The sequence below is a fragment of the Anolis carolinensis genome, chromosome 1 (assembly GCF_035594765.1).
Source record: "Anolis carolinensis isolate JA03-04 chromosome 1, rAnoCar3.1.pri, whole genome shotgun sequence".
NCBI classification, from domain to species: Eukaryota; Metazoa; Chordata; class Lepidosauria; order Squamata; family Dactyloidae; genus Anolis; species Anolis carolinensis.
The window spans coordinates 267,428,345-268,581,777 of record NC_085841.1 but is presented as its reverse complement, the minus strand read 5'-3'; the positions used below and the strand labels follow the sequence as shown (position 1 = coordinate 268,581,777).

The 1,153,433-nt window shown below is 40.8% G+C and overlaps 13 protein-coding genes, 5 long non-coding RNA genes and 3 other non-coding genes across 30 annotated transcripts; 15 read left to right on the top strand and 6 right to left on the bottom strand.

Moving 5' to 3' along the window:
• The first annotated feature begins 1,455 nt into the window (after positions 1-1,455).
• cars1 (cysteinyl-tRNA synthetase 1) lies at positions 1,456-45,595 on the top strand. Of its 3 annotated transcripts, none has more exons than XM_003214753.4 (23): positions 1,457-1,592; positions 9,745-9,990; positions 14,603-14,694; positions 14,906-14,994; positions 17,131-17,227; positions 20,437-20,535; positions 21,334-21,483; positions 22,277-22,417; positions 23,361-23,449; positions 24,367-24,488; positions 24,576-24,688; positions 27,683-27,811; positions 28,626-28,755; positions 29,629-29,732; positions 33,313-33,410; positions 35,260-35,449; positions 36,195-36,263; positions 37,025-37,106; positions 40,560-40,640; positions 42,547-42,614; positions 43,454-43,513; positions 43,841-43,924; positions 44,677-45,595. In XM_003214753.4, the coding sequence occupies exons 1-23, from the start codon at positions 1,580-1,582 to the stop codon at positions 44,809-44,811; spliced, it is 2,481 nt and encodes an 826-aa protein (XP_003214801.1). In that variant the 5' UTR covers positions 1,457-1,579; the 3' UTR covers positions 44,812-45,595. The 3 variants fall into 3 exon arrangements, with proteins under 3 accessions (XP_008105976.1, XP_003214801.1, XP_008105969.1); XM_008107762.3 differs by lacking the exon at positions 1,457-1,592 and adding an exon at positions 2,603-2,982; XM_008107769.3 differs by lacking the exon at positions 9,745-9,990 and having other exon boundaries at positions 1,456-1,592.
• On the top strand, positions 30,760-30,888 carry LOC134295800 (small nucleolar RNA SNORA54). The gene has a single exon (XR_010002406.1). It is a non-coding gene; the product is annotated as a small nucleolar RNA SNORA54 (small nucleolar RNA).
• Positions 45,596-69,410: 23,815 nt separating the features above from the next.
• nap1l4 (nucleosome assembly protein 1 like 4) lies at positions 69,411-121,339 on the top strand. 5 transcript variants are annotated; one of them, XM_008107792.3, is made up of 16 exons: positions 69,452-69,565; positions 73,752-73,873; positions 74,025-74,058; positions 77,125-77,186; positions 78,785-78,884; positions 80,650-80,791; positions 81,770-81,856; positions 85,930-86,061; positions 87,579-87,650; positions 91,838-91,977; positions 93,994-94,139; positions 97,604-97,626; positions 98,766-98,885; positions 99,884-99,913; positions 104,690-104,746; positions 119,850-121,339. In XM_008107792.3, exons 3-16 carry the CDS (start codon positions 74,045-74,047, stop codon positions 119,886-119,888), a joined length of 1,164 nt encoding a protein of 387 aa, XP_008105999.1. In that variant the 5' UTR covers positions 69,452-69,565; positions 73,752-73,873; positions 74,025-74,044; the 3' UTR covers positions 119,889-121,339. The 5 variants fall into 5 exon arrangements, 4 of the variants coding, with proteins under 4 accessions (XP_003214864.2, XP_062823717.1, XP_008105996.1 ...); XR_010001916.1 differs by lacking the exons at positions 73,752-73,873; positions 119,850-121,339 and adding an exon at positions 105,905-105,942 and having other exon boundaries at positions 69,411-69,565; positions 99,866-99,913; XM_003214816.4 differs by lacking the exon at positions 73,752-73,873 and having other exon boundaries at positions 69,412-69,565.
• Positions 82,063-82,191, top strand: LOC134295801 (small nucleolar RNA SNORA54). The gene has a single exon (XR_010002407.1). It is a non-coding gene; the product is annotated as a small nucleolar RNA SNORA54 (small nucleolar RNA).
• A 29,844-nt stretch (positions 121,340-151,183) lies between the features above and the next one.
• LOC100560168 (pleckstrin homology-like domain family A member 2) lies at positions 151,184-155,834 on the bottom strand. Its single transcript, XM_003214817.4, has 2 exons — positions 155,237-155,834; positions 151,184-151,612 (listed from the first exon to the last, which is right to left on the bottom strand). Exon 1 carries the CDS (start codon positions 155,731-155,733, stop codon positions 155,245-155,247), a length of 489 nt encoding a protein of 162 aa, XP_003214865.1. The 5' UTR covers positions 155,734-155,834; the 3' UTR covers positions 151,184-151,612; positions 155,237-155,244.
• A 52,140-nt stretch (positions 155,835-207,974) lies between these two features.
• On the top strand, positions 207,975-211,494 carry LOC100560366 (pleckstrin homology-like domain family A member 2). The gene is made up of 2 exons (XM_003214818.4): positions 207,975-208,548; positions 211,076-211,494. The coding sequence occupies exon 1, from the start codon at positions 208,055-208,057 to the stop codon at positions 208,538-208,540; it is 486 nt and encodes a 161-aa protein (XP_003214866.1). The 5' UTR covers positions 207,975-208,054; the 3' UTR covers positions 208,541-208,548; positions 211,076-211,494.
• A 2,347-nt stretch (positions 211,495-213,841) lies between these two features.
• On the top strand, positions 213,842-221,624 carry LOC103280455 (proline-rich protein 36). The gene is made up of 2 exons (XM_062967646.1): positions 213,842-214,100; positions 214,994-221,624. Exon 2 carries the CDS (start codon positions 215,000-215,002, stop codon positions 217,265-217,267), a length of 2,268 nt encoding a protein of 755 aa, XP_062823716.1. The 5' UTR covers positions 213,842-214,100; positions 214,994-214,999; the 3' UTR covers positions 217,268-221,624.
• An 869-nt stretch (positions 221,625-222,493) lies between these two features.
• On the bottom strand, positions 222,494-301,654 carry slc22a18 (solute carrier family 22 member 18). The gene is made up of 10 exons (XM_016993307.2): positions 301,472-301,654; positions 299,096-299,193; positions 296,302-296,447; positions 293,425-293,557; positions 267,641-267,756; positions 263,008-263,118; positions 261,216-261,316; positions 240,928-241,029; positions 227,263-227,383; positions 222,494-223,469 (listed from the first exon to the last, which is right to left on the bottom strand). Exons 1-10 carry the CDS (start codon positions 301,652-301,654, stop codon positions 223,282-223,284), a joined length of 1,299 nt encoding a protein of 432 aa, XP_016848796.2. The 3' UTR covers positions 222,494-223,281.
• Positions 301,613-314,824, top strand: LOC134295371 (uncharacterized). The gene is made up of 3 exons (XR_010001915.1): positions 301,613-301,697; positions 303,169-303,368; positions 311,111-314,824. It is a non-coding gene; the product is annotated as an uncharacterized LOC134295371 (long non-coding RNA).
• Positions 314,825-332,815: 17,991 nt separating this feature from the next.
• On the top strand, positions 332,816-336,612 carry cdkn1c (cyclin dependent kinase inhibitor 1C). The gene is made up of 3 exons (XM_003214754.4): positions 332,816-333,496; positions 334,043-334,133; positions 335,888-336,612. Exons 1-2 carry the CDS (start codon positions 332,830-332,832, stop codon positions 334,126-334,128), a joined length of 753 nt encoding a protein of 250 aa, XP_003214802.4. The 5' UTR covers positions 332,816-332,829; the 3' UTR covers positions 334,129-334,133; positions 335,888-336,612.
• Positions 336,613-409,784: 73,172 nt separating this feature from the next.
• Positions 409,785-803,700, bottom strand: kcnq1 (potassium voltage-gated channel subfamily Q member 1). 2 transcript variants are annotated; one of them, XM_008107851.3, is made up of 18 exons: positions 802,999-803,700; positions 752,138-752,228; positions 720,926-721,052; positions 718,008-718,086; positions 717,763-717,859; positions 714,424-714,564; positions 702,831-702,941; positions 701,758-701,853; positions 700,618-700,746; positions 698,567-698,711; positions 697,177-697,203; positions 695,619-695,684; positions 680,763-680,883; positions 543,545-543,620; positions 532,647-532,741; positions 530,516-530,562; positions 527,632-527,693; positions 409,785-414,086 (listed from the first exon to the last, which is right to left on the bottom strand). In XM_008107851.3, the coding sequence occupies exons 1-18, from the start codon at positions 803,412-803,414 to the stop codon at positions 413,889-413,891; spliced, it is 2,124 nt and encodes a 707-aa protein (XP_008106058.1). In that variant the 5' UTR covers positions 803,415-803,700; the 3' UTR covers positions 409,785-413,888. The 2 variants fall into 2 exon arrangements, with proteins under 2 accessions (XP_008106058.1, XP_008106065.1); XM_008107858.3 differs by lacking the exon at positions 697,177-697,203.
• Positions 431,594-432,730, top strand: LOC134295369 (uncharacterized). The gene is made up of 2 exons (XR_010001913.1): positions 431,594-432,149; positions 432,234-432,730. It is a non-coding gene; the product is annotated as an uncharacterized LOC134295369 (long non-coding RNA).
• Positions 440,143-457,246, top strand: LOC134295368 (uncharacterized). Its single transcript, XR_010001912.1, has 3 exons — positions 440,143-440,212; positions 448,678-448,772; positions 456,191-457,246. It is a non-coding gene; the product is annotated as an uncharacterized LOC134295368 (long non-coding RNA).
• LOC134295370 (uncharacterized) lies at positions 651,989-720,324 on the top strand. The gene is made up of 3 exons (XR_010001914.1): positions 651,989-652,057; positions 717,752-717,870; positions 718,752-720,324. It is a non-coding gene; the product is annotated as an uncharacterized LOC134295370 (long non-coding RNA).
• mir5396a (microRNA mir-5396a) lies at positions 728,923-728,994 on the top strand. Its single transcript, NR_129997.1, has one exon. It is a non-coding gene; the product is annotated as a microRNA mir-5396a (primary transcript).
• trpm5 (transient receptor potential cation channel subfamily M member 5) lies at positions 803,563-925,791 on the top strand. Its single transcript, XM_062966345.1, has 26 exons — positions 803,563-803,841; positions 874,695-874,765; positions 875,412-875,565; positions 877,011-877,191; positions 878,997-879,163; positions 884,663-884,843; positions 886,344-886,408; positions 889,033-889,224; positions 890,438-890,540; positions 891,802-891,920; positions 893,454-893,804; positions 896,512-896,643; positions 901,541-901,664; positions 903,214-903,359; positions 903,847-903,959; positions 904,886-904,981; positions 908,193-908,451; positions 909,054-909,172; positions 909,566-909,698; positions 910,760-910,934; positions 916,680-916,848; positions 919,870-920,048; positions 920,467-920,599; positions 921,415-921,487; positions 922,509-922,599; positions 925,688-925,791. The coding sequence occupies exons 1-26, from the start codon at positions 803,563-803,565 to the stop codon at positions 925,789-925,791; spliced, it is 3,909 nt and encodes a 1,302-aa protein (XP_062822415.1).
• Positions 925,792-928,674: 2,883 nt separating this feature from the next.
• Positions 928,675-934,422, bottom strand: tssc4 (tumor suppressing subtransferable candidate 4). 2 transcript variants are annotated; one of them, XM_008107866.3, is made up of 4 exons: positions 934,265-934,422; positions 932,628-932,739; positions 931,870-931,940; positions 928,675-930,741 (listed from the first exon to the last, which is right to left on the bottom strand). In XM_008107866.3, the coding sequence occupies exon 4, from the start codon at positions 930,632-930,634 to the stop codon at positions 929,588-929,590; it is 1,047 nt and encodes a 348-aa protein (XP_008106073.1). In that variant the 5' UTR covers positions 930,635-930,741; positions 931,870-931,940; positions 932,628-932,739; positions 934,265-934,422; the 3' UTR covers positions 928,675-929,587. The 2 variants fall into 2 exon arrangements, with proteins under 2 accessions (XP_008106073.1, XP_016848819.1); XM_016993330.2 differs by lacking the exon at positions 931,870-931,940 and having other exon boundaries at positions 932,630-932,739.
• A 5,447-nt stretch (positions 934,423-939,869) lies between these two features.
• Positions 939,870-1,029,994, bottom strand: cd81 (CD81 molecule). Its single transcript, XM_003214756.4, has 8 exons — positions 1,029,718-1,029,994; positions 986,319-986,433; positions 962,146-962,243; positions 955,527-955,601; positions 950,387-950,497; positions 948,821-948,919; positions 947,592-947,681; positions 939,870-944,350 (listed from the first exon to the last, which is right to left on the bottom strand). The coding sequence occupies exons 1-8, from the start codon at positions 1,029,781-1,029,783 to the stop codon at positions 944,288-944,290; spliced, it is 717 nt and encodes a 238-aa protein (XP_003214804.1). The 5' UTR covers positions 1,029,784-1,029,994; the 3' UTR covers positions 939,870-944,287.
• Positions 1,007,562-1,008,953, top strand: LOC134295367 (uncharacterized). The gene is made up of 2 exons (XR_010001911.1): positions 1,007,562-1,008,114; positions 1,008,225-1,008,953. It is a non-coding gene; the product is annotated as an uncharacterized LOC134295367 (long non-coding RNA).
• A 20,184-nt stretch (positions 1,029,995-1,050,178) lies between the features above and the next one.
• On the bottom strand, positions 1,050,179-1,109,064 carry tspan32 (tetraspanin 32). Of its 2 annotated transcripts, none has more exons than XM_062967645.1 (8): positions 1,104,538-1,109,064; positions 1,103,502-1,103,619; positions 1,102,940-1,103,037; positions 1,085,214-1,085,288; positions 1,066,561-1,066,662; positions 1,062,371-1,062,463; positions 1,058,417-1,058,500; positions 1,050,179-1,050,325 (listed from the first exon to the last, which is right to left on the bottom strand). In XM_062967645.1, exons 1-8 carry the CDS (start codon positions 1,104,601-1,104,603, stop codon positions 1,050,314-1,050,316), a joined length of 648 nt encoding a protein of 215 aa, XP_062823715.1. In that variant the 5' UTR covers positions 1,104,604-1,109,064; the 3' UTR covers positions 1,050,179-1,050,313. The 2 variants fall into 2 exon arrangements, with proteins under 2 accessions (XP_062823715.1, XP_003214870.3); XM_003214822.4 differs by lacking the exon at positions 1,050,179-1,050,325 and adding an exon at positions 1,056,708-1,057,576 and having other exon boundaries at positions 1,104,538-1,109,060.
• A 13,750-nt stretch (positions 1,109,065-1,122,814) lies between these two features.
• Positions 1,122,815-1,128,195, top strand: ascl2 (achaete-scute family bHLH transcription factor 2). Its single transcript, XM_008107884.3, has 2 exons — positions 1,122,815-1,123,723; positions 1,127,272-1,128,195. The coding sequence occupies exon 1, from the start codon at positions 1,123,028-1,123,030 to the stop codon at positions 1,123,694-1,123,696; it is 669 nt and encodes a 222-aa protein (XP_008106091.2). The 5' UTR covers positions 1,122,815-1,123,027; the 3' UTR covers positions 1,123,697-1,123,723; positions 1,127,272-1,128,195.
• Positions 1,128,196-1,153,433: the final 25,238 nt, after the last annotated feature.

Here is a 1,153,433-nt window from a genome sequence, read left to right as displayed (position 1 = left end):
CGCCGTGTCCGGAAGCGAAATTTTTCAGGTTAAAAAAAAACCTGGCTTACTCATGAATTTTAACTGGTTAACCAAACTCCCATGCTAAGTCTATGAGATACAAAAAATTAAGAGTCCACCCAGAACTGCAAGCACTGTCTCAAGCAAATATTGACAGGCCTGTAGCGGGGGGAGGGTGTGTGTGTTAGGGGCTCAAACCCCCCCCCCCCCGAAATTTTCAACACCCCCTCCCCCGATTTTTTTTTCTGGCTATGGCCCTGATCAAGGGTCTGGAGAACAAGCCCTATGATGAGCGGCTTAAAGAGCTGGGCATGTTTAGCTTGCAGAAGAGAAAGCTGAGAGGAGACATGATGACCATGTATAAAGATGTGAGGGGAAGTCATAGGGAGGAGGGAACAAGCTTGTTTTCTGCTGCCCTGGAGACTAGGACGTGGAATGGCTTCAAACTACAGGAAAGGAGATTCCACCTGAACATCAGGAAGAACTTCCTCACTGTGAGAGAGAGCTGTTCGGCAGTGGAACTCTCTGCCCCGGAGTGTGGTGGAGGTTCCTTCTTTGGAGGCTTTTAAGCAGAGGCTGGATGGCCATCTGTTGGGGGAGCTTTGAATGCGATTTTCCTGCTTCTTGGCTGAATGGGGTTGGACTGGACGGCCCACGAGGTCTCCACCAATTCTACTGATTCTATGATCACAACGGAAGAACTTCCCAAGAGCAGCACAAGGGTAACCAAGGATGCTTCTCCTAGTAATTGTTCTTACTAGGTATTATATTGTTTTAAAATGTTGGAATTTTAAACATGTTTGTTAATTGTTATTATATTGGTTCTTGTATTTGTATATGTATTGAATGTTTTTATGAGAAAGAGCGGTATATAAAGTTTTGTTGTTGCTGGAGAAGGAATGCGGTTTGGCACCGCTTTCGCTGCCCTGGCTCAATGCTGTGGAATCATGGGAGTTGTAGGAGACCCCGGTAGAGTAGTGGGTTAAAGCCTCGTGACTTGAAGGTTGGGCTGCTGATCTGCAAGCTGCCAGGTTCGAATCCCACCCGGGGAAAGCGCGGATGAGCTCCCTCTATCAGCTCCAGCTCCATGCGGGGACATGAGAGAAGCCTCCCACAAGGATGGTAAAACATCAAAACATCCGGGCGTCCTCTGGGTAACGTCCTTGGAGACGGCCAATTCTCTCACTCTAAAAGCGACTTGCAGTTTCTCAAGTCGCTCCTGACACGGAAAAAAATGGGAGTTGTAGCTTTACCATGCCTTCCTCCTTTTTTGCTAACCAAGCGGCCCGGGTGTCTCCCCCAACGACAGCTCCCACGACTCCAGAGCATTGAGCCAGGGCAACTGCAAGGGAGTCACACGGCGTTCACGTTACGGCGCCTCCGGTGGAGTTAAAAGCCCGCTCTCCGATCACGTGACACCCTCGTGCCCCAGGAGACGCTTCCAAGGCGTTGCCACGTTACGCACTCGGGCCGGAAGTGACGCTTCGAGGCGGGGCTGCGCTTCCGGACACGGCGTTGGTTGCATCAGCCTGTGAGGTAGATCGGCGCCTGGCAGGAAGCGAGAGGAAGAGGACGCGGCATGGCTACATCCGGTGAGAGAGAAAGAGAGAGAGAGAAGGAAGGAGGAAAGAACACCAAGGCGGGAAGGAAGGGCAGAAAGAACACCAAGGACGATGTGTTGTCGAAGGCTTTCATGGCCAGAATCACTGGGTTGCTGTGAGTTTTCCGGGCTGTATGGCCATGTTCCAAAAGCATTCCCTCCTGACGTTTCGCCCACATCTTTGCCAGGCATCCTCAGAGGTTGTTGAGGTCTGTTGGAAACTAGGCAAGGGAGGTTTATATATCTGTGAAATGTCCAGACTCTTTGTTGGGGGCAAGTGTGAATGCTGCAATTTATCACCATGATTAGCATTGAAAGGTCTTGCAGCTTCAAGGCCTGGTTTCTTCCTGCCTGGGGGAATCCTTGGAAGGTGTTAGCTGGCTTTGATTGTTTCGTGTCAGAAATTCTCCTGTTTTCAGAGAGTTGTTCTTTATTTACTGTCCTGATTTTAGAGTTAACACCTCCTATCAAAGGATTCCCCCATGCAGGAGGCAGCCAGGCCTTGAAGTTACAAGGCTTTTTAATGCTAATCAAGGTGATTAATTGCAACATTCACTCTTGCCTCCAAAAGACAAGAGTTCTTTCACTCTGAACCTTCCACAGATATATAAACCTCCCCTGCTTAGTTTCCAGTATACCTCACAACCTCTGAGGATGTCTGCCATAGATGTGGGCGAAACGTCAGGAGGGAATGCTTCTCGAATATGGCCATACAGCCCAGAAAACTCCCAGCAACCCAACATCAAGGACAATATGGGTACAAATCCTCCTGCGTTCCTATTCGGGTTGCCTTGAGACACTTTCTGTTGGGGTTTCAGTGGGAGTAAAGCTTTCTGCAGGTTTTAGTTTCAGTGGGTTTATTGAGGAAATCAACGTTTTTGGGGCTGAGGTTTGTAAGAGGATATATCACAGACAAGGGCAAACTTCAGCCCTCCAAGTGTTTTGGACTTTAACCCCCCACAATGCCTGACAATGGTTGGAAGTTGAAGTCCAAAACACCTGGAGGGCTGAAGTTTGCCCATGCCTAATATCAAATCACAGCAACCCAACACCAAGGACGATATGGGTCCAAATCCCACCCAAGTTTGACTCAAAAGGCTTTTGACATGAAATAAGTAATATACAATCACAGAGTTAGAAGAGTTCACAAGGACCACCCAGTCCAGTCACTGGGTGGCCCTTGTGACACACAATCCAAGGCTTCCCAGCAGGTGGCCATCCACCCCCCACCCCAAACCTCCTATTTCTCTTTTGGAGAGCTCCGACCCTCAGGGAATTCTTCCTGATGTTTGGGTGGAATCCCTTTCCCAGCAATTTCAATCCATTGCTCCATTTGTCCTAGTCTCTGGAGCAGCAAGACCCAAACTTGCCTCCTCCTCAAGGTGAGATCCTTTCGAATATTCAAACCTGGCTCTTTTGTCATCTTATGACTTCTCCAAGTGGCAATATTCAGGCTCTCTGTGGTGTGGGGAGTGTCAGAATATGTGGCAAGTCAGGATGAAAACTGATAAATTCCCATTTTCTGTATATATAAATTACAAAAAAGCTATGAGAGCCTACCGAGTTGACGTGTTATCTGCAGCAAAAGTGTCAGTTAAGGGAAATCGTGTAAAGATGAGCTCACATGGGGAGTTTCACCCATTGTGAATTTGTGCTTGAGTATTTATTTATCGTGTTAGAAGCAAATTGAGACTACAGTTATTATGTATTTTAAAAACCCACAAAGTTAAAAGTTTGGCATTATACTAAATGTCATTTGACCAGAAGCAGGCCACTTAGAGTGTGTCTGGTGTTGCTGTAAGAAGGTGCTCCATTGTGCTTGTGGCATGGCTCAGACTGCATTGTAATAAGTGGTCTGTGGTTTGCTCTTCTCCATACTTGCATGCCATGGACTCCACTTTGAAACCCCATTTCTTAAGGTTAGCTCTGAATCTCATGGTGCCAGAACACAGTCTGTTCAGTGCCTTCCAAGTCATTATGCTTGAGTTAACTAGAGCTTTTTCCAGTTACTTCAACAAATGCTTAACTGGGAGATCAGTTAGTATTTACTACACCAAAATAATGCCTCAAAGAGTAGGTTGAATGGCACCCTAATCTTCTGAATTTTACCTGATATGAGCTTACATCTCCCATGACTGTAATTTAGGCCAGACTACTTTATGTATACTCTAAACTTAGAATCAGACTTGCAAAAAAGGTCTTGTGAAAGTACTCCTTGTCATCAGAAAGTTAGCTTTTAGTATTTGTAAGAGTATAATTTGGGTAAAGCCTAAAGTATTGTTTCTGAAGTAAAAGACTGCTATTGTGATTAACCCAGCCATATTACTTTTATTCCTCTATTTTGCGACTTGTAGACTTGGTTTCATTCATGTGAAGGTAAGCCAAATATCTGGTGGTAGTTACCTCTGATGTATGTTTAGGGGCACAGAGTAGAATCCAAACATCTCCCTCAGTAATGACCTGAAACCTGTTTTTTTTGTTTGTTTGTTTTTTTCAGTCCTGGCAGGAAAATAAGGTCATGATAACTTGACTGGACCTGTTTACCTAATGATATTTGCTTTACTACCTTGGTAGGCATGCTCTGTTTTATTCTTAGTTGCATTTATATCCTGCCTTTTTTTCTCCCAATGAGCTCAAGGTGGCCAGCATAGGTCTCCACCTCTCCAACCTCTTTATCCCCACAACAACCCTGTGAAGTGAGGCTGAGAGAATGAGATTGACCCAGAGTTATCCAGTAAGATCCATGATTCAGTGGAGATTTTAAGCCTAATCTCCCAATTTGCAGTCTAGTCTTTTAATCAATAATGCACACGGCTTCCATTTAAACCAAGCCTGGATATTTTGAAAGGTCGGGAAAGTTTCCATTATTTTAAAAATAGGAATTGCCATCAGGCAGGCATGTGATACTTCCCTGCAAGCGGTTACCTACTATGAATACAATGCCAAGACTGGCATGCAGAAGAGCACACTGTGAAGGCCTTGGCTTTCTGTTTTGTCATTATCTACTGCTTCTGATGAACAGCATGACTGCACATTGAAATTTTGTTTTTGAATCTTTAATTTCTGAGATTCAGGTACACTAAGAAAGTAGCAGGCCATCTCTTTTGCAACAAAGTGTTCGTACATATCTACAACATCCAAAGCAGGCATGACTATGGCCATCTGGAGAAGGTACTCTTCTTGAGTGGCCAACGGAGCACTTTGGTATGCATAGTCACAGCTCTTGTGTTTCATTTGAACTTCATATGTCTCTCTTCATGGAGTTTTCTTCATTTATGGTAGTACCTTGTTACACATGGAAAATTAAATGTTGAGCTGTTGATCAAATAGGTACCAGTACCTAAAACAGTGAGGGCTTATAACCAGTGCTGAGAAGAAAACAGTCACTCGGAATTATTCTGATACTTCAAAAGTGAACTTTTTCTAAAAAACGTGCACTGGTGTTTTATATTTGTTCAATAATAGAAGTAAAAGAATTCATCAGTCAAGCTAAATATATAGTTCATATATAGTTAAATCTTAATTTCCATATAAACATGTAATTATGTCTCGCAGGTACTATGCAAAACCATTAATTAAAAAGGATAATCATTTTGCATTCCAGAGCACATATACAAAAGCTTGTCTCCTACCAGGTGATGAACAGAGAACTGCAACCATAGTACTTTGGGCCACTGATGTTTGAGGTGATTGTCACGTGGGAGGTACTCCTATGAGTGACATATTATTCCTATGTTTGAATTCTCCTGCTCCTCCAAAGAGCTGAATGTGCTCATAGTCATCCTATTTTAGCCTTACAACAAGCCTGTAGGTAGGGTAACCTGAGATTTTGTGACATGTCTAAGCTTTTTAAATAGTTCTAGACTGCTTCCTAGTAAAATTCACTAAGCAGTTTGCAATAAAATATAAATTTAAAACAATGGAAATCGCAGATAAGTGTTGTGGATACTGATTTATTTTTTGTGAATTCTGTTTTTTAAGTGGGTTTATGTTTGTCTACGCATTTAAGCATTCACTTGCAACTCATATCCCTTCCCCATCAAGCACTATGTTTGTCCCTTAAGTTGGAGAAAGCTGTACTCTTTTGTCTTTTAAAATGCATCTGCGGGATATACACCAGTGGATTCAATCCACCACAACTGATATACTCAGGTGGTTTTGCTGCAACTGGCGAATTCAAAGTTGTGGGTTGCTGTACATTTGTGATAGAAAGAGGCAGTATGACCAGCAGCCCTTGTAGATCCTTTCAAGTCAACACAATTTAATAATATGGGACTTGATCATCCACATTTTTCGAATCTGCACGTGAACCTGAAACCACACCCCGACGGATACAGCTGGCCCAATATTGTTCCCTTGAAAACTGCTCCTGGTTATTATACACCAAATCCTTTGATTTTCCTCATTTATAGAAATGAAGCTTTGCCTCTTTTGCTTTGTACTTTTAGCCCTGCATTAGAAGCAGTGGGCACAAGAAGTATGGAGTAGAAAACTTCAGAAAAAAAATCCCCACACACCTATTTATCTGTAGTTGTCTAAGCTGTTGTACTACAAATAGTCAAGGCAAAATATGGTAAGTTACCCCTTCTTGCCACATTTTCAAATTCAATCATATGAGATGGATAAATATAGGATATTAACAAGTAGTGAGTCTTCTAAGGCCCCTTCCACACAGCTGAATAAAATCTCAAATCTGCTTTGAACTGGGATATATGGTAGTGTGGATGCTGATATTTCAATTTAAAGCAGATATTGTGGGTTATTCTGCCTTGATATTCTGGGTTATATGGCTGTGTGGAAGGGCCCTAAGAAGACGAGAATTAACTAACCCTTGTGTTCAGAAAACTAGGATAATTCATTATTGTACTAAGTTTGTTTGCATTTCAAGTTGCCTGTGTCCACGTACTGATCTTTTTATAGCCATCCTTTAGTGAAATAAAGTGATCAATTATTTGTACTAAATTCCTTTTTTTGTCAATTTGAAAGGGAACTGATAAGTAATGAAGTGCAGATAGTGAGTGAAGTGAAGGTGTTTCAGTTATTTCTCAGCAAATGAAAATTAAACTGAAGACATGAGACATAAATACTAAGTATAGTTCTCTTTCGGTAAATGTCCTAAAAAGTGTTATTTCAGCTATAGCCGTTCCTAGTTAAATGTAACGGGTATATTGTATTTTGTTTACATTTTACAGCTATTCCAGTACAATAATTTGCACATAAGACTTTATAACATTTAATAACAAATTGGCTAAATCAGGTTACATTGCTTAGAGCACTGGAAAATCTCCCATTTTACTTTTTCTGGAAACTTACATCACTGAGTGAGACCCCTCATGTTTTTTATATGAGTAAGGCTATGTTGTTGTGGTCATTGTACAATTTTGGCCAAGTCTCTTGCTAAGTTTTGGTCTTCAAGCAGCAGGCACCACTGATATTAGAACAGTTTATTTTGTTTTCTTCTTTTTGACTGTATGTGAGAGAAAAGGTACCTAGGACCTTAGTACTTCTGTAGAAGAGTGAGCAACACTGCTATGCTTGTTGAAGTTTAGTCTGTTGTGACTGTTAAAGGTGCAGTCTTGGCCTCCTATGTCTGGCCATCTTAGCCAGAGAAGGATAAAGATAGACATCTGTCATATAATGTTAACTGTGGATGTGATTACTAGTTGGGGTAGTTGAGTATTCCTAGGCCTTAAAACATCACATGGTGTACTTGACTCTCTTTGTGTCCAGCCTCATATAGTCTTGAGAACTAACCTTACTTGATGGTCTTAAAGTACACTAATCATTATGACACCAGCATGGTGTATTGGTTTTAGTGTTGGACTGTGATTCTGAAGACCAAAGTTCAAATCCCTCCTCAGCTATGAAAACCCACTGGTTGATCTTGGGCTGGTATTTGAAAACCCTGTGATGTGCTAGCTTTAGAGCTACTATAAGTTGAAAACAACTTGAAGGCCCAAAACAGCAGCAACAATGGCAGTGTTTCTCAATAGACTTTTCTCTCCAAGTATGTACAGTATTTGAGAAATAATCCAAACTATGGTGGGAGTGGCTAAATGTTTGGCAAATGACAGCATGGATAAATTAGTATTTTAGATATAAATCTCAAAAATGTGTCAGCGTGGATAATATCACTGTGTTTTAAGTTCTTCAAATTAAAACAATTTGAACTAGTTATGATTACAAGGTGACTAGGTATCCTGAAGAAATGTTTTGGCAGTGAACATTAGCAAACATATGATCTGTGGGTCACTTAGAAAACCACAGAATCCTGTTCTGTGGCTTGCCACAGAACAGGATTCTGGATCTAAGTATAACAACAATGTTCCTTCCTAAACCTATGATTTTCAGTAGTGACCTCAAGCTACAGGGTCAAGTGTTTGCTGTAGAGGTAATTTAGGCTCTCTTAAGTTAGATCTAGGGAAGGTACAAACCTGATGCATCCCCCACCTTTGTTTTTCTACCCACAAGGGCCCTCAAAGCAAGGCCCTTGTGGTCAAAATATGATTGAGTAATCCACAGGGGTTTGGGAGGGGAATGCAAAGTGTAATCGTCCCCACCCCACCCCCATTTCCCATCCCATCCTTGTTCTAAACCATTCACTGACTCATGCAAGAGCTGAAACCATGTACAGTGTTCCCTCACTACTTCGCGGTTCACTTTTCGCAGATTCAGTGTTTCGCAGTTTTTCAATAAACTCTAAAAGACTACTATAAATAATAAAAAAATTCAATTTACAGCCTAAGGAAGGGAGGAAGGAGAAGCCAAAGGGAGAGAAAAGGAGCCCAAGTGGCAATGTGAGGAGAAGAAAGCGATTTATCAACACACAATTGGTTGATAAAGACTTAAAATAGTGTATAACTACTAAAATAATGTATAAATACTAAAATAAATATAGTGGCCCTACTTCGCGGATTTTCATTTATTGCGGGTGGTCCTGGAACCTAATCCCCGCAATAAGTGAGGGGACACTGTAAAGGATTAGGGCAGGGGTCCTCAAACTGTTGGGTGATGATGACTATAGTTTGAAAACATGGGCCATCTAATTCAACTCGCTGCATGCAGAAAAGACCAGTTGAAGTACCCCTTACAGATGGCCACCCAGCCTAGGTTTAATAGCCTCCAAAGAAGGAGCTTTCACCACATTCCAAGGCACTGTTGAACAGCTGCCTAATGTTCAAGTGGAATCTCCTTTCCCCTAATTTGAACACACTAGTCACTTCTTTCCAGGATGAAGATGGTAAGCACCCTATGGGTTCGGTCGCTTGGCCAGTAACAAATTCACCTAACAGTAGTATTGTCTAGCCCATATTTTACTAGCTTAGCCCACATTTTACTAGTGAACGAATTCCTATGCACACTGCATGTTTTATATGAATGATTTCCTATGCACATTGCACATATCTTATTTGTAGTGCAAAGAAAGAAGAAAGAACAATGCAATATTTAAAATGAAGGACAATTGTAACCAACATAAACTTACCAGTATTTAGATGGGAAGTGTGGGCCTGCTTTTGCCTGGTGAGAAAGTCAAGTTAATTTGGATTGTTGATGTTGCGTGCCTTCAAGTCATTTCAGAATTAGGCAACCCTAAGTCTTAAGGTTTAGGACTGGGTCCTGGGAAATTACCTTGGAGGGCTTAATCTGGCCTTCTGGCCTTGAATTTGGGGACCCTTGGATAAGGATAGGGATTCCCCCCTCCCCCAGGAGGAGGTGCGACTATTACATGACAACATATGGTACTTTGAAACAAACCAGTATTTGTAACAACAACACCCTTTCCCAAGCCAGTACCTTCAATATATTTTGGACTATACATCTGATCATACTCTTAAGAGTATGTCCAGTGGATGTTGTTGTCTAACATATCAGAAGGATAACATCCTCTGAAGATTAGAAATATGATGAACTTGTGAAATCCAGGATATCTGCGCCTCCATTTCTTGGTACTTCTCTCACACATTTTTTGGCTTTTTTCTGGCCTTCCACATTTGTAAGACCACCCATCCAAACAGCTGCTGCTTTGCCATAAATCCCCCTGCCATGCCTTCCTCAGGAGCCCATCTAAACTGTGGGATGCTTTGTTCCTGGATGCTTTTAAGCAAAAGGATCTGACTGCTTGTCATCTACCTCTGTCTTTGCAGTGTCTGACTACAGTTGCATTCTGAACATTAGCGAAGAGGAAGCCAGGTTGAAGGCTCTGAATGAGTATCTCAGCACTCGTAGCTATATCCAGGGGTTCATATTTTCACACGCAGATGTGGAAGCTTTCAGACAGCTTTCAGGCCCACCTATGGACCAGTATTTCCACGTGGTTCGTTGGTACAGGCACATAGAAGCAATCTATGATGGCAGCAGTGAGAAACGTGACTCCTGTAAACTCCAAACAAGTGAGTAGTAACAGGGAGTTAAAGACCTTGATTTCTAAATTTGACTTTTGAAAAATACGGAAAGTCCCTATTAAGGGTTATTCTGTTGCTCTTATTTTACATGAGCTCCTACCATTGATTACCATTGGTTTCTGTACAGTTACAGTGAGACATCAAGCCACCATCCCTTTTGTATCAAAATTATTGGCTACTATTTACCCATTATCTTTCATTCCACCCCTCCTCAAAGGAGCTTTCTCCTGTCTTTCTTTATAACAAGCATGTAGTGTTGGGTGAAGGTGACAAGCAAGAAACAGAATGATTGGGTCAAGTGGTCAAGAGACTATATGGTGAAGTGGAATTTGAAACTCTCCAGACCTGGTCCTGCATAAAAAAGAAAAGTCCCTGGTTGTTTTCTGAAATGATCACTTGCATCTTTGAAGGACCTTGGCTTCCTAATGCTGGATGGAGAAAGGAGATGTGGCTGGAGACGTATGTACATGCTCCATTCCCTTCTAATGTTGAAAGAGAACGGGAGGAGAAGGAATTATAGAGAAGGAAGGTCCTTGTGACTCCTCCCCCATATTAATCATTTACATGATTACAGTGATTTGCTGATTAGCAAAATCTGTACTGAAATATATTTTGGTCCTTTGACAAAAACTGAGGAACGAAATTTAAAATAATTTTTGAGCTTTGTCATAGGTGTTCACCAGTGGCAGTGCTCCTGTCTTTCATCCTTTGCTTGCTAACTAGGAGCAAAGTTCCACACAAATTACTTATTTATTATAGAAAAATGGATTAATGATTAGTATTCCTTTATAGTGAAAAGGAGGATAAATCTGGGCATTCAACCTGCACAAAGTAATATTTGTATTTATGGAAGATGTACTTATAATTGTTTTACAAATATGCCACCATAATATATTTGCTTCATTAGCCAAGCTGTATGCAAATTGGTTCATGTACCACTGTACTTTGATACCCAAATTGATCCCAATATTTAATATGTTTACATTGAGCTCCAAGTATGTGCTGTAATTTGATCTAGGTTCTCCTATGGATACAAAAATCCATGTATGTTCAAATAGCATTATATACAATGGTGTTGTAAGATTGCTTCCCTCATATAAAACAGCAAAATCAATGTTTGTGTTTTGGAATTTTTTGGAATACTTTCCCCAAAAATGACTTCATGGATGCAGAATCTTTGAATACAGAGGTTTGACAGTATAGTATTTATTCATTAATATTCTCTAGGACAACGCGATCTCTTAAAATAACTGTTTTCCCAACACATTATGCTAATCTAATTTTAAGAACATCACAATTATGCCAGATTTTTCTAAAGCCTGCATCAAGCACTAAAGGCATGTACGACTTATTTGGGACTATTAGAAAAAATGGTGTGAAACTCACATTCTTTTTTAAATGACATAAGCTTATTTGGTGTTAGTACTGAATTCAGCATTTTCCATCTTCCGTAAAGTTTAATATAAATACCCGCTGTAGGATTGTTTGAAGTACTGGAGTGTATCTGGAATTTTTAGTTGATTGTTGCTTTCACTGCTCTGACCTTGGATGATGAGATTTCTGTCACAGTGGCTTGACAATATATTTTATTTAAGCTCTTTTTAAATGTTATTTAATGAAGTGGCATTTGTATTCTACTTTTCTTTTCATGGGTTCGAAGTCCCACATTATCTTTATATCAGCTCTTCACTATCTTCACAATGACATTGCAAGGTAGGACAAGCTTAGAGTGAGTTGTTACTCCAGAGTCACACTGTTAGTTTCATATTTCACTGGGAAGTGAAATCTAGATGGCCCTCATTCTAGCCCGTACTTTAATTGTTGCATTACAGTGGCTCTCAGTAATATTGTAACAAAGGATCTTTGCAGATCAAGTGAACAAGAGAGGAGGCTATGTTCTGTTACTTCAGGATTTCTTGAGAACTGACAAGAACTTTTTAAAATGCCTGCAGTGAATAATTTTGAACATCTCAAAAAGCTGTGGGTGGATTCTCATAAACCTTACTATTATAGCATATGTATTATTTATTTTATTATGTTTATTTATACTCTGCTTTTGCTCTCCACAAGGAAACCCATCCTAAGAGCACTGTTCTTGTATATCATGCATGTAGGTTTGTTTAAAAAATACTGCTTTCCTCAATAATACACTTGAGAGTGCTGGAATGTGCCTCTCAGAAAAGCTAAGCTGAATGCTAGCATTTTTCTCTGAGGACACCAGAGGGCAAGCTGGGAAACTGTTGAAAACACATTAAGATTTCTGCCAATAGTACTTTTCAGTTGTGTTTGAGAATTGTATTTGTAGAATCCAATGTCACAAAGGGCTCTTCCACACAACTCTATATCCCAGAATATCAAGGAATTACATATAGGACAAGATACAGAATCTGAAACAGATGAGTGATGCTTAGTAGTTTAGGTTTCATTGCACTTCAGATATATGGACTACATTATTAATTTAGATTTCAAACAACGTTTTTTAGTGTTAGGGATCTAAATAACTATGACTGAGACACATTGGGCATGTGTTTCTCACAGGGCAGATCTTTGAGCCATTTGGCAAGCTATTTTCGAAATAGGGAGTTTTCCCAAGTAGTTTTGCTATGATGTGTAAATCTGATCATTAAAAAAGTAATCTACTGGATCTGCCCAGATCCTTGGGTGCACCTAAATCTATTCTTTGGTTCATACCTAGTGGTATTCTCACATGCATGCACATACTACTATTACTTATGTTAACATTCTATCCATAAAATGAAAAAATGCAATTCCTGGTTCTTGCTTCTAAGAAAAGCTTGTGATTCAGCAACAGAGTATATGCTTTACTTTCACAAGGTCCCATGTTCTATTCCTTATACTTCAGGTGGGGGTAATATAATTTTTGCCTGAAATCCCAGTCGTGCACTAGTATGGATAGCAGTGATCAGATGGAACAATGGTTCAGTATAAAGCACTTTTGTGTTGAGATTAATGTGTCATAGCTCTGAGTACAGTGAGACTTGCCTCTGATTAAATGTACATAGAATTGTGCATTTACATTGATGTGCAGAAATATATTTGCATCATTCTCAATAAATGATTTTTCTGAGGTTGTGACAAATTTAGGGCTTACAAATAGAACTGGAAATATTTCTTCCCAAATACATTACGTTTGCAGAGCCCCTAAGAAAGTTCTTTGGACATTGTTTTCTAGGATAGAACACACTGAATGTCCAGCAAGCTAAGTCAACCAAAGACATTTTATTGTTTGAGTCATGTACAGAATTCTAGGTGGAAAGCATTCCCATATAGCTAAATTTAGTGGAAAGATGGTGTTTTCGTGTGCCTTCAAGTTGTCCATCAACTTATAGTGACCCCATGAATTTCATAGGGCTTCATCAGTCAAAGAATACTCAGTGGTAGTTTGGCCAGTTCCTTCTTCTGATATATAGTCTAATATTCACTGGTGATACCCCATCCAGAGCAGGCATGACTCTGCTTAGCTTCCAAGATCCTGTGAGATGGAGTTTTTTTTGAGGTAGTTTAATTATTAGTTTGAGTACATTCTACATTTATTTTGCATACATATGCTGATCAGAGTAGCATGTGAGCATTGATTTCAGCACAAGACCTGAGCCCTATTCAGGTGTTCAAAAAATCTGAATATGTGAAAATATGAAGTTTTCTAGCCCAATCCCATCTGTTGCCTTTCTTCATATGTAGAGAACAAATCTTCAATAGAGATGCTTAGCTGAAAGCAGAATGTATTGCTTTAGTACATGAGAAACATTTGGAAGTCTAGCATATCTGTGTGCTGGCTTGCAGATGTAAGGAGAGGTATCCTAAACCAGTCCTTTTAAGGTTTATAACCAGAATTACAATTGCCATCATCTGTATTCTATTTCATTCTAATACTTCCCCCTTAACTGAGAAAATGTAATTCATGAAAGCTTATTCTAAAATAAACCTGTTTGTTTTGAAGGTTTTAATTTCCCCAAACCCTGTTTTAGTCTGAAGAGAAGAGCCTTGCCACATGATAGGATACCCAGAAAAGTCAGATCTTCATTGTCTGCAAAGGCTCCAATAGACAGAAGAAGCTTCATGCTGTCTCTACTCATGACCTGACAATGAGATGAATAGGCCCAGCCTTTTCATGTGTTTGTTTTACTCTTTTTTGAATGCTGGAATAAGGCATTGGTGTTAATGGGACAGAATCCTCCACTACCAGTTTAAAGGACATGATATTACATGCCACATGCATACATAATAATTTCTTCCTCTTGCACTTATTTCATCTCAATGATGCCTAAGATGGCTGCCTCACTCTGTCTAATGGTAGGGTTGGTCTTACTTAACAGTGGTTCCACTTTGAATTGAAAGTAAGATTTCTGGTTGAATTGGAGATTATTTCTAAAAACAATAGCAGTACTTATGTATGCTTGCATTTTTTTAATTGTTTATCTTCCTGCCTACTTTCTTTCCTTTTAATTGGCTGTTGTTCTAGTATTCCTTTTGAAATAATTAATGATATAAAAAGGCATTTGAATCTGTTTGTTCTAGCTATCTTTTCCTGGTTTATTGTTAAAGGGAAAATAATGTAAGCCTTTAAATTTCCTTCCAGGTAAAAGCAAGCGTACCCAGCCTGCATGGTCTCCACCAAAAGAGTCATCACAACCGAAACTCTGCCTGTACAACAGTCTTACTCGTAATAAGGTAAATATTTTTACATTTGTTGATAACATTCTCTTCATAGCTAAGGTTCAAACAGTGTCACCTGAAAATAGTTATCTTGCTCTTGGAATGCCAGTTACATGGCTCTGATTTAAAAAGAAAAGCAACACCTATTCTGTGCAGCTGTTCTTCTGAATTTTAGATTGCTCATATTCTGCTGCTTATCGGTACTGTGTCTCTTTTCCCACTTAAGGACAAGTTTCAGCCTCAAAATGGCAACAAAGTGACGTGGTATTGCTGTGGTCCAACGGTGTATGATGCCTCCCACATGGGACATGCAAGGTATGGTGCTATTTCAAAAGCAATTGGCTTTAGTTGTTGAAGTGCAACACCTTACAGAAAAGTATTATGTCTGATTGATACCAATATCTATATGAAATAAAGTTGTACGTGAAGGGGCCTCATTTGGATCAGAATTCAATTTGGCAAGTTGGATCTGAGTCTGATTTGGTCTGTATCTATCTAGATACAACCGAAGCTGGATCTAAATCAAAGTTCCATAATCCAAATCAACAGATTTAACTAATTAACTTTGATTGAAAAACCAAAAGTGACCGTATATGTTTACAGATATCCACATAAAAATTGGAGAAATTGTAGATCAAAGGAAAGAATTGACCCAATCAATTTCAAAGGTTTAATTCTTCTAGATGCCTGTAAAATTTGCTTTTCGCCCACCATCACCACAAAAAGCAGTCGCCAAAAAGTTATTGATAAGATTCCTTGACACAGTTTAAGGGAGGAAGAGGAGCAATGTGAACATGTTTTACTAGTGAGGTCCCTTTGATGAAACCTCCTGCTCCCTCTTAGAGAGATTTTGTGATCTGGGGTGATAGCGGACCCCCCCTGTCATTGCCACATGCTCCCTCTAGTTAACTTTTCCAGAATTGCCTGCATTACCCTTTTGGCAGGTAGGAAAGAATGAGAACTGCTGCTGCCAGGAGATTCATCACGTTGTTTTCCTCCCTTGTGTGGCTTGCCTTGCTGCCAGGTCTTTTCTACCTCTTTTCTGAGTAAAAACTGTATGTTTGCAGCATACTACCTTGTTTACCCTAGATCATTTTACATCACAAAATACAGCCAGTTTCTTTACACTAATCGAGTTTTCTGATTGGTGTCATTTGCAGGAACCTAATGTTTCTTCTTCATGATTTTAAAAATACAAGCAGTCCTGTTTCAACAATAATAACAACAACAATAATAATAATAATAGCATTTCGCTCTATCTCCCCGAGGGGACTCAGGGCAGATTCCAGCATACACAAAAGCAGTGCCTAGAAACAACGAAACACAGATAAAGGTAAAGGCTTCTCCTTTCGGCTCTGAGGGATGGTGCTCGTCTCCATTTCTAAGCCGAAGAGCCTGTGTTGTCTGTAGACATCTCCTAGGTCATGTGGCCGGCATGACTGGATGGAGCACCATTTACCTTCCTGCCAAGACAGTACCTATTGATCTACTCACATTTGCATGCTTTCAAACTGTTAGGTTGGCAGATGGCAATGGCCAACCTCAATAAAATAGTGAAGAGCAGAGACATCACATTAGCAACGAAGGTCCGCATAGTTAAAGCAATGGTATTCCCCATAGTAACCTATGGATGCGAGAGCTGCACCATTATGAAGACTGACCGAAGGAAGATAAATGCTTTTGAATTTTGTTGCTGGAGGAAAATCCTGAGAGTGCCTTGGACTGCAAGAAGATCCAACCAGTCCATCCTCCAGGAAATAATGCCCAGCTGCTCACTGGAAGGAAGGATATTAGAGGCAAAGATGAAGTATTTTGGCCACATCATGAGAAGACAGGAAAGCTTGGAAAAGATTATGATGCTGGGGAAAAAGGAAGGAAACGGGAAGAGAGACCGACCAAGGGCAAGATGGATGGATGGATGGTATCCTTGAAGTGACTGGCTTGACCTTGAAGGAGCTCGGGGTGGCGACGGTTGACAGGGAACTCTGGTGTGGACTGGTCCATGAGGTCACGAAGAGTCGGAAACAACTGAGTGAATGAAGAAGAGGTTGGCAGAAGCTGGGGCTAATAGCGGGAGCTCACCCCATCCTGCAGATTCGAACTTCCAACCTTCTGGTCAGCTAGTTCAGCAGCTCAGCAGTTTAACTCGTGCCACCACAACCCCTTTGTCTTTAAAAAAGCATTAAACAAATTATTTCAGGACTCTGAAGGTGAACATTATGGGTAACAAGACAGTTGAGGGTTGATGTTTGCTCGTAGTGTCTTTGACATCTCCCTTTCCACCTGTGTCTTGCCTTCCTCTGACTTTTATTGTCGGTGTTAGTGTTTTAAAAATTCAGTTATACTTAGGAAATTGTTACACTATCAATGCTTTGTTTGCATAACAGCTTTGTGTTAGTGAATGTGAGATTTTTGTGACATAAAATGGACTTGTCTTTGGACTTATTTTAGATCATACATCTCATTCGATATCCTGAGAAGAGTTTTGAAAGACTATTTCAAATATGATGTCTTCTACTGTATGAATATTACAGATATAGATGACAAGGTAAATGTAAAGTGCCATAATGCCATTATCTCTCTTCCGAGATAAAAACCAATAGATGAAACTATTTAATTTAGTTTTTAGTTGCACAGTGGGCCATCTACTTTTGTGGAGGTTAGAGTCACATTATCCTTACAAAAATGGGAAAACACACATATAAACCAGCTGCTTTTTCCTTTTTCTTTTTACTGAGAGAACACCTCTCTAGGAATTGCTTAAGTTCCCCTAAGCAACTTTGTGGCCAACTTGGAGAATCCAGAGATTCCTGGAGAGAAATATATTATAGTAAGCTCACCGTATTTGATGGGGTTAGGAGCACAACGCCCCCCCCCCCCAAATGAAAAAACTGCAAATAATAAAAACACTTTTTGAACCATAGAGAACACCTCTCTAGAAATCTAGATCCTCCAACAAGACTATATAGTCACTTTTCACCAGAATTTGATTATAAAGCCATCTGCAAATGCCTAGAGAAGTATTTTCTCTAGGAACCTCTAGGTCCTCCAACTCCTTGGGAATAGTCTTCAGGTTCTTCATAGAGAGAAATGTAAGTTTTTCTTACTCATGTGGCAAATTTAAGATTCCTAGGTCTCTGTTACAGCTTTACAACAATGTTTTCTTTTAACATTACTAAATATTCTCCTTCTTTTCTTTTTTACATCCTGCTTTTGTTTTAGCATTTTCTTTCTGTCTATTGCAAAACCTTAATGTACTTTATTTTGGATGATTAATTTTCATTATATTATCGCCAGCATATATGGCAGCTGTACAGTGTAACATAAACAGTGTAGCAGATTCTCATTACAGGATCCTTACAATCTAATTGAAACAGAAGAGATAGGGATGGTAGCAGTGGGAGGGGAAAAAGCAGAGGGAAAATAATGAGAAGGCTTATTATACACAAATCCAGTGATAGTGTATATATACTCATGTACAAGTCAACATTATATATGTGTTGAAGGCAAGTTTGAGGACCAAAATGATGGGTTTTGTATAAGTCAAGGGTCATTTCACAGAAAAGGAATAACACCAGTGCTGCTTTGGAAACACCCACCATTTGCCTTCCCTTCTATTCATAAAGGCCAGAAGAGATGCTACAGCAGAAAGAGCAGAAAGGGTTGATGCTTCTCTTAAGTTCCCTCAGGATGCTCAACTCAGAGAAGGAGATGGCTCCTTTTTTATAAGGATTACTAGCTGTGCCCAGCCACGCGTTGCTGTGGTGAAGTATGGTGGTATGGGAAATGAAGTATTGAGGAATTGGTGGTAGTTAAGGTAAAGAGTGACATTAAGTCCAGTCATGTCTGACTCTGTGGGTTGGTGCTCATCTCCATTTCTAAGCTGAAGAGCTGGCGTTGTCCGTAGACTCCTCCAAGGTTATGTGGCATGACTGCATGGAGCGCTGTTACCTTCCCACTGGAGCAGTACCTATTCATCTACTCTCATTTGCATGTTTTTGAACTTTAGGGTTGGCAGAAGCTGGGGCTAACAGTGGGGGCTCTCTCCACTCCCCCAATCAAACCTGCAACCTTTCGGTCCAGAAGTTCAGCAGCTCAGCGCTTTAGCACGCTGCGCCATCGGGATATTATTTCCTAAAGCTTGTGAATATACAATATTTCTGATTTTTTTTGGTCTGTTGGAGGCAAGTATGAATGCTGCAATTAGGCAAAATGATTAGCATGTAATGGCCTTGCAGCTTTAAAGCCTGGCTGCTTCCTCCCTGAGTGAATTTTTTGTTGGGAGGTGTTAACTGGCCCTGATTGTTTCCTGTGTGGAATTCCCCTGTTTTCAGAGTGTTGTTCTTTATTTAGTGTTCTGATTTTAGAGATTGTATTGTTCTGTTTTATTATACCACAGTAATTTTTATATATTCTGATTGTAATGTTTTTGAATACTTGGAGCCAGATTGTATTCATTTTCACGGTTCACAGCAACACAATAATAATCATAATAATAGTAATGATAGTAATAATAATGACTTTGGTAATACACACTGCTTCACTCCCTTCTCAGCTTCCTTTCTGGAAGAATCCTTTCTTGGGAGGTGTTAGCTGGCCCTGATTGTTTCCTTTGTGGAATTCCCAATTTCCCTGCTTTCAGAGTGTTGCTCTTTATTTACTGTCCTGGTTTTAGAGGTTATATTGTTCTGTATTATTGTACCACAGTAATTATTTCACATTAGAGTAGAATCTCACTTATCCAACATTCGCTTATCCAATATTCTGGATTATCCAACACAGTCTGCCTTTTAGTAGTGAATGTTTTTGTAGTCAGTGTTTTAAATTCATTGTGATGTTTTGGTGGTAAATTTGGAAATACAGTAATTACTACATGGCATTACTGCACATGGAAGTACTTTTTCTATCAAATATGTTGTATAACATGATGTTTTGGTGCTTAATTTGTATAATTACCTAATTTGATGTTTAATCGGCTGTTCCTGAATCCCTTCTTATTATCCAACATATTCACTTATCCAACGTTCTTCCGGCCTGTTTATGTTGGATAAGTGAGACTCTACTGTATATTTATAATCTTATATTATCTGCTTAGAACTGGATTATATGAGGCCCCTTCTACACAGCTGTATAAAATGCACACTGAAGTGAATTATCTGGCAGTGTAGACTCAAGATAATCCAGTTCAAAGCAGATAATATAAGATTATAAATGGGTAATATAGCTGTGTGGAAGGGCCTTGAGTCTACACTGCCATATAATCCAGTTAAAATCAGATAATCTGTATCTTATAGGCAGTGTGGAAGAGGCCTGAGGACTAACTGTGCCTGTCCCCTGGGCTGAGTAGGTTGCTAGGAGACCAAGTGGGCAGAGTTTAGCCTTGCAATTGGCAGCAATTGGATAAAAAACAATTATTCCTTTCCCTCTAATTAGGACTTTATTTTTCTTTTCTTTTTGTTGTATGAACGTAGAGGCATGGATGAGGGGTTGTGTTGCCAAGTTTAGTGTTTCTGGGATGTGTAGTTTTGTTGTTTTGTCCTAGGCTGAAATTTTTTATCCTTTATATATATATCATGAAAATAATAAAACACTAACATAGAAATACATAAATAAGCTGGTATAAGATTATACATAAAGTAAATAGTATATACAGTAGTTTCAGTTCTGGCATCTTTGTAAATGTTGAAATGCTTTGCAAAATAACACTGATTTTCAGCTTCAGCTTGTATAACTTCTTTTTCTGGATAACTGTTGTAGATAATAAAAAGGGCAAGACAAAACCATCTCTTCGAACAGTATACAGAGAAGAAGCCATCTGCTACTCAGCTGCTTGAAGATGTTCAGATTGCCTCTCAGGTAGGTTCTCTTGTGAGGTCATGTCCACTTTATGAATTCTGCCTCTCTCTTGTGTCCCTTTTCCTGATGCTACTTTTTCATCTGCCTTCCCACACTAGCAGTCCAATATAAGCCTCTGCATTCTTTCTCGACTAGTAATTTCTGATAGAGTTCCATATTCTTCTGGAAAATTGATTTTGAACGCAAAAGTGAAGTTGCAACCAATGCCCTCTAATGGGTGTAGGCATAAATTTAGATTCTTTTTAAAAAAAATGTAAAGTAATATATTTTTAAAATCCAAGTAGCAAGGCTCTAGGGCTTGTGGGGAAGAGGAATGTGCAGTCTCCAGACCACAGATATGACCAATGCTGAAATGTGTGTGTATGTATATACATACACTCAGTCTGCCAACCTTGCTGTGATTTGAGTACAGACCTTGGGACCAGAAAAGCTGTGTACATCTACTGTATGTACATGGTAGAATTAATGCATTTTGGCATCACTTTTTCTGCCATGGCTCAATAATGGGAGTTGTAGTTTAGTGAAACACCATCGCTATTTGGCACAAAGAGCAGAAGGCCTTGTAGAACTACAGCACTCGTGATATCCATAGCATTGAACCGTGGCAGTTAATGTTGTTTCAAATTACATTAATTCTACAGTGAAGGTGTACACTTAAACACTTGATCCCCCCCCCCCCCCCCGGCTATATTACTATCTGTAAAGACTTCATTGTTTTTGCTAAAATACTTGTTTTATACCTTGAAGAATCTTTCATTCAGTTTTGTATTTGCATTGAATTTATGCTTCTTACATCAGCCCTTTTCAGCTAAGCTACAAGAAACCTCTGACCCTGATAAGAAACAAATGCTGGAAAGGATTCAGGCTGCGGTGAAGACTGCTGTGGAATCTCTAGAAAATGTGCTAAAAAAGAAACTCTCTGAAGGAGATGTCAATAGACATGCTGAGGTTTGTCCTTGATGGATTTCAGGTGTTGTGGGATTGATGCTCTTTATTGAGACACGGGATTTATTACAAGTAGCAAAGTTGAGAGAACTGAAATAGAAAACTATACCCTTGTGATCTTCCAAAATGCATTTCCTTAAATATCACCTTCAATTTCTTGAATCCATTTATATCACTTAAGTTGGTACACGATTATATCAGATGTACACATGCCAGTGGATTTACACTGTTGGCAGAACAGATTCCTTTTTTATCCACAGCTTTCTTTTCCAGTCTCAATGTGTTACGGAGGAAATGTGAGGAATGGGATACATTGCAGAAGAAAAGCAAGGAAAGCTCCCATAGCTTGACCAGAAGAGCACTGGTATCACAATGCATAATCAAGTGATAAATTAATTCTCAAAGCCCAAAACCAAAGGGACAAGTATATTTTACAAGTTCATAAAATCTATTCAGCTACCTTATTGCAACCAGTGGCTCTCTTCAAACTATGCCTTAGATTAGGCCTATACAACTTGCAGCCTCCAGGTTGTCTAGAACTACAAGCTGAAGGCCCAAGCACCTGGAGGGCCACAGGTTGTGCAGGCCTGCCTTAAAGTAAGAAGATCTATTGAAGCAATAAAACACAAAGGGCTGCAAACAGCAGGAGAAGACAGCTTTGCTAATATGTTAAGGGTACCCCGAACACAGGTTAAAAAATAATACTGGCAACTAGAAATACAATGAAGACTGCCTTGGGAAAAATTGAATTGTGATAGAATGCTGTTTTGTTAGTTACATATTTATTTATTTCCAGGTATTGTTGCAAGAAGCTAAAGATATACTCGCTGAGTGGCTGGATGCTAAATTTGGGAGTCAGGTGACTGACAACTCAATATTTTCCAAGCTACCTAAATTCTGGGAAGAGGAGTATCATAATGATATGGCAGCTCTCAACGTAAGTAGCGGGGCAGATTCAACAAAATCAGAGAATTAGAAACGACAATTGTAATGGTCATGCTGATTTCGCTATAAATGCACTGTCCTAGGAAGGTTGAGAAAGAAGACATACAATGCTACATTGTAGTTGCAGGCTTCATGCTGCAAGCCTAGTGGCTGATTTGGATACATAATATAGTATAATGTAAGACTATGTGTTGACACTTTCCTCTGGTGATCTCCATAGATCTCTGTTTCATGATGCTGTTCATACCTAATAATCCACAACTGTAACAAAGATATAAATCATGATCTAGTTTCTTGCCATTGGCTCAGTAGTGATGGTTTTCGTTTTAGCCTTAGATTTTATTTCAGCCTCAGTTCTTTTAAGTTTTTGCAGAAATAACATTTTAGCATGTTTAAACATAGAACAAAGATGACATTAGAAATGAAGGAATTGGGCAGAACCTTTGAGGCTTTCAGAGATGTCAGTCTGTTTCTCTCAGAAGAACAGCCACAGTAACTCTGGAATTATGAATATATGTGGCTATTCTTCCAACTCCATTAGTGCATGTTTTTGGATGCTTTTGTTAATATTTCAGAGCTTGGAAAAATTATATTTTGGATGGCTAAGAATTTGGAGCAAGTGTGGCATAGTGGTTTGGGTTTTAGATGAAGACTCAAAATACCAGATTTCAAATCCCCATTTAGCCATGGAAACTCACTGGATGAGCCTTGGAAAAAATCAAACTTTCTCAGTCTTGGTAAACCTGTGAAGAAACGTTGCCGTGAAAGCCCTGTGATAAGTTTACCTTAGGTCGCAATAAATTGGAAGTTACTTGAAAGCACATAACAACAAAGAAATTCTGGGAGTAATCCAAGAAAATAATTTTTCAGGTTCTGTCATGTGAATGAGACCTGACGCAAGGAGATGGTTTCTTAAATTGTTCGTTGGCTTCTAGGTATTACCTCCAGATGTCTTAACTCGTGTCAGTGAATATATACCTGAAATTGTAGACTTCGTTCAGAAGATTGTAGATAATGGATATGGGTAAGTAAGTACGGGTTTTATTTTTTATTTGATTTATAAAGTGTTTATAAGATGTGATCATCATTGGGTTTTTTTATTATTTTGAGATGCACAGTTAGGGATACAATATCAGGAAGTCAGCTGAAGTCGAGGAGAGGAGTCTTTCATTAGCTGAGTAGATGGTTTTGGATAGTCATCTCTGTTCCAACCTTTCTGTATTTTGAGTCCCATCCCAGGAACCAATGAGCTGTGCTAGTTGGCTTGCTAGGGCAGGGTTTGCGAGGGGGGCAAGGAGATATAATAGATTATGAATGTATTGTTAATAATGGGTGTAATGTTCATACTGGAATTAACATAATAAACAATAATTCCCTAATCAGATGCTCTCTAGGTATATTGAACTTCAACTGTTGTCATCTTAATTGGCACAAGATCAGGAAATGCCTCCCTAATCCTGTTGGAGTCCTACCGGTCGCTCACCTTAGAGAGTAGTGAAATAACAGATCTTTAAATACTATAGTAGTAATACTTTTCAGAGTCAGGATGATGTGCTGGTCTGAGGATTCAACCATGATTCTGGAAACCATAGTTTAAATCCCCACTCAGCCACGGAAATCCACTGCGTGGCTTTAGGCAAGTCACACCTCAGAGGAAAGCAAAGACAATCCTGTCTGAACAGATCTTACCAACAAAACCTTAGAATAGGGTCACCATAAGTTAGAATGAGCTGTAAACACACAACAACAACATTTACAGGGCTTGGAAAAATACATTTCAGATTATAACTCTGACTCAGCAATCTGTATGGTCATTAACTATGGCAACTGTGGAATATTCTGAGATTTGCAGTCCAAACACATATATTTTCCAAACTCGGCATTTGTGACCTTTTCAGTGTTAATTAGAAATTTGGGTAAAATTGTGTTTTTGTCTTCTAGTTATGTGTCCAATGGATCTGTCTATTTTGATACAGTGAAATTTGATGCCTCAGAAAAACACTCCTATGCTAAGTTGGTCCCTGAAGCTGTGGGAGATCAAAAAGCCCTCCAGGAGGGTGAAGGTAAATCAGTGGAGTCAATGAATGTATAAAGATAATTTTTGAAAGGTTCATGAATATTTTAAAGAGTTGCTCTCTTATCTTTCACAGGTGACCTGAGTGTATCAGCAGACCGTTTAAGTGAGAAGCATTCTCCAAATGATTTTGCATTATGGAAATCCTCCAAACTTGGAGAGCCCTCGTGGGAATCTCCTTGGGGAAAAGTAAGGACAATGGGTTGAATGGAATAGAACAGTTGTATGGCAGAAAACAGTTCTTCTCACTTGTAGTATGAGGCAGGAATTGATTTTGCACTTTTACTAAAGCACTCTATGCTCCCCTAAAAATCAACTTGGAATCCCCCCCCCCCAGCCACACACATATGTTCTGAACACAGTTTGAAGGAGACTGGTGTCTTGGAAGGAAGAAAAGGACTACAGGTTCTGTTGCAAGCTGAAATGCTTTCTTGCATTGGTTTAAGCCACTGCTGTTGTGCACTGTGTGGCTGACATCTACTAGAATAGGACTTTTCACAATTGATATGTTGAGTGATCAGTCATTTAGTGAATGATTAGGGTTGCTGTGAGTGGGATTTGCCTAGTTTTAAATGTAATTTTAATTATATTTTCACTTTTACACTCATGACACAAATATTTACTTTAATTGTGTTTTAATTTTTATATTCATCATATGTATATGCATTCACTTGGTTTTTAATTTCTATTTAAGTATGTTGAGTCACTGTTAGCTGCCTTGAGTCCCTGTGGAGAGAAAGGTGGAATAAAAATAAAGTAAATAAATAGGTAAATTCCATTGATTCCATGGTTCTACTCCAATCAAAATGTATGACAGGCTTTAGCTGGATATTTTTGGATGTAGGCATGTGTGATTCATATAAACTCAATAGTTAGCCATGAGTGTCATGAAGCATAAGTTATACTTTAAGTTGCAAGCTGGCACCACAGAGCCCTGCCAAAGCGTTGCTTGTGGTACTTTAGTTTTTTTAATTACATTTCATTATCCCACCATTGGCAACATACAGGAATCTCAGATTTCAATCGTTTATGTCATGTATGAGGGCTATCTACAAAGTATGTTACGTTTTGGAATTAAAAATTAACGAAGTATAGGATAAAATATTTATTATATACAGTTGAAAGCCATACTTCAATAGTACTTTTAAACATAGTTTAAGAATCCAATCAATAATTTATTTATTTATTTACAGCATTTATATTCCGCCCTTCTCACCCCGAAGGGGACTCAGGGCGGATCACATTACACATATAGGCAAACATTCAATGCCTTTTAACATAGAACAAAGACAAGACAAACATAGGCTCCGAGAGGGCCTCGAACTCATGACCTCCTGGTCAGAGTGATTCATTGCAGCTGGTTACAGCTGACTTGCTCTCCAGCCTGCACCACAGCCCGAGCCCAAACATTGAGGCTTCCCTTCCTGAATGTGGCTGCTTCTCCTAGGGAGGAGAGGTAAACTCGCTCATGGAGGAAAGCAGCGTAGCCTCCAAGGAGAAGCAGCTACGAAGCCCTGGCCGATTCTGGCTGCTCCTCCTCGGGAGGAGAGAAAAACCCGCACCTTTTCCTTGAGCTGACAGGAAGGGAAGCCTCAATGTGTGGATTCTTGAGATCTTGCAAAAGAAGTGTTTTGCTTGCTCCTCCCTCCTGCATTCATTCTTCAGCTGGCTGAGTTTCAGGACGCAGCGGGAAACTGCTGAGGGTAGGAACTTTCTAAACTCATTAATCGTTCTGAAAAGTGCCTAATTTTGAATGGGAACTATGTTTAAAAGTACTATTGAAGTATGGCTTTCAACTGTATATAATATTTTATCCTATACTTCGTTAATTTTTAATTCCAAAATGTAACATACTTTGTGGATAGCCCTCGTATGTTCCTACTGTTAAGTAACACTCTTAACAATTTTACAAAACATGATAGTCAACGCTTTATTACTATGATAGACTACCTCAGAGGGTGGTAGAATCTCCTTCATTTGAGCTTTTTAAAAGGAGGTCCAATGGCCAGCTGTCAGGGCCGCTTAGCTGTGGATTCCTGTGGTTATTTGGATCTTGTATTTAATACAAGGGTTATCCAGGGCTTGCAATCGGCCAGGGCTTGCAAGCGCTTGCAAGCCCTGGCCGATCCTGGCTGCTTCTCCTCGGGGACCTACGCCGCTTTCCTCCAGGCCGCTTTCTATAGCTTGCTCAGCAGCCAGGCCAAGCAGGCCTTCTTAGGTAAGCCCGCGCCTTTTCCTTGAGCCAGCAGGAAGGGAAGGGAAGCTGCAATGTTTTGATTCTCTCTTGAGATCTCCTTGCAAAAGCAGTGAGAGCGGGTTTCTTCCTTGGTTGCTTTTGCTCCTCTCTTCCTGGTACATTCATTGTTCAACCTGGCTGTGTTTCAGCATTGCAGTAGCGCAGGAATTTTGCTGTTTCATGCGGATGCCCAGCCCCACGCGGCGGGTCACACACTGTTGAGGGCGGAGGTGGCAGAATTTAGTGGGGAAGGAGTTTCCAAGCTCATTCGTCGCTATGATAAGTGCCTAAATTTGAATGGCGACTATGTTGAAAAGTGGTATTTGGTTGTGGCTTTCAACTGCATATGGTAAATGTTTTCTCCTATACTTTGTTCGTTTTTAATTCCAAAACGTAATCTACTTTCTGGATAGCCCTTGTACATGGGTTGTTAACATACAACTTGTGTGTTATATAGAGCCCTGGTTTCTAGCACTCCTACCATTTCACAATTGATGTCTGCTGTGCTGCCACATGCATGTACACATAACATACTTCTCTGAAGGCATCTCATGTATTTGGCCATATTTATGAACCTTCATCTTTAGAAATGATAAATGAAGAGAGAGAGAGAGAGAGAGAGTAACTTACTACATAAAAGTGCAGCAATACTTTTTAAAATAAATATAAAGTCCTGTAATTATTATTTTATAAAAGGATATGCAATTATATAGTTATTTTGTCATGTACTGATATTGTTTATTTCAACTGAGGGCATTTTGGCTTTCTATGAATACATAAGGCTATGGAAAGAGACTTGAACTCAAAACAATCCAATAGTATAGCAATTAAGTTCAGGTATAAAATAGAAATTCTGTATCTAAAAGAATGTTTCCACAAATTCTACTAGTGATCATAATCCGTATTACTCTGTAATTGTATTGGTGATTTATTTTATTTCTGCATAGGGCCGTCCGGGATGGCATATTGAATGTTCTGCAATGGCTGGATCCATTCTAGGAGAGTCAATGGATATTCATGGTGGAGGTTTTGATCTTCGATTTCCTCACCATGACAATGAATTGGCGCAGTCTGAGGTAAGCAATTGTACAGACAGTCCCTAAGATGTTGAAGGCTTTCATGGCTGGAATCACTGGGTTGTTGTGCATTTTCCGGGCTGTATGGCCATGTTCCAGAAGCATTATCTCCTGATATTTCACTCACATCTATGGCAGGCATATCAGAGGTTGTGAGATATACTGGAAAACTAAGCAAGGGAGGTTTATATATCTGTGGAAGGTCCAGGGTGAGACTTTCCACTTGACTAAGGGCGGCGGGGCTTTCATATATTCCACACCAGGACATTCTTCCCTTCTCAAGAGGGATAAGAACTATCGACCTTACTCATGAAACTGTCATTTCTTGTGAAAGAAGGAAGAAAAGTCCTCCCTACCTTGATTACAAGGCTGGCAATTTCTTCTTGCAGTTTTCCCCCCCTTCTTTAGTTCTACAAAAATGGGGATAAGGAGGAATATAATAAGGGGGGAAAGACCCTTACAGTGAAAAGAGACCTTTGCCAGAGTTTGCAACTGTTCTCACAAATGATCTTGGAAGGAGGAATGCTTCCAAAGTGTTCACTGTCAAAGGCTTCTGACTTCTGAAAAGGGGAACCCACACTAGGATGTCCATCTCTTCTTCCATAGGAAATGACTGCTTCACATGTAAGACAAATACATCCTATTCCTATCTTGCTGTATTTTGGCATTGGATTTTTTTGTCTAAACTGGATAAAAATTGTGTTTTGGAGGACAGGGAGAGAATGTGCCAGAATTATTTCTTCTTTGCATACTGCTACAGTCTAGTGGGTATTCATATTAAATTTTAGATGTTTTATTCCCTTATTTTTTACAGGCATACTTTGACAATGACCACTGGGTTCGCTATTTCTTGCACACCGGGCACTTAACAATTGCTGGTTGTAAAATGTCCAAATCTTTGAAAAACTTCATTACAATAAAAGATGCACTTAAAAAACATACAGGTAAGACCTCTATTTTATTATGTGAAAAGTGTCATCTAACATTTCTAAATATCATTATTAAAAAGATAACTACTTTCTTTTTGTATTAAATATTAATATTCCACCATATATCACAGGATCTCAAACTAGTGTACAAATAAAGCAGATTTAAATAGTTTAAATTTAAAACTTAAACAGACTTAAAACATATTAAAATAATTTGATAAGTTAAGGCTATTTTACCCATACATGTAGACAATTTTGGGTGAAATCAAGCAGGCCTCAAAGGCTTTAAGCTATTTTTTTTAACTTGGCATTAGAAGGAATCCAGCTCTGGTGCCAATTGGGACTCTAGGAGGAGGGCAGTCTACAATTGGACTCTCTTCTTCCTCATCACACAACGTATTTTGACTCCTGGTGGGACACAAAAGAGGGACCAATCTGGAGACAGGAGATACACAGACCTAAGGAGAGTTATTCCTTCAACTGAGGAGCCAGCATGGTATAGTAGTTTGAATGTTGGACTACAGTTCTAGAGGACAGGGTTCAAATCCCCACTCTGTGATTAAAAACTCTCGGTCTCAGTGGAAAGGAATGGCAACCTACTTCTGAACAAAGCATGCCAAGAAAACCCAGTGATATGGTTGCTTTAGAGTTGCCATAAGTCAGAAAGGATTTGAAGGCACAAAACAACAGCAAACTCCTTCGTGAACGGCCACAAGCCGTTTAGGGCTTTAAATATTGGGGGAAAAGTTATCAGATTGTCTTGCTGTACTCATAAAAGCTGAAGAGTATCCATCTTGGGAGATTTCTTTTATATTGTAATTCAGATTTTTCTTTCACTGTTATCATGTACTGTGCAGCATTTTCTTAATCTTTGGAAATTCTCAACAGCTCGGCAATTACGGCTGGCTTTTCTAATGCATTCTTGGAAGGACACACTAGACTATTCCTGCAATACCATGGAGTCTGCCATTCAGTATGAGAAATTTATGAATGTAAGTTGGTGTTTTCAGATTTTTCTCAAATTACAAGGTGTTCTCTTCTAAGAGCTGTGCATATAGTTTCATAAAAAATATTGTGTTCTAAATTTGCTACTTAGCCTTTTTAAGTAAAGTAAAAAGCTGAACTTGAATAAATGTTGTAATGTGTTTCACCATGGTATACTTTTGAATCTCAATCAAGAAATAGATTCAGAATTGGAAGTACTGTACCTCTAAAATCCAAAATATTTTTCCATTGGCTTCCTGTGTCTTCCTTCGAGGTGGCAGCTGTGGCTTTCCAACTCATTTGTCTCTCAGAGCCTCACAAGATGAACAAGCGGAAGTGCTGCAACTACTTCTGCTTGTTCAGTAGGTGGCTAATGGCAAAAGGAGAGAGATAGGGAGCCAAATGAGCAAGAGAGTCATAACCACCATCTCAAAGGGCTTTTGTCATGGGCTGAGGCAGAATGACACAATAAAAATTAGGAAGAAGCTAACTGAGTAAAAATAAGTACAGTAGAGTCTCACTTATCCAAGTTAAACGGCCCGGCAGAAGCTTGGATAAGCGAATATCTTGGATAATAAGGAGGGATTAAGGAAAAGTCTAAACATCAAATTATGTTATGATTTTACAAATTAAGCGCCAAAACATCATGTTATACAACACATTTGACAGAAAAAGTAATTCAATATGCAGTAATGTTATGTTGTAATTACTGTATTTATGAATTTAGCACCAAAATATCATGATATATTGAAAACATTGACTACAAAAATGGCTTGGATTATCCAGAAGCTTGGATAACCGAGGCTTGGATAAGTGTACTCTACTGTAATTTAAATGCTAGAATTAGTTTTAAAAACCTGAATTATAACTTTTAATGTTCCTTATGCCCTTTTAATGAAGGAAATGATGGTCTGGAAACTCTTGACTGTTTCCCTCTTTTTTCAAACTTTAGAAAATAACCACAGGTTGCAAAGCTTTCCCTGGTGAAACTGAATATTTCCATTCAGTTGTTCTCTAATGCTGTATGTTAATAACTCGCACTGTTCGTAACCTGTTGACAGCATTTTCTGCTAATGGGTTCCATTCCAGTGCTACAACAAAACTCAGGATGAGAAAAAGCCAGTCTATTCTGCCTGTCTTTCATCTCTATTTTGGGTGACACTCTGTGCTAAAATAATAAGATATTAATTTTATATAGTTCGTGTTTTTTTTAAATTCAAATTTACATTAAATTCCTGAGTTATTTGCAAGATATATTCTGACCTGCCTAATCAGTAAACATTCTCTGCAGACTGGCAAATTCTTTCTCTTTCAACTTAATGAGCCAACATACATTTAACAGCCAGAATTCTGACTAATATATTGGGAGTATGCAAAAAGGCTGGTGAATATTGCTCAATTACTCCCTCTTGGCTCCTGCCAGTGGGAATGGATATATTACCCAGTGTTTGAAACAAGAGCCTTAGTTCATTGCTTTCTGAACAAGCTGGACTCTGAAGTAGAAAACAGGAACTGGCCTCAGATTGTAACTTGCCAGGAAATCAAACTCAAGATATCAGTTTGGACAAAATGTAAAATAAGCTACAGACTAAGGCACCCTGGTGGTGTAGGCACTCTTACTGGCAAGTAGACCCAAGCAGACCTGATAGAGAAAACAGAGCAAGCTTTCTTCACTCTCCGCAACAGTTTGTAGATTGCAGTAGAAATTCTGGTACAGGATAAATAATAGAAAACAAATTATTCCTACTAGTGAGCAGAATGCCTCTATATGCAGTCATGGACAGCATTCTATGGACCGTAGGTTGCAAATATTTAAAGAAATATGAGTAAATCATTCATCTGAGTGCTATATTAATTGCAGAAATTGTTTGAAAAAACACCTAGGCTTAAAATACAAGCATTTTACGACATGTTGGAAATAATTTGTTTTAGATTACTTTTTTAATGGAGTTTATCCATAGTCTCCCTTCTGTCAACAGATCCTGTGGAAGTTTCCACTAAAAAATGGAAGGAGGAAGCTTCACCATCTTACGATGGGTCCTCCATTGTTTTGAAGCACTGTTTCTAGAAACACCAAGGGAAGAGGAATGGCAGAATCTTTTTGGTGGCACATTTTGATTAAATGTTGTCAGTGTGTTTGCATCTGTACTCCCATTTTGGCCACTGGGTTGGAAGAACTTTCAGTTTCACCCAATCACATTTTAACTAATATCGAGAGGAGAGGATAAGGAATCCAAGTCTTAGAAACTATAAAATTAGAAACAAATCTAGAAAGCTTACAGCATTCATGAGAGGCCAGATATATTGCCGTATTATGGGGTGATTTCAGGAAATCAAACCAGTTTTTCTTGGAAGGAAAATGTGTATAAAAGAATACTCTACACCTGGAAAATTAATCTTCAGGGGAAAATGTGTGTATGGGATTGCTGAACTACTATACAATCTTATTTACTGTATGAAATGGAATTTCTTGAACTTATTATTCTGAAATACATATTTAAAGTAATGAACACACAGTTTTGATTGTAAATAAGCAGCAGTAGTGTGCAATAATATTAAGGTCTGTGCACAATTATTTGTTTAGTCCATACTTTAAATCAAGGTTATAACTTGACTAGTTGATTTATTTAGTCTCTTGTTTACTGAGGCACAAAATCCAGATAATTTAAAAACTTTCCCCAGCCACTCACCCACTATCCTGGCCCATGGTTACTCAGAAGAGTTCTGCCTGTTTCAAGCTGAATTAGAATCACACTCAGTATTTTCTATATTTGAATATGATATCCTGTCAGGATGTGATCGCCCAGCAGTCACACTAGCTGACCTGTTCCCATCCTGCAAGAGCAATTGGGGTGGAGATAGCATAAATGATAAGGGCCATCTGGCTAGGAGGACTGATTTGTGGCCTGCTCTGGTTTTCGAGCCTGGGAAAGGAATGTTGACAGATAGGTATGAATGTGGAAGGGGGTCGGGGGGAAGTAGTAGTTTGAGATGCTGGGGTCTGGGCGGGAATTGGTTAGTAGTAGCTTTGTGTTCATCTTGGCAAGAAGGACATCAATAAAGTGTTTCCATGGAATTCCCTGTGTGAGCTTGCATTGTGTCTTATAACTTCCAAGGACTGACATATCCTAATTAATCCAGGAATAGGTCACAGGAAACTTTTAAATAGGGGGAAGTTAAATTTAAAAGTCTTGCTTTAGAGAACAAGGCACCTTCTGGTTATTTCCATTTTAGTGATGAATATGAAGGGAAAGGTAGGACACAGCATTTGCAGGTTATCAATATCCTATTTTTGCAAGGAAGCCTTTTATTTAGTTAGCTGTAGAACTCAATAACTCACTTATTATTATGATTATTATTATTATTATTATTATTATTATTATTATTATTATTATTATTATGCAAAGTCACAGACTAGACAAATGTGGCTTGACAAGAACTAAAAGAGAACTTGCTTTATTTGTCAGAGAGCATATCCTGTTCTTGGTTGAAAATGAGTCTGATATGAGTATTGAAATAGTTGAAATAGGTCATATGCTTTGCAAGAAGAATGCCTCAGACTGTGGGTTCTTTCCCTCCCAATTTTAGGAATTTTTTTTAAATGTGAAGGACATTTTGAGGGCTCCTGCTGATGTGACAGGCCAGTTTGAAAAATGGGAAAAGCAGGAAATTGAGCTGAATAAAAGGTGAGTGAGAAACCAGCTTTGCTTTTTTTTATTTGTTTATTTGTTTATGAATAGACATTTGGATATTCATGGTAATGGATCCCAATTTTCAAACTGGCATTCCCTTTAGTGAACAGAGGGCCCTGGCAATACTGCATTTCTTTAAGACGTGTGTTTTAAATCTCAGCAGCTTGCTAACTTACAAAACAACCAACTTACTTATGGTGCAGATCCTAGGTACTTGCATATTTAGTATAAGAGCATCCATATAAATGAAAGATATCACAGAAGTTTAGACATTTGTCCCAAGGCACAAGAATACTGCCCATAATGTATCCCTTGTACTGATTCCTTCCTAGTGCAAACACCAGCAAAGTAAAGAACACTCTTTCTATAACCAGTTGTTCAGGAAACAACTGTACCACATTGCTTAGTTTTGAGGTAGGGTTCCAAGTGCAGAGGGCCTAGCATGTTCACCTCCCAAGAATCTCACAGTCCATGGAACTGATGGACATAGCTTACCTAGCATGGCTCTCAGAGAGAAAAAAGGAGAACTAGGCCCAGATGCTAACACTCTTTCAAGCCTTCCACATTTTGAGGAGGTAGGTCTGACTGACAAGATTTTTTAAGCCCTTCATTTTGACCCCAAATGTTGTTGGAAAAAATTGCTCACTAAGAGCTTTCTTTGTACTGTGACATTTCCACTTGCCTTTGCTTCCTTTCTCCTATCGTGCCCAAAGGGTTTTCTGCCTGGAAGAGCCTAACAGCAAACTGAAAACAAAATGGGGTACTGAAAAAAGGAAGAATAAATTTCTTCCATTTTCCTGTGTTTGTTCCTCTGTCTGTCAGAGCACAATAACTCCCTTTATAATTAAATTACATGCAGTTCATCTTGTTCCCATAATAAAGTTTATACTCAGCTATACTGAATTCTACGTTCCTGGATTCTTTTCATTTGAAGATGCCAGAGATTAAACCCAGGTTATCTATATATATAAAGAATGCCTTAAACCACCAAGTCATGACACAGATATTTTAAAAATACAAGCATTGTTTGCAGGGTGACTTCTTTGTAGCTTCAACATGACTATCATTCTCTTTCATGCAATGACCAGCAAGAGGAATTAATATGGTCAATAATGATGGGCATTTGTTTATAGTGAATCTGTTTAGTACCCACTGATAGCTCTGTCCCTCTGCTAAACTGAGTTCTTGACCACATCTCAAGGGAGTTCCATAAATCGGCCATGTGGTGTATGAAAAAATAATTCATTCTGATTTTCCACCATTTGTTTTCTGTGGATTGTACTATTGCGAGAAAAAAAGAAGAAATCCCCATCTTTTTTCTGTAATATATTTACAATTCTATATAACTCCATCTTGCTCTCTCACACACATCCTGCTTGTTGTTTTTAATAATAAAAAGTGGGGGTGCTATTACATTTCTAGCTACCTAATCCTTTTGGTTGCATACACACATTACTGTATTAGTAGTTTCATATTTTAACAATTTTCTTAACATCTCCTATCATAAAATTGGCTTTTATAATAGCTGTCACACAATGAATTGCTGTTTTCATTAAGCTATCCACCACAACTGCCAAGATCCCTTTCTGACTCTTTCAGTTTCAGCTCTTTTTACTGTTTTATATTTGAAGGTGAAGTTAAAACCTCAGTATGCTGCATGTTCCACTCTCTCAATATGAACCACATTTTTCATTTTAATGCTCATTCTAATCAGTTCAAAGAGATCCTTTTGTAAAATTCTTCTATTCATTTTTTTCAATGAATACCAAAATCTTTGACTAGAATGGTTTAGAGCTGACATAAGTAACATGTTTGTCTTTTTGTTTTTGAAAATTTTGAGTAGTTTTTATGAAAAGAAAGTAGCGGTCCATGAAGCATTGTGTGACAACATTGATACACGCACGGTCTTGGAGGAAATGCGATCGCTGGTCAGCCAGTGTAATTCCTACATGGCTGCTAAGAAGGCTGCCAGGCAGATGCCAAACAGAATGCTGCTAGAAAATACAAGCATTTATCTTACACAGATGTTCAAGGTGTGTGATTTTGAGCAAACCTTTTGAAGAACGGCATGTGTTGTTTTTGAATTAGGTGTGCACGTGTCAGCCTAATTCATTGTTGTATCTCATAGTAGTCACATGAGTTACAGAGGAGATGGCGATGATTTGTGTAGTCGGAACATATGTATAATACTTATTTTTAAAACCTGTTTCTGGAAATGGAGAGGGTGTTTGCCACATTGTCACTGCAGTTCCAGTAACAACATGAGAGCACCCAATGTTTGCAGGATGGCATTTTGTCAGTTTCAGTTGGGGACACCTGATCAATCAACTAAGCTTCAGTCTTGTTTTCATAAAATCAGGGATGCATAAATGCACATGGGCTGGGGTTCAGTTTTAGTCTGAGCATCAGTCTACACCCAAAGCCACATCATATTGCTTCCAGTTTACAGACAGCTTTTCTCAATAAGCCAGCGTTTGGGAAGCTCTAAGTGGCTAGGAAAGCCAAACAGTTGCATTTCCAGATGCTGTTTTTAGAAACTGGAGGTCTGAAAATCAGCCCCTTAATGTTTTTTGAGATGTAAGTTTTCTAGGGCTTTCTGAGATTGTCAAGAGGTTTCAAAGATTACAAAATTAGCTAAGCTTTATTATAAAATCGTTTAGGAAAAAAAATCTTTTCTAAAGGAGAGTAAGTGGCAGAAAGTTTTGTTTTATTTAGTACTGCTATTTTTTTTACTGGCATGTGTTGCTGTTTAACTATGTATTCATTTCCTTTGCATAGATCTTTGGTGCTATAGAAAGTGATGAAGCTATTGGCTTCCCAGTTGGAGGAAATGGTGGAAACTTAAATGTAAGTTGAGAGGTAAACACACTGGAACAATTTCAACTCAAATTACAGCTTTTAGGGGAAAGACAGGATTACATATTGAAGCAAAGTAAGATTCTCTGTTTAGCATGGTAAAGTAAATGTAACCAGACTTACAGGATTTTTCCAATTGTAATAATAATAAAATTTTATTTATATCGCACACCATCTCCCAATACAGGATTTGAAGTGGTTATCATTTGGATACAAGGACAACTACTGAGAATCTTTTAGGATATTCAGTACTGTAATAAGGAAATTGTCTATGGTGTCATTGTGATAAAACCTTTTATTGGTTTTTAAAAATCTTGCTGGAACAGAAACTACATTGGAATTACCTAAGCACAGACACCTCAGACTTTTTCACATTACAAAAATATAGCATTATGGTTCCAACTAACAGCCATGGCTGAATCCTATGGAATCCTGGAATCTGTAGTCTGAGGAGGCAATAGCACTGGCTGAGGGTGCCAAATGCACCTCCCTAAATTGTCAGTCTTAGGATTTCATGGATTGAAACCATGATAGTTAAAGTAGAATCATAGCACTATAACTGTATTGTGTGAAAAAGCTTCTGTATAGGCTGAATCAGAACAGGGGCATAAATATGATCAGAGAAATCAGAAGGGCACTGTAGCATCAAAAATGAAATCCAACTTTCCCTATTATCACTAAAATATTTTGAAGAGTATTTTGAAGGAAATACTCGGATACTTAATTAGTTGTCCAAATATTTTGTTTTACAGCTTGAATCAACTGTAATGCCCTATCTTCAGATTTTGTCTGAGTTCAGAGAAGGTGTAAGGCAAATTGCCAGAGAAAAGAAAGGTAAAATTATGTTTGTTTTTATTACAAGTAGACGTTTACAGGAATATGCTTCAGTCTTAAAACATTCAAGGTTTTCCTTGCTCCATTTGCTAAATAACTGCAGGTTAAGTTGGCCTTTATTTTTGACATAGATTTCTGAGTCAAAATGTTGGATATTGTTCCGTTGTTCCATACGTGATCGTACTTGAAGCTAATGTTTTGTATTCTGACCTCTAAAAACGTATATTTTTCCCTTATGCTTACTGCAAAGTAGTATTATTGCCTGTTATCTGGAGTTATTCCCCCTCAGTTTTACCTTTCTGAAGCTTGGAATATTAAATTTGAAAATAAATTTGATAAAGTTACACCTTTAGAAGCTGAAAATTTAATTCATAATCATAAACACTCATGATTGAAATTGTTTAATTGACTGCATTATCCTTAACTTAGCTTTGATTAAACCATTAGTAATGGGCTGGATAATGGGATTTGCAGATGAGAGATATGGTAATTATTGCTGTTGACCTTTGAAGATTGCTTCATTTTTTTACTGGCTCCTTCAAAGGAGCTCTCTTTGTTCTAGTACATTTTCTGGTTCAAAAGCCAAGGATCTCAAATTCAGTCTTCAGGTATCTAACATGCTCTCAATTCCCTGCACCCATCTTACTGTAATAGTATAATTTAAATAACATTGGTAAAAACTATGAGGAGCTGGTAATTAAAAAACAGAATGGGCAGGGTGACAGGGGATGGATATAGCCAAGAGAAAAAGAAATAAAACATGCAAAAGAAAAGGATTTCAATTCAAATGATACAATAATTGCACATTGTACTGTAATATACACTAGATACCAATCCAAAATAAGATCTGTAGAGGATGAGATGTTACTAAAGAGAATCACAATACAGCCTCCAGAAAAGTTCTGCTAAGAAAACAAATCACCTCCCCTACTCCATTCTTTTTTAACACTTTCTTTTTTCTTTTCGTTATTTTCTTTTTCTCTCAAACACACATCTTCTACTCTGACCTGGCTCCAGAAAGTACACATTCTCTCTTTCCTTGTTATCTTCCCAAAGAAATCACACACTGTAGCTTGCCAAATAACAGCCATATGATAGGTTTCTTTTAATCCTAATGTTTATTTTCCTGGGGCAGGAGCCTTTCTGTTGTTCTGAATGTTTAAGCAGTACATGTACATATTCTAACAAATTATGACAACTGAATTCACTAAAGCGTATCTTAAACTTCAGTGCTAATGGGGAAATCTAGTGAGTTATGTGAAATAACTAGAAAAAATCCTCAGTGAATTAATGTTCATGAGTTAATTATAAAACTGGCTCAAGCTAAACACAGTTTTTTGTTTTCTGTTGCAGCAAAGCATATTTGTGACTTTTCATTTCAAATCAAAGAGTTCTAGGAAATATGCATTATGATTTTCTTCTTCCTATTAAATCTCTGACCTTGTGTAGGGAAGACTTAATGGCCTCTTGTATATGTAGGAAACTCAATTTGTCTCATCCATCTCCACCACAAGAAATAAAAGTTGTAACAAGGTGTTTATTCAGACATTGCTGATCACATTCTCTCACCTTAAGGGCCTTAATTGTGGGATATTAAAATTCTATGTAAATAAACATTCTATCTGTTGTACAAGAAAAGCAGATACTGGAAATGCTAAGAGCAACATTGCCAATTCTTAGCATGAAGTTCATTTGCTCTAGTGTACTAGTGATACGGTAACATATAGAGAAAGAAAAAAAATTACCCTAGCTTGGAGACAGGGATATTTGGATCAGAATTTCACTCCCAATTTTTTTGGTTGCCTTTGTTCACTTGAGTAAAAGCTCAGGTATGTCTACATTCTTGTGGTTGGGAATCCTCCTTCAATAGTATTTGCAAGTGCAGTGGAAGAACTGGATATCATCCTAGAAAAGTTATGAAAGGTGTATTTTTTTCCTTTGGATTTGGCAGTGCTCTCATCTGGGTTATCTCCATTATTACTGAAAGCTTCTGCCTCTGGAAAAACAGACTGCTGTCACATACCACTTTAAGTATTTCATAGTATTTCATGCTATGAATTTCTCCAAATCGCTAAGTGGAAAAGTTACTTTCAGGTCTACAAGTCCCAGATTTTTTCAGCCAACACAGATGGTTTTAGGGAGTTCTAGTTCAAAAAGTATCTTCCCGACTTTTATCAGAATATATATTGCTTTGAATTGTATCTTCTCGCACCACCACCCCAACCGGTTATGTTTTTCTGCATATACTTCCCATTTTCCTCTAACCAGAAGAATTTACCGTTAGGATTTAATTGTTCATAGTTTTAGAGTGGCAATTATTTATAATTCAGGAAGGTACCTCTGTAAAGCAACTGCAGAAAATGTCTTCCTAGCAGGCCATGCCAACTTTACTTCACCCTTGATGGAGTTCAAGTGTCTTTTTAAAACAAATTCTGATTGTTGTGTTGAATTTTCAGGAATGACTGGAGATATCCAACTTGGGGCAAATAAATGTTCTATCACTGGCCGATATGCTAGTAGCTCCAACAAAATATGTCCCCGCATCACCACTTTGTAGGGATGTGGTAAAAATACTGATTCAAGACCCAATTCACATGCTCATTTTTATAAAGGATAAATGGTTTGTGCTAAAATCTTAAAGATGCTTAACAGAGCAGGTTTACTTTGAAATTAGTCTCGTTCAATGTGACTTGTGCCCTAATATGTATGTTTAGTGTTGAAGTCTTAATTGATCTCAGTGGAATTATTGAGGTTTACTTCTTCTTAAGATAAGTTTGCTTGTGGCATAAATTGCACATGCAAGTTCCAGAGCTTGAAAACATTCCTTTTTGGAACTACAGCTCACTGAAATGTCCATCTGACATGGTCAATGGATATGCTAGATGGTTGATTTTAGGAGTAGTGGTTCGAAATTCCCGTAGGTTGGTCCTTTGCCACTTCAGTTCAGGATCTTGGTTTGGAGGGTTGAGCAAGAACATTGGCTGAAATTGGAGAAAGCTCCTCCCAGTCAGAAAATGCACTGCTGGGCTATAAGGACTGTTCCAATCTCTGGTTGCTCCCAATTTGATTGTGTGGGCTTGGTCAGCTTCTAAAGAAGCAAGGGCTGCCCCCTCTCTTAGGGCTGAAGACTGAACAATTCCATGGAATCCTGGCCAGTTGAGATAACAATAAAGGAAATTTTCAGCTCAGATGCCTTTTTCACCTCTCTGATTGGATGTGTCTTCTAAGAAGTGAGATGAGAAGCTATTCAAAGCTGGTAGGTAGAGTGAGAAGCTTTCATCTAGATAGTGAGCTTTCATCTAGAAAAGAGATGACAACCCCTTTGCCCCATGATGTATTACAAGAGGGTTTTCCCTTGTCACAGAACACTCTGGTGACTAATGAAGAAAGGTGGAATGTCATTGAAACCAATGTTAGCTGTTTTGTTTCTTTTTCCTATTTTTGTAATTGTAGTGTTTGAAGTTCTGCAACTTTGTGATTCTCTTCGAGATGATGTCCTTCCTGAACATGGAGTTCGGTTTGAAGACCATGAGGGTAATTGAGATGTAAATTCAATGTGTGGCCCAGAAACTTATGCTTAGTTTGACCAAGTTGGAATTTGCTTTTTTCTGTTTCCCTTTATATAATGGTGTGCATCAGGGTATAACTGTGAAATAAATAAGGGTCCCTTCCACACAGCTGTATAAAATCCCACATTATCTTCTTTGAACTGGGTTTTATTGCAGTGTGGACTCAGATAACCCAGTTCATAGTAGATACTGTGGATTATCCGCCTTGAAATTCTGGGTTATATAGTTGTGTGGAAGGGCCCTAAGTCTTCCAAGCACTTTGGACTTTTTAGTTTGCGAAGCACTGCAATCTTATGCTGAAGCCAGTAAGACTCCATCAGTCAGTAGGACGTTTTCCCAAATAGTTAGGCTTGGATGGAACATAGTAATCCCTGAAAGAATATTAGAAACTATTGGTTTTCAGGAGAGTCAGTCTGATGTAAAGGTATAAGTCTTGGACTAAGACATTGAGAGATCAGAGTCTGAATCTCCACTCAGGCATAGAAATCCACTTTTGAGCAAGGCACACTCTTTCAACCACAGAGGGAGGCAAACACAAACTGCCCTCTGAATAAATCTTGCCAAAAAAATCAAGTAATAGCTTTACATGTTGCTATAAGATTTTGACTGACATAGTAGCTGATGTTTTCAGCTGCACCTGTTGAAATACCTTCCTCTCTCCAACGGTTAAAAGTGCAGGAGTCCAGCTCTCTTCTGTGTCAGCCCACCCTATGCCCATATTTGATCCAGTCACTGCTGAACTTGGTTTGAGCTCTTTGTAAAGAAGTGTCTTCCTATGAAATGATCATACTCTGCCTCTCGCCCTCATCTAATACACAGTAGGGCCTCCACATTTGAGGATTTAAGTTTAGTGGATTTGATTAATATGATCCTCCAGTGTGACTCTGTGGTCAGCTTCTGAAGATTCCTAGAGAGGTGTTTTCTGGGGTAAAAAATCATGTTTTTAAAATTCATATTGTTTCCACTTTTGCGGGGATCCTGCACCCCTAAACCTGGTAAATGCAGGCAGCTAACTGTATAATGCTTTCATTCATGTATTTATGTCCTGTCATTATGTCCTGGCTTCAAACAATCGCACAGAGATCTGGTTGGTTCAGTGAATTAACAAGGCAATCCTACCCATTTCAATTCAAAATCAAACTGTGCTGAATACAATAAGTCTAAACTCCTAGTCGCAATGTTCAGTTTAGAATAGTTGGTAGGAAGAAGTGAATTTAAAGAAGTTTCTCTGCAAAAGAATAAGATCAGCCCAATTGAATAGAATCAGTATATTTGAATTACAAATTTTGCCACTGTGACCTACACTGCTTTGAATAGTATTGATGACATTTTTGTGGGTGTGCTGTCGGGGGTGCTTTGAATGTGATTTTCCTGCTTCTTGGCAGGGAGTTGGACTGGATGACCCACAAGGTCTCTTCCAACGCTATGATTCTGTGATTTTTTCAAAAATACAGTACATTAATGATGGCTGGAAGGAGAAGATTTTTTTTTTTGCCATTCTGGTTCAGTTTGAGATAATAGACTTAAAAGAACCTTGACTTGTTATGAATTATCTTTTTTAGATCTCAAGTATAAAAGTTGGATAGCTCCAGGAAAGGAGCTACTTTTAAGGGAGAGGTTGGTCTTGAGATCAGTTCAACACAGGTCTAAATTGTCAACAGTAGGAGTGTGGTACTAAGACTCTTGGAAGAGTTACTTTTTGGAACTATAGCTCCTGAAGTCTCCACTAAGCAGGAGCATTTTGGGAATTATAGCATTGAAAAGTAACTTCCAAGCTTTGCATATGGTTATGTAAAATGTGGGATTAAATTCATAAAAGCAGTGCCACATTTAAGCATGTATTTAGTTTTTGCTCTTTCCCTCCTTTCTAGGCCTCCCTACTGTGGTCAAGCTGGTGGATAGAGATACTTTGCTAAAAGAAAAAGAAGAAAAGAGAAAGGTTCTACATATCTCTTCTTTTATATAATTAGACCAGTTGGGTCCAGTAGATATCAACGAGTTAGGAAACAGAAATATTGCCATGTGCTCCACATTACATGTGCAAACTTCACTGGGGAATTTGAACTTATCATGCCCTTATTGCTTAAAGTCCTCTTCCTTTCCTTTTGAAAGGAAACACTTTTTTCACATTTGATTTTTTAATCTTGGTATTATGGTTTTTAAGCTGGGGATTATTTGGGGCACTGTTCTATATCTCAAAAACTAGAGTGATAGGGGAAAACTGGTGCTTTTTGGAATCGGCAAGTCAGATATACCCTAACATTTGAGGCACCAAAATGTTTCTTGGCTCATGTAATTGTTGTGGAGTGAAACTAATATCGTCTTAGTGTATTCAGCCATTGAAATTGACAAGGCAGAGAGAAATAGTTATTTATAGATTAGTATAATGTGCAATAGCACCCATTCTATATCCCATCTCAATTGTGACAATGGTTCCTGTACAAATAAATGTATTTTACTCCCATCCCTTTGCTCCCAGTAATATCTTATACATGGTAGTGCATTCTGACACAAATGGTGAGTTCATTACAGTGTCATTAGGATGATAACATTTGTATTCCATTAAGGTTAGCATTGGCACATATATGGGAACTGTATTGAGCTGGTGCATATAGTTTTCTCAAACTCAAGCTGACATAGTCTAGATAGAACTGTATGGAGCAAGCAGCTTCATTAGAAACCTGAAATACAAAATATAACTATGAAAGTCTTCCTAATATTATGCATTTTAACATATTTTAGAACTGTAAACCTACTTTTCAAATTGATTTCCTATAGATCGAAGAAGAGAAAAAAAGGAAGAAGGAAGAAGCAGCCAGAAAGAAACAAGAACAGGAGGTAAATAGCACCCATTTTGACAGCATAAATGGTAATGATGTCAGACAAGAAAGAACATTTCTCTATAGCCAATGTGAATGCTAACCATTAGATGAAAATGTAGTAGTATTGACCCCATTTCCTCATGTTCAATACATGCCGTTTCATTTTAATAGTAACTTTCAGATCACAGAACTTTCTGAATTGTAGGCTGAGGTTTGTTTTCAGATGTGGTCTTGAAGTAATCAGACAAAGGCAAAATCCTTTTGTCTGGTTTAGGAAAATATTGTGGAAATCATACTTCTTTAATTAATATATTTCAGCCATTATTCCTCTTTTTTGTTACAGGCAGCAAAACTGGCAAAAATGAAAATCCCACCAGGAGAAATGTTTAAATCAGAGCATGACAAATATTCCAAATTTGATGAGAATGTAAGAATCATGGGTTTTATTTCTTTTCTCTTTTTTAAGCCAATGTACATATTTTATCTAGGCATTAAGAGGATATCTGGTAGCACTGCTGTGCTTAATATTTGTATAGTTCCTTCAACTACTGTATTGTAATCATTTTCATTCATATGCCAGCTTGAATCCTAGTCTTAGGGAAAGGTGGGGTGGGTGATTGTTCTTGTTGTATGATGCAAACACTCCGCTGTGATCACCGCGAGTGGGAATTGGGCAATCTTGCCATATTTTGGGTTCTTTTAGGCTCTTTTTTGGCTTAGAAGATATTTACTGCCTAGTTAGAAAAAAAATGTTTTCCTGGGACTAAAACAGCTTTGAGGACAAAAATGTGGCACAATTATCCCATGCCTCTTTGGAGAATAGGACAAAATTGTTTAGCAGCTTCAATTTTTTTAAATTAGCAAAAGTTCTATTTTTTCCCCTTCCATACAGAAATGTTGCTCACTTACACAATCAATTACTTACAAATAAAGATCCAGCTTCAAACTCCTATTAATTATATTTCAATTTTATGTAGGATTGATGATTACCCTTTTTGTTTTGTTTTATTCTCATAATAATCTTTTAAGGGTTACAAGTATAATTGATTAGTTTCTGCTTTTCCTGTTGATAATGGGAACTACTAATGAAAAGGATAATACAGTTGTATCAACACAGCATTAACAAACAAAAACATTGGGATATTACAGTTTTAAAACACTGAATTTACTTCTTTCCAGGGATTTCCAACCCATGACACAGAAGGCAAAGAGCTCAGCAAAGGTCAGATGAAGAAATTAAAGAAACAGTATGAGGCACAGGAAAAATTGTACAAAGAATATCTTCAGATGGTTCAGAATGGTGTTGCAAATTAAGAAAAAAATGGACAATATACTTTTTAAATAAATGGCACATCTGGATAACTTTTGTGGAGATAATGAGTTTTTAGTGGGCTATGACTCCCTGTTGTCCAAAGCTGAAAGTAAATAAGTAAATTGTGTTGTTTTCAGCAATATTTGTGTAATGTGGTGACATGAACTGGAATAAACTAGTTGCTATCTCTTCTGAGGTATGACATGGTTAATTCCAAAAGTTTCTTTCACCGAATCATAGTTGGAAGAGACCACATGAGCCATCTAGTCCAATCCCCTTCTGCCATACAGGAAAAGCACATTCAAAGTACCCATGACAGATGGCCATCCAGCCTCTGCTTAAATGCCTCCAAAGAGTCTCCACTACTCTCCAAGGCGGACAGTTCCACTGCTGAACTTTCCTTGTGTAATGTGCAGCCCAATCTTACATTTCCTCAGAAGGAAGTCCCTCCGAATTCAATATGCCTTACTCATTAAGAAGCCGTTCCTCCCAAACCTAGAGTAATTTCTAATCATTAGTATAGCTGTCTTTTGCAGTTTGGATGAAGTAATAAAATCAAACTACATAGAAACGAGGGGATCTGAAAAAGAAAGAGCAACTTTTTTCCAAGACAAGGACCATAAAGGATACTGTAGAAAATACAGTATATATTTTAAATAAGTGTGTAGAGATTGCCATGTGCTTGTATCTGGTTCTTATCTTGCATTTGTATAATGAGCAGTTTCTTTTCTGTTACTTTTTGGTGAGTGCCAAATACATTAAAATTACATATGAATGCAAAGAAAATTAAGTGTCCCTTTGTTCCATTGAAATTTCATTTGCTTAAACATTCAGGAAACATATACTTCGGGTCTGGGTCAGAGTTGGAAAGTAACTTGATGCTTGCTACTGGTAAAAAATAACTTGTTACAATTGGTGTTGGGGAGGCATGTCCAAAGTCCGGCCTGGGGGCCCAATGCAGCCCCTGATCAAATTTCCATTGGCCCTCTCTTCAGGCCTCCCTCCTGTGCTCCCTTCCTTCCTTTCTGGGGATCAAGGCTCCGGAAAAGGTGGGCTCCTTGGGAAAAGAGAAAGAGATGGCGGCCTCTTCACCCTGATTGTGTTGCCTTCTCCTCGGGTGGCTCCAGCCTTGGGCATCCCGTCCCAGTGGCCCCTTGTCTCTATTTCCCCCCACAACTTTTTCTTTATTTCTTTGCAAAGGCAGGTTCCCCAATTGCCCTGCTTGCCCCAGGTGCTCACTGCTGCCACTGCTGCTGCAGGGCCGGCAAGGGCGGGCCCTAGAAGCTGAGCGCCTGCCTGGCTTACCTTCCCCACTTCCTTCTCTGCCCCACCTTTGTCCCACATCGCTGCCTAGAGTTTTCCAAAAAGGCCTCCCTTTGCTGTGGCTTCTCCCTTGAGAAGAAAAGGGGAGAGCCAGGCAGCAACAATAAGGCCCTTTCCCGCCACAATCAAGGCCCTCTTGGCAGATGGCCATGCCACCTCTGCTGAAAAACCTCCAGAAAAGGAGCCTCCACCAGACTCCGAGGCAGCATATGGCACTGTTTGAAACTACAGTAGAGTCTCACTTATCCAACACTCGCTTATCCAACGTTCTGGATTATCCAACGCATTTTTGTAGACAATGTTTTCAATATATTGTGATATTTTGGTGCTAAATTCATCAATACAGTAATTACTACATAGCATTACTGCGTATTGAACTACTTTTTCTGCCAAATTTGTTGTGTAACATGATGTTTTGGTGCTTTATTTGTAAAATCATAACCTAATTTGATGTTCAATAGGCTTTTCCTTAATGCCTCCTTATTATCCAACATATTCGCTTATCCAACATTCTGCCGGCCCGTTTATGTTGGATAAGTGAGACTCTACTCTACTTGAAGGCACATAACAACAATCCTAATTAACTTGATTATCTCATCACCCAAAAGAAGCCCACACTTCCCATTGAAAGACTGGTACATTTATGTTGGTGAAAATTGTTCTTGATTTTATATATTGTATTGTTCTTTCATGGTTGGTTTTTTTTTCTCACTACAAATAAGACATATGCAGTGTGCCTAGGAATGCGTTCCACACTCGGACACATGGCTTCAACAACAACGGTCACTCCGTTTGCTTGGCTGCACTTCCGCCCCCTGCATGGTTTGTTCGACCCTCTTCGACACAGCCAGAGGCAAATATTAATTTGTCCCACCTGCAGTACAGCGCTCATTGCATTGGTGGACACTGCAAGACGTCTGTGTGGGCATGCACATCGTCCATCCACATAGCAGTCCTATGAGGCAAAATGGAGCCACTTTGCTAATTTTGCCCACCAACAAGGAATTGATCCTTTCCAAGCACCTACCTCGCGCCTACTTGATTTCATTGCAGCACTTGTAGAAGGCGGCTTAGTACTTTCATCCATAAAGTATTGCTGCGCTTTCTGCTTACCGTCGTAGGAAAGGCGGTGCCTCTTGGTTCCAGGACCCACTTGTTCAACTTTTCTTGAGGGGATACCAGAACCTCCGACTGCCAGTCTCTTCCCTCCCCCCCCCCCCCCCCCCCCGCCATGGCAGCTCGACCTAGTGCTCTCGGCAGTTACAAAACCACCATTCAAACCCATGGCCATAATAGACCTTTCTCATCTTTCATGAAAGGTCTCTTTTTTGGTAGCACTCACATCAGCACGAAGGGCCAGCAAGCTATGTGCATTGTGAGCTGATGAACCTTACCTTCGTTTTCACCGGGATAAGGTCATTTTGAGAACGGACATTGCCTTTCTCCCAAAAGTCGCAACCGCTTTCCATATAGAGCAGGATATAGTTTTTCCTGCTTTTTTTCAGGACCAGTCAACTGAAATGTAACGGGCACTGCACCTTCCAGATGTCCACAGGGCATTATGTTTTTACTTGCACAGGACGAAAGACTTCAGGAAATCCTCCAAACCTTTCCTAAGGTATTACAAGGACGCTAAGGGCTTGCCCATCTCTCCCCAACGGCTCTCTGCATGGATAGTTTTGACAATTAAGCTTGCCTACCAGATAGCAAGCAGAGAACCGCCACCTCATCTCAGAGGCCATTCTACACGGGCTATTGCCACTTCGGCGGCGTCCCTTTACAAGTCATCTGTTGGGTGGCGATTTGGGCTACCCCACTCAGGTTTGCCACACACTACAAAATGGACATCCAGTCGAGGAGGCATGCCACCTTTGGTAGCGCAGTAGTCTTCTCGGCAATGGCATGATGCCCACCAGCCAAGGTTTGTGGCTTGTTATTCTATCACATGTGCTGATTTCAGCAGAGACCATGAAGTAAAAAGAATGATTGCTTACCTGTAACCATGTTTCTTCGAGTGGTCATCTGTGAAATTAGCACATCCCCACCCATCCTCCTGTAGTACATGCTCAGTCCATGAGCCGCAACACTGCGGCAGGGAACTAAAGCTGCAGCCCCTTCCACGACCTATATGGTCTCCTGTGGAGGGTGAGCGGGGCCACAGCCACAAGCCTAAAAGCTTTCCAGAGGTTTCCACTAATTGCCGCACAGGTGCATCAGATATCACATGTGCTAATTTCACAGATGACTACTCGAAGAAACATGGTTACAAGTAAGCAACCATTCTTTCCTGTGCCAAGCCAGATTATCAGATGCCTTGTTGAGATGGTGGTATTGGATAACTAAAGGGACTTCATCTCTTAAGGGATCTACAGTACTTACAGAACAAGCACTATGTCAGTCTAGAAGGCTGCCTTGGCTACACTTCCCTGTCTGCTGCTCTGCTCTATTTCTTCATCTGCCTACTCTCTGCCAACCACTGTTGCATGCCCAGTGCTCACCAAACAGCCTTTCAGCAGGATATTCAAAATCTGACCATTACATTTTGTCTTTCCTGCACAGTCGTAGTTCTAATTACAGTGAAGAATAAGAACGCTCTGTAGAAAAACTGGAAACAAGACCAAGGCTGATGCCAGTTCCAAGGAAATTATGCCAACAAGCAGAGCAGGAAGTGGTACTCATGTTAGTCGTGGGTCAAATTATTGATGTATCCTTGGCATTGCATCAGTGCTGGCTTCAATGTAGCATTTTTATTCTTCATCGTAATTTGCTGCTGCTGACTCTGAACAATGAAAGTAGCAATTAAGTTGTTCAGAGGTCAAAAAATACGTAGCAATTATATGTTCCTCTCAACTCCCAGCCAGGTAGTGTCTGCTAACAGTGTCTTGTGATATTCTCAGAGACAGTACCATGAGAGTTGTTTGCATATATACAAAAATCGTGTGGAAGGACCCATAGTTACTCCACTGCTGCAACCAATGGCCTTGGCTTTCCTCCAGCAACTAGTAGCTGAATGTGCAGCATTTGCTGTCTAGTAAAATGCTAGCTGTTGCCAGCACATTTGTAAAAACCCAATTTAAACAAGTTTTTAAAGCGTAGCATATACATATGGAGCTTTCTTACTGACACAGCCATTTTTCTGACAATTGATTTGTCATTCATTTGTTGTAGCTGTTTTGGAAATATTTCTAAATGCAACAAAAGATGAAAGTATATATAGATATACAAAAAAGAAGAAGAACATAGAAAAATAGAAAAAGAAAAAATTGCAGCCAGAAATAAAAAAACCACATTTTCTATGACTTAATTTTCTTCACATTGCTTATAAGTCTCAATATATACAATCTTTCTACTCTAGGTAAAACATTATTCATACACTTGGTCTGCTATACCAAACCTTCTAATAAAAACCCATACTTATACTGATTTTTTTCCTGCAAAAAAGCATTGGGGATTCTTAGTTTTTGAAAAATCTCACCAATTACTTCTCTAATCCAAACAGTTAGTTTGTCCATTTCTGTTAAATCATTTAATTTTAGCTGCCTGTCTCCTTTGGTTGGTATTGTTGTGCTCTGTATACAGCATTCTTCTTGCAGTAGTCATATATTTTAATAGTCTTTCATATTTTCCATTTGGTCATCCATATTATGATATGGATATGTAATAGATATATATGATATATATTATGATATGATATAGATGACCCACCTTAGCTTTCAAGTTCAAAATGGGATCTAGTATCTTTAGGGTATTTAGGTCCTCTTTCATATACAGTAGAGTCTTGCTTATCCAACGTAAACGGGCCGGCAGAATGTTGGATAAGCGAATATGTTGAATTATAAGGAGAGATTAAGGGAAAGCCTATTAAACATTAAATGAGGTTATGATTTTATAAATTAAGCACCAAAACAAATTTGACAGAAAAAGTAGTTCAATACACAGTAATGCTATGTAGTAATTACTGTATTTACGAATTTAGCACCAAAATATCATGATGTATTGAAAACATTGACTACAAAATGCGTTGGATAATTCAGAACGTTGGATAAGCAAGTGTTGGATAAGTAAGACTCTACTGTACCTAGCAGTTCGAAAACATGCAAATGTGAGTAGATCAATAGGTACTACTTTGGCTGGGAGGTAACGGCACTCAATGCAGCCATGCTTGGCCTACCACCCCCTTTCCAGAAAAAATATTACTCAGTGCCCCCTGGAAAGGGGGGCATGGCTTAGAGGGGTGGGTGTGGCTCCTGCTCAAGCGGGCGGACTGAGCCTCTCTAGTCCAAGATGCAGGGCTGGGAGGGGGAGGTGGGCGGGGCCACAAATATCCCAGGACTGGGATGGGCGGAGTTATGAGCTCAGAGGCAGGGCTGAGCTTCTATCCCTGCCCTGCAGCGCCTGCCAGGACACAGGGGGTGGGGCTAGAGGAAGGGGTGGGGCCTCTTCCCAAGTGCCTGATGGGGCTGAACCTCTATACCCCGCCTCAGGGGAGGTATACAGAGGCTCAGCCCTGTCTTGCGCTCTTGGGAAGAGGCCCCACCCCTGCCCCTAGCCCCGCCCTTTAGTCCTAAAAGGCCTCTCAGGAAAGGTATAGGCTCAGCCCTGTCTCGGGATCTTGGAAGGATGCCCCGCCCCCTTCCTTAGCTTCGCCCTCTGTGTCCAAACAAGCACCTCAGGAGAGGTATTGTGATGACTCATGGGCCTTGTAGTCCTGCTCAGGACATTGTAATTCCTGATGAAGATGAAAACTTGGGTTTTTTACCTTCCCAGTCTGAACTGGATTCCTCTCAGCCAGATCTTTCCCAGGCAGATCTGGGAACCTTGCACCTGCAAGAAAGTTGTCTCCCAGAAGTATGTCAAACAAGCCCAGAGCCTACTTCTCCCGTATTCTTGCGCCGGGAGTTTTGTAAACAACAGAGAAGTTTAGATTCAGCTTCGCGCAGGAGTGCGAGGATTGCAGCTAAGAATGTGGCCAATTAAGACTGCTTCTCGTGAGAATCTTTGGGGAGTCTCACATCTGGTCTCAGAGTTAGCTTTCGGTTCTGATTCCCAGAGAACTGCTTCGGCGGGAAGCTAGACTCTATTTAGGTGTTTTACCCGCGTAGTAACTTCGCGGAGTCAATTCGTCAGCCTACGGAGCGAGTTGTGTCTGGACAGCGCGCTCCGGTTCAAGCCTCGCTCCTGCTCAAGCCTTGCCTTGCTATCCAGCCTTCGCCTTGCTTCCCAGCCTTTGTTTATCTACGGACTTTGCCTTGTTTCCCAGGATCAATCCTTGCCTTGTTCCACGGATTTATCAAGTTATTCCACGGACCTTGTTCTTGTTCTTAGTTACCTTGTTCCACGTTCAAGCCTTGTTTCAAGTATCAAGTTATTTCCTAGCCTCGCTCAAGTTTCATGGACTAAAGGACCTTGTCATCTCCCCTCACTTTGCTTGGCAAAGTGAGTGTTTCGGTTATTGGATTACAACTTTGGACCTTAATATTTCTTATTGGACATTGCTTTTTTGGACTAATTCTGACCTTTCCTGAAAGGTCTAATTCTGGACTATTTTCTACACTTGTTTTTATTAACTTTATATATTCCTACAATAAAGATATTAGATAGATTCTGGCCTCTGTGTATGGTTATTGGTGCTCTGCAGCCTGGGTCGTGACAGTTTGACTCCGCCACCCTAAGCACCAATTAACCTCGGTCAGAATGTCTACCGGAACCGTACCTGGGCCGAGCGGCCAGCCGATTACCTACACCATCGACAAGGAAGAGGTGGACCGAATCCGTGATAAGCTCAATGCACAGGATGGAGAAATAAGGGGTTTGAAGGAACGCGGAGTTCGTCTTCCGGCCATGGCGTTGCCAACCAAGTTTACTGGAGAAGCTTCTAAGGTTCATGTCTTCCGTCGCCAATGTCAAGCTTATCTGGAGGCCCGTGCTGCCGAGTTTCCCCAAGAAGACATCAAAGTGGCATGGGTTTACAGTCTTCTAGACGGGCCAGCGGCCAGCTGGGCGACGGCACTGTTCGACCAAGCCTCTCCACACCTAAGATCAGCGCAACACTTCTTGGACCACCTCAAGGAGACTTGGGGAATCGAGGACAATTTGGAGGCAGCCGGTCACAAACTCCGTCGCCTTTTCCAAGGAGACAGACCTATGTCTCAGTATATAGCCGAGTTCCGAGTGCTGGCCCACAACACCGGCTGGAACGATGTAGCCCTCAGGGGACAATTCCGGGAGGGTCTCAACATTGAAATGCTGGAAGAAATCTCCAAGGTGGATCCTCCCCAGACCCTCGAGGCACTCATTGATCAATGTTTACGGGCTGAAGTCATGATTGCCAACAGGAAACAGTGGGTTCGAGGCCAGGGCAGTAGAGCCGGGGCAAAACCCCCCGCTCCCGCCAGCGTTCAGCCACGTCCGGTGTGGAGACCCCCACCGCCAACCCCATACCCCAGAGGAGGCGAGGAGGTGCCGATGCAGTTGGGCAATGTGCGTCCCAGACTAGATGCCGCCGAGAAGGCCCGTCGTCAACGCTTAAACCTCTGCTGGTACTGCGGGAACGGGGGCCACTTCGCCAGAGAGTGCCCAGCCAAAGGGAAGCCTGCCGCCCGTCTTGCGGCGGCGTCCTCCACGGAGACGAAGGCGTCTGAGCCGACTGGCACACAGCCGGCGGGGGAAGCCAACGACCGGGTGTAGAGGGGCTCGCCAACCCGGTCAAAAAATCCATCCAAGAGCCGCCAACCGGGGTCCTGTTCCTTCTCGTGGTCACATTATGGTCAGCAAAAAGGGGACCCGTCATGATCCACGCCATGATAGACTCTGGAGCTACCAACAATTTCATCGATAGAGAGTATGCCGACTCTCTGGGATTACAATATCATGATTTCAAGAATGCCCGTGTGGTGCAAGCCATAGACGGCCGTCCCCTCAAGACGGGCCCCGTAAGTCAGTGGTCGGAACCCACCAGGATGTGGATAAGGGAACATATGGAAGAGATTTCCTTCTTTGTTACCGAGGTTCCCCATTTCCCTGTGATTTTGGGAATTCCATGGCTGACTCTCCACGACCCTAACATCTCCTGGTCCAACAGAGAACTGCAGTTTGCTTCACCGTACTGCCAAAACCATTGCCTCGTAGCCAAGGTATGCCATGCCACAGACACCGAGCCCATCATCACCTTGCCAAAGAAGTACTCCGAGTATTGGGATGTATTCAATGAGAAAGAAGCCGAAAAATTACCCCCACATAGACCTTATGACTGTGCCATTGACTTGGTGGAGGGGGCCCCGATCCCGCGAGGGCATCTCTACTCCCTGACTGAACCAGAGCAAGAAGCTCTCAGGGAATTCCTAGAGACAAACCTTCGCAAGGGATTCATCAGACCCTCTCAATCCCCAGCCGCCTCCCCAGTGATGTTTGTGAAGAAGAAGTCAGGGGAACTACGCTTGGTGGTGGACTACAGAGCATTGAACAATATCACCAAGCGGAACAGCTATCCCCTGCCTTTAATCTCGGATCTACTGGATCGGCTTCGAGGAGCCAAGGTTTACACCAAGCTGGATCTTCGGGGGGCTTACAACTTAGTTCGCATCAGGGAAGGGGACGAGTGGAAGACCGCCTTCCAGACCAAATTCGGATTATTTGAGTCCCGAGTTATGAATTTCGGTTTATGCGGAGCCCCCGCAACGTTCCAGCATTTTGTCAATGACATTTTTCAGGACTATCTAGACAGGTTCTTGATAATCTACCTGGACGATTTTTTGGTGTTTTCCAGATCACAATCAGAACATGAGAACCACGTCAAAATGGTGTTACAACGATTGCGGGATCATGGACTTTATGCCAAGCTGGAAAAATGCGCTTTTGATCTACAAGAGGTAGATTTCCTTGGTTACCGCATCTCGCCTCTAGGGCTTTCCATGGATCCAGCCAAAGTTTCAGCAGTATTGGAATGGCGGGCGCCAACTAACAAGAAAGAGGTGCAGCGTTTCTTGGGGTTCGCGAACTACTACCGCAAGTTCATTCCAGATTTTGCCCGCTGGTCCGACCCCATCACTAGCTGCATCCGTGGAAAGCAGCCTTTCCGCTGGACTGATCAAGCAGAGAAAGGGTTCCAGCAACTAAAGAAACTATTCACCTCCCAGCCAATTCTACAGCACCCAAATCCTGGAACCCCTTTTGTGGTGCAAGCGGACGCCTCTGATGTGGCAATTGGGGCTGTACTCTTACAACCGGTGGGAGATCACCTCCACCCCTGTGCCTTTTATTCTCGTCAACTAACCACACCAGAGAGGAATTACACCATTTGGGAAAAAGAACTACTGGCCATAAAGGCAGCCTTTGAAACTTGGAGACATTGGCTAGAAGGGGCCAAATTTCCCATTGAAGTCCACACTGATCATCGTAATCTAGAACATCTAAGAACTGCCCGCAAACTAAATCAGAGGCAGCAACGTTGGGCTTTATTCTTTGAACGTTTCAACTTCCAGATCCATTATGTGACCCCAGCCCAAACCAAGCAAGCAGACGCCCTGTCACGTAAACCGGAATACGCTGCAGGACGCAAGGAGACCTTTGAATCCCAACTGCTACAACCTGAGAACTTTGCCACGCTCACGGTGGGGAACACCAAATCCATTCCCATTGGTTCAACTTCCCCTACTCCAGGACCCATCTGTGCTCAAGAAATCAGGGCTAGTCAGCAAGCAGATGCCTGGGCGCAGGACCAACTTCGCCAAGGTCTGCATTTTCCCTTTTCGCTTAAAGATGGGCTGCTCTGCTATAGAAATCATGTCTATATCCCACCCGGACCGGGCAGGGAAAAGGCGCTTCGTCTGTGTCATGACTGCAAACCAGCAGGACACTTCGGACTATTTAAAACTATGCATCTGATCCTAAGGGATTTTTGGTGGCCCAAGATCCGCAAGGATGTGGAAAAATATGTCAACACCTGCCCAGTATGCCAGCGCTCCAAGATACGAAGGGAGAAGCCCTCAGGGCTTTTACACCCCCTTCCTACCCCATCTCGCCCATGGGAAATAATTTCCGCGGATTTCATCACTGACCTACCACCTTCCTGTGGGTTCACCACGATCTTAGTGGTGGTGGACCTATTCACCAAGTTAGCCCATTTCATTCCCTGCGAAGGCCTCCCCACGGCCAAGGAAACTGCGGATTTATTTCTTCAACATGTCTTCAGACTACATGGATTGCCCAAGAGTTTAGTCACAGACCGTGGATCTCAATTCACCTCTCGTTTTTGGAAGGCACTACAAAAACTATTGGGCATAGACTCTCGCTTATCTTCAGCTCATCATCCCCAAACAGATGGGCAAACGGAGCGCACCAATGCCACTTTGGAGCAGTATCTTCGCTGTTATGTAAACTATCAACAGGACAATTGGGCTTCTCTGTTACCACTGTCTGAGTTTGCCTACAACAATGGAGTTCAAGCTTCTACAAAAGAAACGCCGTTCTTTGCAAACTACGGCTTCCATCCACGTTTCTTTCCCCCTGTCATTGAAACTTCAGAGGTTCCCGCAGCAGAGGATTGGCTGCAGGAACTCACAGCGGTGCAACAACTTTTGCTCCAGCAACTGGACCAAGCCAAGGAGGACTATAAACGCCACGCTGACAAACATCGCCAGCCGGGCCCCGAAATCAAGGTAGGAGATCGGGTTTTCCTGTCCACTCGCTTTCTGCCCTCCCACCGCCCTTGCCGGAAGTTAGATGCCCGTTTCATTGGCCCCTATCCAGTGGTGGCGCAATTAAACCCCGTGACTTTCAAACTCCAACTTCCGCGTTCAATGCGCATTCACCCAGTGTTTCACCGTTCCCTGCTCCTTCCGGCGGATGGTGTGCGTCCTGATACAGACCAACCGGCCCCCCCTCCTGTTTTGATGAATGGGGAGGAGGAGTTCGAGGTTGAGGACATTTTGGATTCTCGCTTTCACCGCCGCCGCCTACAATATCTCATTGACTGGGTGGGTTTTGGCCCTGAAGAACGCTCTTGGGAAGACGCCTCCACAGTCCATGCTCCTGATCTAACCCGTCGCTTTCATCAGACCTATCCCGCCAAGCCGCGACCTCGCGCCTCGGGGAGAGGGCCCCAGTTTGGGAGGGGCCTTGAGGAGGGGGATAGTGTGATGACTCATGGGCCTTGTAGTCCTGCTCAGGACATTGTAATTCCTGATGAAGATGAAAACTTGGGTTTTTTACCTTCCCAGTCTGAACTGGATTCCTCTCAGCCAGATCTTTCCCAGGCAGATCTGGGAACCTTGCACCTGCAAGAAAGTTGTCTCCCAGAAGTATGTCAAACAAGCCCAGAGCCTACTTCTCCCGTATTCTTGCGCCGGGAGTTTTGTAAACAACAGAGAAGTTTAGATTCAGCTTCGCGCAGGAGTGCGAGGATTGCAGCTAAGAATGTGGCCAATTAAGACTGCTTCTCGTGAGAATCTTTGGGGAGTCTCACATCTGGTCTCAGAGTTAGCTTTCGGTTCTGATTCCCAGAGAACTGCTTCGGCGGGAAGCTAGACTCTATTTAGGTGTTTTACCCGCGTAGTAACTTCGCGGAGTCAATTCGTCAGCCTACGGAGCGAGTTGTGTCTGGACAGCGCGCTCCGGTTCAAGCCTCGCTCCTGCTCAAGCCTTGCCTTGCTATCCAGCCTTCGCCTTGCTTCCCAGCCTTTGTTTATCTACGGACTTTGCCTTGTTTCCCAGGATCAATCCTTGCCTTGTTCCACGGATTTATCAAGTTATTCCACGGACCTTGTTCTTGTTCTTAGTTACCTTGTTCCACGTTCAAGCCTTGTTTCAAGTATCAAGTTATTTCCTAGCCTCGCTCAAGTTTCATGGACTAAAGGACCTTGTCATCTCCCCTCACTTTGCTTGGCAAAGTGAGTGTTTCGGTTATTGGATTACAACTTTGGACCTTAATATTTCTTATTGGACATTGCTTTTTTGGACTAATTCTGACCTTTCCTGAAAGGTCTAATTCTGGACTATTTTCTACACTTGTTTTTATTAACTTTATATATTCCTACAATAAAGATATTAGATAGATTCTGGCCTCTGTGTATGGTTATTGGTGCTCTGCAGCCTGGGTCGTGACAGGTATAGATTCTCAGCCCTGTCTCGGGCTCTTGGGAAGAAGCCACGCCTACTCCTCTAGCTCCGCCCCCTGTGTCCTAACAGGCACCTCAGGTGCTCAGCCCTATCTCCGACACTTGGGAAGAGGCCCCGCCCCTCCTCTGGCCCCACCCCGTGTCCTAATAGGTGCCATCACCACCCCCCAGGATCGCTGCAGCGCCAACCAGGGGGCAGTAGTGCCCACTTTGGGAATCACTGATATAAACACTGAAATATAATTAAACATGGGACTATTAAAACAAATAGTTAAAAACCTATTAAAATAGATAAACTACTACTCAGCACTCACAGCTAGGTCTTAATCATTGACCTTCAAAATATTCTGCATTAAACTATGTATTTTATATTTTAATTGCTTTTTGAAATGTCCACCACAAGTGATAAAATGTCACAATATACACTGGAGGCAGATTTATGCATTCTAGCCAATGTTTCCAAAATCATATATCATTGATATATCATTTTGTAAAAACAAATCCTCACATTCATAACATAAAGTGGATTTCATCCCTCTTAAACACATCCTTTCTCATTCCATCTGTATATGCTATCCAAAAATCTGAGTCCATATTATCATACTATCTTCCAGTAACATGCTATGTATTTATATATACATATATATGTGTGTGTGTGAGTGTATGTATAATTGGCATAGCATGTTACTATGCTAATATATATATATAGTATATAATATACAACTTAATTTATAATAATATATAATATAATATATTGTATATACATATAATATTGATATTATAATGTATTACGATATAATACGGATAATACAATTTAATAATATTAATTATATATTAACTGTAATATTACTAATAATATTACAATGTAATGATATAGAACAATATAATAATTTAATGCTAGTATTGTACTATGCTAATAATATAATGTATTGTATGTGAATGTAATTTGAAAGCTGCTCTGAGTCCCCTTTGGGGTGAGAAGGGTGGCATATAAATGTAGTAAATAAATAAAATAAATAAATATATGGCTCACTACTCTTTCAGCTACTTTTGGAACCATTCAAAACAAAGCGTGTAATAACTACATATAACTGTCATCATTATGGGGAAATTTCTTTCCTGCAGATATGGTTAGCTTTGTTCAACAAGCAATTTAAATAGTTCACTTAATATTTTCTAAGAACATTAAATGTTTGAACTTTGGTGAAAGGTTAGATAAGATTGTGTTTCTATAGATACTTCCTGCATGGTAAGCCTACGAACCCACTTTGCCACCATGCTATGAATCACACAAATATCTTGTAACTACATAGCTTTATTGTTGTTTTTGGGACCTCTGTTGAATTTTTCCTGAGAGGTGATTATTAAAAGGGAACACTCGGGAGCAGTAGAAACGGATACTAATGTAAAAAACTCAAAAATATTTGATTATTTCTCCACAACAGTGACCTTCTACTGGAAAGTTTCTAGTTTCACATAATGTAAACAGAGTATCAAATTATTGTTGACAGCAACTGATGGTAACTGCTTCTGTCCTTCAAAACGTATGTGTGTGTGCCTTCTAGTTGTCTCTGGGTTTATGTTGATAGCACTAATTTTATAGGGTTTTTTAATGCAGGGATTACTTAGGAGGTGGTTTTGCCAATTCTTTCTTTTGAAATATAGCCTACAGCATCTGATATTTATTGGCAGTCTCCTATCAAAATACTAATTAGGGTTGACCCAGCTTAGCTTTCAAGTTTAAATTAGATCTTTAGGATATTTAGGTCCTCTTTCAAAACATACCAGTGGGAGAAATCCCCTAAAGAAAAACTCGCATGTAAAAGCATGGGCATTTTATGTAATAATCTATGGATGCGAGAGCTGGACCATAAGAAAGGCTGAGTGAAGGAAGATAGATGCTTTTGAACTGTGGTGTTGGAGGAAAATTCTGAGAGATCCAACCAGTCCATACTCCAGGAAATAATGCCCAACTGCTCACTAGAGGAAAGGATATTAGAGGCAAAGATGAAGCACTTTGTCCACATAATGAGAAGACAGAAAAGCTTTTTGAAAAGCTAATGATGGTGGGGAAAATGGAAGGAAAAAGGAAAAGGGGCCAACCAAGGGCAAGATGGATGGATGGTTGTCTCTGAAGTGACTGGCTTGACCTTGAAGGAGCTGGGGGTGGCAACAGCGGACAGTACTGGAGTAATGGAGTACATACTAATTGCATGAAGATAATCATTTGATACTTTAACTGTTACAATTCCACTTTACAGAATCCTGAGATTTGTATCTAAAATTCTCTAACCCATCACCCTGGACTGTAACACTGGAGATCTCTGACAGAAAATCTAGAGGATCTTATGAAAGTACAAATCCCAGGATTCCTTAGGATGGAGACAATGCAGAAGAAAAGAAAATTAAAATGCTATAACTGTCATGTGTATATACACTCATTTTCAACAAGACATACCAGGCATTCCTTCAAAAAAAAGGTGCAGGAAATAAGCACTTTCACTACTAAAGGAGTCTTATGTTGTGTATCAGAAGCAAGTCAAATATAGATAACTACATTCTTTTGCTCAAGTAGACTCACCTGCAAGTATGAAGGGGGCATTATCCAGAAGTGTGATTCTTTACATGCCTTCCTCAAGCCAAAGTGAGTCAGGGAATATAAATTATTTCCTTTCCTTCCCTTCTTCCGGGTCATGCAGGCCCCTCTGACAATGTCAGAATGGGATACCTGTGTGATCAGAAAGAAGGGGAAAATATCAGCCCTCTCCTTCATATTGGTCATGTGGGTGCCCTGTTCTGATATGAACAATGGACCCAGGTAACAGATCAAAGGCTGTTCTGGGGCACATCTGGCTGTACTGGGGAATCTGAGCGGTTAGACTCAAAAATAACCCTCAATTAGGGTAATTCCACCAAAATATAGGAGAGTAGCAAGAGTAAACTTTATAACCAGCAGAAACCTTAGTGTGGTGAGCAAGAATAGCGTTTTAACCTTTAGAAAGGGGAAAGGAATCCCTGAGCTTGGCCCTCTCTCTAGCCTAGCTACTCATTGATGACTTGATGAAACAAAGTTTTCTGCAGTCCAGGGATGAAACCCAACAGGCTGTGCCCTGGGAGAGCATCAAAGTTATTATTCTCTACAGTTGGCATCTGCAGTACTTTGGAAACCACTCAGGCTGTAGTGTTGCCTGGCTAAAGAAATTACATTTTAGATTTCTCACATCTGGCCAGTAACAAACTGGAAATGTGAATTCATAAACGTGAAATGGCAGAATTACACAATCTGCAAATTTGCAAATGCTAAATAGAATATGAGCCCTTATATTAATTTATAAGAGATAATATAGTTAGCCAAGTAAAATGTCATGCACATATTACACATGCTTACAAAAAACATTTCAATAAAAAGCCAGTGAAATCCAGTATGACCACTACATTATGCCACAACTATGGTGTTATGTGGTATATTTTTGTCAAATGTATTAGAAGACACTGGGATTGATGGGGACCTGTTTTCCTCTTGCTCAAGACATAGTTTCCTGATGTTCAAATTCCCTCTTATTAGCGATCTCTAGTGAAATAGGCAGGAAAAGGACTCATTTCGCAAATCCCTTCACACTGGAGATCACTTAAACAAGGAGAGTATATTTGGCATATGCTTTGGCATATCACAGGATGATTGATCTGCATGGATCCCAGTTGATGGGTGAGTGGTGTTTGGGGCACTGTCACGGTTCCTGCATCACTCCTAAATTAGGGACTGCATAGTGACTGTGAATACATACTGAATGCATACCTGCAAGTTATGTTTTCTTAACTACCCAGGGTCTCCAAATTTCAAGTTACTCCTCAGAGGAGTAGGCATCTATTTCCTTTGTGTAGCAGATAGCATCAGAGCTATCTGATGCCTTCTGCTAATTGTAGCAAGCTGACACCAGAAAGGAAAACACAGAGAAAGTGTAGAAGAAAGGGCTATTGAGGACGGCAGTGAGCCCCTAGCCTGCAAGACATGAATCCTTACCTCCACAGCAAATCTGCCTCTTCAACAGGGCATACTTGTTGGAGGGGGGGGGGGGTATCTAGGATGCCCTGAAAAATGCTTATCTAGTGGAGCATGTGATCCCTGGTTCTTTATATTGTAATGTTTAACTTCATAGCCCAAGATGTTTTGCTACATTACTGTAATAACCTGTTCTCTATGAAATTTTACTCCGGTTATGTTCTTCCCCTATTCCACATTTTATATGTAAGCTAATATGTGTTAAATGTTAACACGATGAGTACATGTTCAGTTTATGTTCAGAGTACAGTTTATGTTCAATGTATAATTTTTAAAGGGCATGTATTTCCTTTTCAAACTGCCTCTGAAGACACCAATATAAATATTTTCTGGCTGAAACTTGAGCTCATTTAGAGAATAACACTCCCCCTCCCTCTTAAAGCCAGAAGACTCTTCTCTCTCTTGTACTGGAGAGAAAGGTTCAGCTGAGCTTTCTCCCTGATGCGCTTTATGGCTTGAGCCAGCTCATCGTACAAATTGGCCCTGACCCAAGCAGCTATATAGGTTGGTTGAGGTCATCAAGCAGCCTCACTTCAGTGAAAACTGAATTGCTTAGTTTGAGCCACATCAAGTTGAGGTCACAGTTCATGTGCGCATATGGCAGGCCTAATACTTGCTGGTTCAGCTGCCAGCATAAATTGATGGTGCATCAAATTGTATTGTTAAAGTGTGGCTCTGCTTTCTGACTGCTGCTGCCTTGAGCTCTTTCCCTAAACTCACTTCTATGGGAGCCCCTACCTCAGGAGCTTTTCCCATGGGCTACATAAGATAGTACCACTGGTTTCTAAAATTTCAGTCAACAATGCCTTTGTGGCATCATCAGCTATGCTATATCCATCCTTGTTCACATCACAGAGCTATTTGCATTCTTTGGAGTTGGAGTCAATCTTCCACAATGTCATGCGGCAGCTTAAAAAGCTGATGGGATTTTGGCCTGCATCAATAGGAGTTTAGTGTCTAGATCCAGGGAAGTCATGCTACCCCTCTATTATGCCTTGGTCAGACCACACCTGGAACACTATGTCCAATTCTGGGCATTGCAATTGAAGGAAGATGTTGACAAGATGGAATGTGTCCAGAGGAAGACAACTAAAATGACCAAGGGTCTAGAGAACAAGTCCTATGAGGAACGGCTTAAAGAGCTGGGCATGTTTAGCCTGCAGAAGAGAAGGCTGAGAGGAGACATGAGGGTCATGTATAAATATGTGAGGGGAAGTCATAGGGAGGCGGGAGCAAGCTTGTTTTCTGCTGCCCTGGAGGCTAGGACATGGAACAATGGCTTCAAACTACAGGAAATGAGATTCCGTCTGAACACTTTTGTATCATTCCCACTTACAGTTGGGATTTCACTTGTAAGTACATAGTGGTCTGAGGCTTATACATGCCAAAATCTAGCTTGGTCTATAGTAGAGGACCATGCAATGAGTCATTTATATAATCTATATATATTAAAGTCAAGGTGTGTATGTACAAGAAAAGCTGTTGCTAGGTGAAGCGGCCCTATGTGATGTCACTGGGAAATAATGGTGACGTGTATGAGGGGAAGGGAGGAAGGAAGGAAAGAGCCACAAAGAGAGCCATGATGCCATGGAGACATTGCAAGGTAGATCCTCTCAGAGCTGGGGATAAGAGAAAATAGAGGAGAAGGGAGGGAGGGAGGGGTGGAGGAAGAAAGAAACAGGAGGGATGGAAGAGAAAGGGAAAAGGCATGTGGGGAGGGGAGGAAAGGAAAGAAAGAGAAAGAAGGGATAAAAGCAGGGGGACAGTGGCCCCTCCGACGCTCGGGTAACACCAGGTATATATGCCAGTCTATGAATATTTTACAATTTGCTTTTTGAAATGCATTGTTTTCATTACTTTAGGTACCATGTAGAGGTACGACTTTGCTCTGAAGTACTGTCTATAACAGGCTTGCTTAGGTTGCATTCATAAGATACTGTGCCACAGAGTTCTGTGAATTCTGCACCTGCATTTATTTGGATCAGTCAAAGAAGATGCTCAGCACTCGTGTCCTCAAGAGGAAGAGAAGAAGTGATACAGAAGACACTTACATATGTGGTCCAGAGTTTGAAAAATAATTTTAAAAAGTAATTTATTACCCCAAAAGCAATCACTTTTAATTTCAGAAGTAACTGTTAAATTTCGTTCATTGCTTCCAAACTCTGGCTTGGAATAGTTAGAAGATAAAGAAGAGATGTCTGGATCAGATCAAGGGCCCCTCTAGTCTAGCATTCTTGTAGCATACCTTACTACAGGAAAATAACTAGAGGCATCCTCACTGAATTTCTGCAGTAACCTCCCAAGGAAACCCAGAGGTACCTGCAGATACTTGTTGCAGGATCGCAGACATAGCCCTGCTGATTCCCCTGTACTCTAACAATACAATGCACACTGGGTTGCCATGAGCTTTCCAGGATATATAGCCATGTTCCAAAAGCATTCTCTCCTGACATTTCCCACATCTATGGCAAGCATCCTCAGAGGTTGTGAGGTCTGTTGGAAACTAGGCAAGTGGGGTTTATATATCTGTGGAAAGTTCAGGACAGGTTGGGAGAAAAAAAACCTCTTGTCTTTTTGAGGCAAGTGTGAATGTTGCAAATGGCCAGCTTGATTAGCAGATTCAAAGCCTGGCTGCTTCTTGCCTGAGGGAATCCAATACAGAAATTGCACTGTTTACATAGTGGGCTTTTGAAGGCACTACTACATACATATTTCTGGATGCAGAATTCCACTCATGGCAACTTCCTATGGAATCCAGGGATTTGCAGTGTAGGGAGGGAGACTTAGAAATCTCAGCCAGAGAGCTTATGTAGCTGCCTCGCCAAATTACAAATCTTGTCAGTTAAAGCAGGATCACGGTGGTATAAATGTTTGGAAAACTCTGCTTTATAATGTAAGCAAAAAGTGAAAAGGCAATCCTACATTGCTTCTTTTCTTCCTTTTTTTGTTCCTTTGGACATGAAGCTGTAAGCCTAGATATTAGACTGTGTTACCTTCTCTGGAATCTGCTGTTTAACATAACAATTGTACTTTCCTTTATGGTAAAGTTGGTCTTGAGGACCTTTGCAGGTATACTCAAGTATTCCCGTCATACACACAGGCACAAGTCTACATTCACAAGTACTTTTTAAGTTATTGGGCCATAAATACCACTAAATTTCTACATTTAATTCACTTTGGAATGGTATTAACAAGAGATGTTGTTGACTAAATAATATTATCGTTAGTTTTTAGGCTGGGAAAGAGATCCTCACAAGTAAGAATAAAGTGTGGTTTGTGCAGACATTAACATACAATTTCTGCAGAGATTTTCCCCTTGAGGAAAACATTATTCTTCTACAAAAAATAGAATTTCTGCACAAATAACATATTTTGGGCATAAAAACTAACAAAAAAAGACTTCACAAGGCACAAATAGATGGAGCACCGTACAGAAATCTTCCCCATTCTCATCCAGAAAAGAAATCGTGTGCTCTTGTCTTTGAGGATGAAAAATGTGAAAAATTGCACCCATAAGTGAATCATAGAATCATAGAGTTGGAAGAGACCTCATGGGCCATCCAGTCCAACTCCCTGCCAAGAAGCAGGAAATCGCATTCAAAGCACCCCTGACAGATGGCCATCCAGCCTCTGCTTAAAAGCCTCCAAAGAAGGAGCCTCCACCATAGTCCGGGGCAGAGAGTTCCACTGCCGAACAGCTCTCACAGTTAGGAAGTTCTTCCTGATGTTCATTTGGAATCTCCTTTCCTGTAGTTTAAAGCCATTGTTCCACAACCTAGTCTCCACGGCAGCAGAAAACAAGCTTGTTCCCTCCTCCCTATGACTTCCCCTCACATATTTATACATGGCCATCATGTCTCCTCTTAGCCTTCTCTTCTGCAGGCTAAACATGCCCAGCAATTTAAGCTGCTCCTCATAGGACTTGTTCTCCAGACCCTTGATCATTTTAGTCGCCCTCCTCTGGACACCTTCCAGCTTGTCAACATCTCCCTTCAGCTGTGGTGCCCAGAATTGGACACAGTATTCCAGGTGTGGTCTGACCAAGGCAGAATAGAGGGGTAGCATGAATTCCCTGGATCTACTCTATACTCCTGTTGATGCAGGCCAAAATCCCGTTGGCTTTTTTAGCTGCTGCATCACATTGTTGTCTCATGTTTAACTTGTTGTCCACGAGGACTCCAAGGTCTTTTTCACACTTACTGCTGTCGAGCCAGGCGTCCCCCATTCTGTATCTTTGCATTCCATTTTTTTCTGCCAAAGTGAAGTACTTGCATTTGTTCCTGTTGAACTTCATTTTGTTAGTTTCGGCCCCTCTCTCTAGTCTGTTAAAATCGTTTTGAATTCTGCTCCTGTCTTCTGGAGTGTTAGCTATCCCTCCCAGTTTGGTGTCGTCTGCAAACTTGATGATCGTGCCTTCTAACTCTTTGTCTAAGTCGTTAATAAAAATGTTGAACAAAACCGGGCCCAGGACGGAGCCCTGCGGCACTCCACTTGTCACTTCTTTCCAAGATGAAAACGACGCATTGGTGAGCACCCTTTGAGTTCGTTTGCTTAGCCAATTACAGATCCACTGAACTGTAGTTTTGTCTAGCCCACACTTTACTAGTTTGTTTACTAGTTTACTAGGTTGTGGGGGACTTTGTCGAAGGCCTTTCTGAAATCCAGGTACGCTACATCCACGGTGTCCCCCGTATTGACCCAGCTTGTAACTCTATCGAAAAAAGAGATCAGATTAGTCTGGCATGACTTGTTTTTGGTAAATCTGTGTTGACTATTAGCAATAATCGCATTTGTTTCTAAGTGTTTGCAGACCACTTCCTTAATGATCTTTTCCAGAATCTTGCCTGGTATCGACATGAGGCTGACCGGACAGTAATTGTTTGGGTCTGTTGTGGTTCAGTCTGATGATGATGAAGGGGGATTTGATTTCAACAGTTTGTCCCAGGAAATGTTGAACATTCAGAAATGCAGGTGGATTTGGGAAATGTTGATGGCTTAGAAAAGCAGGCAGGTCATAGCCTAGAAAAGCAGGCAGATCAGGGGAATGTGGAAAGCTCCGAGTTTAGTGATAAGGGTGACCTTTCACAGGAGTCTGAAGATTGCCAATATCAACACAGTCCAGATGGCAGTGAGGGGGATGAATTCTCGTTAGACAGGAATTCTAGGTTAAAGTTGAGATCGAGCCTCAAATGCTCCATGAGAATTGCAGGCAAGTGCGGAGGAGCCAGATCTCAGAGGAATGTGTTTCTAGCTTGCAAGCATGATTAAAAGGGATGCAATTGGGGAAAGTTTTTAGACAGAGCAACATTGCTTTTGGAGATTCAACTCTTGCCTTGTCTTGGTTCATGGAAATATATCTTGCTTCGTCTCATGCTTAGAATCTGTGTTTGGATTATACTTCTGGAAGCTCAAGTTACCTTGTTTCTTCAGAACTGCTTTGCTAATTTTGGGACTTTGTATTATTACCTATGAATTCTCTGAACTGTGTTCTGTAGATTGCCTCTGCAATCGGATTATTGCTTTATTTACTGCTTTTTATTAAGTTTTGCTATTTTTTATCGATAAACTGAAAAACCCAAGCTTGCTGCGGTGGAGTGCATGTGTTGTAGCAAGGTGAATCAGTGCTGAGGTGCAACAGGGTCGTTCTATTTTCCCTTCTTGAAGATAGGGACCACATTCACCCTCCTCCAATCTGCTGGGACTACTCCCGTTCTCCAAGAGCTCTCAAAGATGATTGTTAGTAGTTCTGAAATAACTTCAGATAGTTCCTTCAATACCCCTGGATGTAGTTGATCCGGCCTTGGGGACTTGAATTCGTTTAGAGAGGCCAGGTGTTCCTGGACAACTTGATTCCCTATTTGGGGTTTGATTTCCCCTCATCCTTCATCCACTCCATGTTGCTGAGGTTGAAGATGGCTTTCTTTTTGTGAGAAGACCGAGGCAAAGAAGGCATTAAGTAGTTCTGCCTTTTCCCTGCCTCTTGTCACCATCACCCCATCTTCTCCTTGCAGAGGCCCTATCACCTCCTTGTTCTTCCTTTTTCTACCAACGTAAGCAAAAAAGCCTTTTTTGTTGTTTTTAATATCCCTGGCAAGCATGAGCTCATTTTGCGCTTTAGCCTTGCGAACCTTTTCCCTACAGGAGTTGGCTATACGTTTGAATTCTTCTTTGATGATTTCTCCCTTTTTCCACTTCTTGTGCATGTCTCTTTTGAATCTTAGCCCGGTAAGAAGTTCTTTGGACATCCATTCTGGCTTTTTCACACTTGTTTTATTTTTTTCTTTGTTGGCACTGTTTGCATTTGCGCCTTGAGAATTTCACTTTTGAAAAACTCCCATCCATCCTTAACTCCCTTGTCTTTTAATATTGGCGTCCATGGAATGCTGCTCAGTATTTCCTTCATTTTTTGGAAGTCAGCTCTCTTAAAGTCCAGAATGCGTGTTTGACTTGTCTTAGTTTCAGCCTTCCTTTGTATTGCAAACTGCAGGAGCATATGGTCACTTGCCCCTAAGGATCCGACCACTTCGACTGTATTTATCAGGTCTTCCACATTTATTAAGATGAGATCAAGAGTATCATCATCATCATCATCATCATCATCATCATCATCATCATGTTCATTTGTTATCTGCTTCACTTCACGAGTACAGGCAGGGTGCAACATGGGTAAAACAAACAGATAAAATATACTAATAAAATGCATATACAGTAGAGTCTCACTTATCCAACATAAACGGGCCGGCAAAACATTGGATAAGCGAAAATGTTGGATAATAAGGAGGGGTTAAGGAAAAGCCTATTAAATGTCAAATTGCATTATGATTTTACAAATTAAGCACCAAAACATCATGTTTTACAACAAATTGACAGAAAAAGTAATTCAATACACGGTAACGTTATGTAGTAATTACTATATTTACTAATTTAGCACCAAAACATCAGAATGTATTGAAAACATTGACTACAAAAACACTGACTACTAAAAGGCAGTCTGAGTTGGATAATACAGAAGTGTATAAGTGAAGGTTGGATAAGCGAGACTCTACTGTATTAAAAACACATAATGAAGACTGGTACTAATACTAATGAAATGTAGGTTAAAATTCAATTTACAATGGACTAGGCAGGCCTACTGGAAGAGACAGGTCTTCAATGTCCGTCAAGTTTCTGTATTAAGAATAGGAAAAGTGTAACCTGCTAGATGTTTGGTTGTAATTCCCACAATTTTTTGCCTTTGCTTTGCTGCTGGAGCCCCCAGTGATGCCACGGATTAAACCACTGTGGAGCGGAGTAAGCTCCCGCTGTCAGCTCCAGCTTCTGCCAACCTAGCAGTTTGAAAACATGCAAATGTGAGTAGATCATGATTTCATTACTCATATATATATATATATATATATATATATATATATAGATTATCAATATGTCTACGTATGTGAAATGAAACCATCAAGACAGGCAAGCCTGCCCTGAGTAGACCAAAACATTGTGAGCCTTCTGCAGACATTATTTATATCAGATATTATCTACATATATCAGGCATGGGCATACTTGGGCCCTCCCTCCAGGTGTTTTGGACTTCAACTCCCACCATTCATCACAGCCTCAGGCCCTTTCCTTTTTCCCCTCAGCCGCTTAAGGTAAATATTCCAAAACCTGAAACATTTCTGTTCCCCCAAGTATTTCGGGCGAAAGGAGACTGAGGGCGCGCCTATACTGTAGAATTAATGCAGTTTGACACCACTTGAACTCCTACGCTCAATAATATGGAATCCTGGGAGTTGTAGTTTTTCAAGGTCTTTAGTTTTCTCTGCCTCACCAATCTACAAATCCCGCGATCCTGTAGCCCTGATCCGCGGCTGTCAAAGTGGTGTCACAATCGAATCGGTTCGATCATGTAGACGCGAGCCCCTCCCTCCACGCTTTCTCGCTGCATCGCCTGAGCCTTTCGCGCTTGGCCCCTTTCCGCGCATGCGCAGTAAGCGGGATTTCCCCCCCTTCCCCTCCTCTGCCTCCCTCCTGACGCAGCGATTGGCTAATCCCTTTACTGCCGGAAAGTCAACATGTCCCGCGTGTGGAGAAGCGGCGGCGGCTCACCTCGGGCCAATCGGGGCGGCTCTTACTAGTCAGGGCGGGGCTGCCTCGGCCAATGGGAGGCGGCCTTGTTGAGGGCGGCGCAGCCCCGAGCGAGCCTGTGAGAGGGTTCAGCCAGGGCGCTGGTGCTGGTGCTGCGGCCGTGAGGAGACGCCGAGGCCGGGCCAGGTGAGGACGGGGCAGCCGCGGGGCCAGGCGCTTCGGGGTGAGGGCTCTGTCGGGCGGAGGGGCGAGGGAAAAGGAGGCGGTGGGGCCCGTTGCTCTCCGCCGCGGCCCGGCTGACCAGGAGGGGGAACCAGTGGGCGGGTGGGGCAGTCCCAGCGCGGGCACCATTTTAAGGAGCGGCCACGGCTCCCGGAGGCCCCTTCTGGGTCTTAGCCCTCAGGAGGGAACAGGCCCGGCCCGGCCCTCCTCGCTTCCTTCAACTTTCCGGGCGTTTCCCTTCGGCTCAGGCCTCGTCGCCTTCCGCCCTAAGCCCTTTCCCCGCCTCCCTTTTCCTCCGCCATGTGGCCGGGGCCTTCTCGTCCGTCTGGCCTGGGGCAGGCCCCGCCGCTTGACAACGGGCCGCGAAGTCAAGGCGGGGACTGGAAATGGGCGCCCTGAAGCGCGACGAATCGCTCGAAAGCACAGCCCGTAGCACAGTGGTTCCCAACCTTTCAAAAAACAAAAACAGGGCCCACTTTGACCAGGGCTCACTTCACCAGGGACCATTTTCATCAGGGACCACTTGACCAGGGCCCATTTTGGCCACCCAGCCTCTGCTTGAAAACCTCCAGAAAAGTAGAGTCCACCACACTCTGGGGAGGCAGCATCTTCCACTGCTGAACAGCTCTTGCCTTCAGGTTGTTATTCCTGATGTTCAGGTGGAATTTCTTTTCATAGAATCATAAGAGTTGGAAGAGACCTCATGGGCCATCCAGCCTAACCCCCTGCCAAGAAGCAGGAAAATCGCATTGAAAGCACAGATGGCCATCCAACCTCTGCTTTAAAGCCTCCAAAGAAGGAGCCTCCACCACACTGCGAGGCAGAGAGTTTCACGGCTGAACAGCTCTCACAGTGAGGAAGTTCTTAATGTTCAGGTGGAATCTCATTTCCTGTAGTTTGAAGCCATTGTTCCGCGTCCTAGTCTCCAGGGCAGCAGAAAATAAGCTTGCTCCCTCCTCCCTATGACTTCCCCTCACATATTTATAAATGGCCCTCATGTCTCCTCTCAGCCTTCTCTTCTGCAGGCTAAACATGCCCAGCTCTTTAAGCCGCTCCTCATAGGGCTTGTTTTCCAGACCATTGATCATTTTAGTAGCCCTCCTCTGGACACATTCCATCTTGTCGACATCTCCCTTAAGTTGTGGTGCCCAGAACTGGACACAGTATTCCAAGGCAGAATAGAGGGGTAGCATGACTTCCCTACATCTAGACACTGTACTCCTATTGATGCAGGCCAAAATCACATTGGCTTTTTTAGTGGCCACATCACATTGTTAGCTCATGTTTAACTTGTTGTCCATGAGAACAATTCCTGAGGTTTGAATCCATGGCTTGGTTATGAACGTGCATGTTCTTAACATGAATACTTAGTCTGGGACCTTTTTTCACACACAAGGTTCTGTTATAGAATTAGAGTTGGAAAAGATCACATAGGCTATCCAATCCAACCCCAATCTGACAACCAAAGCTCTCCTGATAGATGGCCATCCAGCCTCTGCTTAAAAATGTCCAGAGAAGGAGGCTACTCCATTGTATTCCACTATCAATCAGCTATTACCACGAGAAAGTTCTTCCTCATGTTTAGGTGAAATTTCTCTTCCTACAATTGTCAAAGCCTTATCAAAATGCACGCTTACCATCCCTGATTTTCTTTGTGTTAGCACTTGTCCTGGGACTTCTTTTTTCATCCTGGTGTCTTATACTCTGCTTGCTTTCTTTTGCACTTTGGCTTTGTTATGTGTAGCCTTTGCAGGAGGCAATATCTTACAGGCACAGATATATAGTTGATTTATACTCTGTTGGTGTTGGGGAAATAATGTTAGATTAAAGATGTACAAATACCTTGAGCTTAATCAGAATTGATTGAGTTTAATCATCATGGATCGGAATAACTTCCTAAACAAGTGGATTCATCCAGCTGTTTCAACTGATGTGAAATAAACCTTGTTTTTCAAGCATTGTTGATCAGAACCTGGGAGCAGTCTTATTCACTTTATTATTTACTTAGGACTATATTGCTAGGACTGAAATACTCCCATCTAAAGAAAAGAAAATTTATTCCAAAATGGGGCATGTTATTAATTTACCTTAGAATGATATGAGTTGGAAGAGACCCCAGGACCTTCCAGTCCAACCCCATTCTGCCATACAGGAACATGCAGTCAATGCACTTCTGACAGATGGCCATCCTGTCTCTGTTTTAAAATCTCCAGAGAAGGAGACTCGACTATGTTCCAAGGCAGTAATCTTAATATGATTACATTTTTCTGTTCCTGAAAAAAACAGGTTCTATTTCCTGCTAATAATAAAATGCGTCCCCTTTCTGTAGAATGGTTTCAATTGCTGAAACTCTCTCTGTGCTCAGCATTTTTCTTCAACTCAGTTTAAAAACCGGGGATGTGGACTGAATATGCCTCTGATGGAATGCTTAGATACTCTGAATATTGTTCCACTATACATTATTTCTCAAAATGTTTCCCAATGAAGATAGTTTTCTGAAAACCTACATGAAGCTGTAAATTTTGCCTTTTGAGCATGGTTATAAGTCTTATTAAATATTTATAAGATGATGATGTCAAAATGGTAATTGTATATTTATAACCACACAGTACTCAAATTTATTACATATTTTTGGTATATTGTGTGTAGTTGGCTAGGCATAAGCCCCACTGAACATAATGGAACTTTATTACTACAAAGTATGTTTAAAAAATCCTACTTTTATTTTCTACCCATTGCTCTTTTAGGTGAAGTTGCACAGCAGTGAGGGCAGCAGTTTTTAGTAATGTTTGACGTCCTATAAAAATGAGCATATGGCCCTTAAAGAGTTCTGGTTTAAGCATGTCTTTATGGGGTACAGTTTCTGCTTTCCTACAAAAGTTACTGAATCTGCCCTGGTGGCACAGAGGGTTAAACCACTGAGCTGCTGAACTTGCTGACCAAAAGGATGAGCTCCCGCTGTTAGCCCCAGCTTCTGCCAACTTAGCAGTTCGAAAACATGCAAATGTGAGTAGATCAATAGGTAATGCTCCAGCAGGAAGGTGACAGCGATCCATGCAGTCATGCCAGCCACATGACCTTGGAGGTGTCTGGACAATGCTGGCTCTTCGGCTTAGAAATGGAGATGAGCACCAACACCCAGAGTCGGACACAACTAGACTTAATGTCAGGGGAAAACCTTTACATTTATTTACCTCCTCTGCTAGAAAGATTAATAATAATAGTGATGATGTTGATGTTGCATGTCACAGGAATGCTGCTAAAATGAGAATACCATATCATTTTTTCTTCCCCACCAACATAATGCAACATCATGCTATCATTATAATGTGCAGTCAAGGATAGTGACATAAGGCAGGATATTCTTAATGTGATAACTGCTAAAACATTGTAGACATCATTCTCAGTGTCAAGAGTAATGGAATGGCTAGATGAAGATTATACTTTAAATAAAATCCCTCATATAAATGCATATCCTAATTGCAGTAATTACTATTTACAGCATTACCACTCTTTACTTGTTTACCTATCTTATTAAGTTTTCTCCTCAAAATGTCATTTTTGTTAATTGCCTTGAAGACAACTTTTATTTATGGTGACCCTATGACTGAAATGCTTCCAGGAATCATTTTCATGTAATTAGGCCAAAACATGTCATACTACCACCAGAGTTGGGGAAGATTATCCTATCACTTTGAGAAAGCACGGGGAAGCTGTTTTTGGTCAAAAATATAAGAGGGTTTTAAACAAAATGTTTATTACAGAAACATTTGAGTTCTGAATTGCAAGAGTAATGACCTGCCATTTGGTCTCTGAGGGGTTGCCATAAGATGACAGGTGATTGAAGGCAAACATAAGTTTATTGTTGTTGTTGCTATTTAGCACTTTCACTGTACAAGTAAAATAATAACAAAACAGTTTGTGGTCCTCAGGCTTACAATCTAATGAAGACATGACACAAAAGGAAAAGAAGATGGCAATGTGGGAGGGGATTTGGTCCAGCAGCTATTGCCTCTGACCTCAGGCTTAATGAAACAATGCCAACTTCAACTCTCCATCTGAGGCCAGGACTGGGATGGAGGGAGGACCTTTCCTTTGGTTCTGAGCCTAAGCATAATGGAGCTCTTCTTGCCTCTTCTCTCTCTCCAAGGCCAGGAAAATGGCATTTCGGATGGATGGAGGGCTTTCATCTGCTTCTTGGCCTAGGCATGAGAATTCAGCTTTCCAGAATTCCTAGTTCCAGAACACTTGATTAGAATATTTCCATAGACTGTAAGTTCAGTAAGTGGAGCAATACAGAAATTACCCGTAGTAACTTCTGGATCATACGTGTGAAATATAACAGTTACACACATAATCTATAAGAATGATACTTTGTCACCCTGGTCAGTATGTTTAAACATTTGTAATTAATTTCTTTCAGACAGATAAAAGATCTTACAGATGGCAGATAACAGGTAAGTTTTTAAAACTGTTCTTATAAGAGCCAGCACTTGATTTTTTTGGTCAAAATATATTCAGGGATTCTAAAATATGTGGACAGTCAGATCTCAGAAGGGGCATATCCTATGTGGTATTCCTTTCACAGTACTGCTTCTGTATGTTTCTCACTGCACAGTTCTTAATTTGGAAGAGTAGCTATAAAATTATCTCTTCTATAGTGCTTATTTAGAATGTTTAGCACATACCAAATTACATGTATTCAATACAGTGCATCTTAGAATGCTAATATCTCATTCTTTAGACTTGCCTTATGGTATACATGATGAAAAGAAGGGCCAGTAGTGTTTTTGAGGCAGTTAATGCTTTAAAAAAACAATTCTTACTACTTTACTTGTGACAGACACAAATGTCAATAGAAAATTATACACAAGTACGACAAAATATTATGACAAAATATTATATTTAAGGGAACTCTCTCAAATATAGAATCACTTTATATATTTCATTTTATATATTTCATTTTATATATATTTCAATTATATTGAAATAGTTTTCAAGACATTTACTACACCTTTGTTACATATTGATCACTTACTGTTCACAAAGTAGTGTGAAATCTTTGGTTGAAAATCTTCAGAAGTATATTATGATTTGTGCACTATTCATTTTGAAAATAAAATTGTTCTTACCTGCTCCATGCAGGTTATTGTAATTGATAGATTCTCTGGATGTGTCCTGAGTATCAGCTGTTTTGAATTTTTGTTCTGGCCTGATTTTGGTAAACTGGTGTGTGGGTCTGCATAATTTTTACTTGTTTTGGTTGGCTGTGTATAAAGAATTGACTGGTTCACCTCTGGGACAATTAATCTGTTTTGGGAGAATCTTGTATACTCCTGAAAAAAAAAGCTTCATTGGATTTAAATGAGTGTATAATTTATTTCCCAGTTCATATATCTCTTGGTTGCTCAATCTTTGAGTGGTGGCAGTGCAACTCCAGGAACTCTTAATACACTATCTTGATCGATTTCATAAATGCTTCAGACCTAATTTTGGCACAGAAATAGTGTTGATTGTCCTGATAAAGTAATCAGCTTAGTAGTGCCTAAATGGATAACCTCTGTAGGAAAAGTCAAGAGACCCTCTTGTATCCTAGTGCCTTAAGATATTATCAATTGTGAGATCTTTTTTGTTTAGTTTTGGGACTTTGTGGCATGGTGCTACAACAGCTGCTTCCAGTGCATTGTGGCAGGGAACTTCTATTCCTTGAGCAATAGACTCTTACCAAGTTACATCTTGCTCTTCATTCTTTTAAATGTCTGTACAAAGCTTCTGGGAGTTGTCATTTGATTGTTTGAAATGAAGGGTCACTGGTATGTTGCTGTTTTCCAGCATTGTTGCTGTTTGTCACCTGAGTCAGATGAGGTTGTGGAAGTGCTGAGTTGATGCCTGGATTTAGTAATGGGGATGGAGATGAGCATAGTAAACTTAATCCTAAAGCTTAATCCTTATAAGACACAGGTCCTGTGGGTATATTGTTCTTTAGTTCAGAGTGATCGCTCTCAACTGGAATGGATGCTGTTGTATTCACTAGAAGAATAAATGTGCAATTAGGTGTATCCAGTTTTGTCTTTATAGTCCTAGTACGCTTCCAAACAGGCCCTATATCCCAGGATCTGATTCCAGGGTTTCAGCTTTAAACTGGATTATATGAGTCCCCAGATAATCTGGGATAAACAGAAAACATGAGATCAGATCCTGGGATATTGGGTCTGTCTGGAAGAGCCCCTAACTGATTTTTGGAGTGAGTACACAGTGCCTTTTGCAGGCTTAGCTGCTGCACTTGGTACAATCTCTCCTGGACTGAGGTAGTCAGATGGTGGTTCTTAGTACTCTGGCTACATCCCATCTGGATTACTTCTGTTGTTATATGTAGGTCTGCCTATTTAGAGTGTAGGGAATTTTCAAATGAGTAATTTGTAATTTAGGAGCCTTTTTGGCTGGAGGGCAAGATATATATGTTCTAAATAAATAAAGTGATGCAGCAGCTTCAGTTCGTATAGAATGCAGTGGCTGGAAATTTGACAAGATTCTGTCTTGTCATTGTTAAAGAGATTATCTGGCTGCCATTTTGTTTTTGGTCATAATTCAGAATGTTTATACTTCATCTTTAAATTGTTTAATGGCTCTGGGACCAAAGTACTTGGAGTGCCTCCTTCCATACAAACCTGTCTGCAGTGGTCACTAAGATAATCAGGCAAGGCCTTTTTCCAAATAATACCTCTAGTGACAGGCAAGTGATAGGAGACTTTTAGTAGTAAAACCCCAGCGTTATAGAAAGAATAAATGGTGCATCAAGGAATTTTGAATTGATATGAGTACTGTAATAATATGCACTCAATGTCTTTACTTTTTCATTTGCCAATCTATTTGATCTCTACTTGAAGATTTAAGAAATATCATTTGATTTGAAGAATGCTCTTTTGTGGGCTGTATCTTTGTTTCCAACACTAAGATCTGCATTTTATTGTTAATCCCAACTTCAGTGGAGACACTGACTCAATATATTTATCATGTCAGAAGCAAATTGAGGGTAAAGTTATAATGTAATTTAAAAAAAATAAAAAATAGAACCTTGGTAACTCCTTACTAACGTAAGTTGCATTTACTTAGTGATGTCTTTTAGCTGGAACTTACAATTGGATTTTGTTTTAATATTTTCTTTACCGGTCTTTTTAACATTGTAAATTAGCAACTGGTATATGATTGTTGACATTTTCCTGGCAAGCAATTTGAAAATCAGAGTTCCATGGGAATATGTTTGTTTATGGAACATAATGTGATGAGACTAACAGGACCTTTAATATTTCTCCTAGGCACAGAGTTTGCAACATTTAATAATGCCTGATAAATGCTTTTAATCCTTGTTGTACATGTTCATTTTAATATAAGATAGTAAAGTAATGACATCTCAAATTAAAGGAATATGGTTAGACATTTCAGTTTTAATACCTATAATATTTACAAATGCTAATTGTTAGAGTAATATTAATACATACATATATATATCAAATATTTTTCAGTAAAGCAGAAGATGCTGCCTCAGATTCAGTGGAAGCTGCTAAGGGTACAGGTGACAAAAAAGGTAACTAATTAAAATGCAATACTTCGGGATATAGAAATGAACAGAAACTGTTCCCTGTATGGGCAGTTCTCAAGTTACAAACAAGACAGGTTCTGTAAGTCGGAACATTTTAAAAGTGTAATTCCAGCCACATATATTTATAAGCAAGCTTTGGACAGCATAGGGAAGGGTTAACACCCCTGTGGTGTTTGTTTTTCTGTCTGTGCCCCTGTTCAGAAGATTACACCTCACTTTCTGTCCCTGTGATAATTGGATTTTGAAAAATATTGAGTTGTTGTGGAAACAAGGCTTGGTGAGGAAGCTTCAGTTGAGACACCTTTTCCCATGATAACTCTCAAGAGTGAATTTTCCTTCCGAGGGGTATATTTCTACAACTTCCTATTGTCTCTCCCCTCTTCTTAATTATCAAAAGACTTGTAAGTCGGATGTTTGTAACTCGGAGACTGCCTGTTCAAATTTTACTTCTTTAAAATACAGTTGGCCCCTACATTCATGGCTGTTTGTTTTGCAGTTTTGATTATTCACAAGTTCAAAGCTGTTGCTTAACTTGCTTGATTTCTTCTCCTCATATCTTATGCTGTCAGAGTTTAAATCCCTTTCCTGGAGATCCACCTCCTTGCTTCACACCTACTGCTGCTAAGATTTAAACTTTCTACCTCTTCACCTCATACCTTTTGCTTCCAAAGTTGAAGCCCCTTTTTTGATGACCCATCTTCTTCCCTCACAATTTCTGCTTCCAGAATTTAGAGCATTTTTGCAGGGATCCTAGGCCTCTGATACCGGTGAATATCTGTGGCTGACTGCATCTGAAACAATGGGAAAAACAAGTGTTGTCTCTGCCATACTGATTTTTAACTTTTACCCTTTTCTGCATCCATCTCTGGTCCTGCTTGCAGAGAGAGAGAGAGGCAGTAAAAGAAGCTGTCAAATGAACAGTGTTGGAGACACAGTGACTGTATATTTTATTCCTTTGAGTGTTATTAATAATAATAATATAATAATAATGCACTTTATATTCTGCTTTATCTCCCTGGAGGGATTTAGAGCGGATTACAGTACACATATAGACAAACATTTGATGTCTTTTAAACAACAATGACATACAATGCACGTACTTTACTTGTATGTTACAAACTTTTGTGCCTTTTATATATTGAATAATAATTAAGGGTGTGACTGTTCCATAACTCTGTAATTTTTTTTAGAATTATGATAAGACGTAACTCTTCAGACCTTATTTGGGGAAATGTTTAGTGTTGGATATTAACGAATCCCCTAGGCTTTAAGGATAGGACAGATTAAAATAAAATAAAAATAGGTTTTCATTGTCAGGGACAATAAGGGAACTGAGAAAAATGTATAGATTTTGACCATGAGCTTCATAACCTCTAAAAGCTTAAGGTACTTTTTAATGCTTTCTTCATTAGCAGTTTGGTTCAAGTGAATTTCTTGTCAGTGGTATTTTGGGAGCATAATATTACAGAGCTAGACCAAAACTAGTCAGTTTTAAGTATTACTGCTATCCAAAGAAATTCCTAATACAAGTATAAAATTATAGCTTTACTGTGCTAATTTGAGTATTACAATTTCTGTTGCAGAAAAGTTAGCAGACCAGGTAATGCAGAATCCACAAGTCTTGGCAGCTTTGCAGGAACGGCTTGATAATGCACCTCACACTCCTTCCAGTTATATTGAAACGTAAGTTTGGGAAATATGATGTGACTTAAGTTAGAAATGCGTCACTGACAGTTGTGGTCTGCTGAAGACATTTCAAGGAGAGCCCCAGAACTTTTCTAACTTCTGTATAAATACATGGGGCATTTCCCAGGTCTTTGGAGTTTCTTTTTAAAGCATGAAGAAGTCTTACTTTAAAGTAATGGATTGTATTCTGCTGCTGAATAATGGTGAGCACAGCTTTGAAATGCTACCAAGACCAATTGGAATGTGTGGACACTAGACAAAAGGTAATCAAAATGAAGGGAAGGTTATTTGTTCTCAATTAATTACATTATGTAGTGCTATTACTTATCCTATTAATGCAGTACAATACTTTAGCTTTCATTTTCTGGCTGTTTTCCAGCTTTGATACACATTTTCAGGTGGTGTGACTAGAAATGCATATAATAGTCTGCCCCAAATCTGCATTGACCTAAATTCATTTCTGTGCTGGCATTGCAATGTCAGTGTAACAAAACTTCACTTGTTCTGTCATTTCCTTGCAGTTCTTTCCTGAAAACGAGTTCTGGTGAAGTTATCCAATTCTCCAGAAGAGGGTTTTGCAAGTTATGGAAAGTTGCAGTGGAAATGGAAAATAGTTACCCTTCTCATTCTGCTGATAGAAGCAGTTCCATGAGTGGATAGCTTTTGTTCCATGTTTTTGAAGCCTTGGTTGTTAATACTCACTATCCCTTTTTACTGTCTGTGACCATTGTTTAAAAAGCATTACTACTCATGAATATTGAGGTGTTTTTGAACTGAATCGAGCATGCACTTTGAATTCTGAAATAAATCCGGTTCATTTTGCATTATTTTAATTTTCTGGTACTGTCAGTTTAACTCTAGAAGACAAACCACAAATATCCTGCCCCCCACTCAAATTGCATCATGGTGCTATAGTAGCTGTGCAGTTCCTCTCTCTCTTGGTGCTGCTTTTCTTCCCAGAGCAACATAGTTGACACAGTCAGAACTTTGCACAAGCAAGTTTCATAGAGTTGTGGATAAACTTGTAAACATGTGTCTGCTTCTATAATAATTTGAAATGGAATGTATCGGTGGTTCTCAATCTGGGGTCTGGGGACCCTGAGGGGGTCATGATGTCACAGGGGGTCTGTGACAGATTGATGAAATTTTACTTTTTTGCAGTTAAATATGAATGAGTGAATGAATGAAAGCAAGCTGGAAAGGGAAATTGAACATATCAATTTTCTGTGCTTCTTTTGGAAAACTTGGCTTTTTTAACCTATTGCCTCAATTAAAAACAATCAGAAGTAGAAATTGATTATGAGAGTACGATGTGGGAAATGTATTTCTGCACATGCTGAGAACATGCAAGTGAATAATGTTACATGGCAGAGAGGAAGGATGTGACATTTCTTGATATTGGCAGACAGGAGCTGCAGGATAGCAGTCTGGTTCCTTAAATCTTGAGTTAAGTCTTGGTAGTCCACAGCCACAAAATGGATTTAAAGAAAGAGGGCCATGATGAAGAAAAGATTGAAAACTACTGGAATATACATTTCAATTTCTCCAGGACTAGTCTTACTGATAAGCATATATTGTAACTCCAAGTCAGGTGACTATTTTGTCCCATATCAAGCAGCTTAATGCAGTCACAAAATTTCAGTTTTGCCTATTGGTGCTTTTTGCAACAGTTATTAACAAGAGGAAGGAAGAAATGTACTGAAACTAGGTGGGAATGTTGGATGCTATTACAGTACGAATTTAAAAAAAATTTTGTTCCTAGCTTACCAAAAGCAGTCAAAAGAAGAATTGATGCCTTGAAACAACTACAGGTGAAATGTGCCCATATAGAAGCTAAATTTTATGAAGAAGTTCATGATCTAGAGAGAAAATACGCTGCTCTCTACCAGCCTCTCTTTGATAAGGTAAGCTGAGAGGATACATAAATTTACCAGGCACTTTCTACCTTTTCTTTCTGGGTCCCCCTGGGGGAGAAGAGCGGTATATAAATTAAATGAATAAATAAAATTTAAAAAGATTAAACAGTTGAACTTTATAATCTTTATAATCTGTGTTGAGTAATTCCTATATTTCTGTAGTATGTATCTCTATAGCAGGCCTCTTCAACCTTTGGCCCTCCAGATGTTTGTTCCTCCAACTCCTAGAAGCCCTAGCCAGCTTGTTCAGTGGTAAGGAATTCTGGAGGGTATTCAGTGGTCCAAAACATCTGAAGGGTAGCAGATTGAAGTGGTCTGGTCTATAGCAAAGCTGTTCTCAGGTTTTTTAGGACTTGGGTACCAATATAATAGTTTGGGGTTTTTTTTTTGCATTTACAAATGAGATATAAGAACAGCAGAAAGAAAGGTTTCTTTGCATAACTTTATTATGTAAATTCATATACATATATTTTTGCTGAGAGTAACACATAACTCTAAATTGGGGTACAACTTCATTATGTTTTTTAAAAATCATCTTACTTTGCTTTTTCTTAACAGTAGCAATGAATTATTTTACTCATCCTTATCAAGTTCAAAGTTGAGCTACTCCACTGCAGTTAAATATATATTATGTTCTGTTTTTAAGGACAGGAGGGATGACTAAAACATCTTTGGGTTTTGCTATGTTAAAACAAATGCAAATGAAAATGGAGTCAAAGACAACTAGGTTTACTATGTTCAGCTCTTGTACTTCGATTAAGGATAAATTCATTTGAGCATGCTAGAAGTATAAGAATTAAAATATCTTATTGGTATTTCTTCTGCATAAGTAATTGATATGGTTAATAATACAGGAGGACTACTGAGAATTAACACATTCTGTTTAGTTTTCTGTAACACTATTACATTTCTGTTGTAAATGTAGTGTATTCTGATATGTGACTATTTTGTATACGATTTGCATAGCGAAGGGATTTTATCACTGGCTGTGCTGAACCTACAGATGCAGAGGCAGAATGGCACAGTGAAAATGAGGAAGAAGAAAAGTTAGCTGTAAGTAAAAAATAAGTAATTTTAAAGCTAAGTTTGAACATTCTTTATGCTCTTTTAATGAAGTAAAATGAAGGAGAAGGCTTGGAAACACTTGACCTTATGCCTCTCTCTTTAAAACTTCAGAAAATAGCCACAGGTTCCAAAGCTTTCCCTGTTGAAACTGAACATTTCCGTTTAGCTTTGTTCTAATGTTGTAATTTAATAATTTGCACTGTTCGTAACCTGTTGATAGCATCTTCTGTTAATGGGTTCCATTCCAGTGCTACAACAAAACCCAGAATGAGAAAAAGCCAGTCATTTCTGCCTGCCTTTCATCTCTATTTTGGGTGACACTGTGCTAAAATAAGAAGATATTCATTTTACATACATTGTTTATGTGTTTTTTTTAAAAAAAATAATCAAATTTACATTAAATTACTGAGTTATTTGGGAGTTATGTTCTGATCTTCCTAATCAGTAAACATTTTCTGCAGACTACCAAATTCCTTCTTTTCCCAACTTAGTGAAGCAACATACATTTATCAACCAGAATTCTTAAGAATACAGTAGAGTCTCACTTATCCAAGCTAAACGGGCCGGCAGAAGCTTGGATAAGCGAATATCTTGGATAATAAGGAGGGATTAAGGAAAAGCCTATCAAATATCAAATTAGGTTAGGATTTTACAAATTAAGCACCAAAACATCATGTTATACAACAAATTTGACAGAAAAAGTAGCTCAATACACAGTAATGTTATGTTGTAATTACTGTATTTACGAATTTATCACCAAAATATCACGATATATGGAAAACATTGACTACAAAAATGGCTTGGATTATCCAGAAGCTTGGATAAGCGAGGCTTGGATCAGTGAGACTCTACTGTATATTGGGAGTATATGAAAAGGCTGGTGCAGGTTGCTCAATGGCTCCTCCTGCCTGTGGGAGTGGCTAGATTACCCATCTGTCTGAAACCAGATCCTTAGCTCACTGATTTCTGAACAATCTGGACTCTGAAGTAGAAAACAGAACCTGGCCTCAGATTGTAGCTTGCTAGGAGATTAAACCCAAAATGCCAGTAATGTGAAATAAGCCACAGACCAAGGCATCCTGGTAGTGTAAGTCCTCTCACTGGTATGTAGAGCCAAGCAGAAATGAGTGATACATGACCACTCTTGCAAATAAAATAAACTAGATTTATTTGCAATATAATTCTGCTTTAGCTTCTCTCCAAACATTTAATTATATGTCACCCAATTGAATTGAACACTTGAAGAGAAAATTAACTAGTCCACTTGTGGAAAATTCTCAGTTCAAAAAGAGGTCTTTGTTTATATGGAAACTACAGGCTGAGCTTCCCTTAGTTGGAAACACTAAATGTGAAAACCTCCAAAACCTCAAAATTTTTGCTGCCTACTTCTGACTTTGGACTTCTTTTGTCTCTCAGAGTCTCTTTAGGCTGGTGATTGGTGGCAAAAAGAGAAAGAAATGGTAGGAGGTATGGACTTGTGTTGAGCTCTGTGTTTATGTTTCTGCCATTTCACAGAAGTTCAGTCTCTCCAGCCTCAAATTACATACATGATACAATTAATGAAAAAACAAGCTATTTCTAAAGTATACTGTATTTCAAAATCCTATATAAAGAAAAGGATATGCAACCTGTACCTGTTTGAGAAAGAAGCCTGATTTTTAAGTGTCCTTGCTCACAAGGAACATGAATAGGGAGCACGAATGGGAATTTTTCAGGGTTCTGATCAGATGAAGTATGAACAAGAGCATCTGGTCTTCAAGCTAAATACATTTCCATGTGAAGAAAGTGACAACATGATCAAGAGAGGGTAGATATTCTCATCCTTTGCATGTTGAATCCTACTGTGTGAGCAATGCTGGAATAAGGCCCACATTGTCATACTATCAAGTCACTTCATTTAGCTTTCTAGTGAGCTTAAAAGTGACAGTGATCTTTGTTAAACCTTCCTTCCCCATGAAGATACTATCTGTTTTTATTGTTTTATATTGTTTTTAAATTATGGATTGTGTTTTAATGTATGTTGATACTGGGCTCATCTTCATGTGAGCCGCCCCGAGTCCCTTCAGGGAGATGGGAGCAGGATGTAAAAATAAAGTTATTATTATTATATTATTATTACTATCTGTACCACCCCCCCTTTCTTGTTGTGGAATAATACTGTTCTGTTAACAATACACAGAGTTATTTGTGTTGTGGATAGCATAGCCAGTCAGGAAGTGTGTGGGAGCAAAACACAACACTGTGGAATTCTTCTGGCTGCCTGTTCCAGCTTTAAAGGAACTAATGGGAAATAATTAAAAATGATCAGATAACCAGGCACGAAAAATTTCAGGTGTAGTTTGGCTGTACATTTTTAAAGTTCTTTAAACAAACAAGCACACCAGACCATTAGAAACATTGGAAAATAAGGACAAGACATTTAGGAATATAATTAAGGCACTGAAGGAAAATGGTATTAAAAGGATTGGGGACCTTATGGACCCCAATGGAGAAATATTAAAGTGGGATAAAATAAAAGATAAATGTGGCCAAGGGAACTGGATAGCATGGTTAGGTTTGTCCAGTAAAGCCCAGGCCATGAAAAGAAGAGAAGCAGGTGAAACCCCCCTGGATAGAATAATTAGAAGGAAATTAGAAACAGATAAAGGAATGATTGGGCTATGGTATGATGTACTAATTACCTTAACTTATAATACAAAAGAAACGCTTACAGAGATCTGGAAACAGGAAAAAAACTTTACTGAGAAACTAATTGGGTCATGGATCAATAATATTCATAAAATTAATCATATAAGGATCAAAGAAACACAAAGGAAAATAATCACAAAATGGTATAGAACCCCCCTACAATTGGCTCATATAACGGGAAGTACCTTGAACAAATGTTGGCATAAACGTGGGGGAATAGGTTCAGTCTCCCACATGTGGTGGGACTGTAGAAAAATTCAAATCTTTTATAGCAAAATAAGAAAAGAAATGGAAGAAATTATAGGGAAAGAATTAATATGGGACAAAGCCAGATTTATGTCCCTCACAATAAAGGTAAGGGAAGATAACAATAATTGGACCGAGATTCTAAAATATATGACAGCCGCAATACAAGCCACAGTAGCCCGAGGGTGGAGGGATGAGACAAAATGGAATGTAGAAATTTGGTGGTCTTATATATCAGAATATATAATCAATGATTTCATTAATCAAAGGAAAAGAAAATATACAAATTGTCTAAAAGAACCTGACTGGTTCAGGAAATGGTCAGTCCTAATTAACAAAATTGATGGAAACGAAAGATACACCACCTTGAACCAGGCGTTCCACACAGTTAAAACGATACAATGATAATATATTGAATTGCTGTTCCAGGGGGGAGGGGGAACGGGGGAGGGGAGGGGGGTGGGAGTTACATTCCAAAGGATCGTTTAAAATGTCATTTAAGCATTACTTACTTTTGGTATTATGTATATTGAAATAAGACATGCATCGCTAAAATTTTGTTAATTGTTGGAATGTAATAAAAAATTTTTTTTAAAAAAAACAAGCACAGCACTGCTTTGCGTTTTTAACAGTTAGTTAGCTTATCTGCTCTTTGATCTTACAGTCACTCCATTATTTCCTTTTACTCTGCGTCACACAAATAAATGCTCACAGGTATGTAGCGATACAAGGAATTGGTGAAAAGATTTAATGGTTCTTGTGATCATTTGATGTATTGCATTCCACATAATATTTCCAGCTCCCAACAGGGATTTCTGGAACAGGCTTGAAAAAAGAACTTTGTAATGTTGTTTAGAGTTTATAGTTAGGAAACAAAAACTTTTTGGAGTAGGTTGAGACAAAAGGGCATAGTTTCTGTCACCAGCCCCTTCATTTGAAGTCATTTGTTCAATTTCTAGTCTGATGGACACAAAATGTTCTATGTTTTGTATTAGAGGGATGGATTATCTTTGGTAATAGTGTAACAACTCTTCAATATTTAGTAAAGGGAAAACCAGTCTAATATATTTGAGAAGATTTCATCCCAAACTTTAAATCTAATATGTGAATCTTTCTTCCGTTTCTAGGGAGACCTGAAAAATAAAGTAGTAATAGAAGAAAAAGAAGCAGGAGCAGCTGAAGAGTCAAATCCTAAAGGAATCCCAGATTTTTGGTTCACAATATTTAGAAATGTAGATATGCTGAGTGAATTAGTACAGGTAATATATTAAAACTTTCCTTATATGTTATGTCATCACAATTTGAATATTGAATATGTTTATATACATGTTTATATAAATGTTACTTAGCTTTATTCTGACTTTACATGTTTTAGATTTTTAAAAGGCACTTTCTTCTTTATGTTAGTGAAATCAATTCTCTTTATTTGGTACCTCCTAGTGTTTGTATATTGTGTTGTGTTTCGCCTGTTATGTCTTTACAATAGATACAGGCAGTCCCTGGGTTACAAATATCCGACTTACAAATTACTGATAGTTAGGAATGGGGGTGAGACAATGGGACGTGAGAGGAATCTCCTCGGAAGGGAAATTCACTCCTGAAAGAGTTTTCAGGAGGTGTCTACACTGTGAGGCTTTATCACCACAACAAGCTAAAATTTTCAAAATCCATTTATCATGGCGATTGCCATCATCTCTCTGTCACGCCCAAGGCAACGGAGCACTAAGAACCGACACACGGAGGCCAAAAACTATCTAATATCTTTATTAAGGAAATATGTAAGAATAATAAAAACAAGTAGGAAATGTAGTCCAATAAAAGACCTTTCAGGGATGGTCATATATAGTCCAAAAATATATTGTCCAATATTTTATATTAGAGTTCAAAGTTGTAATTCCAAACCGAAACACACTCTATTTACAAGCAATAGAGTGGGGAAACGTCCAAAGATCTTTCCAAAGTTCAAAGTAAGTCCACGGCAAAAACTGGGAACAAGGCTTGATACTAGAAACAAGGTCCAAGGCTGGAAACACGGCAAGATAGTTCTCGAATACTTGGCTAGACAAGGCAAGGCAATGGAACTGGAGTTGCAGACTTTACGAAGTCTACACTTGGCTGGAAACACGAAATCACTCCTGAAGCTGATCTGTTGACTCCGCACGGAATCCTCCGTGTCGGGCACTTTTAACTAAGTCTCATCTTCCTCAAAGCAGATGTCTAGAGCTTCCTTTCCCAAGGTAAAGAGAAGCGAAACACATCTCCCTCCAGATGCGTTCCTCCCTAGAATTTCCCAGGGGAACATAGCTAATTAACGTCTTGTTTAGCTGCTAATCTCAAGCTTCTCTGAAACTGCTCTTTTTCTCCCCAACTCGCAGCATAGGACTGTTTCCTAGCAAAAGGGGGGGAGGCAGTAGGAAAGGCCTGCTCAAGGTCTTTTTTAATGGGCTCTTGGGTAGAATCATTAACAACAGGCATCTGGAAAAATTCCGTCTCTTGCTAAGCCGGCAAAAACCCCATGTTTTCGTCATCATCAACCACGATGGCGCTGGGATCAACTCCAAGTCCCATGGGACATCACACTCTCTCACACACACACGTATTTGGCTAGAGTTAGACTTAAAAATGTGTGTGTTTCAACTTACATACATATCTACAAAACATATTTTGTTCATAACTTGGGGACTGCCTGAATGTATTCGCTTGTAATGGAAGACTGACACTTAAGAAGTGCAAGGCATTTGTTTCATTTTATTAATAACTCTTACTTTATATTTAGGAATATGATGAGCCAATTTTGAAACACCTGCAAGATATCAAAGTGAAATTTTCTGAGCCAGGACAGCCAATGGTTAGTACTGTTTTAAGTTGTGATGTAGTGTTAGGTGGCATAATGGTCCCTTAACGATTTGTTTATGGAAGCTTCTAATGTATCTCTTAACTATACTTAAATGAGTAAGAATGAGTTTCTCAACGTTGTCTCTTAGGGCACATTATATAGTGTACTTATCATAATTGCATCATCTGTTTGCTATTGATGTTTCACGTGTTACGGACATAATTTGAAAAAAAATCTTTTAAACAACATTTAAATATGTTTTATCTATAGAGCTTCTGGGTCTTTCCTAGTTCATCATATTACACATTTATGGGCTTAATCTTGTTGCAGATTTTAAATCCTCATCAAGCTCTTTTTTGGAGCTGTTTCTGCAAAGGTTTATAAAAGCTGAACTTCCACCAATAAGATGATTGGGGGAAATAGAATAGAAAATATTGTCTCAATAGGTGCTATTTTTACTTGACGGACTTTTGTGCACAAGTTCAGTCTGTGTTCTCATAATCCATTGTATTGGGAAAATTCAGTTGTTCAGCCCATTATTGAGACAGTTGCACAAGAATATATGGCCTCACTTTCAGAAAGAGAACAGCAGCATCTTTCTCTGTAATATATTGCAATTAGCTTCATGTACACTGAGGGTACTATATAAATAGATGATAGTGATGATAAAAATAATACCAGCTGTTGGATGTAACTTCCCTTTTTGAGATATCTAAGCCCTTCTAAGCTACTGAGATTTTCATGGTCCCCCACAGCTGTTAGGAAGACTCATAAAGACCTAAGTCCAGTTGTTAGGGACTTCGTTGAGACTAAATTAGAGGCATCATGTACCGTATATACTTGAAGATAAGCCGAGTTTTTCAGCCCTTTTTATCAGCTGAAAAAGCTGAAAAGGTCATGGTCAAGCCAGAGGAGTCTGGAGGCCGTTGCTTGCAATAGATGATCTATTTATCTCTCATCTTACCCTCCCTTATCAGTGTGTTTACTTTTCCAAAGCCTCCCTCGCTCTTAACCAAGATAATGTTTTGAAAAGGAAAATAAGCCCTTGCAAGTCAGGAAGAATAATACATATATTATGTGTTAATCTCTGAAATATTTGTTAATCTCTGAAATATTTGTTAATCTCTGCTACAGATATGTAGGCACTTCCTCTTGCAAGCCTTTGCAATGCCTATGTACTTAAATATTTGTATCTCTATATATTAATTTTATATATGAATTTCCCCTCATATGTTTGCAAATCTTTGCAAATCCTATATACATATAGATATCTAGAGATTTCCATATACCTGTATGTCTGTAGCTATTTGTATACATTATTTTTATATATAAATTTTTGCCCCACATGTTTGCAAGTCTTTGCAAATCCTATGTAGATATAATTATCTATATAGAGAGAGATGTCTAGATCGATATATATGAATATAGATATATAGGGCTTTGAAATACTACAGGGGAAATGCGCACACACACACATAGATTTCTAGATAGATGCAGGAGGGAAATGCACATATATAGAGAGGGTTTGCAAACGTTTCAGGGGAAATGCATATGTGAAATTAGTATATATAATGATAGATCTGTATCTAGCTCTGCATTGTTTATATAGGCATTGAATGTTGCCTGTTACTATGTTGGAAGCTGACCTGAGTTCCCATGGGGAGATAGGGTGGGATACAAAGGAAGTTTTGTTGTTGTTGTTAAGGTATTGTTAATACCATATTGTTTTTGTTGACCTTACTTTTCCACTTACAGAGCTAGTTTACTGTTTTTCTTTGAAATACGGTAAATATTCAAAAATATTTAACTTGCTGGTGCTTCAATTAATGTAATTTTATTGGTATCTATTTTTATTTTGAAATTTACCAGTAGTTTCTGCATTTCCCACCCTTGGCTTATACTTGAGTCAATACGTTTTCCCAGTTTTTTAGGGTAAAATTAGGTGCCTTGGCTCATATTCGGGTCGGCTTATACGGTAATTGGCAACTTTATAAGTCAACACTTGTGTACATCTATTAATTCACTGTGTTTTAATTCTCCTTTGAGCTAACAATTACAATGAAGCCAAAATGTTTTAGCACACATATTCATGCTTTACTTTGATATGGGTTAATGTTGTCAGAGTGCAAAATTTGACGTCATTGAGTTATTTCAAGATAGAGCTTTGAAATCCCTGTGTGGATATTATTTTCCCATATAAACAGTCAAATGCTATGTGTACATTGTTTTTCCATATTCACAATATGTTACCAACGATTCAATTCAATGCTTGGTAAATGGGGTAATTTCATAGCAAACACATGGAAAAATGTGGAAAATGGTTATTTGTATTTTCACTTAAAAAGTGAAACATTTTCTGTCCTTGCTTAGTTTAAGCAGTAATAAATGGGTGCATCCTTTTTATGTGCTCCAGAAGGAGTCAGGGCCAGTCTCAGAGGTTTATAAGAATAAGGATGTTGTCATAATAAATATTTACATATATGTGATATATCTCAGAGATTAAAACCCTTTCAAAGATACTGACTAAAATGTTTTTAATAGAAGTTATTTGTAAGAACTGAAGAGGGCAAGTGTACTCAAGATTACTACCAATGATGCTTCAAATAGAGTTGAAACAGTATGCAGAAGGAAAAGTGGCATTAACTTTTCACCTGGAATCATACAGGTTTAATCATCGCAAAATGATAAGAGTTCCAAAGAACTCCAACTTGAGAAAGAGTAGGTATACTTATACACAAAATTGATCCCTCCTGAAAGTGGTAGAAGCTGAACAAGCTAGAGACTCTCCACTGATAGCTCATTTTGCTGACAACTGAACCAGGGATTCTGATTTGTCTCTTTCCTAACAAGCCAGAGTTTCTGTGCATCTTGGTACCTTATTAATATCCAAAAGAATACAAAAACCTGTACATGAGTTGTTACTCTTCCAATACTACATATATGTGTTCATTTCCCTCATTCCCTGATTTATGTTTTTCTATTTCTAAACCATCTGCAGCATTACATAGATATAAGATTACCAGTGGGATGGAAATCTAGACTCAAGTATTAAAGAAAGTCCTCCCTTGGATCACTCAATAAACAAAAATATTCTATTATTTTTAGAAGTATGTATATGAAGTGTATTTATAGCAGTTTATTCAACTTACCCATTGATTTTGCTGAGAAAGCACATAAATAAAACACACAACAAAACACAGAATTAGGTGACTAGCTGTAGTGTAACTAGCCTAAACTGGCAGGCAACTCTCAAATCTAAATTCATATTTTTGTTAAATTTTTTATGATGTACTATTCACAGCAGAGCTTTCCAAACTCTGTGTCATGACATATTAGTGTGCCGGCTGCAGCGTATAGATGTGTCACATGAGTATTACGAGAAACCTTTGCTTATATGAAATAAGAGGTAAATTAGATATATTTAAGAATATAAACGTTTTTCATGAAATATGATGTGTCTTCATACATTTCGTTATTGCAATTTATGTATGCGTCTGTCTCTTACAAGGGATTGGTTTAACTTCCAGTTTGCTAGTAATATTGAATTGCTGTATCATGAAGTGATGCATTCCTAAAAAGTGTCACTAACATGAAATGTTTGGAAAGCTATGATTTACAGTTTGATATAAGGGTGTATGCATTGTATGGAGACATATATGAGCTTTAATATTATGAAAGAGATGTTGCAATGCAAATACAGACATTCCCTGAGTTACCAATAGCTGACTTGCAAATGACTCATAATTCAGAATAGGGGGTAGGACAACAGGAAGTGAGAGGAATCTATCCCTTGGATGGGAAATTCACTCCTGAAAGAGTTATCATGGAGAAAAGTGTTTCTCCACTGAAGCTTTCTCACCAATTCTTGTTTCAACATTTTTTTTTCAAAATCCAATTCTCACAGGGACAGAAAGTGAGGTGAAATCTGAACAGGGGCACAGACAGCAAAACAAACACCACAGGGGTGTTTACCATCTCTTATTTTATCCAAAGCTTTTATCTATCTATCTATATCTGGAATTATACTTAAAAAGTACTTGTTCCAACTTGTAAACAAATTCAACTTAAGAACAGACCTACAGAACCTATCTTGTTCGTAACTTGGGGACTTCCTGTATTGCATACAATGAACAAATGTTGACTTTCTACCTGCTTGAAAAACGGTGATAACTATTTTAACAATAATGAACCTCTTTCAGTCTTTCACACTGGAGTTCCACTTTGATCCCAATGACTACTTTACTAATTCAGTCTTGACAAAAACCTACAAGATGAAGTCAGAGCCAGATAAATCGGATCCTTTTTCATTTGAAGGCCCTGAAATTGTTGACTGTGAGGGGTAAGGAAACATTGTAATCTGAATTATATTTAAATTTTCTGAACTTTCTGAACTGTAGTGTTACACATAGATAAAACACATAAATGTTACACATAGATAAGACTTTTCAGGTTGTCCACAGTATCACTTCAACCATTTTTGGTTTCCTAGTCTGGAAAATGTAATGATATTTCGTCTTTATTTCAGAGGACTACCAAAGTATCAAATAATATGTAATACTAGGTTTAATTTCTGGATTTTTCATCCCAAATCTTCCAACATCCTTTAGCCACTTTTGACCTTGATCCAAAGCTGAGTATAAAAATCATCTTTGCATTGCACTGTAGTACAGTTGTACATCCAGTGGAGTTAGTCTTGGTGCCAGTTTATATGCTTCAATTTGTGTAGTCTCAGGATGTGGACAGGATACTTGGAGAGGTGAGAGCCGCCACATGTATACTGAATCCTTGGCCTTCCTGGCTTCTGGCTAAGTGGATATGAGTAGCAATGTAGCCTTAGTGCAGCAAGAGATTTGCCCACTCTGCCTAAAAGGCTGTTATAAGGCTGTTACTAAAAACGGACCCCAGTATTCTGCATTGTGATTAGCCAGTCTGCAATATTTTGTTTTTGGGCAAAATTTTGGAACGTGTGATGGTCTCTTAAATCCAATCATTTCTGGATGAAATGGATTATCTAGATCCATTTCCATCTGGCTTCCAGCCTAGTTATGGGATAGAGGCAGCTTTGGTCTCTTTAGTAGATGACCTGCACAGGGAATTGGACAGTGGGTGTGTGTCTGTTGGTTTTGCTGGATTTCTCAGCAGTTTTCAATACTATTGACCATTATTTTGGGCTGCTTCTCTAGGATGGGGCTTGGGGATACAGTTATGCAGTGGTTCCAAGGACAGGCTCAGAAGGTGTTACTGGCGAACTCCTCTGCGATGCACTGGCTGTTGTCAGTAATGGACTGGATGAGGGCAAACAAAATGAAACTTTATCCCGGCAAGATAGATATCTTCCTGGTCAGTTGAAAGGTGGATCAGGAAACAGGGACTCTTTAAGATCTACAAAAGGAGGCTTTCTCTCAACCCTGCCACAATCCCAAGCTTGTTTGATAGTTACATGAGAGAGATCCTTCCTAGTGACTGCTGCCATCCCCTGGAAATCCCACCTGCGGGAGTCTAGGCCAGCTCCTTCCCTGATTTGTTTTCATTGGCAGGCAAAGGTGTTTTTGTTTCAACATGATTTTAATTTATAAACAGATAAATCTTTCAGTCAGGATGTTCTGTTTATTTTGTATGTCTTGTGTTCATTGTAAATAATTTGAAGATTTTATGATGTGATTTTAATTGTTTATAAATGTTTTTGTAAAATGTTATTGTATTTTTAATGTACTGTTTCTGGAAATCACCTAGGGTTCCATTCTGAGATAAAGATGTCATATAAGTAAATAAATAGATAGATATGACAAAGGCTTTTGAAAGTGTACTACACTTTTTCTTTTTTCTTTACCGAGGCCTTTGCCACAAGCCAGTACTATATCAGCAATAAAACTTAGTCTTTAAGTGGCAACTATATCAATTAGATGGCATTATGAGTAGCAGTACTCTTTGCTAATGTTGAAATAAAACTTTAGCAGTTACTTCACTTTTGGTTTGGAGGTTTATTTTGTTTTGCTGGCAGCTATTGGTTGAAGCATGCGAAGACCTATTTCCAAATCTTTCTCCCACATCTCCCAGTGCTGTGTTCAGAATGCCATTGATGAATGGTTTCTTCCTATTGTCACTTTTTCCTTGTATATGACTTGATTTTGATAATAGTAGAACATCGAACTCCTGTCTTTTATAAATGGCTTTTCTTGTATGTCAAAGCTATCACTCTCCTTTTCCTCATGTGATGTTGGATGTGGCTAGCATTATTGCTATAGGAATTCACAACTTTCATCATGGGAAATTGTTTTTAATCTGAAAAGCTACTAAATATTCATTGCTCTTCCTTTGTTAAGGTCACTGACATATACATCTACTTTATCTCCAGATGTACTATTGACTGGAAGAAAGGAAAAAACGTGACAGTTAAAATAATAAAGAAGAAACAGAAACACAAGGGGCGAGGCACAGTCAGAACAATTACTAAACAAGTACCCAATGACTCATTTTTTAATTTCTTCAGTCCAATAAAAGGTAAGCATGATTGATTTAATCAGCCCTCACTAGTTATACTCATGTATGTTTCAGCAAGCTTTTTCATAAAAAATATGAGAAAGAATAGTTGAATTATGTTCCTTTTTGGTATTGAACCAAATGAACCCACCACAAAAAAATCAAAGTACATATGCAGAGAAGTAATGAACATTTTTTCCACACCTCTTAGCAGAAGTGTTCTATTTATGGCCATGGCAAACCTGGATTAAGAGCCTTTGGGGTTCACAGAGAACACAGATTTTGTTTCTTACCATCCTGGAACCACTCATCTCCGGTTATTTATAGGTGTAAAAAAGCTTAATATGTGAATTTTTGCAAGCTTCTAAATAAGAACTTGCCCGTTATATGTTGTCAAGGATACAGTATGAGAAGAAGAGTTTCTTTTTCATAAAGTGGGATCAGTTATTGTAGTATTAAGTGTGTACCCTCAATATTCTTTGGTAACCAGAGCTCTCAGGTCTGGATGCCCCTTTTCATTGGCAAGGCTAGTTTCATTCTCAAGATCCTGTGTACATGCAGTCCCCAAGTTACAAATACCTGACTTACAAGTGACTCATAGTTAAGAACAAGGGTGAGACAACAGTAACTGAGAGAAATCTACCCCTTGGAAAGGAAATTCACTCCTGAAAGAGTTATCATGGGAAAAAGGTGTCTCCACTGAAGCTTTTTCACCATCCTTGTTTCCACAACAAGCCGATTTTTTCAAAATCCAATTATCACAGGGACAGAAAGTGAGGGGACATCTTCTGAACGGGCATAGACAGCAAAACTAACACCACAGGGGTGTTCCCTATGCTATTCAAAGCATGCATGCATATATACACGCACGCGCATGCACATACACACAGTCATATAAATATATATATACATACATATAGTTGGAGTTATACTTTAAAATGTACTTATTTCAACTTACATACAAATTCAACTTAAAAACAAACCTACAAAACCTATCTGTTCGTAACTTAAGGACTGACTGCATTTGGAAGCCATTCTTTAATATTTGTGTCCCATTTTACTACTTACAGTAGAGTCTTGTTTATCCGAGATAAAGGGGCGGGGCCAATCTCGGATAACTAAACTCCCCGGATAACAGGGAGGCCCGGTTTAGAGAAGGCCTGGTGCCTGCTTGCTCCCTGGCAACATGCACCGGGGCTTCCCCAAACGGCCGCCGGACGCTGGGCGAAGGGAAGAGGCACGCTTTCCTCTGCCCAATACCCTGTTTAGGCCCAACCTGGCAAAGTAGTGAGCGAGGGAGGGCCTTTGCCGCCCTCCTTCACTCTTCTGCCCTCTGTCCCTCAGCTCCTTCGCCACGCCAGGTCCAGCATCACTGGGGCCCGGCCTGTGAAGTAGCGAACAAGCTAGCGAGCAAGCGAGGGCCTTTGCTGCCCTCCTTCACTTGCTTGCCCTCCGTCCCTCACTCACTCACCCGGCTGGGTTCCAGCAGCACTGGGATCTGGTGGGGTGAGTGAGTGGGGGGGGGGGGAGGACATTTGCCTCGGATAGTACAGACGCTCGGATAAGCGGGGCTTGGATTAGCGGGGCTCTACTGTATTTAGATAGGCATTCAGACACCCAAGTTCACTTTTTAAAGAATAGCTAATAAAGATTTGCCAAAAAATGTGCCAGTAATTCTGTTCTGCACTTGGTTGACTTAGAAGTGCTGATAATATAAAAATATAATCTATAAAATTGTCCTGTACCACTTTAGGGATGTGGGTGTGTGTAAGAAAGATGATTGACAATAGTCTTGCAATGGGTTTCTACTTCTGACTAGTCACACCAGTTTGGAACCTGGAACACGTTAGCAGGGAAGAATTAACCAGACAAGTCTTGCTTAATTTAGTTTCCTGATTAGTGATATTGAAAGTGTAGGGCTTTGTAGGTAATTGGTGATAGAAGCTGTATATCATTAAGTCAATATGTTGTGAAATCCTACAACTTTATCCACATCAGCAGTATTGAATCTAAGAAGCTTTAGATTTTTTCTCAAACATCTCACACCATAAGTTGAGCTACACTGAGGCCTGCTGTGAATTGTTTTGTTTTAGCTGTTGAATATGTAATATTATCTATTCATTGAAGTGTAATTTCTACCACATGGGTAGAATGCTGTAGAATGCTTCATATTACTCCCTAGCTTGTAAAATCAAAATAGGTTTAATAGCCATGCCTTGTTCAGAAAACAGGGGTTTTTGAAGATGTTAACAAGATTTGAAAATAACTTCAAAATCTCATAATTATAGTTGTTTTCAAAGGATCTTTTCATGCTGTGCTTCACTAAGGAAACAAATATATTATTGTCACTGTTATCTTTGTTGCACCTTTAAAATGTCAACATTGCTCTTTGTTTGACATCCAAGTCAATCTCAGTGTTCTCCTGGGCTGTTAAATTTACTTTACAATTTTTAAAATAAAAAATCCTGAACTGTTATTTATTTCTTCAATTCTTTCCCCGAGATAGATGCCTGAACTAAACAAAAGCAAATGGATTGGGGGGGGGGGGGGGGGAAATGAGCTTATAGGCTACCTATATCAGGACCACTGTAGAGGTAGAGAATCGGTCCCAAGCTCCCAATGGTGTGCAAAAATGCTTCCTTATTGCAGCCTTAATAGTGACCAGAGATTACCTAGTGGTTCTGGGTATTTGTGTGTCGGATGGACTTTAAAGTGCCCTGTCTTTTTCAGAGCTTGTGTCCATTGAATCCCCAAGCTCCTCTCTTGAAAAACAAAAAGTGCGACTGGATAGAGAAAGTAGTATGTGAACCAGGAAGGCTACAAGGCTTGTCTATGGACCATTTTTTCAATCAAAAAAGGTTGAAACAGGAATGTGGAAGAATGCACTGTTGCTGTGTTAGTTCACATGTTCTTCTTTTGCATTGATGCAATTGGAGAACTATGCTATAAGACACATTTAGTACTTCACATATGAAAAATGTCTGAGTTTGATTTGAGACCTTAATATTTTGGGTCAGCATCTTGATTAGGAATGAATAGTTGTATCACTATTCTACTAATGAAATGGCAAGATACAGTGGAACTGGGAGAAGAGGCAATCTTCTCCAAATCATGTGTCCCTCTGTGCATCCCTCAGAGAACTGGAATACCCTAGATAGCTTTTTTGAATCTGTTTGAGGGGCTTAAGAAGAAGGAAATTGCTATTACAACTACTGGTAAAATACTGGGTGTATCTCATAATGATGTTTATTTTAGGTTTATGATGTATTTTATAGTGTTACTAAATGAGTCCCTTTCCATTTAGATGAGTTAGATGAAAGGGGGAGACTTTGAAAGTGGAATCTTGGTTTTCCCTTGGCATTGACATACAAAAAGGCTAATAATCTTTCTTAGTTTGATTTCTTATTTGAACAATGTTTGCACTAGAACCTGTACCAAAGTTGGGACCTTTAATGGTTTAGACTGGTTTCTTTCTTTTCTTGTAGTTTCAGGAGATGGAGAATCACTGGTAAGTCTTACTTCAATATTTTATATCCATCAGCATGTTTTAATTAGAAAGCTAGCACACTTCAGAGAATGGCAAATGATCAGAACCAACACATTTCTTATAGCAAACCCTGTACCTCCAACACCAGGACTCATATACAGTGTTCTCCACATTAGCCTATTCCATCCAGGAGGAAGTCTTAGAAGTGGTGTATCTGTTTCATTATTTGAGAGCCTGGATAATTTTCAGGAAATACGGCACAGTTGTAGTGTAACAGACTGACAGTTGCGGGCAGATGTTACTTTCCTTAGTTATCTTCCTACCAATCTAAATAAAAAATAATATGGCTTTTAATAGATAGTAAATATTTATTTCATGTTTCTGTTGAGTAATGTATTTGGCGATCTCGGTTTATACCAGTGAGGGCTTAAATATCTTAAAGGCACCAGATCCCGTCTGATCTTGGAAGCTAAGCAGAGTCAGCCTTTTTTAGTACTTTGATGGGAAATACCTACAAATACTAGGTGCTTTAAACCATATTTCAAAGGAAAGAACTGGCAAAACCACCTGTATTCCTTGTCTAAGAAAACTGTATGAAATTCATGAGGTTGACATAAGTCTATAAACAATATGAAGGCACACACATAAACACATTTATATCAGTATTACTTCAGATGCTTCATGTGAAGAGATGAACTTTCACACATAGGGCTGCTTTTATCAAGCCTTCCATTAGCAGCATTAAAATATTTGCATAAGTTTTAAACAATGCTTAGTAGCAATATCACATTTCTTGTTGCCTTCTGCTGTCTGTTTCAAACATGAATTAATCTCTACCTGTTCTTCAAACTTGGTCACAAGTGATTTAAATGCAACTTTTAATATACAGCATTTTGTTCTCTTTCAGAAATTTGGAATTCACATCTTAGTTTTGTGTTTAAAAAGAATTGATTGACCTTAGAAGAAATAGTATGCTGTTGATATACTAATGATATATTTATTTTTGGGGCGAGGAAAATATTTTATTATTAATTGTTTAAATATGCAGTAGATGTAGAAAGTCACAGCCTAATTCTTAAAATGATTTCATCTCTGTCAATCACGTCAAAATGTTTCCTTTGCGGCATTCCCATATTTTTTTTCTCCTCTTAACTTGCTAGGATGAAGATTCAGAGTGTACGTTAGCTATAGACTTTGAAGTTGGGCACTTCTTTCGTGAAAGAATAGTGCCCCGTGCTGTACTCTATTTTACTGGGGAAGCTATAGAGGATGATGATAATGTACGTATCTTCTAAAATTATCCCACTGTGTATTTATGATTTTTTTCTTTTCCCTGTGTGGAGGCATTTTTTAATCTTCTTGTAGTGGTAAGCTTTCATTATAAAGGTGAGCACAGCTCTTTTTTTGAGGACAAAATAATATTATACTTACGATATTTACTCGATTCTAATATATTTTTGACCTTTTTTGACTAACTTACCTTCCCAAAATTAGGTTGCACAACTGCACATTAGATTTGATGGCATGTTAAGACTTGAGTAAATACGGATAAATTGTTGGGTTCTGATTTGATAGCTGGTTGGTCACGTTACATTTGAGTCCTGCTTTCGCGTTATTTTTGGAGGTGAAATATGGGAGGTGTTGGCATGCCTAGATTGGCAGCTGTAACAATTAAAATGATTAATTTCCCCCAAAGTTGGTTTGCTGCAATATTGAGCATGAGGGTGAACCATGCAGAAATACTTATCACGGAAAGTCATTTTAATAAGCTTTGCAGTAAAATACATTATCAGTATCTCTATGGTTGAAGATGGAGGGATGTAACTATATAAAATTACAGCTTGTCTACTAATGCTTAGTGAACTTACAGCTGAAGGTAACATTTGACTTTCCAGCTTCTATCAGCTGTGCCACATACCAGCTTTTAAGGCAGCATTAGTTATCCTGTCTTTTTTCTTATTGGTATAAATACCTAACACATTAATAAAAATAAATGGCCCCTTTTTGAGAGGATTATTTTTTTATTATAATGAACAAAGTATTCATCTCAAAGCGAGATAAAATTTTCTTCCAGAATTCCTCAATCTATTGTCTATTTTTTTGAAAGAGTACTGGTAGAAATGCAGAATGACTGCATCCACTGTTAGTAGATATAAATTAACTAACAGCACGTATTGAAAAAATGAGGAAACACTGTAGGATGTCTAGAATACGTATATAAATGTTTTATCTGCTAATGTTTAAAGTAAAGTCTAAACAGTTTCCTCCCTCTCATTAGTTTGAAGAAGGAGAGGAAGGAGAAGAGGAGGTGAGTAAGATCCTGTTTATTTTCTCATCACATTTTCCATGGTGATGGGGAGGAAATATTTACTTTTCCAGTAATCCAAGGAAGCACCATTTTCAGAGGCATGGATATGTCATTGCTTGCTGCGAGTGTTGGTGTGAGCTTAATTTGAAAACAAATTGTTTTGCCTAACAGTCCTTTGAACTCGTGTTGAGATAGCAGGTAGTTGGCTTTTGTTTGAGCAGCTATTATGTGAAATGCTTACTAAGTGAATGAAATTTCAGGGTTCCTTGACAGCATAGTAAGTTAATGCAAGATTAGATTTGCTTCTGTATTTGTAAAAATTCCTCCCATCCCTCCAGAATATAGGCAGGCCCCGATTACAAATATTTGACTTACAAGCATTTCATAATTAAGAATGGAGGTGAGACAACAGGAAGTGGGAGAACCTACCCCTGGGAAGGGAAATTCACTCTTGAAAGAGTTTTCATGGGGAAATGGTGTCTCCACTGAAGCTTTATCATCAATTCTTGTTTCAACAACAGGCCAAATTTTCCAATTATCACAGAGACAGAAAGTGAGGTGAAATCTTCTGAACAGGGGCACGAACAGCAAAAGAAACTCCACAGAAGTGTTCCCTGTGCTGTCCAAAGCTATCTCTATCTTGTCTATATATCCATCTATCTATATGGCTGGAGTTACACTTAAAAATTGTACCTGTTCCGACTTACATACAAATTCGGCTTAAGAGCAGACCTACAGAACCTATCTTGTTTGTAACTTGGGGACTGCCTGTATAGTGAGAGATTGGACGTGCTCTGATATGTATATAGAAGTGATCTCTGTCTAGTTTTTTTTTAATTGATATTATTATAACCTGTTCAATTACTTTTCCTTATTTTCAACTACTTGAGCAAGTGTTGAAGCTTTTCATAGAAAAAATAATTTGGTTTTTAATAAAAACTGGGAATAATTAACCAACGATTTCTCCAGTAAATCTAGTTGACACAATTAATGCAGCTGTAACCTGTAGGTGTGGAGGTGATGGAATGATGCTTTGAGACCTTTCAAATTTTCTAGTGCTTCTTTAGCTGATGTTGGAAAGATAATTAAAATAATACAAAGATAAAAATAGAAGATTGGAAGACAACATTGTGTTGCAAGCTTAAAAGATCTTTGAAGTATGTATTCTTAATCTCAGAGCAGTTGTGAGTTTCCTCATTCTGTTCAGCAGAAGACAGAAACTGTGTCTTCTGTGTAATTTAATTCACTACCTGTACCTATAGGCCCTCCCTTGTTTTCATGTTCCTATCTCATTCGTTCCTGCTTGTTTTGCCTTTACTTTTTCCTTATCTCGCTTTCTTGATTGTAAAACTTGTGCATTTCTTCTTGCTTCTCTTCTGTGTCTCTTTTTTGCTTATTTTTTTAAACTTAACTTTAAAAAATCCTAATGCTGTCTTTCCCACCATTTTCTCCCCTTTTCCATGTGAACTATCAAAAAGGTATGAACGTGAATAAATAATCCTGATTATATTTATTATTTATTTACTTACTTTATTTACACCCCACCTTTCTCCCACACTTTTAGTAATACTTTAAAAAATGCAATACAAAAATTAAAAACCAAATAATACAGTGTAGATCAGTGGTTCTCAACCTGTGGGTCCCCAGGTGTTTAGGACTACAACTCCCACAAATCCTAACATCTGGTAAACAGTTTACCAGCTGCTAGGGTTTCTGGTAGTTGAAGGCCTAAACATCTGGGGACCCAAAGGTTGAGAACCACTGGTGTAGATTAAGGTAAAAAAATAGATTTAAATAAAATAAATACACTTAAAATAGTCTTCAAAACTCACAAACCCCCCCCCCCCCAATTCCACCTACACATCTGAAGCAGCATGCCCCATCCTTCCCCAAATGCCTACTGGCAGAAGAAGGTCTTTACCCGCTTGCAGAAGGCCAGCAGGAATGGGGCCATCTTAGCTTCTCTTAGGAAGGAGTTCCACAGTCTGGGAGCAGCCACTGAAGAGGTCCTCTCCCATGTTCCCAGCAAGGAAGGAGAAGAGGATTGTGGAAAAGAGAGAAGGCCCTCTCCAGTAGATCGTAGATGTCTCCTAGGTTCATAGAAAGAGATACATTTCTTCAGATAATGTGGACTGGAGCCATATAGGGCTTTGTAGCTCAAGACTAGCACTTTGAATTATGCCTAGAAATGTGTTGGCAGCTAGTGGAGTTATCACAACAGAGGGATTGTACGTTCCTTTTAGCCAGTCCCAGTTAGCAGTCTGACTGCTGCTCTTTGGACCAACGGAGGTTTCTGAGCACTTTTCAAAGGCAGCTGCCCCACATAGAGCGCATTACAGCAGTCCAACCAGGATGTAACCAAGGCATGTATCACCATGGCTAGGTCCCACTTCACCAGGAATGGGTGCACTTGGTGCACTAGCTTTAATTGTGCAAAAGCACTCCTGGTCACTGCTGAAACCTGGGTCTCCAGGTTCAGAGCTGAATCCAGACATACTCCCAAACTGCAAACCTGTGTTTTCAGGGGGAGTGTCGCCCCATCTAACACAGGCTGAATCCCTATTACCAGGTGCACCTATGTCTTGTCTGGATTCAGCTTCAATTTATTTGCCCTCATCCAGTCTGTTACAGCTACCAGGCACCAGTTTAACACAGGAACCACTTCCGTGGAATTAGGTGGAAAGGAATAATAGAGTTGGGTGTCATCTGCATATAGATGGATGACCTCTCCCAACAGTTAAGTGTTTGGGAGCAATTTTCTTTTCTGCAAAAGACAATCCAGAAAGGATTCCATCCTCTTCCAGCTTTTTAAAGATAATAAAATACCTATTCATTTTGACTGTTACTACTACAGTAATCCTCTTAGTTGAAGTATTCTCCATTGGTAGTGACTGATTAAGGCTAACTGACAAGCCACCAAAAAAAGGCATCACTTTCTGTATCAGTTTTTATAGCAGTAACATTCATGGCCACTAGAGAGCATAACAGGACAGTGTAACTCAGTCTGAACTACTTCCAGATTTAGATTGTTCAAGAATACCCTCAGAAGCAATCCTATTCTGGTTTTCAAGGATTCTTCTTTCTTTGACAAAGAAGTTTTCAAACAGGGACCCCAGATTTAAAGGTTGTGTAAGTGTAAATTATGGTGGGGAACATGGTCTTCCAGGTGTAAACCTACATTTCCTGTAGTGATGTTTCTGTTTCCTTCAGCTCTCAATTTTCTTCATTTGGGGAGCAATTTCATTGTTTTTGGCCTTCTTGTTTCTTTTAGGCCTGGTAGAGACATTTTTCAACTATTTCCCTGTCCTTTATCCTTCCCTCTCTCTCCAGTGTTCATCTTCATTTTTACCAAATTACCTAGTGCAGCACAGTTGGCTGGTGAATCATTTCAGAAGCTAGCTACATCTGTCTTTCTCCAGAATCACAGAGCAGTGTCTCTAAAGAATCTAGCCTGTTTCTTTGTTATGAATAACTTGGATACTGAGATTCTATTCTGTTCATCCCCTCTCTAAAGGCTTCTATAAGAGCTCTTGACTTTTCCAAACCACGTGTCCCACAAAGGCTAGAGAATTGTCCTCTCCCCCTAATATCTGCATTCTCCATAGCAGTCCAAACTGTATTGTGATGTAAAAAAAGTCAGTTAAAGATCTCATCCCATCAGTGAGATCACAGGAGTATATTCAGGAGCATCTTATCAAGACCAAATAACCAGGAGTTTTTGATTCAAAAATATAAGTGATCCATAGCATGAACTGACCAAATTTCACCATGGTCACCCTAGTATTTTGAGCCCTCAAACTCTTTGCCTGGTAATCTTGTTGACCTGGTAAGGCGAGAGAACATGGCTACCAAAATACATGTGAACAGACAGGACAAACCAGGTGTACAGGCTCTTTGTAATATACATGTTATGCAAACTTTAGCATGTTATGCTAAATGCCCTGACTTCTACAAAGATCTGCATCCATGCAGTCTGCCTAACCTAGGCACATAAGCTGCCTTGGCACAAACTAGATGTCACAAAGGTGCTCAGAACCTATGTAGGAAACTGATTTTTTTCAGACAATGACTTATTTGTATTCTTTCATCTTGTCTCCTTGAAATGTTGCATTTCTCTTGTGAAGCAGCCTGCATAGTGGCGTATGCTGTAAAGCAGACTGTCACATTGCTACGGTATATACAAGTACATCCATAACTGATTTTCTAGGCGACCTCATAGAACTCCACGACCATATTCAAAAGGCATCACAAAATAGACATGTCTGCTACAAGACATCTTTTGTCAGTTGTTGGCAGTCACCTGGCTCTTCCAGCATCATCAGCATTGCCAAGGTTGCTATTACCACAGTGCTTTTCACCCATCACATAGCTTTTGCATATCCCACAGTTGGATTCCTCCTATACTGAAAGAAAAATGGAATATTTTCAGTCACCATTTATTTGTATTAACATTTATAGTCACAAAACACCCTTGCCAAGATTACTACCTTCAGCTCACATGTTTCACTTCATACTGCCAGAATGCTCAATTTTCATCTCTGTCTTTCTTCCTACTACAACTGAGGCTATGAAATGGAACTGAGGACATACCCATGGAGGGGAAAAGTAATAGAGGAAAAGTTATTGTTTTCTTCCAGTATCCTGAACAACAGAAAGAGATAGTTCATAGGTAGATGCTCTTTTATGTCAGTAAAAAGGCAATTCCATGGTCAGTATTTATGTTCCTTTGTGCTTTTCCTAAAAAGTCTTTTCATCTTACTTTTATTTTAAACCTAGGAATTGGAAGGTGAAGAAGAAGGAGAAGAGGAAGAAGATGCAGAAAGTGAACCTAAGGTTAGCATCATTATAAAGCGCATATGCAATTGTTAGCATACTAATTTTATCACAAGGCATATTTTATTTTTGTACTATATAGCTTGCACTTTGATGGAATAATGTGTTGGTTGTTTCTAGTAACAAAGTTTATGTTTATCCATTTCATTTTCTGTAACAATATGCATGAATGTTTTTTCATGAAGGCATAGATGTAACTAATACCCCTGACTATCTTCACCCAAATGTATATATCATTTTGTTTTCAAAATGTGTGTACATAAATTACAAACTTGGAAGTCCTGCTGTAGAATTAGTATTACTCTGTATCTGTCTGTTTTATGTGCTTAGGGTTTTTTATTTGTGTTTTTTACTGTCGATTATTGTTTCTTGATTATTGTTTCTGAAAATTCTAAAGGCTGCTTTATATGTTCTATTTCTCATGCATGTGTAAGAAAAAAATTATCAAATTTCTTTGCACACATAATTGCAAGAAATCATATACAATATGATTTCCACATGACATTTGGACATGGGTTTTTCCTTGAATATTATAGCAATGTAGGAAAAATGCCATGAGTAAAGCAACCTTAGATATATTAGATAGTTTTTCTATTTCTCTCCTACTACCCCTTTTCTCAAATAGACTCATATTAAAACTTCTGCATGATCAAGAGTCCCTCTTGTGACCAGTTCTCATACTGGATTTGATTATTCATAATTGGTAACGTAGAGCATGTATTTGACAAGGGCCTGTAGTAAAACCAAAAAATAACTAATATCCCCAAAATAGTGACATGCAGAAATTGTACTTGGGTTAATGAACACACATTATGTTCATACCTGCATGTCATAATGTTTCTACTTCACAATATTTTATATGGCTTCTTTATGGAGATGGTGTTTCTGCTGACTGCTGTGAGATCACTGTAGTGATAGGGTTGTAGTTACTGAGTTGATGAATGAAATGTACCAGCGACTTTGTCAAAGATCTTGTGGATGGGAAGGAAGTGTGTTGTGCAGATTATTTGAAAATGTGACCATTATTTTGGAGAATGGTTGTGTCTGACAAATAATTTCTTGTATCCTCTGGAACAGTAGTTATTGCTGCCTAATTTTTTTTTGTCCATTTCACTTTTCTTTCATGCTGACAGTTCCTTTCAATTTTTCCCCATTTAGGTGTAATTTAAGTCTGTTTATCATTCATTCATTTATAGGTAAGGTTTAATTCCATTAATACATAACTTCAAGGCTTCCCATTTTTACAGCCCATGCAATGTGGTTCATTTAAATGCCTGTCTGGTTTCTTCTGCGTAGTTTCTAGAAAAATGGGGGCCTAATATAGATAGCCCTTAGGGATCTTGTTCTTGAAAAAATGTGTAGAACATGGATTACTGCTTTTTATAGGAACACTACTTTTTTCCTTGTGCACATTATGCTACCTTTGTTGTAGCTATGTACTTTTAACATAGGGATATTTCTGTTGTGGTTATGTTGTGTTTGTGTAGATGTTAATGGATGAACTTGTTCATTACAGTTCTGCGTGCCCTCAAAGTATTGTGATATGTTTCAGGATGTTTTTCCAAACTCTGTGTGTTCTACTTAGTCCTATTTTACTTGAATTTAAATTCCCTGATTTCCTCCCCTATTTTTTTGTACATGACCATTATTCTTGGTTATGTACATGTTGGTACCTTTCTTCCATTTGGTCAAGTTTTGTTGTTCATTCTGTGTAGCATGTTGGATTGCTGACCTCATTGTGTTTCATTAGCGACAGTGGCATACGTATTGGGCCACTTTGAACTGCATTTAGTGGGACTTTGGCAAATAATGTAATTTGTTCTTAAACATATGAACCTTTGCTTTGATAACTGTAAGTTATAAATTCTTTAAGCTCTTCTCTTGAAATCTAATTTAACATCTCATCTGTTCGTTTTGCCTTCATAGTGTTTATTTACATCTTGAAATTATCTTTCATCCCTGTTTGATTACATCTTAGTAACTAGAATTTACAGAGGTTACTAAGAGTTTCAGAAAAACCTAAGGGGTTAATTTAATTGAATGATGGGTACCCACTGCAAAAGTATTCAATATACAAGGTAGTGAGGAAAATACCTATGAAAGGAAATGTTTGAAAATCTGTAAACCCCTGATAGTTCTTTTAAGCATTTCTTGTGGTTATTGTAACCTGTGCAGTTTAATTGTGTGTGCAGACGTTTCTTCAAGTTACTTGTTTATCATATGGCAGTCCCATTAATCTCATGAGTTTTCTTAGGGTGTATTTAGAAGGGATTTGCATATCCTTCCTCTGAAATATAGTCTGTTCCACTGCTCCTTAAGCTGTCAGTCCTGGCACCAAATGGGGTCTTTTTAGCTCAATGTTGGGGTCATGAAAAAGTTGGCAACTATAAAAGGTCACCAGCCAGTTACATAAATCTGTTAGCAACAATATGCAGTGTTTGCAGTGGATTCTGCAGAAAATGTGTCAGCAGTACTTAAAAAGAAAAATCAGTCTGTTTAACAAGCCCTGCAGATGCTGATTATTATCAGTAAATTTGTGGTGTTTATACCTATTTTATATATCTGGGGTCATGTAAAAATTTATTGGGTGGGAAGAGGTTGCTAGTGAAAAACATTTAAAAAGACCCAGTCAGTAGCACCTGCTGTCCTTTGACAGTTCCCCATCCAAGTCTTAAGCAGCATTGGCCTTACATTAAATAACCTATCACTGATGGAACTTTACTTAAAGTTTCAAGTACAGTACAACCGCTGTATCCATAGGGAGTATATTTCAGGACTACATGTGCATATGCAAAATGTAAGGTAATAGTGAATCCTACATTTTCACATTCACAGTCAAATTTTTCTACCCCCTTCCTTATTCACATATTAGTTACAGCTTGTTCTCCTCAAGCAGCATGTTCAGCTAGAGGTTGAAGAGCCAGTGACAAATACCATGGCTCCAGCAGAGTGGTGAACACCATCAACTGGGGTCCTTCCTCCAGGCTGCTAGCTCCCACAGAATCACTGCACAAAAGTCGAGTGCAGTGGGGGATCAGGCTGCCCATATCTGTCTCAGGCGAGCAAGGTGCCTTCATCCCTTAACTCTGCTAAAAGAGACATAGAGGTCTGCCTGTGCCTCTCTCAGCTCAACAAGCACCCTCCATTCTTTTACTCCACCGAGACAAGCATGGGCAGCTCTGTCACTCCTCTCCTGACAAAGTAAAAGGACGAAAAAGGCCTGAAGGACCTTGGATGGCAGTGGCAGAAATTGATTGTGAATGAAACCATGAGTACCAGTCCCATGAATACAGGCGTTATACTGTACTTGGCTTTTATGGTGAGAATTAAATGTAACACTGTCTCTTCTTGAAGTACAGTCAGTCTCCAAGTTACGAACAAGATAGGTTCTGTAGGTTTGTTCTTAAGTTGAATTTGTTCATAAATTGACTTGTTGTCAATTCAGTGGAGACACCATTTCCCTGTGATAACTCTTTCAGGAGTGAATTTCCTGTCCTAGGGATATATTTTTCTCGCTTCCTGTTGTCTTAACTATGAGTCATTTGTAACTTGGGTGTTTGTAACTTGGGGACTGCCTGTACACAGCATCTTGAGAGTGAAACTAGAGTGAAAAGGGCATGCTGACCTAAGAGCTCTGGTTACCAAAGAATATTGAGAGTACACACTTAAAACTACTGTAACTGATCCCACTCTGGAAAAGAAACTCCGTATACTGTATTCTTGACAATATATAACAGGCAAGCTCTTAGACTAGAAGCTTGCCAAAAATCACATGAAATGGGTGGTTCAAGGAGCGTTGAGACATCCACTTCAGTGTAGACAACTTTTCCCCATGATCATTCTTTCAGGAGTGAATTTCCTTTCCTAGGGTAAATTTCTCTCACTTTCTGTTGTCCCATCCCCGTTCTTAACTATGAGTTGGGTGTTTGTAATTCAGGGACTGCTTGTACTGGGAAATACTCTGTTCTGTATACAGATGAGCTAATTTCTTTCATTTGTTTCTTTTAACTTATTTTAGCAAACTAAGTCTCTGTCTGGTTAGTTTAAAACCAGTGTCACTCTCTGTTATAAATCAGTCTTCCAGTTAATTATAACATTCCTATGTAAATTTCTCTCTAGATCAGTGATTCCCAATCTTTGATCATCCAGGTGTTTTGGACTTCAGCTCCCACAATTCCTAACAGCTGGTAATCTGGCTGGGACTTCTGGGAGTTGAAATCCAAAACATCTAGAGGACAAAAGATTGGGACCTACTGCTCTAGATATTAGGAGTTACCTGTATTATTTGTTGTTTGCCACAACATGTTGTTACAGATAACTTATATCCAACAGTAATAAATGAAATGCACAGGATGTTTCACTTGGCTCTGTAAATATTTTCATACAGAATGTCATACTTGTATCGAGCCAATTGTAACAACTTTAAAAACATCTGAAGCCAAAAGGTACGTGCAACTTTATGCACACAGTAGGTACTTATTTTTAAAATTATGTCGGTATATCGTGTGAGTGCTTTGTTTCAATATGGTTGGTTGGTTTTTTCTGGATTCAGGAAGAGGTACGGAGTTGGATTCCCCACTCACATCTAATAGTGATTTCAGATAGCTTGTTTTAACATGACTGTCCTTTGGCATATTTTTGTTCAGACTTGAATAGTGTGTGACATGCATTTCATTTACACTTCCATGTATCAAAAATAGAATTAGGCGTGAGATTAAAACCATAGGAGATAAAAGCCATAGGAGCCTGTAGTATCAAGTTAGAATTGGTGCACTGCAGGCCAGTGTGATGTTACCTGCATTAATTTACTGTGTTAGATCCTGCTTGAATGTTACAAACAAGTGTAACTAGGCAGTTTTGATTTTGTCAGGATCTAATTCATTCTGCCTCCCTTCTTAACTGATGACTACAGGAAAAGTGAGATTGTAACAACACAACCACACCACAAAACCACAATCCGGACCCACAAAACTCACAACAATGCATCGTGACTATAACAACACAACTAAACGCCCCAGAAATACAAAACTTGGCACACAACTAAACGACCCAGAAATACAAAACTTCGCAACACAACACAAAAGCCTTGCCTCTCAGTTGTAACAACACAACCACACCACAAAACCACAATCCAGACCCACAAAACTCACAACAACGCATTGTGACTATAACAAATACAACATTTGACAACAACTCATCCACCTCCCCAATCCCTACATTCACACTTGGCCTCCAAAAAAAAATTACAATAATAACAATGACAACAACAACAACAATAAGAATCAACACCATCACAGGCAAGAAACAGCCAGGCACTGAGGCTGAGAGGCCAGTCAGTGCTAAACTGGGCCTCCAAAAAACAATACAGTAGCATCTAACTTATCCAACCTTCATAATCACTACAACAACAATAATAATAAACACCTACACAGGCAAAAAAAAAAAAAAAAAAACTATTGTACCACAATAAAAATATAAACCGCACTCAGCAGAATCAGACATTACAATTAACAACAAACCAAAGACAACAGGGATCTCAAGCAATTATCAATCAACACAAAAATTGAAGAAGGTAACAGACTTCAAATACTACTACTAATGTGAGTATAAAGAAGGGTGGAGGTCACAGCATCAATACAACCTAATGTAGACTGACCAACACCACCAGACTAAGCCACAGCAACGCGTGGCCGGGCACAGCTAGTGTATTATATAGATAGTCTTTTGAGTCTCATGATGAATGTTTGTCTGTCTTTCTTGTCTGGAAGCCACCCTGAGCCCCCTTGGGGAGATAGGGCAGCCTATAAATAAATTATCATCATCACTATATGTTTTGGAATCTCTTCTTGAAGAGTAGTGCTTGCTTCACTTTATCCAAGACTGACTTATTGCTTAGTGAACATATGGTAGACATTACTAAAGCTAATGTCAGATGAATTCACCTTGGGGCAGTGACTTAGTGAAAGCCTATCTCATAAAGGCGTGAGTTGGCTAGGGTATAAATTACAGCTCCAGATCTGTGATGGCCATCATAATGATGGCAAATCCTTGCCTACCTTTTGTTCTGAGAATACTTGAAATTTGTTCCCATGTTCTTTGAATAAACAATAGATGCCTTCATATCACCTGTTTGTAAAGCCCTTCCTTGAAGATTAATGTGAGTTCAGTCTATACTAATGTTAGACCTTAAGACAGTCGTTCACAACCTGTGGTTCCCCAGTGATTTGGCCTACAACTCCCAGAATCCCAGCCAGTTTACTAGCTATTAGGATTTCTGGGAGTTGAAGGCCAAAACATCTGGGGGACCCACAGGCTGAGAACCACTGCCTTAAGATGTCTTGTTCAGATTTTTGAAAAGCATTTTGTATGAGACATACAATGCCTTGCAAAACTATTGCTCTTTACCTTAGATTTTTCCCACATTTTGTTGTGCAGAACTGAACATAGATTTAACTGGTGTTTTTATAGATGTCTGATGGTAAAGACATGTCCTACAACTTAACATGTCATCTAACAGTGCTGCCCAAAGAGTTGCCTGTGTTTTTGCAGACTGCAAGCTTTCACAACCCAACCCCTCACTGGCATGCTGAGAGTAATTCCACACCATGCTTGTTTGAGGATAAATTGCCATCTTTAGTCCTTGACAGCTTAAAAAGAATGGGTCTCCATGTTTGTTTAGGATGGCATACCTGATATTATTTTGTCAGAAAAGTATCTCTTCAACGTGTTTGCCTTGAAAGGTTTTGAATATGAGGTTTTTGGCCTGATACTGCCTAATCTAGTGGTGTCCATGACAAGTACCTGATGTTTGGGGAAGGATTGGTGTTCAGCACTTGTGCATCTACGTAGTCCATAAGTATGAAATGTTTTTTATTGGATGCATTGCTGTCCCCAGATCTGTTAAGGAATATAAAGCTTCTTGAAACAAATCTTAACATTATTTTAAATCAACTATTCCAATACAAGTTTAAGATTGTTTCGTGATCTTACCCCTTTCCAAAGCAACCTTGAGGTGAAGTGTTGTAATAGGAAAATCTGTTTGTAGGATTCCATGATATCTTCAGTTGGGTTAAGTCTGCATAAGAGTTCAGATTTTGCAGGGATGAAAAAAACACTCTCCGCTGTGGCTTATTTTGCTCCATCTGCTTACACAACACTCGCAGGATTCCTGGCTATTGGGTAAGCTGGATAGCTTTGATAGGAATTGCAACTGAACATCTGGGGGGGTGTCTTAATTTACAAAGTTTAGATATTAGTATATTCTGCTTAATTTAGAAGATTATGAATCTTCTAAGGTACATAGTCTTCTAAGTTATGCTGATTTGTACTAGATCTCTTAAGGGCTTGTATTATATTGAGGAAAATATAATTTAAAACAAAGTATTCTGAAAATGATGTTTCATTGACTTATCAAACTCCATGTTATGTATGATCACTGGTTGCACTTAGTATTAGAGAACAGACCTTTTTTAGTATTTTCATTATTTTATAGAGCACACTATATTGTCTTCCTTCTTTATATTACAGTAGAGTCTCACTTATCCAACATTCAGTTATCCAACGTTCTGGATTATCCAATGCATTTTTGTAGTCAATGTTTTCAATATATCGTGATATTTTGGTGCTAAATTCGTTAATACAGTAATTACAACATAACATTACTTCATATTGAACTACTTTTTCTGTCAAATTTGTTGTATAACATGATGTTTTGGTGCTTAATTTGTAAAATCATAACCTATTTTGATGTTTAATAGGCTTTTTCTTAATTTATTTATTTCGTGTCAAAAGCATTGTACAACAAATACATTTCAAATAATGGGGAAAAAGAAAAAAAAGAAATCACAAGCAACTAAATAGTTTTGGACCAAAAGCAGGCAACAGCAACCGCATTGTCTGTAGCTTTAAACAACTCCTCCTCCGTACATGAGGCAGGGCATTGTGGGCAAGCATACATGTGCTGAGTTGTTTGTTCAGCTCCACAGTCACACAAGGTGGAGGATTCCTCCAGGTAGTGCCACCTTGCCAAGTTGTCTTTAGATCTGCCCACTCCACTTCTGAGTCTGTTCAGGGACTTCCAAGTTGCCCATTCTTGGTTTGCCCCTGGAGGAAGACCCTCTTGGGGGGCCATCCAGTTAGAATTGCCAGGTTTAGCTGCCCAGAGGGACACCCTTGCTGCTGCTGGAGGAACATCAAGAGCAGTGGTGGTTCTCATGAAGCCCTTCCTTGATTTGAGTCTGGTGGGAGGAGGGTGATAGCCATGCAGTGGGTGGCTTTCACAATGTTCGACCTTTTTTCTCTCACCGTTAGCAGCAACTTCCCGTCGCACGTCAGGAGGGGCAATGCCAGCTAACTTGTAGATTTTATCAACAGGTGTAGGTTTAAGGCATCCCGTGATGATTCTGCATGTTTTATTCAGTGCTATGTCCACCTGCTTTGCATGGGCAGACTTGTGCCAAACAGGACAGGCATACTCTGCAGTTGAGAAAGACAAGGCCAGGGCTGATGTTCTTATTACTTGTGGGTCTGCTCCCCATGCGCTGCCATTCAGTTTCTGCAGGATGTTATTGCGTGCAGCTACTTTGTGCTTGGTGTTCATGCAGTGTTTCCTATATGTTAGTGTTCGGTCTAAGGTGACACCAAGGTATTTAGGATGGAAACAGTGTTCGAGCTCTTGGCCTTCCCAAGTAACTTTCAGTTTCCTGTTGTGTTGTAAGGCCAAGGTCATCAGCATATATAAAGCTCTTTGTGAGTGGTGGTTGTGGCTGATCGTTTGTGAAGATATTAAATAAGGTTGGTGCAAGAACGCTGCCTTGGGGAACGCTGCCTTGGGGTAAACCATTCTTTTGCCTCCTCCATCTGCTTTTCTGGCCCTGAAACTCCACATAGAAGCTGCGGTTTTCTAAGAGGGTCTGGACAGTTTTTGTAAAGTCAAAGTCCCGGGTGATATGGTAGACTTTATGCAGCATTTTTCTATGTTGCACCGTGTCATAGGCTGCCGAAAGGTCCACAAAGACTGTTCCCGTAATGCAGCCTTTCTCATAACCTTCCTCGATATGTTCAGTCAGATGAAGAATTTGACCTGTACAGTTTTTCCCTGGTCTAAAACCTGCTTGTTGTGCAATAAGCTTGGGTTCGATAACAGGTCCTAGTCGATTTAATAGCATCCTCTCATAGACTTTATATAGATGACATAAGAGGGAGATTGGTCGGTAGTTCCTGGCATTGGAGGCATCTTTACCAGGTTTTAAGATGGCAATTATCTTAGTTTTCCTCCATGCTCTGGGAATCTGTTTGAGTGCCAGGCATTGATTGTAGAATTTCAAAAGCCAGTTTTTCTTTTTCTTAATCTCTCCTTATTATCCAACATATTCGCTTATCCAACGTTCTGCCGGCCCGTTTATGTTGCATAAGTGAGACTCTACTGTACTTATAATTTCACATTAAGACAGACAGCATTCCACAAAAAGCTCATTACATGAACCCATACCAATTGCAGCCCTTTATATATCCATACTAGCTGTGCCCGGCCACGCGTTGCTGTGGCGAAGTCTGGTGGTATGGGAAATAAAGTATTGAGGAATTGGTGGTAGTTAAGATAAAGGGTAAAGGTTTTCCCCTGACATTAAGTCCAGTCGTGTCTTACTCTGGAGGTTGGTGCTCATCTCCATTTCTAAGCTGAAGAGCCGGCGTTGTCCATAGACTCCTCCAAAGTCATGTGGGATGACTGCATGGAGCGGCGTTACCTTCCCGCCGGAGCAGTACCTATTGATGCACTCACATTTGCGTGTTTTTGAACTTCAGGGTTGGCAGAAGCTGGGGCTAACAGTGGGGGCTCTCTCTGCTCCCCCAATTCAAACCTGTGGCCTTTCGGTCCAGAAGTTCAGCAGCTCAGCGCTTTAACACGCTGCACCATCAGGGGATATTATTTCCTAACGGTTGTGAATATACAATATTTCTGATTGGTTTTTTTTGTTTGTTGGAGGCAAGTATGAATGCTGCAATTAGGAAAAATGATTAGGATGTAATGGCCTTGCAGCTTTAAAGCCTGGCTGTTTCCTCCCTGAGTGATTTTTTTGTTGGGAGGTGTTAGCTGGCCCTGATTTTTTCCTGTCTGGAATTCCCTTGTTTTCAGAGTGGTGTTGTTTGCGATATTTTATGTGCTTCTACTGTCTGTGGCCCTGAGAAAACAGAGGATTTTCCAGACTTTGATGATGGGAATACTTTGTTGGGAGGTGCTGGCTGGCCCTGATTGTTTCCTGTCTGGAATTCCCTTGTTTTTAGAGTGGTGTTGTTTGCGATATTTTATGTGCTTCTACTGTCTGTGGCCCTGAGAAAACAGGATTTGCCAGACTTTGATGATGGGAATACTTTGTTGGGAGGTGTTAGCTGGCCCTGATTGTTTCCTGTGTGGAATTCCCCTGTTTATTTACTGTCCTGGTTTTAGAGATTATATTGTTCTGCATTATTCTATCCCAGTAATTATTTCATATTAAAGAAGAATCTCACTTATCCAACATTTGCTTATACAATGTTCTGGATTATCCAACGCAGTCTGCCTTTTCTTAATCAATGTTTTTGTAGTCAGTGTTTTAAATTCATTGTGATATTTTAGTGGTAAATTTGTAAATACAGTACAGTAGAGTCTCACTTATCCAACATAAATGGGCCGGCAGAACGTTGGATAAGCGAATATGTTGGATAATGAGGAATTAAGGATAACCCTATTAAACATCAAATTAAGTTATGATTTTACAAATTAAGCACCAAAACATCATGTTAGACAACAAATTTGTCAGAAAAGTAGTTCAGTACACAGTAATGCTATATAGTAATTACTGTATTTATGAATTTAGCACCAAAATATCACGCTATATTGAAAGCATTGACTACAAAAATGCGTTGGATAATCCAGAACGTTGGATAAGCGAGTGTTGGATAAGTGAGACTCTACTGTAAATACTACATAGCATTACTGCGCATGGAACTACTTTTTCTGTCAAATTTGTTTTATAATATGATGTTTTGGTGCTTAATTTGTATAATGAATTTGGCCATGAAGAGACTTCCATCTTGTCTTTTTACATCAGCTGAGGCCCCTCCCACCATCTCCAACTGACGCTCGGGTGCCAGAGCTAAGAGGGAGCCATGAAGACAGTTCCATCTTGTCTTTTTACATCAGCTAGAGGCCCCTATCTGCAATAACATGCTATGCTAGTTTTATATCTGGAGCAGAATGAAGAAGGCGGGGCCGGGAAGACATCTTTCCACCATGTCTCCTGTATCAATTTAATGATATAATGATATTTAATAATATTATATTATACTAATATTATAATACATTGTACATACATGTAATATTAATAATAATATTATGTTGTAATACAATGTAATAATAATTATAATTGACTATTATAATTGTATATTTATATTACATGCAATATTACTAATAATATTGCGATATAGTTGTATAATATAATATATTGTATGTATATATACTTGTAAACCGCCCTGAGTCCCCTTCGGGGTGAGAAGGGCGGTATATAAATGTCGCAAATAAATAAATAAATAAATAAATAAATAAATAAATAATAACGATGACCTAATTTGATGTTTAATTGGCTTTTCCTGAATCCCTTCTTATTATCCAACATATTCACTTATCCTGCCGGCCTGTTTACGTTGGATAAGTGAGACTCTACTGTATATTTCTAATCTTATATTATCTGCTCAGAACTGGATTATATGAGGCTCCTTCTTCACAGCTGTATAAAATGCACACTGAAGTGGATTATATGGTAGTGTGGAGTCAAGATAATCCAGTGCAAAGCAGATAATATAAGATTATAAATGGGTTATATAGCTGTGTAGAAGGGCCTTGAGTCTACACTGCCATATAATCCAGTGCAAATTAGATAATCTCTGGAAGAAGCCTAAGTGAGGCCTAAATCTGCCTGTCCCCTAATTGAAACCTGGCTGTCCCTTGGTTGCTAGGCAACCCAGTGGGCAGAGATTAGCCCTCTAAACTGGCAGCAATTGGATAAAAAAAATTATTGCTGTCCCTCTAATTAGGACTTTATTTTTCTTTTCTTTTTGTTGTATCAACCTTGAGGCGTGGATGATGGGTTGTGTTGTCAAATTTTGAGGTTGGGGGGCCTGTACTTTTGTTGTTTTGTGAATTGCCATGATGCCATCACTCTTTTATATATATAGATATCCCATTCTGTTACTATCTGAGGAGCAACCCACAGGAGTAATGTCTGGGAGAGAACCAATAAAAAACCAGGTGCCTTGGCGTGCACAAGTGGAAATGCTTTATGTACTGTTGGTTGCAATTATGTATTTCTGATATACACGTCTGCTTTGTTGCATATAATTATGTATAGACAGTACTGTTATACATCAAGGTTCTTGAGTTTTCAAGCTGTAGGTTATAATGGGATAGATATGAGGTCATAATTGGTAGTGTGTTCAGCACATCTTCTAGTCTTTTTCTGCTCAAGCATTTAATGAATAAGTGCTATATTGACATGGTCTGAACTTAGGTTTATGTGCAATGGTTCCTTGGAAGAATGGTAATAAGTTACTATATGTTTTAAGCTTGACTAATGTATTTTATGGATTATTGTTAATGGTTTTAGATGTGTTGCTGTTTTTATTGATTTGTTTGGCATTGAATTTTGCCAGTTGTTGTAAGCCGCCCTGAGTCCCCTTGGGTGAGAAGGGCGCAGTAGATAAATAAATAATAAATAAATAATAAATAAATAGCAAGATCCCCTTTGCATCTCACAGCTCTTTAAAATATCTGTCAACTGATTCATGTCATACATTTGCAGATCTCTGAATGTGACAGGAAAAGTTTTGAAGAAGGAAGCTTACTTTCTTAAAATAGATGGCATACACATGAGTTTCAGCAGTTGAGATTTTTGTGGAGGCATTCTGCTTTCTCTTAAACAAGTGGCAATAGTTTTCTAAGGGAACATGTCATCACCCATTGGTAGGAACATCCACTTTGTGTATTTGGGAAAGTGCAAATTTGTGGCAATAAAAAGTAGGAGGGGCAACAAAGCCTCTTTCAGTCTTATGTCCATTGACGATTCTTGTAAAATACTTTGTAGAATTAGGTTTAATTTGCCAGTTACTTTGGAGCACCTCTGTGAATTAATGTGTTTAAAATTAATGATTGAGCTAGGCACTGTTACTCCAATGCACTCCCATTAGTGGTGCTGGGGAAGGGGAGAGGCATACATCCCAAATATACGTGCGTGCGTGTGTGTTTTAAAAGTACTGTAGATGTTTATGGGAACTTTCTGAAGAAAAATGAGGTTAAAGAATGGACTATCAAATCTAGACATTTCTGAAATACTCTTAAATACTGTAGAATATTATTGCAACAACATGTCTGGTCCAGTGAAATCTTTTTCCATTAAATTCTTTACCCTATATCTGATTCTGATATATCTAATCATAACATACTTTGAAAGAATATTGAAAATTAGCACATTAGATGTGGACTTGAGCATACTAAAAAGCTATTTTGCTTTTGTAATCAGTGTGGCTTTATTATGTTATTTTCTGATGCTTTGAAAATTGCTGGCCTTATATGTGCTGCTGCGATGGTATGCGTGTGTACCCATGGATTATTGTGTTTACAACAACAGTTTTCAAATGTAACCTCTTAAAATTAAATAATGGCTTTTCAGGATGTATATCCATATATTAAATGTTTTTGTGCTGAAAAAATAAATGTTGAATGTTGTGCTCTTTAAGTAAATGTTTTGGATGAAAATGAAATAGAACTATCTGATAAATGTGGATCTGCAAAGTCTGGCGAGTATAGTTTTTAGGAGGAATTTGGACTGTTCCATCCATGAGGTTATTTCTTCCAAACATAAATGAGTGGTCTTTATCAGTAATCTAGCGGTAGAATCCTTCCACATTTTTGGCAAGGTGTTGGACATACAGTCCTTTTCACAGGTTTTCTCTTCTTGATCTTAAAACGTGATGAGGTCAATTCAAATTGAGAAAATACATGCTACCATCTATTCTGGAATTTTTGGTTAAACTTTTAGTATGAAAACAGGAGGCTTGTGGTTCTTCAGATATTGTTGGCCTTCATCTCCCATGATCTCTCACCAGCACAGCTACTGCTGAGAAGTTGTGAGAGTTGCTTTCTAGTAGCATCTTGAGATCCCCAAGTTTCTGGTTCCTACTCTAGATGTTTCCTTGCATCCTTTTTCTAAGGGAAAGAGTGAGAAATTGGTTTGAAGCTGATGTAATAAAACTGAGTAGCATTCTGTCCTTAATTCCCCAAAGTTATTGTTTTCATCACTTGAGTTGCTTAGTGCAGTTGAATATATTGGAAAGTATCAGAATCAGTTGGAGTGCCAGGAATGACTGCTGCCTACAATTATCTGAAGGAGTGTGATAAAGGTTACCTCTGAATGTTTCAAAATGACAAACCCAATTTTAAAGCAATATATTTCATCATGGCAACATGTTATAATTACACAAAAAGTTACAAACAGTTTAATGAATTATCAGGTTTTCCTAACCATTTTGAGCCAGAAACATACATGTACTCCCATGTTTCTTGAAATAACACTGAGATAAAACCATAAGGCAATAATCAGTAAGTAACCTTTGACACAACGCCTCGTATTAGGTCGATTAATAGTTGTAGAAAATAATTTTTTCCAGAGTTTAGAAGACAAATTTTATGTGTGGCCCCAGTGTCATAATGGTTTTGTCGTGCACTTTCCTTGCAAGTGAGGGCTTTCCACAGACATACTTGTTGGCTATTATGGGAAACAAGCTCCTGGGCTACATAGGGCTTTTATCTAATCCAGCAGAGCTTGTGACATGATTAAGGAATTTGTATGATGATTAAAACATAGAACAAGGCTCATTGACAATTAGTTTTGATCTTTATGCTCCATATGAAATGGCTTCATAAAAAATATATATTAGCAGAATTGGAACAGTTTCTTCCATGAGATCACTTGCAATGGTAATTTTTCTTATGTAAGTAGAATTAAATTTGCTGTCCACTTATGTATATCTTATGTAAACTTGCTTTTTTCTCCTTTTCTCTTTCAAACAGAAAGATGCCAGCCAGCCTACTGAATGCAAACAACAATAAGGAAATACCACTTCAGAGTGATATTTGAACAACCTGTAACAAACATTTGGATACCTGGCCTGCAGTTCAGGATATTCCATTGCTGCAGCACAATCTTATTAACAATGCTTAAAACTAAATTGTTTTCAAATGCATGATTTTCACTAACTTTTTTCTTATTTTTGCTTAACTTGTACAGTGGCAACTTAATGCATTTGAGAAATATGAGGTTTAATTAAAGCACACTCTACAGCCTTTGGTACACTGTAGCTCAATTGTCTCAATAGGCTTTCTGATTAAAAAATTTTAAATGCCCTTCTGAAAAAACTTGCCCTCGGTACAAAGTAATTCTTGTCTAAATATTGTGGAATAGTTGACATGAAATATATATTAAATTAATTAAAATACTTAACAGTAAAAACAAAGCAATATGATTTCTTCTAAATCTTTTCCCACATTAAAATATGTTTTCAGCAGCTTTCCAGTCAAAATAGTGCTACAGAGCAGCTTAAAACATTGTCATCTCCAGTAAAGGTAATCTGAATTTGAAGTAACATTTCCTCTTATCTTCTTGCAAGGAGGTGATGGTGGTTGAGAGATCTTAGTTGTTCACCTTATTTATTCCTGTTTGTAAGTACTTTGATGAACTAGTGCTTTTAATAGTTTTAAATATACTTGAAGAATATTTTTCCTGTTTATAAAATATGGGTACTTGTACATGGAAAACTCATACTCTACTCACAGAATGATTGTGTGTCGAACACTTCGAAACAACAAACTGGGAAAGAAATGGGCCTCATAATCTGGTGAAAGTGAGTTCTGGCACTAAAATGTATCACTGATCTAGTTTAGCCTACATTACTAGGCCTTATTCAGATGATCCTCCAGATCTAGATTTGGAAAAGTGGAGAGCTGCAGGTTCATGCACTCCTCCCTCCCCCGTTTTGTGTGCAGCTTGACTTTTCAGCTTCCTGTTTAGGGGGAAACGCATTCTAGTTCAGAGGCCAGTGACTTGCTAACTGACATCACTATATGTTTGGTTTGACCTAAACAGGAAAGAGAATGATGATACACTGCACTGAAAAAGCATGGAAAGATGGAACGGTTGGAATAGTTTATAGAATAGTCTGAGCTGGGTCCATGGGAGTAATTTAATTGGGGAAATATAAATTAAATCCTAAGTAAATGTGTAGTTCTGATACTTTATTTGCAGTACTCAAATCACTCTGTACCACATTTCCATGGTTTTTAAAGCGCCAAAACCCTTCAAAAGATCTGTTCAGGATTACATTTAACATTTCTTAACATAATAACGCCAGTCTCTGGCAACAGTTCATTAGCAACTGTATGAATGCTGTTACCAGGCATGTAGAGAGTGCTCCAGCCTTACCTTATACATTTGTAACTTAATACAGTGTTTTCAATTTGTACAGAATAGTTAGAATATTCTATTAAAGTTGTGAAACATGAAACATTTTGTACTGGCAGTTTTTTCTGATATCATCCATGCCACCTTTTCTTTGTGCAAGGGTATATGCACTCTGCTCATGTGTGCAGGCCTACATGTAAAGGGGAAGGAGGGAAGCAGACCATATTAACCCAATTGAGATTTCGGGTAATGTGCCCTTCAGTTATTGTTTGTAAATAGTACAGCAGACAGCTTACTCTTATTTCACGCGTCAAGTGCTCAATGGTTGGAAAATCTCACTGGAGGTAAACAGTCGGCTGAAAATAAATTGTACAGTGTGGCAAAACCCATAACCAGCTCTTTTAGTCCATTAGGAAAAACAAAAATCCACTGATACATTTATTGAAATCAATCCAATGTCATAAAACTGGGTGAGCTCCTTAGAGAATGACTTGAGAGGCTGGGCCGGCTTCTTCGTCATGTAGTCTGTGAAATCGCACATATGGGATAATTTCTGCGCATGCGCAGCTTTTCGGAATCTTCTAGATCTTAAAATGAAACAATTTGGCGGAGGCCCCGCCCAGTGCTCCCCAGTAGTATAAATGCCCGAGGGCGGGGACTGCGCCTCAGTTCCTTTTTCCGCGCTCCAGCAGCAGCTTTAGGAATCCTTCTGTTGTATTACCGCCATCTTGTTTAACGGTCCTAACGGTTATTGACTCGGACTGCCTGACTACTCTCTGCCTCTCGAACACCTACCTGACCGGACCGATCTTGACTATTCTTCGACGATCCCCTCCGGACCGCCATCAGGCCAGTTCTTTCCCCTCAAAATGAGCACTACCTTTTTTAAGAAGTGCGGGGCTTGCGGGGGTAAACTCCCTGACTCGGATGGCCATTCCATGTGCCTGCTCTGCTTGGGGGAAAACCATGTACCCCAATCATGCAAAATCTGCTTATCTTTCACTCCCCAAGCCCGGAGGAATAGGGAGTCCCGACTCAAGGCATTGCTTTACGAGCGGGCCTTGGCTCCGGATGTAGCCCATACTGCTAAACGCCCGGCCTCAGAACTGGCTACGTCCCCCGCGGAGGCGGCTGAAGGACGCTCCCCGCCTAACTCAATGCCTCCACCTACCATCCAAGAGGGTGATGCAGAGAATGAGCTTGCAGCCCCTAAGTGTCAGGACCCAGGCTGCGGAGCACCAATAACCATGCGCAGAGACCAGAATCTATCTAATATCTTTATTAAAGAAATATATAAAGTCAACAAAAACAAGTGAAGAATATAGTTCAGAAGTAGACCTTTCAGGAAAGGTCAAATATAGTCCAGGAAAACAATGTCCAATATGAGATATTAGAGTCCAAAGTTATAATCCAATAACCGAAACACACACTTTGCCAAGCAAGGTGTGGGGAGATGACAAGGTCTTTAGTCCATGGAGGCTTGACAACAAGGCTGGAAAACAACTGGATACTTGGCCAAGCAAGACTTGATACGAGGCAACAAAGAACAAGAACTAGGTCCGTGGCAAGGTCCGTGAAACAAGGCGGCTTGAAACTTGGTCCGGGAAACAGGGAACTGGAGTACGAAGTCTACACACGATCTCACTCCTCAAGCTGACGAATTGACTCCGCAAGGTTTCCTTCGCGGGAAAACACCTAAATAGGGTCTCGCTTCCCGCCAGAATAACATTTTCCCTGGAGAACTAGAAATGAAACTCAACTCTGTCCAGATGCATGACTCCTTAGAATTTCCCAAGGGAAGCAGACCTAATCAGCTAATTGTTTGGCTGCGATCCTAGCGCTTCGGCGATTCGCCTCCCTAGCGCCTCTATCTTTATTATAATTGTCTTCTCTAGAAAACGGGGGAGAATTCTGCCCAAGGCTTGTTTGACTAACTTCTTGAGGGCAAACATCCTGCAGGTGCAGGGGCTCCGTTTCTGGCTGAAACGGTGTAAATCCCATGTTTTCCTCTTCGTCTGCCACAATGGTACTAGGAACGGGACTACAAGGCCCATGAGACATCACACTAAGAGGGTAAAACCGTCCAAACAAGCCGCTATAAAACCTAAACCAAAAGAAAGTCACAAAAAACCCAAAAAGAAGGGGCAACTTGTTGGCGCCAAACCCTCAAGTCCCCGTAGATTGGGAAATTCGCCTCCGCAAGAGATGCCTCTCAGTCACTCTTCCCCCCGGGAGATATCGCGAAGCCCGCCAACTTTAACCCAGGCCTCTCCAACAACAGCGGAGCCTGAAGTTAGAATGGGGTTGGGAGCAAAAGCCCCCTCCCTGACTCCTGAGGTGGCACCAGCGGGAGAAACAGAGCGGGAAAGCCCTCCAACATTGGGCTCAGTTCAACCCCTGTTAGCCACTGTGCTAACTCCTGCAGAGGACATGGAACAGAGAACCCGGGGCCGCCCACATGAAAGAGGCTCTCAGCACGCCTCTCGGCACCGACGCCGCTCACCTTCAATCTCCTCATGGTCTTCCCGGTCCCGAAGCCCTTCAGCTGCTTCGGGCTATTTTGCAGCCCCCGGTTCCCCAAGCCGCGGCCCTCCAATGTTCTACGATTATGGGCATTACAAGTATGTCCCTCCTCCTCCTCCTCCCAGCTTCGGCTTCTGCCGCCATGTTGACTGCTGCGGGGGGCGGGGCCGTACAGAAGTCACGCCCCTGAGCCGATGCCTCAGAATCCCGCCCCCTCCAACTTGCCCCTCCCTCGCTCTGCAGCGTCTGCGGAGCAAAAACACGCCCAAGCAGCAACATCGAGCTCGACGTCTCAGCCAAGGCGCCTGGGAGACAATCCCTGCTCCTCCTCGGTACCGAGGCAGACTCCAGCAGCCTCCGCCACCGCTGAAAGGGCTGACGCCGATCCCGGAGAAGGTGAAGACCTCTCAGAAGGGGAAGTCCCTACCTCCCCCACAGAGCTCCCCTCAGAACCGGAACCCTCCGTGCCTGAGGAGTCGAGGGGGTTCTCAGCCTTGTTGATTAGGATGGCCCGGGCTCTAAAACTGTCCATTCCACAACCTGCGAAGGTAGTGGAAAACCTGATGTTCCCATCCTCCCAGCAGCAGGACCCCCCCTCCACGACTTTACCATCGCTTCCTTTCCTGCTCCAGCTGAGTAAAGCGTCCGGTGTGGCCCCAGCTGCAGTACCAGCTACACCCAAGAGGGCAGAAAACATCTATAAGATTGATTTATCTGCAGCCCCATGGCTAGCGGGCCAGCCTAAACCAAACTCTATTGTTGTCAGTGTGAGTCAGCCAAAGCCCTCGCAAAGGGCTCAAGTAACACCTTCAGATAAGGAGGGGAAAAAGCTAGAGGGGATGGGAAAGAAAATATACTCCTCCGCTTGCCTATCTACAAGAATGGCTCACTATGCAGCTTACATGGCAGGATACCAGATCTACCTATGGGATAAGATGGCTGCATATATTGACCTACTCCCAGCGGAGGAGCAAACCCTTGCGCGCGCCTTCCACCAGGAAGCCTCCACTCTAAGCACCTTCCAAAAGGAGCTTGCGAAACACACTGCGGATTCCGCAGGTAAACTTCTGGCAGCTGCAGTAGCCCTCCGACGCTATGCCTGGCTGAGGGCATCGGGGCTCTCCCAATCAGCACGCAATGTTATAGAAGACTTACCTATGGATGAGGCGGGTTTGTTTAACCCGGAAACAGATTCCCAATTGGAACACACCCAAAAGATGAGGCAGACCGCTCATAAGTACGGCTTCTCTCCTTACCTTTCACAGTATCACAGACCATACTGGCCGTCACGCTTTCAATATAACCGGCGCAGACCGAGCTCACCGCCATTTCGGGGACGCCAGCGCCCTCAACCACGCCCGGCCACATCCAGGAAGCCTCCGACCCCCTACAGAGGGCAACAGCGAGGGGGAGGTAAACAAGGAGAACGCCAAAGGCGTCGCTTCTAGCTCACCCGCTAGAAGCACTTCACCATGTTCTTCAAGTTCCTTAGTTTCAGAAGTTACAAGTTGTTCAAGAGCAAGTTTCTCAGCTCCTAGAGTTCACTGTTACTTAAGAGGCTCCGTTGAGCCTAGTTTTCCTCCCGGGTCTTCTTCACCCCTAGATGCTACTTCTCAACCTCTGCCCCCAAGGGCATTTCGAGACCGCCTCTTCCCCTTCATTCAAATGTGGAGAAAGATAACCACCGACCGCTGGGTACTCGATGTTATTGAAAAGGGCTACACTATCGAATTCCAGTCGCTCCCCCCCGGTAGGACACCTTCGAATCACCAGGCCTTCTAGCCCTCTGCGGGAGGAAATAACTACCCTTCTGGGCAAAGGGGTAGACTCCAGACTCCACCCATCCGAAGCATCAAACTGTTTCTTCTCCAGATATTTTTTGATCCCAAAGAGGGGCGGAGGACTGCGGCCCATATTGGACCTCAGAGATGTCAACCAATACATAAAGCCACAAAAATTTCGAATGGTGACCTTGGCCAATATCCTCCCTCTACTGAGACCTGGGGCCTGGTTTGTCACCATCGATCTCAAAGACGCTTATTTTCATTTCTCTGTCTCGAAAAACCATCGGAGATTCCTTAGTTTCGCAGTAGGAAAGAGACTCTTTTCCTTTAATGTCCTCCCCTTTGGCCTCGCCACAGCCCCCCGTGTGTTCACGAAATGTATAGCCGTCGTGGCGGCATACCTCAGACGCAAGGGTGTGTCAATATTTCCGTATTTGGACGACTGGCTATTAACCTCGGTGTCTAGGACGCGACTAGAAGCTGACGTCTCCCTCACCCTCTCTCTCCTTCAGGAACTGGGCCTCGTGGTGAACACCAAGAAATCCATGCTAACCCCGTCTCGCTGCGTCCAATTCATTGGGGCATACATAGACTCTTCCAAGGAGAAAGCTTTCCTCCCAGAAGACCGCTTTCAAACGATCCGGTCCACAATCGCCGACATCTCTGCCCGGGGCATCGCTTCCGCATGGGAAATTCAATCCCTCCTTGGCCACATGGCATCCACCACTGTTGTCACCCAGTTTGCAAGGCTACGGATGCGTCCACTGCAATTTTGGTTTCTCCAGAACTTCAGTCCCATGCGGGACAACCAGAACATGCAACTGTGCCTCCCGGCCAAAATTCTCCATTCCCTCCGGTGGTGGACAAAAAGGGAAAATGCTTGCTCAGGAATGCCATTCCGACAGCCCCATCCTTCCCGCTGTCTAACGACAGACGCATCCCTACACGGATGAGGAGCGCACCTCCAAGGTCTGACCGTCCACTGCAAGTGGTCTCACAAGGAAAAAGGCCACCACATCAATCTCCTCGAACTATTAGCGGTGCAAAAATCCCTGCGGGCATTCGACCCCCTTATCAGAGGAAAAGTGGTTCAACTGCTGACAGACAACACTACGGTGAAGTGTTATATCAACAAGCAGGGAGGAACGCACTCCCGAAACCTACTTCATCTGACGATTCAGATTTGGGAGTGGTGCATCCGCAGGCACACCCTTCTCATCGCCATTCATCTTCCGGGGGAGGAAAATGTCCTGGCCGATGCCCTCAGCAGGACACCAACATCGAATCACGAGTGGCAGCTCCACCAGGAGGAATTCCAACGCCTCGTCCAGCGGAGGGGCCGACCCTCGGTGGACCTCTTTGCATCACCAACAAATGCTCAGTGCAACATGTTTTGTGCCAGACTTCGCCCCGGAGCAGCCCCGGGCTGCATAGGGGATGCGTTCATGATCACCTGGAGTCAAGGTCTCCTCTACGCGTTTCCCCCAATCCCAATGATACCCAAGACAGTAACAAAAATTATAACAGACGTCGCGAGCTGTATTCTGGTCACACCATGGTGGCCGCGCCAGCATTGGTTCACAGCAATCCTCCAGGCCTCAAGAGAGGAGTACATACGCCTGTCCCGCAGGGCAGACCTTCTGTCGATCCGAGACGGTCAGATACGCCATCCAGACTTACCATCACTAAGACTAACGGCGTGGCGAATTCGTCCTCCCCCAGCCTTTCATCAGCGGTCCAGGCCATAATTGACGCGGCCCAAAAACTATCAACAAAAAAGTCTTACCTCTACAAATGGTCCCGTTTTACCAACTTCACCAGGCCACGGGGGTTAGACCCATACACAGCTCCCACACCGGTAATCCTGGACTTCCTGGTCAGCCTATCGGGTGCGGGACTCTCATTGTCATCTCTGAAGTCCTACCTAGCGGCAATTTCCTGGCATAGAAGACAAAAGGGATCCCCCTCATGCTTTCTTGACCCAGTGATTAGACTATTCCTCAAAGGTTACACAAACTTGCATCCCCCTTTGGCCCCACCCTGCCCGGCCTGGAGCTTGGAGCTCGTGCTGTCACAATTATCCAAGGCCCCATTTGAGCCCATGGCGACGTGTGATCTCTCTCACCTTTCGTGGAAAACAGCCTTCTTGGTGGCCATAACATCGGCAAGACGCGTAAGTGAGATCTGCGCATTGAGAGCAGACCCACCTTATATACGCTTTCACAAAGAGAAAGTTATTCTACGGCCGGATATCAAGTTCCTTCCCAAGGTGGTCTCCCGGTTCCACCTTTCCCAGGATATCTCCCTGCCAGCCTTTTTTCAGCACCCAACCTCACCGTTAGAGATAGCCCTGCACTCATTAGACGTCAGAAGGGCCCTAGCCTTCTATACCAACAGGACAGCCCCCCTAAGAAAGTCAGTGAGACTGTTCATAAAATACCGGAAAGATGTACTGGGTCTCCCAGTATCGACCCAACGGATGTCTTCTTGGATTGTTTCAACAATCAGGTTGGCTTACCAACTAGCTGGCAGAGACCCTCCATCTCAGATCTCGGCACACTCTACTAGAGCCGTCTCGACGTCCCAGGCTTTTCTCAGGGGCATCCCTGTAGATGACATCTGCCGAGCAGCAACCTGGTCTACACCACTGACCTTTGCTACTCACTACAAGATGGACGCCGTTGCACGGAAGGATGCAGCTTTCGGCAGAGCTGTGCTCGCTTCCTGCGTGGCATGACCCACCGCCAAAGGTTAGTAGCTTGCTATTCACCCATATGTGCGATTTCACAGACTACATGACGAAGAAAGACGAATTGCTTACCTGTAACTGTGTTTCTTCGAATGTTAGTCTGTGAAATTCGCACATCCCCGCCCATCCTCCCCGCGGCTATCATGCCTGGATCTGGTAGCTGCTGCTTGCGGCTACGGAACTGAGGCGCAGTCCCCGCCCTCGGGCATTTATACTACTGGGGAGCACTGGGCGGGGCCTCCGCCAAATTGTTTCATTTTAAGATCGAGAAGATTCCGAAAAGCTGCGCATGCGCAGAAATTAACCCATATGTGCGAATTTCACAGACTAACATTCGAAGAAACACAGTTACAGGTAAGCAACTCGTCTATCTTCATGTATGGAAAACATATGCATCAGGTTATATTGATGATGAAAAAGAGAAATGGAAATTAAGCATGACTAGCATTCTAGTTTGGTTTCTTGTTTTTTGGACCTGGTTTGCTGACCTATTTGGATCCAGCAGTGCCTTAGATTCTCACGTGTGATTTGTTTTGTAATATTACTTGTTTAACATATTCATTTCCTGCCTTTCTGGATAGCAATTTTTCCAAGGCAACATGCAAATATCGTAGATTACTGTAAACAGTAGTGACATGCAAAAAGTAATCATGATCCTTCCCAGGCAACTGCCATTTAGGGTTAACGGTGTCTGTCCTTTTAATAATATTATCATGCTGAATGTTGAAGTTTTCCACTAAGTGCTCAGACTCCTTAACCTGAGTAGCCATACATATAACTGCTCTGTTCAGCATAAGTATACCTATTGTGGAGACTATTCTAGGATCTAATGGCAGATTTTCGTTGCCAGAACAGCATAATTATAATCTGAACAAAGAGAGGACATTGCCTCTCCTCACTGTTCCTTCCTATGAGATACCCAAACAATCTTTGGAAGTCTTAGAAGTTGAGTTTTAGGTGGTGTAGAGAACTACTGGGGAGGGGAAGGACATTCTGTTGTCGCTGCCAGTTCAGTGTTGGATTTGGTTGTTTATTCCATATATTGCAGTGGTAGAGGTAACTTTTTGTACTTACTGTGTTGTAAATACTGAGTGCCACTCAACAATCAGTGTATTTGTACCATATGCCTATAAATTATATATAAACCAAACTCTTTTTCTGGCCAGTCACTGAATTTGCTGATCTTAATGGCTATGGTAAGTGAAAATCTCCCTTAATAAAAGGAGAAGTTGAAGGAGTGGTACTGGCCTATGTTTAAATGTTGAATAGCACAGTGATCTAGGGCATTTGTCCAGTGGGGATTTTTCTGGCAATTTATTATTAATTTGTATTTTTTAGTGTCAGAATGTAGTTTATTTTCCCAAATAACCGTATGCGGTTCTCAGTGTAAGCACATGAGGATTAGCTTTAGCCTTTTTGTCATTCTTAAACAGCTGCATGGAAAATACTTCGAAAAAATTCCCTACCATTGCTCCAGTGTTACATCAGCTCGTCTTTAAGTGGAGAATCACCAATGCATTGCCCTTAAGTGGGCACTACCTATCACAGTCTCAAGATTGTACCTTTTGAACACCATGCTTCCTCTGGTTGTAACAAACGCCTCATTTAGAAACCAAAATATAAGTGTCTCTGTTTGGAGACTGAAGAAACTAGAGCAGGAAAATTCACTCCTATGAAGCACAAAGCTCTTGGTGTCTGCTGGTTATCTTTGGTAAAGATAATTGGAATACACATGCACACACATCCTACTCCACATGTTGGCGAAGAATAGCAAGAGTGTTGTTTGCCTAATTTCCTGCTCAAAGGTATATGATATGTAACAGCATGGTGAGTTAATACACTAATCTGTATTTGCACTAATCTGCCAGATTGCTCATGCTCTTAAAACCAGGATTTTGTCGAAACAAGTAAAGCAGGGCACACAAGGCTATCTCAAAATATCCATACAGTTCCATTATGAAATGAAATCAAAGAGTTTGTTTAAAACCATAAGGTTAAAATCTGTAAATTTAGCAGTGACTTTGGAATAGTTACCTTTTGGACTACAACCTCCAGAAGTGCAGTCCAAAAAACTAGCTTCCCTAAAGTCTGGTTTAGAACTGGATAGTCAGGGTGGTATGATGTTTATAGAATGTTAGAAACAGAGCTAAAATTATACAAGTTCAGGTTCTCACTGCACCATGAAATTCACAGGGTGGGCTTGGGCCAGGGGTGCTCTTCTGTCTAACCTCACAGGATTGTAGTAGTAGTGCATTTTGGAAGAGGACCATGTCTCTCAGCTTAAGCTTATTGAGGGAAATGTGGGTTACAATTGTAACCAATGAATTAAAACTCAGTTTAGCAATTTCTTTTTAAGATGCAAGAGACAGTCCAGCCTCTTTTACTAATATTTGTGGTTTATAGATTAACAAGCAGCCAATTCTGCCTTGAAAGTTTTCAGATGCATCACCAGCCTCTAGGGCGTATTTGTTTCCATTGTCCCTGGTGTCATCACTTGATGATTAAATCCTAGTCCCATAGAAGGAACTTTGACATTTTCCCTTCATGGAGACTTTTTTGAAATTGCTGATCATCATGCCAATATCACAATCAGGTCTATATCCTGAGATATTAGAGGGGAAAGTTACTTCAGGTAGATTGGCAGTTTCCCAGAATCCCTCATCCATCACAACTACTGGGAGTAGTCATCCTTGCCCTCACTCCAGGCATTTTTTTGAAACAAAGAGGGGACAAAGTCCACCTAGTTGAAACGTTTCCATTATTGTTGGGTCATTTCCAAGCTTTATACATTGTCCAGTGCATAGATGGCATTTAAAGCAAAATGGGTAAATAACCCAGATTGATAAATTAGGCAGGCAGATAGAAAAGCATTGTGTTATAAATGTTCCATTGCAAGGAGAAGATGGGGTGATGGCGACAGGGGACAGGGAAAAGGCAGAACTACTTAATGCCTTCTTTGCCTCGGTCTTCTCACAAAAAGAAAGCCATCTTCAACCTCAGCAACATGGAATGGACGAAGGATTGGGGGAAATCCAACCCCAAATAGGGAAACAAGCCACTCTAAACGAATTCAAGTCCCCAGGGCCAGATCAGCTACATCCAAGAGTACTGAAGGAACTAGCGGAAGTTATTTCAGAACCACTGGCAATTATCTTCGAGAGTTCTTGGAGAACGGGAGAAGTCCCAGCAGATTGGAGGAGGGCGAATGTGGTCCCTATCTTCAAGAAGGGAAAAAAGAACGACCCAAACAATTACCGTCCGGTCAGCCTCACATCAATACCAGGCAAAATTCTGGAAAAGATCATTAAAGAAGTGGTCTGCAAACACTTAGAAACAAATGCGGTCATTGCTAACAGTCAACACGGATTTACCAAAAACAAGTCATGCCAGACTAATCTGATCTCTTTTTTCGATAGAGTTACGAGTTGGGTCGATACAGGGAATGCTGTGGATGTAGCGTACCTGGATTTCAGTAAGGCTTTCGACAAAGTCCCCCACGACCTTCTGGCAAACAAACTAGTAAAATGTGGGCTAGACAAAACTACGGTTAGGTGGATCTGTAATTGGCTAAGCGAACGAACCCAAAGGGTGCTCACCAATGCGTCGTCTTCATCATGGAAAGAAGTGACAAGTGGAGTGCCGCAGGGCTCTGTCCTGGGCCCGGTTCTGTTCAACATCTTTATTAACGACTTAGACGAAGGGTTAGAAGGCACGATCATCAAGTTTGCAGACGACACAAAACTGGGAGGGATAGCTAACACTCCAGAAGACAGAAGCAGAATTCAAAACGATCTTGTCAGACTAGAGAGATGGGCCAAAACTAACAAAATGAAGTTCAACAGGGACAAATGCAAGATACTTCACTTCGGCAGAAAAAATGGAAATCAAAGATACAGAATGGGGGACGCCTGGCTTGACAGCAGTGCGTGCGAAAAAGACCTTGGAGTCCTTGTGGACAACAAGTTAAACATGAGCCAACAATGTGATGCGGCTGCTAAAAAAGCCAATGGGATTCTGGCCTGCATCAATAGGGGAATAGCGTCTAGATCCAGGGAAGTTATGTTCCCCCTCTATTCTGCCTTGGTCAGACCACACCTGGAATACTGTGTCCAATTTTGGGCACCACAGTTGAAGGGAGATGTTGACAAGCTGGAAAGCGTCCAGAGGAGGGCGACTAAAATGATTAAGGGTCTGGAGAACAAGCCCTATGAGGAGCGGCTTAAAGAGCTTGGCATGTTTAGCCTGCAGAAGAGAAGGCTGAGAGGAGACATGATAGCCATGTACAAATACGTGAAGGGAAGTCATAGGGAGGAGGGAGCAAGCTTGTTTTCTGCTGCCCTGCAGACTAGGACACGGAACAATGGCTTCAAACTACAGGAAAGGAGATTCCACCTGAACATCAGGAAGAACTTCCTCACTGTGAGAGCTGTTCGACAGTGGAACTCTCTCCCCGGGGCCGTGGTGGAGGCTCCTTCTTTGGAGGCTTTTAAGCAGAGGCTGGATGGCCATCTGTCGGGGGTGCTTTGAATGCGATTTCCTGCTTCTTAGCAGGGGGTTGGACTGGATGGCCCATGTGGTCTCTTCCAACTCTACTATTCTATGATTCTATGATTCTCTTGCTATGACAGTGTGCCTGCTGGCAACTGACTTTCCTCATTAGTGCTGCTGGGTTACATAGGTGAAATGTAGAAATCCACCCACATTTTGTGTTCAAGCGTAACTGATATGCATCTCTTCCTGTAATTAAACCCCAGTTCCTTGGAAAATTGCTGCTTTCTGAGTCCAGACGCTGGCAACGTCATGCTGCTCTCAGCTGCCTTGGGAAACAGCCGGTTCTTCAGACCAAGCCAAAGAGATTTCATTCATTCGTGTCATTCATCAGCAGGGGATATGTTGTCCTTGGGCTGCTATTACGGAAAAGGAAATTGGGTTGAATTGCCTCTAATTGTTTTGGCTTTCCCTCTGGCAAAGTGAAATAGAATTCCTTCCACAAGGATCCTAGTACAGCCCTTGGACTGTCTGCTGGTTCATATAGATCGCTATAATTTGATGCTGTGAATTTCAAAAAACTGCACGGAAGACCATTGATTAGTTAGTTGAATAAACAGATCTCAGAGTCTGAATTTTCAGGGAAGCTACAATGGTGCCATTCTTTGACCACCTAATAGGATAATAATTACTTGCAATAATTACTTGTAATTATTCCCATTTTTCTCCTATGCCTACCTAGCTACCTTGACCTACATGTGTATACTCTATGTATTCATCCTACCCTATCTACCAGTCTGTTTGCCTGTCTGTCAACTATCCAATTTATCTACTCTATCTTTCTAACCCATCTAAACATTTGCACCCCTAATTAGGATATAATCTCCCTGCTCAAGATGGCCTATGTAGCTCTTCTCCATGCATTATCCTCTCAACAATCCTGTAAAGTAGGTCTGGCTTAGAAGAGTGACTGATCCAAGGCTGGCTCAGTGGCAATCTGAACCTGTTTTCCGAAATCCCAATTTAATACCCCAACCACTACATCATACTGGCTCTTTTCATATTTTAATTCTAAGTTGTCTCGAGAGCTTATGAGTGGACAGTTGGTTTAAAAATATCACTGGAATCCTGTTGATGTCAAATATGCATACACATAACTTGAGATTACATGTGTTGGTTTGGGTTTTGTGCAAAGAGGACTGAACTTTGCACTTTGCCAGGAAAGGGCAGTAGGGGTCATTATGAAAAAGGCAGGAGAGAAGAAGGGAGGAATAGCTAGGGGGGAAGCAGGACATGACAAAGTGAAAGTAGTAGAGTCTCACTTATCCAAGCTAAATGGGCCGGCAGAAGCTTGGATAAGTGAATATCTTGGATAATAAGGAGGGATTAAGGAAAAGCCTATTAAATTAGGTTATGATTTTACAAATTAAGCACCAAAACATCATGTTATACAACAAATTTGACAGAAAAAGTAGTTCAATACACAGTAATGTTATGTTGTAATTACTGTATTTATGAATTTAGCATCAAAATATCACGATATATTGAAAACATTGACTACAAAAATGGCTTGGATAATCCAGAAGCTTGGATAAGCAAGGCTTGGATAAGTGAGACTCTACTGTAAGTAACTTTATTTTTCTCCCCCGCCACCATCTCCCAACAGGGACTTGGGGCGGCTAACAACACAAGTACAACAGTTAAAACATATTACAATAAATAAACCACAATAAAATCAACATTATAGAACAATAGGTAAAATTGAATGAACCGCCAGGTTAATGGAGGGGGGTGGTATGGAGGGGACATTTGAGCTAAAGTGCAGTAATAGAGTTACAAAGTACTGTGGGATGAACAACAAGAAAAAAAAATTAAATCATTTGCAGGGGATAGACGTCCAGTTAATTATAAAGCGGGAACAGTGCGTGGGAATTATATTGATTTAATTTAGGACATGGGGACTGAGTTTTTAACTGCTTTTTAAAAGATGCAAGGGTGGGAGCCTGCCTGATCTCCCTAGGGAGGGAGTTCCAGTTCCATCGGGGGGCACAACTGAGAAGGCTCCCTCGTCTCCGCCAAATGAACCTGCGAGGGAGGCGGGAGCGAGAGAAGGGCCTCCCCCGATGAACGAAGAGATTGTGCGGGTTCATAGGGGGAAACACGGTCACAAAGGTAGGTGGGCCCCGAACCGTTTAGTAGGAAGGAGACAAAGCATCAGCAACACAGCCAGGTGCATTAACAATCATTGATTGCAATATTCGTTTCCATCTATTGTATGGCATCGAAAGAGCAAGGAAAGACAAGTAGAAATGTTTTCCTAAGGAGTCTGTTACATATCGAATGGATAGATTTTACCAAGCTACCAGACATTTGGTATGGGAAATTGAGGCTGGATAATAAAAGGAAGACTTACTATTTCAAAGATATTTACGTAGGACCAAAATGGTCACAGTATGGGCAGATCTGAGGAGAATTTGAAAGGAAAGGAAGAGGTTGGTGACACGCAAGAGATCTTGATGTCAAACTAGAATTTGGAGGGTCACTCTCAATAGGAATGAGACCACAAACCCAACAAGTAAGGGTTCGAAGCCCTGGCGATAAAAAAGAGAGACTCTAGATAAAGGATTCCCCTTGAATTTCCCAAATAAATCTCACCAGAAAATTGAGGAAAATTGGGCGGGCATTGGATAGTCTTTGAGTTCCTCTCAGAGCGTGATGGAGTTGAAGTTTTTTTCTTTCTCTGTTTCTCAGCCAGTAAAAAGCCTGGTGGTGTCCATGATCTGATTAGCTGAGAATGGACACAACCGGGCAACTACAATTCCCAGAACCCTCTCTTGCGGTTTGTCTTATTTTAAAACATGTTATGGTTAAAACTTAAAATAATTCTAAAAAAATTAGTAGATTGGTGAATTATTTTGAAACTTGGCAGGCCTGCAGTTGTAAATGTGGTCTAAAACTGAAGTAGGTTTCATGGAGATAGGCCTTAAAATGGCTGAGGATTGAGCTTTTAATTGTAGCCAATGGGCCGAATCTTTGCCGAATGAAAGCAGAAAAACCCCTCCCATTCAAATAACTTCCCAGTAAACAGAATGAGGGGTCAGCTGACAATGGACCCCAAAACGGCATGCCTTTTGGCCGAATTGCACATCTCTAGCAGAGAGCCTTAAAAACATCCGTTAAATAGAATATTAGAGATACTGTGTTGTAGTAGAGCCTGTAAGTAATGTTGCAAGCAGTAGTATGAGTACCAGAAGGGGGATAAGGGCTACTCACGAGCAGGAGTCATATGAAGAACAGCAAAGGAAAAGGATCCGGGATATACTTATGGCACCTACTGATGAAGACACATTCGAAGGGTTTTCAAGTGACGGGGAGTCAATGAGCGAGGAAGGAGATGTGGTGGATGGGAATAGAGGCATAAAGAGGGTTACTCGGGAGCAGGAATCAGATGAAGAATGGGACAGGAAGAAGATTCGGGATATACTTACTGCTCCCACAGATGATGAGTCGTTTATGGGTTCTCTGGGAATTATGGGTCTGGGAGTGATGAGGATGAGGAGGACACAGTGGATTGGACTAAGGTACAAGAGATAAGGGATATATGTGCGGAGCCAACCTCTAGTGACACGTTTGTGGGGTTTCGGGACATGAGGATTGGCAAACGGGAGATACATCTGAATCATGGGTAAGCCTAAGTCTTGACAAGAGATGGAGGAACTGGAGGGATGGAAACGTATGAAGACAAGGGCAGCTTTAAGAGATGATGATGGGGTGGAGGCCAGCTCATCATCGGATAATGATGTGTAAGATAAAAGTAGGCTCTGAAATGGGGAACCTTTGCAGAAGGCAAAGTGTCAGTTACGTTATTGTATCGTGTGTATTTGTCGCTGCCTGTTCTCGTGTTGGGTTTTGGGTCTGGGTTCTGCAGTCTAGAGTTCGTGTTACCTGTGGATCCTCGACTTGGACTGACTTCTCGTGAGTGTGAAGTCAGTCCCTGGATTGTGGACTGACTTGACAACGACTCTTGGGCTTCTTTGGCGACGACTCTTGGACTACGGCTGGCTTTGGCAACTCCTCCTTGTAGTTAACTCTTTGGGGGCAGCGCTGTTTGTTGGAACTTTTTGTGTACAGTGCTGCTTGTTTGCTGGTTACTGTGACTGCTTTTTAATCCGGTTTTCCCTTCTGTTTAACCCGGATTATTTTCTGTTTGCTTTTTGGAGCCCAGCTTGGGTAAATTATTTGAGTTTTGGCCAGAGACACTGAAACTAAGTGTCTCTGAGCTTTTATTTGTTTTTTCAATAAACCTTTTGTTGGACTAAATAGTGTGTGTGGCTCTTTAAGGCTTTTGTGTCTCAACATACTGCCTTTTAAAAAAAATTATCTCTCAAGTGCAGTTACTACATAGGAACTAAGATTCTGGATGTTGTAGTCCAAATATGAATGTTTGCATATATTTTATAACCCGCTTTTTCCCAAATGAGATTCAAAATGGCTTATAGCATAAATTAAAACTGAATAGTTAGAACAGTATGACATACCAAAAAGCATTAAATAGTGCATTCAATTAAATATATTTTCAAGCATAAAACACTGGCATAGTAAGACAGAAACCCCAATTATACATCACCCTGGCAAGCCAAGGCTGAAGACCTGTTTAATTCATAATTGCAATACTGTCATTCTCTTCCCCTGCAGGTGATTTCAAGGCTTCAGGCCAAAAGAATAATAATGGTTTCAAACATGGTGGGTGGGAAAATCTAATTATCAGGAATGTATCCTGCTAAGACTCTGAAATCTTTGCACTAAAAAAATCTATAGAGTTGAGGAACTTTACTTTCAGTCCCTCACAAAAAGTTAATCGACCCAACATGTGCCCTTCATCTGTGCTATCTCAATACCACATTTGTTGTAAGGTAAAGGTAAAGGTTTCCCCTGACGTTAAGTCCAGTCGAGTCCGACTCTGGAGGTTGGTGCTCATCTCCATTTCTAGGCCAAAGAGTCGGCATTGTCCATAGACATCTCCAAGGTCATGTGGCTGGCATGACTGCATGGAGCAGTTTGTTGTATTCAGTACTAATTTATCCTTATTTTCTCTGTAAATGCTGCTAGCATTGAATTACAATAATATTTTTATCCCCTCCCCACATAACACGTTACCGAGCATGACCATAACTTCTAATGGGCCATGTTGTCTTATGATAGCATCATATGTCTTATGATAGCATCACTTTGGTCATTTTGACTTCATATTTCCCTGGCCCAGCAGTTAGTGAGAGGGCCCTGCTTAGCCTTCCAAGTGCTATTCCTCTGCCTCCAGAGGGAAAGGGAACAGCCAGATACAGCTCCGTGGAGCGTTGGTTGCAGCAGTCGGTCAGGGTCCCTCCCTCCTAGGATCCAGCTGCCATTGCTCTGAGGGAAAACAAGAACAACCAGAGTCTGCTAGACTTAATTCCAGACTCACTTTGCCATTCACTTTTCCTTGTGAGTCATGTCTTATTTAGATTATAAGCCAGAGAGCAGAGAACTGTCAAATATATGAATTGCAAGCTGCCCTGGAGCCTTTTTGGCGGAAGGATGATATAAACACTCTACATTCATTCATATATCCACTAATTCTAGGGTGAGTTTGGGCTAGATTTGCTCTCATCCATTTATTTGTCCTTTCAGCAATCCACAGTATCTCAGAACCTTTCTCCAGCACATTTCAAATTCGTTGATTTTCTTCTTATGACCTTTCTTCACTGTCCAGCTTATACAACCATACATAGAATTGGGATATACTATAACATGATCCTATCCACAGTCTGCTATGGCACTACATTTCCATAATGGTAGGATGGCATGCTTCTCTAAGGCGAGAGCTATATTAATGGAAGCACTGCTGTTGTTAGGGTGTCCCACACTAGATGGGCTTCTTCTGAGGAGCCAAAGTGAATGTCCCTAACAGCTCTCTAAGAGATGGCAACAGTGACACTTTAGCTAACTTGTTGGTACTCTGCAGAAGGAGGCATTGGTAAGCTGTTTCTAAATGCCTTTTACTACAAAAATCTCATAATGACACAATGCACACACATAATGGAAAACAATCATATGAAGGAAAGGCTAGGATCAGATTATTTGTTTCCATACATCATTTTTCAATAATAGAGTCAAGTCAGTGTGTTGAATTTTTTTTAATGGGAAAGAGTCAACCCAAGGCAGGCACCTTTAAAACTGACCCATTTATTTCAGCCTAAGTATCCAAGGATTAGAACCCATATTTTCAGACACAATACACTACCATGACATCTTGTGCTGAAGTAGCTGTTTTTGTCTCAAAGATGCAACAGAACTCCTTTCTCTGCCTGTTTCCTATGCTTTCCTTTATAATGGATTTAATTTTGCTTTTATTGATCCAGATCAAGTTTGTTAGAATACTCTGAAGTAAACATAGATAATTGCCTGTCATCTTGGGTTGGGAGGAAACTACAGAGTAGTCAAGTCTGCATCTTTTAAGTCTCTGAGGAGCCTGAATAGTTTATTCTGAGAACTTTAGGCCCCTGCACAGCAACAGTGGATTCTTCAAAATACTGATTTTGCCCAAACCTGCTGGAATTGTCAGATGCAATGAGAATTGTGATCTAAGCTACTTGACTGTAGTTTGATCATTCGTGCCACAATATTAGGAATATGCAATTTTTGCTTCATTTGGAAGCTGCCATATGTTTATGTTGCTAATGGATGTTTGTAATTAACACTTACATTGCAATGGTCTCATTATCAATTTTATAAGCAAGCTTGCCTGGATACAACCCTTTGCAGGAAGGAAGCTGAAACTTATTTTTTGCTTCAGCCCCCAAATTTCTAGCACTGCAGTAACTTAAAACTTCAGTTAAGCATTTGAAAAAGCAAATTAGACATCAAAAGAAAAGCATAAGGCAAAAGTAGGTAGGAAAATGTACCTGGGGCATATTTGCACTCAACTAAACTGCCTGGTATTGATGAGCATCTAGATACCTGAGCACAGATTATTCCTTTTAAAATAGGGTTATTTTCATTGTATCCTGAGCCTTCCCCATCACCATTCCTACATAGACCTGGCACTATGTTTTCTTGTTTTGTTTTATTTTACTTTATGTTATGTTACTTAATGTTATTTTACCATATGTTATTTATATGTTCCCTTTCTTGGTCTGGCACCAAGGCAGCCTATAACAAAATGAAAAATATATAGCTAAAATCTATTTAATATAGAGTTAAAACATTAACAAAGCAATTCTGTTACAAAGTTTAAAATTAAAACAGTGGAATAACACATTAAAACATAGTAAAAATGATAAAAGTGTAACACAACTCATTAAAAGATGCCACTACCACAGTAAGTTGAGAGCCAATGTCTTGCTTAAATGTAAGAGAGCGGAGAAGGGATCAGCCAAGCCTTCTGTGGGAAGGAGGTCCACAGATGAAAAAGCTTCCTCCCGCATCCTCATCAAATGCAACTATGATGGGACAAGATGGAGGAAAAGCCTACCATGACTATGTCAGCCCTGGCCATCACACAAGAAATGCAAAGAATTATGACCGTTCTCAGACCATAGAACTATCTTATAATAGAAAGTAGGCTAGCACTTTCTCCATTGTCCTTCCACTGCCAGGCAAATTCTGTAATGGGAAGGAATGAAAGCAAGGATCCATGGGATTGTGACAGGGAAATACAAGTTAAAACATTACAGTCTTGCTTTGTGGTGTCCCAGTCTTGCCTTGTAAGAATTGTAACAAAACAGCTTGCCTTTCCATAGGACTATAGTGAATAATAACAATTCAGTATGCGACTGTAATTATGACAATGTTTGCTCACACCACGGTGGCACCATCAGTTTTGATTCAGTTGGAACTCCTTAAGCATAAACGGTTGAGAGGTGGAACCGTGTTTTAAATGATCAAACACTTTTTCAAAAGCAAGCAATCAGGAGTGTGTCACCAAATCAAGCCCAGCTGCCTCAGCAAGAATGAATGTCTGTGAAGCGTGATCTTTGGTGGCTTGGCCTCCAACTCTCACCTGACTCATGCTTGCTTGCCTAACAGGTCCCAAGCCTTCTATGAGTTCAGCATCACTGACTCCGCTGTGCTGCACATTTTATATGGGAATATGGCGTTCTGAATTGTGCAGCTGGTGCCTTCAAGGGAAAGAGCTGGTTTGAACATGTATGAACTTAAACATATATTTTCTTCCCCAATACACATTTAGCAAATTTGCTGATTCAGATCTCAGTTTAGAATATATACCTTTTGTCATATTCTCAGAGAAACTGGTTTCATTGAGTAAAAGCCAAAGGACAAAGGAATTCTGAAACATACACATAATAAGCTTCTGAATTTAAGGAATTTAAGAAAATAACATTTTAGGAAATAACAATAACATAAGACAACCCCATCTTCACTGCAACATTGTTATAGCATACACATTTCTGAACCAGAGGACCTTCGTAAACATTGATTTGCAACTCCTACTATTCACAGCAAAGCCAAGCATTCTGGCAGGGAATGGTGGGGTTCACAAGTTTAACATGTGAGTCTTCATGTGTTGCAGTTCAACACAGGCTTCTACATCACTCTTCCTATTTTATTCACTCCATAGCCCTGCAACGTAGGCAGACTGACAGAGATAGTGGTTGGCCAAGGTGTACACTTAATGCAGTGTTCAAGGCACACAATTAATGCAGTTTGACACCACTTTCACTGCCATAGCTCAATGCTGTGGAGTCCTGGAATATGTAGTTTGGTAAAGTGCCAGCACTTTTTGGCAGGGAAGGCTGAAGACAGTAAACTACAATTTGCATGATTCCATAGCATTGGGCTGTGGCAGGTAAAGTGATGTCAAACTGCATTAATTTTAGTCTAGATGCACCCTAAGTGTGTTTCATTGCTCAGTGGAGACTTGTACCACGTTTCTATCTAACCCTGGAACAACTATAGCACATTGCTTCTCAACAGGATTAGAAGTGAGGAAAAGGATTAGAAATCTTTTGGGGTTATTTTATTTCCAAGAAAACTACAAATACAGCCCAACTTAGCCTGGGGAACACTCTGTCTCTCCCTGCCTCTCTTTTGAAAAGACTATTGTTTAAGATGTGAAGGAGACATCTGTTTCTGCGAGTGTTTTTACAACACAGAGCTTCCTCCTGGGTAAAGATTTCTTGAGGCAGCTTGGCTTGAACATTAGGAAAGGTTGTGGCTGCATGAGCCAAATATTACAGCCCTGCAGCTGGCATGATATGATTTTGCTACATCTGACATTTTTCATGAGGGTCTTGCGTGTTACTTCCCTCCCCTCCATTCCTAATCACTTCTTTACACAGCCTTGTAAAAATAAGAAGCATTTGTAAACTTAACCTTGTTTCATTCATACAAATGAACCAAGAAGTCCATTAAGTACAAAATATGCTCAGCAAAGTAAGTCCAGAGGGCTTACATACTAGAATGTAAGCCGCCCCGAGTCCCCTTGGGGAGATGGCGGTGGTGTATAAATAAAGTTATTATTATTATTATTTTATTATGACACAGCAAACAAGATAGATATGTTATTATTGTTATTATTATTATTATTACAACATCATAGTAAAAAGGTGTCACTTTCATAAAATGAAAACATCAAATAAAAACATCAATGCTACTGTTGTTGTCCTAGTTTAGGCAGTATGGCAAGCTAGAACTATTTATGTGGGTTTGCAACCAAGTCTAGTCTTCAGATTATGCAGATGAGTGAGTGATTTCTTCCTCAAAAGCTGGAAAACAGTTGCTTTTTATAACAAGAAGGAACATTGTTTTTTAGGTGCCACTTTGCTGAGCAATCACGATTCAGAAAAAGTAACTTGTTGAAAGGAGGTTGACTGTAGCTTGTTACTTCTAAGTGCTGGTTCATACCTTTGTATCACTATCTTGCCATACATTAATGTCAGATTTCCTTCACAGCATTTTAGAATTGGTGTTCAAATTTATTTTTGACCAAGGGTGAGCCAATTGATTGGCTTATTTACATTACCCTGAGTTTTCTCAGGTTCTTAGAAAAGTAGCATATAATAAATATGACATGCTTATCCATGGACTCAACATCTGTGGTTTCACTAATCAACATTCTAAAAAAAAAAAAATGCACCCCAGAAGTGTTGTGAGCCTTTCTAGGTCACAATTATATGGTATGTTTCCAGCCGAAGTGTACTCAAGATATAGGGTTCACTGTTAACCGCAGATACAGGTATTCATAGAGTGCTTGTGTGTGTGTGTGTGTGTTTCTTGGAACAGATTCCCTGCAGATACAGGGATTGTATTGTATATGTGCTCCTCATGTGATTATCCACCCAGGCCACCTACAAGGGCAGGCTGCTTCTCTTAGACTCTCATCTACACTGGCCATTTAATGCAGCTTCAAACTTGTATTGAAGAAAGTGGCTTTGCTGTGCAGGTGATTAATAAGAAATCCTGGAACCAGTTTGAGGTCTTGGTGGTGATTGCACAAACCATGAAATATATGAAATATAGCCAGCCTATGACATCTGGTATTCTCTGACAGTCTTCCTTCCAAATATTAGCCCTGTCTGATCCTGCTTAGATTCCAAGATCAGATGAGATCAGGTGCCTTCAGGTTATATATGCCTTCCTTAGGATATTTATTGTGCAACATGGTAAATTTCTTATTTATTTATTTATTTATTTAATTTATATACCGCTCTTCTCCCCCAGGGGGACCCAGAGCGGTCTTACATAATGGCAAGATTAATGCCACATATAATACAAAATATAGTAAAACAAACAATCGTAAAAACACACTTAAAAACCAATATTATACCCCATTTAAAACAGTAAAGCACTGTGTGGCCATTACAACAGGGCCAGTAGCATTGGGCCAAAAGTCAGAGCCAGTCTGTATTCAATTACACATTAATCCAGCGAATACATCAGATTATATCGACCGTATCTTAGGATGGGCCAAAAGCTTGGTCCCACATCCAGGTCTTCAGCTGCTTCCTAAAAGACATGAGTGAGGGGGCTTCCCTAATCTCCCTTGGCAAGGAGTTCCACAGCCACGGAGCCACCACCGAAAAAGCCCTGTCCCTCGTTCCAGCCAAATGCACCTGTGACGGCGGCGGGACCGAGAGCAGGGCCTCACTGGAAGATCTTAATCTGCGGGGCGGCTCATAGGGGGAGATACATTCGGAGAGGTAAGTTGGACCAGAGCTTTTGTGTGGTTTGGAATTGTTTAGTGACTATGTAACAGAAATGGCTGCATTTCACTATTTCATAAGGTATATCACTTCTACATCTGTCAAGATTTCAGAGTAGGCACATGATTTTTAAAAATTTCATGCAACACTATTTATAGAAAAAAAAATCTCATTATAACACATGTCACACGAAAACGTGGTTTGCTCCTTCTCGTGTTTTTTCTCCACTACCTTGCCTTTTGACAGCTCATTTTCCAGGAGAATAAAATCTGTCCATCTGGCAATCTGTGTGCGCGTTGCACTTATACCCCACTCTAGTTGGAAAGGCTCCCAGTAAAAAGAGTAAAGCTCTTATCTCGGGCTTACAAAAGGCACGGAAGAGCAGAGAGGGAAAACGAAACAAGAAAGCGACCAATTCTCAGTGCTATACATTTAATATAATAACCAGCTGTAATACACACATAATGTTGGGGTTGTGATCCATTCATGAACATGGACAGCTGGGCCAAAAATAAATGCAAAGCAAGAGGAGAAGCTAAAGAATAGCTGCTCTTTCAAGTAAGTCCAGTGGAGGGATCCTGATTATGTTTTTATCAGCCTCATGGAATGATTTCTGGAAGGAATATAAGGAAGAGGCAAATGCTGCTCAGGGGATCCTGGGAGATACAGTTAAAAAGTAACTTTTCCCCAGCTACAGATGTTGCCCAGTAGATTATTTCCTTGATGTCTACAATCTGTATATTATTCTGGAATGGAATCCCAGTGCTGTCTCTCTTTTGTAATATTCTACTTTAGAAGTAAAATAAAAAAGAAAGGGAGTTATTTTCTTTGGTCCCCACCACAACTGTTTCTGTAAATACCTCAGCTATAGAATCTGAATCTTCAGTGGTTAGGCCAATGCGTTCTTGAGAATCTGAGGGTCATTCTAGCTCATCAAAGTCCATAATGTCTTGCTTGTCACATCAAAGTAAAGAAACAGTGGTGGGCAGTTTCCATAGTATTGAGCCATGGGAGGTAAAGAGATGTTAAACTGCATTATTTCTACAGTGTATATGTACCCTCCATCTCTAAAGAGCCCCACCTAAAGGAGACTAGAGTATGGTCGATTTTCAGGGGCCCAGTGGCAGTTGCAGGAAACTTATGCCTTTTCTACACAACTGTATAAATTCCAGATTATTTGCTTTCAACTGAAATATATGGCAGTGTAGACTCAGATAATCTAGTTCAAAGGAGATAATGTGGATTATCTGCTTTGATATTCTGGATTATATGGCAGTGTAAACGGGCCCTTAGAGTGCATCCACACCATGGAATTAATTCAGTGTGACATTACTTTAACTTTAATGGCTCAATACTACCGTATGGAATCATGAGAGCTGTAGTTTGATGAGGCACTAGCATTATTTGGCAGAGAAAATTGCAACCCTCATTATTCCGTAGCATTGACCCCGAGATAGTGGAAGTGGTGTCAAAGTGCATTAATTCTGCAGTGTAGGTACACTCCTACTCTAGTTGAGGATTACAGTGTTCCCTCACTTGTCACTGGGGTTAGGTTCCAGGACCACCCGCAATAAGTGAAAATCCGCAAAGTAGGGGCACTAAATTTATTTTAATATTTATACATTATTTTAGTAGTTATACACTATTTTAAATCTTTATCAACAAATTGTGTATTGATAAATCGCCTCCTTCTCCTCCCGTTGCCACTTGGGCACATTTTCTCTCCCTTTGGCTTCTCCTTCCTCCCTTCCTTAGGCTGTAAATTGTAATTTTTTATTATTTATAATAGTATTTTAGAGTTTATTGAAAAACTGTGAAACAGCGAATCCGTGAAAAGTGAACTGCGAAGTAGCGAGGGAACACTGTATTTGGTCAATCTTTTCCAGGATTGCTGATGTTTGCTGGATGTTTCAGTAACATAATTATAATGCCTCAAAAACAAAGTGATGCATTTGGAAAAATTCCACTGTCAAAAAGTGCTTCCCAAGAAGCAAGAGTCTGGCAACAAGTATCATTTTTCCTAACATGCCAGGATTTCTACCATACATTGGTTCCAGCTGCTTCTTTCCTAGAAATTTTCTGCAAACCAGCTGTGGGCCACCACTTTGAGTAACACTGTTTAGAACAGATGTTCTCATCCCATCCCTGTTGGACTACAACTCCCATTGTCCTCAGGCAGCACAGCCAGTCTGCATAATGAGACCTAAGGCCTCTGGAAGGCACTGTCTTGGGGAAGGATGTAGAATAATGAGTAGTCTGGATGTGCAATTCAAGACAGACCTTTCATTCAGAGAGAGGAAGAAAAGCAAGGAAATTAGTGATTAGGGCAGAGAGGCTGTCAGCCCCAAGCACTTTCTTTTCCATTATTATCTCTTCTGTGACAGGTGTTCAAGCAAAAGGCAGCTGTTGGGCTTACTCTCAATGTCTGTTGATGGTCATAAGTGAGACTGAACGTCAAGCATGATTTCGTCTTACTCACATTTTATTAACTCAGTCAAAGTGATCAAAGCAATGCAGAAAGAAACCCAGTAAATGGGATGTCTTGAATTTATTAGCAGTGGTTGTAATGAGCAGTTTTCAAGTGCAGGCCCATAGTTACATCCCTAGGAAGAGTCCAAAAATACAGGCAGCTCAGCTCAGGAAAAACAAGAGAAATGTGAAGCTTGGTGGTGGCAGACATCATTGCCTTTCATTCAGAAAAAAGACACATAGGGTGCATTTACACTGTAGAATGAAGGTTGTTTCACAATACTGTAACTGACATGGTTCAATGCTATAGAATCCTGGGGATGATAGCTAAAGGTAAAGGTTTTCCCCTGACATTTAGTCGTGTCCCACTTTAGGGGTTGGTGCTCATCTCCATTTCTAAGCTGAAGAGCCGGCATTGTCCGTAGACACGTCCTAGGTCATGTGGCCGACATGACTGCATGAGCACCGTTACCTTCCCACCAGAGCGGTACCTATTGATCTACTCACATTTGCATGCTTTCGAACTGCTAGGTTGGCAGAAGCTGGGGCTAATAGCAGGAGCTCACTCCGCTCCCCGGATTTGAACTGCCAACCTTTTGTTCAGCAGCTCAGTGGTTTAACCCACTGCACCAGCGGGTGCTCCAGGGGGTTGGTAGTTTGGAGTACTATTTGGCAGAGAAGGCTGGAGACTTGGAAAAATTACAGCCAAAATTTCATAGCAGTGAGCCATGGCTGTTAAAGTGGTGTTGTCATCATTATCAGTGATCCTTCGTGGCTATCATTGTCTTTCAGAAGTAGAATCTTGGTGGTAGGTCCATAAGTGACTGACTACAGAGACCTATTCTGGATCTGCATGATCTATCACAAAGAGGACATCAATTTCCAGATGGATGCCTTCATAGACTCAGCTAACCTTGATTTTAATACAACATTTAGCTTTCACATTCCGTAAGCTGCCTTTCCAATAGTTGTTTCTACTTGATGATTCCATCCTCAAATGGTTATGAAAATGTTTCTAAAAGGAATGACTCAACTGTTGGCAACATTATCACTGGCTGATTACTGTTCTCCATGCCTTCCTCCTCAGGAACCACACAAATGACACATGCCTATGTTCAGAACTTTCAAATGTTATTTTTTGGGGACGGTATCTCCCAGAACTCCCCATTTGCAGAAGTGAGGAGATTGTAGTGCAAAATGTGATTTTTCCAATGTTCCTCTATCCAATACTTGTAGCTGGTGGTAAATCTGAAATTTTGTGAAATGTCAGCAACAGAAAATATAATAAGCAGGGCCACATGCTATGCTGATATGAAAACTCTGAATGTGTGATCCTTTATTCAAGAAATTGTTAGAGGACTTCTGTTTCATGGCCATAGGTCCTACCATGCTGGCTTGTCATGCTTTCGCATGTGCTTTGTAATGCAGAATGATGGGATGTGCTGCACAGCTGGTAATGCTGGGAAGAAAGATGGTTTTTCATTTGCAGCATGGGATAATGAGAGGATGTGTGAGAAAGGAAAAGCAAACCTTGAGTTACCAAGTTCATTCCTGTAAGAAACCTGATACAAGAGGAAAGGAGAGGTAAGGCCTGGGCTGACAGACTGTTCCGGGTTGTTAATGAATGGGAGTAAAGTCCACAAAAACACTGTAACTGAAAAGTTTTCTGGAGTGTTGTCTGGACTGTACGGCATCTTCAAAGGATTCAAGACACACAGAGATGGGAAGATCCTCTAAAAGTGCCAGCCACAGATGCAGGTGAAATGTCAGGAGAAAAACTTCTAGAACACGGCCATACAACCCAGAAACCACACAACATCCCAGTGATTCCGGCCTTTGATAATACATTGAAAAAATTTCAGTTCTGACAACAGTTGTGTGCTGAGATCAACTTTTGTTTCCTGAATAAAGTCATATGAATCTGCCAAAAGCTTGTGTTTCTGAAATGGTTAGCCAGTAGGTGCATTACTTTGCTGGGTCTATGCAGTTCCTTCCTCTCTCTGCATTGCTAATTTAAGCAGGATGAGAGCAGATACAACCATAGGGAGAAATACAGGTTTTCCCACTGTTTGTGTCCATTGTTGCTATGCAGCAGGGTGTGGAGTAAGAGCCTGGGGACGTTACCCTTGTGAACTACAACTTTTTAAATCTTTCAGCCAGCATGATCATTGGCGGCGGGGCTCTGGGAAGCGAGGTCCTAATAAATAATAACTTCCCAATTTCTTGAATAAATGTATGTTGGAAGAGTAGATGTATGGGAAGAATGAAGCACTATATATACTTCACAACCTCTTAGGATGCCTGCTATAGATGTGGGCAAAACGTCAGGAGAGAGTATGTCTGGAACATGGCCATACAGCCCATAAAACACACAACAACCCTGTGATTCTGGCCATGAAAGCCAATGCTCTTCTCTGCAAACCCCCCCCCCCCCCCCCGCACTATTTTGATCCACCAAATTGCTAAATGTGAGCAAGGGAAGAGGAAGACAACTGGGGAGGCGTGTCCAAGGTAAAATAAAAGGGAAAGGGGAGCTTAGGCACTCCCTTTCTTCTTTGCTTGCTTTCTGCAACTCTCTCTAATGCTATTTTGTACTCTGGCATCAAATACAGGACTGGAAAACCCATGGTTGTTGTCAAGTAAGTAGTTCCACTGTGAGATTGAAGCTCCTCTTCCTGGCTTGAACAGGACTCTTTTACAGATGTGACAATGTTCAGGAGCATTCTCTACCTCCATCTTTGTTGGACTTTAATTCTCACCCCCTCAGACCATGCTTTGGCGGTGAACAATGAGAGTTGTGGACATTTAAGACATCATCATCATCAGCTGATATTGGGTGGACCACTATTTCCACTCCTGCCTTTTCTGTTCTAATCTTCTGAATAACCACAAGTTCTTGATGGTGGACTAATTCCTTTGGACTCTTGAGAAACTACACTGCTAAATTTGACTGTTTCTCAAAGAAACAGAAAGAAATGGACCATGAACAATAAAATCACTGTATAGCCAGTCAAAGCTAACAAAACATTTTTTTTTCTCTTTTATACAGCATTTTGGATGTTTATAGAACTTCACCTACATTATTTTAGCCATCCTTATGATATACTCATTGACAGCCTGAGTGATGCCATGTTTTGAGGGTTGGGTCGGGATTCTGGGAGATGACAATTTAGATCCTTACTCAGTTACAGAAATCCACTGGGCGGCCTTCAGAAACACTTTCTCAGTCTCAAAGGGAGGCAATGATAATAAACTGCTTTTGAATAAATCTATATCATGGAGTTGTCATAGGTTTTGAGTTTTTTCCATGTCAGGAGCAACTGCAAGTGTCTTCTGGTGTGAAAGAATTGGCTATCTGCAAGGATGTTGCCCAGGGGACACTTGGATGTTTTACCATCCTTGTAAGAGGCTTCTCTCATGTCCCCACATGGGGAGCTGGAGCTGACAGAGAGAGCTCATATGCACTCTCTCAGGATTCGAACCGGTAATCTTCAGGTCAGCAACCCAAACTTCAGGTCAGCAGTCCTGCCGGCACAAAGGTTTAATCCATTGCACCACCAGGGGCTCCAATAGTTATGTGACTATTGTTATGTGACTTGAAGGCACATAACAACTTTTATCTTCATATAGCAAATGCAAGATTCCAGGGTTTGGCCCAAGATATTAAGCTTCCTGAGGCAAAGCCCAAGATGTATCTTCCACACCCAACATAATGACACTCAGCAGACTACCAATTGACTTTTTTTTCCCCAGTAATGGCAGGACAAAGATTCCCACCAACACCCGAGAAAAAGAGGAGGTGCAGCACCGTGCTTCCCATTATATGTTGCTTGAGGCAAACATCTGTTTATCTGATTATAGGGTTGGAACTCAGGCCAAAATTGGGACTTGCCAAAAGCACCTCTGAAATTGTATGTTTTCTTTACTCAGAATACTGGAACCTAGGTCATCTTATGAAGCTGAGTGGTGGGAGTCCACGGAGAGGCAAAAAGAAGCATTTCTTCCCAGATAATTTGCTAAAAACAAGTACTGATACAGCATCAGGACTTCAATGCTACCAGTCCTCATAGAAACTCGCCTGCAATAGCAGAGGCAATGAGCCTTTATATATCACCTCTTAGGGAACATCAGGGTGCAAGACTTGATGCAGATTTATCAAAATACCCCTAGAATGGAATTAAGTCTCTGTATGTGTCTGCCTGTGCACATTCAAGTTGCCTGTTGACCTGTAATGACCTTGTTTTGCAGGCCAAAAATTGTGATTTGCGAGTTCTTTTCTCTGAAATACAGTCTACGGCACCTGGTATTCCCTGGCAGCACTGAACCCAAGTACTAATCAGACTCTGCTCAACTTCCTAAATCAGACAGGATCTGGTGCATTCATGATATTTAAGATATTAAGACTTTACCTCTAATCCCAAATTTGCAAGTGCTTTTATATTAATGAAACACATGAAAGTGCACAGCATGTAATTCATATAAATGGAGTGCTGGGATTTCCCTCTAGCAACCTTTTAGCATGAGGAGGACAGGGACAAAGGCTTGATCTAAATGCTCATTTCCCTTTGAACGTTTAGATCAAGCCAGCCTTCTGTGGTAGGTTTGGATTAGTGCAATGCTAGCAAATTTTCCTGTTAACAGATTGTCCGGATGAGCACATTTCATGGCTGTGTCAGATTTCTGAGTGCAATTCAGCATTTCATGGCAATTATGATATCAGACATTTAGGAAAATAAAGTGAACATTTCACATAATTTATTTGGAATGGCCACATCAAAGGAAAAAAGCAACATAAAGACAGGTGCTTCCTTGAAAGGCAGTCAACAAAAATAAATACAAAAGACAGATCCTACAAATAATATAAATTATGTTCTTTTCCCCATCTGGAGACGTTGAGCAGTCTTTGCATTTTATAAATAGAAAATGAACAGTAGTTTACAAGCTGGTCTCCTTTTCCGTTAGCCAGACCATGTGTTTTCTAAGTCTCTTTGGTCAGTAAATGCCTTTTGGTGAAAACCTGATTATTCTGCTCAGCAGCATCAGATTTGATGAAATCTAGCTTTTGGCACCCGGCTTTGCTTTCCTTCATTGGTACCTTCTTCCAGTGCAAATGAATCCCAGTCCAAGGCAACTGGATCTTGTTTGCCATCCAAAGCTAAGCTCTAGAGGAAGAGAAAAGTAGAAAACCATCAAGGAAATGAAAGTGAATACATTTTCTGCAAAGAAAATTATTAACTGTGCTTCCTTTTTCTGATCAAGTTTTTTACTTGTGGCTGTAGGTTAGACATCACGCTTTCCTCCAAAGCCTTGTATGTGTAACACACTTGTGCCGCTCCTAAAGATGGTGTTGACATTTGACTCCCATCGTAGGCATTGTCAATCAGGTGCTTGCCCTGCACTAGAGTATCACAACAATAACATGCAAGGCAATGCTGAAGTTTTATTCAGAAATAGGTCTGTTGAGCTCAACGAGATTTCCTTTTTTGGAAGCCAGTGTGCTGAAGTAGTTTGAGCACTGGGCTACTGACTCTGGAGACCAGGGTTCAAATCTCCACATGGCAATGTAAACCACTAGGGCAGTGGTTCTCAACCTGTGGGTCCCTAGGTGTTTTGGCTTACAACTCCCAGAAATCCCAGCCAGTTTACCAGATGTTCGGAGTTCTGGGAGTTGAAGGCCACAACTGGGGACCCACAGGCTGAGAACCACTGCACTTGGGCATCCCTAAATCAGAAATGACTTGAAGGCAGCCAAGAGCAACAAGAGTACATCTAGGATTGCATACGCTTGCTGAGCCAGGATGGTGTGGTTGTTTGAATGCTGGACTAGGACTCCAGAAGACAAAGATTTGAATCCCTACCTTGTGCAAGTCAGACTCTCTGACTCAGAAGAAGGCAATGCCTAACCTCTTCTGGTGGAAGAAATCTTGACAAGAAACTGGATTTAGCTTTTTTTCCTACCCTTCTCAGCCTGACCTTGCGGTTTCAGACAAGAAACTGCTAAGAATCACCTTGAGAGTATGTCACAGCAACAAGCTTGCTGAATTCGAACTCCCCCTTGTTCCTTAAGTGCTTAGAAGAGTCCCTTTGTTCTCTCTCCACTTCCAATGTAGTTTATTTACAATTGTAGACAGAGGCGGTCCAACCATAAGGCGAAATAGGCATTTGCCTGTGGCGCCATCATCCCTGGGGCACCATCGTCCTGGGAGGAGGGCACCACTCTCCACCTCCTTCTCTTTCGGGCCTTCCAGCGGCCGCGCTGGGCCTTCCGGCCAGCGCAGACCCACCTTCGCACCACGCAAGCCCACCTTTGGGGCCTTCAGAGATTGTGAGGTCTGTAGGAACTTGGAAGCTAGGTATGTGGGGTTTATATATCTGTAGAAGGTCCAGGGTGGGAGAAAGAACTTTTATTTGAAGCAGGTGTGAATGTTGTAATTAATCACCTTGATTAGCATTTAATGGCCCTGTGGCTTCAAGGCCTGGCTTCTTCTTGCCTGGGCGAATCTTTTTTTGGGAGGAGTTAGCTGTCCCTGATTGTTTACTGTCTGGATTTCTTCTGTTTTCAGAGTGTTGTTCTTTATTTATTGTCCTGATTTTAGAGTTTTTTTTAATACTGAGGGATATTTGGGTTATCTAAGTCCACACTGCCCTATATCCCTGTTCAATGTTTAGTGCTAAATTTGCAAATATAGTAATTCCTACATAACATTACCATGTATGCTTTTTCTATTGATTTGTTGTAAAACATGATGTTTTGGTGCTTAATTTTTAAAATCATAATGTAATTTGATGTTTTATAGGCTTTTCCTTTATACTTCCTTATTATCCAACATTTTCGCTTATCCAACGCTTTTATTTTTCAGTGATTGGTTTGGGGGGGCGCCAAAATTCTGTTCGCCTACACTTGAAAAATACCTAGGGCCGGCTCTGATTGTAGAGAAAGGATTTCCACTATGTTCGAATAAAAGCATGCACCACATGGCTAGTCCAGTTCAGGCTATCTGGCAGGAAGAGGATGTCTGAATCATCTTTTTTTCTCCATAAAAGGAGTCTGTTTGTACCAGTACAGCTCTGTGAACCAGTTGCGCCAAGGGACACTGGCTTAGGGAACATCTACGTGCGGATCCCAGCTTCTTTCCCCTTTCTCTGTAGTCTCTCTTTCACCAGTCATCCCCTTCCAACTGCAACAAGGTGGACTATAAGTATCCAGTTGTGCTCTCAAGTCAATGGGAAGCAGCAACCTGTATTGGCCTCACTGGGGTGTGTATTTGTGTGCAAGATTAATCCATCCACAATTGACTCCCTTAGGATTACTTACTACTATAAGCCAGGAACATTTGCAGCTGAGTGTCACAAGCACATCTATGGGGAGTAAAGTGAGCAAGTGGTGGAACACCCTTCCCTTTTAGTTTGTAATTGTAAACACCTCACACCCAAAAAAGTTAGGAAACACCACTGAATCTGCATACATGGATTATTCATTTCATATCCATCAATGCAGAGCAAGAGGCCAAGATCTTGCAGGAAACCTTGGTGGCAGGCCCGTAGCCAGGATTTTGATTTGGGGGCAGGGGCAGGGCTGGGATTTTGATTGGGGTGGGGGTGAGTCGGAGTGAGAGAGGATCTACCCTAGCAAACCCGAGTGCAAGCTGAGGCAGAAGGCTGCCCTGGGTGTAGGAAGGGATGCTGTAGGAAGGGATGTATTGTTATCCCAATACCCCCATGCATATGGGATATATTGAGCATGGGGATCAGATCATGATATGAATAAATGTAACAGTTTAAATAATAAATGTAAGGCCTTCTCGCGGACCACACTGAGATTTTTTTTGGGGGGGGGGGGACTGAAGCCCCTCAAGCCCCCCCCCGCTGTGTTGTTGAAGGCTTTCATGGCCAGAATCACTGGGTTGCTATGAGTGTTCATGTTCCAGAAGCATTCTTTCCTGACGTTCCTTGGCTAACAATGAATAGCCTTTCAACTTCAAAGTCCGGCTGTTTCCTGCCTCGGGGGAATCTTTTATTGGGAGGTGTTAGCTGGCCCTGATTGATTCATGTCTGGAATTCCCGTTTTTTGAGTGTTGTTCTTTATTTACTGTCCTGATTTTTGAGTTTTTTTAAATGCTGGAGGCCAGATTGTGTTCATTTTTACTGAGGCCATACAGTCTGGAAAACTAGGGCCATAGCCAGAAAAAAAATGGGGTGTGTGTGTGACGTTTTTTTTTTTTAGCGAATCATGAAGAGTAGTTCCATAACACGAAATAATTTAGAAATCCGGCTCAATTGATAAACTTCAGTGGACACTCATGGGGATTTGGTTAACCAGTTAAAATTCATAAGTAAACCAGTTTTTTTTAACCTGAAAATTTGGGAGCGAGGCTGAACCCCAAATTCCCCTTGGCTACAGCCCTGGGGAAAATTCACTGCAACCCACCGATTCTAGCCATGAAAGCCTTCGACAACGCATATCCAGTAAATGTTTGTTTCATGGCCATCAACAACATCAACCAGGAGAAGTTTCCAATCCCCTCTAGATCAGGTCAGTGATGGTTTTGCTGCTAGAGAGCAAGAAAAGCCGGAGGAGATCCGGGAGGGAGGAGCAGGCGTCCAAGGGAGCATCTACACTCGTCAATTAATGCAGGTGACACTGCTTAAAGCTCAAGTTTTACATAGTCTTTAGCCTTCCCAGCCAGAGTGCTCCCTGGTGCCTCCCCCCCCCCCGGGGCAGGTGAAGTAAGGGGGCGGCAGGGGGTGCAGGGATATATGCCCACCCTCCCGTCGGGGCGTCTCACCGTGTGGCTCAGGAGGCGCGGGCGAGCCTGGGTCGGCGCGTGGGCGGCTTGGCGTGGGGGGCGCGCGCCGTGGCCTGCTCCTCCTCCTCCTCCTCCTCCTTCTGCCGCCGGCTGTGGAAGTCCCGGAGGGCGCGCTTGTTCTGGAAGTCGATGAGGGCGAGGGTGATGGAGGCGTTCCAGCAGCTCTCCCCGGGGCAGCGGAAGTCGATCTCCCTCCGGTCGGTGGTGACGATGGTGAAGTAGACGTACTTGCCGGTCCGCTCCACGCAGTCCACCTTCTGGATGGCGCCGAAGCGCAGCTCCTTCCTCCCGCCGCCCAGGCCCCCGCCCGCCGCCCCCTTCCCGCCCTCCGGGGAGAAGAGGCTCAGCCCGTCCGCCCGCAGCTCCGCCCGCTTCTTCTTCCACAGCTGCAGCAGGCTCGCGCTCCGCTTCTCCAGCTCCCCCGCCCGCAGCACCGCCGACGACGACGAGGACGGAGACGCACAAGAGTCCTTCATGCTCCCACACGCGCCTTGCCCCGATTCGAAAGAATCACTCTCCACGCTCCTCTCCTCTCCCCTCCCGGGTGGCACTGGCGGACCCGCCACGCGGAGAGCAGCCTTTATAGCCTCCCCAAGCCCCGCCCTCTCGCCGCCCCCGCGATTTCCCCCTCCCCGGAGTCATTCCGCGCTTCTTCCCCGCGCCGGATGTTTCCACCTGGGTGGGGCCTGGTTCATCGAGGCTGGGTGCGCGCAGTCGCTTCCAGAAACCAAGGCAGCCTCTTGATTCCCTTACTATAGCCATGACCCGGCCGTGGGTTCTTTGGACGGCTAGCAATACAGAAAAAACTCGTCCTTTGTTTCACTCAGCATAGAGACAGGAGAGAACAAGCGCCGTCCTTTGTTCTTTTTGCCCTGACTGCCCCCAACTGCACGCCTTCCTTATTGGTAGAGAGCTAAATGTGAGAATAGACTTGGCTGGAAGGCTTTGCATTTATGAGTTGCTCTGAGTTTTCAGGGCTGTATGGCCATGTTCCAGAAGCATTCTCTCCTGACATTTCGCCCACATCTATGGAAGGTGTCCTCTGAGGTTGTGAGGTCTGCTGGAAACTTTACACCTTGCAACGAAGGCAGGAAGCAGCCAGGCTTTGAAGCTGCATGGCCATTAAATGCTAATCCAGCTGGCCAATTGTAACCTTCACACTTGCCTCAAAAAGACAAAGAGTTCTTTCTCCCACCCTGGACTTTCCACATACATATAAACCCCACTTGCCTAGTTTCCAACAGACCTCACAACCTCTGAGAATACCTGTCATAGATGTGGGAGAAACATCAGGAGAGAATGCTTCTGGAACATGGCCATACTGCCCGGAAAACTCACAGCAACCCAGTGATTCTGGCCACAAAAACCTTTGACAACACTTTCCATTTATGCTTGTGACAACCCAGGCCCCATCCGCACTGCCATATCTCTTCTTATTTATTCGTTCACTTGCTTCCGACTCTTCGTGACCTCATGTACCAGTCCACGCCAGAACTTCCTGTTGGCCGTTGCCGCCTCCATTTCCTTCAAGGTCAAACCAGTCACTTCAAGGATACCATCCATCCATCTCGCCCTTGGTCGGCCCCTCTTCCTTTTTCTTTCCATTTTCCCCAGCATCATTCTCTTCTCCAAGCTTTCCTGTCTTCTCATGATGTGGCCAAAATACTTCATCTTTGCCTCTAATATCCTTCCCTCCAGTGAGCAGCCGGGCATTATTTCCTTGACTACTGCACTGCCATATAGTGTAGATTGAACTGTATTGGACTGGACTATATGAGTCCGCATGGCCATATAATCCATGTGGACTCATATAGTCCAGTTCAATCTGCATTCTAATGGATGGGGCCCCAGTCACACATGCCAGTCATTTTCTTCTTTTTACCCTTCCCATTATTTAAATCCAACTTTTAACAGAAAATACACAAATAAAGAAACCAGCACTGCCCATACAAACATAAACATACTTGAGCAACATTTTCTAACATTTACATAATTGCACAATTTGTCTCACCAACCTACATTAAATTATATTTGTCGCTTTTTCTTTTAACAGAGACTCAAAGCAGCAAACTTCTAAAACTAATGATATGAAACTGAAAACACTATAAACATAATAATAGAATTAAACCAAACACTAAAAATAGCTTAAACCATTAAAAACCTAGATCTCTAACTAAATTTAAAACATAAAAGTTAAAGGTAAAGGTTTCCCCTGACGTTAAGTCCAGTCATGTCTGACTCTGGGGGTTGGTGCTCATCTCCGTTTCTAAGCTGAAGAGCCGGTGTTGTCTGTAGACACCTCCAAGGTCATGTGGCCGGCATGACTGCATGGAGCGCCATTACCTTCCTGCCGGAGCGGTACCTATTGGCATGTTTTCAAACTGCTAGGTTGGCAGAAGCTAGAGCAACAGCGGGCGCTCACTCTGCTCCCGGGATTTGAACCTGGGACCAAGTTTAGCAGCTCAGTGCTTTAACACACTTCACCACCGGGGCTCCAATTTAAAACATATATATACATTAATTAGCCTTTTAAAACAATTTCCTGCTTCCTTTTTCTCTTTTCTCCCACCTTATATTCACCTTATATCATCATTATCATCAGTTTTCTGGCTCAGACTACAACGATAGCTAGTTAGGCAAACCTTTCCCACAAAGACCATCCAAATACTTATGAGAATCCCACAGCCAGAACAGGAATCAGGCAACCAATGTTCAGAGATACACAGATTTTAATATTGGAGCTTTTATTTTATTTCATGTTGAAAGCATTGCGTAAATACAGTAGAGTCTCACTTATCCAAGCCTCACTTATCCAAGTTTCTGGATTATCCAAGCCATTTTTGCAGTCAATGTTTTCAATATATCATGATATTTTGGTGCTAAATTCGTAAATACAGTAATTACAACATAACATTACTGCATATTGAACTACTTTTTCTGTCAAATTTGTTGTATAACATGATGTTTTGGTGCTTAATTTGTAAAATCATAACCTAATTTGATGTTTAATAGGCTTTTCCTTAATCCCTCCTTATTATCCAAGATATTTGCTTATCCAAGCTTCTGCTGGCCCGTTTAGCTTGGATAAGTGAGACACTACTGTAAGTATAAGACTGATAAAATAAGGGAGTGCATATGGCTAAATAATTTTAGACCACAAACGGGCAACAGCAATCACATTGTTTGTAGCTTTAAACAATTCTTCCTCTGTGCATGGGGCAGGGCATTGTGGGCAAGCATTCAGATGCAGAGTTGTTTGTTCTGCTCCACAGTCGCACAAGGTGGAGGATTCCTCCAGGTTGTGCTATTTTGCCAGGTTGACTTTTGATCTGCCCATTCCACTTCTGACTCAGTACAGGGACTTCCAAGTTGCCCATTCTTGGTCTGCCCCTGAAGGAAGACCCTTGTGGTGGTGGTGGGGGATCTATTTGGGATTTCCTGGTTTAGCTGCCCAGGGCGATACTCTTGCTGTTGCTGGGGGAACGTTAAGAGGAGTAGTGGTTCTCATGAAGCTTTTCCTTGATTTAAGTCTATTGGGAGGAGGCTGATAGCCATGCAGTGGATGGCTTTCACAGTGTTCAATACTGAAGCTCATACTAAGTTATTATGATTTGTGAATCATTGGTAGTTGTATTAGCTATAGCCAGGGCCGGTTGTTACTAGGCGGCCGCGGACGCGGCCGCCTCGGGCGCTGGCTGCTAGGGGCGCCATTCGGGCCTGACTTCCTGGTCGCGGCCGGCGATCACCCGGGCGGTCGCCGGCCGCGACCAGGAAGTCAGGCCCGAATGGCCTAGCTGTGCTGTGCGCGTGCGCACAGCACAGCTAGGCCATTTTGCCCTTAGTAACAAACTAAGGGCAAAAATGGCTTCTCTGGCTGTGCGCATGCGCACAGCCAGATAAGCCATTTTTGCCCTTAGTTTGTTACTAAGGGCAAAATGGCCACGCTGGGCGGGGGCGGGGCCAACTGTGGCCCCGCCCCCCTCACTAATCGCCCTGGCCCCGCCTCCCACGCAGCGTGGGAGGCGGGGCCAGGGCACGCTGGGCGGGGCCAGGGCGCGGGTGGCGGGGGCGCTTTTCAGCACCCCCGCTTCCCATTAAAAAATATCTCCGGCCGGCCCTGGCTATAGCTATACTTAATCTCCCTTTTAAAACCATTGGAGTTTGGGAGGGGAAAGTGGATGACAATTTATGCACACTCCTAGTAAGGCGGGGTAGCATTTGCATGAATACAAGTTTAGATGCGTGGCCCTGTTGGCTTGGGAGTTGTTAGTATATGCAAATGAAATTGTAGTTAGAAAGGATTGCAAGAGCCATCTAGTACAACTCCCTGACAAGCAAGAATACAATAGTAAAACACTCCCAAAAGATGCTAATTCAGCCTTCTTTAAAAAATTAGGAGGGGCCACCATCTTCTCAGGCAGTCCATTCAATTATTGAATAGTTCTTACAGTCAATAAGTTTTTTTCTAATAATTAGGTGGATTTTCTTTTCTTAATTTATAATCCATTTGGTTCATGTTCTAGTTTCTAGAGCAGGCATAGGAAAATTTTGGCCTTCCAGGTGTTTTGGACTTCAACTCTGAAAGACTGTTAGGAATTGTGGGAGTTGAAATCCAAAACACCTGGAGGGCTGAAGTTTGCCCATGCCTGCTCTAGAGAGACAGAAAATAAACTCACATCATTTTCTACATGACATTCCTTCAAATATCTAAGCTGGTCATTGTTATCACCTCTCTATCTTTTCTTCTTCAAGGTAAACATATCCAACTCCTGAAGGTGTTTCTCATAGGCTTTGGTGTCTAGACTTTTATCATCTTCTTATCTGGACATGTGTTTCTTCGCCAACATCTTTCTTAAACCATGGTGCCCTGAATGGTCACAGAATTCTGTACATATTTAGAAGTTGATGTAAAAGGTTTTACAGAACAAGTTTGCACTTACACAATGGATATAACCTCTGACCAACAAAGATCTATTTCATTTTAGTCTGTGTGATAAGTTTCTATTTTATTTTAGTTTGTGTTATAGGTTATCCATGTGTTCTGAAAGAAATACATAGCTGAATTACACATGACAGGAATGACCCAACTATGTGTATGTCAATTTCTAAATATTTCAAACGTGGGTTGGGGTGAGCACTTGCCGTTAACCCCAGCTCACCTACCTACCTACCTAGCAGGTCAAAAGCAGAAATGCGAGTAGAGAAATAAAAAGGTTTTCCCCTGACGTTAAGTCCAGTCATGACCGACTCTGGGGGATGGTGCTCATCTCCATTTCTAGGCCGAAGAGCCGGCGTTGTCTGTAGACACCTCCAAGGTCATGTGGCCGGCATGACTGCGTGGAGCGCCGTTACCTTCCTGCCGGAGCGGTACCTATTGATCTACTCACATTTGCATGTTTTTGAACTGCTAGGTTGGCAGGAGCTGGGGCTAACATCGGGCGCTCATTCCACTCCTGGGATTTGAACCTGGGACCTTTCGGTCTGCAAGTTCAGCAGCTCAGCACTTTAATACACTGCGCCACCGACAGGGGCCCGAATAGAGAAATAGGTACCGCTTTTAGCGGGGAGGTAATAAAAGCAAAAGACATTGATCAGGAGGAAGCTCCTCGGAATGGAAGATGGAGTGAACTCCCCTCCCTCCCTGGGGGCCGGAGTGGAGCACACCCTCCAAAATGCCAGAAATAAGATGAGAAACACTGCCTTTACCTCTGTCTGTGTTGTCTGTCCTTGTTAACTGTATAATCGGCATTGAATGTTTGCTGTATATGTGTTCTGTAAGTCGTTCTGAGTCCCCTTCAGGGTGAGGAGGGCGGGATATAAATACTGTAAGTAAATGAATAAATATCACAAATGCTGATTTTTCATGTGGCTCTAAAAAGAAATCTTTTTCAAATTAAGATTTGACGTCTACTTAGCAATTGGTTTAGCAAGGGGAGAACCATGTCTTCCAACTCACAGATTGCAAATAGGAAATGCTAAAAACCACAAAATCTAAGGCCAGGTTGTTCAAAAGGATTAATTGTCCTCTCTGGAATTTGTTCTGTTCCTTTCCTCATCCCTCTTTTCCTCACAGTTCCCTTGTTGGCTCCTGCTCTCTCTGAGCAAAGATTTCCGGTTTCCCTCCCTTGTGCCTTGAAAGTCCATTATCTCTGCGACAACAAGGCTGCTCTCTATCAGTCAGTCGCAGCCTTGGACTCTTCCCAAGTTTCGCTCAACAGCTGGGCTGGGAGACAGAGGAGGCCTCTTTTAATGTAAAGGCCATTAGAAGAAATTCCTTTCTTACAGGAAACCTGACATGACTTCACTTTGATTTAGTAGCATCTCTCTGATGAAAGACAGACATTCTGTTCTCTGAGGATACTCCATGGGGACAGTATCACCTTGCTGGGAACTAAAAGAAGAAGAAGAAAAGGATGAGGTAGAAGAGTCTAGCCGCACTCCATGTATTTTAGCACAAGCATTCATGGATATAAGATGGGTGACACTTGGCTTGGCAGCAATACATGTGATCCCAGATTATTTACTTATCCCACATTATATGGCAGTGGAGACTCACATAATTCAGTTCAAAGCAGATAACCTGGGACCAGATCCTGGGATATAAGGACAGTGTATAAGGAGCCTTGGTCTCTTCCAACTCTATGAGTCTATAATTTCAATCTACATTTTCAGATGCATAGATGGAGCTAATATAAAACTTTGGGTTTATTAGCAGTTACACAGTTTGTTAGATGGAATCAGAATTTGTAATTTAATAATAGGATACAGAGACCAAGATCCTACAGTCAGGCCTGTAGCGAGGGGGCGGTTTTAGGGGTTTAAACTCCCCCCCCCCCGAAATATTTCAGGTTATAAAAAAAACCTGGTTTACTCATGAATTTTAACTGGTTAACCAAATACCCATGCTAAGTCTATGAGACACAAAACATTAAGAGTCTCTCCAGGCACTATCTCAAGCAGATATTGGCAGTTTTGTAGTGGGGAGGGGTGTGTGCTAGGGGTTAAACCCCCCTGAAATTTTCAAAACCCCTCCTGAATTTTTTTTCTGGCTACGGCCCTGCCTACAGTACAGAGTAGTTCCATCTGCCTGGTTCAGACCATGAAGTAGCAACTGGATTTAGCTCTGGTGAGGAGGGTGAGAAGTGAAAATACACTCCTTCCCTTAGCAGATCTTGAAACAGAGGTTAGATGGACATCTTTCAGGAGTACAGTACTTTAAGTATGTACTCCTGCATGGCAAGGGGTTGGATTACATGGCCCTGGTGGTGCCTTCCAGGTTTAAAATGCTATGATTTTATGTTTTAGGTGTTAAGCTGGTGCCCTGCTGATACTGGTGGGTTCTAGTTCCAAGCCCTAGTTGGCATAACCTATGGTTACATATGAGTAGTTCAACAACTTATGAAAGACTGCAGGTTTTCCACTCTTGGTTTTTTTTACTGAATTGTAATATTCATTGAGGAAGAAGTAAATGGTATTGCAGAACTTTTGAGAACTTCTATTTTGGACTATATCTTCTCAAATCCTCCAGACTGGCAACTCTATGAGACATAGTCTAATATATAGTAAAATTCCCCTAAACATTTAAGACATATTCCAAAACTTCCTGTGAATGCCTGAAACCACAAATAGTGACCGCACCCAATATTTTCAGATTGTGATTGTTTACTTAAACTTAACCACACAGTTAAAGGCAGTTTGGAAACAATATTTTCCTTGGTGGCCAGGAAGTTTCTTCCCACCTTCTTCCAAGAGGTCAACGTCCAGTCCAATACCAGAGAATCACACTGAAGGACTGAGAGATGCCCACTAACATTTCTGGTTTTTTGCCAGTGGTGACCGCAGGTAATTGAAACTGTGGAAAGTAAACCTGCAAATGAGAAAGTCTTACCATATAGCTTTTCCAAAGTTCTGTTTGTTAGTGCCATTTTATTTGTGGACCATGCCTACTTGAAGTTGACTATGTAAGCTCTTGCTGCTTCAAGAGCAGCCCACCAGCAATCTCTTTTGGTTCAGTTAAAATTCAGTTGGTTTCACTTCCAGTTACAAGAATGATTGCTACCTTAGGCACAGCTATTCCAGGCTGAGTATTTTATGAATGGGCATAGGAGAAGAGAAAAAAGGAGGAGTTGCCTGTAGAAAGACAATTGCACCATTCAAACAGTAAAGAAACAGTAAAGAAACAATGACAAAAAGCAGTGCAAATGATAAGAAGGGAGTCTAAACAAACACCAGGCTTGCAAGAATATGCCTCTTTGTTTGCCTACAACCTGTCCTAGCTGGAAGAGGGAAATTATATAGCAGTTGTCTCAGCTGACATACATACTTGTTAGTGAATGTGCACATTCAAGATTATTGTTTCCCAGGATCTCACCCAACTGGCCCTTTTATAACTCCTGTCATTTTGTTGATGCTTCTCAGACTTTAAAATGGCTTTAATGCCAGATAAATCAGTATTTCTAAGACATCTACAAGGAAATAACTATTATACTTACTCCTTTCGAACAGTCTGGAAGTCATAGGGAGGAGGGAGCAAGCTTGTTTTCTGCTGCCCTGCAGACTAGGACACGGAACAATGGCTTCAAACTACAGGAAAGGAGATTCCACCTGAACATCAGGAAGAACTTCCTCACTGTGAGGGCTGTTCGGCAGTGGAACTCTCTGCCCCGGCCCGTGGTGGAGGCTCCTTCTTTGGAGGCTTTTAAGCAGAGGCTGGATGGCCATCTGTCGGGGGTGCTTTGAATGCGATTTCCTGCTTCTTAGCAGGGGGTTGGACTGGATGGCCCATGTGGTCTCTTCCAACTCTACTATTCTATGATTCTATGAGTCTGTGTGCCTCATTTTAGGAGGGAAAACCAATATGACAATTGTTCTCTTGGGGTCAATCTACACTGCAGCATTAATGCAGTTTGACATCACTTTAGCTGCCATAACTCAATGCGATGGGATCACGAGAGTTGTAGTTTTACGATGTCCTTAGCCTTCTCATCCAAGAGTACTGGTGCCTCATCAAACTACAAACCCCTGAATTTCATAGCACTGAGCCATGGCAGTTAAAGTGGTGTCAAACTGCATTAATGCCACAGTTTGGATACACCTTAAATTTCTAATCCTGTTTGGGGAGACTGTGAGCGTTAACCTACCCAGTGCAATACTTAAAGCTACATAAAATTAACATTGAAAGCTGATAGAGATGGAGGGGAAATGTGGCTTTGATGGAATTAAAACATCCTCACTGACTGCCTGGTCAATGAAATCATAATGGAAAATTTGATTCTGTTATGGGTATTACAAATAATTTCTTTGTCATTCTTCTGATTCATGCTCTTACAACAGAGTGTGCCGATCCTCAGATGATAATTTAAGGTGGTTCATAGAAGGAGAGTTTGCTGTCCCCTTTTCTCACTTGTAATTTTGACCTCCTCAAAAGCCACTGAGCATTTGAGGGCATTTCAGGGCAATTCAGTGATGGAGAGGGGAAATGAGGACGTTTATCTCAGAGCTCTCACTTGGAGCCAGAGCCTGTGATATCCAGAGCCCTGCCATGCTTTTAAAAAGTATAATTAATCTCCTTAAAAAAAAACTGGTGTCCCCCATATTCATGGAACCAATATACACGGTTTCATTTATCCATGGCTTCAGTTATTCACGTAAAGCCTCCTCCAGTAGAAGATATACCCTCTTCTTGGTATCTCCATGGTTTGTCTAATTGAAAATATTATCCACTATTATTTGCCATTTAGTGTATCCATATGACATCTGGGAACACACCATATCTTCCATGCATATGATCACACTATAATTTAAATCAGTTCTGTTGGTTTGAAATACGCATGTAAAAAGAGTGTGCCATTCAACATTTCACAGATGAACACAGAGACATGTGGGGCCAAGGAACATTGAAATCTGGTCAAGATGGCAAAAAAGTAATGCCTGAGAACACACAAATAGGAGAGGCTGCAGCAGTTTGCTTTTGCCTGAACCCATTTGGAAGAATATGGAGCAGTTACAGATCTGTTACTGTGGACTATGAATCTGTATCTGCAATGCAGGGAAGCAGCCTTCTTATTTTACTTTTTATTAATAAGACATGATTTTCAAATAACTTATCCACCAATTTCAGCACAGTAGTATTGGACTATTTTACTATAAACAACCCTTTTTATTACTATAAAAGGAGACTTAAAGATCTAATAGTTGATGTGGATTAGTCTTGCATTGTATGTTAATGAGTGGGTGGCAAAAACTAAGTTATAATTTCCCAAGTAATTGTTTCCCAAGAAATCCAATCATGGTCTCGCTGTCTCTCTCTCTCTCTGATTACTTAATAAAGATACCACATAGATGAGTGATTGCGTGCGCATTTGTTTGGCGAATCCAGTAAAGATAATACTGTCACCATGAGTCCACATGGGAAAAGTTGGACATTTGTCAAGACTTAAAGGAAATAGTGAAGATTTATTTGCCTAGACTGTGGGAAATTTCCTCACTACCTAAGCAGAATACGCATTAAGTAGAACCATTAAATAATTTAGACTGCCATTACACTAATATTTATCCAACAGACATGCATTTCCTCTAAGCAGTCTTTAAATGTTTTAAAGTTATTGTTACATCACCTTGTCCTATGCAAGTCTTTTGGTGGGAAGAAACAAAGCATTTCCAGTAAGATTTTCTAGTAAAAGCACGTATTTGTACATTGATTGAACATTATGAACATGAAGATCCTCACACAGAGGCATCTAAGGTCACTTAGGATCTCTAAATATGAAAGAATAATCCTTGTTACAGCTTTCTTCACTACAGGAGTGGCTCTCCAGAGCTTGCTGGACACCACCTCCAAGCAGTCCTGGCCAGCCATGATCTATGCACAGCATGCAAGTCCCAACATCCCTGTCCCATTTAGCTAATGTCAAATGTTGGGAGTTGTAGCCCAACATTTGCTTGATTCCCAGCATAACACATATAAGACAATGTGTAAGTATGAAGCTATGTAAGGGCTGAGATATGGAATTATCAGACATAACTATGATGAGGGAACGCCATCGAAATGGTAACTTCTGTCAATGCAACTCCTCAAAACCTACTTTTAAAAGCTAGTTAGTGCCTCCACCAAAGGGTTTCCATGATCCCACAGCTGTATAAAAACTCCAAAGAGAAGGTCCCCCTATCTGCATGTTCTCCACACAGGTATGTTTCCCATAACCAGGAAAGCACTGGAGATGCTCTTTCTACAACACCTTGGAAACTCTTTAGTTGGGGCATTTCCATCCTGAAAATATTTTGGGGGGAATGTCATTGTGAGACATAGCTACTGATGATGAAGCTCCATCAGTGTAGTTAATGTTGCAGGACCTGATTCACAATGTTCACTAATTTAGTAATTTAAAAGATGCAACCAGTTAATTACTGTAATTCACTTAATCTTGACCAGGCAAATCTTAGTCTAATATTTATTTTAACTTCTGCCAATGCAAGTCACTCTACTTCACATATTTCAATTTGTGTATAGATGTAATATACTTGCTTATTTAAGATCAACTATGTTTCAGATTAATTTAAATTATTGTCAGTAGTTCTTTTGCATGTTATTTGTACAGTAGAGTCTCACTTATCCAACATAAACGGGCCGGCAAAATGTTGGATATGTGAAAATGTTGAATAATAAGAAGGAATTAAGGAAAAGCCTATTAAACATCAAATTACATTATGATTTTACAAATTAAGCACCAAAACATCATGTTTTACAACAAATTGACAGAAAAAGCAGTTAAATACATGGTAATGTTATGTAGTAATTACTGTATTTATGAATTTAGCACCAAAACATCACAATGTATTGAAAACATTGATTACAAAAACATTGGCTATTAACAAATTGACTACAAATAAAGATAGAATTGCATAACATGAACTTATAATAACAATATTGTCAGAAATTAAATGCATAAAAAGTTCAGTCCTTGCTGTCTAGAGAAACAACTGTGGATCTGGGCAGGAGGCAGACTGCATTGGATAATCCAGAATGTTGGATAACTGAATGTTGGATAAGTGAGACTCTACTGTATCTGTTGATTTCAAATGAAATTTAATAAATATATAATTATAAAAATGAAATAAATGCTCAGGTAACACCTTCTCTTAAACTTTCTATTCCATTTCACCCAATGTCCAGACTTCTCTATTGCAGTCTACAGTGGATAGTTTGATGTAAGTTGCTTAGGAACACTATTTATGAATAACGAAGGTGTGTAACAAGATACCGTCAATAATGTCCCAAAGTATACCAATTCCATTGTGTATTGGGTCCCATTGGGTCTTGTTGTGTATTGGGTCCCATTGCATATTGTTCCTATTGTCCATCAGTTCTGATGTGTAACAGTCACTTTGCTGGCTCCCCAACTTAAATGTAACTGCAGTCTCTTGTTGGACATGAACATTGCAAAACTGCTGCATTCTATTTCCTTCAGATGTGAGTTTACTTATGAAGACATTAACTCCCCTAGCAATTTCCAGACAGTTTTTTAAATGCAGCCAGCTCTCCATATTTGCGCACAACTTTAAGCAGAACTTTATGGTCAACTTTCGCTGCAAACTGAGCATAGTCACAATGGAGGGCCTAGAGATTCCTAGTGAGAACATTTTAATCAAATCCCCAAATAATCAAATCTGCAAAAAGCCAAACCCACAAATGTGGTGGGCCAACTGTTTATTAGAAGCCATATTTATTACTTTGCAGGCTGGCCCCCAAGGTTGGATTACTGGTTCTTCTCACTGAGTTTGACAACTGAAACTACAAAATCAATGCATCCCCAATTTTATGAGGTTATAACAAAGGCAATAAAGTGTGGGTGGTTTTAATATAGGGTGGATAAATTCAGCCGACAGAGTCTACAGAAATTAATACAGAAGCCTCACACTTATGCGCGGTCTTCTGTTTGAAGAGTGTGACTGACAAGTTGTAACACTTAATACTTCCCTTCTTCAAGTATCCTCATGATAATGTGAAAGTGGACTGTATTGCCCAGCCACATGGTCATATCATAGCATTGCGGAGTGGGCGGGCGGGCGGACAGGGACAACCAGGGCCATCTAGTTGAATCCCTGACAAGTCACAATGCACAATGAGACACTCCGAGAAGGTGGACAGCCAATCTGTATTCAAAGACCTCCAAATAATGGGAATCCACCATCTTTCAAGGAAATCTAGTCAACCATGAAATAGCTCTTACAGTCAAAAAGTTCTTCTGAATATTTCAGTGAAATATCTTTTCTTGTCATTTCAATCCATTGAGTTGTGTTCTGGACTTTGGAGAGGAGAGACTCCTGTCACTCACCACCCCCATTTCTCCAGATAAGCAATTGGTCATGTAAACTGGGCTATTTATTGTTTCTCTAGTCACTCTAAAAGCAACTTTATTATTGATGTAGCTGTCAAAAGCCTGTCCTCATATATCTTTTGCTGAATTTCAAGAATTTTATTTATTTTCTTTCTGAATAAGTGTATTTCTCCTCTCTTGGGAACTTGTGTGTTTATATTTAAATGGATAAATAAGTCCTCTATCTCTCTGAAAGCAGGACTCCTCTGCAACATTCATTTGTTGATTTTAAGTGACTGTTGCAAAAGTGGGACTGGCGCGCAGGTAAGTAGTACACTCAAAAAGAGAGGAAGTGCCCCTATCCTAAGTCAGGTCTTCGCCCTCCCTCCCTCCCTCCCTCCCTCTCTCTCTCTCTCTATATATATATATACACAGTGTGTGTGTGTGTGTGTGTGTGTGTGTGTGTGTATATATATATATATATATACACATAGATACAGAGAGAGAGAGAGAGAGAGAGAGAGAGAGAGACTACACCAGGGCTAAGGAAGCTGTTTCCCACCAAATGTTATTGAACTGTAAGTCACATGAGCCCCAGCAGCATAGCTATTGGTGGGTTGTGTTGATAAATGCAGCCCAACAACATTTTGTAGAATATGTAATTGTAGAATTGAGAAGGACCCCAAGAACCATGTAGTCCCTAAGGTTCGAAATCTTCAAATGAAGCATACCTGGCAGACAGCCATCCAAGCTCTATTTCAGAACATTCTTGGAGAGGCCATCATTCTCTGAGGCAGGCTGTCCCATTATTGAACAGCTCTTGCCATCAGGAATTTTTTTTCCTATTCATTTTTTTCCCTATTCAATCAAAACCTTATTTTTTGCAATTGGAAGCTATTGGTCTGTCATGTTTTCTAGCTTGTTTAATCTGTATGACAAACTTTTGTGAATTTCAAGTTGGCTATCATCAGCTACGTTACTGTAGCGATATCTGCAAACTCTTGCTACTAGAGGTCAGTGCAAAAGTCTTAAGCCATGACTTTCATCTGGCATATCCCAGACTAGCTCCTGACAGTCAGTATGCTACACAGCAGTATATAAAGTGCTGGTAATCTGGGACTACGGGCCCATTCAGTCTACACAATTAGAGCACTGTGATAGCACTTTAACTGCCATGGAGACATTCTATGGAATCCTGGGTTTGTAAATTGGATAGACTTAATCATGCATGACCTGAGCAGGCTGTTGATGACATGGAGGTCTCTCATCCATAAGGTCACCATACGTTGACAACTGTTAACAAGGAGACACTGGAATTTTCTGGCTAAAAGACTGAATAGCCTTCTATAAATGGCAAATCTCAGGATTCTATAGAGTGGAGCAATGACAGTAAAAGTGGAATAACAGTGCTATATCTCTTTAGTGTGCATGGGCCCTAGATCCTTGCTCAGCTTATTTAAGCACAGTGATATGCCTCAGACAAATAATTGTTTCTCAGTAGCTTAATGTGCAGGAATGTTGTATGAATAAAACTGGAAAACTTTCAATTTTTTGAAAAAAGATGAGATATATGAGAGATTATTTTAAAAATGATTTGCACATACCCATTAGTGTATGAACGTTCCTAAGCACAGAACTAGAAAAACAAAAATACTTTCTAGAACTTCTCAGAATTGCTTCCCACACATATAATAATGAGTATTTGCCATGGCACATCACTTTGAGCAAATGTTAACCAGTGTCACCATCCATAGATCACAAGATAACAATTGGAAATATAATACAAACTGTCAAAGAATTCCTTTGCTAGTTTGTAGTGGAATGGAAGTCTAGTAGGATAGGGATGGGAATAAAAGGGCAGTAGGATACTTGTTTTTATATTGCATGCAAATATAATTAAGTTATTAATACAGTATATCTGAGTAGGTATGGGTTTCAATCATATAGGTAAAGGTAAAGGTTTTCCCCTGACATTAAGTTTAGTCATGTCCAACTCTGGGGGTTGGTGCTCATCTCTATTTCTATGCCGAAGAGCTGGCATTGTCTGTAGATGCCTACAAGGGGATGTGGCTGGCCCGACTGCATGGAGTGCTGTTACCTTCCCGCTGGAGCAGTACCTATTGATCTACTCACATCTGCATGTTTTCGAACTGCTAGGTTGGCAGAAGCTGGGGCTAACATCAGGAGCTCACCCTGCTCCTCGGTTTTGAATCACTGACTTTTCGTTCAGCAAGTTTAGCAGCTCAGTGGTTTAACCCACCACCAGGTTAACAAAAATAGCTCATCTGAATCAATTGTTGAACACAGAATAATCTGCAAGGTAAACCCCATTAATTTAATAGGTAACCTCTAGTTGGATTTCCTAGGAGGATTCTAGTGTGGGGTTCATTCATTAAAAATATATATAGTTTGTCTTTCTAGATAAGGAAGTTATGGCCTTTTCTAAGAGCTCTGAAATATCAGGCAGTGGCCTCTGGTTGAGATTAGTTTGGGATTGTGTTCTCAGAAACTTGCCTGAGTAATTGAAAAAGGAAAGGAGAAAAAGCCCTCCCACAAGATTACATGTGCTGAAAATGAGAATGAAACATCCTGGTCTGACCTGAAAAACACCATGCTCAGCTACAGGAGTTGCAGCCTGACCACTGCCCTTTGGATGCCCAGCAGACTGTCACTTTGGAGCGGGTGCCAGCAGCAGGGGCGTGTGTGGCAAAACTGCCCCTGGCAACTTGGTGGCTGGATTAGTGTGCAGGGGAGCAGTTGAGCCCAGAATTGTACAAGCCGAGGAGAGCAGACAGCCCCACCTCCCTTTTCCCACACTTGGTAGAACAACTTCCCATAGCCACAAGGGTGGAGAGAGAGTTGTGAGGAGCTCTGCTTTTGTCTTCAATCTGGTTCATCCAGTAAGCTGTGTTTTTTACAAAGTGACAGCATCTACAAACCAGATTTAAATTGGCTGTCCAATGCCAAAAGCTGGTTTGGAATAAAGGGCAAAGCGAAGGAGGCATTTTTAATTAGCAGGAGCATTTCTCATCCCTTCTCACGTGCTGCCTCCCTCCCTTCTTTGGCTAATTGGAGTTTATCTTGTCAGAAGCATCTGCATCATTTGGGTTTGCTGCTGGGTGTCAATGAAAAGGAAAAAAAAATGGCAACCTGAGTTTGGGTCTGCAGGAAGACCCTGAACCTGTAGAAAGGGCAGTCCTTGAATCTGTGGTTGGCATCCTCTTGGGGTCTTAGGCCCCAATGGTTGCCCAAAGTAAGCTGATGGACACTTTTGCCTGATGATGAATGCCCAGATTCAGTTCATGTTTGTGAAAACAGAATTGCACATGGAATGCCACTGTGCATGGATTTTGTGCATATGGACACACATTTCACAATGCACGTACAGCTGTCCACTGCACATTGGTGGCACATTTGGTTGGACAACATTGGAATTTATAAATGAGGTAGTGTAGCAGAACCACCACATGTTCCATCTCCTCAGTGCAGGATCTGGGCCATTTTCTGGAGGAGACCTTATTGTCTTGGGGGAAATGGGATCACACAGGAAGATGGTGGGCTATGTATTTCCTCCAGCTTCCACAGCAGGGAAATTCAACATTAATTTGCTGTGGTTAACACCTACACTGTTTTAAAATACCAGCTACTTGCACATTTTCTTTCTCTACCTGTTTGTAATTTTTTTCAGCCCCACAATTTTTCATTTCACTCTCTGCTCTTTATTTTTCCTAACTTTAGCTTAGGAAATTTAAACTCAGTTGTGATCACATGTTCCTTCCCACCAACATGCATAGCATTAGGAATGGTAGACCTATTTCATCTGTAGGACTCTTGATGAATCCAGTTAATTTTATCCCTGTCCAGATTAGTATCTTATCTTAGTTGTCTTGGCATCCTGAGCATGTTTATTGCATTCTTACACAATCTTTATTGCCAATGTTTAATGTCAGGTTCTTAGCTGATTTATTTATTTATTTATGATTTTACGAGTTGTCATGATTCTCATGCAGGGAGAAAGGTGGCATACAAATGGAGTAATAAATACATATACAATGATGTTCATATTTAATCATTGAAGGAGAAGGTGGGAAAACTATCAGGGTATATTTTCCTACACAGAGAAATATAAAATGTGCTCTAGGGTGGTGGTTGTTGTTTATTTGTTCAGTCACTTCCGACTCTTCATGGCCTCATGGACCAGTCCATGCCAGAGCTTCCTGTCGGCCATGGCCACCCCAAGCTCCTTCAAGGTCAAGCCAGTCCCTTCAAGAATACCATCCATCCATCTTGCCCTTGGTTGGCCCCTCTTCCTTTTTCCTTCCATTTTCCCCAGCATCATTATCTCCAAGCTTTCCTGTCTTCTCATTATTTGGCCAAAGTACTTCATCTTTGCCTCTAATATCTTTCTCTCCAGTGAGCAGTCAGGCATTATTTCTTGGAGTATGGACTGGTTTGATCTTCTTGCGGTCCAAGGCACTCTCAGAACTTTCCACAGTTCAAATGAGTCTATCTTCCTTTGCTTAGCCTTTCTTATGGTCCAGAGCTCTCATAGGTTACTACGGGAAATACCATAGCTTGAACTTTGCAGACTTTTATTCCCAGTGTGATGTCCCTACTCTTTACTATTTTATTGAGATTGGTCATTGCTCTCCTCCCAAGAAGTAAACATCTTTTGATTTCCTGGCTGCAGTCTGCGTTTGCAGTCATCTTCGTGCCTAAAAATACAAAGTCTGTCACAGCCTCCACGCCAGTTATCAATCAGTCTGGTTGCCATAATCTTGGTTTTCTATGTTTAACTGCAACCCAGCTTTTGCACTTTCTTCTTTCACCTTGCTTATAAGACTCTTCAGCTCCTCCTCGCTTTCAGCCATCAAAGTGGTATCATCTGCATATTTGAGGTTATTAAAGGTGAGAGGTGTTCATCATTTGCTACAGCTACACTTACAAGGAAAAGCTTTAAAATGGGTATGGATCCATATCAACAAGCCCATTTTAGCAGTCTTCCTCTACCAAAGCAGGTCATTCTAATGGGTCTTGCTTTCCTAGTCTTTGTGTTAGAACTGGTACTGCTCACAATAATTCTGTATATTGCTGAAAAAAACCCTGAGAATTCCAGCTAAGATCAGAAAGCATGGGAAAGCCTGATGAAGTGGTAGATGAAAACACCATCCCCACTAGCCCAAAGTCTGGAACGTAAATCCTGTGAGCCCTGGCTGCACTACACCACTGGCTGTGTACAATCCATCATGAGTTAAAATAATATGCTGAAAATGGGATACTTCTACATCTGTTGAGTAAACATGTGACATGAAGTATACTAATAATTTTATTATTATACCCTGCCACCATATCCCCAAAGGAACTCGGGGCAGCTTACATGGGACCACATGTCCGTAAGACAATAAACAATCAATCAAGACAAAAACACAATTGAAATAAAAACATGGTCAGATAGAACATTTGTACAGTTAAAAAGATGGAATTGTTTTGGTGCCTTACAGATGCCTATATGGAATGGAAACAGTAGGCTATTTTTATCTGATACGTAACATTGACATTCAGTTTAACTTCATGGAACCAGAGTTAGAACTGTCAAAAAGTAGCTACCTCTCTCTACTCAGTGATAGAGCTGTTCTCCTCCTAAGGCTATGCAAAGCACAAGATGGATAAGATTAAACGTACATTTTCTTTTCCCATCATGGTAAAAGAAAAACTGGTTGCAAATCATACAGCTTTCTCTTCCACTATTATTGTTGCATGTCTTCAGGAGAAGTTCAGCTTATGACAACCCAATCCTAGGGTTCTCTTGGCAAGATTTATTCAGAGAACATTTGCCATGGCCTGCTCCTTCGACTGAAAGAGTATGATTAGCCCAAAGTCACCCAGTAGGTTTCCATGGCTGAGTTTTGAACTCTAGCCTCCCACACTCTTCATCCAGTATTCACAACACAACATCATGCTAACCCATTCAGAGGCACACTCAATAAAAACAGAAGGGACAGCTGGTAGAAAAAGAGATTTAAGCATCATGCTTTCCATTGAGGAAATAAGAAATGAAGAACATTGCTATGCTTTTAAGGAGTGAGGCTCTTGAAGGTGTATAAAGCACTGCATTCAATGGCAGGAATGCAAGTGCTTTGAATCAGTGACATTAACTCTGCTGACAATCTGAATTATGTAAGGTATTCATTGTTAAGTGGTAGAGATTATATGTTACATAAACTTTCTTATGTTACATTACATTATGTTTAAGGTTTCATGGCCATACATCCCAGAAAACATACAACAACCCTGTGATCCTGGCCATGAAAGCCTTCGACAACACATTTAAGGCTTCTCTTTATGCATAAGTTACTATAAAAAGAGTGACAGAATGAATGCATATCATTCAATATAAGGAATTGCAAACATTCCATTTTGGACTACAACTTCCAGCATCTCCCTAAAATGTTCCCAGGTTCTGTTCAACAGAGGAAGGAAAGGAACAAAGGAAGAGTCAACTGAAGCCTTTCACCTGAGCTTCAAACAGAAAGAGGGAATGCTGCAGCCTCTTAAGATAAAAGGGTTGAAAGGATTTTCTGGTATGCATCTGGGGAATGTAAAAACAAGAAACCTGGCAAGTTAGTCTTTACCAACTTCCTGGGAAACATTTTCCATTCTGCACTGACATAACGGCACTCCATGCAGTTCTGCTGGCCACATGACCTTGGAGATGTCTATGGACAACGCCGGCTCTTCAGCCTAGAAATGGAGATGAGCAACAACCCCCAGAGTCGGTCACGACTGGACTTAATGTCAGGGGAAACCTTTACCTTTACTACTGACATAAACACATTGGCAAAGCATGCTCCAATAAAGAATCTTCTGGCAGAATAATGGTGGAGAACAAGACCGAGGATAAGAGGAAATGGGTTGTGCAACCCAACAGTATTGGGAACCCAACATCGGGCTTGTAGAAGAGGGGTTAAAAAACTATGGTCCTCCAGATGTTACTGGATAATGAAGTTGGGATGCCTCATGCATTGCATTTTCCATTTCTATTTATGGTTGTGAATGCTGGATAATGAAAAAAAGAGAATAGAAGGAAAATGAATTCATTTGAGATATGTTGTTGGAAGACAATTCTGAGGATACTGTGTCTAAAAAGATCAATAAATGGGTCCTAGAACAAATCAGGCCTGAACTCTTCCTAGAAACCAAGATGATGAAAGTGAGATTGTTGGCCATATCATTTTGCCCATATCATAAGAAGAGATGTCTCACTGATATCGAAGAACCCCACCCCTAATGAAAAAGTATATATAAATGTATCCCATGATTTATGGTTTTCCCAAGGATGGAAGTCTGGACAAATGGAGATGCCTTCCATCCCCACGGTCTCCTTGGGGCCTCCCCAGGACCAGCAGTAACCCACCTAACAATGTCCTCCCAAGCACAACACGCACTCCGAAGCAGTCACTTGCCTTGGGCTGGTCTGCCCCAGCCAATCTCTGCAGCCTTGGCGGCGATCAGCCAGCTGGTCCTCTCCCCCTCCCAGCAATGGGCCAGATGGCCACAAAGTAACTCTAGCACCTCAGTTTCCCGAGTCCCTGCTACTCTATATCTCTCCTTCCCTCATTACTATGTATCTCTTCCTATTTCTCTACTTTTATTATTTTTTATTATTCTTTTACTCTTCTGCCAACGTGCACATGAACAGATGAGCAAAATATAACAAAATACCACCGGTGACTTCTCAGCTGCTGCTCAAGCCACGAGACCCCCAGTCTTCACCCCTTTGTCTGTTCTTCATATGTGGTTCCCACAAAGCACCACACAAAGTCTATTTTTTATTTCTATCTAATAAAGAATGGCTGGTCCATGAGATCATGAAGAGTCGGAAGCGACTGAACAAATAATCAACAATCTAGTTCATTATGTAATCTATTTCATCATCATCATCATCATCATCATCGTTATTATTATTGATATTATTATACTCTATAAAATGAAGGCAAATGTACATGAACCCCGGAAACTGTGAACTCCAGTAACCTCTCCCTTGAGCAATTTCCAGGCACCATAGCCACACCCCAGATGACAGCCAGAGATGGGCCATAATCCTTGGACAAAGGACCCTTTCAGTTTCCAGCAGGAGGCCATCCGTTCACGGCTCTGGGGTTTCCTTTTGGAGATCATGGACAGTCATGGGACAAAGGTCCTGACCGAAAGTGTGATTGCAATCCCATCTGCAAATCTACCTCTCTGGACCATCCCTTTGTTTTTGGATATGAGAACTATCTGAGACAACAACCCCCACCGTGTCATCTGGCAGGACCAAGCATTTGCATAATCCTGTCAGATCAGCTTTGGACTTTTCCTTTGTTCACCACATTCTTGGGCTACACACCCAGGGACTGGCATGACCCCCAGAACTCCTTCCCTCCCTCCCTCCGACTGCCTCCACCGGTTGATTGGAGGCTTCCGTGCTTCCCTGTTCAATGGAGAGGAGATCCCAAGCTAGGTCACCGGCACCTCCGCCAATCAGGGCAAGCGCTGGCATAAACCCACCTCCCAACTAATCAGAGGTCAGGAAAACGTTGGCCAGCTTTGCCGAACTGGCCAATCAGGGAAGTGGGAGGGAGATTTCAAAATGGGACAATGTCAGTGAATGGAAACTTCTCTATATAAAGATGTCTGCTTGTGAATACATTTTTACACTTGTATTCTTCAAGCACCATGCTGTATAAGTGTCTCTTTTGCACAAGTTGAACAAAGTCTCTGTCATTTGCCTTCATCATGTTGAAGTCTTTGGTTCCTGATTCCTAGTTCGGTATCCACATTAGCTAGCTCGCTAGGCGTCCCTCAGGGCTTAGGAGAACTGCAAATTCTGGCATCGTCACTTTAAAAGACAAAAATGCTTAGTAAGTTCAAATATGGTAGGAAAAAAGGAAGACCGCAATCCAGATGGACAGACTAAATCAGGGAAGCCATGGCCCAAAGTCTCCAAAACTGATAGTATGACTTGGAGTTCTCTGATTTATATGATCACCATAAGTGAAGTTGACTTCAAGGCAGCTAACAACAAGAAACAACAAATAACATTCCTGAACTCCTGAGCAATTCCACTTTTATTTCATCTTACGGTAATATATGGCAATTCTTACCCCCACCTTAATCTGGTTACTCATATGTGGGAGCGGCAATATCCAAAGAAGAATGTTACCAGATGATATTACTCTATTGTGTAATACATAATGCTAGCTCTCAATTTAAAGGAATATTTCTGATACAGCCCACAGTAAGGAACTGCTATCCGGCTCCTGATATAGGAAAGGATGTATATATTTAATCACACAAAGTGTTTGAGCAAAAGATTTCCTTGGGCTGACTCACTGTCACAGACTGACTGAAAGCTTTGTGGGATATCTCACAAAACATGACTGGCTCACCTCACTTTGTACTTTAGAACAGGAACAATAGAGACACTCCTTATTTTAAAGCTTATTAGCTGCAGGTGAGCTAAAAGGCCACAGTCATTGCTTTCAAACACTTTTATATTTCAGTGAGTACAGTTCATTTTCTAGACATTACCTTGACTGAGTCAGGTTTAAGATCTGTCTTCTGAAGACAAGAAAGCACTTCTGCCTGCTTAAGAAGAACTTCCTTTTCTCCACCAAACCTTGTTGTGTGCCTTCAAGACATTTCCAATTTAGGGTTATCCCAGTGGCACAGTGGATTAAACAACTAAGCTGCTGAACTTGCTTATCGAACGGTCGGCAGCTCGAATCCGGGGAACGGAGTGAGCTCCTGCTGTTAGCCCCAGCTTCTACCAACCTAGCAGTTAAAAAACATGCAAATGTGAGTAGATCAATAGGCACTGCTCTGGCAGGAAGGTAAAGGCACTCCATGCAGTCATGCCGGCCACATGACCTTGGAGGTGTCTACAGACAACGCCAGCTCTTCGGTTGGAAATGGAGATAAGCACCAACCCCCAGAGTTGGACACGATTAAACTTAATGTCAGGGGAAAACCTTTACCTTTACCCTAAGGGAACAATTCCATGGGTTGAGGGTCTGTGACTCACCCAAGGTGATTGGGTTTCCATGGCCAAATAGGAATTGAACTCTGGTCCCCAGAGTCATAAGTCCAACACTCAACTCTACACCATGCTGGCTCTCTTCTACACCATGTCAGCCTTCTCTACTCCATTCAGCAAGGGTCTCTTATGGCCCCATATGAAGTATTTTCAGAGTGGTGGAAATCTTCTGTGAAGAGAGCGAAAGGAAACTCTAGCCAGTGTAGTTGCCCAGACCTAAAATTGGATTGAACTCCAAATTTAACTCCAATAGGATCTGCTTTAAAGCAGATCCTATTCATATCCATGTGCTTTGCTTCTTAGGAAATATCTTGTACTATATATCCTTACTAGCTGTGCCCAACCAAGCGTTGCAGTGGCGAAGTATGGTGGTATGGGAAATAAAGTATTGAGGAATTGGTAGTAGTTAAGGTAAAGGGTAAAGGTTTCCCCCTGACATTAAGTCCAGTTGTGTCTGACTCTGAGCAGATAGTATAAGATTATAAATGGGTTATATAGCTGTGTGGAAGGGCCTTGAGTCTACACTGCCATATAATCCAGTTAAAATCAAATAATCTGTATTTTATAGGCAATGGGGAAGAGGCCTAAGTGAGGCCTAACTCTGCCTGTCCCCTGGGCTGAGTGGGTTGCTAGGAGACCAAGTGGGCAGAGCTTAACCTTCTAACTGGCAGCTATTGGATAAAAACAATTATTCCTCTCCCTCTAATTAGGACTTTATTTTTCTTTTCTTTTTGTTGTATGAACGTAGAGGCATGGATGAGGGGTTGTGCTGCCAAGTTTAGTGTTTCTGGGATGTGTCGTTTTGTTGTTGTGTCCTAGGCTGAAATTTTATTACCCTTTTATATATATAGATATATAAGTGTGCACTAGAAGTCCCAGCATATTTCTCCTTAAATGTCTTTAGTTTTAAATACAACTGTTAGGGTGTGAGGAGTAAGTGAAGGGACTGTTCAGTATTTAATTCATTGACCTTTTTTTCTACTCAGCTTATCTCTCACTCCACCTCATATGTATCTTGGTTACATTCATTGATATATAATGGCCATAGTCACAATACTAATCATGCCAACTCGGTTTCCCTAAATGGAACTGAAATGCATGGGCAGTTCTAGCCTTGTGAGTATAACAGCAGAGGGAGAGAGGCGGGGACAATACTTTGTAGTTTTTAATAAACACTTTCTCCTGGAGTGGGTGTCAGGACCCCCTGTGGATTCTCAAATCCTATAATATACAACACCATAGTAAAATGCTGTCCCTTATATGAATGGGCAAAATCAAGTTTTGCTTTTTGGTATTTATTTTGGAACATTTTCAAGCCCTGGATGGCTGAATCTGTAGATACATATTCTGTGGAAAGAAATGGCCAACTCTACACTAATGACTCAGTAGCTAGCTATACATATGGATCTAAAAGCTATATGATAATTAATATATACATTGCATTTTAGTGCTGGCTTGAGATTATCCAGTCATACAACTGAATATGTCATCATTTTGTGACTTCCTAGTAAAGGAAATGAGGTATGGTTTCAGTACTCCACATATGCCAAGAGAATTTCCTCCACATAGTGGTACAGACTGAGTGGGTGGGCTGGGAAAGAACCTTGTGTGATGAGTCATGGGCCATGTAGTCCCGTTCCTGGCACTGTGGTGCTAGATGAAGAGGAAAACTTGGGTTTTTCACCGTTTCAGTCAGAACTGGAACTTTCCCAGCCAGATTTGGAAACCTTGCACCTGCAAGAGATTTGTCTTCCAGAAGTCTGTCAAACAAGCCCTGAGCCTAAATCTCCTACGTTTTCTCGCCATGAGTTTTGTAAACAACAGAGGGGAGTTCAAGCGGCCTCTCGCAGGAGTGCTAGGATAGCTGCTAAGCATTCAGCTGATTAAGTCTGCTTTCCATGGGAAACTTTAAGGAGTCACACATCTGGACTCAGAGAATAGCTTTCGTTTCTGGTTCTCCAGAGAACTGCTCTTTGGCGGGAAAACGGGACCCTATTTAGGTGTTCTACCCACAAAGGGATCTTGCGGAGTCAATTCGTCAGCTACCGGAGTAGCGTGTGTGGACAGCTACTCCGTTTCCAAGCCTCGTTCCTGTTTCAAGCCTTGTTCCCTATTCCAAGCCTTCGCTCCTGTTTCCAAGCCTTCGTTCCGTTTCCAGCCTTGTTTACCTCCACGGATCTAGCCTTGTTTTCCAGGACTCAGCCTTGCCTTGTTTTCCGGATTTTGCCAAGTAATTCCACGGATCTTGTCCTTGCTCCTCGTTCCTTGTTGCCTTATACCAAGCCTTGTTTCAAGTTACTCCTTAGCCTCGCTCAAGTTTCATGGACTAAAAGACCTTGTCATCTCCCCTCACTTTGCCTGGCAAAGTGAGTGTTTCGGTTATTGGATTACAACTTTGGACCTTAATATTTCATATTGGACATTGTTTCTTTGGACTAATTTTGACCTTTCCTGAAAGGTCTACTTCTGGACTATTTCATACACTTGCTTTTATTAACTTTATATATTTCCTTAATAAAGATATTAGATAGAATCTGGCCTCTGTGTATGGTTATTGGTGCTCTGCAGCCTGGGTCTTGACACCTTGGTGTAATCTTTGCTCTCATTGAGTCCAATGAGCACAAGTGGGCTGCTACTGCTCAATCGCATAGTCATTTCCGACTCTTTGTGACCTCATGGATCAGTCCATGCCAGAGCTCCCTGTTGGCCGTCGCCGCCCCCAGTTCCTTCAAGGTCAAGCCAGTCACTTCAAGGATACCATTCATCCATCTCGCCCTTGGTCGGCCTCTCTTCCTTTTTCCTTCCATTTCCCCCAGCATCGTGATCCTTTCCAAGCTTTCCTATTTTCTCATGATGTGCCCAAAATACTTCAACTTTGCCTCTAATATCCTTCCCACAAGTGGACAGAAGATCCAAATCTTTGAGTGGATTTCCAGTGACAGAAAAGGGTTTGGAGTTCTAGTTGTTGACAAAAGAAAGAAAATGTGATATTTTGAAATGAAAAAAAAATCCTCATGTCATGTGTATTTCTCTCTCCTTCCATATCCAAGTCAGTTATTTTCCTAATATAGAACTGGAGTTGGGAACCTTTAGCCTTCAGTGTTTTAAACAGTTTTTACTTATTTCTTTAAGCATGATCTTAACTAATTTGTTTTACTAATTGTATATTTAATTCTATTTTCATGTTTATATTTTGTAGGTATTAAATTGTATCATTTTTATGGTTGTGAGATGCTTCCATCCAAAGAGACAACAACAACAACAACAGCAACTCATAACGTTTGGGCTACATGTGTCATCTTGGCATGACTGATGGCAAAGGCTTGTGGAAAATGTTGTTCAAAACAGAAAAAGAATTAAGGGTTTGGCACCACTAAAATTGAAATTCATTAATATCCGAATAAGATGCAGCTGCTAGAAAACCTGAGATTTATGCCTAAAATAATACATTTATATGCAGACTTGAAAAAGTTGGTTAGAATCAGTCTACTGATATTTCCTATTCTCAGAGAAGACCACAGTGGTTCGTAGTATTAGTATAGGGGTTGCATAATCAAATTTCACGAGTAGATATTTGCACTATGCTGAAGTGATGTAGGATTTCATTCATAGGGTCTTTTCTTTTTTCTTTTACTTTCTGTGTGGGGAGCCAAGAAACTGCATGGGATTTTGTCACCAACAAGGGAAGCATCCCTTTTTTTGACTGTGAAAGAAAATCTGAGATACGAAATTAAATGACAGATTTCCCAGTCCCAGAGAAAGGTTGTGTTGCTACAGGCTACTGTGCAAATGGTGTGATTCATTAAGCATACTGTGGGTGAGCATGTTGCTTCTCCATGACAACATAATATAATGTTCCTTTCCTGTACTCCACCCAAGTTATATTCCATACTTTCTCTGCCGTGGTGATGACAGGGTTTGTGGGATATGTGTGTGGCCATATGAAAGAGTCTGCATGAGAAAAAGGAACACCAAGGTCAGCAGCATCAGCTCCACCTCAATTTTGCTTGCTCCAGGACAGGAAATTTGCCAGTGGAAGTTTTGGCACTTTCCTTACCACACAAAGGGGTGTAAAACGGAATGGCCACCCAAATATTCAGCCCCCAGTGGTATAACCAGCACTGAGGTTCCTTCTATACTGTCATGATCCAGAGTATCAAAGCAGATAATCCACATTTTCTGCATTGAACTGGGTTATATGAGTCTATACTACCATATAAACCAGTTCAAAGCAGATAATTGGAATTTTATATGGCAGCTAGCTGTGCCCCGCCATGTGTTGCTGTGGCATAGTGTGGTGGTGTTGGTCAGTATGTATTAGATTGTTTGTATGCTGTGACCTCCCCCCTCCTTTATATTTACATCAGCAGTAGTACTTGAAGTCTGTTATCTTCATCAAGTTTTGTCTTGAGTGAAGATTGCTTGGGATCAGTGTTGTCTTTGGTTTGTGGTTAAACGTGATGTCTGACTGTGGTGAGTGTGGTTGATCTTTTTACTGTTATTATTACAGAGTTTGGATGGCCATCTGTGAGGAGTGTTTGATTGTGTCCTGTTTTATGTTAGAAATAAGTTGAAGTGGTTGTTCCTGTGGGGTCTCTGTCTACCTTAGGATTTTATAATATTAGAGATGTTGGATGGCCATCTGTCCAGACTGTTTGGTTTGTGTACTGTTTTATGCTCAGAAGAAGTTGAGGGGTAAAGCAAGCAGGTGACTCTTATGGCGGTGGCAGTGCGGCGTTTTTAAATTTCTGTCATTCCCTTTTGTGCAGGAGCTCTGCTGCCGCGCTGGGCCTGTCCAGCGCAAGCGCACATGGTTTTTGTGGGTTTTTGGGTTTGTGTGGGCCAGGGATAGTGATTTGAATTGTGGATAGTTGTTTAAACCCAACCGCAAGGGCGTTGGGTTGTGTTGCTTAATTTCGTGTTTGTGGGTGTTGTAGTTTCTCTGTTTACTTTAAGGTAAAAACGGTCAGAACACATTTATATATATAGATGTAGAAGGGGCCTGAGAGCTTGGGCTCTGAACTGTGGGGTGATATCTCAACTTTCCATTTCATTCTGAGTGTTCTCTCACACACACTGCTTGTTGAATTAGGAGCAATATACCCCTAATTCCAAACCAAGACCTAGAATCTTGAGAGCTAAGAGTCACAATACAGAATAATTCATGGCACAATTACTTCTGATTTTTACACCGATTGGTGCTGCTTGTGGTCATAACAAAGATTACCACACTGCTTTAACAGTTTCAGACTAACAAATGAAACTCTTGAGTAAAAGTAAAGAACAAAGCAATCTAGTAAATTTGAGTTTGCTTGCTTAAACATTATATCCCTGTAATTCAGATTATAGATACATCAGGATATATTTATTTGACCTTCCACAAAAGTACTACAGATAACAGAAATGGCATAGCATTCTTCAAGCAGCATTTTAAGATTTAGAGTTGGGTTTTGTTTTTCCCAATACACCTCCTTTCAAATTGAGGTTTTTTTTTAAAAGAAGGAGTTATATTACATTTCTCTCCAGTTGACACGAATCGTGGTCACGCATCGACATGGTGTGGGCGTCAAATAGTTTAATAACAAGATTAAAAAATATTAAAAAATTACCTAAATTCTCTCAGACCACTGTGCGTTAGAATTAACAATAAAAGGGAAGACAAAACAATTTCGATGGCGACTGCAAGAGCATCTATTGAAAAAAGAGAAAGATGGAGAAGCAGGATTTTGAATAACTGCTTTCATTAAGAAAGTGTATTCTGCTAGATTCAAACAACTGAAATCAAGGAAGCCTCAACTTAGGGCTCGTTTACACTGACCGCTGTTTCACTTTCACAGCTGATTGTGTGAGTAGCTCTGCTGATGTAGCACAGGTTACCTGTGATGGGCAGGAGCTCTCATGTAGCTCTACAGGCCTCTGGCAGCAATGAAAGTGAAACAGTTCAGTCTGTCCCCTGTTCCCTGGGCTGATGAACACAGAGTTCAACATTTTATTTTCTAATGGTCCAAAGACCATCATCCACCAGATGAAGACAGGTAAAGGGGGATGGCAGTGAGGACTGGACTGGATCCAATGTGTGGACAGTTGACTGGACAGCATTGGATCTAGTCCAGCTGTCTACACTGTGCCAAAACTTTGGATACTCTGTGCCCATCCCTCTGGTTTATTCCAGTTTACCCTGCAATAAGGGCTGAAAGACCTTGAATGTCACAACACCCAGGAGCAACTACATGATGAGTTTATTAAGACAAACTCGTAGTCACAACTAACTTGCTACAATGATTTGTGTGGGGAAATCTAGGCATGACTAAATTGGCTTCAGCCCACTGTAAAATTCTTGGCCTCTGTATCTGTGTATCTGTGATGCCCTGATGGTTAGCTAAACACTGGAGATGATCTCTTCATCACTATTACAGTGCTTGCAACCAGAAAACCACACTGTCCAAAGATGTACCTGCTAGAATATTGATTATGGATGCGTGAAACCTGTATATGCACCTCCATTTAAAATGTACTGGTTATGAAAGAGAAAACATGGAAACATGATGAAAAACAGCTCGGAAATATTACTGTCCTCATGAGGCTGTAAATGTTTAGACCAGTGGTTCTCAACCTGTGAGCCTACAGATGTTTTGGCCTTCAACTCCTAGAAATCCTAATAGCTGGTAAACTGGATGGGATTTCTGGAAGTTCTTGGCCAAAACAACTGGGGACTGACAGGTTGAGGGTTTAGAACTACTGTCCATGATAGTGTGGGTAATACAATGTTCCCCCACTACTTTGCAGTTTGCTTTTCGTGGACTTGCTGTTTTGTGGGGAAACGGGAGTATATTTAAACATTATTTTAATTGTTATGTGGCCTTTCTCCCCCTTGCAAGCCACGGGGAGCTAGTGAACCCTTCCCTACCAGCGCCTGCTGGGCCTTTGCTCCGGGCCCGTCATGTTGCTCTGGCTGCTTCCCTGCAGCCAGGGAAGAAAGAACGTTGCTCCAGCTGGATGAGTGAGCGAGGGTGGGTGAGAGAGTGAAGGCCAGCGGCGGCTGCAAAAGCCTGGAAAAGGCAGCCATAATATTATATAATATTTATATAATATATAAATATTAAAATTAAAATAGTGCCTCTACTTCAAGGATTTCCACTTATCATGATAGGTCCTAGAACGGAACTAGTCTGTACATCTTACAGAACTGTACATCTTAGCTTCCAAGATCAGGCTGGATCGGGGGCCTTTAGGTTATTTAGTCACTAACAACTGAACGCCTCTGATTGATAACTAAAATCTACTGCCAGTTGTGGCTTCCTCGCTGTGCCCAATGGCAAGACCTGCCCTGCTTTGAGAAGTGAGCAAGCAGCAGTCATCTGGACAATGTTTAACATAAAAATCAGAGAGGACAATTTGCACAAGCGTGTTAGTCCTAAGCAGTAGGCATCTGTTAGGGGAATAGAATGGGTACCTATGATTAAAGGGCAATTGGGAGCTGAGGAAACAATGACTCATTAGGCAAGAAAGGAGATAAGAAATCACACCAGCTGTAGATCAGGAAAGGTAAGGCTGGAAGAACCCATGACATTCCAAATATGCTCACTGTAACATTTTCAACCTTTTTTCAATGTGTGCCCTTCCACCTCCCTTTCCCATTCATTAGCAGCTTTTCACTGTAGTAACTGAATGGAGTTGGCCTCCCTTCCCTCAGTTTCTAGCTCAACTGAAAGTTGATTCATAAAAGGACTTTGGAGTTAAATAAACTGCAGATGGATAGAACAGCTTCCTGGCCGGTACATGAAGGCAATCTGGATGTTGACAGATGATAGTGCTCCTGAGATTACTATAGGAAAACCACATTCAGAGAAGGCATGCCTGCTGATCAAAGGAACTTATCTTAGATTTCCGAAGGTCTCTCTGGGTGTAGTTAAGTAGCACAGGAAAGCACCTTGTGTGTCAGCTTCTAGCTCCACACCTAGAGTGAACACAAGTATTCCTGTATCTTTAATAGTTGTACCAGAGATGGAATTTCAGGAGGTATAGTCTGTCATCCGAATCACCAAGTAGGTTTGGGCTTTGTGATCCCTCCACACCAGGTGCAGGCACTCCATCCAGGCTGTTCATCAACAGCCGATCGTCATGATGGGCAGGGAACAGTGGTGCTTGATTCAAGACTGTCCAGCTCCGGTGGCCTAGGGGATAAAAACCTTGTGACTTGAAGGTTGGGTTGCTGACCTGAAGGCTGCCAGGTTTGAATCCCACCCGGAGAGAGCGCAGATGAGCTCCCTCTATCAGCTCCAGCTCCATGCGGGGACATGAGAGAAACCTCCCACAAGGATGGTAAAACATCAAAACATCCAGGCGTCCCCTGGGCAACGTCCTTGCAGACGGCCAATTCTCTCACTCCAGAAGCAACTCTGGTTGCTCCTGACATACACACACACACACACACACACACACACACACACAAAGCACCTCTGAGTTGAGCAGGAAAGGGGATCCTGGCTGTGCATAAAGGAGGATCTAAGAAAGTGGCTCTTTTCCTGCTTCCCTCCATGACTGAAAATAAATGATCACATGGGAAGAGAGATCCCACTGAGCCACCCTTCAGATTAAGGATTTGGGTAAATATTCCTGTCTAGACACCATCTTCCCAACGAAACATTTCTTTGAATGTGTGAAGCCTACAGTGGGCCTTACCATCAGTCCTGTTGCAGCTCCCTGAGGACATTCCAGTCAAGGAGATTCCACCTGAACATCAGGAAGAACTTCCTCACTGTGAGGGCTGTTCGGCAGTGGAACTCTCTCCCCCAGACTGTGGTGGAGGCTCCTTCTTTGGAAGCTTTTAAGCAGAGGCTGGATGGCCATCTGTCGGGGGTGCTTTGAATGCGATTTCCTGCTTCTTAGCAGGGGGTTGGACTAGATGGCCCATGAGGTCTCTTCCAACTCTACTATTCTATGATTCTATGATTCTATGAAGTGACTTCTAGAGGATTGGCCAGACTGCTCTCTCTGTGTTATGTGCCTTCAAATTGTTTCTGTCATAGAATGACTCTATCACAGTTTTTTTTCTTCTGTTTCTTCCATTGCTAAGGCATTGCATCAGGGCACTGCAACTTAAGGAAGGGAATTATGTGACACAATGACCCAACAAAGTCTGTTACAAGCTTTAGCAAGGTGTGGACTGAAAAGGGAAGGAAGAAAAGATTGCCTCATCAGTAAATATTAGCTTAGCATTAGCAATTGCCAAGAGACCAAACCCACCTTGATGTTATTATCTAATAAAAGGAAAGGCATAGGAAAGTAACGTGGAGCATCTGGTACTTGTTAGCGGCATATGCTGCTGAACTCTCCTGGACTTGAGATGGTCTACTTGCTCTGTTCTGGGTTGTTTGGTTGAATAATTAAACAGATCCTTGCTAAGGTTTCTTTTCTGCAGGAATGAATTAATAAAGAAGAAGACACACTAACTGGATGAGGATGCTAGTGTTAGAGTAATTTGACATTTTGAAAGGGTGTGTGTACTTTCAACTATTATCTTGCATGTCGATGCTGTTATTTGCATTGCTCACCCATATGAACCAACACATAAGGATTTGCATCCCAGGGAAAGCAAAGGAGATAATGTTTTTATTCCAAGAACCCACTTGTTACTTTCTATTCTCTATTATCAAGGGGTAATAGTCATTTTATTGATACTTACGTGGTAATAACTTTCATTTAATTTAGTGGACCTTTTACTTCTTTGTAGATGTGCATGGCATTGCAATACACCTCAGTTTAATGGGATGCAGCCAGATCCAAGGTGTGTGAAGAGATACTGTCTTAGACATGTAAGACATTTCATCACTTAAATGACACCTTATGATCTGCTTGGATGGTCATGGGAGGATGCATAACATCACAGAGAATAATTAATCTCTTAAAATCCAAATAGTTGCCCCTTTTTAGTATGCTTTTTAAAAATTGTGTCAGAAGCTAATTGAGACAAGTCACTTCCAGTGTGAGAGAATCGGCCGTCTACCAGGGAAACAGGACTTGAGAAATATATGGCTGTAAATCAGAGTCATAGAGCTGGAAGAGACCACAAGGGCCATCCAGTTCAACCTCCTCCATGCAGGAATGCATGATCAAAGCACTCCCAACAGAGGAGTATCCTACATCTGCTTAAAATCCTCTGAAGAAGACTCTGAGATATCTATTTTGAACAGTGTGGGGTGTATATTCTTGTTATTTAGTGTTTTTGACTCAAATTAGTCATAATCTAAGTTGCAAGAGTACTTTAGAAATGACAGTTCTTCTCCTTATTTAAGATGCTGTTGTGATTGCTCTGTGCCTTCACGTGGACTCCAACCTATGGCAGCTCTATCCTGGCAAGTTTTCTTTAGAGGAGGAAAGTTCTTGACTTCCACTTAGGCTGAAAGTGAGTGATTTGCTCTAAGTCACTTAGTGGGTTCTCATAGCTGAACAGAGACAGAAGGCCTGTCCTTTATGTTTTTTTTTCATGTCAGGAGTGACTTGAGAAACTGCAAGTCACTTCTGGTGTGAGAGAATTGGCCGTCTGCAAGGACATTGCCCAGGGGATGCCCAGATGTTTGATGTTTTACCATCCTTGTGGGAGGCTACTCCCGCATGGAGCTGGAGCTGACAGAAGGATCTCATCCGCGCTCTCCCCAGATTGGATTCAAACCAGCAACCTTCAGGTCAGCAACCCAACCTTCAAGTTGGCAGTCCTGTTGGCACAAGGGGTTTAACCTATTGCATCATTGGGGGCTCTACTCTCTACTCCTTCATGTTGTCTCCCTGTCATTGAACAAATTGTCCCCAAATTTTACAATGTTTGCCATATTTGCCAAATCAGAAATTGAGTTATTTCTTGTTTGGACCTGAAATGATTTGAGAGGGAGAGAAAATATGACAAAATTACTCTCCTGCCCTAAGACATGGGGAGCATTTGGAGCAACTATAGTTTCATGTTTTGTGATGCTGTTTTATGCCAGGATAGTGAAATAGCCTAGTCTGGTCAATTTTAACATGCTGGCTGACTATTGCCCAATTTATTTTGTAAGGTCTGTAACTAGATATTAAAAGGCATAATTATAGTAGCATTGTTCTTTTTAAAATTATGACCTTACACTGTCTGACCAAAGTGCTAACGAGCTGTTCACCTCCTCTATTCTATCAACTGTCTTTTGTGAGAGTATTCTGCAGAAGAGTCCAGCATAGGATGGCGGTAACACCAATAATTGCTGCAAAGAAATTTCTGTGACTTCCTCAGTTATGATATAGAACCACCTGCTCATTATTTTTGCTTAATAATACCTTGGGAACAACCAACCCTCTGAACTCAATGGGAAAAAGTCCACTCTATGTGAAATTTTCACTCATGGGAAGATGATGATACATTTCATTGGTTCATCTACACTGTAGAATTAATGTAGCTCCCATTATTTCATAGCACTGAGCCATGACAGTTAAAATGGGATCAAATGGCATTAATTCTACAGAGTAGATGCACCCTGAGTTAACAGAATTTTAAATCAAGCAGTGTTTTTATATAAAAAAAACTTGAAGTTACATCTTTACCAGTTCTTTAGTATTACATCTTTCAACATCATGTTGCTGTCTCAGTGCATGTGGGGCGTGTACATGATCACATTTATCGTTTTTTCTTAGACAATACTTGGCAGTGGTTTTGCCAGTTGCTTCCTCTAAAATATGACCTCCAGCAACTGGTATTCATTTGAGGTCTCCCATTCAAGTACTAGTCAGGACTGACCCTGCTTAACTTCCAAGATCACAGGGATCTTTATACTGAGCAATAAATACCTCTGATTCTGTAATAATGTAAAACTGCAGCTCAAGCTTTGCACTTTGGCCCTTTACAGAGGTCAGCAAACAATTCTGAACCTTGTGAGCATACCTGCCCATCAATAAAACATTAAACCAAATGAATTAATTTTATTTGAAAGTAAAACCAAAACTGAGGCAGGATTTACACTGCCATATAATCCAGATTATCTGCTTTGAACTGGATTATAAATTTACACTACCATATAATTTAGTTCAAAGCAGATAATCTGGATAAGCAGTGTGGAGGTCACTAGGCAGTGTAGACTCATATAATCCAGATTATCTCATAGAATCCGTAATGAGAAATTGTGACTAGGAAAATATTGTCGAAGGCTTTCATGGTCAGAATCACTGGGTTGCTGTTAAGTTTTTTTGGCAGGAGTTCTCTGAGATCTGAAAATTATTCCAAGGGTTAAAAAAATAGGTTGAGAAAGACTGTCCAAAAGAAAAAGATAACATTCACAGCCAAACAAGATCTTTATCAGGAGGAACTGAAATATCAAAAACAGCAAGAAATCTGAATTGTCCAGAACTCCTTGTAAGGCTGCTGGTTAAGCAACATGGGGGTGAGAGAGTAGGGACAGGGATGTAGGGATACTGAAGCCACAAAGTCACACCAGCTTTAAGCCATCAGACCCAATGCTGAGCAAAATTGGGACTCTCTCCACAAACACCTGGAGAGTCACAGGCTGCTCATCCCTGACTTAAGTGGTGAAGGAATAATTAGCTTTCCAACCAGACTTTTATTATTTATTTATTGCATTTATATACAGTAGAGTCTCACTTATCCAAGCTAAACGGGCCGGCAGAATGTTGGATAAGTGAATATGTTGGATAATAAGGAGAGATTAAGAAAAAGCCTATTAAACATCAAAATAGGTTATGATTTTACAAATTAAGCACCAAAACATCATGTTATACAAGAATTTTGACAGAAAAAGTAGTTCAATACAAAATAATGCTATGTAGTAATTACTGTATTTACAAATTAAGCACCAAAATATCATGATATATTGAAAACATTGACTACAAAAATGCATTGGATAATCCAGAACGTTGGATAAGTGAGACTCTACTGTACCACGTTTCTCATCCCTGGGTGGACTCAAAGCGGCTCATAGCATAATCAATAGCAAAATTTAATGCCTCACATATGTAAACATCAAATATCAAACAACAATATATAACAATAGAATAAAAACCATTAAAACTATAACACTGATAGCAATCACAGGCACAACATAAAACATTTAAGCCATTGCATCAATCCTGGGTGTCTTCCTAAACAACAAATCCCAGCATTCCCCAAAATCCAACATGCTAGAACACAGAAAATTGGCAAATAATTCTAAAGTCATTAGTAAGAAGAAATAAAACACCAAAATAATGGAAAAGGGCAGAGAATGAAGGAATTTCCAATCTAATTCTAGAGGAATCAGCATCATTTTGATGCTCCACTTACTGTTGATAACTTAGAATCAACTTAATGTTAACTTATAACTTAATATTAACTATAATATTAAATTATAATATTAACTTATAACTTAATGTTGATCTCTTTAAACTTTGGTTACTACTGATTGAACCTAAAGTGTTTTTGAAAACTCATTTCCATGCTTCTGAGTATAACATCTACTAAGAAATTCACTCCCTTATTCCAAATAGTATCCACTTTAGATATGGCTTACATGTTTTTATATTTTCAAAGAGAACCTCTTCTCTCACTCCCTAGCTTGACATAGGGTCATCCAGATGGTTTGATATAAACCTCTCAGAATCCCTATATCCCAACCAGTGTAAATTCTAATTATTTCTGTTAAATATAGGCTCAGCCCCTCACATTCCTGCCCTTTTATTTCCTTCCTTCTTCCCCACCCAACTTATTCCTCAAAGATGCCAAAATCAAAACTATGAACAAGATCCCTGCCTTGTGCAGGTTGGATCACCAATACATACAAGAGTGAATTGGGTGCTGCCTTGGGAAACAGTGTAATATTACAAGTTCAAAATACCATAGCAAATGTATGAATACCGGGAAAGAACAGATATGTGGTATATCTCAAACTGGATCTTTATAGCAGGGTGTGGCCAAACAGGCACATTCCTACAAGCCTGACCTTTGTTCAGCCTTAGTTTTGCTTTTATTCCTCATTTCTTTGCATAGCTTTTCTTGGTATAGGAATTTACATTTCCAGTCTGTCCAACAGTGAACACTGTTCCTAAGGTATCTTGGAAAAAAGTTTTGGGAATAGAAACATGATAAATGTTAAAAGATACTAACAAACAAATGATAGTGGGCACAATCCAGCAAAAGTTCATTGCAACAAAATCTCATTGATCAAAAAGGAAAAGGTGGCAATGACTGCACATGATTTTACTAATCTTCCTCTGAACTGTAGCCTAATGAGTGGAAACCACAGGACGTGTAGAAGATATGGAAGATGTGGCCTGTTGGTTGTTCTTGACAAACAGTAAGGACAATAAAACTACCACTGGTCTCATTTTATGGTCTCATTAAAGACCATATGCAGTTAGGTCATTTTAAACTGGGCTTTAGGATCTTATGCTCCCTCCTCTATTATTATGTTACTAGCTGTGCCCGGCCACGCGTTGCTGTGGCTTAGTCTGGTGGTGTTGGTCAGTCTACATTAGGTTGTATTTATGCTGTGACCTCCACCCTTCTTTATAGTCACATTAGTAGTAGTATTTGAAGTCTGTTACCTTCTGTCAAGACCCAGGCTGCAGAGCACCAATAACCATACACAGAGGCCAGAATCTATCTAATATCTTTATTGAAGGAATATATAAAGTTAATAAAAACAAGTGAAGAAAATAGTCCAGAATTAGACCTTTCAGGAAAGGTCAGTATTAGTCCAAAAAAGCAATGTCCAATAAGAAATATTAAGGTCCAAAGTTGTAATCCAATAACCGAAACACTCACTTTGCCAAGCAAAGTGAGGGGAGATGACAAGGTCCTTTAGTCCATGAAACTTGAGCGAGGCTAGGAAATAACTTGATACTTGAAACAAGGCTTGAACGTGGAACAAGGTAACTAAGAACAAGAGCAAGGTCCGTGGAATAACTTGATAAAATCCGTGGAACAAGGCAAGGATTGATCCTGGGAACAAGGCAAAGTCCGTAGATAAACAAAGGCTGGGAAGCAAGGCGAAGGCTGGATAGCAAGGCAAGGCTTGAGCAGGAGCGAGGCTTGAATCGGAGCGCGCTGTCCAGACACAACTCGCTCCGTAGGCTGACGAATTGACTCCGCGAAGTTACTACGCGGGTAAAACACCTAAATAGAGTCTAACTTTCCCGCCGAAGCAGTTCTCTGGGAATCAGAACCGAAAGCTAAACTCTGAGACCAGATGTGAGACTCCCCAAAGATTCTCACGAGAAGCAGTCTTAATTGGCCACATTCTTAGCTGCAATCCTCGCACTCCTGCGCGAAGCTGATTCCAAACTTCTCTGTTGTTTACAAAACTCCCGGCGCAAGAACACGGGAGAAGTAGGCTCTGGGCTTGTTTGACATACTTCTGGGAGACAACTTTCTTGCAGGTGCAAGGTTCCCAGATCTGCCTGGGAAAGATCTGGCTGAGAAGAATCCAGTTCAGACTGGGAAGGTAAAAAACCCAAGTTTTCATCTTCATCAGGAATTACAATGTCCTGAGCAGGACTACAAGGCCCATGGGTCATCACACTATCCCCCTCCTCAAGGCCCCTCCCAAACTGGGGCCCTCTCCCCGAGGCGCGAGGTCGCGGTTTGGTGGGATAGGTCTGATGAAAGCGACGGGTTAGATCAGGAGCATGGACTGTGGAGGCGTCTTCCCAAGAGCGTTCCTCAGGGCCAAAACCCACCCAGTCAATGAGATATTGTAGGCGGCGGCGGTGAAAGCGAGAATCCAAAATGTCCTCAACCTCGAACTCCTCCTCCCCATTCATCAAAACAGGAGGGGGGGCCGGTTGGTCTGTATCAGGTCGCACACCATCCGCCGGAAGGAGCAGGGAACGGTGAAACACTGGGTGAATGCGCATTGAACGCGGAAGTTGGAGTTTGAAAGTCACGGGGTTAAGTTGCGCCACCACTGGATAGGGGCCAATGAAACGGGCATCTAACTTCCGGCAAGGGCGGTGGGAGGGCAGGAAGCGAGTGGACAGGAAAACCCGATCTCCTACCTTGATTTCGGGGCCCGGCTGGCGATGTTTGTCAGCGTGGCGTTTATAGTCCTCCTTGGCTTGGTCCAGTTGCTGGAGCAAAAGTTGTTGCACCGCTGTGAGTTCCTGCAGCCAATCCTCTGCTGCGGGAACTTCTGAAGTTTCAATGACAGGGGGGAAGAAACGTGGATGGAAGCCGTAGTTTGCAAAGAACGGCGTTTCTTTTGTAGAAGCTTGAACTCCATTGTTGTAGGCAAACTCAGACAGTGGTAACAGAGAAGCCCAATTGTCCTGTTGGTAGTTTACATAACAGCGAAGATACTGCTCCAAAGTGGCATTGGTGCGCTCCGTTTGCCCATCTGTTTGGGGATGATGAGCTGAAGATAAGCGAGAGTCTATGCCCAATAGTTTTTGTAGTGCCTTCCAAAAACGAGAGGTGAATTGAGATCCACGGTCTGTGACTAAACTCTTGGGCAATCCATGTAGTCTGAAAACATGTTGAAGAAATAGTTCCGCAGTTTCTTTGGCCGTGGGGAGGCCTTCACAGGGAATGAAATGGGCTAACTTGGTGAAAAGGTCCACCACCACCAAGATCGTGGTGAATCCACAGGAAGGTGGTAGGTCAGTGATGAAATCCGCGGAAATTATTTCCCATGGGCGAGATGGGGTAGGAAGGGGGTGTAAAAGCCCTGAGGGCTTCTCCCTTCGTATCTTGGAGCGCTGGCATACTGGGCAGGTGTTGACATATTTTTCCACATCCTTGCGGATCTTGGGCCACCAAAAATCCCTTAGGATCAAATGCATGGTTTTAAATAGTCCGAAGTGTCCTGCTGGTTTGTAGTCATGACACAGACGAAGCGCTTTTTCCCTGCCCGGTCCGGGTGGGATATAAACATGATTTCTATAGCAGAGCAGCCCATCTTTAAGCGAAAAGGGAAAGTGCAGACCTTGGCGAAGTTGGTCCTGCGCCCAGGCATCTGCTTGCTGACTAGCCCTGATTTCTTGAGCACAGATGGGTCCTGGAGTAGGGGAAGTTGAACCAATGGGAATGGATTTGGTGTTCCCCACCGTGAGCGTGGCAAAGTTCTCGGGTTGTAGCAGTTGGGATTCAAAGGTCTCCTTGCGTCCTGCAGCGTATTCCGGTTTACGTGACAGGGCGTCTGCTTGCTTGGTTTGGGCTGGGGTCACATAATGGATCTGGAAGTTGAAACGTTCAAAGAATAAAGCCCAACGTTGCTGCCTCTGATTTAGTTTGCGGGCAGTTCTTAGATGTTCTAGATTACGATGATCAGTGTGGACTTCAATGGGAAATTTGGCCCCTTCTAGCCAATGTCTCCAAGTTTCAAAGGCTGCCTTTATGGCCAGTAGTTCTTTTTCCCAAATGGTGTAATTCCTCTCTGGTGTGGTTAGTTGACGAGAATAAAAGGCACAGGGATGGAGGTGATCTCCCACCGGTTGTAAGAGTACAGCCCCAATTGCCACATCAGAGGCGTCCGCTTGCACCACAAAAGGGGTTCCAGGATTTGGGTGCTGTAGAATTGGCTGGGAGGTGAATAGTTTCTTTAGTTGTTGGAACCCTTTCTCTGCTTGATCAGTCCAGCGGAAAGGCTGCTTTCCACGGATGCAGCTAGTGATGGGGTCGGACCAGCGGGCAAAATCTGGAATGAACTTGCGGTAATAGTTCGCGAATCCCAAGAAACGCTGCACCTCTTTCTTGTTAGTTGGCGCCCGCCATTCCAATACTGCTGAAACCTTGGCTGGATCCATGGAAAGCCCTAGAGGCGAGATGCGGTAACCAAGGAAATCTACCTCTTGTAGATCAAAGGCGCATTTTTCCAGCTTGGCATAAAGTCCATGATCCCGCAATCGTTGTAACACCATTTTGACGTGGTTCTCATGTTCTGATTGTGATCTAGAAAACACCAAAAAATCGTCCAGGTAGATTATCAAGAACCTGTCTAGATAGTCCTGAAAAATGTCATTGACAAAATGCTGGAACGTTGCGGGGGCTCCGCATAAACCGAAATTCATAACTCGGGACTCGAATAATCCGAATTTGGTCTGGAAGGCGGTCTTCCACTCGTCCCCTTCCCTGATGCGAACTAAGTTGTAAGCCCCCCGAAGATCCAGCTTGGTGTAAACCTTGGCTCCTCGAAGCCGATCCAGTAGATCCGAGATTAAGGGCAGGGGATAGCTGTTCCGCTTGGTGATATTGTTCAATGCTCTGTAGTCCACCACCAAGCGTAGTTCCCCTGACTTCTTCTTCACAAACATCACTGGGGAGGCGGCTGGGGATTGAGAGGGTCTGATGAATCCCTTGCGAAGGTTTGTCTCTAGGAATTCCCTGAGAGCTTCTTGCTCTGGTTCAGTCAGGGAGTAGAGATGCCCTCGCGGGATCGGGGCCCCCTCCACCAAGTCAATGGCACAGTCATAAGGTCTATGTGGGGGTAATTTTTCGGCTTCTTTCTCATTGAATACATCCCAATACTCGGAGTACTTCTTTGGCAAGGTGATGATGGGCTCGGTGTCTGTGGCGTGGCATACCTTGGCTACGAGGCAATGGTTTTGGCAGTACGGTGAAGCAAACTGCAGTTCTCTGTTGGACCAGGAGATGTTAGGGTCGTGGAGAGTCAGCCATGGAATTCCCAAAATCACAGGGAAATGGGGAACCTCGGTAACAAAGAAGGAAATCTCTTCCATATGTTCCCTTATCCACATCCTGGTGGGTTCCGACCACTGACTTACGGGGCCCGTCTTGAGGGGGCGGCCGTCTATGGCTTGCACCACACGGGCATTCTTGAAATCATGATATTGTAATCCCAGAGAGTCGGCATACTCTCTATCGATGAAATTGTTGGTAGCTCCAGAGTCTATCATGGCGTGGATCATGACGGGTCCCCTTTTTGCTGACCATAATGTGACCACGAGAAGGAACAGGACCCCGGTTGGCGGCTCTTGGATGGATTTTTTGACCGGGTTGGCGAGCCTCTCTACACCCGGTCGTTGGCTTCCCCCGCCGGCTGTGTGCCAGTCGGCTCAGACGTCTTCGTCTCCGTGGAGGACGCCGCCGCAAGACGGGCGGCAGGCTTCCCTTTGGCTGGGCACTCTCTGGCGAAGTGGCCCCCGTTCCCGCAGTACCAGCAGAGGTTTAAGCGTTGACGACGGGCCTTCTCGGCGGCATCTAGTCTGGGACGCACATTGCCCAACTGCATCGGCACCTCCTCGCCTCCTCTAGGGTATGGGGTTGGCGGTGGGGGTCTCCAGACCGGACGTGGCTGAACGCTGGCGGGAGCGGGGGGTTTTGCCCCGGCTCTACCGCCCTGGCCTCGAACCCACTGTTTCCTGTTGGCAATCATGACTTCAGCCCGTAAACATTGATCAATGAGTGCCTCGAGGGTCTGGGGAGGATCCACCTTGGAGATTTCTTCCAGCATTTCAATGTTGAGACCCTCCCGGAATTGTCCCCTGAGGGCTACATCGTTCCAGCCGGTGTTGTGGGCCAGCACTCGGAACTCGGCTATATACTGAGACATAGGTCTGTCTCCTTGGAAAAGGCGACGGAGTTTGTGACCGGCTGCCTCCAAATTGTCCTCGATTCCCCAAGTCTCCTTGAGGTGGTCCAAGAAGTGTTGCGCTGATCTTAGGTGTGGAGAGGCTTGGTCGTACAGTGCCGTCGCCCAGCTGGCCGCTGGCCCGTCTAGAAGACTGTAAACCCATGCCACTTTGATGTCTTCTTGGGGAAACTCGGCAGCACGGGCCTCTAGATAAGCTTGACATTGGCGACGGAAGACATGAACCTTAGAAGCTTCTCCAGTAAACTTGGTTGGCAACGCCATGGCCGGAAGACGAATTCCGCGTTCCTTCAAACCCCTTATTTCTCCATCCTGTGCATTGAGCTTATCACGGATTCGGTCCACCTCATCCTTGTCGATGGTGTAGGTAATCGGCTGGCCGCTCGGCCCAGGTACGACTCCGGTAGACATTCTGGCCGAGGTTAATTGGTGCTTAGGGTGGCGGAGTCAAACTGTCAAGACCCAGGCTGCAGAGCACCAATAACCATACACAGAGGCCAGAATCTATCTAATATCTTTATTGAAGGAATATATAAAGTTAATAAAAACAAGTGAAGAAAATAGTCCAGAATTAGACCTTTCAGGAAAGGTCAGTATTAGTCCAAAAAAGCAATGTCCAATAAGAAATATTAAGGTCCAAAGTTGTAATCCAATAACCGAAACACTCACTTTGCCAAGCAAAGTGAGGGGAGATGACAAGGTCCTTTAGTCCATGAAACTTGAGCGAGGCTAGGAAATAACTTGATACTTGAAACAAGGCTTGAACGTGGAACAAGGTAACTAAGAACAAGAGCAAGGTCCGTGGAATAACTTGATAAAATCCGTGGAACAAGGCAAGGATTGATCCTGGGAACAAGGCAAAGTCCGTAGATAAACAAAGGCTGGGAAGCAAGGCGAAGGCTGGATAGCAAGGCAAGGCTTGAGCAGGAGCGAGGCTTGAATCGGAGCGCGCTGTCCAGACACAACTCGCTCCGTAGGCTGACGAATTGACTCCGCGAAGTTACTACGCGGGTAAAACACCTAAATAGAGTCTAACTTTCCCGCCGAAGCAGTTCTCTGGGAATCAGAACCGAAAGCTAAACTCTGAGACCAGATGTGAGACTCCCCAAAGATTCTCACGAGAAGCAGTCTTAATTGGCCACATTCTTAGCTGCAATCCTCGCACTCCTGCGCGAAGCTGATTCCAAACTTCTCTGTTGTTTACAAAACTCCCGGCGCAAGAACACGGGAGAAGTAGGCTCTGGGCTTGTTTGACATACTTCTGGGAGACAACTTTCTTGCAGGTGCAAGGTTCCCAGATCTGCCTGGGAAAGATCTGGCTGAGAAGAATCCAGTTCAGACTGGGAAGGTAAAAAACCCAAGTTTTCATCTTCATCAGGAATTACAATGTCCTGAGCAGGACTACAAGGCCCATGGGTCATCACACCTTCTTCAATTTTTGTGTTGATTGATAATTGCTTGAGATACTTGTTGTCTTTTGTTTGTTGTTAATCGTGATGTCTGATTCTGCTGAGTGTGGTTTACATCTTATTGTGGTACAATAGTCTTTTTTTTTTGCCTGTGCAGGTGTTTATTATTGTTGTTGTTATAGTGGTCATGAAGGCTGGATAAGTTAGATGGTACTGTATTGTTTTTTGGAGGCCCAGTGTAGCACTGACTGGCCTCTCAGCCTCAGTGCCTGGCTGCTTCTTGCCTGTGATGGTGTAGATTCTTATTGTTGTTGTTGTCATAGTTATTATTGTAATTGTTTTTTTGGAGGCCAAGTGTGAATGTAGGGATTGGGGAGGTGGATGAGCACTGAATGGCCTTGTAGACTCAGTGCATGGCTGATTCTTGCCAGTGTAGGTGTTTATTATTAGTGGGTGAGTGGATGGATAGATGAGTGGATGGATAGATAGAGTGGGTGCTCTCCTTGTTTCCTTTATTCCTATGCTGTTCCCTTTCTCTGCTCCGATCCTGAGCTCGCTGATAAGAACACACTGGTCAGAAAGGAGGGTAAATATAACCGGATCAATGGTCTTTCTCTCCCATTTGCTCTTGGCCTTCCGGGCAGAGAGAGAGGGCTCTTGTACTTAACGTTCCTTCGCTTCCCTTCCCTCTCTCCTTCCTTCGTTCTATCCGTCCCAGCCTTTCCTGCCTGCGGATCCATGGAACTGGGTCAATGGGTTGGATGGCGGGGAAAGGGAGAAGGAAGAGGCCTCTAATTGAAATGCATGGACTCCATGCCATGGGGTGCTGGAATTTGTAGTTTGCATCCAGTCCAACCCCTTTCTTTCTTTTTGTCATGGAGGAAGAACCCACCCAAACTTCTCAGACAGATGGCCATCCGGTTTAGTTGTGTTGTTATAGTCACAATGTGTTGTTGTGAGTTTTTTGGGTCCAGATTATGGTTTTGTGGTGTGGTTGTGTTCTTACAACTGGGAGGCAAGGCTTTTGTGTTGTGTTGTCAAATTTTGTATTTCTGGGGCGTTTAGTTGTGTTGTTATAGTCACGATGCATTGTTGTGAGTTTTGTGGGTCCAGATTGTGGTTTGATTGTGTTGTTACAACTGGGAGGCAAGGCTTTTGCGTTGTGTTGTTAAGTTTTGTATTTCTGAGGCGTTTAGTTGTGTGCCAAGTTTCGTATTTCTGGGGCGTTTAGTTGTGGTGTTATAGTCACGATGCATTGTTGTGAGTTTTATGGGTCTGGAGTGTGGTTTTGTGGTGTGGTTGTGTTGTTACAACCGGGAGGAAAGGCTTTTGCATTGTGTTGTCAAGTTTTGTATTTCTGGGGCATTTAGTTGTGTGCCAAGTTTCGTATTTCTGGGGCGTTTAGTTGTGGTGTTATAGTCACGATGCATTGTTGTGAGTTTTATGGGTCTGGAGTGTGGTTTTCTGGTGTGGTTGTGTTGTTGCAACCGGGAGGGAAGGCTTTTGCATTGTGTCGCCAAGTTTTGTATTTCTGGGGTGTTTCGTTGTGTTGTTATAGTCACGATGCGTTGTTGTGAGTTTTGTGGGTCCAGTGTGGTTTTGTGGTGTGATTGTGTTGTTACAACCGGGAGGCAAGGCTTTTGCGTTGTGTTGCCAAGTTTCGTATTTCTGGGGCGTTTAGTTGTGTTGTTATAGTCATGATGCGTTGTTGTGAATTTTGTGGGTCTGGATTGTGGTTTTGTGGTGTGATTTGGGAGGCAAGGCTTTTGCGTTGTTTTGTCAAATTTTGTATTTCTGGGGCGTTTAGTTGTGTTGTTATAGTCACGATGCGTTGTTGTGAGTTTTGTGGGTCCGGATTGTGGTTTTGTGGTGTGGTTGTGTTGTTACAACCGGGAGGAAAGGCTTTTGCATTGTGTTGTCAAGTTTTGTATTTCTGGGGCATTTAGTTGTGTGCCAAGTTTCGTATTTCTGGGGCGTTTAGTTGTGTTGTTATAGTCACGATGCTTTGTTGTGAGTTTTGTGGGTCCGGATTGTGGTTTTGTGCAGTGGTTGTGTTGCTACAACCAGGAGGGAAGGCTTTTGCATTGTGTCGCCAAGTTTCGTATTTCTGGGGTGTTTAGTTGTGTTGTTATAGTCACGATGCGTTGTTGTGAGTTTTGTGGGTCCAGTGTGGTTTTGTGGTGTGATTGTGTTGTTACAACCGGGAGGCAAGGCTTTTGCGTTGTGTTGCCAAGTTTTGTATTTCTAGGGCGTTTAGTTGTGTTGTTATAGTCATTATGTGTTGTTGTGATTGTTGTGCGTCCGGATTGTGGTTTTGTGGTGTGGTTGTGTTGTTGTAACCGGGAGGCAAGGCTTTTGCATTGTGTTGCCAAGTTTCGTATTTCTGGGATGTTTAGTTTTGTTGTTATAGTCACTGCGCCCACAACTTTATCCTTTTATATATATAGATTAAAGGCACATCACATGCTTGCTCTACAGTGCCCTAAATCCCAGGATCTGATCCCAAATGATCTGGCAGTGTAGATCCAGCTTCAGTTAACAAAACCTCAGATAAAGAGGTTCCTTTTCAGAAGTCTTTGAATGATAGCCCAATGCAGCCCCCTTTTCTTCTTTTTTCCTGTCTAGTTGGAATTGTCTTTGTATTCTGTTTTGATAAGGCCGATTGGCTGACCAATAACATTGTTTCTGTGTAGTTTGAAGTCACTGCCTCCTCCCAGTACTAGGTGATGACGAAAGAGGACAGCAGAATGATAGACTTTTAGTGTTGGGTTGACAGTAAACATTACAACGAGGTTTGAACTGGGAAAGAATGGGATTCTACGCTAGGTGAATCCTGGTGTATGAAGGCTGTTTGTGCCTTCATACACCAATTCTTTCTCCCCCCCTAATCCTCCAAGATGCCAAAATGAAAACTATGAGCTGCTCTTTTTTGTGATGTAGGAACCTATCATTATTCTTTCCATGTTATTTTTAATTTTTCTACCAATGTTTCTGTTAGAGAAGGAAAATCCAGGAACACGTTTACTTTGTTAACTGGGGCATACTTGCATTGTAGTAGCAGTGGTGGTAGTAAAGGTAAAGGTATTCCCCTGACATTAAGTCTAGTCGTGTCTGAATCTGGGATTGGTGCTCATCTCCATTTCTAAGCCAAAGAGCCAGCGTTGTCCATAGATGCCTCCAAGGTCATGTGGCCGGCATGACTGCATGGAGTGCCATTACCTTCCCGCTAGAATGGCACCTATTGATCTACTCACATTGGCATGTTTTCAAACTGCTAGGTTGGCAGAAGATGGGGCTAACAGTGGGAGCTCACCCCGCTCCCCGGATTCGAACCACCGACCTTTCAGTCAGCAAATTCAACAGCTCAGGGGTTTAACCAACTGCGCCACTGGGGGCTCCTTCAGTGGTGGTAGTATTGTGCCTTAAAGTTATGACAAGCCTATCATGATTTTCATGCTGTGGATGGTTGAATTCATGGACACAGAATCCATGGATATAGAGGGTCAACTGCAAAGCAAAAAAATTATTTTTCTTCCTTTCAAATGTGGTAAGTCATTCCTGACATGTTTGGGGATTATCTGGCTCATTGGCTGAGAGGGGTTCTGGATTTCTCTCCCAAAGCTTGGCTTTGATGACACCACTGATGAAAGGTATCTCTTAAACTGGCCATTCACCTGTGTTCCATGAAAAGCTGCAAATCACATCTGCAGCCAATGAGATGGGGTATTGGTGGGCACTATCTAGTGTTGTCTAGTGGTTTGACTATGATGCTGGAGACCAGGGGTAAAGTCACCCCACAGCCATGGAAACTCATTGGGTACCCTTGGCTAATCATGCTTTCAGCCTCATGAAGGTAAACCTCCTCTGAACAGATCTTGCCAAGAAAACCTGTGATAGGTTCACCTTAGGATTAGCATAGATGAAGGCACACAACAATTGGTAAGCACTGTGCTCAGACCAGGGAGATGGTGGCTCTCCTTCTACTGTGATCTACAGGTAACATCTGGAGAGAGTAAAGGAGTATCCTTATAGTAGTTTCCAATGTTTCAAAATATACTTATTAAATAATTTAGTAGAGTCTCACTTATCCAACGTTCTGGATTATCCAACGCATTTTTGTAGTCAATGTTTTCAATATATCATGATATTTTGGTGCTAAATTCGTAAATACAGAAATTACTACATAGCATTAATGTGTAATGAACTACTTTTTCTGTCAAATTTGTTGTATAACATGATGTTTTGGTGCTTAATTTGTAAAATCATAACCTATTTTGATGTTTAATAGGCTTTTTCTTAATCTCTCCTTATTATCCAACATATTCACTTATCCAACATTCTGCCGGCCCGTTTATGTTGGATAAGTGAGACTGTATGTAGAACTGGATTGAAAACTAATACATGAACATATATTCTATTAAAATGATATATTAATAGCTCATTCCCCAGCTGCTATCTGAAACTTAGTACAAATTAGAAAGGAAAAGAAGAAAGAAAGCAAAAAGAAAAACAACAGCAACGAGTCTCAATGTATATGAATGACAAGCATATCATAGCATAAGCTTTTGTGTACTACAGATATAAGAGCCTGTGGAAAGTTATACCATAAATAAAGAAGTTAGTCTTTAAGGTGCCACAGAACTTTTAATTTGTTTTTGCTGCAGCAGTATACCATGGGTGAATAAACAAAGACAGCGGTGCTTGTACAAAAACAAAAGCTACAGGTTATTAATACCTTTATTGAGATCAAGCAAAATGTCACAACAGTGTCCTAAAGTATTATTTTTATAAATACCAGAGGCTGGATCTAAATGGGATGGAAGATTGAGGCCTTCATACCAGAGCTGGCCCTAGGTATTTTTCAAGTGTAGGCAAACAGAATTTTGGCCTCCCCCCCCCCCCCCAAACCAATCACTGAAAAATAAAAGCGTTGGATAAGTGAAAATGTTGGATAATAAGGAGGGATTAAGGAAAAGCCTATTAAACATCAAATTACATTAAGATTTTACAAAGTAAGCGCCAAAACATCATGTTTTACAACAAATCAACAGAAAAAGCAGTCTCGACTGCGCCCCCATATGTTTTGCGCCCCAAGCGACCACTTAATTCGCCTCATTGTTGGACTGGCTCTGCTTTATACCTGAACCAAAGCTGTCAGAAAGCTGGCTTTTTTCAGTGTTATTAAGAGGTTGCTGGACTTAAAGGACCTTGGATCCTCTGGCTAGGATGTATGTGTGTGTGCGCGCATGCGCATAGGTGTGTGAGCACGTGTCTTCTCAAAGGGAAGGCCTTTTTTGAAGAATGTTTAGAACTGGCTCTACCTCCTGTCCAAAGTGAGGTCATCTTAGGTGGTGAGGGAAAAAGCACCTGTCCCACCTGACCTGCCGGGCCATTTTCCTCTGGTAGAGACAGAGTTGTATGAGTGCAACATGTCCAGCCCTGCTTCATTTTAGGTACAATGCAGAAGAATATCCAGTATCATAATAGGATCCAATAGTCCATCCAGCTGGTTCCCTCATGTCAAATGTAGAAGAAGCACTTGCTTCATCCTTGCCTCAGGCAGAAAAATGGGTGTTCCCTGACCTTATCATCACTGTAGACTAGTGAGAGAGCCACCTCATTCAATGGTGGTACACATTGACTAATGTTCAGCTGGTAATTTTAGAAATCCCATCCTCCTTTAACAGTCTTGAATGTTGGAGTTTTGAAGTCTTGGATATGCTGTCCTCATGGACTGTGAAACAGAAATTAATTTGATTATGTGATTTGCTTGTATAAGTGAAAGAAAAAGAAAGCAATGAAGGGGCCTGCTGGAATTTTTTCTTGCAATATGACATTTCTATTCTCTGTAGGAAAAGAAACCTACAATGTAGTGTTTAAAAGGAAACCAGGCCTTATGTGGAACAGCTTAGGAGCTGAGCATGATCAGTTAGGAGAAGAGAAAATTGTTGCAATAGCTGATGAAATTTCATGTGGAAAAGGGAACCAGCTTGTTTTCTGCTCCTCCAGATATCAAAACACAAACTAATTGATCCTTATTGTAAGAATAATGATTTCACCAGAACGTTAGGAAGAACTTCCTGAAGGCACGAGCTCTTTGATAGTGCGCGATAGATTCTCCTTCTTTGAAGATCTTCAAAGAGAGATTGGAGTGGGTTGCTGTGAGTTTTTTGGCTGTATGGTCATGTTCCAGAAGCATTCTCTCCTGATGTTTCACCTGCTTCTGTGGCTGGCATCTTCAGAGGTTCTGTTGGCAGTGAAGCAAGTGGAGTGTATGCATACCTGTGGAATGTCCAGGGCGGGAGAAAGCACCCTTGTCTGTTTGAAGCAAGTGTGAATGTTGCAAGTAGCAAGCTTAGATAGCATTGAGTAGTCATGAAGCTGCAAAATCAATCTGTGACAATATCTGCATAGAGGTAGCCTTGCCTCTGTTGCCTGGCCAAGGCTCTCCTCTCAGTTTTCCCTCTGGGCAAGTCTGTGTGCCGCCTCCCCCACACCTTCCAGGGTTGCTCTTTGCCTCCTTCTGCCCTCTCCCTTTCCTGGAGCACATTCCCCTTCCCTTGGCCCAGACCTTCTTTCCTTCCTTTTCTCTCTGCCCACTCCCTTGGACTCCCTTGCGCTTTTGCAGGATGACTTGCCTCAGGAATGCAGCTGTTGCCAAGCCCACAATCTCTGAGTCAGCTGTGACCTTGGGACTCTCCCCAGGTCTCATTCAGTTCCTGGGATGGGTCTGGATAGTGAGGCGTGTCATAGAATCACAGACTCTGAAGGGGCCTCAAGGGCCATCTAGGCCCCTTCTACACTGTCATATAAAAATTGTTGAAAATGAACACAATCTGGCTACCAGTACTAAAGCCCTCTAAAATCAGGACAGTAAATAAAGAACAACACTCAGAAAATGGGAATTCCAGACATGAAACAATCAGGGCCAGCTGACAGCTCCCAACAAAGGATTCCCCCAGGCAGGAAGCAGCCAGGCTTTAAAGTTGCAAGGCTTTTCAATGCTAATCAAAGTGGCCAATTGAAACATTCACACCTACCTCAAACAGACAAGAGTTCTTTCTACCACCCTGGACCTTCCACAGAATTATAGAGAGCGGACAAACCTCCTTTTAAAACAGCTCCACTGGCTGCCGAGAAGGTTTTGGTCCCAATTCAAGGTGCTGATTATCACCTATAAAGCCCTAAACAGTTCGGGTCTGGCTTATCTTTGTGACCGTATTTCCTACTATGTGCCTGTGTGATCGGCTGGGGAGGCCCTTCTTTTGTTCCTGCCACTGTCTCAAAAACAGTTGGTGGGGACGAGGAAGAGGGCCTTCTCGGTGGTGGCCCCCCAGCTTTGGAACTGGCCCCCACCCTGGCCACGTTCCAAAGATTTGAAAACCTGGTTTTTCCAATATGTGTTTGAATTGTATATTATAAATTGACTAGCTGTGCCCGGCCACGCGTTGCTGTGGCGTTGTCTGGTGTTGTTGGTGAGAAATTGTTGAGGTAGTGGTGGTATTGAATGTCTGTTGTATGGTTGTCTTTATGTTTAGTATGCATTTGGTTGTTTGTGTACTGTGAAAGTGGTGAGGGTAGTGGTGTTTATGTTGGATTAGTGAGACTCTACTGTATATTTGTAATCTTATATTATCTGCCTAAAACTGCCCCTTCTGTATAAAATGCACACTGAAGCGAATTATCTGGCAGTGTGGACTCAAGATAATCCAGTTCAAAGCAGATAATATAAGATTCTAAATGGGTTATATAGCTGTGTGGAAGGGCCTTGAGTCTACACTGCCATATAATCCAGTTAAAATCAGATAATCTGTATCTTATAGGCAGTGTGGAAGAGGCCTGAGACCTAACTGTGCTTGTCCCCTGGACTGAGTAGGTTGCTAGGAGAGAAAGTGGGTGGAGCTTAGCCCTCTAACTGGCAGCAATTAGATAAAAACAATTATTCCTCTCCCTGTAATTAGGACTTTATTTTTCTTTTCTTTTTGTTGTTTCAACCTAGAGCTGTGGATGATGGGTTGTGTTGTCAAATTTCGAGGTTGGGGGGCCTGTAGTTTTGTTGTTTGGTCTGCTGCCCTGATGCCATCACTCTTTTATATATATAGAAGATGCCAGTCCCTTACCTCTACCTATATCCAGCTACAGCTTTTCTCCCAACCTCTGAGGATGCCTGCCATAGATGTGGGTGAAACGTCAGGAGAGAATGCTTCTGGAACATGGCCATACTGTCCGGAAAACGCACAGGAACCCGGACTTGTTAAGCTCCATCTCTGAAGATGCCATAGCGTTGAGCCACAAGGCGAAGTCGGCGCCGAGGGGGCGTGGCTTGGGCAGCGCTGGGGAGGCTATAAAGGCAGCTCTCCGCGTGTCCGGTCCGCCAGTGCCACCCGGGAGAGGAGAGTGATTCTTGCGCATCGGGGCAAGGCGCGTGTGGGAGCATGAAGGACTCTTGTGCGTCTCCGTCCTCGTCGTCGTCGGCGGTGCTGCGGGCGGGGGAGCTGGAGAAGCGGAGCGCGAGCCTGCTGCAGCTGTGGAAGAAGAAGCGGGCGGAGCTGCGGGCGGACGGGCTGAGCCTCTTCTCCCCGGAGGGCGGGAAGGGGGCGGCGGGCGGGGGCCTGGGCGGCGGGAGGAAGGAGCTGCGCTTCGGCGCCATCCAGAAGGTGGACTGCGTGGAGCGGACCGGCAAGTACGTCTACTTCACCATCGTCACCACCGACCGGAGGGAGATCGACTTCCGCTGCCCCGGGGAGAGCTGCTGGAACGCCTCCATCACCCTCGCCCTCATCGACTTCCAGAACAAGCGCGCCCTCCGGGACTTCCACAGCCGGCGGCAGAAGGAGGAGGAGGAGGCGGAGCAGGCCACGGCGCGCGCCCCCCACGCCAAGCCGCCCACGCGCCGACCCAGGCTCGCCCGCGCCTCCTGAGCCACACGGTGAGACGAAGATGAAAGATGAAAATCTAGGGGATCGGAAACTTCTGGTTGATGATGTTGATGGCGACGGAACAAAACATGTACTGGGTAGCAGCAGCTTCACTCTTTAGAACAGGCATGGGCAAACTTCGGCCCTCCGGATGTTTTGGACTTCAACTCCTACAATTCCTAACAGCCTATCGGCTGTTAGGAATTGTAGGAGTTGAAGTCCAAAACACCCGGAGGGCCGAAGTTTGCCCATGCCTGCTTTAGAATAAGTTTCACACCAAGTTCAGTGCATCATGCTCCCAATCTAGCATATTTCTTTAAGGAGGTGAAGTTTGCTGCTCAGTCCCAAAACAGCAGGAAAGTGCTTGGGATGCAAATCTATGAGTATACAGTATATATCTTAACTGGGTTGCTGTGAGTTTTCCGGGTTGTATGGCCATGTTCCAGAAGCATTCTCTCCAGACATTTTGCCTTCCTCTATAGCAGTCACCCTCGGAGGTTGTGAGGTCTGTTGGGAACTAGGTAAGTGGGGTTTCTATATCTGTGAAATAATGTCCAGGGTGGGAGAAAGAACTCTTGTCTGTTGGGAGGCAAGTCTGCATGTTTAGCAGACTTGCTAAATTAATTAACATTGAAAAGCCTTGCAGCTTCAAGGCCTGGCGGGTTCCTGCCTGAGGGAATTCTTTGTTGGGAGGTGCTAGCTGGCCACCCAGAACCTTCCACAGATATATAAACCCCACTTGCCTAATTCCCAACAGACCTCACAACCTTTGAGGATGCCTGCCATAGATGTGGGTAAAACATCAGGAGAGAATGCTTCTGGAACATGACCATACAGCTCAGAAAACCAAAGCAACCCAGTTATTTTGGCCATGAAAGCCTTTGGCAACATATATATCTTAAATTGTCCAAAATCTGATCAAGAATAGTGCGCTGTAAGACAAGCAAAGCCAAAAATCCAGAAGAAAGTGTTTGGGAAGTATCTGAAATAATGAGTCAATATTACTGAGGTCCCTGCTTTAATCCAGTTACATAATTTTGTGACTTTGCAATCAAACACATGGATTTTAATAGCATGTCAGACCAGACACTGTCAATTGTTCAGTTTATATTGACCAGCACACTTTAGAATTTGGTGAGGAAGGAAAACTTGAGTAGCAACAAAGCAGATGCCAGAGGCCTTGGTTAAGAGCGAAGCTAATTTGGACTGGGCTAGCGCTGTTCCATCCAAATGTGTGTGAGCCGTGAGCGTGGGCGTCTTCTTGCCCAGGAATGGCATCTTTCAGCAGGAGACCGAGCGGAGGAAGGAGCCCCTTGGCTCGGAGGGGGCCATTCATGGAATCTGGGACTTTTCACTCCTAACCAAGCATCCCTTGGCACTGGGGCATTTTCATTTTAATGCAGTTAGGAAAACAGGAGGGAAGGAAAGTAATATCTACACAAATAAGGAAAATGGGATTTAACCTGTGGGAGAACTGCAGGGCCATTTGTAAGACTAGCTTCTTTGTTCTGGCTTTTCTTGAACAGTGCAATTTAGGGAGGAATGGAGTAAAGGTTGAGTCTGGAAATCTCACTGCTACTCAATTTTTTTTCATGTTTGGATTTGGGAAGACTTGTTTAAGGTTGGTAGTTAAAGCAAAAATTGAAAAATTACTTTTTTGGATTACAGTGTAGCTTGGCTCTGATATTTTTTCTTTTAAATGTAACTTTTCCAAGGTCTTGCTAAAGCCAAGAAACTGAGTGACTGCTAAGCCTGCTCATCTGGGGGGGACTTCCAGAAAAAAAAGATTTTTGTGTGTGTGTTGAGTGTGCCGCCCTAAAACGACCACACTACACATAGGGGATGTGAGAATATCTGTAGCAATACGCTGAATGCACATAAGATTCAGAGTCTGACCAGAGCAGGAGAAAGAAACCCTATGATATTTTGCGGCATTTTACTGGTCTGGATGCACTCGTTGGCTGGTGCTGCCTTTCCCGTGGACTGCAATTGAAAATCTCCCAGGAGGAGAAAGTTGCACTTGTGCATGTACAGATTAATATCTCCTTTGTCAGTCTAATTGATTTTAAAAATGATTACAAATCCCAGCAGCCAGTGATACAGAATGCTGGGAAAGTTGCAGTCTACAGAGTTGCAGGATTCGTCCTTATTTATTGTATTAAGAAATTATGACTTCATTCATGTATATCCTACATTTTCGCTACTATTGAGGCTCAAGGTGGTTTGCAGAATATTACAACCAGAACAGTTTAAAAACATATGTTTGTGTGTATGCTATTTTAAAAAGCAATTAAAACAGTTTATAGAATGAAAGTCATTTAATAATTTGCTAAATGACAGGATATTAAAAAACAACAAAACATAACCCAGCTAGGCTTAGCTGGGCTCATATAATCATGGTGAAATTGGATGACATTATTAGTTATCTCTTCATAGGATTTTTTATTGAGCTAGAGATTTAATAGGAGTTAGTTTTAATTATGCTTTTAGTAATGGTTTTGTACTAGTGTTGCTAATAAAACACTTTTTCTCTTGCAGTGAACTGTGGCTCTAGATGACAAACAAAATCGGTTGTCTTGGACTTTGAATAGGATACCAATGAAGGAAAGTATCGAAGGATGCTTTAAAATGCCTGGTTTCTTCCAGGTGCGACGCAGCAGCAGAGCAAAGAAGTCAAGCTTCGCAAAAGGCATTTACAAGCCAAAGACTTTGAAAAAAGAAACATAAAAAGTTAAGGAAAGGGATGACTGTGAGCATGGATGCCTCATTTTGCAATGTTTTTCTATTTATAGTATGCAATGAATATGCAGTCCTTGCTGGTGCAAAACCAATTTAAATTATTTGTAATATCTATATTTGTATTTATTTTGATAAATATCTTTAAGCACATGTGTCTTAAAATTGCTTTTAGCATTTAAATGTCTCCATTCCAGATTAAATGCTTTTTTATTACTACATTTCTGACAAAGCTATTTCTTTTTATCAGCAGAAAATGAAATGGTACTTTCTCCTTTTCTGTGGGGTTTTCTAGGAAAAGTACTTAAGCTAATAGTGGGATTGCTATTGTGCTTCAGTAGTCTCAACATGGCATGGGCAAGGAGCACAGAAAAATAACTGTAGTTTGTAAAAGTCTTTTTTGGATAACAACTTCCAGAGCCACCCAGATAATATGATTATGCTGTCTGGGGATTATTGGAATTATTGTCTAAAAAATAACTTCTCCAAGATCCAAACTGCACTGGGGAAAAAGAGCTTTGAGTGAGCTTTGAGGCCCGCATGAGCTCCCAAGATACGTTCTCCTCATCTTCAGTAGGCTCAAAGAAAATATTCAGGTGGGAATTGAAAAATGGCCAAAAGCTTACATTTGCTAGGATTTCCAGCTCAGATCAGTTGCTGTTGTACATTTCTGACTGGTCTCCTTCCAAATTTGTGCCTTCACTGCTGTTTCTAGGGCTAAAATCCAGTTCTGAAACAAAGCTTGTTTGTTCAGGGCTGGGGGTGGTGAGGCAGTGGCATGGAGAGTTCACTAGAGATGCCTCAAGAGAAAGGGGAAAACCTTTCTTTCAGTTATTGAAGGGAGGAGAGAGGCAAGAAAATGACCACAAACACATGGATCATCTTTTTTACCCCTTTTAAAACTATCTCCAAGAAGGTCATGGAGAGGAAACAAGTCACAGCACTTCTGCACAAGGAGCCCCCAGTGGTGCAATGGGTTAAACCCTTCTACCAGCAGGACTGCTGACCAAAAGAGCAGCAGTTTGAATCCGGGGAGCGGGGTGAGCTCCTGTCTGTCAGCTCCAGCTTCCCATGCAGGGACATGAGAGAAGCCTCTCACAGGATGGTAAAACATCCGGGCATCCCCTGGGCAATGTCCTTGCAGATGGCCAATTCTCTCATACCAGAAGTGACTTGCAGTTTCTCAAGTTGCTCCTGACATGGAAGAAAAAACAGCACCAAACAACAGTGTTCCACACTACAGGGCTAGGAAACCCGTGTCCTTCCAGATGTTAGACTCACCCCTGTCATTCCTCATCCAAATGAGTGGGAGTTGTCTAGACATCTGCAAATTTTCCTCTTCTATAAATTTTTGATATATGGAGTACAGGCAGTTCTGGAGTTACAAACATCTGACTTACAAACGACTCAGTTAATAGGCGAGACAATAAGAAGTGAGAGGAATGTATCCTTTGGAAGGGAAATTCAGTCCTGAAATGGTTATCATGAGGAAAAGTCTCCACTGAAACTTCATCACTGATCCCTGTGTCCACAACAAGCCAATTACTTTTCAAAATCCAATTATCACAGGGACAGAAAGGGAGGTGAAATCTTCTGAACAGAGGCAAAGACAGCAAAACAACCACCATAGGGGTGTTAACCATTTCCTATCCTGTATAGATATTTGGATGAAGTTACACTTTTAAAATGTGCCTGTTATGACTTACATACAAATTGAACTTAAGAACAAACCTACAGAACCCATCTTGTTTGTAATTTGGGGACTGCCTGTATTTGGAAACTTAACATTTATAAATTCTAAACCAGGAGTCCTCAAACTTTTTAAGCCGAGAGCCAATTCATGGTCACTCAGGCTACTGGGGGCCGGATTATCATTTGAAAAAAAATGAATGATTTCCTATGCATGAATGAATTCCACATATCTTATTTGTAGTGCAAAAAATTTGAAAGAACAATGCAATATTTAAAATGAAGAACAATTTAACCAGCATAAACTTAACCAGTATTTTAATGGGCCTGCTTTTGATTGATGAGAGAATCAATTAGGATTGTTGTGTGCCTTCAAGTAGTTTCAGACTTCAAGGCGATTTATCCTGTCTAAAGTTTAGGGCAGGGGCTGGGTAAAAAACCTTGGATGGCCACATCTGCTTTAGTTTGGGGTCCCCTGTTCTAAATGGTTACTATTCAAGGGTATTGATTCATAAACTATAAGGGTAGGGGGAATTTCCTATGGCCAGAAGACACTGTGTGAATGCAAGGTTTGCTGACTGATCCCTCTGAAGAGCACAGATTTCAAGATTGAATACCTAGCTTGGGGATATAGTTAAGAAGTGTGCCTGGTGCCATAGTTCTGCCAAACACGACATATTTCACTGGTTGACTTTAAAATTCTGTTCTAAAATATCTTGTTCAAATCAATACATCTAGTAATGTGTTTTGGACAACAGTCTTGCACATGCATTTGAGTGGAAGCAGGCAGGCCCTATTGCTTTCTGCAAGTCCATTTGGAATAGAAGGTTTCTTTTTTCTCCTTAACCAGCCAATTGTCAGAGGTCAACATTATGAGAATATGCCCCACCCGCGGCCAAGCAAGCTTAAGGCGCGGGAGGGCAGTTTGAAAGACCCCATGAATGAGCCAGACTTGCTGAGGCTGGCTGGTTTGCCGGCCCATCCATGTGAGGGGGTGGAGCAACAAGTGGGAGGAGACTCCTCTGTCCCCCTCTTTCAGTTTCTTCCTGACTGCGTGAGAAGAGGTTGTCCTGAAGCAGGCAGCTGCTGATCTGCCCTCCTTCAGGCCTGACGAAGCTTCCTCCCTCTTTCCAGGCTGGTAACTATGGAGTGGGGAGGGATGAGCTAGGCAAGCAGCAGTTCTGGCTGCCCCTTGCTCCAGCACCTTTGGCCTTCGCTCCATCAGGAGCCTTTTGGGTGCCCTTAAGGGGCCCCTGGCCTCTCCTTATTGCCCCCTTTGGGCTCCTCTCTTGCAGTGGAGTCAGCAGCATCAGCCCTCCCCTTTGTTTGATTCCTTCATTCACTTTCTTGCAGGGAGGGGCCTTTGGGTGCACATTCTGTGGTGCCACTGAGAGTCCCCTTGGCCCTTTGCCCCCTTGGAGGGGCCTGTTCTGCTCAGATCCCAAGGGGGGAGGGACCTTTCTAGCAGGACTGCATTTTGAGGGGCCCTTAGTCCTTCTTCTGACCCCTTGGAGGCTCCCTGGGCCTCGAGGCCCCACAGAAGGGCCTTTTTTCACAGTGCCAACTGTGCCTGGAAGAAGGCCTGCGTGGCTGGAGCCTAACTCCCTGGGGAGTGCCCCCCCCTTTTAGCAGGGTGGCCATTTTGATTTTGGGCCTAAACACATGGCCACCAAGAAGCCTGCCTAGGAGTAAAGTGGCCATTTTTATCCTTCATTCCTTTGCTTGGCAGGGCGGCCATTTTGATTTTTGGCCTAAGCACATGGCCGGCAAGAAGCCTGCCTAGGAGTGGCGGCCATTTTGTCCATACCTTTGATTGGCAGGGTGGCCATTTTGATTTGGGGCCTAACCACATGGCCAGCAGAAACCCTGTTTGGTAGTAGGGCGTCCATTTTGTTGTATCTTTTTTAAGTCTGATTTTATGGCAGCCATTTTGTGCCATTGAATTCAACTTTTTCCATTGCATTGGCAGACAGTGCCATTAGGGCATAGGCCATCATTTAGGAACTGACATCTTTATCTCCTTTTTCCTAGTGTAGTATGTCTTCCAGGAAGGGACAGGGAGGACCGAAGGGTAAAGGGCCTGCCAGGAGGGCCCTGCCCCAACAGCCTCTTCCACAGGAGACTACACTTGAGGAGGACACGGCTAACAGTGAGGGGGCCCCTACATTACCATCAGTGGGGGAATTCGAAAGGAGGCCTGGTATCCCTCCTCAGGCTTTGAGCCAGGCTTCAGATTTAACATCGGCAGAAGCATTTAACAACATGCTTTTGTCTCGCCTAGGAGCCCTAGTGGATTGCTGGAGACGGCATCAATTACCAGTGCCGTCATTGGTGCCGGAGAACATGCCAGATTGTGATTCAGGTGTTGCTGTTCCGTCAACTTCCTGTGTTTCTTCCCAGCCTGGGCAGGCAGTGGCATCATTGGTCAGTGTGGGGGTTACTCCTCAACCCGTGGAACAGTCCACGTTATCAACAGGTAGGGAACATCTGGGAACTCCGGGGCCACTGGGATTGTCACACCTAGAGGGGGAACCTCTGGTCCAGGAGGCCCCCTTGGGGACTACAATAGTTTCTGATCCACAGGAGGCTCCTGTGCTCCAGCAGTTGAGCAATGTTGTGAGGGGAGCAGCTGCCGAGGGGAGCCCTGTTGCACAGCAAGTGGGCACTACTGCCTCTGGAGCAATGGATGTGCAGCAGGGGGCTCCACTGGTTCGGCAGGAGGCTGCAACAGGGGCTGTATCAGTACCCCAGCAGCCTACACAGATGTCCCAGCCCGGCACACAGCAGAGTATCAGTGCAGCCACACTTTCTCAGCCACAGTCCTTGGTAGGGTCAGCAATATTAAGCCCTCCGTTGCCCTCTCAGCATTTGGCCCCCCCAAGAGCTTTAGCAGGGACTTGGCCTTGGGGGTGTGTCCAGGCCCCTGCAGCCCCTGCAGTGCTATCACAGTTGTCTCAGGCTCCTGCCTATTCTCAGGTGGCACCTCCCGTGCCTCAGGCTCCTGTCTTTTCGCCTACAGTACTACCAGCGCCACATCAGCCTCTTTCCTATTTTCAGGTAGCACCATTGGTGACCCAGGCTTCTGCTATGTCTAGCACTATGGTTTCTTCAGTGCCCCAAACTTCTACCTATTCTCAGGTAGCACCAAGGGGCCCTCAGGCACCTGCCCTTCCTGGAGCAGTGGCCCCGGCAGGAATTTCTCCATTGCCTCAGGTTGCACCAACGGTGCCCTATGTGCCTGCCTTTATGGTTACAATGGCCTCTGCAGCAGCATTATCAGTGCCTCAGGCGCCTATATATTCTCAGACGGTATCGTCTGTGTCCCAGGCACCTCCTTATGTAGGTGTTACGCCCTCAATTTCTACAGCAACAGGCACACAACCAAGCTTAGTAGTAGGACCTGGGTCACTTTCTGTCGGAAATGCTCTGGCAGCTCCAACATCAACAGCTTTATTAAGTGGCGCCACTGCACACACCAAGCCACCAGGAGATCCTCAGCCAGGACAATTGGTTTATGGACAGAGCTTGATGGGGCAACAGCCCACCTTGCAAGCCTACTCGGCTATCCCACCAGGTGACCTGACTATGGAGATAGGAGATCACCTTACTCAGGGAACCATTGATAAAATCTTGAGAGGGGAGTATGTTGATATATTTTCATTATTACATAGGGAAATTGAGAAAAAAGATTGGGAACTACTGGATGACAAAGAAAGGCAAACGGTGAAGAGACGAAAAGTGGATAGAACCTGGCGTAACTGGTTAGCAGGTTATATTACCTACATGGGAGTCATTGTTAGGGTCCAGCCATGGCGGGCTTATGCCCTGACCAAATACTTAGACATTATACAGAAAGCTTACGCAGACTATCAAGGCCCCGCATGGCTCTCTTATGATGAGGCTTTCCGTTTGAAGGCAGCCTCCTTTCCTACTTTGCCATGGGACAGGCCATTTCCTGAGATGTGGATGAGGATCATGAACTCTGCCCGCCCCATGCTAGGGGACAGGTCACACAGTGGCCATTTGTTGGCAAAGACTAGTTTTTCCCCTAACAATGCTAGCTTCAAACAAGGGGAGCAGAATAAACACTGCTGGGAATTTGGGATTCAGGGCAGTTGCAATAGAAAGATGTGCCGATTTAAGCACGAGTGTTCATTGTGCAAAGGACCGCATTCCTTTCGTAACTGTTCAAAAGGACGCGGCAACGCACAAGTTGTGGGTCAGTCAGGCAAAAGAAACCAAAGTAATGCCCAGGGGTATCAAGGAACCTCCCAATTACCTTCTAAAGGGCCCCAGCCCAATTAAATTGGAAAACATGAAGGGCTGGTTGGCTGATTACCCAAATCGTATTGCTGCCAGTTATTTGCTACTGGGTTTTTCTGAAGGTTTTCGAATTCCATTTCATGGGGATAGGCGACCTTTTAAGTCGGGTAACCTCCGGTCCATTGTTGGAATGGAGGATACAGTTCGCCACAAGATACAAAAAGAGGTTTGGGAAGGACGTGTGGTGGGTCCCTTTGAGACCCCCCCTGTTCCAAATCTGAGGGTCTCACCATTGGGAATTGTGCCAAAGAAGGCCCCTGGAGACTTTCGCCTCATACATCACCTCTCATTTCCCAAAGGGGAGTCTGTAAATGATGCCATCCCATCCGAATTATGTTCAGTGCGGTACACGTCATTCGATGACGCTGTTTTGAGAGTTAGAAGGCAGGGTCCTGGAGCAGAATTAGCAAAATGTGACATTAAGTCAGCTTTTCGCCTGCTCCCGGTTCACCCTCAGGATTTTGAGTTACTGGGGTTCTGTTTTGAAGGGGCATACTATATGGACAGAGCCCTGCCTATGGGTTGTTCTGTATCCTGTAATGCCTTCGAGCAATTCAGTTCATTCTTGGAGTGGGCTATTAGAAAGAAATCTGGCCTTTCAGGGGTAGCACACTACCTGGATGACTTCCTGTTCATCGGCAAAGCAGGAACAGGTCAGTGCAGATACCTAATGCAGCAATTTCACCAATTGGCTGATCACTTCGGAGTCCCCCTGGCACACGAGAAAACTGAGGGGCCAGCCACGGTACTCACTTTTTTGGGGATTGAAATTGATACAGTGGCTCATAGCTGTCGACTGCCATTGGATAAGTTAGAAAACCTGAAAGGTAAGTTAAGTAGTTTTTTAGGTCGCCGTAAAGCGACACTCAGAGAATTTCAAGAGCTCATGGGGCATCTTAATTTCGCCTGTCGAGTGGTTGCTCCAGGTAGGGCCTTTTTGCGTCGTTTATGTGAGGCTACGTGTGGCATCACCAAGCCCCACCACAGAATAGCTATATCTCGGGGCATCCGAGACGACCTGATTACTTGGGCAGACTTCTTATACTCTTACAATGGTGTCTCTTTTTGGAGACATGACTTGCAGTTGCGTGATGCTCTGAAGGTCTCGTCGGATGCCTCTGGATCTGTGGGCTTTGGAGTTTACTTTAATGGCCAGTGGTGCACAGAACGTTGGCCAGTTCAGTGGTCCTCTGCAGGAGTATTATCTGATTTAACCTTTTTGGAGTTTTTCCCTATAGTAGTAGCTGTTTGGCTATGGGCCTCTGACTTCGCCAACAGTACAGTTCACTTTTGGTGTGACAACGCAGCCACAGTTCAGGTCATTAATTCAATGACATCACGGTCACCAAGAACAATGCATTTGCTTCGGGCGTTTGTTTTGCAGTGCCTCCGGTACAATATTGTGTTTTTAGCTCATCATATTGCGGGAGTAAATAATGGTATAGCCGATGCTCTCTCCCGCCAACAGATGGATCGTTTCAGGGAGCTCACTCCGCAAGCATCTGTGACCCCCACAGTGATGCCTTACAGCCTATGGAGCCTTGGCGGGGTGAGGTTAACCGGGCCATCGGAATCACTCTAGCTAACAACACCAGAGTGGGTTATCGTAAGTCTGAAGAGGAATTTGAGTCCTTCCGGTCTACACATGGCCTCGGCAATCCTTGGCCTATCCCGGTAGAGCACATCCTTCATTTCTGTGTTTTCTTGCACAACAAGAGTTTGGCCCCAGCCACAATTAGGAATAAATTGTCTGCATTGGCATTTGCCTCCCAAGCTCAAGGGTACCCAAACCCAACCAATAGTTTCAGGGTTCGTAAGATATTGGAAGGGTGGTCCCGGGAACGGGGCACAGTAAAAGATACTAGGGCACCACTGGGGCCAGCAACCTTAAAAGGTTTGGCAAACGTTTGGCCTGGGATTTGTCATTCTCACTTTGAGGCCCTGCTGTTCCATGCTACCGCTCTGACAGCTTTCTTTGGGGCCCTGCGGGTAAGCGAATTAGTTGCAAGATCATGCAGAGATGACTCAGGCCGGGCGCTGATGATGCAGGACCTGGAGTTAGGGGCAGAACAGGCAATCTTGCACATTCGCTTTTCCAAAACAGATCAAAAGGGTAAGGGGACTAAAGTGCAGTTACTTACCTGTGCAGATGAGACCTTGTGCCCAGTGAGAGCCCTGCATCGATACATAGAGGTAAGGGGAAGAGACCCGGGATTCCTTTTTAGGCATGCGAACTCCCTCCCACTTACAAAATATCAATTTTGGAAGGTTACATCAAAGGCACTACAAGTTTTGGGCTTGGGTGGGGTCAATTTTGGAACTCATTCCTTTCGGATTGGGGCAGCCTCTACGGCGGTGGCCATGGGATTTAAAGACCAAGACGTTCAGCGCATTGGGAGATGGCGCTCAAACGCATATAGGCGTTATGTGCGATCATTCCCAACAACAAATCAGTGATTTTTTGACCTTTTATTAGTTTACAGATGCAGACCACTTCGCAGGCGTGTCCTCATCTGTGGCCATAGTTTGGTGTTCTGGGCGGAGAGACATGCTCGACGAAGTTACCTTGGAACCCAGTTGGGTTTGAGTGACCAGGTTATAGTTGAATGGTGGGGTAGAAGAGGACTCCGATGGGGGGGCCTTCTACCAATGTTATTCAAGGAGAGGCGGGGACCTCCTCCCGAGATGTTAATTGTACATTTGGGGGGCAATGATTTGGGTCTATTAAAGGGAAAGGCACTAATTCTTCAAGCCCAGAAAGATTTCAATCTCATTAGGCAACGGTGGCCTGGAGTTCTGATTGCCTGGTCAGCACTGTTGCCACGACTACGGTGGCTAAGGGATTGTGATCCCAAGAAACTCGATGTGGCCAGGAGAAAGGTCAATCGGGAAATGAAAACTGCCATGGGGCGGAGTGGGGGCTGTTTAGTCCCGCACAGAGAAATTGTGTTCAAACGGCCGGAGTTGTTTAGGGCCGATGGAGTTCACCTCTCAGATGAGGGGAATGTTTTGTTTGTGAGCGATTTGAAAGAGGGAATAAAAGATATGTTGGCCAGCCTAGTGGGAAAAAGGGACAAGGCAGACGCCTGACCCTTTTAGTGGCATGTTTAAGGTTAAATAGGTATGGTAGGCACCGTGGCACCCCCCCTTAGGGGTGAAGGGTGGACTCCCACAAAAGTCCCCATAAGTTTTCATAAAATGGGAGCTACCCTTGGGGCTGGATTGAGGGTTCTCACTCTTGAAAGACTCTGTGGTTTGGGAGAGAGCGCCCTCAGGATGGCCTTCCAACTATGATCGGCCGAGGGTGCAGACTAAGAATTTTGGTCGGCCTTCGGGATCCTTGGTGCACGCATGTCCTTGGAGGTGGTCAGAGGGAGTGACACCTGGACCCGGGACAAGGCTCACTAGGTGGCCATTTACCCATGATTTATGTTTTGGTGTTTTTACAGATTTTCCCTCTACAGGTTATTACCAGTTCTTTCAATAAATAGGTCAGAAAATGGCCCTTTAGATCCATTTTCTTGTGTCTGGCTCTTTATTTCATGGTGGGAGTTCAAGCCCCACCCGCGGCCAAGCAAGCTTAAGGCGCGGGAGGGCAGTTTGAAAGACCCCATGAATGAGCCAGACTTGCTGAGGCTGGCTGGTTTGCCGGCCCATCCATGTGAGGGGGTGGAGCAACAAGTGGGAGGAGACTCCTCTGTCCCCCTCTTTCAGTTTCTTCCTGACTGCGTGACCCACCCCCCCCACCCTATGGACAGTGTGAGTATAGACTGGTCGCGCAAGGGCCGGGTAGGAATTTTTCCCCCCCAAGTTTGCATTGGGGGGTTTTTCGCCTACCCCACACTGTTTCAGATGGGTGTGGGAATTGGCTTTGAGGTGGCGTCATATAAATAGGTTTTCTTGAATATATAATAAGATTCCAAGGCATGTTTAAGGTTAAATAGGTATGGTAGGCACCGTGGCACCCCCCCTTAGGGGTGAAGGGTGGACTCCCACAAAAGTCCCCATAAGTTTTCATAAAATGGGAGCTACCCTTGGGGCTGGATTGAGGGTTCTCACTCTTGAAAGACTCTGTGGTTTGGGAGAGAGCGCCCTCAGGATGGCCTTCCAACTATGATCGGCCGAGGGTGCAGACTAAGAATTTTGGTCGGCCTTCGGGATCCTTGGTGCACGCATGTCCTTGGAGGTGGTCAGAGGGAGTGACACCTGGACCCGGGACAAGGCTCACTAGGTGGCCATTTACCCATGATTTATGTTTTGGTGTTTTTACAGATTTTCCCTCTACAGGTTATTACCAGTTCTTTCAATAAATAGGTCAGAAAATGGCCCTTTAGATCCATTTTCTTGTGTCTGGCTCTTTATTTCATGGTGGGAGTTCAAATGGCTATTTTTGTATTTAGTTAGTTTCTTAAGCAAGGAATCCTCAGAAGTCATCTTGCCAGTTCCTTCTCCTGAAATACATCCTACACCATCTGGGCTCCATTGATAATCTCCCAACCAAATACTAACCAGGGCTGTTAGCTTCCAAGATCAGGTAGGATCTGGTATGAGGTAAAAGGTTCCCCCTGACATTAAGTCTAGTCATGTCCAACTCTGGGGATTGGTGCTCATCTCCATTTCTAAGCCGAAGAGCTGGTGTCCATAGATACCTCCTAGGTCATGTGGCCAGCATGACTGCATGAAGAGCCATTACCTTCCCACAGAAATGGTATCTATTGATATACTCACATTTGCATGTTTTCAAACTGCTAGGTTGGCAAAAGCTGGGGCTGACAGTGGGAGCTCCTTCCAAATACAGGAAACATGATGGGTGTGTATAGAGTTGTGCATGGTATTGGAAAGAGGACAGGCAGATGTTTATCTCATCATTTTGTAATACAAGACAGAAAGAAAGATGGAGAATTTCACTTTCACTCACAACACAGTGCATTGTTAGTGGAATTAATTAAATAAAATGTAGTGCTAGTCACTAACAGGACAGTTTTAGCCCTATGATTCCACATTAATTGCTATGGCAACATCTTATGGAATCCTGGGATTTCTAGTTAGGGATGAAAATTTGGAACTCATAGTCGCAGAGTGCTAGTGTCTCCAAACAAACTACAATCCCCAGGATTCTGCTGTTAAAGTGGCATCTAAGACTGTAATTGTGTTGTGTGAAAGAGACTTTGGAAAGCTTTAAAAGGGGAAGAAAATCAATTGAGAGAATAGGTTTCAGTTGCTCTTTTATTTTTAATGTATTAGTTACATTTTTATGCTGCTTTTTTCACAGTGAGTTCAACATGGCATGCTTGGTTCTCCATCCTCCTCTTTTTTCTTGCAACAACTCTGAGTTAGATTGGACTGGTGGGGAGTGGTTGGCCAAAGGTCATCCAGTGAGTTTCATGAGTCACCTTGATTTCCCAACACTGAGTCCAGCATTCAAATTGCTACACACAAAGACTATACTAGAGACAGCAGCTATCTATTACCTCCTACATGAGATGCAACGTGTCTCTGGCAGTTGCCAAAGAACTTGAGAGGAAGAGTGTCCTTGCACCCGTGTTCTGGCTGTGGGCTTTCCCAAAACAACTGGTTGTCTGTCAAACCACTGATCTTATGCAGCAGGGCCAACACTATGTTCTTCTGTGTTTCTGTGCCTTCAATTCTCCTGTCAACTTATAGCAACTCCATGAATTTCATAGGGGTTTCTTAGACAAGGAAACTTCAGAGGTGGTTTTGTCTTTCTTCTGAAATATGGTCTATAGTACAGTTCATTGGTGGTCTCCCATCCAAGCATTAACCAGAGCTGACTGCTTAGATGTCAAGGCCAGGTGGGATTTGATATCTTTAGGGTATTTAGGTGTCCTGTAAGTTCTTACTCAATGGTATCTATGATATGCTGTGCCGTGTTAAGGGGATTAGCTTTAATTAGTCTCTTTTCTGTCAAATAGGTCAATGAAAATGAGCCTCCTAAAGTGTAATTTGAATATGACACATCAGCACCATTCATAGCATTAATTCACGTTCCCTTCTTTATGAGGGATCCTCTTCTTCAAGAGATACAAAAACAATAATGCATTGACTACTAGCTGTGAATAGCCAAAGCATGAGACCCCAAATCTTCTGTATAGAAATCCTCCAATTGTTGGCCCTATCGTCCGCGTCAGTGGCATAACTGAAGCACATATTCCCAGCATGGCACCTGAGGGAAATGTGAAGAAAATGAATGTTAACACCTATTCTAGTTCTCTAATATTCAACAGAGCTGGGTCTTTTACCACTATTTTGGGAAGTTGTCACAGGGATAAACTTTCGTTTCAACAACGTATAACTTTGCAAAGCAAATGTTATGATAACATTGATTTCATACTGTTAACACGCCGCTATCATGGCCAGCAAAGGAGAAATAGGATGTAACTATGAATAATAATATGGTCTATGCAATTGCTAATCCTAACTGGAATAGACAATTGAATCAACTGGATTACACAAGTATTGATTCATCATTCAGCAACTGATTTAGGCAATGAGGTTCAGCCTATATGACAGACCATATATCTCCATATGGACCTGCCCATATGGTCTTCTTTCATTCTTACTGCTTTTACAGGCAAAATTGGTAGAAGTCCATGATAGGACTTTTGCAAAGTTTGCTCTTAGGCTCTGGAATTCCCTCCCTAGTAAGGCTAGAGTGGTTCCATTCTTGCTGTCTGTCCATTAGCAGACAAAGCTTTCCTTTTTATTTCAACGGGATTGGAGAACTGAAGGTTTTAAAGTAAAAAGCTTATGAGTGTGTTGTACTGTTTTAATTGTACTGCTTTTAAACTGCTTTTTAATATTTTAAGTTTTACATTTTAAAAGCTTTTAGTATTAGTAATTTAAGTCCATTGTAATATTTCTTTTTGTATGCTTTGACTATAGTATACATGTTTTAATTTGTAAGCTGTAGTTTTGGGAGGAAAGGAGTAAAGACAGGATATAAAGAAAATGGACCACAACTCAATGGGTCCAATTTAGTTGGGAGTAGGAATTTGTTCTAGGCCAAAAATGAGAAGGATCAAGGATTTATCAAGAGGACTGTATTGATAAATCAGGCCCTGTATGAAAGAATTTCAAGTGTAACAGTTTGTACTGATAAAGTAAGGAGATTTGTAATAATACACCTATGGGTGGATCCAGGAATGTGCAATTCTACTTGTGACAAAAATGGTGTTGAAGCACCTCAATAACCATGTTATTTTGGAGTTGCTCACACTGCATTAATTGCTAGATATCATTCTAATATGGATGGAGGAAGATTGTCTTCTGCTGCTCCAGAGACTAGAACACGAACTAATATATTCCAATTAAAAATAAATGAGACTTTCCAGTTCTTATTGTAAGAACCATTTGACAGTGTAATAGTCTAACCTGGTAGGTTGTGGACTCTCCATTTTTGGAGATCGTTAAACAAAGGTTGGATGATCTTTCAGGAGTGCTTTAGTTGTGCATTTCTGTAGTCAGCGTTGTTGGACTAGATGGTTTCTAGAGCCACTTCCAACTCTAAGACTTTATGATTCCGCCTTGAGTCCCCTCCACAGTGGAGAAAGGCGGGGTACAAATAGGGTAAATAAATGATTTTAATAAAAGTAATCTACAGTTTAAATATTTTTAAAGTAGCACAAACTGTTCCTGATATCATTTCTTTGAAGTCCAACTCCTTCATCTCACTTGTTTTCACAGATAAAAAAGTACACTGTTTCCCCACTGATGTACACAAGCTCCTTGATTCAAGAGGCCTACAAGCTCAGTTCAGGACAGCTACAAGCCTTCAGTCTGCCCAAAACATCCCTTGTTAAATATAGCACACATTCCAGGCATGTCTCAGCTGGTCACTACCAGTCCTCATCTTCTAGATACTCCTGCATTGCAGCGCTGGCCTCTGTGTGTGTGTCCATTCATAGAGTTGTATGTATATGCATACAGATTATTCCCTCACCAGTGCAACACAGCATTTTGTTACACTGGGCGGCTGGCCCAGTCTCCCTAGTGCACTTTATACTTGAGCTACACCTTTAATATTCTGTTGCACTCTTGCAGAAAGTGGCAATTCTTCTGAAGAGTCACCTAACAATCTATGTAAATCAGGCTGAAGGCACTGAACTGGCTTTCAGCTGTGACTGCGGCTGGCCTGTGGGTTCAGGAAGTAAACCAAGCAGGCTCCAGTTCCCTTACAAAAGCTTTTTTGAGAAGAATTCTGGACTAGTTCCAACTGCTCTCACCCCTCCCCTTCCCATCCTTCTCCATTTCTTCATTTTCAAACACAGGACTTCATACACTGAGAATGAAAATGTCCAAACTCTCACTTGTATCAGAATGGCAATCTCAAACTAAATTTTATTTATTTATATTAATTTATTTATTTACTTTATTTCTATCCTGCCTTGAAAAATCGCAATGTGCACCTGGTATTAGACAAAACGCAGACAAATAATCATTATTAATTATCCATCATTCCTCTCAGAAGCTCAAAGTAAGATACATGATTCTTCTGTTGTATTACCACAATTGTTCTGTGTAGTAGGCTAGGTTGACACACAATGATTTGATCAACATTAGCCACAAGCCTCATGGTTAAAGAGGAATTTGAACATGGAATTCCCCAGCACTTGTCTAATACTCTAATACAAGCTTTGCTTCCTTTGCCCCATTGCAACCACTGATAAAAGGGGACGCTGCAAGTTTTCAATAGAATACAAAAACCTGCAAAAGCTCTTCTCAAGAGCCAAAAAATGGGATGAGTGTATTCACTGGTAAGAGCAGTAATCACAGCTTCCTGAAAAAACAACTACTGCTTGCCTCCAATTCATATGAATAGAAAATTCAAATGACTGCCCCTCCCCAACTGTAGCCAAGGAAGTGGCTGAAGACCATGGTTTTGCTTGTATGCTTGATGTAAATGAGAGACAAGGAGGATTAAACATGTTTTGTTCTACACAAGATAACTCTTTCAAAATGCCTCGTTAGACTCTTTCTCTCTCATTTACATGAGGTTCCATTTGGTGCTTCCTGTCTTCTTCGCTTTTAAAGCTTGGTTTCTTCAAAAGACTCAAATTTTGCAGTGCCTAAGAGATGGATGAGGAAGATGTAGTCCTCCCAAGGATGTTGGACTACAACTCTCAGAATCAATGTTGAGGGATAACTGAAGCATTCCAGCAATGCTTTGGCTTCATTTGTGATTTATGGTGACTTGGGGAGTGTGCCAGGGTCACTCAGGCATGTGTATCAAACCTCCCACATGAAGGGTCTTTGCACAATTTGGAGAAAATTGCTTTTGGGGACTACAACTCTCAGAACTCCACAGCTAGCATGGCCATAGGCCATAAGTGATTATAGTTGTACCTACACTCTTTGTAACAATGCATACAACCCTAATGTGGAATTGTTAGTGATAGCACTTGTGCATGAATATTACTTGGTTGTGAATGTGGCAGGAACCTCCAGGGGCCAACAAGGCCCTGTATTATCTCGCTCAAAGGTCCAAGCAGAGAAAACTGCACAGTTTGTTCACAAGAATATTAATGTTTGGAATTGCTGCCAGGTTCGACCTCTTCCTTTGCAAATGACTTGTTAAGTTATATGGGTCAGTAGCTCCCTTGCAGGTATTCCTGCTACTCTAGCCCTACCAATCCTGACATGTATTCACTGGCTTGGCAGATATGCTGCTCCAGTATAGGTTGCCCTTTGTTCTAACACAAATTACGTGAGATGCCCCAAGACTCTGGAACTTGGCATTCTTCCTGAAGATCTCTCCATTTGGGCTGGCAACAAAAAGACCTGCCAAGCAGAACATGAAGCTAGCTCATCCCGTTGCCAACTCACAACTTTTTCAAAGGGAACCAGAATTGACTGGCACAGCCAATAGGTTTTCTGCTGGGCTAAAGGAGGGGGCGAAGGGGGCAAGCAAGGCAGCAAGAGCACATAAGAGGAACATGCATTTCAAGGACAAATCTTACCTGTGTCAGAAGCAGGGACAGACTTGGTCAGGATGATGTCAGTGATGACTCCGATGGTACTGAAGGAGAAAACCATTGGCGCCACAATGATGCAGTAATGGAACACATTAGTCATCAGGACCTTGGGGGGGAAAAAAACAGAATATCAGCTTGAGGATATCACAAAGGGCAAGGACAGAGTTTGAGAAGGTTTCCTTTTGGAATAACAACTCCAAGAAATCCCACACAACAAAAGCTTGGGAAGAATCCTTATGGTATGATTCATGTAGATATGGGACTGGTCCCCACAGATTCATTTATCCATGTCTGAGAAAATATGTCCCCTCTGGCCATTTTTTGTCCATCCAGAATGACTCTGTGGTATTCATGGGCTGGAAATCCTTTATTTCAAATAAGGTTCACTATTATTCACACTTTTATGTAGCTACATGAAGTCTGGGAACATATCACTCATGGATATGGGGTTGTACTATATTCAGGAACATTTTCTTGGTACACACATATAGCAAGACACCACAAGACTTCTCCTTAGTTCTCACAACTATGGCAAAAGTTAACAGGTTCAATGGCTACCAATACAGAGGAACTGCCTTATTTCCCCTCAAATTGCATAGATCACTTAGGCTGAAGAGGAGTGCTGGGCTTCTCGGAGAGCTGAAGTTGGTTGCTCTGGAGATGGGGCCTTATTAAATAAGAGCCATCCATCAGGACTTGGAACAAATGGCCATTCACTGGGTTAGATAGTCTAGCTGGGGATTTATTCTGCTTGGGAAGGTTTCTTATTAGATTGTATTTCCAAGGACACCAGCATTTTGATTAGTGCCAGAGACACTGTTGAAGAACTGCAAGCATTTAGATGTTTAGAAGGTCTGTGGACCCTGCTTCATTGTCTCCATATGATTTAGGGAAACCTGACCTTTTTGTGGAGCTGGAGCATTTGACACAAAATACGTTCATAAGTCTGCAAAAAGGCCTCCAAATCCCAATCTTACATAGCAGAAGCAAATGGGTAATTCACTAAGTGAAAGTGCAGGGTGCCCTCTGTATTTGACTCAGGGTTTGTCATACCACTCATTTATGACATGATATTGCATTTGAAATCCTCTCCAGCCAGTCTTGTGAGATTAGCTGATTGTTGGACTAAAGATGGTGGCAACTTTAAGGTTGGGCTTCTGCAATGCATTGTACATTGGTTCTTTGTTTTATCTATGTATTTTAACTATGTTTTACTCCACCTCAAGCCATAAGGAGGGGCAGGTAACTCCTACTATTGCTACTACTACTACTACTACTGCTACTACTACTACTACTACTACTAATAATAATAATAATAATAATAATAATAATAAATTGGCACTTTCCATTGCACTCTTACCTCACTTATGCTTTAAGAGTATCATCTGCATGTTTTTTCCATTTCCATTAATGGTATCATTACTGTCTCCTGTACCCCACCCTTTGCTTTGTGATTGGTTTATTTAATGTTTTGTTTTTAAATATATATATCCATAATTGCGCTACAACACAATGTTGCTGTAGAACTTGCTACAATGTTATGAAGATTTAACAGCAAAGAAACAGACTAAAATCAAAAGCCAGAAAACGGGGTCAAAAAGGGTTTAAATAGACTACAAAAGTCATCTTCCATGCCTAAGCCCTGGAAGTGTCTAGAGCTTCTCTGCCAAAGATTTCCTTGGGAATCCTTGAAGGAGTAGTCCTGGCTACAAATACACCACACCCACTAATGAATTGTTCATGGAAGAAAGTGCTATGAGACACCCACACATGAACTGGCTGGAGAAAAAGGGGTCATTAACAGATTACAATATTTCCAATGTAATCCTACAATGTTTTTTCAAAAACTCTGCAACTCAACAATAACTGGAGAGCAATGCTGTCATGAAAGGCACAAGCAGGGTTAATGCAACACTATGACAATATAACAGCATAGTGTGATAATGCCCTGAGAGAGAAACCTCTGACTATATATTTTTAAATACTAGGGGATGATGGTTAAGACAGGATGGTAGTGCCAGAAATGTGAAAGGTTACTCTTGTGGACTACAACTTTCAGGATCCCCAACCAACATGGCTAATGACCATTTTGGATAGGAGACTCCAGGAATAGTCATTCCAAAAGTGGCATTTCCAAACTTTGGCAAGAAATAGAATCACTGAGTTGGAAGAGACCATAAGAGTCATCCCATCCAAGCCCCTGCCATGCAGGACACCATAGCGACCATCACATCAGGGCCTCGATAACTGACTGTACAGTCACTTCATTCTGCCCGGGTTCCCGTTATTACTCCCAGGATCCCACAGCATTGAATCATAGTAGTTAAAGTGGTTTCAAACTGCATTAATTCTACAATTAAGGTGCACCTTTGCATACGTTCATTGGTGCAAACTGAATTAAAAGGGCAAAAGGAATTTTATCTCAATTCAGCAAGGTGGAAAGGAGTATGCAAAAATCCTGTCCTTCCCAGGAGGCTCAGGCAAAAGTAAACTGCTATTGTTTTTCCTAGCTTGTGTGTTCTTCCACATTAATAATGTTTGCTATGTTAGCCACATTTGAATGTTGCTTGGAAACATGTGTCCTGGTTTTCATCTGTAAAATGTTGGCAGGCATGATGACCTTTGTGGCTACAGTCTGTCTAGTTAGACAATGGGTTCCCTGACGTACCAAGACACAAGACCGCTACAAACAGTAGTATATCAATTACAATGGTTTTTTTTTAAACCCAATATTAATAGACATGTACAGTGAAACAAATCTGTTTTATACATGCAGTCTTAAAACAATTATAGCTGTCTGGAAAGCGAAATGTATGGTCATTCAATAAGAGTCCCAAAGAAGCAACCCTATATGATTTGCAAGAGGCTTCTCTTTGAGGGCGCAGAGTCCTTACTCTCTTTTGAGAAGAATTTCCACGTAGAGGATTTCCAATTCCCGTTTCGACTATCAAAAGTCTTCCTCAAGTGGAAAAATATGAATTCCACAAAATTCAATGGACATCAAGTTCCGTAAAGTTAAATATTCCTCAGGTGGAAGGTATGTAAATACAATGGTGTAGTGGACATAAAGAGTCCTACAGAGTTGCTCTGCATTTGTTTGATTCCTTCGCAAGTCACTAGTAGATATATTGGGTTTATACAGTATAAGGAAGATTTAGATTTCTAGTGTGTTATATCTGGCTGAGCTTTTAATCTATGTGTATATGTCCTTTTTCATTTTATTGTATTTTAAGCAGCTTTTAATAATGCTCATTTTTAACATATTTTGAAAACAGAAATGTAAACTAATTCTGTTTTAACTTTTGTATTATGAGTTTTTAAAAACTGAATTGTGCTTTAAAAACATTGTACACCTTTGGTCCTGTGCTGATAAGAGAGGCAGAATGTAAATTAAATAAATGAATGAATGGATGAATAAGTAACTAAATAAATAACAGGTCTAATGGGAATTGCAGTCCAGCAACATCTGGAGAGCCACCTGTGCTGGTGACACCAACAAACATGGCTGTCTACTTCCATTTTAATATCTCGTTCTACTTGCATTTTAGATTTCAGGCAAAGAAAAGTGCTTAGGCCAGCAACAGAAAAAAATAATAAAGCCTGAAGCTGTTTCTTGCTCAACAAATCTTACCTTCTCTCTTCTCCTGCTCCACTAGAAAACATCTCCTCTACTGGGATGAGTGTCACGAGATTAATTGTTCATGAGTTGTTGCACAGGATCTTATGGGTGGTGGATATGGATTGTAAGATTTATTCTGTCTAAATAACAGGAAGAACTATTTATTGTTTTTACAGTAAGACTTGTTTGACAGTGAAACAGGGAAGTGGACTCTTCACCTTTGGAGGTCTGGAAACAGAGGGCAAATGGGTATCTTTGAGAACTTTTAGTTGTGTATTTCTGCATGATGGGCAATGGAGTAGATGGCCGTCTAAGATTCTATGAATATAGGAAATGATGCAACCTGGATTCTCCTCCCCCAACAAAATTTCATGAATGAGCCACAGCAATCACAGGATTGCTTTATTGGAAGCACCCTAGGTGTCACATGTAGTTTGGTGCTTATGGGAACAATTTAACAGCAGAGAAAGCTGCAATACCCCATTCATGAGCTCATTAATTACCCAAGAGGGCCCCGGAATATTTACCAATGATACATCAGAACTGATAATTACGGGCTAACTATGCCTGTCAAAACATACAAACAGCAGGAAATTATGCAGTGCAGAAGAACCCTGGGAATATTCAAAACCTGTCTGACTTGCTCACTTGCTAGAGAAATGATTGAACGTTAATGAAATAGTGTTTGACTATTAAATGCAAATCCATGTGCTTGAGAATTAGGAATATTCATTTTCCTGCAACACTGAGGCTGAAAAACCGATGTCACATATTGATTACTATAACAAAAGCAGTGAAAACATGCTTATACACAAGGCTCAGAATTTGGCCAAGCTTGGAGAAGTTACCCTTTTAAACTACAACTCCAGAAACCCTAGTCATCACAGCAATGAGCCAAACTGCAAATCCTGAAGACTCGCATCCAAAAAAGTAGTGTTGCCAAGTTCTGCCTTTATATTCCTCTCCTAGGCTGTGGCGAATGTCCCTTACTGGTAGGGACCACACTTTTCATGCAAGACGTCCCAAGTTTAGATGTTAGCATTTCCAGTTGGGATGGGAAAGACCTCTGCCTCAACAGTGGTGTCAGTGGACAAAATGTGCATCTACATTGTAGAATTAATGCAGTCTGAAATCACTTGAACTGCTATGGTTCAATGCTCGGGGATCCTGGGAGTTGTAGTTTAGTGACTATTGCTCTTTAGCAGAGAAGGCTTGTTATTGTTTATTCATTCAGTCACTTCCAACTCTTCATGACCTCATGTACCAGCCCACATCAGAGTTCCCTGTCTGCCATGGCCACCCCCAGCTCCTACAATGTCAAGCCACTTACTTCAAGGATACTATCCAACCATCTTGCTCTTGGTCAGCCCCTCTTCCTTTTTCCTTCAATTTCCCCCAGCATCATTGTCTTTAGCCTTCTTTAGCAGAGAAGGCTAAAGACCTCATAAAATAACAATTCCCATTATTTTTATTTATTTATTTATTTTTCAAACTTATATGCCGCCACTCCCCTAGGGCTCGGAGCGGCTTACAAAAACCGGCTAAAATCAACAATTTAAAAAACATTTTAAAAACATCATTTAAAAAAATCTTTAAAACATCCTAAAAGCACCTTTTAAAACATCAGCAACAGAACTCAAAAGCCTGCCGAAACAGGTGTGTCTTACATGCCCTGCGGAAGGCCAACAAGTCCCGCAAGGCACGAACTTCAGGTGGCAAGGTGTTCCACAGAGATGGCGCCACTACTGAAAAGGCTCTGCGTCTAGTTGCAGTTAGACGCAAGGTCTTAAAACTGGGGACTTCCAGCAGGTCTTGGTCCTCAGAACGGAGGGATCTCTGGGGTTTGTAGGGGGTGAGGCGGTCCCTCAGGTACATCGGCCCTGGACCATGTAAGGCCTTGAAAGTAAGCACCATCACTTTGAAAGTGATCCGGTGCTCAATTGGTAACCAGTGCAGCTGCCGTAAGATTGGTGTTATGTGGCATCTTATCGGGACTCCCGCAAGGAGCCGGGCAGCTGCATTTTCCACCAATTTGAGCTTCCGGATCACCGACACAGGAAGGCCAATGTAAAGGGCATTACAGTAATCCAGTCTCGAGATGACTGTAGCCTGGATCACTGTAGCCAGGTTGTCCCTAGATAGATAGGGGGCTAGCCGTCTAGCCTGCCGAAGATGAAAAAAGGCAGTTTTGGTAACGGCGGAGACCTGGGCCATCACATAACATTGAGCCATGGTAGCTGAAGTGATGTCAAACTGCATTAATTCTGCAGTGTAGATGCATCCAAATATTCTACCTTGATATATAAGGGAGCTTCCTCTTTTCCTTGATTCCCCAGACAGTTTCAATTTTTTCAGGAACATAATATATGTGTACATGCACCCCCGCCATACTTTTAAACATCTAAAGGAATAAATTATTAAATATCTTTTTCCTTTTAAAGAGCATGTGTAACAAGAGGCTTTGCTGTCCTCTAAATTTCTGAAGAGATTTCCTTGCTAAAGCTGTATTTGTGATATCACAACATTTGTCTTTTCATTTTATAATGCTCAAAAGAGAAGCCCAAGATTAATGCTGCTCTGACCTGCAGATGTTGCAGTTCAGTAAAGGTGCTGGTCATGAATAAATGATCACAATAGTTTAGAAACAATAGTGGTGGGAAAATAAAATGAAAGACAAACAAATTAGGGTCAGTGGCAGATTGTCTTCTCTCCCAAATGATGGGTTTTAGTGCTCTACTTCCAAATGTGCCTTCTCAGCCCCTCTGATCTGCAGCTTCATTCATTTATTTTTTATTTATTTCCAATATTTCTACCCCGCCCTTCTCCCCGAGGGGACTCAGGGCGGCTTACACAACTGGTAGGATCACTACCAGTACATCATAATACAATAAAATAAGAATAAAACAGTTAAAATAATTAAATAACATAATAAAATACAATATATAAGATTTAAAACAATGCAACACCAAATATATATACCAATCATCCATCAGACCTTGTGCAAAAGCCTTAATCCGATCCATGTCAATGCTAACTGAGTTCATTCATTAAACGCTTGCGCGCATAGCCAGGTCTTCAGCTTCTTCCTGAACCCCAAAAGGGATGGAGCCTGCCGGATGTCACTGGGGAGGGAGTTCCACAGCCGAGGGGCCGCCACCGAGAAGGCCCTGTCTCTCGTCCCCACCAGCCGTGCTTGTGAGGCCGGTGGGATCGAGAGCAGGGCCTCCCCGGATGATCTTAAGGTTCTCGTGGGCTCATAGGAGGAGATGCGTTCGGACAGGTAAATTGGACCAGAACCGTTTAGGGCTTTGTAGGTCAAAACCAGCACTTTGAATTGGGCTCGGTAGCATATTGGCAGCCAGTGGAGCTGGCTTAGCAGGGGGGTAGTACGCTCCCTGTAAGCCGCCCCAGTTATTAATCTGGCTGCCGCCCGTTGTACTAGCTGGAGCTTCCGGGCCGTCTTCAAAGGCAGCCCCACGTAGAGCGCGTTGCAGTAATCCAAACGAGCTGTAACCAGAGCGTGGACCACCGTGGCCAAGTCAGACCTCCCAAGGAACGGGCGCAGCTGGCGCACAAGGCGGAGTTGTGCGAAGGCTCTCCCGGCCACCGCTGAAACCTGAGGCTCCAGGCTCAGCGATGAGTCCAAGAGAACCCCCAGACTGCGAACCTGTGTCTTCAGGGGGAGTGCAACCCCGTCCAACACAGGCTGTAACCCTATTCCCCGTTCAGCCCTGCGACTGACCAGAAGGACCTCTGTCTTGTCTGGATTCAGTTTCAATTTGTTAGCCCTCATCCAGTCCGACACAGCGGCCAGACACCGGTTCAGGACCTGGACAGCCTCCTTAGTGACAGGTGGGAAGGAGTGACAGAGCTGGACATCATCTGCGTACAGATGACACCGGACCCCGAAACTCCGAATGATCTCTCCCAACGGCTTCATGTAGATGTTAAACAACATGGGGGACAGTACTGACCCCTGCGGGACCCCACAAGTCAACGGTTGTGGGGCCGAGCAGGCGTCCCCCAATGACACCATCTGGGACCGACCCTCCAGGAATGAGTGGAGCCACTGCAGAACAGTACCTCCAAGTCCCATTCCTGCGAGGCGTCCCAGAAGGATACCGTGATCGACGGTATCGAAGGCCGCTGAGAGGTCCAGCAGAACCAGCAGGGACACACTCCCCCTGTCCAGTTCCCGGCGTAGATCATCGACTAAGGCGACCAAGGCTGTCTCGGTGCCATGCCCCGGCCTGAAGCCAGACTGCGCCGGATCCAGAAAATCAGTGTCAACCAAGAATGCCTGGAGTTGCGCAGCCACCACACGTTCCAGGACCTTGCCCAAAAAGGGGAGATTGGAAATAGGCCGATAGCTGTCCAATTGAGTGGGATCTAGTGATGGCTTCTTCAACAGCGGTTTGATCACAGCCAATTTAAGGCTCGCTGGAACAATGCCTTCCCGAAGGGAGGCATTCACCACCACCTTCACCCACTCGGCCAATCCCCCTCTGGCTTCTCTCACCAGCCAGGATGGGCAGGGGTCTAGGATGCATGTGGTAGCCTTTGCCTCTCCAAGCACCTTGTCCACATCCTCGAGCTCAACCAATTGAAATGAATCCATCAAAATAGGACAAGCAGGAGCTCGTGTTACATCCTCGGAAGCTGCCATTAATATGGTGTCAAAGCTAGAGCGGATCAGAGCGACTTTGTCCGCAAAGAACTGAGCAAATGCTTCACAGCGGGCTGCCGAGTTGTCAGGGATCCCATCTTGAGAGATGGGATTCAACAAACCTCTAACAACTCGGAACAGCTCTGCCGGATGGTTCTTTGCGGACGCAATATTAGCTGCAAAGAAAACATTCTTAGCAGCATCTATTGCCGCGGCGTATGCCTTTAAATAAAGGCACAGCCGTGCTCGGTCTGGTTCGTTCTGCTTCAAACGCCACACGCGCTCTAGACCCCTCTTCTTTCGCTTCATCGCTGCCAACTCCTCGGTGAACCAAGGAGATGGTTTAGCTCGGGTACTCGAGAGGGGACGTTCCGGAGCAATCGTGTCTATTGCCCTAGTCGCCTCCTTGTTCCAGAGGGCAACCAGAGCATCGACAGGATCACCAACCGAGGCAGCGGGAAACTCCCCAAGAGCCGTCAGGAATCCATCCGGATCCATAAGCCTCCGGGGGCGGACCATTTTATTAGGTCCTCCACCCCTGCGGAGGTTGGGGGGCACAGCGAGTCTAAACCTGATCAGGTGATGGTCGGTCCATGGCAAAGGAGTGATGGTGAGCTCCTCCACACCACCACCTTCCTCCCATCCCTGGCAGAAAACCAAGTCAAGTGTGTGCCCTGCTCTGTGGGTGGGACCAGATACCAATTGGGACAGCCCCATGGTTGCCATGGTGGCCATGAAGTCCTGAGCTGCGCCAGTCAGGGTGGCCTCCGCATGGACATTGAAGTCCCCCAGCACAATAAGCCGCTGGGACTCCAACGCCAGGCCCGAGACCATCCCCGCTAGCTCAGGCAGAGAGACTGTAGTGCAGCGGGGTGGTCGGTACACTAGCAGAATCCCTAATCTGTCCCGGTCACCCACCCTCAGGTGGACACATTCAAACAAGGTTGACTGCGGGATGGGGCACCTGGTCAGGGGGATGGAATCCTTGTAGACCACTGCGACTCCGCCTCCCCTCCCTCCGGATCTTGGTTGGTGCTGCACGGAGTACCCAGGAGGACAGAGTTGGGTGAGATTAACCCCACCCGCCTCATCCAGCCAGGTCTCCGTTATGCACGCCAGGTCTGCCCGTTCATCCAGGATAAGATCCTGGATAATTGCGGTTTTTCCATTTGCAGACCTGGCGTTCAACAGCACCACCTTTAGTCCGAAGGGACCGCCAGCCCGGCTATCCAAATTTACCATATCAGGAGACCGTTTTAAATCTACAAGAAATCTCTCCCTAGGCCGAATTAATTTTGGTCTCCTTTTCCCGCATCTCCTCCTCCCCTGAATAACTTCAATGGGGGCTCCTCGGCTAGCGGACATCCCCCCTCCCTCTACATGGCCCCTCTCCCTATTCTCTAACATCTGGCTAACACTGGCTATAGCTGGAGACAAGAACACTGGCTATAGATGTAGACAAGCCACTCCTTTCTCCCCCCCCCCTTTAGGAGTTACTAGAATAAAGTGCACTAAAAAGCTTTGTAACTCCCCCCCCCCCCTCCTTAGCTTGATATTAAAGTGCACAGTGCAAAGACAGGGGGGTCTAGTTCATAGGTTCCCATAAAACTCACAGGGAGAGGGGCTCATGGAGAGCTAAAAACAATAATGGGTTCTCAATTAAATGCCAGTAGCTAACGCAGCGTTATACAATTTTAAGAAATAAAGTGACTCAGTGCTATGATATAAAAATCAGGACGGGTTATGGCTATATACTGGGTCGGTAACAGGCCCCCTCTCCCCAAAACTCCACGGGCAACCCTCCCTAGCCCTCCACTAGCAGCGTCATATTATAGGACTAAACACAATTCATAAAAGTCAGGTGGAATTTCATAGCAGATGTTAGCAGCAATAAACAATAGAGCAATAAATTGTAGCAATTATAGCAGTAAGATAAAGTGCTGGTCCAGATGTTGGTCTAGTAGATGAAATCAATATATCCTCAGGTAAACCCGGATACCAAAGCAGCCAAAAAAAGGTTAGATAAGGCTGGTAGGGCAGGCAGCGCTCAGACCCAGTCAATATAGTTACTTATCGGGCTAACACAATGCAGTGGTAGGGCCCCAAGGAGTGGAATTGTGCTTTCGGTCTTATGGATGATGGAGGATGGAACTCCCCAACTGGGGGCAGCAAACTGCCCACGCTGACACAGCAATAGTTAGGTCTTTGGCCCAGATGAAACAAACAAACCACAGCCAGGTCACTGGCGGCTAGACTCCAAAAGCCCTCCTTCTCCACACAGCGCCCACAATGATAATCAGTGGCAGCAACGAAGATCATCCTGCCACCCACCGCGATGATGGAGCTGCCGTTCCAAGCTGGGTCCAGTCAATAAGCCCATGATGGCAAAACAAGGCGAAATGGCCGGCAGCGGGCAATGGTGGTGGCAGCGGGAAACGGTGGTTGGCACAGCGGTGCAGTGGGAAATGGTGGCTATTGGCAGAAACTGACCGACACTGATAGGCAATGGCTAACACTGCAGGAAGCAGCTGCAGGAACCGGCCAGCAGTGTAAAACAGCAGCTGGCACAGCGACTCTGTGCCCCACACTCCGGCTGGAATGGAAATAAGCCAGCAACTGATGGTGTTCTCTGCCCAGGCTCAGGTGGAGGCCTCAGGTTTTACAGTAAGCTGATCCCAGAAAAGTTCTTCCCACAAGGTATGAGGAGAAAGGGACGATGGAGGGGTCCTTGAAGGCAATTTGGCATCTAGATGTTAGAGGCAACCACAGTAAGGCTTCGATTTTCTTTAAACGCAGTCTCAGCGTCTAACAGCAAAGAGCAATGGCAGGCGGAGCCTTCCTTCCCTCTCTGTCACTCCAGGTTCCCGTTTGCTCCTTTCGCTTGTTCTGTTTGTTTGTTCTTTATTCTTATCCCTTTTGCAACACAAGGACTTCCTCCTGTGTGACCTGTGCCTCCCTGGGGTTTCAGTCCCAGTTTATTGCTCAGGGAAGGGCAGTAAAAGAACAGCAGTATTGGAGTTTTAAACTTTGCCTGGAACTTTGCCTGCAACAAACTCACGAGGCCCACAAAGGTTCTGCCTTACCGGCGTTGCCTTCTCTTCTGCAACTCTCCTGTCACTCCCAGGCTCAGCCTGGCAGGCACAAAGCCTCACCAGGGGGCCAACACCCCAACCCTTAAGATGACACAGGGTTTGGGGGGGTTAAAGATGGAAAGGCAGGATTCTGGCGGTGATTAAAGATCTTCTGGCTGCCGAGCTCAGCAAAGCTCCTGCTGCCTCGCCGCCATCTTGTGGCCAATTTTTCCCAATTTTTCATCTAAGTAAGAACACAGTACTTTGTAAATAAAGAAATTAAATCATTCTTCTGAATAAGAAACAATGGGCATTTCTGGACAGGGCAAATGTGTCAGGAGGCTACAATATTTGTTGCAATAGTTCTTGTAGTATGGTATAGTACTTGGTATTATTGGCTAGAGAATATATATTTTAAAACCCCCAGAAAAACAGTACTTGAATAGGAGACTGCCAACAAATGCCTGGTGCTATAGGCTATGTTTCAGAGGAAGGAATTGGCAAAACACCTCTACGTATTCCTTGCCTAAGAAAATCCTATGGAATTATGGAGTCACCATAAGTCAACCGGCATTGTGAAGGCACACACGTCTGCCTTGTTCTCCTAGTTCAAGTACTATCCATGCCAACTATGCCTGAGGTGGTGGTAGATCTTAACTACAATCCCTTCCAACCTGATCCTTACAACAAAACAAAACAAAAGAACACAACACACGCACACACACACACATGCTAAATGTGAAACCTTTGCATGCACTCTACCACTTAGCTGTAGTTCTTTCTTGAAACACATTTCTTCCCCTAAGCAAAACCGGGTTGACTGAACTATCAAACCTGGAAGCAGCTTAGAAGCAATACTTTTGGACTACAGTTCCCAGATTCCCTTAATCAGCACAACTACTGGCCATGCTGGTCAGGGATTCTGGAAGTAATAGTCCCAAAGTAAGCTCTAGTCTCCTAGGTTGGTTCAGGTTGACCTCTGGCTGACCGAGGTTGGAGATCTGGGACATCTTGTCTGTTCATGCTCTCTGTTTTCCTACATGTTTTGTCTTCATTGCTGCTAAAGTGTTGCTGAGCTTCTTTTCTGCACAGCTGGCCTCTCTGTTAATTTCAGCTCCACATAGCTTGGAGGCCACTGAGAGGAAGTGATTACTACAGAGTCGGGGAAATGTAACTTGAGATATTACTTCAACATCTTCGTCATAAAATCAATGCAGAGCTCATAAAAATCGGGTTGTTGTATGTCTTTCGGGCTGTGTGGCCATGTTCCAGAAGCATTCTCTCCTGACGTTTCGCCCACATCTATGGCAGGCATCCTCAGAGGTTGTGAGGTATGGATACCTCACAACCTCTGAGGATGCCTGCCATAGATGTGGGCGAAACGTCAGGAGAGAATGCTTCTGGAACATGGCCACACAGCCCGAAAGACATACAACAACCCTGTGATTCTGGCCATGAAAGCCTTCGACAACTCATAAAAATCGTTTTTATTATTTCTTCACATCTATAAACCACACATCGAGCTCAGAGTGAGACGTTCATGATGCTTGAGGCAAGTTGTGTCAAAAAAGCTTTTACCTACAAACAGTTCCCGGCTGGCTACCTCCTGAAAAGAATGTTTTCTTGTTAGCTCCTTGTGCATAGTTTTTTTCTTTGCAAATGAGACAGCAGCTGCCTTTTCCCTATCTACAGCTGTCACAGGAATCCATTTCTGTGCCCTTCCTTTTAAGGCCTATGGAGGTGGGAGTTACAGAGCAAGTCCTCGATGTTTTCCTTCACAGACTAAGTGAACATTTCTGAGACCTCACCAGCCTGCTTATTAATTTTTCATGTTTATCTCCAAATTAAAGTATATTTGTTTCAATAGCATTTCCCCCATGAACATTACTAGTATTGCCCAAAGCAAAAACAACAGTGTAAAAACCAAGGACCTTGGGATGAGTCAAATGGGCTCCATTAATCACGAAAACGTTGAGGGGGAAAATGAGGAGGTTGTATTAGTCCCATATGATGAAAATCACAGCCCTTAGACTAAAACTTTTCAAATCAGTTTAATTATGAGAACCAGTTCAGTAAAGTGGTTAGAGTCTTAGATTAGGAGATTGGGTTCAAATTCATGCTTGGCAACCCATTGGGTGTCCTTTGGTAAGGCACTCTCAGCTTCAGAAGAAGGCAAGTGCAACCCCCCCCCCCCCCCCCCCGACCAAATTCGGTCAAGAAAACCCCATCATCAAGTACATGGTATTCTAGTGTATATATTATCAGCTGATAAACATGTAAGCGCACAGACTTACCATACCAATGCCAACACCACAGAAGACTAAGACACTCATCATGAGTAGGGTCCTCTCTGTATAGCGGCTAGTTAACCTCCCAATGACTAGGCCCTGGACAACCTGGAAGAAATGAGAGGGTAGGTACATGGACAATAAGTTCTCATATATTTTAAGGCAAAACTCAAGGAGTTTCTGTTCAAAAATTTAACTCAGGTACTTGATAAATTTGAATCTGGGAACTTTGCTGAGAACTGCTACTGGTTATAATTTTGTTTGCTAGTGTGTTCATACGCTAGCATGAAACTTATTGTATCTAAACAATTGTTCTTACTTAGAGGTTGCCCAATTCTTGTCCATAGTGCAGCCAATCATTCCATAAATACACACATAATCTTACCTTTTGGGTTAATGGGTGGGTATGTAATCAACTTTTTCATCATGGATGTCATGGTACTATTTGGATAACAGAATGCACAACTATAGGATCCAACATACCCATGCTGCTGTGTACTACAATATGCTAACATTGTAAAGTGCATATAGTATGTTGAACACTGGTCTTTCTATGCACCTTCTTCTTTTTTTTTTTGTAACATTGGACTGATTGTATACAAAGTTGGCAAGCCTAGAGGAGTGTCCCACATAAAGGCAGGTGATGGAACTCAGAGGGCCTTTACTTTAAGAAATTAGAAGAGGAAAATTCAGAGATGTACCAGAGAAGATTCTTAGTTTCTCTTCAGTCTATACATTCACTTCAAATAAGGTTTCCATTACTTAAGGTCCGGGTCTTTAGAGGTGTTTAATTAATGTGGAACAAACTGGGAAAACCCGGGTTACTCTGCATTAATTTGCTTTTACCTGAGGCATCGTTTGGACGCCTCAGGTAAAAAGCGAGACAGGTCCTGCATTTAGACCTGTCTGGAAAGGCCCTAAATTGATGCAGGTCATAGGGTTTAAAGTAAAAACACCTTTAGAGACCTCTGCGGACAATTCCAGACCTGAACTTCAAGCTTCAATTTAGTCACTTCCGAAAAAGTACTTTCCCTGGGCTAAGCAGGCCTGTATGTGTGTGAGAGAGTTTTAATTTGCCATTTTTTAAAAGAAGATTTTCAGGCAGTGGATGGTTCAATCTGTGGATACAAAATCCATCGACATGGAGAGCTGACTGTACATTTTTTCATTTTAATGTAACCAAAAAGCTAAGCATTAGATATATACAATAATTTGCTAGATATTGCCACTGGAATATATTTATGTAAAACATGTAAATTGCTTGGCTTTAATAGATTTGCATCAATTAATTTGAGTTACTAATTTGTTTAACAAAGCAATTCGTTCACATATTATGAATTCTTGCTGTATAAGCTATCTTTCTGATATTCTACCACCTATATGGAGCTATGAACACCAGGCTGTAGACATTGCCCCTCTTTAAAAAGTGTCTTGATTTTTTAAAACTATCCATAGGAATTATCAATGCAAAATGATCCCATGGAGCTGTTGCTTTGGATTACACCAGAGCTACGCCTGATTTGATGGGAAGTATTGTAAGTGCTGAAATGAAGTCACTGGCTGCTATCAAAAAATATACATCTATCATAACCATCAGCTTTCTTTAAATAGTTTATATAAAATAATAAAAGACAATTTTAAAAGAAACTGGACAAAAGTACTCGTTTAGAAAGCAGATCATTTATGTGCTCATATTATTAAGCTTATTCATAGAGCCATGGATTCAGGACCAAAACAACATGGCTTAAGGCTTATTGCTTTCCAAATGTTTCCATTTATAGACAGCACAGTGAAGTAGTCACAGCACGGGCAGGCAACTACAGTGAGTTCAGGCACTTTTTCTTTTTTTTCTTCTTCTTTTTTTTTTGCCCCTGGGACCTTTTTAGGGGTAATTGATATCAGCACAAAAACAAAAGAAATCAGAATTCCAGTTCTGGCTTTGTAAAAAAAAAAAAAAGACAAAACGGGTTATTAAAAAATGTTATATATGTAAGTGAGCCCTGTAACCTATTTATTGTTAGGGAATTTTCCCAAAATAGTAGAGTATCCAAAAATACAAACAGGATATTTGATTGAGCAGTCAGCTCACAGCAAGCAGAAGATGAAGCGTGGTGGCTGCAAAAGAATTCTTGAGCTTCGGAGGCAAAGATGCAGAGTTCAATCTTTAAAGTTTCAAAAAAGATTTATTTAAAGAACTACATTTATTGATAGAAAAGAATTGGGTCTAAGCTTCTCTCTAACTCCATATTACTAAGGTTCAAAAAGAGGAAATGCCTCCAAACACTACATTTTTTCAAACACAGAAAAGAGAGAGGTCTGCATACAAAGGTGGAAAAAGCAGCAGAAGAAGCGAGACCATGATGTTTCAGTTAGAAAATGGGAGAAGAAAGACAGAGAAAGATCAAAAAGATATATTAACAGACATTCAGGAGCCGGGGGGGAAGAGATTCCCTCAGTCTAGCCTAATGCTAACTAGTTGTTCCTTATTGAGGACTGCAGACTTGAGAAGTGTGCAATTGACCTCCAACATTTATAAGATACATTCCTAGTTTTGAAGGATTTCACAAGAAACAATTCCTGTAATGTTCTTAGTACAATATTGGCATACTACCAGGCCCGGCCCAACACGGCATGCTGGCCACGCCCCCGCGTTGGGCGCCACCTTCCCAGGGGCGCTATTGAGCCCCTGGCGGAGGCGGGGCCGTGTGACGTGGAGGCGTGGCCAGGTCTGGCCCCGCCTCCCGCGGGGCGCGCCATGGCGCAGCCAGGCCAGGGCGCACCCTGCAGGAGGTGGGACCGGCCACGCCTCCCACGGCGCACGCCCGCTGAAGCGGGAGACCTTTCAGGCTGCGGCCTGGAAGAACTCCTGCCACAGCTTGGCTGCGCCAGGGCGCGCCCCGCGGGAGGCGGGGCCACATCTGGCCCCGCCTCCTGCACCGCGCACCCTAGCCCCGCCTCCCACGCTGCCTGCGCCGTGGGAGGCGTGGCCGCCCGGCGTGGGAGGCGCGGTTAGGGCGTGGGAGGCGGGGCCAGTCCTGACCACGCCTCCTGCGGCGCAGGGGAGGGGGTGCAAAAAAATATTTGCGTACCCCTTTGAATTTCCTTGGGCCGGTCCTGCATACTACAGTTAGGTGGCTGATAATAGCAAGAAAAAAAAGCTTCAGATTTAATGACCTGTTCCCACATTTTATTTGGCTGACAACTTAAAAGACACATCCTGGCCCAGTGCTAAAAGATGAACCTCCATGACATTGTCACATCTTACATTACACTGTATATAAAAAATTTAGGACTGCTATCCTTTTGACAGGTGCTCAGTGATGGAAACCACCCCTTACCAGATCGTCATATTGGACAGATGGCAAGCTCGTTAACCTCAGCAGGCTGAAAACCAAAAGTAACGTAACAACAACTTATGTTACAGAACTCCAGTATGCTGATAATAACGTAGTTTGTGCTCGTTCAGAAGAAGGCCTACAAGCCACTTTAAGCATCTTTGTAAAAGCAAATGAAATGGCCTCTCACTTAACACTGAAAAAAACAAAGTACTCTATAAGCAAGCACTCACCAATTCCTCTGCAATGCCGGCAATACAGCTTAATAGTGTAACACTAGAAAATGTTGACAATCTCTGCTACCTTGGCAGCCACCTCTCCACAAAAGTTGATATCAACACCAAAATACAACACCATTTGAGCTCTGCGACTGTAGAATTTTTTTAAAATGAAGAAGATTGTGTTTGGGGATTGGGGCATTCATAGGTTCGAATCCCACCCGGGGAGAGCGCAGATGAGCTCCCTCTCACTTCTCTCACTCCAGAAGCAACTCCGGTTGCTCCTGACACAAAAAAAAAACAAAAAAAAACTTGTCCTCCCAACTCTACTGTGCGCCTGCAAAACATGGACCACCTACAAACATCACTCTCAACTTCTGGAAAGATTCCTTCAGTGTTGACTCCAAAAAATCCTACAAATCTCTTAGGAAGACAAACAGAGAAACATCAGTGTTTTGGAAGAAACAAAGGCCACCAGCACTGAAGGGATGATCCTCTATCATCACATTTGCTGGACTGATCATGTTGTCTGAATGTTCATTCACTGTCTCACAAAGCAATGACATTATCATCAACTCAAGTATGGAATAAAGAATGCCAGTGGACAACAAAAGAGATTTAAAGATGGGGTTAAAGTTAACCTTAAAAAATTGGTATAAACACTGAGGACTGGGAAGCCCTGACACTTGTGTGTTGAAACTGGAAGTCAGCTGTTACCAATGGTGCTATGGATTTTGAAGAGGCACCAATTCAGGGTGAAAGAAAGAAACGTGCTGAGAGGAAAGCATGTCAAGCAAACCCTTGTTGTGATTGCCTTCCATCTGGAAATTGATGTCTTCATTGTGAAAGACCATGTGGATCCAGAATAGGTCTCTACAGTCACTTGTGGACCTACTGCAGAGTGCCATTGGAAGACATTCATACTCAGCCACAAGTGATCACCTATGATGATGATGGAAGTTGCTAATGACATGATCACATATAACAGTCTATACATGGGGTTGTATGGTATTGCTGACGCGGAAGTACACAATGTAGAAGTGAGATCAGTTATAACGGGAAGGATCTCTCAGTACCTCTCTTATCCCCTGAAAAAAGCATATTTGCAGTTGTTCACTTAATTGAATCAGAAATGTGATAAAAGCTTTTTGTTTACACAATTCCAAAAATAATCAGGAAAGCAACCTGAACAAATACAAAATAAATCCAGGCCTATTTTTTACTTTAACTTGTACAAGCAAGATATTTGACACACGGATTTTGCTTGAAAGGCGTAGGAGTTCTTGCTAAATAAAAGAGCAATAGCAACCAGGAACAACCACAGGATCCTCCTTGGTAGGAGAAATAGTAATACTTCCTTTTGCTTCTTTTTAACCTTCACGTGCACAAAGGCCTTCATAAGTCAAAATGACTTGAACAAGCCCTATTTACTCAAAAGCAAAAAGGGAATAGGGTGTTGGTGAACTCTTATACTGATTACAGGTTCTCTTCCTGAAAGTAGCTGGGAAAATGTTGGGAGACAGTCTGGTGAGAGTGCAACTGAGAGCCATGGAGTAACACCCAGCCCTTGGCTTATGGCCATTTCAGCATAATACTATGGCATTATATGGGACTATGCTGACTAATGGCAATCTAGAATCAGGCTGCACATGTTCCACTGAAACCTCAGACTCTGAAAACCATCATTAAAACAATGTTACAAGTAATTTGTGGTTCATTTCCATAGAGGGTGGATATGCCACATCATTTTTAATGTTATCAAGCACCTCCTAGCTGTCACAAGCATTTTGAAACTTTCTACACCACCTCAAAGACCTGAGAAGCAGGCCAGCCGGCACTGGAAAGAGTTGTTAGCTCACATGAGTCACCCTTGCTTAACCAACAGGTATAATATTAAGGAGTGGAGGCTGCTCTGGGCATTTTATGAAGTCAGTATCATTGACTCAGCGGTTATACATTGCAGAGAGAGGATAACATATTCATAGTTGCCCAGGCTTTTCTATGTGGAGCCATAAAAGGAGAAAAACCTTGCAGGGTCTTTTCAGTCATCAATGATCCATACATTGACTGTCTGTGACTAATTCTTAGCTATGTCCTGTGACAAAGAGCCTATCCTATGGGATTTTGACAAAGTAGAATAAAACGTATTTGGTGCACAGGAAGAAAAAAAAAAGATTGTGTTAAGAGGTATTTTCAGACATGGGTTAGCTCAAACCTCTGGCTGATTAAACTTCTTTTCATTTATCAAATCAAATGTGTCTAAGTTCTCTTCTGAATGCTGAATGCTGCTGCCTTCTCCCTTCCCCTTCCTGGCAAATGTCTGATGCTCCAACCCTTTGGGCATTTAGTAGACACATTAAGAAAGGCTACCATCACAGAATGGAGGATCACAAAAAGGCTGTCATGATCAGTCACAAAATACGAATTTGACAGAGAGGTAAATTAGCATGGGTAAAAGACAATTCATTTGCCCAGATAGCTGAACACAAAGCAAGGGTGAGGTCTATGCTACCAAACACAAACCTGCTCCTCTGATACACTCTGTGTCATCTAAGCTGATGATGAGCCCCCCAGTGGTGCAGTGGATTAAACCCTTGTGTCGGCAGGACTGATGACTTGAAAGTTGTGTTGCTGACCTGAAGGTTGCTGGTTCGAATCCAACCTGGGGAGATCAGCTCCAGCTCCATGCAGGAACATGAGAGAAGACTCCCACAAGGATGGGGTAAAAGCAACAAAACATTCGGGCGTCCCCTAGGCAACGTCCTTGCAGATGGCCAATTCTGTCACACCAGAAGCAACTTGCAGTTTCTCAAGTCACTCCTGACATGAAAAAAACTAAGCTGATTCTTCAAAATTATCTCTCACCCCAAGCTTCCAACCTACAAAACTCAAAAACCTCATGCACACAACCTACAAGATCTATAAATCCCACCATCCTATTATATAAGCATCTGTTTCTCTTTTTCTGAGGATTATTGGATTTTGTAGACAGACAATCACTTCTAAATACATTAGCCTTCTCCAGTATTCTCCAGATGGCTAGTGGGACTTTTAGTGAGAGGAAAAGAGTTCAAACTCCCTCCCAGTGATGTGGCAAAGTTGGGCCACCAATTTTAACATCTTCAGGTATTGACATCTTTAGGCACCGTCAACCAGAAGTATACTAAATGATCCAGCACTAACAGCTGTTGTGGTTGAGCCCTCACAGGAATAATAAAAGCTCCCTGCAATCTGTTCTCTGCCAACTTAACTTGGGAGTAAGCTACACCAAACACTTGCAGAGCACATTTTGTGTTTGGAAGAATCCCCATATGTAAGGATGTTTGAATAATACCTGTAAGTAGGCTAAATTAATAACAATTTGGCGGCCAATCTTGAAAAGATTTGTGGGATACTTAGACGTTTAACTTCTTTTATATGCTCCCAGCATACAAAAGCATTATCTGTGTATTTCTCTGTGTTCCAGTATCATTAAAAAATTAAAAGGGCATGGCAAATTTGTGATTATGCTCCTAGTGTATCCCAATGCAGCCTAGCTAACAACCCAATTTTGAGTCTGTCACCCAAATGAAGATCAGTTATATACACTACATGAATTTTTGACACTCAGCTGAAACCAGTAAAGTCCTTTTTGTTAAAAACAAACTGTGTGGCAGGCACCCTTACGACTAACACATTTATTATAGCATGAGATAAATTTGTTAGTGTCTATCTAATGTGTATCAGGCCTCATTTGTTTTTATTTAAATGCAGTAATTGATCTACCTCTGGGACCTGGAACTACTGAGGTTTGACATTATGTTTGCTAATGGAAACCACCCATTTTCTAAGCAAATTCATTGCTTTAACTTATACATGTACATACGGATTGTGGGAAGGGCATTTTCTACAGGGAGAGGATACATACAGGCATGTTGGGGAGCTCCTGCGGCCTCCCGAGACCCAGGGGCTTCCTGATGACTTGGCAACTCGGTGCAGTGATTTCGCGCACCATTTTGCAGGCAAAGTTGCTCAGATACGCCGTGAGTTGGACTCCAGCTTAACTGTGGTCCCAGCGGAGGTAACCGAGGTACCTGTCTGTGTGATCTTATGGGATTCTTTCCGGCTTGTCCTTCCTGATGACGTGGAGGGGATTCTTGGGTCTGTGAGGGCGACCACCTGCGCTCTGGATCCTTGTCCTTCTTGGCTGGTGAAGCTGGCCAAAGATGGGTTGCTGGATTGGTTTGTGGCTATTATAAATGCCTCCCTGGGTCAGGGGTCAGTTCCATCCTGCTTTAAGCAGGCGGTAGTAAAACCATTATTAAAAAAGACCTCGTTAGACCCATCTGTATGTAACAACTACAGGCCAATTTCCAACCTCCCATTTCTGGGCAAAGTTCTGGAGCGGGTGGTTGCTACGCAGCTCCAGGAGTTCCTCGATGACACTGATTTTCTGGACCGCTCGCAGTCTGGCTTCAGGCCTGGACACAGCACCGAGACGGCTTTGGTCGCCCTGGTGGATGACCTCTGCAGGGAACTGGACAGGGGGAGTGTGACCCTGCTGGTTCTCTTGGACATCTCAGCGGCTTTCGATACCATCGACCATGGTATCCTTCTGGGGAGGCTCGCCGGGATGGGACTCGGTGGCACAGTTTTGCTGTGGCTTCGGTCCTTCCTGGAGGGCCGTTCCCAGATGGTGAAGCTGGGGGAAACCTGCTCGGACCCCTGGCCATTGACCTGTGGGGTCCCGCAAGGGTCTATTCTATCCCCCATGCTATTTAACATCTATATGAAACCGCTGGGAGAGGTCATCCGGAGTTTTGGAGGGTGTTGCCATCTCTACGCAGATGACACACAAATCCACTACTCGTTTCCATCTAACTCCAAGGAAGCCCCTCGGATGCTGAACCAGTGCCTGGCCGCTGTGGCGGACTGGATGAGGAGGAACAAGCTGAGGATCAATCCTGACAAGACAGAGGCCCTCCTGGTCAGTCGCTCGTCGGATCGGGGTATTGGGTGGCAACCTGTGCTGGACGGGGTTGCACTCCCCCTGAAATCACAGGTCCGCAGTTTGGGGGTCCTCCTGGATTCAGCGTTGACGCTTGAGGCTCAGGTGTCGGCGGTGGCCGGGAGGGCTTTTGCACAACTCAAACTTGTGCGCCAACTGCGACCATACCTCGTGAAGTCTGACTTGACCACGGTGGTCCATGCCCTAGTTACCTCTAGACTGGACTACTGTAATGCGCTCTACGTGGGGCTTCCCTTGAAGACGGCTCGGAAATTACAACTGGTCCAACGCTCAGCTGCCAGATTAATAACGGGGGCGAGTTACAGGGAGAGATCTACTCCCCTGTTTAAGGAGCTCCACTGGCTACCGTTGATTTTCCGATCCCAATTCAAGGTGCAGACCATCATATATAAAGCCCTAAACGGTTTGGGATCCACCTACCTTCGTGACCGTATCTCCTACCATAAACCTGCCCGATCTCTGCGATCGTCAGAGGAGGCCCTCCTGTCGCCACTGCCTTTATCCCAGACCCGCCTTGTAGGAACAAGGGAGAGGGCCTTTTCTGCTGTGGCCCCCCGTTTGTGGAACTCATTGCCCATGGAAATCAGGCAAGCCCCCACTCTTTTAGACTTTAGGAAAGATCTAAAAACATGGCTCTTCAGATGTGCTTTCGGAGAGTAACTGTTACACGCTTTTTTGTTACTCCCCCCATTATTTATCCTCTAGACTGTCTGCTATCTTTTTTCCCAGTTCCCTGTGGTTTTATTCTTATCCTTTTCTCACCCCGAGTTTTAACTGAGTATTCATGTGGCCCCCCCTGTTATATTGCTTTTTTGCCTTTGTGTTGTACTGTATATGATCCTTTATTGTATTGTTGTAATTGTATTATGATATGTTGTTTTTATATTTTGCTATATTGTATTTGTCCCGGGCATGGCCCCATGTAGGCCGCCCCGAGTCCCCATTGGGGAGATGGTGGCGGGGTATAAATAAAGTTTTTATTATTTTATTTATTTTTGTTGCTGTTCATGCTGTTGATGATATTATCATCTACCTACCTATCTATCATCTTTTCCCCAAAAACTGGGACCCCAAAAGGCTAGGCACAAAGAGAAATGCAGCTTCTGCCTGTTTGGAGATCTGTTTTACTTTCATTCTACACAGTTACAGCCCTCTGATGTCACATTCCCATTGGTACATCCTGTGGAACCATGGAATCCATAACTTGGCAAGGAATGAGAGCAGGGGTCCGGAAACTAAGGCCTGCAGTCCCTCTAAGGTCATTTTCCCAGCTCCCACCCTAAACTTTAGACTTAGGGTCACACAACAACATCTACTATCTCATCAGCCAAAAGCAGGCCCACACTTTCCATTGAAATACTGTTAAGTTTATGTTGGTTACAATTGTTCTTCATTTTAAATATTGTATTATTCTTTCATTTTCTTTGCACCACAAATAAGACACATGCAGTATGCACAGGAATTTATTCATTTCTTTTCTAACTATAGTCTGGCCTCCCAAAAGTCTGAGGGACCGCAATCCAGCCTTCGGCTTAAGAAGTTTCAGGACCACTGCACACTCTGGCAAATAATTCCAAACACTTCATAAAACTACAGACCACAGGATTCCATACAATGAACCCAAGGCAATGAAAATGGTGCCAAAGTGCTATAATTATGTACAAAGTGTGAAACAGATCTCAGCTGATGTGCTTCACTAAAAGCATTTAGTTCACCTGGCTCTTGATTTTTCATGCTTCCATATTGAAAGGCATTGTGGTTTCCTGCCAACATTGCTTCAGACATCATACAGTAGGTTGCCTCGGCCTCCTGTCTCCCATATTGTGTTTGCCTTTGTTGCACGGCCTTCTTTGAAGTAGTGAGAACAGAAGGCTCTATTTACCCTAACTGGAATCTGTTCTGTCATCAATACACAAAAGAGGAAGGAGATAGTTTGCAATGTGACATAACAAGAGCCGCCCACGGCTATGTACACATGCTGCAGGTGAAACAGCTTTGTCTTTGTCTTCTTTGAAAGACAGATAAGCTTCTGAACCGGCAGTGGAAATATTTAATTGGAAACTCCCAACAAATACATCCAAGGACTGTACATTCAAACAGTGAAATCTCCCTTTCTTCCTTTTATGTGCCGTCAACAATGGTTACTGTGCCATATATCAAGCTGATATTTTCAGATCTGAAAGTAGAAAAATACACACTGGAGACAAACATTAATCTCATTTTGGGAAGGAAGCCAGCTTTGGGAGGCACCTTTAATACAGCTATTAATAGGTAATCTCCTGTTGGTTTTTCACACACACAACTCCATATCAGATAGTCATCAAATGTGGAAAGACATGACACCTGCTTGCACCTACCAGACTTTTGAGAAATAACTGCACAGCTTCTTTTACTTCTAGTAATATTAATATGTAAACAGTATGAACTAAATCATGTTCTTAGTCCTAATTAGAGTAGACCCACTGAAATCATGTTCTTAGTCCTAATTAGAGTAGATCCAACATATAGGATTTACCTATATGTTGATTCTCCATTCAGCAACTGATTCAATGAATCTACTTTAGCCAGGACTAACCAATAGGATGCTAGCCAATGTGTGCATTATTATTCTACAAAATCCAAAACAGCAAGCGGGAGTATTACTGGATGTTGGCAGGTTCATACAAAAGGATGGAAGCAGACAAAAACCAGCATTGTTATAACAAAACAAGTGGAACTATTCCAATATATTTCAATTTGTATCATCCAGTTGGTTTTCAGTTTGCTCTCAAGACTGATCATTTGTGGTGTGCAACCAATGAGTACTACAACCAAGGGAAATCATCACCAACTAAGGACAGTTACTAAAATCGCTAAAATGTGGTTTTTAAAAACAGCAATTTTCAGTGTTGAAAACCTGGACTCAGTTTTAAAAATAAATCAAAGGATGTTGACATGCACACATGCAAGTGTATATACACAGCAAAGTCTTTAGTGCCAGCAAGATCAAAATCTAGCCCTAGCAAGATCACAGAAAGAACAAACAAACCTAAAAACAGCTAGTCAGCCCAACTGTACTGTTGACTTTTGGGATATCAAAAGTCTGGGACTAGAAAACTGGACAAAACTAAATGAACTTATTACATCCATCACACTAACTGGTAGTAAATAATTTTATAATCTTTTAAAACACCTATACTTAAATAGAGTAATTTATTAAGTGGTTTTTAAAACTATGCTGCTATGAAGAAACTAGGCAAGATCCTGAAGTGTAAAGATATATCACTGAATATTAAAGTTAGGATGGTCTATGCCAGGGGTCCCCAAACTAAGGTCTGAGGGCCACATGCGGCCCATCAAAACCATTTATCCAGCCACCGAGGAAGGTGCGTGCAGCCTGAGGGAGGAGAGAAAGGCACACACCTTTCCCACCTTCTCCCTCGCCTGGTGTGCGCCTTCCAAAGCTTTGCTTGTTTATAATAGTATTTTAATTATTATTTCATTAATTATTAAGGGGTGCTTTGCTAGTGCTTTTGGTGCACAAAGGCAGAAGGGAGTTGGACTAAATGGCCCAAGGGGTCTCTTCCAACCCTCTTTACTACTACTATTATTATTGACAGAAGGACACAGTATAACACAGCAAACGAGATATACATGCTGGATTTCGTATCACAAAATCACAAGTCGAACCCTTCCCAAGCATAAAGGGCTGTGTGATATTATTATTATTATTATTATTATTATTATTATTATTATTATATGACACAGAAAACAAGATAGATATGCTGGATTTCGTATCACAAAATCACAAGTCGAACACTTCCCAAGCGTTTAGGACTGTGTGATGTATTTTCGGATGATGAGCGAAGATCCCAGTAGGGTGGCCTTTTGCAGTTGGCAGATCATAATTTTGTCAATGTCTATTGTTTCCAAATGCCGGCTGAGATCTTTTGGCACGGCACACAATGTGCCGATCACCACCGGGACCACCTCCACTGGTTTCTGCCAGAGTCTTCGAAGTACAATCTTGAGGTCCTGATAGCGGCTGAGTTTTTCCTGTTGTTTTTTGTCAATGCGACTGTCACCTGGGATGGCAACATCAATGATCCAAACCTTTTTCTTTTCCACAACTGTGATGTCAGGTGTGTTATGTTCCAGAACTTTGTCAGTCTGGATTTGGAAGTCCCACAGTATCTTTGCGTGTTCATTTTCCATTACCTTTGTAGGTTTGTGATCCCACCAGTTCTTGACTGCTGGGAGGTGGTACTTGAGGCATAAGTTCCAATGAATCATTTGGGCCACATAGTTGTGCCTCTGTTTGTAGTCTGTCTGTGCAATTTTCTTACAGCAGCTGAGGATATGATCAATGGTTTCGTCAGCTTCCTTGCACAGTCTGCATTTTGGGTCATCAGCTGATTTTTCCATCTTGGCCTTAATTGCATTTGTTCTGATGGCTTGCTCCTGGGCTGCAAGGATCAGGCCTTCTGTCGCCTTCTTCAGTGTCCCATTTGTGAGCCAAAGCCAGGTCTTCTCCTTGTCAGCTTTTCCTTCAATTTTGTCAAGGAACTTTCCATGCAATGTTTTGTTCTGCCAGCTCTCAGCTCAAGTTTGTAGTGCGGTTTTCTTGTACTGGTTTTTTGTCTGCTGTGCTTTGAGGAGTTTCTGATTTTTGACTTCAATCAAAGCAGGTTCTTCACTTTGCTTTACATATTCTGCCAGGGCATGTTCTTCTTCTTTGACTGCTTGTTTTACTTGTAAGAGTCCTCTGCCCCCTGATCTTCTAGGCAGATATACTGCTGGCATCAACATCAACATCCTCTAGGCAGATATACTGCTGGTCAACATCACTGCGAGGGTGCAGTGAATGATGAATGGTCATGCGTTTTCTTGTTTTTATGTCCAAATTGTCCAGTTCCACCTGTGTCCAGTTTATGATGCCAGCAGTATATCTCATGACAGGTATGGCCCAGGTGTTTAAGGCCTTGATGGTGTTGCCTCCATTGAGCTTGCTTTTGAGAATTTTTCTGACCCTTTGTGCATATTCTTTGCTGACCACAGTTTTCAAATGTTCATGCTGGATGTTGTCCAGCTGTAATATGCCCAGATATTTATTTATGCCAGATATTTTATTATTATTATTATTATTATTATTATTAACAACATTGAGGCTGGGTGGCCATCTGTCAGGGGTGCTTTGCTTGTGCTTTTGGTGCACAAAGATAGGAGGGGGTTGGACTAAATGGCCCAAGGGGTCTCTTCCAACCCTCTTTATTATTTTTATTATGATTATTATGATTATTATTAACATTGAGGCTGTGTTTGTTCCTGTTTTGTTTTTGTTTTTTACTTCAAAATAGAATACTGTATGTGCAGTGTGCATGGGAATTTGTTAATAGTTTTTTTAAAAACTATAGTCCGGCCCTCCAACGGTCTGAGAGACTGTGAACTGGCCCCTGTTTAAAAATTTGGAGACCCTTGGTCTATGCCATCATATTGTTTATTTCTAAGAATGGTTGTGAAAGCTGGACAGTTAAAAAACCATGATGATTTAAGAAACCAAAATGATTAAACTGAAGTTATCATACTTTGGCCATAGCTGGCTACTGGCTTTTACTTAAGATGATGTAGTGGCACCAAAGACATACAGATTTCTGACAAAGGGACATTTCTCCTTCAATCCTTGAGAAGAGAGGACTCACTTGAAAAACCTCCCCACAATGCTTGTTAAAGGGGGGGGGGGGCAGTAGGAAACGAAGAAACCCACATTTGAGATGACTAGATTAAATTATGGAAGCTTCTATGATTGAGTCCTGCTGAAGATAGGGTCACATTGGAGGTCTCATATTCATAGCATCATCATAAAGCAAAGTTGACCTGGTGGCTATTAATGACAAAAAAAATTAACAAGAACCTTTACAATTGTTTTGATTAATGCATGAGCTACTTTGCAACTCATTTGAAAAGGAGATAATTAATCAATCAACAAGAACTGAGAACATTCTTATTCATTTGTGCCATTTCATGGAACCAAGATGGTAGAAGGAGACACAGAAGTCAAGTCGCTGCTAAATGCAGGGAACCCAGAATTAGAGAATTTCCAACAGACGGATGGCTAAGTGCTGTTTAGGTCTTTCAGCAAAGGAAGGAAATTCTGTCCCCTTTAGGTACCTGTTCAATTACTGAATTTACTTTTCTTGCCAAGAAGATTCTTTTGATGTTCAACCAAAATTACCCTGTTGTAACTCAAGCCCACTATTGATATCTTTGTTCTTTATGGCCATACATTCACTACGGGGGAGGCTGCTGCTCATTTGTATCATATGGCAACACAATAAAGAGAGTATTCCTGTACTTTCGTGACTAAATGAAAATACAGAAAAGCAGGTTCTGTGCATATTTGCAGCTGGCCTAAAAGATTTGTGATCAAAGGGCAAATTGTTTTCCCAATCCACCTTGATATGGATTTTAAATAATTTTTTTCTGCTGAGTTTGAATTTAGCTCAACAGTGCTTATGTCTTGTTTTCAAAATTATGTTTCATTCCTGGGACAGACCACATAATAATAAAATTAGCCTGACCATATGCTGAACAAATTTGTTTCACTTGCATTGTCAACACTGCATTCAAAACACCTAGAAAAGTGAGGGCAAGCTCTGGCCTTCCAGATATTTTGAACGACACTTCCCACATTTAATTATTGCTGTTAAAGATGGCTGGGGATTCATGGAGCTTAACTCCAAAACATCTAGAGGACCAGAGCTTCTCCATCCTGGCTAGGGTCACATATCTTCCAACATTTCACAGATGAAAACTTGACATATGTGGGCAAGCAATATCAGAATGTGGTTAGGATGGGAAAAGATATTAATGAGGATGAACAGATAAGTACATACAAGGCTGCAGCATTTTGCTTTTGCAGGAAAAAGTAATTTTATAGACTACAAACTGCTTTTGGAATTTGGATTATGAGCTCAATTTACAGCAAATGAAATAAACCTAGAACAAAAAAGGAAAGAACAAGAAACTGGGGGCATTTTAAGTGTTGCTTTAGAAGATTAGCTGGGACTGTCCCCAAATTGGGACACTAGGATAATAGAGGATTGAAGGGGAAATGTTCCTATTCTAAAATAGTAACATTTCCCCTTCAATCCTTTCTTCTCCAACTTTCCATCTTTGATTGTGTCTATGGTGCCATTTCACCATCCTAAGTAAAAGCTAGTAGCCTGCTATTGACTCAACATATCTTGTGTTAAAGAATAATACACAGATTTGAATGGACAGCTGAAGATTTAGCTGATTAAGACACATAAATAAATGACATGTTCAAAAAGTCAGAACTCTGCATAAGAGCAGTGACCCAGATAGTTTTTGCTAGCCAAGGAAAATGCCAATGTGGAGGACTCATTGAAATGCATGGAGGCAGACACAGTATTTGGTGGATTTGCTCCTCCAACTGGTAATTAAGTTTGATATAAGATGAAAAAGCAGACTATACACATAGCACATCTCTTATCCCAAGAAACATCCAGTAACAGCTTGTTTCCTCCAGATGCTTTGCTGGAAGCAAAGACTTTGTGGCAAGAGAACAGAGAATTAGCTCATATTTAATTAAACCCCAGGGCCAAAATCTCAGCTTTCATTTCACCCAGTGGGGGATTTAGTTGCATACAGGTGCAAGGGAAGGGGGGAATAATTGTGCTGATTTTCCATTTCCTTCCTTTTCACAAAGGTTAGCTAGAGATGCCTTTTAACGCAGGTGCGAGAGGAAGGTCACGGCCTCCAAAGAATTTTGAACCTCATTTAACAGAAGGACCCTGTGGGATACATATACTCTCTCTATGAATCTCATATTTATTTATTCATTCATTCATTCATTTTTTAAAATATGGTTAGATGATCTCTCCCATATTGGGATGGTGTAGGAAGAAGCATATGCATGAATATTTAAATAAAAATGAGGAATGTGATTAAACAATATTTTCAGTAGAAAAAAAGCTAAATTTCATATGTATGAATGATTATCTATCCTACAGTTAGCCTCACTAAGTCCCAAATTTGGGGAAAGGATGGGGCATTGATAAAACCAAATACAACTCATTAGAACAATGGATGTGTGTCACTCTGGAGAAATCTTGAAATTCCTTAAAATAGAGAGCATTGCCATTGTAGACAAGACTACATAGGGACCACTAAATGCAGCACCCAAACACAAATCAAGGAACATGAAAGACACTGCAGACTAACTCAACCAGAGAAGTCAGCCATAGCAGAGCACTTGATGAACCAACCTGGACACAGCATATTATTTGAGAGCACAGAAATGCAGGAACACTCTAACCACCACCATGCCAGACTACATAGAGAAGCCATTGAAATCCACAAGCATGTGGACAATTTCAACAGAAAGGAGGAAACCATGAAAATGAACAAAATATGGCTACTAATATTTAAAAAAACTCTAAAATTAGAACAGTTAGTAAGGAACAACACTCTGAAAACACAGGAATTCCAGACATGAATCAATCAGGGCCAGCTAACACCTCCCAACAAAGGATTCCCCCAGGCAGGAATCAGCCAGGCTTTAAAGTTGCAAGGCTTTTCAATGCTAGTAAAGGTGATTAATTGCAACATTCACACTGTGCTCCAAAACATTTTGGATAATGAATACTCAATCTGTAAATCACAACATAGATGGTAACACACACTGCTTGTGTTGGTGTTATAGCACCTGGATTAGACTGTAACACTGGCATTGCAAACACCAGTGTCACTGAGAAAAAAAATTAAAGGGATTTAGGGCACGGCCTTCTTTAAGACAGAGCAACCACCTGTTCCAGGAATGGGCAATCTGTGGCCCTCTGATGGTAACTGGACTTCAACTTCTATTATCCCTTAGCACTGGATGTGGAAATTAAGGCTGATGAGAACTGCAGTTCATCAGCTACTGCGGAGTCACAAGCTGCCCATGTTTTGGCATATGCAATTAAAAGCTGGCATTATATGAAAAAAGGAAACAAATGTTGCAGGTCCTATTCATGCAGTCTCTAGATTCATCCTGGTTGGGGACAGTAGACATCCCACATGCCACACACTGGTAGACAATCTTACTCTATGCTTAGACTTTACATTTCCTAGTTCTGGCTAGTCAAGATAGAACTTGGAAATGTTCTTTTTTTGGATTACTGATTGGCCATGATGTCTGGGGAATTCTTGTAGTTGTAGTCCCCAAAAGGTGAAGACTATGCATTTGTTAGATATTATTCAATACAAAAATTCATATGAGAATGCATATAGACTTCACGTGAACAGGGAGTCCTGATAATCAAAACAAATAATGTCTAGCCCTCACAGCTGCAGTTCTGGTAGACATGAATGAATTGAAAACAAGGTAACATATGAACAGAAATAGAGAATTCAGTGTCCCCACCTCAGAGGATACATCTTGATGTGGTTTCCCATTCTGAACAAATCTCCCAACCACTTCAACCACATCACTTTCACAACATGATGTATATGCAATTTGAGAATGAATTATATCTTGATGGGCATAATCAAACCTCACTCCCTTGCTTTCTCTAGGAAACGGGTGAGCCTTTCTAAAGCCAGCAAAAGGATGCTCTGGAAAACCCAAGGCCTGAGAACAAGTTCAGTACTTCAGGCAGGTAAACAGGTGTCTAATGGCCATAAAATGATAGAACGGTATAAGGTGGTGGAGGAAAGCTGCTTAGATGGGAAAGCAAAGAACTGAAGAAAACTGTCAAAAGCTGTAGAAGATGTGGTTTTTCGGGAAAAAAAAGATCCTCTGATAAAGAGCCAAAAGCTCTAGGCTGTGGGATTGTCTTCTGCAGGAGCATAAAAATCCCTTCCCTGAATGTGCACCCCTCCCAATTTTGTTCTTAGTGTGGAATGTGTGTTATGATGGCTTTTTGTATTCATCCACAAACAAATAGCGTTCTCTTCCCACATCAGCAGATGCTTTACTATTGTTCCTGAAACACAATGGGTGTGTGTCTGTTTGAGTTTTCAATGTAACCAAGCGACTCTGTTCTGAATGTACACACATACCAATGCAGACTGAGACTTAAAACAAACAGGATGTTGAAGATTTGCTTTTCTTATTCCAGCCATAAGATCAGTCAGCTTTCTGTCCCAATACTTGGGGGAGGGGGACCCCAAGAACCAACAATCTGCATATTTGGAGGTGGAAGGGAAAGGTTTCTCCTATAACTGGATTTCTGACTCTAAGCAAGGCAGAAAATGTAGCTTTCGTAAACATTAAGAGCCATATAATATCAATACGATACCTAAGGATAATTGTAATCAACAAAGACCTCATAATAGTTGCTGAGCCAGAGGAGAATATCTGTTAGTCTACTTCTTTTACTTAGAGCTCATCTAATTATAGGATGATGAAATTCACTAGCTCTTTAACCCCCACAATCCATCTGATAATCTTCAATACAGCGTAATAGAAGTGGAGCTATGTGATCTTCAGCCAAAAATGTCACGTGCTGCATTAATGAACATAAATTAATTCAGTACAACCATGAAATTACACTTATTTTAGTCTGCATCTGTTATCTCTGGATTATTTCACACACATCCTTAGCCTGAACACTGAACTGTCAGATCTCATTAATTCATAAAATCTTGAATCTTAGTATATCTAAAGAGCAAAATTAAAAGTCACATGATAGTATCTTTAAAGAAAAGGTTCTACTACTTATGGGCGGAAATTCAATGAATTATATTTTAGGGATTCCTGAAGGCTTGCATACACCTGGCAGGATTTTGAAAAAACAAAACAAAAAACAACAACCTTTTTTCTTTGGACAGAAAGTTCCCAAACAAAGTGTAAAGTGTAGTTGAAACTCCCCTTAATTCTAAAAGTACTTTGACATAGGACATGGGAAGACTATTGAAAGGGTCCAAACCTTCCTTTGGGATGCCAGATTGTTTGGATACTGCTTTAGCTTCTACCTAAGTCCCATATTAGCAATCTAGATTAAATATTTTGGACTTTCCACATCTCCCCTGGCAAGGCACAACCACATACCTCCATGTTTAGTCTCAGAGGCAATGTGACAAAGAGATAGTTGTGTTAGTCTGTTTCAGTGTTAAAAAGAGGAAGTTACAAAAAAGGAAATGTGTATATGCATGCATCATCTGGTCCATGATATGCATGTGGTAGGAACTCTGGCAGTACCTTTATGATTGAGTTGGTAGACATTAATCTATTTTTAAGGTAGATGGGACTGATGGGAGTTATATCAAAGCCATATTTAAGCACAGTTATACTGTTGTGGGTCAGAGATAGAATGTAAAGGGATAAAGTAATATCAAAATGTGATGTTAGCCTTACCAAATATTAGGCCTAACATTAATCATTTTAGAGATTCTACTTTCCCATGAGAAGGGCAATGTGGCTGCACTGCTTGGCCCCCCACTCACAGCTTCTCCAGCCCCTAATAATCCTCCACATACTGTGTTAGATCTGAAATGGGTAGGCTATATGATTAAGAACAAAGGTGAGCTAGTTCCACCAGCACCCCAAGATAAAAATACAAGTGTCTGGAGATACACATCAAGTTTTGTCACATGGGAGAGGGGAAAAGATGGGATTCTGCACCTTGTTTTGAAAATAGAATCACTTCACCTTTGTCCGGCCATTGTGAATTCCTGAAGACATGACTGGATCAATGTTTCCCATGAAAGACCTTGAAAACAGATGTCATACTAGCTGTCTCTCCTTACCATTTGAAGGATCCCACAATAGGACATCAGATATCCCGACTGAGCTGCATCCAAGCCAAAGAAATCGATAGATATGATGGAAAACATAATCAGGAAGACACCTAAGATTAAGAAGTGAAACAAGACCATGTTTAAGGAGAATTTGAAACCTTTTTGATTTGGACAGGAACTACACTAAAATTCTATTCAGCATTCAAGAAATGTGAGGATTCCTCACCTGAAAACAACTTATCCAAAAAGGAGAGCCTGTCATATCCATGGATGTTCTCCATGTAAGTCGAAACTCTTATTTGTACATTAGTATGCACATTTCTTTCTATATGGGGTTCACACACTTTTTGGACATCTGAAGATAGACTGAGAATTAAGTCTGATAATATCTATTTACAAATGATTACATTGATACCTTCAAGGAGGAATGCATGGCTCTCTTCCTGTCCAATTTGTTCTCCCAACAACCTTGTGATTTGGGCCAGGTTGAGAAAAGTGACGAGATGAAGTTGGAGAGTGGCAGGTCCAGTGAAAGTCATGGTTTAATGGACTTGAACCTGGCTCTCCCAAGTTGTAGTCCAACATTTTGATCACTACACCACATGGACACTCAGATTTGAAGGGAGTTCAAAATGTACATTTGGTTTGGAAGCTCTAGTTACTTAAATCAATTCAAGAAGTGAAGGTACCATCACCAGGGGCGTTGAGGCAAGGGGCAGTGTTTGTTTTCCTTGTTGCCCCTGGCTTAGCTCCTGGGGACTCACTCTGGCCGCTTGGTGCTGCCAGACTCCATCTTGACCAGCCTCCATTTCGGCATCCTGGGGTCAGCACAGAGATACTGGCATTTGTTTCTTCGGGCCATGGTCCTTGATTCACCTGGGCCCTCTTGAGTGAACGCTGCCACCGTGACCCGTTTTGTGTCTCATTCCTCCCCTGATGGAACATCTGCTCCTTTAAAACTATGTTTTAATCTGTTTTATTGCATTTATATGTTTTAATTGTTTTATAATTTGATATGTTATATTTATTATTTGTTGTATAATGCGGCATTGAATTTTGCCATAATCTGTAAGCTGCTTTGAGTCCCCTTCAGGGTTGAGAAGAGCGGGGTATAAATATAAATAATAAATTGGCTAGAGCTTCCAAACTGGATTATGTTAGGCAAATGCTAAAGATGAGCTGCAGATATTTCATGAGCAGGTAGAACCCTATCCATATGCACTCTGAAATAAGACCCACTGAGCTCAATGAGAAGTTCACCCAGAGAATTTCACACAGGATTGCAAGCTTCTGTGTTGAACAGATTCATGCTTTCTTGAATGCATTTGTTTAGACAAGAATACTATAAATGAGAGGGCTGTATCTCTGTGTACATTACAAGCCTACTTATAATACAAATAAAGGCAACACCCTAATTTAAGCCTCTCCCTTGTGTCCATTACTAAAAATAATTATATGTTTGGAAAAGGGAAATGGAAATGTGGAGGAACATATACTTGAAAGTTATGCCTCCAGCTCTGAGATATTGAATGAATGGAGAGCAGTTAAAGCACCTCAGGCTGGTATCTCAACTTGGATTCTTATAGTCTCAGATAGCTGGATCAGCATGGTAGGAAAATCCCACAGAAGGCAGGTAGTTTTAAAATAAATGAGTTAAACCCATCCAATGGAAGCAACTGTAATATCTTTATCATTACTGTAGCCACATGACTTGGGGCTAAATTGATATATGGCTGCGAAAGAACTGCAAACCTTCTAATAACTCATTTGATGGGACTCATTATAAAATGACACAACTCACCTGTAGGAAGTCCAGAAAACACCTTGATTAAAAAGACATCCATTACTCCTGGAAGCTTCATTAAGTGGATGATTTCTCTCAGGTTAAAAACACTACTGGACTGGGACGTGCCTGGAAAAATAGAAAATTGGGGCTAAAGTCAGAGAACCCAGGTGAGCCCAGGAAAGCAAGCATACTGAATGTTCAATGTGTTGTTGAAGGCTTTCATGGCCGGAATCAAAGGGTTGTTGTGTGTTTTCCGGGCTGTATGGCCATGTTCCAGAAGTATTCTCTCCTGACGTTTCGCTCACAACATGGCCATACAGCCTGGAAAACACACAACAACCTCATATTAAATGTTGTTCAACCACAGTGGTCTCCCTATAAGGATCCTCTTTTGTTTGATGCATATTCCCTCTCCCCTTCAAACAAGAGCAAGGGAATATGGAAGATCAATATGCTTTGGAATTTTCTCAGTAACAAGGAAAGAGAATAATGGTCCTGTAGCTGTTGTTGGGCTGCTGCGGTTCCCATCATCTCTGACCAGTGTCTATGCTGGGAACTGCTTGGAAACTGAAGTCCAATAAAACATGCAGGGCTGCTGGTTTACCATCTCTGGCCTACAATTGGGCCCCTATTTATGTGTATGCAATTCTATATAGTTTACTGAGTAAATGCAACTCATAGTATGGATACTCTTCTCTTTTAACTACAGTAGAGTCTCACTTATCCAACACTCGCTTATCCAACGTTCTGGATTATCCAACACATTTTTGTAGTCAATGTTTTCAATACATTGTGATATTTTGGTGCTAAATTCGTAAATACAGTAATTACTACATAGCATTACTGTCTATTGAACTACTTTTTCTGTCAAACTTGTTGTATAACATGATGTTTTCATGCTTAATTTGTAAAATCATAACCTAATTTGATGTTTAATAGGCTTTTCCTTAATCCCTCCTTATTATCCAACATATTCGCTTATCCAATGTTCTGCTGGCCAGTTTATGTTGGATAAATGAGACTCTACTGTATCATGTTTTAATATAACTTTTCCCCTTCTTTTCTTTTAATATCATTTTTAGCTGCACAGGGAGATAATTTGGGCAAACTTCTTTATAGATGGCTAATTCTCTCACACCAGAAGCGACTTGTAGTATGTTCTAAAGTCGCTTCTGACACACACACGTACACACACACACAGACAATAATAGTTTAAGTGGGGGAAGGGAGGAAGAGTCATACTTCTGAATGTATAGTTTGACCATGGTGAATTCAACAGGGCTTATTCCAAGATTGGTCAGTACGGATTGTCAACTAAAAGCTTCCCAGATTTCAAAGCACTTCTAAGTTCCTACAGATCAGAAGTATGAACCATGCTGCAACCCTCCAGATGTTATTGGACTGCATCTCCTAGTATTCCTAACTATATTCACTATGTCCCCTCGTGCTGCTGGGAGCTGCAGTCCTATTTATCTGAAAAGCCACACATTTCCTATCCATACCTGTAAAGTGTACATTTTTAAAAATGCTTACATTAACAAATATTGCTTTAAAAAAATAAATCTTCATATTAACTTTATACAATAACTAGCTGTGCCCGGCCACGCGTTGCTGTGGCGTTATCTGGTGGTGTTGGTGAGAAATTGTTGAGGTAGTGGTGGTATTGAATGTCTGTTGTATGGTTGTCTTTATGTTTAGTATGCATTTGGTTGTTTGTGTACTGTGAAAGTGGTGAGGGTAGAGGGGGTCTATGTCCCTGTGTAGTATTGTATAGTATTTTTATGTTGTCCATGTGTTGTGAATGCTTGGATTGTGTCCTGCTGCATAGTAGAAAGGATTGGGCTGGATGGCCCTTAGGGGTCTCTCCAAACTCTTGTGCCTGTCCCCTGGGCTGAGTAGATTGCTAGGAGACCAAGTGGGCGGAACTTAGCCTTTTAACTGGCAGCAATTGGATAAAAACAATTATTCCTCTCCCTCTAATTAGGACTTTATTTTTCTTTTCTTTTTGTTGTATCAACCTAGAGCCGTGGATGATGGGTTGTGTTGTCAAATTTCGAGGTTGGGGGGCCTGTAGTTTTGTTGTTTTGTCTGCTGCCCTGATGCCATCACTCTTTTATATATATAGATGGGCATACACTGATTTTGTACAGTTTGTTGTTTGGCATAATGTAAACATTTTTAAAAGAAAAGAAGGGTATAAATCTTTTAAATAAGCTGTAATTTGTATTTTTAAATTTGCCTAAATACCTCAAAGGAACCAGATCCTGTTTATCTTGGAAACAAAGCAGCGCCAGCCCTGGTTAGTATACTTGGATGGAAGATGACTAAGGAATGCTGTAGACTCCATTTCAGAGGAAGGAAATGGCAAAATCACTTCTAAGTATTCCTTCCCCAAGAAACCCTGAGAAATTGATGCGGTTGCCACAAGATGATAAGCAACTTGAAGGTACACACACACACTCTTACACATCTTCTCTATGTCCTTATATGAATGCTTCCAGCTTCAGTTTCCAAACATTCTTAGCTGAAGAGGGTGTGAATTCTTGGTATGGGGAGGGAGAACACTAAACAGTTAGCAATGAGTACTGGAATGCATCACTGCTTCCCACTCTCTTTTCCTCTTTACATAACTTCATGAGAACATTTATTCACCATCTCTCCTCAAATACCTTCTTTCTGTTATGTCTGGAACACATTAAGCATAATTATGGATGTTGCTGATATTTTTGGATCTTCTGCAGAAAAAGAAGATCCAAAAATATCAGCAACATTCGTACATTCTACTTTGTGAGGACAAGATTTATGAAAATGGCAGAAAACAAGGCTGAAATGGAAACTAGGATCCTTATCATGCTACACTGTTATAATACTATGCTGCTATTTTTGTGTGTCTTTAAGTTGCTTCTGATTTGTGGAGATCCTAGGGAGAACTTGTCTTTTTGGCAATATTTGTTCAAAAGAGGTTTCCTCTGAGGCTTTTTTTTGTGGTTCACATGGGTTAAACCCTTTTGCCAGCTGAACTGCTGACCTGAAGGTTGGGTTGCTGACCTGAAGGTTGCTGGTTCGAATCTGCAAGACGAGGTGAGCTCCCGTCTGTCAGCTCTAGCTTGCGGGGACATGAGAGAAGCCTCCCTACAACACATCCGGGTGTCCCCTGGGCAATGTATTTGTAGACGGACAATTTTCTCACATCAGAAGCAACTTGCAGTATGTTCTCAAGTTGCTTCTGATATAATAAAAAAAAACCCAGTGGGTTTCCATGGCTAATGAGAGATTAGAATCCTGATCTCCAGAATTATAATCTAATGCTCAAACCACTATATCATGCTGTCTCTGTCCTATAGCACTACATTCCACTAACTTCCGTGCCAACATCTTGTGGAATTCTGGGGATTGTAGTTTAGTGAGGCCCAAGATCTCTCTGGCTGAGAATTCCAAATTCTGGGGGAGAAGAGCAGTATATAAATTAAATAAATAAATAAACCACAAATCCCAAGCTTACATAGAATGTTGCCATGGAAGTTAACGTGGAATAGAGCATTATAGCAGTGTCATGTGACAAAGATCTATGGAGGCAAGTGTCTAAGAGCATATCCTGGTGTGGCAGGGCAGAAGGCTAATATGTAACACTCTTCTCCCTAGGTCATATTGATGAGGAACTGAAAAATATGGATTTTTAGACATATATTGTATGCACATTAGAAGCAGTGAAATGTAGACAAATCAGACTCTCTCTGTGTTAAATTTTAGGGATGCACAAGCTGACAGGACAAGCTGGGAGAAGGGGGGACAGTTTTCTATACATTCCAGTGTAAATTGGTTCCTAGTACAGCTTGACAGGTCAAGAGTGGCCTCTTGATGGATCTCTCTTTTGGTGTCTGTGACTTGCTACACGCTTTTAAGAGTACTTAAGATAGGAAAATTCTGATTGTGCAGATTTATGTCCATGTATGTAAGCATGTGAAGTGACATATTGATGACGAGATGTATGTAGAAGCATGTTCTTTGTCTGAAAATGTATAAAAGGCAAGTCAACGCCTTGATCGTCTCTCTGGTTTGCTTTTTGGAAGAGATTCCACTTCCAGGGACTCAGCTGAAATAATAAACCAGACTTTTTGGCCTCTCAAAAGGATCTCTCTTTGCGTTATTATCTCCCTTCATCTACAACAATATAATCCTAAAGATAATGGGGTAAATAGTAGTTCATAATGGCTGATGATTGCCATACACTGGATCTGATGAACCATATTTTCCTATGCTTCAATTGCTAGTCCATGGTCCAACCTGGTCCGTTCCAGCTGTTTTTGACCACACATCCCATCATCCCCAGCTATCATGGCATTAGGAGTAGTGATTGATTGAGGGGAGTTGTGGTACAGCTGGAGGGCATCAGGTTGGGAAAAGCAGACCCACAGTTTGTCTCCATGAATTGTGTTAAATCTAAGTAAACAAGTTCCGTTATCCAATAACAATTCACTGCTACTCACACTTACCTTTGGAATAGATATTATTCTGGTAAAATCTGCATAGGATCAAGTGGAAAAATACGCTGAAACAGCCAGAGCAAGAAGACTTGCTCTTGTTTGGCCCACAAGCCTATATTTTCCTTATTCAATCTTTAAACACTTCAGTCAGCAATGAAACTCACTTTGTTGGATGGCATTTCTTTTCGCTGGTGGCTTTGTCTGAGCAGGAATAAAGATGAGGACAATCACGGTACACAGAAGGCATCCAGTTACGGCAACATAGCAAGGGAAGTAAACTCTTTAAACAGAGGGGAAAGGTAAACGCAACTGTTATAGACAATAAAGTATAAAACAAAATAAAGTGCTTTCTTTTTAAGACAAAGTGATTGTGTACGTACAACGTTCTTTGCTTTTAGTTTTATCCAATAGGCTAGAATCCATTAAATTCAGTATTTTTGGGAATTTAAGACTGTGATCCTAATCACTGAACTCAATGGGCCTTATTTTTTAACAAGACATGTATAGGATTGTGTTGAAATGTTGCTTCCCAAATTCCCCATGTCAAGTATACTGTACGAACTAGTGCTGTGCTTCAATAAGATGTATCAAAACATTTGCAAACTTTTTTTTAAAGTATGAAAATTACAAGCAACCATCCTTATATATTTTGTAAAATAAATAGTTTTATGATAGGTTACATACAACATTAATTTCCTAATTATTGATATGCTTCTACCACCTCATTGACACAGCAGTGTCTTTTTCATTGTTGTTCTTTCTGTTTGTTTTCAAGTCTTTCCCAATTGAGGGAAAATTTAAGGCAAACATAGAGGACTCAATTCTAGGCCTATCATCAAATAAAGGAGGTGCTTGATTGTCACCACGATGGTCACTGTGCTTTATATTGCTAAAGCTCCAAAACAAGACAGTCAGGTTTTGCAATGTGTACAACTGAAGTACTTCAAAGACAAAACTGCAGGAGACAGCAACTTGAACAGTCGGAGGGAATATCTGATCAGATCAACCTCCAAAAATAGCCTTGAGCAAACAGAGACATTTCAATAAGCAGCAATTTTCTGTGACTTGTCAACTCAATCTACGCTTTCACGTTATCTTAACTTTTTTCCTAATGCTTCCAGATCTACACAAGATATTTTATCAACTTGACTAACTTGTGTTCACATAAAATAAAGACCCTAAAAAGGCAGTCTAGTGTACTTAAATTTCATTCAAGATTTATATTCTCAAATGCATGTTATGTGTTCCCAGAATTTTATAGAGCTCATAATCTGAACTAATAGGAATGTAACTAACAGCTCTACACAGGTAAATCCTTGGGAATCATATACAGGCTGGCATCCCATTTGTGACATATACAAATGTAAGTCAAGCATATGCCTTTGTTTGTTGTTGTCTTCCTCCCACAATGACAAGCAAAGCCCCTTCCCTGGCTTACCATTTAGTCACTGTTTCCCTTCCACCATTCAACGACTAGTAGAAAGTGGATGGAGGAGGAAATGGAGAAATACCTGGCTAGGTCAGGCCCGTAGCCAGGATTTTGATTCGGGTGGGGCTGGGATTTTGGTTGGGGGGGGGGGGGCTACGTCTGAGTGAGAGAGGATCTGCCCTAGCAAACCTTTTGTATCGTTATCCCAATACCCCCATGCATATGGGATATATTGAGCATGGTGATCAGATCATGATATGAATAAACATAACAGTTTAAATAAAAAATTAAGGCCTTCTCGCAGACCACCCTGAGAATTTGGGGGGGGGGGGCTGAAGCCCCTCAAGCCCCCCCCCCTCCGGCTACATGCCTGGGCTAGGTCTTTGTATCCAGATGCAAAATGATTGCATCATGTGAGACTTCTGTAAGACCCTGACAGATCTTAACAGATGATATTATCAGATTGCACTTGGGTATGGGGACACAGCCAGTTGCTCTACCCTGTTCTCCAGATTGTACTAAATGGCAGGGTTGTAGTAGCTAAACAGAAGGCCTGTTGGAAGAGATTAAAAAGAGAGGTGCAGAGTGATTCTGCTCTGTCATACAATTCAGATTTGAATGCTGATAATTTATTTTGTTCACAGTAGCTTCCACTGGGACCCATTTCTGTTCTTTATAGCAGGTTTTGGGGAAACTTGAGACCATAATGTCTCATAATCCCATACCCACCGACAGCCTCAATTTGGCAAAAACAATATAAATGAATAAACTGTCATCCTGCTTTCCCAGCCCCTTCTACACTTCCATATAAAATCCAGATTATCTGCTTTGAACTGGAATATATGGCAGTGTAGACTCATATAATCCAGTTCAAAGCAGATAATGTGGATTAACTGCTTTGATAATCTGGATTATATGGCAGTATAGAAGGGGCCTCAGATGCTTTTAAAATGTCTCAGTTTCTCTCCTCTTTTATTTTATCCTTTTGTCCTCAGCTCATTGCAAACCAAGTTCAAAGTTCAAAAGTAATTTACATCTAGTTAACTCTGTAGAATGGATAAGAGAGGAGGGGGAGGAATCTTGTTCTTCCCAGTGCGTCCCTTTCTTTGCTTGCATGTTTTTCCTCATTAAAACCTCTGCCATTTGGGCCACACTGATGTTGTTTGGCACATATATCTCAGTTTTCCTCTGTGAAATGTTGAGAGATATGCAGTCTTTGCCACTGGCTATGCTGGGTGAGTTTTCATTCGTGTCCTAAATCATAACATCTGGAGACAGAGATTTCCCAACCTTGCCTTACAATTTACAAGACTATGAGACATACGGAGCTGCAGAACAATAGAAATCCTTAGCCCTTAACCCCAAGGCAGCATTTGCAAAGCTTTGTCAAGGACAGTCAACTTAAATTAGAAAGGAAATTATATAGACACAGCATAAATCACAATGTGCAGGTGACCTTGAAAGATTCAGTACATGGAATGACCCCTGCCATTTCTCAGAGAAGGTGTGTGGTGGTGATAGGGGGATCTTTGCTGAGGAGAACAGAAGCAATTGATGGTTTATGGACCTGACAAGATGACAGAGTTGTGCTGTCTCCCTGCGATGTAACAGAGAGGCTGACAAGGCATGTCAAACCCATTGACTGTCACCCCATTATTTTGGTCCACAAGGGAACCCATGACAATGGTAAGGCCTTCAGGATATCACAAGAGGCTATGGGTAGGAAGCTGAAGGTCCTTGAGGCAAAGGTGTCACTTCATCTCTCCTCTCAGTTGAAGGACATGGAATGGATAGGAGAAGAATGGAAGTGAATAACTAGCTCCACAGATGGTGCTGCCAGAAACAATTTGGCTTCTTGGACTATGGTTGCAGTTTCATGAGGTTATACCTCTGGCAAATCAAATCCATGGATAAGGGGGTCGTATTGTAACTCAGAAGATCAAGTAAATCACTGGCGTCCTCTGCTTCTGGAGAAAACTGTCTTTGCTGCCTATACACAATAGCTTAATGAAAACAAATCTATAACTGATTATAATTTCCTATAGATGTGAAACAAGGGAAGGATAAATATTTAAGGAGTTAGCTGGGTTCCTGTTTGTTTGAAGCTTGTTACATTCCATCCACCCAGAAAAAAAAGATAAGAACTGGTCTTATGTTGACAGATATTTTTCTTTGTAGATTCAGGGAAAGTTAATATTGACAGCTTATTAAAGCTTCCCAAGTCACCTGACACAGCTTTCATACCAATGCTAGATTCCATTCTCTGTCAGCTGTGCAGGAAAACCAACTGTGATGACTGATGATCCTGTTTGCACTCTTGTGATGATTGTTTTAGAGATTATGTGGTAAAGAATGGAAAGCTTGAGGTGCCACAGAACTGATTATGGGCATTCCAGAGAGCGCCTTTATGTTTAAAGAGTTGGTCTTTCCTCCTGCGTTTTTGGAGTACAAAAATAGGCCTGATATATACTTCCCATAGTGTATATGCATATTTGTGCTTGGAACACAAAGTGAATAAGATTTGGTATCTTGTTAGCATAGTGACTGAATTCAGTTAAAATACTTACAGGGATGTGATCACACATAGGCCCCTTATGTAATTTAGAGCCACACCGCTATATAATGCAGATTATGAAAGCAGATAATCCACATTATCTCATTTGAACTAGATTATATGAGCCTATCCTGCCATATCATCCAGTTCAAAGCAGATAATCTGGATTTTATATGGCAGTATGGGTCTAAATTGCAGAAAAGGAATATACATATATGCTTGAGTTAACAAAGTAAGTTATATACTTAAATAAAAGTCTAAATTTTAAAGTCAAAATAATGACAGTTAAAATGGTCTCAAACTGTATTAAGTCTAGATGCACCCATACTTGTAATATGATTTCGGTGTTGATTCGTGCCATGCCCTTTGATGCTCTGCTTGTAGTACTGAGATGGAAATAGAACGGACAGGAGGAGACCATGGACCTCATCACACTAAAGCATGGATCCACTTTACACCTGGTTGCTGCCTTCTGCAGAATTTGGGGGTTTGTAGTTTAGGGAGGGAACTTTAAATTGCTCAGCCAGACAAGTCCTAGTCCTTCCTAAACTACAAACCCCAGAATTCTGCAGAAGGCAGCAACCAAATTTAAAATGGATCCATGCTCTAGTGCAGTGGTTCTCAATCTGTGTGTGCTCGGGTGTTTTGGCCTACAACTCTCAGAAATCCCAACCAGTTTATCATTTTAGGATTTTTGGGAGCTGAAGGCCAAAACATCTAGGGACACACAGGTTGAGAACCACTGCTCTAGTGGGATGAGGCACCATGTATTGCATACAGACCAACATTTCGTAGCATTCAGGCCCCTTTCACAGTTGTCCTATATCCTAGGATCTGATCCTAGATTATATGCTTTAAACTGGATTATATGAGTCTCCACTGCCAGAAAATCTGGGATAAGCAGATAATCTGTGATCAGACCCTGTCATATAGGGTAATGTGGAAGTGGTCTCAGACATTCTTGGCAGGGGCAGGAATTACGTCATTCTGTTTAGATTAGCTAGGACTGTCCTCTCCAAAGATAGATATTGTTGCTGGCAAAGAATACTAGAGTCCAATCTCTGGAGGGCCATAGGATTTCCATTCCTATTTTAAAATAATTGTTTACCCTAGAGACATGGAACATTGTAATTACAATGGCAGCTAGTTACTTCTGGGGCCTTGGATATTCACTTAACAGAATACTTAAAACACACTTAATACTTTTGAAAATCTTCCCAAGTTCTGCTTATATAAATACTTACAATTGTAATGTAAAGTACCTCTTTTCTGCATAGTATTGTGCCATGTGCAGAAACAACAGCATCTTCAGCCTCCAGATTCAACCCCCCACTTTGCCTCCACTCCTTTGTCCTGGCTAATAATCTGCTGGACAATTTTGTGTTTATGGATATTATCTGCCAAATGACATTTTGTTTACACATAGCTAGGGTGAGATCTTGTTCATAACACAGACTGTCATGTCTCAGGCCCTCTCCAAAGATAAACTGTGCTATCTGAATCATTCAGATGTCTGTGCAAAACTGGACATGATATACAAAGACACCAACCAAGCAAGGACTGACTTGAGTGGAAGTCCTTTTAAGCAGATATGTACAACCCACGTACAAACCAATGAATATGCGACAGCCAACGATAAACATTTATATTGCAAAAGACATGTTGTACTCTGTAGCTATTTGCTGTGTTTCAACCATCACTGACTAAAACAATTTTATGTGGCTTCTCCACAATAGAATATATTTTTGCTCTGTAGATTATATCTTTTTAAACCTATAGACAAAGCTACATTGGTAATGGTGTATAAAGGCACATCTTAAAATAGAAAATCACATTTTTTTTAGAATGGTAGGCTTAACAAGAACATCGCAAAGATACTAATGTGGAAAACATATAGCCATAAAATAGATTTATTGAAGAAAGAGACTTAGAATGAATAATTTTGAGAGAAAGAAACTAATTAAAATTAATAAAGATATCTATTACATAAGAAATTTTATAACAAAAGGAGACAGCGATATTAGATATATTATTCACTGTAGTGATTCCACTAACTTGGAATTCCAGCACTGATGTAATTCCATAATTATTTAAATTGTTGTTTAATTAATTGAGATGTATTGAACCCCTTTCTTCTTTTCTCCTTTCTTTAACTGCGGTATTCTATCATGAAGCAACCCAGCAAGAGGTAGAAAACCTGTATGAGGCTTTGGGAAGGGAAGGAATGGAAAGGGACCCTGTTGGCTGGGTAACGAAAGAGAGGTGGAGGGGCAGCAGCAGGAGTGGGGCAAGGCGGTGGACTTAATGAAGCATTAGCTGCAAACCCATAAATAATTATATATTTAAAAGAGAAACCTGCAAATATAGGGGGATGGGCAGAATATTTAATTTTAATTTGTCCATCTCTCCTACTTTCCCTTTTGTTTTCCTCTGTCTTTTCTTCTGTTTGTTGTTTTCATTTGTCTTGGCCTTTCCTTATTTCATCTTTTGTCATTAACCTGAGCATATTTTGCTTATGTGCTAATTTAGGTATGTTTCATCTGAGATTTGTTTAGTAAATTATTTATAAATTCATGCAGAATTGATTATTGAGCTACAACTAATTTTGATAATGCAAATTGAGCAACATTCAATTAGAATTCTCCTACAGGTATTTTACAACCTATCTGTTGGGCTCCAAGAAAAGAGTAGGGGAGAAATATGCAGATACTGCTGATTTACTTTCTTTTTAAGATGTTGCACTTCCTGTTGGTCTATTCAATATTCAAGAAAGAAGACATATCCCCTCATGAAAATGATTCATTATTTGCCTATTTCCATTTTGACTTTGACTCAAGAAAAAAGTACATAATTTTAGTGATTCATGCTACTTCAAAACAAAGCTACATAAAGCTTGTATTCATAGTAGATTGAGATGCTTCCAAGTACTGCTTTTGATTATATATTCATTCAACTATTTCTTTAGAGAGAGATGCAAATTCAAAATGCTGAAAACTCAAATTAGTCCAGGTTGATGGAACTATGACATGGGATCATTATGTGTGTGTGTGTGTGTGTGTGTGTGTGTGTGTGTGTATATATATATATATATATATATACATACATACACCATGTTTCCCCGAAAATAAGACAGTGTCTTATATTAATTTTTGCTCCCAAAGATGCTCTAGGTCTTATTTTCAGGGGATGTCTTATTTTTCCATGAAGAAGAATTCACATTTATTGTTGAACAAAATAATGAACATTTATTATATACTGTACAGTAGTTGTCATCACAAACCAGACAAACTGTGAATCCTATCAAGAATTTCTTGTTACTGCCATTATTTCCATGTACAACACTCTATGGTACGTATATTTACCAATCCTGCATGCTCTGGTGTTCTGTTTGGCGGACTTGCTTTCAAACAAAAACTTTGCTAGGTCTTACTTTCGGGGAAGGCCTTATATTTAGCAATTCAGCAAAACCTCTACTAGGTCTTATTTTCTGGGGATGTCTTATTTTAGGGGAAACAGGGTATATATATATATATAAATAGATTTTCTTCCATGCATTCCATTTCCTATTGAATTTCCATGTGGGAGTTAAATCTGAGTACAATTGTCAAGAGTTTCTTTTCCAACCATCTCCAAGTTGGTGACTGAATAACAGTCAAATCTGAAAGCTTAAACCTTGACTTCACTTTTGGCCAAAGCATAAAGGCCACCGTTAATGTTTCTTATCAGAATATTCTCCTTTCCCTTGAGCCTGAAGTGACATTATGTGGCCCAACTGATTCCAAAGAAGAAACCTTCTGTTTTGCCAACAGCTAAGGGCTTTATTGAGGCCCCTTCTACAATGCCATATAAACTCCAGATTATCTGCTTTGAACTGGATTATATGGCAGTGTAGATTCATATAATTCAGTTCAAAGCAGATAATGTAAATTATGTGCTTTGAATATGTGGCAGTGTAGAAGGGGCCTCTAAAGCCTGGAGGCAAGACAGCCAAATGAAACCATTTACACAAGTTCGATGTGTCTTTCACCTATTACCGTACCTTCTAAACTCCACTGCCTCTAAAAAAATTGTTTGGACTTGTCTGCACTAAAGGGAAACTGTTTTATCAACCATTTCATCTTACCTAGAAACCTGAAAATTGTACTTATGCGAGAAATATTCCGATTCATCCAAATTATATTTCTTTAGGTGAGAGGATTCCAGTAAATACAGACCCAGACCAATATTGTAAGACAAATATGCTCTTTGTAGTGGAGCTAGTAAGTGGGGAGGGGGATAATCACATTATTATGGACACAGTCTTGAGCAACCATTAGCTTGTGTATCAGCAACATACAGTCCTGTTTAGGAAACATGGTGCTTCAAGATACAGCTTGCTGAATAAAGAAGTCAAGGCCCTTGTGCTGTGTTTCGTCATTACATAAGACCATAGTGTCAGTGAAAATAGAAAGGGATCCATCAGGAACAAGGGACCTGTGGCCTTCAGGTATCAACAAATTACGATTTTCAGAATTTTTCCTTCTGGCTCAGGCCAGCAAGCCCTAAAGGAAACTGAATGGCAACAACATCTGCATCCTATCTGAATATCCTTGAATGAAATAATCAGGCACAGTAAATGATGAAACAGAAGACAATATTTTTCCAGAGAGGAAATAAAAACAATAACAAGTTGTCTAAACTCAATATCCCCTTTGGTAAGACCAGCATAAACCTTATCCCCTATTAAATGAATGGAATATTTTGGCATCTTTTAGGAGATTTTTTTCCAAAGCAGGGAAGAGTAGCAACATGTTGCCAGCTGATGTCAAAGCTCAATTTTCCAAAAAATGTAGGCTGAATTACTGGAAGAGAAGAATATTAGTTATCCTTAACCACAATATGGGAGGATGTGCATGTTTCATGCTTAACAATTTATCATTATTAACCTGGAGTGCTAGTTTATTTTGTATCTATAGTGTGGAGGCTTGCATTTTGAACAACAACTCTGGAGACCATGATTTGAATCCCAACTCAGCCATGAGTGATCTTGGGCAAGACATCTCAGCCTCAGAGGATGGCAAAAGTAACCTGCTCTGAAGAAATCCTGCCAAGACATCCGTGTAATAAATTGCCATTCGTCAGAAACACCTTGAAGGAACACAACAAGAAGCAAAATACAGAGAGCTATCCCCCCCCTCAAAAATGAAAAATAACATTATTCATTCAAGTCACGGGATTACTGATTTTCCTTACAACAGACAGTTCTTTGCATTTTGTTTTTACATTGTTAATTAGGTTTGTTCACAGAAAGTTCTCAATTACTCAGCTAACAGAAGATTCAGGAAGCTCTTTGTCAAACAATTCAGCATCTTAAGGAGGAAGAACAAACCTCTGCACTGCTGGCCTGGGATCCAACAAAACCTAGCATACTTATGGCCCAACAGAAGTTTCATTTCTATATCCTCCAAAATGTAACATAAGAAAACTGGGACATATGTGGCCAAGTAAAACTGGTGATTCGTCAAAACTGGAAAAGTTATTTATGAGGAGGAACAGAGGAGCTAGGAGAGACTGCAGCAGTTTGCTTTTGCCTAAGTTTACAGAGGTGAGAAAGATTCCACCCCTCCTGTCCTTAGCTAACCTAATCGAGGGCAAACTATTTTGCACTTTGACCTGTTTACAGGGGCAAGAGATAGATAGAAACTGGAACATTTTAAAATCAGCTAAAAAAGCAGAACAACAGAATAAATTGTGACTGCCCCTGCCAAACTGGGACAGTTAGAGGTTATGCATTTGCTTTCCATATCCAGGATGACAAAATTCAACTACCCTCAGGCAAGGACAGCCCATGTTCTCATGCTTACAGGAAAAGAACTGTCTCTGTGGTCAAGAATGTTCTGAGGCTGTCAATGAAGAGGAATCCTAGTCCAGGAAAAAATCATGTCATCCTTGGTGGAGAAAGGACACTGCCATTAATCCACCCACCACCAAAACAGATGAGGCAAAAGACTGACAAATGCAAGCCTGGACATGCCCAGCTTCCTTTCTCAGTCCATCTAAACTGCAAGGAACTTGGCAATTACATCCTCATTCCTTTCTGTCTGAGATAAAGCTGAGAGTCAATAACGAAAGCCTTATGTCACACAGCAATTGCACTTGAAATGGTTCCAAAAGATAACGCTAGGAGGAAATTAGAGCGAGACCAGCAGCTGGTCATTGCAAATGTGTGACTTGCAAGACATCAGCCAACGAAAGTTGTCCTTAGCAATGAGGTGCGTTACTCTGAGGCTCTGCATTAGTTTTATAGCTATAGCTCCATTTCTTTTTAGAAATCATATGGGTAATATGGGTAATAAAGTCAAAGCTGTTTTAAAAATCTGATCTTGGATACTTACTTTAAAGAATCAACTGCAAAAGAAGAATAGCCTTTAAGAGCACTCAGCAAGTCCAGCTCTATCATTAGGCAGAAAGAGGCGATGATCTCAGGAAATAGCTGTTGATGATCTGTTTCACTGGATCTCCCAGTAGTTGACCCTCTTTAAAGGATAGATCTATGGTCTTTAATGGTGGGGAACTACTGGAAGATCCAGAGGAATAAACCTTCACTTCAACTGTGGTAAGATTCAATTCAATTACAAATACCAGAGTGAAACAGGGCCTTGTACTCTTGGTAAGGTAAAGGTTTCCCCCTGACATTAAATCTATACAAGTCCAACTCTGGAGGTAGGTGCTCATCACCATTTCTAAGCTGAAGAGCTGGCACTGTCCGTAGATATTTCCAAGGTCATATGTCCGGCATGGCTGTATGGAGCGCCATTATCTTCCCACCGGAGCGGTACCTATTGATCTACTCATATTTGCATGTTTTTGAACTGCTAGGTTGGCAGAACCTGGGGCTGACAGTGGGAGCTCACCCCACTCCCTGGATTCTACTCTTAGTAGTACTGTAAAAAAAATTAAGTTTAGTAGATGTTACTTATTTCCAAGTTGTGTGACATCTACATCCACTAGAATTTCTTCTTCTGCACAACCATGAAAAGTTTAGAAGCCCTTGCCACTTTACAGTCTGGCAACCCCCACTAAAATAAAATTCACTGCATTTGGGGCAAGTGGGGAAAGGATGTTCTCTTGTCTTTGAGGCAAACAGGAAGGCAGTGCCATGGTCTCCACTGTCAGCTGTCTTTGGGTATCATGAAAGCGCAGGAAATAGTTTTTGTGTAATTTGCATCACAGTTATGCCATGCATAGTATGTAACAAATAATCGTCTATTGCTATGAAACGCAGCAACTGCCTTTGTCACCTGTGGTATGGTGTGGAGAGAGCCAACATGAATGTTGGACAACTAGTCTAAGGTTTGAATCCCTGCTTGGTCATGGACACCCTCTGGGTGACCTTAGGCAAGGCATACTCTCTCAGCCTTTGAGGAAGGCAAAGGCAACCCCCCTCCGAGCAAACCTTGCTAAGAAAGCCCAGTATTACATTCATCATAAGTTGGAAAATGACTTGAAGGCACACAACAAGAACAAAGTGTGGTGCGGGGGCTGGCCATGGGGACTATCACAATGAATGTCTGCATTTTGAAAATTGTACTATAATGTCACCGGAAGGGAAATGTCCTTCTTCCATGGCCCATTATGTACAACACGCATCTATAGCATCACAGCAGGCACCACTTATGAAATCTAGAGCATCATTTCCTGCACTCCAAGGAAGCCATGAACTCTGACGTGAGATTTCTTTGGAAATCGGACAGCTGTTCTTGCCTGTAGTCAAAGAGTAAAAATGTGGTGGGGCTCAGAAGACATTGGATGGAACAGTCATGATGTGTTTTTTGGGTTTTTGTTTTCCTTTCAGAACACTGTTGAAACTCCCTGTTATTTGGCAGCGTAGGCATATGCATACAGATCAAAGAATTGTTGGTTATAAAGGGCAGAGAGAATATTCCCCCCATGATGTGAAAGGTTTTTTTTCTTCTGTGCCCTTCCCCTGCGGCTGACATTTGCATCCTTCAGCGATGACATAAGGAACACTGGGAACAAAAAACTTCTTTATATTCTGAAATTTCTCCAGTCATTTCTTTTGCATATCTATAGGCGTCAACTGCTGAGGAAGGAAGTTTAACTAGGCCATTAAATAGCTTTAAATTCTCAAAAACCCAAACAGCAGAAAGGCACATAAAAAGGATACATTGGCTGGATTAAACAAGGCATTGCTTATTTACAAGGGACTTCTGGTTTGCTTTGAAGTTTTTCCTAAACACAAGACGTCATGAGCTGGAAGGCGATGAGGCTAAGTTGGAAGCTGAGCTCAGACCATCTCTCCTTTTGGGTAAACCAATATCCTACCCCAGGACCAATATCCAAGCCCTATAAGTGCAATTTTTGACAAGTTTCCTCAAAAATGAATCTGACTATATTTAGTGAATTTTGTATGTGTGTGCCTTTAAGTCACCTCCTGATTTATGACAACCTTATGAATTTCAAAGGGTTTTCTTAGACAAGGGATGCCCATTCGTAATTTTGCCAGTTCCCTCTTTAGAATTATTTCCTACAGCAACTGATATTTCTCTCTGATTTCTTTAAGAATGAGTTTTCATGAGTTCAATCTATTTCTTCAGATGTCATGGTGTAGTACAGTATGAAGCTCCAAGTACTGAAGAACAATTGCCTAACTTGGGTGGGATTGGAGTATGCGATACAGAAAGATGCAAACTGTGACCCTGATAATAAAGCAACACAGTCATCTTTTTCTTCAACGTATACAACAGATTATAATCCAAGCAGAGTTTGATTCAGAATGTGGAAAGTTTGACCATAGGGCAAATCAAATCTAACATTCCCTTCACCTACCCTATCATTGAAATATGCCATTGTTAAGGACAGGTAAAAACAAGTTTGGGTTTGAACCTTGTCCTCTGTGGTGAACAGAGACAGCCATGCATAAACCACACTGAGTCTCCACAGCAAAGGAAGGATTCAATGTCTGGATACTTCACATACCATTGGCACATTTACTCTCAAAGAGTGGTATGGTAATTGATGAGAACTTTACATAAGAGAATGCTGGTGAAACTCAAAACGTGCTCTAAGCCATGGAAACGGTACATTTAACATCATTGGCGTCAGTGGAATTTCATTTTTATGCCAATACAAATGGATACAGAGAAAGACTGGATGAGGACGAGGAAGAAGGGGAGGAGCAGAACTGGATTTTGGTGGAATGACGAAGGGCATACTGGATTAGATTCGATAAATAAAAAATAAGAATAAGAATAGCTGAGAAAAAAATCAAACAGGAGAAAACCAGTGTTTTGTGTTGATGCAGGATTTGTAACAAGATAAACTCAGATTAGCTTTATGAAGAATGCAGACAGGAAAAGACAATAAAACACAGCCGTTCAACATAATCCCTAGTAACTGGACACATTAAATGTCCTTCTCTACCTGCAACCCCCCCCCCTCCTAAAACATTCCTATCTATTGGTCTCTATTTGCATGCATGAAACACAAATCTACATAGATCAGGGATGAAGAAAGTGCTGCTATAAAATATGGAGTCATATTCAAAATGCAGCAATGCTTAACACTAAGGAGTCAAGAATGATTCAGAGTGGGCAGTAGAAAGAGGGTTAGATAGTGAGAGTAATCCAAAGGCACCTTCTTGCTTGTCTACTGTGATGTAAATGGATACTCAAGGATGTTCCCCATATCACAGAGAAAGGTGGTTCCAAAGGATTGTGATGGGCTGCTGTTTTTAATTCAAAAGACTCTCCTGATATATGAAAAGATGGGATATACCGCAAATATAATAAACAAATACTTTCTTCAACATTTTTCAATTTGGATCAGTCTGCCAAAGCAGGGCCTCACTCTTTACTGTGCTAATTAATGTTGAAAACTATTGTTTCTTGGATTAGTGTAGAATAAACAGAAACTGTTCACTCTACACATTAATCAGAATCAGAGGGATGGCAGTAAGTTTTGGAGTATAGGCCCTCAACCAGACAGTCTATGCTCATTATGGGTAATCACTTTTGGCCGAGTATGATTGCCTTCCACAGTTCGAGTCTTTCCCATTGAGGATATATATTTCTAGATGGAAGGCAGTCACAACAAGGGCTTGCTCGGTGTGACTTTCTTTTGGCATGTGTCTTCCATTCACCCTGTATTTGTGCTTCTTCAAAATGCATGGCACCATTGGTCTCTATACCAAAGAGTCTAAAAGTGTAGAGGGAAATTTTGATCAAAAGATTTTTCATCTTTGCCAATAACAGATCTTTTATGAAGCCACCCCCAATACTTTGGATAGGGTGGTTCATAAGAATGCATTGTTGCTGAGAAAAATCAATTTCCCCTCCAGTTACTGTGGATATTGCAGTTAACTGAGAGAGAAGAGGGGAATTCATGGGTGGTGGCAGAAGATGTCATAGTCCCGCTTATCAAAACATTGTGAGGCTACAAACTTGCAATCCCTGACTCCATAACTGATCAGGATTGAGGAAAGAGGAATACATCCCACCAGATGATTTATCAGTGAACTGTACAAGCTTTTGTAGATTGGAGCATGTTACCACAAAGGCATAGAATATGGTAGGTTGCAGCCAAGGGCGGCTCAAGCCATACGCCAACTACACGGTGGCGGAAGGCACAAGAGCAGGCGGAGCCTGGAAGGCTGCAGCGCCGGCCTCCCTCCCTCCCTCCCTGGCTCCCCCCGCCCTCTTTGTGCCTTGCCCCTTTAACTGTGTCCTCGGGGCACCTCTCTCTCTTTTCCACCCTCCGACGACCAGAAGCAGCAGCAGAAGCAGCAGCAGAGGGCTCAGCCCTTTGTTTCCCGCTGCCACTGCTGCCGGGCTTCTGGATCCCCTGGCACCCTCCCTCTTCTCCCTACCTCCTTCCTCTTTTCCCTACTCTCCCTTTCTGCAAGGAGGGCATGCCTTGCAGCCAGGCTTTGAAGCTGCAAGGCTATTTAATGCTAATCAAGGTGGCCAATTGCAACATTCACACCTGCCTCAGACAAGAGTTCTTTTTCCCACCCTGAACATTCCACAGATATATAAACCCCACTTGCCTTGTTTCCAACAGACCTCGCAACCACTGAGGGTGCCTGCCATAGATGCAGGCAAAACATCAAGAGAGAATGCTTCTGGAACATGGGCATATAGCCCATGGGACCCGCTATCTTGATCGGATCACTAGTGGGCCGCAGAGGGGGCGGGGCCTAAGGGCACAGAGGGCACGCCCCTCCCCAAAGACCACGCCCCCCCCCCCACTTCCCCTGCTTCTGAAGGAGGCTGAAGACTGAAGTTCAGGGAAGAAGAAAGAAAAAAGGCGGGAGGGAGAGGGAGAAAAAAGAGATGAAAGCAGGCAAAGGGGGAAGGAAGAGAAGAGAGAAAAAGAATGATTGGGTTGCTATGAGTTTTCAGGGCTGTATGGCCATGTTCCAAAAGCATTCCCTCCTGACGTTTCGCCTGCATCTATGGCAGGCACCTCAATGGTTGTGAGGTCTGTTGGAAACAAGGCAAGTGGGGTTTATATATCTGTGGAATATTCAGGGTGGGACAAAGAACTCTTGTCTGAGGCACCTTGATTAGCATTAAATAGCCTTGCAGCTTCAAAGCCTGGCTGCTTTCTGCCTGGGGTAATCCTTTGTTGGGATTGTTTCCTGACTGGAACTCCTCTGTTTTCTAAATGGTGTTCTTTATTTACTATACTGATTTTAGAGTTTTTAAAATACTGACGTTTTGCCCACATCTACTAAGTTTGTCCCCACTTCAAGTAAGTCACCCCAGCCTTGCCATCAGAGTTGTCAGAGGTTGAGAAGAAGGTCTGCTCATCATTCTCATGCTCAGCAGAGGACAAGGACCATAGTTATCATGCTGAGCATATTCTCCAAAATGCCAAAGCCTAGTTACTGTAGCCCTATTCAAGCTTCTATCTGAGTAAGAAGGCTAAAACTACCATATTTACATCAATCTCAGCCACACCCTTTTTGCCTAAAAGACTATGCCAAAATTGAGGTGCACATTACATTTGTGTAATACGGTAAAGACAAGGGGGTTGCTGTGAGCTTTCTAGGCTGTATGGCCATGTTCCAGAAGCATTCTCTCCTGACGTTTCGCCTGCATCTATGGCAGGCATCCTTAGAGGTTGGAAACTAGTCAAGTGGCATTTATATATCTGCAGAAAGTCCAGGGTGGGAGAAAGAAAGAACTCTTGTCTGTTGGAGGCAGGTATAAATGTTTCAATTGCCCACCTTGATTAGCACTGAATAGCCTTTCAGCTTCAAAGCTTGGCTGCTTCCTGCCTGGAGGAATCCTTTGTTGGGATGATATTATTATTATTATTATTATTATTATTATTATTATTATTATTATTATTATTATTATTAGGCCTTGCTCCAGGGAAGGTTCTTCTGCCGTGGCTCCCTACCTACCTATCTACCTTGCCACACATTCTCCACATTGTGTGTATGTGTATGTATATATAAGATATATATGTGTGTGTGTGTGTGTGTGTGTGTGTGTGTGTGTATGTGTGTGTGTTCTATTCACCTCTACCTTCTACCTTTTATTTTTCAGTGATTGTTTGGGGGGGGGGGGCAAAAATACTGCTTGCTTACACTTGAAAATTACCTAGGGCTGGCCCTGGTTGCAGCACAGAACAACTTATGCTCAGATAAATCTATTGGTCTTGAAGCCTCCACTTGAATCCTTCATTACCATTCACTGCAACATACCCATCTGGAAGCTGTGGTCATCAGAAAAGAAGAAAAAGGTTGTGCCTTTGTCCGGCACATCACTACAGGGAAACTGCAGGGCAAAGTATGTGTACACAGTGAAGACTGAAGACCTAAAAAAATAGTCCCCCTTTGAAAAAAGTGGTGGGACCATGGACTGAAAAGGTTTTAAAATAAAACTAAGAAGAGCACCCAGAATCTTGTTTTATGTGTTTTGAACAAAGAAGTCCCATAAAGCAAGACAAACAGATAAGGTAAATCCATACTGGTTACAGATCCAGTTTCAAATTGCTTTGCAGCAGGTCCACCCCCTCCTTCTAGGACCAGATACAGACATTGTTAAACCAAATCTCCAAGGGATTTACTGAATAGTGCTCCGCATTTGAGTAAAACTGGAAGAAGGAGCACCTCTGCTTCTGTGCAACCATTTGATGCAGAGAGCTTGAAAAGGCAAGGGTCAGGAAAATGTGGCCCCTGAGCTGTTTGTGGCCTCCAGGTTCACATACTCTTTGGAAATACTACATTGGGTCACGGGAGAGAGCCTTCTCAACTGTGGAAACTCAACTGTGAAATTCCTTTTCGCTTGGGGGCCTCATTGATGTCAACACTCATCTCCTTCAGATGTGAAAACTTGACTACTCATTTTGGGTCTCATTAATTCAAACACTGTTGCATATAGTTTTTTAAACAAATTTTTAAGTTGTGCTGTTTAATACGTTTTTAAATTATTGTAATTATTTTATGCTTTTAATTGTTTAACTTGTTTTAATGTTATATGTCTGAGATCCTTTGGATAGAGATGGGTAGAACGATCTTAATAAATATGAGAAGGAACATCTTTCCCCATATGTGCCTGACATGTGGGGGAGATGGGGGGCTTCCTTCATGTTCCACCAGTGAAATCAGTACAATATTTTGGGACACGGGAGAGGGCCATCTCACCTGAGGCACCCCAATGTGTCATTATGCATTGTTAAAAATTGGCATTTCATCAAAGCCTTTGAGTTTCATTGGCACACCTCAAATAACGTGTACATGGTTAACCTTTTCTTTTAAAAGTTTTAAAACTTTTTATTGATTTTTAATATGTTTTTGGTTAATTTAATTATTTTAAATGTGCAATTCCTTGGCACCTTCACAGACACTGCTTTGTTCTACCCACAACAGCTAAGATATGCAGAGCCATACTATGGCTTTTGGATTTCCCCTCTAATGGACAGTCATGGCTGCCAACTGTTACTTTATGAGCCACTTTTGAATTTTTGGCTCTTCATATGAAAACAAGAGTAGTAAGTTCCTGTGAGACAACTCTGCTGCCCAAGATAAAATTCGGTTAAGTCCTTAAAGAGCCAGAGAAAAGGTGGAAATATAAGATAGGGGAAATATAGTATAGGGGAAGATGGCTGGAGACTGTTAGACAAAAGTAGCAAGAGCCCATGTAGACGGCCTCTTCACAGACAATAATAAGGATTTTCACTAACGCAGAGTGTTTGCATTGGAGGTTTATTGTTCTTCTCTGATTACAGATGGGGAATTAAAGCTGAGAAAGGTTGAATTGCCAAGTTCACACCATGAATCCATTGGCTGTAAGGGGATTCAAATCTAGGTCCAAGTCCAGCTCTCTCTTCAGTGCTAAAAGATCATATCTCACTTTGTCATGCTCCCAGTCTGACTTCACTTCTCGCCTCTCCTGGGTATTTTTTTTTATTTTTAGAAATGGTATGCCATATGTAGGCTCACCGTGTGACTGGGAATAGTAGTAGGACATTCATTAGAACAATTCATGGTCTGCATATGTATCTCATATGCACACAAAATGCATCACACAGAACAGAAGAAGGTTTCAGTTTAGCAATTATTTAGATTTTCAGTGGTTCTGCGGTGGGTTTTTTTCGTGCCAGGAGCGACTTGAGAAACTGCAAGTCACTTCTGGTGTGAGAGAATTGGCCATCTACAAGGATGTTACCCAGGGGATGCCCGGATGTTTTCATGTGGTAGTGACACTAAGTAGAAAATTGAAATCTGGTTGCTCTTCTAGATTACATTCGCTGGAAAAAAGTGCCATTTTGAGCATTCAGGATGCTGAAATTCTGGTAAATCTGACAAATAGTTAAGCCTCCAGCCATGGGAACCTCATCCTTCAAAATGCCATGTCATCAAGAACAAAAGGTTTTATTATATCCTGTGCCAACAATGCAAACTGCTTGGCTAATCAGTAGCATCATTCCAAGCTGTAAAAATACCAGAATTTCTACTGTAACACAGAGAAAGAAGAACGAGATTGCTCAAGCAAGAATGGGGAAATTGTCTAGAAATAGAGCAGAGGTCTCAAGACCTTTGTACTGCTTCTTCCATGGTCCCATGATTATCCTTTTAAACACCCACAGATTTTCCATGCCACTGTCATGTCACTGAAATTCTCCAGAGCTGTTACATATAGACATGGGAAAGAAACATGTACTATCTCCACACTACACAATTACAGCAGCTTGATGCTGCTTTAATCCTATCTTTACTATATGATCCTGGAATTTGTAGTTTGCTTAGAAATTCTCTCTTTGATTGAAAGATCAGTGGTTCGAATCTGCGGGACGGGGTGAGCTCCCATTGATAGTCCTAGCTTCTGCCAACCTAGTAGTTTGTAAACATACAAATGTGGGTAGATCAATAGGTACCACTCTGGCAGGAAGGTAACAGCACTCCGTGCAGTCATGCCGGCCACATGACCTTGGAGGCATCTACGGACAACGCCGGCTCTTCAGTTTGGAAATGGGTATGAGCACAACCCACAGAGTCGGACTTAATATCAAGGGGAGACCTTTACTTTTACCTTAGAAATTCTCTAGTTCCCTGAAATACAATACTAGAGTTTTCTGTCCAGAAAACTACAATCTCCAGGATTCTATAGGATGTAGGCATGATAGCTAGTGGTATGATTACACAGTGTTGATACATTCATGGAGAAATGAAAGCATTACTTGAACATGAATATCCTTTCCCTTAGTTGTACTCGATCTTACATTCTATTTATTGTGGTGAAACATGCAATATTGATTAGCTAACATAATGACAAATAATTTAATCACTCAAGAAATAAAGCTGACAGCAAATTATTCTAGTCCAGTGTCTATCAATAAGAAGAGGCAATTGTCAGTTTGACTGGGAGGATTGGCTGCAAGGGTGCTCTTTTATATACAGTCAGCTCTCCACATCTGCAGATTTGGTTTTTTTCATTTTTGAATATTCTCTAAGTTTCTCAGTGCAACACTATGGTCAATTTTTGGATCAACTGTTATGCAGCCATTGTATACTGCAAACATATCAAAGCATAAAATGTCCTGATTCATCATCATTCTTTTCTTCTTGGTCCTGCTTCCACTAAGCCTGGAAAACCAAATTGAGGATTCTGAAAGTTACAAGTCCAAAAATGAACTTTTCAAGCTCTGATTACATTTCACACTAAAATTTATGCCGAAGAATCGAAACCCTGCAGGCTGCCCTAAGATTCAGATACAGAATTTAGAGCCAAGAACATCAGACAAAGAACTGAATCAAATATTGCATTTTCTTCTTCTGTGTCAAAATTAAGTACATCAGCCCTCATTGGCGTGTTAAAAATGCAATGGATCATAGCAAAGAAAATGCAAAGTGAGCAAAAATTTCCAGTGACATTCTTTTCCCATGCCATCACAGCAAACAAAGAGGGGATAATTTCAGAACAGTAAGACATGAATACGTTTCTTGGTTGCAAACAACAGAAAGCTAGTGGAACTTTATAGGAAATTATGCAACTCAAAATACAACAAGGCCTTCTTGTAACACTCTGGAATGTGTTAGGAGGATGGGACCAGAACATTAGGCCAATCCCTTTCTTTCACAGGGGCTCCAGTGTGTTTCTGGATAGTCACACTATTGCAAAGCTTTTCCTACTTGTACGATTTATCATTTACGGATGTTCTCTACAACCCCACCCATTGCTGACATCGTTGACACAACAGACCTTCTAGTGAATTTAAATACTCCTTTGGGTCAACAGAATTGTAGATACACATGTTGGGTAGCACTGAAATATCCAAGATGGGACATCAAGCTAGGATAAGCCCTGAAACTGAATATAAAAACAAACAGACCACAAACAATAACTTTGTCCAAAGGATCTATCAGGACGTAGCAGTGCTTTCACTCCCACTTACAAACAACACTGGTAGAGAGAGTGATGAAGTTTATTTTAAGCTTCAATATTTAATAGAATTCAGAGCTGTGCGGACTACTACGAAGTGCACATGAACAATATCTAACGCATATATGGTAAAGTTTATTCAAGGTCTTCCCTCCACTTTTAACAGTACTTTCATAGTTAAAATCATAAGTTTGGCCACCGATGTGATATGAACACTTATGAAAGTATGTTCACATTTAAGGCAAAGTTATAAGGTTATTCTAAATTGTTCCTGAACTTTCATAGGCACTAGAATTTCCTATCGTTGGTTAAAAAAGGAACAAAATGTTAAAAAGCTAGCAATAGCACAGTTTTGAAAAATTATGAAGGAGAAAATGCAGCAAAAGCAAAATTGTGTTATTCCTTAGAGGTATTTAAATAAAAAAATACTGTTCCTGGCTCATGCAGAAAGATTTTGTAAAAGAAGTGGAGCATAGAAGACTGTGTGTAGGAACACTCATCCCTCCATTTCACTGAAACTATTCAACATGGGCAAATCAGACAGATCCCATCCCACATGTTTTTAAGCGCTTTCCAGGTGCACCGGGAGCTAAGAAGACAATTTCTCACCAACTCCTATTCCCTCTCATTTCTCAACAATTCTAATACAATTCAATGACTAAACACCATGGACTGACAACTGGAAGTACTCCAGTTTCGTGTGAAGGGTTCTGTGGTACTTCATCTTTGAACTGCATTAGAAGTATGTATAAATAGGGGGCAGGAGGGGGGGCGAGCTTGTGTGCAATGAAATCCACAATTGCCCCATCCCTATAGTAGGGATAGAGATCTCTGACTCCCGACATTTTAAACCAACTCCCACCAAACTTGACTGTCGCCTATGTTAACTGCAATTTATGGTGACTGTAGTCCAAAATATTTGAAAAGCAAAAGGCTCCCTACTCCTGGTTCTAGTGCAGTTATTCCCAAACTCTAGTGCTCCTGGTGTTTTGGACTTTAACTTTCAGATCCTCAGCTACTTTGGCCAATGAGTAGGAATTCTGGGGGGTGGTTTAAAATACCTGGAAGTTCAGAATTTGGGAAATACTGCTTTCATCCTATGCATTACACTTCTAGTTTATGGTGCATTAAAAATGAGATTTACTTTTGAATAATTGCACCTTAGAAATATCGCATAAATGTTTCAAAGAGGGACAGAGAAGGAAACATAATATACATTAAAGTAAACTTTAGCCATGTTTCAACACCTGAATATGCTGTCTGAATTTAAAATAGAATTAAAGACCAGTCTCTTCCAGCAGCTAATTTTAAATTATGATTTTTAAATTATGTATTGATTGTTTGATTATTTATTAATTGTATAAGTTACTTTGAATTGATTTTTTAACTGGGTTATGCATTATAATGTTTTAAACTGATAGTGCATGTTTTACTATTAATATGTCGTTGTTCCCTGCCTTGATTCATGGAGAGAGGTGAGTAAGAAATAATAATAATAATAATAATAATAATAATAATAATAATAATAATAATACAAAAAACCCTACTCATAGGCAACTTGTTTTTACTAACAGGCAGCTTATATTATTTCTTTGGTATTTGTGCTTACTTTTGTGATTAAGCAGTATGTAATATAAAACTTTAGAAAAGCAACTCAGATATCATCATTATCATTACTGAAGACACAGTTTTAAAATATTCAAATGTTACTATCAGGTTGTAATCCCAAACAAATATTAAAATAGTCTGAATAAGATTCTTCCACTCATCATATTCCATTAACAAACAAAAATGTATTACTTAAGTCTTTTCACTGAGCTACCGCTCAGCATGGATTCTGATTGCTTTCCCAGTCTTTATAGTTAATTGAATATGAAAACAAGCCTAAATAACTGCATTTGTACACATATATTTTGTTTTGTCTTTGCACATAGCTATGTAAAATGCCATATGCACTGAAAATATGTGTATGTGAAAACAGCAGTCTTTCCTTGTGAGAAGCCTCTGCACAGGGTTTTGCTTTCATGGCACAATACAATTCCTCAAACTTTCCCTAAGCCTTGAGCACCACCTAGTGGGTATCAGAGTGAAATATTCCATTATCATGCTATATTTTCATGGTGGTGAGGCAAGAGGCTATGTTGACTATAATGGTGCTACTAGTTGGCTCTCCCATGTCAAGCAGGCGTTTGCTGAGGAGCCAGACTAAATGTGACTAACAGTATTCATGGTAGCAGAGGATCACTCAGAGATAATGGCAAAGGTACCGTAGCTAATTCTTGTTAGAACTGTGAAGAAGGGGGGATAATAAATGCGTTTTTGACATCTTTTACCATGAAAGCCCTATGATAAGACAGTCAAAAATGAAAGAAGAGAAAGTCAGAAGATGAGATTCACGAGCCAGAGAGCTCTCACCAAACTACTGCGGTAGATCAGAACACAACTATGAGTAGTGCTATGGTTAATGATGCAACTGGACTCAAGCTGAAACAGCTCCATGATTAGATTCATAGCCTTTTATACTTTATACTTTGTTGAACAATGTTTGGTGTGATATTCAGTTGCTTTAAATGTGGTTGCACTTGATATATGCCTGATTTGGGTATACTTCTGGTTCCTTTGATGACTTATGCTAAGAGCTGGACATGGGGAGAGTGCTCCAATTGTCTCTGCAGGACTTCTCAGCAGCATTCAGTAACTCTGAAAATGGCATCCTTCTGAGCCATTTAGTGGGAACTTCCGTTTTGTAGTGGTTTGGTCCTATTTAGCTGGATATTCTCACAAGGTGACACTGGGGCACTAGCCACTATAAAGTCATTCAGTATTCAACAGCATTCAACATCATCCTTGATGTCTTTTAACATTTACATGAATCTGCTAAAATGTCTGAGTTCTATCACTGTGCAGGTGATATATAGCTCTATCTTTTTTTCAGTTGATGGCAAAGAGAACTGTGTAATTTTTGAATAATTGTCTGGAGGCAAGAGCCAGTGTGGTTTGAGCATTCGACTACCACTCTGGAGACCAGGGTTTAAATTCCCAATCAGTTACGAAAACCCACTGGGTAATCTTGGGCAAATAATAATAATAATAATAATAATAATAATAATAATAATAGACACTTGGGAAGTGTTCGACTTGTGATTTTGTGATACGAAATCCAGCATATCTATCTTGTTTGCTGTGTCATAATAAAATAATAATATTATAATAATAATAATAATAATAATAATAATAATAATAATAATTTTATTTTTATACCCCGCCCCATCTCCCCGAAGGGACTCGGGGCGGCTTACATGGGGCCAAGCCCAGTCCACAACAAAAAGACAAAGCAATAAAACAGATCAAATAACAATAAAAACAAGTCATAAAAATCACATACAAGGACAAAAGATAAAATCTTAGATAAAATCTAGAAAAACCAGAGTCTCTTGGTCTTAAAGGAAAGAAAAAGAAATCCCCTTTGAAGAAATCTTACAAACAGATCCCCACTGGAGAATCACCTTTGGGCCATCATAAGTTGGAAACAACTTGAAGACATACAACAATAATGAGGGACTTGATGTGGGTGAATAAAGTGAAATTCAGTCTAAACAAGATGGACAAGTTACTAAAATTTATTCAGTGACTACTGCTAGAGAAAAATGCAGCAGTCAGAATATAGGTTTTAGAGATCATATATTACCACCCATGAAATTAACTATGCTGCATTGTCTGCACATTTTCCCCAACCAAGGTGTTGTTTGTGATCTACAAAGCCCGACATCTGTAAGACCACCTCCTCCCATATGAACCTACTTGCATGCCCATCCACTAAGAGAGTCTAGGTTGAAGGATACATAAGGTAGGGTCTCATATATGGAAGGGCTTCCCAAGTGAAGGCAGGTTTTGGTTCCATGCCTTTTTGAGTTTTTGACAGTTAAAGTTGTGTAGTTCAGGTGGAAATTGGCTTTTCAATTTTTTTTTTGCAAATAATTTCTAAAAGTATTTATCATTACTCAGCAATCCAAGGTTCCTGAGGTGAAAGGTAACATACAAAAGCCAACAACACAACAACAACAACAACAACAACAACACACTTAAAATACACACCCATTTTCTTTTGTGTCATGAGCTAAAAAATGAGGCAATTTAAAGGCCCTTTCACAAAGCACCTTTTCAGATACTGAATTAAAAGTAGCAGCACTGAATGTTATTTTCCTTCTGTGTAAAAATGATATGAAGTGGTATTGTGAGAAAATTAACTGACACCTTAGAAACTGGGGCATCCAAAGTAGTCTTTAGTCAAAATTCTGAAAAGAGAAGCCATGAACAAGAATTACAAAGCAGCAGATCGTGACATTTCATGGGCAGGGAACTCAGCATTCATCTTGGACTTTGATTCCTTGAAGCTGTTAACTCTCTTCCAAATGCTGCTGTGGAATGCCTTTAAAACAAGTTTCCAGAAGCAGACCGCATATTCAAAGATACATTATCATGTCACTTGAAACTAAAGGTAAGCAGTTTAACACATCAACATTTATTGGGTATTTCTGTTCTTGCTGGGATCAAGCTCATATCATGTTCTTGGCCTGCCTAGAAATTCTGGTTCTGAGAACATGCCTTTTCTCACTTTTATCTTCCTTATTGTTGCATGACACATATTTGAAAGTGACACACCCTTGATGGCCTTGCCTCAGACTTTGCCCTTTCTTAGCTCTGAGTACACATCTGCCTCCATTTATTTTGAAGCTGTAATTCCCTTTGGCAACCTAGTTATGCATTATTTACAAATAGCTATGAAGAGAGAAAGCCAGCCGGGTATAGTGTTTTGAGTTTTGGACTAGGTCTAGGATTCTGGAGATGAGATTTTGAATGCTCACTCAGTCATGGACAAGTCGGTCTTTCACCCTTAGACAAAGGTAATGGAATTTTCTCTCTGGAAAGATAACCCTATGAGAGTGTTGCCATAAGTCAGAGCAAATTTAAAGGCATATAAAAACAACAGGGAGGGAAAGATATTCCCTATCGCTTTAGGTGTGTGCATTGTACAAGATCAAAACAAGAAATAATACTGTAGATACTCACCCGAAATTGGTGGCCAAGGTGCCACCAAGCGAAGATCCGATGATTATTCCTACTCCAAAACAGAGCCCAAGTTTTCCTAAAGCATCAGCACGTTTGGCAGGAGTGGTTAAATCTGTTATGACCATCTGGGCACCTCCAAAAATAATGGAAAATGACTGGTTCTTATTACAATAAGGAAAAGAAGACATGGCTTTCCCCTTTAAAATAAGGTAGAGACAAATTCACGGGCTTATCCAAATCATTACGGACCATATATGTAAAACTCCATCTAATTTGACCACAAGTACAAATTAGCAATGCAAGATGTCCTGACATCTAGGGTTTGTCTTAAATGGGGGGTGAGGTGTCTTTGGGAATACAGGCAGTTCCCAAGTTACAAATTAAGAACGGGGCGGGACAATAGGAAGTGAGAAATCTACCCCTAGGAGGAAAAATTCATTCCTGAAAGAATTATCATGCGGAAAAGTTGTCTTCACTGAAGATTTCTCACCAATCCTTGTTTCCACAACAACCCAAATTTTCAAAATTGAATTGTCACAGGGACATAAAGTGAGGTGAAATCTTCTAAACAGGGGCACAGACAGCAAAACAAACACCACAGGGGTGTTAACTCTTCTCGGTGTTATCCAAAACATTATCTATCTATCATCTATCTCCCCCTCCCCCCTCTCTCTCTGGAGTTACATATTTTTAAAAATTTACCTGTTCCAGCTTACAAACAAATTCAACTTAGGAACAAATCTTCAGAACCTATCTTGCTTGTAACTTGGGACTGCCTGTAACTATACTGTAGAATTAATGCTGTTTAACACTACTTTAAGTTCCATGACTCAATGGGATGGAATAATGGATTTTGTAGTTTGGTGAGGCAACAGCACTCTGTGATAGAGAGGGTTAAAAACCCTGTAAAACTACAACTCTCAACATTCCATAGCATTGCACAATGACAGTTAAAGTGGTGTCAAATTGCATTAATTCTACAGTTTAGAACACAACCTGTGGCTCTCCAGGTGTTTTGGATTTCAGCTCCTAGAATTCCTGACCATTGGACAAGTTGGCTAGGGCTTCTGGGAGCTGGAATCCCAAACACCTGGAAGGTCACAGGTTGTGCGGGCCTGGTGTAGATGCACCCTTTGATAGGAAGGAGTAGCTTTGCACTAGAACTGGAATGTTGGCATGGTTCATTTCTGAACTTTCCTTGATGGCATAATTACAAGGACTATGATGAACACTTAACCTTCAGAAATTAACAGTATTCCACCATTCAGTGATGGGAGATTTATCTGCTCTTATTATTGTGTTGGTAAGCTTTTGTTACATTTTTAAACTGGGAAATCTATGGAATTCTATGGTAATTATCTGTATGGTTTTGTGATTATTGTAAAATGTTTTGAAAGTTTGCTTGGATACACAAGTGGAGTGTCCTGATTAAAATCTTAGTGCCCATAGAGACAGACAGAAAATGTCTTGGTTTTACCTGAGGTGTCCAAATGACACCTCAGGTAAAATCAAATTAATCCAGAGTAAACTGGGATTTTCCAGTTTACTCCAGATTAATTAAACACCTGGAAAGATTTGGACCAGCTTCAGAATTGACTTCCTTCTTTCCATGCAGTTGAGACACAGTTAGTTATGGGTGAAACTAGGGCCCCATCTACACTGCCATATAAAATCCAGATTATCTGCTTTGGACTGGATTATATGGCAGTGTAGAAGAGGACTATGTAACAACATTTGAAACATTTTCTGTTCCTGGCTTGAAAGTTGAAAAAACTACTGTAAAATGTGCTGCAGGATGTCCCACAAAAATAAAGTTTTTGCAGTTTAATAAACCTTTTCCATGTTTTTATGATAGAACCAATTAGAAAATGACATTTATAACCCAGGGACAAAAATCGTGTTACATTGCATAATCTGGATTATATGGTAGTGTAGATCCAACCTAGGATTAAAGCAATAGTGTGACAGTCATGACTAAGCAGTGACATTGAATATGACAGTTACTTAGATTACTAAGTATTTAACTAAGTACCTTATACAGGATTTTGGCCTCATACATAGGATTAAGTTCTGTCTAACTCAGTAGGCCCTCCCTTGAAATAGATATGCATACGATTGCATTGCCACAAACAAAAATAAGGCAATGTGTTGTCAAAGGCTTTCATGGCCGGGATCACAGGGTTGTTGTATGTTTTTCGGGCTGTATGGCCATGTTCCAGAAGTATTATCTCCTGACGTTTCACCCACATCTATGGCAGGCATCCTCAGAGGCCCAAAAAACATACAACAACCCAAAAATAAGGCAGGCAATGGTTTTCCACAAACAACTCCCCACTAATGTTTTGTACTACAAATCCCATTCTTGACCATCAGCCATGCTGTCTGAAGCTGATGGGGGCAATAATTAAGTGCATTTGGAAGGCAACATTCTGGGGAAAGCATATCAAGATTATCTCACATTTATGACATAGCTTTTCAATGTTACTAAGTAAAGAGTGTGTTTCTATTTAAGTATCACAATATAAATTTCAGCACCTGACATGTCTGTCTCCACAATGTTGCTCCTATAATTTTGCACACTATATTCATTTATTATTACAAATAAATTTGTAAAACATATTGTTGTATATTTTACAAGCATAAAATACTAAATACCGTTAAGATTATCTCACCTTCACGCTTCGTGATACATTGCACATTCCTCTTGAAGTCAATTTGATTTATTCCTATCATGTACAACATCAAACAAGCTGACTCTATCTTCCCCATAATCAGAAGTTAGTTAAAGGACACTTCACAAAAATAGTTCCTTAGTTTGACTGTAAGACAGAACACAAGTAGACTGACTCCAATATTTACATAATCTAGTAACATTACCTGGTAGTCCATGCATAAAGATGGATGGACACCTAGAAAGAAAGAGCAACGGGACACTGGTGGACACAGACAATAGGAAGAAGCACAAAGATCCAGCCAAATATGAAAGGGTTAAGGCAGCCCTGGTTCCAAACTGGTCTGCAAATCTGGCAAAGGAAAGAAAGAAAGAATTTAGAGATGGAATTGGTTGCTGTCCTGTCATCATCATCATCATCATCATCTACCATCTATCATCTACCATCCTGGAAAACTTGTTCTAGCTTTCCTAGTAATACACAGAGAAACTATTGAACATTTATCAGATAGTCAACAGAACTACAGAGTTCTGAAGATATATTATAAAAAAGTATCTTAATGCACACATTCTTTGCCTTTTTAGGAAGTAAACTTTCATTTTAGCTGATCTAGGACTTTTCTTTATTCCAATGGGAATCCCACATAAGAAGAAAGAAGTACCCATTTATAAACAAAATCAGTTGTTGGTTAACAGACACATGTTGCCTGTTAATAATGCATGAGCATTTGTAGATCATTTTCAGAGGGCAGTCTGTCATGAAAAGCATCTAACTAAAAGAAAAATACTGTAAATTTTCCTAGAATAGCTTTTAAAGGGGCACAACTTTGAAAACCACAGCGTAGAACTTCATCACATTGAACGCCATCAAATGATGCAGGCTTGACCCCACCTCCATTCACCCTGAAGTGGCGAGAAAGCATCACAAGACACTTTCTTGCCCACAATAGTGGGTTTTGGGTAGCTCTGATGGCGCTAACTAAATTTTTGGTGCCTTTCCCTCATCTGATGGAGGAAAGGCCAATGCGGCAATGCACTTTGTCTCATTCCCCTTGTCCAATGGGAGAAGGAGGGAAGTCACCTGCCATTTCGCCAGCAATCACTGACAAAACTGTACAAAATAATTTAATAATTTTAATGTATTTTAGCTTTATTAGATCCTTATTATGTGGGTATATATTTGATTGATTTGGATCAATTACAATCTATTAACTATTTGAATATCTTGTTTTGTTGTTATAGTTCTTATAGTGTTTTGTTTATTGGTTTTGGTTTGGTTGTTTATTGGTTGTTGTTCATCACTGACACTGAATGTTTGCCATTTTTCTGTTGGAAACCGCCCTGAATTCCCTCGGGGAGATAGGGCAGATTACAAATAAAGATTATTATTATTATTATTATTATTATTATTATTATTATTATTGATACAATAACATCGTCTGAAACAGCAAACAAGACAGATATGCTAGATTTCGTATCACAAAATCACAAGTCGAACACTTCCCAAGCGTTTAGGACTGTGTGATGTATTTTCGGATGATGCACGCAGATTCCAGTAGGGTGGCCTTTTGCAGCTGACAGATCGTAATTTTGTCAATGTCTATTGTTTCCAAATGCCAGCTGAGATCTTTTGGCACGGCAGCCAGTGTGCCCATCACCACCGGGAACACCTGTACTGGTTTCTGTCAGAGTCTTTGAAGTTCAATCTTGAGGTCCTGATAGCGGCTGAGTTTTTCCTGTTGTTTATCGTCAATGCGACTGTCACCTGGTATGGCAACATCAATAATCCAAACGTTTTTCTTTTCCACAACTGTGATGTCTGGTGTGTTGTGTTCCAGAACTTTGTCAGTCTGAATTCGGAAATCCCACAGTATCTTTGCATGTTCATTTTCCATTACCTTTGCAGGTTTGTGATCCCACCAGTTCTTTATTGCTGGGAGGTGGTACTTGAGGCTTAAGCTCCAATGAATCATTTGGGCCACATAGTTGTGCCTCTGTTTGTAGTCTGTCTGTGCGATTTTCTTACAGCAGCTGAGGATATGATCAATGGTTTCGTCAGCTTCCTTGCACAGTCTGCATTTTGGGTCATTAGCTGATTTTTCGATCTTGGCCTTGATTGCATTTGTCCTGATGGCTTGCTCCTGGGGTGCAAGAATCAGGCTTTCTGTCTCCTTCTTCAGGGTCCCATTCGTGAGCCAGAGCCAGGTCTTCTCCTTATCAGCTTTTCCTTCAATTTTGTCAAGGAACATTCCATGCAATGTTTTGTTGTGCCAGTTGTCAGCTCTAGTTTGTAGTGCGGTTTTCTTGTATTGTTTTTTTGTCTGCTGTGCTTTGAGGAGTTTCTGATTTTTGACTTCAATCAAGGCAGGTTCTTCACTTTACTTTACATATTCTGACAGGGCATGTTCTTCTTCTTTGACTGCTTGTTTTACTTGTAAGAGTCCTCTGCCACCAGATCTTCTAGGCAGATATAGCCGGTCAACATCACTGCGAAAGTGCAGTGAATGATGAATGGTCATGAGTTTTCTTGTTTTTCTGTCCAAATTATCCAGTTCCACCTGTGTCCAGTTTATGATACCAGCAGTATATCTTATGACAGGTATGGCCCAGGTGTTTATGGCCCTGATTGTGTTGCCTCCATTGAGCTTGCTTTTGAGAATTTTCCTGACCCTTTGTGTGTATTCTTTGCTGACCACAGTTTTTACATGTTTTTCACATTATTACTATATAAAATGGAGGTTAGTGTGGACAGGTCCTATTTTGACTTTATTTTTAGTAATCTACATAATAAGAGGTTAATAATTACTGACTTGGAACAGAATTCAGTGAGAGTCAATGATATCATAGGAAGGAATCATTTGTTCCTCTTCTGTCAGACAAAACAATCCAGATTGCTATTTAAACTACTTTCCTGAACTGAGAAATTAAATGGTATTACAGAATTGTTTCCAAATAATTCTGCCATTTCTTAGGATTCACAAGTATATTTGTTATATTTACCTCCCAAATATGGGACTTCCCAAAAGTTGAAGAACACCAAAGATTGTTTGCAAGTAGCCAAATTCAACTGCATCCAAACCGAGGCTGGTCGCCAAATACTAAAGCAGGGTGGGACATCAAAGAGAGGGGTTGAATGTTATATTTCTTAACAAAAGAAACACTAACAATAGATCCTACAATTTTAGTGGATCCAAAGGTAGTCTCTTAAATTTGCACATTGAAGTTTGCCAGAAGATCAACATTTCAATCTATCATATCACATTGTTATCTAAAGTAGAGTTTAGAGCACAAATGGGGAATTTGTAGTCTTCCCAAATATTGTTGAACGGCAACTGCCATTATCTTTAATCAGCATAGCTAATATTGAGGGACAACGCACATTACTGTCCAACGTTGCAGTCTTAATTCTTATATAGTTGATTGCCCTATCATCCTTTTGAGGTGCAGCTACATTATAGAATGAATACAGTTTGACATCACTTTCAATGTCGTGGCTCAATGATGTGGAAACCTGGGATTTGTAGTTTGGTGAGGCACTAGCACTCTTTGGCAGACAAGGCTCAAGTCCTTGTAAAACTCCAACACCTATTATTTCATAGCATTGACTATTCTATAGCATTGACCTATGGCAGTTAAAGTGTAGTCATGTTTCATTATTTCTAGATCAGTGGTTCTCAACCTGTGGGTGCCAAGGTGCTTTGGCCTACAACTCTCAGAAATCCCAGCCAGTTTACCAGCTGTTAGGACTTCTGGGAGTTGAAGGCCAAAACATCTGGGAATCCACAGGTTGGGAGCCATTGTTCTAGATGCACCATAAGTCTTTATCCTTGCTGCCTCCAAGGTTGGTCCTTCATACCTATCTTCTCCCTTCCTGCCAATAGCACATACCCTGTTTCCCCTAAAATAAGACATCCCCAAAAAATAAGACCTAGTAGAAGTTTTGCTGAATTGCTAAATATAAGGCCTCCCCCAAAAGTAAGACCTAGCAAAAGTTTTGTTTGGAAGCATGCCTGCCGAACAGAACACCAGAGCATGCAGGATCGGTAAATGTATGTACCATAGAGTGTTGTACATGGAAATAATGGTAGTAACAGGAAATTCTTGATAGGATTCACAGTTTGTCTGGTTATGCTGGTTTGTGATGACAACTACTGTACAGTATATAATAAATGTTCATTTTATTTGTTCAACAATAAATGGGAATTCTTCTTCATGGAAAAATAAGACATCCCCTGAAAATAAGACCTAGAGCATCTTTGGGAGCAAAATTTAATATAAGACACTGTCTTATTTTCGGGGAAACACGGTAGCAAAATCTGCCTACCAGAGCAGTGTCAAGGTTGGCTTTTTTTTACAGACTGCATTTCTATGGAATTATTTTTAAACACACAGTGATACTTACTAAAGTGTATATATAAAATTAACACCGTTGATCTCATTTACTATTTTATTACAGGCCACTGGAGCCACCATCTGCTCCCCAGCTGAGTCCAGTGATGAGATCAATGGTAAAGGAATACACTGGGGGTGCTGTTGCTGCCTTTCTGTCAAACACCTCACCAGTAGAGCCTTCCTAGCAAAGAGGGTTGTTCTGAGGTCAAACAGCCAAAGATTCCAGCCAGAATTAGGAATCCAGCTATTCAATCAACTATGAGATAGTAGCTAGATAGACCCACCGCCCGCCACCATGGATCCTATGGCAAGGGTCAGCTGGGGAGGGGGCAATAGACCCAAGGACAAAGAAAAATGTGCCAATTTAAATGTGTGCTATCAAAACAATTTCAGTCGCATGTATTATGAGCAGGTGTGGCACTAATGGAGTAAATCCAGGGTAGTTCTGTAATACTCCAATTGCAACAGAATTATTTTGCTAGTGTAGACAACCCCCTGGAAGTATTGCTTGTTTACTGAGGAAAATGTGGTGCTGAAACTAGATAGAGCAGTAATCTGACCCAGGGAAGCCCTTATCCCTTATTACAAGAATAATCCAGGAGGATATTTTCAGGGTTTTACTCTTCATGTGTTTAGATAGATTAAACACGTGCAAAAAGTTGCACAGGAACTTACAAGGCAATGCAAACAAGCAACAACAACAACAACAACAACAACAACAACGATTTTGCTCTTCTTATCTTGACAAAGGAAGATCCACTCTAAATTGTTTTAATCTATCACTGCCAACTTGCTCTCATTACAAGGGAGAAGTGCTTGTTTCAGACAGCCACATTTCTATGGAATAAATATTATTTTTTAAAGAATGCATTTATGGAGAGGGGGCACCATCTCAGTGATTCTGACTCAGATGCATGGAGCAATATATCACTTACTCAAATGTCATTTTTTAAGATCCACGAAGGAGTAAAAAATCATACTCACTGGTACAATCCCAATCTGCATGAACATACAGCTCAGGTCCACAGCTGTCACCAGGTACATAATTTGGATCACCCATTGTGCTGAGGTTGTATTTACTGTTTTGTCTTGATCATCATTTACCAAAGGCTCTTCTTTCAGTTTCACTCTTTGTTGAGCCGTTTCAGAGGGGGCTCCTGCATTCATGCTGCACAGGAGAAGCTGTTCAGCACAACACCTTTCCCTGGAGGTAAAAATGAACTTTCACCTGATGCATGTTATGGACCTGGAGGTGGTGCGTTCTAGCTGACTCACTGTCAAACTCCACCCTTTTTGATCATAGCATTTTAGTGTAGACAACTGCTAGGTTTGAAACTATCTGCGTAGAAAAAAATCAATCAGGTTTGCATAAATTGTGTCAATGAAAAAGTGTTTACTCACAAATTAGTAACTGGCCGATGGCAACATACAGATCTGCTGAGTTTAAACAACTCTTCTCTGCTTGCCTTTGCTGTAAGATAGTTATGAAAGTGAAGGAAAAGCAAACTTCCTGGTTTATACCTCACAGGGACTGTGAACAAATTGTCAACAATGAGTGTCCAGAAAAGAAAGCCCTACTTTATCCTGATTGAAAGTGTTTTCGTTTTGCCGATCTCAGCATGCAGTCTGGTACAGTGCATGAAAAAGTTTTGTTTTTGGACTACAGCTGGACATGCTCCCTTGTAGGTTCTGGAAGGTGTAGTGCTTTCTTGCTCTGGTCACTGGCTTGGTTGTTCTCCAAGTGCTTTTAGTTGCAGCACTTGTAGAATTGAACACTGATTCCTCTTTGCACAAAGGGACTTTCCAGAAAATCATTGTTTTGCATAATGTATACATACATCTATTAACCCATTATTTTATGGGATCTAAACCTTTTCTATCTCCATACATCTCTATCTATTATGGGTGCATCTTCACAGTAGAATAAATGCAGAGTGACACCACTTTAACTGTCATGACTCAATACTATGGAATCATGGGAGCTGTAGTTTTACAAGTTATTTAGCTCCCTCTGCCAAAGTGCTGGTGCCTCACCAAACTACATATCTCATGATTTCTTAGCATTGAGCCATAGCAGTTAAAGTGGTGTTAACACTGCATTAATTCTACAGTGTAGATGCATCCATAGTAGGTCCACCCCATGTTTGCAGACACCACCATTGTCTGAAATCCAGTAACAGATAGAGGAGTCTTCATCAGGTCTATCACATGTTTAGTTCAGGAATGTGTCCAATCTAATTCTGCAGCAAGGACCCTTTTTAGGGGCACACAAGTTTACATTATTTTATTCAATATTTTCCCAAATTAATGTATGTATTTTATGCAATATTTTATGCTTAAAATATATACTTGATATGCCTGTCAGTTGAAATATACTTTGACACTTTCAGGCTGCAGTCCAGTCGGCCTCAGTGTAACACTGTTCCACATGCAGGCACACACAAGGCTGAGCCATAAATCTCTCCCCTGGACTTACCTGGTATCTGCTGAGGTTTCCAGGACACCTCCCACCTCCGGATACTGAAATCTGTGGATGCTCAAGTCTCATTATATACAATGGCATAGTAAAATGGTGCCACTTATGTAAAGTGAAACAGAAAATAAGTGAATTTACAATTACTGATAGCTCTTTTTTATTCATCATCTCCTATCCATGTTGTGTTTTTCCACATTTTCAACAGCAGATGGAGCAAACTGTCTGTGAAATGAATTGTATGTAGGAGGAAGAAACTGAAATTATTTCTAATGGGCAGAGATCACACTTTTATGTAATGCAGCTCCCTCTCAATTCAGCTGAAGTAACAGGTGACCTGAGGGGATCCCTGCAGGATGCAGATTGACATCTTTGTGATGATATCCTTCAAATCTTCTGACCTTAGAGGTAAACATGTTTATTTAGAGTTGGAGTGTAACTCATCTATACTAAGTAGATCTTGAGCAACAATATAATGTGAAGGAGTGAAAAAGAGAGGGTTAACAAAAAGTGGTGGAAGGTTACTTCTGGTGAGGAAAGAGCAAGAAAAAAAGGAAAAGTTTGAAAAAGAAAACTTTGAGTGTGAACCAAATGGCAAATGCCAGGGATAAAAAGTAAATATTAAAGGCAGGTTTATTACTCAAATTCAGCTGCTACTCTCTAAGGTGCATCTACATTTTAGAATCAATGCCATTTGACACCACTTTAACTGCTCTGGTTCAATGCTAGGAATCATGAGAGTTGTAGTTTGGTGAGGCATTTGCGCTCTTTGGCAGAGTGCTGGTGCCTCTCACAACTCTCACGATCCCATAGCATTGCACCATGGCAGTTAAAATGGTACCAAACTGCATTAATTCTCCTGTGTAGATGCATCATGTGTCTTTCAAAGATCCATTCACAGTACAGAATGATAACACTTTGATTCCACTTTAACTGCCATAGTTCCATCCTATGAAACCCTGGAATTGGCAGTTTCAAGAAGGCCATATTCTTAGCCAGAAAGTTGCATTTTCTCATTAAACTTCACATTCCAGGATTCCAGGCAATGAAGCCATAGCAGTTTAAGTGGAATCATGGCACTATAATTCTGCAGTGTGAATGGGCCTCTATTCTGCTGTCCAGTCATTAGCCTGCCTGGTCGTGGCTCTTTTCAAATGCCCTGCCTTGGCAATATTTGTTCTTCTTCCTCGGTGGTGGTTTCACTCTCTTTCATGTTTATGCTGTTTTTAAAAAGATGTCTCTCTCTCCGTGCACACATTCCTCATTAGGGAATGATTTATTCAGATCCCTTTCCCACATGGTTTAACTTCTATCTCCATCATTTTCCAGTTCTCATAAAAATGTTTATATGTCTTAAGCCGTAAGTCTTTTATGTTTTATGAGCTCTCTGTTCCAATAGTGTTTTTCTTCTACAAAAACAGTCAGTATACCGAGAGTTTATGTTTATTTGGAAGGTTTAAAATTTCAGATAAGTGGCTGGTTGGTAGAATATTATATACAATATTGATTGTTACAGGGAAGAAACTGTTTATGAAAGAGTGATTTGCTCCAGGAAAGCACTACCTCTAGTTGTCTAAAGAGAATCCAGCAGTTCTATCTGTCTTTTCTGCTTACCTGCATTTTCAGACTGAGGCCCTGATTTATATACACGTCTGCCAACTATTTATTAGGCTCCACTGCTTTCCAAATAATTAAAAGTTGCAGGACTGCTCTGTAGGGTCAGTTTTGGTGGAAACAGATCTGGAGAGTGTCCATGTTTTGTCAACTGTCTGTAAAAAAGAATAGGCTTGGCAAGCAGAAAACAACTACAGGAAATCTGGTTCCCAAAGAGCTTCAGCCCTAAATCAGCAACCGTCATTGTCTTCTGTGTGACAGTTCTCTGAAGCAAAAAAGTCAACAATAATATTTCTTTGCCTACATTCAAAGTCCACTCATTGTTCCTTTCAACCCCACTCCAGGCAGGTGACTGTAAAACATATTCATGGTGTAGCGTAACCTTATAGATGAGATGCTGATTTCCATCTATACCACTGCTTCTTAAACTGTGGGTCCCGACCCCAAATGATGCTTCCCTTAGCTCAGTGATGGGGTCATGAAAAATTTGGCAATAGCAAAAGGTTTCTGAATATCACCTAGACAATTAAACAAATCTGTTAGCAACAACATGCAGTGTTTACAGTGGTACCTGTGAAAAATGCTTCAGCTATACTCTAGAAAAAGGAAACTCAGCCTCTTTAGCAAGTCTTGCAAATGCTGATTTATTATCAGTAAGTGTTTGATTCATAAACCTATTTTATATATTACTAGCTTAGGTACCCAGCAATACTCAGGTTATATAATTTGTAGTGCTATTTATAAGAAAAAGCCAGTCTTTGCTTTTGTTTTTTATGAATGCACCCATTAGAAAATGCAGAAGGATGTGGGTGAACTACAATTCCCAAAATCGTGGGTCACTCAGTATCCAAAGTTAGTCACAATGGGTTTGTGTGCCAAGTCTGGTCCAGATTTGTCGTTGGCTGGGTTCAGTGCTCTCTGAATGCAGATGAACTATAACTCCCAGATTCCAAGGTCAATCACCCCCAAACCCTGGCAGTATTCAAAGTTGGCCACGTTGGGTCCTTGTACCAAGTTTGGTCTAGATCTGTTGGCGACTGGGTTCAGTGCTCTCTGGATGCAGGTGAACTACAACTCCCAGAATGCAAGGTCAATCTCCCCAAACCCCACCTGTATGCAAAGCTGGTTATGTTGGGTCTGTGTGCCAAGTTTGGTCCAGATCCATAGTTGGTGAGGTTCAGTGCTCTCTAGATGCAGGGTGAACTACAATTCCCCCCAGGTGGGTGAGTCCCCGCAAACTCCTCAAGTATGTTCTTTTGGTCATCAGAGTCCTGGGTGCCAAATTTGGTCCAGCTCCGTCATCAGGTTCAGAGGGCTCCTTGGATGCAGGGTGAACTACAATTCCCACCCAGGTGGGTCAGTCCCCCCCCCAAAAAAACCCCCTCCAGTATGTTCTGTTAGTCACGTTGGTTCTGTGTGCCAAATTTGGAAACCCACTTGGTCTTGTGATTGCCTTCGTTCCACCACCAACTTTCTATTTTTATTTAAGCCCTTTAGGTCTATTCTTTTTTTCAAATATACAGGTAAATGGCTTTTTAAAAGCTTTGGTTGACCCCAGTGGAGATTTTCTTGCAACCTCAATCTAGAAGGAAAAATTTGGTATTTCCAGTCATTGATTAAGAGATAAGAATAACAACGAAATTAGTGGTTTTCCACCCTCAAAGTTCTGAAATACCAAAGTGCACCAAGGAGGTATTTGTCCTATGAACAAAAATACAAGACCCTTTGCAGGTTCTCATGCTAGCTAATATTCTCAGGTTGGAAATGGCAATAGTAATTTTCATGACCATTGGAACATTAGAGGGCACCAGAGACCCACACATAGCTAATATCAGCCTCTGGATTGAAATAGTCCAGTGTATGTGCCTTCAAGTCACCTGTCAATTTATGACAACCCCATGAATTTTATAGGAGTTTCAAAGGCAAGAAATACACAGAGATTGCCAGTCCCTTCTTCTGAAATATACAGCGCCTGACATTCATTGTTGGTCTCCCATCTGAGGGCTGATCCTGCATACCTTCCAAGATCGGATGAGATCTGGTGCTCTTAAGGAATAATCATTTTAGAGAATAATTATTTTAAATTCCAGATTATGGAAGCTTAGTTGGACCTTTTTCCTGCGGAGTTTTATGAGATCATAATTTTTCTGGTGAAAGTAAAAATACAGGAGTAAAGTGAGCAACAACAAACTATCCTTTTGTGGTGAAACATTTCTACATTTAGGTCACAAAACTCAGCCCCCTTCCACAGAGCTGAATACAATCCCACATTATCTGCTTTGAATTGGAATATATGGCAGTGTGGACTCAGATAACCCAGTTCAAAGCAGATATTGTGGGATTTTTTGCCTTGATATTCTGGGTTATACGGCAGTGTGGAAGGGCCCTCAATGGCACAAGTACAGGATGAGGAATACATTGTTTAATACGAGTGGTTCTCAACTTGTGGGTTCCCATATGTTTTGGCCTTCATCTCCCAGAAATCCTAACAGCTGGCAAACTGTCTGGGATTTCTGGGAGTTGTAGGTCAAAACACTGGGGACCCACAGGTTTAGTAATATTACATGCAAAAAGGACCTTGGATTATAGAATCATAGAATAGTAGAGTTGGAAGAGACCTCATGGGCCATCCAGTCCAACCCCTGCCAAGAAGCAGGAAATTGCATTCAAAGCACCCCCGACAGATGGCCATCCATCAGGCTGAATTTCAGTGGAATATGAGCCAACAATGTAGTGATGTGGTGAATGTTATTTTAGTCTACATTAATAGAAGCATAATAAATGATTTCTATATGTAATGAAGGGGAAATAAGAGTTAAGTTATTCACCCCTTTTGAACAATAGTACCCCAGTCCTGTTGAGATTTTATTTATTTATTTATTTATTTATTTACAGTATTTATATTCCGCCCTTCTCACCCCGAAGGGGACTCAAGGCGGATCACACTGCACATATAAGGCAAACATTCAATGCCATAGCATAGAACAGAGACAGAGACAAACGCAGGCACGGGCTGGCCTTGAACTCATGACCTCTTGGTCAGAGTGATTTGTTGCAGCTGGCTGCTAACCAGCCTGCACCACAGCCCAGCCTTCTTGCACCTTGGAGTAGCAAAGTAAATCAAGCTATCCACACTTTTGACATTAGAACCTACTCAATTGCTATGGTGCATATCCAGTTTTAAAAAAACAACAACACATTTATCCATTTGTATTTTTCAGAATTGATCATAGGCTGCAGTCAGAGATGCATGTATTTATGAGCTTGTGACCCCTCACCCCCAGCATGTATACTTTTGGATAATGTATACAGTTTTGAAATACACATACATGCAAACTTAATCAATAGGAAAGGTGATAGAAATTAAAGGACATAGCCGAGCTAGTTGGTGAGTTTTTCAGACTTTGTCAAATTCAAAATACGGCTGCTACAAAACACAAAAAACAAAACAGTTGCCAGGGCTATCAGTATAGGTAAGACTACAAGGGAGTAAGATCATCTCTTCTGACCTTCCACAAGCAGGTCAAGATTTTTTTCTACAAGCAGGCATTTGGAGAAAGATAGGAGGCACTTTGCTAGAGAGGTTGTAGGTGGAATTTGTGAGGCATTGGTGGGTGTGGTTTTAAAATACATTTAAATTATATTTATTGTATTTTAACTGTATTTTAAACTTAACACGTGCAGTACTGTTTAATTATTTTTTTAAAATTTTGTTTTTGCTCTTTTTGACTTGATTAAATTGTGTGGCTGTTAGCTGCTTTGAGTCCCCTCAGGGAGAGGTATAAAATATAATAATAATAATAATAATAATAATAATAATAATAATAATAATAATAATAATAATAATGGAAAAGCATATAGGAACAGTCTTCAATGATGCAGAGAGACACAGATGGAGGGAGCAAGAGCTAGCAAATGACTCTGCAAGAAAACACAGAGAAAGAACAGATAGGATATAGAGTAAAAATGAATTGACAGCATAGCTGAAAGCAGTCTGGTCCTGGTTGAATTTTCATCATTAGTCTCTACTCATTTAGTGTAGTTCATTTTATTGATTTCTGCCCAATTTTCTAATTGATCAAGGTCCTTTTGAATTCTGTCCCTCTCTTTCAATCAGCTACCCCTTCTAGTGCTGCATCATCTACAAACATAAGGATTCCCTCCATTCTGCCATCTAAGGCCCCTTCTACAGTGTCATATGAAATCCAGATTATTTGCTTTGATTATATGGCAGTGTAGAAGGGGACTAAGTCAGTGAATAAAATTTGGAGCCCCCGATGGTGCAGTGGGTTAAACCCTTGTGCTGGTAGGACTGCTGACCTGAAGTTTGGGTTGCTGACCTGAAGATTGCTGGTTCGATTCCAACCCAGGGAGAGTGTGTATGAGCTCCCACTATTAGCTCCGGCTCCATGTGGGGACATGAGAGAAGCCTCCCACAAGGATGGTAAAAACATCAAAACATCCGGGCATCCCCTGGGCAACATCCTTGCAGACCATTCTCTCACACCAGAAGCAACTCAAGTTGCTCCTGACACAAAAAATACTGATTAAAATGTTTAAGAGTAATGCCCCTAGAATAGGACCTGAGGCAACCCACTCGCTCTGACAATTCTTCTTTGGAACTGGAGGTGTCTTCATGAGTTACTGCTATAAGAAGCAGAGTTCTACCTCAGGAACTGCCTGCAAATGGGGTCAGTGGCCATGCCTTCATGCTTCTGCTCATTATCTGAGAAGGAGGCATACCAGACAGAGTTCATGCTATATGACAACTTTCAGGCTTGGCCCATTCACAAGTTAATGGAGGGCTGTTCAGATTATGATCCCTGTCCTGTGGGAGAAGTAAACAGAAAAGAGATGAGAATGTTCACAGCATATGAACAGTGTTACAAACTGTGTAACAAACAAAACCACTTCCAAAAACAATTCAGAATCGTGAAGAAACCTCAAAGATGGATAGCCAGAGCAGTGCAGGAAGGCAGGCATGAGCCGGAGACTTGTAAGCCCATTTTAATTCAGATTTTGTGCTGATCTCTTTCACACTACCCAATTATATACTAGTAAGTGTAGGCTTGCCTTTAGGATTCTCTGCCAGAGAGTTCTAGTGCCTCATGATACTACAAGTCCCAGGATGCTGTAAGATATTGCTATAGCATTTTTTTATCATATCAGAAACGAATTGAGGATACAGTTATAATGTATTTAAAAACAGAAAGTTAAAAACTTGGCATTATACTAGATTTCCTTTGATCAGAAACTGGCCACTTGGAGTGCTTCTGGTGTCACTGTAAAAAGATCCTCCACTGTGCATGTCGCAGGGGTCAGGTTGCATTTGTAGTAAGTGGTTTGTGGTTTGCTCTTCTCCACATTCACATGTCATGGACTCCCTTTTATAGCCCCATTTCTTGAAATTGGCTCTGCATCTTGTGGTGCCAGAGCGCAGTCTGTTCAGTGCCTTCCAAGACACCCAGTCTTCTGTGTGCCCAGGAGGGAGTTTTTCATCTGGTATCAGCCATGAGATTGAAATGACTTGCAGTATGCTATAGCAATGAAAGTGGTTTCAAAGCACTACTGTATAGTGCAAAACAGATTTCTTAGAAAACTTGTCTAATGAACAGATAACTGATTTATTTTCAACCAACTTCTATCACCAGTTTCAATGTGTCACCGTTACCACTGGTGGGGAGGTGGGCTGCAGAGTCTTCCAGATATTGTTGGGCTGCATCTCTCACCAACCTTTGTAGCACAGCTATTAGTAAGAGATAATGGGATTTAAGTCCAGGAACATCTGGGGAGTCAGATGGTGCCCATCTCTATATTACTAAAAACAGACACTGAGGCTTTTGTAGGGTTTATCAGATACAAAACGAAGAAATATATAACAAAAAATCACTAATCCCTTCAGGCAAGTACATATTTGGGATTGACAGTCCTAACAACAAGGACACAGGAACACCAAATTAGTTCCATTTTAGAGGGGTTGATGACCGTAAAAGAGTCTGGAGGGGACCTTTGCCCATCCTGACATTAAGAATAGAATCTGGCATGTAGAACTGGGCAGACTGTCTTTTGCAATTCTACTTGGCAGCTCTGAAGCTCTTCTGTGGAAATCCAGCTGTCTTGCTTGATAATGTTCTTTACACAAAAATGTAAACTGTTTTTATTTCAAAAGGCTTTCAGTTGCTCTCTTTCCATGATTTTTTTTACTGCTTGCCTCTTTAGATTATTTTCTTAACCAGCATAATTTATTACATATTATTTGGTTACTATTGTTGTAGATCACTTGGAGTGTTCTAGATTTACTTGTCAGCCTCACACAAAAAACAAATGAAGAACTAGATACTCTTCTGCCCTTCCTTATGGCCTCCTAAGTGTAGAGACAGAGATACCAAAATCAATCTAATCAATCTAATGGCATGTTTTGTCCCTGAGGATTCACGAGAGGCAAATCAGCTGTCAGTGGAGGATGCACTCAATTGCCCAGGGAGGAGCTGAAACTTTTTAAAAAGGAACCAAAACTATCATCTCTATATCCATAGATTCTAAGAAAATGTAAGGAGATTTATTTTTGGCCATCTAATCCAAGTCCCCCACTGATGAAGGAAATTGAGATGCAGCCCATCCAGGGCAGATGGCTGTTCAATCTCTGCTGAAAGGCCTCCTCCAAAAGCGATTACACTACTCCTCAAGGTAATTGCTCTCAGCGTCAAGCTTCTCTAATCATCAAGAGAGTCTCTGGATGTTCAGCCAAACTCTACCTTCGTATGACATAAACCAGATGCATCTAATCCTGTCTTTGAGCAGCAAAGCACATATATTTTTCCCTTTTGTATGACAGCTATTTATGTACTTGACAAGGACTTGTAATACAATAAGATTATTCTAGATTAAAAGGAAAAATGGGGAGGAGACATTATTAAATAGGATATGATTAAATTAAAAGGCGATGAAATTTGAGGAGATAGTAAGGCAATAATCTAAAGATGAAGTTACAAAAATGTATAAGAATTGAAATTTTAGTCAAGATGGATACATTGTTGACACAAATATTACTCCTGGTTATGCATTGATTTTAAATATATTGGTTTATATTTAACAGAAGCTGAAATGCAACTAAGTAGAAAAAGAGCCATATCTATTAGTTGCTTTTGCTTGAAGAGAGGGAAAAGTCAACTGTGTTTTTAATGTTTGTTGTTGTTTGTATTTTAAATATTTCACTGTTCTATTTTATTGTTTAAAATGGGGATAGAAGGTAGTTGTTGATCTGTTTTGGTAGGGATGGGGGAAAATATATGGTGGGATATTATGTGTTTTTTTGTTTTAGAGTTTAGATTGGTTGTTTATATTCTTAATTGACTGTGAAAATATAATTTTTTAAAAGAAAAGTACTTATGATTCTCCATGGTTTTTCTCTTTTTGTGGGTTCAACACACTCATTTTGTTGTTGTTATGTGCCTTCAAGTTGACTTTAACATGTGACAACCTTAACATAGAGTTTTCTTCACAGGATTTTTAAAGATGGAATTTGCTGTTGCCTTCCTCTTAGGCTGAAAGAGTGTGACTTGCATAAGGTCACCCAAAATATTTCCATATCTGAATAAGGACCTGTAATCCGGTCTACTCACGCAACTCTCAAATTACTATTTCACGCTGGTTCTAAAACAAGTATACAGCATCATTATGTCAGTTCTGATAGCTGCACTTACAAAAACAGTTACTCTCATCTCTCTGGCAGAGATAAAGAGATACTCACAGGAACACCTCAGCAAGCAAGAATCCAAAAGTGGCAGGCTAATACCTGGAACCTCAATCAGTGGCTGACGCCAGATGAGAGACTCCCTCCTGGGCACACAGAAGATTGGGTGACTTGGAAGGCACTGAACAGACTGCGCTCGGGCACCACGAGATACAGAGCCAACCTTAAGAAATGGGGCTACAAAGTGGAGTCCACGACACGCAAGTGTGGAGAGGAGCAAACGACAGACTACCTATTACAATGCAGCCTGAGCTTTGCCACATGCACAATGGGTGATCTCCTTACATGACACCAGAGGCACTCCAAGTGGTCAGCTACTGGTCAAACAATATTTAGTATAATGCCAAGTTTTTAAAAACTTAGTTTGTGTTTTCAAATACATTACAACTTGTACCCTCAGTTCGCTTCTGACACGATAAATAAATAAAATCTCTCTGGCAAATTTAATTCCCTCTAGGAACAGATCCTTTGCAAGACTACTGGGTTCTGCACAATCAAAATTCAGCTATCCCAAAATAATCTTTTCAACATTGATAGTGTGTAACAATACCTTGCAGCTAGGTAAACCATTTGTCATCATTTGCTTTGGGGATTGCAGTTAATCTCAGAACATGGGGTGGACAAATGGGGTCTTGCTCCTACCAAAATCCTATGCCTCCAACCTTGTGAGACCTGACTGCTTGCTAAATAGGCCCACTCGTTTTTCATATCTTTTTATATTTACTGACTGATCAATCATTTTCAAATTGTCTTGGGAAAAATGAAACACATAATATACATGGGAGTTGTGTATAGAAATTGGAGAATGTGTGCATTGGCATAGCAGAAATGTCCCTCTGAAAGTGCATATAGAATTGTGTGAGACCTGGAATTCTCATTGAGCTTTTGCCACAAACTGACCTAACAGAAGCAGCCTATTAATTCATAAGGTAGTAAGCCAACCCGAGAAGAAAAATGGAAGTAGATTTGTTCAACTTGTAACAAAAGTTCTGTCTCATAACCATGGGCTACTTTTCCAAATTTAGAAAGATGGAGAAAATGTCAGATACCACATTTCAGACAATCATAAAGAAACTGTGCCATTTCCTGACTAGGAAGAGCTGGCTCAGATCTACTGGCAAAGAAGATTTAAGGACCTTCCAAGCTTATTGGAAATTTGATCATCCAACTTCTGCACACCAAAGGGAAAGCTGAAAGACATCAAAATAGAAAAAAATAATGTTCAAGATAGAATGTGGGGAACTGATTCAGCTTCCATTGTTCTGGAAAAATTAAAACATCCCTTTACTGCTTTGGTTTAATGCCTGTAAATGGACTGATGAGTTGAAAGACAATTTTATTTATGGCTTCATTAATCCATTCAATTTACTGTATTAGACATTTTAGAAGAAATTGTTACCATGGGGCCTACAAATATAACAAGTCAAATATTTTGGAAGTCTAAGAAATGAACATAAGATCAACATAAAAAGTATCCTAACCAAAAGGCACTAAAATGTAACTGGGAACAACTATTTTAAAAAATTCTTAAACAGATATAAAAACTACTTGCTGGTTAGAGTAGACAACACATTTACAGCTTCTGTGTATAAAATAGACTTTCTGATGCTGAAAATATATTACTGGAGGAACCAGGTTATCTTTTTCCATTGGGGGCATTCCATAACTATGAAGCTACCACTGAAAAGACCTGATCATGATGTGTTTACTGACAAAGACAAAGACTTTATCCATAACATGGTTTAGTTTAGCCAGATGCAGAACCAGCAGGACAGGATGAAGGAAGATCACTTCTAGAAACACCAGATGTCACTTTTGTATTTCAGCTCCAAACCAGAGACAGTTCTAAGTCCCCTCTTAAAATAAACAAAAGATCCATGAAATCTTCTGCCTATGCAATTGACACAAAAGACACCAGGTGTCATCAGGAAACTAGACATTTTGTTCCCTACGACAAAATAGGGCCCCCTTTCATTCCACACATAGAAAGAAGTTGGATGTACTGGCAGCCTAATCTTGCATCACTACTGGCAATATGGGTATGTCCTTCCAGCACATTTAAGAGCAACAGATTGATGGTGTTTTTATATTACACAATTATTCCATTAGCCCCTGGTGGTGCAATGGGTTAAGCTCTTGTGCCGGCAAGACTGCTGACTTGAAGGTTGGGTTGCCGACCTGAGGGTTGCCAGTTCAAATGCAGGGAGAGCATGGATGAGCTCCCTCTGTCAGCTCCAGCTCCCCATGCGGGGACATGAGAGAAGCCTCCCACAAGGATGGTAAAACATCACAAACATCCAGGCATTCCCTGGGCAATATCCTTGCAGATGGCCAATTGTCTCACATCAGAAGCAACTTGCAGTTTTTCAAGTTGCTCCTGATATACACAAAGAAAATGGCAGTCAAAGTGGGATTATAGTGCTAAAATCCTGTAGTGTGAAAAGGTTCAAGTTTAGCAGGGAGGATGCACATCAGAATGTAGAGAACAGAGACAGGTGCAGGAGGTGGGGATGTTAGCTCAGAAATTCTACCTAATTCTACCGAATGGTAATTATTAACCCCAAGTCTGCCCCTGACTAAAATAGGGGCAGACAATTTCCAGAGATCCCCCAACTTCAAAGTAACTTGAAGAGCTGCTGCAATCACCACACTTTGAAAGAGCAAACTACATCTTGCATGGTGAACAGTTAGCCATTTTGCCACACTTGGGGGGCTTTCCTCTGGCCTGAGTTACCCTTGTACAGCTCTTTTCAAACAACTGGAAGGAATCAGATGAACAGTTTTGAGGGGCAGCATGTAACTTGCAGCCTTCACTTTGCTGAAAGTTTCAAACTCAAATTCATTTTAGTGTTGTTTGCTTTTGAAATCATTTTCTTTGTTGGCTCTGACAAAGCAAAGACCTGTTCATGGAGATGGAACTAAGAGAAAGGCTTTAAGGAAGAAGAAGTGAAAAATAGCTCAGTGAATCAGTGGAAAAGCACAACATGAAGGGAACTACAACCAGGAAGTAACTCTGCTCAACAGCAAAGGGAGAACAGGTCAGAGGAAAGTTCACCAGGTTAGTTTTTTTAAAAAGGTTTACTTTAGATAACATCTGTCTGGATCTTTATTAGCAGCATACATTTCTCATTCTCTAAGGTTTTTTTTAAGAACCTTTTTTTCCCTACTAACTTCTCTCTAGATGAAACTTAGCTAAGATCTCTCTTTCAAAGCCACCCAAAACACGTGATGACTGAACTACAGTTTCCTTACAAAGGGCTGGATGGAGGAAAACAAACAAACAAACAGAAGTTTATGGGGCTTCCTAACATATCAAAATATATTTACCACTCCTGTTCTCTTAATATATGCTGATGATTTATCCTTTTCCATAGGCCGGAGAGATTTGGTTTTTGGACAGAAGTACAGTGGGCTTGTAGTATCAACAAGGGTTCTGTTTCAGGACCTGCCGCCGATATGAAACAATACAAATAATCACATTCCATATTATTAAATGACAGTAGCATTAACATGTAAACTTCAACATGTCTGTGTTCGCATCAACACCATTTATTAATAGATCAGAGGGCCCACTGTAATTGAGAAGTTGCCACACTGCTGTAACTTTGGAATAACTCTTACCCCCCAAGCAAATTATAGCAATAAGCAAAGAAGAATGTTGGCTAGGTAGTCAAATTGATATTAGATGCTCTACCTGTGGCTGGTTAGCTCTGATGTCAGTGGGAAAATGTATCCACTTTGAGCTTTAATTGAGCTATCCAAGGTGTTCAGCTCTATCTCCAAAAGAAGCCTAGTACTTTTGATAACTTCATTAACCATCACACTAAACCTCTGAACAGATTTGCGTCTCCAAGTTCAACAGCTCAGTGCTTTAACACGCTGCGCCACCAGGGGCTTCTCCCCCTTATATACTTAGACCCAAAAAAGTCCTTCCTAACCAAGGTATGGGATAACGGAACTAACCTTCTTGTAAAACCCAAAAACTAATCCTAGTCACAGTAGACCAAATAAGTCAATTAAATTAATGAGTGTTGGTTGTTTGAATTTACTACAGTTGGGATTAATAACTGGATTTCAGTCTAATTCACAACATGAAATGATGAGTAGCAGTAAACTGAAGATTCAGATAGATGGTTCTTTAAACATGTAGCTAATGGGTATCTCTCCCCCTCCCTGGGTTTTGCCATAGAGGGAAGGGGATCCCAATGTGATGTGTAATGGTGCTTTAATCTGTGTTCTTGTTTACTGGATATAATGTCTCTTCATTCAAATAGTGAAGGAAGTTAAAAAGAAATAACTTCTTCACACTTTGTATAATTAATATGTGGAAAGTATTGCGACAGCAACTTGCTTAACTAGCTGTTACCACGGCATCTGATAAATTCATGGTGTAAATCATTATGTCCTCTTGAATATTTATTTATCATGTCAGAACCTAATTGAGGGTACTGTTATAATGTATTTTTAAAAACACAAAGTTAAAAACTTGACATTATACTAGATTTCCTTTGACCAGAAGCTGGCCACTTGGAGTGCCTCTAGTGATGCTGTGAGAAGGTCCTCCATTGTGCATGTGGCAGGGCTGAGGCTGGTTATAATAAGTGGTCTGTAGTTTGCTCTTCTCCACATCCGCATGTTATGGATTCCACTTTGTAGCCTCATTTCTTAAGATTAGCTCTGCATCTTGTGGTCCCAGAGTGCAGTCTATTTAGTGCCTTCTAAGTTGCCCAGTCTTCTGTGTGCCCAGGAGGGAGTTTCTCATTCAGTCTCAGCCATGGATTGAGGTTTTGGGTTTTAACCTGCCACTTTTGGACTCTCATTTGCTGAGGTATTCCTGCAAGTATCTCTGTAGATCTTAGAAAGCTGTTTCTTGATTTAAGGCATTGGAATGCTGGCTGATATCGAAATAGAGGATGGGCCTTGAATGAATTGACATAAAGGTAATGCACATGTTCACATCTCACAGTATTATTTTTCCTGGTTTTGCCTTCATATATTTGCATTAATATGAATAAATGCACCCAGTGCTTTTGTTTTCCAACTCATTTCCTATTATGAACACCAGTAAAACCAAAACAAAAACAACCCATTACATTCTTCTATTTGGAGCAGTAACAGGAGCCGTGTTGAGAAAATGGGTCGGTAGTTTGAGAGGAAGAGGGTTTCCCAGTCCCTGGCCCATGGCTCCAACCTCTTTGTGGGACTCTGACAGCTTGGGAATTGCCGGCTCATTCACTTGCCCTGAGGCCACGCTGACATCAGCACCTTCTTCCTGTCTGTCTACTTTTCTGTCTAATTGCTTGCTGGCTCCTATCCTCCAGACATTTAAGTTAGCACCTGCACATTGAGAGCAGTCCTGGGGTGGGAGAAGGAGCAGGAAAATGCACACCCTGGGCAGGACGGATGGGGAAAGTTGTTTTGTTGCCCTGTGGGTGATTGTGTGGGCATTCAAGAAAGAGGAATCTCAGCAACAGTGCACTTTGCAGAGACACACATGGCAGCCAGTCCTTGGAAAGTCCTTGTAAGATACAACACCGATACAGGTCAATCCAGAAGTCCATTTTTTTCAGTGGAGTTTACTTGTAGGAGAGTGTACATAAGATAAGAGCCTCTCTCCCTCCCTCTCTCCCCCTCTCTCTGTACGATCTATTGCTTTTTAACCCCTCCGCCAGCCACAGAGGTTTTTGTTCGGCGTCTGTGGCTATTTTCTGTTTTTCTTTAAACAACAAAATGTCTCTCTCCATGTGTATACTATAGAACAGATTTAGTACTGGAATTGCATTAACAGTAACATTAAAACTCAGTTTGTCACCTCTTTGTCACACTTAACAAGCAGTTAGTATTAGTATTATGTATAATAACAGACACATCCATATAAACAATTTACTGGTAAAAGTGTAGCTGTAGCAGCTTTTCCCACATAATGGTGTACATTTGGAGAGTAAGAAGTTAAAATTGTAGTTGAATGTTAGAAGCTGGAATGTATATACACATGATTACCAACTGTTTCTCCAAGATCGGACCCAGGACATGCCTTCTACTGATGGAAGGTCCTCAAAAATTGATACTGTTTCTGAATTTTCCCTGTCTCCAGACATCAGAGTGCATAAGTGGGATCTCCTGATCCTTTATGTAGCATTTAGACATAGCTAGAATGTGCATATAGCTAGATCTGAATCCAACCTGATGAATCTCTTTTGTGGTAGAACAATCCACTATGATTTGTACTTGGTTAGACCAGGATTTCTTGAATTTGGGTTCTTCAGATGTTTTTGGCTTTAACTCCCAGAAGCCCAAGTCAACATGGCAGAGGTGGCCAAAACATCTGGAGGGCCAAAGATTGAGAGGCCTTGGTTTAGATTGTTTTCCAGCACCAGCTGCATTTTTAATCAATGTGAGAGTATGGAATACATAAAATGAGGCTCTACTGTCTCCACCAGAGTAGTTATGCCCAAAGCAGAGGCAAGTAGAAAAAGCGATCAACAGTGATGGTGGTGGTGTGTTTGTGTGTGGATTAACATCATGTGATAATGCTGATTAGAGAAGGGAGCTGTTGGCTCCAAACTGCCTATTCCTTGACTACCTATCTGAAGTGGAGGAAATGTCAATGTCTCTATGGCTGTATAGAAAGAGTGCTACTCGTCATTTCTACATAGCAGGAGGACTTCAGCAGTACTTTAATGGTGGTTGAGTACATTGTATTAATTTTAAGGGCCTATTGGGGGTTTTTGGGAAGGGGTGAATCCTCTTTTGGTTTTCTTGGCTCATAGAGAAAAAAAACCAAGACGGCTGTGTGGATTGGGCCCAGGGATCACATGACGTGGTCCCCGGGCCCAATCCACAGTGGGTCCATACCTGGAAAGACCCGGATCTTATCAAAGATCTGGGTCTTACCAGGTATATAATTAATGCAGGACAAAGCAATGTTTTCCTCCGTTGTCCTTAATTAATTTAGTTTTACTGGAGGCATCATTTGGACATCTTCAATAGAACTGAAATAGATTAAAGGCCTGTCTGAATGGTGACTTTGCCAAGATTACCTCCTACGTTCTCATGGCTGAAAGAGAATTTGAACCATGGTCTTCAAGGTCATAGCCAAGTAATCAAACCGGTACACCATGCTGGCTCTCTGGTCAGTGCAAATTGAAAGAACACTTGTAGTTTACTTTACTATGCAGTGGAACAAGAAATAGTAGCAAAGTAAAATGCGGTATTGTCAAAATTAATCTGGGAATAAACTTCTGTTGTTTGAAAAGGTATGTGTGAATGTATTTCTTTCTCAGGTAATACCTTCACTAGATATGATCTCGGAAATCTGCCATTGTGGTTTAAGTTTGCTAGGGTGACAGTTTCACCTTTAAATACAGACTTATATACATACATTTGGAAAGCCCCATTGACAAAACAAATCAGTAGCACGGAATTGAAATCTGAAGATCACTTTAGTATGACAAATCAACAGAAATAGTGGTGGCTTCAGAATACCTAGCTCAACACAAAGAATCCTCCAAGATCCAGTTTTGTAAAAGAATGAATAGCAAGGAAAAGGTAGTATTCAAAGAGGTCGTTGGACTTATATCCCATAAATTGAAGTCAATAAAAAGCCATTTCATTAATGCATGAAGACAATATTAGAAACTACCAAAACTAACCACATTCAGAAGAAGGACATATATGGTTTAGTCATATTCTTAATCATGAAGGTGATAAAATTTAAATATTTACATGCATCTCAGTCCAGTTCTGACATCTTTAGAGACTCCAGGGGTGGAGTATTTTTGGATTGCAACCCATTGCCCTTCTGTGCTGTTTATGTTGGATGGGGTTGCTGGAAGTTGTAGACAAAAATAAATCAAGGGTCTGACATATTAAATGAAATATAAAATTTTGTGTTTGGAATTCAGTCAAAATTTGCCATAGTCCTTGGAAGCAATCACTTTCATAAAATTACATTGCACCCATATTCATGATCAATATTATTTCTTCAGGGATGTTTCTTCTGCTGGCTTATATTGTATCCGTATTGGATTTGGGAATGGTAAAATACTGTGCAGTTCTTTACTATGCTCTATACCATTCTTTACACAAGACCCTCTTTGCACAGGACTAAATGAAATGTGTTACAACCTGTGAAGAAAGTTTATAAGAGGCACAGAAATCTGCATTGTTCTGTCTTCCAGGAGTTACACTAAAATGTTTTCCTCTGAATGGGACATAAAAGCTGGAAAACAAAGGATGCAACACCCCCTCTCATAAGCAACCAAGAAATCCTGATTAACAAGAATGTGTAAAAATTGTGTACTTTTAAAAGTTAAGCGTATCTTCTGTAACATGATACCATTTGGATTGTGAAGAGTTAAGTGTGAGAGGTGAAAAGGTGGCCGTTTACCTCTAGCTGAGGCCTGCAGCAGTACATTATGTGGAATACAATTGGCAGCCCTCCAAGAATCGGCATCTCCGATACTGTTAACAAGGTAAAAACTACAGGGCAGGCTTTAGTAGGCTTAAAGTGAGTACTTTTCATATTGGACATAATACGGGTGTCCCCCCCGCTATTGGACATGCTGTTTCTTGATTATCTGTTTTTTTACTCTTTTCAATGATAACCAGAACCCAAACATGTAATAACATATTTTGTCACATTTGTATAATGCTTTTGCAATCACGTGTTACTTTTTCACTCAATAGACTCGGCAATAGCTTTTTGTTCAGTCTGCATTCAGAAGTCATTCATGGTGTGTCTCTTAGAAATTGTATGCAGTGTGTCTCTTATATTTATTTACAATAACAATATGTATAGGTTTTATCCCCTTTTTGCTAGCCAAAATGAATTTGGAAGCCAAAAAAAGACTGCTTTCTGAATTTCAACCATTTCTGTTTTCTGATGGTGCTCTTATCCCCAACCTGCTAAATAAATGGGGAATAATGATGATGATAATGGAGGAGGCGGAGAAAGAAGAAAAGTTGTGATTATTAGACTTTATGTATATTTCACTCTTTTGTATAAAACTATTCGCACTTGTCTGGCCCACTTCTCCTTTTAGGAGCCATTTCAGGATTTTATCAAAGTATGTTTATTGTGTATTGGTATATGTGATTGTATCTGTTTATGTTTTGTTTTTACTGTTGAGTTTCATATTGTTTATTGCCTGGGCTTGGCCCCATGTAAGCCGCCCCAAGTCCCCTCGGGGAGATGGGGCGGGGTATAAAAATAAAATTATTATTATTATTATTATTATTATTATTATTATTATTATTATTATTATTTCTTCCCTGGCAGTTAAAACAAGCACAATATAGCTAAAATCATTAAAGGACATTATAATAGAATTAAACATTTTGCAATATTAAAACAAATACTTAAAAAGGATTTAAAAACAGTTTATATAAAAACAACACAGTTCTATTTTAACAGATCTTTCTTTTAAAAATGTTCTGTTCTAAAATACTATTGAAATAGAACCATCTTTGAGAGGTTTTTCTTTTTACAGCTATTAGCTTTCATGTTTAGGCCAAGAAATGAGAATTAATGAATTTTACAAGGTTATTCATCAGAGGATTTTGATTCTTTGGCATGCATACCACATCCGTAGGACCACTTAATCACTTATAACAGTCTTTTAGATCTAAATTAGGCATAATACTAATAATGTAACCCTATATTTGTCTACCCAAAATTACTCCTATTGACTTTCATAGGATTTACTCTAGACATATGTAGTACTTAAATGTAGGACTACCACTCAAATTGGCAGCTGTCTAGCTCCTCTTTCAGCCTCTGTAACAAGGCTCTTTATGGTATCTGATGTGTTAGACCAACCAAGTTGGTGGAGGCTTTTAAGCAGAGGCTGGATGGCCATCTGTCGAGGGTGCTTTGAATGCGATTTCCTGCTTCTTGGCAGGGGATTGGACTGGATGGCCCACGAGGTCTCTTCCAATTCTATGATTCTATAATTCCAAGTTTCCCCCACTAATGTGCCAGGAGCCGGGACTACATTTGTGCTCACAGGCTAAAACTGTTTTGTTTTTTTTCCTTCCTTGTAACCTCTCAATTAGTGGCAACCAATGTCTCACAAATTGGCACTAGCCCACAGTCCACTGCTTTGATATATGTGTCAGAATTTTCCTGTGTTGTGAAATAATCTTCTTGGTGACTTCTGCTGGCACAAATGGCCTTAAACAAACAATTGTACATCTATGGAGGACATCCAATGGTAGAATGACAGGCAGGGTTGCATAAGTAACTACTGTGCAATTGAAGGGTGCTAGGTTGTACTGCCCATTGTGTTAGTGGTTGCATAATGACACAATCCTGTTCAGTAATTAGCTCCACTTGCATAATTTTACATTACACTAGCAGTGGATAGGATCTTCCCAGGCCACTGTGATATTCTCATAGATATTATAGGGAGATATTATAGAGAAAACTGGAAGGAACTAGACATGCACCTATCTATATATATAAAAGAGTGATGGAATCGCAGCACCGAGCAAAGCAACTAAACTACGGGCCCCCCAACCTCGACATTGGACAACACAACCCATCATCCACGCCTTAAGGTTGAAACAACACAAAATCACTTCACGCACCTCCACATGGACAGAACCCACAACGCCCCATTGGGAGCCATGCCCGGGAGGGAAAAGAGAAGCCCTCATGGCCGCCGGCAACAGGGAAGGCAGGCAATGGGAAAAAGCTGTCCCCTGGGTCCTAGTGCCCGCCCATCATCCAAACCATTTATCTCACTCCAACCTTCTACAATATCCAACCCATTTTAATACTCTATATTTTAAATATATGCTATGAACCATGACCATCAACACAATCTCTCTCCTAATATTTTAACAAGCTTAAAATCACAACACCAAATAAAAAACAACACTCTTAAAACACGGGAATGCCAGACACTAAACAATCAGGGCCAGCGAACACCTCCCACGATCTGCCATGCAGGACACAATCCAAGCACTCCCAACAGATGGCCACCCAGCCTCTCAATAATAATAATAACAACAACATCATACAATCCTAATGTTTGCAGAGGCTGACTATTTCTGTGGCCCTTACATTTCACATCTCTTTTTATGTTTGGAACCTTTAGATTGTTTGCTTATCTTTTTCACATAGAAAGAAGATAGCTCTATACTCCGAGAGGCCTGACTATTTCTGTGGCCCTGACATATCACATCTCTTTATATGTTTGGAACCTTTAGAGTGTTTGCTTATCTTTTTCACATAGAAAGAAGATAGCTCTATACTCTGAGAGGCCTGACTATTTCTGTGGCTCTGACATGTCACATCTCTTTTTATGTTTGGAACCTTTAGAGTGTTTGCTTATCTTTTTCACATAGAAAGAAGATAGCTCTATACTCAGAGAGGCCTGACTCTACTGTACATACTAAACATAAAGACAACTATACAACAGACATTCAATACCACCACTAACTCAAATTTCTCACCAACACCACCAGACAACGCCACAGCAACGTGTGGCCGGGCACAGCTAGTCTTTTATAAAATGCCCCAATGGTTATCTACAGCAAAATGCTTTTACACAACCCTTCTGATTTATATAATGCTAAGAACACAAATATCACTGATACTGAAGAAATGGTTTCTACTAATCTTTATAAAGCCAACTACTGTATGAATAGGTCTTGTGCTGGTTTTGTGGCACTAATAACTGAGGACAATGTTCTTTTCTTTTTTTTGTATACTCAAGTTGCAAACTTGAAACAGTTTTTACACACATACTGATGACAAAACAATATTCAATTGCATGGTAAACAAACCAGATTTCTAGCAATCTGTCAGGTGAGGTTCTGCTTTCTCCCATGTATAATATGTAAGTTTATTAACCTTGAAAATAATTAAAAACTAGATACCACATCATATGTAATATTCTTAAATCACTATACACTTTAATGCATATTAAGATATTTAAAATTTAGTATATTTATACAAAATCCAGATAGAAACAGAAAAGGAAGATTTCCAGTTACAAGTCATAACTTGTCTGTCTCGCTCATGTAACTAATTTTAAATCTTCCAGTGAACAGTATTTTAAAGTGTAGTTACCATTTCCAGCCACAGCTATGAACTCCATTTCAGCCGTACGTGTGTAGAGCCGTGGACATGGAAATAAATAGATATGTCCGTGGCGAATAACCACATATGGTCTAAATATGGGGAAATGGCAGAACAATGCCCTTACTGCTTATGACAAAATTGCTTGTGAAAATCAGATAGAGAATCTAGTTCTTCCAAAGAGGAGTTATGGAGTAAGAAGACAGTAAAGGTATTGTTTACTAAATATATATCCTGCCCTTCAAAATGAAAACATTCAGAGTGTGGTTCCTGATTGTATCATACGGTACATCTGTGGTCCAGAAGTGAAATTCTGTGGTCGCCCTGAATGCTGCATAGAGTGAATCCTGTACTCTACTCCTGCCCTGCCCTCTGCTCTTTGGCACGGCACCAGAGACAAAAATAGTCCAAAGGGACCATATTTACTGTAAAATTGAGTGCTATGGTCTTGTGATGGCCTTGTGGCACGCTTCACTCCCCCAAAAGCATCTCCAGGATGAATAGAATGGGTTTTATCTATTTATTCTCTAGAAATGAAAAGCTGCAATGATGAGAGCTGGTGAATATAAATGGAAATGCCATTGCACAAACAGGAGACATATTTAAGAAGAAATAGGAACATGGAAACTGAGGAGGTGCTGCAGGTTTCATTGGAAAAATGCCTGCAAAAAGTATAATAGCAAGAAAGACTAGATGGAGGTAGTTTAAAACAGGGGGGACCTTCCGGATGTTGCTGAACTGCAACTTATCAGCTTGCGCCACTATAAGCCAAAAGGGAGGGATGATGTGGTCACAAGTACATTCATCATCATCATCATCATCATCATCATCATCATCATCATCATCATCATTTAATTACTTATTAATCGCCCTCCATCCATGATGCTCTAGGCGATTTACAAGATAAAATTGTAAAGGATAAAAATACATACATACAAATATTGATAAAATTAACATAGATTAAAAGCTCTAGTAAAGAGCCAGGTCTTGAGTGCTAGGGTAAAAGGCCCTAACTCACGCAAAATAAAATAAAGAGAACTGCCATAAGCCTTTAGAAATGCCAGTTCTGTTCTAAAGCATGGCATGAGTTCTTACTTTACTGAAAAAGTAAAACAAAACAAAACAAAACTGAAGGGAATGTCACTTTTATTCAATTAAAAATCATTTTATATGGACCCAGAATGGGCCTCTGGTGGAGAAAGTGGTCCTTGGATCTGCCAAAAGCTCCCATTTCTCTTTTCTAAAAGAACTGCAAATTAAAAGGAACATGAGGAGATTAATGCAACAGAGACATCCAGTGTGGGCAGCAGATTATTAAAAGCTATTCCTATATTGTACTTTCATCAATGTACAATAAATGAATATTGTTTTCTATTTTAAAAATTAGCATTGAGGGTCTGACAACATTTTCTCACATAAGGATAACGGAACTTCCCCCGGGAATTTACTGACTCAGCTGAGGAGATGTCTGTGTGAGATCGGTCAGAAATTTCTATCTCATAAATGGTCCAAATTTTCTCTCTTCATGTTAATAATGAGGTGGCATGTAGCTAGGAACAGAAAGATCAGTATTACACTTTTTTTAACTTCTACAAGTCTTTAGAGAACATGAAACATCTGGCTTCTTGGAAATCAATGTTAAGTCATTAGCCTAATGAGAACATCACATTGATCTCAAGTCATTAACATTTGCCCCATTTCATTCATTAGAAAACTGACTATGGCAATATCTTGTTAAGTGCTAGGCTCTATGCATGAATATTTATGAATGCTTTGTCCACATAGTGTCAGTACCCATTGTGCTGCTCATTGTGTTGTGAGCCACTTAGGATATTAAAGCGAAAGAGCATCAACATGCATTAGAACTGATCAGAGTTTGAAAAAGGTGTTGGACTATAACTTCCAGAATCCATCTGCCACTTTGTTGAATAGTCATTCTAGTGTTATGTTTTGCAAGGATGTCAGAGGCTTAGCAGCACTCAACCCTAAGATCTCCTCAGTCAGATTAGCAAAATGAGCATTGGCCTTCTCAGTTCTTAAAAAAAAACAAAAACAAGAGAACAATGCAAGTGAGTCTATGGGAGGGCACATGCTCCCTAATGGCACCAAGGTATGTGTAATCTTGGAAGATAAACAGGGTTAGCCCTGTTTAGTACTTAGATGGAAGACCACTAATGAAGACAAGGTGCTGTAGGTTCTATTTCAGAGGAAGGACCTGGTAACACCACTCTTGAATATTCCATGCCCAAGCAAGACCTATGAAATTCATGGGGTCACCATAAATCAACAGTCAACTTGAAGGTACATAATTGATGGGATGTCTTATTTATTCAAGGCCAGATCTACACTGACCAACACTCTGGGCTGACCTAGAGTGTCTTATGCTGGATTGGCCCCAGGTATACAGTACATAGGGTGTCCCTCAGCTGCTGCCACCCCTCCTATGCTCCTCCCCCCAGTCCATGTGGCGATGATCTCCATTAGTGACATGGGTTCTACCTGTCGGCCATCACATACAGTGATATCAACTGGGGGCAATGGGGCACTGAGGGAGAAAAGAGAAAGCCCTCTCCTCTCCTCCTTATGTCAGGGAAGCACGCATGGCAGTGGGGTCAGTTGAAACTGGTTCCATCCTGTATCAGAATTCAGAATTTCCCTCAACTTTGTGTAATGTGAAACAAGGCTGCATTAAGGTGGCCTTGCCCAACATTACCCTGGATTAGCTCTATGCTTTGGCCACTTCGATACCAACCTAAGTAGTATAGATGTGGCTCAAAAGAGAAATGGAAACTGCATTACCTTCATGACACTTGTGAATTCTTTAAGATTAGCACCATCAGGCAAAGTGACTATACAGCACAGAACAGGCCAAAAACAGGATTCCATTTGATGGGAACAATATCAGAAATAGATTTCCCTTGTGCCTTCCATGTATGCCATTTTTGGTACCAATTATGTCAGTACAAACCTTTCTGTAGAAATGTATGAGTAGATTGTTTCACGTGGACTATAACTGACAAACAGTATAGTTTATTTAACTGCCACACTTGCTTTGGGCAGTTTATTATCTGCTCCCGGATACAAAGAAGCATATCTAGAGGATAGGAAAGATTGCCTAAGTAAACCATGAATGGAACAAAGATTAGTTTATGGGACTCATATTTTATTGGTTAATCATTACAAACCTTGCAAAGAAATTAAGTTTACATTATTTTGGCAGAGGTCCAATTGGATAACGGAGCTCCACGGTCATTTACTTTCTGGAACGGGATTGGCTTTGGTCCTCTCCTTTGCTGACTAGATCTGATAGGTTGTTAAATCAAGGGAATTAATATTTCATCACCTGTTTTCACTTGAAGGTCTGGCTGCATGACTGACCTTCCTCCTCTCGGCCCCATCGCAAACTCTTCCAACAGAGGTTTACATCTTGCCTAATGAGGTGCATTGTCAGGGCCAATGAACCATGATAGCCTTTTTATGAACTGTTCACTGAACAGCATCTCTCTGGCCTGCAGGCCACCTTGCAAATAGCCATATGGTCTTCATGGAAGTTGAATTTCAGTGAAGGGAAAAAGTACGAGCCAATGCTGTCATGACATTAGCCCTAAACACTACTTGAATTCCAGCTGATTTAAGAGTCTGGATAATTCAGATGGGCTGTATCACCTTCGGTCATCTCAAATCACTTACCTTTCCTTGCCCCAAGTGAATTCTATTTCTTTTGGGGAGATTTTTTTTTACTGCCGACAGGCTACGTTTATCATAAACAGACCATGCTTTCATTTTTTTCCTGTTGTACGTGTGCAAAAACAAAGTTATACCTCATTCTCAGCAACAGGATATTTAAGCCAAGTCCTCTGATGTTTTAAACACTAACAAACATGTATTGTGGCGTGAACTCTCTGAGGTAAACACCTGCTTTGTTGGATGCATCTGATAAGAGAGACTCTCCTGCAAAAACTCAAAGCAAAACAATAGCATTTATCTGGGCTGAGGAAGCTTTGGCCTCCAGTTGCCTTTGGATGTTGCCTGCCAGAAGCCCCAGAAAGCATGGCCAAAGATCAAGGATTATGGGGGCTGTAGTCCAAAGCACCTGGAGGATCAAAAGTGCCTTCCAGTTTAGGCATCACAACTATGCATTGCTCTTGTAATGGAGTTTATGAATGGTAACAGAAGCCTAGTCCACTGGTTTCCAAACCGTGGCTCCACAAAAAGCATCACAGGGAGTCTGTGAAAAATCTTAAAAACAAACTTTTCCAAAAGGCATGCCAGAGTATGAAGATCTTATTGAAGTTCAATGTACCTCTACTTTAAAAAAGAAATGTGATTATGTGCCACTGACTTTTGGGTAGGTTTGTGGTCACATTTAAAATGTTTCCCTGCCCAAACACATCTTTATGAACCAGTTAAGAGTGTTAAGATAAGCCAAGGAGGTCCTGCTCTCGGTCCCATTGCCTTTTCAGGTGCAATTGGTGGGGACGAGAGACAGGGCCTTCTCGGTGGTGGCCCCATGGCTGTGGAACTCCCTCCCCAGCAAAATTAGATCAGCCCCCTCCCTCCTGGCGCTCAGGAAGCAGCTCAAACTTGGCGGTGTAAGAAGGCATTTAACGAACGACACCCATACGCAAGCAGCTAAAGAAAACCATAGGATCGATGCAATATTTAAATGTCTTAATGCTTACATTTTAATGTTTTATCGTTGTGCTGATGGTTTGTATAATTTTTAATGATTTAATTCATGGCCTTATGTGATTGCTTTTAGGCGTAATGTTTTTATATGTATGTGACTCTTTACAATTGATAATGCTGTAAACTGCTTTGAGTCCCCCTAGGGATGAGAAAGGTAAAAGGTAAAGGTTTTCCCCTGACGTTAAGTCCAGTCATGTCTGACTGGGGGTTGGTGCTCATCTTCATTTCTAAGCCGAAGAGCTGGCGTTGTCCGTAGACACCTCCAAGGTCATGTGGCTGGCATGACTGCATGGAGCGCCGTTACCTTCCTGCCGGAGCGGTACCTATTGATCTACTCACATTGGCATGTTTTCAAACTGCTAGGTTAGCAGGAGCTGGAGCTAACAGCGGCTGCTCACGCCGCTTCGGGGATTGAACCTGGGACCTTTTGGTCTCCAGCTCAGGGCTTTAATGCACTTCGCCACCGGGGCTCCATTTAGGGATGAGAAAAGCGGTATATAAATAAACAAACAAATATTTCCATACCTACTACATTATCCAAAACACCCAGACAATAGGAGTAAATGAAAGAAGGAAGAACTTTGTGGGTTCACAGTGGTTAGGGATAGATAGGGTTAGGTTCTACAGGGAGAAAAAGTCTTCTGAAGGGTTCCATGACTGAAAATGTTTGGCAAACGCTGGCCTAGATAACTCTGCTCAACTTTCCCGTTACAGAGATTTCTGGTGAACGGAACTCAAGACCTCGGAAAAGTAACTTTTCAGATGACCATTCCTGCATGGCTACTGACCATGCTTGTTAGAGATGCTGGGAGCTGTAATCTGGAAGAACTTTTCCAAGTTTTGGCACAGCCCTCTTCAAAGCAGCACCTACCGTGTGCTGATACAAGGAGAGCTATGGTGTCACCACTCAAGTGATGCATGTGTGTCAGGTCCCAAAGGTTTTCAGCAGGAGAAATGTCAAAAACACAGTTGACAAACATTGTGTGTGAATTGTGCAAAAAGAAAAAAAGGTAGTCAGAAGCAGGGCCGTAGCCAGAAAAAAAATTCGGGAGGGGTTTTGAAAATTTCGGGGGAGGGGGGTTGAACCCCTAGCACGCACCCCTCCCCGCTACAAACCTGTCAATATCTGCTTGAGATAGTGCCTGGAGGGACTCTTAATGTTTTGCATCTCATAGACTTAGCATGGGGATTTGGTTAACCAGTTAAAATTCATGAGTAAACCAGATTTTTTTTATAACCTGAAAAATTTCGGGGGGGGGGGGGTTGAACCCCTAAAACCACCCCCTCGCTACAGGCCTGGCCAGAAGTACTTGATTCAAAGGAAAAGGGAAAATCACTGATATGGTGGGAGCTTGCTTCTTCCCCACAGTGGTTTTTCTTTCTCTTCCCAGAATCACTGGGTTGCTGTGAGTTTTCTGGGCTGCATGGCCATATTCTCTCCTGACATTTCACCCACATCTATGGCAGGCATCCACAGAGGTTGTCAGGTCTGTTGGAAACTTGGCAAGTGGGGCCGTGAAAGCCTTCGACAACACATTGGCAAGTGGGGTTTATATATCTGTAGAATATCCAGGGTGGGAGAAAGAACTTGTCTGTTGGAGGCAAGTGTGAATGTTGCAGTTGATCACCTTGATTAGAACTGAATAGCCTTGCTGCTTCAAGGCCTGGCTGATTCCTGCCTGGGGGAATCCTTTGGACAATTGTGGACAATTTCAACAAAAGGGAGGAAAGCATAAAAATGAACAAAATCTGTCTACTAGTATTTTTTTAACCTAAAATCAGGACAGTAAATAAAGTACAACACTCTGAAAACGGGAATTCCAAACAAGAAACAATCAGGGCCAACTAATCACCTCCCAACAAAGGTTTCCCCTGGGCAGGAAGCAGCCAAGCTTTAAAGCTGCAAGGCCATTCAGTGCTAATCAAGGTGATCAATTGCAACATTCATTCTTGCCTCAAACAGACATAAGTTCTTTCTTCCACCCTGGATATTGTTCCACAGATATATAAACCTCACTTGCCTAGTTTCCAACAAAGCTCACAACCTCTGAGTATGCCTGCCATAGATGTGAGTGAAACTTCAGGAGAGAATGCTCCGGGAACATGGCCAGACAGCCTGGAAAACTCACAGCAACCCAGAGGAGAAAACCTTACAGTGCTATAGCTGGGGACTCTGTGTTGTGTGTGTGCCTTCAACACACTTATAAGCTCATGGTTTATAATGTCCTGCCTCATGCACCGAGGAGGAGTTGTTTAAAGCTACGGACAATGCGGTTGCTGTTGCCCATTTCTGGTCTAAAACTATTTAGTTGTTTGTGATTTCCTCTATTTTTTTCTTCATCATTTTTAAATGTATTTGTTATGCAATGCTTTTGACACACACACACACACACACAAAAGCTCATGGCAACACGTAAGTTTCAAAGGGTTTTCTGAGCCAAGGGATCCTCAGATGTGGTTTTGCCCGTTCCTTTGCCTGGTGTTATTCCTTGGCAGTCTCCCATCCAAGCCTGAGCTGGGGCTGACTCTGCTCAGCTGCCAAGGCCAAGGAGGATCTCTCTCTGGGGCGCCTGGCAAAGCCAAACAACCCATCTCAAGAACGACAGGAGGGCTCAAAGATGCATCGCCTTCAGCAACTCCAAGGCAGCAAGATCAAGGCCTGGTTTAGAAGTCAAGGGTGTATGTATTTACAGCAGGCGAGGGCAAATTTGGGCCCTCCCTCCAGGTGTTTTGGACTTCAACTCCCGCTTAAGCGGCTGAGGGGGAAAAGGAAGGGGCCTGAGGCTGTGGGGAATGGTGGGAGTTGAAGTCCAAATCACCTGGAGGGAGGGCCCAAATTTGCCCATATACCTAATCTATGCTGTAGAATGTATGGTTTGGTGAGACACTAACACTGCCTGGCTGAGAAGGCTCAAGTCCTTGTGAAGCTCCAACTCCCAGGACCCGCCTAGCACCGAGCCGCGTCAGGGAAAGCGGTGCCGAGCTGCATTAACCTTTTCAGGGGAGAAGACATATCCTGGACTTCTTGCCCGTTCCAAAAAAACCCACCCAAATCCTTAACCGCTCCTTTGTCTTACTGGGTAGCTAGGGGGATGCCTAATTCGGATTAAATCCCTCCCGCGCGCCGCTTTCTCGTCTCTCTCTCTCCCGGGTTTGAAGCGCCCTCGTCAACAAGCTTTGTTTTGCTCACACAAAGCCCCTTCCTTCGCGGTTGTACTTTGCAAGGGAGGAGCAAAAGGGGGTTTCAGATTGCAGGACACACAATCAGAAGCACTTTTTTCCGTTCTGCTCTTAGAAATGGGACAAATAGATGTACTGATAAGGCAATTTTTTTAAGGTGGGGGGAAAGGAGGGGACGGGCAAGGCACATGTATGTAAATATACTCATAATGCAGTTTTTTTAAAGGCGGAGGGGAGGGGAAGGGCAAGGCACAGCAAACAAAGGAGCCGAGCGGGCTCTATGGGAGTGAGCGCGGTGTCAGGTTACCTACCCCAATCCCTCCCTTTAAATGCCCAAACTCCCCCTCCTCTTTCTCCCATCTACGCGTCCCTTGACGGAAAGCGCTCCCGGCCAATGGGGAGGCGGGAGGCGCGTTTGGCGCCCTGCCACACTGTGGCTTCCCTTCAATGAGGTATAAGCAGGGGCGGGACGTCGCCCTGGGTCGAACGCCGCCTCGTCCAATGACAGCCGTGTTATTGCCCGAGCCATAGTATTATGCTAATCGATGTTTTGCTCGGGCGCCACTCCGCGTAGAGCTTTAAAAAGCGCAACAGCAACGCAGCGAAGTCGGGAGGGGGAAATAAGAAGGGTGCGGACGGGCTGTTCGGGCTTTGGAGCGTCTCTTTCTTTTTGGCTTCGTCTGGGGGCCATGTCGTCGAGCGTGGACCTACCCGCCAGCAGCGCCTGGGCTCTGGAGCGCCTGGCGGCGCGGCGCGCGTTCCCGTCGGAGGCGCGGACGGGCGCGTGCCGGAGCCTCTTCGGCCCCGTGGACCACGAGCAGCTCCGCCGCGAGTTCCGGGGCCAGCTGCGCCAGATCCGCGAGGAGAGCCAGCGCCGCTGGGAGTTCGACTTCGCCGCGGGCGCGCCCCTCCCGCCCGGGCACCAGGCGCGCTTCCAGTGGGAAGAAGTGGACGCCGCCGCCCTGCCCGCCTTCTACCGGGAGACCCTGCTGCCCGGGGCCGCCCGCCGCCTCCTCCGGCGTAAGAGCAAGGCGCCCGCGGAAGGGGAAGAAGAGGAGCAGGAGCGGGAGGAGCCCGCCACTCAGCCCGAGAGCGACGCTCCGCCGCTCGGCGCGCTCAGCCACGAAGGAGCGGAGAGCGGCTGCTACTCAGGGATCCTCCTCAAGCCTCTCCCGGGGTCCGCCAAGAGGACGAGGATCGCCCACATCACCGGTAAGAAGGCGGCTGTGGAGAGGAGGAAGCAGGGAAGGAGAATCGGGGAGAAAGAAGGGAGGGATGGCGAGAGAGAGAGAGAGAGGAAGGGAAGGGTGTCTGCACTTGTCCTGCGGAGGAGGAGCGGGTGGGGACAAAACAATCCCGACTTTGGGGTTTCTTTGGTGGAAAGGAAGTCCTTTGCTTTCCTTCCCATTTTCCCCTTCTCTCCATTCTGTAGCCCTTTTTGTTTTTGCTCCGTCGTCGACGGCTTGCAGGGCAAGGAACGCTTACGCAGCACTTCGCGCTCCGCCGCCCGCCCAACGCCTTCCTTTTCTATTTTTTTCCTCTTTCTTGCTTCTGCGACGTAAACAAACCCGTCCCGTTGCAGTTCCCGTTCTGGCCGCTTGGGGCAGGCGAGGAGTGTTTGTCTGCCGGGCGCCCGGGGCGGGTCCCTGATTTTTTTTCTTTTTGTCGGGAGGGGTTTTTTCGGCCCCGGGGATGTTTGTTGGAGGGGGAGGAGACAGTCCGAATGAGGAGACACTCATTCCTCTTTCTCTCTGTTAGATTTCTTCGCCAAGCGGAAAAGAGTGGCCGCGGACTCCAGCAGCGCGTTGGCCTTGGAGCAGACGCCCCGGAAAAGGCTCCGATGAACGAGGTGAGGAAGGGTTTTGATTGGATCCTATTGCCAGCGCTTTCTTTCGCTTTGGAGCAGGAATAAAGGCAGGGGTGGGGGTGGGATCTCTGAATTGTGTTTGGCTGGTGTGTACCTGTAAGTGTGTACCTGTAAGGCAGGCATGGGGAAACTTGGGCCCTCCAGGTGTTTTGGACTTCCAACTCCCACCATTCCTAACAGCCGGTAGGCTGTTAGGAATGGTGGGAGTTGAAGTCCAAAACACCTGGAGGGCCCAAGTTTCCCCATGCCTGCTCTAAGGCCATAATAATAATATTATAATCGTTATTTATATCCCGCTTGTCCTCACGGGACCCAAAGCAGCTTGCAACATATTAAAACGATGTAAGCAACAATCCAAATATATCAATAATAAGTATAAATGTCATAAAATAGACACTTTAAAATAGCAATAATATACATTTCACGTTCTTGTGGCATCATGTCAGGTTATATTGCACTTCGTTCCAGTCCATGTGAGTTTCAGAGGTGTGTTTATGCTAGACCGAGAGTTTCGAGTGTGTTGTTTGCGCCAAATAGAAGATTTTCCAGGCGTTTGTGGCTTTCTGGGCGACTGGAGGATTTAAAGGATGCCCCAAGAGGGTGGGTCAGGGCTGCTTGGAAAAACAAACTTTGGAGCCGTTGCCTGTAAGGCACTGGTTAGGAGTTGCTAAATGGAAACGTCTTTACGGGTGATTTAATTTTTGCCCAATTCTCAACCTATCTTGGACCTAAATGGCTGCCAAATAATGCAGTTAGAACTTCAGTATATGGTCGATGTGTACACATATAATGCCGTTTGAGCTGTATTATCTGGTGCTACACATGCCATACAGTGCAGTTCATACTGCATTATTTGGCAGTGTAGAACCAGCCTGAGGTCCCTATTATGTTGATGAAAGGCCACATCCTGGTCTGATGCCCCAGCTGTTGCTGACTTATCCACGGCTTCTTCTGCATTAATTCTACAATACAGACACACCCTTTGACTTAGGGCAATCTATAAATAAAGTTTATTATTATTATTGGCTATCTCCCTGAAGAGACTCAGGAGCAGTATGGCAACCTTTCAATGCACAAAGAAAAGCATACAAACAAAACTGTATGCTTTTCTTTGAGCATTGAAAGGTTGCCATATTGTTGGAAGCCGCCCTGAGTCCCATCAAGACAGAGCACATTAGACAGTATAAACAACCTGACTGTAACTTAATAAACAAAATGACAACAAATAAAGAATTAAAATGAAAAATGAAATAAAAATAAAATAAAAACATAATAAAATATAAAAACCCTGATAAACACATTAAAATAAAATATATTAAAAATTAAATTAAAATAAAAACATAATATAAAATATATAAAACAGAGTATATTGAAACTCCCATCAGGCGAGGTTCAGGAGTCCAGTGGTCAGGAATACTAAAATCCACGGATGCATCTATATTGTGGAATTAATGCCATTTGCCATCATTTAACCTGATGCTGTGGAATCTTTAGAGAGGATTTTATAATGCCTTCCCTGCCAATAGTGTCATACTTTACCAAATTATAATTCTTGTGATTCCATACCATTGAGTCGTGACAGCTAAAAAAGGTCAGATGGCATTAAATGTACAGTATAGATGCACTTTAGGAAAAGCGAGGCAGTGGGTTGTGATGCCTGTGTGTAATTCTGAGCTTTCTGGGGTTTTTTTTTCTCCACCATCTTCCTAACCTAACGCAGCAACCTTCTCTTGCAGATTTTGCACTATAGGACACCGAAGTGAGTGATTGTTTCCTTGGAAACGCCAGAGCTGGAGCAAAGGCCCCTTCCTCTCCCCACACGTCAAAGGGACCCACTGGGAGGGAAGGAGAGCGGAGCGTGACGGAGACCTTCCTCCTCTCCCATTCGTCCCCCAGAAGGAACTGCTTGTACCTCCATGTAGCAAAAGTGGCAGACCTGCAAGCCACCTGACGGAGCAGTGTTAATTTACAACTGTGCAATGTATTACGTTTTATATATATTAAAAATGTATTATGCCTAATGTGAGTACACTGGCCAGAAGTGTAAAAGCTTTAAAAGTCACTTATATAAATGTTTAATCTCTGCTGATTTTTCAGTGCAAAACAAATTGTATATTTGTACAAAAAATACAAACAACTTAAGAGTTCTACTAACTTATATTTTCTATTTATGTCAGAAGGTGGATAACTTTGGTTGAAGCCTTGTAGTCTATTCTGTGTTTTTTTTCTTATTTGGTTAAGCCAAAGGGCACTATATATTTGCTTTTTTTTGTTATTTACAAAAATGTAAATTTATTTTTATAGTGGGGTTTTTTTGCATTCACAAAATGTAGCTATGAATCAAAATTACTTTAGTTATTACTTGAAAAAAATCTGGTAACAATGGTTCCTGAGCCAGTCTGTACCACTGCCATTGCCAATTTATGCCACAATGTTAAAAATAAAAAAGGAATCAAATGACCATTTGCTTTTATGATGTCTCGCTTTTATTCCCCTTCGGTGATTCTAATTGGGACAGCACACTCAGTTTCCTTGGCTTCTGAACATTCAGCATACTAATGTTATGCAACAGCCATTTGATCCTTATTTAAGAGTAAAACGGATGGCCTTTGCAAACTTCCAATTGGGTTTGTCTGGTGACAGAAGAGCATCCAGCCAAATTTGCTCTGGAGAGAACTATGAGGCCTGGCAGTGGCAGGAGAAGTAAGGTTAACAGAGGACATAAAAAGCCCATGGCACACTTGGATTTTGAATGTCAGCCTTTGGAGAGGCAATTTGACTTGATAGACATCCAGACTGAATTAACAGCTAAATGTAGCAAGTTGGAAGTTAAAGTACTTTCACAAGGTTGGAGGCAGTAAGTACAGCACTGTGGAAAGAATGCAGCTTGACACCACTTTAACTGCCATGGTTCAATTCTATGGTATCATGGGAGCTGTAGGTTTACAAGGCCCTTAGCTTTCTCTCCCCAAACTACAGATCCAAGAATTCTGCAGCATTGAGCCATGGCTATTTAAATGGCGTCAAACTGCATTCATTCTGCAGTATAGATACATCCAAAGTTAAGACAAGATGATGTCCAACAATAGTACGGACTTCTCCTTTTATCCCAGAGGAACCCTGGAAATAATTTTTGGATCTAGGGAATCCCTGCACAAAATTATAGCTCCTTTTTCCCCCAAACACATTCTCACAGGAAGTCTGTAGTGACCTCTTGTGGAACCCTGATTGAGAAACTTTGATCTAGGGGGCTTTGTGATTTCCATCCCTGGTCTAGATCTTAATAGAACCAGTTTGGTACAATGGTTTGAACAATGGAGTACAACCAAAGACCAGGGTTCAAATCCCCTGATATGGCTTGCCCAAAGTCAGTCATGGAGACACCCTGAATAACATCAGGGAAGCCACATCCTCTCAGCCTCATGGATGCGAACACCACCCCTGCAGAGCAAAGCTTGCCACAAAAACCTTAAAATGGCCTTAAAATCCTCTGAAGTTGGAAACAAAAGGCACACAACAAATCAAATCTCAATTCAGTAAATTTATTGAAATGGATCCAAAGCACAGGACTAGAATTAGAATACTGACAATTTAGAATAGACATTGTAGAATAGTACACAATGCAATTTCCTGTGCTGGAAGAAGTATATTACAAGTTACATGAGCCAAAAGACATTAAGCACCTTTAGTCATGGATGTCGACCCCCTGTTTGCTGCTTGATGTGTCTCACAATATGTTTGGTATGGGTTTATCTCTGGAGCCCTATCTCCCACAGTCTTGAACAATTGACACCAATGTGAAGCAAGTCAGTCAAAGGCAGTAAATTACTTTCACCCTTCCAGTTGGTTTATTATTAAGGTAAAGGTTTCCCCCTGACATTAAGTCTAGTTGTGTCCGACTCTAGGGGTTGGTGCTTATCTCCATTTCTAAGCCAAAGGGCCGGTGTTGTCCATAGACACCTCCAAGGTCATGTGGCTGGCATGACTGCATGAAGCACCGTTACCTTCCTGCCAGAGTGGTACCTATTGATCTATTCACATTTGTATGTTTTCGAACTGCTAGGTTGGCTGGGGCTAACAGCAGGAGCTCACCCTGCTCCCTGGATTCAAACCGCCGATGTTTCAATCAGCAAGTTCAGCAGCTCTGTGGTTTAACCTGCTATGTCACCAGGGGCTCCAGAGCTTTTACTATTACTGGAATTAAAAACAACCAAAAACTATTGTCAACATCCAGGATTATTGATAGGACTTTTATAACAGTGGCTAGATTTGCAAAAATTAGCACGTGAAGCATAACTTAGCATGGAGGCAAGTATTGTGACCTGCTGGCTAAAGTTGCTTTTAAAGGCACAGTTGCAGAAGCCGGTTTAAAAGTTGGCAGCCTTGCCAACCCCTTGATCCCACATATTTGGAAGAAGGAATAATTGATTTCAGCAGCACTTACTTCTAGCTTATTCAGTTTAAGGTGTAAAGCTTCAGGAGGTCAACTTGTGCTCTGCTGCCAAAAAAATAGGCTCACACATTTCTTGGGTGTCTCCGGAAAGAACAGTGGAAAAGAAAATATGGAACATGTAAATAAGGTTTGGAAACTGGCTGTGACTATTTTGTTCAGGATTCATTTTATCCTTGAGAAAGTGGAATGCAAGCGTTACTGTGAAATTTCTTGATAGAACAGTCACCTTAAAGAAAGGAGAAAGTTGGCATTACTTCTGAGAGTGGAATTAGTTGTGTCTTAGATGTCTATCCAATTGTGGATTACACTCCTGGTAGAATATATCTTCCTTTCCCTTTCAGCCCTCTCCTTTGACATATCACCCTGATCTGCTTTAGGAAATAGGGGAGGAAGGGGGGGGGGGTCTAGATAAAGTATGGGAACACAAGTAGGTGAGTAGAGAAAAATAAGGGAAATTCCATTGAAGAAGTGGAGGTACCCCCTTGTTTGACTCTGGATGCAGCCACTGAAATAACTATAAGTATCTATATTTATGTTCAGATTGAACTCAATGGTCAGTCTTCGTTGGTGCTTGAGAAATAACCCCTACCTCCAATATCTTGTTCCTGATATCCATTTACTTGGAAACATGGCCCACTCATTTCCATGGAAGTTTACTACACTAAAGGCACCAGATCTTATCTGACCTTGGGAGCTAAGCAGAGTGCACTGGTTAGTACTTGGATGGGAGATGGTCAATGAAGGCCAGGTGCTGTAAATTTAATTTCAGAGAAAGGATATGGCAAAACCATTTATGAGTATTCCTTGCTTAAGAAAACGCTAAAAAATGCATGGGGTCACCATAAATCAATGGGTGACTCGAAGGTACAAATGTGTAACTATAGCCAGTGTGAAATAAAATGTCTTGTATGTGCTTGGTGAGTCAGTGGAAACTTTTGTGCACTGTGATGTTGAACTCTGCATCATGCCTGGGAGCTTTGCCTTGTGTTTTTTAAATGTAACCATAACTATGTGCACAATATAATTAAAAACTGGATGTCCAAGGAGATGACTCCAGTCCCTTGCTTCTTTGCTTCCAATGCTATAACTCTAATTGTTCCAGAGATATTCCACAGCACTCTGGATCAGATTTGCAGGGACACAGGAGGATACTGTAGCCTCAGGTACCAGCAAAGCCTAAATTTTCAGTCAACAGACACAACTGGATCATAAGAACCCCATAGACAGCAGGAGCCTTTCCACCAGTAGAACCTTTCTACCAGCATGTTAGATCCAGCTTTAGTCAAAGTAGACTTATTTAAAGAAGGTCTACTTGGTTGGTTGATTTAAAGAAGCCAACCTGGTGGTTAGACTGAAGATGAGCTCTTCAGACATTGTTGGACTGCAATTCCTTGTATTCTTTAGCATTGACAATGCTATTTAGAGTTGTTAAAGGTTGCAGCCCAGTTACATATTGAAAGTTGCATGGTTTCCACCCCTGGTTTAGTTCTAGTATTGTATATTCATTGAAATGAATCCAAGCTGGTAGGTTAGATTCAGAGTACTGACACTTAAGAGTAGGCCAACTAAATGGTCCAGTTCAAGTATAAATAAATTTGGATCCAACCCAGTATTGTCTAATGCAGCAATGTAGTTAATGTAGAAACTAATTACTCTGAACTCTGTCTTCTCACTGGTGAACTATGATTGCCACATCTCTGTTCTGAACTTACCATAACAAAGATGTATTCGTGTACTACATATTTAGACCATCATTATTGTGCAATCTAATTCTGAGTTTAGGGCAGAAAAGGTAACAGAAGAAACAGCTACATTTGCTCTAATGAACTCAGTAAATATTTTGACTGTTTGTTGCAGTGTAGTGTGAGCGACGTTTTAAAAAAGCACAAACAGAGGGGTGTTCCACAGATCATTTGCACTGAATAATCATGAACAAGAGCATCACTATTAATTATAGCCATGTTGGACACAAAAAAATAGACAAAGCAGCAAATTGAGAATGATGATAGTGACAATGACATCGGCTTTCATGGATCAGAGCCCATATTAGATGAAGAGTTATGACAGGCAGCATTCAAGGAACAAAACTATGCACATTCTTTGTGCCGAAAAGGGTAGGCCTGATGACACTGCTCAAGTGCCTCCATTCCTAGTGACATGTGCCATGCTTTGGCACACCCCTCACACCCCACTGCAAAGATCTGAACTGGCCAATTGAATCTCCTAGTGACCCATTATTTATGGATCATTGGTACCCAAAACCACAGTGGCTCTTCTGCTGTGTCAGTGCACTCGGGGAGCCCTTAATCTTTCATACAATAGCCAGAGTAATTCGAGTCTTGTTCGGAATAGTTTATATCTTTACAAAATATTGCATCGGTCGCGCATGCTTCTGAGCAACACCAGAGAATTACTTCTCCTAAATCATCCCAAAAGTCAACATCTTTAGCTTTCGGCAACATGTGCTTTTCTTGTTCCTGCTCCAAAAGATGCCTGGAAGGGACTTGGAAAGATGTTATACTCCAGCGAATGCAACATACATACTTTGAGCTAGCACTTCCAAACAATGGCTGTAGGATTTATTTTTAAAGAACCACTCATTTAAATAGACCTTTAAAAAAACTTTAATATACTGTAAATGTGAAATCAAAGGAGCAATCTAAATCTATTGGAAATGATGGGACATAAGTTCCTCAAACCCAGGGATTGGGGAAATGGCGGCTCTCCAAATGTTGGCCCGAAAAGTCTGCCATTCCTCACCACTGACCACTTATCCTAAGGCTGATGGGGGTTGCAGTCCAACTGCAAGGCTGCACTTTACCCAGCTGTGTTGTATAAGGGAGTGCATATCAAGCTATGGTGTGGATATCTGATGTGGAAGATCAGCAGTCCCCCACCCTGCCATGTGCCAGAAGTCAGTCACATATTTGAGTCCATTGGTTACCATTATTTCTTCCTTTCCTTGGGACTGCACTGGTCCAAGGACCACCACTTGGAAACCCATTCCCATTTTTATCAAGACTTTAAGATGAAGTAGGCATTTCATTGCTTTAGTTTAGTGTATTGTTATTGTCTGTCAAGTCAGCTTGGACTTGTGTGTGTATGAACTTCAAGTTGCTTGTCAACTTAGAGCAGGGGTCCCCAAACTAAGGCCCGGGGGCCGGATGCGGCCCTCCAAGGTAATTTACCTGGCCCCCACCCTCATTTATAATATAATATTTTTATATCAGTTTTAATAATATAATATATTGTATATACATATAATATTGATAAGAATATTATCATTTTATACAATATAATACTAACAATAATACCATATAATAATATTAATTATATGTTATATATTACATACAATATTACAGTATAGTGGTATAGTTCAATATAGTAATATATAATGCTAATATTGTGCTATGCTAATAATACAATATATTGTATGTACATACAGCTGCTCTGAGTTCCCTTCAGGGTGAGAAGGGTGGGATATAAATGTAGTAAATAAATGTAGTAAATGAATAAATAAATAATTTTGGACTTAGGCTCGCCCAAAGTCTGAAATGAATTGAAGACACACAACAACAACAACAACAACAACAACAACAACAACCCTAATTAACCTGACTATCTCATTGGCCAGAAGCAGGACCACACTTCCTATTGAAATCCTGATAGGTTTATGTTGGTTAAAATTATTTTCATTTTTAAATATTGTATTGTTTTTCATTGTTATTGTTGTTTTGCACTACAAATAAGATATGTGCAGTGTGCATAGGAATTTGTTCGGTTTTTCCCCCCAAATGATAATTCGGCCCCTCCACAGTCTGAAGGATTGTGGACCGGCCCTCGGCTTGAAAAGTTTGGGGACCCCTGACTTAGAGGAACCCCATGACTTTCATTGGGTTTTCTTAGACAGTTTTGTCAGTTCCTTCCTCTGAAATATAGCCTCCAGCACCTGGCATTCCTTGGTATTCTCTCATCCAAATACTAACCAGGGCTGATATTGCTCAACTTCCAACATCAGGCAGGAATATTGGCAGTGAAAAGAAATCCCCAAGGCCCCTTCTACACTGCCATATACAATCCAGATTATCTGCTTTGAACTGGATTATATGGCAATGTAGCTCATATAATCCAGTTCAAAGCAGATAATGTGGATTATCTGGGTGGCTGTGAGTTTTCCGGGCTGTATGGCCATGTTCCAGAAGCATTCTTTCCTGATGTTTCGCCCACATCTATGGCAGACATCCTCAGAGTTGTTTGATTAGCATTGAATAGCCTTGCAGCTTGAAAGCTTGGTTGCCCCCTGCCTGGGGGAATCCTTTGTTGGGAAGTGATTAGCTGGCCCTAATGGTTTCATGTCTGGAATTCCCCTGTTTTTGAGTGTTGTTCTTTATTTACTGTCCTGATTTTAGAGGTTTTTTTTTTAATGCTGGTAGACAGATTTTGTTCATTTTCATGGTTTCTGCTTTGATAATTTGGATGATATGGTAGTGTAGAAGGGGCCCTAGAGCCGGGGTCCTCGACAGCCCTCCTGAGATTTTATTGCATCAATCCACCTGTAACATGGATTGGTAGTTTAGTGAGGCAGAGTACTTCTTGGTAGGGAAGGCGAAAGAGCTTGTAAAGCCACAGCTCCCTGGATCCCATAGCATGGAGCCATGGCGGTTAAGGTGGTGTCAAATTGCATTCCTTCTACAGTGGAGCTGCACCCCAAGTCGCCAGAGTTGTCATGCTGCTCAAGCTGAAGTAAGTGGAAAGTCTTTCCATGTTGCTCAGGGGTATTTGATTGGGCTGCTGTGAGATTTCCAGGCTGTATAGCTATGTTCCAGAAGTATTCTCTCCTGATGTTTCACCCGCATCTATGGCAGGCATCCTCAGAGGTTGTGAAGTAGATTGGAAACTAGGCAAGGGAGGTTTATATATCTGTGGAAGGTCCAGGGTGGGAGAAAGAACTCTTGTTTGTTGGAAGCAAGTGTGAATGTTGCAATTGTTTATTCATTCAGTTGCTTCCGAATCTTTGTGACCTCCTGGACCAGCCCACGCCAGAGCTCCCTATTGGTGGCGGCTCCTTCAAGGTCAAGCCAGTCACTTCAAGTATACCATCCATCCACCTTGCCCTTGGTCGGCCCCTCTTCCTTTTTTTCCCTTTTCCCCAGCATCTTTCCCTTTTCTAAGCTTCCCCGTCTTCTCACGTTGCAGTTAATCACCTTGATTAGCATTGAAAAGCCTTGCAGATTCAAAGCCTGACTGATTATTGCCTGGAGGTATTGGATTCCTTGTTCGTTCTTTGCGATGCTGTAGCCTTGCGGGTCTCTTCGGCTCTTTACGGTAGCCTCCTTTTCCCGCGCCTGGCCCCGCTTCTCCTTAGCGTCCAGACGCTAAGATATTCATAAGTGGCACCGGGCTGACCCTGCGGACTCCTCCCCCCACCCCCTCAGATCCTTGCGCCTTGGAAGGTGCGCTTCTCCGTGGATTACAGGGCAGTGTAGACTCATACAATGCAGACAACCTGCCTCCTGCATGATGTGGCAGGGCAGAGCCAGACCCGGCCTTTGTGGTCGCTCCCGAAGGCGAGGGCGCTCTCGACAAGGGCGTGGCCGCGGCTGCCTCCGCCAAGCCCCGGATTAGCTGGCTGCGGCGCCCCTCCCCATCAAAGTTCCCCTCGATTACCTCCGGAGCTGCCTGACCGCTTAATCAGGGGCTTTCTTCCGAGGGAGGCCGAGGGAGGGAGGGAGGCAGGGGGGAGGAGAGCTCCTCGTGAAAGGCCCACAATGCGGGGCGATGGGGGCCGGCAGCTGGATCCTCCAGGATTTACGGGCCTTTGAGGCCGGCAGGTGTCTCCGGGAGCTCCATTGTCTGGGGCCAGCCCTCCCTCTCTCCCCTCCCTGGGCAGGGAAAGGCAAGAGCCCCGCGCCCGGCTTCTCCAACGTCGGGTTGCTGTGAGTATTCCGGGCTGTATGGGCCATGTTCCAGAAGCATTCTCTCCTGACGTTTCGCCTGCATCTATGGCAGGCATCCTCAGAGGTTGCGAGGTCTGTTGGAAACTAGGCAAGTGGGGTTTATATCAGAGCCAAAGCCAGAAAAAATTTCGGGTGGGGGTGGGGGTGGGGGTGGGGAACCTTTTTTTTTTAGCAAATCACGAAAGGTAGTTCCATAACGCAAAATAGGAGCCCTCGGTGGCGTAGTGGATTAAGGCCTCGTGACTTGAAGGTTGGGTTGCTGACCTGAAGGCTGCCAGGTTCGAATCCCACCCAGGGAGAGCGCGGATGAGCTCCCTCTATCAGCTCCAGCTCCATGCGGGGACATGAGAGAAGCCTCCCACAAGGATGTAAAAACATCAAAACATCCGGGCGTCCCTTGGGCAACGTCCTTGCAGACGGCTAATTCTCTCACTCCAGAAGCAACTCAAGATGCTCCTGAAACGAAAAATAATAATAACGCAAAATAATTTATACATCAGGCTCCATTGATAAACCTCAGTGGACACTCATGGGGATTTGGTTAACCAGTTAAAAGTTATGAGTAAACCAGATTTATATATCTGTGGAATAGTGCCCAGGGTGGGAAAAAGAACTCTTGTCTGCCTAAGGCAAGTGTGAATGTTGCAGTTGGCCAGCTTGATTAGCATTGAATAGCCTCACAGCTTCAAAGACTGTCTGCTTCCTGCCTGGATGTAATCCTTTGTTGGCTACCAGTATTTTAAAAACTTCAGGCAGACAAGAGTTCTTTCTCCCATCATGCACATTCCACAGATATATAAACCCCACTTGCCTAGTTTCCAACATACCCTACAACCTCTGAGGATGCCTGCCACAGATGTGTGCAAAACATCAGGAGAGCATGCTTCTGGATCATACAGTCCATACAGCCCAGAAAAATCACAGTAACCCAGTGATTCCAGACATGAAAGCCTTCGACAACACATTCTCCAAAGTCCTTCAGGGCCTAGAAGCCGCACTCTGACCGTTCCTCTCCTGATTCAGAGCCAAGTCGCTTTCAAACCCATTCCTCTTCCCACAAAGGGCTCAGCCACCTCTCTGGGCTCTTCCAGACAGACCCCATATCCCAGGATCTGATTCCAGGTTTTCTGGTTGGGTTATATGAGTCTGCACTGTCTGATAATCTGGAATAAACAGAAAACCTGGGATCAGATCCTGGGATATACGGCCTGTGTGGAAGGGCCCTCAGAGCCACAGATTCCATGGCTTTCTCTCCCCTCCTTTTGTTTTATTTATTTTTTTACTCTCACTTTTTTTGAGTCTTCTTGTGGAGAGAAAAAGTAGGGTAGAAATAAACATAAACAACAACAACAACAACAACAACAACAATAATACAGCCATTATGCTTAGGGCTAACATTGTAAGAAGTCAGGCCACAAACCAAAGTGATGGCTTTCAAGGAGAGTATGCCAAGGCATAATATAATTAAATATTGAAGCCAGGCCTATCCGTGCCATCCCATTTCCAATTTCGAAGGCCCCCATCCACAGTGTCCCATTACAGGCAGCCCGTGAGTGACAAACATCTGAATACAGACGGCTCATAGTTATGAACAGGAGAAATCTACCCCTTAGAAGAGAAATTCACTCCTGGAAGAGTTATCATGGGGAAAAGTGGCTCAAATGGCAGTTTCAAGCTGTCTTATATGCCAGTGTAGATAGGGCCTAAGCATGGTAGCAAAACTGGACAGGGAAGAAGGCTGATGAGGGAGAAAACAGTAAATTTGAAATGTGGAGTACCAGAAGAGTTCTGTGTGCACAATGCCATGGTCTATTAAAAACACAACTAAATGGGTATCAGAACAAATCAAAACTGAACTCTCACTTTGTTGTTAACTGCCCTTGAGTCAACTTTATGGCAGCTCTAAGTCATCCTATCAGCAGCTGCCCTGTGCAGGCCTTCTAGTTCAGTGAGCATTATTTTTTCTAGTGAATCATCTCTTCTCATGGTATGGACAAGTATGACAGTCTCATTTCAGCCATCTTGGCTTCTCAGGAGAGTTCAGGCTTGATTTGCTCCAGGACCTTTTATTGGTCTTTTTAGCGGTTCACAGTATCCATACAACGCTTCTCCAGCACCACATTTCAAGTGAGAGAAGCCAAAATGATGAAACTGAAGATATCCTGCTTTGGACACATCATGAGACCACATGAGGAATTTCAGTAGAAAACCATCAAGCTCAGTAAAGTCCAAGACAATAGGAAAAGAGGAAGACCACATTTCAGATGAACTGATTCAGTCTTAAAAGCCTCAATCCGGAAGGCTGTTGATTCCTGAATTTCATAGAGGTCTCTCATTTATGGAGTTACCATTAAGTCAAAGTCACCTAGATGGCAAACACCAACAAACAAATATCCCCCCCCACACATAAACACGTATACAAGGGTTTTAAAGACAAATCAAGGAAGATGTATATTCTAACACAGGAGGACAGGAAGCATTTCAAACAAAATACAGGGAAGTATCTGGGAATTATAGTGCGAAATGTAATGGACTCAGACATGCAGTCTGATTCAAAAGGACCCACATACCCACCTGATTAATAAACACGGATTGCCATTTCCTCCATGAATCTGTGTAAATATCTCCTTTTAAAAGGTAACGGTACCTTTTAAAATAGTTGTGCATTGTACTTCCCCCCCCCCCTCTCAATCTAATGCTAATACATTTCAGGGGATAACTGTAAGTTCAAATATTGTAAGAAAGGGTGCTAAACATATGTTTTTTCGTGCTGTGCACAATTTTACAAATGAGTTTTGCTTGTCTTCACAGTTTTTTCTAGCTTTGTGTCATCTTTTTTTAAGATGCTGTGACCAGAACAGTGCAGAATATTTTGCATGCAGCTGCAACATCTGTTTATACATGTGCATTTAGATAAGTGCTATTCTAATTTCATTCTTTTTCTAATAATCCCTAGCATGGAATTGCCTTTTCTCACAGCTGCTACACAGTGAGCTTATGCTTGCCACGTGCTCTTCACCCGGACACCAAGAGCTCCTTCCTGATTAATCACCCACTGCTCAGACCTCCATCACTGTATGTGGGTTAGACCTTTCTGCTCCAGTATTTTTATACTGAAATTCATTTGCCACATTGTTTGCCATTCACCCAATCCTTTTGGAGTTCGTTGCAAGCAGCTTGGATTTTAAACACTTTACATCATTCATCTCCAAACGTACCTAACTTACTTTTCACTCCAAGCTTCATATAATTTACTAGCTGTGCCCGGCCACGCGTTGCTGTGGCTGATGGGAATCATTTGTTGACCAGTTGGAATAGCAGTGAATAGCCTTGCAGTCTTAAAGTCTGGGTGTTTTCTCCTTACGTGAATCCTTGTTTGGTGAGCTGGAATACAGTGGAATAGGTTTGCTGCTTGGAAGGTTGGGTTGTAGGGAAATGTTTTTTTAGCCAATTTGAATGGCACTGAATAGCCTCGCTGTTTCAAAGACTGACTGCTTTCTACATAGGGGCATCCTTTCTTGGGCGGGCTGAATGAGATGGAGTAGCCTCATGGCTTGAAACCCTGAGGGTGTACTATGATGGGGAAATGTTGGTTGGTTAGGTTGAACAGCACTGAATAGCCTTGCTGTTTGGAAGCCTGGTTGTTTCCTGCTTGGGGGAATCCTTTGTTGGGAGGTGTTAGCTGGCCCTGTTGGTTTGCTGTCTGGAATTCCCATTTTCAGAGTGTTTCTCTTTATTGAATGTCCTGATTTTAGAGATGATATTGTTCTGTATTATGACACCACAGTAATTGTAGATATGATATTTGTTGCCTGAGAGCACAGGCAGGCGGAAGAGAGAGAGAGAGGTCCAGGCAGGTGAGGCTGGGAAGGGAGGGCCTTCGTCCGAAGAGGAGGAAAGGGGAGGGAGGGTTTAGGACCCTTTAAGACGGGGGGGGGGGTCTGTTCCCGGCCTTGAGGCCACCCCTTCAGGCCTCTATCTCCAAACGAAAATAAATGGTTAAAAGAAAAGAAACCTTGGTCCTTGCGGCCTCCCTCCAGCCTGGCTCTTCGGGGGGGGGGGGGGGGGAGGTTCCGGCTCCGGCTCTCTCCTGGCTGGGGCCGCCCTGAGGCCTGCGGGGCACAGAGGAGGCTGCGGTGGTCTTCGTGGGGGGGGGGGGCTTTCTGGAAGCCCCCCCCCCCCGCCTTCGCCTCTGTAGGCCTCAACATCAAGAAAAGAAAAGAAAAGAAAAACCTTGGGGCCTCGCGACCCTCCTCTTCGGCGGGCGTCACAGGCCCCGCTGCGTGGAGGCCCCTCCTCCTCCGACCACCATGGGGCCTTCCAGCCAGGCTGACGGCTGGGGTTTTAAGGCCCCATGGAGGTTTGTGACGGGATTTTTTATTGTATCAACCTAGAGGCGTGGATGATGGGCTGTGTTGTCCAATTTCGAGGTTGGGGGGCCCGTAGTTTAGTTGTTTTGCTCGGTGCCCGAATTCCATCACTCTTTTATATATATAGATGAGAAAGTTAACTATCAGTCATCCTCTTCCAGAACTCACTTCTGCATGGCTCTTCCTTCAATTGGGAGACCTGCTTGTCTGCTGAGATTCTGGTTGTCATTTCTAACCCCTTCTCAACCCATAAAAAGACCTGTCCTCTTATATGATGACCACCAATTTTTTATCTGATACTGTGATCAGAAATTTTTGCTAATGGCTTTTTGGGAGTCCTCACATCATGGTAAATTGTCAGTCCATGATAACTGCGTGGATTCATGGGTGGATTAATATGTATCAGTGGTACTATTCTCAAAGTTTCATTTGAACTGCCGAAGAGAGAAAAAGATAATGTTCCTTGGGTAAAATACTGGAGCATGAGTGCTAAACAAATGTGATTTTCCGGCAATCGCAGCAAAACAGAGAGACTGAAGTTTTGTCTTTGCCAAGATAAATGAATAAGGCCCCCTAAAAAAAATCACAGCAGGTAATTTTTCACAACAGATTAACATAGTTTGGGACTTACATGATGTAGCAGCTTATTGCATTATACTTTGATGTTTGTGTGTGTCTTGGATCATCCATTAAGACTACCTAGTTCTACCCTGTTTTTTTTTAAGACTTGCACTTTCAATTGGTATTCCTTAAAAATGTATGTAGGTTGGGAAGTTCTGTCTATTTCAAGTAAAGGTTGACTATCCTTTTGAAAAAAATTCCCCTGAAGATGCTTGTTCTAGTAGAGAAGAAGAGAGAAATTAACCTTCTGTTTCGTAGATCTCTTTGGAAGGTGTGCCGTTCTGCAACTCTGCTTGCCTTGGATTGGCTACACCCTGCATGGCACTGCCTCCTTCTTATTCCCATCACAAAGCACACTGCCCCTATTCTTCTGGCCTTTGTAGCCATATGGCAAATCCATGTAGACACAGCCAACATCCATTTATTCAGGCACATAATGTCCCGCAACAGGGAACAATTGGAACTTTGTTTGCTTCTATTATTGATGCGAATGGGCGAGAGGGAGGGAGAGACAGAGAGCAAAAGAAAAATCATTTAACTATAAGAGATATCCAGCTAATTATGAGCCATATGTGCCTTTCGTGTCAAAGCAATCTTATGAAGTTCATTTTATACCTAGACTACTTTATTAGGTGCTGAAGACAGATGTCTCCCAACAGTGAATGCATTAGCAAAAACCCATGTTGTGGAGATCTTGAAATATTTAACTGTGGCTTCTTCATTTGTCAGGGGACTTTAAAGTGCCATTTGTCACAAGTATATATATGTATCTATGTGTTTTTTTATGAGCATGTGTGTGTAGATGGCCACACTGATTGAAGATGAGAAAACTTGAATTTTGGGTATGGTAGAATTTTAAAATGCCCTAGCAACGTAGAGGCGTTTTCGATAGTGTTCATGTGGTGATATTATAATGGTACTTATTGGTATAATAGTAAACACTGGAGTTAATGAGAGCTACGATTTCCCTTTGTTTTTGCTCGTTCTTCCAAACAAACTGCTCGCAATGGTCCTTTAAAAACATTATCCTCATTTTCAACAGCCAGAAGGTGAATCTGGAATGTTGAAAACCCTCTGGAGTCAAAATGGAAAGTTTGTCCTTAACTGATAATCCACAGCATTTTCACAAAAGGTTAGGCACACCACAGGGAAATTAAAGGGAAAGCTAATTCGAGGAAAACCTTCATTCGTTTTTTTCTCCTGTCAGCGTAGTTGTCAGATGCTTCCTTCCCAACAGCAAATAGCCTATACAAACCTCAATAAAGAATACGTTTTTATTTTTTAGCAATTATTACTTGCATTAAAATTAAATAATATCAATCCCCTTTAGCCTTGGAGTTAAAAAACAAACGAACTAGGATTTCATTTACTTTATTTTTATTTTTATTTTCATTAATGAAAAGAAGTCCTAATGTATTAGATAGTATTATGGGGCTAGTTAATGAAAACAATAATTCCTTGGTTTTATAGTCTTTCTCTTCAGGTATAACCTCTCTCTCTCACTTTCTCTTAAATCTGTATCAATGAATGGAAGAAGTAATAGACAAAATACACTGTGCCTCACTTAACAGAGGGTAGATCTTATCAAAATCTAGCTAGAAATCCATCTTTTTCATTTGTGCACCAGGAAAAAACAAGTTTACCGTGTCAGTTCACCAGTTAAGCAATAACTCTTTTCCAATCTTTTCATTAATTTCACTATTTCTTATGGGACTTTTAGCAGAGCTATTTTATAGAATGGCCTAGGCAAAATTTGTGCCATATTTTCATCCTTACATTTTGAATTAATCCATTATTTGAGGAGAAATGTGATCACATTGTATTCAAAATTAATAATATTAATAGTACATCAAATATATAAAATAGCAATTAGTATTCTGCCTATCAATTAAAAGTATCCAGACTGGCATATAGAACAAAACCCCATGATATAATCAAACAAAATTCCCTTTCTCCAAAATATACCTTCCAGCCTCTTTGTTAAGGGAGTGAGTTCATAGCGAGTGTATTGTGTCTTTTTGGTGTGGGGGTGAGCGGAGGTGGAGGCGGACAGGCTGCGATGTCTGTATGCCACTTAATCAAAAGCCTCGCAAAGAGCCCATCTGGGGCTTCTTTGGAAACTGAATTGATTATGGGGAAGAAAATAGATATGGTGGAGAACTCCTGCCAATATATACAAAACTAATCAGGTTACTGCAGCTAGGGTAGGCAGCCAGTCTCTAATGAAATAACTACCATTTTGCTTCGGCCTTTCTGCACAATGCAGAATTCGTTACACAGCTGTCTCTCCTAAGGTCTGATTCACTGTCATCCCATAAAAGCCCTCTTTTCTTTCCGGATGCAGATTTAAAAAAATTATGCACTGTATTTTTTAAATAATAAATATTAAATACCAATAATAATAATATAGCTGGCCTTTTCTTCTCCTCTGATACTAGGTGATCAATTCCATCACCTGTCCTCAAGTCCCACCATGATGGTGATATTATTGTCCTGTTATTAGTGTGTCCATTCAGGCTGACTTATAGCCTTAGCAACCCTGTTCCAGAGTTTTCTTGGCACTGTTTATTCTGAAGTTTGACATTGTCTTCTTTTGAGGCTTAGGGAGTGTGATTTACCCAAGATTGCCTTATGGATCTCCACCTTGTCAGGTATCTTTGATGCAAAACTGTCACCTGTTATTGTGAATATGGAACAATTATGGTAAGTAACTGTTAATATTATTGCTGTTGTCATCCTCATCTTCTTTCTTTCTGCTTATGGCCAACTTAAATATTCTGCCTCCTTTTATGAGGATGATTGATTGTGTAGAAACTCCTTTTAAGATACATCCACAGTCATCAGATTCAGTCTTCAAGCCATGCCTCTTTTTTCCATTTTCACATCTTGTGCTAATTCCCATTGGGAACAACAAGAACAGTTGCAAAGGTTTGCCTTTACCATTTCCATTCATCCAGTAGCACACACACATATATACACATGAGTATGTGCTACCATGGAGCCCCAGTGGCGAAGTGTGTTAAAGCACTGAGCTGGAGACCGAAAGGTCCCAAGTTCAAACCCCGGGAGCGGTGTGAGTGGCCGCTGTTAGCTCCAGTTCCTGCCAACCTAGCAGTTCGAAAACATGCCAATGTGAGTAGATCAATAGGTCCAGCGGGAAGGTAATGGCACTCCATGCAGTCATGCTGGCCACATGACCTTGGAAGTGTCTACGGACAATGCTGGCTCTTCGACTTAGAAATGGAGATGAGCACCAATCCCCAGAGTCAGACATGACTGGACTTAACGTCAGGGGAAACCTTTACCTTTACTATGTGCTACCATGGCTAATACAGCTGTTAGCTTTTCAACAATACCAAATCCTTTCTGCAATAACAGTTTAATCTAATGAGATATTATCTGTATCAATCTCAGTAATGGTATTGCAACCAAATAAGAAGCTCTGAAAGCACAGTACACCTAACTATGCCAGTTCTGCAGCCCATACTACAGACTTTGCTACTATCAGCATATGTTTTGTTATTATGACCACTGCAGCTTATTTCGCAGCCTGTGCAACCCAAGCACTAGTAGGAATCTGAAGGAGATTCAGGTTCTAGATTATCATTAAGCTCCCCTGTGTACATTTTATCTTTGTCACACATACTGTTGAAAGACAAGAATTTCCATTGCCCTTTTATTATTATCATGGGCATTCTGACTTTTTGGATGTATAGATGTCTCCAGATCAAGGAGAACTGATAACTGCCATTTAGAGATGGTTCAATGTTTTCAGGGGTGCAGCCTATTGCTAATGCACCAATTGTGCTACTGTTCTTATCTCCCCTAATAAAGTCCATTAAAACTGCCTGGGATAGGTTCATATCTATTCAAGGTGCCCTTCCCAAGTTGTAAAATTTGTACAGAATTCAGGAGAAAAAATGGTATAGAATGTAAGAATGTACCTCTTGGATTCTATAAAGGAAGTAGAAACAAAACAAGAAGTACAAAAGGAGAAAAGAAGCAGGTTGTAAGGCCTATGCTGTTTTTGTTCTCTCTTTGATAATTTCTAATCACCATACATTTCTGTGCTACTGCCACTTCTTACAGTAGAAACTGACAAAAGCTCAACATCAAGAGGCTTTGGGAGTGCAGTTGCGTAGCTTTATTATTGTATTATATTTATTTATACCCCACTTTTTCTCTTTCAAAGAGGACTCAAAGCGGCTATTGGCCAATATACAACCTTCATTTCATATCATACATTTGGACCTCTTGAGATATTTTAGGTGAAAAAGTGGTGGCCAGGCCAGAGCAGGATGCACTTTTGAAAAAGATGCATCTAGTCACTTGCTTGTGAGATATCTTTTCTGAGGTAGATATTTGAGTCACCACCATCCACACTCTACGTCTGTTACTATGGGAATCCACCAACATATATATTGTATATTGTATTAACACACAATCTTGGTATCAGCTTTAAGTATTTAAGTTTCAGTTATTTCAGTAGTTACCTTATGCAGATTTAATAACAGATATAATTTCCTCCTTTGGTTATTTGCTTCCAGGTATGTATAATGAATACTAGTGAGACTGGCATTCAATGAAATTGATCTAATTGTTGCCTAGTCAAGTATACCATCAAGAATAAAACCATAGACTGGGAAGGGGCCACATGGGCCATTGAGTTCAATCCCTTCCTCCGTGTAGTATCTCCAGCTTGAGCAGTGGTTCTCAACCTGTGGGTCCCCAGTTGTTTTGGCCTACAACTCTCAAAAACCCCAGTCAACCAGCTCTTAGGATTTCTGGGAGTTGAAGGCCAAAACACCTGGGAACCCACAAGTTGAGAACCTCTGAGCTAGAGCATCTTAGGAGGTAGCTGTCCAGATTTTTTAAAGACATCCAGAAAAGGAGACCTCACCAACACTTTAGACAGTTGGATCCATTACTGAATCACTCTTACTGCCAATAAGTTCTTTCTAATGTTCAATCAAAATTTACTCAAATAGGCAATTCAAACATTTTGAGAAATGAGTTTTTATTGCTAAATCAATTGATCAAATTTGTTTTTTGTACATAATTATGAAGAAAGGGGCATACTTTGCTTTCAGATGTCATGTATATATTGCAACAGATGCTTTCTTAGAACAGGAATTCCCTCCTGTGATGAGAGACAGATGGAGAAATGCTTCTTCTTAGGTGGCATTTGCCATCTGCGTGTTTATGAGAACTCTACATTCCATACATTAATGCGTTCACGTTAATTGGATATGCTTTTTTAGTCAAGTAAAATGCTACGAACCAATTCATTTATGAAAGATAACAGCTATTCTTAGAAGAGGTAAGAACAATGAGTGAAAAGGGGAGAATTCCCAGTAATTCCTGTGTATATGTTATGAGTTATTTTGTGGCCTGACATCTCAAGTATCTCTGTTTTACAAATGAGGCACTATGGTGTTCAAAGAAAGACTTTCTCTTTAAAGGTTCTCTCCCTTACGGTGGAACCATCCACCATAAGCAGAAATAGAGTCACATGCTTATGCATAAGTAATATGCCCTAAGACAGAAGTAAGTAAATAGGACAATCACAAAAACAGGAAAATCAGTCATAGATCTCTAGAGAAGGGGTGGGGAAAATGTACCCTGTGGGCTACATTTAGCTCTTGGAACCCCTAAGAGTGGCCAGTGAAAACCATTTAGAAGATGGTTTAGAAGAAGATGGTTTAGAAGATGGCCCATTTAGAAGAAAGGGCCCAGGATTCCTTTTCACCAAGTTGATTTGTGGGCGAGTTTTTGTGCTCAGGCCATCCCAAATCTCCTTAAACTGCATAAAAAGGCAAGTGTTTGCTCTCTTAACTCCCTTGATCCATCCAAACCTTTCCAAAATAGACCAAAAGAAAAGAAAAAAGAAAAACAAAACAACTAAACATTGTCCAGAATGGAAGTTGGGAGTGGCTATGGGCACACTTAAAAGCTCTGCTGAAGCCTACCAGTCAGGTCCCTGCCCTGCTTGCCATTGCAAACAATAACAATGGAGTACGCTTCCATTGTTATTCAATGGAACTGACTACTATGTAACTAACTTGGGGTGTTCAGGGGCAAGTTTAAAGCCAAACCAACAGTAGAAACAACAGACTAGCTCAGTCGTCAGTAGAGAGGAAACCCTACAAGCCAGATGGGCTTCTCCCAACACTCTCAAAGAGAGCTTTATAGGCATAGATGTCCACCTATCATTGTGTCTGAAGACAAATGGGGCATTCTGCTGCCATGCCAGTGGCATTTGAGGGACCTAGATCTTCTTGTCACCCCAAAATACAATAAAAAAGAAAGTCCAGGGACACAATCCATGAAGCTGTTGGAGTTATCCCCCCCCCCCCCCCATTGATCACAATGGCAGAGTAGGGAATGGAGGAGAGAAAGCAAAGAGACAAACAGTGAAGCTAAAGTCATTCAGCCATCACCTGCTCTGACCATAAAGAAACAGCAGGGCCTAAGAAGTCATGGTAGTTCTGTTGTGGAACCTTCTCACTATAATCACGACCACAGGATTGCTCTGTTAATGAGTTTCATATTCAAATGGATTCAAAGGGGACCGGATACAAAATACAACTGATGACAGCTGATTATATTATTCTTATGTCATTGCACCTAGCAGATGCAATGTAACTCCATGGCAGCAACATAATGGATTGAAGAATGGCAGATAAGTAATGCTAGTGGAAAGCGGAGATGGGGGGTGGGGGTCGGGTGCAATACTGTGAAATGTCAAGGAATCAGGAGGTGTTTTTATTGATTTATTTGCTCACACATTCTCTTCAATGGTAGAATGGCCTGGCAGATCAAGAGAGTGACCATTTTAAAGGAAGGCGGAGGATCCCTTCATTTCTTTATGTGACTGTAGATTATTTCGGCTTCAGGAGACAAGAATGTTCCTTTAACATCTGACCTGGCCTTTATTTAAGAGAAGCACTTCACGGTTCAGGAAAGACAGACAATTTTCTAATTCCCGGCCCTGCTGGAGGCTGAGGCAACAACGTCCAGACAGGACACCTGCTAACACTAGAAAAATGGCATTATTATGTCTACAAGTTTACAAATCTGAGGATCAGAAAGCTTTTGCCATTGCTGCTTCTGCTGCGGCTGCAACACAGGCCAAGGATGACGACTTCTTCAGAGCTTCAGAGGGATGGGTTCTCCCCCTCCTTTCAAGAAATGGCCTCTTTTCACTTCCAGTCTTAGCAGATCGGTTTCCACGTGAAAAAGTCAATAGTCAAAGAGCTTCCTAAGTTTCATTGGTGTGTAGCAGAAAGGGGATTAAGACTTGGGAGCCTTTTTACTAGCAAGCTTTTAAGCAAATACAGGTTCTTGAATAATTTTCCTTGAAAAGAACCTATAGGGTAGCCTATTGAACAGTAAGCAAATCAGTTTGGAGTATTTTTATAAGAATCTGCATAATATGTAGATTTAAAAATATATGCGATGCTTCACCCACTGTGTTGGTTGATTTCTGTAACTGGGATGCTTGCAATAGTTGTGTCCTGCTTCCAAACACATTTGCTTGTGAGTTACTTTTATTAATTTTCAAGGGGGGGGTTGAATTTTCAATGAGTTATTTTTCATTTGATGAAAATTATTTTATAAAGAAAATTAGCACACACACATTCACATGTTTAAAAACTTGATTTTTGACATGTGGTTCTTACTACTTGAGTCAACTGAGAAGGCAAAAACTTCAAGGGAAATAACATGAAAAAGGCAATACAGCAAAGACCCTTTGGAAGCATAGAAATGTTGAGAAATACAGAAACATTACTGAAACTTTTCTTAAACCTTGATAGTTTGGTATAATAATAATAATAATAATAATAATAATAATAATAATAATAATAATAATAATTATTATTATTATTATTATTATTATTATTATTATTATGCCTTGATTGAACATCATGAGAGGGGAAGAAGATGTAAAACATTCTCTCAAATAAGATGAGATTTGAAATGAGGTTTTCCTAACTCATATCTCTAGGTATCATGCTATAGAATATATGCATATCTTAAATTAACTATAACCGACTTCTGCTTTGCAGTGGCAGTAATCAGAATAGATAAATCATATCTTTCCCCCTTCAATTTCATGATAATGTATTTGAGCCTCCCCCATTTACTAAAATGTCCAGCATTCCTGAGTAGTGGCCACGTTCACTGTGGGCCAAAGTTCAAAGCACCTGGAAGGCACCTGGCACTGAAGACCAAAACACTTTGGAAAGGTCTGCTTTGCGTTAACAATGCAATCCTGTATATTTTTCCTAAGGAGTGGGTCCCATGAGAAAGTGGGTACTCATGAGTATAGCCGTAATGACTTACCCTGCATGAGATGCAAAGGGATCTTGTAGCACCTTTAAAAGTAACTTAGAGAAAGATATTGGCAGCATACCCTTTCATAGACAGATGTTTAATGAAGTTGACTTAAGTCTATGGAAGTTTTTGCTGCCAACATCTTTCTCTGTTTATCTCAGGGCCCTTCCACACAGCCATATAACTCAGAATATCAACAGCTCTACAATCGGTTTAAGAGGGGGGCCTTGGGTTATTGCAAAGGGTCTAGGGTTGACTGATACCTGGTTATATCACTGAAAGGATACCAGTCAGACATTGGCTTGGATCCAGCTTTTGTAATACTTAGAGCAGATACATTGGGATCAGTGGCGCTTAAATTAGTTACAAGTAATCTCTGTCTCACTAATTTCAGTGTTTTTGCTCAAACAATGACTATGGTTCGAGTCATCCTAAGATGGTGGTATCTGTATTTGTGTATTTTTAGAAAGAAAATTGAGAAGAGAGAAGTATGTATACACCTTTTTCACTTTTACATCTTGAAACAAGTGCTTATTTCATTTCATAAACTTTCAGGAACTGCTTTATCAGAAGTATCAGTAGGTCAAAAGAAATATGCCCATGGGAATGAAACCTCTACAAACTTCTTCCTTCTCAAAAACTACCGTAGGCTAATACAAACCTCACAGGACAACAAGTGAAGGGCCACCTACCTATAAAATATAACTTTAGGAGAGTTTGCTCTGGAGTTGGGTAAGCATTTTGTTTGATTAAGCCAAAAACATCTCTGCTGTCCCAAATTGTATTCCCCTAAGGCACACATGGTGTAGTCAACCAACATTGGAAACCCACTGGGTGATCTTGGGCGAGTCACATACTCTCAGCCCCAAAAATGATAGGGTCACTTTAGAGTCACCCATAAACTGGAAAAAAATTGAAGGCACACATCAGCAACAGGGCACATACACACATACATAATCTGTTTTAATCTGGTTTCGGTTTTTTGATTGCTTCATTTAATTTTATGTTTTGTATCTTGTGGATTTTTAACCAAGTTTTTTTAATAGTTATGAACTGCTTTGAGTGTTATCCTGGAAAAAAAGGCTACAGTGTGTTAACAGAGCAGAAAAAGTAGAAGGGGAAGCTCACTCTTTCTCTGTTCTTCAACTCTCTCTGAAGCTTTTGTTTAAGTGAGGAAGCATTGGGATCAGTTACACATGTATATAATGTGAAGAGAACTCGTATAAAGCCACCCCTTATTATCTAGTGCAGGAATGAGCTGTGTAATTTTTTCTAGCTATTGTTGAACTACAATTCTCAGCTTGCTTCAGCCTTTGCCTGTGCTGGGTAGGGCTGCTGGGAGTTGCAGTCCAGTAATGGTAATGAAAGGGCTTCACCCAGGATTCCCAGGGTGTGCTTCATTTGTAGAATGAATGGAAGGGCTACTAGATTTCTTTGGTAGCTGAATAGATACTTCCACCCAATTTGCATTTAATGAATGTAGTTTAAGTAGCTCTGTTACCCAACAAAATTAAGTCTGGCTGGATACAGGGCTTTCTGTCTTTCTTGTAGATGCAAATAGTGTATTGAACAATGTTTAAGTAGCTGTGTGGAAATTTAAAAAACAGAATAAATGATGGACATATGTAAGAATTAAAATAGGATTGGTGTATCCTTACCCAGTCAAGCCTTTGCCACTCTTTTGTCCTTTAGATGTGTTTATTGGGCTGCATGTACCACTATATCCACTCAGTTTGGGATACTGGTTGGTGATGGGGGTGATGTAGTCCATTATGACTAGAGGAAACCAGGTTGTGAAGGCTGATCTGATATTTATGAATTCACACATTGCTTTGATTGTGTGTTTTGGCATGGCAGAGGGTTGGAGTGAATGAATCATGTGGTCTCTTTCAACTCAAAATTCTATTATTGTATGTGCACCCTCTTGCACATATGCTACATCTCTCTTTATCCCTCTTTCACACACACAGAAGGGTGCTTTGGCTACTAGATGTTTTAGAAGAAAGCTATTGAATGTGGTGGTCCCTGGCCTGGCGGTAGTCCTAGAGACATCAGCTTCTGGTCACTTGAGAACTTCTAGGAAAGAAAGAAAGACAGACAGAAAGAAAAGGAAGGCAGAACCTATGGTGTTGGGCAAGTCAGTAAAACATTCAAACCCAAAGCAGAAGCTCCTCTAGTTCAGAACTGTAAACATTGCTTGGCAGGAGCAGTCCAGCATTTCAGACAGACTTCCTTTTCCAGCTCTACCTGGAGATTTAGGATTCTATGTGCTCTATTACCTTCGCATTCACATATCAGAGTCCCATCCACACTACACAATTACAGCTGTATTATTTCATTTTAACTGACATGTTTTCATACAATGGAATCCTGGGATTTGTACTGAAATGAGGAACCCAATTCCAAATGCTCCTTTCTCACATTTCAGGATTCTATAGGGTGGAACATTAAAGTGGCAATTAAATTAGGGAGGCAATTAAAGTGTGCGTGTCTTCAATTCACATCTCAATGTATTACAACTCCATTAATTTCATTAGGTTGTCTGAGGCAAGGAATGATCAGAAATGGTGTTGCCAGTTTTGTCCTATGAGATAGAGCACCTGATATTTATTAGTAGTCTCCTATCCAAGTACTAATCATGGCTGAGCCTGCTTATCTACCAGGATAACAAAAGATATGGGACTTTTTAGGATAGTTAGGCTAAAGTGGAGTGATACCATTTTAAGAAATATGAATGGATTCCAGGTCTCTCACTCTAATCTAAAGCCCATTCCACTGTTTCAGCAATACACTATCATTTCTTCCTCTTGTGTTCTGTTGGGCAGAAGATGTACTTGGATTGATTCATTTTTCAATATTTTGCTTTCAGTATAACCTCTGTGTGTTCATGAGAGGCAGAGGAAGAAATAAGAAAGTAGGCATTGTGTTCATTAGCTCCAATTGGTGTTAACCCCATTCCATCAACTGTTAAATGCTGATTCAACTTCCAAGTGGATCCCATTGATTTAGACCAGTGATTCCCAAAGTGGGCGCTACTGCCCCCTTGTGGGTGCTGCAGTGATCCAGGGGGCAGTGATGGCCACAGGTGCATTTGGGGGTGGGGCCTCTTCCCAAGTGCCGGAGACAGGGCTGAGCCCCTGAGGCACCTGTTAGAACACAGGGGGCGGAGCTAGAGGAGTGGGTGTGGCTTCTTCCCAATAGCCGGAGACAGGGCTGAGAATCTATACCTCTCCTGAGGCACTTGTTGGGACACAGAGGGTGGAGCTAGGGAGGGGGCGGGCCTCCTTCCAAGAGCCCAAGACAGGGCTGAGCCTCTATACCTCTCCTGAGAGGCCTTTTAGGACTAAAGGGCGGGGCTAGGGGCAGGGGCGGGGGTGGGGTATAGAGGTTCAGTCCTGTCAGGCACTTGGGAAGAGCCACCCCTCTAGCCCCGCCCCCTGTGTCCTGGCAGGCGCCGCAGGACAGGGATAGAAGCTCAGCCCTGCCTCTGAGCTCGTAACTCCGCCCATCCCAGTCCTGGACGCCCATTTGTGGCCCTGCCCATCTCCCCCTCCCAGCCCTGCATCTTGGACTAGGGGAGAGGCTCAGCCCCGCCCTCTTGAGCAGGAGTTACGCCCACCCCTCTAAGCCATGCCCCCCTTTCCAGCGGGCACTAATATTTTTTCTGAAAAGGGGGTGGTAGGCCAAATAAGTTTGGGAACCACTGATTTAGACTCACAATTAGCCTGAGTGGATGGCATAGCAGGATATATATATATATATATATATATATACTCTCTCTCTCTCTCTCTCTCTCTCTCTCTCACTACACGCACACACACACACACTTGTACACTCTTACTAGCAGTCCTATTGGTGGATTCACATGCCCAGCTCTTTCTCCAAAAGGGAAGATAATACCTGCACAGGGCTGCTCCACCCGATACAACATGGTTTGGTGGGACCTTGGCAACACATTGTGCAGAAGTTTTCTTTTCTATTTCTGGTATCTGAATCCAGCCCCTGATCCATCTTCTGAATGCAGAAACCACTCAAGAAAATCTGGAGTGTTTTGGGTCTTATTGGAAGGTTCTGTTTTTGGTAGAGGGGCTGATCTGATCTGGAGAGAAGGGTCCATGAAGCGACACTGTAAAATTAATGCAGTTTGACACTGCTTTAACTGACATGGCTCAATACTATGGAATCATGGGAGTTGTAGTTTTGCAAGGTCTTTAGTCTTCTCTGCCAAAGAGTGATGGTGCCGCATAATAATTATAATAAGAAGAACAACAACATTGGGTGCCATGCCAAAACATCTCAGCCAGCATTTGGAAACAATAGACATTGACATCTATCTATCTATCTATCTATCTATCTATCTATCTATCTATCTATCTATCTATCTATCTATCTATCTATCTATCTATCTATCTATCTATCTGTCATATACAGTACCTCACAACCTCTGAGGATGCCTGCCATAAATGTGGGAAAACATCAAGAGAAAATACTTCTGGAACATGGCCATACAGCCCGGAAAACACAGAACAACCCTGTCCTTGTGGTCTCTTCCAACTGTATGATGCCACAGTGCGCTGGACTGGCATGGGTGTCTGCTTGAATCCACCCTGGGGAGTTTTGGGAGCTGTCCAAGGTGCTGAACATAATGTGGTGGGCAGGATTCTGACCCTTGGAAAGCTCTTCTGAGGTTCCGACTAAAGCCAGGGCTAAACTGGTGTTGGTACTGGACCGGCTTCTCTTCCGCTGGGATCCGAGTCCTCAATATGATTGAAGAGGGTTTGGGGGGGCCCTTTTCCAGGAGGGGATTGTGTGTGTGTGTGGGGGGGGGGGGGAGTGCGAGCCGCAGGGCCCATGCGGGGGTTTTAATCTAATCACTTCCCTGTCAAACTAATCCCCGGCTGACTCGGAGGGGACTTTGAGCGACGTGCCTGGAAACCCAAGCGCGGGTCGCCTTCGCCTGGAGCCCCCGCCCCTCCCCCTCCGCCAAGAGCCGCAATTAAAGGCGGGGGGAAAGGGGGGGCTGGGGGGGCTGTCCTTTCCCGCGGCCATCTGGCGCGAGGGGCAGGCGAGGGGGAACAAAAGGCGGGGGGCCCAGGGGGGGAGGCGAGTGTGCCGCGCCATTGACCTGCAAATCAGCCTTTGTCCGCGAATTAAAGCTTCCCGGACCCCCCGGGACCCCCCAAAACAGGCACCATTACGAACCATCCGGACAAAAACCCACTCATCAAACCTGTCTGCCCGGGGGCTGGGCGAGCGAGGGGGGAGGCGGGGTGTGAGGGGAGGAAGCGGGGGAGGAAAGGGGCGCCCCGAAGAGCCCCGCGCACCCCCTTAGTCCCGGCCAGCCCCGCCGCCTTGTTGATACAGTTTGGAAGCCCTGCTCCTCCGCGCCTCCGTTGTGCTTGTTATTGTTGTCGCAATCACAAGGGGCGAGAAGCAAGAGAAGCTCTTCGTGGGTCTGTTAATCCACAGCCTTCTTGCTCTGCTGTGGGACAAAGCAAAGGGAGAGGTCCCTCACCAGGGCTTGGAGGCATCTATTGCCATCCCCACTTACTTTCCCACAATTTCAGGACCCTTAGAAGAGAAAAGCAAGCAAAGTAACTCCAAGCAGGACCTTTTCAAGAGCTTGGAAATGGCCTTCCCTCGTCTACACAGCCATATAAGGCAGTTTGAAACTGCATTATATTGTAAGTGTTCGCTTATATAGTGCAATTCAATGCATACGAGTCTAGACCAGGCAGGGGCAAACTTCGGCTCTCTGGGTGTTTTGGACTTCAACTCCCACAATTCCTAACAGCCCGTAAAGGTAAAGGTAAAGGTTTCCCCTGATGTTAAGTTCAGTCATATCTGACTCTGGGGGTTGGTGCTCATCTCCATTTCTAAGCCGAAGAGCCGGCATTGTCCGTTGTCACCTCCAAGGTCATGTGGCCGGCATGACTGCATGGAACGCTGTTACCTTCCCACCGGAGCGGTACCTATTGATCTACTCGCATTGGCATGTTTTCGAACTGCTAGGTTGGCAGAAGCTGGAGCTAACAGCAGCCACTCCCGGGATTTGAACCTCGGTCTGCAAGTTCAGCAGCTCAGTGCTTTAACACACTTCATCACCATAGGCTGTTAGAAATTGTGGGAGTTGCAGTCCAAAACACCCGGAGGGCCAAAGTTTGCCCATGCCTGTTCTACACTGACCGACCTGTCTATATGGCATTATAGACAGCGCCTAGTCACAACCATAATTATCTGAGGATGCCTGCCATAGATGTGGGTGAAACATCAGGAGAAAAGGCACATTTCTTATTAAAGTTTGGTTACAGATAGGATGTAGTTTTCTCTCTGAGTACACAGGGCATCATTCCTAATCAATAGTCCATGGTCTTTAGGTATAGTTGTACACACTGAAGTCCATAAGTCATACTTCTGTACTGAAGTCCTAACAGCAACATGCATCTACCTCCACTGAGGTCTAAAACAGACTGAATGCAAAATAGAATCCTGAGTCTGAACATGCTCAGTACAATCACATGTCTATAACCCCTCTCATACCAAAGAGGTACAGTCAACATACACATATAATACAGGTTAGCAAATATATACAGTGTTCCCTCACTTATCGCTGGGGTTAGGTTCCAGGACCACTCGCAATAAGTGAAAATCCGCGAAGTAGAGACACTATATTTATTTTAACATTTATACATTGTTTTAGTATACACTATTTTAAATCTTTATCAACCAATCGTGTGTTGATAAATCGCCTCCTTCTCCTCCCGTTGCCACGTGGGTGCCTTTTCTCCCTCTTTGGCTTCTCCTTCCTCCCTTCCTTAGGCTGTAAGTTGTAATTTTTTATGATTTATAATAGTCTTTTAGAGTTTATTGAAAAACTGCAAAACAGGGAATCCGCAAAAAGTGAACAGCGAAGTAGTGAGAGAACACTGTACATTAACAAATAAATAGTGAAAGGCTTGGGAGGTTGCTATTTCCAACAATTATATGGTCAGTGTTCATTCATACAATGCAGTTCAATACGTATGAGTCTACACTGACCAACCTCTCTATATGGTGGTAAAGACAGTGCCTAGTCACAGCCATAATTATCTGAGGATACTTGCCATAGATGTGGGCGAACGTCAGGAGAGAATGCTTATGGAATATGGCCATACAGCCCGGAAAACTCACAGCAACCCATAATTATTTTAATCTTCATCATCACCTCCCTCTTTTTCTCTGCTATTTTGCTGCCACCCAGGCTTGTTTTTTTTCTTAATCACTGTTATGAAAACAACAGCAACTAAGCAGTCCAGATAAAGGGAAGCAACATTCCCGCTCTCTTCTGCTTTGGCCAGGCCTCAGCTGGAATCAGACCATGCCCAGTTCTGGGCTCCACAATTCAAGAAGGATATTGACAACCTGAAAGTGCCCAGAGAAGGGCAACCAAAACGATTAAAGGTTTGGAAGCCAAGCCTTATGAGGAACTTCTGAGGGTGTTGGGTCTGTTTAGCTTGGAGAATAGAAGGCTGAGAGGGGACATGATGGCCATGTTTAATTAGCTGAAAGAATATCACAATTAGGAGATGGAAAGCTTGCTTTCTGCAGCTCTAGATATTAGGATATGGAGCAATGGACTCAAATGGCAGGAAAAGAGATTCCACCTAAGAAGAACGTCCTGGTGGTGTGAGCTGCTTGATGGTGAAACACATTGCCTTGAATGAAAATGCCATAGATAGGACCAAAATAGCACAATTACAAAAGCATGCCACATTATACAGAGAGTACTCACCGATTCTTATGTTCTTGAACAGAATTCAAATTATTGATTGTCCAAACCTCATTCATAACACCTTTGTTGCTGGAATGGAAAAAGTAAAATCTCTTGGAAAGGATCCATATTTAGGAACCACCTCCAGCTTTTACTGAATGTCTACTCCCCAGAAAAATGGTCAGAAAAACTTTTTGTCCTGTTTGCCTTCTGCAGACGGTATGTTCTATTATTGTTATTTTTGGGACACTGATTAGGGAGAGCTACTGCACACTCATCAGAACACTCTTCCCAGTTACAAATCTTCAGAGTTCACTAACAGAGGTTTTTAGCATCACTGCTATGTACAGTAGCTATAATATGTCCTCTGTATCCATGGAGGCCCCAGGTGGCATAGTCTGTTAAAGCGCTGAGCTGCTGAACTTGCGGACCAAAAGGTGCCAGGTTCAAATCCCGGGAGCGGAATGAGCGCCCGCTGTTAGCCCCAGCTCCTGCCAACCTAGCAGTTCAAAAACATGCAAATGTGAGTAGATCAATAGGTACCGCTCCGGTGGGAAGGTAACGGCACTCCATGCAGTCATGCCAGCCACATGACCTTGGAGGTATCTATGGACAACGCCGGCTCTTTGGCTTAGAAATGGAGATGAGCACCAACCCCCAGAGTCGGTCACGACTGGACTTAACATCAGGGGAAACCTTTACCTTATCCATGGAGGATATGTTTCAAGACTGCAAGCCCTAGATTTTAATTGTTGTATTTGACCAGAGGCATACCATAAAATAGCAGTGGAAGACCTGGACAGGTCGTCACACACTTCCAAGGAGAAGAGATATTTCTTGGGGCGTGGGTAAGTGTGATGTCCCATGGACCCTTGGGCCGTGAACCTGACTCCATTGTGGACAACAGTGATGAGGAAACAGGTTTAGTGCCAATTCAGCAAGACTCTGCCCCGTTCCAGATGTTCCCTATTGACAATTCTAGTTCAGTGCTCATTAAAAAGGGCCTTGAAACGGAGTCTTCTCTTCCCAGTTCCCCTCCCTTTGATAGAAGGATGTTTGTGGAAACTAACAGACAGGAGAAAGCTGGCAGGAGACGAAGCGCGCAATTAGCAGCAAGGGAATCTGCTGATTAACCTATTTTCCCCTGAGAATTCTAAGGGAGGATTGCATCTGGTCAAGATGTTGTTCTAGCTCTTTTCCCTTGGGAAAAGAGCAGTTGAGACACCTGTTCCGAGGGAAGATTTGAAGTTCTTAAAAGTTCTGTGCGCTGGCTAGCCAGCGCGGAGTCAACGTGTCAGTTTGGAGGATTAACTTCACTTCCAGCCAAGTGTGGACTGCGTTTAAGTCCACTACTTTCCAGCCTTGCTGTGCCTTGCCTAGCTGTGTTCCTTGTCTTGTCTTGCCGTGATTCCAGCCTTGCCTTGTCGTGCTGTGTATCCAGCCTTGTCTTCAATTCCTTGCTTTGGACTTGCTTTGAACTCTAGTAAAAGACTTGGACGTTTCCCCACTCAAACTGCTTGGAAGTTTGAGTGTGTTTCGGTTTTGGATTACAAACTTTGAACTCTAATATTATACATTGGACAATATATTACTGGACTATATTTGACCTTTCCTGAAAGGTCTATTGATGAACTATATCTTCTTCTTCTTTTCATTTTAATTTCTTAATTCCTTAATAAAGATATTAGATTGTTTATTGGCCTCGGTGTATTGGTTTCCAGTGCTCTCGCAGCCAGGGGCGTCACAGTAAGTGAAACTGTGAATATCAAATTTGTGGATAAGGGGGTTGTACTGTATATGTAAAGTTATGAAACACATACCATGGTAGAAGATTCTGGCCAATTTTAGTATTTCTATATATTTTTTTTACAAAGCCCAAAGTCAATAACATTATAAGCCATAAACGAATCCAATAAAACACAGACACAAACAGAGCATCCCATCTGAAATCCTGTGGCTGCCTCTTGCAGAAATCTGGGGCTTGTGGTTTAGTGAGACACAGGACCTTTCTGGTTGAGCATTTAAAGGCCCTGCCCTAAACTACAAGCCCCAGAATTCTGCAGGAGGCAGCCACGGGATTTCAGATGGGATGCATACTCTTTGCTACTCTTTCAGTTCTAGTGTGATAAGGCCCACAGTCTACAAAAACAGTGATGTGGTTCATCAGATTTGAAAATAAAAATCAGATTTGGGTAATGTCTTTTGCTAACATTATTGAAGTGTTACAAATTTGTGCTCTGAGAGGAGACATCTATTGACTTTCTTGCTGGTCCTAAAAAAGTGTTTTCCATCTCTGATTTTTGTTTTGGTACACTATCATATGACGTACTACCACCACTACCACCATTTATATGTTTATTGATATTATTCCTAGAAAAGCAGATAATTATTCTGCTAAAAGAAAATGAAGAGAGGAGAAAAGCAAAGCAAAGCATGCAATCTAAAGCAACACAATCCATCCATTGGCTTTATGTGAGGAGCTGCATTGCAAGATATATCTATAGTTGTAGCAAAATGACTTCAGCAGCCGAGGCCCCTTCCACACAGCTGAATAAAATTCCAGATTATCTGCTTTGAATTGGAATACATGACAGTGTGGACTCAGATAACCCAGTTCAAAGCAGATATTGTGGGATTTTCTGCCTTGATATTCTGGGTTATATGGCTGTATGGAAGGGCCCTGAGATTCAATCTATGGCCATCACAACATCTCTGTACTTTGAGAGAAGGCGTCTATTAAATTTATTCTTGTCACATGGGAGGGAAATAAACAACGCACAGGAACCATGTCAGGAAAGAGCTAGCAAACCCAAACAGAGTCTAACAAAATAAAGGTCTCTAGCTTATTCTGACAATGTCTCATAATAGAATTGCTTTCTCTACCTGAATAAAGTTTTTTGCTTGGTGTATAACAAGGATGGGCAAACTGATCATTTCCAGACATTGTTATTGTTATTGTTGCTGCTGCTGCTGCTGTTGTTATGTTTATTTATACCCAACTTTTCTCTCCACAAAGGAAACTTGAGGAGGTTTGGGTGAGTTCCCATAACTTCTTATCACTGATATGACTACTGGATGGGAACTAGATTCCAGTGGCAGAAATGCAGAAAATAAGGACCTACATCCTGCTTTTAGTCCCAACTAGGACAGAGTCATTGATACAACTGAATTTACCGAAATGTTGACTCTGTGTTCCGCACCTGATTAAATTGGCTTATTTATACTTGGATGTAACAACAGTATTCCACCCAATATATTTGTACCCAAAACAAGTCCTCTTTGACTTCAAACCAGTTGATTGTTTAGTGTGAGATTCTTTATTTGGCATGCATATAACCAGTCACGTTGACCTCCTTGATGACCGCCACTCTTTGACAAATTGCCACATATAGAAAACACATACAAATATACACTTCTTCCCCTAGCTTGCTCTGTGTGTCATCCATTTATCATTTAACAATCAATCCATCCATCTGTCTGTCATATCCACCTGTCTGTCATGCACCACACACACACACACACGAGTCATTTAAGCCTCTGCAACAAAGAACAAGGCATTCCCAAATGATAGTGAGTTGGATCCAGGGCAGAGCTTTGCAAAATTCTCCTCACAAGAGAGAAAGAGATCTTCACAATTTTTCTTCCCTGCTGGTGCCCTCCCTGCCCCTTCTCCGTACCTCCTGAAAGGCTACTCTGGAGTGCTTCCATTCACAGAATGGCAAATCTGGATCCAATCCAATGTATACCTAATGTTCTCCCAGAAACACACAATAATAAAGGAGTGCTTGTTTTGAATGTAAATATTCTAGTGAATTTAAATGTTCAATAGCCTTCAATAAAATCATGCTGTCTGGTACGAAGGCTGTAGATTTTACATACATATTTTCTGTTTCATAACTGTGATGAGACCATGTGACAATTTGATGAGCCCAATGTGTGACTGATTTTATTGTTTTTATTCAACATGGATTCCCCTGAAAAAGAGCCAGCTGGCTATATATGCAAACTGGAAACAGTTTCTTGACTCGTAAACTCTCTGTGCGTTCTTTTATGGATTACTTTCTCTCACCTTTGACATTAGTTCAAGAATAGCTAAAATTCCCTGCAATACTGATCTGATTCAGAGATTGTGGTTGATTTGATGCAAAAATCCAAGCCTGCCAATACCAAAAGTTTTACAAGGTGAAGATGAGACATTCTGTGTACTATTAAAATTCTGCAATCATAAAATATTTACTTGGAGGCAAGTTACATTCAAATGAACAGACTTGAGTCCGAATGAACAGAGTTAGGGTTGCATTATTCACCATCACTTGAGAATTATATCCATAGTGGTTTGTAAATATTTGAACATGAACCATAGCATGCCATCCACAGCAGATAAACACACTAATCAAAGCACAGTGGCACTTGGACTACCCTTGCCATAATTGATATGCAAGGGCATTTAAAAAGAACTGGTTTTGGATGTCCAGACATGTTTACATACATTACTATTACCAGATTTTTTTTGTTAGTTGACTACTTTAACAGAAAATGCCAGAATTAAAAAGACAAAAAAACCCTAAATCTCTTATCAAATATTCGAAAAAACAATTGCAAACACAGTTGGTCTTGGAATGTAGAAAATATGGGCTGACCTGTTCAGTAGTGGTGAGATTGCAAAACCGATTTACTATCTTGTAACTGTTGGAGATTCACATTCACATTTGTGACAGCAAAGGCCTACTATTTCAGCTTGGCAGTCCCATAACCAAAGAGTTTACAAGGCACTGCAGATCAGTTGCTGGAAAATGATGTTTGCAGTGATCTTCTGATCAGGAGGGCTCATTGTGACAAGCAGTTGTGACAAGGCTTATTTTTTTTTTCAAATTTGGGTTTTCAGTATAGCAATATACAGAGTTTTAAATGAATTAATGCTTCTGTAGTCCGTGATGGACTGTGTGTTGAGCTGAGCATTTCTTTGTGGACAACTTTCAAGATCTTAAAATGAATATGGAAAAAATGGAGAACTTGGTATTTCAAACTGCCTGTCCAGTAACCTGTCCTCTATGTCCTCCCCCTCCCCCCCTTTTTTTGGCAGAATTTCACTATGGTTCCTTCTTTGCTTGCCAGGAACCTCACTCCTGCTGGTCAGCAGTTTGTCCCTGAACCCCTGTGATTATGACAAAAGGGCACAGAATCTGGGAAACTTCTGTTTGTCATTCTACAACTCCTAGAATTCCCATGTCAACCAGGCCAGCAGCCATAGTGGCTGTGGGATTCTGGGCACTGGAAAGGTACTATTCCAGACTGTGTGGTGGAAACATCACCAGACTTTTGGGGCGTGAGTAAGACCTTGAATCACATAGGACAGGCTCGGTGACCTTACAGAGGGCAGGAGTGAGTGCCATGGCCCTCTTCCCCACTTCTTTCAGCTCACTTCTTCTAGGTTCTGGTGTGGTGTTTAGGACCTTCAGGTGCTGTTCCGTCTGTATTGCCTGATAGTCAATATTCATGTGCCTCTGTCATTGGGGTGGCTCTTTTCACAATGATCAGCCGGGCAGAAGCCTGACTGACAGGAGACTCGTGGCTCTATTACTTTCAGAAAGGAAAAGAAGGAGCAGAAGGGGAAAAGCTTGGAATTTACCTTCTTGGATCTGTTTAGTGGTGGAAAATAGTATTACTACTCTTGTCCATAAGTTAACAAAAAATAAATACCAAGAAAATTGTTACTGTCAGAAAACAATACACAGTAACACACGTGAAGTCTAAGATGAGCGTTAATGTACTGTAGTACTTTGAGTGTTGGACTAGGACACTGGGAGACTCAGGTTTGAATTCCCGCTGGGCTATAGAAACACACTGGATGACCTTGGACAAGTCACACTTTATAAGGCTAAGAAGGAGGAAAACAATTTTTTGCCAAGAGAAACCCCTAAGAGAATCACCTTTGTTTCACTATAATTCAGAATTGACTTAAAGGCACAGAAAAACAACAAAAGCCTTTGCAATCAGCATACTTCAAGACTAAGGCTGGATCTATACCGCCAAATAATGTAGTTTGAACTGCTTTATATGGTCAGTGTAGACTGATGTAATGCAGTTCAATGCAATTCAAACTGCATTATATGGTTCTACACTGACCATATAATCAGGGGCGGGTCAACCGTTAGGCAAACTAGGCGTTTGCTGAAGGCGCCATCCTCTGGGGGGTGCAGTTGAGGCGCCTCTTGAGGTGCCTTAAAGTGCCCCTAATGAGCAGCTTCTTTTTTGTCTTTTTTTCCTTTCCCCCCCTCTCCGCTGGGAGGGGGCATGCTCCCTGGGCACGCCTCACCTTCCCCCTCCTGTGTGTGCACATGCGTGCATGCATGCACACGCACCCCTGCCTCCTCCTCCCAGTCCTGCAGCCAGGCCGGCCTCTGCGGCCTTGAGCCAGCCTCCGCAGCCTCCCACCAGCCTCCAAGGCCTCCCGCCGGCCTCCGAGGCTTTCTGCTGGCCTTGCTGGCCTCCCACCTGCCAGCGCGGCCTCCCGCCGGCCTCCCACCAGCCTCCACGGCCTCCCGCCGGCCTCCGAGGCCTCGTGCCTCCTTGAGGTCAGGTCTCCAGGCTGCCTGGCCATGTTCCAGAAGCTTTCTATCCTGATGGTTAACCCCACCTATGGCAGGCATCCTCAGAGGTTGTGAGGTCTGTTGGAATCAAGGTAAGTGAAGTTACATATCTGGACCTGAATATAATTTATAAGACTTCTATTATTATTATTATTATTATTATTATTATTATTATTATTATTATTATTATGTCCAGAGTGGGAGAATTATTTGGCAGTGTAGATCCAGCCATCAAGTGCATCCACACTATAGAATTAATACCATTTGATACCATGGCTCAATTCTATGGACTACTTAGCCATCTCTGTAGCTTCACCACACTACAGCTCCCATGATTTCATAGCATTGAGCTATGATTGTTAAAGTGGCATTAAACTGCATTAATTCTAGAGTACAGATGCAGCCTAAGAGACCAGGAAAGGCCAGGGAAATCTTTCACAGTAAGTGTGGACACATCAGAATGTAAACATTTTTCCAGAGTCCAGTGTGATGTGGAGGTGGTCTCAGTTACTATGGGTTTGTATTTATGAACTCAATAAAAGGAAACCATTTTTCAACAAAGATGTTTTGTCCCTTTTGTCCCCCGAGGGATCTTATGTTGTCTGAAAGCTTTTCCATAAACCTGATATCCCAAACCCCACCAATTGTCCATTGAAAGCTCGCCAGTTTTCCAACACTTTGCAATCTCAGAACATGCATCTCCTGACAAGAAGGGTGATCAAAGGTTTATGTTTCAAGGGTTTATATTCCCCAGGAAAAAATAGACCACAACAAAAGGTGTGGACAGAGTTTTATTGTTTGTTTTGTGATTTTGGAGACAATGTCTTGAACATCATGCCAGATTTGATTTACCTTAGGGCTTTTGAACTGCATATGGATGTAAATGCATTTACTGTCACAGCCTTTCCAACATTTCGAAACTCTATATCTTCTACAGGCAGAGGGGAGACAAATATGTTTATTATACAGATTAATCATCAGTATTAATGTTCCTTATTTAATAAGCAAAGAAAATAGTTGTTTCTACATTTCTGATATATTGATTGAAGTGCTAGACTGGGATTTGGATTCAGTACAGTGGTCTGAATGTTGGATGGGGTAATTTTGAACCCCCACTTCTCTCAGCCTGATCTACAACAGAAGGTAAAGCAAAGAGAAGGTGAGCCATGCAAACCACAGTGAGCTCATTCAGTAAAAATGTAACTAATGCATAGATAAATTAATGTCATGCAAACCATAGAAGATAAACCCCTAAATGTTGAGCTGAAAAGTCTTCCAGCTCACAAAAGGTTGGCCTTTATATATTAATCCTTTATATCCAAGATCAAATGATAAACTTCAGTCTCCATTTACCAAAGACCACAGAAGAAACTGCAAAGCCACAACTGAAGCTCTATTAACCTTCAAGAGGAAGAAAGCAAGAGCAAGCAATTGCACAGTGCACTTCTCAGAAGTTAATCTGAGTTTAATGAGACTTTCTCCCAGGTAAGTATGCCTAGGATTGCAATCATGATTTAATAGATTTTGATAGTCTAACCCTATGCATTCTGAATACATTCAGAAATCTCAATGTGTTCAATGGGGCTGATGCCCTGTTAAGGTTACATATGATTATGACTCAAAGCTGAAAAATATACATGTTTACTTCAAAGTCAATATGCATTCAACTGTGCTACGTGAATGAGAGAACAATTGTTGCTTCTCCTTGTGTTCTTAAATGGATGTTTATTCTGTTTATTTCAGTCGGATCATCCTGTGAGGTAATTCAGGCTGCAACAGAGGCTGGTTTTGTGAGCCTCGTGCTTAATGAGAGCTACAAATTACATCTTCCAAATCCTAGTGCATTTCTCTAACCACCTTTCTGCAATGCCTCTCATATTAAATGGTAAAGTCATCCTAGGGCTATTTGACTGTTTTGGTATGATGATTGTTAAAAGTTGGAAGCTTTATTTGGTCAAAATTATGGACAAGAATGTACCCCACCACTTCTTTCACTTGAGGCCACAATAAAAATGAGATCAGTGATATAAAAAGGATGAGTGGCCCACTTTCTTAGTTTCTATGAGATATTAAACTGGATGGAGGGTAAATCCAAATACTAAACTTCTTTGATTCTTATCAGACATAAGAATCAGCAAAGCCGACAACACACTTCCCAGTTTAACCTCCTGTTTTATTGGTAGAGAAACTGAATTCATCTTCAGGTTGTTTGTTTTTGACAGCCCTCTCCCACATTTATGTCTTTAAGAATGGTTCTTAATGGTTGCCATTGATAGCTAACAAATGTTTCTTTCGCTTTCTTAGAAAGGTGGCAGGCTTCTACAGAAGAAGCTGCTGTCAAAGGCAAAGGGACAGGTCTGTCTGTTTTATTTCAGGTCAGTTGGTAACTCTAGCTTAAGGCAAATCTTTCTATTTCCCCCTTGTGCCACTTTTTCACCCAGAGATGGGAAGAAACACCCTCCTTCCCACCGCTCTGCCCCGCCTTCCCATGCAGATGAGCTCTGTGTCTTTGGCACAGGGCTTTCCAGAGTCACTGTTCTGGTCCCTGCAATCAATTGATACATGATAATTAGATTCCTCAAGAAAAGCCAAACAAAGGATCCCATTCACCCCCTGCTTCTCCCACATGAATCCCAGTGAGCAAGATCTGGGACATTCAGCAGAAACCAGACAGCCAACACTCTCCAGCACTAAAAACACAATTTGGCTTGGGGTGTTCGTTTGACAAACAGATCCTTGAACCTTGCTTCTGTTTTCAGCTTATTTAAACTATGTTTCTTTGTTCTCAGTTCATTAAACATGTCTCTTTCTAAGATCTATTTTTACATTTCAAGAATCCAGTATTGTGCTTTCTGTGGTAGCAGATGGCCCTAAAACGTCCCAGCCTAAGCTCTTTCCTTGACTTTCTTTTCCTTGGGTCCTTTCTCTGCACGCCACTCTCAGAAACCACAGGTTTGCTATAAATAGGTTGGCATACACACATATGTAAATACATATACACACTTTCAAGAACACTTTTAGTAACCAGTTGCTATTCGCTGAGGCTGCAAGATGTGTGTGTGCGTGTGTGTATTTGTTTGTAGAGGGGAAAATTTCCATTTACATGATCAAACCCATAGGTTCTGTACATTCACTATGAGGAGAACGCCCAATGCAAATTGCACCCATTGTGCTCATGTGGTTTTTGGTGTAAAACTTTGCATAGGTTGGCAAGAAGAAATAACAAGACATTTGCAACAGTAAAAAGGATATCAACCTCCCTTCTTCTTTCCCACCAATTCCACCGAGATGACTATGGAGAAAGCCATAATGACCACAATTTATGGGATCACGAAAACCGCACTTATCCCAGCTTGAGCAGAGCAGTTTGGATCATATAAGATGAAGTTAGCTTGACATTGAGGAATTCCCTTTGTGCTCTGTTTGGAAAGAGCCCAGTGTGAACAGAAGCTGGATGGAGCTTGAGGGCCAAGGTGTGGTGGGCTATATATGTAGCCACATTGACTTTATCTTTCTTCATCTCTTCTTCTTTGCTTGAGAAAAAGCTATTTGGAAGATGGGATTGTTGTCTATTCAAGGGGTGAATGATGAAAGCCCAGTTCAAATGACATCCCTGTGATGGGATTGTGCCTAGCAACATTTCTTCATGTTATCAAGAAGCTGAAATCTGAGATATCATTTGGACACAATCTTTGCCAGGATGTTTTTTTCCCTGGAACAGCTGCCTAACCTGCCAAATTTAGCAGCAACCCATTTCACGGCACCTTATAGATACATCGGGTTCGAAAACCCTGTAACATTTCTGCTTGTCAGTCAGCTACTGAAGACTCAGAGAGGTTCTAGAGCAGTGGTTCTCAACCTGTGGGTCCCCAGATCTTTTGGCCTTCAACTCCCAGAAATCACAACAGCTGGTAAACTGGCTGGGATTTCTAGGAGTTGAAGGCCAAAACACCTGGACACCTGCAGGTTGAGAACCACTGCTCTAGAAAACTTATGACTCTATTTAGATTTACAATTCAAATAATAAATGCTTTAAAAATCATAGTTTTATTTGTGGGGCTATTCTGATTTCTTACAGATGACTAAATAAACTTGACCCAACTAGTGCAAAATGATAAGCCACATTTGGTTGTGAAAGGTGATAATGAACAGAATAGTAATGATTGTATTGTATTGATGGTTCCCAACTAGATCAGGACCTTTGATTAAATTGTTGAATGGTAAATCAACACATAGGTAAATACAACTGATTCAATTTTTTTTAACTATAACTGGAGTTAATAATAGCATTCAGACTAACATGCTATTAGAAAGTCCTCCAACAGAATCACGGTGCTTCTACATGTAGAATGAATGCAAGGAGTGACAAGGATGTGCTACACTACCTCAGCTAAAATGCTATTAGGTGATCTTTCAACAGAATCAGGGTGCAGCTACACTGAAAAATTAATGCAGTTTGATACCATTTTAACAGCCATGGCTCAGTGCTATGGTATCATGAGAGTTGTTGTTTTACAAGGTCTTTAGCCTTCTCTGTCAAAGAGTCTCACAAAATTACAAATCTCAGGATTCCATAGTCTTGAGCTATGGCAGGTAAAGTGTTGCCAAACTGCATTCATTTCACAGTTTAGGTGCATCCTTGGTCATGGACATCTAGAGCAAATCTACACTAGCACTCTAATGCTGTGTGAGTGATTGGTGTGTCATGTCTAGAACTGGTCTGAGGCTAGGATGGTGAGTATTGTGTGCTCTATTTCCTGCAGACATGCACATCAGTGCATCAGAGACATATGAGAGCAAAAGAAAAAGAAGGAAAAAAAGAAAAAAGTGATAGAGGTGAAGTCAATCAGTTCCCTGTCCTAGGGGATCAGTTAGCCCTTTGCTATCCAGCCATTTTTCAACAGTCCCCATTCTGGCTCCTTTATTGCAGTTCAGCAGGGGAAGGTGTTTATAGTGCATTCCATATTTTCACCCTGTATCTGGGATCTACTGGGATCTACTGCAGTGCATTTTATGGCTTAACTTGGACTATGACTTTTTAAATGCACTGTATCATCTTTATCACACACAGCAGCACACATCGGTAATGTACTTTGTGTGGTCACTATAGTTTCAAGTCATCTCGAAGCTGCATTATAGTATTAGTATAGTTGGTAGGGCTGTGCACTGATCCATTTTGAAAAATGGGCTCTGACTGGTCTAGCTGGTTTGGCTGGTTCAGATAAACCAGCTGTCATGGCATAGGCTCTGCCACCATTTTTTTTCAGCTGCAACAGGCCAAGTGGCTGTCGAAAACAACTGCTTTCTTTTTCTTTTGGCTAAATGTGAAGCATGGGGAGGCACCCGCACACCCACACAGGGGTTCCCCTTGAGCTTACCTGTTGAGCCAATCAGAAGAAAGCCATGATGTGCCATTTAGCCAAGCTGGGCTTCCATTTTTCTGTTGCGAGCAGGCTTCTGAAAGAGATAGATCAGTGATCGAAAATTTCAGTGTTGCTCGCAGCTCTGCACGGCTTGACTTGCTTTTTTACTCAAATAGCAATATATAAGCGGTTTAAACACTTAAGAAACAGTCACCAATGGTGCCCTTCACACGAGACAAGCTTCAGTTGAGGGGTAGAGGTATCTTACAATTTCTAAAGCTGTCATAAAATGAGGAGGTAATTTATATCTTTTTTAAAGAACGGCTAACATTCCTTCAGGTGGTGTGGCTCCCATTGAAATAAGTGTTTAACTCAGCTTTATTGAAAGTGTGTTGAGGGCAAACAATCTTGGATAGGGTGGTTTCTTAAGCCTGATGCTTTTAATCCAGGTCTTACTGAAGGATATAAGGAGAAAGTATCCCGGAAAGGGAGGTTTCTTAAACCTGATGGCGTAAAAATGACAGAAAGAAGAGTCTTGTAAGTTCTCCATTGCCGGCAATGGGCTGGATCTTCCCAGGTCTTTGGGTTGCAGATAGAAAAAAAAATTCCCTGACAGAATTCAGGAGGCTCTCAAAAAATGGATCTGGGAATCCACCAAAATGCGGATACTGAAAACAGAACGAGGTTTAACCAAATTTCACACCCCTAATACTAACCGACCTTGGGCAAGTCTCACTCTCTCAGAGAAAGGCAAAGCGAAACCCTGGTGATAGGGTGGTCATAAGTTGGAAACAACTCGAAGGCACACAGCAACAAAACCCTATGTTTTTAATACATGTTTGCATGTTGTAAATGATATTGTATGATAAAAAATAAACTTTATTTAAAATGGTCACCTAGTGGAAAAGATCCAACATTTTGCAAAGCCTATTTTATTGAAAATGGGGGGGGGGAGGGAATGACTCATAGAAAGAAATGAGATTCATCCTTCTGGACCACAAAAGTCAAAATGAGACATATGCAAAAAAAGCAGCCATCACTAGCAAATTGTTAGAGACCCACAAAAACACACTGTTGTATGTGCTCCCTCTACTGGCTCAGTTTCAGCAGTGATGCTTGAGGATGACATCTATAATTTTAACTTTTAAAATGTCTCTGAAATGCCAGGCATAAAATATTGTATAATATTCCATGCAATCCATAATGAATTTACTGGGTTCATCAACATAACATAGGATGACAGTCTACCTTTAGATAAGCCGTGATCTGCTTCCGCGTGTTTGGCAATACATTGACAAAGATTTCTGACTCCTCATTATTTAACAATAGCAGCCAATTATACTGCTGAAAAAAGGCTTCAGGTAATCTAGATTTTTTTGTGTAGAAGGATTATGAGTTTTGGTATTTGAAACATATCTCTGAACTCGAGAATACAAAGAAGATTCTTCAAAACTGAAACTCACTTGCCCCAGCCTGGAATAGCCTGAAAGGGAGGGGGGCAGAAAATTTTACAGAAGTTACCTTTTACCCTGCAAAAAGTTACTATTGAACTACAAGCTCCTTAATCCCCAACAGTCATGCTGGCTGCAGGATCCTGGGAGCTTTTGTCCAAAAAACGATCTTCCTTAAATAATTCCGAATCATGAAAGTAACTTAATTGTTGTTTGGTCTCCTGTTATTTCTTATTTCAATTGAAATATTATTAATCCCCCCCAATTTTCACAGGGATTTATGAAAAGATGTTACTTTGTTATGATTTACTTACTTTACACACAACAGCAGACCCATGTTGCCCATGGGAAAGAAATACCCTTGCTTCTTGAGTTTTCCAGGAGTAGTTGGATCATACCCTTGAAGGAACAAAATCTCAAGACTACATGGGCCTTTGAGATAATGCAGTAGGGCTCTTCCTATTTTATCATAATATTAAGCATGTATGCATCCAATCTGATGATGTCATGGTTTCATTTACAACATGCAAAATATCTTCTATGCTGTTACTGGCAAAAGTGTTCTATGGAGCAGGAAAGCTATCTCTGAAAACAAGTGATACAAACAATTCGATGTATATCTACAGATGTCATTTTTGGATGTCTCCTGTGATTCAGGACTAAGAAACTATGAGCTTGCATTTGTTGAAGAATTCCATTTCCTATGAAACCTATGCAATCTGAACAGTTGTAAGCTGCAATTCAAGTAGTATTTCATCATTTGGAGGGTTGAAGCTTGCCCATCCTTGCTATAAGTGCTATCCATCCACTGTAAATTCCATATTAAGCTAAAAGTCTATTTATATTTTAGCCTCTTATTTTTAACCACAATACCACAAACTGACTGGTTGTGTGGTTGCCAAATGATACACATGGGAAACTGAATGGATGAATGTTGTTACTCAATTGCATCCTTCAAATAAATTGAGCTTATGTTTGAAGGCAGACTTTAATCCATGGGGGAGGTCATAAAAATCATACAATTGGAACACACCACAAGGACCATCCTGTTTAACCCCCTGCCATGCACAAATACAATCAAAGCACTCCTGACAGATGGCCATTCAGCCTTTACTTAAAAACCTCCAGAGAACATAGGGTTTATCCTTCTCTGAAAGCTCACTGGTGAATATAGCACAGAAGTAGTCACTGCAAGCAGCTAGCACAATCTGATGGGCTGGAAAGTATTTTTATTCCACAACATATTCAATTGATGAACAGTTCTCATATCAGAAAGTTCTTCCTAATATTCAGGTGGAATCTCCTTTCTTGTAGTTCCCCTGTGTCTGAGAGCACATCTATACCGACCGACAATGTAATGTGAGATGAAAGCACCAGAGGTGAAAGCATTTTTAATATGGAGCTGATTACATGTCAAGCTCAGGAATCGGGTGAAGGCCTGGATGGAGTTTATACACTGTAAAGGTCAAGTCTGATTCTGTTCTAGGATCCATGGTTTCATGGTCATAGAGCAGGGGTCCCCAAACTAAGGCCCGGGGGCCGGATGCGGCCCATCAAAGCTATTTATCCAGCCCCCACGGCACAAGGGCAGAAGGGGGTTGGACTAAATGACCCAAGGGGCCTCTTCTTCTCTTACAACCATTATTATTATTATTATTATTATTATTATTATTATTATTATTATTATTATTATTGTTATTATATTGTATGACACGGCAAACAAGACAGATATGCTGGATTTCGTATCACAAAATCACGTTATTATTATTATTATTATTATTATTATTATTATTATTATTATTATTAACATTGAGGCTGGGTGGCCATCTGTCAGGGGTGCTTTGCTTGTGCTTTTGTTGCACAAAGGCAGAAGGGGATTGGACTCAATGGCCCAAAGGGTCTCTTCCAATCCTCTTTATTATTATTATTGTTTATTATTATTATTATTATTATTATTATTATTATTATTATTTTATTGTATGAAACAGCAAACAAGATAGATATGCTGGATTTCGTATAACAAAATCACAAGTCGAACAGTTCCCAAGTGTCTAGGACTGTGTGATGTATTTATTATTATGATTATTATTAACATTGAGGCTGGGTGGCCATCTGTCAGGGGTGCTTTGCTTGTGCTTTCAGTGCACAAATGCAGAAGGGGGTTGGACTAAATGGCCCAAAGGCTCTCTTCCAACCCTCTTTTTTATTATTATTGTTATTGTTATTTATTGTTATTATTATTATTATTAATATTATTATTATTATTAGTTTATTGTATGACACAGCAAACAAGATAGATATGCTGGATTTCATATCACAAAATCACAAGTCGAACACTTCCCAAGTGTCTAGGACCGTGTGATGTATTATTATTATTATTATTATTATTATTATTATTATTATTATAATATTATTATTATTATTATTATTGCTTGGTGGCCAACTATAGTCCAGCCCTCCAATGGTCCGAAGGATCGTGAACTGGCCCCCTGTTTAAAAAGTTTGGGGACCCCTGTCATAGAGAATTCAGAGCTCCCCCCTCCCATCCCCTCCCACTTCAATGCAGTGCGGATTACTGGAGCGCCCATCCCTTAATTGGTTTTGCTATGCAATGTGGTTTGCACATATGTACACTGCTACACATTATTGGACCTATTTCAGAACATCTGCCAAATTTGTTTATTCCAGTTTAAGGTCTCCAAGATGTGTTTCTGTGCATGTTCACATTGTGCACCATTTAAACACTATGTTTTTGAGCTGTCTTCAGTCTACATTAAGTAGTCAGTATAGATGTGCTCTATTTCTCTGAAAAAGCAGAAAACAAACTAGTTCCCTCTATGACATCTTTTCACATATTTAAATATGGCTATCATGTCCACTCTTAGCTTTCTTTTCTCCAAGCTAAACAAACCCAGGTCCCTAAGCCGCTGCTCATATACCTTGGCTTCTGGACCTTTTACCATTTTGGCTGTCCTGCTCTGGAGACATTTCAGCTTGTCATTTTTTTTGTTTTCTGCTTGAATTGTGATGGCCAGAGCTGGACACAGTCTTCTAGGTGAGACCTGACCAAAGCAGAATAGAGCAAGACTTCATTTGATATACCCACTTCCTCCTGGGTTTCTGTCCTCACCCCCAACCCAAACTCCGGGCTTTCCTTAAGGAGTGTTTATTTTTATTCAGTATTCCTTTTTAAAATAACATATCCCTACATTTTATGGACTAGGAATATGTATATGCTTCAAGGGAGATGTACAATTCTTCTTGCAATCTCAGAAGCAGAAGAATTCAATTTTTTAAATGAGTGGAGACAGAGCTTGGCAAAGTTAGATCTGGACTATGGCCCCAACAAGAGCAGTGGCCACGATGTCTGGGGGGATCGTGCTAGTTCTAATTCAAAAGGCAATTTATCCAAGCACTGGTCTGGTTTTTAATGTCTTTACTTAATAATCTCTGACTGGGAAAACCACAGTGTATTGTGCTAACTTGCTCAATTTGATTTATTTAGACCAGTCCCACAATTCTGCTAATTCAAACAAGAAAATTTGGATTGCTGGGGATTTTTTTGTCCTCCTCCTGTCGCCTCCTTTTTCATGCATGCAGTCCTGTTTATGTTTTTGTATATGCATTCTTTTGGGAGAGCAGGAAATTCCATCTAGCCCCACCAAGACGGAGGAGTGAGGGAGACTAAAGCAATTTCACTGGGGGCAGTGATGTCAACTAAAGATAATATCGGTCATAGAATGCATTTGAAGCATAATAAATATAACTGGTGAACACAAGAGACTAGGTTAAAATAACATGAAGGTTAATAGGACTCAGAGCAGATTTGATCTTCTCCACAGAACCTGATTTATAGTTTTAACCTTAAACTTTCAAAAATGGCTAAAGGAGCTTGTTCCCTCTTTCTTCTCTCCTTCTTTCATTTTGAGTTTTGGAGGTGACATTTCTTTGCTAATTTTTAAAATCTGTAGCAGTGCTTCCCCTGGGAAGGTATTTGTTAACTTTGTGACTTCAGCTTTGATTTTGCCAAAAGGTTGTGATCAGACACGTGAACCAAGCTGTTAGTTTTAATCACATTATAGACATAACTTACTTACATTCCTGTGACCTGCATTCTATAAGTTAATGACTCCTCTAAGCAGCCTTTTAATAATAATACTGCATTTCAAATGGATGCCTTTCCTCCAACCGTTTTACTTAACACTGAAAAATGTGACATTTCCCCAATGAAATACATATTTATACTGATTTCATCTATCAAAAAGTTAAAGATCTATCCAATAGCAGATTCCCTCCCTTTTAAAACAGTTTTCTTTGCAGAAAGTTACATTACAATTTTTTTAATTGGGCAAACAGGGGCATTTATACCCCATGCAAAGGATTCTTAAGGTTCTACAATAGTTGGATTTCACTGAGGAGGTAGAGAATTTCCATAAATTATTTTCCACCCCTTAATGTGCTTCTGTGTTCTGTGGTTTGTGTAATCCCCAAGTGGGTCACAAATTGGTTCCAGGATTTTCTGTATAGTCATCTGCAGAGCAAAACCGCTTTCTTCAAAAACTAGTTTGAAACTATATTAAATGGCAAGTGTAGATGTGACCTCAGTTTGTGTGCCAATTCACCAAACCTTAATCATTTTTTAGAAGATCCATGTTCAGTCTACATCATGGTTGTGTTTGTGTATATGTGACTTGAAGTCACCTGTTGACCTATGGTAACCCCATGAATTTCATAGGATTTTCTTAGTAAGGAATCTTCCGAGGTGATTTTTCCATTTCCTTCCTTTGAAATATACTCTACAGCCCCTGGTGGCCTCCCATCCAATACCAACCAGGTTGACCTTGCTTAACTTTCAAAGTCAGCCAACACTGCACAAGCAATTATTTGCCAACATGCACTGGGATGTACATTGGTAATTCAATGGTAATGAAACTAAGGATCAGGAGGTCTCTGCAATTCCTGTGAAATGAGTAAATTGAAGGCATTGACAGAAGTCAGCTGTGAATGTACAGAAGTACATACAACATTTACATTTCATTGTATGGAAACTGGAACACATGCAGTTGAACAACATTGGTGTGCAATCGAGATGTCAAAAGCTACTAATGAGGAAGAATACATAAGTTAGGAGAGGCTGCAGTAGTTTGCTTTTGCCTGAACCTGTCAGGGAATCTCTCCTCTCCTCCTGTTGGGTTAACAGAGTGCCACTTATTTTTGGACTGTGAAATTAGTTTGCAGCAGCTGAAGAAGGATGAGGACAAACAGGAAAGTGAGATGGAGGAAACATAACTGGGACATTTAAACAGCTGCTGTAAAAGTTGGACAACAGAGGATAAATTGTAACTGTCCCTTTTCAGTCATGGAATCCATCAGAAGATATTTGTCCCCTGCAATGCCCTAACTCTATCCCTGATTTTTACTAAGCATTATGGACCCACAAAGTTCTTTTTTCTTTCATCTACTCCTATTGCCTGAGTGTTTTGCATAACGTAGTCCGTTTGGAAATAAAGAGAAATTTTAAATATAACCACAAACCTTTTTTTGGGTGCAAGAAAATATTGGATATAACCACAAATTTTTATTTTGGTACAAGAAAATACTGGGTTCACACCTAATGTGATGAATGAAGTTGATTCATTTTTGTACTTAAAATAGTTTTGAAATTGAGCTTTATGTCCGACAGCTGAATACGTAAATCTGGGGAAGCATCCAACTTACTCTTATGTTTGTTTTTGGTGTAAACATAAGCTGGAAAGGCTTATTTGCTTTCATAGGTGGACAGGAAGGGGAGCAGAGCTCAGATAGCCTTTCCAGCTACTGACCACTAAATGTGAATCAGTTATACCCAAAAGTCAGTGACTCATATTAAAGTTTCAATTTTAAAACATTGAATTTCAATAAGATCATCATCCTCTGGCACAGATAACATGTGAAGTTTAATTTGCTTGCCAAATGGGTTTTGCACCCACATGATGTCCCTGTTGGTGCCTAGAAAGCACCACTTATGTGGTTTTATTTTAAAATTATTTTAAAATTTGATTTTTAAGTTTTTTTGTGGAACTCTTATGATGCTTTTGTAAAACCTTAAGGTCCCACAGAACACATGTGAAGGTGTGTAGTGAGAAAAGATGGGTCTCTGGTTGCAGAGTCATGAACCGAAGATGACTATTGCACAGGGTTGCAACCTGTGTTGGATGAGGTTACACTCCCCCTGAAGACACAGGTTTGTGATCCTGGACTCATCGCTGAGCCTGGAACCCCGGGTTTTGGCAGTGGGCAGAGGAGCTTTTAAACAATTAAAGCTTGTGCAGCAGTTGCACACGTACCTTGGGAAGTCAGACTTGGCTATGGTAGTCCACGCCCTGGTTACATCCCGTATAGATTACTGCCCTTGAAGACTGTTTGGAAACTTCAGTTGGTCTAACAGGCAGCAGCCAGATTGCTCAATGGAGCGGAGTACAGGGAGCACACAACCCTCCACTGGCTGCCAGTCTACTTCTGAGCTCAATTCAAAGGGCCTTCTCCATGGTGGCTCCTCGACTATGGAATTCCCTCACCAACAAAATTAAATCAGTGCCCTCCCTTCTGGCCTTCAGAAGAAAGGTAAAAACTTGGCTATGGGACTAGGCCTTCAGGCAATAAGCAATAAAAGGAATTATCAGGGATTTTGTGCAATAGAGATTGATATTGGAATGGACAAGAACTTTGATGTTTAATGTTTAAATTAATATGTTTTCAACAATGTTTTAATGTTAATGTTATTAAGTTTTTATGATTCAGTCAATAGTTGTATTTTATTATTGCTGGTAAGCATTGAATTTTGCCATAATATGTTTGGAAACTGCTTTGAGTCCCCCATCTGGAGTAAGAAAACCTGACTATACAGGCACACAAAGAACATGTTGGCAGATTGTTAATGTTAGTTACAACCAGCAGTGTCTGCTCTAGCATTACTGTCAAGATTGTCATTTATTGTCATTTTCCTTTCAGATTAACTATCTGACCTTATTTAAAATGATTGAATGTAATTTCTATTTTACTGTGTCTCTGCTGAGTTGCCAACCTGCTGTTACCAAAATTTATCCATAAATCAGCTAGCTCTATAACTTCTTGGTATATGACATGGTTTCATCCAATGTCAACATAACGTTGATAGAAATTGGATCAGCTCCAAGTGGAGCATTAATTAGTGTCCAAAAAAAGCAGCATGAGATCATAATTAATTAAAAGGATGTGGACCACAGCTGTGGAAACAGATAAAATCTCCATAGTTAACAATGGGATTAGCAATCATTTTGCAACATCAGTGTTCTCTTCAAAATCCAAACAGAATTAAGCTATATTTAAAATAATTAAGACCACAATAGAAATAACTGAGCAAATGTCTATATAGAGATACTGCTTTTTATCAAACATACAAACAGAGTTTCACAATAATGTGCAATTACATTGTTGAGTTGGAATGTCTGTTTCTTAAAACCTTTACATTGGCTTCAAGGCAGAGAACAGTAATACAAACAGAAACTGTCACTTTAATTTAAAATCGATAAATTTAATGAGGACTGTAGTGTAACATATTTTAGGTGATATGTCACAGTTATATATATTCTATACCTTTTTATTCAGAAGCAAACCCCATTGAGCTCAATGACACTCATGATATATAGCAGAGTGCACAACATGGAGACATCTATAGCAAATTTCATGTCCCCAAGTTCCTTTTCACTGTATTTTATCAAAATTTGGTGATGGAAGTATACGAACGAACAAAGGTAACGGTAAGGGTTTTCCCCTGACATTAAGCCTAGTCACATCCGACTCTGGGGGATGGTGCTCATCTCCATTTCTAAACCGAAGAGCCGGCGTTGTCCGTAGACACCTCCAAAGTCATGTGGCAGGCATGACTGCATGGAGTGCCATTATCTTCCCGCTGGAGCGGTACCTATTGATCTACTCACATTTGCATATTTTTGAATTGCTAGGTTGGCAGAAGCTGGGGCTAACAGTGGGAGCTCCCCCCACTCCCTGGATTTGAAACACCAACCTTTTGGTCAGCAAGTTCAGCAGCTCAGTGGGCTCCATAAACAAACAAAGCCATCTTCATTTCTAGGTCTAAAATGTGCAATCAGGACCCCAAATCCAGTTGATAGTCTTGATTTGAATAGAGTTGACGAATCACTGGGATTTACCTGCAAATTGACTCTACATTCAACAGTTTATCAAAGAGAAGTCCCTGGTGGCGAAATGGGTTGAAACCCTTGTGCCGGCAGGACTGCTAACCTGAAGATTAGGTTGCTGACCTGGAGGTTGTCGGTTCGAATCCGGGGAGAGCACAGATGAGCTCCCTCTCTCAGCTCCCAAAAGGATGGTAAAACATCAAAACAACTGGGCATCCCCATGGCAATATCCTTGCAAATGGCCAAGTCTCTCACACCAGAAGTGATTTCAGTTTCTCAAGTCGCTCCTGACATGTAACAAAAAATGGGACTATTCTAGATGGGACTAACCACATGATGTAAATCAAGGAGCAAGTTTAATTGTACTTCAAAGAACAGAATCATTTAAAAGAAAGTGTACATTTCCCTGAGTCTTGCTTTGTTCAAACAATGCAGTGTTTGATGCAAAGTTATTTGCTTTTTTTGTTTTACTAACAGAGGTTGCTGAATTCAGCAGTGGTGGCAGCAGAAGAAATGGTGCTAGCTTGAGACCCCAAGTTGTTCACCCATAGTAAATAGGAGTGTAACTGCAATGTAGTATATCAAATGCATTCTGTCCCATTTTCCCCAATGCCACCTCGAGCCTCATAGCAATAAATAAATACATACATAATTTTTCTTGGAAACTGCAAAGAATGAACTGAGCTTTAAAAATTGCCTTAAACTTAAAAGAAGGGTTCATACAGCACTGGAAAAGATGTGGCTATGATTTTTTTTTTTTGCTAGTGAGGATGAGGCCTGAATCATAAAATTGAGTTTTTGTTTAGCTTTTAGGTAAATAATTTGATATATGGAGCTTTCAAAACAATTTGAATTGTTAGCAGTAGACAGTTAAATATTGCTTTTTTCATAAGAGATAATGCTGTGAGTTTTAAATGAAGTGCTTTAACTCATTGGAGATTAATTTAGAAAGACATTTAATGGTAATTGGAAAAAACCTCAGAACATTGGTTTAATAAAATTAAGCCAGCAGCTCCAAGACTGTCTTTTAAAATCCAAGCTGATGTCATTGTTTTGTATACTAAAGGCCCTTTGGTTTAGCTACCTATTGATGCTTGAATCTCAAACAGACTTTTTAGAAGAACCAGCCAGCAAGGATATGAACAGACCAACTGACAAAGCTATCCACCATTGTGGACATAGTCTATGTGCCAACAAGCGACTCCTAGGAGTGGCCAAACTGATCCATCTCTCTTGTTGACAGTCCTTTTGTTTGACATGACTGTGGAATGAAACTTTAAGGCTAGGCAGTAGATAAAAACTTACAATTGACCATGTCCAATGACTGACTCAATCATGTGACGTTTTCACCCGTGTACATAAAGGCATAATTGACACACTGGACCTTGCAGATGTTTTGTAATTCATTCGGTTCCCACAATGATATCAGAAAATACGTCTTGTGAACTGGCAATAACTGTGCTTTCCTCTGAGCATGTTCTTCTCATTCCAAATAGCCATTTAGATGCAAATAGACTTTGATTTCCCCTCCCCATTTTTCTTGTAATGTTGTTATTAAAAGCATAGAACGAATTAGCTATACCCTTAACTTTATATTGAATATATGAAATAGTTGATACATAGAACAAATATTCTATAGAGCAAAGGCAGACAATCTAGGGTTTTGAATGACAACTTTGGACGACAAGTCCCACATTCTATTATTATTGGTCATGTTGGCTATCGCTAACATCTGAAGGGCATCCAGCTGTCTACCCTATTATGTACGTTTTCCATCTTTTAAGAGTGCTTTGATTATTTATTTCTGCATGGCAGGAAGTTGGACTAGATGGCTTTTTTTGTTCTTCCCAACCCTGTGATTCTATAACTCTTTGATGCCTGTCCGAATTCTCCTCTTTCCAGGATCTCCAAGGAAAGGGAATAAAAAACCCTTCTGGGAAAAGTAATACACTGCTGGCTTCTTTCAAGAAGTAAAACATTTTCCCCAAGGGTGGCTAACATCTAGTTACTAGTAGTTACCTTTATTTTTGGCCAATGTGCTTCCGACACATTCAGAGTAAGAACTAGTGCTCTTCCAATGAATCCAATAATCATCTTATGTTTTCCTATAATTTTGTTGTGGACAGGATTAAGGGATCTGGATGCATGGAAGACAACATAACTGTGATGGCATGTCTGAGCCTTTGGGAAACTATAGTGTCTGGCTTTACTCAGGGGCTATCTATGTATACCTTCTGTTAAGATCAAGATCCTTAACATACAGAGGCACTTTAGGCAAGATGAAAGTTAACCAAGATGAGTTTACAGAAAACAGGATGAATAAAGGGCTAACTCCATCCAGGACTATTGTAAGATAACTTAAAACAATATATTATGAAAGGAGATTTTGCTGGTTGCAGTAATCTCTCTGGAATCCTTGAAAGTCTTTTGCCTCTGATGTAAAGCGATTAATTATAAACTGGTGTTTATAAACTCTCTTGGTCTTCTACTTTGTGAAACTTGGGTTGACCACAAGCTTCTATTGTCTCTGGGACTGATGGTATATGAATACTGCGAAATGCAGGTGCTAAGGATGCCTGTTTGGATTGCTGGGCCTAATATTACCAGACAATGACCAGGCCTCTAATCATTGTAGCTCTGATGCAGAAAGAAAAAAAAGAGGTGTAGCAACAAAGCTTTGAACAGGCAAATGGAACAGACCAACTAAGGATGGCCTCTAGGGGGATTTTAGGCTCCACCCCAAAACTAATACAAATGGAGGTATCTACACTATTGGGAAAACCTAAACAGAGGGGACTGAAGCAAAGGAGGGGAAAAGGCAGAGCCAAGACCTCATAGCAACTGTAGAGTCAGTTCATTACCTGATATGGTTCAGACCAGTATCATTTTGGGCCTTTCAGCATCTCATTTTTGTTACTTGTAGGGCAATAGTATGAGTCAAAAAATTCAAAGCAAGTTTTAAGGTGCTAGGGAAGGAGCCTTTCCCCTCTTTTTCACCAAGCAACTCTATCCCTAACACATAGCACTTGATGTAACCCCTTTAGATAATGGTAGAGCAGCCTTTCTAAGGGATCAGGGTGTGCTAATTTACTGAGAACCAAATCAACTGCAGCCTAGAATCTTCTTCCTGACATAACTATGAATATGCAAGGATAATTTAAACATTTGTACTCTCATACATCCAATATGATACAGAGATGCAAACAGATTCTATGATTCTATGATTCTAGATGCTTATGCTAGCATTTGAGGATATAATGTTGCAAAACCTTTCCCTTCTCAATATGAAGCAGGGAGATATTTCGTGGCATTTCTATTTTTCCATGGGTGATAATAAAGTCCTTGTTGAGGTGTTTTGTCACATTGAGGCAGGCTGAATGGACAAGAATGAGATGTTTGTTGAGTATTCTTTGCAAGCCTAGCATGAAATAATGCAGTCCAGTGAACTGTCAGCTTTCTTGTGGGGATTCTGCTCATCACTTTTGGCCTGGAGGCCTTGTAGAGTGGCACTGCAGAGCTTCCATATACAACTACTTGGACTTTTTCTTTTCATCATCAGGATTGCTAATGTTCCTCTACCACATCATGTATAGTCCAATATTGTAGCAGTACAAAAAATTATCTGGTCATAACAAAATTACCATTTGAGACTGGGATACACTTCAGTGTTCGACTTCTGTTTTAGTTACACAACCAATTTAAGAGTATTTGTGGACTTGCCATTCACTCAGAATAGTAAATATGCTATTTTATTTTCATCTCAAGTTGAAAAAAAAGAAAATATTCTAGATAAAGATATGTCAAAAGTCTTCCTCTGCCAAGTGAATCAGTTTGACTATTATAATCAATAATACAACACCAACAATAATAATAATGATATAAGTAAATAATCAATGCTACACCTCACTATTTACCAGGGATCTTCTACCTATCTTCTGTTCTTGTTTGACAAACTATTGTAATGGTTTATCATTTTAAACATTTTGGTAATCAAATGGAAATAAACACTAATGTTATGGTCCCTCATGCTTTCGTCTCTTTCCTTAATCTGAATCTTTCCTGATGTAACGGATATAAAATTACCACCCTCTACTGTTAGTCAGTTGGGTAGGACTGATGGGAATGACCATGAGTGCTTTCATGCAACTTAGGCCCCATTTACATTGCCGTATTATGCAGTTTGAAACAGCATCATATGGTCAGTTTAAGCTCATATAATGCAGTTAAACAGCATTACATGAGTCTGCACTGAACATGTAATACAGTTTCAACCTGTATTATATGGCAGTGTAGTTTTAGCACTATAATTCAACTGGTAAGGACTGAGCTTGTGCTAGATATTAAATACTTAAAGCTGCACTCCTATAGCTACTTACCTAGAAGTATGTGCCACCGAACTCATTTGCATCTTTCTTCTGAATAGATTGTGTTGGAACTGAGAGAGTAATATATCTTTGTATTTAATACATATGCATGCTATTTTTCTCTGTCAGCATTTTTCTTTCTCTTGTTCTTGATAGTGTTTATTTTTATCCTCAGATTCTGAATCTTGGAATACTCTTTGCATCCCTTTCTTTCATTTTATTCATGTGTCATTCTCTTGCCAAGTTCTTTTGGAGAAAAAAACTTTGGTGAAGCATTTAAAAATGTTTTTAGATAGACACTAGATCTCTGTAAGAGAAGATTCTATGCACACTACAAATTCCAGGATGCCATTGGATACAGATACAATTGCTAAAGTGATACAAGGTTGATAGAGCTGCGTAGTGTCAATGCATTTTAAGTCATCCAAGAGCACAATGCTGTCCGTAATGTGTTTCTTATAGAAGTCTTTTACATGGCAGGAACCATGGAGCATTTCCTTAAGCCACACCTTTTCACTCTGATTGACCCTCCATGGTACCTTCTTCTTTTTTCCTTACTAATCTGTCTTGTCTTTGATTAAATGGTAAGCCCCCAGGCAGGGCCTGGTTTTAATTTTGACTTTTCCAGATGGTTTTAGGCATTTTAGAAATAAAACAAGTAAGTATGAAAAGCTGGAGATATTCCATGTTCAGTCCTTATTAATCTAGACTGGCTAGAATGCTTCATTTGAATAATTCTCCCCTTCACTTTTGACACCCCCCACTTTTTGGAAAGCGCTAGCGCAGCCAAATGCTCAGCCAATGTGGCCTGCCAAGCTAAAAGGAGCATTTGTAGCAGGCAGACACAATGGCTGCAGCCCTGCCCCATAGTTCCAGATTATTTATTTATTTATGCTGGCAGGAAGACAAAGAACTAGCAAATTTCTCCTTAGCAGAAAGGCCAGAGACCTAATAAATAAGATAACATGTCCATATTACAAGAGACCCAGGTGTTTTGGCCTACAACTCCCAGAAATCCCAGCCAGTTTACCAGCTGTTAGGATTTCTGGGAGTTGAAGGCCAAAACATCTGGGGACCCTCAGATTGAGAACCACTGACCTACATTAATCCTACATTTCCTGTTTGGATGCAGAATTTTGGAGAAACAGCAGCTAGGTGGTTGAAATATATTTGGATGGATAGGGAAAACTTTTCCTCTTTCTCATTTTTAAAAAAAGAAATGATTTGTAGTGCACTGGTACCTAGAATCTCTAGGAAAATGTGACAATATTCACACCTGAACACTACTGTTGATGCATGGACATATTAATACCTATGCACTGAAGCTGAACTTGGGGCAGGAGGAAGAGGTGTGAATTCAGGCAATGGAAAAAATAAAAATATGACAGCAGGGGGAATGTATGATGTGGTCACTGGAAGAAGCGGACTAGGCTGAAAAGGATATGAGACCCTTTCTCAAATTACTTACTTACATTGATGCCATCTCAACTGCCATGGCTCCATCTTATGGAATTCAAAGACTTGTCATTTTATAAGCTCTCTTTTTTAGAGTTCTCTTCTAGAGAGTTTTAATTCCCCCAAGCCATGTATCCAAGAACTCCATAGGATGTAGTTGTGGCATCTAAAGTTTAATCAATATTCTGTACAAGTTGAGCATTCCTTATCTGAAATGCTTGGGACTGGAAATACAAGGATTTCAGATTCTTTTGGGTTTTAGAAGTCTTGTAGTTGAATAGATAGGAGCCGCGGTTGCGCAATAAGTTAGACGTTTGTGCCGGCTGAACTGCTGACCTGAAAGATCTGAAGGTTGGCAGTTCAAATCCACTAGACAGAGTGGGTCCCATCTGTCACCCCAGCTTCCCATGCAGGGACATGAGAGAAGACTCCCACAGGATGATAACACATCCAGGCATCCCCAGGGCAATGTCTCTGTAGATGGCCAACTCTCTCACACCAGCAACTTGGAGTATATTCTTAATTCACTTCTGACATGATTTTTTAAAATAGATGTACATAACAGGATATGACCTTGGAGGTGTCTATGGACAATGCCGGCACTTCGGCTTAGAAATGGAGATAAGCACCAACCCCTAGAGTCGGACACGACTAGACTTAATGCCATGGGAAAACCTTCCCCTTCACCTACATAACAGGATATCATGGAGATGGGCCCATGTCTAAACATGAATTCATGTATGTGTCATATAAACAACAACGTTTGTGTCAACTGGACCATCAGAAAGCAAAGGAGTCACTAACTTCCCCACACAGGCGGGAAGTTTTGAATTCTGAATTCTGGATAAGAAATGCTCAACTTGAACATATGTAGTACGTGTTGGGAGTTTTTGATTATGCAGAGTATCCCTAACACCATGCTTTCTATGGGGCAGAAAACCTATAGAAATAGCTTCTCAAACCCTGTGGCAAGAGTTTTGCTTGTCTGAGGCAACCTCGGGCCATACGCTCATAGTGCCAAGTTTCGTATTCAAGTTTGCAGTGAATAGTGTCTCTTGAAAAATGCTTCTTGTATTTCATTTTTTCCTTCTTCTGTGCGACAACTGCGATTCCACTCAAATGAAGCAAGCAAATAGATAAGCCATCCTTCTCTCTGCCTCCACCTCACTCCCCCATCCACTGGCGTCCCATTGAAATGCTGCCAATTGGAAAGGCTTGTTCGACCACAGCCTAAATAATTCAAAGCTCTGTGTTGGGCGAGTGCAAAAGCCCTCCTCCTCCAAAAGGCACTTGCCTTATCGCTCTCCAGCAGATGCTTCAGTCCACCATTGGACATTGAAATCCTCCATAATGAAACAAAATTCAGAGACAATGGCTTCTGGGTCCGGGGACAAAATACTCCCCGATATTGTCAGTCTCTGAGTAACCAAGCAGCAAAAGCCCAAGTGACAACAATAGCCAGGAAAAGAATAGAGACAAGTGAGGAGGCCTGCATCTGAATTAGGCCTAGAGCTGCACATGCTGCTGTTACCGTAGAAACTAACCTCTCCCCTGAAGAGGTTTGCCAGGCTATTGTTTGCCGGACACAAGATGTGTCATACACCAGATGGTCGTGTGCTGTGTAACTCAGTTATCTGAGAAGACAGAGTGAAGGAATGTGCACGACACATCTCTTCAGAAGGGAGAGCAGGGCACCATCTGTTCCTTCAGAAAGAAGGCACTTTTTTTGTAAGAAAAGGGGAGGTGTTTCTTTCTAAGTCTGTCCCTTCGAAAATGCCCACTTTAATTACCATATTCCATTTTCACTGGGCTAATTTTACCGCTGGGATTTAGTCCAGGTGAATTACAGCTCAGCCCAGGAACAATCAGCAATTATTTCTCTCCCTCAAGTCTATCGTTTCAAAATAAAACTCCTTTGAGACCTCCATGGGCATTTAGCCTCAAAAACCACAGAGCCGTTTTTACCATATGGTCTGGCAAAAGCCGTTTTGTAACCAAAATACTCCTTTCCCGCCTTAGATATTTATGTGTATTTGGTCAAAGCTGGGAAAAACTATTTCTGTTCTTCTCCTCAGGCTTTCCCCATTTTCTTCCCTAGGAGTTTACAGATGATACAAATGTGATGAAGGAATGGCTAATGAAAATGATGGAAGTCATGAGTGTGGATTGACTATCATAGATTGTCAAAACAAAGCTAGACAAGAAACTGATTGGACACCTGTGTCTACGAAACAAGAAAAAATGAAGATATTAATTTGACTCTCCAAAAATTGTGGAATGATCAGAACAAGAATAGGGAGCTAAGCAATTAAGACCTGCTTTAGCCCAAGATACATAAGATCGGAAGCCCAACCCCTTACCCCCCTCCCCCAGGCTTTTCCCCATGATGCCTGACACCACCCTTCCCCACCCTTCCACTTCCCCCCTCCCCACATCCCACCCCTCTCACCCTTTCTCTCCTTTTACATATTTTTTAAATATTTACCCCCCCCCCCCCCCTTTGGAAATACTTCAATAAAAATTATTTTTTAAAAAAGGAAGGATTGCAGGGAGGGAATGAAGTTCGCAATCTAGATCCTTATGAGAATGAAATGGACCTGGGCCAATACACTGCGCCAACACTTATCTGGACTATGAAATGTAATAAATCTATATGGGAATGAGTTATAATGCTCTACATGTTGAGTGGAAAATGTAACAGATTTCATTCGTCTATTAATCAATTTTCATACATACTTTTGAAAGAAAAATAAAGCATTGATATCATGATGCAAAGCCAACGAACCATTAGTGAAAGGCAAATAGTTAGTAATCGTGATCTTGTAAATGTTTGTGCAAAATAGTGGTATAGCTAGGCAGGCCTCTACTAGTTCTCCTGCTTGTGCAAGAAATTGTCCAAGTGGAAGCAGGTATCTCTGGCTTGAAATTTTCATTTTTCCTCCATTATGTTCTAAAGCAAAATTAAAACAGCTTTTCTGGGAACAAAAGTGCATGATAAAGGTTGTCTTAACCTCTAGTGTAAGAGCATTTAGGAACACTCAGTCAAATAAGATTTTAAGACCAGGAAGTTCAAAATTTGAACAAATGACATAAAAATCCTAACAAGGTTTATTCAGATCCACTTTCTAGCAGGATCTAGGCTGCACACTTTCATGTGTATGTTTCTAGAAAGGCTTCTCTACATAGGCAGAATTGCCCACACTGCCTATGAAGTTGCTCCTTGGTGATGTCTTCATGATGTCCAGGGATTTCTGGTCCTTATCACAGGGTAAGACAGATTAATTTAGTTTAATGTTCAGGAAAGTTGGGGAGTATTCTGAAGTTTAGCTAAGACTCCAGAACAGCTTTGCTATTTGGGCACAATGTGAACAACACAACTGGGTCCAATGCAGACTAGTCCACTGTTCACATGGGGCACCACCATCCCCTTCTTCCTGTCCTCATCTGTGCAGCAAAAATAAGACAGACTGGGCCCATGTCATCATAATGACTGCACATGGTCACAGAATATGTGAGAGCTCCTGGCTGTCATAGGCATCCCATGCCTGTGGTGACCAGGGAGAAGGAGGGGTGATGGTAAAATAACAGCCCATGTAGCCCCACCTACTGTGCACATGTTCCACATATTGGGCTTTTTGTTCCTGCCATTTCTGCATGTATTCTGCACATTTTCACTAAATCAAAAGTCTTTTTCTGTTACTTCTTTTCTGTTTTCAATCTGACTGCCCACCTGCATTTCTGCTGGATTGGGTGCATACCTGGACTCTTAGTTTTCAAATGTGTTGCTTACACCCCCTCCGATTTGCTGCTTCAGCAAATTCCCAGGAAAGTGGATGTAGGATTGACAGCATATAGAGTAATCTCATACAGCACTCCTCATACATACATTTACTGAATTCAAGCTGCTTTACATCCCAATCTAGAGATAAAGGCAGGATACAAATAACAACAACAACAACAACAACATTTCAATAGTGCTTGCCCCAGGAAAATGTTTTATAGTGAGCTCTCCCTGCCATCACCTATCAAAAGGACACCTAGAGCTAGCAAATATTCAAAGATTCAAAGTTTTACATGGATGACACATTTCTGGCAACTCTGTGCCACCCATCAACTGGTCACCACCCACCAGCCTTGGTTACATTTAGCTTGGACTACTGCAATGCACTCTATGTGGAGCTTCCTTTGGAGACGGCCCGGAAACTGCAACTGGTGCAAAGGCTGGCAGCCACATTACTAACAGGAGCTAGTTACAGGGATCGTACAACGCCTCTACTGAAGCAGCTCCACTGGCTGCCGATAATTTTCTAGTCCCAATTCAAAGTGCAGCTTATGACCTACAAAGCTCTTAATGGTTTGGGTCCTGCTTATCTTTGTGACCGTGTCTCTCCCTACGAACCAGTGAGGGCTCTTACATCTGCTGGGAGGCCCTTCTCTTGCTCCCGCCTCCATCTCAAGGACAGTTGGTGGGGACAAGGGAGGGCCTTCTCGGTGGTAGCTTTCTGGCTCTGGAACTCTCTCCCCAGGGAAATCAGACTAGCCCCCACCGTGTTCACATTCCGTAAAGACTTGAAGACATGGATGTTTAAATGTGCCTTTGAACAATAGGCCAGCTCGTAATTTATTACTGCCAAGTCCAAATTGTTTATTGTCCAGGCTTCCAGTACTTTATTTTAATTCCTTGTCCTATTGTCCTGTATTTGGAACAAGCCCTGCCCTTTCCCTTGCAATTTATTTATCCCACTTTTTGATCTTTTGATTCTCATTGATGTATTTTATGACACTTTTATTCTGGTTTTCATTGCTCTTAATTATATTGTTGCTATTCATTTTATTTTATATCTAGTATATTTCTTTTTCGGGCTTGGTCCCCATGTAAGCCGCCTCGAGTTCCTTCAGGGAGATGAAGGCGGGTTATAAGAATACAGTTGTTATTATTATCATTATTATTATTATTATTATTATTATTATTATTATTATTATTGACACAACGACACTGTATGACACAGCAAACAAGATAGACCTGCTGGATTTCGTATCACAAAATCACAAGTCGAACACTTCCCAAGTGACTAGGACTGTGTGATGTATTTTCGGATGATGCGTGCAGATCCCAGTAGGGTGGCCTTTTGCAGTTGGCAGATTGTAATTTTGTCAGTGTCTAATGTTTCCAAATGCTGGCTGAGATCTTTTGGCACGGCACCCAGTGTGCCGATCACGACCAGGACCACCTGTACTAGTTTTTGCCAGAGTCTTGAAGTTCAATCTTGAGGTCCTGATAGCGGCTGAGTTTTTCCTGTTGTTTTTCGTCAATGCAACTGTCACCTGGGATGGCGACATCAATAATCCAAATGTTTTTCTTTTCCACAACTGTGATGTCTGGTGTGTTGTGTTCCAGAACTTTGTCAGTCTGGATTCGGAAGTCTCACAGTATCTTTGCGTGTTCATTTTCCAATACTTTTGCTGGTTTGTGATCCCACCAGTTCTTTACTGCTGGCAGGTGGTACTTGAGGCATAAATTCCAATAAATCATTTGGGCCACATAGTTGTGCCTCTGTTTGTAGTCAGTCTGTGCGATTTTCTTACAGCAGCTGAGGATGTGGTCAATGGTTTCACCAGCTTCCTTGCACAGTCTGCATTTTGGGTCATCAGCTGATTTTTCGATCTTGGCCTTAATTGCATTTCTTCTGATGGCTTGCTCCTGGGCTGCAAGGATCAGGCCTTCTGTCTCCTTCTTCAGTGTCCCATACGTGAGCCATAGCCAGGTCTTTTCCTTATCAGCTTTTCCTTCAATTTTGTCAAGGAACTTTCCATGCAATGCTTTGTTGTGCCAGCTGTCAGCTCTAGCTTGTAGTGCGGTTTTCTTGTTCTGGTTTTTTGTCTGCTGTGCTTTGAGGAGTTTCTGATTTTTGACTTCAATCAAAGCAGGTTCTTCACTTTGCTTTACATATTCTGCCAGGGCATATTCTTCTTCTTTGAATGCTTGTTTTACTTGCAAGAGTCCTCTGCCACCAGATCTTCTAGGCAGATATAGCCGGTCAACATCACTGTGAGGGTGCAGTGAATGATGAATGGTCATGAGTTTTCTTGTTTTTCTGTCCAAGTTATTATTGTTATTGTTATTGTTATTGAGCTACCACATTGTTCCCTACCCTGTTCCCACCAAGATCCCAATTTGAGAGTCAAACTATTACAAAAACAAAACCCTCAATTCTCCCACCAAACAGTAGATTACACGAAAGGATTTTAAAAATCACTTTGAAGTCCTCAGTCATCAAAAGAAGTGTTTTCATGTCAGAATGAAAGAAACATTGTGTGTTCCAACAGGACTGAGAGCAAAGATGGGATGAATTATCCTGCCCATGTAGATTCAGCCTATACCCCCATCCCCCAGTGTTAATCCCTGATGTGATAAATACCAATGCTCTCCACATGAGGGCTCATTCCAGCAAAAACATTCACAAAGTAAAATAAACAAGGTAAAGTTACATTGCAATGACTCTGACATATCAAAAATAAACTGGAGAAATGGACCATAAGGCTGTTTCACAAATTACTTATTAAGGTGTGCATGTAAGATGTTTTAACGGTGGGGCTATCCATACGGTTGGTTGGGAAGCTTCATGCAGTGCAGAGTGTGGTAGTTTGTCTGTTGCTGTGAGATGGGGTTGTCGCTTTTCAGCATGCACCACTTTTGCTGAGGGAACTCTCATGGCTGCCTATCTGTTACTCTAACACAGGGGTCCCCAAACTAAGGCCCGGGGGCCAGATGCGGCCCTCCGAGGTCATTTACCTGGCCCCCGCCCTCAGTTTTATAATATAATATATTGTATATACATATAATATTGATAATAATATTATAATGTAATACAATCTAACACTAATAATAATACCATATAATAATATTAATTATATATTCTATATTACATATAATATTACTAATAGTATTACAGTATAGTGGTATAGTTCAACATAGTAATATATAATGCTAATATTGTGCTATGCTAATAATATATACTGTATGTACATATAATTTGTAAGCCACTCTGAGTCCCCTTTGGGGTGAGAAGGGTGTGATTCAAATGTAGTAAATAAATGCAGTAAATATATAATAAATAAGTCATTTCACCGAAAGTCTGAAATGACTTGAAGGCACACAACAACAACAACAATAACAACAACCCTAATTAACTTGACTATCTCATTGGCCAGAAGCAGGACCACACTTCCCATTGAAATCCTGATAAATGTATGTTGGTTAAAATTGTTTTTATTTTTAAATATTGTATTGTTCTTTCATTGTTCTTGTTGTTGTTGTTGTTGTTTTTGCACTACAAATAAGACATATGCAGTGTGCATCGGAATTTGTTTGTATTTTTTTTCAAATGATAATCCGGCCCCTCAACAGTCTGAGGGATTGTGGACCGGCCCTTGGCTTAAAAAGTTTGAGGACCCCTGCTCTAACAGGTGTAAAGTGGTATTGTTGCCAACACATACAGTCCTAAATTGGGTGTGAGCAATAAAACGAGTCGACCATGTGTGTTGGCCATTTTTGTAGTCCCATCCAGGTCTCCATCACTACAGTTTAGGGGCCCTTCCACACTGCACATTTATAATACTATGAGTCCACTTTACCTGCCAGAGGGCTGCATCTTATGGAATCCTGGGCTTTGTAGTTTGATAAAGAGCCAATGTAATGTCATTCTTTTATCCCAACAGAGAAACAGTAAAACATTTTTTGTTCCTACGGAGTTGCACAATTTAAAATTAAAAAGGAAGTAGTTAAGGGAAAGTGGAAAACATTTGTGACTTTACTTATTGTCTTTTTCAGAAATGAAGGCACCCAATAAAAATGAGTATCTTAACACTCAATCTGCCACATGGACTCCCTTGTTGTCTTAGGCACTAGCAAATCAAAAGTGTAGGAAGTTCTGGCTAAGCTTGCTAAGGCATTCTGGGCATTGCAGTTCTAAAAGCAACATCTCCAGGCTTGTGGCGCTGGCTCACATAGCCAAATGTTGTCCACCTTTATTGCACCATGGAAGGCAATGTAGGGGAAGAAGCAACGAAATGGTTGCTTAGTTGCCCTTTGTGGCTTTCAGTGGTGCCAATTGTTTGAGAGCCGCCTGGAGCTTTCTCCCAGCCAAGATCATTGGGTGAGATAGCTTTAACAGGCTCCCTCCTCCTATCCCCAAGTCTACCATAGACTTCAAGGCTCTGCAAGACAATCCCGGCTCCTCCTCAACTGGACTGAATCCAACAGTTCGTATTTGCCATGGAGTTATGAGCTTTAGCAATCTTATGAATACAGTCTGCCATTCAATTGTTTCTGTCACAAGATCTGCATAGGAAAATAATTGCTTTAGTGCTCATTCACTTGATTTTTTTTAAATGTGGGGCACATTAATATAAAGTATTAATACAAATACCTTTGCAAGCAGTCCTGATGTCTATCTCTGTATGTCTTTTTTGCCACCAAAAGTGTACTGCTGGCCAAAGGAAAATTGATCAGTAGAAAAAGACTGCCCCCAAACATGCCCTGAAAATATACCTCACAACCTCTGAGGATGCCTGCCATAGATGTGGGCAAAACGTCAGGAGAGAATGCTTCTAGAACATACAGCCTGGAAAACTCACAACAACTATGCCCTGAAAGACATGTCACTGGCACAGATGGCAACCTGCAGACGAGCTGCATATGGGAGTGTGATCACACACAAAAACACACTTCTTCTTTCTTTCTTTCTGTCTTTCTTTCTTTCTTTCTTTCTTTCTTTCTTTCTTTCTTTCTTTCTTTCTTTCTTTCTTTCTTTTTAGTAATAAAAATACTGTTTAATGTATTTCCTTAGATGGTGGAATATAAATGCCTGCATTTCAGGCAGAATTATCCTATGGTCTGTTGTATCACTTTTTTATTTTAAGAATGTTCTTTTATTAAATAAAATAAAGCATAATAAATTATAATATTCAGGCAGTGAGTCAGAGCATTTCTACAAATATATAGACTAGGATGTCTTAATGAAAGTACCAGTGTTGAGTCCATCCTGTTCTAATTATACTATCTATTGTTCCAGAGATCATCAATTAAACAGTCTAGCTCCCTGCTTTTCCAGTAAAGCACTCCAGTAAGATATCCCAGAGATCTCCATGCTTATTCAGATATTCCCAGGAACATAACAATTTCTCCACAAATATGCTCAGTTAGTTTTCTATTTAGCACAAGGTCCAGAATCCCTTGAAATACACCTTATTTTCACAACACACTTCTGATGTGCACAGAGAAATGAAAAAATGAGCAAAGTTTATTACCACCTGTTTTGCAAAAGATCCTTTGCCTATGAGTGACTATGGGTTACTGACGAAATGGACAGTGTGTTGTATCATAATACACATAGGCATGAGTAGGCAAAGGGCACCAGAAATAGGATATATGACTGTGTGTTAAGGTCCTTAGGGCATTCTTCACAGGACTATTTGGAATCAAACTTCAGAAATGTTTCGGGTAGAACTCTCAAACTATTTACTGCAAAATCTGAGTTGAAATACCCTCCAGAAGAAGACCTTAACAGTACATACAAACTGAAACACCACAACCTTTTCTCCTTTATAATCCTATCAATTTTTATCAGACTCACATAGCTCTTGGTAGTGCAATTCTATAAACATCTACTAATAAATAAGACCTTCAAGTTAAGTGGGGATAATTTCCAGGTGAGAAGGTATGTATCTGCTGCCTCAGTTGTACAGAGATACATTCTATATAAAGACTTCTCCATGCTGGTGAACTGATTCATTTTTTAATATGCTCCAAGTCACATCCATTCAGTTATCAAATCAAGGCATTTGAGCCAAATGGGAGTTAATGTATTGTTTGAAAACATAAATAAATCAGAATTTCACTGACCAAAAAATTACTTGAGAGCACAGAAGATTTTATAGATGGTTGATATATTTCCTGTATCACAAAAATGTAAGCCAAGCATATAAATTGCTGGAAGCTTAGGCTTTTAGAGCTACAATCTGTTAGCCAGATGACTCGTTATGCAATAAAGAAGATGTTGAGGACAATGGCTTCCAAAACAAATTGTAGTGAGAAGGGCCTAGTTACTTTCTCCCATAGAATGAATTACAGCATTCCCGAAAGATGCTGCTTGTTTCTGAAACAGTTGCTTCTCCCAAAACCCTGGGGAAAGTTGCTGATCTGACTTCTGCGGCACCTGGCTGAGTGATTTAGCAGAAACCCAACCAATGAGGCTGTTGAAGCTTTATTTTCTTTGTTCTGTGGGTGCCTGCTATGGAAAGCCAAGGTTGGATTAGCTCAGGCTAAAGCCTTGGGCATTTCGCCAGAGCAATGCTAACACTGACAGGGGGACAAAAAAATTCAGTCACTCGCCAAGAAGGTTTTTGGGCTGGCTTTACTTATCCACTTTTTTCCATGCTCATAATACAGCAAGCAGCAAAGCGCCCAAAATCAAAACATCACTTTTTGTCTTTAAGGCCTAAAGTTTTAGTTTCTAGCTACAAGTCAGGTGGAAATTTGCATGGGCACAAAAAGAGACGGATGAAAAAATGTGTGTGTATGTGGATTCTTACTGTGGTTCTTTGCTTTGCACTGTTTTCTTCCCACCACTTATATAATGCCTCATTTACAAATCACAGACACAAGGTTGGCATGGGGGTAGTAGACAGAGGGCCTGACTGTGCTGAGGAATCTCTGCTGTATAGTCCTTCTCTTCACCATCGTCCCCTTGCCTTCACTTGGTTGTGTTCACAGATATTGCAAACTCAAAATGCATTCATATTTGGAATACTGATAAACACCCCATAATACTTAGGAAATGAATCCATTTTGAAGCAAATAAATCTTACAACAGACGTGTAAATAACTTCAGGGTTTATCTACTACATTTATTTTTCCTTATGTGAAAATTAGAAGATTACTGTTTTTGCGTTGTCGAAGGCTTTCATGCCCGGAATCACTGGGTTGTTGTGAGTTTTCCAGGCAGTATGGCCATGTTCCAGAAGCATTCTCTCCTGACTTTTCGCCCACATCTATGGCAGGCATTCTTGGAGGTTTTGAAATATTAAAAAAGAGTGTTTCTTGATTGTCAATGAGTAGAAATCAGGATTTATAAGAATATTCACAGTTCAGGACTAATTTTATGCAAAATATACACACTGGCCAGAATCATATTAGAAACTTAATGTCTTCATATGCAGGAATTAGAATTGCACAGTTGTGTAACATCCATGTACAACAGAGGGTTAATGTTATATTGCTATGTAGCAGAGCCAGTAAGGCACCCAATGTGCACTGATGCCCAATTAGTAGTGATATGCAATGCACAATAGGACTAATGTGAATTGGTTACAATTTGCATTATATGGAATCTGATGTACATTACATTGGGCACCAATACACATCAGGCGCTCTTCCTGGTGTCCCATTATGCTATGTAACACGGGTTTTGTTCCTGGGTTATAAATGTCATTTCCTAATTGGTTCTGTCACATAAAAACATGGAAAAGATTTATTAAACTGCAAAAACCTTGTTTTTACAGGATATCCAGCAGCACATTTTGCTATCATTTTTCAATGAATATCTCATAGAGTCTCAGCCAATTCAACATAGTTTGTTGCAGCCACACAACCAAAATTTCTGGAGTGTAACAACTACTTCCTAAGTAAGTACCACACAGCTAAACAGGAATAACACTTTCAATTCAGGAACAGAAAATCTTTCAAATTACGTTTCATAGTGTAACACATCTTCAGTATTCTGTAAAGGTGTTTATCAGTGCCTTTGTTGTGTAGCTACACACATAGATAGTTATATAATGTAGCAGGCCACTTAGAATTTTGGCGATGGTTGCTTTGTACCCAAATAGTATTTCTACACAGAAAACAGTGTTTTCTGCACAGGGATTTTTTGCACATTAACATTTTACGTGCAGAAAATACTGTAGTTTGGGCCTTATTCTGCACAAAATTCACACAATGTACAGAAAACAACATTTTCCACATAGGATTTCAGCAAAGAAAACGTTTCTGTGTGTTCTGTGTACAAAATGCCGTTGCTGTACAGAAAATGCTGTTTTCTGCACAAAACAACCATAAGGAAATTTTTATGTAGAATAATTTCATCCAGCAAATAATATTTGAAAACAGCACAGTTTTCAAAGGTTATTCAAAAATCAAGTTTATTCACAGTGGGAAGAAAATTATTAAAATTGTTCATTGTTTCCTTTGGGAAGAAAATAAAGAAAGTGTTACATCCTATTATATGTGTTTGCTCTAGATATTTTGTGAGCAGAACTTCACTCATGAGATCTTCCAGCTAGGAGAAGGTAGAGGAGGAACACATTTGTGTATGTTTGACAGAAGACAGAACACAATAAGAAAAAATGGCTTAAATGTTCAAGTTTCTTCTTTTGGTTCTAGAAGTGTAACATGATGAACAAAAGAAAAGGATTTATTGAAGAAGCTTGGATATTTCTACCACCTGGCAAGCTGAAAGACATTTTGCCATAGACCTGAGATGCTTTGTTGGGAGGTAACAGGATGTATGAAAAAGAGATAGTTGAAACAGTTGAGCAGAACATCACTTATTTGCTTTAGATTAAATACTTCCAACGTCACTTCCACTATCACTTTGAAAGGATATGTGGACTGACATCTGTGGGCCTAATTGTTTGACCGATGTCATCCCCTATTAAATGAGAAAAGGCAGTGGTCTACAAATACATGGAAATATAAATATTTAAAAATCTGATCTTTGGGGGGGGGGGCAAATTGCCCCTTTCAATAAAATTTATTTTTGGTATCCACATTTCTATTTTAGTTGAGTATTTAGAAACATCCTTCAGTTATCTAAAGAATGGGCACGGGTACCAATTAAACAGAGAAAAAGTGTTCTTTGTTTAGTGATTTTCTCAATCACTGTAATGCTAAAAGTTTTGGACTGAAGGAAAATGTCATTTAGGAAGCAGAATTCTTACTTGAGGGGGCAATGCCCTCATTTGCCCCCTCCACGTAGCTGCACCTCTGAAACCAATTATGCTCAAAATGAATGCATTTCTGCAATCCTCAGTGCCAGGATGCTCTGTTTCTTGGGGCCTGGAACAAATTATTTTCAAAAGTTGCTTTGATTTTTTTAAATGAATCGGTATTGTTGCCAATTAAAACACTGCTAAGTGATGCCACCACAAGCAGATTGAACTCAAATTATTAGCAGCATTTTCCTTCTCATCTCTATTGCATCAAAGATATCTGTGGCCTGAATCTTTTTTTAATTCAAACTGGAATGGGAATTTCACTGAATTTAACTCCACGTTGACTCCCCATTCAAATATTGGTACAATGGGTCTGTTCTACTTCATATAATCGTAGAATAATGGAGCTGGAAGAGACCACATGGGCTATTCAGTCCAACCCCCTTCCATGCAGGAAAAGCACAAACAATTCAATAGGATTCCAACCCTCATCCACCACTTTTTACCCAGCTGCAGATATAAGCAACAGACCGACATGGGTCAATTTACTGGAAGCTTTCTCTAGCAATGCAGTTAGGCTCAGCTGCTTCATGATGCAAGACAGGACAAGTTGGGGTCTCTTTAATGGAATCCAAAAGACCAAAAAAAAAAAAAGGGGGGGGGATGCATAAGGAACGACCTGAAAGCAGCACAATTTGTGTCATTGAGCACTATCTTTTTTGTTGTCGAAGGCTTTCATGGCCGGGATCACAGGGTTATTGTATGTTTTCCGGGCTGTATGGCCATGTTCCACAAGTATTCTCTCCTGGCATTTCACCCACATCTATGGCTGGCATCCTCACAACCTCTGAGGATGCCTGCCATAGATGTGGGTGAAACGCCAGGAGAGAATACTTCTGTTTGGGTGGCAGGTCTGTTAAAGTATCACACTTAGCTTTGCATTTATTGTATCTGTGGGGCAGACATAAATATGAAATGATCCTAACATTGCTCTTAAACTGAAAGATATTTTGAGCATTGATTTTTCCTAGTTTTTGGAAAGGAAATTTGTCTCAAAAGACTAAGGCCCCTTCTACATTACCATATAATCCAGTATTTGATCCCAGTGTCAGGACCATAATTTCTGGGCCTGTACTCTGGCGCCAGAAATCAAGGATGCTTACACAAAGAACTGATAAGGCACCTGCGGCTCCCGGCTCTGAAGGGAAACGGCTGATGTGCGAGCGGGAAGAATTGCGCGGGGGTTTTCTCTAGGCGGGAATGACTACTTTGAATGTGGGGGGAGTGTATATAAGGGAATCTTGCTGGGCCAACCATCAATCTCGGCTTTATGTGTGTCAAAGTGTTCTTCAGTGAAGTTTTCAGTGACAACAGAGCAAGCCTCTTGTGTTCATTTGGAAGCGGCTGGAGTGAGCTGACACCCAGATTATCTATTTTGAATTGAATTATATGAATTTACTCTGCTATATAATCCAGTTCAAAGTAGATAATCTGGGACCTGATACTGGATTATATGGAAGTGTAGATCCAGCCTTATTTCAATGCAAGAGTCAAAAATATTGCATGTAAGTCTGCATCGCCTACTTGTCTAAAAGGTAAAGGTATCCCCTGACGTTAAGTCCAGTCATGTCTGACTCTGGGGGTTGGTGCTCATCTCCATTCCTAAGCCGAAGAGCCGGCGTTGTCCATAGACACCTCCAAGGTCATGTGGCTGGCATGACTGCATGGAGCGCCGTTACCTTCCTGCAGGAGTAGTACCTATTGATCTACTCACAATGGCATGTTTTCGAACTGCTAGGTTGGCAGGAGCTGGAGCTAACAGCGGCCACTCCCGCCGCTCCCAGGGTTTGAACCTGGGACCTTTCGGTCTCCAGCTCAGTGCTTTAATGCACTTCGCCACTGGGTCTCTACTTTTCTACGTAACCATTTTAGATGCATAGCTAAGTAGTTGTCTCTCAGCCTCTTGAAATCCAATCTTATTTTATATGGCAGCATTCGTAGCAAGAGACAGAGTCTGTTCCTCTGCCTATTGGGAAGTACAATTCCCTCCCCTGAGTGATCTCTAGTCAGACAGCTAGAAGCAAAATCCCTGTTGCAATTCTCCTTTGCATGGGAGGTTGCTTACATTGTATGTGTAAACATCAGGAAGTAGATTCCCAGTTCACAGGAGAACAAACACTTGGAAGTAGCGAAGAAGGAACCAGTTCAATTAGTTATCAAATTCTACCTGGAAATCTGGGCCTATTTCATCAGGCTTTCCTGGGCTGGAAGACATCTATAGGTTTCAGTCCGTATAGCTTTAGCCTTAGAGATGCTGCTGAGTGAAGGCTATATGAGGCTATCTGGCAACAGTTCTTTCCTCTGTTATCTCACTCAGCTGCTGCTTTTTATTCACTCACTCCTTTGACTGTCCCGCCGCCCATTCTCCCCCATAACCAGCTAAAAAACAATTCCTTCTCTGAATCCCCAATGGCAGTTTTTAGGCCAAAATATTTGCACTCAGAGTATGATATATCAGGGTATGATATAATGAGGAAATGGGCTAAAATCCCATCCCCCCTTGTTGGATAATACTGCTCAATTAAGCATTTCCCTTCCATTTGGGATTTTAGACAATATTTCCCCATTTACTCCATCACCAGTAGCAAAATATGGTTTGTCAATGCATCCATGTATCCAAGTAAGACCATAAAAATCTCCAGGTATCTTTAAAGGTAAAAATTCCTTCCTGTCTCTTTCCTCTCTGAGCTGCTCCTCAACTTGAAACTTTCCTTCAGTTGACCAGGGTTTAGGCAACCTGTGTACAGATATTCAGAATCTACATAACAGTTTGCCATATTTTGCTGATGCTAGTCTTAGAGGAACATGAAGAGATGAAACATTTTCCCTTGTGAACTCTGCTGAAAAAGATTGAGCCTTAATTGACCCAATCTTCATCTTTCCCAGAAAAAGCTAAAACCCAAGGAATCTACTCCTAATCCAATAGAATTACATTCCATAACAAAAGGAGTAGGCATTACACATAGACTGCACTTGATTATCTTTGCAGCACAGAATCGCCTGAAACATACCAGGTGCTGGTAGCGTTCTCACTTTAGAATGAAACAGAACATGCATGAGATATTTCTGCCAGCAGTTCCTGTTGTAAGTAGTAATGATACTCAGAAATTCACTAAATCAATGCAAGATTGCCTTCCTTGACAGGTTTGAATAAAGTATTGCCAGTAGTTTTCACCAAAATCTGGTAGAAATATAAACTGGATTAAAAATGATAAATGTCAGGGTAGTTGTGTGACCATAAAACAAAATCCAAACTTCGCATTGTGGGGTATTTTCAATCAAATGATACAAAATTCACCGTAATACCTTCCAGCTGTCCCAATGTACTCGTAGCAGAGATAATTCCAATTAACCTTCTATGGGTGGGCGGTTCTTTACTTCTACATAATGCGGGCTGGAACCAGTGTACAAAATGCTTGCTCCAGCCCACATTGCAGCCTGACAGGGGCACCCTGAGCCACTCAGGCATGTGAGGCTGTCCTTGTTCAGCGCTGCTGGCCCGGGGCCCAACTGCCACCCCTCCTCCTCTCTGTTGCAATCAGCTATAGCAGTGACAGGAGTTCCTGCCTGATGACACAGATCAGGTCTTGGTACATAGGGGGCAAATGATCCCCTGTCCCAACTTGATCAAGGCAAATTTCTCATATGCTAACTTAACCAGTGAAATTCTGACCATTAAAAAATCCATTCAATTCTTGTTCAATATTTTATTAGGAAATTAACAACCACAAATTACAAGAGTGAACATCATTTTAAAAGCAGATTCAAAATCAGAACAGTTTGTCTCTTTTGATTTCTTATAAAATATAATGCCACAGAGTAATTTCCACTTAAGAGTTTTTAAAAAGTGTCTCCGCCCTTTAAAATGTGTTTACTGTACACAGGAAAAGTGAATAATTCTAAACAAATGCTACAATTTTTAGAGATGTCTGAAGAAGTGTTTTCTTATCTAGAAAAGAAAAACAAAATGCTTAAATTCGTAGAAAGCTCATGCTACACGTAGATCTGTTGTGCACTAATGAGGCAACCATGAATCAATATGAGATGTTGTCTCTGGCAGTGGATTCTGCATGCCACTAAGGCAGTTTGCATGCACCTCAAAGATACTTGTGTAGGCATCACTGAAATGCACAAGTTTTGCCCAATGCATAGGAGGAACTGGGTGGACTTCTGGTGGTTAGTTGAACCCCATATTTGGCTTTGAAACCAAGTTATGAATTCAGATGAGAACAAATAAATAAGGGTTTTGTTCTGGCCAAAGACTGTGGTGTTGACCATCAGTGTGTAAGGCTTGAGAAGGGGATTAGACAAATTAATGGAAGACAGGTGTGTGATTATGAGTTTCACAGAAGTATCTAGTTAGCTACTCTTGGAAAACGTTTGGGAACATACAGAAAGAACATCAAACAAAATTGCGATTCCTGTTACTTCATGAATGTAGAGGTTATACTTTGGATTTTCACTTTGACTCAATGAATAAAATGACTTGGTTTAGGGATGTTATCTAATCTTAACTTTCTCGTTTTTCGACAGTCTTCGTACACTGGCAAAATGGAGTCCCATGGAAAAATCCATCTTGCCAGCATGCGAAGACCATAAAAAGATTCCATTTTCAGGAGTTCGGTGTTCACTCATGATTGAACAAAGTAACGGGAAGTGGATGAAAGCCAGAAGAAGACAGGGAAATGTCATGGGATGGCTGGCCATCCCTGAAGAGACTTTGCTGGGGTAAGGTGGGTCCCCACTCTTCAGGACGCTTTTCCTCACTTTACCCCCTTCCCTCCTGCCTGTGGGATAACGTCGTAAGTCAGATTTTGTGAATTCACAATCATATGTCCTAGAACCGGATTGTCAATTCTGGTACCATTTCAGGACCTTTTTTTGTAAAAAAAAAAAAAAAGCAAAAAAAAAAAAAAAGAAGCTAAAGAACAGTCTAATGCAATTATGATTCCTTCACTTTGCATCAGAATGTCTAGTTTTCAAGTCCTATTACATACAATACACAGAACTGAAAAGTCAAGAATTTATTTACTTCGATACATTTTATTTTACAATTTCCTTATTTTGCAAATATTTAAAACAAACAAGGACTTGGGCTTCTGAAGTCTTGGGATATGTTTTTTTTTTTTTTAAAAAACAAACCAAAAAACAACAGAGAGCCACCTTGATTTAGATAATTTAGTTATTCCTAGAAGAAAAATATAAGTGAAATATGAAGAAGCAAAAGTCTGATAGAAAGCTATATAAACATGTATAACTTTCTCTTTTCTCCTTACTGTTCCAACTATTACCTCATAATATTATCATCTCTTTCACTATTGCCACTATGATTTTGAAGGACTCTTATTTTATGACAAAGTTTGAAACAGAAGTTGGTTGTGTATAGCCATAGAAACACAGTTCTCTTATCTATACTGGAAAAATAAAGGCAGACCTTTCTCCTTCTCTTTCCTTCTTTTTTCACCTGATTAATATTCAGCAGCAATTTGGAGTAGCCTGAAGAATGCTTACTGCATAAACCTCTACAGAGATATTGTAACAGCCATTTTTAGTAGGGGATTACTGTAAAAGCCTGTTGCAGTCTCTCTGTAGAAAGGCTTATTCAGCAAGTCCTTATTAAAATGGCCACTGCCATTCCACTCCATATCAAGTGCCCAGATGACGGGCAGATCACATTCTTCAGGCTCCCCCATGTTGCTACGGAATGAGTAGCAACATGAAGCTACTGAAGTTGACCCAGGTTTTTTGTCTTGACTTTTTGTTAAAAAAATCAATTTATATATGGATTGTATATACAGTAGGTAGGCTGTAGGTGGTAAGAGGTATTCCATGTTGCCATTTAATCTGGATTACTAAGAATATCATAGTGCGCTTGTATTCTCAGATAAAGGTCATAAGTTAGATCAATTCCTTATGCACGCAAATATGGTATCACATATTTCATTGTTATACTCACAGCCCTGAAATGAAAATGAAAACAAAATAGAAAGACCTGGCTTTCAGTTTGTGCTTGTTAAGAAGAATTATATAAAGATTGTGAATGATTGTATAAAAACATGGATATTTCTAGAATTCAGTGTAAACTCACATAGCTCTGGGGTCTTTCTTCCCATTGCAATTAAACTCTCTTTCTCTAGTTCCCTCTAATTTCTCAGAGGTGCGTTGAAACTGATGTAGGCATTTCTTCATGACTCACAGCTGAATGTGTGAGTCTATTCTATTGAAAGCATTACTGTTGAGATCAAGTGGGGCAACACAGCCATCCTACAACTGCCACCAATATTCTACATGGGCAGATCATACACTTGCAAGCTGATTTTCCAGGGCAGCTAGAAATTTGGTTTGAAAATCACAAACAAAACAAATTCCTCCAGAAGCCACATTCCAGACTCAATGCTGCACAAGGAGCACAGGCAGCCCTTGTAGTCACTATTTGATGGATTTTTATATTTACATAGCATGACCTAAAGATGCATGGGTGACTCATTCCTTCAATTCCCTGATGTGTATAGCAAAACCAGCCTTTAGGGGTGATTAGCCAAGTAAATAGAAAGGCACTTATACACCTAATGAGCAGTGCTTTTTTGCACAGCTAAACAAATCAAAAAGTTTGTGCATCTTATCATGAGGAAGATTCACTCATTCCCTTTTGGAACATTATGTAGGGGTGAGACAGCCAACATGGTAATGAATGTGCATTCGGCCAGCAACCCCCCATGACTGAAGCTACTGAAAGTATTTCCCGCAAGTAGCGGTTTCAAGCCCTTGCCCAATAAGATCCAGTTAAGCTAGACTATGTTTTCATTACAGTGCACTGAGAAATAAACTAGACTTATCTCAGTATAAAAAGCAACTGATTTGAAACCTCTTTCAGGACAAACACACTCACAGGTGGTTGTGATAAATACTATGTATAAATAATTTGGCAGCTGTATGTCTAAAAAAAGCCCTAAATTTTCCATCACAATATTTCAGTGTCCCCATGAAATCATGATACATACAAAAGGAAATTTACATTGCTTTGCTTTACAAACATTGCTGTTTTAGCCTAAAGCAACAGTTCTTCTTTGAAGAAAAAGTTAAAAAAACAAAAACAAAAAAAAAAAACACCAACCCTGCATTCATTAGATTTATGTAACACGCTACACAGAGGGGCAGAGTGGGGTATCATTCAATGCTTCTGCCACTTTCTAGAATAGCAGTGGTATGTTTTTACAATGTATTATTTTCCTTTAAGAATCTAGCTAGTAGATCTCTATTGCCATCAGCAGAGTCATAAACAGAATACACATGACCATCTAAGTTCAAGTATCAAAATCACTGCGGAAACATAGGGTGCAAACTTCTTGGCAGAATTGCTGCCACATTATGAAAGCATTTCAAACGAGTTTGTACAGAACTTCAGAGATTTGCCTGCAGCAGCAGATGTTATAAGCTGGGCATAGAAACTGGTTGACATTTTGACTACATCATCATAATCATCATCATTTCTGGTCTTACTGTGTAGTGACAAATTGCAGTAAGATCAAAACTTATTCACACAGGGGAAAACAGAGCTTATGAGTGTACCACATTAATAAACAAAAACAAGAACAACAAAATCACAGTGCAGGCTTTAAGGTTTTTGTGGTCATCTGGATCATTGTCTTTGGAAAAAGAATACATCTGAGGTTAGTAACATTGGTTTAGCAGACCTGTTTAATTCCTTGTATGGCTGATTAGGAGCTTAATTTTTTCCCCAACCCTCATCAAGATTCATGTGATCCAGTGTCAATTAAAAAGAAAGGAACGCTTCATCAGGAAACATCATCAGGTATTCCCCTTGGGACAGTCAACTGTTCATAAGTAGGAAGTGTGTTACTTGAGAGAAAAAGTTCAGGATTAACATCATTCCTGTGAGATGATTTGTTGCTGCCTTGGCTGCCTTGTTGGGCGGCAACCAGGTGATGCAGGAGGTCTGTGATGCGGTTCAGCTTCTGGTCCATTTGAACGACCTGTGAAGACAAATAGAACAGTCACTCTGAGAATAAATAAGCTAAAGAAACAGCAGAATTAGCACAACAATATTCCATGTGTAAATTAATCCTTTTTATGCCTCTGGGTAGAAAAATATAGCACCTCATTCCTCATACTCAGGATGGAATATATGAATGAAGTATTGTTATAACCAAATACTAAAATACGTATCTGTCTAAGGACCTCTTATATTGCACAAGTATAGTGCTATGATTCCACTAACAACCACAACAGTATCCTATTTAATCTAAGCACTATAATGGTGTAGAGGAAAAGGTCCTTGTATGTTTGCACTCAAGGCCTTGCCAGAAGGCCCGTATCTCATGAATATCCTCCAAACATCCTGATTTGGCAGGACAGTCCTGTTGGCCAACCTTTAGAGCTACTTTATACTCATTATTTTTTATTTTGTAAAGAAACATAATACATCGAAAGTGGTGGAACAATATATTGATAGGAAAGTGAGGGAGGTGAAAGGGTTCTGAAAGTAGGTGAAGAGAGAAAAACGGAGGGGGGGGGGAGAAAGAAAATAATAGAAAGAAGAAAAAAAGAAAGAAAGAAAAGAATTTTAAAAAATGGTTGACTTCCCATCTTGACCTCGGAGTTTTCTCTTTCGTTGATTACATATTGGTATTTTCCCTTAGTCTCTTTTCGCTTAAACCGTTTTATATTGTAGATAAGTCTATCGTGAAGTCCATTCTTCTTTTTATCAAGAATTTTATGAAGTTTGTCCAGTCTGTTTTATTTTTACCCTCTCTTATTTTTTGTGTTAGCTTATCCATTTGTATCATGTCCAAGATTCTGATTAACCATTCCTCGGGAATAGGAAGTTTTTTCCCTTTCCAGACTTTCGCTATTGTTAGTCTGGCCGCTGTGCTTATGTAGTAAAATATTCTGTCCTCATTTTTTAAAAATTTTGAATTTGTAAAATTTAGTAAATACATTTCAGGTTCTAATTTAAATTTGATTCTTATGATTTCCTGTGTTATTTGATGTATTGTCTTCCAAAATTCTTTTAATTTCTCGCAGGTCCACCAATTCTTCACTTTACCTCCCCTACTTCCAATTTCCTCCTTTGTCCCCAACTGGTGCTGAGTTGAAAGAACAAAACTAGTTTGCATTCAATAAATTCAGCAGCAGGGAAAATAGCGGGTTGAATCTTGCCATTCCAAGTAAGCTTAGGAAAAAGCAAACTTCTGCAGCTACTCCTGCACTTTGCCTGTTCTCCCTCGCTCATATCAACCACACTCAGATTGTATTTGACCACATGTGTCCCATTTTCTATCTGTAAAATGTCAGAGGGTGCCTTCTCTGGAAAAGGTTCACAGCTGGACCTGGAGAAATTTTCAGTAAAAAAAGTTCAAAAACCAAAACCTCCCACCCCTGTTTACCTAATCTAATCTCACTGACTGAATAGGCTCTGTAGTGGGCACACCACATGGGGGAAATCTGTATGTGCATTTTGACAGAATGCTTGCTTTTTCAAAGAAATATGATGCCGATACTTGCGGTGTCAGATTCTGCTGCAAAACAATTAATCTTCTAATGTAAACTGAGCTATGATCTGCGGAAGAATTGGTGACCCAGCCAGGATGCCTGACCTCTGCCCTCTCACATCAAAAATGAGCTGCCCCTCCTTCCTGTGCAGCATGAAGGATGGTTGTCCTATGGCACATTCCCCCCTTATGCATTGCATTCCTACAGTAAGACACAGAGAAGAAAAGGGGACATATACCATGTTTTAGAATGAAAAGGCTTGGGAATTGGAGCAGATATTGGAAAGCATTTAAACCATGTAGCGAATAGGAAATACAGTAATGAATGGAAATTTAAAACTGATATTCAGCAGGGCATATCTCTTTATTGTGCCAGGTCCCTTTGATTTACTGTCTCATTCTGCTGGAGGGTATGCCTTATTTTAAAATGGGGAGCTACATGCCTGGAGCAAATAGTTGTAATGCCAGCACACCAGCTGGCATGAGGGGAATACTGACCTCTTTCGCTATGAAGTACAAACAATACCAAAACAAATGCTGGTAATTGGGAAATGATGAGAGAGAGTCTGTTGGGAAGACTGGATTTTTCACGATCCCAGCAACAAGGGATTTGTGGAACCTCAGAAACTGAATAGAAGAATGGAGAGTACGTTTCGCCCCTGTTGCCTTCTTTTGTTCTTAAAGGATAAGAGAGCATGGGAGAATAATCTGTACCAGGATTTACTTGGCATGAGATATTCTACCCTTCTATTCCACTTCAGCGATGCTGGCTGGCACTTTAAGAGAAGGGAGGGTGGAATAAAAGCCCTGCTAAATTCCTTGACCACTCACACAGGGAAGGATGCCTTTTGTCTCCAAATGGGTGCAGCAGACAATAGAGTGCAAGGGCACCTCATGTTCTCATGCCCGGATTTAGCTTCTGTTTATTTCTAGAGATAATAGGAAACTAACATGGCCACAATCCGATGGTAAAAACTGTTTCAGGTTTGCCAAATTACAACAATAGTGTGTGTGTCTTGAGGGAAGAATGTCAGAATATAAAGTGACAGCTTGTAAAAGTGGTCATGGCTGACTGAGGTGTTCTCAAGGTGTAGTCCAACGAGTAACTTTTCTAATAACTGAAAAAAATTAAGTATAAGCAAGTGGTGGCAAAATGGCTCAAGTCTGAGAGTCAATATAGCACATAATACTATGATCACCCTGATTTGCTTTTTCCTACATAAACCAATCTGAACACAGTGAAAAGCCTTTTTAAATTGCACAGACAACATGAGCAGCAATAGTTGTTCTGATATAATCTTCTTTACTGCGTCTCTCTTCCTCTCTGGCCCATGCATTAGCAGCCCAGCTGAAATGTACAAGCAAAGCAGCCAATGTTGCCATTTATATGGAAAGATGAATACCCCCTTATATAATGTCCTGTAGGAGATTGCAGAGATGAGGATGTTAATTTTTGGGCTACCTAGCCAATGACCATGAGGATTCTGAGAACTGCAACACCTAAAACGTAATCTTTCCAAACTCTAGGAGAATGGATTACTGTAATGAGCAATCTCTAATCTGCTGACCATTAAATCTCCGCTCAATTCCAAAATTACCTTGCCTCTAAAAATAATTCAAGGCAATAGGTTTAGATTACAGCCCTTCATCTAGAAAGAGGCACCACACTGCCCATCACCTGAAAAACATAGGAAAGGTGCTGAAGTGTCTGGTAATGCAGTTTCATGGGAGTCAATTTACCGATGTCTGGTTATCGTCCAAGCATCATTCAGAATAGTAAAAGATATAGGGCTGAACAGAATGTCAACAAACCTGGAGAATTTCAAGGACAGTTCAAGTGTTTCTCAACTGAAAGAGAATTTTTTTCAAATGATGTGGACACTTGCTGGGAAGCAGATATAGGAGACCACAAAAATACAAGGTGCAGGAGGATGCATTGCAGCTGGACCTCCTCCCACAAACACAAGACAAAGGTTGAAATCCTCAAATCACCAGCTCCAGAAAGAGTCGTGAGAGGATTGTAATAAACATATCCCAGATGGTGCACTATGGAATACTACAGGCCGAGAGCAGAAATTATTTTGACTATAAAAAGGACATTAGTTGCATCATGATAAAAACATTGTCAAGTGACATTTTCAAAATATATGCCTCTTGGTGGAAATATATTATCCTTCAGTAAGGAAAAGAAAACCCAGCAAACCATCATGAAATACAACTAGTCTTTTTGGGTGCAAATGGAAGTGTTGAAAAATTGTGCTTGCAAATGATACACTTTGAAGTTGAGATAAATAAGCTTCCACCCAACAGCACCCGAGTTCTCTCAGATAATTTGTAACACCATCAATGGTTGCTTTCCAATATCCTCCAAAAGACAAATGGCATTTTGTAATGTTTATTGAATGAATTTTGTAGCCTCTTTCAGGTGTGCAAAATGGCTAGGAAATCATGGTGGGATGACAGCATTCATTTCTAAGGATAGGCTCCATATAAATCTTGGCTATGGAGTGGCGACTTGCATGTTAAACTGCAACAAAAAGATGTTGAGTAACCTGCCCTTCATCTTTCAATAATTTCAGGACCAGGCTATATGTCACATATGTTACAAATGCACTGTTTACATGTTCACTATATTTTTCTTCTAAAGCTTTCAACAATCATGAAACCAGGCTCTCAGGCTATGACTGATTCAATAAGTCCACTAGAGTTGGATTGACTTGGATTTAGGATGATACCGCTACATTAATGTCATAATGTTTTAGGATGAACTACAATGGCTTGTCCCATATTATGAATCAAGTCTAGAAAAACTACTCAAAGCAGTGCCATGTTTCTTAAACTTGATTAAATTGATTAAATGTGCCGTACATTCAGTGCATCCTACATTCCTCTATGAATCAGGCTTTCAAACACATTTCCTTGATTAGAAAATTAGCTACAATGCCAAGAGTGTAATAAAAGCAAGGCAGGCAGGGAGAAAAAGTGCTGACTCCACTGTAATGTCAGCTCCTCTGGACAGCTCTGAGCCTTTTAGTAAAAACAGCAAACCATACTAATAAAATATAAAAATAATTCAAACTGATTTGCTCCTTTCATATAAAATAGTAAAAAGAGGCAGATTCTTGGCAGATGGGTGTGCCATGCAAAGGGGCCTGCAACATTTATACAACACAGTTACCTGGAGCTGTAAAATACATTGTTTTCTTTTAGCTTTTAAATGGCACTCACGGCGTTCTCAAGCACAGTGACCTGAGTTGCTGTAAGTTTTTTGGGCTGTATGGCCATGTTCCAGTAGCATGTTCCAGCAGCCCAGTGATTCTGGCCGTGAAAGCCTTCGTCAACACAATTTGTTTGTTTGTTTAATTTATATCCCACCTTTCTGCCAGCACAGGAACCAAGCCAGTTTATAACAAATTAAAACAATGTACAGCTAAATGACTTATTAATAAAAAATTTAAAACAGAATTAAAGAAAACAGGTAAAAGCACATTAAATTAGAAGACCTTTGTGCCACATGAGAGCCAAAGACCTGCTTAAAGAAAAAATATCTTGGAAAATGGAATGAGGGCAACACTGGTTATTGAAATGAATGCTTTTGACCTGTAAATCAACAAGTCCCACTCACTCATTAAACCAATTTTTGCCCTGAGATAGATGGCAGCTGATATCATGCATGGCTCATATGGGCATGTAAGTTTTTAGGGCATTAAAATACACGTGCCTTTTCTTCCCTCTTCTAATCGGTCATATGATCAAGCTGCAACTGAACCTGAAAATTGGGTTTAGGCATAAAAGTTGTGCATCACTTCACCTATCATTGAAATGCCTTCTGTTTCATTGAGCTCTTAAACGTACAAAGAAGAGAAAAAGGCTGTGACAGTCCTCTTTATCTACATTTACAACCTCATTACATTTACCTTTGGAAGCGTCTTATGATACTTCTGTTCCAGTTGGAGAATGGATGGGTCCGCCATCCATCACACGATGTAATGGACTCCATCTAAGGGGGTGAGCCTTTGCTTATTTCACTCTTGCATGCAAGAAAGAATAACTTCAAAAGTTTTGTGAAAGCCACTCCTCATACGACGCTTCCCTCTCAACATGGGAAGCTTCCTGTGTTGCGCTGGCTCTAATGAAGCCAGAACTGGGCCTTGCTGGGAAGGCAATGTTTCCCCTGTGTGATGGGGAAAGTGGCACCAAGAGCAAACTATGTGACAGATTCACCCCAACAACCCTTCATTTTGATGGTGAAGCCAGGCGAAGTGGGACTTTTTGTCTGGCTAATATGATAAGATCCTTCCTTGGTCCAAAACTCCAGTCTCTCGGAATCCTGCCATTTACCCTGCCCTTGCTGTCCCATAATTCCTTGGCTGGATATGGACTTCTGGCTGTGTTGTGTGGATTCTTGAGTTTTGGTATGTGCAATAACTCTAATTAAGCCTTGACAGCCAGCCAGAGACAGGTTTAATGAACAACAAGAATAGTATTATTAAACACAGTAGAAGAACAACACTGTATTCTTCTGGCTACCCAAAATCACAAACAGTTCTCCCTTCTTCAAATCCAAAATCAGTCCAAAAGCCTATCCCCTTTTCAAAATCTCCCAGATGCCAAGTCTGCCTATTGCCTCCTTCGCACAAGAGTATTTTATCATCAAAGTATTTTATTTAAAAGGTGTCACTCCCTTTTATTCATAGGCAACCATATCTGGCACATAACTGACAGCAGCAGATGAGGAGAAAGCCACTATGGAAGCCACAATGAAAAATCTACTACTGAATATATTCCATTGGAAGGAAAACAAGGCACTGTTCCATTATCCGGGCGGAGGTCACTAGGGGGCGCTGGAGAGAGAGAAGGACAGTTCATTTTGCCGGGGGGGGGGGGGGGGTGAAGGAGGAAAACCATTTTCCCCATTTTTCCTGGTTTTCCCCCTGCCTTTCTTCCCATATCATAAACTAGGGCTGTTTCCATGATGGGGACATGGGTAGGGGAAATAACAGAAAAATAGGGGGAAATGGTTTTAAACTTTCAACCCAACCTCCACTCCCATAAAACGGACCCTAGTGGCCTCCGCCCAGATAATGGAACAGTACTGAAAACCATACAAACACAGTAAAAAAAAAAAAAGGTTGTAGCATCTAGGCTTTGCTCTGCAGGCAAAGCAAAACTGGCTGAGGCTGGGAAATCAGCTAACAAGTGAAAAACACGAGTATTAGAAATGGCCAATTATACTGAATCCATCTAAGGGTCTTTGCTTATTTCACTCTTGTATGCAAGACAAAATAATGTCTAACATTTTCTTTCTGTTGAGCAAGATTACAAGAGTTTCAGCACTCCTCAAACTTTTGGGGCATTTTCATGAAAAGCCTGCACAAACAACTTGATTTTTTGCACAAAATGGATGCTTTGATGCAAAGCTCAACTTCTGTGCAAAATATTTAGTGCAAAAATAAACTGCTGTTGCTGCTATTATTTATTTGTTTGTTTTGTATAGCACTTTACACCAGCAGTTTGCAATTATTAGAAACTCCTTGACCTCCAGTTTACAATCTAACAAGACTGGAGACATAATGAAAAGGAGATGGCAGCTACAGAGGGAATTAAGTCTGTCAAATGCTGGCTGCTGTTGACTCTCTCTCTCAGGCCACAGTTGTGGCACTTGGGATGGAGGGACTTTAATCAGTTGTTGGACCAAGGCATGGCGGAGCTGCTTCTCCTGTTCTTTTCTCCTCTGAATCTACATTAGAATTTTTTTAGATTATGAACATTTCTCATTGTTTAGCCATTTTCTTGTTGAAGATGGCAAACTCTGCAAATTTTCTTTTCATTCTTAATCCATTTCAATTGAATGCAGTCATGAGGCAGCCAACATATTAGGAAGGGGAAAAAGAGATCTGAACCACTGTAATGCACAACCCCAACATTTATGTGTCTGGCCTGTTGCTTCAGCAAGTCCAGAAGGCTTGCTTTCCTGAAATGACCTTTTTCAAAGGAAGGATGCCTATGCTGCCATACAGTTCCTCCAACTCTCAGTGGAAACAAGCCATAGTCCACTCTATGACTGACCCAGGAAGAGCTTGGAAGGAGCACATACAAAAAGGAACAGTTAAACTCACTGTACACTACTTTTAAGTGGGATGAAGCCTTCCACACAGTTTATTTTTGATGAATTGCAATTTTTGGGACAATAAGTGATCCTCAATCTGTATTTTCCAAAAAATAATAATCATTTTTCTAAAACAAAGAAACAAAATTACAAGTAATTATTTTCTAAAAAGAATACAATTACTAGAATTATTTCCAGTATAATGTGTTACAAGCATATGACTCTACCATATGACATATTACATATCACTCTGAACATGCTTGATCTCATCTGGTTTCACAAGCTAAGTAAAATTAGTACTGGTTAGTATTTCAATGGGAGATCATCAAAGAATACAGGAGATCTCTTGGATTGGTTAGAATGATATTATCGGAAGCCCTGGAGAACTGACAGAACTAATAAGGGCTAGATGGATCAGTTTTTTTTTACTTGAGTATACATTTTAGAGAACATTTGCATTTTAGAGAACATTTCCAAAATCTAGATCTAGGGACACTCCCATTAGTATAGAACCCACGTATACAAGTATCCAAAATTGTTTTGGTCTCACAGTCCAAAACCTGGAAGCAGGCACACCAATTTATGCTCACTGTGGGAACTCAAATCCCACTCAAAGATCTTACAATTTATGCAAACAGGATGATGAAGGTACACCGTAATGATCATGATTGCAGGTAAAGGACCACATTGGCCTTCTCCCTTTATGTTCACATCCTAAGACATATACCCTTTACATCAGACATGGGCAAACTTCGACCCTCCAGGTGTTTTGGACTGCAACTCCCACAATTCCTAACTGCCTACTGCCAGTTAGAAATTGTGGAAATTGAAGCCCAAAACACCTGGAGGGTCAAAGTTTTCCCATGCCTACTGTACGTATTATAGTATTCCAAAGAGCATGGAAACTGGACAATTAAACTCAAATTTCACTTAAGTTCTCAAGTAATTACAACTAAAGGTTGAATTCTGTTGTAGATTAATTCAACATTACAAAAAAAATATGGGAATTGCCAAACAAATGTACATCCAATATCTATAATTTCTGGGCTGAACATAGTCTAGATACAGCTGTTTTAGTTGGAAAGAACACAAAAATGACACATATTCTTTAACACTTTCAGCTGTAACATTTGTACTCAGAAGATGGAATTATGTGTGCTCAGAGAGGAGTAACACAGGAAGAAGTGTCTTTTACACTGCACTTTGCAGTTAGTGTGCCATGTAAGGTAATAGCAGAATGCACACAAATACGAATGCACACAAATATGCACACACATTATTATTATTAATTAGGACTGCCATAATTTGGAAACAAAATATGGCTACATGATTATTACAACAACAGGAGCATTATACCACCATTCATATCTGAATAAACAAAGAGAAGTTGGGCAGCTTTTTCCCCATGACTGTCAAGCCATAGCCGTGATTCTAGTTTGGGAACTCAGCCTCAGACATATACCCAGATTACTGGATCACATCTTCCTCTCAAGTAGCTCTCTGTTTTCACTCCTTTCGGCCAGAGTTCCCTCCAGTGAAGACAAAATGGCCTTTTATTTGGGGACAACAATGAACTCCAGGTGTTGTTGCCTCCTCCGTGGAGTTATGTGAATTTCCTTAGACATCCAGCTATGTAGGGGGATGTGTGCCCATTCCTTCTATACTTGTTAATAAAATTATTTGGCAGCTGCTTTTAAAGAGTTACTGCCCTTTGTTTTTGCTTGATGGGAGACATTTTGCTATTAAACAGCAATATCCTCCCTGTTCTGGTTTCTTCCTATGAATTTGGTGTAGTGGAATACTTGGGGTTAAAAAAAGCAAAATGACTCCAGCAGAAATAAAAGAACCCCTTTAAAAAAGCCTCTTGCTGAAAGCACACATGCACATACACACGAAAAACCTTGGTTCCCTTCCAAAGTAGACTGCTATGCTTCTTGAATCCTTGGCTCTCATTCCAGTGTGATACTAAGGCTATGACTAATAACCCCCTGCCTGTGCCTGCTGATAATTTCACCGTTGAGTAGCTGTTCTGGTTCTGGTTCATCATAGTACATCCTGAAGATGCCAAGATTTTTTATTATTTAAAAAAAACCCTGGAAGAATGAGATAAAATGCTTGCAGGTCTAGAATGCTATAAATACATTTTTTTTCATCTGATGCATTTAACAGCTCTGCTGTTACAAGGCAGACATTCTCTCTTTTTTAAAAGTTATTTTATTAGATGTTGGCTAAGACAATGGGTCCCCTTAACTCCCCCCTCTTCCCTTGTGTCTTGCACATACATTTTTAATTCAAACCAGATTTTAGATTGTTCTCATCTTTTAAAGCAAACATGCGATGTATCACGTCGGGCTAGTACAGCACTGCATATGTTATATTTCACATCTCACTATTCTCAAGCAGCAGTGTGCTTTTCAAGAGTAAATGGAGACTGTTTACTTTGTAGGATTTATTATATATTTTTAAAAATGGCCTATTTACACCTCCAGAGCCCCATTTTACAGCACACAGTACGAGCATTCTCACCAGTGGAAATTAGCACAACATAGTTAACTTACTCATTTGTTGGTCACTCAGGTCTAGTCCCAGCTCTTGGTTATACAGGCCCATTGATTAGTTTGGTCATTAAACTGTAAGCAATGATTTGTATGTGTGAATGAGCTGCCACAAATCTGAAGGTACATCCACATTGTGGAATTAATACAGTTTGACACCGCTTTGACTGCCATGGCACAATGTTATACAATCATGAGAGTTGTAGTTTTACAAGGCTTTTTGCTTTTTCTGTCAAAGAGTGCTGATGCTGCACCAAACCGCAAATCCCAGGATTCAACAGCATTGAGCCATAACAGTTAAAGTGATGTCTTCTGTAGATGCATCCCAATTCTGCGGGCAGGACTGCATTTCCTCCATTTTAATTGGGTGAGTTCATGCCTTCAGTTCCCAACCATCAAGTGTTAATATAGAAAATCACTTGATGTGCATGCCTATAAGTAAACCTGCTTTTCTTTGTTAATTTCCTAGCAGTTACAAGCCTTCAGTTCTTAAGCTACACAAACCTGTAACCTTTTTACAAACTCTTGCAATAGCTTACTTCCCAACTTGCTTATCTATAGCTTATCTAATCTATACTGTTTTATTTAGTTAACCACTTTATTGTACTTTGCTATTTGTCTTTTGGAGGCCTTACTGGACTACATTCAATGTGACGAAGCAGGTATCTTTTCAGAGTCCCTTTTCTGTCCTCCCTCTTCCCACTCTTCTCATGTGGACAACAGCTTTTGTGCCTATTCCCATGCCAGGACTGCCTATCCATCTGGCTTCTCTCCAGTGCCTGCTGCAGATTCAGACCTGTTTCAGTGGGTGAGGAGGCTACAGTCAGAAGCCAGAACAGAGTGAATCTGTTCTGATTCCATTCTGTAAGCAGAGAAATACAAATGGATTTTTCCTACTGAGTAATTTCTTTAATGGGATCCTTTGCTGTTTTGCTGCCTTTAGAGAATTTTTGACCCTGAAAGGTAGGTCAAAAATATGACACACACACAAAACATGCTGCCTGCCCATCTATAAGGTTTTTAATTTATAAAAGCATAGAGTTACAATCACCTTTCTCTAACAAGGATTTGATAAAGTCAGAAATTAACACTGAGACAACTGTTTGTGTTGAACTTGAAACCTTCTTTCAAAATGCATCTAGGAATAGCTCCCCCTCCTCCACAAACCTCCACTTTTGTAGCTGGAGAGTTAAGCTTAACTGCTCTCCCCTTTTCTCTCTGTTTTGTGATTTACTTTTGCTCAGTAAGAGATTCTGTAGGGAGTTGCTGTTTACCTTATCTGTTGGAGGCAGGCACAAATGGCTATTGTAGGATTGGTTAGAGTAGAATTTTACTTTTTCCTAGCTCAAGTTGTTTTATTGCATTGTTTGCTGCAGACATACTGCTGCAATCCAACACCTAAAGTCAATGTTTCTCCAGCTCTCCTTTGGTTTATTCCTATGGTCAATGCTGCTGTGTATATATCTAAAAAATAACTTCCAGCTAGACAGGAAGATAAGGGAGCTGGGTGGGTGGACAAAGCCTCCGTAAAAAAGAGTTTCATTGTCAGAGACTTTGTAAACTGAGAAACCTGAACTAATCATCCAACAACAAAAACCAGATACTAAAATGGTTCCCAACTAAGTTCCCCAAAGAATGGAACCTGAAATAACCATACTTTTTGTGAGGAAAATGTAACCTTTTGTTTCTGTAATGAAAGCTGACAAAGCTGCATTTTTAGTAGTATACCATATGTTTCCAAAACATGTCAGAACCAGAATCCTGTATTTTTTTATCCTTTCACAAAGATGCCAACATTTATCCACTGTTTTGAATGGAAAATATAGAACATGACAAAATAGTCATAGTCACCATTATGAAGGCAATCTCCAAAGTTTTAAAACTAATCTTTCCAATAGTGTAATGAAGGGGTTTGCAAAGATTTGAGTAAAATCAAGAAGAGTTTTAATACTGATATTAATAAGAGGATGACTGGAAACACTGTGCCACTGAGGGCAGCTATTTATTTGTGCCGTTCATGATATTAGAATAAAACTTAGTACAAAGCCTCAGCTTGTTCTCCTGTGAATTTCCTGATAGGAAAGGCTTAAAAATACTTAAGGGGAATACCGATGTTGATGTAACCTTTGGACATATAATCTTGGTTATATAACCTTGGGAGCTTAGGTGACCAATATGGCAACTTCTGGAAAATCCAAATGGATTCAGTCCAACATACATGAGACAAAGAGCCTTCTGCACAATATGGGGCTGAGGAACCACATCTGTGTCATCCTCATGGTCTTGCTGGATTTCTCTGCAGCTTTCAATACCATTGACCATGGTAAACTTTTGTTTCACAATGACTCCATTCTTTTTTTTGTTTTTTTGTTTTTGGAGTGGCAAAAACAGAAGTTAGTGTTGGGGGATTACAGCTTAAACGCTTGGGTTGTTGGATTCCTCAGGACTCAGTTCTAGCCCCCATACTATTTAACACGTATGCAGAAATGCTGGCAGAGACTGTCCAAAGTTTTTGGAGTTTGGCCCCATTGGTATGTGGGTGGGTGATTCTACCACAGGCCAAGGAAGTAGTTTGGGTCCTAAACAGGTATTTGCCATCAGAAATCAACTAGAAGACAAAATGGAAGTGCACCTGGTCAGACAAAAGGTAGATCAGGGAATAGTGACTGAACCTGTGCTGAATATGGTTACACTCCCCTTGAAGATGCAGGTCTGCAGCTTACTTATGTTCCTGGATTCAGCTCTGAGCAAGGAAGCTCAGGTTTTAGCAGGAGTGCATATGCACAGTTAAAGCTTGTGCACCAGCTTGCACTAACTAAAACATCAGATCTGATCACAGTGACACATGTCCTAGTATTCCAGTCGGATTATTATTACAATCTGTATGTGAGGTTACCTTTGAAGAATATACAGAAAATTTTACTGGTCCAAAAAGCAGCATCTAGGTTGTGAACTGGAGCTGGCCATAGCATACAGGTAACTTGCTTGTTGCAACAGCTTTACGGACCAGTTTCTGAGCAGAATTCAAAGTGCTGGTTGATCTATTAAGCTATGCATGATTCAAGTCCAGGATCATATTTTTCTTTGTGGACCAGCCCATGCTTTGCGATCTGCTAGAAGGCCATGCATCCGGTGAAAACATGTGAGAAAACCTACTTAGTGTCTACCCCCCGGTCCTGGGACTCCCTTTCCAGAGAAGTTAGACTGGCACCCTTCCTAGTTTCTTTTTGCAGATGAGCAAAGACGTTTCTCTTTAGACATGTATTTGATGATTGGCTATATAAGGCCTGTTCCAATAAAATAATGTGCTGGATCTTGGGAATTGTTGTGCTGATATGTATGTGTATGTTTAACAGTATATTTTAAAATCTGGTTTTAATTTTTAACTGTTTAATCTCATTCTAATATTTCTGTGTTGCGGATTTTTAACAATAAAACATCTTGTTAACCCCAAACTGATAATACCACCACTACTACCATGTCATAGTTTAGACGATAATATATTATAAATTGCAGTTACTTGGAAGCGGAATAAAAATCTCTTTATATGTGCATCATGGCCTAACTGAATGAGAACAGCTCACATACATGAGGCTCATTCACAAAAAGCTAAACCACGATGGTTACATCCCAAAGCAGAATGTTGAAAGTAGCATTAAAGTGAACTAGATATCTCACTACTTGTTGGGCTACAAGGTGTTTTAGGATTTTGAAAATATGTTTTATCAGTGATAGGAATAATACATAAGAAATATGTGCCTGTACCAACAGCAAAAGCACCTCATTCTACCACTTTCTTCTTTTTCAGGGAACTACAGTCCATCTGCTGCTTTTAGCCACATCTGAAATGAAAGTCAGTAGAAGGACATGCAAATCTGAATTGGTTCTCTCAGTTTATTTTGCTGTAGGAAAATGTACCATGACATTTAACTGGTATTTTCAAGCCTGAGGTGTTACTTCAGTCATTTTGGTGAAACTGGAATAGGTGGCTTACATTTCCCTTGAGCTTTCCATATTTAGCAAGTTGATCTGCTAGAGTTGGTTTAATCTCAGAGTAATCCAAATATTTGAATGAAGCAAACTACAAGCAAAAGCTAAAATGAGTTCATGTTCCATTGGTATCATCACTTAAAAACAGTGCTATTTCATTAGGACTTTTTTTTAAAAAAACCCAGCATGGGATATTTTTGAAATGCAAACTTATGATCTTTAGCTAGTGTTCCGATTTTCTACAGCCATTTCCTTCCTTTCTTTGCACACATTGGGTCATCTATAGTCTGAATTCCCCCTACATAAGATTCCAATAGAAGTTGAGCCTCCAACTCCTGTGCACACTTGTGATTGCATAATAGAAAAGGTCAACACAAGGTTTCTCTCCCCCTCCCTGAAACTGCAGTCTATTTACAATTCTATGGCTAATTTCATTATTGGAAGAGGCTTGTATATCAGAGCTGGACAAAGAAGCTTTCCATGTGTAGAAGATGACATGAACTTGACCTCTGCCAAGAGACCCACAGCTCACAAGCTCTTTTGTGCACACTGTGAACACCTGTACTAATCATGCCTACCGCTAACCTGGGGGTCACTGTTCATGGCAAAAGTTTTCAATCAGCCACCACAGGAGACAGATAGTATTATATTACCGGCACAGTTCTTCAGAAAGTGGAAAGAAAAACAATTTTTTTTTAAAAAAACTGACAAACTAAATGGCAGGATAGATATCCTGTAAAAGCATTGAATGATTGAACAGAGATTGGTTGCATTATCTAGTGGCAATGCGGATCAAAACACTTCATGGATATTGAACGAAATGGAAGATTTAAAGTTTTGTTTTGTTATTATGACCAATAATCTTTTAGACTGAACAACACATTCCTCTATGAACTTGACCGGCTGAAGATGAATGCTTCATAATAAGACTGATCAAGCACAGTAGGTGAGATGATCTGCCGATATCATGTATGACCACAAGACTATTCATGTATCAAGAATGTAACCACCCAGTGGTTTGTGGATTATTTTTTTAAACTTCAAAATGATGCACTGTCTGCGCTGTACGACACCAACAGGAAAGAAAAACTGGATGAAGACAAGGAGCATTTACATAGCTGATAAGAAAAGTTGGAGCAATTTTATATAATGCCAGATGTGAGTGTCCGGCAAAATCATTAGTAAGAATGCCTTGATTTCTTAGCTTTAATCAATCCCACAAATCTACAGAGTAGCACACGTACAGTTTAGAGCTCAAATAAGATTATTTCGCAGGATCTGGATGACTGGGTGTCAAATCTTTTGCCATTTGGAAGAACATTTAAATATGCAAAGATCAGATAAAGGATAACCTACCAAATCCTAACTGGCATGCAAGTGAGCAAAAATTGCCCAGAAAAAACTTGACTGATATGGATTTTCTATCAAGTGAGTCTTTCCTTGTCCACAGCCTTTGAATGCTGAAGGACTGCAATTTCACTCAAATCAATACAAAAGTGCTGTGAGCTTATTCAGCAAAATTCTCAATTGGAAAGTAAGGATACTGGGCAGGCACTCAGGCTTAAACTGAGGATTTGTTCCTATATTTTCATCATGATCTTTTCCTCCTCTGTCGTGGTGTGGATAGTGCATAAAGGTCTGCTCTAAAATCAGAGAACGTACTTCCTCCTATAAGAGGACAAGTTGGTCAAGACTGTTCTGCTCCAAACAGGTTCCTAGTCTACCTCCGGGAGTGTAGAACATCAGGAAGGAAGGAAGATGCAAGAACAGAGAAATGAACAGCATGTTTTCACTACAAGGATGGGAGATATCTTGCTGGACCAACCCACAAGTATTTGGAATTGGCCCTGAGCCTTAGAAAAAGAGAATAACTTTACCTAGAAAACTCTGCTAACTCTGCAGCTAAAACTCTGAAAAGAAACTGCAGGATATTTTTGGAATTGAAAGTTACATTCTTAACAGTAAGTTCATGCAAACAGCCATTCAAAAGCAATAACAAGAAACATACCTCCAAACTATGTGCAACATATTTTTTTAAAACATGCAAAAGCCCCAACTGCAGAACAATAATAGGTTTGTGAATTAGGATCATAAACTCCCATTTTCAGAGTGTGACAGACATCAGAAATATACATGACTGAGTCAGCAGTTATGAAGACATACAGTGCAAGCCACTCAAGTCTCTAAACTGCCATTTATCATTTCCTGAGAGAATGGTTTCTTGGCAGGCGTCCTCTGCAAACACAATACAAAAAATTCCCAAAACAACCCCACCATTCCAGTGGACTATGAATACCACTGTAATTTGGGCTATTTTTCATATCAAATAGACTCTGTTGGTCTTTAGTTAGTGAAGGAAACCTCCTTTTCGGATTCCTAACCTCGTTTCAAGGAGTCTGCATGCTATAATGAACTTTCTTGAAAGTACTCTCAGTTGAAAATTGAAATGAAGGGATGCAAGAGGGAATTCTTAAATAATAAAAACAAAGAAAAATATCCAGGGGCACTGCTCAAACTCCCCCCACAATGTATATAATCATGTTTGCTTCAGCTGACTGCAATAGAAGCTATTCTGGATCTATTCAACTGCACTACGACTTGCATTAATCTTACATTTTTATTACACCATTCCCTCCAAGGCTTTTACAGCAGCATATATGGCCCTGTCCTTTATATCTTCATCTTTACTGCAACCTTGCATTAAGTACTGCTTTCTCGTTGATGTCTGTTCTAGTGCAGAATTTCTCCACCGTTTCCTTGTAACTCTTCACAAGCATTTCCTGAGCCACCTCCATTCAAATATCTAAATCTCAGTAGTTCATCCCATAGTTCACCATTCAGCTCACCACCAAACAGGCATAAGTTCCCTGCTTTTGGTCTTATTCCAGGCGACATCTCTATCACTACTGAAAGCAACGGCTGGTATTATCACCCACTTTTCTAAGTCAAATAAAGCCAGTACTTGTGCAGCCCACTTAAAAGCATGACAACAGACCAGTACCTATGCAAATACGGTACGTGAACATATGCAACCAAATGTGGAAAGAAAACAAGGCATTGATTTTGCTGCCAAGAGATGTAGATCAGGTGACTCCACCCAGATGACCCAGAGCCACTGCCTGATATGATCCTTTCCATTTGATCAATCTTGATTATAATAAACACACACAAAAAAGGAGCTGCTCACACACACTGCAGAATATTCAGCTAGATGCCACCATCAATACATTTAAGCTGCAGCTGTATTTTTTAATTTTTTAAAATTTATTTATTTATATAAGACTTTTTTTACCCTGCCTTTCTCAGCAAGCAGACCCAAGGCGGCTTATAACAAAATAAAACATACTGTTATGATTGAGCCTCGTGGCTCTGTTACTGACAGGCGTGGGCGTAAGACTCCTCGAGAGTCAGATACTCTCGAGGAGCGAGAGAGAAAAAGACTGCGAGACATATTTGCAGCACCATCTGATGAAGAGTCTTTCGAGGGGTTTACGGAGAGAATGGAGGAGGGGCAGGTTAGCTCGGAGGAGGATGAGATGGATTGGACTCGGGTAAGGGAGGAATTGGGTGCCACTGGCCATGATGGGGCAGAAGATGAATGGGGACCTTCAGGATCAGATCCATGGCTTAGCTGGAGGGATGGGACGGGATCCACAGCTGGAGATGCTGCTGGGCGTAGTCAGAGGTGTTCCAGCTCTGACGAGGAAAGTGATGAGGAAACGCCCGGGTTAAGGAGGACAGCTGACAGTGATGAAGATTTGTAACTGGCATAAAATGGGGCTTGGGAGCAATTGCAAATTGCGTTGGGCAAGGTAATCTGGGCAAACGCTTGGGATCCGTGTGTGTGTGGGACGCTTCCCTGAAGACTTGTGTGCTTTCCTGTGCTGAGACGTAAGTTGATTGGAATCCAGGGTCAGACGGCGGGAGGGATTGTGTGGGCATTTGTTTGTGCAAACCTGTGCTTACTCTTATTAGCTTGACCTTCCGTCGTCTTCTTGACGGACGCCATCTCCTGCTTTGAATACCCGGACTGAACTGACCACGGCTTGGCTTCATCCCCTTCTTGGACTTGGGAAAACTACAAACGTCTGCTTCTGGCTTTTAACTACGGAACGGAACTGGTCTACTCTACTGCTGCATTCCCTGGCTGATTTGTTCGTGCTGGAAATCCTGTCTGCTGTGTGTGTGTGGGAGCGACGCAAGTTACTGTAAACTCTGTGTTGGCAGCAGAGAGGAATCTGCTGCCAATTAGCTGCATTCTTTGTATCTTTTGTTCTTGGCTCTCGTTTTGTTTATATTCAGGCTGAAGCAAGCAGTTTGTTTTTTACCCGGATTAAACTCCGGTTTAATCCGGTTTATCTTTTGAACATTTATTTTGCCCCTTTTTGCTCCTAAAGGCAAATACTGCCTGGCCCTTGTGTTTTACGGGCTTGTTTTGAGTTCTGTAACCTAATAAACTCTGTTACTTTGAATCTCGTGGCGTTCTGTCCTTGACACATACAGTACAAAGGTTAAAATGTGGTTAAAATCAAACCTGCATAAAACTTTTTACCACCTCCCCTATATAAACCCATCATAACTGATAAGTGATGTCACATAACAATCTTCTCTCATTACAAAAATCATTGCACAAAAATGAAAAAGCAAGTCTCAAAGGGATAGTAAAACAGGCACTAGAAGAATAATTGTGGAGACGAAGGACACTCAACAGTCACAAACTACAAAATACACTTGTCAAGTAGTGTTGTGCTTTTGTATGGAATTGCTGTTCGTTTTGTGTAGTTTCATTAGTTTTGTGTAGTTTCATTAGTTTTGTCTCATTTCTGTATTTGTTCCCGCTAACAAAAATGAGGCGACTATACGAACAGAATTTTCGTCTGGCTTATGAAAAAAACAAACATTTTCAGACCATTGGCTGCAATGGGAAGGCTTCTGAGGCTCAGTCCCTCCCCCCCCCCTCAGTTTTTGGGCTAGAGGGGTGAAAATCACCACACACTGAGGGCATTTTGACTCCTTTTAGTCCATCAACTTTTTTAATGTTTGGGTCTTCCCCAGAGTATTATTATTATTATTATTATTATTATTATTATTATTATTATTAACACCCATTGGCACACATCAGCTGTCATGGGGAAGCACTCCTCTCCCAGACTCAGCTTAGGGTCCGGGAATAATGTTATTAATATTAATATTATTATTAACACCTATTGGTACAAATTAGATGTAATGGGGAAGGACTCCTCTCCCAGACTCAGCTTAAAAAGTAAAGGTAAAGGTTTCCCCTGATGTTAAGTCCAGTCATGTCTGACTCTGGGGGTTGGTGCTCATCTCCATTTCTAAGCTGAAGAGCCGGCGTTGTCCATAGACACCTCCAAGGTCATGTGGCTGGCATGACTGCATGGAGCGCCGTTACCTTCCCACCAGAGCAGTACCCATTGATCTACTCACATTGTCATGTTTTCGAACTGCTAGGTTGGCAGAAGCTGGAGCTAACAGTGGCCGCTCCCGCCGCTCCCGGAGTTTGAACCTGGGACCTTTCGGTCTGCAAGTTCAGCAGCTCAGTGCTTTAACACATTTCGCCACCGGGACTCCTCAGACTCAGCGTAGGGTCCCAGAATAACTATTGTTATTAATATTAATATTATTATTAACACCCATTAGTATACATCAGCTGTAATGGGAAAGCAGCCCTCTGTCAGTACCTGCTTCATCACACTGGCAACGAAGGTCCGCATAGTCAAAGCAATGGTATTCCCCATAGTAACCTATGGTTGCAAGAGCTGGACCATAAGGAAGGCTGAACGAAGGAAGATAGACGCTTTTGAACTCTGGTGCTGGAGGAAAATCCTGAGAGTGCCTTGGACCGCAAGAAGATCCAGCTAGTCCATCCTCCAGGAAATAATGACCGGCTGCTCACTGGAGGGAAGGATATTAGAGGCAAAGTTGAAGTATTTTGGCCACATCATCAGAAGACAGGAAAGCTTGGAAAAGATCACGATGCTGGGGAAAATGAAAGGAAAAAGGAAGAGAGGCCGACCAAGGGCGAGATGGATGGATGGTGTCCTTGAAGTGACTGGCTTGACCTTGAAGGAATTGGGGCCGGTGACGGCTGACAGGGAGCTCTGGTGTGGACTGGTCCATGAGGTCATGAAGAGTCGGAGACAACTATGCGACTGAGCAGCAGCAGTCAGTACCTGCTTATTGTTACGGGGCCAAAATGAAAGGAATACAAAAGCAAGCACGGTTACTGTGTGGCTTTCATGTTCGTATCGCCTCTCTTGTTTCCTATGAAAATATCATCATTCATTTTGTGTAGACAAATGGTCGAAATGAAACAATAGCATGAAGGAAATGAAGGAAACATTATTGTCAAGTAGGTTTTCTTTGGATTGGATGATGGCTGCAATTTATCAATCTAAACCTTAGCGTGCTAGAGTGAATACTACATTTATATAAAAAGGGAATTGAATGTGATACTGGAAAAAATCTGGAGTACACTCAGAAAAAAATAGTGTGCAGTTTGGCAGCCTTTATACCATACCATAATCAGATTGTATGGCTAAAATCATTTATTCATTGAGCAATGTTTTCATGCCTCAGTTAAGAAAAAGCAATTTTAAAATATATTTTCCATTTCTCATCCACTGTTGTAACAATACTGTTGAATTTTCATATTGAATCAAACATCAGTTACCAGCACTCTGTGGGGTTGGCTGGACAAAGAGAATTGGTTTAGTCTAAGTTTGAATCCAGTATTTACAATACACTGTAAACTACTGCATTCCAGCAGATTTACAATGAGTACTGTGTGAAAAAATTCTTGACTGTCTCCAAATTATTTTCATTTTGTGGATGATATTTTTTCCCTTGTGAAAAATTTACAGCATGGTGATATGAATAAAGCAGAACTATGCTGATTTCCCCATAGTGACTATAAAACCATCTTTTGTATTCTGGAAAAAAATAGTGAAAGGACTGCCACTGCCATTAAAATTTGTAGTTAGGATAAAAGATTCCATATTAAATTTTGTTTTGGTTATAGACACAATTCAATTAGTCATTTCTTCACCTTGAGAATCCAAACAATAGTTGGATCCAGAAGAGACTTGTATTTTACAATCACTTTGCCCCCTTTCATACTGCACAATTACAACATGCTCATTCCACTTTAAGCACCCTGGTTGCGTCTTACAGAATTCTGAGATATTTGCTTTGGGGAGGCACTTAAGGGTTTCCTGAAAGAGAACTAAATGCCCCACCAAATTACACATTTAAGATTTCTGTAGGATGGAGTTGTAGAAATTAAAGTGCTATCTAAGTGTGACAACTGCAGCATGAAATGGGCACTTGACTTCTTCAAAGTGGCATCATCACTCAATCTTCCCTTCTCCAAGCTAAACATACCCAATCCTTATAGCCAACCCAGCACAACCTGTGGCCCTCCAGGTGTTTTGGACTTCAGGTCCCAGAATTCCTGGTCACTGGAACAGCTGGATAGAGTTTCTGGGAGTTAGAGGCCCAAATACCTGGAGGGCCACAGGTTTTGCAGGCCTGCATTAAGCCATTCCCCACAGAAACTGGTTTCAACACCTTTTATTTTCTTGGACACGCTTCATTGGACCTTCTTCAAATTATCAAAATCTTTCTTGACCTATGATGTCTAGAAGTAGACACAGTATTCCAGAGCAGATGTGTACATCCTGCTACTTTTAAGATGCATAGCAGAAGTAGTGAGGGTGAAAACCAAACTCCACTTTCAAGTGAGCCATTTGTTTATTAAAACAAGACAAAACAAAATCCACGCTGAGGTGAGTCCTTAAAGTAGCCTTTTCTACCTTGACGCCTTCCTGGTGTTTTGAACTACAACTCCCAACTGGTTGTAGCTGGTGGTTTCCTTGTCAGTGAGATAGTAAATATACTCTGGATTTTAGGTCACACTTCAAAGAAGGTATCCAAGGTTCCTGTCTGAAGTAAACCCTATCACTGCAGTAGAGGTTGAAGGACAATGAAAACGACAGTCTAAAATATCTGAGGGGGCAGTACATTTAGAGCTAAACGTCTTGACCATATTCACATATGTGACCTTAAGCTGTATGCTTGTTCTTTCATACAGATTGCAAATGTTAGTTATTACATGTTTTTCTGAGTCGACAGTCTCTTTATAAAGTGTTAGGAATGACACCCCTAACATAGCAGACCTATGCATTCCTTCTATTGGCTCATGTAAGTAAATACGAACAACTTGGCTTTGGTTGTTACACTGGGGACACATCTTCTAAGCATGAGCAGTTTATCTGGAGAGAGGGATTTCTCTCTCTCTCTAAGTTCATGAACCTGTTCCAACTTGTTTCCAAGAAAAAATTTGGAACGGCTGTTGTTGAAAAAAGAAGCACTCCACTAGGGGTGAAGAGTAGTGAAGAAAGAAAAGCTGCCTCTTTAGATGAAAAGTGCAAAACAATTTTGCTGGAACATGTTAGCTCATGGTACGTTTACTAAGAGAACTGATAAGAGAGAAGTCTGATAATCATCTCCTTTCTATTCTTTAGCCTTTAGGCTACACTTTCTACTCCTGGTCACAACCAAGCTGACATACGAACTTCCATTTCCACAGTATCTAAACAACCTTTATTCTTTTAATGTCTGCCTTTTCCCAGTACTCATCTGAAGATAGTAGTGTACACAAAAGCCTCTATTTTACAGGATGGAACTAAAACAAAAAGGCAGACCAAATAAATGATCCTCAGTCCTTTCGCTGGGACTGTGGCACCATCCCTATCATTAAACAACCCCATATGGCTGTACTTCAGTGTTGGTTGGAGGCCAACTATTAAGAAAATTTGAGGATAATATTTAATTTACAAAAACTGGCACTGCTCCAAAAATAATGATTTGGCAAGGGGGGAGGGCTGCCTTGATTTACATTCTTTTGGAAATGTAGATGTGGTTATGGAAAACTGGAAGGCAACCTCACCAGTTCTCATCTCATCTTTATGTTCAGGGCAACATTGTGATATGGCATAATGCAGCGGCTCCCTTCCCCTCAGTCTTTGCCATAGCCCTTGCACTGGCTAAGAGATCTGTGCACACAAGAAAATGAATTGAAAAGTAAGGCTGAGGTTGCAAGGGGAAATATCCTTGTTTGTTTCAGCCTGTGGTTCCACTGTGAGGGAATTTCTCTGTGGACTGTGCCTTCTCGGCATTTGCCTACACTGCCCTTATGCCAATAGTTGGGTCCCACTGTCACCATGTCAGTGATCAGGTACTACTGCGATGTTGGATTCAGGACTATGATCTTTTATTCTGAGGCAGTTTTTCACAGTCACATATTTTGGATAAAGCAATGAATACAGCACCCAGAAGGTGTTACTAAAAATGAAGGAAGGAAGGCAGCAGTCACATCAGTACAATAAAGAATGTGGATATCAGAGTACTTAGATATTTTAGGATTAGGCTATAAGGCACAAACTACTATATGATTCCACATGTCCCTCCCAGGAAATTGAGCAAAAAGAAAATGGTAATTCCCCCAATGTGCACAGATCAAGTTTGCACAGAGTTATATTAAAAATCAAAAGAGAAACACTTTAGGTAATCTGCCACATTTTATGGCACTGTGTCATGTTTCTTGCATTTGATATGTAGTTGTAATCAAAGTTTTAAAGTGCTTTCTTCCTTAAAGGTCTATCGTCGATGTTGTAAGCTAGATGGAAACCATAGGAATGACTGGTAGAAAAATATGGTTAAATAGCCAAAAACAAAACAAAAAAGGGAAACTGGAAAAAAATTCCCAACACAGATGGAGGAAAAGTGTGGACAAGCATTAAAAGTAATTTGTCATAATATAAAAACACTTTTTTGAACTATAAAAAACAAATAGATTTGCAATTGGAGAAAAAAATCTGTTACTTATTTTAAACCCCAGCAAAAATTATTTGCAGTAGTAGAAAATGATGTTTGATGTTGCCTGCTCATTTCAGTTCTCTCTCTCATATATATATATCGGTTTGAAAAAGCCCTTTATTTTCAAATGCTGACCTTCTCTAATCTTTATTGTAATTTAAAATGTATCTGTTTGTTTGATGTGCTACATAAAGCCATGCGGTTGGTCACAAAGTGACCAAGTTTTGAGACCAAAACAATAATAATTATGTTTTTAAAAAACAAAAAACTTAAGCCAGAAATTAGTGGCACTTTATGGTTCCCTTGTCAGGCAGGTGGTATTGTAGCAATAGGGTTCAGCACCTTGCTCGTTCAGCTCCTTTAAAATTTTGACTAAAGCCTACAGTAGATTTGATGCCTGACCAACATGGAAGGCATCAACCATCACTTTTCTTAATGAAATTTGGTGTAATGGGCATTTTTTGGTGTGTGGGCATTTTTTGCCTATGATGCACTCACTTTTGGGTAGTAGGCTGGCATCTGCCTCCTATGCTTCTAAAAAATCAAGAAAAAACATTGGCACTGAGGAGACTTTTAAAGTTGCTGAAGGCAGCACAGGGCAGAAGGAAGACAAAAGCAATATTTTATTTCTAATCTGGAATATCCATTTGTCCCTGTCTCCTCCTCCTCCACTACCACCACAAGTAGAGAGTGCGCTGTCTCCTATTCCTTATAGGGTACAAGGGACATGAGGAAAGGAAAGCTGAGGAGTTGGGAGAGCTGGTGGTTCAAATGAAGACCTTTATGGGCAATATCAATCCCATAACATGTAACAGATATATTTTGTGCAGTAACAACAGACTATTTGCCACTATTGTTCAAGTTGCTGTTAATAAACACCTTTGTTTGTGCAAACTTCTGCACTTTGTCCCTTTCTGTGTACCAAAGATAACAGTTCTGTACTATTTGTGTGATTATTTCTTCTAGGATTTAGAAAGGAGAGTCAAGAATCTCTGGCTCTGATTCAGTTCGGCATCTGAAACGTGTAAAATAAATCAGAGCTGGAAATGGTTACTAGCACGTACATTTTTCTTCAGAGCCGTTATGCAGTGTGCTTTGCTAAAATGATCAGGGTGGGTGGGGAGATGTGTAAAGTTTCTGAAAGAGCAGAAATGAAAAAAACAAAGAGCAGAAACAAACACCCGGTGGAAGCCACTTACGCAACAACATTCTGTCTGAAGTAAACCCTGACCCAGACAGAATACGGCATCACTACAGTACTTCCATTGCCCACAGCAATTTCAGCTCGCCATTCACCCATACAGAGGAACACCATTCATAGAAGCAACAACATAATTATTATGCTTTCTCCACAAATAGAAAGAGTGGCATGCTTGTGATGGTACGCCCAAGCCTTTGGCAAAAACTATAGTGTCTGGCTTTACTCGGGGGCAATCTGTATACCTTCTGTTAAGATCAAGACCCTTAACATACAGAGGCACTTTAGGCAAGGTGAAAAGATAACCAAAATGAGTTTACTGAAAACAAGATGAATAAAGGGTTCACTCCACCCAAGACTATTATAAGATAGCTTAAAACAATACATTATAAAAGGAGATTTTGCTGGTTGCAGTCATTTCTCTGAAGTGCTTGAAAGTCTTCTGCCTCTGATACAAAGCGATGGTTTACAAGCTAGTGCTTATAAGCTGTCTCAATCTTCTACCTTGTGAAGCTTAAGCTGACCAAAAGCCTATGTGGTCTCTGGGACTGGTAGTATATGAATACTGCTGAATGCAGGTGCTAAGGATGCCTGTTTTGGATTGCTTGGGCCTAGGATTACCAGACAATGCCCAAGCCTCTATTCATTGTAGCTCTGCTGCAGAAAGAGGAGGAGTCTAGCAAGAGAGCTCTGTACCGGCAAATGGAATAGACCAACTAAGGCTGGCTTCTAGGGGTTTTTTTTATGCTCCACCCAAAACGAATACAAAGGGAAGTATCTATACTATTGGGAAAACCTATTAACAGGGGGAATATCAGAAGATGGGGACTTGGAAGGAGAGCTATAAAGGAACTAGGTAAGATCCTCAGGAATAAAGATGTATTATTGAATACTAAAGTAAGGATTCTCCATGCCATTGCATTTCCCATTTCTATGTATGATTATGAAAGTTGGACAATGAATAAAGCTAATAGGAAGAAAATCAATTCATTTGAGATGTGACATGGGAGAAAATTTTGACAGTCTGAACTCCCCTGACACCCCCCTTCCTCCCCCAAACAAATGTGCTCTAGAGCAAATCAACCCCAGCATGTCCATAGAAACCCTAATGACTAAACTGAGACTTTCATATTTTAGCCATATCAGGAGACTAAATGGCTCACTAGAAAAGACAAAAATACTTGGTAAGATCAAGGGCAGTATGAAAAGAGAAAGAGATGTGGGCAGACTCAAGGAAGCCATGGATTCACTGAATCTGCAAGACTTGAGCAGGATGGCTGTTGACAGAGTGACTTGGAGATCTTTCAGTCATGGATTTCCATAAGTTGAAGCCAATTTGATAACAGTTACAATAAAGAGAACTGTGAGATTTAGGTGTCACCTCCTCAAACAGGTGTGGCAGACAAGGTAGTGTTGAGAGCTGAAATTCCTGTGTAGCTTCTACCTATATTGCACTTGCGCTAGTTTATTTGACAAAGGAAGCATTTATACTAAGAAATTACTTTACTGGGCAAATGAACATCTTTTAACAATCTCACTGGTTCATTTTTAAAATCTTAGATTAAAAAAGAAGGAAATTGTATATATTTTTAAGGATAAGAGCAAATTTGTATAGATAATTCCCCCACTCCCCCTTTTTGAAAAAAGGTACTGAAAAACAGTGAAAAAGAATCAAGCCATTTCTGGGTGTAAAAAGAAACCTTTAAAATGTTTTTAAGATTTTGTTGGCAGAGTTGACATTGGCCAAGTGTGTGTGTGTGTGCGCACTTGTGTAGAGAGGGGGCGAAGAGGGAGAGAGAAAGAGACAGTGTGTTCAGTTTTCATCCAGCGTGGGCATACAATAGCGATTATAGTCCCCCAAATGTATATTCAATGGACCTCAAGGCAGTTGCCAACAATGTTAATGAAGCAAGAATTTTAGGTAATTGTACAAGGAAAGTCAGATAATATTTCAAAAAGATATGCCATAGGATAAAGTATAGTCATGCAGGTTTTTAAAAATAAGTTTATAAAAAAACTCAGGAAGAAATGTTCTTTACATTGAAAAGAAATGTTCTTCAAATAGGAGATACCTTATGAGAAGTCAAAGATGCCAAAACATGGTTGCCCTTTGCTTGAGTTTAGTTGTAGGCTGGTTTAACACAGTATGTCCCGGTTTTCAGGAGTTTCTATACCCTGCTATCAAAACGCTCACCCTGCCGAATGCAAGGTCTGGCCCTGATACATATACCAAAGGTACACATGGCATAATTTTATTCAAAAGTATGATGTACCTCTCTCCATAATACCGGAAGCCTTGCATCAGTTATTGTAGAGTGCAAGAACTTTTGCTGATTTTAGACAGGGTGCGAAGAAGGAATATTCACTGTTTCCTGGATGAAAAATGGGAATCAGTACCACAAGGCTGAGAATTTTTGGCAGTTTTTGCAGTCTTTCAAAGAAAGCAAACTCTTTCTCACAAAAATGCCACACTTTCCAGAGACACATTTGAGTTGTTTTTGCAAAACTGTGTGTTTCTTTACCAATGGGTTTTGAATGAAACACCCCAAATGCTGTTTTTTGTGCAAGAAGTGGAGATTTTCCATTTTGTGTGCCCCTCCCTCATGTCATTGTGTAGACAGATTTATTTCCCAATACATTTCAAATGGGTTAAATACTGAAAAACTGTGTGAGAATATTCATTTCATTCCGCTGTGTAGAGAAACCTACAGAAATAATTCATCCTCATATGTGAGGATCAGCTATTTGACCATTGGTATCACTAGTGAACATACATCTTTTTAGTTTCATTTTTCAAAACATTGTAGTTATTGTTAGAGCATGTAAGATCAGTTGGTGAGTGTGTTAACTGAAAATGCAAAGCACGAAGCTGATTGGTTGGGCTACACCCGGGGAGTTGACTGAGCCTGGCAGTTTTGGCAACAGTTACATATAGCTTTCTTTGAAGCAGCTTACCAAGGAAGGTTTGTTTCTGGGCTGTTGGAAGAAGACTTCCAACAGCCCAGACTTCCAACAGCCCATTTACATGGACATATAAGGACTATTTGAATGTCTCTTAAAGGACATTGTGTGAGTCAGTGCAACTGTTCATATGACTGTATATATGTTATTCTGCATTTTGAAGAGTAAACTTCTTGTTCTTTACTGATAATCTGTGTGGCATATCTTTTATCTGGTAAGACAGAGTGTGGGCTGGTCAAATGTGAACTACACATGATTTTCCATTCTGCCACAGTTATTACTGATTATTGCCAATAACTTCATTGTTAATTTTATTTTAATGATATTTGCTAGACTCCTACAGTGCTTTATTTCAGCATAAAGAGCAAATAAAAGTGCTGTCACTTGCTCACTCACTCAATCAATCCAACAAACTTTTAAAAAGTATACCTTTTCCAATTTACTCTTTGATATATCAAAGTTAGGGTCTTTGAAGCCAGGTGTTAATCCCTTCTCTCTATTAAAACCTTAAATAGAACCACACATACCTTAGTTAACATTTGCCAAACTCATGCTGCCTAATAATCCCAGTGAGTGTTGGACTACCTCCTACTGCAAAACTTAATGTGACCATGGAAAAATGAAGTGGTGTGAATTCATCCATATTTCCATAAAGATTTCATGAGTTTAATATCCCATCCATTGTTGAAACATTCCCATGGAGTCCACCTCTTGATATGAACCTGCCAAATTCAGAGTTTCTGAATAAATACTGAGACACACATATCTTTGGGTGGATACACGCCTTAGAATTTTTCAATATAAAATTTCCAAACAAAGGCAAATAGTAGAGGAATGTGGACAACAATGTACAAATTCTCAGGATTAACTGTCAAAATGTTTTATATGAAAAGAAAAGCTGTTGTAATCACCCAACAAACCATAAATGTGTAAAAAAATGTGCGTATGAGAAGGGAATTCTCAATAGTAGCCGCCAACTGCAATTTGTGGCTTCCATGTCATCTGAGGCAGTGAATCCACTACAGGGTTTAATTTGAACTTTAAAAGAGAGATTCAAAATTATAAGATGAGGGGATATAGTTCAGCACCTTGGATAGTACCTCATGCTATTTGGGCAATGATATGACTGGCACTGCTGCAGCCATTTGAAGATTTGCACCAAGGGTGCATCTACACCAGTAGTTCCCAAGCTTTGGTCTTCTGGGTGTTTTGAATTTCAGCTCCCACAATTCCTAACAGCTGGTAAGATGGCATCTGGGAGATGGAGTCCAAAACGCCTGGAGGACCAAAGTTTGGGGACCACTTATCTCTACTGTAGAGTTACTCCAGTTTAGCACCACTTTAATTTCTCTGGCTTATTTCCAGAGAATTATGGGAGTTGCAGTTTTACAAGGTATTTTGCCTTCCCTGCCAAATAGTGCTGGTGCCTCAGCAAACTACAGTTCCACTATTCCATTTCATTGAGCTATGGCAATTAAATGTGATGTCAAACTGCATTAATTCTACAGTATAGATGCAGCCCTACATTGTTCTTTGCTACCATGGTACTGAGATTGCATAAAGGCAACATGTGTGAACAGTCCTTGTCTTCTGCTTTGTGAGTAGCCATTTTTAAAAAGAACACTACACAAAAAAGATCCCTCCTTCCGATTATGAGCATACCCTTCAAAACATAGATAACTTTTTTGATTACAAAATCTTTTGACCTTGAATCTGTCAGCGGGGATGATGGGTAGCAGAGTGAAATCCAAAAAATTCACCATCCCGGTCTTCACCTCCTTCTCTCCAGACTGTTTCCCCGTGTGGAAAACAGCACTGGACAAACTCACTCCAGCAGATGAGGGTTCATTTGGTAGTCCAACGGCAAACAACTTTATTTACATGATCTATTTACAGATAGAGCAAATTCAGTCCTTTCCCCTCCATGAGTCCTTTCCGCAAGACTCATGCACACACACACTGCTCATTGCTCATCGCTGTTCTCCACTTTACACAGGAAACTAACTCCCTCGCATTCCACAGGAACTAGATAGTAAGTCCCGGTCAAAACACACTTGACCCCATTGGTCCTGTGATACATCAATCATAGCAGACTCTCATTAACTCCATAATTGCTGAATCCAGATTGATTTTAACATTTCACAATACACAATACCCTGACAGAATCCATTCTAGTTCTTGGCATGCTTATATATCATGTGTGTCCACAGATGTTTTGGCCTCCAACTCCCAGAAATCCTAACAGCTGGTAAAGTGACTGGGATTTCTGGGAGTTGTAGGCCAAAACACCTGGGGGCCTACCGAATGAGAACCACTGGTGTAGAAATATACAATAGTTATATCAATATGAGTAGATCTCATAGTCTACAAGAAAGATGTTCTATATACTATTTTCTGTATGTATGTATGTGTGTGAATGAGGGAAAAGAAAAGGGATGGAGAATTGCTTGGAGACTATACAATTTGTTTTAAATAAGATTACTCCTCAGTATTGAAGCAGGGAAGGTATGGAATTGTCACAAATATACAGATAAGATGCAGTGTTTAGTTGAATTTCCTTTTGATATAGGAGACAGTAGTCATAGTGACTATAAATCACATTCTAGTGGTCTTACATACTTTTTGCAGAAAATGTTAAAACTCTATTGAAAATCCATGCCCACAAACCATAATCTGTCCTGTTCAAAAAGTCAGGTTGTCTTTTGAACTTCTCCAAATGGCAAGACCAATGAGAAACAAATATCACCTCCTGAATGTCTGTTTATGTAGCATGTCTGTCTATGTAGTAGGTTCATACTATGTAGCACTTCCTTTTTTTAGATTTATTATTTATAAAGTACCACTGAAAAGCAAAATACTAAGCATACAAACCATCTAAAGTCATAATAACAGTAGCTCATAAAACAGGTCTTGCCTGCAGGCTTACGATCTTAAAAAGAAGGGTTAAAGGTATTATCTCAGAGCAACCATTTACAGGCCTCAGATATTTGTCTGGAATGCTGCCAGTGTTTTCTGTATAAAACAAGGAACAGCGAGCTTGGATTTGGGAAGAAAAGTTGTTTTTGTATGCAGGGTTTCCGGCATTTTTAACCCTCTGCTTTCATTCTCTTTATGCTAATTTTGGGAAACTGTTGCTCAAAAAAGGCAAATTCGCTCTGTTTGTGCTAAGGTTGCCAGGTCAGGACTATCCCAGGCCCTGAGATTTCAGAGCCAAAACCTAAGACTTAGGGATGATAGTTTAGGATGTCACAAGAATAATACTAGGGGATGTCACCAAGCAGGATACTTGAAGAATAAACCGCAGTTGTATAGAATATGCTATGGATTAAAAAGCACTGAGTATAACAATTGAGGAAATATATATATTCACATTTTTTCAATGTAGTACTATCACCCTGAGATTCCTCCTTTTCACTTTGGAGACCAGAGAAGAGGGGAAAGGCTCTGAGACCTGGGATCTCCAGTTGGCACTAATGGATGGTCCCATCCTTATAGGTATCTTCAATATTATAGAAAGTGGTGCTTTTAAAACTGCATCTGGCTATGAGGAGGCTGATAACAGGGAAGTAAGAGAATAGAAGGAATTCTTTAAGCCAGTGGTTCTCAACCTGTGGGTCCCCAGATGGTTTGGCTTTCAACTCCCAGAAATCCTAACAGCAGGTAAACTGGCTGGGATTTGTAGGTCAAAACACCTGGGGGCCCACAGGTTGAGAGCCACTGCTGAAGCAATGTTTTGGGGAAGGAAGAAAAAATAGCAAGGTCTCCTTTTAGGTCCCAATCCTTGTTCTCAGTTTATATATAGTTATGCATTGCAAGACAAGAAGTTCACATGTGGTTTCCATCAATTAATGATGTTAATATTTTATGAAGTATATGCACACCATCTAAAATAAAGTTCATACTTTTTTCCTTCTGCTTTCCTCCTGTTTGTCAGCAACATACGAACAACCTCATCACATTGAGAGGGGAATTCATGGGTAACTCTCTTTAAGAGTAGAGAATTGCCCCTCTTATATCGTCAGTATTACTTTTTTTGTTTTTAATCAGGAGAAACAACAATTTCCAAAAACCAAGAGATTCCTTGCCCTGCCTAAAGCCCCTTACATTAAAGGAGACTAACACCCTAACACCAGTTTAAAGCCACTTCCTTTCATGGGATAAAATTGTTCTGCCCCAAATCCCATAGGATACAAGAGACAGTGATCCAAGTTAAAACCATTTCTTTCCATGGGATCCTACTGTTCTGCATCAAATCCCATAGGAAACAATAGACTGCTGATAATCGGGCAATGAAACAGGATGGGAAACTTTTGATGGTTCCCATCCCACCTGTTTTTCAGTTGGAACTATGCGAGTAAAGCATGATAAGAGGTAGGTGCTCTGAACACGATTGCTGATCCATGTTCAGAGATCCCTCCTTTCAGGATATTTCTACTTCTTTTTAACCCTGGAACATGTGATGAGTTCTGTGCCTCTCCATGCTTGAAAAAAAGGCTGAGGTGTCCTACTAGGGGGAAATTTCTCAATGTGATGAGGTCGATTGCTGGAGTTCCCTCCTTTCAGGACACTTCTGCCTCTTTTCAACCATGGATGACAGCCCGAAGTAGCTTAACTTATGTGATGAGTTCAGTGCTTCTCCATGCTTAGGCTGAAGTGTTCTACAACTGGCAGATTTCTCAATATGATATGGTGGATAGATATCCCCACCACAAACAGCGAATCTATTTCATATGACATTATACTAGTATACTACCATTTGGACTATAAATAAACATTAGGGACTTAAGCACAATTGCTTATTTACTCAAAGGTAAATCCAGTTATGTTTAGCAGGGTTTACTCCCACATAAATTTGCACAGGATTGCAGACAAAAGGTGCATCTACACTGTAGAATTTATGCAGCTTGACACCACTTTACCTGCTATGGTGCAATGTTATAGAATCTTGGGAGTTGGAGTTTGGTGAGGCACCTCTTTGGCAAAGGCTAAAGATCTTGTAAAACTAAAAATTCCTAAGAACCCATATTATTGAACCATGGCAGTTAAAAGTTTGCATTAATTTAATGCAAATATTTTAGGTATTCTTGTGTTTAGAAGAAACACATTTTTAGCAAGTGTAGAGTTTGTTGTGTATTAACAGCAACAGTAACCCCTAAAGGCTGTTCTTAAGATCAGTCTGATAGGAAAAAAACAACAACAATTTTTGCATTTCCTGTACAACACTTCTCAGTTGTCATCATGCAACATTTTTCATTAAGCTGATTTCAAACTCCACTGCCGTGCCTTTACTCTCTGACCAAAGGTTTTACGTCATTTTTGACATTAAAATACTTAGTAGATGTCGATATTTGTGCGCAAAATCCCAGTGTTTTAAAGGTTAACAGAAAGAGACAATGAAACATTTATTTTCCATGTTAGTCAGGCATGAATAGCTTAAATATAATAATGCAACTCAGCAGTATCAGTGAACTGTGTTCATTATATTCTCTATGATACATTATTGTATGAACATTTACAAAATATGTACTTTAGTAAAACAAAAAATAATTTGGCCACAATCCAACACAGTTTTATGCTAAAGCCCACTGATTTCACTTATCTTAAACACCCTGAACAATCCATTAGATTGTGTTTTTTGAATATAACGTCAGCTAAAACAAAACAGTGGCATTTCAGAAAATTGGACTATATTGTTCTGTAAATAAATTCTTAATGGATGTCTTAGTTATTTTTGATGCCAGTCCATACAGTGTCTAGGCTTGCTCTCTTTTTCTTTTTAATCTCATTTCTATATCTAAGAAATTTCTCTGGATGGATATGGGGAGGGGGGGGGACCAATATTATTGACAGGAAAAAGTAAACAGAAATATTCTCGAAATGTTGACAGGAAATTTACTGAGTGCCCAGTGTCGCTATGTAGGAGACTTTTAAGATATAGAAAATGACAGCAGTTTATACATAGCCAAGGAAACAACACTAGCATTTTAATTACACCATGTTCAACCTAAAACTGAATTTTCCCCAGATGTATATGACAGGATTGTAAACTTTGAAACTCATGTCACGATCTATTATTTCAGTGTAGCATTGTTATATTTAACTATATATTAAAAGAAACTTGGTGCCTTAAGCTGTTAGTCCAAAGTTTTTTTTATTATGCTTCTATAAAAATAAAGCTCCAGGGGTTTGGACAATGGCAGATCACTCAATATTAAAGTATTTGCATTTAGTACTAAGAAAATGACAATCAGCTTTCTGAATGTCAAAAAATCACAAAACTGCCTATGTTATAGATAATTTTCACTCATGCCAATATACATAGAAATTCCTCTCTCTCAAACTTTCTCTTTCTCTCTGCAGAAAAAGTCTTGAACCAAGGCTACATTTTAAGGAGCCCTATTTCTAACACATATGCATGAACAGATATTTTCTCTTTCTCTTTTTTCTACACAGAGGTAAGAATTGGTACAGAACATGCCCATCTACTGTTGTCTTCCTCTTGTGTTAATATTTTCATAAAGATTATACAGCAATGGCAACTGCCGCAGTGTGATAGAGTCTTGGCTCCTTCCTTCCTTCCTTCCTTCCTTCCTTCCTTCCTTCCTTCCTTCCTTCCTTCCTTCCTTCCTTCCTTCCTTCCTTCCTTCCTGTCTGTGAACATACTGTCTATGGACATAACCCGCTAGTTCCTGTTGCTGAACAACCTCCTTTCAAATTGCCTTGTGCTGCCCTTCTGAATATGCCCCAGAAAAGGTTGAACCGCAACACGATTTGGCAATGCCTTCCTACGTGATCTGAAGTCAGTAGCAGCCAAGAGAATGTCTGGTGTCACTTTCTAAATTCTGTCCAGGTGCCTCAGCTCAGAGCACAGCCTTGGCTGGGGGTCAGACCTTTGAAGAAAGCTGCCATTTGTTTTTTCCAGTCAGAATCTTGGGTTAGGCCCATCTGCTCAAAGCAAAACCTCATCTGGAAACTGAATTCCACCTTGTTCCAATGTAAAAATCAGAAATCATTTCAAGGCTTCAATGGAACCAAGCCCAGGTTTGCTTGAGACACTGGTGAACCATAATGAAACTTTCCACAAGTTTGGATGGAGATTTTTTTTCTGGGACAGGGGAAAGATTATAAAAAAGCTGGAAGCTTGTTAAATTTTGCCAGAGTTTGCTGCCAGTCTTTTGCACACATCATTGCCTTATAAGATACCATATACATTTGCTCTTTAAAGATGGCAAAAACATAATAGTGAAGGAAACTTTTGGAAAGCAGTAAGAGCAAATACCTATCCTTTTTTGGAAAAGGGATACATCATTTCCACATGCAGAGGAGCCAGTGAGGATCATGGCAAGAAGGCCAGCGTGATTTGGTAATGGCCTCAAAAGGAGGCTAATCTTTATAAAGTTGATAGCAGCGGAATGAGCGTTGTTTGTCTTGGCTACTTGGTGCAAACCCTCCACCTGCATTTGATTCAGCTCAGACTTTGACTCCTCCTTCCCTTTGGAGCTGTGGAAGTACAGGAAGTCAGGAAGGGAACAGAGAGAGAACACTTTGTACTAGCAGCCAGACCACTGTTTAACTTTTTCAGCCAAAAAACAAACATGAATATGGAAAGATTTTATTGCTAGATACATCAACAATCTCTGCTATTCTGAAAACCCTTCATACAATCACTCACTTGTTCAAGGCTTTCCACCTGTGGCCAACTGAAGCTATTAGCAATGTGCTTCTTTCTAAGTGTTAGCATAAAAGATTTCACAAATTATCTGACATTCCAGCTTCCCATTGGGTACCTGTATGCTAAACACTCCGCAGAATTTCTCTTTTGCTTCCCAGTTTATCATGTGACTTTCATTGCCAATTGATGGTAAAATACTTAGATATCCTGTTCCTGACAATAACAGTTGGGTTTGATTCAGTAAAATGCGGGAGCAGTAAAACTTTGTGAGATACAGCTTAGAAAAATAACTACACATAAGTAAATAGGCGCATGGAAATATATTTAAGTACTATGTTTAATTTAAATAATTTATTTAGTTTAACTAGTATACTTTAATGTTTCTGGAGCTTGCAAAATTTTCTTGTGGGACTGCAGCTCTCAGATTCCTTAGCAAATATAGACATTGGCCATTCTGGTTGGAGGATGCTGGGAACTATAGTCAACAAGGGTAAAGGAGATGGTATTACTGTAATTTTTATTTCTATTTAAAAATGAGATACTATTTCAAGATGGCAAGTGCCTTTAAGCTCAAATGGTCATAAATATTTTCTTCATGTGATGGCTGAAGTAGTGGAAGTGAGGAGTGAGAAAAGGAAACTATAAATAGATGTTCTTGTTATTTTGTTCAGAAGTGTAAGACAGGGAGGTCAACATCTTCATAAAAATGATCTTTATTCCAGTTTCAGAGAAAGGCAAGAACCCAAAAAAAGTATGCTAATAAACTGTAAACTTCTGCAGGTATGGAAGCTTACTGAGTAATGGGAACTAGGTCTAGATGTGCAGCATCTGGCACCAGCCCCAGAACAAAGCTACAAGGATCCTGGCAGGACAACAGCAGTTTCTCTTTCAAGCCCTGACAAACCACAAGTATTTGAAAAAACTATTTGGAAGGGTGTGTTTCAGACTGGAACATCACATGGTTTTCAGACATGAACAGTATACACCAGTAGTTAATAAACTTTAGCCCTCCAGGTGCTTTGGACTTCATCTCCCAGAACAATCAGCCTATCTGGACAATGGTCAAGGATTCTGTGAACTGAAGATCAAAAGATCTGGAGAATCAAAGATTAACAACCACTGATGTGGACCATGACTCAGAGCTACAACTCTCACAATTCCCCAGCCACCTTCACTGAAAGGTAGAGAGAATCTGAGAGCTATAATTTCCCCTCCTCCAAAATCCACTTCTGAATCTAGATCTTCACCTCTCTCCTACCCAGTTCTAGTGAGTGATCTGACCAGACATGGAGGCACCAGTGTGGTACCTGCAATGAAGCCTGCTTGAGATCACTGGCAACAGATCTTGGCAATGTTCGGCAGTTGGATCAACCAGCAATACTGGTAGTAGAACTTGCTACTTAAGAATTGGACTACTTTAAACTTGCCCTGAAACTTTAGAAGAGCTTAACATATAACTCTCCAACAGTACTAAGACAGCAATCTTATATAGTGGAACCTTTACTTAAGAGCATTCCAACTTAAAAGAATTTTGAGTTAAGAGTTGTCACCCAGCCCAAGTTTTGCTTTGGCATAAGAGCTGCATTTTGAGTTAAGAGCTAGTGCCACAGGGAGCATTAGTGTGAGAATACAGAGCTTTATGGCTTCAAGGGAGCAGCCTCTGTGCCTTGTGCTCTTGTCCACTTTGTGAGATTGCTGTCTGCTTTACTCTTGTCTGCTTTGAGGAACTTTGGGTTAGTTGATTTTATGTGGTTTTTATTCCTGGTATGTTTGGCTTCATGAAGAGAGAACAAGAGAGGGAGGGAGGCTGGAATGAGTACAGTATGAATAAAATGATGTTTCTGCCTCCTCACTTTGTGCTTCCTTGCCACAACTTTGTGCTTCTACCATTGTGCCGCAACCATTTTAATGTTGATCTTTCTTTTTGTTATTGATCCATGTTAATGTGTGTTTATACATTATTTGTTATTTATAAAGTACATTTTCTTATTTAAAAACACGTAACAAAATGGGTGGGGGGTTGGTGGCCGGAAAAGATTAATAGCCTTTTAATAGGAAATTTGCTTTGAGATAAGAGCATTTTGAATTAAGAGCTCGATCACAGAACAAATTAAACTCTTAAGTCAAAGTATCACTGTACCCACATAATTGGGAATAAGCATCACTGGGTATGATTTATACACAAAGGATGTATATTACTTGCAGATATCTAAAGAAGTTGCTACCACCTTTTGCATACCACATAACAAAGAATTATAGAGCTGTTATCCCAGAGTGAAATTACAAAGGAAGGACAATTCAAGCTTGTTTCTTACTTCAATAAAAGAGACACAGGAAGCTGAAACTGAATAGAGGTGAAGAAATAGATTGTTTTAACTCCCTTTCTGTCTGCATTTAAATCATTCATGACTAGTAGATTTTTATCCAGAGGGAGGGTTGCCAGGGTCTGTGTTCTCTTCCTTCCATGGGAGAAACTGAAAACGTTAAAGGGAAAAAGAGTAATGGAGCTACACAGATGGCATAATTTGGTCCAAAGCAATGGTTCTTGGTCTTTAGGCCACCAGATTTCAGCTCTCAGAATCCCTGGAAATTGAACTCCAAAACTTTTGGGGACCTAAAGGTTGGTAAGTACTCATCTAGAACATGCTTCATACATTTAGGACTACAATCTTGAAATACATTTTACATTGCTCTGTCATTGAAGCTACTACTTGTCCTGTATTCCTTGATAGGGTGGTGTGCCCACTGAAAGAGTGAAACACATATTATAATTTTGATTGGTACAGAGTTTTTATTCTGCAAACACAAATGTACATGTATCAAGCTTGTCCTTTTATGCAACTCTGCTAAAATGAAAGAAAAAAAGAAAGACACACTTACAAAACAAGAAATTCCAATGATAAAGGTATTTAGAAAAGTTGCATTAAATGACAAGATTTTTTCTACTACATATAGTGCTATGACTCTTTTTTCACCTCCTTGGCTGCACACTGTGGAACTTGGGAGTTCATAGTTAAGTGAGACACTAGAACTCTCTGACTGAGCACTCTAAATCAGGCATCCTCAAACTGCGGCCCTCCAACTCCCAGAATTCCTGGCCATTGAACAAGCTGAGTGGGGCTTCTGGGGGCTGGAGACTCAGACAGCTGGAGGGCCTCAGTTTGAGGATGCCTGTTTTAAATCCTTCCCCCAACTGCAAATACCAGGATTCCATAGGATGTTTGGCTGTTAAAGCAGAACGTAGCACTATAATTGTGTAGCTGTGAAGGAGTCCTAAGAAGAGATTAACAGGCACCTCAGTTTTCTCTGTATCTACAACAGTATTTGAACTGTGGTAGAAACAGGTTTATACTAGTAGCTTACACAAATGGTGTATCCCTTATTGGGTCCTGAGGAGGCTGAGTTGAAAGCAGCAGATATAGCAGTGGATAGAACTATGAACTACAAAGAGAACTGGATAATGAAAAGTGAGTTCCCGAACAAAGAACCACCCTGATTTGGTGGGTTCCCTACTAACAAATCTGGGGAGCACATAAAGCCCTTTGAATGGGTTTCTGTGAACAAGGAAAATGGTTTGAGTATAGGAAGATAATTGAGTTTACAGTGGAAGGTTTTATCACTAACCTTAAGTATGAAGAAACCTGGGACTCACCAAAAGTCTTTTCAATCTAAATTCCATTTGATTCCAACCTGCTAACTGTGTTTCAAATAGCTCTGTGAGATGCTAGAAGCAATAATAACTTTAAAATAAATGATGATAATAATACAGGCTTGGTTTTATGGGGTCTCCATCTCTAGTGGGTGGCACCAAAATATACAGTCCTCTAAAGTGCCAGCAGCCACTTTGTGGTTTGATTTTGAATCAATGTGTAGTTTGAGTTGGCTTTCAAATAGGTCTAAAAATGGTTTGGGTGGGGCACATGAACACAGAGCTGCCTTAGTCCTGTGGGAAGGCCATTTTTGTTTCTCCCCTTTCCCCAACTGTGGGTAGCTTTTCCTTTCACATATTAAAACAAGATCAAGGGGGCATACACCCACCTCCATCCCTTTGAAACTCCTCTCTCTGTGTGGTCTTTCTGCAAGCATGGTTTTATAGTTAAAATGGAGTCTGTAAGTAAAACATGACTTGGATCTTTTCCCAAACTTGCCAAAGATTTTGGAAAAGCTTGTTAATGCATTATGCTTTCCTCACAATCAATAGACGATTTGGAAATACAAAGTTTTTCAGAGCTACAACTCTGTTAATTGGATGGAAGAATAAAACTAGCTATTGGCGCTCTCTCACTGGCTGTTTTCCCATAAAAAAAAATCATGGTAGCAGGAATGTGTTATTTCTATTCGCTTTAGCCACTAATGCTATTTACTAACAATAGGAGACGGCAAATACACTCAGGAGTAAGGGACTGCCAATCAGAGATGCAAAATTCATTTATAAACACATTCTTGTTTTAATGTGTAAGCCGCCGTGAGTCCTGTCTATTTCCAAATGTTTGGAAGATGCTTTTAGTCCTCATTTTGGGGTATAAAGTTATGAATAATTGAAATAACAATGGAAAAGGTGACACTAATTGGAACATGCCACATTATCTGACAATTCTTAGATTCTTGGATAAAATCCAAATAATTGATGGTCCCAAATTTCAGTCAGTTATTTTTTATAGAATGTGAAACAAAGATAATATTAATTCTTCTTTAGCAAATGGGTCTATAAATATCTTCACATTTTTTCAGACAATTCCAATTCACCTCTTTGTTCATGCAACGTAAGTGCAACATTGTGAACAGACAGTTCTATACCTTTCTTAGTGATTTTGCTTTAAAAGCTCAGTGCTACAAAACAATGCTTGTGAGCATCATCGGGGTTCCAAACCCTTGTTTGGAGGGACACTGTGGACAGGGTCGTAGCCAGGTAAAAATTGGGGGTGGTGGTGGAGGGGTTGAAACTTTTTTTTAGCGAATCATGAAGAGTAGTTCCATAATGCGAAATAATTTAGAAATCAGGCTCCATCAATAAACTTCAGTGGACACTCAAGACAGATAAACTTCAGTGGACACTCTTGGGGATTTGGCTAACCAGTTAAAATTCATAAGTAAACCAAGTTTTTTTTTTAACCTGAAAAATTTCGGGGGGGGGGGGGAGGGGGCTACAGCCCTGCCAGTGGACAAACAATAGAGAAACTGGCAATTCTGCCAGTGATACCAAAGCTCATGGATTGGACGCACTGTGGCATAATTTTGTACATGGTGTCATAAAAGAAGATTTGATCCAAGTGCATCCTTACCGCTGTGAATTCTTTGGCTCCCAGTGAGCATCATCAGTGGAACAGTCCCTATAACAATGGACTTTGGCAGTGTTTCCACTGATGCTGGAAAATAGCTGCTTTTTAAAAATTGTAATTCATTGAATATTGTTTTTCTGCACTTCCCCTGGGCTAAATATGCATAGGACACAGCAGGTACTCTGCCAATATGGGGACAGTCTATTCCCCTCCTCTTTGATATAACTGGAACGTATCAATGTGCTACCTATTATAACTTATGGAGTGTTTCTAGATGGCTTGATCATGGCAACATCCTGCTCTGTTCCAAAATTCTGTTACATGATTTATCTGCATCTGTATTTAATCTTCATTCAAATCAGTCATGTCTGCCTGGGTACACACAGACTTATGCAACATTAAACTGTTCAGACACTTCTAATCTTTCCTGTTTTGTCTGCTATTCTGACAAGCCTTCTCACAAGTCTCTATGTACCTTGCCCAGACACTTTGTAGCAAATAAGAAGAAAACTACTATTCTAGCCAGCTGCTTCATCCCAAATTATTCTGCTTTTAACACCAAGTTTGAATGTTCTTCAGGAGTAGCATGGAATGAGTCCACAGATGAACAGCAGTTAGTGGGAAGCTACTTAAAAGTTAGATTCTTTTTCATTTCAAAGTATTTTCAGGACTTGGCTCTCACATTGTTTTGGTTATGATAACAATGATTTTTTACACATCCTTTTTGGTGTAACAAATATTTCATATGAATGAACCTTAACAGTTGAGAACTGACATTTTAATACACACAAACACACACAAATGTAGAAAATACGTTACATCCTCATTTTTGTATGGATCCATTAGCTGTCACATCTAAAATATAATAAAAGAATGTCATTCCATGAAACGGTTTTTGATTATGCTGTTTTCTATTCCCCAGTCTTACAGAGAGAGCTGGTATTTTTCTTGTCTGTGCAATCTACTAAGAACTACGATTTTGCAAGGATACAAGTTTTAATGACAAAGAGAACTTTCGGGATAAAATAATACAAAATGAGAAGAAAGAGATTACAAAAATGTATGACATTTTGTTAGAGTGGTTCACAGAAACGGAAGAAGTCAAAAATTGCTCAATAAAATGGGCAAGAAATATTGGATGCCCAATCAGATTTGCAGAATGGGAATTGATCTGGAATAAAAAAATTTAAATATACTTATGCTTCAGATGTCCAGGAAAACTGGTTCAAGATGTTTCACCGCTGGCACATAACACCAAAGAAATTAGGAATAATGTATAAAAATACCCAAAACAAATGTTGGAAAAGTAAGAAACAAGAGGTGACCTATTACCACGCTTGGTGGACCTGTTTAGAAACAACAAAATTTTGGAAGAAGATACATAAGGAAGCTCAAAAAATACTGAAAAAAACATTCCCAATTAAGACAGAATATTATCTGCTAGGATTAACAGAAAATATATCAAATTTTAATGAGAATGAAGATATTATCTTTACCAATATAGCCACAGCGGCAAGGATAACCATTGCTAGATATTGGGAATTGGAAGATATTCCAACAAAAGAACTTTGGTTAGACAAACTAGATGAAATCCATGATATGGACAGATTAACCTATTTAATGAAAGAAAATAGAGGAAAACCATTAAAAATGTCAGAATGGAAAATATATGAAGAATATAGAAAGAATGCAAAGGTTTAGTCAACAAAAAGGAGTACCCGAGAAAAGAAAACAAGATGGAGACCAGAAAACAAGAGAAGTTAAATACTAACCGATGGGAAAACAGTGAAGAGTAAAAAAACGGAAGACCAAAAAGACTTTTACTCCAAATACCCTAACTTTTTATCTTACCTCATTCTCCATCCCCAATACCCCTTTTCTCCCCCCTTTAACATTTACCTCACACTTTGTTCCATTTACCTTTTAACTATGTATCTCATTTAAGAAACTTGAATAAAAATTTATTTTAAAAAAAGAACTACAATTTTGCCCTGCTCTCAATGAGAGTTTGTCTATATGATGGTGAATTCAGAGAAATATTCATTCTGTATTGTTCACGTGGGATTCATCAAGAAGCAAACAGAAATTTTGCACATATTAATCTTCATATCTGCTGCTCAAGAAGGCTTTTGGAGTGCATCTGTTTCACAATATTTACATATACTTAAGTTTTCCAGAGACTGTACCCTTGAGAGTTTTGCCCATCCTAAAAGAAGCACCCACTCCTTCTAATCTCTACAGTGGCTTTTTGCAATTCCTGGGCAGGAAAATGTCAACAGCAGTGGTCAGGAGTGACACGGAAGCTTTACCCTCTCCACAGAATGGATCTGAGAAGGCTCACAAATTTTTATCCATAATCATGTCCTCAGAATCTGACTTATACCTAAGCTTGACTTTTACATGACTGTATTAGTGACACCAAACCTCAAAACTCCAGATCATTTCTCCCAATAGTCCTTTATCTTTGAATATGTTTTAATGGATTTTAACTGTGATTTTTTTTAGTCTTCTTTGTATTTAATTCTGTTTTAATGTTTGTATATTTGTATATTTTAAAGTGCATACTAATGCTTTTATGTCAAGCAGCTTTGAGTCCCCTTTGGGAAGATAAGGTTTTCCTGTGACCTTAAGTCTGGAGCCTCTGGTGGCTCAGTGTGTTAAAGCGCTGAGCTGCTGAACTTACAGACCGAAAGGTTCCAGGTTCAAATCCCGGGAGCGGAATATGCGCCTGCTGTTAGCTCCAGCTTCTGCCAACCTAGCAGTTCGAAAACATGTGAGTAGATCAATAGGTACCGCTCTGGTGGGAAGGTAACAGCGTTCCATGCAGTCATGCCGGCCACATGACCTTGGAGGTGTCTATGGACAACGGCAGCTCTTTGGCTTGGAAATGGAGGCGAGCACCAACCCCCAGAGTTGGACACGACTGGACTTAACATCAGGGGAAACCTTTACATTTACTTAAGTCTAGTCGTGTCCGACTCTGGGGGTTGGTGCTCATCTCCATTTCTAAGTCAAAGAGCTGGCATTGTCTGTAGACAACTCCAAGGTCATGTGGCCAACATGACTGCATGGAGTGCAGTTACCATCCTGTCAGAGCTGTACCTATTGAACTACTCACATTTGCATGTTTTGGAACTGCGAGATTGGCAGAAGCTGGGGCTAACAGCGGGAGCTCACTCTGCTCCCTGGAATCAAACCAGCGACCTTTCAGTCAGCAAGTTCAGCAGCTCAGCAGTTTAACCCACCACGCCACTAGGGGCTCCTCCTGGGGAGATAAAGCGGGGTATAATAATAATAATAATAATAATAATAATAATAATAATAATAGTAATAATAAGATCTCAGCTGGCATTTGGAAACAATAGACATTGACAAAATTACGATTTGCCAACTGCAAAAGGCCACCCTACTGGGATCTGCACACATCATCCGAAAATACATCACACAGTCCTAGACACTTGGGAAGTGTTTGACTTGTGATTTTGTGAAACGAAATCCAGCATATCTATCTTGTTTGCTGTGTCATAAAATAAAATAATATCATCTGTCTGGAGAGGTGGTCTGGTGTTTTGGGGATTGGTGTCACAAATATTCTGACACCCATGACACAATGTCTTCCTTCCATATAATTCTAAGGAATCTTAATACTGTCGAGTTTTTAAAAAATGATTTCAGGAGAAAACAGCAAAAGACAGGAGAAGGTTTCAGGAGCCTTATAGCAGCCTGTCTCTAGCACTTGAAATCTTCTGTCCATTCATTGATTCACTAGTTTTCAGCAAGACCAATTGCATTGTATCATTTCTAATATAGGATACAGGAGCAATGCATTTTTATCCGATAAACACCTCTACATGCTTCAAGAGCTTGGCAGCCTGGAGAACAATTTCATTCAAAACATGGCCACAAGTCCCTGAACCTGAATTCAAAGGCAAATGTCTCCCAGGAGCATAGTGGTTGTCAACCTGTGGGTCCCCAGGTGTTTTGACCTACAACTCTCAGAAATCCCAGCCAGTTTACCAGATGTTAGGATTTCTGGGAGTTGAAGGTCAAAAACATCTGGGGACCCCAGGTTAAGAACCACTGCAATAGCAAGTAAAGGACAACACACAAGTTAAAGATCAGATTGCAAATCTGATGGCAGGTTCAAGGGCCAAGTTTATACTCCCTTGTCCAAGATACACAAAGCAATGACCATATAAATCACACTAGTGAAACATTTTTTTAAGTCCTGCAAAAAAAAAAAAAGGGTGTATGTTCTATGTATCTTAGAAGCTTGTTGCTGTCAGATCTCAAAGATCTCTTTTGGGGAACAACAATATCTACTTAGAATATCTTTCTCACAGGTCTTTAGTTAGGCAATGGAGGAGGAGGAGGAGGAGGAAAAGAAGGAGAAAGCTTTTGCAAGCTTTTATCAGATGACTTTTAATTACTTGACCCAGATATCATGTTTGGCGATTTTGTGCTGATCTTTCAGTTTGACGGATCAGTTACAGTTCACTGTAAGTTCCAACTGTATTTCCATGCATTGTGTTAAGGCTTGACTCGCAAGCAGTTTTATTTGATAAAAAACAGATGTCTTTTAAAAGAAAACTTCTTCCTCTCTTCAGCTGAAAACACTATTCTTCAGAATTGAGTGTACCTTACCAAATTTATAAGGGTTGCACCTCCCTTCATGGCATACAACAGCACTATATATTTTCCCTCCTGCTTAGAGACTTGGGAGATGCTGGAGCTGTGACCTTAAAACCCCATGAGAACTGGAACAGCACATGGTTCTAATATTATTTTCAACCCTGCCCTCCTGCTGGCATGTATGTTTACAATATGGTTCACCTGTTGAACTTTCACTCACGCTTAACATATTAGCCAACATATTTCAATCCCAATCAGGGCTGTATGTAACAATTAGCTTTTACATGAAGAGTTTCCTTGCTCTCAAATTCTGCACATGCAGGATAGCAAGGAGCTGCTTACTGAATCTTTTGATTAGAAAGCAGCTATAATAACTTAATAAAACTTATTAGGGGAAGCTCTGATATTAAAAGATGAAAAGATTATGTGAAAGAACTATGATACCTTGAGGCTGATATTATATGTGCAATTAAACAATAAAAGCATTTACAATTCAAGGATATTACTTTATTTTAATCAAGGAATCTGAATTGCCATTGTTCTCGAGTTCTTGCTTTACATCACACTCTTCTCCAATTAGTGTAGGAGGAAACGATTCCCCTACATCTACAAATAAAGCTGTTTTATCAGGGTCAGGCCACTGACCAATCTAGATTGGAATTTCCTACTCTGACTGGCAGCAACTCTCCAAAGTTAACGCCTGGAAAAAGTTACCTTTTGGATTGCAGCTTCCAGAATATGCCACCCAGCAGGAACCTGGAGATTTTGGAAGCTGTTCTCCAAGAAAGTAACTTCTCCAAGGTCTGACCAGGGACAAATGTTTATCTATTATATTAGGTCCTTTAACCAGTGATGCCAAGGATTAGAGCTTGTTTTTCTTCTTCTTTGTGCAAAGTCTCATAGGATCCACCATTATGGTAAGCATCAACACATTCTATATGCTGTTACAGTGCCTCTCAATACATCTGATATCAGGGACCAGTGTCATATTTGTTCCATGTTATTACTCTGCTCACAGAGTTCCCTGGAAACTACCTGTGGACAAGCAGCTGATGGCCTGTGGACCAGCACACTGCATGGATTGCCCTTTTCAGTAGCATTCAGTGGGCCCATATTGTTCTGTAATTAGACTCCAGAGACAGATTCCACAGGGATGCTTTAACATTATATGCATTTCCTCATTCATTCCACAAGTTTACTTCTTTTGAGGCCACTGCCATCCTCTATTGATTTTTATGATCCATGTTAGAAAAGAAAAGAAACTCATATAGGGCAAAAATGGCATATGAAGAATGGAGCTGGACATTGTAATTGCTATTGAACAATAAAAGGCAGACGTTTGTAAAAAGAAAGGAGACCCACGATATATCCTGGCAGAGGTATGGTTGAGGTCTAAGGAGAACATGGCAGAGGATGGCAAATATCTCTCAATAGCAGGGAAAAGACAACATGCAACTTTGCTACTATCTGGCAGGCAACTGCTACTGTCTACCAAATGTAGTTTATGATCCAATTCCAGACATCACTTATTTTTGGTTTCTAGGAGTAACACATATAAAGCAGAGCTTGGAAAAGTAACTTCTTTGGATTACAACACTAGAATCCTACAGCATGCTTGACACAGAGCACCCAAAGTAATATTTAAAATCTCTGAATAATTTCCTATTTATTATCTCAATAGTCCTTAACAGCATTCTTTCCTTCTTTCCCCCTAAATAGAAAGTCCTTGTAAGTTCCACCTCTGCCATTAAGAGGTTCCAATAGACTTGCTGTCAGAAGCTAAAGCTGTGTCAATTTCACTTTGCTCCTTGGACTTTTACAATAAGAAGAATATTTTAATTCAATGTGGTTGCGCTAGATGGTTTTATAGTCACATTTGTGAAAGGGATAACATGTGTCAAACTCAAGGCCCTCCATATAATTTTATATGGCCTCCAGATGCTGGACTACAAGCCCTGTATTCCTCATCATTAGACATCATGACTAGAGCTGATGGGAGCTGTGATACAGTAACATCTGGAAGGACACAGTTTGTTTTGTTTAGTCAGGATAGTAGGGTATGAATTTAGACACAAGGTTTGTGGATATATCAGACACTAAAATGTCGTTTTCCTAATTTCAAAGCTACAAGTGCTGTTGAGTGCAATTTCCATCATTCCCAGTCCACATGGAGGATAATAAAAAATGTTGGGAGTTGTCTTTCAATAACATCTGGGGACCAAAACTGAGTAAAAACTAAAGAGCACAAACCACTATGTAAAGAATGATAGTTGGCCCTCTGTATCCACAGATTCTTTGTCCATGGATTCAATGGCTCTTTGAAGGCAACCATAAAACTAATACAGCCTTTGGTGAAAATGAGTTTGACACCCCTGCTCAGGGACATTTGTTGGCAGTCTGAGTGAACCCAGGGGCTCAGATTTTGGAATTGCACGATTAAAACTAGTGTGGCAACTGCCCCCATTCTTAGAAACGCATGATTTGAATGTAATAACACATGCATTACTAACACAATAGAATAGAATAAGATTGTATTTTTGTCATTGTGCGAATACTGACACATATGTACAACCTTCCTAAAAAAATTTCCCATTACAGTTCAGCAGAAGTGGAACTTGCAGAGAAGGAAGAAGGTGGCTATTATCAGACCTCCCTGCGATCAGAAGTAGCCATGAATGAAGGCACAAAGCAGTAGAAGGAATTCTCTTATCCTACACTTTAAAAAGGAATTTGCTCAGAAAATTGTCATTGTTTTGCAGCCAAACATTGTGACTTTCATTTTAAAAGGAAATTAGCATTCTTTTCATTCTGCCTCAAAGGCTAATCTATACACATAATAAAAGTGAAAAATGAGTATGTGTGTATGTGGAGGAGGTGTCCACTTACAGCCTCCCACCTCCACAAACAGCTATAGTTCCCACTGAGCAGGAGACACCAATGGCTCTCCCTCCACTGACATACAGGTTATAGTGAGCACCGCGAACATGTAGCCCAAACCCTGCCAGTGTCCTCCACAAATACCATTATGCCCCCCACCCAAGTGAAGGCTTTCATGCAGGGACAATTTCATCCTAGATGTCCTGTTTTTCCTCCAGAATTGACATCCCAGGGTTCCTTACTTGCATGACCCCACCCACTGCCTCTATCGTAACCTTTTCCTACCCCTTCCTATGGCACAAGTTAACAGAGAAATTGATCAGCAACTGAATAAGAGGTTTGGGGAGAATTCACACCATGATTTACAAGACTTGTACTTGTCCTACATACAGAGAACACTGTTAGCTCAACCAACGATGGATCTAGACCAAGCTAGCCACAGATAATGGGACTCGCAGGACCTTCACTGATACTGTGACCCCCAACAACAATGGACTGGGACCAAACGTGGCACAGAGAAGCCCCGTAACCAACTGAACATACTGCAGGGGTTAGTGGGAATGGACCTTTATTTTGGGAGTTATAGTTCACCTACATCCAGAAAGCACTGAACCCAGCTGACATCAGAACTGGATCAAACTTGGCACACAGACCCAACATGGCCAACTGTGAATAAAGGCCTGGATTGGGGGTGATTGACCTCAGATCTGGGAATTGTAGTTCCCTGATCCAGAGAGCCCTGAACTCAGCCGACGACGGATCTGGACTAAACTTGGCACACAGACCCAACATGGCAAACTGCAAATACTGGCAGGGTTTGGGGGTGATTGCCTTGGGAAACTGTGAATTGTAATTTACTCCTATCAAGAGAGCACTGAACCCAGCCAATGATAAATCTGTAGTAAACTTCAGTGATATTACATAACACCCCAAATGCATTCTTCTAATAACCCGGACACCGCCAGGTCCCCAAGCTAGTGATTGATAAAAGAGAGTTACCATCTCTCCACTTACTACTACGAAAAAGTTTACAATTACAAAATAAAATAAAATTCTAAGTCTGCTCTGTGTATAGTGTAATGAAGAGAATGTTGTCAAAAATATTCAATAGGTAGTCACAACAATCAAACGAAAATACATTTGTCATGTGTCTGTGGAATAATTGCAGCTTCCTCAGAGTTCAGCTTGATACATTACAACAAACCAGAGAGAACATTAATAAAGGAACATGCCTGCCTGCTATAGGAAGTGTCAGTTCACCATTAATACTCCTGCCTATGAAAAGTTACCATATGTATGTAGTTTTAGAAAGTCATTTTCTGGGGTCCACAGAGAATAAGAGGTACTCTGTGGTTTGCAAGTCACTGCACGATACACTCTTCATTCATATTAAGGTTTAATCTGGAAATGAATCAGGACAATATGCTATGCAATTGTTAGCAACCACAACATGTTTCCTTCCTCTTCTCCCCACTCTTCAACTGGTGGCTTGTTGTTGGTGAAGCATAATCTTTATGCAGAGTGTGTTAGATTGCTAGTAGTCCAGAGTGCGTGACACATCTGGTTTCAGCTAAAATGGCAGGATATGTGCTTTAATTAAAACAAAAATTATAGACCCACAACTTTCAGGGCAAGAAGTTTAAGACATGGTACAGAGGAGCCGAGAGAGCTGGAAAGACCCTGCTCAGCCTTGTGCTATGAATTATTTCTTTTCATGTGGCAGAATCAGTCACTTTGACAGTGGCGATGTACAGCAATGTGTACAGCCAAGAAAAGAGAAATGATCTACATATAGTGCTGCACGATTCCTTTCTGTTTGTTGCATAAAGTTGATCATCTGCTTTCAAATTGATGATTAATTAGAACAAGACTGTCAAGAAACCAGTTTTGGTGCATTTGAGGACAGGGACTTAGTACTAGAGTCATAGAAGCAATGATACCTGAAATAGATAGTGGTATCTTACAAACACCACACTTGAAGTCAGGAGGCCTTAATCCTGAGGGCCTGTGTGCTGAAAATGTGGACTTAGAAACTAAAGGGATCAAAGAGGATTAAAAGTTTCTGAAACAAGAAGGTTTTCTCAATGTTCTTTACAGAACATGGTGGAATCTCAATGAAGTGCTTGTGAAAAAGTTCAGTGATGACCAGTGAAGCACTATACCTTATCACTGGTCATGTTACATCACAATAGACCAGAGACACTGAGCTCCAAGTTATCTCTAACTCCTTAAGGATGTCATATATCCAAAAACCTTTTAAACTATGATTTTAAAATTACAAATATTAAATTATGCACTGGCTGTTTAATATGTCCTGAGTGTATGTGTTCTTTTAAATGGATGCTTTAACCGGAGAAATGTGCTTAAATGGCTGCATATGTTGTACTTTAATATGTTGTTGTTCCCCATGGGAGAGGTGGGTTAGAAAGAAGATGAAGAAGTCGTCAAAGTTGTTTTCTTGAGGCAAGTGAGACTGAGATTATGGAGGACCAGTACAAGGACTTTAATAACAGAGGCAAAGAACTTTTCGGAGAATGTGTGTTCTATTCTGCCATTAGGGAAAGAGAGGTGTGTGTATGGAGAGGGAGAAGTATAATTTATCAACAATGTAACAGGCAGAGCTTCTTAACAAGGACATACCCTTTCCAGCTGCTGCTGTCAACCTAGGATAGAAAGAAAAGGAGAACGAAGATACCAGCTCCACCTTGTCACCTGCATTACCATGTATGAGAGCAGGGAAGGGAAAAACCAGAGCTTTTAAGTATTTCAGGGATTCTTAGGAGGTTCTGCTTGTCATTGAAGGAAGCACATTCCAGTTGCAGACAGAACTAAGAACTAACAAGGGAAGAACTGCAGAATTTAAAACCTTTAAAAATATTTTAAAGGCTGATATGTCTCTTCTAGTGAACATCTTACGAAATGTGATCACCCTCATTAGTCTAAACAAGACTCTTAAAACTGGCAGATGCTCATCAATCAAGTTCCCAATGTTTTTATTTATATGCACACTTTTATACTTCCTGTAATTACAGTTTCCACTGCCTCTTCTTTTTAGCAACTGCCAAAATCGCCCCCAACAGCTCATCAAGATGCCTAGCAGTCTTGTAGCATATCCATACAGTTTATGCCAACAATGTTTGAATAGCTAATGATCAGCATTGTTGGCTCATTTCCTCAAAGAAATGAAGACATCACACTGTTGCTGGTGCCATAACTCAGTGATCATGATCCAGAACATGGAATTGCTCAGTGTTGAACAAGAGGTTCCCTACTGGAAACCAAAGCTATCACCCACAAAGAAGGTTTCTAGTTGCCAGGTTTTTCGTTAATTATTACTGCTCCTTCAGGATGAGCAAACAAGATTAGTCAGTAGAAATTAAACAGTACTTCTTCCCTACTTGGACAGAGAAACAGAACTAGAGTACATCCTCAAACCCGTCCATTACATCAGGGTCCAGAAATGTTCCTGGCACTACATTTCCCAACTAGGAAGGCCAGTGGCATGCAGACTGTGACACAAACTTTTGTGGTAGCCTCTAGGCTATAAAGGCTGATGTTAATATGTCAACCATTAAGGCACCATGAAGAATTTGTAGCCTTTTGTTGTGCTCCAAGTGTGGTAAGATTGGTTTTAAGGTGTCAGCTTGTCCTCCAAAGATTTGGTGAAATCAGTATGCATTTTCCTTGTGCTTGTGTAGAAGCCATTTCATTTCCTACCACCATGCAATTTTTAAAATAACCTCCTTTGCACTGCTATTAGCTAAATCAGCCTGAGGCTGGTATAGATGTGGCACTAGTTTGTTTCCTGTTGCCGTTAATACACAAAGCCTACTAGCTTACAGATTAAAAGAGTTCAGAAAAAGAATACGTTTTTATTTATTTTAACTGTGAATTTTTAAATACAATTTATATTTAATTCTGTTTTAATGTTTCTATATTTGCAGATTTTAAATTGTATTGAAATATTGTTAATGTAAGCCGCTTTGAGTCTCCTTGTAGAAAGAAAAGCTAGGTATTAAAAACATACTACTAATAGTACTAATAACAAACAGAAGGCATGCATATTTTAAAATGTCACGTATATTATACTGTTCGATGTGTGTTTAAGAACACCCACAAAACAGTATAATTTAATATGTTATATAGAACACATTTCTATTTCTTAAGATAACAAATTAAAGTGAGGTTAGATAACAAATAATGTACAAGAATTATTCCAGTTTTTGCCACTTTTCTAAATGTCCCTTTTTATTAGACCCAGCTCCTCTGCAACATAGTTCTCCCCTCATTACTTTAAGATTTCTAGATATGTTGCATCTCTCAAAAAGGGCAACTTAGGACAATGGTTAGCTATAGACTCCATTGACTCTCTCCTAAAAACAGAATAATACAGAGGCATGACAACAGTGGATCTATAGGGATTTAAAAATGACATAACAAATTGCAGGACAAAGCATATATTCAGAATTGGCATAGGAATAATGAAGTGTCATGCATTTCTACTGAGGTACCAAAGCAAATAAGTTTGCTTTCTCGTTTATTCACTTGGAATGGCTGTAAAACAATAACAGCACTGCTATCTGATTTCAGAGAAGAATCTGACAGAGTGAGAAAACACTTCCAAATTTTACATGCAACAGATGTTGTTTTGGTCACTTCCAGCTGGCTGTGAAGACAGAGCTTTAGAGCTATGGTTTCATATTAGGTATGAGTATGGGCTGAATTTATTCCAAAAGAGGAGGGAGAAGGGGAGGCTGTCTTGTAAAATCTGGCATGCACTGTTAAGACAAATATTACTGTCCTCCATTTGTTCCACTACAGTGTTGTCTGTACATAATTGCTCCTTGTTTTCCATTGCAGACTGCCAAACAACAAGCATGCAAGAGTACAGAGAATAGAAATTCCGCTCACAGTGCTGCACTCTGTCAGTAAACATTGTGAAATAACAGTTTACTAGATGCATGTAATATCTGCATAGACTGGAACTCTCTGTTGAAACTAGAAGGCTGGGCACAAGGGAATTATATAAAACGCACAAAACTCTTCCTTAAAATCTAAACCTTGAGCATACATATAGTGCATATTTTGGGCAAGACTTCTATATGCTTCAGGGGGAAAGTGTTTCTGGATACAAATGTAAGAAATCCTACTTGACCAGCAAAAGAGTCCCTTACTTCCATTTTTTTTTTCAGGATGCTAAGGCTATCACCATGGCTGAGCTCTTTTAATATGAAAACACTCCATATTTTCTAAAGACAATAACAGAACCTTACAGACATGCCGTTTTTTGTGCAGATAGAAGCCATGTGCCTTCTAACATAGCTTGAGATGCTTTTTTAGTGAGGAGTGGTTTCCATTAAATGACTCTTTCTCCAAAAAGGTAGGCGACACCTATCTCCAGGCTGTGTGAGGGATCCAAGATTTGGAGCAACATGACAAGTGTGGAAAAGAAGTAGTTATGAGATTTTGGAGAAGAAATGTAAAAGAGATTTAAGTTTTTGCAATTGGACAGAGCTGCAAGAAAGTGCAGCTGAGGAACTGATGAAAAATAGCAGTGTCTATCCATTTCACATCATGATGGATTTGCACAGGATCTAAGTGTCCAGATATTTCTCATGCATCACAAAACTCCAGCAGTATACTCCCATGGGGAAACTGGACTTGTTAAGACAGAGGCAGAATCTCCTTATCGCCCCCTGGGTGAGGGTAGTTCTACACTACCATATAACGAAGCACATTGTATTAGGCTGCATATGTCCATACAATGCAGGCTGATGCGAGAGCCTGTGGTAAGCCACTTAATATGGCTGCACCCCATGTTAAAAACAAAACAAAACAGGGGAACATCCAGAGCCTGTTCGAGGATGCAGAATTGCCCTTGTGTTGGGGCAGTGGGGACAGCCATCTCAAATCTTTATGCGGGATCCAGGATTATGTCTCCACTCTCCACAGCCATTGCATGCTCCTCAGGCTCAGATTTTCTGGGGAGACAGAGTGCCTGTACCCCCTCCCCACCTTTTAGCACTCAATTTTAGCCCCTCAAAGATAGAAAACTGGCACTTATCTTGAGCTCCATGCTCTTCTTCATTTGTGCTATGTGACTGGGCAAAGCAGCTTGGGAGGGGTGAGTTCTCTTCCCTCCTCCCCGGCTCAGTCACATGGCAGTAAACCAGGAAGTAAAGAGCAAAGAGATCCCGTTAGTGGAATTTTCTGTCCTTTTTTGGTAGGAATAATTGGAGTGCTGTCAGGGTTTGAAATCCTGCCCCATTCCCAGCCACACTGAAACTGGTTTCAGTATGGCTAAGCTGCGGAGCCACTCCCCTGTCCCTGAGGTGGTTGATAACACACCTGTGTGGTCAGGATGCAGTTTCAAATTGGTATTATTCATAACAGATGGGGCTGTATTATGTGCCTGTATAGAACTGCCCTGTTTATCTGCTGTAATCCACCTGGACCACTCAGTGTAGGTGGAGAAAAGGGGCAGACTGCAGAAATTAAGGCCTATGGCCTCATAGCCAGATGCAAGTTGATGACATCCTCAACTATGGCCTCTTGAAGTCCCCAATATATTTCAGTGGAAGATTTAATTGGTCAGGTGTTCATTACACTTACGCTTATACATACCACTAACAGGATGCCAATGATAAGTCATCTGATGTTTTTCCTCAGTCCCATGCTATACCAGGGTGTTTTAGCTGTAACCAATAAACACTGTCTCATTCCTAAACTTCATTCTAGACTGGCAAATGTACCTTTCCAAGCTGTCTACCATTTGGCAGAAGCATGAGCGCAAAGTACCAGCATCTTTGTCAGGAAGGCAGGCTAATGTTTCTGGGCAAAGGAATAAAGGGAGCATGATGTATTTCACAACTTTTATCTTTTGGCTTCCTAGCACACAGATAATTAACTTGGGGTCAACTGCTGTGTAAGACGGAAGACAGAAGAGAAGAGATTTTATTCTTATCTGTCATATCTCCCTTCTTGCTTGCGGACTGGATGATAGAACACAGGGAAATCTGCACTGACTGGAATTCAGGCAGAGTCAACAGAAATCACTAAGTGGGGGAGTGTATTCTGCAAGACCAGATTAAGGTGTCTGGGTTTTAAGAGTGGTTTTCAAAATAAGCCTTCACCCCTGTGCATTAGTGTGAACCATTCTAGGAAAAGTGCTACAAAAATTAAACAGCAGAATAGATGGCAACACAAACATCTTCACATTTCGAACCTTGTAACTTCAGTGAAGCTAATTCAACAATCCCTTGCAGTTTTGTTCAATTACTCAACTAACACAAAAATCCTGAGAATAACAGAAATATCAAAAGCTTAATGAAGTGATTAATGAAACGAGACCGTAAAATACATTTTCCTCCTTGAACACTGGGCCCTAGCTTGTGAGGATGCTTGGAACAAATTTGCCAACTGAAACCACAATCATCCAGCCCTATTGTCCAGTATCATGTGAATGCACCATCTGATAAAGGTTTAGGAGAAACTGTAAGAAAGAAAAACTTCAACACAGGGAGAGCAGGGGTCAACTCCCTTCTCCCAGGGCATGGAATTAAAAAAAAAAACACAGCTGTTTAATAGTGAGCAAAACAGAAACTAGAGTAGGAATACTGCATTATATTCTTAATAAAAAAGGTAAGACCAAAATATCACTTTCTCTCAGGCTGTGGCTAAATAGAAGGACATGCCTTTTGCATGCAAACAATTTCAAGTTCAGTTCTTGATGTCACAAGTAGGATTAGAAAAATAAACTTCTATCTGGAATCTTGGAGCTAGGTTGCCCAATAATGCAGGTAATATGGAAAGCTTTATCACTCCAGTCTCACAGAACTGAGTTATTTAAGCAAACAGACTGATAGATAACTGGCAAATAGAGGGATAAAACGTGGAGGCAGTGACAGACTCTGTACTTTTAGGTGCAAAGATTACTGTAGATGCAGACTACAGCCAGGAAATCGGAAGACGTTTACTTCTTGGGAGGAGAGCAATGACCAATCTCGATAAAATAGTGAAGAGTAGAGACATCACACTGGCAATGAAGGTCAGCATAGTTAAAGCAATGGTATTCCCCATAGTAACCTATGGATGTGAAAGCTGGACCATAAGGAAGGCTGAGTGCAGGAAGAAAGACGCTTTTGAACTATGGTGTTGGAGGAAAATTCTGAGAGTGCCTTGGACTGCAAGAAGATCAAACCAGTCCATACTCCAGGAAATAATGCCTAAATGCTCACTGGAGGGAAGGATATTAGAGACAAAGATGAAGTACTCTGGCCACATAATGAGAAGCCAGGAAAGCTTGGAGAAGATAATGATTTTGGGAAAAATGGGAAAAAAGGAGGAGGGGCCGACCTTGAAGGAGCCAGGGATTGCAATGGCCGACAGGGAACTCTAGCGTGGGCTGGTCCAAGAGGTCACGAAGAATCAGAAGCGACTGAACGAATAAATAACAACAAGAAAACAGAAACATGCTAATATGGAAACTATCACTTTCATACCTTCTCTCCAATGTCACTATGGTGTCATCTCAGTGATGCACATTCCCAAAGTCAGTCTTCTTCATAGCCTAACTTGACCCTGCTTTCCTAACCCATGACTGACCTACATGACATGCAAGCTGTTTTTCTTCTTTTTATGCCAAAATTGCACAGTTTTGGCATTTCTTGCAAGTGGATGCACTATCGTAATTGCAAAATTGCATAATTTTAGCATGCTAGCAATTCCCTACAGTAGCACAATTATGGCAAAACATTTTTTAAAAGGCAACAACTGGGGAACAGAATAAAGGAACATGGTTTTATCCTGCTTGGGAATAAGGAAGAGGGAAAAGCAGAACCATGTCTAGAATATTGGATGTGCAGAATATCGGATGTGCAGCAGAATTAAACGATCACATTAGAAACAATAGTTGAACAGCAGCAATATTGGAACCATTTATGGTTTTCTTCCCATCAATGAAAATATGAGATCCAATAATAATGGAAATGCAAGAACTGAAGAGTCATGATGTCAGGTGATAAGTAACAATCAAACACAGAATTAACCAAGTAAATTTTTGAAACAAATCTGTTGTGTTATAAAGTCCTAAGTTTGTTGGACCAATGCTATGATTGGGTTTCAGGCAACTTCCTGTGCTTCTCGTTGAATGAGAACACAATGCTCAGGATCTCCAGCAGGTGTCTTTGGGTATGTCTTGGTGTGTTTTCATGTTCTTGATCCCTAAAACTCTATTTTATTCAAACCCATTTTACTGTATCACTATTACAAAGGGGAGTTGCACCTGTAGAACTTCTTGCAGGCACCATATCCTAAGAAAAATAACCTCTCCAATAATCATACGAATCCTTTTGTTTCTCACTCCCTCCCCAATGTAGTTTTTAAAAAAAGTTATAACCTCTTGCCACAGGACAGAAACAGAATTTTTGGGAGATGAAAATTCAACCGGTAGAACTTCATTACATCTTTTGAATGTCTTTGTGTCATTAGCGTTTTAAAGTACAAGAGTCTCGCTGGTTAATAAAACAGGAAAAAACCTTTGACTCTAGGATAAAACAGTATGTTCCTATTTGTTTCTATCGTTCTTGCCACATACAGAGAATTCTCAAGTAGTGAAATCGGGTACCAGGATAGAGAGCTATGCAGAATAGTGGAGCCTAGGTGCTTATATTAAGTTATAGGTCTTTAGAGTATAACTAATGCCTAGGGTAAAAAGTGTCATATAAATGCCAAGCAGCCTGTTAATAGGAATTAATTTGTTTTTGTACTGTAAGCACTTTTTAGCTATAAGTAATTGAACACAGTCCTGTTTTTTTTTTTTTAAAAAAAATAGGCTTCTTAAGGACAACCTTAAAAGGGTTAACTGTGCTAGTAGTTTACTGTATTAGTCCCACTTGAATTTGACATAAAACTGTTTTCATAGCACAACTGAATACCAGCATATTTGTGGTTGAACTCAGATGTTTTTAACTATATTGGATTTAACCCACAATGTATTCAGAAAGATATTTCCATTGTTTCAGCCAGCTCTGGATTAAGCTGTGGCACACCAAGCCCTGTTGTGTTTATATAAATTTGTATCTTTCTTACAGGGCAAAGAAAATTAGATTCCATACATTGTTAGAAAGCAATTAATTCCACCCCACAAGAACGTTATTGTAAGATCAGTTACTATATATTGACTCTAATTACCTGCTAGAAAAAGTTTGGAGAGCAAACGTCTGCTCTTATATATATTGGCATAACTTCTAGAATTATTACCCTATAAAGGAGTATAGATAGGTGCACTGGCTTGAATGCTGGACTAGGATTCTGGGAAACCAGGGTTCAAATCCCCACTTGGCCATGGGAGCCTTGGGCAGGCCATATTTTCAGCTTCAGAGGAAGGCAATGGCAAGCCCCTCTGAAAAAAAATATCATCAAGAAAACCCCAGGGTCTTAAGCTAGAAATATTTTGAAAGCATACAATGACAAAAGAGGATAGAAATGTACCTAGATGTACAAATCATATGGATAGTCATAGGTGGACAATAATGGCCATAGTGAATAGGAAAACATTTCCTGTGAGCTTATCCTAATAGGTCAAAGGTGCTGTTCCTGTCCTGATGTAGTGTGAGGAATGTTTTTTTGAACATGGCACAAGTCAACACACATGTGGAAGACAATGTTAACCATCATTTCTTATACTAGTTTCTCTATGCTGGCTAGGAATGAGCACATCAGGAGAGCACCACATTGGAGAAGGCTGGCCTACATATGACACTATATTATCTTGAGTCAGATCATGGATTTCCTGTCATCTAGCAGCGTATTGTCGACTGGCAACCACTACAGCTTCTGAGGTAGTCTTTATGGACTGAACTTAGTTACCAAAATCGTTTGACTGATGATGCTAAGGACAGAACCTTGGACTTTCTTACATGAATATGAAACATGTGTTCTCTATTATGAGTATGGATGTTACCGGTTTTTAATGCACCACCCTGGAATTTGATTTGGTGAAGTGAAATATAAAAAATGTGACTGAGTTATGACCCCTTTCTCAAAACATTTTTTCTAATTTTATTCTAGAGGTGTCTTTCTCAATTAAAAATGACCTCAAACTAAAGTGACTACCAAGACCACCACAATTAACACGATTAACTAAAATCATGTAACAGCTTGTCCAACTAACTAAAATGAAAACCTCTTTTAACCAGACGTTTTAGATTAATGTTAAAGTTGATTCAGTTTTATCTAAAGGCTGGGAGCTGATCCAGGAAGCCTTTGTCCCAATTGCCTAAGCTTTGATATAAGTCAGGCACTATTCCAGTTAGTACTCCAGTTCCATGATCCTATGGATTAAACTGTGCCATTTACTTTTAAAAGAAAAGGAAAAAAAGACATAGCTTTTCACTGTTTTTCTTTAAAGTAAATAGTCATTTTCTTTTCCTTTTAAAACTGAAAAGTAGAGGTTTGGATAATACATTTGAAACTACTTTCTTCTAGTTATTCAGTGCACTGTGAAAAAATAATTAGTCTTCTCTCATTGCTCAAAAGTAGCTCATTGAATTCCTAATTAATGGTAAGTTACTAACACATTTTTAAAAATGCTTTCCCAAACATTCCACCATCACCTTCATGCCGCAGCAATGTTTTAGGCATATTAAGTAAATATTGTTTATTATTTTAAAAATACAATGTTGGAAGAAGTTACTGAATTGCTTTTCAAAAAATATGTCAGCACCCAGTACTTCCCAGTAACAGAACATAACTGTATCATGATTGTGGTGAAATGTGAATTTTAATCTACAGTCATGTATAATTATAGGTAGGTGTTTAAAGAGGTAAGTACTTAAAATAGCATGACTAGGGGATGGTGGCCAGCTCAGCTCATTCTGAGATGGGTTGCCATGGAAAAGGGGAGGAGCCAACTGCCACTTGGCAAGGGAGGCATTTTAAAAATAGGCAGTCTGTGGTCAGAGAACTGCAGGAAGAGTCGGTTCTACTGTGTTGAGAATCAAGAAGGTTTAGGCTTTTCGCCTGTGTGGTTTAGATAAGTCAAGTTGACATATTTAGATGAGTAGTTAGGGTTGGAGCATAAAGGGGAAGAGAAAACCCAGTAAGAGTCTTTATTGTAACAGAGATAACAGAGGGAAAGAATAGGATAGAACCTGGAGTGATCTATTAAAGAAAGAACACATTCTAAAGTAAATAAGTATAAAATTTGTCTAGTGGAAAGAACAATCCTCTTAAGAGTTGTTTTATGATAGGTTATAAAGGTAACCACTAAAGGAATGTACCTCTTGGAGTTAAGAAACATTGAAACCATTAAGCTTCTATACTTCAATAAACTTACTACAGTTTCTCTTAAATTCAAGTCTCTGTTTCTTATACTTTCAAGTCAAGCTGCACTATACATCAAAGGAAGATAAACATCATATTACAGGCTATTGGCTGTGTTATCGATTTTATAGATTCATTACAAATTGTAGGAGACTTTAACAAATCGTCTCTTCAACTGGTGGCGTTGTTATAATGCTCTTTAACAGAACACTTCCAATGTACGTATGTGTGTATGTGTTTGTATGTGTGGAATTATGACAAAAATTATACATCAGTGGTTCTCAACCTGTAGGTCCCCAGATGTTTTGGCCTTCAACTAACAGAAATCCTAACAGCTGGTAAACTGGCTGGGATATCTGAGAGTTGTAGGCCAAAACACCTGGGGACCCACAGGTTGAGAACCACTGTTATACATGCACAAGGGATACTTAAATTTTCATCCCTGCACAGGAAGCTCCCAAGAAAACCAGGGCTCTTCCCAAACTGTAAATATATTTGTTCATCATTTCCCAATGGTTGGGACATAGCTTGCCATTCCCAAGTTACTCCAATATGAATTAGGCAGGAAGGCTCGTTGATCATGCAATCCATGGCCTTGTGCGATGCCAAGGCTCAGCTCTAACCAATGAAGTTTCTAACAGTATGTTCTCTCTGTGTTAACGTAACCTTGTCATACAGATCCTCCTTATCTTTAGAAGACTGTCTTCTTATCTCTAATCAATATCTGGAGACAGCAGCATATATACTTGCAGGCTGGAAGGAGAACACAAATGTCACCTATGCCTGTTTTAAAAAAATCAAGGCACTCCTTGGAGCCCTTGAGGTTGAGTTGTGACAAGAGTCTCATGGGGAAAAATGTATGGATTAGGAATTGTGATCGATTATTTTACCCATGTACTGTGTATTCACAGCTGCACAGTATTTCTAGTTCATACTTTATAAAGAAATACACAGTATTTCCAGTTCATACTGGCTGAAGTTTTGGCTAATCTCTGGTATTTTTTCAGGTTTTGGAAAAATTTTGGGGGGGGGGGGTGTCCTGAAGCCCAACATTACTACACCCAGTAGATAAGGGCACTTAATGGCCCAATTTTATTTTGGTAAACCCCATCCATCTAGGAAGTCTGGAAACTTGTGGGCAATTTCTTGTAGATGCATGCACCCCCTTGACCATAATTTCCCCATCCCTATAGTATAGAATTCTTTAAGTCTTCAGTTGGGAAGAGTTGGAATGTCATAAGGAAGAGGGAGCAGGCTTGTTTTCTGCTGCCCTGTAAACTAGGACTCAGGGCAATGGGCTCAAATTACAAGAAAGGAGATTCCACCTGAACATTATGAAAAACTTTTTGACCATAAGAGCTTTTCAACAGTGGAATCAGCTCACTGCCACAGAGTGTGGTGGAAACTCCTTCCTTGAAGGCTTTCAAACAGAGGTTGGGTGGCCAGCTGTTGGGTTTGCTTTGATTGTGATTGTCCTGCATGACAGGGGTTTAGACTGGATGACCCATGTGGTTTCTTTCTATGATTCTAAGCACTTTCAACTTGAATTGCGAATCATTAAGAATTTGCCAAAACATTCCCATTTCCTAGCTACAACAGTTAAATGGCCATATTTTGAATTAACTGCAACCTCATAACCAGTCAGATTCACATATTTTAACTCAAAATGGCAGTCTAATTTGAAGATTATTAGAGTACAAGTCAAGATAGCCAAGTTATCCTTGTCCAGTGAGGTTAACACCACCTTTGGTTTGTGGAAAGATTTCATGCCACCAAAGTTACATGAACATTTATGTAGTGACTTCTTTGTATAGTCACCCACTTGAACATTAGTGTAGTAGTCAGTTCCTGTCTTAAACAGGATAAACACCACCTCACCAGACAAACAATATGCCGTTGCCCTCTCTGGATTGAATGCCAGGCACTGATTAAGCATGTACATATCTTCACAAATAAGAAAATAATAATAATAATAATAATAATAATAATAATAATGATGATGATGATGTTGACCGGCTATATCTGCCTAGAAGATCAGGTGGCAGAGGTCTCTTACAAGTAAAACAAGCAGTCAAAGAAGAAGAACATGCCCTGGCAGAATATGTAAAGCAAAGTGAAGAACCTGCTTTGATTGAAGTCAAAAATCAGAAACTCCTCAAAGTACAGCAGACAAAAAACCAGTACAAGAAAACCGCACTACAAATTAGAACTGACAGCTGGCACAACAAAACATTGCATGGAAGGTTCCTTGACAAAATTGAAGGAAAAGCTGATAAGGAGAAGACCTGGCTATGGCTCACGAATGGGACCCTGAAGAAGGAGACAGAAGGCCTGATCCTTGCAGCCTAGGAGCAAGACATCAGGACAAATGCAATTAAGGCCAAGACAAAAAAAAAAATCAGCTGATGACCCAAAATGCAGACTGTGCAAGGAAACCGACGAAACCATTGATCATATCCTCAGGTGCTGTAAGAAAATCGCACAGACAGACTACAAACAGAGGCACAACTATGTGGCCCAAATGATTCATTGGAACTTATGCCTCAAGTACCACCTCCCAGCAGTAAAGAACTGGTGGGATCACAAACCAGCAAAAGTATTGGAAAATGAGCAGGCAAAGATACTGTGGGACTTCTGAATCCAGACTGACAAAGTTCTGGAACTCAACACACCAGACATCACAGTTGTGGAAAAGAAAAAGGTTTGGATCATTGATGTTGCCATCCCAGGTGACAGTCGCACTGACGAAAAACAACAGGAAAAACTCAGCCGCTATCAGGACCTCAAGATGGAACTTCAAAGACTCTGGCAGAAACCAGTACAGGTGGTCCCGGTGGTGATCGGCACATTGGGTGCCATGCCAAAAGATCTCAGCCGGCCTTTGGAAACAATAGACATTGACAAAATTACGATCTACCAACTGCAAAAGGCCACCCTACTGGGATCTGCGCGCATGTTCCAAAAATACATCACACAGTCCTAAACGCTTGGGAAGTGTTTGACTTGTGATTTTGTGATACGAAATCCAACATATCTATCTTTTTGCTGTGTCATAAAATATAATAATAATAATTTTAAAAGGAAAAGAAAAGCTGGATATAATCTGCACATTTACAACACCTGGAGAACTGCATATGTAGATGCAGACAGGCATGGAGGACAAGATGCCTGTTTTCACCATGACTATTACATTATTATCTAAGTAATTCACCACTGTATTTATGCACATACAGTGAGTGTGCATAAAATAAGCTGATGAGTGGCAGATGCAGCTTTTAGCTTGCCTCACTGGAAGATTTCAAAGATTTTATTAAAATAGCTACATCTGTACTCTGAAACCTTTAGGCAACAGGGAGTCAGCTGCTATTTATCTTTTGGTTTCTTGTAAGGAATTCACACTAGACTCTCAGTTAAATCACTTCCCCCCTATACTACTAGTACAGGAAATTAACTATAAATGAGCAATAAAAACAAATCATTCAGTTACATTTTTCCATTGATATTACCTTCCAATTTTAGAACATTTAGGAAAGGAAATATAGATCAAAATTCAGCTTACAATATATTAGTGAACCAATCCTTTAATTATAGTCTTTCCTGCTTTAGCAAACACCAGCCATAAGGCATTTGTCACTTATTTAACTCAGAGTGGTTTTGGTTGGAACTATTCACTTGATTGCTGCAGTGGAGTATTGAAGTTAAAAGCCCACTTTCATTTATAGAAAATGCAAAGTTAATGTGAAATTGCATGACAATTGTGGTACTCTGTTGACAGACCATACTTTGACACAGCCAATGTTACCATGAGTTGTAAAGGGACACAATCTCTACACTTGTTCTGCAGCCATTTATTTATTTATTTATCACAATACTTATATCCCGCCCTTCTCACCCATAGCGGACTCAGGGCGGCATCAATACCAACTTGCTTCCTCTTCCAAAGGGGGGGGGGGGGGAATCAGCAAAGGTCACCTGTCACTTCCTTTTCACTCATGGAGACTTCCCAGCAGCAGAAAAGACACAATAAAACACAATCCATACGGAAGAAAAATGACACATGCAAAAGGTTCAAGCTCTCTTGGTAGCACCAATAAGTTACTGATCAGATGGATCTGTAGGATCTAGTCTGTTTTAATTTGTTAAAGAGATAAATAAATAACCACCTCAGTACGCCTAGTATCCCATCTTGTCATATTTTGAATTTACAATCTTAGTAATGTTAAGTACATTACTTTTCTAACCATCAGGGGTCCAGAGCAATCTATAGACAGAAATTTGAATGGATGATTAAGCCCAAAGGCATAATAAAAGAAAAACGTATTATGTACTGCCTGTCTGAAGGTTTCTTTCAAATCACATAAGTACACTCACATATAGACCACTAGCATTTTCTCTTGTTTGCATAATGAACTTGTAGCATTGTAAAACAACTTAAAGGGTTTACTCACAGACAGTCTTTTAATGTGGCCAGAAATGGAGAACTAGGCTGGGTTAGTGCCTAATTTGCTAAAGAATCTGTCTTCACAGCCATTTCTCATGGCTCAGTCATCAGAAGGCAATGACAGCCTTTTCAGGACATAATTAAATGCAGATATAGGATAGTGACACCTGGCTTTGGAACATGTGAAAAGGATCTAGGAATCTTACTAGATCACAAGCTGAAGATAAGTTTGGTGTGGCAACTAAAAAAAAAACAAACCAGTGCAATTCTAGGCTCCATCAATAGGACTGTAATGTCTAGACTGAGAGAAATAACAGTGCCACACTCTATTTTGCTTTGGTCAGGCCTTCCCTGTAAAACTGTGTCCATTTCTGGGCACCACAATTCCAGAAGGCTATTAAGAACCTGGAACACATTCAGAGGAGGGTGGCAAAAATGAGAAAAGGTCTGGAACCCCAACCCTATGTGGAGTGGCTTAGGGTGTGAGTACATTTAGCTTGGAGAAGAGAAGGTTAAGAGGGAATATGATAACCATATTTAAATATTTTGATGTCTTGTTTTCTGCTGCTGTGGAGACTAGGACACAATGGAGCAAATAAATCCCAACTAAACATTAGGAAGAACTTTCTGATTGTAAGAGCTGTTTGTCAGTGGAATATGCTGCCTGGGAGTGTGGTGTAGTCTGCTTCTCTGGAGGTTTTCAAACAAAAGTTGGATGTCCACTTGTCAGGAAGGCTTTGATTGTATTTTCCTGCATGGCAGGAGATTGGACTCAATGGCCCTCATGTTTTTTCCAGCAGTATGATTCCATGATCTCAAAAAAACCTCAAGAAAATTTTTATAGGAGGTTGCTAGGTAATAAAGACAGAAAGAGGGAAAAAAAACCAGTGGAGTAAGAGGAAAATACCTTCTAGTGCTGCTGTTTGAGAAGAGTGCTTGGAAGTGCACACCAGTAGCAGTTGCAGACTCCTGTGATAGTGAGGTGGTTAATCCAACTGGGGCAAAGTCCAAATTTTAAAGGAGCTGTCTGAGGTTCTGAGCCTGCTCCTCTGCTTCAGAACTTTGAAGGAACACTTGAACATTTATATTAAAACATGAAGTGGGTTCTCCACCTTGCTAACATGTAAGGCACCAGCTACACATGTGAACTAAAGAGTGGATTTAGTACATTCAATCCCTACCCTAGTATGAAGACAGCTCTTCTGGAGAGCTACTAAAGAATTTTAATGTCAACCAAGTCTTATACCCCAGTCCTAAATACATTCATTCTGAGTCAGTCTCACTGAGCTGAATGAGATTGCCTTGTTATAAATGCTTACAACTGAAGATCAGATACTGAGCACCAGTGGCTTTTCCCACCAACAAGATTCTTTGAGCTTCACACTCTTTAACAAATTAGACACTGTTTTCTCCATGGAATATTTTAAGATAAAATGCTATTGAATGTATAGTATTGCCCACATGAAAAGAGAAAGAAAGAAAGAAACACCAGTAACCTAGACCGTTTAAAGTTCTTTCAATTAGAATTCCAATGGGATCGGCAACATTTTTTAAAGTGTGCTTTCGGCAAATATATTTTGCTAACAAGCTTAACTTCTAATGTTTTAATTTGCACACCCTTAAAATGAAACTTCTGCCCCTTTATTTTGTCAGACGTAAGGAAAATTGAGAGTCTGTGGCTATTGTTCTGAAGCTGAGCTTGTTAGTGAAACAAAGGCCTATTTTTTCCAGTCAGTACTGTTTGTGCATTTACCCCAATGACATCTACTTGGAGTTATTCCCGGAAGGGGGGAAAAAAAGGCCAAACACACTCTTAGTATTTGCTTACTACAGCATAAAAGCACTTCTTAGTTACCAGATCTTTTTTGGCAGCCTTTACTTAGTTCATGACATCAAAGTGTATAATATTCTCATGTGAATGAAAGACAACAGATAAATATCATACATACTGTATCATTCTGATATTTTAAAGGTTCACAGAGCCTTCTTGGGCTCAGATCCAAGTCCCACCGTTGTCAATGGAAACCTTATTAAAGTTAATGAATGTTCTTTTAGTTGCCTCTGGTGGACGTGGGATCAGGTACTTTTATAACTGTTTTTGCATTCTGGCCAGTGTCCTTACACCTGTTCTTCTAATTTTAAAAATATAATTCTAAACTGCAAAATATGTTACTCATAGAGCTGAAACATATTAAAGGAGAAACCAGAAAACAAGCTCTTCCCATTCAGTTTTCTAGATAGGCTCAAATTCTGCCCATTCAAATCTTTCAAATGAATTGGCTACATTTTTTTGATTTAGATACAGACATTTGGGATTTATTCTAGAGTGACTCCACAAGAGCCTCTAAGCCCAGGGTAGGAAGAGGTTTTTGGACTACACCTTCCAGCCACCATAGCTACCATAACCAATGGTGGTGGATACTAGAAGGCCACTTTATTCTTGTTCTAAACAAAAGTAATGATGAATGATATATTCATAGGTACTGATAAGTTATGCAGACTGGTCAAGAATCAGTGAAAACAGACAGTGCATAGCTTATAGGGGCCAAGATTCTTGAATATGCCCATCCTTCTCTAGCTGTTAATTTTACAACACCTATCTAAATCAAAGATACAACTCCAAGTGGTCTGAGTTATCAAAGTCCCCGTTAAACATCTGAAGGGCTGTGTGCTTTCCATCTTCTCCACAACTGTGTGTATTACAATGACATGAGATCACAACCTATTATCCCCCCTCTCTTGTGATGCATGAGATGTGTGATTCATTCTCAACAAGCAAATGCTGCTGGTTTTATCTCTACAAACCAAGGTAAGTTCCTCTCTGCTTATTCTGAGCCCACTTGTCTGGACCAAGTTTGAAGGTATACTACTGAATGCAGAAGATACGTTTCATAAAAAATAATAACCAGTCATAATATAATCTGTGGTGGGATTGTTAAATGCTTTTAGAAACTTTCATTCATCAGCAAAGGCATTTAAGAAAGTCAGCACTGTTCAGTGACTAAAATATTGGATCATGATTATGGAGAAGCACAATGTAATCTAAGCCTGTTATCTTATGGTGACCCTATACATCTTGTAGGATTTTCTTAGGAAAGGCATATTCAGAGGTGGATTTGCCAGCACCTTCCTCTGAAATACAGGCTATAACACCTGGCTATTATTGCTGTTCTCCCAGCATTGATCCTACTTAGCTTACAAAATCAGGCAGAATCTGCTACCTTTAGGATATTTGGGCCTAGCAATACCCTTAAAGAAGTGATGGCACTAATGGCTGAAGAGGAAAAATATGGCTTTATCATTACAACTCCATCAAAGATAGGAAAGTTCTTTAAGTATACAAAGCGAACTCTGAACTTCGCAAGTTTTGGTTTTGGTAGGGGGGGGGGGGGAGACAAGAGGTAGTAAGATTCCTAGGAATATAGGTTTACGACATAGTGATTTGGACTGGTGGGTAAGAGCTGAGGAGATTTTGGATCACTGGAAACTACTTAACCCTAATTCTACTACTCTAAGACATTTTCAGTTCTTTAAAAGTGCTGAGCCCTGTTGCATTTCCAACACAGATATAGCTTTTATTATTCAAACAATATGCCTTATTCATGGAATTTTTACAAAGGGTCCACAGGAGATTGCCATCATGTTGCAGCCTTGTTTTACCACTACAGCATAAGTCTTTTAAAAAATTTCCAGTAAAAAAAGCAAACAGCAACTCTTAGCTGGTTGTGAAACTGATCAGAAAAAGTCAGGATTTACAGCCAACACATTTATTCAGAAATATAGTTGCAATCCAGACATTTTTGAAAAAAATTAAACACATAGGAGGATGGGAACGTGAAGCTTAGAAGCACTACCTCCTTCAAACCATTGTTACTAGGACGATGGCAGCAGCCCCAGGGGCTCACAAAATGGGGAGAAGCAATACACAGGACACTTAAATGTTATGAATGTGTGGAGAGAAAGAACATAGTGAGATACACACATCAAAACAAAACAAAACAAAAAACAAAACAAAAACTCACACAGCAGAACTTGATAGTATTGTTGTTTTTAGATAACTCTCTCAATCTGCTTGAGTTTGGGGGATTCCTAATCCAAAAAGCAACTGTTCCAAATTCTGAAAAAATGGACTCCCTGAAATGTGGGCAGTCAGTGCAAATTTGTAAGCCGCTTTGGATTCCATTTTGGAAGACAGGTAGGATATAAATAGATACATGCATTTCCGCATTTAGCTTATAGCAAAAGAGCCAAGATTGGTCGTGTGAGATGCCCTTTGTCTAGAAGCACCCATACAGTTGAAAGTTGGGTAGAGGGATGATCCAATCCTGTTGTGTTTTTGAACCAGCCCATATTGTGTGTGCGCATGCTATTAATAGCTAGTACATGCTCTGGCAGGTTGCTCTTCCCACTTTAAAAAGGTACCTTATTTCACCGTGTAATAGTTGCCACTGCATAATAGTCCCACCCTTCTTTGGGAGTCCTGATATTGGTTTTTTGCTTTTCCTTACTTAATCGTCACATCAGAGTTGGTCCGTACTGGGGCTCTCCCTTCTCCTTCCTGCCTCCCCAGAGGTAAGACAGTTTTTAAAAGAAATTCAAATGGAGCCAGCTGGGTCTGGGGTTTTCCCTCTCATGTTTTTGAGGTGGCAGGATGGAGAAGACCTAGCTGGTTCCATTTGTATTTATCTCCCATGAAATTTTAATGAATGTACATTAAGGCCTGGAAAATAAATAAGTGACTTGTGAGGCTGGAATGTATTGTGCTACTTGCATAGTTGTGTTAAGATTCCTTTTCATTTTATTTCCTATGAATGCATTCCCTTGGTGGAGTGACAATTAAATTTACTAGATTCCTCAAATAGCTTATGATAAAACAGTGGAAATTTGGAAGAAGGAAGGGAGGAGGAAAGGCATTTTAAGGTGCAGCTTGGTTGTAGTAAAAGGTGCTGTGTGCATTGAAATGATTCTGGATTAAAGGAATCCAAACATTTCTTTAAATAACTGTCTTCTTCAAAAATACTGCATCTCTTGACTTATATCCTCAGCTGGACATATTCCTGTCTGCCTTTTCTCATTATATTTCTGAGATGAATAGAAGACAAAGACAGAGGTTCACGTATTTGACAGTGTGTATGTATACACACAGATCTGTTTCATGATAAGCTCTTCTTTCTTAGCTTTCCTTCTTGACTGCTTTGGCACACTAGATGACATACAATGCTATACTTGCTATGATCTTCATTTCTCAACTACAGAACGCAGTTTCTTTTCTTTTTTTTAGGAGCCTCCGGTGGCCAAGGGGATAAAAGCCCTGTGACTTGAAGGTTGGGCTGCTGACCTGAAGGCTGCCAGGTTCGAATCCCACCAGGGGAGAGTGCGGATGAGCTCCCTCTATCAGCTCCAGCTCCATGCGGGGACATGAGAGAAGCCTCCCACAAGGATGGTAAAACATCAAAAACACATATTCCTTTGAATATTCCCACATATTTGATTGCACTAAAGTTTTGTAGAGGCCCTGTGCTATGTACCTCAAAATTGTGTTTTTCATTCAAAACAAGTGCACCTTTTCAGTAGTAAAACATGTTTTCTGTACAGAAAATTCATTTTTGGCATGGAAAACAAGATGTGTTAGGATCCATGTGTTTTTCTCCACAGAACACTTTCTCTGTTCTTGCTAGTTGATTATTCTTCCTGGCATGAGATGAATACTTACAGCTGAAGGTCATTTTTTAAAAGTACAGTTTCATAGAAATTTTGCATTCTAAATCAAAAGATGGCATTAGATTTGTTCAATCGCATACCGTTTTTTCACAACTCACCTTGCTGTATCAACATGGGAAATAATATTTATTTACTTACTGTATTTCTATCCTACCCTATCTCATCCCAAGGAGGACTCAAACACACATTTTATTATATACTAGCTGTGCCCGGCCACGCGTTGCTGTGGCGAAGTATGGTGGTATGGGAAATAAAGTACTGAGGAATTGGTGGTAGTTAAGGTAAAGGGTCCCCTGGGCTGAGTGGGTTGCTAGGAGACCAAGTGAGCAGAGCTTAGCCTTCTAACTGGCAGCAATTGGATAAAAACAATTATTCCTCTCCCTCTAATTAGGACTTCATTTTTCTTTTCTTTTTGTTGTATCAACCTAGAGGCATGGATAAGGGGTTATGCTGTCAATTTTCGAAGTTGTGGGGTGTTTACTTTTGTTGTTTTGTCCGCTGCCGTGATGCCATCACTCTTTTATATATATAGATACAAGATAGATATTGAAAATATAGATTTCTTATTTATTTATTTATTTACTGCATTTATATACAGCTTTTCTCACCCATGGGGACTCAAAGCGGTGTACATAAAATAATGGCAAAATTCAATGCCAACATACATACAAAAACCAAATAATAATATTCACAACAATAACATATAGCTATAAATTAAAACCATTTAAACCATTAAAATCACATTAACATAAAACATAAACATTAAGATAATTAAAACAGAATTAAAACATCTTAATATTAACTTTAAAATCATATAATCCAGAATCATAATCTGAAGCCATTCCAATTGTCAATTGCATGTATTTTCTTTTCCTAGATATAGATTAAGGAACAAAAATAGCTGGCCATTACATTATGCACCCAATTCAAGGTGCAGGTTATTACCTATAAAGACCGAAATGGTTCAGGACCTGCTTATGTTCACGATTGCCTCTTTCCCTATGAACCCATGAGGGTCTTGAGATCTGCTGGGGAGGCCCTTTTCTCACTTCCGCCCCTGTCTCAAGTGTGGCTGGTGGAGACGAAGGAGAGGGCCTACCCGGTGGTGGCACCCTGGCTCTGGAACTCCCTTTGCAGGGAGATCAGACTGGCACCTACCCTGTCCACCTTCTGTAAAGCCTTAAAAATATGGATGTTCCGATGTGCATTTGAATAAGCAGTTCCATCAAGTCACTCAATTGGTTTACATCTGTATTAGATACTGCACTTTAACACTGTTCCTTACCTTTAGGTTCACTGGTTATTGAGATTGCCCCCTGTCCCCTGCTTCAATCGGTCTCATACTGTATATATCAGGAACCCCTTCAGAGTCGATTCATTTTATCCTCTGTATGTCCAGTTATTATTATTGCTTATTATTGGTTGTTGATGCTGTTTTACATTTTATATATTTGTTATGTTTTAATTTGTTAAAGTGGTCGTTCAGCCCCTGCAGTTCCTCCTCCTCCTGCAGGCATATCCCATCTGTGATGTGGAGTTCATGAGACTACAGCCCAAAATACAGTTTTTGATAATAATAATAAAAAAAATACTGTGGGCTACAAAATGTTCAAAAGAATTGGAAGGATGTTAAGAATGATTATAAATTCAATACATCAAAATAATATATATATATTTTTACATTTCATCAGAAACCTAATGTAAAAGAATTGCTTTCATGACCTCTATGCCTTTTCTTCCCATTTATTTTTTAGCCATTGTGTGAACTGCTTCCTGTTTGTTCCTATCTCTATTCCTTCCCACAATGTTAAGTCTCTGGTGTGAATAGTCATTGTTAAAAAGAACAACAAAAAAACCCTTCTTAAAATGAGAAAAGTGGTGAGGGAGAGAATTATTACTCTAAAAAATTCTTGAGCTCGGTAAATTTTGATTTTTCTGGCATGAAGAAAAATAAAGTCTCCTGTTTAACGAATCCAGCAAAGAGTCAGTCACACACAAGAATACGCAAGTTGATCTATCAGTTGACATATCTGGCTTCTTTACAGCCTGATTATGGTAAATGGATTTCATCAGTGCTGAATAACCCATTGCTGCCACAAAGAAAGTAACCACGTATTGCAGTGAAAACAGGTTTGGAGATGGTGAAGCTTCTTAGCCCTTCCCTACATGGGGTGGGAGGGATGATATAGAATGATTTTTAGCACAGAAACTACTGGAAAGATCTTCTCCCCATCTCTATAAACTCTTCTGATGTATACTGTAGTTTCTGTAAGTCCACTGGTTTACAAAAGAATGAACATAACGTGTGTGTCCTTGCACACTGAGACTGTAGACATTTTGGTTTTTAATTTCCACAGGTTTCTGTGTTTTCCGGATATCATTCTTCACAGGGATTAATACATGCTGTGAACTCATATTGTTCTTCATATTCTTTAAGCTGTCCTAGTTTCCTGACAGGGTAAAGAGTGAGTATTGATAGTTCAGCTGCCTCTCTCTATTTTGCCATCACTTACTTTGCTTTACTTCTTTTTTCATGACTTAACAAGGCTCATAAGTACAATGAGTTTTTATAAATAAATTAAAATTAAAAAGAATCTAATCAATATCTTGATCTTATCCTAATATGGGACCTGTGTAATTTTGTAACTTGTGTATTTTGATTTTTCTGGCATGAATAAAATCAAGTTTCCTATTTATTGAATTATTACTTGAGAGAAAACACTAAAAGGGATTTGCACTTTCCATAAATGACACAGATAGAAGAATTTTCCCAATAAACATTTGAGAAAGAAATATGAAATACGAAATCCATGGGGTTGACAAGCAACCTGAAAGTGCATACACACATAATTCCAGGTTGGGCTTCATTAGGGTTCTGAGAATGGCCTCTGTCACCCACACAAAAGTAAAGTCTAGGGTTCAGGAATGAATAACGTGAACATTTTAATGTACTTTTTGAGATTACTATATGCATTCAAATCAAATAATTTTGTAAGTACATATATGAAGCTATCTTCCAACAACTCAGGGTGCATCTACACTGTTGAATTAATGCAGTTTGATATCACTTATAACTGCCATGGCTCAATGCTATGGAATCCTGTGATTTGGAGTTTGGTGAGGCACAAGCTCTCTTCGGCAAAGTAAGCTAAAGATCTTTTTAAAAAGCATGGCAGTTAATGTAGGGCCCTTTATACCAGGATCTGATCCCAGATTATCTGTTTATCCCAGGTTATCTGGCAGTGGGACTCATATAGTCCAGTTTGAAGCAGATAACCTGGGATCAGATCCTGGGATAAAGGGCAGTGTGGAAGGGCCTATAGTATTAAATTGCATTAATTCTACAGTGTAGATACATCCTATGACCATTAGCCCATCTTGCTCAGTATCATTTGGGCTGACTGTCAGTGGTTTTCCAGTCTTCAAGCAAAGTAGAATTCTTCCAAATTTGGGTTTGTTCTATGTGCAGATATATGCAGCTACAAATTAGGAGATACAGTGTTCCCTCACTACTTTGAGGTTCGCATTTTGCAGGTTTGCTATTTCGCAGTTTTTCAATAAACTCTAAAAGAATATTATAAATTAAAAAAAATTACAATTTACAACCTGAGGAAGGAGAAGCCGAAGGGAGAGAAAAGGAGCCCAAGTGGCAACGGGGGAAGAAGGAGGCGATTTATCAACACACGATTGGTTGATAAAGACTTAAAATAGTTTATAACTACTAAAATAATGTATAAATATATAGCGTTCCTACTTCGCGGATTTTCACTTATTCTGGGTGGTCCTGGAACCTAACCCCGTGATAAGTGAGGGAACAATGTATATGGAAGAGCTATCAGATTTTCTGCAGGATGAATCTATTTAAAGTGATCTGTAGTGGGGATACCCCCAAACCCTTCTATGCTGCAAAGTTCTTGAACTAAAGGACTCCATCTTTAAAATCTGCTATAATGTCTTCATCTTTGTATTTTTGTCTTAAAATATCCACACACTTTGGTTTAGGGACTTAAAAGTAGATATAGGCCTTAGGTTTATATATCACTAACTGCCAGAAATTAAGTCAAAGGAAAATACAAGGTTGTTTTCTGCAACACAAGGACTATTCCTGTGTATGTCCTGTGTTTTCATTTGGTGTGGCGAATAATTCTGCCCCACATAACCACTGACCACAAGAGAGATGCACCTGTAGCAACTCAAAGGTTGGCAAGCAATCTTCTCAAAATCCACATCAATTAATATACCTCCATGTGACCTGGGGCACCTCTGAGCAGAAAGAAGTGGATATGAAAGCATGTTTGTTTTACCTTGACGTGCTATGCAGTACGACATTTCATTCCATATTTATTTAAGGATTTTAGCAGTATGCCAGGCCTAGAGGGAGATGAATGAATGTTTTCATAGTACTATTGCTCAAATTGTAGCCTTCTATGCTCAAAGCTGGCAAAACCTTGGTCCTTGACTACTCACAGGTGTGTAAGAAAGTAATTTATATGTTGCATTCTTTTGCAGTCAATTGCACCTCCTAACATTCCAAAACACAGCAGTTATTTTACCACAGATTCATCCATCACAGAACAGATGCCAATTTTGTGTATTATGAAGCATAGTAAATATCTTACCAAAATAGTCAAGAATACAAATGAATAAGTTATGCTCTTTTAAAGGGCACAATCTCCACAAATATCAGCAACTTAATTTTTCACATAAATGGCTAAATGAGTCTGTGCACATCTCACTTTTTCCAGGCAACACCTTTCTAGGACAGTATTTTTTGGTATTGACATAATGGGAAGTAATAACTGCTTGAAAAGCACTAGGTAACTAGTTTCCTGGGAGCCCTCAATGTTTCTGTTGCTAAGAGTGCTTTAGCTTAAGGCCCAGCAATAGGGAAGTGGGGGCTACTAGGGATGGTAAGTGCAAAATGAAGTAAGACCAAGGCTGCACCCACACTGTAGAATTAATGCATTTTGATGCCACTTTAACTGCTATGGCTCAATGCTATGGAATCATGTTGAACTCCATGGTTTTGCATTGATGTGGAGGGATGGGTGTGTTGTTTTGTGGTGTGTGCTGGGAAAAGCATTTAATTTCATTATGCAATAACACAACCACAATAAAGCTGTTCTATTTTATTCATGGGAGCTGTAGTTTTATAAAATCTTTGGCCTTCTCTGCCAAAGAATACTGGTGCCTCACTAAACTGCAAATCTCAAGATTGCACAGCATTGAGCCACGGCAGTTAAAGTAGTGTTAAACTTCATTAATTCTACAGTGTAGCTGCAGCCCTAGTCTCAGAAATTAGAGTCGTGGGGGCGGGGGGGGAGGTGGTAGCATGAACTGGGGAGAGAAGTACCTACAGAAGTGCAGATATAACTGCCCACATGAAGATCAATTTAAAATGAGTTTAATTTGCTTTTCATAGATTTAATTAAACATTTGCTTTCCACCTTCCCAAGTAAAACAAATGGGTATTTCAAATGGACTAAAGCTGACAGTTTTATGTATTCTGAGGAGTGTGCAAGTAAGTTTAAAAACTCCCTAAAGGTTAAACAGAAAATGTTGCCCAGATTAAGTTAATGAATTTCTATGTTTAAGTCTGTAGATCCAGAAATTCTTGCCTCTGACCCCTTTGATTGCATTAAGTCCCTTCATAGGATTAGTGCATGAATGAGGCTGATAGTGCAATGTTATGTATATGTTCTTAGATTCAGAAAAATATTTCTATTGTTATGTATTAAACATTGCACTATATGCTTTAATGTATTTACAAGAACTGCATGTTCAGGAAGTTATCACTGTGTACTGTTGTGTTTTGGAAAAAAAACTGTTACAAGTTTCTTGAGTGTCACAAATGTAGCATAATCAAATTAAAGGGTTCCATTAACAGATAAAAAGAACAATCACAGATATACCCACTTTGAAGCAAGCTGACCTGATTACTCTCAGGCAAGAGAACAGAAATGACCTGAAAGAGGATTTTATGTATATTGAATTGAGGTTTCAGGATGTATAGATCAGATTGCTGAAACACTGCTTCTGAGACACAATCACAATAACTCCCATGGGTTATTCTAAACAAAGTTTAATATGATTGACCTGTGTAGTAAAGAGTGTTTTGAGTAATAGTTTCTGTGTACAAGGTGTTGTACAGAAAAATGAACAACATGAAAATTGTGTGCAGAATAGGTCTTGAATTACAAATAGACTTCAAAAATTGTAGTTTTCAAAGATTTCCTCTCAGTGGGAAGAAATGATCTTTTTCACACAGAATGTCAGGAAAATATTACATCCCTAGGTATTTTTCTGGCTGAGATGTCAGAAAAGACAGTGTACCATCCCTATTTCAAATACAGAAGCCAGTTGGGACTGGCAGTTGAATTTCATTTCAATATGGTAACGTGGCAATATTATCTTCCATATTTGAGGTAAAATACAAGTTTAAAGAGCACAGGACAGGGTATGTGGCATGTGGAGTACTGTCCTCCATTTGAAGGCAACACCTGGAGAGTTCATGAGCTGCCCACAATCTCTGCTGCCCAAAGAGACTTACTAATAGTAAGGAAAACTCTTCGTAGTTTCCCAAAGCCCCCATCTGGTGGTGTAAAAAAGACTAAAATGCTATATATTAAAATCTGGTCAATGGCAATCAATTACACAACCATTCTGTGACTGAAGTCAAGCAAGCACAGCTAGTGAATAGTGTGCTTGAGGACAGCAGGTGTGCACTAGTTTTGTTATTTTTTTAATCTGTCCTACTGTCAGGACCCAGGCTGCAGAGCACCAATAACCATGCGCAGAGACCAGAATCTATCTAATATCTTTATTAAAGGATTATATAAAGTCAATAAAAATAAGTGAAGAATAAAGTTCAGAAATAGACCTTTCAGGAAAGGTCAAATATAGTCCAAGAAAATAATGTCCAATAGGAGATATTAAGGTCCAAAGTTATAATCCAATAACCGAAACACACACTCTGCCGAGCAAAGTGTGGGGAAATGACAAGGTCCTTTAGTCCATTGAAGCTTGACAACAGGGCTGGAAAACAAACTAGATTCTTGGCAAACAAGACTTGATACAAGGCAACAAAAAGCAAGAACAAGGTCCGTGGCGAGGTCCGGGGAACAAGACAGGCTTGGAACTAGAACAAGGTCCGTGGCGAGGTCCGGGGAACAAGGCAGGCTTGGAACTTGGTCCTGGAAACAAGGAACTGGAGTAGCATAGTCCACACACGTTCTCACTCCTCAAGCTGGAGAACAAGAAGTGAAACCCAAACTGTGTCCAGATGCATGACTCCTTAGAATTTCCCAAGGGAAACAGGCTTAATCAGCTAATTGTCTGGCAGCGATTCTGGAACTTCGGCGATTCGCCTCCCTAGCGCCTCTATCTCTATTATAATTATCCTTACGAGAGAACGGGGGAGAATTCTGCCCAAGGCTTGTTTGTCTGACTTCTTGAGGGCAAACATCCTGCAGGTGCAGGGGCTCCGATTCTGGCTGAATCGGTGGGAAACCCAAGTTTTCCTCTTCGTCTGCCACAATAGTACTAGGAACGGGACTACATGGCCCATGAGACATCACACTATCCCCCTCCAAGGCCCCTCTCCAAAATGGGCCCTCTTCCCGAGGTGCGGGGCCGCGGCTTGGCAGGGTAGGCCTGATGGAAGCGGCGGACTAAGTCGGAGGCATGGACTGTGGAAGCGTCTTCCCAAGAGCGTTCTTCGGGGCCAAAACCCACCCAGTCAATGAGATACTGAAGGCGGCGGCGGTGGAAGCGAGAATCCAAAATGTCCTGAACCTCGAATTCTTCCTCCCTGTCCACCAAAACAGGGGTGGGGGCCGGGCGGTCTGCATCAGGGCGTACACCATCCGCCGGAAGGAGCAGGGAGCGATGAAACACTGGATGAATGCGCATAGAGCGCGGAAGTTGGAGTTTGAAAGTCACGGGGTTAAGTTGCTCCACCACTGGATAGGGACCAATGAAACGGGCATCTAGCTTCCGGCAGGGACAGTGGGAGGGCAAAAAGCGAGTGGACAGCAGAACCCGATCTCCTACCTTGATTTCGGGGCCCGGCTGGCGATGACTGTCAGCGTGGCGTTTATAGTCCTCCTTGGCTTGGTCCAGTTGCTGGAGCAATAGTTGTTGCACCGCTGTGAGTTCTTGCAGCCAGTCCTCCGCTGCGGGGACTTCTGAGGTTTCAATGACAGAAGGAAAGAAACGTGGATGGAATCCGTAGTTTGCAAAGAACGGGGTTTCTTTGGTTGAAGCCTGGACACCGTTGTTGTAGGCAAACTCTGACAGAGGTAATAGGGACGCCCAATTGTCCTGTTGATAGTTTACATAACAGCGAAGGTATTGTTCCAAAGTGGCATTGGTGCGCTCCGTTTGCCTATCTGTTTGGGGATGGTGAGCTAAAGATAAACGAGAGTCTATGCCCAGTAGTCGTTGCAGTGCCTTCCAGAATCGAGAGGTGAATTGAGATCCACGGTCAGTGACCAAACTCTTGGGCAATCCATGTAGCCGGAAAATATGTTGAAGGAATAAATCTGCAGTCTGTTTGGCCGTGGGAAGGCCATCACAAGGAACAAAATGGGCCAATTTGGTGAAAAGGTCCACCACCACTAGGATCGTGGTATATCCAAGGGAGGGTGGTAGGTCAGTGATAAAATCCGCAGAAATTATCTCCCATGGACGAGATGGAGTAGGAAGGGGATGCAGTAGCCCTGAGGGCTTCTCCCTTCTTGTCTTGGAACGCTGGCATACCGGGCAGGTATTGACATATTTCTCCACATCCTTGCGGATCTTGGGCCACCAGAAATCTCGTAGGATCAAGTGCATGGTTTTGAAAAGTCCAAAATGCCCTGCTGGCTTGCAGTCATGACACAGATGAAGTGCCTTTTCTCTGCCTGGTCCTGGAGGGATGTAGACATGATTTCTGTAGCATTATAGCCCATCCTTAAGTGAGAAAGGGAAACGTAGTCCTTGGCGAATTTGATCTTGAGCCCAGGCATCCGCCTGTTGACTGGCTCTAATTTCTTGAGCACAAAGGGGTCCTGGAGTAGAGGGAGTCGGTTCAACTGAAGTGGATTTGGTGTTTCCCACTGTGAGCGTGGCAAAGTTTTCGGGCTGCAGCAATCGGGATTCGAAGGTCTCTCTGCGTCCTGCAGCATACTCTGGTTTCCGTGATAGAGCATCTGCTTGCTTGGTCTGAGCTGGGGTTACATAATGGATCTGGAAGTCAAAACGCTCAAAGAATAAAGCCCAGCGCTGCTGCCTCTGATTTAGCTTGCGGGCAGTTCTTAGATGTTCCAAATTACGATGGTCAGTATGAACCTCAATGGGAAATTTGGCCCCTTCCAACCAATGTCTCCAATTTTCAAAAGCTGCCTTTATGGCCAAAAGTTCTTTCTCCCAAATAGTGTAATTTCTCTCTGGGGCTGTTAGTTGACGGGAGCAATAGGCACAAGGATGGAGATGCTCTCCCACTGGTTGCATGAGTATAGCCCCAATTGCCACATCAGAGGCGTCAGCCTGTACAACAAAAGGGGTTTTAGGATCAGGGTGCTGAAGAATTGGCTGGGTCGCGAATAACTTCTTTAACTGCTGGAACCCTTTCTCTGCTTGCTCCGTCCAGCGGAAAGGCTGTTTTCCACGGATGCAGCTGGTGATTGGGTCAGACCAGCGAGCGAAGTCTGGGATGAATTTGCGGTAGTAGTTTGCGAACCCCAAGAAGCGCTGCACTTCTTTCTTGTTGGTTGGCGCCCGCCATTCCAATACTGCTGAGACCTTTGCTGGGTCCATGGAGAGCCCTAGAGGCGAGACGCGGTACCCCAGGAAGTCTACTTCTTGCAAATCAAAGGCGCATTTTTCTAACTTGGCATATAGTCCATGATCCCGCAACCGTTGTAGCACCATTCTGACATTTTTCTCGTGCTCCGATTGTGATCTAGAAAACACCAAAAAATCGTCCAAGTATATGATCAAGAACCGATCTAGATAATCCTGGAAGATATCGTTGACAAAATGCTGGAACGTTGCGGGAGCTCCGGATAATCCGTAATTCATGACTAGGGACTCGAATAATCCGAATTTGGTCTGGAAGGCGGTTTTCCATTCGTCCCCTTCTCTGATGCTGTGATGACCCATGGGCCTTGTAGTCCTGCTCAGGACATTGTAATTCCTGATGAAGATGAAAACTTGGGTTTTTTACCTTCCCAGTCTGAACTGGATTCCTCTCAGCCAGATCTTTCCCAGGCAGATCTGGGAACCTTGCACCTGCAAGAAAGTTGTCTCCCAGAAGTATGTCAAACAAGCCCAGAGCCTACTTCTCCCGTATTCTTGCGCCGGGAGTTTTGTAAACAACAGAGAAGTTTGGATTCAGCTTCGCGCAGGAGTGCAAGGATTGCAGCTAAGAATGTGGCCAATTAAGACTGCTTCTCGTGAGAATCTTTGGGGAGTCTCACATCTGGTCTCAGAGTTAGCTTTCGGTTCTGATTCCCAGAGAACTGCTTCGGCGGGAAAGCTAGACTCTATTTAGGTGTTTTACCCGCGTAGTAACTTCGCGGAGTCAATTCGTCAGCCTACGGAGCGAGTTGTGTCTGGACAGCGCGCTCCGATTCAAGCCTCGCTCCTGCTCAAGCCTTGCCTAGCTATCCAGCCTTCGCCTTGCTTCCCAGCCTTTGTTTATCTACGGACTTTGCCTTGTTTCCCAGGATCAATCCTTGCCTTGTTCCACGGATTTATCAAGTTATTCCACGGACCTTGTTCTTGTTCTTAGTTACCTTGTTCCACGTTCAAGCCTTGTTTCAAGTATCAAGTTATTTCCTAGCCTCGCTCAAGTTTCATGGACTAAAGAACCTTGTCATCTCCCCTCACTTTGCTTGGCAAAGTGAGTGTTTCGGTTATTGGATTACAACTTTGGACCTTAATATTTCTTATTGGACATTGCTTTTTTGGACTAATTCTGACCTTTCCTGAAAGGTCTAATTCTGAACTATTTTCTACACTTGTTTTTATTAACTTTATATATTCCTTCAATAAAGATATTAGATAGATTCTGGCCTCTGTGTATGGTTATTGGTGCTCTGCAGCCTGGGTCGTGACAGTTTGACTCCGCCACCCTAAGCACCAATTAACCTCGGCCAGAATGTCTACCGGAGTCGTACCTGGGCCGAGCGGCCAGCCGATTACCTACACCATCGACAAGGAAGAGGTGGACCGAATCCGTGATAAGCTCAATGCACAGGATGGAGAAATAAGGGGTTTGAAGGAACGCGGAGTTCGTCTTCCGGCCATGGCGTTGCCAACCAAGTTTACTGGAGAAGCTTCTAAGGTTCATGTCTTCCGTCGCCAATGTCAAGCTTATCTGGAGGCCCGTGCTGCCGAGTTTCCCCAAGAAGACATCAAAGTGGCATGGGTTTACAGTCTTCTAGACGGGCCAGCGGCCAGCTGGGCGACGGCACTGTTCGACCAAGTCTCTCCACACCTAAGATCAGCGCAACACTTCTTGGACCACCTCAAGGAGACTTGGGGAATCGAGGACAATTTGGAGGCAGCCGGTCACAAACTCCGTCGCCTTTTCCAAGGAGACAGACCTATGTCTCAGTATATAGCCGAGTTCCGAGTGCTGGCCCACAACACCGGCTGGAACGATGTAGCCCTCAGGGGACAATTCCGGGAGGGTCTCAACATTGAAATGCTGGAAGAAATCTCCAAGGTGGATCCTCCCCAGACCCTCGAGGCACTCATTGATCAATGTTTACGGGCTGAAGTCATGATTGCCAACAGGAAACAGTGGGTTCGAGGCCAGGGCAGTAGAGCCGGGGCAAAACCCCCCCGCTCCCGCCAGCGTTCAGCCACGTCCGGTGTGGAGACCCCCACCGCCAACCCCATACCCCAGAGGAGGCGAGGAGGTGCCGATGCAGTTGGGCAATGTGCGTCCCAGACTAGATGCCGCCGAGAAGGCCCGTCGTCAACGCTTAAACCTCTGCTGGTACTGCGGGAACGGGGGCCACTTCGCCAGAGAGTGCCCAGCCAAAGGGAAGCCTGCCGCCCGTCTTGCGGCGGCGTCCTCCACGGAGACGAAGGCGTCTGAGCCGACTGGCACACAGCCGGCGGGGGAAGCCAACGACCGGGTGTAGAGAGGCTCGCCAACCCGGTCAAAAAATCCATCCAAGAGCCGCCAACCGGGGTCCTGTTCCTTCTCGTGGTCACATTATGGTCAGCAAAAAGGGGACCCGTCATGATCCACGCCATGATAGACTCTGGAGCTACCAACAATTTCATCGATAGAGAGTATGCCGACTCTCTGGGATTACAATATCATGATTTCAAGAATGCCCGTGTGGTGCAAGCCATAGACGGCCGTCCCCTCAAGACGGGCCCCGTAAGTCAGTGGTCGGAACCCACCAGGATGTGGATAAGGGAACATATGGAAGAGATTTCCTTCTTTGTTACCGAGGTCCCCCATTTCCCTGTGATTTTGGGAATTCCATGGCTGACTCTCCACGACCCTAACATCTCCTGGTCCAACAGAGAACTGCAGTTTGCTTCACCGTATTGCCAAAACCATTGCCTCGTAGCCAAGGTATGCCATGCCACAGACACCGAGCCCATCATCACCTTGCCAAAGAAGTACTCCGAGTATTGGGATGTATTCAATGAGAAAGAAGCCGAAAAATTACCCCCACATAGACCTTATGACTGTGCCATTGACTTGGTGGAGGGGGCCCCGATCCCGCGAGGGCATCTCTACTCCCTGACTGAACCAGAGCAAGAAGCTCTCAGGGAATTCCTAGAGACAAACCTTCGCAAGGGATTCATCAGACCCTCTCAATCCCCAGCCGCCTCCCCAGTGATGTTTGTGAAGAAGAAGTCAGGGGAACTACGCTTGGTGGTGGACTACAGAGCATTGAACAATATCACCAAGCGGAACAGCTATCCCCTGCCCTTAATCTCGGATCTACTGGATCGGCTTCGAGGAGCCAAGGTTTACACCAAGCTGGATCTTCGGGGGGCTTACAACTTAGTTCGCATCAGGGAAGGGGACGAGTGGAAGACCGCCTTCCAGACCAAATTCGGATTATTTGAGTCCCGAGTTATGAATTTCGGTTTATGCGGAGCCCCCGCAACGTTCCAGCATTTTGTCAATGACATTTTTCAGGACTATCTAGACAGGTTCTTGATAATCTACCTGGACGATTTTTTGGTGTTTTCCAGATCACAATCAGAACATGAGAACCACGTCAAAATGGTGTTACAACGATTGCGGGATCATGGACTTTATGCCAAGCTGGAAAAATGCGCTTTTGATCTACAAGAGGTAGATTTCCTTGGTTACCGCATCTCGCCTCTAGGGCTTTCCATGGATCCAGCCAAAGTTTCAGCAGTATTGGAATGGCGGGCGCCAACTAACAAGAAAGAGGTGCAGCGTTTCTTGGGGTTCGCGAACTACTACCGCAAGTTCATTCCAGATTTTGCCCGCTGGTCCGACCCCATCACTAGCTGCATCCGTGGAAAGCAGCCTTTCCGCTGGACTGATCAAGCAGAGAAAGGGTTCCAGCAACTAAAGAAACTATTCACCTCCCAGCCAATTCTACAGCACCCAAATCCTGGAACCCCTTTTGTGGTGCAAGCGGACGCCTCTGATGTGGCAATTGGGGCTGTACTCTTACAACCGGTGGGAGATCACCTCCACCCCTGTGCCTTTTATTCTCGTCAACTAACCACACCAGAGAGGAATTACACCATTTGGGAAAAAGAACTACTGGCCATAAAGGCAGCCTTTGAAACTTGGAGACATTGGCTAGAAGGGGCCAAATTTCCCATTGAAGTCCACACTGATCATCGTAATCTAGAACATCTAAGAACTGCCCGCAAACTAAATCAGAGGCAGCAACGTTGGGCTTTATTCTTTGAACGTTTCAACTTCCAGATCCATTATGTGACCCCAGCCCAAACCAAGCAAGCAGACGCCCTGTCACGTAAACCGGAATACGCTGCAGGACGCAAGGAGACCTTTGAATCCCAACTGCTACAACCTGAGAACTTTGCCACGCTCACGGTGGGGAACACCAAATCCATTCCCATTGGTTCAACTTCCCCTACTCCAGGACCCATCTGTGCTCAAGAAATCAGGGCTAGTCAGCAAGCAGATGCCTGGGCGCAGGACCAACTTCGCCAAGGTCTGCATTTTCCCTTTTCGCTTAAAGATGGGCTGCTCTGCTATAGAAATCATGTTTATATCCCACCCGGACCGGGCAGGGAAAAAGCGCTTCGTCTGTGTCAAGACTGCAAACCAGCAGGACACTTCGGACTATTTAAAACTATGCATTTGATCCTAAGGGATTTTTGGTGGCCCAAGATCCGCAAGGATGTGGAAAAATATGTCAACACCTGCCCAGTATGCCAGCGCTCCAAGATACGAAGGGAGAAGCCCTCAGGGCTTTTACACCCCCTTCCTACCCCATCTCGCCCATGGGAAATAATTTCCGCGGATTTCATCACTGACCTACCACCTTCCTGTGGATTCACCACGATCTTAGTGGTGGTGGACCTATTCACCAAGTTAGCCCATTTCATTCCCTGCGAAGGCCTCCCCACGGCCAAGGAAACTGCGGATCTATTTCTTCAACATGTTTTCAGACTACATGGATTGCCCAAGAGTTTAGTCACAGACCGTGGATCTCAATTCACCTCTCGTTTTTGGAAGGCACTACACAAACTATTGGGCATAGACTCTCGCTTATCTTCAGCTCATCATCCCCAAACAGATGGGCAAACGGAGCGCACCAATGCCACTTTGGAGCAGTATCTTCGCTGTTATGTAAACTATCAACAGGACAATTGGGCTTCTCTGTTACCACTGTCTGAGTTTGCCTACAACAATGGAGTTCAAGCTTCTACAAAAGAAACGCCGTTCTTTGCAAACTACGGCTTCCATCCACGTTTCTTCCCCCCTGTCATTGAAACTTCAGAAGTTCCCGCAGCAGAGGATTGGCTGCAGGAACTCACAGCGGTGCAACAACTTTTGCTCCAGCAACTGGATCAAGCCAAGGAGGACTATAAACGCCACGCTGACAAACATCGCCAGCCGGGCCCCGAAATCAAGGTAGGAGATCGGGTTTTCCTGTCCACTCGCTTTCTGCCCTCCCACCGCCCTTGCCGGAAGTTAGATGCCCGTTTCATTGGTCCCTATCCAGTGGTGGCGCAATTAAACCCCGTGACTTTCAAACTCCAACTTCCGCGTTCAATGCGCATTCACCCAGTGTTTCACCGTTCCCTGCTCCTTCCGGCGGATGGTGTGCGTCCTGATACAGACCAACCGGCCCCCCCTCCTGTTTTGATGAATGGGGAGGAGGAGTTCGAGGTTGAGGACATTTTGGATTCTCGCTTTCACCGCCGCCGCCTACAATATCTCATTGACTGGGTGGGTTTTGGCCCTGAGGAACGCTCTTGGGAAGACGCCTCCACAGTCCATGCTCCTGATCTAACCCGTCGCTTTCATCAGACCTATCCCACCAAACCACGACCTCGCGCCTCGGGGAGAGGGCCCCAGTTTGGGAGGGGCCTTGAGGAGGGGGATAGTGTGATGACCCATGGGCCTTGTAGTCCTGCTCAGGACATTGTAATTCCTGATGAAGATGAAAACTTGGGTTTTTTACCTTCCCAGTCTGAACTGGATTCCTCTCAGCCAGATCTTTCCCAGGCAGATCTGGGAACCTTGCACCTGCAAGAAAGTTGTCTCCCAGAAGTATGTCAAACAAGCCCAGAGCCTACTTCTCCCGTATTCTTGCGCCGGGAGTTTTGTAAACAACAGAGAAGTTTGGATTCAGCTTCGCGCAGGAGTGCAAGGATTGCAGCTAAGAATGTGGCCAATTAAGACTGCTTCTCGTGAGAATCTTTGGGGAGTCTCACATCTGGTCTCAGAGTTAGCTTTCGGTTCTGATTCCCAGAGAACTGCTTCGGCGGGAAAGCTAGACTCTATTTAGGTGTTTTACCCGCGTAGTAACTTCGCGGAGTCAATTCGTCAGCCTACGGAGCGAGTTGTGTCTGGACAGCGCGCTCCGATTCAAGCCTCGCTCCTGCTCAAGCCTTGCCTAGCTATCCAGCCTTCGCCTTGCTTCCCAGCCTTTGTTTATCTACGGACTTTGCCTTGTTTCCCAGGATCAATCCTTGCCTTGTTCCACGGATTTATCAAGTTATTCCACGGACCTTGTTCTTGTTCTTAGTTACCTTGTTCCACGTTCAAGCCTTGTTTCAAGTATCAAGTTATTTCCTAGCCTCGCTCAAGTTTCATGGACTAAAGAACCTTGTCATCTCCCCTCACTTTGCTTGGCAAAGTGAGTGTTTCGGTTATTGGATTACAACTTTGGACCTTAATATTTCTTATTGGACATTGCTTTTTTGGACTAATTCTGACCTTTCCTGAAAGGTCTAATTCTGAACTATTTTCTACACTTGTTTTTATTAACTTTATATATTCCTTCAATAAAGATATTAGATAGATTCTGGCCTCTGTGTATGGTTATTGGTGCTCTGCAGCCTGGGTCGTGACAGATGCGAACTAGATTGTAAGCCCCCCAGAGATCCAGCTTGGTGTAAACCTTGGCCCCCCGGAGCCGGTCTAATAGGTCCGAGATCAAAGGCAGGGGGTAGCGGTTGCGTTTCGTGATATTGTTCAATGCTCTATAGTCCACAACCAAGCGTAGGTCCCCTGACTTCTTTTTCACAAACATCACTGGGGAAGCGGCTGGGGATTGGGAGGGTCTGATGAACCCCTTGCGAAGATTTGACTCTATAAACTCCCTGAGAGCTTCTTGCTCTGGTTCAGTCAGGGAGTAAAGGTGTCCTCGCGGAATCGGGGCCCCCTCGACCAAGTCAATGGCACAGTCGTAGGGTCTATGTGGGGGTAGTTTCTCGGCTTCCTTTTCATTGAAAACGTCCCAAAAGTCCGAATATTTCTTGGACAAGGTGATGATGGGTTCAGCGTCTATGGCATGGCAGACCTTGGCTACTAGACAGTGGTTTTGACAGTATTTGGAGGCAAACTGTAGTTCTCTGTTGGACCAGGAGATGTTTGGGTCGTGGAGCGTCAGCCATGGAATCCCCAGAATCACAGGGAAATGGGGAACCTCGGTGACGAAGAAGGATATTTCTTCCATGTGTTCCCTTATCCACATTCTGGTGGGTTCAGTCCATTGACTTACTGGACCCGTCTTTAGGGGACGGCCGTCAATAGCCTGCACCACCCGGGCGTTCTTGAAATCGTGATATTGTAATCCCAGAGAGTCGGCATACTCTCTATCGATGAAATTGTTTGTTGCTCCTGAGTCTATCATGGCATGGATCATGACGGGTCCTTTTTTTGCTGACCACAACGTGACCACTAGGAGAAATAGGACCCCGGTTTGCGGCTCTTGAGTGGGGTTTTTGACCGGGTTGGCGAGCCTCTCTACGCCCGGTCGCTGGCTTCCCCCGCCGGCTTTGTTCCAGCCGCCTCGGCCGTCTCTGTCTCCGCGGAGGACGCCGCCGCCAAACGAGCGGCGGGCTTTCTTTTGGCTGGACATTCTCTGGCGAAGTGGCCCCCGTTCCCGCAGTACCAACAGAGGTTTAAACGTTGGCGGCGGGCCTTTTCGGCAACATCTAGTCTGGGGCGCACATTGCCCAACTGCATCGGCTCCTCCTCGCTTCCTCTGGGGTATGGGGCTGGTGGTGGGGGTCTCCACACTGGACGTGGCTGAATACTGGTGGAAGCGGGAGGTTTCACTCCGGCTCTTCCACTCTGGCCTCGGAGCCACTGTTTTTTGTTGGCAAGCAGGACTTCGGCTCGTAAACATTGATCGATAAGTCTCTCAAGAGAATTTGGAGGATCCACCTTGGAGATTTCTTCCTGCATCTCGATGTTGAGACCCTCACGAAACTGTCCTCTGAGGGCTATATCGTTCCAACTGGTGTTTTGGGCCAGTACCCGGAACTCGGCTATGTACTGGGACAACGGCCTGTCCCCTTGGAAAAGGCGCCGGAGTTTATGGCCGGCCGCCTCCACGTTGTCCTCGATCCCCCATGTCGCCTTCAGGTGATTCAGGAAGTTTTGCGCGGAACTTAGGTGCATGGAGCCCGCATCAAAGAGTGCTGTCGTCCAATTGGCTGCTGGCCCTTCTAGGAGACTGTAAATCCACGCCACCTTGACTTCTTCTTGGGGAAACTCGGCTTGACGGGCTTCTATGTACGCCTGGCATTGGCGACGGAAAACATGAACCTTGGAGGCTTCTCCAGAAAACTTGGTTGGAAGCGCTAGACCAGGGAGCCGGATACCTTGTTCCTTCAAGCCCCGTATTTCTCCCTCCTGCGTACGGAGTGTATCACGGATTCTGTCGAATTCATCCTTGGAAATGGTGTAGCTGAGTGGTTGGGATTCCGCCCCTGTTCCTGTAGACATCCTGGCCTAAGGTTAATTGGTGCTTAGGGTGGCGGAGTCAAACTGTCAGGACCCAGGCTGCAGAGCACCAATAACCATGCGCAGAGACCAGAATCTATCTAATATCTTTATTAAAGGATTATATAAAGTCAATAAAAATAAGTGAAGAATAAAGTTCAGAAATAGACCTTTCAGGAAAGGTCAAATATAGTCCAAGAAAATAATGTCCAATAGGAGATATTAAGGTCCAAAGTTATAATCCAATAACCGAAACACACACTCTGCCGAGCAAAGTGTGGGGAAATGACAAGGTCCTTTAGTCCATTGAAGCTTGACAACAGGGCTGGAAAACAAACTAGATTCTTGGCAAACAAGACTTGATACAAGGCAACAAAAAGCAAGAACAAGGTCCGTGGCGAGGTCCGGGGAACAAGACAGGCTTGGAACTAGAACAAGGTCCGTGGCGAGGTCCGGGGAACAAGGCAGGCTTGGAACTTGGTCCTGGAAGCAAGGAACTGGAGTAGCGTAGTCCACACACGTTCTCACTCCTCAAGCTGACGAATTGACTCCGCAAGGATCTCCTTGCGGTAAAACACCTATATAGGATCTTGTTTTCCCGCCAAGGAACACTTTCCCTGGAGAACAAGAAGTGAAACCCAAACTGTGTCCAGATGCATGACTCCTTAGAATTTCCCAAGGGAAACAGGCTTAATCAGCTAATTGTCTGGCAGCGATTCTGGCGCTTCGGCGCTTCGCCTCCCTAGCGCCTCTATCTCTATTATATTTATCCTTACGAGAGAACGGGGGAGAATTCTGCCCAAGGCTTGTTTGGCTGACTTCTTGAGGGCAAACATCCTGCAGGTGCAGGGGCTCCGATTCTGGCTGAATCGGTGGGAAACCCAAGTTTTCCTCTTCGTCTGCCACAATAGTACTAGGAACGGGACTACATGGCCCATGAGACATCACACCTACATTTATACGGTTAATCTAACCTACATTTGTAGAACATGGGGTTCTCATAGGAATGTAGAACTGGCCATTATATTTGTTTCCTTCCTGGACAGAGCCATTACATTTGCTATTAGAAGGAACAAAGAAAATGATGGTTAAGAATGACAACTGTCATACATTGTTTTTCTGAGTCAGTGATGCAGCTGACCTAACAAGTTAGTTGACCTAAATCCAACTGCTAACCATAACAAGATTAGACTTATTGAATCAACTGCTGAATGGCAAGTCAATACTTATATAACTCCCATTGATTCAATGGCTCTACTCTCTCTGGGATTTAGGCTTTCAAACTTTAAAAAAACCCAATTGCTGCACCAAACCCTTTAGGACCTATAAATGTTTTGCAATTTATCTTCCTCAGCTGGCATTTTTTTTAAGGCTGAGTGTTGTTATTGATCTAACACCATTACATATGCTATAAAAGTTTCCTTTTCACATTCTTCCTCGCTCTTACTGAAGTCGACTCCTCCTAAGCTCTCAGCCAAAAATAGTAGTATTAGTAAATAGAAGAAAGTATAAAGTGACAGCTGGCTTATCTAATTGTGCCTTGATAACTGAGTATCTGTTCTTCTACTCAAGGACCACTTACTGCCCTTTAACCAAAACAGCTGCAGAATATATTAACTGTTACGAGATGAAATACACTATTTGATTTAAGATGGAGTGGGGCGGGGGGGGGGGGGGGAGGAGGCTAGCAGAAATCCTCCTGCAGCAGTTTGGCATTAACTGGCTTTGACATAAATTGCACGTGGCATGTACCATCTGGCTTCTTAAAGAAACCAGGCACAGCCTGGGCTTTCTTGAGATATTCCACTTCTTTCCGTGACTGACTATAATCAGAGCGAAGTAGGCTTTAGGAACAGAGATTTGCTGCAGGTAGCAGTGCCAGAACACACAAAAGAAGCTGTGCTTGCTTCAAGGCACGGGGATATGACCAACATTAAACATTATGGAGAGTATGGAAAGCTAGAAAACAACAGGAAATCCATTTTCCCTGTTTTTTTAAAACCCCTCTATTGCTACTACTAGTATGAGAGCAAAATAGTACCAAACTGCACAATAATATTGCAAAGATGTGGAACCACACAGATATGCATATACATTTGAAGTGTGAATGTGAAAGAATGTGAAAAGGAGCATTTTAAAATCCCATTTGGTTTTCTGAGGTACATTCCTGCGATAAAGGATACTGAAGCAATCCCAAAGGAGAGAGCCACCATATATCCCAAAACACACCCAGTTACACTCCACCGGGTGTGGTCCAAATTTACTGACCTTAATTAGCACCTGCATATAATAATCACCAGGCAGGAGCTTTCTTTAACATTCCAACCTTGGTGTCGATCCTTTAAAAACTCAACCCATTTTCAGTATACCCGAATACCTTTCCTTAAGAAACAAAACCTGTTATAACTCAAATATTCCTAAATCATTTAGGACTTGCTATGCTTTTGTGAATTTAATGGCTTTGTCAATATGTCTGCTAGGTCCAGAGAAGTGTTACAATAAATCAGTGAAATTTCCCCATCTTTCATAGCATCTCTGACACAATTGTACTTGATGTCAACATGTTTGCTCTTCTGTTTAATTCTAGCTTGAGTTGCCATTAATATACATGTTTGCTTACCCTCAAAGATGTTTGTTGGTTCTTCCACTTGAATCTGTAAATTCTTTAGTAGTTGCTTTATGAAACAGACTTTAGTGTAGGCTAATGATAGTGCACAAAATTCAGCCTCACTACAAAACTTTATTTTTTAGATTTCCAATCAAATGCAATCAAAGGGGCCTTGTCTGGTACTAATAGTTTTTTTCAAAAATAAAGAAATAGGAAGAAATTCTTGAGTTGCTAAGGTTTTTGGCATGCTTTTTTGGAGTAAAGCCCATTGAACACAGACCAATTTTTGAATAACTACGCACAGGATTATTTGCCTGATCTTCAGGAGCAAAATATACATCTGCATAGATCTTTCATTCTTTCTCTTGATGAGTCAGTTTCTAACTAACTGTTGAATCCACTGTGCATGACTAAATAACAAATCGGTATCAAAGGTCTGCTATAGAACAAACAATGCATTGTTACTTAATTTTTGAACAGCAAAACATTTTAAAAATGCAAATATATAACTACAAAGTATTCAAAACAAAAATTTGGACAACCATTTTAGCTTTGGGATAGGCTCTTGATGGAGACAAAATTCTTGTGGCCCATTTTCAAGCATTATTGCAACTTTTAATCAAACACAACAAACAAGTAGTAAAATTTTCCCATTTTTATGTTTAAGTTACTGTTTAAGTTAACACGAGCTTGGAATGTAAATTTTTGGATTACTACCCTCAGAAATTGTCAGACCACAGGGACAGATTTTCAAATTCTGGCTTTGACTATGGAGCCTTCCAAAGTTAAGTATCATTTGTGTGTGTGTGTTTTTTTTACTTTGCCTACATGTAGAATATCTGAAATAGCTTCCAATTAATTCAGTGTAAATTCACGTTAACAGATATTTACACATTGATTCAATCCAAACACAAGTTACTTTTGTTACAGTAAGAAACTGCACAACAGATTCTAATCTTTTTTCCTGGAATTCAATTGTATAAGGCATGGCGTAGATTTACTACACATGCAAGGATCTGCTCTAAGAATACCATTTTGCCCAGTGTTCATGGTCTGACTTCCTCACACTGTTGAAATAAAGGTCAATTTGTGGAATCTGCAAAAGCAATTCCAAATTTCTTTCCTCCTAAGTGAATACATCTGGATTTTGTGATTTTTTTACTGACTATATTTCTAAATTATTGTGGAGTCCCTTGAGGTGGTGCAAGTAGATAAGAGTTTAAGAAACAAGGGAATGCCGAAACTGCCATTCCACAATGCCTTTTGCAAACACAGCTATAATCACACCTAGTTTTCCTTAATCAGCATAGCCATATGAAATGTATCAACGACTTCCTACAACAGCACTGACTACTGGAAATGTGGTGACGGGTCAGAAATAAATCTTGGGTGTCATATGTGAATGAATGGGACACACGGGATCTCACTATTTTCTCCTAGTCAGCAGCAAAGTACATAATTCACAGGCCCAGAATGAAAGATATTAAGGCTCTTGGCCACATTTCCATTTCTTTATGTTATTCTGAATCTCTAAAATGTTGAACTGTATAGCCAAGTAATTAGTAGAATACAAATTAACTTAGCTACATATCATTTGCATTGAAATCAGTGTTAAAAATCAGGAGTACATTAAATCCCACTGATTTCAATAGCAACTCTTAATAATTTAGGCTGCAATACTGTTATTGCCATATGCCTTCATTTCCGATTTATGGTGACCTTAAGGCAAACCAGTATGTGGTTGTCTTGACATAATTTCTTCAGAGAGTTTGCTTTGCCTTGCTCTGAGACTGAGAGAGTGTAACTTGTCCAAGACCACCCAGTAAGTTTCCATGGTCCAGTGGGGATTTGAACCCTGGCTTCTCAATGCCCTGGGTCCAGCACTCAAACCACATTGACTTCAATCCTATATTTGGTATGAAATCTCATTTAATTTAAATATGTTAGTAGCACCATAATGAGACTTTGGAAAAGAAGTGGGAAAAAGTAAAGATGTGAAATATGGGCTGATAAAATTTGGTTCAAAGTCAATTTTTTAAAAACTCAAAATACATGTTAGTTCACTTGCTATTTTTTTAAATTCTCCTTAAAACAACTGAGGGGGGGGGGCACAGCAAAATTGTTGTGCCATATCTCCAAGACACTGCAGGAGGTATTTTGAGCAAATTAGGAGTATTGTCTGAAAATCAAGATTGGCGGGTGGAAGGAAGGAATGTAGTCCTCTAAGTTCTGTTCTGAAGACTGTTTGTGGATCCAAATCTGTATGTAAGTGGTGCTCCTCTTTTACAAAAGCATTTAAATAGGCTCTAGGAAACTGTGGAAGGCATAAACCGAGAAGAAAAACATCATTTGTCTTACTCACCTCATACAAGCATTACAATACATAAAAGGGAGTAGAGAATTGGCTCATGGGAGCAGACTATTTGAAGCTCTAGTTTGAAACTTCCTCATTAAGAAACAGGAAAGAACTGAGCAATTTTCCATAACTGGATTGCTCTAAAACTACCTAAAGCAAGATAATGTACTAAGCTTGTTTTTATCTTTCTGCTTCCCCTTGGCATTTTAGTTCCACTTTGGATCCCTATTCTTTGAAGATGCTATCTAGCTAGTTAGAAAAAGGCACAAGGACTCCGTCTTGATATGCATTGTCTACAGCACTTAACTGAGGAAATGTGCTACCTGACACAGACCAAGAGGGCTATGACAGGTTCAAGGAATTCCCGCTAGAATATTCCTGGCACTACTACTACAGTCTTCTAAATTCCTTGCTTTTACATTAAAATATACTGCACAATATGACCATATTCATCTTTATACCATGAAAGATGGTTAACCTCAGGGGTTCACTAGCAGTTTAAACAGGAAGGTGGATAAGTTATACCTTGTGGTCATCTTTGAATTTACACAATGGGTTCTTGCACCTGCCCTCTCTGCCTACAATCTCCACAAAAAATTCTTGAGCCAAGAGATTTGGTGAGAGCCAAATTCCTAAATATGAATGTCTCCGCTTGCCCATGCCAAAGCTCCTCAGATCCTTTTAACTTGCTACTTCAGTACCTTTTTTTGGAGTATTCAATCACAATTCAATTTTCTTTTCTATCTTTCTGCTTCTAGTACTACTTTCTTTCTCATTTACTTCTTATTCTTTTGATTATTGCCAAAAAGTGTTCATTTCAGAGATCATGAAGAAGAACCAAGTTCGGTTGAGTGTGGTTTTCAAAACCTGTGAAAATCAGAACTGAAGCTTATTAGAGTACCTGCTAGGAATGGATTTCGGAACTGAAAAGTAGTGCATTTCTCTTATTCAGTGGAACAGCAGTTCTGCTTTTTGTAGAAGCAATTCATGTAAAGGTGTTTCTAAATGTGCTCAACTAGAGAACCATCTCTCCAATCCCCATTCACAAAATGACTGTTTTCCCACTGTCTCAAATGAATCCACACTCTTTTCATTTTGTACACAGTATCAAACACAAATTTCACCATTGCTTGGCTCTTTAGCATACCCAAGACACTTCCTTTGTCCCTCTCTGCCTGCAAGCCTTTATGTTTGCAATTCAGAAGCTTATTTACACCAACCTGTCAACTTCATTGCCTGAAGGAATAATGTTTCACTCAAGAACAATGAAATGTATTGCTGTCTTCAGTGTAAGCCAGGAAATATGGTTATGGGAGTAAGTATAAGGGGCATTTTCCCTGCTCGGTGCTGCATTGAAATGAATAAATGTACACAGAGCTGCATACATCTCAAATAGAGGATTGTGTAAGTTTTCAACATGAAAAGTAGTTATGATTTTTAAAAAGGTGTGGGAAGCCTTGATATATGGCAACGTGAAGGCTTAAGGCTAACAGTTTTATTTCATATATTACAGCTCCACCACTAATGAACAGATACTTTCATTCACATCCCTGTCCCCAGTTTTAACCGTATATGGTATATCCCAATACTTTTGATGGCTTTTTGTTTCATATGAAATGATGTATCAACAGAATCCTGTATAAATAAGTCCTACTATTTTTCCTTTCAAGCTAATAATTTTTGCCACTATTATGTAGTACAAATGAAGCAACTTCTTTCTCTCTGATATTAAGTCTAGTTCACTTCTCTGAATATCTAATTGTTTTAAAATGAATTTTAATTAAAAGTATTCAGACTTTTCCCTCACTCTGAAATATTCTCTGAAAGATAACTTCAATATCAGGTAGGAAATCAAAATGATGAATGGTGCTGGATAAATATAAGGCAATTCTTTTTTTCTTTAGAAGACTAATTAAAGATTACATCCTACTGATCAGTTTTAATAAGGTCTAACAATGTTTTAAGATATAAAAATGAACTAGCTCCTAGATATCATCTGTACAGATTTAGCAATTAAAACTGATATGTTTGTACAAGGAAGACTACATTACTCTCTCACTAGTTTAAACTGTTTAAGTACTTACATTAAATCTGGTTCAACTCCAACTTACCTGGAAAACTGAGACTGCAAAAATAGCATATATGTTCACAGAAATGAAGGCTTAAAATCTCACATGCAGTGTAAGAATAGAACAGCAAGACTGATTTAGAAGGTTATAGGAAAAGGGTGTGTACAGACTTATAAATATATACATATTAAATGCAGCCAAGCCTCAAACTATTTGGCAAGGAGAAATTAGAGTCACAGAGCAGGCAGTAACCAACCTATTTTTCTCCTTTTGGATATTATTGTTTTGACAGAGAAAGAAACCTGGGTGAATCATCTTGATAAAAGACAGATAACAGAACCTTCTCAAAACTTGGCAAAGTGATTGTTTTAGATTACAACTCACAGTATCACATCGGCCATGTTAGCTGGGGGATTCTGGAATTTTTAGTCCAAGAAAAGCAATTTTTCCAAGGTTCACTCAAAGCCTTATTGTGAATAGAGTCTCCCAAAAGACAGGCTGATACTACAACAATGTTCAGCTCAGTGCCCACTGCCCATTCTCTGACCTGCACATTGAGCCACAGAAACACAATGCAGCCATAATGCTGCAGGTCTTCTTATAGACGTCTCTGTGCTTCTTGCACACTGAAAATATGTGAAGAATGACATCGGTCTGCCACCTCAGAGCCATGGTCAGAGATACTACACCTATTAATATTATAAAATGCTGGCAGGAATGATTCTTCCATTGCTTTTCTCAATATAGTGGGCATAATTCCAATTTGGACTCATCTATGAAGAAACTAAAGCACTGATCTTTTGAAACCCGAGGACAGCAGGGTAATTGAATAAATATTCATTTGAGCTCATCTTTTCCCTTGAAAATTTTATAATTTACTAAAAAGATCAGCTGAAACACAAAATTCTGAAGAAAGTGTCTTCTAATAATATTTTGGCTACTATACTCATTATTGGGGGAGCTCAAGCAAAATGCATTGAAAAAGAAACTTGTCTAGCTCTGATTCTTACTGCCCTTGAAGATTTTGAACTAAACTTTGCTGAATAGACCATGATTTTACATGGCAGAACATAATTCCATGTCCCTTCTTTTGACCTAGAATATTCTTAGAGACTTTGGGAAAGAGACTTTACTTTCATAATGAAAGTCTAGTTAGTTCCTGTTGTGTTTGGGTCAGGAAATAATTTTTCCTCAGGCTATGCTTCCTCAGGTGCTGCACGTGGCATAGTTCGCTTGGCTTAGCCATCTGGATTTGCTTTGTATAGTGCACACCTGGGTCCCTCTCTAATTATCTGCTCATTCAGAAATATAATGAGGTGGATATGGGATAATCTCTTAGGGATATGTGGATATGAAAAGATTCAGACTCAGTGCAGACATGTGGGCATTCACCTTCAAATGTCTTCCAAGCTCCATGATATTGGATTAGCTCTCAAGGGTTGATAGTTGTAAATGTCTCTGCAGTCATTTACCAATCTACTATGCTGTCAAGCCTGCAACATACAAAGACTGATGAAGGTCTGAGCCTCATCTTAACCACTCTACTAATCTAGCAGTTTGGAAGCACTGAATTTGTCTAATGGGACAGATTCTTCATTTACAGACATAATCACTATTAATCTACAATCACTGTGAATACAGATGCCATATTTAATTGCTGGCTCTCTCAGTGGGCATTCTTTTAAAAAGTAATCTTGTAAAAGGATGCTATTCTTAGTGTGCTCACACATTCTTCAGTGTTCCTTCAAAAGATTACTGAAATTGACTGAGTTTTAAACATATTTTGACTTATTGATTTATTAGTCAAATCATGAAGCCATGTAGCTCCTTCTCTCAGATTTGTCCTTCTCTGTGAATGCTAAAATAAAAGATTTTTGTTCATTTTGCTCTTTGACAATTTACAAGGAATGTCATTAACTACTTGATGTCAGATGAGAGACTCCCCCCCCCCCCCCCCCCCCGGCACACAGAAGATTGAGTGACTTGGAAGGCGCTGAACAGACTGTGCTCTGGCACCAGGAGAAGCAGAGCCAACCTTACGAAATGAGGCTACAAAGTGGAGTTCACAATATGTGAGAGTGGAGAAGAGCAAACTACAGAACACCTACTACAATGCAGTCTGAGTCCTGCCACATGCACAATGGAGGACCTTCTTATAGCAACACCAGGGGCATGCCAAGTGGCCAGCTACTGATCAAAAGACATTTAGTATAATGCCAAGTTTTAAAAAACTTTGTGTTTTCAAATACATTATAACTTGTACCCTCGGTTCGCTTCTGACACGATAAATGAGTAAATAAACTACTTGACACCAATAATCACAAGTTTTCTCTGTTTTTCTTTTCTTTTTACAAGAGATCAATTTCACTTGCTGAATGAATATATATATATATATATATATATATATATATATATATAATCTCCACTGCAAACTGGGTTCAAGTCTGGTATGTTCTCCATGTAAAGTTTTGGATTATATACAGATACACACAGAAAAGTGACAAACAAGGAGGCCTGAGCCCTGAGTCCATGTTCCACATATACTGCAGAAATTCACACATTTCAATGTGTGGGAGATGGGGAAGTGGTTTTGTTTTTTTGGCTTTGTTTGTGTGTGTAGTGGTGCTATTTGTCAATTTGCAGAAAATGCTTCTTCTATTTGCTTTTTGTTTTGTGTTTTTGTTTTTGCAAGGTCCACAATTGCCCTTACACTGTGTTCCCCTATGGTTAGGCTCATCTCAGTTGTAAGAAGCTCCGCGTGATCTTTCTGTCTTCACAGGGCTTTTTTTGGCAGAGGATTAAATGTATAAATTCTACTGCTGTTGATAATTTTATTCTGTTTAACCAATTACAATATTCATTGGCTGGAAATCTCTCTTAAATGATAGCATTAGTTCCACAAATCCATCTGTATTGTGGCATGCTCTGCAAAGTTATTTCCAAATGCCTTAGACACTTTGGTTAGTTTTATCTGATCAGCCACATCTGCTGCAATTGCTTGCTCTGGCCTTACTATTTTCTTATGTAACGTGAAATATGCCATGGTAAATATTTGACCAAGAGCAATAAGGATAGAAGCAGTTTTAGTCCAGCTGGAGCAAACCCACTGAAAGGACTTGCCAGTTAACACTGATGTAGGTTTCATTAATTTCAGTAAGTCCATTCTAGTTAGAGGTAAGATTGAATTTAGCCTTTAATGTCCAGTTAAAATGTTTTGTAAAAATCTGAGAGCTCTTTTCGCTCTTCCAAATGTTTTGGGGCTGTAACAGATTCATTTCCTTTAGCAATGAGTGAGAACCTTAAACTTTGGCTCTTTCTAAAGAATAATCTTATTAGCTAAAAGTCATGAATTATTTTCCATACATTGTTGCCAATCTTTTGCTTTGCAGTTTACTGCAATATATATACAGTTCTGTTTTCTTTGTCACTATCCCACAAGCAAACTCTACTCACATGACTTGCATGCAGCCTAAGTGTAACAAGCTTCAGAAATGTGGTTGAAATTTCACCCTAATTAAATTGAAATCACAAGGTCAAAGGAGAAGCATGACTCCACCCTGTAATACCCTTAATCACCCTTAAATCCTTTATTAATCATTGTATTATCACAAGGGATTATATCTTGTTTCCACTCAAGCTAAAACTTTCAGTGGAGAGAAACAATTTCCAAATTCCCTGCTAGATTATTGCTTCCTTTCCAATTCCTCCCAATTTTCATGGAGATTTCACTGCTTTAAAATTAAGAACTTTGTGAACTGTGGATTCATCAGAGAAATATTCAAATCTAATGCTCACCTTTTTTGGCTAAACGACCATGCCAAAATTAGGGTGCACATTAGATTAGCATAACACAGTAATCTTAATGTTGAGCCGAGCCAAACCAAAAGGGGAAGCTACTTCAGGGAGATTAGGCAAGCCCCTACCCTGCTAATTTTTAGGAAGAGCCTGAAAACTTGGCTCTTCCAACAGGCCTTTGGTGAGTGATTCTCGCCCTTATGTTTAGGGTTGTTCCATTGATTAACAGTATCCCCGTTGCACTTTATTCCATTCCTTAGTTGGAAATAGTTCTCATGTTTACCTCATCCCAAGCCCCTTTCTTATGATCATAGTTCTGGGTTATTTCCTCTCCTCCAGGTTACATCCTTTACTATATGCACTTTCTTCTGGCCCAGTTCATTTTATGAGCTTCTCAGGTTTTTATCTAATTATATTTTATTGTAAATGTGATTTCAACATGTTTTTATTGATTTGTTTTTATATTGTCATGTCTTTTACACTGTTTGTAACTATCTGGGCTTGGCCTCATGTAAGCCACCCCGAGCCCCTTCGGGAGATGGAGGCGGGATATAAAAATAAACTTATTATTATTATTATTATTATTATTATTATTATTATTATTATTATTATTATTATTCAGGAGCACCTGGAGCTCCTATTTGAGGGATGTCACCTCAAATGTAATGGGCACAGCTCAATACTATGCAATCATGAGATTTGTAGTTTGGTGAGGTATTGGCATTGTTTGGCAGAGCAGGTTCATGATCTTGTAAAACTACAACACCCATAACTCCATAGCATTGAACTGAGGCAATTGAAGTGAATTCATTCTGCAGCATATATGCACCCCAAGGTTTCATTTTCCATTCCTGGAAGCTTTGGCACTCTAACACAATTGTTTTTAAAGAAGGAATCCTAAGCAGCCAGCAACTTCAATGCACACTTTTTTTGATCAGATTACAAAAAGTGCACTTTTTGCTGTGGTGCATTACATCCTGCAGAAAATACTTTTTTTGGTTTCAGGGTTTTGAAAATTGAGAGGCATATTAGGTTCGATGGTGCATTAGACTTGAGTAAATAGGAGTAGGACTTTTCAGCACACCAGAGAAACAGGATTTTTCATGTGTAGGGATTCTTAATCAGTGGTGAAAATGCCCAGCTCTGAACATGTTAGAGGAGTCATTATTCTGAAGCATCAGAGATTTCAAGCAAACATTGCACCAAGCTTAGAATTGGTCATGGTATGACTGCATCATTTGTGGGAAGCCATGTCCATATTGCGTTGGGGCTGAGCAACAGAAGGGGAAAGAGGAGGCCTACAAATCTGCCCATTCATTGATTGCACTGGCCAACACAAATGTTGGTTCCTCAAATGTTAGACCTGTTTTTGGGTGTATTTGATCTGCTAATTCCAAAAATGGTACCAGTTTCCTCATCTGCACTGTAGTTTTTGAGATACAGAACCTGTGCCATAAACTGATCTTCATCCTGTGCAATGTATAGTCTTGTTTACTTAAGCTGTTTCATAATTTATTGAGTTGTTTTGATTTGTTTTATGTCGGCAGTGAATGTTTGCCATTGTTTATTTTGTTGTAAGCCGCCCTGAGTCTCTTCAGGGAGATAGGGCAGGCTATAAATAAAGTCTCATTCATTCATTCATTCATCTGCTTGCACACACACACAAAAATTATTCACCATAACTAAGAAACAAGAGCTGATGCGGTTAATCCAATGAAATGCTTTGAATCAGTGCCCTAAATAATCCCAGGAAAAGACTTAAAAACCAAGACACAAAGATTTTTGTTTAGTTTTGTTCGGGTTGTGTTATTCATTTAGCTCCAACATCCAGAAAAGTTTGGCACTGTGGCCAGGGTACTGTGCCACCTAGTGACTGCATTTGATACTGCAGACTTCAAACATGAGGACACAGGGACATGAATGAAAATTCACTGAGTGTATTTAAAAGAACAAATACAGGCAATCTCCAAGTTACAAATATCTGACTTACAAAGGACTCCTAGTTAGGAACGAGGGTGAGAAAACAGGAAGCGAGCGAAATCTGCACCTAGGGAGGGAAATTCATTCCCAAAAGAATTATCAAGGAGAAAAGAGATCTCAATTGAAGCTTTATCACCAATCCTTGTTTCCACAACAAGCCATTTTTTTCAAAATCCAATTATTACAGGGATAGAAAGTGTGGGGAAATCTTCTGAACAGGGGCACAGACACAAAAAGAAACATTAGAGGGACGTTAATTCTTCCCTGCATAAGATAGCGCTTTCAAGCTTCATGGTCTTGGAATTGTGGCTCTGCAAAGTGGTTCATTTTGTTCTTCTTCAGAGCGCGTTTGAATGAACAGGCCCAATACAGCTGGCATTAGAATGCTTCTCTCTGTTTTAAGGGCATACGGCACTTTATCACTCATTTCCATGACACAGCACTTTATGAAACCTGTCCCCGCTGGTTTGTTTTTAATTCTCTGATTTTATTGCTTGGATTTTAATGTATTTATTATTTATTTTGTGAATCGTTGGAATGTTTTTGGTCAAATGTCTTGTGTTGTTGTTTTCGGGCTTGTCCCTGTTGTAAGCCGCCCCGAGTCCCTTCGGGGAGATGGGGCGGGATATAAAAATAAAGTTTATTATTATTTATTATTATTCTTAATAATACAGAGAGCATAAAAGAGATAGTAACTTGTTCAAGGCATGCTATTCTGTTCTTGATGTAACGGGGATACAAACAGGAGACTCAACCTGTTATTTTAGTTACAGCCATGAGTTTGCATAGCACGTCACTCTTATTCAACTGTTTTATTTGAAGTCCAAGCTTTCTTATGCCATGTTAGAAGCTAGTTTTGAACTCCCCTCAGTTTCAAGAAGTGGCCTGATTGAGAAGCCAGATTGAGTGACCTCGCCTACCCAGGTATGCAAAATGAGCACTGCAGTTCTTTGGCTATTGTCTGAGGTCATTTGCTAGCTCTCAAACATGGAACCCTCCCTGTTACACAACATACTACATGCTAGATCCAAGTCAGCCAAAACCAGAGTTGGAAGTGATTGAGCAAAACAATAAAAATGGTGCAAGGATCAGTACTGTGTGAGAACAGCAAACAAACGGCACTCTGAGACATCCTGCATACTGATTAAGCCAGAATCCTAAGCAGATAGGTTTCAAGAGTTTAATCCTGGCACCACCATTTTCAGTGCAAGCCTAGCAGACAGGTAGCAAGATCCAGGCTGCAGTGCTAGATTGTTGGAGCATTCATTTAACTGAACCCTGAAAGCAATTTCCAGAGCTTTTAAAACAGATTTTGTTGTGTCATCAGTTGTAAATTTACAGAAGAAACTGGAGACATGTCTCAAGATGTTTAAATGATGGCTGTTTCATTGGTAAAAAAAAGTGCATCAAGATTTGGTCTGGAGATACTCTTAAAGCCTTCTTACAATTTGAAAAATTGGTTTGAGAGTTCCTGCTCCAGAGAATTTTTGAAGATAAGAATGCCTTAAGAACAGACACAGGATCATGTGAAAGCCAATACAGTTGGCCAGAAACATGAATGGGTAAGGAAATAGGCCCGGGCTGTGGCGCAGGCTGGAGAGCAAGCCAGCTGCTACCAGCTGCAATGAATCACTCTGACCAGGAGGTCATGAGTTCGAGGCCCGCTCGGAGCCTATGTTTGTCTTGTCTTTGTTCTATGTTAAAAGGCATTGAATGTCTGCCTATATGTGTAATGTGATCCGCCCTGAGTCCCCTTCAGGGTGAGAAGGGCGGAATATAAATGCTGTAAATAAAATAAAATAAATATATAAAGTATATAAACTAAAGCCACTGTGGTGGTGTGAGGATACCTAGAAGACCAAGGTTCAAATCATCACTCGGTCATGAAAACCTTAGTCAAATTGCTCGAAAAGATGAAATACAACCAAGTCATTGCACAAAGCAATTCACTGAACAAAGAACCATCGACTCACAATAGAAGGGAAGCTAGAATGAAACAAAATACAGTTGCATGGAGGGATATGAGAGGTAAATATGTTCCAGGACACAGAAAAAGTTTTAAAGATATCTATCTGATTCAGCTCACTCACTACTGAATAATGGGTGCAGATTTATTTACAATGGGAGAGGGGAAAGCGATAGGTAGGTTAGGTATATAAAACCAGAATCCATTTTTGGAAATATAGAACAGAAGGCAAAACAGTAAAGGTAAAAATATATATGAAATTGACATTACTAACCACAATGCAGAAACAACGCATACACAGAGTGCAACATATCACACACCAAAAAGCATAGCAAATCATATTATGTGAGGCCATAAGCAAGGGCAAAGCTAATCCACAGCACCCATAATGCTTTCAGTCAAGTCATTTGAAGATTGAAGCCCGGAAGCCTCTACCTCAGTGGTTCTCAACCTGGGGTGCCCAGATGTTTTTGGCCTTCAACTCCCAGAAATCCTAACAGCTGGTAAACTGGCTGGGATTTCTGTGAGTTGTAGGCCAAAAACATCTGGGGTCCCCAGGTTTAAAACCACCGAGCTAGCTTTTTAGTTTGCATCATAATTCAAACGGATAACAGTTATAGAAAGAAAACCCCCATACCAACTGGGGACTTGGAAAATGGTCCTGAGAAAATCGAAATGGCACCCTCTCAAGTATGGAAAATCATTAGGCCTGAATGCTAAAGCTGTTTGGGAACTAGGAATGACTAGAAACTCACAGAAACCACATTTTTGTGATGCCGTGCAAATGCATATTAGGTCTCAAAAATCTAAGAATTAAAAAAAAACCAAGTAAATCTTATCTGCTGCAAGAAAAACAGAGCAACACTGTATGCAGTTAATTACTTGAAAAACATCTCATTGTGCTCTCACTAACCTCAAAAAGGACAGCTATGTAATGCAGTATTTTGAACACTGGACTATAACTCTGGAAACCAGGGTTCAATTTTTTGCTTGTCCATGGAAACTCATTGGGAGAATGGTAATAGTAATCCTGCTCTGAACAAATCTCGGCTAAATGAACTCCTGTGCCTTAGGGTAGCCATAAGGCAGAAATGACTTGAAGGCATGCCACAAACAAACCCTAAAAAGTAATACATAACAAGGTTATGTATTACATAGTGACATAGGTGCTGTTAATTCCTCTTCCTATAAAGTTCTCATGTCAGACCTTGTTATTTCACAGTGTGGGAACACTACCTGACCTCATTCCTTTGCCATCTGCTGCCTTGGATCTTGATCCAACTGCTTGGCTTGTACACTTGCCCCTGGGCCATTTGGACCGACAGCCACCTTCTTCAGTCCTAACAGCCAACTCCCTGGGGCCTGACCCTGGCTGAGAACAGACATATGCAACATTAATTTAGAAAGTACTTCCCATCTCTCCTCTTTCATGGCTCTATCTTATGCAGGTGGTACCATGTCAAATGGATTTAATAAAACAGCAGAAAACCACGAGGCAGTGGACAGTCTGGAAAATGGAATTATACAGAGAAAAATAAATTTTTGTAAAGATGATACAATCAACTTTCTCATGTAGATATAGATCCCACCTAAACATTAGGAATAATTTTGTGGTGGCAAGCGCTATTTGGCAATAGAATATGCTGTCTTGCAGGGTGGTGGAGTCTCCTTCTCTGAAGGTTTTTAAGCAGAGGCTGCATTGCCACCTGGCAGGGGTGCTTTGATGGTGTGTTCCTGCATTGCAGGGGGTTGGACTGGATGGCCCTTGTTGTCTCTTCCAACTCTATGATACTATGCAACTACTACTGAATCATCATTTCCCCATATGACTGATGAACTGCACTGATCCCATCCTCATCATAGCATGTAGTTTTGACAAAAATGAACAAGGATGGGGTGAGGCTGAGAGGAAGTATCTAGGCATGAACTGTGGGAAACACATGTTCACTGGCTAGACAACTATCTGGATGTGACCTAAGAGTCTTGCTCCAAGAATAATTTCATCTACACTTCCATCACCTCTTTTCTCTCAATGCCCACATCCTAGCAAGGAAACAAAAATACAATTACTAAATTCTCTGATCTAAATTTATTTCATAACAAAAAAATCAAAGTGTCAACCTGTATTGAAAATAGTGGTATAAACAGCAAATAGGTTGACTTAATAGAAGAACATAAAGGGTCGGATTAAATGTCCCAGATAATGAAATCAAAGGGTTGACTAGGCACCCTGTAAAATGCAGCTAAAGACTGTTGCCAGCAGCAGCATCATGAATCGGGCATGTTTTTTGAAACGGCTTTGTAGCAAGGAACCTAGATGATAACACTGAACAATAGTCCATTGTTGCAGAAAGGGGATTATATGACACCACTTGACATTGCATCATACCTTCTGCCTAGCCCACATGCAAGATGTTGCCTTTGTTCTCCTGCTCACTGACTCTTTCCTTTCTGTGAGCAAGATAAAATACAAATTAATTTTACAGAGGCAATGTGCAGCTGCACAAAAATAGGAGTTGAGTATACTGAAAGCCAGCATTTCTGATATGGGAAAGGTGGTTTTGCCAGTTCCTTCCTCTGAAGTACAGTTACACCAACTTGTGTTGGTTAGTGGTCTCCCATCCAAGTACTGACCAAGGCTGACTCTGCTTAGCTTCCCAGCTCACACAAAATCTGGTCCCTTTCGGGTATCTGTAACTAAAGATCACACTTCATCCGTCTGATGAAATAGTGGATTTTAGTCTATGAAATTGAATATAATATAGTTGTTAGTTTTTAAATTGCCACTTAATAATAGTTTTTGCTACCATTCAGAATAATACTCCAACTCTGGCAGAAAACCAGAAACATTTTTCCCCCAGAACCCGAATCAAAGATTTATTGGGGGAAGGGAAAGTAAATATATCTTGAAATTTCACTCCCCCTTCACACCAAGGGCTGCAGCTATAAACAGTAGTTTCTATCAGTTGCAGAAGTTTAGTCCTTGTCCCATCACAGCTATATGAACTGATCTTAAAACATAAAAATGTAAACTTGACACTCTTCTTCCAGTTTTCTGCAAGGGAGGGATTTTATAAATGAAGACAAACAAAACTGATTTAATTGCAGAAAGAGTTTTCCCCTGCCCTTTTAAAAAAGTTCTCTCTGCAAACTCCATGTATCAGCCTGGTAACTTCCTGAATGAATACAGGCTGCTTTTTACATATGAAACTTAAAACCTCTTGGCACAGTTCCAAAAGTTAAATAAAAAGGGGGCTACAAGCCATTATTAACCTGCTTTCCTGCACACAGTAACAGCATTTGACTTTCCAGTGCCAATTTTTTTTTCTTTCTCCATCCCTCTGGCACTCTTTCACTTACTGACGTACCAATACACACACATCCACACACCCCATGGAAAGAAGCCTGTCGGGTGGGAAAATAAAAGGGCTCCAAGTTATACTTTAAACTAATAGATGGTGAACTGATCTGTCAAACAAGAGCAGCTGGCTGTCTTCACAAACCTTTCCAGATTCCTCTGAAGGCTGCATAAGGCCCATGATGGTGTGAGCTGTTGGAAACAAAGAGACATCAGCACTTGTGTAAAGGTGCCAAACACTAATCCTACAAAAACAGGCTCAACACCTTGGATAGCTCTTTTAAAGTTCCAACTAAAACCCAGGGTGGATTCCCCATCCCACTGACATGGAAGCCTCCATCTGCCACTGACCATCAATGCTTTCCAACGGGCTTCATCTGGGAACAAGGAACATATAGGTGAGCTCTTTTTTGATTCAGGAATACAGTTGATCCCACACTTGGCAGAGTGATATTATCAGAGATGTTCCAGAGGCTCTGCTTATTCCACTGATAAAACCCACTCCATCAAGTGCCAAATATACAGGTGAAGAATCGCAAATGTATAGCTCTTCATTTGTACTTTGTACACCTGAGATGTGATTACTTTCCTTCCCTACCATCTACTTTTATATGTTTATAAATATAAATGTTATATTATCAATTGCTGGAGAATAACTATGGGATGAAGTTACTGCTTTCAAACCTCAGTAATATACCACAGAAGGCAACGGTTGGGTCATCATACAAAACAGAGTGCTAGATGAGGTGGACCTTGAGTTTGATCCAGTAGAGGTCTTACAACTAAAATTACAAAGGTTTAAGGCAGAAAACCCTGGAAAAACTGAATCGCCCTGGACTTTGTGTATGGAGGGGAAGTGGGTGGAGAGGCCCTCCGCTGTAATTTTGCCACAGATCTTCACATATCCACTGCTTACATTCTTAGGTCAACAAATGTTGTGTGAAATAATTATATGGAAGAATTCTGCTCAGGTGATGCTGTAGCAACCAGCACTCAACAGACACTTCATTCACCCAAATGCTGCCCAGCTGCATTTATCTCAATATCATATTAAAATGGACTAGTTTCTAGCACAACATGTGGAATGTAGGTATGTGAAATGTGATGGCTGCAGAATAATTTTTAAAATAGGAACTAGAGGAGCCCCACTAGTTTATATTCAAGATAATGATCTTTTAGTAATCATTTTGTAGGCCTATTCCATTGCCACCTGCCTCACAATCCTATCTAGGCTCCCATTTTTTCTTGTGTATTCATTGTACATTTTTCACTTCACTTCAGAGGTAAGCTGATTGCACACAAGAATGGTGCGGGTTTAGCTTCAAATCTTGTTTTCATCATCAGTTTATCTTTGCAATGCTAGACAAAACAGGATTTGCTTCATTTAAAAGCATATTGAAATAGCTCAAATATGCAGGCCTTACTGCCTGGTTCTGTTACCTATGAGTGAACACAGATACAAACAAATTATTCTCAAAATAGTTTTTTTTAAAAAAAAAAAATCCACCACCACAATAGTTTATGTAATTAGCTAATAACTCTCTACACTATTACACATTAATGTTGGCTTTGCGTTTTAAATTCATGTAGGTGTTTATGTCATCTGGACAAAAATACAGTTGAATATAATTTTTACAATAGTTGCAGTGTTTAAGTAATGAAAAGGAGCCCCTGATGGCGCAGTGGATTAAACCGCTGAGCTCCTGAACTTGCTGACCAAATGGTCGGTGGTTCAAATCCAGGAGTGGGATGAGTTCCCACTGTTAGCCCAAGTTTTTGCCAACCTAGCAGTTCAAAACCATGCAAATGTGAGTAGATCAATAGGTACCAGTCCAGCGGGAAGGTAACGGTGCTCCATGCAGTCATGCTGGCCACATGACCTTGGAGGTGTCTACGGACAACACTGGCTCTTCGGCTTAGAAATGGAGATGAATTCCAACCCCCAGAGTCTAACACGATTAGACTTAATTTCAGGGGAAAACCTTTACCTTTACCTAAGTAATTAAAAGGTGAATCACAGCCATCTACCCATCCAGATCTAATCAATACTGCTAAGTAACAGTGAATACAACATGTTTCACTGAATCGAAGAACTTAACAGCAGTATCATCAAATTGGATGGCAAGAAGATCAAGGTTCAGGTATGATTTCATTTTGCTTCCTCGCATCTTTAATGCACAATATACATTGGGTAAGCTAGGTGAAAGTAGTGAAAATCTTTGTCATGCCTGTTTATCAGATCAGAGTCTTTTGGAACATTTAACAGGAAGACCAGTTTGCTGACAGACTCCTTGTCAGTCATTTTTATTCTATCTCTCTCCACTTCTATTAAATAGGAAAATACATACACAAAAGGAACACAGGAATCTGCTCTAACATTTCCATTATTCAGATCTATGTTAAACACACTTTGCATTCCATGCCAATGTCTCTTAAAGTGAAATACATATGAGATAGGATTCTTGCAGCAAAATGGTGTGTTTTCACATCATTATAGCTGCTGCCATCACTACTGTCATATACATAACTGTACAGGAGACAGTCCCTTTTGTGGTCATTACACTCCATTGCATCATCTCTGGTAATTTTTATAACTTCCTTCCTCTGCTCTTTTATCACAAGAATTTAAGGGATGAATCATAGCCACACAGGAAACCAGGGAGACTGATATCAACTGTGAGTGCTTTTGTTGATGCAATAGTGACTTAGCGAATCAAGCTATGCAAACAAAAATAGCAATTGGTCTTGGAGGAAAAGGGGATGGCGGGTGGAGAAGATTCAGGTAGGGCAACAGAGCAAGAAACAATAACATTATATATTTTATATCTAAAAAAAGATTTTAAAATATGCTTCACGTTATTTACAGTTATGTTAAGAAGGATATTAGCAATAATATTTATTCAAATTGAAATGTCCAAATGAATTATACTAATATTTTTATTATGGATGAAGAACTGAATATTGCTGAAGAACTGAAATTGATTGAGATTGATTTTTTATAAAGAAAAATCCACAAACATGTTAATCAATAAAGGACCAATAAATGAGTGTATTAGCAATGGTTATGAACAGAATCTGGAAGTAATGGTTTAGAGTATAATATGCGTTTCTTTGGGACCACCAAACATCCTAAACAAAATAATGCCTTCCCCGCATAAGAAGAGTGGTGATTTTTTGTTTTACCCAACCAAAGACTGATATTTTCTATAGTCCTGCTAGTTTCTATTTGTCCTGCTTGAAAGCCAAAATCCAAGCCATATATATGAAGAGCTTGTTGAAAGGCCACACAGAAGCACTAATAATATAATTTCCTCAGTGTTTCCTACAAGTGTAATGATAGGGCCTGACCACTACTGGTTACTCCCAGCTAGATTATACACAGTGAATGAATATTGAAATGTAGTTCACGACTTAAGAAAACCCCATTGACTCAAAGGGTCTATTTTGGTTGAGACTATCAATAGGATTCAGGTTTAGGTATACTCAAGGTTTCTGGGCTTCCAAAACCTATGGAATGATAAGTCTACAGAGATAATATGTTTAGGCCAATTCCATCAATTGCCTAGAAATGAACGTCAAGTTCCTACTGGACACCAAAGATAAGAAATACCAACTTGGCTGGTGCCTTGAAGAGGGCAGAGGATCAACCTAATAACAAATTCTTGATTTTTCTGTTGTTTGCTCCAGGCAGTTCTCAATTCTGCTCAAAGGTAGGAGGAAGGTAGGAGGAAAGGCAAGTCAAAGCAATCAGGAGTTGGATAGGGTTGTGTGAGCTTATTTATTAAGTCTATTGTTCAGAGCAGCTGAGACACAGAATGTTTGAATGTCAGTTGAAAACCATAACCTAATAAAATGCTCATTCTTCAATTCAGACCTCTATGGACCTCATCACATGGATGATGTACAGCACTGTGATTTGCCAGCCTCCGTAGCAAATCATAGAGGCAGTGGAGCAGCAGCAGGGCAATCCAGGCACCCCGACTACCAGTTGATGCTTCTCCATCCCATGTGGGGAAGCATCACCACTGCACCAAAGCCCCATTGTTCCTTATGAAACACAGGGCAGTCTTATGAAACACAGGGCGGCGGCATTTCACCACACTGCTAAGCCAGTTTGCCCATGGAGTCCCACCAAAGTCGCCATACATCATTTGATTGGCAGTGTGGGGCTTAGAAATATAGTACAAGGTTTCTGTTTCCTGACTGCTACAGCTATAGATAGGAGCAGTCACAGAAACATCTACCAATAGAGTTGGAAGAGATCACATGGGCTCTCTACTCCAATTCCCTGCCATGCAGTCTTTCTTAAGGAACAAGGTTTTAAATACTGAAATATTTTGAGACAAGGCCCATTTTGTTTCTTAATCATTCTCCTCTCTAGGTTTTTAGGACAATAGTAAAGACACAAGTCTGGAAATGAGCTAGGAAAGAAGATTCATAGACGTCAGTGTGGCTAAGCACGTATTGGCCGTTTATTGTCACAAGTCAACCTTTTAAAAGGCTTGGAAGACAGTGGATCAACTGTCAATGGGCAGTTGTTCCACTCTCCTTCTGTGTGTTATCTCTACTCTTAGGTCTACTGAGAGATGGTGTTAAACACCCCATGCAAGAATAAGGAGAAGGAGAAAGGGGAAGAGGAAGATAATAGGGTGCAGTGAAACACTTGTGCTATCAAGTGAATAAGCTGTGGCGCAGGCTGGAAAGCAAGCCAGCTGCAATAAATCACTCTGACCAAGAGGTCATGATTTCGAGGCCAGCCCGGTGCCTGCGTCTTGTCTCTGTCTCTGTTCTATGTCATGGCATTGAATGTTTGCCTTTATGTGTGCAATGTGATCCACCCTGAGTCCCCTTCGGGGTGAGAAGGGCAGAATATAAATGCTGCAAATAAATAAATAAATAAATAAATAAATAAATAAATAAAAAAATAAAAAAATTAATAGCTCACTCCAAGTCTCTTCTATCTTTTTAAATATCCTATGGTATTTGTTTATTATTGTTCTTTCAATTAGTCAGTAATTCTATTATTTATTACATTTATTTCTCTACCATAATCAGAAGAATTCCAATAATTAGGGCATTTATATATAAACAGATTGAGATCATAGAATGCATTCTATTTCCTATCTACACTATTTTTAAATTTGAATTTGTTTTAATAGTTTTTATCTGGGAACTTTTAAAATACTGTTTATATTTAATCCTGTTTTAATGTTCGTATTTTTGTATATTTTAAAAGGTTATACTAATGCTTTGATGGTAAGCCATTTTGAGTTCCCTTCGGGAGAAATAATGCAAATAATAATAATAATAGTAATAATAATAATACACTATCTAGTAAATTATCACTTAATCACAATTCCATCATGAAAATCAGGCTGCAAAACCACTGAATTAATAAAGCCTAAAAGCAGATGGCTTTTAACATATGAGAAAAGCTTCAGTACATTCAGTGTATCATTTAAGGTCTTTAGCAGGTAAAAAATATGTATTTGAGATATGTTATCTACCGCAGGTTCCCCTTTCTTAATTAACTCCACCATCTCCTCATTGCAATTATATATTTATATAACTTGGAACTATTTTTCTATTCTGCCCTCCCATAAAAACAGTGGATTTGCAAAAACTTGTTATCCTTTTTCATGTTTTCCCTTTTTTTCTTATTGCAGCCTTTTACTTGAAAATTTCCTTAAAACTGTTTTTTTAATTATTAGGAAAGGAAGGAGTACATATATGTGTGTGTATTCATTTTGTATGAGGTAGAAAAGAAAAGACCACATTTGTTGGCAATTCAATTCAGGCCTACCTTGTCTTCAACTCTGTTCAGACGGGCACCAATTGTATTATTCCCTCTGTCTTTGTTTTTTTCTGTACAGAAAGAACATTTTTAGATGAATATCATGTGTTCGAACAGTATAGAATGAAACCATGTGACTGCATTAAACGAATCTACTAGGGCTACTTAATTGAATGCTGCTGACAGATGGGTAATTTTATTATGTTAAGAAAAGCTTTTAAATTACTTTAATAATATCAGCTGAAACCTTGCCTTTTAATGGACTCAAGAACCAAGTGCACTCTGATTTCATATTATACTTTAAATTCAAGGAATTAAACTACATTCAACTGAACCAATGTAAATCTGATTTGGAATAATTTAGTTCAAAAATATGCTACTGCAGGAGCTGTATATCAGGAGATGCACTCATGCACTTGCATGTGATCAGAAAGTATGAATGGAAATTAATGTTAAGAATGTGAGTAAACCAAAAATGGTATTTTCCTAATAAATGAAAGTTAGGAATTTGAATAATCATTGATATTATAAAGGAATGGCCCTAGCATTTGCATTGTTTGGAATATTTTCCAAAAAGATTATGTCTTGGAGATCATTTGCTTTGGAGATTTCACAACCTTCTGCGTAGTGTTATATTCTCTATATTATCCTGCCTGAAATGTTTGCCTGCAGACTATGTTAATCTATAGTGCCTATAAGTGTGGGTGGAATGGCTCCAACTTTATAGTTCACTGGAACATGGAGGGCAGGAGGCCAATTAAGATGGTCTGCCCGAGGATTCTTACAGATCCAGGGGATTCCTGATGGCTCTTGGGGATGTTCTTGTTGCCTTGGCAAATGATCCTGTTGAAGCCCTGGCTAAGCTCTGGAATAAAGAAATGTCCATGATAGTGGACACAATTGCTTCTAAAAATCTCTCCCCCCCCCCCCCCCCCCGCCCAAATGAATAGAGCCAAGTGAACCTCTGGGTTACTATTGAGCTGGCTATGATGAAACAAATGGGACAGAGACTACAGACAAGAGCATTGATAGCAGAAAACTGGGACCAAGACAGTTTTGGGTGTCTTGGTGGATGATCTATGTCAGGAACTGGGCAGGGGGAATGTGTCTCTACTTGTTCTGCTGCACCTCTCAGCTCCATACCACAAATCATGGTATCCTTCTGGGCTGCCTTTTTAGTTCTAATCCTTCCAGTAGAGGTGTTGCTGGGGTCCTCCTGCTTGACACCCTTGTTATTGTCTATCAGGGCTCAGTTTTATTTCCTTGCTATATGTGAAGCCACTGGGAAAAGTCACCTAGAGTTTTTGGGTTTAATGTCATCAATTTGCTGATGTCACTCAACTCTGTATTTCCTTTGCATCTAATTCCAAGGAAGTGCCTCAGTATTGGACCAATGACTGCTGTCCAATGAAATGGATGAGAACAAACTAAATGAAACTTATTATAAATAAGAGAGGTGTGCTTCTGATCAGTCAAAAGGAATATCAGGGGCCCTATCTGAACTGCCATATAATGCAGTTTGTCCAATTTCAAACTGCATTATATGGCAGTGATAGGGATTTAGTCTGTGCTAGGTGAGGTTCTACTCTCATTGAAATCTTAAGCCTACAGCTGGGATTCCCAGTTTGCAGCAGTGGCCTTGAGTGTATTTGCACAGCTAAGTGCACTAGTGGTATCTGTTCCTTGAAAAGCCAGATTGGGCAATGGTAAAACATGCCTTGATTACATTCTCTTTTCACTATTGTAACACATTCTATGTGTGACTGCTTTAAGAAACAATGTATTTATCAACAGCAGGTCCAAAATGCTGCAACCAGTATACTGATGGAACTGTTACAAGGAGCATAGAACTTCCTAACTCACTACTAGTTCACTTCTAGGTACAATTCAAACTACAGGCAGTCTCCATGTTTCAAACATCCAACTTACAAATGACTCATATTTAAGTGCAGGGGTGAGACCAAAAGGAGAGAAATCTACCTCTCAGAAGGGAAATTTCTGAGAGTTATCCACTGAAGCTTTATCATCTATATTTGTTTCTACATTTTTGGCTGGAGCTACATTTTAAAAATGTTCTGATTTACATATAAATTCAACTTAAGAACAAACCTACAGAAACTATCTTGTTTGTAACTTGGGGACTGCCTGTAAAATCCTATTAAGCTTAGGTACAAACCACCTGAAGGTCCATATCTCCCTATACAAACCTGCTAAAGTCTTAAGATCCCAGGGAAGACTTTTTCTTGGTCTGATCACCATCAGTTTCTTTAGCAAGGACATATGATAAAGTCTTATCATTGGCTGTTCCCACTCTCTGGAATTCCCTTCCATAGGAGGTAAGACTAATCCCCTCCCTACTCTCCTTTTGCCAGCAGACCAAAAACATTTTGTTCACACTGGCTTTGAACAAATCGCTGCTGGGAGGAAGTCTTTTAATGTAGTGTGTGCTTTATTTTAACTTTTGTATCCTTTTAGATAATTTTATATTGTATATAATTAATGTTTTGTGGTAATGTTATTTTAATTGTCTAAAACTGTATTCTGGCTTTAGCTAACTCTTTTTGTGAGTAGCCTTGGGTTTCATCCTGAGAGAAAGATGGCATATAAATGAAATAAATAAACGATTAGCAAAACTAATGTTGTTATCAATGCATTTATCAACAGATTATCGGATATGCTGTTTTCCCTCTGGCAAGATCGAGAGCAGGAACAATATTTAAGACACAATAGATCTGTATACCCAAACAGATGTAGATATATGTAGATATATGTATGTATATACACACACACACACATCCATATATATGTATGTACACACATTCACATATCCAGATATATGTACACACACATATCCATACCATTTTTTCATAGATTTCTATTGATGTTGACTTACCTGAGACAGAAATAAATAGTGATGGCTTTCCTATAGACTGGTCCAACCTAATGAGAAAGAAAAAAAGGTAACTCAATAAACTGGATAAAAACTTTTTCAGACTTCATCAAAGAAACTGAACAACAACTGTTGTTTCTCCAGTCATAATACAGGAAGTCCCACATAGTTACTGCTCAGTGGCAACACTCCTTTGAACATCTTTTTCAGAATGTGTGGAGACTGACTGGTCCAAATGGATTTTTATAAAGAAACCACTTGTCTCTAAAAGTGTATTGCAGTCTCCTAATGCATTCTAAAATGGTACATTGGAATGATTTACTAGGAAAATAATTCAACTTTTATCAAAGAAATGTGAGGATTTGAATTTATTTTATTTTTTTCTGTTTTTTTTCTTTTCTAAGAAGCCAATGCATACCAAAAAAAGAGTTCCAATGACAGTAATAGAATTGTGCAAAAATAGAATTAGAAAAATTGCTCTATCTAGTGGTTTAGATAAGATTAAGCCATGTGCAGCTGGACTGGTGAAAGAAAACTTCCTAATTCTCGCCTCCCCTCAAGTGGGAATAGTGATGAAGAGGGTAGGGACTCCTGAAAAGCAAAAGAGGTTAAGGATCCCCTCCCCTCCCCTCTCTTACCAATAGAAAGCAGATCCTGGATCCAACCATGGCTTGGATCCAACCATGGCTAGGATCCATAGTGACACACGTGAAACTGGTTTGAGGATAGGGACTTTTCTAGTGCCTCCTGCACATACTTCCCCATTGAAAATCTACCAGAGGGTCAGGATGCCCTTTTGAATGATTACAGTTCTTTCTGCCATACTCAAAGGTCTGTGGTGGGTAAAATCAAATACTTATTCAATATTTGAGAATTTCCTTGTTCTTAAGCACTAACAAGGAGCCCCCGGTGGAGCAGTGGGTTAAACCACTGAGCTGCTGAACTTGCTGACTGAAAGGTTGGCAGTTTGAATCCAGGAAACGGAGTGAGCCCGCTATTAGCCCCAGCTTCTGCCAACCTAGCAGTTTGAAAACATGCAAATGTGAGTAGATCAATAGCCACCACTTCTGTGGGAAGGTAACGGCACTCCATGCAGTCATGCTGGCCACATGATTTAGGAGGTGTCTATGGACAACACCGACTCTTCGGCTTAGAAATGGAGATGAGCACCAACCCCCAGAGTCAGACATAACTAGGCTTAATGTCAGGGGAAACCTTTACCTTTACCTTAAGCACTAACAAACCAGAGATGAAGAAAACAAAAGAAAAAAAGACACAGTAGATTGAAATGGCATAAGAAAATAGCTCAGAATCCCAGTGCATTTTTCTTCTATTGCCCAATACTGTGCTATCTCTCTTTTGTTTATTTTGCCTGAGGGTGATATTAAACAATGTAAGACAAATGCAAGATTCTTGACCTCATGTGTACTTCCTAAAGCTCAGTGAGGGCACAGACAGGGAGAATTTGTGGGCAGGAGGGCACTGATGGATGCATCCTGATCCAAACTCTTTTTTTCAATACATTTTTCCTCCCCTCAACTCCAGGTAGTGCTGACATTGGAAACCCTGGGCAAAGGACTTCTTACAGAGAATTTATAAATGTGAAAAGGTTAAGCACTCCCTCTTCTCTCTAATTCATTTTCATGAGACTACTAGCAATCAAACAAATGCCAATCAGCTTAACATGTCATTTTATCTTGATATAGTAGCTCTTCAAGTAATTTGAAACAATCTTTATGGATTCTCGACACAACATATCTGAAGAGAAAATTACCTCCCCTTTTCACTTTTTCCTTGTTCCTTTCCATCTCTGCTGCCAAACCCTGCAACATTTCTTTAATATATTTCGTTCTATAAACTTCTGGCCAAGAAATGATAGTCTAGAGCAGAGTATCTCAAATTGTGATCCTCCAGATGTTTTGGGTAAGCTGGCTGGGATTTCTGTGAGCTGAAGTCCAAAACTCCTGGAGGAGCAGTTTGAGAAACACTGGTTTAGAAAAAGTAGATACCACAATCATTTTTGTCACAGATCAGCTGAGAATTTGCAGTTTCCAAAGACCTTAAGAGCTCAATACATAATTTTCTTTTTCCTTTTTCTTTTCATTAGTTTGGGCAAAAGGATTCTATTACTCACCTTCTTTGAAGCTCTTTTATTCGCACCATTAAATTCAGATGACCCTGAGAATATTGTTCTATGACATCTCGTACATCATAAGGCTTTCTAGCTTGCTATAAGAAAGGAAAATAATTTAATAATTTTAGATCCCATAATACATAGATAACACATAGATCAGTAAGACTTGAAAGTTACTATTTTCTTCTCTAGGCATTTGCCATACAATTTTATACTGTATAGATAAAATAAATAATTATTTACAAGGGGATGCAGTCAGCTAAATAGCCTGGACCAGAAGCATCTAGGGCTTTAAAGGTCATAAGCAGCACTTTGAATTGTGCCCAGAAACAGACTGGCAGCCGGTGGAACTGCTTCAACGAAGAATTGTCCACTTCCAGTAGCCAGCACCAGTGAGCAACCTGGCAACAGCTCTTTGGATCATCTGAAGTTTCCAAACACTCTCCACGTAGAGCGCATTACAGTAATCTAGACGGGATGTAATTAAAGCATGTACCACCGTGGTTTCTCAAGGAACGTGCACAGTTGGAGAAGATTTAATTGTGTAAAGGCCCTCCTGGCCACCACCGAGACTTGGGCCTCCAGGTTTAGTGTCGAGTCCAGGAGGACTCCCAAACTGCGAACCAGTGTCTTCAGGAGGAATGCATCCTATCCATCACAGGCTGAATGCCTATTCCCTGGTCTGCCTTCCAACTGACAAGAAGTACCTTTGTCTTGTCTGGATTGAGTTTCAATTTGTTTGCCTTCATCCAGTCCATTACTGATGACATGCACTGGTTTAAGGCCAGGCCATAGCCTGTGAACTCCTTTCTAGGTAATGAATCCCAAACCTCCCTGTATTCTTTTTTTTAAAAAGCTTGGTACATTGGAGATGTGCATGATCTACTTGGATGGCACAAATATCAATTGGATGCTGGAATATTCAAATATAACCCTCTATGCTAATGTGTGCTTTGCCATGCTACATTCATGAGGCTGAGAAAAGTCGTTTTAGTCACATTTTAAAAACTCTCATAATTTTATAAATGTTGTAAGAATTTTAAAAGCAGAGGGAATGGGGGAGTATTAAGTGCCTTAGAACCATAAATACTGTACAAAGATCAGAGATGAAAAAAATGTAAACCAATGTATATAAAACACCTCTTAAAATTACTGTAACAGCTTTATATATATTAAAGTGCACCAATGTCAGCTTCCTGTGCTAGAAGCTAGCACTGTTATGCATCTGGAATGTTATAGGTTTGCCTTGTCCACAAGGTTTAAATGGTCAAGACTTAGTTTTAGGTTACTGAAAGTTTTATCAATTTCATAACAGATGGAAAATTTCATTTGGGAACAAAATTCTTATTAGAGGTAATATTCTCATTTTGTCCTCCTACCCTCCATAGCCACATCCTTTCTGTCTGAACTTCCTTCTCTGCTATGGAACTCAAGCTCTGGGGAAAAGAAAATCCCATGTAGGGGCATCATCATGATGAAGCAATTCGCAAACAAATGTCAGGGGGTGCCAATTTCCAGTCAGCCATGGTAACCCATTGAGTGATATTAGGCAAGTTGCCTGCAAAAAACCTATTATGAGACTCTCATTTAACTGTGTGATGCAGGACTAAGAAATATGGCCCTGTCAGGACATGATGTGAACATTCATAGTGAATCCAGATCCTCTAGGTTATTTTTATTGGATTTTTAATATATAATTACAAAGAAAAGAAACAGAAAAATAAAGGAGAAAAAAGAGAAGAATGGAGGGAGATACATAACATATAAACAAAGACTGGGTGTATGCAGTGATATAAGTTTACCAAAGTATTGTACTGGGTTTGAATGTTGAACTGAGATTCTGAGATACCAGGATTTGAATTCCCACTCAGTCAGGGTAACCCAGTTAGTGAACTTGAACATATCATTCTCCCTCAGATTTAGAGAAAGACAACAGCTAACTTCTGAATAAATTTTGTCTATGATACAGTCACCATAAGTCTGAGTCAAGTCTGAGTCTATATTTGTGTGCATCTTGGAGATGTGACTCAAGTCTGAACATAAAATTTATTTACATTTCATATATAAATGAAAATAATATTATAAAATATTTACTAATTTTGTGTATGAAAGAAAACTTGTATATGCTACATCATTAGAAAGCACTATTTCAGCCACTCTTGTGGACAGTTTTGGATTTGCAAGATATTGCAATTCCAGATAAAGGATGCTCAACCTGTATGGTATGTGATTGTCCAAAACCCGAATAATACCAATTGCTGGAAATTTATTTCAACTAAGTAAGATTTTAAGGGCTCTGTGTAACTATACAACTCTGAATGGTCTAGTTTTAATTGCTCATTCAAACAAACTTTCTTGCTGAGTTTTGCTGTTTTAAATTACTTATGGTTTGTTTTATTGCAGGCCCCTTTTCTAATCAAGAATATTGATGACAATAACTAAAATGTATTAGAATTTTCTCTTTGTTACATTGGAAATTGTTTGCCGAAGGCAGAGTAGAAAATGGGTGGCATACACTAGATATGTACACAGCTGTTGCATAGTATCAGAATCCTCCACTGGGTTGTACGTGTGTGTAAGAGTGTAGCAGCCACAGACCAGTATTTCCCTCCAAGTCAAAATGGAAAAGAACAGAGACAAGTTCAAGCTGCAGGAAATTCTGAGCAGAATAACAAAACAATAGCCAAGTACAAGAGTGTGCAACATTCTTTGAAGTACAAAGAACTTTGAACTATTTTGTTTGCCAGAAAGCCCTCTGAAGTGATTACAGAAAATTACATATACAATTCCTGATTGATAGTAAGGTAACTGTATTACGTGTAAAGCACTATACAATTTGTGGTAACACTTTGAAATCCTCAGTTATAAATACATCAAGAGCGTCTGGTGACATCACAGCAAGCCACAACACATGTCAGTTTCTCTTGTCATTAGTGGAACCCCAAGCTATATTTTTAGCTTTCTTCACCATAAAAGCAGACTTCATTACTCATGCTTAGTAATATAAAGTATGTGGCTATTAAATAAGCTTTTTGTGGAATCTTGGGTTCATTACTATAAATGGGGGTTCATTAGCTGAAAAGATGCCTTAAAATTAGATACTCTATTTAAGAAGCCAAATTTAGCTAATCTTGCTAGTGTACAAATGAAGTACACACAACCAGCTCCAGTGGCAGTATGTCTAAAACCTGTAATATTCTATAATATGGAAAAAATATACTGTATTTACACTTTCATTAAAATACTGCCATTTTAAAAAGTTTCCTAAGCATGGTAGAGTTATACATAGACCAGAATCCCAATGTCTCATGTACACATAAGTATCAAAGTAGTTGGGCATTTTTGTTCAATACGGTTATTTACATTCAGTTCAAAATTATGAAAGCAAAGTTGGACATGTCTATGCAGGTGTCCATTTCACACTGATGTCACATGTATCACACACAGACATGCTTTGTCCATCAACACACACTGTATGTTGATGCACATTGCATATGGGCATTCATGAACATTTATGTAGGGTTACACAGGACAATCAATACACAACTCCATGTGCAGAGATTTTTGCCATATAGTGTTTATGTTGGATCTTGACTATAGCATTCAGATATCCCTAAAATCTATTTTTTCAAGGATTCAGTTGAGAAGCAGTCAGGGGTGCAGCAAGATCATTAGCATTATTTTGTTAAGTTTTGTCAGTAACTTGGATTGAGAATTAAGACATCAAAGATTATCAAGTCAAGATGGTGTCTTGAAATGATCCAATTAAAGCTAGGTTATTATGATAGGAGAAAGACATTAAGAGAGACAAGTAGACAGGCAAATAAATGTGCCTTTGAACTGTAAATTGAAAACTGAGGGTATGCTAATGAGCAAACTTTTTCTGGAGGGTTAGTCATGTAGGTCAGTAATATTATTTACAGTGACAATTACAGGTGTCAGCTCACTCAAATTTCAGAATGCTTGTCTCATCAACAACAACTGTTCTATGAACAGCCAATGTCAATAGCAGAATTGCTTTTTGTATGATATTTCCCTATGGTCTAACAGTTTACTCCCCTGTCCACCAACCATGTATATGCAGGAGTCTACCGTATACCATGCAGCTGAGGAGAAGTCTACATAGGGACCACCAAACGCAGCATTGCCCAAACAGGAGTCAAAGAACATGAAAGGCACTGCAGACTAACTCAACCAGAGAAGTCAGCACTTGATGAACCAACCTGGACATAGTGTATTATTTGAGAAAGCAGAAATGCTGGACCACTCTAACAACTACCATGTCAGAATACACAGAGAAGCCACTGAAATCCACAAGCATGTGGACAATTTCTACAGAAAGGAGAAAACCATGAAAATGAACAAAATTTGGCTACCAGTATTTTAAAAACCCTCTAAAATCAGGACAGTAAATAAAGAACAACACTCTGAAAACAGAGGAATTCCAGAAATGAAACAATTAGGGCCAGCTAACACCTCCAACCAAGGATTCATCGGGCAAGAAGCTACCAGGCGTTGAATCTGCGACACCATTAAATGTTAACCAAGCTGGCCACTTGCAACATTCATATTTGCCTCAAACAGACCAGAGTTCGTTCTCCCAACCTGGACTTTCCGCAGAAATATAAACCCCACTTGCTTAGTTTCTAACAGACCTCACAGCCTCTGAGGATGCTTGCCATAGATATGGGTGAAACGTCAGGAGAGAATGCTTCTGGAACATGGCCATACAGCCAAGAAAACTCACAGCAACCCGTGTGTGTGTGTGTGTGTGTGTGTGTGTGTGTGTGTGTGTGTGTATCAGGGCAATATTCCAGTTGACTGATGAAGTAAACTTTAATTGAATAAAAAAGTGTCCCTTAAGGAGTGAGGCTACAAACCTTTCCTTATAAAACTATTTCATTTTGAATGTTATTAAACATCTGTGTGTGCTGTGTTTCTGACAAACATATCCCAAGGTACATTACAAAATTAAAAAATTCAACAACAACAGAAATAAAATACAGGCATATCAATTATACTATTTGTATTCAGGGGGAGGAGCAATATAGCCATATGTGAAAATGACACCAACTTACTCATAATGGTGAAAACCCTCTCTCTGGCTGAATGGATAAACTAGCTGTGGCTGAAGTTCATTTTCTTTTTGTGTACAGGGGCAGAACAGTAATAACCCCACATATGTAAGGATGAAGCCTGAGCTGGTGGTGATTAACATGGTCAGAGATCTTGGATCTGTGGCAGATGGCTCAATAAATATGTGAACCCCAGCTGTGGCAGCTGGGAAAAAGTGAACTCTGTATCAGGGAGCATTTGAAAAAAGAATAATAACACTGATAGCACTTTAATGGTCTCATACAAAATTTATGCTGGAACTACACTTGTTCCTCCACACAAGGGATTTACAGTGCCATGTTGTGTACAGTTTTGACTGCTTCATGTCAAAAGGAATATGAAAGAGTTAGGGAATCCGGCAGGAAGGTAACGGCGTTCCATGCAGTCATGCCGGCCACATGACCTTGGAGGTGTCTACGGACAATGCTGGCTCTTCAGCTTAGAAATGTAGATGAGCACCAACCCCCAGAGTCGGACATGACTGGACTTAACATCAGGGGAAAACTTTACCTTTTTACCTTTAGGGAAGGTGTAGAAAATAGCAAACAAAACTATCATGGAAATAAAGACTACAATGTTTGAAGGTGTTCAGTTTAGAAAGAAGGTAAGGGAGGAGGAACAAGGCAAGTTTATAAAAGTATGCATGGTGTAAAAGCAGATGAAAGTTGTTTTTATCTGCCTCACAATGCTGGTGAGAGAGTTAGGAGGCTTTGTGCAGCCATTCCATGTTTTCTCCATAATGGATATTCCATGGTAAAGAAGACAATTGAAAGAAGCAGTAGAAAGTCAAGTCATTATGAGGGAGAATGAAAATGTCAGGAGGCCTTGTAAATTTCTGTGAGGGAAGTAGGGTAATGCCTTCATAGAAGTCTCATCTGGAACCAGCCTCATAGTCATAGCTCATAGCCATTCATTAAGCAAAAGAAATTGGTTCTCACACAACAGCCAATGTGGTTTATGGTTTGAGTGTGGAACTATGAACCCTAGTCTCCTGGAGTGTTAGTCCTGTTTTCCCATGGAAATCTATTAGGTGACCTTGAACAAGTCATAGCCTCAGAGAAGGACAATGACAAAATCCCTCTGAACAAAACTTGCCAAGAAAGCCATGATGTGTAGGCACACAGCAACATCATCAATTTGTTGAATTCATTACCACAAGGTCTTGTGATATCTGCTAGTTTTGGAGGCTTTAAAAGAAGATTATGAAAAATAATGGATTCATCTATCAATAACTACTCCTCCGAATGGCTTTATGGGCCTTCTTGGTCCAGAGACAGTATCTCACTGAGCATAAATTGCAAGAGAACACTGACAAGAAACCAATTCTTGCCTTCGTACCATGCTTCTGGCTTCCCTGAAACATATGGCTGGTCACTGTGAGAAGCAGGATAATGCATTAGATGGACATTTGATCTGATCTAACAGTATTCTGTATTAAATACATTACAAGTACTCCATGAACCTGAATATTAAAGCATAATATTTTAATTGATAAGGAGTTATCTGCAGATATTTCTCTAAAACGGAAGCTTTTGAATTGATGATCCCCTTCCATTAGATACTGCAATTCTGTAAAGGTATGTTCTTTTTTACTTGTTCTACTTGATCCTGACTGAATCTTTCTTTTAAATATCTAGTAAAAACTGTTTCTTGCAAAAGGAAAAGAGGGGACTCCATCCCATTTTATTTCAGAGGCTAGAGTGGGTGTCCTGATCATTCTTTTTTAATGAAGATACCTTTTGCCTGGAAAACGAGAAACTTCACAAACCTGGAAGGTATTCTGGTATGTCAATTACAGAGCTCCACAGTTCCAAAAGTGTCTAAGGATCAACACTATGTTCCTTATGCATGCTCAGGCTCGCTTTGTCTTGAGTAGATCTGGAGGGACATAACCTATGGGTTTGTGGTCACTAAAACAATGTTTCCATTTTTAATTCAGTAATTTAATTAATCTGTTGTTATGATCTATCACGATCTATACTACTAGTTGTGTTAGTTGAGAAGCATATTAGAAACCTGGAAAGGAATCTTGATAGGAAGAAAGCTAACCTAAAAATGTTCCTGCACAGGTTTTTATTTTGCTCAATTAAATGACTGGAATGGCTGCTGCCTGGTGACAGCTGATAAGGAGCTTGATGAAGTGGTTCTTTCAACAGAGGTGATGGAATAGCTCTACTCCCCTCCCCTCCTTCTGCTGAAGACAGATGAAATTAAATCAGTCAGTCAATTGGCCTTGCTGAGAGACAGTTCCATCATGGTCTCCTACTCAGTTGGAAAATAATCAGGCAATGGTCAAAATCACTCCAGAAAAAGTAAACCAGCCCTATGATTTTGTGGGCAGCTGGTGGTGTTGTGAAGTGAGTGAGATGTGAATAGAGTGAAGTTGGCAATCACACTCCCCCAAAGTCCAACAAAACATGGGCTAGAATCTATTTTAAAGTATACTTTGTTTTAGTCTACTTGAACAATGACAAACAAACAGAAGAAAAAACTTTCTCAGGCACCACTGCATCTGCAAACAGCCATCTGTCTTGTGTACTCAGGGGCATTTAATAGTCAGAGTTGACTTAGAATCATAGAATCATAGAATTGCAGAGTTGGAAGAGACCTCGCAGGCCATCCAGTCCAACCCCCTGCAAGAAGCAGGAAAATCGCATTCAAAGCACCCCCGACAGATGGCCATCCAGCCTCTGCTTAAAAGCCTCCAATGAAGGAGCCTCTACCACAGTACGAGGCAGAGACTTCTACTGCTGAACAGCTCTCACAGTGAGGAAGTTCTTCCTGATGTTCAGGTGGAATCTCCTTTCCTGTAGTTTGAAGCCATTGTTCCACGTCCTAGTCTGCAGGGCAGCAGAAAACAAGCTTTCTCCCTTCTAGAATCATAGAATAGTAGAGTTGGAAGAGACCACATGGGCCATCCAGTCCAACCCCCTGCTAAGAAGCAGGAAATCGCATTCAAAGCACCCCCGACAGATGGCCATCCAGCCTCTGCTTAAAAGCCTCCAAAGAAGGAGCCTCCACTATGGCCCTGGGGAGAGAGTTCCACTGTCGAACAGCTCTCACAGTGAGGAAGTTCTTCCTGATGTTCAGGTGGAATCTCCTTTCCTGTAGTTTGAAGCCATTGTTCCGTGTCCTAGTCTGCAGGGCAGCAGAAAACAAGCTTGCTCCCTCCTCCCTATGACTTCCCTTCACGTATTTGTACATGGCTATCATGTCTCCTCTCAGCCTTCTCTTCTGCAGGCTAAACATGCCCAGCTCTTTAAGCCGCTCCTCATAGGGCTTGTTCTCCAGACCCTTAATCATTTTAGTTGCCCTCCTCTGGACGCTTTCCAGCTTGTCAACATCTCCCTTCAACTGTGGTGCCCAAAATTGGACACAGTATTCCAGATGTGGTCTGACCAAGGCAGAATAGAGGGGGAACATAACTTCCCTGGATCTAGACGCTATTCCCCTATTGATGCAGGCCAAAATCCCATTGGCTTTTTTAGCAGCCGCATCACATTGTTGGCTCATGTTTAACTTGTTGTCCACAAGGACTCCAAGGTCTTTTTCGCACACACTGCTGTCAAGCCAGGCGTCCCCCATTCTGTATCTTTGATTTGCATTTTTTCTGCCGAAGTGAAGTATCTTGCATTTGTCCCTGTTGAACTTCATTTTGTTAGTTTCGGCCCATCTCTCTAGTCTGTCAAGATCGTTTTGAATTCTGCTCCTGTCTTCTGGAGTGTTAGCTATCCCAGTTTTGTGTCGTCTGCAAACTTGATGATCGTGCCTTCTAACCCTTCGTCTAAGTCGTTAATAAAGATGTTGAACAGAACCGGGCCCAGGACGGAGCCCTGCGGCACCCCACTTGTCACTTCTTTCCATGATGAAGACGACGCATTGGTGAGCACCCTTTGGGTTCGTTCGCTTAGCCAATTACAGATCCACCTAACCGTAGTTTTGTCTAGCCCACATTTTACTAGTTTGTTTGCCAGAAGGTCGTGGGGGACTTTGTCGAAGGCCTTACTGAAATCCAGATAGGCTACATCCACAGCATTCCCTGTATCGACCCAACTCGTAACTCTATCGAAAAAAGAGATCAGATTAGTCTGGCATGACTTGTTTTTGGTAAATCCGTGTTGACTATTAGCAATTACTACATTTGTTTCTAAGTGTTTGCAGACCACTTCCTTAATGATCTTTTCCAGAATCTTGCCTGGTATCGACATGAGGCTAACTGGACAGTAATTGTTTGGTTCGTCCTTTTTTCCCTTCTTGAAGATAGGGACCACATTCGCCCTCCTCCAATCTGCTGGGACTTCTCCCGTTCTCCAAGAACTCTCAAAAAATGATTGCTAGTGGTTCCAAAATAACTTCCGCTAGTTCCTTCAATACTCTTGGGTGTAGTTGATCCGGCTCTGGAGACTTAAATTCATTTAGAGCAGCCAGGTATTCCTGGATGATTTCTTTCCCTATTTGGGGTTGGATTTCCCCCAGTCCTTCATCCACTCCATGTTGCTGAGGTTGAGGCTGGCTTTCTTTTTGTGAGAAGACTGAGGCAAAGAAGGGATTAAATAGTTCTGCCTTTTCCCTATCCCCTGTCAGAATGTGCATCAGTCAATTGATACAAGTCTGGGCAATCAGGTTTGGAACTGAATCCAGTAGTACCGCAATGCCTGCACAGAGGGAATGTAATGTAATGAGCTGAATCCCTATTCTCTAGTCTGCCTTTGACTGGGAGCATGTCAGTCTTATCTGGATTAAACTTCATTATTCATCCAATCTATTCTTGATGATAGACACTGAGCAAAAATCTAGCACTTGCTTAAAGAGTGTCTGTTATCACTGGAGAAGCAGAAGCCAAGTTCTATCCACTAAGAATATATCAACTACAGCATCCAACTTTCTTAAATTAGAATTTGGACCATCCAGATGTAGAATTCCGCAGCAAAACATTTTTAATTTTGTGCTGGGAAAAAAGCAGGCTATAAATAATAAATTTTAAAAAAATCTTCACTATTCTCCAGTCAATTTTTGAGTCTATGACTAAATGTGGTTTAACTATATGGAATAAGAAGGTGAATATGATTTTTATCTCCAACAATTTGTCAATGAACTCAACCATGTCATTTGTGGACAATGTTCTCGGATCTAGCATATGTACATGTACGAATAATGTGCAAAAGGCATTTCTCCTGCAGCAGTGCCAAAAGCTCATTGTGTGCTCTTGGGAACACAGTCTATTGAAATGCCAGAATCTTAACCAGTGAAACAGACACTGGAATTACATGAACAATATGTTGCAAGATGCAATGAGCTGGTCCTCTCAAAATGGGCTCTCCCAGGAGTGTGCGTGAGAAAGGTGGCAGAACCCTTCCAGTGTGTTAGCAAATTTTTATTCCCGCTTTATCAGGACTTTGGCAACTAAGAGATAGAAACAAGGTTAAGGTAGTATTCTAATCTCTAGGTCCACTTACTCAGTCTGACAATAATATACAGCTCAGAATTAATGAAGACACATGAGAATGATTGCATTGCAAGGCGACAGAGATAACAAAAGGTGGAAGGTCAAGTCCATTAGCAGAAAATAACATTTTAATTCATGCTGCATTTCAGGGGCTTAGCCTATTCCCAGTGCATCCACAGTCAACTAAACAACCACCCTATTCAAGAAGGGAGAGAACGGTGGGTGTAACTCACCATTACTAAAATGAATTGCCCTGGTCTTTCCTTTCTTAACCCCATAAAGGAAACAGTAAGCCATAAGAATAAAAGGCTTTGTTTAAGGAAAAAAATCAACTCACCTGAAATTTCTTCTTTGCCACAAAATACTGCATTCGACGTATCACCTTAATGGCAGAACGGTGATGTTCTCGCAAGCTGTGAAAAAAACGAGAAGGGCGAATCAGGTGAAAAAGAGCATCTCTATCCAGACAATAATGATAATGACCCTCAGAATAAGTGCTTTGGTAACAAGTGAATGTTTCTAAAAGGGGAAACTACTATTTCTGTGGACAAAACATGCTGCTATTATTGTACAAAGGAAAAAGCAACTAAAACCCAAAGTTTTATCTCTACGATTTATGCTAAGGCCTAATGTTTTTCATAGTGTTAAGTAGTGAGAAATGTATGAAACCTAGCCCTGGCTCAACTGAATCTATCAAGTTATCTTTCCCACTCTCCTTCCCTCAAAAGTCACAGTAATTCATGGGGAAAAGTAAACGTTTCGGATTTCTGTGTCTCCTGATGGATAAAATTCTAGGAAACAAGTACCCTTCCACACACTTTTTACATGACTCCCCCTTATAAAGGAGATAAAGAGGGGATGGACACAACTGAAAAAAGTGCTTTGTGCAACACTTCATTTTTCAGAAGATATATATTGTCCTGAATGGATGCAAGACAAGTTAAAAGAGAATACAGCACTTATATGTGTAAATCATGATGATGAAGCATATCAGAATATGAAATGGAAAATGATCACATTTAATCATAATCAAAATGATCACATTTAATTGGAATCCTGACTACAGGAGAAAAGTAGTCAATTCCAAAATAATTGACAATTAGAGGGGTTTTTAAAAAGTAAAAAAAATGTTATAAAAGGGAAGGGGAAATAATATTTTGAATTTGAAGGAATTGTTATTTCAAGTTATTTTGAATAAAGAATTATAAGGCAAGAGTTGGATTACTAAAAGAACAACTCTAGAGCATGTGGCTTGAGAAGGCTACACAATCTTTAAACCACAAGCACAGAGAAATGTTTAGTGCATTATATGAAGGCTTTAAAGAAAAAAAAATACCCAATGCCTATCATGTTAATTTCAACGGAAGAAAACTGCCTTTGTGTGGTACTCCAGTATGAACCTTTTTGGATGGGTGCCAGGCAAGATTGTTCTTTTCATTCAAGACAATAATTAATAGCTTCAGTAAAGTCAATTTAATGCTAGTGAAAGACGAGAGTTGGGCAACTGTATTCTATCACAGCGGCCACATTACACTACTTCAGCTCTAGAGCTTGGGAGGATGGCATGTTTGCATTTATTACTTGGGGATATGACTAGAGGAATTGTCCCACATGATGCCACTGGACAGCAGCATGGACTGAGGACTTCAGTTTGCAGTTGTAATGGTGGAAAGGAAACCTTAAAATATAAACCTTGACATTTTGAAGAGATGGAAGAATCTTCTATAAAATAGCTCTTCATCTTATTAGTAAAGGTAAATGTTTTCCCCTGACATTAAGTCTAGTCATGTCTGACTCTGGGGGTTGGTGCTCGACTCCATTTCTAAGCTGAACAGCCGGTGTTGTCTGTGGATACCTCCAAGATCATGTGGCAGGCATGACTGCATGGAGCGCCGTTACCTTCCTGCCAGAGCGGTACCTACTGATCTACGCACATTTGCATTTGACTATTGAATCCAGTCCCTGCTCAATTTAGGACTTCCTGCTAAAGAATTCACAGCTGGTATACAGTTCAGGCTTTTTTTGAAGATGTCCAGAGTAAGAGACCTCATTATCTCTAGGCAATTGATTCAACTGTTGAACTGCTTTTACTTTCAGAATGTTCCTTTTAATGTTGAATCACATTTTCCTCTCATGTATCTTCACACCATTAGACCGAGTCCTACCCTCTAAGGCAGCAGAAAACAGACCTGTCCCCTCCTCTCTGTGACAGACCTTGAGTATTTAAAGAGAACAATCATCTTACTGCTTAGTCTTCACCAAGTTGAACAAGCCCAAGGCCTTTAACTTTTCCTTTTCTCTGTTCCTCCTATCAAACTGAATGCCTCTCTCTGAACCTGCTTTAGCTTGTCTATTTTTTTCTTAAAACAAGGCACCCAGAACTAAACACAGTAACGTTAAAAAATTAAATGTTTTAACCACATCTTAACATTTATATGGACCCCATGCATATCCACAATTAAATTATATCCCTGTGTACAATGGCTGAAATACAGCAACTGTGTACATCATTTCAGTTGCTGTGTAAATCATCATAATTTATTATAGATTATTTGTAGACCATTTTAGACCCCCAAATGCCCCATGCAGTTCAAGGCATATTAACATGTTCTACTTTTCATCTGTGAAATGCTGGAGGACACAGAAGGAATAAAATAGTCTTTCAAAATCAAAGATTTATGGAGTTCTCTTTCAACTCTCTCCATTCCACACTGCAGAAACAGACCCCAGTCATAGGGATTCTCTCCCCAAATATACAGTACAAGGGCTCGGGGTAAATAGTGAATCACCATAAAGGTTTTCCCACAAAAGGAACTTGTGAGGAGGATAAACTATTATCAGCTGTCAAACTGCTTTTAAATCCAATATAAACAGATCAGGAAGACCAAGAACAATAAGTGATGAATGAAGGATTCATAGGGGACACTTGCCAAAATTGTGATCAGTCTCTGCCCTCTGAAGGAGATTTTAAATATGTTTATGGTGATATGAAGATAATCAAATATTTTGAAATGTGGTGCTAGTGCAAGTTCTGATGATGGCATGAACTGAAAAAAGGGAGCTAAATAAGTATTACAACAAATCAAAGTAGAATTCTTATTAGAAGCTAGAACCACAAAACTGAGGCTATCATACTTTGGGCATATCACAAGAAGACAGTAAAAAAGACAGTAATGCTTGGTAAAAACTGCATTACAGATGGCTAGACTCAATCAGGAAGCCAGTTCCTGAATTTGAAAGACCCGCATAGGGCTGCTGATGTCAGGGATATTTGAAGCTTTATTAATCGCTGGGTCACCACAGGTTGAAGTTGACTTGGTAGCAATTTATATCAACAATGGTGAGGAGGGGAAGTGGTGCCTTTTGCTGCTCCCATAGAATTCACGAGTGCTGGATTTTTTAAAAGAGCGAATAGCAGTATATATTTAGCTTAAAAAATATTACATAGATATACTATTTAAATAATTGCATTAATTTATGAAGTCATATAGTCAGAGTTAACTGCAATGGTGCTATGAAACAACCAGAATTTGCTTTGCAAAATAATCATAAAGGTATTGTGAACTGGTAACTTTTAAAAAAAACAAAAACCTTTAATTCTTATGTCATAAAGTCAACTTGTCATATCTACCACAACAAAGACAGGAAATTCCAAACGTAAAGTCTGAATATCCTGCTTTTGATTGATCTGAATTATTGTCTGATTGTATGTGATATTTACATGGCACATATATTCTTTGCTTTTATGTTTTAAATTAATATTTTTGCCCTGTTTGCTTTCCTTCTCATTTTTGTGTTGTATCTGCTTTATTATTATTATTATTATTATTATTATTATTATTATTATTATTATTATTATTTTATAGTTTAGAATTTGACTGACTATGGAAAGAGTTGACTGTTATTTAGGCATCAATATGTCTGAATATAGTGAGATTAGCAAAACAAACTAGAACCAGATTGTCCTGCCTGTGACATACAAAATATTTATTGCAATATTTTACAAGACAGATTTAAAGAGCCATACATTATTTTCATTATGACTCTTGAGTAGGGCAGTGAGTAACATATTTAAAACATATTGACAAAATAACATTGCAGTATGGGTGATCCTGTCTGATCTTGACTGCTAAGCAGGGTTAGCTCTGATTAGTACTTAATTAGAAGACAGACAACAAACACTAGGTGCTGTTGGCTATATTTCAGAGAAAGGAACAGGTAAAACTACCTCTGAGCAATCCTTGCCTAAGCAAACCCTATGAAATTTGTGGGTCATCACAAGTTGATAGACAACCTGAAAGCACATACACACACAGAGAGACAATGCAGCATTTACCCTTCTTTTCCTGCCAATTTCTGGATTGTAGGCCTAAAACTGAATGCAAACAGATTATTTTCTCTTTTTGGTTGATATTTTAGGTTAGCTACTTGAATTTCAGGTGCTGATTTTAAAGTCTTGAACAGCCTGATTACTGAATACTTTGGAAAATGCTTGCTAATATATGAATCTACCCATCCCTTCTTATTCCACAGGTAGACTGGTAACAACATGGAACAAAACTTTTTCCAATAGTTGTTAAGTACTGTTGTAGATGTCATTGGATTATGGCATTGAAATCAGCAGGATTTAAATTAGGCAGGAGTGTCCCACTCACTTCAATGGATTTGCACTAAAATAGTAATTAACAATTTGAATCTCGTTGATTTCAATTATTCTATTTTAATAAAACAAAGACTAACCCACTCTATGTGCATCATATGCGCATTGTATTTTCTTCTTGAATATTTAGTGTGACTGCATTTATTTTGTATAGTTATTGTATTGTATTTTAGCAGTTTTACTAAATTACTTTAAACAAAAACTGAATGCCATATCAGTGCCTTCCAACTGACTGAACTTGTGGAATATGCTTCTTTTAAAAAAATAAAGAAAGAAAGCAACATTGCTTACCTATTGTTTAGCTTTAATTTAATTCTCCAGAAGTGTTTAACTTTAATACTTCAAAATTTAATGTTAGATGTTTCGACAACATCTTGTACGCAGGCAGGCAGTGAAATTTCCTCCTTGTAACAGAATCCAGTGGAAGAGTTTCAGAACACCCACATGAAGCCATTTGACTAGTACATTTAAGTGTAATTAAATCTTTCAGCATTTAGTCCCCTGAGAATTTTGGTATAGAATTTGCTGTACTCTAAGGTTAGTCTAATCTTTTCACACATTCTTTGATTCCCAGCAAGGTATTCATGATAGAGGCTATCATTGCTAAGCTGCGTCTTACATGCAATGGGCTGATGTGGATTAAATTGCACTTTCAGATATAACAGGAAATGAGTGACCACGGTATACGAGAAGGACTGAAATAAGAGTAAACTCGCTGTTGAATACCATGGATCCAACCTCATTTTCTATTCTTTTTATTCTTTGTTGGAAATCAGCAACCAGGTTTCAGATACAGTGATACCTTGAGTTAAGAGTTTACTTCCTTCCGTGACTGAGCTCTTCACTCAAATAGCTCTTACCTCAAAGTGAATTACCCATTGAAATACACTGAGATGCTATTAATCTGTTTCAGCCTCCTGAAATCTCCCTCCCCCCAATTTGTTTTATTGTATGTTTTAAAATAAGAAAATGTACTTTATAAATAACAGTTAATGTATAAATGCACATCCACATGGAATAAAAAAGAAAGATCAGCTTTAAAATGGTAGAAGCACAAAATTGTGGCAAGGAAGCATATTTGAGGTAACCAAATGTGTGTTGGCCAGTGTAATAGCAAGGCAAAAACTGGAACAATAAAAATGAAAGATCCACTTTAAAATGGTAGAAGCATAAAGTTGTGGCAAGGAAGCACAAAGTAAAGAGGCAGAAGCATCATTTCCTTCATACTGCACTCATTCCAGCCTCCCTCCCTTCCTCTCTTCATGAAGCCAAACATACCAGAAATAAAAACCACACAAAATCAACTAACCCAAAGTTCCTCAAAGTGGACAAGAGAAAAGTGGACAGATATCTCATGAAGCAGACCAGAACACGAGGTGTGAGGCACGGAGGTTGCTCCCTTGAAGCCCTAGAGCTAATGCTCTAATGTTTTGATGTTGATGTTTTATGCTTGTTTGTATGTTTATACTATTTTACCTGTTTTACATTGGTTTAATTATGATGTACTTTTTGTATGTTGAAACTGGGCTTGTCCCCATGTGAGCCGTTCTGAGTCCCCTCTGGGGAGATGTGAGCGGGATATAAAAATAAAGTTGTTATTATTATTATTATTATTATTATTATTATTATTATTATTAGAGCTGTGTACTCTCACATTAGCACTCCCTCTGGTGCTAGCTCTTAACTCAAAATGCTACTCGGATGTCAAAGTGAAATACAGACCGACAGATGGCGCTTAACTCAAAACACTCTTAAGTTGGTGTGCTCTTAAGTCAAGGTTCCACTTAACTTATGAAAGCAGCCATATTTTAAGGGATATTGTTCTATCATGGATATTGCTTTAGGGGTGATGTTTAGCTTGTTATTTGTTAGTTTTATTGTTGGATTTGTTGCTTACTTGTTTTACTGTTGTTTTATTACATTTTGATTGTATATTTATGCTTTATTATTGGGGTTTTAAATTACATTTTTAAAGGGCAGGGCAAAAATTTATTGAATGAAATGATGGAACAATCACTCGATCAATCAACAAAAAGGGAAACAAATAGCAAAATATTTAGTTGGCTGTTCTAAAATATTTAGTTGGGAGCTAATGATGACAGAACCACCAGTCAATGACTACCCTAAAGTATCTGATTATTTCAGTTCAGCTATGTTGAAATCTAGACCTTTTTTAAAAAGTAGAGAAAACAACCTGGGAGGGGGGAGGACATCTGTTATGAAGTAGCAAGATTGTCTCAATATCTCTTGCAGTGGTGGAATTGTCTACACATTTGTGCCAAGAGTGAAACATTCTAGAAAGTAGCTTCATTCAAATAAAGTATTTTACAGTGACTGAAACTAACTGCAGTTTCAGTGACCAAAGAACAGGCTTTCCCCATAAATCAAAATGTGTAACATGAAACCCACAACTAGTACAGTGCCACATATTTAATAGATCCAAAAGAGATGAAGAACATGCTCTATTTATTCTTTGCTTGCCAATTTTATCTATGTATAAAACAAACAAAACGAAAATGAGACTTCTCTACATACACAAATACTTCATACAAATGAAGGCCGTAGGAGTAAATATAATGCAAACTATGTACATCCCCAAAATGGTCTAAAAATCCTTGCAATCCCCGAGGACAGAATTATACAGAATTGTAATAATGCAAAGTATTTTAAAATAGTTAGAGCATAATCCACTATTCGGCCTGTTCTTTCACCAAGTTTTATTTAGGCAGTTTATCTTCTTGAGATTAGGATCACTTTTATAAAGAAATGCCAAGTAAAAGCAGGTTTTGAATGTCAGGCCATATCTCAATGAAGGAGCAAGAGCGGGGGAAACTCTTAAAGGCAGCCTGCTCCCTCAATATCATCTTTATTGGCCATCAGAAGAACTAATGCCAACACATTAAAAATAATAATTCTAGAACTGTGAATGTGAATTTATTATCTTGTTTATTGTCTTGAAGGCTCCCAACTCAGCATCCTGACTTTTTATCTTGGGTTTTCAGTTAACACGATGACTTTAAAGATACAGGAGTCAGAGCATTAGATCTAAAGGCAACTGGTAATCCTAAATAATTAGCTCATTCAGCTATTTTATCAATTGATTTAGGGGTTGAGTCTAGTTGTTGTGATTGTTGCATACATTCAAGCTATTTCCTAAATTTATCAAGGGGTCTCCTTAGTAATATTTGTTAAGAGGAGGTTTGCCCTTCCATCTGTGTCTGGGAGAATGGAATTTGCATAAAATCACCCAGTCTAAACACAAGCCACTAGACCACATTGGCTCCTAGACCTCATCACACAGAGCTTTTTGTCCATCCTATGATGCTGCCAAGATGCAGCCAGGATGGAGTCTGAAGAAGTCCATCACATGACACAGGGCTACTTCTGGCGGGGCTGCGTCCCAGCTCTGTGCACACTGCGTCTCAGCAGTGTGCTAAGAGGCAGCCCTGAGAACATGAGTGACTACTTGTGTTCTCACAGACTAAGCCGGACACAAGCTGGGTGCGGGACCAAGCTGGGGACAGACTGGAAACACTGTATGATGGTAAGGGGGAGGATGTGGAGTGCTGTCCAACAGTTTTCCCCGCTGCCCCATGGATTCATCCTGCTGCCCATTGGATTCCCCTGCTTAAGGACCTCAACGTGATAGTCTAGTCTAGTTAGCACTATCCATTGCTTTTGGTCCTGGTTTGTAGATGAGTAACACAAGGCAAGCGAATGGTAGTTGGTGTGGTATAGTGGTGTAAATGTTGGACTGAGACCCTGGGAGATCGGGATCCCAACAATACAATGCAAACACATACACTTATGGTTAAACAGTCTTATGGGGTCAGCCTAGAGTGTAAGAGCGCTGCATGGGAGGCAGAAATAGCAAGCATGGAAAGTATTAAAGATCCACTCACTCACCCAAGAATTGCCTATTTCTCTTCAAAGAAGACTGCCAAACTACAGCATTATATAATTGTGGGTGAATATGTAGTTTATCCAATTCTTTGAAAACAATAACTATGAGGCACACAATCTGTGACAGGTGCTTGCTGTACAATTTACTAAGTACAGAACCTGTCAGGATCAGTGCTGAAGATGATGATGAAGGGCCTCTCTGCCCGGAATCTGAGTCTGCAGCAGAGTTGGAGCAGCCACCTGATTCTGGAAATACTAGCTCTGCCGAGGTGATCCAGGAGCCTCCAAACAAGGAGGGTGAGTCAGGTTAGGATCAGGAACTCCAAGGGGAAGAGCCGGAGTTAAGTATCCCAGCCCAGCTGCAGTTGAGAACTGAGGCTATTCAGTTGAAAAGATCTGATAGGTTGGCTCAGCAAAGAGCCAACAGGTGAGAGAACTTGGGAAAGCTGCATAAAGAGCTGAAGGCTGGACTAGTTCTGTGCTGGGAGTAACTGTTATTGAACTGCATAGCCAGAATCCTTGATGGTAAACTCTTGCCTTGGACCTGGACTCTTGATGGATTGACTATGCTTGCCTTGAACCTTGACTTTCTGGATTTGACAACGTTTTGGAAGACAATTTGGATTTGTTGATACTGCTTGGCTTGAACCCTGGACTGAACTCTGACTATTTCTGTGCTTTCCCTCTGTTCAATTGATTAATATGTATGACCCTGGACTAACTGATGTTGTGAATGGTGAGGGCTGCTTTTGCAGGGGTTCCTGTATAGGTCTGTGACAGCACCACTATCAAAACTCCTCACATATTCACAACTGTCTCTCAGTGGCTTGTGTAGAATTTTTATGGAATTAGAAATGGGGACAATATATTCCTTTTGCTGTACACTCCCAATACCTGCGATTCCATCTGGAAGAGGCTGAGCATTATTTCCTTGAGAAGATAAATGACATATCATCTCATCTGGATTAAGACACTAGCTTTTCAAATGTAATAATAATAAGATGATGATGATGATGATTATTAATAATAATAATAATAAAACTTTATTTTTGTATCCCACCACCATCTTCCCAAAGTGACTCGGGGCGGTTTAATCATGGCACAAAAGTGCCTAAAACAGAGCATAAAATAAAACACAATATAAAATGCAATTAAATAAAATGAATAGGCATATAAAAGAACAATTAAAACTCAATTAAAAGTAATCACAGTTACTTGATGCATTAATACAATTGCATGTACACTATGTCACATCAAATATCAATGTGTCAATCTTCCCAAAGTTTTTCTTTGATCATGAGTGAAACCATTTTTGTTTGGTACCATTCAGTAACATATATGATTTTTAAAAATTAAGAACATGTGACTAGGGACATAAAACGAAGGAATCTTTTAATGAATGGTTTGCTGACAAAAGAAGACAATCCAGAAAATATCTGCATGACTACTGAACAACAACAACAACAATTTTTATTGATTAGCCAGTTGGCCTTATCAAAAGCAGACAGTACAAACACAACATACAGCATTCATCTAGTTCACTTAAAATAAAATACAAAAATACAGGAATTTGTCAGCTTGGTGCCAATGTAAGCTTAGCCATAGATATATGCATCAACTATCCTCATCTCCCATACACTGTACCCCAATCTGATCTATGTACTCTGATCTCGTTTTAGCAGCTTTAAACAGATAAAGGGCCACTTTTGTTGTCAGAACAAAGCTTCCTTGCTGTTGAAAAAGGCACAAGAGGAAAGAACAAAAAAGCCCCAGGCAAATGGTGTGTGTTCGCTGCCTCATAGAATTGTAGAGTTGGAAGAGACCTCACGGGCCATCCAGTCCAACCCCCTACAAGAAGCAGGAAAATCGCATTCAAAGCACCCACGACAGATGGCCATCCAGCCTCTGCTTAAAAGCCTCCAAAGAAGGAGCCTCCACCATGGCCCGGGGGAGAGAGTTCAACTGCTGAACAGCCCTCACAGTGAGGAAGTTCTTCCTGATGTTCAGGTGGAATCTCCTTTCCTGTAGTTTGAAGCCATTGTTCCGTGTCCTAGTCTCCAGGGCAGCAGAAAACAAGCTTGCTCCCTCCTCCCTATGACTTCCCCTCACATATTTGTACATGGCTATCATGCCTCCTCTCAGCCTTCTCTTCTCCAGGCTAAACATACCCAGCTCTTTAGGCCGCTTCTCATAGGTTTTGTTCTCCAAACCCTTGATCATTTTAGTCACCCTCCACTAGACGCTTTCCAGCTTGTTAACATCTCCCTTCAATTGCGGTGCCCAGAATTGGACACAGTATTCCAAGTGTGGTCTGACCAAGGCAGAATAGAGGGGGAGCATGACTTCCCTGGATCTAGATGCTATATCCCTATTTATGCAGGCCATAATTCCATTGGCTTTTTTCGCCGCCGCATCACATTGTAGGCTCATGTTGAACTTGTTGTCCGCGAGGACTCCAAGATCTTTTTCACATGTACTGCTGTTGAACCAGGCATCATCCCCCATTCTGTATCTTTGCATTTCATTTTTTCTGCCGAAGTGAAGTATCTTGTATTTCTCCCTGTTGAACTTCATTTTGTTAGTTTTGGCCCATCTCTCTAATCTGTTAAGATCGTTTTGAATTCTGCTCTTGTCTTCTGGAGTGTTAGCTATCCCTCCCAGTTTGGTGTCGTCTGCAAACTTGATGATCGTGCCTTCTAACCCTTCGTCTAAGCCGTTAATAAAGATGTTGAACAGAACCCGGCCCACTCACATCTCATAGCTAGGAATATGTTAGCCCTGACAACAAGAACTGGAGACCTGTTTCTCTACTTCTGAGAGTTGGGATACCCTATTGTCATGTGCCTTCAAGTTGTTTCTGTCTTATGGAGACCCTAAGGCAAAGCTACCATGAGGTTTTCTTGGCAGAATTTGTCCATAGCAGGTTTGCCCTTATCATCCTCTGATGCTGACAGAATGCAGTTTGCCCAAGATCATACAATGGGTTTCCATGGCCGAGTGTCTCCCAGTGTCCTAGTTCAGAACTCAAACCACCTTCCTTGCATCTATATAAATAAAAGATGAGTATCTATGGGAGACTAGGGGGGGGGGGTCCATTAGCCTCTGCCTCAAATCACTCTGAGATTTTGGTGGGTTATGTCCACTCTATATCTCATAGATGACTGCATATAGCTCACAGGGTACTCTTTACTCAACCCTGAGATAGATAAATTAGAACATATAAAAAAAACGTTTTGCAAATTTTGACCTATAGTCCTAGGTCATTTTAATGTAATATTGAATTGGCTGGACACACACAAGCTTCAGAGTATACTAGTATGCTTTTGATGTTTAGTAGTAGCATCACTAACAGCTGTCAAACTAAACTGAATTTAAATAATCTAAGCTTGGGGACAGACAGCACATGTGACAAAAATGGACTGCTAAAGTTCCAACTTCTTTCTCCTCTACTCCAGCATCACCATCGTTCAGCAATTGGGAGAACTAAAGAAGCCAAATATCATGTTGCCTTGTGGTTTCATGTGAATTTAGAAGCTCTATGGAACCCAGAATAGGCAGCAACCACTAAACATGTTATAAAACTGGGGCAAAATATTCACCTTTCATTAGAACTGTTGATGCCCCACAGGAAGCCTTTCTAAAAATGTATTCAGTCACTGTAAATCTTTTATCTGAATACACATAAATATTGAGATTTATTTATTTACTATTCAACTTCCAGGCTTCACAAAGTTAAATTACTAAAAGCAATGTCCTAACTGTAATACAGAAATCCAGTTACCTGCTAGTGTTAGATATATTTGCTAATTTAATAACAATCAAATCAGTCAATATATCATTCGGGCACTCCGTTGACTGAATGGAAGGAAAAGAAAGACAAAGGGAAAGAAAGAGAGAGAGGGGCCTCTATATTTTGCTACAAGGATCCGAATTTTGTTTTTCTAAGAACAAATGGATCAAAAAAGCTATTCAACTGATTGTGGAACACCAAATTTAAAACCAAGAAAGATTATGAGAAAAGCTGCTGCAGGCTGTCAAACCTCATTAAGTTAATGGAACTGGTAAATTGGCTTCTTTTCAGCACATGGAGAAAGAAAAAGGTTTTCAGCTAAAGAGTGAAGGGGATCCAGTTTCATCTTGGCTGTTCGAGAAGATTATTAGCTATAAATAATGGCTGCAGTGAAACGACTTATGCCAATTTCATACATGCATGTTCCTCATTGTTGCTACTACGTTAAGCGAGTTTCACATAGAAGGCAGCAAACAGTGCTTTTGCATTGCCTGATATCACCTCAAAATGGAGGTCATGCATAAGTACACCTGTGAGTCATCAAGTATGATGAAAACGCTTCCGTTGAATGAATCCTTATGTAGGAGTGTTGATCAAAATGGAGGGGGAGGCAGACTACAAAGAAGGCAACAAAGAACATAGTCCTCTTTGCAATAAGTTATAGAATCCCTTTATTCGTTTTAGGAGAAAATGGCTATCCTTAGTTTTCCACATGTCTGCAATTTGACTGAGTAAAAAAAATGCAAGAAGCAAAGTACTTGTGCAGGGCAGATTGCTGGCCTGACACTGCTATCATTGTGTACTGCACTTTGACAGTGAACATTTGCCTTAGTGAACACTGATGGGGAAACACGGGAGTGATTGTCTCTGTTCTTTCTCTCTGTTCCTTGGGAAAAGAGGATGTGGAAGTGGGTTTCAAAGCTCTATCCAGCTTCCTTCCTTTCTCTTGATTTAAAATGAGAAGAAGGAAAGGGTGCTCTGAGAGCAGTCAATAGGGTCACCTCTGTTGCTTTGCAGTGCACAGGGTTCACAAGAGAAAAGGCAGCCCTTCCTAGCCTTCTATAGCTTATTGTCCATAGAAGTTGTGGGATCAGGTGGTCCAGAGTGTTCCAGCCACCATTCTCTTTTCCTGGTGGTACAGAACTTCTTTCTAGTTACTTGATGAGTCCTGGAGGGTGCGAGGAATGGCAGCTAATGAGGATGAACAAGGAGGTTCAATCTTATTGACTTACCAGAACTGGAGTAGTCTAGGCTTCACTTTGATGCGGTGGTTCAGGTTATAAGCAACTGCCCGAGCATGCTCTTGGAAGTCATTTGCAGTGCGCCATCCCACCCTTTCTTTTTTGTGTTCCAGTTTTCACTGTATTACATTAAAGGTGTTTATGATGTCTGTACTTTCACAACTTTTTTTTTGGGGGGGGGGATCCTGAATCTGGGACCTGAACTGGCAGTGACATTTGGGTAAGGATAAGAGGGTCCCCTTAAGGGACTCAGAGTTTGTGTGATATAGGTTTGGCCTCAGGAACAAGTGCCTTTATGGTACCACATGGTGGCGGAGCAGGCTATAGCTGGGGTGTGGGGGTGTGTGGGATTGTTGGCTTTCCTGTCATCCCAAGGGTTCTGGCAGTGGGCTGAAGCATCAGGTTCATCAATTAACAGGCAGGTTGGTAAATGCCTGGATTTGAGCCACACGTTTTGACTCAATCTTATTTACACTGTAAGCAATAAAGTTGTGGCCTTTTTATTCCAATATTACATTGTCTGTGTTGGTTTCTGTTTGTTGCAGAGGGAAATCTGCCTGATTATGTAATGACCCCTTTCCAACGGAAATCCTGTGCATCTATGGGGCAGTGGTGGGAAATGGGGGACAGAAGGCAAACAGAATATCAGTGTCCTTGGGTGCTAGCTACATTAAAACTATGGGAAGGACTTGACATAATTACTTTTCTTGGACTACAACTCCCAGAATCCCCCAACCAGCGTGGCCAGAGGCGATATGGGCATGGGAGGAATCAGATTAATCAGAGGGAATTGCTGTCAGAGTTTTAATAGTTCTGTTGGTGGCATAATTTTAGCAGGTGTCTTTTTTCCCTCACTCCTGCAATATAATGAATATCATCTGCTGAATTCCCCTCTTCTCCATAAATATTAAAAGTTTACCAGCCTATTCCTCTACACCAGCTGGTCATTCTAGAATTTTTATGCATTTTCTTTTAAAAACACTAGTAATTACCAAAGGTATTAGTTGTTGTCATAAAGTACTTTTATTTGTGCTTAATCCGCAAATAGAAGTCAGGAACCAATTTTTGACAGAGTTAAAGTCCCATGGGGACATTACTGATTATTGAACCTAAATCCCTGAGTCAGGCACGAACATTTCCCAATCACCTTCATTTCTCATAACAGCTCTTTCATAAATGGATAAAGAATCATGTTATGAACTAGTATATCGAGTGCCAGCGATTGTGAAATAAATTAATCACAATCAGACATATTTTGATTTAAATTATGCTTAATTAAATAAAAAAGGAACCAATAACTAGTTATGGTAACAATCAATGTAAATAATAGACACCCTTATACAGTACCAATCAGCCTTTACTGCAAGAGATTGATTATCTTAAGAAATGTAGAAGCTTAGGTTCTACCCCTTAAGTAATTTGCTTGGTTATTTTTGTTGGGGTTTTTTTGGGGGGGGGGGGTAAATTCTCTTCATTGAAGGGACTATGAATTGACCTAGTGACTACAATTCAGGAATGATATGTGTGCAATTATGTACTTCATTAAGCAACCTGTAGCTATAGTGAAGCAGTACATATCCACCAAGGTAAGCGTTCAGTATTTACATCTATTCAAAGCTATTTCCTTTGCCAAAGAAAAGGACATTATAACCAAGCAAAATTTCTCAATTAGTTATAATCTTCCAGCTGTATACAATCTGGATGTTCTGATTGTCACTTGAGTTGATGCAAACTTGTATTAGGAAGCATTTTTAAAAAGGATTATTTTCCTGAAAAAATTATTGAGACAATTGTTTCCAAGATGACATGATTTTTTTTTAAAAAAAAGCATTATCAGAAGTATGCCATAGTTTAATTATGTTAAACCCTGCAACTCTTGCGTCTGGAGTCCAAGCCACATGCTTTCAAAGATGCCCCACACTAAAATTTGCTATCTTGGAGAAGGATATGGACTTTGTGGTTTGGAAGACCCAGGTGTCACACCAAAACATGTTGAAACAAGTTATGTGCCCTGAGGAAATTGAGATGGTACCATTGGGATATGAGTGTGGTTCGATTTCATTGGCTCTGATAGGTATTGCCACAAATAGTGAACTCCAGCAGCATAAAATATGGTGTCAGCATAAACTACGGTGCAAAACGAAAGTTCATAGCTGTCACCGATTTCAGATTTTGAGAATGAGTTTGAAACATGGAGGACTCTTACCATTAAACCACAAAATATTGCTATGAGGATTTTACAAATCATTAAGAGTAACATAAAAACAAAAAATATTCATCATTTTGCAAAACCTGTCACTAAAGAGCAGGACACATGTCTGATATAAGCACATGACATTTGCAAAGTTAGATGGGCAACCTCACTGCTTTATTTGCCATCCATCCAGTTCCAATTCAATTCCTTGACAACCAGAGACAGATTCAGATAATTTACTTAGATGCCTCCTCTGGCAATTCTTGAAGTCAAAATCCTCTTCCATTTCCACCCACACTTCCAATATGTGCACATGCCTGTTTTTACTTTGCAGTTACTGGTGACTGATTTGTGAATGCTGCCAAAACGTAAACACCAGTTTCTTCTCTTATGAATGGAGGCTTTATCCTCTTAGTAGGATTTCAGCACACAACAGGCCTGCTCCAGTAACCAGCTAAACTAAATGTGAAAAGGCATGCATTTTTGGACTACACATAACTCTTTGAATAGACATCTGGACCAGCAAGAACGTCAAACATGGTCCACTATATGCACTTAATTTTGACCAAAGATGCATACTTGGGAGTGAAAGACTAATTGCATGCTAACAAATGGATGTGAGAAAACAGCAAGCATACATTTAGAATGCTGTGAGGGAAAATGCTACAAGATGTGACAATTTGAAATGGAAAAACAGAGAAAATATTTTTCTTTAAACACCCTACATTGGAGTAAGGTTATATATCCATGCATGCTCATTCACGAATAAACCCTACTGAGCAGACCAGAACTTAGTTCTGAGAAAACTTCCATATGATTGTACATTGACTACACAGCATAACATTTTGCATTGCTAGCACTGAACTATCCCTATTCAGTGTGTGAACTGTAAGTAGGATTTTGCTCACTTTGTATTTGTGTTTTGTGTGTGTGCTCTATCCCATGTGACACCTCAGCAGTGATCATAATGAATCTGAAAAACAGTGAACATAAGCATGAAATCATATTTGAGTTTGTGTCCAGACTCTTGCTTATAGTAAGCAGCAGCAATCACGGTAGAAAAATGCCTTTCCTATTAGGATACATATTTCTGAAAAGTTATTTGATTTTTCTCTGTAATTTTAGAACTACTGTAAATAAACTGTTTCCATGCTGACTTCATATATTTCCACTTGGCAAGACGTTTCCTTCCCATTTTGCTTTCAAGCAAAACAAGTTTTTTAAAATACTGTTTTATTTAACCTTTTGGTATTGGCAACAACACACTTATATGCATATGCGTAAAAAGCAACCAGTTTGCACATTTCATTACTTAAAAAAAAAAAAACCTCAGCAGAAAACGCATATAATCCCAACTCAAGATGAGCATTACAATACACAGTGCATTGTCTGAAAAGACACAATGTAACATCCATAAGCCAAGGGAACTTGCTGTTTCATGTCTATGCCTGGATGAGATGCCATGTAGGAAACCTGTGAGTATTGTTTTAGTCCCAAGAAGATGGGACATAAATGTAACAGAACGGGGGGATTTATAAGTTAAGAATAAAATTAAAAAACACAAGCACGGAAAGGTACATGTGAAAGGTGCCAACGAAAATACTGCTTTTCAGCAGTACACTGGAATGGGAAACACACCCCTAGGACTTTTTTCAGAACAAAAACAATGTTACCTGCTAAAGCACTAGCTCTGCTGACTAAATTCTTCATTTTCTAAAACCACTCACCAGCTATGAGATGTTTAAGAATGAAGAAATTAATGAAGCAGAGGATAGACATTTTCCATTCTTTCTTCTCCTCAGACTAAAGGCCTATCCATGGGAAGCCCAGCAGCAGATCCCATGGTTGTGTTTTAGAAACAAGTGCAACTCCAGGCCTCCTCCTTCAGGGCTGATCGTTTTAATACATTATTGTTGAGGGCAAATGCTGCAGCAGATGGTACACAACAGAGAAAAAACCGAGCCTTTTCATTGATGGACATCAGTATTGTCTCAACTCTCAAGAGTAGAACTGGGTCCCCAAACTATTTCTATCCCTGTCTGACAATCAATTTTCCCATCTCTGGCTAAATGGAGTTCTGTGCAGGACAGCACCTTGGATGAGGCTGATAGAAAATGGAGTCTCAATGGTTGCTTGTATAACACATAAGCAAAAAAGTGTGTAAATGTGACTTCTCCTCACCCCAGTAGCTATAAGGACAGTGCAAGCATGTTCATTCTGCTTCCAACATTCAACCCATGGTTAACCTTGGATACAAAAGAGGGCCTTCTCGGTGGCTGCTCCCAGCTAAGGACATCCCTCCCACAGGAGGCTTCTTGGTCTCCTCTCTGCTCTATTTCTGCCGGGAGGCAAAGACATTGTATTTAGGGAAGCCTTTTGCTATGAATTGGTTGTGGCAGAAGGCTCTTTTAATGGAGGTATGTAGTTTGTTGTACTTTTCTCATCACTAATATGCTTAAAATTTTTCAAAAACTGTTTTTAGATTAGTGTTTTGAATATGATTGCTTATTTCTTCTTTAGCACTTGCATTATAAATGATTGTAGCAGTGGTTTCATTTTAACTTAGATTTCACATAGGGGAAATATGAAATAATTAAGCAAACAAGAAAAATCTCCTCACCCATTTCTTTGGCTGGAGAAGTGAGTATACAATTAATATTCCTTTCCTGGTTTTTCTGCATCATGAAGTGTTAACAGACTAGACTTTTGTCAATATATCTAGTTTGTTTCTTCATCCAAATAAAGCACATTATTTATGGGACCACATTGCTATTTTTAAAAGTGCCAGCGTAATTAGATCTATATTTCAGTTTAGGAAGAAACACAGAAACTATTTCTGAATCATTTCAGAAGCAGTGTTTTCTTATGGTATGAGCAAACAATATTTTTATTTAAGGATTTTCCAGTCTCACAGTAGTTTGGGAGAAATAATTATTTCACAAGGATTCAGAAGGCTTGATCTATATTTGTGGGTTCCCCCATCCTTAGAATAACTAAATATTTCATTCACTCATTTAGATTTATTCCTGCTACTAATGGCAGGAATATTCATGCACATTTTATTAATTTGGGATGGACAGACAGCCACAGTAGCTTCACAGTTTGGTAGACTGTATTTCTTTACAACAGACCACAAAGCTATACTGAATACTTCATTTGCTCACATTACTCCAAGTTGATTCCCCAGAAAGAAAATGGAAAGGATTCTTTTTCTTGGCATCTCCAGAGAATCTATCAACAGGAGTCCATAAATATGGCACCTGGTAGTTCATAGCAACCAGAAATTTAATTCTGACTACCAGCAGGGAAAGCCTGAGTGTACTTTGCTACAGGAATAATGCCCATTTTAATAAGACATCAGCAGGACAGATAGACAGGGAGGTTTTGTTAAACAATTATATCGAGTTGCGTTCCATGTTGGGCATAGATTTAATTGTATACTTAAGGAGGGAAAGGCTACTTTAGTTTTACACAACATGTGCTCATTGCTTCACTTCTGCAAAATTGACTTGCCAAACAGTGGGTACAAAGGGGGAACACAATTATTATACTTCCGTGATCAGGAAATGAGAAAACCAAGCCAGAATAAATGCCAGAAACAATGGATTGATCTCCTGGTTTGCTGCACAAGTAACTGCAATATTTTGGAGGGTCCCCAAACACTCACAAGCAGATTTGAGCATTTGACAGGGAATTTTCCCTTTAAAATCCTATGTCATCCCTCCCATCCTCATGGAAGCCCTTCAATTAGTTCTGCCTACTTTTTTCTTGTCCATAATCACCCCCCCCAACCCCCTCCTCTATATACACAGTACATATTTTCCACATCCTTATATAATCCAGATTAGTGGATGTAAAGTTGCTGCACTTTGGCAATCGAGTCATATACTCCATATCATTTAAGTCACAGATTCTTTCACAAAGGATGATCATAAGGAAAGAGTGCTGAGTCCAGCAGAATATTTCGAATAAGGCAAAGGAGAGGAGATCAAAAACCAAATCATATGCATGTTCACTTGAAAATGAAACTTGCTGTCTGTTGCCTCATAAGAGGGTACAGGAGTGCAATCTCATCTCTGCACTTTGCTATAAACAGCTGCTCTTATTGACTTTCATTGGAATATTTTGAAGGAGAAAGGACACTCAGCTTTTCTACTACACACCCAAGGATAGAGAATTAATGATTTGTCAATGATCAGCACTAAATAAAAGGGGGAAGGGTGAGGAAACAACCCCAGAACCACTCTGGGCATGAGTAGTGTTTTCAAAGCAAGCAATTCAATTCAGTAAGCCTGGTAATAAAAGCTATGCCTGGTATTTTTAGCTAGTTAATTTGACTCACACTCCATATGCTAAATTTAGTGAAGTGAGCGTGCACCTAACAGATGTTATGATTGGTACACATATAAAACACCTTTACAACTTCACACATTTTCTGTAGCAGACCGAGTTAGCTTTTACTGAAATCGACAATGCGGCTTTCTTGCACTGCCTTGACATTCTCTTGCACACCCGTATATGTGTGTATACATTCCTTCTCATTGGTGCTGTGAGAACTCCCCATCTGGTCTGCAAACTGTAGAATTTCCTTTCCCATCTATCTCAGAAATATAGTCCCATGACCCAAAAGGTCACCATCTGCTCAGTTACACTGGCACAATGCCTAGTATGCTCGAGGTAATGCCACCATCCTTTCCTCCAATTGTAAACTCCCAAGGAGCCAGACATCTACCAGAGCGTTCGCATACAATGAGGCAGCTCCTGGCGAGATTATAGTTAAGAAACACACAGAAGAGGAAAAAAAAAACCCTCCCTTCATCTACACTTAGCCTAGAATGAGGAAAGGACCAAAGACACACGCAGCCTCTCTTAAACAAAAGTCATTCTTAACAAACCAAACGTTTGTGTTGATGGGCCCATGAGAGCACAATAACACACACGCACAAACACTGCTGTCCAGCATGTGTGGTTCCCCTGATTCTTATCTAAATGGACTTTGTGTACAAATGAATAATGAATGAAGCAATTTCTTTCAATTCTCAGAATGCCCTGGAGCAGAACAAATGATGCTAAAATGAAACAAAATCAAGGTTTTCATTTCAGCATTATTCACAAAGTTTTCAAAACAAGACTTTCAGGTTAAGGTCCGAAGTTATGAAAGGAAATATGAGGCAGTTTCTTTTTTCTCTATTTGAGTACAGTATAACTTTGAGATAATGTCTTAAAGTATTACCATAGAACAATCAAAACAATAACATAATGAAAAAGACATTTTTCAAATGCTGTATAATTGTATTTATTTCCATCCTGGTATCTACCAACCAGGATGGAAATAATGTCAGAGAAGAAATTCTTAAAGGCTGAGATCACAGTAAACTCCTATAACTACACCTACATAGTAAATTATTTGGTTTTGAACTTTTTATAGAAGAAGGAAGCCTTGGTTTTATTTACACAGAATTAAATCCTAATGAGCTCAGTGGGATTTATTTTTAAGTGTTTCAAGAAAAGGGGGTTAATTTATTCAATGTATGAACTGCACACTCACTTCTATCCATTAGGAGTGAGCGTGCAATAAAACAACAACAAAATGTTCCTGTGGACGCATATGTGCAAACCCACAGAAATACTTAAGTAACATTATGCAATAAAATGTAAGAGTGGTGTTAAAATTAAAGAGTGAAAGAACATTAAACACTGAAGACATATGAAATAAAACAATCTTTAGTGTCTGTCTACAGAAGAATGGTAGGGAGTTGATTTTATCATTGTCAGGAAGGAGTTTCACACGTAGTGTGCTGCTACAAAAAGGCTCTCTCTCAAGAACCAATTAATTATTCTCTCCTGATTAACAGTGTCTTCCAGGTTTGATCATAAATTTACTCAAGCTGGAAGACTACAGGTGACCAAGCTCAAGTGATGCCAAATATGCCTTTCACTGCAAAAGAATTCAGGTGGGTGGTGAGTTAAATTTTATGTCATAATGAACACATTCCAAATACCAAGGCATCTCTGACACTACAAAAAGAATATCCCAAGAGGGCAGCACTACTATGATTTCCATTGGTACTTATGCTCCACTACCAACTACATGTCTGGTAGCAACAAACTTGTATAAAAATCCCACAACATTCTGTAGCCAGAAATATTAAAATCATTTTCTCCCATATTCAGTCAATAGAGGTCACTCAATGTTAGTCAGCACTTTCCCCTCAACCTTTTGCAAAGGAATGGAGGGAAACCTATTGACAAGAACAAAAATTTAGCATTGAGAGCCTCTGAGCTTCCATTCACAAGAACTAGATTTAAATTTAAATTTAAAAAATAATATTAACTGTCCCACCCCCACCTGTCCTCACTAGCCCATCAAATATTTTATTAGCTCTAGGGAAATAGTTCTACAGCTCATTCAAAAAGATTTTCCCAGCCTACGTTTCATATTTGCTAGAAGTGTTCAGTCACCAATAATATTAAAGCATTTATAACAGAGGGCCCTCACACTAAGGCCCGTGGTCTGGATGCAGTCCTCCTAGGTAATTTAGCCGGCCCCCATCCTAAACTTTAGAATTAGGGTCTAAAGAATTGGTTCCCAACCTTTCTTTGACCAAGGACCACTTGACTAGGGATCACTCTCCAAAAAGGTTACAAATCAGTTTTTGGTCAACTTCAGATTTGGTTTGGTTATTTGGAGTGCTGATTCAGAAAACTGCATTAGACAGACCAAACCAGCTCTAGTTTCTGATACAGAACATGTGCCATCCAGTAGTCGCCATCTGCTCACCCCAAGAAAACCATATTTAATAATGTAGAACTGATGTGGTCCATCCAATGCAATTTTCTGAATCAGCACCCCAAATAATCCCAGGAACTGGTCTAAAAACAAAGATGCCAATAAAATTTTGTTTTTGGTTGGGCGGTGTTATTATCTGTGGATTTTGTTAACGTTCATGTAAAAAAAAAGAAGGGAAGGGAACTTAGATGGAAAAAAATATAAAAAGCGAAACACAAGACCCAAGAAACTGTCCCTAACAGCTTTAGTAGTAGTAGTAGTAGTAGTAGTAGTAGTAGTAGTAGTAGTAATATTTTGGGGAACTAAACAGGGTCTTACAAAAGACTGCTTTCCCATTACAACTGATGTGTGGCAATGGGAGCTAACAACAGCTTTATCTCCCTCCCTCATATGTGCTACCGGGTGAGTCTTCTCTGCCCTGGTCTGGGAAGCCTCCCAAGGGCGAGAAAGTGCTGGCAAGCACAACAAGCTGGCATTTCCTTCCTTCCTTCTCTCTCTCTCTCTCTCTCTCTCTCTCTCTCTCTCTCTCTCTCTCACACACACACACACACACACACACACACACACAAACACTCCTCCAACAGCAGCACACAGCCCCGGAGCATGCACAGTTACAATTTTCCCTGTATGTCTCGCATACCTTATTTTAGGTCTCGTGGCCCATCCGTGGGCTACGGCTCACGGGTTGGGAACCACTAGTCTAAAGTCTAAAATGACTTGAAGGCACACAACAAATACAATCCTAATTAACTTGACTATCTCATCAGTCAAAAACAGGCCCACATTTCCCATTGAAATACTGTTAAGTTTATGTTGATGAAAATTGTTATTCATTTTAAATATTTTATTGTTCTTTTGTGGGGGTTTTTGTACTACAAATGTGCAGTGTACATGGGAATTTGTTCATGTTTCCCCCCCCAAATTATAGTCCAGTTACCTAACAGTCTGAGAGACTGTGAACTGGCCCTCTGCTCAAAAATTTAAGGACTCCTGATTTACAGTGTAAAAACAACATTGCTTGCAAGGAGTACTGCTTACTGGCAAAAGCAGTATTTTATGCAAAAATACATATTTCACGTTCTTCCCATCAATCAAAGGAGAAGTACAATCTTTATTTTTGAGAAACAAGTAATGGTTTTTTCCCAGCCTATTTCTCTCTTGTTGTATAGATCAGCACATGGAAAACATAGCGATGGTGAATAATTCATTCCTACTGTGCAAAAGCTCCATGGAATATGTGTAGCATTTTCCTCTTTGTTTGCTTATATAACAAACTAGTAAAGCACTTCCCCCTGTGAACTGCCTCATCCTTCTCTTTACTGACACAGAGTGGCCATTCAGCAAAGCCCATTGTCCTGGGTACTAGGAATAAAGCATGATTCATTGAGGGTTCACTAGCTCATACATACAATGGTGGCTGATGAGCTCTGATGTTATAGTGCTAAGTAACACTATACTTATTTAAAGAGGGATTAGAGAATGAAAACATGCAAATAACAGCAACAAGATGGATGAAATCAAGAAAGGACACATATCACGGTATACACAATAAGACATCATTACAGTAGTAATGGAAAGTACTCAGTGCAAACACATCTTCCTGGAGAGTTTTCTGCCCCTCCATTTGACAATTAAATATTTGTGAACACACATTTTCTGAATACCTTTGCTGGAGAGATAAAGCTGTTGCTGACTGTAGGTATTTATCAAGAATATTATTTGAAGATTTGTAATCACAGTTTTTGTCTTTAAGGCTGCCAGTTTCTCCTTAGTGGCAAGTTTACCTAAAGGCCCCATTCAGTGAAATGTGAAGACAAGGGACTTCCCTAGACCTTGTCTTGAAACTTTTCAGTATTGGTTTTATGTCCCCTTTGCTAGAATACAACTACAATACAGGATAATTTTTCTTTCTTTCTGTATTTTTTCCGAGATAACCTGGACCTTGTTTTTTTTAACAAATTCTAAGTTATAAGGCAAGATATTGTCAACACCCTCACTCCATCTTCTATCTGAAATGGAAATCTTTCTGAATGGTGTATTTTCCATTCCAATTAGGCCGAGTATTAAAAGCAGCAGAAATACTGTAATTTATTACAGCTTTGCAGTTCAGTTTATTACTAAGTAGTGATGAAGCCTGGTGTGGAGAAAGCAGAGTGAGAGAAGACAGTGTTTATGAGTCTGCAAGGCCAGGCAATTATGTACTAATCCAGTTTCACCTCCCAGAGGATAATTAGCAATGACACTAGAAGACTACTTTCTGACCTAATGAAATTTATGGCTTACCAGGTTGGGCCCCTGGTTGAGCTAGAGATTAAGATCAACAAAGTACCAGGCAGAGACAGCGACTTGTTCAAGAAAGGTTCACCAGACTAGGCTAAACAAAAACCAATGTGGACTTTCGACTATCAGTCTTCATTTCTGTCTCAGACAGAAAGATTTGCAATGCATTGGTGTGCAAACAAACACAGACAGCATTTATGTTTATCTTTAGGTGATTCTGCACAAAGAAAGGAAGCTTCTTTTTCAGCTGCCAAGAAGACATCTCTTCCTACAAAGAATCTGCATGTATACATAAACCCAGGTGGTCCCCAGTGCATTCTCTTTGGGAGGCATCATCAGGGCATCACTTGTAAATCCTTGTTTTGTGCTGCCTTTTACAAGAGTGGCAGTTAGCAACAGAATGGGTCACTAAACTATATAATAAAACACCAGTTCAGACTATTAAAATCTTGTCTTTTACAAGACTCTGGGGACCCTGTGATAAAAACAGAAGCTTACATCTCTCTGTCAACTGTATATATATTTCATTTTGTTTCTAATTACAAGATCATACCAAGGTTAAAATTCATGCCTGAAGAAGTCAGTGGGAGTAAATCAACAATTCCTTCCTTTAATGTAGAATAAAATTGGATGGATATCAGAAGTTGAAACTTTTCATGATCATGAGGCAGTAAGTTTCTTGTTATGGCATGTCTTAAAGTCATTTCTGGATTATGGTGACTCTATTGGACACGATTTATTTAAGTTATGTGGTACACTTCTTCAGAGAGTTGGATAGACCTGAATGGTGATTTGGTCATAGTCCAAAAGTCAAACCACTAAAATTCCGGCTCTTACTAACACTAAAGTTATTTCCATTATTGCACTTACGTGTTGAATGCAGTAGCCTTGTCCCAACATATCCCCTCTCCAATTTGCAACAGAAAGGTATCATAGTTTACTGCCTCTATGAGCTCATTTTAATTGAAATAGTCTGAAGGATCTTCTCTAGTTAGAAAGAACAGGGGATCACCATCCTTGAAGACTGTGTTCTTAATTGCTCAAAGTGTATTTTACATGCTTTATGATATAAGCTCAAAACCCTTCTTGGTCTTACTGCTGAGGGACAAAAAGCAAAACAAAATGAATTGGACTCATCGAGCTCCAATCTTCTCTATTTCCATGTTCTGGGATATCAAGTGCACTTTAAGTGACTTTGGTGCCTGTGTTAACAGCTTTCAATGCCATACTGGCATTATTATTCCCTTGTTTAAAATACTGCTTAATCACCATCTATTCTTAATTTCTACTTTTGAGTTTTGTTATTTTTATGTACCTTGTGTATCTCACCTGTAACTAATACTCTCTCTTACATGTCAATGTTAGAATGTCTTACATTATGAATAAAATTATGGTGGGTTAAGAGCTTAGTTCTGCAGCAGTCAGTCAATATGCTTGTTAGCCATTGTGTCAGAGAAGCTGTACATGTGGGAAAGGAGTTTTATTTGCCAAATAACTGTAAATAGAAAAGAGGGTCCCATGTCAGGAAAAGGGCAGGATAGAATTAAAATACATAAACTAATACATAATACGAGAAAATACATAGTTTTGTAAAGTGGGCTGGCTTTGAAGAAAGGTACCAACACACAACATTTGTGTTATGCCTGACTGTTGAGATGACAACAGTATCAATAGATTGTTGAGATACAAGAGTATCAATAGGTAATAACTCTTAGAATGTGTGATACATGACCTTGGAAGACTCCCTCCTTGAAATTGCTGTTATTTGCCTTTGACTATATTAATTTTTAAGAGGAAGAAAGGGACAATGGCAAATCAGACTGCTCCATGCTGATTCATACCTTATGTAATTAAAACTAACTAGGAAGGATCCATTGCAAGCCTTCTTTGTTTTTCACAGAGATTAAAAGTTGGCAATCCCCAAGGTGGGTGGAAGTCTAGAAGTACATGGAAAGTTTTTCTTTTTACTGTAACACCCAGATTTCTCCAGATGACATGATCAGTGGTTGCTCTGGTTGGTGGATTCTAGAAGTTGAAGCACATTCCTTTCAAAACACTTTCCAAGCCTTAATACAGGGCTGGTCTACCCTGGAGGATCCATGAAAAAGAATTCTGTCCCTCCAACGTCCGCAAAAACCTACAGAAATTAAAGAAAGCAAAACAGGCAGGGGCAGGAAATCATTTTCTGATTTTTATTTTTTATTTTTTTTTAAAGTTTAACCATGCAGGGAACTTGTAGAACTGGTATTCCTAAAGGGTTCCAGATAAGCTAATTTATCTTCTCCCCTGCCTTTTTTTCTGAAGAAAGCGTGGTCCAGAGAACTCTGGGGTTGGTTTTCTGGCTGCAAAAACAGTCTTGGATGCCACATGTGGGCTGAAGATTGCCCATTCCCACCCCTGTGCTAGAGCATGAGCTCAACATCTTTAAGAAATCAACTTGTACACATGGTTTTCGATGGCATGCTTAATTACAAGGCCAATCTCAGCTTTCAAGTAATCGAAAGTTTTGGTGATTCATATTCCAAATTCAAATTATGTCCACTGCAATTATGAAGGTCAAGGATACAACTACTTGTACCACCACCCCATCATTACAGTATTCATGTGCTTACTTACATGAATATTATTTTAGGGAGGGGGGAGTAATGTATGCCAAAACTCTTGATCTGAATATATTCTTGGAGATCTTTTCATACGATTTATTCTAGCCAATCCTTGTTTAAATATATTAAAAAGGTCACTAGGTGAAGACAACATAACTTGCTGCGTATTCCCTTTTTACATCACAAAAATACTCAGAAATGTTCTATCCCTTTCCCTCTCAGTTTGAATATATGACTGCATACTATTTCAGTAAAGAAAACTAGTTCCTCGGCTCTCTGTTGGGAAGGCAATTTATTAAGGAAAACCCGCTGGCAGCCAACAAACTGCAGAAAGGAAACTGTGTTCAATCTTGCCTCTGTCCCTCCTTGGCAATGCTCTGATTGCAGTACAGACGGTAAACACCAGAGTGTTTGTGTGCAAATAGCTTTCTACTGAATGATGTCTGCACCTGTGTCAACTGACATCAGTATCTATTTATTCAGTTTATTTAGGCAGTTCACAAGGCACACCTGCACCCATTCAGGCACAGAATGACATTTCTCCTCCAGTTAAATGAAACAAAACATGTTTAAGGTGTGTGTGGAAGTGTGTCTGGAAAAAGGAGATTCCTTAATTTTCCTATAGGATTAAATATATCTTTTTAAACTGAACATGATTTGGAGTGCATGTTGCTTTAATTCCAATTCCCAGTTCTATTTTCTTCTTTCCCCAGACTCAATAGGCTCTGAGGCTGTGAGTTACAATTTAAGGGATGATGGAAAACACAGTATGTTTGTGTACCGAGGGAGTTCTTCTTGCATGGTTAAAGCTAGAAAAAGAGAGTTCTTAAAATGTATTTTAGAGCTGACAGTGGTTTGAAAGAAGGATCACTGGCTTTGGCAGACACACTTTCTCCATCCACCCATAATCTGGCCTGTGTTTCATATTGTTTCCAAAATAATCTGATGTGAGACAACCACGTGTGCATACCCAATGTGTTGCTATACCCTTCACAAACCATTTCAGTCCTTATGCTTTTTTTTTAACCTAAGGCTAGAGCTACCTGTTCCAAGGCAAATATCGGGCTCCTAAGAGTATAACTGGGGTGAGATATTTGCTGCACTTGAAAAAAATTACTTTTCCCAAATACAACTCCCAGAACATTTGCAACTAGTATGCCTGTATGTTGAGCATACTCCAGCAATTTAGGAAGTATTTATGGGTAGAAATGGCAGGTTATATCATCCATAACCCATCAGATATTTCGTTCTTTTTCCATATTCATCATCCTGGAACACTGTCATACTAGGAAGACTACTTGCCACAAAACTGTATAATTCTGCCCGAAGTATCTGAGCTGTCATAAAAGCACAATTGGGGGGGGGGGGGAGAGGATGATTTAGTGTTGTTATTGTTGGGTGTCTTCAGAGTCATTTCCAATTTAGATGGTCTTGATAGGGAGCTGAGGTACTCTTTCTTAATGAGGAAAATTTGTAAGCATTCTTTACATTTCTGACAAAAGCATATGAAAGAAATGTCATTAAGGAATGCCCTTTCCTGTCTTTTAAAATGCCTGGCAATGGCTTCTGTTGGAAAGTAGCACATTAGGTCACAGATTGTCACTGAATGTTGATCTACTGACATGCCCCACAAAGACCCTCACTGTTTACCACTAATTAAGTTCTTTTTAGGTACAAGGATTAATATTTTATGTACAGTTTTGAGGTTCAGTCTAGACAGCCTCTTTGCATTTGAAGCCTCAGTTGCCCCTTTAAAAATCCCCTCAGGAGCGGAGCCTCAGGCAAGGTACTTATAATTCTGGGAAGAGTCAGCCTTTTTGTGACTGGAAGATGAAGAGAAAGGAAGGCCGGAAGATCTACAAATAGCACAGCCTGTCAGAGCTGTAATAACTGTATTCAAGTCCAGTCAGAGTTAAATATTGAGACCATCTTAGAGATAGCTGAACACCATACAAGAGAGAGACAATAAGAAGAAATAAAGATTCAAGAGCCTCAGTTAGGCCAGAACTGTATCTCTCAAAGACCTCACCTCTTCTCATGAAGACTTTGTAGTGAGACTCAGGAGGAAAGAAAGTCTAAAATTCTTCTCAGTTAATGAATACATGTTTAATTCAACTATATAGTCTCCAATCTGTTCCCTGCACAGCCAGTTCATCTTCCAAGTAGTTAAGATAGTGTGGGGGCAGAACATATACTCTATACAGAATTCCAAAATACTCCAAAATTCAAAATGGCCCACTTTGGTTGAAATACTGGCGTCTTTGCCATCTGATAGCTCAAAATATACAAACCTTGTTTTGTGTACAAAATTATTTTAAACATTGTATGCATATAAAGTACATACAAAACAAAGGAATTTTTGTTTAGGTTTGGGCCACAACTCCAAGATTTCTTACTGTGTATGTAGACATAAATACAGTTATTCCAGAATTCCCAACACCCCAAATCCAAAACATTTCTGGTTCCAAGAATTTCACGTAAGGGATACTCAACCTGTTTCTAATTTTGGCAAAAGCTGCATAAAATTTATACCCTTATATGGAGCCTTAAATACAACATACCCAAAATTAAGACTAAAATTTAAGTTTTACATAATATTATGGGACCTTAAGTGCTGCTGGAAGTGTTTTTTTAATTGAATTTTTCTACTTTTTTTAAAAGTACCATTTTAGACAGCACAACTCAGGATCCTCTAAAATAAATACAAATAAAGGACAACATCTCCCTTTTAGTTAATTTTAGCATTCCAGAGAAAGACATTGGCTTGATTCTGCATGGGGAGATCAGCTATGAATGTTTGATTTTGGATCAAGCTTCATAAACAGATTGGAGAATGCATCCTTGTAATGTAAAATACATCTCTAAATTATCATTTTACTATAGTTTAATATGGATTTAAATTAGTGTTGTATTTGATCTTACATGTCTATGGAAGAAATCATTAATATAATTTGGTTGGCGTCTTAATATTTTAGCCATAATAGGTCAAGGAAGCTTGAACCAAATCATAACATTCAAAACTTAAGTTTTTTGGCCCCCAAGCCATGCTGGAACTCTGGGAATTGTAGCTCAAGGGGGATTTTTTCCCCAAAATTAGAATAATGCGCATTTTAGGATATAGCCTCTCCTACCCAAACCCTAAGAATTATCCAATTTGGTACCAATCAATAGGTTGTTAAAAGGTAAGATGAATAAAAGGAAAATGAACTCAGGTTTGACTTGAATAGTCTTAAACGCTCCATCCCAATCCTTTTGTAGTGTGACTATTGCACACAGTCGATTCATTTATGAATCATTTGGGAAAGATGAACATTATCTTCTGTGCTCATTTCATAGCTGATATATGTATGTACTGTTCAAAGTTTGTTAATTTCTTAATGGTGTCTGGGACATGTTTACTGCTCTCTACTGTAGGCCTTTTATGAGTTGAATGTCTAATGAAATCCAATACTTTTTGTGCTCTTACATTGTCAATACCACTAAAAACCACAAAATGATTTACAGAAATAAGAAGCATAAGCCAAAGGGGGGGGGGGGAGGTTTTAGCAAAGCACAGAGAAAAAGGGAGAGAGAGAGAACATTTTTGTAGAAGACCTAGAGGAGCTGAGATATGTATCAAGCAGACATCAAGCCCTCTTCTACAGTGAGTAGCTGGAGACAAGCCAAGAAAGGAGCAATAAATGAAGCAGAACAATGAACAGATCATAAAGAGTCTTTTGCTGCTTCTCTGAGAAGTCAGGCACAGACAATGTAAGTAGGATGGTTGAGTAATTATGAAAACCAGAGTGTGGAGTGGAGGGGGATCTTCAAAAAATAATGAGTAACTGCCAAAAGGTTATTAAAGTTTTTGTACACAAAATGCTGGATGAAGTGCAGTACTTTGCTGTTCAAGATACTGAGCCACTGGAAAATAATAGAGCCATGTAATCAAAACATTTGTGGAAACCAATAATATTTTCAGCACTTAGTGCAACGATTTGTCTTTTGTCTGCTATCTTTGCATGCACACGAAGAGTTTCCATAATTAATTTCATGCCTCAAGAAAAACAAAAACATGTTTATTAAAGTAGTTTAATACATATACAGGACATATATATGGAGTTTGTGAATAATTCCACAAAATAAGTACAGGAAAGTACGACCCTTGAATCTATTGGGATATGCTCCTGGACTTCACATAGATAATGAACCTACGGATAATAGCAAACCCTATTATTTTCAATGGGAGAAATGATGGAGGCACTGAGAAGAGAGTTTAGCTTTTAGAGGAGACCCTAAGTGAATAATCAAACCATGATTAAGAGAAGCTGTGTATATCGGTTCTGCAGATACAGGGGTCACACTATACAGGGGAGATGCTTTTCTCCCATGATAACACTTTCAGGAATGAATTTCCCTTCCTAGTGATAGATTTCTCTCACTTCCTATTGTCTCGCCTCTGTAGTTAACTAAGAGTTGTCCGTAAGTCGGATGTTTGTAATTCGGGGACTGCCTGTATAACAAAATATTTACAGTAGTATTCAAAGATGTAGTGGCATTTTAGTGGGAAGAAGAAATTACTAGCATATACTTTTGTGGGCACAGGCTGCTTAATCAGATGCAACAGATGTTATAAATATATTTTGGGCATCTAGTTCATCCTGGGACATGCGGCCAACTAATATCAGAGTGTGATGAAGATGGCAAAACATATTAACTTAAGGCTGATTGGAAGGCTCCTTTGACATTTCATTTTCTCTGGAGCATGGAAACTCCAGTTACGTTATTTTGAAGACATGAAACTTGCTAAAAGTTAACTTCTTATCTGCTGAATGGAGAAGATATATATTGCAGGAACTCGCACATCAGAACTAGAGACTTAAGTTTCTAGAAAATCAATTATTAAGTATGGGAAAACTTCATTATATCCATATTTACAGCTTATGAATAAGTGTCCAATGGCTTCTTGATAATGTCAGTCATCCTGCTTACTTAGTGCTTACTTACATACCTTCCAAAATTTCGTGACAATATAATGTTATATATGCCTATGCATTACTTCACTAAGCCATATATGCATTGCTATTACTTCCTATAGACATTGCTGTAACAAAAAGGTCCAGTACTCATTATTTAGAGCAGTGAAGAAGCATGACTTCCTCTTTTGACCATAAATATATTGGGAAGACAAGTAAAATTTCACCATATGCCCTTTCATTTTCTGTGTAGCATCCTAGGATGTTTTAAAAGGCTATCTAAAAGAAGGGAAATACATATAGATCCACCTGAAAACAATAACATCACACCCCACCTTACTTCAATTACTGATGTAATGCAGGCAAAGGCGGTCCACCCGCCAGGCGAGGGAGTCATTTGCCTGTGGCACCATCGTCCCGGGGGCGCCCTCGAGCCCCCCGGGATGATGGCGCTACCCCCCCCCCCGCCTCCTTCGGCTTGGGGCTGGTCATTCCTGCCGCGGCCTGGCCCAGGCCGTGGCGGGAAGGACAACACTGCGCGGCTCCACCCACCATGCCGCATAATGTGGTGGGTGGGGCCAAGCCGTGCGGGCCGGATGGCAGCCACGGGCCCAGTTTGCAACGAGAAGGGCAAGGCCGCAGCAGGATGATTCTTCAAGCCACGGCCTGGCCCTTCTCGCTGCGATCTGGGCCATGCCACGGCCGCCATCCGGCCCGCACGGCTTGGCCCCCGCCCACCACACTGCACGGCCCACTCACCACGTCGTGCGGTGTGGTGGGCGGAGCCGTGTGGCGTGGTGTCACGACCCAGGCTACAGAGCACCAATAACCATACGCAGAGGCCAGATTCTAACTAATATCTTTATTAAGGAATTATTTAAGGTTAATAAAAACAAATGTAAAAGTTAGTTCAGAAGCGGACCTTTCAGGAAAGGTCAAAATTAGTCCAAAAAAGCAATGTCCAATAAGAAATATTATGGTCCAAAGTTGTAATCCAATAACCGAAACACTCACTTTGCCAGGCAAAGTGAGGGGAGATGACAAGGTCCTTTAGTCCATAAACTTGAGCAAGGCCAGGAAATAACTTGATACTTGAAACAAGGCTTAAAACGTGGAACAAGGTAACTAGGAACAAGAACAAGGTCCGTGGAATAACTTGGTAAAATCCGTGGAACAGGGCAAGGATTGGTCCTGGGAAACAAGGCAAAGTCCGTAGATAAACAAAGGCTGGGAAGCAAGGCGAAGGCTGGATAGCAAGGCAAGGCTTGAGCAGGAGCGAGGCTTGAATCGGAGCGCGCTGTCCAGACACAACTCGCTCCGTAGGCTGACGAATTGACTCCGCGAAGTTACTACGCGGGTAAAACACCTAAATAGAGTCTAACTTTCCCACCGAAGCAGTTCTCTGGGAATCAGAAACGAAAGCTAAAACTCTGAGACCAGATGTTAACCTCCTTAAAGATTCTCACGAGAAGCAGTCTTAATTGGCTACATTCTTAGCTGCAATCCTCGCACTCCTGCGCGAAGCTGATTCCAAACTCCTCTGTTGTTTACAAAACTCCCGGCGCAAGAACACGGGAGAAGTAGGCTCTGGGCTTGTTTGACATACTTCTGGGAGACAACTTTCTTGCAGGTGCAAGGTTCCCAGATCTGCCTGGGAAAGATCTGGCTGAGAGGAATCCAGTTCAGACTGGGAAGGTAAAAAACCCAAGTTTTCATCTTCATCAGGAATTACAATGTCCTGAGCAGGACTACAAGGCCCATGGGTCATCACACTATCCCCCTCCTCAAGGCCCCTCCCAAACTGGGACTCTCTCCCCGAAGCGCGAGGCCGCGGTTTGGTGGGATAGGTCTGATGAAAACGACGGGTTAGATCAGGAGCGTGAACTGTGGAGGCGTCTTCCCAAGAGCGCTCCTCAGGGCCAAAACCCACCCAGTCAATGAGATATTGCAGGCGGCGGCGGTGAAAGCGAGAATCCAAAATGTCCTCAACCTCGAACTCCTCCTCCCCATTCATCAAAACAGGAGGGGGAGCCGGTTGGTCTGTATCAGGACGCACACCATCCGCCGGAAGGAGCAGGGCACGGTGAAACACTGGGTGGATGCGCATTGAACGCGGAAGTTGGAGTTTGAAAGTCACGGGGTTTAATTGCGCCACCACTGGATAGGGGCCAATGAAACGGGCATCTAACTTCCGGCAAGGGCGGTGGGAGGGCAGAAAGCGAGTGGACAGGAAAACCCGATCTCCTACCTTGATTTCGGGGCCCGGCTGGCGATGTTTGTCAGCGTGGCGTTTATAGTCCTCCTTGGCTTGGTCCAGTTGCTGGAGCAAAAGTTGTTGTACCGCTGTGAGTTCCTGCAGCCAATCCTCTGCTGCGGGAACTTCTGAAGTTTCAATGACAGGGGGAAAGAAACGTGGGTGGAAGCCGTAGTTTGCAAAGAACGGCGTTTCTTTTGTAGAAGCTTGAACTCCATTGTTATAAGCAAACTCTGACAGTGGTAACAGAGAAGCCCAATTGTCCTGTTGGTAGTTTACATAACAGCGAAGATACTGCTCCAAGGTGGCATTGGTGCGCTCCGTTTGCCCATCTGTTTGAGGATGATGAGCTGAAGATAAACGAGAGTCTATGCCCAATAGTTTTTGTAGTGCCTTCCAAAAACGAGAGGTGAATTGAGAACCACGGTCTGTGACTAAACTCTTGGGCAATCCATGTAGTCTGAAAACATGTTGAAGGAATAGATCTGCAGTCTCTTTGGCCGTGGGGAGACCTTCACAGGGTATGAAATGGGCTAACTTGGTGAAAAGGTCCACCACCACTAGGATCGTGGTGAATCCACAGGAAGGTGGTAGGTCAGTGATGAAATCCGCAGAAATTATTTCCCATGGGCGAGATGGGGTAGGAAGGGGATGTAGAAGCCCTGAGGGTTTCTCCCTTCTTATCTTGGAGCGCTGGCATACTGGGCAGGTGTTGACATATTTTTCCACATCTTTGCTGATCTTGGGCCACCAAAAATCCCTTAGGATCAGATGCATGGTTTTAAATAGTCCGAAATGCCCTGCTGGTTTGCAGTCATGACACAGACGAAGCGCTTTTTCCCTGCCCGGACCGGGTGGGATATAAACATGATTTCTATAGCAAAGCAGTCCATCTTTAAGCGAAAAGGGAAAATGCAGACCTTGACGAAGTTGGTCCTGCGCCCAGGCATCTGCTTGCTGACTAGCCCTGATTTCTTGAGCACAGATGGGTCCTGGAGTAGAGGAAGTTGAACCAATGGGAGTGGATTTGGTGTTCCCCACTGTGAGCGTGGCAAAGTTCTCGGGTTGTAGTAGTTGGGATTCAAAGGTCTCCTTGCGTCCTGCAGCGTATTCCGGTTTACGTGACAGGGCGTCTGCTTGCTTGGTTTGGGCTGGGGTCACATAATGGATCTGGAAGTTGAAACGTTCAAAGAATAAAGCCCAACGTTGCTGCCTTTGATTTAGTTTGCGGGCAGTTCTTAGATGTTCTAGATTACGATGATCAGTGTGGACTTCAATGGGAAATTTGGCCCCTTCTAGCCAATGTCTCCAAGTTTCAAAGGCTGCCTTTATGGCCAGTAGTTCTTTTTCCCAAATGGTGTAATTCCTCTCTGGTGTGGTTAGTTGACGAGAGTAAAAGGCACAGGGATGGAGGTGATCTCCCACCGGTTGTAAGAGTACAGCCCCAATTGCCACATCAGAGGAGTCCGCTTGCACCACAAAAGGGGTTCCAGGATTTGGGTGCTGTAGAATTGGCTGGGAGGTGAATAGTTTCTTTAGTTGCTGGAACCCTTTCTCTGCTTGATCAGTCCAGCGGAAAGGCTGCTTTCCACGGATGCAGCTAGTGATGGGGTCGGACCAGCGGGCAAAATCTGGAATGAACTTGCGGTAATAGTTCGCGAACCCCAAGAAACGCTGCACCTCTTTCTTGTTAGTTGGCGCCCGCCATTCCAATACTGCTGAAACCTTGGCTGGATCCATGGAAAGCCCTAGAGGCGAGATGCGGTAACCAAGGAAATCTACCTCTTGTAGATCAAAGGCGCATTTTTCCAGCTTGGCATAAAGTCCATGATCCCGCAGTCGTTGTAACACCATTTTGACGTGGTTCTCATGTTCTGATTGTGATCTAGAAAACACCAAAAAATCGTCCAGGTAGATTATCAAGAACCTGTCTAGATAGTCCTGAAAAATGTCATTGACAAAATGCTGGAACGTTGCGGGAGCTCCGCATAAACCAAAATTCATAACTCGGGACTCGAATAATCCGAATTTGGTCTGGAAGGCGGTCTTCCACTCGTCCCCTTCCCTGATGCGAACTAAGTTGTAAGCCCCCCGAAGATCCAGCTTGGTGTAAACCTTGGCTCCTCGAAGCCGATCCAGTAGATCCGAGATTAAGGGCAGGGGATAGCTGTTCCGCTTGGTGATATTGTTCAATGCTCTGTAGTCCACCACCAAGCGTAGTTCCCCTGACTTCTTCTTCACAAACATCACTGGGGAGGCGGCTGGGGATTGAGAGGGTCTGATGAATCCCTTGCGAAGGTTTGTCTCTAGGAATTCCCTGAGAGCTTCTTGCTCTGGTTCAGTCAGGGAGTAGAGATGCCCTCGCGGGATCGGGGCCCCCTCCACCAAGTCAATGGCACAGTCATAAGGTCTATGTGGGGGTAATTTTTCGGCTTCTTTCTCATTGAATACATCCCAATACTCGGAGTACTTCTTTGGCAAGGTGATGATGGGCTCGGTGTCTGTGGCATGGCAGACCTTGGCTACGAGGCAATGGTTTTGGCAGTACGGTGAAGCAAACTGCAGTTCTCTGTTGGACCAGGAGATGTTAGGGTCGTGGAGAGTCAGCCATGGAATTCCCAAAATCACAGGGAAATGGGGGACCTCGGTAACAAAGAAGGAAATCTCTTCCATATGTTCCCTTATCCACATCCTGGTGGGTTCCGACCACTGACTTACGGGGCCCGTCTTGAGGGGGCGGCCGTCTATGGCTTGCACCACACGGGCATTCTTGAAATCATGATATTGTAATCCCAGAGAGTCGGCATACTCTCTATCAATGAAATTGTTGGTAGCTCCAGAGTCTATCATGGCGTGGATCATGACGGGTCCCCTTTTTGCTGACCATAAGGTGACCACGAGAAGGAACAGGACCCCGGTTGGCGGCTCTTGAATGGATTTCTTGACCGGGTTGGCGAGCCTCTCTACACCCGGTCGTTGGCTTCCCCCGCCGGCTGTGTGCCAGTCGGCTCAGACGCCTTCGTCTCCGTGGAGGACGCCGCCGCAAGACGGGCGGCCGGCTTCCCTTTGGCTGGGCACTCTCTGGCGAAGTGGCCCCCGTTCCCGCAGTACCAACAGAGGTTTAAGCGTTGACGACGGGCCTTCTCGGCGGCATCTAGTCTGGGACGCACATTGCCCAACTGCATCGGCACCTCCTCGCCTCCTCTGGGGTATGGGGTTGGCGGTGGGGGTCTCCACACTGGACGTGGCTGAACGCTGGCGGGAGCGGGGGGTTTTGCCCCGGCTCTACTGCCCTGGCCTCGAACCCACTGTTTCCTGTTGGCAATCATGACTTCAGCCCGTAAACATTGATCAATGAGTGCCTCGAGGGTCTGGGGAGGATCCACCTTGGAGATTTCTTCCAGCATTTCAATGTTGAGACCCTCCCGGAATTGTCCTCTGAGGGCTACATCGTTCCAGCCGGTGTTGTGGGCCAGCACTCGGAACTCGGCTATATACTGGGACATAGGTCTGTCTCCTTGGAAAAGGCGACGGAGTTTGTGACCGGCTGCCTCCAAATTGTCCTCGATTCCCCAAGTCTCCTTGAGGTGGTCCAAGAAGTGTTGCGCTGATCTTAGGTGTGGAGAGGCTTGGTCGAACAGTGCCGTCGCCCAATTGGCCGCTGGCCCGTCTAGAAGACTGTAAACCCACGCCACTTTGATGTCTTCTTGGGGAAACTCGGCATCACGGGCCTCTAGATAAGCTTGACATTGGCGACGGAAAACATGAACCTTAGAAGCTTCTCCAGTAAACTTGGTAGGCAACGCCATGGCCGGGAGGCGGATTCCGCGCTCCCGCAAGCCCTTTATTTCTCCATCCTGGGCGTTGAGTCTGTCGCGGATGCGATCCACTTCGTCCTTGCTGATGGTGTAGCTCAGTGGCTGCCCACCGGGCACGGTTCCGGTAGACATTCTGGCCGAGGTTAATTGGTGCTTAGGGTGGCGGAGTCAAACTGTCACGACCCAGGCTACAGAGCACCAATAACCATACGCAGAGGCCAGATTCTAACTAATATCTTTATTAAGGAATTATTTAAGGTTAATAAAAACAAATGTAAAAGTTAGTTCAGAAGCGGACCTTTCAGGAAAGGTCAAAATTAGTCCAAAAAAGCAATGTCCAATAAGAAATATTATGGTCCAAAGTTGTAATCCAATAACCGAAACACTCACTTTGCCAGGCAAAGTGAGGGGAGATGACAAGGTCCTTTAGTCCATAAACTTGAGCAAGGCCAGGAAATAACTTGATACTTGAAACAAGGCTTAAAACGTGGAACAAGGTAACTAGGAACAAGAACAAGGTCCGTGGAATAACTTGGTAAAATCCGTGGAACAGGGCAAGGATTGGTCCTGGGAAACAAGGCAAAGTCCGTAGATAAACAAAGGCTGGGAAGCAAGGCGAAGGCTGGATAGCAAGGCAAGGCTTGAGCAGGAGCGAGGCTTGAATCGGAGCGCGCTGTCCAGACACAACTCGCTCCGTAGGCTGACGAATTGACTCCGCGAAGTTACTACGCGGGTAAAACACCTAAATAGAGTCTAACTTTCCCACCGAAGCAGTTCTCTGGGAATCAGAAACGAAAGCTAAAACTCTGAGACCAGATGTTAACCTCCTTAAAGATTCTCACGAGAAGCAGTCTTAATTGGCTACATTCTTAGCTGCAATCCTCGCACTCCTGCGCGAAGCTGATTCCAAACTCCTCTGTTGTTTACAAAACTCCCGGCGCAAGAACACGGGAGAAGTAGGCTCTGGGCTTGTTTGACATACTTCTGGGAGACAACTTTCTTGCAGGTGCAAGGTTCCCAGATCTGCCTGGGAAAGATCTGGCTGAGAGGAATCCAGTTCAGACTGGGAAGGTAAAAAACCCAAGTTTTCATCTTCATCAGGAATTACAATGTCCTGAGCAGGACTACAAGGCCCATGGGTCATCACACGTGGTGGGCAGGGCCAAGCCTTGCAGGCCGGATGGTGGCCGCGGGCCCAGTTCGCAGTGAGAAGGGCCAGGCCACGGCGAGAAGATCCTTCCTGCTGCTGCCTGGACCTTCTTGGGTGCGATCTGGGCCATGCCGTGGCCGCCATCCGGTCTGCACAGCTTGGCCCTGCCCATCACATCGCGTGGCACTGCCCACCACATTGCGTCCACCATCGCCCACCATGTCGCACGATGTGAATTCGGGGGGGGGGGGGGGGGCGCAATAATTCTCTGCCTACTCCTTAAAATTGCCTAGGGACTGCTCTGAATGCAGGTGTGCATAACTCCTTGCACATTTCAATGCTTGGCATCAGTATCTCTCAGTAATTCCTTTTTAAAGTGCAAAGGACTTGAGCACATACTGAAATGATTTATTATGACTAGAGAACAATCTTTGCTCTTATGGATTACTGAAGATACTTGAGTGCTACAAATAATCTATTATATTTAAGTACACTTGATTTTCTTTAGAATTTCTAAAATTGCTAGGCATCGAAAATGCAGATCACAGAATCTGTGTAGTCAAATGCTCCTAGTCAAGGAAGTATTAATTAGCTGACATGGCAAACATTGAAAAATGCTATAATTTAAAGCTCTCCTTTTGCGTTCTCACATACAAAATCCTTGTGTGTCAAGCAGAATAAGGCTTGTCAGTTTAAACACATTTTATTGGGAAGTTCAATCGAACCCAGATGCTTGCTGACATAAGTTTTACAGGTGATGACAAGATTCCACTAACTCACTACATGTGACTTTCATTAATGCATATTTCTGAGAAATTTTATTCTAGGATCTCAGCTTTGATTGAAAAATACTACTATGTAAACCTGAAAGGTTAGAATGGACAAACTTAAACACATTTTAGTGGGATCTCAACCAAATTAGATTTCATTGAAACTAATGGCAAATTTAAGTCAGTCATGTCTTAAGGAACATTAATTTAATTGGAATTAAATTTAGTATGTGTATCTCTTTATGTGTATGTAGATCTAACCTGATATTCATAAAGAGAGTTTTTATGAATGTGTGTGTGTGTGTGTTTTGGATAATGTAATAGTCTCTCAGAATCATTGTGTTGGTTGTTAATTTGATATCTATGAGACTGAAGATGAATGCCTGTTTTTGGGGAAGTGGCTAGAATGGGGAAAATATATTATAATGGGTAGTTAACGAACTGGTAAACAGATTTGTGTACTTCTCTCCTTTGCTTTCAGAAAAAATATTGTGCCATTCGTTGGCTTTGCATAGAAACCCACTGCTTGACCTTGGGTAAATCATACTCTTTCAGCCTCAGAGGAAGACAAGTACAAACCCCTCTGAACAAGTCCTGCCAAGAACCTAATGATATATTCACCTTATGGTCATCATAAGTTGGCAACAATGTGAATCCATGCAACAATGAAGAAGTTAAAATAGGCCAAAGCTAGTATGCAGTTCAGAAAATGAACAGGTGTGATATCATTCTCTCCACATGTCATTACAAAAACATTAAAGCAGGGATGAAAATGTGTAGCTCTTCCTTTAGATTCTGTTTAGATTTAGATTTTCACTATCATGAACAAGTCCAAATGTGGAGGTGGGGTTATGAGTAGTACCCCAGCTTTCAAATCCCTGGGTCAACTACAAAACCTGAAGGACCATACACTGCATTTATTGCATTAAATTAAACAGGAATTTGAAAGCTGGGGTATTACTCAGGACCCCACCTCCAGATTTGGACCCGTACATGATAGTGAAAATAATAAAATTATACCTAAATTGTCACAAAGTAGAAAACAAAAAAACAAAGCCTACCACCCTCAGAAATTCACAGTGGCTGTTTAGATACTCAAAGTCCAAAGACTAGGTCCAAAATCTTTCTTCTTCTTCTAAGGGCATACTCTCAAATGTTGTTATTTTGCTTTGAACCTGTTCACTGGACACTTGGCTGACTACCAAAAAGATTCCCTCGAGGTTTAGGTTTCTATTAATATTTCCTGATGATTTAAGGCAAGCTCTCCCTTTTACTTCGAGCTCCTTCCTCCAGTGGGAGTTTTGACTTGAACGTCTGTTCTCTTCAATTTAAATGACAACCAAAAAATACTCTGTCAAAGATTGTCAAGACCCAGGCTGCAGAGCACCAATAACCATACACAGAGGCCAGAATCTATCTAATATCTTTATTGAAGGAATATATAAAGTTAATAAAAACAAGTGTAGAAAATAGTCCAGAATTAGACCTTTCAGGAAAGGTCAGAATTAGTCCAAAAAAGCAATGTCCAATAAGAAATATTAAGGTCCAAAGTTGTAATCCAATAACCGAAACACTCACTTTGCCAAGCAAAGTGAGGGGAGATGACAAGGTCCTTTAGTCCATGAAACTTGAGCGAGGCTAGGAAATAACTTGATACTTGAAACAAGGCTTGAACGTGGAACAGGGTAACTTAAGAACAAGAACAAGGTCCGTGGAATAACTTGGTAAAATCCGTGGAACAAGGCAAGGATTGGTCCTGGGAAACAAGGCAAAGTCCGTAGATAAACAAAGGCTGGGAAGCAAGGCGAAGGCTGGATAGCAAGGCAAGGCTTGAGCAGGAGCGAGGCTTGAATCGGAGCGCGCTGTCCAGACACAACTCGCTCCGTAGGCTGACGAATTGACTCCGCGAAGTTACTACGCGGGTAAAACACCTAAATAGAGTCTAACTTTCCCGCCGAAGCAGTTCTCTGGGAATCAGAACCGAAAGCTAAACTCTGAGACCAGATGTGAGACTCCCCAAAGATTCTCACGAGAAGCAGTCTTAATTGGCCACATTCTTAGCTGCAATCCTCGCACTCCTGCGCGAAGCTGATTCCAAACTTCTCTGTTGTTTACAAAACTCCCGGCGCAAGAACACGGGAGAAGTAGGCTCTGGGCTTGTTTGACATACTTCTGGGAGACAACTTTCTTGCAGGTGCAAGGTTCCCAGATCTGCCTGGGAAAGATCTGGCTGAGAAGAATCCAGTTCAGACTGGGAAGGTAAAAAACCCAAGTTTTCATCTTCATCAGGAATTACAATGTCCTGAGCAGGACTACAAGGCCCATGGGTCATCACACTATCCCCCTCCTCAAGGCCCCTCCCAAACTGGGGCCCTCTCCCCGAGGCGCGAGGTCGCGGTTTGGTGGGATAGGTCTGATGAAAGCGACGGGTTAGATCAGGAGCATGGACTGTGGAGGCGTCTTCCCAAGAGCGTTCCTCAGGGCCAAAACCCACCCAGTCAATGAGATATTGTAGGCGGCGGCGGTGAAAGCGAGAATCCAAAATGTCCTCAACCTCGAACTCCTCCTCCCCATTCATCAAAACAGGAGGGGGGGCCGGTTGGTCTGTATCAGGTCGCACACCATCCGCCGGAAGGAGCAGGGAACGGTGAAACACTGGGTGAATGCGCATTGAACGTGGAAGTTGGAGTTTGAAAGTCACGGGGTTTAATTGCGCCACCACTGGATAGGGGCCAATGAAACGGGCATCTAACTTCCGGCAAGGGCGGTGGGAGGGCAGGAAGCGAGTGGACAGAAAAACCCGATCTCCTACCTTGATTTCGGGGCCCGGCTGGCGATGTTTGTCAGCGTGGCGTTTATAGTCCTCCTTGGCTTGGTCCAGTTGCTGGAGCAAAAGTTGTTGCACCGCTGTGAGTTCCTGCAGCCAATCCTCTGCTGCGGGAACTTCTGAAGTTTCAATGACAGGGGGGAAGAAACGTGGATGGAAGCCGTAGTTTGCAAAGAACGGCGTTTCTTTTGTAGAAGCTTGAACTCCATTGTTGTAAGCAAACTCAGACAGTGGTAACAGAGAAGCCCAATTGTCCTGATGGTAGTTTACATGACAGCGAAGATACTGCTCCAAAGTGGCATTGGTGCGCTCCGTTTGCCCATCGGTTTGGGGATGATGAGCTGAAGATAAGCGAGAGTCTATGCCCAATAGTTTTTGTAGTGCCTTCCAAAAACGAGAGGTGAATTGAGATCCACGGTCTGTGACTAAACTCTTGGGCAATCCATGTAGTCTGAAAACATGTTGAAGAAATAGATCCGCAGTTTCTTTGGCCGTGGGGAGGCCTTCACAGGGAATGAAATGGGCTAACTTGGTGAAAAGGTCCACCACCACCAAGATCGTGGTGAATCCACAGGAAGGTGGTAGGTCAGTGATGAAATCCGCGGAAATTATTTCCCATGGGCGAGATGGGGTAGGAAGGGGGTGTAAAAGCCCTGAGGGCTTCTCCCTTCGTATCTTGGAGCGCTGGCATACAGGGCAGGTGTTGACATATTTTTCCACATCCTTGCGGATCTTGGGCCACCAAAAATCCCTTAGGATCAGATGCATAGTTTTAAATAGTCCGAAGTGTCCTGCTGGTTTGCAGTCATGACACAGACGAAGCGCTTTTTCCCTGCCCGGTCCGGGTGGGATATAAACATGATTTCTATAGCAGAGCAGCCCATCTTTAAGCGAAAAGGGAAAGTGCAGACCTTGGCGAAGTTGGTCCTGCGCCCAGGCATCTGCTTGCTGACTAGCCCTGATTTCTTGAGCACAGATGGGTCCTGGAGTAGGGGAAGTTGAACCAATGGGAATGGATTTGGTGTTCCCCACCGTGAGCGTGGCAAAGTTCTCGGGTTGTAGCAGTTGGGATTCAAAGGTCTCCTTGCGTCCTGCAGCGTATTCCGGTTTACGTGACAGGGCGTCTGCTTGCTTGGTTTGGGCTGGGGTCACATAATGGATCTGGAAGTTGAAACGTTCAAAGAATAAAGCCCAACGTTGCTGCCTCTGATTTAGTTTGCGGGCAGTTCTTAGATGTTCTAGATTACGATGATCAGTGTGGACTTCAATGGGAAATTTGGCCCCTTCTAGCCAATGTCTCCAAGTTTCAAAGGCTGCCTTTATGGCCAGTAGTTCTTTTTCCCAAATGGTGTAATTCCTCTCTGGTGTGGTTAGTTGACGAGAATAAAAGGCACAGGGATGGAGGTGATCTCCCACCGGTTGTAAGAGTACAGCCCCAATTGCCACATCAGAGGCGTCCGCTTGTACCACAAAAGGGGTTCCAGGATTTGGGTGCTGTAGAATTGGCTGGGAGGTGAATAGTTTCTTTAGTTGCTGGAACCCTTTCTCTGCTTGATCAGTCCAGCGGAAAGGCTGCTTTCCACGGATGCAGCTAGTGATGGGGTCGGACCAGCGGGCAAAATCTGGAATGAACTTGCGGTAATAGTTCGCGAACCCCAAGAAACGCTGCACCTCTTTCTTGTTAGTTGGCGCCCGCCATTCCAATACTGCTGAAACCTTGGCTGGATCCATGGAAAGCCCTAGAGGCGAGATGCGGTAACCAAGGAAATCTACCTCTTGTAGATCAAAGGCGCATTTTTCCAGCTTGGCATAAAGTCCATGATCCCGCAATCGTTGTAACACCATTTTGACGTGGTTCTCATGTTCTGATTGTGATCTAGAAAACACCAAAAAATCGTCCAGGTAGATTATCAAGAACCTGTCTAGATAGTCCTGAAAAATGTCATTGACAAAATGCTGGAACGTTGCGGGGGCTCCGCATAAACCGAAATTCATAACTCGGGACTCGAATAATCCGAATTTGGTCTGGAAGGCGGTCTTCCACTCGTCCCCTTCCCTGATGCGAACTAAGTTGTAAGCCCCCCGAAGATCCAGCTTGGTGTAAACCTTGGCTCCTCGAAGCCGATCCAGTAGATCCGAGATTAAGGGCAGGGGATAGCTGTTCCGCTTGGTGATATTGTTCAATGCTCTGTAGTCCACCACCAAGCGTAGTTCCCCTGACTTCTTCTTCACAAACATCACTGGGGAGGCGGCTGGGGATTGAGAGGGTCTGATGAATCCCTTGCGAAGGTTTGTCTCTAGGAATTCCCTGAGAGCTTCTTGCTCTGGTTCAGTCAGGGAGTAGAGATGCCCTCGCGGGATCGGGGCCCCCTCCACCAAGTCAATGGCACAGTCATAAGGTCTATGTGGGGGTAATTTTTCGGCTTCTTTCTCATTGAATACATCCCAATACTCGGAGTACTTCTTTGGCAAGGTGATGATGGGCTCGGTGTCTGTGGCGTGGCATACCTTGGCTACGAGGCAATGGTTTTGGCAGTACGGTGAAGCAAACTGCAGTTCTCTGTTGGACCAGGAGATGTTAGGGTCGTGGAGAGTCAGCCATGGAATTCCCAAAATCACAGGGAAATGGGGGACCTCGGTAACAAAGAAGGAAATCTCTTCCATATGTTCCCTTATCCACATCCTGGTGGGTTCCGACCACTGACTTACGGGGCCCGTCTTGAGGGGGCGGCCGTCTATGGCTTGCACCACACGGGCATTCTTGAAATCATGATATTGTAATCCCAGAGAGTCGGCATACTCTCTATCGATGAAATTGTTGGTAGCTCCAGAGTCTATCATGGCGTGGATCATGACGGGTCCCCTTTTTGCTGACCATAATGTGACCACGAGAAGGAACAGGACCCCGGTTGGCGGCTCTTGGATGGATTTTTTGACCGGGTTGGCGAGCCTCTCTACACCCGGTCGTTGGCTTCCCCCGCCGGCTGTGTGCCAGTCGGCTCAGGCGTCTTCGTCTCCGTGGAGGACGCCGCCGCAAGACGGGCGGCAGGCTTCCCTTTGGCTGGGCACTCTCTGGCGAAGTGGCCCCCGTTCCCGCAGTACCAGCAGAGGTTTAAGCGTTGACGACGGGCCTTCTCGGCGGCATCTAGTCTGGGACGCACATTGCCCAACTGCATCGGCACCTCCTCGCCTCCTCTGGGGTATGGGGTTGGCGGTGGGGGTCTCCAGACCGGGCGTGGCAGAACGCTGGCGGGAGCGGGGGGTTTTGCCCCGGCTCTACCGCCCTGGCCTCGAACCCACTGTTTCCTGTTGGCAATCATGACTTCAGCCCGTAAACATTGATCAATGAGTGCCTCGAGGGTCTGGGGAGGATCCACCTTGGAGATTTCTTCCAGCATTTCAATGTTGAGACCCTCCCGGAATTGTCCCCTGAGGGCTACATCGTTCCAGCCGGTGTTGTGGGCCAGCACTCGGAACTCGGCTATATACTGAGACATAGGTCTGTCTCCTTGGAAAAGGCGACGGAGTTTGTGACCGGCTGCCTCCAAATTGTCCTCGATTCCCCAAGTCTCCTTGAGGTGGTCCAAGAAGCGTTGCGCTGATCTTAGGTGTGGAGAGGCTTGGTCGTACAGTGCCGTCGCCCAGCTGGCCGCTGGCCCGTCTAGAAGACTGTAAACCCATGCCACCTTGATGTCTTCTTGGGGAAACTCGGCAGCACGGGCCTCTAGATAAGCTTGACATTGGCGACGGAAGACATGAACCTTAGAAGCTTCTCCAGTAAACTTGGTTGGCAACGCCATGGCCGGAAGACGAATTCCGCGTTCCTTCAAACCCCTTATTTCTCCATCCTGTGCATTGAGCTTATCACGGATTCGGTCCACCTCCTCCTTGTCGATGGTGTAGGTAATCGGCTGGCCGCTCGGCCCAGGTACGACTCCGGTAGACATTCTGGCCGAGGTTAATTGGTGCTTAGGGTGGCGGAGTCAAACTGTCAAGACCCAGGCTGCAGAGCACCAATAACCATACACAGAGGCCAGAATCTATCTAATATCTTTATTGAAGGAATATATAAAGTTAATAAAAACAAGTGTAGAAAATAGTCCAGAATTAGACCTTTCAGGAAAGGTCAGAATTAGTCCAAAAAAGCAATGTCCAATAAGAAATATTAAGGTCCAAAGTTGTAATCCAATAACCGAAACACTCACTTTGCCAAGCAAAGTGAGGGGAGATGACAAGGTCCTTTAGTCCATGAAACTTGAGCGAGGCTAGGAAATAACTTGATACTTGAAACAAGGCTTGAACGTGGAACAGGGTAACTTAAGAACAAGAACAAGGTCCGTGGAATAACTTGGTAAAATCCGTGGAACAAGGCAAGGATTGGTCCTGGGAAACAAGGCAAAGTCCGTAGATAAACAAAGGCTGGGAAGCAAGGCGAAGGCTGGATAGCAAGGCAAGGCTTGAGCAGGAGCGAGGCTTGAATCGGAGCGCGCTGTCCAGACACAACTCGCTCCGTAGGCTGACGAATTGACTCCGCGAAGTTACTACGCGGGTAAAACACCTAAATAGAGTCTAACTTTCCCGCCGAAGCAGTTCTCTGGGAATCAGAACCGAAAGCTAAACTCTGAGACCAGATGTGAGACTCCCCAAAGATTCTCACGAGAAGCAGTCTTAATTGGCCACATTCTTAGCTGCAATCCTCGCACTCCTGCGCGAAGCTGATTCCAAACTTCTCTGTTGTTTACAAAACTCCCGGCGCAAGAACACGGGAGAAGTAGGCTCTGGGCTTGTTTGACATACTTCTGGGAGACAACTTTCTTGCAGGTGCAAGGTTCCCAGATCTGCCTGGGAAAGATCTGGCTGAGAAGAATCCAGTTCAGACTGGGAAGGTAAAAAACCCAAGTTTTCATCTTCATCAGGAATTACAATGTCCTGAGCAGGACTACAAGGCCCATGGGTCATCACAAAGATTGATGTTTGTAACACAATGTTCTATGTTATGGCTGCGACAGAAAGATACTAGATTTTATTTTTATAGTTATGGCTACAATAATGCTGTATCCAAAAACTTAAAGTTATAGTACTTCTGGTGCCTCAAACCTGGTGGGTTAAGAATGTCTTAAATTATAAAGAACATAAACTCTCAGTTCAGAAGAGGAATTACTTGAAGTGGAAGTTCCTGCTATCCATCCTAATGTAAGAAACAATTCTGCTTCTACTTCAAACACCTCGCATCACCTCTTGCTACAACAGAAAAATGTTGGGAGCTGCAGTCTAACAACATGGGATTGTGATGATGGTGGTGGAGGTCTCGCACTATCTCATCTCTCCACTACATCCTTGCATATGACAAAGGAAAATAAATTCTACACAGGCTGGCAGTAGAATGTGCAATTTATTAAAGGGAATGAGCAGTGGGGAAGAATGATAAAAAGCCAATTTCTTTGATATTTTAATTACATTAAAAACACAGGGGCCTTGCATGATAAAGGTTCATACTGATGATACAATGGGCAATTACTTGTGGCTGAGTATGATATCTTCATGGTGGATCTGTAAATGACTGCGAAGACCTATTCTGGATCCACATGGTTTTTCACATACATAGATTAACACTAGTACATCTAACACATTTTTATGGAATCCAATGTTGTTACCTCTTGTAGAAGTGAAAGTTCTGCTCAGATATGGGGCTGATGTTCTCAGTATTCACTAAAGTTACTTTCAACCATACCATGCACTGTCTTGAAAAGATCTCTCCTCCCACCCTTAGCAGAGCTGTTCAAAGAAGCAGAAATTTGGGCCCAAACTATAGTAACCCTTCTCGCTGTTCTAGTGCTACAGTCAGACAATAATTACACCCAATGGCAGGGGTGGGAAGAATCATGGGGCCCTCCCGATGACACTGGACTGCAACTACTAGCATCTCTTTTGAGCACATCCAGAGGCGAGGAATGTTGGGAATTATTGAACATTTCAAGGAAAGGCTCTCATTTGGAATTTCCATTCTAAACTGTGTACTACAACCAAAGCAACTCTGCTTTGTGGTTTGAATGTCTCACTTTATCTCAGCATATTAGCTAGAAAAAAATCAACATGTACATTGGTTATTAAAGTGTTTTATTCCAGTAAAACATGGGCCAATTCTCTCACACCAGAAGTGGCTTGCAGTATGTTCTCAAGTAGCTTCTGACATGATAAAAATGGGGAAATCCTAAATGTTGGCAATATTCTTACTACTAATTGCTCTGGCCATGGAACAATCAGATCTTTGTGTAAGCGCAGACTGTCTAGGCTTACAGAGAATTGGTGGGCAATGGATGCTTGGGCAACCCACGTACCTATGCAGGTGCAAAGTGTAAACACAGCCTTTGGAGATAAACTCAGCAATGTATCTGAACTTCAAAGAACTAAAGATATTCCTCCTCCCACTCAAGACAGTATAGAGAACTTTCCTTAGAAAAACAACAACAGAGGTTTCCAGACATGACAAAATTACCCTCAAATATATCGATACTCTACATTTCATAGGTGTGAAATGAAAATATATACAAAGACCGCATTCTCAAATAACAATAACTAATTATACACATAGCATCTTGAGTGCCACAGATCTCTTTAAAAACAGGCATGGCTCCAAATCAGTTTCAGGTGTGAATTGGGGTTGTGAGGTCAGTTGTCAATGAAAAGGGGCCAACCAACAATTTCCAAGGCATACATATCCAAGGCTTTGGGAAGCACAAGTATTTTATTTGGTCAGCTAAGTGTAAACCAAATTTAATGACACCGGAACTGATAATTCTTTTGGAATTAGTGGTTGAATGTTTGGCCTACAATTAGTTTACAGATGTTCATAACCAAAGGAACCTTACGAAATACATTGAAGTTAAGTACATTTAAGTTAAATTGTAGCAAGCTACCTTTTTTGCAACATAGGTATAGCAACAGTATTTTAAAACAAACTGAATGAGCAGTCCATTACTTTCTGTGGGGTGGGAGGCAACAGAAACAAGAACAATTGACTATTTACTTTATAAGTAATTTTTAAAAGCATTCTGAGTACAAAAAGTCACTTGCTTACCCCTCCTAAGGAAAAAGGACAGCAAGTAAATGAAGATATCCCACCCATGCCTAACAATCCTCTTTGGCAATACAAATTACTTTCACAGCCTTCCCTAAACTGAGTGAAATTATTTCTAAAAGGAACCTTCCAAGCTCTGGGCTATAGCTATAATGATTTTCATTAAGAAATTAAGAAAAATTATATGTAAAAGAGATTTTTGGTTTGTTGTTTCAAATTACAATGGAGTAGCTGGCATGGTGTTTGGGAGCTTCATACTCTGTGATCTGGAGAGACAGTTTAGTTCTTAAAATAGTTTTGTCTTGACTTTGTTTTCTTTGGCAATTATACCTAGACAGCCCGTCTTACAGTCTGACAAAATTATAGGACAAGATGTAAGTTAGAGGCCTTAGGAGCAAGGCCACAAGGGAAGTCTGAAATATATTCTGCTTCATACTTGTTTGAGACAGGATTTTTGAATGTCTCACAAGCCCTAATAAACTTAATATCAAAATGCCACTAGACTCTTAATGTCTTTTCTTTGTTAAAGTAAAACTTAGAAAACATAATTACAACATTTTGACTTTTTGAAACTGGAACTAGCTGAGTAGTTCCTGTATCCTTTTCAATAAGCTCTCCAGATGCACTTTAAAATTCACTGCATAATTATCAAGAGGTATCTGCTTTCAGATGGTACAGTATTTGATTTTTTTGAAAACAAAGTTTTCTGTTTCCTGGAATTCATGTTAGTGGGTTTTAGAATTTCCAGAGTGTTATCTAGACCAAAAGGTCCCAGGTTCAAATCCCAGGAGTAGAATGAGCGCCCGCTGCTAGCCCCAGCTCCTGCCAACCTAGCAGTTCTAAAACATGCAAATGTGAGTAGATCAATAGGTACCGCTCCGGCGGGAAAGTAAAGGCGCTCCATGCAGTCATGCTGACCACATGACCTTGGAGGTGTCTTTAGACAATGCCGGCTCTTTGGCTTAGAAATCGAGATAAGCACCAACCTCCAGAATCGGTCATGACTGGACTTAATGTCAGGGGAAACCTTTACCATCACCCCCTTACCATTTCATGGTGTTTCCCATCTGCCCCCAGTTTTGTCCTGCAATATATGCAGTTTATTAAATAAGAACACGGGTATTCACCCATGTTCTTAGGGAAGCCTCTGAACATGCTGCTGGGATGGAGCCCTGACATAAGTAGCCCTCCGTCATGTGAGGCTTTGTATCCTAGGACAGGGGAAAAGCCCCCATATGATGAAGTCAGTAGTCTTTATAGTTGTAATCTTATGCTCAACCCATAACTCCATGTCAAATGCAAGCATATATAAGTTTCAATGATTTGAATGAAAAAGTTTACTTATAGAATCATAGAGTTGGAAGAGACCTCATGGGCCATTCAGTCCAACTCCCCCACCTAGAAGCAGGAAATCGCACTCAAAGCACCCCCAACAGTGTTAAATTACTTTGTAATTTAATGCTTCCCCATTGTTTCTGGTGGAAGTTAAAAATGTTAGACTTGACGGTCTGGATTTTTAAAAATGACAAGATAACATTACTGCTTTCAAACCAGTTTTAATGGAACAATTTTTGCTGTTAAGATATATGCTAACAAAAATAGAACTACAGTTACTGAAGAGACACTAGATTTCCATTCCCGGTTGAAATGGGAGGGGATTGGCCCCAAAGAGGGAAGGGAGTTGGACAATGCCCAGGAAAATATTTAATTCTTACATTTGTGTTGATGCTGCTGCTACTACCATCTACCTTCTGACTTATGCTGACTCAAAGGCAAATCTATCATGAAGTTTTCTTGGCAAGATTTATTCAGAGGGGAGTTAGGATTGCTCTCCTCTTATAAAGAGAGAGAGAGGTCACCCGGTGAGTCTCCACCACTGAGCAGGGATTCTGACCCTGGTCTCCCAGAATACTAATCTAATACTCAAATGTTTACACCATGCAGGCTCCTTGGTTCCTAGCTGCTTCACTGCAATCAAGAGAGAACCAGTGTCTCATCTATTATCAAGCTGAATACCAGGTGCTGAGGGGAAATACAGAGGTCCCTCAGTATCTGCAGGGGTTTGGTTCCAGGATAAGCACACACATGTGGATACCAAACTCAGTATTTGTGCAAAGCTAATTATTAACAATGGCATAATGAAATGGTATCCCTTCTATACATACAATGGCAAACAATTCAAATGCGTACTGGAGATAGGGTAAGGATCTGTGAATCATAGAATCTAGAACTAGCAGGAAACTCTAGCAGGGCATGGCTATACATCAGCATAGTGTTTGGTGCATGGCAGAAGTCAAGGTATGTATTTTGGATTTTTAGAACCAATGTTTTCGAGCTATGGATTGCAAAATCCATGGATGCAGAACCCGTGGACATGGAGGGCAGGTGGGGACTACTTCCACTGTGTCCTTGTTTGTGCAACTGTCAGAGGCATTTGATTGGCTACCCAAGAAGAAGAGATAAAAGCAAGATTTTAAATTATGCTTTAGTGCTGCACTGTAATATTATATATACTGTGAATATTTGATAAAAAATATATTACAAAAATAAATTAAAAATTAAGGTGGAAACTGAACTAGATACGACTTTCTTGCTAGGATCTCAACCGTACAACCTACACAGATATACATTTAACTGTTATTGTTAATAAGATTACTCAGAGTAAGGTTGAAAGGACAGAACAGTAATTGTGTATGTTTTAAAGGTTACAATAAAATGGGCCTCATTCACCCTCCACAGTTCATAGTACTTTGCTATCAATTGTCTTGGTTTCATCCAATAGTATCCTGGGATGTGTAGCTTGATAGGATACTTAGAATTCTCTTCCAGAGGATGCCAGTATTACAGTTCTGGAAGGGCTAGAAAATTCTAAATATCTTGCCAAATCAATCCAGGATGCCATAGGAAGGGTCCGTGGTGATTAAAGTAAAAGCAAAATGTTTTAATTGTGAAGTTTAACTGTACCTCTGGTCTGAGGACACATTGTACTAAACAGGTCTTAGCCTGATTATTACTGTTGAGATGGAAGCCTGGGAGTGCCATACACATGGTTCTGAATTTCCTGCAGGAAGACTATAATATGTTCCTATAATATGAATTAATGGATGGGTGGGTGAAAATATCGGTATTTTGAAGAATAGATTATCCTGGCAAGCAAATCTGCAGAAAATGTATACAAAGCTATGAATTGAGGAAGACATTTCTATGCTCTGCTTGTAGTGAATTTATTTCATCAAGAAACACAGATTTGGAATGACTCTTGCATGCCTTGACGTCAAAGAAAAGCCTGTTTTCTCTTAATACATTGGAAAAATTGTTCATGCTTACGTAATGACTGCCCCTGTACTACTGCCAAGGTCACTGTGCACATAGATTTATTTCCATCAAGGAGTCAGTAGTGCCTGGAGGCAGCTCACATTTATGCAGAAGGCATTCATTTTGTTCTTATTCTGTGGTCAAACTCAGTGCCAGAAGCCCATTCATAATTTTGCATTCAATAATTTATCACTGGAACCTCCTCTTTGAACTGTAACTTCTGAAACGAAGGCTAGAAAGGGAAGGGGAAAGTACTCAGTGTATCATCCCTTAGTAAGTCAGAGTTTGCTAGGATGATGCTTCTGGAAATAAAACAAATGAACAAGAACTTGAAGTAAGGGTGAAACACTTGTAACTCATTTTTGAGATGTTTGAAAGTATCCTCAGCATTTTCCATTCAAAAGGAATTCTCCAAATGTCAGGGGAAGGCTGGGTCTGCACAATACTGATTGGCCATTCCTTATCATGCCTGAAGGAAACCTAGGGCCCTTCCACACAGCCATATAACCCAGAATATTAAAGCAGATAATCCACAATATTTGCTTTGAACTAGATTATCTGAGTCCACACTGCCATATAATCCAGTTCAAAGTAGATTCTATCCAGCTGTGTGGAAGGGCCCCTAATTAGAAGAAAATAAAGAGGAGCTTGACAATGAGCACCATGAAAAGCCAGCTTCTTCTTGAAATAGGAAGAACTTCACCCTACTCTACTTCCCAATGAGTGTCACGCCCAGGCAACGGAGCACTAAGAACCAACACACGGGGCCAAATACAATCTAATATCTTTATTAAGGAAATATTATAGAAGAATCAAAACAAATAGAAAATGTAGTCCAGCAATAGACCTTTCAGGGAAGGTCAAATATAGTCCAGAAATATATTGTCCAGTATATATTATTAGAGTTCAAAGTGATAATCCCAAAACCGAAACACACTCTACTTCAAAGCGGTAGAGTGGGGAAAGCATCCAAAGTATTTCTAAAGTTCAAAGTAAGTCCAAGGCAGGAACTGGAAACAAGGCTAAATACTTGGCATTAGATGTAGAACTGGAAACACGACGAAATGGTTCATGAAAACTTGACTAGGCAAAGCAAGGCAAGGAAACTGGAGTTGCAGACTTAAAACGCAGTCCACACTAGGCTGGAACCGAATTTAATCCTGAAGCTGATCTGTTGACTCCGCACGGATTCCTCGGTGCGGGGAACTTTTAAGGAACCTAATTCTTCCTGCAGAGCAGGTGTCCAGAGCTTCCTTTCCCAAGGGAAAGAGAAGCGAAACACAACATCATCCAGATGCAGTCCTCCCTGCAAATTCCCAGGGGAAACTTAGCTAATTATCGTCCTGTCTGAGTGCTAATCTGATGCTTCTCCGTGTCTGTTCTTTTTGACCCCGACTTGCCGCATAGGATTCTTTTCTCGCGAAGGGGGGAGAGGCGCTGGGAAAAACTTGTTCAAGGTCCGTTTTAATGGGCTCTTGGCAAGAATTGTCAACAACAGGCATCTGAAATGACTCCGTTTCCTGCTGAGACGGCAAAAAACCCATGTTGTCGTCATCATGAGCCATAATGGCGCTGGGGTCAGAACTCCGAGGCCCATGGGACATCACAATGAGCTGGGTTTCCCACTAAACATGCTGAGGGTGCTTTCAAAGAAGAACCAAAGCTTTCAGACAGTGTTTTTTTCTCCTAATTCTTGAAGAACTTTTTGTACAGTAGAGTCTCACTTATCCAACATAAACAGGCCAGCAGAACGTTGGATAAGCGAATATGTTGGATAATAAGGAGGCATTATAGAAAAGCCTATTAAACATCAAATTAGTTTATGATTTTACAAATTAAGCACCAAAACATCATGTTATACAACAAATCTGACAGAAAAAGTAGTTCAATATGCAGTAATGTTATGTTGTAATTACTGTATTTACGAATTTAGCACCAAAATATCACGCTATATTCAAAACATTGACTACAAAAATGTGTTGGATAATCCAGAACGTTGGATAAGTGAGACTCTACTGTACTTCCAGTTTTTTTCATAAGGAGGGGGAAACTACAGAATATAATAACAAAATAACAAAATTGCTACATGCACATGCGTGATACAATCCTAACATTTTTGAAAGGCTGTAAACCCTTCTGAAGTACGGGTGGAGATTTAAAACTGATGGCTGAGTCAGTTGTAAAGTTAGGATGGACCAAGCTTGCACCACAACTTGACAACTCAGTATGTACTTTGGTTTTCATGTTGTTGTGGCTCTCCTCACACAAGAATATGTAAAGAAATTATATAGCTTAAATCAGTTCCAAAGAGCATGTTATTTAGTCAGTAATTCTGACAGGCACTAGAGCTCTCTGGTAGGGATTGATGAATGTCCCTCCCTAAATTTGATATTAGAGGACATTCCCCATAGATGCAGAGGATACATTCCAGGGCTTGCTGTGTATATGTGAATCCTGAGAGGAATAGCAGGAGAAATACCATAAAATTGCACTGCAGAACCTAGAAAATGCCCAGAAAGAGCACTTCTCTACAATTTCTAGGTTCTCCAGCATGACTCTGTGGTCATCTTCCAGCAGAATGATAACCCAGAACCATGCTGGAGGATCTGGAAAATATCCAGAGATTACTTTTTTTTAACATGGTTAAGTGAAATCATGGATACTGGTCCTGCAGATACAGTAGTCATAGCGTACAATTTGCCCAGTTTCATCTATACTGTATCTAAAGTTTTTTCCAGAAGTAACAGTACAGAATCACTGGCAATAATCTTTATGAATTCTTGGAGAACAGGAGAAGTCCCAGCTAACTGGAGGAGGGGGGCAAATGTTTCCCCTATCTCCAAGATGCGAAAAAAAGAGGACCGAAACAATTACCATCCAGTCAGCCTGACATTAATACCAGGAAAGATTCTGGAGATCATTAAGGAGGAAGTCTGCAATCACTTAGAAAGGAATGCTGTGATTACTAAAAGTCAACATTGATTTTTCAAAAACAAGTCATGCCACACTAAACTTATCTCATATTTCAATAGAGTTACAAGCTTGGTAGATGCAGGGAATGTTGTGAATGTAGCATATCTTGATTTCAGTAAGGCCTGAAATGAGTCCCCCATGACCTTCTTGCAAGTAAACTAGTCAAATGTGGGCTAGGCAATACAACTATTAGGTGGATCTGAAAGACAGTATCTCCCAGTCCCATCCCAGTGAAACGACCCAGAAGAATACAATTGTAGATGATATTGAACATCACTGAGAAGTCCAGGAGAACCAACAAGGACACACTCACCCTATCTAGCTCTCTTTGTAGGTCATCCACCAAGGTGACCAAAACTAATTCTGTTCCATAGCAGGCCTGAAACCAGATTGAAATAGATCTAGATAATCCATTTTATCCAGAAATCCCTGGAGTTGGGAGGCCACCACACACTCCAAGACCTTGCTCAGAAAGGGAAAGTTGGACACAGGGTATGAAATATCAAATGATATGCTATTGTTCCAATATGCACCAATATTCCCTTTATAAAGTTTCCATACTTCACATAATTAATGGATTTCTATCATATATACCATGAAGCCCAGCTGCAACTAAACTAAAAAAATAAGAACAAAGATACATTTGGGTGATAGGGAAAAGCCAAAAGATATTAATTGAAAATTCAGAATGAATGTAAGAATGAAAGATCTTATGCAGAATGATAGTTTAGAAGTAAACACATAAAGAGTCTGCATAAAGAAATAAAATTCTTAAAACTCCAAAGAAATAATAGTATCGGAAATATTTTAAATGAGAAAAGCAACTGTCACAGAAGCAAAAAGGTGTGAGGATGATAGGGTTCAAGGATTTCTTTTTCTTTTTATACACAAGGCAACTGTTCTGCTTCTAAGTTCAAGAACAAAATCCAAAGCTTATGATCAAAAAACAAACAAAGCTATGTTTACACTTATACTGCTGATCTTTGATCTCTCATGCTCTCTACAATGATTTATATGGTAAAAGGGAGAATTGTGAAAAGCACTATGCCATCCACAAATGACATCATGTTAACCCTTGTTACTAAGTTCCACCCACAGGTCAAATGCTTATGAGTCACTGTCTCATTTCAGTGAATGATGTCATCTTCCATTACCTCTGCAGCAACAAAATTCAGTGGTCTTTCAATTGTCTGCTCTTAAAAGACGTGTTGCTCTTAGTTGCAAAGATTTTTAAAGGATGGGGAGGGCAGCCATGCCTGAATTTGATAAAAGCAGGAAATGACCACATCACTTTAACACCATTAAAATGTGATGACATTCAACCGAAAAACTCAGATAAATAATTGCAAGATACCAAACAAGTTACCAAATAACCACAACTAAATAAACCATGAACTTTATTTGTAGAGATAGGAAGAGATATGGGGAAAAAAACCCTAGAAGTGCACTCTTTTCTTGAAACTTAATGGATAAGGCTATTTCAGTTCTCAGCATGCTTGCTCTAATCATTGATGCATGATAAGTCATAAGGCAGGCAAAGGTTGGAGTCACTCTAATAAAGAACAACACGAGTGTGTTTGTGCAGAGTAAGGAGTTTTACAGTGAAAAAGAACTACTCATGCATTCCTATCAACTGCATTTCAACTCAAAGCAGGGCCTCGGAAAGCTGACAACTAAGAAGTGAAAGATACAAAATAATACTCTACCATTATTCAGTCATATTTTCTACTTGGCTATACATATTACTTTTATAACAAACAGTAGGTAATATTATTTTATGTTTGCATATGACATTTTGACTCAAAGGGCTCCCCAAAGAGTTATGAAAATACAATGACATATACTGTACTATTGTGCAGCTTGCTTTTTAAAATATTAGCTCTAATCTTGGGATCACACCTTATTAAGTGATAATGCTTTTATGTCTCCTTTTTAAATGCAAATTCTCTGGATTTCTTGGTGACTGGTCCTCAAAATCAAAAAGAGTTTTTCAGCTGTTTCACCAGTTACAAAAGTAACTGCTATACTGAGACTCAAAAGAGGTACTATTTGCACTGATAACACACTAAACACATGAGAGAGTATATGGATCCCAGAACAAGGAGGTGGGAAGGGGTTCTCAAGGCTTGGTAGTGAAATTCCACCATGAAAATTCCTACAAAGTTAAGCTTTCTCAGGAATAATCAATTACAATGTAGAATGTATTCAAGTAGTAATAGGTTGTCATTAAGTTTTCCCAAAAGCTGCTTGCAATCTCTAGCTACACCAAATACACGGAGAGCAGTTCTATATACACATTGTACTTACAAGAGTCTCCATATTTCTGGATAATAATAGATGGGGAGTGTAATTTACCCTTCCTGCAACTAGGCATAATTAATTACTTGTCTTCCAATTTGGAATTTATCTTCCTGCTCTTCCTTTAAAACAGTTCCAGGAACTCTGAAAGACTACAAGATTGAATATAGCACAGATTTACATCCCACAGCTATGGGGTAATATGTGGCCTTTGGCCTGATCTTATGTGGGCTTCAGTTTTTTTCCAGAAGGCCCCCTCTTTGGGATCAAATCAGGCCTTTGCAAGAGCAATGTGTCCCTTCCTTTGCAGTCCAATAGTAGTAGAAATAAGGCGAGAGTTAGAGAGGAGAAGGGAGAATGTAAAAGTGAAAGGAATTGGTTTGTTTATTTCCATTCACCACTAGTTTCATTTTTGTCACCTACAGCCCTCAGTATTTTATTACTGAAAGAATGTGAATCCAAAAAAGAAAGAAAGAAAAGGTTTCCCATCCACAGTTCAAAACATCTTATTCCTAACCAGATAAGCACTATTTTGTTTGTGAAACACTCTACTTCAGTATTGAACATAAAGTATATTTGCATTTATTAGGATCAACAATGTGCATTATTCCTTTCCCTTACCCAGAGAAGACAACAAATATAATTAAATTAACTGTAGCCCCAATATGTAGAAAACCACTGTTTTGGTCCAGATTCAGAAGTCATTCACCCCCACACAATTATTATGTCTGTCCGTCCTTGTTATGCCTTGCCTCCGGTTTATGAAATACAGCAGTGAAGCATACTCACTTCCAATTTAATAGAAGTGAAAAATTTTCTTGGGAACCTAATTAACAATATTTCTCATCCTAGAGATAAAAGCACAGAAATAATGAACACAGAGAGATACGTGATTTCAGACTGCAGACGCTGACTTCTGAAAGCAGATTCAAAAGACCTGAATTTTGAAAATCCAACATACTCCTTGCCAATCTCTCTGGTAACTAGGTTATCTAATTGGAGCTGACATTGCTTTCATATTAACAGGACTTCCCATCAGTCTTAAAAGAGACGGCCCATTCCTCCCTTCTGCCCACTTATCTCTGCACTTCCTGAGCAGTCATCTTGGTCCTGCTATTTTGACCATTTTCCACTCTGTACTCTGGCTTCTTTCCAGTCTGGCTTCACTCCATATGCTGCTTTGGCCTCCTAAGGCACTGCTCTCTAGTGATGTATCTGCCCTCAGCTGGAGTTCAATTGTGATTCTTAAAGCTAAGATTAAAGGCTTTGTATTGCCAGCATTCCTTGGGAGTATGCAGTACATGCTGATCATATTTGCATTACAGCACATAGTTTCATCAGAGAAATTGTACAGTTAAAAGTAACAGCAGAGTGGAGAAGGGTATTAATTTTTATTTCAGTATGGTCTGAGTCAAGTTCAAGTTTGTTCAAGAATTCATTCTATTCTCTAGCAATTAACTGTCCTTTCCCAAATTCTAGTGCACCCCTATGCTACTAAAGCTGCCATTCTGTCTTTCAACTGTAGTCAGGCATGTAGCGGGGGGGGGGGGGTGTTGAGGGGCTTCAGCCGCTCCCCGAAATTCTCAAGGTGGTCTGCGAGAAGTACTTACATTTATTATTAAAACTGTTACGTTTATTCATATCATGATCTGATCACCATGCTCAATATATCCCATATGCATGGGGGTATTGGGATAACGATACAAAAGGTTTGCTAGGGTAGATCCCCTCTCACTCAGACTCATCCCCCCCCCGAACCAAAATGACAGCCCCCCCCCCCTCCGAATCCAAATCCTGGCTACGGGCTGACCCACCTAAGCATCTCTAAAATCTGATCCCCACCAGAAGAAAACACTGCAAGATCAAGAAGAAATTAAAAGATGATAGAAACAATACGAAGAAGAATTATACAGAAGAGATGAAAGGATGACGTGTTCTTTTAAGGAGGAACCATATGAAGATATTGTCCAATTTTAGAAAGTGAAGTGGAAGAACACTTGGGAGAAATAATCACCAGGAACAGATGGCATACCAATAGAGCTGCTACAAGGAACAGAGACAGAAGCTACTCTGGTTCCATTTAAAATCTGTCAACAAATACGGAAACAAAACAATGGCCCAGAGAGTGGAAACACTCAAGATACATTCCAATCCCCAAGAAAGTGAGCACCAAGGATAACCGTAAGACCGTTGCATTAATTTTCCATGCAAGCAAAGTGACACTCAACATTCTACAAGAAAGACTTTTCCATATTTAGAGCAAATCAGGCCTGAAGCTTAGAAGCCAAGATAACCAGAGAACCAAAATGAGACTGTTGTACTTTGGTCATGTCATGTGAAGACATGACTCACTGGAAAGGACAATAATGCTTGGAAAGGTAGGAGGCAGTAGGAAAAGAGGAAAACCACACTCCAGATTCAAAGACTCACTCGGGGAAGCCTCAGCCCTGAATCCCAAGACCTGTCCAGGGCTGTTGAGGATAGGATGACTTGGAGGTCTTTCATTCACATGGTCACTGTAAATCAAAGTCAACTTGATGGCAGTTAACAACAACAATCAAACCAATCATTGTTTTAATGTGCAATTCCTCACAAACTAAACCTACTTAATTGGTTCATGAAGCTTTGCAGTGGAATCTTTTTTTTTTAATTTGGTTTGATTGGTTTTGTTTATTGCTATTATTTCTTGTTTTGGAATTACTACAGTATTTCTCTTCTCATATTCATCTCACCTCAAGAACAGGATGACACTTTAGATGTAATGGCACAAGGCTTTTACTTTTGTAGTAGTCTGATTTCTTTCCACTCGGTGTACACTTTTACATTAATGTAAACCAGGAACTGAAAGGATAGCTTTAGCGGTTGGCCATAATATAATAAATAAGGTTACTGTCTCAGGGGAGAAAAGGCTTTAAGCACTCTTATATATCAGTGAAAATAAAACAGAACTATAACAGGGTATTGCTTCCATGAATGGTAACCCATGTAACAATCAACACCTTATTGTCAATCACGAAAGCCTTGAAGAAAAAACAAACACTTTAAAATAATTTAGCCCAACTTCGTACATTGATCTTTGGGTACAATAACACATTACATTTGAGTAAATATAATGATGCTGACTTTATCTTTTAATGTTCTGATGTTTGCAGATCAATGTTAAAAGCAGTCATAAATGCTATAATTCATAAGCTAAATCTCAATGTAGAATCATAGAATAGTAGAGTTGGAAGAGACCTCATGGGCCATCCAGTCCAACCCCCTGCCAAGAAGCAGGAAATTGCATTCAAAGCACCCCCGACAGATGGCCATCCAGCCTCTGTTTAAAAGCCTCCAAAGAAGGAGCCTCCACCACAGTCCGGGGGAGAGAGTTCCACTGCCGAACAGCCCTCACAGTGAGGAAGTTCTTCCTGATGTTCAGGTGGAATCTCCTTTCCTGTAGTTTGAAGCCATTGTTCCACGTCCTTGTCTGCTGGGCAGCAGAAAACAAGCTTGTTCCCTCCTCCCTATGACTTCCCCTCACATATTTGTACATGGCTATCATGTCTCCTCTCAGCCTTCTCTTCTGCAGGCTAAACATGCCCAGTTCTTTAAGCCGCTCCTCATAGGGCTTGTTCTCCAGACCTTTGATCATTTTAGTTGCCCTCCTCTGGACACTTTCCAGCTTGTCAACATCTCCCTTCAATTGTGGTGCCCAAAATTGGACACAGTATTCCAGGTGTGGTCTGACCAAGGCAGAATAGAGGGGGTGCATGACTTCCCTGGATCTAGACGCTATTCCCCTATTGATGCAGGCCAGAATCCCATTGGCTTTCTTAGCAGCCGCATCACATTGCTGGCTCATGTTTAACTTGTTGTCCACAAGGACTCCAAGATCTTTTTCACATGTACTGCTGTCTAGCCAGAAGTACTATAGTAAGAAGATGATATTTTGAGCAAAGGTTTGGCTGGGACTGTTCATGTTGGAATGGCAACCTTCATCACGTCTTCTCTAGCAATCTGTTTGTCTATGATCTTGTTGCTTACTGTTTCCTGTATGTATGTTCTGGTGTGCAGCTTCCTTTACCCAATGGTTTCTGAGAAGTTAAAAAAGAGATTGCAGACCACATGTGTGTTGTCTCTCTCTCCTTTTGACTATGTGACCTATTGATAGGTGTTTTGTTACAAGAGAGATGCCCTGGCCGGCTGGCACAGGGAATCATCTCAAAAATATGTGAAACTGAACTAATACATTTTTGTACCTGTGTATGCTGAGCACATGAAAGTTTATTTATTTACCACATTTATATGCTGCTTTTCTCCCCCTAAGGGAACTCAAAGTGGTTTCCAACATTATAAAGGCAAAATTCAATGCCATACATACAGGTGAAAACCAAAAGATAATGGCAAGACAATAACATATAACTATAAATTAACCTTACCAAATTAAAACATAAACATAAAATAACATTTAGACATAAAGCATAAAATTGAACATCGATAATACAATAGCATTTATATTAAAACCCACAGATAAACAACATGATTTAAAAACAGTTGTTAAAATCACGCCTTCTGAAATCAAATCTATAGTCGTTCCATTGGTCCATTCACTAGTCCTTATTATCGTATTGCACTATGAGCTTTGCTATCCAAAAGTTGTGAGTAAACCAAATATGTTATTTGCATCAAAGTCTACTTCATTTTTGTCTCTTGAGTGCATGATATGAAACAGTTGTTTTATGGGAAAGTACCTTTTAGGGCACTGAAACAGACAACACCTATAAAGCTCTGTTGTTTCTCTGCACTGGTAAATCTCTGTTCTCCTGACAGATCAGAGATTGCTGGTTATTCAGTCGAACAACTGAAACCACTGCCTAGCATAATTATATTTGGTTATAAGAGGGGATTCTGCTCTAAAGGGCTTTTTGGCTCTTCTCCAAAAGGTTATGTTCTCTAATAGTTCAAACCTTTATTTTTATAGTCATTTGCCCATTCGGAATCACAATTTATTTTCATGCAGGAGATAAAGTAGGTTTATAACAGTTCTGAATATAAAAAACAATGCCCAAAGGAAAGGGGCAGCCCCTCCTTTTCACTAATGGAAAAGTAGCTTTAATGGAATAATGGTCTCAATTGAGAAAGAATTAAGATGTGTTGTCGAAGGCTTTCATGGCCAGGATCACAGGGTTGTTGTATGTCTTTCGGGCTGTGTGGCCATGTTCCAGAAGTATTCTCTCCTGACGTTTCGCCCACATCTATGGCAGGCATCCTCAGAGGTTCCATACCTCACAAGCAAAGCCAAAGTGGTTGCTGAAATATGTGGAGCTTATTTCGTAGGTCCTTCCCTTAATGTTTGTAACGAATAATGTAATCTTTCAGTTCATTGCGATTTGGAAACTGTGCCTTCACATCCTTGTGATTTGCAAATACGGTTTAGGGTGCACCTCACCACACAGTCTTCCCTCACCACACACACAGAGTGAGACCATACTTCTAAATATAATGGAGAATAGCAACTAGGGGGAATTTCCCCATATTAGCAGAAATAAGAGATCCCAGCAAATACAGGAGATTGCTACACAAAAAGCCTTGGGCTTTGGCACAGAGCAGAGATAAACAGGCCTGGCCCAGATGCTTCTATTTGTTGGTAGTCTCTGGAAAATGTTGGGTACCACATAATGTCAACTTAGTTGGGGTTTTGCGTTAAGGAGGTATTTTACAAGATACTTAGATCAAAACTGAAAGTCAACTATAATTTTAACAGTACTGTAATTTCAATGGGTGGAAACTGAGGTCAATGCTAAACTATCCGAATAAACCACACTCCTTTAATATCTGGTTTGTTTCACTTTTGTCATCATCACAAAGATTTTGGCCTCCGTTCTCTTCATGAGCATGAAGCACAATGCAAAGCATTTAATGGCTAAATGGAATGATTCAGCTGGCAAAAAGAGAGCAGGGAGGTTGCCAGTCTACTTCACTGCATGAAAAAATTCCTCACTGTTATTATTTTAGATCTGAGAAGTTTAGGTCCAAAAGAAACGCTTGGATCTAAGGTGCCTCAAAAGCAATCCAGAAGGACTGTTATTCTCTTTCTTATATAAGGAATGTGTGTATACTCTATATCCATTAACATAATTATGGGTGCCTCTCTACACTGTTGAATTGATGCAGTTTGACATCACTTTAACTTTTTTTTTCATGTCAGGAGCAACTTGAGAAACTGCAGGTCACTTCTGGTGTGAGAAAATTGTCCGTTTGCAAGGACGTTGCTCAGGGGACGCCTGGATGTTTTTAATGTTTCACCATCCTCATGGGAGGCTTCTCTCATGCCCATGCATGGGGAGCTGGAGCTGACCCATTGCGCTACCAGGGGCTCCTATCACTTTAACTGCCATGGCTCAATGCAATGAAACCCTGGTCACTGTAGTTTTACAAGGTCTTCAGCATTCTCTGCCAAATAATTCTGGTGCCTCATAAAAGTATAATTTCCAGAATTCTAATCATTAGGCCATGTCAGTTAAAGTCATGTCAAACTGCATTAATTCTGCACCCTAAGAGACAGAAAAATTGAAAACCACATTCATAATTATGTATAATTTTTCTATAACTTACTTCTTATTGTTGCATTATGGCAGAATGGCAACTCTGAAGAAGTGTCAAAAACTTTGCCTATGCAAAGATATGCAGTAGGAAAACATACTGTAGGAAGCAGTGTAGTATATCTCTAAGATCTGTTAGCTCTTTATTGCCCTTTATATAGTGACAGCCTCCTAATAGTCCTCTGTTTTTCTGCCCCCAAACTCAATGAAAATTGTGTCTCTTGCTTTGCCTAACAAATGTGAATTTTAATTTTTGTGTGTCAATCTAAAGTGACAGTAAATTGATATTCATTTTCTCCCAAAAAAGGAAACCTCATTCTGATATCAAACATGACCACCCCCATCCCTAATAAAAAGAGAGACATAGTTCTGCCACCGAGCGAACCAGGTTTTCCAAGGACATGAGGCCAGGGTGGACTACATCGGCCTCCATCCCCCTAGTCTCCTTTTACCATCTCCAGATCAGCAACAAACCCCCCAACTCCATAGAGCCCAGCTCTTCACATCCGCACACATCCCGGCTCAGCCAAGATGAGACCTCCCTACCCTCACCCGTATTTCTACCTAAGAACTTACATTAAAGCATCACATGAACTCTATTTTTATTTTATTTTATTACTTTATTTTATTGAACTATATGAAATAGAAAGCAGACCAGAATGAACTCAGCCATTCCAGATACTCTTTCCACATCCTGTGTGGGAAACAGGGGCAAGACAGAATCTGTTGGACAAAGAGCTTTCCTGACTGCCAGAGGGGGGCCATCTGCTTGTCACCCCAGACTTCCCCTCTGGGGATCTCTGTTATCTGCTGGACAAAGACTCCTAAGAAACTCTGATAGTACTCTCATCTCTTATAGACATTTCTGGGCCCTTGTTCATTTTCCCAGCATGGGAAGATGTCTGGGGGACCCAACACTCATTGTCCTCGTATTCAGGACCAGGTATCTGCATAATCCCATCATTTATCTTTTTTGACTCACATTGTCTCCAGCATTCCATTGCTACACACCCGGGATAGACACAACCACTCCATCCCAGAAACCACCTCCACTGACCCATTGGAGGTTCCAGGTCTTCCCCGTCCAGCTGGAAGGGGATCCATGGCCACATCATTGCCACCTCCACCAACCAGAGTGTGCACCAGTTGAGGCCCACCTCCTGACCAATCAGAGGCCTGGGAAATGCTAGCGGCCTTTCTGGCACTGGACAATCAGGGAAATAGGAAGGAATTTCAAACTATAACAATGTTAATGCATGGCAACTCTTATGTATAAAAATGCCTGCTTTTTCCTTGTGCTTTATGCTTGTACCCTTTGGGTAACCCCTGTTGTACAAGTGTCCCTTGTGCAGATTGAATAAAGTTTCTGTCATTTGCCTTCATCCTAGTGAGATTTCTGATTTCTGACATGGAACTTTCATGGTTAGCAAAGCTCGCCAGGCTTCCCTCAATATCTGTGGATCTTTGGAAAATCACATTTTTGGCATCAATTCCATGACAACAGGGATGAGAGGTGTGTGTATGTGTGTGCATGTGTACATTTCCACTAAAATTATTTCTTGATTTCAAATTAGTAACATTAATTCAATTTGTGACAATATTACAATCTTTTTTTTAAAAAAAATGAGCACAGTTGAAAGCAAAACAAAGCTCCCCCTAAACGTTCTATAATGGAGAAGGATAAATATCTAATCTTTTTAAATTTTATTGTACAGTGCCATGAGGCATTTGGACAGAGGGCTGGAAACAGATAGCTAGACAGAAAGATACATAGGCATTCTTGTAAAATAAGAAATAAAAATAAATGCCATCCCCATTCAATCAATGGTATCATAAAACCAAAAATTAGCTGAAAGTCTTGGGTGATGCTCAGCATAGTCCAAATGTATTGTGTTTTGTAGATTTTACAAAAATATTGCTTTCACTTCAGCAAATCAGATTTTTTGTTGCAAAGGAAGCAGGAAACAAAGAAATCAGAATTAAAAATACATGGGAGGGAATGAATTGGGAAAGAATTAAAATTGGCAGTTTGCAGTTTCTTTGGAGGGAGGTGTTTTGAATTATCACACTTGTAAAGGTTATCCAAAATAGTAATTTTTAATTAGGTTTTCTGGCAACACTATGCTTTTAATTCATTTCTATGCCATGCTTGAACTGGGAACTGCATGGGCTCCTGGATCCTTGGGATCTGCTGACCAAAGGAGGAGTGCTTGCATGGCGAGCCTGACCAGACAAGCCAGGAGGTATTAGGAGGCGATCATATAGTACTAGTAATAGGGATACAGCCTTCCCACAATCTATGTAACTTGGTGCTAGGAAAGGCAATGCCACAACATGGCTGACCTTGGCTTATTTTCATGCTGTTTACCTACATCCTGTTCAAGACCCATTTTTGTTGCTTGCCTTCAAGTCATTTCTAACTAATGGTAACCCTAAAGTGGCCCTGCCATGGGATTATCTTAGCAACATTTCTTCAGAGGCAGTTTGTGATTGTTGTCCTCTGAGGTTGAGTGTGATTTATCCAAGATCATCCAGTGGGTTTCATGGCTGAGTGGGATTCAAACCCAGGTCCTTCAAAGTCCTAGTCCAACACTCAAACCACTACACCAGACTGGCAATTCAACATTTTTCAAGTGAACAATTTCCCACATACACAGAAAAGACATAATAGGATTTCACGTATCCAATTCTGCTTTTAGCCCTTGTAGTTTATACACACATATATTTGAAAATATCTGAAAAGCCACCCGTGAAGCCCCAGAAAACATTCAGTGGAGTTGCTGCATGATGTTTGCTACAGCCAAGGGACAGAGCTTCACTCCTTGTCTAGTCACATGATTTGCACTGGCAGGTGCAAAACGATACATTAGTGGTGTGTGTGTGTGTGTGTGTGTGTCAGACCAGTGTTCTTAATATGTGTCACTCAGAGTTCCAGCAATCCAGCTTTCCTTACTGTATTTTTAGTATAGCCCACACAAAGGCCTAGTTTATGAAATTCAAACTAATTTTCTCTGAAAAGTTTCAGTATTTTTCAATGTCTGTATTTTCCCATACTCTTTTTACTTGAAACAAATTTTGAACAATTTTACATTTTGCAATTCACAAAAGGGGGCCATTTTCCAGCCTCCCTATTTCTCCATTAATTAAAAGACCTCTGCCCTGTCTTCACTGAGTGAAATACCATAACCACCAAGAGTAATCCCTGAAAATCCAGGTTGTTCCCTGGCCAACTACAAACTGTAAGGTTGACCAGAGGGTATAACCTGCCAAGCTGCATAGGCCCTGGAGACGGCAAAGACCCAGAGACTAGCCCCAAGCAGAGCCGGCCCAAGATAATTTTCAAGTGCAAGCGAATAGAAATTTTGGTGCCCCCCCCCCCCCCCACACACACACCAAACCACATGAACGGGCCAGCAGAGCATTGGATAAGCAAAAATGTTGGATAATATGAAGGCCAAGTGTGAATAACTGCAGTTGATCACCTTGATTAGCATAGAATAGCCTTGCTAGACATGGTTATGGTTATTGAGCATTATTCCTAGCAGTGCAATAATTGAGGACTTTTTAAGTATTGACCACTGGACTGATTCTGGACTATGATTTTGAACTTATGTGGTTGTAATTGTTGTTTTTAGTAGTTTTTGTTTTAATGTTTGAGTTTAATTGTCATTATATTATTGGAATTTGTATGTCGGCCATCGAATTGTTGCCAGTTGTGAGGCCACCCTGAGTCCTCTTCGGGTGAGAAGGGCGGGACAGAAGTATGGGAAATAAATAAATAAATAAATAAATAGTAAAAAAAGGACAGTAAAAAAAGGACAGTAAAAAAGAACACTCAAAAACAGGGGAATTCCAAACATGAAACAATCAGGGCCAGCTAACACCTCTCAACAAAGATATACAAACCCCACTTGCCTAGTTTCCAACACACCTCACAACCTCTGAGGATGCCTGCCTTAGATGTGGCCCTCCTCTGGACACTTTCCAGCATTATTTGGCAGAGAAGGAGAAAGAATTTGGGCCCTTCCACACAGCTCTATAACTCAGGATATCAAAGCAGGATAACCCACATTACCTGCTTTGAACTGGATTGTCTGAGTCCTTACTAACATATATCTCAGTTCAAAGCACGTAATGTGGGTTATTTGTTTGAAGCCATTCTTCCAAGTTCTAGTCTCCAAGGCAGAAGGCAACAAGCTTGGTCCATCCTCCCTATGACTTCCTCTCACATTATTATACATGGCCGTCAAGTCTCCTCTCAACCTTCTCATCTACATGCAAAACATGCCCAGATCTTTAAACCGCTCCTCATAGGGATTATTCTCCAAAGCCTTGATCATTTCAGTCACTCTCCTCTAGACAGATTCATGTTATCATTTAGTATTACAGTAGAGTCTCACTTATCCAAGCCTCGCTTATCCAAGCCTCTGGATTATCCAAGCCATTTTTGTAGTCAATGTTTTCAATATATCATGATATTTTGGTGCTAAATTTGTAAGTACAGTAATTACAACATAACATTACTACGTATTGAACTACTTTTTCTGTCAAATTTGTTGTATAACATGATGTTTCGGTGCTTAATTTGTAAAATCATAACCTAATTCGATGTTTAATAGGCTTTTCCTTAATCCCTCCTTATTATCCAAGATATTCGCTTATCCAAGGATTAGCTTGGATAAGTGAGACTCTACTGTACTCATTATTTTTCCTGGAAACTTTCCAAGGCCTGAAGATAGGAGGTATGGTGGCACAACAGGTTAAACTCTTGTGCCAGCTGAACTGCTGAACTGAAGGTTGGGTTGCTGACCTAAAGGTTGCCAGTTCGAATCTGCAAGACAGGGTGAGCTCCTGTCCGTCAGCTCTAGCTTGTAGGGACATGAGAGAAGTCTCCCAGTAGGATGGTAACACATCTGGGCATCGCCTGGGCAACATCTCTGTAGATGGCCAATTCTCTGACACCAGAAGCAACTTGCAGTATGTTCTCAAGTCGCTTCTGACAAGGAAAAAAAGCTGATGGTTTGTAGATCAGTCATAAAGAAATTACCATAAATAAATGTCTCTTAAATATTTTGCCAATATCTGCTTATTATTCCTTCTATCCAATAGAGAAAAGTTCCATAATAACCTCAGGCCCATCATGAAAGTTGGGCAAGGTTACCTTCCGTACAATTTACAGAATCTTTCACCTAGCATGAACACAGAACTTTTGGTAGGTAAAGGTAAAAGTTTTCCCTTGACGTGACCGACTCTTGGGGTTGGTGCTCATCTCCATTTCTAAGAGCCGGTGTTGTCCATAGACACCTCCAAGGTCATGTGGCCGGCATGACTGCATGGAGCGCCGTTACCTTCCCGCTGGAGCGGTACCTATTGATCTACTCACACTTGCATGTTTTCAAACTACTAGGTTGGCAGAAGCTGGGGCTAACAGTGGGCGCTCATTCCGCTCGCGGGATTTGAACCTGGGACCTTTTGGTCCGCAAGTTCAGCAGCTCAGCACATTAACACACTGCGCCATCAGGGCTCCCACTTTAGGTAGCTCTGCTCAAATGAAATCATCCAAATGAAATCATTACAAAGGAAATCCAGTTAGTTCATCCTTTCATAGACCAAAACAGTTTAATGGAGACACCCAACCCACATAAACTGGATTACTCAGGATGAGGTCAGAAACAACCAGTCAGCTAATCATAGAATCATATGGGACATCCAGTCCAAAACCCTGCCATACAGGAAAAGCACAATCAAAGCACCCCCAAAAGATGGCCATCCAGCCTCTATTTAAAAACCTTAAAAGGAGAAGCTTCTACTGAACTATGAGGCAGTGAGTTCCACTGCTGAACAGCTCTTACAGTCAGTAAGTTCTTCCTAATGTTCAGTTGGAATCTCCTTTTCTGTAATTTGAACCCACTGCTCCATTGAGTCCTAGTCTCCAAGGCAGCAGAAAACAAGCCTGCTCCCTCTTTCTTAAGACATCCTTTTAGATCAGGGGTCCTCAAACTTTTAAAGCAGAGGGCCGGTCCACGATCCTTCAGACTGTTGAGGGGCCGAATTATCATTTGAAAAAAAACCCGAACAAATTCCTATGCACACTGCACATATCTTATTTGTAGTGCAAAACAATAACAATAACAATGAAAGACCAATACAATATTTAAAAATGAAAATAAATTTAACCAACATAAACCTGTCAGGATTTCAATAGGAAGTGTGGGCCTGCTTCTGGCCAATGAGATAGTCAGGTTAATTAGGATTATTGTTGTTGTGTGTCTTCAAATCATTTCAGACTTTGGGCAAGCCGAAGTCCAAAATTATTTATTTATTCATTTACTACATTTATTTACTACATTTATATCCCACCCTTCTCACCCTGAAGGGAACTCAGAGCAGCTCTATGTACATACAATATATTATATTATTAGCATAGCACAATATTAGCATTATATATTACTATATTGAACTATACCACTATATGTAACATTATATGTAATATATAACATATAATTAATATTATTATATGGTATTATTATTAGTATTATATTGTATAAAATGATAATATTATTATCAATATCATATGTATATACAATATATTATATTATTAAAACTGATATAAAAATATTATATTATAAATGAGGGTGGGGGCCAGGTAAATGACCTTGGAGGGCCACATCTGGCCCCCGGGCCTTAGTTTGGGGACCCCTGTTTTAGATATTTAAACATGGTGATCATGTCTCCTCTCAACCTTCTCTTCTGCAGGCTAAACAGACCCAGCTCTTTAACCTACTAATCATAGGGAAGGTGGGAGCCCCCAATAGCACAGTGTGCCAGCAGGACTGATGACTTGCCTGTTCGAATCCAACCTGGGGAGAGCACGGATGAGCTCCCTCTATCAGCTCCAGCTCCATGTGGAGCGGTCTGAATCAAGGTAAATCAGGATGGTGGCGATGAGGAGAGCAGCCAGTTAGGGAACATTTAAAAAATGGTAATCAAAGATATGGGAAATAAAGAACATGGACAGACTGACTTTCCTGATGAAGAAGCATAATGGAAAACCAATCAAAGAAACAGGAATATATAAGAAAAGGACAGACACAGATTGAAGGAACTCCATAACTGAAATAAGAAATAGCCAACCCAGGCAACATAAAAGGAGGGCACAATCTGCCCCCTAATAAAATAAAACAACTACTCCTCTACATCCAGCAACTTGCTCCACAAAGAGACTAGACTCATTGAACCGAAGATCCAATGGAATATACCGATCCTCTCCCCCTCACCCAATCCCCCCTCCCCCACCACGAATTCCATGTTTTTTCTTTTATTTTTAATTGTAAATTAAAAAACATCAATTAAAAATATTCAAAAACAATTTTTTTATCATGACTGTATGCATTGCATTGCTGCTGCTGCTGACTGACCTGAAGGTGGGCACTGACTGGGCAGGCAGGCACAAGTGAGATGGTTTTAACAGCAAGATAGAAGCTGCTCTGCTACGATCAGTCAGCCGGGCCCTATCACCTCCTGGCTGGCTGTTCCACGTGGTGGGTGGCTGGAGGCTATGCCTGCACAAAAACAGCCAAAATGGCTGATGGGAGTCCTGTGCGCGTGCGCATAGAAGTCCCATCGGCCATTTTGGGCGATGGCATGCCAGTCCTGTGCATGCGCTGCACTCAGGGCCTCCATTGCCGGCGCCAGGACAAAGAAGCCCCATCGGCCATTTTAGGCGATGGCATGCCAGTCCTGTGCCGTTGTGTGCATGCGCTGCATGCAGGGCCTCCATTGCCGGCGCCAGGACAATTTGGACAAACACTGTGACCGGAGCAAAACGGGGGTGCTGCCAAGGACTCCACACTGCGCCCCCCCTCGCCTGCGCCCGATGCCAAGGCGTAATCTACGTACTGCATTGGACCGGGCCTGGCCCCAAGGACAGGGGATTTTTCTCCAACCCCAAGATCAAATGATACACAAGAGAAGTTCCAAATTCCCATCCTTCAACAAAAATGTGAACAGAGCAAATCAGTCTCCTAAGGTGGGGGGAAATTGCATTCCCATGCACTTCACTGATCTTCATCAGGTATATATTTGTTGTTCATATATTCTATCAAGTTGGCTTTGACTTAGGGCAACCATATGAATGGGAGATTTCCAAGTGTCTCAGTCATAAAGAATCATGTTCAGGTCTTGCAAATGGCTTTGGCTTCCTTGACTAAATCAATGTACCTATAAAGTGGTCTTCCTCTTCCTACTGCCTTCCACCTTACAGAGCAATACTGTCTTTTCCAGAGAGTCATGTCAGTTCATGATGTGTCCAAAGTACCATGCCTATAGTTCAATATTTTTGGTTTCTAGGGAGACTTCAGGCTTGATTTGCTCTCAGACTCATTTATTTGTCTTCCTGGCACTCCGCAGTATCTGCAGAACTCTCCTTTAGCACCATATTTCAAATGAGTTGATTTTTCCCCCTGTCAGTTATTTCTCCCGCCAGATTTCATATCCAGAAATACACAATGTAACCATGACATAACAATTCCTATATTAACGATATATATATATATATATATATATATATATATATATATGCCAAAATATTAAAATATTGCTCATATGATATGTTCACAACATAATTCTTAAGAGGATTTCTAATAAAACAAAAAAGCAAAAGTGTAATAGCGGCACAGAATTATATATTCCTTTAAAATAAAATTACCCTATGTATTATATTTATGTATGGTTACAATCCTTAAGACCTATCATGGTGAACCATGCCCCTCAGGTAGAAGTGGCAAAATTGTGGACAAAGTGGCCATCTGGAAAGTATACAACCAGACACATCAGTTGAGGTCTCCTAAGAATCCTTCTTTGGCACCAAAAAGTAACAAGAAAAAAGGCTTTTGGAAATAAAGTTGGGTTCAGAGGAACAATTGCTCCCTACGCTAGCAGGGTACAAACCTCTTGGCACAGTACCGATGAGGATGACGTGGTTTTAACACAGCCTGTCCTTGGCTGGGTATGAAACTTAATTGATTACTATGCTCGAAACTCAATTGTCTGTGGTAATCTTGGGCCACACCTGCACAAATGCCTCCAGGTAGGTGCCAAACTGAAAATCAGTTTTTTTTAATAATAAATTTTTATTTTTTAAAACACAAAAAATACATACCGTAGACATACAAAACATTTACAATTCCCACCACCAACACGAGGATTGTTTTCTTTTTACATATTCGTTTCTTTATGAGACAATTTTTATATCTTTATCTTAATCCATTTCCAACCTATATACTATATAACATTTGTATCTTATTTCTTATGGCTTGATCTCCAGAATGATTCATGATATAGTTCTTTACCATTGTCCATCTTTCTTCCATTTCTCTTGTTCTATTTTCATTAGTTTTTACAACATTTAGTTTCACATTCATAATTTCAAATTCTATTTGCTCCACCATATATTGGTACCATTTATTTACTGTCCATTTTGATTTATCTTTCCACCCCAATACTATTACTGCTTGTGCACATTCAATTATTGCTTCTTTTATTTCCCTTTTATTTCCCATTTCCTCTCTTTTTCCTAATACCGCTATTTCCTTTGTTATGACCCACTCATTTCCTAGTATTTGATTTGACTCGTTTTGTATAGTCTGCCAAAAATATTGTACATGTTCACATTCCCACATCATGTGCATAAACCGCCCTTTCTGATGACATCCATGCCAGCACTGACTACTCCCCTTTTTATAGTAGTATGCTAATTGGCAGGGTGTACGATACCATTTGTGCAATATTTTCCGCCTCATTTCTCGTACTCTGGTATTCCTTTTCATCCCTATTGTCTCTACCACATTTCTCATCTCTTGTTCTGTGATTTGCAGCTCCGTTTCCCACATACTTTTCAGATCCCGTATTATACATCCATCAGCCTCTATGAGCATTGTATATATTTTGCTGGACTGTGCCTTCTTTCCTTCCCCCTTTTCTCTTAACCATCTCTATAGACGATCAGGGTGGCAGGAAAAGCCCAAGTATATCGCTGGTTCTTCCCCTCCAGGACTTTTGTAATTTCTTTCATCTGTGCTCTTTTATCCAGTGTCTCTGATGAAAGATCCAGGAGAGGCCAGACCTTTTTACCTGCCAAGGTAAGGTCTTTTATTTTCCGAAGCTGATTATACACCTTTTCCTTCGTTGCCTCCCTTGAAAAACGGATCAAAATGTCTCTGGGTTTTTTTCTACCTCTATAAGCCCAATGCGATCATTCTATATCGTCCGGTGAGATTTCCATCAAAGTCTGTAGCCAACTGACAATATTTTGTTTTAAATTGTCACTCATCTGAAAATCCTGCCCTGCTGTTCTCAGGCGTATATTTGCTCTTCGTGACCGATCTTCCTGGTCAGCAATCTTGTTTAGGAGTTTTTGGTTTGCACTTTCTAAATGTTTTTTTAAGTTGGCTATTTCCTCTTTCTGTTTTCTAGTCTCCTCTTGCATCTCCATAAATTTACCTTCATACTGTTGCACCTTTGACTCCATTGATCCCAGCCGGGTGTTAATCATTTCAACTTGTTCTTTTAATTCATCATTCCCCTTCTTTAAGCTATCAGAGCTTATCTTTAGTTCATTCAATGTTTGTAATATTTGGTCCAGCTTCCGCCCCCATTCCACTCCCTCCGCCATTATGGCACTCACGTTCAGTTCTTTCCTTCACCCGGTCTTCTGATTTATTTTCTGAGGTTTCAAGTTTCAGACGCTCAAACTGCGATCTGCTTTGCTTCCTCTTTTTTCACGACCGCGTCCAGGTTGGAGAGAGAGATTTATGATCTTCCTGGGCTTTAAAAATAAGCTTTATTTCTTTTGCAGTTAGGGAGCTCTCTTAGGCACGTCTATCTTATCTGACGCATGCGCAGCATCCCCTCAAAACTGAAAATCAGTTTGCTCCTCCTTAGGGGGTATAGGGTGGTGTGGGATGACAAGAGTAATTATCACAGGAAGCGTGTCCTGTAACCGTGCAGTGAGTAGGGAGATGGGAAAGAAGTGAGGGGTTGGTAGCGCTAAAACTGAAGTTTTGCTTTTGGCTGGTACCTCCTTCTACCCTATTGGCGTGGACATGGCGGCGGCATCTGCCGTGCCAGCATTGGTGGTGCATCCTGTGACAGTGGCCTAGTGGCAGTTGCATAAGAGTGGCAATTGTACAATATGGATGACCATCGCTCTCTAGGGTGGTAAGTTTCCTGAGAGTGGAATCCAAACTTTTATGCTGCCTGCCTCATGTCTTGGATATGCTTCAGTTGGGCATCCGTCTCTAGATTAAACAGCCCAGCATCAGGTACTGGTAAGATTTTTGTAAGTGCCTTGCCCTCCTCCGAGAGGATGGATGCTTGAAGCCAGGCATGGCGGTGGACTGTTGTGGCCGTCACAAACACTCTTCCGCAGCATCAGCAGAATGTTTTGCCGTGTCCTTCTGGGCTCATGCTAATGCGAGGGCCTCCTGCTGGAACATTCTAATGAATGCCTGGTGCTCCTGAGGCAGGGAGTGGAGATAGGAGCCCACCTTCTTCCAGAGGTAGTCCTGGTTAGAAGCAATATATGAGCCATAGTGGGCTAAGTCTGCCCCTCTTTATTGGCGTGTTTACATGCTGATGGGTCCCTAGGAGATTTCAAATCTGGCCTCTTACTGGCCTGAGAAGCTGCCAGCTAGGCAGCCACACTGGTGGGATCTGGCACTGTGCGCTGCTGCATGAGGGTGTTGAACCTTCACGTTGCATTGACAGAAGAGGGAGAAATGCTCGCTCATAAAGTAAGGCCTTGAGGCGCATTTTCCCATTCTTCCTGGCCTGCGGCGTAAATGCCAAGCAGGCCGCATATGTCTTCATGGAGTGTATCTTACCGAGACATAGTAGGCACTTACCTCCACAAGATGAACATTTTTAAAAAACTGGAGCAGACATGCCATAATTGAATGCCAGAAGGTGGGTAAGTAGAATGCAAGGGTATTCAAGGTCAATACAATTGGAGTTAACATTGTTAAACAGTCCATAATCAACAAAGTTAAGTAAATGAGAGGTTCCTAAAAAGCTGCTGGTAGATGGCAGAAAAAAGGAACTGAGGCTACAGCCCCACCCAGTGCCTATATGACTTTTGGGGAAGGTGGGTGGGGCCATAGTCAAAGGTGCTTTAGAACAGCTACTAAAGGTTCTGACGTTGCTGCACAAGAGCAATAACTGCCATATGTGCAATTTCACAGAGACCACGAAGGAGAAACAAAACCTGTGCACAGGAATTAAATAAAAGTCCATGCAATGAAAATGTAAGTAATTACTCCATTTGTTTGCCATGGTGTAATGCAAAGGAGATATTTTCTTCTGTAACCTCAATGCCATGAATGAATGGGACATATGCAGGCGCACCAACACATTCCCACTTTATTGCAATTGGATTGTGGAGCACAGAAGGCACCCTCATTTTCTTCTTGGATTAAATCCAGGGCCAGGCATTTAGTTCAAGTGTAGTTAAAATGTATTGGTTAAACGTAATTTGGGTGGGTCTGCCATGTACCAAATGTGCTAAAATAAACATACTGCACTCACATCTCCCATCCATAAACAAATACAGTCTGACAGTTTTCAGCTTGAAGAGAGGAGAGGAGACACTAGTCTGTAAGCAGTTTTGTGGCAGCTCTTGGAATGGAATGTCCTGCAGCTTTGTAAACTTAAGAAAGGCTTTGGGGAGATTTTTATGTATTAATTTTCAAAGCAATATGGTGAAAAGGGAAAAAAACCTGTCACAGATCCATTCTGTTTCAGACACCATTTTCACATCTGCCTAGCTCTGACTGACTTTGAAATAAAAAAAATCAGTACACAACTCAGCAAAGTTGGAGGCCAAATGGCATGGAGAGAAACATATAGTTGTTGGGCCATATGGGCCAAAGACCATGTGGACATGAATTCCATGGCTTTTCTTTTATTTCAGTACAAGGAACCATTGAGGGGCCTTATAATATAATGCAAGGTTGTGTTTTTTCAGTAACAACCTCAAATCGTTTAGCATCTTTTGCATATTCCTGCAACAGGACATGAACCAGAGAAACCAATTATTCAGTAACTCCTACTCACATTTTGAAAACATGTATTTTGGGCCCTCCAGTTCCACTGGGTTTGGATATGTGATTTTTACCAACCATGAGATGTTGTTGTAAAGCAACATTTATCTGCTTGTGATTCTTTTATTTTATCCATTTTAAACTTATTTTATGCAATGCTTCTGACACAAAATAAAAACAACCATGAATTGTCAACACCCTATATTATTAAATAACTGTTTATGAGGAAAAGTGGGTGAGTGAATGAGCAAACTCGTGGAAATCCTCAAGGCTGAATTTTTTATTTATCAAAATAAGCATGTACTTAGGGCATCAAGAGAAGGGGAGCACCACAGACATTGTTGGATTTATTATGGACCATATCATACAAAACTGCAAATGATGCAGCTGAATAAGGTTGCACAATAAAAGACTTTACAATTAGAAAATGTTCAAATATAAATAAAGTGAAAGGTAACAACGCTCCATGCAGTCATGCCGGCCACATGACCTTGGAGGCATCTACGGCTCTTTGGCTTAGAAATGGAGATTAGCACCAACCCCCAGAGTTGGACATGACTAGACTTAATGTCTGGGGAAAACCTTTACCTTTATCTATACAAAAATAATTCTACCTGTGTGTTCTTATTGGACTAATAAAGGCATTATCCTAATATACAGAAAGAACCCTTATCTTCAAGTCACCCTGGAAGATTTTTTGACTCAGCAATAATAAAAAAGTGATTTAAGTAACTATAATTTAGTAAACATAGAGACACAGAAACATTTCAAGAGCCAGTGTACCCAGAGTTCGAAATCCACGTACCCATGGAAACACACTGGGTGACCTTAGGCAAGTCACTCAGGCTCAGAAGAAGGCAATGCAAAATCAAGCTCCCAGTGAACAAATCTTCCCCAGATGATGCCATGATAGTTCGCCTTAGAGTCACCATTTGTTGGAACTTAAAGGCATATAATAACAAAATACATTTTTTTAATATGGCACACTATTCTTTTCTGCCATAGCTATATCAGGTGCACCATTGAATCTTATCTCAACTGTTCCATCAGTATATTTATACCCTTCTTACTTACAATTACCATTTGATAAAGAAAGAATCATTTGTGAAGTCTCTATACTGCCATTTATATTACCTTGCTCCAAATGAAGGCGTGTCTAATATTTGTTTTTAAAAAACCTATTCTGGAAACATGGGCTCTTTTGTGTTTTTTAAACTGTTTTTCTCTTAATTGCTTTCCTCCAGAAATATAATTTGGGGTGGGGTTGGCAATGTAGTACTGGAACTGATCGGTTAAATGAAGCATGAACTACAGTTTGCAGTTAATGGATTAAAAACGTCTGGGATTTCAATAATTTTCTTAAGGGAAATTATTTTGGAATCCAGAGTATTTTTTCTTTGCCTTATTTCTATATTTATGTTTCACAGACTTTTTCAGATCATAGCCACAGCATTCTGTATTTATTCTTATGCCTTGCTGATACATTTAGGTAAGCTTCCTAGATGCTTGGGGACAGAGGAAGAAAATCATATGGTTTTCCATAGGATGCTAGATGGCAGCTCCCAGAATTCCATGCTTTTGTCTAGGGTTGCTGGGAGCTGTAGTCTACTACAATCTGTAGGGCTGCTTGATTTCCGCCTCTCCTTTAGACTCCTTACTGGAAAATGCCAAGGGTCAGGAACACAGGTCATCTTGAATTTAGAGTGCCTTCTATGAAAAGACTAGCAGGACATGATGGTTTAGTTAGAGAGCTGTACTGCTGCTGCTACACCCCTTGGATGTGCTTCTGCCATATCTTTCTCTGGTTCCCAGATGAGTACAAGTAGGCTCTGCCCACCTATTCATTTATGACTGCCAATACCAATGGGATGAAAAGACTGCATCTCTTTCTATGAACCTGCACGAGCCCTGAGATCAACAGAAGAGGCCCTTCTCTCGGTCCCACCACTGTTGCAAATACAGTTGGTGGGAATGAGGGGGCCTTTTCAGTGGTTGCTCCGCAGTTCTGGAACTCCCCTCTGAAAGACATCAGAATGTCCCCCACCCCACTAACTTCCAGGTGCCAGATAAAAACCTTTCTCTGCAATCAGGCCTTTGATGAAAAATAATAAAAGAGAAATAGACACCATCATAACATTTGGGCTGAACCTTTTTTGTGAAATATCTTTATGGACAAGTGGCAATTGGACAGATAATGGCTTCAGTCTATATTTATTTAGTTTTAACTATACCTAAAGTGTTGAATGTATTTTAATCTGTAATGTGTTCTATTATGGTCTAACTGCTTTATTATGTTTCAATTGTCATTTTTAAATTATGTCTACTTGTTTTATCCCAATGTATCTTGTATGTTTTATACTTTGTTGTTAGCCACTTTGAAATCCCCAACGGAGGAGAACAGCAGGATATAAATGAATAAATAATAAAGGAGGCTAAGACATAGGAACCGGGGCCACACTGGCTAGCTGTGTGAGGAGGCATGCCATGAGCCTACCCAAACTGTGAGCCAGGATTTTATTTTCGAACCACTACTGAGCAACTGAATGTGGAAATGGCTACCTTCATTTGCTCAAACATTTATATATAGAGAGAAATCACATTACATACCCACATATAAAATGCATAATTATGTAGTCATTTTTAATATATAGCCAGCTCTTCACATGTGTAGGCTTAATTTTTTCAGATTTGATTATTTATTGATCTGATTAATAAGTTCTTTCTAAACATCTCTTAGTCCTCCAGTGTGACTCCATTCTGAACTTCCAGCAGACCCTGAGTGCAGAGTTGTGCTGGGGGACCTAGAGATCCCTTAAGAGGTGTTCTTTCAGGAAAAAAAGTATTGTTATTCATGCTTCTGTGGGAGTCCTTCACTCCTAAGCCATGCAAAAGTGAGGGGCCTACTGTAATACGAAATTTTATGCACATTTTTTCCCCATGGAAATGGGCTTTCTTGCTGATCTCAAGATTTTGATGTGGGTTGGTTGGAATGCCAGCATTTTCTTTTTTTCTGTCTGCTAAGACACTGCAGCTCTCATAAACTGGACTTTTACAGGACATAAATATTGAAATTATGAAAACACAATACTTAAACATTAGCATAATGATAACAATCATTACAGTGTTCATTCATTATGCCCTTCTGCAATCTGATTTCCGCAGAACTGTAAGGAAACTTTTGTAATGGTAAGATGGGCATCTAAAGAATCTCCCAAAAGCCCATTTTGTGACATTGCAATATTGGCCAGTGTCGTGATCTTGCCAAAGTTCAAGACAACTGGTGGGAAGGGAAAAGTTCACTCAAATAAGTCTTTGCTTTCTGTTCAGGCTCAGGCTTGTCTATTATGATAATGAGAAAATGTAGAATAGGATGTTGGTAGGCAGGCCAGGTACAATTATGCCCCACATTAGGCCTGATTTAATTTAGTCAGCTATGATTTCATAGCAGGGCAATTTGAGATTTGGATATTGAAGAGGGAGGCTTGTATTGAACGTTGGCACTCTGTCATGCACAATAAAGAATGTGACTGGCATAATTAAAAAAAAACTTACAATGAAACAAGTGAATAACTTTCCATTATACACACAGGCATAAAATGCTACTTGGTCTGTGCTGTATTCCTGCACTTCCTGCTCCATATAGATAAATATCTTGAAGGATCCTTTAATAGGGAACACATGTTTTCTTATTTTTTTTATTAGCCTAGCTTAGCGTCATATAGTACGCCATGCTATATGCTGCTTAGAAGTAATATTATGTAAGCAACAATCATGCTTTGGCTATTCCTCAAACCAAATTACATTACATACATTCAAGATTTTTTTTTTCTGTGTGTAAATAATTTAATGTTTTACTTTATGGCAGATCACTCTCTGTAGGATATGGCATCATGCACTCTGTTGATTCTGGAATATGTCTGTATTACATACTGCCTATGTGATGTAATCTTGGCTCTGTAATGGTCCCTTCAATGAATTTGCCAGAAGGCAATCTCCCATATTGTAATCTTAGCAGCTACCCAGTTTAGGAATGACCATTTAAAACTTATTAATGTAACTCTATCCAACAACAGAAAGAGACCAGGAAAGTTAACTTGGATCACAACCATACAGTGAAGAGTAATTACTTTCCACCATCAATGGAATAATGGAGGCACACTAATTTCTGCCTATGTACACACATACAACACACAGCACCGAAGACTAAAGCTATGGAAACATATCTATCTTTCTGAAGATAATGACTAAAAGGTTCTGGAAACTATTATCTATTTTTATCAATATGTCTAACAAAATAAAGCTGGTGGCCAAGGATCTTGATAAAATTAAAATACATAAACAAATACAGTTTCTTAATCTATCTTCTCACCCATGTTTTGTTATCTCCTTTTCTACATTATATAAAAGGTACAGAACTATCCATCTATCTATCTGGCTTTCCTGGCAAAAAATTAAAATTGAATGAGAATAGTGAATTTCTTTATGCTTGTTTCATATAAAAAGTATTAAACTAGGCAAGGCTGTGGATAATCAGCATTCAAATATGATCTTACATCTGCAATACATTGAAGCTAATAATTCTACACAACATTTAGAAAGCTGAAAATAAGCCAAAGTGCTCTACAGGCCAATGATGTTAGTCAAGTTGCACTCAAAATATATTCAGATATACCTCACAACCTCTGAGGATGCCTGCCATAGATGTGGGTGAAGCGTCAGGAGAGAATACTTCTGGAACATGGCCATATAGCCCGGAAAACACACAACAACCCTGTGATCCCGGCCATGAAAGCCTTCGACAACACATATGGTATCTGGGTTTTTCCCCCTGGATAGTTAAATAGTCCCGCAATGGAATCCTAAATACTCTAAAGCAGTGGTTCTCAAACTGTGGGTCCCCAGATGTTTTTGGCCTTCAACTCCCAGAAATCCTAACAGATGGTAAACTGTCTAGGATTTCTGGGAGTTGTAGGCAAAAACACCTGGGGACCCACAGGTTGAGAACTGCTTTAAAGGCACCAGATCCCATACCAGATCCCATACTAAAATTTACATAATACATTGATAGAACTTGTTCAACCAAAATCATGTAACTTTGGAATTTTATCATATCTGTGTTAATTTGTGTTATATACATTATTGCAAAACTCAGAATTTCCTTCCTGGAGTATCTCTAATTTCTTTGGCAAAGAATGAACCTCTCTGAGAATGTACATGTTCTGCTAGTTATATTTATTATTTTATTTATTTATACAAGGCAAGCATTCCATGATGAGACATATAAAAACTATACACACAAACATTAAAATCAGTCATATCTACTTTAAAATTAGCTGTTTAAACCAACTCAATACACCAAGCCTAAAAGTGGTAACATTGCGAAATTAAATACAAACTTTAGGGAAGCTATAAGAAAATGTTTGCAGGGCATTTATATGTTCTCTGTTATTGTGGTCTAGCACTTATGAATACTATTACTCACAACATTTTTAATATAATTATCTTCCAAAAATACCCACACGACAAAACACATGCTATTGTTTCCAGAATGCCAATTAGCAACTGAAGTACAAAGAGACTTGAAATTCTGCCCATTAGGACCACCAAGGAAGCAGGTTCAGGAGGAGGACACTGAGCATAGCTTGAAGCATCTCTACAAATCCCAGTATGGCAAATTACTGTATCTCTAGTAATTTACCCCCATGTGAAAGTGAATGGCTCAATCTAGTTTTAGCCCCAATACTGGATTTTGTGCAAAATTGTATTTTATGCAAAATAAATATTTTGTACAAAATAGACACAATTTTTCCACTAAATAGCTCTTTAAATGGAAAAAACCCACCACAAACACAGAGTTATTCCACTAAGTTGTTTTCTTGTAATTCTCAAAAGAACAACTTGTCCTCAATTAAGGTAAAACTATATATGCAAAGTGAACAAAGCTTTCCCTGCAAACCTCTCATCCTGACCAGGAGATCTTCTGGGCAACTACGAAAAATATTCCACACATGTAGTTCCTGGATTATTTTCATATATATTTGAAATCTTGTAGTATGGAATGGTAATGCTGATGTGAAATTATTCACATGGGCAATATTTCAAAGATTCTTCAAGGATGACTGGTGATATTTTGCTCCAGGCTCCTCAAAAACCTGGATTGGGCTCTGATCCTTGGTTTTCCAGGCCTTAACTCTAGGTTCTTATAGCAGATGAAAGATAAGGTTTTTTTTACATCAGTTTTCATATTGCAGAGAAGGATCCGTCCTTTCTAAAAAGTGTCTTAGAAGAATGAATGACCCCATGAACCATAAATCTCCAAATGCAGCAGTAAGGATTTCTTTAAATAACTACAAATAAATAAAACACTGTAGACCAAAACAGATACGGAGGGGAGGAACATTACTAAGATTAACATTAGATTCCCAAGTAACTGTGAAACATTTTAAAAAGATTACACAATTAATCATAAGATAATATCATCTCTAGTAATCTATTGATATAGCACCTAAGCATGTAGGGCACAACTCAGCTTGCTCTTATATAGATTTTATCTCAATGTGCAAGCTTCTTATCACCCCCAGTCCTCAAAAGGTCCCGAAACCAACCTTTTGATCTTTGCACAGTATTAGCTGCTGTTAGCCTTGGAGTGATCCTGCTGAGGGGAGGAATTTTCTGAGGACTTGCTTTCACACACCACATGATACAGGCAAGAGCCTGAGTCTAAAATACGAAATGCTAACTTTCACTTATGTGACATGCTGTAGCATTTAGGTAAATAAACTAGAGTTAGCTTGTGTTTTTGATATTAGATACAATGCCCCTTAGAGAAGTCCTTGCTCAGCTCTTTTCTCCTGGCCTTGAGTAAATAAATCTACATTTCAACTCAAGAATATGCTGCCACGTAAGCAGTTGGAGAGTTAAGTCTTTGTTCCCAAATGTTTGCAAAGCTAAACGTTCTGGCATTTCCCTCTTCTCTTTCTTTTTTTGGAAACTTTGTAACTGGAATTAAGGAGGTGTAGCTAAAAGCAAATTCTACCACTTTTGAAGAGGTACACACAATTATTTAATTTCAGGTTCGCTGCTACCAGGCTCCAAGGCTTTAGTTGCAATACACATGAATGGTCTTTCAAAGTGACCTGCCAGCACAGCTGTCTGGCAGGACTATGAAGTGCTTTTATATAAACAAGACTGAATCCACCAGCAATCTATCATGTGGAATGTGCCTGCTGGGTGGAGTGGAAGGAGGGGGGCAGAGTGGGAAGGAGAGGGAGAGAGAGCCCAAGAAAAGGCAAAGAAGGAGCAGAACAAGGACACAGAGAAGGAAAAACAAGTTTCAAATGAGAAGATAACTTTTTTTTATTTCTTATTAATTGACTTTAAGAGTGGAAGAGAAAGAAGTTAATGTCTGTAAGGTGGTTGTACAGTAATTGAGAGATCCCCACTTCCATGTGATTCAGGAAGTTGGTTGCCTTTCCAACACCCTTCTATACAGATCCAGATAAATGTGTTATGGTCTCCCTCTCTCTTTGGATAGATGAAATATAACACCATCAGCTAAGAATGCTTATAACAATGTTCTGAACTGCCATGCAGCTACTATACATCTCAGTTTCATCTTTTGCAACTGAAAAAGGAAGAAATTGAAATGTTTTGCTCTTTATATATATTTAAGTTCTGTTTGTTAATCGCTTATGCGAATGGGTGGCTGGCTGCGCTACTGCATCTGGAAAAGTTATCTCTGTGGATAATCACAAGCTGTGGTTCTGTCATGGATCATCTTCTTTCCCCGGATAGGATGCATACATATATGAAGGAAATCATGAGAACCGTGCAAAGAACAGACCCCCATTACCTCCCTTCTAAGAGCATCTCAGTATCATCATACATATTTGTATAAGTGTGTTGGTAATTCTTTGTAGATAAATAGGTTAAATAAATATGCACCTAAGTATTAAGATGACAGTAATTAAATGTGCAATACTCCTATCTGATTACAGAGAAACACAATAGGGGCAGGCACTCTCCTTGCGGATGAAAAAGTATGAACAAACGATCACTTATTTGCAGTCGCTTGAACAGTTCAAATATTAGTTGCTGTAGGGTGTAAGTAAAAAGGAGCAAAGAAGTGCCAGTAAAACAAAAGCCATATTATCTTATGATTGTTAGCCAGGCCCTGTTCTATTTTTAGAAGGAATATTTGCTAGGTAAATAAAGGCAACAATATGCATTAATTACAGCAGGCTCATTGGCTGCATAACTTACATGAACCTCTGATTAACTGGCTTAAGCAAAGCTAAATGGATCAAAAGGTTATAATTAATTCATAACAATGCTTCAGTACTGTTATCCAATCCAATGGCCTCAACAACTGTATGTAATAAACCAATTCCAAAGGTAATTTGCACACATAGTTTATAAAGGCCCTGTAGCTCTTTTAAACATATGTTTCTTTGATTATAAACAGCTGATGTACTACAGTAGGTTCAATTTTTCCAGATACTGTTCCAAAAAAAGGATTACATCCACAGCATAGTAACATGAACCAAGTCATACTATAAGCTGGAACCATATTGTCAATGTTACCATATGCTGTCAATCTAATTTTCAGAGTGCTAAATTCCAATTGTTTAGAAAGCCCAATGTTCTCTCCCCTACCTCCCATTGCTAGAGGCCAGCAGCTTTGGTATGATGGGGAAGGGGACAAATGTCTGACTCCTGATACTCTGAAGGCCACAGAGACTGCCAAAATGAGCATGAAAAAACAAAACACAAAATGAAAGTGGTGGGAAGTCGTCTTCTGGTTTTGAAAAGCAGCTTTTAAAAAGATTTTTCAAGGAAACCTTAAGACCTGAATGTCAGGTAAATTATGGGTTCTAAAAACGCCCTAGAAACAATTCACCCCCCCCCCTTTTCCAGAAAAGAAACTACCCATGGACACCTGAGGGTAGGTATCAGAGGTGATGTGAATAGTTTTGGGACTCCATGTGATCACTAGGCAACATATATCAGACACCTGCCTTAAATTTTAAAAAACCCATTTGGTAGGTGTCTCTATTTCTCTTGTTGGTCACTCTTGCTGACAATACAACTTGACAATAAATGTATTCATTTATTTCCATCATTTCTACCCCACCCTTCTCACCCAAGGGGACGCATTGCCAATGCAATCATGGAGTAACTTTTCTTCACTAGACCAAATGATTTTATCTCGCCTTGATGCCAGGCCATTCCTATCTGCTGATGCCTGAAGTACTAGAAAAAATTATGGGAGCTTACCACTTATTTTATTTATTTACAGTATTTATATTCTGCCCTTCTCACCCCGAAGGGGACTCAGGGTGGATCACATTACACATATAAGGCAAACATTAAATGCCTTAACACAGAACAAAGACAAAGACAAACGCGGGGCTCCGAGCTGGCCTCGAACTCATGACCAATTGGTCAGAGTGATTTGTTGCAGCTGGCTGCAGCTGGCTGCTCAACAGCCTGCGCCACAGCCCAGCTGTGTCCTTGACATCACAGTAGTTGCCCTTCAGATTGCTACTTGATGACAGAACAGCCTAAAGCTTCATTCATGGACATCTCATTAACTATATGCAATGTATTGGAGAAATACCTGAGACTGTACTGATGTACTTCACAATATAGCTGGCAAGGATGACTAAAAATGGAATACAGATAGACAGAGATACGCAAAAGCATCCAAGCATGCTGTACAATATGAGGCATGCCTATTTGGGCCTGAACAGGAACATGACTCAGTACCTTGGAAAGCTCATTTAAAGTTCACACTAAATCCTTCAGTGGATATACTGTCTAACTGACATGGAAAAAACAAGCTATCACTGCTAAAGGATCAACACATCAGGTGACCATTTCAGAAACTAGTAGTTTATTGTATTGGCTATTAACAGTGTGTTCATAATGTGTTAAGGTCCATTTCACTCTTGGTATTTTTAAGTACAATATATTAAACAGCAACATTAACACATGCGGATTCAAATCTTTTCATATAAGAAACAAAAGAATACTGGTGTTTGAATATAGCTATTCACAACAAACCATATAATAAATCCTTAAATATTTTTCAAATAAATAAAAACATTTTTCATTATTAGTTGTCTGCAAATGTAGGTTAGTTTGTACAATGTACATTTCCCACAAAAGAAGCGGTACACAAATTTCAGCACATAACAATATGGATATTTGTTTTTCTGCCACTACTCACTGTCCAGCACAGAGATACATATGTAAGCCTGCTGAAATCAATAATTACACCGCCCAACAAAGCTTTTTTCTTGGTGTTTTAATTTTTAGGCCTGTTCCTGAGGTTATTTGGGGCACTGATTCAAAAAGCTGCATTGAATAGACCATGTCAGTGGTTTGAATGCTGGACTAGGACTCCAAAAGACTACTGTTCAAGTTCCTGTCATGCAAAACTATTAGGTGGCTTTTGGCAAGCTATACTCTCTCAACCTTAGAAGAAGGCAATGGTAAATCTCCACTCAATCTTTCCAAGAAAGCCCTATGGTACGACATATGTCAGATCAACTTGAAAGCACATAGCAACAGAAAATATATTCAAAGCACCCTAAACTTTACTTGATTATCTCCAGTCCTTCCCAACTATATACCACTGATTCATTTACCCAGTGGCATACATTGCCTTTTGTGTAAAGATCCTAACATGTCATTCAAGGACATACAGGTGAGGACATGTGCTAAGAAGTAAAAAAAAGACAGTGTACTGCTCCTGCAGAAAAACTTTTCACACAGATCTCATTCTATCCCTAAAGGGTGAATGTAGCAAAAAGCTATTAAAGAGTAGCAAACGTATATATTAAAGCACTGAACAGTAAGAAACACAGTTAAATATGGATGAATTGAAGCACTACAAAAATTTTGCTGCACAAGTTCATGAAGTAGCTGATGGCTGGCCATTAATAAACATTTCTCTCCCCCCCCCCTCCCTCCCTCCCTCCCTCCCCACCAAATACATATATATTTCATTTCCCAGAAAGCCGATCAAGCCAAGTCTGCTAGATCATTTATCAGAAAATCTAGACCTCCTTAGAATACTTACTCTGCCCATCCAAATAAGCATAGTACAAACATTTCGGAGGGTTATGTACACTGTGGTTTCCCCCCTCTATACCATCCTGGCTTATCTCAACCATGAGCAGTACAGCAAAATGAATCAACGAGTGAAGAGTTGCTGTACAGCTAATCCAATTTAATTAACTATGTGTCTAATAACATTTCCTTTAACCGAAAAAGAAAGAAAGATATGATTTGCAATGTGTTCCTTGGAGAAAAACATGCCCCGGCCATGACCTCAGCTTTTCCCGTAGTCATGCCAGGAAAAGATACCCAATAAAGTAAAAAGAGGACTGTTTGTTTGTGTTTTGAAGCTGTACTCCAGTGCAATACTTTTAAATAAAGTTTTTAAGGTGTGTTTTTAGGAGCATTTATGGGATTTGCAGTCTGATCCTATATATGTTTATTCAGAAGTAAGTCTCACTGAACTTGTGGGTGGGGGTTTCTGTCAAATCAATTTGAATAGGAGGAGGGCAGCATCCCACGAGACTAAATAGTATTTAAATTATCTAATATTGATCAGAATCCAGGTTCTGGTGTACATGAGCAGCTCTAAATATGTATTTTAAAAAACAGGTATTTCACTATGTATAAGAGGAGAGTGTTTTTCTTCTAAATGTGAGAAGCCATAGTTTTCAGAGAAACTTGGATGAACTTGAGGCCCACTGAAAATCATCATCTTCATTTTCATCAATGCTTAAGTATTTGCCTAAATTATGCTGATTGCAGTGGGAGCTGGAAATTGCCCCATCTCCCATGGATTACACTTAATGTATTCAAACCAGTAACAATGAAGTGTATTATTATGAGATTTTAGTAGTCACTTTTTTAGAAGAAGGTTTTAGCAATTATTTAACTTTTTAACGAATACTACAGTCCACACTATTCGGTGCAAACGTGTGATCTCATCTCTCAAATAAAATGAATAGGCAGAGATGTAAAGGGAAAAAAGATGAAAGCTAGAAGTCCTTTGTCCTTGTTGAGGAAGTGGGCAACTGGAAGAGTAAGTAAGAGGAGGAGGTGGTTTTCTATTTCTTCTGGCACCTTTCTTTTATAAAGGGGATAGCAAGGAGACAGGCAGCCAGCATGCTCCTTCCTGCCTATCTCAGGCAAGACAAAGATGTCACCTCATGCCAAAGAGTGGAACCCACACACTATTTTTGGTGCTTCCTCTACACAATTTATATGATAGGGATGCTACACATCCTAAAAGGAAACAAGAAGAGTTTGGGTGTTCTGTGTATCTTGATATATTGCACTTATGATAGGAATGCTGGAAGTACAAGGGTGGGCAACCTAGTGCTGTCCTGATGGTTTAGTTCTTTTAAAGTCTTTGACTATTCACCATGACCTTTGGGCCTGACTTTGTAGTTCAAAAAATCAGGAGGACTCCCAGTTTGCTTAGCAGGGGCTAGATAAACCTTTCTTGAATGTTTTATCCTGGAAGAACCCTGAAATAATTTCCAGCTCCCATGGAACACCTGCATAAATATTAACTATCTGAACCCCCTTCCCCTCATGATTTCTTGCAGTCTCTGGTGAAAGTCTAATGTTTCAAAGAACCCTACTTGAGAAAACCTGGCCTAGATTATAAAATAAAGAAAGCACAATCCTGTTCTGAAAGCAATGTTATCCCCTTCAATTTCTGTTTTGTTTCTCCCAGGTATGATCTAGAAAACATGAGGAGGTTGGCTTTTGGATTTATTGAAATACTGAGGAAAACCATTAAACACAAACCATATATGGCAACATTTTAGCACTACAAAATTTCATAAATGACATGCATTTTGCAATACATTTCTACTAGAAGTTTTTTTAATTATCCTAAAATATAACAATCTTAATAAACTGAAAACATTTCCAAGGAGGAGGAAAGCATTATTATAGAACTGTTTCTTTTTGTTAAAGAATGCATTTTGGCTAAAATTAAACTACCCACAGTCTATAACTCACAAAATGAAAAGAAACTCGATTATTTAAAACTCTCACACCATTTTGAGGCCATATGTAAAAGATGTATAAAGGCCCTAAACTAGTTAATTATTTATATTTGATTTTAAACTCATTTGATTTAACAGTCCGACCTAACATGTGTGTGCTTAGAACTAAACTTCACTGACCCTGCCATTGAAAATGATGCAGTTTCAAAGGTGACAACTTAGAATCATAGAGTTGGAAGAGCTGTGATTAAATAAACACACTTGGGTCAAGTCTGACATTATTGTGAGGCTAGTGGTGGTTGGTTGAAAAGCCATATTTTTTTAAAACTCCAAACACTTAAACTCCAAACATAGGGTAATTGTGATTAGTTTGGGAGTTGTGCTCCAGTAACATTTGGTGGGCTAGAGGTTCCACATCCCTGCCATCATAAACACACTTCCCAGTGAATTAATTAGAACTTGGATCCAAACACAGACACAGAAGACTGTGTGATAAAAGAGTTTCAGGACAGAACCAGGGCACAAAATCACAAAAATGAGTTCTATCTGCACAATAATAGATTAGATGGCCAGTAAGGATTGTAGCCTAAAGTCCAAAGAATCTTGGAGTAATATAATTTTAGTGTGCTTCAGATAAAGAAAGAAAAGCAGAAGATAACATTAAAAATAAAAGTACAAAAAATTATTTTTGGATCCTCAAAATATTGAGGGTTAATCAGCTAGCACAGGCAAGAGGTGTTTTCTTTGCTCTGGGTACTTCACTCCAGCTGGTTAGCAAAGAAAAGGAAAAGTATGCAGCCTCAGGCAATTTTTCTTTTGCCAGATGCTATGCCTTGATGGGAGGACAGCAAGAGCAGGGCACACAGCTTTGGACAACCCAATGTGCAAGGACAGGAAAAACATATTCAGGCCCTGAATTAAAAAACAAAACAAAACACTCATAATAGAACCTAATATCCCTTCTTAAGCTACTAACTTATTTTGATGTCTGCTGTCACTTGGCGTTACCAGGTGGTAAAGGAGTCCTCAAAAATGTTAACTTATTTGGCATTGATGACTTCCAGCACTGCACTGCATTTCTCTAGATAACATGTAGAGCCTATCATGTGCTGCTGCCCTCTCTCCAACTCTTCCTATGGGAGCAGCTCAATATACAGAGCCAACTCTTAGTTTTGGCAAGGAATCAGTTTTACGTTCCTCAGAAATTTCTCTAGTAAGCAAACCTTGACATACTAAGAAAAGGATCTGTAAAAGAAAAGAATCTATGCCACTACTATGAACTAAAGAGAATTCTAAAGCAGTTTACTGCCCTTTCTTATGATAGGAAAAGGGGGGTTAAGAGGAGAGACAGAAATCTCTCCAGAAAAGAGAAGCACGAATACTAACATACAAACCATTCATGAACTGTGAAATAACCCCATTGCAAAGAGTTGTCAAACTTGTGAAGCTATCATGAACCAACATTTATCTCAAGAAGCAACAAAATAAACTTTCAGAACCCTGCTTTGTGCCGAAACAGTTAATGTGGTTAATTCTCCTGTGTGAAGCAAAAGCAGACAAGCAAAATGCAAGCCCCATTTCTGTCTCACATGTGAGCCTGTACTCTTTGGCTGTACATCAAGAACAGCTGCCTGAAAAGTAACACAACACACAATGTATCTAGTTACAATCTGGAAGAGGTAATGCTGGACACACAATTCAAATCTTTCCCTAGCAGTAAATGAAAGCAGTTATCTACCAATTTCAAAATTCACAACAGCTCCTCTGCTCCACCCAAGTGTGACCAACATATTTTCCAGCAAGCTAACATTTATCTGAGAACTCACATCTTTTAAAAAGTTTTTACATTAAAAAAATCTGAAGAAAATGCATTGAATACTGTATTTTAATTCTTTCATTATTGGTTAAATAGGAACTTATCTTTCTATCTTACAGCTTTCTTGAAAAGTTAATTATAGATAGCAATTCCATCTTTACATTCATCCCCTACATACTGGTACTGAGTTCAAATGTGGCAGCCAGGAACACATGGAAAATAATGTAAGTGAAAATGACACTCATCCTTCATATGCCCTTTGCAACAGAAGACAAACAGTGGAACTTGGGCATGAAGCTCAGTGGTGACCTTGGTGAATATACTTTCAGCCTGTCAGGTTTCATGAGATTGTTATGGGGATATAAACAAGAAATGACAGCCATGTACACCTTGGAGTAAAGTTAGAATACAAGTAAAACAGACAGGTAAATAAAATGCGCTCTGGCTTCAGCTCAATGTCCTCAGAAATTATCATTTGTTTTAAAATATATATTTAATATTATGTGACCAAATGATTCCTATAGTCCTGTTAAAAATGGAATAATTGAGACCAGAGACTAAGGACTGACAAACTGTTTGCCAGGTAGTTTGAAAGAGAGGTTGCTGCTTGGGATGCATGTGCTCAATCTGCTTTTGACGGTGGTAAATGTGTTTGGCAAAGTGTCATTGTTGTTTAAAAATACAGCCGAACTCATTTGGCCAGAGGTGAAAGCAAGACAAAAAGAAATAAGTGCACCCACCATGGGAACATGAAGCCACTTTAATCCCTTTCAGCTCTCTCAGAAAATGAGTGCCAGTCTCCAGCTTAAGGCAGGGGCTTTCAACAGATAGCAAAGATAGGGAATCAAAATTCAACAAGGGCTGTTCACTTATTCCCCGGCCCATTTACACTCATGCTATCAATGCCATTTAGGGAAAGCTGTCTCATATGCTCAGGTCTCCATCACAGAACAGAACACTCAGCCACACCTGCCAGATCCATCCAGATGGATGTATACAGTGCTACTCAGCACAATAGCACTGTTGTTGCTCAGTCTTTTCAGCTATTGATAACAAAAAATAGGCTGACTGATAGCCCTGGGGGCAGAAAGCTGCTTGCAGCACCCATGAATGTTGTACAAACAAAAGTCCAGCAGCTACATTGTGACTGCATTAGAAAAGCATGTGCTAAGGAAAGAGAACGGGGGTGGGGAAGCATCACTAACAATTTAGTATATGTTTCAAAAATAACAACGTTTACAATCAATACTGTACATCAAATGAATGAATCAAAATACTGTCACTTACTGGTCGTAACTGTTAATATGGGGCTCACAATCATGTCAAAAGAGGTAGAGTTTCACTTGAACTAAGGAACCCAGATAGTCATGCCAAATTAATCTTACCTCTTTTTGATACAGTTATGAACTTAGTAGATAAAGGGAATGCTGTGAATGTATCATGTCTTGATTTTAGTAAAGTCTTTGAAAAAGTCCTCTATGTTATTCTTGCAAATAAGTTAACAAAATGTGGATTAGACAATTCTAGTGTTAGGTGGGTTGGTAACTGATTAACCAGCCAAACCCAAATGAATTTTGACAGGAAGAACTGTTGCAGAAAAAAAATACGAAATTCACAGATATAGGAAGGGTGATGTCTGGCTTAATAACAGTAAATGAGAAAGGGATCTAGGAATCTTAGTAGAACACATGCTGAACATGAGTCAACAGTGTGATGCAGCAGCTAAAAAGCCAATGTAATTCCAGGCTGCATCAATAGAAATATAGTGTCAAGATCAAGGGACATAAAAGTACCCCTCTATCTACCTGAAATACTGTGTCCATTTGTAAGCATTGCATTTCAGAGATATTGACCAGTTGGAATGTGTCCAGAACAAGTTGGCTGAGTTGGACTGAATGGCCATTTAGGTCTCTTCCAGCTCTTTTTCTGCGATATATGAGGCTAGAGCCTAATGCAGTAAACTGGCAAAAAAGAGTACAGAGCTAATCAACATGGCATGCAGTTAGTGCACACCCTTGCTGGTAATACTTTTAAAATTCTGAAGTCATAGGAACAAGTTTTGGGAACACTGGGGAACAAAATGGAAATCAAAGATAGGTGTGATGAAATATATAAAATAGTTATTTTAATATCAAACCTAAACTTAATCCACTACTTCAACAACGTGAAATGCTTTATTCGTAACGTATGATATGCAATTTAAGAGGTAGTACTTATGAAATTTTAAAAGTAACGCATTAGTTTTACACAAGTGAAATTGTGAATATACCCAAGGCTTGCTCAGCTAGATGCAGCAAAAGTAGTCCATTTTATTTTGTGGGGTCTTGATGAGAATTCAGTTCATAGCTAGATTTTCATATTGCTGTCCTGAATTTATTGCAGTTTCAGCCCCACTTCCTTCTGATTTGTTTATCTTCCAGAAATTCAAACTAGGAAACAAAAGGGGTTATTTGTTTCCCAGTTTGTAGTAGCATGTCTAAATCATAGTCACTTGAGGGGACAAGTGAAGAGGTTGACAGATAGGAGGATACTTGCTTCTGCTGAGACTATCTCCATCAGTCATCAGAAGAATGCCATCTTTTGAATGTCATCAGAAGAAGTCTAGCATCAATCCAAATATAATGAAGCCCAACATTGCTCTTTTTATGAGGATGGCAGTACCTTGGATTTGAGTATTTATATGACCACAGTATACAAAGGAAATGCTACTCTCTAATCCTGCATTCTGTCTGACATACAAATCTTCATTTTATACAGTTCCTGGCATCTTGAGCAATACCTTGTCTTAATACCTTGTCTTAAGAGCATTAATGAGAGGACTATTTTTAAAGGTATTTCCTCAAAGCATTTGGCTTCTTTAAATGGCCAAATTGGATATTTGCATATAACTACAGCTGTTCACACTCTTCATGGCCATCTTGAGATGACAGTAAGCAGCAGAGAGGTAAAAGCTGCTGGGGTCTCCTGCATTAAATTCAAGTGGTTTCAGAAAATACACTTGGCCAACATATGGCTGTGCCCAATACCAGACTGCATTAACAGCAGCCACTTCCACAGGCAAGTGGTAAAAGGCTTCCAAATTGATTAAGTCACTAATGGATAGACAAAGCTTGGCTCTTGGCTCATGTCCAATCAATGCATCACATATACATATCGAGTAAGTAAGCCAATGAAATCCCAAGGTACTATGCTAAAATTAAAATAACAGCAACAAAAAGTCCTAAATATAATTAAGAAATGTATTAACACAATGGTAAAATAGTGAAATATTTCATTATTTCTTTCTTTTAGAAAATGGATGATTTAAGTATTGAGGTTCTATGGCAGCTTATTAGCTGATGTGAATGCATCATTTGTTGTACAGAAAGCTAAATCCAGTGTTGTGATGAGACTATAATTACTATTAACTTTACCTAAACTACATCTTCTAACTGCTGGTACTTGTAGTGGACCTATTTTCCTTCCTTCCAACCATGGGCACTGCACAAATCCACTCCTTTCCCCCAGATCATCAGAAAGAGTGACATGGGTGTGCATGGGGTGTGTGCACGTCTTAGCACACAATTCGCATTGTTGGATTCGTTGGAGCTTGCAAACTTTGAATGCCTATAGACATATTATTATATATTATTGTGATGGGGCAGTGGAATTCATCTTCCCATCCATTCAAATTCTGTTCTAAGCTATTTCCTCCTCACTGCAAGCAGTGAAATGCCAGTATTTGATTCAGAGCTCCAGGGTTGGTGTAAATCTTCTTCCAGGTTGGGGCCACGGTTGCAAGCTACAATAGTTTAGGGTCCAAAAGTCTTTCCCAAACCATACACACAGTTCTTTCCCTCTTTTATTTTATTATTATTGAGTCTCTAAGGTTTAATGCCCTCCAGTTACACAAAGTGCCATGTCCTGATCATTGGGGGGGGGGGGGGGAGGGAAGGGGAGGTGTCATTGGGGCTCCACTGCAGCCAGCTTCTCCTCAACTACGAGCACCCCGTCCTGCAGCTGCAGTGTGGCCCCAGTCAAGGCCTGCAGCCCTCCCTGGAGGCTGTCAATGCTCCTGTCTTCTTGGGTGGCCTCTTCCAGGTTCCACAACCAATGCCACAGCCCCTCCAGGTGTGCTCACATGACCCACTGCTCCTCCAGCTCAGCCTCCAGAGCCTCCATGGTCCAGTTCTTGGCTTGCAGCCAAGCCTCCAGTTGCCGGAGCTCTTCCTGCAGCTCTTGAAGCCTTCCTGTGAAGAGCCTTCCCCCGCCTCCTCCTGGGCCTGGTCTTCCAGGAACAGGACATTGTCCAGGATGTTCAGCTTGGACTGGCGCAGGCTGGCCTCCATCTGTGGAAATAGGGCCTTGAAGTGGTCTTTTGTGAAGGCAATGTACTCCTCTGTGCCCTGATGGATGAGGGTCAGATCCTTGTTGGGGAAGGACTCCATCTGTTGCGGAGTTACGAAGGTGGAGGAATTACTTTTCATTCAACCCTCGTATTCCTCCTCTTTCACATATTGCCAAGCTATATTTTCCTGTATCATGAGGACAAATCATTACATGGCTTAAGAAAGTGTAATTCTGAATTTAAATTGGATTTTTGATACCAATATGCAATATCTAAAATGTAATGTTAGTTTAAGTCAGGTTAGATTTAAATACGTGCATCGTATTCTGCAGTGTGCTTCCAACAGTCCCCTATGGCTAGGATATTTCTGATTATAACACCCACAGACACTCCTAAAGAAAACTGGAGCACATGCCATCAATACTTTCCATATTCTAACCAAAACCTTTCTTCTCCAGGGAGCCATTGTGGGCAGGACTGGCTGGAAAGCATATTTGATAGGCATATTATTCTTCCCTCCTCTTGCCCAGTCATACTGCACTAAGCTACCTTCTCTGCAAATATTTTGCTAATTCTAGTAGTAATTGCTTTCCACTGAATAAATGGGTCTCCTTCTAACTCTCACCTCACACTCTTTACAAATCATGGACTGAGGGGGAAAGTAGCTTTTACATGACAGCAATTATGCTAGAGATTTGCTCACTGAGTGACTAGTGGCATAACAGGAATGACTTTCCTTTTAGGGTGGATCCTTGGTGGAGACTGAAAATGTTGTTGAAATGGTACTTGATAAATTTGTGCACAGAATTCTTATTCCAGATAATTCCCATCTGTACCCCATTTCACAAATAAAACAGCAGAAAAAACTTGGAAAGTACATTGGTTTTCTTCTTTAAATTTTTAGTAATAAATGTTGCTTTGCTGTTGAAGGAAAAATTTAAAATACTGCTTTACTGTTCATCTTCAAGTCTTGACTACATACAATCATAACATATGGCTGCAGTTATATGATAATGATTTCAGGGTATTATTATTTTTATATAATGAAGAGAGAAACATCTGGACTGAAGAATACTGTAACATGAAGAAGGAGTCTGCTGTATAACTGACCATAGTATTAAAAGGTATAAAATAATTTTAAACATATGAGAAAGATTTTTAAAGAGAGTTTTCAGACCTTAGTTCTCCTTTTAGTATTGATACTTTTTAAAAGCCCTCTAAATTAATGAGTTATCCTGATCCTATAGGTAATGCTCCCTAACTGTTTTATATAATCTGTTGCATACAAGTAGGATATATATCGATGTGTTATTGAAGGCTTTCATGGCCGGGATAACAGGGTTGTTGTATGTTTTCCAGGCTGTATGGCCATGTTCCAGAAATATCCTCTCCTGACGTTTCGCCCACAGATTTATTAAAATATTCCCATCCAAACCCAAGTAACGAAGGTAAAGGCTTTACTTTTCATTCAACCCTCGTAGATATGGTAAACAGCAGCTTGAGAGGATGACTCTAGGATTTCTCCACCCATCTTGAATCTTGGCTTGCCATGTCACTGTACTCTTTTCAGTTTCAAAACATGGCAAATTCAAACGGTAGGTTTTACAACTGGCTTGTTTAACCAGTTTTGTTATAAATCACATCTGGGAGATTTGGCCAGCTGACTTGGGATACCAAGCTGAAAGATGCTGGTCTTCTTCTTGGTCTGAGCTCATTTCTGTTAGTTTACACATTTAGTTTGGGATCCACAGCTTCTCTGCAAACTGGGCCCAAAGGAGTAAAGAGCAGAAATTACTTGGCACTCTGAAGACCTGGTCCTAGGAAGTATTACAATGAGGAAAAATACCAGGCAATTTACTGTTTGCTCACAGATGATCTAGAATACTGGACTAGCTAGGACACATGGGGTACTATTTCTACAGTCACTATAATTATGTTCACAAAGCATGGTGCAGAATTCGATGGAGAAGAAACACTCCGAAGTCTCATCAAGCCAGTTGTATTAGCAAAAAATATGACTATAAGGAATTTTGAAGGAATTGCACATAGGACCAGTCCTAAGGCATTAACAACATTAAATGTCTTAAAATCGAACTTTCTTAAACCTTTCTTTTATTGCATTAATGCCCTTTTATCAAAGAAGTAATTGCTTGTGTAAAGATGGAAGAAAAGAGAAAAAGTATGGTTGCTTACCTGTAACCATGTTTCTTCTAGTGATGATCTGTGAAATTAGCACATGTGGTAGTTGGTACACCTGTGCAGCAATCAACAGAAACCTCTGGAAAGCCAAGGCTTGTGGCTACGGCCCCGCCCACCCTCACCTGAAGGAGATATAGCCTGAGCAAGGGCCTGTAACCTCAGTTCCCCGCTGCCATGCTGTGGTTCGAGGCATGAGGGCATGTATGCGGGGAGGATGGGTGGGGATGTGCTAATTTTACAGATCACCACTTGAAGAAAAATGGTTACGGGTAAGCAGCCATACTTTCTCCTTTGTGGTGTCTTGTTGCAATAAGCACATATGGTAGACTAGCAAGCCATGTACCTTGGATGGCGGGAGTCATGCCATCACCCAGAAGAGAACCGCTCTGCCAAATGCGGTATGCTTCCTTGAATGGACGTCCATTTTGTAATGGGTTGCTAAGGAGAGTGGGGTTGACCAAAGCGCCACTTTGCAGATATCATCCAAAGGAACACCCCAAAGATATGCCACAGATGTAGCCAATGCCCTAGTTGAATGGGCTCTCAAGTGGGCTGGAGGGTCCTTGTGGGATAACTGATAAGACAGCTTGATGGTGGAAGTTACCCAAGCAGACAACCGTTGTGGGGAGACCACCATGCCATGTCATTGCGGTATTTCACAAAGAGCCTTGGTGTGCTACGAAAATCCTTTGTTCTATCTAAGTAGAATGCCAGTGCCCTCCAGGCATCAAGCATGTGAAGGGAGTACTCAAGGCTTGTAGAAGGGTTCTTAAAAAAAACTTGGAAGAACGATGTCTTGTGACATGTGGAAAGCAGAAGCAACTTTGGGCAAAAAAGAAATATCTGTCTGTAGAATGACCTTATCATGGTGAAATCGGAGATAAGGCTCATCCACATGTAATGCACAAAGTTCACTGACTCTTCAAGCAGTTGTGATTGCCATAAGGAAGGCTGTCTTTTATGAAACATAAACAAGATCAACAGAGGCCAATGGCTCAAAAGGAGCCTTCATCAAGGCAGCCAAACCTAGCCTCAAGTGAGCTGCGACAGCTGCCATCACCTTTGTGAAAACGTGGGGTGCAGTAGAAATCCCAAAAGGAAGAACCCGAAAAGAAAAAAGCCCTGTGTCCTATTTTGAAGGAAAGGTATCTATGGTGACGTGCAGCGATAGCAACATGAAAGTAAGCGTCCTTCAAATCAATGGTAGCAAACCATGCACCCAGAGGGAGGAGTGGAAGGATCATCTGCAGTGTCACCATATGGAACCTGTGAGGCCAGATGTACTGGTTTAGGCTTCTCAGGTCCAAAATTGGCCTCTGACCTCCATCCTTCTTGGGAACAAGGAAGTATGTAGATAAGAAGGCCGAGGAGTAGTCAGAAGGGTGCAATGGCACAATTGCTCCCTTATCAAGTAGGGCTCAAACCTCATCCCAAAGGACCAAGGAGGTCGCTGTAGTTCGTACAAACCCTACTAGTGGTCAAACTCTATGGCATGGCCATGCTGGATGACCTCAATCACCCACTTGTCAGTGGTAATGGCTTGCCATGCTGGATAGAAGCCAGAAAGACATGTGCCAAAACGAACGTGCTGCTATGTCATGGAGACCTTAGTCACAGACGAAACATCCAAAGTGTTGTGGGGATGTGAAGGTGAAGGAGCACCAGAACAATGTGAAAAGGAAACATGTGAAGAAAAAAGGTGAGGATTGTCGCTAAAAGCGTTGCTTCACTTTGCCTTGGTAGCACCCCTTACCCTGCTGGCACTGCCTAGGCTGTGCCTGCTGTTTGGGGGACGGTGCAGGCTTTGTCTGTGATGAAGTTTGAATAGAACGGAGATAAGGCCTACGAGAGTATGAAGTAGATGAAGAGCCTCTATATCTTGGCTGGTAAGAAGGTTGCAGAAAACTTCCGTGCAGCCTGCTGGACCTCTTGAGATTCTTTAAGATTGGCGTAAGTGTCTGGATTAAAGAGGCCATCCTCATGAACTGGAAGGTCCTCTGCCAAGGCCTTCCCTTCTTCAGACAGTGTTGATGTTAGCAGCCAAGCATGCCTATGGAGGGATGTGGCTATGGCAAAGAGCTTCCCAGCCATGTCAGCTGTATGCTAAGCCATGTCATTTTGAGCTCATCTCACTAGAAGTGCCTCACGATGATATGCTTTCGCCATTACTTGCTGGTCTGGAGGAAGAAGTTCAAGATAAAGGGCAATCTTTTGCCAAAAAATCCTGATATGATGCCATATAGGTACCATAATGCACTATGCGAATAACCAGCCCCGCATTTGTATGCGCCTTCCTCCCAGTAGTATCCAACTTCTTACCCTCCTTGTCAGATGGTGTGGGTAGGGAAGAATGGGACTTCTTACACTTTGACATATTGAGTACAACAGTATTAGGCTTAGATGGCTTAGCCACCCATTGTGCTTTAGCAAGATCAATGCGATATCTTGCATCGTAATGACTTGACACAGCAGGAACTGCAGATGGCGCCTGTTCAGGATTCTTTGCTACATGGATGAGGTATGGCAGAGATGGCAAAGCCATGGTAGTTAAGGCCTGCTGGACCTGCTGCTCCGGTTGGTACATTGGGTCTTCAATGGGCTGATGTGCCTTCTGAGTAGACAAACTCAGGGCCTTAGCAAGGCGCAAACTAAGAGCAGAGAAAGCCACAGTATTGTCCATCACAGGGGGATGGCTGTTGAGGTGACCTCGGAGTATCAACTGATGAGATTGAATGAGACATTCTATCATCATCATGGTCAATGCCCTGAGCAGAAGGGAGGGACCTCCACAGGGCACCTCACATGTGAGGAAGGGGCCCTTGGAGTGTGACGAGAGGCACGGTCTGTGGCATGACGATAGTGATGGTCATGCACTGGTCCAAAATCATAAAGCCTCCCCCCAGGAGAACGATGGTAATACTCATCTTCCACCCAGACCCTTCTGAAATGATGTCGTGGAGGAGACCTATAGTCAGTATAAGCTCCGGGATTCCTGGAGTAATAAGACCATGAGGCCTCCAGAGAGTGGTCACAAGAGTAGGACTGGTGACCTCTTCTGGAGCCTGGGGAATGGCTGTGGCAAACAATGCGGGAGCGCAGATCTCCAGAATGAGGATGTGGGCCCGGCACTAATGCAGGAGACGCTGTTGTCGGTGTCTGCTGCTCCAGCTGAGCCTGCCCTGCCTGGGGGCCAGCAATAGCTCACCTCCTTGCAAGGGAGGAGGTGAGCGGGGCACTTTCGGCCCTGGGAACAGAGCTCCGCCCCGGCTTCTGGATGCCACCGGAACCCCTGTGCATGCCTGTGCAGTTTCCTTTATGAGGAGTGGCGGGGGCGGCAATGTAGACACAGCAAGCTGCATCTGAGGCCCCGAGGCCTCCTGTGGCTGCACGGCGCCTTGCATCTTGTGCTTCTTTTTCTTTCCAGTGTAGGTGAAGGGGTGCGAGTAGCCGGCAGCCACTTCTGCTGGCCACTGGCACTTGCTGGGGGCGGCTGGCTGCTGGGTCCTAGCGCCGGTGGCTCTGATGCTGGCCGGCACTGCGGGGAGGCAGGCGGAGCCAAGGCTTCCTCACAGAGCATGGCCTGCAGCTGAGAGGCACTGCTTTTTCTTGCCCGAGGCGTGAGTGCCCGGCAGGCCGAACAAGAAGTTACAGAATGCACCTCACCCAAGCAAACAAGGCACATTGAATGTGCATCCCCTTCAGGAAGTTTGTCCCCGCAAGAACAGCTTTTTGAAAGAGTAGCCATTATATAGACCAGTTCCAAGGGTGCCAGAAAAGACAGCGTAGTTGTGGAGTCCGGGTCAGGGTTGGAGAAGAGCAAATAGAATAGTCCAAACACAGTTCAAGTCAAGGTATGGAGAGGGTCAGAAGAATTATCCAAAAACAATTGGAATTCAAAGTTTTAAAGTTGTAATTTTTAGAGAGGTTCCTACTATGCTGCTGCAAAAGGCAGCGGAAAAAAGGCACTGAATCTACAGGCCCTTGCTCAGGCTATATCTCCCTCAGGTGAGGGTGGGCGGGGCCGTAGCCACAACCCTTGGCTTTCCAGAGGTTTCCGTTGATTGCTGCACAGGTGCACCAACTACCACATGTGCTTATTTCAACAGACACCATGATGGAGAAATAATGGATTTAGCACTTAATTCTCATATTCAAATGCTACACTTCAGTAAAAATTTATTTGAACATTATTTATTTCATTTAAGGGTTTGCAGTACAGAAATGTTTTGAGAAAGTCTTCAAAATCATCAATCTTATTCTCACCCTGTATGATTGTATCTAATAGATTGTCTGGATTTAGGCTTGGAAGACACAGTTTTAAACCTCTTCAGCAAGGTAAGCCCACTGGTCATGGATTGTCAGCCACAGGCACAAGATGGAATTCATGACAAACAAAGAGGGCTCAAAGAATAAGGATTTAATCCAATGCCTAGAAGATCACAATGCTTGGTTGGCAAGCTACCTATAAGTTTGGCATTGCAACACACACAAGCCTTTTAAAAGAATTATCCTGGTTCCCATCCACTGTTCTGTGTAAAATTACACTACATCACATCACTTCTCTTTTTTACTTAGACATGTTACAACATAAAATGTTAAACTAGTTCTGAAAGTAGAAGCGCATTCATCAAAGTGAAGAAAGGAACTGACTGCATTCTGCTAAAATCACTTGGCATAACTAAGTTAAGCTAACTTAAGGGAAGACTTTGCACAGAAGATAAGAACAGTCCCTCAGCCAACTCTTGGCCATTTCTTTCAAAACATAAATCATACTCCCAGCCCAAAGAATGACTGATGTCTGCCTGCAATATTTCATTTAAAAGTAGAGGCAGAAACATGTGCAGAACTAAAGAACTCGCTGCGTACTAACATCCATGTAGTAGCTTACTGTTTCTTCTAGCATTGTGCCTTTATCTTGTACTAAGAGGAATACGAGAACGAAAATTCACAGGACAGATAAAAAAAATTGCTATATGTAAGCAAGGAGTAATGAGAGTAGCAACTCACCAACATGTTCCAGCATGTACTCAGCCTTAGCAGACTTGCACTTTTTCCTGAATAAATATTTCCTCTTCACTCTAATTTCAATTGCTTTCTGATTTTCCCCTCCAGAAATATTAATGTCATTAAAAATGGGTGCTGACTCGTTTTCAGGAACCTGAAAGAGCTAAGTTAAATGGACTGATTCTGCTAAAAGTTTTTGACAAATTACTCAGAAATAATAACATTTTTTTTTAAAAAAAAGTAGAAAGGATTAGAGGGAGAGAGCACAGGGTTCAGCCAGAGATACATTTCAGGATGTAGAGTGTAACCTTTGTGTAAAGTTAATTCTAGAAGACAAAGCTTTTCATTTTTTAATGAGACATTATTTACAATGCGATGGAGAGCCAAGGGTAATAGAAAAGATCCAGCACAACTTTCAAGGTTATCCACAGCGGCTGAGAAGCTTCTAATTACGATGAGCTGTTTCAGTCAGCCCTGGGAGCCAAGACAAAAGGAAAATTGAAAAATGGTACCATGTTCTCATTCACCCCTGAGGTTAAAATATTATCCAACACTATCGTGGCCTTGCTCCCTTTTGTACACAAAGGAGGGAGAATAAATTGGGTGGGGGGAGGGGAGAAATCAACACTAAGTACACGTTTAGTCCGCTAATGTTCATAAAAAGTAAAGCCAAGATTTTCCCTAGAGACCTAAATAGGTATGATTTCATATTGATTCTGGAAACCGCTAAACTGCATCACTTGCTTTTCTTTTAAAATATAAAAAGACTCCATCTAATCAAACCAAAAGCCTATCCCTTGTTCTTTTGCATTTCAAGTCTAAATTTGGCTATGTCTGCCTTTTGAAATCCTTGTGTTGCCCATGTGAATGTCACTCACTTTCAGTGATTGCACTTTTCTGGTGGATTCTTAGGCCAGTTCCACACAGGGAAAATGCCAGCACCAAGCTGAGTTTAAGAAACCTGAGTCGGGGTGGCCTTCTGTCCTCTGCCGGTGTTTTCAGCGGTGGGTGTCTAGATGCTCTCCAAGAACCCTCCGGCAAACATACAGACACCCTAACTCTCTCTCCAAAATCCCTTTAAAACCCCTTAAAATAAAATAACTTACCTGGCTACTATTCAACCTTCTCTGGAGGTTTCCTGGCACGGAGAAATGATGCACCAGGAGAAGGGGCGAGGAGCAATTTTCCTCCCCATCCTCTTCTCCTGGCGCATCATTCTACATTTCTGGTTCATTTCTGATTCAGCCCGGAAAATACGAGAGGGCTGTGTGGACAGCCCCCTCAGAAAACCCAGGACTTCCAAGGGGGGCAGTCCAAACAGGGCCCAGACTGGATTAGAACCGGATCTTTCAGGAAGATCTGGGTCTAATCCAGTACCTAATTAATTCAGGACAAAGCAGTTTTCCTGCTTTGTCCTGAATTAATTCGCTTTTACCAGAGGCATCATTTGGATGCCTCCGGTAAAAGTGTGCAAGCTCGCACGTTTTGGGCCCTGTCTGGATGGGCCCATAATGCCTTTTACATAACACTCAGGCATGATGGTTCATGGGCCAGAATCCCAAAGATGTGCCATTGAATTTTAATAGCCAGTCACTATGCAGGATCTGTTCAAGACACCGAGGAACCTGAGGCAGAAAATCCACACAATGCTCTCCTTGAGATAAAAAATAAATATCGGGCGTTTTATTGTAACAGTATCTTAAATCTGTCTGAGTCCCTTGACTCACTCTCTCTTCTCTTCTCTCTTCTCTGACAACCTCTACATATAGAAAATGAAGATTGATGACTCCACTTGTTTTGGGTCAATCCTGCCCTGATTGTAGTGGATCAATACAAACAATTCAAATTATCTTCAACTGTTACAGGTCTTGGTAATAACCAGAAAAGGTTATGTATTGAGTAGATTTATTGTCTGGTGTGTGTCTGTTGTGAATGAGTCTTCTGAGGCTGTGAGTGATAATGGTGGGATCAGGAGGGGAAGGAAGAATACTTGCGAGGAGGGCTCGCTGGAAGATTTACATAGGAAGAGAGTCAGGGAGATAGATGAGGAATCCTCAGATGAGGATTTATTTGGGGAGTTGGAAGGGAATCCTGAGGTGGAAATGACTGTTGAGGACCGGGTGGTGGCGGAAGGGGTTGGCATAGACTGGGCACGGGCTCCGGAGGATCTTGGGGAGGAAACTGGGCCCATGGATGCTGAGGATGCAGGAGAGGCTTGGGTTTCTTCAGAAGCAGACCCCACATGGTCTGCCTGGAGGAATGAGGGCGATTCTGCAGGTGTGGACAGGGTTGGGCATAGGCAGAGTGATTTTGACTCTGATGAGGAACTTGGGATGCCTGATCCTAAGGTGTTGGTTGTTTGGACGCCCAAGGAAACCTAAATAAATTGGGGGTTTTTTGCCATTATTCCTTGCGTGTGGCAAGATGTTGTTGGGCGCCATTGGGTTTCCTGTATTTGACTCCGAAGACTGGCTTGGGACTTTGCAACCGATGTAAGTTTGATCCGGGTTATTCTACGACGGAGGGCTGGAACTGTGTGGGTTTTCTGTTTGGACTGCATTGTTATTACTATTTTGCATTAGCTGCTGCTCGCCTCCGTTGTCTTGGCTCTTTGTGTTATTCCGCAACGTGGACCTAGCTGTGATGACTTCACCCTTTGGACCTTGGACCGGAACTCGACTTAGCATATCTCTTCGCTCTTAAACTCGGCTTGGCATCATTCCCGTGTTCGTGGCTGACTTCTGTTGCTGACCGCTGGCTTCACCTTCGACTCCGACTCTGTTCTCCAATCCTGACTCCGGACCGGTTTGACTTTGCTATGATGTTTCACTCCCCTGACATCTGGCTTGGCTTACGACTCTGCAGCGGCTCGTCGCCATTGCCTCAGCGTTTTCCAACATTGTTCACCTGCGCCGCTTTTGGCGAAGAACTTTAGTCTGGTTTGGGCTTTCTCTTTAGTTTTGGGCTTTTTGCTGTACTTTTGGATTTTGGGGAGGTTTTGAACCTTTGGGAATTCTTGCCCTTGTTTGTTTTACTGTTTTGATTTTGCCTTGCAATTTTGAGCTGTTTTCAAGCACTTTGGTTTTAATCCGGATTATATTCCCGGATAATCCGGATTATATTCCAGTTTGCGTTTTTGAGGGTTCTTGCTCTGAACTGTTTAATCACACTGAAGTTAAAGTGTTGTGAGCTCTCTGGACTTTATGCTGAGCTTTTTTGAGTTATTTTTGAATAAACTATATTTATCTAACTGGCTGGCGTCTGACCCTTGACAGTGTCTGTCTGTCACCCAGTTTATGGATTCTTTTATTTATTTATTTACAACATTTCTACCCCACCCTTCTCAGGGCAGGGTAGGAATGTTGTAAATAAATAAATAAAAGAATCCATAAACTGGGTGACACAAGCAAATCAAGCAAAGGCTCTTATTTAGCAACCTCACAAGTCTGCAGGTAAGCAACCCAATCTTTTTCAGGGTTTCATATGTCAAATATCTTGATTTTGACCTGGCAGCCAAGAAGCAGCCAATGCAGTTGTCTCAATACCTTCATAAAATGTGTGCAGCCAGCACCATGCCTGCCATAATTTTCATTTGGGGCAGATCCCTGACCCACATGAAGTGCACTCCAGTAATGCAAATGTGAAATTATCAAATGCATGAACTATTCAGGCTATCCCTGTCCAGGAAAGCAGTTCTTATCCAGGAAGGGAAAACAATGGCAACAGTCATTATTACTCCACAAGGGAAAATCCCTACTTAACGTTTTCAAGACTGATGAACTAATGATCAACTATGGATAAACTAATGATTTACAGCTCTCTCTGTATGGAATGAGTGATTGTATCCTTGCACTGTGGTGATTGCCTCAGCAGCAGTAAACCGGGTGAGCACTTATACTTTATTTCTGTTAGAGAACATGGTTTTAAATGACTTAAAATAAACACAAGGTAATTTGTGTTTAACTGTTTGGCCTTTGTCCTGAGTTATTCAAATATCTTCCCATGTAACAAAGCCTTCTGTAAACACCAGAGATTTCTTCTGGTTTGATATTATACAGAACAAAACATGTGTAGGTTGGAAGTCAAACTTTTAAACAGTAAGACAGGTGTGACAGACACACACCAGCTAATTCCTGACTTTACATACCCAGCTACCAGCTGAAGAATACAAAACAGGTAAAGGAATAGTAACTGGAACTAGCTGAAATTTGTCCATGCCTGCTCTTATCCGATATTCATTGAAAAACTATAGAAAAATGTGCTAAGAATGTCCTGCAAAAAGAAAATTTTTGTAGTTTAATAAACCTTTTCCATGTTTTTATGATAGAACCAATTAAGAAGTGACATTTATAACTCAGGAACAAAAATCATGTTGTATAGTGTATTCAGTTGTAATAGGAGTACTGTAATTGTAATAAACTCTGCCTAGTGCTTCAGAAAACATAGAGGAAACCACTAATAACAAATCAGAATGGGCATGATTGGACAAGGCAAGGCACTTCTAAGTCCTAATGATTCCACTGCATGAAACTTGGTCCAGTAGTACTTGATTATAAAATTGGTTTTTACAAAAATAAAATGTGGCCCACCCTAAACTCATGTAATCCATAATTCCTTTCAACTGACATGAAAAGATTCAGGTATATTTCTTTCTCAGAGGCTACAAGACCAGACTTTATTATACCACAAACAGAAGACATCAAATGTTAATTGTCAAAAGGAAGGAGTCAAAGTAAGCTTGGACAATTTGCCACCAGCCATTTCTAGGAATTTAGCATCCTTTGATGAATTTTGCAATGATTTTCATCATCACATAAAACATTGTATTAAAAAATAAAAGAATGTGCATTTCCTTTACAATTAATAGCTTTGAGCTACAAACTTAATTCTTGCCCTTGAGAAAGTAATCTTTACAATATCTTTTAAGTATGGTATCTGTTACAAAGTTTTTTACTGAACTGTATACTCATATATGTGTAGAAAGATAATTCATTCTTCTCAGTTGTGCAAGCCTTCTCCAATTTACTTTAAAAACTATAATATGATGCAATTTGAAGCCAGGACAGTAACTTCACAAAGTATGTTTATGCCCCACAGCTTAAATAGATTAGATTTTTTTTAAAAGTTATCCCTGCTCTTTTTGTTTTATTGCCCTGCCTATCAAACTTTCAATGAAATGTTGGGGATGAAGAAAAAAATGGTTACCATCAGATGGTTCATCACAACAGCAGTGGGAACGTACTATGCAGTTCTCCTACCCTGTTTTCTCCAAAATAAGACCTACCCTGAAAATAAGACCTATCATGATTTTCAGCATTTCTGAGGATGCTCGAAATATAAGCTCTATTTCAAAAGTAAGTTCTAGATATAGTTCATTTAAAAAGTCAATTTGGAAAAATAAGACTGCCCCTGAAAACAAGCCCTAACACATCTTTTGGAGCAAAAATTAATATAAAACCCTGGTCTTATTTTTGAAGAAACAAGGTACTTTTATATAATCTACATAATTTCGGCAGTAGGAAAAATAGACAGAAGAAATTTGGCAAAAAGAAGGAAAGTTTAAACTAGAGGATGACACTCAAATCCTCATAAAATTAAGTGGCTAAAACAGAGTAGTGGCATATTGTAAGCACTCTATCCTTTGGATCCATTTCTTTAATTTCATCTCTGTTTCTGGAGCCCCTGGTGGCACAATGGGTTAAACCCTTGCGCTGGCAGGAATGCTGACTGAAAAGTTGGTGTTTTGAATACAGGGTGCTGGTAAGCTCCCGTCTGTCAGCTCTAGCTCCCCATGCGGGGACATGAGAAAAGCCTCCCACAGGAGTGTAAAGCATCAAACATCCGGGCGTCCCTTTGGCAACATCTTTGCAGACAGCTAATTCTCTCACACCAGAAGCGACTTAGTTTCTCAGGTCGCTTATGACATGAAAAAAATCTGTTTCAACCTTCTGTATCATAGAATCATAGAATAGTAGAGGTGGAAGAGACCTCATGGGCCATCCAGTCCAACCCCTGCCAAGAAGCAGGAAATCGCATTCAAAGCACCCCCGACAGATGGCCATCCAGCCTCTGCTTAAAAGCCTCCAAAGAAGGAGCCTCCACCACCGCCCGGGGGAGAGAGTTCCACTGCTGAACAGCTCTCACAGTGAGGAAGTTCTTCCTGATGTTCAGGTGGAATCTCCTTTCCTGTAGTTTGAAGCCATTGTTCCGCATCCTAGTCTGCAGGGCAGTAGAAAACAAGCTTGCTCCCTCCTCCCTATGACTTCCCCTCACATATTTATACATGGCTATCATGTCTCCCCTCAGCCTTCTCTACTGCAGGCTAAACATGCCCAGTTCTTTAAGCTGCTCCTCATAGGGCTTGTTCTCCAGATCCTTGATTATTTTAGTCGCCCTCCTCTGGACGCTTTCCAGCTTGTCAACATCTCCCTTCAATTGCAGTGCCCAGAATTGGACACAGTATTCCAGGTGTGGTCTGACCAAGGCAGAATAGAGGGGTAGCATGACTTCCCTGGATCTAGATGCTATACCCCTATTTATGCAGGCCAGAATCCCGTTGGCTTTTTTAGCAGCCACATCACATTGTATCCTTTGCCCAAGCAAAATCTTTGGAGTTTTAGATGCAAAGGAATATACAAACAGCAAAACCTGGATTGACACCTACACATGCTAATATATTTTAATTGGGAGAATATTTATACCACAGCACAAGCTGCTGTTTTTTTTATGAAAAAAGACAGAATTGTACACAAAAAGCATCTATGTTTGTTTTTTGTTTTAAATCTCCTCTTCAAATAAAAGCATGGAAGAACAGATCTGGATTGTGTTACTAACACCCTCCTCCACAGAATCTGGTAGGTCTTCTGTTGCTGTTTGCACTTTTTCAAAATGACAACACAGTTTTTCATCACTACCTGGCCCAATTTCTAAGTCTCCTGGGGAAAGTGCAAGAAGTATAATAAACCAGTTAATCCTCATTCTAGTAGCAAAACTGCCTGCGGGATGGTTAAATTGTGTCCTACAGCATAGAACAGGATTTGTTTTTTTAACTAACATCTGTGACATGTTGACAAGGAAAATGTAACCAATTTGAAAAGAAGCAAGGCAAAATAAGTATTAAATAAAGTGGCTTTGAACGGATGAGTTGCACTGTACAATTGATAACCTTATACAAAGAGGCACTCAAAAAATAAGGAATCCAGATGTGACTTTCTACCATACAGTTCATATTAATCAGCTATTCTGTCATTTAATGTTTTATTTCTTTAAAATGTTGTAAGCTGCTTTACAAGATCTAATGATGGGCAATTAAGAATCATGGTTTCAGATGGGATTGCTTACTCCAGGCCTGCATAACCTGTGGCCCTTCAGGTGTTTGTGAGTCTAAGTCCTAGCCATCTTGTCCGGTGATCAGAAATTTTGAGGGCAGAATTCAAAACACCTGGAAGGCCACAAGTTGTGCCGGCCTGCCTTAGTCCCTGTCATAAATGCCAGTTCCTGCTAATAGATAAATGATGGATGGATGGGTGGATAGAGTGAATCAGTTGATCTAGACCATGTTTATATCCAGCAGGTTTCAGAGCCCTACTGGAGAACAATGGTTGCAAGAAAAAGTTGCAGTCAATGGAGGGGCAACAAACTAGAAATAACAAGATGAGATATAAATATTATGCAAAGAGAAAAAGGCAGCAAAAGCAGCAGGAGATCTGGCCATGAAGGGAAATAGCAGAGTTTGTGACTCCTAGAGTATTGCTGCCTTAGATGGCAGCTTAACAACAACAACAACAATTATAATAATGCTTTATTTATATCCTCCTCCCTCTCCCCAAGGGGACTTGGAGTGGCTTACAACAAGGAAAACAATATAAATAATAAACACAAGACAAATCAGGAAAAATTAAATTAAAACAGCAAATAAAATGAAAATCATAATGCATAGAGAAGAGTAAGTCACAATACATATGTTGAGTATAACACAAAAACATCATTCCAAAGTATAGGACTATGTAACAGTTAGGACATAATGTACGTTAAAAACATCATCGAACTGCTCTTGTTAACGAAAACAATAAGAACCAATTTAAAAATTAGTCTCATTTAAAACCTCCATCAGTTAAACTACAGTTAGCAATTTTCAAAAGCCTGCTTCTAGAGCCATGTTTTCAGTTCCTTCCTGAAGATCATTAACATGAGAGCCTGTCTAATCTCCTTGGGGAGGGTGTTCCGGAGCTGAGGGGAAGGGCATCACTAAGAAGGCCCTCTCCATCCCCACTAACCATGCTTGTGACAGAAGTGGGTCCCTGAGAAGGGCCTCCACAGCAGATCTCAAAGCCCAGGCACTTAACCCACTTCAATGGCAGAGTAATTTCTTGTAACATTAGCTAAAAACATTTTGTATTTAAAATTAATGCTTTTGTATTAGAGGTTGAGTATCCCTTATCCAGAATTCCAAAAATAGAAATGCTTCAAAATTGTACTCGTGAGTGAATGAGATAGTGACACTTTTGCTGTGTGATGGTTCATTGTGCACAAATGTTGCTTCATGCACAAAATTGTTAAAAATATTGTATATAAATTCAACTTCAGGCCATGTATATAAGGTGTAAATGTAACATCAATAAATTCCCTATTTAGACCTGGGTCCTATCACCAAGTTATTTCATTATATATATGTAACTATCCCAAAATCTGAAAAAAACTGAAATATGGGACACTTCTGGTCTCAAGCATTTCAGATAAGGGATACACAGCCTATATTACCTCAGATTTTTATATGTTACCAACATTTATATGTAGAAGTGCATTTTTAAATGTTTCTAACATATATTTTCTGCAGAATTATTAGCTATAAACTATATGAAACATGTTGTAGTAGAGCCTGTGAGTAACGTTACAAACAGTAGTATGGGTGGCAGAAGGGGAAAAAGGGTTACTAGGGAGCAGGAATACGATGATGAGCAGCAGAGAAAGAAGATCCGGGACATACTTACAGCATCTACAGATGAGGAGTCGTTTGAGGGATTCTCTGGGGATGATGAGTCAATGAGTGAAGGAGAAGAAGGAGACACCATGGATTGGACTAAGATAAGAGAAGTGCAAACTATTTGTGAGGCACCAAAAACTAGTGATACCTTTATGGGGTTCTCTGGGAGTGAAGACTGGCAATCAGGGGATCCAACTGATTCTTGGGGGGATCTAAGTCTTGACAGGAGATGGAGGAATTGGAGGGAGAGTCAAAGGAATTCACATGAAGAGCTGGGAGCAGCTCTGGGGGATGGTGATGGGGCGGTGGTCAGTTCATCCTCTGATGATGGTTTGTAGATAAAAGTGGGTTCGGGTGTGAGGGGTCTTTGCAGAAGGCAAGGTGTTGATGTGCGTTCATGTGCTGGGTATTGGGAAAGTTTCTTGTAGTCTTGCTGCTGCCTGTTTCATGTTGGGTGTTGGACTCGGATCTGCAGTTTGGACCTGAACCGGTTTGGCTGGAGATGCTGCTTCTGCAGACACTGGAGCAATGCTGCTTTGGATTCCTCTTGCTTCGACCTTGGACTTTGGATGATGATGCTTCTCTTCTTGCAACTCCCTCTGTTAACCATTTGTGTACTGTGCCTTTTTGTTTTGCCTTAGAGCACTTTGTTTGACTTGTTGCTTCTTGTATCCAGTTGATCTGGATTACATTTCTGTTTACCCTTTTGAACCAGGTCTGGTTTGGGTTTTTGAGTTTTTGACCAGTGGAACTGCATTTAAGTATCCCTACATCCTTTTCCTTTTGTTTCAATAAACTCTGTTTTGAAGACATTTTTAAGTCTGGCCCTTTAAGGCATCTGTGATTCCAACAAAACAGGTCCATATAGATTGGGATTATACACATATGGTGTTATGTCACCAGTGTGCATTTGATACACATGCTGAGCAGCATTTTATAAATATCAATTTCTACAAACAGTGTCTACATGTCTAAAAGATGTTCCCAAAATATTTTTTTTCTAAAGAATACATAATAATATTTGTTCTATCTACTCTAAATTTTGCCCCAGCTTTGGATAAGGATAGGAATAGAGTATTTTGATTGTGCTTTCCCTGCATTGCAAGGGGTTGGACTAGATGGCCCATATAGTCTCTCTCAACTCTATTATTCTATGATTCTATGAATATTCAGCATTTGATCTGAAAGCATCTTTGAATGTCTAAATTGTAGCAATGTTTATTTTGTACCATGTTCTACCTACATCTTACTCGTATATCTATTAAGATGAAACAATTTGTACAATTAATGATATAAATATTTATGTCAGCATAAAGCAAGACTCTTTTATCTCTCTCTCTCATACACAACAAACACACACACACCCCGGTGCAGACATAATAATACCAGGCCCTTTCAGAAAAACACAGATCATTAAATGTGAAACCTGACAATGAAAGAGAACAAGAGTACACTAGAAAAGGCCTTAGCCGACTTTTCCTAATATACTTGCTAATTCCTTAACAGAAAGCCAAAGATTAGAGGAAGAACAGAATCAGGTTTACTTATTTTGTGCAAAGGAGGGTCAAACTGCCAAAAGCACAGCAGCAATTATGAAGAATAAATCAGCTTAAAAACAGAGTTTAGCAAATGTACTGGAAAAAGAACAGAGCCTACTGCAACAACTAGCAGAGTGCTGGCATACAATCCCCTGAGAGTTTCTGTTGCACAAACGCTATTAAAATGAATGGGAACTGCCCAAGGTCATGGCAGTCTTCTCGTATTGTTCCCATTCATTTCAGTGGGGCCTTCTCACTTATGGATTACGTGTTTCATCGAAAGGGGTAAGGTAAGAGTTGCAGGTGAATGGTACTGAACCGGTTCCAGTGCCACTAAGGTTTGCAGTTGCCATCCAACCTCTGGGGCAGTCAGAGCTGCACAGTTTAGCCTCCATTCAGCTCCTGAGCCGGTTTTGGCAATGCTGATCCAGAGTACGCCACTCTGGATCAGCACCATCATTTCTGCTATATCAGGATGCACCCTTAGACTTGAAAGTGAACTCCTCCTCCTCCATATTAAGAAAGAACATGTATTAGGATCAGATCCCAGCTGCAACATCTGACCCAACCCAGTAGACTTTAAAAACTGCCTAAAGCAATTACATGATAATATTGTTTAAGCGAGACCAGTATATGCTGTGAGGGACTTATTTCCAAATAATGTAGGATAACTGTTGCTCTTTTGTATTTTTTTTTTTTTTTACTAATTAGACCCATCATTTCAAGGTGCAATGTTTTGGAAAAACTCAAGTGAAAAACCATAAGATAACCAACAGGAATTGTAACATTGTGAAATTATAGTACTGCACTACTACTACTACCACTACTACTACTACGGCAATATATTCCCTTGCCATGTATTGTTCTAGAGGTTTAAAGTAACCAAACCCTTTTTCAATTGCTCTTCTATAACAAAGAAAAATTAAAAAAGGACAAAACTAAGGAATTATACTATATGCCCCAGGCCAACAATAGCCATAAAATGTCACATGAGGATTTCAAAAAGTGTAACAGAGGACACATCTCTATCACTATGAGCATCCAACTGCTGCATAAGTGATCACAAACTTCTACGGTATATTGATCTCATCAGTAATAAAAATGAGAATACAGAAAATATGGGAGTATAAGGTGTGAATAATTTTCCATGTCTCACACTGGGCAATGCGAGAAATATATGGATAGAAGGAAAACTTCATGAGAGGGGGAGAAATCTTATGTTGGGGCAATGCTGTCCTTTTGCCCACCCTTATACACTCCTGCCTAATACCCAAACAAACTGATCATAATCAAGCAAAGCTGCATCAGGAATGAAAGTAGAGCTTCTCCACAACTAACCAGGGGAGAAGAAAAAAACCTTACAACCAATATAGGGCCAATATGGGACATTTAGTTTTAGTTCTTATGGACGTCAACATATAATATACAAAGGTATCACACTGAGGCCATGTTTTAGACTCTGACAGATTGCCCAATAAAATAACTCATTTATGTGTAATATCTCACAGATCTTAATTATTCCAGAAGGCAATAATGTGGTTAAGGCCCCAGATGACTTTATCTTTGTAGTGAACATCAACTGTGCAAATTAAAGGAATAAGGCAGACTATAGGTGAAAGCACAGCATGAGCAACCAAAGATCAAACATGCCATGTACAATAATTTAATGAATCTCTACAGCAAACTACTTATGAAACCAACAGCCAAGTTATTCTGTTCTGGGATATCAAAAGCTTCCCACCTCACCCCCACTACTGCACTTTGTCATTTTAGTAACTTTAAAGAAGATTTTTTAAAGGTTTTTTCAGGTTTTAAGTACAGTGCTTAATGTTTCTGATGTAAAATCTACACTGATTTTCAGCAGCCCATGACAACATGGATTAAACTATTTTTAATACAGCTATTTGTATGCTGTTGTGTAAACTATAATCTGCTACACAATGAATGAATTTTCCCTAAAATTTCACTATACCTTTGTCTTTTATCAATTATGCATTATCCCAAAGAAAAGTTACTTGTTATTCTATTTACGGAAAAAAAGAAGATAAAAAGGCTTTGTAATTAAATTGTGTTTAAAACTTACTGGCAAATATCTCACAAGCTTGCAAAATGCTAGTCTAGTCAGGTACATATCTTTTCTAGAAGCTACAATCTAAAATATCCAGAGGGCTTCTGATCAGCAGTGAAAGGAACAGAGATCAAGAAGATCACATTTTTCAAAATTTTTCAACTGCTGATGAGAACAAATGCATTGTTCAATGATGATTTTAAATGAGAACACACCCAAAATTTAACCACCACCACCACCCCCGCCAACCCACAGCTTCTGCCAAGATAAACCCCTGTATTTAGAAATACGTTCTTTGATAAATTTTGGAACAGAGGACTGATAACAGAAAGAAAGCAAATATGACTTTACTTGTATCTAACAGGGTAAATGTCACTCAAGGAAGAAAGAGACATTTAAAAATTGCTATCCTTGCCTTTTTAAATTCAGTTTTGTGCCTTTTTGCTATGCAGAAGGACCTTAAAGGAAGAAGAACACAGACTTAGACAAGAGCAGGAGTTTTTGCGATGCTCTGACTGTGGAACACTAAGAGTTTTAGCAGCCATAGCAAGCACTTAGAACACTACATGGAAACACAGTGGCAATCAATGCAAATAATTGTTTGGAAAGATGGCTGAGAAATATGAAACCTTTCAGATGTTGTTGGACTGCTGTTCCCACAATTCCTCATCAATGGCTATACTGAATAAGGGACACAAAGTCCAACAATATCAGATGACCATGTGATTCCAATGCAGGTTTAAAATGATGTAATCTAATCAGCTACATTTTGAACAAAGAGAAGCTTCCATATGATTTCCAAAACAGCCTAAAAATGAATAAGAATGTGAATGTCTTATATAATATCTACTGTTTTCAAGAACAGGCACAAATGGAACACAAGTTAAAGCTGTTGAAAGGCACTTCTAGCCACTATCATTATATGTCTATCTAGAAAGAAGCAAACCAGATGCAACAATAGTTAAAGTTGTAGATCCTTTTCCATTTTAGCAACCAATATAATATATCTAATCTTAGATTATGAGAATATCTTACCAACAATACCTCTATTTTGACTAGATTAAGCTTCAACCTATTTCACCCACATCCAATCCCAAATTGATGCCAATTGCTGGTTCAGAATATCTACTGCTTCCTTGGCATCAGAGAACAGAAATGAGCACTGGTGATGACAAATCTTCCCATCGGTGCCTCCCTAGCCCAAATCTCCAGATGACCTCACCCAGCAATTTTGCTTTTCCTACAGTGATAGTAATTAAACAAGTGCAGGATGACATATCCTTACCATCTGGCATGTTCCAACAGTAGGGAAACTTTGAGGCATATTGTGTCTGCCACCCACCCACCTTCTCAAATTGTCACGCGTACATATCCCTAGACTGCAAGAACCATCACAGCAAATGCACTAAACTCTAAAGCTGTGCAATGTTAAATATAGGCAGGCCTAGTCAATGAAGGTGCCTCACTGATCTGTCTGGCAAAAAAGCAGAACACAAACAAGGAGGGTTAACTCTAAGACATTATATAGACTAGGGATGAACAATACCATCCATTCCTCTCAAAAGAGAGGAGGCAATCCTGAGATGACTTGCATCCCTAGAGCTACCTGCTGCATCTCCAGACAGGGAGATCGGGCGGGCAGCCTCTTAAGAAGTCTTAAACAATGGAGAGATGAGGGGGAGGAGAGCTTTTAGACAGTCATTGGTGCCTGCTGCCCAGTGGGACTGGTAGGTTGGAGGGCAGGTCACCAAACTCCACTGGTCACTGAAGCACAGCAGTCTTTTGAATCATACAGTCCATGCTGTAAAATGTCAAAATTGAGACACATGAACTCAAAGATTAGGCATGCAAACTGGTGGGAGGCCATCTATTTTGTTAATATTTCATTATTCTCTTCTGAGCCCACTCCCCATTATTCTAGTACAAATTTTCAATGCACAAAAAATTAAGCGACTTTAAATTTATCAGTGAAAGACAATGAGGCAGGCTGAATACAGCCATGCATTGTAATGATCCATGACAATCCAATACAAAAAAAGAACATCCCAGCAAATTGTGTGTGGTAGTTACCTAAATCTTCACTAATCTCACACATGGATTTTCAAGGGGTTTCCTCTTGCTCAGTAAGATTATGAGGGTTTTTGCACATTATGGTGATTTTTTACATTTTGGGACTTTGTTGCAATTAGCTAAGAGGAGAATTCCAAAATACAAAAAAATCACACTGACATGCTTTTTATTGACAGGATGTCTCAACATTCTTTCTTGTCACAAATGAGAAAAATTTGTAGCCTTTTTTACATCTCTCATGTGTGAGGTCAGACAATAACAACCACACAACCACAAAAAAGTACTCCTTCAGAGCTTTATTTTCATATTCTGGATTGGATAAAGAAAGTTGGGTCAAAATAATTTTAAGGCCATGAGTACAAACTTCTGTGGGAAAATCCATTTATGAGCAAATAGAAAGGGCTCATTTTTTTCTGATTAAACATGAACAGCTAGTTCGGAGACCATTCATACACATCCACAATGCCTCATCCTAGAAAAGGTTCCATTTTGCAAGTTAGGATCCTTCTACACAGGGCAAAATCTGACAATAAACTGGCATTTATAAAGGTGATTTGTGTGGCATTTTGTGGCTGCACTTGGGGGAATCCACACTCTTTTGGCTGGGGCTTGGCCATACACCTGTGCCGATGCCCAATCAGCATGGGTGGGCAGGGGCAGTGCCATCATCCCTTCTGTGCCCCCATTCACACTCAAAATTAAATAATAGCAGGAACTCACCCCGCTCCCCAGATTCGAACCACCGACATTTCGGCCAGCAAGTTCAGCAGCTCAGAGGTTTAATCTGCTGCGCTACCAGGGGCTCCCATAGGTGTATTTCAGGGTTTACCATAGGTCTGATTTCTATGACACTTTATGTAGCAGTGTAGATAGGGACCTAATCTACAGTAAAAACAGGACTTTGCATAAAATAAAATCCAGTTCATGCATGTCTACCCATAAGTAAGAAAAAGTGTACTACAAAAAAAGTAAGCATGGGCAGCAATGAGTATTTAAAATGTACCTCCTCATTTCTACTCAACATAAGCACAAAGATATATTTTCTTTCTTCAAAGCAAAACAGCCAAAACAACAGGCTTTGAAAGCCGAGCATGGATGTTCATCCTTGGTACTAAAATCCTGGGTCTACAGAAGCACAGAAGAGAATGATCAGGCCGTATTTTTTCAGTAAGGCGACTTTTTGTCTCACTGCTTCTTGGTCACCAAGGAATTAGGAACAGTACTGAGGATGGAGGGCCAATTGCAAGACCAGCATTATTTCAGGAAGCCATAAAGTTTGTAGGGCTGGGGAAAAAAAAAAGACTGGTGCAGCCGAGGCAACTGGCTGCCCAAATGGATGTGCCACACTTCTTGCTTGTAGTTAGCACTTCCTGAGAAATATTTGGTCAGAAGCAGGATGTCATCATAGGTGGATCAGTGCCATTTGATGCTATCCCAGCATATCTCAAACTATTCAAAAAGAACTTTTTTAAAAGGCTTGACCTAGATGAAAAACACCTGTCTCAATAACACCTAATACAGCACTAGTGCACTGTAGGACTACAGTCCACAAACGGTCTTATTGCCACCCATCCTAAAGTCTCATTTATGAATTCTTTCCGACATTCTACTATATTTGTAGGGGGCATTACTTGCTCACCCCTATCATCCATAATAATATAAAATATAACACTGTCCAAAATGATTGAAAGAAATAGAAGCAAATCTGCTATACTGTACTGCAGGGGTCCTCAAACTTTTAAAGCAAAGGGCGGGTCCACAATCCTTCAGACTGTGGAGGGGCCGAATTATCATTTGGAAAAAAAACGGACAAATTCCTATGCACACTGCACATGTCTTATTTGTAGTGCAAAACAACAACAATGAAAGAACAATCCAATATTTAAAAATGAAAACAATTGTAACCAGCATAAACCTTTCAGGATTTCAATGGGAAGTGTGGGCCTGCTTCTGGCCAATGAGATAGTCAAGTGAATTACGATTGTTGTTGTTGTGTGCCTTCAAATCATTTCAGATTTTGGGCAAGCCTCAGTCTAAAATTATTTATTTATTCATTTACTACATTTATTTATTACATTTATATCCTGCCCTTCTCACCCTGAAGGGGACTCAGAGAAGCTGTATGTATATGCAATATATTATATTATTAGCATAGCACAATATTAGCATTATATATTACTATATTGAACAATACCACTATACTGTAATATTAGATGTAATATATAACATATAATTAGTATTATTATATGGTATTAATATTATATTGTATAACATTATAATATTATTATCAATATTATATGTATATACAATATATTATATTATTAAACATGATATAAAATATTATATTATAAAACTGAGGGCAGGGGCCAGGTAAATGACTTTGGAGGGCTGCATCCGGCCCCCAGGCCTTAGTTTGCACCATACTGTAATATTATATGTAATATATAGGTTGGTAAAGGTTTTCCCCTGACGTTAAGTCCAGTCATGTCTGACTCTGGGGGTTGGTGCTCATCTCCATTTCTAAGCCAAAGAGCCGGCGTTGTCCGTAGACACCTCCAAGGTCATGTGGCCAATGGCATGACTGCATGGAGCGCCATTACCTTCCCGCCAGAGTGGTACCTATTGATCTATTCACATTGGCATGGGGCTAACAGCAGGCACACATTCTGCTCCTGGGATTCAAACCTGGGACCTTTTGGTCTGCAAGTTCAACAGCTCAACGCTTTAACGCTTTAACACACTGTGCCACCAGGGGCCCCCATGTAATATATAACATATTATTATTATTATTATTATTATTATTATTATTATTATTATTATTATTATATGGTATTAGTATTATATTGTATAACATTATAATATTATTATCAATATTATATGTAAATACAATATATTATTAAAATGATATAAAAATATTATATTATAAAACTGAGGGCGAGGGCCAGGTAAATGACCTTGGAGAGCCGCATCCGGCCCCCGGGCCTTAGTTTGGGGACCCCTGCTGTACTGCTTAAACAAAATAAGAAGAAAAAAATATTTTGGTCAGCTTGATCTGTACCTTGTTGTAAAATCATCACTTTTCATGCTGATTTGTTTGATTTTAGTGTTTTGTTTTGTTGTTGTTGTTTTTTTAAAAGGGCATTTGTATTTATGTCAGCATAGGTATGTGTTTTCAACATGTAAACTTTTATTACGGTCAATGACCAGCTCATATCAAGGGCACCCAGTCCCATACATCCATATGAAATCCGAGAGGTTATATACTTCCAAATTAATAAAACTCATATAAAACTAAATCATTGACAAAATTTAAAATTTAGGCTAAAAACTTCAATATTATTATAAACCATTATAAAATTGAATCATTGACAAAATTTAAAATCTAGGCTGAAGATCATATACCATTACCATTAAGACCAGACCCAACTCAACCCATGGGATCATCTGGGGAGAGTCTAAAGGGAGGGAGTGGGGATGGCACCGGGGGGGGGGGGGGGATACCCATAATTGTAAATAACAACCTATAACTATAAATAGTGGTCTATATCTGCTTTCCCAACTCTATTCTATAGATAATACTTAATTCTTTTGGCTCTCAATCATCATCTGCCGGATTTTAATCGCAGCCGTGCAGAACTTGGCAACATTATACGTCATAGCTGAGATGGTATCTGAGAGCAATAAGGTTATGTAAAATTGTCCAGAACGTCCTGGGTATTTAGTTGTCCATGGCATGATGAGACATGTTCAAATGTCTCTATAAAACAGGCACAGCAGAAGTAAATGCTCCATTGTTTCTATCTGACCTGAGTCACATGGACATAGCCTTTCAGAGTATGGAATCTTCTGGTAACAACCTTCCAGTACTGCGGATGGGAACGCATGACATCGTGCCAAAGTGAAGGCTCTCTGATGGTTGGCTACCTCCAACATAGTAAGATATTCCATAGGGGAGGTATGGCTCCTACTGTCTCCATTGGTAATGAAGGATGGGCACTGGACAGATCTATTTGGTGTTCAATATCTGTTATACGTTGCTTGACCAGGAATTTGGCCTGGTCATATCCCATGCTGGTTAGTAGTTCTGGGAACAGACCAAGAGATGCAATTTTGTGCACTACCTTCTTTTGCCAGCTGGATTGGAAGTTGTCCTTCATAGTAAGTGGGGCAAGGCCCAGGGGTGCGAGGGATAGTCTCAGCCAGTAATTCAATATTACCATCCACACCCTGGCCTCCACTCTCAAGAAGCCAGTCTCCAGGCGTAGGATAGCATTACAGACACACTTTGGAACCTGTAAGGCTGATCTTAAAAATTTGGATTGGACAGTCTCCAGTGGGGCAAAATCAGAAAAAGGTTCTATCTGGGCACCATAAAGGAGTTGGGCCATTGACTTGGCTTCAAAAAGTTTGAGTGCTGCGGGTATAAATTGCCCCCCCCCCCACACACACACTTTGACCTCAGGTATTCTAATATGGCAGGCGAACTCTTATATGCATTCTCAGCCACATAGCCTTCATGTGCTTTTCTGCTGCCTGAAGAGTGGAAGACTACCCCCAGATATTTAAAACATGGAACCTGCTCAATTTTGTGATAATTGAGTTGTGTTTTCAACATGCTTTTCTCTCAGAAAGAGTGAATCATGCTTATATCTCTCTCCTATTACACTAAAGAGGACTTTGGCTAGCCTCTACTTTAAAATTTACACTGATGAATAAAGATTTACAAGTGTTTTTCTATCCAGCTCCTACTATAACTCATCTATCTGATGAAATCCACTTAAATAGAAGCCAGTTAAAATTTATTGCATGACATTACTGCCCCCTGGTGTTAAATTACAACCAGTTCTGTTTCAGGGGATTTAAGAAAAGTGCCTCCCAAGCACTCCTAAAGAGCATGCTCCATGAACACTACAATCAATTCCAAATCTATACTAATTATACTTTTGTGCTAGGGCAGAAATTATATGAAGGGGAACTGCATTTTGCGAGCAACTATTTATTACAGAAAACAATAGTTATATCCCACTGAATGGCAAAAGCAAAATAAATCAAAAATGGTCTTGGTCAGATTCTAACATTGTGTTGGTGTTGCAACATCAGTGCAACAAAACACCTTTCCCCTTCCCCTCCTTCCAGACTAGGTTGTGAGTTGCACGAGGGCTGTTGTGGGAAGACCACCCTTCTCCTCATCCTACTAATGGAAGCACTTCTGTCAGCTGATGCATCTTCCATGGAGATGAATCTATATTGTAGGATTATTGTAGTTGGAAACCAGTTTAACTGCCATGGTCCAAATCTATGGCATTATGTGAGCTGTAATTTTACAAGGTCTTCTCTACCAAAGAATGCTGGTGCCTCACCAAGCTCCAACTCCTATGACTCATAGAATTTAATCATGGCCATCAAAGTGATGGCAAATTACATTAAATTTAGACTATAGTTGCACTCTAGATCTTGGTTAGTATTACTTCTAAAAATAGATCATGTAACTCTGACCTTTTAAAGCAAGATATTTGCAGAAGACAACATACTGATTAATATGTAGTGAGGTTTTCTATGAGCACATTAGTCAATCTCCTTTACAGAAATACATCTGCTCATCTCTGTGTTCCCAATTCTGCTCATCTATCACCTAGATAGTTGCAAACTTTTCAATTCTCAACATCTTTCTTGCTCACTTTCACTTTCTTGCTTACTTCAAGTCTTTACTTAAAATTGACCACCTTAATGAAATATTAGGGTTTCTCGTGTGGTGAAATCAGACAGTGAAAGATGGCATCATTGGAAATGAAGGCTACCTGCTCTGAACAACTCACTTCACTTGTGATGTATTTCTGACCGGGTCCTCAGAACGTGAATGTTCCAGGAAAGTTAGCTTACAAGACCAGTTTTCATTTGGTTTAAGGGATTTTCCAAGACAGCCTTATCATAACACCCTGACTGTCATGCAGCCAGATCCCAGGGCTGAATTTCCAAGCCCTGAATCTGACTTCATAACATAAACATGCGAGCACCTGGCGGGAGAAGATAAAATGAGCCTGGGAACTCAGGGGTGAAAGTATAAACAATTATAATTGCTGTAGTGTGGGGGGGATAGAAACCTTGGTGGAAATGTGATCCAGAAGGTGGGGTTTGATGATGATATTTGCGTGTGATATTACGTTGCATCAGAAGTGATAAAATTAGATGTATGTAAACATTAGGTCATTCTCGACTTTTCCAAAGTCATGTATTCTTCAATAAAGATTGTGTTTGAGAGCAGCTGTCTTTGATCTGCGTTCAGACTGGTCCTTTGAAGTAAGCCTGACATTAAAGTCGAGAATCCCATTTCTCACCCTCCTGCGGAATTCGCAGTGAAGTGATAATGAGCGAGGAAGAAGATCAAAGCCCAAATGAGGCAGAGAGGCCTTTGCAAGGGGCCCGGCCGAAGAGAGAAGAGACGCTGCAAGCCATAGCTTCCTCTACGGGGTACCCCAAGCCGAACGGCGTGACCCAGAGAATTCCCAGGCTCGGAAGAGGCGTCTCTGCAGCTGCAGAAACCAGTTGGGGATCTGGAGGAAGTATGCCGGAGACCGTGGCCCTGCGGTTATCCATCCTGGAAACTAATTTATCCAGGCTGTCGGAAACCGTGGGGAGATTGGTGCCATTATTGGAAGAGAATCTCCAGAAGGAGGCCAGCCGATATGGCGCCGAGAGAGAACCAAGCAAAGAAGGAGATTGGAGCCAGAGGGGCCAGCGGGCGTCAACGCAGAGCCCCGTGGCGGCAAGGGACGAGGGAGATGAGGAATACTGGCAGGAGCTGCAGTTCCGGGGCAGCATGGCGCGAGAAGTGGAGCGTCAGCGAGCCCTGGGGACCCTGAGGCCGCCGTCTCCAACAGAGCTCCCAACCCCCCGAATGGGCGTCGGGGTGGAAAGGCCACTGGGGCCAGGGATCGGGTCCAGTGGATTCGCAGACGAAGGCGGAGAGGAGCGGGGGGTCCAGGAAGAGGAGGAGGATGTGCCGTACGACGAGGAAAGGCGAGATGAGGGGGCTACAGCTAGGCCAGTATGCGGATGGGCGGAAGAGCCAACAGCGGCGGCAGACTTCCAGGAGCCGCGCAGAATGACCACCGGAGTGGGGCGCGGCGTGTTCCAAGGAGCCACCCGAGGAAACCTGATGCAACCCTTCCCCATGCCGCCCAGACAATATCAAAGGGCTGCAGAATGGATGCCTAGAAGGGAAGATCTTAAGCTGGAATACGGAGGGGAATCAGAGGAACTGAACTTTTTCCTAATTAGCATTAGAGGATACATGGAAGACAACGCACACACATTTCCCTCCGAAGCAAGCAGGGTTCGAGCCATCGGCGACACACTAAAGCGAGGAGCAGCCAGCTGGTATGTGCAATTGCATGCCAGACGCGACCCATGTCTGAGGTCAGTGCCCCGCTTCCTCGCCGCACTGGAGAACCGGTTCAGAGACCGGCTAGAGCAATTGAGGGCTCGAGACCAGCTGAAAGGAATAAAACAGAGGGACAAAACGGTGCCCGAGTACGCAGAGGAATTCCTCCACCTCGCGGAAAGGGTACCGGAGTGGTCTGAAGTAACCAAAGTGGAACTATTTAAAGAGGGACTACGCCCCGAGATTTTCAGCTGGGCAGCGCACAGAGACGACCCCGAGACGCTCCAGGGATGGATTCAACTAGCGGGGCGCGTCGAATCTACCCTGGCACAAGTAAAGCGCTTCAGGAGCAGCAGCGGCCAGCAAAGACCGGTGGCGAGAGGTCGAGGAGAAACGAGGAAGCAAGAAAGACCCGGAGGGAGGCCGGGGATTCCCTCCAGAGGAGACGACAACAAACCTAAACCGGGATGCTTTGTATGTGGGAAGACGGGCCACCGAGCAGCGGAATGCTGGGCCCGGAAGGGGGAGCCGCCAAAAGCCCCAAAGCCCAAGCCAGCAACCGGGAGGCGTGCGGAGGAGGAGGTGCAGGCCCCAGAATCTTCGGAAAGATTGGTGAGTCGGGACAAACGCATGATAGTAGTACCAATTTGCCTCTCGGGGCTAGAAAATCGGGCCACCTGCAAGGCGTTTGTAGACTGCGGGTGTTCTAGGAACATTATAACCCCAGAATTAGCAGGAGCGCTGAAATGCCAGCAGATGGCACTTGACTCCCCAATTGCATTTTCGCAGCTAGATGGATCAGTCGCTGCTGGGGAAGTATCTACAAAGGAATTACGGGGAGTTCCATGCAAAATAGGCAAATGGGGAGGAAGAATATCCTTTGTGATAGCCCCTATTGCCACATACCATGTAATATTGGGGATACCATGGCTCGAACAAGCAAATCCTGAAGTAGATTGGAGAGGAAAAAGCTTAGCATTTAAAGAACAGCAGATGCAATGGGAGATAAGCAAAATTGCAGAAGAGGAGGACGAGGAAGACGAAGCAGGGGAAATAGACCCACAGCTATTGCCACCTGAATACAGAGACTTTGCGGATGTTTTCAATCAGAAAGAGGCCAGTAAATTGCCTCCCAAAAGAAATATAGAAGTAGGGATTGAAATAACCCCAGGAGCAGACTTACCAAAACCAAAAGTGTATCCCATGTCTGTGCAAGAGAAGGAGGAATTGAGAAAATACATTGATAAAAACCTGGCTCGAGGCTTCATTAAGCCATCTAATTCTCCTCTCGGGGCTCCAGTGTTATTTAGGAGAAAGAAAGACAATTCCCTAAGATTGTGCATTGATTATCGAAATTTAAACGCAATTACCAAGGACAATAAATACCCTATGCCCTTAGTCAAGGATTTAATTACCGTATTGAAGAAAGGGAGCATATTTACTAAACTGGATTTAATTGAAGCGTATCATAAATTAAGGATCAAACCGGAGGATACTTGGAAAACCGCATTTTCCTGCGCATTCGGCCATTTTGAATACGAAATTTTGCCTTTCGGGTTAAAAAATGGAAGCGGCTGCTTTATGCAGCTTATAAATGAAATACTACACCCGTTATTGTACAGAGGGGTGTTCATATTCCTTGATGATATCTTGATCATTTCTGAAGATAAGGAAAAGCACGTAAAATTGGTCCGGGAAGTTTTGCAGAGACTAAGAGAAGCAAAGCTGTACGCAAAACTGTCCAAATGTGAATTTAATAAAACTCAAATTGACTTTCTGGGATATCGGATGTCTCCAGAAGGGTTAGCTATGGATCCAGCTAAAGTAGCAGATGTGAAAGAATGGGGAGTGCCTCAAACAAGGAGGCAATTACAATCATTTCTGGGGTTTGCAAATTTTTACAGACCCTTCATAAAAGGCTTTGCACAAATAACCGCACCCCTTACAGAACTTTTAAAAACAAAAGGGAAAGGGGAGACAGCAAAAGTGAAAGCTCCCGGCGCCAAACTGAGTTGGACGCCAGAATGCCAAAAGGCATTCGAGACCTTAAAAGAATGCTTCACTGAAGGACCCATCCTAAAACACCCTGATATCAGGAGCCCTTTCATAATCCATTGCGATGCCTCAGACTGTGCGTACGGGGCAGTGCTATTGCAAAAGGATCAAAATGGGAACTTAAAACCCTGTGGATATTTGTCACGGAAGTTCAGCGAAACTGAAAAAAGTTGGCCAATATGGGAAAAAGAGGCATTAGCCATATTAAAAGCCTTAGAATGCTGGCGACACTTCCTCGAAGGAAGCGGAATCCCATTCGAAATTTGGTCTGACCATAAGAATCTCCAGTATTTAAAGTCTCCTAGAAAATTGTCCCCCAAGCAAATCAGATGGGCGCAATACTTCAGCAGATTCGATTTCCAATTAAAGTTTTTTCAAGGGAAACAGAATGTCTTGGCAGATGCTCTTTCACGCATGCCTCAACACGAAGGCCTAACCACAGCAAAGGAGGGGACAATATTCTCTGACAAACAATGGGGCTTAGCTGTCAGGACAAGAGCACAAACCCAAAAGGAGGACACGGCTTTTGTCGAACTCGGCGGGGAAGATAACTGGGGAAATGAACTAAAACAGTCTTATAAAGGAGATCAATGGATCGCGTCCAACGCAGAAAAGGGGGACCAGAAGGGGGGATTTTGGTTTGTAAACAAGAAACTGTATATCCCAGCAATATTAAGGATTAAGATTCTGCATCGTTTTCACAACAACCAGAGCGCTGGTCATACAGGAATTACCAAAACAACAAAGGCAATAGCAAAACATTGTTGGTGGCCAGGAATGAGGAAGGACATAAAGAATCATGTTGTCCAATGTGATGATTGTGCCAGAAATAAATCAGGAGGAGGGAAGCCTATGGGATTGTTACAGACAGTAGCGGAACCTACCAGGCCTTGGGAATGTGTAGCTATGGACTTTGTGGGAGAACTGCCAGTCAGCAAAGGACATCGTTATATTTGGACAGTATTAGACCTGTTTTCTAAACAGGCCCACTTTATAGCACTGACGAAGCTACCATCGGCTGAGAAACTAGCTGAATTGTACATAAACCATATTTACAAATTACATGGATGTCCAAGTAGAGTAGTCAGTGACAGAGGAGTACAATTCACAGCAAAATTTTGGGAAAAATTCTTGGAAATGCTAGGAGCAGAAAGGAGTTTAAGTTCTGCTTTTCACCCCATGACAAACGGGGCGGTAGAACGTACTCAGCAAACGCTTGGGCAGTTCCTTCGAATGTACTCTAACATGAGACAAAATGACTGGTCTAGGTGGTTGGCGTTTGCGGAACTAGCCTTTAATTCAACTATACATTCAGCAACAAACAAAACCCCCTTTGAAGTAGTTTACGGGTATGAAATACAACCTTTACCCCAATTGCCGAGGTGGACAGAAAATGAAGGAACAGAGGCAGGGAAATGGAAAACGCAAATGATGGAATGTTGGAATCAAGTGACTGCTTCGTTAAAAGAAGCACACAAAAAGTATAAAACGTTCGCAGACAGAAAGAGGGTGGAAGGCGATAAATTAGATAAAGGAGATCTAGTGTGGTTAAGTACCCAAAACATCAAATTGGGGTTACCTTCAAGAAAACTGGGCCCCAAATATATTGGACCATTCAGAATACAGGGTGTTATCAATGAAGTGACTTTCCAATTGGCATTGCCAAAAAGTTTAGGGAAAATACACCCAGTCTTCCATCGCAGCTTGCTGAAAAAATATATGGGGACTTTAGACAAAATGGACCCATAGAGTTATTGTTTGATTTGTTTCAGGACTATGGTGAAAGAAGAACCGAAGAGGAGGACGAAGAAAACGGGGGCGCCATGTCATGCAGCCAGATCCCAGGGCTGAATTTCCAAGCCCTGAATCTGACTTCATAACATAAACATGCGAGCACCTGGCGGGAGAAGATAAAATGAGCCTGGGAACTCAGGGGTGAAAGTATAAACAATTATAATTGCTGTAGTGTGGGGGGGATAGAAACCTTGGTGGAAATGTGATCCAGAAGGTGGGGTTTGATGATGATATTTGCGTGTGATATTACGTTGCATCAGAAGTGATAAAATTAGATGTATGTAAACATTAGGTCATTCTCGACTTTTCCAAAGTCATGTATTCTTCAATAAAGATTGTGTTTGAGAGCAGCTGTCTTTGATCTGCGTTCAGACTGGTCCTTTGAAGTAAGCCTGACACCTGACTATGAGGTCCACATGAAAACCAGGCATTGGTGAGAAATAGCATTGGCAACCAGGAGCCTTTGGTCTTATAGTAATAGTGACTTCTGTGCCTTTCCTTAATACTACTATGCAACACTGTAAAAAGTGGAGCCTCCAGCATGATGGGGCATGTTTCTAGTTAGTGCAAAGAGATAAAAGACATAAATAAAACAGCAAAGGCTGGCATAGAAACTGCCTCAGAAAAGTGTAAAAAGCCAGTGTGTATTCGTCTCGTTGCTATAACTATGAGATACGCTCATTCCCATTCTGAGATACCCATTGTCTTTCGAGGCTATGCAACTAGCTTGATTTGTTTCTTGTGATATTGTCAGCATAGATTGATGAACCCTGATTGGTTTTCCTGAGCTGTGATGTTATCACGTTCACCACATGATTTATGATTGGCATCTCCATCAATTAAAGAGAAGAGCCACAAGAATGAAACTAAAGTGGGAAATTCCATGGTGAAGCAGCACAGTGTATTAGATATTAATACACTAAAGAATTCTGCAGGTAAAGTAGGGGTTACATATATACAATAGGAGTCCTGTTTCTCTTTTCCAAAGAGCAGTCCCCTCCTTACCAACTACCGCTTTAAAAATGACCACAAAAACCGTATGACACATGGTTCTCTACCTCACATTTCACAGCCAATGCTTTTACCACAGTACATTTTCATAGCACAAGTTGCTTTCCCCTATGATGGATGGAGAGTTTCAAAATAGTAAAAAAGGCCAGTGCATGCTTTTTTTAAAAAAATCTAGTCGTTCCAAAAATAAAATGGGTTTAGTATTTATTTTACTGTTTCAGGAAAATATATCAGAATGGTGTGGAAAATGTCAAAGCAAACCCCTTCCTTCCCCTTACAACTTGGTTTGGCAAGACTGGTGTGTATGTGTGTGTGAATACAGTTTTTAAAAAAAGGAAAATTAGAAATAACTGTGATTTTAATAAAGACTCATTTCCATCATAACAAGGTTGTGGATAAATTGCATTCCATTGTTATTTTTTAAATGTGTGCTTCAAATTTGATACGGGCAGGTTTGGTTTCGATTTCTAAAATGAAGAGCAGATGGTTTCACAATAACTGCTAAAATCACTTGAGTTTTATGACTGCTCAGTAGCTGCTACCCATTTATTGCAATTGAGGCCAATGAATTAGGGCCAGGAGTGCAACTGCTTATTGCAGTGATTTTCTCATCCCCGCCAAATTCAGTGAGGAATTCTGGGTTAGAAACTGGATACAAAATAGGGGCTTTCTAAACTTATCGCCTGGGCTGGATGAGCAATCTTGGTTGCATTCAGGCATTCATGAAATGGAGCAGTATAACCCTTCGGGGTGAGAAAGGCGGGATATAAATGTCGCTAATAATAATAATAATAATAATAATAATAATAATAATAATAATAATGAATTATTCATTTGAGCTCTCCCATAATTCTTGCATTTTATAACATTATATGGAGTAATGAACACCTTTAAAATCACACTAATCATTTCCAACTGAGGCAAAATAACAAATTTAGGTTAGTACTGCATTTAAGCTCTGGGGTTTAGGAGGTCTGCATCCACAAAATTCACTTGCCTGCATGAGATTCCTCCTTTTATTTCAAAAGAGGAACCAAGTTTAAATTCACAGGGGCAATAGTCCATGTGAATACAGGAGGAAATGCTTGGACTGAGCTTTTGCTGAATTGTTTTAAATATCTTGCCCAGCTAGGAAAAATAGACTGAGCCTGTTCGGCTAAGGACGTTTGGGGTGACTGTATGACCAAATGTGATACTGTTGTTCCAAAGGAGGGGGGGGGGGGGGGAGAAGGATGAAGGAGGCAAGTGAGAGAAAGTAAAAGAAAAGAAGGTTGTATAAGAAAGGGAGAACTCATTCTGTTGTTTACCTACCTCACCCCTCCCCCATCCTTTTGAAAAAGCATTAAGCCATAAATAAATTGCAACTACAAACTGTTTCTTGATGTACTGGCTGAAAATAGTGCCACATGTAATGTAATATTTAAAATAAAATGCTATGTATATTGTATTCAGCATCATCATCATCTAAATACAACTTTAAAAAATGTCCCTTCTCATTTCTCTTCCAAAAGCTTAGAGTTTGCACATCCCCTCTGCTTGGTGTTCAAAATAAACATGGGTAAGTTGGTGTGTAGGCAGCTGCTCATTGTCCTTGCATTAGATGAGCCCCGTGCTTCTCAATAAGTAAGCAGCTGGAGTCTACTTTAATTACTTAACATCAGTCAAGTTGTATACCAACTCCTGGAGAACAAGGAAGCTAATATTAACCTACAATGCGAAAGAGGCAGTCCTCTTGGCTACTTGAAAGAAGCAGAATATCAACATACAAATCTATGTTTACGCTACACAATGCGTTTTGGTTTTATTAGAGGTAAAGAGTAAGTGACATTCTCTTCTCTTGGGTTGTGAAAGTCCTGGTTTTTCCTTGTTCACTGCTGTTGATCCATACTTTTAGAAAACAGCATTTGCAACAGGATAGATTTCAGTGAGTAGAATAAATAATTAAAAGCATGAAAACTAATCCTATTGTCATTATTCTACTACAGTTCTGTTGACCGATTATAGGAAAGGCTCCTATTTTTTGTCAGCTCTCCCAGACAACTTGCTTTTAATGATACAGCCTCTCCTCCACCAATTCATTATATCCAGTGAATGAAAATAAACCACCTAAAAGAAAGCTTTTAAAGATTTCCTCCCTTCCTTTTCTGCTTACATAGATTCTAGCTTGAGAAAGCATGGGGAAAATTATTAATCATATTAATTGTACTGTTTAACATAGACCAAAAGACAACACACAAGGCCATTCTAACACCAATTTGTAACCAACACTGGTACAAGTGTGTTTCAATTTTCACTATATTGTGAAATTATGAAAATGGGAACTGTTGAAAAGTTAGTAAGGATAATTCCTCCTGTGATAAAAATAATAATTACTTAATGCAAATGGAGGGAGACTCAAACTTGCCTTGCAGAACATCTCAAAGTATAAGAAAAATATTTGTTTTTTTTTCTCTTCCCTGATTTTTGGCTAAATGATTGAATTGTTTTATGCAATTAATGATAAAGTTGTCTGCCTGAAAATAACTTTTTAAATGTTGCTAGCTACAATGCAAACACAGTTGTGGTGTCAGCAGGTCAGTCCTTATATCTGGCCACTTGAAAGTAAAAAAAAAAAAAGCCTGTATTTGTTCAGACTTTACAAGGGCCTTTAGAAATAAGAGGGGAAGATAAAAGCAGGAATCATTTACAATATCAGCCATCCAGTCAATGTAAATAGGGATTCCACTACCACATTAGTATAAATGTTTGCTCCAGACAGCATACAAATTTTCAACCCAAGGGTTGTTCTCAAATCATGGAGATAAAAGAGTTTTTTTATAATTAATTTCCACTTTCTAAATCAAATGTATTCAGTCACAGACACTCTGTGGCTAGCTGTTACTGCTAGAAGGCAAACACGAGTGCATCAAACATTAACAAAAGATCCATGACTTTCATAAGATTGAGCCAAGTTCTGAGATCATACTGTAGTGCCAGAAGTTATGGCAACAAACCAGGTTTCGACCTTGAACATTGCAGGGATGATTTATTGCATCCAGTCATGAATGCAATAAATCTATTCTCTAAATGTGAGCATGCATGCTTCATAAATATAGTTAGTGACTGAGGCAAGGAGACACTTGTATCTAATTGTTATTTCCACAAAACTGCTGCTGGCTTGTTGCTCTTGGTCATGTAGGATATTCCTGCCGTACTTGGGATGAAATAAGCAAGCACCACTTGCAAAAGCTTCTCTATGCTTCTAAACTAAGTGGAAACAGAGATTTTAAACACATTCCTTAATCTGATTTTTACCAGGCAAGTTTCCTAATGGTACAGTAGGTAACCAATATCTTTGCCAGATGATTTATATTACTTGTCAAAGAGAAGTAATTTTATGCTCTCAGGTGAAATCTGTTTGCAGATACTTTTTGCCAAGCACATGCCTCCAATTCACATAGTGACCCTTACTCATGCCTTTGTGGTCATGGAATTATGGGGTTTCCTTTTATATACGTGTTCATTTTCATGGTCCCTGGGGCATATTAATTTATATGCAGCTCTGCAGTCCAAAATTCAACAGCACATTATTCTTACCAATTCCTTCTTCTCTGACCAACCGTTCCCCAGGCTGTAAAATATTCTCCATGCTGCTATGTTTCTTATAGAGCATGAACCACTTTTCCAGCTTGAATTGAAGCTAAATTTGATCTAACATTTTAACTCATTTATATGGATTAGTTAAATATTTTGGAACATATCATGCAGTGCTTTAAAATATTTGCATCACTGTTCTACCAAACTAGCTTATTAACTTTGAAGTACTATTGGTTCTAAGAATTACTTAAGAAAGAAGGAAAAAGGAATATTCTAACAGAGTTACAAGAGCCTCAGAAATATTTATCTATGATTTATCTTTGGAAATAATTCCTCTTCCTTCATCATGACAACTTAAGACTTTCTTCAGCCAAAGATTTATGACTAGAAACCACTTGGGTTTTTATTATATTGCAAACTGCATAATCTGTACTAAATCTTCTATTCTGTCACTGTTTACCAGATAGATAGAAAGTCAAGGGATGCATCTACATGCTAGAATTAATGCAGTTTAGAATCACTTTAACTGCCATGGCTCAATGCTATGAAATCAGGACAGCTGTAGTTTTGTAAGGTCTTTAGCCTTCTCTGCCAAGGAATGCCTGACCAAACTACAAATCCCATGATTCTACAGCACTGAGCCATTACAGTCAAAACCAAGTTTCTATGAAATAAATTGTACAGATCTGTGCATTTGACTCACATGATCTGCAGTATCATTGATTCTTTAGGAGAAACTGTGTTATTCCCTTCTGTTTTACCCTATAAGTGAGACACCAGCACTGTAATCACAATGTAGCATACTAACAGAAAAAAATGTCTGAACCAGGAGCAGACCCATGAAGCCACATGCCACTACTGTCTTTGGAACCCATGGGCCCTTCAGGCTCCCAAGATGACTCTCTTGTTTTGGTCAAACAAGGGATACGTTGTCTCCCTGGGAAGCCTGAGGAATGGCAATGCATCTTTTTAAAAGGTGGTAGAGTCCTACTGGACGTCCTTCCATTTTTTATTTAGTTTTTTTTCTCTGACAAATATTCTTTACCTTATAGTATAAAATTTCTTCTTTCTCCTCTCTATACCTCTCCTCTTCCCAATCTTAGTTAACAAGCCTCACTATAGTCACTGTCCTTCGCATATGTCTAAATCATCTTCAGAGTGGGCTGTATATTGTTCATAACAATCAAAACACACTTTTCTAGAAAAATATGTTTAATCAGATAATGGTTTGAACCCAAAGTTCACACAAGTAAGATAAATAAAAAACGGTTTCCAAATTTCTTCAAATGTATTCTCTTTGATTTCTCTTCTTGATAATCTCATTTTATATGTTAGTTTTTCTTATAGACCACACTCTATTTATTCATAGCTGTACTGAAAGACCTTCTAATGTTTTCCATTATTTCACCATTTCTAATCTTCCAGCACTTAACACAAGTACTCCAAGATCTTTATTTGGCAATCTTTCATTTTCATTCTCAAATATGGAAATGAAAAGTAATGCTCCTCTAAGCCCCACTGCACTGTTTGACATTTAGAAAACCACCCATTCTACAAAAGCAGAGATGGGCTTCTGACTGCTTCTGGATGTTGTTGTCCTCCTATCACAAATTATCAATTTCCTGGATTTGGGGAAATCTCAGGGGTCAGCACACCTGGAGTGCAATGGATGACCTCCTTCCTCTTCTTCCTCCTCCTCCTCTTCCTCTTAACATTATTATTTTATTGCATTGCAATAAGCCCCCAGAAAGTATTGGCCCCAGAACCTCGCATGATTCAACACTCTTTGTTTTTTTTTAATATATCTACATGATTGTGAAAATGAAATAAGAATCCAAGTATTCTATAACAAACAACTGGACTTTTTGCTGAAATGTGGAACACCAGAATTAATGACTAGGCATTATCTAAAAACCAAACATTTACAGGAAGAATGATTATTTAACTCAACAATATCTAATGAACAAATATCATCAAGACATTATATATAAACCATAATCTGGAATCACTGTTACCATAACCGAGGTACTTCACAAACTGTATATTTGCTTGTTCAATCACATACTTATTAAACTTTTCTGATGATAGAAAAATGTGGAAATCTGTGACTTACTGTGAGATGTGTGTTATTGGGGTCAGTAATGTTTCACCCTCGAGGTCAAGTTCATCAGCAAAGCTATTAGTCCTAATGAACGGTCCTGTGTTTACATCTAAAAATGGAGAGTTCCTTTTCACTGTGGAAAAGAAATAGGCAAGTAAAGATTAAACTGCTCCATTACCTATATAATTTAAGGCAATACAAACAATATTTCAAAGATCTCAAAGGAAATTTAGGGTAAAACAATGAAAAGACAGACTCAAAGAGAAGTAAAAGAGATTTCAAGCATGGTAAACAGGACCAGAGCATACCCAGGGAAGAGACTTGGAGGTGTTATTACTTCTCCTATTACAAGTATGGTATGATACTACCTCCTAAAACCCGGAACCTCAAACCATGGTGGGGACCGGATGAGAAATGACCCCCTGGGCACACAGAAGACTGGGTGACTTGCAAGGCACTGAACAAACAGTGCTCTGGCACCACGAGATGTAAAGCCAATCTTAGGAAATGGGGCTACAAAGTGGAGTCAATGACATGTGAGTGTGGAGAACAGCAAACAACAGACCACCTACTACAATGTATGTAACCTGAGCCCTGTCTGTACAATGGAGGACCTTCTCACAGTAACACCAGAGGCACTCCAAGTAGCCAGCTTCTGGTCAAAGGAAATCTAATATAATGCCATTTTAACTTTGTGTTTTTAAATACATTATAACTATATCCTCAACTTGCTTCTGACACGATAAATAAATAACCAGGTGTTGTGGGCTATATTTCAGAGAAAAGAACTGGTAAAAACCTCTCTGAGTACTTTTCCACTAAGAAAAACACATGAAATTCCTGACCACAACTCAACAAGCAACTTGAAAGAACATGCACACACACAGTGTTGAGTCCACTGAGTGCCTCTGGTGTCTCTGTCCTCCATTGTGCATGTGGCAAGTCTCAGACTGCATTGTAAGTTGTCTCCACTTTGTAGCCCTATTTCTTAAGATTGACTCTGCATCTTGCAATACCAGAGAACAGTCTGTTTTCTCATCCGGTATCAGCCATCGATTGAGGTTCTGGGTTTTAATCTGCCACTTTTGGACTCTCGCTTGCTGAGATGTTCCTGCAAGGATCTCTGTAGATGTTAGAAAGCTATTTCTTAATTTAAGACGTTGTCATGCTGGCTGTTACCCGAACAGAGGATGGGCTGGAGATGTCAATGCTTTGGTCCTTTCATTACTGGCTGCTACTTCCCAATGGATACAACACCTGGTACTCAATGGTGGTCTCCTATCCAAAGACAGCTAGAGCTAACAACTTCAGACAAGATCTGGTGTCTTTAGGATATTTTACCATGTTTCCCTGAAAAGGATGGTTGCTTACCTGTAACCATGTTTCTTCGAGTGGTCATCTGTGAAATTAGCACATATGATACCTGATGCACCTGTGCAGCAATCAGTGGAAACCTCTGGAAAGCTTTCAGGCTTGTGGCTGGGCCCTGCCCACCCTCTACAGGAGGCCATATAGGTTGTGGAAGGGCCTGCAGCTTTATTTCCCTGCCGCCGTGTTGTGGCTCGAGGACTGAGCATGTCTTGCAGGGAGGATGGGTGGGGCTGTGCTAATTTCACAGATGACCACTCGAGGAAACATGGTTACAGGTAAGCAACCATCTTTTCTCCTTCATGGTCTCTGCTGAAATTAGCCCATATGATAGAACAGCAAGCCGCAAACTGTCGCACCTCAGAATAGTTCACCTTGCTATTGACACCAAGTCACACACAGAACATAGTCTTTTGTAATTTTATTGAGCAAAAGCAAATATATATAGCAAAGCAGGCAGATATAAAGTTCCCAAAGTAGTTGTAAAAGAGTAAAATCCAATCGTCCATAAGAAAACAAGAGTCAGTAAATCCAATAATCCATAGGCAAAACAAGAGTCAGTAAAGCCAATAATCCATAGGCAAAACAAGAGTCAGTAAATCCAAAAGAACAAAGACCCAAAGGTTACAAAGATCCAGGAACAGGAGAATCTCTAAGGCAGGGAAGCATGGACATCCACTCAGATGAAGCGAGAATTTGCTTTGACAAAGATCTGTCTCTAAACACACAGTTTTAAAAGCAACTCAAAAATGCATTTCTCTTTCCTCAGAGGCCTCTCACTTTCCAGCCAATCTCAACGAGGCTGAGACATTCCTTTCCATAGCAAGTGATCTGCTCTAGATAGTGATGGCGCTCCTTCAAGGCCTTCAAGGCCAGCCACCTCATTATCTAGCACCTGAACTGGGGCCTGAGACATCTCCGGCTCATTATTTCCCATGGGAATGTCATCCTGGCTGTTATCTATGACTGGCTGGTTCAAGAGTTCATCCTCAAGATGCATTTCTCGGGCCTCTGAATCAGCCTGTATAATTCCCATCCCCGTGCCATCATTCTGAAATTAATCCTGCATCCCATCATCTGGCTCTTGCATCTGAAACCCAGAATCCCCTTCTTCATCCTCACTCTGGCTCTGTAGGCTATGCTGTTGCTGAGTCACCACACAAACTTTGGATGGTGGGCATCATGCCAGTGCCGAGAAAAGTACTGTTCTGCCAAAGGCAGCATGTCTCCTCGATTGGACATCGATCTTATAGTGCATGGCGAATGTCAGTGGTGTTGCCCAGATTGCTGCCTGGCAAATGTCCTGTAAAAGGACTCCACGGAGGTATGTTGTCAAAGTGGCAACAGACCTTGTAGAGTGGGCTCGGAGGTCTGGTGGTGGTTCTCTGCCTAACATCTGATAGGCCAACTTGATTGTTGAAACCACCCATGCTGAGAGGTGTTGAGGGAAAGAGGCAAGCCCTTCGCATCATTCTGATAGTTCAGGAAAAGTCTTGGGGATTTTGTCCTGTGCAAATAAAAACATAATGCTCTCCGGAAATCAAGTAAATGCAATGCCCGTTCCAACTCGGTTGACAGGTCTTGAAAAAAAGCAGGAAGAACTATATCTTGTTCTAAATTAAAAGCAGTTGCAACTTTTGACAGAAAAGCAATGTCTGTTCTCAAAACAACTTTATCTCGGTGAAAACGAAGATAGGGCTCATCCACCCACAATGCACATAGCTCACTCGCCCTGCGAGCTGATGTGATTGCTACTAAAAAGGAGACTTTCCATGAAAGGTAAGATAGGTCTGTTGTAGCCTTGGGTTCGAATGGTGGTTTCGTGAGTGCCACAAGCACCAAGTTGAGTTGCCATGATGGGGGTGGGGGGAGACTGGCAGTCGGAGGTTCCTGTAGCCCCTTGAGAACATTAGTACCATGGGATCTTGGAACCACGAGGCACCGCCTTTCCTACGACGGCAAGCAGAAAGCATGGCAAGATAACACTTTATCAATGAGAGGACTAGGCCGTCTTCCACCAGCGTCGCGAGGAAATCAAGCAGGACAGAGGTAGATGCTTGAAAGGGGGCAACTCCATGTTGAGTGGCAAAGGTAGTGAAGCGGTTCCATTTCACTCCATATGACCGCTGAATAGATGGGCGATGTGCCACATATATGATGCGAGTTACTAAGCGGGAAATTGGCGGGGCCAGACTCGCCATGCCATGAGGCGAAGGAGGCCGAGGTCTGGGTGGCGTATGCAGCCATGCTGGATTGTGAGCAAGTCTGGCAGGTTGCCTAGAGGGACACTCCCCCGCAGCCATTGAGCTCAGGAGTGTGAACCAAGGCTGTCATGGCCATTTTGGTGTTATCACAATGGCATCAAGGCTGTCAGCGTCCATCTTGGCAATCACTCTGCTGAGAAGAGGGATGGGCAGGAAGATGTAAAGTAGGGGGCCTTTCCTGTTGTACAGGAAGGCATTCCCTAGACAGCCCTGTTGTGCGCCCTGTGGCATTCTGGAGCAGTAGAGGTCGCAGAGGTCGGGGACTGCAAATAAATCAATGTGCGGATGGCCCCACCTCTGAAAAAGCAGCGCTGCAGTGCGAGGATGAAGTGACCACTCGTGGGTCTCGAGTCCCACTCTGCTGAGCTCATCCACCGTGCTGTTTTCCTGGCCAGGGAGATGTATGGCGACAAGCGTTATGCCCCTGGGAATGCACCAATGCCAAATGGCCACTCCAAGATCGAGTGCCACCCTGTTTGTTTAGATACCAGACTGCTGTTGTGTTGTCTGTACATATCTGAACAGTATGACCGATGATGGATTGTTTGAATGAACGAAGAGCTTCCTGAATCACCATAAGCTCCAAGGCATTGATGTGGAGCTTGGCATCTTCTGGCGACCAAATGCCGTGAGCTATGTTGGAGCCGGAGTGGGCTCCTCATCCTTGCAGGGATGCATCTGTGGTAATCACTGCAGAAGGGCCCAGAGGGCGGAATGGTATGCCCACACAGACGTTGTGTTGTATTGTCAATCAATGCAACGATCATCGTACCACAGGTGGGACAACTAGTCATCTCTGGCTGTGGCAAAGGGAGTTGAACACCCGTAGAAACCAGGATTGCAGAGGATGGAAGTGCAGGCATACAAATGGTGTGACTGCGGTTGTCGACGCCATGTGTCTGAGCATAGACTGGATGTGCTTGGCTTGCACAAATGGCAATTGAATGACTTTCTGGACCGGTGACTGGGGAATCGTTCTTCGAGGAAGTACGCCTGGCCCTCGTGAGAGTTGATCTGAGCCCCCATGAAACATATGTCTTATGTAGGCTCGAGGTGAGACTTTTGTAGATTCACCACAAGTCCTAGGTCCTACAGGAGGGATAGGGTGAATTGAATATGTAATAATTGTGAATGGGAGGTCCCAACCAATAACCAATAGTCGAAGTAAGGAAACACTGTGACACCCTGGAAACACAAGTTGCAAGCTGCCACCACTGCCATGCATTTAGTGAAGACGCGTGGCGCAGTGGAAATCCTGAAGGGGAGCACTCTGAAAGAAAAAGCCTTTTGATCTATCTTGAAGAAGAGGTTTTTGTGGTGGTGTGAGGTGATGGCTATATAAAAGAAGGCATCCTTTACAGATCCAGGGAAGTCATGCTCCCCCTCTATTCTGCCTTGGTCAGACCACACCTGGAATACTGCGTCCAATTCTGGGCACCACAGTTGAAGGGAGATGTTGACAAGCTGGAAAGCGTCCAGAGGAGGGCGACTAAAATGATTAAGGGTCTGGAGAACAAGCCCTATGAGGAGCGGCTTAAAGAGCTTGGCATGTTTAGCCTGTAGAAGAGAAGGCTGAGAGGAGACATGATAGCCATGTACAAATACGTGAAGGGAAGTCATAGGGAGGAGGGAGCAAGCTTGTTTTCAGGAAGAACTTCCTCACTGTGAGGGCTGTTCGACAGTGGAACTCTCTCCCCTGGGCTGTGGTGGAGGCTCCTTCCTTGGAGGCTTTTAAGCAGAGGCTGGATGGCCATCTGTCGGGGGTGCTTTGAATGCGATTTCCTGCTTCTTGGCAGGGGGTTGGACTGGATGGCCCATGAGGTCTCTTCCAACTCTACTATTCTATGATTCTATGATTCTAGACTGGGGCATGGTACCAAGACAGCCTTGGTCGCCTTACTCGATGATCTATGCCGGGAACTGGGCAGGGGGAGTGTGTCCCTGCTGATTCTGCTGGACCTCTCAGTGGCCTTCGATACCGTCAATCATGGGATCCTTCTGGGGCGCCTTGCTGGGATGGGGCTCGGAGGCACTGTTCTGCAGTGGCTCCAGTTCTTCCTGGAGGGGCGTTTACAGATGGTGTCATTAGGGGACACCTGCTCGTCCACAACTGTTGTCTTGTGGAGTCCCACAGGGGTCAGTACTGTCCCCCATGTTGTTCAACATATACATGAAGCCGCTGGGAGAGATCATCCGGAGTTTTGGAGTGCGGTGTCATCTGTATGCAGATGATGTCTAGCTCTGTCACTCCTTTCCACCTGTCACTAAGGAGGCTGTTCAGGTCCTGAACCGGTGTCTGGCCACTGTGTCGGATGAGAGAGAACAGACTGAAATTGAATCCAGACAAGACAGAGGTCCTCCTGGTCAGTCGTAGGGCTGAACAGGGAATAGGGTTACAGCCTGTGTTGGACAGGGTCGCACTCCCCCTGAAGGCACAGGTTCGCAGTCTGGGTGTTCTCCTGGACTCATTGCTGAGCCTGGAGCCCCAGGTTTCAGAGGTGGCCAGGGGAGCATTTGCACAACTAAGACTTGTGCGCCAGCTGCGCCCGTTCTTTGGGAGGTCTGACTTGGCCACGGTGGTCCACGCTTTGGTTACATCCCATTTGGACTACTGCAATGCCCTCTACGTGAGGTTGCCTTTGAAGACGGCCCGGAAGCTCCAACTAGTACAACGTGCGGCAACCAGATTAATAGCTGGGGCAACTTACAGGGAGCGTACCACCCCCTTGTTAAGCCAGCTCCACTGGCTGCCGATATGCTATCGGGTGAGAAGGGTGGGATATAAATGTGAGGAAAAAAATAAATTAAGTCTATGGTCACGAACCACGAGTCCCACAGAAGAAGGGGAAGAATGGTTTGGAGCATTACCATCATGAAGTGGTGTCCCCGGGTGTATTCATTTAGACCGCGAAGATCTAGAATTGGCCTCTGGCCTCCATCCATTTTTGGGACAAGAAAATAGGTAGAAAAAAAGGAGTACGAAAACATAGAGGGATGTAAAGGAACGATAGCTCCTTTCTGGAGGAGGGTATGGACCTCCTCTCAGAGGACAGTGAAGGGTGGTATTGTCTTCACAACGGCCAACCGTGGTCACTCTTTAAACTCAATAGAGTAGCTATGCCTAATAATTTGAAGGATCCATCTGCTGGTGGTGATGGACTGTCATGCCAAAAGAAAGCCAGCTAAACGTGTGCCAAAGCGTACAAGTGTAGCATGCTGCTGAGAAGGCAAGGTGAGAGGAAGTGCATCAAGTGTACATAGATTGTGGTGAGAGTGTGAAGGAGAGATCAATGAGGGGGAAGAAGAAGCATAGTTGTTAAAAAAAACATTTCAACTTGGCCTGATACTTTCCCCTACCCTGCTGGCATGCAGACATTTGTGGTTGCTGCTTCGGGGAATGCAATTGAGGCTGGTCTGAGTTGTGTGACGTCGGCAGGTAAAGTTTGTGGCTATAAGCCGATGACTGCTGTCCCCTTGATCTTGATCTATAAGAGGTTTGTGGGAATCCGAACTTATTCGCGGCCTGTCGGACCTCCTGTTTTTGTTTGAGATGGGTGTTTGTGTCAGGGTTGAACAAACCATCGTCGTGCGCTGGCATATCCTCCACTAGAATCTTTCCCTCCAGAGAGCATTGACGTGTGGAGCTACACATGCCTATGGATGGAAGTAGATAAGGAGAACATCTTGCCCACATTGTCATCCAAGTGCTGATTCAAGTCCTTTTGGGATCATGTCAAAAGCAAGACTTTGTGATGATATGCTTTAGCCATGTTTTGTTGCCCCAGAGGCAAAAGATCTAGAAGTGGCGTGACTTTCTTCCAAAGAAAGGCATCATAAGAGGCCATATATGCCCCATAATGTGCCATACGGGTAGTTAGGCTTGCATTAGCATGAGCCTTTTTACCCATGGCCTCCAGTTTCTTGCCCTCCTTATCTGATGGGGTGGGTTGGGAGTTATGGGATCTCTTGCATTTCGCAACATCCACAACAACCGAATTCGGCTTGGGGGATGAGCCACCCAATCTGCCGTTATGAGGTCAATGTGATACCTTGTATCCCACTTCATAGACACTCCTGGAACCAGTGAGGGTACCTGGTGTGGATTCTGAGTCAACTGAAGAAGGTACGATAGAAGTGGTAAAGCTGCTGACTTGCTGATCCAGTGTGTACATTGGATCTGCCACAGGCTCATGTCCCTTTTTTATGATGAGATTCAAGGCTTTAGACAGTTGTACCATAAGAGAAGAGAACCCAGAGCAATCATCAACAGCTGATGAGGTTGAAGGTTCAATTGGGTCTGTAGATTTAGGTATGTCTGTGAAGGATCCCAAATCTGAGGCTATAGCCTCCTCATGCCTTGAGCCTCGGGATGGAGAGGGATGAGATATTATCAAAGGTCTATGTGGTGAAAGTACAGGTGGGGGTGGTGTAGGGACGGGGCTAGCACAGGCCCGATGATCTTGTAGTGAAGCAAAGTAATGGGCCCTTCCCCCGGAGAATAATGCATGTAGTCAGGCCCATAAGGATGTCGATCCCGGCCTGAGTGCCTTTGCCTTGAGGAATTGTCATGGTATCGATGTTACTGAGAAGAAGACTCATCAATGGAGTACTCAGCTGGGCTTCGCCCTCTCGAGTAAGATGCCTCTGGTGGGGAATAGCTTCGGGACCAAGACCTCCATGCATCCCTTGATATGGAGGAGAGCCGAGAGTGGCATCTACAGTGGCGGCCTGGCCTTGGTGAGGCTATATGGCCAGGGAGGCATAAAGCCCTGTCCAGGCTTTCCTGCTGGCCCGAAGGGCCTGGCTCCAGCCCCAAATTGCCCAGCAAATTGCCCAGCAAATTGCGCAGCCTACTCCAAGGGCAGGGCGGGCATGTCCAATGGAGGGAGGGAAGCTCAGCCTCCTTTTCTGGATGTTGCCGGAAGCTTGTTCCGTGCCTGCGCAGCCTGCGGCAGAAGAGGATGGTCTTTTGAAGATGGCAGCGGAAGCGCAGATTCCAAAGAATGCCGTTTGGAGGAGGGGTGCCCGGAGCCAGTGTCGGCTGCGTCGCGTGTCTTCTTTTTCTTTTTGCCACTTTTCAAGCCAGGTGAGGGGGTGTGAGTGGCATCACCGTGTTTGCTCTTACTTTGAGCACTGGCGGTTTGCAGCTGAGCATCTGCCTGGCCCTGAGAGGGTCCAGCGGCTCTGAGGCTGCTTGGTGCCCTGCGCCATCCAGGAGAAGAGATTTCCCATATAGCAATGCCTTAAGCCTTTGTTCCCAGTTCTTCCTTGCCTGCGGAGTGAAGGCTTTGCAGGCAGGCCAAGACTGGCCGGAACGTGTCTCCCCTAAACAGAGGAGGCACTATGGCCGACTGTGTCAGGAAGTTTACCAGCACAAAAGACACATTTCTTAAAAGAGGAAGTAGCCATTATACAGACCAGGTCCAGGGAGCCAGATAGCAGAGTAGTCATTTACCAGTCCACGTCAGGACAGGAGAAAGCCAAGAGAAATCCAAGAACAGTCCAAGTTGTAAGGTTAGATATAATGTGTTTAAGAGAGGTTCCAAACTTGCTGCAACTAAGGCGACGGAAAACAGGAACTAAAGCTGCAGCCCCTTCCACAACCTATATGGCCTCCTGTGGAGGGTGGGCAGGGCCCAGCCACAAGTTTGAAATCTTTCCAGAGGTTTCCATTGATTGCTGCACAGGTGCATCAGGTATCATATGTACTAATTTTAGCAGAGACAACAAAGGAGAAATAAGACAGTGTCTTATATTAATTTGTGCTCCCAAAGAGGCGCTAGGTCTTATTTTCAGGGGATGTCTTATTTTTCCATAAAGAATTCACATTTATTGTTGAACAAAAAATTGAACATTTATTATATACCATACAGTAGTTGTAATCACAAACCAACATAACCAAATCAGACAAACTATGAATCCTATCAAGAATTTCTTGTTACTACCATTATTTCCATGTACAACTGGTATGTACATTTATCAATCCTGTATGCTATGGTGTTCTGTTTGGCGGGTGCCAGGCATGCTTCCAAACAAAAACTTTGCTAGGTCTTACTTTCGGGAGAGGCCTTATATTTAGCAATTCAGCAAAACCTCTACTAGGTATTATTTTCAGGGAATGTCTTATTTTCAGGGAAACAGGGTAGGTATGCTTAAATTAGGCACCACCCACAAGACATTATGCACAGAATCAATTTAAAAAACAATGGATTGAATCCCAGTTTCATCATATATATAATGTTCACCCACTAAAAGTACTGAGATTCCAGTTAATCATGATTCTAGTGAGTCTCCATTAAGTAGAATAAACCTTATCGAAACCAAGGTGCATCTACAGTGTAGAATTAATGCAGTTTGACATTATTTTAACTGCCTTGGCCCAATACTGTGGAATCATGGTAGTTGGGGGTTGGTAAGACATAGCCGACTTTGACAGACAAGGTTAAGGACCTTGCAAAACTACAATTCCCAGAATTCCATGTCATTGAGCCATGGCAGTTAGGTATCAAGCTGCATTAAATATGATATGTAGATTATCTCCAGGAAAAATGGTAACAGTTCATATAAAGTGGAAAGTGTGAGAAATGAAAGGTAAAATAATTCCTTGAAAATAATGTCTTATTCCCATGATCTTGCAAAGTGTGGCTTTAATGCAACATCTTTTTATTTTCTTGCCATTCTCAATAAACAGAAAGAACTTTTTGTCCAGCATAGGATGCACATAGAGAGGACTGGATAAGAGGCAGGGTAACTTGCTGAAAGACAGATCATTTGCATTCTTAAGGTAGGAATGTCTTCCAAACAATATTGCTTATTGGGCTTTCCTCCTGCTGCCGATGCTATTTCTCATGTCAAAAGCTGGGAATAAAAACAACAAAGCTGCTTCTGTGTTAAAAGAAAATGACAAGACCCAGTGAGAAAGAATGGGATTGAACAGAATCAGAAAATTTGGAAGATGTTATCTATCGGGTGGGGAGAGAGGCAGGGGGCAACTAAAGTGATAAGGAAACCATACTCTATAAGGCAGCTGGTTATGTTTTAGCCCAGAGAAGGGAAGGTTAAGAAGGTACATGATAGCCATGTTTAAATATTTGAAAGGATGTCATCTTGAGGATGGAGCAAGCTTATTTTCTGCAGATCCAGAGACTAGCCCCCCATCAGGGCCGGTTGTTACTACGAGGCCGCTGACGCGGCCGCCTCGGGCGCTGGCCGCTAGGGGCGCTGTCGAGGCGTCGACAGCGACCCGTAGCGCCACCGACGCCTCCGGTGTTGGCGCGGGCCCGCGGGGCTTCAATCCCCGCGCCCACGCCAAACCGCGACAAGCAGCTAGGCCATTTTGCCCTTAGTCAACAAACTAAGGGCAAAAATGGCCTATCTGTGCTGTGCGCATGCGCACAGCCAGATAAGCCATTTTTGCCCTTAGTTTGTTGACTAAGGGCAAAATGGCCTAGGTGTGCTGTGCGCACACGCACAGCACGGCCATTTGGGCCTTACTTCCTGGTCGCGGCCGGCGATCGCCCGGGCGATCGCCGGCCGCGACCAGGAAGTAAGGCCCAAATGGGCTATCTGCGCTGTGCCCGTGCGCACAGCGCAGATAGCCCATTCGGGCCTTACTTCCTGGTCACGGCTGGCGATCGCCCGGGCGATCGCCGGCCGCGACCAGGAAGTAAGGCCCGAATGGCCTAGCTGTGCTGTGCGCGTGCGCACAGCACACCTAGGCCATTTTGCCCTTAGTCAACAAACTAAGGGCAAAAATGGCTTATCTGGCTGTGCGCATGCGCACTGCCAGATAGGCCATTTTTGCCCTTAGTTTGTTGACTAAGGGCAAAATGGCCTTACTTCCTGGTCGCGGCCGCCGATCGCCCGGGCGGCCGGCGGCCGCGACCAGGAAGTAAGGCCCAAATGGGCTATCTGCGCTGTGCACACGGGCACAGCGCAGATAGCCCATTTGGCCCTTCCTGGTCGCGGCCGCCGGCCGCCCGGGCGATCGCCGGCCGCGACCAGGAAGTAAGGCCCGAATGGCCTAGCTGTGCTGTGCGCGTGCGCACAGCACACCTAGGCCATTTTGCCCTTAGTCAACAAACTAAGGGCAAAAATGGCTTATCTGGCTGTGCGCATGCGCACTGCCAGATAGGCCATTTTTGCCCTTAGTTTGTTGACTAAGGGCAAAATGGCCTTACTTCCTGGTCGCGGCCGCCGATCGCCCGGGCGGCCGGCGGCCGCGACCAGGAAGTAAGGCCCAAATGGGCTATCTGCGCTGTGCGCACGGGCACAGCGCAGATAGCCCATTTGGCCCTTCCTGGTCGCGGCCACCGGCCGCCCGGGCGATCGGCGGCCGCGACCAGGAAGTAAGGCCCGAATGGCCTAGCTGTGCTGTGCGCGTGCGCACAGCACAGCTAGGCCATTTTGCCCTTAGTCAACAAACTTTGCCCTTAGTCAACAAAGTTTGTTGACTAAGGGCAAAATGGCCTAGCTGTGCTGTGCGCACGCGCACAGCACAGCTAGGCCATTCGGGCCTTACTTCCTGGTCGCGGCCAGGGCACGCTGGGCGGGGGGCGGGGCCAACTCTGGCCCCGCCCCCGCACTATTCGCCCTGGCCCCGCCTCCCACACAGCGTGGGAGGCGGGGCCAGGGCACGCTGGGCGGGGCCAGGGCGTGGGAGGCGGGGCCGGTGGCGGGGGCGCTTTTTAGCACCCCCGCTTAACATTTAAAAATATCTCCGGCCGGCCCTGCCCCCCATCTACACTGATCATCAAATGCATTTTCAAACCAGTATTGAGGAAAGTGGTTTTGCTGTGCAAATGATTGCATAGAATGGTGATTACACAAACCACAAAACTGCTGCACATTAAGGGCTTTCTTTAGTGTGCTTTTGTGGGAGTTTGTTGTCTGGCACTGGGGTTTGAGGCTAGCTTCGAACGGCATTAGCCGTGGATTCAAATACAGTAGAGTCTCACTTATCCAAGCCTTGCTTATCCAACGTTCTAGATTATCCAACACATTTTTGTAGTCAATGTTTTCAATATATTGTGATATTTTGGTGCTAAATTTGTAAATACAGTAATTACAACATAATATTACTGCGTACTGAACTGCTTTTTCTGTCAAATTTGATGTATAACATGATGTTTTGGTGCTTAATTTGTAAAATCATAACCTAATTTGATGTTTAATAGGCTTTTCCTTACTCCCTCCTTATTATCCAAGATATTCGGTTATCCAAGCTTCTGCCGGCCTGTTTAGCTTGGATAAGTGAGACTCTACTGTAGCAGGAAAAGAGAGTCCACCTGAGCATTAGGAATAATTTCCTGACAATAAAATCTGTTCTACAGTGAAATATGCTGCCTTGGAGTATGGTGGAGACATTTTCTCTGGAGGTTTTCAAACAGAGGCTAAATGGTTATCTGTTGAGGCTGCTTTGATTGTGCTATGGCAGGAAGTTTGTGGTCTCTTCCAAATCTAAGATTCTATGAGTCTATGAACCTGGAAAAAGCTTGAAGTGAGAACAAGTAGAAATTTGACAAGAGAGCTGGTCTATATCTATGTGTATGTGTTTATAATTTATGGAGCCCTAAAATCAGTAAACATTCTCAATAGAAAGGTATGGAATATGGAAATATCTTTTTCCATTAGAAAATCCCATTTTATTTGGTGTATATCTGTGGTTCCCCTGACTGATTTACTGGTTATTTATTTCTGCATTTGACTTACAACTCTCTAACCAACCTAGCCATTAGTGGCAGATTATGGTTAGTCAGAGTGTTACAGATTGGCCTCCTCTGGTGTATATACTGCATTTTTCTTACTATTTTCCCCTTCTCTTATAAAATCTGAGCCATAGAGTCACATGTGTCATTGACAGTAACTTCTCAGTAATTGAGAACCAGTGCTTTCAGAAACAGACATAATTACTTGTAGTGAAAGAACCATCATTGGTCTACACCAAATTTTCATTGGCCAAAATCCAAAGGGCTTGTTCCATAGATTTTATGTTTTGCTACTAGCATCCATGAAACCTGTTCTATATGGCTGGTAAACTCCCAGGAGCTGTTTTTCAGATGCTGTACAGATTTTGGGAAAGAGAGATGAAGTTTGATGACCTGTCCAAAACTGGCCACTGTAATATTATCCTTTTGCTGTCTGTTATTATGCAACCATGTAGAACATCCACATAACAGTGATGGGAATCTGAAACCATCTGGTTGTGCACTGAACAAGAACACAAACCAATAGATTCAAGTGGCAAGAAATGAGTATTCAGCTAAACAATAGGAAGTACTTCTACACCAGGTATGGGCAAACTTCGGCCCTCCGGGTGTTTGGACTTCAACTCCCACAATTCTTAACAGCCTACCGGCTGTTAGTAATTGCAGAAGTTGGAGTCCAAAACACCTGTAGGACTGAAGTTTGCCCATGCCTGTTCTACACTGTAAAAACTGTTTGGCAGTAAAAGAAATTGTTTCAGATGGTGGCGGACTCTCCTTCTTTAGAGGTCTTTAAGCAAAGGTTGGATGGACATCTCTCAGAAGGGCTGTAATTGTGTATTCCTGAATGACAAGTGTTTGGACTACATGGCCCTTGTGGCTCTTTTCAGCTCTTAAGATTCAGTGATTCTATGTATATTAATCTCTTACTCCTACTACTATCTAGATTCAAATAAGAATTACCAACTATGTTCAACTTGTTTTATTCTTCTGTTCTTCTATTCTTTTGCTGATATTATGCTTTGTTATCAGTGGCTTGAGCCCCCAGTGGCGCAGCAGATTAAACCACGGAGCTGTTGAACTTCCTGACCAAAAGGTCGGTGGTTCAAATACAGGGAGAGGGGTGAGCTTCTGCTGTTAGCACCAGCTTCTGCCAACTTAGCAGTTCAAAAACATGCAAATGTGAGTAGATCAATAGGTACCACTCCAGTGGGAAGATGACAGCGCTCCATACAGTCATGCCACCCACATGACCTTGGAGGTGTCTATGGACGACACTGGCTCTTTGGCTTAGAAATGGAGATGAGCACTAACCCCCAGAGTCGGATACAAGTAGACTTAATGTCAGGGGAAAACCTTTATCTTTACCAACAGTGCCTTAAAATTAAGATGTCTCACTGATTTCTGTAAAGACACACATTTGTTCCCTATGCCTTTGAAAGACAAGATAATCCTAATCATCTCCCAGATGGCAAAATTACTTTAACAATTCAACATTTAAGAGAAATAAATCAAAGAGATGAAAGTTTTACCTGGAGAAGGGGGAGAACTGGGAGAAGGCTGCTCTGCAGAAAAGGATGACCAGGAATGCTGTCGAACTGAGATTTAATAGGTGAAAGAGAGGAAAAAACAGAGTGCAAAGGACACAGAAACAGAAAAGGAGATAGTCAACTGGGGAAGCAATAGAGCAAATGAACCCATCAATAATTCATTTTTAAATGGCATTATATTTTTTATTAAAAAAGGCAATAACCTAAATGGTGCTTAGATGCCATGGTCTGTTTCTTTTTCATACAATATAAAAGTATCAATTAGAGGTTTCCTCCATTCTTCAACATTACCAGCCAAGCATAACATCTTTTCAGTGCTGGGTCCCCTTTTTGCCCTCCCCCCCTTTGCTCTGTGCTGCACTTAAAATGCTGTATTAGTTTTATTTCAGGATACTAATGAGGCTGATTGGAGATAACAGCTTCTCCTATCTTGGGGAGATGTCAGTAGGTCAAGTAAGGAAGGGCTAAGGACTGTGTCCAGAGATGGAAGTTCCCATATTAAAAGTAATATCTTTATGGCTGCCTTATATTCCATGCTAAAAAAGGAAGGAAACACTAAGAATTCTTATTTAACCATTTAACTGGATTTTTAAAGAAAAAACCCTCACCAGCTCTTTATAACTTCAGCTACCAATTTTATGGCTGCACTATATATAACAGTAATTCTAAGTTAAATAAAGTATTCACATTTCTATTCATTTCTCCCTGAACAGCAACAGAGGCATGTGTAAGGAACTGAATCTTATGAAAAGGAATCCCTATGTATTTATTTCTGATTAGGTAACATATATTTTTCAGTTCCAGTAAACTAAATGACCTAGAAAAGTTACAAACTAAGGGGACTATCCATCAAATATTTTTCTCACTGATTTCAATGGGAAAATTGAGACATTCTTAACCTTTCTCACTGAAGCATGAGATTTAAATGCTAAGCTTTGGCTATATCATGATCTAATATTCTCCCATTTTCATTCCATCATAATAAAAATATGAGAATTACATTCTGAGATAAATAAATTTTAAAAGGATAAGGAACACAAGAAATGTATTAAAAATAATCTAAGATTTTTAGAATGCAATCTAGTAAACACTGTAAGAGCTGTAAGATCTATGTAACACAGTGGGATTTAGTTCCAAATAAACACCAAATAAAACCACATATCAGGGAACAACTTAGCATTATCATATTTTATTTACAAAGTCTCAAACATGAAAGAACAAGCAAAGGGTAAAATGGCATCAAGTAAAGACTGCAGATTAATTCAGGTGTTATGATAAAAGTATAAAATGGAATGTTAAACATAAATCATGTTAATGAAACAAGACAATGATATAGGTATTTCCTATGTTTCTTCCTTAGTAACTTAATTTTGATAATAGTAGCATATTAAAGAATTCTAATTTTCATTTGCCCCACATCTACCATAGCCTAAACAATTAAGAGCCAGGATCAGATTATGAAGACTAGACTACTACAAGTAGTAGGTTAGTTTTTTTGGAGTTTTGCATGCTGTAGATAAACGGAGCTTCTTTAACTTACCAAAAAATTTAAACATTCCTTTTTGTCCTGTATACTTGTAAGAGTTTTGAGAGAACAAAACACAGGGAGGAGGGGGAAAAAAAAGAGAGAATAGATGTCAGAAGGAAAGGGAACCCTTTGTTTCCGTGCTGGAGTTAGTACCTGCTTGTAGATTACATTGCCCTTTAAATGGTGAAAGTCACAGTTAAAGGTTAATGTCAGTTGTGCACAGAAAGCAGTGAAAGAGAGCTATAGCATCTTTTGTACTACATAATCTATTGAGAAGCCCAGAACTGCATGTGAACTTTCTACCTGATATGCATTCAAATGTGGCACTCCCCACTGATATTTGCTTTCTACAACATGTTTAGTAAAATTGCCATTTATTTGTAGGAGCACTTGTCAAACTGACTGTCAAAGAAAATGGAAGAGAACCGTCAGAATATCCAAATATGAACATCAGCTATACAGCAAGAAACAGAAATATTTTACATATTTGATGTTGGTTTCACCAAACGCTTTTTAGATTATTTTTTTTAAAAAGAGGATGTTGCAGAAAGCTTGGGATCAAGGGGTGCAGAAAACAACTTTTAAGCATAGCAAACTAGAGGGATAACTGTCAAGCAGAGTAAATAGAAGCAAGTATTATTTTCAAGAGTTGCTACAAGTAAGATGGCTATTAGAAAGTGGTAGGGTTGGAGAAGATTCAAAGGACAGAGAGATAAAGTGTAATTTTCCAGATTATCAGGATGTTGAGTCTACAGATCTAGAGGTCTGCCCCTTCTAAAATCCTCGATATGAAGATTTCTTGTTAGAAAATATTTCCAGACCACAAAGACTTTCATTATCAGAAGTAAAATGTTTTGAAACAGCCTGTTCACACCCACCCACCTACACTTCCACAGAGTGCAGTAGAAGAACACTGAAACTAACAGGTAGCAGGGCAGAACGGCCACTGCAGAGTTTTATGGACCTATCCAGGTATTGTATCACTGAGATTTACATACACAAACAATTAGCTCAGATATCAATGAAGTCTGGTTAAATGCCATAGATTCTCAGTTAACCAAAACTCAAGCTGCCAGACTCTCAAGTAACAAAAGTTCTAGGAAATAATATTTTAAATAAAAACTAAAATACATGTATAATAACAGTAATAACAGTCATATATTAAGTTAAGTTTGTCTAAGTTAAGTGTGTCTTTATTTGTTTTTTAATATTAATACCAAGTCAATACAGAATTTATAGTACAGTATAGATTGGGGTATAGTATTAGTTAATTAGAGTTTAATGGTAACTCTCAAGCAACCCGAAATTAATTTATCAAACATCTGCCAATCCCCATGGATGCTGGTTAACTGAGAGTCAACCACTGTAGTTAATACATCTAAATTCTAACTATAATTCTTACCAGAATTATCATAGGGATCCAAGTGAAAATTGTCAGATTTCCTTTCATCCACTGCATGGTCAAATGTGATTTGTGGAACAGGTAAGATTTTATCAGGAGATGTTGATCCATTGTCTTTTTCTGACTTAAATTTCTTCTTTTTCACCTAATAAGAACAAGTATTTAAATCTTTATTTAAAAAATACATTGATAAAAAAACTACCCTAATGAGTCTTGTACTGCTCGATTCATTGCAATAAAAATTTTTAAAACATCAGAGAAATTACAAAGAAAATTAGAATGACTATTTATTGTAGGTGAAAATAATATTGTAATTTTACCTGCCCTTCCATATCTTGGAGGGAGGAAAGAAGATTATGATCTACAGTAAGAAGTCTTAAGAATTGTAATCCAGGATATGGCCATCTATATTTTAATAACTATAGTATCATGATACCTGTATATGTTAAATATTCACTGGACTGCAGCCATTTCTGCTTCAGTAAAATCTGCATGAGATGAGGGTCTGGTATGCTAGCTTTCATCTTTAATGCCAGGTTGCACATGGTATTCTGTGGCTTGATGGCTAACAAAGGATTCTATCTATATTTGCAAACATAAACTATTATTTAAATGCTTAAAATTTGAATTCAAGAGTAGTGGTATGAGCAGAAAACCCTGTAACAGGGTCACCTTAAGGTCATCATACATTGGAAATGACCTGAAAGTACACAACATCAACAGCAGGAGTCATTCATAGGAAACATGGAAATCTGATTTATATCAGCTTGGAGTTTGTCTCGGGGCTTGCAGAAGAGGTAGTCTCAAAGCTTTTAGACTACATCTCCCAGAATCCCCCAGTCATCATGGCTACTGCTCAGTATAGCAAAAAACTAGATTGTAGGGTCAGAGCAGCTTGAAGTATGTGATCATCCATGAAGTTCCTGTCTTTCTTCATAAGCAAGCCATCCAACCTGGCACTAACGTTGAGGAGGGGACTGCACATTATGGTTGACAGAACTGAACACGTAAAGAACATTTTTAAATACATAGAAAAATGTATTTTGTGCAAAATAACACTATTTTCTGTGTAAAAATGTCACTTTTGTGCAAAAGTATGGCTTGTAAGCCATTGTTTTGAATTGATAAAATTGATCTTGATTTATTCTAAAATTGATCTTGACTTCCAATAGTTGGCACTATAGGAAGTTCTGAAAAGGGACTTTTTCCTCTTTGATTTTTTTCATTTTTTATTTTTTAAAAAATAATGAATTTTTATTTACATACATTAACAAGTTACAGTGAAACAAAACACAAAACAATGAACATTTTACAAACACATAACCCCACCACCAAGACCTGAACAAGTATCATTTCCTTTACCATAAAATTTGTAAGTCGACCGTTAAAACAAATGTTATATCCAAAATTCCTGACCAAGTTCCTCTTTGATAAAAAGTACTAATGATTAAGAATCATGTGACTAAAAATCAAGAAAAAGAAATAATTTTATACCAATTCCCACAAGCCCGAGCCCAATGGTGCATAACTGTAGCAGCTGTTATCCAAAGCATCTAGAGGGCCAGATTCCAGTGCCTAAAATATGTTATTAGCCATCTCTCATCCTGCAGTAAAGGTGGCATATAAAGCCGCAAATACTAAACACATCATAAACTATGAAAGTAAACTTCAACACGATAGTTTAAGTCCTAGTGCTACTAGTGGCTGAAACAACATTAAGGTGGGAAAGGCTTTTCCTCCCCAACGTAAAGCATCAACAGATTCAGGCAACTGACAGAAGTGGGAAGGAAAGAGGACTACACAGATTGAATGCTGTTTGCCAAGGTTTGCCATGGCTGATGTTGACCAGGGGTATCTGCCCGCCTGATTTATGTAGGACACCACTTTATGTAAACTGAGTTATTTTCAGAAGATAATATGAAAAACAAATTTTCCACAAGAGTTATTTTGCATAGAAAAAACATTCTATGGAAAAGTAGTTTCAGCTTAGCTTTAAACACTAATGTATCAAATGGAAAATGTGTCAGGAAAACAGAAATGTAGTTCATTACCGACACCATCCCCATTTTCTTTGGCTTGGGACTAGGAGACATCAAATGATAATTTCTGGAAGGCTTTTTAATGTATATTTTCCAGGTAGAAGAGTCTGGGTTTTCTGATGCATAGCACCTCCAGGCAGTCTAAAATGTTGGATAAAAAATGGACAAAAGATTAATTGAGTTACTGCAAACATTTGCAATTCATCTGACAACAGTCAAGATTGCAAATAATCATTTATATAGGGCAAAAACGTTTGTTTATTTGAAAATATAAATCTTATTTATGCATGCTAGACTTTTCAAGAGTGAATTGTAAGGGAGGGCTCAAAATACATGTCAGTTATGAGACAAGTCAAACTTTGATTCAGAATAGATCCAACAGGGTCCCAAATTCAAATAGATTAATGGACTTTATTTAAATTAATTCATTTTAATAGCTCTCTTTGTAATGGAAACGAAAACAAACAACCTCTTACAAAAAGAAATCAAGAAGGTCATTTACTGATGACCATATGTACAACAGAGCAAATAATATTTACACCGCTAGGTCAAACCAGAAAGGCATTGAACTGCTTGAATGAAGCTGTTTCCCCCCAGAAAGGAAGACAGAGGGCCCTTCTACACTGCTATGTAACCCAGAATATCAAGGTAGAAAACCTCACAATATCTGCTTTGAACTGGGTTACCTGAGTCCACACTGTCATATATTCCAGTTCAAAGCAGAATATGTGGGATTTTATTCAGCTGTGTGGAAGGGGCCTGAGAAAAGAGTGAGGGAGAGAGAGAAGATACTGAACAAAGAAAGAAGGAACAGTAAAAAGACACATCTCTTAGGTAAGAAAGATGTCTGTAGAATTATATCAGTTCAAGTCCCAAGTGTTTAAAGAAGGCCTTAAAATCCTTATAGGCCTGGATTAGGAGGCAGTAGCTACTTGAGACTGGCTCCAAGATGAAAGCTTCAAAAGGCTTTTCCACTAAAAAAAAATATTAAATGCACTCCAAAGAGTTCCTGCAAAATATGAGGGAGACCTCTCAGAGCAGCTTATGTCTTCATAACAAGTATATGAAGCCAATAGTCTTCAAAAAGAGATTGCATTAAGATACTTTACCATGAACGTTTTAACACACACATGAAATGTAGAACTTAGTCACCTGAATGAGAGATGCAGCTGCTGGAATTTGTCTGTTGAAATGCTTTTGTCGTTGTTTCTGTTGCACTTTCAGAGCAAATCCAGAACCAAGAATTCCCTGAGGAATAGAGAAAATTATGTCAAAGGAGAACTGTCAGTTAACCGTATTGCAGAGTTACTGTTTTCATTTAACGTTTTGGAAAATTGTGCCAAACAGAAAATCTTGTTTTTTATAGATTGGCTGACATTCAGTACTGCAATCACAGATTTGTAACTAGAGTTACAGATCCGTAAAATGACACAAATGCCACCCCAGTCCAGTTTAACAGGCAGTGGCCAAATCTGATAAAGGAACTGATCGGGACACAAGGAGGGTAATATTTCTAACACCCTCTTGCCAGCAATTAAGGTTGTGACAATCAGAAAAAGGAGTTCTTCCTGCTCGCTCCCAAAATCTGATCCAGAGGGTTTCCTAGTTGTCAGAGCTAAATTTGAGGGCTGAATTTGAGTAGGAAAAGGAAATCACTTCTTCCTTGTTTTGTTCCAAACTTATGTCAAGTATATTTAGGATACTAGTGAAATAACAAAATCAGCATGTAATCGCAGTTTTAAGTACAGTAGAGTCTCACTTATCCAACATCCGCTTATCCAACATTCTGGATTATCCAACGCAGTCTGCCTCCCGCCTAGATCCACAGCTGTTTCTCTAGGCAGCAAAGACTGAACTTTTTATGGATTTAATTTCTGACAGTGTTGTTACTGTAAGTTCATTTATGCAATTCTATCTTTATTTGTAGTCAATTTGTTAGTAATCAAAGTTTTTGGAGTCGATGTTTTCAATATGTTGCGATGTTTTGGTGCTAAAGTCGTAAATACAGTAATTACTACATAACATTACAGTGTATTGAACTGCGTTTTTGTTGATTTGTTGTAAAACATGATGTTTTGGTGCTTAATTTGTAAAATCATAATGTAATTTGATGTTTAATAGGCTTTTCCTTAATCCCTCCTTATTATCCAACATTTTCACTTATCCAACGTTCTGCCGGCCCATTTATGTTGGATAAGTAAGACTCTACTGTATAAGCAACTTACCGCAGGCAAGGCAAAGAATGAAATTGCAAATACAGAAAAGCAAGAGGCAATGGTTTTCCCTATCCATGTCTGAGGCACTTTGTCTCCATATCCAATGGTTGTAACAGTCACCTGAAAGTAAGAAATAGGCATTATTACAACACAAGTGTATACCTTGGACAATATTTCAGTGTTGAGATTGTAGCCACAGAATGTACAATGTATATGCTTGGTTACAGATATGCATTTTATATGGTTCACTTTAAGAATGCATTACAGGTTGAGCATCCCCTATCCAAAATTTCAAAATCTGAAATACTCTAATTGTTTACAGGAGTGGCTGAAAAGTTGCCACCCTTACTTTCTGATAGTTCAGCATACACAAACTTTGTTTTATGTACTATATCATTTAAAATATTGTATAATACTACCTGAAGTCTATGTTATAAGATGTATATGAAACATAAATGTATTTCATGTTTAGACATGGGTTCCATCTCCAGGATATTTTATTATGTAGATATATGCAAGTACAGGTATTATAGGCAGCAGGCTAAAACCTTATTCAGACAGGCTTTTAAAGATGAAGGTGTTTAATATCTAGTCAGGGGATGCTGTGGTTTTTAACTTTGTATATGTTTTGATGGTTTTAGACCAGTGGTTCCCAAACTTATTTTTGTTTTTAGTTCATGTTGACACTGAGAAAGTTTCCTTGTGCATTGAGATAGACATTTATGGAAACTTTTACATCAAGGCTGGGGAATCTTTTTTCTGCCAAGGGCTATTTGGATAACATCTGCCATGAGCCATACCTTTATTTATTATAAATAAATAAAACTATACATTATTATATTGTTATCAATTATACAATTATATATGAAAAAGCAAATCAAAGTTATAAAGGCAGCATGGCAGCTGCCTCTGTGCATACACACTTATTGAATTTGGCTTTGCTGGTAAAAACAAGAGCAGAAGAAGCAGAATGTGCCTGCACTAGGAGAGGAATCCTGAAGCGGCTTGGGTCTAAATAGTAAGCGGTCAACAGAAGAATCAGCATGGAGGCTAGGAGGAGTAAAAGGAGTTGGGTTAAGTGGGTGGACTTGGGTAGATGTCCTTCCCAAGTAGGGCTAGATCAAATGATTTCATGGGCTGGATGTTCCCCACCCCTGCATTATGCCCTGCTGGGAAATTCATTCCAAAATTGCCACGGGCAGAAACAACCCAAATTGTAGGGCAAATGAATGAGAGATAAAGGCATTGGTAATTAGAACCCTATTTTCCATTGGGACAGGGAAGGAGACGAATAAGGGACTAACGTGCTAGCTCAAAAATAGCAAAAACTGCCTACCACCTCCTGCAGTGCTGCCAATGCAACAGACCACCTTCATTCCTGTGCCAACCCTGCAAGCACAACAAACCAGTCAAAAAGGAACCACATAAATCATGACCAGGGATCCAGTGGATTCAGCACTTCTGCTGCATTGTAATTTCCTTAATCCTCATCTGAGATTCAGTTTTTGCGAGGATTGTTAAAGGCACCAGATCTGAGTCAGGACTTGGTTAGTAATTGAATCAGAGATCAAGGGTCAGATCAAATGATCTCGGGGGGATGGCCCCCATGTCAAACGTTCCTCACTCCTGATTTGCATGGTCAGATCTTTTGAATAATCTGTCAGATACAGAATGTGATTGCGGTCTTAATAAGGCAGTAATGAATTCATTGCAACCTATGAACACTTAAATTTACAAATACTCTTTTTCTTATCCATTTCCAGTTGCCTCCTATTCTGGTGTATTACAAATGATTTTAGCTGTATTCATTTGCCTATAGTTTAAAATTTTCAAAAAAAAATTAAGAAGCAGGAAAAATGTGTTGTAGAATTTGCTTTCCTGCCAAAAACCAACCTTTTGGAACTAAACTATACTTAAAAGACTTACATAGTAGGTGAAAGAATTTTTATTAGATGCTTGCAGTAAAATTGGAACAATTTTCTAAAATGACTTACTCTGGTAGCCCTCTATGACCTATACTCATAATTCATTAAGTTTCTATAAATGTGGACACTTCTAGGGCTATATTCAGAAAGCCTGGAATCTTTTTATTGACACTGTCCGCTTACAGAACTAGTGCAACAAAGGCGTACAGAATAACTGGCCAATTTCAAACCAATGCTTGCTTTTAAATAACCACAGTTAATAGTAAGTAATCACTGCTGATATGGACAATTCTCATTTTAAAATGATACAGGGAATATTAAATAAAATCAAAATTTACACTTCAAGCAGTATGAGAGAGAAAAGGGAAGGTGGGAAAGAGGGCTTATGAGACCAGGGTTAAACTAAACTAGGCTCATTCACATCGTACTAACACATAGTTGTGGAAAAGAATGGGGAACTTTATAATTTGTTCAAGTATTTTAACCCAAGACACCAACAATCCCATTGCACTGGTGCCCTGTTCCCATCAGATGGGAGAAAGGGAAGCAACATGTGTTGCCTCGCCACCCTTTTCCCCATCATATGTGGGAAAGGGGAGGAAAGTGTGGGTACTCCATTGGAGCTATCCAAAAAACACTTTCATCCCAGTGAATCATAGAATCATAGAATAATAGAGTTGGAAGAGACCTCATGGGCCACCCAATCCAACCCCTGCCAAGAAGTAGGAAATCGCATTCAAAGCACCCCCGACAGATGGCCATCCAGCCTCTGCTTAAAAGCCTCCATAGAAGGAGCCTCCACCACTGTCCGAGGGAGACAGTTCCACTGCCAAACAGCTCTCACAGTGAGGAAGTTCTTCCTGATGTTCAAGTGGAATCTCCTTTCCTGTAGTTCAAAGCCATTGTTCCGCATCCTAGTCTCCAGGGCAGCAGAAAACAAGCTTGCTCCCTCCTCCCTATGACTCCCCTCACATAATTATACATGGCTGTCATGTCTCCTGTAAGCTTTCTCTTCTGCAGGCTAAACATTCCCAACTCTTTAAGCCACTCCTCATAAAGCTTGTTCTCCAGACCCTTGATCATTTTAGTTGCCCTCCACTGCACACATTCCAGCTTGTCAACATCTCCCTTCAATTGCAGTGCCCAGAATTGGACACAGTATTCCAGGTGTGGTCTGACCAAGGCAGAATAGAGGGGGAGCATGACTTCCCTGGATCTAGACACTATACTCCTATTGATGCAGGCCAAAATCCCGTTGGCTTTTTTAGCTGCCGCTTCACATTGTTGGCTCATGTTTAACTTGTCCACGAGGACTACAAGGTCTTTTTCGCATGTACTGCTGTCAAGCCAGGCATCTTCCATTCTGTATCTTTGCATTCCATTTTTTTCTACCGAAGTGAAGTATCTTGCATTTGTCCCTGTTGAACTTCATTTTGTTAGTTTCGGCCCATCTCTAGTCTAGATCATTTTGAATTCTGCTCCTGTCTTCTGGAGTATTAGCTATCCCTCCCAGTTTGGTGTCATCTGCAAACTTGATGATCGTGCCTTTTAACCCTTCGTCTAAGTCGTTAATAAAGATGTTGAACAGAACCAGGCCTGGGACGGAACCCTGCAGCACTCCACTCATTACTTCTCTCCAAGATGAAGATGACGCATTGGTGAGCACCCTTTGGGTTCGTTCGCTTAGCCAATTACAGATCTACCTAACTGTAGTTTTGTCTAGCCCACATTTGACTAGTTTGTTTGCCAGAAGGTCGTGGGGGACTTTGTTGAAGGCCTTTCTGAAATCCAGGTACGCTACATCCATGGCGTTCCCTGTATTGACCCAACTCGTAACTCTATCGAAAAAAGAGATCAGATTAGTCTGGCATGACTTGTTTTTAGTAAATCTGTGTTGACTACTAGTGATGATCGCATTTGTTTCTAAGTGTTCGCAGATCACTTCCTTAATGATCTTTTCCAGAATCTTGCCTGGTATCGATGTGAGGCTGACCGGATGATAATTGTTTGGGTCATTCTTTTTTCCCTTCTTGAAGACAGGGACCACATTCGCCCTCCTTCAATCTGCTGGGATTTCTCCCATTCTCCAAGAGCTCTCAAAGATGCTTGCTAGTGGTTCTGAAATAACTTCAGCTAGTTTCTTCAATATTCTTGGATGTAGTTGACCTGGCCCTGGGGACTTGAATTCATTTAGAGCAGCCAGGTGTTCCTGGACAATTTGTTTCCCTATTTGGGGTTGGATTTTCCCTAATCCTTCGTCCATTCCATGTTACTGAGGTTGAAGACGACTTTTTGTGTGTGTGAAGACCGAGGCAAAGAAGGCATTAAGTAGTTCTGCCTTTTCCCTGTCCCCTGTCACCATCACTCCATCTTCTCCTCGCAGAGGCCCTAACACCTCCTTGTTCGTCCTTTTTCTAGCAACGTAAGCAAAAAAGCCTTTTTTGTTGTTTTTAATGTGCCTGGCAAGCCTGAGCTCATTTTGCGCTTTAGCCTTGCGAATCTTTTCCCTACAGGAATTGGCTATTCGTTTGAATTCTTCTTTGGTGATTTCTCCCCTTTTCCACTTCTTGTGCATGTCTCTTTTGAGTCTTAGTCTGGTTAGAAGTTCTTTGGACATCCATTCTGGCTTCTTCACACTTGTCTTATTTTTTTTTCTTTGTTGGCACTGTTTGCATTTGCACCTTGAGTATTTCACTTTTGAAATACTCCTCTCCACTTCGAGATGAATGTGGACTGGGCTTGCCATGTGTCATCTGATGGCACTTGGCAGACCCTGGTCAAGCCCTGGCCAAAAGTGCCAAAATGAGGCTATTTTGCTCCATGTGAAGTGGTCCTAAGGAAGTACTCAGCATCTGACAGCAAGCTATTAGGTCCTATCCTGTGAGATGATTTCACTTATTATAATTTCATACAGACCTGTGTCCTTTATGCTGTATTCTACCTCTTACAATATCTCTGCATGTCAGGATGTTCATGCTCACTTTCTTCTTGACTATTATAATTTCCACCCAAAGCATTTTAACACTGTGTGCACAATACTGCAACCAGAACAAAAAGTCAAAGTAACTAATCTTAGGTGCCAGTATCAAATTTGCACAACTAGAAATGTTTAAACAGATGTTGTGCCAAAGCTAGTTTTTTAATCTCCACAAACACAAGGATACATAATATAAAAAAGAAGCCTGTCATTATATACAGCATTTGTGTATTGAAGAAACTTAATTCAGGAGAAAGAAAAGAGAACAGGAAATTGAATTACAACATAGCTCATGTTAACATGCTGTAAACTCAAAGCATTAATTTAGGCCTCAGTTGACTTGGAAAACTTTACAGTGCATGAGGTTTCAGAGTGTGGGCAGCCTGCCCAAATTGTACCAGACTAACTCAAGTTGAATGCCATATCACTAGTTTTATTTCCATCAAAAACGTATTCATGAATACATGGCAGCTTTACCCAAATCAGGAGTGGAAGCCATGTGCCTCTAAAGTCATTACATAATTTGAAGTCTCAGCCATCATAGCTAGCATACTCAATGGTAACATACTCAGTGGGAAATTGTAGTCCAACAATATCTGGAGAGTTCTATAATTCCCATCCTTGAATTATAGAAAAATGCCATAGCATTTTCAAATTCTAAAATGGTCAAAAGATACTAATACACAAGGGACAGGGTCCAGGTCAGCAATTTAATTTATCACCCATTTACATTATCTGAGATATTTTACTTTGTGAGAAAGAGATGTTTAAAATTGACACTTTACTTAAATGTGTTTAAGTACTTTTATACTGGACATTAACATTTGAACTTATTTTAAACTTCTGGATTTTAAAACTATACCATCAAAACACAACATTAGTAAAAGTTTTGAAAAAGCATAAGCAAAAATGGTTGTTCATTAAAAGCTGTTTATAATTAAATGTCTCTCTTTTACACCTGCGGTTGAGGCTTTAAAATGAGAATAGTAACATGCTAAAAGAGAAGACAATATTTGAATAGCTTTGTTTGATCAGCTGGATAGTTTTATAGCACTGTGTAATGATGTACTTGCTTCCCCAACAACCTAAAACTCAGCATTTGGCTTTGTGGAAACATGAATAATGTCATCTCCCAGAAAAGGCCAACATATGAACCCGGCTCACAAAGAAAAATGAAAAAGCAAAAGAGAAGCCAATTATTAAAGAAAAGTGACTTGTGAAAAGTTTCTTGTGTGTTGTAATTAAAATGTTACGGCCTTTTTGATGAATGCCCACTCCCATTCAGATATACCCTTTGCTAATCTTACAAAGTGGCACTTTATGCTTTAAGATTTATAGATTTAATGTGGCATAAAATGGTGTATTAGGGTACACAGACCTGCTACAAAATAAACCCTAAGATTAATTTTGTAAACTACCTTCAGGATTGTTAACTGTCAAAAATCTTTTCCTTCTGAAAGGCAGTAGCAGGATTTTTTGTGTGCGCACCAGGAGCGCCTTGAGAAACTGCAAGTTGCTTCTGGTGTACAGAACTGGCTGTCTGCATGGGGACACCCGGATGTTCTGATGTTTTACCAGCCTTGTGAAAGGCTTCTCTCATGTCTCCACATAGGGAGCTGGATCTGACAGAAGGAGCTCATCTGTGCTCTCCCCGGATTCAAACCGGAAACCTTTAGATCAGCAACCCAACCTTCAGGTCAGCAGTCCTGCTGGCACAAGGGTTTAACCCATTGCGCTATTGAGGGGTCCAATAGCAGGATGATGATGATGATGATTATTATTATTATTATTAATGCAAAAATAAAATACACAAATCAGAATAATGAAAAGTATACTGTTTCAGGAATGAAACGGGAATGGGTGTGATACTGCTCACAAATATTATGCTGTCTCCTTCTATTCAAAGAGATGTAATCCTGACACATAACAGGTTGTCTGACACTCAGTCTTTTTCTCCCTTTTAATTCTAAGAACAACCAAATAAATAAATAGACCCACCTCATTTTTATAACTGAGGATTAGCAAGTTATACGGGAAGGATCAAGAAAGATCTTGCTGCTTTTAAAATATAGTGAAATGTAACAAGCAGTTATCCACGAGTTATCACAGTAAAATTTAATTACAACTCAACAGGATAGATTTTTTTTCATTTAAGAGCACTGTCACCCACAGTCATTCCTCATTGCAAAGCTTTGATCTAGTACAGGTCACCACAAGAATGGTTATATGACTAACAGTCAGAAATGAAGGTACACAAAAGTTAAAATTATCAGTGGAAACAGCTACTGGTGGAAACAAAGGGAAAATAAGCCACAGAAGAGGAGGTATGAATTAACACAACATATAAATTCAATAACATTACATTTAAATTTAATATTACATTTAAATTTTCTCCCTAAATTTCTGCCGCATTTTAATGATTTCTTGCAGTGGTGGGCATTTTATTCAAAATAGTCCATTCTTTGCCCCAGAAATTCTATTTTATACAAATACATGTATTTTTGGACAAATATATATATTTTTGCAAGAAAGTATCATTTTCAAGATTTCTCCTGAACTGCAAAACAAAATTTGAAAATATTTCAAAGTCTTTCATAACATGTCTAGTCAACAATTTTCAGGAAAATGTGAGAAGATGTTTTATAGTCCAATGTTGGAATTAAGATGGCACTGCTACAGTGCAGAACTCAAGATTTCTATAAAACTCTAATGGAAGTCCAGTAGAATCAGAATGTGTGGAAATTTCACAGTAGCAATGTCTGAGGCAATATGCCCTTTGCCTTCAATTCTGATAATTAGGTTGATTGTTAATTAAAGATTACAGACTAAACGCTTAGTAGTAGCTTTACTTAAAACGCTACAGGAAAGCCTTTGGGTTGACTACTGAAATGCACTAGGAACAGGTGAAGATTGGCTATACAATAACACTCAGTATCAGTATTCTAGCTATACTTAAGCACTTTTAAATCTCATTTAATGAAATGGAAACACGTTCAGAATGTGTTTGGTCACATTACAAAGATGTCTTTAAAAATCGTAGGTATAGGGTAGGTTTCTTAGGTGTATGTACTGAGTAAACATTGTTTCAGAGGTACATAAGTAAAGGTAAAGATTTCCCTTGACATTAAGTCTAGTCATGTCCGACTCTGGGGGGGTAGAGTTCATCTCCATTTCTAAGTCAAAGAGCCAGCATTGTCCGTAGACACCTCCAAGGTCATGTGGCCGGCATGACTGCATGGAGCACTGTTACCTTCCTACAGAAGCAGTACCTATTGATCTACTCACATTTGCATGTTTTTGAACTGCTAGGTTGGCAGAAGCTGGGCTTAACAGCGGGAGCTCACCCTGCTCCCCAGATTCGAACTGCCAAGCTTTCAGTCAGCAAGTTCAACAGCTTAGCAGTTTAATCCGCTGCGCCACCAGGGGGCCTATTGCAGAGGTACATATTATTTCCGAAATAGAAGTAGTTATGAGTAAGTACAAAGTGGCAGAGTTTGGTGGATGGGTTTACAATATCCATATGGATATTGGTGTATTAGACATTTCACATCCATTGTGGCTAGGATGGTGTTCTCTGGGGCATTGTGGATGGACTGCATTTTTCTCAGGAAATTAGTTGAATCCTTCATGTAGCATGGCATTTGGTCTAAGAACTGAGTCAAACTATATGTGATTCAACTGATAACTGAACTAAAATGATTGTATTACTCCTAGACAGAAAGTCAACCCGAACTTTTCTTGATGATTTTTTCTCTAAGATAGCATATCTGGAGAAGGGAGATTTACAAAACAGCTTTAATGCAACATTATCTTCAGGAGAGTGTTTTTTTATATGGTAATTTTTCATTACTTTTGTAAAATGTGTATGAAATAGCTAAATTTCCTTTCTTTATTTGTACCCTGACTGGCACATAAGAATTGTCCTGTATGTTATCAAAGAAAGTTTTTGAGAAACTTTTTAAAATAGAGGAACACATAGAGAATTTTTCTACAAGTTTCACAGCCATAATTCTAAAGAATATTAGGGTGAAACGAGACATCACGAATGTCACATATTCATTTTCTCTCTCCAAAATAAAGTGGGAGAGAGGTTTGTGCAATATTTGTAAGGAAAACATGACACATCAACATCCTGCCACAAATGTTTAAAAGGAAGTTTCCTATGTTTGTTCCACAGTCAAATCAATTTAATAACCAAAAAGCAGGGATGAAAGAAGAAAGACACAACATAGAAGCCGATGGAAAACCTCCTCTGAAGGAATCTTGCCAAGAAAAACCCACAAAAGGTTATCCTTAGGTTCACAATAAGTCAGAAATCACTTGAAGGCACCCAAGATCAACAAGGTTTGATTAAAGTCTTACTATTTCAAATGACAGGGCGGAATGTAATACTAAGGAGGAAAGTATAGTTAGAAGCTTCCTTTAGATCCTTGTTCCATGTGCACACATTCACACAAGGACAACACACAAGATAAACATGAAATGCATGTGTAGTAGTAGTAGTAAAATAGCAAATGATGAAGCAAAACTAGGTTAAACCACTTTTTTGCCAAAATATTTTTCATTTTTGCACAATCCACACTGCATCTTTACATTCTCCTTGGAGAGCAAATGTAACTTTAAGTGAAAGGCGATGCACGGAGATTCAAGAAGAATCAACACCCCTTCCCTAATGGCATAGGTTTGAAAAATTAATCAAGGTTATCCCACATCACATATGGGATAATTATTTAATGGCATGGTCTTCTTGGTCATCTGTTCTCTAAATCTGACCATACATTTATTCTTATCAATAGTATTTTGCCACCATAAAACTTTCATATCATTCTTGACAACTGCTTCTTACTATTCAATGCAGTTATTAGCAAATACTCACATTTCTACTTTGATTTACTTTTATATAATATATCTCAGCCAATTATTCTTTGTTGTGAGAACACACCAAGCCCAAGTGGGCTGAGAGGTAGTGATGCCATAAAGTTAATAAACTTTCCAGGACAGAACATTTATTTTTGTCAAATTTCTACCATGGTGATCATTTTACAAACTGATTCATAGCTGTCTGCATTATTGCTGGCTTGTATTTCCTATCACTGGGGCATAGCTTGCTGTTTTATTCTCTTGCCTGGGAATAATCAGCAAAATGGATTACATTTAATTCTATGCATATAATTGCATACCTAGCTGGTTTCTCTACTGAATTGCCTTCTTTTTATAGACTATTTTTTATGCCTATGAAGAAAAGCTTTGCACCACTTAGAAAGCATCACTCATATCTAACCAAGATAAACTTCTGCTGCCAAAACCAAGGGCTCCAGAGGTTGTTTCTGGTGCATGTTGTTGCATCTGCCACATTTAATTAAGACATTTTCAATCAGGTAACATCAGAGTGTTTTTCTCTGGGAATCACAATCCAAGAAGAAATGTGGTGGTATTAATAGGGAGAAAAGATGGAGAAAGAACAGTCAGGAGTACAATATGAGATCCGACCAAATAATTGTCAGGGTATTGTGTATTGTGAAATATTAAAATCAATCTGTTTTCAGCAATTATGGAGTTAATGAGAGTCTGCTATGATTGATGTATCACAGGACCAATGGGGTCAAGTGTGTTTTGACCGGGACTTACTATCTTGTTCCTGTGGAATGTAGTGGGAGTTTTCCTGTGTAGAGCGGAGAACAGCGATGAGCAATGTGCTGTGTGTGTGCATGAGTGCTTCGGCAAAGCACTCATGGAGGAAGGACTGATTTATTCTGTTTTGTACATAGAAATGTAAATAAAGTTGTTTGCCGTTGGACTACCAACTGAACCCTCATCTACTGGAGTGAGTTTGTCCAGTGCTGTTTTCCACACAGGGAAACAGTCTGGAGAGAAGGAGGTGAACCGGGATGGTGAATTTTTGGATTTCACTCTACTACCCATCATCCCATCAACTGACAATAATCTCAGTAAGACTGTAGGGAAATTGAAATTAACATTGACGCTTTCCACCAGAAGGGGCAGATGAAGAAGAAATTGAAACATTCTACGCTGGCATCCAGAGGGAAATTGATCATGCATCAAAACAGAACATGTTGATAATTATAAATAACTGGAATGCAAAATACAATGCTAAATCAAACACTATAAGAGAATTTGGCCTATGATCAAGGAAGGCATTTTTCTGTCATGCATCTGGGGAATACAGTCATCATTCCTGTTTAGAGTAGACTGAAGTTTAGTATTGCAATAGTGAGCTTCAGCTATTGTCCGGCTTCCATATTCTTCTCTCCCCTCCAGTGCAGCAATGAAGAGATCACAAGCTTATGGCTCTATTTTACATAAATCTTTGATACGTCCCCTAAATGCTGGGCTGTGTTTAATCTCAAGTTTTGTTTGAAATTGTTTTGTTTCACTTTATTTATATTACACCTTTTTCCCAGGTTGGGACTCAATGCAAATTTTGATACAACTTATGTAAAAAGGAAGCAAAAAATCTGAATGACATACAGAATTTAACCCTAGGGCTTAACCCTAAGGGCTCATTATCATAACAAATCATAACACTAAACCATGGTTAGGACAAGTTGTGGTGAAAACTTAGAAAATGAATTGGATTTTCCTGCTTAACCTATGGGATGATACATTTGATATACTAAAAATAGATCTTTGGACAAAACATTAGTTCTCATTTTGATATTCTACAATGGATGATACTTACGACTCCCCACCAAAGAGCGTCTGCATAGCTGCTAAATTCATGATTTCCTGAATCATTCACAGCATCTTTTTCAGCCAAGTATACAAAGTAAGAAGAAAAAATCAGGCCTAGAAATCCAATGTACAAAGTGGTTATCAGTTCCTAAAAAGAAAAATAGGAACACATAAATGAATGGTTTAGTACAAAGATCCTCAATTTTTTTAAAGCAGAGGGTACCCTGCATGTATCTTATTTGTAGTAGTGCAAAATATGAAAGAACAATACAATTTTTAAAATGAAGAACAGTTTTAACCAACATAAATTTACCAGTACCTCAGTGGGAAGTGTGGGCCTGCTTTTGGCTGATAAGGTAGTAGTTAATTAGGATTGTTGTTGTTGGGTGTCTTCAAGTCATTTCAGACTTAGAGCAATCCTAAGTCTAAAGTTTAGGGCAGGTGCTGGGTAAATGATCTTGGAGGGCCCCATCCAGCCTGTAGGCCTTAGTTTGGGTGTTGTCTAGTACTATTTTACAAAAGTAACAACTCCTTCTCATACTTCACTACTACATTGCAATCAGTCTTCTACTAAATTAAATTAACTAGGTGGCATTCAGGGAGATGATTTTTCCCCAAACACCACAAAGTTTAAATTATGCATGACCAAAACTCAAATGACACAAAATGTGTCTCAAAATGACACAAATATTTGCAATCTGTGTTACTGAAAGCTAACAACTCCATTTAACCCCAGCATTATGTTGGTGATGGATGGAATTTTTGGTTGTGAATGGAAGAGAGCTATAATGCTTCAGAATTATCAATTAAGGTTGGAGAAATGGTACATCAATCATGTTCTCAAAACAAAGTTTGAAGTGTGATTCACTTGTAGCACAATACTATGCATTTCTGTTCAAATGCAAGGTCCACTGAATTCAATTGGCCTTGATTCCAGGTAAGCATGCATAAGGATATAACCCAGATTTTAAAAGTGCTGTTTGACTGATGATCCCACCATAAAGAGTGGGTCTGAACAGACTGTAGCAGAATAGAAGGAAAGTACATCAGAGATCTAGAAAATTGTTTTTATTCTTCCTATCTCCCGAACTCTTATATTTTAGAACATAAATAGATTGATCAACTTAATTAAGTTTGCATGTGAGTAAAAACCCATAGTTCTAAACTGAAAAATACTTTTTGTTTTATAACAGTGATTCCTAAATGCTAGTCCTCCAGGTGTTTTTGACTTCAACACCCAGAAGCTCCAACCAGCTTTTCCAATGGTCTGGAATTCTGGGAGCTGGAGTCCAAAACACCCTGAGGATAAAAGTTTAGGAACCACTCTTTTATAATCTCATCAGGTGGGGCAATTTTAGCATCCTAGGACACTTCCATCCTGTCTTAGGGATGAAGCCCCAAGCCGTCCATCACATGACATCATATGACTTCCATCAGAGGCCCCACCTCCATTTGGGGTGGAAGCATCCTTGGATGAAGCCAGGCAGAGCAGGATGTTTTGCCTGGCCTTTGTGATGAGGTCGTTAGAAGCCAGTCCTTTCTGCATACGACAGAAGATAGGATGCCTATTTTAAAATAGTACTTACTATTTTCAGTATTATTAAGCACTTATATATAAAATAAGGAGTGGCTAGGTATTTTGCTAACTTTTAAAATAATAAAACAAACATTGCTAAAAATGTCTGTTATCTGATGAATCAGGAGTTCCTTGTTTTAAGAGATTTAATTAATTTATTTATTTATTTACAGCATCTATATTCCGCCCTTCTCACCCCGAAGGGGACTCAGGGCGGATCACATTACACATATAGGCAATGCCTTTTAACATAGAACAAAGACAAGACAAACATAGGCTCTGAGAGGGCCTCGAACTCATGACCTCCTGGTCAGAGTGATTCATTGCAGCTGGTTGCGAGCTGGCTTGCTCTCCAGCCTGCGCCACAGCCCTGACCTAAAATGCCTGTGTGTTTTAGGAACACTATGCAATGCATGACCCACATAGAACTCTAACATGCAATTATTAAAATAATAGAGAGAAAAATGAGTTTGCCCATTTCATTTTTCTACAACATATACACACAGTATAAAGAGGGATTTTTGCCTATGTGTGTAGTCCTTTTGTCCCTTTTTTCACTAAATCCTGCAATCAGCTTAAGGCACTTCTAATTAATCTGTTTCCTACATTATCTGAATGAAGGAGCTATGGTTACCAGCTTTAGAACAAATCAGGATATTAAAAACTGATGTATCTTTTAAAAATTATATCCATCCATCCATCTATCCATTTATTTATCTATTTATCTATTGAGATTATTTTTTCTAAATCTGGTACCCATAGCTAAGAAGCCTGAGAGGCTGGTGAATTCCATGTCAGTGGGGTGTTTAATCCACTCCAATATTAGTTAGACCTTCAAATGATCTATGTGACATTTTGGATGCTATAGCTAAAGAGATTCAGTACCTTGGATAGCTCCTTTAACACTTTAAATCCAGAGTTTTAAATACAGAATAGGGTGACCACCTCACTGACACTGGAAGCACCAACCACCTACTTCCTGTTTTAGATGGAACAGGAAATTGTGTCTCATTAGAAGGTTAGTATTTAATTGAAATGTATGGCAACAGCTGAAGAAAGATGCAATCTGCAAATGCAAAACTCATGCATTTCTTGGCTTTATCTTACCTGGTTAACAACATGTGTATTTAAACACTTGAACACACAGACACATCTTTGTTGTGAATGGAACAGAGCCACATCATCAGTTTTTTTTGTGTGTCAGTTGTAAAGAGCTGTTCTTCCTGCACTGGAACATACATTGGTTTGAACTACGGGCCTCCACATTTGTGGGTGTGATTATTCCAGGATTTGATTAATATATTCCCTCTAGGATTCTCTAGATCCTCCAGTGCAATTTTATGGTCAACTTCTGGTGGACTGTGCTTAAGGACTTAGAAATTTCTAGAGAGGTGTTATCTCAGGTTTTAAAAAGTGGATTTTTTAATTCAGTTTTCCCACTTTTTCATGGGTCCACAATCCCAGCAAATTGGAGGGCTAACAATAGTTTAAAAAAGCACCCTGCTAATGAAGCCCATCATCCCAATTTGCTCTTGACTAAGGAACACTACCATGGAATCCTAACTACAGGATGACAAACATGCCAAATAAAGAGTTAGGGAAGGCATTGCTCCCATCCTGCATTACACAATGCTCCAGTTGGGACATCTCAATGATATGCTTCTGTGCCGAAGCTGGGTGAGGGAAATTTCATCCAGCATTTCACGATCAATGTGACAATTTAGAGAATTATTTCTATTATTTCCACTTCCCCTTTAAGGTTTTACATACCTGTCTATGTATGAAAACTACTGATCCCAGCAATCGCCATGTGCCACCCTGTCGGTCTACGTGAAGCATGCGCAGGATCTGAAGAAACCGAATGCCTCTACAATAAAGGTCATTAAAAGAAAAACAAATTATAAAAGTGGAAAGAACTGAAAGCAGAATAGTGATTGTGGAGGAAGGGGATGGAGAGAGAGAACTTTATAAGAGATAAAATGAATAGAACTGTTAATGATATTTAATATATTTACCTGATAGCAGAGGTGGCAAAAACTTGACCTTTAGAACCCACACAAAGCACTATCATTGAAGCAACAACTACAATTAGATCTGAAAGATTAAAAGGAATACTTGAATTACAAATTTCCTGCAAATTACATCATTTCTATATACACCTCTATATACGCCTCTCTCTCTCTCTCTCTCTCTCTCTCTCTCTAAATATATATATATATATATATATATATATATATATATATATGTGTGTGTGTGTGTGTGTGTGTGTGTGTGTGTGTGTATGTATATGTGTGTGTGTGTGTGTAAAAGGTTTTCCCTGATGTTAAGTCCAGTCATGTCTGACTCTGGGGGTTGGTGCTCATCTCCATTTCTAAGCCAAAGAGCCGGCGTTGTCTGTAGACACCTCCAAGGTCATGTGGCCGGCATGACTGCATGGAGCACCGTTGCCTTCCCGCCTATTGATCTACTCACAATGGCATGTTTTCGAACTGCTAGGTTGGCAAGAGCTAGAGCTAACAGCGGCCGCTCATGCCGCTCCCGGGGATTGAACCTGGGACCTTTCGGTCTCCAGCTCAGTGCTTTAACGCACTTCGCCACCGGGACTCCTTAAGCAGTACATAGAGGGAGCAATTTACACCAAGAGAATGAAAAGAAGGGGTATCTAACTATTCCCCCACCGTGCTTCCCACTGCAAGCAGGGAAGCAACTTGGTCATAGGTATATTTACAAAAATTACAGTATGAGCCCTTTATCCACAGAGAGAATGTTCCAAGATGTCCAATGGATACCTAAAACCAAAGAAATGTACTGGAGGACTCAAAGAGACCAACAAACATTTCCAGGATGGAATACCTTTTGGAGCAAGCATAAGTGAAACCATGGCTATTGCATACTGGATCTGTGGATTAGGGAGTCCCTACTGTATTTACATTTCTGAACAGGCAACAACCATCCACTTATTGGGAGAGCACATTTGCAGGGCTCTGGTGATTAGCAGGAACCTGCCATTTCCCACCACAATTTCTTTCTTCTTCCTAAGCTTGTGTGTTTTGTCTGGGTTTGGAGAAGTTTAGCAGTCCTTTTGCCAGGTAGGAGTGTAATCACAGGATTTACTTAGGTTTGCATGAGGCTATTCATTTTGCATTCTAGCTTCCTCTGCCTTCCCACCAATCCACCCTAAGATTTATGATTTGTAATGTATATGTAATATTAATATTGTGCTTCTTGGTGCTTAGCCTGCATCACACCTTGGTCATGTGGAGCTGAATCCATGCTTTTGGGGAATTAGCATATCCTCTTTCGCTGGGGGTCACCTTAAGGGACTTTGTTATGCTGATACTGTAGTTAGGTTCAGTCTTGCTTGGGGGCTCTTCATCATGTCCTGTTCCCCTACTAGTTGGCAGGGAACCCCACAGTAGATTCACATGAATTCCATAACAACCAATCCATGGTATCCTTCTGTTAACTGGACCAGAGATCAGTGCCATGGTGTAACAGGTGGGCTGTCCAGTCACTGAATCCAAACTTCATTCCAAGTCAACACTATACAGCTGCCATGAATAAAGTTGAGTATTTTTTTAGCCTAAATTCATTTGTGTGTGTTTCATCTTCTTTTAAGCATGGCAATTTTTATGTTAGAAATACGAGGAATAGTTGTCAGTACAAATTTTAGGGAAGAGTTCAAATCAAATTTATCCTCTTTTTCTTTTCCTCTCTTCAGTTTCTTAAGAACACAACACTCTACTCAATAAAGAAAATCTTTTCTTTCTGCTTTTTTGGGGGAAGGGGGGAATTTTTTCTGCTGTTAAACTTCTCCAAAATTGTTGATTCCACCTTCTATTTCCCTGGAGTCACCCATGCTGATTGAAACTGCAGTGACCATATAGCTGGGAGTCATCTTAGTGTCCATCCTCTCCTCTGATTCCCATCCCTGGGACAGGCTGCATCTTTCTACTTTCAGAAAATCTTTGATCTCATCACCGTTGCTCTGCAAATACCATTAATAGGACACCCCTGTGGACCAAATTGTCAGTATCCCTGACATGCTGGCACTTCATGTTTTTGAGTATGCTTTTAAACAGAAAAACTAAACTATGTGCTGCCAAGATTTGTTCCTGTATGAAATGCGATAAGAGAGAGAAGAAACAGGTAGGATCTGGAAAAATAACAATATTTATATATGCTGGTGAATGGAAAGAAAGCCCATGAAAATGCTTGAACTGTTTTGTGCTTTAAGTATATTGTACAAACGGGAAAAAATCAGTTTCAATGGCAATAGTGCGCCATGATCTACTCTTATTTTCTGAATAAAGCTATCTGAACCTGATGAAAGGTTGTTTTTCTGAAACAGGGGTTGCCAGTGCATTACACAAACAATCCAAAGGTATTACTGTTGTGAACATTTACATTTTGGAAAAGTGCTGGTTTCTGGACCACTTCTCTTCTACAGACCAGTTGCCTATGCTATGTCAAAACAGAATTAGAATGGGAAATGGTTCTTATGCTACAGGGCAGGGCCAAGAATTTGTGTGGCCCTCCGAATGTTGTTGGACTCTTCACAATTGTTCTGACTAGGATTAACAGCAGTTGCATTAAAATAACATTAGGGCAGATGTATGATTTCCACCTCTGCTCTAACACCTATATTTTAGTAAAGAGAGACTGAGATCAGTAACAGTACTGGCAATACCCTCAACATGTAACCAATTTCATCCAGCAGCCCAGATTGGAGCTACTCCTAGACAGAGGAGGGGTTTTCATGATGAATTGTGTCTATTTTCTTTCAAGCAACATATACCTCCTCATTCATTGTAACTCACTGGGTCACAGGAGAACTGTGCAGAAGCAATCTGTTATCTTGATAATACAAAGAATATAATTTTCTTTATTTAACATAACAGAAATAATGACATTCGAAGCCAAATGTACTCACCAATGATAGATATTGGCTTTCTAGCAAAGCGAAGCCTTCCCCATAAACCAACGTATTTACTGCGGCAACCCGAAGACCACAATCGAACCACATATTCCGTTCCAAAAAACACCACTAATACAATTTCCTAGAGAAAACAGATAGGGAGCCAGATTAATTTATCATGCTTTCAATACTCCTCAGATCATATTTAGAGAAACTGAAATATCTTGGAGTCAGAAAGTACATTGCAAGGATATAAAGGAATAGATAATCTGATAAAAAGTATACATTTAAAACCTATTACATGGAGCCTGCATGATTCACACGTGATAAAAATTTAATAAAACTCCATGTTAGAATTTACTAGTGATTACATCTACTCAGATACACATTAAAATTTCACGTAGGCCCCTTCCGCACAGCTGAATAAAATCCCACATTATTTGCTTTGAACTGAAATATATGGCAGTGTGGACTCAGATAACCCAGTTCAAAGCAGATATTGTGGGATTTTCTGCCTTGATATTCTGGGTTATATGGCTGTGTGGAAAGGCTCTTAGATGATATAAAGAAGACTGTTAAATAAAGATAAAATTACATTGTGTAAATGGCAACTTTCTTTTGGAAAATGTTATATCTCACACCTACAAATTCTAATGAAGAAGTAGGAAAGTATTGTTTACAAATTGTTTTTTTTTCCAGTAAACATTTGTTCTAAAAATCTATTTAGAACAAATAATAATAAAAATACAGCACATTGAATAATAGTTTTGTATTCAGTAGGACATTTTGTTTCCTTAAATTACATTAATATTTTATTTAGCAAAATATTATCATAATGTGCTGTAATTTTAAAAAATACTGAATTATAGTACAATCCAAAATGCACTTTTTGGGGAGTAAGTCCCATTGAATTTAATAGCATTTCTTAATAGACATATATAGGACAATATGGTTAACAATACAATTTTATACACGAAAATATCAAGGTACATTCTTATCTTTCAATCAATAGAAACCAGCTGCATAAGGTCCCCCCCCCAAATGATCACATATTTTAGGATATTCATCATATATATGAATAAAATCTCTAGATTCTGCAGAATACTGGATGAAAGCAGAACATTACAAGCAGGAAAACTACTAACTCTTTTTATAAAATAGACAAAAGAGACTCATCATCAATGTGTGCCACAAACTAACATGCTTCATTATAACAGAATCCAAGAAAATAGTGATGAACCAAAATAAAATTCTTAGACAGGAAAAGAGTGTGTATGCTCTGAACAAAAACCTCCACACATGCAAATTGGAGTTTATTTTTGTACGACTGAATAGAAGACGAAGAGGAGGAGTAGAAAAATAGAAACAAAAGGCTAAGTTATGGGTGCTTTCAGATTTGCAATTTAGGGAGGGGAGCGGTGTGAAATTTGCATGAGAGTTGTGTGTTTTTAAATACCCTCCATGGTTCATTGGGTAACAGGAACACTGACAAATATGCAAATTTGGGCTGCCCTAAAGACAATGAAACAGACATGTAGTCAATGGTTACTGTCATCGAGTTCTTTGCATGACATGCAGACAAGCTTAGAGAACATTGATTGTTCTATAGACTCCTGCAACTGGAGAGAACAACCAGTCGGCTTACACCAAGACACATTTTTCACTCCTGACGTTTTGATAAAGGCTTATTGACCTAAATGAGACCCGTGTTATTCAGGAAACATCAGAGGTGAAAGTGCACAAGCTGTTCTTCATGGCCATACACAAAAATGCCAGGTATCCATTAGCAACTAGCAAATTCCCCCTCCCCTGCCCGTGGCTGGTTGACGGACAAAAGTGTTTTTTAATATCTTGCCTTGTATAAACCTAATAAGTAATGGGGAGAGAAGGGGGATTGATTGATTTTTGTCACTACATTTAGACACAGCTGCCAGAGCAGTTGCAGACAGGCAAAAGGCTATGCTATTTACATTTAAAATAAGTTGGAAGAGTCATTAGAAAGGCAAACAAACAAGTCCTCATGAACTACTTCAATATACCCTGTCTAGTACCATTCCCAGTGAGCTAGAGTTTTGGTCATTCTGTTGCTAAAAAGTTTACAAAATAGCTAGAATACAGTTTAAAAGTTATTTTGACTTCTACCACGGCAACATGGGAACAGAAACTAAACAATAAAAACACATTTCATCTTGAATGAATTTATGGCATAGCCCTTCATTCAATTATCTAATAAAGTCCACCATAAATCCTAAAAAATTCTCTGGACTAGCTTATTGGTGGGGGAGGAAGTCTTACGGTGAGGTTTACTTATTAGGGAGGAAGTCTTACAGTGAGGTTTACTTGAAAGTAAGCAAAAGCTGTAAGTCTAATGGAAATGGGAAAAGATGCAAAGGAAAGCATTAATATGGGCAACTGACAAAAGGAAGCCTGGGTGACTATACTAATTAAGTCTAACTGATTATACAGTCAGTATAATACATAGCTTGGGTATTCACCATTTACTATATTCCCATAATCTACCAACAAAAGGAAACAAAATGCAGAAACTTCAGAAAAAGGAAGAAATGCTTCTTTACTGTACATAAATCCATCTCCTGTTTCCTTTTCAATATTTATTCATTTTAGTAGCTTAATTCATGCATATGTTCAGGAAACGTATTGTGGTAGAAGCTTTCTTTGCCTGGAATGCATTGTAGCAGTTCATATATATAGCTCAAAACAATACTTTATACAAAACAGTGAATTACAGTCCACAAAACCTTATACTATGCAATCCATTTGCTAATCTGTAAGCCTTACTCAGAAAAAGAAAAGTTAAGGAGAACTGGAGTGGTGTTTATGCAGCATTGAATATTGCCATTATGTACACCACTTTGAGTCCCCTGCCAGGGTGAGAAGAGCAGGATAGAAATAGAGTTTAAATATGAAGGAACTAGACAGGATCCTAAAGTGTAAAGATATGTCACTGAATCCTAGAGTTAGGAAAGTCCATGTCATTTCATTTGTAGTAGTAAATGCTTGGTTCCTATACGTCTTCATATCAAGAGGTTCTGAAGTTGCATTGCACAAGTTAAGCATCTTTGTATGACTTTAGAATCTAATGTTTATATAGTCAGCTACAAAGAGGAAACCATTGCCTAAACATAAATGTTCCTGAGGAAAGATACAGTGATAATTAGGAGGTCTGGGACAGGCACCTGGGCTGCAGTGCATTTATTTATACTGGCATGTCACTGCCACACTTCAAAGAGGAAACAGGCATTCTTGGTATCTAAGCTGCTTGATCTCCTTTGAATGCGGGAAACCTGCAACTTGCTCAAACAAATTTGACTTTGTACTGGGCTTCTCCAAACTGAAAAGCTAGCGCCAGCTTCATATGTGGACTTGCTAATATTTGGACAAAGTCTTAGGTGCATGGCATATTTTCCTAAAGAGAATTAGAGCTGGTATAAGTCTGGATTTTATTTTTTAAACTTTAATCTGTAATTTATTAATCAATTAGCTGAAGCCAAAACAAAGTCACAGCAAAAAGAACTAAACCTTCTCTAGCACATTTTCTCCATGAATACAAATCTTTTCAGAATGGAGATACAGCAGCTGGCTAAGGATTATATGTGCAGATATATGGCAACATTTAGTTTGATGCAGTCATGACATTGTAAAATCAAACATCTTCTGCAAGAAAACATACTCTAAAGTACATATTTTAGGGAGAAATCTCAAAAATATGTGCTTCCAACAGTCATTTTACTGGTACTTTTCCTCCGCTTTTATCAGGTAGTTATGCTTTATCCTTGAGCAGCTCTTAGGAGTCAACCTTAACAACCTGCCATCCTGGAGTTCTATTTAGCTCTTTACATATCAGTCAGATCCTCCTGCCTTGTGAGCTTTAAAACTGGCCCCCTTTTTCCATGAAAATCCTAGTGTTGCAGACCTCCATCCTGTGGACTTCGGCCAAAACAGGATGAGACTCAGACAGAGTAAACAAACCATCCCTATTCCCATAGAGGTTTTGTCAGTACAGTACTACTAAGGATAAATATGTAACATCAGTACTTTATGGACAAGGAACTAAGGCTTAAAAGTAACAAGTGGTTTATCCCTCATAATGGAGGAACTCTACCATGAAGAAGCATTTAAAACAATTCCAGCTAGTACCTCCCAATGTCTCTTTTCCCTTGAATGGAATATTCAGAGGCGATAAGCTCTAACCGGAATCCTCTCAACACATTCATGATAACTTGAAAAGAGGCATGTGGGAGACAGAGAGAGAGAGATGCTTGCTCTTTATTTTCTAAAGCAAACAGAACTGGCCAATACTTCCACATCAGGAAAAGCAGGCAAGGTCCATTAATTCCTCAGGAGTCAATTGCAACCTGTGGCCATAATTTTGTTATCTCAAACCCTAATCTCAAATCCAGTCCCAAATAAGAAATGTTGGGCTAATGGTTTTTCCTCTGGTTTGAGGAAAGATTTTGCCTGTTAATACAAACTCATAGTGCACCTGTGCACCAGGCAGTTCTGTTTTGAGGTTTGAAGAAGGGAGTTCTCTTTTAGGGTTTGGAGAGAGCAGTTCGGTTTTAGAGTTTGGAGGGTGTGTGTGTGTGTGAGAGAGAGAGAGAGAACTGAAAGCTGTGGAAACTGACAGGCTAGGTCAGGCAGTTTGGATCTCTTGGGGGAGATAACTCAAGGGATTGACTCTCACTACTGGGCTGGTTAATAGAAGGACTCTAGGTTAAAGTTAATTAACAACCCAGGGGAACTCATGACTATTTTCAGCAAATAGAGCAAGGATTTTTGTGACCAATAGATAGATTGGTTGGCTGGAACTGTTTGTAACTAAGTGAAGTAATCTGAAACATACAACTAAGTTAAGCTGAAGAATGTCTGTAACAGATTACGCTTATGAACCTCTCTGAAATAATTATTTGCCTGTTTTTAAGAAAATAATTTTTTATTCTATTTTCAACTTTCAAGAGCCTCCACAGTGTATATTTTCCATCGAGAAGCCTTAATAAAAGTTCCAGCAATACAACAATAAAATACCACAGAAAAGCCTCATAGTGAACATCAGTTTGGGAGCCAGGGGTAGAAACAGTGTGGGCAGGAAATGGGAGAAGCTTGCCTCAGACACATTTAACAACAAAAATCCTAAAGCCATTTTAGGTTGGTGGCAGCTACCATTTTAAAAGAAAATCTAAAATCAAATGGTATATCCTCACCTCTCACATACGTATCCTTGCGTGAGTGTGTAGAGTGGAGAGGTGTCCGATATATTTGGTGTCAGCGCTTCTTTATATTGGTGGCAGAGGTGGGATTTAAAAAGATTCCCCCCTGCCTGAAAAAGAAGCCTCTCCTCTCCTCTCCGCACCGCTCATTCTATTATACTTAGCCTGCAGAAGAGAAGGTTGAAAGGAGGCAATGATAGCCATGTATAAATATGGCTACTGATCTGTGTGACCGTATCTTTCCCTTCGAACCAGCGTGGGCTCTTAGAACTTTTGGGGAGGCCCTTCTCTCACTCCCAACTCCGTCCCAAACACATCTGGTGGGGACGAGGGAGAGGGCCTTTTCGACAGTGGCCCCTGGCTCTGGAACTCTCTCCCCACAGATATTAGATTAGCTCCCACCCTAGCCACATTTTACTTAAATTTGAAGACTTGGATGTTCCAATATGCTTTTGAACAATAGGTCAGGTTTTTTTATCACAACCCAGTCTTAATTGTTTACTGCCCTAATCTCCAGCACTTTATTCATATTCCTAATTTTATTATCTTGTGTTTTTGCACATGTCTGCCTCCCCTTGCAATTTTTAGTAGTTCCACCTTTTGTGTTGATGTATTTTATTAATCTTTATTTTATTGTTAATTTTTTAAAAATTATATATGATGTTATTGTGTTCTGCTTTTATCTATTTGACTCTTAGGCTCAGTCCCCATGTGAATCACTCTGAGCCCTTGGGGAGATGGAGGCGGGTGATAAATAAAGTTTTATTAAAGTTTTTATTATTATGTATAAATATGTGAAAGGATGTTATAAGGAAGAGTGAGCCAGATTGTTTTTTGTTGCCCTGGAAACTAGGACTTAGCACAATGTTTTCTAATTACAGGAAAGAAGATTCCACCTAAACATTAGGAAGAACTTCTTGACTGTAAGAGCTCTTCAGCAGTGGAACTCTTTTCGTAAAGAGTGTGGTGGAAGCTCCTTCCTTAGAGGCTTTTAAACAGAGGCTAGATGGCCATCTGTTGGGGGTGCTTTGATTGTGCTTTTCCTGCATGGAAGGGGGTTGGACTAGATGACCCATGTAGACTCTTCCATATCTATGATTCTATGAAGGGGAACATTGTACTATTTAGGTTTGAGCTAGCAGTACACCACCCATTTCTTTAGAGATATTTTTTTCAATTTAGGCTGACATAACATTTAACTATAACATGTTTGCAATATTAACCCTTATATTTTAAATCAGAGTGTATACATCAGATATGAATTGCACTTGTTTTTTCATGTGGCTGTGAACTAATCTTGCCAAGAAATCTCTGTAATAGTTTCACCTTAAGGTGGTCAACAATTGGAAATTATTTGAAGGTACATAACAACAACAAAGTACAACAATTCTCTTTATTGTGGGTGTTATATGATTCTTTTAAATCCCCTAAACATGAAGAGCTCAAACAGATGATACCATTCATATTGGTAAGGATTTAATCTAGCATTCAGAGTCACAGAAAGTATCAATTAGATGCATGAAGACAGAGAACAGAACAGATCACACAAAGTAAGGGTTTTATTTTGAGACACCCCAACTGTTGGAGCACTATGTGTGCTGGTACAGCTGTACCAAAAGCTCCGACTTTATTTTCTTGCTGCTAATGTTTGCAATCATAGGACAGGCCGCCTGTCAATCATCATTAAGTTTGGTTCCGCCCCTTGTTCAGGGCTCTGGGAGGGAAGGAGCCATTTTTAAGTCTGTCTCTCTTAAGGAAGCTAAGCTATAGGACGTAGACCAGCTCGTCCCGTAGAAATGCTTCATATCTCAAGAACATCCAGGGATATAGCACATCCGGGGATATAGAACATTCGAGAAACTAGAAACAGAAATTCCAGGGGAAAAGTCCCAAAAGTTCTGGCTGAGAGCTTACAGCCTCTCAGCCTCACAGCTCCTGAGGGAAACAGCCCTAAGAGAGAACAGCATCACAGATCCACGGAACCCCAGCTGAAACATCTGCAAACCTTGGTTGGTAGGTCCACTCGATACCCAGATGCATTTGGAATCGGTAGTGGGTCCCACATCAGCAAGGCCCATTTTGATAGACAGCCTGGGAGAGGTTATAAGAGGGTTTTCACAGTTATCCAAAGCCAATTGCCTGCCCCCTGGGGACAAGACTGAAAGGGCCAACAGTTTATTAAGGAAACTTTGAAGTGTTATTTGACTCCTTGAAGATTTATTATTTGTTCATCAATAAAGACTCTGTTATCACATTAAAGACCCAAAGGACTATCCTTGTTCAGGAAAATTCTCAAAAACCACTCTTTCCAGGCACCCTGGCTTCCCGCTGGGCACAAAGTATACGTCCTATACAAAGACAATAGTTACAGGCCCAGCGCGTGACAGAACACTATGTGTCCCTAACCCAAATGCCAAAGAATCTGGACACACAACGAATACACTGTTGGAACTCTTCACAACTCATGACAACCTCAGTTACTATTCTCCTTTTTTGTTTTAATTTGACTTAGCTACATTTTAGGCAAAGTTGGTGGACATCCTGGAATTTTCTTGAAACTCCAGAGCATCCCAATGCTTTGGGGACAGTCTGGATGGCTAGATTAGGTCTGATTCAGATGGATCCCCCTCTCCAGACAGACACCACTGCCATCACATTTTCCTATGCTGATCAGTGCAGGAAAAGGAAATGGTTTGCCTCCATGTTGCCACTTCCTATCCACTACAGAGTTCTGTGCAAACGCCTGGCAATTACCCAGCGTGTCTGTAATGACAGAATGAGGTGAGAGTGTCCGCACAACCAGCAAGAAGATGGGAAGATCTAGCCACTCCTTCTTGTTGGTCATGTTGGCATACAGTTTAAATCTCAGATGCAATCAGCAACATCCAGGTGCTCACATGGAACTCCAGGGCTGGCTAAGAACTGTTACAGAGGATGCGAGGACAGTCCAACTGTCCCAGCTTGTCTGGACAACAACCCCGAATTCAGTATATGCTAGATCAGACATTAATCTGGACCAGATTTACATTGGACCAACCTGCCTGATGTAAATGAAACTTTAGCCTGCAAATCTCTATGCATTTATCTGTGACCAAGTCCCATGGAGCTCAATGGAGCTTACTTCTGTGTAAACAAATATAACATTGCACTGTTATTTTTATCTTTAATACATTTCTTCACAATTTTCTGTACTGGTGTTTTATGTCCTTCCTAATACTGCTCTCTTTTCAGATAGCTCTACGGGCCTTGTGGAGTCATGCCATCAGAACTAAAACAGTATAAACACTGTTCACAGTTGATGCTGTATGATGAAAATATAATACATGTGACATTCAAGTTAGGCACACAAAAACGTAAATAATAGGGACTTCTTTTCTTTCCATTTAATTTCCAAAGCTCCCTCAGTTCACCCCAACTGTCAGCTAAAAAAATTCATTTGGCTCATAAAAATGTCTGAAGAACAAGGTGATTTAAATCTAACAAGACAATTTGCTTCTTCAGGACTGCAGTTTATAACCTTTTCATTTAAAAAGTTAAGCAGTAATAATAAAAGACTAAAAATTACATATTTTTCCATCACTGGCAAGAATAAATCATAGTTAAAAAATGTACACATGGAGGAAAAACTACTGATAAAAATCAGTCATTTACCAAAGATTGCCATTTTAACAAATATGGTGGAGTATAAAACTAAACTTGGTTGAGAATGTCCTGTCCTTTCAAATTCTGTAACAAACTGTTAATATAATCCAACATAAAAATACCATTAAGATTTCAAAAACACCTAACAATCTCAAGGATTAGCAAATTGAAATCAAACAAGACAGCAAAGTCAGAATTATTTCCTGCACTTAAGAAAAAATCAAAATATCAGGTACGAAATTAAAAATAAATATACAGTACCACAGAAATGTTTTTCCCTCACATCCAGACAATCCCTAAGCTGTTCTCAATATCATAACCCAGAATGATAAGCGTTCAGGCACCATATTTCTGTTTGACATTTACATAAACAAAGCCTGCTTTTGACTCAACATATTTAAGTTCTCTCCCAAGCATGCTCCTGGGAATAGTCATCTTGTTCCTCCACACAGCTGCAATAACAGTTATACACCAAAGTTGAAGTCCATGGGCTCTTAATATAGCTTGCATAAAAACATATACACCCATGGTAACAAAACGAAAGGAGGGAGAACCCTCAGTCAATCTACAAGTGGGCAAAGCTCATTCAGTCAGCATTTTAATGTTCTCTCTCAAAGTTAGCCAAGGTGTACAAAAATATCTCCATTCAAAATATACTGAGCTGAATGCCATTCAAATCATTCTATATCAAGAGGCAGCTGGTAAGATTAAACTAATCATTAAGAACAATACTTCAGTGCTGCTGATTTATGGATGGGACTTCAAAGAGTGGCACAATTAATTTATTAGAATATTTATGTTCTGACTGATATCTGAAGATCCCAGAGCAAGGTGCAATCCATAGAACAGTTTAAAAATTATAAAACAATTACATGTTTAATTCAAGCAATACAGATAAAGTAATTATTCACAACCTTTTAAAAATGACAAAAACTTACATAGCACTGAGATTATAAGTGTTATGCACAAGGTTGTACTTCCTTGGAAAGATTTGCAGCCTGATCCTTGAAGTGGCACTGGTACTTGAAGACCAGTTTGGGAGTGAAAACTGATCTTTTTCATATCTCAAGAAACTTTTATTAGAAGAATCCTGGACTGATGAGAATTTTACCGATTAACAACTTATTTTGTGCAAAATTTGCACAAGACAGTTCCCCCCCCCCCCCCAAAAAAAAGGAAAAAGCCCAGAATTTTAACAAGGAAAGCAGCATTTTCTGTGCAGATACTATTTTCTGTCCACAAAAGTTGTAATTTGAGATTATATGAAAAAATATTTGGAGGAAAATGCTATCAATGTTCTTGTGCAAAACCACATGAAGGTTTTGCACAAAATATGTTGCAATGAGAATGTTATTTCTATGCAAAATAACCATGCTTGAATTTTAGTAGTATAAGCCGTAAATTGTAAATAGATTTTTAAAACCTTATGACATTTGAAGACTTTCTTGCAGTTGGTGCCACAATGAGCATAATACTAATGCTAGTGGCCATCTAATAGAGAATATTTCACACCACAACAAGGATGCCTCATTTTGGCTAAACAACTCTCAGTGGTTGTCACTGTTCAGAAAACTGAGGGCCCATCCACACAGTATTTTTATTCTAGGAGCTCCTGGTTCAAAATGGTTGGTGGCCAAATGACATCCCCTGAAAACATGGGAGGAATCTCTACAAAGCGCAAAAAAAAAAAAATCAGTTGCGGGAATATCTCTGTTCTGGCTGGAAAATGCAGATATTCAAATCTCTGTATGTCCCTACATTCAGAAAAAATGGGATTTTTTAATGTTGGTTTGTTCCTGGGTTATACATGTTGGTTCCTGATTGGCTGTATCCTAAAAATATGGCAACAGTTGACTAGAGCATGAAAACTTGATCCTTCCAAGAGAAACTTCGTCCTCACCATGTTTAATGAAGTTTGTGGCACACAAACAAAGGTTTTGCCATGTAATCAACTTTTCCCATGTTTTTATGATAAAAGCAATGAGGAACTAGACATGTATAACCCAGGAACATCACCCTGTTGTTCCCGGGCACAAGTACATGATCAAACCTGTCTGGACAGATGGCCATGCAGCCTCTAAATTATAATAATAATGATGAAGTTCTGTTACAGTCTTGAAAATGTCAGTTCCTGTTTAATAGTGTAGTCCCAACTTTGAAAGTAGTGGTCCTACTTCACAAACTTTGTGTGGCACAAACTTCATTAAACATGTGGAGCACAAAGTTTATTTTGACAGGACAAAGTTTTCGCCCTCTAGTCAACTTTTGCCATCTTTTCAGGATAAAAGCAATAAGGAACAGATAGGTATGATCCAGGAACAAAACTCGTACGAATAATGCACATATCCACATCTACATATTTAAAGGGTTTTTTTTTAAAAAAGCCAAAATTTCCAGCGGATGTCTTGCAGTGGTCATCTTGTGGGCTTCAAAATTCCATAATGAAGCAGCAAGTCTGGATGTCAGAGACAGAAATCCCGGGACTAACAGGTCTGTCTGCAGACCTGCTCTCAGGTCCTGGATCTTTTTGCCCCTCATGGAAAACCCGTGATTTGGTGCTGTCTGGAAGCACCCTGAGTTTATAGCCCTACTTCAAAGAAGCAACAAGAACAAGAAGTTTGCCTGTATTTGTTTTAAGTTTGATCAACTTATAGCCACAGCTACTATCTATGTTATTAATAGGACATGACAGCTGCATTTAAGTCCTGTTAGGGGAACACTGTATGACAAATAGAAGTGTTTTGCCTACCATAAATACAGACTTTATTCCCCAAAATTAACAGAGCAAATAAGATTCTGAATCTCTCTTTATTCAGCAAATAAATTGGATTTAATATGATACTGAATAAATCTTGCACTTATTCAGCATTAACTTGTCCTCCAAAGTAAACTATTAGCCCAGTACCTTTTGAAGGTACTTTTTTCAGTAAGTCTGCCTAATCTAAGCAATAAAATTTCCCATATGGTGTATTACTCTAGGCTACACTGCTATTACCAAAGGTAAAAAAGGGAACAAAGAGCTGAAGCAAAGAAAACTACAACAGTCTTCCGCAACCTCATACTATAGCACACACAAGCTTGTTTTCTGGCTATGCCAGTTGAGGGTGGTGGTAGTCCAAAATATTTGTAGGCCTCTAGGATGAGGAAGGTTATTCTATAATTTTACATTTGCTATATAGCTGTCATGTAAAAAATATGTTCCTTTTGTGGGAATGTGATTATGATGGAAATGAGAGCTACCTTCATCTTTGAAAAGTAAATTTCAGTAGCCTTGCTTGTTTGACTAATCTCTAGAGTGACCTCACCAAAGGGAGGGAAGGCATTTACAGTGACAAGCTCTGTCCCCAATTGTCTCATGATTAGTGGTCTGATTACTTTTGTCAGTCTGAAACTGGAGCTTTATACAGTGCATGCATTTCTTTCATCTTCATGAAGTAAGTGTTAGTTTCTCCGATGTTCCACTTGATATGCCATATATAAAAATAGAATGAGGAGGAACATGCATGGGGTGGGGGGATGAAGCTCAAACTCACCTTCTCTAAGAAATGGGGATTCAGTTGTATTTAAAGCTCTGTACATATTTGCTTCATTATTAACAATTTGCCTGCCTGAATCATGGGATTATCAGGATGTGGAATGGTGATACCACAACTGACCCTTTGAGTACATCTACACTGACCACTCAATTTTAAGGAAATTGAAGCTACTCTTCTCCTAAGTTTTCAATAAAACAATTTTAAAGGAAAATATGTCAGACTGTGTGTGTATGAACACATCTCATTCAAAAAAACACATTTCTAACGTTGTGCCAAAACAAAGGGCTTAAAAAAAAACCAAATGAGGTGAAGGAATAGCCTGAAAAATAGAACAAAACTCAAGCTATATTATGCTTATGCTATCAAGGGTAAACAGATCTTGTGCTCATTTCTAAACTTCAGTCATACATACAACATTACAATGTGCTTTTAACCTCTGGCCTGGCAGAGGTCACAGAATTACATCACCACATTCTATTAACATGACACCACTTCTCTGGTCTCCAAAGGTCACATTCCTCCTGCTGGTAACATTTCATCCCTATATACAACATGGTTCCTGGTGGCTAGAAAGTTATAAATGTTTAATGCTCTTCAAAGTCTGTATCTCGTAGATACACCAAGAAATTAATAGCAAGCTAATAAATATTTGCCATGCTGCAAAATTCATCCTAAACTGGAGACATGTAGAATATGAGAAAAATGTATCATTTTCAGAACTGGGAAACAGGAAGAGTTTTATATATGATAAGAAGAGAATGAGACACCATATAAGATTGAGTTTTGCCAGACTTAGAATAATGCTAAAAAGCTAGTCATTTCCCCCCCGGAAACAACACTAGATGGATTTGCTTCAAAGGTAGCCTGGCAATGAATGCATGTACCCACACTCACACATATACACAATCTTCTTGGTTTGGGTAACAATCTATCTTTCAAATCACTAAATATATCTCTACAGGTTCCTTTCACCTTCCATTCACATTCTGGGCTTGTTTTCAGAGACTAATGCAACATATGTAAGTTCATCCTAAACTTCAACTCTTGTGCCACTAGAATGACATATGTGAGAAAATACTCAGCCACTGAAGGAATAACAAAAGCCTTACAGAGATGTTTTATTTCTCTTTGAATGTTACCAAACAAACTCTGTGATCCAGTACAGTAGCCTCAGTTCCTTTGAGATTCACAACTGCAGAAAAGAAAATAAGAAAGAGGGGGATGGAAAATACATGCTGCTCTATGTTCTTTTGGGTCAATCTTTTTATTGTTTCAGAGCTACATGCTAAACTCTTGTACGTCATATAGCTAGTATTTTATATTTCCATAAACATGAGTATTGAAGCCAAGATGGCCCCAAATCCCTTTCACACTCATTTGAGAAATCTATGCTGTTTAGCCTAACACCTTCCACCACATCAAACCTAACTTTACACTTAATCTACTTTATAAATGTAGTAAGCTTTTGTATTGTGGCCCACATTGTACAAACATACTCGTATTGTCACATGTACACAGATAGCCCTGTATTGTAAAACAGAAAGACCACATAGCATCCTTAACAATTATCTATGTGTCCTTAAAGTCTCACTTCATAATTGGATATCAAATCCTTACAGTCAGTTATTGATAGAGAAGTTTTGTAAATAAATAAAAACAGAAAGTTAATAACTGACGAAAAATGTTCAGAAACAAATGCAAATGTTTTGTAAGCAGCAATAATAGATTAAAGAGAAATGTCCAATAATATATATTTTAAGTGGCCAACTGTAATTTCACATATTCTCCTATAATTCGAATTCTATGAATTGCAGATATGCCATTTCCAAATGGTCAAGCACAGGTTGAGCATCTCAATCTGGGATTCCAAAATCTCATTATATATGTATATGCAAATATATGTATTCCAAAATATGTGGAAAAACCCAGAAATCTAAAACACTTTTGGTCCAAAGCATTTTGTATAAAGGATGCTCAACTTACAATAATATATGCAAAGGTTTGTTGAGGGAGGCATTTATCTAAAATCTCTACAGAAACAACTCAGCTCAGATCACCTTTGACATTCAGAACTGTTGAGCTAGTCTCCTATCTCCCGTGTTCATTATCACACTATTAAGCAGAGCCAAATGTTTCTGTAGTTACTATCAGATGAAATGAGCTAATTTCCCCTGAGATTTATCTACACTGACCAGATGTCTTTAGCTAGCTGGTCCCCAGAGTGAGCAGGGTGAGGCACAACCAATGCCTTTGCTGTTACCATAGAAATGAGTTTTCTCATCCACTCTGCAGCCGTGCTATAGTAGCTACCAGCTGTTGTCTCGTCAAATACTCCAACTGAAGAAAAAGTGAGGCAGAAATGGGACACCCAAAGCTGAACTTCTGCCAGGCTCTCTCATAAATTCTTCCATCACAATTTCCAGCTTCTGTCCCTTTAGTCACTATGAAAAAAACCCTACACCTGTTAATGCTCCCTTAATACATGTGTGTCTACCATCCAGAGTTCAGGGAAAAGTTACTTCTGGACTACAGCGCCCAGAAACTCAAAGCTGCCATAACCATTTTGATTCTATAAAACATTCCACTATATTTTTCTGGCAAGTGTCACTAAAGAAAAAGCATCAAGCCAAATTAAACTCTTAATTTCAACAGGAAGATGCACACTTTGCTTAATATTTTCTCACTGAAACCAATGATGCCTAAAAGATAATTAATTTTTGGCCGGATTACACTCATAAAACTTTAGTCTCAATGCACTACTGAATTCAGGTTCTTCACATTATTTTCATTCCACGGAGGAGGGGAGTTAGAGACATTCTTCAGATTAGTGACTCTGTGCTTCCCTTCAAAGCTCTGGATGTTTTGTTTCAGTCCACTGATTCATCTGTTGCTACTATGATGAGTCACTGGAGGAGGGGTCAGAAACAATTGTGGCTACGATTTTCATTCCTAGTCTCCTGATTAAATGAGCTCAAGTTCAAATGACTAATTATAACTTTGAAGAGTTAATGATCAATTCAACAAAGGCTTCAGAATGTCTTTGAAGCTGCAACAACAAGCCACAGATGATGGAGATGAAGGAAGATTGAGGTTATAGTGTTAACTCCACAGGGAACTTAGAGAGAATAGGCGGGAAAGGTGGGGAGGCTGCATTATGTCTTCTTAGTTAATAAAGTTTAGCAAACACTGTCACTCTCGCCTTGATCCAATGAAGCTCACACAACACGAACAAACACTGGTTTTCCCATTCTGAACCATGCTGTGCGCAACCTCATGTAACCACAATGTGGTTTCTATGCAACAAACTATGCCTTCTTATCAGTGTACCTGCACCCAGAGGCAGGCAAAGGGAATTAGGCTCTTTTGAGTCTCCTGGGGTGTAGCTATACTGTACAATTAATCCAAAGCACTGAGCCACTTTAACTGCTATGACCCAGGGCCCATACAGACAAATCTTAAAACCGAGTTTTATTGGAGGTGTCCAAATAATGCCTCTGGTAAAACTGAATCAATTTGGAACAAAGCAGGATTTCTCTGCTTTATTCCAAATTAATTAAACACCTGATAAGAACCCGATCTTAGGTAAGTGATGTGTGGAAGCCCTAAACAACTATGGCTATCTTCCAGGAGCGGTCCTAGATTTTTTTAGTATGTAAGCAAACCTAGGGCTGCGTTCCCCCCCCCAAATTACGCCCCCCCCAACTTACCACCACTGCCACTGCTTTGAGTGCACCCAGCAAGGGCTGCGCCTGAAGCGGCGGCTTCATGGGCCTCCATAAAGAACCGGGCCTGCTATCTTCTTACTCCCCAAAGAATTAGTTACCCACCCCCAAATGAATAGTAACTACAAAATAGGATGTAGGACTGAACTTATAAAAGCAAATTCTTTCCCCCTAAATCACCAACTGCTCTCTCCTCTGAAGTAGTCTCATAAATCAAAGATCTTTACAAATGTAACAGATTCCTTCATCAACTTAAAACAGAAAGTTTGTTTTTGCACCATGATTTTAAAACTGTTACTTGAAGAAACTACTGTTTTCAAGTGTTTTTACTGAACAAAAAAAACATACCCATCAGTCTAGACATATACATTGCCGACTAATAGCAATAAGTGCATCTTTCATGAGATTTATTTTTTATAAACAAGGGCCAGACCACCAACTACATTCAATATGCGTTCATGCTTCAACATTTTTGTTAGACTCAGCCCTCCTTTCCTTGGTTCTTCTTTTGATCCTGCTATACTTCAATCATCCTCCCCAGATGAGTGTGTGTGTATATATCTATCTATATATATATATATATACACACACACACACACACACACACACAGACACACAGACACACACAAGTATGCAATGAAACCATTGCCAAACCAATTATCTTCACTGATCAAAAATCAGGCCACTATACATGTCACCTTGACACCTTTTAAGGTAGGTTAATATTACTTTCATCGCCTTATATTCAGTCTGAAGGTGATTGAGTTAGCCAAGCAAAAGAATTTGGCCTTATTCATGTTGGAAAGAGATTTCCATGGATGAAAGCTAGCATTTGGAGGGTGAGAGAGGACAGGGACCTTTGTCCTGCATGACCCATTTGAACGGTATCTCATTCTGTTCCAATATCTATTAAGGATGAAAGTTACAGGAGCATCATTCTATATCCAGTTTGGCAACACTGCTTATCTAACAAGAATGCTATAGAGACTGCTGAGATAATGTATGTGAAAAACATTAAACACCTTCCTTCACAGCATTTTATTGTACACATAATTACAACCATTTATCTGTTTTGGCCACATCAGTCTATAGTAATTTAAAGCATCTAGAACAGAGATGGGATGTTTGTTTTATATTTGTGAAGCCTAGAAAAACATTCCTATCTGAAAAATCACAGCTTACACATCCCCATTTTTTTATTTTTTTATTTTTTTATTTATTTACAGTATTTATATTCTGTCTTTCTCACCTCAAAGGGGACTCAGGGTGGATCACAATGTACATATATATGGCAAACATTCAATGCCATTAAACAAACAACAGACAGACAGACACAGAGGCTATTTAACTTCCCAGCTTCTGGCTTTGTAAGGGTATGCTCGGTTCCTGCCACAGGAGGAGCTGCTGCTTCATCATCCACTGTGACGATGAGTCCTTTTTGATGGAGTACTTCCTCACCCAGTGTTAAATTAGACTCCCCGCATAAGTGGTCCCTAAATTTTCCTACTTGACAGATGCAACTGTCTTTTGGTTGCTTAGGTCAACAACGAGCAGGGCTATTTTTTATTTTAATTGTCGGGTGCTCACTCCGGGGCCGGACTCAAACTCGAACTCATGACCTCTTGGTCAGTTATTTATTGCAGCTGGCTACTAACCAGCCTGCACCACAGCCTGGCCCCATGAAGTGGGGTTTAAAAGAAAATGACTACAAACAGAAAGATGGCATAAAAGTGCTTTGCTTATATATGTTAAAAGGCAAAGTTTTCCCCTGACATTAAGTCTAGTCATGTCTGATTCTGGGGGGGGTGGTGCTCACCTCCATTTTTAAGCTGAAGAGCCGGCATTGTACGTAGACGCCTCCAAGGTCATGTGGCCGGCATGACTGAGTGGAGTGCCGTTATCTTTCCGCCGGAGTGGTACCTATTGATCTACTTACATATGCATGTTTTTGAACTGCTAGGTTGGCAGAAGCTGGGGCTAACAGCGGGAGCTCACCCCACTCCCTGGATTTGAACTGCTGACCTTTTGATCAGCAAGTTCAGCAGTTCAGCAGTTTAACCCGATGTACCACCAGGGGCTCCATTTATATATGTTAGTTCACCCTTAACTATTTTGTCACTTTACCGTGTTTCCCTGAAAATAAGACAGTGTCTTATATTAATTTTTGCTCCCTAAGATGCGCTAGGTCTTATTTTCAGGAGATTTATTGTTGAACAAAAAAATGAGCATTTATTATATACTGTACATTAGTTGTCATCACAAACCAGCATAACCAGACAAACTGTGAATCCTATCAAGAATTTATTGTTACAACCATTATTTCCATGTACAACAATCTATTGTACGTACATTTACCAATCCTGCATGCTCTGGTGTTCTCTTTGGTGGGCATGCTTCCAAACGAAAACTTTGCTAGGTCTTACTTCCGGGGAAGGCCTTATATTTAGCAATTCAGCAAAACCTCTACTAGGTCTTATTTTCTGGGGATGTCTTATTTTAGGGGAAACAGGGTAGCTCTGACACTACTTGTTTTCAATGCTCAGGATGTGAAACATAAGAGGATTGTATGGTACGTGAGTCATTTTATATATCTGCTGCAAATAAAAAATGAACACAAATGAAATGTTAGGGTGTCAGTTATCATTCCTCTTTAATAGATCACCCGTTAGCTTCAGAATTGCAAGTTTCTCAACAATATGTTTCTCTACTTCCAAAATTATGTTTCAGAGCTCATGGTTTCCTCATCTTGAGGATAAAGTTTGTGTTTGAAAGGAACAGAACCACAGCTTCTGAAATAGCATTAACCCAGTTAAAAAGACAACATTTTTCAAACCCCCAAGAAACTCTTAAAGTCTTCCTGAGATTATTTATAAACAGAAGAGTGCATATATTACAGGTAATTTGGCAATCTGTCTACACTGAGACATGAAGCTTTCAAACAAAAATTGTGCCCTTTTGTTCGTTAAAACAAACACGTAAGAGAAGAAATGAAAGCTTAAGAGAAACTTAAAAGGCTGAGATCTAAACTAAAACAGTTCTAACATTTTTGGAACAAGATTATAATTCACGGTGTGCTTTATCCCAGATGCTGCAGCCCCAAATTCTTATTTTAATATTTGAGAGGTGGCAAAACATGCAGGGGCATATTACAGTTTACGGAAATACTGTAAGATATATTTTCCCAGGGGGACAAAAGCCTGCTGGCAGCACCAGTTGTATTGGTGCCCAGCCCCTGGGGCAAGGGGCAGTCACCACACAGATGGGAAATGGCTGGGAAGAAAACAGCAAGGAAGCCCTCAAGGAAGGGAGTCTTTACCTACCGCATCAATACTCAAGCCGGGGACCCAGATGCTAGGACGCGATCGCAGTGGCATCACCCTTAAATTAGCTGATATGAAGTGACAGAGAGATTATATTGTGTAATGTTCAATATCCAATTGTCCTGAAGTGATTTAAAGGCCCAATAGGCTAAAATAAATATAAATAAATCTGGGGAGAAATAGCCAACAGTGTTTTGAACCTGTTAACCTCGAATATATGACTAAAGATTACATTAATAATATTTTATTGACTGAACTAAAAACTGATTCTTTAAATGTTCTTTTCATGTGAATAATAGGCAGAAGCAAAAATGATTTACACAATGAAGCCTTTGATTGGGGTTATTTTCAGATGACACAGGATTATTCTTAGTATATTCTACATTATAAAAGCATTGAAAAACAAAAAAAGGAAATACAGCTTCTCAAATTATTTTCTTTACATATGTTAATGGTTAGTACTCCTGGCCATTGGATAACTGAACTACGCCTGATGGAGCTCCGATGTTATGTATTTTATTTTACTATATTTTATCAGGGTTTCTGTATTTTATGTTGTTCTTATTTTATTTTTTATTTTTATTTTATTAGGCTTTATTTTATTTGTCGTCATTTTGTTTATTACATTACTGTTCGATTGTTTATATTGTTTAATGTGCCTTGTCCCGACACAAACTGTTTGTATGGTTTTTCTTTTGGCATTGAATGGTTGCCATATTGTTGGAAACAGCCCTGAGTCCCTTCGGGGAGATAGGGTGGTCTATAAATAAAGATTATTAATGGTTAGACCAACATTATTTCTAAGCAGGCCTGTAGCGAGGGGGGGGGGTTAGGGGTTCAAACCCCCCCCCGAAATTTTTCAAGTTATAAAAAAAATCTCGTTTACTCATGAATTTTAACTGGTTAACCAAATCCCCATGCTAAGTCTATGAGATGCAAAACATTAAGAGTCCCTCCAGGCACTATCTCAAGCAGATATTGACAGGTTTGTAGCGAGGAGGGGTATGTGCTGGGGGTTCAACCCCCCCCCCCGAAATTTTCAAAACCCCTCCCGAAATTTTTTTCTGGCTACAGCCCTGTTTCTAAACACATATAAGACTTGATAATGGAAAGAAACTTTCAAATCTTGTAAAATATGAGATATTTTTGGGAATTCTGGAATTACAGAATTCCAGGATTCTGCTAAGCATATCCTTTCTGCACCATAGTGACCAAGCTTTAGTACTGCACAACCTTCTACTCTTGTAACTCACTTGCTTCATATTACTCCATCTGGTGTGTATTTGGAAATACATCAAATCAAGAAAAAAACAAACATGTGAAGTGAGGATGAGATGTGCAACAGACAGAACATGTTACTTTTTAAAAAAGTAATTCATTATTACTGTATTGCTTTTTATGTTGTTAAATGTCAATTTGCCAATAATTTTTGAAATCTTATAAAAGTAACTTCCTTCATTACTTGTGTTTTGTAATTTTTTTCATTATTTTTCTCCTTGAGAGAGAAATACAGAGAGAAGAGAGAAGACGACATAGAACTGGAAAAATCTTACTAGAATATGTAAAAAAAAAGTTTTTAATTACAAAAGACTCCTCTAAGCATCAGTAAGCATTTGTAGCAGCATTTATAACCTACAGATAAGCATCACACTTTGCCATTTTTCAAAGCCCAAACATACACAAGAAACACCTTAACTGTAGCAGGAGAAAAAGGACAGGGTTTCCAACATTAACAAAACATACTAATCACTGATGTATTTGCAGGGAATTTCTAAATTCTTTTGATGGCCTTATTAGCTCTCTTACAGTTTTTAAAAATTGTGTCAGAAGCAATTGGAGCACATACTGCAAGTCACTTCTGGTGTGAGAGAATTGGCCATCTACAAAGACATTACCAGGGAATGCCCGGATGTGTTACCATCCTGCTGGGAGGCTTCTCTCATGTCCCCGCAAGGTAGAGCTGAAAGACGGGAGCTCACCCTGTTTTGCAGATTCGAACCGGCAACCTTCAGGTCAGCAATCCAGCCTTCAAATCATCAGTTCAGCCGGCACAAAGGTTTAACCCATTGTGCCACCATGGTTCTCTTACACTGACAAAGTTTAGTTATACTATTTCATGTTGTTCCATGTTCATAATAATCACAATAATAATAAAAGGGGTGGACAAGCTCATTCCTCAATTGTAGTATTATTTTTACTCCCCCTTTATTAATATCATGGGTTATCTCTGCTCCTAAATGCTGGGATTAAACTCAGAAATGGGCATGGATGAATGTTTATCACATGGCTGTCACAGCTAGGCACATGCAACCATACGGAACATCTGGGCTGCATATGGAATGAAAATAAATGGCAAAGTAATTTTTCACCACTTCTCTTCCATGAATTTGGAGTACTTTCACATGCTCCTAGAATTCGTGACCATTGGACAAGCTGGATTGGGCTTCTGGAGTTGGATTCCCAAGCACTGGAGGGCCATAGGTTATACAGGCCTGTTGTGGGGGATGATTTACTGTTGCCCAGAAGTGACATTACTGGCATAGTAAATATAGCAGATTATCTTCAGCTTCTCCCAGTAACCAACAAAGGTCTTTCAAGCATGTTATAGAGCTTGTTGTTGATCATCTGGAATTTTGAAAGTACTAATAAAACCCATTACTGCTCCCAGTCTTGGTCTTCAGTGTGTGCTGGATTTTAGAATGTTGCTACATGATTTCAGTGTAAGGCTCTTTAGCATTGCATCTTGTCTAATTAATGTCATGTTGTTCCATCCAACAGTCTATGAAAGGACTCCCACTGGTACAACAGGATTTCCCCCTCCTCTTCTTCCCCCTTGCATCGACCCCCCATCCCACCACAATTTTCCATCCAGATTTTCTCTGGAAAATTCCCAAGCCTCTAGAACAGAGCATAGCGGCACAGATGGCTCTGAGGGCCATACAAGAGGAAAAGCAGAATACTAGTGGAAATAAAAATAAATACAATTGCCCATCTTATTTAAAGTTTCATATCATGCACAGTAAGAGAGAGCTGCAGGGAATCAGTCTACAATGGTTATAGGTCTTACATATAGACATTTACATTGCTTGTAAGAATATAGAAATAGCTAAAAATGTTGCACCACTATACCCTTACAAGCTGGGCAAGTCTATGATCAATGTTTACATGCATAACATTAACACAAAGAAGAAAGATACTTATTTTGCTAAGTGGCAAACACAACTATTCCTGAAAATCCGGAAACATGGGATGGGATGCTATCATCTTTCCTGAATTAGTCTGTGTTTAGCCTCAGGATGTTTCCAGAAAAGGATCAAAAGGTAGAATTGTAAAAGTATTTCACTCTCTCACATCCAGGGAAGTTTTCCTTATAAAGTTTCATCCAGCTCCCTTAACTTCTGATTCTGGAATCCAATGGGGGGGGGGGGGAGGAATAATTTTAAAAAGTCAAGAAAACAGGTGGATGAGCCCAATAGTGGCTAGTAGTTCCCATAGCAGTGGGGTAGTAAATCCACTCCATTTTTGTGTGAGGGAGTGGTTCTGTCTAAGCTGCTGCACTGATTTAGAGGATACATTTAGTTCTGACTGAAATTTGTAGCAAATCCATCATCTCACTGAAATCACCAAACCGGGGTGAGGGGTGGGGCAAGGATTAGGATGACAAAGCTGACTTGCTTGTTCATTCTCGCCTGTTGCTGTGCTGGGTGAGCATAACTATAGAGAGGTAGGCAGCGGTGGTGATAAAAAAAAGCTGTGACACAACGGCCGTGAATGAAGTCATGGATTAGAAAAATGGGTGGTCCAGAACCCTCAAATTTTGTGAGGTTTCTCATATCTACTCTGGATTGGTGCAACTGCTACCCCAAACAGGGTGCTAGCTCAGGATCACCTCAGCCCTGAGGCTTGGGAGCCAAAATCTGAGAATTAGGGATGGCTCTGATGATGTCATTAAATATTATGAATTAAATATCAACCACATCGCTAACAACTTTTCATTCAAACACACACACACTCACATTTCCTACTTGGAAATTAAGAGAATTTTTTGAGTTAAGGGGGGGGGGGGGCTTTGGACAGACCAAGATGAAAATAGAGAACCATCTCTTCTAACTTATTTAAATGGATGGGTTTAAAAACGTTTCATGTAGTTTTCTTGCTTCTAGCCACAGGTGGTGTATCTACACTGTATAATTAAGGAAGTTTGGCACCACTTTAATTTCCATGGCTTAATACTATGGAATCATGGGAGCTGTAATTTTACAAGGTCTTTAACCTTCTCTGCCAAGTAATGATGGTGTCTCACAAACTACAACTTTCGTGACGCCATAGTATTGATTCATTGAAGTTAAAGTTTATGTTTATTTTTTTTAAAAAAAAATAACATAGTAGATGTTTTGGAAATTAAGATGTTTAAATATATGCACTTCACAGGCTTTTAAAAATCCATCCATCACTACCCACTGCAGTAATGCAATTATACCACACCTGCAATTTCAGGCTCCCATTCTGCACCAAAGGCCACTTAAAGCAATTGAATAGCCACCAGCGAATGACAGCTGGCGAACCCAAACCTTCCTCCGGTAGTCTATCATATGCAATCAATTGCAAACAGAGCATCAGCAGGCTCATCTCATTATTTCCTGGCTAATTCCCCCAGGGAAAATACAAAAAAAATCAGCCCTCCACTTTAAGTCAGGATGCTGTAATACCCGCCCCAACCTCTCAATTCCTTTCTCCTCTCATTTTCATCAGTTCACTACGCTGCTTTGGCTTTTCAGCTTGATATCCGTTATGTTATGTCAGCTGTTACATTACTCTTAAGACAATAGACCCCAGCTGGCTGAGGTCAGATGTAAAAACAAGGACCTAACAAAGCCCTGGGCCCTCCAGTTATATTGAAATTGAGATACACACTGAATGTAGCACTTAATGACAAACTACTTCCCAGACTTTTTGGACAAGACATAAAGGAAACACCTGTCACAGCAAGTGTTACATGCTAATCCTGATAAATTTAAAAATCCGCCTCTATGCTCCATTCTGCTCTGTTTTCACCAGAATTCAGCTTTTGCTCCCTGCCTCATTTGTTTATTATTAAGTAAAATTACAAATCTGAAATCTACATAAGCAGATACACTGCACAACATGAAATTTGCTGATGTGAGCATTTAACAGCAATATTTTTTTTTGCAGGATTCCTTCCAAAAGAAACAAAATATTTGAACTTATGAATTCTTCATAAATAAAGTTTTAAATAGTTGTGTTTTTTTAATTAATATCATTCCAAACTGTTTTTAAATATATATATATACACACGGAAATTTGTAATGTCTATGAATGTATATATTGTGGGCCCCTTGGTATCCACTGAGGTTTGGTTCCAGGATCTCCTATGGATACCAAAATCGATGACTGCTCAATACCCATTATACAATGGCAACATAAAATGGTATCCCTTATATAAAATGGCTAAATCGAAGTTTGCTTTGGGCATTTGGGGGGGGGGGGGTATTTTCAAATTTGAAAATGAATTCCAGTGTATGCACTGACATATACATCATGTACAAACACACAAACATAGATTTTAGTCCCGGAAATGTGGTTTAGGTGCTCTCACTCCAAAACAGCAAGAAAAAGTGGTCAAAAATGGCCAAAAGAGACTTTCTGTGTCTTGAAATGTCACTTCTGGCAAACTGTTCAACATACAAATATAACCTGCCAAGAGTCTGAATGAGCCAAAAACAGGCCTCCAATACACAGAATGCTCCCATTCCTGATATCAGAGATAAAAGTTCCTCTTATCATCCTTCTCTATACGTACCACCAACTGTTCTTCCAACTGAATTTTCTTTTTTTCATTTCCCAGCAAAAGATAATCTCCACCCATGTGGCTTAGTTTGCCAACAATGACATTAGTCCTGGTGGTGGATGTTTTGGGGAGGTGCCGAAGCCCACAGATGCTCCCTTACAGTCATTACAGTGAGATTATCCATGTCATATAAATAATGCCATGAAGCCACCAGCAAATGGCAACAGCCATTTGTCCCCACTGGTCTGTGCTGGATTGCAATCTGTCACATTAGAAGGTTGTCACCAGAGTCACCCATAGCATGGACAGTATTACATTTACCATTAGATGTATTTATTTATTTATTCACTTAATATCCTTTACTTTTCCTTTTAATAGAAAGACTAAAGCGGGAGGTCATTACTAATTTCATTAAGATAAAGAACTGAGGCATATCACATTTTACTGACATGTGTATCTTTTATGAATCTTAAAAAGGTGTTACTTTTTTTTTGCTTTGTTTGAGCCCTGCACCATTTTAAGTAATCATTTACACAGTGAAACCACTTTCTTCAATAATGGTTTGAAACTGCATTAAATAGTCAGTGTAGATGAAGCCCAGGTTGACAACCAGGGAGTTAAACCTGTCTCCTTGACTCTATTCTAACATTCTATTCTAACATTCACTGAAATAGCTGTCCTATATATGACTGCCTTTTCCTCTAAGCAGGTTGATTTTCACTGTGAATAAATGGGAAATATAGTTACAATAAACTTTGAAAGAATTACCTGGGCACTGCAGGAGGCATATAAACACCAGGGGTTTTATAGAGGTACTATTTGCTGTCTTCCTTTTTTCTTTCTCTAATGTCCTGTTTTCTTAGCCTTACCAAGGCACGATAACATTGAGAAACTCTTTTTACAAATGTGAAAAGATTATGCAAGCATTATGCTTTGTGAATTTACTCTTGAGATTTTTTTCCTTCACTGTTGAAAATCATAATTCTTTTATCTTTTTTTAAAAATACAATAGTGATGAAAATTTGCTGTGCAGCCATGTAAATTTAAACTAAATTGTATTTGCTTCACAATACAGTTCAACACTGCCCCCTAAAGACTGTGTGTCAACTTGTAACTTAATCAAAACAGGAACATGAGAAGCAGCTTTTAAGAAAACATTATTCGATGTACTTTAGCTATTACACATATTCCCATCACCCATGTTTTTTTCCTGTATTAATAATATTATTTTTTATCTTCAATATTCTGTCCTGATAGTGCCATTTCGTATTCACCCTCCAAAACAGTATGTTATGAAAGCCAGTGCCAGTGGCATTTTTTAATTTATTCACTTTGTATTTACTCATATTCTGTATTATCCTATTTTTCTTCTTTTAAAATGCATGCAGCACTGGGGCTCCTGTACAAGTTTAAGCTCACACAGAAAAGAACATGGTACACTCTCTGCATGGCATCTGTGCATTTCATACTCAGGGGCTAAACAACCCCAAATATACCTGCATTTAGTGCTTTGGACTAAAATCTTTCTTTCCATTCCTTCTTTCCACTTATCCTGATTGTTGCCAAAACAACTAGCATTCACACACCTGAACTTCTTTATGTTCTTTGTTCTGGGTGAGAAAGTGCTTGCAAGCCATAATGTGTTTTGTAGGAAGGAGGGTGAAATGAAGGAAGTAAACACCCCTGTGATGTAGGAGTGAGGTGTAAGATAGGGAAAATATGTCACTTAAGTGGGATGAGACCTCAGAGTTTTGGGGTTATCTCCCACTTTCCAGTCCTCATCCATCCAACCCAGTGGTTTCCATTCTTTGTTGGGGATGTGTGTTGTTAAGTGGGTGCAGTTCACTGTTGTCCAAAAGCAGACCAATTTGTAATACGACCTTAGTTACTAAATTAGACTAGGGTGGGTACGCTTTGAGGCATATATTTGGTCCAGCTTGGGTACACAATGCAACACCAGCAAGGTAAGAAGTTTGGGAGTGGGGGAATTGCTCATTAGAGTCTGGGCGATGGAGCAAGGAGACTCTCCCACAGCACTGGGGCAAAGAGACAAAGGATGGGCACAAGGTCTTGTCTATCCTGCTGACTAACTGTCTCCTTGATCAACATAGATGAAGTGATCTCAGTTAAGACTTTCATCCCGGGCATCTGTCAGGATGAAACATTCATGCTGAATTTTTTTAACAGAATCAACTCAGGCCATCAAAGCCTCCATGGGCCTATCAACAATGGCCAAACCCCCCAAGTTCAAACAGATATCAAACTCGTTTTACCACACATCACAAGATGTCAAGAAGTGCTCCAGAGTTTCAGCAAAACTCTAATCCTGTGTTTCGGGGTTAGTGTGGACAACTGTATCAGCTCTAATCCAAATGGGCCAGCTGTCCACACAAGCCGGTACCACCATCACCTGTGTTGCAGGTAAAAGTGGCTGGATTGGGGACATGTTGTTTTTGTCGCTACATTAACTAGCCAGAAAGCTCTGGAGAACTCCTGACCATCATGGGGTGCCTTTCCTTACATCACTTAACGAAGAAGAAAGAGAGGGATTGTTCTCTCCTTCTCCTTGGTTGCACAGGTGCAAAAGCACCTGGTGACACCCATGAGCTCTTCAGAGCTCTCTAGCCACCTGCTGCAGTAATATAAATAACAAACCAAGTAAGAGTGACCATCCAGTGAGGTATAACCAGTTTCAGCTCCACTGGATAGTTTGGACCTTGATCCCACTATTGGGGGTCAGAGCATCTGAACAGCTCCATGGAATCCAGGGCCAATCAAAGAAATGTGCCAGACAGGTTTCTGATTTTGCTATACAGGTAAATGAGCACTGTTATAATTATGAGGAAGCCTTGGTTTGTCACTGGCTTCAGACCTAAGGCAGGACATATACTCTTGGTTTTTATTCAGGTTAATGGAGCAGTACTGAATATTAGGATGCTAGGCCCTTGACTGGTTAGAAATATTCTGGGGAAATCTAATCTCCCTGAGGAAGTAGAAGGCCTGTGAAGATGATTTGGCCCTGAATTTATATGGAATTGAATGGATTTCTGGTTGCTCTGGAGAATTTTCCAATAGCCAGAATCAGCAGTTCTGCTGAGGATCTTCTTAAGGTATAGAATGACACAGTCAAATGGGCCACTGGCACAATCACTCCTGAGCATCCTTTCAGCAAGGTGATGTTCAGATGCCCTCTTCAATTATCAGAAAGGACCGCACAGTGAGACAGGACACAAAATGGTCAGAGGATGACAGAACATGTGTAGGAATATACTGTCACCATGATTGAGAGTTGAATTGCAGGCAGCAGCAAAGGTTTATTTTGTTGCCTCCACCACATCATGATCCAGGGAGAGAAAATGTGGAGAATTTGGAAACCTTCTGGAAATTAATCTGTTTACACACATCTTCTTTGGCTTGTACAACTGACTGTGAAGTTACTGTTTTAATATTTTGTAGCAATGTATTTATATGTGGATTATAGTAATTTGCATATAAATAATCTAGAGATAATATTGCATGAAATATTATCTCTAGATAAAAGAAACAAAAATAAGTAAATAAATAGTTTGTTTTTAAAATGAAATAACACCTTTTTATGAAATAACAAGCTTTTAAAGATGAGGGTGTTTAAAATCTACTCGGTGGGTGCTGTGGTTTTTAACTGTTTTGATAGATTTTAACTGTGAATATTTAATGCTGTTTGTGTTTACTTCTATTTTAATGTTTGCATTTTTGTATATTTAAAATTGCATACTAATGCTTCCATGTCAAGCCACTTTGAGTCCCCCTTGGGGAGATAAAAGCAGGGTATAAAATATAGTAGTAACAACAACAACAACAGCAACAGCAACAGCAACAGCAACAGCAACAGCAACAAAATGTATAAAATAGGAAGAGAGATGTATGCTATCACAATTATTTCCCTCCCTATTAACTATATAGCTGGCCAATAATATGAAATAGAGCAGAAACAATCCAAAGATTCAATCCATCTAATTCATACAACTGCCTCTGCCTAAATACATTAATAGTAAAGCAACCAAAAAAGGTAAATCTCCAAGGACATGTGCATACTTTTTAACCTGAGATTATTATTATTATTTGTTCCAGTATGAGTAAGGATTAAGGTTGAAGGGAAGAAAATACACCACATGTGATATTGCACATATATTATATATTCCTTGCAAAAATGTACCCTTATAATTCTAGGTCCAAAACTGACAATAAAATGAGATTCCCGAGAGAAAATAGCTTTTTCAGGCACTCTGAATATCCCTCTGTGTATAAAACTGTTTAATCCACTTGGATCATGCGCTTGGATTTTCTTAGATCGTGCTGAGATAACAACATTCTGCTGTGTCCTGGCACCATGAAAAACTTGCTTGTGAAAATAAAAGAAAAAATATATAATTTCACAGGGGGGAAAACATCTGTGAATTTACTTTTTCAATCATTTAAATACTGAACTCTCAGAAACAATTTTTATACAAATAAGCTTCATTCCTTTTATGAGTCATGGCCAAAACTCCCTTACACCAATATCTTAAACATGCCAAGTGTACATATACCCTGTGGCATGATGATCCAGTCATAGTTTGGCTTCAGTATTAGTTTATGTTGAATAATTCCCAGCAGAGAACTGAGAGCCAAAATCCTTCTAGCATCACCACCTAGTGGAATTAAACTGATCCTACAGCCTCTAGTCAGTCTCAGAACTGGAAGGAAAACAAAGATTGTGTTGTCGAAGGCTTTCATGGCCGGGATCACAGGGTTGTTGTATGTCTTTCGGGCTGTGTGGCCATGTTCCAGAAGCATTCTCTCCTGACGTTTCGCCCACATCTATGGCAGGCATCCTCAGAGGTTGTGAGGTATGGAGAAAACAAAGATTAGCAAGTCATCTTTATGAAGCTTCATGGCTACAGAACTGTGCGTAATTAAACACTTAAAAATCTCACTGATTAAAAGAGATAAAGTAGTGAATGTTATTATTTCTCCCCTTAATTTTTTAAAAAGTTTAACCTTGTTTGTTTTATATCCAAGGTATTTTCAAAAATCTTCATTATCTTCAGGAAACTCCAAAAGTTACTAGCCACTAGCCAAGCTAGTTACTGATTTGAGAGCCAGTGTGGTATAGTGTGGCTGTTGTAATTGGGTCGCAAATCTGTAATTGTAGCAGTAGTGAATGACTGAGGATGGTGCAATATCGCTGCTTTGCAGCGTTTTAATTTTTGTATACTTTTTATCATGTTTTTATCATGTTTTTATCATGTTTTAATTGTTTTGTTTTTATAGTATATTTGTTGCTGGCCCTCGTGGCAGAATGTAAGCCGCTCTGAGTCCCCTCGGGGAGAAGGGCGGGGTATAAATGCATGTAATAAATAAATAAATAAATAGTGGTTTGAGTGCTGGATTAGGACAGTGGGAGACTCTGGGTTGAATCCCTACTCAGTAATGGAAACCCATTCAGAACCCTTGGGCACAGTCATTGTGGTCCCTTCTTACACTGCAATATAATCCAGATTATCAAATCTGCTTTGAACTGGATTATATGAGTCTACACTGCCATATAATCAAGTTCAAAGCAGAAAATGTAGATTTTACATGACAGTGTAGAAGGGGCCTCAGAGGAAAATAAAGGCAAACCTTCTGTGGATCAATTCTGCTGTGAAAACCTCATGATAGAATAATTTTAGGATTACCATAAATCAGAAATAACTTGGAAGGCACACAATAAAGTTATACATACAGATGTTTATATTAACCTCCAAACTTAACAAACTAATTTATAATGGCATCATTCTTCATTGAACAACCTTTCACAATAACAAATATTGAAATGAAATTTCATGTTATACTGCTTGAATATGTTAGCAAATCAGAAGAAATTAAAAAAAATAAGATTAATCTCTCAAGGAAATACACATATGAATTACATCTACATCTACATTAAATAAATATTCATACTCATACCATCCAAAATAATGTCCCTGTGGCGAGAGTTGCATATTGATCAATCGTGGAAAGCACACTGAATATAAGGCAGACCAGCACTATGAGGAAGCTGTAAAGAAACAAAAGCAAAATTCAAAATCACAAACCTATTTAGTGGAAAGTTATCTATCATGACAGAAAGTAAAGGCAAGAAATTGGTGTTTTTAAAAAGGCTGTCAGTCCTCCAGTAATGAGATAACCATGACAAGGATCAAGGGGAGAGGTTGCATTGCCTTTTAGGAGAGGAGCAAATTCATCCCTCTGTGGCAAGGATAAGAAGAAAATACTCTTCATTCCTTCCTTTTGTTTCTGATAGATTAGTGTCACAGGGCCCTTCTACACTGCCATATAATCCAGAATATCAAGGCAGATAATCCCTATTATTTGTTTTGAACTGGATTATCTGAGTCTACATTGCCAGATAATTCACTTTAAAGCAGATAATCTGGATTTTATACAGCTGTATAGAAGGGGCCAAAACTTAACAACTTCTGCAGGGTTGCATGATTTCTACCCCTATATTATGACTATTTTTATTATGACATTTTCTTTATTTAAGTTACATCCCACCTTTCTCCCTATTACGTAAATCAAAGTACCTTGAAGATGGAAACAAAATACAGTTAAAACAATATATGGTGTAAACCTTTTAAATAAGTACATAACATAAAAAGTGGTATTAAAAATGTAAGTCAGTTTAACAAGTTAGAGAGCAATTTGGAGCTTGGATAAAATTTCATAATTTGGAATTATTTTTTGTTAAAGGGATTTTGGTATGATGAGCTATACCTATGTTTTTGGTGCTAACCCCACTTGGGAAGTGGATGCCCAAGCATACCCTAACTCAGTGGTTCTCAACCTGGGGTCCCCAGATGTTTTTGGCCTACAACTCCCAGAAATTCGAGTTAGTTTATCAGCTGTTAGGATTTCTGGGAGTTGAAGGCCAAAAACATCTGGTGACCCCAGGTTGAGAATTGCTGCAACTGAATGGGAAGCTGCATGAGCAAATACATTCCTGGTGCTCAGATCTACTTTGCAGTCCAACTACCAATGCCGGATTTATGCAGAGGTACACAAATTAATTTTGGCAAACATTTAAAAGTCGTATTAATCCATGGCATAACTCTTTTTTTGATCCACACAGGCAAATTTGCTACAGAAACCACAGATATACAGAGATACTACAAGGCCTGGTGTGTAAATAAGAACATGTGACTGGAACCAAAGAGCAGCAGTAGCAGCTATCAGCCAGCACCAGTTTACTAGTGAGCCATTGGCTTGCAACTCACATCTGGAAGTTGTTGCAACTATTCCAGCTGGCTGAAACAAGCCAGATGCATATATGAGATCAATGTAACTTGATCTCATAGGCCCCAACCTATGAGATCAGGTTACATTGATCTCAAATATGCTAGATATTTGTAAATGACTAGATGAGAAGACTAACGCTGATGTAGCAACTTCGTACATTATGTTCCAATTTTGTTCTCGTCTGCTTATTTGTTAACAGAAGTATTTTTGTAGATGCTTAACAGAAGATACATGTTTAGACAAATGATTTTTTCCTCCAGTTATGACATGGATTTCCTGAAATAACTCTAAGCAGTAAAATGTCTTTGTATTTTTATGAAAACAAAAAGGAAGATGCACAAACAGGATATGTGTGTATGCCAAGAGTTAACTGAGGTCAGTAATCTAAAATGCAGCGGTAAGAAAATGTTTGTGAAGCCATTTGGATTGTCACAGATTGTCAATTTAAACTATTAGCCCTTAAATTTTGGGCCATTCCTCCATAGAGGGCTATTTTGTTTCTATGAAGTACAGGGGTATCTGTGCATGGTCTTTGGGTCTTGCTATAATATTTTTTGTTTTTTAGATCCAGATATAGACAATGATATTTCTTTTCCCATAAACTCTACTTGCTACATCTGCTTATAAGATCAGGATCATTGACATAGATTATAACCTCATACTGTCAGTTCCGCTTTAGTGTTCAGATAGACAGACTCACATTCTCCTTTACAATCTCAACAGAATTCATAATTACATCAATAATACAAAAAGTAATGCTATTCTTCAATATGTTTCTTCTTTGTGTTTGATTTATAAATGTTTGATTTATATATTAAAATTTCTAATGTTATTTTGAGTTGTTCTATAAGTACACATGATATTGTTAAGTTTATTGTTTATGATTTGATCTGTTTGTTATGTTTTCACATGTATTTTTGGCATTGAATTTTGCCATTATTATGTTGTAAACCACTTTGAGTCCCCCCAGGGTGAGAAAAGCAGTATATAAATGCAGCAAATAAATAAATAAATAATTCTTGAAGGGGAAAAAACAATGAGCAATTTCAAGTTTTCCAATTTTTTCCTCATTGCAAGAAGGTCTTCAAAAACCACATCAGTTTCAAATGTTATTCACAGTTCAGGATTAATCTGTACAAAATTTGTGCATGGCTGATTTGTGTAAGAAGCAGCATTTCCTGCATAGGAAATAATATTTCATTGCAGAAATATTAATTCCTGCACCAAAATGCTATTTCCTGTTCAAAACAACAACATATGCATTTTGTGCACAATGAGTCCAATAATGGGAAGATTCTTGTCATTCTAGGATTCCTTTCTTCAAGGTTTCTTGTCGTGTTTTAAAGGATCTTTAATATTGGGTTGCTGTAAGTTTTCCAGGCTGTATGGCCATGTTCCAGAAGCATTCTTTCCTAATGTTTCGCCTGCATCTATGGCAGGCATCCTCAGAGATTGTGAGGTTGTGACACTTCCTAGGGGGAGGCTGGCAGGGGCATCTGCATGGCATTGGCCAGGATGGTTCTGACCTGACAACCTCTGAGAATGCCTGCCATAGATGCAGTTGAAATGTCAGGAAAGAATGCTTCTGGAACATGGCCATACAGCCCGGAAAACTCACAGCAACCCAGTAATTATGGCCATGAAAGCCTTCGAAAACACATTTTTAATATTCTTTCCATCCCTAGATATAAACCATATAATCAGCAAAGTGGTCTTAAACCATCACATTTGTGCCACGATACCTGATGTTTGGGATGATGTGCAAATGCACTGTGCAACTGTTGGTCATAGACCAGTTTGGAACCAGAGACAGATGCCACCTCCAACTTTTGAGCCTGCCACTCTATCTGACCACCAGATGGCAGCAAGCTTATACTCTTTAAACTTTCTTCATCAATCAGAAAAAGAATACAATTAACTATTATTAAGTTGAACTGTATCTCCAAATCATCTAGACTACCCTAAAGCATCACAATGACCATAATAACCATTTACCATAATATATTTTCTCTAAAAAGAGAGTCTTGTTCCTAATATCTTTATGACTAAGCGGTGATGTATCATTTGGTATAACCTCCAATATTTCACAGATGAAAACAGGGCAACATAAGAGTGTAGTCAATATGGTAAAAGTTATTAATGAGGAAATACACACATCTATCACGGTACAGCTAGCTTCAACACAATTATAAGATATTTGATTTATTCTTCTGTTTGATTCTGCATCATAGAAGAACTGTGGATATAGTATAAGCATACCCAGCATGGATGTGGATCTCTGTATTTCATCTCACCTTAGTTTTGAAACATGCATATGCCCAAACCTCTGAAACCTAATCAGAACCATAGCCCAAATCTGAACTGGTAATCAGATATGTACAATGTGAAAAAGGTGAAATGCCAGGTGATATCATAGAATGTAAAGGGTGAGAAAAACCTATGCTAATATTACAGCAGGAACAAGGATATATTACCATTATACAGGTCACATGGTTACCAAACCCAATGAATGTGCAACTTAGGAAGGGAGGAAAGAAAATACACAAGCAGAATTTTTTAAAAAATAAATTTTAAATAATTGTTTAAAGCTCAACAGCAATACCATAGCCCACCAATCAAGGACTATGCCAACAACATCCACACGCCAGACACAAGATGGTGTCCACACACACTACACAAAGCTTCTTTGTGCCATCACTTCCAAGGACACAGCTAGAGAGAACCCATGCTCCTGACAGTTTCAGGAACTGAAATGCCCTTATCCCCCTCACAAGAATTTTTTATGAGCACAATAACATACACAAAGAGGGAAGCAAAATGAAGGCCTTCAAATTAACACCATCATAGAATAGAATGCTTGCCAATCCAACTCACAGCCCTCCATGAACAAAGGTTATATACCCATTCAGGAAGGAAAAGATTCATCAGACAAGCAGATCCACAGAGAGGACAGCACATGAAATAAAGTAAGCCATAGAAGACTTGACAGCAGTATCTTCCAGGGCTTTCTGCAAAGCATTTCATGACAAAGCAGAAGTCAGGAGTTTACCCTACTGGAGGGAAGGGCAAAAATTGTCTACATTCATGCTTTGGCTTGCCAAAAAGTGAGGGAGGAGGGCTGGGGGGAGAGAGAAATACACACAGAGGAATCCCTGGGTCAAATGCATCCTCCAAGTTCTACAGAACAGCTCTGTAACTACTCAGCTACAGCAGTAGCTATCTTTCCCCAAAAGAACAATCAAGTCAAAAGAAGAGTCCAAGGGCCCTTCCACACAGCCATACAACCCAGAATATTAACACAGAAAATCCCACAATATCTGCTTTGAACTGGGTTATCTGAGTCCACACTGCCGTATATTCCAGTTCAAAGCAGAAAGATTTTATTCAGCTGTGTAGAAGTGGTCTAAGCTGTGTGGAACAGCCCATGTTTGTGTGCTGGTGGTCTTAACTTTAATTCATGGTATAACTCATACTAGGCAGCTGTGTGGGTCAACTAAACCTTCTGGCCCACCCACCCAACCCAGTCATCCATGTGGCCAGTCCATTATTTTGCCTGGTAGGCTGTACCTATTCAGTAGCATCCTTGCAGAACTTACTGCTCTTCCCCTACAATGCACACCTCCTTTTTCCCTCTCCCCATTGCTCTCCCTCACTCCTGCCTATGACTGGCCCATACATCTTGGCAGCAGACACTCAATTCACTGGTGTACTGTGAGATGTCTGAAGATGGTAAGGAAAGTCTAACTAGAGTGAGAAAGGAGGGTCCATTGGCCCTGAGCCAATTAAAGTTCTTAGTTTTGCCGAACAACATCCTGACACTATTTCTGGAGTTTTCTAGACTTCCTGAAGACTTTTTTTGTTCACTTGTGTTTTGCCATCAGCATAAGCTCAATAGCCACTGAAAGACAATTGTTGTTTTGAAGGGGGGGGGCAGTATCTTATTCTCTTTTCCAGTGAAGACAATAGAACCAAAATTCTTTGTGTCAGATCTGGGAGTGATGTAAACATACTCCATTGATAAAGGCATGGCTGTGAAGTGCATGGTTGTAGGACACTCCTACCACCACCAATACCCACCCTGGTTTAGCCTTGTTGAAAGCATATCTTAACCCAGGGGTCCCCAAACTAAGGCCTGTGGGCCGGATGCGGCCCTCCAAGGTCATTCACCTGGCCCCTGTCCTAAACTTTAGGCATAGGGTTGACCTAAGTCTACCTGATCTTTGGAAGTCTCTTTGCTTATCCATGGTCTTATGAGATCATCTAGATGGTATTTGAAGGTCTCTTTGCTTAGCTATGGCCTTATGAGACCATCTAGATGGCTTTTGGGGGTCTCTTTCCTTCCCTATGGTCTTATGAGACCATCTAGATGGCCTTTGAGGGTCCCTTTCATTACCTATGGTCTTATGAAACCATCTAGATGGTCTTTTGAGGGCCCCTTTCCTTATCTATGTTCTTCTGATGGCCTTATAAGATAATCTAGATGGCCTTTGAGGGTCCCTTTCCTTACCAATGGTCTTATGAGACCATCTGGATGGTCTTTGGAGGTCTCTTTGTTTACCTATGGTCTTACGAGATAGTCTAGATCAGGGGTCCCCAAACTACAGCCCATGGACCGGATGCAGCCTTCCAAGGCCATTTACCTGGCCTCTGTCCTAAACTTTAGACTTCGGGTTGACCTAAGCCTGAAATGACTTGAAGGCACACAACAACAACAATCCTAATTTTGGACTATTTCATCATAGTCCGGCCCCCCAACAGTCTGAGGGACCATGAACCGGCCCTCCGCTTAAAAAGTTTGAGGACCCCTGTCTTAACCAGTGGAATGGTTTGTCACCAGCCTGTACCATTGGCCTGTCTCTCACAATGGGAAAGTATCTTGCAGTTCTTTAGTATTGGGTTGTTCTGTCTCACTGACATTCCTCAGTCCCTTCTCAGCTATCTAGTTTATTTACAATTATATACAATCAATTTACAATTAATAGTATATCTTCAGAAACATTTGCTTTGTCATTCTTTCCTCATTCAGTTTCTGCATCTTACTTTCATTATCTCTATCACCTCCTACACTTCCATCATCCTAAACTGACTTTCCAGTGTCCTTCTACTGATAAATGTTGCAGGATCACTGCCAAATACTATAGTCCTTCAGCTGGCAGTTATCAATAAATGGTTCTGTCCTCAATGTTATACTGGGGAAAGTATAATCATATTGGAGATCTAGGTATTCCATATCCGCCAACAAAGAAATACTTCTTTATGAATGCTAAACTAGAATGACCAATACATGAAACCCTGCCACCTATAAGAAGACAATTCTACAAAGTGAGGAGTGGGAAACATTAATAGAATAATCAGTTGATAGAGAATTAGCTGTAATGTTAAAAGATATAGGGAGTGGTGTGTGGGTAAGCAATGTGAGGCTGCTGTACTAGTAGAACAGGTTTTCCAGAAACAACACAATGCAGTTGATTTCAGGGATCTAGAGTGCATTATTATACAATTATTTCAAAACAACTAAGGTCAAAAGTGTTTTCTTAGTTGAATACTTGACAAAGATCTAAGCAACTTGATGGCTATTAGTAAACACCTGTTCAAAATGTCAAAAATATAGCTGTGATGTAAGTATAGCATTCCCCAGGTTGGTCTGTGCATACAAGGGCTTTATTTAAATAATAATAAGACTTTATTTGTATTCCACCCTATATTCCCTAGAAGACTCATTATAATATAAATGGAAATATTAAGAAGAATCTGTAACTGTTGTGCCATCCCCAAGAAGCAGAGGCGGCCCAACCATATGCTGAACTAGGCACTTGCCTGTGGCGCCATCGTCCTGGGGGCGCCATCATCCCGGGAGGATGACGCCAACTTTGTCTCCTTCATTGCTGGGCTCCGAAGTGACCAAGGGTTGCCTGTGCCTTCCTTCTCCAGCTCCGACACGGCACAGGCGCACTGGGCTCCTCCGTGCCCAACAGCTCTCCCTGGGTCCTAAACGCAAGCGGAGGGAGGGAGGCACAGGCAGCCCTTCCTTGGTTGCTTTGGAGCCCAGAATAAAGGAGACCAACCCAAGAGCGTGTGCTTCATTGCTGGGCTCTGAGGCGACCGAGGAAGGGCTGCCTGTGCCTCCCTCCCTCCACTTGCATTTAGGACCCAGGGAGAGCTGTTGGGCGCAGAGGAGCCCAGTGTGCCTGCGTGATGTCGGAGCTGGAGAAGGAAGGCACAGGCAGCCCTTCCTTGGTCGCTTCAGAGTCTCCTGCTTACCAGAAACCTTCCAGAAAGTCAAAATGGTCCTATTATTATTATTATTATTATTATTATTAACATTGACTCAAAGACAGAATATGACACAGCAAACGAGATGAATTATTATCATCCTTACAACAGTTATATTTTCTCTATATATACTCATATACACTTTGTCTGTCTGTCTATCTAGTATGTCCACAGATGTAATCCCACATATTGCTATTGATACACATATAGACATTTTATATCTACACACATTATATATCCACACACACACACATATGTAGACCCACATGCACACATGTGCATACTGTGTTAATAATAATAGTGTATTATTGTGAATAATATATTATTCATAATTATCTCATGTACTGTTATTAGTATTATGAATATGAATATAATACTACTATTAGTGATAATATATTATGAATGTTAATAATAATAGTATATTGTTGTTGTGATAATAATATATTACTAATATTTGTCTGTGCACTTATTATTATTATTATTATTATTATTATTATTATTATTATTATTATTTGAGCTATTGGTTGGGGGGGGCAAAATTCGGGGTGTGTGTGTGTGCAAAATTCTGTTTGCCTACTCTTGAAAATTACCTAGGGCCGGCTCTGCCAAGAAGTTACACTTATTCCTTGAGTTCTAGATTTATAACCAATAATGATGTGGACATCACATAAATCAAGAAAATAAATGTTCTGCAATGTAAATAACACGCAGCTTCAACTTTTCCATGTGAAACAATTTGAGGATGACACTTCTAAAAACTAGGAAAAGTAGAGAAGAGAAATACATTTCTCCAGACTGTTTCCCCAATATCATTATTTCAAATACTTTTGGATTCCCACAAACACCTTTGATGAGGGAGGCTAGATAAAGCAAACCCTCACATCACATATAAGCATAATGTACACTACAAAGGAATTTTCTTGATAGGCGAGTCCACCATCAGAAAATCAGGAATCCAGCTTCGCTCTGCCCTGCACCACAATGCTGATAAGTTAAGAACCTCTCAATTTTATCCAATGGAAGGGTATTTGGAATGGAAAAAGTGCACATAATATTACTACAGTAGAGTCTCGTTTATCCAACATTCACTTATCCAATGTTCTGGATTATCCAATGCAGTCTACCTCCTGCCTGGATCCACAGCTGTGTCTCTAGGCACCAAGGACTGAACTTTTTACGGATTTAATTTTTGACAATGTTATTACTGTAAGTTCATTTTATGCAATTCTATCTTTATTTGTAGTCAGTTTGTTAGTAGCTAATGTTTTTGTAGTCAATGTTTCAATACATTGCAATGTTTTGATGCTAAATTCGTAAATACAGTAATTACTACATATTGAGCTGCTTTTTCTGTTGATTTGTTGTAAAACATGATGTTTTGGTGCTTAATTTTTAAAATCATAACATAATTTGACATTTAATAAGCTTTTCCTTAATCCCTCCTTATTATCCAACATTACACTGTATTATTCTTAACTCACACATTACCATTTCTGATACTCTTTTTGCCACTCAAAAATGTATCAGCCAGAACAAGGGTTTAACCACAATGGGTTAAACCAGTGGTTCTCAACCTTTCTAATGCCATGACCCCTTAATACAGTTCCTCATGTTGTGGTGACCCCCACCAATAACATTATTTTCATTGCTACATCGTAAGTCATTTTGCTACTGTTATGAATCGTAATGTCAATATCTGATATGCAGGATGTATTTTCATTCACTGGACCAAACGTGGCACAAATACCCAATATGCCCAAATTTGAAGACTGGTGGGGCTGGGAGTGGGAGGAATGATTTTGTCATTTGGGAGTTGTAGTTGCTGGGATTTATAGTTAACCTACAATCAAAGGGCATTCGGAACTCCACCAATGATAGAATTGAACCGAATTTGGCATACTGAACTCCCATGGCCAACAGGAAATACTGGAAGGGTTTGGTGGGCACTGACCTTGAGTTTTGGAGTTGTAGTTCACCTACATCCAGAGAGCACTGTGGACTCAAACAATGATGGATCTGGACCAAACTTGGCACGAATACTCAATATGCCCAAATTTGAACACTGGTGGAGTTTGGGGAAAATAGACCTTGACATTTGGGAGTTGTAGTTGCTGGGATTTATAGTTCACTTACAATCAAAGAGCCCCTTGAACCCAACAATGATTGAATAGGGCCCCAGGTTGAGAAATGCCAGGTTAAACCTTTGTGGTGGCTAATCTGCTGATCTGAAGGTTGGTGATTCAAATCCATGAGACAGGATGAGCTTGCGTCTGTCAGTCCCAGCGTCCCATGCAGGGATATGTGAGAAGCCTCCCACTGACAGGATGGTAGCACATCCAGACATTCCCTGGGCAACGTCTTTGTAGACAGCCAATTCTCTCACACCAGAAACGACTTGCAGTATGTTCTCAATTCGCTTCTGACACGATTTTAAAAAACCTCAAAAATACAGATAAAATGTACTCTGTTCTCACCCCCACCGCCTCACTCATAACCAATCATTACTCCGAGGGGTCTGTTCTGCCTAAATACACTCACACTGCTTAGCCTAACCGACCACACAGCTGCCACATGTACTGCAAAGATATACTTTGGGAGGGTACATAGAACCAGTTGTGCATTCAATCCCTCTTCTTTACCCAACTCCCTCTCTCCCCCAAACATATGCTCTGGATATCATCACAACAAAAACAATCTGTGATTTGCAGCAAAACACGTCTTCCTCCTCTGGACTCTCTCTCACAACTCACACCACCCCAATCAATCAATGCTCATTCTGTGCCATTGCTTGAAGAAAGCACCCTGACAAAACAGACACATTCATGCCTTACACTCACGTTGTCTCTATATTTCTCATTCTGGCAGTGTCCCAAATTTATTTCCTTCAGGCACAATGACAGAAGGCATAAAAGGCAGGCCACCTTTTAAAGAGTTTTTTTTTTTAAAAATCCATAGTCTAGTGCAGATCATTTTTTCAACATGTCTCCTTCTCCTGTCTTCCACTCCCTCCCTCTCTGTTACTGGCCCTTCATTAGATGTGTAACACTCCACAACAGTGGTTCTCAATCTATGGGCTGGGGACCAGCAGTGGGCTGCGAGAACGAAAATCCGGTCCACAAATCTCCTTCCTCTTTATTTTATCTTATTAATTTTATTTCCACCCCTTTCCACAGAGCTGACCATTGCATTGGATAGACCACATCAGCTCTAGATTATTAAATATGGTTTTCTGTGGGCGAACAGATGGCGACTACTAGATGGCATATGTTCTGTTTCAGAAACTAGAGCTGATGTAGTCTATTCAACGTAATTTCTAAATCAGCATACCAAATAACCAAACCGAATCTAAAGTCGAACAAAAACTGATTTGTAACCCTTTTGATACTAATATTGAAGAGTGGTCCCTAGTCCAAGTGGACTCTATTCAAATGGGCCATGGTCAAAAAAGGTTAGGAACCACTGCTTCACAAAGAGGTGCCACGTGGGTGACCCTTCCTCTAGCCCCTTACCTTGGTTAAACTAAGTTAGAACATACCTATTTATGAGTTACAGGTAGAAACTCTTACTATGTTACACTGAAAAGTAGCAAATTATATGCTCTGGCCATTAGAGTGGAAAAGTAGCACCATTCCAACTTATTACAAAACGTAAGTAACTAGCTACCAATGTAACTCATTACAACTAACATGCTATTTCCAGGATCTGATTGAAGGCTTTGTTGGGCTTTAAGGTGGGGGTTTCAGGGGCTACAGCACTGGGATCTTGGGGGTAGCTTGCAGTCTATGGGCTGCACTTTTCCCATTCCTTGCCTAAGTGATCAAGAAAACCTAGCATTCACATTCCATAACTTCCAACATGTCAGAGATGAAAACTAGGATACATGTGGCTAGGCAACATCAGTGTGTGATGAAGATTAAAATTAACAAAGACTATTAATGAGAAAGAACAGAGAAGCTTGGATAGACTGCAGCAAATTTGCTTTCACTTGAACCTACTAGAAATAACTACTTTCCACCTTCTCCTCTCACTGAAGTAATTTGAACTAGGTTTCCAGCAATTGAAGTTAGCCCAAGGGGGAAGGGAAGAGTGGGAGAAGAAGAGAGAAACTTTGACAGCTAAAATAAAATAGGATGATGGAGGATTGACCAGGACTGTGCCTGACGAATCAGGTGAGTTAAGGGGTAGAGACATTCTGCTCTGCATCCAGAAACTGTTTAACATCTGTAATAAGCTTAATGACCCTCTGAGTAAAGCAAAGCTAAGTCATGTCAAACAATTGTTTACAAATAGGGGTCAGGTGGTAGTCTCCAATTTCCGAACAGAGAGTACAGTCTTGTTCATTCATATTGCATGCTGTGTTGGTAGTATCTTGCATAGCAAAGCAGTATAACTGTGAATCAGTTACATGCCTGACGAAAGTTAGGTCTTTTTCCACATTTCAGAAAATTCTAGTGTCATACAATCAATCAACCAAGTTTTTTTTATATACTGCCACCCTTCCCACCCCCCAAGAATGGGACTAGATACATACAACACAGCTTTAAAATGATGGTTATAAAGTAACCCTGATGAAATAGCCAAATTCATGAAACTGTTTGCCACTGACTGGTGTATTATTGCCTTGCTTGATTTTATGCCCTTTGGATACACTAAATAATAGTTCGCATGAAACACAGTTTATATCAGGCAAGCATTATTGATAGTAACTATAGTGTAGACCAACACAACTGGACAGCACCAGGATGAGAAAGTCATTTCTTATGCTTACGTCTTCTTATAGATTTTAACTGTAAGCTTAAAATAAGAGGCAAATATAGCAAAAAGATCTCAATAAGTAAAAATAGAAATGTAGTCTGGTACATACAGGATGTACAATTAAAAAGCATTCAAAACTCCAATAACTCCCCTCCAATAATACGCTAGTAATCCTAAAGAAAAACATGAAAAGAAATAAAGTTACATAGAGCTGCAAATGTGTCACAAGAACTTGTTATACGTACAATAATCAACTTTAGTCTACACTTAAGTCTGAAATAACCCCCTTAGAATCTTCCAGTTATAGGAAATGTGCACCTGTGTACACAAACCTTTTTTTTCCCACCTTGAACAGTAGCAAATGGAATGCAATGTGGAGAATGAAACACTCCATAAAAGAAAGGGCAAAGTTAACAAGGAGAAGAATGTTGTTACTCTTTCCAGGAAATATTACAAAACCTACAGCACATTTTCACTGAGTCTTCGAACTGGAAGGAAGGGAGGTAAGGATAAGCTAATGCATTGCTTAACCCTTATATCTCCAAAAATCACTCTGGGTGCATCCAGATAGGGCATAAAATGTGCACCCTCTCAGATATTCACAGGGGGCACCCAGATGATGCCCCTTAACATCGCAAATGCTTTCATCACAAAGCAGAAAAACTCTGCTTTGTAGTGATTTATTAGTGGATTTATTCTGCTCCTTCCTGGAAGGCACGGGGCAAACCCACCATGACCGCTGTCTGGCCTGGCCAATTAGAAATCCTGGGACTTCTGAATGGGCCATTCGCACAGCTGCCTTGGGTTTTCTGGGCTGAATTAGACCTGGGAAACACAAAAAGGCTCTAACTCCCTCCCCAAACTCCTCCAATCCCCTTTTAAAAATAAAATAACTTATCCACCTCCATTAGCATGGTGCCACAGCTCTCCTGGTGCGTCATTTCTGTGCCAGAAGGGGGGCCAGGAGGGATTTTTCTCCTACCCCCTTTCTCCTGGCACACCATTCCTATGTGCCAGGAGAGCTATGGCACCATGCTAATGGAGGTCGGATAAATTATCTTATTTTTAAAAGTGGGTTGGGGGAGTTTGGGGAGGGGTGGGGGTTGTCTCCCTGTTCTCCCAATAGACAGCACCTGCAGAAAGCACAGGCTTTTTTGGTGGTCTGCGAACTACAGTGCACCCTGATTCAGGTTTTTTAAACCTGGGTCAAAGCAGACTTTACCACTGTCTGGAACCACTCTCTGTCAGCTTAACTTTACTTCCAAAGGTGCAAAAGATACCGGTTCTCTTCATTTCCCCCTTACATGAAGAAAACCAGCTTAGAGTGGCAGAAGATGGTGGTAGAAAAGATTCTGAGAAAGAGGAAGACATCTAGTAGGGAAAGTTTCTTATGAAATAATGTATATCCCATATTTTGGTTCTTAAAGAGTGAGCTATTTGTTGATTATTACAAACATTACTGCATTGGGAAAAATCAATCTGGAAGGTCTCCTACAAGGAAAGCCCATTACTGTTTTTTTCTTATACATTCACAGATCCATGGGATTTACCTCCTCTTTATTTGCCCAGCAATTCAGCAAGGAAGATGAGGTAAAAAGATTATAACAAGGCCAAGTTCACGTAATCAGCATCCAGCTTCACCTCTAAATGTGTCTATGAGCATGAGTTGAACATGGTTTTTAAAAATACAATCTAAGAATAAAATGATAGAGAACAGATACAATACACATTGATGATGCATTAGGATGGATCCATACTGTAGAAGTAATGCAGTTCAATACCACTTTAACTACCATAGCCCAATGTTATCTAATTATGAGTTATAGTTTTACAAGCTCTTTAGCCTTCTCTGTCAATGAATGCTAGTGCCTTGCTAAACTACAATTCTCAGGATGCCGTCACATTGAACCATGGCAGTTAAAGTGGTGTCAAATTCTAATTCTATAGTATAAATGCACCCTTAGAAGAGTAAGTAAAAAAGAATTTTAGACTTAACTATGATGCATACATTTTCTACAGTAAAGGGAAGGCATTCCTTATGGATGCTGCTATTCCTATTCAGTCTCATCAGAAGTAGGTCTTTCTTAATGAGATAAGACTTTCCATTCAATAAAGGAAAAGTTATTTAGCCATCTGACAAAATTATCCAAGACAGAAGAATGTGAGGTGCAGAGAAGGCAGGAACCAGTATGAAAGCCAGAGAAAAAAAATGCAAGGAGGAAATTCAAAAATGAGAATACGGGAAGTCAAACAAATCAATGAAGAAGTAAAAGAAAGGTCGTTCTCATCATTGCATTGTCAGTCTTGCAGCTATTCCTGGATTGCCCTGCGGTAGCAAAAGAGCATATATGGTGTAGATATATACATCACACCCCAGACAGCTGACTGCAGAATATAGAAACATCTGTAAACAAAGTACACTGACAACTGTTTCTGAAACATAAGTAGGAAGAACACTTTTAGGTGCCATCATAGTCTTAAAATCAACACACGTAGAACTAGACCAAAACCTATCCTCTCATCCACTCCCTGCAAAACAGTGACTATGAGAAAGTAAATATTTAGAAAAAATCAAAGCAGGCTTCACAGGAGGAAAAAAAAAACCAAGAAAGCAACACTACTATAGAGCAAGACAGAAGGACTTTGCTTATGTATTTCAAGACCTCCTGATTCAGATTCCTCTCTTGTCAGTAAATAATATGACTTCCAATAAACTTCTTTAAGGACAAATTAATAATAATAATAATAATAATAATAATAATAATAATAATACTTTTCTTTATAGACCTCCCTCTCTCCCCAAGGGGACTCAGAGCAGTTTTAATTTCTTTCTCTGTAAATAATAACATGACTCTGAGCTAACTAGCTTGGTTCATTAAAGGTTGATCTAAAGATCTAAGTCCTGCTTGACAGAATAGGTATGATGATATGTAAGGCAGGATATATTTTTGGCAGCAATCCAGAATATCTTCACTCTTGAGCACATGCACTAATGGTTTTTTTCTACTTCTTCTGAAACCTTGGCCAAAACCTGAGGTTCCTGGTGATATTAAGCATTAAGGATCAACCACAGTTGCTCACAACTTGTCATTCTTTCACAGAGAAATAGAATCAAAGAGTTAAGGGAGACCACATGGGCCATCTAGTTCAACCCCCTGCCATACAGGAAAAGCACAATCAAAGCAGCCCTGACAGATGGCTAGCCAGCATCTGTTTAAAAGCTAACAAGGAAGCAGCTTCCACCACACTCAGAGGAAGAGAGTTCCACTGCTGAACAGCTCTTACAGTCAGGAAGTTATTCCTAATGTTTAGGTGGAATCTCCTTTCCTGTCATTTGAACCCATTTCTCCAAGTCCTAGTTTCGAGGGCAGCAAAAAACAAGCTTGCTCCCTATTCCTTATGAAACCCTTTCACATATTTATACATGGCTATCATGTCTCATCTCAACCTTCTCGTCTGCAGGTTAAACATACTCAGCTCATTAAGATGGTCCTCATAGAGCATGGTCTCCAGACCTTTGATCTTTTTAGTTGCCCTCCTCTGGACACTTTTCAAATTGGCAACCTCTCTTTTAAACTGCGGTGCCCATAATTGGACATAGTATTCCAGGTGAGGTCTAACAAAATAGAAGACATATTTTCTTGTTTGGAAATTAGAGAATCATAGCTATAGGATCAATGTGAAAGGATTGTGATTTTTTTTTTCTTCCTAGACAGATGGGATAAGGAATTTCATTGACTTCCTTTAAGTCAGAAGGTGGAATGCAGAGAAAAGGATGATACTTTATTTATTTCTTTGTTTATTTATTAGATTTGTATACCGCTACTCCCAGTTTGGCTCGGAGCGGTTTACAGAAATAGATTAAAACAATACACTTAGCTTTAAAATAACAATAAAAACAATAAAAACAACAATAAAAACAACAATAAAAACAGACATAGCCCCGAGTTTTTCGCCCATTGAAAGCTTGTCAGAAGAGCAAGGTTTTGCAGGCTTTCCGAAAGGCAAGTAGGTCTCGGATAGTTCGAGTTTCAACTGGCAAGGCATTCCATAAATGAGGGGCTACAATTGAGAAGGCTCTCTGCCTAGTGGAAGACAAATGATAAGTCCGTATGTTAGGGACTTCAAGCAAATTTTGGTCTTCGGACCGAAGTAATCTCTGGGGTTGGTAGGGGGATAAGCGGGCCCTCAGGTACGCCGTCCCCAAACCATGTAAGGCCTTAAAGGTTAGAACCAGTATCTTGAAAGTAATCCGGTACTCAATCGGTAGCTTCTATGATTGAGAGGAAGGAGGAAACTAGGGTTACATCAGCACTGGCTACTTACAGCTCCATGGCAGCCTTTCATCTAAATTTCCTTAAATAATGATGTCTAGCACAAGGAGCTTGTCTAGGGACATTTGTAGTTTCTTGACTAAAGTCTTTGAATCACAGAACTGTAGCAAAGGAAAGAAATCCAAGATAATTCAACATTTAGCATTTGGCATATCTAATAGGCTTATTGTATTTTCAACCACACCAAGGCAAGCCTGCAATCCTTTTGTTCCACCAGCAGCAACATTAGACACAGGGTATCTTTAGAATTAAGTTTCAATACAGAAAACAGTTGTGAACTACCACCTCTCACACTGCGCCCCTTGTAAATCCGTCACTACCCCAAACATGATGTTGCTTGGCAATGACAACCACACATTGATCACACAGGAAAGGCACCAATAAAAATTCACCAGTAGCCAAATGATTATATGATGCCATATGTGAGGTGTACAGAAACATGCTCCTTTCCTGTACATTTGGATGAAACACATTTATTTTCTGATAATCAAAAGGTCAACACCCACATCACAAAATAGTGGTTTCAGTTTTCTGACAAGATATAAACTGGAATATAATTATTCATTAATTAAATATCCAACAAGACTCACACCAGAAAAGACAGAATACTTTTCCAATACATAGACCAGCATTTAGGAGGGACACAAAAAAAGACAAGCATGGATCAGATGAGTGATTCTCCTTCAGGAACAATGTTCCAGCAATTCACAATCACTTCCTTGCTCTCTGCTACCTGAAATATTTTAGTAGCATCATCCCAAGCACAAAGGGCACAAGAAAATGTCACTCTTTCATATGGGACACAGCCCTTGCAACATGCAAGATGCTAGTGGAGGGAGGAAGGCTTATATAGTCAAAAGTCAAGTAAAACCAGTGTTGAAGAATACAACTTGCTTTGCAATGCAAAGAATTATTGTAGCCTGGACAAAATTGTATTGTGAACAAAGTACTACTACACATGTTAATGTGTAAGTTGACCTCGTGCATAAGTCGACAGCAGACTTTTGGGGCACAATTATGGATTTTGTTATAAGCCATAAATATTTTGAGGGACATTCTCTGGAGAAGGAAAACCACCAATGCCATATCAAGAGCCAGCTGCCTCTTGCCAATGATATCACAATTTTCCTGGTCAGGCATTCAAAATAGCCTTTGGTGACTCTGCTCAGAGAAGAGGATAGCTACTTTTGCATATAAAACCTAAAGTATTGTATTAACTCATATCAGAAAGAACCCATTCCTTTCTCTGAGTACGATGGCAAAAAGCAAGAGCTTAGTCCATCCTGAGAGAACCTAAAATAAGTACCAACCCACTCTAGCGTGCCATGCCTCGTCTTTTTGAATACCTCAGTTGAGAAATGTCTGTGACAGTGCTTTGGTGCTTCCCCTATAAGGAGTGCTGAGAGAGTATAGGCCATTGATGCTTCTTTTAGGTCCTTCTGGAATATACAAACCTCTCACCTTTCGCCACTTTGCTAAGAGAAATAAATGGTTTCCTTTTTAAAATAAGAATTAAAGTACAGTACTTGCATTGACCTATGCATAAGTAAACCCAGGTTTTTGCCTCAATTTTGTGACTTATATATAAGTACTGTATATACACTATTTACAGATTTGAGTGATTTCCTCAGTTTTGACTAAGGACTCAACCAGGCCACTAAAAGGACAGCCATATGAGCTGGGAATAACCTTTTCCTTTGTTAATTCACCTTTAGTGTTACAAGCAGAGCTTATGTTGTCCTCTTTGTCCTGGCAAAGATTGGCAGCAGGTTTGGAAAATCACACAGCCAGTCATTTTCAGTACAGCAAAATAAATGATAAGGTGAAGCTGACATTATGACATGGCAATACACAGCACTATATTAAATTTCCCTTCTACAAAAAATTGCCTTAGTATTGTTTGGCCTCAGATGATCATTGTAGCCTAGATGCAAAGGCCGCAATATGAATATCAGTAGCCCCAGAGATGATGTGAGCTACAGTCAATTGTGCTACATTCATCTTGTATCTTGTTGCCATGTTACACGGATCCTGCACTGGTATATATAATTAAACCCAAATGTAAGGTAGTTGACAATAGCTTAGCCCCTTACTATTCCAAGTATTGCCAGCTGTCTCTAATGACCTATTTCATAACTTATGTATGCTGTACAGTGAGCTATTTTTAGGATCTAGGTCTACAGAGGAGCCAAGAGGGACCTAAAGTTACAGTTCATCAATTAAATGCCCAGACATTGAAACCATGCCAATTACAGTAAAAAGATGTGGCCAAGTCAAGTTATTCTGGAACCCAAAATAGGAAAAACAAGTCTTAATAAAGAAAAATGTAAATTAACATGCTCTAAATTATTGTTCTGGTGTTCTTTCTTCTTATATAGAGCAGCAGGAGAAGAGGGGGAAGTTCTGTACAAAGTACTTGTACATCCTGACTACATAATGTAACAGCTTCCATATGACATGGGAACATCTGCAATCAGAGTTGCAATTTAGATGAAAACTTCCATGAATGCTGCTGTATCCAAAAGGACTCTTTTTCTGCAGACTTCCACACTGTATGTGTTGATACAAAGCAGAATGCTACTTGGCATAAGTAAAGCTGCATGTTAAGCTGTGTTACTCTATATCGGAGCACGGTGCCAAAGCATGGCTGAAGAGAGCTCAAAATTTGCTGATGGTTGACATTGCTATTCCATTCTTGCTCATGGCAGGAGTAAGGCTTGTATTTAAATTCACATACTATCCCATTTTATTAACCAGTTTATCAACAATATTTGAATCTTTTTAAAGTAATGTTTTATTTATAATATCAATGGAATATGTCAGTAAATAAAAGAATAAATGTCTCTTTCATACTGGCAGTACAAGGCAAAATATGATTTCTGGCCCTACACCACTATGGAGCCTGACTCTTTTTTTTTTTTTAAACAATTTTTATTGGTATTTTTAACATACAATATAGCAAGATCTAAGTGTCAGACTAAAGAAAATAGTGATGACATGAGGGAATAGGGGTTTGGAGAGGTGACAAAGTAGTGACTAGACAGAAACAAAACATACCCAAAAAAAAAGAAAGAAAGAAAAAGAGGGAAAAAAAAAGAATAGAATATAACAACAACCACCCGATCCCCACCCCCACCAAAAAATAAAATTGACTTCCATCTTTACACAGTATCTTATCCAGTATGTAAACTTGAGCTATATTTGGTTTTTCCCAACCAATTCTATCTAGTGTCTCTGAAGTAAAAAAACCTGTTTATTTACATATTTCAATATTTAATCTGTCTTGTCTCCTGTGGCATATCAGATAATTATATTATATTTTTCTTCCTTCAAATAGGTTTTGACCAATTCCCAATTCGTCTGTTTCATCGGTCTGCCATTAGCATTTTGTAGCCAAAAGGTTAATATATCCATGTTCATAATCTCCCAAATTTTGCTTATCCAGCCTCTTATCTCAGGGATTTCTTTATCTTTCCAAAATTTGGCTAGATTCATCCTAGCTGCCGTTGTTAGGTAATTAAATAAAACTTCCTTATTTCTATCTTTATCTATATCCAACATTCCCAGGAGGAAGTATTTTGGGTTCAGATCAATCCTAATTTGCAACATCTTTTGGATTCTCCAATGTACCTCTTTCCAATAGACTTTCACTTTTTTACATGTCCACCAACAGTGGTAGAACGTCCCCACTTCTATTCCACATTTCCAGCATTTGTTTGAAGCATTTTTGTTAAATTTGGCCATTTTTTGTGGTGTCCAATACCACCTGTAAAATATTTTAATCCAATTTTCTTTCAGATCCATTGCATACGTGTGTTTGAGTCTTGTATTCCAGCATTTTTCCCATTCTGCCAGTTGTATTGATTTTCCCAGATTTTTTGCCCATTTTGACATACACTCTTTAATCAAGTCCGTTTCTGTTTCCCATTCTAGTAGTTTTTTATAGATTTTGGATATCACCTTTTTTTCTAGTTTCATAATCATTTCATAATCATTTCCTGATCCTCAAATCCTAGTTTCTTGTCTTTGGTATAATATTCTTTTAGCTGGATGTATTGAAACCAGCCTATATTTGTGAACTGCTTGCTCACATCTTCCTTACTCTTTATTTGGTAGTTATTATTCGTCCTTATTAGGATATCTTTATATCTTGGCCAGTTGTCTCTTCCTAATTCTTTTCTTTCACAGGCTTCTAGTGGTGATATCCATAAAGGTGTTTTTAGATGGAATCTCCTTTTGTATTTGTCCCAGATTTTTATTAGTGAAGATCGAATAAAATGGTTCCCAAAATTTTTTTCTATTGATTTTTTGTCATACCAAAGGTATGCGTGCCACCCTGATCGCAAATCTGCCCCTTCTAATGTCAAAATTTTGGTTTTTTTGAGTGTTGCCCAATCTTTGATCCAGGTTAGCCCACATGCATCGTGATAGAGCTGGAGGTTAGGTAAACCTAAACCCCCTCTTTTTTTCTCATCTGTCAAGTGTGTTCTTTTAATTCTAGGTTTCTTTCCCCCCCAAATAAATTTACTCAGGTCTCTATTCCAATTTTTGAATCTTTGAGTACTTCTTATAATTGGGATATTTTGGAAAAGGGAGATCATTTTTGGGAGTATGGACATTTTTATAGCTGATATTCTCCCTAATAGTGAGAGTTTGAGATGTTTCCATTTTTCTAGATCCCTTTTAATTTCTTTCCATTTGGTGTCGTAATTATTCTCCAAAAGTTGAGAATTTTTAGCCGTTATAGTTATGCCCAGATATCTAATCTTTTTTCTAATTTGGATTCCCGTTATCTCTGTTAGTCTCTTCTGTCTAGAATTCGTTAAGTTTTTAGTTAGTATCATGGTTTTCTCTAAATTTATTTTTAGTCCTGAGATTTCTTCAAATTCTTTAAATTTTGCTAGCCATAGTTTTATTGTTCTAATTGGGTCCTCTATTATACAGATCAAATCATCGGCGAACGCTCTAATTTTGTAATTGCACTTCCTAATATTAGTACCTTTTAGTTGGTGATCCTTTCTGATTGCTTTTAATAAGATTTCTATTGAGAAAATAAATAGGAGAGGGGATAGGGGACAACCCTGCCTAGTCCCTTTCTGAATCATGAAGTTTTGGGATTCTGATGTGTTTATTTTTATTTTAGCTTCTTGTTTGTCGTAAATTTGGTTGATCGCATTGGAAAATTTGTATCCCATGTCCAATTCTTTTATCAGTAGTTTGAAAAAATCCCAATTCAAATTGTCGAATGCTTTTTCCATGTCAATTGTTAATAGAGCCAATTCTTCCTTTTTTGTGCACTCATAGTGCTCAATTATATTTATGATTTCCCTCACATTATCCCTCATTTGCCTTTGAGGCAAGAATCCCGTTTGCTCCTCTCCTATCCATTCCATCAAAAATGTCTTAAGTCTATCTGCAAGTATATGCAAGTGAATATTTTATAGTCCGAATTTAGCAAGGAGATGGGTCTATAATTTTTCACATTCTTTAGGTCTTGTCCCTCTTTTGGGATTACCGTGATCGTTGCATAGCGCCAAGAATTTGGCAGTTCTTTATTGTTTAAGACGTCGTTCATAATTTTCTTTAAAAATGGAATCATTTCTTCCGCAAATGTCTTATAGTAGAGCGCGTTTAATCCATCCGGGCCGGGGGCTTTGTTATTCTCCATACTATTTATTGCTTTTAGGATCTCCTTCTCCGATATTTCTTTATTTAATAGTTCCCTTTGTTTCTCCGATATTTTAGCTATTTTTTGTTTACTGAGAAATTCCCCTATTTTATCTTTCCTGATATGGTCTTTCGAGTATAATTTGCTGTAGAATTTATTAAATTGGGCCGCTATCTCCTGTTCTGTTGTAAATCTGTTTCCGTCTGAATTTATTTCCAATATAGTGTTTCCCTGTTTTCTCTTTTTAATTTTCCAGGCCAGCCATTTTCCCGGTTTGTTGGCATTTTGAAAGTGTTTCTGTTTAAGGAATTTCAGTTTTTTGGCTGTTTCTTCTAAATCTAATGAGATCTAATGAGAGCCTGACTCTTTTTTAGTCAAGTTCCAGCCAATGAAAATAAAGCAGAAAAAGCAAATAATCATGCAAGATGAAGCATTAAAATTTGTTGTCCTTCTCCTCCATAGTAAGATATTGACAGTACTAAAGGAGGGAAATTATACAGTTGCAAGGGTTTAAAGTACTCCGAGGCCAACTACCAAGAACCAGCATTGTTAGCTTGACTCGTTTTGCAGGCATGTTCTGACTCAGAATCTGATGAAATTAGATTTTAAAAGTTTTAACAGAGTACCAGCTGAAATGTTATTTCACTTGAAATAAAACTGCACCCTTGAGTCTTTTTATAAGGGATGTAGCATCTCGATCTCGATCTCACTAGATACCACCAATCCTATTGAATTCCAGGACTGCAGGGAGCTACCTTTAACATTCTCAGTCAAAGAGCTATAGTGTCTCACCAAACTTCAAATCCTAGGAATCTATAGGATGCACCCATGGCAGTTAAAGTGTCATCACATGTAGCTGAAATATGTGTGAAATGACCACAAATTCCGACATGCTGGCATGGCATTGTGCAACTTTTCATTGCCAGATTGTGTAATTTGGCAAAGTTCTCTATATTCTTCCTCATGCAGAAAACTGAGTCCACTTCCACACAGATGAATAAAATCCCACTTTTTTTTTTTTGCTTTGAACTGGATTATATGGCAGTGTGGACTCAGATAACCCAGTTCAAAGCAGATATTGTGGATTATCTGCCTTGATATTCTGGGTTATATGGTTGTGTGGAAGGGCCTATATTCACTTAATTTCAGGTTATGGGTTTTTCTCATTAATAATTCCACTTCTGATGGAATACTGAGCCTCCTCCCACTGTATGTTTACTTGTAAGTCTTACTACATTATACTCGTATTTATTGGGACCAGGTAAGCATGCACAGATTTTTATTTTTATTTTTGCCAAAGAAGGAAACATACACACTGCTGTGTTGTTGCTACTCATGCTGATATGCAGGCCTGTAGCGAGGGGGGGGGGGGGGGGGGTTTAGGGGTTCAACCCCCCCCCCCCCCGAAATTTTTCAAGTTATAAAAAAAATCTCGTTTACTCATGAATTTTAACTGGTTAACCAAATCCCCATGCTAAGTCTATGAGATGCAAAACATTAAGAGTCCCTCCAGGCACTATCTCAAGCAGATATTGACAGGTTTGTAGGGGGGAGGGGTATGTGCTAGGGGTTCAACCCCCCCCCCCCGAAATTTTCAAAACCCCTCCTGATTTTTTTTTCTGGCTACGACCCTGCTGATATGGAACACAAGTGTGGGACCATAAACCTCAAAACTCAGGCTTTTCCCATTCCTATTTAATGCTGAAGAAGCTACAGTAGAGTCTCACTTATCCAACATTCTGGATTATCCAACACATTTTTGTAGTCAATGTTTCAATGCATTGTGATATTTTGGTGCTAAATTCATAAATACAGTAATTACTACATAGCATTAATGTGTAATGAACTACTTTTTCTGTCAAATTTGTTGCATAACATGATGTTTTGGTGCTTAATTTGTAAAATCATAACCTAATTTGATGTTTAATAGGCTTTTTCTTAATCTCTCCTTATTATCCAACATATTCGCTTATCCAACGTTCTGCCAGCCCGGATAAGTGAGACTCTACTGTATTTCTAAATTTCTGTTCATTGCTCACAGTACTGAGTACTTTAGCTCATACTTAGTTCTTACTCCATTGTAAAGCTAGAAAATAAAAGGTCTTCTGCTCAACAAACAAATGAAGTTTTTCCTGTTGCACAGGCATTCTGAATCAGATGTGAAACAAAAACACAATAAATTAAACAAAGGCAGCTCATTCCTAATTTGGATACTGACTGTGGATTTACACTAGGTCCAGCTGCTGTACAAAAACACCCATTGTCACTTTGTGTTAATAGACCCTTAATATTCCTACAGATCTCTTCACTTGAACCATACATTCCTTTATCCCATTTCATTTCCCTTGTTTCATACTAAAATACACACTCACGTAGGAGCTGTGAGAGGGAGAGAAGAAGCATGCCTGATGTTATAGGGATAAAGCCTCATATCCTGCAGTAATCAATATAGGAAACATATGGGACAGTATTAAAGTATGATGTAGGATTGCTAATTTGAGATATTATGGTGATTTGGACTCAGCCTGCATTGTCAATCTTCAAGTTACAGAATCAGGGCTACAAAAAAAGTAGTCAGTATGAGAATGTTACCTGTTGAATCTGGGAGAACCTGAGTTCAAGTTACAACTGGACAATTTTTGCAAGGTAGGCCTTGATAAACTTCTTCCTCCCAGGTTCACACTGAGATTTTTTTTTATAAATTAGCCGGTCTTTACAAGATTATTGCAGAATAAATCATTAGAATAATAACAAATAATATTGTTTGAAGAAATAGCCCTCTAATAATTGAATGCTGCTTTACTTGAAGACAAATCTTGACTTGGAAGCCCAAAGAAATTTATTTTTCTGCTTCTGTTGGCAATGCTTGCAAAAATGCAGCATGATTCTCTCTAACCTTTGTGCAAACTTGTTCTTGAAAACCATACCCGTTAGCTACAACACTGTAGGGCAGGATGCCAGGACTCATTCAGTAGAAGGGAAATCCTGCAGTCATCACCATTTGCCTGAAACTGTCGGAGAACTTTACTCTACAGGATATAAAGTTCACAGACAATTTTATTTGGGGAGTATGAGATGACATTAAAACACTTCCTTGGCTTTGATTCCAAATGAATGTGAACATTCTTATAACCCACCTACCTTCTGATTGTGTTACAGGGTATATGTTCCTCAATCAATCCAGATTGTGAGAAAAAAGATATTCTGATTTTAAGGCTAATGAATAGCCAGGTCCCAAGGCATTGTCGACAATACTGTATCTAAATTCTGCACTCCCATCCTTACAACTACCTGGCATTTTATCAGAAATTCCATAGTGAAGAAGAAAGTTTAGTAAATCTAAGCAGAATGAGCATTCCAAAAGTAACTCCAAACAGTATCAGTCAAAAATAATTTGACTTATACTGTTTCCCACATCTCCCCTATTGTTTAAAGGAAACCTGAACACACTGGCTAGCATCCTGTTAGTGACAAACACAAGCAGAGCTCAGCATTATGTCTGAATATGTCTTTTGTGCGATTGCTGAATATGGTATTCTTTTCCACCCCAATCCAAAGGATCTCAGACAGTCATTTGTCTGCATCTAGTTATGATGTATGCTTCTCTGATTCCCCCAAGCTCTCCACCAGCCATGAAATGGGTGCTCAGGAAAATATCCTAGCAAAACCATGAGTTCTGGGGGTAGTGAATAGGAAGACACAATAGAGTTCCACCTTCACAAAGGGCAATATAAGATATCAGACTCATTTCCATCCAACAGACTGTGCAACTTCTTCAAGTGTCATAAGAAATGCTGCTCTCCAATACTGGAAATGACTACATTCACATTCTGATTTTTTCTTAGTCAAGATACTTTGCCAGATGAATTGAAGAAAGGAACATAAAAGTTAACCAATTTCATACCCAGAGTATAGCTGTCATCGATCAAGTATTATTCACAAAACACATACATACATTGACACATAGTATCTTTTTTGGCTGCCACAGGAAATCTGGAGCAATGAGTACATTCCAGTAGTGGTTGGTGGATTCTAGAAGCTATAGTCCAAAATGGTAACCTCTTCACAGCAATCTCCAAAGCAAGCACCCCACAGCAGTCTGGACAAGCCCCTATAGCTGAAGCAAACAGATCTAAGCCAGATACAGAAGCGTTAAATAGACCCACACTCCTAGAGCATTGGTTAGAGCAGACAGGGCTCCTTAGGTTTTGTAGATTAGCTGAAAAGACAGCATCTGAGATCTTGAGATACAAAGCTTTCAGGAAAGAGGATAGTAAGAGTAAAGACTTCCTCTTGCTTCTTCTCTTAGTTTTTATCTTTTTTTTTTGCTAATTCAACTTTAGTTGTCCCAGTAATTTTATGTAATTTTACAAAAAAAATTTTTTGTAATTTTACTGTTTTTATAGATCCTATCCATGTGAATAGGTGTTCCAATACATCTTTCTTAAGATTAGTACTGCAAATTGTGCAATATTTTAAATATTACTGGACTACTAATAGCAGTAGCCCCAGCCAGCATAGCCATTAGTGAGAGAGAATTGGAAGCCTAAAAAGATTTAGAGTGCTGCATAAGTCTCATCTATCCACCCAACTTTAGTGGTTAATTTCACTACACAAGTATAGTTGACCCTCCACAGTTCTGAGTCTGACCTTTGTGGATTAGATTTCATGGATGTGATTAAAATTTCTAGGAATCTTTAGGTCCTCCAGTGCTACACTATGGCCAACTCCCTCTGAAGTAATACTGAAAGATCTAGAGATGCATAGGGCCCTTCTACACAGCAACTAAAATGCAAAAGTTACCAGGTTAAAAGGGGAATGGCTAAATTATGCTAGAGCTAAATCTGCACTCATTTACATTAGCAGAGGAAAAACGTGGTAAAGAGGTCCCCTCATATCCAGATTTTGGCCGAAAAATGTGCACATTCGCTTGACTGTATAACCATGCAGTCATGCAAAACACGTGATTTCCTTCCCTCTCCCCTGTGGAGACAGCTCCCGAACATGTCCACTTTTAAAAAGCCCAAAACAGCTGATCAGCTGATTAGGCTGTCAAACAGACACACAGTTGGTTTAAAGGAAGCAAAAACTGAGAGAAGTTGGAATGCTTTGAAACTCTTTATTTCACAGTTTATAATATTAAACGAAGCTTGCATTAAGAATTGGGGTATGGATAGTGTGTACATTCAGATATTTGCATGTGCGCATATGAAGTCCAGTCGGATGACCCCATCTGCCTGATGTCCCCCGCCCACCCTCCATCTTGTTCTGATACAGAGGAATCCTATGAGGACAGTGAGAGACCCAATCCCGGGACTAACAGCTCTGTGTAAGGAGCTGCAGTCAAGTCCCAAGATATCCCCCCCCCCATTTTAAACCTGCATTTTGGCACTGTCGGGAAGTGCCCATAGGGGGGGGGGGACCTTTCTAAGAAGCTTTTCCAATGTGATTCTATGGCCAGGTTGGATTCTAAGTCATGTTGGAGGACCTAGAAATTTCTAGAGAAATTTTCTCTCAAAAATAGCACTTTTTAATTTGTGGTTTTTCACTTTTACAAGGTTCCTGTGGAGATCACTCCAGTGAATGTGGAGGGCTGACTGTATCCTGGAAGAACAATGCAGCCAGCATACATAGAGATATTTGCACAGCAAATTAACTTGTGGTAAAAAAAAATCCATTGGCCTCACACCCATTAAAGAGGTTTTTGAAATTAAACCTACAACCTAGATTAGATGTATACAGAACCTTAAAATCAATTAAAATGATTTGGTTGTTAGTGCTCTTTCTCCCTCTCTCTTTCCCTCATTCTAAGTAGAGCGCTGTGATATTTGTTATCTTTTTGGCACAACCTATAGTTTATGCAACTATGCTGCTTGTAGATCTTGAATAGGGAACTGTAATCACAGCTCCTGTACTATCAGCAAAACAAACATGACTTTTTTCTCTTTCTCTGAAATATTAGTTGGATTTGTAATTGCAAAGTTTGCTCTTTTAACCATTCAAAATCAGAGCTCAGAGCCCACCAGGACTTCACTGGGGGGTTCCTTTCAGTGCTTGACTTTACCATAAGCAAGAAATGTAACTATGAAAGTGAAAGGATCACTGGAAGCCTGCAGTGTTTGTTTCTGTCAATGCTCAATAAAAACAACCAGCCTGTACAATCTGGGATAAGTAATGCAAGCCAAGCTTCAGCTCTGGTTTCTCTCAATTTAAAAATCACATTTGTACAAGGAAAAGAGTGTGCTTAAAGTTTAAAATAAGCAAAGTAGAGTGGCCTATCCATCGTTGCACACTATATACACTATGTGTTGCATTACATTCAAGATATACACAATAGTGAAAGAAATACCAGTTTACTGCGAGTGTTGTTAGAGGATGAAAATTAGGAGGGAGAACTGTATACGTTGCCTTGAACTCTTTGTAGCAATCGTGTACTATAGACATATGCCTGTGGTGTAATTTTAGGAGAAAAGAGCTATGATGCAAAATTGATTGTGTGAATAACATATGAATTTTGAATTGCAATTAGGTATCTATTTTTAAATACAATGGACCCTTGATATCTGGTGAAGTTTGGTTCCAGGATCCCCAGGGATACCAAAACTGTAGATGCTCAAATCCCATTGTATACACTGGCATTGTAAAATGGAGTTTTAAAAAATATTTTAAGCCATACATGGTTTAACCCATGGATACAAAATCTGTGGACATTGAGACCAACTCTATTTTAATTCCCTTACAAAGTATATTTATCACAAAAAGAAGCTGCAGTGGCTGGACGTTTAGAAATCGATGCTAACCAATAAACATGCCCAGTTTCTTTCTCACATAAATCAATGACGTCTTTAAAATGTTTATTTTGACTGGATAACATCCACTGATCCAACAGTAAGCTGCCTGCTAGCAACCACATACTTTTAGAACACAATCAACTAAAAATGGAAGACTATTTAAAACTGTAATTGTAAATCTACTTATTAGGGAGTGTTATAAGTGGATTCACTTATGCATAAATATGTCTAGGAGTGTACTGAACTCTACAAATGTTCAAAGCCTCCGATGAACAAAAAATACATCCAGTTCCACCAATTTCCTTTTTTAAAAATCAAATTCTTCCAGAAAAACAAAGAAGTGGGGAAATGAAATGTCCTTTAAATGCCTCATTTAAGAATGAGGAAAAATAGATGTGGATTGTGATGAAGAAGAAAAAATAAGTAGCTTTTCTGAAGCACATTCAGCATGTTCTTTGGCTGCTTTGCATTTGACAGAGAACATATGCCAGTAACAGAGATTAAACTACTGTCTTCTCTGGATATTTTCCCCTTATCAGAGTTTTGTAAAGAATGCCAAAGTTATGAGAAGCTAGACAAAACATGACATTTAGTAAGCAAGCAAACCATCACATATTTGAAATCATCACACTGGCTGCTACTGGCTAATTTGCATATCTTCATATTCCTCCTCCAAAGTTCCATCTCAAAAACCAGAACAGCTCAAGATCAAATCAAGTATTTGCATCCTATGTGCCAGAGATTTTACAACATTTTGTTTAATTAAGTACTTGAAAGCATGCATATGGTCTAATAAAAGTATTATAATTAAAATGGATTTTAATTGTCTTTCTGACAAATTTTATATTTTTCCAAGTTTTGTTTTATCCTTAGAGCTATAAACATTTAGGATCCAAACATCAAGATTCAATAAAGAAGGAATGTTATATATATCTGTTATATCCTGCAGGGGGAAAAGATTCTGAAGTAGCAATCCATAAAACTACACATTTTTCCCACTTTTGTTCAAACATCCAAATTGCACCCACAATTTGAGATCAAACCACATGAGATTCAGTTTGGGACCACATAAACATTTCTTAAAGGCCTTTTTTCTGACTCATTTTATCATAAAACATATTGCAATAACCATTCAAAAATATTTTTGAAAAAAAAAGAATGTGGCATTTGAAAGCATGCCATGAACTAGGTTTAATTGCGTTTGGTAATACAACAGAGTCTCACTTATCCAACATTCACTTATCCAATGTTCTGGATTATCCAACACATTTTGTAGTCAATGTTTTCAATGCATCGTGATATTTTGGTGCTAAATTCGTAAATACAGTAATTACTACATAGCATTACTGCGTATTGAACTACTTTTTTGTCAAATTTGTTGTATAACATGATGTTTTGGTGCTTAATATGTAAAATCATAACCTAATTTGATGTTTAATAGGCTTTTCCTTAATCCCTCCTTATTATCCAACATATTCGCTTATCCAACGTTCTGCCGGCCCATTTATGTTGGATAAGTGAGACTCTACTGTATTTAGCTGGGTATCAAATTGGCTCTTAAGAACAAATACACATATTACATGCATCCACATAAAGGTAAAGGTTACCCCTGATGTTAAGTCCAGTCATGTCTGGCTCTGGGGGTTGGTGCTCATCTCCATTTCTAAGCCAAAGAGCTGGTGTTGTCTGTAGATACCTCCAAGGTCATGTGGCCGGCATGACTGCATGGAGTGCTGTATACACATACTTGCATACAAATTCCACAGATCAACCTCTTCTGCACTTGTTATTATTAAAGGATGATCTGCCCTGTTGATTATGGCCTAATTTCATCCACATCATCAAAATTACCTAAGTTATTGGGTGTTCCCTATTCCAAGTTTTCCCTAATTGTGAAGAATGGAAGAACATGATATTGCATGCTCTGAGTCCACTACACCTGACACAACTCTCATCCAATGATAGAAACAGAGCCAACAAATGTGAACCTCTAGCGTTGCAGGAGCAATGCTAAGGCGCTAAGCAAAGGAAAACGTAACCAGGACAAGGATGAGAGATCATTCTATATTGCAAGATATACAGGTGGGAAGTAATAACAAAGAAACAATAAAGATCCTACTAATACAAGCAGAAATCATTATTAGTATTTTGATTTAGCAAGTATTTCCACAGTCACTACAGGTAAAATGCAGCACACAGAAGGATTTGTGTTGACAGTGGTGATGACTGTGCTGGAGGCTATACTTTTTACATTTTTGTTTCTAAGGAATCTTCTAAACACTGTGAAACACAAACACCTTGATGATTATTATTATTTAAATGATTGTATGCACATCTACCATAAAGGTCCAGGTTATTCAGTAAATGTTAGTAAAGGACTACTACTCACCCCTTGTCTTAAAGAAAGTTTCATTCTCATCCTCCAAATACCGAGGAATTTGAAAGCAACGCAAAGCATTGGGAACAAGACAGGCCCACGACATTCTTCATACCAGGAAACTACCAGATAACTATATCTCAGTTGGGGCCCCAGTAAGGCACAAGTGGTATGACTGTTTCTCCAATGGAAGGGAGAGGCAGCTTTCACATCAAAGCAGCCCAGTTCAATGAATTGGTACAATTGCCATACATTTGTTTTTGAGAAAGTTCTTGCCATTTGTTTGTTTTCTAATGGCAGCAGTCTTGTTTTTTCTCTGGTACACACTGTCATGAATTAATGAAATTAGAGTTGTGTAGAACGTGATCATATTTCAGTGAAATTTGGGGTGTCAGATATCTACAGAAACTCCATAGCATGCTTCACATAAACAAACAGAAAGCCATGCTGGACCAAATGAAAGAACTAGCTAGCCCAGCACACTGTCTTCTGCACTGGCCAAATTTCTCTGTGAAGTCCATCGCAAGGATACAGAGCCAACAGGCATCTTCCTACACCATAGCTGAATCTATAGTGGGGTTTTCTTGAAGATTCATACTTGGATCCAATGCTGGGGGTAATGTGGAATATAAATTAAACAAATCAATAAGATTTAGGGTTGTTGTATGTCTTTCGGGCTGTGTGGCCATGTTCCAGAAGCATTCTCTCCTGACGTTTCGCCCACATCTATGGCAGGCATCCTCAGAGGTTGCCTGCCATAGATGTGGGCGAACCTCTGAGGATGCCTGCCATAGATGTGGGCGAAACGTCAGGAGAGAATGCTTCTGGAACATGGCCACACAGCCCGAAAGACATACAACAACCCTGTGATCCCGGCCATGAAAGCCTTCGACAACTCAATAAGATTTGTTCATAGGAGGATTGTCTTTACCTTCCTGTGAGGCTGAGAGAATGTGATTTCTCCAAGGTCAGCCAGTGAGTTTTCATGGCTGAGTGGGGATTTGAACCATAGACACCCCAAGTCCTAGTCCATCACTCAAACCGCTAGCCTACACTGGTTCATGACTGTAACTGGCTAATAAGCTGGCAAAAATCACTCATAACCTTGACATTCTATAGATAGCTTTCAAGCAAGGATATTCTCAACACTACATCTGAAATAAGTTTCTGAAGAGACACAGGTAAGAGGAATAAAGGCACTGGTGCCTAGCAATATGGATGCTCAATTAAGACTAATAAATGTGCATTTGGTTCATTCTACTCTAGCATGGAGCTTTGGAACTGCTAGACACTGAAGAGTGTAATGATGCTTACTGGTCGTCGTCGTCCCCCCCCCCCCCCCCACCACCACCACCACAAATGAAGATTATCTAAATTAGATGACTCAAACAGATGACTCTGTCGTTTGGATGGTCTTACCAAACACTATCAATAAAAGTACCTAATAGTTTGATCACAAGAAAATGATTTATAGAAAATACAAGTGTGATAAGCCATGATAAAGATACAGTATATGGTCCTAAGTGCTCCACATATATTTTGAAATAGCTTTCTTAGCTTTGTCAAGTAAAATGTTCACAGAAGAGGTTTTACCCTAGTTTATATTGTATTAGTTTAGTTTTGCAAATTGTAATGAATACAGTTTAAAAAAACCCACCAAAAACAATTACTGGTTAGAATTCACCATCATGCATTTCCCCTGTCTGGTTTACAAACATAGTTCAATGTAAAGCTCCATATTCAAACTTATTTGCCCATCAAATGTGAATACAGCCCTACTGATGTTACTATGTATACATAATCCCCATGCATCAATAAAGCCAATTACCATTACTACAGTATTTCCTCAATTTCTGTTGAAAACAAAGTTGGCCAAACATTTATTTGTCACTATAGCATGTAGTGTACCTAAATACCCTAAAGAAATAGATTGTGCTTGATCTTGGAAGTTAAGCGGGATCAGTCTGCTTAGTTTATGATGGGAGACTGTCAATGAACATTTGGTGTTATAGGATACACAGCAAGACCCCGCTGTGCATGGATCCCATATCTGTGGTTTCGCTTACCCACTTTTCACAAGAGCCTCAGACTTTGGGGAAGAAGGAGGCAGGAAGAATTGCTCCCACCAACTCCTTCCAGAAGCCAGAGACTGCCCTGTGTATTCTCACTGCTGTCGGTTCATTGCCAGGGCAAAGGATGGAAAGGCACCCTGCCCTCCTCTTGGAGACGAAGCAGAGGAACTTCAGTTACTCTCCCCTCCACGGGGCAGGAGGTAAGTGGGGAGGGTGAAGAATGGGGGGGGGGGGATAGCAAACACTTTATTTTCACTCCAAGCATTACAATAGAGCATTTGTTATTACCTACAGTTTCATGTATCTGTGGAAAATCTTGGATTGTATATCCTGTATAGGATCATACTGTATTTCAGAAGACAAAACTGGCAAAACCACTTCAGAATACTCCTTACCTAAGAAGCCCTACGAAATTCATGGGGTCATCGTAAGTCAACAGGCAACTGAAGGCACACACACATAGCACAACCTACGACAGAGCTGCTAATGCTGGATGACGTTGAACAAACAGCAATTCTCCACTGCCTAGCAATTAAAGTTGATAAGCAGCCTAAGTTGTTTGGGAATTCTTTTCAACTCTAGCAGTGAGCTCTGGAATTGCCAGCCACTGAAGGTTTTTTTATGACATTGCTTTTTTGGAACAGTCTAACTGGAGCTGATAAGAGCTTGTGTGTGCTTGGCTGGTGTTTGCCCATGACCAAGACTGTTGACAGGGGGTTCTTTGTTGTGAAAGACACCAACTAATCCCCAAGGACACCCTGGAACATTCCAACACTTTCCACAGAGGTGCTAGTTTCTCACTGAATCCCACATTGCTGTGATTCCATCAATCTCTTGATGTGCTAGTGCTGCTCTGTTTTCTGTGATGACAACATGCATAGCAAGGTAGAGGGAAGCCAACAAATATTTAACAGCAAAAATCATTCAAGTCATGTCTAGGTGTGTTTTAAATCTTAAACCCAGAACATAGTAGCTATGAATCCTGCATTATTCCTGATGTCTGTTTATTCACAAGGCAATTTGATGCAAGTCTATTCTAATATACCGTATATACCCTGCCCTCGAGTATAAGCCGACCCGAATATAAGCCGAGGCACCAAATTTTACCACAAAAATCTGGGAAAACATTGACTCCAGTATACTCTATTTATTATTACATGTATTATTTTCCTGTATTTATTATTATTATATGTATTGTTTTACTCTATTATTATTAAAAGGATACATAAGCACATTTACATTGAAGAAGATGAGAATAATGATTTGATCAGAGTTGAACAGTCTTACCTTAAATTAGAGCTTTATGTAAATATTCAAAAACATTTAACCTACTGATGCCTCAATTAATGTAATTTTATTGGTATCCGTTTTTATTTCTGAAATTTACCACTCTCAGCTTATACTGGAGTCAATGTTTTCCCAGTTATTTTGTGGTAAAATTAGGTGCCTCGGCTTATATTCGGGTCGGCTTATGCTCAAGTATATACGGTAATTTGTAAATACTGTATGTGATATTTTCTGTTACATGAATAACTAAGTACACAGAAATCTGATTTTCTTCCTTCCTACCTTCCTATAAGTTTTGCACTGGCATTGGTCCCATCTACACTGCCAATGTCAGGGCAAAACTAATAGAAAGAAAATTTGATACTGAATTACATGGTCAGTGTAGACTCATATAATGCAGTTTAACAGCATTATGATTCTACACTGACCACATAATGCAGTTTCATAATGCATACACTGCATTGTATGGCTGTGTAGATGGGCCATTGTTAAAAGTGTGGTGCTTTATTGTCAGAATAGAAGGCATAGTAGTTTCACTCTGAAAATCAACTACCTTTGGGTATAAGTTAGAAGAATAAGATATCTTTTAAAATAATATTTGATGCACAGAGGAGAAAGTTAGGGCATCTGTCTAAATTGCAGAGCTACTAAATTTTCTGAAGTTTCAAGTTTTTAAAATACAGAACCACAAACTAACCAGAGAGCTTTCATTGAGGTAATGGTGCAATGAAAATTAAACATTTAAATTATTTCGGTTTGCCATAAACACACTCTGAAGGACAGTGTGTATGAAGATATTTTGCACATACAGAGCAGCTACACTCCTATTCTTCATTATGTGAAACCTTCATTCTCCTACATACACAACAGACACATGACTTCTGATGGTCAAAATTCCTTCAAAACAGCAGTTAGTTGCAGCATGAGGAACTACAATCAGAAGTGAAAGTTGGCTGCTTCTCCGTCCATATGGGCAAACATGTCATACCTGTACGCACACATATACAATCTTCTTTGGATCCTGATCTATATGTTTCATTCCACAACTTAACTCAGTGGACATTGTTTAATCAATATCTACAGTATAAAGAAATGGTGGGCAAATTGTCCTTCCCCTAGATGTTAAGGATTGTCGTTTCCAGTGTCTCTGGCAGTGTAAGCTATGTAGTTACAGTCCATATCATATGATGGGTCATGCATTTATGCCTGTTCCACTCTTGAAGGAACTGTTCACTATATGTGAGTGCTCTAATGCACATTTCCTATGTGGAAGATAAAGCCATTTTCATTAAATAAAATGAAGTCAGCCCCATGCAGATAATACAATTCATACAATTTGATTGTATCTTGGCCCCGGAAATTCATATGCCTTATTATTAAGTTCTACTATTTGGCCACTAGAGGGCCCACTGAGATCCAAAAGATTTAAGTCCTGTGTTCAGGTTCCCTTTCTGAGGGTGCCTCTCCTCTGTAGAATCAGTTTGACTCAGCTTTCACTGTCATGGCTCAATGTTAAGGAATTGTGGGAGTTGTAGTGTGATAAGGTCTTTAGACTTCTCTGCCAAATAATGTTGATACCTCGCCAAACTACAAAGCCATGGCTATTAAAGTGGTGTCATACTGCATTGATTTTACAATATAGCTACACCCTAAGTCTCCTAGACACTAACAGAACCTATAAAAGAAGCCCTTAAGAATATTCCATCTTCCTTTGTTTTTTTACAAATGTTGTAATGTTTGCAACTCTGTTAAAAGAATTATTGGGATGTTGGACTGGGATGAAGTAGGCAAAGGTTCTAGCAAAGGCACCCGTGCAACAAGGGAGAAGGAGGGAGGTAAGCACAAGGAAAGGGGAAAGTGGTGCTGGCACATGTGAATATTTGCACTGAAAGCAGTCTACTGCCCATACTCTCTCTGAAGTTGGGGCTGTTCCAGAGTTTCAGTGAAATTTCAGAGCAACCCCTGATTTGGCCTAATGTGGGGCAAAACTAGTTCAACTCCATTTACTCCACTAAGATCCAGAAGTCCCTGCTCATTAGTTGGAACTTCCAGCAATAACCTTTGTTCTACTTTAGGTTTTGGTCTGCTGGAGACAAGCCCAAAAAGTGTAGGTGGATTTAAGCCTATGGCTACATACAGTACGTCCAATTAGTTTATAGGAATTCCCATGTCGATTAATCACATTAGAGAAAGCCACTCTTTACCACTCTTTGCTGGGCTGCAAGCTTCCCCATCTACAATATTGCCCAACATAAACATGTACAAAATAAAAATGCAGTAGCTTTATTAAATATTTCCCCCCATTTTCCCTGATGAATTTGGCTTGTTCACATCAACCTGCAAATGGGTCCAGCATTGTTCTATAGATAATGTGCTTTTAAATACTTGAAACTAAGAAAATGTATCAATATACAATAAGCTGAAAATGCTATGTATGGTTTATTTTTACAGCTCACTGTTCTTATTTACTTATCTTGAATCATTTAATGAATTCCAGAATTGAAAAAATCAAATTGGTTAGAAGACTGCTAGCTCATAGGACTGGTCTCAAATGGTCACATATGTATTTTCATATTGCATATTCCTGCATAGCAGAGGATTAGAATGGATGGGCCCTTGTGGTCTCTTCCCACTCTAAGGCTCTGTGAGTACATATGGGTGCATCTACATTGTAGCTTGCAGTTTGACATCACTTTAACCGCCATGGCTCAATGCTATGTAATCCTGGAAGGTGTAGTTTTACAGAATCTTTTAAAGAGTGCTTGTGCCGCACCAAACTACAAATCTGCCACAATCAAAAATCATTCAGACACCAAAAGACAGTGTTCCAAAATGCAGGATACCCAACAAAATAAGCTCTACTTTGAGACACAGAAAATATATAACAATTTCCCATTTTACAGGTGGCAGCAGTTTGGGATTTAGTGCTTCTTTAACATACAGAACCTGGAAGAAGACAACAAGGTATTGCCACAAATTAATAAAGGCATAATTAATGGAAAATATAGGATTTTACTCATGATATAAATGAAATAGAAACGGAATTCTACCACACTCTTGAAGTATATAAACACTCTTCTATATATCTTTATGAACAAAAGGTTGTCAGCCTCAGGGTGGGGGTGAGGGCTGTAGTAAAAGTAATAATTCATGATTGATTCAACTTTCCCTTTCAGGCAACGATCCTTGGTGAACCCAAAATGTTATCCTATAATGAAGGACTCTCCACTTTAGGAGTACAAGATTAGGATTTTGAAAACTAAAATTAGTGATAGTGCTCAAGTTCAGAACTAGAGTATTCAGTGTAGATCTGGACAGACTTCTAGCTACTTTGGGATCAATCAAAATTTTTAAAAGTTACACCATTTTAGATAGTCAACTCGAAATCTCATCTAGGTGAAATTTACTATTTACTTGGGGACATTAGCATTATGCGCCACACTCCCCAACCCTCTCCAGGTGCTTTGTGTGCAAAGAGATATGAGTGTTGACCAGAATTTATGGCCAGTGTTATACATTTATTAACCTAATTTATTTCAATGTATAAGTCAAACATATTCTCAGCCTAACCCATTGAAATTAATTAAACTGCCGTTTAAGAACTTGGGGAAATTGTTTTGTTTTGTTCTAGAACAATACAAATTTTCCTTGTCAGAAAAACATCCAAGTGTAGCTTAACTTCCATTGCCTTCTGCCCAATTATGTAACTACTTCAGAAGTATCTTCTAATCACTTGGCAAATCTACCACTTGAGGAAATAACTTCCTCTATATTCATGGTACCTCCAATACTGTAAACGAAGCTTGCTGAGCAATCATCACTGGAACTGAATACATTGCCTGGCAGATCAAAACACTTCCGCATGTTCATGGAGAGATATCTCTTTCTAAGGGTGTGTGTGTGTGCATGTCTTCAAGTCACCTGTCAACTTATAGTGACCCCGTGAATTTCAGAGAATTCTCTTAGGAATACTTGGGTGGTTTTGCCAGTTCCTTCCTTTGAAATCTAGCCCAAAGCATTTGTAGTCTCCCATGCAAGTACTTCTAATCAGAGCTGACCCAGCTTAGCAGTCCCTTGCCTTTCTCAAAGGCTCCTGCCCCAGAAGAATGTTTCAAAGGTCCAGGAGCTGGATAGCAGCTAAGTGTGAGGAAGAAAGGCCCCCATCTACAACAGTGTGAGTGGTATTTGAATTGTTGTCTTTGGTACTCCTGGCACATTACATACAGTTTCTGGGCCAAATAAAACGCACAGCCTTACTTTCTATATGATGTCTAAATAGGACAATTCACAGAACATGAATACATCTTATCCCACCTTAAATGCAAGAGAACAATTAGTATTTTTCTGCTCACTGAGACACCTCATTCACATGTCATTACTAGCATTCAAGAAACTGAAATTCTTCAAACAACCACAGAAGACTAATGCCACCAAAGTCACTAAAATCACCTAGCAATCATATAATAATAATAATAATAATAATAATAATAATAATAATAATAATAAATAGTCCTAAATACCTGAGAAGTGTTCGACTTGTGATTTTGTGATACAAAATCCAGCATATATATCTCGTTTGCTGTGTCATACTATGTCTTTGTGTCAATAATAATAATAATAATAATAATAATAATAATAATAATTTTATTTCTTACTAGTCTCTCCTCGTGGCTTGAGGCGGGTTACCATATCGCTAAAAACACATGATCATCTAAATACATTGTATAAATTCAAATATTAAAGCATATTTCTACAAAACAAATTATTAAAATACACCAAAAAAAAAAAGATTAAACGTAAGACGCAAGTTTAGAATTCGTAATTAAAACTGGCTGGGTAGACCTGCTGGAAGAGATAGGTCTTCAAATGTGTTTTAAATTCCAACAGCTAATCTAGCTGTTGGAGCTCTTCTGGCAGGCCATTCACCGTCTTAGGGCAGCTGATGAAAAGGTCCTCTGGGTGACAGTCACCAGTCGAGTTCTGGCAGGCTGGAGTGGCCACCCCCCAGAGGACCTAATTGTGTGGGGCAGACTGAATGGGAGAAAGTGATCTTGTAGGTAACTTGGACCCAAACCATGTAGGGCTTTAAAGGTCAAAATTAACACATAGTACTTTGCCCAGAAACTAATTGGCAGCCAGTGGAGTGACTTTAGAATAGGTGTAATACGCTGACTCCTGGATGTCCCTATGAACAATTTGGCTGCCATATTTTGAACCAACTGGATTTCCGAACTTGGCACAAGGATAGCCCAATGTAAAGCGCATTGCAAAAGTCCATCCTTGAAGTTACCAGTGTGTTAACTACCACCTATAGGTCCTCCAAATCTAGGAAGGGCCTTGAATGTTATAGGTATTGCTTGACTTTACTCATGAGAATATAAATATAAAGCATACATATATATTGCAGTAGTTCTGAACTTCTTTGGAAAGAAACAAGAATATACTGTCCTGTTAAAATTCTAATAACTTCTTTGGAATTAAACCAAGCCCAGTGAACAAACCTCTTTTATGTAGCTGAATGTTTTAATGACACTCTACCACCAACCTTGCAAATGGCCACTGAATCACTTTTGACCCAATTAGATAATACACAGTCAGTATACAGCAGCTCAATCTTATTTCCCGAGTGCAGCCTATGAAAACAAGTGAAGGGTTTTCATAAGCCCTTTTGGCATCTCTGTTACAATACATTAATTTTTCATGCCTACACCTGTAAGCTGCTACTTAACAGAACTTCCCCACTATTGTGCTGGTGCAGTACTGGAGCTGGTCTTCTCTGTCATATTCTACACAGCTTTTTAAATATAATTTTATGTATACTATCTGAGACCGCTCAGCATCAATTTATGCATTTAACAAAGAAAATAAGCAAACACAATCATACAGGCATTATTCAATTAAGTGCCCATCACAGACAAAACTGAACCATTTGCAGTTTCTGTGGACGCACTTCTCTTTCATCAGTTACATGCAGTCTCATAGGCAAGAGTTCCAGATGGGTCAAAATCTGGGTTTACACTGTAGTTCCACCCAAAGACTAATTGGGATATCTGAGGCAAACAATCATCTTACATCCTTCATTCCCAACCTGTGAGTTATCTCACAGGGCTGTCATGAAGATAGGTGAGATTATGAAATGATGTTACACCTACAGTAAGCTATAAATGCAAACAACAAAAGTCAGGATGTGGGATAAACAGCTGAATGCACAGGCAAGCTCAAGCAACTACAATGTTCATCATTTTGAACTACTATTTCTTGATTTAAGGTGTTGGCATGCTGGCTGATACCCGAACCGGGGGGGGGGGGGGGGGGGAGCTCCAGTAAAGTCCTTAGTAGGTAAAGTCCCTAATATGAATTGGACTGCAACTGGGATTTGAAAGTAAAATCCCAATTTTATCAAAAGTACATGGTTCAATATATTGGATGCAGAAATGAGAGGGCATTTAAGATGTGCTGAAATCAGTGGTGGTAAACAACATTTCAGTATCTGTCAATGTTCAGTACTGGAAAGTAAAATCATAAGGATGGCCTGTGGCCTGTACAGAGTTCAAAATGTGTTCCAGAATACTGTATTTATTGTACTTGCATTTTGCTACAAGGCCTTATCATACAGGTCTGAAATACTGCTAGTAATAAATAATGTTCTACCTGCATTATCTAAATCTTAAAGCAGTATTTTAGATAAATCAATACCATTGTTTTCATATGCAAAGAGGCACAACTGAATCTGAGAGAACATATGAACTCAGAACTTCCCAGCTTGCACTCATAGAGCCCAAATACATGCAACACGGGAAATCTGTGACTGGATCACACATTTTAACATTTAAAAAGGTTTTTTTAAAGAAAAGAAAAGAAATATTTAGGGGATTTCAAATTTGATCAGTGTAGTGTGACTGAGGAAAGGGGAATTGATCCCTACCTTGCTGGGGTTACTTTCGAGATCTACTGTATAGCAACCTTCCATAAAAACTGCTATTAAAACCAGGGGAGAATAGGGAAGAAATACAGATACAGTAGTATGTTGAATTCAACATTTCTCTCCATTAGAAGTAGCATCATTTAACCTGAGTGCTGCTTAGAATATGCCTGCCCTTGCAAAAGTGAGAATTTCCACTTCCCATAAAGGTTTTGAATGCTGTGGTTATTTACAAGCACACTTTTGGAGTGGCACTTGGTGTACTGAGGTGAAGGTCATACCCATTCCATACATCCAGCTCCCAAAAACTGCATTAAGGCCTGTTCTGCTTGCGTTGAACCATTAGGAGTGCCCAGGTGAGAAGAAAAGGGGAACCATAGCTCAAGTACACAGTCAAATTCAAACCCTGACATTTCCAATTAAAAATATTAGCCTGGATTCCTGGAAAGTCAATGCCAGTTAAATGACCTAACCTGTTAAAAGGTGGCTTCCTATAAGCTCTGAATAAGTTACACAATCCATATAAAAGGTATGGAAAAACTGATGCAACAGTACCTTTGTTTTTTCTCGTTTCATTTCCTGGACATCCAACTACAATGGATCTAGAAGCTGCAATTTGGATGTACCTTTGCAAGGTACTGTCAAGCAAATATGCAAATGTTGCTCTGTAGAGCACTCTTGATTAGGGTAACAGACAATTGGCCATGTGCTCTTTTGTGATATTTTATTTCTATGGCTTCCCATTTCCCCCTCCAACATCAGGCTCAGTTTTTATTTGGCAATGCTGCGGGATTGCTGAAAGTACCTTTAAATAGTTGTTTTGGCTATATAAGCCTTGAATAATTAATAAATATTATATAGGGATGTTGCTGTAGCAGGCTCTCTTGCTGCCACCTCTTATCATCTGCTTCTGAGGAGACTAATTATTTTGCCTTAGGATGTGGCCAACCAACCCTCACAATTGTATTGTGATATCACATTTCCTCAATAGTACAATTTTTAGCAAAATCCAGAAGCTCAGCTGTTCACAAACAGATCTGTCAAAATGCAGAACAAAGCAAAACAAAGTAGACAGTAGGCTTACTTAAACTGGGTAAAGGAAGTGGCTAGGGTATTGTTATGGTTGAGCCTTATGGCTCCGATACTGGGAGACGAGGTCGTAAGACTCCTCGAGAGTCAGACTCTCTTGAGGAGCGCGAAAGGAAACGGCTCCGAGACTTATTTGCAGAACCAACAGACGAAGACTCCTTTGAGGGTTTTACCGAGGGAATGGAGGAAGAGATGGTTAGCTCAGAGGAGGATGACATGGAATGGACTCGTGTGAGGGAGGATTTGGGTGTCACCGGCAATGATAGCATGGGAGGCGACTGGCGGGTTGCAGGATCGGACCCGTGGACGGGCTGGAGGGATGGAACGGGATCCACAGCTGGGGATGCTGTGGGGCGTAGTCAAAGGTGTTTTAGCTCTGATGAGGATGATGATGATGAGGCACCTGGAATTAGGATAGCAGCTGATAGTGATGAGGAGTTATGAACTGGCATAAAATGGGGTCTAGAATCAATGGCTAATTGCGTTGGGCAAGGTAATCTGGACGAACGCTTGGGCTCTTGTTGGGGAAATTCCTGAAGACGGGTGTGATTCGTTTGCTGACTACATAAGTTACCAAGGACACTGGGCATAGACGGCGGGAGGAACTGTGTGGGCTTTTCCTGTGCAACTTGTGTTTAATCTTAATAGCTTGGACCTCCGTCGTCTTTTTGACGGACATTAATTGCCTACTCTGGATTGACGCTGGACTGACTGACTGACTACAACCTCGGACTATCCCTTCTGTGGCTATCGGTGGAACTGGTGAACTAAAGACGTCTGTACCTGGCTTTCGACCTTGGACCGGATTGGGACCCTGCTGACCGCTGCTACCCTGATTGATGTGTTTGGACCCGGAGTTCGCTCGTTGCACGGAGGAGTAACAACTTAGTTACTCAATCGTAGCTTTTGAGTAGCAGAGAGGAATCTGCTGCCAGTTATTTGTGTTTCATTGAATCTTTGTTTATCAACTTTTGTTTGTTTAAAGTGCCAGGCTGAAGTAAGCATTTTTGATTTAACCCGGATTAAACTCCTGTTTAATCCGGTTTATCTTTTGTACCGTTTTTAGTTCCAGCAAAGTCTTTTTGTATCTTTTCACATTGAAGGCAAGTGTTTGCCTAGCCCTTTGTTTCTTACGGGCATTTTTGGTTCTGTAACTTTAATAAACTGTGTTGAACCTTATTTGGTGGCGTTCTGTCTGTGACAGGTATGCTGCTATGCAATTTAAGGGCTGTAAACCAAAATAAGCCAAGTTCTAGGAAAGTCCAAAGGAAAATCCTTAATGTACCTAAGTACACTCGAATGTAAACTACATTGTAGGGCAAAATTGGCTCCACAGAATGCAAATAAATGTGAGGACAACCAAAGTGATGTGTCCACTGATGCACACATGCACGTTCAGAGGGAGGATTTTTTTTAAATGGATGCTGTAGATCATGGAACTGGTTTGAGGCCAGCCTCTGTAATTTGTGTATCACTATCTGGGCCTCCAAATGGTTCCAGGAATCATCCACATTGGAAAACTGATTTCTTCATTAACGATTTGAAATTGACCTAAGTGGTCAGTGTAGATGTTTCCAAAGTTTGTATCAGCTTACCATTTGACCATTCCCTCTTAGCTAGGCTCTCCCTTCTCATTTGTGCAAATGGAATATTAGTACCCTGCCTCATAGGATTGTTTGTGGGGTCCAAATAATAGTGATTAGGATCATGTCATTTTAGGGAAAAACAGAAGTGAGAGCAGCAAGAAGTATCTTTGCATGACCTGTCTGCATAATTATAGTTTTTTTTCCTAATCTCTATTTTGATTTTTTTCCTGTTTTGTTTTATATTGGATGGTATGTGTATCTTCAAGTTGTATGTAGACTTATGCAACACCATGAATTTCATAGGGTTCTCTTGAGCAAGGAATATCCAGAGATGGATTGACATTGCCTTCCTCTGAGGCTGGATCTACATTGTCATATAATGCAGTTTGAACTGCATTATAAGGCACTGTAGGCCCAGTCTGAAATAAAGCTTATATATCTAGTATTCCATGGTGGTCCTCCTTCCAATTATTATCCAGAGTAGTAGTTCCCAACCTTTGATCCACCAGGTGTTTTGGTCTTCAACTCCCAGACATCCCAGCTAGGTTACTACTTGTCAGGAATTGTGGGAGGTGAATTGTGGGAGTCCAAAACACCTGGAGGACCAAAAGTTGGGAACCACTGGTCCAGGGCTTACCTAGCTTAACTTTGGTCTAGTTGTTCCTTTAACATTGTTGAAAAACAAAGACTTGTGCAAATGTTAACATGTAACTTTCAAATGAAAATGAGTTAAATGTTACAGACACCATATGGAAATAAACTTTATGTTTTTTCCCATGACTCGGGCATTTTTACTATAATATTATAAACCTGTTTCTTCCAATCATTTGAAATAATGCTACACAGAAAAATCACCAGTGCCAAATGGAGAGCCACTGAACAGTGTGATGCATGGAACAGTCCAAACTCTCTAAACCTTTAAGTGTCAGCGAGAGTAAGGAGAAGACTCTGGAGCCCCTGGTGGTGCAATGGGTCGTTAAACCCTTGTTCTGGCAGGACTGCTGAACTACAGGTCGGCGGTCTGAATCCAGGGAGAGCAAGTGAGCTCCCTCCATCAGCTCCAGTTCTCCATGCGGGGACATGAGAGAAGCCTCCCAAAAGGATGGTAAAACATGAAACATCCGGGCATCCCCTGGGTAACGTCCTTGTAGATGGCCAATTCTCTCACACCAGAAGCAACTTGCAGTTTCTCAAGTCGCTCCAGACACAGAAAAGAAAAAAGGGAAGACGACTTTTTCAGTAGAAGTGTCATATCATTGAATAAGGATGTTCCTCATAAAATTACAGTTCTGAAACTATTTTTAAAGACAAACTGTGTTTTTGTGGGATATGCAAACTCCACCTTGAAAAAGTAATTCAGACTAGACAAAATATAAAAACAGCTATAATTTATTACTTTTTAAAAGGTTCAGAACATATTTGCTGTATTTGAAACCAGCATTATATTGAACATATCAATTCAAGGAAATAACTCATTTCTGCCAACTTTAAAAAAAATGAAAAAAAGCTAATAATGCCATTATGCATTCTAGTATATACTTAGGTGTTCATTTTCTTTGTTTACATATTGTATTAATAAAGTATTTTCAGTAAAGTCTATAAGGCTACATGTATTCAACACTTGCAACCCAACTATATAAACCATAAAACAGGAGTATGAAAATGATTAATTAGTAGTGAACAGTAAAGTGGCATTTATGGGTATGTACACATATATTCTTTTAAAAAATGTATTACGTTAAGAACCATTTTAGCTGTCAAAATATACACAATTCTACCAAGAGTGTTTTTAGGAAAGTGTAGCTTCACATACTAGATCAGAGATCATTTATACTTGAGCCATTAAAAATACATTTTTGGGCACTGCTATCCTAACCCAAACAATTGCCAGCTGTAAAAGGTTAGGAACAGGCAAACGCCTCTTGATTCGTCTGGTTTAACTGCCTTAATAGCCCCTTTCTTCAGATCAGCTAGCACAGCTAGATCAGATCTGCTGGCATTTTGCTTTGCTGGCTCAGATTATCTGACAGAACAACCAAAATAAGGACAGGCAGGGCAAAGAAGGGACATTTCAAATCAAATCCAGACCTCTTTAATTCAGGGACAAAACGACCTATTCTTGTACAAACTTAGGCCAAGACCAAAGTAGCAATTCCCAACATTCCTAGCCTATCTATATGGACCAAATGAGGTCAAGCATGGGTGGATAGACTTTGCAGAATCCATTTGATGCACAAGGTTGATTGAACTTTCACACCTGGCAAGATCATCTAACGTGGCCTTGCCCACGTTACTCAAAGTCAGGGGATGTCCCAAAGCTCACCCACATTTTGAGTATGTATAAAGAGTTGAGTAGGTTCTACATCGGAACAGACTATGACTGTTTACATGGATATCCTGTTCCCCACAAGCTTGTCAGCCTGGAGACAGGGGATGGCACTGTGTCATGCAGAATGCTTCCTGCCACTGGGATGGCTCTGTGCTATCAACACTCTTCCGCTGCTGAGTCAACTCAGAGGCTGGCTGTGCAGAAGTCCCCACAAGTTGATCCAAGCTACCCAACTCTGATCCAGATCTGCTCTGATGCATGTGGGCCATGTAGATGTGCCCTGAGAGGGGTTTGGATTTGACAGTTTCAGTTGGTCTAGTATCCACTTAGCTACTTCTCAGCTATTTTGACATGAGTGAGTATTGTGAGCTTAGATGTGCTATTAGTGTCAATGAAAATTACTTACAAGTAATGCTGTATATTGTATATGGTGAAAGGCAAACACATGTTTGGAAATTTGCAGGATGGGAGATTTAGAATTAAGAAGTGATGAGTGAGAAAGGAACCAAGCACCAATTTTTCCACTCCAAATCCCCTCCTACTCTGCAAGGTTTCAAACATGTTTTGCCTTTTCTAATAACATGATAGGGTAGTGGCAGGAAAGTGGTGGAAGAAGGGGTTTCCCCTCCCGCCTCTCTTCCTCTCAAAATCTTCCTGTTTGGTACCTAGGACAAGGGTGCTATAATTAATGCAGTTTGACACTGCTTTAATACCATGGCTCAATGCTTTGGAATCCTGAAACTTGTAGCTTGGTGAGGTGCTGTCACTCTTTGGCAGAGAAGGCTAAAGACCTTGTAAAACTACAGCCCCCAGGATTCCATAGTATTACGCCATGGCACTTAAAATAGTATCTATCTGCATCAATTATGCACTGTAGATGCACCCCCAAACAGCAACCAAGTGTTTGCTACAGGGGCTTATGTGCAGTAGTGCAGGTAACCCCTAGCTCTGAGCAATCAACCAACTGATGCTGATAGAAAGCTGCTTTAAAGTACTCTCTTATGAGCAACAATTTATGGACTCTGCTACTCCAGCCAGAATAAAAAGTTCTTGGCACACAATGCATTGCTTCACTGATCACATTATGAATGAATGGAACACACACAAAGAAGTATGTTCGCAACTCATCAAACATATCCAGACCTTAAGAATGTTATCTTTTTGGATTGCAACTCCTCCCAGGAGTCTCCTGGGAGTTGCAGTCAAAAAATGAACTTTTCCAAGACCTTCAGCACAGTGGAACTCTCCATCGGGCACAACAGGTGCATGGCCTTTCTGGGAACACACCTAGAATTACTACCCAGCAGAGCAGTTCCCCCACCCAAAGTCTTATACTGGTGGGATTACTAAAAATGACCACTCTCCATATTCTGTAAGGCAGGCATCACAACCTAAAGAGGGGGGAAAACAGACTTCTGTGCGACAAACACATCTGAGGATTTTGATAATGAACTGTTACACACATCGCCTGCAGTGTGTTTTTAGTATTTTTTATTGTTGATATTGTGTGTTTTATATGCTGTAAACTGTGTTGATATTATGCTTTTTTGATATTGTGTTTATTGTTGATATTGTGTGTTTTATATTCTGTAAACCTGTACATCTCGGTGGAACCTAAAGGCTGAAATATTTGGGAGCCCTCGGTGGCGCAGCAGATTAAATCACTGAGCTCCTGAACTTGCTGACCAAAAGGTTGGTGGTTCGAATCCAGGGAGCGGGGTGAGCTCCCGCTGTTAGCCCCAGGTTCTGCCAACCTAGTAGTTTGAAAACATGCAAATGTGAGTAGATCAATAGCTTCCGCTCTGGCTGGAAGGTAATGGTGCTCCGTGCAGTCATGCTGGCCACATTACCTAGGAGGTGCCTACGGACAATGCCGGCTCTTTGGCTTAGAAATGGAGATGAGCACCAGCCCCCAGAGTCGGATGCGACTAGACTTAATGTCAAGGGGAAGCCTTTACCTTATCTTAAACTGCGTTGGGTCCAGCCGCAGAGAAAGGTGGGGTACAAATATCTTAAATAAATAAATAAATGCTACAAACTTTTTCCTAGAAGTCCAGTGGACCCCTGTTATCCACTGGGGTTTGGTTCCATGGATAACAAAATCTGTGGATGCTCAAATCCCATTACATACAATAGCACAGTGTCCCTTGTACCAAATTGCAACATAAATATTTGTTTTTGGGAATTTTTAAGAAATGTAAGAAATGTATGGTTGAATCTGTCTCTACAGAATCTGTGGATACAGAGAGCTGGCTGCATCTTCCACTGAATCCAATGGAAATGACTCCCAAGTACACACATGCCTATTGTATTCATCAGTTTGCTTGTTAATTTAGTGGCATTACCAATACCTTACCTTACAGGGACTCAAGGCGACTTAGGGTTTAAAACAAGCAAAATCGAGCGAGGCTTGGGGTACATTCAGACCAAGCATGGGCAAACTTCGGTCCTCCAAGGGTTTTGGACTTCAACTCCCACAATTCCTAACAGCCTATGGGCATGGGCAAACGTTGTCCCTCCAGGTATTTTGGACTTGAGCTTCCAGAAATCCCAGCCAGCTTATCAACTGTTAGGAATTGTGGGAGTTGAAGCCTAAAATACCTGGAACAGGCATCCTCAAACTGCGACCCTCCAACTGTTTTGGCCTCCAACTCCCAGAAGCCCTTGCCTGCTTGCTCAATGGCCAGGAATTCTGGGAGTTGGAGGCCCTAACAGCTGGAGGGCCGCAGTTTGAGGACGCCTGACTTGGAAAGTCGAAGTTTGCCTGTGCCTGCTCCACACCTTGTAAAATGACAACTCAGATGATTCCACAGCATTGGCAGTTCAAGTGCTGTCAAACTGCATTCATCCTTTCTCTACCTGTCTCTCTCCCTAGTTTTTTTTGTGTGTGTGTCAGGAGCGACTTGTTGCTTCTGGTGTGAGACAATTGGCCATCTGCAAGGACGTTGCCCAGGGGACGTCCGGATGTTTTTGATGTTTCTACCATCCTTGTGGGAGGCTTCTCTCATGTCACTGCATGGAGTTGGAGTTGATAGAAAGAGCTCATCCACGCTCTTCCCGGGTTAGATTAGAACCGGCAACCTTCAGGTCAGCAACTCAACCTTCAAGACATCAGTCCGGCTGGCACAAGGATTTAACCCACTGCACCACTGGGGGCTCCCTAGTAATATTTACTGAAAGGGGGGGGGGGGTGATAATAGAATAAATCAGGGCTGTCAAACACATTTTCACCGAAGGACTTATGGTTGCTTTCATAGGACTGTTTGCAATTGCAAGCCTGGTTAAACCGCTGAGCTGCTGAACTTGCTGACCAAAAAGTTGGCCGTTTGAATCTGGGGAGTGGGGTGAGTTCCGACTGTTAGCCCCAGCTTCTCCCAACCTAGCAGTTCGAAAACATGCAAATATGAATAAATCAATAGGTACCTCTCTGGCAGGAAGGTAACAGCACTCCATGCAGTCATGCCAGCCATGGCCTTGGAGGCATCTGCGAACAACTTTGGCTCTTTGGCTTAGAAATGGAGATGAGCACCAACCCTCAGAGTTGGACACAACTAGACCTAATGTCAAGGGGAAATCTTTACCTACAAATAACTATGTTGCCCTGGCATTGGAAGCCTCATGGACCAAATACAAGTGTTGTGGAGCCGGATTTGGTCCTTGGGCCTTGCGTTTGATGCATGTGGCACAACAGAGTACCAAGTTAGACGTGTTTCAGAAGTGCAGCATAGAGGCACCTTTGGGCTCCCCTTCGAAAGAGAGAAGATGCGAATTGTTGTGCAGGTCGCAACAACCTGAGGAGCCGGGGCGGGTTGCTTCGTGTGGGGAAGGGAAGACGAAGAGGAGAAGGAGGAGGAGGAGGAGCAGCCTGCTTGCCGGGGCCGGGCTCGTGAGAAGCGGACTGCAGCCCCCAGCATCCCCAGCTGGATGCCAAGCGAAGCCCTCTCCCGCCTTTCCTGTGAGGGACGGGGGCCTTTGCCTTTCCTTCCCTCCCTTCTTCCTATTCTGACTCCGGAGGCTCCCCCACCCGCTTTCCCCCGCTGACTCACACGGTGAAGTGGTAGACGAAGCACTTCCACCCGGTGGGTCTCTCGAGGAAGTTGTAGACCCGGCCTTGGATGTGGCTGCGGCTGAGGAGCGGGCGCCGGGCGCTGTAGATGGAGACGCGCGGGTCCAGGTTGAGCGAGGGGCGCGGGAAGTCGGCGTTCATCACCACCCGCGCCGCCGCCGCCTCCGCCTCTTCGCCTCCTCCTCCTCCGCCTGGCGGGCTGTGCGGGGCCGGGGGGCTGGGCGCCGAGAGCGAGAAAGGCGCGTAGCGGGCGTCGGGGGCGTTCTCGGCCAGCTCCAGCGCCGCCGGCTTGAGGCTGCCTTTCTTGGAGAGGACGGAGAAGCGCTCCAGGGTCCAGCGGCGCCGCTCCGCCTTCGGGGGGGAAGGGGAAGGCGAAGGCGGCGGGGAAGCAGGCATCGCGGCCGGGCGGGGGCAGGCACCGGTCTCCTTCGCTCTGGCCCTCTTCGCTGCCTGCCTGCCTGCCTGCTTGCCCGAGAGCCCTCCTTGGCCCGGCCCACTCAGGGGGAGGGAGGGAGGGGAAGGAAGAGCCCCGCTCTCCGCCCCGATGCCTCCTGCCCGCCCGCCCGCTCGCCTCCCAAGGAGCCCGGCTCGTTCCCTGGCGCTTGGCACAACCGAGCAGCAGGTGCCCTGGAGGCTGCGTGGCCTTAGTGGTGTTATTGCGACTGTCACCCGCTGTCCCCGAACCCTAGCAGCAGGCACTGTGTGTGTGTTTCAAGGGGAGGAGAAGGGATTCCTGCCGCCAGGAGGAGCCCAGGCCGCCCCGCCAAACTTCGCCTTGCCTCCTTGCATCCTTTCAGGTGGGACGACGAAGGAATGGGTTGCCGTGAGTTTTCCGGGCTGTACGGCCATGTTCCAGAAGCATGCCTCCACGTTTCGCCTGCCTCTGTGGCAGGCATCCTCAGAGGCTGCGAGGTCTGTTGGAAACTAGGCAAGAGGGGTTTATATATTTGTGGAAAGTCCAGGGTGGAAGAAAGAACTCTTGTCTGTTAGAGGCAAGTGTTAATGTAGCAATTGGCCACCTTGATTAGCATTGAATGGTCTTCCAGCTTCAAAACATGGCTGCTTCCTGCCTGAGGGAATCCTTTGTTAGGAGGTGTCATCTGGCCCTGATTGTTTCCTGTCTGGAATTCCCCTGTTTTCTGAATGTTGTTCTTTATTTGCTCTCCTAATTTTAGAGATTTTAACACTGGTAGCCAGATTGTGTTCATTTTCATGGTTTCCTCCTTTTTGTTAAAATAGTCCACATGCTTGTGAATTTCAATGTCTTCTCTGTGTAGTCTGACATACACTACATGTCACCTCCTAACAAAGGATTCCCCCAGGCAGTAAGCAGCCAGTCCCTGAAGCTGCAAGACCATTCAATGCTGATCAAGGTCACCAATTGCTACATTAACACTTGCCTCAAATAGACAAGAGTTCTTTCTCCCACCCTGGACTTTCCACAGATATATAAACGCCTCTTGCCTAGTTTACAATATAGCTCTCAACCTCTGAGGATGCCAGCCACAGATGCAGGTGAAACTTTAGGAGAGAATGCTTCTGGAACATGGCCACACAGCCCAGAAAACTCACAGCAACCCAGTGATTCTGGTCATGAAAGCCTTTCACAACACACTGGCCCAGAAATGTTTGCCGAAAGAACATTGGAAGTCTTCAACAGTTACCGCGAAGACATTTCTACCAACACAACTGACATTGAAATATCATATTTGAAACATCTTTGTACAAATGTAACAACACCACTTACTATATACCTTACACCAGGGATCCCCAAACTAAGGCCCGGGGGCCACATGTGGCCCATCAAAGCCATTTATCTGGCCCCCGTGGCGGCAGCTCCCTTCTCCTCCGCTGAGGAAGTCACATGCGGCATGAGAGAGGAGGGAAAGGCGCACACCTTTCCCGCCTCTTCCCGTGCCTTCCAAAGCTTTGCTTGTTTATAATGGTATTTTAATCATTATTTAATTAATCATTAATTATTAAGAGGTGCTTTGCTAGTGCTTTTGGTGCACAAAGGTAGAAGGGGGTTGGACTAAATGGCCAAAAGGGTCTCTTCCAACCCTCTTTATTTTTTATGATGATGATGATTATTATTAAAATTGAGGCTGTATTTGTTCCCGTTTTGTTTGTTTACTTCAAAATAAGATATGTGCAGTGTGCACAGGAATTTGTTCGTAGTTTTTTTTAAACTATAGTCCAGCCCTCCAATAGGCTGAGGGACCGTGAACTGGCCCCATGTTTAAAAAGTTTGGGGACCCCTGCCTTACACCATATTTACTCAAGTTTAATGCACAATTAAATCTAATGCATTCCCTGAAACCCTGAAACCAAAAAAAGTATTTGCTGCCGAAGGTCATGAGCAGCAGGAAAAAGTGCCCTCTGTGATTTGGCTTTTGCAGGTGGTGCCTGCTTAAAATTCTTTCCTAAAAGCCAATAGTGTTAGAACATCAAAACTTCCAGCAATTGAAAACCTTGGCTGCATCTCTGCTGTAGAATGAATGCACCTTAATTGCTTTGGTTCAGTTCTATGGAATCAAGGACCCCTTCCACACAACTAAATAAAATTCCACATTATCTGCTTTGAACTGGGATATATGGCAGTGTGGGCTCAAATAACCCAGTTCAAAGCAGATATTGTGGGATTTTCTGCCTTGATATTCTGGGTTATATGGCTGTGTCGAAGGGCCCAAGGGGGCTGTAGTTTTACAAGTTTTGAGCCTTTGATACCAAATAATCCCGGTACCCCACCAAATTACAAATCCCAGGATGGCATAGTGTTGAGCCCTGGCTATTAAATTTGAGGTGACATCCCTCGAATAGTGAAGAGGCTTCTCCTTTGGCTTTGGCTCAGCACTAAGATTACAGTATGATGTGAATCTCATGCTGACCTTAATTTTGGCCAGGTCACTTATACAAAAAAGGTGAGCATTAGATTCGAGTAAATAGGGTATATACTACACTATTTGTAGGATAAAATGTACAAGAAATGTATATATTATTTCTGTTTCCATTATTTAGCTATCGTTTTCTGGTGTATATAAGATCATTCCAAGTACAGTAGGCCCTTGGTATGTCTGATCACCATCTCACAAAGCAATTACTTTATTCTCAACTTAAGAATGGAAAACAGGATGTTGGTGGGCAGGAAAAGAGATGTAAAGATCAGCTTAAAGCTAACCTAAAAAAATGTGGTATAAACAGAGAATTGGGAATCCCTGGCCCTCAAGCCCTGCATGAATACAGGGCAAAAAGGAGAGACGTGTCAAGCAAATCCTTGCTGTGACCACCTTCCATCTGGACATCTGTGTCATTGTGAAAGACCATGTGGATCCAGAATAGGTCTTCACAGTCTCTCCCTCTGCAAGACAATCATACTCAGCCACAAGTGATTGTCCATTATGACACTATTTGAAGTACGATAATATGTACTGGAAAAGTATATATTATTTCTGTTTCTACTATTTAATTATGATTTAAAGTACAATGGGCCCTTGGTATCTGTTGGAGTTTGTTTCCAGCCCCCCCCCCTCTTCTCACAACTGCACTTACACCTGGATACCAAAATAAATGGATATTCAAGCCCCATTATATATACTTACATCAAATGGCAAAATCAAGGTTTGCTTTCTGGAATTTTATTTTAATATTTTCAGTCAGTAGATAGTTGAATCCAGGGATACAGCAAAGCAGCTGTAACTATCTACGTATGATTGGGGAGGAGAAATAAAACTTGTATTATTATTTATATAACCAATAAATTGAAATCATTCTGTTAAACATTTTATTTGGTAACTGCTTTGGGAAACAGGCATTCAGACAACATGGCTGCTCCAGTGAAATTGATGGAGGAGAACCATGGCTTCAATGCTGATAGTTTTTGTTTTTTTCCAGAACACTGACATTTGTCCACCTGTCTTCCCAAGAGATTTGCAGGATTTTTTGTAGGCACCACTGATGGAATATTTCCATAAGTTGAGAGTGACATTTGTAGATGGTACATTTTTTCACAGGCATACAACAGAGTTGTAAAAACCATAACTTTATAGACAAGCATTTTGGTATCCCTATGAACATCCTGATTCTCAAACACTCTCTGCTTCATTAAAAAAAATGCTGCACTTTCAGAGCTCAGACGGTGCTGTTTTTTGGAACTGATGTTGGCTTTTTGTGGAGAGGTGCCTGCCTAGGTAGCAGATATGGATAGCGTTTTCTAGCGTTACACCATTAAGCTGTACTTCTGGTATTGCTGAAGGATTAGTTGGTGCCTGTTGGTAGAGCACTCAGGTTTTCTTGATGTTCAATGAGAGGCCGAACTTCCCGTATGCTTCTGCAAAGGTGTTTAAAGTAGTTTGTAGGTCTTCCTCTGAATGAGCACAGACTATATTCTCATCAGCATATTGAAGTTCTATAACAAGTTGTTGTGACCTTACTGCTGAAATTAAAGAGCTTGACATCTGTCCGATATGTGATCTCCACACCGGTAGGAAGCTTCCCATCAACAAGGCATAGAATCATAGCTATGAAGATGGAAAATAAGGCCGGGGTAATAACACATCCCTGATTGACATCTGATGCCACCTTCAAAGGGTAACTTTGGGAGCCATTACTATCCAAGACTGTTGCTATCATATCACCATGGAGGAACTGCAGAATGTTCACAAATTTTTCAGGGCATCTGATTTTCAAGAGGATGGTCCAGAGGGCATTACAATTCACGGTGTCAAATGCCTTTGCAAGGTTGATGAACGCTATGCACAAGAGTTGATTTGTTCTCAGAACTTTTCTTGGAGCTTTCATGCAGTGAAAATAGTACCCACTGTTCCTCTGGAAGGGCAGAAGCCAATCTGGGATTCAAGAAGGATGTCTTCTGACATAGGAAGAAGCAGTTAAGATTCTTGTGAGGATTTTTCTGGCAAAGGTTAAAAGGGAGATACCTCCGTAGTTTCCACAGGCTGTCCTTTCTCCTTTTTGTGAAAATGGTGATGATAATGGCATCCTTGAAGTCTACTGGGATCTTCTCAGTCACTCACACTTTTTCAATGAGCTTGTGGAGTTGCGTCAGTGCAGACCCTCCTTTAAAGGTTTCAGCAGGGATCCCATCAGGTCCATTGGCTTTGTTATTTTTAAGTTGGTTAATGGCTTTGCTGGCTTCCTCTACTAAGCAATGTCTTGCAGTAGTATTGTGAGGGTAACACTGCCTAGTTACCCTCATGATACCAATGCAATAACAATAACAATAATAATAATAACTTTATTTTTATATCCCGCTCCCATTTCCCCGAGGGAACTTGGGGCAGCTCACATGGGGACAAGCATCATCATACATTAAAACACAGTCATAATTTATAATTTAAAACAATATAAAACAATAAAAACAACATTACACAGCATAAGACAGCATAAACATATCCGACATATGCAAGACACTGGTAGTGCACTGAGGCACAGTGATATGCTAAATTCACATATTTTTCCAATAGACCTGCTTCTCATGCTTCTCTCTCATCATATATCTGTTGAAAGTGCAAGAGGTTTTTTATTGATTCATTTATAATACTTCTGATAGGGAGCTCAGACCTAAGAATAAAATAGATAAGAGAAATGTATATACTTTAAATATTTTTAAAGTAAATGCTAAATTTAAATGTTATCTTTTTCATAAACCCACTGGGGCTGCAATCGTATACACTTTTCAGGCTTCATGGTCATCCTCTAAGTATGCCTAGGGAGGACATATTTTGTCAGACAAGGGGAAATGACACTGTGTGTAGCAGTTTACACAGTCACACTATACTATATTATTTTTCTCCTGGCCTAACAAACTCCACTTCCCCAAGCCTAACAGAGACACCATTCACCTATTTCCTGATTGCTGAAAGAATGACTGTCCTTCTCATACAGCTATTTCCCAGTAAAGTAGGTTTGGAGAGAACTGTGGTCATGGCCATAATGTTAGAATCTTAACTAAGTAGTGATCATTAATATGGAAGTTTTACAGATGAGTAAACCTAGATAACTGTTTTGTATTTACAGTCACTCCTTAGTCATGACTGTGACACTATTGACCAGGGATTGTTTACAAACTGTAAAGAACAGACAAATTGAATGTCCCTCTTCCTCAAACACATACTCTAACCTATATTACCCAACATCATCTGCATGAGAAGAAGATCCATTCTGTGTGTGAGTTGGTGCATGGGTGAATGGGTTTCCATATGGTTTGGAATAGTGGTCATGCCAGGAAAGGCTAGTTAAGTAAACTTTACTAAGTAGCTGATATAAGATTTCAGTCATAGTAATTATCCTTGGTGGTGTAATCATTTCGTTTTCTCCTTAGTCATAGCCTTTCCCAATCTGGCACCCTCCAGAGGGACAGGCATCCAGCATCATCCCCATCTAGCACAGCCGGTAACAATGCTGGGTGGGACAAGAGGAGCTATAATCTCGTTGTCTTTTTTCCTGTCTGAAAACATTACATTCAATTTGTCTGTTTTACACAATTTTTAAATAATCTCTGGTCAACTCACATTTAATGCCCTATATACTCATGTGTAAGTCTAAAAATCTGAGTCAAAAAATCAACCCCCAAAACTTAGTCCACATATCCATGGGTCAGTGTGACTTTACCTTAACTCATATAAAAAAGGAATCATCACCTTCTCTGGGTAATGATGAAAGGCAAGAGCTTAGTCCATCTGGAGAGAATCTTTAAAAAGCATCAACTTTCTTTGTTATGGCATTGTTTCTGGCTTCTCTGAATGCCTGGGCAGAGAAATGGTGGTGTCAGTGGTCTGGGGAGGTTGATTCCCTGAGGCAGCATTAGTGCTTTCTCTTCTTCATGGAATAACCCTCTACTTACACACGGGTCATAACAAAATCCACACTTTTGGCTCCAAAACATGCCTTAAGGTTACACATAAGGTCAGGTTATATACAAGTATATACAAGTCTTGTTATATAGGTAACTTTTGATATATAACATCACAGCCTCTTGTTAATATGAACAAGTTAGAACAATCATCCTGAGTGGGAACTGGCTTGGTCTGGGGGAAAGAGAGAGAAAAAAGAGAAAAGCACAGGAACTAGGGAGGAACCAAGAAACATCTTTCTACTGGGCAGGGAACTTAGCATCTTTACCAGTGAGATACCAAATTTCTCCTCATGCCTCAGGCTGAAGAAACATCATACGAAATATTAATTTCCTATAATCTTGTAAACCGAAACCAGTGTGCTTACTCATTGGTGGTTGCAGGTAAGCTGAACTACTCACAAATACTGTGTGACAAAAAGCAGATTGGCACAACCTACATGCTAGTTACTAATCTTGTAAGTATTATTCAACTTGGGAGGTTGAAACACTTGCAAGCAGTGGCTGTGTCATTGCTTATAGCACCTACTTTTTCTGGCTGTGGATGCTGTCTTCTGAAAATCTAAAAGACAAATGCAGCCATTTTATAACAGGCAAAGAACTATCCAGGGTGTTCTATAAAGCCCATCCTGCCACGTGTACATCAAACTGCAAATAATTCAGGCATGTTTAAACAATGCAATCCTATAGATGTCAATTCACTATCTCCTATTCAATTTAAGAGAGCTTACTTCCAGGCAAGTGAGAATAGAATGGCAGGCCAATTCATTTACACAAACCAAACAGTTTCTGATTTAAATGTAACATGAGAGCTTTAAAATTTAAGCAGTCCTACAAACAGCGCTCCATGCAGTCATGCTGGCCACATGACCTAGGAGATGTCTATGGGCAACGCCATCTCTTCAGCTTAGAAATGGAGATGAACACCAACTCTCAGAGTTGGACACAACTAGACTTAATGTCAGAGGAAAACCTTTACCTTAACCTCTTACAAACAATATGAATAAAACTTTTGCAAGTACCTTTTGCAAGGAAGGATGAAATTGCTTTATATGGATTGTCATCTCCAAATCTCAGAATGGCTTCCATTCTTCCAGAGGAACAGTGGATATGATCTTCACTGCATAACAGCTCCAAGAAAAATGCAGGGACAAAAATCAATATCTGTATTTATTGACCTTGCAAAGTCATTCGACACAGTGAATCACAATGCTCCCTGTGCCATCCTTTCAAAAATTGGATGCCCTGATAAATTTGTGAACATCCTGTGGCCCCTCCATGATGTCATGAGAGTAGCAATGGCTCCCAAAGTGACCCACTTTAGGTGGAATCAGGTGTCAAACAGGAATGTGTTAACGGCCCAACTTTATTTTCCATCTTCATAGCTATGATTTTGCACCTTGTTGATGAGAAGCTTCACACTTGTATGTAAATCACCTATCAGATGGCTGGCAAATGATTTGACCTCAGTAGGCTGAAAGCCAAAACCAAAGTCACAACAATGTCTGTTGTAGAACTCCAATATGTTGATGACTGTGCTAATTCAGAAGAAAACATCTTTGCAGAAGCCTACAAAAAGCTTGGCTTCTCATTGAACATCATGGAAACCAAGGTCCTCTACCAGCAGGCACCAACCAATCCCTTTGCAATGTCGGAAATTCAGCTTAATGGTGTAATGTTAGAAAATGTTGACCATTTCTGCTACCTTGGCAGCCACCTATCCACAAAAGTCAACATTGACACCCAAATACAACATCATCTGAGCTCTGCAAATGCAGCATTTTTTCAAATGAAGCAGGGAGTGTTTGAGGATCAGGACGTTCATAGGGATACCAAGATGCTTGTTTATAAAGCTATTTGTCCTCCCAACTCTGTTATATGCCAGTAAAACATGGACCATCCACAAATGTCACTCAAAACTTCTGGAACAGTTCCATCAGCCTTGTGTCTGAAAAAATCCTGCAAATCTCTTGGGAAGACAGGTGGATAAATGTCAACATTCTAGAAGCAAAGACCACCAGCACTGAAGCAATGATCCTCCACCATCAACTTTGCTGCACTGGCCACATTGTCCAAATGCCTGATCACTGTCTCCCAAAACAGGTATTCTACTCTCAGCTCAAGAATGGAAAACGGAATGTTGGTAGACAGCAAAAGAGATTTAAAGACAGGCTTAAAGCCAATCTTAAAAATAGTGGCATAGACACTGAGAACTGGAAAGCCCTGGCCCTTGAGCATTTTAATTGGTGTTCAGCTGTTACCAGCAGTGCTGTGGAATCTAAAGAGACACAAATGGAGTCAAAAGGGATAAACGTGTCAAGAGGAAGGTGCATCAAGCCACCTTGTCGGGACCGCATTCCGTCTGGAAATCGATGTTTTCACTGCAAAAGAACATGCAGATCCAAAATACGTCTCTACAGTCACCTACAGACCCATCATCAAGACCCTACACTTGGAAGGCAATCATACTTGGCCACGAGTGACAGCCTGTGATGATGATGAATGCAAGCATGTTGGATTTTACTTGTGCTTTAAGAATGCAGATTCTTAAAAGTTTGTAAAGCTGCTAGAAATAAGACAGCTGCCCAGTACAGCAATGTAATCTTGGATGGCATCCTGTTAAGGAGTTAATAGCATAAACCAGATTTATGATACTGTAATCACTGCTGTTTACATAACCAAAAGGCACCAAATCCTGTCTGATCTTGGAAGCTATGCACTATGCAGGGTTAGCTCTAGTTAGTACTTGGATAGGAGACCACCATCAAACATCAGGTAGTGTAGAGTGTATTTCAGTGGAAGGAACTGGCAAAACAATCTGTGAATATTCCTTGCCTAAGATAAACCGCTAAAAAATTAATGGGGTACCATAAGTCAACAGGTGACAATGAAGGCACACACAGCCAATCAGGATTAATTTTTTTCAGTGCTAAACAACCGAAAGTGAACCTCAAAACTTACCATTGCAACTCAACTGAAGCATTTCCAAAGTGCTGGAGATAGGGTTCCTGGGAAATGACATTTGCAGTGCCTTGGGGAAAGAAGAATTCCAGTGTCCTATTCTGAAGACCATAAATGAATTGTGGAAGCCTTTTCCCAACACCCCAGACTCCAGCACTTTGAAAGAACTTTGGTTGGGATGATGTTGAGCTTTGAAATTGGGTTTTGGAAATGGGATAGCATTGTCAATTATGATGACGGCACTCCATTAATGACAAGGATCTTCGTTCTTGCATTAAACCAGCCTGCCCCAGTGCACCTAAGTGGTGCTGGCCTATCTATGATAGAATTTGTTTTCTTGTTCAGTAATATTATGGTGGCATCCTTTTTTTAAAATGTTGGTACTGCAAACTGCCCACTCTTCCTTTTCCAGTCTCATATACTGTACTTCTTTGTTTTGTGGAAACTCGCAATTCATTAGTTAAGCTGCCATGCCAGGCTTCTTCAGTGGCCAGGACTCTGCAGTATTTTAATGTATTTTAACACTTTGAGCATTGACTGTTTCTAATAAGACAAATTATTTCACACCTTAGATACAAGAGCTCACGTGCTCCAGAACAGTCTACGCAATTAGCTAACAAGTTGAACTCCCAGAGTCAAAGGAGCTAATATCCTTTGATCAGAAAAATCCTCTTTTCCCTTTGAGCTCAATATAGAAGAGAACAAGTTAACAAGCTTCTTTCCCAGAGCTGTGCTGAGTTCAAGGGTTATATTAGTGCTTAGACAAAAATGTTGTGGGAAGATAAGGTGCTATATAAAGTTAAAAAACAGTCTTGTTATTTTCCACTCTATTCAAAGGTGCTTTGGAAGTTCTTCAGATGCTTTGTCGAAGTGACTTCTTCTGACAGGAACATCTATTCATAAAATATAAGAATGATTTGGCATGAATCCTATTGTTAGTGAGAAATTGAGAAGTTCCATTGAATGAACTGTTCAATAGTGAGTTACTAATTTTGTAAATCCAGTTTTTTCTATAGGTCTACTCTTGTTGGACAAAAAATAAGATTTGCGTCTTTGTTACTGTGTGATAATACATGTACAAGTGATTCCTAAATCTTAAAAGAGTGGCTCTTGTAGGGATGGACCAGTTCAATTTGGAGCCAATCATGCTGTCCACACTCTGTCCAAAGTGAAACTCCAGAGCATGCCTCAAAGTTTCTGGTTTACCATCTAGAACCCAAAGTCCCTGGACATCTTGGACCTCCAGGGGTGACTTCTGGTCCACTTCATGGTACAGGGACACTGAAGACAAGACCTAGGACACAGGGCAATGGGTTTAAACTACAGAAAAGGAGAATCCACCGGAATGTTAGGAAGACCTTTTTGACAATAAGAGCTGTTTGACGATGCATTATGCCTCAAAGTATAGTGGACTCTCCTTCTTTGGAGGTTTTTAAACAGAGACTGGGTGGCTACTAGGAGTGTTTTGATTGTGTGCTCCTGGATGTCAGAGGATTGGACTAAATAGCCCTTGTGGTATCCTCTAACCCTATGATTCTGCCAGATTCAGTTGAAAAATACAGAGAGATTACCAATTGAAAAGCTACTTTGAAATTCTACGAGTGAGAAAGGACAATTGTACTATAAAACTCTTGTCTGGAAGAACCCTGAAGAACACTTAAGAGCTTCAAATTATACTCAACAATTACTGTGCCAACAAAACACGACAATCAGAGCTGCATTCTACTGACATCACAGGCACACATACTAGGGCAATTACGTAGGAGTGCCTATGTGTGTGATCCTAATCTTCTTTTATTCTCGTAATTGCTCTGTGTTGAAGAAGAGGAAAACAGCTGCCATATTCTACACTATAAATCAATACCAGTGAAATAGCAGTTTTAACTCTTATGGATTTCTCCAAAGAAGAATAGTCTAGTGAAGATGATGGGCTTTTCTGGGATGTGAGGTGTGTGTGATGTTAAACCGGTTTATTGTGCAGATATGCCGAACCCTTTGCAGTTACAGAATTTATTTTTTACAATTACCTGAAGATATAGCAGTTTCACATATGAAAATCACACATAGGTCACATAGAAATGTAATTGCATGTAACTTGTGCTCACAGGCCAATTTTATCTTTGTTAGGCCCCATCAAAACTGCGCATAATGCAGTTTCATAATACAGTTTAACTGCATTGAACTGCATTATTTGAGTCTAGACTGCCATATAATGCAGTTCTAAGTCTCTAAGTCTCTAAGATGCTGAACCATCCCTTTGCATATGTCTATTTCACAGCATTTGCAAATAAGATAGCAAACTCTCATATGCCAAATCACGATACTGGACCATTTGGAATTGATATCTGTGAAGAAAACATATGTCACTCCCTCCCCTGCCACCCCAATGTTGGTTAAGATGATTCTCCTCCGCTTACCCATTGATAAGAAATTCCTACAATATTTATTTATTCATTTGCTACATGTATACCTTGCCATTCTTTCAGCAAGTTCATGTTGATGTAGTTCTCGTCTTCCCACTTTATTTGGTCAATAGGGCTCATTATTTATTACCCATGGGTTTGCTTATCTGCATGAAGTCCTGAAACACATTCCCCCATGTACATGGGGGTCATACTGTAATGGTCTACCTTATAGAACTGATGCAAAATACTATTAAGATAAAATCCATGGGGAGGTCTTCTTTGAAGGTGGTGGCAGTGAAATCAACATTTGACAACTTATATAAATTATGACATCCTCTAGCAGCAGAACTACATTTGACCAGAAATGTGGAAAGAGCTATATGAAATTGATAGCAATTTCGTATTAAGTTTTTCTGGAACCCAAACACAGTTCTGGCTTGTGTTAAATGAAGACACATTAAGACTACTAGGGATCTATGGGAGTTATCATATTGCTTCTGTGACTTCTGAGTATAATATATAACGTATTATTGCCAATGATCACTCAAAAGTGTTATAGAAACCTGCTTTTTAGGAGTTTAATTAGGTTGGTTCTAATCTAACATGATACTTGTCTATTCTTCATGATATATATATGTTCATGTTGCTTTGAGATTTTACATACTACGTGAACATTGCCACTGAACATTGCCACTTTTTGTGCATCATTTAAGTTTAAGTTGCTAGACAGATATGGAAATCTGCTAGATTTGGGTTCAAAACAAAGAGTATTTTTGCCCTTGAGTTACAGTGACCAGCAATGTAACATAATACTTACCTCTACTTCAGCATACTACTTCTACTGGATATCTGTGTGTACTTTCAGGTCACCTGTCCACTTATAATGACCCCTTTAATTTCATGGTATTTTTTTAGGCAAGGAATACTCAGAGGTGGTTTGGCCAATTCCTTCTTCCGAAATATTGCCTACAACACCTGGTATTTGTTGGTTGTCTCCCATCCAAGTACTAACCAGAGCTGACCCTGCTTAGCTTCCAAGGTCAGACAGGATCTGGTGCCTTCAAGGGATTTATCATAGTACCACTGATGCTCAGAATTTATTGTGCAGAAACAATATATAACATACCAAATGCAAAAGTAACCACTTATATGTGAAATATTTTCCTCGATACACAATTATAGATTCATCTATTCTGGAACATAGCTCCACAATAATTATATTTATTTTTATCTTAATGATAAGCATAATAATAATAATAATAATAATAATAATAATAATAATAATAATAATAATAGGTTTAAAGCAAATTACCATTTTGTTGTAGTGAATGTGAAAACTCCCAGGATATATTTTTAAAACTGCCACATAGCTAAAAATGTGCAACAGCAATCAGCAAGTCACCTTATGCATTTCTGCTCATTCATGCAGGAGGTACAGTAAAATATTAAGAAGGTATTGAAAGTAGGATTTGGGATTAAATCTCTGTTCCATAATTCTGGGTTAATATCATTGAGGTCAAAGAGATTACTCCAAAGTAAGTGGCTTGAGAACTACAATGATGTACTGCAATCTACAGTGGTAATACTGAGTTATGACTATATAATAAGCATTTTGAATCCAAGGAATAATTGCTTTAATTATAATGAGCAGCTATTAATCACATGGAATGTTCCATACAGTATTATGCAGTATCTTCAAGTGCAAACATTTATTTATGCAATAGACATTTAATTCCTGTTTCCTTTTGCATCATAAAGTATCTGTTCATACATATCAGTAACATTTTGTTGATATTCTATATATTAAACACTAATGTGTGTACAAGTTCACTATTGTCCTGTGAGTATAATTCAAGGCATTGGGTTCAGAAACTTAATAAAAAATAACAGACAACCTTGTAAATTCTAAACTGAAGTGTGGAATCCAGAATATATTTCACACTTTACTCTGACCATATGTTGACACTTGTTACATAGGTATCCCCCGCCCCAAATGCATTCACCTAGGCCTCCAGCAAGACAAAGGGTTGATACTGTAAAGATGGTACTGTTGTCAGCACTTCATTGCTGTGTTAGATAAGTCACCTCACATGCTTCCAGGTTTCCAGCACAACCTTGGAATGGTGATGACATTTTCCTCTAGCTGTCACTATCCCCTTGTCATTCTAGAGGCTTAGGAGTATGCAGTGTTTCTCTATGCACGTCTGGGAATAATCCATTGCAAATGCTATATCCACTTTTGGCAAAATGGAATATGATGATCATCTTCTCTGCCAAAATGCTTCACAGCAGAAACAAGTTGTTGCTCATCTCTATATCCTTTAAAGGATATCTTCGCACAAGGACTACAAATGTGTCCGCATGCATGTGCACTCAGGGACATAAGCATTCTCAATGATGATGATGATGATGATGATGATGATGATGTTGCCATACCAGGTGACAGTCAAATTGATGAAAAACAGGAAAAACTCAGCCGTTATCAGGACCTCAAAACTGCAAAGGCTCTGGCATAAACCAGTACAGGTGGTCCCAGTGGTAATCGACACACTAGGTGCCATGCCAAAAGATCTCAGCTGGCATTTGGAAACAATAAACATTGAAAAAATTACGATCTGTCAACTGCAAAAGGCCACCTTACTAGGATCTTGGAGGCTCCTTCCTTGGAGGCTTTTAAGCAGAGGCTGGATGGCCATCTGTCGGGGGTGCTTTGAATGCGATTTCCTGCTTCTTAGCAGGGGGTTGGACTAGATGGCCCATGTGGTCTCTTCCAACTCTACTATTCTATGATTCTATGATTCTATGATCTGCACACATCATCCAAAAATACATCACACAGTCCTAAACACTTGGGAAGTGTTCGACTTGTGATTTTATGAAATGAAATCTAGCATATATATCTCGTTACCTGTGTCATACTATGTCTTTGTGTCAATGGTGATGATGATGATGATGATGATAATAATAATAATAACATTAATTTTAAAATGAACCTAGTCTGTTTGCACAGAATTGCAAAATATGCACAACTTGTCCATGTTTTTCTAACTCAAATAAAATAGAATGAACGGAGGTATTCAGATATGCTTTTCTGCACAGGGAAATGAGTTTTCTATTCATAGAAAATAATCTTATCTAGTAGAGACTCAGTATGGAAGGAAAGCCCATTTTTGCCATTTCTCTCTTCCATATGTAGCCCTTTCCCATTCCTTTCAGATCAGCTTTTAAGTAGACTAAAGGGAAAATATGTGAAACTTGTGTTGTCTTCACTTTCCTTCCACTTGTGGGAGAACCCTATGAGATGAATCATGGTCCTGTTTAGTGTTGATCAATCCCATCATCTCCTGAGGTGACCTACATTCCTGCATTCCTACTCATCTTGACTTTTCTACTTCTACAGTAACGAGAGAATGTAAAAACACATTTTAACAGTGCCATAGATCTATTGTAAGTTACGAGTGTTTTTGTGTACCTTCCTTCAGAAGATCTTGTCAAATCCTTTCTCCATTGCCAACCAAACAAGTCAATTTGCTCTTTGTGTTCGAGAGAAATATTACATTGTGCTTTCTTTAGTACTTTTTGTTTCCATACTAATTTTCCCGTTATCTTTTGTATGCTCAGTATTGGCCTTTACTATTTCAGCACGTGCTAACAAAATTAAAATATCTTGGAGTCCTTGTGGACAACAAGTTAAACATGAGCCAGCAATGTGATGCGGCTGCTAAGAAAGCCAATGAGATTCTGGCCTGCATCAATAGGGGTATAGCGTCTAGATCCATGGAAGTCCTGCTCCCCCTCTATTCTGCCTTGGTCAGACCACACCTGGAATACTGTGTCCAATTCTGGGCACCACAGTTGAAGAGAGATGTTGACAAGCTGGAATGCGTCCAGAGGAGGGCAACTAAAATGATCAAAGATCTGGAGAACAAGCCCTATGAGGAGAGGCTTAAAGAACTGGGCATGTTTAGCCTGCAAAAGAGAAGGCTAAGAGGAGACATGATAGCCATGTACAAATATGTGAGGGGAAGTCATAGGGAGGAGGGAGCAAGCTTGTTTTCTGCTGCCCTGCAGACTAGGACACGGAACAATGGCTTCAAACTACAGGAAAGGAGATTCCACCTGAACATCAGGAAGAACTTCCTCACTGTGAGGGCTGTTCGGCAGTGGAACTCTCTGCCCCGGACTGTGGTGGAGGCTCCTTCTTTGGAGGCTTTTAAGCAGAGGCTGGATGGCCATCTGTCGGGGGTGCTTTGAATGCGATTTCCTGCTTCTTGGCAGGGGGTTGGACTGGATGGCCCATGAGGTCTCTTCCAACTCTACTAGTCTATGATTCTATGATTCTATGATTCCCTAGGAGCTTGAAATGCCTGGTTCTTCTTTTAATTGTGCCTGGTCTTGGAGATATTTGAATTTCTCACATCCTTATCACGCCAGCTCTTTGTGTCTCTCAGAGCTAGTGGCCACTGGCATGCATTAATTCAAAAGCCATTCAATAAAATTCTTCTGGCTATTTGTTTCAATTTAGCTATTAATTTCCATTAAAATAACATATACAGCTATTAGCCATGCAAAAATTTGAGACAGTTATCTCTTCATTTGGAAATGACGCAATAGCTTTCTTGTTAGATTCCCCCACTGCATCACGACCAGCCTACAACCACTCAATGTTCATTTATGAGGTTTAAGGATTTGCTGATTTGTCTCTGAAGCTCCTTCAGTCAGACACTGGGACCACTTTTTATTGTGTCAAAAGCTAACATATTGCAAGTCGTTTCTGATATGAGATAATCGGCCATCTACAGAGACGTTGCCCAGAGACGTTGCCCTAGGAATGCCCAGATGTGTTTCCATCCTGCTGGGAGACTTCTCCCATGTTCCTACTGGGACCATTGAAGTTCTGTCACTTTGCTACTGGAATTAATTGCTTGATTCTCCCATATAGTCTCAGGGGAAGCTACCTCCTCAAACAGAAGATAGCACTCAGATGAAATAAATATTTATATCTCCTGCAGCAAAAGATATCTCCAAATGGGGCCTGAACACTGCTTTCCTTGAGTCCCAAATGGTTCCCTAAGATGTATCATAGAATTGCCTCACTAGAATAAGGGTCCTTTCTAAAACTCGAGGAACATAACATGTGCTGTGAATACTGGAAATAATGCTACCCATTACTCTTGTGATCTACCTATCTAATTGAATCTTGCCGGTACATATAAAATCCTGTGGGTATAGACCAAAATCTAGAAGACAATGCTCAGTTTCAGACATCCATGGTTCCATTGGTTTGGTGTACTAAAATACCTTAAGGCCTATTCACTGGGTCCTGATTTGGTTCAGAGCCCAATACCATGATCTGGATCTCAACCAAATTTTATATGGATTGGTCAGAATTCAATCTGATTCAAACTCCAAATCCAACTCAAGAGTCAGTGATTGTCAAGGCATGGTAGGACAGACATGCAAAAAGTGAAATAAGCAGAGTTGCAACATCAGTCTTCGAGACCTTCTGGCTACTTGAGTCAAGATGGCAATCATAAAGCATCAGTCAACTAAGTCTATCACAGTTTAACTAACAATTGTATATGATAATGTCAATGGTAATAGAGTGAGAGGGTACTTTTGGTTTATTCTGCTGGAAAAGAAATTTAACCAGAGCAAATACACGGAATGATGACTATCAAGATATGACTATCAAGACAATTTACATAACAGTTGTATTTGCCACAGATAAAGTGATTCACAGCATGAATGACAGATTTCATTGTGAATGCACCCGGAAGCATTGGTTGAGTTGTGACTTACTGACATCACGTGGGTGTTTGGATAAATTTATGACAGATATTAATGGCTCCTACATGTCATCATTATATTAAGATGAAAGACAATATGATTATTAGTTGCAGAGGACCATGCATTGGGGTAGGTTATTGCCTTAATGACCTGCTGGAGTTGTTTTCTAGTATATTATTTTGACCACTGTATATAACAGGATGCTGCATTAAAAAAACTTTTGCAACTGTGATCTGGTATGGCACCAACATTCTCATGAGGGAGTATACTTATCACTGCCATTTTACATTTTTACTGAGAGTAATGCAGTCCATAATAAATGGATTTCTTGCCCCAAAGGTACTGGAAAGCAACCAGAACTCCTTTAGTAATTTCTCTGTGTATTATAGTAAAATACAATCATTTGTCTTGTCCTAATTCTCAACAGATCAATCTAGAGAGGAAACTGGGAGTTTCAAGAACTTTGCCAAGTGCCAGAGAAATTAAAGAAAATTATGGATCAAGGTTTCCTGACAACTAAGAGAAGAATTCTGAGAACAAGAGCAAACAAAGGGAGTGTGTAAGATATTATACATAACTTCGAGAAGACAGTGTTCTGACTTCTGATGGTTAGTTAGAACAATGAGCTCCTAAATAAAGTAAAGAATCTGCCAAAGAAAGTTCTGACTTCCTAAATCTTTGAGCAAGAGACTTTTAGCCAGAGATATATGTGAGAGCCATCATGATTTAGTGGTCTTAGTATTGTACAAAGATTCTGGGAGGGCAGGTTTTGAATTGCTACTCAACCTACTGGGTGACCCTGCCCAGGCTACACACACTCAGCTTTTTTTTTCTTGATTTCTTGCAACATACTGAAATCTAGCACGGAAAATCCCAATGTGATTAAAGTGGCTGGGATCTTTATTCTACAAAGTAACTTTTTTGAGTGCCATGGTAGTTTTCCAAGAAGCTTTTCAAAGAAAATAGATAGCTATCATTGTGCCGTCCGCCGGACAATAAAAAAACTATAAAACTGAAACGTGCTGTCCTTTATCCGGGCGAACTGCTAATCCCTATAAGCTGTCCTATAGATATTGAACGACTGAGTCTGGATAACTTCAAAAAGGATGTTTATTCATACAAGGTTGTAAACCTGGCACAGATCTTAAAGTTGCAGAAAATGAAACAAATTTCTATAGGTTTTAGGTACAGAATTATCCCTGGTTCCAGAAAGCAAAGGTGATTATAAAACCACTATACCCTAATCACGCTGCCTATATTAGAAGGAGAAACTCTTTCCTTCCCTATCTTTACAGCAAAGATTAGTTCTAGAAGCGACAGAATAACCCTGCTCCTCTAACTAGATTTCCTATTCCAGATCAATATAATTCAATACTTATCTAATTTGGATAGGCTTAGATTGGCCTGGTTTTGAGGATGATTTGTCCCAGTTAGCCTTGCACAGCTCCAGCACGTTGGAAGACTATAGCCAGAATGAAGCTCCAAAATGGAGACTAGACCCTGGTAAAAAGGGCGGTCCTAAGATGTTGCATTCTTTGACCAATCACTGCAAAGAAAACTGCAGCCAGCTCTTGCAGATTCCAAGCCACTTTTCCTAGGCTTTTGCAGCCAGAGGCTCAAACAAAATGTAAAGGAGGGAAAACAAACAAACGACCAATAGGTAAGGCAAACCATCGTCCTGGGGGACGGAACACTCCCCGCTAAATTCCCAGGATGTGGGAATTTACCAATCAAAAACATACAAACACCTTTGTATACACAACAATACAAACACTAGAACTTTAAACATCTCCAATAAGCAACACGAGGTCACTAATTGGTCTGTCCAAAATGGACACTTTGCCTCTGTTGCAAGTCTTTAATTGAACTTTCCTGACCTTACCGTCCGGGCAAGGAAAGGTCTTTAATACAATGCCCATGGGCCACGCATGGCGGGGCAAGTCTTTGTCCTTTAACAACACAACGTTGTTAACCTCAATGTTGTCCTGTGGGCTTTGCCAGATTCTTCTAGCTTGAAGCTGGCTTAAGTACTCAGCTTTCCACCTTTTCCAAAAGTGGTTGGCCAAGGACTGCACCTGTTTCCACAGGGCACGGTGAGTTCCGTCCGGAACTGGCAACATGACGTCCTTCCATCCTGGCACCTTTTGTGTCAAAATAAGTGCAGGAGTCAGTGGTTGTAAGTTCTCAGGGTCACTGGTAAGGGGAACCAGCGGCCGGTTGTTGATAATTGCGGTAACTTCCGCCATAAGTGTCACCAAAACATCATGCGTCAATGACCTATGACTCAAAAACATGGCATTAAGGATTTTGCGACTAATACCAATCATCCTCTCCCAAACACCACCCATGTGGGAGGCGTGAGGAACATTGAAAGTCCACATAATTTGTTCAGTATTCGTAAAGTTCTGAACCTTTGGGTCTCTCCCAAACCTAGACACACAATTGAGTTCTTTGGTCGCACCTACAAAATTGGTGCCACAGTCCGACCGAATTGACTTAATTGGCCCTCTGAGGGCTACGAACCTTTTTAATGCGTTTAAAAATGATGAAGTGTCCATCCCTTCTATGACTTCTATATGGACAGCTCGTATTACTAAACAAGTAAACAAAACTGCCCACCTCTTGTTATTTACAACACCACCCCTGGTTTTTCTGGTAACAATTTCCCAAGGACCAAACACATCGATTCCCACATGGGAAAAGGGTGGGTCTGTCAAAGTCCTATCCTGAGGTAGTTCTGCCATTAACTGACTTTGACAGTTTCGCCTAAGGCGCCTGCATTTAACACATTTGAAAATAACACTGCTGACCAAACTTTTAGCATTTACCACCCACAGGCCTTCATTTCTAAGGGTCGCCTCAGTCAGAGTTCTACCTTGATGGTGAATTTTCTCATGGTAGTGACGAACCAACAACAAAGCAATATGGCTATTGGGGGGTACAATGATGGGGTTCTTTATACACACTTTGAGTTTAGCCTTAGCTAACCTCCCTCCCACTCTCAAAATGCCCTCTTTATCCAGAAATGGGTTCAGCTCACGCAAGAAACTCCGGCTGGGGGTGTTAAGCCCTTGTTCTAACCTGGCCATTTCTTGACTAAACTCATGCCTCTGAACTGACCTGAGTATTACTCCCTTAGCTTTCAGCATGTCCTGAACTTGCAAAGGCTGACTATCTTTGCAGACTAAGCGATGTATGAGCCTAGCAACTGCTCTCTGAAGACTGCGCCACTCTGAAAAATGCTCAAAGCGGTGCAGTTCCAGGTAAGATCTTTGGCCTGTCTTGATTGCAGTGGTGGTCTTGCAGGCTGTTATTTCTGGAACAGACTCTGGTCCCTTTAGCAAAACATTATTAAGAGAAATGCCTTGGCATGTGGCACTGGCATCGAATACAATTCGGACCTTGTTAGGCTTTTGGGGATGCGTGACTTTATGGAAAGGCAGGAACCAGTTTTCTTCATTGACCTCACTTTGATCAGAGACCTCGGCGTAGTTACTTTGGAACATGTCTTCCATAAAGCCAACGATTTGCTCTTTTACCTTGGGGTCTTTCTGCATCTTCTTCTTCAGTGACCAGAGTCTATTTTCTGCCACATGCCTGTTGTTTGGCAAAGTGGGTTTTTCTGCTTTAAAAGGCAGAGGGGCTATCCAATTTCCCTCGGGACTCCGGGAAACTTGAGAGTTCATGATCTCTAAAAACCTCTGTTCATCTTTGGAAAGCGCTGTAGTTTCATCCCTTTCGGAGGCTTCAAAGATGGAAGAATACTCTGGTGTTATCCCCTGACAATAGACCGAGATATGACTCAAACAGCTATGCATTAGTGTGGGGCGACTGCCTTGAAGCACGTGCGCTTGACGAGTGCCCACCGACGATGGAGGGTGCATCCTATTTATGCACACTGGGCCTGTAACTGTCCAGCCTAGTGGTAGCAGCTGAGCAATGGGCGCCCCTGGAGGTCCCTTAACTTGGTCGTTCACATAGAACAAGTTCGGACAGTCCGCACCAAGCAGAAGGGCAATGTCCACATCTGGACGGAAAGCAGGTAAGGCGTTCTTCAGCCTTCGCAAGTGTGGATGAGCCTCCACAACTTCTCTAGTTACAATCTGCCTTTTGTTCCGGGGAATAGAGGAACACTCAATGAGGTCTGGTAACTCGAACAGTCTCTTCTGGTCACAAGAGGAGACAACAAAGCCGGATGCTATGCGACCCTGCAACTTCTTCTTCCCTACACAGGTGGACATGGTGTAGTCGACCGTCTGGGTTTTTATGTCAAACAGTTGGAAAAACTCTGGAGTCGCCAGGGAGGCGTCGCTTTGTGAATCCAAAGCCACGTAAAGTCTCTTTTTAAGCCAAGGTCTTCTGGCTGGATATACATCTGCTAGGCAGATGGGATGGCAGACTCTGAACTGGTGCACGTCAGAGCATAGTTCAGTACAGGCGACCGATGGAGCATCCTCCTGCATCCGTGACGCGGTCTGCATGTTGGTGGCTTCAGTAGATGACCCTTCTTTGGAAGACGTGTCCCCTTTGGCGCGGGAGACAGCGTCAGAGTTGTGCATCGCGGTGCAATGCTTAAGGCTGTTACACCTTGCGCATTTGACGTCCTCTTTGCAGTTGGATGCAAAGTGAGGAGTTGCTCCACAGCACCTAAAACATATGCCCAGCTTCTGTACAATCTGTTGTCTTTCTTTATAAGGCTTCTTGCCAAATTCCCGGCAGTTGGCCAAACTGTGAGGCTTTTGGTGAATGGGGCAGAGCACCTCCTTCACCTCTGACTTGGATTCGTTGGCCCTGTGCTGAGTTTCAACAGCCTTAACACTAACCGGTCTTTTGGCCTCTCTGGATGGTTTTTTCTCCACTTTAGGTGCCTTCTCTGGCTGGGTCCCTTGGTATAAGGTGGGGAGGCCCGTCTGCGGATCATTCCTTTCTCTGGCCGCCCTGGTGATGAACTGGACCAAATGAGAAAATGGAGGGTATGCCTGGGAGTGGGCCTCCTTGTAGTTGAAGACCTCCTGTCCCCGGCGTTCTTGCAAAGTGAAGGGCAGCTTGGTCAAGATCTGCCTCTGGGACAGGTGCTGATCGAGGCACTTCAAACCGGGCAGTTCTGGATTCTCCTTGGCCGACTCTAATTCCGTAAGGAGATCGCTGAGGTCCCACAAGAGTTTGAAGTCTTTGAGTTTCAAAGCTGGGAACCTTTGGAGCTTGTCCATAAGAGATGCTTCAATCTCTGTGCTGGCCCCATACCTCTGCTGCAACCTGGCCCAGGCCTTTTCCAGGGCTTTGTCGGGATCGGCTACGTGGGCTGCGTAGATCTTCTTAACTTGTGAGGATGAGGCTGGGCCCAACCATGCAGCCAGAAGAGTCAATTCTTCCTCAGGCAATAACTTTAAGTCTCTGATTGCTCTCTGGAAGGTGGCCTTCCAGAGAAGAAATTCCTCAGGCTTGTCCGAAAACTTTTCGACACCCTTGTCCTTAAGATCTCTTCTGGGGCTTCTGATGATGGAGACAAGCTGGGACTCTGGCGTCGAAGGGAACAATTGAGGAGTTTGCTGTTGTGGAGTGGACTCCCACCGTGCACCTTGCGTCAACCTTTGGCCTCTTGGAGGGATGACATCGACCACTGACGAATCGGTGGCTCCCTGTGCAGCTGTCTGTAAGGGCCAACTAGCACTTGGCCTTGAGGCCCTGATTGACTGACCTAGGGATTTAGCAGGAGGCACAGGTAGCTCGGGCAAGGGTGAGCTCCCCGCTATGACGCTCTGCTCTGCAGGAAACTCAAAAGTGACTTTGGGGCCCTGCTCTGGGTAAGGAGAGAAGTCTTCCTGTTCCTCATCCGAAAACTGGCTGTTTAAGCTATTAAGATGCACAAGCACCTTGGAAGAAGGGTCCTGCTTCGGCAACTGACTTACATTTTCTTCTGTGAGTGGCTCAATTAGGGCCTTGGCCAAAGTCTCAGCCCTTACCCTTTTGGCTGCGGCATCCATCTTTATTCTAAGCATTTCTATTTCACATTGCCTTTGGGCCTGTTCTATTTGCATTTTGCTTTGCAGTCGTTGCTCTTCTTCTTTAAAGGGAAGGGTGAGATCAGCTGCCTTAGCATCAGCCTCCGCCCCCGCTACCTTGCTCTTTAGCTCCAGACGTGCAGCCTCCTTAATGTGCAAGGCAGCTAGGGAAGAGATGGCACTCCCAGCAGCAGAAGACTTGCTAGAGTGGCTATGTTTAGATGATGCACACTCCCTTAGTTTAGATACCTGGCTAGAGCGGTTGGACTTAAGACTAAGTGCCACAGCAGGTGATTTTAAAAGATTGGTCTCATGGCTGCATAAGGAAGACTGATTTCCTTTTGGCTCAGACCTTAGATTAACAGGTGGAGAACTAAATTCCAAGGCATCTAGAATTGCCCTCACCTTATTTTCTTTCTCATTAGTGCCAGCTAAGACACTCACTATTTCTAACTCTGAATCCTTGGCGTTAATGCGCTCGAGGACCTGGACTATCTTAGACACCAAACCCCTCCAGAGACCGAAGGTCTCTTCAAGGTCGGTCTGTAATATGGATGGCACCCTTGTAATACCCAAGCTCTCAATTCTGTCCATCAATGTTACAATTCGCTCCCATGCCGAACCTAACCTCACATGGAGGAGCTCCTTTTCATCTATTAGATGGGCTAGCATCTTGGCTGAAGGGTGCTTTATCCTTTGGGGCCTTTCATTCCTACTTTCAGCCTCAGAAGGAGGTATACCATCTGCATCATCTTGAAATTGCATAGACATTACGTATTCTTAATAGCAAGTAAATTTACAACAAAGGCAAATGCAATATACCTGCAAGTAAATTTACAATAAAAGCAAATTCAATATATAATACAATTCACAGCACTTAACCATAGCAATATATATCACTAAGTAACTATACTTTACAAAGATTGTGACCTTTGGCGCCAAACTTTGGTAGGCAAGCTGCAAAATGCCAACTGACAGCAACTTGCCACTTGATACCTCCCTTGCCCGAGTGACGTAAACTGCCAAAATGGCGACTTCGCCAAATTTTCAAGCACCTCGTGCTCTGCGGCTCGAGGCCTGCCGCCGAAGGAGCACCGAGGCTGGCTTTGGAAAGGAGGAGAGAAAAGACGCCTCCTCCCCACTGTGAAGGGAGGTCACCACCGCAGGACGATGAAGCAGGTCACCACCGCAGGACGATGAGGCAGGTCACCACCGCAGGACGATGAGGCAGGTCACCACCGCCAGGCGATGAGGCAGGTCACCACCGCAGGACGATGAGGCAGGTCACCACCGCAGGACGATGAGGCAGGTCGAAGCCGGCCGAGTGCTCCGGCCGAACTCGCAGCAGCGTTGCCAGGCCTGTCCAGGTTCTAGCCTGGTTCTGGTGGGCTTCACGCCTCAGAGCCAGCCAAAGAACTGTCGCTGGTGCTCCGCGGCTCGAGGTCTACCGCCGAGGGAGCCCTGGACGTTGCTGGGAACTGCACAGCCTGTGCAAACCCAGAAAGCCACTGGGCCACGTGCGCACACGCGAGCCAAATAGCAAGGAAATAGAGCCCCACTATTTGACTCCTTCAGGTCTGAGAGCGGGCTCCACTGCCTCAGACGCTGGTAGAGTCTTTAGGTATGCAGACTGAGCTCAGGCGGAAAAGCCGCGGCCTAAACTAAACTTCCTAAACTATAAAAAACTATAAGCCGTGCAAGCTAGCTCAAGCGGAAAAACCGCTGATCTACCTCAAAACTGTGCTGTCCGCCGGACAATAAAAAACTATAAAACTGAAACGTGCTGTCCTTTATCCGGGCGAACTGCAAATCCCTATAAGCTGTCCTATAGATATTGAACGACTGAGTCTGGATAACTTCAAAAAGGATGTTTATTCATACAAGGTTGTAAACCTGGCACAGATCTTAAAGTTGCAGAAAATGAAACAAATTTCTATAGGTTTTAGGTACAGAATTATCCCTGGTTCCAGAAAGCAAAGGTGATTATAAAACCACTATACCCTAATCACGCTGCCTATATTAGAAGGAGAAACTCTTTCCTTCCCTATCTTTACAGCAAAGATTAGTTCTAGAAGCGACAGAATAACCCTGCTCCTCTAACTAGATTTCCTATTCCAGATCAATATAATTCAATACTTATCTAATTTGGATAGGCTTAGATTGGCCTGGTTTTGAGGATGATTTGTCCCAGTTAGCCTTGCACAGCTCCAGCACGTTGGAAGACTATAGCCAGAATGAAGCTCCAAAATGGAGACTAGACCCTGGTAAAAAGGGCGGTCCTAAGATGTTGCATTCTTTGACCAATCACTGCAAAGAAAACTGCAGCCAGCTCTTGCAGATTCCAAGCCACTTTTCCTAGGCTTTTGCAGCCAGAGGCTCAAACAAAATGTAAAGGAGGGAAAACAAACAAACGACCAATAGGTAAGGCAAACCATCGTCCTGGGGGACGGAACAATCATGGCTAGAGACAGGCCCGTAGACAGGATTTTGATTCGGGGGGGGGGGGGCTGGGATTTTGATTTCTGGGGGGGGGGGCTGCGTCTGAGTGAAAGAGGATCTACCCTAGCAAACCTTTTGTATCATCCCAATACTCCCATGCATATGGGATATATTGAGCATGGTGATCAGATCATGATATGAATAAACATAACAGTTTAAATAATAAATGTAAGGCCTTCTCATGGACCACCCTGAGAATTTCGGGGGGGGGGGGGGAGATGAAGCCCCTCAAGCCCCCCCCCCCCCCCCCGGCTACATGCCTGGCTAGAGAGATTAATAAATTCAGGTGCATTGCTTTGCACAATAAATGCTTCCTGCTGGCAAAATGGCCCAATCAAATACAACTTTGTGGAAAATGAATCCATCCTAATTTCACTGTACTTACCAACAGCACAAGGATTTGTTTATTTATTTATTTATTTATTTATTTATTTAAAGTATTTATATTCCGCCTTTCTCACCCTGAAGGGAACTCAGGGCAGATTATAATGAACACATATATGGCAAACATTCAATGCCAACAGACAAACAACATATATAGACAGACACAGAGGTATTTAACATTTTTTTCCAGCTTCACGATTCTGGCCACAGGGGGAGCTGTTGCTTCACTGTCCACTAGTGGCTGTACTTCCTCATTCCTTTCCTCGTGTTTTGCTGGCAGTTTTATGATGTTGTAAATTAGTTAAATTAGCCTCCCGCATAAAGCGTACCTAAATTTCCCTAATTGACAGATGCAACTGTCTTTCGGGGCTGCATAGGTCAACAGCAAGCCAGGCTATTTAATGGTCGGGGGCTTAACCCGACCCGGGCTTCGAACTCATGACCTCTCAGTCAGTAGTGATTTATTGCAGCTGGTTACTAGCCAGCTGCGCCACAGCCCGGCCCCATGGAATGATGAGGTTAGGAAAGTTAAGGATTGTAGATGATGTTAAATAGAAGCTCTTATGTCCATCTGTGAACCTGTCTGTCACCCTGCAAGGTAATGATGTGCCACTCAGCTTTGTAGAACAATTAACAGGAACTTTACTAACTTCAAAATGATCAAACAGAGCAATAATATTTACAATAGTCTCTCTGATTGCTTACAGAGAATAGTTGGACAAAATAATCCTTTTAAAGTCCATAGAATTGCCTCGGTGCCTTAGAAACAACAGGGCCTCTGAGAGTCGGCAGCCATCTTCTTTCCTGGCTGTTTCCAGTCAGCATACACACACTCACTCTAAGGTAAAACCATGCCCAAACTGGTTCCCCCAGTAGCATGGCAGAGAAATTGACCAATCAGATTCCTAGCTGTTCGCAGGCTCAGCCAATCAGCTTCTTACACGTAGTTTTCCAATTAACCCATCCATAATGGTGTCTTTACAAACCTCCACAAGGAAGTACCTAATCTCATAATAGTTCAGGTAGGCTCTACATTGTCTCAGGCAAGATGCCCACCTGGCACTGTCAGGATAGGAATCCCAGACTTTTTGCATGCAAAATAACGTCTGTCACTTCCCATGGGTCTCAGTACTCAAACTCACTCCAGATTCCTTGCAACATATACTTTCTCTCATTATGAGTCTGCTGTGAAGAGATGTTGAACATCTCCAGCCTGCTATTTGGGACTCCTTGTGAGTAGCCATCAGCCCCTGGCCTATTCCAGCTGGGCATGACCCAACAACTGCAAGGAGGCTCCTATTATAAAACTGAACCCACAGGGCCGGGCTGGGCTTCTATTTTAAAGTGCTGTGTGTTGTATTGGTGGAGATTCAGTTCTCTGGGTAGATAGTAGTCATTCTGGAACTGTTATGCCAGCTGGTGGTGAGAGAGCCAGTGGAAGGACTGGTTAGCAGTGAGCGGGCTAACCCAGAACCATCTACAAGGCAGTCCCCTGGTGAGAGCAGGGTGCTGTTGGAGTAGTCAGCTAATCAGCCTGATTGACTGGGAACACACCCATTGACTGTGTGTCAAGTGTTCTATTAATTTATTTGTATTAATTATTAATTATTATTTGTATTTAATTTATTCTCTCCTTTTTTGCTTTTGGTGGTTTGTCTGCCTGCGTATTGTTGTATGTAATTTAATGTATCTGGAAACTGGGATGGCAATAGAAGTTGGGCAGACCACCCACAAAACCTCGCCTTGTTCTTAATTAATGTCAGATCAGTTAAGAATAAGACAAACATAATCTATGATCTCCTCAAGGTTGAAGGGGCTGACCTGGCATGCTTCACTGAAACCTGGCTGGGAAATGATAGTGCTCCAACCTGGGTCCAAACCCTCCCAGCTGTGAGCAGGTGAGGGAAAGTGTGTGTGTGTGTGTGGGGGGGGGGGGGTGAGTAGCTGAGGTCTATAAAGACTATCTTAATGTGACCAGAGTGCCTATTAGGGAGCTGAATCACAGGGATAGACTGGCCACTTCACTGCTCATCCTAACTTCATGTTTGCCTGTTATGTCATGGTGCTCTTTGCAACTGTGAGCAAACAAAAAAGAGCAGGAAGGAAGAGGATTGACCAACTGGTTGCTGCTGTCACAATGGTCCCTTGATTATGTATTGAGACAGCCTTTTTCTTTCAGCTCAGATTCTTTTCTGCTAGGTAGCACTCAGGCTGATTAAGTGCAATATAAATGTTTAATAAGGAACTGGTTACATTTTGAAAAGAATAATATGGAATGTCCCTTTGGAAAGGATGGATTTAACAGCAATGCCAGTTTGAAAATAAAGAAAACAAAAAAGTGTATTCTAACACAAGGTGCTGCATTTTAGAGTGATTTTAAATTGTTTTCAGTTTGGTTGTTGGTTTAATATTACAATTGTTTTAATTGTATTTTAATGTTATAACTGTACAGTAGTTTTAATTGTATCTGTTTTTCTAATCATGTTAGAAAAACAGATACTGCCTTTTGTCCTAGTTTTTGGAGTAAAATGGGATAGAGATTCAATAAATTAATCTCTTATTAATATTACAGTATTAATATTATCACATTGAGCGGGAAATAGGAAAGAGCTGCCATTACTAGATGGAATGGGATAGTTTGGAATAATGGGGAAGGCATCATGATTGCAGGCAAGGATAGAGCAGAGACTACAAAGATAGGTATAGAAGCAAATAAATTTGTGGAAATAGAGTTAAATTCCATACAAAAATGTATATAATGACCCTACTGATGTAGAAAAAATGGGAGGAGGGATAAGAGATCTACAATTCCATATTATACTCTCGTTAAACTCTCTCTGACCTCTCTCTCTATGTTGGCTGGTGGTTGAATCTATTCTGAATCTATTCTGGATTTTAATTGTAATTTTAAAGAAACTATCCAGATGGTGAACCCTACCATCAAATGGGTTGTGCACCTTGGACAGTTAGTCTGTCATAGGTTCCCAAACTTATTTGGCTGACCATCCCCTTTTCAGAAAAAAATACTGTATGCCCCCCCCCCCGGAAATCTACCTCCTTTAAGTGAACAAACAGAAAGATGCAATGACAAATTTGCATTTTTATGTATCTATATATTTACTTAAGTATATGCTACCATATGGTAAAGAAAGATATTTCTGTAATTAAGGAACATTGAATCTCGAAATTATAAAAAATTATTTATTAAAATTAACCATAGTAACATTGGCATTACACAAGATACTTCACTTCGGCAGAAAAAATGGAAATCAAAGATACAGAATGGGGGACGCCTGGCTTGACAGCAGTGTGTGCGAAAAAGACCTTGGAGTCCTCGTAGACAACAAGTTAAACATGAGCCAACAATGTGATGCGGCAGCTAAAAAAGCCAACGGGATTCTGGCCTGCATCAATAGGGGAATAGCGTCTAGATCCAGGGAAGTCATGCTCCCCCTCTATTCTGCCTTGGTCAGACCACACCTGGAATACTGTGTCCAATTTTGGGCACCGCAGTTGAAGGGAGATGTTGACAAGCTGGAAAGCGTCCAGAGGAGAGCGACTAAAATGATTAAAGGTCTGGAGAACAAGCCCTATGAGGAGCGGCATGTTTAGCCTGCAAAAGAGAAGGCTGAGAGGAAACATGATAGCCATGTACAAATACGTGAAGGGAAGTCATAGGGAGGAGGAGCAAGCTTGTTTTCTGCTGCCCAGCAGACTAGGGACACTGAACAATGGCTTCAAACTACAGGAAAGGAGATTCCACCTGAACATCAGGAAGAACTTCCTCACAGTGAGGGCTGTTCGACAGTAGAACTCCTCTCTCCCGGGCCGTGGTGGAGGCTCCTTCCTTGGAGGCTTTTAAGCAGAGGCTGGATGGCCATCTGTCAGGGGTGCTTTGAATGCGATTTCCTGCTTCTTAGCAGGGGGTTGGACTGGATGGCCATGAGGTCTCTTCCAACTCTACTATTCTATGATTCTATGATTCTATGACACACAGAAAATTAAATAACAAAGGATAATATTAAAATTAATAATTATGAATAATATTTTAAAAATCCTAAATGAGAAAGATGGCCAATGTATTAATGTTCATCTCTATTTTTGTCAGCAGCATGAATTAAAAAGTTAAAATATTTATTTCATTATGTACCAGCATTATTAACTTCTTGTCACAGCAATCCAGAAACAATCTAAATGAGATGTCACCTATTTATAGTAACATATTGTTATTACATATGTCATTACATGCACATTTTCCTGCCGATGCATGTTGGACTTCCCAACAATGCATAATATACATGCCTTGCATTTTGTGTGTTCATATGAAAAATAATATACAGTGTTCCCTCACTTATCACTGGGTTAGGTTCCAGGACCACCACAATAAGTGAAAATCCGCGAAGTAGGATTCCCCCATTGAAGGAATGGAAACGCAGGAAGCATCCTGAGTTGTCAGGGCAGCGGCAGCATGCTGGTTCTGCCCTCCTTCACCCACGGAGCCAGCATGACATCATGTGATCAGAGCTAACCAGCTCCGTGGGTGTCCAGGGCTAGATCTGCCACCGAATCTAGCCCTGTATGATGAGGTTGTAAATTCAGAGTTGATTCACACTTCACTCACATTGAAGCCATGAATTGCCCCTACATCTGCCTTAGTATCCTGCTACTCTTCTGTTTGTATTTTCTCATCCCTGTATTGACGATGCGGACAGGCAATGTTATCTCGGTTTTCACAGGGAACTAAATCCTTCTTTTCCTACTATGACATTGTCTTTGAAAACATATCCTAAAATCACTTCTCTCTATTTGTATGAATGAATGAAACTTTATTTATAGCCTGCCCTATCTCCCCAAGGGACTCAGGGTGGCTTACAACAAATACACAGTGGCAAACATTCAATGCCAACAATAATATACAAACAAATCAAAGCAATAAATGACAAAACAACTCAAATAAACCAAATGTGACACAATGCACATAATTACAAACATATTAAATCCTTAAAATCTCATTAAAACATTTCTAAAATTAAGCTGAAATTGTTGGAGGGAGATGGTAAACCATGGATTAACAGGGCTGATACTAGCAGCTAGAAGAGAGTGCATATAGATGTACTCAATCCTCCTCCTATCCATAGGCTAAATTGCACTGATGTGTCATTAGTAGCTTTTTAAAAAGAGGAGGGAGAAGGCCATTTTTAAAATCTTTAGAAAGGGGGTTCCAGAGGTGGGAGCAGTCACAGAGAAGGTAGTTCATGAACACATAGGTGTATGTGCATGGTTGTTTTTGTTTTGTTTTTGGAAGAATTGAAGTACAGTAGAGTCTCACTTATCCAAGCCTCGCTTATCCAAGCCTCTGGATAATCCAAGCCATTTTTGTCGTCAATGTTTTCAATATATCGTGATATTTTGGTGCTAAATTCGTAAATACAGTAATTACAACATAACATTACTGCGTTATGAACTACTTTGTTCTGTCAAATTTGTTGTATAACATGATGTTTTGGAGCTTAATTTGTAAAATCATAACCTAATTTGATGTTTAATAGGCTTTTCCTTAATCTCGCCTTATTATTCAACATATTCGCTTATCCAAGCTTCTGCCGGCCCGTTTAGCTTGGATAAGTGAGACTCTACTGTAATTCATTATATGTTTTTAAACTTGAATAATGTATTTTATGGATTATTGTTAATGGTTTTAAATATGTTGTTGTTTTTTATTGATTTTGTGTGGCATTGAATTTTGCCGGTTGTTGTAAGCCACCCTGAATCCCCTCGGGTGAGAAGGGCGAGGTAAAAATGTTGTAAATAAATAAATAAATTTCATCCCCTGAGAAAACAAGTATTTGCCTTCATCTGGTTCTGAGACGGGACACTACAAGAACCATCCTATTGTCCAGTTGCTCTTTGTCCTGCAGCATTATTCCTCTACACCAAGAGCATCAATGTCCAATCCATCATCAGGCATCCCATACACATTTCCTCTCTATACAAACTTTCCTCACTCCCTCAGTTATTGAATATCCCACTGTTCTTACTAGCAGGAACCGTACACACAGAGCAGGTAATTTGTACTATCCCACCTTCCATTCCCGACCAACACATGGAATACTGTGTCTCTCTTTTTTCTTTTCTGCAGTACTACCCTTGCTCTCACTTCACAACTCTTGCTGTCTTGCAGTTTTGAAGATGAATACACTTAGTCGTATGAGCCCCCAAATAGTACTTTAAAAGAAACACATTGCTTATTTCTTATGAATTCTGAAAGCAGCAGACTGTACATTCTCATTGCTCACAACTCACGAGTAACAAAGTGCAATGTGTTGGAGATCTATTGGAGGTCATTACTGTATTTAAGTTTCTTAATCGCCTAGTCCTTTTAAAAAGCTCAACCCAATGCCAAATCCTCAATACCAGTGCCTCAAGGGCAGGGCTGTAGCCGGGGTGGGGGGTGGGTGTTAGGGGTTCAACCCCCCCCCCCTGGAAAATTTTCATTTTTTTAAAAAAAACCTAGTTTACTCATGAATTTTAACTGGTTAACCAAATCCCCATAAGTGTCCACTGAAGTTTATCGATGGAGCCTGATTTCTAAATTGTTTTGCGTTATGGAACTACTTCTCATGATTTGCTAAAAAAAAGTTTCACCCCCCCCCCCCCAACTCCCAAAATCTTTTTCTGGCTATGGCCCTGCTCAAGGGGTACTGGTAGCTGCTGGCTCATGGACCAACCTTCATCCTTAGACTTTTAGTAGCACTATGCTGCAGTAAAATTCTGCAAGAAGCAGGGCGATACACAAGCAGCTCACCTTCTTTGCAAGCCATTATTTATTTTTTCAAAAATATTTATATCCTGCTCTTTAGCAGGAGATCTCAGAGCAGTACACCTATAAATGTAAACAAGTTCAAACAAAAGAATTCGAAACAGAAACAACTTAAACAGATTTATTTATTTATTTCGTGTCAAAAGCACCGCACAACAAACAAGTCCAAAAGTGATAAAATAAAGGAATCACAAACAGCTAAATAGTTTTAGACCAAAAGCGGGCAACAGCGACCGCATTGTCCATGGCTTTGAACAACTCCTCCTCCATGCACGAGGCAGGGCATTGTGGACAAGCATACATATGCTGAGTTGTTTGTTCTGCTCCACAGTCACACAAGGTGGAGGATTCCTCCAGGTAGTGCCACCTTGCCAAGTTGTCTTTAGATCTGCCCACTCCACTTCTGAGTCTGTTCAGGGACTTCCAAGTTGCCCATTCTTGGTTTGCCCCTGGAGGAAGACCCTCATGGGGGGCCATCCAGTTAGAATTGCCAGGTTTAGCTGCCCAGAGGGACACTCTTGCTGGAGAACATCAAGAGGAGTGGTGGTTCTCATGAAGCTTTTCCTTGATTTGAGTCTGGTGGGTGGAGGCTGATAGTCATGCAGTAGATGGCTTTCACAATGTTCGACCTTATTTCTCTCACCGTTAGCAGCAACTTCCCGTTGCACATCAGGAGGGGCAATGCCAGATAACTTGTAGAGTTTATCAACAGGTGTGGGTTTAAGGCATCCTATGATGATTCTGCATGTTTGTTCAGTGCTATCTACTGTGCTATCACAGTTTAATCTACTTAAAAGATTAAAAACACATAGAACAATGTAGCAAGTCAAAACAAGGTTAAAAGAATAAATAATTTCAAAATTATGTACAAATACAGTTAGAAAAAAAATAATTAGAGCCACAAAGAAAAACATATCCCAGCTTTGAAGTGTAATGGAGAAAACACCAGTGCCAGTCAATAATGTGGGGAGGGCATTCAACAACCAAGGCACAATAGGAGAGAGGGCTCTTTCCCATATTGTTCTCACTGTGTATGAGGGGCTTAGTCATATGATGTTTGATGTCCAGGCATTATGGCAGGGCGGGGGGGGGGGGGGTGTTAGTGGGCATGATGGTTTAGAAGGGCAAGCGCAACCCACAGGCCTCTGAGCATTTCCCACACCTGATGCAAACTGTGGCACTCCCCACACCCCCAACACACATCATGACATACCTTGACTTTAGGCCTGTAAGAGTATATCAGCGATATGTGTATTTGTATGTAAAGCGCATGTCAGACTGAAGACATGCAGCAGCACTTTACTCAGACATTGGTATTACTGATCTAAATAATTTATTCCCAGATAAACATGAATAGCCTTTGATTCAGAATAAAGGATGAATCATGTCAGATATCGCAAATAAACAGCTCCATTTTCAGTAAACTTTTGCTTGTTAACCATTGCACTATAGCTGCATAGGAGTATACAACTGATTGCTTGACTTTTTTACACATCTCTGGTCTTAGCTGTAAGAGATTAAAGGAAACTCATAAACAGTGGCAAATCCTTGTGAATGGGTGACATTACTGCCAGCAATCTGTGTTATGTACACAACCATGTACTTTGTTGTTTATAGTCTATATCTCTTTAAACTTTTCCCTCTCAGATCGACCTTATTAATTTTTATTCACCTTATTTTCTCACCATTGCTACAGACAGCACTTCTGTGCAGTGGATGTCGGGAAACAGACTTCAGGCAGACTTATAATTTTAGAACTAGGATGGACACAGGATTGCCCAAAGCTTTTTTTTTTCTCATTGACTTCTCCAACCCACCTGGGAAAACAAGGGCAGAAATCCACTTTCTCAGCAGTCATGAGGGCCTTGTTATACTAACACCAGAGTGGATCTCCAATAAGACTAGCAGAATAAAAACTGGAGGGAGGTCCTGTGCCTTTAAAGGTTGCATAGAAGAGGGATTTCCAGTAAGTGGAAACAAGCAACACTTGCTGAATTTTCTTTTTTACATAATTATTTTTAGTTTGGCAACCCTAACATCCAACTCCTTCCTTTTCTCTTTTGTTATGTATGGAATTTTTGAAAATGTATGCAGTCCTGGGATGATCGCAGGAGCAGAAAATTTGCTCCTGGACTCACGGTGGTTGACTACCTCTGTTTCAGTGATCAACATGAGTGAAGAAATTTCCATGAGTCACCTTATCAGCACAAAAACATTATCCAAAGACTACAGGTTTAGTTCATGGAAAATGAAAGGAATCATGGATAGGGTATGTTCATAGGACAGGAACAGAATCATTGATAGTTCCACTTGTTGGGCCTAAATCCAGCTAGCTTTGTCTAACTCTCTGACCAGTAGAGGAACGCAAGTTACTTAGGTCTTGCCGGTAAGAAAGATACAGTAAGGCTCTGCTTCTGAATGTCATTAGCCCTAGTGAGGTCAAAAAATGCTATGATCACATGTGCTCTGCTCAAATAAGGCAATTTCTAAGTAGAAGAAAAAAAGGGCACCCATTAATCAAACTGACATGAGAAGACACTGTTCCCAGATCATATAGGTTTCAAATATTAGATAATTTTAAATGTTGGTTTAAAATGTGGCCCAACCCTGGGATTCTCATGGTGAATGATGTGACACATGGAAGACATTTAATTAAACTACATTTAGAAATAAACTCTGGTTCGATGGGACCAATTCAGAATTACATGGGTACAGGAGAGCAACATGAATGAAATTGTCCTGGCTTTTACATGGATGAATGAGATCACTCATAGTGATGAAGTTTGCTAAAGGTCAAGGGTGAATTGATATAGAGGTGGGTAAAGGCGTGCATCCTTGGGTCTCATGCAGCCCCCAAGGCTTTAGGGATTCCCATGGTTTCCTCCGACTTCCCTGGATTGCTTTTTCTATGGCAAAGGAGCAGGGAGGGCTTTATAACAGGTATTTCTTGGCAAAGTTTATTCGAAGGAGGTCTCCCATTGTCTTTCTTTAGGCTGAGAGAAGTTGTGTGTGTGCTAAGTAAAAAAAAATGACCCTCCCCCCAAAAAAACCCAGAAATGTCATCTGTTGTCAGGACCCAGGCTGCAGAGCACCAATAACCATGCACAGAGACCAGAATCTATCTAATATCTTTATTAAAGGAATATATAAAGTCAATAAAAACAAGTGGAGAATATAGTTCAGAAGTAGACCCTTCAGGAAAGGTCAAATATAGTCCAGGAAAACAATGTCCAATATGTGATATTAGAGTCCAAAGTTATAATCCAATAACCGAAACACACAATTTGCCAAGCAAGGTGTGGGGAAATGACAAGGTCCTTTAGTCCAATGGAGCTTGACAACAAGGCTGGGAAACAAACTAGATTCTTGGCAAACAAGACTTGATACGTGGCAACAAGAAGCAAGAAGCAAGAACAAGGTCCGTGGCGAGGTCCGGAGAACAAGGCAGGCTTGGAACTAGAACAAGGTCCATGGCAAGGTCCTGGAAACAAGGAACTGGAGTAGCGTAGTCCACACACGATCTCACTCCTGAAGCTGACGAATTGACTCCGCAAGGATTTCCTTGCGGTGAAACACCTATATAGGATCTTGTTTTCCCGCCAAGGAACACTTTCCCTGGGGAACAAGAAGTGAAACCCAAGCTGTGTCCAGATGCATGACTCCTTAAGATTTCCCAAGGGAAACAGGTTTAATCAGCTAATTGTCTGGCAGCGATTCTGGCGCTTCGGCGCTTCGCCTCCCTAGCGCCTCTATCTCGATTATAATTATCCTTGTGAGAGAACGGGGGAGAATTCTGTCCAAGGCTTGTTTGGCTGACTTCTTGAGGGCAAACATCTTGCAGGTGCAGCGGCTCCGATTCAGGCTGAATCGGTGGGAAACCCAAGTTTTCCTCTTCGTCTGCCACAATAGTACTAGGAACGGGACTACATGGCCCATGAGACATCACATCTGTCCCCTTTAAAGTATGTTCTCTTTTTTAATTTCCAGATAGTATAAAACTGATTTGTTTACTAAGAACATTATATCTAAAGCAACATCTATCAGGTGCTATAAACACTGTGATTATTATAAAAAAAGCATAGGTACGATTTGAGATATCTGCAAAACAGATGGGTTGGATGGGGATATTTTTAATATTTGATGTATTTAATTAATTTATATTATTTATATTCCATCTTAAGTAAATATGTGCACGATCGAATCTAATGCACACCTCAATTTTCAAGACCTTGAAACCAAAAAAAGGATTCGCTGCCAAATGTAATGCACAGCGGAAGGAAACCCTTTTAGCCAATGTTACTGCTGCTAAAAATATCGCTATGAAAGACAAAAATCACAATGAAGCCTTTTTCAGTGGTTCAAGTTTTCAATGCCAGGTGGAAATCTCATGTGAGAGGCTTAAAAACCATTAGTGGACACTGTCCAGTTAATGCTCAAAGAAACATGAGTACTGGACAGAGAGAGGGAAAGAGAATAGAAAGAAGGTACAAGAAAGAAGGGGAGAAAGAAGCCTTGAAAGAAAAGGCAGAGCGGGGGAAAGAGAATAGAAAGAAGGTACAAAGAACATTTATATTTTAATGGTTTTATGGCTTGTTTCTGAACGTGAGGAGGAGCTGAGGAACCTTAAACCCAATAGCACCATCTTCACCTGCCATCTGTAAGGTATAATATATGTTTCCACAAATGTCATGCTACTACTACGAAGACCTTTGACAGGAATCAAAATTGTCTCTGAAAGTAAAGGCACTGAAATCGGAATCTCAATGTAAGAGCCAAACAAATGAGTGAATTTATATTACAGAAGATAGCATTCAAAGAGTCCTAATATAATTGACTTTTAAAGATTGCAGCCAGCACTTAAAATGCCACCTGGAAATAAACTGGAATATCTTTTTAACCTGGTGATATGTGACCAACATGATTGGCACACGTCAACAAATTAGTCACTCTGATTTGAATAAGTTGTAGATAAAGGCATGCTTTTCACAGTTCTGATTGTATCTGTTTTTTCTTCTTGATTTCAAAATTCTGGAGGAAGTAAGGGAAACATATGTTCTCAAAGTTTAAAGAGAAAGTCTAGATTCAGTTAGCTTAGGCAAAGCATAAGACAAAAGGAAGGTGAGAGAAAAAAAGCCAGAATTCTTTCAGTTCTATTTGTAACTTGAAACTCCTTTAACAAATACCTCACTTACTTCCTTTACCATGTTTACTCCTCCATGGTAGACTCCATCCCAAGTAATTTTCACGATTAGCATTGACTCCTATGACAGAATCAATAAAATAGCACTAAAAGTGACACAAGAAATATTGTCTTGGATTATTGGAAACTCTAATAAATGTGTTTGTTGATAATGAATAGCTGCTCTTAGAACTAAAAGCTCCCAAAAAGTCCCAAAGTAGAGACACACGATTTACAATCCTGTCCTAAGAGCACTTTCCTCACCATCTACTTCTGGTTAACTGTCTATTGATGGACAGTGGTCCATATGGTGCTACACAAAAAAGGACACACAAGATAATTCTGACACTGCTGTAGTTCCCTTCTGATCCTTCACTGGTGTCCAACATTTGTCTTTGTGTGACTCTATAACATGCTGTGGGTGGAGGCAACCATTACCGAGCAGCATAAATGGCGATTTTCAAAATTCATTCTTGTTGTGCTATGACCCCTTAACCTGAAATCTAGACCCAGATCAGATCCAGAGATATTATTGGTAGAAGTGGTGATGGTGGTGTTAGCAGACACCCTTTTCTCAAATTTCACTTTCTCAAACTACAATCCAAACTACTTTTTATTTTAGTATGTGTGTCCTTGCCCTGTCCCCCCCCCCCCCCCCCGCCCTTAGCATTTTTGGCAGGCCCTTGGACCAACAAGCGCTGCTCACTCCTGCTTTAATGGCTGTAAAAATGATATCCCAAATTAAGCTCAATGCACCGAATATGCATTATAAAACAACAGACTGAGGAGTATTTTGTGCAGGATAAGTTTGAATTGTGAAAAGTATTTGAAGACTTTCTTGCAGTGGAATGAAAATGGCTAAAATTGCCCATTGCTTCCTTCAGGAACAAAATCAACAAAAAAAATTACATACCTAATTCTTGATTAATTGATTTGACAAAATTTCTTTGATGAAAGAAATTCAGATGGTGTTTTGGCAGAGTGTATCTGTCAGTTTAAGGAAAGTGATTCATAGAAACCCATCTTCAGAATGATAACTTGACCATTCTTTGGAAAAACCTTATTTAATTTTCTTTATAATTAGTCAGGAGCAAGTAGTATGTATCAATGACGAATGCATATAATGCAAATATCTGTGTATGCCTATAATATCTCAGAATCAATTTATGGCCTACCTAGTAATTCTTAGTACAGTGGAGTCTCACTTATCCAAGACTCGCTTATCCAAGGTTCTGGATTATGCATTTTTGTAGTCAATGTTTTCAATATATCATGATATTTTGGTGCTAAATTCGTAAATATAGTAATTACAACATAACATTGAACTACTTTTCCTGTCAAATTTGTTATATAACATGATGTTTGGTGCTAAATTTGTAAAATCATAAACTAATTTGATGTTTAATAGGCTTTTCCTTAATCCCTCCTTATTATCCAAGATATTCGCTTATCCAAGGTTCTGCCAGCCCGTTTAGCTTGGATAAGTGAGACTCTACTGTAATTCTTCTTACTTTCAGCCAGACCCCTTTCTCCAGCATGCACTTTGGTACCCCCCAGCCCAGAATGCAGGAAGCTGGCTCATGGCTCACTATGCGGCCGAGTGGCGTTGGTCTACTCTCAAGGGTTAGTGGTGGCAGGATCCAAAGGGAGTGATTTCTCTATCCCAGCTATTCCATCTCATTGAACATGGCTGGAGGAATCACTGATACAGGGGAGCTGTACTCTCCTTATGTGGACCTAGTTTACATGTTCAATCTGATAGTTGGGACAGGAGCTTTAACAATGCCTTCGCTGCAGCTGGTTGGCTTGGCAGCCTCATCCTAATAATGTTCCTAGCATTCATGTGTCATGACTTCAACATTTGTAATTGAGGCCATGGCTTCAGCAAATGCTCATCTTTGCTGGAAGAGAATAGAAAAGTACTTCATCTGGAGTTTCTGATAGTGACATTCTCCTCCCAGATGGCTATGAGCAGTCAGAGTCGTGGCCTATCCTATCTATTCAAAGACGAGAAACACCTAACATTTTTGAAATCTCTGAAAAAGCAGAGATGGGTCAGACGGCTTCCCTATTATTCTACAAAGGTAACTCTAAGCCACAAGACATGGCTCCTGTTGGGTAAGTTGGTCTCCAATTGACTATGTGGTGTTAGTTTTCCTTCAGCCCAATCAGTTATATTTCCTTAAGTGTTTAATGCTCTTCCTCAGAGAAATAATTCAGTGCAATAAGTGAATACGGAATAAGTGCAATTATGACTGGAATGGATTATGATTTTGGGTTGTGTGATTTTAATTATTGGTTTTAATGTTTAGATGTTTTTTTAACTTTATGTTTTCAAATGATAACCATAGGACAGGTGCAATGTTTAAATGTTTCATATTTATGGTATGTTGTCTATAGTACAGCTTTTAATGGTTTTAATTTATAGTTATATGTTACTGATTAAGTTACGTTGTCTATTGCTTTTACATGTATGTTTGGTGTGGAATGTTTGCCATTTCATACGTTGTACATCGCTCTGAGGCTCCCCCAGGGGTGAGAAGAGCGGTATAGAAATGCAATAAATGAAACAGGAATGAATGTCTACCCTTAGCAGCAGAACCTTCAGTCCTAGTCATTCTATATGGAATTCTTTTCAAAGGTTATGCCAAGACACATCTTTCTTCATTTAAAGCTAGTGGTTATCTATAGCTATAGATCATTCCTCTGTTGTGTATCCCTCCTTTGCACTACCCTACAGAACGACTCACCAATTTGGGTATCCCAGAATAGTCTGATCAAGAGTTTGGAAATACAGTGTTCCCTCACTTATTGTGTGGGTTACGTTCCAGGACCACCCACAATAATTGAAAATCCGCGAAGTAGGGGTGCTATATTTCTTTTAATATTTACACATTATATTAGTAGTTAGGTGGCCTTTCTCCCCTTTGGAGGCCTTCTTCCTGCACTCCTTCTTGGCGGCCTCCTCTCCGGTGCCTGCCAGTTTCCCTTTTGCACATGCGCCTCCCACTCGTCGGCATCCAGAGTGGTCCGGCTGGACACGAACAAGAGGGAGGGTGCATGGACAAAAGGGAAATTGGCACCTTTTGCGCATGCGCCACCGCTCAGAAAAAACTGCAAAGCAGTGAGGGAGCGAAACGCAAACCGCAAAGTAGGGAGGGAACACTGTATGTTTGAACAGGGGTGTGTCAGGACAACATAATAGGAGGATGTATTCACCATTAGGGACATAAATTTGGAAGACTGAATGGGAAGCATTAAACAATAAATTAGGTAGGCAGGGCTATCCTACAGGATTAATAAATTGAGCTGTTGGCACAGAGAACAAGAGAATCTTGATAATTTAAAATATTCTGTGTTGTCTTCAGCGAGCTATAGAATTTTAAGTGTCTTCAAACTTCTATTTCCCTTAAATTTTGAGAAGTTGTGTGTGTGCTAAGTAAAAAAAAATGACCCTCCCCCCAAAAAAAACCCAGAAATGTCATCTGTCCCCTTTAAAGTATGTTCTCTTTTTTAATTTCCAGATAGTATAAAACTGATTTGTTTACTAAGAACATTATATCTAAAGCAACATCTATCAGGTGCTATAAACACTGTGATTATTATAAAAAAGCATAGGTATGATTTGAGATATCTGCAAAACAGATGGGTTGGATGGGGATATTTTTTATATTTGATGTATTTAATTAATTTATATTCCATCTTTCTCCCAACATAGGATTCAAGTAAACTCACAATAACTGAAAACAAAGTTCAGGGTTTTTTAATTTAAAAAACAAACTAACAAAACAACTACTTATATCAAAACTAGCATATGCTTTATCATGAGTGCTACTTTTCTCAAGCCCCTGTTGTAGGACAAATATCTGAGGAGCTGTCCATTTCTAAGTTCTAGAATCAGGAAATGAAGACAAGGGCAAGTGGCACAAAATCCACAGGAACAGAACTTTGATGATCTTATGCTAGCAAAAAAAAGTCCTATTCAGATTGGGTCTCTTTTTGGGAGACAGAAAGGAATAGTGATTGAAAACATTACTGTAATCCTGTCTGTTCTTCTGGTACAGTGGTTCTCAACCTGTGGGTTCCCAGGTGTTTAGGCCTACAACTCCTAGAAATCTCAGCCAGTTTACCAACTATTAGGATTTCTGGGAGTTGAAGGCCAAAACATCTGGGGAACCACAGGTTGAGAACCACTGTTCTGGTATTTTGTGGGCTTACTCTTTGAAAGACCTAAGTCTAGGAATTACAGATGTTGTTTGTCAAAGCTACCTTCTAACCGCCCCGTTATACAATTACATTAGTTGAAAGTCATAAGTTCAAACTCTCTGATGGTCATTCCCAGATCTTTCTTTTCTGGATTGCACTTTTCTCAATCTCCCACTCGATATGACTTGTGTTGATTCTGGAAGTTATGGTCCAAATGGTTACACTTCCAGTCCCTGTTCATTCCTCTGGGGAGTTGATGAATGATCTGGCTTTTATTGGCTAAGAAATCAGAAAAATGAGCAATGAATTGGCATTACAGTAGAGTCTCAATTATCAAAGCTAAACGGGCCAGCAGAAGCTTGGATAAACGAATATCTTGGATGATAAGGAGGGATTAAGGAAAAGCCTATTAAACCTCAAATTAGGTTATGATTTTACAAATTAAGCACCAAAACATCATGTTAGACAACAAATTTGACAGAAAAAAGTAGTTCAATATGCAGTAATGTTATGTTGTAATTACTGTATTTATGAATTTAGCATCAAAATATCACGATATATTGAAAACATTGACTACAAAAATGGCTTGGATTATCCAGAGGCTTGGATAAGCGAGGCTTGGATAAGTGAGACTCTACTGTATTTGGTTTCTTAATTTCTGTACCACTAGACTTTCTCTGCTCCAGATGACAATGTTCTTCCATACATTTTCTGGCTGCTCATCATCTTTGGTTGACATGATGGTCTGCCCACTAGAATATCACACAGTAATATACCTCCAGTGATGTAAGGGAGCCCTTCCTACATACAGAGACACGTTAGATTCAGGATAACAGACATTCCTAGGCTTCATAGTAAATGAAACTGAATAAGGCTTATATATATATATATATATATATATATATATATATATATATCACCAAATCACACCAGGAAATCAATTATGTGGCATTTTACGTCTGTAAGTGATTCAAGTGATTGCAACTGATAATACACATCATAGGCTTGAGGTTGCATTGCAAGAATTTTTATTTGTTTGTTACTATTGTGCATCAAGAGAAAACCAGAACTTCCTGAAAGCACATACACTGAGTTTCTTTGTTGCATTTCAAAGCAAGGAATGTTAATGCCCCTAAGTCCATTTGTAATAAGAGAAGCCGTGAGAAAAGAAATCTGTAAACTTCACTAAACGGCTGAGCAATGGCAATGCCAGACAACCATAAGAAGCTGAATTAGAAATCACGTCATCAGAACCTCCCAATGCAAACAGAATGAACAAAAAAGGAATGGCAGAACTGCTAAAGCGTGTAACAGAATGTTGTTGCAAAGTGAATCCACCAGCCTATACATACAAATAGCTACATACCATAATCAGATTTTCTTTAAATTTCCTACCCTCCGTACCAGCACTATGGATGTTCTAGAAAAGCAGCTGAAAAATCATTCAAAACTTTTAAAAACTACACGGAAAGTCCAGGTCTTCTACTATCTTATTCCAGGATTATGACTCCCCAAATTACTAATAACATACCAAGGTCTATAAACAATTTTGAATTTTGATAGCTATCGATTTCATGGTCTCCCTGCACTGCTAAAATTTTAAAATTGCCTATTTTTCAAACCAAAAGAAGATTTGTCACCATTTAATGGAATATATATATATATATATATATATATATATATATATATATATATAAAATTCTTGAACATGTGACAGTGACCTATTCTTGATTTATGCCTTGTTATTAATACCTTGTTATTGTTAGTATAATAATTATTTTGAAAGGCTTGTCTCAGATCATAACTGCATTGGTTTTCGAAAGGTCTAGGCATTTATTGTATCTTGACAGCATGTCACTTTGAATGCATGGCAGAAAGGGAAAGCTGTGTGTTTATACATAAACACATCTGTTTAAATCCAATTATTTTACAGCAGTTATTGTGATATCAGATTAACATTGACAACAACATATTTTTGATTCCTAATTTTGCAGTGTAAGCCAAGAACATATCTGTTGATATGCGTAAAATAGCATTAAGCATAAAAGTCAACAGCTTTTTCAGTCTAGTTTGTTTTTTAATGTTGGCAGAGTACAGAAAGCAAAGCCTATTGTCAAGACAGGTGTCTGTCATATACTCTGCAAACATAGTAAATAACTTCAGTGGGAGGTCATAATGAGACAGATTTGAGGCATAATCTGAACAACATTTTAGGTTTTCAGATAATGAGAATGCTATACAAATGCCACCATACCTTTAAAAAGCCATGTGTACATAATAAGGTACCATAAAAACTAATGATTTTATATGATGTAGGCTTTCATGGGCTGCAGACCACTTCATCAGATGCAGTTATATCATTATATGCCGTAATTTCTTACATTATCTCTCTCTCTCTCTCTCTCTCTCTCTCTCTCTCTCTCTCTCTCTCTCTCTCTCTCTCTCTCTCTCTCGCTCCTCTCTCCTCTCTCTCTCTCTCTCTCTGTCTCTCGCACGCACGCGCGCGCACACACACACACAACCCTTGCACTTCCTCAGATGGAAACAGGTGTGTGTGTGTGGCACTTTTAATATGCAGAAAGGAAAATATTGGAAATACTTCCTCCAAAATACTACATTTTAATATATACTCTATATACATAATCAAAGTGAAAATCTGTATGTATGTATGGCATGGGTGTCTGTTCACACAAACAACCTCTGGCTTTTACAAGCAGGCTATAGTTCCCAGTGCTGAGGAGCCACCAAGTCACTACCTCCCAGGATATTGCAGGTTATAGCAAGCACATCCCAGTGTTCCCTTCTCTATTCATTTGCATGATCCTGCCCACTGCCTCTCCCTTAACCCTTTCCTATGGCACACAACAAACAGGTGAATTGATCAGCAACTGAACATAATGGAGAGGTTTGGGGAGAATTCACCATAATTTATAGGAGTTGCTATGAAAAAACATGAAAGAACTCCATAACACCTTAGAGGCCAACTGGAAAAAAAAGATGAAAAATCCTAACATAGTTTTTTCAACCCCATTCCAGTGCCCCTGATGCAGTCAATTTGAGTCTGTGAAGTCTGATGCTGGAAATTTCTTTTTCCCAATCTCAAAGGTGCTACAAGTACTTATTGTTGTTGTTGTTGTTGCTGATATCGTTTCATGCTCAAACATACTATTACAGCTATGTATTTCAATCCTTCTATATTGTTTCCTTAATTTTCTGAGAACACCTAATCAAAGAAAATAAAGAGGACCAACCTTTTAACATAAGAAAGCATTACATAATATTACTTAAACTGTTGGTGCCATTTGAAAATTGACTTTTGTCTACCTGAGTAAACCATATTCTTGGGGATCCCTCTAGTGGCTAAACTGAAAGTAGAATGTTTTCTTTCAGACAGGCTGGTGGGCATTGGCTAAAACAAGCAAACAACAAAAAGACCTGGGTTCATTCAAAATATTATCTACAGAGAATAGGCTACAAAGTTCTTTTTTCACAACAGTACTAATTATTGTCACAGGCTTTCATGGGCAGAATCACAGTGTTGCTGTAGGTCTTTTGGGCTGTATGGCCATGTTCCAGAAGCTTTCTCTCCTGACATTTCACCCACATCTTTGGCAGGCAACCTCTGAGGATGCCTGCCATTGATGCAGGTGAAATGTCAGGAGAGAAATCTTCTGGAACATGGCCATACAGCCCGAAAGACCCACAGCAACACAGTACTAATTCAATACCGTCATTTCAGCATTCACCCCAAAGAGGTAAGAATAATTGATTATGAACAACTGTCATTTTTTATAAGGCTGACTAGATTTGGAAGTTCTATTTCATGAAGTTTTCACATTCTAGAGATAATACTTCTAGGCCCCTTGCACACAACTGTATAAAATCCAGATTATCTGCTTTGAACTGGATTATATGGCAGTGTAGACTAAGATAAACAGGGGGGCAGTTCACAGTCCCTCAGACCATTGGAGGGCCGGACAATAGTTTTTTAAAAAAACTATGAACAAATTCCCATGCACACTGCACATATCTTATTTTGAAGTAAAAAAAAAAAAACGGGAACAAATACAGCCTCAATGTTAATAATAATCAGAATCAGAATAAAAATAATAAAGAGGGTTGGAAGAAACCCCTTGAGCCATTTAGTCCAGCCCCCTTCTGCCTTTGTGCACCAAAAGCACTAGCAAAGCACCCCTTAATAATTAATAATTAATTACATAATAATTAAAATACCATTATAAACAAGCAAAGCTTTGGAAGGCGTGCACCAGGCGAGGGAGGAGGTGGGAAAGGCACACACCTTTCCCTCCTCCCTCGTGCTGCATGCGCCTTCCTTGGGAGAGGAGGAGGGAGCCGCTGCAGCGGGGGGGGGGGGCAGATAAATGGCTTCGCTGGGCCACATGTTGCCCCCGGGCCTTAGTTTGGAAACCCCTGATCCATACTGTGAGATAAATCAAGCCACTTTGTTGTAAGTCTTTGAGAATGCTGTTTTAGCTTGCAATTTCTCAAACTGTGGTCTGATTCCGGCCTAAATACAATAGAGATCTCCACTGATAGAATTGTATCTCTCAATGGAATCAGTAGGTTGTAATCTCTCTTCTACGCTGAAGGCCTACAAATCTCTCAAAATACCTATTCCAAAGGGAGAGCCAGAAAACATTCTGAAACCTGGGCTCAATGCTGTAGAGAAGAGAGACAAACAAAATCCCAGTGTCCTGGCACTGAAGTACCATTGTGGCATTAGATGTAGGCTTTATTTGTCATTCCTTATAACTGAATTTTATTGTTTGTTTTTATTTTGGATGTCATCTTGACATGCCATCTTGAGTCTCTCTCCTAAACAGGATTCAAATAAGTTTAACCACACCAGGAATAAATATTATAAATAAAGATTAACAGATTGCAAAAACATCACTGTTACAGAACATACATCATGACAGTATTGACAGGTCTACAAATATTTCATATTTATATCTACAATTACAGGTCAATTCCCAGGTGCAGAATATAGAGTTGTGCCAAAACAAACAAACAAAAAACAAATCAAAACTTTGAAATAAAAAAAACAAAAACAAAAGAGGCATTATCTATATTCTTGTAGAGGAAGAGCTGGGCCTCATGTGGCTTTCCAGTTCTTGTTGGACTAGAATTCCCATTATTGCTCAACATTGGCTACACTGGCTAGAGATTATGGCATTTGTGGTCCAGCCATTGCTGACAAACCATAATTTGTCATAGAGTTCAAAATGAGCCTCATGGTCAGTGTGTCCAACCCCTTGCTCAGTGCAGGGAATCCAGGTAGATCATCCCCTGCAGGTAGCTGTCTAGCCTAATTTTTTTTGGAGATATCTAAAGAAAGAGACTCCATCATCTCTCTAGGTAATTAGCTCTATTGCCGAACCACTCTTTTTTGTCAAAAGGTTCAAACTAGTGAAATATGTTTTACATTTTGGCTATGATCAAACACATCTTCCACACATGGAGTACCCCCCCCCCCCCACCTCTGCATCCACAGGAGCAGTATCTGCAATTCATTTATCCATGTCCAACAAAATGTGTCCTCTCTAGGCATTTTCTAGGCTCTCCAGCACACCTCTTCGAAATTATTGGTTCAGAAGTCCTTCATTTCAATAGGGTTTGGTGTTATCTACAGTTTCCCATATTCATTGGAGTTGTATTGTATGTCAAAAGTTTACAGATTTACATAGAGAGTTGTGTATGGTTCCTCCCTCACCAAAGAGCAGCCTAGCCACCTTTTAGTGTGAAATTGTCCATTACAAAATCTGGTCTCAAATGGCAGCATTGCGTCAAAGTGCTTCCTTACTTGCCATAATGAATGGCTAAGCTGACATAGGTCATTAAGCTGTGTTCCTTTTCCTACACTTGTTGTGGTTGATACTGACAGGACAGAGTAATGAGGTAAGTTGAATTATGTTACAGGAAAGAAAGATAAACTTACTCCAATTTTATGGAAGGGAATTTACTGAGAGCAATATAAACATTACTTGTTTACATATGGACCTATTAACATATAGCTGAACAAAAAGCATTGTATTGCCTCAGAAGCAAAAAGAGTGCACTGTCAACATGAAAGGAAAACTTCCTCATCTTGTATAACATGTAGCAGAAAGTTCCAAAGGGTTAAAGTATAGAAACCTTGAGAACAGGCCCGAAAGGTTGTGAATCATCTACGGGAACAACAGTGTTACGTGGGAGCCTTTCTATAACCATTATAAAAAGTTGTTTACCACTTGTTCTCTGTCATAACCCACAATGGCCAAATCCCCCACCCACCCACCAGTCTTCTCGAATAGTCCCAAGATCAGCAAGCCTGTTGACTCTTTGTTTACCTTGGAATTTATGTATGAACGTACATCAAACATGCATCAATTTGTTGTTCACATATCCTCTGATTTTCACACCTGCCTTGAATGAAATCATATGCTTTGACATTTCTCAGAATATATTTGTCTCATTTCTAAAGTAGAACATCCAAATGACTTTCCCACAATGATGACAAAATGTAACAACTGAGAAGGTTGTACCCAAAAAATTAGAGATCCTGATGAGGGGGGTGCTGGTTATATGAGCTGCATCTGCAGAGTGGAAGCTGCTCTGATCAGAATTATTGCAGTTCACATAAGATTATGGCTTCATATAGTGCCAGACCCTGAGAAACATCCTAATCAAGAAGTTCTAAAAACATTCTGTGCTGATCACACAGATCTCAGATAAAGATTACCACATATGCACTATATATTACTCATGCACACTTGGTGTTTGTCTGCATAATAGGGGCCAAGCTTAGCACAGCGGGCTAAACCACTGTGCTGCAGAAAAATCCTGCTGATTGAAAGGTTGGTAGTTCGAGCTCAGGTTGGGGTGAGCACCTGCTTTTAGTTCCAGCTCACCTGCCCACCTAGCAAGTCAAAAACAGAAATGGGAATAAATAGGTACCGCTTTTAGCGGGGATGTAATAAAAGCATCCTTAAGGACATCAATTGGGAGGAAGTTCCTTGGCATGGAAGATGGAGTGACAGCACCCCCATGGCCTCCAAAATGCTGGAAATAAGATGGGAAACACTGTCTTTACCTCTGTCTCTGTTGTCTGTCCTAGTTAATTGTATAATCGGCATTGAATGTTTACCATATATGTGTTCTGTAAGTCGCTCAGAGTCCCCTTCGGAGTGAGAAGGGCAGGGTATAAACACTGCAAATAAATAAATAAATATGTTAGATTTTTTAAAAGAAGAAACGTTCACTTCATCACTCGGACCTCGGGAAGTGTCCTAGGATGCTTCCAGGATGCTTTCTTGAGGGAGCTTGACAGAGCCCATCATCCAACGTAAAGCTACTTCTGGCAGGGCTCTGTAGAGGAAGCATCCTGGCAGCATACTAGGACACTGCCCAGAAGACATGGGAGGTTTCCTGTGTTCTCACTGAGAACAGGGGGAAGCCAGGCAGCAATACTTCCCCCATGTGGGATAAGGTAAGGGGCAATGTGGATGATGCAAGGCTCAGGGCAACGGTCACGTCCCCCCTGTCCTCCCATTGTCTGCCAGATTTGCCACACTGCATGACAAATCCCCCTGCTATCACCTGCTCAATGTGATATGGTCCATAATTAGTCTTGACTGATGCTGGGAGTAGGTTGGACCGAAAGCAGTACTGGACTTGGTAGTTCAAAAGTTATTATTTGTTGTCTGTTTGCCTTCAAGTTCAGTTTCAGGGCTCACCCTAGCTTCGTGTCCTACACAGGAGGAAACTGCAGGACTGAAATTTCAGTCCTATTCTACAATGTTACTTTACTCTCCCCTTCATATGTTGATAAGACAACACACCAGGGAAAAATTGCACAGGGCTTTAGTGGTATCTCATAATCTGACAGCCAAGGTTTGCTTCATCACCTGCTTAATTTTTTTCGTTTCAGGAGGAGAAACTGCAAGTTGCTTCTGATGTGAGAGAATTGGCCATCTGCAAGGACATTTCCCAGGGGACGCCTGGATGTTTTAATGTTTTTACCACCCTTGTGGGAGGCTTTTCTCATGTCCCCGCATGGAGCTGGAGCTGATAGAGGGAGCTCATCCACGCTCTTCCCGGGTCAGATTTGAACCAGCAACCATCAGGTCAGCAAGCCAACCTTCAAGTCATCAGTCCTGCCGGCACAAGGGTTTAATTCACTGTGCCACCAGGGGCTTCCGCTTAATGGTAGGTAACCTTAAAGCATCACATCCTGTAGAGTCATCCTTGCTTAGTACTTGCATGAGAGGCTACCAATAAATGAATCTTGCTCAGTACCTACAGCTGGGGGGGTGGGGGTTGATGATGGAGTGGTCAGTCTAAATCTCCGGATCAAATCTGGCATTTGCCATTCCAGATTGGACCTAGGATAAGTGGTCAGCATACAGCCACCCTTAGATCTGATAAGCAAGGGTGCACTTTAATATTTAAAGCTGACTAACATAAAAACTGTTTCAATCCAGCTCTTGTTGAAGCCTCCTTAGTAATACTGCCACTGCCTATTGTTCCACATTAATCTCCAACTTTTGGCAGTAGCTACTCCAGGGTGGGTTGCTGTTTGTGAGATGTTTAATAGCTCCAGAAGAGGTCTGAACTTCTCAAAATGCTTGGAGGACACATACCTCAATGTTTTTTAATGTTAATGTTAAATGTTAATAATGTGAAAGGAGTGACTTTGTTTTGACTTTGGAAATCACATAATGGATTGCCATAGAATTTTGGCAGCTAGCCTCACAGCTGACAGGTTGCTGCAGATATTTGATTATAGTTGTTCTATTTCTTGGAATTCAAATAAATGCTAGGGGCAACCTGAAAAAATGGATGGGAGGTTGGAGCCACATGTGACCCATGAGCTTCAGTTTCCCTACTCATGATGTATAAGCTCATAAACGAAACATTTAGAAGGCTTACACTTTAGCCAGTTAGAATGGATTGCTCAACTTGGGTAAATGGAAAATGACATGCAAGTGTGTGATATGCAAATCTATTTCCAGAAACTGCAGGAATTCATACCAGAATTATGATACAGACAATCATTTACTAAGAATGATTATTCTCTGCTAAAGCCAATTGCATAATGTTGATTCCTTGTTATGCTGATATTTGGATCCAGAGAACATCAATAGCATGTAAGCAAAGTTGAATACAAATGACTTATCCCTTTGGCCTTTGCTTGAAATATATGGTAAAATTCTCTTTTCTACAGAGGAAGATGATATATCTAGTAAAAACTATTCTTTGGTGAAAGCCCACCCTCACAATGGCCTGCATGTCTGCTGGTCCTGGAACAAAACCCTAGTGAATGTCAGGGTGGCTTCAGGATACATAACAGTGTTATACTTTGGGAAGAATGGATGAAGGCAAGCAAAACAAACTCCATTTTCACATGAATTTTGGTATCTATGAGGGGTCCAGAAACAAAACGGCGGTAGAAACAAATAGCTCACCATCACAAATCAAGGCCTTTTTTAAAAAGGTTGCTGGTTAGGGCAAAGACAATTTCAGATTTTGCTGTTTTGTTCATCAAATTATTTTTGTGTTGTGTAACTTATATCTATTTTTTTATAGCAGTTAGGTTTCAATGGCAATTGGCTTTAGACTTTATGACAGAAGTATTTGTCTACTATTTGTATATAAATTTGAATAGGTTCCATCATATCTGTGTCCTGTTGGACGTGCTTCCAGCAGCACGTCATGTTGGTTGTAATCTTTTTCAGTAGGTTCAGTGGAAAGGCTGCTTTGGCTAAAACAGAACCCCCTGTCTGCACAACAGAAAGTGTGAGGAGAATCTATAATGTCTTAATCTCTAGCAACTTGTAATTGTCCAGCCATGTCCTCTGCCAAGGATAGCCAGCAGGTAAGACTAATAAAGAAACTGGATGTACAGGTTACCATAAATGTGAGGATAATTCTGCAGGCGTTGAAGGTAGCTGTATCTTTGATATAATTATGCATAGATTTCTATGAAAGTCGAGTATCTGGAGATTTCCATTCATCATAAAAGACAAGGATACCCTTTCTGCCAAGGGGCAGAGTGAAATGGCTGCCTTGGGCAACAGAGTTGAGCTGTCATGTCAGTTACAGTATTTGCTGTTATTGTATTCCTAGCACCCGGTATAGGAAAAGTTGTTTGTGTGATTTTCTGTTTCAGTTTCCAAAGTAATATTTAAGACTTGGACATTACATTGATATTAAGACCAGAAATGAAACAATAGTTTTGGTTTCTACTATAAAGATACTAACCAGTACACTTCATTTACACTGATGTCTTATTATAGTCAGCATCATATCTGAGTGTTTTTTTGCTCGTGTCAGGAGCAACTTGAGAAACTGCAAGTCGTTTCTGGTGTGAGATTAAACTTTGTGAATGTTTTTGACCCAGGTTGCAATGTTTGTATACATTCATCAGTGTACAAAATCTATTTCCACCAATAAGATTTTTCCTATAATCGGATTTACATAGTTTATACAATTTTTATAGTGCAGGGGAAAGAAGAAAGATTTCCTTTTTACAAGAGTCTCAAATAAACATGAAAATAATATTAATATCAGTGGAGAAAGGAATATTATACAATCAACCCTCTGTATCTATGGATTCAATGTCTATGGACTACTTCGTGAAGTCTGACTTGGACATGGTGGTCCATGCCTTAGTGATTGGACTACTGTAATGCGTTTTGGAGCCCCGGTGGCGAAGTGCGTTAAAGCACTGAGCTGCTGAACTTGCAGACCGAAAGGTCCAAGGTTCAAACCCCGGGAGCGGTGGGAGCGGCCGCTGTTAGCTCCAGCTCCTGTCAACCTAGCAGTTCAAAAACATGCCAATGTGAGTAGATCAATAGGTACCGCTCCGACGGGAACGTAACAGCGCTCCATGCAGTCATGCTGGCCACATGACCTTGGAGGTGTCTACGGACCATGCCAGCACTTCGGCTTAGAAATGGAGATGAGTACCAACCCCCAGAGTCAGATATGACTGGACTTAACGTCAGGGGAAACCTTTACCTTTTTAAATGCATTTTAGGTGGCTCTGCCTTTGAAGATGGCTTGAAAATTACAGCTGGTACAAAGATCAGTAGCCAGGTTATTAACTGGAGCAAGTTACAGGGAGCGGTCAACCCTCCTGTTTAAACAGCTCTACTGGCTGTCGATAAGTTTCCGGGACCAATTAAAGGTGCAGGTTATTACCTACAAAGCTCTAAATGGTTTGAGACCTGCCTATCTTCACGATCACATCTTCCCCCATGAACCCACAGGGGCTCTGAGATCTGCGGGGAAGGCCCTTCTCTCGCTTCCACCACTGTCTCAAGCACGCTTGGTGGGGACGAGGGAGAGGGCCTTCTCTGTGGGGGCCTCCCGACTCTGGAACTCCCTCCCCAGGGAGATTAGACTGGCACCCACCTTGTCCACGTACCGCAAAGATCTAAAAATATGGATATTCTGTTGTGCCTTCGATTAAACAGTTATAATAATTTCAGCCCAACTATAACTGCCATCAGTCCTTGTATCTTATCTCTATCCTTCGTCCTATAGTTTAGTGTTACATGACATTGCTTCTTCAGTTCTAATTTATTATTCTTATTCATGTTGTCCTCCAGTCTATTTTAGAAGTATATTGCACTAGCCCCTTCCCCCCGTATTTCAGTGCTCAGTACGGGATAGATTGTTAGTTGATGAAGCTGTTTCATGTTATGTTATTTCTTTTGTAATGTTATTGATTTTATTGAGTATGTTTTAATCTATGGTTGGTTTTAATTTGTTGTTGGATTTGGCGTGTTCCCCATGTAAGCTGCCCCGAGTCCCTTCGAGGAGATGGAGGCGTGGATATAAAAATAAAGTTGTTATTATTATTATATGCTTCTATTATGGTGCTTTTATATAAAAGTCATTTGCAGGAATGTTTGGGCTTTTGGTATTTTAAGGACTTCATTCCATTTAGGGAATCATCTTCTTTGCATGGCATTTCAAGTGGTTCCACCTTTAAAGAAGATGGAGAATTTACTCACTCCAAATGTTTACATATTAGGTTTTAAAAGAAGAAGCAGTTAAATGGTGAATAAAGTCCAGTATCCCCAAAGTGGTATCTAGTTAAGATCAGTGCCTCAGATCTCCTAGAGAGTAGTGGGACTGGAGGGGAAAGCCAAATACAGTAAAGTCTCACTTATCCAACATAAACAGGCTGGAAGAACGTTGGATAAGCAAATATGTTGGATAACAAGGAGAGATTAAGGAAAAGACTATTAAACATCAAATTAGGTTATGATTTTACAAATTAAGCACCAAAACATTGTGTTATACAACAAATTTGACAGAAAAAGTAGTTAAATACGCAGTAATGCTATGTAGTAATTACTGTATTTATGCATTTAGCACCAAAATATCATGATGTATTGAAAACATTGACTACAAAAATGCGTTGGATAATCCAGAACGTTGGACAAGTGAGACTCTACTGTATCCCCAAAACTTTTTTTCCAATGTTTTTTTAATGGAGTGTGTGGGAACTGCACTCGCTCATGTGATAAATCTAAAAATGGACGATTTCGGGGGAAAGGCAAGAAAGAACAACATGTGATGGGATCAGAGAAATAATACAATTTGCTTTTTAATGCAATGGGACATAACACCATGGTAATATGACACCCCCCCCCCCCATGGGATAGTATCCTTAAGTTTTTGTACACAAAGCACAAGAGAGACATCTGTTTGAAATACTTTCGCTGTAGACTTAAATTTAGTGTGGCAAGTCTTCAAAGTCTGGGATCAGTTCCTGGATTCCTTCCTTCAACAATGATCTGAAAACTAATGGTGCATCTATGTTGTAGGATGAATGCAGTTTGGCACCAGTTTAACTGTCATAGTGCAATACTATGGAAGCCTGAGATTTGCACTTTGATGAGGCACCAGACCTTATAAAACTACAACTCTTAGGATTCCATCATACTGAGCCATTTCAGTTTAGTGGTCTCAGGCTGCATTAATTCTACAGTGCAGAGATACTCAAAGTAGTAGTAAACCTTGTACCAGTTGAATTTTGCCAGCATGAAGTGAATTCTTGGGAAAGTGAATAATGTTTATAGAAATTTGAATTGGATTCCCTTTATTTACTGTAATGTGAGCTCGGCTTTGACATTCATTATATTTGACTTATATTGTATTTGTCACATTCATTGGAGGGGTCTGAATGGGCACAAAAGGTAAGGTGGTGTTGATGATTTTTTTAAAAAATAATGTCCTTCCTAGAAAAGTTTACAGCTAAACTGGCCATGAAAGTATCTTCTAACTCTTCTCTATGAAAATCACAATCTGAATCTCTTTTTAAAAAATTGGTTAGATTAGAAATCTGCCACAATTTGATACCCTCTAGATGTGGTAGACCATTTCCAACCAGAATGTATGCTGCTGGAAGAGGATGATGGGGTTTATAGCCCAATGGATTTGGAAGTCACTTGTATTTTGGAAAGCTGAGATATAAGCATGTAATACAGGTTGAGAACCAGTTAAACAAAACAGAAAAACAGCAACTGCTTTGTCTTCGTAGACAGTGGATTTCATTTCAGGAAGGGTTGGTGTGCAAAAGGACTCCAATTTCAGTGGTCATTCTCTATTTTCAAAACAAAGTAGGATAATCCACCTTTTCAAGGAATGTCATTTGAAGCATGCAACTATTCGCACTTGATGCAAAAGAGGCTTCTCTGTATTTGTATACACTTCCTTTTCAAACTTGCCCATGAAATTTGGCACATACATCATATACAAACACGAGTTAACAACAACTGTCATCAGTCTCTAGTCTAAACCATACATCTTCAGTAGAGCATTTATTTTTGTAGAAGGAAACAAAATGAAGTGAAATGATTGTTATCCCTTGTTAGGGTTTGCAACCTTTCTTCCAAAACGTGGTCAGAGGCAATCCAAGATTCATCCAAAGTCTATCCAAGGCAAAAGGAGCAAGCAAAGCAAATTCCAATGTCCATTCCAGAAGGTCAAAGGCACAGAGTCTCACCAAAACGTCCATGTCCGAAATCCAAAGAGTGTGACAAACACTAACCCTTTATGCTGCTCCTAAAAAGTCCTTACAGCTGCGAGATTCTACTTTGAGCCAGCCGATTGGGCTTCGCTGCTGGATGGCATCAACCTTAAGCTGAGTGGGAAGAGTTAACTCCTGGTCTTTCTCCTGAAGAGTCTCAGGGCCCTTCCACATAGCCATATAACCCAGAATATCAAGGCAGAATAAACCGCAATATCTACTTTGAACTGGGTTACCAGAGTCTACACTGACATATATCCCAGTTCAAAGCAGATAATGTGGTATCTTATTCAACTGTGTGGAAGGGATCACAGGCTCAGGTGCTTCCATTCTTGGAGGGTCCTGGTTCTGCTCAGCAGTAGCAATCTCCAGAGTGTCAGGCTGCTCATCCATTTGGGGCTCAGCTTCCACTCCCAGGAGGAAACCCTCCCTGACATCCTTTTCTTGCCTTGAGGTCCTGATATCCCAGTTTGTTGTGTCACACTGAGCATTCAGCAAAGTCTCCCAGTTAATGCTCATTCTGGTTTTTTATTTTGTTTTTTATTGCAATGGTATCCATCAATACATGGAAATCAACTTACTTTACATACATCCATAAACCCTTTTATTTCCCCTCCATCCAATTTTACAAAGCATTTAAGTGAATCCAGTCCAGGAGTATTTAGTTTTCTTTGCCAAAGAAATGTAGTTTAGGGCAGGGCCTTTGAATTCTCAGCCAGAGAGGTCCTTGGCTTCCCTAAACTACATTTCCCAAAATTCTGCAGGAGGCAGCCACACATTAGGGAAATGGGAGTGGCTGCCTCATAATGCTTATGTGATATTGTCATCATAGAGAGGATACTTGTTTGCTTGAGTACATTAGAACACTGCTTCTTAAACTGTGGGTCCCGATCCCTTAGCTCAACGGTGGGGTCCCGAAAAAATTTCTGAGCATGATTAGTGGCTGTTTTAGACACTTCACAAATCTGTTATGCAGTGTTTACAATGGACTCTGCGGAAGATACTTCAGCTGTAACTAATAAAATCGAATCAGCCTATTTAACAAGTCTTGCAAATGCTGAATTGTTTTCAGTCTCTTGCATCTGTGTCAGCGCATCCTTATGTACATAATCACTGTGGGAGGCCACTGTACTAACTGGGCAAGGATACAACTGCTCACAGTGGTATGGGGTTTCTAGGAGTTGCAGTCTGAAAACCTGTTTAAACTCTATTTGTTGGTCTCACTTAATCGATGTCTAATTGGAGCCCTGATGGCTTGGCGGGTTAAACCGCTGAGCTGCTGAACTTGCTGACCAAAAGGTCGCAGTTCAAATCCGGGGAGCAGGATGAGTTCCTGCTGTTAGCCCCAGCTTCTGTCAACCTAGCAGTTTAGAAACATGCAAATGTGAGTAGATCAATAGGTACCACTCCAGTGGGAAGGTAACGGTGCTCCATGCAGTCATGCTGGCCACATGACCTTGGAGGTGTCTACAGACAATGCCGGCTCTTTGGCTTAGAAATGGAGATGAGTACCAACTCCCAAAGTTGGACATGGCTAGGCTTAATGTCGGGGGGAAAGTGAAATTCTCTTAAGCTTTTCTTGGCAAGATTTGTTCAGTGAAGGTTTACCTTTGCCTACCTCTATGGCTGTGGCCCCTTCCACAAAGCTGTATAAAATCCACATTCAACTGGATTATATGGCAGTGTGGACTCAAATAACATAATTCAAAGCAGATACGGTGGATTATCTGCCTTGCTATTCTGGGTTATATGGCTGTGTGGAAGGGCCCTGAGAGGCCCAATGTCACCAAGTGGGTTTTAATAGCCAAGCAGGGATTTGAAGCCTGGTCTTATTCTCCAGACTTGTAATCCAGTACTCAAAACACAACACCATGCTGGTTCTTAGTTTTTCATAAATGACAGGATGGCCAGTAGTAAACTAATAAGCATATTCTGGGGTTGCTGAAATTTGCCTGACTTTTTAATAGCAGCTGGGGCTGGGTGGGGGCGGATAATTTTCATAGGGGAAATAGCATATAGTAAATTAGTTTTGTATGCCTTCTACCATGATCCTTTCTGAATTCTTTCTCTGAAGTTTCTCCGCCCCCTAAAATCGCTTGCTACTGAAATGAGATTCAGGATCTAGTCCAGCTTTAGCTGAAATAAAAAGGTAACATCCATACCTTGGGCAGCAAAAATATTGTGCCTTTCTTCCCCATTTCTATGCAACAATTTCTTACATTCACTACAGGGTCATGACAGTACATAAGCAAATGCTTTGCCAACTCACTAAAATGACAATAGTCAAATGCCTACAGGTTTTGGATACAACATTAAGCTATGAGAAATGAAGAGGCAAAGTAGGCTTATTTGCATTAGAATATTTATACTGCAGAGCTGTGTGTGCTAAATGAAAACAAATGTGAAAGGGATTGTGTCAATACACTTGCTCAAAACCCAACAAAGTGAATGGAAGTGCAAACAGGCTTATGTATCTGTGCTTCAAATCAATAAGGAATTAGGAAGGTAAGCTCACAGGAGAGATAAATCAAATAGCATTAAGGATGTTCAACTAAGCTGGCATTTTGGTCCAGTGGCCCTTTCATACTATACAGTTGTTGTTGTTGTTGTTGTTGTTGTTGTTGTTGTTTACTTTATTTATACCCCACCTTTCTCCTGACCCAAGGTGGCTAACAATCACACTTCTCAAGTGCCAGCTCACAGATGACATTTCAGATTTAAAAAGATACAACTACTGAACTTGAAAGTCTACATAAAGCAAGGCAGATTTCAATCTGCCCTAAGTGAGGTCTTTGTTTCTTGGATTTGATTCCAAGTTTTAGCTGCCATTTTCTGTCTTGCCCATTCTTCCCAGCAATATTTAAATCAGAACATTGTGTTTCCAGGATGCTTTTCCTGTGTATATATAATCCCCCCAAAATCCAACCCACAATCTCCTCAACAGTGTGCCCCTTAATCCTTCCCCAAATACCTGCTGGCAGAAGAAAGTCTTGATCTGCCTGCAGAAAGGAAGCAGGGATGTGGCCCTCTTGGTCTTTCTTGGGAGGGAATTGCACAGTCTGGCAGCAGCCACCAAAAAGGCCCTCTCCTGTGTTGCCACCAAATGCACTTGAGCAGGTAGTGGGACAGAGAGAAGGCCCTCCCCAACTGATTGTAAATGTCTACCAGGTTCATAGAAAGAGATACGATCCTTCAGATGACCTGGACTGAAGCCATACAGGGCTTTGTAATTCAAAACCGGTACTTCGAATTGTGCCCGGAAACGTGTTGGCAGCCAGTGGAGCTGTTACAACAATTGAGTTGCGTAGCCAATCACAGTTATAGCAGTATTATTTCACTTTGACTGACATGGTTCCATTCAAGGGAATTCTTGGATTTATTCTTGGATTTGCAGCTTCACGAAGGGTAGTTAGGACAGTGGTTCTCACCCTGTGGGTCCCCAGATGTTTTGGCTTATCAATGATAATGTGACTGTAATGGAATAGCAGGTTCTAGGATTGAGAGTAGCAGTTTGTTTTTGCTTGAGTCCATAGGAAAGAGCAAGATTCTGCACCTTCCTGTTTTCTCCCGCCACTAAAACTATATCTTTTTCCATTTTGAATTCAGTTTGTAATAACTAAAATGAGCTGAGGATGGAGAGGGAAATTGAAGAGGAGAGAAAACCTCAGACCTTTCAAAATCAGCTAAAAATGGGAGGATGGAGAATTGATCAAGAGTGTCCCTGCTAAACTGAGAAAAGTAGTAAAAGACATAGGTAAGAATGGGCCAAGTTGGGAACCCAGGAACAAAGGCTCACTGTGGATGGTAAATGTGGGAAGTGCAGCTCCTTATCTTGATGTGACTTTGTGCTGGCATTGGTATGCATGTGGAATTTTTACCCCAATTAGGGCTTATGAACTAATTGGCACAGCACTCCCATTCCACCAGCCTAAACCAAACAACTCTGAGCAATCTAATTCTTCCACAGGCAGCTATCAAAGCCCAGGATCACACAATGTATGTTCTGAAAAAAGCCAGAGCTATTCCATTCCTCAAACCACTTTAAGTATTATAAAACAGTATTATTTACAAAAACAGAATTTTAACAAATCACACTAAAATGGCTCAAGAAAGTATTGAGAGAGTAAAAGACAGCCTGTAATTCAACCCCCCACATTTGCTAAGATCCACTTTTGCTTCTTTCCAAACTAAAAAATATATATGAAAAGGATTATCCGTATGGAGGTCTAGTTATAACATTTTCCATGCACCATTATTATAACTAAATAGAAAAGGCTGTTTCCAAGTGATGTAAACCCATGATATTGATTTATAGCAGGCCAAACTACTTAAAACTGATGTTTAGAGCCACTCTTCCATTATTTCAGCTACAAATGCTTTGCCCTTCACGTTTAAAGTACCAACTTTATTTTAAAAAACTAAATGTGTGCCGATTGCAAATCCAATAGTGTATACTCTCACATATCTTTAATGTTCATTTGCATAATAGAAAAGCTGGGGGAAACCCTGAAACATCTCTATGGTATTGTCATTTAAACCAGATTGGAAGACCCAGGTTCCTGCCTACCTTTCATTCTGAAAATTCGCAGAAAATAGCAAGGCATTCATAGTTGGTAGATAAACATATCTAATATCAGATTTTTTGAAAAATGTGATTGATTGATTGATTGATTGATTGAGGGAGCATGATAACAGGAACTGGCCAGGATGAGGGTCAGCATATCATATTTGTCCAAATATAAGTAGAGGATATAAAAAGCAGGAATATAAAATTTTTGTTCACTAGTTTGATGAATCTCATGATGAGGAACTGAATTGTATTTCACAGCAAGGGAAATTTATCCTTTTGGACTCAGGCCCCTGAATAAAATCCCACATTATCTGCTTTGAACTGGGATATATGGCAATGTGGACTCAGATAACCCAGTTCAAAGCAGATATTGTGGGATTTTCTTCTATGATATTCTGGGTTATATGGCTGTGTGGAAGGGCCCTCAGCTCCTAGAATCACCCAGATACTGGAGAATTCCTAGAGCTATGGTTCAAAGAAGTAACTTTCCCAACCTCTGCAAACCCAAGATAAGGTGTTCTACATGAGTTATTTATCTGGGCCAGATATAGCATGGCCATCTTTACTTTAAAAAGAACATAGTTGGCATCTTTGGGCAGAGGCAATATAGTGGGAACTACCACTGACATCTGGTGATCCAAACATTGCCAGGCCAGCAGGTCATCCAAGTGCCTTGACCTGGAGTGCTGCTATGTCTTGAACATTGTAGGAAATTATAATGATAAGCAGACTCATTTCCCAGGTATGCTTGCAAGAGAGCTGATGTTGACTATCCAGGCCACCTGGGAACCTCTTGCGGGTTTGTTAACTGCAGAAGTGTCCATTTGAAGATATGCTTTTCAGGGTCTCCTCAGACCTGGATCTGGCACTGGGAAAGGGGGATAATTCCAAACATAGATCTTTTGAATAGCCATTCACTTTATATCTATGCAAATAAAACTGTTCTACTGAGTGACATAAAAATGAAGATAACCATTTACCAAAGTAGTAGGAAGCAATTTCTATTAGGAAGCTAGATTGTAGCATTAATCTTTCTCTGCTGAGTTGTGGTATTCAAAAGATGTTTTAAGAGTCTAATGAAGTCCACAAAGGCAACAGCTGCTAAATATTTTCTATATTAAAATTATATAATCAGATTGTATGAAGAATGTTTCAGGTATGGAGGTCATTGCCTGGTTGAGTCTAAGGTATGTTGAGTCATGTCCTATTTTGTAGGTGGTGTTGGCCGCTCTTCTTTTTCAGTTGTAATGTTAACTTGTTATACTAGTTTACTATAGCTAGTAGGCTGTTTTATTTTGGGAACACACCATGATTACTTGGCCAAGGCCACATTCTTGCTATTAATGTTTGTGTTGGCCTCTTATTAATTTGCATTGATTTCAGATTAAAGGAAATCAACACATCGTGGATATCTAGGACACTGTGGTTACCACTAACATATTTCTATACATATATAAAAAGTAGCCAAACTGGAGTTACTGCTTAAGTTAGGAAATTACTTCCAGGTTGTATACAAGATGTAATCCAAATCAAATTTCTCAATGCCTCTTTCACTTGATTCCAAGGCACCCATGAAAGTCCCAAACTATTGTCTGGGCAGAGTGGGGCATGAATGTAGACAAATAAACTGAGGCTAAATACAGGCAAGAAGAAGACAAGCTAGGCAAGCTTTAGGTAGGGTTTCACTGTCAGAAAGGTTAGGTACACAGTTTGAGGATTGGTTTGGTTCCAGGGCAGTCTTAAATGATGACAGAAACTATGAACAAATGAAACAGGTTAAATAAAACAAATAAACGAAGCACATGTTTAAAAAAAAAGCAACAAACTGGAAGATGTTTTAAAAAGTACTGTTGTTCTTCTCTTCCCAATCAGTGACTTTAGTGCAGTGTGACTAAGTGGAAACAATTATAATTCTGGAAGCATCCTCAAGGTGCCCCAACTGATTTTGAAGACTTTCATGTTGAACCTCTCATGTAACACATGCCTACATCTGATGCATTTTCAATCACGCCTAATCTCACATCAAGATGGCTTGACAAAATATTTCTCTTTCTATTTTTTTGCTATTTATCTTATAATATACTAAAGGTATTTATTATTCCTTAAGCATTCTGATATAACTAGATGATATATGATACAATGACACTATGCAAAATGTTAACATCATCCAACTTCCAACCCTATATTCAAAACAATCTGTCACCAGCATATACTGTATCTGAAATAACCTGTTCTGCATTGGCTTGTAAAGTAAACATGAATTGCCATTCTTCAGGAAGGATAGTTAGCATTATCAAGTAATTCAAATATTCTACAGGTTTTCAAATTTTGTTCCAGAAAATGTAATGTGGTCCTACATTCCCCTTTACAGTCTTACACTCCTTGTTTATATACCAAAGGGAAACACTGATAGAGTAGTTCAATTTTTTTAAAAGGACAAACTTTGCTTGTTTTTTCATTTTAATTTTGATTCTGAGCACTTGTATTTCATCATAAAAATCAGGAATGATGCCGTCAAAGGTATGACTATGGTGGTGGTGGTGGTGGTGGTGGGGATTTTGCCACCCAAAACATTTGATTTGTATATGTGAACAGTTTCAATGTCTCACACCCTGCCATACTAAAAGGCCGAGAAGTGAATTAAACATGAAGTTGAGGTGCTGAATTATTTGGGGAGGGGGCAGAATGGGACAATACTTTTGCCTCCTAGCAGCTCTACTCTTGAAATTTTGCAGCATCAGATTTATAGAAGAAGAGATTGTGTTGAAAAATATGCAATACTAGAAAAGACAACTATTGCAGATTAAAATCTTTTGGCACTTCATGCAGAAGATGTTGAATAATAATAACAATAATAATGAAACTTTATTTATACCCCGCCACCATCTCCCCGCGGGGACTCGGGGCGGCTTACATGGGGCAGCGGCCCAAACAACATAAGGACAAAATGTAAGCAACATAATACAAATCACAATATAAAAAAGATAAAACAGTAATACAATATATAATATATAATATATATAAAACAATACAAGATAAAAAATGCATTTAAAACACATAAATGGTAAGACCGTAATAAGAGGAGGGAGTTCCAGAGTCAGGGGGCCACAGCCGAGAAGACCCTCTCTCTCGTCCCCACCAAACGCAGTTGTGAGGAGGGTGGGAGTGAGAGAAGGGCCTCCCCGGAAGATCTCAGCAATCGGGTGGGTTCATAGGGGACGATGCGGTCACAAAGATAGGCAGGTCCCGAACCGTTTAGAGCTTTATAGGTAATAACCTGCACCTTGAATTGGGCCCGAAATATTATCGGCAGCCAGTGGAGCTGCTTGAACAGGGGGGTTGACCGCTCCCTGTAAGCAGCTCCGGTTAGTAACCTAGCTGCCGACTGTTGTACCAACTGCAGCTTCCGGACTTTCTTCAAGGGCAGCCCCATGTAGAGTGCGTTACAGTAATCCATCCTTGAGGTAACCAGAGCGTGAACCACCATGGTCAAGTCAGACTTCTTGAGGTACGGTCGCAGTACTCAGACTTATCCAGAACAGTTACTCTGAAGGCAAGTGGTTTTGCCAGCAAGGGTGGGGAAGGTAATAGAAGGTAATCCTGTACACTTTTCCATATGTGACACTACAGCATGTAAACAACATTGTTTTTTAAAAGTGGGTATCTCCAATATCTATTCACAAAAGTAAAATAGGACAAAATAAGGATACATAATATACTAAAGGTCTGTCAGTGTAAATACAGAGTGCTGGAACATATGCTTCTCTGCAGGTTTATAGCATGGAGAGTTGTTATGCTTTTAGAAGACTAGAGAGAGATCAGAAGTTACACTTTCCCCAATGTGTTTTCATACCCTTCCTTACCAAGAGTGGTGTGGCAAATCCATGACTCACAGGACTGATGTGCCAGGACATTTTGATTAGCAGCAATGATGTTATAATCTGCCACCTTTGTCAGGCTTCCTTCTCCTTCTGAGCTTAATGGCTGCATGTAGATGAGAAGCTAGAATAGATTTTCCTGGAAACAATCTCTTGTCATCAGATGTTTGTGTTATACTGCAACATATTTTGGGAGTAGTAGAATTTAAAGTAGAATTAACATCCATTTGATTTACTTGTTTCTTGTGCTATAGTTGTTTATTGTTGTGCGGGCTGTGGCAGGTTGGAAAGCAAGCCAAGTGCAACAAATCACTCTGACCAAGAGGTCATGAGTTCGAGGCCAACCCGTGCCTGCATCTTGTCTCTATCTCTGTTCTATGTTATGGCATTGAATGTTTGCCTTTATGTGTGCAATGTGATCCGCCCTGAGTCCCCTTTGGGGTGAGAAGGGAGGAATATAAATGCTGTAAATAAATAAAACATGGCTGCCTAAAAGTGCTGGTTATTTTTCATGACACAGATATGGAGGTTGTTATGATGAGCTCCTAAACTTCAAAATTTAGCATTGTGACATGGATCACCACTTACATATTTTCCAGTTTTTGCATTCCAACAGATTTTGTCTTGCTCTCTTCCATTTATTCCTCATGCTGCATGCTCTTAGGACCAACTGACTTTTAACTCTTCTTTATGTGCTAAGGTTGTTAATTTATTTAACTCTACGTTTATTAGCTTGGGGGTGGCAGGCTGTTGTTGGATGTCATTTCTCAGAAGCTCCAACGAACATGGCTAATAATAATAGATTCTGGGGGTTGAGAATCACCATGTTGGAGCCTCTTCTCTGCATCCCTATAACACCAGTGCATTTGGTTTGTATCTCCTCTGAGCTTTAAAAATGTTCTTATGTGCCAGGAAAACTGAAAGCTGAAACAAAATGCAAAATAGCTTGGCAGGCAACAAGAGCCAGTTTGCAAAGGTAATATGGTATAATCTGTGACAAGGCTGAACGCACCAGACAGTGAAATTAAGAATACGGGTGGAGTTGTCTACCAAACTTTAGATCAGTGTTTAAGATGGGCTGGTTTGGGGATAGATAATGCTCCTAGGCCACCACCCAACTAGGATTACAGCAGACGCAGACATGGAAGCAAGAAGAAGGGTTGAATGAGCAACTTAGTGGCAGTGAATCCTGCATGCTGGCAATAAAAAAGGAGCCAAATATAAGAATACTAGCTGGAAAAGATTAATATGATTAATGCATCATTAATAACGCTAAAAATCTAATTCAGTTATACTTCGATTTTATGAGCTCAAACTTAGATATAATATTTATATTAAATTGCACTTTGGATTTAAGTTAAATTCTTGCATTAAAATGAAGCTGACAAGTGCCATCCCTGATTTTATACACACATCCCATCCCTGTTAAGAGTTTGGAGAGAAGGAAACAGTTATACGGATTTCAAAAAATTCAAATGCACATCCAGCCACTAGAAACCTTATTTTTTATTTTTTTTATTTTTTATTTTTTCCCTTTTCTTTCTTTCTTTCTTTCTTTCTTTCTTTCTTTCTTTCTTTCTTTCTTTCTTTCTTTCTCTTGCTCCCTTATTATGTCATCACTTTCCAGGATTACGAGCTACAAAATTCAGTTTCCCAGGACAGGTGAGAAACCTAGGTCGTGTGTAATATAGGATCATAGGAAGACCAATGTTATTACTTGTTTGGTTTAAAATCTCTTAAGTTGGATTTAACTAAACTGTCATAGAATAATCATGACCACAAATGATTAATTTGGGCACTAGGGACTGTAAAGGGCTAACAAAAAAAAATCTATTGTGGCTTTTCAAAATTCAAGAAAATAGCAATAACTAGGATTTGGTCAGGAACAAGCTAGATACTATAAAATATATTGGCTCTTTAAAAGTCTCTAATTTAATTAACATAAAACAGATTAATTTATTTCTACAATTAAGTTGATAAAATTCCAAGCCACACTGTTCAGTTACAAAAAACAAACAAACTAATGAGCTTTAAATACATCCTTTTCATTAGAAAAAACTACTTTAATTAATAAATGAACTGATTTTAGCTAATTTTACCAGATTTTATCTCATTTGTTTCTATCTCTAGCAGGAATGAGCCCTCATATTATTCTGAATGTTTTCTGGAGCCAATGTTCTCTGGTAGAGGGCCTAAAAATAATATTTTCTTGAGTTTCCTCCCACAATAGCTCAGCTCCGGAGGCATTATAGATTTGTTTGATTGTTTCATTGGTTTTAACTATGTATTTTTGTCATTTCTATGTTTAATTATAATGTTTATATGTGTTAGATTTTAATTCATAAATTGTTATGGTTTTTAAAGTTTGTGGCTTTGAGTCTTCTTTGACAATGAAAAAGCAGGATATAAATACTAATATTACTAGTAAAAAAGTGAATTGCTGTATTCTCTCCCAGATTTTTTTTCATGGTAAAATGAACAGGGCCCTTAGGGTAGCAAGCAACCATTCTTGCTTCCCTGGCTCTTCCTTCAATAGTAAGATGGGTGCAGACAAAGAAAGGTGTGCATGTACACACTCTTGTGTTGGAGCAGTAGCACTGAAGAGCCACTGTAATGATTGAGTGGATTTTCCTCTATCAATAATTGGGGACACTGCTGGAGTGCATTTCTGCTTGAAGAACCTAAGCCTCCTAAACTTTACCATTGTCGCAGAAGAAAGCAGTCTTTAGATGAATTCATCCTTGCAGGGCTGATACCTGAAGTAAAGGAAAAGATGATGCCGGCTTCCCTTCTATATTCTGAAGCTGATCTGATCAGCAGCAAAATCACAAAGTTGGAAGAGATTACAAGGGTCATCCTGTCCAAGCCTTTGCCATGCAGGAATACACAATCAAAACACTCTTAACAGATGTCTACCATACCTATCTTAAAAACATTCAGAACAGGCCCATATTATACTAAGGCCACACTAAGGGGCAGTGGTTGCAAACTTAATGGGAGGGATAACTGTGCATTCTTGGTGGAGATCAGATTTACAATCTCATCAGACAAGGGTGAAATGGCAGCATGCACTGGTTTGCCTTCTCCCTAACAATGGAGCTTGCCGGCTCCCATCCCATGACGCAGTGCAACTTCTGCTGGGGCTCCAATATAAAGGAGAAGGTGAACCAGTGCATGGCGCCGTGGCTGCAACCCGGGAGGCTTCCCGAGTTGCCTTAGATCAATGAGTGGAAGCTGGGTGGCAGATGCTTCCCCCTGTGGGATGGGGAAATGGGTGAGTCGGGCAATGCGGGGTGTGAGGCGACGGGTTCCCTACACCCTCAGATGGGCACCACCAGAATCACCACAATCCGTGGCAATTCCGGCAGCACGTCTGAAAAGATAAATGAAAATACCTCTGTGGTAACCTCTGGGCAATAGAACTAGACAGACACCACTGTAATAATCCAGCCAAGAAGTAGTAGTACAGAGAACCAAAATGAACATAGCAGATGGCTGACATTTCCACAGCTAAGAGTGGCAAGCTCAACAGCAAGAAGCAGGGCTGGAAAGTTTAATTGGCTTAATCAGTAACTTGTGGATAAGAATAACTTTGTTTACCTGCTGGTGCTATTTTAATTCTGGTAATGGAACTATGGGAATCTTGTAGCCCTCCAAGCAGTGTTGGACTACCACTGTCCAATGCATCCTATCAAGAAAAATCCTGGGAGCTGAATTTCGGTAACATCTGAAGTGCTGTCCACTGCTCATTCCTGCCATAATGTGAAATGGGATGGGGGTGCCTACTGACTAATGTTAAAACCTTCTTTTAAATGTAAGTCACAATGCCTTCATCTTAGGCCCCATCTACACTGCCATATAATGTAGTTTGAACTGCATTATAATGGTCAGAGTAGACTGATATAATGCAGATTGAGCTGCATTCAACTGGATTTTTTGAGTCTACACTGCTATATAATCCAGTTCAATGCAGTTAATCTGCATTCTGGCAGTGCAGATAAGGCCTTAGATATGGGGACTAGCAGAGTCTTGGAGAATGATTTCTAGCCAAGGGGAAAACAGTGGGGAGCTGCATCTGTTGTTCATAGCCTTTGAGCTAGAGGTTTTGGACTTCACCTCCCCAAATCTCCAAATAACATGGCAAATGGTAAGAGATTCTGGGAGTTAAAAAAATTTTAAAAACACAAAGTGTCAAAAATTGAGAACCACCCCACTAGGGGTCTTGTCCGTGGGTCTGGTTTCCAAAAAGACAAATGCTCATTCAAGGAAAATATCAAAATGTAGCCTTCTAACAAAGAGCTGCAACTGTTGTTTATTAAACTATGAATGATTTCAGATTGCATTCAACATCTCCAACAGGTATGATATTGAGTTTTCATACGGAAAGTCAGTCAATAAGCTGAAAAACAACAACAGGATATTTACTTACAATTTCTTTTCTCCACTGGAAACCCTAGGTCCCTGTCACATTGTGCACTATGATTCCATTTTAATTGCAGTGAAAACACTCTGTGGAATCCGAGGATTGTTTGTTTATGGAAGGGCCTTTAAAACTTTCTGCCGGAGAGTGCTTCTAATACCTCAGCAAGTTATGAATCCCAGGATCCTATAGGATGTGGCCATGATGGTTAAAGTGGAACCACAGTGCTCTAACTGTATAGGCCTTCTATACTTTTTTTTAGCTCCTAATGTACTTCAGCAGCTATAGACAGGACATAACACCATTTTGAAATGAGATTTTTAATGCAAACTTGCAACAAACATCCCAGTGCCCATGCACACACTTTTCCAAATGCTGTTTTATGTAGCCACCTAGTGGTTGTTCCCTAGTGCTGTTCTGAGCTGACGGGGAATGGTGAAGTGGAAGAATGGGCTGCAAAGCAGAACTGGTGATGATTATGAATTCACACATTGCAATGCAAGTGAACTGGATGCTGTATAAAAGACTAATTTCCACTGGTCATGAGAACAGAAAAATGGGGTGAGGTGTGAGGATGGAACTGGAAACAGTAGAAACTGGGAATCATGAAGGGTAGGACAGCATTACTGTGATGTTGGTTGAAACCTGATGGTCCAAAGGCAAGTGTGGTAAAATTTCACTTGAGTGTTTTTTGATATTGATGAAAAATGTGCTGAGAACAATATACATCTTTCTGCCCATGTTAGAAACTGGTGTGTGAAATGGCAGAAATCTGTTTAAGTTTCATTTTGAATGTTGGATTCCCCCCCCCCCCCCATTTCATTTTAGGAAGATTAGATAGGATTTGGAGGGGGAGTTTCAATTTGCAATTTGAAATCCAGACTTTTGTTATTGTTTCAATACGAATTTGGTCCATTGTGATTTTGATGTGTCTTCTATCAGTTCAAAAATAAAGCATTGTGACCACTGAATACAGTATCCACATAAATAAAACCAACCATAGTTATGATGTATATCTTGTGTTCAATTTGAATGTGAGTAGGTTCTCTTTTGTTGGAATATAGACTATTTATGGAAGTTTGGGGTCAATGGATCCTATCCCATAACACATACATGCATACTTACTGTATCTTAGCATAATACGCTGTTTCTGTCTATCTATAACTGAAACAAAATGAAACAATTTTCACTCATGCTGGGTTTGCAAAACCACTTCAACCTGCTTTTGTCTTGTCTCTCATATTGTTCATCTATGAGTTCATTTGGATTTTGAGCATATGGTGTTCACTGGAGCTTAATCATATGATCAGGTTATTACAGGCTGACAATATTATGCGTAGCCCTCAAGTAGGCATCAATCAATGAAAAAGTAATATTTCAACAACAGGAGCAATCCAGCTCCCAAAAAAATCCTAACTCCCTAAAAGACCAATTTGTGAACCAAAACCAGAAGATTGCAAAATAGTGGTTCCTTATTAATTTAAATATTGAGCAATATTGAGCAATCATACTCTATTGTTCGTTCTCCAGTTGCATGTATCAGCAAGAATGTTAATTTGATTTCTCCCTGACAGATAACATATGCACATAATGTTCTGCTTGACACAATCAAGCCAAATATAATCTTTACTTTTCTTCCCTCCTCAGAATATTGTACTCCAAGCCTTCAGAAAAAGGGAAAGTATTTCAAATGATAAATTGGACTTAAAGAATGAAGTGTAAGTTCTTTGGCAATGGTTTATACAATAAGAAAGAGAAGCTGTGAACTGGAATTGTTCTATGTGTAAACAATAATTGTACACATGTAATCACTCAATGTATACTATTACCAACATACAAACACAGATAAATATATTAAATTTTTTATTCATACATATTTAAATTTCATTTTCACATTTTTATACCATAAGAGTGGGGGGAAAGACCAAGGAAGGTATAATAAGTTGATTATGGAGTTTTGTTAGTACATCCAAGTACGAGTTCTTATTTGTCAAGTTCTCAAATATTTTATTTTCTTTACTAATATATTAATTAATCATGTAAAGCATTAATGTGAATAACATAATTTGATTTTATGACATTATATAAAATCAATTAAAAGCACTTTTAAAACAGAGAAATTGACACAAAATTGACATCTACATATTTTTAAAAAAATATTATATTTGATTAAAGTCTTTTAGAGTAGTTTGCGGCCCCCTCTACACTGCCATATAATCCAGATTATTCACATTTTCTGCTTTGAACTGGATTATATGAGTCTAAACTGCCAGATAATCCAGTTCAAAGCAGATAATCTGGATTTCATATGGCAGTGTAGAAGGAGTCTGAGTCAGTCATTCTTTTCCAATTCATTCTTTTCAGAGAATCCAGTCAACCCAATGATCCTGCTGTGATCCCAAAGGAGAATCCCCAGAATAAACTGTATAACAGTGACAATGAAGAAACATTTAGAAGGGAATTGCCATACTGCACAGGGGAAATTGACTTCATGTCTTCTGTGAAGAAACGGGGAAAGGTAGTCCAAAACACTCTACATCAAGAACAATGATTTTTCTGGAATCCTATTTCTATGCTTCAGTCTAAAAATATTGCCTGGTATTCCATTAGTGATTTAGGAAGGCATAATTCTAATTTACCTCGATGTGATTCACTTTTTGTGATTGCGGAGGTTGGCATTCTCTACTGATCATCCAGCCCCACTTTTTGAGCTTCTGCAGCACCACCATACAGACATGTTCCACATTCCTATACTGATGATATTGTCCTCTGACATATTTGGAGGACCTCTGGGAAGTCCCAGGGGATGCCTGTTTCTGTACATCTTGCTAGAGAAATATATCTGGACACTTCTCTGCTACCCTGCACTAGTGACCAGTAAAATGCCATGTATGTGTGTGTAGGGGGGGGGGGGCTGCATCTTACTAGTTGGCTTTTGGGGTAAATAAATAAGTAAAAGATGGGTTTGGAGCCAGAGGAAAACATGCATCACAATTTAGCTTATTGCCCAAGGATCTCAATCCCTTATTTATCAATTATCTTTTGACTGATTCTTAATCAGTTTTGTGTTCATATTTCAGATCTGGATTAAACTCTGAAAAAGAGTTCTAAAAACAGACCTGAAGAAATTTCCATCGTAGAAAAATAATTGGATGCAGTGGCAGTTTGTCAAACTGGGGCAAAGGGTGCGCCCTTAGTTCCTTCATGTGTTTCCAAGCATCTTAGCTATTCTTATTTACAGTAGTTTTCATTGTGTTCTTTCCCATTTCCCATCTATATATATATAAAAGAGTGATGGCATCAGGGCAGCGGACAAAACAACAAAACTACAGGCCCCCCAACCTCGAAATTTGACAACAAAACCCTTCATCCATGGCTCTAGGTTGATACAACAAAAAGAAAAGAAAAATAAAGTCGTAATTAGAGGGAGAGGAATAATTGTTTTTATCCAATTGCTGCCAGTTACAAGGCTAAGTTCCACCCACTTGGTCTCCTAGCAACCTACTCAGCCCAGGGGACAGGCACAAGAGTTTGGAGAGACCCCTAAGGGCCATCCAGCCCAACCCTTTCTACTATGCAGCAGGACACAATCCAAGCATTCACAACACATGGACAACGTATAAATACTATACAATACTACACAGGGACATAGACCCCCTCTACCCTCACCACTTTCACAGTACACAAACAACCAAATGCATACTAAACATAAAGACAACCATACAACAGACATTCAATACCACCACTATCTCAACAATTTCTCACCAACACCACCAGACAACGCCACAGCAATGCGTGGCCGGGCACAGCTAGTAACAACTAAATGTTAACTTGGCCATCCAGAATGAGTAAAATATGTATTAGGTTTTGGCATGTAAGATACAGGGAAGTCCTCTTTCTTTAGTCCTATGGTTTCCTATCATTCTCATACACTTTATCTACATAACCTTTCCTTGATTACAGTTCATTAAGGTCCCGTGTGCAATCCATCCTGGGGTTATTTTTGATGTCATGAACAACAAATGGAACCTTCCTGCTCCCAACCTGGTTGTCTCTTTAGTTGGAGAAGAAGAAAATTTCCTGATGAAACCTTGGTTACGTGACACCTTAAGAAAAGGACTAGTCAAGGCTGCTCAAAGCACTGGTTAGTTCTATTTTAATGTAACTGTTTAGTAAAATTCCTTCTGGCTGAGAAAAGGATAAGCTTCCAAAAGATTTCCCATACCAAAAAAAGGCTATTATTATCCTCTCCTTGCCGATCTGTGTTGATCCTGTATGAGATGTTTTCTGTAAACATGGATGTGTCCACTTTGTTGAACTACAATATCAGCTGGAGATAGAATAAATAAATCATATTGTGTCTGAACTGAGAAAAAGACTAAAAGCAATGTCATCTAGCTTTCAGCCCTGTTCCTTGAAAGAATCAGAGTTAAAGGGGGAAAGCTCACTACAGGGAACATACATCAGAGATGGGGAACATGTTGCCTTTTGGATGTTGTTCAATTGCAGATCCCATCATTCCTCAACATTTGGTGTGATGGGAGATGCTGATCAACAGCATCTAAAGGGTCACATAATGATAATGATGACGATGATAATAGTATTTATTTATTTAACTATTTATTTGTATATTGCTCTATCTCCTCGAGGGGACTCAGGGCGGTTTCCAACATAGATAAAGCATTCAATTCCAACACAAAATCATACAGAATTATCATTATAAAACATGAACACAATACAATTAAAACAATCATACACATTTAACATTTAAAAGCCAGTTCCAATACTATTCCATCAGGCAAAATTCAACTACCAATGGCCAGAATTTCAGAGTGCGCCTAGACAACTATGAGAGGGCTGGGCCAGGGCTAGTGCAATGAAGTAACATAGGACCAGGGGAGTAGGTAAAGTGCAGAGCAGGGTCCTAACTGATCCCAAGGGTCCCCAGGATCCCAAGGCCTGCTGAACAGCTATGGTATAAGAGAGCTGGGCCAGACTTAGTACAACGAGATAGCATAGGGCCGGAGAAGTGGATAAAGTGCAGAGCAGAGTCCTAACCGATGAACTTCTGGGATAGAGGTAGCAATCAGTCCAGTATTTAGAGCTCTTTTTCAGAGTTGAATGTTTATCCTGAAGTAAGTCCTAGTGAATTCAACTGGATTGATTTTGAAATAGTTATGCATAAAATTGCAACTGAAACCGGCTATGTATTGGGAACTGATGGGAACTACAGGAACAGAGTACTGTTGTCATATGATGTTTTCAACAAACATTACAAAACTTTTTTTTCTTGTGTCAGGAGCAACCGGAGTTGCTTCTGGAGTGGGAGAATTGGCCGTCTGCAAGGACGTTGCCCAGGGGACGCCCGGATGTTTTGATGTTTTACCATCCTTGTGGGAGGCTTCTCTCATTTCCCCGCTTGGAGCTGGAGCTGATAGAGGGAGCTCATCCACGCTCTCCCCGGGTGGGATTCGAACCTGGCAGCTTTCAGGTCAGCAACCCAACCTTCAAGTCACGAGGCTTTTATCCCCTAGGCCATCGGAGGCTCCTATTACAAAACTATAACTCAGACAGAGGCCAACAACAAGAACAATCAGATGTTGCGGATAATTTGTCTAAGCTTCTCACTTTAATTTCTGATGTATGATCTTAACTGTCATTATTAAGGCCACCACACAGCTCTTCTGAACAAGTTCCAGTTGATTAAGATTAATTTAAATGGCATGTTGGTATATGTTGACATCACAGGACTACACAATGATTTAAACATTATGAATACAAATGAATAAAATAAATCCATTGCACTCTTCAATGTATGCTGTATAGAAACCAACTCATAACTGGACTGTATCTCTATAAACTATAAAACACAATGTAGTATAATTTTCTAAGACCTAGAAACATCTTTCATGTTATCTAATATTTTACAGTAAAACAAATTAATTTCAGGTGCATGGATCTTCACCAGTGCCTTGCGTGTTGGAATAACAAAAAATATAGGGCATGCAGTCCGAGATCACACGTTGGCAAGTACTTCTTCTACAGTGAAAGTTGTTGCAATAGGAATAACGTCACTGGGGAAAATTAAGGATAAAGAACTTCTGGAAAATGCTAAGGTAAATATATTTTCTCTGTTTGATTGAAATAAGGAAATATGAAAAATAAATATAAATAAAGATAGAGCCTTTAGGTCCCTTTGGCGTGACAATAGTGCGACAAGACAGTTTAAAAGGCCAATGTGATTCTAGGCTGCATCAATAGGAGTAGTGTTGAGACTGAAGAAAATCATAGTCCCACTCTCTTCTGCTTTGGTCAGATCTCACCTAGAACAACATTGGGTCCAGAAGGGTGACCAAAAGGATCAAAGGTTTAGAAGCAAAGCCCTATGAGGAGCAGCTTAGGGAGCTGGGTATGTTTAGCTTGGGCAAAAGAAGGCTGAAAGGGGATATGATAGCCATGTAGAGGTTATCATATCACAAATTAGTTCTTGAATTTTTATTAGTTGGAAATTATATCAGTATTTCAACTTTATGTCCACTTGTGCTAAGAGAATCAAATTCAAACTGTCTGAATGTGGAAGAAATAGCTCACTCCAGCCTGACTATGACTAGTCATGTTGGGTTAAAAACTAAATAGTCTTGGTGGTCCTGTAAACTCTGAGAATCTATAATTTCTGCTGTTCAAAAACTGACTAATATACCAAAATTATTCTGGCAATACAAAATTATCCCCAAATGGTCATAAGAGAATGAGGGAGATATTGTCCTGCTTGTGTGAACAAGGAGGGTTGACTCCAAAGTTTAATAAATAAACAATCCTCTTGTGCATCCCTCTTTTGCTGAGTTTCTAAGTTAAAACCCTCTGTTTACTGTTGCTTTGTGAATTTTTTTGATATCTCTTCACTAACGATTGTTAAAGTTTACTTGTTATTGCTTCAACTGTTGGGACTAGCCTCTAAAAATGGTTAAATAAACCCTTCTTAAAACAGATAAGCAATGCTAATCATAAACAATTATCCAAGTAAAGAAAAAAAACACAGCTCAATCTGGCCCACATTTACTTGGAGAAAAATCCAACCGCTTCATCACATTTACTAAATTCCACTGAGTGGTACACTTAAAATCCAGGAAGCCACTGTTCTCATCACATTAGTTTGGCTTCACGTGTAGGATAGGGCATTCTTTGTGTATTTTAAGTGTGGAGGCCAGCATACTTTTCAAATGTTTCAGGAGATTGTGGGGAAGTGGATTTTTGGAAATGATCTGGATGTTTGGCCAGTTTTCTAATGTGATAGCATTTGCTGCTCCCAGGTTTAAAATGAAATGTCTATTCTCCCACAATTTCTAAGAGGGGAAATTGTGGGAGGAGCCAAAAAGTACCCTTGTTAGGGAAAGCTTTACCTCTTGTTCAGTGAATTTTACTTTGCCAGAAAAAATTCTTTTTTAAAAAACAGGCTTTCCAGGTCCTTCCTTTCCCTTCCTTCCAAGATATGTCTGTGTCTAGTGTTGCATGGGAAAGCCGGGAGAGAAGGATGATGATGATGATGATGATGATGATGATGATGATGATGATGATGATTATTATTATTATTATTATTATGCCATATCTCCATGCTGTGCAGTCCTGGGGGTTAACATGTAACAGCTGGCATTTCAAAGAGAGGAGTCCCCTCTCCACAAAGAACAGGGAGGGGGGGATGGTGGGTGGTGCCTAGTGATTAAAGTGAGGTGGCAGCTCTATGGAACGAATGCTGAGAACCACGGAGTAACACTGGCACATTTAACAGTGTGGTGAAGGTAGGGAAATTATCCGTTTCCTTTTAAAACAGAATAAGACTGAGCTCTACACTTCTTTGCTTCAATGTGATGAAGTGGCAAGTGTATTCAATTTGTACTAAGGACCCTTTTCCCCATAATGATAGTATTATTGATACCGTGTTTCCCCTAAAATAAGACCTCGCCAAAGAATAAGACCTAGTAGGGGTTTAGGGGGATTGCCAAATATAAGGCCTCCCCTGAAAGTAAGACCTAACAACTAAGAATGGGACCTTCCAGGCTGCAGCAGAGTTCCATTGGGAAGCATGGCTGCAGGGCAGAAGCAGCACTCATACGCACTGGAGGGAGGGAGAGAGAGAGAGTGCTTGCTTTCTGTGCCTCCCTCCCTGGCTGGCCTTGCCTTGCCTCCTGCCTGTCCCCTAGCCATGGCTCAAAAAACCTTCCGTCGCTGCCGTCTCTTCCTTCGGAGACAAAGCTCCATCCTGGCCATGCTCCCTTCGTCCCAGAGGCTTCTGATTGGCTCCTGGTGCCAGGGCAAGGGAGGGTGGGAGGGAAGGAAGAGGGCTTCAATACCCTTTCCACTCGTCCTTCTGCTTCTTAAAGGCACAGGACGCATTGGGATTCTCCTCCCATTCTTATTCCTATCCTATGCCATGAAACTTATTATTTTATAGTATTATTCTATTACCATATTATTATCATCATATTCTGTTATTATTATTATATCCCATAATTATATTATCCTATTAATATATTTTATATCATATTACATTATTATATTATTATTATATCATTCTATTATTATTCTATTATTATTCTATTATATTTTCATATTATTATAATACTAGCTGTGCCCGGCCACGCGTTGCTGTGGCGAAGTATGGTGGTATGGGAAATAAAGTATTGAGGAATTGGTGGTAGTTAAGGTCAAGGGTAAAGGTTTTCCCCAGACATTAAGTCCAGTCGTGTCTGACTCTGGAGGTTGGTGCTCATCTCCTTTTCTAAGCCGAAGAGCCGGCGTTGTCCGTAGACTCCTCCAAGGTCATGTGGGATGACTACATGGAGCGGCGTTACCTTCCCGCCGGAGCAGTACCTATTGATGCACTCACATTTGCATGTTTTCGAACTTCTGGGTTGGCAGAAGCTGGGGCTAACAGTGGGGGCTCTCTCCGCTCCTCCAATTCAAACCTGTGGCCTTTCGGTCCAGAAGTTCAGCAGCTCAGCGCTTTAACACGCTGCGCCATCAGGGGATATTATTTCCTAAAGGTTGTGAATATACAATATTTCTGATTGGTTTTTTTTGTTTGTTGGAGGCAAGTATGAATGCTGCAATTAGGAAAAATGATTAGGATGTAATGGCCTTGCAGCTTTAAAGCCTGGCTGTTTCCTCCCTGAGTGAATTTTTTGTTGGGAGGTGTTAGCTGGCCCTGATTGTTTCCTGTCTGGAATTCCCTTGTTTTCAGAGTGGTGTTGTTTGCGATATTTTATGTGCTTCTACTGTCTGTGGCCCTGAGAAAACAGAGGATTTTCCAGACTTTGATGATGGGAATACTTTGTTGGGAGGTGTTAGCTGGCCCTGATTGTTTCCTGTCTGGAATTCCCTTGTTTTCAGAGTGGTGTTGTTTGCGATATTTTATGTGCTTCTACTGTCTGTGGCCCTGAGAAAACAGGATTTGCCAGACTTTGATGATGGGAATACTTTGTTGGGAGGTGTTAGCTGGCCCCGATTGTTTCCTGTGTGGAATTCCCCTGTTTATTTACTGTCCTGGTTTTAGAGATTATATTGTTCTGCATTATTCTATCCCAGTAATTATTTCATATTAAAGAAGAATCTCACTTATCCAACATTCGCTTATACAATGTTCTGGATTATCCAACGCAGTCTGCCTTTTCATAATTAATGTTTTTGTAGTCAGTGTTTTAAATTCATTGTGATATTTTAGTGGTAAATTTGTAAATACAGTACAGTAGAGTCTCACTTATCCAACATAAACGGGCCAGCAGAACGTTGGATAAGCGAATATGTTGGATAATGAGGAATTAAGGATAACCCTATTAAACATCAAATTAAGTTATGATTTTACAAATTAAGCACCAAAACATCATGTTAGACAACAAATTTGTCAGAAAAGTAGTTCAGTACACAGTAATGCTATATAGTAATTACTGTATTTATGAATTTAGCACCAAAATATCACGATATATTGAAAGCATTGACTACAAAAATGCGTTGGATAATCCAGAACGTTGGATAAGCAAGTGTTGGATAAGTGAGACTCTACTGTAAATACTACATAGCATTACTGCACATGGAACTACTTTTTCTGTCAAATTTGTTGTATAATATGATGTTTTGGTGCTTAATTTGTATAACGATTACCTAAGTTGATGTTTAATTGGCTTTTCCTGAATCCCTTCTTATTATCCAACATATTCACTTATCCTGCCGGCCTGTTTACGTTGGATAAGTGAGACTCTACTGAATATTGATAATCTTAAATTATCTGCTTAGAACTGGATTATATGAGGCCCCTTCTTCACAGCTGTATAAAATGCACACTGAAGTGGATTATATGGCAGTGTGGAGTCAAGATAATCCAGTGCAAAGCAAATAATATAAGATTATAAATGGGTTATATAGCTGTGTTGAAGGGCCTTGAGTCTACACTGCCATATAATCCAGTGCAAATTAGATAATCTGTGGAAGAAGTCTAAGTGAGGCCTAAATCTGCCTGTCCCCTAACTGAAACCTGGCTGTCCCTTGGTTGCTAGGCAACCAAGTGGGCAGAGATTAGCCCTCTAAACTGGCAGCAATTGGATAAAAAAAATTATTGCTCTCCCTCTAATTAGGACTTTATTTTTCTTTTCTTTTTGTTGTATCAACCTTGAGGCGTGGATGATGGGTTGTGTTGTCAAATTTTGAGGTTGGGAGGCCTGTATTTTTGTTGTTTTGTGAATTGCCGTGATGCCATCACTCTTTTATATATATAGATTATTATTATTCTGTTATTATATTCCATTTTATATTATCCTATTAATATATTTTATATCATTATATTCTATACTATTATTCTATTATTATTATATTATATTATCATATTATTATTATATTATTAGCATATTCTGTTATTATTATATTCCATTTTATATTATCCTATTAATATATTTTATATCATTATATTATATTCTATTATTCTATTATATTATCCTATTATTATATATTATGCTATTCTGTTATTATATCCCATTATTATATTATCCTATTAATACCATATTATTATCATATTGTGTTATTATTATATCCTATTATATTATTCCATTAATATATTGTATATCATTATATTATTATTCTATTATTATTCTATTATATTATCATATTATTATTATTATTATTATTATTATTATTATTATAGTATATTATATTATTCATCATTCATGACTATGAAACTAGAATAGAGAGAAATCAGAGTGGAAACCTTGTGAAACCTAAACTGCAAGAGATACCATAGATTGTTGTACATGTAAATAATGGTAGTAACAAGAAATTCTTGATAGGATTCACAGTTTGTCTGGTTATGCTGGTTTGTGATGACAGCTACAGTACAGTATATAATAAATGTTCATTTTGTTCTTCAACAATAAATGTGAGCTCTTCTTCATGGAAAAATAAGACATCCCCTGAAAATAAGACTTAGTGCATCTTTGGGAGTAAAAATTAATATAAGACCCTGTCTTATTTTCGGGGAAATAGGGTAGTAACTGGCAGTTGCTCTCTAAAATTTCAGCTATACTCCCAAGTAAGTGTGTATAGAAAAGTAATCTTTCCTTTCCCTTCTCTAGAATGACAGTCTTATAAGCTACAAATCAGACCATGGTGCCCAAAGCCCTCCCTATTCTCTTGACAACCATCACTCCCATTTTATTTTGGTGGATGAAAAAGATCCAAATGAATCAGATAGCACCACAAGGCTACGTCTCACCTTGGAGAAACACATTTCAGAACAGCGAACTGGCTATGGAGGTAGGAAGAAAAACAAGGGAATGGGTCTTTATTGTTTGTCATTTTAGAATTGATCCATTGCAAATAACACGATAGCTTGCATGTATGTGCATACTCACAAACACCATAGTCTAAACTAAATTATTGGTAGTATTTATATACCCATTTCTGCACAGAATTATGCTGTTCAAATCCCAGTGACATCAGAGTAATTCAACCTAATTTGTGTAGAATTTCTGTCAAACCTCTGATTTTAGGGGGAACAGCTTCCCAAATTTTAAATGGCTTCTTTTCTCTTCTCTCCAATCACTCATTAGATAACATTAGAAAACCCCCATGAGCCAGGTGAGAATTGTGAAGTTCTAGTTATACTTCCATTGCCACAAAATGTGAATGCTCTCACTAATCTCACCAACTACTGTACCACCAAATGTGAGATTTTTTTTCCTTGTCCTCACTTTTTCTACCAATGTAAAGACCTCATCCAGTCACACTGTGATGGCCAACAACTTCAGTTGCCTCCCAAGATGTCCTTGTAGATTTCTGTGTGATTCATCTGCTATCCCCACCAGATACCACCCTTCTTTATTAGCTGCCACCACCATGGACTCAATGTCTGAACCCAAGATTTGCAATTAGATTCTCGCTAACTTTCCTAACCACTCAAACTCTTCAACCCCTCTTACTAACTAAACCTGACAGATTGCTCACTCTAGCTAACCCAGGCCCCATCGACACTGTCATATAATCCAGTTTCTGAATCCAGTTTATCTGCCCTGAAGTGGATTATATGGCAGTGTGGACTCTTGTAATCCAGTTCAAAACAGATAATTTGGATTCAGAAACTGGATCATATAGCAGTGTAGATACAGCCCCAGACAGACTACTCTCAATTCCTCCTCACTAACTGTCATTCAGCATCCATAGTCAAATCTCCTCAGTCATTTCACCAATTACCACTCACTCTCAACATTTCATTCTCTCACTGCCTCCAGACAGAACCTTATTGAATTATCAATAATACATAAAACACATTTTCCATTGAACAACCCATAACATAATGGGAACCTTTTTCATGGGTTAAATTCAACCTATGGGTATGGGATTTCTCCTCCATGGCTTTGGCATGTTTCCTATTATGAACCCAAGCAGCTTTGGCAGTGCAAAGTATTTATTTTATACATTATTAGAACTGTATGTGCCATCTTTGTCCTGGCATAGCCATGTTTCAAGAAATATTAAGGTAGAATGACACTAAAGAGAGGCAGAACAACATGGAGTCCAAAGCAGTACAATATTATTTCTGATACCTTATCTGCACTAAACTAGACTAGCTTTGTGCTGAGTACTCCATGTCACTCCACTGAATTTCAGCCTAAGATGCACTGGGATTGACCATAGAAGTGCAGTGATGGTGGTAGATGAAGGCATGCCTTTTAGTTGGAAGCAGAAGAATAGCTGAGATAATAGAGTGTTTTGTGTATGGATTTTATTAACAATCTTCAATTATCTCTTAATCAGGGACAGGTAGCATTGAAATCCCTGTACTATGCTTACTTGTAAATGGAAGACCCCACATACTTGAGGTAAGAAGTTAATGATCTTGTTTCAATAAGATACAATCCGGAGCAATTTACAGTAAGTAAATATCCTGGTTCGCCGAGAAGTGTGCTGAGAACAAAGTATAGACCCATGCAGTGCAACCATTCCAAGTTGATATGTCATGCTAATGAAAGCAGTGTAAAAATTCACTGGGTGTTGTTCCCACCTTCTTTGGGAGCAGAAGGGACCGGTGATTTCCTTATTAGTGGAATGAAGAATCTACATTAGGTTTTAGTTGAAATGTGAAAGGAAGCATCCAAGACACTACACCTATTTCGAGGATTGGGCTCACCATTTAAGAAGCTCCTTTAAAATCTAAAGAGTCACTCACAGACATAGAAGCTGCTGGTCATCATTAATTAGAAAGATCTAAAATATGAACATTATTTTCAAGTTTCTGGAAATTGTCTTTAGACTTGGTGATGGACAAAGTAAAGTGAGAGAGAAAGACAGAACGGGATATTGTGAAGAAATATAGCAAAACGTAGTGTTATGTGAACATGGTCAGTTCTGCCTTTCATTCCCTCTTCATTTTGTTTACTGTTAGGCCCTTAAGTAACATAATAGAGCTTCACTGATGTTCTCTGGCTTCTATTAAGAACAGAACAAGTCTCTGAGGAAATAACTTACACTTTTTATTTTAATATGAAACCTAGGCTATCTAAATACATTCAGGCATTTAACAGTGAGAACCGAAACCACAATGGGTTCTCATTGACATGCTGTCCTTTGAAAGCTCAGCTCTTCTTTCACTGTGGTATTGTTCTATGCAACTTGCCACATAAAGGAGTGTGGGAAATATTAACCAGACCTGGGTTAAAGTAACACTATACTAGTTTGCAGCCCTTGCTCTCTCATTCTAAAACACACACTCATACATGGACATGCCTTTGTTTTACTATAAAGTATGTGTGCCTAGTGCCTACCCTATCTGAATTGGACAAATATGCTTGAGTAGAGGAGTCCCAAACAACTCAAGAGAAACATTTCAAATGGATTGTAAGAAGATACATTGTAAGAAGGTCTATAGGCAAAGCAGCAGTGACAATGCACAAGAGTCCATAATGGCATTGAGGTGGAAGAAATGGGAGGATGAGGCAGCTCACTCTGCCTCATCTACACTACTATATAATGCAGTTTTGGAATTCAGATTAACTGCATTGAACTGGATTATATGAATCCACACTGCTATATAATGCAGTTCAATGCAGTTAGTCGGGATTCTATAACTGGATTATATGACAGTGCAGTTGGGCCCTGGGAAACCTATTTCTTAATTAAGGAAAGGACAACATATGCCTTACAACACACAGTTTTCCAAGCCACACATAATAGCTTGGTTTAGAGAACCCTTCAAAGCCAGAACATGGCTTAGAGTGAGCCTCTGGAAGTCCATGTGCAGGTTTTTTTTCCTGTGTCAGGAATGACTTGAGAAACTGCAGGTCACTTCTGGTGTGAGAGAATTGGCCATCTGCAAGGACGTTGCCAGGGGACACCCGGATGTTTGATATTTTTACCATCCTATGGGAGGCTTCTCTTAAAGGAGTTTTCTTTACTTCTACTGCAAGGAGATTCCTACATTGAACCAGAGACTGTGAACTATGATACTATGGCCTGCTGCATGAGAAGTTTGTTCCAGGACCTTAATTCCTCTATGGATATAATGCAGATAATATTTGGTTAAAATGCATGTTTCCTTTGGAGTGTAAAAAGGTAGTGTTGAAGAACATAACTGGAATTTTACCATGGAAGAATTTATTAAAATCAGTTTTGCCTCTTAATATTGGATCATAATAAAGCCTAATGAGATGATCAAATGAAGCAGGCAAATTGGGATTAACAGTAGGATTTATCACATGGAGTCATCCTCTTCTGTTGTTCTGGGAAAGGGAAAGATTGTGAACGGGCATTTATTTTACAAAAAAGGTCATTATAACAGTAGAGTCTCACTTATCCAAGCTAAACGGGCCGGCAGAAGCTTGGATAAGCGAATAACTTGGATAATAAGAAGGGATTAAGGAAAAGCCTATTAAACATCAAATTATGTTATGATTTTACAAATTAAGCACCAAAACATCATGTTATACAACAAATTTGACAGAAAAGGTAGTTCAATACGCAGTAATGTTATGTTGTAATTACTGTATTTACAAATTTAGCACCAAAATATCACGATATATTGAAAACATTGACTACAAAAATTGCTTGGATAATCCAGAAGCTTGGATAAGTGAGACTTTACTGTATTTGTGTTTATAAAAAAAGCAGTTTCTATGCTGTCTCCCACCAAGAGAGCAGCAAGAAAGCAGTGATATCATGTGATAAGCCCCAGCCAGGGATTTCATTGTCCAGTTGTAATTGTGATTTGCCTGCCTTGTGTGATAAATGCTTAAGATTTGTAGTCTTACTGTAATTCTACCAAGAAAGGGTAGGATTAACATAATACCAGTATGGATAATTCTTATATTGTATGTTATTTCTGACTAATGTATCTGAAAGATAGTCAAACCAAGTTCAGTCAGATGTAGGACTGAGTAGAATTGGACTTTAGAATTTTGCCATTTCATTTCATTTGGACTCATCTTGTTTTGCACTTCCTTTTGAACAGCGAATTTTCAAAGGAATGGAAAATTCTGCCCCATGGCTCATCTTAGCTGGCTCAGGTGGCATAGCTGACATCTTAGCTGCACTAATGAATGAACCACACTTAATTGTGCCACAGGTGATAGAAAAGCAATTAAAGGAGAAATTCCCTACGGAAGACTTCTTGTGGAAAGACATTCTTCAGTGGACTGAAGTGGTAAGGTTATTCCTTGTTAGGCATGAACTGCTTTCACGGACTATAGAAGAGATCCTGCATCAAACAAGTGGAGTGTAACACTTTGCTGACTCAATTCCTTGCCTCCCCCAGCAGCTGTCAGGGCCCAGGGGAGACCCCTGCAATTTCACAGTGAAGAAGCAGCTGGCCTTAGCTTGGGGGTCGGGAAGGGAAATGACAATGTGCTCTTAGATGGAGTGTGCCCTCATTTTCTTTCCCCTGGGAAGCCAGAGCAGCTGCATTTTCACCATCTGAATTGCTTCCCTTCTCTTCCTACCAATGAGTAGCAAAAGCAGTTCCCCCTCCTAGGGCTTGATAGTTGGAAAGGGGAGAGATTTAAAACTGAATGCAAAAGGCCCAAAGAGTAGCCCCCTTCACCCCTTCAAAAATTAGAAAAGAAAAAGGGACACATACACATGAAAATGACATCTACACTTGCATATGTATATTAATAGCATGCTGGCCAAGAATAGTATGTGGCAGGCATCTGACTCCTTTTGTCATCAATCTAGACCTGCTTTTTGGAATTTCTAAGGTATTGTGCTTTGTGTATATCAAAAATGTACACAGGTTTTCAGGACAGAACTCTGCCTTGAGGCAGTTAACATAACAACCATAGGATGTCTTTAAAATGACAGTATAAAGCTAAAACACTACACCCATAATATATCAATTAGCATGAAGCCAAATGCCATTCTAGTTCTTAATCCCACTGAACCCTTGAATAGCATTTGTGTAGGAAGAAGTAGAGTTGGAGACATACTGTTGCCAAGAACACTGAATCAATGCAATAGATAGCAGCAAATGATGTTTCTAGCAGGAAATAAAGCTGCTTTGATATCTCCCAAACAGCTGGAGACATGGTAGGGCAGCTTTATCAATGGATGGAGATGGATTTTTCTGCCATTTCTTTGCTGCTTTCATGGCCTATCTGAAAAAATGACTAATCAACTCTTATGCTGGTGTAAGTCACCAACAAGTTTGCAGACTTAAAATGCTGCAACATCGGACACATTAGAAGGAAGCCGAAAATTAAAAAAAAGTTTTTCAAGATTCATATGAAATTCATATGTACCTCCAAAGGGAGATGGTGTTGCTATTACATCAACTCCATTTTCTCTTGGGGAGAAATGTACAAAAATTCTATTTTTATTGTAATGGCACTATAAAACATTAACCTGCATTAACTTTTTAGATCCAAAGGATTATTGGCCAGCAACATCTTCTAACAGTGCATAACTTTGAACAAGAAAGTTCAGAAGAACTGGATACGGTTATTTTGAAAGCACTGGTTAAAGGTATCTTAATTTAATGAATGTTGTACAGTGTTCCCTCACTACTTTGTGGTTCACTTTTCATGGGTTTACTGTTTTGCGGTTTTTCAATAAACTCTAAAATAATATTATAAATCATAAAAAATTACAACTTACAGCCTAAGGGAGGGAGGGAGGAGAAACTGAAGGGAGAGAAAAGGAACACAAGCTGCAACAGGAGGTGAAGGAGGCGATTTATCAACACATGATTGGTTGATAAAGACTTAAAATAGTGTATAACTACTAAAATAATGTATAAATATTAAAATAAATATAGTGTCCCTACTTTGCGGATTTTCACTTATTGCGGGAGGTCCTAGAACGTAACCCCCACGATAAGCGAGGGAACACTGTATATCCTTCATAAAATATTCCAGTTCACTACTTACACCCTGTTACACTGTTATACCCTGATATACCCTTGAAATGCTCTGGTTTAGCCTTTGCTACCAGCAGAAGAGGATTGACTGGATAGCAATACTTCCTGAGCTTTCAGCAGGAATATCAGGATACCTCTGCCATTGTCCCTTTAGAAATTTATACTGGGAAGCAGTATTTACTCTGTTTCTAGTGACCTTTCTGCTCTTCTTTGGATGCCTCCTGAATTAATTAAAAATTGTATTCCATTGTCTGTGGGCTACTTTGAACTATCCTGCATTAGCAACTAATTTTCTCCCATTGATATCAATGGGGTTGAACTTTAGCTAGATTGCATCCAAATAATATTTGGTGAGGTAAATTTGAAAAGGTAGAACCAGGTTTTGTTTTCGATTTAATACTGTGGTAAAATATATTTTAGTAGATCTGCTGATGGAGAAGGTCTGCTAATAGAGCAAACCTACATGCAGTACTCATGCATTTGCAAGAAGACTCTGTCTGTCTGTCCGTCTGTCCGTCCGTCCGTCCGTCCTTCCCTCCTTTCCCAAGCCTCCACAGTACCCAAAACTTTCCACAGGATGATATATCAGCCCTCTGGAGTAGATATTGAAAGCATCTGGTAGATGTAAGGGGTGATCAGCGCCTCCTGGGTTTGCAAATTGATCTTCTTTCATAGCACATGTTCTCAACTACACTCTGTCCTTTATAAAACATTCAAAAAATAACAGAGAAAAGAGATATTTTAAACATAGCATTTTATTAAAATTTTCAGAGATAAAAGCTTCAATGCTCTTCACACTTACTTGACAGTAAACATAGTGATATGTGTATGACTGGTTAATTTATTCTCATATTATATTTGTGATAGCTTGTAAGAGTCACAGTCAAGAAGCCCAAGAATACCTAGATGAACTGAAGCTGGCTGTAGCCTGGAACAGAGTGGACATAGCTAAGAGTGAGATATTCAATGGAGATGTTGAATGGAAGGTGAGTTTCCTTATTTTCTTAAATTATTTAAGCAAATAATTGCTACACCATAGACAGGGTGAAGCATTAAAATTTTGTTGGCTCCTGAAAACAGGGAAGACTACGAAGCTGAATTTCATGATGGCTTTTGGATCAGCATCTTCTGACAGGTGGAATTTTATGTTAAAGACATCTTTGATGTGATCCCAAAGAAGTGATCTGCAACACTTGAAAGATTGTGATATATCAATCGGCACATGTGACCTGAAATATTGTTAATAGGTTAAACTGGCTTAATACTTGGCTATACCAGCATGCAAGAATATTATGCAGGGAGACTGTTGGGAACTGCAGTCAAACAGCACCTGAAAGTAACATGATTTCCACCCCTAATATACAGTGTTCCCCACTCTGGGGAACTGTTATGGCTTCAACTCACAAAGTCAGTCCAATTCTTTGACAGAATCAAGCAATGCACCTGATATGAAGTGCTGGCAAATATAATATCCAGGCTAGCTCTTGATTGAACAGCTAGGCACAAAATTCACATCCCAAGTATCTTAAAGATGTCTAGATTCATGATGAGGGCAAAACTACACAATGTATACAGCTCATAGTTAGGCCTTCCTGGTCAGTCTACATCAGTGGTTCTCAAACTGTGGGTCCCCAGATGTTTTGGCCTTCAACTCCGGGAAATCCTAACAGCTGGCTGGGATTCCTGGGAGTTGTAGGCCAAAACACTTGGGGACCCACAGGGTGAGAACCTCTGGTCTAGATCAAGTTTTGTGATGATGAGAACGCAAGAGATTTTAACACTCTGTTCTCTGCTATGGTTTCATTTCAGACTCAATTCCTTGTATTTGTAATTGTTACTACTAAAAAGTAATCTTTTGAAACAAATACAGTAGAGCCTCACTTATCCAAGTCTCGCTTATCCAAGCCTCCGGATAATCCAAGCCATTTTTATAGGCAATGTTTTCAATATATCATGATATTTTGGTGCTATATTCGTAAATACAGTAACTACAACATAACATTACTGCATATTGAACTACTTTTTCTGTCAAATTTGTTGTATAGCATGATGTTTTGGTGCTTAATTTGTAAAATCATAACCTAATTGGATGTTTAATAGGCTTTTCCTTAATCCCTCCTTATTATCCAAGATATTCGCTTATCCAAGCTTCTGCCGGCCTGTTTAGCTTGGATAAGTGAGACTCTACTGTAGATCATGCAGTGGTTTTCTCTGTGGGCAACATATGTTATCCACTTTGCAATACTATGGAATGTTTTCTGCTCAGTGGGCAGCTATTGATGTAACCTCTTTGTTGCATGTAGCTCTGTCAATTCAGCAAGAATATTATGTTTAATGTGGCACATTGAAAGATAGAACGTTTGTCTGCTAAGCTTCCTTGCTTAGGTTTCCAGTTGACATATTAGGATGACATGTTAGGGACATGAAAGGGCAGTGCAGGTCTTAATGCTAACGCCTGGTACTTTTATTAACTATTACTCATGTTGGGAAAACTGTTCTTGTGTTTCTCGTCAACTCAGTCATGTGACCTAGAAGAAGTGATGATGGATGCTCTCTTGAATGATAAACCAGAATTTGTCAAGTTATTTATTGATAATGGAGCCAACATGCATGAGTTCCTGACGTACAGTCGGCTTCAGAAGCTCTACTGTTCCATCTCACCAAAATGTCTTCTGTATACACTCCTGCTTAAAAAACATGAAGAAAACAGATTAACTTTGGCAGGAATGAGTGGTCAACATCACAAGGAGATTACAGATACTTCCCCTGTCTTCACTCTTCATGAAGTTTCCAGGGTGCTGAAGGATTTTCTTCATGATGCATGCAGAGGTTTCTACCAAGACTATAAGCCTGGATGCAAGAAGAAAATTGTAAGTTTCACTAAGGTATACAAATTGACAAACAGAAGATGGGACTGTAACAATCCCTTCAGATATATGCATACTCAGAAGAAGCCTAATTTGCTGTGTTTCCTAGGAAGTACATTTAGAATTGCTGATGCAGCTAACAACCCTATGGGCAATAACTCATGATAATCATGAATGCTTGCCAAATATTTACCACTGAAGTTATTCATAATAGATTAGAGAAGTCCCTCTTTATTTATAATCTTTGATGTATCACTTTTTAGTTTTGTGTTTATAAATCTATTGGAGAAAACTATGTACTCCTTTACTGTCCTGGAGCATATCCAAGAAGGTTTTTGTAATGCATATAACAAAAAGTGCTAAGTAGTATAGTGGTTTGAATGTGAAATCAGGACTCTGGGAGACAAGGGTTTAGATTCCATTCAGCCGAGGAAACCCATTGTGTGATCTTGGAGAAGTCACGCTCTCTCAGCTTTGGAGAAAAGTAATGCAGGCTTCTGAATCATTCTCACTGAATAAACTCCATGAGAGGGTTGCAATAAGTTGGAATTTACTTGAAGGTACATAACAACAATAAAAAACATCTACTGAGCCAATATATCCTTTGTAATGCCTGGGGGTGAGATATGCATAAAAGGCAAAAGGCATCTGACATTATTTGGCTGTGGAAAGAGGCACTACGTCACAGGGCAGTGGAGGGAAGCATCCAAAATAGAAGTACGTAGTATAGTCTGTCACTTGCTTGGGAAATGTAAACTCTGAAGTGATCCTAAAAATTCAAACACCAGAACATTTCCATGCATAAAGGAAGCAGTGGATGAGCTGAGCAGTTGAGTTTTAGGTTTATGCCGTAGCTTTCACAGGCTAGGCCTTGTGAACACTTGCTTAAATTTTAATGTGAGACCATTCATTGCTATCTGCTGAAAAGTGCATTCTTGCTGCCAACTTGAAACAGAATCAGATCGAACAGAATGTTAGGTCATACAGCTAATTGCAGCTTCTTTGTACAGTATCTTATGGAGGATGTTCTCATACCTATTCATTTGTATCTGAGATACAGCAGGCTCTTTCAGTTCTGTAATGACAAGTGAATGAATTATTCCATCCAACAAAATCAAAAACGAAAATCCAAGGGCTTATTTAATGGAGTTGGGAGGTCTTTGGCTTAGTGTCTGGGACAGATAGAAAGGACCTGTTGGGGCTTGCATCTGGTATATCCAGACATTTGGGGAACATAAAAATAATCTCTGCACTAGAAAGGCATTCCCTCTGTATTTGCTTGTTGTTGTTTGTCTTCAAGTTGTTTTCCCACCTGTGGCAACCCTAAAGCGAACTTATCATAGGGCTTTCTTGGCATGATTTGTTCAGAGGAGGTTTGCCTTCCTCTGAGGCTGAGACCGCCCAGTGTGTTTCATGGCTGAGTGAGAATTTGAATCCTGGTCTCTGGATTCATAGATCAACACTCAGGCCACTGAACCATGCTGGCTTTTCCTTTATCGCTCACATATATCCATTTCCCCCAGGTAATGATTAATGTATAGGGGATCTTAAAAAGAGAATTATCTCCTCCACTAGATTGCAAGGGCATGGAATGGGGAAGCCCATCTCACAGTTATCCTAATACAGAATCAATTTCCGAGGGACATGAGAGGGAGCTTGCTACAACACTTGAGCCTTGCTTGTGGGTTTCCAACAACCAGGGCCAGTCTAAGAGGCAAATGATAAAATTGAATTCCCTTTACCCTCCAAGTACTTACACGAATAGCAATTGGATCCTTTTTCAACATTAGCAGTAGGACAGGGTTCTCTGCCATCTTGAGAGTAACATAATAGTTCAGAGGAAGCAATGCAAGCTTTCTGCTATACTCTAAGCAAAATAACTGGAGTCTTTGGCGAGTGGCTGGGGAAGCTGCTATTCCTATTTCCTAGTGCTTACTTGCTTCACCCTAGAATCATAGAATAATAGAGTTGGAAGAAACCTCACGGGCCATCCAGCTTAACCCCCTGCCAAGAAACAGGAAGATAACATTCAAAGCACCCCCGACAGATCGCCATCCAGCCTCTGCTTAAAAGCCTCCAAAGAAGGAGCCTCCACCACAGTCCGGGGGAGAGAGTTCCACTGCCGAACAGCCCTCACAGTGAGGAAGTTCTTCCTGATGTTCAGGTGGAATCTCCTTTCCTGTAGTTTGAAGCCATTGTTCCGTGTCCTAGTTTCCAGGGCAGCAGAAAACAAGCTTTCTCCCTCCTCCCTGACTTCCCCTCACATATTTATACATGGCTATCATGTCTCCTCTCAGCCTTCTCTTCTGCAGGCTAAACATGCCCAGCTCTTTAAGCCACTCCTCATACGGCTTGTTCTCCAGACCCTGTTTAATAGTAAGGAGGGCTTGGCTATAAATATCTAGTCAGCCACCGTGAGAACACAATACTGAGCAAGATATAGTTTTGGTCAGATCTAGCAGGATTGCCATTCCCCCCCCTCCCCCCGCAAATTGATTCATTACCTTTGATGTGCAGCAATGACCATATGAAATCAGGACAGCTGGAGAAGAAGAGACCTCCTGGATTCCATGGGACATTGATTTAGACTAAGTTCCCCTATGTAGTGGGCATGATTGATCTGGAATTGCTATTGGGGTGGGGGCTAATACTTGTAAGTGTACAGAAAAATCCTCTTTGATATTGTATTGTATAAGGCTTTTTTGTTTAGGATAAAATATATGCAAAAAGGTTACCATACTCTTTGGATATGAATCAGAAAAGTGAAAATCCTTGGAGAGATTTATTCTTATGGGCAGTTCTTCAAAACCGGCACAAGATGGCATACTACTTCTGGGCTATGGTAAGCTGCAAGATCACTGTGAATTTTTTTCATATACAGTAGAGTCTCACTTATCCAACACTCGCTTATCCAACATTCTGGATTATCCAACGCATTTTTGGAGTCAATGTTTTCAATATATCGTGATATTTTGGTGCCAAATTCATAAATACAGTAATTACTACATAGCATTACTGCATATTGAACTACTTTTTCTGTCAAATTTGTTGTCTAACATGATGTTTTGGTGCTTAATTTGTAAAATCATAAACTAAATTGATGTTTAATAGGCTTCTCCTTAATCTGTCCTTATTATCCAACATATTCGCTTATCCAACATTCTGCCAGCCCGTTTATGTTGGATAAGTGAGACTCTACTGTATATATATTTTCTCCTGAGGGAATGATAATGTGTAGGGGTGTTGAGAGGGGATTATTGCTCCCTCTTCACCTTAGTATTATGGCCCTGATCTATGTCAAACCTTTCCCCATTTTTGTTGTGATGGTTATTATTTGTGAATTGCTGCTGAGGATAATTTAAATTATGATCAGGGATGAGCAACAGCAGTGGGTCTGACAGCCAATTTTCTGCTTCTTAGACCCTTTCAAGGGTCTATGGACTACTAAAATGGATGGTCACAACGTCTAATCTGGTTTTCAGGAATGGGTATTTTCTGACGTGAAACTATTTCCAGGAGAGGCAATTCATGGAGAGTATGTGCAGCTCTTGGGCCACCCTTTGCTCATAATCAAAATGATAAAACATAATGAGCCAAAGCAGAAAAACTGGCATACACACATACCTTTGCTTAAAAATTCTTCCTTTTCCTCTCAGTGTATAAAAAGGTTTCAGCAGGTACAAGAGTCTACAATTTATTCCATATTTTGCAGAGCTGATTTTACTCTGGATCGGCAGATATATTGGTATTTGCAGTATAGTATTCTATGGCTATAATCAGACTTTCTTGGGACTTTTCAAAATTTGCAGCATGCATTTTGTGGCCACTCCAGTTTCGAGTTGTCTTCAAGCCACATGTAGATGGGGCCTGGGAGTAACTGGAATCTTTTCCTTTGCTCACAACAACATGTTCCACTTAAGGTTGGCCTACACACTACAGCAGTCTTATCTGTCAGGACCCTGGCTGCAGAGCACCAATAACCTTACACAGAGGCCAGTCTCTATCTAATATCTTTATTAAAGAAATATATAAAATCAATAAAAACAAGTGAAGAATATAGTTCAGAAGCAGACCTTTCAGATGAGGTCAAATATAGTCCAGAAATGTATTGTCCAATATAAGATATTAGAGTTCAAAGTTTTAATCCACTTGACCGAAACACACACTTTGCCAAGCAATAGTGTGGGGAAATAACAGAGTCTTTAAAGTCCAATGAAGCTTGACAACAAGGCTGGAAATAAACTTGGCTTGGACAACAAGGCTTGACAACAAGGCTTGATTCTTGACTAGATCCGTGACTGGAGGCAAGACGAACATGAAGCATGAACAGAGTCCGTGGTAAAACCGTGAGACAAGGCAAGGCTTGAAGCTAGATCCGGAAAGCAAGGAACTGGGATTACGAAGTCCACACACGATCTCTCTCCTCAAGCTGATCAATTGACTCCGCAAAGAATCCCTCGCGCCAAACACCTATATTGGGTCTCGTTTTCCCGCCAACAGAACTCTTTCCCTAGAGAACGAGAAGCGAAACCCAACTCTGTCCAGATGCATGACTCCTTAGAATTTCCCAAGGGAAGCAGACCTAATCAGCCATTTGTTTGGCAGCGATTCTCAGGCTTCTCCGATTAGCCTCCCTGACTCCCCAATCTTTAGAATAATTTTCCCTCCTGGAAAACGGGGGGGGGGGGGGGAGTTCTGCCCAAGGCCTGTTTGGCTGAATTCTTGAGGGCAAACATCAACATCCTGCAGGTGAAGAGACTCCGGCTCTTGCTGAACCGGCGAAAACCCCATGTTTTCCTCTTCGTCTGCCACAATAGTACTAGGAACAGGACTACAAGGCCCATGAGTCATCACACTATCTGACCATCCAATGAAATATTATCTCCTGTGATTGGCATCAGCTCTCCAGGTTTCAAACAAAAGTCTTTCCCACCCTAGTGACCTTTTTTTAACTGAAAATATAATGAATTCAACTTGGGAACTTCTTAATGTAACACATGAGTTCTACCACTGAGATATTGTATCTGAAATAAAGTGTGATTCAGCTTAAATTAAGAAAGCAACTTTATTAACTGAAAAGAGAAATAGAAAAAAGCTTCCTCCCTATGAGATCAGCTATATAACCCCCTCCCTGTTTTTCTGAGCAGTCAGGAGTTCAACCTGTAGTAGGCAAGCAGGAAGTCTTTTGACTTTTCTATTTTCCCACAGCCAAGGATAAAGGATAAAGGTCTAGATACATACTGTTTCCTCTTGTAAAAAAGAAGGAAGGAAACACCATTCTTCCTCTTCCACAGCCTTGGGAATCTTGACTGGGGGAAGGAGTTAACCATCAAAAATCTCCCATCTCCTATGAGCAGCAACTTCAGGCACCCCTGATTTATTACTGCAGGAAGAACATGGGAGAATGTAAAAAGAAAGTAACCTCCAGCAGAAGGGAACTACAACATAACTGCTGAAAATAGCTGTATGCATTATAAACATGTGAACAATAACATTTCAGGACTGGTGATGTCTCAAGAACCTTGATAGCTTGTTTTTTTAAATCTTTATAAACAACAAAAATAAGCTTTACTTGTTCCTGCACATCCCTTCCCAAAGTGGCAAATTTACATCTTTTTGCCCTCTAGTTACCTTGGTGGCAATATTGTGGTGGTATACCAAGCTTCTAAAGCTGGGTTCAACAAAGTGTGACCTTGGGAACAAAGTCAGAGGTGATGGGTGAAAGGAGCTGTGGTCCAGCAGCATCTGGAAGGTCACACATTTCTCATCCGTTCTAATTCCCCACACCCCAAATCAATTTTCTAGAATCTATTCTTAACAATGAATACACACACACACCTACACCTATCAAACCAACCAAACCAATCTCCAAACCAGTCTGTCTGAGGCACACTAAACAAATGCCTAAAGGAAGATCCTGAAGCAACCTAAAAACAAAAACCAAACTGACTAGATGAGACTACATAGACTGGAATGAGACAATCAAACGAAGTAGTATTTGGATGATATCTCATTAGATGTTTCCTTGGAGCTGTATAGGATTTATTTTAACATCCCTAAATAATAATATATACATTTGCTTTTGGCATCACAGAGAACAAGCTGCTTTTTAGGTGTTTTACAGGATAATTCTTAATGGGAAAGACAAAGAAAAAAGCAATTTTCAATCTATACATAAAATCTTCTGGCATATATAGATATTACGTTTATATTATAAGCAGATTTATGGAGAACAAAAACAAAAATGACGCGTTTCCCCCCAATGGAATCATTTCTATTTCTACTTTTTCTTTGCCTGTCAGATTTAACATTTATCTAAACTTGTTAGTATAAAGCTTTACAGTTTTTATTTTGTTTGTTCACATGATGAAATCCTGTGTCTTGGACATACATATTCAACCAGTGATTTCAAGGCTGTCAAAACATTTTAATGTATTTACTGCACTTATATCCTTCCTCTTTCCTCAATGTGGGGCTAAAGCAAACTCACTTTAAAACTGAACAATGACAGAAGCAATCCAAACACAAGAAGATCAAATATTTAAAACTTCACGTCACTATTAAATGCGCAGTTTAAAGCAAATCAATAAAGGCAGTCAAACAGCTGTCCAGTAAAATGCTCTTTCTTCAATAGTGAGTTAGTTGCCAAAGGCCTGTTTTGCCTGCTGGTGAACGGTCAATAGGAACAGGGCAGCCTAATTTCATTTGATGATAGGAAGGGAGACCCAAACTCTGGGATCAACACCAAGAATAGCCCTTTTTTGCATCAATTTCGGCTGGAAAATGTGCATATTTGCATGATATATAATCCTTCAGTCAAGGAAAACACTTGTCTTCATTCGTATACTTGTGTGGATTGCTCCAGCGCATATGCACATTTTAAAATCTGAAACAGATGATCTGACCTGGGCTGTAAACAAGTGGAGCCACAGACACACAGGTGGACAGCAATTACAATGAGAACTCTCTGCAACCATTCCTTTGTAGTGATCTTTATGAAATTAAACAGAGCTTGAATTTACAGGAGGGTGAGGAGAGATAATAAGAAATCTGCCTACGTGTACATTAAGATATATGCATGAACGCATGTGAGGTCTAGCACATTTTGGTGAGGTTTTTTTTAAAGTAAACCTCCACCAGATGTTCCCCATCCATCTTGTGGATTTCTAAAATCCGCTACAAATGAAGGTGTCAGGACAGTGGGGACCATTTACCGGCACTGACAGGTCTGTGTCTGGACTTGTTGTCAGGTACTACCATTTTTTGCCCCACTTATTTGTCCTGCATTTTGATACTGCCTGGAAGCGCCCTCAGGTGGTTGTATTGTTTATCATTCAGTAAAGAGCTTGCCACTGAATTTACACATGTGGACATTTGAATTTGGCTGAACAGGTCAAATGGGAAAAAAGAAGCAATAGCTATAATTATAAATATATTAACGCTTGAGACCGAGAGTGCATGCATATAAATTGTAAAATTAATGCAGTTTTAATTTTACAATGTATGTGCATGCACTCTGGGTAAGGCTTAGTGCTATGAGATTTTAGGATGTGTAGTTTGATGAGGCACCAGTACTATTTGGAAGAGAAGGCTAAATACATTTTAAAATATAACTTCCAGGATTCCATAGCACTGAGCCATGGCAGTTGGAATGGAGTCAAACCGCATTCATTCTACAGTGTGGATACACTCCTCCAAAATACATTAATTGAGTGATTGCATCTATTTTTCTTCCTTAGGGTCAGGAGGGCGTAGCTGCAGCCTTGGCTGCTTGTAAAATAGTTCGAGAGATGTCTCACCTGGAGACAGAAGCTGAAGTAGTGCGGAAAATGAAAGAAGCAAAATATGAGCATCTGGCTGTGGGTAAGCCTATGCTATGTGAAACACTTGAACCCTGTCTGCCCAAGCCAACAAAAACATTTGTGATTCTAGTTGCATATGGAATAACCTTTGTGAATAAATGGAACCCTCATAGAAAACTGCTTCATCTTAAGCTTATCTTAGATAAAGTATGCTTGCCTTTCATAAAACTACCACTGTTGTTGTGTGCCTCCAAATCACAAAGCTTGCTCAGAGGGGATTGCCTTATAAGTCCAGTTAGTTAACTATCTAGCAACTGATAGTGGCTGATAATTTTCATTTCCAGAATGTTAAAGTCAGAATTTTAAAGATACTGGGGTCCACTACTTTGATAGCTATTTTAGGTTGTAATTACTATCCTAAAGAAACAGGAGACACCAATTTCCACTATATGAAAAAGAAAGTATTATCTATTGTACATACTCATGTGTAAGTCTATGGTAGGTTTTGGGGCCAAATTAAGGATTTTAATATAACTCATGGATAAGTTGGTCCTTTGGGAGAATGGGGAAAACATCGGTGGACCATGGCCATCAACCGGAACAAAGGGATTGGTGCTTGTTTTAGGTTCTCCTAGAAATAAATAAGCTCTTGCCTTTGGCCACTCTACTCAAAACAAGGAATTGTTCCTATTTTAAAATAAGAGTTAAGGTACAGTAATCACATTGACTCATGGATAAATTGATCCAGCTTTTTTGAGTTGATTTTTGACTAACATTTCTCGACTTGTACATCAGTATATTGGGTAATTTGGCTGGCAGTGTCTGGGGCTTATGGAGAAGTCTCTCCTACTCTCTGCTTCTTGATCTCTTTACCTGGAAGTCTGTGGAATTGAACACAGGATCTTCTGCTTGCAAAGCGTAAACTTAGCTATGCAACTGATCTGAAGTTTGTCTCTGCTTGTGTGTGTGGCTGACATTTTAAAAGAAGAAAAAATACTTTTCCAGCTTGTGAAACATGGGGGTGCTAAAGTTGCACATCTGTTCTCCCTTGCCTTTGCTCCAGTCTCAGCTCTTTCCTCTTCATTCTTTCAGTTCCTCACAAAAGGAGACAACTTACAGGCAAGATTGTATTATTGTTTCCTGCAATTGTTCAGCCTGAGACGCAGTTGCTTTGAGGACTTCCTCCTTGAGATAAAGAAAGAAACACAGACATATGTGAAAGTTACATTTTAAAAAGACAATTTCTGACCATTTTCACTGCCACTGATAAGAATTATGGTTGTGCCTCCTGGTGCTAACTGTCCACAGCAAGTTTACGTTTCACCACTTGCCTGTTTAACCAGTATGGGAAGGGACTCTATGCCTGAAGAGCTGCCAAATTTAAGGGAAACCACTGAGAAGGAAATGTTTCTGCCATAAGCTTTGGTAGAGGCTTGGTAAAGGCTCTAATTTTCTATAACCAGAATATTGAAAGCAGAACAGAAAATATGGAAGGGTGAAAGTCCGTAAACCGATGTTTAAATTTTGTTTGGATAAACATATCTACTGAAATGTTCTCTATATACTATTGTGTTTTTCCTACATCTCCACATTTGTTTATTCCTTGGCAGAACTATTCAGTGAATGCTACCACAACAATGAAGATAGAGCTTTTGCTCTGTTAGTAAGGCGAAACCGGTACTGGAGCAAAACGACTTGTCTCCACTTAGCTACAGAAGCAGATACCAAGTCTTTCTTTGCACATGATGGAGTGCAGGTGGGTCAGATTCAACAGAATCCTTCTTTTTGAGGAAACCTTATTAACATTTAAATTTGAGAATACCCTCTTTGGAGTATGTAGAATATTAGACAATATAGTTCTCCAACTGCATTTTCAAATCTTGTTGTTTTCATATCTTCTTGCTTCTTATTTTGTAACACACACAGTTGACCCTGTATCTAAAGATTTAATCATCCATGACTGAAAATATATCCTTCCCCCAAAGCAGACCCTGATTTTGTTGTTTTATATAAGGGATGGCATTTTACTATACCATGGTATATAATGGGATTTAAACATCCACAGATTTTGATATTCGTGGGGGTGAGTGGGTGGGTTTCCTGGATCCAAATCCCAGTGAATACCAAGGCAAGCATATTTCTGTAGTACATTATTCAAGTTTCTTTTATTTACTAATTATTTTATTTATGTTTTTGTTTCATATTATGACAAACTTGTCTTCTCCTCCTCCTCTGCATTTCAGGCTTTTCTGACAAAAATTTGGTGGGGTGACATGTCAACATCTACCCCAATCTTGAAGCTAATGTGTGGATTTGGGTGTCCACTCCTGATTTACACTAACTTAATATCATTCAGGTGTGTACCAAAGAGCCCTTTTGCATAAAGAGACATGGAAAATGGGGTGGGTTGGAACAAGATAGAAGATAAGATTTTTAAAAACCAAGATATACCTAGAAACAAACCTTGAACTAGTGAGTTCCTTCTGTAATTTAAAAGCATTTTAATGTAAAAAGGAAATTAAAAATAGTTGAGGGACAGAAACGTGGAGTCCAAGGAACTGCTCAGTCAGCGTAGTTTCTACTTCTGTTTTTATCTGACCAAGATCGTTTTATTTTTAAATTGTTGTTCTTCAACAAATCTGGAGCATGTTAATTTTGGAAAGGCTGACTTTAGCCAAACAAACTTAGTGAAAGACAATGACATTAATGGAATAGATAATATTTATTTGGAGTTTCCATAGCTTATAGTGAAGAAGACTACCTACCGTATATATTCATGTATAAGTCTACCACATGTATAAGTCAAGGGCAGGTTTTGGGGGCAAGATTATGGATTTTTAAATGATCCTTGAATAAGTCTGGGAGGGAGGGTCTTGTCAGCACTGGCTACAGTGGCCACCATTCTCCCACATTCAGAAAGGCCAGAAGCAGCACCGTGACTGAGAGAGCAGGTGGAACTGATGCTTCTTTTGGGTTCTCCTGGGATGGACTAAGCAATTTCTTTTTGCTACTCTGCTCAGTTTTTTGGGTTAGTTTTTGTATTAAAATGTCTATACTTATATATGAGCATATATACTGTCTCAGGTTAGGTTCAACACAGTTACTTATTCACATTATCAGACATCTAGTCCTCCAACTATCTGCAAGTCAAGGAAAGTTGACTTCTGATAAGTGCAGTTGTCTATATAAATAAGATGTCAATATTTGCTGAACATAAACTACAACTCAGCAGTGAAAGGAATCTGATTTCCAACACCTTTCAGTCAACTTATTTCTTTGCAGTGATGAACAACAATCAGTGCAGCATCCAGAATCATTTAAAGACATTGACAGCCCAGATAGTGAAAGGACATTGCTTTTTCCCAAGGAAGTGGAGAGGTAAGACCATAAGCTAATGTGATTTAGAAGTCTCAAAACAGAGTAAACAAGGAAGCCACTTCTTGGGGAGTTAATAACCAGTTAGGAGAAGTTGAGATCCAAGCAATAGTTGGCCAAGAAAGAGTAATTGAATCATCTTTTAGTGCTCAGAGTTTCCAGTAGTACAGTCAATCTGCTTTTACTTGTAAATGCCGAGAAAGGAAGTACAATGGAAGTCTAAAACTTTTAAGGATGGGAAAGCTACATTTATGTCCACCTTTCCTGAAATTTAAGCATCATCAGTCATCTGTTCTCATTTGGGCAGTTCCCTACTGAAATCTAGGAGTGAATCAACAACCCCACTTCTATTTTCCTTATTCTGTGACCCATTACTTTCACATACTCACACACCCGTGAAAAAGGAAAGTATAGTGACCCAAAATTTGCTTTTTAAATTAGACACGTTAAAAGTTGCATTATGGCATTTTCCATTTTTTTAAATGAAAAATGGGATGTATGATAAGTCAGTGACAGATATTTTAAAAGAAGGCTGTTGAATTGAATTAAAAAACATTGCTCACTTGATATGAATGAGTGTCCAAAGAGGACGGAATGGACCGCAGCTCTAGAACCAAATATTAATCCTTCAATATGTTGTCTTTGTATATAGCAATGAATGATTACAGTTGTTTTCTCCTCATTTGGGGAAAAATGAATATTGGTAGCAGAATGGGAGATACATAAACCCTCTTGCCTCCCAACATTTTGTATCTTTCTCCTTTCCCACCCACCACAATTTGTGGAAGTTCAGTTTTGTATTGTATTGAGAATTCAAGATAGATGCACTCTTAGCTAGCCTATATTCTACTCCTTCTGTTATTTCTTTTTCATAGTTTGTATATTAATCTAAGAGCCCCTCCTAACCACCTTTGGTTCTCTCTAGTCATTGTGCAATGAAATCCCATTTGTAGGTTTTCATTATGAGTTTGCTGCTATATGAATAGCTGTGGTGGTGTCATAAATTGAGTGTGATGATGACTTCAGCACAGTGTTAAGCAAAGGCCCTCAGAGAAAATAGCCCTTTTATTACAGCTCTGTTTAAGGCTCAACGGCTGAGCCAGGGGAAATTAAAACAAGGGAAAGAGTCAATTGTTTTCAGATTCATTTGAAAGCTTTTTATTACATGGTCCTCCCTGTAAAATACAAATTTAATGGCTAGAATATACTGTAACTTGAAAAGGCCAAATAATATTATGAGCTTACAGGAAGGCTGTAGAACTGCAGGATAATCAACCGAGATGTGAAATGAGAGGAGATGCAGCAGAAATCTAATCGTAAGCCAATTTAACCAAAATATACTTTCAAGTGGATGTTTCCAGTAAACAGCACTAAGGTTGCAATCAAAGAACTTAAAAAATTAATTAAAAAGGCCTACATTCTTCAAAACTAGATTAAAAATAAAATCAACAGTAAAAGAAATTTTAAAAGGGTATGTGAAATAAAATAGTTTTAGCTGTTCACTTGACATTCAACAGGGACCACACAGGTTTAAAATAGCAACCTTTCTGTGGCCCCAACTAGATTGCCATATAATGCAGCTTGAACTGCCTTATGTGGTTAATGTAGTTCAGTGTTTCTCAAACTGGGCTCCTCCAGTTGTTTTGGACTTCAGCTCCCAGAAATCCCAACCATCTTACCAGCTGTTAGGAATTGTGGGAGCTGGGGTCCAAAACTTCTGGAGGAGCACAATTGGAGAAACTCTAGTGTAGATTCATATAGTGCAGTAAAATGCAGTTAAACTGCATTATGTGAGTCTACACTGACCATATAATGCAGTTTCAAACTGCATTATATGGCAGTGTAGATAGGCACTGTGCTATGGATTTATATATCATAAACTTTCATAGACATTAAATCCATTTCATCAGATGCATGAAGTACCTCTCTATACATTGGAGGATGTTCATTGCGATCCATGAAAGCTTATGTAAAAGAAGCATCTCCTTTTAAAGAGTGAAACAAATTGTTTAATGTTTATTGAAATATCTGGGATAAAGGAATTTTCATCAGCAACTACTCTATTGGAAGATAATCACTTCAAGAGTGTAAAAATTACTTTTAGAGTAGTTGCAGTTATAGTATGAAAGCAGTAGTTTCCATTATAGTTACAATTTTTAAAGGTAGCTTGTTTTCTTAAAAGAGTGCAACCAATGATCCAACATGTCAATGTAAAATTAATCTAAAAATGTACATAGGGGAACCTATGAGACTGTAGACAAGGAGGAAACTGAGATTAATTTAGAGCCTGTGATATCTTTATATGTACTATTTAAATAGAAACTATGACCTCTTAAAGAAAATATATTGTCTGAGAAATGATTATGAAACACTAATAGCTGGAAAATATTGCACTGTATGCAACAAACACTTAGAAATGTATGTCTATTTAAATTAATGAAAAAAAATGAAAATAAAAGAGTGCTAACTAGATTCTTTTTCAATTTTTTTTTAAAAAACACAAACACAAACACATGCTCAAGAGAATACATAACACAGCAGAAGCCAGCAGTTGAACGTTTGATACTTCTTCTCAATTGTTTAGTAAAACCACATCCCCATGACTGGACAGGTAACTTCAGACTTTATAGTCACACAGCAAAAGTTATTCCTCATTATGTTACAATCATAATGCAATGAAGTTATATCTTACTTAGTGGGAAAGGTAACAAATATTAAATACTTGATATTTATAACCAGTTAATTCTAAGTATATATTGTGTGTATATACAGTAGAGTCTCGCTTATCCAAGCTCTGCTTATTCAAGGTTCTGTATTATCCAACGGAGTTTGCTTTTTAGTTGTCAATGTTTTTGTAGTCAATTTTTCAATAAATTGCAAAATTTTGGTGCTAAATTCATAAATACAGTAATTATTACATAACGTTATCGTGTACTGAACTGCTTTTTCTATCCATTTGTTGTAAAGCATGATGTTTTGGTGCTTAATTTGTAAAATCATAACATAATTTGCTGTTTAATAGGCTTTTCCTTAATCTCTCCTTATTATCCAACATTTTTGCTTATCCAATGTTCTGCCGGCCCGTTTATGTTGGATAAGTGAGCCTCTACTGTGTGTGTGTGCGTGTGTATATATTAAAGTTAAGCAATGAAATTACTTTGTAGACCATAGTTGAGAAGTACATTCCTGACTGTATTTTTTTCCTTTCTTGCAGGGAAGATGCCAAATCAGAAACACATGTTGTTTCTGAAAATGTAGCATGCGCTACGTTTGTGTTTACAAGATGGAGAAAATTCTGGACTGCTCCTGTGACAGTCTTTATGGGAAATGTCATCATGTACTTTGCCTTTCTCTTTCTGTTTGCCTATGTCCTCTTAGTGGATTTCAAGCCACCCCCTCCCAAAGGTCCCTCCATCCAAGAGATTGTGCTTTACTTCTGGGTTTTTACCCTGGTCTTAGAAGAAATCCGACAGGTCAGTCACCCAACAGGCAGTCCTCCATTCCTCTACTGAAAATAAAATTTAATTGGATCATTTCTTAAAATAGTAAAAATTTCAGAGGTGAGTTTGAATGTTTGCTAGACTGGGATCATAGCAAGGGGTGAAGAGTAAAAACCCCTCTTCCAACCATGTTAGCATTCCTGTCAACAGCAGGAATTCAGTGCCAGCAATTTAAAGAGAGCAAAACCTTGTCAGTTAAGTCAGAAACAATGTAAGATGTAATCTGGCTTTTAAAAAATTAACAGATATGGGGAGCAAAATTGACAATTGACAAGAAAAAACGGCTATAATTCTACATAATTTCAGTGGAAGAGATTTGCATTCTGATTGGCCATGTTGTCCAGTCTCATAAGAACCAAATGAATGGTTAAGATATCTACTGCCTTTTACAGAAATTAAAATCACTTTGGATTGACACTAAGAGATACCAACTACTAATAAGTGAGGCTTTCTGAATTTCATGGCAGTAGTCTGGAAGAAGAGTTCTAGATTTCTAACTCATATGATTGAGAGTGTTGAATTCATGGCAAGGCACTGGCATGCAAAACATGACAATTGCTTTTATTAACTTGCAGAGCTTTTTCACTGATGAAGATTCCAATTTAATTAAAAAAATGAAACTGTATGTAGAAGACAACTGGAACAAGTGCGATATGGTGGCGATGTTTTTATTCATAATTGGAGTCATGTGCAGGTTTGTGGCTTTTAACACAGTGCCATAGTTATTAAGAGGGAAAATAGTAATTTAACAAGAATGTAATGGGATGTAAAACTTCAAGCATTACAATAAAAGCTAAGCCAAGTTTGGATCTATCTCCCAGTCTGACCTCCTAACCAACGGAAGGACCTGTAATGTGGCTCATTGTCCAGACTTCGATCTGGACTGGATCTCTCATCCTTCAATACCTGGACCTCCAGCACCACAGAACCCCTTTGGTTGGTGGGGCTTGCCTGGCTCTTAAGATGTGCTTTAGAGGGGTATTTGCTTTGCAATCATAGCAATTTTGCATAAATTGTGAACATTAATAGCAAAATGTATGAAGTAAGGAGATACAATTCTTATTTTTATATTTCTATTTTCATTCAGAATGTTCAAATCAACCTTTCAAGGTGGCCGTACAATACTAGCCATTGACTTTATGGTGTTCACTCTTAGACTGATTCATATTTTTGCCATTCATAAGCAATTGGGACCAAAGATAATTGTTGTGGAGAGAATGGTAAGTATAAAAAGACTGAAGTAACTTAGTTTGGTTCCAGACTTATAGACTACTCAATGGATGCACTAGTAAGCATGATTTACAGTAGAGTCTCACTTATCCAACACTCGCTTATCCAACATTCTGGATTATCCAACGCATTTTTGTAGTCAATGTTTTCAATATATCATGATATTTTGGTGCTAAATTCATAAATACAATAATTACTACATAGCATTACTGCGTATTGAACTACTTTTTCTGCCAAATTTGTTGTCTAACATGATGTTTTGATGCTTCATTTGTAAAATCATAACCCAATTTGATGTTTAATAGGCTTTTCCTTAATGCCTCCTTATTATCCAACATATTTGCTTATCCAACATTCTGCCAGCCTGTTTATGTTGGATAAGTGAGACTCTACTGTACTAGATTTGGATCTAGCTTTTTTGCATAAAACCAGCAGTTATACAACCGACAAAAGCATAGTGCAACTTTTCAGGTACTTGGAAACCAATAAATTTAAGTTTTGTTGTGTGCTTTCAAGTTGTTTTGACTCATGGCAACCCTAAGGCAACCCTATCACAGGGTTTTCTTGGCAAGATTTGGTCAGAGACGGTTTTCCATGGCTCTCTTCTGAGACTGAGAGAATGTGATTAGCTCAAGGCCAGCCAAGTAAAGATTTGAACCCTGGCTTTCAGAGTTGTATCCAGTATCCAATATTCAAACCACTTCCCCACATTGGCTTGTCTCCCCAACATAAAAATAGATTGTAGTATATTGTCCTAATAACCTGTGTTGGGAGGGAGATGGCTGGGTGGCTGGCTGGATACTTTGCTCATTTGAGCTGAGCAGATATGGAAGCAATTCAAAGCTGCTTCCTACAAAACAATCAACATTTCCCTTTATCATTATGGGATTCATGTAGCATAAAACTATCTTTTCAGATAGTCAGTGTGGAAAACAATATTTGAGAAGTACATGTTGAAAACCTCAGGCACAAAATCCCATTTTAAAAATCCTTTTTATCTACGCACTCTGTCCTTTTTATTTCAGCCTTCAGTTCTGTATTTCTTTCACAGATGAAGGATGTTTTCTTCTTCCTTTTCTTCCTGACTGTGTGGCTGATTGCCTATGGGGTAACAACACAAGCCTTGCTCCATCCTAATGACAGTCGGGCAGAATGGATCTTCAGGAGGGTTCTCTACCGTCCCTATCTTCAAATATTTGGACAGATTCCACTAGACGAAATAGACTGTGAGTTTCATTAATGAATTAGCACCATTTTCTGGTGGTTGATGCATGTCAAGACAAAAGAAACAAGACAGAACCTGCAGGGAATAGCACTATGCTTTTGCACACTTCCTTTTGTTTAAAGGGCTTGTGTAAAAAGTTCTTGTGTGGAAGACATGAGTTCCAAAGGCTGTATTTTGCCTGCTCCTTTTGCAGCAATGAGGTCTATAGGGATTATCTCTGGCAGGGTAAAGGGAAATTGGGGGCCTGGTGGGGTTATCAAGTTCTGTAGACTATATTTCACAGGAAGGAATTGGCAAAATTACCTTTTAGTATTCCTTCCCTAAGAAAGCCCTGTGAAATTAGTGGGATTGACATAGGTTGAGAGGTGACCTGCACATATGCACAGACACTGAGTATGGACCTTTCATTTTCAACTTCACAGTGCTGTCTGCCAGTTTTTTGATCAGCTAACTTAGGGTGTATTACAGACAATTTGCAAAAAGCATGAGCTCCAAACGACACCTCAGGTAAAAGCGAATTAATTCAGAAAATCCTGCTTTGTGCCAAATTAATTAGGAACTGGATTAGACTCATGTCTTCCTGAAAGACCCGTGTCTAATCCAGTATAGCCTCTTTCTGGACTTGGGACTTCTGAGGCGGCAGTCCGTACAGCCCTCTCATGCTTTGGAGCCCAGAAAATTCAGAGGGCTGTAACCTCCTCCCCCAACCCCCCAGAAAAGCCTTAAAAACTAAAAATTATTTACCCAGCTGCCATTATCTTGCTGCCAGCCCTCTCCTTGTGCATAGAAATGGTGCGCCAGAAGGGGGGGGGGGAGGGCCAGAAGCGATTTTCCTCCTGCTTCTTGGAGGTGCTTTGAATGCAGTTTTCGTGCTTCTTGGCAGGGGGTTGGACTGGATGGCCCACGAGGTCTCTTCCAACTCTATGATTCTATGAAATGGCACTGCTGGTACAATTCAGGAGCCCTACTCCTGAATGCAGATAGCAAACAATGCAAAACTGAAACAAGACTTGACTCCATAATATATTTAATTTAAATACAATGCAAGTTAGAAAGTTCATGATCTATTGCATTGCTGGCTATCAGAGCTGGCCCTAGGTAATTTTCAAGTGTAAGTGAACAGAATTTTGGCACCCCCCCCCCAAACCAATCACTGAAAAATAAAAAGTGTTGGATAAGCGAAAATGTTTGATAATAAGGAGGGATTAAGGAAAAGCCTATTACACATCACATTACATTAAGATTTTACAAATTAAGCACTAAAACATCATGTTTTACAACAAATCAACAGAAAAAGCAGTTCAATACCTTGTGGAGGCAGGCTGCAGGAGACAGGAGTTGCCTCAATGGTGCCCCCAACAAGATGGTGCCACAGGCAACTGCCTAGTTGGCCTGGTGGTTGAACCGCCGCTGCTGGCTATTTTAAAATATATGAAACTCTTTATTTCTTTTATTTTTTTGGATGGGACAATAACCATCTCTGACCCAGGAAGACCAAACCAAGCCAAAAAAAATCATTTGCAGGCATGTGGCATCAATCACATTGCAAAACATTAGGTTTTGCAAAAAAAAAAAAAAAGGAAGTGAAAACTGAGAATATGGGTAGAATTATAGTTTGTTGAGAAGGACAGACTATGCTTTTACCTCCTCTTACTGTGATGGAATATAATAATAATAATAATAATAATAATAATAATAATAATAATAATAATAATAATCTTTATTTTTATATCCCGCCCCATCTCCCCGAAGGGACTCGGGGCGGCTCACAACAGGGACAAGCCCGAAAACAACAACACAAGACATTTGACCAAAAACATTCCAACGATTCACAAAATAAATAATAAATACATTAAAATCCAAGCAATAAAATCAGAGAATTAAAAACAAACCAGCGGGGACAGGTTTCATAAAGTGCTGTGTCATGGAAATGAGTGATAAAGTGCTGTACGCTTTTAAACAGAGAGAAGTATTCTAATGCCAGCTGTATTGGGCCTGTTCATTCAAACGCGCTCTGGAACAACCATGTTTTTAATTCCCGGCGGAAAATGGGCAGGGAAGGAGCTAACCTGATCTCCTTAGGGAGAGAGTTCCAGAGCTGGGAGGCCACTGCCGAGAAGACCCTCTCCCTCGTCCCCACCAGCCGCATTTGAGACAAAGGCGGGAGCGAGAGGAGCGCCTCCCCGGATGATCTCAGGGCTCGCGTTGGTTCGTAGGAGAGGAGGCGATCACGGAGATAGGCAGGTCCTGAACCGTTTAAGGCTTTATAGGTAATAACCTGCACCTTGAATTGGGCCCGGAAACTTATCGGTAGCCAGTGGAGCTGTTTAAGTAGGAGGGTTGACCGCTCTCTATAATTTGCTCCTGTTATTAATCTGGCTGCTGATCTCTGAACCAACTGAAGTTTCCGAACCGTCTTCAAGGGCAGCCCCACGTAGAGTGCATTGCAGTAATCCAACCTGGAGGTGACTAAGGCGTGGACCACCATGGCCAAGTCAGACTTCACGAGGTACGGTCGCAGCTGGCGCACAAGTTTTAGTTGTGCGAAGGCCCTCCTGGCCACCGCCGTCACCTGAGCGTCAAGCATCAGCGATGAGTCCAGGAGGACCCCCAAGCTGCGGACCTGCGCCTTTAGGGGGAGTGCAACCCCGTCAAGCACAGGTAGCCACCCTATGCCCCGATCAGCCGCACGACTGACCTGGAGGACCTCTGTCTTGTCAGGATTAAGTTTCAGCTTATTCACCCTCATCCAGTCCATCACAGCGGCCAGGCACCGGTCAAGGATCCGAGGGGCTTCCTTGGAGTTTGGTGGAAAAGAGTAGTAGAGTTGAGTGTCATCTGCATAGAGATGGCACCCAACTCCAAAACTCCGGATGACCTCTCCCAGCGGTTTCATGTAGATGTTAAAAAGCATGGGAGACAGAATAGAACCGTGCGGGACCCCACAGGTCAATGGCCAGGGGTCCGAGCAGGAGTCTCCCAGCTTCACCAACTGGGAACGGCCCTCCAGGAAGGAGCGGAGCCATTGCAAAGCAACACTCCCAATACCCATTCCGGAGAGCCGTCCCAGAAGGATACCATGGTCGATGGTATCGAAAGCTGCTGAGATGTCCAAGAGAACCAACAGGGTCACACTCCCCCTGTCAAGTTCTCTGCGGAGGTCATCCACCAAGGCGACCAAAGCCGTCTCCGTACCATGACTGGGTCTGAACCCAGACTGCGATGGATCCAGATAGTCAGTCTCTGTCAGGAACCCCTGGAGCTGCGAGGCGACCACCCACTCCAGAACCTTGCCCAAAAAGGGAAGGTTTGAAATTGGCCAGTAGTTGTTAAGAACCGACGGGTCAAGGGACGCCTTTTTCAGGATCGGTTTAACCAATGCCTGCTTTAAGGTAGATGGGAAAAGTCCCTGATCCAGTGAGGTGTTTATTATCCCCACGAACCAATTTGCCAACCCCCCGCTGGCAAGTTTTATTAGCCAAGATGGGCAAGGGTCTGAAGCGCATGTGGTCATTCTCACAGCTCCAAGGATCCCCTCGACGTCATCAGGGTGAACAATCTGAAACGAATCCATTAACACTGGACAAGCAGGTGCCTCGGTCACCTCCACAGGTACTGCATTAAGGCTGGTGTCTAAGTCAGAGCGTATCCGAGCGACTTTGTCTGCAAAGTGATGGGCGAACTCGCCACATCGAGTTGTCAGGTGGTATTTAATGCAAATAGTTGGTAGAGATGTCCTGCTGTTTCCAGATTGTAAAAGCATTTCTTATTACACTAATGAAAGTTTGGAGATTACTCCAAGCAAACTCACTGCTATAAAAAATGCCAAAATTAAGGTCTTAATCATGTATGTCCCACTGGGTTTATATTTTCACTATTTCCAGAATGCCCACTAAAAAAAAATGCCAAAGCGCAGTGGCATTTTGTCAGAACAAGTCACATTCATCTGAGCTATCTGCTGGCACAGGAAGGCTTTCCTATAGAAATGTGCAGGGGGTTCAGCCTCAATAAGTGTGATTTTAGAGGTCACTCTAAACTACTTGCTGACTCAGTGCATACATGTCTGGCTCTGTACACAATGAAGCAAATAAGTAAGTCCTTAATTCCAGAGGAAAAACCAGAGTCTCCTTCCCTTTGGATACCTGAAAAGCAATTTACTACACAATTAAAATAAGTACAAGGGGGCGGGGGGGGGGGGGGAAGGTCAATTAGATTTAAATTAGATGTAAAATAATGTAAAAGCTCAATTAGATTTAAAACAATTTAAAAGTAAATCAGGTATTGCAGCAGCAGTACCTTCAAGCTATTTCTGACTGAAGGAGAATTTATCTTGGGGTTTTATTGGTAGAATTTGTTCAGAGGAGGTCTGCCTTTGCATTCCTCTGAGTCTGAATGAAGTTGACTTTCCTAAGGTCACCCAATGGGTTTCCATAACTGGGTAGCTGAGACTCTGGACTGCAGGGTACATCTACATTGTAGAATAAATGCAGTTTGACACCACTTTAACCTAAATGAGTCAATGCTATAGAATCATAGGAGTTGTAGTTTTACAAGCTCTTTTTAGTCATCTTTGCCAAAAAATGTTGATGCCTCACCAACCACATGATTCCATATTATTGAGCCATAGCAGTTAACATGGTATCAAACTGCATTCACTCAACAGAGTAGATGCACCCTTAGTGTTCTAGTCTAAAACCACTACATCAATAGTAGTACTAATAAAGAAATATCATAATTACCATCAGATTTCCTGTCCTTCACCACTAGACCAATGTTGAAGACCTGTCAGAAAGAGAAAGTCTTTGCCTCATGGCAAAAGGACAAAGGGAGCCAAGCTATCTAGTGAGTTCCACTGACTGGAAGTGGCCACTGAAGATGCCCTCTCTTGCATTTTCACCCAATGTGCCTATGCAAATAGGAATGATGCACAGAGATCAGTTAGTGAATTTTTCTAGACCATAAACTGTATTTGAATCCAGACTTAGTCAGACCAAAGCCACTGACATCAATGGGGTATAAATGGCTTTGGTTTCATTTAATCTATTTTAAAGACAATTAAAGGCTTGTTTACACTGGGACAAATACAACTTATTTGGAAAGGGCCACTGGCTGGCTTTATGATGCACAGCAGCATCATAGGGTATTCTGTATTTTTCAGTTGATTTTGTCCAACTTTTGGCTAAGTTGGGGGATACTCCAAAGTTTACTGCATACTCCAGAGTATCCCAGGATTTCAGGGCAGTATGGACAGCTGGATCAGATTCAATACTGACAAATTCGCTGTCCAAACATGACATCACTGCTGTCACTCTTTCCCTGCACTAATCAGTACAAGGAGAGGGAATGGATCGAGCTTCTCCTTCTTCTGGTTGCACTGACATCCTGTTCTGACATCAGCAAAGGAGCTGGCAACAAAGGAGCTTGGATGGATTTCCACGGCTGTCAGATCACTTCTGTTCTACCTGGACAATGGGGGCAGATTTACCTGCTCAGTATAGCTATACCCTCAGTCTGCCTCCCACTGTATTTCTGATCTAAAAGCACAATTATAGTGCCACTTGAAAAGTTGGCCAAGTAATAAATTCATTACCTTGTGCCTACTAGCTGTAGTGGGGACATTTGCCCCCTTTGGAAGCTGTTGATGTTCCTCTTTTAATTAAATTAAGCTTAGCTGAGTCCTGTGTTGCAGATCATTCTGAGATCTTTATCATATCCAAAAATTGCCTTTTCCCCCCCTTCGTTACAGCATCTCGCATGAACTTTGGAAACTGTACATCCAATCCTGAGAGGACCATGATAGAGAATGTGTGGTCGTGTCCTAATGCCTATGCTAACTGGCTTGTTATACTTCTCTTGGTCATTTTCCTATTGGTTACAAATGTGCTGCTTATGAATCTCTTGATTGCCATGTTCAGGCAAGTATTATGTCTATATTAATGAAAAGGAGAAAGGGGAGAAAAAGACAAGACAAAAAACTCCTATAATGGACCTTTTACAGAATTATATGAAGTGCAGTGTGATGGTACACTTAATCTGAGTTATATTATATAGGAATAAATGCCTCCAGCATGCCAAAAAGTGTCTTCAATTACCATAGATTGTATTGCCTCTTAGATTTACCAGGCTGTTTTAAGTGGCATGCCAGCTATAATTAATTTAAATCAGATGGATGAAGTTCAGACCACAGACTATACACAGCCTCCAGACATTAAAAGACAATTGCTGCTAGCCAAACACACACACAGACACACACACACTATGTTTTTGCTACAAAATGCCACCTCCTGAGCACATGGAATACATCTTCACCGCATTTGAAGGCCTTTGGGGTCCCAAGGGGTCAAACAATGGTTTGTGAAGGAACCAAGATAGAAAGCCCTCACACTATGAATTTATAATAGCATTGCAATACATTACTGAATGTATTTGAGACAGGCAGTCCCTGGGTTACAAACAAGATAGGCTCCATAGGTTTGTTAAATTTGTATGTACGTTGAAACAGGTACATTTACATATGTAACTACAGCCTAATTTTTTTTAAAGTTTTGGATAGCATAGGGAAGGGTTAACACCCCTGTAATGATTATTTTGCTATCTATGCCCCTGTTCAGAAGATTTCACCTCACTTTCTGTTCCTGTGACAATTGGATTTTGAAAATTTGGGGTAGTTGTGGAAACAAGGATCAGTGATAAAGTTCAGTGATCATACCTATTTTCCCCATGATAACACTGCCAGGAGTGAATTTCCCTTCTTTGGAGTAGACTTCCTCTCACTTCCTGTTGTCTCTCTCTATTTGTAACTAGAAGTTTATTTATTTATTTATTACATGCATTTATACCCCGCCCTTCTCCCCGAGGGGACTCAGAGCGGCTTACATTCTGCCACGAGGGCCAGCAATAAATATACTATAACAAAACAATTAAAACATGATAAAAAGTATACAAAAATTAAAACGCTGCAAAATTAAAACGTTGTATGTAAGCTGGATGTTTGTAACTCAGAAATTGCCTGTACAGCATTTTCAGTTTGCGAAGTTCATGTTTTTAATATGGCTACTGTATACACGTGATATACTGGCTCATTTTTGCATAGCTTCAGCACATTCAGTAGTGTTATTACTGTTAATTATCATTATACCCCTGTGAAGTCTTGGCTCTGTCTTTCCTCTCCTTTGCTTCAGTTCCCTCTGTTTAGGTTCCCCTAAAGTGTAGATGCCTCCATTAGTATTAGTTTTTGGGTGGAGCTTTAAAAAACCCCTAGGGGCCAGCCTTAGTTAGTTTAGTCAATTTGCCTGCACAGAGCTTTCTTGCTAGGCCCTCTTTTCTTTCGACAATAGAGCTACAGGGTTTAAAGCTACAAAGTTTAGAAGCTTGGATATTGTCTGCAAATCCTAGGCCTTAGCTATCCAAACAGGTATCCTTAGCACTTATAAATTCAGACCCAGTGAGAACAGAAGCTTGTGATCAGCTCAAGTTTCACAAAGTAGAAGACCAAATCCATCACTTTGCATCAGAGGCAAAAGACTTTCCAGAATTCCAGAAAGATGACTGCATTCAGCAAAATCATCCAGTGGCAGCAAGTTTATCTCTCACTGATTTCGAATTTTAAATTTCTAACGGAGTCCATCATCTTGATGGGAAACAGTATGTCTTCAACATTGACCCAGACCTTCAACATTGAGTTGTGCCCTATTATCCAACACAAGAAACAACCTTTTGCTAAGAAAATGAAAGAAAATGTACAATTTGTTCTTAAATTTAATTTGTTTGTAAGTCAGAACAGGTACATTTTTTCAGTGTAACTCCAGCTATATATATATGCACGTGCACACACACGTGTGTGTGTGTGTGTTGTTTAGATAGCATAGGGAAGAGTTAACACCTTTGTGGTATTTATTTTGTTGTCTATGCTCCCATTCAGAAGATTTCATCTCACTTTCTGTCCCTGTGATATTTGGTTTTTGAAAAAAATTGGCTTGTGGAAACAAGGATTGGTGACAAAACTTCAGTGGAGATACCTTTTCCCCATGATAATTCTTTTGGGAATGAATTTCCCTTCGGAGGAGTAGATTTCTCTTATTTCCTGTTGTCTCACCCTTGTTCTTAACTATGACTTGTTTGTAAGATGGGTGTTTATAACTCGGAATGCCTGTATTTTTACAGTAGAGTCTCGCTTATCCAATGTTCTGGATTATCCAATGCATTTGTGTAGTCAATGTTTTCAATACATCGTGATATTTTGGTGCTAAATTCGTAAATACAGTAATTACTACATAGCATTACTGCGTAATGAACTACTTTTTCTGTCAAATGTGTTGTATAACATGATGTTTTGATGCTGAATTTGTAAAATCATAACCTAATTTGATGTTTAATAGGCTTTATCCTTAATCCCTCCTTATTATTCAACATATTCGCTTATCCAACGTTCTGTTGGCCCGTTTATGTTGGATAAGTGAGACCCTACTATATTTACTTTCACTTTATGATTTAAAAAATCCAAAATTTTTGAGATTCCTGCTGATGCATTTGCCTGAGTCTGACAAGTGCTTTTCACCATACTGTGCATCGTTAATTTCTTAACATTTTTGAGGCATGACACTCAGATGTGTCTTGATATTGGGGTTGGATTCAGGGTCAGAAGGAGTGTTCCATGAAATCTCAGGCCAGCCTAACAACTTTGAAAAAACCCAGTTCCCAGATCTGTCTTTGTTAATTCAAAAAAAGTGTGTCATGACACAGAATATAAACAGTTGCTATATCAATTTTATGTTCACAAGAATGTAACATAGCTCATAATTTATGCATTTGATCTTGTCTGAAATTTTGTTTTAGCACTGTCTTTAGTACTTTATTATCGGGTTTTGGGTGGGGAAACAGCTGGAGAAGCTAGAATGCATTGGAGAAATGTTAATGTGACTCGTCTTCCTTTTAAGTTACACTTTTCAGGTCGTTCAAGGAAATGCAGACATCTTCTGGAAATTTCAACGTTACAATCTGATTGTTGAATACCATGGTCGCCCTGCATTTCCTCCTCCCTTTATCATTATTGACCACATTAAACTGTTTCTTAGAAGGCTTTTTAAGAAGATGGAACACAAAACAGAGCATTTGGGTAAGCTATAAGCAATAAGAAAGAAATGAGGGATGATTCTTACTTACTTCACAATAGCACATATGAACTTTCTACATTCAAAGCATTGCTTTTCAGGTGATAATAAATTATGTTGAAGTTTCATTCGTCTTTAATGAAAGTTTCCCATTTTAACAGCAGAATGGTTCTATAACTCTTGACTCACAAACAATATATAAAAAATATACACTGGAGAGCTAATGTAGGCATATGCCATTCTGATGGACTAAAGATTCTTAGACCATGGCATAGAATTGAAGTTCTATAAATATAATAGTTGTGATTTATTCTACCACAAATATGGTTCATGAGATGTTGATCTTCTTTTCTTTTTCATCTATACGTAGGCCTCTCAACTGCACATGTTTTAATTACAGAGTCTTTTATATTTCTTCTTTAGAAAGAGATCTACGAGAAGGGCTGGATCAAAAAATCATCACCTGGGAGATGCTACAAAAAGAAAACTACCTGGCAAATCTGGACAAAAAGAAAAAAGAAAGCAATGAAGAAAGACTAAAGAAAGTGGCAGACAAGTAAGGCTGCATAAAATGGGGATAGGAGCAAAACCCATTCCCCTTCTTTTCATAATCCACATGTGAAGCTCCCCAGGTTTACAATCGGGCCTCAATATTGTAAAAGCCATCCCTTCCCATTGTTTAGTCTAAATATAAAAACCTAAACACCTGCTTCCTGGCCAAATCTGTTCATCTGGTAAATACTTGCACATCTGAGAAAGCAATCCTGGACAAGTAGATTGGGCTTGCAGACAACACACTTGGGAAAATAGATTTTGCATTATAATTATGGGAATCCACTAAAAATTCAAGTCATCCGCTGTACACATCTCATGATCCTCTTGGGAAAGGATATTTAAACAGAATAGACTCTGAACAATTCTACAACCAGCTCAACCAATGACCCATCAAAGGGAGCAGTAATGGAGGCCATCAAGAATAGCAGTTTGGCAGATGATTGCATAGAAATGGATTCCTCCCATCAGTTCTAGATCTAAAAATGTGACCATTACAATTTGTTCAAAACACACAGACTAAGAGTTGCAGATTAGAAAAGCTAAGATCTTAGGGAAGAGGAGGCAGAAGAGAGCTGAGTTTAAGCATTGGTGAATGCAGTCCCACAGTTCTTTCTCTTTATGAATATTAACTGAAATGTTCTCTTTAAAAAGCCTTTGCCACCAGACTTTCACTGGACTGAATCTTTTGCAAGAACAATGCTATCCAAACATATCTTAGATTCAGGTCCATGCATGGTCCAATCTGAGTAAAGGTCTAGGAAAGATCTTGTTTCTTTTTCATGTTTTTAATTATATTTTCTTTAAAAAACAAAACAGGGTGAACAATCTTTTCAAATATTTTTGTGGCTTGAAAGAGCAAGAAAAGCAGCTTAGATCTTTGGAATCTCAAGTAAGAATCTTCTTATATTTCTGTAATGCTTTTGGTTAGCATGGATGAAATGGCACATGTTTTTTCATGTATGGACAAGACTGTGCATTTATGTCTATTTCTTTTGGCCAAGTGAAGCCTTGATTAGCTAATATTGAGGACTGACTGCTATTCTGGTTAATATGAATTTACTACGGTGTCTTTAAAATGGCAGAAGTATCGGGTTATGACTGTCTCTGAGGAGACATGAGCTCATATTGACCTATTTATTTATTTACGACATTTCTACCCCGCCTTTCTCAACTCCGGAGAGGGCTCAAGGCGGCTTTACACATAGGCAACTATTCGATACCTTAAAACATGTACAGTTAAAATGAACATTTAAAATAGAATTTTAAAATTCATTAAAACAAAAACATTTAAAACGATACCTTTGCAGTTAATCACATAATCCACAAGCATAATACAGGCCATTCCTATGGTCATTGCATATCATTCCATATCTATCTATTGCACAAGGTCCCCCAAAGGCTTGGTCACAAAGTCACATTTTTACTCTCTTGCAGAAGGTCAAGAGGGAGGGGGCTGATCTAACATCCCTGGGGAGCGAATTCCACAGCCGAGGGGCCACCACTGAGAAGGCCTAGACAAATAATGTTGAAATCAGGGAGTCTCTATAGTTTGTACTATTATTTTTGCCCCATTCTTACAAATAACTTTTCTTCAGATTCTCTCTCTAATGGGACAAATAACGTTACTGTGATTTTTATTTCATTTCATTTCTGCAATATAACTGCAATATAACTGCAATATAAACCACGGATTGTTCACCTCTCCAAAAACTGCCAATGTTTTCAAAGTTACAATCAAATCAGTGGCCAAATATACCCCCAGGATGAGGCATAGCACTACTTTTGTGCTATTATTGTGCCATGAAAGAAGACTTTTGTGCTTATGCTTTCATGCATCTTTCTTACAACTGTAATATACCTCTGTTTTTAGAGCTAATAGAAACTGATAACTGAAACTCTTTGCTTTGCAGATCAGATACTGCACAGTTGTGCTTTCCTCAATGGCAGACTCCTTAACCCAAACCAGCTTATTATCCAATACACAGCCTCTGAATTATGCATGTGAGTAATATGCTAAAAATGATTATAATATAAAAGAAAATATTAAAACCATAGATTACACAGTAAAAACAAAGAAACCTGAGCTTACCACTCCATAATCTATTAGATCCTTACAAGTGAGCCAAAATCTCTTCTTTTTCAACAGATATTTAAAAGACAACATTGCATTAAATAAGATTACAAAGCCAGTGTGAGGAAATGATTGAGCAACCAATAAATTCAAATCTAGGCAATCACTAGATTGCCTAACCTTTTATTCTCAATGTCTGATATGCTGCCTGTCATACAGTATGGGCCAATATCATATTCTGTTGTTATCTCTACTGATAATCACATACAACATGGCTTTTGGTCAATGAAACTGATCTTCTAAATGGTGCATGATGGAATTTCCCAGCTATGAAATAACTAGGTAAAATTCCTGTAGCTGAAGAACTGTGCAAATGCAAATCCCTACATGGTGCTTTCATATAAGGAAGAGTTCCACTTCTACTTTGAGACAGTTCTGTCTACACTGCTTATTTGTGAAAACTTTCAATCAAACAGAACAGTGATTCCTAAACTCTAGTCCTTCAGGTATTTTGGACTTGAAGCTTCCAGAAGCCTCAGCTGCCAGTACCTTGGCCAATGATCAGGGATTCTGGGAAGTCCAAAACACACGGAAGACCAGAGTTTGGGGAAACACTAAACAGAATAAGAAAAGGTTTTATGGAGCATTTTTCTGCGAAGGAAAATCTATTTCATCAGAAGTTTGGTGATATGATGATAATGTCCATCCTCATCCCCCACCCCAAGATAGGAAGGGCCCATCCAGACAGGCCTTTAACCTGAGACCTGCTTTGCCCCAAATTAATTAGATACCTCATTAGATCTAGGCCTTCCTGAAAGACTCTGTTCTAATGAGATACGGGCCCTGTGGGGACAGACTACTGGGACTTCTTCCGCAATCTCAGTAGTCTGTCCCCACAGCCCAATTCGATTCTTCAGACCCCGTCATGCCAGGAGGCGGGGGGCAGGAGCGACCCCCCCCCAGCCTCCTGGCATTGGTACGGTCCAGGAAGCTCCAGAGAGGTCTAATGTGGTGTGGTAAGGTTTTCTTCTCTTTTAAGGCTTTTTTTTAGGGGGGGGGTGGCCCATTCCAGCATGGTAGTTACTTCGCTGGAATGGGGACAGCCCTATGGAAAAGCGCAGGTTTTGGGAGAACCCACTTCGGTGTGCGTTTCTGGAAGCACCCGGAGATGCTTGGGATAGGTAACTGCAATAAATCTAGAGGCCACATAGGCTGTTCAAAGTTCAAATACATAAATAACAAAATAGATGTCTACTAATGTTTTGGAAAATTACCCGGAATCCACTATTGCAATTATGAATATGTAATGTAGAGCTATGCTTTTATACCTGATTTGTATTCAGGATTCTAATGTACTTTATAATGAAGGGAATATATCAGGTTTGTAAAAGCCATCCACTCTAGACTTACTGAGAAGGGGCTGCAGCAGTTGTAAGCAATAGGGGCCCATTCTCCTGTTGATCAGAATGGATAAGACTTACGTTTCCACCCACTCAGACCAGCAATCTCCAGTGCAAGGATATTTGCGACAGGATCCTGCTGATGAATGTTGCACTGGATATCACTCATGAGATTGGATGGAACTATCAGTCTGCTGCATCTTGATTGATAGGAGAACAGATCCCTATGGTTCACAGTGGTTGCTACCTGGTAAATTGGGGTGGGCGGGCAGACTGGGGGATGCTATTTAGCTATGTAACTGAGACAGCTGCATAGCTAAGTATGTGATCTAAAACACCGCCATTGTTGTTGTTTTTTAAAATATTGAATAGTACCCTGGAGGCTTATAAGTGATGCAATTTACCTCTCTTAAGAGTTTTTAGTTCTAGGAAAGAGGCAATCTGGTGATATTAATGGCCAAAGAAAGTAGCTTTAGGGACTTCATATGGTTCCAGGGCTGTATTCTGTCCGTCCTGTTTATAGCTTCTTGAGATGAGAATCGTGAGATTTCCATTTTGTAAGTGGTTTTCAAAGTAACAAGTTTCATAGGAATAGCCACCTTAGGTTGTTGCAAAAACACAATGCTTTTGTCAGTTGTATCTTCAGCTAGTCCTTTATATACCATATGGGGGCAAAGGAATTGTAAATTGCAAGGTCAAAAGGAGAGAAAATGGAAAAAGTGAAAAAAAGGTCTGTGGCATTTATATGCAAAGCATGCTAGCTGTATTTATTTATTTATTTATTTCCAGTATTTCTACCCTGCCCTTCTCCCCGAGGGGACTCAGGGCAGCTTACACAACTGGTAGGATCACTACCAATACATCATAATACAATAAAATATGAATAAAACAGTTAGGTATACTTTTTCCAGCTATACTAATTTTAACACCTGTATTAGGAAAGAAAGACATACTTCCTCCAGTAACTAAAGATGTTTAAGTTAGCTGAGCGAGCCAAGGGAGACAGCCAATTATTGTCACCAAAATGGGTTACTCAGTTTATTTGCTGCACCGAAATGTCAACTCTATTACATCTTTGCATATTTTATGGGTTTTGTTCTCACTTCTTTGCAAAGAAGTGAGAACAAAAGCATAAAATATGCTACTGTCTTGACCTACTGTGGGCTATACATTCTTATAACCAAAAGTGGCTAGAAATCATTTTTGAGGGTGTGTGTGTGTGTGTGTGTGAAATAAGGCATGAAGGGATGCTTTGCTACACAAAGGCGGAAGATGCACATGCTCATCTCTGCTTTAATGCAGTCAATATAGTGGATTCTAATTTAGTTGCTAAAACAAATGTTAAATAAAACAAACATTAGTTTTTAAAAGACTACAAAGCTTTGTCTGCCAGAGTCTGATAATGCTACAAGTTAAACCTTTCAGGTTGCATCAGAAGATCTGACTATGAAATAGCTGAATAGTGACACACACAATAGCTGTAGGAGAACCCTGTATATCTCCTTCTTTAATCAAAATACTTTCATGAATATTATAAGGGGGGAAATCCCACCTCTACAAATATTTATTAACAGAGGGTTTTTCTGTTCACTTAAACCTGTTTTCAAAATTCTCATAGGTTTCATAAACTCGGGCACTGAACAAATGCCTGCACCAGAAAGCAAAAAAGATGGAGATGACACCAGTCAGTTGGAAGATGGTATGATGTACATAGACAACTAGCTCTCTTTTGTGTTTTTTATTCATTGTTTGGCATGTTCACATGCATTTCCAATTATCTGAAGGGCTGGCTCTGTTAATGCACTGCTCTATCGTAACAATTATAGAACATATACTTGATTTTATTGTTGCTAGCTTTACATGGTCGGTCCCAAAGGCAGTGAGAATGTTGTTTTTCGACACAGTAGGATCAGGAAAGAAAGGTGGGGACTGAGGCAGGTGAAAGGGAACTCTGGCATACAAGCTGACCATCCTCGGTTGAATCTGAGCCTTTGTAGCAGTCGGTACGTTAGTAAAGTGTGTAGTATTTTTCTGTTTTGTTATGTGCAAAAATGCCATCTGGGGAAGCATCCTTCAACCTCAAGAACTGAGAGCATGTGGCTCGTTGTGAGGAGTCTTCCCCACTCACCTTACAGCCCTGACTTGGCTCCGTTTGATTTCTTTCCCCAAACTCAAAACCCATGTACATTCAATTTTTTTTCTAAATCATTCTCATTACCTTTGGGACAGACCACATTTTCCCTAGTTGATTTTGACTATCTACTCTTCTGCATTTAAGATATCTGTTGACATTCCTATGTACAAGTAAATATTTTTATGACTTTGAAATTTCTGCAGACATGCCCACTAAAACCATCATCAGAATTTATCCAAAATACCTTCATGTATTTTGCCCCAATTCTCATCCACTATCATCAGAATTTATCCAAAACACCTTCATGTATTTTGCCCCAATTCTCATCCTCTCTGGATGTAACCATGTGCTGCATTTTCTCAAATTCTATATTATGAGCCCTTCCTCTTGGACTTAAACCTATACTACTGCTGCCATTTTATTGAACAAGCATGGTTTCTCATGTTCTATTGCCCTTGTTTCTTCCAACACAGAATCCTAAAGGTATATTTTCACCTAGGAAGAATACCATTTCCACTGTATCCATGTTCAAATAATAAAGCCTGATGCAAAGTTGGTGCCTTAATTTTAAAAAAAATATCCTTAACAAAATGAAGAAAATATCTCAACTATATTTCAACTTTTACAACTTGTCTATAGATTTTGGGGGTTGTCAACAGGGGTAGCAAGTACTAGAAAGCAAATAGGATTTCAGCACTTGCTAGTAGATATGCTGAATTTGCTTTTTTGTAAAATTAGTATCATGTTTTGTCTGATCTTATGAAATAAAATACTCTACTAATTCCAAAATGACTTTTCTCAATTGAAGAAAATAACAGTTAGTGAACTATTGATCAGGTAAAAAAGGTAGTCATATTTTACATGCACTCATTTATCCAAATCCCATCCTTTTGAGTGTCATACCAACCTTATCAGGAAGATTCAGATGAGAGAAAGTATTCAGGTTCATCCAGAGGGCATTTAGATTTTGAGTGAAGATTTGATGCAACTCTTAATATAAATTGAACACCTTAATGCATATTCACACACTGGACCTCTGTACCTAGAGCTCAATTATGAACCAGTAAATATGTGTTATTGGATCTTATATTATTGCTTTGTGAACTTTCTGTAGTCTTGTACAATAAATCTAAGTACAGTAGAACCCCGGTTAACTGAGCTCTGGTTAACTGAGCGTCCATATCATCTGAGGCGCCGCCGGGGGTGTCCCTCCCTCTCCCTCTCCTTCTCTTGAGCGAAGGGAGGAAGGAGAGGGAGGAGGAAGTGCCCCACGAAGTGTCCCGGAAGCGCCCCGCGATTGCTGCTGCAGCAGCACTTGTGGGCTGCCTCCCTGGGCCGAACCCTTGCCCCTTGGGAAGCACCCCACGAGTGCTGTTAGGCAGTAGCGCTCATGGGCTGCTTCCCAAGGGGCGAGCCCTCGCCGAGGGATATCTCCCCGGATTTCCCTCAGCCAGGCCCTTGCTGGAGGAAAGAGTTTCCTTCAGCAATGGCTTGCCCGAGGAAAACCCGCAGCACGCTCATTACTCGGAGGGACAGGAGCGTGCCGTGGGTTTTCCTCGGCCAGGCCATTGCTGGAGGAAACTCTTTTCTCCAGCAAGAGCCTGGCCGAGAGAGATCTAGGGCGTTCTCCGCTTTTCTCAGAGGGACAGGCCCTTGCTCCAGCAAGGGCCTGTCCCTCCGAGAAATGAGGATCACGCTGCGGGTATTCCTCGGCCAGGCCATTGCTGAAGAAAACTCTTTCCTCCAGCAAGGGCCTGTCCCTCCGAGAAATGAGGATCGCGCTGCGGGTATTCCTCGGCCAGGCCATTGCTGAAGAAAACTCTTTCCTCCAGCAAGGGCCTGTCCCTCCGAGAAATGAGGATCGCGCTGCGGGTATTCCTCGGCCAGGCCATTGCTGAAGAAAACTCTTTCCTCCAGCAAGGGCCTGTCCCTCCGAGAAATGAGGATCGCGCTGCGGGTATTCCTCGGCCAGGCCATTGCTGAAGAAAACTCTTTCCTCCAGCAAGGGCCTGTCCCTCCGAGAAATGAGGATTGCGCTGCGGGTATTCCTCGGCCAGGCCATTGCTGAAGAAAACTCTTTCCTCCAGCATGGGCCTGGCCGAGGGAGATCCGGTGAGACATCCCTAGGCGAGGGTTTGCCCTATCCGAGCCGTTCGGTTACCCAAGATCAGACCCACCCATTTATCTCGGATAACCGGGGCTCTACTGTATATTTGATCTACATCTGTTTTTTGGAATTCCCACATGTTTAGACAAATAGGAAGCAAGTTGACCAAGACATTCTAGGATCCAGAACGCTTGCCTAAGAACTGCTTAATACAAATTAACAGAACAGATTAATGCCTATTGGAATTACATTAGCTTGTTTGTGAATGGAGAAAAAGGAGGGAGGGAGTGGAGCAAAAAATACACCTGCCAAGTTTTGTTAGGCATCACCAGCTGATAAAACACACAATTTAAAAACAAGGCAATTGTAATTCAAGGTTTTATTGACACTGAAAAATATTAAAGGGATCTTACGGTGGATTTGTTTAAAAACTAGTTTTTAAATCCCTTAATTTCTGAGCAAATCCAGTTATACAGATGAGAAATCAAGATTCTTAAGAAAGAAGCTCTTCGATATGCAGGTGGAAAACATTACCACTGCAAGGGAAAATTATGTCATTCAGTGCTGAGACTCTTCTCCATCTTCCATATTCGATTAATTATAGTCCCGGATTTGTTATCTACATGTGTTTTAGCTTTGAGTTCACATCATCTCTGAACCTTACATCCACAAGCCAAGTTTTGTTGTCAAAATTGCATGTTCTAGTGAAACAAGATAACATGCACACAGCTTTTCACAGAGCATTGTCTTCTGGTTCTGTATCTCCATATGGCTTTCATAGACTGTGCTTTTAGTTTCACTGATAATGTAGAGGTACAAGTTAATCTTTGTTTCACATGGTACCAATCGAACAGGCACATCTCGTAGCTCATCCATACGGCATTGCTTTTTAAAATTGTACTATATCATGGGTGCTATTGGCTGTTTAGGATATGCAGCCAAGGAATATCTGTTGATGGATTTTGCATAAAAGATGAAGCAAACAACAGCTCATCTAAATCTGAAGTGGATATACAGGTTTTTAAATTTGTTCCACAACTTAAATAATGGATTTTGTTGCACACATAGAATCTTCAGTTTCATCACAACATTACTTCTAGTTTTGATTCTATAATGCAGACAAAGGCTTTGCAGAGGAAAAAAGTGCAACATCCTAGTATGTAAAGTCACAAGTATGCTAAATAAAACAAGAACGTTGGCAGGACTCATGCAAATAATGGAGAAAATATTTTCAGGGATACATCTTTAGGAAGACACTACCATAATTTCTCCAGTTTTCAGGCCTCTTCCTCTTCCTCCTCACGATTAGCTTTGGGTCGGAAATGCTTCCGATCCCTTTTCTTGCTGCCATGGAACCCCACAGTCACCACCACTCTATCACCACTTGCCTTGGAAGAGTCTGTCTCAGATCCTTTCTGTACACCCAGCTCCTCCAATTTTGGCGGCTTCCAATCCTCCACTTCCTTTCCACCACTCTTTAAGGGACCTGGTACAACTTTATCCTCCTCTTCTTGGGTGTTAGTCTTATCTGGAAGGTTCCCCTTGAGCTCCTCATTTGCATCAGTAATTTTAGCCTCACAATCTTCACTTGGAGCTGCTCTTTTCCTTTCTGACCTCTGTGAGCCTGCCTTTGTGGGCTTGGTAAAGACAATCCTTCCTGCACCAGAGCTGGACGAATCTTGGTTGAAAGATGGAGCATAGCTTTCAGGACAATTGGTGCTTTGTTCTCCTTTAGTTTTCTTCAAGCCTTCGAGAAACTCCATGGCAACTGACCGGTTGACCTTGTCACTAGACTCTGAAACATCTTCCAAGCTGTACTTGGTCCATCTTTCTGGGTGAGCCACATAGTCAGGAACTGCTGGCAAACTTTTCTTGGATGGCGGTGGCTTATTTTGCCTTCCAAGACTTTCTGTCAGCATCTTGTTTGGAAAGGTGGGAGGAGGGAGGGGGCGCTTAAACCTGCCATCAATTACATTGTCTTCAGCCATTGAGGGCACGGCCTGTTTTGCGGCACCTTCCAGACAATCGAAAATGCTCTGGCTTCGTTGCGAGAAGCTTGAACTCATCCCTTTCAGGTGAAAAGGTTGAACATGTGACTTTTGACGGTGAGGGACACTGCTGTCATTTCCCTCACCATCCGCATCATCCAAAGGGGAGGGTTCTTCAGGAGATATGGTATCAACCTCAGGGTCACCTGGAAACGCAAAGTCGTCCGAATCTGAATCGCTCAGGGAAACAGTATCTGTGGGAAGGACACCCTCATAATCTGCATCCTCACCAGCCACTACACCCAGAAGGGGTTGACCTGCACATTCCTCTCCCATCTTGAGTACTTTGCTTTCACAATTTGTTGTTCTTTGCAGTCTTCTGTCCCTTGCTTAAGCCTTGCTTTAGCCAACTATGTTTTCCAGCTCTCTGAATTGTTTAGATCCTAGAATAAAAAGATACAATTAAGATCAATTATGAAAATGAAATTATACTTTGACAGCTGCTATTTTATCAGAAAATGTCATATTGGAGATGTCAAGATAAAAAAAGAAGAAAGAAGAATTAACATGGAAGGCCCAATTGAGCTACCATCCCAACTAAATTGCTCGGAAGTCACTTTTGCTATGAAAAACTACTCTGCCATTACAAAGGCTAAGCAGTGCCACTACTTTATCCCTTCTTTATTTGAAAAATAAAATAAACATTCTAATTCTATATGTGGAGAATATGTATGAATTTACAGGACACACCATATGCAGAAACTGTCTTCTGTTGTTCCTTGCTTAATTAAATCTACCAACATATCCTCTCTCACAAAGACCAATCATCAAGGAATAAAATACTGTTAGAAGAACTGTCACGTGAATAATTTCCCATGTTGTGTGCAGATGTATGGAAGTATGTTCATTGTAACTTCAAATTTAGCCAAGATGGTGATTAGATAGTCCATCAAGACATATCTGCCAAGCTCAAGGCACTAGTTCCCATTTATAAACAGAGAGAAATACTGACATAATACAAGCTAATGAGAAACATGACCTATTCTCAACTAATACTACAAATTATCTATACATATAATTTAAGAATACATTTTAAAGACCACTAGCACTAACGCTTCCCTATGCTAGCTCTCATTTAAAAGCCAAAACAACATTTTGTATATGTCCACGTTAACTATCTCCACTATCTCCGCTGATGAAGTGACAGTATTACTATCAAAATTGTGCAAAATATTATTTTGTATGATATTTGGGGGAAAAGAAGAGAAAAGCATTTTGGCACACAAATTTCACTGATATCTATAGTTCCTTCCATCTGCCCGATAAACAGTTGGCTGGGGGAGCTTTTTCCTAAGAGACACTACCTCTGCCCTCTGAGAGCCATTCCAGCTGTTATTTCCTACACATCCATTCAGTGTCCAAGATTATGTAGTGGTTCCATATCTGTGATTTTTGTAGGATCCAATGGCTGGTTACCCCAAGAGGAAAGAATTGCATTGGACTGAAGCTGCATCAGATCCTGCATTATGGTGATGGTAAAACATGTACAGAAAATTCTACCGGCCACTCACCATCTGGAGTCTGAAACAGTATTCGATCCTCAGGGTCATTTAAAGCCACCAAGGTTCTCAGATCTTGTAGCCTGGCAGTAAGAGGTTGGACATGTCATCAGTGCAAATAAATAATGTGAAGGAGCAATCTTCTACTAAATCAATACCTGACAGTTTGGTGAGGCATCAAGCCTTGTACCAACAATATCTGCGACTAATTATATGAAACAAAACAGCACAATCGTTCTGCTTTTGGCACAGATGTCAGGAACAAGATTACTTGACTGAAGGTGCATCCAAACTGTTGAATTAATTCTAACTGCCATGGTTCAGTGTTATGGAATTCAGGGAGTTGTACTTTTACAAGGCCTTTCGCCTTCTCTGCCAAAGATTGTTGGTGCCTCAGGATTCCATATCATTGAGCCATGACAGTTAAAAGTGGTGCCAAACTGCATTAATTCAACAGCATAGTTGAACCCTTAGACAGTGATGTCACATTTCTGAAGTTGCTGTCCAAACACAACAACTAACAGGAAAGCTATTCAAATTAAATCCCCAAACTATAACAAAATCAGTTTAAGAGATGAAAGATGGGTAAAAAAAACCCAAAAGTATTATTTTAACAGCAAGACGAAATGAACAATGAAAATCTAAATGTTCAAAGCCAATATCAACAGCATGAGGATTTTTTTTTAAAAAAGTGGAGCTTTAGGCAATCCAGACTGGCAGGTAAAGAAAAAAAACTGGTGAGAAATAATTTCCAGAAATAAACGACTCACACGTTCTTTGTAGTCATCTGATGATGATGCAGTACAGGCAGAATGGCTTCACTATGGTTAAAAAGATCCCCTTCAGACTCTTCCATAATAGTCTTGGTCTCTGTTATCTCAACTGTGGGAAAGCCAAAGAGTACATTACCCCTTTTCCTCCAGTTCATATTCTTGCAGAAATTCAAGACCCACTTTGCCAAAGTACTTGCATTTTTTCTTTCTTTTATCGTAGCACAAAAGTACTCGTAAGTTATGGAATATGACCATATCCTCCAACTGGCTTGGAAGAGACTATTTATTTATTTATCTACTTCATATATTTCCCGCCCCTCTCACCCAAGTGTGAACGTTGCAATTAATCACCTTGATTAGCATTGAAAAGCTTCCCTCCCAGGCAGGAATCAGCCAGACTTTGAAGCTGCAAGGCTTTTCAAGGTGATTAATTACCACATTCACACTTGCCTCCAACAAACAAGAGTTCTTTCTCCTACCCTGGACCTTCCACAGATATATAAACCTCCCTTGCCTAGTTTTCAATATACTTCACAATCTCTGAGGATGCCTGCCATAGATGTGGGCAAAATGTCAGGAGAGAATGTTTCTGGAACATGGCCATACAGCCCAGAAAACTCACAGCAATAACAACAACAACTTTATTTCCCTGAAGAAACTTGGGGCGGATTACACATGGCACAAGGAGCATAAAATAAACAAAATGCATAAAAATACAAAATAAAACCATAGTATATAAAACAATTTGAACTCAGAACAGCGCCCAATAAACTATAGTGTCATCAACCCAGCGATTTTGGCCATGAAAGCCTTCAACAATACTTTCAGGCTATCAATATAAAGTCTATCGGAGAGATATTTAGTTATGTTTAGCTCTGGGTCCCATCTCCAAGAAATCACATTATTTGGGTGTAAAGATTCCAAAATAAATGAACCAAAGAATCCTAAATCCCAAACATTTCTGGTCTCAAGCATGTCACATTACGGAAATTGTATCTTAGGGTGCCTCTATGCCAGGCATGGGCAAACTTTTGGCCCTCCGGGTATTTTGGACTCCAACTCCCACAATTCCTAACAGCCGGCTGTTAGGAATTATGGGAGTTGGAGTCCAAAACACCTGGAGGGCTGAAGTTTGCCCATGCCTAATCTACACTGTGGGAATCAATGTAGTTTGGCACCACTTTAACTGCAGAGGCTCAAAGCCATGGAATCCTGGGGGGTGTAGTTTTCAATGCCTTTAACCTTCTCTAGGAAATGCAGGTGCCTCATTAAACTACAAATCCCAGGATTCCACAGCATTGAGCCATGGCAATTAAAGTGGTGTCAAACTGCACTAATGAGACAGTGTATTTCAGGCATGGGCAAACTTGGGCCCTCCAGGTGTTTTGGACTTCAACTCCCACAATTCCTAATAGCCTCAGCTGTTAGGAATTGTGGGAGTTGAAGTCCAAAACACCAGGAGGGCCCAAGTTTGCCCATGCCTGGTGTAGTTGCACCCTCAGAAGAGGCCTAGGGGAGCGGGGGCGGCTACGACTGTGAGCATCGACACGGGCAGGGATCTGGAGCGGCTTGATCCCGCAACAAGGCCGCCCGCGCCCGCGCCTGCGCTCCCTCCCCGTTTATCGGAACCATACCTTCCTCCCTGCGGCCTTGGGTTTCTCCTCTCCGCGCCACCTCCGTCCAGCGCTTCGGCGGCCCTGACTTTCCGCCGCGACCTCGCGTCGCCTACGCAGCTCCTCCCGGTGCACCCTGGGAGTCGTAGTTTTCTGGCCGGCCCAAGGGTTAGGGAAACCACGTTGGCGTCAGGCCTCTCGGAACTACATGTCCCGAAAGCCCTCCTGCGCCATTAGGACGCCTTTGCGTAGGCCTGATATTTTCTAGACCTCTTGTCTGTTGTAGTACTTATAGCAGGCATGGGCCAGCTTCAGCCCTCCCGGTATTTTGGACTTCAACTCCCACAATTCCTAACAGACCGAAATTGGCCCATGCCTGATTTATAGCCTTGTTATCAACCAATCGGAGGGAAGTGCAAGTAAGAAGGCGAGCCAAAGACAGGCCGAAGGCCCATCTACACTGTAGAATTAAGGCCGTTTGACCCCATCTTTAACTAGGAGTGGTAGTTTTGCAAGCTCTTCAGTATTCTCAGCCCAGGAGTGCAGGTGGCGCGCCAAACTACAAATCCCATGATCCCATAGCACAGTGGTTCTCAACCAGTGGTTCCCCAGGTGTTTTGTCCTACAACTCCCAGAAATCCCAGCCAGTTTACCAGCTGTTAGGATTTCGGGGAATTGAAGGCCAAAACATCTGGAGACCCACAGGTTGAGAACCACTGTCAAGTAAACTGGCTGTAGCCAGATGCATCAGTTCAACAGTGTAGACCAGGCATTGGCAAACTTCGCCCCTCCAAATGTTTTGGACTCCAACTCCCACAATTCTTAACAGGGAATCCTGCTGGGTTGCTGTGAATTTTCCGGGCTGTCTGGCTATGTTCCAGAAGCATTCTCTCCTGACGTTTCGCCCACATCTATGGCAGGTATCCTCACAGGTTGTGAGGTCTGTTGGAAACTAGGCAAGTGGGGTTTATATGTCTATGGAATGCCCAGCTTGGGAGAAAGAACACTAGTTTGTTTGAGGCAAGTGTGAATGTTGCAATTGACCACCTTGATTAGCATTTAATGGCCTTGCAGCTTCAAAGCCTGGCTGCTTCCTGCCTGGGAGAGTCCTTTGTTGGAAGGTGATTAGCTGTCCCTGATTGTTTCTTGTCTTATTACTGGCTGTTAGAAATTGTGGAAGTTGGGAGTCCAAAACACCCGGAGGGCCGAAGTTGGCCATGCTTGATGTAGATGCATCCTGAGTCTCCCTCATTCAAAATGCATGGGAACAAAAAACAAATTGGATATTGGACCCCCCCCCCCCCCCAGATTCTGAAAGATTTGTGTCTGCATAAAGACATATATTGGAGAGGAGACCCCATGGAATTCATTTGTGCTTCATATGCACCTAGTACACATAGCCTGATGGTCATTTTATACACAATATTTGTAATATGAAACAAAGTTAATGTCCACTGAACCCTCAGAATGCAAAGGTGCCACTCTCTCAGCCACCCAAATGGAAGATTTTGGATTTGCTAGTGGTGAACCAAAGCAAAAGGGGAAGGTGCTCTGGATCTGCACCTGGAGCTACTCTTTGAGGGTTGTCATTTTTAATTTAATTGCCATGGCTCAATGCTATGCAATGCAGGGATTTGTAGTTGGTGAGGCATCAGCATTCTTTGTCAGCCCCCATGACTCCATAGCATTGAGCCAGGGCAGTTCAAGTGGATTCATTCTACAGCATAGATGCATCCCAAGGTTTTCTTTTCCATTCAGAAAGGGGGGGAAAACATGAAAATGAACAAAATCTAGCTACCAGTAGTTAAAAAACCCTCTAAAATCAGGACAGTAAATAAAGAACAACAGTCAGAAAACAGGAATTCCAAACAGGGAACAATCAGGGCCAGCTAACACCTCCCAACTGGGCATGTGCGATTTCCTCGTAATTTTCGGAAGTCGTTAAGTAAATCAGAAGTTTTTTGGCTGCCAAACGGGGTTCCGACGCGTATTAGCGTGTCGGATGTAACTTTTAAATTCAAAGCATTTAAGCCCATTAGCTCTAATTGCTTGGAAATAGCTAATTTGTTTTTGATGCAACCAAACTTTGCAGGGAGGAGAAGCCTAATCTGGGCTTGCCTCCCTGCCAATCAGGGCTTACACTTGTATAAGGGGAGGGTTTTGGAGCATCCAGAAGTGCTTAAAAGCCCAGCCACATGGCTTGCAGGTTCATTCCGGCAGGGGAAGGGACCAGGGTGGTTGCTTTTGGTTGTAGCTGCTGCTGCTGGGTGGGTGGGAGGGAGCTATTATTATTATTATTATTTACAGCATTTATATTCCGCCCTTCTCACCCCGAAGGGGACTCAGGGCGGATCACATTACACATATAGGCAAACATTCAATGCCTTTTAACATAGAACAAAGACAAACAAACATAGGCTCCGAGCGGGGCTCGAACTCATGATCTCCTGGTCAGAGTGATTCATTGCAGTTAATTGCAGCTGGCTTGCTCTCCCGCCTGCGCCACAGCCAGGGCCCACAGCCATTGGAGAGAGGCATTAAAGAAGCGGTTTGGAGAACAGAAGGGAGAAGTGGTGAAGGAAAAGATTTTGAGGGAGAGAGAAAGAAAGGGAGAAAGAAGAAAGCAAGCAAGCATTTTGTGAGAGAAAAGGGAAGAAAGTGTTTGGGGGAGAAGTGCTGGGGTTTGGGGAAGACCTTTTGGGGATTGGAAAACTGGTTACTTTTTTAAAACAACAAATGAGAAATAAAAGTGGGAAAAAACAAGAAAGAGAGTTGTTTGGAGAAAGAAAAAAGGAGAAAGCGTTTGGGAGAGAAGTGCTGGGTTTTGGGAAACTGGTTTGGGAAACTGGTCCCTATTAAACAATAAAACTCATAACTGATGAAGCTACCTTTCTCTGGGTTTAATCCTGCCTGCCTGGGTTGCTATAAGGCCTGCCTTGTCACAAGTGCTGCATCTCCCATCATTCCTTAACTGCCCCTCTGGATAGATTCTGCTCTGCTCCCTCCATTTTGGGGAGCACGGCAAAAGTTACTGACTGTTCTCTGGTTTTAATCTTGCCTGCCTGCCTCGGCTGCCACAAAGTCTGACTTGTCTCAGACATTGTAATAATCTTCATAAGAGATCTGAGAGATTTATGATTCTGGCATGAATCTATTGGTTTGTTGAATAAAGATATTTTTTAAAAAATAAAAAGATGTCAAAACTTCAAAAAATTCCCATAAATTGGTAGATGTATAAATATGTCTGAAAGTTAGGGGGAATGATCCCCTATAACCTAGTGTCATTCTCTAGAAAATTCAAGCAAATTTGATCAGGATAGCTCAAACAATAAGGGCAGGAGAATCCCCTGAAGTTTCTCCCTGGCAGCGCTGTTTTTCCCTATTGTGCAATCATGTCCGCCATTAACGAAGTACATACAAATATTCGGAAGTTTCACAAAGTTTCAAAGTTTTTGACTTCAAAATTTGAAAATGACTTTAGAAACCAAGTGCCAGAGATTTAAACTAGGAAAGTTGGAAACCTGCCTAGTTTCCAATAGACCTCACAACCTATGCCTGCCATAGATGTGGGCGAAACGCCAGGAGAGAATGCTTCTGGAACATAGCCAGACAGCCCGGAAAATTCACAGCAACCCATTGCTGAAAGCTTTGGTGTTCTAATATTTTTGTTTTTAAAGAAGGGATTATAAGCATGCGGCCACTGTAATGTGCACTTTTTTTGGCCAAATTACAGAGTGCACTTTTTGCTGTGGGGCATTACATTTGGCAGCAAATACTTTTTTTTTTTTGGTTTCTGGGTTTTGAAAATTGTGGTGCGCATTAGATTTGATGGCGCATTGGGCTCAAGTAAATACAGGTATTTCAAATCTCCAGATAAAGATGCTCAACCCATATTTGCATATAATTAATAAGATGTTGGAGATGGGACTCAAGTCTAAATATGAAATACATTTGTTTCGCATACATCTTATGTATATAGTCTGAAGGTGATTCTATACAGTACATTTTTAAGTTTGTGGATGAAACAAGGTCTAACACTATGTTGGTGATTCAATCATAGTGATAGCGCTGTGATTTTACATTTCCATTTGATAAAAAGAGAGCGGGTCTGGATGACCCATGACGTTCCCATTTGGAAAAGAAACAGGCAATTAGAAAAGCACAGAGATTTATGGAGGAAAAGAAGCTTGGAAGGACTGATAAGCCATTCTTTTCTACTAATACAAACCAGTAAGAAAAGTAGACATTTACCTACTTTAAATCAGCTAAAGAAAAAAGAGCCTCTATTACATACAAATATTCACACTCACTTTAATATTAATTTCTTGATGAATCAATGATGTAATGCTGTTCGTCATAGCCAATCAACACAGCTTTTTATGTAAATACACAAGGTTATAAATTCCTGTTAATATTACTGGACTTTAGGAAAAAATATCACTTTAGAAACTGCAGAATGCTAAGAATTAAAGATTGGTTGATTTCCCATATTTGGAAATCAATCAGCCCTTAATTCAATGGGGGTTTCAAAATTCAAAAATTCTCTGCTAGCAATGTTATATGGGGCCCTTTTACTTCTGGCAGTAAACTGTAGTGACCTAAGATGAAGGGTGCTATGTGTTTCAGTTCTCACCAGCTTCAAGATGTGTGTTTCTCAGTTTCCCATCTGCAAATGGGCCAGTTAGTATTCGAGTGTATACCACTTCCCTCCTGGAGCAGGCAGCAGCTTTTGCACATTTCTCAAAACTCAGGAATGTATCATCTCCTTTGTCCATCCAAACAATCTGAAATAACACCAGCTGGTGGCTTTGTTTTGATTTAGAGCATGTGGGGGAGACTCGTAGGCTGCTGGGGCTGCAAAAGTCCTGAATTTCTAAAGTTGTAGAATGAGGGAAAATTCTACATGCAGGACTAAACTGACTGGAAAAGTGGAGGAAAGATGATGCTCTGAAACCTATCCCTTGTCAGAGACTACCCACAGTGGACAGATGACAGAGAGTAACAGTCAAATGAACACATGCTGAAAACTATAAAACATAACCAGAGTTAAAGAGTGGTAGCATCCCTAGCGTTGCTGATTTTGAGATAATGGATTTAGATTCCTAAGACTTTTGAAACTAATCACCAAAAGACACTTGGCCACTGAGCTAGTCTAAGCCTATAGTTTTTGAATGTTGAACTGCAAAGCATATTATCACAAATTAGCCTGCTTGAAGCTGGAGCTGAAAATCATTCAAAAAGCTACTTGTCCACACTGGTAATAAGTGATTCCACTCACCTAGATCTTTCTTACCACCCCTTATATGAGAAAGCCTTTCTTTTTTTTTTTTTTTTTGCTCTTGAGAAGACCACTTGAATACATGCGACAGATCTAAAGGCAGGAATGATGCTGCACAATATCAGGATGAAGCATAAAATCTTTGCAACAGCCCAATATCTTTTCAGATATACACATTCTGGGAAACAGGAAGCGACTATTGCTTTAAAATGGGAAAAGAAAAAGGGGGAAAATCTACATGAAGTGTTGAGGAAACAGAATTCACCCAAGCCGGACTTGAGCCAGAAAGCCAGAGGCAGCACCCTTGTTCCAGGATATTAAAGGAAGAATAAATCTGACAGGACACAATTGGTTTTTGGTTGTTTTAATTGTTGTCATAGATATATTTTCTTAAAAAACGTTATTTTGACAGATTCCTTTAACATTCAGATAAACAAGCAAGACAACAGCAAATAGGCAAGATTGCTGAGCACAAGCGAAGCCAGGGTGATGAGAAGAATGGGGATTTTGATGGCAAATGTGGGGAAATGGCAGGGGTATGTCATGCCTCCCTAGTTCATTCCTTCCTCCCCCTTTCACAGAAGAACCAATGGGAAAAAAATTACAAAACTAGTTTGTTTGTTATAGCCTACAAAAGTCAAGACTTGTATTACTAGGTTTCCATATGTATGCTTGTACTCTTGGGTGATGGGTTTCTGCAATGGGCACTGGTAGGAACATATTGGAATTGATTGTTTTCTCTCATTAACCTAGTTGAAAGCTGAATTTTGGGGGAGAGTCACTGCATTTCTGATGCAAATGTTATCTCCATAGATCCGCCTCATATACTTCGTTTCATGGCTTTTCTCTGACCAGAAAAAGACTCAGCTGGCCAAGACTCATTCAATTCTTCCTTCCTCTTGTCTTTGTCTCACCCCATTTGTTCTCTGTTCTCAAAACTGGCTTTGCCAGTGCTGTGGAGATGTGATGGTCAAAAGCATTCAGGTGTTGTGATTTCTTGGCGCTTTAAAAAAAAACATAGGGCTTCACCACACAATACACACTAGGAGGAAATGTTTATTAAAAATCTGAAAAGTGACCCAAAAAAGAAGGCAGAGAAGAAATAGTACTTCACATGAACATACAGCTTGTGGCATGCTCCACAATATTCAAAAGAAAACCAAGCATTCAGGATGATACAGCCAGCAGCGCTGTTTGGCCCTGTAGTCTCTTTATAACTGGCCCTGTTCAGTTTGCACAAGGCCAACTTGTAGGTGGAGAATGCTAAATTTTTCTTTTGGCTTAATAGAGAATTCTTTATTATAGTTTATTTAAAAATAAGGTATTTGGGCATAATCATAAAGATAAACCCAGCCAACTGATGTTCTCTGGTAAAGCAAAACCAGGGAGTTTCTGGAATTTGGCCACAAATGTTGTACAGTTTGAATAAGTTGTTAGATAACCTTGGATATAATTCTGCCTCATGGAACAGCATTTGCCACAATTTTTCATTCTCACGTCTGGGCATTTCTTAGCTGAAGCCCTCAATTTGTTTCCCAATGCTAAATCCATAGTGGAGGAGAGCTGCCTACCAAGGCAATTTTAAAGCAAGCTTTTACAACATTGGGTTATTTTTTAAAAGAATACATTAACTTATCTTGGATTTCTGACGTCACCTGTGCCTCTCTCTTGCTAGTTCTTTGCAAATAGTCAAAGGAAAATGGGAACAGATCCTGTCATTATTGGCACTGAAAGAAGTCTTAAGACCAGTTTACATGAACAGTTCATGGACTGTTAACACTTCAGACATAGAACATGATCTCTGCTACTGAGGTGAAGAAATCCTGTAGGCAAAAAAAAAAGTCAGGAAGAAGTCTAAGGTGGAATCCACCTCCCAAATCCTAATTTTCTATATGCAGAATGTTTTGTTTGGGGGTTTATCTTTAGTTTCTCAAATGAAGGTCAAAGTATTACTGACCCAAAGCAATTATTCCACATGAAAGCTTCTATAGTCCAGTCCTATGTGTTACATTCTCACCATTTTTGGAGCACGTTCCCTCTATTTCTGAGCTATTCCTGGCCTTGAGAGCCCGATTTCCAATTCAGTTGTCTCTTTGCATACGGCAAAAATGCAACTTAAAAATCATTTGTAACATAGCACTTTTTAATATTACTTTACTACCCACTTTTTGCTCTCCTGCTTATTGCCGAAGAGCATACATTATACATTAATTTTACATACATGCACATATTGACATAAACAGATTAATAAAAAGAAGCCTTTAGAGAGTATGATTGGGGAAGTAGCCGTGGGAAAACAAAGAAGCTCAATTTTTGCCTCCACTGAAGTTCCAGATGTGTACTTGGCATGGTTAGACACCAATTCTCCAAGTTAAAACCACATTATCTAGAAGCCGTTTTCCATTTTCAAAATGCAAAACGAAACAAAAGGTTATGTAGAAAGTTGTGGGTGCCACTCTCCAAAAAACCCCCAGAAAAAGCTTAAGGGAATTTATCCGTCCATACAATGTAGCATAATCCTCACTATCCATTGCCATCCTGCACTCAACAGAAAGAGTGGCCTCTGCCCCAAGACTACGCTGGAGCCACACTTGAGAGGAGAGACTTGTAAAGCTTCTGAACAGAGCGCTGGCTGTAACAGATCATCACCTGAATGCTGAACAATATCAAAAATACGGTATACGAAAAAAATGCTTAATGGTGCAATTATATACATTTCTCTGGGAGACTTGACAAAAGGCAGTGAATTACACACATCTATTTTGCACACTGGTAGCCCCAATGCATATGTGTGTGTGTGTGTGTGTAAATAAATGTACATGCATAGTTGATTAGCTACAAATTGTACATATACTGTATTATACTGGAAAATATGACCCTCAAAACCTTTGAAGGGTGGGTAGGTTGTTAGAATCAATTTTTGTTTCCAGTGCATGCAAAGCTTGACATTCAGGGCAGTGTTGCTTTAAGGCTATTTCTAAGGCTAAAAGAGGTCCTCCCTTCCCACCGTCACAATTCTTAGGATACTTTCTTAGAACTAGTACTATGAACAGGGTTTGATTTAGAATAACTTTTCAAGGGGGTTCTAGGCAGTGGAGTCCATTTCAGCCAAGCCAGAATCATATAAAAGGAAGTGGTGTGTGTGGTAACAAGGATCCTGGAACTCTGACCAATTTTTTGTTTAGTTTTCTGAGATGCTTAGATTATTCCAACAATTTATTTTTACAAAGCCTTTTGTTTTCTTCCACTAACATATTTAGAGGAGAAACTGCACCAAGGGCATAGAATTCATGTGTGGTCTTCTAAATGTTCATCAAAAGCATTCCAACTAGAGTTGTAAGCTTACTTATAAATCTTTGCCTATTCATATCATTTTCGTGCCCCAACTGGTTGTTCTAACAGGCACAGACCTCACTGCATTTGAGGAGCAAAAGTGCAGAGAAAGACAAGGAATAAATTTACATTTGAATGAACCATAACTTGCAAAGAACACAGGAAGCCAACATCAATTACTATATAGGGAGGGTAGTATCTGATTTGTTTGTGGTATTTCACCGCGGGCAACATGGCCATTTTATACTAAGGATGGGGTTAGTGGATGCTCCTAACAAACAAGGCCTCTTTGCAGTGTCTTACCCAAATACAATTGGCTATTCTCCACTTTTACTACTATAGTTTTTTTAAAGGCACAAAAGCAGGTGCCTCCTTAAAATTGTATCTTCAATGAACAGGTATCCAGCCATTATTTCACTGATTCTCTTCCACAGATAGCTTTTGGCATCATTAGATTACTACATATTTATTAAGTGAACGACACCAGACTGAACTTTCATTCCAAACTAATCATGTAAACACACATAGCAGTGAGATATAAAAAGCGTTAACATTCCATCAGACCTATCATATTTTCTTTTGACCATGTAAACAAATGTTTAGCTCACAATGAAAATATATGCTCAGGGTTTAAATCTTTCACTGTTATAAATTATTATCTTTTGAGGGCTTTTAGAATTAACTTATATCCATGTTCTGATTCCAGGAGACATTATGGACTTTTCATGTTAAGGGGGTTTATACAATTTTGCAAATAAAGTCTCATCATAGAAGGGAGGGAGGAGTATTGGATATACTGTCAAAGTTGCATGATTGATAGCAAAACAGAAGATCTGAAAACAGTAGCCTCATTACACCAAGGCAGCACTCTTGTATCCTCATACGCTCACAGATTTAGACTAAGAATATAAGGTTTTTTATAAGTCACAATAGAGAATGTTAGTACAGGAAATGCTGAGAACGGGTGCAATGCCTCTCCCTCTCTCTCCAAAGCACTGTTTGGATAACACAGACACAGGAAGTGTCCATTTTCTTCATAAAAAGCCAGTATCTAGGGAAAGTCTTGTTAGTTGCATATTGTTAGGACCAGAACAGTGGCTGGGGAGAAGAGAGAGGATAGAAAGGCGATCTTTGATAAAAAGGCCTGGAATCACTGACATTAGTAGCTTTTCTACCACACAAATTGATGTGTCTTTAACTTTGCCACAAATATACAAAAAAGAAGTTGAAGAAGAAGAAACCCACCTCCCTCTCCCACCCTTTAAACAAACAGAAAGAAGACTTCCAAGTAAGAATGATAAGTACTGTATGGTAATATCTGAAATATTTATATACACATTTTTCTTTGTCTTTTGTTGGAAGAGTCTCCCGGTCATACAGCGGCACTTTGGGGTCCCTTCGGCACCATTGCTTCGCCCCTGCCCTTCCACTTCTCAATAGACGGAGCTGTTTCGGATGCCGCAGCACAGTACCATGCTCAGGATCATCTCAAAGATCTGCCGGACAAGAAGGAGAATCACAGAAGCACTGAGACCTTAACCCACTTCCATTACATTTGTAGGGAAAGAAACTGCTCACCTTGGCTGCACAGTTATACTTGCTCCTATTTAGACTGGTGAGGCCTGAGGGGCAAACTAATTCTGGTAAAGACGGTTAGAGGTAGATTTTAATTAATGTCTGTCACTGTTAGGAGTTCTAGAAATAAACTGAAATGTGGTCTGCATTTTAAGTAGCTAACAGTAGTCCTCAAACACATGACTTTTAGATTAAATTCTGCTTTAGCTCAGTATTTTTCTCTAGTTTTCTTCACACTGAATTATGTAATGTTGGTAAGTCAGTAAATACATTTCCGCAACATTATCAAGAAAATCAATACAACTGGAAGGAAACTGTGGCCAAGTCTCTCTTTTGTTGGATAAAATCCAAATAGATTTAAAACAAATGCCATCAAAAGAGGACCTGAATATTAAAACAAGCTTTCATTTTCTGTGGGAGGGCAAAGAGGTAAGGAATGTTTTATTTACATTGTGGAGTTCACTGTTACAAAACAGTGAATGTCTGCTAGCTAGAACAGCCTTAAAGGCTGAATCAATTCCTGGAGGTTAGGATTCTCAATGCCTACTAAGCAGGATGTCAGAAGCAGCATACCTTTGTATATCCCATGTTAGAATTAGCAGGCCTCTGCATAATTGCCAGGGAATGTCAGGGGGATACATCTGGTTGGCCACTATGTGAACAGAACGATAGACTTTGATCTAAGCCTGACTTACTTTTTAAAACTTTTTTTCATGCAACTTTTTCCTTTAAAAATCTTCGTGGGCAACTTTAATGAGAAACACTGAAATTGTGGGGCGCATTCACAGTATACAATTATAGCATGATTATTTTGCTTTTGCTGCCATGGTTCAATTCTAGGGAAAACTGGGTTTCTAATAAGGCTGTGCAAAGTTGTTTGCAAGGTATGTCAGATCTATTTCATAAGATACATACGACACAATATTGAGAAACACGGGCTGCGCCCATGTAAAAAACTTAAGATTCAAAACACTTACCGATGATTTTTCAGAATAGTGACATTACATAAGTCTTGTAAATGGCTCCAGGTATCTGTTGCAGGATCTGCTTTTCCCCAAAAGAGCCCCGAGGCTCTTTCCCCAAAAGGGACGGTGAGGGGGGCCCAGGCAGGAGGGAGGGGTGCCTGGCTAGATGGCCAGGCAAAGAAGAAGTCCCCCTGGCACATGGCCAGCCCAAAGAGAGACTGGCAGAGACCATCACATTGAGGCTTTAATGAGGGCAGCCCAGTATTCTGAAATGAGCAGAAATCTGGAAAATGTAGTTTAGTGCAGGGCCTTTTGAATTCTCTGCCACAGGGGTCCTCGCCTTACCAAACTACATTTCCTAGAATTCATCCCTGAAAATTTTGGTGGGGGAAAACCTGTGCTCATTCTCTAAAGGAATTTTGAGATAAAAGGGGAGTTGAATCAACCCTGTGAGGTAGGCAAAGGTGAGAGGCAGTAACTCCAAAGTTTACCTCATAGGTTTCCTGTTGTTGTTGTTATTTCAAAAGCTGGGTGGACATCTGTTGGGGGTACTTTGACTGTGCTTTCCCTGCCTGACAGAAGGGGGCTGGACTGGATGGCCCCTGGGGGTTTTCTAGTGAAATAGTACTGTTAAGTTTATGTTGGTTAAAATTCCCTAAAAATCAGTGGATGTTCAAATCTTTCTGAAACCTAGGGAGAATTATGTCCTGGTTATGTTGTATAATTAAATATAGAAATTTAAAGAGATAGCTCTTGTATTGTTTTGAAAAATGTTCATAAAACTTTTTTTAACTCCCAAAAATCAGTGGATCTGTGAAACATTCTGAAACGGGGGGGGGGGGGGGGGATGTTAACAGTTGTAAAAGTGTTCTACTATTGTAGGAAGTTTCATCTCAATAGCTCTAAACATGAGGGAGAAAGGAACACTAGAAACTTCCCCAATTGCGCAATTATATAACGAAAAAGTAATGAAAATTTTGTTATTTTGTTATAGTTATGAGACAGAGCTGTTACAATATTTTAGAAACACTTTAGAAATGACCCCTTCTCCCAATTTAATAATGAGTATTGGAAAAATATTCACACAGACCTAGTTTGCAGTTTGGATAGCTATTAGAAAATCTATCTGGTTGAGAATTCTAAATGCCTATCCTTAAACTACATATTCTAGGCTTCCATAGGACATAATGCAAGGAGCCTCAGTGGCGAAGTGTGTTAAAGCACTGAGCTGCTGAACTTGCAGATCGAAAGGTCCCAGGTTCAAACCCCGGGAGCGGCCACTGTTAGCTCCAGCTTCTGCCAACCTAGCAGTTTGAAAACATGCCAATGCGAGTAGATCCATGCAGTCATGCCAGCCACATGACCTTGGAAGTGTCTATGGACAACGCCGGCTCTTCGGCTTAGAAATGGAGATGAGCACCAACCCCCAGAGTCAGACATGACTGGACTTAACGTCAGGGGAAACCTTTACCTTTACCTATAGGACATAAATATGGCAGTTAAAATGAAACAAAAGCACTATAATTGTGTAAGAAGTGCCTTTGCGGTATAATGGTTATAGCGTTGGACTACAATTCTAAAGACCAGGGCACAATTCATCCCTCACACTCACACACCCTCAGAGGAAGGAGGAAATCCTTTGATTTGAGCAAATCTTACCCAGAAAGGTTTGCTTTGCCTTAGAGTTGTCATAGGTCAGAGATAACTTGAAAGCAAACAACAAAAATGTGTGGCATAAATGGGCCCCTGCATTGCTGCTTGGCAGCACAAGAAACAGAAAGGAAGGCAGAAGTAACAGCCTGGCCTTCTCCCTACAACCAGAAGAGAAGAACAAGGAAAGCTGGACAAGATAAAGCAAGATTGAAGCCCATTCACTTCTACAGCACTCAAACACCGCTTTAGACGTGTTACTTTTCTATATATCACTGTTGTTGCTGTTTTGCTTTTGTTTCTTAGTAACCCCAGTAGTATTCAAAGAGCTGGAGAGGAGTTCGGATCTGGCTACCTTCCCTTGGAGATGCCTTCACCAGTCTACTTCTCTCTTACCTTATTCGCCAGTCTACCTCCCCAACACAGACACTAAACATGTTGACCAACTTCACCTGACCCTGAAGCCCAGCAACATACTACCCATGGATGCTGCTTGGACCACAAGACCTTGAAATATTCTGCTGTATGACACAGAAACTGCACTTACCATGATCACAGCCACTACAATGGCAGCAATACCAATTAGGTACAGTTTTCCAGAGAAGAGCTCATCAATTCTTGCATGGCAGTTTAAGTCCTGAGACAAAAAGAATTCATCTATCAGACAAATGACCTGGGAATGAGCCTCTCCACCCCCTGCAGCTATAACCTTGAGGAAGACTCAGAGTATAAGCAAAGGTCTATCACACCATTCATCTCAACCACTAGCTTTAGAATGACCCAGTTCCAGTTGGTGAGGGAATAATAACGATCTAACTCAAGGATGGACAACGAGAGCTAATCTAGATGTTGTTGGACTGCCCTGTTGGACTGGCTCTGCTGATATCTGATGAAAGGTATAGTCTATGAACACCTGGAGGGCATAACCGATTCAGGTCCTCTCACTACTCTTCAAAGAGGATGCCAAACAGGGTACCCATATTACATCTGCAGCTTCTTCAAATAGAGCACCCTTACCAATCTACCTGTTTCCTTCCACTTGCAGGGTGAGTGTCCTATACATGGGGCCTGAAGGATGACCATGGAGGGGATTGGCCAGGTGGCCAGAGCTATCTAATATTCCCCTAGCCTACAGTAGCCAGGTGCGTTTTGACTTTCCTCTCCTCTAATGTCTGCTTTTTGCAGGTCTTTGTGTAAATCTTCCACTTCCTTTTCCCCATCAAATTTCTGACAGTGGTGGAGTGAGCTCCTTGAGAAAAACTTATTGTACACTTGATGTGTAACTAATCCCCTTTCTTCTAAAGTGAAAGTGGTGTCAGCAGCTAAAATGTTCAGTTTTTGGAGTTTTTCAGATTTCTGGAAAAGGGAGACTCAACCTGTATATGCGTAATAAAAAAGGCAACTCTGAATTGGCCGTGAGTACAACACAGTTTGCCAGAACTACTTTAGAGCAGTCTCTCTGCCCAACCACTTTCAGACCTCTTCCATTGCTCAGTGCTCTTTTGTGGAAGACAAAAGGAAAAGTGCTATTTCAAAGTTTAAGGGAGATGAGCGAGAGGAGTGTAGATAAATATTAGAATGGGGTAACAGATGAAAATCTTGGGGTGAAATATATATTGTGCAAGAAGAGCCTGTGTGGTATAATGGTTTCAGCACTGGACAATGACTAGCATTTCAAAGTAAAAGAATATTTTTCATTCCTATACAAGAATCAACTAGAATCTCATTGGACAAGAAAGACATAGGCATTGCTATATGATGATTATGCTTCCTTACGCTTGTGAATATTGTCGATTGTCCTTTACTGCAGAGGTCATCTGGATTTGCCAAGTTGTATAGATGTTCCAAAAATGAACCTGTGCCACAACATTTTAGCTGTAAGCAGAGAAAAAGCAGAAAAATTGACTAGAAATGTTCTTTTCCAACAATTCCTAGTTACTATTTATCAGTTAATCACCAAAAGCTACTAAATAAACACAGGATTTTAAAACATAACTTCTAGTTCTTGAATCACCTCATTTTTCTCACTATCACTAGATCCATACAATATCATATGGAGGAAAGGGGGAGATAAGCTGTGAGGGGGCTATTTTAATAATGTAGTGATTGATGACTGGAAAGTTTGTTGTGTTTTTTAACATAATGAAATCAATTAAAGATCACCACAAAGTTACAATGACTATGGCTGGAATCCTGTTGGGGAGTTACAAATGTGTAGCCATAATACTTATGTAGTTACACAATGAATCTTGGTTCGACACCCCTTGCATCTTCACTTCCCAGAAAGCAACCGTTGACATCAATGGGGATCAATTTTCCTGAAAGCACTGACCGATGTTCCCACCTTCTCTTGTGAGTGATTCACAGAGTGACAAACAGAAACAAGATCCCTTGTACCAGAGATTATTTACATGAGGGGGATGGGAACATCAGTCAGCTGCTTCTTAGGCAACAGTGGAATAGACTCCTGCTGATTGCAGGAGCAGCTGCTCAGTAAATGGGGTTTCAGGGACTTTCATCATTCCTATGTGTCCCATAAAGTAGTGAAAATATAAGGATCATGAATACCAAATAGTTACAAAAGCGTTACAAAAGGTTATGCATTCTTAACTTCCCAACAAAATTCTAGCTAACATATTGATGTGGGATGGATTCACATTATCACTTGTGTCAAAATTCTTACCTTTTTAAAACAAGATAAAATAATAGCATCAATATTTCATTTTTCTGAAAGAAAATGTTAGGACATTTCATAGTTTCTAGAAAGTCAAAAGGACTCCAGTGAAACATCATCTGAGTGGATGATAGGCCAGCCAGAATCTAACTGGAAGCCTTCACCCAGAGGATTTTTTCATTGGCTGCCCCAAGACTTCGGATTGACCTGTCAGAAGAGCTCCAACAGCTAAATAAGCTGTCAGAATTTAAGACACAGCTGCAGACACATCTATTCTGGCAGGCCCACCTAGTCATCTTTGAATCATGAGTTTTAGATTTGCATTCTATTGCCACAGTAGTTTGGTCTTTAGACAATGTGTTTTGATGTATGTATTTTATACTGGTGTGTTATGATAGATGTATTTTGTTGTATGTATTTTATGTTGATCTGTTTTGATTGTGTGTACCCCACCCTGAGCTGTTAGATGTTGTTGTCCAACAGTGATTTCTCTTGGAGAAACCACCAGCTCTTGAGTAGCTAAAGGAGGAGATCCTCTTAAGTCCTTGTTTACAATATAAAAAGCACTTGGGCGCATTTCAGGGACTTTCTAAAAGTGAAAGAACAACGAAACAGGCAACAGAGATTATCATGGAAGGTTATGTTTGATTATCTGAAGCGCAGCTCACCGTTTCATGGAAAGTTTTCACAACCGCTTTTGCAGCCTTGGATTTATTCTCATTATCTGACTTGGTTTCGAGCACCGCCTCATCATAGAACTGTTTCACATCTTTAGCAATCTGCAAAGGAAAGTGAAGAAAATAAGTTTTGTGGGTTTTTTTCCCCCTTTTGGAGAGGGATATTACAGTCATAATGAAAAAAAACCAGTCAAATATGTTTGTAACATCTACAATCAGGTAAGCAAGCATATTGGAATACCACATAGATTTAAGTAGAGGGTTTTAATCCATAACTAGTTTCCTAAACTAATTCTTAGGGCTTCTCCTACTTAGTAAAGTATACTAATGTAAGCAAAGATATTAATGGAGTATGCTATACAGTAATGTAGTAAAGATACTGGTGTAAGAGGCTGAATAGGATGTAAGATACTAATGCAACACGTTGAATAGGATTCTAGCATGTATGTTTTGACTGTCAGAAGACTCTACCTAGAAGAATCCAGGAATATTTTACCATCACCATTTTGCACTGAAACAAGCATTTTTTACAATGAAAGAAGCACACTTGGCATATTTTGTGCATACTAAGTTGTGAATTGAGAACTGGCTGAAAAAATGGCTGTGATTTTCAGCGACTTTTATCATATTGGGAATAAAATTAGTGAAGGATTAAATTCCTACTTTAGAGTTACAAGAAATATGGAAAAATAAACTAACTGGGAGACATTTATGAAAAATATCTTCTTCTCACTTAATCTATATGACCAACTTGATCACTTGGAATTTATATCTACAGGGTCAAGTGGCTAAACAAAACATTGACCCTCCCCTTGTGTATTAAAAAAGAAAGAAAAACTAAGTTCTAAATAAAGAACCACAAATATTGCTATCTACAACATCTGTAATGTAGTAAAATGGACTTGCACTACAGCAGATGAGTTGTAAATGGAAACTCTTCCATTGATATGAACCTGATTCTCTTCCATCAAAAGACCACTACCAAACAATTGGATCTGATAATTAGGAAGCCTGGCCAGTTACATACTAAGGGGAACTTGCTGTTACCATTCAAATCTAAGCTGCCCCTTGGGAAGTAAGACGTTAGAGAAACAGCATGTCAGATTTCATTTTAAAAAGTGAGAGTGGGAAGCATTTTTATTAGGGGATAATTTACCCTGGGGAGAGCTGTGAAGAAGTTTAAAATGCCTCTGTTCCGTTTCTTTACTGCCATCTGGAAATGACTAGTGGATAAAACACCAGTAATAGAATTTCACCCCACTGTGTACAACAAACACAAGGGCTCAGATGGCACAGGGCTAATGGACACTGAGTGGCTATCTGATATAGAGGGAAGGGTGTGTGGCATTCAGATTATTCTCATGCAGCAGGGCTGGATGGTGCTAATGCTTTGCTCTTTTCGGTGTACAGTGCTCACTGCCCTGAATGCTATTTATTGGGACTGGATTAAAACAGGATTAAAAATGAAGTCTACAAACATATCTCAACTATCAGAAGTTATACTTCCAGTGCTAGGAAGAATAAAGAACCATTAGGAAAGGTAAAGCTAGAGCTTGGGGAAAGTGACTTTTTTGGACTATAACTCTGAGAGTACTTCAGAAAATATAGCTGCTGGCTGAAGATGGATGGGAGTTGTTCAGAATCAACAGCGTGTGTGAATGTATGTAAACATGTGCATTAAAGTCACCTTTTGACTTATGGCACCTGCATGAATTTCATAGGAATGCTCAGTGGTCGTTTTGCCAGTTCCTTCCTTTAAAAGACAACGCAAGGCCCATTGTCTAAATCCAACTCACCATGTTATCTTATGTGGCCTGTGAGGTTTTCAATGCCAGGCCAACATAATTACGTTTATACAATCTTATGATTACAAAAATGGCACTTTGAAGGCAACCATAAAGCTGATGTGGCCTTTGGTGAAAATGGAGCAGACATCCCTGCTTTAAAACATAGCCAGCAGCACTTGGCATTTATTGGCCATCTCCCATACAATACTATAAGGACTGACTCTGCTTAGCTTCCAAGAACAAACAGGATCTGGTGTCTTTAGGATATGCCCCTGTTAAAATAATACTGTCATGGTCATCTCCTTACAGTGGCATAGTAAACTTTAAGTAGAGCAGGAGGGGATGAAAAAAGACCAAGAATATACATTCTTAAGGAAAAACCAAGACAGATCAAATTGGAGGTAATTGTGTGTGTGTGTGTGTGTGGAAATCATTTGCTTTTCAAAAAGTGAACACTCCCTGTAATCCTAAGTATTAAGATTTGGCCACAGTTCCAAAAAAACTACTTCAAAATGGCAAGGCGGGAAAAGGAGTTAAGAGTATTTGCAATAGACAAATGAATCCACCTCCTGATTTGATGAGTGTGCAATTACAGAGTTGTTTAGTAGATTAAATTCTAAGGGCTTCATGACCCAAACAAAAAGTGGTACAATCACCCATATATAGAAACTGCAAAACAGCAGAGGCCCAACCCTCCTGTTATTCAGCTGTGAAGGGTTTACAAACACGTTGCACAAAGCAGCACACAGTCTTTGAAGCAAACACTGTAAAGGATGTAGAACATCCACTATGTTATTGGCAGCTTCTTCCGAAAGGCAATTGATCTTAAAAAATAAAAATAAGCCCTGTGTTTTTTATTTCCAACAATTAATTGGTATGTTTACTTTCTCTGATTTAATAACCCCTTGAATTGCTGATCTTTTCTTCTTGCAATTTATTGCAATTAAGTACAGTTTATCATAAAGTAACCGAATCAGCAATTTATTTATGGGCCTTTTTGGTTCTTGCTTTCCATGTATTTTCATCATTCCTTTCAAGTTCAGACACTGGGACTGGAATTTTTCATAGTCTTGAATCACATGCTCCCAAGAATACTATTATTTCTTTTAAGTACACCATTGGGGTTATCAAAGGGTCTAATTAAAAAGGGAAACACCTCTCCAAAGACCTCTAGTCATCAGTTATAGTATTTAATTCTATTTCTTTCACACAAGGCTATGTAAAGCAACCATTTATTACGTTGCTTCTTGTTTTATGTAAGGCTGTCTCCAAATAATAAGATAAAATAAGACAGAGCTATCATTACTCAAAAAGTATATATCTATTTTTTCCCAATCCCATTATTATCTTGGGTCAAATATATTTTGGTACATTGTGAAATATGTAAAACCTGTTTGCGCTGAGACTGGCATAATATCACCACCATTTCAGAAGCAAGTATTTAAAAATATACCAAATTTCTATTGATTACAAGGTGACAAGCAGGCCCCTACTCCCTTTAACTCAGATAACCACAACAATTATTTAATTATTATTTTGGACCTCTCAATTTTGCATGGTTTGACAACATCACTCACATCTTTTATGGAAAGATCATCAAGATCATTCATAAAGGATTCTGCTTGAGACTGGATATGACATTCAGTTTTAGATAAAGTATGACTACAATAAATCAATAGCACCACTATCCCCTTAATACCAGATTTTTCTATGCCACACTACCTAAATCAAAAGGAAAGTTCCAGTCTCGGGACAACCCTGAGATTTACAGGTGTTTGAAAAATTGTAAGAGCCCTAAAAGTATGAAAGGGAGCCCCTGCAAAAGCCTTGGGATAATTCTAGTTGCCAAGAATATTTTTGGACAACAAGAAGAATGACAAACCTGGACAAGATGGCATGGGGAGATGAAATAGAATGGCTAGTCAAGAAGGACCAAACAAGAAACACAAATCTAAAAAAATAGATACTGTCTAATTTTCTGGATAGACTATTTTGCAGATTGCACTGTGCCCTGTGATCTTCAGGCATAGGAAAAACCAGAAATGTGATATTAAATTACTAATTAAAACAGTAAATAAAACAGTCCAATGCCAAGTGAACATATTAAATATTGACTGACTGTTGGCAGGGACTGCAGGAGATGATATGGAAGGCTGAAAGGGAGCCCTCCACATGCTACATCATTTTTTGTTGCAGGTGTTTGTTTGTTTTTTGTTCACCATCTGATCCACAGCAGATGAACATGTGGTGGAGAAAGGGGGTGTCTCTTAGATGCCAAATACTAAAACCATGCTAGGCTATCATCTTCAGATTAGATCATTTTACAGTCAGAGACAGGGTTGCCAACCCTTGATATGATCCTAACGCATTAATTAAACTATGACATAAATGTAACTGAAACAAATCTGAACTATATACAGCTTCTCATATCCATCTATTACTTCTGATTTATTTGAGCTCCCTTTTCTTACAATTGAAATTTGAGTTGCAAAATTCTCAGTGCATGGAACTGTTACAATTTATGCCACCTACACTTTGTAAGTAAAACTTTATTTCTATCCTACCCTATCTCCCCATGGGGACTCAGATCAGTTCACAACATAAGAGGCAAACATTAAATGCTAAAAGGCAAACATAATCCTGTATACAAACATACACACAGAGAAAATGAGCTCCATGGTAGCTCAATAGCAGGAACATCATCCAGGCAACATGGAAACAGGTCGCAACAACACTAAGTTGAGACACAATACCGTACTGGATTGGAAAACTCTTTGCTCCATTTGAATGTGCTTTGAGAGTGGCGAATCATATGTTTTGGAAGCAAAGATCTGGACAAAATTCCTACACAATCATAAAATTGTTTCGAAAACCTTGGGATTATCACCAGATGTCTGGGACAAATTATGATGTAAAAGAACACGAAGAGCCCCTATCTCTTCTTGTGTCCTTGAAATGCACAGAGCAAAAATAAGGTGGAGATCAACCTGCCAGCCATCTCCCTGCTTCACTGGCCAGCAGAGGGCAGAGAGCAGTTTAGCATCATGATGTCTAACATCAAGTTGCTGACATTAGACATTCCAAGGAAAAACAAGTCAAGGAATACAAAGCAGCAGCAGTGCCTTTTATAAATGTTTCGTTTGGCACTCAGCCCTAACCTACCTACACAGGGATTTGTGAGGTGAAAATAAGGTCAATTTACAAAGTTAATAGGTTCTGGTCCATGAAATCTATGCCACAATAAATGTGTTAGCCCTTAGAGTACCACAAGGGCCCCTGGTACATTGTAAAATGAAGGTTCCACACAAAATGCACACTATAAATCATAATAATAAATCCCTTACCTGATCTTTATTAACAAAGCCCCAGATTCCAGCAGCCACTTCACAAGCAAACAGTATTACAAGGCAGGTGAAAAACTGTGAACAGAATAAAATCAGATAAGAAATACTGGCAGCATTATCAGATAAACAAAAAAAGTTTGGGTGCAAGTGTGCTAGTAAAGGTGCATTACAACAAAGAGGATAAATAGTGCACTGTCAGAACCCTGCTACTAGAGCCTGGATGTGGCTCTGAGTTTCAGGGTCACTGACATTGATAAGACACCTGCGTCCCAGGACTCGGAGGAGAAACGGCTGATGGACTTGGCGGGGAATTTGCGCGGGGTTTTACTGAGCGGGAAGAGACTGTTCAAATGAGGGGGAGGGTATATAAAGGAGGGTTGGCCGGAGCCTCCCATTCTTGGCTTTTCTGATGTTCATGTTTCCTACAGTAAAAGTTCCTGGTGATACCACAGAGAGTCTCGTGTGTTCATTCAGGAGCGGCTGTGGTGAGCTGACACTAAGCCAAGAATACGGACACCATCCCGCTGTAGCGGTGAGGTGTAACATGCAAGTGGAGGATGAAGAGCTCTTGGGCGCCGGAGGAGGAAGGTCGGAAAGGGCCACTCCCGAGACGGACGCTGAGTTCCACCAGCTGGCGGCCCTGGCGTCATCCACCGCTTATGCCCAGCCAAATGGGGTAACCCAGAGGCGCGGAGTGGTGCGGGGAGATAGCACCGGAGGAGAGGAAGGTTCACCTTCCCCAGGCCCGCAAAAGATGGTGTTTCTGGAGGAGAGGATGTCGGCGATGGAGACCACCCTGGCAGTGATGTCGAGGGCGATGGAGCGCCTGGCGGTTTTGGCGGAGCCGGAGCGAGGAAGGGAACTCCGGGCTAGCTCAATGTGGGACGTGAGCATGGGAAGCAGCCAGGGCTTTGCAGACCTCCCAGCACCGAAGGGAAGGGAAATGCGAAAGGAGCCCGATGCCCGGCCCAAGATCCAAACGAGCCTGACGCGGGTGGAGGAGAGTGACGACGAAGGGGAAAAGCCTCCGAGAATCCCGGCTACGCTCCCAGCTGAGACCCTAGTGCCCCTGGCGAATGCCGGGCGTGGCACAGGACAAAGGGAAGCAGCAGCGGGGCCCACTGGCCCGCAAGGGGGCTTGCGACGGGCGGAGAATTGGGGATTGCCACCACAGGGACCCCTACCGAGACGAGAGGAACTAAGGATCGAGTTTGGGGGAGAGTCCTCTGAACTGGATTTTTTCCTGACCACGGTGAGGGGCTATATGGAGGACAATGCCCACACTTTTAGAACGGAATCCAGCCGGGTACGGGCCATTGGTGCAGTGTTGAAGAGGGGAGCGGCCAGCTGGTACGTTCAACTACACGCGCGGCGCGACCCATGTCTGGGGTCACTCCGACGCTTTATGGGGGCCCTGGAGACCCGTTTCCGAGATCCACTGGAGCAGATCCGGGCGAGGGAGGAGTTGAAGACCGTCTCCCAGGGGCAGAGGTCGGTATCTGAGTATGCGGAGGAGTTCCAATGCCTCGCTGAAAAGGTGCCGGAATGGTCTGCAGTGACAAAGATAGAACTCTTCAAAGAGGGGCTCAGGCGGGAGATCCTCTCCTGGGCGGTGCATCGTGATGAGCCTGACACACTGCGCGGATGGATTCAGCTGGCGGGGCGCATCGAGACATCGCTGGCCCAGGCGAGGAGGCACCGAGGAGGGCTACAGCAGCGGCCGCAGATGAAAGAGGGGAGCCGGAAGGAGGGATCAACCCCAGCCGGGAGGAGAACGGAGCCGACAGGGAACGTGAGCACCAGCAGGAGGGGCTGCTTCGTGTGCGGCCGTTTGGGCCACAGGGCTGCCGAGTGCTGGCAGAGAAAAGGGGAAGGCGGAGGCCCGCCCAAACCAAGAGCCGTGGCAGGGAAACGCGCCGAGGAAGAACCACCGATGAGGCACCACTCGGGGGGGTTGGTAAGTCAGGACAAAGCCATGATAGTGGTCCCCATTCAGCTGGAAAGTGGCAGCAAACAAGCAACCTGCAAAGCATTTGTGGATTGTGGATGTTCCAGGAACATCATCTCCCCTGAATTAGCCGAGGGATTGGGATGCGAAAGAACGAACCTAGAATCCCCAATAGCTTTTTCGCAGTTGGACGGATCCACAGCATCGGGATCATTAGCTAAGTACAGTGCCGAAGATGTAAAGTGTAAGATAGGGAGTTGGGAAGGAAAGGTGTCATTTGTGATATCACAAATAGCCAGCTATAATGTTATACTAGGCATGCCATGGCTGGGGCAGGCCAACCCGCAAATCAACTGGGAGGATAAGAGCATGATCTTCAGGATGAAGTTGGAAGGAGGGAGCCAGGAAGTGGAAAGGGAGCCGGGGAAAAGGGGGGAGGAAGACTCTATCAGGGTAGCAGAACTGGCAGATAAATTACCCCCAGAGTATCGGGATTTTGTGGACGTATTTGATGAGAAGGAAGCAGACAGTTTCCCACCGAAGCGGAGAGTTGAAGTGAAGATAGAGCTAGTCCCAGGAGCAGAGCTTCCTAAGGCAAAAATATACCCAATGTCGGCTAGGGAAAAGGAGGAACTGAGAAAATACATTGATAAAAACCTAGCGAGGGGTTTCATAGAGCCTTCAAATTCCCCTCTAGGGGCGCCTGTGTTGTTCAGGCGCAAAAAGGACCAAACGCTGAGGCTCTGCATTGACTACAGGGGCCTGAATGCAATCAGTTCTGGAAATAAATACCCCCTACCTTTAGTGAAGGACTTGATCGCCCAGTTATCGGAGGGACAGATATTCACTAAATTGGACTTAATTGAAGCGTACCATAAATTGCAGATTAAACCAGAGGACAGGTGGAAGACGGCCTTCTCCTGTGCATTCGGATTATTCAATTATCGTGTGCTCCCTTTCGGTTTGTGCGGCGGAGGCGCCGCGTTCATGCAATTAATCAACGAAGTGTTGCATCCATTGTTGTACAAGGGAGTCTTTGTTTTTTTAGATGACATATTGTTAGTATCTCGGACTAAGGAGCAACACATAGAACTAGTCAGGGAAGTCCTGCAAAAGTTGAGAGAAGCAAAACTGTATGCGAAGCTTGCCAAGTGCGAGTTCAATAAAGACCGGATAGACTTTCTGGGGTATAGGATTTCCTCCCAGGGAGTGGCGATGGACCCTGCGAAGGTAGAAGACGTGAGGGGGTGGGAAGCCCCCAAAACACGGAAGCAGCTGCAATCCTTCCTAGGGTTCGCAAACTTCTATAGAACATTTATCAAGGACTTTGCGCGCCTCACTTTGCCATTAACGGATTTGTTAAAGACTAAAGGTAGGGGAGAAACAGCCAAAGTGAAGGCCCCAGGGGCCAAACTGACCTGGACAATAGAATGCCAGGAAGCTTTCGAAGCCCTTAAAAAGCGTTTTACTGAGGAGCCTGTCCTACAGCACCCTGATATGTCTAAAGCCTTTGTATTACATTGCGATGCGTCAGACCGGGCATATGGGGCAGTTCTGCTACAGAAAGACGAGGGGGGGAACCTGAAGCCATGTGGCTATCTGTCAAAAAAGTTTAGCGATACAGAAAAAAACTGGCCGATTTGGGAGAGAGAAGCCTTAGCGATTCTAAAAGCACTAGAGTGCTGGAGACACTTTCTGGAAGGAAGTGGAACACCGTTTGAGGTGTGGACTGACCATAGAAATTTACAGTATCTAAGATCCCCTCGTAAACTATCAGCGAAGCAAATTAGATGGGCCCAATATTTCAGCCGTTTTGATTTCAGACTCAGATTCTTCCAGGGGAAACATAATATACTCGCTGACGCTCTCTCTCGGATGCCTCAGCACGGGGGAGGAATTCAGGAATCTGAAGGGAGTATTTTTCTTGATAAGCAATGGGGCCTGGCAGTACTAACTCGAGCACAAGCGGCCAAAGAAAACAAACGTACTGCCATTTCCACGGGGGGAGGAGAAATATGGGAGGAAGAGTTGAAGCGAGCGTATGGAATGGACAAATGGTTACAAACAAACAAAGAAAAGGGAGAATTGTGTGGGGATTTGGTGTTTGTAAATAAGAAATTGTATATTCCTGAATGTTTAAGACGAGAAATGTTAAGGAAGTACCATGATAACAAGGGTGCGGGTCATCTAGGCCCCACCAGGACTATTAAACTGTTGGCCAAACAATGCTGGTGGCCCGGAATGAGGAAAGACGCCAGGGGATACGTCACGCAGTGTGAATTATGTGCAGAGGGAAAAACACCACCGGGGAAGCCCCAGGGGCTATTGCAGAAGGTGGTGGAGCCCATGAGGCCATGGGAATGCGTAGCCATGGATTTTGTAGGCGAACTACCCCCCAGCAGAGGCCACAGATACATTTGGACAATATTGGACCTATTCTCAAAACAGGCACACTTTGTGGCTCTGCCAAAACTCCCTTCAGCTGAAAAACTTGCTGATTTGTATGTGAAGCATGTATATCGCCTACATGGGTGTCCCGACAAGATAATTAGTGACCGGGGAGTCCAATTTACTGCAAAATTTTGGGGAAAATTCTTACAGCTGTTAGGAGCAGAAAGGAACCTGAGCTCGGCCTTTCATCCCGCGACCAACGGGGGGGTCGAACGTACCCAACAGACACTGTGCCAATTCTTAAGGATGTACACCAATTATAGACAGGATGATTGGGCGGACCTTCTTCCGTTTGCTGAGATGGCTTTTAACGGGGCCGTACATTCGGCCACAGGTCGTGCCCCATTCGAAATAGTATACGGACAGGAGGTGGCACCTTTCCCCAGGCTACCCGAGTGGAAGGAAGGGGAGGGCCAGACCGACGAGGAATGGCCGGCCAAAATCAAGCAAGGGTGGCAAACCGTGGTAGAGGCATTGCGGGAAACACAAAAGAAGTACAAGCTCTTTGCGGATCGTAGGCGCCGAGAGGGGGACAAATTGGGCGAAGGAGATCTGGTTTGGCTGAGCACAAAAAACCTGAAATTGGGGTTCCCATCCAAGAAATTGGCTCCACGCTATATAGGGCCATTCAGGGTAGCAAAAAGAATAAACGAAGTGACCTATGAGCTGAGGCTACCAAAGGACCTAGGAAAGGTACACCCGGTATTCCATTGCAGCCTGTTAAAAAAGTATAAAGGAACTCTGGACAGCGGAGAACAATAGTTGTGTTTAATCTTTTCCTTCCAGGACGAAGGGGAGGAGGACGCCATGTCAGAACCCTGCTACTAGAGCCTGGATGTGGCTCTGAGTTTCAGGGTCACTGACATTGATAAGACACCTGCGTCCCAGGACTCGGAGGAGAAACGGCTGATGGACTTGGCGGGGAATTTGCGCGGGGTTTTACTGAGCGGGAAGAGACTGTTCAAATGAGGGGGAGGGTATATAAAGGAGGGTTGGCCGGAGCCTCCCATTCTTGGCTTTTCTGATGTTCATGTTTCCTACAGTAAAAGTTCCTGGTGATACCACAGAGAGTCTCGTGTGTTCATTCAGGAGCGGCTGTGGTGAGCTGACAGTGCACTATTAAAAAGGAACAGTGAATAATGTCATGAATGAAGACCCAGCAGCACTCTTGAGCCAATAATGATGCCTTTGAAAAACCACAAATCAACGTGGACAACATATCAATCAATGTGGTGAAGAGAAGTAGGGATGTATTCTTCCAATTATAATCAAGGCACAATAATCTCCCAAGTCTCTAATCATAGGTGCTTTGATCCATAAGTCCAAGAGTAAAAGATTGTGTGTGGGGGGTGGGGGTGGGGGAGGGAGGGAGGGAGGGAGGGAGAGGGAAACATTACTAGGGTAAGATGTTTATGTAATAAATTGTATCAACTTACACCTCCAATAGAAAAAAATCAGAGGGTGAAGCAGAAGCAGCCTTTGAAGAACCACAAAAAGCAAAAAGTTTCCTACATGTGCATAACTACTGTGCAGCAAGAGCCCATTTATAAAATGATATATGCCAACTCTACTGAGATAGTTCCTTTTGAATTTTCTGTCATATAGGTTACATTTGCCTTATGTCTGCAATCATTGGCCTTCCATTGGTAGATATAGGTTGAGCATCCCTAATGCAAAAATCTAAAATGCTCCAAAATCCAATGCTGGCCAAGAGAACAACACCTTTACTTTCTGAGTAAATTTTGTTTCATGTTCAAAATTATTTGACATATTGTATAAAATTGTCTTCACGTTATGTGTATACAAAACATAGGACCTAAATCTAAACACAAAATTCATCTATTTCATTATGTATATGCAAATAAAGAGACAGCACGATGTAGGGGTTTGAGTGTTGGGCTACAATTATTCAAGACCAGGGTTCAAATCCCAGCTAGGCCATGAACCCCACTGGGGGGCCCTGAGAGCGTAACACATTTTTTGCCCAGATAATCCTGTGATAGGTTCGCCTTAGCATTGTCATAATGACTTGAAAGCACACAATAGCAACATATGCAAATATTTTCCAATCTGAAAAATCTGGAAACCAAAACTTCTCTGATATCAAGCATTCTGGATAAGGCATGCTCAACCTGTATTTATACTTACCTTTACATTGCACTAGAATAATGCAAAGCTCCAGTACATCATAAAACACACTTAAGAAAAAGGGGTTCTTACTGTTCCCAGAAGGCACTGTGACTCTTGAATAGCGCCGTAGCATCCGAGGAAACCCACAAACATCATCACTGCCCCAACAGCAATCAGGATATAGATCCCTGTAGGAAATTTAAAAAAAAGAAGAAAGCATGTGTATTGACTAAAAATTCTGATCAGGAATATGTTATACGAAACTTATTCAACAGAATGTGGGTGAGGAAGAGGAAGGAATCCCCTGCTGATACAAAGGTCCTATTATATATATTCTAGAGTGCAAATCAGAACTGTGCAGAATCAAACCAAAGGACTGTTTAGGTTTAGCATATCCAGCTCCTTTATCCTCCAACCATCACAGCAAAGGCATCTCAGTGAAAGCAGGGATGGTGTTCTTGAAGATGTAGTCCAATATAATCTTTGTAAGTTTCAGTCTTGAATTCAGTTTCCAAAAGTTGCCAGGCACATGAGCCTGGAATGCTTATAAAGAAATGCATGAAAATAGCAGTTTTTTTCTTGTTGGTCAGAACCATTTTAGGTTGTACTATTTCTGAATGTGGAGATTTTTCTCAGCTATCATGACTGTACTACAATATGTCTATTCTCTATAGCTTTTTATATTTCTTTTTTAAAAGGCACCTATCCTAAGAGAAATAAATTCCAGAAGCTGCCTGTTAAGTTATACCATAGGGAGGGAACCCCAGTTCCGTGAAATTTTAAAAATAGCATTTATAATTTGTGATGGTAGCTCAGGGAAATATAGATAAGGCCAAATTTAGAAACAGATATTATAACTCTTCTCTCTGGGTTGTCGAGATACTACAATTTATTACCTCGAGTATTGCTTGTTCTTCCACTGACCAGTAGCCCAAAGGCCTGGAGTACTCCAGAGGTCCAGGCCCCAAGGATTTTCCCTCCCTTCTTGTCACCCTTGCAAATGGAACATCACAAAGCTAGAGCTGATTTTTCCACTGAGAACATTTAGACTGTATTTCTCTTATTGAGTTTTAGAATTTCCGCCCAGAACATTAAATATGGATCCCCAATAATCCTGCAGCAATGTTGCAACAATACTAAGATCACTACAACAGCATGCAACATAGGATATAAATTAAATAAATCAATATTTGGAATACTTGATAGCTGTTGTCTTTCCTCTTTGATCAGAGGCAAACTCATCAGGATGAGGCTTGCCTGACAGCTCATACTACTAGCTAGGACAGTCCTGCACATATTTCTTCCTTTCTTTTTTTAGGAGAACCTCATTTGTCTGCTCCTGCTTACAACAGATACTTTAAGAGAAAGGCGGAAAACCTGTCAGACTCCTATACCCATCAATCATGTTAATATCAGATTACTCAATGATCAGATGGTGGGAAATATACATCTGGTGGGCCACACATTCTCTCTGGTTTTGTTCTAGAACATACAATGGATAATTTCATACTGATGGAGAAAATCTTGCCCAAAGGCTGGACTAAGCAAGCTATCTTACTAACTTCCATCCCGCAATCCTGTTACTTTAAGACATATAGTGTTCAAAAGTCAAATAAAGACTCTTGTAGATGTGCAGATTGAAGCCAAAGTAGTAAAATGCATTTTTGAGACCAATGTGCCAGATTGTTTTAAAATACAAACAGTATTGGGGAGGGGGAGTTATCAGGATCATAAAAGGTACACAAGGGTTCTGTAACCCTTTCTTCTGAAGCTACAGTTCTTGGAAAAAATGTCCCCAGAACATGCTATTTGCTGAAAAGCGGAAGTCCAGCTGCTGCTAATGCAGAAGGCAAATGGGTCATGAGGGATTAAAGTGATGTATAAAAATATATTACAATGTTCCTTTTTTTTTTTTACTTCGTTGCTATTTTTGTCCCACACAACTATGTTGCTGTTGAGGATTAAATAAAACAAAAGGCACAATGGTTAATTGTGTAAGGAATTATGGTTTATACTATACCCTAAACTAATAGTGTAACATAAAAACACTACTGTCAGAATACATACTGAAGTTCTATAAAAGACAGATTATGATAACTCTCAGTCTATTAGCAGCTGACAATGGTACTGTCACAGTAATGCTGTTTTACATGTATGGTGGTTCATGGCTCAGATGACTGGAGACAGTAATCAACTCCAGCTTTTAGTCTGAGCTTGAAAGGAGCTTTCCAAAGTACTAAACCCTGTCTTCAAAGTAGGTTTAACAACTTGGGATAACTTCTATAAAATCCAGAATGCACTCAATGTCACACTACCACCATTGATACGAAGCATAAATAAATGGCAATTTGTTAAAGAAACTGCTGCAGATGGAGGAGGCAGGGTCATAAATCCAGCTACTGGTTCCGTCCCTCCAAATGCCAGCCCAGGTAGATGCGATGATCAGGAGTGCTTAGTATCAGCTTTGGCTGATATGCCAACGGAGACCATTCCTAGAATTTGAGGACCTAAATATGGTAGTACATACGCTGGTATCATCAAGGTTGGACTTCTTCAACACACTGTACTTTGGGTTACCTCTGTACCAAGCTCAGAAACTCTAGTCGAAAAGATGGCATCCAGATTGGTTACAGGAACAAATAGGAGTAAGCATATTACATCCATATTAAAGCCACTCCACTGGCTGCCAATTAGTTCCTGTGCAAAGTACAAAGTGTTGGTTTTGACCTTTAAAGCCTCACATGGTTTGGATCCTTGTTACCTACAGGATCACCTTCTCCTGCACCTTAGGATGCTTAGGTCTTCTGAGGAGCATTTACTTCAGCCAGCCTGAACCCGACTGGCAACCGGCACCCCGAAGACCTTTTCATTGGCTGCTCCACGACTGTGGAATGGCCTGTCAAAAGCTAAATGAGCTGTCAGAATGCAAAACACAATTGAAGATCCATCTCTTCTGGCAGGTCTACTCAGTCAACTTTCAATCATGAGTTTTGATGTACATTCTATAGCTACTATATGTCAATTCTGTATATGTTTTTGGTGCAAGTTTTTAAATGTAATCTATTGTATTTTATGTTCATATGTTCTTGAATTTGTTGTATCCTGCTTTGACCCATCAGGAAAGGTGGGTAATAAATACATTTATCATCATCATCATCATCATCGGAAATTGCAGTAGAACTGGTGGCTAATGTATAACAGAGTGATGCAAATACAACTTTATAACAATATAAATCCAATGGTCTGTTACAACACAAATATGTCCTTCTATAAGATTGTTATGATCTGGTGGTCTTCAGAGGGAAAGCTGCTGTTAAATTCAGGACAGGAACAAGATGAGAAATGGCAACCAGCAAAAAGATCTGGGAAAATGGAGGGCTGATAATAGGCCAAAATGCAGAGAACTCACAGGAATGGCACAAACACACTGTGTCAAGTAGACTGGCAGGGGGCCAGATGAGAGACCAGAAACCATATACAAAGGTCTGATTGGAAAGCTTTCACAGCCTATGGAGCTGTTATGATGAAGTGGAGACGTATCTGTGTCTGTGGGGAGCTATGAAGACGCAGAGAGAACAGCACAAGATAAAATTATGTAGAGCCTGGAAAAATTGCTTTTTGAACTACACTTCCCACAATCCTTCAACCAACATGATCATTGGCTGTGCTGGCTACTCTAGCAATATATGAATAGATGGCATACCATGGCTGTATCAGACTGGGAGGCAGGGGGACAAAAAGAAAACTTCATTTTACATTTATTTGAAGCTTGCAAGTAGCTATTTTCATGGAAGCCCATAATGCCTTCAGATAATAGAAACAGATGGAGCTTTTTTGGTCTTTTAAATGGAGCAAAAGTTGATTTCACCTCATGCCCTTTTTAGACTGACAACTTGCCAATTTATTTATTTGTCATACTTGTATCATTTCCTTCCTTCAAGGAAGCTCTCAGCAGCACATAGGGTTTATGTTAACCTTACAATAATTCTGTGAGGAAGAAGGTGAGGCTGACAAGTAACACAATTGTTTATGGCCACCTGGGGAGCTTCATAGCCGAGACAGGATTTTGAAATAGCTTTGTCATATCCAAGCCACTGCAGTGACTACAACAAGTTGTTCAGAGGCTATAGCTTGTCTATAGATTGCCTGTTATCATTTCTGTTGGGCAAAGTGAGAAATGAGCTATTATCTTGTTGTGCACTCTCAAATTGTTTCTGACTTATAGCAACCCTAAGGCATCATGGAGGAGCCCCGGTGGCGGTGTGTAAAAGCACTGAGCTGGAGACCGAAAGGTCCCAGGTTCAAACCCCAGGAGCTGCGTGAGCGGCCACTGTTAGCTCCAGCTCCTGCCAACCTAGCAGTTCGAAAACATGCCAATGTGAGTAGATCAATAGGTACCGCTCCGGCGGGAAGGTAACGGCGCTCCATGCAGTCATGCCAGCCACATGACCTTGGCGCTGTCTACGGACAACGCCAGCTCTTTGGCTTAGTAATGGAGATGAGCACCAACCCCCAGAGTCAGACATGACTGGACTTAACGTCAGGGGAAAACCTTTACCTTTTTTAAAGGCATCATAGTGTTTTCTTGGCAAGATTTTTGCCTTCCTTGGAGAGTATGACTTGCCCAAGGTTACCCAATGCCTTACCATGGCAGAATGGGGATTGGCTCTGCATTGGAATGGGTGCTCCTTGTGTTCTCCTCCAGCTCTCTGATTCTATGAACCCTGGTCTCCAAAATTCATAGTTTGATCAAACTGGGGGGGGGGGGGGGGATATGGAGCTACAGTTGCACACTCACTGCCCAAGGTTTTGGAACTGTATTGCTCCATTTTATTTATTTGCCAACATCTTTGACTCGCTTACACGAAACATTTCTAAGGAATGAAAAAGCAGCACATAATTAAGCAATAATACAATATGAAATAGAGAATAAAATATGCCAGTCTGAAAACAATATGGCAGCAGTATGACAGAAAGAGAGAGGGGAAGCACCATTTTGAAAGTGCTTGTAGGAAAAATGGACAGGTTGCTTACCTGTAACCATGTTTCTTCGAGTGTACTCTGTGAATTCACACTAATGGAGAGGCTGCGCCTGCGCAGGTTCCAACGGAAACTCTTCCCAAGCTGAAGTTTAAATTTTGGCGGTAGCCACGCCCCTCCGTCCCCGGAGGGCATATAAGGCAGCCCTCGGCGCCTGCTCTCCAGTTCCTACGCCGCTAAGGCAACGAGGAAGGAAGAGGGTTTGCCAGAGGGGAAGGAAGGGCGGGCTTGTGTGAATTCACAGAGTACACTCGAAGAAACATGGTTACAGGTAAGCAACCTGTCCTTTTTCTTCGGGTACTCTGTGAATGCACACTAATGGAGACTAGCACGCTTAGGTCTCGGAGGCGGGCCAAAGCAAACCCTGACCACGAGATAATGTCCAAACATATGTTTATTAAACACCAATAACATAGCCCGAAGGGCCCATTGAAGTATCGCATAAGCACGCACATAACACCGAGAGCAACTCGGTGAGACACGATATAAACAATTTAAGAAACCATGTGCAAGTATGGTGCATCATTCCCCAAAGGAGGAAGGCAATAGCAAATAAGGCACAATTGTCCAAGAGAACAGTGCAAACGTGAACTGAGCAGGAGACAACAAGATGGTCGCATGAAAAACATCCATAGAGGGGGAGTACATGAAGAAGAGACTTTCAGGACAAACAGGATGATAAAACTGACCTAGCAAAGGCGGAGTCCTTTAAGGTCTTCTGGTCTACCCTGTAGTGAGACACAAACGTAAGGGGGTTGGACCAGATCGCTGCCCTACAAATAGAGTCTAGGGGGATGCCCCTTAGAAAGGCAGTCGACGTGGAGAGGCCTCTCGTCGAACGCGGGCGAACTGACGGAGGGGGTGGACGCTTGGCCAGTTCGTAGGCCAGTTCAATAGCCTGAGCAATCCAATGAGACAGTCTTTGTGAAGAAACAGGATTGCCCAGTTTATCTGGAGCGTGGGCCACAAAAAGTTTTGGAGTCTTTCGAATGTCTTTAGTACGATCCCGATAGAAGAGGAGTGCCCTACGCACGTCGAGGAGGTGCAGTCTCCGTTCGAGGGGAGACGAGGGGTTTGGAAAAAAGGCGGGCAGGACAATGTCCTGGTTAAGGTGAAAGGCTGAGACCACCTTGGGGAGGAAGGTGATGTCCGGGCGGAGAACGGCACAGTCATGATGAAAGCGGAGGTAAGGTTCATCAACCCTAAGGTCTGCGCGCCGAAGTTACGGCCACCAGGAAGGCGACTTTCCACGAAAGTAGACGTAGGTCGGTCGAAGCCAAAGGTTCGAAAGGGGAGCTGTGAAAGCACGAGTTCGAGGTTCCATCCCGGCGTAGGAGGCTGAGACGGCGGGCAGATATTATTGTAACCCTTTAAGAAGGTTTTGACAAGGTGATCAGAGAATAGAGATGGTCTACCATGTTGCTAGAAACACCAGGATAGAGCGGCCAAGTAAGATTTCATAGAAGCAAGAGAAAGCTTTTGGTCTGCAAGAGACATAAGAAAGTCCAGCACTATCGGTATCGAGGTTGGGAAGGCAGCAATTTCACGGGAACGAAGAAAAGAGCGGAAGCGAGAGACTTTATAAGTGTATGATCTGGTTGTAGCCGGCTTGTGAGCTGCGCGGAGGACCTCCTGCAGGTTCTGCGGGAGGGAGGTCAGGCGAGAATCCTCCAAGCAGTGAGATGTAGAGAGGGGAGATCCGGGTGCAGGATCTGGCCGTTCTCTCTGGACAAGAGGTGTGGCAGGAGAGGCAGAGTGAAGAAGGTCGCTCTGGAGAGATGAAGAAGAGCCGGGAACCAAGGTTGGCGAGGCCAGGCTGGGGCTATCAGGATCGCCGACGTCGGTATCGACCGGAGTTTCTGCAGAACCTTTGGAATGAGAGGAAAGGGCGGAAAGAGGTAGATCGGTTCCGATGACCAGTCCAGAAGGAAGGCGTCTCCCAGGCAGCCTGGAAAGGAGGACGGGGGAAGTCTTGCCCCGTACCGAGGCAACTGTGCGTTCTGGGGAGAAGCGAAGAGGTCCAGAGTGGGAAAACCCCATTTGTGAAAGAGAGAAAGAAGAGTCTCAGGATCGAGCATCCACTCGTGGGAGGAGGTCGTCATCCTGCTGAGGGCATCTGCTAAATTGTTTTGGATCCCGGGAAGGTGAATCGCCGAGACTTGGATGTTGCGGGCTATGCACCAGTACCACAGCTGGGAGGAGAGAAGCATCAGCTTCCTTGAACCCGTGCCGCCCTGCTTGTTGATGTAGAAGACTGCTACTGTGTTGTCTGATTGGACGAGGACAGACTTTTGGGAGATCAGGCGGGAGAAGGCTTTCAGAGCCTTGAAGATGGCAAGGAGTTCCAGAAAGTTTATGTGATTGGCCTTCTCGGAAGGAGACCAGAGGCCTTGAACAGTGAGACCGCTCATGTGGGCTCCCCAGCCGAAATTGGATGAGTCCGTGGTTATGGTGGTCGAGGGAGGAATCGGGTGGAACGGAAGACCCTTGCAGACGTTGGAGAGGGACTTCCACCAATGAAGCGACCGACGAACGTGGAGCGGGACGGAGAGAAACCTCGAGTTGAGGTGGCGAAATGGCTTGAAAACGTCTATAAACCATCTCTGCAGAGTCCGGAGATGGAGCCTGGCAAACGGGGTCGTGAGGACTGTGGAGGCCATGTGGCCCAGTAATACTTGGATGGACCGAGCCCGAACCCTCCGATGGGTCTCGCAAAAAGTAATTTGTTGGCGAAGGGCTAGAAACCTGTCGAGCGGGAGAGAGACAGTCTGAGAGATTGAGTCGAACAGGGCGCCAATGAAGCGGATTTTGTTCGACGGAGTGAGGTGAGATTTGTCGGGGTTTAGCTGGAGACCAAGAGATTCTAGAAGAGAGAGGGTGTAGTCGACGTGACGTCGGAGGAGGGCAGGGTCGGATTCGACCAGAAGCCAGTCGTCTAGATAAGGGAAGACTGTGATCCCCTGGAGCCGGAGGTGGGCAGCCACGACAGCGACGACCTTGGTAAAGACACTTGGGGCCGTAACGAGGCCAAAGGGTAAAACGGTGAACTGGTAGGTTTGGTCGAGAACTTTGAAACAGAGGAAGCGCCTGTGGGTTTCTCGAATCGCTACGTGGAAATAAGCGTCTCGTAGGTCTATAGACACGAAGTAGTCCCCGCGTTGAAGCATCGGGAGGATGGAGGCGATGGACACCATCCTGAACTTGGTCGAACGTATGAAGGTATTGAGCATACGTAAGTCCAGAATGGGGCGGAGGCCCCCGCCCCTCTTCGGGACCGTGAAGTATCTGGAGAAGAAGCTTTGAGGGTCCTGTACCGATGGAGAAGGCCGAATAGCCCCTTTGGCGAGGAGGGTGTCGATTTCGGCAAGAATTTCCCGAGAAGGGTTGGAGAGAAGAACCTGTCCCGTGGGCGGGAGCTCCTCGAACTCTAAGGCATAGCCTTCTTGGACAATTTTGAGAACCCAGGCATCTGAAGTGATAGATTTCCACCGGTGAAAGAAGGGAGCCAGGCGGTCTAAAAAGAGACCGTGAGGTTGATTTGGTAGAGGAGAGGGGTGCAGAGGAGTGAGAACTGCAGCGATACCGTAGAAAGAGTCCCGGGAGAGAGAGATGGCGTCAGGTACGCCGATGAGGCTGAGCAGTGGTGGGGGTGGTTCGGCCGCGTTGTCTTTGCGGCTGAGCAGCGCGGCGAGGTTGTTGGCGGTTCTGGTTGTTCGATACCGAGGGACGCCTGAAGGATTGATGGCGGTAAGAAGGAGGCGGGAAACGCCGAAAACGCTGAGGAAACCACTTGGTGCGGTGTGTTTGGGGCTGGTCACCACACTTAGTGGCCAGAACTTTAAAATCATGGTTGGTTTTAAGCTTGTCGTCAGTGCCGGAATTAAAGAGACCCACGGCGTCGAAGGGGAGGTCCTCGATGACTTGTCTGGAGGAGGAAGACAAACCGGACGACCTCAGCCAGGCGTGGCGACGAATAGCAATGGCGTGGGTGATCATCTTGCCGGCCGTGTCGCCTGTATGCTTAGCCATCTGAATTTGATGATGTGCTAACGAGTCAGCTTCTTGCTGGAGGGTGGACATAACCGACCGGTCTTCGTCAGACAACTTAGAGAAGAAGGGCTGTGCTTTTTCCCAAAGGATCTGCTGGTATGCACCCATACAGGCCCCATAGTTCGCCATTCTACAAAGTAGAAGGGCCCCGGAATAGAGCTTCCGACCGACCGCATCAAATCTCTTGCCCTCCCTATCTGCAGGGGTAGTGGATTCACGACCGGAAGTTTGAGAAGCTTTAACGACCATGGAATTTGGGTCGGGATGGTGTTTAAGCCATTCTAAGGTGTCGTCATCTGTACGATACCATGATTCGATTCTCTTTGAGGTAGGAGGAATCGAGGAAGGAGTCTTCCAGGATGATTGGATAACATCCAGAAGGTAAGGCAAAAACGGTAACAGCGTGGCTGGAGGGGCTTGGGCTTGGACCCGTTTGAAAACCGGGTCAGACACCGCCTTGGAAGTTTGCTTGATTTCTAGTCCCAGGGCATCAGCCATTCTAATCATCTGTTCGGAAAAAGCCCGAATGTTGTCGGTAGGCGAGGGAGGGTCCACCTCATATGCATCATGAGGAGGAGAGAGATCAAGGCCTAGAGATACCACCGAGGCCGAGAGAGCGGAATCGGGGCGATCGATATCAATCTCATCGTCCTCAGCCCCTTGGGGGGACTGAGGGGGAGATGACAACACAGTCTCTGGTGGTGGCAAAGCCTCAAGAGCAGGAGCAATCTGTGGCTGAGTTTCTTTGGAGGCCGAGGCCTGGGCCGCTCGAGCCAGGCGGGTGGTTTGTCTACCCCGCTCCGGTGTCGAGGTCGGGGGAAAAAGCTGTTGTCGAGACGGACGATGTGAGGCAGCAGGTCGAGGAGATGGCACCCTGACCACTGTCTGGGTGGAGTGGTGGGGTGAGTCCTGCAACTCGCCATCAGAAAGTTGCCGAGGAGAAGGTTGACGAGGCCGCTGAGCGGGAGCGATCGGAGAGGATTTTCTAGAAGAAGTCGCCGAAGAAGGGGCGTCTATCTTGGAGGAAGCAGAGGAGGAAGAACGTTGGGTCGCCCTCTTCTTTGCGAGCGGTTGTTTAGATGGAACCCTCAGGGATTTCCCCGGCGTCGGAGGGACCATTGCTGAGTCGGATTGGGTCGACGAGCTTCTTCATGAGCCCTCTTAAAGGCGATCTTCATTGCAGAGGTCGACGGAGGGGACCCGAGATGAGATCGAACCGAGGACACGGAGGCCACCGAGCTCGACGTCGAGGAGGGACCGACCCGACCGGAACGTGTCGACATGGTGGCCGTGGTGAGTGTGCACGGCGGTTTGGCGGGCTTAGCTGTTTTGGAGGCCCTGGACGAGACCGAGGGAGCTTTAGCTGCCGGAGCCGACATCGATCTCGGGTTGAGCGACGGCTTCGCGCCCGATGTCGACGGAGCGGACTCAGGGGCAAGCGATTTTTCGTAGAGCGCTGCTCTAAGCCTCGCGGCTCTATTCTTCCTAGCCTGAGCCGTCAGGGCTAGGCAGAAACGGCAGGTACCGACGACATGTGCCTCCCCGAGGCAGAAGAGGCACTTGGCGTGGCCGTCGGAATCAGGAATCTTAGCGGCACACTGAGTGCAGCGTTTGAAGCGAGTCGTAGACATGAGAATCCGAAGTGAACCTTGCGGCGGAAAAAAAGGAACTGGAGAGCAGGCGCCGAGGGCTGCCTTATATGCCCTCCGGGGACGGAGGGGCGTGGCTACCGCCAAAATTTAAACTTCAGCTTGGGAAGAGTTTCCGTTGGAACCTGCGCAGGCGCAGCCTCTCCATTAGTGTGCATTCACAGAGTACACGAAGAAAAAATATATTTAACAGCCTCCAAAACCCCAGGAAAGGAATCATACCTTGCTTATTCTAGTGCAGTCCTGTAGACTGGGTGCTATAATACGAAAAGGCTCTGTGCCTAGTTATGTGAAGAGAACTTCTGACACTGTGAGTGCCACCAGAGAGAACTATCCATTCACAATTAGGTGAGAGGTGCCAGGCAGTCTTCTGTGTATCCATCACTTTCAAGACTGCAGATCCTACATTGCCAAGTAACAATGCATTCAATGCCCCCAGAACACATCCTTTCAAGCTTCATAGGTTAGCTTCAATTGAAGGAGAAGGGCATGGACCCCCAATCATATCCCATGCTACATGTGAATCAAGCTAGGCAGCAGGACTAGTAATGTTTTCTGTGTATTTATTGGAAACATTCCCCACCCAAGAAAATATGAGGGCCAGAATTGTGCACTTCCTTTCAATTTTCAGGACTCTACATTCAGCCTTCTATATTGGGGTTGTAACACTGAAGCCTTTATCTCATATACCGTCTTAAATGAGGTCTACTATGGTATCTACTGTTGGGGTGAACCCTCTAAATGAGCTAAGAAGACAAGCAGGTGCAAAAACCCCTGTCACTGGATGGCCGCCAAGGCTGCATTTCAGATTTGAAGGACAATAAACTAGAGGCCTACACATTGGAAGGCATCAGTATGCAGGTCGCCTCAAATCTTCTGCACAGTTCACAGAAGAAAAGAATGCAAGCAATGGACTAGAAGAGTTCTCTCAATACAAGTGACCCCATCTTCTATTTGAATTTCTTCACAGGCACCAAAGAGGATAAGAAAACTGTTCATCATGAGAAGAAGGAGACATGCATTGCAAATTGCAATGGGAAAGTGAAAAAGCAATGTGTGATAATCAAACTGCCGTCAGGAAGCAATAAAATTATTGAGGAACCTTTGAGAAAAAGGTCAGATTTCATCTAAAACACACACACAGTCTTTATTAAGTTTGCCTTTGCGTCTGAAAGTCAGAGCCAAATAGACAACTGCAGAGTGGGACTACTATTTATTTATTTATGAATGAACAAACAACAACCAACAATGATCCTCTGTATCTGACCACATTCATTTCATGAAATTAACAACTCCTAAGAAAATGTAGTGGCAGAGATTTTTATTAGCAGACAACGAAACACTTATGTGCCAATAATTTTAACCATTGGAAGTCCTGTTATTCCCTGGACGTTATAAAAATCCAAACCTCCTTCTTTGCATTGGAAACTAGAAAACCCCTCCTGAATGACATGAAATCAGTAAGCAGTTCTGATGGAAATGGTGTTTGTTCAGTTTCATCACTTCTTTTCCTTATCCAATGACATTAAAAAAAATCAACACTTTCTGATCCTTCAGTGATTTGAGACATCTTATAAATCTCTCACAAGTGTTTTTCCCTCCACAGACACAGGTTCCCTTTGTCTTCCAAAGCCTTTCCATATATTTGCACTTGCCTCTGTAACAGAGACAGCTCTCCACTCTTCGAAATGTGTGTTACATAGCCATTAAATGAAGAACCAATCTTCTTTGACAGGTGGAATTACATCTCCTGTTCAAATTAGTTTATATCGTTGGTTTAGGTTATCTATATAAACACCTAAAAGTACGGTGCTAATATAGCTGTGCCTTCTGCTCCCAAAAGAAAAGGAAAGAGCAAATGAGACAGGGTTGTTGTGTGTTTTCCGGGCTGTATGGCCATGTTCCAGAAGTATTCCTCACAACCTCTGAGGATGCCTCCCATAGATGTGGGCGAAACGTCAGGAGATAATACTTCTGGAACATGGCCATACAGCCTGGAAACACACACAACAACCCTGTGATTCTGGCCATGAAAGCCTTCGACAACACATTGAAGATGAGACAATCAGCAGGAAGACTATTTTGGCTATGTTCTTTGTCTTCTTCAGTCTTTGCCAATTTCACTGGCTAGTTTTGTTGAACTAGCAAGAAAAAAGCTACAGAAAAAATTAAGGAGAATATTCCTGCACTACTTTCAAACCATACCCTAAACAATTTTTTTTTTAAAAAAAGGGTGGGGGGGCTAAGTATAATTGTTAGTCCCTTCTCAAGTACCTACACTGAAACATCAATTGAATAATGGAGTGTCAACACTTATGGAAGTCCCATTAATTGAATCAGCACACCTTAGTCAGGTGTACTTGTACAAGTAGTTGCATTTAGCTGCAAATGTATGACAAAGAAGGGGGATATAGATTTCTGAGAAGAGTACTATAAATAGAATTCAAGTTTTATGTCTTGTTAAACTGTGCAGACTAGAAGCTTCAGGAAAGCAATGCAGACAGAACAGGAAAGTATGTAGAAACATTCCAGGAGACTTAAGATTTTCTTCCATTTAACAAAAACATTTCCTGTGAACTGCAAAATGGAGGAATTCAAGCGGACTTTATGCAGAAATGCCAAGCACAACTGTGATGATGTAGTGAACCTTCCTTGTGCAAAGTTCAGTAACTGGTGTTTCAAATGACTTTTACACAACACAGCATTTGCAACTCAAAATACGCTCAAGGGACGTCAAGATAACACGGTAAGTAAAATCTCTGGTATCTGAAAAATGCATCTGGCAGGAAGTCATTCCAGATGTTCTCTGGAGAGGCTACAATCTTGAACCCTACCCTTCCAGTGACTCTTCTCTTGGTATTCCACTGAAAAACAGGGCAACGTTTCTAAAGCCACTGAATTTAAATTAATGAGACAAACGAAGACCCTAAATGTCGAAGGATCATATGCAATCTAGAAAAGTTTTGATTATTTTCTTGATGTAGTATAGTAAGAGGAAAAGTATCTAGGGGAAATAAAATCAATGTGGAGTTTTCCACTCACAACATTGAATGAAAGCTTTATAGGAGCCTTTCTCTCACACACAAGATGTGTAGACTCAGTCTATTAATAGGAAGTTAAAAGTATAAAATGAACAAAGATAGAAGAAGGCACATGTTGTTCAGAAGCTCAGTTAAGCTGGCCAAGTCTGGAACGCTGTGTTATTTTGGATTCTCACTCCAAGATTCTCCTGTTCTCTTGTAACAAAAGTAAAGATGGACTTTCCCTATCTCTTTTTCTCAGCTGACCCTGGCAGGAGGAGGTGGAAAGTCCCTGCCTTGAGAATTTGGGTGACTCTGTGCTCAGAGATGAATTCCAAATGCTGCTGCTGCAACAGCAGGAACAAATCATACCAAATATAACCACAGGAATGTTTTTCCACAGATCTGTGCCATATGGCTGCTAGCACACAGCCAAGAGTGCCTAAAACTGAAATTCTCACAAAGCCAAGCAGGAGTGCATGGATAAGCTGAGATCTGTTACTATAGGTTCAAAGGAATTGTGTTTTGTCACCACTGATGCTTTGGATATTCAAAAGCCAAATAATTCATTCTGTGGGCCTAGAAGCAGCCATTCAGAGAGGAAGTTCACAGTCAGACCAACAACTACCAAGGGATGCAATAAAATACTTCTGCTAGCCAGCATATTAGCAGCACAGTATGTGACAAATGCACTGGTATTCATTGTCTTAGCTGCCTGTTTTCTCTTGCTCTAAACTAGCAGTACCTCCAGTTTCACTGGCTTGAGCTAAAGTTTCATCATATACCAAAAAAGCAAGATGAGAAATATACATTAGAGGCCTCTGTTTGTGGGAATGGCAAGGCATGGATTCTATAGGGATTTCCAAAGTAATTTCTGGCTGGGAACAACATGCTGGTGACTTTAGTGCCCAGGGTGAACAGTTACTTCCACAGCCTCAATGCAGGAAACTATAGTAAAATGCATTGTGCATTTGCAGGTTTAGTGAGTCTCTGTATTTAGCAAGAATGACTATGGATCACATTCACTCTTTTTAATAGTAATGTCTTCTCATGGTATTTTCAAAATACGACAACCTCACTCTGGTCATCTTCACTTCTATTAAGAGTTCAGGTTTGATTTGTTCTAACACATTTAGTCCACAGTATCTGCAGGACTCTTCTCCAGATCCGTGTTTCAAAAGAGTTGATTTTATTCCTGTCAATTTTCGTCACTGCTCAGATTTCATAACCACACTGAGTAATCATAAATACTGTACCTGGGAGATTCTGACCAGCATTTAATGATACATTTTTAATTTGAAGATCTTACCCAAGTCCTACATGGCTGCCTTGTCAAGTCTTAATCTTGTGATTATTTTGACTGCAGTCTCCATTTTCTTCAATGACTAATAGATATAGGAAGTCTAACCATTCAATTTGTTACCTACTTTGTTGTTTATTCGTTCAGCTGCTTCCGACTCTTTGTGACCTTATGGACCAGCCCACACCAGAGCTCCCTGTCAGCTCTCACCAGCTCCAGCTAAGGTCAAGCCAGTCACTTCAAGGATGCCATCCATCCATCTTGCCCTTGGTCAGCCTCTCTTTCTTTTCCTTCCATTTTCCCCAGCATCATTCTCTTCTCCAAGCTTTCCTGTCTTCTCATGACATGGCCACAATACTTCATCTTTGCATCTAATATCCTTCCCTCCAGTGAGTAGTCGGGCTTTATTTCCTGGAATATGGATTGGTTTGATTTTCCTGCGGTACGACGCACTCTCAGAATTTTCCTTCAACACCACAGTTCAAAGATAAAGATATGTAAAATATCTGTGGTCATTATTTTTGGCTTCTTCACATTCAGTTGTAACCCTGCTTTTACATTTTCTCCCTTAACATTCCCCAGTTTTTCCAAGTTTTTAAACATGTTTTGCAAGTAATATGGTATCCTCTACATACCTTTAATATTTGATATTTTTCACACATACCTTGTAGGAATATAATTCTCCTTTCCATATGACACATTCTGCATATAAATTAAAGAGGTAGAGCGATAATATGTAGCTTTGTCTGATTGCCTTGCCAATGGAAAATAATTCTATTTCTCCACATTGCATTCTGACAATGGTCTGTTTATTTCTTCAAAAAACTATTGCTTAAAATAAGAAAAACAAATTCAGAGCCATATAAGTTAGCAAGAGAGCTTTGAAGATCTCCATGAAAGAAAGTTGTTTAAAAGAAGAAGAAAGAATGGGGAAACTCTGTAACTGATTCCTTTTCCAGAATTAGACACCTTTCCCTTTCATTTCAATTTCAACCAAAGCTATTTACTACAAGCTATCCTCTTAAGGTTGGCACATGCAGTCAGATTCAGAACAGCTACAACATGGTGAAAGTTTAATCTAAATTGGGTGGTACTCATGGCTCCTTGCCACTCCCAGTAGCTGGCAGAAGCAAAGGGAGAGGGGGAGGAAGGTTACTGAAAATTCATTTTGTGTAAATTAAGAGACCTCAAGACTTGGATGTTGTACAGGCATGAACAATATGCAAATAGGAACAGATTACTGGATCTGGATACAACCTGGTTAACACTACATTTTCCTCCATGTAATTGAATGCATGCACATGACCAAGAAAAGACCACAGCTTCTCGCCTGACAAGGAAACTGGCTACTGGGTAGAACAGAACACAGTACAATGACCCCTTTCTTCTTCCTTAGGCTTCTTATATTCCACTGGCAAATGCTCTTATTGCCATGGCCATGCAACACATTATTTGACTATTTTAACTGGCATTACCTCACTCTGAGACAACCAAGTAGCAGAACAGGGTGGATATACTGACTTACGGAGAAAGAGAAACAAGACTGCAATTAAAATGTCTAAAACTATATATTTATATTTAAAAATACACACACCAACATCTTTATTGCTATTACACCTTTGGAGAAAGGGTACAAATGATTAAAGAGCAGAGTGAGGTTTCCCCTGCTACTTTCCATCAACAGGTAGAAAAGGGTTTTGTATTTAGATGATGGAGTGTTTCCAAAGTTGTACTTTTGCATCACTTCATCCTCTGCAGGGAAACACCCAAATTATTACATAAATTAGATCTATAAAAGGCAAAAATCTCCACATATCGGCTAAATAGCAAAAAGCTCATTTTTCCTGCCTGGTTTTAAGCAAATTTGATTTATACTTAAAATTCTGATAGAAAAATTTCCTAAACAATGTACGTGTTAGTGGTTTGTATACATGACACACCACCAACCATTAACAGTGGACACCTTTATGTATCAGAAATATTTTTGTAACATCTTTCAACCAAATGCAATACAAGCCAATGCAGCAGAGAGAACAGGGTTGTGCCTTAAAGTAACAAGCAAAGTCCAATCACTGTCATCTTCACAAACGGCTGGGAAAGAATTCTGTTTGTCTGAGACTCTAGGGAGCTCTGTCAATTGGACTATAAATGATCAGACCTAAAAGCAAAAGCAGTATTGGCACTCATTGGCCTGAGATAGAATTAGAAACAGAATATAGAATAATGACAAAGGCCTAAAGACAAAGCAGCAGTGGGAGTCACTTGGTCTCCAGATTTTGCTGGACTATCTCTTAGCGACCCTAGCCAATATAGCCTATAATAAGGAATGTTGGAAACAGCAGCCCCAACCACACCTTGAGGACCATGTGATTATCACCTTGTAATTAAATCAACAAGTAGATACAGGTATATCTACTTGTTGTCTTAATTCAAGGGTCAACAAAGTCTCTGGGAGAGAAACTTATTTTTTAGTGTTTTTATGTCTCCTCAGCCTACTTTGCTTTGACACACCAGCACCACGTATTCTGTCATCATCATCTATAGAAGCTCACATTTTTATTCCCAAACTGTCTCTGAGTTGTGCTTCTATTTGCCCATCAGAATAACTGTTTTTGGTTGGCATCTGCTAACTTGGACTGCTTGAAGAACTAACCTAAACTTAACTTTGGCCTTGACTGAAAGGGAACTGTTCTTGGAGGGCATTTCAGACATAAGAATACTCCTCTTTTGGCTGACAAATGATGGTTAGCATGGACAGTACACATTTTCTTCATACACATTTAACTCTTCTTATAGTCCCATACCTGTAATGATTTAAAATCACTTCATAAAGTAAGGTAAATGTCAGCATTATATCTACATTAAACAGCAGATATTTTGCAGGGCAAAGACTGATCTCAGGGAGTTGGCACATTACAGGAGGAACAAATTAAAGCATCCTTTCCTGAACCCATTTCAGGTTCTAGAAATAAAACCCAGCAATTTGAATTGAGCCCAGAGGTAAAGTAGCAACTACTACAGATGTTGCAGGAAAGGTTATTCCTCCAGTCTCAGAGAGAGCACACTGTGGTTACACACTTGATGAAACAGACATGTCTTATGATAGCCAAGTCATTTCTGCAGAATGTCCTAAACGCTTGGGAAGTGTTCGACTTGTGATTTTGTTATACGAAATCAGCATATATATCTCGTTTGCTGAGTCATACTATGCCTTTTTGTCAATAATAACAACTATAATGACAACAACAACAACAACAACAACAAAAACAAATTTCTAACTTGCCCTCTCCCCAAGGGGACTCAGGGCGGCTTCCAAAAAAAAAATCCAAAACAAATGGCAAAGATTCAATGCCAAGTGCTGTAACAAGGTAAGCTATCAGTACATGCCATGCACTGGCCTCTACCCAACACATGCTCGCTATCAGCAAGGCAATCAGCACAGGCTGTAGTCTTGGGTCAACTCTGATAATGAAGTCAGGGTAAAGGTAAAGGTTTTCCCCTGACATTAAGTCTAGTTGTGTCCAACTCTGGGGTTTGGTACTCATCTCCATTTCTAAGCCAAAGAGCCAGCATTGCCTGTAGACACCTTCAAGGTCATGTGGCTGGCATGACTGCATGGAGTGCTGTTACCTCCCTGCCTATTGATCTACTCACATTTGCATGTTTTCGATTTGCTAGGTTGGCAGAAGCTGGAACTGACAACGGGAGCTTACTTCGCTCCCCAATTTCGAACCGCTGACCTTTCAGTCAGCAAGTTCAGCAGCTCAGCGGTTTAACCCACTGTATCACCGGGGGCTCCAATGGAAATCAATACTATAAAAATACTGGGAATAGATATCTCCAAAGGGGGATATTTTCGAGGATGTGGATGTGGGCAACCTTGGTTTTAATTTCCTTGAGCCATAGGATGCAAGTAAGAACTGGATGATACTAGCTACCTGCTGCCTCTACAGAGTAGTAGCCAGATGGTACCAATGATGGCAAAAGCTTCAGGATGCATCACGGATGAGACAGCTCCTTTTTCTCTGCTGCACCCACTACCCTCAATTTCACATCACTGCCTGTCCCTTCCCTCCCTCCCTTCCAGGAGGAGCTCTTCGTTCTTTTAGCTGACAGTAAACAGGTGCCCCGCACTGAGGCCCAGACTTGACAGCCAGAGCTGCAGCCAAACCCAGGGGTGGGAGGGAAGGAAAGAAAAAGCCTCCCTTCTCCTAATACTGAAAAAAGCCATCCAGCTGCTCCACTCGCTCTGCCAAAATAGAAGGAAGGCCTTCTGGAGAACAAACACACACACACACCATTTTGGGTGGGGGAGAGTGGGAGGGACTCTTCTCTGCTGGGCAGGGAGCTCCATTTCTGGGAAGGGAGATGCAGTGATTCAACACAGACACACCCAGAGAGGGAGCCATAAATGCCTGTCCCTGCTGGGCTCCTAATCCTCACAGCTGCCTGTTGCTTCTCACTCGCCTTGCAATGTATCCTCTTAAACTGGCTGGATAGCAACAGGCCGATCCTACTCACTGTTATGCCTGTGCATTAATGCTGCAAACCCCAGGATGCCTTCTGTAAATTCTGCCATGAAAACTCTGATGCCTTGGATGATTCCCCTTCAGCCGTAGGCTCTGGTAGAACATAATAAAGCACCCAGAAAACTGCTCTTTATGGTGGAAATATTTTTTTTGGCTTTGATTTCTAAAAAAGAAATGCAAAGAAAAGGAAATGTGATGAAAGTTGCAAAGTTGGAGAAGTAAAGGGAAAACCTACAGATTTGAGTAAGAGTAGATAAAGTAGGATTTTCTGTACAGTTGCCAGCTGCTTCCTAAAGTTCACCCATACTACATGAAGAACTATTGCACCTTTATATCCCCGACCATCATCAGAGCTACTAAATATGAGCATGTACATATTGCAGCATTCTTCCCTTCCAGGCTGCACTTCATTAATTTCTCTGTATGTTTGTCTAATGTGTTCCAATTTGCCAGGGAATTTTCCATGCAAAGGACAATTCTGCATTCAGTTCTAAAGTGTCTGAAATAACCCTGGCAACATCTATGAAAGCGTCAAATGATACTAAGGAAGCTGTGGGGGTGGAACTGCTCAGCATAGCAGCCTATGCTTAAGTATACTGGCCAGCTGCGTTCTTGCCATGAAGCAGAAATGATAGAGTGGAGGAGATATCAGAGCCAAAGCAGGGTGTGGCATGTCTGCAAATGAATCTCAGTTACAAGTCACTAGAGACTTCAGAAATGGGAAGACAAGCTGAGAATATCTGATGAAAACGCTCTCCTAATATCACACAATGGAAACTAGAAGTTTCTCTAGAAATCTAAGCAGAAGCTCTACTGAAGATTTCTGGAAGCACAAAATGTAGGCCGCTTTCTAAGAGGATGTTATTGTGTGACTGAATACGAATCCTTACTCTATTGCTATTTTGAAACCAAGCTCTCTCTATACTCAACATATCAGTTTTTAGAATACCAACAGCTATTATCAAGGGCTAGGAAGGGAGTGGGTATGCATTTCACACACAGAAGTGGTAGACGTATTTCCTATTGAGTCAGGAAGCAGACTACTGAATGTTTGGTAAGAACTGCCCGCCCAACTCAAATTAAATGGCCAACTTTTAAAATAGCCAAGGAACTCGCTGATCAGGTCACACCATAATATAGAGCAAAGACAGGGAATGTGTGGCCTCCAGCTACTATTACACACTCTACAACTACAAAATTCTTCCCTTGGCTATGCCATCTACAGTTGATCAAGAGCCACACAAGCTCCATCCTTTCATTTTAAGGTTAACATTGTTATGTACAATATATTCTTTAAGTTCTGTGAAGAACTTTCAAAATAACATTGTTTTTCCCAAAACAGTATAGAATGACTTGTCTATTTGACTTTCATTGATGTACAATCACAAGATAAGATGAAAGCTTCCTGATCCTGACCACATCCATGTCTCCACCTTGTAGCATCCATGGTGGGTGGGAATGGGTGGAGCTGGCCCTACCATTAGTAAGATAAAGTGTCTCCTTCAGGTGCCTGAGGAACAGCAAATTCCCAAGTTGTTCCCCAGTGTGGAATTACAGAACTGTGAATGATGGCCCACTTGAATGAGCTCTCTCCCCCCCCCCCAAAAAAAACCCAAAAAACATTCTGCTCTCTTGGCTGCTTTGAAGAACACTATCCATTCTAAGTTTTCAGTAACTTTCCATTCACAATGCATTGGACTTCTGCACATGGAATAGGGAGGAAGAGCAACATCTTGATTTTTGCTGATTATGCAGAATGGGATGTATCAAAATAAGGGGTTCTGCTTTCCAGGAAGTTGGCCAATTAACTTACAAACTAAAAGAGATCATATGAAGCCCAAATACACTTGTACATACAGCCAGGAAAGCTGTACACATGCGCCTGGAAAGCATGAGTCATGCTGATCATGACCATTTATTTTCAATTGAAGACAGCTGTTCTATGTCCTTCTGAGTACAACAGTGGTTCTCAAGCTTCAGGGAGGGTCCCACTGAGAATCTTGGATCACCTGAAGAACTCTTTCTCTTTCTCTCTCTCTCTCTCTCTCTCTCTCTCTCTCTCTCTCTCTGTATGCAAAAGTCCTAGGGAGGGATAAGCTCCCAAAAAAAGGAAATACCTTTTTTCCGACCAGCTATATTCTGAATAGATTGCAAGTCCTCAGTAAAATATCCTCACTAGACCACACTGAATTTATGATGCTCAGTGCTTTCATGGCCACTATAATCTCAATGTGATATTGCAAGATGAGTGACGAACAAATAGGTTCAGTTTCAAAAGAAAAGGATTTAGATTAAGCATTCAAGAGAATGGCATAAACTCTTCGACAGTGAGACAGATTGCCTTTGAAAGGTGAGAACTTTCCCTCACTAAGAATTTCTCAGTAGAAGCTAAATGGCACTCATAGAGTTTGCTGAAGTAGTCGATTTCCAGCACAAAGAGGGCTTACAATAGAGGACCCCTGAGGTCTGTGATTCTGTGAGTTCAGAAGTATTATTGCTTTCCTCTTATATTATACTGCAGTAAGAAGGTCAGATCTTGTTCTATTTGCCTCTTAACACCGGAGTGACACTCACTACTATAGCTCATAGTTTTTCACACCCAGCTGCAAGGCATATGCACAGCCGCATGCAAATTCAGCTGTGCAACAGACTGGTGCTGGGTTGCTTCCTCAACGTGTGTGCACACCTTCACCCCAGTTCAAAATATTTGGGGAAACACTGCACATTGCTTTTTCAGAAACTTTGTTCTCCCCTATATTATCTTTTTCAACAATATGGGATGCTATGTAGGATTAACATGAGCAGTATGACAGGGTGAATCACCCTGGTAACCCTTGGTCAAAACTACTATCAAAACCACAAATAAAATATATCTTCCTTTGTAACAGAAGTCTTTATAGCTTCTCCTTGTCACACACAAATCACGATGTGATGCGAAAACCTGTAACAAGGGTGGGTCACCATGCAGTCCACAGACTGCATATTGCACTGACTGCATCTTGTGCTGGCCTCACATCACGCAGGTTTTCCTAAAACAGATCCTCCACCCTGCAATATTTTGCTGAGAAATAAAATCCCACATTTAAAGTTTTGAATCTCTCACACCCAGTAACAGCTCAAAATTATCCCTTAAACCAGGCCTGCACAACCTGTGGCACTCTAGGCGATGGAGGCTTCAGCCCATAGAATTCCTGATTATTAGACAAGCTGATAAGGGTTTCTGGGAATTGGCACACCTGGAGGACCACAGGTTGGGCAGGCCTGCCTTAAACTGTTCTGAACTTTATTTATGTTTCCTGAAAATGGTGGTAGTGTGGTCTGCAGAAGGACAGAACAACTCCAAAATGGTCCTCCATTCACCTCATGCATGTCCACTACAGTACAGTGCTGTGGATCAGGAGTCTCAACCTTCAGCTCCCAAGGGCTACTAGCAATTGTAAATTCCAAGTGCATGAAAAGACTAAGAGGTGGAAAGTTCTACTCTAGAAAAATGGGCTAGATGTATCCAAACCAATGAAAAGTTGCTTAAGAACCTCAGACTTCCTTCCCAGGTATTTTAAATGGACCAGTAAATAATCCATGTTGCCGATCCAAACTTCAAATCTTGCAAGCTCAGGACTCTGGTTTCCTTGATTGAGTTTATATCCATCTGTAATATGATCTTCCTCTTTTTCCATTGTTTCATACTTTACCCAGCACTGTTCTTTCCTAATGAGTTATGCCATCTCATGATATGTCCAAAGTCTAAAAGCCGCAGTTTGGACATTTTGGCTTTTAGGGATAGTTCAGGCAAGATTTGCTCTCAAACCCATTTGACAGTCCATGGTATCCACAGAATAGCCTTCAGCACCATATATCAAATGAATTGCTGCAATAAGTGTGGCTATTTTATATCTCTTGCCATGATATAGTCTATACTGGCACATTTAACCAGCTAAAGGGATTGCAGCCCTGGTTGGTAAGTGCAGCAGGAGAGAGAGAGAGTTCTGAGTAGCTTTAAAACAAGAAAAGTACTGGCAATGACAATAACATTAACAACACTGGTCATTCAAAAACATTACTGATAACATAAATGTCCCAAAACTGGATCCAATTGTTAATATATGCAGTGTCACGAGGAATATTTATCTTGACTGAAATTCTGGTGATAAGACTGGAATTTTCTCATGAAGCAATCTGACTCTAAACTTTGAACATTTACACACATACACACCTTCCAGATTCTAGTTATTAAAGATTTCATATACAATTTAAGTATCCAGACCATTATACATCAAAGCTTCAAAAAGAACCAAAACGTTTTCTACACTAATATTGCATTGTCTATACCAAAAGTGCTTTTTGCAGATATGTTACAATTATTCCAATTCTAGACTGTGCTTGAAACTAAGGGCACAATCCAATAAGCCATACCATTTCCATATTGTCAGTAGAAAGAGATTTTTCATAGGAAGGTATTGTGTTTGTCATTTTATATAATACAGATTTTTTTTATTTGTTTTGCTTTGTTCAGCTGAGTTAATATTCTGGAGAGCTGCTGTGGGTCAACTGTGTTACACGGGCCACACAAAGCAATCTCCAAAGTACTCATTAATTCCAGTCACTCTTAACACTCCTTTCCCTCACATTCATTTTGACAACCCACTCCCATGCACTCCAATGTTTTTCTACTCACCAACATAATATGTGCTAGGAGCCTGATGGTCATTTAATGTTGAGCCCAAGATAGTTGTCGTCTTTGTGTCATGACGAAGCCACAATGCCACACCAAGAATTATTCCTCCAGCCAGCTGTTGGGAGGGAGGGAAGAATAGGAAAGCAGGCTGGTTAATACAGTTGTGATCCATTTAAACGAATGATATGCAGAAGCTATTTGTGTCATAAAGGTTTGTTTAAATTATTTCAAGAGTCATTAGGCATCTAAAGTGGATCAAATATGTAAATGCACAGTCAGTTAGATAGGCTATCTGAGAAACCAGAGGTTGTAGTCTAATTAATCTGGGAATGGAGGAACAAGATTAGGGAAGACTAATCTAAGTACTGAGAGATAATCTATTGAGCTATTGAGTAGGAGAGGGGGAAATTCGAATATTTATGTTCACTCTAACATCAGTTGGGAATGCCCTTATAATAAAGGAATGGATGCCCTTTGTTTCTTGTTATTGGTCTTTAAGTTGTTTCCAACTTATGGTTTTCTTGAACCAGGCCTTTCTCAGGTCAGTCAATGGGTTTCATGGCAAAGTGAGGATTCAAACCCTGCTGTGCAGAGCTCAACCCACTGTCATGCTCCAAAACATAGCTTGAAATGTATGAAACCTAGACACATGGATGTGGCACGTATTCCAAGATGACCCTGAGAGAGCATATCAATTAGTTTAAATCAATTCAAATCTGTGCGAAGTACAATATTAAGATACTGGGTGATATTGTGAACAGACCAGTAGGTGGCAGACACCAGACTGCTCAGAATAGCCTTGAGGTTTGGTCCAAATAATTGCAGCTGGTTTCCGGTGGGGCACCAGAGGACAAAGCTATTTAAACTCCTGGTCTTTCTCACTGAGGGTACAACAATAGTTCTGCTTCTGTGTAACTCAGCTGCTTGGTGAACCTTGTCCATTCTTGATTCTGTGTATGCGTACTGAAGGAGAGGAGAAGAACTACCTCACTCTGAATTGTGGGGAAAGCAGAATGAGAAAAGGCTGGGATGAATGGACAGTGGATGAGGAAGGGAAGAGAGAGAAAAGGGAATAAGAAAAAGAAGGGATAGTTGTCATATTCCTCAGTAGTCTGGTATATTTGCATTAGTTTGTTAAGGAGAGTTAGGAGAGAGAGCTGAATTTGCAGTAAGGGCGGCAAGAAGAGAAAAGCCATTTAGAAACAAAAAGCTGGTAAAAAAGGAGAGAATGTATACAAAGGAAAGGCATATGGGGAAAACCAACTAGTTTCTAATTCAGGCAGAGTTGGCACTGCTTGAACAAATACTGGAGTGGAGAAATAGTACTGGGACAGGAATAGCTGGCTTGAATTCAGTTAATATATTTTACTATAGCAACCAAGTAAGTAAGCAACACAGCATCTCCAGTACATTGATTCATGTTAGGAGTCTGTGTATGTTACAGAGTTTTATGACACTTCTGAAAATATGTACAAGGAACTAAGAAAAGAATTAAACCTCCTAAAATCTGAATTATTATTATTTTTTAAAAAACAATGTATAGCTTTGGTCATTGTAAAGCTGATGAAATGCAGAGAATTGGAAAGCCCCCAGTTTGAATGTCATCTCTGTCATGAACTTATTCCTCCCTCTCTCTTGAGAGAAGCAAGAGTTGAACTGGTGTCTTTCACTCCTTCTGGCCTTCCCAACCCTTCAGCTATAGGATCAAAGGGAATTATTCTCTTTTCCCTGCCTGCAACCTGACAGTGTCACCTAACAAAGGTTGAGTTCATTGGTGAAGTCACCAGAAATCCTGATGCAATCTTACTAGGCATTACTCATACCATTTCTGATTTATCGTGTCATTTTAAATGGCATCAACACATGATTTCTAAAGATGCATGAAAACTGGCCAGGATATTGAATTCTGGACCCCATACCAAATATTAGCTTATGGAAACAGCACACATTGCTTTAGCAGAACGTTTGGCAGCATGCGTGGTGTCCTTTGGACCTATCTTACACAGAGTAGTGAAAGGAAACGTCAACAAAAGGTGCACTCTGAAATGCCCATTTAAGTCTTTACTGGCCAATGGCATGTAACAACAGACTCCTAAACCGCTAGTATGATCCTGTGGTCATTTTCTGGCAGACGGTAACCATAGAATCGTGCAGGAAGCCTAGAGAGAGAACTTCTGTGGGCATCATTCGATCTTCTGAATGATGTTATGGTTTTCAAAGCCCTTCGTGTATAACTGAAACTGAATTAAACACATAATATGTGGAACTACTATGTTCTGCAATGGCTCTTTTGTAAGATGCCAGTCACCAATAATGAATCCAGATACAAGATGATGAGGTAAGCTTAAAAGGGAAAACTGATTAAAAATCAAGGATAAAATCAAGGCAATCTGAATCATTAGCAAGCAGTCAAGTTTCTGTGGCAAATTGAAATAGGGAACCATGCGCATCATTCGAAGTAATAAGCATCAACATATTATTTTCACATCAATCTTACAAAATCACACAATCTGGACAAGGCTGGGAACAGGATAGACTTTTATTTTGCAAGATGCATGTGGATTGCTAATGGGAATGGACCTGAATCTAGTTCCGCCTAGCAAACCTGGTGGTATGGTAAATTTACAAATTTGGCATCTACAAGCTGGAACAAGACATCAAATCAGTTGGAAAGGAAAAAGGGAAAGAGGTAGCTGTATAGGAGAAGAACACCAAGCCAAATTGGATTAGCAGGGGATATATGATACAGCAGTGTCAAAGCTTTCCCCTCTACAGAAAGAACCCATATTTTTTTTAAAAGAGAGAGAAATCGTGCAGAATACATTAGCCTCTACTGTGAACAAGAGGCCTCTCCTCTCACTCTGTAATAGAGAAAAAAATCTCTAAGTCCCCTATCTGTCACCCAAATGCAAACCATCCACCCAACACTTTATTTATATCCCACCTTACCCCCAGACTCAAGACAGCTTACAAAAAGTCAGAATACAACAAAACACATATAGCTTAAAAAACATACAAATCCTAGAATTGAAACAGTATTAAATATCCCCTTGATCTGCTCCTTCTTGCTAGGGCAGGACATACAGAAAAAGGGACCTACAGCAGGACGCTTTAATGCCACACCCAGTGTGGCCAGCAGCATCTTGGAATCAGAGGACCATGGTTGTTATGCTTCTCATCAGCAACCCTATCAGCCGGGACCACATCTAGGGAAGTTGGAGGAAGGCAAAGGGACAAATCAGAGCATTCCAGGTGCAAAAAGATTTTTTAAAGTTTTTAATGTAGCTTAAGGTCCCTAGGTCTCAAGGCCTGCCTTTGGTCTGAGGGCTTGCATCCTTTTCTTCAGTCCTCAAGGCAAGTGGGAGGAATCTCAGGCTGAGAGACTGAACTTGAAAAGTTTGTGTGTGGGTGAGTGAGTGCACATGTGCATACACTGATCCATAAAAAAATATATACAGGCAGTTCCCAAGTTACAAACAAGAGAGGTTCTATAGGTTTGTTCTTAAGTTGAATTTGTATGTAAGTTAGAAAAAGTATATTTTTAAGTGTTAAGTAGTGGATAGCATAGGGAAGACTGAACACTCCTGTGGTGTCTGTTGCTCTCTGTGCCCCTGTTCAGAAGATTTCACCTCACTTTCTGTCCCTGTGATTATTGGATTTTGAAAAAATTGAAAAAATCTTTTTATGTGAACACAGCATAGTATGTGCACCTGTGATTAATGCCAGTGATTTCTCTTAGTAACATCACTAGTATTCCCCATGTCATGACAAAAAGAAGTCCCTAGATAACAGGTTTTGGCCCTGAAATTTTTGAGCCAGAGATATTTTTGAGCTCTATTGTAGCTGCTTATTTCCTGCCTTTCTATACCACCAAGGTTTAGGGAACAATAAAATACTGTAAAAGTGAAGACAAATTGTAATGGACGCGGGATCAAAAGAAAAAACAAAACCAAAGAGATGGTGACAGTGCAAATTGCTCAACAGGAGTAACACAGACTCAAAATAAAGAACACACACTCTTTTGGGCCAGGTTTCTGAAGAGTCTGGCCCTAATCCTATTACTTTAAGCAGCTGAGTGATAAGACTCAAATTCCAGAACACTCAATTTTCAGACTCTCCCCGCTCCCACCCCCTTACTATATAAGTTTGGCAAATATATCAAGTGATTACTAGAAATGTTAAAGTGGAATTGGGAATTAGATCCCTTGCTGGAGCGATAAAGTAAACATCTGGCATTGCCACGGTAATTCTGGCTTCCACTCCAGTATCAGATAAATAAGAAAACAGCCCAGAGCTGCTCATAAACCTGAAGAGGAAAAGCTAAACATTGGTGCAGACTACAACTTTGCTTTTTCTGCTCCATGTTAGGAAGAACTTTGACAAATTGAAAACATACTGCATTGGTCCTGATCTACAGGCATGCTGATTTTCCAAAGTCTGTTCCAAGTGACTAAGTCTGCTTTCCATGTTGAAGAAAAAGGCCCCAGATGCTTCAGCAACACCACACGGCTAAATAAAAGGCTATGCTTAATTTCCCAAGAGAAAACTGCTAGAATAAACTGGTGGACAGGTTCTGCAGAGGAGCCCAAATATAAACCTTAGAGTGTTTACTGATTCTACAACCACCAGTCTATGAAAACAAAATCAAATTACTAAAATATAATGCCTTTCTTTGAAAGAAAGAAAGAAAGAAAGAAAGAAAGAAAGAAAGAAAGAAAGAAAGAAAGAAAGGCATTAGATTATCTAACACTAGTTGAAATATTAATATACTTCACTGATATTCAGTGATATGAGGATATGAAAGGTTTTAGCCTCCCCTTCCACCTTATGCATTTTGGTCACCCCAATTAAAGTTTGTCCTTCTAAAGTATAACTACCCCCAATCCAGCCTCCAGAAGTGTCTGACGTCACTCATCACCACTAGCCAGAAGTCTAAGGATGCATCAGGACAAAATATCGGACTCTAGCGAAGGTCCTTCATTTGGTTTTCACTTGCTTAACTCACTGTCTGATAAAGCCTCACAGAAAAACAGAGAACACTACAACCAACTCCTGTAAATGCCGTTACATCCCAATGCATTTGGACATAGCCTACAAGTATATCCTTGACTTCTCTCTGATTTTTAAATAAATCTTCTGGCAAAAGTATATCAGAAATAAATATTCTCTTCAGATGCTAAAGACAGCTGCAAATCCCACCAACTTCAATGTAAAATGCATGCATGATCACAGCCAAAGGAACAGAATGTAACTGCATTTACTGGGAAGAACTGCAACTCTGGATGTATAATAATTTAGAAAAATATGGCATAATGGTATCTTATCCTTAAAATCAAATGTTTGAACATCAAATGAGGGGTTGTGTTGTAAAAACCATGAGAAATGCCAAATACAGGCCATTTCACTCCTATGAAGACTGGCAGACCCCATACCACATTTGGTATCTCGGAATAATCCTAAGAAATGATCCCCACAGTCTGTCATTCAATTCAGCAGGGACCTATATGTTTCAGTTCCTATTTAGTAACCACCATTCCACTTTTTGTACATAAGTCATTAAAGTAGGTTACTTGGTTTAAAAGATCTACTCAAACTGTCCCTCATCTATGTTAAGTACATTTCTTCTCCAACAAGGTGTGAGGTATCTAAGTTTCAGAGAGATTGCTACTGAGTGAACAACAACTCTTTATTGATTAGTCAATTTTGACCATATCAAAACATGTGAAACACACAAAACGTACACACTTACCCATACATACAGTAAAACCATGTATAGATACAAAGCATCCCGGTCTACAGGCCTAGGTAGTTGTGGAAAAACAGAATAAAAAGATTAAAATTAAATATTCCCTTAAGGTAAAGTTTGAGTGAAAAATCGGGTATCACAGTCATCTATTGTTTTGGATTTGTAAGGGTAATGAGGATTCAAAACATGGGGAAAATGCCATGAAATATTCTAGTAAGATCCACCAGTTATAGTAAAATGCAGCTTTAATATAATTTGTGGTTTAAAAAGGGAGAGAGAACAAGAGAACAGCAAGCTTTAAACATTCTGGTAGTATTTATGTATTTATTTACTATATTTCTGTCCTGCTCTTCTCACCCTGAGGGGGACTAGGAGCGGCTTACAAATAAAGCAAAATTCAATGCCGAATTATCATACAAATAGACAAAACAACATATTAAACGATAAAACCAAAAACATATAAAAACAATTAATACAAATTAAAACATAATGCCTAGTCTCATGTCATCATTTCTGGTGCTGCATTTAAGTCAAGTTCCATATTGCATAATCCGTAATTGAACTATACCTGAACGCTTGTTCCCAGACCCAGGTCTTTAGTTTTTTCCTAGTATGTATATATGTGTGTGTGCACACACAAGAAGACACAAAGAATAGTTCTGCCTGTAGAGTTAGCTACAGTACTTTTTATATGATGCACACTGGCTGCAGCCAATGGAGATATCTTAGTTTCTACTGCCCAAGGCGAAGAAAAAAAATCCTACGCCTTACAATGTTTTGCACACAATATATGCTTTTATTTGGGTGGAACAACTCCAATTTAAGTATAGGTAGACTATCAACCAAAATGCTTGGGATAAGACCTTGGATTCTGCAGTTTTGTGGAGAGGAATTTGTAATATTTGTTTATATGATGCGATCTCTTAGAGATACATATACAGGTTCATTTATGTTTCACATACACCTTATATACATAGCTTGAAGGTAATTTTATACAGTATCATATACTAATTTTGTGTGTGAAACAAAGTTTATTACACTATGGTATCAGAAAGCAAAGGTGTCACTCTCAGTCACCCATGTGGACAATTTAATATTTTGGATAAGAGTAGCTCAACCTGTATTCAAAGGAATAGCTGTGTACATCTGCCTTAATAAAACAATGATGAATCCTATGTCACCCTGAAGACTGTGTTTATTATAGTATGCATCTGATTAAGTGGGCTATAAGCTACACACAGAGAGACAAACACAAACCACATTATCATAAAATCATTACTCTTTGTCCTATATCCAGTTGGTGGGTCCAACTAAAGTGTAGACACACTGAATGAATGAAATTTCACTAAGTATCAGTTCAGCGTTCAACACTTGCCCAATGGATTTACTCTAGTTGGGAGCAATTGTGGGATTTAGATTATTTGTTGTTATAGAAATAAGATAGGCAACCATGCCAGGAGATGGGACAATTTCTTGTTCTGTTGACTTTTCACTTGGAGTTGCACAACTGCATCTAACTAGATGTTTACTTCCAGTTTCATTTTTGGCCATTCCACCCAGTTTTGGTGACTTGGATTTTGGCAGGTTATGGAGGGAAGGGAGAGTCACCTGATCTTTATTTTTTAATGGGAGAGTAAAAAGCTTTCAAAAAGTAGTCTGGGAACCATACTTTCCCCACTCATTTAAAGTTCTGGATTCAATGGCTTAATTTGTTGTTTGTGTGTGACCTTGTTCATTGCAGTTGTAATTGCATCGTATTTCTACCACTGCATGGGTAAAGATTTCTGTTTTTGTGGTAGTTGTGATCATCATATGGATGTGAGGGAGATCTGGCTGAGACATCAGTCACCCCATTGATCATATCACATTCTCTATTTGACTCAGCTTATCTATTATAAAAGCAGAAGTAGGGACCCTATAATGCAAATTCTAAGAAATGTGTATTTTTCCAACTGCTCTGATGCAAAAGGTAAAAGGTAAAGGTTTCCCTGACGTTAAATCCAGTCGTGACCGACTCTGGGGGTTGGTGCTCATCTCCATTTCTAAGCCGAAGAGCCGGCGTTGTCCATAGACACCTCCAAGGTCATGTGGCCGGCATGACTGCATGGAGTGCCGTTAGGGAATGCAGAAACACATTGGTAAAACACATCCTTTCATTGTTTTAATGTTCCACTCACCCTTTTGATGTCCTACATTCTTTTTAATTCCATAAGGAACTTTGGTAAATTGATTTTTAAAGAACGAGTGAAGGTTAACTTCAAAAGGAAACAAATGCCCATGTAACTTGACTGTGGAATCTGTATGAACTCTGAGACCAAAATTAACATCCCAAATAGTCTCAATTTCTAGAAGATCTTTCAAAAGCTTGTCTAATATATTTTGTGCCATTTATTTGGTCTAATAAAGGTATCACTACAATGTGTTTCTTGGATTTTGTTATATTTTGCTGCATAGCCAGCAAAACTACTCCTGGATATATAATTTTTCAAATGTATTTGCAATAGCACGCCATACATATCCTCTCCTTTCTGGGTTTGCTTCACAGGAAAAACTCTTGCTACAGGGCATCCATACCTTTTGGTATTTGATTTTTGCACATTGAAAATGAGAGTATTATATCTTGTGAAGTCTATCAGCTTATAATACCACCTTCCCTTCAAAACTGTAGAGACAGGCCAGAGAATGGTCCTCCAGATGTTGTGGCACTATACCTATATCACAGAACTTTTAAGAAGGAATAGAATGATTGTAGATGTTAACCAAAGCTAAGCTGGAGAAGGATGATGCTTTAATCCCATGTGTGTATTTTCAACTCACTTGTCAATTTCTGGTCACCCCATGAATTTTACAGGGTTTTCTTAGGCAAGAAATGCCATTGCCCTAATCTGAAAAAAGTCTCCAGCACCTAGTATTCCCTGGAAGTCCCTCATTCAAATACTAACCAGCTGAACTCTGCTTAGCTTCCAAGAATAGAAGGGATGAAGTGTATGTATATATGTGTCTTCAAATGCCTGTCAACTTATGGCAACCCCATGAATGTTTCAAGGTTATCTTAGGCAAGGAATACTCAGAGGTATGAGCTTTACAGATTCTTCCTCTGAAATACAAACTACAGCACCTGGCATTCCTTGGCAGTCTCCCAACCAACTATAAACCATGGTTAACCCTGTTTAGCTTCCAAGATCACACAGGATCTGATGCCTTCATTGTACAACTTAGGCATATAGGTGGAAGTAAAATGTCCAGCATGCAGAATGAGTTTCAGAAATACTGTACTTTACACTCTTTTCTCCAACTGTGCATCTTTTTTTCTTTTAGGTGAACTAAAAAAGATAGTAAAGGACTGAAAATGTGGATTAAATATTAATGGCCTTAGATCTCATAGCGCCACATTTATCTGTTCGGTAAGAGCAGAAGTTGGAATAGTAAACTTATTTGAAAAACTCACTTAGATAGCATGGCACTGACTTCAGGTTTCTGTGAGTTGTAGTCTAAAAAGTAATTTTCCTAAGGTCTTGGTAAGAGTTATTTTGCTGAAAGGGCCTAGCCTGTGGAATGTCCTTCCCAAAGAGGCTCACACCACACCCTCCTGTCTTTCCAACCAAACTCTTTTATTTACTTCCGCAGATTTCTCCAGTCTCTATTATGACAAAACACATATTAATCTCTTTTCCAACTGCTGCTATTTTCCCATTGCCTATTACTGATTTTAATGTATCCCACAGTGGGAATATTGTTACATGTAAGTGCAGGATATAAGTGAATTACATTTTATAAAAAATGTAAAGCCAAAAGGGGAATTGAATCTTGTAATTTTGTGCCAGCAGACTCATTAACACAAAATAAATGGGTGAAATCTTAAAAGGCTAATTATTCATCACAGCTCTTCTCGCAAGGAACTGAGGACTCTCTTAATAAAACTCTTTATCTCTCTCCAACCAAACCCTTGATCCTATTAGGTAGAGAAATGGTAATTCACACATAACTACCCAACTGAGTGGTTGATCACAAATTTGATCCCAGACAATACCTGCAGGAAAGAAATAGCCAAGTTTTAACATATGTACAACAGGATATTGTTTTTAACATGTCCACAACTGACATGATACTCAAGATGAACAGGCCAGGTTTCCAGAACACAATCTGGGATTAAAAGCACAGCTGCTACTACAGCAGGAGTAGAAGTTCAAGCACTGTTTATTTGAGAACAATAGAGCAGAGCCAAGAAAAGAGATAATATGGTATGCTAGAACAAAGTTTATGAAGGCTGTATATTATAGCAGCTAACCAGTAACGGTGCCCTGTCGAATGAGACTATCATCCTGATCTACCTCTTTGTCTTTAAATCAAATACAGTGTTCCCTCACTTATCACAGGGGTTATGTATATTTATACTTTATTTTAGTAGTTTGGTGGCCTTTCTCTCCTTCTCAAGCCCATTTGCACTGTAGTTGTTTTAGTTTGGTGAGGCAGGCAGCAATTTGGCAGAGAAGGCTGTAAACCTGCAACTCCCAGGATTCCCGGGGAGCCAATGAAGCCTTCACGGAAGAGGGGCAGGGCGAGAGCGCATGTGCAAAAGGCAGGTGCTGCCATGGCCTAGTCTTCCGTGAGTTGCTTTGTGTTGTTTAATTGGTTTGTTTGGTAAATAGATACCACTTTTGATTGGATAGCATTAAGGTCCAAGACATTCTGAGAGTGCCTTGGACCACAAAAAAAAAATCTGCAAATCAGCGAGGGCACGAAAAGCGAACTGCGAAGTAGCGAGGGAACACTGTAGTTCGATATCTGTATCCATGGATCACACATCAACTATCCCCAGTCAGAATTTTTTTAATAAAAAATTCAAAAAAGGCAAAGCTTAATTATGCAATTTTATACAAGGGAATATTTTACTATACCACTGTATATAATGAGACTTGAACGTCCATGGACTTTGATACCCACTGGAGTTCCCGAATCAAACCTCAAGAGATACCAAAGGCCACTGTACTGCATCTGCTTGCTTCAAGACTTATAGAGTGCCACTAAAGAAGCACTTTACTTGTGCTCCATCATGTAATCACATCTGTCCATTCCCCTGGACATACACTTTGCATACGATCTGCTTATTCCGGGGACCGGGAAGACATCTCACATTTCCACACCCAACAGATAGCTCCTGGTAAATTTGGGGACTCCTGACTGAGCTGAAAGATGGGACATGTATTTTAGAAATGTGCATGCCTACTAGGCATCCCAAGCATCATAGTCTTTGTCTTAGTTTTAACTTCCCCTTTTATGGCATCTCAGACCTATAGTCATAACTATTCCTTCCTGCCCCCACCTTCATTGTTTATGTACTCAATTTCTCTTACTAATACTGATGGCACTGAACTCAAATATCCTCAATGCAAATTATATTGCATTTATTTATCTAATAATCAATGTATTTTTACAGGTTTCAACATGACTGCACCTCAAGCAGTACTGAAATTGGACTTTGGACCCAAATGCTCTCTCCTCCACAATACCCTTGTTCTTTTCAATGCATGGAGATTCTACATTTAAGATCTGAATGGACACTCTTCTGGGTACTTTATGGATGCATATATACTACAGAATTAATGCAGTTTGACAACTTTTTAACTACCATGGTGCAATGTTATAGAATCATGAGTTTTTTAGCCAGCACCTCACTGAACTGCAACTCCCATGATTCCATTCAACCATGGCAATTAAAGAGGTGTGAAACTGCATTAATTCTACAGTGTAGATGAACCCTAAAACTAAAGTAATGAAAGATCCTGCTCTGTTTTAGGGAGGAATTAACAATTCAGAGGATAAATTATTATTATCTGAATAAATGTGCCCCCTTCCAAAAAAAAATCTGACAAGGGGAGACTGAAGGAAAGTCATGTGTTTCGCATAGACTATTCTGGCAGTCTCCAAATAGATACGAAAACATTCTACTTCATCAAAGATGAAAGTGCAGCAGATGCTTTTAAAATCTTGGCATGGAGAAGTGTTTAAATTACACTTGAAGAACAAATATGTTATTATGAGACCTCCAACACAACACTTTGGCTTATGACAGTGCTTTTCAGGCTATTTGATGTGGGATACTGGCAGTTGTCCCCCCGCCCCCATCATGACAGAGATTGATACAATATTTGTACCCAATTGTTACAATAGCTATTTTCTTTCCTGGAAAGTCAGCAACAAACAATAGCCAATGACTCAGGAATTAGCACTGGTCCATGGCCCACCGCTGTGTAGCACTGGCTTAAGGCACACAAAAACTACAGGATTGTAAGGTCTGTTGTGCTTTTTTTACAAGAAGCTCTAGTTCCACTGATCAGTGCTTTATGCAAAGGCTTTTGTTCTTAGTACCAAAATAAATCTGTGCTCTTTCTCACAAAAATCAATCCCATGTTTTCCTCATAACTATAGTATTATTGATTTGTCACTGTAGCATTGTAGTTACTCAAATTCTCTTGGTGGCTCCCAAACAAAAATACTGCAATACAGTATAATAATAATAATAATAATAATAATAATAATAATAATAATAATAATAATAATAATAATAATAATAATAATAATAATAATATAAAAGCTATGAAATCAGAACTATAATTAAAACATAAATGCAGGGAAGGGTGAGGAATCTGTGTTAAATGAATACCCATCAGAAAACTTTTGACCATTTTACTGTAAATCATCCAGAGAGTTAAACCCACCCTTTCAAAACATACACATTGAAAACTTTTTATCTGGCCAAAGAAAGGAGCTACCACAATATGGAGTCTTATAGCTAACATGAGAAGACCATGTAGCAGAAAGACCTATATTCCACTGGTTTCAGGAGATTGTGAGACCTCCTTTCTTTGAGGACCGGCTTAAAACAAAGGATTAGTGCAGCTCATATCAAGAACGTTTTAACAGTATGAAGCAAACCTACAGAAAAGCCACAGGCTCAGGCGAAAGCAAACCTCCCGGAAGGAAGCCAGGTTTACAATACTGTATACAAAAGACAGAATCTTGACTTGAGGGCAGGAAAATGAAGGCTCTGACCTTGGAAAGTAGGCTACCTCTGGTCGCACGAGAGTTCCTGTGTGTGCAAGATCACAGAGGCAGCCTCTTGAATGCTTTCTTTGCTGCCAAAGATTTATTGCTTCCAGGAAAGAACGGTGACAACCCTTGTTTCTCTCTACTCTACACCTTGTGTGCTTGTAGGCCTGTGTGCATGCATGCATGCACACACACACTTTTAATGAAGAAGAAATTCAAATATGGACTAACAGGGTCTGAATAAAAATAAAATGAGATATGTTCAACATTAAGAAAAAGTAAGCAATCCATTTAGTAAAGACCCAGTTTGCTCAAAGAAACTTTGGAAAACCAGCAAAGAAAACGAAGTGGGAGTGGGGTGGGAAGCCATGCTCTCTGGGTTGAATTAAGAAAACTCCTCCTGCTTCCCGATAAGCCAAAATCCTTCATTATGAAAAATGTTTATAATTCTAATAGCATTGTTTAAATATATTTATTCAAAATCCTTATCTCTAAGCCCTTAAATGCTCATTTTCATAGGAATAATTCAGGAAGGACAAAGAAGAGAGGAGAGAGCACTGCAAGCACACTGTCACACCCTAAACCCCCAACTCCTGTCGCTTGTCCAGCAAGACCCATGGGTCTCTTCAGTTCAAGAGGTAGCCTGGGAATCTCATGACTTCCGCACTCAACCATTTCCTCCAGTCCCCATTAAATCGCATGGAAACTGTTCTGCACATTCAAAGATGGAATTTGCTCCAATTTCAGCCAAAGAGGCAGCATTTATGAAGTTTGAAAACCACTAGCAGGCATCTTCCTCTGTTTGTTATTTAATTCTCATTGTCTGCCTCTGTTCCCCAGACTCCTTTGACACTCCTGACATCGAGGCTTAGCTGAGAGGGGAATGTCCCAGGGGGGTACAGCTATAGGCAAATTTTGACAATAGGGGAAGTATTCTGCTCTTCTTAACCCATACACTCCTAGATGCAGTCCTCTTTTAAGCCTGGATTCCTCACCCTATCACTGCTACTGCCCTTATTACTTGATTGGGGAATTTAACGCTTAAGCATACTTGGTACTATCATCACATCTAGCTTGCCACACAGACAACCACGACCCCAAGACATATCCATCTTTCTCTGTGAGCAATTACGTTTGAAGAAGGTGGAGTTGTACTGATCTATTCCTGATTTTAGCACATTCCCAGAAGAACACTTTCCCTGCTCCTGATTTGGCTCTTACAGATGCTATGGATGGGGGCAGTAAGGGGAATTGTCCCTTGAAATGAAATATTTTGACATTAGCTGCCCATATCAGGAACCAATTCTCACATTAATGATTCACTGAATAATATTGATTTTAAATATTTAATCGCAACGTATGCTTCAGGATCTCTTTCCTAGATGAATGAGATTTCTGGTGTATTTGCAAGAACCGTACCCCAAATGTTTTCCAAGTAAACAAGGAAAGGGTACAGGATGAAAGAATTGGCAGCAGAGGCTTTCCTCTTCTATGCTTCTATGCTGTAACAGCATCATCTCTTTTTCTTTTCTTTTGGTTCACTCAGTTTCTATCACTTTCCTTTTCCACAGTGAATCAAGCTATGGTACTATGTACTTGCTAGTATTAAGATACCCCATGTGACAAACCTAATAGATATTTAGCCTGGAAACCAATTCCCATATACAGTGAGATCTAAAGTTAACCAATTAAAACAAAATAACAGGCTAATTTCCATTTTTATTAAAGCATGAGGTATCTGTTTTAGCATTCTTCGTTACATCTCACATTTTCACAGAAATTATCCTTTTACTTCTGCAGATATCTTCTACTTCAACCTCAACCTAAGACTACAAGTAGAGGATAACTGCAACATAGAATCATAGAATAGTAAAGTTGGAAGAGACCTCATGGGCCATCCAGTCCAACCCCCTGCCAAGAAGCAGGAAATCGCATTCAAAGCACCCCCGACAGATGGCCATCCAGCCTCTGTTTAAAAGCCTCCAAGGAAGGAGCCTCCACCACAGTCCGGGGGAGAGAGGTCCACTGCCGAACAGCCCTCACTGTGAGGAAGTTCAGGTGGAATCTCCTTTCCTGTAGTTTGAAGCCATTGTTCCGTGTCCTAGTCTGCAGGGCAGCAGAAAACAAGCTTGCTCCCTCCTCCCTATGACTTCCCCTCACATACTTATAAATGGCTATCAGGTCTTCTCTCAGCCTTCTCTTCTGCAGACTAAACATGCCCAGCTTTTTAAGCCGCTCCTCATAGGGCTTTTTCTCTAGACACCTTGATCATTCTAGTCACCCTCCTCTGGACACCTCCCAGCTTGTCAACATCTCCCTTCAACTGTGGTGCCCAGAATTGGACACAGTATTCCAGGTGTGGTCTGACCAGGGCAGAATAGAGGGGGAGCATGACTTCCCTGGATCTAGACGCTATACCCCTATTTATGCAGGCCAGAATCCCGTTGGCTTTCTTAGCAGCCGCATCACATTGCTGGCTCATGTTTAACTTGTTGTCCACAAGGACTCCAAGATCTTTTTCACATGTACTGATGTCTAGCCAGGTGTCCCCCATTCTGTATCTTTGCATTCCATTTTTTCTACCGAAGTGAAGTATCTTGCATTTGTCCCTGTTGAACTTCATTTTGTTAGTTTCGGCCCATCTCTCTAGTCTGTCAAGATCGTTTTGAATTCTGCTCCTGTCTTCTGGAGTGTTGGCTATCCCTCTCAGTTTGGTGTCGTCTGCAAACTTGATGATCGTGCCTTCTAACCCTTCGTCTAAGTCGTTAATAAAGATGTTGAACAGAACCGGGCCCAGGACAGAACCCTGCGGCACTCCACTCGTGACTTCGTAATCTAAAAGTTACTATCTAATCTTTTCTTGAACACCAGATGCTTAAGCGCCTTAAGTGTATATTTAAATGTACAATTATGCAGGTTTTTAATGTATATTTTAATTTTTATTGTAATTTTTTAATTTTGAAAGACTTTTTAAATCTGATGTAAACTGTTTTTTCTGATGTATATTGTAAGCCGCCCTGAGTCCCCTGATGGGTGAGAAGGGCGGGTAGAATTGATGCAATAAATAAATAAATAAATTTGCTCCTATGTAAACAATAAGCTGGTTTTAAATGTTTCTTGAAAAAGCTGCTTTACATGATCACTTCCAACATGGCAGTCAAGTTGAATTAGGACAGCTGTCTTCATCCCATCAGGCTCCTGCTTTGAGCTCTGCCACTTCTTTCTATCTAAATACAGTAGAGCCCCGCTTATCTGTCATGAACTGGCGGGCAGAATGACGGATAAGCGAAACTGACGGATAACAGGGTGGGTGCTCGCTCGCCCATCCTCCCTCCCTCGCTCGCTTACCAGGCCGGATCCCAGCAGCGGCGACGGCAGCACCGGGACCTGGCGGGGTGAGTGAGAGTGAGAGAATGAGAGAGTGAGCGACGAAGGGCATTTGCTGCCCTCCTTCGCTCACCTGCCTCCGCCCCTCAGCGCCTTCGCCACGCCGGGTCCCGGCAGCACCAGGGCCTGGCCTGGCGAAGGAGCGAGCGAGCGAGCAAGCAAGCGGCAGAGGGCCTTTGCCGCCCTCCTTCACACACGCGGCTCCGCCACGCCGGGTCTTGGCAGCACCAGGGCCTGGCCTGGCGAAGGAGTGAGCGACAGAGCGCCTTTGCCATCCTCCTTCGCTCGCCCGCCTCTGTCCCTCGGCTCCTTTGCCACGCCGGGTCCCAGAAACACCAGGGCCTGGCCTGGCGAAGGAGCGAGCAACGGAGGGCCTTTGCAGCCCTCCTTTGCTCGCCCGCCTCCGCCCCTCGGCTCCTTTGCTACGCTGGGTCCCGGCAGCACCAGGGCCCGGCTTGGCGAAGGAGTGACAGAGGGCCTTTGCCACCCTCCTTCACTCGCTCACCTCCACCCCTCGGCTCCTTCGCCACGCTGGGTCCCAGAAGCACCAGGGCCCGGCTTGGCGAAGGAGTGACAGAGGGCCTTTGCCACCCTCCTTCACTAGCCCGCCTCCGTCCCTTGCTCACTCACCTGGCTGGGTTCCAGCAGCACTGGGACCCGGTGGGGTGAGTGAGAGAGCGAGAGGGGGAGGGCCTTTGCCTCGGATAATACAGAGTGTCGGATAAATGGAACTCGGATAAGCAGGGCTCTACTGTAGTTCTTTTCCACCATGTCAATTACTTGAATGCTTTGGTATGAAGACATTGATCACAAAAGGTTAGTAGGCAAACCACTGGAACATATGTTGTCTTCTGCTGAAGCATAGAGATGTTTCCATGTGAAGAAGGCACTTTTATCCAATACAGTAGTTGCTTCTGACAGATGAAGAGAGGCAATGTAATCTTCTGTGACACTCTCACACAATTTCAGAAAGTTCCCTAACTTGTGCAAAAGAGTTTTAGGAGTATAAGGGGAGCATGGTAAGAGTGGGAATGAGAACAATTGTCTTCGTTCCAACAGAAACCTCTTATGAGTAGGATGAGATTTTTTCTGCCAGAACATTAAATACCATCCAAGTCACTGTCTTTTATGTACACATTCAACAGAGCTTGGATGGCATTTTAATAAAGCTTTTTTTCATCTTGCCAGTGGAATGTAACCTACTGCTTTCAATGTTTTTATACTTGTTAAATAGCATGAACTGTAAAGCTGGGATTGATATCTTAACAGCTGTTTCATTTGTTCTACACAACTGTACATCTGATGTTTATATTGCACAACCTTGTAATGTTAAACTAACATTTTATAGCTATTCTAGTAATCACTAACAAGGACATTTTATAACACAAAATGAATCTTAATTTTGAGACTTGTTCTGAGTAGACAGAGATTGATCTGCCGTTTTTTCCCCAGGAAGATGAGAAAAAGTCTTGCTGAAATGAAGTATTTGGACTACAACTTTAATGTAAACAGACACACAAAACAGACATTGGCTATGTTATATAGAAATAATAATAATAATAATAATAATAATAATAATAATAATAATAATATAGTAATCATCATAAATTTACTACCCGCTGTAGGCGGTGTACAACATGATAAAACAGAGCACTATTAAAATACATATAATAAAGATACACAGGTAAAATGCATATTAAAATTACCGAAAGAATGCAGGTTAAAATTGACAAGTTAAAATTGACTTGATTGGCCTGATGGAAGAGATGGGCCTTCAATTAGGTATCAAATTCTGACACCAGATTTAGCTGCCGGAGCTCTTTTGGCAGATCATTCTAGAGACTTGGGGCGGCCAATGAAAAGGTCCTCTGGGTGACGGTCACTACTCTGGTGTACCTGCCCCCCACAGGACCTAAGTATGTGGAAGGCGATCCTGTAGGTAGAGCTTTAAAAGTCAAAACCAACTCTTTGTACTTTGACAATCAGTGGAGTGGCTGTAATATAGGTGTAATATGCTCACTCCTGGATGTTCCTGTAACTAATGTGGCTACTGTGTTTTCAACTAATTAAAGCTTCTGAACATGGTACAGAAGGAATCCAATGTAAAGTGCATTGCAGAAGTCCAATCTTGAGGTTATCTGCATTACCATCTTTAGGTCCTCCAATTCTAGGAAGGGGCTCAAGTGGTATAACAGTCGAAGCTGCTAGTAAGCAATCCTGACTGTCACATCTACCTGGCTGGCATCTGGAGAGATTAATTCAGAAGTACTCTCAAGCTGCAAACACAGTCTTTCAGGAGGAGTGTAACCTCATCCAGAACTGGCTGATACATCTCAATCCCCAGGTTAGGACCCTTAATAACAGGCATCTGTCTTGTCTCAATGCAGTGTCAATTTGTTTTTCTTCATCCAGCCCATTACACTCTTCTGACATTCATCCAGAAGAGACATGCTATCCCTAGCTAATTCTGTTTTTGAAGGCATTGAGAAATATATTTGAGTGTCATCAGTGTACTGATAGAACCCACCATATTCTCCCAGATAATAAACTCCCTGATAAACTCTATCAGCAGTTTCATGTAAATGTTAAAAAGCTTTGGAGATAAAAGAGCCACATAACGTTTTTGAGGAGCAGTTATCCCCAAGCACTACCATCAGGAACCTGCCCGAGAGGTATGGATGGATCCACTGCAGAACAGTGCCTCCAATTCCTCGTCCCCGCAGGCATTCCAGATAGACAATATAGTTGATAGTATTGAAAGTCACTGAAATATCTAAAAGCATCAACAGGAACATAATCCCCTGTCAGTGTTAAGATGGAGATCATCCAGTAAGGTAACCACAGCAGTCTCAACTCCGTATCCTGCTCTAAAATCAATTTGAAATAGGTCATGGAAGTGTGCATCATTCAAGACTACCTGGAGTTGGAGGTATAGACCTTGCTCAAAAAAGAGACTGGTCTATAGTTATTAAGGTCCAGGGTATCGAGGGAGAACTTCTTCAGCAGTGATCTAATTACTGCTTCTTTTGAACAAGATAGAAAATTCCCTTCCCTGAGAGATGCATTGATAATATGTTTTATTTGAGACTGAATTGCATCTCCTCCCTGGACAACTAGCCAAAGAAGGGCAAGGATCAAGAAAGTGAGTTGTTCTCCTTACTTGCCCCAGCAGCTTGTTCACATCAACAGTACTCACCAATTGAAATTGACCCAGTGTAATATTCCACCCACAGAGTGGCTGGACACCTCATTGTTGACTTATGCTTTAATGACAGCATCCTAGTTGACTCCTAGGTGAGATATTTTATCTGCAAAATAGTTATTAAAGACATCTATGGTGAGCTATAGAAGGTTCTAGCAGTGGGTTCTGAGGCAAAGGTACCTGGCTAAAATGCCTGACTCCTCTGTATGACTCAGCTAGATGTGAATTAACAGATGCAATACATGCAGAGAAGAAAGTTTACTTTGCTGCACGTATTGCCACCTTATAGGAACAAAGATGTCCTCTATATTGTGTCTTGTTACATAAAAATAAAGTTTTCCACCATCTGTCTCTCATTATCGTCCTTCCAGTTTCATTTCCCTGAGAGCCTCTGTATTCTAAGAAGCCTAGTTAGTAACGGGTCAGATAAAATCTTTGGGAAGCGAATGTGTTAATAGCCTTAGATAGATTTTGATTCCACTTATTAATCAGAGCTTCAACAGGACAGTCGGTGGTACCAACCATAGAACCCTCTAAGGCCTCCTGGAATCTCAATGGATACATTAGCCTTTGAGGGCGGACCATTTTAATAAGTCCTCCATCCCTGCAGAGATAGCTTGTGGCTGTGATACTAACCTTGACCATACAATGATCTGTCCATGATCATTCAGGGGTATAGGTCACCTGTCCACAGATCCGTATGTTCTGTGCTGAAAACCGCATCAAGGGTATGACCTGACAAGTGCGTACTATATTGCTGAATAGGCAGCATTTGGCTTTCAGAAATACAGCCTTAAAGAGCAAGATCCTTGAAACAAGAAATAAGATCTGCTCTTTCGACATAGCAAGGGTATGACAAGGACTGATCTCATTTACTAGAACAGGTATCAGTGCAACTAAAAATAAGTTCTGAAAAGTGTCTTGGCAATGGACATCTTTCTGATGTAAATCTTCTACTCCAGACAGCACACAATTCTGATTTTGATTCATACTGTACACACCCTCTCTCTCTCTCTTGCTCTCTCCAAAGTCTGCATATACATATATAAAACTGAGATGGAGACACAAATCTAACTTGGGGCTGAAAAGAAGGGAGAATATAAATTCCTGAAAAAGAATTCTATAAATAAGTATATAGGTGAATCAGAGTAAGTAGATTATCAACAAAAAACATACTAATCACGGTCACCTTATTTCAGCCTTCCCACTCTTTATAAATTGACATCAGAACTGGTTTTGTTTTTTTCAATCTTATTTCATAGGCAGACATTTAAGCACATCCTAGAGATAAACTTTAAACCATGGGATTTCTATCTCATGATTTTGCCATCTCTAGTTTTAATTCTCACCAGAAACCAAGATGAGGCTATGAATTTTGGACATTTCATGAGACATGACTCACTGGAAAAGATGAAATCATTTGGTAAAGAAGAGAGCAGCATGGAAACAGAAAGACCCCATTACAGATGGATTGATTCAATCACAGAAGCCACATTTATAAATAAACTAGCTGTGCCCGGGCACGCGTTGCTGTGGTGTTGTCTGGTGGTGTTGGTTTAAAATTGTGGAGCAAATGGTGGTATTGAATGTCTTTTGTATGGTTGTCTTTATGTTTAGTATGCATGTGGTTGTTTGTGTACTGTGAAAGTGGTGAGGGTAGAGGGGGTCTATGTCCTTGTGTAGTATTGTATAGTATACATACGTTGTCCATGTGTTGTGAAGGGTTGGATTGTGTCCTGCTGCACAGTCGGAAGGGTTGGGCTGGATGGCCCTTAGGGGTCTCTCCAAACTCTTGGATTCTATGGTTCTATTATTATTATTATTATTATTATTATTATTATTATTATTATTATTATCTTCATCATCATCATCATTATTATGTATAGGCTGGATGGTCATCTGTTGGGAGTGGTTGAATTGTGTCCTCCATGGCAGAATTGGGTTGGACTGGATGGCCTTTAGGGGTCTCTCCTAACTGTATGATTCTATAATATTTCTCCTCCCCCCAAAGACCCCCCATTCCCCTTTACATTGGCCCCTATTTCCATTCAGTCCAAGGACACCCACACTGTTTTGTCAGCCTGAAAGACTTACCCCAATTTCTCCTCAGCGCCTCTGAATAGTTTTGCGGCCTAGTTGAGGCCTAGTCGCATCTTCCCACAGGGCTGACAGGCCGAGTAGAGAAAGAAGGCCTGAGGGGCTCTCTCCTCGCCGCCTTCCCCGGCCCCGCTCCCGGCCAGGCGTCGGAGGGTGGCGGCAGCGGTGGGGGGCTCCGTACAGCCTCGCTGCTCCCTCCTCCCCCGGTGCCATCCCCGATCCAGCACCACCTTACTTAAGAGGCATCCTGGAACTCTTTCATTTGCTTGTTATAGAACTCCACTCAAAACAGAGCCAAAGCTACTAATAAGAATGTAAGTAGAGAAGCGTGTTTTTTATCATTTGTTAAACTTTTCCTTAGCAATGTTAATTTGGGGATTTTCATATATCTATTGTTTGTATGTTGTTTCACTCCTTTATCTAGCGTTATAAAGCATAATAAGATAAAGACAGACATAACACCCGAAGAAGTGACAACGAAACAAGGGGAACAACCCGGGAGACCTTGTTGTGTACCAGTCTTGGCGTTGCATATCAAACGAAGAATTTCTTTGAATATAGAAACTGCTATCTTGGAGACTGAATTTCTTTACTACAGTTGACATTGGCCCAAGATTTCACGCAGCTCCAGGAATAATATGGACTTGGTTGTCTCTTTATGTCTGTTATTTACTCCTTGAACATTATACCCTTTGTTGGATTATTACATGGAAATTGTAACTTTACTTTTGATATTCTGAAAGTAATTTCTTTATATGTAATATAGTTTGAAGTAACTTACTCTCAGGTAAAGTTGTAGAAACCAGATTTGTGTTACATTTCTTGTGAGTTACACAAGAGTTTATATACACATACATTATTGTTCTGTGTTGTTATAGATATTTGTGTATTACCCATTTTGTTGTAGGAACCTAGCGGCAAGGTCATTGGGCTTTGTTGCCAAGTTTCGTGGTTCTGTGGCTTTTAGTTTTGTTGCTTACTTCTAGGCCAAAAGTTCATTACATTTATATATATATAGATATAATAATAATAATAATCCTTAAGTTGGTAAGACCTGAGCAGGGCCGCTGATGACTAGGTCCCTGGGAGGTTTTTCATTCATAACTTGAAGTGAATGGTGGCAAATAACAATAAATTTTAGTTCATTTGAAAATTCAGATGCAATGTCTGCTTAACTGTTACTTAAGGCTGAGTCGATTCAGAATGGAACAATTTTCAATGAATCACCGGCTACTAATTTGAGTCATATATTATGGGTACATGATGGCTTGAGCTAATAGAGAACTTGGGCTAGAAATCACTAAAACTCAAAATGGTGTTCCCTGGACTAGTGTCAATCCCTGAGCAATTGTCTACCTGTTCTCTGAAAGTGTCCAGGAAAGAACAACATTGTTGTAGACAATAAGCACCAATATAGTACTTATCTTCAGCATATTGGGAGGGGGGAAATATGTTATCTGATATGGAGGGACTAAAGAAAAAGTGGGCAATTGCCAGTCCTTGAGCTGCATAATGTCTACAAGGACCTACAGACAGCAGCAAGTTTAATTACGGTTAAGGAACAAAATACGTGTAAGTCAAGGACAGATTTGGAAGTCGAAATTATGGATTTTGATATGACCGATGGGAAAGTCGATGGCCACTGCATGGAGAGGGAAAGATCCAAATGCTGCGTGAAGGGACCAGTCACCCTTGGACATCAGCACAATTTTCCCATCCAAGCATTCAAAAAAGCCAGAAGTGGTGCCATGATGGAAACAGTTTTGGCCCAAGCAACCATGTATCATGTATGTATCAAATCTTTGCCCAAGACGTCACATATGCATAGTACATATCCTTAGATATCTGACAGGGAAGCAGTGGACATCTTTTAGATTATTTCAAAATAGACAAAACTTTCACCTTTCACTACTGCATTTAGAGAAGAGAATGATTCCTTTTTTATAGGGGTTAAGATACAACCTGTGGATAAGTCAACCCTGTTTTTTCAGGGGTCAGTTTTTTGATTAAAGTTTCTAGACATTTACATGCGTGTATAGGGTATATACCTCAGGAAGTCACTTATGCGTTTTGTAATATTTCCAAAATGCATGTTGAACAAGAGGCAACCAGACTGACAATTGCTTCCCTATTGGATAGCAAAGGACAGACAGCCCCATAAATTGACCGTTTATCAAAGGACACCAAAAATCCTTGCAAGCCACATGCAGCAGCCCACCCCTAGGATGTAAAAGGCCCTATAAATAATCTATACCTTTTCCACAGGGATGTATGCAACCTCCCATAAATACACAAGTTTGAATAATCCAATCTTTTGAACTAATGGAACAAAACTACCCACAACTATTTTTTATTCTCCTGTACAGCCCTAAAAGGAAACATTTCAGAATGCAAACTAGGCAGTCATTGTAAAAGGAAAACCTAAACACAGAAGGAGCAAGAGAAATAAAGTAGCTGTTCCTAAAGACTCATTCTATGGAAATAATTCCAATGAAATTATGTGACCTTCCTCATTTTGAATCATTAGGCTCATAGCCAAAACTGCAACTGCATTGGCTATCTTCAACAGTTCACTAGGACATCTGTGACAGATTTATAACTAATAGCGGAAAGACCAGATTGAGAACACTGGAACACGCTTTTATTCATGAGGGAAGCAATTTAGTCACTAGAAATGCAGTGCCAAATGCTGTTTATCTGAAAACAATCTTTCTGATACTAAACATAGTAGGCCTGTGTGTCAAGAAACAACAATGAACTTTCATTCTTCAGAAACAGCGGCAGGGAACTATAACACTCCAGATGTTGTTGGACCACAGCTCCCATTACTGCTTACCACTAGCCACACTGGCTAGGGCTGATGGGAGCTAGAGTACAACAGCAGAGGGAGTACAGATCCCCTACTTTTGTTCTAAATCCTTTTTGCACCTTCACCAATAAGATGGAGAGCTAAGTCTACTGTGTTAGCCAGTCACTGACATTGTAATTGCTCCATTTGGCACATCCTTGCCCTTTGGCATTTCTATTGTATTCTTTTTAGAAAAGGTCACACAATTTGTTACTTGAATTCCATGTTGTCTCCTTTGACCAAGGTTCCAAGAAGAGATGTTTTCCAATCACCTGCTATTTGATCCTTTTAACTGATGATACCAGGGACTAAGTCTGAGATTTTCTGCATACAAAGCATGTACAGTGTTATATCTAACTGCATGTCTTAAGAAATATCTATTGATATTTTAAGAAGTATACATTGTATTCTGATTGTAGGAATCACAGGCATGCCTCAGTCAACAATGCCTCTCACAATAACGCACTTTTACAAAATTTTTGCCCAGTCCGTCCCCTTACGTTTTTAGCAGAATGATTTCTGGGAGGATGCTAAAAAAGGGCACCGACTTTCATTATTTTTGATATTGCTCTTATATTTAATTATACCCTATTTGGGATTAGGACCCAAAGCAACTAACAACTTAAAAGGTAATACAATTTAAACCATATAAAATATAAATTAAAACAGACGTATTGGGCTGTAGCAGCATATCCAGACTAAAAAATGCAATGAAAGCATTATTTGTAGATGTTGGAGTTGTACATGGAACATGAACCAAAGAAAGGGGGGGGGGGGAGAGAGAGAGAGATGGACTACACGTTGAGAATCCTTTATATAAAATGTCTGGGAATAGTAAAGGTAAAGGTTTTCCCCTGACATCAAGTCTAGTTATGTCTGACTCTGGGGGTTGGTGCTCATCTCCATTTCTAAGTCAAAGAGCCAGTGTTTTCTGTAGGTCATGTGGCTGGCATGACTGTATGGTGCACAGTTATCTCCCCACTGAAGTAGTACCTATTGATCTGCTCACATTTGCATATTTTTGAATTGCTAGGTTGGCAGAAGCTCGGGCTAACAGCGGGACCTCACCCAACTTCTTGGATTCGAACCACTGACCTTTTAGTCAGCAAGTTCAGCAGCTCAGCGGTTTAACCCCCTGCACCATCGGGGGCTCCTTCCTGGGGCTAGAAGTGTATTTCAACTATTTCAGATTTTGAATACAGTACTTGTATATAATCAGTGAGGCATATGTGAGAGAGAACCCAAGTCTAAACATGAAATTCATTTATGTTTCATATATACCTTATACACATAGCCAGAAGGTCATTTTATACACAATATTATAAATAATTTTGTGTATGAAACAAAGTTTGCATACACTGAACCATTCAAACGCAATGGTGGCACTATCTCAGTCTTCCATTAGGACAATTTTGAATTCTGGAGCATTTTAGAATTTGGGATATTTGTACTTATTTGTGTGTATGTAACATGCTGATTAATTTCATAAACATCTCCCTCACTTAAATGTGCAAATTTAAGTACAGTACAAAAATTAGCCTTGTGGCAATCAATGTAACGCAGAATGCAAATCAGACTAGTTTTACAAGACAAGTGAGACAAAGCCTGTTCGGAAAATACAGAGGTTATGAGAATTCTGATTAAAATCGCTGCCCTTAGTCATACCGATTCTCATTAATAGTTTGAAGGATGCTTGATAAAACATGCCCTTGCAGCTACAAAAGTATTCTGTTCTCTTAGTGAAATGGCAAAACGAATAATCTGTCTCAATAGTCCTTTCCTTAACTTTTGAGTATTTAAGCTAAGATTATCTAATTACTGAGCTTTCCAACAAAGTGAATTGTCACTCATGTGGTGGTCTGGCAGCTATCACAAATCAGAGCTAGAATTTGTAGAGCACAAGACCCAGGATATCAGACATTTTAGTATGAGAATGAGAGACTGACAATAGGAAACGCCTACATGGGTATACAGTGTTCCCTCACTTATCGGGAGGCCCTCCTGTCGCCACTGCCTATATCTCAGGCCCGCCTTGTGGGAACAAGGGAAAGGGCCTTTTCTGCTGTGGCCCACCACTTGTGGAACTCACTGCCCATTGAAATCAGGCAAGCCCCCACCCTTTTTGCCTTCAGGAAAGATTTAAAAACATGGCTCTTCCGGTGTGCTTTCGGAGAGTAAATGTTCCTTTGCTACTCCCCCCAACATTGATCCTCTAGACTGTTTCACTATCTGACGTCCCTGTCCCCCGAGGTTTTTATTCTAATCCCTTTCTCACCCAGAGTTTTAATTTAGTGTTCATGCCCTTGTTATACTGCTGTTTTGATCTTATGTTGTACTGTTTATTTTTATTTATTGTATTATTTAATTGTATTATGAGATGGTTATATTGTATTGTCCTGGGCATGGCCCCATGTAAGCCGCCCCGAGTCCCCGTTGGGGAGATGGTGGCGGGGTATAAATAAAGGTTTTTTTTTAATTATTATTATTATTATCACGGGGGTTAGGTTCCAGGACCACCCGCAATAAGTGAAAATCCGTTAAGTAGGGACACTATAAATTTATACATTATTTTAATAGTTATGCACTATTAAATCATGTGTTGATGAATCGCCTCCTCCTCCTCCCGTTGCCACTTGGGCTTTGGCTTCTCCTTCCTTCCTTAAGCATAAAAAATTGTATTTTTTATTATTTATAATATTCTTTTAGAGTTTATTGAAAAACCGCGAAACAGCAAATCCACAAAAAGCGAACCGCAGAGTAGTGAGGGAACACTGTATCCAACCCGCAAATTGCTTTTACATTTTGAAAAGCATTAGGAAAAAAATGTGACAGGAGTTGTCTAATTTGATATTTAGCATTTATCTTGCTAAAATAGGGATGGGCAAAATAGGGAAACAATAAGGAAAAAGAGAGGATCAGATAAAAAGATTGAAAGTCAGCATTGTGCACTGGTTTGAAAGTGGGACCATGATTTGAACCCCTGCTCAATCACATCACTATTTCTTAAACTGTGGGTCCCTACCCCAAATGGTGCTCCCTTAACTCAATTTTTGGGTCCTGAAAATTTTGACAACAATAAAAGTTTTCTGAATGTCACCTGGTGGTTGTTATAGACATTTGCACGAATCTATTGTGCAATGAGTAAAGTGGACTCTGTAGATGCTTCAACTATACTTCACAAAAAGGAAAATCAGCCTGTTTAGCAAGCCTTGCAAATGTTGATTTGTTATCAGTAAATGTTTGATTCTTATACCTCAGCTCATATATAAAGTTCTTGAGCCAATAGTGGAAAGGTTTAAGAAGCCCTGCACTATAGATGACCTTTGCCAAGTTACACAGCAAGAGGACAACAGCAAGCCTCCTATGAATAAGAAAAGCCATGGTGCAATTGCCTAATGCATCAGGACTAATTCCATTATTTTGACTGCTTGGAATTGAAGGTACTGTATATGATTTTTCTCCACTCCCACTTTTCACGGGAGTGGAGTCTAACCTTTGAAATAAGGTTAGACTGAGAAGCTACAATTACTTGAAGGTGACCACATGAGCTTTAAAGGTACAGATATGAATCTGAGATATATATGATTTTGATATATATGATGGGATGAGCATGAACACAGAGGGCATATAGTGATTATGAGTCCACAAAAAAAGCTGTCAATAAGACCAGGAACCAGATCATTTTGCATTAATGCATAGTATAATCGCAATGTGGCCATGAAAGCATTCCGTGACCACGGGAATGTCATAGCCTCTCAGACACAGACAATAGTAAACTTTGGAACAAATCTTGTCAAGAAAACTGTGTGATAGGTTCACCTTGGAGTAGCCATAGGTCAAAAATGACCTATGAAGGAACACAACAACTCCATATTTTCAATTGTGAAATGTCAGTGGTTATGCTCCTGTTGTAGTTCTGCCTGTGTTACCTGTGTTAGTTAGTGCCTGATGTCAATGAAGTTCCTGGGCCTGGGCCTGTGTCTGATTCTGGGCCTGTGTCTGATTGCAATGGGGATGATGATCTTGATAGGCTTGCCTTAGAGCCAGAGGCTTCTGCAGAACAGAGACTGGTGCCAAATTCCTGAAAGGAGCTGCTTTTTTGAGGGAGATTCTTCAGATACAGATGTAGCTGCAAAGGGTAATAAGCTGGCAGATAGGAGGCGAGACTTTTGTAAACAGAGAAAGAATTCCCAGTTTTTTCGGCAGTCATTTTGTCTTCAAGAACAAAGAGCAGATAAATTATCTGCTAAGTAAGTGAAACAAAATGTCTTTTTCTCAGGGGAGGAGGTTTATTAAGGCAAAGGGAAAAACCTGTTACTTCACTGGGGTTAACAATGGTGCTTCAAGTCAGTCATGCCTGTTCATGCTCTAAGTTTCCTATATGGATTTTGATTCATGGTTTCTGTCATGCCAAGTTTTGCTCTTTGAATCAAAGTGTATTGTTTCCTGGTTTCAGCTTTCCAAGTTTATGTCTTGTCTTTTGGGAATTACTCTGCCTTGTGTTTTTGGATTTTACAACCTTGTACATTGTGATTTATTCCTGTACCTGGGAAGTGATGGACTATTATTGATGTTTTGAAGAAATCTTTTGAGACTTTACCTTTTAATCCTTTTTATTGCTTGGCTTTTATATATATTCTTCAATAAACTGCTTGCTGATATATTCAGTTGGTGTGGTATCTTATGGTCAGAGAGGTGTAGCCCTGGGATACAACAGTTCCTTTGGCAAAACACCTGAAGAGGGCAATTAAACCCCCTCCAATTTGAAAATGACTGCTTGTATAGAGAACACAAATGCAGTCCTTAACCATGGTCTGTGACCAGGAAACTGCAAATAGTCAATGAGAATGCATATAATCACGCTGATGCAAGATAAATACAGTCATTCCTCAAAACCTTCTTTCGTGCGACATCATACTTATGTAGCTACCACAGCCAAAATAAGAGAGTTGGGGAAAAATCATTAAAAGCAATGCTGATGTCTTGTTAATTATAGACCTACTTCACAATGTAAAATGCATGCTCTTGATCTGAATAGTCTCAGAAGGCGGCATTAAATACAAGGTTTTTTCCAAAGCAAAATAATTACAGTGTAATAGGAAGATAACATCAAACAAAAATTTATCTCCCCTTAAATAGAAATATGACATTTTTCAACATCTATCAGGGTTGTTGTGATCAGGCAGAGAAATATAACTACAGTTAACAAATGTTGCTGAGTATTATATGTTCTTTATAAAAAAGAACATCAAGCCTAACATGTTACAAAAAGGTGATTGGAAATTGAAGTGTAGCACTCTCAAAAAGACCAGAACATTTTATCCGCTCTAATCAAAATATGTAAAAATTCTGGCAGATTATAATTTGTGTGATACTATATCCCAATTAATGTCATTGTTGAACTGAATCAGAAATTATGCACTCCAGGGATTTAAAGTTTACACCTAGGAGGGGAAAAAGTGGATCAATCTCATAAGAGGTTGACCAAGTCTTATGAGGTTGACCAAAACCTCATAAGAGGTTTTACAGTATTTGAGGGAGAGCATGCTTGCCTGCTGAGGACATGGGAAGGAGCCTTTTTATTTATTTATTTATTTATTTATTTATTATTTACAGTATTTATATTCCGCCCTTCTCACCCCAAAGGGGACTCAGGACAGATCACATTATATACATATAGGGCAAACATTCAATGCCCATATACACATAGAACCGAGACAGAGACAAACGCAGAGGCAATTTAACCTTCTCCTGAGGGGATGTTCGATTCTGGACACAGGGGGGAGCAGCTGCTTCATCATCCACTGTGACAGCACATCCTCATTCCAACGTTGTAAATTAGTTAAATTTGCCTCCCCACTTTATAAGTGGTACCTTATTTCCTATTTGATAGATGCAACTATCTTTTGGGTTGCTTGGTCAGCAACGAGCAGGGGCTATTTTTTTTTTAATTGACGGGTGCTCACCCCGCCATGGGCTGGCCTCGAATTCATGACCTCATGGTCAGAGTGATTTACTGCTCACCAGCCTGCGCCACAGCCCGGCCCCTTTTCTGTGCTTGCTCCTAGGATTTGGAGCTCTTTCCAAGGGAATACCCACTTGGTCTCTTCTCTGTGCTCTTTTCACCAGGAGGGAAAAACCTCCTTATTTAAACAGATCTTCAGCTTTTAACTGGTTGTGATACAGGGATTTGCCATGGGCCTTTAATGTATGGTCCCTGTATCCATGGAGGATACATTTAAAAAATACACATCCACAAACACTCATGAATACCAGAAATTGTGGATAACAAAGCTTATACTTTGACTATACTTGGGTTGGAAGCATACCACAGAATCGCACTGGAAAACCTAGAGAGCCCACAAACACTTGAGAAAGAATATTTTTGGAATAAAACTGTAGGTAAAACTGTGGATATTGCATCCATGGACAAGTTGGTCATACTGTGTGTGCTCTGTGTGTGTGTGTGTGTGAATGAATGTGTGTGTGTGTACACACACACACATACACACAAAGCACACACAGTATGTGCTGCTTTGGGTCCCATTTTAGGAGGCAGAATGTAGGCCAAATAAATAATAAACAGTTCAAGATTTCTACCTCTCCCTTTTGATTTAAAAAGATATTTTTTCAAGAGAACCCATGGGTGTTGAACCATGGATAGAGAAGCCCAACTATAGTAAGTTTTTTAAAAAGAAAAATAATCTTCCCTTTGGGACAATGGCTGTTCCATGAAACATTTATTCATCGGTTGGTTAGTAAACACTGTGCCTCAAGCAGGACATTGTGAACATTTCTAAAAGAAAATATGTTAAACTGAGCCTTTGACCCTGAAGTTTACAAACAGCAGATTCCACAAATCCTTGCTTCAGCAAGTAAAATACAATGTAAAATATGCATGCCTCAACAGTGATAGTTCTTACTTTACAGTTCTTCTGATACTTATAATGTGTATATAATTGATTAAAATACCAATCTTGTCTTTGTCACAAGAAAGGAAGGAATTGTTACAGGAAGAATGAGGAAAGCCCCCATCTTCTTTATTTATATTCCGCCTTTCTTCCAGCATAGGATTCAAAGCCACTTACAGATATTTAAAAACACAAATGGGGGGAGGGGGAAATGTGTGTGTGTCATAATCCTAGGAAACTGAAGCTCAATTCACATAAGGCTCCAAATAATGTTTTATATGACCGGGCGTAATTCATAAGCTGGCAGGCAACCCTTCCCTCTCATACACAAATACATTTCTCCTATTTCCATGAAAATTAGTTCTAGCAAACTAAGTTTGCACTAACTTCTGATACATTATTTACAAATCCACTTCAATCCATTGTTTAGAAAATACACTGAAAAAGATCAAAGCAGCTACAGAAAGCTGAGAAACATGGTCTACGTTCCTACATGTTACATCACTTTTACCTCTAATTCATATTATATATTGCTATATAAGCACACCTCAGTTCCCTTATGCAGTATACTGTATTATTCCTTTAATACCATAGTTTGCCTAAGCATGAAAAGATAAAACCAGCAGAACCAGTACAGTTACAGACAAAAACGCAGATATAAAAATGACAAGTTTAACTGTATTATGTTCTAAAAATAAAAAAGATATTGAAGACATAAAACAAAAGCAAAAAAGAAAACAGGACTTTTTTATCTCCTTGAAGAATAGTTTATTTTTCTAAAGCCTTCAAACAATCTTGTCTTGAACATGAGAATGCTTCTGGAACATGGTCATACAGCCCGGAAAACTCACAGCAACCCAGTGATTCTGAAAGCCTTTGACAAGACAGTACATTGCTACCAAATGTTTCTTCTATAATACTTATTAGCAACAATGCCTGACCACAGATAAGCAAATCGGTATGGGAAGCAACAGAAGGTGTAAAAGAGAAAGGGAGGGGAGTGAGAGAAAGAACAGCTTTGAATACTAAAACAAGTCACTTTGGTGTCAACCTTGAGAACCCTCCTGGCTCCCAAAAGCTTAAGTAACCTCAAAGACCTTCAAAATATGTAGGGGCCACTTTTACTCAAGATCCTATGAATAAAGACATGTTTCACAACATGGTCTGACTTCCACTTCTGCCAGCCTTGCAAATGATTCTTTAAGTGCTACCAGACCACAAAACAATCCTATTGGCCCACTTGTTTCACAAACATTTGCATCAGACCCCAGTGCACCCCACTCTATGTCCTGTTATGAGACCATAATGTTAAAGTAGACTTCCGTTCCATGTGGTTCCTCTAACTATGCACTTCACATATCATGCACGAAGCACACTTCTAGCAAGACTGAGGGAAATTCCAGACAAAGATTTTAACATGCTTGTTGCATTCAGTGAATTTTATATCAGCTCCAGATGTCCTTGTCTTTTTATCCCACCCTTGTTTTCCATTGCTTTTTCCTCTTTTATTACCACGGATTATCCATAAAGCAGAAAAAAGTGAGAAATTTTCTGTCTGGAAATACTTTGAACCTCACTGTTTTATGTTGTATGTGGTACAAGTGCTATGGAAGATAGGCAGTGTAGACTAAACGTTGGACTACGACTTGGGAGACAATGTTTCAAATACCTGCTCAACTATGAAAGCCCACTGGGTGATCTGGAGCAAATCACACATTTTCAGTTCCTGTGCTAAGTACACTTTAGGGTCACCACAAGTCAGAAATAACTGGAAAGGACTACCCATTTCTTTTTGACTGGAAACTCGACAAGTCAGAATTGATAAACCTTCCTTAATCCATTTTGTGAGAGAGCTAGTTCCAATCCACAATCTATATCCAACCAGGAAACAGTCCTGGAAGTAGGAATGAAGTGGGCATTTTGAATAACAACTTCCAGCAACAGAGTCACTTCTCCATAATTCTTTCTAATATTTGAGATAATTTTAACACCTCCCACTTTTCATTTAAAACCCCAGACATGCTTTGAATCATATTCTGGACATATAAAGCAAAGTATAAACGGCTTAGGGTTTTTTTTTTATAGTTTCCTGGAATGCATACACTCTCGTCCACAGCAGTGGACTAGCAAGTTCTTTCCATTTTCAGGAAAAGGCACTATTTCTTTCAGGTCTGTAGAACCCCAAAGAAATATTATGCAAAGTGGAAACTGAGGATCAGCTTAACATTCCCAGAGCCTTCCTTTGTTGCATTTCATACATATGGATTTGCTATTCCCTTTTCTTATGAGGAAACAATTAAATATTCTCAAATATAAACCAGGAAAAGATGCCCCGTATGATTACGCTATCTGTGTGTCCTAGCTGCAAGCATACACTTAGCTCTCTTTATCCACAGATGCTGTATCTAGTTATTCAACTCTTCATGGTCACTGTATATAATGAGACTTGAACAACCACAGATTTTGGTACCCCAGCGGATACCAAAATCCCATTGTATATGTCATCTCTAACCCCATCAAAGAATACTAGGCATTAATCAATCTTACAACAATTAAAAATATGCCTTCATTGACCAAATTTGAAATTCAAACAAATCTGTTCAGTTGTGCTGACACTTGTACAGATTGAAACCTTTGAAAAGTGAGAAACCAATGTAGCAATGATATGATTAGTATGTGTGTCCAAGTCACCTAGCTATTTTACAAGTACAATCTGTGACTCCATCACTGAGACTGAACATTGAAAAACTATCACCACCATCACCTGACTCAATTTTAAGGGATCTAGTGTCTATTTCTAGGTAAAAAATGGGGCAAAGTCATGACTTAACCAGAGAGGTGTGAAAACCAAAAATTAGCTGGATTGTATAAATAATATATTCAAGACATATACAAAGCCATCTTCTCATTCCAATTATGTAGTCAATCTGGTTTCTATATTGGCAATCAAGTGGTGTCCATTTATACAGTCACATATTTGGTTGCTTGAAGATTGTGTTTGGGATGAATAAGCTATTGGCCTTGCAAAATTACTCACTATTAATGCCACATCTTTTTCTTAGATTTTCATTTTCTAAGTAAACTGCTGTGTAATTACCTGATTAAAAACGTCACATTCCTGTCTGCTTTTAACTTGTTCACCCCACGTGCTGAAATATTTTTTACATTTCATTTCTCGTCTTACTACATCTAACTTTCTGGTTCATGGTTCCCACATTCAATGTTTCTATAATGAGCAACTTTTGACTACTTGTAGTTGCTTTCTGCTCTACCCCAGAAGTTTGTTGAATGCCTTCCAAGCTGGGAGTATCATTTTCTGGCACTACATCTTGGCTTATTTTGGATTCTCTCATTATAAGGTTTTTGTCATAAATTTCTTCTGAATGTCTCACAGACCCTTCGCCAATGTCAGCCACCCCTACTGCTGCTGCCCAGTAGCTGTTTGGCACTTTTCTACTGGTTCTTCAGCAAAAGTCTGCTGCCCCCGCCAGCAGCACTCTTAACAGAAACTTCCCTCTTTGCCTCAGAGGAGAATGCTATCTCACCACCATGGAAAGGTAGTACCATGGTGAGGCCAGTTAGATAAAATGAAACAAAATTAGAAACAGAAAGACCTCTTATGGAAGAAAAAAAAAATCCCAATTTCTATGGCAAAAAAACCCCCTGATATGTGGGTTGCCCAGGAACTCCCTAGCTATCATTCTTGCTGAATTTCAGCCATTTTCAGAGAGCTCTTCACTCTTAACACAATGTCAGACTATGGCAATAGGAAGCTAAGAAGAGAAAGAGAATGGGTTTTGGGTGGCTGGGTGGAGAGGAGGCAGAGATGCAATGTTTTCCTGTTCATTGTTGAAAGTATTGTTAATTAAATTACGTAAAATTATTGAATATTTCATTTTTAGTAAATTCAAAAATGTATGGGAGCACTTAAAGAGACATACTTCTTTCTTCTCAACAGCATAACATGCATTTTCTTTTTTTTCCAGCCTGTACTCTTTGTGTCCTTCTCCATCATTTCACTAAAACCTTGTCACAATGAGTTCTACCATCACTCAAAAGAAAACTGAGTTTCCACACAAGAGTTAGTTCACCAATTTAAGTTTCTTCCCTTTTTCTCTCCCCGCTCAAGCATGCATACGCATTCCTTCTCTTCTCTCCAGATGTAGAACTGCACAGATAAGAACTCTGTACACAGTGATAATTCATAACAGATTTTATTTTGTGCCCATCTTTTTTTAAATGTCTTTGATCAAAGACATAGGCAATAAAAACCCTATAGAATAACTCTCCTTATGACTCCATCTCAACTAGTGAGTTAAAACCTTATATAACTCATGAAAGGAATGTGCAGGTAAGGGAAATACTTAGGGCCTGTGGCTGAACAGCAGGTACTACCTGGAGGATGCATGATCTGAACCTCCCAGGCTACTAACGTATTGGTTTGGATTTCTTTATTTGGGAGCTGCACAGCCCCTATAGGGAGTGTTTCCCCTTGTAAAAAACATTTACCTTGATCTTGGTGTAGCTGGCAGAGGAAAGACTAGCCTAATGATGCTATTCAGCCCCAGGTCCTAGGCATTTCCCTTACCTGCACATTCCTTTCATGAGTTATATAAGTTTTTAGCTCGCTAATTATATGTTCATTTCATTTTAGACTATTTTTGAATTTGTTTCCATCATAAATATGCTGTGCTAAAAAGTGAGCCTTCCAGATTTGGTTTTTACTTAGTCTGAAACAGAAATTAGAATCATTACTTTTTCTGGACTGCAGCTCCCAATCTTTCACTTGGCTGGGGGAGGCTGGCAGTTGTACTGTACAAAAACTCTGCTCTCAAGGTTGATCTCATGCATGCACTGGACTGCTTGGCAACACACAAAGGGCACTCCAATAGAGGGAGCATATCTTCCCTTGTAAACATAAGCCAGTACTATCACATGCTAAGAGTTACTATTAATAACATAGGAATTGTTCTGGCAGGACGCTTAGGAAGGTATGAAAATGGTTGTGTCATGTATCCTGTCCTACCCTAAAGTCTGGCAGTACATTGTCACATTTGGCTTGGAATATGTCACTTGTTACATATCATATATTCAGAAATGGCTAACAGGAAACACATGGGGAGACAGAGGCTGATTTATATCAGAGATTCCTCACAGTCAGAAAGATAAAGTATGTACCTAGAGTGCATATGCATCCATGAAATGAAAACAAATTTTTGAAATCCCTTTAGATAAAATTCACAGTTATATACATAAAAGATTCAAAATGCAACTACGCTCAAAGTAACAGAATTAAAAGCAAACCAAATATTAGCAAATTCTAGTACATCCAGTATTGTACAGTGCAATGAAACATATTTATGCATCTCCAACAATTCACTAAGCCAGGGGTTCTCAAACTGTTTCAGCCTTGAGCCCTTTTTGAAGCAAAAGTTTATCGTGGAGTTCCAAGAAATGTTTCTACAGTGTTCCCTCACTACTTCACGGTTCACTTTTTGCGGATTCGCTGTTTCACGGTTTTTCAATAAATTCTAAAAGACTATTATAAATCATTAAAAATTACAATTTACAACTTAAGGAAGGGAGGAAGGAGAAGCCAAAGGGAGAGAAAAGGGGCCCAAGTGGCAATGGGAGGAGAAGGAGGCGATTTATCAACACACGATTGGTTGATAAAGACTTCAAATAGTGTATAACTACTAAAATAATGTGTAAATATTAAAATAAATATAGTGTCCCTACTTCGCGGATTTTCACTTATTGCGGGTGGTCCTGGAACCTAACCCCAGCGATAAGTGAGGGAACAATGCATATATATCAGGCATGGACAAACCCACATAAACTTAACAGTATTTCAGTGGAAGACCCCAGGGGCATCCTGTCCAACCACCTTCTGCTATGCAGGAGAAACACAATCAAAGCACCCCCCAACAGATGGCCATCCAGCCTTTGTAACAACAACAACAACAACAACAACAACAGAGGCCAACCAGTCCAACCCCCTTCTGCCATGCAGGAAAAGAACAAACAAAGCACCCACTAAACAGGGGAAGGGAACAGGGTTTCGAAGCAAGCAAGTCTTCAATAGACATCAAAAAACAGAGTACCATCAGAACTTGTGCTTGGCTGAAAACTTCTTGCTAATTCACAGATAATTTCCTTTATCACGATAAAGGAAAGCAGAAGACAACAGAAAGAAACTTCTATCAATTGTAGAAGCTATTGTCCTTTGTCACCAACAAGAACTGGCTTTAAGAGGGAGCAACGATTCAGGACCTATTACCTGTGAAGAACCTTTGCACAATGACCTGACACCGACGTGAAAAGTCATCTCGAAACTGTAGCTATGAATGCCCAATATACTAGTCCTCAAATACAAAATGAACTTATAAACATATGTGGTAACAAGATAGTCCAACAATTGTTGAAAGATGCAATGCATCACAGTGTTTTTCTGTTTTGGTAGATGAAACTTTGGATGTGAATACAGTAGAGTCTCGCTTATCCAACGTAAACGGGCCGACAGAACGTTGGATAAGCAAATATGTTGGATAATAAGGAGAGACTAAGGAAAAGCCTATTAAACATCAAATTAGGTTATGATTTCACAAATTAATCACCAAAACACCATGTTTTACAACAAAATTTACAGAAAAAGTAGTTCAATACACAGTAATGCTGTGTAGTAATTACTGTATTTACGAATTTAGCACCAAAATATCACTATGTATTGAAAACATTGACTACAAAAATGCGTTGGATAATCCAGAACGTTGGATAAGCGAGTGGTGGATAAGTGAGACTCTACTGTACCTCCAAACATTTATAGCCCTTGGTAAGGTACACTGATGTCGAAGTTGCAGAAATAAAAGACTTTATAGGCTTTGTGATGATAAGTGATATGGCAGGTTGAGAACTTGCGGACATTATTTTGAAAACACTGGAAAAATTGTGCTGAACTTGAAATATTTGTGTGGACAGGGTTATGATGGAGCTGCTAACATGAGTGGTCATATTAGTGGAGCACAGGCAATTATATTGTAGAAGTGTCCAATGGCTGTCTGCATCTACTGCAGTGGTTGCTCACTAAACCTAGCCTTAACAAAGACTTGCAGCATTTCACCTGTCAGAAACTGCCAAGGAACAATATCATCTGTGTGTATTTCTTAGGAGCATCATTCATCAGACTGGAACTGTTGAAGAAAAAGATGAAAAACTGGTTTCCTGAATCAAGAGCAAGCAGACTGTTGCCACTTTGTGTAACTTGTTGGGTTGAGTGACATGATGCAGTTTTACGTTTTGTTGAATTGTACAGTGTGGTGGTGAGAACACTTGAAGAATTGAAAGAGAGTAGTCTGTACAACAGTGAGACTTCTTCCCAAGCTGGACACCTTCTTTTAGCTGTTCTGAATTCTGAATTTGTAGTAACCATACACATCCCAAGAAAGCTTCTGTGATCATCCCTTCAACTTAGCAAAATATTACAAAGAGTAGATATGGACATCTTTGGTAGTCTGCAACACGTTAACAGTTTCTTAGAAAAAGCCAGGGAGATGTGCACAGAATTTGTGAAAGAATTTTAGCAGATCCTTGATACAGCAAGATCAGTGGTGGAGTCTACGGGTGGAGAAGTTAGGATTCCTTGCATCTGTTCAAGGCAGACTTGTAAAAGTAACATGCAGGCAACTTCACCAACACCAATGGTATATTATATGTACATCCCAGTTCTGGACTACAAGAAAGGTTTACAAGGCACAGGGAGATAGTTCGGGAACTACAAGTGTTCCTCCCTATTAACTGTAGCCATTTCAAATCCAACTTGAACAAGTGTCAACAATTAAAAATGAAAGGTCCTTTTCAACTCTAAAATGTCTGAAAACATACATAAAGCTTTATTATAATGGAGCAAGAAAGACTGACTGTACTTGCATTCTTGAGTGTCCACCAAAGTTTATCGATAGATCCTGATTTCTGTCAAAGTGTATTAACACCGTTTTCAAGTGTTTCCAACAGATGTTGTGCTATTCTTTTGTAACCATAAATTATCAGTTAAGAATCATTTTCAGTTTTTTAAGACTTCAAACTTTGTAACTAAAATAGAAATTTGATTTAATTAATTCTATATATTCTGCATAGAATGAGTCATATAATTTAAATTGTTTTGTATTATGAACCTACTGTTCATGATTTTCCAAAAAAGGTTTCAACCTCTCCCTCTCTGTCCCAATTTTTTTTCTGGCTATAGGCCTGATCCTGACCTATTTATAAGCCAAGGAAAAGACAATGAGATGGGGGAGGCAGGAATCTGAATCAATGACCAGTTTAGCTAACACAGAAAAACAATGAAAACGGAGAAGTAATATCAATTTTAACAAGAAGAGTACAAAAGCAATGTTCTAGTTGTGTTTGCAACTAGAGACAAAATGGACAATGAACAATCAGGCATCTCAGAAATACATATACATTAACAGCATAGTCCTAAACCTGTTTCCTCAGATGTAGCTCCCATTGAGCTCCTGAAGACCATGTAAAATGGGCACAGTACTGCAGTCTGAGAGCACGTTCTAAATGGACAAGGCCCAACTGAGCTGAAACTAGACCACCTGAAGTCATGTAAAATTCAAACCCTAGCCTAATGCTTTTACAAATGTCTTAGGTTTTCCCTCATTCTGGTCTAACATTGTGTCTGCAATATAGGCTGGAGGACATATTGATCTGACTTAAATTGGTCTCTTTCTTGATCATTCTTCTCCAGCAAGCTCTTGGCAAGCACAGCAGCTCTGCCAGCAGATGATTCTGTTGGCAAATCTTTGAGATGAGCTGCAGAAAATGCCATGCTGGCAGCATGGCATTTCTGCTGGCACAAGAGAATTGCATCCAATGTTAATCCTCTGTAGTTGCTGAACCTTTGAGTTAGGATTGCACAGCAAATGCTTAGGCAAACAATATGGAAGAGGGAACAAGCACAAAGCACTGTGTTCTTTACATTCAAATCCCTCCTCACAAGAGAGAAGCTAAAATGGGACAAACAGAGTGGCCTTATATGAGCACAGAGCAGATTCCCAACCACAAACCAGAGCTGTTTACAATTTGGTATACCACTATGCCATTGAAGCATAGGCAGAAGCTATCATAACTGGTTGGTTGTGAGTTGTGTTTGGTAGCATTGCTATAGGGCATGACAAATGATGAAAATAGAAGTTGGGTCTGAAAAACCCCCTTCAAGCTAACAGTGGAAAAATGTTCTCCAACATCTTGAAGCCAGGTGACTCCAGTGGTGTATATGTTAAATATCAAAACAGTATCCAAACAGAAATACTTTTTGACTAGGAGTCAGATCTCAGAAAAATAACCCAAGGAAATCCAGTTTCCACTGACAGAAATGTAGGGCCCAAAGGCTGCATCTTCTGTGTACAACAATACCCTTTCCTTTGTTTTATTATAAAGCAACGAAAACGGGAATCCTCAAATTTGCACAACTTGGCTTCCAAGGTTTCTCAAATACCATTTTTCAAAGATCCAAATTCCTTTTCAGCTCAAAGCCACAAGAACTCAAGCTGAAGTTCTTCTGAGACCCGGGGCGTGGCTGGTGCAAAAATCTCCAAGCAAGAAGGAAAGATGAGATCATGAAAGGCTGTCTGAAAAGGCACTGCAAGAGTCATCCATTTTAAAACATCCTTATTTCTCACAAATATTTTTAGTTGCTTCTTCCACACCCACAAACACCCCCCTCCCCACCCCCCCCAAGCTGTTTCTGTTCTCAGGCCATAAAACACAGAACTCTACAGCATTCATTAACAGAAATAAAAATACAGTTCAGGATTAATTTTAATCGATATGCTTGCTGTTATTTGTAAAAAAAATCCTGAACAACTTTGCAAAATACCAAAGTTTCCGTCCAAACCAAAAACCCCAACATGCCAAACACAAGGCTCTTTTTTAAAAAGTTGTTTACTAGAAAGAAAAAACAAAATCTCACTCTAGTGCATATTTTGAACATTTAGATATGTTCCTTTACCACAGCATGTTTCTCTATTTAAGATCAATTAAACTTCTGTGTTAAGAAGCAAAAGAAACTTTTGTTTCCACGGCTACAATCCTTTCCCTTAACTTGAAAGCTGAGATAGAACAGAGATTCAGAACCAGACAAAACTTTCTCTTTGTATTTTCCTTCTCTTCTTCCCATTTTTTTTCAAAAGAAAACTAAATGATGGTGTAGAAGGAGAAATAGGGTCCCAAAAATATATACACTCTTGAACAGTTATTTGTAGCTATGATGGTTATCTGTTGGCTAAGTGAATACATTTACATTGAAGAAGAAATATTGTAATAATGATTTAATCTGTTACAAACCTAATCTTAAATTCTGATTTTATATGAATTGCTGAGATTGAGGTCCCTGTGGAGCAAGGAACTGCCTGCCTTACGTATAATTTCTTCTGTAATTTCGTGACACTTCCCTACAGGTTGTATCCCTTATGCGACATACCCATCAACAAATTATTTTGGATTTCACATTTTTATGGATTTTGGAGTTTCTGTATTTGCATGTAAGTACTTCATGAGATACTTTGGAGATGGGACCCAAGTCCAAACACAAAATCAATGTTATGTTTCACATACGCCTTATAGACATAGCCTGAAGCATGAAACAAAGCGTGTGTCTACTGAGATACCAAAAAACCAAGGTACTACTTTCTCATATACACAATTTTAGAGGATTTTGGAATGCTCACCCTGTATTGGAATCTGTCCTCCTCTTGAGGTTGTATACATTTTTGAAGAAAAAAATGCAGAAAAACCCCAAAATCTCAGAATTATAATCTGCTAAGGGTGAATACACTTGGGGAAGACACCTGTCTTTTGGTGCCCCAGTTCCCTCTCATCACTACTGTTCCTTTAAAAATACTATTATTATTTGGAGGAAAGGGAGAGAAAAGGGGGTCTATCTCCCAGTTAAAACTGGGGTCCCCCCTGTTTCTTGAGATTGCTGTTGTTATAAAAGGGCCTTCAAGGGCCCTTCCATATGGGCATATAACCTAGTATATCAACCCACAATATCTGCTTTGAACTGGAATATCTGAGTCCACACTGCGATATATCCCAGTTCAAAGAAGAAAATGTGGGATTTTATTCAGCTGTGTGGGTCTCCCAAGGGGCCCAAGTCACCTTAGACTCACGGTGACACAAAGTGCATCTACACTGGAGAATTAATGCAGTTCAACATCACTTTAAGTGCCAAGGCTCAATGCTGTGGAAACATGGGAACTGCAGTTTCGAAAGACTTTTTCTGCCAGTGCTGATGACTCCCCAAACTACAACTCCCAGGATTCTATAGCACTGAGCCAAGGGAGTTAAAAGTGGTCTCAAACTGAATTAATTCTACAGTGTAGATGCAGTTTTACACGGTCTTTAGCTTCCTCTGCCTAGGGATCTCATCACACTAGAGCCTAGGGCTCTTCCACAAAGTCCTATATCCCAGAACATCAAGGCAGAAAATCCTACAATGTCTGCTTTTGAACTGGGTTATCTGAGTCCACACTCAGATATTGTGAAATTTTCTGCTTCGATATTCTGGGATATAGGGCTGTGTGGAAGGGCCCCTTGACCCACTCTGAATCCACTTTAAGGAAGGGGCTTTAAACACCTCACCCTAGGCCTCACCAAAACTCCAAATCCCAGAAATCTCCAGAAACCGGATTTAAAGTGGATCCATGCTCTGGTGTGATGAGGCAGAAAGAAGGCTAGTGCCTCCCCAAACTGGGAACCACAGTATCCTATAGCACTGAGCCATGCCAGTTAAAGCGGGATCAAACTGTATCGATTCTAGTGCAGATGCACTCCCTGGGAATAACTCCCTGAGCCCAACAAGTCCCATTTCTCTCCGACGCAAGCAAGGTTGGCTGCTGTTTTGAGAATGGAGAGCCTGGTTCGTTCAGTTGCGAAAGGGGGAAGGAAAGCATGCGTTCTCCCTTTTCTCCTTCCCTTGGTGTGGGTTCACCCCGAAATCCAGTGCTTTGTTTTGGCCTGAAAAGGAGAGCGAGAGCCGAGGCAGGCGATAACAAGGCGGCGGCCACCCAGCCCAGTGCGAATGCTGCTGCTGCTGCTTCTTGTTATCGGCATCCATCTCCAAGCGAGAGGAGGGAGAGGCGGCGACTCACCCAGAAGACGAAATTGAAGACGAAGAGGAGGTATTTGATGCACTTGGTACAGCCTTCGACACCCATGGCTGCGGGTAGAGAGGGGCTTCGGCCTGGTGGGCTTCGAGGAGGAAGCAGAAGAGGAGGAGGAGGAGCGGAGACGGCGGCGCCTTGCAACGAGAGGAAGGGAGGGCTGCCTGGCGCTGCTGCTGCTTCTTCTTCCCGGGGCTTACAGAGCTCGCCTCCCCGCTCGCCTCGCTTTCGCCCCGCGGTTTCCCCGCCCCTCGAGCCCCGCGCCCTCCTCCCCCCGCCGCGCAGGCAGAAGCGCCTTGCCTCCGCCTACAGGCCGCCCAGGCCCAGCGCTTATTCAGTCGCTTGCTTCTCCTTTCCCTTACACCCCGCACTCCCTTTCAAGAAGCCGCACACTTGGAGCATCCCTTCACCGCGATTGCAAAAGCTGAGAGTGCATGCACTTCCACGTTGCTATGGAATCGTGGGAGCTGTAGTTTTGGAAACAGCTACGGTGTAGTCGAAGGCTTTCTATGGCCGGAATCACTGGGTTGTTGTGCATTTTCCGGCCTGTATGGCCATGTCCCAGAAGCAGTCTCTCCTGACATTTCGCCCACATCTATGGCAGGCATCCTCAGAGGTTGTGAATGGCCGGAATCACTGGGTTGTGCATTTTCCAGGCTGTATGGCCATGTCCCAGAAGCAGTCTCCTGACATTTCGCCCACATCTATGGCAGGCATCCTCAGAGGTTGTGAGTGGCCAGAATCACTGGGTTGTGCATTTTCCGGGCTGTATGGCCATGCCCCAGAAGCAGTCTCTCCTGACATTTTGCCCACATCTATGGCAGGCATCCTCAGAGGTTGTGAATGGCCAGAATCACTGGGTTGTGCATTTTCCGGGCTGTATGGCCATGCCCCAGAAGCAGTCTCTCCTGACATTTTGCCCACATCTATGGCAGGCATCCTCAGAGGTTGTGAATGGCCGGAAGCACTGGGTTGTTGTGCATTTTCCGGCCTATATGGCCATGTCCCAGAAGCAGTCTCTCCTGACATTTCGCCCACATCTATGGCAGGCATCCTCAGAGGTTGTGAATGGCCGGAATCACTGGGTTGTGCATTTTCCGGGCTGTATGGCCATGTCCCAGAAGCATTATCTCCTGACATTTCGCCCACATCTATGGCAGGCATCCTCAGAGGTTGTGAATGGCCAGAATCACTGGGTTGTGCATTTTCCGGGCTGTATGGCCATGCCCCAAAAGCAGTCTCTCCTGACATTTTGCCCATATCTATGGCAGGCATCCTCAGAGGTTGTGAGTGTCCGGAAGCACTGGGTTGTTGTGCATTTTCCGGCCTGTATGGCCATGTCCCAGAAGCAGTCTCTCCTGACATTTCGCCCACATCTATGGCAGGCATCCTCAGAGGTTGTGAATGGCCGGAAGCACTGGGTTGTTGTGCATTTTCCGGCCTATATGGCCATGTCCCAGAAGCAGTCTCTCCTGACATTTCGCCCACATCTATGGCAGGCATCCTCAGAGGTTGTGAATGGCCAGAATCACTGGGTTGTGCATTTTCCGGGCTGTATGGCCATGTCCCAGAAGCATTATCTCCTGACATTTCACCCACATCTATGGCAGGCATCCTCAGAGGTTGAGAATGGCCAGAATCACTGGGTTGTGCATTTTCCGGGCTGTATGGCCATGTCCCAGAAGCATTATCTCCTGACATTTCACCCACATCTATGGCAGGCATCCTCAGAGGTTGTGAGTGTCCGGAAGCACTGGGTTGTTGTGCATTTTCCGGCCTGTATGGCCATGTCCCAGAAGCAGTCTCTCCTGACATTTCGCCCACATCTATGGCAGGCATCCTCAGAGGTTGTGAATGGCCGGAAGCACTGGGTTGTTGTGCATTTTCCGGCCTATATGGCCATGTCCCAGAAGCAGTCTCTCCTGACATTTCGCCCACATCTATGGCAGGCATCCTCAGAGGTTGTGAATGGCCGGAATCACTGGGTTGTGCATTTTCCGGGCTGTATGGCCATGTCCCAGAAGCATTATCTCCTGACATTTCGCCCACATCTATGGCAGGCATCCTCAGAGGTTGTGAATGGCCAGAATCACTGGGTTGTGCATTTTCCGGGCTGTATGGCCATGCCCCAGAAGCAGTCTCTCCTGACATTTTGCCCATATCTATGGCAGGCATCCTCAGAGGTTGTGAGTGTCCGGAAGCACTGGGTTGTTGTGCATTTTCCGGCCTGTATGGCCATGTCCCAGAAGCAGTCTCTCCTGACATTTCGCCCACATCTATGGCAGGCATCCTCAGAGGTTGTGAATGGCCGGAAGCACTGGGTTGTTGTGCATTTTCCGGCCTATATGGCCATGTCCCAGAAGCAGTCTCTCCTGACATTTCGCCCACATCTATGGCAGGCATCCTCAGAGGTTGTGAATGGCCAGAATCACTGGGTTGTGCATTTTCCGGGCTGTATGGCCATGTCCCAGAAGCATTATCTCCTGACATTTCACCCACATCTATGGCAGGCATCCTCAGAGGTTGAGAATGGCCAGAATCACTGGGTTGTGCATTTTCCGGGCTGTATGGCCATGTCCCAGAAGCATTATCTCCTGACATTTCACCCACATCTATGGCAGGCATCCTCAGAGGTTGAGAATGGCCAGAATCACTGGGTTGTGCATTTTCCGGGCTGTATGGCCATGTCCCAGAAGCAGGCCTGTAGCCAGGATTTTGATTTGGGGGGAGGGGGGGCTGAGTCTGAGTGAGAGAGGATTTGCCCTAGCAAACCTTTTGTATGGTTATCCTAATACCCCCATGCATATGGGATATATTGAGCATGGTGATCAGATCATGATATGAATAAACATAACAGTTTAAATAATTAATACACTAGAGTCTCACTTATCCAACGTACTGGATTATCCAACGCATTTTTGTAGTCAATGTTTTCAATACCTCGTGATATTTTGGTGCTAAATTCGTAAATACAATAATTACTACATAGCATTACTGCGTATTGAACTACTTTTCTGTCAAATTTGTTGTATAACATGATGTTTTGGTGCTTAATTTGTAAAATCATAACCTATTTTGATGTTTAATAGGCTTTTCCTTAATCCCTCCTTATTATCCAACATATGTGCTTATCCAACATTCTGCTGGCCCGTTTATGTTGGATAAATGAGACTACTGTATAAGGCCTTCTCGCGGACCACCCTGAGAATTTCGGGGGGAGGGGGCTGAAGCCCCTCAAGCCCCCCCCCCCCCACTACATGAAGCATTCTCTCCTGACATTTCGTCCACATCTATGGCAGGCATCTTCAGAGGTTGTGAGGTATATTGGAAAAACTAAGCAAGGGAGGTTTATATATTTGTGGAAGGTCCAGGGCGGGAGAAAGACAAGACAAGAACAGACAGCCACTTAAGACACAGTATCCATATCATGTACCTCCATGATATGCGGGGATATGAGGAAAGCCTTCCACAGGATGGCAAAACATCAAGGTGTTCCCTGGGCAACGTCCTTGCAGACGGCCAATTCTCTCACACCAGAGACGACTTGTAGTTTCTCAAGTCGCTCCTAATATGGAAAAAAACCCCAGTGTAGATGCACTTTCAGCCATCTCTGTTGACAATTTCAGATTTTGGATCATTTTGGATTTCTAGCTAAGGGATGCTCAGCCTGTATGTGCTGTTCTGGAAAGGGGAGCTCTTGTTCACCCATAGTCCACCTCTTTTTAAAAACTGCCTCTCTATGGTAGCTTTTACACTTTAGGATTTATTTTTTATTGTGTCAGAAGCAAACATACTGCAAGTCGCTTCTGGTGTGAGAGAATCGGCTGTCTACAAAGACATTGTCCAAGGGATGCCCGGGGGTGATACCATCCTGCTGGGCAGTTTCTGTCATGTCCCTGCATGGGAAGCTAGGGCTGACAGATGGGAACTCACCCCCGTCTCACAGATTTGAACCGCCAAGCTGTTGATCAGCAGTTCAGCTAAGGATGAATGCACTGTAATTCTCATGACTCAATCCTATGGAATCATGGGAGTTCCCCACCAAAGAGGGCTAGTGCCTGAGCATACTTCTCCCAGGATCCCATAGATTCCCTGGAATTGTATGCCTTTTGCTCTTAAAACTGGCGAGTTTAAATCAAATGTAACCCACTTGTCTGTTTATACTTTCCCACTACCTGACCAGCAGGTTTGTAATTGAACAACCAAGCACTCATTTGAGATAACATACTTTTAGAGAAGATAGGAGGTGAGTCTAGGTAACGGTAAAGATTTTCCCCTGACATTAAGTCTAGTTGTATCCGATTTGGGGGTTGGTGCTCATTTCCATTTCTAAGCCGAAGAGCCAGCGTTGTTTGTAAACACCTCCGAGGTCATGTGGCCAGTATGACTGCATGGAGCACCTTTATCTTCCCGCTAGAGCAGTACCTATTGATCTACTCACATTTGCACCCACTCTCCAGATCTAACTGCTGGCCTTTCAGTCAGCAAGTTCAGCAGCTGCACCACTCCATTAGGTGAGTCTAAGTACTCTAAAAGCATCATATCCCATCTGATCTTGGGAACTAAGCAGGGTTAGCATGGGTTAGCACTGGGATGGTAGATGACCAATGAATTGTTATGTTTCTGATTTACAGTGACCCTAAGGGCCCCTCCACACAGCCATATAACCAAGATTATCAAGGCATATAATTCACAGGGACATCAGGCAGCGGGATTCTCCTTCTCACTCCTCCTTACTATCCCAAAGTTCGCTCTTGTTTTGTGCTTTTTTTCAATGCTGTGTTTGCACATTTTTCTAAAAATAAAAATTAGTATAAAGGTGGGGCTATGAGGATGTGCAGAAGTGCGATTGAAGCACCATGAATGGGTGAATCAGCACAACTGCACTACTGAAGGGAGGTGTGATATCAAAGGTGCTCAACCTTGTATGTATCCGCTTTCAGTAATAGCCCAACTGTGGTGGAATAGCAGGTTCATGCAATGATTTCCTTCCTTCCTTCCTTCCTTCCCCATGTTTCTCCCAGGGCCCTTCCACACAGCCATATAATCTAGACTATCACAACAGAATAACCCACAATATGTGCTTTGAACTGGTTTATCTGAGTCCACACTGCTATATATCCCAATTCAAAGCAGATAATGTGGGATTTTACTTAGCTGTGTGGAACCTAGAGGCATGGGACCTAGAGGCTCACACTGATTCAAAACAAATATGTGTTAAGATCTTATTTTACAATTTAAATAATAATAATAATAACTTTATTTTTATACCCTGTCTCTATCTCCCCAAAGGGGACTCAGGGCGGCTTACATGGGGCCAAGCCCAAATAAAAACAATAGCAATATAAAACACAACAATAGACAAAAAACATGCACAATTATAAAAATTTAAACATTAGCTAATAAAAACAAATGACAAGAACTAATAAAAACATGGATCAAAATGGAGAGGTTGTAAAAGTAGACTGGGTAAGATGCACCATATAAATATTGTAAACACGAGGTGACTGATAAAGTGCTGCAAATTCTTGGAGGTGCAAATTGGGATGGGAATAGACCCTGTGTCTATATCAAGTTGACATAGGTGAAAAGTGCAAACCGGTAAACAACATGAATAACAAAAAATATATTTAAGAAGCATATGGTCAAAATCAGTTTAAAACACCTTAAAAACTTAAGAGGTAATGGCACTTCTGCCACATAATTTAAGAATCTGTCTATATTATAATTTTATTAATTAATTAACTACATTAATTATAATAATTGCACCCAAATGATGTACCCTGATTTACCATAGAGAGCTCTAAATAATTCTCTGGCCATCCCAGTTTACAGATGTTATTAAAATCTCCCAGTATCTCTTTCCAGTATTCCTCCCCTTTCCTCCCGTTGTCTTCAGCTTACATCAGTTGCTGCAAACTTGAGTTCAAATGGCAAAAATAGTTTGTGTTCAGTTTAATCAGTGGTGGGAGAATCTTGCCCATTCCAGTAGGCTCAGGCAAAAACCAACTGCTGCAGCCTGTCCTGGCTTATGTATTCTTCTTTATTAATAACATCTTGTTTGGCCACACCTCTTTCAAGTTTTCATCTGTGACATGCTGGAGGTTATAAAATTGTTTGCCATGTACATAAGTAGTTTATATATGAATTAATTACAGTGTAAGATGAATAATTGTCGTTTGCATTATAAATAAATAACTTGCAATTTGCAATTGTACCGTTTATGGCTGTCAAAGATCAGAAAGCCTGCCCTGAGGCAGAGATGAAGGCAACCTCCCACACATATCTTCATTGTAAAAGGAAAACATTTTTGTGGGATAACAAATCAAAGTGCCTACCCACACGCAATAATAGCTGCTTTTGCTGTGTATGCCTCCAAGTCATTTCCAACCTATGGCTAAGGCAAATCTATCCCCAGAGTGGATTTGCCTTTGCCTTCCTCTGAGGCTAAGGCAGTGGGACTTGATCAAGGTCACCCAATGAATATCCATGGCCATAGAGTTTTGTAGAATTGTAGCTCTGAGTTCAAATCACTACACCACACTAGCTCTTAACAATAATGGTACCAGGTACAAACCCAGGAGATCTATTTAGAATTCATGTTACAAATGTAATTCATTTAAAGTTTTACTAAATCTTTCAGGAAGAAATTTGCAATTTGGGAAGGGAAAATTTCTAGCTTATTCAGCTGTATGATAGCTTTCATAGAATCATAGAATAATAGAGTTGGAAGAGACCTCATGGGCCATCCAGTCCAACCCCCTGCCATGAAGCAGGAAATCTCATTCAAAGCACCCCTGACAGATGGCCATCCAGCCTCTGCTTAAAAGCCTTCTTTCAGAGGATGCATGCCATAAAATTGCCTAGAGGACCTAGCAAATTTGTAGGAAAACCATTTTTACTCATGTACAGGTAAGTGAAACTGTGGATATGGGTTCTGTTTTAGGGGGAGTCTTACTGTGATGTCCTTCTTAAAAAGTAAAATGTCACAGGCGTTAACTATATAATGTGTTATTCCTCAGTTCTACTGAGAGGCATATAAACAATGAAAAAAAAAATTTTTTAACGGGTGATTTCAGCTTAGTTACAATCTACACTTCTCTTATAGCGGCAACTCGTCCTGACTTTTCAACATGAAGAATATGAAGAACACAAGAGGACTAATCATGCTCAAGCTGCCTAGTGCTTGCTGAGAAAATCTACATATACAGAGCACACACTGAACTAAAGAAGAAGAAGAAACTCCAAAGATTTCGTTACATCTGCCAGATAATTACCTATGGAACAAAATTTCCCTTACAATTATATCCAGAGTTCTTATGAACAAAGATCTTGCTCATACAAGCAAGAGCAATGCAGAGTTAGCAGAGGTAATGTTTTATCATGTGCCATGTGTTAGCTGTCATAATTTTGGCTGACACATTTTTTAGAGTGGAAAAGACTGCTCACGTTTAATTGGAAGAAGTTTCCATAGTTTGTTGTCTAGCCCACAGGGAGCCTCAACTTCCTCCAAATTACGCAAGAAGCTTGATCTTGTTGGGCTTTTGTTTTTATTTATTTTTTTGATGCTTACAAATGTAAGTTATTCTTCTGTTCTCTTATTTCTTCCCACTTTTTGAGTTATATTTGGTCAAATTTCAAATCCTATTAATCTCAGTGGAAGAATTAAACATGCCCTAAACCATTTTTTAACTTAAATCCATAGATCCTAATTTTTTTTCTCTGTAGCTGGTTTGTGTCCACTTGTCATGCTGGCAAAGTGAAGTTGCCAGAATTTACCATTTAAAAAAAAAAACTAAACTCAAACATACACATTCTTTCCATGTGTACACTAGGTCTCGTCCAAGATTTAAATATTTATACCCATGTATGGTGAGCCAGAAGTGTTGTAGGAGAATGATGGCGAATGGAGAGAGTGGGGGTAGTTAAACGTCTCCTTTGGTGGTGTAGCTCTGGCCACAGCCAACATGTGAACATTTATGAAACAGATGCAAATAGAATTAAGTGTTCAGAGCTCACAAGGGAGGAGACAAAAAGTGCTGAGATGAGAGAACAGCAACAGCAAAGGAGTCAATTAGTCTCTGCTATTTCCTGAACCACTTTAGTTTGTCTAAATTAACATAATATGTGGGGATAAAGGAAAATACAACAGAGATGGAATCTAACAGCACTATTACTATTAACTGAATTTTTGTGCATTTCAGTTCAGTATTCCATCAGTGCATCCAAGGAAACTGATTGAATTCCATGTGGAACATATTTTACACATACAAGAGAATTAGATTCAGGGAACATCAATATTTTAATATATGCAGGTGACATCATACTACTAAGGGCTCTTCCAGACAGTGCCAAATCGCAGGATTTCTAAGAGGGGAAGAAAAAAAAGGGACCTGAGAGCAGATCTCCTCACAGACCTGCTGTTCCTTCCATGTCTTGGGATAAAATCAAGGGTGGACAAGGGACATCCGCCGGAAGTTAAAAAAAAAAAAAGTTTTGGATATTCTAATAGAATTAGTACAAGCATATTTGCATGTGCGCATATAAAGATCAGCGGATAATGGAGGGAATTAAAAAAAATACTTCCACCGGATTTCTCCCTTCCCCTAACTATTTATTAAAGCTCTGTTTACAGTGTTACTGTGTTTACAGTGTTAAAGAGTTTCAGAGAGTTCTAATGGCTCTCTCTTCATGCTTCCTTTCAATCAGCTGTGCGTCCATTTGATAGCCCAATCAGCTGATCAATTGTTTCGGGCTTTTTAAAAGGGACGGACATCAGCTGAAGTAGTCTCCACAGGGGAGAGGGAAGCAAAACATGTATTTTCTGGCATGCAAAGATCTGCATCTTTCAGTCACGAGAGTTCCTGTTTCAAAATGCAGGAACCCTTTTATGCCATGGCTTCCCTCCTTTGTAGCAAATCAGCGTGTGTTTTCTGCTGACGTCGTCTAGTGACCCCCCATTTTAAAACAGGAGCTTTCGTGATTAAGGTCCTGTGTGGAGGATGCCTAAGAGAAAATAGCTAAGAACTGGAATGTTACTGAAAAAAGATCAAGGAAGAGAGTGCAAAGGCATGTTTATATTGAACATTAAGAAAACAAAAATAATGATCACAGATGATTTACATAACTTTAAAGTGGATGAAGAAGACATTGAATGGTTTTAAGATTTTCCATACTTTGGCTCAGTCATTAATCAGAATGGAGACTGCAGTCAAGAAATCAGAAGACTATGACATGGAAGGGCATGCATGAAGGAACTACATGGGTTCTTGAAGTGTTGAAATATATGCTTGAATACTAAAGTTAGGATCCATGCTGGCGTATATCCTATTTCTATGTGTGGCTGTGAAAGCTTAACAGTGAAAAAAGCCGATAGGAAGAAAAGCAATGCTTTTAAAATGTGCTGGAGAAAGTTTCTGCAGAAACCATAGACTACTAAAAAGACAAATGGGTTGTAGAACAAATCAAGCCTGAACTCTCCAAAACCAAGTTGACTCAACTGTGACTATTATACTTTGGATATATCATGAGAAAAAATGGTTCATTATAAAAAACAACAACAATTGCACGTCTCTTATTCATATGGTTGCCATAAGTGAAATCAACTTGATGGTAGTTATTAACAATAACATTATTTCCATCATCATAACTGTCCCTATTCCATTTTATTCTGAAACAGACTAATCCCACTATCTTTGAAAACTGATTTATGTTGGACAACAAAATATGCAGAAAGGAAAATCACCTACCATATATACTTATGTATAAGTAGACCTCATGTTTAAGACTAAGGAAGGGGTTTTTTTTGGTGATATTTTGATATGACCCATGGATAAGTTGAGGGTCATTCCATAGAGAAGATAAAGCACCAACACCACTTCAGAGGGCCAGTTGCCTTTGACTGCTGTTGCTACCACTTTCTTGCCCAGGCATTCAAAAAAGATCTTCCACCACTCTAATCAGAGAAAGGGATGGTTTCTTCTTTGAGTAGATTGGTGAAAGGTGAGATTTTTGAGAGAGTGATTGATCGAGGATTATGTGTTCAGCCTTTGTTAGATGGTGTTGCATTCTAAGGCATAGAGATTGTATAAAGATTAGGTTCTATAAACATGTCTTTTATTTCCGTGACAGTTTTTATACCAAATAGATTTTTAAATATCTACCCTTCTATACTTGTCTGACATGCTGTTCAAATGAAAGAATCATATGAGAACATGCAACTTCTGTTGAATCTACTTCAATACTCGAAGCACAACTGGAATTTGTGTGGTGATCTTAAGGCAGTTGCAATTCTACTGGATCTGCAGCTTGGTTACACAAAGTATTGCTGTTTCCTTTGTGAGTGGGACAGTCGAGTAAGAAATTTGCATTATTTCAGAAAAGTCTGCTCTCCGCATAATAAATTGGTTCCAGGGCAGAAGAAGGTCACGCATGACCCATTGGTTGATCCAAGAAGATATTTCTTCCACCTTTGCACATAAAACTAATGAAAACTTTGTTAAGGCAATAAACAAGCAAAGTGAATCCCTAGTTTATTTGTGGTAGATGTTTCCATGCATAAGTGATGCAAAGATAAAAGAAGCACTGGCCCATAAATCCGAGATATGATGAGGATTGCCACTTTGATGGTCTTCTACAGGGTGTAGGACATGTTGCGTGAACAGCCTTCAAGAATATTGTTTGTAACTTTCTAGGCAACTATGTCCAACAGGTTGAAAGTCTGCTTCAGGCATACAAATCAATGAAGTGCAACATGTCACTGAAGATACATTTTCATCATTCCAGCTTGGACATCATTCCAGACAACCTGGGTGTTGTGAGTGACAAAAATGGTGTAAAGTTTCATCTGGACATTGCCAAGATGGAAAAATTGTATCAGTGCAAGTGGAATCCATCTATGTTGGGTGACTATTATTGGACTCTCATCCACAAAGCATGGGACAAACGAAAATTTGTGGCAAAACATATTAAGTTTTGTTTCTTGATGACACCATTACTGTCATAGTGAATGCCTCTATAGACATATAGCAATGCTTAGAATGTATCACCTTTTTTGCAAAATGTATGTGATACAGACATGATAAATACATAGTTGTGTTCAGCATGTTAAAATCTACTTGGTTCACCCTAAACTGTGGAGGAAACAAAGTATTCCCAAAAATGTGTTCACCAGAGATGGCCCAGACTCTTCTTATTTTTTTCGTCAAGCACTATAGAAAGAACTCAAGTGATTTCCTTGCTTCCCACTCATGGGTGAAAGGAACTGCACAAAAGTCAGGTTATCTTTCAATAATGGAGAGAAGAATCACTAGCTGGAGTGCATCATAATTATGGGGCAGCATTTACTATGCCCACCTCTTTGCTGTCATGGCTCAGTGCTATGGAATCCTGGGAGTTCAAACACTCCACTCTTTGCCAGAGAAGGCTAAAGACCCTGTTAAGCTACAATTCCCATGATTCTATGTCATTGAATCATGGCAGTTAAAGTGGTGTCATACTTGCTCCAACAAAGCCTAAGATGCACCCTTAGACCTTATTAGGGCAAGCTATTCTTTTATGACTTTCCTTGCTTCATCTTGGTTTCTGCTTTAGTCTAGAACAGGGGTCCCCAAACTAAGGCCCGGGGGCCGGATGCGGCCCATCAAAGCCATTTATCCGGCCCCCACGGCACAAGGGCAGAAGGGGGTTGGGCTAAATGGCCCAAGGGGTCTCTTCCAACCCTTATTATTATTATTATTAACATTGAGGCTGGCTGGACATCTGTCAGGGGTGCTTTGCTTGTGCTTTCAGTGCACAAAAGCAGAAGGGGGTTGGACTAAATGGCCCAAGGGGTCTCTTCCAACCCTTATTATTATTATTATTATTATTATTATTATTATTATTATTGACACAACGACGTTGTATGACACAGCAAACAAGATAGTTATGCTGGATTTTGTTTCACAAAATCACAAGTCGAACACTTCCCAAGTGTCTAGGACTGTGTGATGTATTTTCGGATGATGCGTGCAGATCCTAGTAGGGTGGCCTTTTGCAGTTGGCAGATCGTAATTTTGTCAATGTCTATTGTTTCCAAATGCCGGCTGAGATCTTTTGGCACGGCACCCAGTGTGCCCATCACCACCGGGACCACCTGCACTGGTTTCTGCCAGAGTCTTTGAAGTTCAATCTTGAGGTCCTGGTAGCGGCTGAGTTTTTCCTGTTGTTTTTCATCAATGCGACTGTCACCTGGGATGGCAACATCTATTATTATTATTATTATTATTATTATTATTATTGTTGTTGTTGTTGTTGTTGTTGTTGTTGTTGACATTGAGGGCTGGCTGGCCATCTGTCAGGGGTGCTTTGCTTGTGCTTTTGGTGCACAAAAGCAGAAGGGGGTTGGACTAAATGGCCCAAGGGGTCTCTTCCAACCCTCTTTATTATTATTATTATTATTATTATTATTATTATTATTATTATTATTATTATTATTAACATTGAGGCTGGGTAGCCATCTGTCAGGGGTGCTTTGCTTGTGCTTTCGGTGCTTATTATTATTATTACTGCTACTACTACTATAGTCTGGCCCTCCAACAGTCCGAAGGATCGTGAACTGGCCCCCTGTTTAAAAAGTTTGGGGACCCCTGGTCTAGAACATGGTCAGAAGACAACACCTACCAACCCTGCCAACCTAGCAGTTTGAAAACATGCAAATGTGAGTAGATCAATAGGTACCACTCTGACGGGAAGGTAACGGCGTTCCATGCAATCATGCTGGCCACATGACCTTGGAGGTGTCTATGGACAATGCCGGCTCTTCGGCTTAGAAATGGAGATGATCAACCCCCAGAGTCAGTCACGACTGGACTTAATGTCAGGGGAAACCTTTACCTCTACCGATCTCTACTGATAGGCATAATGGAAGCTTAGAGAGAGAGAGATCACTAAGGCAATGTTTCTTGATCTTTTGTCCACCATGTGTTTTGGACTTCAGCTCCCTGAGTTCCTGACAGTTGAACAATCTTCCTGGGGCATCTAGGAGTTGAAATTTCAAATACACGGAGCACCAAAAGTTGGGAACTAGTGCTCTAAGACCTCCATAAGTTTTGAACTTCAGTTTTTACAGTCTGTTATCATTGGTCATATTGATTACAGCTTCGGGGAGTTGAATCCCAAACTATCTTGAAGACGAAAGTTTATGAACCCAAGCAAAAAGTCCTCCACAACTGGTACATTTTCTGGAGATACTCCTTACGGTGGCAGCAATGATTAAGTGTGCTTTTAGGTGGTCCATCATTTTCTGAGTGAGATTGGACTTGAGATTGCATTATGGTCATGTTTCTCTACCATGAGACTACAATTGGAGAGTCCTTAAAAACTTAAATTGATCCAGAATGCCACAGACTGACTTCTATCAATCTGACTGAACCACAGTGCTCCAACCTTTCATTTGAATTGGTTGCCTATTAATTTCTGGGCTCAGTTTAGAATACTGGCGTTCACCTTTGATTATCTGAATTGTTGGGACCTGGGTAATTAAAGAGCCCACTCTGTATGCATTGATTTCATTCAACAACTGAGGTTCCTCCAATCATGTGAGGTCTGGCAGTGGGTTATGAGGAACAGCCTTTGCAGCTGTGGAGCTAACATGGTGAAACATCCTCCCTAAGAGGGCTCTTCTTTGTCTGAAGATTTGTCAAGGTTTGCATTTACTGGCAAACATTTGATTGAAGCTGATGAATACATTATTTTTTTTTCATCTTGGCCTTATTTTGCTTTATTGATACTGCTGGGATGCGGGGTTATATTATGATATGCCTTTTAAATGGGATGGTTTTATGTTTGAATGTTGATCCTATTAGTTGTTTTTTCCTGCTTATTTCATTGTGTGCCAGTTTTGAGTTCCCTTCTGTTCCTTCTCCTTTTTGGACAATTTTGCAATAAGGAGGAAATACTGCTTTATCTCATCCCAGAAATCATTGCAGTCTATGATCTGGGCAGAGGAATTGGGATGAACAGTGTGTTGTAGGCTAGGTGAGTGGAGCATTATTACTCATAGAGCACGTGGTTATGAAATAGAGTTATGCATCAGAAGATTTGTTGTTGGGTGAGTCACACAATCTCAGCCTCAGAAAACTTTGCAATAAAATTGCCTTAGGGTTATCATAAGTTGGAGAATGCATGAAGAACGACAAACCTTATTTTTGACCTTCATTTCCTGGGCCAGAAACGCTTAAGTCTTATAATGGAATACAGCCCTCTTTTCTCTTCTTCCATTGGGATTTTTTATATGCAGCATTCACATTGGGGTAATGATGAAGAAGTACTGGAGAAAAGCAGCTTTCAGAGTTGTTTTGCAGCAGTGTGTCTGCAGTAAACAATTAATCACACGAGGCAGGCAAACTGGCATTGCAGTTGTACCATCAATTGTGATGGCTGTAGCTATCACAGAGTGCCATGTGCATCCTGCTACTATTTCACCTTCTCCCCCACCCCATGATTCCTCTGTCCCTTTTAATTGCTCCCCAACCTGCTACATTCCTATTAGTTTAGTGGGTACTGTTCCATTAACCGAGCGGAGGCCAAAAGGGGGGCGTTGAAGGAGGAAAACCATTATCCCCATTTTCGCTGGTTATTTCCCCTCCCCACTTCCCATTTCATAAACAAAGGTTGTTTCCATAGATGAGGGGAATAATAGGAAAATGGGGGGAAATTGTTTTACTCCTTCAAACTCCTGCCCCCCTGGTAAAATGGACTATCCTTCTCTCTCTAGCACCCCTTTTTGGTCTCCACCCGAATAATGGACCATTTAGTGTGCTGTGTCCCTTGCACTTCTGTATTGGCATGCATGAAATGCAGTGGGCACCCCCTCTCCTTTAGGGTTGGATTAACTATTAATAATAATAATAATAATAAAACTTTATTTATACCCCGCCACCATCTCCCCAATGGGGACTCGGGGCGGCTAACATGGGGCCATGCCCAGCGCAATACAACATAATAAAATATAAAAACAACATATCATAACACCATTTAAAATACAATAAATAATAATAAACAGAACATCAAGAAATCAAAAAAGAAAGAAAAACAATAAATCAAGGGCAGGCCACTTGAACACAAAGATAAAACCCGGAGTGAGAGGGACAGAGAAGTACTCCACTATGGGCAGGGACATTTGGAAGGGGTAATCTAGAGGATAGATGTTCGGAGGGGAGTAATACGGAGATATATGACAGAAATTACTCACCGAAAGCACAACGGAAGAGCCATGTTTTCAATTCTCTCCTAAAAGCTAACAGAGTGGGAGCTTGCCTTATTTCAGTAGGTAGTGAGTTCCACAATCGGGGGGCCACAGCAGAGAAGGCCCTCTCCCTTGTACTTGCAAGGCGAGCCTGGGATATAGGCAATGGTGATAACAGGGCCTCCCCGGATGATCGCAAGGAACGGGCAGGTTTATGGAAGGAGATACGGTCACGGAGGTAGGTGGGTCCCAAACCGTTCAGGGCTTTATAGATGATGGTCTGCACCTTGAATTGGGACCGGAAGATGAACGGCAGCCAGTGAAGCTCCTTAAACAAGGGAGTGGATCTCTCCCTGTAATTTGCCCCCGTTATTAATCTGGCTGCCGAGCGTTGGACCAGTTGTAATTTCCGGGCCGTCTTCAAGGGAAGCCCCACGTAGAGTGCATTACAGTAGTCCAGTCTGGAGGCAACTAGGGCATGGACCACCGTGGTCAAATCAGACTTCACGAGGTATGGTCGCAGTTGGCGCACAAGTTTGAGTTGTGCGAAAGCCCTCCCGGCCACCGCCGACACCTGAGCCTCAAGCGTCAACGCTGAATCCAGGAGGACCCCCAAACTGCGGACCTGTGATTTCAGGGGGAGTGCAACCCCGTCCAGCACAGGTTGCCACCCAATACCCCGATCCGACGCACGATTGACCAGGAGGGCCTCTGTCTTGTCAGGATTGATCCTCAGCTTGTTCCTCCTCATCCAGTCTGCCACAGCGGCCAGGCACTGGTTCAGCACCCGAGGGGCTTCCTTGGAGTCAGGTGGAAAGGAATAGTGGATTTGCGTGTCATCTGCGTAGAGATGGCAACGCCCTCCAAAACTCCGGATGACCTCTCCCAGCGGTTTCATGTAGATGTTAAATAGCATGGGGGATAAAATAGACCCCTGCGGAACCCCACAGGTCAATGGCCAGGGGTCCGAGCAGGTGTCCCCCAGCTTCACCATCTGGGAACGACCCTCCAGGAAGGACTGGAGCCACAGCAGAACCGTGCCCCCGAGCCCCATCCCGGAGAGCCTCCCCAGAAGGATACCATGGTCGATGGTATCGAAAGCCGCTGAGATATCCAGGAGAACCAGCAGGGTCACACTCCCCCTGTCCAGCTCCCTGCGGAGGTCATCCACCAAGGCGACCAAAGCCGTCTCGGTGCTGTGCCCAGGCCTGAAGCCAGACTGCGAGCGGTCCAGAAAATCAGTGTCATCGAGGAACTCCTGGAGCTGCGTGGCAACCACCCGCTCTAGAACCTTGCCCAAAAATGGAAGGTTGGAGATTGGTCTGTAATTGTCACAAACCAATGGGTCTAGCGAGGTCTTTTTTAGTAACGGTTTTACCACCGCTTGCTTAAAACAGGATGGAAATGACCCCTGACCCAAGGAGGCATTTATTATGGCCACAAACCACTCCAACAGCCCATCTTTGGCCAGTTTAACCAACCAAGAGGGACAAGGATCCAGAGCACAAGTGGTCGCCCTCACAGACCCAAGAATCCCCTCCACGTCATCAGGAAGAACAAGCCGGAAAGAATCCCATAAGATGGAACCGACAGGTGCCTCGGTTACCTCCGCTGAAACCACAGTCAAGCTGGAGTCCAACTCATGACGTATCTGAGCAACTTTGCCTGCGAAATGGTGTGCGAAATCGCTACACCGAGTTGCCAAGTCATCGGGAAGCTCCTGGGCCTCAGGAGGCCGCAGGAGCTCTCCAACAACTCGGAACAACTCCGATGGCCTATTGGCTGCAGACGCTATGCGGGCAGTCGTGAAAGCTTTCCTGGCTGCTCGCAGAGCCACGGAGTAAGCCTTAATAGCGGCTTTAGCCCGTGCTTGGTCGGACACATCCTGAGATTTTCTCCAGATGCACTCTAGTCCCCTCCTCGTACGCTTCATCACGGCCAGCTCCTCAGTGAACCAAGGGGTTGACGTGACTCTACGCAGCGAGAGGGGGCGTTCGGGAGCGATCGTGTCAAGTGCCCTAGTCAGCTCACTATTATAGCGATCAGCCAGGACATCGACAGGATCGCCAGTCTCCAGAACAGGAAGATCCCCAAGAGACCTCAGGAGTCCATCTGGATCCATCAGCCTCCTGGGGCGGACCATCTTAATGGGTCCACCACCCCTGCGGAGGTTAGAAGACACGGCGAAACTTAAACAGATCAGATGATGGTCAGACCATGACAATGGAAGGATGTTTTGTTCTTCCACTCTGACTGTGCCACCGTCCACAATGAAGACAAGGTCCAACGTGTGTCCCGCCTGATGTGTGGGCCTAGATATAACTTGAGTCAGCCCCATGGTCGTCATGGCAACCATGAAATCCTGAGCTGCACCTGTTAATGTGGTCTCGGCATGGATGTTAAAGTCTCCCAAAACTATGAGTTGTTGGGAGACCAAGGCCGCATAAGAGACCACTTCTGCTAGCTCAGACAGGGAGACTGCTGGGTCGCGGGGTGGACGGTACACCAACAGAATCCCCAAGCTGTCTCGGGCTCCCACCTTCAGCAGGACACATTCAAACCTCATAGACTGTAGAACGGTGCATCTGATCAGGGCGATAGACTGCCGGAAGATCACCGCAACTCCACCTCCCCGCCCCTCCACCCTGGCCTGCTGATGGACCCCGAAACCCGGTGGACACAGCTGGGTGAGATTCACCCCACCCGGTTCATCCAACCAAGTCTCGGTAATACATGCCAGATCCGCCCCCTCATCCAGGATCAAATCCTGGATGATAGCTGTCTTACCATTGACGGATCTGGCATTCAGAAGCAGGACCTTAAGGTTGAGGGGTCTGTCCTGGAGACTACCACACCTATTCCTCTCCAGGGTCGCAATAACTCTGTTGCGCTTCTCCCTGGGTTGTTGGTGACCATTCTTCCTTCTCCCCCACACCACCTCAATGGCCCCCCCCCCCCCGTGAGAACCCTCTTCCTCCTGAGGGATTGGCTTGTTGAGATTGCCATTTGAAGGGGATAGTCAGCTATCCTGGGATGAAAGGCCTCCAAGTGTATTTGATTGTTTAAAAGAGAGGCTTATCTCCGCTGGTATGAGAGAGGAGGAGTCATCTAATATGATAACATCATCTAATGAGGGAGGGGGACTAGGCACAGCTAATGACTGATGACAGGGCTGGGGGGTAGAACAGACATGGCTTGAAATTAGAGACTCTTGTATTTCACGAGACAGCCCAATGTCTAGGGGGCGGATCACTGGGTCTACTAATACCCTCTTAAGAATGATACCCCATTGTTGGAGTTTAGGCCCGTACAAAAACAGTTCTTCCAGTAACATTCTATCCTCCAGTCCAATGAGAAGACATAAGGAGCGGTTCCAAGATTGAGAGTCTCTGCGAAGCCAGTCAATGGTCTTGATCTTCACTTCCGACCGGCTCAAAGAAAGAATTTGAGAGAGAGATATCTGGACAGCTCGCTTTGATGACCATCTGCCTCTATTTAGCAAAGAGTCTGAGACTTCCACTGCCACCTTGTTGGTTCGCAACAGATTGCAGGAAGTATCTTGAGATTGTCCAAACAGTTCTGGGGACAGTGTGTTGTTTGTCCTTTGGGAGACTCTATTAATTTCCTTCCAGGCCACCCTCCCCTGACCCTCTTTCCCAGATACTAGCCCATCCCCATCCTTGGCCACTTCCAAATCTGATCTATTAACTACTTTCTGCTCCTCTAGCTTTATTTTTCCATGGTCTTCCAGAGCGTTTAGTTCCTCATTGATGTTAGTGGAACTGGTTGGTACAGTTGTTATAATGTCTATAGGAGAAGGGTTTGTCGCAATCAGGGAAATTCCCTTGAAAAGATGATCAATTTTCTTGTTCAGTGTTTCCAGTTGATACAAAACAGTGCTGAACGATTTTCCCAACAAATCACATAGGTGAAGTAGTTCATTTTTCTTCGGAAATTCCTGCCAACTCATTCCTAATACTTCCTCAAAAACCTTCCTATAGTAACCACTCTAATCTTTCAAAATTAACACACCGTTCCTACTGACTCTTTCCACTCAGCTGTATATCAACCAACATGCGCACACCATCATTCACATTCTAATACCAACAATATACCAGACAATTAACTTCCTGGAACTCACGAATCCTATGTGATCACTTCCTATGTTTAAGTACCAAATACACAAATCCACTTCCTATCAACAATCAAATCTGTCTTCCTGCATCAAGATAAAATTTTCTCACTCCTATCTAAATACACACACATACACACTCAGAAAGGGGAGGGGAAAAGAAAGAGAGGAGAAAAAAAAAAGAGAAAATAAAATAAAATAAAATGGAATAAAATAGATGGCGGCTTCAGCACTGAGGATCCTGACAACGCCGCTTCATACAATCCACCCTGTTCAGTAGAGCCGATGAAGAGGGCCCAGTTGTCTCTCTTTGAGAACTGAAGGAGAGGGTGGGGAGAACCGCCCGGTCCGGCGCGGCCCCCAAAGCTCAACTCTCACCACGAAGAAAGCTGGGAAGGAGGCCGGGAGGCAGCACAACAAGGCAGCGGCAGAAGCAGAAGGAACACAGGCCGGCGGGAGCAACTCAGAGGGCCATCCAAACGACGCAAACCACCGCAGGCCCAAATGTCTTCTCTCCACCCAAGCCGCTGGTAAGGCTCAAGGAAGCTGCCCGGATTGGCGCAGCTTCCAGGGGCTTGCGGTAACTTTAAAGGCCCAGGGAGGAGGTTGGAGGCAGGGGGGGAGGAGGCCGCCCGGTCCGGCGCGGCCTAGATCTTGTTGTGGGGGCCTACCAGGGGTTGCAGGAGGGCCGGTAGGGAGTCGGGAGAGGCCGCCCGGTTCGGCGCGGCCTCCACCGTCGTGGGAAAGCTGAGGACGGAGCTAAGGGTGGTCGCCCGGTTCGGCGCGGCCACCCAAAGACAGAGGTGGGGGTCGAGGGCCGCCCGGTTCGGCGCGGCCTCCGCCGTCGAGGAGAAGTTGAGCCAGGACCCAAGAACAGGTCTCGTAGATCGTCGGAGATGTCCGCTGGCGGCCGCCCGGATTCGGCGCGGCCTCAGTTTCCCCAACAAGAGCTGGAAGCAGTCACCAGAAGCCTTCGGAGGCTCTCAGCTCTTGGAGGCTCCCTCGGGCCGAGCGGATAAAATGGCGCCCAGGCTTCTTCTCCACTTCTCCCTCCCGATCCTCTGAAGCTCCCGTCGGCAGCACCTACGGCCCTCATGTACCATCCAGGACCCCAAGAGTAAGTCAGCAATCTCACCCCTCAGGCGATGGGAGCGACGGGGGGTCCACAATAGTATATATAATAGTTTTAAATTCCTCGCCAGCGGAGCTGATCATGGGGGCTGTTACTATGCCGCCATCTTAAAAAAAAAACAACAAAAAAAACTATTAAGTAAAATAAACATATGCTTAGGACATGAAGGTGCTATCCCCAGTCAATCAGCTTGGCAGGCTCAAAAGACAGGCAATAATGGATGGAGATATCTTGTATCAAAAGGAAAAATATTTATTCAAAAGGCCAAAAAAAAAAAAAAAACACCCAGGAAATCACACGTGTGAGATGCCTACTATTATAGGAGGAACAAATTGTGTCTTTTAGAACAATGGTTTTATAGTTAACCTTATCTCTAGCAGCTAGCGTCATCTCATGAACTTTCTAGCAAATGAGAAATGTTCACCTCTTTTCTTTTTGACTTTTATGGTCAAAGGGCATGGATCTAGCTCAACTGGCACAGTTTGCTGTTACCTAAATATGGAAATATGGGCATTTCAGGCAGAAAGCAGCTACTCATCATGCAGTCAACCACTATGTGAGTCAATGAGAGTGAGGAGGGCAAAAGCCTGAGAATTCTTTGCATGATTCAGCACATTCTGCACCAAAAGTTCGATTTCTGTCTCACCACAGAAATGTTCCACTGCCAAATTTACCATGGCTTGTATGATGCAAAATGGCAAAGGATATAGCTGAACCAGTTTTCACATAAGAGCTCTGACAATAAAAGTCTTTGCAATCACAAAAAGTAGGAGAAAACTTTTAAAATATAAATAAAGAGGAAGTATAGAAAAATATTCATTTTTTTCCACCTTACTGAACGTTTTGTTTCATTTCAAAAATTAGAATATCATTTTAGCATTTATTATTGTTTATATTTTGAATTAGATATATATGGGGACACCAACATCTTTTAGATGCTTAGGGCTTCTAAACTTCTTAATCCTTCTATGCTTTCCCCACTTTCGCAAGGTGATTGCTTTGCTATATATATCTCTTTACCAAAAAATTTAAATGTTGAAGTTGCTCAGTTACATAACAAAAATCTAAAATAAAGAAAATGAGCTGCAAAGCACATTGGGTAGGGAATAGAGTAGGAAGTGAACCAGCTGTGCTAAAGAAAAGAGGTGCAATATGGACTCCTGCTGAAAATGGGGAACACTAGGGAAGCGTCAAGAGGTAATGTGTCATGGAGATGGACTTCCATCCAGGACACCTAATGCCTTTAAAGTCCCTCTTTCCCAATAAGTCTGCCTGGTTACCATATATCTACTCTTGGACATATGCCACCCAACTATTCCCAGATCATCATGCATGACAGATTTCTCTAACCTGACACATTCCCTGTGTTTTGCACTACAATTCTTACCATACTCACTGGAATCATGGGAGATGTTGCAAAAGCATCTAAAGGGCAGAAACATGGAAACAAGCAGCAGTGTCTCAAAAGGTCAGAAACAAATACTGTAGAAATTCCCAGAGGCACTTCTTTGTTTCAGTCCTTCACATATTCCAGAAAATATTTTCCATGGCTGAGCCCTGGCTCAAATTCATGAAGCTCTCCTCCTATACAATCACAACAGCCATTTTTGTGGTCGGGCTGCTCTGGACATTTCAAAGCATTCCTCCAAGACAGAACACAAGCTAAGCAGAGGCCTTATATTTCTACCATATGAAAACGTAAACTATTTCAATTTAGGGTTGTTGTATGTTTTCCAGGCTGTATGGCCATGTTCCAGAAGTATTCTCTCCTCACGTTTCACTTACATCTATGACAGGCATCCTCAGAGGTTGTGAGGTATGACAACCTCTGAGAATGCCTGCCATAGATGTGAGCGAAACGTCAGGAGAGAATACTTCTGGAACATGGCCATACGGCCTGGAAAACATACAACAACCCTGTGATCCCGGCCATGAAAGCCTTCAACAACATATTTCAACTTAAGTTCTAGTGCTGCTTCACTCAAGTTTATCTTAATGTTTTAGGCAGCTCAGATTAAAAAACAAAACAAATACAATCAGTTCAAACAAGTTGTTAATGGGCAAAACATACAGCAGGATTTTAATGAATTCTGACTTTGCTATGTATACTGTTTTTGCTTTGTATGCTTACTGAGTTATTTTTTAAAATGTAAGTTTTTGGCCCAAAAGCTGATGTTGGTTGCATGTAACATTTTTCTTGCTGCACAGGGACATGAAAAAGGCAAATAAAAATATCACAGAGCTTAGGAAGTGGGGAGTCATTTAAATTGTGTTTGTGTGTCCAATCTCCAAAGGTAAGTTGCCACTACACACAATCCATTACTATTATTATTACAAAGGCTGAATGGCCATCTGTTGGGGGTGTTTTGATCGTGCTTTTCCTGTATGGCAGAAGGTGGTTGGATTGAATGGCTCCTGGGATCTTCCACTGAAATACTGTTAGGTTTATGATGGTCAAAAAGTTTGCCCATGCTTGCTATATATAATATAATATAATATAATATAATATAATATAATATAATATAATATAATATAATATAATATAATATAATATAATATAATATAATATAATATAATATAATATAACTAGCTGTGCCCTGCCACACATTTCTGTGGCTTATGGGAATCATTTGTTGGCCAGGTGGAATAGCAGTGAATAGCCTTGCAGCCTCAAAGCCTGGCCGTTTTCTTATATGTGAATCCTTGTTTGGTGACCTGGAATACAATAGAATAGGCTTGCTGCTTGGAAGGCTGGGTACTTGTGTTCTAGGGGAATGGTTTTTTGGCCAATTTGAATTGCACTGAATAGTCCCACTGCTTCAAAGCCTTGTCTTTACTCTTGTAGCTTGTTCTTGGTCTTGCAGCTCTTCTGATGTCTGTGGTGGAGTATCCATTGGTCTATAGAGCCCAGTCTAGGTGGTTCAGTTCACCTTAGAGGAGGTGGGGTTCACAGATTCTTTGTGCACAGTCTGCCAGGGCTTTAATTGTGCTTCTTTTTTTTCTTGGGTGATGGTTGGAGTTTTTTTTTTATAAAGGTATCTATCAGTGTGTGTAGGTTTTCTGTAAACCGTGTGGCCCAATTGTTGATTGGGTTTGTGGATGACTAGGACATCTAGAAATGGCAGTTTTTCTTCATTTTCAGAACTATTTTAAGCTTGGGAGGCTGAACTTTGGGGGATCAGTTGTAATCCAAACAGGTAATTTTTCAAGTTCTAGAGAAAGTTAATTGGAAATTATTGGTCAGCAGAACAAGAAGGACAGTGACATTTTGAAACCTCTTTTGGTTTTCTGACTCATCAGAGCATAGACTGAAATGGCTATTATTTTCACTTCTTGGGAGAACATATCTTTCTTAGTTACACTCATGTTCGTATGCTGTGATGGTACCAAACTGTGCAACCCCACCTTTTCTCAAGAACATGGCTGGTAGAGACTAGGAGCGAGGCAGAGAGGTACCAGCCATTTTCTGGGACCTCCTGGAGGTCCTCTGGAAGTCCCTGAGGATGATGCCATTGCTGTGCCTCCAACTCTAGAAAAATAGTGTGACGCTTCTTTGTTGCTCTGTCTGCTCACCACCCGCTATCAAAATTGCTGGGGGCACAGAGGCAAGGTTGCCACAGATAGAAGATTTTGGCATGTGTGTGCACGATTTTGATAACCCAATAGCTGCTACAAAATTCAAACTGCAATGACAAGAAAAGTGAGTTATGATGGTGTAGGTTGGCCGTACACCAGCTGTAGTCTTATAAAACTGACTAATGCTTTCTAATCACTCCCTATTTTCTGTTTCAGAAAATCTATTGGACAATAATAGGGGGTGGGGTGGAAAACATGGCCAGAGGCTACAAAAAACAACAAATATTCCATCTAAGCCCAATAAGATTACCTGAAAGTTTGGCACAGGACTCAAGAAGGATATTGTTTGTCCTTTTTGTCCCTCTGGCAAAGCATTGCCAGCTGTGCTGATGTCTTCGTACTATGGGAAGATTTACTGCCTAGCACACATTATGCTAATACCTCAGCAACCATAACAACACTGTCTGCATATCTAAAGGGGAGAAAGCAGAACACTTTAGTCTCATTTAGATGGAACTTGCCCCATGCAAAGAATGGTTACCTTGACGTGGTGCTGGGGCTTGAGTGCCTCGATGATGCCACCCAAGATGGGAAGGTCATGGCAGCGAGGTCAGACTAAATACGATCCCTGGGGAAGGTAATGGCAACTCACCCCAGTATTCTTGCCATGAATACTAAATAGATCAGTACAACCAGAGATATGTCGGTATACCATCAGAAGACAGGACTCCCAGGTTGGAAGATGGTCAAAATGTTACTGGGGAGGAACAGAGGACTAGTCCAACTAGCCCCAGATGTGATGACGCAGTTAGATCAAAGCTGAAAGGAAGGCTGATGGCCAACAGTGCTGGAGGTGAATGACAAATCCAATGTTCTAAAGATCAACACACTATAGGAACCTGGAATGTAAGATCTATGAACCAGGGCAAACTAGACGTGGTTATTGGTGAGATGTCAAGATTAAAGATAGACATTCTAGGAGTCAGTGAACTAAAATGAGCTGGAATGGGCCACTTCACAACAGATGACCACCAGATCTACTACTGTGGACAAGAGGAACACTGAAGAAATGGAGTAGCCTTCATAATTAATAACAAAGTTGCTAAAGCAGTGCTTGGATACAACCCAAAAAATGATAGAATGATCTCAATTTGAGTTCAAGGCAAGCCGTTCAACATCACAGTGATCCAAATATATGCCCCAACCACAGCTGCTGAAGAAGCAGAATTAGATCAGTTCTATGAGGATCTGCAGCACCTACTGGATAATACACCAAAAAGAGACATTATTCTCATTACAGGAGATTGGAATGCTAAAGTGGGCAGTCAAATGACAACCGGGATCACAGCCAAGCATGGTTTGGGACAACAAAATAAAGCAGGATGTAGGCTGCTAGAATTTTGCCAGGAAAACTCACTGGACACTCTCTTCCAACAACCTAAAAGATGGCTTTATACATGGACTTCACCAGATGAACAGTGAACAGCAATCTGGAAAGGGGAGCTGGAATTCAGTAGTAGTAGTAGTAGTAGTAGTAGTAGTAGTAATAGTAACAATAGCAGTAGTAATAAAATTATTATTACAGTAGAGTTTCACTTATCCAACATTCGCTTATCCAACGTTCTGGATTATCCAACATAGTCTGCCATTTAGTAGTCAATGTTTTTGTAGTCAATCTTTTCAATACATTGTGATGTTTTGGTGCTAAATTTGTAAATACAGTAATTACAACATAACATTACTGCATATTGAACTACTTTTTCTGTACAGTTTGTTGTATAACATGATGTTTTGGTGCTTAATTTGTAAAATCATAACCTATTTTGATGTTAAATAGGCTTTTTCTTAATCTCTCCTTATTATCCAACATATTCACTTATCCAACGTTCTGCCGGCCCGTTTACGTTGGATAAGTGAGACTCTACTGTATTATGTTTATTTATACCATTCTTTCTCTCTCCACAAAGGAGACTCAAAGTGGCTATGAACTTAATAAGATTAGATCAGTGTTTCTCAAACCTTGCTCCTCCAGATGTTTTAGACTTTAGCTCTCAGAATTCCTATCAGCTGGTCCAAAACACTTGGAGGAGAAGTTTGATAAATGCTGGATTAGAGGACTGGGCCGAAACAAATATTAAAAAAAATCATCAGTGATTAGTGTAAGGTTCTGTGTTTAGTTGGAAAAAATCAGATGTACAAATATAGAATGGGAATTCTCTGCTCGACAGCAGTAAATGTAAAAAGGATCTCATGAGTCTGTGCACACCACAAGTGAAACATTAGTCAACAGTGTGATGCAATAATTAAAAACCAAATGCAATTCTATGTGTGTCAATGGAAATATAGATGAGGGGTGAGAATCATGCAGTCCTCCAAATGTCATAGAACTGAAACTCCCATAACTCTAGCCCAGGTGAGGATGCTGGGATTTAAAGCTCAACATCTGGAAGGCTGTATGATTCCTACCTCTGGTCCAGATTATGAGAAATCGTCTATTCTGCTCTTAGCCAGAGTTCACTTGCAATACTGTGTCCAGTTTTGAACATGGCAATGTATTGGCAAGCTGAAATTTCCAGAGGAGAACAAACAAGATGTTCTTGAAATTAAATTCCACGAGGAATGGTTGAGGGAGCTATGTATGTTTAGCCTGAAAAACAGAAGACAGAGAGGTGAAGTGGTCAGTACAAATTCAGTTGACCTAATGTCAGCTCTGCTTCTACTTGGCCATCTTGGTGAGTTAGGCTTCTGATGACAATGTGCAACCATGATGTCATTGATAGAATTTACTTTCAAGTATGTTTAGGATTAATCATGACTAACTTTAGAAGAGTTATAGTTTGGCTTTTAATACAACAAATTAATCCGCTTTTCCCACAGCTATGATGTGTGTATGTTTTTAAATTATACAAATGTTTATTCCCATTTCAGATTTTATTGATTTAAACCCAATTAGATATACACACAATCCAGAGAGACTCTAAAACAAGGTGGAAGTGAATTTGGTCTTCTTGATATTTTGGACATCAACCCTAGAAATACCCAGCTAGTATGGTCAATAGTAAAGAACTGTGTAAATTGTCATCCAAAACATCTGGAAGGCTAGTGCTTCCCCTTAAGTTCACAGTTGGCAGAAGTGGCTACAAGGTTGCTGAAACCAATTATAAAATGTTGTCTCTTTTTCTTTCTCTCGCTCCCTCCCATCCTCCTTGCATGTGCGTGCACACACAAACAGAGAACCTTTAGATAGAAAAGATTCTGATTCCTGAGCTGAATAATTTCCATTTCCTTGAGTGTTCTTTTCCTTGGGGCATGTGGTTTGTTTTGACTTGCTATTTTGAGGGCTCTAAATTATGGCTTCAGCTGGCAAACACATTTGTGGGTGGGCATCTTCTTGGCTTCTGGTTTATATCCTACCTCCATGTTTCCACTCAGTGTTGCATGTTTATGAAATCCTGGGGAATGAACACTTCGGTCAATCAGCTCTTTGTCTATAGTTGTTTCAAGGCTGTGTCATGTTGGTTCAACCATATTTGGAATTGGAATTTTGAAAAGAAAATAAGGAAACTGAAGAAAAAAAATTCAGGGATATCCATTGTCCACTCATAGCTGCAGAAAAACAATCCAATTTATTTTCATGTCCAACAACCATTGCCTTTCCTTTTCCAGAGAAGGTTAAACCAATCTTCTATTGCTTTGCCAGGATATATTTACCCTTTCGATCCAAACTGTTCTTAAAGTGGATAGAATACCAGAGGAATGAAGTTAAGATCATCCCATACACCTGAGGCAGATAGATAAAAGGTAATGAGAAACGTCATTGGGACATTAATTAATTGCTGTGAATATTTATACTTGTTTTTCAGATGTTCAAACTTAAAAAAATATATTCACAATGGCTAGTGAAAACTTTTTAGCTAAAGACTGGATTTCCTTGGGTAATCAAGGTATAGGATGTAAGTCAGTGGTGAATGTGACCAAAGCAACATTTGCATTCTATTTACATACTGTATAGCTATCTATATATCCTATTGATACAAATCCATACATCTTCTCTCTGTCAACACATCCATATACATCCCATTCACATACTGCTAATTTAATCCTCCTTCTCCTCTTTACTCCCTTTCCATCAATCTCCAATAAAAAATATCAAAACTTCATAGAAATTACTTTGATCAAAAGATGTAAAAAATAGCTTTTGTAATTTTCAAAAGTCAGGAAATGATCCTCTTGCTGTCATGTCTTACCTGAGGGCCTGACTTGCTACTCTGCTTCAAGATAGAGCCAGTCCTCACAGCTGCAGTATAACATAACTTTTTGTTTGCGTGTTCTTTGTCAACATTCTTTGCCATGTTGATAACTTTGATTTTATTCCACTATATGTGTCCCAGTTTTTGTAAGTGAAATCTTAGACAGTATGTAAATGGAGGTTATTTAACATGACGTTTCTTTTCAACAGATGGCTATGTTCTCCCTGTCCCTGTGACCCCTCAAAAGGATTACATTTCCTGAAAAAATGGTGCAACTGTATCAGAACTATGTTGCCACCATAATGTTAATGTGCATTTATGTTGCAACCCGTTCAGAACAAACAGGAAGATACTAGCAGATATATATTTACCATTAAGAAAACCGTTATAGTCATCAGTATGGAGACAAATTCCATGTGTTTTTTCAGGAAGTGCTGGATCTCCTGTAGGCAATCCTGTAATATGAGACGAATAGCTTTAAGGTCAAGAGCTGGAATTTTATGCACATATTTGGGAGTAAATCTTACTGTAACATGAGGAAACGGTGATAAGAGATTATTGGGTTCTATGTTTCTTTTCCTATTTCAAAGCCATATCAGCTTCTTACATTTTTGGAAGGAGCATGCCACTGAATGCAACTTGGGATGAAGTGGTGTCTGGTGAGGTAATGAATCTATTCTAGGTTTTGGTCCAACCTTTACTGAAGCTATGCATGTTGCTGAACATTATTCCTAAAATAGACTCAGTGTCCTGGAGAGTTCCTTTAGATTAAAACCCAGGCTGGATTTCCCACTGTCATAGAAACAAGACACTGGCAATCTGCCAGTGGCCTTCCCATAGGCTCGCTATTTTAGGAGAATCATAGAACCATAGAGTGTGCCATGGATAGCTTGGAAAGTGAGGATGAGGTTATGCTGGTGGAAAGCTCAGCAGTGCCCAGCAGCTCCCTCAGCCAAGCTTTGAAGCAACACCCATGGAAGGAGCTACTACTTCTCATCCTGCAGAACAAGTGCAAGTGAGTTCCTCTGAGCATGCTGAGAAAGAGGTAACTATTCCAGCTTTCATGGAACTGCAAAGAGAGAAGTCTTAGCTGAGCAGGTCCTTGAGATTAGCTGAGAAGAGAGCCAGCAGCAGGTAATACGTGTGACCTTAGGATTTAAGGAGTTGAGAGGTGGCACCTTGTTCCTGGCTGAAAAGTCAGTTCTAGAAGCTACAAACTTGGACTCTTGTTATCTTGTGTTTCCTGAATCTTGGATTTACCTTGGACCTCAGTTTACGGATTCTGATTCAACCTTGGACTCTGGACACTCTGGTAAATAGCTTATGACCCTGAAATGAACATTTGACTTCCCTACTGTGTTATCCTTATCCTGCTAATGTTTACACCTCTGCTGGACTGTCTGCTTCATCTCAGACTGTTGATTAACACTGTACTGATATTTGGATGTTGAGGCTTCTGACAGAGTGGGAAGGGGTCCATTGCTGGACCAATCTCAGTCAAGATACTCCTTCAAAACAACCAAAGTTCACCCCTATTCCAATTTATTTGTTGGTCTGGATTACATTTGAGCGATTGGATCAATCAGATTTACTTTTATATTGTTTGAATTAGGGTACTCTATTTAATACTAACAAATGGTTTTGAAATGGAAGCTTTATCCTATTTCTGTGTATCTAAAAATTGAGTTCACTTCTCTCCAATAGAACTACTCCCTCCAAACTGTTTAGGATTAGGTAGCTGTAACCATAACCTGGTGGCAAACTAGTAGTATCAACATCAGCTAACGGAAATATTCTGATCCATGATAAAGTGGGTGTATGTGTGTGTGTGTGTGTGTGTGTGTGTGTGTGTGTGTGTGTGTATATATATATATATATATATATATATATATATATATAGAGAGAGAGAGAGAGAGAGAGAGAGAGAGAGAGAGATGCTATTGATTGAAGCAAATTCAACGAATTGAAGAATGCTGTTTGCTGCAAAACCACCTTTCCCCATTACTGAAGGTTGTCAGTTTTGATGTCAGATATTCTTGCCCATTCATTGATTTGTATAAAGGAATGGACAATTTATGGGTTTTCCTAGATGTTCTTGGAGTCTAGCTTATATTAGACCTAGGGTGCATCTATACTGTAGAACAACTGCAGTTTGACATTATCTGCCATGCTTCAATACTATGAAACCCTGGGAGTTGTATTGGTGAGACATTGGCACTTTTTGGCAGAGGTGGCTAAAGATAACAACAGCCATGATCCCAGAGTATTGAGTCATGGCAGTTAAAGTGGTGTCAAACTGCATTAATACTGCAGTGTAGATAATAATAATAAAACTTTATTCATACCCCACCACCATCTCCCTGCAGGGACAAGATGAATCCCTAGTAATCAAAGTCAGTGGTGATGGATGATGAGAACTGTAGTCTATCATGATTTAGAAGGCCATAAGTTGCCCATTCCTAGTATAAAGGCTAGCTAGGTGACAGTCCAACAGAAAAAAAAATCTGTTGATATCAGCACAGACATTTGAAAAGCAGAATTTTGCAAGCCATTTGTGTGCCATTCAAAATTTAAACCTTTAAACATCCAGCTTTTTCTAGTAATCAAAACTCCCTTGCAGTTTCATGCCATTTGATTCAAGGTTCTTAGTCCCATTCTTTGGTGGTAATGCAGAGAGTGCAACTTAGAAAGGTATATGGCTCTTCTCATCAAATAGCATTTCTAACATTATGTATTGGCCAGATACTACATTGTATCTGAACACTGAGACAGCAGGCATTCTCTTACACAGGCATACAATGGACATCATAGTTAAATAATACACAAATCCTGTACATAGCCATATCTGCAGATATATAGTCTGTTACCTACAAAAATTCAAGGATATGTACCCTCCAGGTAAATGGTTGGCAGCTGTTAAAATATTTTTTGTAAAGACATTTAGTAGTTAAAGATTGAAAAAATAATTTGGAACTAGATCATTTTTTTGTTTTAATGACAACAGTTATTAATGACCTCCACATCCAAGTATATATGGAAGTTCTCGATTTGTTGGTTAAATTTAGGTGAAAGTCAAGCATTGCTATCAGCAATACAGGACATATATTCATTCTGAGCTGGCATTTCTTGACCCATTCCCCCATTATCAGTGATTAATACCATTCTAAAATGAGCAGTGTGGCTCTTGCAAATTACTGGGCATCCATTTTAAAGACAAACGTAACTGAGAAAGGCATTATGAAACAGCCAAATCAAGAACTATACAAGTGGTCCTAAATGTGTGCGCATGTATTTTCTCAAAGGGTGGCCATTTGGTAAAGCCTGTTTTAAAAATGTTTGTTGTGATAGGGAGAACAGAGGTGGTTACTTTTGGCAGGAGTTGTGCATAACATCTCATTTTGGTCTTTGGCGGTGTTCTTGTGTGCCACGTTGCTCATGTTAAAGAGGGAGGAGGATGGGAATGATCATTTCACAGCACCAAAAACATCATCTTTGACCTTCAGCTAATACAATGCAATTGTCTGCACTGTGCACAAGCATTCCCTGACAAGGAAGCAGGTGGAATACAAAAATTGAGCAAAGGGTTTTCAGACCAATCAGGCAAAGGATGCAAGAAAAGCCCAAGGCAAGGATGCTCCTATCAATAATCTTCCCAAGAGTCAGAGCAAATTGCAAGTATCCTTCGTCTGAAATATACTGCAGTAGTCTGGGAACAATTTTCTCCAATGTTTTATTATCCCATAAGCCTGCTGCAATATTAAAACTATGCCTTCCTGCCTCTGCTCTGGAAAGATCTCGATGCCACCCACAACAACAGAGCCAGCTTTTGAGACTATCTCTGCCACTTGTTCATGGCAAGTGAGAGCTACTTGTCAAAAACCCTAACAATAGGCAATTGCCTTCATGCTGTGTGGCTCTTAAATTTTACAGTGACACCATAAAAGGAAGCCATTGGAAAATAGTTTCCGGGCAGCTGTTCTAATCCTATGACCAGCTTCACTTCCCATCTAAGGTAGAAAGAATATTTAGTGAGAGTAGATCAATGAGATTTCAGTGCATTTTCTCAAGACGTGTGTAGAAATACATGTGATTTTTCAGTACATGAAATAGTATAATTTGCACTGTTTTTGTTTATGTGTGTGTACTAAAACCACATGTATGCAAAGAAAGGTTTCCCAGAATGTTTTGCAAGCTGTTTACAATGAGAAAATCCTGCACAGAAATCTTTTTTATGTCCCTCAGTAAGGAAGAAAAATATATCCTTGAATGTGAGGGTGATAAAAGCCAGGATTTACATCACTTCTCCTAGCACAGCATATTATCACCTGTTTTGCTGATTCCATCATTTCTGACTGGCACACCTCATTTCCAATATTATTTTTTTCTCCAAATGGTGATCTTTTCCCACAACAGAGAAACTGAAAGAAAAAAACAATAAACAAAATGTCAAAAGTCAGACGCCAACTGAGAGCAAAATATAGTTTATTTAAGTAACAACTCAAAAATAGCTCAGTAAATTGTCAGAGGCTTAAAACACTTAATCTTCAGTGTTATTAAGCAGTTAAAACAGAAAAAATGCCAAAAACATGAACTGGCATATAATCCGGATTAATCAGAGATATAATCTGGATTTAACATAAAGTACTTGAACTCAGCCCAAAAACACAAAACGGGCTTAAAATGGCAAAACAAACAAAGGTAAATCACCGCAAAGCCCCAAAACCTTCCCAAAAACCCAGGAGTACAGCAGCAATTCCAAGCTGAGGCAAAAAACCAAACTGGGTTAAAAAGCTCTTCACCGAAAGCGGCACAAACAAACAAAACTGGAAAACGCTGAGGAGTTAGCGGCAAGCCGCTGCAGAGAAGGAAGCCAAGCCAGGAGCCAAAGGAGTGTAGCATTGTAGCGAAGTCAAGCCAGTCCGAAGTCAGGTTAAGGGATCAGCGTCAGGATCGGGAACGAAGCCAGCAGTCAGCAACGGTAGACAGCCACGGAGATGAGAACGATGTCAAGCCGAGTTTGTGAGCGAAGAGATAAGCCAAGATTCATGAACACTTTCCTGCTCCCCTTCCTCTTCTAAAGAGGAATCCCTAACAGTGGGAGAGTGGGATATCTTAAACTCTTCTGGTCTCAAGTATTTCAGATAAGGGATATTCGACTTGTTTGCAGAGTGTAGTGGATAATCACTATTTATATAAGATGCTGCCAGATTAGTTTTTGTTGTTGTACTGTCATCTCACCTTATTTGTGGAATTATGTGAGCCTAGATAATGCTTTTCACTTACCATTCTTCCTCCACTGCTTTGTCTTTTTTACACCATACAAAATCAATAAAGACAGGGGAAATGAAATAACTGCATAAGCTCTTTTGATTAATAGTGTTAGAAAACATTCACTTGGGAGCTGTTATCATTCCTCCTCAGTTTTAAAAACTGATTGTTTCAGCTCGAAGGGCAACACTAGATTGTCCAAATTTGGTTCTGCCTTGAGGAGGGCTTTCCTCCATTTCATCTTTCCTGGCATCTCAGGGAGTTTTGGAATGGCTGCTTAGAGTATCACAATGCTGACTGGGTGTTGAAAATGCACTCTTTGCGTGACCAGCTTGTCTTCCTCCTAGAGTGGCATTTGGCCACACTAAGATCAGCAGTGGCCAAAACAAAACAAAGCTGAAAGGGAGAAGGGAAGCCTTGGCTAGATGCCCAATTCTATTTTGTGCACAAGAAACAGATCCTTTGTATTGTAGCCCCCCAGACTGGTTAATGAAGTCTGCCTCATTTGCCTTGGCAGAAAAAGAAAGCAAAGTCCGTCTTCTGTTTTCTTATAAAATAGAACACTGACCCTATATATGGGCAACTTTCCAGATATATAGGATTAAAATGAACCATTCTCAATGAAAGCTATTCAACGGTTACCTTCAACATTTGGTGACATATCCTGATATTTCTGTAATAACTGCTTCTGATGCCATAATTTGGTGGCAACTGGGCTCTGTCTCTTTCATACAGAAAGAGGGAGTCAATGCTTTTTCCTCCCTATGGAATCCTCCAAGACTGGGCCTATTGCTTTCAACATTTCATAGATGAAAACAGTAACACATATGGACTAGTAGTATCAGAGTATGGTCAGGATGGTGGACATTGTAATTAAGGAAGAACACACAAATGAGGAAACATTGCAGCATTTTGCTTTTCTCCAGACCTATTCAGACTTGAACGATTCCTTCCTTCCTTATCACTGAGTTAATTGCATAAGAACTATTTTACATTTTGAACTCAGTTTACAGCAACTGAAGTAAGCCGAAGACAAAGGGAGCAGGTGGGACAGGACATTTTCAAAGTAGCTGGAAAAGCAGGATGGCAGAGGATTAAGAAGGAATGTCCCTGCCAAATAGGAACAATTGTGGGGCATGAGGCCCAGATCCTCTCCCTTCTTTCTAAGAATAAAGACTTAAGGAAAAATGTTTTGTAGTTTCAGCTACAGTTTTATTACTGATGGGGATGGCGTCCGTGCTCTTAGTATCAGAAGGCAATGGCAAGTTTTGGTCCAAACTTTAAATAAGTTATCCAAAGTGCCTAACCTCTTTTGGCTGTAGGGTGTCAATGTACTCACTAGCTCCCTTAAAGTTCAGACTACAGCCTAGAGTGGTTCACTGCAGCCAATTGCTATCATCAGCATGCTGCCGTGATACTGGTAAAGTGGAGGTAAGGATCCTAAAGACAGAGGGGGTTTGGGTATTCAGTTTAGTGGAGCTGCAAGTAGGCTATTTTTGTAGTTTTTTTTAAAAAAAATTGAGAGTTCTCTAACTGATTTCCACCAGGCTTAGAGGATATGCATATTTTTATTATGTTTTCACTATCTGTAAAAATAATGGTCTTCCTATCATAAGACCATTCTCATCATTAAAATGTAAAACTTGTAGGTATAGCTGAGAAAATATATTTAAAACGAAGAGCAAATAGCAACTGGTATTAAACACAAAATATGACTTTGATGTCTCTGAGCTGAGAAGTATAAGATTAGTGCAGAGAGAAAGGGAGGGGTTCATAAATGAAATGTACTCATCTTGCTTTTTTTCTATGGTTCTAATATTACCAAAATACACTCATACATTGCAAGAACCTGTTATTTCCTTTTGTCAACTATTTCTAGAGGGAGCAGTGTATTCCTCTTTCCAACAGACAGTCCCACTACATAGCTCTGTCTCACAAATGCCTATGATGCTGCTATTTCTTTCAGGCCTCATAAGTTACTGCGGTGGGTTGTGAAGTTCCCCTTGCACTTGGAATGTTACACCTCTCTCCTTAGGGCAGCCTTCCCAAACCTTCTCTGCAAGTATCTCTCACCCTTCTCTCTTCCAAGCCAGATTTTTTTTTTAGCTGGGCAGCAGTCCATAGGAATTAGGGATTTAACAACTTCAGTGAGCAAACCAATTCCATTCATACATTCATCTATGCCATGTGACATTCCATCTCATGGTGGCCAGAATGTCAGAGAAAAATTCTGGCATCCAATTCCAACCAAGGTATCACGTATATGGGAGATGTCAGAATTAATTTCATCTCTATGTTTAAGTATGGAATGACTGCTGATGATCACAGGTAACATTGTGTCGGTAACAGCAGAGCAGATGACCAAAGTAAAAATCTTATCAGTTCCAATTGAACTTTTATTGCTCATTGTAATGTGGGCATTGTGCTATATTGGCAACCATAAGAAATTGGGGTCATGCCATAGGATTGCAAAAAGCCACATCCGCCATGTTTGTCATTTCCATTTTTATAGCCACAAATGGCCAATCACACCTTGTAAAACCCGTAGGAGTTGTGAGTAGCCATTTTGCCGCATTTGCAGCATTTCCTTTCCTTATACAATGCTCTTTTTTTTTCTTCAAAATTTGTTCTAACTGAGCCTTGGAAAGCAGCCTATGGACAAAACTTTTCCCATCCCAATCTAGCTATTTGCTAATCTCTTTTCCCATGTGAAGATCTAAACAGTATGAACTCCAGTTAGTTGAAGTAGCACTTTCTCATTAAAGGTATAAAAGGTAAAATATAGTAAAAATTAAAGCATTTAATAAGACAGACCTGCTGGCACCAACACTGTTATTGTTTTGGAGCCAATAAAGGTATTGTCATTCTTCCAAACTTTAAAATTTCTTATAATGTATTTGGTCAATGTGATGTTGTGGCGCTCTATATTTATTTGTACATTATATCTCATTTCTATACCCTACTCCCAAAATTACACTGAAGTTTGGTTTAGGCATCTTTTTTGTGCCTAAATTTCATAGTGAATTGGTATTATCAGGAATTAAACATATCTCAACTGTCCTACAGAAAACAATGTGCCTTAAACCCTCTTAAATTCAAGTAGACCATGCTCAAAACATTATTTAGACTTTAGAAATGGAAAAAGAATACTGTTGAAGCAAAGCATCAGTTTGTTTCCCAATGAGATCGGAAATTGTAGAAATTACTTTAGTTGAAACTGCCTTTTAAAAACATGTGAATGGCTCACCGTTTTGTGGATAACACGTAGCTCCTCTCTTCTGGTGCTGGAAGTGTTTCTTCTTACATCTTCATAAACGAAATCATATACATCCATCATGGCATCTTCAACCTATAAGAATGTCATGCCTATTAAGAGGGGTACATATGCCAGTCTCACAAGAGGTGGTGGCTGTGTGTAATTACTCACAGTTACAGGGAAAAGTGCAGAAGAAGAAAGTATCTGATGCAAAATCCAGATTTCTGAGGATCGGAGTATTTAGTTCCAAACAACAGCAACAGAAAATGTCAAAACTTTATAGTTTCCAGGCAAATTTTCAAATTTAATTTTTGCTGAATTTTCTGTTCCTCTGACTACAATAAAACCATGTATCTGAAAGGGATACATTTCTGAACTTACAGTGGAACCAGAAACCATGGATAAAAGCAAACCCTATTAAAATGAGCTGCTTCCACAGGATGTTACCATAGAGTCACCTAGGACCTAGAAAAATTCTAGAGATGAAGGGTTTTTTTTAGTGTGTAAAAATGTATTTCAGTCCATGGCACCATCAGCTTCAAAAAGCAATCAAATTTGTCCAAGAAAGTCAGGATGAAAATTCAAGCACACATTTGTGTTCATTTAAACATATAGTACTTTCTTCTTTTTTGGAGCCCAGCCCTTTGGAACTGGAAGAGCTGCACCTTCAACTCCTCCTGAATTTAAACAGCATTGGTTTAAAAACAAAATATTCAGGAGTAAATTCAGTTGTGCTACAAAATAGGAATCCAGAGAAAGGCATTTACGCATCTGTTAAAGTTTGAAATGCTGCCGCAATCCCTCTGAGAAGAATAAGAGGATTCTCATCAGAACAATATTTCCAAGAAGCAAGAACCCAGGGAAGCGTCAATAACTAATTCCAGTTACAATAACTTGATTGCCAGATAGATTATTAAGATTGTGTAATGAAACGCTTCTCTCCGCTCAGCTCAGGGACAGCCATCACTTACAATGCCTAGAGATGGCACATTCTCAGGTATGGCACCAAAACTTTGTAATGCTTTGCCAGAAGCAATAAGAGCAGCCCCCTCCCTCTTGGCCTTTAGGAAAAACTTGAAAACCTTCCTGTGTTGAATAGCTTTTAAATAATGGTGACAGAAGCCTAGGACCTGCACTTTGTAATCACATTTTACCTCCCTGGTTTTTTTAGACTGTTTAATTAATGTTGATAATTTTACGTCTGATATGGACCGATTTGGGATTATTGTAATGGGTTACTTTATATTGTTGTTATGGTTCTCTCACTAGATCTCAAACTCTGCCATAGTAGTTTGCTGATTTGGGGTTACATTTTCATCAAATGGGATTGAGGTAATGGATCTACCACTCAGTGGTTCTGTTAATACATTTTACTCATGGTCTGGTGGCTGTCTTTGTGACATTTTACTGACTGTGCATTTTATTGACTGCAACATGTAATTTTGTGGAAGACAGAAAGCAATAATTACAGGGAGTGATAGAATGGTGATAAAACGAAAGAAGAGTAGAAGTGAACAATATCTCATGAAATTACCTTGGGGCAGATGTAATCAATCACAAGGGCAGAACTATAGTTCAATAGCTGAGTGCATGCTGTGCATAAAATGATCTGGAACTTGACATCTTTGAAGTACCACAGTAGATGATACTGAGACTCCTGCTTGAGATCTCACTGAGCTGCAACCAGTTGGAGGAAACTCCCATCATCTGAAGGATATGTTCCCAGCCAAACCATGACTAACTGCAGATGCTATGAAGCGCCACTGAATTAGCTCACTTTTGGTACAAGCATACCACAGAATTATGTTGGAGGACATAAAGATTCCTTGAGAGGTATTCTGTCTAGGAATATGCTATACCCTCTGATGAAATTCTCTGGTATGCTGGGTAGCCTGGGAGAAATTATACCATAGGCCAGTGGTTCTCAACCTGTGGGTCCCCAGATGTTTTGGCCTACAAATCCCAAACATCCCAGCCAGTTTACCAGTTTTCTGGGAATTGAAGGCCAAAAATCTGGAGACCCACAGGCTGAGAACCACTGCCATAGACTCACTTAGAAAATTGGTAGAGATACCATTTCCCCCTGAGTGCCGGTAGTTGAACCTGTGGATATAGGTTCCACAGTTACGCTAGTCGTACTGTACTGGGCTAGACAGACATGTAAGTTGTATAGATTAATATGCTGCTGATTGGTAAACCATGTCAAGTAGCAAAGAGAAGATTACTATATACCTAATATTAAAAATTCAGACGAGTGGCAAAATATTCACCATTTGTAAGGATGTGATAAGCTACCAGTTTACTTAAGTGACACGTGTCCCAAATTGCAAGGGGCAACCTCTATTAAACCTCCATAGTCCTATATTTTAGTTGCCTTTAAAATATCCTGGTTTTTCTCTTCTTCTGCCCCTTTCCCTTCAGTTTACTTCAATTGCTGCAACCAAGGACCCTTCCAGACAGGGCCCAAAATGCCCATCAGACTTTTACCTTTTACAGCCCCTCAGGTAAAAGTGAATTAATTTGAGACAAAGCAGGAAACCCTGCTTTATCCCATATTAATTGGATACTCCATTAGATCCGGGCCTTCCTGAAAGACCCGGTTCTAACGGGGTTTGAGCCTTGTAGGGACAGACTTCTGAGACTGCTTCCGCACTCCCAGGAATTTGTCCCCACAGCCCAATTTGCCCAGAGAAGCAAAGAGGCCACCCACCCTCTTGCCACCCCGCACCCCCAAAGCCTTAAAAATAAAGAAAAACTTACTGTGTCACCATGAGGCTGCTCTGGCAACCCTCCTGGCACATATTAATGACGAACCAGGAGGCAAGGTTTTTGAGATTGCATGGGGCCACCCACCCTGGAAAGTTTGGGTTTTGGGGGAGCTATGAGACCTATACTCGCTTTGGGGCAGGTTTAAGCCCTGTGTGGAAGCACGCTGAGTGGCTGAAAAATCAATTAATCAGGACTAAGCAGAGAGGTGGGGAGGAATCTTGCTGTTCCCAGTAAACAGAGGTAAAACAAACTGCTGCAGTTTATTTTAGCATTTTAATCACAAATGAAAGTTGCTTGTCTTTGTTGGGTAATTTCAAAAAGTCAGACTAATAAAGAAGTAGGAGAGAATAGAGAGATAGACAAAGATAACAATTGGAGAAGGGCTTTCCCCATCAGCTAACTTATCTTTGATGAGGACCATAGACATCTGCAGGACGTAGCTGAGTTCCAACAGTCTGCGGGTGCACTAGCTTTCAACTATGAAATGTTGGAGGATATACATTACGGGACTGTGTCAAACAGTCTTCTGTATCCACCCCCATAAAATAATGAACAAGACTCTTAATATTTACTGAGAAAATTACAGAACTGCACCTTCTGGGAAATTTGAGCCATTATCAAGCAACTAGGAACACACAATTGATCTTGGCTTTATCAGGCAGTATGTGGATTTCTATTTTAAAAACATACTTTCTTCCTTCCCCTTTTCATTCACATTAATCTGAGTGGACCTGAAGGCAAACCATAGCTCTTCACAATGCAAGATCAATAACAGAGAGAACTGAACTGAGGGAAAGAATAAGAGTGTATCATCTGAGGCCCACTAAAGTCTTATGAAACTTCTGCTATTTCCAACAAGCTCTTTGCACCAACTTCAGCTATTCAAATAGCCAAGTCACCTGTCCCCAAGATTTCCTATCCAGACATTACCATTTTAATTAAGGACTAGAGTAACTGGACAAATAGAAAAAGATTAGCATCTCTTTTCTCTTGAGAAAAACAGTTGAGGAAAGGGGGATTTTGAGCAGAGAAGATTGGGATATGTAGGCATTTCATTATGTGCCCCAAACTGTCCCTTCTGGAATATCAAGGAAGATTGCCTTTGCAGACATACATTTTAAATAACACAGGACAACAGGAAACTCAGGGAAGGGGTGAAAAGTAGAAGCTGTGGCAGAAAAAAACCTAGAAGCTACCAATATTTGAAGAGTCTGAGATCAGGTTTTGGATCGCTGCTTGGCTGTAGAAGCCCAAAAGGTGACCTTGGGTAGGTCATACTTTCTCAGACTAACCTGCTAAATCATGATACATTTATCTCAGGGTTGCCATTAAAAGCAACATGAAGTCATACAACAGTTCTGGGCAACTCCACTCAAGAAGAATATATATAAAAAAATGATACATGTGCAGAAAAGGACAACCATGATGATCGAAGGTTAGGGAACTAAGCTTTGTGAGACACAGCTTAGGGAGCTGGGTGCATTCTATCTTGGAGAACAGAAGACACAGTGGTAACATGATAAGGTAAAGGTTTTCCCCTGACATCAAGTCCAGTCGTGTCTGACTCTGAGGGTTGGTGCTCATCTCAATTTTTAAGCCAAAGAGCCGGCGTTGTCTGTAGGCATCTCCAAAGTCATGTGGCTGGCATGACTGCATGGAGCGCCGTTACCTTCCTGCTGGAGTGGTACATATTTTTCTACTCACATTTGCATGTTTTTGAACTGCTAGGTTGGCAGAAGCTAAGGCTAACAGTGAGAGCTCACCCCGCTCCCCAGATTCGAACCGCTGACCTTTCGATCAGGAAGTTCAGCAGCTCAGCGGTTTAATCTGCTGCGCCACTGGAGGCTCTGATAACATGATAACTCTCTTTAAATAACTGAAGAGTAGAAGATAGAGCAAGTGTGTATATTCAGCCATGACAGATACTAGAATACAAGCCAATGGATTCAAATTACAAGAAAAGAGATTCTACCTAAATATTATGAATCAGTTACTGTAAGAGTTGTTCAACAATGGAATGGATTACTTTGCAGAGTGGTGGATTCTCTATCTTTGGATGTCTTCAAGGAGATGTTGGATGAGTATTTTCAGGAGGCATGGCAGGGGGTTGGAGTACATTAACCCTTATGGCCCCTTCCAATTCTAAAAATCTATTACTCTAAGAGTAACAGTAGCAACAGATTACTGTAACAATATCAAGAAACCATGCCTCTGCAGGACCCAGGTATGCATTAGACAGAGCAGCAAGGCAAGTTTCTGTTGACCCAAATCACTCTTTTCTGATGTCATTTTCATACACAGTATCACATTAAGAACTTTCCAAATGAATCTAGTGGGGAAAACAAGTGGGAACAGGCAGATGATTTCACTGTTCAAAGCCACTTTAGCTTTTGCATCAGTATAACACCACAGTAATAATGGTAGTGCCAACCAGAATTGCCCCAGTATGGCTCCTGCTTCCCACCTGTCCGTATGAGTCAACAGTTGATGCATACATGCCCACTGACTGTTCTGTTGGTCCTAGCATGTGGTGTACCTATAATCATCCCAGGGTGGAATTGATTGTAACTGGCAACATAATAAGCAACACAGTAGGTGTTATTAGGAAGACAGAGAAATTGGCCATCTGGTAATAAAAGGTCAGATGGAGAATGAGGCAAGGAACAAAAGCCAGACACAATAAAAATGCTGCAACCAGAAACCAGATTGTAGTACTATATCTACTGCTCCAGCACTGTCAGGAAATTGTTATTCATGATGTTGGCAGAGACCTGTGGTTCTCTTTAGAACAAAATCCACAATTCATGTTATGTTGAATTATTACTGTAACCTGCATGCCACAGTTGTCCTGGCAATTGGCATCAACTATGCTTGGCATGGTTAGTTATTAGAGTTAGTAATACATCTCCACTGCTGCCCCTGAAGCAAAATATTCTACAAGTCTATGATCATCTAATGGGTTTCCAATAGCTGAGCAGAGATTGAAACCCAGGCCACTCAAAGGCTCAGTTCAATGCTCATGCTAATTCTATATTCTATAATAAGGGAGACATTCAATGTTATGCAGAATAATATAACCCTGTCTTTTAAAATATATATATATGAGAGGAGGATAATTAGCACTGTGGCCACAATATATTGGAGGGGAGCACGTTTTGGCTCTTACAGTGATTTCCCATCTCAAATTATCTTCTTGTAGTTGCTTTTGGTAGGGGAAAGAGTATGGCTATGTGTTTTGCTCTCTGTGGCTAAAAGTCTGGAAGTGTGGAGTGAATGTTAAACTGAGAAATATTGAAATGAACTCCCTCTCTTATGGTGCAAAAAAAAGAAAAGAAAAAAGAACAACTGTAAGATATAAGTTGATCCTATATGCATTCATGGGCCAGCAACAACTATCTATTCACGCTCACCATTTCCTTTCTCCCACTAGGAAATGTATGTAAGTCAAAGCCATTGCAAACATTCAGCCCTTTCTTTGTGTAGGATGGACACTGCTTGAAACAGTGGCCATATGATATTCCTGACCCAAAAATGTGTGAACATCTCCACTGTGGCAATCATGAAACTCCAAGTGCAAGAAAACCTGCCAAATCATATTGCCGTTCACTTTAAAGAGACAAAAGCCTATTTGCTTTGTCAGCTTTTCTGTGATGGGGTTGCATGGAAGGCTTCACACCTAGCGATCTGCACTGCTTCACACTGTTTCTATGTATCTTGTTTCATACATATTCAAAACCAATTGCAGGGCATAGTTTTTAAATTTTTTGTCAAAATAAGGCCAACAAACTTACTGGAATATGGGAAAGTTTGGAATGTAGTATTACTTTCATCTTGGTTGTTTTGACCACTTCCTAGAGAATTGAGGAGAGGTTCAGTCAAAATGCTTTCTGAGTGATTCTTGAAGTTGTAGTCCAAAAAAGTACTTAATATCCAAGCTCATTTGGTGAGAGTTATGTGAAGCAGAAAGACAGAAATTCTTCCTTTACCTCAGTTGCTCTCAATTACACGTGCTTTCCTCCATACATTATTTATTATTTTGTGTGCATTATTCATTTTTCTTTGATCTCTCTTGAAGCAAGATTCCAAAGGCAGAAGTTTCACAGAAGGATAAAAAAGATGGAGGGGGCTTTAGTCCATGAAGCTTTCTGCCACAATACATCTCTCACTCATTAAGTTGTCTTTGGAGTCTCTGTAATATTTCTGTACTAGAGTAAGAGCCCAGTCCTAATAGGCAAACATACCCAGGGACTGACATCAGGCCAGTTGAAAGTGTGCTAATTCCCAATCATTTCCAGCTTAGAGATGTTGAAAATTACTTAGGCCTATTCATGCTCTGATCATGCTTTGCACCAGCATTATCGCACTGTACCTGAGCTGGAGAAAATCTGGATCTGGTGTAACTCATCTCCCACACCCAGCCAACTTCTGCTGCTTCTTTCCCTTCCTTCTTCTTTTGGCAGATCTTAGCTAGCAGTCTTGTTCTTCCAGCAGATTGCTCTGTTGGCAGAACTTGGGAGGGCTGCTAGCAGAAGAAGGTACGGGCAGCTGACGAAGTTTGTGCCTAGTCTTAAACCTAGCACTAGCAAATTGCTTCTTTGTCATTAGAGAGCTAAAGCCATGCCAGGTTTAGCCCAAAGTTGGAAAGAACTCTCCAAGGTCTTGAACCTGTTTTAGATAGCTTATTTAAACTCGGGAGCAGAAAAAAAATGACTGCAATTCCAGGGCAAACTAGCACATTTTTTTAATTTAGGACTAAACTATAGTAGTTACTCCTCTAACAACTGGTCTAGGAAGACTTTTCTTTGTGTGCTGCATAGTGGTTTCTCCAATTCTTACATTAATTATTCCAATAATTTCCAACTAAGGGTGACCCAAAGATGACCCTTTCATGGCATTTTGTCGGAAAGATTTGTTAGGGGAAGGGATTGACATTGCTTTCCTCTGAAAGAACATGACTTGTCCAGTAGGTTTCCATGGACAAGCAGGGAGTTGAATTCTGGTCTTCAGAATTTTAATAGTCAAACCACGACATCATACTTTGTATACAGTGGGACTCTTCATGGATAACAAAATCTGTAAATGCCCAAGTCTTATTATACACAGTGGTATCCCTTATATTAAATGGAAAAAAAACTACAAAGAGCCTGAGGATCTGTGAGATGGTGGGAGGGCTACAGAAAGGTTTACCTATATATCAGCAAAGTGCTTGGCACATGGCAAAATCAAAATTTGCTATTTGAATTTTTCCTGAATGTTTTTGAACTGTGACTGGTTGAATCCATAGATGCAAAACCCATAGATTTGGAAGGCCAACTGTACATGACTCAACTGTGCAAAAATCAATTTAAAATACATTAGGGCTTATGCATAGTTTCCTGAGAGTCACTGGACACAATATGATGTAGTTCAGTGTAAACATGTATAGGATTGTTCTGGAAATAACATATTGGTCCCCTTGAAAGAAACAGACAATTTGCCTTTCTAGTCATAATAAATCATTTTTCAACAGTTTTTATTTTCAGAGAGTTGGACCAAAAATAAGTGCTTAAATGACATCCATTAAAAGCAATGCGTCTTAAGTCTTAACAAGTGTCACTGCTTTCAGTGAGTCTGTTGTAGATATGACTTCATCTGTATTTAATTCAAAAGTCACAAAGCATTAGTTCATGATATATTATGTAAGGTATACAAATAGATAGATATCGCACACCTTGCCCAAAACGTGCTCTCTTATCTACACCCACTCACATTTTAATTAGAGCTAATAAAATCACAAAAGAACTGTTGGAGAAGATAAAAGTTAACAATAAAGGTGTTGGACAATTTGCTTTTCCCCATTAAACATTGATTATAAAATGAGGTCACCTTGGACTATTTTCACATGTGACTGACCAGAGTGAGAATTGGTATAATGAATTGTGATTATTCAAGCTTTAAGGGTATAGATAGCATCCCTTGATCTCTGTTCTCTCCTCCATTTTTGTATTCATTTATATTGTTTATTTTTTCACACTACTTGCCCATAATGACACAAAGTAAAATCAGGTTTTAAAAAACTGATCTAGAACAACTAAAAAATACTCAGTTTCTTCATGCTTTATGAATATAAATTGTGTATACATTTATGCATATAGATTACATATACAGAAGTTGTCATTTTGGAAATAATTTCCTTCTGCTTTGCTTTGCTCTCTCTGTGTGTATCTCACATATAACTTTGATTCCAGACAAAGCTGATTTCTCCAGCTCTGTAGACAAGCCTAATGCTCTAATATGTATTTAAGATATGTTTAATGTGTCTCTCAGAATGCATTCATAAAGCATTCTCACAAGGCAGTTTTCAAGGTATACACAAAAATGAAAATGCAATTTAAATGTTTACTCATTGAAACTAAAGATTAAAACATTAATTGCCAATGGAAATAAATGTGCCTTCTAGTATGTTTTTTTTTTGTTTTTGTTTTAATGCCAGCACTTAGGAAGCCATTTGCATCTCTCTGAAGATGTGGGGCTGCTAAAGTACCCATCTGCCTAAAGCCTCTCACTTCTAAACTATAGAGTAGGGCTTTTGGCACTGATCTTAGAGTTGGGCAGGCACATTCAACCATAGGCAGACCTTTGGGTCCTATTGCTCTAACAATTGAGGGATCTGAAGGGATTGAACACGGCCTGGAAATTAAAAGGCACAGAATAGGTGTAGCATGAGCTCAACTGCCTCTGGTGTTTTAAGCTACTGAATTCCATGCCATCTACAGTTTCTGAATAATGTTCAGGGGCAACCCCATACAGAGTGCACTGTTCCATTTCATTCTGTTGCTTTATTTATACTCAAGTTCTTTCCCAAAACCTGGTATCATCTTGGCTTACAATATAAAGCAAGCAAATAAACGAAGTAATGAAAAAATGGTAAAAATTGTGTAATTGTATAATCATAGTATAATGTACAAAAACTACACACCTCATTTTCTTGTAAAACAACCAGTTCTCAAAAAAATCTGGAATAAAAATTAGCTACACTGGCTGCCCAGGAAATAACCATGCCATCTTTCATTAGAGCAGTGGTTCTCAACCTGGGGGTCCCCAGATGTTTTTGGCCTTCAACTTCCAGAAATCCTAACAGCTGGAAAACTGGCTAGGATTTCTGGGAGTTGTAGGCCAAAAACATCTGGGGACCCCAGGTTGAGAACCACTGCATTAGAATTAAGAGTTTTTTTCTGGACAAGGCTGAACCTACTTAACCAGCCAAAATGCATGAAAACAATTTCTTGCAAGCAGCGACCTCTTAGCTTATCAGATTTCCTATACCGAAGTATTCTGGATTAAGTTTTAGTTTGCTAACTCTTCTATATTTCAACCTCACTTCCCACTGGCTAGCTAGATATCTGTCCAGGGGTTCCTGGACAGCTTCCTGTGATTGCACAGCAGGAAAAAGAAGCAGAACTGTAGCTCATCATCGACATACCAATGATTTATCAGTCCAAATCCCTGGAAGCATCCTCCCAAACATCCTCCCACATATTGAAAAATGTGATGGACACAACTGAACACTGAAGCATTGCAAATCTCAGTGGCCAAGGGGTGACCAAAAGTCCCCCAGAACCATTTTCTGCTCTTGCTTCTCCAGAAAGGACTGAAACAAGATGCTTTCAAGCCCCATCCCAAACAGATTGTCCAGAAAGATAAAAGGTCATTGATTGTCACATAAGTAGTCTGAAAGTATGTATATTTCTACTCAAATACAAGCCACTAAGTTCAATGAGAGCTTATCTTATGATAAATGGATAGCAACTTATATTTACAAGACATGAAACAAAGATTCGTTCAGGGAGAACAGGTCAAGATTTTCTCTTTCTACAGTATGACTTTCTTATCCACAAGTTAAATATCCACTTTTTTGTATTTTTGTTGCTCCCATTGGCTTGAGACAGCATGATTCAGGAAGCCTGGAAAGGTGAGAACTACAGAAATCACTCTGGTTGGGGACACTTGTGCCACTTCACATTCTGATCCAAATTCTTTTGAAGTTCAAAACAGTGTTTACAAGAGGTGTCATGGGCAAATGATATTACGAGCTTGACCCATTTGTTTTAAAAATACCCAACAGTCCACCTTAGTGTAGTTTTAGTTCCCATTATTCAGTCTATCAGCACTGCTTATCTTTTTATCTCTACTGTCTTGAGATATTTGACTATCAATTCAAAGCAAAAGAGACTTCAGTTCCCATTGGGGAAAGTGATAAAAGCTAGCAATATGTTTCTTGTCCAGGCTGCTCAGCAATTATTAGGATGAGATATCAGGAAGTGAAAGAGATCTATTGGCTCCCTTCTCAGTAATAAATGTGGAAAGCATTAAATAATCTTAAGAGACACATTCAGGGACACATCATTTCGAACAGAATTGCTAAAGTAGGAGGATGTTTTCCCTTCCATTTGCAATAAGTTGGGGTAGATGATGCTACAAATAAAATGCCAGTATTATTTTGAAGACATACATAATGATGGAAGGAGTAAGGGAAATGGGCACCCAAACCTCCAGTGAATATGTAATTTCATTATCAAGGCTTAGCCGCATAACATGGCTACAAATAAAATGACTTCTCGCTTTACCCAGTGCAAGGAAAATTAGAGATGCATCTACATTATACAATTACTGCAGTTTAACACCACTTTAACTGCCATGACTCAAGGCTACAAGAGTTGTTTTACAAGGTCTTTAGCCTTCTCTGTCAAAAAGTATTGGTGCCTCACCAAGCTACAAATCCCAGGATTCCATAGCATTGAGCCATGGCAGTTAAAATGGCATCAAACTGCAGTGCAGGAGGGTCTCTTGTTCTAATATCTGACAGCTTCCCTATAAGAGCCAACCAGAACAACTGTGGAGATGGAATGAAAAGCATGTTGTTCTTTTCAGCCACATTTCTGTTATGTGATTTCAGCTTCACTAAAACAGTGAGTTCGGGGCCCAGAGTGCTAAGGTTCCAAAGGACCAGATAGGACAAAGATGGGCTGAAGGCAAAAATCAGTGGCTTTAATCTCAATAGCCAGAGACGATGTCAGCAGAGACACCACTCCTCATCCCTGCCATTTCACCAAAGAAGCTGGCAAAACTGCACCGGGGGGGGGGGGGGATCCCCCTGTGTGGTGAAGTCCCTAAAGATAAACATAAGTGCAATCACTATCTATTTTATTGTGTCATCTACTTTTAACCAACTCCACAATTTTATCTGGGTAGGCAGAATCAAAGGCTATTTGTATATAGGTAAATACATGCTCACTATAGCAAGACAGGAGCCCCCCAGTGGTGCAGTGGGTTAAACAGTTGAGCTGTTGAATTTGCTGACCAAAAGGTTAGCAGTTCAAATCCAGGGAGTGGGGTGAGCTCCCACTGTTAGCCCCAGCTTCTGCCAACCTAGTAGTTTGAAAACTTGCAAATGTGGGTAGATCAATAGGTACCATTCTGGGAGGAAGGTAATGGCACACCATGCAGTCATGCCAACCACATGATCTTGGAGGTGTCTATGGACAATGCCGGCTCTTCAGCTTAGAAATGGAGATGAGCACCAACCCCAAGAGTCGGACACAACTAGACTTAATGTTAGGGAAAACCTTTACCTATGGAGTAAGATGACTCCACTGACCATGGCTGCAATTGAATAACAGCATTATCAAATACAGTTGATTTAAGGGGCAATTGCTTAGATATATGGAATGGAGGTGTTTATCATCTGTGAAGTTACAGTGCGTTCTAATCATGAATTCTTATGTGGCAGACCTCTGTTTGTGTAGGCTAAAAGAGTCACTATTATGTACTTAAGCAGTAACTAACAGAAAGCTCTCCATATTCACATCTGTCCGTGAGAGAAGGATTATAAACTAATCTGATCGCTTGCTTGTTTGTTTTCAGCATCCAGCATCATGTGCTTTCCATCTGGCCTGTCACTAGAATCAAGCACAATAGATGCAAAGGCAACATCTAATTGCAATATTTTAGGAGCAATTGGAGGTTTACAGATGATCCATCACAGAGTAACATTGGATAATCCATTCCAGACCACAGTGCATAAGGAAGCAGTGGTAACAGCAGGGCCTTACTAAAAAGGCTGCCATTATGTTCTGAGCATCATGTTTTTGCTATAAAATTTTCAGAAAGGATGGTGCTTTTGTTGTTAACTAGCAGAAAATGCATATAATTACATATATAGGTGATTTATTCACATTATTAACTCTTTTTTCTCCCCTGAGAAAGCTGTAGGTGAGATTATAGAGGTGTACATATTACACTGTGGCAGGGTTCAGGGACCTTCTTATCTAATCCAAAACACAAGCATATTGAACTATTCTTTTTTAGTGGGGGATTCATTTAATCTTCAATGGCATTTTTTTCTTTCTTTCAAGGCTTTTTGTCTCTTGTACTGTTGGCTACCAAAGGCAAATGTGGTTACTGGCACTGTGACTTTGATGCATGCATTAATTGTTTATGTGGAGTCTAAAAGCATGCTAGCTTTAGAACAAGTCTTGGGGAAAACAGAAAAGGTGGAATTTTATGGAAGTCCAAAGCATCCTTCTATTACAAAATGGATTAAAAGTAAATAAGAAGGCTACCTGTTGCCTGTGCATGTAATACAATATATGCTCACAGTTCTTTTGAAACAAGGGTTTAACCAAGAACAGCATTATTTCCTTGAGATATTGTTATTTACTCTCAATATTTACCAGCAAGAAGAACGAATACGATTAAGGGAGGGATAGGGTGTGAGTAGAACTTCTGAAGGATTGCCCTTTGGTATGAATACTTTGACCCATACAATAGTTCTGACACTGCGATGAATAATATACTTTCAAAAATGCTGGAGTTGATGTACAACTCCTCACTTTGTTAAACTTCTGACTTGCAGGTTTCAGGCTCAGTGGAGAAGTAAACATGTTCCAATATGATATAAGATGCCTGTTTCCACATTTGTAATGCAAAGTTTAAGATAAAAATGTACACAGATTGAGAAGGTTGCAATCCTTCCCAAGGGGAGTGGAAATGAATGTTACTGATTTGACAATGTAAACAAATAATCTTAAAGATTTCAAAGCCACATGTTTTATTTTTCCTTGTTAAATATTTTGAAATTCCAATAAACGTTGAGCTTCCCTTATCTAGAATACTAAAATCCAAAATACTGCAAAACATGAAGATTGTCTCCATGGAAGACTGAGACAGTGATAACTTTGCTTTCTGATGTAAACAAATATTATTTCACACACAAAATTATTTTTAAAATTGTATGAAAATAGCTTTAGGCTACATTTATAAAGTGTATACGAAACATAAATAAAATTCATATTTAAACTTGGATTCCATCTCCAAGATATTTCATTTTAAACATATGTGCAAATACAGGTATTCCAAAATTAGGGGAAGTGCAAAACATGTGGTGCCATGCATTTTGGACAACCATGTACTTAATATTATTTAGAGGGAATGTTGATGTTATACCTGCCTATCAGCAATACTGTTGAATTTAGATGCTTATGTGAGCAAGCCAGTGGTCTGGGGAACTGCTAACATATACATATACAGACTGACAAATGTCAACAGACATGAAAATTCCTAAAATAAAAGGTAAGGAATAGAGGAGCTCTACCTATTTTAAAGTTGAATCTGGCTTTTAATCCCTTTGGGCAGAAAGCATTGTATGAGCAGCAAGATACTCCCGTTAGTGTGTTTCTGGTTATTTGTTCCTGCCTTCCAGTTTGTCTTCTGATTTTGGCTACTGGCTAGTTCCATGGTCTATTGAAGACTGATAACCATAGCCCATCTCTAAAAGCTGTTTTGCAGTGATACTATCTGTCTAAATGTTATTTGTTTGGATTACATCTCTCAAAGTCCCCCAGACAGCAGGGCCGTTTTGGGGGATTTTAAAAATGTAATTTTCCCAAGCTCTGCGATTTTAAAATGTTTGAGCTAGGGCAAAGATATAGAAACGGCATATCTCTACTATGAATCAGGCCACAATTTCACACTCACTTAGTAGTCAGGGAGTAACTCACATTCATCTCAGTGGGCCCTGAATTATATGGATTGCACTACAAACACTCCTGTTTGCCAATGCTAGTTATAAGATATTCCAAACATGATTTAAACAGAAAGCACAGTATTATTAATGCTGACAGTTGTGATGTCTGGTGACTCCCATATGACTGGGATAGTAAATTCCCCTATGAGTTTCATCTAAACGTTAAAACAGATATTTAAGTTGATTGTTGTATTTTGGGAATAACATTCAGTATTTGATAGCTCTTTAAACTTCAAACTGAAGAGCAGAGGGTATCACTATGCCACTGAAATGGGAGTTACCTGCTGTCATTGGACCATAGGGTTCGCCTGCCAAGAAGCTAAGCTTATTTATTTAGGAATAAGCACAATTATGTGGTAGAAAAAGATCACATGTTTTCAAAGTAAATTAAAATGAAATAAAATGAGCATCTGTAGGCTTATATATGCCTGACTAGTAGCCATGTCTGGTTGGTTCTGAATCTGAACTACAGGCCACGGACTTCTACTCTGAGGTACATCCCAGAGTTGCCCCTCAGAGTTTCTGTATTACTTTGGATTCAAGCCTGTTGCCCCTCAACTACCTTCTAGGTACCTCTTTAGAATGGAAATTTCAGTAGCTTGGTTAGATTAGAGCAATGTGGATCTTGGTAAATACTATTATTTTGATAGTACCATGGGTGCATTTACAGAAGGAATACGTTTTCACACCATTTAATTGTCATGGCTGAATGCTATGAAATCTTGGGGTCTGTAGTTTGGCGAAGCACTGGGATTCTTTGGCAGAGAAGGCTAAAGGGCTTGTAAAATTACAATTCCCATGATTTCATAGTTTTGAACCATGGCAGTGAAAGTGGCGTCATTAATTCTACAGTGTATATCAGGCATGGTCAAACTAAGGCCCAGGGCAGAATGTGGCCCCCTGAGTGCTTACTCCAGGTCCTCCTAGTTTTCTCTGTCTTCATGACAGAAGAACACAGTGACCCGCCGGGTCCTTATGCCAAAAAGATGGGGGAGGAAGGCATGTAGCAGCTGAGAGCACTCTGGAATGTTCTCAGCCACCGTATGTCTCGCCCTCCTCCCGGCATTAGGATGGCTTAAGGAAGGCATACGGTGGCTGAGAGCCCCCTAGAGCACTCTTAGCCACCTCCTGTCTCACCCTTCTCCCACATAATGCCAAGAGGACAACCTGAGGATTGGAGGAAGAGGATCAGTGCAGTTACTGCATGTCTCGCTTTCCTTCCGGTATAAGGATGGGGCGAGCAGCCCCGTCCTAATGTCTAGAGGACAACCTCAGGATGACTTGCACCCTGCCCTGCCCCCTCTAAACCCCACCCTCCCCCAGACCCTCCTCCTCCTGGGCCCACCTCACCCAGCATGTACCTGCCCCCCCCCCCCCACCTTCTGGCTCGGCCCTTCCAGCCAGGCCCGCAATGCGGCCCCAAGGCAAAAACGTTTGCTCATGCCTGGGGTAGATGTAATCCCTGTTTCAAAGTTCTGAACAGTCTGTACCCAAAGCTTACATGTTACTTCTCATATAGTGGTTAATACATAAATGGAAACAGGCTTCTTGAGAAAGTAGAAAGTGAGAGGTTTTTATGCACAGACTAGATAGCCACGTGTTAAATGAAAATGTATTGAATGTTGTAGTAGTGGATTTTCTGAATCGAAAGGGTTGGAATTGATTACCTTGGAGCTTACTTTCAGCTCTGATTTTACAATATCTGGTATTTTCCTGCATGTATAAGCTATTTTTTTTTTGCAGTTTTATAGCAACATCTTTATAATTCTAGGCCAATTCTCAGTTATCAGCATGAGTGCTTGTACTGATAGCTGCTATGCAGAGCTTTGTGAGGTCTTGTCTTGTTCTCCTTGCACCTTATACTTATCTTGCTAACTCTTGCTGACCATACGGCTGATTGTTGCATTATCTTTCAGGACCAGCTTTCTCCTTGGCAGCTCATAAGATGTATGATTAATGATACTGCTTCTGTTTTTGTTTTAAGCATGTTACTAAGAAAAACTGATCTGATGGGGGAATATATACTACCAATCCTCTATCATACAAATCAGAATGATGATGAGAAGTACTTTTTCATTTGAACTACACAATCTATTTCAGTGGCACTCTTGGGATTTTCAAGAAAGAGCAGTAATAATAATAATAATAATAATAATAATAATAATAATAATAATAATAATAATATACTGTGAAGATACTGTGGGACTTCCGAATCCAGACTGACAAAGTTCTGGAACACAACACACCAGACATCACAGTTGTGGAAAAGAACAAGGTTTGGATCATTGATGTTGCCATCCCAGGTGACAGTCGCATTGAAGAAAAACAACAGGAAAAACTCAGCCGCTATCAGGACCTCAAGATTGAACTTCAAAGACTCTGGCAGAAACCAGTGCAGGTGGTCCCAGTGGTGATGGGCACACTGGGTGCCGTGCCAAAAGATCTCAGCCGGCATTTGGAGACAATAGACATTGACAAAATTACGATCTGCCAACTGCAAAAGGCCACCTTACTGGGATCTGCACGCATCATCCGAAAATACATCACACAGTCCTAGACACTTGGGAAGTGTTCGACTTGTGATTTTGTGATATGAAATCCAGCATATCTATCTTGTTTGCTGTGTCATACAATGTCGTTGTGTCAATAATAATAATAATAATAATAATTATTATTATTATTATTATTATTATTATTATTATTATTATTATTATTATTTTATTAAGACCTATTAGTTTGACCTTTGAAATAGCTATTGATGGCTCAAGATTTTAATGCTATTTCTGTTTCATTTGATGACTGTAAATGATCTTTTATAGACAAAATAAACTTTTGTCATCTTAATATTAAAACATGCTATAATTTAATAAATATAGATGCATATCACTTTTAACTGTGAGAAATATCAATAGTTTTAATTATGGAAAGGACTGATAAGTTTTTTTGGAGGTAACACTGATGGAATCATTCCAGAAGTCGAGAGTGACATTTGTAGACGGTCCATGTTTCGCAGGTGTACATGGACCATCTATATTTAGCTGTGGGTCAACTGAACAGAAGCTCCCACGGCTGTACAACCCCTTGTCAGGAGATATAACATGGACAACTTTATCCTACAGCTGCAACTCTACACTATTAAGACTTCAATCATATGAAACCTTTCTTTCGTATAATTCACTATTTAGTCAACAGGCTTCCAGGTAAAGATTCATAAGACTAGACTGTAAATATTTCATGTAACTGTAACCATATGATTATAATATTAAGCAGGGATGTTAATTAATCATAAACTGAAAAAGTCTAATTAGCTAATTAACATACTCTGAGTATGTTTCTTTGTGCATATGTGTATGCATGTATCTATGAGCAAAAATGGCTTTTATCTCCAATTTATATTTTTCAGACCTCTCCTCCAATATTGGTGATAGTTTTGTAAAGCTGAATTTTCATTGCATTGATATTTTTATGATTTTAATTGATTTAATTATATTGTTTCCAGTTTTAATTGTTTTAATTATATTGTTTATGTGTTATATGTTTTTATTATGTAACTTTGAATTCCTTGTTTATGCTGGGCTTGGTCCCCATATAAGTCACCCCGAGTCCTTTGGGGAGATGGTGATGGATTTATAAGAATAAAGTTGTTGTTGTTGTTATTATTATTATTATTATTATTATTATTTATTATTATTATTATTATTATTATATATGTGAAATCACACAATAAAGTTCACAATCAATGCACATTGCTGTATTTACATATTATTCATGTAGTGTCTTCCTTGACATTTCATTATGAAGCTGTACTTACCACAGCACTGTTGGTAATTGTCCAATATGTTGCTTGTATTGATGCACAAAACACTACCGCAAAGCAGAAGAACCCCTATGGATAATGAAAGGAAAGTGTTATAATGAATGCTTCTGGGAAAGTTGTTATTGCCATTTCTAGTACTTGTATTTACAGTATATGCAAATTCATTTATATTTTTATGCAATGGGAGAATCAACACCAACAGCATCTTTGTTGATTTCACATAATGCAACCTCATGCCGTAAGAACAGCTGTTAAGCCTTTTCTCCTTTGTACACAAGAAGTAATATTTGAATATACTTGAGGCTTGCTGCCAACATGTTCATATATTCATGGAACAACTGGGTCACCAAGCTACCCTGCCAATCAATGGATAGTCTGTCTCCATCCCTGACACATTAGGCTCTTTATCTGGAACCCTTTTGTTTCTCTGTAATCCCTTGCTTTTCTACATCTCCCCCGCCCATCTTTTTGTTTTCCTATCTTTTCTATCCCTGTCTCCCACATCATCTCCCCCATATACATCCTCCTCTTCCTTTTCCTTCTCTCTCTTCTTCACTCACTTTCAGAGACATGCACTTCATTCATTCAGTTCATTAGACTCTTTCTTAATCCCTCCACTTTCAAAGCATTATAGTTGATTTATTGTTTGGCTCATTACCAATTATGCAATCCAGTTTTTAAATCTTTGCTCATTATCAGAGCCTTAAGAATGAATGCCTTTTGGAAACACTGCAAGAAAAGGACTATGTATGATATGATTTAAAATGCATAAGTTACCAACTAATGGGTAGAAAGAAAGTATATAGTATTTTCTCTTTTTAGTTTCATTTCCTAATATCTTTAGATACCTAACAAAACAGGCTTAAATGTAAATATGTGGTACTTTTGTCTTCATTGAATGATTTTGACAGCAAATGTTCACTTCCAAATTCTTTATTTAATCTATTTTTGACAATATTCATACTTTCAAATAACCATCATATGCCGTGTACAGTAGGCCCTCCACTTTGGTTCAGGTTAATGGCCCATGATGCCTGGCAAAGTGGAATTTTTTTTTAAAGTTTATTCCCCCCCCCCCCCCCCCAAGAAAACACCTTTCCAGAATGTCCTGGTCTTGCAGGGTGATTCTATGGTCAACTTCCAGTGGAAATCCTCAGGCAAATCATATTGACTCAATCATTGGATGTTGGCAGACACTTAGTGGAGGTTCTATGAGTGTACTGATTCTCAAGAAACCATCTATTCTATCAGCTTAGTTCTTAATGAAGACTAGAGAACATACCATAGAACAGTGGTTCTCAACCTGTGGGTCCTCAGATGTTTTGGCCTTCAACTCCCAGAAATCCTAAGAGCTGATAAACTGGCTGGGATTTCTGAAAGTTATAGATTGAGAACCACTGCCATAGAAGCTCCATGGCGATGCCTCCTTTGATGGCTCATAACATGCAAAATCAAAATCAACCTGGAACACACACCTTCCCACTATCTTCTGAGCAAAACAGGGGAGCATTCACCATAGGGAAGCCATTTTCCAAAATGGTCCCATGGCAAATACCTTCTTCCGAAAAGTAGACAGCAGTGTAAACTGGAACAGAAACCTCCAAATGCATCAGGCATCTGTTGCTGATAAGAACTAAGATTCTTAAAATATAGTAGAGGTTAAACTATTAGTTCAAGAAGGCCACAAAGTATACAGTGATGATGAATTTAGTCTTGAGCACATGATTTTCTTGTTTCCAGCAATGAATAATTTAAAAATGGAGTTTGACACTGCAAACACCTTTGATAATCAGGAGATAAGAACTGCTGGCATGCCAGTCAGGGTTGGGACTGCATTGAAGTATGCAGAGATTGATAAGGTGTAATGGAAGACATACTGATGTGGTCTGCTATGAAATATTAAAAATTCCCTATACATTTTCCAACAATTACACCTTGGGGAATGGTGTAGCTCCAAAAATAAGCTACAAACCTGTCAAGGTCAGACGCCAGCCAATGGATGGAAATACAGTTTATTGCATAAACAGCTTAAAAAAGCTCATAAAACAAACACAGGAGCTTGCAACACTTAAACATCAGTGTGAAAAAGACATTTAAACTGAAAAAACTCCAAAAAACCAAACCAGAGTATAATCCGGATTATCCAGAGATATAATCCGGATTAAAACAGAACTGCTTAGATTCTGCTCAAAATTGCAGGATGACTTGAAGAAGGCAAAGCAAACTGCGGGCCGAATTCCCAAGGGTCCAAAATAAACAATGTCCCAAACTGGGCCAAACTTTGCCGCCGGAAACAGCGCAAACAAACCGGTACCAGAAACAAAGTAACAAAGGACAAAGAGTTACTGCAGGGTCAGAAGCCAAACCAGTGGCTAGTAACGGAGCATAACTGCAGAACCAAGAGTCACACTGTAATTGGGAGCAGAGCATTACTTCAGGGTCAGGAACAAAGCCAACGGTCAGTAACGGAGAGTAACTGCAGAACCAGGAGTCAAACTGTAATTGGGAGCGGAGCGTTACTTCAGGGTCAGGAATGAAGCCAACGATCAGTAACGGAGAGTAGTTACAGGGTTGAGAATGAAGCCAAGCCAGAATAGGGAGCGAAGAGTAATGCCAAAACGATGTCCAGTCCAAGGTCCAAGATGAGAAGTCATCACAGCAAAGTCCTCGTCAACAGGTTGAAACAAGTAGCCAAAACGACGGAGGTGAACTAATGCAGACAGTAATCACAATGAAGTCTAAGGAAAACCCACACAGTTCCAGCCCCCGTCGTAGAAGTAACCCGGAATAAACTTACGTCGGTTGCACAGTCCCAAGCCAGTCTTCAGGAACACGAACACGAAACCCAATGGCGCCCAACAACCACCTTGCCACATGCAAGGGCCAATGGCCAAATGCCCTCAATTTATTTACAACTCGTCTTCAGAACTCGAGCTGGGCACTGCCCTTCCCACAGGTTGCTCCCATTCTTCATCCGAGCTGGAACCGTCCTGCCGACGCCCAGACCTACCCGCAGCTGTGGAACTATCCCCATTCCTCCAATTAGACCACCTTGGGTCTGATCCTGAAGGACCTCATGTTTCCTCAGCGTCCCCATTACCAGTGAGCCCAGTCTCCCCATCACAACCCTCTGGAGCGCGTGTCCAGTCCATGCCATCCTCTTCTACCCGTACCACATCCCCAACATCCATTTCAACATCCTCCCCTTCAAAACCCTCAAATGAATCCTCATCTGTTGATTCCTCAAATATCTCTCTAAGCCTCTTTCTCTGTAACTCTTCAAGTGAGTCTTGCTCCCGAGGAATCTTTCTTCTCTTCCTGCTACTATCAGTAGTATCGTTGGCCCCAGAAGGCTCATTCACAACAAAACCTCTGTTAGGAAGGACATATAATTTGCCAATGCATATGAAAGCAAAGCTTCATTAGCAAGATATTGCGATCTTTTAATGTACTATCTTCAGCTCAGAATTGTTCACATGGTACAATAATCTGGATGAGATTGTAAACCTATCTAGCATCATGTCTACATTTTAATGCATTAAATAGCACTTAACACTAGTAGGAAAGTAGGAAACCTCATTCCAGTATCTGAGAAATGACAAGACCTGAGAAAATACATTCTGCTAGCTAGTTGAGAGTGACAAAGTTTAGCTCAGACTAACAGCTTGATCTCGTGCTTCCACCAAGATAACTACTGTGTGACTGTTTTGCTGGCAGCATCTTGTCGGTATCATTTCCTTTCTGTAACAGCGCAGCCAATGCAGCACAACAACAGTGACATCATCCTTGATGTCCATAGTAACCACACAGCTCCCTTGAATATTGGCCAAAGACATTTCTGCTAGCAACTCTTCACAGACAACACTGATCAGTATGCGGCAACATCTCGGCTGTCTAGACTACGGGCATGAAAGGCTTCAAGAGTAAGACACAATAGTCCAATAGTCTTGCACAGAAGTGGCAAACTGTGACTATGGGACCACATCTACCCCCCCCCCCCCCAGTGCTCCTAAGTTGACCGCTTACATAGGGAAAAAAGATCATCCTTTCCTGCAAATCTGTAGGAACAGATATTCTTTTAAAAATAGCTCATTTAAAATTTACTCACCCCTCCTCTCCCTGCAAAAAGGAAGTGAACTTCCACTGGTCTCAATTTTTGGCACTTTTGAGAATTCATGTGTTTTCTAGAAAGTCCTGGGGAGAAAACTGGCCCCTAGACACACTGAAGTTTCCCATCACAGTTTTAGAGAGGCAGAATATCTGCATGAAATCTTGTTTTCAACCTCCAGTCCCACAGGCCATATATAGATGTTAGCTTCCAGAAGTCCATGATAGCCAATGGTAAGAAATTCTGGGGTTTGAAATCCAAAATATCTGGAAGGCCCGAGATTAAGAACAACTGCTGCAGAAATTAACTGACACGTGCATTTTCTCTTTCTCCCCACCACAACAAACACTTGTTTATCTCTTGGTTCCTGTTGCACTGATGGACACATTAACTCCCTCCTTCCTTTAGATGTGGGACTTAATTCTACTATTTGGATCAGTTGTATGCTGCTAAAACTTTCAGACTCTCCTGAAGTTACAGTCAAGTTAATCCCACAGAAAGCAATTGGTCATCCTCGTATGCAATAATGTACAAGAATGCAGGCTAGTTATATTTACTGTGACTTCCTAGAACCAAAAGCAATTATTCTGACACTCATATAGTGTGATGACTCATGGGCCTTGTAGTCCTGCTCATGACATTGTGATACCTGATGAAGAAGAAAACTTGGGTTTTTTACCTTCCCAGTCAGAACTGGATTCTTCCCAGACAGATTCTTCCCAGCCAGATCTGGGAACCTTGCACCTGCAAGAGGATTATGTTCCAGAAGTATGTCAAACAAATACTGAGGCTACATCTCCAGTGTTTTCTCGCCATGAGTTTTGTAAACAACAGAGAGGCTTGGAAGCAGCCTCGCGCAGGAGTGCGAGAATAATTGCTAAGAATTTGCCAATTAAGCCTACTTTCCATGAGAATCTTTAAGGAGTCAAACATCTGGTCTCAGAGATTAGCTTTCGTTTCTGGTTCCCAGAGAACTGCTCTCGGCGGGAGAGTTAGACTCTATATAGGTGTTTTACCCGCGGAGTAACTTTGCGGAGTCAATTCGTCAGCCTCCGGAGCGAGTTGTGTCTGGACAGCGCGCTCCGTTTCTAGCCTCGTCCCTGCTCAAGCCTTGCCTTGGTTCCAGCCTTCGCTCCTGTTTCCCAGCCTTTGTTTACCAACGGACCTTGCCTTGTTTTCCCAGGACTAAACCTTGCCTTGTTTCACGGATTTTACCAAGTTATTCCACGGACCTTGTTCTTGTTCCTCGTTACCTTGTTCCACGTTTCAAGCCTTGTTTCAAGTATCAAGTTATTTCCTAGCCTCGCTCAAGTTCATGGACTAAAGGACCTTGTCATCTCCCCTCACTTTGCCTGGCAAAGTGAGTGTTTCGGTTATTGGATTACAACTTTGGACCTTAATATTTCATATTGGACATTGTTTCTTTGGACTAATTTTGACCTTCCCTGAAAGGTCTACTTCTGGACTAACTTTTACATTTGCTTTTACTAACTTTATATATTTCCTTAATAAAGATATTAGATAGAATCTGGCCTCTGCGTATGGTTATTGGTGCTCTGTAGCCTGGGTCGTGACAGTTTGACTCCGCCACCCTAAGCACCAATTAACCTCGGCCAGAATGTCTACCGGAGTCGTACCTGGGCCGAGCGGCCAGCCGATTACCTACACCATCGACAAGGAAGAGGTGGACCGAATCCGTGATAAGCTCAATGCACAGGATGGAGAAATAAAGGGTTTGAAGGAACGCGGAATCCGTCTTCCGGCCATGGCGTTGCCAACCAAGTTTACTGGAGAAGCTTCTAAGGTTCATGTTTTCCGTCGCCAATGCCAAGCTTATCTAGAGGCCCGTGATGCCGAGTTTCCCCAGGAAGACATCAAGGTGGCGTGGATTTACAGTCTCCTAGACGGGCCAGCGGCTAACTGGGCGACGGCTCTGTTCGACCAAGCCTCCCCACATCTAAGGTCAGCGCAACATTTCTTGGACCACCTTAAGGCGACCTGGGGAATCGAGGACAATTTGGAGGCAGCCGGGCACAAACTCCGCCGCCTCTTCCAAGGAGACAGACCCATGTCTCAGTACATAGCCGAATTCCGAGTGCTGGCCCACAACACCGGCTGGAACGATGTTGCCCTCAGAGGACAATTTCGGGAGGGTCTCAACATTGAAATGCTGGAGGAAATCTCCAAGGTGGATCCTCCCCAAACGCTGGAAGCACTCATCGATCAATGTTTACGGGCTGAAGTCATGATTGCCAACAGGAAGCAGTGGGTACGAGGCCAGAGCGGTAGAGCTGGGGCAAAACCCCCCGCTCCCGCCAGCGTTCAGCCGCGTCCAGTGTGGAGACCCCCACCACCATCCCCATACCCCAGAGGGAGCGAGGAGGTGCCGATGCAGTTGGGCAATGTGCGTCCCAGATTAGATGCCGCCGAGAAGGCCCGCCGCCAACGCCTAAATCTCTGTTGGTATTGCGGGAATGGGGGCCACTTCGCCAGAGAGTGCCCAGCCAAAGGGAAGCCCGCCGCCCGTCTTGCGGCGGCGTCCTCCACGGAGACGAAGACGTCTGAGGCGGCTGGCACACAGCCGGCGGGGGAAGCCAACGACCGGGCGTAGAGAGGCTCGCCAACCCGGTCAAGAAACCCATTCAAGAGCCGCCAACCGGGGTCCTGTTCCTTCTAGTGGTCACCTTATGGTCAGCAAAAAAGGGACCCGTCATGATCCACGCCATGATAGACTCAGGAGCTACCAACAATTTCATTGATAGAGAGTATGCCGACTCTCTGGGATTACAATATCATGACTTCAAGAATGCCCGTGTGGTGCAAGCCATCGATGGCCGCCCTCTCAAGACGGGCCCCGTAAGCCAGTGGTCGGAACCCACCAGGATGTGGATAAGGGAACATATGGAAGAGATTTCCTTCTTTGTTACTGAGGTTCCCCATTTCCCTGTGATTTTGGGGATTCCATGGCTGACACTTCACGACCCAAGCATCTCCTGGTCCAACAGAGAACTGCAGTTTGCTTCAAAGTACTGCCAAAACCATTGCCTCGTAGCCAAGGTCTGCCATGCCACAGACACCGAGCCCATTATCACCTTGCCAAAGAAGTACTCCGAGTATTGGGATGTATTCAATGAAAAAGAAGCCGAAAAATTACCCCCACATAGACCTTATGACTGTGCCATTGACTTGGTGGAGGGGGCCCCGATCCCGCGAGGGCATCTCTACTCCCTGACTGAACCAGAGCAAGAAGCTCTCAGGGAATTCATAGAGACAAACCTTCGCAAGGGATTCATCAGACCCTCTCAATCCCCAGCCGCCTCCCCAGTGATGTTTGTGAAGAAGAAGTCAGGGGAATTACGCTTGGTGGTGGACTACAGAGCATTGAATAATATCACCAAGCGGAACAGCTATCCCCTGCCCTTAATCTCGGATCTACTAGACCGACTTCGAGGAGCCAAGGTTTACACCAAGCTGGATCTTCGGGGAGCTTACAACTTAGTTCGCATCAGAGAAGGGGACGAGTGGAAGACCGCCTTCCAGACTAAATTCGGATTATTCGAGTCCCGAGTTATGAATTATGGATTATGCGGAGCTCCCGCAACGTTCCAGCATTTTGTCAATGACATTTTCCAGGACTATCTAGATAGGTTCTTGATAATCTACCTGGACGATTTTTTGGTGTTTTCTAGATCACAATCAGAACATGAGAACCACGTCAAAATGGTGTTGCAACGATTGCGGGATCATGGACTTTATGCCAAGCTAGAAAAATGCGCTTTTGATCTACAAGAGGTAGATTTCCTTGGATACCGTATCTCGCCTCTAGGGCTCTCCATGGATCCAGCCAAGGTTTCAGCAGTATTGGAATGGCGGGCGCCAACTAACAAGAAGGAGGTGCAGCGATTCTTGGGGTTCGCGAACTATTACCGTAAGTTCATTCCAGATTTTGCCCGCTGGTCTGACCCAATCACTAGCTGCATCCGTGGAAAGCAGCCCTTCCGCTGGACTGATCAAGCAGAGAAAGGGTTCCAGCAACTAAAGAAATTATTCACATCCCAGCCAATCCTTCAGCATCCAGATCCTGAAACCCTTTTTGTGGTGCAAGCGGACGCCTCTGATGTGGCAATTGGGGCTGTGCTCCTACAACCGGTGGGAGATCACCTTCATCCTTGTGCCTATTATTCTCGTCAACTAACCGCACCAGAGAGAAACTATACCATTTGGGAAAAAGAACTATTAGCCATAAAGGCAGCTTTTGAAACTTGGAGACATTGGCTAGAAGGGGCCAAATTTCCCATTGAAGTCCACACTGATCATCGGAATCTAGAACATCTAAGAACTGCCCGCAAGCTAAATCAGAGGCAGCAACGTTGGGCTTTATTCTTTGAACGTTTCAACTTCCAGATTCATTATGTGACCCCAGCCCAAACCAAGCAAGCAGACGCCCTGTCACGTAAACCGGAATACGCTGCAGGACGCAAGGAGACCTTTGAATCCCAACTACTACAACCCGAGAACTTTGCCACGCTCACAGTGGGGAACACCAAATCCACTCCCATTGATTCAACTCCCTCTACTCCAGGGCCCATCTGTGCTCAAGAAATCAGGGCTAGTCAGCAAGCAGATGCCTGGGCGCAGGATCAACTTCGTCAAGGTCTGCATTTTCCCTTTTCGCTTAAAGATGGACTGCTTTGCTATAGAAATCATGTTTATATCCCACCCGGACCGGGCAGGGAAAAAGCACTTCGTCTGTGTCATGACTGCAAACCAGCAGGGCATTTCGGACTATTTAAAACCATGCATTTGATCCTAAGAGATTTCTGGTGGCCCAAGATCCGCAAGGATTTGGAAAATATGTTAACACCTGCCCAGTATGCCAGCGCTCCAAGATAAGAAGGGAGAAGCCCTCAGGGCTTCTACACCCCCTTCCTAACCCATCTCGCCCATGGGAAATAATTTCTGCGGATTTTATCACTGACTTACCACCTTCCTGTGGATTCACCACGATCCTAGTGGTGGTGGACCTTTTCACCAAGTTAGCCCATTTCATTCCCTGTGAAGGTCTTCCCACAGCCCAAGAGACTGCAGATTTATTCCTCCAACATGTTTTCAGACTACATGGATTGCCCAAGAGTTTGGTCACAGACCGTGGATCCCAATTCACCTCTCGTTTCTGGAAGGCACTACAAAAACTATTGGGCATAGACTCTCGTTTATCTTCAGCTCATCATCCCCAAACGGATGGGCAAACGGAGCGCACCAATGCCACTTTGGAACAGTACCTTCGCTGTTATGTAAACTACCAACAGGACAATTGGGCTTCTCTGTTACCACTGTCGGAATTTGCCTACAACAATGGAGTCCAGGCTTCTACAAAAGAAACGCCGTTCTTTGCAAACTACGGCTTCCATCCACGTTTCTTTCCCCCTGTCATTGAAACTTCAGAAGTTCCCGCAGCAGAAGATTGGCTGCAGGAACTCACAGCGGTGCAACAACTTTTGCTCCAGCAACTGGAACAAGCCAAGGAGGACTATAAACGTCACGCGGACAAACATCGCCAGCTGGGCCCCGAAATCAAGGTAGGAGATCGGGTTTTTCTGTCCACTCGCTTTTTGCCCTCCCATCGCCCTTGCCGGAAGTTAGATGCCCGTTTCATTGGCCCCTATCCAGTGGTGGCGCAACTTAACCCCGTGACTTTCAAACTCCAACTTCCGCGCTCAATGCGCATTCACCCAGTGTTTCACCGCTCCCTGCTTCTTCCGGCGGATGGTGTGCGGCCAGATGTAGACCGGCCGGCCCCCGTCCCTATTTTGGTGGATGGGGAGGACGAGTTCGAGGTTCAGGACATTTTGGATTCTCGCTTTCACCGCCGCCGCCTGCAATATCTCATTGACTGGGTGGGTTTTGGCCCTGAGGAACGCTCTTGGGAAGACGCTTCCACAGTTCACGCTCCTGATCTAACCCGTCGCTTCCATCAGACCTATCCCGCCAAGCCACGACCTCGCACCTCGGGGAGAGAGTCCCAGTTTGGGAGGGGGCTTGAGGAGGGGGATAGTGTGATGACTCATGGGCCTTGTAGTCCTGCTCATGACATTGTGATACCTGATGAAGAAGAAAACTTGGGTTTTTTACCTTCCCAGTCAGAACTGGATTCTTCCCAGACAGATTCTTCCCAGCCAGATCTGGGAACCTTGCACCTGCAAGAGGATTATGTTCCAGAAGTATGTCAAACAAATACTGAGGCTACATCTCCAGTGTTTTCTCGCCATGAGTTTTGTAAACAACAGAGAGGCTTGGAAGCAGCCTCGCGCAGGAGTGCGAGAATAATTGCTAAGAATTTGCCAATTAAGCCTACTTTCCATGAGAATCTTTAAGGAGTCAAACATCTGGTCTCAGAGATTAGCTTTCGTTTCTGGTTCCCAGAGAACTGCTCTCGGCGGGAGAGTTAGACTCTATATAGGTGTTTTACCCGCGGAGTAACTTTGCGGAGTCAATTCGTCAGCCTCCGGAGCGAGTTGTGTCTGGACAGCGCGCTCCGTTTCTAGCCTCGTCCCTGCTCAAGCCTTGCCTTGGTTCCAGCCTTCGCTCCTGTTTCCCAGCCTTTGTTTACCAACGGACCTTGCCTTGTTTTCCCAGGACTAAACCTTGCCTTGTTTCACGGATTTTACCAAGTTATTCCACGGACCTTGTTCTTGTTCCTCGTTACCTTGTTCCACGTTTCAAGCCTTGTTTCAAGTATCAAGTTATTTCCTAGCCTCGCTCAAGTTCATGGACTAAAGGACCTTGTCATCTCCCCTCACTTTGCCTGGCAAAGTGAGTGTTTCGGTTATTGGATTACAACTTTGGACCTTAATATTTCATATTGGACATTGTTTCTTTGGACTAATTTTGACCTTCCCTGAAAGGTCTACTTCTGGACTAACTTTTACATTTGCTTTTACTAACTTTATATATTTCCTTAATAAAGATATTAGATAGAATCTGGCCTCTGCGTATGGTTATTGGTGCTCTGTAGCCTGGGTCGTGACATATAGCGAGCTTCTTTTAATAAGTTGCCATGTAGATACTGTATTCTGGATCTGACTTAAATTACATTCTGTAGATGTGGAAGGCATTCCCATGTTCTTATGTATATGTGATGATAGTGATAACTTGGGAAATATTTTCAAGAATGCATTCTCTCTCATCCCCCTTTTCTATTTGCCATTAGGATAATGTAGACTTTAGAGGGAATATAGTGCTTTCTTGCATGCCTCTTTTGTATATATTTTAAAAACTTTCCCCCCTTGCTCAATTGCAATGCTTTGTCATCAACATGTCCATGTATCTAAGCAACCAGACCATGTGCTCACAGAAATTGTCAGGACAGTCTGTGGGTGCATTAAGACTTCCCACTTTCTCTCCCCCTTTCTTTTCCTCTGTCTTTCTCTCTATTTCCTTCCTCAAGATGGTGAGTGCTAGCTCTGCTGAGCTGTTCTGTTGTTATTATGTGCAGTTGTGTAATTCACATACTGCATGTTTGTCATATTTTGCTGAAACTAGTCTTCCACACAGCAATATAACCCAAAATATGAGAGCAGGAATTCCCACACTATCTGTTTTGAACTGGGTTATCTGAGTCCAAAATGCCATATATTCCAGTTCAAAGAGATAATGTGGGATTTCATTCAGCTGTGTGGAACTCACACAGCCTCAGAGGGGCCCAAGAGATTCAGTGCTTCACTTGCACACAGTGCTAAAGGAGATGGAATCCTATGTGAACCAGTCTTCGTCTTTCCCAGAAAATGGGTTAACACCCCAGGAATCTACCCCTAATCCAACAATAACCTATATAGCCAATTCAATAGACTTGTTTTCCATGACAGATTTCATCTGGTTGTCTTCACGTTACAAATGCATGTCTACATTTGTCATCTATTCAGGAGGATAATAGGAATTATATTTATATTATCAGCAAAGCATAACATATGATCAACTAATTTAGCGTAATGATCCACAGCCTAGTTTTGTTTGGTTGTTAGGAACCAGTCTCCCTCTTGTGGTATATCCCTGAACATCATGTAAAGGTTTCAAAATACATTTTCCTTTTTGAATACAGACATAGGATTATTCCAAGCCATTTATTCGTGTAGCAGCCACAGTATATGCATGGTTCTCTGAAGAGTACATCAAAATTTCATCAGAAGGGAGAAAAAGGTAGCAAAAATCAGCAGATGATAAATATTCAGACATCAAGGTGGAAATCAAGTACTTGGTGGAATTCAATTATTTCAGCTTTGCTTTGGTTAGGATGAAGGCTAAAGCTTTAAGAAAGAATTGTGTCCCCAATTGCAAGTTGCTGGCTTCTGATTCACATCAGCCCTAACCCAGTGCTACAAGTTGATGAGAGCTGCAGTCTTAACATTGTCCCTACTTAAACCCAAGGCATAGATTTTAGTTGGAATTTAAAATAAGAGAGACAAGTGAAACCATGAAGTGTTCAGAAACAGTGACCAAGACACAAATAACTGTATTGCATTTAAACTAATGATTTCCAAATGGTGTTATATGGGAGGAACTGAAAGTTGCCTTGAAGAGTTGAGCTACTACGCATAAGTTCAGTGGATCCACAACTGTGTGTGTATTGGAACAGAGAGATCTTGGGCAACAAGACTGTGTAACCTTTAGCATTCTGGATGTTTTGGTGCATGCCAGGCATACTGTTGTGTAATTCTCACAATGCCTTTCAATTGCTTTTTACGTTATTTGAACTGATGAGAATTGCAAGACAAAACACCTGAAGCTCACACTGGTCTCCAATCACTCCTCATGCATAATGATGATAAAGCTAGAAAGGTTGCTCATAATGGTCTGGAATATTTTCAATATATGGTGTACCACTGTTGATGGGTATAACAGAAGATTCTGGATGCATCCCAACAACTTAGGAAGTGTACTTACATCCTTGAATGACTGGTCAAAAGGACCTTTGCTATCTCAAGAAGCTACAATTGCTGACCTGCCAAGGGAGAAAGAGTGCTTACTCAATGTTCTGCAGGCTGACTCAGAGAAAAATTTTGTATATCTTTTTGAGTGCAAGAGGGACTTGGATTATTGCTCTACACAAGGCTATATTCAAAGTTTCAACAATCACCCAGTTTTATTTAATGCATGCTCCTAACATTGTCCTTTGAACAATTCTAATATTTGCCATGCAAAGGGAACATACTGAATGTTCTCTGCCTCTGAAACATAATAATTAGACTGGTGCGGCTTAATATTTTGTGACCAAACACTCATGGTTTTTTAGCTTGTTTTTTATTTGTTATTGAATGAGCAATTCGACTTGATAATAAGCAGCACCTTTGCAGTACTTTTGTTATATGACTAGAAGATAAACCCAAAAGTCATGACAGCATCTACTGCTGCTTTCTGAAAAATACACCAGGGTCTATTTTACTCCTGGCTGCTTGCCATCCCTTCACAGTGGATTTCCATATATAACATTTTCTTCATTTCAGATCCATGAGGCAATCAAGGTGGACAGGAATGGATAGGTTCATAGTAAGGAAAAAGGGAAGGGAGATGAATCCTACAAAATTATGGTGCTTCAGGTACCTTCATCTCTTAGACTACCATTGCAAGACCATAGGAATTCAGCAAAATGGGCAATTTTTCTTCCTATATGAATGTAAAATACATTGGGACCTTGACTTAAAAGTATCCCAACTTAAGAACATTTTGAGTTAAGAGCCATTGCTCGCCCCAGGCTTGTCTTTGACATTTGAGCAGCATTTTGAGTAAAGAACTAACACAAGAGGGAGTGCTAACATGATATAAGAGTGGTTTGAGTTAAGAGCTCAGTTACTGAACAAATTAAAGTTTAAACTCTTAACTCGAGGTATCACTGTATTGTGGTTCTATGAATTGTTTGAGAGTCATAGTGGTTTGAGTGTTGGTTAGGAATCTGGAAAGTGAACTGCTGCAGAGGGAAGCAGTGACAAATCTTAAACAAATCTTCTGAAACAAACCGTCCATGATAGGTTCATAAGTTGGAAATGACTTGAAGGCAGAAAACAGCAGCATAGCTCACAAAGGTTCCCATTTGAAGAAGCAGAATACAACAAAGTGAAGATTACCCTCTATATTCCTTCTTTGACTTGCCTAACCACACTCTTTTTTGCCTAGACTGATATTTGGGCTCCTCCATATTTGTCTAAAGAAGCATGCATTCTTGCAATATAACTCCTTGAGTTTTATCAGATTTCGACAATTGTTTGTCACCTTTGCCATCTGTATGTTCCACTCTTTTTTTGGGGGGGGGGGGAGGGCTTTTTTGGTCTCTTTGCTCTACAATAGGGCTTCTACAAAGTGTGTGTGTGTTTTAAACTGATTTTGTAGAATATATCTTTTCTTCTCTATTGTTTTTTTTTAAAAAAAAACATTTTATATTGCAACAATGTTAATTTACTGGTGCCATGATGTACCACAATATTCAAAGTTACATTTTTAAAAGTGGAAAAGAAGAAAAGATACACACTTTTTCTAACATGTTTTGGAATAAAAAGAAAACTCACTTGAGGATGGAAATAAAATATTGCAGTTGGTGTAAGGAACAGCCAGAAAATACTCTGGGACAACAAAAATGTCATCTGGATATTTTTATAAATCCTGAGAACTACAGCTAACATATTGGAGTCCCAGTAACCTCTATCTCCCCCTAGAACAGCCCTTATTTTCCTCCCTCCTTCCCTTAGGAGAAGTTCTCTTCTATGTATCTAGCTTCCAGGAGCCTCCCAATTCTCTCTTTGCCTCTGGATATAACTCCCAGAATAAATACTGTTCCTTTTCCTTAATATAGTTGTTACCATTTATTCCAAGCCTCATCTTCCACTTAAAAGAAACGCCAATATTAATTACTTCACTTTCAGTAGATCTGCATAAAAGTAGTAAAGTAGGTCTGCAGGAATATTTTAAAACAGCCTTTTTGTCCTTGTATATCAAAGTTAAGTGCCCCTAACACCAAAGCTCCATGTTGCCATAATTTCATCCCATTTTCATAGTAATTTAGGTTAATTTCATTTCAGGCCTATGTAAATATCTGGATAATATTAGCTTTTACAATCATTTCTCCCTTCTTTTCTTGTTTCATTTCTATATCTTCTCTATTTTTCTGGACTTTCTCGCCATGTTTACCTCGAATCCTTGCACTTCCACACCAATTGTCTTCCCTTGCCTTACAAAGTGATGCCTCATATTTTAATATCTAAAAAGGCTTGAGCTTAGATTTTATGAGCTCAGAAGCCTTAATAGACTCAGATGCCGGAGATGGTTATCAGAAGTGAATTCTGATTCTAGCTTTATTACAAGATAAGAGATGATGCTTTGAAGACAGCTTATGCAAACCACACAAGAAACAGCAGAAGGAAATAGTTCATACAACTATAAGGCGGATGTTCCTTCTTTGGAGGCTTTTAAACAGAGGCTGGATGGCCATCTTTCGGGTATGCTTTGATTGTGTTTTTCCGGCATGCCAGGGGATTGGACTAGATGGCCCATGTGGTCTCATTTAAGAATTACAGCAGAGGTGGTCCCAGTTGTCAGCCAGAGTCAAGCTGTGTGTTAAGTAGTGGCAGCTGATATCACCCATGTTAATACCCACATATTGCACTCAGTGATCAAGTCAGTGGCATGAAATGTCCAGCCCCAAAGCTTTCTAACCAAATGTTGTGTATTTTAGCCAAAGATTGGACTAAGGCTTCTAAATATCTAGGGTCACCAGGCCTTGAGATTTCAGACCCATATTCTGAAATGTAGGGATGACCTGAAGATGTTGTGAGGCAGAGCCAGGAGTCAAATCCTAAAGATGCTGTTAAGCATGATACATTATGCTTGATGAATAGTGCAACTAAGAGCACTGCAGAGAGGGAGAAAAAGAATACAAGGAAAAGGAAGGAGATGAGCATGCAGAGTAGAGAAAAAGAGTATGAAAAATAAAGAGAAGTAAAATTAAGCGTTAAAAGAGAAAGAAATCGACCGCCCTAGCAGAACGGAATAAAAAGACAATGCTTTATGTTGAAAATGGTACAATCCACGGGCACCTCGGACCAAGAAATGACACTATAGCTTCCTCAAATGCAATAGAATTAAGAATATGCAACTGAGGAAATTAAAAATAAGAGAGGAGAACCCACAAAACAGCAATCATTAAGTAGGAGGAGCAGGGCCAGATCCTGAGATCTGAGAACCCTACCAATATCAGACTATTGGTGAATGTGTGAAAATTGATAGAAAGCATTTCCCCACTTATCTAATTATATAATTCCCTTATCTGGCTCAGCCCATTCCTACTGATAAAGCTAGTGCTACAAATAGCACAATTTGCTGAGCTTTGTGCACAACGAAAAAACTAATATCTAGTGAGGAAATTGAAATAATGGCTTAAGAAATTATCATAACATCATATAATAAAGTCTTAGAAAAGACTATTGGAATCTAATTCATTTACATCCAGTAAAATCCCAACAGTACATTAAACAGTGTAAGTACAATATTAGACAATATTAATAGGTCCATCAAAGAAATGAGCTTTTTTAGTATCTAGAAATTGATGAAACCCTTTTCTAACAGTATGTCCTACAATATTGCTTTTGTGTAAATAACATCACTTGGAAGTATTTGAGGAGTTTTTGCTATCTTGTTTCTACCAGCATACATTAATTTGGATATATAAAATATCCATCTATACTGTTTTCATTTGTCTTGTAGGCTGCAGGAACCTCTTGCCATATCATTCACAAGTGAGAGCTAGAGGTCACAACTGACAACATGACAAAAAGTTCACTTCTGTTTTCAGCATTTTTAGGGGAAGACTCAATTCCATGGTATAGATCCTTCTAAATGTTATTGGACTCCAGCTCCCACTACACCTAGCCAACATAGCCAATGGTAAGGAATCTCAGAAGCTACAGTCCAAAAATATCTGGAGGACCACACTGTCTAAGAAAGGAGTCAAGAGTAATATTGTTGATGGCTATTCTAACACTCCATCTAGATACTTGCCACTCTGAAACGACATTAAAAGGTATTTGAGATGGGACCTATCTTTGCAGCCTATATGCTCATTCAGTAAGACTCTTTCTTATGTATGCTGAATAATTTTGTCTTTAATAATATTTGCTACCAATTAATCCCAAAACAGCAGTTAAATAAACCATTCTGTCATTTCCTAGGACCCTTAAAATGGAGATGCTGCTGCTTTCCAGCTCTGCTATGGGGGTTAATCAAATTAAAATAACACAAGTATTTCACATTTTGGTGATCTAAAAAGTCTCAAGTAGATACTACCTGAGACTGCAAACTGTTTATTTTCATTTGTCAGTAAGTCATTGAATGTTATTCTTTTATCATCAATGCTTTCCAGGAATGGCACATGGTGTGAGATACTTTATTCAATAGCTATGAAATACATCTCTTCAGAGATCACTAGCAGTATAAAGTGGGCCCCTGTAGCCCTATGTTATGGAAATCTCCAGCATGCAGAGATGCTTCTTGTTATATGGCTAAACTGTCTAAAAACCCCACACTGACAGCTGAGCAATCCTCAGTCAAGACCAACTTTATTACTACTTACCACTGCCATGCCACTCTCCAGTTCTCTCACTGTGGCAACAATACTCAGTAGGGAAGCAACAGTCAGAATGATGCCGATGCATATCCCTGTGTAGAAAACTGAGGAACGGAGATCATGCATAAGTAAGGATGCAAAATTCCATCACTTTCAGATGTTCTCCATTCAATGATGATTAGCCTAGATAATTTTCTAAATTTATTTTATCTACGCTATAACCCCTGTAATTGCAGAAGCCATATCTAGTTTCATTTGCCATGTCTAGGGGGGGAAATTATTTCTCTAGGAATTTCCTAGTTTCTCCAAGTGATTCTATGGTATGCTTTCTAGGATGCCTCTTTAGACATCTCTTGGTCCTCTCTAGCATTTCTATGGTATGCTGGGACCAGAAGTTAGATAATAGCATTCAGTCGTATATTCAGTTTCAGATGAACTGTATCTCCCAATATTGGTTAATCTGGCTAGGGATGATGTGGCCCACAATCCAACACCAATTGAAGAATTTCACTTTGGTGACCCTGTAGCATAATATGAGACCTTTCTTTCCCCAAATCCCAAAACTTACCAACACTATGAAAAGTTCGGTAGTAGGCGTTTTTGTCCAAGGAGGCATCTTTTATGACAGTAAAGTGCTTTCCACAGTAGGTGACAATGCTCAAAATGTTTACTGATAATCCAAGCAACTGAAAAGAGAAGGAAGTCGAGGAATGCAAACATACAGGAAGGACTACAAATCAGGAAGCAGATGGCAGTAATGGTGTTTTGACGCATTTGAAGTTATTTTATATACAAGTGTGCTTAAAAATAAGTTTTCAGTTTAATTTTTACAATTTAGTCACTGACTACTGGAAATTGTAAAGAAAAAGATTACAAACTATTAGAAATCTTAAAATCTAAAATCCATAAATTAAGACTTACCAAACTGTACAATTCAAAATATGTAGGACAGTCAACTGCATGCATCTAAATTAAATCTGCTGATGCTTTAACTAACCCTTATTTCTAAAATGTGGCAGTTTTACTGATTATCCCTTGGTCCTTTTGCAACACTAATTAAGTAATCAAGCACTTTTAGTAATGGCAGAAAAAAACAACATATTACTTAAAAGAACTAATAGGATGAGGTTTTGAAAGTGTACTTTCATTTCCCAGTCAAATAAAGAAAAGTTGTTTTACAGAAAGAATTCCAAATTCACCCAAAAATCTGCCTGAAATGATAGATGCACTATCCATATTTAAAATCTTTTAAATTTATGTTATCTATTGAAAAAGTGACACTTTCCCTGAGCAAACAAATTAAACAGTTGTTTTCTTACGTATAAGGCTCCAGTGTCTACTTGAAGCTATGTTTCTCAGGGCCTTTTCTCAGCTTTCTTAGAGTGGCAAACCACAAGCTTGTGGATAAGAAAAGGCAGTGCTGTGGAATAGTGATAAGGCCCTGGACACATGTCTTCACGCTTTTAACTAGACACTTCTTCTTTCTCTTAGCAAGTCAGTTTAATGAACAGTTTTCTGAATAAAAATTAAATAGTCACATTTATCAAAATTACAGTGAACTTGTTCAGCAAGCATAGTTTCTGCATAGTTCTTTGCTCCATTACCATGATGAACAGGCTAGCCGCCAGCAGCTGACACTTCATTGCTCGGACCCAGGATCTCTGTCTCATGGCTTCCTCTTCTTCTTGTCACTTACTGGCAATCATGCTGCTGAAGACGTTGCTAAAGTGGTTGTTTAGGAGGTGTGTGTGTGTGTGTGGGGGGGGAGTTTTGGCTTCTTGGTGGAACTTGCAGCACTGCACCTTGGGAAATGTAGTCCTATTTTACCAGTCGTGCCTTGCTCAAAACGTTCTATTCCTTTGCAACCCAGAATTATTCTTTAAAGAATTGCTACATGCCTGCCATACACTCACTGTCCTCTATGTTTCATAAATATTTGAGGATAAATAATAATCACTTTATTTATATTCCACTCTATCTCACCGTGGGGACTCAGAGCGGATTACTGAATATATACAAGGCAACATTCAATGCCATCACAATTAATAACACAGACAGACAATACATAGACAGAGACAAGGATTCGCACTTTTTCATTTCCGGCATCTCAAGGCTGTGCTCGACTCAGCCATGGGGAGGTGTTGTTCCCTTTTCCATACCAAGCAAGCTGATGTCCATGGACGCCTTCCTGATTGAATTAGCTGGCATGTTTTTCAGGGGTACGTTTTACCTCCCTGCCAAAGTGGTACCTAATTATCTAATTATCTACTTACATTACTGTTTTCGAACTGCTAGGTACACAGAAGCTTGAAGTTATAGTTTCCTTATAATCCATTTTTATCCCGATTGGCTTCTGAAAGCTAAGTCTCCCGAATTTCTCTTGCCTGAAGATATAACCTCTTCTCTTGGAGTTTTATTCCCTCTGCACTTTCAGAGTTTGCCCTAAGTATCTGATTCATTTGCCTCTTCTCCAAATTTTGGACTTTTTCATAGGCACCTCCCCATCTGAGTTGAAGCCTTGGTAGACCAAATAATTGTTGATACGCTTGTATATTCCCTTGTAGTTCTTTAATTGGAGATACTCTGTTTGTTTCCATTCTTGTATGAGTGCCATATAACTGTGTTTTCCACTTTGTTCAATTCCTTCTTCTCCGCAGCTCCCTGTGTCTTTTGATAATCAGCTCTTTGTATCAAAATTTTCATTTTGTAATCCACCATTTTGATTGTATTCTATATTTTTTGTATAAAGCTTAACACTCAGCAAACAGTCTCTTATCCTGATACAGCTTCCCCAAGCCACATCAATGTTGCAAAACAAATCAGTAATAGAGTTTTCTCAGACCATATCAAGGCTTTGCCAAATTAATGCTCATTGCAATAATGATGATAATTCAGGCTATGTACTTTTTCCAGTTATGTACATACTGATGAGCTGTAGCAGATTAAGCTTTCTAAATGCGGCACTCATCCTGCTTTTGTTTCAACATCCAGTGGTCCTTAATCAAATTACCTACAAGAATAGTGGCTCCAAGGCATTATATTATAAGTCTAAACTGATTTTTTAAAACAAACTTTCATTTAACCCGGACAGTGTTTGTTCTTTTTGAAAGAGATTGAAGTAACCCTAGCATGAAAATTCCTGACTGCAAGAAAGTGGTATCTTCTGCTTAGAACATCTCTAGGGCCTTCGTACCCTAAAGGCATTAAATCACATCTTAACTCAAAGCTAAACAAGATCATTCCTGGTTTGTACTTGGATAGAGACCGAAAATGAATACTAAGTGCTGTAGGCTGTATTTCAGAGGAAGATACTTGCAAAACTTTTGAGTATACTGTGCCTAAGAAAACCCTATGAAATTAATGGGATCACCATAAGTCAAGAAGCATATCTTATAGCAGTGGTTCTCAACCTATGGGTCCCCAGGTGTTTTGGCCTACAACTCTCAAAAATCCCAACTCCCCAAAATCCCAGCTGTTACGATTTCTGGGAGTTGAAGGCCAAAAACATCTGGGGACCCACAGATTGAGAACCATTGTGGTGTCTTTAGGGTATTTAGTAGTGGTGTGTAATTTGGCTAAACCGCAGTCTGTTTTTGGTGGCCCGAATTTGGTGGCCCTCTCTTTCAATTTTTCAGGAGCTTCCTAAATTCAGCGGGACTGTAATCTGTTTTTCAATCCAGCAACCAAAAAATTCAGGAAGATCCAGCCCCCTGGCGGCAATGGGTAGCTTACGAGGCTCCCCTTTCCATCATTTTTAAGGCATCAGTCTTCAGAAACCCTCCTTTCTGGGATAGTTTCTCCTTATATCCTTCAAAAAGATATGGATTAAAAGCATCAGGTTTACGAAACCAATTTCTGGGATCGCTTCTCCTTATATCTTTCAATAAAATCTGGATTAAAGGCATCAAACTTAAGAAACCACCCTTTCTGTGATCGCTTGCCCTCAACCCCCTTTCAATGAAGCTGAGTTAAACACTTATTTCAATGGAGCCACATCACCTGAAGGAGCATTAGCTATTCTTTAAAAAAAGATATAAATTATCTCCACATTTTATGGTGACTTTAGAAATGGTAAGATACCTCTACTTCACATTTGAAGCTTGCCTTGTGTGAAGGGCACCATCGGTGGCAGTTTCTTAAGTGTGTAGAAAGCAAACTTTTCTGCTCTGCTAGTTGAGTCAAAAAGCAAGCCAAGCCATGCAGAACTGCAAGAGGCACTGGAAATTTAGATCACTGATATGTTTCTCTCAGAAGCCTGCTCACAATACCTCTCCACACTCCATGTGTAGCCAAAATAAATTGAAAGCAGTAGTTTTCAGCAGCCATGTGGTCTATTGCAGCTGGAAAAAATGGTGGCAGAGCCTGTGCTGTGACGGTTGGCCGGACCAACCAGACCCCATTTTTCAAAACAGATCCATGCACAGCCATAGCATTTAGATCTAATGCTTCAGGTTATATGTCAATGGAAAGCAATAACAACCCACCTCTGAGCATTCTTTGCCTAAGAAACCCATGTGCAATTCATGAGATTGTCATAAATCAACAGGTAATTTGAAGGCTCATACTTTTCTTAACCTAAACTAGAAAGCATAATGCTGTATGTATATTTGTTTTCTCCACTAGAGGGCCTCAAAGGCAAAAGAACGTAGCAGTGCACTTGCTCTGATATGCATCAGGGGCATCAACGTAGAGCAGGAAAAAATATGAAGAAATTGTCACTGCGTGAAGTTAGTGATTTTGCATTTAATTTGAGTGTGAACAATCTTTCAGCAGTTTGGCCTTTTCTGGGAGGATTCAAGGTGTTGGTAATAACACTGAAAGCTCTAAATGACTTGGGACCAAAATACTTTACTAATTTACGACCTGGAATGAGGAAGTGCCGTCAGTGTGGATGATGAAGCAGCTGCTCCCCCCTGTGGCCAGAATCGAACATCCCCTCAGAAGAAGGTTAACTTGCCTCTGCGTGTGTCTCTCAGTCTCTGTTTGATGTGTTTATGGGCATTGAATGTTTGCCCTATGTGTGTTATAATGTGATCTGCCCTGAGTCCCCTTCGGGGTGAGAAGGGCGGAATATAAATACTGTAAATAAATAAATAAATAAATAAATAAATAAATACTTGGAGGAACACCTTTCACTATAAATACCAAGAGAACTGAGGTTTATGTCCTCTTGGTAGGGGCAATACATCACAGTAGGACATGGGGGAAAGGACTTCTCTACTGTGACACTACAGTTATGACTAGATGACCACCAGACACAGAGCTTTCTTGATCTTACTACGTTCTGTGGAAGAGCAACCCCAAGGAGGCTCCCTGGAGCTCACAGTTATCCTTTTGGTGGTAAGAACTCCCTTTCTTTCTGGGCCTGTTAGATTTTGGTTTATGTTGATACAAATTATTGAAATTAATTTATTATTTATTTTGCCTTTAGTTTTAGTTTAGAACTTTGCTACAGGCAACAAATTTTTGCTCATCAGCTGCTTTTTTTCAGCTTCGTGCTTTCAATTAATTTCTGACTTACAGATAGGTGCCTCTATCATGGGGTTTTCTCAGCAAGATTAGTTCAGAGGGAGATTTGCCTTCACCTTCCTCTGAAGCTGAGAGGGTGTGGTAGGCTAAGGTTAATGGGGACCTATTTTTGGTTTTGGGAATCCCTCCCTAAACCGAGCCAACAAAATGCTCTTTGCTCAGTTCTACTTACATCCAGTGAAGCCCAAATATTTTCTCTGCCATTCTGTATAAGGCCTGCAGGTGGCAGCAGTCACAGCGAAAATTGAGGACTGCGGCCAATCTGTGTACAATGAGTAACCACATACAGTAGTTGGTCAGGCAGGGCTTTGTTTAACAAGCCCTGGAGAATTATCTGTTATCAGAATGGAATTATTTATACATACAAGTCTTGATATGAAAGTGCCAGCAAACAAAAAGCTAGATCACTAAATCCTTAACAATTTCTTTGTCTTAACTTTCACAGAAAGTTGGGTCACACAGAAAATTAGGATTGGGATGCAAGTCTTGCTGTCTTAAGGCTCTTCTTAAGAAGCACAGTTGACCTTGCACAGTGGTCCTCAACCTGGATCCCCAGATGTTTTTGGCTTTCAATTCCCAGAAATCCCAGCATTTACCAGCTGTTAGGATTTCTGGAAGTTGAAGGCCAAAAACATCTGGGGACCCCCAGGTTGAGAATCACGGACATTTACAGGTTTGACTTTTGTGGATTTGAATATTTGCAGATTTGATTAAAATGTACTCTCTAGGTCCTCTAGTGTGACTCTACTATCAGCTTCTGCCGAAAGTTGACCACGGTCACACTGGATGATCTTAAGATTCCTTGAGAGAATACCTCTTTAGGAGTCTTTGGGTCCTTCAGTTTGATTCTATGGCCAATTTCTGGTGGAAGTTAAACACAGAGTTGTGCTGGAGAACCTAGAGATTCCTAGGAATGTGTTCCCTCATTTTTATAAACTACCTTTAAAAATCTTGCATGGGAATCCTCCATCCTAATCCCAGAAAATGTGTAGGGGTTACTATACTCTCTTGCCATTTAGCAAACCCCCTGCAACCCATTCAGTTGTTTAGGAGCACAACTTACTGCCTGGAAGCTAAAGGCAAACAGGATAGCTTTTCTTTGCTTCATGCATGCTCTTTCAAGAGACTACCATAAAATGGGAGGAAGCTGCTATGTAATGTGGAGATGGAAGCCTCCCCCTACCAAGAAGAAGCCAAGAGAAATACTGAGGGAACAGGCATGGGGTACCAGATATGGGTAGAATGGGTAGCACTGATGCAGATGTGGAAGGGCCCTCTCCTGCTTGATCCAGCACAGTTGTCCATGCATTTGTGTTTTAAATCTGAAGGTGGGCCTGCCTGCTCTATAAAGACAAAATATATGGTACAGTTAGCCCTTCACAATTGTAGGTATAACTTTCATAAATGTGATTGCTCATGAATTTGATAAATATGGTTTATCTAGACAATTTAGGTGTTCTAGTACAACTTTATTGTCATTCAAACTGAAGTGACCAGACAACAAACTCTCACAAAAGCATACAATGTGCCTTAATGTGCACCAGTAATCTGTAGTTTGTGTAATCGCCATCTGGGCCTCAAACTTGTTCCAGGATTTCCTATGTAATTATCTGCACAGCAAAACCACTTTCTTCAATACTGCTTTGAAAATGCATCAAATGGTCAGTGTACATGGGGTTCTCAGTCCCTGGTATAGCCATTTTAAAGGACTTAAGGTGGCAGAAGGTATGAAATCCTGGAGAGCTGAGTCTGAAACAGACAACAGTGATCTACAAGGACCATTGATATGATGTGGTATATGGTAGTTTTGTCTTTCATATGTAATAACATTAAGACAACGAGATCTGCCTTAATAACCTCCCATATCTGGAAAATGATGCATTTCCTCTCTGTCTGGAAGGCACTGTGCCCTGTCTTCCAGGTTTTAGAAACCCCACTGGTTTCTTATGATTTAAAGTTCTTTGGTTTTTAGATTAAAATGTCATTAGGAGACCATATGTAATTTAGGAAGAGGCCTGAGTTCTTTTGTTTTAGTGGTTATGCAGAAATGTGCACCACCACAGTTCAAGAAGAATATTGATAAGAATATTGACAAGCTGGATTGTCTTCAGAAGAGGGTGATCAAATGATAAAAGGTATGGAAATGGGACACTGGTTTCAAACTACTGGAAAAGAGATTCCACTAAAACATTAGGAAGAACTTCCTGATGATAAGAGCTGTTCAGCAATGGAATATGCTGCCTTGGGGCCTGGTGGAGTCTCCTTCTCTGAAAGTTTTAAAATAGAGGCTGGATGCCCATCTGTTGGGAGTGCTTTGATTCCTGCCTAGGAGGAGGTTGGACTGAATGGCCCTTGTAGTCTCTTCCAACTATGAAAGAAAAAGTTCAGGTTCAAAATCCAAACAGCCACATTCTTTAAGATTCTTTAATCTCCTCCTCATCTAAATAGTTGCCCAAATCTATTTTCTCACCTTTTCTCCTTCACTTTTACTCTAGAAGGTAGAAAGTGAAGAAATAAAAGCACACATGTTTCAAGGCATCACTCTCCCACCTTTGCCCCAAGGATCTGTGAAGGGGGTCAGGCCTGAGACTCAAGGGCCAGACCCTGAGATCTGGGCACCCTTTCCATAGTCCTATGTGAAGGATACTTATAAAACAATATTAAAATATCAAGCTTGTGGCAAGCTGGTGCAATAATTGTGGATTAATTAATCTGATGTAAAATCTTGTGGATAACCTCAAGAGAGAAGGAGGAACCTACAGCAATAGGATCTTCAAGAAGCTCTGTGGGAGGTTTCTCTGGGTGATAATATCATTATCCACAAATAACTTTGCCTTCTGGCTGTGTTTACCTTATCTTCTTTCCTCCCTTTCTGAAATGCAGATCCAGCAGCAGAAGGACTGGAATGAAAGAGAATATTGATCCTTAGGACTGGCCTTAGGAGCAGGTGATATGTGCACCTTCCCTGGTGGCTTTCTGGCAGAGTGTTTCTTGCCCATAAGGTCTGCAAGGAACTGTGGCTCTAGGAAAGGGATTTCAGCCTCCCCTCCTCACAATTCCACTGGATTTTGTGCACTAAATGCAAAAAAGGACTTCTATTTATTAACTTTGGTGTATGTTTTAGTTTTCTTGTCCAGTTTGATCACAAAGGGAATACAGTTTTACTTGACTAGGTTGTTTTTTTTTGGCTAAATAGCTAAATTGCACTACTTAAAAGAATCCTCCACCTTGTGCGACTGTGGAGCAGAACAGACAACCGCATCTCTATGTTTGTCCACAGTGTCCTGCCTCATATACAGAGGAGGAATTGTTTGAGGCTACAGACAATGCGGTCACTGTTGCCCGTTTTTGGTCAAAAATATTTAACCACTTGTGCTCCTTCTATTTTTATCAGTTTTATACTAATATATGCAATGTTTTTGATACAAAATACATAAATTGTTGGAAATAGCGACCTACTACAAGCCTCCTATACTAGTTATGTATATAATTGAGACTGCTTACTATATTGTGTATATATGATTTAGTATGCAGTTTCCCTTAACTATGTTGTTTGAGGCTGTAGGAGGGACTGCAGACCATGTGACCAAATCTGGGACTATTCAAACTTAGGCTCCATTTTGGAAGCCGTTTTTTTACCTCAGTATAGTGTGCAGTACAGTTTAGAAGTCAGTCAGTGCCAGAATGCTGCAGTGTATAGTTAGTCTTTACTAAATCAATGTTCAGTAATGTATTAGACTGAAGAGAGTGTTCGTTTGTATGCAACAAAGAAGAGACTAAAACAGAATTCTTTAGAGAACTTACTGTTTAAACTTTGAACCTGTAAGAAATGTACCTGCATGCTGAATACATGAAGTTTGTAAGTAAATCAACTATGTTACTTTTAACAAAACTACTTATTTTGATATCTTGAGAGCATGATTTAAAAACCAATATATTTTATGAGAGAGAAGTTCATTTTTGGGCAACTGAAATAACACTTCTACAGATCCGCTCTATATTTTATGGATTGGCATAACAGTTCAAAGAAATAACCAGGTATATCAGTCTAACAACTGAGAAGCTTAAATTGCCTTGCATGAATACTAGTGGATATTTACCACTAAGGAGAAGATTGGCTCAAGCAAATTTTAACTCTTCTCAGGAAGATCATACTTTACAAAAGGTTATGATTATTCCAAATAGTGTGAATGCCAATTGATCTCCAGAAAGTGTCACACTTCCAAATGCTTCTGGTTTTCCAAAGGGTTATGATCTCTAAAAGTCATGCCTTTCCAAAAAATTATAATCTTTAAAAAAAAAGATCTACCATGCACTTTCGAAATGTACTTGAGCCCAGAGATTCAGGATTGATTTCTTTCTTTCTTGTTTTTTTCTCTCTCTGGCTTTAATCTACAGATTCATATTTTTTTTTATTTTGTTCCTGCCCAGGATTAAGGAGATTAAGTAAATAAATACAATTTATGCTTGGCACCAGTCACAGCTCATCCCTGCAAGCAAAAGCTGTCTGCTTGTATAATTTATTCTGTTTTTGAATAAAATCAGTGTTGTAGAGACAGCATGGTGTAATGGTCTGAGTCTTCAATTATGATTCTGGAGACCAGGGTTTGATTCCTTGCTCAGACATTGAAGCTATATGTGAGTCACACATCGCAGCTCCAGAAAAGACAGATTCATCTCAGGGTTGCTAGAAGTCAGACACATTTTGAACAAATAAACATTTTTGGGACACTTTGCATAACTGTTCCTGCCACTATTGTTGCTCCTATCACCAGCACTGTTTTTTTGTTTTGTTTAAAAAACACCTATTGTACAAAACACTGAAGCAGAATGGATAAGACAAAGCTGGGAAGAGTGAGCACGAATTAACTTTGCAAGTTTAATTTCATTTTGATATGTACTTTCTGTACATTTAATTCTCCTATTGAATGTGCGGGTACTAATCTGTTCTTAGTATGAATGGGTTACAAGTAATACATAACAACAATGAGGTTTTTGCTGGGAAAGTGATGGAGTATAAATAAAGCTAATTATTAATAATATTTGTTTTTATTGAATACAAAAAATAAATAAAATACAAATGTAACATTTTTGGTTTGTTGTTTTTACTCACACATAGTATTTTATTTCTGTTTGTGACTGAAATGTATTACTTCCTTAAGCAACTACCCCAAGCAAGGCTGAAACTCTAAATTATGGGAAACGTGCTTGGAGTAAATTGGATCTATGCATACAACTGAAGTCCAAATAGTACAATATTGTTCATGAGAACTCAAGACTACTTCCATATTAGGAACTGAACATATATATATATATATATATATATATATATATATATATATATATACACACACACACACACACACACACACACACACACACACATATATATATATATATATATATATATATATATATATATATATATATAAGTTTTCAGCAGTTGCTCACATGAGGTGCCATTATGGTCCAAAAAAAGATCATTAGTTTGGAACTGTATCTACCTTGACTGGAATCGTCATTAAAAACTGTGTAATTTTTTTTTGCAAATCTATATATATAAAAGAGTGATGGCATCAGGGCAGCGGACAAAACAACAAAACTACAGGCCCCCCAACCTCGAAATTTGACAACACAACCCATCATCCACGGCTCTAGGTGGATACAACAAAAAGAAAAGAAAAATAAATTCCTAATTAGAGGGAGAGGAATAATTGTTTTTATCCAATTGCTGCCAGTTACAAGGCTAAGTTCCGCCCACTTGGTCTCCTAGCAACCTACTCAGCCCAGGGGACAGGCACAAGAGTTTGGAGAGACCCCTAAGGGCCATCCAGCCCAACCCTTTCTACTATGCAGCAGGACATAATCCAAGCATTCACAACACATGGACAACAAATAAATACTATACAATACTACACAGGGACATAGACCCCCCCCCCTACCCTTAGCACTTTCACAGTACACAAACAACCAAATGCATACTAAACATAAAGACAACCATACAACAGACATTCAATACCACCACTACCTCAACAATTTCTCACCAACACCACCAGACAATGCCACAGCAACGTGTGGCCGGGCACAGCTAGTTACATTATATTGGGTCTCAATTGGGAATATGAATAATAAGGGGCCTGAAGAAACAGAGAAACTTGTTGATGAAAACTGACAAACTCTCCTCCATGAGATCCTTATACAAGTTAGATTTAGCTATGGAGACTTAGAGTACGTTAGTAGAGAGTAATCACAGGATTCACTTGAATGGTAGACCACCAATGAATACCAGTCGCTGTAGGTTATATTTACAAAAAAAAGTACTGGAGAAACAACGTCTGAATATTCATTGCCTAAGAAAGTAATGAAGTTGCCATATTTGAAGGCACATATATATATCAAGAACGATACAAATCAGGGGTTGAAATCATGCAGCATTCTGGACAACATTGAACTATGAATGCCAGCATGCAGCACCATTGGTTTGGTGGTCTAAGGCTGTTGAGGCTTGCAGTACAGCAACAATGAAGGCTACATGATTCCCATACTTGTAATTGTTGCCAATAGTCGTTGTGTTAACAGTTTGTTCTTAGGGTAACAATGCCATATGAATATATTCTTCTGATGCTCTATGCTTGAATTTGCACTAGTCATTTTGCCTGCCCTTTTTGTTTGGATGCCCAAATTGTATTTCTGAAGTTACTTCAGTGCAAGAAATTTGGAGACAGAAGAAAAATATAATGGGAAGGGCCAAAATTCTTATCCCCTTGCTTCACCTACATTTTGGACTGGCATGAGGAAAAAGAAAAAAATAATAATTTCATAGCCATTCAGATAATCACTGTCTGCAAGACCATAAATGGCTAAAGAAGCATTGAAAATCTTCTTTCTGTAAAAACCAGTCTCTGAACCAAGCAGAAAATAACAGGGATGTTGACTCTGGCTCCATGAATTCAGTCTTTCACCTACTGGCTATAATATGCTTATATGCACTGGAGTTTGCCGGCTAAAGAGAATAAAAGCAGGGCATGATAAATCACCAAGGCTCTCTTCCTTCACCAAAACATACACTAACTAAATTAATTAGAGCAAGCTCCCCTTCACCATCACAATTACCTGGGAACAAAAAGCCCCACAGCCCAAGTCTGCATTCTCTGGTGCCTCACAAGGATGCATTGTGAAACCTGATTAACATGCATTAGCAGAGACACACAATCAAAGCTAAAATAAACTTTTAAACCCAGGCCTGTCTCCTTTTCAAGAAGGGAAGAAGCGGAAGAGGTTGTGAAGGGAGGGAGGCGAGCTGCTGGGTTTGCCAGGCTTAAAATTCATAATGTGACTCCACAGTGAATGGGAACAAAGTTTGACTGTAGTTGGTTTAAAAGAAATCAAACCAGGAAAAAAATCCTTTTTAAAAAAGACCTCCAGTGTATATAGGGAAAGGGTATTCTTGAAAAAAAGTTTTCAGAATGTGCCTCAGAAAGGGGCTCAGGCATTTTCAAATTAATTTAAAGCAAGTGATTAGGATGCCAAAGAGGGAAATGGTCAAATACAAAACTTTACATAGACATTTACCTGACAAGAAAAAGCAAAAATACATACATAAACATACATATAATATGCATAAATATTAATGTCTTTTAAGGTTAAATAATAAAAACATGAATATAAAATCATGGGGGAATATAAAAAAGAAAACTACCCAAGGAATGTTGTTGGAGATAAGAATTGTACATGAAATTGTTGTGGGAAGACAGAAATGTACATATATGTACATATACATATACTGATACACACACACACAACCTCATGGCATACAGTCTAACTGTTGGTATGATTTTTTAAAAATATGTTCAAGATTTGGATGGTTGAATTTGTGGATACAGAATTGTGGATATACTCCAGTGGTACTCCAGGGGAACATTTTACTGCCTTAATTAGCACTGCAGACAACAAATATCTGAGTGCCTGAGAGTAACCATCACTTACATTTGTCAATGATACCTGCAAGCACAGTTGGTTTTCATAATCTTTCTCTTTGGAATAATTTGGCCAGCAACATGTGCTACTTCATAAGAAAGTGTTGTTTGTAATAAGGAGAATTTCTTTTATGTCAATGTTTAATTCTGTTTAAAGGTTTGTATATTTTTAGGTTTTTAATGATACTGTATTGGTTTTATTGTGAGCCGCTTTGAGTCTCTTTTTAGAAGGATAAAGTGGGATATAAATAATGATGATTATGATGATGATGATGATAATAGACCTGCATAATACACAAAATGAAGTCAAAACATTATCTACTGTTTAGCTCTAGCAACTGATTTTCCACCACAGGACACAAGATGTAGTGGGGGATGTGGGAAGAGGCAGAAAAGGCTGTAGTAGAAAGAGCCAGAGGCATTATGCTGCTCCTGAGACACGCACCGCACCGTGGCGGCTGCTGAGAAGCACAAGACATAGAAGTGTTTCTGCCTATAGCAACTCCTCCCTACACTTACCTCTCTCTCCTTGGCTGGCTGGTTGCGGGAGGGAGCTGCCTGAGATGTCTTGTTTTAATTCTCTTGTAATGCTAGTGTTGGATTACTTCACTGCCCCAAGCCACAGATCAGGAAAAGAAGCTGTCTTCATGCCAATGTTGATAGGGCTCAGAAGGTGAAGAACATTTAGATGGGTGATTGAGTTTGAACTGTTGGAAACAGAGAAAATCAGAGTATTGTTGTTTTAGTAAAAATAGATTTGTTGCAGTGGTAGATTATAAGGCTGGGGAGATAAAACTGAAATCTCCAATCATCCACAGCACTTACAGGCATGACCTTAGGACAGTCAAGCCAACCTCACAGGGTTATTGTGAAGACAAAATGAAGGATAATATTACACCCACTGGGACAGACTTCAAAATAAAGGTATCAAAAGAATGCTGAAAAGACTGAGGGATGTTTGACAAATCATTATTTCACAAGCTAGAAGGTCCAGATAACACCTGAATGTTCTTAATTGTGAAACTTTTATGTATGTATTAAGATATAATTTGTCTCTTTTTGCCACCGATTCCAAAGCTTAGACCCTCATCATGACTACCCCTGTAGGCCACTGCTCCCACAAAAGAGTTTTAAAATGTATAGTTGAGTAGCCCCTATCAAAAGACAGTTCCAGCAGCTTTCACCTCTACAACAAAGCAAGTGTTTATAAATCAGATAGATCTTATTGGTCCATTCAAAACCAAAATCAAACAATAATGTATTATGAGCTGCTTATTTTAATATGTAGAAATACCATATATTTAAATAGGCAGCTAATAATACATTATTGTTAGAAAATCTGTTGTATCCTGAGCTACTGTGATGACTGAGGTTAAGTTGAGAAAGTCCAAGGATATTTAGATTGTGTGCATCTGGCAGATGACACTGACAGTATTAATTAAATGATTCTAGAACTTTGACCCTGGAGCCCCTGGTTCCACTACGTAAGTGCTTACTATTAAAGGCAGTCCCCAAATTAAGGCCTATGGGCTGGACATGGCCCTCGAAGGTTATTTACCTGCCCCCCACCTGAAACTTTAGATTTAGGGTCATTCTACGTCTGAAATGACGTGAAGGTACACAACAACAACAATCCTAATTAACTTATCACATCAGCCAAAAGCAGGCCCACACTGATAAGTTTATTTTGGTTAAAACTGTTCTTCATTTTAAATATTGTATTCTTCTTTAATGTCTTTGCACTACAAAGAAGATATGTGCAGTGTGCATTGGAATACATTCATTTTGTCCAAACTATAGTCCAGCCCCCCAACAGTCTGAGAGACGGTGAACTGGCTCCCTGCTTTAAAAGTTTGAGGACCCCTGTACAGTATTAAAATCAAGCACCTTACTAGAAGGTCAACAGATGGATAACATCATTTTAAAGATTACCTGGAGAAAACCGGAAGACCAATTAATCTAATATCTGTGATGGGAAGTGCAATAAAGCCAAAATTATCAAATATGTAAGAAAAAAAAGGTGGAATTAGGAAGAATCCATATGACCCCTATCAGATTCCTTCTTGATTACTATTGTGTGTCAATAAGCATATAGCTTTGGTTCGAGGACTTGTTCTTCCAAAAAGCCATTGACAAAACTCTCTCATTCGCTCAATAAGTTTTAAAATCCTGTATCAGCAGCCAATTAAATAATGGAAAGATTTTTTTTAAAAAAAAATAAGATGACAATACCTATGATGTTTGGAGGTAAGCAGCACATTATTCAAGGAACCAGTATCCCTTTAATGTTATTTGTAAGTGCATTTAGTTGTGTGAATTCAGAAGTGAACGATTAGATAGTTGAGTGTAGGAATAATGCAGGCTAGTGAAAATTCAAGCAGATTGCAAAGAACATCGATTCTCTAAACTCTGGGCAGCACAATGGTTTCTCCACAGACTTCACAATTCAGAACCTGTGGTTTTCTGCCAAGGAGAAGCTCTAAGGCCTAAACCTAAGCCTAGGAGCTCTGGTCGTATCCAAGTTAGTCTCAGGATCAAGACTGAATCAGAGACAAGATTTCCTTAGTGTGGTACCTTACACTAAAAGTGGAAAGAACTAGATAATTCCAGATGAAAGCAGCAGGATTTAACAGAAATGTAGGGCCAATTTTCCTTTTGCCTTTAGCCTAATCTTGAACATTTATTTATGACTCTTGAAATGCAAAGCACTGTATTTTGGCAACAAAACGTCTTTCAAAATGTCTTTTGATAGCTTTTTCAAGATCATAACTCAGCCCAGATCTGATTAAAGGTTTGTATGTGGCAATTAAATAAATGTTGCATAGGAGCCTTGTTATGGTATAAACACCACTAAACTCAACAGTAACACTGACAATTTCCAGTGTTTCCAGTGCAACAGAAAAGCAAGGTTTTACAGTGTTCTCCTTTCCAATTGATCCTGAGAAGACAGGATAGTTGTTCCTTTTAATGTGTTTATTTCATTAAAATAGAACATGAGGAGGAAAAACACACTGTATGTGTGTCATAGGTATAGGCAATGGTATGCAAAAAACAAAAACAAAAAAACTTGGTGCTGTCTCTTTTTGAATTGTCAGTAATTTTACAGAGTCACCTAACTTGCTCCCTCAATTTTTCTTTAGACTGCTTTTAAAAGCACTACTGTCTGTGGGAGACTTGTGGCCAACAGATATGTTGGAACATTTTTGTGTACTAAATAGACCAGATAATAAGATTATGATCTGATGAAAATCACAGCAAATATCAGGGCAATTTCAGAAGTAGTGCATTTTAACTGTACCCAGCCCCTTCCATATTGTTATTTCCAGGCACATCCATAAGAGTGTTGATACCAAACATCTACCCAGAACACTGGCAAGACACTAACTGTAACATGTATGAATTAGCAGTTGTGAAAGTGTTCAGAAATCAGATGAAGATTGCAATCTGATCACCACTTCCAGTGAGTAAATGCTATTGAACAGATACGGACAGGACTTTACTATTAGACTGCAATCCTAAACATAAAGGTTTAAGAGTCATTGCAAATAATGGGACTCACTTTTGAGGAAATTTGTACAAGCTCCACTAATAGTAAAACCATGTGTTTTTTAAAAAGTCGCTTTTTAAAAGTACGAGTTGTCTTGCTGACTTGTGCTAATCATATCAATCCAGGTTGGTGCTGTCACCGAGGTCTGTTTTAGGTTGTAATGCCAACTGTTAGATTTAACATGGTTTGTAATGCCTACTTCCAAAGTAAACATAGGCTATAATGCCTGTCAACATTAACATTGGGATCACAGGCATACCTCTGAACCAGAGTCCTTTCCATAATGCACATGGTTCCTTCTGGGTCCTGGGGCAGTTTTGGTTGAAAAAACACAGGTCTGCATATTTCGTTCTAAGGTAGTTCTCATGCCAGGTCTGCCCTTGTGCCAGGAGGACTATGTATATTCTGCTATAGAACTATACAAGTATGAAGTTTGATTCTAGATACAAAACTCCAGTCTCAACATAGGCAGCTTCCCTCCTTCTTGTCTAATTTTTTTGAGATTTGTACCACTTTATCTTCCATTATTTTCAACATTATCTTTTCAGAAAGGTGTTGTTATTGTTGTTTATAAAGCAAAGGAAAAGTGTATTGTGGACATTTCTGAAGTCCACTCTTAATGCTAGATTTTATGTTTTCTTTCCATAATTCATGAAATATATTAATAGGTGCAGTTTTGTCTTTAGATGACATGTCTCAAACACAGATGAAGCTCAGAAAGTGGACAAATAAGCTAAAGACTGTCAAAGCTTTCATGGGTTGCTGTAAGTTTTCCAGGCTCTATGGCCATGTTCCAGAAGCATTCTTTCCTGCTGTTTCGCCCACATCTATGGCAGGCATCCTCAGAGATTGTGAAGTGTTGGAAACTAATCACACTAATCAACCAGAATTTCCCAGAAGACATTACAGCCCTATTTCTCAATTGCCTCACCACAAGCTACTTCCAGTGGGAAAATGAATTCTATGAACAGAAAGATGGAGTAGCCATGGGGAGCCCTCTCAGCCTGGTCATAGCAAATTTCTATATGGATCATTTTGAAAAACAAGCCCTGGAAACAGCAACAAAAAAGCCCACTATATGGTTCAGATTTGTGGATGACATCTTCACCATTTGGAACAATGGTGAAGAAGAACTAAACAAGTTCCTGGACCACCTCAACAACATCCATCCAAACATCCAATTCACCATGAAAAAATAAAATGAAGGAAAACTGCTATTTCTAGATGTCCTACTCATCCTAAACTGGGCTCTACAGGCCAATTGAGACTCCACCACAGACATCAGAAGAGCTGCAAGGCCAAGAACAAGTCACGAGAGTCAAGACAAACATCCACCCAGAGGAAAAGTGTTCTTACCAGACATCAAGGGAACAACTGACTGCATAGGAAAGCTGAGGAAGAAACACAACCTACAAACTATCTACAGATTCCCTAAGAAAATCCAACAAATACTACATTCAGTGAAGGACAAGAGGAATCCTCTCACCTCTGCAGAGGTCTACAGTATACCATGCAGCTGTGGACAAGTCTACATAGGGACCACCAAACCCAGCTTTGCCCAGACACGAATCAAGGAACATGAAAGGCCCTGCAAACTGACTCAACCAGAGAAGTCAGTCAGTCATAGCAGAGCACTTGATGAACCAACCTGGGCACAGCATATTATTTGAGAACACAGAAATGCGGGAACGCTTTAACAACCACCGTGTCAGACTACACAGGGAATCCATTGAAATCCACAAGCTTGTGGACAATTTCCACAGAAAGGAGGAGACCATGAAAATGAACACAATCTGTCTACCAGTATTAAAAAACTCTAAAACCAGGACAGTAAATAAAGAACAACACTCAGAAGACAGGGGAATTCCAGACATGAATCATTCATGGCCAGCAAAAGATTCCCCCTGGCAGGAAACAGCCAGACCTTGAAGCTGCCAGGCTATTCACACTTGATTCAGGCAGACAAGAATCCGTTCTCCCATTCCACCATACTTGCCTAGTTTTTAACACCTCACAACCTCTGAGGATGCCTGCCATAGATGTGGGTGAAACATCAGGAGATAATGCTTCTGGAACATGGCCATACAGCCTGGAAAACTCACAGCAACCCAAACTAAGGACTCCTACATTTCTGACGAAAAAGCCTTGAACTTGTAAGAGCTGTGTTTGCATTCCTTTGGTATTCTTCACACAGAGAAGCTTGTCAGTGGAAGTTTTAAAGTGTGGCAATGCTAGCAGGGCGTCCAAATTGCAGAGCGAATAGTCCCCACGCATTGAAATGTCCTGGGGCCACAGGACAATATAGATGTTGGGGTTGTTGTGTGTTTTCCGGGCTGTATGGCCATGTTCCAGAAGTATTCTCTCCTGACAATTCGCCCACATCTATGGCAGGAATCCTCAGAGGTTGTGAGGTATAGATGTTTCACGGGACTGATGGAAACTGGGTGCATTAGGACTGGAGGAACAAGGCAGTTCAGGTGGTGGCAAAGTGCGCTCATTCCACGGCGCAGACGTAGCGCCCTCTCTCTCTCTCTCTCTTTTCTCTCAGGTGGCTCTAAGGCTCCTTCCTGCCCAGACCCCGACCTGGCTGCCTCGGGATGCAAATGAGCTGGAGCGCGTGCTCCTGGCAAGCGGAGGGAAAGGGGGAGGGGGGGTTGGAGGCGGGCTTGTTTATGGAGCCACGCGCCGGGCGCGCGAAGTTGCCAAACCCGCTTCCCATTGGGCAAGAGGAGGCCGCCCGGGACCCAAACGGGCGCGAGGGAGGGGGGCGCGAGCGGGTGGGGGGCGTGCTGTGCGTGTGTGGCGCGCGGCGCGTCGCGTGCTGCTTTCTGCTGGGGGCCCGCGAGCGGCGGCGGGCGCAGCGGCGCGTGTTGATAAGGGGCCGAGCTACGAAGCGGCGGCCTCAGAGGCACCTTGACCAGCAGTGAGGGCGGCCGGCCAGATAGCCAGTCAGCCAAGGCTCAAACAAACCAACAAATCCCGCGCATTTCCAAACCTTAGTGACTTTGGATCCCCGCGGGTTGCAGTGTAGATGCCCCGAAGATGAACGGCGGCGGGATCGGCACAGCGATGCAGCCAGCCGTCCGCGCTGAGGGCCCAAGTTTCCCGCCGCACGGCGGAGAGGGCGTCTCGTGGGAGTTGGCCGAGCCTTGCCCGCCGCAGCAGCCGCGTAGCAAGGGCTCCAAGCGGCGCTCCAGCTCCCCGGAGCTCCTGCGCTGCAAGCGGCGCCTGGCTTTCCCGGGCCTGTCCGGCGGCGGAGGCGGGGCAGCGGCGGTGGCCCGTCGCAACGAGCGCGAGCGCAACCGGGTCAAGCTGGTCAACCTGGGCTTCCAGGCGCTGCGGCAGCACGTGCCCAACGGCGCCGCCGCCAAGAAGATGAGCAAAGTGGAGACGCTGCGCTCCGCCGTCGAGTACATCCGGGCCCTCCAGCGCCTCCTCGAGCAGCACGACGCCGCCGGACCCGCCGCCGCCGTGGCCGCCTTCCCCGAGGGCCTCCTGGCCAACGCCGTGGCGGGGAACGGAGGGCTCCTGGGCGGCTGCCCCTACGCCTCGGCCTCAGCCTCGCCTGCCTTCGAGGGGCGCGGAGGCAGCTCGGTGCCCGGCTCGCCCCGCTCGGCCTACTCGTCCGACGAGAGCGGCTACGAGGGCGCCCTCAGCCCCGAGGAGGAGCAGGAGCTGCTCGACTTCACCTGCTGGCTGGGCAGCTACTAACGACCCCTCGCCCTCCCTCCGCGGCAGGCAAGCAAGAGGAAACGGGGAGGGAGGCAGGGAGGGAGCCGGGTTGGCCTCGGCAGTTCGAGGGGTCTCCCGATGCAGCTGCATCCCGGAAGCATGCAGGTCTCCGGGCCCAGATATTCAGGGCGCATCGGCATTGTCCCATTCATGCAGCTTGACACTGCTTTATTCGCCATGGCCCCATGATATGGAATCTTGGGAGTTGTAGTTTCACAAGGTCCCCAGTCCTCTCCGCTAAAAAGTGCTTCTTGATGCCTCACCAAACGACTTCTCCCAGATTCCCTACCCGTGAGCAATGGCATCCTAGGACCATGTAAAGCTGCAACTCCCAGCATTCTGTAGCATGGCGCCATAGCCGTTCAAGTGAGGTCAAACAACAGTGTAGATCAGTAGTTCCCAACCTTTTTTGTTCACCAGGGACCACTTTGACCAGGAACCACTTGCCCACATTAGTACCAAAAAGGGTTACAAATCAGTTTTTGGTCAACTTTAGATTCGGTTTGGTTATTTGGGGTGCCGAATCAGAAAATTGCATTGGACAGACCACATCAGCCCTAGTTTCTAATACAGAACATATGTCATCTGGTAGTCACAATCTGCTCGCCTGCAGAAAACCATTTTTAATCATCTAGAGCTGATGTAGATAAACTACATCTATCCAATGCAATTTTCTGAATCAGAACCACAAATAACCTCAGGAACAGGCCTAAAAATGAAGTCACCAAGAAATTTTTTGGGGGGGGGTTGGGGTGTGTTATTATCCATAGTAGTAACAGTGAGGCCGCAGATCATATTTTAGACCTTGCATGCCAGTGGTGGTCCACAGGCCACAGGTTGGGAACCATTGGTATAGATGCACTCCTGGCTCTTATTTTGTAGGAAACGTGGCTTTGACTGTAACAAATAGCCACACTGCAGAGTTGTAGCAGCTTCCTTCCACTTTAAGTGTCGTGACTCCATCCCTGGGATGAGGCACTGAGTTCAGACCCATGGTGGTGGTGATATGTGTGTTGTGTGCCTTCGTTTCCAGCCAACGGCCACTCTAAGGCCTGTCTTCTAAGAGGTTATTATTATTATTATTATTATTATTATTATTTATACCCCACTTTATCTTCCCCCGAAGGGGACTCAAAGTGGCATAACATAAAAGCATCAGCATAACCATTTAAAATATACAAATACAAACATTAAACCAGGATTAAATCTAAATAGTATTAAATAAATTCCTAGTTAAAAACCATTAAAACAAATTCAAAGTTAAAGACCAAAGCAACCCCCCCCCCCCCCCGAAATGATCTTAAAAACCTTCATCTTTAAAAGCCTGTCTAAAAACCATTAAAAGGTTTTAATCTGCCACCGGAAGGACAGCAGGGAGGGGCAGGCACTGAAATGGCTCTCTCTCTCTCTCTCGTTCCCACCAACCATGCTTGAGATGGAGGTGGGACCAAGAGAAGGGCCTCTCATCAAGATCTCACTGCCTGGGCAGGTTCGTACAAGGGGATGCAGCCAGGTTGGCCATTGTACTGAGGCTGAGAGAGTGTGACTTGACCAAAGTCACCCAGTGGGTTTCTATGGCTGAGTAGGGATTCAAACTAGTCTCCAGGGGACAATCCAATGCTCAAACCACCACATCACACTGAGAATTCTAAGTCCTGTGTATAAGTAGCATAGGATGTGAGAGCAGACTGCTTTGACTGTATAATGTACCTTTCCTGAGTTTTCTACAACCTGTACAGTGCAGTCTCATTGTTCTCAAGCAGTCATTGTGGGAGACTTCCTACATAAATTCATTACTCAACTTTTTGGAAAGGGTGAAAGACTGTGCTTGTCTCTTTTGCCAGCCTTGGCAAGAGGACCAAAAGGCATGCTGCACTAGTGGTATAGCCCTGACATGCTGGAATGGGGTTTGGCACATGAGGGCAAAAGAGACGTAAAGCTTGTGGTGGAGACCTGCTCACTCCCAGTTGATGGGGATGGCTGACTGCAACTTACAACTCCTGCTGTTACAGGTTCATATAGATGTGTTAATCGGCCCCTGGAAAGTTGCAGATAGAGATCTCAGAGAATAAAAACTGTCAGCTGGAATCAGAAATCAGTGGGCCGTGTGTAACTTGCATTACAGCCGGGCCCTGCATACAAATTGGGTGTTCCCTCAAAAGAAAGCAGAGGGTGCCTGGCGGATGTGCTCAGAGCCAGTGACCTTGATGACTTGTTGGAAGCATTTCTGTTCCTGAAGAGGGGAGGGAGCAGCAATGCTCAGTCTGATTTCTCTTCACAGGCCTGTACCGGTTTTATTGCATAACTTCAAACAATCCGATCTCAGAGTAAAAACTGCCGGGAGTTTAATTACCCCTCATCCTAAGTTTTAATCTTAGGGAAGCTTTGTCTCTGACCCTTAACTATGAGTTAGTATTTGTAGAAAGCAGTGTTATTGGCAAACTGTAAACACGAGCAAGTGTAGGTTAAATGTTTTTGAATATTTACATAAAGCTGTCATTTAAGATAATAATGATACTTGAATAAGAGAAGACTCTCCAACTCTTGATTACCTATATACTCAAGTATGAGCCGACCCGAATATAAGCCGGCCAGGATCATCACTAAAAAAAGGGCTGAAAAACTCGACTTATACTCAAATATATACGGTAATTCCATGTCAGTCTAAGACTGCAGTTTTCAGTGTATCAATCCAACTGAATGTACATTCTCTGCAGCAACAAGTTAAGTTTCATGTTACAACTTACATGGAATAAACTTTTCAATTGGCCATTTTTTTCTATCCCATCCAGTTAAAACACCAGGAGGAAGACAGATTTAAAGCCAGCTTGCTTGCCTTACTGAAATAGGGGTAGTAGTATTGGGCCAGATCTAACAGTATCATTCTTCTGGCAAAATTCTTTTTCTTGTGGCCAAGGAGTGAGAGGGATTCTTCTTCTCCCCCTTCAGACCCCCAAAAGCTCTTCTGAAATGTTGGGAAACTTCAGGGCAGATTTTTAGGCAGATGGAGGGCTACTGGGGGCAAAGAGAGAGGACAAGAAAGCCTCATCACATTAGTAGATGTCTGCTTGATTTAGTTATTAGATTTAGCCCACTGAAACAGTATATAGCTTTTTCTCATCTAAGATAGATGGGTAGCCAGAGAGAGAAAACCTTGACATCTCCCTCTGTTGGCTCTATCAGGTACAGTCTTCCCTCCACACTTGCAGTTTTGAGTTTTGTAGATTGATTATTCATAGATTTGATGAAAATGTTAATTCTAGAAATCTCTGGCTCCTCCAGGTTGACTTTATGGTTAACTTACTCCCATCATGATGGAAGAGATTTCTAGAGAGAATACCACTCTGGGTCCTCCAATGCAATTATGTGTCTAAGCTTTTAGTGGAAGTTGGTTACAGAGTCATGATGGAGGCCCTAGAAATTCCTAGAGAGGTGTTGTTTCAGGTAAAAAACCTGACAATTTCTTTATTCAGTTTTTACTTTCACGTTGTTTCTGTGCCCCTAACCCTTGTACTATATATGCTTCTAACATCCTTTTGTGTTTTCTTTTGTAGCAGCACTGCGTAGAACCTCAGTACCTCATTGTTCCAGACGCCTGTTAAGCTGCAGTAGAAGAGCAGCAGGATACCTATCTAACCCGTTTCCTACTTTCCTTGAGCTTCATTCCAGAGGTGGCTTGGTGACCAGATTATTGTGGCATCTGACATCACTGTTTCAATGCTCTTTTGGGAAGCAAAAGACTGGTGTCTTGTGATACTTCTCTCTTTCTCTTTTTAAAAAAGTGCAATTATGTAAATAATAAGGGCCACAGTTTTTACCTGCTGTTGTACAGTAGTTTATGGTGCCCTGTTTACTTTTGAACTACCAATGAAAAGGCTTGTTTCTGGATCCAGTTGATAGAGAATTTACTGGGCTTCCACTATTAAATGTATGTGTATGTTTCAATGTGGGAAGAGGTGAGATAATTAAAACTTGATGCTTCCTTTTTCTGAGTGGGAAGGGGAATATTTTAATGTCAAAATAGACTTTATATGTGTAACTTGAACTCCCCATGGAACACTGTTAATATGAAGACTTATTTTTGTACAAAAACTCCTTAGAAATTGCAAGAAAAGAATAAACATTTGTAGAAGTCCGCTGCACCCTTGACTTCTTAACACTGCCAGCTAGGATGTTTTGAGAACTTACCCAATTTAGATAAGTTTCTTAACATTTTGTATTAAATGAGGGTAAAAAGTGTTTGTCTTAAATATGATGTCCAAGTTTTTGCTTGTTTGTCTTCTTGGATCTTGTGTGAAGGTTCATTTATTGGGGGGTGGAGGAGAAGAAGAAAGACAAACACTGAAGTTTTATTTTTAACGTACTGAAGGTATTTTTGTATGCACTTCTTAGGATTTGTCAAGTTGTATATATGCAGTTTTTAAAGAGTATCCTATTTTATGTAAATCAACTTTATAAATAAAATCTATTTATAAGTGCTTTGTTATTCTAGTTAATGCACGTTTGCTTTCCTTGATGTGGGAAAGGGGAAGGAACAAGATTTTTTTCCCTTTGTACATTGTAGAAGTGGCCTAATGCTATGGAATCCTAGGAGCTGTGCTTTGCTGAAGCACCCACACCCTTTGGTAAAGTAGGCTAAAGACCTTATAAAACTACAACTCCCATTATTTCATAGCATTGTGCCATGGTAGTTAAAGTGGTGTTAAACTGCATCAGTTCTACAGTGTAGATACACCCTTAGTCTCCCCTCTTCTCTCTGATACATATATACAAACACAGTGGACAAAACAAGAGTTTGGAAGTAGCAACTGATGAGGAGCCCAGCCAGGATTCTATTTGAAATTGACAAAGTGCAAATGTTCCACCAGGTGCTATAGGTATTTCAGAGGAAGGATCTGGCAAAACCACTTTTGAGTATTTGTTGCTTTAAAAAACCCTATAGAATGCATAGGGTCTTGAAGACACATACAAGTAAACAATTTTCATGAGGTCATCCACCACTAACTACATAACCATTTTTATTATTGATGACATCGGAAGTCCAAAAATGAGGCTACTGCAAAAAGTTAAAGAGGCCTTGGGTAGCGGGGGCTGTTGAATCTGCTGCTAGGGAGGTAAGGAGTCTCCTCTGGGTTTTTTTTTCCTCTTTAGAAGAACTTTCAAAGTTAGTAAATCTGTTTTGGGAATAGAGTTCAGCACTGTAAGTAAACTCTTTAAGCTTTGGATTGCAACCTAACTAGATTTGCCCCCCCCCCCCCCCCCCAGCATTAGAGATATTTCCTTCACTGGCATAGGATCAGTTTTCTGTTAAATATTTGGCTACCAAAACATAAACCATGGCTGAATGAGCTTGCCTTATGAAACTGTGTTAGAAGTAAGTAGGAAATAAAGTCTGAGACAGCGGTGGTTTTGTTGCAGCATCTGTCACTTTATTCTACCATGTGTGTGTCCCTTCAAGAAGTTCCTATTAACACAGAAACCCCACTGCATGTCAGGGTTTTTTCAGGAGAGGAATAGTTGGGTGATTTGCCAGTTTCTTCCCATTTATTCACACTCAATTCCACTAAAACTTGACAATGACATCAAAATCTGACATTTTTACGACTGAAGATTGTGACTAAGATACTGATGAGCAGACAATTCCATTTATACTAGTTCATTTGAAACACTGCCCTTAGGACTATTTCAGTTGAATTAACATCAAAGGTTTGGCAAAATTCATTTATAGGAGAATTCTGTGGCTGGTTTTCCTTTGAGGACATGTTTCTGGGTTGAAAGTTGACCTAACCCAGATCTCAACCTTGTTTTAGAATTCAACTGTCAGAATCCCTCACCATGGGCCATAGTAGCTAGGTTTTTAGATTACTGAAGTCCAAAACAGGCAGAAGATCCAAAACTGACCTAAACAAAAACTCCTTCAAGAAATGGTAGAGCATAGGGCATACTATGCTTAGAAACACTTTTGGAAACCCTTTTGGGGACTAAAATTCGGAATTGTGGATTCTGGAAGTTGTAATCTAGAAAAAGATTTTTCAAAGCTCTGTTTAGGATACATTTTCATATGTTTGCATGTAATTGTCCTGCAGAAATCTCAGAAATAAGCCCCCCACACTACATAGTCTGAAACTGTATTTGAGCAATTTTCTTCAAAAGTCATTGGTACATTCTGCTGTTTGGCTTTGTTGTCTGTAACTTTTGAATGTTTCACTTAGACTTGCTTGGAAAGGAGGAAGTTCAGATTAAAATCACAGCAAGAAAAAGTTCAGCTATAACAAAGGCACAAATTCAGGACAGACACTTCTTTTTCACTCCAAATCCCAAGCTTCCCAGTCAGTAGTACTTGGCATTCAAAGAAGCAATTTGCAAACTACATAGTAGTAAGTAATGTAAGTTAAGAGTAGTAATGAAAATGACCTTGAAGATATTTTCCCTATATTCAGTTCAGACTCTCATTGAATTCGACAGTGCTTTGTTTTCTGCAGCTTCCAAATAAGAGAAAGCCTTTAATTTGAATTTGGGAGGTCTAACCTGGCAAAATGAAAGTAAACATCGACAACAGTGACTTCAGTAACAGTGAGGGCAACTGACATTTGCCTTGCCTGTTGTAGACAGGCACACACAACCACAGTAGGGGTGGCTAGATAGAATCCTGTTCCCTCAGCATAAGATTTTTTTTGCACTCTTTACTATAGACATGCTGCTGCAATTGACACTAAAAGTCTGCTTCACCAGTCCTCCTCTAGCCTCCTAGTTGATAACTTCTAAAAATCTTCTACCTAGACACACAACAAAGATAAAATGAGAGCACAGGAATGCATATAAAAATACTTTAGAAAACGGTTCTTCTTTGTCAGAAGCTTTGTTAAACTGGGGAATGTGTGTACTTGGTTCACACATTCCCCAGTGTATACTTCAATGGTTTTCTGATAATTGTCTCTCGAAAGCAGCCCATCGTTAAATCTACATATATTGTGCATAGTTAAATATTTGCATTAGTCACTAGAATAAGAAGTAATGACCACCAAAATGGATCACTTTAAAATGCTATTGGTCCAATTTATGAAGGATGTAGGTGCTTGTGATTACTAGCTAAGATAAATGCATAGTATCAGTAGAAGGTACTGAGCAAACTGCACTCTGGCACCACGAGATGCAGAGCTAACCTTAAGAAATGGGACTAAAAAGTGTAATCCATGACATGCGAGAGTGGAGAAGAGCAAACCACAGACCACCTATTACAATGCAGTCTGAGCCCTGCTACATGCACAATGGAGGACCTACTTATAGCAACACCAGAGGCACTCCAAGTGACCAGTCACTGGTCAAAGGACATTTAGTATATTGCCAAGTTTTTAAAACTTTGTGTTTTCAAATACATTACAACTTGTACCCTCGGTTCGCTTCTGACATGATAAATAAAGTCCTTGCATCCCTCCATTTAATAATTGCTGGGAAGCTGAAGGAGGCTGCAGGATAAGAGAACATTGGACTAGTGGACCATTCTAGTTGTAAATTCTGGGTGTTGTCCACAATAGTAACTTTTCCAAGTTTTGGACAAAATGGCCCTTTGATCTTGTCCTTTGGACAAGATGGCCTGATGTTCCTATATTATTAACATATTATTTTATAGATTGCTAAAACAAAGTCACTGTTGATTCAGGATACAGGCTCCTAGAAAAGAGATCAAGGCAAACCAACTTTTCTGTTACATATATATGACTTTTATGAACCTTAGAGATCACAGAAAAACTTCCCAAGTTATACTTTAAAAAATATCTTCCCTATTTCCACCTCCGAGTGAGAAAGTGAAGGCTGAGTAGTAAAAGTACAGCTCAATACATTCACAACTTTAGCTAAGGATAACCAATACAGTATATGGGGCATATGGGATGTTACTTATATCTGCAAATATAATTATAGCTAGATGGCCTCCTTGAATTGTCCTCAGATGTTTGAACAGCATAGCAAAAGTAATGTAACTTTTACTATATTGGCATGTAGAGAAATTTGCCTTCTTGAAAAATCTGTTTTTTTTTAATATACACAAATTTCTGGGCTTCATGAATTACAGTTCAAAAGGTACTGGCTATAATCCTTGATGTTTCCATTGTGGTGTGACATGAAAAGAACATTATGAGAGGTTCATGTTTTGTCTCTAGTAGCCCATTTCCATGTCTTGCATCTGTCCCTTCTTCATACCTGTTATTCTTGTTCTCTTCCACGTGTCTTTGTACAAACTGTTATGAAAGCCCAGACATACTCAGAATGAAATTTCTCAAAAACAAAACACTGCACAGTTTTTCTCTCAACATATGACACATGTATTTGTTGTATACAACACTTAGAAAAGCTTGTACAGAGGTCTGCCCCACCCTGCTTTCCTCAAGGTTACTTCTGTTCTTTTCCACTGTCGTAAACAACCTTGCTCCAGCTCTGCACTACACAACATATCGATATGAATTGGGAAAAAAGTGGAAGCTGAAACATGGAAGAAAAGGCAAAAACCTTTCAATTGTTTCCTGGAATGTCTCATACCAACTCCAGGAAATAGACTGATAAGCACCACCTTAGCGGAGGGCAAACGGCAACAGCTCATAAATGCAGCCGTTACTTTTATTAGCCTTTGTTATATGAAACAGAGAAAAGGTCTGCAGAGAAAAAGTTTGTGGCATTTTGCCAACTGAAAGGGACATTATAGGTTGGGTAATTTTATATATGCAGACATTTTTCCAAGTCACACCAACCCATGGGGAAAAGTTGAAGCCAGCTTGTGTTTTGTCTCCATCACATCCCTTTGCTCAAGTAACATTCTAGAGATGTTGCCTGGGGGATTTTAGGGCCTTCTGGTTTGGGTTGGTGCAGAAGAACAATGTTTCCAAGCTTTAAACAAAGGCAAGAAGGCCAAGATGGCTGTAGTTACCCGAACATGACACAAGGACTGAGAAGAGCCAGGTTCATGTTTCTGGTCAAGTTCCCTGAATGACCCTGGGCCAATCATTGTTTTTCAAGTTAGTTTGCATCACAAAAGTAAAGAAAAGTGAGAGGAATCTTATACTCATTTTTTAAATGAAAACCTGTCTTCTTGGAAGCTTAGAGTAATTAAGGTCAAATTCATAAATGGAATGATTAAACATATGCTAATAATGGAATAGAAAACTCATTCAACACCAGAACCCAAAAATAGTGTTGCTACTGGCAGGGGGTGGGGTGGGTCAGGCTTGGATATAAATGAAACAGAACAAAGAACAAATAAATGTTGATGTCTTCAAACCTTTTTGAGGCATCAGTTCTGCTTCCCGTAGAGCTCATAATTTGTACTCCTTGTGTAACTAAATCAGCAGTCACCCTGGCAAGGTAAGAGTTTCTTTAATGTACAATTTCCGCAAAGCACAGAAGAAGGGCAAAATAGCTCTTTCTGTCCCAGAATCATTAGTAGATAGATACAGCCATGGACCTCATCAGATGGTCCTTACAAAGCTGGTGAATAGCAAGGGACAGCAGAGGACAGTGGGGGAAATCGTGGGGCAGTGTTACACTGTTTTCTATTCATCTTGGGTCATTGGGGGTCATGGTATCCCTTCCCATGACATTTCCCTGCTGTCCCCACTTCCTCTTTGTTTCCTTCAGCTTTCTTGTATGAGGAGTCGGTTGTACACCTGACTCCTCTGGGCTCCATTTCTCTGTGCTGCCATCACACTGCCAGCATGGAGCCCCTCTGGAAGTAGCTCTTCGTCATATGATGGGCTTCAGGGGATTCCATGCTGACAGCGTGCCGGCAGCGCAGAGAAGTGGGGAGAAGACATTTCTTGGCCTCAATGTGATGAGGTCACAAGTCTCTAGCAAAGACTTCATGCACCTTGCTTCTCTACCATGCTTCAAGTGAGCTCCGTGCATCCAAATTACATACTTTGTACAGTATATTATCCAGGAGAATCTTCAAAGAGCATTTGGAAGGGCAACAGGAGGGATGAGACCTACAATGGCAACTTCTGGATAGTCAAAGCAAAATGTAGTCCATTAGATGCTGAACCTTACCCCAAAATAGATTAAGCAGCATAGGTAGCTCTTTCAAAGTTTGGAATACAAGGTGGAATTGATTCACCATTTCACTGATAAGGAAGCCATCATTTGCCACTAATATAGACTTCAGCAACAGTATCAAATATTTAAGAACTCTCTCTCTCTTTTGCTCTCTCCATACACCGCTACATACTTTACCTATATTCAACTCAGTTGGTAGGTACCTTGGAACATTTACTAACTAGATGAAGATCTTGCTTGTTGGTAGGACCCTCTAAAAGGAAGAGGAAGATGAAACTGTAAAAGAAATCTATCAACTTCCCTCCCTCCCTCCTTCCCTCCCTCCTACTGAGAATCTCATTCATTCATAGGAAATTTATCAGGGCTAGAAATTGGTGTTAGATGGGACCAGAAGCATTGGAGGCTAGACTTTAACACCACTTAACGAGATAGGATTTTTGGGTCTCCTCATATTTTTGATGTATTTTTAAAGTAATTCAAGCAGAAACAGAAGTATTTATCAGGGCATGGCTGGAGACTGCAAATTTCTGCTCTCCCAGTTTGACACATGCACACTACTGCACATTTCTTCAGAATGTAAACACTGTTTCCTGCACTGTTAGAGTTGATCCACACCAAAAAGAAAAGATCTGAATGAAGTGTTTTTTTATTATGGTGAATAAAATTAACAATATGGAGGAGATCTACTTTTTGACCCTGCTTTGTCAAATGGCAATATTTTTGATGGGTCTTAAATGGCTTCTTTATATTTCTTCATACTGTCTTTATTTGTTTTTTTTTATTATTATTCAACGAAAGTCATATCAATAAAGGGAAAATAAAAGCAACGTGCAATGAAAATGACATGAATCCAAATAGTGAAAAAGTGCATACAGTTCAGTAAAACAAAATAGAAAAATCCAGATAAATATCTTGCAAAGCTGATGTATCTATATCACATGCTCTAATGTTGAAAGGATGGTAAGGTCATAATCCATGGAATAATACAAGTTGAAATACAGCAGTGAAAAAGACCACACAGAGAGTTTAGTAAAAGGTGTTCAAATTCTAGATAAATGCAAAACTGATGACTATATATCGCATGCTTGAAGGTTGAAAGTATTATAGAATATTAATTCATTGAATATCACGGGCTGGGCATATGCATTTCCAGAGTTGCAGTCTTAGGGTTATGAAAACAACAAAAAAAACCCAACAAACAAACAAACAAACAAGCCTGTAGCCCATCTGTTTCTGTTGCTCTTAGAACACCCAACTTACAACCATCTTAACAGTGAAAGTGCTTATTTTAGGATTGAATACATTTTTTTGAAATCACTCTTCTGCAGTTTTCACGAGGAGATTTTTTTATTCATGTGTCCATCTGGATTGGGGTGCCATGGGCTGGAGATGGCTTTTTTTTTTCCTCCCAAGGCCATCATCCATTCCTCAGTCAAGTGCAATGAGATGCATAATAAGGAGGGTCAATCAGAGTTCCTCACCACTGAAAAGAAGAAAAAAACTTCTTCTCAGGGCCACCACTGCTACTTTCCAGCAGAGCCTTGTTAGCAATGATGCTGGAGACCTTATGGAGAAGGAAAATTTGGCCTGGGGAATTGTGTGGCTATGAGCACAATTTCAGATCAGTATATCACGGATAGGTATGGTGCTAAAGGAGTGAATGTAGGGCAGTTTTGGAATATAATACTCTGAGTTGCAGCTGAATTATTTTGCTGATGTATATGGCATTTACACAAATAAGGATATACTGTACGGCTTCTTCAGGTGCCCTATGACTGCCCACGATTTCTCCCACTATCTCCCACTTTACCCCTGTCCATGTGATAAGGTATTTAGACTACCAGCTCCTTCTATTGGCAACTCAAGCACTTACATCATTTACATACCCTCACCATTTCTTTCCTGTATGATTTTTAACATATTTTCCTGATGAAGAGAGCAGAAGGAGAGGGAGCACTTCTCTGAGGTGGGGAAAAGGAGGCTTTGGAATAGCAACTTCTGGAAGAGTGAAAGCAATGGGCTTGTTGTGCCAGGCCTTATCCATCTAAATAGAGAAGGTTCTGATGTGTCCCAGCTAGGAGGGTTTTTGTGGTGTTGCGATGTCTTGTTATAAGGCCCTCCTCCCTGTTTGAACCTTCTTTCCTTCTCTCAGGCTCCCCTTAATGCTCTAAATGGATCAAAGTTACCCCCTCGTTCCTTCACCTCTCTTTTCAGCACCCTCTTCTCTGCAGTATGCTACAATGCAGTATTTTATGGAGGGGACTGTGGAGGCCTTTTGCACCTCATTATCTCCCTTGTCTGCCCCCCTCCCATTAACCTACCTTGTAAATAAACTCTATAATAAAAGGCTGGGAGAATGGCAATGAGTGGAGACCGAGGAAGTGGAAAGGTGGCAGGAGTGGAGAAGAGTGATAAAGTGCATATGATGTCAAGAAGGAGAGCCAGTCCCCCTTCAACCATCCTGTGGTCAAAACAGAGTTGCAGCAGAAGAGACAGTATTTCTTGGAGGAGGACAAAATCACAAGAAGGCAAAAATATCATTACATTGAATGTACACTCTTGGCTACTGGTACCTTTGGTATCAGTAGAGAGCAAAGCAGTGTATGTAGTTTGAAGAAAGATTTTTCTTTCAATAATTCCCAATGATCTGTGCTGTAATGCTGAAGGCCCTAAATGTTAGCTCAGCATCAGAAAGTCCATAAACAAAGTTGCTTTGAGGTAAACTCATTTATAAGCCTGGGGAGTGGGTGCGTGAAATATGTACTATTTTCTGCATTTGGTCAGGTATGAACTTGTGTTCAATCCTAAAACAAGAAAAGAAGGACCCTTTACAATGAGAAAGCTCTTGTTTTGTATGCAAAACACCCCAGGTTCAGTCCTGACAGGTCATATCTATTTTAAATAGGGCTGGCAATATATGTCCCATAAAGTTAGGGTGCTCCAATTTCCTCCAATCATTATTTGGTGCAAAAAAAGGGTGGTGCATTGCTTCTCCTAGAAGCCTTTAATAGAAGCCCTCCTGTGTTTTTTTTCCCCAAAATGTTAAAACTAACACTCTCTCAGCACCAGATAAAGGCAATTGCAAATCTCTTCTGGACAAATCTTGTTAAAATACCTCTGTCACAGGTTCACCATAGGGTCCCCTCAGGTTGGAAACTAGTTGAAGACATCTACACCACCAACAACAAAGTGGATTCCAAGGCCAATTTGGGTACTTTATTTAATTTCTTTATACTTTCCTGGCACTTGGACTAGTCCATATGGTCCCCAGTTTACCCCTGGGGCAGAATAGTGGTCAACCAGGGTTTGCACCCCTTTTTTGAGAAAGCCAAGAGATAGAAAAGAACTCTGCTCTCCTATCAATCACAGGAGGAAATAAACTGAACTCAGCAAGTAAATAGTACATCTTGCTAGGTCCAAGGCCTGTAGCAAGGGGGTGGTTTTAGGGGTTCAACCCCCCCCCCCGATATTTTTCAAGTTATAAAAAAAATCTGGTTTACTCATGAATTTTAACTGGTTAACCAAATCCCCATGCTAAGTCTATGAGATGCAAAACATTAAGAGTCCCTCCAGGCACTATCTCAAGCAGATATTGACAGGTTTGTAGCGGGGAGGGGTGTGTGCTAGGGGTTCAACCCCCCCCCCCCCAAATTTTCAAAACCCCTCCCGAATTTTTTTTCTAGCTACGGCCCTGCTAGGTCCTACTGCCTTTCCAGGCTGTAGCTTGGACCTTTGAATAGGGTGTAATCACTGCTTTCCTCACAATCTTGCTGCCAGAGTGAGATGACACATGGACATGAATGCCCAGCAGGCCAGAAAAAAAATTAAACCCTGGCACAATAATCTCTTTACTGAGTCATGTTGGAAATTATACAAAACTGAACAAAATCCAAGGAATGCAAGGCATGGTTCTTATTCCCTTAGGTTTGCCACAGGGATACAGGAGAATCTAGACATTAGGAGTTGTATAATCTGTTGAATTTAGGCCTACAGAGTCTCCTAACTTCAGACACTTCTGGTTATACAATAACTCTTATTCCTTGCTGCATTTGAAATTACTCATTTGCATATGAATGCTGATTTTTATCTTTTGTGTACACAATCAAAGAATGTTTTTACCATATTGTTACAATCAAGGTATGCATCTAGAATAGCAAAGCGATGCAAGTTGTTTCAGCAATAGCCAGGATTGTATCTTTTCAACTTTATACACTACAGAGAGATTTGTTTGACTTCTAGAGTATCTCTGTAGGTATCAATAGTGCTGTCCTCTGAAAAAAAGTAATAATGATGACCTTTCTGTATCAGCTTTTTTGAGAGCAGGAAGGGAAAGTTCTCTATAGGAAACTCTAGTTCCTCCAGTGCAACCCTATGATCAGATTCCTTCAGTCATGGTGGAGGACTTAGGGCCCTTCTACACAGTAAAAAAGAAATGGGAGAGAACAGGTTAAAGGGGGGGGGGTAACTAGATGATGTTTGTACTAAATGTGCACTCACTTGCAGCAATGGTGGGAAAACCCGATTTAAAAAGGCCCTCCTTTATCCCAGTTTTGGGAGAAAAAAGTGGATTTTCCCATAACTGTGTGGCTCTGCAGTCATGATAAGTTTGGGATTTCCCTCTTTACTCTCCTCTCTTGAAAAATGTCTCCAAAAGGAATAATTAACCATTGCTGTTCTTTAACTAGCCTCCAAAAAACCCAGGGATTTTGACAGCAAATTGATCAGGCTTTATAATCTGTCTCTGTAAAGAGTAATCAAACAAACCAGTTAACGAACAGTAACATCATGTACTGTTGCTATTTATTTTGAGTATAGACAGACACAGCTTTATGAAATATTCACAGCTTAACAAGCAAACAGCTTAACAGAGATTGACTTCAGCACCAGGAAATAAAGGCAATCTTGCTCTCCTATAGCTTTACCACTGGCCATCAGATTTGTCCCTAAAATCCTCTAATTGTGTTGTTAAACCAACATGTATACCATCTTATCTTTGAAGACATAAAAGGCAACATTTAGGCTTGCATGGGTGCAGAGATGTTCTTTTATCAGTCAAGATCCTCTATGAGTGCACCGATTCTGTTGTATTGCTGCAGTGTGCTTTCTAGTAGTTTCTGACTCATGGCAGTTCCTTTGCAAGATGCATTCAGGCGATGTTTGCCTTCCTTGCTTAAGGTCATGGAGTGGGTTTTCAAGGCTGAGTGGGGATATGAACCATGGTTTCCTAGAGTCCTTATTGAATACTAAAACCACTACAGATTGTTGGGTTCAAACAGACCCGTAGCCAGGATTTTGATTTGGGGGGTGCTGGGATTTTGCTTCAGGAGGGGCTGAGTCTGGGTGGGAAAGGATCTAACCTAGCAAATCTTTTGTATCATTATCCCAATACCCCCATGCATATGGGCTATATTGAGCATGGTGATCAGATCATGATATGGATAAACATAACAGTTTAAATAATAAATGTAAGGCCTTCTCGCGGACAACTCTGAGAATTTTGGGGGGCGGCGGCGCTGAAGCCCCTCAAGCCCCCCCCCCCCCAGCTACATGCCTGGGTTTAAACATTTTATTGTTGTAAATATGCATCTTCAAATCATTATGGAGACCTTTAGGAGAACCTGTCATGGGATTTTCAAGGCATTACTTGCTCAGGGAGTGCCTATGCCTGCCTTCCTCTGATGCTGAGAGAATGTGGCTTACCCAAGGTGGAGACTTGAATCCTAGTTTCCAGAGACATATTTTCTAAATAAGAAGCTCTCTTCTTCTTCTTGGTTATGTGGGCACCTCTGCTAATGTCAGGAAGAAGGAGGGGGAACAACCACTTTCTTAATGCTGGCCACCTGGGCACCCCATTCTGATGTCAACAGAGATGCCTGTGACAGCCTAGAGCTCCCACTGATCTCCATGGCCAGCTAAGAGTGGCAGCAGCAACACAGAGAAGGTAAGGAATATGCTGTCATGGTTTGTAAAGACACTTTGCTGTGGTGTTAACTGGAAAATGAAGTGCATGAAGCCAATTGGCTGAGCCTGCAAAAACCTGGGGATTGATTTGATACTGTTTCTGTTCTGCTGCTGCAGAACTAGTTTGAACAAGTTTTTCAGTGCTGACTACTGCTGGTGAAGAGAGCTGTGTACTCAGAGAGGCCTTGCTATTTTGAGGCCTGTTTGCTGCTGAGAAAAGAGGGTGAAGAACCAGAACTGTATTATCCTCTGAAGCAGATTTGTGGACTGAAAAAGGACTGTTTATGACTGAGGACTTCTGTAAGTCATCAGAGAGACCATTGTAAATACAGTAGAGTCTCACTTATCCAACACTCACTTATCCAACATTCTGGATTATCCAACGCATTTTTGTAGTCAGTGTTTTCAATATATCATGATATTTTGGTGCTAAATTCGTAAATACAGTAATTACTACATAGCATTAATGTGTAATGAACTACTTTTTCTGTCAAATTTGTTGTATAACATGATGCTTTGGTGCTTAATTTCTAAAATCATAACCTAATTTGATGTTTAATAGGCTTCTCCTTAATCTCTCCTTATTATCCAACATATTCGCTTATCCAACGTTCTGCCGGCCCGTTTATGTTGGATAAGTGAGACTCTACTGTACTACTGTTTTTCGAACTCTTGGAATCAGTAAAGTTCCTGTATTTTTGTTCTGCAAACCTGAGGGGCATGTTATTTTTCTGTGGGTGATTCTGGGTCGTGGGCACATGTAAGAGCTACCATTTATCATCATCAATCATAATATGTACCACCCTAGAGGATGGCTGCACTCCCTGGCTGTGTAAACTATGCTCCAGATTCAGCACAAATGTACTAGATCCTGGGCTGCTCTGGGGTATATTACCAATGGACCAGTATAGATGAGCCCTTATTTGTTCCTTGTTTTGGTTTCATCTATGTCCATAATCTGTAGAGGTTCATTCTTAAGTGAATCCGGCAGTCTTGCATTTACTGGATATGGCAACCCAGCCTGATTCTCAGTCTTCCATTGAGCATCTTACATTAAAATATCTTCACTTCCTATCACACCAAAAATTAATCTGGGTTAGTAACCTGGAAAACTTTTATTAGTTGATTTGGAAATGTTGAATCACTGGCCTGCACTGATCTCACTTGGTTGGGCTTTTGCTGCTTTTATTGTTTCTGTATAAATACAATCCTAAAGGCCTTTAATTCAGTCATGAGAAATGGCCCGAAGGCTGCAAACAATAAAACTTCCATTTCCAATAAAACCCTTTCACTCTCCACATATTAAGTTCCCCTCTTGCACTCCTTTTCTCCACTTTTTCATCCAACACATCCCCAAATCTATTGCCTAAAGCTGTCTAACCACTTGAAAGTATTAGTTTTTGAAGCCACCGAAAACAAGTTACCTGCATCTTCTACATAGCATCTCTCTTTTAAATACCTGAAAGGACATAGAGTAAAAGATGGAGCTAGCTCACTTTCTGTTGGTCCAGAGACTAGAACACAAAACAATGGTTCAAATACAAGAAAAGGAATTCCACCAAGATATTAGAATTTTTTTTTTTTTTTTTACTGTAGAAGAAGTTTGACGGTGGAATAGATTGCCTAAGACAGTTGTGGATTCTCTATCTTTGGAGGTCTTTAAACAGAGGTCGGATGAACATCTTTCAAGAGTAATTTTGATGTGTATTTCTTCATGGTAGTGGGTTGGACCTGATGGCCCTGTGGTTCTTTTAAACTTTGAGGATTCTGTTATTATTCTATTGTAGACACAATGATGGTGATAATTATGAAATATGCATTATCTGCAGAAAGATCTTTCTCTGTCTGTCTGTCTGTCTTTGTCATTGTGCAGATACAAATTTATCACTCCTGATACACACAGACCCCCCCCCCCCCCAGCACCTAAGAAAAGTATGTTACTCAAAAGCCCCAGCAGAGAGCAGGTGTGCAAGCCACGTGTCTCACCATCGGCTCCAGTGCCAGCTCTCTGCTGATTGGGCCTTGGCTCGCGTCTGGACACCCTTGCCCTGCTTTCTTTATCTTCACCCATGCCCCCACCCTGGCGCTTTGACATTACCTCTAGCCCTGTGGCCAGTGATTAATGGTGACCATCAATCTACCGTTCCTGCAATGAATGCAACAGTCGGTTTGAGATTAACCTTTTAAAACCCTCCCTCCTTCCCCTTTTAAGACCCATGCTGAGATTATCACATGAAATAAAACATTCAGGATCCATTCAGGCTTTCCAGAGAGCAAATCTTCTGTCCTTTTCATATTCAAATGGTATGTGTGTGTCCAAAGCTTCTTTGAAGTGTCTTCCACAAAGCAGATGACATAGATCAATATTTTTTCTCTCTCTCTCCACCCCCTCTCTCTCTCTCTGTGTGTTCATGTCTGATATAGTGTTTACGAGAGAACCACTAAGGTACTATAAAAAGGTTTTTTTTCTGTCCCAGGAAGAAACTTGTTGACCTGCTGAAAGGCTGCCTGCCTCAAAGAGGTTGCTTACTCTTGGGTTTCATCAAACAACCATTACAGGCTTCAGAGTTTTATTTCAATAATTATTATCTGTGTAATAATGCTGGAGGCTCTAGACAAGATCCTCTTTGTGATAGTTGGGTTTGCATGCCATACTGTCATTGTGTGCTCATTTCTTCTTCGTCAGTGTGGGTTTAATTAGGTTGACTCAGCCTGCTCACTACAGCACAATCATTCTGTTGAAGAAGGATGCAATTTTGCATCCACACAAATGCTCAGATTTCGTACAAAACATTTTGGTGCATGCATGAAACTGCACCATTCCTTGGCAGTGGGACTGAATAACCTGAGTCATATAGCTAAGCTGACTTTAATGGAGAATTATATGAAATATCTTTAATGGAACCAATACCAAGTGTAATTCTTACTGAGCAATATGGAAGGCCTTAAAACCCCGAAGACACTAGATCTAAGTTTGGAAATTAAGCAAAACTGGGCCTACTTAGTATATGTTGAGTAACAGCCAAGGAATTCCAGATGCTGTAGGCTATTTTTCAAAGCAAGGCAATGGCAAACCAGCTTTAATATTTCTTGCCTAAGGTCCCACTATATTGTCATATAATGCAATTTGAAACTGGGGTATGTACACTTATACATGAGCCTAAGAAAGCCCTATTAAACCCATAGGCTCACTCTTCATTGACAGGTGCCTTGAAGGCATATACACAGGGTGCATCTACTAGGCTTGCTCAAATAATTCGTTTTCCCCGTTAACCGTTATTAATTCGTTATTTTCGTTTGTTTTGAAGCAATTTTGAAGCATTGGTTGTCCACACGTCTGGATATCGCGGTTTCGAATCGCGAGAGGCCGTTTTTCGTTATGTCGTCGTTTTTTTCGTTAGGAAAAAAAAGCTTTTGCAAATCACCCAAACTCCCACCATTCAGGCCCTTTCCTTTTGCCCCTCAGCAAAAGGGGCGTCACGGGCTCAGCCAATGGGAGGGGGCGAGGGGGAAGGAGGCCGAGGAGGAGGAGGAAGACGGAGGGGGGAAATGGCCGCCGCCGCCTCGCCTCAGCTCAGGCCTGATACTCAGAGGTTTTGACGTCTGTGCGAAGCTAGGCAAGTGGGGTTTATATATCTGTGGAAGGTCCAGGGTGGGAGAAAGAACTCTTGTCTGTGGGAGGCAAGTGTGAATGTTGCAATTGGTCACCTTGATTAGCATTGAATAGCCTTGCAGCTTCAAAGCCTGGCTGCTTCCTACCTGGGGGAATCCTTTGTTGGGAGGTATTAGCTGGCCCTGATTGTTTCCTGTCTGGAATTCCCATTTTCTGGGTGTTGTTCTTTTACTGTCCTGATTTTAGCTTTTCTGTAGCTAAAAATGCATATAAAATTGATTCTATAGGGAGGATAAATGATTGGATTTCAACTCCTACAGCTTAGCTTTCTCTGCCAATAATGGTACCATATCAAACTAAACCTCCCAAGATTCTGTAGCAGTGAGCCATCTTGGATATTGTAAGGGATTTATTATTATTATTATTATTATTATTATTATTATTATTATTATTATTAGACCTTGCTCCCAGGAAGGTGCCTTCGCTGTGGCTCCCAACTTATCTATCTACCTTTCCACATATTCTCCACATTGTGTGTATGTGTATGTATATTATATATACATGAGCTCCGATGGCGAAGTGTGTTAAAGCACTGAGCTGCTGAACTTGCAGACCGAAAGGTCCCAGGTTCAAATCCCGGGAGCAGAGTGAGTGCCCGCTGTTAGCTCCAGCTTCTGCCAACCTAGCAGCTTGAAAACATGCCAATGTGAGTAGATCAATAGGTACCGCTGTGGCGGGAAGGTATGGCACTCCATGTAGTCATGCCGGCCACATGACCTTGGAGGTGTCTATGGACAACACTGGCTCTTGGGCTTAGAAATGGAGATGAGCACCAACCCCCAGAGTCAGACATGACTGAACTTAACGTCAAGGGATACCTTTACCTTTACCTATACACACACACACACACACACACACACACACATTATGCAGGGACTATATATATATTATATATATACACAGTATATATCACACACACACCAATTTAACAAAGTTTCAGCCACAAAAACAAAGTTTCTGAAGTAGAACAATGACTTTCACAGTAAAGACAACCCAATTTAACAGGAAATAAGACTTTCAAACCAGGAACAGATTTCTGCAATTATTAAAAAACGGTTTATTATAAAAGCTATGAAAATTCGCCAAAAATCAGAGGATAAGGGAAACGTTCCAAATTTTGGTGAGCTATTAGTGTTAAATGTGTTCTACCACTGTACCAAGTTGGAAGAAGATCACTCAAAAAATGAGGGTGGGAGAGTCCTGTAAAGTCCTCTCCCTCTGTGCTGTTTTTGGGAATTGCGCATGCGCGTCCGCCATTAACGAATTAATTTTGAAGATAACGAATTTTCGTTAATTTCGAATTTTTTGGGGGGCCAAATTCGGAAATACCATCAGAAACGAAAAGCTGCCCCCCTCTAGTTTTGAAACGAGTTTAGAATCAAATTTTTCGTGGATCGATCAAGCCTAGCATCTACACTGTAGAATTAATGCAGTTTGATATAACTTTAACTGCCATGGCTCAATGATATGGAATCATAGGAGTTGCTGTTTCACAAAGTCTTTAGCTTTCTCTACCAATGAGTGCTGGTGCCTCACCAAACTACAAATCCCAGGATTCTATAGCCTTGAGCCTTGGCAATTAAAGTGGTGTTAAGATACATTATTTTCACAATGCACAGGCACCCATAAAGTGATACAGAAACTGCGTTCATGTAGCTTTACTCCATGACACTACCTGAAGACTGAAAAGCCTGACTAACACTAGGTCACTTGCACAATATCTTTCCACTTTTTGAAATCATACTAAGAGGTGCATTTACACTATACAGTGATAGTACTTTAAGTGGCATGGCTCCATCCTATGGATTCCTGGAATTGTTATTTTGATGAGGTATGTACACTTATTAGCTAATGAATTCAAATGTATGATCAACATAGTGGCATAGCTAATTTAAAGAACCTCACTAAAGTTCAAGTCCCAGAATTCCATATGACTATTATGAGAATTAAAGCGCTCTCAGTCTGCTATAAGTCTGCAGTGTGGCTACCTCATAATGGAATGCATCCATGCCTGTTAAAGCACTCTAGCCAACATATGACGCCCCTTCCACACAGCTGTATAAAATCCACATTGAACTGGACTGTATGGCAGTATGGACTCAGATAAGCCAGTTCAAAGCAGTAACCTTTTTGGTACTTTTAAAAACAAGGTCTTATCAGCAGTATCACTATTTTTTGGAGTACTTTTCCTAAGGCTCTTCCACACTGCCCTTTATCCCAGAACCTGATCCTAGATTATTTGCTTTAAACTAGAATATATGAGTTCCACTGCCAGATAACCTGGGATAAACAGATATTCTGGGATCAGATCCTGGGATAAAGGGTCAGCGTGGAAGGGCCCTGAGTCGTTCCAGGACAATCACTGCCAGGCATTTTAAAATTAGTATTTGAATGTCGATACCTTCTCTAGCTCTAAATGAGTGTGCTTGCTTTGTGCATTCAATGCATTTGCTGTATTTTTTTAAGAAGAGTAATAATTTTATTAGACTTAGAAATATTTTATTATAACATTCCATGGTTTGATATTAAGCTCTTAAGTAAGTAAAATGAAAGGTTTCAGAGCACAGCATTCTAAGGAGAAAGGATTTTGTGAAGAAGGAAGGTAAAATGTGAATGTGGTGGATTTATATTCAGTACAGACCCAGTATCTGCTGGACTAATATCTGTGATTTCATTTATCCACACCCAACAAAATATGTCATCTCTAGGCATATTCTAGTCCTCATGATTGCTTGTAAGGTGTCCTTGTGCAAGGAGTTCTTCATCTAAACAACGTTTACTGTCCTCTGTGGTTTTGCATATCCACACAAAGTCCAGAAATGTACTCCCTGTGAGTACAGGGATTATATTGTATTGCACTTAAGATCCAAAAGAATGAACATGTATAATTGTGTTTAGGAATGTTTGGTTGTGGAGTCATTCTGATGAATTTTAGAAAATGAGTGAAGTTTCTTTCAGATAGCAGTTTCTTTTGGATTTTGCACAGGGGTGTTTATATTACACATTTGAAGGATGCATGAGGACACTTCAGTTCCCCTGTTCAGAAATTACAAAATGTGGAGATAGTATGGTCCATGGCCAACAGGGTGCAGATAAATCAAGACAGAAAACCTATCGTCTGTTCTACAGAACTTTTTGTTTTGGATATTTTCGCCATTTTCATTGCCAGCAGAACTAATCATAGAAAACAAGTCATAGGTCCGCAAAGTATCCAAAAGGAGCTTGTGAAATTTTACAAGAATTTCTTGTGCTCATGAATTTTGGGATTGTTACAGGAATTAAATCAATGCTATTTATGGTAGGAAGAGATGTTGAGGTATAGTTTAAAAGGCCATTTTGCCCTTTAGCATTCCCTGACGTCAGCTGTCACTCCTCCACTCTGCCTTTCATTTGCCTATAATCAGTAGAAAGTTGTGTCTCACAGTGAACAAAGTTTTATGGCTTTGTGTTGCGTGCCTCAGAGGTGTCACAGAGTCTTGTACTGATAAGTAAGCAAATGGTCATACAAAAGCCAATTAATATTCAAATAGGTTTAGTGCACCAACCCAATGCCTGCAAACAGACTTTCACTTTTTGAGTGACCTTTTATCAATCCCAAATATTTGTCCCTTATTTGAATGTCTTTTGTGCAGTGTTGATTTTAAGAGCCCAGTGAACTTTACTATGCTGTATTCTTTATTGAAGCCAACCTGGTGGGTACACATAACAGTTTCTTAGGGAAATGTGAAGAATATAGTGCAATAGGATCTAATTTGCTTTAACCATTGTGTAAGAATTCCCATGAGAAATGGAAAACCTAGAAATAAAGTTTGCACCAGACTTGGCGCCTGTTTGTGGGAACAGTGGAGATCCCTGCCACTTCTAATACATGTCCCACAGTTGTGGAGTCAGTGGATTTGGTGGTAGAACATTTGCACCAAAAGTGGAAACAGAGGAAAGTAAAAAAAAGCTAGTAGCTTCAATTGAAACTTTGGACTTCATAACACGCAGCAAAATCAGTGTTTCTACACATTTAAGAAATGGCTACTGATGGAGCCCTTCACACAATGAAAGCTCATACCGTGGGGTTCAGGTATTTTGCAGTTTCTAAAGTGTTTTTATTTGATGATTCCTAAGTTGATGGGCAATCAATTTAATTTTAAATTCCCCACATAGAGATGGTTAAAAAGGTCAAATGTAACATGTGATGGAAATTTCCATTGCCCACTTGTAAACATAATGATGATGTTGTTCTGGAGGGAGGAGTTGAGATGGGCAGTATAGAGTCCATTCTTCCACTGTTAATTTTTTGAGACCGAAGAGAAAGGACTGGTAATTTAGGTACTATACAATTATCTGGGTGGAGGCCACAAGAGGATGCTAGACAAAGAAAAATAGTCGATTTTATGGGGGGGGGGGAGTAGAAGGAGTAAAACCATGGTAAGGGGGAAGGGAATAACCTGCAAAAATGGGGAAAATTGTTTTCCTCCTTCAATCTGCCAGGGACTGACTCTGAATCTGCCTATAACTCAACGATTACAGTTACGAAGAGATAGTGTGAAGCAGAGACGAATTCATTGTCCTCAGAGGCAGAAACAAAAGTAAAGGGAACCCAGATGTGAGAAAAAGTGATATGGGTAAGAATTAGACTTCTTAAGCATTTTGAGGTAATGTTTGTCAGGAGATCAACATTGGATTTTCATGGGTCAAGTCACCTGTCTTGGGAGCTCCGAGTTAGGAGTTCTGGTCTTTGGTTCTGTATCTTGCTTTCCTGTTTAAGATCAATACTTCTTGATTAGATTACAATTCTTTGTTCAAGTTTTCAAGCCTTTGGATTACAATTATGTACAAGTTTTCAAGCATTCGTATATAGTTTTGGTTTAAGCATTGAAATTCCTGGATTGCAGTTTCTTGTTTTTACCTTTTGGGATTTTGGATTCATATTCAGAGTTGGTGTCAGGACCCTGGCTGCAGAGCACCAATAACCTTACACAGAGGCCAGTCTCTATCTAATATCTTTATTAAAGAAATATATAAAATCAATAAAAACAAGTGAAGAATATAGTTCAGAAGCAGACCTTTCAGATGAGGTCAAATATAGTCCAGAAATGTATTGTCCAATATAAGATATTAGAGTTCAAAGTTTTAATCCACTTGACCGAAACACACACTTTGCCAAGCAATAGTGTGGGGAAATAACAGAGTCTTAGAGTCCAATGAAGCTTGACAACAAGGCTAGAAATAAACTTGATTCTTGACTAGATCCGTGACTGGAGGCAAGACGAACACGAAGCATGAACAGAGTCCTTGGTAAAACCGTGAGACAGGGCAAGGCTTGAAGCTTGATCCGGGAAGCAAGGACTGGGATTACGAAGTCCACACACGATCTCTCTCCTCAATCTGATCAATTGACTCCGCAAAGAATCCCTCGCGCCAAACACCTATATTGGGTCTCGTTTTCCCGCCAACAGAACTCTTTCCCTAGAGAACGAGAAGCGAAACCCAACTCTGTCCAGATGCATGACTCCTTAGAATTTCCCAAGGGAAGCAGACCTAATCAGCCATTTGTTTGGCAGCGATTCTCAGGCTTCTCCGATTAGCCTCCCTGACTCCCCTGTCTTTAGAATAATTTTCCCTCCTGGGAAACGGGGGGGAGTTCTGCCCAAGGCCTGTTTGGCTGAATTCTTGAGGGCAAACATCAACATCCTGCAGGTGAAGAGACTCCGGCTCTTGCTGAACCGGCGAAAACCCCATGTTTTCCTCTTCGTCTACCACAATAGTACTAGGAACAGGACTACAAGGCCCATGAGTCATCACACTATCCCCGCCCTCAAGGCCCCCCTCAAACAGGGCCCCTCTCCTCGAGTCGCGGGGCTGCGGCTTGGTAGGGTAGGCCTGATGGAAGCGGCGGACTAAGTCGGGGGCATGGACTGTGGAAGCATCTTCCCAGGAGCGTTCTTCGGGGCCAAAACCCACCCAGTCAATGAGATACTGAAGGCGGCGGCGATGGAAGCAAGAATCCAAAATGTCCTGAACCTCGAACTCCTCCTCTCCATCCACTAGAACAGGGGCGGGGGGCGGCCGACTCGCGTCGGGGCGTACACCATCTGCCGGAAGGAGCAGGGAACGGTGGAACACCGGATGAATGTGTATGGAGCGCGGAAGTTGGAGTTTGAAAGTCACGGGGTTAAGTTGCGCCACCACTGGATAGGGACCAATGAAACGGGCATCTAACTTCCGGCAGGGGCGGTGGGAGGGCAAAAAGCGAGTGGACAACAGAACCCGATCTCCTACCTTGATCTCGGGGCCCGGCTGGCGATGGCTGTCAGCGTGGCGTTTGTAGTCCTCCTTGGCTTGATCCAGTTGTTGGTGTAAAAGTTCTTGTACTGCTGTGAGTTCCTGCAGCCAGTCCTCCGCTGCAGGGACTTCTGAGGTTTCAATGACAGAAGGAAAGAAACGTGGATGGAAACCGTAGTTTGCAAAGAACGGGGTTTCTTTAGTTGAAGCCTGGACACCATTGTTGTATGCAAACTCTGACAGAGGTAATAGGGAAGCCCAATTGTCCTGTTGGTAGTTTACATAACAGCGAAGGTATTGTTCCAAAGTGGCGTTGGTGCGCTCAGTTTACCCATCCGTTTGGGGATGGTGAGCTGAAGATAAACGAGAGTCTATGCCCAATAGTTTTTGTAGTGCTTTCCAGAAACGAGAGGTGAATTGAGATCCACGGTCAGTGACTAAACTCTTGGGCAATCCATGTAGTCGGAAAATGTGTTGAAGGAATAAATCTGCAGTCTCTTTGGCCATGGGGAGACCATCGCAGGGGATGAAATGGGCCAACTTGGTAAAAAGGTCCACCACTACTAGAATCGTGGTGAATCCAAGGGAGGGTGGTAAGTCAGTGATAAAATCCGCAGAAATTATCTCCCATGGGCGAGAAGGAGTGGGAAGGGGATGTAGTAGCCCTGACGGCTTCTCCCTTCGTGTCTTGGAACGCTGACATACAGGACAGGTATTGACATATTTCTCCACATCCTTGCGGATCTTGGGCCACCAGAAATCTCGTAGGATCAAGTGCATGGTTTTAAATAGCCCAAAATGTCCTGCTGGCTTGCTGTCATGACACAGATGAAGTGCTTTTTCTCTGCCAGGACCTGGAGGAATGTAAACATGATTCCTGTAGCATAGTAGCCCATCCTTAAGTGAGAATGGGAAACGTAGTCCTTGGCGAATCTGTTCTTGAGCCCAGGCATCTGTCTGTAGACTGGCTCTAATTTCTTGAGTGCAAAGGGATTCTGGGTTAGAGGGAGTTGGTTCAATTGGAGTGGATTTGGTGTTTCCCACTGTGAGCGTGGCAAAATTTTCGGGTTGCAGCAATCGAGATTCTGAGGTCTCTCTGCGTCCTGCAGCATACTCTGGTTTCCGTGATAGAGCATCTGCTTGCTTGGTCTGAGCCGGGGTCACATAATGGATCTGGAAGTCAAAACGTTCAAAGAACAAAGCCCAGTGCTGCTGCCTTTGATTTAATTTTCGTGCGGTCCTTAGGTGCTCTAAATTTCGATGATCAGTATGAACTTCAATGGGAAATTTGGCCCCTTCCAACCAATGTCTCCAATTTTCAAAAGCTGCCTTTATGGCCAAAAGTTCTTTCTCCCAAATAGTGTAATTTCTCTCTGGGGCTGTTAGTTGACGGGAGTAATAGGCACAAGGATGAAGATGTTCTCCCACTGGTTGCATGAGTACAGCCCCAATTGCCACATCAGAGGCGTCAGCCTGCACAACAAAAGGGGTTTTAGGATCAGGGTGCTGTAGAATTGGCTGGGTCGTGAATAACTGCTTTAGCTGGTGGAACCCTTTCTCTGCTTGCTCCGTCCAGCGGAAAGGCTGTTTCCCTCGGATGCAGCTGGTGATTGGGTCAGACCAGTGAGCGAAGTCTGGGATGAATTTGCGGTAGTAGTTTGCAAACCCCAAGAAGCGCTGTACTTCCTTCTTGTTGGTTGGCGCCCCTCATTCCAATACTGCTGAAACCTTTGCTGGGTCCATGGAGAGCCCTAGTGGTGAGACGCGGTATCCCAGGAAGTCTACCTCTTGCAGATCAAAGGCGCATTTCTCTAACTTGGCATATAGTCCATGATCCCGCAATCGTTGTAGCACCATTCTGACGTGTTGCTCGTGTTCCGATTGTGATCTAGAATACACCAAAAAATCGTCCAAATATATGATCAAGAACCGATCTAGATAATCCTGGAAGATATCGTTGACAAAATGCTGGAATGTTGCGGGAGCTCCGGATAATCCGTAATTCATGACTAGGGACTCAAATAATCCGAATTTGGTCTGGAAGGTGGTTTTCCATTCGTCCCCTTCTCTTATGCGAACTAGATTGTAAGCCCCGTGGAGATCCAGCTTGGTGTAAACCTTGGCCCCTCGGAGCCGGTCTAATAGGTCCGAGATCAGAGGCAGGGGGTAGCGATTCCGCTTCATGATATTGTTCAATGCTCTATAGTCCACAACCAAGCGTAGGTCCCCTGACTTCTTTTACACAAACATCACTGAGGAAGCTGCTGGGGATTGAGAGGGTCTGATGAACCCCTTGCGGAGGTTTGACTCTATGAACTCCCTGAGAGCTTCTTGCTCTGGTTCAGTCAGGGAGTAGAGGTGTCCTCGCGGAATTGGGGCCCCCTCCACCAGGTCAATGGCACAGTCGTAGGGTCTATGTGGGGGTAGTTTCTCGGCTTCCTTTTCATTGAAAACATCCCAAAAGTCCGAATATTTCTTGGGCAAGGTGATGATGGGCTCTGCGTCTGTGGCATGGCAGACCTTGGCTACTAGACAATGGTTTTGGCAATATCTTGAGGCGAACTGCAGTTCTGTTGGACCAGGAGATGTTTGGGTCGTGGAGTGTCAGCCATGGAATACCCAAAATCACAGGGAAGTGGGGAACCTCGGTAACGAAGAAAGAAATTTCTTCCATGTGTTCCCTTATCCACATTCTGGTGGGTTCAGTCCATTGGCTTACTGGACCTGTCTTTAGGGGACGGCCATCTATGGCCTGCACCACCCGGGCATTCTTGAAATCATGATATTGTAATCCCAGAGAGTCGGCATACTCTCTATCGATGAAATTGTTTGTTGCCCCTGAGTCTATCATGGCATGGATCATGACGGGTCCTTTTTTCACTGACCACAGCATGACCACCAGGAGAAATAGGACCCCGGTTTGCGGCTCTTGAGTGGGGTTTTTGACCGGGTTGGCAAGCCTCTCTACGCCCGGTCGCTGGCTTCCCCCGCCGGCTTTGCTCCAGCCGCCTCGGCCGCCTCCGGCTCCGCGGAGGACGCCGCCACCAGGCGGGCGGCGGGCTTCTTTTTGGATGGACATTCTCTGGCGAAGTGGCCCCCATTCCCGCAGTACCAACACAGATTCAAACATTGGCGGCGGGCCTTTTCGGCAACATCTAGTCTGGGGCGCACATTGCCCAACTGCATCGGCTCCTCCTCGCTTCCCATTGGGTTTGGGGCTGGCGGTGGGGATCTCCATACTGGACGTGGCTGAACACTGGCAGAAGCGGGGGGTTTCACTCCGGCTCTTCCACTCTGGCCTCGGAGCCACTGTTTTTTGTTGGCAAGCAGGGCTTCGGCTCGTAAACACTGGTTGATGAGTCTCTCAAGAGTCCCTGGGGGATCTACCTTAGAGATTTCTTCCTGCATCTCGATGTTGAGGCCCTCGCGAAACTGTCCTCTAAGGGCTATATCGTTCCAGCCGGTGCTCTGAGCCAGCACCCAGAACTCGGCTATGTACCGGGACAACGGCCTGTCCCCTTGGAATAGACGCCGGAGTTTATGGCCGGCCGCCTCCTCGTCGTCCTCGATCCCCCAGGTCTTTCTAAGGTGGTTCAAGAAATTTTGCGCGGTGCTTAGATGCGTGGAACCCGCATCATATAGCGCCATCGCCCAAGTGGCCGCAGGCCCATCTAGGAGACTGTAGATCCACGCCACTTTGACATCTTCTTGGGGAAACTCGGCTTGGCGGGCTTCTAAGTACGCCTGGCACTGGCGACGGAAAAC

What these genes read in the sequence shown, in the direction of transcription:
- trpm5 (XM_062966345.1), top strand. Translation starts at nt 803,563, where the DNA reads ATGCCTCCTGCCCGCCCGCCCGCTCGCCTCCCAAGGAGCCCGGCTCGT. An exon ending in ATAATTGGAGTCATGTGCAG is followed by an intron (nt 909,173 to 909,565) that starts GTTTGTGGCTTT and finishes ATTTTCATTCAG; the next exon opens with AATGTTCAAATCAACCTTTC. An exon ending in CTAAAGAAAGTGGCAGACAA is followed by an intron (nt 920,600 to 921,414) that starts GTAAGGCTGCAT and finishes AAAACAAAACAG; the next exon opens with GGTGAACAATCTTTTCAAAT.
- kcnq1 (XM_008107851.3), bottom strand. Translation starts at nt 803,414, where the DNA reads ATGCCTGCTTCCCCGCCGCCTTCGCCTTCCCCTTCCCCCCCGAAGGCG. An exon ending in AGGAATGTTTAAATTTTTTG is followed by an intron (nt 695,685 to 697,176) that starts GTAAGTTAAAGA and finishes ATTAAATCTCAG; the next exon opens with TTCGACAGCATTCCTGGTCA. An exon ending in CCAATAACACACATCTCACA is followed by an intron (nt 543,621 to 680,762) that starts GTAAGTCACAGA and finishes TTTTTTTCACAG; the next exon opens with CTTGCGAGAACATCACCGTT.
- tssc4 (XM_008107866.3), bottom strand. Translation starts at nt 930,634, where the DNA reads ATGGGAGAGGAATGTGCAGGTCAACCCCTTCTGGGTGTAGTGGCTGGT.
- cd81 (XM_003214756.4), bottom strand. Translation starts at nt 1,029,783, where the DNA reads ATGGGTGTCGAAGGCTGTACCAAGTGCATCAAATACCTCCTCTTCGTC. An exon ending in TCTTCAATTTCGTCTTCTGG is followed by an intron (nt 986,434 to 1,029,717) that starts GTGAGTCGCCGC and finishes CCCTCCCAACAG; the next exon opens with CTGGCTGGAGGAATAATTCT. An exon ending in AATCGACAATATTCACAAGC is followed by an intron (nt 947,682 to 948,820) that starts GTAAGGAAGCAT and finishes TTTTTGTCTCAG; the next exon opens with GACTTAAACTGCCATGCAAG.
- cdkn1c (XM_003214754.4), top strand. Translation starts at nt 332,830, where the DNA reads ATGTTTTGCTCGGGCGCCACTCCGCGTAGAGCTTTAAAAAGCGCAACA. An exon ending in GAGGATCGCCCACATCACCG is followed by an intron (nt 333,497 to 334,042) that starts GTAAGAAGGCGG and finishes TCTCTCTGTTAG; the next exon opens with ATTTCTTCGCCAAGCGGAAA.
- nap1l4 (XM_003214816.4), top strand. An exon ending in CTGAGCCAGGACAGCCAATG is followed by an intron (nt 87,651 to 91,837) that starts GTTAGTACTGTT and finishes AACCTCTTTCAG; the next exon opens with TCTTTCACACTGGAGTTCCA. An exon ending in GAAATTGTTGACTGTGAGGG is followed by an intron (nt 91,978 to 93,993) that starts GTAAGGAAACAT and finishes CTTTATCTCCAG; the next exon opens with ATGTACTATTGACTGGAAGA.
- LOC100560168 (XM_003214817.4), bottom strand. Translation starts at nt 155,733, where the DNA reads ATGAAGGACTCTTGTGCGTCTCCGTCCTCGTCGTCGTCGGCGGTGCTG.
- tspan32 (XM_003214822.4), bottom strand. Translation starts at nt 1,104,603, where the DNA reads ATGAGACAGAGATCCTGGGTCCGAGCAATGAAGTGTCAGCTGCTGGCG. An exon ending in TGGAGAGTGGCATGGCAGTG is followed by an intron (nt 1,085,289 to 1,102,939) that starts GTAAGTAGTAAT and finishes CATTATCCATAG; the next exon opens with GGGTTCTTCTGCTTTGCGGT. An exon ending in TACGTGTTATCCACAAAACG is followed by an intron (nt 1,062,464 to 1,066,560) that starts GTGAGCCATTCA and finishes TTTTTCTTTCAG; the next exon opens with TTTCTCTGTTGTGGGAAAAG.
- LOC103280455 (XM_062967646.1), top strand. Translation starts at nt 215,000, where the DNA reads ATGTCTTCCAGGAAGGGACAGGGAGGACCGAAGGGTAAAGGGCCTGCC.
- slc22a18 (XM_016993307.2), bottom strand. Translation starts at nt 301,654, where the DNA reads ATGAATGCAGGAGCCCCCTCTGAAACGGCTCAACAAAGAGTGAAACTG. An exon ending in GTTTTCTGGACTTCCTACAG is followed by an intron (nt 261,317 to 263,007) that starts GTGAGTTGTGTC and finishes TCTTAATCTTAG; the next exon opens with GTGTCTTCCTGATTATGTTT. An exon ending in GTGGTGTTGGCATTGGTATG is followed by an intron (nt 227,384 to 240,927) that starts GTAAGTCTGTGC and finishes TTCCCCCCCAAG; the next exon opens with GTCCTGATGACTAATGTGTT.
- ascl2 (XM_008107884.3), top strand. Translation starts at nt 1,123,028, where the DNA reads ATGAACGGCGGCGGGATCGGCACAGCGATGCAGCCAGCCGTCCGCGCT.
- cars1 (XM_003214753.4), top strand. An exon ending in AGCCCTCCAGGAGGGTGAAG is followed by an intron (nt 24,489 to 24,575) that starts GTAAATCAGTGG and finishes TATCTTTCACAG; the next exon opens with GTGACCTGAGTGTATCAGCA. An exon ending in ATGAATTGGCGCAGTCTGAG is followed by an intron (nt 27,812 to 28,625) that starts GTAAGCAATTGT and finishes TATTTTTTACAG; the next exon opens with GCATACTTTGACAATGACCA.
- LOC100560366 (XM_003214818.4), top strand. Translation starts at nt 208,055, where the DNA reads ATGAAGGACTCTTGTGCGTCTCCGTCCTCGTCGTCGTCGGCGGTGCTG.